At 46.4% G+C, this 1,017,150-nt stretch overlaps 3 protein-coding genes across 4 annotated transcripts; 1 reads left to right on the forward strand and 2 right to left on the reverse strand.

Annotated features, from left to right (window-relative positions):
* Positions 1-2,588: 2,588 nt before the first annotated feature.
* Positions 2,589-167,676, forward strand: ZNRF1 (zinc and ring finger 1). 2 transcript variants are annotated; one of them, XM_085638585.1, is made up of 5 exons: positions 2,589-3,823; positions 136,385-136,480; positions 141,612-141,717; positions 151,876-151,966; positions 165,574-167,676. In XM_085638585.1, exons 1-4 carry the CDS (start codon positions 3,478-3,480, stop codon positions 151,931-151,933), a joined length of 606 nt encoding a protein of 201 aa, XP_085494711.1. In that variant the 5' UTR covers positions 2,589-3,477; the 3' UTR covers positions 151,934-151,966; positions 165,574-167,676. The 2 variants fall into 2 exon arrangements, with proteins under 2 accessions (XP_085494711.1, XP_085494710.1); XM_085638584.1 differs by lacking the exon at positions 151,876-151,966 and having other exon boundaries at positions 3,339-3,823.
* A 124,154-nt stretch (positions 167,677-291,830) lies between these two features.
* On the reverse strand, positions 291,831-813,485 carry LDHD (lactate dehydrogenase D). Its single transcript, XM_085638586.1, has 11 exons — positions 813,235-813,485; positions 771,505-771,617; positions 697,665-697,806; positions 667,057-667,198; positions 563,610-563,769; positions 517,851-518,050; positions 512,301-512,429; positions 433,379-433,506; positions 397,920-398,010; positions 307,113-307,224; positions 291,831-294,714 (listed from the first exon to the last, which is right to left on the reverse strand). The coding sequence occupies exons 1-11, from the start codon at positions 813,310-813,312 to the stop codon at positions 294,537-294,539; spliced, it is 1,473 nt and encodes a 490-aa protein (XP_085494712.1). The 5' UTR covers positions 813,313-813,485; the 3' UTR covers positions 291,831-294,536.
* A 50,740-nt stretch (positions 813,486-864,225) lies between these two features.
* On the reverse strand, positions 864,226-894,445 carry LOC146775758 (uncharacterized). Its single transcript, XM_085638991.1, has 3 exons — positions 893,117-894,445; positions 885,697-885,787; positions 864,226-865,335 (listed from the first exon to the last, which is right to left on the reverse strand). Exons 2-3 carry the CDS (start codon positions 885,743-885,745, stop codon positions 864,710-864,712), a joined length of 675 nt encoding a protein of 224 aa, XP_085495117.1. The 5' UTR covers positions 885,746-885,787; positions 893,117-894,445; the 3' UTR covers positions 864,226-864,709.
* Between the last annotated feature and the right edge of the window lie 122,705 nt (positions 894,446-1,017,150).

Here is a 1,017,150-nt window from a genome sequence, read left to right on the forward strand (position 1 = left end):
TTATTTTTGGGCCATTTTATCATTATTTATCCATATTTATTTTGTGTATAAATAAAGTTGTAAAACCCTACATTTCCATATTTATTTAACTGATAGACACGCCCTGAATACTATGATGTCTGCCGTGAATTAGCTATTTAAGCTGCCAAATATTATGTAACAATTCATTGACTAAATAATAGCATTAAACCACAAATGTATGTTGACATATGTCATTATTTATAGAAATGTCATCCTAATGTTTTATTTCCCATGCTGTCCATCTGCTCAGCTGTTGGGCTACAATTCATGAAAGACAGCAGGTAGAGCCAATTAAAAGAGCACAAATATCTGTATGCATCCACTTTTAAAAATAAATGCAGACAAGAAACACATTGTTTTCTGTCTGTATTTATCTGTAAAAATCCATAAAAATGGAAAACAGGGAACCTTAGGCATAATTTACTACAAAATAGTTGTCAGTGTCATTTATTATCAGTCGCGGCTGCTGCCTGGAAGCAGCAGTGGGGCGGGAGGGGGGGAAGAGTGGGGTGGTAGGGCGGATCACTATAAAAAAAATTAAAAAATCACTTACCTCCTGACAGGACAGCCGGCCGCTGCCTCTCCTGCGTCCTCTTTCTGGCTTCTTGTCAGAAACAGGAAGCATGAAGCACCAGGGCTCCCACGCTCCCCGCAGCCAATCACAATGCTGCATTGCAGCGCTGTGATTGGTCTGAGTGCTGTGACTCATCGCTCAGCCAGGAACTGTAGGGGTGGACATGTTCTCCATGTAGGCTGTAATGCAGCCTGCATGGAGAAGGGGGGAAAGGGCAAATGACTGGTTTGGGCGGCCTGAGAGTGCCGACCAAACAGTCATTTTGCACTTCGGAGGGTTGTACCACTCCACCTCTGCTCTTCAGCCCCGCCCACTCACGCAAGCTGCTGCAGCAGTAGGAAATGATAACAACATTAGTTATTATTTTATATTTTCCTTTTTTCTGCTGCTCCCAGGCAGTGAGGCAACGCTCCTCCGCCTTAGCAGAGGAGCCGCCACTTTATTGTGCAGCAGACATGATGTTATCTTTGGTTTTTCCTCCCATTGTCCAAGAGCAAGGGGTATGCCCAGACGTGGGTCCTTTGCTCACTTTGCCACTGGATTCAAGCTAGCCTGGCTGATGAGTGGTGTTATCCCAAAACCGGTCCCATGATTTTTGTTTCTGGTCCAGGGAAGACTTGGCTTGGCAGTTTAGGCTGAACTGTTCCCATGAGGCACAGGGTCAAGACTGATTTGCATATAGTGGGTCTGAACTGAGGTGGCGAAGTGAGCTAAAGAATGATGAAGGATTCAACCCAGATCTGTGACTGGGGGCGAGTGTCTGAAAAGTTTCAGCACTCCTTGAATCATCGCCTTATGTTTGCTTTGTAGGCCCTAAGTTGGCAGGGTATGCCCAGACATGGGTCCCTTGCTCACTTTGCCACTGGATTCAAGCTAGTCTGGCTAAAGAGGGGTGTTACCCCAAAACTGGTCCCAGGATTCTTGTTTCCTGTTCAGGGAAGACCTGGCTTGGCAGTTAGGCATGGACTGTTCCAATGAGGCACAGGGTCAAGTCTGGTTTGCATATAGCTGGGAAGTGAGCTAAAGAATGATGATGATTCAACCCAGATCTGGGACTGGGGGCGAGTGTCTTTTCCGTCCATCACCTCCTTGTGTTTGCTAGAGCAAGGGGTAACAATGCTTAGGCAGGAGGCAACAACAAGCAATATTAGGAGGTCGCCCAAAGGGTCATCAACAAGTGGGCACCAAATTGCCCATAAACTATAAGTTAAACCTGCTTTGATGTATTTGCAATTATTAAATTCCCCTTGGATCATTTTTAACATTGCTAACTTCCTGGTTGTCGCAGCTCGGGCAAGGAAAAAACTTGATGTACCGTTTACTCTATGATCTTAGTGATATTTGTATTTGTCGGGACGAATTTTTATAACGCTGCTATTATATTGTATTTGTGTCTATTTAATAATATGTAGTATTGTGATGTACTTTTGTGATTTTAATTAATCGATTAAAGTGGCTTTGACTATAAAAAAAGTTTACCATTGCCCGGGCAGTAGGGAGATGTGAGCTGGCAATGAGACGATGATGAGAGAGACAGAGGGAACTACTCTGCAAGTGCGATAGCAAAGACATGCAGGTCAGAAAACGAGAAATGTGTGAGATGAGACATTCTGGGCATACCTGTCCTAGCGCGGAGTAACCCTATGGCAAATGAGTGGGGAAAGAGAAACAGATGGCACCCAGCCGTCCGACAGAGAGCAGCTGAGCAGCAGGCTATATACAACCCTCGCACCCGGACACCCGAAGGGAGGGAAACGGAGATACGCTTGTCCTCCAGCCGCTTCAAAGAGAGAGAAGGAAAGACGGGGAGAAAGAGACAGCAGGCAGTGGGCACGCGGGATCATGCCTGGCAGCCAGGCGCCCACCATAACACAGGGTAGCTAGAGGGCCGCATCCTGCCGTATGCCAGGAAGGCGGTGAGAGCGCGGCCAGGGGAAGGCCCTGCACTCTGCCGTCTGTGTGAGCCTGGAGTGTCATCTCGGCTCCCAGCCCCAAGGCAGAGAGAGCAGCTGAGAGAGAGGGAGTCGGCGTTAGAGAGATCTGGACTCCAGCCATCCGAGATGATACTGACAGGCAGAAACATGCCCGACAAGTCAGCCGTCTGACAGAGGGAGAGCGAGCGAGCGTGCGGCCAGAGACAGGCTTAGCAACCAGCTCTCTGAGAGATACCAGCTAACCACAGACCGCCGGTAACAACCTAGTGCCCTGTCATGTGAGAAGAGAAAGAGCAACCGGGACGCAGAGAGGGGGCTACAAGCTCAGCCCCCAGCCAGCCCAGACACAACTGTTGAGAGACAGCACTCAGAGCAGACAGAGGCGGATCTGACACCAATTCATGAGAGACAGCAGCTGAGAGACGCCAACCAGAGAAAGGTCTGGCAGGACGCCAGGGAGCCCGGCTGTTACCAGGGCAAACACAGAGGGGATAAACGGAGCGCTAACGTGCAAGGGGGAGGGAAGCCGCCGGCCTGCGGCCCTGAGGAAGCGCCGCCACCGCACTCGGCCCGGCGAGAGGAGCCTGACGAGACCCGGGTACCGAGACCCTGCCGCAGAGGAGCTCATTGCATGCCCAAGGACTGCCTGAGCACAGGGCCGGGGCTTCCGGCCAGCGGCGCCCCATGTCCGAGGGTGCGGGGACGCTGGCTGTGGACACCCACATGCCCAGAGGGTGGATGACTGTCACCCACGCGCCCTGGGGGCCCGTGCCGGGGCGGTGCCGCTTTGTTCCCGGCGCTTTGTGTCTGCTGAGCCGCTGACGGCAGGGATGCCCGTCCTCCTGCTCGCATTTGACTCCTAGTCCCCCGCCCCTCGCTGGACTACTTTCATTTCGGGCTCTGCTGCCCGAGGAGGCCGGATCAGGGGATCCCCTTCTCCTGCTGGGGATGGGGGCCAAGCAGAGCTCGGGGGCCCGGCCGCGGGGCCCTTTCCCGGGAGTGTCCTCGGATGATAGCGCTGTGACGCCTGGTCCAGCCCTGGGACAGTACCGGCCGGCGGGGGCTGCCATGGGGCTGCGCAGTCGCTCGGCCAGCTCCGTGGCGGGTCTGGGCGTGGAGCCTGCCGGGCCCTTCGGACTGTACGGCGGGCGGGTGACTGGGGAGCGGTCTGGAGGCGGCCAGGGCGCCCCTGATGGACCCCGCCGGGACGGGCTGCTGTACCTGGGGCCCCGAGCTTCGCTGGCCGACGCGTTGCCCCTGCACATCGTGCCGCGATGGTTTGGCGCCCACAACGGTAAGTGCCCCTCTGCCTCTCACTGAGAGGCCATGCGGCCGGAAGGGTGGGGTGGGCGGTTACCTGTGTGAGTGTCATGATCGGAGAATGTAATGATTGTTCCTTGTGTTTCACAATAATGTGTCATGGTGTGGGTCAATTTGCCCTCGTTCTCCTTCAGCCTGGCAGTGGAGGCCAACTAAGCGGTACCTCAAATATCGCCCCCCTTATGCCATGCTCTTGAAGTGATTGTGCCAAGCACACTGCGACCTTGGTGACCTGAGTCACAGTGAGTAGGGGGTGACCTAGGAAGCTGCCGCCTTACCGCGTTCGCCACTCGGTGCCCTGATTATCTGCCTCACCTCGCCATGCATCTTGATTGGCAGAGAACATGGCGTGGCACGGTGTGATACGGATATTTCACAATTCCCTCCCCCAAGTGACTATATGAAGGGTCACTAGACTCACTGACTGGTTGAGATGGCTGGTTGAAGGTTGAGAAGAGGGTAGCTCCACCTACCCCACTAGTTGGGGGTGGATCAGGTCGACAACGTGGCTTTACTCCACCTGTTTGCGAGGTCGATGGTTAATGTGGTGGACACTGACAGTGCTGGTCTTTGGTTTGTATCTTTGTGCACATCGCCCATAGGCTGTTAATGAGTTCTGTTACCGTGTCCTCGCAGTGCCTGTATAGCAGGTTGAGGCCTCTCTGCTGATGATGCACCTGGGACAGCCATGGCGCAGAGCATCAGCAGCAATACTTCCCATATAGGATCAAAACAAAGACATCCTTCCAACCCCACACCCTACACTGTGGGACATGTTACCCGTGAGGGCAAGCGCTTCAGCGCCCCACGTAGGAGTAGTAAGAGCTATATAAATGATGTAATACAATGCATATAGAATTACAGACGGGAAACCTTGAATTACGGTGATGTTTTTAACTGAGGGGTACTGAGTGACAACAATTAGAGCAAAGCTGGAGTTGTCTATGTCACTCAGAAACCTAAGCTGAAAAACACCCCATAATTCAGTCTTTACCCATCTATAATGTTATCTGTGGCCCCCCAAATCATCCAGCCTTGCTTTCAACTTCTACGCAGGGGCGGAGGAGTGACAGGGGAGCCGTTCATATGATGGCCTCTCCTCCCTTTCTCATTAAAAAAGACATACATGGCCTTCTGCCACCCACTCTCCTCGCCTTCGCTTCCCTCTCTTCCAGAAGTTGTGCTGCACAGGCTGCCGCATACCCAGCCACAGCAGCCTGGAATTCCTTTACCATGTAGCAGCAGGGAGTTACAAGGTCTGTTACCCATTTTTGCTGTGTCATAGCAGTGAAATACTTACTGAATTTAAAACCCAGTCATTCATAATAGTTCTAGGAAAGACCTATATATTACAAATTACTTTGGAAGGTTAAAGGTCTAGCTGCCTCTTTAGATGCATTATTTATAAATATGAGTATGGTGTGCTGGAAACCTGGGTATCTCTGCGAGTGTGAACGAAGCATGTACAGCTCCTATGTATCCCCGAAGAGCACCCACAAGCCAGATTAAGGGGACACAGTAACCAGTGCCTTCTCATTCTGGCGGCTAATGGAGGGGACAGCATCAAAGTCCCAACTTGGCCGAGGATCACCAGCTCTTAGTTAGAAAGTGTGATGTGTGGCCCTTGTGTTTACACTCTTAGTATGAATTATTGGAGAAATGAAGCGGGTAGAGTGCGCTGAACAAAACAGTTCAAATCGTCACAAGGAAGACCTAAATCTTGACACACTTTTATAGAAAGAAAAGTAGTGTGAGCCTCTGTCGAAGGCAGCGAGACACTGCAGACCTCTTACGTAGGAAGTCATTTTGCTGGCCTTCACCAAGATCTTTTGCATTTACTAAGCTTATCACAATAATATGTTTACTCTTAGGGGCTTTTAGTCAGGCCTCTTCATCCAATGTTCTGTTGTCCTGTCGTTCACATTTTTCTTCCACTCACTACAGCTTGGGACAGTGAATTTGCCGGCATGGGGCAGTGGATTTGTCCGCATGGGACAGTGGATTTGTCCGCATGGGACAGTGGATTTGTCCGCATGGGACAGTGGATTTGCCCGCATGGGGCAGTGGATTTGCCCGCATGGGGCAGTGGATTTGCCCGCATGGGGCAGTGGATTTGCCCGCATGGGGCAGTGGATTTGCCCGCATGGGGCAGTGGATTTGCCCGCATGGGGCAGTGGATTTGCCCACTTCGGCCATTGGCTAGCTTCACTGCGAGTCAGGGCGTTCAGCTCTTTCACAATGAACACATCCTCACAGATGAGTTCTCTTCAGTACCTAGGACTGCTGTGGCAATGTGCGCTTTTTGAGGCCAAAAGCATTTTTGCTTTCAACTGTGTTTCTTTTTTTTCTTTGTTGATATTGGGGAGGGTAGGTATATCCTTTGACAATAACGTTTTACAAAAACCATGCCAAAACCAAACATACCAAAAGGCTGCAGCCAATGCCAGAACAATTGGCTTTGCCAATGCTTGTATGTGGAAAGACTCTCTGTTGGCTGAAGGGCTCCATGTTGGCGTGCTGTTGCATAGAACTCTTGTCACACCTATTGAAACTCGTGCTTTCATACCAAATGGGCAGTCAGGGCATTGGAAAAACACACTTCTGTTTTACTGAGCACACACCAGATCTGCTTCAGACACATTAGACGGGGGCAGAAACAAACATATATTACTGGGTGAGAAATGTCCGATTTCTTGAGGCAGCCGAGCCTGCCTGTCTTTATGCAGGGCTGGTCAAAAGTGTTCCTGACACGATTAGTTGGGCGCTAAAAGGAAATGCCCTGTGCTTCAGTTTCTGCACAATAACTTGCTCCTGTTGAGTGAGGGGGCGTTGTCCGGATGCAGTAAAAGAAAATCTATCATTTTCACACTACTGCCCCTGACTGTATGTAAGCTGTGAGGCAGCGGCATCCCCTTGAGTGACTGCACAGAGCTTGTGCACACTGTTCACCTCCACCGAAAATAGTTCCTTTTTCTTCAGTTGCAATCCTGTCCAAATGAGCACCTTTTTTTAAATATTAACATTAGATACCGATTTTTTTTTTTTGCCTGCACCCCTTTTTAACACTTATAAAGTGTATCAGTGACATTGTAACATTGCTGCTGTCTGCGATTTCAGTACTTGGTTATGTGGTAATTTATTCTTCTTCACAAATAATAAAAATAAAATGAATGGCACAGCTGTTGTCTTAGACCGCCCCTAGGTAAAACATAAAACGATTGCACTGGTGAATGTTTTTAAATGTAAACATTTTAATTCAAGCATCAAATGGCCATGTTTAAGTAACAGCCTATTTCCCTTTTTATTTTTGAAGCATATACTTGCAATATATAAAAAATATAACAATCACACAACTTGCCAAGGCGAGACCTATTGACTTTACCAATGCTTTTTGTTTAGGTCTAGACCACCGATAGCTGTAGCTGTCTGCCAGAGACTTCATGTTTACAATACACATGCATACCACATAAAAACATTAAGGAAGAGTGGGCTTTCGGCAGGCCCCTTTCATCCACTGGCTGTTATTAATGTTAAAGCAAAGCAATGGTAGGAGGACCCCTTTAGCCACTAGTCTTAATAGCAGTAAACAATTGGTACATATTCTGGCCTACCTTAGGATTCTTCAGATAAAAATCTTATTTGAACAAGCACAGGTATGTAAAGTAAGCTTACATTGGGGAGAACTGTAACTTCCTTTCATGGTGTTGATTGAGAGGCCAAGTGTTCCTCACTTGAAGCAACTTTTATTTATTTTTTTTACTTTAATTTTCGCTTCCATAACACAATACAAAGACCTTTAGCTAGCAGTGGTGGCAGATGAGGCATACATAGTTGATATTTCGCTTTAGGTGACACCTTTCCAAGAATAACGGGCACACAATACCCCACAGAAAACAGCCACTTGCATACCACAGGATTGCCTCGCGCCTCCACCTAGGGTCAACTGGGACAGACCCCCTGCCAGTGCCCCCCTCCCGCCCTGCTGCCGCTACCCGTTCACTTGAAGTGATTCTTAAACTATAGAGTGAAAGCATAGCATGACTGTCTGCGCTGGACTTTAGTAATATCTGTGTCGGTGCAATCTATGTGAGCAATGTCTTTGCCCAAATGTTAGCAGCCACCATATTGGAAAGCAATCTGAGCAATAGCCCTGCTGTTACAAGTGCTCTTTGTACCATCTGTGAGATGTGAGGAATAAACTGGTGTCTGAGGGGCCTTCCTGGAACATTTGAGGGGTAGCTCTCCTGTCGGAGTTCCATGTTTGTAACCTGAAGGACATTGATGCTGGCAAAAGTATCTTCCTGCAACATCTGTGTAACAAGGAGGCCTAGTCCAGGCGTCTGAGGTGCATTCCTGTAACTCCAGGTAACGCAAGGGATAGCTCTGCTGTCTGCGGTGCTGGCCTGCAACATCTGTGTAACAAGGAGGCCTAGCCCAGGCGTCGGAGGTGCATTCCTGTAACTCCAGGTAACGCAAGGGATAGCTCTGCTGTCTACGGTGCTGGCCTGTAACATCTGTGTTACAAGGAGGCCTAGGCCAGGTGTCGGAGGTGCATTCCTGTAACTCCAGGTAATGCAAGGGATAGCTCTGCTGTCTACAGTGCTGGCCTGTAACATCTGTGTAACAAGGAGGCCTAGGCCAGGCGTCGGAGGTGCATTCCTGTAACTCCAGGTAACGCAAGAGATAGCTCTGCTGTCTGCGGTGCTTGCCTGTAACATCTGTGTAACAAGGAGGCCTAGGCCAGGCGTCGGAGGTGCATTCCTGTAACTCGAGTTAACGCAAGGGATAGCTTTGCTGTCTACAGTGCTGGCCTGCAACATCTGTGTAACAAGGAGGCCTAGCCCAGGCGTCGGAGGTGCATTCCTGTAACTCCAGGTAACGCAAGGGATAGCTCTGCTGTCTACGGTGCTGGCCTGTAACATCTGTGTTACAAGGAGGCCTAGGCCAGGTGTCTGAGGTGCATTCCTGTAACTCCAGGTAACGCAAGGGATATCTCTGCTGTCTGCGGTGCTGGCCTGTAACATCTGTGTAACAAGGAGGCCTAGGCCAGGCGTCGGAGGTGCATTCCTGTAACTCCAGGTAACGCAAGGGATATCTCTGCTGTCTGCGGTGCTGGCCTGTAACATCTGTGTTACAAGGAGGCCTAGGCCAGGTGTCTGAGGTGCATTCCTGTAACTCCAGGTAACGCAAGGGATATCTCTGCTGTCTGCGGTGCTGGCCTGTAACATCTGTGTAACAAGGAGGCCTAGCCCAGGCATCTGAGGTGCGTTCCTGTAACGCAAGGGATATCTCTGCTGTCTGCGGTGCTTGTCGTAACATCTGTGTAACAAGGAGGCCTAGCCCAGGCGTCTGAGGTGCATTCCTTTAACTCCAGGTAATGCAAGGGATAACTCTGCTGTCTACAGTGCTGGCCTGTAACATCTGTGTAACAAGGAGGCCTAGCCCAGGCGTCGGAGGTGCAGTCCTGTAACTCCAGGTAACGCAAGGGATATCTCTGCTGTCTGCGGTGCTGGCCTGTAACATCTGTGTAACAAGGAGGCCTAGCCCAGGCATCTGAGGTGCGTTCCTGTAACGCAAGGGATATCTCTGCTGTCTGCGGTGCTTGTCGTAACATCTGTGTAACAAGGAGGCCTAGCCCAGGCGTCTGAGGTGCATTCCTGTAACGCAAGGGATATCTCTGCTGTCTGCGGTGCTTCTCGTAACATCTGTGTAACAAGGAGGCCTAGCCCAGGCGTCTGAGGTGCATTCCTTTAACTCCAGGTAATGCAAGGGATAACTCTGCTGTCTACAGTGCTGGCCTGTAACATCTGTGTAACAAGGAGGCCTAGGCCAGGCGTCGGAGGTGCATTCCTGTAACTCCAGGTAACGCAAGAGATAGCTCTGCTGTCTGCGGTGCTGGCCTGTAACATCTGTGTAACAAGGAGGCCTAGGCCAGGCATCTGAGGTGCATTCCTGTAACTCCAGGTAACGCAAGGGATAGCTCTGCTGTCTACAGTGCTGGCCTGTAACATCTGTGTAACAAAGAGGCCTAGCCCAGGCGTCGGAGGTGCATTCCAGTAACTCCAGGTAACGCAAGAGATAGCTCTGCTGTCTCCGGTGCTTGCCTGTAACATCTGTGTAACAAGGAGGCCTAGGCCAGGCGTCGGAGGTGCATTTCTGTAACTCCAGGTAACGCAAGGGATAGCTCTGCTGTCTGCGGTGCTGGCCTGCAACATCTGTGTAACAAGGAGGCCTAGCCCAGGCGCCGGAGGTGCATTCCTGTAACTCCAGGTAACGCAAGGGTTAGCTCTGCTGTCTACAGTGCTGGCCTGTAACATCTGTGTAACAAGGAGGCCTAGGCCAGGCGTCTGAGGTGCATTCCTGTAACTCGAGTTAACGCAAGTGATAGCTCTGCTGTCTACGGGGCTGGCCTGTAACATCTGTGTTACAAGGAGGCCTAGGCCAGGTGTCTGAGGTGCATTCCTGTAACTCCAGGTAACGCAAGGGATAGCTCTGCTGTCTACAGTGCTGGCCTGTAACATCTGTTTAATAAGGAGGCCTAGCCCAGTTGTCTGAGGTGCATTCCTGTAACTCCATGTAATGCAAGGGATAGCTCTGCTGTCTACAGTGCTGGCCTGTAACATCTGTGTAACAAGGAGGCCTAGGCCAGGCGTCGGAGGTGCATTCCTGTAACTCGAGTTAACGCAAGGGATAGCTCTGCTGTCTACAGTGCTGGCCTGTAACATCTGTGTAACAAGGAGGCCTAGGCCAGGCGTCGGAGGTGCATTCCTGTAACTCGAGTTAACGCAAGGGATAGCTTTGCTGTCTACAGTGCTGGCCTGTAACATCTGTGTAACAAGGAGGCCTAGCCCAGGCATCTGAGGTGCGTTCCTGTAACGCAAGGGATAGCTTTGCTGTCTACAGTGCTGGCCTGTAACATCTGTGTAACAAGGAGGCCTAGGCCAGGCGTCTGAGGTGCATTCCTGTAACTCCAGGTAACGCAAGGGATATCTCTGCTGTCTACAGTGCTGGCCTGTAACATCTGTTTAATAAGGAGGCCTAGCCCAGTTGTCTGAGGTGCATTCCTGTAACTCCATGTAATGTAAGGGATAGCTCTGCTGTCTACAGTGCTGGCCTGTAACATCCGTTTAATAAGGAGGCCTAGCCCAGGCGTCTAAGGTGCATTCCTGTAACTCTATGTAATGCAAGGGATAGCTCTGCTGTCTGCGGTGCTGGTCTGTAACATCTGTGTAACAAGGAGGCCTAGCCCAGGCGTCTGAGGTGCATTCCTGTAACTCTATGTAATGCAAAGGATAGCTCTGCTGTCTACAGTGCTAGCCTGTAACATCTGTGTAACAAGGAGGGGAAGGCCTAGCCCAGGTTTTTCCCTTGGGTATTTGAAGAGCACATTTATAACTTCTCTTTAAACTAGGGGCTAGGTTCACTGTTTGTGGTGTATGTGTGTAGCACAAGAGCTAGCTGTATCCCCTGTAGTGCATGTATACCACGGTGGTGCATCTCGGATGATAACTCCGCCTTTCTGTTTCACGGAGCAGGGTCTAATGTTTGCCGAACTCACCTGCTACATCTTTTGCTGCTGTTTAATAGAATTGTAATATCTCTACAATACATGGGAGCCTGCCAGCTCTCTATACAAGCCTGTCTCTAATTTCCTTAATGCAGGCACATCTGACGTCCTTAATAACTTGTAATAAAAAAATGTAGCTGCACAGCTGTAATAAGTTATTACAGTCGAACAGTGACGTCATAATGTCTACTGCTAGTGCCAGCAGCCAATATGAAAGGCATGCCGCAGCAATGTTACAGCTGCTATTTAAACAAAGCAGTGACAATGCAAAAACTGGCTTTTAGTTCTTTTGATGTTTTTTCTCAAATGGCCACAACGATGAGCAGAAAGAAGATGTTTATGGTTACATGTTTATTTTTTGCACACTAAAGGTTAATGCAGGTAAAATAGACTATCTGTCTTTACAAACGGTGTGTGAGCCCCATCCACAAACTGATTCTAATATCTTTTTTTCACAAAGTTTCTAATTGCTTTTTGATGTGTTTAATTTCACACTAGATTCTGCTGTTATTCTTCGTGTCTGCCACTTTCACATAAAAGAGCACGACACCAAGGTTGTAAGCGATTTGAAGGAAGGATGATAGTGTGACCATATATTATAAGAAACAAAATACCCTCTTTCATACATTAACAGTGCTAGTCACCTCGGAGTCCCATGGCCTTATAGGTGACTTGCCCTTCAGCCTTGTTCCTGTATATTTATGGTCACGGGCCTCATCAGTGCATTGCTGTATCCTTTTTATGTATGGCTGTAGGAGAGGAGGATCTGCACTTATGTTGCCCCCACTTTTTTTCTGATGTTAACACTGGTTTTTGGCTATAGTCTGGCTGGGTCCCTGCTAATCAGGGCCCCAGTCTCTCTGTTCTCTCTAAACAACTGAGTGCATACTAGATGCACTAGTGATTGAATACTATGGTACCTTATGAGCCCCTAGTATATGGTACCTTATGTGCCTAGGGCATAGACACTTCACAGGCCTACCAGGGGTTAAAGCATGTATTATGCCACCCCTGGGAAGCAGACTAAATCTGACACCAAAGGCCTGCTACTGCAGCCTGGGTGAGGTAGTGTTAGCACTCCTCACTGAGGTATAGGTTCCTATATCTCACCATACGCACACATATAAACCTATCAGCCAACCCTATGGCAGGCCCTATCAATCCTGAGGGCAGGGTGCTTGGTTTTCAATGTGAGAGGATGCCTCTGCATGAGCAGGGCCCCTCTGCAGCTGGCAGAGTCTATTCTCTGTGGCTGTTTGTGGATGCGGTTAAACCATATACTCTTAAGTGCATTATAAATTCTAACTTTGGAATAACTGCATCAAAACATGTCGTGTTTGGTGTCAAACAACTTGGAATCATACCCCCACATCAGTCCATGATGTGGGAGTGTGATCCCACCCTTCTAGAGTGGACGACATTTACCTACTGTGGTAACACGGTAGAAATCTGAAAGAGCCCTGGCATCGCAAAATGGATGCCACCAGCACAGACACTGGGCTGCCCTCCTGCTGCTGACTGAAACTCGCAGTGGAGGAAGCCCAACAAAAGGCATCCTGTCACAGGGAGGTGTCACCACCTTCCATACAGGACTTAGTGTGTTGGAGCTGGGTGGGTGCACTCCTAGAGTGCTTTGAAGTCCTGCACTGGGTGAGCAGTAGGCTTCTCTGTGCATATGCCAGCTCAAACCGGTTCAGGGGCTACCTGTCCCTGCTCTGGCGCGAAACTGGACAAAGGGAAGTGGGTGTAACCACCCCCTACCCTGACCCCCCCAGAGGAGGAGATAAGCCTGCCTTCCACCCGCGAGGAGAGGGCCCCAGTCCCCGGGGCATAAGTTCTGGAAGTCCTAGCGAGCGCACTATATAATGCTTCGTCAGTCCAGCACACCATTCCTAGAGCCCGGACCTCACTCGCCCCTCAACATCTCGAGTAACTCCAGCTCCTGAACCTCGCTCTATATGCACCTCAGTAGCGCTTCCAGTCCACGGAGCTGATCATGTCTATTCACCCGAAGCCCTTCCAGTCACTAGACTGCACACACCAAGCACCTGTGTAGCGCTTTCAGATCCTGGACCTCAGTGTGTAGACCTATCTAGTGCTTCCAGTCCCTCTGCCACAGGCGCACTTTAGGTACCTCTGTAGCGCCTCCTGTCTCTGGAACTCACCCTTTAAGCACTCATCCAGTGCTCCCAGTCTCTGGACCCCACACTTCATGCAGCCATCTAGCGCTGCCAGCCACCGGGCTTCACACTTTATGTTCAATCCCCCCCCCCTCGGACCTCAAACATACTTAAGCACTTCTGTGGCTCTTCCTGCTGCCGGACTTCACATTTTATGCGCCCATCTAACGCTTTGCATCCTGTGTATTTAATATTTTGTGTACCATCTAGCGCTTATGCACCTTCTTTGCACTTCCAGCCGATGGGCCTCACGCTTTATGCACTTCTCTAGCGAGCCCAGCTTCTGCAGCTCGCACTTGTCCAACCTCTCTTGCGCCCTTCGCCCCTGGGCCTCAAACAATTTGCAAGGTTATCTCTGGGATAGTTTGCATATTAGAACCCACTCCAAGAATGTGGTGCAACACACTTCTAAACAGCTACGTCCACTTTGACTAATCAAACTAGCGAGCCTTCCACGGAAAGCACCTTTTAACATAGTTTGAAACCTCACATTACTAGAACTCATGATGTTTCTTCAACTAGGCGTGCTATATCGTACTACGTGAAACATAGGAATGACACAAACTCTTGGCTTTTCCAACGCTTGTTTTGTGTGATAATTCACATTTCCCGTGGACAGGGGGTACATTGAGGCTGGGCGCACACGATGAAGTGACGCCGGAGTGAGAGTGAGGTGAATATAGGGCTGGGAAAAGAGTGAGTCCTACAAAGAGAAGCAAGGAAGGAAGGCGAGTTAGGGAGAGTGATTAAGGGGGATGGGAGAAAGGCACCGTGAGGGGCGGGATAGGAAAGAGGACAACTGCTGAAGAAAGGATGGAGGGGGGAGAAACATTGTGAGGGCGGAGGGGGTGATGACGAGGTGCTTCCTGTTGCTGACTAAAACTGAAAGTGGCTGCTGGGGAGGTGGAGCTGAGATCAGCATGGCTCTCGGGAGCTTCCGAGACAGCGGGAGGGAGCCGACTCGGCAGCTGTGTCTAATGTGGGGGCCTTCGCGTGGGGCATGGCGGGGGCTGTCACTTATGTGAAGCGCAAGGTGTGTCAGAGGTTATTTGTGTAGCTCTTCTGCATCCTTGGGCAGCTTCAAAGCACTGGCACTTTTTGATAGTGAAGGAGCCCTCTTGTTAACTATGGGGTAGAGTGGGTGGCATTCCCCACAACTTCCTGCCACGAGTACTCTGACTAGGAGAACATACACTCATTCTTTACAACCAAGGTTGTTCGAAAATGTACACCTCTAGCACTGGCATCATTGTGGGTTTAACAAGACGAGGTGTTTGGTACCAAACACCTTTGGGTACAGAGAAGCCATCATGTCGCTGGGAAACCCGTAATCACAAGTGTCCAGCCCATGTACTCGTCTTCCCTGTGCACTTGTAATATCCAAGGGTGAGATTAGATATCATAGGCACAGATCCACATATAGTGCACCCTGCCTTAGGGCTGTAAAGCCTGCCGTAAGGATGACTTAACTATACCACATGCAGTGCTTGGTAGGCATGGCACACAGGGATGTGTGCCATGTCGACTCTTCGGTTTTCTCTGCACCAAGACGTACAGACAGCATTGGCAGTTTGCATGAACTTGGTGAGGGGTCCCATAGGGTGGCATAATTCATGCTGCAGCCCTTAAGGACCCTCTTTAGGTCCAATGCCCTAGGTACCAGGGGTACCATTTACTAGGGACTTACAGGGTTCCTAATGGTGTGCCAATTGTGGAACAGAAGTAAAGTTTAGGGAAAGAACAATGGTGCTGGGGACTTGGTTAGCAGGAACCCAGCTCACATTCAGTCAAATTTGCACCAGATACCAGGCAAAAAGTCTGAGGTAGCCATGTCAAAAGAGGCACTTTCCCACACGTTTCTCCCCACAAGTGGTTCTCAAACACTGGAAACCACATTAGTGACCTTTGTCTCACCAGTCTCTGTGCAGCTAATTCTTTCCAGATCCGAAGCATCCCGACTACGGAGTATCAAGATCAGTGCTGTTAAAGAGATTGGATATCCAACAGTTTTGGCAAAACCTCAGCTCCCTGACGCACCTAGAAAGGAGCCATATTCCATTCTAAAAAATGCCCTGGGCGTACAATTACAACCAGTATTGAATCCAGAGCAGTAGTAATCTACCCCCTGGAAATAGCTGGAACTGTCTGCCCTCGGCCCTCTCACATAGAAGTTCCAACTAAATCAATTGGCTGGCATCCACATGCTCCAAGCCACTTGCGTCATCCCTCTGTTCATGGAACATCAGTGGCCTTCTGCAGCAATTACAGTCCTCCAACCTACTAGATTTCTGAAAAAAGTCACAGTATACTTGTCCTGCGCAGGAAATAGGGCTGAGCAGAATAATCCGATTCAGGGATGTATTGAGCATTGGAAGCCGGCCCCGAAAAAGCATAAGTTTGGCAGATCTAAGGATGGCCTGTCCATATATGGTTCAGTCAAGTTGCAAGGGAACATTGAGCAGATAACAATTCAAGAGAGTTGGCAGCAAGGAATCAAAATAACCAGTTGGAGGTCTCAACGTTCTCGCTTGTTAGACAACGTTTATGTTAGTCCCAGTGTAAAGGAGAAGAGGTCAAAATTGAATCCGTTGATCCTGATTTTGTGCGATTTAATTAGGGATAACCCACAAGCTGACTGCATGATATCTGGGGACTATAACACCAATCTTTTTCAAGATCTCCAGGAGGATCTGGATGTGATCTCTCTGAGGTCCTCCTTGAACATCATAGATCAAATCAGACCGAGATGCTGCCAACGCTGCCCACTGGGAGAGCTTCTAATCCTGCAACTCAACAGTGTGGACTTCAAAGTGCTGAACGGCAGGCTGCCTCAAGATAAAGCACTAACTGGTGACGAACCAACGGAAAAACCTGCTCTTATCTGGACTTTACAATATGACATATAGAAATGTTTACATTAGTACAAAGCTTCAGTATTGCCTTGGTCACTAAAAGTGACCATCGTCCGCAAATCATTACGATAAATTCAGATCCGTCTCATGCCTCGACCAACTAAACTTGCAAAGGAATATATACTGAGAACTTAAAGCGTCCTAAATGAAGTGAATCCGTCAGTGTTGACATTAAGGTTGAATGCACTAAATTAGCTGCTGAAACTGAGTCAAGCTCTGAACCACCCATCACTGCTTGGACAAGTTTCACTTCTCGGCTCCTCGTAAAATTTCCATGCCCAGCCCACCAGCACTGCCCCACCAATCTGGCCATTGTACCGACAATGATTTGGCAGTTCAAGAATGCCCGCACCTGGCACTGAGGAGAGTCCGAAAGAAACCTCGATCTAAAGAGCTGGCCGGAGCATTCAAGCTAGTTCAGAAAAATTCCAGCAGGCCATTTATGCAGAGAAATTAAGGTGCCTAAATCACTTCTAGGCAACCCTCTTATATGAGAGTAAGAAACCCACTTCTAGGAACTTTTAGGCTTTGGTCAGTAAGCAGCTGAACGGATCCAGCCGGTTCGGCTGTGTGAACAACACCAAAACAGAATGGGTGTCTCCCTCTCTAGGCACTTTTTGGCAAGTTGGGATGTAGACTTACATTCAAGTGATAGCCCTCAAAGCCTAGAAACAACTACCGTCCCTGGCGCCTCTCAAGATCAAGATTATCTGCCTAGCCAAGCTATGGACATAGCCCTTTTGACAAATTGCCTGGCCTACGTGATAACAAAGGCCAGAACAGACCGGGCACCTGGGCCTAACTGGCGTCCCCCAGCTTTTTTTTAAACAAGATATTACATTCTGGGCAGAAAGAATCTCTTCGCTTGTCGACTACTGTCTGCGGAGCTCGACAATCCCTGACTCATGGCTTGGGGCCGTAATGCATCCCAGTCACAAAAAGGCCTCTAATCTGATCCGAGGAATTGCAGATTAATAGCGCTTCTTGATAATGAAGCTAAATGCCATGCCGGCCTGCTCCTGGAGGACCTAGGGCAATGGGTGGAGTCGGAGAATCTCACCCCAAAAAAACAAACTGGGTTCACTGCAAAATCTGGTATGCTCTCTAATCTGTTGCCAATTTCAATGTTACTAAACAATACAATGCTCTCAAATTCTCTGTTGCACTGCTGTTTTGGTTGATTTCAAAGCAGCATTCAATTGTGTACCAAAGGGGCCGCTTTGGTTCAAACTAAAGACCAGAGGGATCCCACCAAAGCTCTTGGTATCAATTATCCAGTTGCAGTCTAAAACCTGGATCCATATTAAATTAGGCGATTGAGCTTGCATATCAAGGAAAATACCCACAATCCGAGGAGTAAAGTGGGTGTGCGTGTTGGCCCCCTGCTTTTCAACATATTAATCGCTGACCTGTTGCAATCCCTCGCCTCTGTCAACAGCCCCCCCCCAAGTTAGGTGGTGAAAGGATCAGTAACCTACTATACGCTCATCTTGCCTTGTTTAGCTTTACACATATTGGGTTACAGCGTTTATTAAATCAACTACAAGCCTATACAACTACCAACACCCTGGAGGTAAATTGAAGAAAACCAAGGTGGTAATACTTAGAAGGAAAAATACAGTGGAGGAGGCTGGTTTTACAACGACAAAAGGGTCACAGTGGATCAATGATATGAGTACCTGGGGTATAAATAGACGCAAGAGGTTCATTTACACAGCATCAGAAGGGAGTCGAAGCAGAGGTTCGGCCACTACAGATGCCCCTATCAAAGCTCTCCAAGACCTTGATGGGTCCAACCTTAACCCCATTACTGGAAGTCATGAGAGCTAAAATCTTATCCACGCTGTCCTATGGCAGTGAAATATTATTGGGGAAACACAGTAGTGTGTTCAACAAACATATCACAAGAATATACAAAAGAGTGCTTCACGTGCCAAGGTCGCATCCACTGCCCAGATCAGGCCGAAACTGGCCCTACTCGATCAACGGGCCGCAGGTGCCAATCTCCATCTATGCCACAAGCTTTGTGCAGCCAAGGGGCTCACCTAAAAGCATTGCATTGGGCTGAAATAAAAAACAGAGGCCCAGGTGGGGCACTCCATCAGTACCATCAGACCAGAGGTCTTTCACATCTAGAAGCCAGCTGCTTTTAGATGTGAAAGACCTCTGGGGCAGTAATCCGAACCAACAAGCCTTCGAGCTGGGCATCAAAAGATGTGTCTGTACCTGGTCATACCATTCTGAGAGGGCTGCCCTTGCTAAACGCAAGCACCCCTGGGCGGTCATTGACACTGATCGACCCGCATCTCCCACTTCTTATCTGGCCTGTACATATGTCAATCACCTGAAAGCAAGATTCAAGGCCTTGAGGCTGGGAGAGTAGCCGGTCTTGAAACACCTTGCCAGCAGGCGGGGACCCAAGGAAGGTATTATCTGTAGGGGGTGCGGGCAGGGCAAGGAATCCCCTGAACACTTTGCATGCCTGTGTCCTGCATCGCTGGCAGAACGTAAAACCCAGCTAAAGCATGAATGAAATATTTTGGGAGTCCGCACACTCAGCAAGCCAGAATCGCCTCACCCAACTCCACTATTACTCGTCTAAATATCCAGCTGAAAAGTTTCTCTTTAGCCCTTAACTAACTATGTCGCTTAGCGATCCCACCGGCAAGTCACAGTATATTAAATACATAGTTGTCAATCCTTGCCCAAGATATACAAAAGACTGTATTGGTGACATGATTATCCTGCTATTACTAGCAAACGCACCGGCACTTGGCGTATAAACACTTTGTTACGCTAAAAAGTGTGTCCAGTCGACTGTAAGGTCCCCACGGGCGAAAGCTTCATGCATCCACTCGAAAATTTGAAAAATAGTGAGACGCGAGGTTTTCAGCGTGTCTTTTAATATGTGTAGACGACCCCACTATTTGTACTGGGGCATATAATGCACCTGATAATTGTGCAAGCACTTTCCTTAGACCAGATGAATGGGGTCCCAGTACTGCCACAACGAAAAACCAGTCCAGTGTCTGTTCTAGTACAATGGTTTGCACAAGCATTTTATTAAAAAATAAATTTAGTTAAGTTATACTTTCAAACTGTGCATTGGACTCTAATTTTTTTGCACATAGTGAGTTTTTAGAACTTGAGATCATTGTTTAAAATGTGTCAAGATCCTCGGTATCAGACGAGTATGGATGGACAGCTCTAGAAGTGCACCTTACGTAGCCATAGCATATTATGCACGTTTTATAGTTCAGGTAAGTTGGGTTCTTGCACAGATACTTTGTTATACTTTAATGGCTGCCCTGGTCTCCTTGTCGTATTTTCTAGTGAGTATCTCTTGAATCAATTTGGCTTTTTAATCGGTTGTAAACCTTTGAATGCAAACTGCGTCTCTTATGTGTGATAGCCTCTTTTAACCACAACTACAAGCTGCTACCACCCTTTCCGTACAGGCACTTTGTCGTTAACTTAAACGTCGTTAACTTCAATACGAATGTCCCTTTTTTTTAATCTGTTGTGTGTATTTTGGAGAAAGCACTTTTTTGATTTGTGATTGTTAACAGTTTGTATGTTTTTAAATAATTGTAATGACTCTAATTACCACTATGCTAATAAAGATTAATAATAACGCACACAACTAATACCACACCCAAAATTAAAAATATTTACAAAATGGCAGATTGAAATACAAACTGGGACTCCTTCAAAATAGGCCTCACAACTTAAACATGGTGAAAATCGTGTACTCGAAAATCACAGTAGGCAACTAATCCCTAAATTTAGACAGTACCTGTTACCTACGAGGTACTGTAAACAATTTCTGTACTATGGGGCCCTGTCCCTCAAAAGAGCAATACTTTTATATATGTATGCCAATATGAAAACCTATATTTAGAATAACCATTAAAAGTCAGGCCTATTGGCTTTGTCAGAACATTCACAATTACAAAATCATGCTTATAACCTTGCCCGATGCATGTAAAATCATTAAGAGAAACACGTGGGCATGATCAAGTCTAATACAACATTTATCTTTTACCTTAGCCAAGCCAAACCTAATGGCTTTGACACCTCCCTTCACTTATACAACCTTTGACATGAGCATTAGTTACACCAAGCTTAGCAACTACTTACTAGTTCAACAGAAAGAGTTGATTAGGGTATTATTTAGTTTGGTATGCTTATGTGAAGTGTGTTTTATCTCATTGTATGTGTGCTTTTATGGTTTTATCTTTTGAAACCGAATAAAGATTATTCTGATTACTTCCATCACCTTCATAAAGGTTAGGCCAATAAATGCTTCAAGCAAGTGCCTGCCTCCTGTGCCTATATGCATTCTCCCTCCTGGGAGATTTAGGGTTGGACACAGTTCTCCCTGCACAAAGGGACCTCGCTGCAGCTCCAAGCAGCCCCTCAAATTCTTTCCAACTCTTTGCAGGTGCTCTGCTACCCCCCTCTGGTATCTGCTGTCTCTCTGTGTTGAGTAACCTTAGCTGCTTGAGTCAAGAACGCCTTCAGCAGTAGGGCGGGGATTTTCTGGAGCAGCCCCCTCTGGCAGGGCAAACTTGTGTAAGCCTGGCAGCATCCCTTGGACAGGGGTTGTATAGCTTGTGATACTTGCAGGTTGTGGAGGCCATGGCTTTTCCCACTTCATGTACAGGTCGAAATTATGAACATGGAGGAATGCGTGATGGTCCCCCAAGGGGTCACCAGGACAAACTGGGCTCCACCGGGGTTTCAAGCATTGTGCTCAGGATCTCGTGACGTTAGCGGGTGCCCCCAGCTACTTTGATGACTCTCCTCAGGCCGAGCATAAGCAGTACACAAATAAATATATCTTAGATCCAGCTGCACTTTTTCTTGAAGATCGAAGCGATTTGCTTCTGATTGCAGGCTCCAGCCACCAGAACCAGGCTCTAGAGTCCTCCTGACCCCCCCATATTAGCACAAGAATTTCAACAAGTATTTTTGTTTGCCTGCCAGCTTGTGACACTACTGCTTCCCCCTCCTTAGCAGCAGCTCAGCCATAGGGGCCTGGGCTTACTTTTTGGTCCAGCCGTGGTGTTCTTTGCACCCGGAGTCTTTTTTGAGGAAGCTTTCAAGGAACACCACAACAGACCACTCTCCTTGACGGCACTTCACATCCTCTCAGGTCTTCTACTACATGCAGGGTTTCTTTGTGCCCACTCCTGGGCCACCTTCACATGACCATCCCACAGACGTCCAGAGGGGCATCGCTTTAGAGGTCTCAAGTAAGTCCACTGTCTACAGACCCAAATGGGAGCCAGGAAGCTATCGAACCCAGCACTTGAGAAAGTCCACAAAGTCCAGAGTACAAGCTCATCTCCAGACTCCTAACAGGAGTACATCAGCTCAGGCTGGTCCTTCCTCTGCTGTGCAGTCTCCTTTACAATTCTCTAGAGATTGTGCAGGTACTTACAAATGGAAGTTGAGTGTCCTGTGATTAGTGACAAACTCGCCCAAACCTGGTGGTGCCACATTATCTCCTCGTCCCTTACAGATACAAGCCCCCTCCTTGTCCCACTCTAGTGCCCTCTTGAAAGGTTTTAGGATGGCTATTCTGCCCAAAATGTTAGTACATCTCCTTCTCTGAGCCATGGTCCAGCCCCCTGCCCCCCCCCCCAGTTTTAGTCTGTACCTCCAAACTTCAAAGAAATCTTCTATGTTGACTGAAACCAGACTTCTTCCTACCCTCCCTTTGACCTATGTGGGCACATTCTTCAAGCTAATTTACAGGGAGGCGCAGATAACGGTTTTGAAGATCCCAACCCACACGCCTTGTTCCATTGGGAGGTGTCTTAATCTTCCTAGAGTGGTCCTGTTGTGTTCATTGGTTGTAGCAGAGAAATTCACTCTCCAAACGAGGCAGCTTAAAACACGAATGTTATTATTATTGCCTCAGAGTAATAGGTCCAGTAATTAAACAGGCGAAGGAATCCAGATGTGTCCAAACATACCTCATATTTGGATTGCAGTCCAGTGACCCTAACCCTTGTATCATAAGCCAATCTGGAGATACATCAAAACACAATTTACACATATAACACCTCCTATACAAAGTCCTTTTGCAAATGCTGCAATTTGGAAAATCCACAGGTTGTGTGGTTGTGAAAGGGTTTTTCTTTATGTACAAAATCCTGTTTATGAGTTGGATTTTTTTTTCTAAAAGTACTTTTGTGATCCTTTCCAAATCTCATGTAGAAGGATTAAAAGGAAAGGAATGTATCACTGGTTTACTATTGCGATTGCAAAGCGTTGAGTTGCTGATCCTTGAGTGAAGGTGGTAACTGATGTGCAAAAGGGAAGGTGGCCCATTTGGAAATTGTGTTGGCAACCTCAGAAGGAGATGTTGGTGGCCCTCAGGACCACTGTCTACTCCCTGAAGTTTTTCAAAATTGATTTTTGTTTTTAAAAGCAGCCCTGGTTCCTTTAAGGGACAGGCTGATTATAAAAAATAGTTTTCCGTTTTGGAATGTAATTATAGTTTATGATGGTCTGTTGTCCCCTGAAGACCATGATGCCTGTGGTGGCAGCCAATCACACCGGGTCTCAAATGGTGACCTGCCTAATGAATATTAAGTAGGCAAGTCATTCTGTGACCCCCCCCCCCCCCCCTTCTGTGATTTGGTATTTTGTGAACATCCTTATTAGTACATAGGTTTGTGTGCAAAATACTATTCAATTTGCAATAATATCCGTGCTCCATTTGCCACCACTTTTTGTGAATGGAATAATACTACATAGTTCACAATCAAAAACATTAAATGGCACACTATTTCTGAAAAGGAGAGGCATGGTTTAATCCATCGTTCATTTGCTCACCATGCCACCCCAGTTGGGACCCAGCCATATGCAAATCAGTCTTGCCCATGTTCCTTGTGTTAACAGTCCAGCCCGAACTATCAGGCCAGGTCCTCCCTGGACCGGAAACGGTCCCAGGATGCTTGTTAGTAGGCTTGGGGGACGGACCTCAGGTTCCGGCCGGCTGGCCTAAAGAATACAAACCCATACTAACGCAGCACACGAGAGTGGCCTATGAGCTTTCACAAACGTGAATTGATGTTTCCGTAAAAAACCCGAAAAAAACAGGCAACAGGTAAATGTGATGCTGAAGGCGTGTGTTTTTTTGAACCCCCCCCCCCCCCCCCCCCCCCCCCCCCCCGGCTTGCAAGTGCTCTTTGCTGGCTGTCCGATGCCTTGGTTGCCGCTTCTCTTCGCTGTCGTCCCCTTGGGCCGCGTGTAATCGCGGATCGCTAGTGCTTCCGGGTCTCCTGCCCCCTTGGGGCTCGCGTGCTCCCAAGCTGCACGTGCCTTCCGTCAGGTATGGCTCCTTCTCAGAGGCGCTTAGGCACACTGCGGCAGCGCGGCCCGGCGTACCCACTCTGTCGATATGGCTGTGCCAGTCAGGGTTGTGTCAGTCCTCGGGGGCATTGGTCTGACCTAGATTTGTCTGTAAATCTGCGCTGCTTTGGGGTGTGAATGACAGTGGAGAGGGGGATGAGGTAAGGTTGATTCTGCTTACAAACTGCTTCAGTGTACAGAAAAACGAACCAGGATACGAGATCCTGAGAACAGCAGGCCTTGCAAGCTGTCATTGTTTTTTGTTTCTTTTACTTTAGCCTATGTATTATATAAACCATCGCTAAAATAGGCGACAAGGACGAAAACAAAAAAAAAACGAGCAGCAGCACAGGGCAACACACAAAACGATCAGGATCAAAACCTCCCTGAACAAAATCATTTGCACGACCCACTCGTACTTCTAGTGAGATCCTAAATTGGTGAGCAAACATCTAATCTAAAGATGCGCCTATGGAAATCTGTGTTTTAAAGGTGACCCTAGTGAAGGGCCTTACTTTGCTTATGTCAACAGTGGCGCAAAGAGGCCTGCCTGTGAGGGACAGCCTGTGAGGCCTATTGCTTCTATCATGCAAGCATGACTGTCACAGCGAAGGCCAGGGCCGCTTTAGGCATGGCCGAGCCGGGCTTAAGGTGCCTTGATTCAGACTGACCTCATGTAGCCTTCCTACTAAGTTATTTGTAATCACAGTTCACCGATAGGGCCTGCTTGCTGTCTTCTGACCTCCCTAAAAATCTTTTTGTTCTCTTCCTTTAGTACCTTATGTTGCCTTTCTCCCCTCTGCCTTTTTTCCTTCTCATCAACAGCCCCTCACCTCCAGTGTGGTACAGATGATGAGGAAGGACGCAAATATGCTTTCACCTGCGGTCCTACGTGCGCAAAGACCGGCCCTGGCCAAGCCTCCTTCTCTCAAATGCAAGTATGGCTGTGACAGCACAGCTTTCCCTCCCAGTGCTCATGCACTAGTCTCGCCACCATTCCTCTTTCACCAAGGTGCAAGGATGACTGACTGCTGGGTCTTCCTTACCAGAGTGCAAGCATGACTGACAGCTGAGCTTTCCTCAGCAGGGTTCAAGCAGTCCTGTGACTGCCGCGCCTCCTACTGCAGAGCTCAAGCATGCCTGTCAATCCTAGCCTCCCTCACAGAAGTGAACTAACTCATGGCTGTCTGCTGAGCCTTGACAGCTAGGACTCCCGCACCAATGTGCAAACGTGATGGTCAGAATCGATCCTCAGCGCTGCTCGCCAATAGCAATCCATGACTATAGCAGCTAAGAAGGCCACTGTGACCTGCAAGCCTGATGGGCAGGAGAGCCTCTCTGACTAACGTGGAACTATGGCTGTCACACTGAACCTTTCCCGCCAATGTGCACCCATTACTGTTACCACCAGGACTTCTTCACTAATTTGCAAAGACAGTTAAAGATGAACTCTGCTCACCAACTTCAACTAGGGCGGCCACATCCAAGCCTGCTTCACCATGGTGCTGGCAGATTAGTTGCAGCCAGGCCTTGCTCACCGATGTGCCCGCAGGGCTTCAACTGACCAACTCTACTCGCCATTGTGCCAGCTGAAGGGTTGCAACCCAATCTGCTACCAATGTGGCAGCAGCCCTGCAGCCTAACACTGCTCACCAGAGACGTTTTTAAGGCATGGGCAAAGTTTCCACTTACCCATGGTCCCTAACTGCCCCCCATCCCCCGGTAAAGTGAACCCTCTCAATCACCAGAGTGTAAATGTGACTGCCATAACTAAGCCGGGCCCACCAACATTCAAACTCACGCGCTGTTAGGGTCTTGGCTTGCGCTAAGGCTCTGCAACAAGCCGAATATTCTCAAGCTATTCCTAATTGTGTCAGTCTATTAGATGAATTTGTTCTTATGCTCATATCTCGGGCTCAGGGGGTGGGCTGAACGATGACTGGTCTCTTGGACCGGCCCACTAGCGGTATGGCTGATACAATAGTGGGGTTCTGGCTGATTTGTGAAAGCATGTTCCATGTTCGTGTCACCAAAATCATTTTTGGCGACCTGAGCAAGACATACTTTGGGGTCCTTGTGCGCAACAAATGTACGTTTTGTTACCCATTTCTTGCTAATTCAAATCCGTATGATGCCAAACAATGCTAAATTGTATGTTAAACTTTAACAGAGTTGTACAAAAACAGTTAAAATAGGTCCCCAAAAATCCTTAAGATGACACGGTGTAGAGAGACAGCGTCAATGGTAGCTGCAGGAAAGAGACATTGATTTAAATAGAGACACATAATAGTGAGGGAACAAATAGAAAGTTCACTTTCTCAGGGGGGCTTATAATTTGAGGGCCTTGGGCAAATGCCCACTTTGGCCTCGTCTCTGTTCCATGTTAGACATGCTGCCATAGGTTACCAGTCTGAGTACATTCTGGGAGTCGGGCAGGTTGAAGAGCATGGTTTGAGAGTTATTTGAGCTTGAATGAGGCTGTCATCCCACAGTAATATGGCGCTGGTTTCAGTGGCAGGTTTTCATCAGAGGGCAGATCGGCAGGGATTTAAGTTTTATTTGGATACTAAGCGCTGCTGTTGGTGTTTGTCTTACTTCTTTGCCAGGGTTTTTACTGTTCACATTAGCACACTTTTGACTGGTGATTTCCTAAAGCCGTAGGATTCAGAGACCACCTTTTCAGGAGCTGTGTGAGAGTGATCATGAAAGCATGTCAGTGCTTAATTTGTAAAAGAATATGTGCCAGGACCCAGCGTTTTGCTGAGAAGTCCACAACTGGTGCTACTGAATGTCAAGGATGCCGAATACCAAGGCAGTCTCGTTCTTTAGGTCTCGCCTAGTGTTGCAGCGCGCAGGCGCTTCTCTCTCTGCGAGACATATTGTGGATTAGGAGCTTTCAGAAGGGGACTTGAAGCCCCGCCCCTCATTTTAATTGGCTGGCGTTATGGTTTATGTAAAATGGTGGCCTCCGTTTGGACCTGAGGCTTTTTGGTTGCCGCCCTTTCCCCTTTTCGTCTGGCCCATCTGGACTGGATCATCTACCTTTCGGCTGTCGTGAGGCATTTTCTTATCTACAGGGGGCGTGTAGTGACGGATTATGTTTCCGACTGCTTGTTCCCACTGCAGGGAGGCACAACGCGCATGGCGCGCTTTCACTTTCCTTTTTTTTTTTTTTCACGCAATGGCTTGGGGACAGCTTGTTATATGGATCTACAGGCACCGTGTTTTTCCAGACATGTTGCCTTCTGCTGCCAGGCAGAGGGCGAAAAGGTCACCGGAGTCCTTGGAGCAAGTTAGTATGTCAGGCAGCTTCTTGGCAGCCCGACTTCGGATCTTAATGTGTGCTCTGCCTGTGTGTCAATAGCCGTTATTGTGTGCATTTTTAGCACAGGATTTACTGTAAAGCCAGCAATATCTTTCAGGCATAATGAGCGCTTGTTTTGGGTGACATGCCAAAACACGAGCGGCGCACCCTTTTATCACGCTAATAGGTGGTAATGACAGACTTCTCAGCTCGGGGGCGACACTAAGCCAGCAACATAACTTGGAAACAGGCAGGACTGTGCCCCTAGCCCAGCGAGCCCAGACCCCGGCACCTACGGGTGGGGGGGTTTGAAACCGTCTTAGCCCAGTGGCCCTTGCGCGCCTGCCTCGCAACCTCCTCTCTGTACATTCTCCCCTGGTGAGAGGTCCTGTAACGTGTACAGACTCGTTCCTCCGAGAAGCTTTTGTTGCTGGCAGGAGGCGCTACAGATGTGAGGTCAAGGGAGGCAGCTGTTGCCAATCACCCCTTCCAGGTGCTCCCCTTGCACACTGCCACCTCAGGCTCACACACCCAGCCCAGGGACCTGGCTCTGACCTCTACCCCAGTGCTCCCAGGCAGACCAGTTCAGGGAGGAGTGCTTGCCTCACTGGTGCTTGAGGGAGGGGGAGGGTCTGGAGGCCTCGGCAGAAGGGCTGGGGAGGAGGGAGTATGTAAGAGGGTTTTACTACAGCGGGGACCAGAGGCAGGAGGCATGGAGGGCTGGCATCACCCGCAGGCGGTTGAGCGTCCCCCCAACCTTCGCTTCGGGTTCTCAACACCATCGGTAAGGACCCCCACCCCCCGGTGGATCTTTCACTGAGGTCTGGAGTGACTCCGAGTGTGGGGGCAGAGAGAGAAATAACGTGAAGACGTAAAACTGACCTAAAACGTCTCCGTGCTGTGTACTAACACCAAGCAGAGGGGCTGACTTGGGGTGAGCCCCCCCCTCGCTGCTCCAGGATAGCGTGGTGAGATATTGTTTATGTAACTACTCATTCGCACCCTACCATCCTCACCTATCGCTCCTTGACTTGTGCTTGTCGTTTACCCTGCACAGCGCTTCGATGCCCACGTTACAGAACACCACATACACACATCTTGCATTCAATTACAAGTGTAACGTGCACACAGCACAGCTTTACTTTTCTTTCTGTTACACATTTCAATATTTGAACCGTGACTCAGACCCCAAAGTTTACAATGAATAAATGGATGAATGTTGGTTTGTGACTTGTGATAAACACGAATAATTGACAGTGACTGATTTGCGGTAGCTGTCAAACGCCTTCAAGTGAGAGCCACTTTTGCCATCTCCTTGCACGTTTCGCAGGTGCACTATGAATTCTGGAACTTGTAGTTTTCCTTTCTTATTACATATATGTGCCTAAAAGAGTACAGAGTGTAGCTTAAAATAGCCGACCCGTTCGCACTGTAAGTGCACAATCTCTTGCACCTGTGCAGAGTGGTGTAATTTGACTCCAGGACTGCCTGAGGGTGACTTCACAAGTGTGGGTTTCTACAACAGTTACTAGCGCAACTGACAAATCAAGGCACCAAACAAATGTTGGCACATGTTGTGGTGTGCAGGCCCGCACTCCCATAAACACACAGCATAGTGGGCAAACAAAATGGTGGGTGTTCGCAGCATAGAACACGCCCACACCCCTGCTCTCAACGTGGCTGTCGATTTTCTCCAGAAGTGGGCGAGTGAACGTCAGTCAGATAAAGCGGTGTGTGGTGGTGGGAGGGGGGAATTGTACGAGCAAGAAAGCAAGGCAGAGGCTGGGCGATATCTTATAACGTGCACCCAAGTGCCATTAAAAATTACAAGACCGCAAACCCCTCAAACGTCCATTCATAAGCCGGCCAGTAGCCAACCAGAGCGTGGACACAGCTCAAGAAATTTGACGAGCGTGCTGCAGGCGCTAGGGAACGGCGCTGCAATGGGAATTTGCACATTTCATGAGTAATATCTGCATACAGCTGGCCCTGTAAGCAGTCGAAAGCAAATAAGAATGTACATATTTAAGACAAAAGGTACACCACATTTTAAAAATGAAAGGGACAAGAGAGCGTCAAAATACTGAAAAGAGGTCCTTGTCCAGTTTACATTCAGTCTTTTCATCGTGGAAAGATTCGGAACACGGGCCACACACGTCCCTTCGCACAGTCAACGTCCTGTGCACAAGCAGGGCTCAAACAATTCGAGGAAATCCAGGTCATTTAAAAAAAGCATGCATCGCTGCCCGGATCCCTGCGAACACGCGCACAAATATATACACAGACACACACTATACACACACACAGACATGCAAAATCGCAGAAACATACATTTACGGAGACATGCTTACATTCAAAAGGCATGCAAACATATGGACACGCACACAAAGAACAGACAATCACAAAGGCACAAAAATACACAATCAGGGCCAGCCACAACACTCAAGCATTCAGGCATATATGTTGACAAAGGAACACACACAACAAAGGGTGGGACGAAAACATCAAGGCACAGACCACACACACACACACTGACAAAGAAGCTCACAACAGACACACTTTCTACCACAATCCTGCAATGTTCTGTTCTCCCTGTGTGATGTCCTGAGAGTAATGGAAGCTTGCACTTTTGTGTTGTCAAGTACCTTTTGTGACGGAAGCTTATGCGCTATTGTCTGTGTTGCTTTTTAGGTTTCGCCTGACCCAGTGCATGCGCTGGTCTGGCGAGACTTATTGAGAGGGCTCCAAAAAGTGCTACCAGGCCAGCCTAGAGCTACAGTGCATGTGCGCGGGTGCGAGCACCGCGCTTGACCGCGATTACTTTCACGTTCGCAGCCACACGGCCGCTTGGCATAGCCAATAGGTCTCGCTTTTGGGACCTTATAAGCATTTAGTTATGCAACTGTTGCATGGCTCAACACTTATAAGGTCCCAAAGGCGAGACCTATTGGCTATGCCATTGCTTGTTCTGTGTGTGGTGAAATAAGCTTGCACTGATGCTGCCTAAACTACATTTTCCTGTGTGAGCGAAGCGCACACTGCTCCTGCCTGTGTTGTGCTTGTTCAATGTGAGAGTTAAACTAAGCGTATCTGCTGTACCTGTTTGGGGTACGAGGAAAGCATGTCTGCTGTATAAGAGTGTGCGGATCTATGTAGCAGAGGAGAGACTGCCATGCATCTTCCCGCTTCTCGTACCAGAGCGTCTGCTCAGATACAGGAGTCCCTTCCCTCACCCTATGGTAGGGCCAGGGTTCCGTTTCTTCAGGTGTGCTGCCAGAAACCATGCTTCATGTGTTTGGAAGATTGGCAGCTCTGGCTATTTTACTGCGTCATAGCAAGGCAGCCTAGTACTCGAGTCCGGCCGTGCTAGGTTTTCTGAGTGTGCCTCTTGATGTAAGATGCCCGGAGGTTTGCAGGGGGGTGTTCGCTTTCACACTTCCCTAAACATTAGGGCAGGGCAGGGGCACAGAGGACCAGATTTCATACTTTGAGGTGCAGTCTGACACCCCTTGTCCTTGGTGCTCCAGGAGGGGGGGGGCTGTCCTTATCTTGTGGTTGGTTGTACAGCTCCTGGTTTTGACCAATGGCAGAACGCTCCAACCTCGCAGATCTGCAACTGGCCATGACACTTGTAAATTCCTTGTTGGTGACCTTGCGTAGTTTATGCAGACTATGCCCTGCCACAGAGCTCAGGGGCTATTGAAAGAAAACATGAATATGGCACAGAGAGTGATCGGATGAACAGCGGTGACCCAGGACATGTTTGTATCCCGCTTCGCTCCATTGCCTATAGCGTTCTACTGTGCATGGGTTCTTGCTTCAGAGGCATTGTGCTTATAAGCACAGTGCAACATTGAGCAGTAAACTCCAAAACCCCATTGTAATGCTAAAAATGTGCAGTCGTCAGGTTGCAGTGCGTTTTTGTTTTTGCCTCAGTGTTGTCACACAACAACGAATTGACGTGAAAACTACCATGGATGAACAGAAGCATGGGCATTCAGCTTGGTGTTGGACAGACCCCACAACCTGTTCATATGTGAGCTTAAAAGTGTATACTCCTATTGCATAGCTAGGAGTTTCATGTGCAGCCATGCCACCACTGCCCCTCCCTGCCCACGGAGATGCACTTGAGGAGGGATGCAGATCCATGTGCCTGACCCACTACACCCCCAGATCACCACCTAATGGCTACTAACGCGATGCCCCCATCACCCAATCAGGCACTTCCGCTTGCCCACTCTCCCCCCTCCTATGGGTAACCCCTTTCGACTCCCGCACACTACTTTTTGCCCCCTTTTTTCCACTCTCGGCTTTCTGGGAGGGCCAGTCGGGGGCAGTGTGAGCCCAGAAGAGGAGAAAAGAGGCAGGCCTGCAGGAGTCAATCTGTAGGGTTTATCGCCACGGATCCCCCTCAGAACAATTGCGCAGCTCCAGCTTGCTCCCACCACGCACAGGAGCTCATCCTCCCCTTCTTGCTCCTTGAAGCGCCCGTCGCGAGATATTTGAGCCCGGTAGAGGAGAAACGAAGCCGTCCCACTGCATTGGATCAGCAGAAGTGTTCAGGGAGTATGTAAAAATAAAGTTTCTGCACTGTTTGGGGTAATACTGCATGGGAATGTGATTACAGCATGACGGCGTTTCCCTAAGCTGAGTGGACTCTAATGGACTACTAAGTAGGCAAGGAAGATAGACACTTAGAAAAGCAAAGGCTAAGCTGCCACCTGGATGTCAGAAACCACTGGTATGCTGATTCTAATATCTGATCAAAGACAACATGAAACTTCTGTATGCTTCATGAAATGCAGAATTGTCGAAATCGATTACTCAAGTGAAAGAAAAACGCAATGAGCGGTATCCAGGGGTCTGTGTTAAACTAGAAATGTACATTACCTTAGTCAGTATGTCGGGTCGGGAACTAGTGTGATGGTGTTCAGCATTTATGTGCAGTGAGGGGTCCACCAGCTTTTTGCTGGGAGTAACCTTCATGTTTTCTGTGATTACTTCAGTATGGTCTTACTTCATTATTGTGGTGATAATACATTATTGTTAATGTGTTGCACGGCTGGTAATTTGATTTCTGCACATTGCAAGGTTGTATTGAGCAAGATGCTGGCGTGATTTGTATAGTAAAGGGAGAGTGCCAAATATGAGGGTTTCAGTGCACTGTAAGTTTAGCTGCTCCTTCATCTTGCAAGTCGGTCCTATACTCTGATGATTCCCTTGATTAGGTATTGACAAAGTTTGTTGGTCAAGGTTGGAACTCTTTGAAGCCTGACCCTCTTCAACGCATATAGGATCCATCTAGCCAGCATCATCTGCTCTCCTATGCCACCCAGCTCATTCTCTTCTTTACGTACAAGATGCCTAGTATCCGGATCAAGTTCAGTCCCTGCACGACTGAAATCGCGCACTGGATGAACACCAACTGTCTAAAGCTGGACGCTGACAGGACTGAAATCGGAATCTTCAGGAAGAGCACTTCTTCTTGGGACTCCACCTGGCGACCAAAAGAACTAGGACTGACACCCACCCCCACACCAAGAACCTCAGGATCGCCTAGACCGCAAACTCGACATGACCGCCCAAGTCAATGCCATTACCGCCTCATGCTTCCATACCTTGCAGATACTGATAAAGATTTTCAAATGGCTCCCAATCTACACTTGGAAAACTGTCACGGGCGTCCTTGTCACAAACAAGGTGGACTACTGGAACACCCTCTATGCAGAGATCAAGAAAAAAACTCACCAGAAGGCTGCAGACCATTCAGAACTCGGCAGCCAGAATCCCTCTCCACCTTCCATACCACACTCGCCTCACACCACACAGACTCCTCACCCACACTTTCAAGACACTACATAACATTGGTCCAGCATACCTCAACAATCTCATCTGCTTTCACAAGCCTTCCAGGCACTTCCTGCTCGTCGGGGATCCTACTTGCACACATCCCACGCATACGGAAAACCAGATCAGCCGGTCAAGCTTTCTTCCTACATTGATGCTAAAGCGTGGAACAACCTGCTGCTTTACATAAGAGCTTCCTTCTCACTTAAATTCTGCAAGAAGCTGGAAACCTGGCTTTTCGAGTAGTCCTGCAAGACCCTACATTTGGCTAGACTTAACACCTGCTCAGTGTCACGATACCCTCTCGGGTGATAGTGTGCTCTACAAATCTACATAACATAAACGTAACATAACATGACATCTTATATTAGTTCTTGTAATAAGAACAATATCTGTGGGGGTTGGCAGTGTCTTCAACTGGGCATATTTCATAGAGAAAGACCCCAGGCTGGAGAAAATGTAATATTTTGAGTGCATATTTATTCTGCAGGTGAAGCGTTGATTCATTCCATAACCCACTAAACAGGGATATTGTTACATTTTTCCAGTGTGACCAATTGCATGTTTTTCCGCGTGCTCTTGTGTTGTTCTAGATGTCTTGACTTTTGAGTTGTTGTTTATTTGTGGGAGGGCTGGAATGTTACTTGTTAAAATAGTGTAGTAAATTGGGTTTGTAATGCAATCTCTAATGCACTTCACTAGAGGTCATGGGGCTGGCATCTTGACAGACAGCAAAGAGTCATGTGAGAATTGGATACCAGTCATGTGAGCAACACAACGTAAAAATAGATCCCACGCTTGCCACATGAGTGACCGTGTCTGTGTGACCTTGCGTGTGTACATGCGCATAAAAAACCAGAAGACAGTACTTGACTGAAAATTGATCTGAGGGACGTAAACAGTTGTAAAACGTTATTGTTTGTGCTGATGCTATCCCTCAGTTGATGTAATAACGTGTTTGCTTTACGCAATGATGGAATATGAGTGTGTCTAAGGACGACAATTCTGGATTGCCCCATGGCATTAAGTGGTGCTTCAAATCTACCCATCACCTTTTTAATACATTGACTACTTTTTATCCTACAGAAAGTACAAGCTGTCTGTTGAAAAAACAGATCTATTGTCATCTTACAGTGGGCTTGAAGCTTGCCCTTTGCTTACCATTGGTTGGCTTTACTGCCACTGTCCTTTGCTTGCTTTTTAATTGTCCGCATGTGTGCTTTATGTCCTCTTAATTTGTCTGTCCATCCTCTTTAGTATGGATGTATTCACTTGTGTCCTTTCACTGTCCACCTACAAAGCACTACTTTCTTCTTTTTAGTTAAGCACTCCATGAGAGAGTGTGTGCGTGTTTTGTCAGCTGTCTCCCTAGTGCTCTAGTCTTCCCCCTTTGTCACAATTCGTGTTACTCTCTCCCGTCATTAGACTTCTCCCCCACACCCCTCAGTGTTGTGCTTTCCCACATATGCTTCTACTCCCACATTGCTTTCTCACCCTTGTGTTTCCCCTCCAACAGCTCCACCTTCCTCTCTGTAGACCGCGTGTTTCTCATTGTTCCTCCCTCTTGCCCTTGTTGCTTCGCCTGCACTCCGTGTTACTTCCACCCCCATATTGCATTCCCTACACCCATATTGCTTCATTCCCCACCGTGCCTTCCGTTTTGCTTTCTCCTAGTTGCCCCTAGTTGCTTTTGTGCTACTTTTTTTAAATTTTATATTTGCCGATCCAACTCTGATTGGTAAATAAAAAAGAAAAAAAAGCGCCTACCTCATTATGTAGCAGCACGCATGTGTGTTGCGTATGTATGACGATCCAACACAAACAACGCACACCACTACATTGCATTCATTACATCGCACACACCGGTACATCGCATGCATTCACCACGCAAACCACCACATCCCACGATGCCTTCACACGCATGCAAAAGACATTTACAACGCACACAAAGACCACGCATTCCAGCACTCCGTAAAATTCTCCCTAACGGTCCCACCAAAGTCAGTACAATGCCCGACACTCACGGCAAAACAGTACCATACACTAACATAAACCCTAAGCCCTAACCCTAAAGCCTAAAACACTAGCATATACGCCTCCTAACCCTAAGCCCTAACCCTAAACCCCAAAACACTAGCATATACGCCCCCTAACCCTAAGCCCTAACCCTAAAGCCTAAAACACTAGCATATACGCCCCCTAACCCTAAGCCCTAACCCTAAAGCCTAAAACACTCCCATATACAACAATGAACCCTAAGCCCTAAAACCTAAACCTCCCCCCCCCCTCCAGTGCACTACCCATCAACTACCCTAAACCCTAAAACAGCGTCGACCTTACCTGGTTCCAACGTTGTCTCCCCTGCCGCCCGTGTACCCGCGCCTGCATTCTAACAGTGCCCGCGATGCAATGGCACCCGCGATGGAACGTCGTGCGTAGTGAACGCACGCGGCGTAACGTCGCGTGCGTTGTGACGGCATGCGACGCAAACGCATGCGATGCCACGCATGCGTTGCGATGGGTGTTCCCCGTGTGTTGCACGTGCCTGCTACATTAGTCCAAAATGCAACAGTGTTCCAAAGGTAATCATTTAGAAACATTCAATACATTGGCAGAGATTATCACATTCAAAACCTGCATTGACAACAGTTGATTTTGAAGAATTCTTCAATTTAATCGTTCCATACTTTGCATGATAGGGTGACATTTCCAAAACATAGAATGGTGCTACATGTGACCGCGCAATGAAAGTGAAAATAAGTGAAGAATGTGCGAAAAAACATACAGTGCGTATAACAAAATAGTATCTTAACCAACTGGACATAAGTTTCAGGGTAATACCCTTCAAGTAAATAAATAGATTGAATTGAGTTCTCAAAATCGGGCAATCGGTGCAAATTTGGTTAAGATATTAAAGTTGACATTTCAGCCTCTAAAGATTATTTGACAGTGTCTTCCTCAGGACAGAATTATAGCAACCTAGAAGGAGAGAGGAATTGTCCGAATGTAATATAGATGGGTAAAAAGAAGGAAGTATCAGGTGATAGATCCCATTCTACTGCTCACCTGACCCAAAAGGAACAAGACAATTAGTGTCCTATGAAAAAGCATAAATGACCTAAAAAAGAAAAACTGAAGTTACAAATAATGAAAACAACAAATCAATGATATATATCACCTATAGAGACGAATACTGGTTCAACATAGACAGGTCCTGAGTACATTCATATTGGCTCAGAGAATTTTCTATGGTTTGTTGGTGGTTTTCAATGCCTGTATGCCAAGGACTAGGCAAAGTCCAGTGTCAATATGTCCTCTAGGTTTAAGTTTAATGATTCTAAAGGCAATTGCAAATATTTTCCTAACCTGTGCATACCCTCATATGTATTGCTTTTGTGGATTAGCATTCTTTAGTACCAATGGAAGAAACATGCAAATTGTCTTGCTTTTTGTGTTTACTTTAGCACCTAAAATTTCTTTCCTGATATGTTTTCTCCTACTCTATCTTTATTCTTCCGTGATCCCCTCCCGTTCTAGATTTGCTGACTTGGGCATGTGTTAGAACGTACTTAATGGGAGATGATCATTTCCTCTCCTAGCCATTGTGTAGTTTTTCTCTTATAAAGTATATGGTCTCTCATAGTTGTGCTCGGCCATCCTTTGGTTTTTATGCCTAACTACTTTGAATGTTCTCTGGACAAGACAAAACGCTTGTATTAATATCATATAGGTTCCAAAATTTAGCCCCCTTCCTCCCCCTTTTTTAGTTCAATTGTCTGACCACATGAATGTTTTACTAGATATTTCTAAGATGGATCCTGGTACACCTTATTAGTCCTGTATCTGCTGCTATTACATCTGGAATGCGTTGGCCATGTTGTATTTGGAGTGGTGTTCCATGTACACCAGTATGCTTGGTGTACAGGTTTTGTCCTGTATGCTGGCCACGTTTTTTTGTCTGAATTTGGATGGTAATAATGAGGAGTTATACAATCCAACATGGCCCCTACCATGGAGTCGGGTATACTTCATTAGTCCTTCCTCTAGCTCCCTAGGATAAGTGCATCTTAAGTGCGTGCTATGGGTTAAACCGTAGACTAACCACGCAGAGCCTAGATATGTGATTGATTCACACTGAAGGACATTTTATTTTTATATGTTCGTACAGTACTGTGTTTTTTTAATTTTTTTTTACTGTGATCCTGGCTTTTGTGTTTGTAGGGATTTCTATGTCTGTATTGAGGACACCAACTGTATGTCTTTTCTGCAACCCCCTGACTATACTTGTTGGTATTTTCTCGCATCCACGGTATTCTGTCTTCAGCGTGTGCCATCCTCTGCCTGCTATCGGTACGGGGGTTTAACCTCCTCTGCACTTGGCTGTTGGAATATTCGTAGTTTGTCGGCTATTGTTTTGTTTTGTGACTTGGTCACCTTCCAGCATTACTAACTGGGTTTGACTTTAAAGCCTATGTTTTTGTAAATCAGGTAAGGTAATAAAATGTTTGATCAGTGACATCCTCTATTTGCTCTCGGCATGGCCTTCCGATCCCTATTCTGCACTTGGCTTTATGGACTACATTCTGGATGTGGGGAACCATGTTTTAAATGTTTTATACCATGGTCATTGTTTGGTGAAATGTCTGTGTCCGCTTCCAGTTTTGGTTTAACCAGTTGGCGCTGCACCTTGGGTTGGACTTTACATACCTGTTTTTGGCATCCCAGTATTCGTCTTTATGGGTGATCGTTGTTTTGCATTATTTCTAATTTCAGTTTTTCTTTTTATTTAGGTCACTTTTGCGGCCTTTTCATAGGACACTAATCGCCTGATTTTCTTCTTTTTAGGGAAGGTGAGAACAGTGGCGGCTCCTTTACTAAGGCGTAGGAGCTTTTGCCCCACTGCTCTACGAGCAGTGTAAAAAGGAAAACGATAATAACTAACGTTATTATTGTTTTCGTTTTCCTTCCTGCTCAGTTGCAAGCGGGGCGGGTGGGCCTGGCTGGCCAGTGCAGGGGACAGGGGACGAGTGTAAAGCACACTCTGAAGTGCGCATGATGGTTTGACCGGCCCGGTCAAACCGTCTTGCACACTTTGCATCTTCCCCACCAGGCTGCATTAAATAGCCTGGTGAGGAACATGCAAATCCTCCAAGCCCTGGTTTAAGCGCTGAACCAGGGCGCTCAGACCAGCGTTGTGATTGAACAGGGACTTCTGGGAGGCTGGGAGCTTCCTGCTGGCGCGGAGACGGAGTAGAGGCGACAGCACCCGGCGGCATTCAGGTAAGTAAGTGTATTTTTATTTTTATTATTCACCCCTCCGCCACCACCACCACCCCCCCGCCCCACCACCCGTGCTTAGTAGCAGTCGCTACTGTGTAAGAAACGTGAGTCTTTCCACTTTGTTCCATAAGTCCAAAGTCATCCTTTGCATCAGTCCATAAGAGAAGACATATTGACACTGAACTTTGCCTAGTTCTTGGCATTGAAAAAAAATCAAGCAAACAACCATTAAAACGTACTGGTCTGAATTTAAAGAGGCATGCTCTTCGAAATCAATATGCAATACAATGTCAAGTTGTTTTCCATGGAACTACCACCAGTAGTAAATAGGAAATTGACTAAAAATTCGGAGCCTAACAAGAACGTCCAGTAAATTCCCATTTGCCAACATTCCAGGCATAGTGCTGAGAAGCCAAACCTTTACTTCAACATCAAACGTACATTAATGAGCCTGAGAGATCTGGACACTTAACATTTTATAGTGTACTTATATGTTGAACTGCTGGCAATACCTGGATTACAACTGGATGGAATGCAAAGGCTGCAGCCACCTTTAATACATATATCGCCATTTACAATTTTGCAACACACAAACACAAAACACTGATGCCATAAGCCCTGTTCTTGGAACCTTTACCCATAATGTAACACTATCATATCACTCTTAGCAAATGCCCCAACAGAAGTGAGTGCTGCGAGAGCAGAGCTCATGAGGGAAGCGTGTAGACCAACTTTTCCTTAAAGCAGACCCAGGCCAACATCATCAAGGATATCAAACATTAGTTTAATTTTCAGTCCAAATCAAGACCGTGGAGATCAGCCAGTCTTAAGATCAGTCTCATCCGCTACACGAAATAACGATGTAACATTAGAGCATATTAAGATTTGCATTCGAATCTCAAAAGTAGGAGTCGGTTGGGAGGGAGAACGTGGATCGAGAGCAAGAGAACAGAGAGCAAGTCCATGACAAAAGCCATCTTATGAGTTGACTGAACTTCACTCATGGGGTGTTAGCCTGGGAGAAAGCCACCCAAGAACCAGGCCTGTGCCCTGTCTTGGCGAGAAGCAGGGAAAGTGATAAGGTGATCAACATTATCACAATGCGGTTGCTTCCTCCCACCTCATGGCGGCACTCTCCCTGGTCGGAGACCAAGTCCTGGGCCCACGCACCTGCAGAGCTATGGGATCGTCAGGGGCTTGTAAGAAAGTAAACTCTCAAAGTGCACTTCCACATCTGAATATAAATCAACAGTCATGAAAGATGACTGCTCCCAAACTGCAGTAACACTCAAGGGCTTGATGGTGAAAGCGGGTTGCCTGGAAGGTACGTTTGCATTTGGCAGCGGAGCAGTTTAATTGCAACCTCTCCACAGTAATGATATTAACTATGCACTTCTCACGCGCAAATGGCTCTGCCCACCACTGTTTCTCGGAAGCAGCTTCGGGTGGCATGTAGCATGTAATAAAAGCTAGAAGAGACCACTGTATGATCTCTGTATGGTGAGTATTGCTGTGTCCCGAAGGGCTAGTCTTTGACCGGTAGCCTATAACTCGTATGCAAAAGCTGTCCTCCATAAGCACTCTGCTTTAGTGTACCTTTAAGAATGTCTACAAGGCATGCACAGAGATGTCGCCCACACAGTCTCTATTAACAGCTGCTTGCGCGCGTTGGATGTAAGTGGGGGAACTGCTTCTGAAACTTCCCAGAGGCCGCCCATTCTTCTCTTTGGCTCATTTTCTCCCCTCTGTTATGTTGGAAAGGGTGATAATGTCTGATCATGAGTAGGGCAATTATCCCCATAGATTAACCGTTTAATCCCTGTTGTGATAGACGTAGGTATCTTGCGGGAGGAGCCAGTCTCTAAACGTGTAGGATGCGTGTCACATGGTGCATCTTTGGTCTACTGTTCAACGGAAGAAGACAACCAACCAAACGCTGAGGAGGCTGCTTCTCACCGATGGCTCCTCGCCATTATGCTGTTTGATGTCACGACCAAGGCAAACAAATAAATGTCCCTGAGAATTGTATTGATTTGCACTCTTGTTGGGATGCAAAGTCTCCTACGTGGCCTTGCAGAGCTGTTTTGCCGTGTCCTGTGCCTGTTTTTCTGTTAACTCTGTGGTTTTCCCTCATGGAGCGCGACAGGCAAGCAAACTTCCTGTGAGTTCTCCTGTTAACTCACATCTGATCCCTGAGCTTTGCTCCAAGGTCAACAGGGATCCCAAGGTCTACCCCAAGATTAGAGAGTGGCTTCTACTCTCACAACTCAAGCCATGAGACTGAGTCATGGCAGCATAACTGAGACACCTTTGTTATCTGTACCCTGCAGGGGAGATCCCGGCTGGCTTCCCCTGTGTTAAAGATTATTTCCCTCTCCACTAACTGGGCTACTTTACCTCTGTCATGTGCGGCATCCTAGAGGGTGACCGTACCTACGTGTGTATAGTTGAGGATGAATGAAAGCTACATGTGCATGTCTCACTGAGTGCTTAGTAGAGTTAAGAAGGTTATGTGTTTGCGCCTTTCAAAATAGTGGCTGACCATGTGCTTATGCTGACCGAGTTCCTGGGCATTCCTTTCCCCTATACTCTCTAGTACAGTTCTCCCTGTCATGGGGGGTGGAGTGTTGGCTCTTCAGGCAGTATCCACGGTGTTGCCAGCCCCTTCTGCCCTTCTTGTCGGAACATGCATCTTTGAGAAATCTGGCTCTCGTCCCGAGCAGGTGCACATTCTAGCTTGACCAGTTTGATTCAGGTCAGGACCAAATGATCCCTGTATGCCTCGATCGCAGTGGTCATTCGCCACTCGGACTGGAGGAACACTTCATATTTTAAAGGTTGCTAATTCTTCCATTGCCACACCCAACCATTGGTATAGGGTCCCTTCACCAGTACGTGGTTACAGGGTTTTCTGAACATCCAATGCAGATCCCAAATGGCAGAAGCATTGAAGTCACTCATGTAGGACGATGTTTGTCCGTGAGGCAAGGTGACCTAGAATTCAGACCCTGCATTTATATTAAATAGTAAAGATTGTGATTTACAGCATTACGTTTTTTCTCAGGGTGTTGTAGTTTTTCAGTAATTGATTTAAAGTGTTTGAAAGAGCGTTCTTTAGGACTCTTAGGGTCAGTATCAGGCAAAGATATATTTAATTTATCTGCAGGCCGTCTTTTTTGTTTAACATAAATAATGTGCATATTAGCTTAGAGCGGTCAGCAAGATAAAGGCAGAAAAGGGTTAAAGAAGGAAGAAGATTCTAATAAAAAATATTATCAAAGGAAGAAAAAGCACCTGCAAGCGTGAGTTCTAGAGACGCGAAGAGTAGGAGTCTGAAATAAGTAGAAGTGTGTGACATGGTGCATCTTCGGTCTACTGCTCACGAATGAAGGCATCCAACCAATTGCTGTGGGGGCTGCTCCCGCCCGATGGCTCTTCTTATCAAGCTGTTAGATTTCACGACTTAGGCAAATAAATGAACGTCCCAGATAATGGTATTGGTTTGAGCTTTTGTCCGATGGTATTTCCTTGCATGGCAGTGGGGAGCCAATTTGCGCTCCCCTGTTCCACTTTTTCCGTTACTCTGTGATTTTCGCTCATGGAGGTGTCGCAAGACGCAAGACTGCGATGCTTCCATTGGATTCCATGCACAAGGGAACGCAATCTGACAGTCCAGTGGAAAGCAGATACACTCCATTCTGAAGTTGTGATTAGATGTGAAGATCCCTAACAGCACACCTACCTGTCACACTCCTATTTCAGGCACTGCGTCAGATAATGTACTAGACTAATGCACTAGCTCTAGCTGCACGCATGAAAGTTCAAGCTCAGTCAAAGTTCAGAACGAAACACATTTTTATCAAAGTGAAAACAGTCGGACGTAAAAGTAGTTTCCTTCTCACAGTTCCACAAGTTCATTAAATACCATTTCTATGGATTCTTCATCCCTCAGATGTTTCATCTTATGAATATCCTCCACATTGGATTGCGAAAAGATTTTTCTCAGCAGTAATCTTCACCACCACTAGGTAGTGGTTCACGACTCTAGTCACAGCTCTCTCTGCCAAAGATGTAATGACATTGGTCTTGTATAAGGCATTTTCTTGCGCTATTACGTCACTTCCAGCTTTTCCACACCCTTTCAGTTGTAGGCACAGAGATCTTCTTTGATGATATAATGACATTTCTCACAAATGGTTCGACAGCAGTTGGAATAAGTCTCACCCCTTTGGTTTCTGGTTTTGAACTCTGTTGATGATGCATATAAAGTTTCTTTATCAGATCTCACCAACATTTGTATGTGGTGTCTAGGGCCTTACCACGTCCTTCAATCTGTACTGAAAGATCATCTGGGAGCAGCAGCCAAGCTGTTTTTGGCAAATGCGCATAAGGACATTACTAAAGTCTGGGTGTGAAAACTGTTGCTAAGTAGGGATCCAGCCTGGCGCCTGTGGCTATCCATGAAGTGAAGAAGGAGAAAATGTATGTGTGGTACGAATTTTTTGTAAAGCCTGATCGGTTCTTTGGAGGAGTTCTCCTTCTGCTTTAATTTTCAGACCAATTATCTTGATTGAGTTATAGGTTGCACCAAATTATTCACCCGATTTTTATAATTCCTAACTTAAGTATATTGTGTGACTGGCGGACACAGGATAAGATTGAGGTGAAGATTGCTTTAAATTATTTAGCACATTTTCATAATTCCGGACTCGAGTAGAGTGGGGTGGCTAAGAGCCACAGTGATAGGAAAGAAAAAATGATCAGACCAAGTGTGGTGTTGCACTCCCACCGTCATTAGGTTTCAATGGGATATATATGCTCTGCATTCCTTAGTAGTGCTGGATAGTGTTCTCCCGTATATCGATTGAAGTTCTTTTTTTACGGTTTTATTTAAGGGGTTCTTTGGGTTTACATGAGTTACCTTTTGGATTCTGATGTAGTTTCCTATTTATTATTGTGCTCTGTAATTGTTTTACACAGGTTACATATGCTTACTTATTAAGTCATTACATAACAGTGATAATATAGTGCTCCTGCACCGTTGGGTCATTGGTGAGATTTACAGAGATTTCAGTTTTCATCAATAAAATGATAGCATTGTTAAGAATTGGCTGTGACATCTAAGGTAATGATTATATTTCAGAAAATCCTTTCAGGTAGCAATAGTAAAAACATGAGAGCTTTTGAAACAGGTAGGATATTTATCCGGTTTGGTAGAAAGCAAGAGACACTTAAGATTGGCCCGCCCTTTGCACCCGGGTTCTGGACTCCTGCACAACCAAAGAAGATCCAACATAGTTGTCAACCTGTTTGTGGGGATGTTGTACTGCATTGTAGATGACGGCCTGATTGGGCCCCCTTAATAGCTCTGGAGCCTTTCAGCTCATCCAATTTGCACCCACCCCTTTAGCACTTTGAGGCCAACAATTGGGTGGTTAGTAGCCCTTATCCAAAACTATAAAATAAGTAAATTAGTTCAAAAAGTGACAGAAAAGTTGAGTATTAGGTGTTTACTAAAAGCGAGAAATGCGTGCCTCTTCTGATGTCAATAAGCGAAAGGTTCCAAGTGGTATTGACCGTACCAGAGACGAGAAGAACGTGTAGTGGCTAATGAGATTTCCAATCTTGATACCTCAGGCTACATTGAGTTTCGACTTTTGAGTCCTTTATGACCACCCAAAATGATAAGTACTTTGGATAGCTTTATAGATGAGGCAACACCATTTGAATTTCATTTTATTGTTATTGGTAGCTAGTGAAGACGTGGTCACATGTTTTACTGTTAGTGACCGGTCTAGCTGAGGGGTGTAGAATTGTCTTGATTGGATGAGAACTGTGGAGAACCTGCTACGGTCGCATTCTCAAAGCCAAGACTGCATATGAAGAGAGTTGAGCTGCTGGTTTCAGGGTCAAAATCTTTTGATAGAAGAAGTTAGCAGGCCACATGGTTAATATGAGGAAATACAGTTAGCCTAAAGTCTCAGGTGAACCCCAAGTGTTGCTTAATTGCTGTAGAGAGTGCAGTCCCAAAGGTTTTTGTTTTCAGTATGTTCAGAAATTATCAGTCTACTTTATATAGATGTATTTATATGCATCCTTGATTGTAACAAGGGGCAGTTTAAGGATTTGTGGGTTAAGCATTAGAAAATTTACAAACATCCTGTTGGTGAGTTTCTGAAGGCAAGTGCAGTTGGATATCATGTCCTCAATACGTGCCAGCTTTAGGGCGGTGCGAACAGTGTTATCGCACAGGGCGCCGAGCTCAGTGGGCGCTGCATTCTGAAGTATCTAATGAGTTACTTACAATATATAAATTACAATCCTAATGTAGTACAGTGAGCTATGAACTGGCATCAAAGCACTGCATGCAATCTGTACGGTATAGGTTTAGAACCTTATGTTTTTTCTCCAGTCTCATTATCCTAAGGTTAATAAAAAGGGTTTTGTTAGGGTAAAAATAAATTCTTATCAATAAAGTCAACACCAATTTCCCTGTTACATTTTAAATCTTGAGTTTGTGCTTCTTCAGACCAAGCACTTTTCAAATATACTGTATACCAGTATGGATGCTATGTGATCCCTACCCCTTTTAGTCCTCATTGTCTTGTGTAATATTACTTATTAATTGATTTACACACTTGTACGATTCATTGTCTCTTTATAATGTTTGTGATGTAAAATGCTCTGGCACCGTACATTGGTATGAGTAGCTCTATAAAGGAATTTCAATACACGTGAGAGAGGGGCTGTGGAAAGATTCGGGGCATCCTTGGAGTGTGGTAGTGAGGGAGGAGGTCATTGGGCGGCGCCAATGAAGATAATCGCATTAGGCAACACCACCGCTATAGCAGGCCCTGTCCATGATAGCCGGGGTTTTCAGATAGATGTGTGTGTATTTATATACAGAAACTGTTGTGTCTTTAAAGATCGGGTTCAGTGGCTTCAAGTGCATATTGAATTTGGCACGAGTTAGAATCAACCCCTGGAGATCACCACAAGACATTCCAACTGTTCCTTAAACAAGCTTCCCTGGGTTTATCACTTGATGTTGGTTGTTTAGAACAGAAAACCAGTTCAGTACTTGATTAGAAAGGTCTATACAGATTTACAGGGTGAGACTAAGTCTACCATGGTCGACTTGCATAGGTGGCATCTCTTCGTTATACATCTATATTTTAAAGTAAATTAAATGAATAATGTCTCTCATATTTGTAAAATGTTCTTTCCTTTAAGCACTAAACCACTTATCTGGATGATTCCAGTTTGTTCAGATGTCTATCACTTTGGGTAGGGCCCTCAGTTTTGCCACTTAAATTTAGAGGGCCTCATTCACAAAGTGGGGATGTAAAAAGTCAGAAATGTACCCACTCCCCCGGTTTCCACAAATATCTGTACACAATTATTTACCTTTTTTGGATTCCCCAAAAATACTCGGGAGTATTTCAGGAAATAAACAGCAGCCACACATTGCCAATATTACTCATCCTGGGTCGAACTTACCCATGCATGGTTTCAACTAAGTTGAAAATCTAATACAGTAAATGAAGCACGTGTACCTTTGAACATATAAGGTTTTCTTCTCCGCATGGTAAATATTTTTACCTGTGGATACAGCCACCTCCATTAAATATGCTAAATTACAAACCCCTGCTGCTAAGAAGAGTGTTATTATGTGCTTACCATGGTGGTGAGATACCTGCAAATTGTAATTCCTAGATCTGTGAAGGATACTGAGAACACAGCGTATTTGAATGACTATGTCACGCTCCCTCTGGATGATTCACTCACCAGGCCTAAAACGAAATCATACAGGTGGATCCCTGCTGTTGTAAGTGCCTTTAGCCCTTCCAAAATTTCAGTAACTTAAGGATATGAAATTTCAAATCAGAAATTCGAAAGCAGTGGTTTGTGAGCAATGGAGGCAGCGAAAAACACTTTTTGGAAAGTGCAGTGACCAGGCGGCAAATGGCATCCTCTGGCCCCTCTAAAAAAAGTTAAACAAATACCTTTATTTAAATCATAGCATGAGGTAGCAGAGCAACAGAGAAATGAGTGAGGTGCTGTTGAGGGGCAGGTAAAGGGAAAGCAATGGGGATGGGTATTTGAATGGATGGAGGCAGCACACGAGAGTGAGCAAGAAACGCATGCACTCTCATGTCGTGCTTAATGAAAAATAAAAAGTAGGTCTCTAAATATGAGCAGTGGGAGGATACAAGTCAGCGAGTAAAATGGATTATGAAGAGGTTATGCTCCAGGGGCGGGACAATCGCAAGAAGAGATAAGTAAGTCGTTGACTAAGAAGAAAAACAGTGCTATCTTCTAGGAAGTAGTAAATTATCCTTTTTTTGCCCCTAAGAGAGAAGCAGCATCAATTGCCACATTTCCTCGGACAATTGGGTAAAATACTTTGAAAGGATTTATGGCTTTGATCCCAATGAGACCTCAGATTATTATATAGTAAGTTCCCTGGATAGACCAAATATAGAATTATTATTTAAGAAAGTAAATCTAAAAATAAAGCGCAAGGGCCAGACTGGGTCCCTGCTGATCAATATAAATCTGATCCCTTAACATGGGCTAGAATGTTACCTAACATTTTAAAAGCAGCGTGTAATGTGAATACCCTCCCATGGCCTAGATCCGTAATTATTCAAATTTTCAAGAAGGGGCAGAAGAATGATTTGCAATGCTATAGGCTCATTTACTTCATCGATTCAGTGGTTAAGGTCATGGGGCGGGTCATTCTCTCTCTAGGTTAGCGACTTGGATAGAAGAAAATCAAATATTATCCGACCTGCAGTGTGGCTTTAGGCCAGGGCGTGGCACCCTAGATCAGTGTTTGAATCTGCAGATGATTATAGGGAAATACACATTTGCTAAGGGCGGATGTCTTCAGATGGCCTTTATAGACCTTACGCCTGCTTTTGACAGTGTCAACAGGAGCAAATTATGCATCATCTTGTTTAATTTGGGAGTCGAAAAGGACATTTCCTCTTTACATGAATTGCATAAGGACCTGACTGCAGTAGTTAGATGTGGACAGGATGGTAGCTGTAATACCGCTTTTAATGTGAAGTGAAGGTGAGGCAGGGGTACATTCTTGCCACACTGTTGCTCACGCTGCATATCAATAAATAGGGTTCAATTTTATGTGCAGCAACCAAAGACATACCTTGTGTGGGGTCCCAACTTATTCCTGCCCTCCTGTATGCCGATGATGCTGTTCTGATAGTGAGACCTGCCCTTGATCCGCAACATCTTCTTAAGTCCTTTGTGGATTTTATGAACAGCCTAGATTTAAGTACTAACTAAAAAATATCCCACATTATGGTATTGAGACATAGGGGTACAAAAATGAGAAAATTTATTTTAACAAGGCTGTGAAATTACTAGGGAAGAGGCCTTCTCAGGTGTTTTATTTGATTGTAAGGGGTCATGGGCTCCACGCCTGGTAGCTAAAAGAAAGTTAATGGTGGGATATTCTCTTTTTAATTTTGCTACTAGCCTGGGTGCTAAGCCAATCACGACATTAGCACAAATTTACTAAGCTAAATGTATTTCTGCTACGAGTGACATCTGAGGGTACAGAGATGCATCAGATTTGCAAGTTCTAGAAAACGGGTTCATGAGGCGTTTATTATCCTTCCCTCAATCCACTCCTTCTTATATCTTGCATGAAGAGCTAGGCGCAGGATATATATTGCAGACTTGCTAGCCTTACGACCCCTGGTTAGATGATCTTGGTGTGGTTAAACACAGAGAGGGGGGTTAATCGGCTATGCTCAGAGATTGCATTAACATGCAAAGGGGTAGCTGGATTCCTTGGTTGAAGTATATAAAATCCGCATTTGCGGATTTAGGGCAGCTGGATTTGTGCAGCTCCCTGGAACTCATCTTTTGATCGGTTTTTTTTGTGGGTGAAAAGGCAATATATGTTTTTAGCTCAGGAGAGGAGAAAGATGAGGGAGGTGCTTAAATCATTTGCACGTGCATATGCCATAATGAAAACCACCACGGCCACTGAACCTTACTTGAAAGTAGTCTTAGATCATAGGTTTTTGTTAATGAGTTTCAGGTTAAACCTATTGCACTGTCTCTTGGCTGAACCAAAGGGTTGGTAGGGAGTTGAAAATGTTGTGCCATGTTTCTGTGACTCCTTTTCAGGCCACAACGTGAGTCAGTTTGTTATACTCTATTATAGGGCTCCCTGATAAATGTATATTTTACTGCTACCGAGAGGGAATCCCTTTACTCGGGCCAACTCTGACTTGTTTTTTTTTTTTTTACAAACGTTACCGAATGAATTTGTATGTTTTAATGTTGCCTGTTTTTTTTTTTTTAACTGGTGCTATGTGACTTGGATCCGTGTGGGACATTTAGAGACCTGGCAATATTTGCTAACCTATAGTTTATTAGAAGTTAATTGATTGGTTTGTTTTTAATAACTGATGATGAAATTACTCTTAAACTCTTATTTTTTTATATCCATCAGTTTTATTGGGACTTGATTTCGTTGTGATTATTTTAGTGTGCTTATTATATTGAATCAGATTGCAAAGTATTTTAATCTTGTATTGTATCTTTTATGGTTATCAGTAACTTAATCAAGATTTTTTTGATGATGATGACTAAAAAGTAATCAAATGAGAGTGATGAATAAGTAACTTACCTTCGGTAACGCCTTATCTAGTACAGACAAGAGCTAGCCACAGATTCCTTACCTGAAACTTTTTCTCAGACGCCAGACTGGATCTGGAATCTTTTCTACAGCAGTACCTCCTGATGTGACGTCAACAGAGTCCATATAAGCCCTCCCCGGCAGCAGCTTCTTCCGCGACTACTTTCCGTGCTAAAACAGAGCCATGTTTAGAAACTGGTATGGAAACAGTGTGCCCAAAAAGAATCTTCTTTTTGAAAAACGTTTATATTAATATTATTTCATTTTTATCAATGAAAGGCACAAGAGTGCATAGAAGGGATATGGAAGAAAAGGAGAATCAGTTTGCAGAGCGGAGAGGATGGTTGGGTCGGTAAGGAATCTGTGGCTAAATGTTGTCTCTACCAGATAAAGCGTTACTAAAGGTAAGTAACTTATTCATATGATAGAGATGGAAACTGATCCCAAGAAAATCCCAGACCAGACAATCCAGTCTGTATAAGAAAGGAGAGAGAGACCGGCTGCCAGGAAGGGAGATGAGGAAGAAGACATCCCACCAGAAGCATTGTGGAGAACCCCAACAGAATTGAATTCGCAACTGTGCAAAAACATGGGAAAAACACCATGGCAAAAGAATAAGACGAGTTGGAAAGAACACTCCAAATAAACATAAGACTAGACCGTCCCACGCACCAAAGGGAGGCTGAGAACTAAAAATGGCATGAAGGGAGGGGTAGTATTCCCTTATCTGAACCAGAGTTGCCTCGGTACCAGGAAACACTGGAAAGCGGTGAACTGATTCTTGCTCTGACTCCAAATTCGGAGGAATAGGAGGCGTGTCAAGGGCATCAATTGTACGCTGTTAGGTCAAGGAAGGTCGCAGCGCCAATCGTCTATGGTGTGCCTTATCAAACGACAGCGAGGACGAAGGACTTTAGAAGCTGGCCCTCGAGCGGTCCTCTGAGGGAAAAGAGGATCGCGACTGAGGAAGGGTCAGAGACCACCATGTCGCTAACAGTGTCATGCCGCCCTCCTTAAACGCCGACGACCAAAGCTGAAGACATGAGCCTCATCGTTCAGAGTCAGGGTGCACGCCCAGATACCACATGCAGATAGGATGAGGGTGTGGGGTTGACATCATAGTTAACAGGTCTCCCAAGTTATCTAGAAAAAAAGCACACTATTTAGACGATGAGGTTGGGCAAAAATGGCGAGATGTACTGCTCTCCAGATCCGTGTGGATCGCGGAAAGGAAGAAAAGTGATGTTAGCGATTCAGGGCAGGACTTATATGGACTATGTTGATGTCACATTCAGTGGACGGTGTTGTTACAGAGTTGCTCGATGCCCTCTACTGACACGCAGAGGTACTGCTGTAGAAAGGTTTACGGATCCAAGCTGGCGCCAGGGGATAATTCAAAGGTAAGGAATCTTGGCTAGACGTCACTATCAGGAAATAAAGCCCACCATTAGTAAGGTATGGATATGCCCTAAATTTACTGTAACCTTTTGATATGGTCCGCAAGAGGCCTTCCACAAACAGACAGCAAAAAACTTTCTATAGGTGAGACCTAAAAATTGTGATCTGTAGAAATAAATGTCTGGTATTCTTCTATGCACTAAATGCACTGTGGGATTAGAAGGATTCTTCCTTTGCATAGCAAATAGCGTAGGTCTCGCAAACTCTCATGGGAATAGTAGCCTGACTGATTGAAACTGAGCCAAGCCATTATTTTAGTGAGTGGAACTATTATTTGAATAGAGTACTCCAGCAAACGTTCAACTGTTTAGTGGTATCTTCCTTATCAGTATGCTGCTTGATCTGTGCATAGAGGATTGGCCTGGAGTACTTCTGTTCAAGGAGCACTGCAAATAATCTGAACTGTACTCCCTGGCCTACACTTAATGTTTAACTATTCAGTGCCCATTGCATTTCATCGAGGTGTGCACTATGCAGGTACTAGTACATGCCTAAATACTTCGAAGCAATTTACTTTCCGAGTTTACAGTCAAGTCAGATTTGGAAATAAACAGTTTACACCTGCCCTCCACAGGGCTACTTTATATTCAGCAGCAACGTTTATGTAGAAAATCAGAGCAGAGTGCACAAAATGAAGGCACCCACTTGATTTAAGGTGACATATGTCAAAGTAAGGAAACAATAACAGTTTCATATTACATTTTAAGAGATTGAACATGAGTGATATCATGCCACAGATGATTAAATATATGCATTTAAAGAACACTCATGTCATAAGTTTCTCTTTTACTTGTGCCTGGCTTTTTAAAAACGAAAGCTTTGAATTCTGAGACACGCGGCTTTGCACCCTAGCCGTCACACTCCTAATAGGATGAGCAAAGGGATGTTGGCTAAAAATCCAGCATTGTTCGCATGTCTCGGGGCTGAGTGGGTTTTCCAGTGCAGTTTGGATTTCTAATTATAAATAAAGAATTGCAATCTAAGATTACAAAGAAATACAACAGGCCAACCGAACTTATTTTATTTATTTATTGACACCAGGCCAACCGAACTTGCCTTATCCGCACGCTTCGCCATGGCACAGATTGCATAAACCTAGTGAGGAACAAACAATATTACACACCAGTGGCCACTAGCACGCTTTAAGCATTAGCAGCAGAGGACACAAGATGCAAACCACATGTTGAATTCCCTCTCCATATTAAAACAACAGTTGAGATTCCTGTGCCTCGCTTTGCAGCCAAAATGCATACTGCTTAATGAGATATAAACGTTTTATCCGTCCATCCCAGCCAAATCGTCCCGAGCACTCATCAGGATGAGTCTCTACTCACTCTTGATCAGCCATGCCGCATGTGTTCTTTATTGGCAGCCATTCCCAAGCACAAGGGGTCATCACAGTAAGACTTCACCGCTGAAGCCAGCAGAGAAAATGGAAGAGCGGTACACCGCTGCAAAACACGACCCCCATATCTAAACCTCAAGCAACTACACTCTGAATCACTTGGAAACTCTGGTGGTCTGAGTTGGTGCAGGATCGGCTCAGGGTTATTTATGGTCATGGAAGTTTTGTGGTTCAGTCTGGGCACTATTAGTTTGCTCTCATCTGAGTGGGTGAACGTTTTGATGTGGTTTGGAGAGATTTGTGCGTCGCATTGGAAATTATTGGAATTGGAGGTCTCCAGTATGGTCTCTCCGGATGGAGTTTTGTTGTTCTCCTGGGCTTCGACATTTGTGGTTGTATTTGTGTCTCCCTAATTGTTGCTTTGCATTTTGCCAGGGTAGGTGCTGGAGTGCTGCCTGTTTTCAATTTTCTGATGTTATTGATTTTAAGCTTTCTGGTGTATTTGGCTTTCTTATAGTTGTAAAGGGTTTGTGAATTACATTTTGTGCTGTTGTAGTTTTAACTAAGCGTTTTGCATCGGGAGTTAGCCAGACATTCGGATTTTTGTTCGAAGATCATGTTTTTTTATGAATACAAGTTATTTTTTGATTTTGTACAGCGTCTTTTAAAGTTGGACTTTTTCTCATCTGCTTCAGTTTATATTAGCTATGTTAACTGCAAATTTCTCGTTTAATTTCAGTTTGAGCTCATGGAGGGCAAATTGGGAAATGCCTTATACAAATGTTCCACGGAGTGAACCAGGTCCTTTATTTTTTTGACCCTCACTCCTTTTTATTCCTTGCCTTTTAAGCAAAATTAATAAAGTTTCCTTTTTGACTTAATTGGTTATTTTAAATTCACTTTCCCCACACAACCAACCCAGCTCCGCAGTAACCTGGCGTCGCAGCACACTGGGATGACATTCGGTCGTCCCAGTGGAAGCCCGATGATGAAGCATGTCACCGACCAGGTTGGTGAGTGAGGGCTTTTCATACCCACTGGGTATTATTCTGTTGTTGCCAAGCATATTCCAAATGAACATAACGGTTCACAGGGAATCTGAGGCTTGTGGCTCGATTGATTGATGTACCACATTGATTTGAGTGCCCCCTTATTATACACTGGCTTCGTTGTTTATTGGTGGGTTATACAAATGTTCTCCTGCAGCTGATTTCATAATCTATTTTGCTTGAGTCATCTTGTAATTGGATGTACAATTTGAAGTTTCTTCTGGGTTAGTTATTGTTTTAGCTATGTTTGGCAACTGCTGTGTCTAAGATTAGACGACTCTGGGTTTGGGGTCTCTAGAGGTAGAATTTTTTTTGTAAATTTTTTTTTTAGTTTTCTGTCAGTTTCCTTGTGGTATGAGTTTTTATTTGGTAGCGTTAAACTCTCTTTTGTTGTCTGTTTGTGGCAAGCGAGATTCTGTAGTCTATGGGGTTCGTTTCTTGGATTTGGGTGCGTTTCCTATCTATATATTGGGGGTCTGTAAAGGCGTTTGGGTTTCATAGTCATTTCTGTCATTTGGTTTGGACGTCCTTATGCTTGAGTTTACCTATAAATTCGGTTGGCTGTGTTTGGGTTTTCTTAGACGGTGTTTGGATTCTCATGTTAGGTGAGTCCTTATTTCATAGGGTTCACTTATGACTTTTACAGCACCGTTAGCATCATGCATATAGCCTCTTGTGGTTGGGCGTTGTTTCACTCATGCATAGTGTTCTGCTCATTATATTAATTAGCAATGATATTACTAAATAAAAATACGGATGTTCCCTAGATGCTTGAGTTCTAGGTGTTATTACTCATCAGATTGGTTCTTAGCTCTGAACTATTGTCTTGTTTTTTGTTTCAGTTCTCTTCGGTTGGTTTGGACTCTTTCCTGGCTGGCAGTGGGGTACTTGTGGGAGTATTTGCATGACTTCAATCATTGAGTTTGCTCTTGCAGACAAGGTTGAAGTACTAGATCCGTTTGAGCGCTAGCTTCCTGCAGATATTGTGTCTCTGGGACTTCCATGGCCTTCTGACAGCCACACTCCGTTCCAAAGTTATAACCCTGAGCATTGACCTCAATGAAGCTACAGCTGTCACAGGTTGCCTGTTCTAAAAGCATGAGATACCACAGGGAACAAACAACTTTTCCCTGAACCACTGGGCATTGTATGCTTTTTATCAATTCTCTGAAGCAATCCATGGACCAGCATGAATGAAGCTCGGCCATAGTGTGCGCAGTACAAGGGTCCAACCAGCAGCTGAAAATAAAGAGAGGCATTCGTGCAATGTAAAACGAGGATGGGGCATGGCAGGCTCTTCCATAGTGAAAGAAATCAGAGATGCATTCTTCGAATATATGACGTTACAACACATGCAATTACAATACATGCTTTTACAACGCAGACTTTACATTGCAACTACCATTACATTGCATGATTTTATAATGCATGCATTACAACACATTTTTAAAAACTACCATTACAACGCATTCCATTACAACTCATAATACTTTTAGAGCAACAGTAGGGTAAGTGTTGGATAACGTAGGGGTAAAAATTACTATTCCCACTCCAGTGAGTGCAACAGTAGGGCAAGTGTGGGATAGTGTAGGGGTAAACATTTCTATTCCCATGTACCCCAAAACCCATACCCACCCTAATACTAAAATAATCTCCATTACTTACCTTATAATGCATTGTAATGGCATGCATTGTAATGGCATGCATTGTAATGGTATGCGTTGTAATGGCATGTGTTGTAGTGACATGCGTTGTAATGACATGCATTGTAAGGGCATGTGAGATAAAGGCAGTTGCGTTGTAACAGTTGGGTTGTAAAGGTAGGTCATTATAATGACTGCGTTGTAATGGATGTTTCCCACATTCTTCTCTCAAGCGAGGTGACTTGCTCAAGAGATTAATTAATCCATAAAATGTGTTACTCAAATTCAAGAAATTAGTGTTTATCACATGTCTGTTTGTATATGAACACGTATTTGCCTATATTTTATGGAAGGGAAATTCTGATTACTTATTGCTCTCCTAAATCCTGGCTGTTCTTAGCTACGCAGGCATAACCCTCTCCAGTCTACGGCTCACGATCTCTACTGAGATGACATCAACAACATGGCAACACTTCCCACTATAAGAGTTGATGGCTTGGACTGTGCACTTTCCTCATGGAGCTGCCTGTAGCTGTTCCCTGAGCATAGTACGCCCAGAGTTTGGCCTTTCACCATCTTCACTATTGTTATGTTATGTTAATAGGATTTATAGAGCGCAACGGTTACCCTAAGGTGTCCAGGCGCTGTACAATTGCCTGACCGGAGGAGGTGGAAAATCATTGAGTAAAAAGCCAGGTCTTCAAACCCTTCTTAAACTGGAGAAGACAAGGGGCATTCCTCAAGGAGAAAGGCAAGTTATTCCACTCCACGGATGCGCCGGCCGTAAAGCTCCTACCACCCCAACTGGCCTTTTTAACAAGAGGCGTCAAGACTTTTTTCGCGCTAGAGGACCAAAGGGTCCTAGTAGGAACATACCATCTAAACTTGTCCTGCAGCTATTGTGGGCCAGACCCATTTAGGGCCTTAAAAGCTGTACAGAGGACCTTAAAACAAACTCTTTGTTTCACAGGAAGCCAGTGTAGCCTAACTAACTCTTTTTTTACCGATACAAATTTCGGGATACCTGATAACAGCCTCGCTGCCGCATTTTGAGCCATCTGCAGCCTGTTGACCAGATGCTGACGGGCATTCATAAGAATGCCATTACAGTAGTCCAGTCTTGACATGATACACACCGTGACCACAGTCCACTATTCACACTGCAGTGCCCATGGTGTTAGCCAGAAGTGTACGACATAGATTCTAAAGGGCTGGATCCATGACAGGTTGTCTGGGCAATTACTGACTATGTACATGAGTGTTACATTTATTTTATGTGGCTATTCAGAAAACCAGGCTTGGAGCAGTCCCTTTTGAACCTATGGCGGACATTCGGGTGTGGACCTTACCATGTGTGCAGTACACACTGGTCTTAGTCCACGGCAATAACACGTGCCTAATACACACAGGTCATGGTCCATCTCATGCTCATTGTTTTCATGGAATGTCTCAACAAGCTGAACGGAATTTCACTATTTCAGAAAACTGCATATTCTGGAACAGATAAAAAAATCTACATGACATTTAAAGTTCTATTGAGCCAGTCCCAGGTTTGACTTTTCATGACGCATCCTTCTGCGGACCTAAGAATAAGCACTGTGATGTGGCAGGTGGAATTTTGGGTTTACTAATGGGCTTAGTGTATGAGGTTTGCAAGCCTCATGTTTCATAAACGTAGTTTAGACTGTATGTCCTTCTGTCTGTGTGTTGGAATGTCTGCCATTCTAATGCAGAATCTGCTGTTTGCATTGTTGAGGCTGGTAGAAGTCTTGTCTACAGCATGAACCTCTCTAGATTCACACGGTCGGCATTATTCTGACATCTCATCTAGCGGCTGGGCCAGGAAATGTTTCTATGTTGATGAAGTTTGTACTTTTGGGCGTCAACCTAGCTGGAGTCAAACTCACCATGATATTGACCTTGAGCCCAAAGTGCCCCAAAACGTGACCTCCATTTTAGATTTTTAGTTTCCATCTTGTTTCCTGAAGAAGCATTAACCCCTTGTTCACTGGGTAGGTGGAAGACAGCTCAGTTATTAATCTAGGAATATTTTAAGCCACAAAACCTTTTTTTCAGGGATTATAACGCCTGTTTCTGTGTTCCAAACACAGCAATGTAAGCAAACCAGCCCTAAGAGCTCATCTGCCACACTTTCAGTATGATCATGCAGACTACAAAACAAAGGGCTGAGCAATGCTTCTTGTTGGTCCACAGAAGTGCTTGCATAATATAGATTTTCTAATCATAAAAGAAATTCTGGGATCTATCCAAGACTCAGGATGAGGATTATGCTTCTTTCAATTTTCCTACTCATTTGCAGCAAAGAAAACACGTCAGTGCCATTACCATAACCCAACCTATTATAGCTTTCACGAACTCTGTAATAAACTCCAACAATATACCATAACCAACAGGAAGAGTCCTTTGGTCCGTGATGTCCTTGACAAAGATTTCCTCTTCTTGTTTTCTTTGTTGCCAGCCAAATTCCATTGTGGTTGTTATTGTTCACTCTCCAAGTCCCTAACTCTGTCTTCTGGACTTTATCTTGATAGTATTAATCAGAATTAATCAAATCAATCATCTCCAGGAGGGATCAGAAAAAAGGCAATTGCACACGTTCCCAAAAATGACTTGTACTCCTTCATTGGTGCTTGTGTCACAAAACTACTCTTTCCCAAAATTAACATTCTGTTATTTCTCCCTCCTTTTTTCTGAAGGGTGGTATAATATTTGCATCCATGTCTTTGATACAATCCAGGCTTTGCTTTACGTTGTCTGGAAAATCTCCATTGTATGTCAATAGAGGGAGGCTCTAATTGTACTATTTTAAAACTTGTGTAAAACATTTGCAGCCACTCCCTCAATAAGTTAGAAATAAAACTCTTTAAATACTGAATTACTTGACCAGTCCGCCGCTTCTATTATCCCTTCTAAACGTGTTCTTCCCTGGAATACCCTTCAGGCAATTGCGCCGCTAACACAATATGCTCTGAATTGTGCATAACCCACGACAGTCTGCTGCATCATGCATTTGACCCATGACGCCAATGTGGGTGAAGGCACTGCATGCTGGGGTGGTTTCAATGCAATCATCAATTGTCCACCTCCATTAGTTCTCAAGGTCTTTGTTCTTTCAGACATCTCGTCACAGAGTGTTTCTCATTTGCTATGAAACCTCGAAAAGAAATTAACCTGGAAATTTGCTTTTCGTTCTTCCAGAAATTATTAATGTTACCCCTTCTGGGGAAATGTCCTATTACATCCAATGTCCTAGCATCAGACACTCCAACACGATATTTAGTAGCGCATCATTGCTAGTTTATCTTCTAATTCTTTTAAAGATTAGTGGACATTATGCTTCCAAGATAAAAATAGATTAAAAGCCTTGGTTCATATCCAACAGATATACCTTTTAACAAACTACACGCTAAATCACGTTCACCCATTGGTCCACTGTCCACATATACATGCCACACAGAAATAGCTGATATGAATTCACTTCCTGTATGTTTTACCCTATTGTACTTGTTCCAACAAGAAATTCAAAATGTGTCTTGACATAGAATTCAGTTTTTTTCCCGGAGAGTCATTGCTCACACAGCGCTTGCTGAAAGACAAAGGAGTGCTGGAAAGAGAGGATGTGAAGACACTCGATCGGTTCTAGGTGGCACTCAAACCTTGCCTGAGCCTCATTAGGCACTGCTTCAATTTAGCATCTGGAATTGTGGGACTTGTAGTTTTACTTGCTTTGTTTCCATCTTCACAGAATGAAAACGTTTGATAATTGCATTTTCTGTATTCATATAGCTTTCAAGATTTGGAATAAGGAATTCTGTAACTGTATATTTTGACTTTTTAACAGATTGTGGTGTCACGGTATCAACAGTCCTAGGAAATGCAGTTCTTGTATCGTGTACTTGCCATATGACACCAGTTTTAGATATTAGCTGTTGGAAAGTAATGCCATTAACGTCCATGCCTCTTACTGAAAATAATTATGCTTTCTGCTGGCAAAGCTGCAGATCTGATACGATTCGAACTTAATGACTGGAAAAAAAAATACCATCATGCAGTGGTGCCTGAGCCAACCAGGTGGCCCACTTGAATTTAATGTATCATTTTATACATTCAGTTAGAGTTTAAGTAATATGTAGCCAGATAAAACTGTTATTGAATTTCTACTGAATCCAGTCTGTCTCTTTTTTAAACTTAATTTATTGCCATTTGTTATATTCTTTCCAGTTTCAAATAAGACAGTTACACAAACTGAATATGTTGAATAAACAGAATGTGAACTATGACAGTGTAATGACACAACTTCCTTGTAGATCTATACCTGACATACATACATACAAATGTTCTCCCTGTTGAAGACTGCAATTGGCCAGTGGCTTCTTCCCACTAATTTCCAGGTGTATGGCAGCTCCAAACCATGTAATAAAACTCTGTATCAGTCAGTACAAATCTGGGACATAATGTATATGTTGTTTAGGATATTCTGTTGAGCCTTCAGGGAGTGAAGTAATATCTGTGGAGGAAATTAAATTGTCTCTATTTGAAGCAAACATTTCTTGAGACTTTGCATGTCCACATTCTGTATCGTCAAACTCTGGGTTCAGGTAAGCTTCACATTTCATTCGTAAGTAATCTAAACAGGGTTTTGTCGTAATTTGTAAAAGAGCTCTAAAACCATGTCACTAACCTCCTCCCACAGTATGCAGTAGTTGTACTTCATGAGTAATAGGCGAAGCGTGGCCATTTTGGCCAGTGCTATGCAGCCCATTACAGAGAGCTGTAATGTTTTCCAAAAGCCTATGCCCTTCTTCAGGGTGCCACTTTGGCCTCACCAGCGCCCCTCTGGTGTCCATGAAAGTGATGATGGTGGTCGTGGCACCTCTTCGGAGGTTGGGGATACCAGGTTTTTCCCCTACCTCGATGACAGGCTGTTGAAGGCCTACTCATCACAGTTCGTTGTAGACGCCTCTGGATCTCTTCACATCTTTGGGATTCACAATGAATGAGCCAAGTCACACCTGGCTCCTTCGCAGAGGCTGCCATTCATTGGCAATATCCAAGATACCGTGCAGTTCAGGGCATTCCAGTGGCTGCTCCATAACCAGGACATTCGGGCTGTGGTCCTGATATTTCAGCCTCGGTCCTGAATCTTGGTGAAAGCAGCTCTGACGCATCTTGGCCTCTTAGCCTCATACATCTTCCTAGTCAGATATGCCAGGTGGCACATGTGGGCCCTGCAATGGAATCTAAAATTCTGTTGGGCCTGGCACTAATCAAATCTATCAGATGACACTCAGATTTAGAAAGAGATAGTTCAGGATCTGAAGTATGGCTACTCAAACTCAACTGCTTCTGAGGCAGCCCTCTGCCCCTTCCTCACTCAGAGCTGATGGTGGTGGTGGACTCATCACTGCTCGATTGGGGAGGTGGAGATTAGAGGACACTAGTCTATGATGGAAGCCCGTCTCCATATAAATCTTTTGCAGTTGCAGGCCATTTGTGTGGCACTGAAGGCCTTCTGCCGTCCATAAAGGGGACGGTGGTACAGGTTTTCACAGATAACAACACTGCCATGTGGTATTGCAACATGTGGGGCAGAGTAGGATCCTGGAGTGCCTGGCATTTCCCTGATCTTGAACCACATGGCGGGATCCTTGAACGCCAAAGCAGCAGAGCTCAGCAGGTGGTGTCTGGCAGATCATGAATGGCATCTACATCCCGAGGTGGTGCAGAGCATCTTCCAGCAGTGGAGAAAACCCTGGATAGATCCGTCGTCAACCCTGAGAATGCACAGTGACAAAGGTTTTTCATGTTGGAATTTCCACAGGAACACCCACTAGGAGATGCATTCCAGCTGGAATGAAACATGGGAAACACGGGACTCGCGTATGCCTTCCTGTCCCTGCCTCACTTTTCCTTAACCGAGTTTTGAAAAAGATGAGAAACAACTAGGCCCAAGTCATTCTGGAGGCTCTAGTTTGGTCCAGGAGGGTGTGGTGCCTGGAATTTCTGGGCATCAGCATCTGTCCTCTGATCAGGTTCCTACTTCGAGAGAATCTTTTTTTGCTGCAGCTCTTAACCCTGCAACCCCAACAGTTACTACTTCTCATCGTACATGCCTGTAAGCATGCCTGAGATCAAATAAACTAAGCTGCATCCATTGTCTATTTTTACATGTATTTAATAAGCGAGAATATTTATTAAAATATAGCAATAATTCTGCAGTTATTACTGTACCTACAATTTTATTACACCCGTGAAAGTTATGGCCATACCAAGGCCAAAGGCCCTTTAATGATTTAGGGGCTGGTTTATTATTTGGCAGATGGAGGTATGGCAGTCAGAATGACGGAGTAGTTTACTCTGTCGCCTTGACTACACCTCCGACTACCAAATTCTGAAATTACCACAAGCCAGCAGTTCTTTCTTAAAGCATTGCCAAAATCCACAATCGGGGCGGTTCCTGTTAATGCTTTTAACTTGACGCACAGCTCTGTCGAGCCTCTTGGAGCTGTACAGCAAACTATTTTCTTTTCAAAAAGAAAATCCAAAATTAGTATTTTCTTTTTGAAAATAAAAAAAGACAGTGCTCCCCTCAACATAGGAGTCCTCACCCATGGCAAAGGGAGCATTTTGTAGTTTTCACTGCCCCTTATCCCTATGGTTTTCCAGACGGTGACGGGCAGTGAAAACTGACCTCTAATCAGCGCCCATCAGAATTATGTGGATGGACTTAGTGGTCAACCTCCGACGGCCCTCACTCTGCCTGGCTGTCTGAGGGGTTTAATAATGGCGGAGATGGAGTAGAGTACGCCATGGTTAAACCAAAGGTCTAGTTCATATTTCTATTTATTTTCATAATAACAGCTTGGCTGTCGTGGGCTTGACAAGAGTTGCCAATGGAATGTTCACTGACGAAGGGGTAATCCCCGAAATGTATTGGATGTCCTAAATCCATTCATAATTAATTGAATTATTGATATTGGAAATGAACAAAGTATTTCACAAGAATGAAAATAAATAGAAATATGAACTAAACCTTCCTTTGGAGTATAATGTTTATCATAATCTGAGGAGCACATCATTGGGACGCAAGTTGTGCCTAGGGGGACACACCCCTCCCAGGATGTGTTGAAATTTGCATGTTTAAGAGAAGTCACTGATTGGAAGACGTTACCCCAGGAGCACACTTAATATTGAAAAATAGGACACAACCCTTTCGAATCTGGTTGTAGCGCGTATTCACCTACATTTAAACCAAAGGTCTGCCTGCATTTAAATCGGGCCGGTCGACTACAATATTGGCAGTGTGGATACTCCATCACCGTTGCGGCGGAGTATCCTCTATGTTAGTTACAATTTGCCTATGTATCTCCTATATTTACTTTGTAATACGCTCTGATACCCGCAAGGGTCTTGTTCGCGCTATATAAAACCTTCAAAATAAAATAAAAATAAAAAAAATACTGCCAAGGTATAAACTAGATCCTCAGTGAGTACCATAGTAGAGCGGAATTGTTAATATGTTAGTGTACTTCACCTCTGGAGTGACTGGATTGACTCCTCCCCCAAGGTGTGGCCAGGTGTAGTTATCGATAAGAAAGTGACTATCCCACGCACCCTGCAGCTTTGATCAATCTTAATGCATGCTGTGAAACCGACTGCTGTGCTGCCTCCCAAAGCCATTCACTCTACCAGTGCAATCCTGCCCCGAGCTAGTTACAACCAGTAAATTAGTACTAAGCCTTGGCTCCTCAACAAAAAAGATAGGGTGGGTTATTATTTGTTAAGCCCTCAGCGCAATTGAAATCGGGATTCCAGTGCACGTCCATGATGCATCATGAGCACGCCATGAAGCAAGGCTGCTTAATTTGTGAAAGAATGAGTGCTTTGTTGTTATGTCATGTATAGAATACTCTATAGTAGAATGGAATGTGGGATGACGTGAAAATGAATTGCAGGTGGACAGTTGAGACTGAGAGGGACAGGACCTGTGTGAGCTTGTACCGGTCTGTACCTTCTTGTTCCTTTAATGAGAATAAACATGCGTAAAGTGCAACCTGTGTGGTTGGAACATCACCAAAGAAATGGAGCAAGCAGAAAAGTCTGGCAATGCCAACCCTTTTGAGCTTGGAGGTATCAAGTGGAAAACAAAAACTAATCTACATTTGCTGGTGTGACGCTGGTGTAATTACTATATTTGTACTTTAGGCGCTGTTATTTGCCGGCTATGAATCGTAGCCTATTCCTTGAGGCCTGTGGCATGAGCATGAATCTGTCGTTGCTGCTTCAAGGTTGAGGATTGATCGTGTGAGCAAGACAGGAGCAATGAGGTGCGTCAGGGAATGTCATCACACCCAGTGTGCAGAGGTCATTTTGGAGTGGTCAGCTAACTACGTTAGCTGCATAGCTCCCTGACGTATCTGGCAGCCATTTTAAAGGACAAGGCTACGCCTTTCAAGGAGTTTGCGATTTAGTGTTTCGATTCCATTTGAAGATCATCAACAAGGAGGAAGCGGTACAGCATTTTCTCATTTATGGTGCTAGTTATCAAATCGGTTTTAGGTAACAAGCACTTTAAACCAATTTGACGCTAGTTACGTGCAGTATTGGAAACAACACATAGTATTTATCATGGCACAGTTTTTTCCATGAAGCATTTGAGTTGGTAAATTCCTGATTTTCAAGCTGATTGAACCCGTTATTCACTATTACAAGTTCACTTTGCAAATCACACCTAGTTTTGCAGGAGGGAGGTACATAATTAGTTTGTGGTGAAGAATGGACAATGGGTTTTTGTATATTGCCGAGCATTGAACAATTCCACATTCTATACACTTATTCTGCTGTGTATACTGGATTTTTATGACAATTAGCCATTAGACATTTTCATTAAGTCCACCGCAGGCTTTTTGGGCCGCAGGATCAGAACCTGGGTTGAGATGGAGCGAATGGAAATAGTACTTCCTGAATTATATTGAGAGAGTAAATTCGGATGGTAACATGTCTCCAGAACACAGAAAAATTATTTTGTTACATTCTTTAGGGCCACAAGGACTAAAAACTTATAACCAAAGGGACAAAACTGTTGCAGGAGTGGGTGATAAGAATGCTTTCATTGTTGTATTATGTAATTTGGATAAGCCTTTTTCCCCAAAGATTTGTATGGGGATAACAAGGTTCAAATTTCTCAAAAGGAAACAACTGAAGTACGAGTCCATTGACAACTAACTATGTGAGTGAATTAAGGAAATTAGCGACAGACGGTCTGTTTATTGGTTTGTTAGAGGATTTAATCTGTGATCAGGTGGTTATGCATGCATCAAATCCTGCAATTCAAGAAAGGCTATGGATGAATGGGAATGCTTGTGTGGATGATATACTTGCAATTGTACACAAAGCAGGAACTTCTAGTAGCTGTGCAAAAATAAAAACGAACATGAAACAGAAAAATGCAGGGAATACTTCAAGAGGTGTTAAGATGTGAAAGGAACCACTCACGTGTTATAGGTGCGGGCATGCTGAGCATTTGGCGTTTGTAAAATCATGTCCTGCTAAAATTGGGAAGTGTAGCACATGTGGTGTGTTGGGTCACTATGCAATGGTTTGCAGGAGGAGAAATAAATCAGTAATTTGTGTAATGGAATATGAGGAATCAGATGGTGATACTGGTAGTAAGAATGGAGGTTGTTTGAAATGTAGTTCGGAATTCAGAACAAAACTTGTTTTGAATATCTCGGATGGATGTTTGGTGGTTCATTAGAAACCTGAGTGTTGGATAAAGATTGGGGGATTGGAATCAAAATGTATACGGATTCTGGCTCGCTTTATACGATAATCAATGAGGATGTATGGAATAAGTGCTTTGTGTATAAGGTGGGTACAAAGCTTTTTTCTCCCGATGTTGAACCTGAGGGTTATGGAGGAGAACAAATTGAAAAGACAGGCTGTCGCTGGTTCAGATTTGAGTTTAAAAAATGTAGTGCTTATGGTAAACTGTATGTGTCTACAAAGGGACCATCGGTACTTCGACAGAAGGTTCAGAAGGAATTGCACTTTATTCTGGATCCAAATGGTAAAGTTCAAGTTCATCATGGACAAAGGTGTAAAAGTTGGTGAGAAAATGTTAAGGAAATTTCCCTCTGTGTTTGAAAAAAAACTTTGGGAAGTTCGGAGGTTACTCTCAAAGAAGGGGCTGTATCGAAAATATACAAAGTCACTAATGTTCCTATGTCACAGAGAGGATGTGGCAAAAGAATTGGATAGGTTGATGGTTTCGGAAATAATAGAACCTATTGAGGCATCTGCTTAAGTAGTGGCACGCAAGTGTAATGGGAAGTTGAGATTATGCATCGACTTGTGCCATGTGAATAACAACATTATAGTTGATCAGTTTCCTTTACCAAAGATCAACAAACCTTTGTTGTTGCTAAAAAGGGCCAAATGGTTCTCGACAATTTATTTATCTGCAGTGTATCACCAGATACAATTGGCGAGTGATAGTAAACAAAACACTGCATTCGTTATGCTGCAAGGCTGTTACCAGTACAGGAGGATGCCTTTTGGTTTGGCATAGGCAGTGGCCGTGTATAGACGGTTAATGCACCAGTTTAGAGCATGATAGAATCCTGGAGGAGGTGTTGAGATTTCTGGGTTCACATGGTTTGACTATTGAATATGCAAAATGTACGTTTGCAGAGAACAGCGTTACTTATCTGGTACATGTAATTAACTGTGATGGAATTACATCTAAGTCGACTTTGATCGATGCAATTCAGAATACACTTGCCCCTAGCTACAAAGAGTGAGTCAGGTTTTTCATAGTACTGGCGGAAATCTACTGAATGTATATTCCGGACTTTGCAGTGAGAATATGCAATATAAGACAATTGTTGAGAAATAAGTGCAAGTTTGAGTGGTCTCCTGAGTGTGAGTCGGATGTTTCTGGTGTAAAAGACTGCATTAAGAATGTAGCTTCTTTGAAAGGTCAGAGGCCCACGGTGTAATTACTACAGACACAAGCAGTAAGGGGTTGGGGGCTGTCATGTCCCAGGGGGGGAATGAAGGAAAGGAAAATGTGATCGCTTATGCCTCTAGATCACTTTTACCTATGGAGGTAATAGACAAGGCAACATTGGCTTGTGTTTGGGTGCCTGATCATTTTAGGGCGTTTCTGTAGTGAAATAGTTTCACATTGAGATGCGACCACAAACCATTGGTGAAATTCGTTACCACAGAGGGCACAATCAATACATCTGCTAGGGTGCCAAAATTGTTGATTAAACTACAAGTACATAGTGGAATTTGTTCCTGGGAGAGAAATTGTGATTGCTGATTTCCTTTCAAGGATGCCTAAGCAACTGGACGTTTGTAAAGATGAATTGTGGAATTCAGACCAAATAGCGTATGTACATGACCTTTGCGATAGGTGTGTAAAAAAAGAAATATGGAATACTAAATACGTTAAGAACTAACTGTTAACCAAGGTTAAGGAAAATCTAGACAAAGGATTGCCAAGTTAAGTAAGACTGGAAAATTTAACAAAACCATTTTAGAAAGTGAGATATGAACTGGGTGTACAGGGAGAGTATGTATGGGGAAGAGAGAGTAATTCCTCCAACATGGAAATGATTAGTGAATTTATGTCCTGAAGCACATTTTAGCATTGTTAGAACTAAACAAGCTGTTAAAGCATCATTTTGGTGACCCGATATGAATGTGGAAATTGAGAGATATGTTCGGGATTGTGAAGTATGTAGAACAGCTGATATATCCTTAGTCACTCTGAGGCCTCCAATAGGAGTAAGTTATGTACCCAACGTTCCATGGGAGTGCGTAACAATTGATATTATGGGATCGGTCTGCACAGAACACATGTACATGATAGCACTCATTGACATGTATTCTAGATGGTCTATCTTTAAGATTGTGGAGGAAGTGGATACAAAGGAAGTGTTGACATTTTTGGATCATGTGTTTTTGTTAAAAGGCATTCCAGCAAACTGACTTAGTGAGAATAGGGTGCAGTTTACATTGGTTAAGAATAGAGAATACTTTGAAAGGTGATGTATTAAAGATAGGACATATGCATTGTACAATCCCAGCAGTAATAGCATAGTTGAGCGCTTCAGTTGTGTTCTAAAGAACACAATTCAGTGGGCTGTAAAAAACAACAGAGATTGGGAGGTGCAGCTCAAGAAAATGGTTTGGGCTTACAGGGTATCTGTGTGTGAAGCTACGGGGTATTCTCCTTTTGTGTTCATGAGAGTGAAAACCCCCAAGTACAAAGTATACACCGGGATGGTTGTTCAAATCCAGTATTGTACAATGGTTTGAGTACTCAGCAGTGGTGGCCAGCATGGTTCGTTGGTGGCGGGGGATGGTCGCGGTGGGGAAGGGACACGCGGGGGGGGGGTGTGTGTGCAAAATAAATAAAGTAAACAAATATATAAATAAACTTACATTGCCGCCGGGTCCCGCGTCCCTGCTACTGCTCTCCTAGTCGAACTCGAGGAACGGGAAGCGCAGCCAGGCCCCACTGACCAATCACAACGCTGAAATGGAGCGTTGTGATTGGTAAGCACCCAGGATCCCCTGACTAGCCAGGGAATGAGGTCCTGGGTATGTTCTCCACACATACTGTAATGCAGCCTGCATGGATAACAGGTAAAGCGCGCATGACTGTTTTGCGGGGCCCGAGAAGCCGGCCAAACTTTCATGTGCACTTAGGAATGGGCAAACCACTCCTCCCCTGTCCTGCTCAGAGAGAAGAGCAGCCCTGCCCGCCCGCCCGCAAAGCAGCACAAGCATAAAAGGATAATAACTCAAAGTTAATATAATTTTATGTCTCTACTTCGCACTGCTTAAAAGCCGTGGGGCGACGCACCTCTGCTATAGGTCGGAATCAATGCAATATAAAAGGAAGAAGTGGTATGATAATAAGAATTCAACTTAACAATGTGAGCTTGTTGTAGGACAATGGGTTAGAGTAAAAAAAAACCTGGAAAGGTCCCAAAATAGGAAAGTAGGTTTTATGTGCCTTTGGAGGTTGAAGAAGTATTGAATAATGCAGTGCGACGATCTGATAGAAAAGTATGGAATTTGAAGAGGATTGCTAAAAGCTCCATTCCATCGTCCACGATATATAATTTTGCAGAAAAGGGGTTTGTAATGGATGGTGTATATGCTGGGAATAGTGCTGACAAAAATGTTTATGACGATACTATGCCTGTAAAGGATGGTGCGGATCGATTTGATGTACCCATTACTGCAGATAGAGATGTTCCTGTCGGTGAGTTTTCTTCTCAAGAGAGTAGTGACAAGGAACATTCATCTCAAGCATGCACCTCGTTTGAAGGAGAAATATCTAATCGTGAAAAGCAACCACCGGTGTAGTTGGAAGATTATATCTCAGACAATTTTCCTCTGTAGGGTGTGTTTTATTGAAAATGTTCTTGTGGAAAGTAATTCAGTGTTATTTAGTAGCGTTATAAGTGTATGTTTGATGTTTTTCGGGGGGGGCCAGTGTTTGTTCTGAAGAAAAAGAGGGATGTGTTATGTCATATATAGAATACTCTGTAGTAGAATGGAATGTTGGAGGACGTGGAAATTGATTGTGGGGATGGTTGGGACTGAGAGCGACGGAACTTGTGTGAGGTTGTACCTGTTTGTAACTGCTTGTTCCTTTAATGAGATAAACCCGCGTAAACTACAACCTGTCCAAGGCTCTTCCCAGAAGCCTGCGGCCAGTCCTATTAAACATGGGTGCGTTGGATGGCGAGACTGCGTTATCGTGATTCCACCTCATGCCTCTTTATTCCATTATTATACACTCCCTGCCCCTTTATTTCACTCCTGCGTTCTCCATTTGTGATGGGTTTTTTCCGTCTTTCTCTTCCTACTTCTTTTCCCTGTTTGTTTTTCCCTCTCTTGCTCTAGGTCAATGTCTAGTGAGGAAAAATAAGCCAAGTCCCCAAAAATGAGTGCTAGTGAGTCCCACCGACAACTACTGGCTCAAATGAAGCACTGCGTATAGTGTTTGCGTTCTGATAGAATGACGGCCACTAGTACCATCCTCCCATTCGCACAGCCCCCACCCCTGGGCAAGCGCAGTTCTTTTGGGGTAAGTAGCGGGGTTCAGGGTTTTTTTCAATATATTTGAAGCGGGCAAGGTGTTGAATGCAGAAATCTTCCAGCAGGGAAATTTGGAATGATCGATTGATCAGAAGTTCAAAAGTAAATGTAGGCGAAGGTGTAAAAAGTCTAACTTAAATACATTTAAGTCCCTCTCAATGTAAAAGAGGGACGAGATAAACTGTTCTTTTCCACACGCCGAAGCCAAAATGATAGCACAGTACGACGTGCTAGGCACATGGCCTTCTCGGATGCCCACTTGGTTAGTTGAGAGTCTGTACCGAGGCAGCTAGCTGCCCTTTCTAGCGCAGTTCCACGCCGAGCAGTTTCTGGTCGCATTTCTTTTGGCGTGCACCACACACGCTCCGTGGCTGCTCGTTCACTACAGCCCCGGTCAGCAGTAGAGCTCGGCTATCCCTTTATCAGTTGAAGTATTATGTTTTAATTGCAACACAGTATTTTTTGCCAGACCACTTATATGTGATAAATCCTTCAGTGCTCGGAAGAGCGCTGCAGTCACGTCTGCAGTGACGTAGCAAAGTTGCCACAGATCTAATGCAAGCAAGGATATCACCCCGTCCATTTGCTTTTGAGTGAAAGAGCAGCTATTCTTGTTATCAAGCAGGGCCCTGGTGCCACTGCACCTGCAGCACTATTGCTATCTATGCCCCTGCACACCTGTGCCAATCAGACACAGAGCTGATCACCGTGAAGCATTCCTGCGTCCCTGTGCACTAGGCACAGTGTTGCTGCCCAGCCGATCTCATTGGGTCTGCAGTGCGTCATGACCAGTGTTGCCAGATTTTGAGACCCATCCCAAGCCCAAAGCCGCTCAAGCATAAGCCCAAATCCGGCCCAACGCAGACCAGTTTCAGCCCAAAAACCAGCCCAAAGTAGCAAGTCTCAAATTATGCAGAAATAGTCATCAGAAACAATTTTAAGGACAAATATACATTCTATTCAATATACAGATAGTGGGAGGGAGTTAACTGGGCACCTGCCTTAATGCTACTCATTTTTAAGACCAGTCCTTACTGTGACTTTGTCATGTGAACCTAAGACACATCTTAGGTTCTACTAATTGGATTTTGTCATTTTATTAATTCAAATTCGCTCCATTTCCTAAATTGATTTGGAATTGGAATTGTGTTTCACTTTATTACTGCTGGAGTGCTGCATAATTATTTTACACATTGGCACAAAAGCCATCAGGCTTAACTTGAAAGCAATCTACCAGTGGGATAATCACAATTGTATTTATTGCCTTTTGTGGCTCACCCTGATAAGGATTGTGTTTATTATTTGAGTAGAGCTTTCACTGCTCTCAACTAAGAACCCAATTTCTTACACTTTACAATATTATTTATAAAGTTTATTTGCCCCTAGAGACAGTAGTGTATGTTTACCAAAACATATACATTTACATACTCTGGATATGTAAGAAGAAACTGATAATCGTTTTAAACATATTTTGACACTGTTCCAGAAAATTATGCATCTCCACAAAAATCTGGGGGCTAACTGACATTGAACAATATCAAAGAGCTTAATGTGTTCAGTTTGCCCAACTGCTGGTGTGAGTGATTCAGACAGCAGATTCTATTAGTACTGCATTTTTAAGTTGCCATTTTGATCTTGTAAATTACATTGCAAAAACGGTATGCCTAAGAGCAAACAACAAATAGATTGTCTACCACCATATTGCCCCTTGCAAGTGGACAGGAACCGTAAAAACATGAAAAGTGAAAATACTACACCTTGGCATACTGTAAGCACAGCAGGCATACATATACCTGCCACTTATGTGTATGGAACAATAAATCAACAGTACATCACAAGACTTCCAATATTTGCTAACTAAAAGGTGTGATGCTCATCCCAGGCTCACTGGAACCACGCAATACCTGGCTGAAGAGCCCTAACTAGGCCAAGACTCCTCCTAGGTTCCTTGGGTTCCGGTTCAGCGAGGACCTGGCCAGACAGTTCAGGCTGGACTCTTCCCATGAGGATCAGTGTGAAACATGATTTGCATATGGCCGGGTCCAAACTGAGGTGGCACGGTGAGCAAAAAAACGAGTGAATGGATTACTTCAAGCATTTCATTCATCACTTTGGGGACCATTTCAAGCATGGATCAACACTAGAACTAACAAACAGTAGGGGACATTGGCAGAGGAGGATGACTCTTGGAGAAGGGAATCTAGCAATGACAGAGTGCGAGGAAGAGAGACGCTTAAATAAGGGTCTCTTTGGCAGGGATATGAGAGGCATCCGACAGGGTATCTATGGTAAAGGATAAGGACGTACCGTGCAGAACACCGCCCAGCGTTGTGATGGTGAACGCTTACCTGCATCAAAAAATTGCACTCTTCCAGACTGAAGCCTCGCTCCTCTGGTACACGCTCCACCAGAACATCCACCGGTTCAGCATTGGGGTTGTCGATGGCCTGCAGCGTGGTGCGTGAGATGCCCAGATACACAGTTAAAGCACACGAAAGGAGGCCGTGCGAAGAGTCTGTGCTCTAGCACGGGACACTGCTCATCTTGCCCGATCAGCCGTGCACTACCCTATATCCAGATGCACAGGACGGGAAGCCCGGTTTTCCATGGCCATCTTGTGCCTCCAACCCTGAGTCGGTATCTAACTATTTCTGCCTCATTGCAGCCGTTCAGTGTTGTTGTCCCGACACGCGCCAAAACTCCGAAAGGGAGAGCGCGTGTGTCACCCCCAGCATTTTCGGGAACAGCGCCGCGCAGGGCTGTCATTGGTAGCGCTTTCGCGCGCTACAAGATTGACAGCCCTGGGGATTCACATCGGCCCACACACACTACTACCAAGCTAGGTGGTGGTGTTCTGGTGCATCGCTGCGCATGTGCAAGTGTAGCAGGTGCGCTTGGCTGCACTTACACAATTTCACGGGCAGTCTGTCTGCAGCCAGCCGCCAACCCTGGTGGGTCTTCCTCCAATGATTTGCACTGTGCTGCACTGATGTTAGCGTGCACTGTGCGCTCATTTGCCAATGGACCTTCTGCGCCACTGTGATAGGCGCACACCATGGACTCCTCGTGGTCGGCGCCTGCCCCAGCCAGTAAATTGCGCACACAGGCTTAAAACCAGCCCAATAAGTAGCCCCCTGCCAGGCATGGGTTTTTCCCCGCACAATTGGGAAAAATGTCACCCAATTGTGCGGGAAATAGCCCAATCTGGCAACACTGGTCTTGACTAGAGGTGGGCGAGCCAACAAATGTACAGGAAGAGCTGATCCAGAGCCGAGCCAAGGGTCTGCTCAGGCTCCAAGAGCCAGAGCCGAGCCACAGGTCAGCTGTAGCTCCAAGAGCCAGTGCAGAGCCACAGTGCAGCTCTGGCTCCAAGAGCCGAGTCACGGGTCCGCTCTGGCTCTAAGAGCCAGAGCCAAGCTGAGTGTCGGCTCTGGCTCCAAGAGCCAGAGCCGAGCCAAGGGTCAGCTCTGGCCAGAGGCGCAACTAGAGACACATTTCGGGTGAGGGCTAATAAAAACATTTTTGGGGGGTAATTCTTCCAACGATAGTCAGAGTGGAGATGCAGGGGCTCTAAGAAAGGGTGAAAAAACAAAAAAGCCTTGTTAGCAGGTAAATGGTCTTTTAAAGACCTGTGAAGTACTCAAGTGCGGCTTGTGTGTGCCCGGTAAACTGTCTCAGCCCGGGCTGACCACATGAGGGGGGGTGGGCTTTCAGCGAAATGGGCGTTGCGCGCCTGGCTCTGGCTCCAAGAGCCCACGCACAACCCGAGTCTTCAAACTCTTTTGCACTTAGATCGTGCAAGAAGCGTCATGTAAAAAATATGACAACATCTCCTCAAAATTCAAAACGTGTATTTAGCAAGCAGAAGCGTTTCACCTTAGTACACCAGATTATGTTTGTGCTTTGAGAAGTATTTTTTAAAAGTGGAAGTTTTTCAACATGCACTGAGAAACATTCTTTGCTGCCCTGTTAACATACTGTTTGTGAACTATTTATTTTATTTTATTTTATTTATTTATAGAGTTTTGTATAGCGCTGGCTAGACCTGGAGGTATCGGAGCGCTTTGCATAGATGTGGACATGCATGTTACTTTAGTTACAATGAGAAGATCAAAAATAAATAGGGAAGAGGCAAGTCAGTTGTTGTGTACCTTACATGTGGCCTATATTCTTACTATAGATGGAGCAACATTATAGGCTTATAAATCATTCCCAATAGAGTTTATTGTACATTACACATTCTGAACTCATGTATCTGAAGGCGCTTTCATATGTAATAATGAACAAAAAGGAGGCTCCGTGAAATGAGCCTAGGCTCACACAGATTGGTCAAGCATGGAAGCTGGGATTATTTCTAGATTTTCCAGTTTCACGCTGTGCCAGCGAGCCGCTAGATCAGGGGTCTCCAACCTTTTCTGTAGTAAGAGCTACTTATGTTCACTGAAAATCTACAGAGCTTCTAATAATATTAGCGTTCTAATAGTGACAACATCGTACAAGATTACATTGGTGGCTTTCGCCGTTCAAGACTATCAGCGGTGAGCACCTCAGTGCAGCAGGCAGGCTTACCAGCAGTAATGCAAACAAGCATTGGCATAGCCAATAGGTCTCGCCTTTGGGACCTTATAAGTGTTTAGCCATGCACCAGTTACATAACTAAATACTTATAAGGTCCCAAAAGCGAGACCTATTGGCTATGCAAAGTGGCCATACAGCAGCGAAAGTGAAAGTGATCGCGATCAAACATCAAAGCGGCCGCGAAACCGAAAGTAATCGCGGTAAAGCGTGGCGTGCGCGGCCGCGCACATGCACGGTAGCTCTAGGCTGGCCTGGTAGCACTTTTTGGAGCGCTCTCAATAAGTCTCGCCAGACCAGCGCATGCGCTGGGTCAGGCGAGACATAAAAAACTATGGATTTGCAATGGCTCTATTTGGGTAATACATTACAGCCATAGCGTAGTTCCCCGATGGCACTAAAATAGCTGCTTTATATATATCTAAAATAAAATATGTAGTTGCAAAGCGTATGTGCATCCTGAACGATATATTAATGGTGGAAAAACATGTTTATTTTTATCCAACTCAGTGGTTGGAATTGTTGAATTGGAAATTGAACTGGACATTCAGTTGACATTCAACCTTTTTTTTCCCCAAACATTAGCTTATGACTTATGAAAATACACACATTTTCATTTCAAATACATGCTTTTCAATTTTGTTTTCTATTTGTTAGTTCAACCTAGCAAACGATTCTAGTTTAGTAAGCTGAGTTGCATACTGGAGAGATACTTGCATATAAATTAAAAGCTACCAGTAGCTCACAAGCTACTCGTTGGAGAAGCATGCTCTAGATGGGTATTTCTTTCTGACATTGAAGGTTAATTCTTTGTCTTTAATTCTTGCAGTATGAGATTAAAGCATGGGTGACAGGCAGAATGCACATTTTATTTATGATGGTTTTACATAGTGCAAACCTTTCACAAGGGCATTCCAACATTTGGCAACTGACAGAGACTATGTTAGACCTTTTTTTTAATAGATGGGGATATTCTGGGATTCACAGGATGCTGAGTCAAGGCTGGGATTCGAACCTGTTTCCCCATGTTGCATAGTCAGCTGCTGTAGCGACTAGGCCACATCACCTTCCGTGAAAGTTCAGCTTGATTTGGGCTTGAGGTTGGAAGAGGATCTCGAGCTGAGCCGGAGTCAGGCTTCTGGCTCAATCTTCCAGTGGCTTCACCACCACTAGTCATGACGAGGGACCTCCAAACCCTTCAACCACTCCTAGGTGAGCCTTAAGCTGGGAACATGGTTTCGTTTTCTTACTAAGACCTTAGGGTGTTACCAGCATGAACCAAGTAGGAGCCAAGCCATCAGACTGTTTGACATATAAATGACACTGCGAACATCTTGTAAAAATAAGATAAAGACTCTGTCTTTTTCTTGAGTGCTTGTGTTTAGTACACAGTATAATCAAGGGAGAATGAATCACTTATCTAGTGTATTTCCAGGGTCAGTATTCCTGATCATCTAAAAAAAAACTAATTCACAAATTAACCGTATGTGCGGTATATCTTGGTTCTCCGCAGGGATGGTTACGTGAAAAGCATCATCATTGGGTCTTAGTTGTGCTTTCCTCCACCTGGAGGAGGACCAACTGGTATTGACAGTAGTGATTAGGGAAGGTAATGTAGAGTGCAGTGAAGTTAAAATTGCCTACATCTATCGACCCAGTGTTTATTTTGTCGTAGATGGGGCAAAGGTTAAAAATAAAGTGAGGGTCCGGTACTAGAAGGGTTACTGTTCTATCACAGTACATAAGACTTTATGTTCCTGTCAATGTGTTCTTTTGGTCTGCCTAAAACATTTGTCGGATCTCACTAGTCAGAGACCACATGGTCAAGCTTATGCTGTTTTATTGATTTCTATATGTGGTGACAAAGGCAGTAGGATTCTCATTTTACTTTGTAAATGACTTGACAAAGCTTTGTAGACTTAATGTTTTTGATTGCGAAAACCCTTGGGTTTTACAATAGGCCCATATAGGGGTCGTGCTTGTTTTTACAATTGGAGCCTGCGGGTACACAAATTGTCACTTGATACCTAACAGATAATGGGAGCATACTAGATTTACAAGGTTAGTTGCCCCTGTGATGGTCCAATATGTAATGTTACCTGTAATCGGTTCCCATATTGGTTACGTAATTTAGCTGTGTGTGAATTAAACAACGTTTCCCTTTTAAAGAACAAGCATTGGTAAAGCCAATAGGTCTCACTTAAGCAAAGGCTATTACCTTTGCCAATATGTTTTAGTCATGTTGTACATCAGCATGGATAAAAGTTAGTGGGGTAAAGGAGAGTGCCGTGGAGTGTTGTAGAGTGAAGTAGAGTGGATTGTTATCGAGTAGCGTTGAGTAAAGTTGGTTGGCGTGCAGTGTCATGGAAGGCGTGGAGTGGTGTAGATTGTTGTGGAGTGCTGTAGAATGTTATGGGCGAGTAGAGTGTTGTAGATTGGAAGGGCCTAGAGTTGAGTGGCGTCGAGTGAAGTAGAATGTCAGAGCGGAGAGTTGTACAGTGGAGTAGCATAAAGTGTTGTGGAGTGGCGTAGAGGTGTTGTAGAAAGTGTAGTAAGTTGTTATAGAGTAGATTGTCGTAGAACAGAGTAGATTGTCGTAGAGTGGTGTGGCATAGAGTGGAATAGTGTAGGAGAGTGGACTGGCCTAGAGTGGAGTAGAGTGCTAAAGAGTGGAGTGGCGTAGAGTAGAGTGGTGCAGAGTAGAGTGCAATGGCCTAGAGAAGATTGTTTCAGAGTAGAGTGAAATGGCAGAGTGGAGTAGTTCAGAGGTAGAATAGAGTGGAGTAACGTGGCATGGAATGGCATAGAGGGAGTTGCGTACAGTGAAGTAGTGTTGTAGAGTAGCATAGAGTGTAGTAGAGTGGAGTGAATAGATTGACGTAGAGTGCAGCGGCATACAGTACATTCGTTTTGAGTAGAGTGCAGTGACGTAAAGTGCAGTGACGTAGAGTAGAGTGGTGCAGAGTAGAGTACAATGGTGTAGAGTGCAGTACCGGAGAGAAGATTATTTCAGTTTAGAGTGAAATGGGATAGAGTGGAGTGGTGCAGAGGTATAGTGTGCAGTGGTATAGAGTGCAGAATAGATTTTAGTGGCGTGGAGTGAAGCGGAGTGTAGTGCCGTAGAGTGCAGAAGAGTGGCATGGAGGTGAGTGGTACAAAGTAGAGTGCAGTGGCGTAGAGTATATTGTTTCAGAGTAGAGTGAAGGGCTGTAGATTGGAGTGAGGCAGGGTAGAGAGCAGAGATGTAGAGCAGAGTGGCGAAGAGTGCTGTGGCATACAGTGGTGTAGAGTGCAGAATAGTTATGGTGGTGTTGACTGGTTCAGACGTAGTGGCGTAGAGTTGAGTGTTGCAGAGTAGATCATAGTGGTGTAGAGTGCAGTGGTGCAGAGTGCATTGGTTTTGAGTAATGTGGTGTTGAGTAGAGATTTGCATAGAGCACTGTGGTGTAGAGGGGTGCAGAGTAGAGTGGCACAGAGTGGAGTAGAGTAGATTGTTTTAGTGTAGAGTGGAGTGGTACAAGGTAGAGTGGCACAGAGTAGTGGTGGAGAGCGCAGTGGTGCAGAGTAGAGTGACGTAGAGTAGATTGTTTCAGAGTGGGTCGAAGTGGCATAGAGTGGAGTGGTGCTGGGTAGTGTTGAGTGATACAGGGTAGGTACAGTAGCAAAGAGCTGTGTTGTAGAGTGTATTGGCATTGAGTGCAGTGTTGCAGGGTATAGTGGCATAGAGTGGAGTGGTGCAGAGTAGACTGGAGTGTCGTAGAGTGCAGTGGCAAAGAGTGCAGTGGTGCATAGTAGAGTGGGTAGAGTTTGGTGGCATAGAGTAGAAGTGGTGCAAAGTAGTGAGGCATAGAGTGCAGTGCCCTAGAATGCAGTTGTGCACAGTAGAGTGTAGTGGTGTAGAGTGTAGTGGTCGTTTAGTGGCACAGAGTAGAATGGTGCAGACTAAAGGGATGTGCAGTGCAATGGTATAGAGTACAGTGGCATTCAGTGCAGTGACATAGAGTGTTGCAGTTTAGAATATAGTGGCATACAGTGCAGTGGTGCAGAGTAGGTTGGTGTAGAGTATATTAGTTTTGAGTAAAGTGGTGTAGAGTGCATTGGCGTTGAGTGTAGTGGCGTATATTTCAGCAGCAGTAGTGTGGAGTGGCGCAGGGTAGATTGTAGAGGAATAGAGTGGTGTAGAGTAGATTTTTAAGAGTGGAGTGCAGTGTTGTAGAGTGCAGTGGTGCAGAGTAAATTAGAGTGGCTTAGGATGGATTTGCGTAGAGTGCTGTGGCGTAGAGTGGAGTGATGCAGAGTAGAGTACCGAAGACTGTAGTAGCATGCAGTACATTGGTGTAGAGTAAAGTGGTGCAGAGAAGAGTGGCGTAGAGTGCAGTGTTGCAGAGTAGAGTGCAGTTGAATGGTGTAGATTATTGTGGTGCAGAGTAGAGAGTAGTGATGTGAAGTGTAGAGGTGTAGAGTGCAGTGGCATACAGTGGACTGGAGTGGCACAGACTAGATTGCAGTGGCATAGAGTGCAGTAGAGTAGATTGTTTCAGAGTAGAGTGCTGTGTCATAGAGTGCAGTGGTGCAACGGAGATTAGAGTGGATTGGCGTAGAGTTGAGCGATGCAGAGAAGAGTGGCGGAAAGAACTGTGTTGCAGAGTAGACTGATGTTGAGTGAAGTGGTGCAGGGTAGAGTGCAGTGGTGTAGAGTAGAGTAGAGTGGAGTGGTGTAGATTGGAGTGGTGCACGGTAGAGTACAGTCCTGTAGAGTCCAGAGTAGATTAGAGTGGTGTAGAGTAGATTAGTATAGAGGGCGCTGGCATAGAGTGGAGTGGGACAGAGTAGAGTGTATTGGTGTAGAAAGGAGTGATGTAGATTAGTGTGGAGTAGAAAGCATTGTTGGTGTAGAGTAGAGAGGAGTAGAGTGAAGTGGCGTAGTTTGGAGTGGTGTAGAGTATAGTGCAGTGATGCAGAGTTGAGTGGAGTGGGGCAGAGTACAGTGGAGTGTGGGTAAAGTCAAGTATGCATGTTGTGGTAGCGTACTGCCATTATAGACAACATCTCTTCAATTGAAATGACCATTAAATTTGCACAGACGTACAGTCTGACTGATAAAAGTATACAGGGCACAGGGGGTGAATGTTATCACCTAGTGTATTGATTTAGTTTGATCATCTTAAAATATTTGTTTCCGCCACACTTCACTTACCAAAGAATTTGCTTCATTTGTTCTTTTCTAATTCTGATATATTCTGAACTATCTGCACAGCTCATTTACAGACATTTAAATTATGTTGTGTGCTAATTAACATTGTACAGTCTTCCTTAAGCACCCCCCTCCCTCCCAGTAGCCAGCATGATTGTTACATAAATCTTCTCATTTTGAAGTTGGATAAAGAAAACTAAACACCAAGCTCCCTGGAAGACCGAGTCTGACATTTGACAGTCTGACATTTGACCTCAGTCTTTGAAAGTACAGCAACGGGCAAGATAAGAACAAGATTTAAAGGCCTATTTACAGAAATCTAGTACTGGTGGAAGAATACAGTAAATAGGGTTTGGGCAACAGAAGGGACAAACTCAACCTGGACAGCCTAACACAAATACAGCCAACAAATAGAAAGCAAGCAAATGTGAGTTATAAACCACAAAGCCAATGCTAATTAATGGGCTGAATGTATTCCCAGGGAAGCTTTCCAAATGTCCCCAAGATGTCGTTTGAAAACCAGACAGCTGTGCCGGTTTGCTTCCACCTAAAGGACAGTGGCTGGACATAGATTTATTAACTGTTAATGTTTTGTGTTGCTGTGTTTTAAGTTTCTTCTGGAGTCACCCTTGGGCTGCTCTGCCATGTTATGCTTAGAGATCTGGTTAAAAGTTACACTTTGTCCCCAATTTGAGTGTCTTTGGTCAGGAGGACCAAAGACCAGAGTTGAAAGACGTTCCAATGAAACAATTGTTGCTAGTGGCTTCTGGGACCTCCTGAACCAGATTTCTGAAATACATTAGGAGAGGGTTTTACATTGAGAACTCTCTGCCACATAAAATGGCAAGGGATTACACATTGTGAATCCCTTGACAAACACCATAGAAAGGGACTTTAGTTTGGGAACCCTCTGACATTTGCAATAGCAAGGGGTTTTACATTTTGAATTATCTAGCAATTGCATGGGATTTCACATTGTAAACCCTCTCAAAAACGAATCTACAACGTTATTCCGCCGCCTTTTTCCCCGCTTGGAATCACAACGCGGTTGTTACAACGACCGCGTTGTGATTCCGCATACCATTACTCCGCAAGTCGGTACAACGCATTACGAAGGGGGGGGCACTGGATGTTGGAATAGTATAATTTACTATTCCAACTCCAGTCTGTGCAGACACTAGGGAAGGTATTGGATTTTAAATCCAACACCCCCCCCATCCCCCTCATCGCAAGTCGTTCTTCCGACTTGCGGAGTAATGGTATGCGGAATCACAACGCGGTTGTTGTAACGACCGCGTTGTGATTCCAAGCGGGGAAAAGGTTTCGGGGTAAACGTTGTACACCCTCAAAAACATTAGAAAGGTACTTTACTTTGTGAACACCACAAGAAAGAAAGGGGCTTTACATTTTGAACGCTGTAAGAAGTACAACAGGAAGGAGGTTTACATTGTGAACACGGGCAAATGCAAGAGGAAGGAGTTTAGAACAGAGAACCATTTTTAGGGCTGTCAATGTTTGATGTTTTAGAGGGGGATTTTCTATTCACCATATGTACAGAGTCTTCAGGACACCAAAGGAAGCACACCATCATTGACTCAGCCGAGGACAAGTAACTACTGACTGCCCCGGGACATCCCAAACCAGATTTATCAAATACAATAAGAAAGGGCTTTGCATTCTGAACCCTCTAACACTGTAGGAAGAGGTGTTACTTTGTGAACTTCTTACCAAACAGCATTGAAGGAAGTTTTATTTTCCTGACTCTGTTACTAATACTTTTCTGACTCTGTTACAAATACAATAGAAATAGGTTTTTCATTATGTACTCTAAAAAATGTAATAAGGATGGCAAATACAATAAGAAGAAGTTATTCAATTTGAACTTACTGACAACTTCATTAGAAAGGAATTTTACTTTTTTGGACTCTAGCAAATACATCCGGAATTGCTTTTACATTGTGAACTCTGTCAAATAACGTAGGAAGGGGCTTTACATTGTGAATTGAAATTTAACTTGCGCCCCGGCTGTCTCTATGACTATCATCTGCACCTGACTGCTTCACAGGTCACATGCATAAGACCCCCAGTGAACAGACCATGCCCTCCTTTCTTAAAGAGGTTTTCCTAGCCAGACTGTCTAATGGAGGCATAAGAATCAGAAAGTGCGTAGAAGCCTTGCTTCTATCGCAGTGCATTAAATGAGGGGGATCCCGCCGGTTCCCGGTTCCGGCAGCAATGCCAGATGTACTGGTGTTAGTAATTAGACAAAAAATGGCACTCACAAAATTATGTTTTATTTAATTCTTTTAGAGCGCTACTCATCCCAGTGTAGGGTATTAGAGCGCCTTACATCACACACAAAGACACAATACATCATTCAAATGAGTAAATCAATGTACCAGATATGGTACAAAAGACAACGACGGGTAGATGGTGCAGGTGTCAAATATCGTCCAGAATTGTCGACATTATATGTTAAAAGTGCATTGTCCAGAGAAACACAAAATCAGGATTTAAGACATAAAACAGTGGTAGGGGTAGTCGGTACTAAGAAGACTTTATTACCCATAGGAATCCTACTTTGCAAACTTAGAACACCCAACAGATAGAGAAAAAAAGAAGGGTCTAACCCCATGTCTTGCAGTTTTCATGCTGCTGCTTGATGCGGCTCACAGCTCAATGTGCTATAGATTAGGACCTGTCTACATAAAATACAAATCTGTCATCTGCAGGTTCCACGATGTGCTTTGCAGCAGGCACGTTAATCCTCTATGCTACTTTATGGGTCAACATTGTGACTGAAGAAAACCCAGATCTCTCCTGGAACAGAATTAAGCACCAGAGTTATTTTAGCGTTGCTATAACCCCTTGAAAAATGGGCACCCAAAGATGTCGGCAGCGTCTTGATCAGATAGCCTCTTTGTGACCCATTGAGTCAACTAGGCCAGATTTACTGTCACATTTGTCTTTGTTCCCAAGTTCTTTGCGGCAGATTTTTTTTTAAGTATGTTGATTGGCAGACTCTGCTTTTCATGACTACCCCCGTGACTCGACCCCTTTTCTTCTGGCACTTGTTGCCCCCCAGTTTATGGGTTCCCGGAGTATATCTCTACCAGTTCTAGCACAGTTCTACCCTCCCTCGGGTAGAAAGGGTGAGTGAGGCTTTCTACAGTATTAGGGAGCGGGCCTCCCATGACAGCAGTGGGGGAGAAAAAGTGGGGGAAGCGTGAAGAAGTCCAGTATTTTGCATACGACATATTAAGCTAATTCAGGGTTCGAAATGACAGAACAGCGGCAGCCTGCTGATATCAAACATTGTAAAGTTTACGGAGCCCCTGAAAAGAAATTGGTGAATTCTCGTTTACTTTCAGCCTGAGGTGGCAGCTGGTTGGCATCATGTTCAGTGAAGTGTCGGGGCATGTGGGCCCGACAGTAAAAGTATTTTATTATTTGTCCCTAATCACGGATTTGTGAGCACTGGGTATCGGGGAAGGAAACCGAGGAGGCCGGGAAGGAAACCGAGGAGGCCCAATCCTCCTGAGGATGCCAGATGTGCACGCGACACCACGCTCCATTCCTAAGGACGCGGTTACCAAGTGACTCGACTTCCTGTATTCAATGTGTCGCCGTCGTTTGTGTCCATGCGGTTCCCTGTGTGACTGGAAACTCTGTGCTCTTCAGGGAATGGCTCCCTAGGCACAGGAGCGTTCGGTTTTATTTTTAGTCCTGCCTGGGAGCTGGGATTGACTTGTACTGCGCGGAAAGAGCCCGAGCTATTATTATGCAGAGCAGGCCCCGTCAGGGCTGCCGATACCTGCCGCAGCGCCTTTGTGCGCGCGCCAGCGAGGCGGCGCTACGAGTGAACCTGGCAGAGAAACTCCACACAAAGGCATTTTGGTCACCTTAGCCTTTTTCAAGGTGTTGGGGGCGCATCGTAAAATATACCATAAACACTGGCGAAATTCGGTGATTTAAGTATAATCTTCTGGGCATTTGAGTTGGTGCTGGGGCGGACTGGGACAGAACTTAGGCCAGGGCACTAAAGTAAAAGGGCCCCCATTAGCGAATCAATTATGTAAAAAGTGGACTTTACTATTGCAAAGAAGGGCAGTTTTGAAATAAATAAAGACACACTCTATATGTGTTTTGCACGGTATGGGAGATGCATTTGCGCCTGCAGCAGGCAATATTTGTGGCAATATCAGAGAAATCAACAGTAAAAACCGGTCTACCCGACCATAAAACAGGCCCACAAACAGCCCAAAAATGAGCCACAAACTGAGACCAGATCTTCTGTCATGGTCAGATTGCCCTGTAGGCCAGTCTGACCCTGCCTGCGTGTCATGCTATATTTCTGACTATAAGAAAAATGGAGTGATTACGAACCTGTGATTTTTAGATCTGAGGCTGTGTAATCAAAGTGAGAGCAGTAAGGTAAAGCCATATCTGGATACCAGCTTTAGGAGGCGTCCGAAGCGGGGACTGGATCCGTTAGGAAGGAAGGAAGTGGGAAATAAGGGAAGGGAAAAAACTCAGCTCCACATTGTAAATCTAAAGGGCAGCCAAGGGTTTGAATAACATGCGATCCAACCAGCAGGAATAACACGCTTCCTCGTGGGGAAGCTTCCTGAAGCAATACGTCCCACTGAGATGCAAGTCCGAGGCAGAGAAGGCCAAGCGGACTCCAAAATATACAGGAAGGTCTCCCAACGACCCAGATACATTGTTGTAACGGCAGGGAGTCCATTGCCTGCCTACTTTACAACTGCCTTAACCATGGAGCTGACGCGTTCAGCAGACTTGGCGCAAGGCCATGCGTGTTGCGTCACTTTGTAACCCAGGAGGGCGCTAAGGCAGCTCTGTCTACCAAAGGAGCGTGGGGGTTGGTCCTTTCCTAATATCACACTCTATTACTGGGCCTCGGTTCTACAATACAGTACAGAATTGCTAAAAGAGACTCCACCTTCTCAGATTACGGGCCTCCCCACGCCCTTTCAGCTATTGTTGGGAGAACAGACTTGGGGTTGTCTACTTCGGGAGACCACTTACGGATACTACAAAAGGGTGAGGTTTAAGACACTACTAAATTCTTTTAAAACCTTTCGTAGTATCCGTAAAATGTTTGGGCTCGGTAGATTTAACTTTTACACTCCTACATTAAACAACCCTAACCTACCTGCCATATTCGGCAGGGACTACTTTTCAGAGTGGCATAAGGCGGGTATACTGAAATTAGGAGACCTTGTTACCTGTGAAGGGATGGTCCCTTTTTCGGAACTATTGATCAGGTTCAAACTCAAAGAGGAAGATGCTTTTAAATATTACTGTGTATCTGATTTTCTGTCCAGGAAGGCAGGCGGGTCTTCTGGCTTCAGGGAAATTGACATTCTGAACATCTTGCGCAAGCCAGTCCCGCCACGAATTGGCCTACTATATAATACAATAAATAAACAGTCCCCAGACGACCTACAGAATATAGCCGATAAATGGTCCAGCAAAATTGATACTTCTAATACTACTTTCTTTAACTCACTATCTCTCTCACAGAATATTCTAATATCAGCTAAATTGCAGTCGCAACATTTTAAAACCATTTTCTTTCTATATCTCACCCCTAGCAAGATTGCTAAGTGGGGCTCTGGTCAAGGTACCCTTTGTCCAAGATGTGCGGAATATGGGGCCAATTCTATTCATATCTTCGCTACATGTTTAAAACTTCACATTACTTTAAACAGAATACAGGAATTCTTAAGGGAAGTTACTGCTCAGCCCTTAACTCTTAATCCTACTATTATCTTGCTAGGAACACAGACCGAGTCCTCCCTCCTGAAAAGGGATGGCTTAATCTTTATTGCTATGGCTGTCTGGAGGCTCTGTGTGGCTTCCTCCTGGCTAGATTCGGAGCCCCCATCGTTCTCACAATGGCTAGCCCGCTTCATTGCCATATACTACTTAGAAATCGCCATATATGCAAAGAAAGGAAGAAGGGGACGTAAGAAGGGAATAGAGCTCTGGGAAAAAATGAGTCTTTGGCTTGTACAGTCATGATAATGTATGTGGTTTTTTTTCTTTTTTTTCTTTGTTTTTTTTTTTTCATTTCTTGTTTACTGTTTTCTGTGTTTTTCTTTTCCAGCAATTATACGCAAGTTTTGTGCTTTTTTTGTGGGGTGGGGGAGGGGTGCCATCTGGTAAATACTTATGTAATTTCTTCTTCTTTTTATTGCACTGGCATCAAAAAAAAAAAAAAAAAGTACATCTAAAGGGCAGCCAAGGGTTTGAATAACATGCGATCCAACCAGCAGGAATAACATGCTTCCTGGTGGGGAAGCTTCCTGAAGCAATACGTCCCACTGAGATGCAAGTCCGAGGCAGAGAAGGCCAAGCGGACTCCAAAATATACAGGAAGGTCTCCCAACGACCCAGATACATTGTTGTAACGGCAGGGAGTCCATTGCCTGCCTACTTTACAACTGCCTTAACCATGGAGCTGACGCGTTCAGCAGACTTGGCGCAAGGCCATGCGTGTTGCGTCACTTTGTAAGTATGAACACGCTGGAAGCAGTCACTGTGCAAGCACGGATGACCAGGGCTCAATAACCAGCGAAGGAGTAATGTCCTCAAAAGTCTCTCGCTTCGCGGAGTATTCCAATACACCCGCCACCACCCTAATGCTGGACGTGGGGGGCGACGCACTGCTTTGTCCAGACCTGCCATCAGTAGTCCCAGGAATCCACGCAGCCTTCTTCCATTCAAGCAAATGCAGTCACAGGGCTTCTTGGAACATAGCGCCCGGGCCCGGTTACCACCATGGGCTCTGAGAGAAACTGGGACTGCCAGTATTTTCACAATCTGGTACAGTTTTGGAATAGGCTTTTAAAAAAATCTTTATTTAGTATTTTATCAACCAATAACAGTTTAATGCATAACTTTCAGCAAAACCCAGCTTCAGTATCAGGTCAGTGCACAACATTGAATAAGATAAGTTGACGTTACTTCTTGTTCTGTGGGAGGGTTAAAGAGCTTAATTCAGTGTACGCGCATCTTTCCACCTTCGTTCCAAGCAGTCCGTTAATACAAGTCATCCTCCTGCTTATACCACCCATTCTCCCCACCCCATTGCCAGCTCCTCTTACTCGTCTCTGCTCATATCCCATCTTCCGATGAACTATCAGCTCAGTTTTGAAATAGTTGTGACATTTGTAAGAACCCATTTGAATATCAGATGGTCTCTGACCTGGAAGCCTAGAAGCTTTGAGGTTCAGATGTGTACTGGATACAGGACGCCTTTGGAAGCACAACACCGACTGTTTTGGTTGTCTTTTGGGTTAACAAGTTTGTTATTGAGACTGATTTTGAAATGTATCCGTCAGTCCTGATACCAGGGAAGCCAAATCCCGAAGCCATAGAAAAGGTCACATCTGGAGCGTTATGCCAACTGCTGTCCAGTGACTGTCTTCAAACCAATGCACACTGTGTATTCTGAGCAAATGGATGAGCTGGTTGTGCAGGCAAGAGAAATCACTCACATTTGAGATAGTGCTATAGAGGAGTTCTTTGGCGGGAAATGGTAAAAGTATTTTATTATTTGTCCCTAATCACGGATTAAAATCGCTAAGTGATGTGTGCATTCCAAATCTATAAATGGTGTAGTTTTCCCACATGGCTGGGTGCTATGGGCATTCCGTGATTTTCGGGTTGGTGAAAGGGTAACATAGCATTATTCTGACTTGAGCAAAGGATGCAACTCAAGAAGTGGTCAGCATTGAGGTCTGAATCTGTAGCAGTTAGTCTGTCATGAGTCCTACTTGTATCTTGAAAGCAGCATCTTGGCATGGAGGTAGCCCTAACTAAGATATGACACCAAGAGCTGATTAACTTATTTAGAGAACAATACGGTTTTTGCATCTTATCTGGAAGAGCATTCCATAGTTCTGCCCTATGCACGGAGAACACGCTCCTCCTCGTTTCTAGGTTGAATCCTTCCACACAGCGGTCCAGAGTCCTAAGAATAAAGCAAAAAAAGACATAAGGGGGCGAGGTACAGATACTGTGACCCCCTTGGCCTGGTGGTGGGGTCACAGAAGGAGTCCGCCTGGGGCCCACATTTTGTTTCCAATGTTGACGCTAATTCGCGGAAGACCTGCAAATCTGTGCAAAAAAAGCGGGGTCTTCCGCACTTCATTTTAAAACCCCCGGGCATGGGCCAGGGAGTGAGGGGACGACGCTCATTTTTTTATGGAGGAGGCATCATTGATAATACCACTGCAATATTTGCAGTGAAATTATTGATGAGAAAACTGTGCATGGCGGGGGCACGAATTATAGTTCCCTTAGGGCACGAGTTATAGTTACTTGAGATAAAAATAACTGGTGAATTTCAGTGGGTTTTAGAGTTTAAAACGGTATGTTAGTGAACATTTCACCTAATTATAAAGTTACTTTTACGTTTTTTTCCAGTGGTGATATATAAATACATCCAAACGCTATGAGTAAAAATTTAAACATGCACACTCAGGACTTTGCAAAAGATATATCCATTTAATCTGAACAAAAACACCAGCTCATGAAACACATTTTGTCCCCATGGCCTTCATCATGCATGCAACAACAATCTTACGTCAGTGAGTACATGGTGATGGAAAGAGCACTTCATGAACAGTACTACACATGTAGTGCAGAATGGTTGCCATCTTAGATGTATCAAACCTCTTCGATCGTCAAGATCAGCTATGTGATATAAGTACATCAAACGTCATGGAATAATATAAAAATGTGCTTTCTGTAGTCCATTACTACTCATAAGCTTCAACAGAATACACATATGCATGTATGCCGTTGCTAGAACCTGCAATCGTTTCAAAAGGAAGGGACATTTTAGAAGGGTTGTCAGGATAGTGGAAGGGGCATCCATTGTGTACCTGACAAGGATAAAGAGGAAGCAGGAGGTGGTGTGGTGCTATTTTGAAGTTATGAAGGTCCTGTGGGGAAAACAAACAGGTGTACCTAGTTCTCAGCTAAACATTAAGGGTATGGCGGTTGATATAATGATAGATTAATGCTCTTGGTACACCATTGTTGGTAGGAAGTTGTTTGATAAATTGTAGTCTAGTAGAAAAGCGTTAAATGCAAACATACCCTGGGAGTGACTCAGGTCATAACATCAAAATAAAGGTTTATGTTTGGTCTGATTTTGAATTTTAAACAAAGAAGGATTTTAGATAACATGCATGCAATTATATTAGAACACTGGAATGCTGATTGCTCCGTTGAAGACAATGAAGTGCTCTGTGATTCTATGATCGGTAGAAGCCCAGAGTATCAACATTCCAAAGTTTGCCTTTGTTCACAGCTGTTACTGTGAACAAAGGCCTCACGGAACCTGAGGGGATTTCAGCCCCCTCTGGCTCCATGAGGCCTTTGTTTTTCTATTTAGAACATTCCCCCCTCTAGGGTTGGAATGTTATAATACCCTTCTAGCCCTCCGTAGCAGGCTATATCAGCCATTAAAGACTTGCTCCCTTGTTAAAGGCTCTCGCCTTCGGCCATTAATGCTGGAGCAGGCCTTTAATGGCCTCTACAGCCCGCTACGACGGGCTATAAGGCTATATTCGAACATTAGAATGTTGAGAGCTCCAATGAAGACAATGGAGTAGCTCTGAGCTTATAATGGCTGGTATAAGCCTTCTATTCCAATATTCCAATGTTTGTCTTTCTGTTTCTCCCTTTATAATTTCGAACATTCTACTCTTAGTGGGTGGAATGTTCTAATAGCTTTATAGACCTTCTTCCTTGGGCTATACTGGTTGTTAAAGACCCTCAACAGTGGGCATAAGGCTTTAGTAATTGCTTTCCAGTACCAAATTGACAAAATAATTTTGCTACTCTGCCGGTAGCCACAGTCCTTTCCATTATTGATTTAATTAGTGCATATCGCCAAGTTGAGTTGGCAGATGACTCTAAACATCTTACTGAATAAAGACAGAAGGAGAGTATTGATATAAAAGAATGCCATTTGAGATCACCAGGGCTGCTGCTGTGTTCCAAAAGAGTAGGTGCATAGTTCTCCCAGCTTTATGTGGAGCAAAAGCTTTCTAGTATGGCATCCTGTTTTCTGGCAAGGACAACGCAGAACATGATACTACTTTTCCCATGGTGTTAGCAGGTTTTCAGAGGATGGAGTTAAATTTTAAGCATCATAAATGTAAATTGGGATGGCTGAAGTAGAATGCTTAGGATAACATTTCAGGGAATGAAGTAGCGCCTACAAATGACCACATTAACGCAGTAGTTATGTCACTTAGAACCTGAGTATAAGAAACAGTCGTTGCCATTTTTATACCTCTGAGAAATTTATAACCGATTAACTGAAAACTATGTCTCTAACGTGGAACCTCTGTCGGTTACTGAAAAACAGTGGAAAGTTTGTTTGAGAACAAGATAGAGAAAAATATTCTAGTATGATGCAGCAAATATTGTTCCCAGACCATGTTTAAAACTCTGTGTAGGGAAGAAATTGCCGGTTACTTTAGCTGTGAATTGCTGTGTAGTAGGAGCAGTCTTGATGCTGAAGGATGATGGAGATTGATTGGTTGTATTGTACGGCTGTCGCGCTTGGTGTTCTGACGAAAAGAATACATTGTGGTGGAACCGGTGCTTTTTGGTTGTACTTGGGTGGCTGAGCAGTTCCACACTCCTCTTTGAACAACGGGGATTGTCATTAGATGGGGCTATAAACCACTTGTAAACATGACTGCACATTGGGAAGACCAACTTTATTAGCCTGGTTGCCACGGATAGCCTTAAAATTGCAAGCCTTGTGCCACAAAATTGAATATGTTCCTGGAAATGGTAATGGTGAATTGGATGAGCTATTCGGGTTACATTTAAGTGTGAAAAGTTCAATGAATACTTTGCAGAAGTGGAACGCGATGCCGATGTCACATACAGCGTATTGATGGGTGTGAGAAAAATGGAACTGAAAACATTGACAGGGAGAAAATGGGTTTCCAATTTGGAAAAAGATAGCGCTTTGTGTGTCTTAAAGTTGTATTTAGTGAAGGCGTAGCCAGAGGAGAGATATTCATATGGTTGTTGTTGACTCCATATTAAAGTTAAGGATGAACTGATTTTACAAAATGGTGTTGTAGTGAAAGGAGAGAAGAAACCTCCTGAGGGATATTTTGGATAGATATTTTAGAATTGCGACAAGAAGGTCATTGTAGAATGTGCAGCACTAAATGGAAAGCCAGAAAGTATTTTTATTGCCCAAGTATGGGCGCCACAGTTAAATGTGGGAGTGGTATTCTTAAGCAGGTTACAAAAGAGCCAAAGCAGGTGGTGTTACTGCATCCATATGGAGTTGCCTGAAAGTCCATGGAGGAATTATCGCTAGATATTGTGGTACCTTTTTTCGGTGTTGCCTCACTGTGAATCTTTCGCATTAGTATTGGTTGTTTAATTTACTAGGTGATCTGAAGGACATATTGCTGGAACCATTAATAAGACGTAGTCATACATTTGCAATAAGATAATTTTTGTTGTGAGGGTATTGTTGAGGAGATTGTGTCTGACAAAGGGGTACAGTTCACTTCGTGTATGATGAAGGAGGTTTTAAGAACTGCTGGTACCAAGCATTCTTGCACTGCTTAGTACCTTCACGAGGCCAATGATTGACAGTGTAATGAAGGAGTAAAGAGGGCCGTAAAGTTGTGACTTGGCTGGAGAAAAGCTTTACAAGTTAGATTGTTGTCATATAGCACTACAATTAATGCTGTCACTGTCGAGTCAGCGAAACCAACGACGAAACTTGACCCTTGGTCGTTGATTACAAGCCTGGTGGGTTGAATGGTGGACAGGAGAATGCGCAGCTGAATGCTAGAGTAAGGGTTGTCCAATGAAGAATGAGGAAGCATGTTATCAACCGGAAGTTGTAATGTGAGATCTTGTTGGCCTGTGTAGAGGGTGTAGCAGCACCTGGGGATTAAGGAACCAGCGTCAGTTCCTAAGGGGAAACCTGTTGGACAGATCCTTTTGAGGTGGCCTAGGAAGGGTAGGACTTAGTTAACTTCACGTGGAGGTTATCCTGTACTTTGGCAAGAGAACGAGGTTACATCTTCTGCAAGCTACACTGGCCTTTAAATTCAAACTCTTGTTCTCTCAGCAGCATGAGCACGCCTCAGTGTTAAGTGAACTCCGCATCCTTGCTTCTTTCCTCGCTAGTCTTGCTTAGTCCATCTCTGCCTTGCTCTAAGCTAACAGCATAGATCTGTTTTTTCAGAGCATCAGCCATGACGCGGCCTTGTTACCTTTTCTCTACAGTTTCACATGCCTAATGAGTTCGATATGAGTATGACTATGAATGGGTGTTGCTCGAGTATAAATTAAGTCTAGGGTTGTCTAGTCAAAGTGATTTGTGGAAGTCTTTTTTTTTTTTTCTTTAAAAAAATCTGATGATGTTTTTTATGCAAACAGGTGTGATGTTTTGTATTTTAGATAAAATACTAGTTTTGTAAGTTTTCAAAACGTATTCCCATATACAGTAGAATTTTAATGACTTTTAACACTACGGCTTTGTTGGGCCGACCATCATTATGAGTGGCCTACCGCTGATCCATTCGTTTCACCCAGAGATTTCATCTGCTCCAAGTAACTGAAACTGTTGGGTGAAACTGTGGGTTAAGGTGAAGAATTACCTGGCATCTGACTCAAAGTACCAATATCCCTGGGCATACCTCGTGTTTCAGGTGAACCTCAAGATTCTACCTGTAATCCCCTGCAGTGCCCGTCCTTGGTGCTACCGGTACCCCAGTTTTGGTTACTCCAGGGGATGTGGATTAACCATCACGAAATCTGGAGTTCTTGAAGTGAGGCCCCAACTCGCCAGAGACATTCTGATTATTGTCTCTTCAACAAATATTGTAAACTTGAAAAATGTATATTTGCCTTTATTGCTCAAGCAGTAACTTGTAGTATTGAACGAGGGAGGCAGATGAAATCCTCTACTTGTGCTAGTTGAAGCTTGTTTATAGCCGGGTCACGTGGTGGAACCCCCTCAGTGACGACAGCCCTGGGACTAGAAAGGTAATCCGAGGAATGGCGATGAAGTGATCAGCGCATTGATTCTTCAGTCATTGCCTGAGGTCTGTCTGTAGCGTGCTTCTTGCACGCAGTGTTAGCAGGTAGTCCTCTTCTCCTGGGAACCTAATGCAAGTCACCATTATTGGATCTTTGTCCAGAAGGTTCAGTGGAACCAAACCAAGACTGCTACTCCCAGAACACATTTATACTCTGTTATAAAATGAAAGACCAGACCTGGAAACTTGGTGTTGTGCTGACGTGGTGTGGCGTAGCTCTGCTGTGGCCCTGTTCTTGCATTGCCTGCTGTAAAATAAGGACCCTTGTCTAATGAGTACAGGCCATGGACCGACTGCCTGTGGTTCCAGTCAGTGCACCCTGGTGCCTGTTCTTGCCTTGTGTGAGGGCGTCCTAAGCCTCACCTCTGCCACGGTTGAGTACATACCAGAGGCACACGCTGGTCTACAGTGAGCACCATGGGACTGCAAGTCAGTGCCCGCCAATCCTTCTGTGAGTACAGGGCTTGTCCTAAGCTCTTCGCGTGCTGTGAGTACAGACGTCAGCCTGCCCATGCCTCCTGAGGTTTGAGGTCCGCTCTTCTCTTCTGAGTAGAGGCATCAGAACCAGGCTGACATGAGCTTGTTTTCATGGATTAACTGAGCCAGTTGTAGCTCGAGTGGGAGAGTGCATAATGCATCAATAGCCACCAAAGTGGTTTGGGGTTCAGAAAACGCCTCAGTATGCATTATAAAAGGCATCAAAACAAAACTTGTTTATAAAATGAAATGTCAACCTTTAGGGAAGAGAGTTTATCCTGAACATGAAGCTACCCCCGCAGCGAAAATTGATCACAGACGCCTTAAAGTTTGGTTCCCACAAGAACATCTTGGTGGACCAGATAGCATGCGGGCTCACACTGGTTCAGACAGTGGATCTTTCGAGGAGCTGCTTGAATTAGAGAAATATAAACGAGTCTGGCTTGCTTATAAGGGCAGTGAAAACTATAGAAATATGCTCTGTCTTCCATCCTTCCGTGCCCACAGTTTGTTTTTAAATATTTGTGATGACTGTAGCGCTCCTTGTTTGTGAGCTGTGGAATATTAGGCTAATGCTTAGATTACCCACAGCTAATCGCTTGTCTCCAATCCTACTTTCGCATCCCAGTACCAGACCATGAGCTGTGTTCACATCATGGAGAAAGGCACACTGCTGGCTACCGAAAAGAAAAAGAAAACTTTGCCACCTCCTGGCATGCCTTGAATGGACCAGAACACACACCTACTCCAAAACCTTCTGAGTTGCCCAGCACAGCACCGCAATAGATGCAGACTGAAGCTGGGCACATGACGTGGAGGCGAAAGAGTCACTGAGGACTGAGATGAGAAAGTTGATTCAAAGTAGTGGGGTTACTGGTAAATAGTGGAGGAATTAACCCCTCATTTGCTCATGCCAGTTCCCTAAATCTTTCAAGGCAGGAACAGCCGACATCAATCGCCCACCAAAGTATCAAGCCACAAAGTACAAAGCCCAGACACAAAGGAAGTAGGACTGAGCCCAATAAGCCAATGAAGCTGCAATCGCCAGTGCCAAAGCAAGCCAACAAGCAATAGAAGCTCAAAAGACCGACAGCACAACCTGTGTTCCCAGAGAAGCAGATCCTCAAAAGAGGAGATTGAGAAATAGTGACCACAAGGACACCATTGGTAGCTGTCGGTTTAAGAACCCACAGCCAACGACGCAGAGAAAGAGTGCCATAAGCAACCAAAACAACATGCATACCCTCTGACGGTGTAGGCGCACCCAGCCCAGTCACAAATGAAAGTTCAAAGAATAGACTGCTTGGTGAGGCGTAGGTGTGGGGAAACAGGCATGCCAAAGGAGAAGGCCCAAATCTGTGATAGGAGATCGAGGCCACAAAACACACACAACCACATGGAGTGCAACGATAAGGCCACAAACAGGCACCACACCACGCCCAAAAAAGGTGTCAAGAGCAGACCCAGTTTGGAAGCTTGAAGTGGAACACAAATGGCAAGGTAAAAAAAACAAACACAAAAAGACCCAAGAAAGCTTCATAAAGCAAGATAAATGGGCAAAGAAACACCATAGAAGCTGAACCAAGCAACCATACATTCCCAGCCACATGCATGTTATACCCTGCCCTGTGCCCAGTCAGGTGCTTAGACCAGGGTGCCTGACCAGATCTCATGCCAAAAAAAGGTAGGGTGAGCCCAAAGCCCAAACAAGAAAGCACACAACAGTAGCCAAAGCAGGGATAGGCTATGCTCCCACCACAAGAAGGAGCACATGACATTGGATAGTGGTGGTAGTCGTTCCAACCAGCCCCGCTGGAATCGGAGCCGTAACTAGAAGAAGCATGCCCAGGACGTCCCATGCTCCAGGATCCAACCAACAGCCACCGTAAAATCTTTCCTTAAAATAGAATCTTTAAACAAGAACATCTTGTCTAACATTGGGTACTCCCATATGAACAGAAACGAATAGGTAATTAGCCTAACTATACACTGATCCTGCACCCGAGAAATGTATATTTCATATTTCCCAATATAATATGGCTTATTCTGATCGAAACATTACAAAAACACAGTTATTGGGCTTCCCATGCATGCATTTGTCTAAAAATGACGTGAATATGGTGCCAGATCAATATTGTCTGCGAGGGATGAGGCCTGCTGCAAGACAGGCTGGTTGCCTCTGAGATCCGAAGTCAGAGGTAACCAGCCTGTCTTGCAGCAGGCCTCATCCCTCGCAGATTAATTGAAATGAAAAAGGCCGTCCCGCAGTGCCAATTCACATTGGAGAAGAATTCATATGTCCTATATAAAAAGCGAAGCCCATAGTGAAAATATTCATTGATCGCATAAAGACTTATGCAAACAACTACGCATGACTTTGGTAGTTTACGGAATCTTATTTTGGGTGCAGACAATATTGATCTGGCACCATATTCACCATCAAAAAAAGACAGCACGTTGATGAGCCCTGAAGAAGTCCCATGAGGGATGAAACGCGTTGGCAAAGCAATCATTTTTTGCTGTTAAAGGAAGATAGTTGAACTTCAATAAAGAATGGAATAAAAGCTACAATCAAGACTTACGTCATTTTTAGACAAATGCATGCATGGGAAGCCCAATAACTGTGTTTTTGTAATGTTTCGATCAGAATAAGCCATATTATATTGGGAAATATGAAATATACATTTCTCGGGTGCAGTATCGGTGTATAGTTTGGTAACGGTGGTTTTTAACCACTAAATTGGGTGTATGTGGGTCACACCCTAGATCTTACTGCACCGAGGCTTAATAGTAATACATCAGGCAGACTTATTGGTGACGTTTGGTGCTTGGTTCCTTAAAAGCTCTGACCCTGTCCTTTGGTTAATATAGGTAATTAGCCTAACCACTTTGACTTTGTGTGCTGCTCTTCTAAATTTAGTTACACCAAACCTAAATAATTGGGAGCTCAATTTATGAATTTGTTCCTAGGAGTTCCTGTAATACCCAACAGCAGAAAAAATATCTAAAACCTGACGAAAAAAATCCATCGCACTGGCTTGGAGGGCAATTTTTCTGTGGGAATCTATCCTGTGGGCGACATTCCAAATCTAAAACATAACGATAGGTTTCTACCCAGTGAACTGTCCACCCACCGTAAATAACGTTCCTTCTCGACAACCATCTTTATAATCTCATGGTGCTTCTCTGACGGTTATTAGAGCTCACGTATGTCCTGCTTCTCGTTGGTTGCAAATGTATGTAAGGCTGATTTTTTCTTTTTTCTTTTGAGCAATAAGAATCAAAGGAAGGCAGATGTATGTCTTGCTACATCCTATTTAGCCCAGGATTTCAAAAATGGGATTCATTTGAGATTTACAATTCTCAGTAGGTTCTTCAAGATCCTTTTGGTCTAGTCAGTAGGAAGATTGGCCACATTTGCAACCCATAAGGCTAAGGGGACACAGTCCAGCCAGTTCTCAATAGACATTATCTCAGATTCGCCCACGCCTGTCTTTAGGCCGGCCAAAGTACCGTGCCAGACTAACCTCAACCCCCGTCTGTATCGAGATGGACCAACAGTGACCTGCGGGTCCATAAGCGCCAAATGTACCAGTTGCCTTTTGATCATTGCATATTTCCCAATGAGATATAAGTTCAGATACTGTTACTCAATCTCCCACCCCCTTGAAAGCCTATCTGCATTCGAGAGTATGTTTTTTTTAGGTAGGGAGCAGGGCGTCAGGATACAGCATTTTGACACACCTCATGATGTAAGGACTGTGACGAGTTAGGGATGCAGAGGTAATATTTGACATTATTCATTTTTCAAGTTTACTACAGCATTGAGGTGATTGTGGTGAAATGCATTTGATGTAAATTTGCATGCAACCTGCAGGTCCAATGCCGGTATGCCCAACTCTTTCTTTCATCCTTTTGAAAAAGATGAAATGTGGGCCGGTGAGTTTTGTTACAATATTACCTTGTTATTTATATCACTTCGACCCGAAAGATTGGGTCTGTTAGCCCTAATTAAAATCAATACGTTCTTTTTATGTGTCCTTCTTATTAGTCCAGTGTTCTTAGGAGTGCCTGCTCTATTTTCTAGCCCCCCACTGCGAGTATCAGGCCTTTTTGCATTATTTAGCATGTTTATACAGAGAGACTTCTGCATCTAAGCCTTGCCCTTTGCAGGAAGATATATATCCTCATATCCCTCCTGAGCACCCACCACTTCGAGTCCCACATCCAGCCTCTGGTTGCAGGAGGCACTTTAGCTCTAAAACGTTGCAGCTTCTTGTGCTGTTTTAATCCCTATATAGATTGAAATGTCTCTTGCAACCATCATAGTTCCTTTTCAGTAAGATGCTTTTTTGAAAATGTGTGCCCCTTGTATGGCATGACCTGTGCATATGTAGTGGGATCTCCGCTTGTACTCATGTTGGTCAAACCCCCTGTTAGATAAGAATCCCCACGGTCCTGAGTAGGCGATGTGGAGTAGGAATGCTCATGGTGCGAGTAGGAGTCGGCTCGGTAGCCTGGGTGGCTAGTGAATTGACTGTGATTAAATAGGTAAGGGGCGTAATAACCATTAATTGTGGCCTCCAAGCCATAGTGCATTAATTCACACCAGTAAGTTCCTCTGGTCACATCATGTTGTTTTAGAGAGTTTTTTTCTATGGGGCCACTTACTATTTCCAACAACCTCTTGGTGTTGATTGATGTTGATGCTCTAGTGAAGGGTCCGTATAAAAACGACGGTATTCAGTACACCGGTATCACCAAGGTAATGGTAGCTATTGCTTTTTTATTGATTCTTTCCTTGTGTTCACATGGGTAGCTTTTAGTCGCTGACAGGGGTATATGCACAGTCTTTGTAGACAACTGTCTTACTCCTGATTCTTACGTTCTAGTCTCTGATTTTCCGTGGAGATGGCGGGCAACGGATATCACGCCCGTCAGTTCCACAAGTGCAATCCTGTCCACTCGGCAACACCAAAGGGCCCAGTGAGAAGGTGTCCTATTGGGTCACCGGCATCTCATACACCGACTTGTTTGCATTCTTTAAATAAGGCGTATTCCCCTGGTGCCCGGTCAGTTTCCAACTTCTGCCCTGATTGGATTTGATCTGTGATGTTGCTTCCCTTCCTAGTAGTTGCATCGGCATGTTGTTGGTTGTGGCCCCGCAAAGTATGAAAACTGCAGGCACAGTTGTTTATTGCCAATCAAAAGACAGAATGGTAAGACAACGGATGAGGAGAAGGGAGACCGTTTTGGCAGTACTACCAACAACAATACTTAGTGAACCTAAACATAAAAAGTGTTGGCCTTGATGAACTTACAACTCACCAAAGAAAGGAGCTAGACAGCCCCCCCCCCCCCCCTAGAAAACCGTAAATGTCATCAAACGCTTGAACGCCTCCAAGACCCCCAATCCTATTATTAGACTGTATGTCTGGGCCTAAAAAGGTCTTACGACAAAAATAGTAAATAACTCTTTCTCCACCAGTAAAGTTACTCCCATGATGCTACAGGTTAGAATCGCGGTCTTACTGAAGCTGGGTAAAGACCCGGAAGGCTGTGGCTCCTGGCACTCTCCTGAACACCAATGCCAACATCTAGGGGTTCTGTTGCCCCAACTGGGCAAATTGCTGCTAGAGTTAATCCACCTTGTTGGATCGGTATTTATTTCCAGGAAGGCGTGAGAGGCAATAGAAGAAAATGGCGGATATAGCTTGGAAAAAATGTAAGAGTGTAATACTTCTGTCCTTGGATGTGGTGAAAGCATTCAAAAGGGTCAAACGGTTTTTCGTTAGGGCAAGAGACATCCTAGACCACTTACCATGGCCATGGCGTGATGTGAGAGCCCTCATGTCAGGATTCAGATGAATGGAGGCAATTCTTTGAGCGTCATGATAGTGCGGGCCACAAGACAGATCAGTCCTGCTCTTCGCACTGTATTTAGACCCTTAGGCCCACACTGTCGTAAGAGGAGTCACACTAGGCATGAGCAAATTCAAATTATCCTCGTTCGCAGAAAACATCCTCATATCTCTGGTGAACCCAGTCCTCCCTCTTTGGCCACTTCTCGCAGAGCTGCTAAAGCTTTACGAAGCATTGCGATTCAAACTTTATGTGCACTAATCTGAGGCATTAAGAATTACTGTTTCAAAGACAGAAGTGGCCTGGTTAAGGTCAACTCCCTATGTAAATGTGAGTCGCCCCAGGCTGATATTTAGGGGTACCCCCAACGGCCGCCACTTTCACCCTTTATAAATCAAATTGGCCTTCTTTGTTGAAGGACTTGCACGGTGAACTCCACAGATGGAATAATCATTCTGTAGCAGGGGATCTCTGTGTATAGTCATAATCTATGAATAGTCCCGCCCATGTGCGGGGACCCCGGAGCAATCAAAAATATCTCTTAAGCTGTCCTGCATTTGCAAACCTGCAAAGACACTTAAGAGACAGACAAAATAATACAGCCTAATTACAATATGGCTGCACTGGCCAGCACTTCCTCTGAAGTGAACACAAAAGCCAAAATAAAGTTTAAATGTCATTTTTATTCACATCTGACATGTTCCTTTATTATCTCACACTCCCTTCACCAAAATCCCTTTAAACAATAGAGAGGAAGGGGTGGACAGACAAGCCCTATAGGCTGTCATTATGTGTCTGCTAAAGGGATACCGTGCCTTTAAGAAACTCTCCAGAGACCCCCGGTATCCCAGGATGCACAGCCAAAGCAAGTTACTTTCAGTTCTTTTTTCCGGCTCCTGCTAGCAGGACCCTGGAGCATTAGCTCTTCATTTTTTGAGCTTTTATTCATTTTGAGTGATTTTTTTCTGGATTTGAAGTTTCATTCGACGTCTTTGGCCTTTCTTTACATTCTGCTGTGGTTTTTTGGCAGAATTTCTGCAGTTTGCTTGCCTCTATAGAATCGGACAAGTGCTTTGACTGCGGTAGGACATAAAGGCCAAAGCTGAAGCTCACAGAGTTTGTCTTCTGTGCTTGCCTGTGTCTTATGTCTTTGACACCTGTTTAGGCTTCTTCTTCAGCCCCTGGGTAAGGAGAGGGTAGGTCCTCTACCACGTCCCATGCTGTGGCCTCGGGGGCTTTCCCCAGTAGGAACGCGCCTGCAGTATGGCGCGTTTTCCGGTCAGCATCGAGGACGGCGACGTCGAGAGCAGGTATGACGCCAATGCTCTCCGTCGACCCAAGAAAAGGCCCACGTCAAGGAGGCTGCTTAGCCATGACGTCGAGAGTCATGACGTCGAGAGTCATGACGTCGAGAGTCATGACGTCGAGAGTCATGACGTCGAGAGCCATGACGTCGAGAGCCATGACGTCGAGAGCCATGACGTCGAGAGCCATGACGCCGAGAGCCATGACGTCGAGAGCCATGACGTCGAGAGCCATGACGTCGAGAGCCATGGCGCTGAGAGCCATGACGCCGTCGAGGCTTGACGCCGCTGCTTGACGCCGCTGCTTGACGTCGATGCTTGACGTCGATGCTTGACGTCGCTGCTTGACGTCGATGCTTGACGTCGACGCTGATGCTTGACGTCGACGCTGATGCTTGACGTCGACGCTGATGCTTGGCGTCGACGCTGATGCTTGGCGTCGACGCTGGTGCTTGACGTCGACGCTGGTGCTTGACGTCGACGCTGGTGCTTGACGTCGACGCTGGTGCTTGACGTCGACGCTGGTGCTTGACGTCGACGCTGATGCTTGACGTCTACGCTGATGCTTGACGTCGACGCTGACGCTTGACGTCGACGCTTGACGTCGACGCTGGATGTCGATGTCGGTGCGATGCCTGCCAACGGTGCGATGCTTGACGTTGGTCCGAGGCTTGACGTCGGTGCATGGCTGGACGTCGATGCATTGCTTGATGTCGAGACAATGCTTGACGTCAAGACGCTTGGCGTCGCGGCGCAGTGATGCTTGACGTCGATCGCCGTCGAGGCGCGGTGATGCTCGACGTCAAGGTGCAGAAGGGGGTTCGACACCGCTGTGGTGGTGCCGTCGCAGTGCTGATGACGTCGCAGTAATGGTGAGGTCATGGGTGATGTTGAGGGGTCATTACTGGCGCTCGAGGTCTAGGTCCCGTTCTGGACCTCGCTCTGTTGTGGGCCTATCATCATAGGCGGGGACTTCGTTTTCCCGTCAGCGTCGACTCTCGACGCTGAGCTGGCGCCGAGGGACCCTTCGGAGTCTGGGGCTACTTACACGTGGCCTGCTCGGAAGCGCGGGACTTTGGTCCCCTCGCTTAGCAGTGTCTGCGTACCGGCTCACCATCTTGGTCGCCTCCTGCTCCGCCCCCACGGGTGATACCACGGGGATGCCGCAGAATTCTCTCCGGCTCATCTCCCACTCACCGGGCCTCGGCCGGAGATCCCCCCCCCCCCCCCCCCCCCCCCCTCCGTGGAATCTTGATGTCCCTAGCACGAGGTCTCGTGTGGGGGCGTCGGTCCCATGGAATCCGCTGTCTTCCATAAGGTCCCGTCGTCACCGTTATGGAAGTTCTCGGGTCAGGCATGCCAGGGGTGCCTCTTACGTGAATAGGGAGAGGTGCTCTCCTGTTCTTACGAACCTCTGGCTGGGCCGTTTTGGTGATCCCTGTGTGCGTTCCTTCACCGACGTGTGTATCTCCTGCCCAGAGACAGGGATAGTCTACAGGGCGTGATGGTTGCGGATATATATATATATATTCTTAGGCTCTGCAGCAGATATTTCGCTTCAGGCGCATCCCGGGTTTGCCGTGGGTTTGTTCTACGGCGACATTCTTGTCTTCGACGGAATCTCTGCAGCCGGCGGCGCAGCAGTGTGTTTCTACTCTCCTTCTCTGCCGCAACTCTTGTGCTCCCATGCGGATAGCGAGGTGGCCCGCATGAAGGCCAAGGCTGAGGCTTTGACGGTTGGGAGGGGCAGGGAGAGCGGCTTAAGGCCGTCCGTCCTCTCCAGCGGCGTTATGCCTCCCAGATTTTGTTTCTGCGGTCTCGGGCCGCCATTGAGTCATTTTGGGGCTCACTGCCGTGCGACTCTTCCGGTTTCCCTCCAGCGCTCCCTCCACCTCAATCGCGCTCTGTGCGCGAGTTGTAGAAGGAGGCCACCTCCATCTTCCAGTAAAGGAAGATAGACCCGGCTCCTCTGGGACGGACTGGAAAGGGATGGTACTCACTGTTCCTTCTAGCGTGCAAGGGAGACATGACCGAGTTTGGACCCATGTTCGGCGGGCGACAAGCCGACTCGTGGGATCAAAGAGTAGTACATTCCGGTGGAGGTCTCTGCATTAGGTTTCCCCTCAACCTCCTCAGGGTGACTGACTATGCAGCGGGGAAAATATCGCGAGTTCCTGTTTTTCACAGTGGGCAACGGCCATTATCATTGCTTTGTGCCTCCTTTCGGCCTGCAGCCGACACCTCGGAATGTTCCATACGCTAGGCCGTGGTGGCTGCGCATATGAGAGTCACAGTGGCTTTGTCTATCCGTTTCTGAATGGCTGGTTGATCAAGGCAGCTACTTTCAGGTAGCGCGCCTGCATTTCACTTGGACTCTCTCTCTCTCTCTCTCTCTTACTTCGTTTGGGCCTCCGCACCGACCTCACGAGGTCTGTTGTGACTCAACGGCTGTGTGCCCTTCGGAGGGGAGACGCTCTTTGATCCTTCGTAGGGCTCGAGTTCTTGTATTATTACCCTCCCCCCCCCCCCCCGACGGTGGGGCAGGTCTCGTCTCTGACGATTGGTTGGTCAGGGCACACTCCTTCTCAGAAGCGCAAGCGCACTCCCTCCAGACGTGCGTTCTCTTGAACAAGCTGGGGTGGCACGTCATCATGTCCAAGTCGGTCCCGGCGCCGTTCCAGTGCATATAGTACGTGGCGGCCTCCATCTCTACGCTGTCAGTAAGCGTGTCTCCTTCGGAGGAAAGACGATGGTCACTCCTTCGGTAGGCTCAGGCCCTTGTGACCGCTCCATCGGAGGGGCTTGTGACGACGAGATTCGGCTGTCTCTGCATGCTCTTCAGTCGCTGCAGTGGTGGTGTTCGGGGGACAATCTCCTCAGTCGGGCCCTCTTCACAGGGGGTATGGTCGCAGACGGAGATGACTTACCACATCAACTTTTTGGGAAACTCAGAGCAGTACCCTTGGCCCTGAAGGCATTCCATCCCTCCTTCAAGGCAGACTCCCTGCTCGTTCAGACGGACAATCCTACTTCCATGTATTGCATCTACAAGCAGGGGGGCTCCCGTTCACGCATGCTGTCTCGGGAGGCGCAGGCCATCTGGTATTGGCTGGTGACCAGGAACCTACCGATCACGGCTACCCATTTGCTGGGAGTGCAGAATGCCCAAGCCGTTGCGCTCAGCAGGCTCGTTCAGGAGAATCACGAGTGGGTGCTAAACGGCGACGTGCTGATAGACGTCTTCGCAGAGTGGGGCGCTCCGGAGGTCGATCTGTTCGCTCGGGCAGAAGACAGCAGAGGCTGCGACTTCGCGTCCAGGTACTTCCGACCAGGGACGCTGGGGAAAGCTCTCTGGATCAGCTGGTCTAACGGCTTTCTCTACGCCTTTCCACCCTGTCCCCTGATATCGGCGGTGCTGATCGAGCTGTCGCGATCCAGAGCCAGGATGATCCTGTTGGCTCTGGAGGGGTCGAGGCACTGGTGGTTCACCGACCTTCTTCACCGGTCTGTTATTCCGCACAGGCGCCTGCCATGTCGGCCGGACCTTCTCACGAGGTTCGGATGACAGATGGTTCCCCCAATCTCTCGTCCTGGAGTTTGGCAGCCTGGCTCCTGAGTTAGTGCAATATGGACACTTGAATCTGCCTCGGGACTGTATGGATATACTGAAAGAGGCAAAGAGACCGTCTACGAGAAATTCTTATGCCTATAAGTGGAAGAGATTTTGCTTATGGTGCAGGGCAAAGGATGTTGACCCTACATCCTGTAGAGAAGATGTTATTCTGCCTTATCTGCTGCAGTTGGCTCACTCTGGGCTTAATTTTCAGTCTATCAGGGTTCGTCTCGCAGCTTTGACTGCGTATAGAAAGGGCCCTTCCCAAACCTCATTTTTCCAAATGCCTGTGGTTACAGATTTTTTGGAAGGTTTGCGTAAGGTGTTCCCCCCTGTTAGACGACCTTCTCCACCATGGGAGTTGAATGTGGTGTTGTCCAGATTAATGAGGGAGCCTTTTGAGCCTTTTCATAAGGCCTCCTTGCAGGATTTGTACTGGAAGGCTGTTTTTCCTTGTGGCGATTACATCAGCCAGGAGAGTAAGTGAGATTCAGGCTCTGTGTTGTCAAGAGCCGTATACTGTATTCCATGCTTCTAAAGTGGTAATGCGTACTCATCCTAAGTTTTTACCTAAAGTGATATCTGATTTCCATGTGAATCAAATGATAACTTTGCCTACGTTTTTTCAGCATCCCTTCTCTCCGGCGGAGAGGTCTCTGCGTTCACTTGCTGTGCGTAGGGTGTTGACCTTCTATCTCGATAAGACAAAAGGCATCCGCAGGTCGGATCCACTGTTTGTGAATTATGGTTCGGTAAGAACTGGTCTAGCTACCTCAACACGGTCCCTCTCCGGATGGATTGTGTCCTGTATTCAGCTTTGTTATCAGAAAGCTAATAAGACGTTAGGGGGTAAGCCTACAGCACATTCGACTAGAGGCAAAGCAGCGACTACAGCTTTGCTTAGGAATGTTCCAATTGCTGACATTTGTAAGGCTGCCACCTGGAAGTCGGTCCATACGTTTTCAAAGCATTACTGCCTGGATTCTGATGCTAGGGCAGATGCGCAGGTTGGACAGGCTTCGCTGAGGAATTTGTTTGCACAGTAATTTGTTGGTGTTTGGTTTTTTACTCCACCGCTGTTTGTTGGTTGGGATGGGCTTGCCATTCTATTCATAGATTATGACTATACACAGAGATCCCCTGCTACAGAAGGAGTAGTTTCTTACCTGTAACTCCAGTTCTGTAGTAGGGGTATCTCTGTTATAGTCATAAGCGACCCTCCCTCCTCCCCGGTGGAGTAAACTGGCAGTACCAGGCCTGTTGTTATACACCTTCAAAAAGAACTGAAAGTAACTTGCTTTGGCTGTGCATCCTGGGATACCGGGGGTCTCTGGAGAGTTTCTTAAAGGCACGGTATCCCTTTAGCAGACACATAATGACAGCCTATAGGGCTTGTCTGTCCACCCCTTCCTCTCTATTGTTTAAAGGGATTTTGGTGAAGGGAGTGTGAGATAATAAAGGAACATGTCAGATGTGAATAAAAATGACATTTAAACTTTATTTTGGCTTTTGTGTTCACTTCAGAGGAAGTGCTGGCCAGTGCAGCCATATTGTAATTAGGCTGTATTATTTTGTCTGTCTCTTAAGTGTCTTTGCAGGTTTGCAAATGCAGGACAGCTTAAGAGATATTTTTGATTGCTCCGGGGTCCCCGCACATGGGCGGGACTATTCATAGATTATGACTATAACAGAGATACCCCTACTACAGAACTGGAGTTACAGGTAAGAAACTACTCCTTCCTTGTCATGGTTGAGCCATACAGTGATGATAAAAACCATGGTATTACCTACAGCACTGTTTCTTTTTCAGGTTTTGGCGAGGGAGCAGCTGGGTGAAAGCACCACCTCCAAATTAAGACATAACGTGGTTCTTTCCTTGCCCCCTTACCCCCACTACTTACCTTCACATCATGTGATGCATTTCAACAGTTTCTTATATCCTTGTTAATTGGGGTAATTGTTTGGAAGACATTTTTGAATAAAAAAGGAAGCACTATCTACTTTAGTCTACCACACTGTGAAAGTGATTGCTAAATTATCAGAAGGCTTCTGCCACTGGGCAAGAAAGTGGTCGAAACCTAGAACGGCGATCTCACTATGCACCCAAAAAAAACCTCTCACAAATGAGCATGGATACCTCATCACCTCTCAATTCCTTGACAAGTTTAGATTCCTCCTGCTGTGCTTACCCCTACTCACGTGTTCTCCCCTCACTTGGACAACATTACATGAACAAGAGCCAGGCAGCCAGAAAGATCCCAGCTAACCACGTTTTCATAAGTCTGAGCGGCTCCAATAACAACAGCAGCTGACTCCCAGCCAAGTTTCAGAGTAGCAGTAAAGGGTCAGGCGCAGCTCTACTGTCCAATATGTCAGTGCGTGAACAGTGCAACTCTGGGCATAGCTTTGCTGCACGAATTGTGTACCAGTGCGATTTAAGTAAACTGACCCGATATCTATGCCATCTGCATCGGCAAAGTCAATAGGTCTCGCCTTAGAGCTATTGGCACTGCCAATGCTTTTTGTTCATGCTGTACAGCATCTGGCATGAGGACATGGTGGCCAGAGCCATCCCCAGGGCCCTGTAGCTAGGATTCTCCAGACAAACTCCCTCCCGCAGGGATAACCTTTGCACCCCATTCTCAGCAGGCCAGGCAGACTCCTTCCCAGTACATATGCTATGCTCCAGAGGAGGGACAAACACAAGATGGACAAGGCAAATCATCTAAGAAGCTAGCAAATGGGTGTGTCGACGAAGTCAACCAATCGTAAGCAGTGGGTGAACTTTAAGCTCACTGCAAGTACTTGGTAAGCTAACACCAGGTCCTTTTCTACCAGAATGTTGGCCAAAAAAGTACTTTCTGGCTCTATTTTATCCAAGTTTCCAGAATCGGTTTAGTGAGAGGTGATCCAGTGAGCCAAACTTTGAATGAATATCAGAAGACATCCGCGCCAGCATTTGCAAAATCTCTTTTTTCAAAGTTTGCATTTTTTATCCCATATATTTTTCCACATAGCTGTTACTGCTTCCTTTGAGCACATCCTAATACTCTCAATATTTCACTATATGTGGGTCCAGCCATTGTTTTACGTTTGCAACCCCTAAGCTGATCAGCTGTCCTTGCTGAAGCAGCAGTTATCCGAACAGTGGACAGACTTTGCCTGATTCTAGTGCAATCCTGCAGCCAAGCTGAGAAAGCAGTGTGTTTGAGGCTGAAACAAACACCCACTATCAAAATAAAGTCGAAGAGCCCTCCCACAGTTCGGTTGGCAAGTTCACAGGAGTCCTTAGGGGGACTAGAGCTGGCCGAAGCCGCCCACACTCGGAGGTCCCCATCACAAAACACTGGAGGCTTAAGGTCATAGGGCACCTTCTGTTGCCAAGAGGTTGCAGACTTCACTGCACATGGAAGTTGTAATTCTTCTCAGTGCCACATGTGCACAATACTTCTTGAGTGGCATTTGGGAGTGAATCGAGTTCCTCGCAGTGCAGTGCACCACTGGGATATTGGCTCATCCTCTTAGTCTTCAGGGTCAGGTCTTAAGATATCCCACCAGTGACCTCACACTGGTCACCACTCCAATAATTCCCAGGCAAAGGAAGTGCGCAAGGTCCATGAGGGTAACAGGAGACATGCACCATGGTGGCAGGGCCCTTCCTTAGATCCTTAGATCCAGGCAGTGCTGATGACGTAGGTTCTGGTCAGATGGCTTGTTTAAACTTCAATCCACTTCCTAAGGCCAGAGCCATCCCCAGGCCCCTGTAGCTAGGATTCTCTAGACAAACTCCCTCCTGCAGGGATACCTTCTGCACCCCTCTCTCAGCAAGCCAGGCAGACTCCTTCCCAATGTAGCCCACCGCTCGTCTCCAGTGGGTAGTTGCAGACTTCTTCAGATGATGTCCCTTCACCTTTGGGAGACTGGCTATCTGCGACACCCTCTCAGATGCTCCAGTGACATTGTGCAGAATGTCACCTACAATGGTCAATTGGAAACACTGGAACTAGTTGTATGTTTCAGTTCCCCATTTCTGCTACTTTCCCAAATTGGTATTGCTGATTCCTTGTGCTTTGTTCAGGGACTGATTCAAGGCAGTTCCCTTACTTTGTGTACCCCTTCTCTTCTCAATAGACAGTCTTTGCCTTCCAGTGATAGTTCAGCAGCAGTGGGATGACAAGCATAGTCTCTAAGAGCATCCATACCAATAGCACAGCTATCATCCTTTTGAGAGAAATAGCTGTGATGTACCAAACAGTGGGGCCTGAGTAGAAAGGTTCTTCCTGTCCTACAGAAGAGACTGTCGTATTCACCTCCCAAAACCCTTCACCTAAACTGATAAAATAGCCCAAGGAAGGAACAGAAGGAAGGACTCCACCAAATGGTCACTTCTGCACTGCTACTCTGTAAGGAACCCATTGTTTGTTCTCCCACACTAAAGAAAATTGCTTCAAAAAAGACTCAGGAATGCTAACAATACCCAATGCTAGTCTGGCAGGCTGCTTTCTACCTCCTTCATTTGCAGCATTCAGTCAGTGGCAATACAAAATGGATTCCTCTGACAAATGCTTTTACAGTTACTATGCTCCACTCACAGTACCATCCACCTATTGTCATGCACGTGTACCTGTCATACAGACTTTACGTAGCCATAGGACCTGCTACATGTCATGGGCAGGACTTTAGTACAGAGGCCAGTAGGCCACTCATCAGCAAAGAGAACAGGGAGAAAGCCTGTCCTGCACTTGTGATACAAACATGTTTCCACTTCTGTCAAGCCATGTCAGCCCACACAAGAACAGCAGTTCGATGTCCAAGGAAGGTAATCTTGGCGTTCCCCCTCCAAACACAGCGCGCAGCTGTGGGTCTTTAGTATAATTTTGTAAACCTGGGTGTCGCAGCACATACATGATGGATGTGTGCGCAGGACAGAAAAATGTCAGCTTACCATAGAGACTTGCACCAGGGAAACGCAGGGCAGGGGACATTAAATTTCTATAAATGCTCTATGGACCGCCAGAAATATCACTAATTTAATAAGCATTGGTAAAACCAATAGGTCTCGCCTATACAAGAGCTATTGGCTTAGCCATTGTTTTAGCAATGTGGTACACCAGAGTGGATGCTGTTCAGCATGGCTACATGGCTAAAGGTTAGTGGGGTAAAAGAGTGGTGTGGCGTGGAATGGCGTAAAGTAGAGTGGAGTGGAGTGATGTGGAGTGACGTACAGTAGAGTTGAGTGGAGGGGAGGGGAGAGAAGTCAAGTGGAGTGTCATGGAGTAGCATACAGTGTTGTGGAGGGAGTAGAGTGGAAGGTAGTAGAGTTGAGTGGTGTAGAGTGGAGTACAGTGCCAGAGTTGAGTAATGTCGTAGAGTGGAGTGGAATAAAGTGTTGTGGAGTGGTGTAGAGCAGAGTGGAGTGGCACATAGGGTGTTGTGTAGAATGGCTTAGACAGTTGTAGAGTAGAGTGGTGTAGAGCGAGTGGAGTAGTGTATCATAATATAGAGCAGCGGCGGTGCCTCCATGAGAGCAGGGGAGCATCGCCCCTCCACTGTAGAGCAGGAAACACAAAAAATAAAATGGTTATAAACCAGATTTATTACCATTTTATTTTTTGGGCTGGCAGCAGCAAAGTCTGAGGGTGGGGCAGCAGCATGGAGGAATAGTGTGCACTTCAGTTTGAAGTGCGCATGTCATTTTGGCTGGCTGTCTTGAGACGGCCAGCCTGACATGCGCACTTTAAAAACTACAGCTCAAGCTGTCTTAGACAGCTGAATGGAGAGAGAATGCACAGGCCCCCAGTGCTTCAAGAAGAGTCTAACCAGTGCACTCCAGCCAATGCTGGTGCTTCTCTTATGCTGCCGGAGCAGCATGAGAGCAGCGCCAGGATTGGTAGAGGGGAGTTGGATGGAGCTATGGGAGTTTGCTGCCTGTGCTGGAGGAGCCAACGACTGCCGAGTCTAGAGGAAGAGGAGCAGTGGCAAAGTAAATCTTTTTTTAAAATTTCATTTAGTTCCCTGACAGGCACTGCGAGAAACTCACAGTGCTTCAATTTCAATTCCAGATCTGTCCGTCATGGCCCATTATAAACACTGTTTAAAATGGATCACGATTGAAAGCTTTGGCTTTGAGCCTAAGGGCACTGCACGGTTATAATTAGTGTCTGTCAGTGGATTACATATTCGCCTGTTGCTCTACCTGTTTTGTTTGGTGCTGGCCTCCACTGGAATATAGTGTAGTAAGTGGCATGGAGTGACATAGAGGGAGTTGCATAGAGAGTCCTAGAGTGCTGTAGAATGGTGGAGTGGAGGGGCAAAGAGTGGAGTGGAGTAGAGTGTCAGTGGCGCAGAGTTTAATGGAGTAGAGCATCATGGAGTGGAGTTTCATGGTGTGGAGTGTCATAGATTGGCCTAGAGTGAAGTGGCATACAGTTCAGTGTTGCAGATTAGATTGGCGTAGAGTGCATTGGTTTTGAGTAAAGTGGTGTAGAGTGCATTGGCGTAGACTGCAGTGGTCTGAAGTACAATGGCATAGCGTAGACTACAGAAGCATAAAGTGGCACAGTGTAGAGGGCAGTGGTATAGAGTACAGTGGCATAGAGTGCGGTGTTGAAGAGTAGATTGTTTCAGAGTATATTGTAGTGGTGCAGGGTAGAGTGTAGTAGTGCAGGCTAGAGCGGTGACTGTAGCGGCGTACAGTGGAGTGGCATGGAATGCAGTGGTATAGAGTGCCTTGGCATAAAGTAGATTGTTTCAGAGTAGAGTGGAGTGGTGCAGGGTAGAGTGGAGTGATGCAGAGTGGAGCAGAGTGGAGCAGTATAGAATGATAGCATAGAATGCAGTGGTATAGAGTGCCGTGGCATAAAGTAGATTGTTTCAGAGTAGAGTGGAGTGGTGCAGGGTAGAGTGGAGTGATGCAGAGTGGAGCAGTATAGAATACTAGCATAGAGTGCAGTGTTACAGAGAGGAGTGGTGAAGAGTGCAGTGGTGCATGGTAAAATGGGGTAGAGTGCACTGGCATAGAGTAGAGTGGTGCAGAGAAGAGTATAGAGACGCAGAGTGAAGTGGTGTAGAGTGCAGTGCTACACAGTAGATTAGAGTTATGTAGAGTGCATTGGTGTAGAGTGGTTCTGAATAGAATGTAGTGCCATATATTAAAGTGTCACAGAGTAGAGTGGCATAGAGTTCAGTTACATAGAGTGCAGTGCTGCAGAGTAGAGTGTTGTAGAGTGCAGTGGTGTAGAGTAGAGTGGCATAGAGTGCATTAGCGTAGAGTGCAATGGTGTAGAGTGTAGTGGAGTAGAGGATAGAGGCATACAGTGGTGTGGATTGGTATTTAGTGCAGAGGCATAGAGTGTATTGGATTTGAGTAAAGTGGTGTAGAGGGCATTGGTGTTGAGTGCTGTGTAGAATTAAGTGGCAAAGAGTGTAGTGGTATAGAGTAGAGTGTTGTAGAGTGCAGTGGTGCAGATTAGAGTGGATTGGCTTAGAGAACAGTGGCGCAGAGCGGAGTGGTGCAGGGTAGAGTAGAGTGGAATAGAGTAGTGGCGTAGACTGCAGTGTTGCAGAGTTAAGTGGCCTAGTCTGGAATGGTGTAGCGTGCAGTGGTGCATAGTAGAGTGGGGTAGAATTCAATGGCTTAGAGAAGTGGTGCAGAGTAGAGCAGAGTAGAGAGGCATCGAGTGCTCTGACAGACTGCAGTGGTGCAGAGTAGAGTGCGCTGGGACAGTCGAGTAGCGCAGAGTTCAGTGGCAGAGAGTGCACTACTGCAGAGTAGAGTCCTAGAGTGCAGTGGTGTAGAGTGTAGTGGCTTACAGTGGTGCAAAGTAAAGGGACGTAGAGTGAAATGATGTACAGTAGAGTAGCATAGAGTATAGTGGCATAGAATGCAGTGGCATAGTGTAGAGTATAGTGGCGTACAGTGTGGTGGTGCAGAGTACATTGGCATAGAGTGGAGTGGAGTGGTGTGGAGTGTATTGGTTTTGAGTAAAGTGGCGTAGAGTGCAGTGCCGTAGAGTGCCGTAGACTACAGTGGCTTATAGTAGATTGTTTCAGAGTAACGTAAAGTGGCGTAGAGGGCAGTGGTATTGAGCAGAGTGTCATAGAGTGCAGTGGTGCAGAGTAGATTAGAGTGGCTTGGCATAGAGTGAAGCGAGGCAGAGTAGACTGGCATAGAGTTCAGTTTCGTAGGGTGCCACAAAGTAGAGTGGTAACGAGTGCAGTGTTACAGAGTATACTTTCGTAGAGTGCAGTGGTGTATAATAGTGGCATGGAGTGCATTGGCACAGAGTAGACTGGCGTAGAGTGCAGCGGCACAGAGTAGACTAGAGTGGTGTAGAGTGCAGTGACAGTACAACAGCGTAGAGTGCAGTAGCATATAGGTGTTGTAGAGTGCAGTGGTGCAGAGTAGATTGCCATAGAGTGCATTGACTTTGAGTTAAGTGGTATAGAGTGCATCGGCATAGAGTGCAGGGGGGTAGAGTGGTGCATAGTAGAGTGGAGTGGCACTGAGTGCAGTGGCGTAGAGTAGATTGTTTCAAAGTAGAGTGCAGTGGTGCAGAGTAAATTAGAGTGACATAGAGTGGATTGGCATGGAGTGCACTGGCATACAGTGGAGTGATACAGAGTAGAGTGCATTGGCGTAGTGTGCAGTGTTGCAGAGTAGGGTTACAGAGTGGAGGGGCGCAGAGTGCCGTGGTGAAGAGTGCAGTGGTGTAGAGTAGTATAGGGTAGAGTGCACTGGCATAGAGTAAAGTGGAGTGGTATAGAGTAGAGAGGCGCAAAGTGGAGCAGTGAAGAATAGAGTGCAGTGGCATGGAGTGGTGTAGAGTACAGTATGCATAGTATGGTAGCATTGAAATGACCATTACATTTGTACTCAAATACAGTTTTACTGATAACAATTATACAGTGCACAAACAATGTGTGGAAATGTCATCACCTAGTGTATTGATTTGAACATCATCACAGTTCATTTAGAGACCTTCAAATTTTGTTGTGTGCTAGAAAAAAAAAATAACATTGTACAGCTTTCGTCACGCCCTTCTCCAGAGCCAGCATTATTATCACATAAATCTTCTTACTTTGAAGTCAGAGAAAGAAAAATAAACATTAAGTCCTCTGGAAGACACAGCCTGACATTTGACCTCTGTTTTTGAATGCACACTAAATGTGACAAGATAACAAGATTTAAAGGCCTGTTTACAGAAAGAGAGTTTGTGAAAGAATACAGTAAACAAGGTTTAGGCATGGGGAAGGATGAACTCGAGCTTGACAACCTAAACAAATAAAGCCAGCAAATAGAAAACCAGAAAATGTGAACTACAAACCACAAAGCCAATTGTAAGCAACGGGTGGAATGCATTCCTAGATCAACTTTCTAATGTCCCCAAGATGGTTTTAGCAAACCAGACAGCTGCGCGGTTTGGTAGGCTGCAACCTAAATATCACTGAAGTTACTGCCTTTTAGAAAAATTATAGATCAGTTTTCCTACTGCCATCTCATGTTTGATTTACCACCTCCAGGAAGTTGCTGTAGAGAGTTGTTTTTACTCACCTGCATAAACGAGGGAATCGAAACAACCCGCTTCTTTCACATAGGCCATTTTCAGGTCTAGCTATGGCACTGAATCTGACCTTACCAACATGCTGAGAGGCCTAAGGTGTACTGCAGATGCTGGTCGTGTTAGGGCATTGATCCAATGAGAGTTGGCAGATGGCTTTAACACTATTGACAGTTACATCAGTCTGCATCATCAATCTTAGATCTGAATCCAGGGTACAGCCTAGCTATTGATCAAGTCTTTTTCTGAGGACCAGCATCGTACATAATGGCTTAGACTGGACAACTCTAATCCTGTCACTCATCTCTAATCCTCTCAGTTCAACATGGAACGCTCTTTAATGTATGTCTCTGCTCTCTGACAACTCTGATCAGATGCTTGGACTGAATTTTTTTGAACAAAGAGGGTCATAAACAATACAGTGCCACGCTACAACAGTTCACAGGCAATAACATTTGTAAATGTTCTAGTTCACCTTTATTGATTCAGGGCAAAATGGACAGAATTTATTTTTTATGAAGTCCTACTACAGCAGAGCTTCCACTCTTCGTAATCATCAGTCTCACAACATTCACTCCTTGTGGGATTTAACCGTGGGTCCCTGTGTAAAGTGGGGTAAAATGGGGTAGAGTGGGTCCCTGTCCCAGATTCTTTAAAGTTGCCAAATGCATGGTTGTGTACTCTGATTATGAGCTTTCTCTTGATGGAGACATGTTTTCCCTTGTTAAGTCGGGCTCTTAACATCTGAAATGCTTCAAAAAGGTTTACAAGTGTAGACAACTACCACAGAGTTCAAGTTGTCATATCCTTGGTTCATTCCAGGTGGGGATGTACCCATTTGCATTGTGAACCTCTTATAGATTTATGAAATAACGGGGGAATAAGGCACGTGATGTGAATATAGAAAAGTTTTAAGGTGAAATGCACCTCCATGTTAAAAAGAGCTTCATAAAATGCAATTACAAAGAATAAGACAACACATTTACCATTTAAAATGTATTCACCTTTGTTTTGGGTAAACGTTATGGATTGTTTTTAAGAGAGTTAGGATAAAGTATTACTCATCCAAGAAATACATTCAATATAATTAATTTAAGTTAATTAAACAAATGAAATAAATATAGTTTGTATAGTCTTAGGTTTAGATTAAGTATTCCAATAAGGGCAAAGATAACATAGCATATAAAAAAACTTTCATGTAATTCATGATGTATATATCATTGGTTAGGTTTATGTTTAGAGATCTGATTTAAGAGTTTCTGAATAATTTAGCTGACCATAGAATAAGTGACTTAATAAAATAATTCCCTTTATTGGTAAATGAGTGTATGGATTAGGACAAGAACATTATCTTGAATTTAATTAAACAAATTAAAATCATTAAATGTGAATATATTTACTATAATTATGAGCAGTGTTAGGGTTCATGCTATGTTTATAGTATGGGTGCTTTATTTGAACTATACTCTGGTTAATATCACAATAATTTAATATTTATAAATAAGGTGATATTGTTAGGCATTAATGACCAGCTAAATTTGTTTTAAAAAATATGGTGGGTAGGTCATGGAGACCAGGTATAAATGAAGAGGTAATGTCAGGAGTGCTAGTGATGTAAATGCGCTCAGGCTGGATTATCTATTGACATATGGAGGCTTGCACTTGTATGAGCTGGAGTTGCCCCTGCTGGTTGGGGATGGAGCTGCCAGGCAACTAACTAAACATTCTTGTTGTTGCCATATTGTCCCCAACAAGCCTCGAAAAATCATTAAAATGTTACTAGTCCTGCAGGTCTAGTGAATTGCATAATCTACTCAACCTAATTTTAATGCTTTTGACCCATAAACAAGTATCAAATTATGTGATTCTTGACAAATATTTTAATTTACTGAGCAGCCATTTTTTTCTTTATCACATATGAGAGCACCTTCAAACATGCTAGTTCAGAATGTCTGCTGTACCAAAAACACGTTTGTTTATTTATTAGACTAAACTTTTGCTCCATATTTAATACAAGTCTAGCCGCATATAGGATACACATGACCGCTGACTTGCCTCCTAATTCATTAACAGCATTGTCATCAAGACAGGGTCAGGAATGTTTCTTAAATCATGTTTAAAAACTATCACTTTTAATAAATACATACCTAAAGCATGAAGTGGTAGAACTCATTTGCAATCAGCAGATTTTCTATTGAAATGGCCACAAAATGTCCCACTGACATGCGTTTTACTGATAAAACTATATAATGTAGAATGTTTAGAAATCAATCACAGAGAGTCCAAAGTCCTCCATCACGGCCCTTATGGAGACCATAGAAAAGTATTCAATCCACTCTGGTTACAAGCTAAACAAGGATAAGTCGGAATGCAAGCCACTTAGCATCCACACCACTAGAGAGATACTGGGGAAATCGGGCCTAGCCTGGCAAACTGGGTTCATCAAATACCTAGGTATACATTTCGGCAAGGACCTCAAAAGCACGCTCGACCAAAATGAAAAGCTAATGCTAGAAAAACAAAGGCGCTGTTGGAGGCCTGGTCGCCCAAATTTATAAAATGGTGGAGGAGGATAGAGAAAGTAAAGATGATGATCACTCCAATGGTCAATTACCTGTCGAATAGGCTCCCTCATATACTCTCGGATGACTTCCACCGCAAAATAGACAAGATGATAAACAAATTCCTATGGCGCGATAAAAAAGCGAGGATTAGCCTTAAAAAATTAAGGCTAGACAAGAAACTGGGGGGACTAAATGTGGCTGACGTCAAAACATTCCAAACTGCCTTTTTAGCGAAACGGGGGGCCTGCTGGGTCCTGCCCAGCCAGAACTACATGCCGGTCTGGCTTACAATTGAGAGAGCCATACTAAACGACCTTGAGCCAATAGCTCTCCTCACAGCTAACAAACAAACACAGGCCGCAAATCCAATACTCAAAAACACGAGAAATGCCCTGCTTAAAGTAGACCAAAAAATGGAACACAGCGTAAAAAAACTCAAGGTGGGAATCACTGTGGGCAAACACAAAGATAAAATACAGGGGGAAACCGCTATCCATAGATTCAAGGAAAATACTAGGCATCTCCTACCCAGCTCAGCTGGAAGAGGGGGAACGCCCCTCTACTTTCAGCATGCTAAAAACAAAGCACAATTTACCAGACATAGAACTGTACAACTTCCTTAAAATCAAAACAGCCCTGTCCAAAGCGAAACTCACTAAGCACAAGCCCTCAATCATCCAATACATGGCGAATCTCAACAGAATAGGCCATCAGGTATCACACCTATACAGACTACTGCGACCCAGCTCGACCAAACTTAATGACAAAACAATAACATACTGGGAGAAACAACTCGATTCTACACTCAGCGCGAAAGAAATCCACCTGCTATGGACCTCCCTCATGCAAAACAAAATCTCCCCGGTTTAAGCACAGACAAAATTCTGGCTCCTACACAAAACTTACAGGACCCCGGCTTGCCTGGCGACTCTGGGCCTGAGGGATAATGACCAGTGCTGGAATTGCGACAAGGAAAAGGGGGACCTGGCACACCTTATCTACCACTGTCCCAAAGTAAAAAAATTCTGGGAGAAGATTTTCACCTTCATAAATAAAACGTTAGGATGCACACTAAAAGCAGAATTTGCAACCCTAACCACTGCATTTATGACAACAGATGTAGACTCGCAACAGGACAGAAACCTACTGGATCTCCTACTAACAGCGGCAGTTAAAATAGTACTCACCAAATGGAAAGACACTTCCAAGGCAACTTTCAAGGGCTGGCTCAACTGGGTGACATACCTTAGAGGCACTGACACAATTGCCCTACGAAACTCACCATGGAGACAACCCTGCAGGGGAATGTGGGTGTGCTTGGACAAGTTCCTAGAACCATACGATCTGCCTTGAATAGTACTAACATAACGAAACAATCAGCTCGAAAGCACACCCCCACTGGGTCAAGACACTATCGAGAAGAAAGTAAACTTTTGGTATGCTATCTCTTTTTCTCTCTCTACCTTAATTTCTATCCTTTCCCCTTTCATTCTCTCCTTTTCCCTTACTGTGACAGTGGATAGGGGGACAGTCAAGCATATATAATCTGAAACTGTACTACAACTAACACAGCCAGTTTGGGCTGCCACCCTGTAACGACAAAGCGTTGACGATTACATGTTATATGTTGTAAAAAAACAATAAAAACTATATCGATATAAAAAAAAAGAAATCAAGTTTGCGCAAATATTTGCCATTCACACATCACACTTCTGAATTTAAAAATATATATGCTTTCATAATTCCTGATATATTCTGAAATATTTGTACTATTCATTTACAAACTGTTTAAAAGTTCTGTGTTAGAAAAGAAACGAATATTTGTAGATCAGTGCACTCCACAGTTCTGCAATATATCATCAACCTTCAAGTTTCAGGGTGCTGGGGAGTATCACCCACTGATCAAGGGTGTGAAATCAAGTATCAATAAATGCATAGTGCCAACCTGGGGCTGTGTCTCCCTCCGCACTCCTTATTTGCCCACATATGGGTTACAAACTTTGTGTGAATCTTACTTCTCTAAATAAATCTTCCATTAAACAGTTTATGTAGCTATATTTCACTGTTTATTGAATGTATTTCTTAGTATTCAATCAACTTTTAATTTCTCACTTTCATGTGCATCAATTTGCTTCCAACAATGATTGGTTTAAACCAAAAAAAACTTCAATGCATTTCGCACCCCTGGTCCTTTATCAGGAGGTGATTTTTACTATGGAACAAAAGAAAAAAATAGTGCAAACTTTTAATATCCCATCATACTCAAGTGTTCATATCAATAAATGATCATGAGCTAAGTGGATACCTTACCCATGCTCTTAGACTATCACAATCCATGCCTCCAAATATATTAAAAGTGAAACATAAAGCTCAGTTTTGGATAAATTGATGATAATCTGAAATAGGAGATTCAAAGGAACGAATAAATGCAGAGTATGTGATACGTTTCAAAAGGTACAACCAAGATTTCATGCAAATACTTCTGCTCACCAGTGTTTCGTGAAGGGGATAGCTTCCTCTATGATGAAATCGAAGTGTCCAGGCCTGTTATGGGTTAGCCAATATACAGTTACTTTAAAAATGCAGAACGTGTTAAAGCCGAGTGAAAGACATGTTAATTAGACAAAAAATAATCATGTGCCTAGTGATAACCAAACGTTACGGATATAGAAACGTCACCATGCAATGATCTGGACTACCGTGAACGATACACACAAACCAGTCTCAAATCAAGAGACTGGATAGTAAAAAAAACATGTGCAGAGCTTAGATCCGAGCTTGCTCAAAGATGCCACTTGAAGTTAAAAGAAACCCATGCTAGTCTCCAACATGGGAAGTTTAAATCGATAATACGCGTGTCCAAAAGTGCTGTTTGAGTTTTAAAAGATACCCGTGTTAGTCCCCAATATCCAAGGTGTAAATCACTGATACATGACTTCACTCAAATTTGAAGAAGTTACCACCCGAGATTCATAGGTGCTGGATATTGTTCAAAATCACCCTGTGAGGGTCATACTCAACCATGATTAACACACCAAGTTCTGAGAATAACAGTATCTAGCCATGCTTACCTAACGTCCGAAGTTGGATGCCAGACTAGCGTGCTTTTTGTATGCCAAGTTAGTTCTACAATGTTTAACAGCTATGCAACTTGGTAAAAAAGGAACTCTCACTAAATCATTGCAGGGAAAGATATACAAATATTATAATGAAGAGTAAAAGCTTGCAGTTATAAGACTATTTCTTTCAGATCGAACTCAGATCTAAAACAGTCAGTGTTGAGCCCTTGAGTGTAATCGAGATAATATACTTCAAAGTGTGTAAAATGAAATCCCGAGATTGTTCACGCGAAGGCGTATCATAAACCGGTGCTGTCAAAATGCTGGATTATAGTCCTGTGATGTCACCCTCCTCTTGTAAAAATGATTGTCAGTGATCAAGTATGGAGGCAGGGCTGGACATGAAACTCAAAGCAACCCTTGCAATTTTCTCAGATCTTGCGGCTTTTGTTTCTGGTGCCTGATATAGCAACACAGCTGCAAAACTGTCCCTTAGTAACAAAACTGGCCCCCACAGCTGCAGAACCGGCCCCCACCCTTCCAGCCTCCTGGGGAAACGCCTGATGCCTGCTAAGGCCATTCCGGCCCTGTATGGAGGATAATCCTTATTCAGATTGCTTTAATTATTCATTCTCCTCTCTATAATTCATACTATACTCTTTATCTAATAATGTGATAATAGATACCATGTTTACCTGGTAACATTCAGTTGTAGCTAGTTTCTACGTCCATATTAAAAGATCATTCTGTTGTGACATATTGTTTGTCCTTCGAATTTATAACAATGATAATACATTATAACTGTTTAAACATGTTATCGGTTTTCACAGTATTGTTCAGTAGTATAGTTCATAAATCTTCAACCGCTAATACGAGCGTTCTTGGTTCCTTAGTTGATCTCCACAGGAAACATGAGTATTCAAACCTGTCATTTAATCTTATAGGTGCCAATGAATTCAATCTTCTTATCCAGTGTAATTCCCTCTGTAGTAGTGAAAATGTTCTTTTGTAGGTGCTATCTCTAACAGGCACTAATATTGTGAATCATAGTTGACTGATGTTGAGTCCCAAAGAATAGAAATGGCTGGCTCCAGTTGATTTTTCATTCTTCATCAGTATGTTACTTTTGTGTTCCATCATCCTAGTTTTGATTTTTCGTTCAGTTTTTCCCACATATGCTCGGCCGCAGGGGCATTTTAACATGTATGCAACATTTTTGGTCTCACATGTCGCATTGGTCCTTAACTTGATTTTGGTACCTTTTGGATGGATGGTTTATCCCTGATCCCTTTATTACTTGTTACAATTGTAGCATGGAATGGTACCCCTATTTTTGTTATCTTCTTTTATTTTGTGTCTCGAGTGTAATATTTCTTTCAATCTGAAGAATGGAGAACTAAAAGGCAATTCTATCATTCTGGAAGGGAGGCGTAAAGAGCTTTACGGCGGGTGGAGGAGGGTCGCACGCACGGGTGGAATTCTGCTGGGCGTCTGAAATCCTGGGCAGCCGCCTATCTTTCCAACACCCTCTCTGGCTTCCTCCTCCACAGCGGCGCCTCAGGGGATTGCTGCCGACTGGCAGAATGGGGGCAGCGCTTCCGGGACACCTGCCTCCACGTGCGAAAGGGAGCGCAGCGGAAGCAGCAGGGGCCCAGCCTGGATCAACTGTACTCGAACAAATCAATAAAAACACACCTCATATTTAAAAAGCACGGTCTCACATAGGCTGCCAAATACAGTCATATCAGGAGGCAACAGCAAATTGTTGTTTTTTAACGGAAAAGATGTTACTGCATGTAGAGTACTCTTCTGCTTTGGAGGGGCCGTTTTAACGCGAAAACACACAAACACAGGGCAGCCCTCTTTGTATGTTTGTGTCGTTCAAGGGGTTGAAGCAGCAAGTGTGCCCTGAGTTCCACCCAGGTGTGTGTTCATTCTCCAACTGCATCTCTTTAAGAAAAGAGAATTAAACCCTTATTTTGAATATAATTTATTTATTTCTTCTTGGATAGCCATTCTGTTAAGTATTTGATGGCATATTTCTATCATTTTGAGTTGGCGGCTCGGGGAGCAGGTGTAGTTATTAGAATTTTACAAGCCGACTTGTGACGCAGTCACATTAACCCCTTTCAACCATAGTCGAGAGTGATTTCAATGGTAAACCGGCTCTTGCAGAGAGAGGTGCATTAACCATCCGAGGCATCTTTGCTGTACCTGTGACTCAGTCACATGAACCCCTTTCGACCATAGTCGAGAGTGACTTCAATGGTAAACCGGCTTTTGCAGAGAGAGGTGCATTAACCATCTGAGGCATCTTTACTGTACCTGTGACTCAGTCACATGAACCCCTTTCGACCATAGTCGAGAGTGACTTCAATGGTAAACCGGCTCTTGCAGAGAGAGGTGCATTAACCATCTGAGGCATCTTTGCTGTACCTGTGACTCAGTCACATTAACCCCTTTCAACCATAGTCGAGAGTGATTTCAATGGTAAACCGGCTCTTGCAGAGAGAGGTGCATTAACCATCTGAGGCATCTTTGCTGTACCTGTGACTCAGTCACATGAACCCCTTTCGACCATAGTCGAGAGTGACTTCAATGGTAAACCGGCTCTTGCAGAGAGAGGTGCATTAACCATCTGAGGCATCTTTGCTGTACCTGTGACTCAGTCACATGAACCCCTTTCGACCATAGTCGAGAGTGATTTCAATGGTAAACCGGCTCTTGCAGGGGTGCATTAACCATCCGAGGCATCTTTGCTGTACCTGTGACTCAGTCACATGAACCCCTTTCGACCATAGTCGAGAGTGACTTCAATGGTAAACCGGCTTTTGCAGAGAGAGGTGCATTAACCATCTGAGGCATCTTTACTGTACCTGTGACTCAGTCACATGAACCCCTTTCGACCATAGTCGAGAGTGACTTCAATGGTAAACCGGCTCTTGCAGAGAGAGGTGCATTAACCATCTGAGGCATCTTTGCTGTACCTGTGACTCAGTCACATTAACCCCTTTCAACCATAGTCGAGAGTGATTTCAATGGTAAACCGGCTCTTGCAGAGAGAGGTGCATTAACCATCTGAGGCATCTTTGCTGTACCTGTGACTCAGTCACATGAACCCCTTTCGACCATAGTCGAGAGTGACTTCAATGGTAAACCGGCTCTTGCAGAGAGAGGTGCATTAACCATCTGAGGCATCTTTGCTGTACCTGTGACTCAGTCACATGAACCCCTTTCGACCATAGTCGAGAGTGACTTCAATGGTAAACCGGCTCTTGCAGAGAGAGGTGCATTAACCATCTGAGGCATCTTTGCTGTACCTGTGACTCAGTCACATGAACCCCTTTCGACCATAGTCGAGAGTGACTTCAATGGTAAACCGGCTCTTGCAGAGAGAGGTGCATTAACCATCTGAGGCATCTTTGCTGTACCTGTGACTCAGTCACATGAACCCCTTTCGACCATAGTCGAGAGTGATTTCAATGGTAAACCGGCTCTTGCAGGGGTGCATTAACCATCTGAGACATCTTTGCTGTAGCTGTTATTTATTTATGCAATTATGTACATCGCACTCGTAGCCGGAGGGCATCCATGCACTTTCCAGTAAAAAAAAGACGGAATTGCCAAAAGGGAAGGTAACATTACAGAACTTGGAATGATACAGCACAGATTAAAACAAAACCATGCCAGAATACAAGAAGGTGAGGGGTTATGAATCACCGAATATAAGACTCTGAAGGAGTCCAGGAACTAGTGGGACCCGGATGTTGAAATAGCAGCAGAGGATTAGAATGCTTTAAAATAGATTTGCCACCATGGGAAGCGGATGTATGTAAACAAGGGAATGGTGCAACAGAGTATGCAATGAAAATACACAGGAGGGCTCTATCTAAGGGCTTTATACAGATGTTTATATTGGGTCTGTTAACCTGATGTACTGAGATTGGAACATTTGTCCTTCAGGTAACTTATCTCCGTAGAAGGTTGAGGTTGATTAACCCACAAGGTACTTTTGCATGCAGGTAAGTTGCAGATCAAGAAAAGTTGGCCTATCTAATCGTAGTTGCAACCTACTTGTAAACTGCAGCATGTGCTCACCTAACTCCTATGCTACCAGTTTACCAAAAACAATTTTCACAACCCAATAAATTGACTGTGTGGATAGCATTCAAGGGTATTTAACCACAATCTAAGCAGCACTCGGATGCAGATTCTACAGACGTCACTTGTATATCACATTCTACGCTGTTTGATTGAGGTGGTATTACTTTACTCAGCTGTAGTCATGTTTTCCACCTTGAAGAATGAACAGCTGAGTGGCCCCTAAGGGGTTTGAAACTTTAAACATGCAGGCAGAGCATATCTTTGCTAACTGCATCAACTGTCTTTCATAAATAGGGCTTTAGCATTGTGTTGTGCAAATGCATTTCCTGAGCACTGAGTCAGTGTTACAGTACTAATATTTCAGCACACTCTCAAATGGATGCTTTGTGAGAGCTCTGTAGATGCACCAGGGGTGATGGTTAACAGGGAATAAGGAATGTTAGGATAGAGGTGCATTGTAAGAGTGTTGTGCATGTCTCCACATTATGATACCAGTGTACTCAGCAACAAAAAAAGTAGATTTTATTTTTATTTTTTTATGTTTACAAGCAACGGAAAATGGCAACTCCGAGCCAATTAGAGGCAAGCATATACATTATTTTTTTTTAAATGTTCCTTTAGTGTTTAAATGTTGTTTTGATTTATTAGAATTGATAAAAAAAATCCAAGGCTATGACTTGAAACTGACAGTTGCAGTTTTCTACATACTCCAGACAAAAATGTTTGACTTTTCATGTAAAGCGGAGGCATTTCCGTATATGTAAACATATACCGTGAACATTTCCATATAGGAAAGTGCGTTACTTGAGTGGAGTTGCACTATTTTTCCTTATGGAGAAACCTCTTGCCCTAAATCCCTGAAATTTTGAGGGGTGCCCTTGTCTTTCACACCTTGGGAATGGATTTACTCCTCCCATGCAGGAATAAGTCTCCATACTGTTACAGAGTTGAAATAAAAATTGGAAAAAAACGCGGAAAGGTTTGTGAATTGTCAAAAAATAAGTATGGTTGTGGCTGTTTCCAAACTTTCCAGGGCATTCCCTTCTTGAAGCACTCACTTTCTGCTCATGGGGGAACATTTACTTACACAAAAAAGTATTTTTGACTAAATCCTTTCCCAAGTGTAAAACCATGTTTTGTGAAACTCAAACATGGCTGTAGACTCATGAAAAAGACCACTTATGTTTGTACGTTTACATCTGTGAGTAGGTTTTGTGAAGGGCCATGAATGTTCTACGCTTCTACGTTTGGGTTGGAGAAAGCAGCAGGTTTTGTTTGCTCAATTGGAGTCTGTAAGTCAGTGCCGGGTTTGCTAAAGTGTAAAAAGAACTTGAAAATTGTCTTGTATAATAATCCCAGAAATGGTCTTAAAAAACGTTTTGCCTACTTTGTGCTGCCGTGGACCTGCGATCAGTGTGTACTTAGACGTTGCGTCACACAGATGCGGAGATGGATGCACATCGAGGCCTGAAGGGGGATCTTTACACAAGTGCCCCAGAGGCAGCGCCGGCAGCCTGGCGGTGACTGAAGACCGAGGCAGGGCACATGCGTGCAGCACCAGCCCAGCAGCATGTTGACTTTTAAAGACTGGGGCGGCTCCTTCATTAGGGCGGAGGAGCGTCGCCCCACTGCTTTCTCGCAGTGTGAGAAGCAGAAACATAAAATGGTATTTTAGATATCATTTTTATGTTTCTGCTTCTCATGCTGCGGGAAAGCAGAATGGTATGCCTGGTTGGGGGCGGGCGGGTGAGTGGGTCGGGGAGTGGCTTGCCCAATGCTGTGGACCCTGACTGTTTGGTCGGCTCTCTGGGGCCGACCGAACCAGTCATGTGCACTCTGCATTTTCTCTATGTAGGCTGCATAGAGAAAATGTCCCTCCTACGGGCACCCGTCCACACCAATTACAACGCTGCCATTGCAGCATTGTAATTGGCTTAGGGGAGGGGAGGGAGGATGTCTGCATCCAGTTCCTGCCAGAGATAGGAGGAAAACGCGGGTGCGGGACCCAGCCAGGAGTGGAGGCGGTGCAGGACCCGGTAAGGTAAGTTTATTTATTTATTTAACCCCCCCCCCCCCCCCCCCCCCCCCCCCGCGAGTCATGGGAGCCACGACTGTCCAAATACGCGTCCCGCGTCAACAACATGTCCTTGTGCTACTAGTTAGCAGCTTCTGGCCATGCAATAGGGGGGGAGGGGTGGGTTGTGATAAAGAAGGCTGGAAGAATTCAAGTGAATTATTCCTAGTACTGTAATTTGAAAGAGTGTGGGTGGATGGGACAGGGAATAGAGGGTAGAAATAATTTTAAAAAGCTTACCTCTCGCTGCCCCGACGCAGACGGCCGCCTCAGTGCTTCACTCTTGGCAGTCTCTGTGAAGGCAGAGGCTCCCCACCCAATCCAGATGCTGCTCTCATGCTATGAGAGCAGTGCCAGGATTGGTCTGAGCGGCCTGGTCTGCAGCTCAGACACTGCCTGGGAGCTTGCGGCTTTTTCTGCAACCTGGCTGTGAGCACAAATGGAGAAATAGAAGTGCGCATGTCTGGCGGCCTAACACGGCCGGCCACACATGCGCACTTCTAAGTGCCCACCACTCCTGCCTCTCATTGCCCAACTCCGCCCTGCACGCACCATCAGCCAGAGCCCATCACAGAAAAATAAAATATTATTGTTTTAGTATCATTTGCTTTTTCTGTGACTGACTAACCAGTGGGGCAACGCTCTTCCACCATTACGGAGGAGTTGCCCCTGCTGTAATTTCCATTTATAATACATATGGGCTCCGTACAGACTTTATGGGTTTTTCATTTCTTTTTAAATTGTCTACATTGACTGTAGAAACTGTTATAGGACTGCTGTAATGTTGCCAAATAAGTGATGGATGGTATGTCGTTTTTAATTTAAGGCTGCACATCTTATACCTCAGAAAGTGTGTAATAATGTTCCTTTTAGAGCTGCGTCTGTACTGTGAAACATTCCTGTTGCATTGCTGATGACGCCTGTGAACATTTTTCCAGCATTAGCAGTGCCAGGGATGGGCACACTTGAGACAGGGCAGGACCCAGGCTGCACGCTGAGTCAGATGCCCTCTAGGCACCGCCATGATTCACGGTAGGTGCTATATGGGCGGGGGTTTGACATATACTCCGGTTTCATTGACATGGCCACAGGGTAAGCGACCTGGCCGCAGACCATGATCCATATTTAGTGACTGTGGAGAACAGCTGTGCCCGAGCTGGTGCTGCAGGTAGTTTTTTTTTTTATATATAAAGCATATTTCAATTTCAAGGGTCGAGGGTGTTATGTTTGCATAGCCAACCATATCAGTCAAAATTCAGTGTTTTTAGGTTCTGAATCATACTTTTAAACTTATTTTCAGCAGAATCTTTTCCAGATAATGTACATACCATGTGCAGGCATTGTGTAGCTGATATTTTTGCACAAACTACAATGGTTCCAAAATCTGTTTTTCACTGGAATCATATGTAGTATCCTGCATATATACTGTAAGGTATTTTACCACCCCTGCTCAGCCAGTGCCTGTGCTCTGACTCATTAGAATGTTGGAGTCTGATGATGCCTCAGAATGTTGGGTCACTGAGAGCTGAAGTGACAGTTGGTCATGGGCTGAGCAGCTGACAGGCAGCTCCTGGTGGGGCTCTGAAATACTACTTAACTACTTGAGGTCTTGAACCTTACTACTTGTTATCTTCATAAAATAAATCTTACTGAATTACATCCTTCCTGTGTGGCCCTTCATCACTACATCATACCTATGAATTATTTATTTTCCAAAATTTGTGGACATTTCATAATGGCCTTAAATTACAGATTACTCCCATTTGCAAGCCTCCCCATTTGCCTGCTATACTCTAATACTCAAATGCATTTTTAAGGTACTGCTATCAATACACATCTCCTGTTTCAAAAAAATGTAATAGAAGAAAATATATCCTATTAATATGTCACAGAACCCTAGTGACATGGACAAACCACTTGGTCTCTTGGTTTAATAGCAGGATTCTGAGCGGTCCTTGATGTTCACGATTAAAAGCTTCGCTATTTGGTGATGAAACTCATTGAATAGTTTCTATGAACTATATAAATCATTTACCAAGCTCATAGAAAATATTTGCATTTTGTAAATGTGTAGTTCCCAGCTTTTCAGTTCTCCGTAGTACGGTGTATGTTGTATGAGTTGTCAATCTGCACTCTCACCAGTAGCGCGCAGCTGGAGGCACGCTACAACGTTTCTCACACATCATTGGACGAGGTTTTCAACAATTTGATGAAGCAGTGTGTACTCATCCTGTGTCACATGAACCAGAAAAGGAGGATCGCTGCACGCACACACACACAATGTACGACACTCACCATAACACACAACGCATCCATCACATGAAACACACACAACAGAACAAACTGGACACCCAACACAACTTTGCACTCCACTCCCAAAAAGATGGGCTTTTTGCTATTAAGAGAGCTAAACACTTTGACTTGTCAAAGTACGGTAGTCTGAGCAAAGCAAGGTTGAACTCCATGTTAGTCCTTTCTGAAAAATCTGAGCAAATTCAACTTTTTGAATGAATACCCGTTCTGTGTTTACGTTCCTCTCCAATCTACCAGTTTGACTATTTACAAATTGTCAATATGCAAAATTGCTCTTGCTACTTTTTTTTTGGAAAACCATAACTTTCTGGTAATCAATAGAATGCCTTGTTCCCATTGATACAATGATGAGGTTGTATGATGGAACCACACATGCGTTTACCACACATGCCAGTTTCACGCAGTATGAACAACAACATTTTTAACCACGAATATGCCTTTAGCACGCATGCCTTTTACAACGAATCATGCGTTGTTAAGGCAAATATGGTAAACACATATCCGTGGTTAAGAATTCACAGGTAAGTCTTAACCCCCTACCCCTGCCCCCGCCTGAGTTCCTAAACTACCCCACCCGTAGTAACTTTTTCGCCCCGACCTCCCCATATCCCTAAAAGCTAGCCCCTAAGCCCTAAAAACTACCCTGCCCCCTTAAGTCCTAAGAAGTATTGCAATGCCTGCCAGAGCCCTAAAACAACCCCCTAAGCCCTGAAAACTACCCGAATCCCCTCAGCCCTTTAAACTACCCCGAACTCCCCCAGCCCTGTAAAACTTCCTCGACCCGCCCCCAGCCCAGAAAACTACTCCTGACACACCCCCAGCCCAGAAAACTACCCCGACACCCTCGACCCACCAAACAACCCTGACCCACCCCCCAGCCCCACTTAAAATAGCCAACTGTGTTTTACTAGCGTCTGCTAGTAAAACACAAACGAGTCCGGGTGGTAGGACGAACGAGGTAGAGACGTTAGGGGGTCTGTGGGCCGTTATACGGCCTGTTTCTTGCACCCAACCCTCCTATCATAGAGGGATCACGGAGATGACTTGAGGCAAACTTGCCAAAGCCTTTAGACTGAGTCACGGAAACTGGCAACACACTTACTTAGCTTAGCACCGGGATGCGAGGTGTGGCTATTCGAATTCAAAGGACCCTGTATGGATGACTTCGTAACATTTAGAGGTAGAGCTTAATAGGATCTCGGTGGTGAAACCCGTCTGGTACCTCATAGCCCTGATAAAGCCTTTTTGAAGGTGAAACACGTTGGCTACACTTGCATGAACTGAAACAATAAAGCAAGATTCGACTTCAAGATTGAAGGCCCAAGAACCATTCTTTGTATACTCTGTTCAAATATTTTTGCCTCTCTATTCATGTGTGTATCATTGCTTTGTATGGTCTATAAGCAGCGGACCTTTGAGGTGGGCAACATGGTCTGTAATATTTAACAAAAACAACTGTGACTTCACCAGGCGGTGTGATACAAACTCATTGGCTGTTTCTTAATTTGTGTTTAGTATCTATAGCCAAGTATGCTGTGAACGAAAAAATGCTACTAACCCTGGAAACATCTGTTTGTAGCGTGTAGTGCTGTAGGTTCACGTGCACCGACCCTCCTCCCCAAACGTGTGTGCCTTTTGCAGATTGTCTCATAACCATTACTACATTGGGCTGCTACATTATACTTGTGGACCACACATACATCTTCTCATTTGCTGTGCGGAAAATAGTCTAACATGGAGTTGGTTCCAATGTGCAATGTACACTTAGCGGAGGAGTCACATCACATCTAGTGACTTGAACAACGTCTTCGAAGAAAGACAAATTGAATATTTCCAAGCCAAGAGTAGATCGAAGGAGCATGCTATGTATGTGTATCTACAGCACTACACACTACGAACAGATGCTTACAGGATAAGTAGCATTATTTATATATCGATAAAGGCGTAGGGCAGAAACGCGTCTGTTAGGGCTGGGAGGTTTGCACGTTAAAAGCCCTTTGCTATAATTTATAAATATATATTCACTCTCTCTCTCTCTCTCTCTCTCTCTCATATTATATCGCTTTGTAAAAGAATTGTAAAAAAAAGTAATTAGCAAAAAAGTATTGCCAAAGTGCATTAAAAAATAAAAATGGAATGAACTCCCACTCCCGCTATGCATCATAACAAGCAAATATGGGAAGAGTAAATAAACATTTTAGAAACAAGACTCACCTACTGTGAGAAAGGCACTGTGATGTCGAAACGTGTTGGTGGAGTAGAGGTGTTCTGAATAAATAAGAATTAACCAATATTTATTGAGTGTGGCATATCCTTGGATTCAAAATGTATGTGTGTGTGCCGAGCAGAATTGCATTGTTATATAGTGAACAACCCCAAACCTAGCTGTGGCGTGCTGGGGGGGGGGGGGTGCAGGCTTCAATAGATGAGAGGAGGGGTAAGAAGTGGTGCCTGGTTACAGAAGGGATGGTGGGGAAAGGAAATAGGTGGGTAGGTTGGGTGACAGCAGTCGTAGAAGAGTATAGCCATGACATAGGGAAATCTGGGTTAGGGGATGGGGAATCATGTTGCAACATAATTTAACAAGAGTGGTTCTCGTTGTTTTGAGTGGAGGGGATTGGCGGTAGATGGTGGTGTGCATGTATTCTCCCCTTCCAAATACGAAGGGAACTCTCTTACCTTAGAAAGCTCACTCTGTCTCAGAGAGATTCATTCTAAAATAAGACACTGCTAAAATATTCTCAAGTGTACTTGGAAGTTGCCTTTCCATTGAGAGTTCCCTCTGTGCAACATGGTGAGTGTTGGTTAAATATGATTTTAACATCTTGGCTAAGCTCAGGTTATCCTTGGTTGACCTTGCTTACTCTGTAGATAGTCTGTGTTTATATGTGAACATCATAACTTGTATGGAGCCTGACCTAAAAACACTATTCCTAGCCAGGCCACTGAAACCCCCACCCCCCTGTACCCAGAGCCATTCTTAATAAGAACGGCTACCACTAGGTGTGACTGTTGAAGGTATGCTGACGTGGGGCAGAGGGTAGTGGAGGAAATGGTTTCTGGGACTACGTGACCCTTTTGGCTTATCATCCATGATGATTTTGATTATGCAGAATACAAAAAAGTGAGGAATGTAATGCTTGAATTAATCTTAGCTAGACCCAGCCATATGCAAATCAGTCTTCACCCTGCTCCAGTAGGAGCAGTCCTGCCCGAACTACCAAGCTAGTCCTCCCTGAACCGGAATACAAGCAACTCAAGACCGGTTTCAGCCAACCTGGCCCTCTTTAGCTGGGTGTAGAGTGCCTCCATCGATGTCTTTGTGCTAGACTAGTGTTCAACATGATGTCCCTGTTTGCCTTATAAACGACTTCTTAAGTCCACTTCAAAACATTAATAAGATGGAAGAGCCCTGAAGGTTGAGGATAAAGATGAACGAGAGATCTGGTGATCTAAACAATGGATAACGGCTGATGTGTGTTTTAGGGAAAAGTTGTAAAATAACGTTTTTGTTAGACCCCCACTTCAAACCAGTGTTAAACATGCCATTGTGTCGGGATTGCGTGCCTGCAGTATCTAAAGTGGACATAGGGTGGCAGCAGAATGTTATTGTGATGTTATGCAGCTGAAAATCACCGAGATTTATCAATGACGAGATAATTCGCTTGAATAGCAGCATATGTGTATGCAATAGGCCCCAGGACCTGCGCTGTGGGAAGTCATTAGCATGGCTACAGACACCTAAAGCTCTTTGTATGTAGCTAGACAAAAACCAGCGTTAGCAAACTCAACAGGTCTTGCCTTTTGCATTTGCCAGTGTTTGTTTTCAATGCAGTTAAGGATTAGCAAAATAAAAGAAAAAAATATTTTTCTATTGTTGAGAATCATCAGCAAACAAAACCCCCCCCAAAACAGCACAATCATGTATACACGCGAATGTGTCATCACCAATGCGGGTCATGACGGTGCAGCCATGTTTTTTTTGGTTTGATTTATTGCGAATCTTGGAGCTCCCTAATGAGGACTGTGAGGCCTAGTGATGCATTACGGCTGTAGGGCCCTTAAAAAAAGCCAGGAAAAATACATATGTGACGAGGACGGGCAGTGTGGTAATTAATGGTGGAGCTATCAAGCCACAGGAGCGATAGAGCTGCTGATGAGGTATTGGGTGTTTAGAAAACCCAGGCCATGCAGGAGGGATGCAGAAAGAATTGGAAATGTTGGGGGGTGGGGGGGAGACGCAGCACATAGGGGACAGAGCAAGAAGACATACACTCCCACGAAGTACATAGAGTATGCTCACGTTGGTACTGCATGCTATTCGCGTTGCCCCTGCTGGTTTCTATACTGAGGCGAGAGCTCTGATAAAAGCATCCGAAAATGGATGCTACTGAAAGAAATCCGCCAGTAGAAATACAGTGAGACTGAAAGGCTCGTCTGGCTGAGCCGAGGTGGTATTGACAGTGGCACAGACCAGTCGCCGAAGGTTCCCACGCAATAGAAGTCAAAGGCTGGAGGAGGCAACCCAGCGGGACGTCACCTTATGCAGTCAGTACCTGCACCGAGTCAACGCACCTGTAGACCATTCGGACTCCATTCCTCCCCACCGTACCCCGATGATCCGCTGCTAAAGCCGCGTGAAGGGCAACACAATGCAAACCTTCATAGATTCTCATGGAATGTGTGATCGTGTGCAAATGATTGGAACCAAAGTGCAAGGGTCAGAATTTAGCCTGGCCAGGACAGGACATTGCACAAAGAGCACGTTACTGTATGTGCTAAATGCTTGCCAGCCGGGCCATGCACAGAACATGAGCGTCTAGGGGCAAGGGCTTCCAAAGCTCCAGGGTAATTCGCAGTTTGCCGTTTGTGCACTCTTTTTACCTTTGCAATCAGGCCTGGCTCCAGGAATTTTTATTTGGGTGGGCCAAGGGTGCATTTGGGTGGGCCACTGTAGGCTCGATTTGTCGCATATATGTCTAGGAAGGCCTGCTTCCGGGCCCTCCTTTATCTCTTCTTAGTCCTACAAGGCCCAGTAAAACACAATCTTTTCCAAGGCTCTTTCTCAATGTTATCACTCTCAAAAAGTGTTTTTTCTATGTAATGTCCCTTTGATGGGAAGAGGAGGTTTCTGAGGTGGGAGTATCAGGCAAGTGACACTACTCAGGCTCCCTTTCTGCGAGCCTTCAGGGAGGATCCCTCTTCATTACTACCTCCACCTGACCCCAGACTCCGCAACGCACTCCCTTGCAGGCTTGATTATCCACTACTCTCCAGTGCACCTTATCTCACAGCTGACCTTGGGCCCCAGCCCCATATCAGGCACCATCGGGCTCCACTTTCATTTTCCCGGTAAAAACATTAGTAAAATCACCTTCAAACTTAAAAGATTGCTCTGTACTGCTTTACCAATTGCTCCGAGTTATTTTTTGGTGCCCTTAATATATTGTCTTTTATTTCCAACGCCAAATGTATATTTCTCCTGCTGAGGTCACTGTGTAAGTGTCATTGCTGCTGCTGAGTTGTGGTTTTTATTTTCCATACAAATAGTTTTTTTTTTAAACTTAAAACATTGAATATAGCAGTACATATAATTAGCACGCACTTTAAAGTATGTTCCACAGTAGCCCTTATGACCCGACTGCTAATTAAATAAACAAAAACAGAAAGGCCATGACAAGGCCGGCTTTAGCGCTGATGCGAGTCTTTTTTGGCGCCACACCAATAACCTTTACTACCACCTTCCAACAGTGCCCCTCATCCCTCCATGGCCCCCCCTATTGACCTCCTCCTCGGATTCCCTCACTGCCACACACAAGTTCTCCTCATCTACCCATAACCCCTCCCCCTCATGACCTCCTCCTCGGATTCCCTCACTGCCACCCTCCACCAGTGCCCCTCATCTCTCTGTAGCCCTCCCCCTCATGACCTCCTCCTCAGACTCCCTCACTACCACCCTCCACCAGGGCCCCTCATCTCTCCCTACCTCACCCTCCACCCCATTACCTCTTCCTTAGATTCCCTCACTGCCACCCTACACCAGTGCCCCTCATCTCTCTGTAGCCACTCCCCCTCATGACCTCCTCCTCAGACTACCACCCTCCACCAGGGCCCCTCATCTCTCCCTAGCTCACCCTCCACCCCATGACCTCTTCCTTAGATTCCCTCATTGTCACCCTCCAATAGTGCCCCTCATCGCTTCATAGCCCCTCCCACTACCTCCTCCTCGGATTCCCTCACTGCCACCCTCCAACAGTGCCCCTCATCTTTATGTAGCCCCTTTCACATATGCATTTCATTTGTTGTATAGCGCTACTCATATCAGTGTAGTGTGTGTCAGTACTTTACACCACGCACACATTATACAGAGACAATGAATCATACAAGTATGTAAATCAGTCTACAGGGAATGTCACATAAACCAATGAGGATTACAATGAGGATTACAAGGTGTATGAATCACATGTCATCCATACTGGTGGGCAGTATATTTTAAAAGGGTTTGGTCTGGGGAAACACAACCTTAGGATTTAAAGAGTATTCCAGGGGGGTCAGCTTTACTGATAAAAATATATATATGCCCAAACATACTCATTTTAGCAGCATTAGAATAATGAAAGACTGGGGAAGTTCTAACTATATCACAAAACAAAAAAAGCGAAGTTCTAACTATACTATTCATGTATGTATGGAGCTCTTTGATGACAGTTCATTGGTCACTGTACTATGTTAGGATTGTAACTTCTGAACTGCAAGTAACACAAGGATCTCTGTCACAATGACAGTAACCCACTGAGCTTCCACATAAAACACAGTTCATCTGCATTTAAAAACTAACAGACAAATGATTGCTCTCCAGCAGGATCATTAATCACCAGCGTTATCTGGGCATTTTTTTATTGTCCTATTGTTGTCCTGCATCAGCCATGATAATGATAAAAACTGTTTAAATGAAGCGCACACGTAGTATGTGTCCTGCTGGGCCTGCGCAGATTTTAAAAAGAAATAGTAACACGTTCTCTTACCTACTCCATTAGTCAAACATTGTGTCACAGACTGATGTTGATAAGCAGCTGCAGGGGTCAGGAAAGGTGAATCAAAATAAACAAACTTCTTTTCTCCTGTGCTGCATAGAAAAAGAAATATCCACGCAGCAGGACAGTAGGCAAAGGTTACCGTTGCCAAAGAAAGGATTTGTCACGTTCGCCATGTTGAGATGAAGGGGTGAAAAAATAAACAAAGCCTCGTTAACATGTAAATGGTCTTTTAAAGACCTGCGAAGTACTTGGGTGCGGCTGCGATGAGCTCGAAACTGTCTGTCTCTGTACGTGCCCCTGGGAGCTGTCTCGGCCCGGGCTGACACACACAAAGTGTGCTCTGCGCGCCTGCCTTCAAGCCCTCACTGCGAGGGCCAAGGCTCCTGTTTGGGTGGGCCAGGCTCAGGTTTGGGTGTGCCTGGCCCACCCGCTAGAACCGGGCCTGTTTGCAATAATGCAGTCTGCCTTCGCTTACAGCAGTTTGAGGTCCCACACCATTGCATAGGATGGCGTCAATGCAGCGTTGGCCAGAGCCCGGACAACGCAGATCTGATCGTGACATCTTTTCTGAATACTAAATCGTACGATGGTGCTATCAGTATACTGGCAGTACAACTGAAAAAATCACAGAATTTAGCTAAGAAAGTGTTGCATTGCATTAACTATTTACATAAATGTCTCACTCCATCCTTATGATTAGCACCTCCATTGCCGGTGGTCACTTGCCTGCTACCATCCATTCAGAGGTACACGCGATTTACTCCATAAAAGTGCCTTCCGGTCCCCAGTGTCCAACATGAGGGTTTTTGTCCAATAGTCATCAGCCATACTCCTCCCAAAGCCCGGAAATGGCTTGTCAAAGGGATTGCAACATTTTCATGAATACCCAAAATGCTACAGCTGTTGGTGTTCTCTTCTCAACTAAGTTTGCATGCAGTACACATGAAGGTTGACAAGCAAGGATGCGAATAAGAAGCGAGCAAATATGAGTGACAAGGAAGGCCAACCAATGGTAAGCAATGGGCGGGCTCCCAGCTCGTCTATGTTTGGGTAAAGTCCACAATGTCTCGCAACAGATGAGGGAATGCGCTATTTAGTATGCTTGACGTAAAAAGGGAGAGTTGGAAAATAAGACGTATTTCCTTAATCTTTTTTTACTGTGATTTGTAGAATTATCATTATCTTCCACATTACCCTGATTTTGGAAGGAGCAGTTCCACTGACAATATGAAAATGAAAGACATGGTTGAAGTTTGTTTCACAGTGCAGTGCAGATCCTGACTTTATCTTGCGTGATTAGTGTAATCAGGGGGTAAGGAAATGTTCGCATGAGCTAGGCTTTTATTTTGAAAACAGTCACCTGCCTGCTGCCAGCTGTATTTAGGGAGGCAATTAATATTAATATGGGTGGGGCTAAGGGGCCCACCCAGGCTCTGCATAAAATGGTTTGCAACTTTTTTTGTGAGGTTTGAAATCTAGAGGGGGATATTTTAGTCCAATTACATTCTCTGTGGTGACTGACTTTGATAAATTCTACATACATATGTGGTAATGAAGTAGCAAATGATGTAGCAAACTTGACTTAATAATTTGGCAAGAAAATGCAAATTATGCTGCAAAGAAAGGCAAATTATACAGCATATTGAGCAAATGACAGCAAATTATGTGGTACTTGAATTTTGACATTATAACGCATAGTGTTACAAAAGGGACCAGATGCTAAAATTATACATGTTTTTGTGAGAAAACGACTGCAGATGATCCCCAGATCCTCTTCAAAATATTATTCATCAACAATTAAAAAGTTTGTCACAAGAATGTAATTTTATTAACACTCCTGTATAGCCTCCAGAGTTAAAAGGTTGACACGTTCTAGTTATGTTCTGAAACTAGTCATCAGTTGAGGATTTTAGTTATGTTCACATTACGAGACCCGTGGAAGCAAAAAAGAGCCCCGCAGATGCACAGTACCCTTGATATTTACTATACATGTCTCTGACTAGAAAACTGTCCTCATAAAATAACTGTTATTTTGACAACAATTTCTGGCAGCCTGCGTGGACACCATCTGGCAGCCTGGGCGGGGACCATCTGGCAGCCTGCGTGGACACCATCTGGCAGCCTGCGTGGACACCATCTGGCAGCCTGGGCGGGGACCTTCAGGCAGCCTGGGCGGGGACCTTCAGGCAGCCTGGGCGGGGACTTTCTGGCAGCAGCCTGCGGGGGACGCTCTGGCAGCAGCCTGCGCTGGGACGCTCTGGCAGCCTGCCGGGACGTTCTGGCAGCCTGCGCAGGGACATTCTGGCATTCATGTCATAGACTTTAACCTGCCGTTAGGATATCTGCCTGCTTGGGGGCAGTTAGGATGCATGCTCACAGACTAATTGGCAGTAGTCGCAGGCACTGGTAGGCAGTTTGTCAAACTAAAAGTGTGCCCAATTTATGGGGTGCATGGAGGGATGTTATCAGTGGACAGTGGCATTTTTCTTAAAAATAGTCCTGGGTAAAAACCTTTGTAATTGTATTTTAACGTTAAATAACACAAGTTATTGCTCGCTTTGATTGCGTCTAGTGAGTTGTGTATACCCTTGTCTGACGTCTCGGGATCTCAGTATGTCTAAGATATGTAATATTGCGATGTGTAAGTACGGTCTTGTCACATATGATCTGCAGCAACATAACATGATCCTCACAGTGTTTCAACGGGGGTCCTTTGGTTGGGTGCAGTCAGCTCTATTCTATTGAAACATGCAGACTTACTGTTCCCAACTTTCAACAATGGATGCCTCTGAAAGGCTGCATGCCCGCCTCTGCTCGAGGCCTCTGTTTGTGTGGACCTGTACATGTCAAGATGTGAACTAAGTCTGAATCTCATCTTTTCTTGCAGGCTTCCGGTGCCCTATTTGTTCCAAATCTGTGGCTTCCGATGAAATGGAAATGCACTTTATCATGTGCCTGAGCAAACCTCGCCTCTCCTACAACGGTAAGCGGGCTCGCTTTCTCATTGGTACTCAGTGTGGGGAGTGGGGGCCTCCTGACCGCTAGCACGGCCTCCAGAGATGGCGCCAGGGCAGGTGTGGGGGTGGAGGGTTCAGGTCACATTGGAATCAAGAACTAGTGGACAACAAATTTTTATAGGACCAAGCTGAGAGAGGCGCACACAAACCCATTGATCTTGTTCAGAAGCCCGCCAGTCTGATGTGGTCTCACGCGTACACGTATTTAATGGAAAGCACGCTCTAAAACAACGTCTTCATTGGCGCAGCTTCATTCATTAGACCTCCATGTACAGTGCCCACCCTTCATATACAACAATCCAGCCACTGCTTTCGCGCCACAGTCAGACATTCCTCAAGGTTAACATACGAGTTTGATTACGACGCAGAATGAAGGCTGTATTGGAGAAGTCTCCAGTCAGCCTGCAAGGTATGGCGACGGATAATGCCACATTACCAGGGCAGAGGGCGCGTTCTACTCTCTAGACTGTCTCGAGCCCCCTAGTCGATGACGCTTGCAAGTTGTTGTGCTGGTGGTGTAAATCTGGTTGAAGACTGACCCTCTTCCTCCAGGACTGTCTTGTCTGCAAAGATAGTGTGGGGATAATGTGAATATGTACTTATTTTGAGTTCAATTTCTATATGAATATTTACTTTTCTTATAGTTCACGTGACCATACGACAAGAAGAGCTTATAAAAAAATTCAATAATAAATTGTGGAACAATTTAAATGCTGTGTGTTAATTGGGTAATTGTAACCTATTGCTTATTCTACAAAATACATAGGAGTGATGTATCTGTAACTGTTACTGGGCTCCTTAGCTCCTCCGGCTTCGCTTCACCCTCTATACATTCCTTGCGGGTTAGGTTGATTATTTACCCCACTTGTTCCTCACCCAGTGTAAGTTCATCTCTTTGAGTGGTCCTCCTCTGGTGGCCAGACTTTGCTATCTATGTTTCAAGAGAAGGTCCCGAACACTACGCTTAAAATCTTGGAAGCGTTTCTTACAGCCTTCCACAATTCTTGGGTGTGATGAGCGTACATCTACTTTTCCAGTAATTTGCTTCCAGATATCCAATCTTTTATTTGCACTGGTTTTGTGCAACAAATCTCATCAGTTCGTTTACCACCGCTGCTGCCAGAACCTGCAATCCAGACTCCCTGTATTTGTATGTTCTAAAACGTCCAGGAGCCTTGCTATCGATTTAATAACTTGATAGGGATGGTAGGCTAGTACTATGCCAGATTAAAGTAGATTGAAAATCCACAAAATGGCTGCCAAAAGCTTGTTTTGCAGATGTAGCCCAAAACGGAGCAGATGTGGCAAGCTGCTCTTACAAAATGCACGGCAAGCAATGGGAATGATCGCCAATGCTCTTCCAGTCGTTTTGGCACTCTTAAAATTACATATTTCCTGTTTGGTGATGTAATTTCCTATCCATGCAGCGTTTCCCATGTTCTTTTTTCTGACCCGTTTTATGAGCTGGAAATATCTGATGTGGAAAAATTCACCCCTGTAAAATTGGGTGTGATACATTCTCACTGTGAGACCTGGAAAATACTTGTAATTGAGTGATTTTTTTCTGGTTCAGTGCATAATTTTCACAGCCAGTCACTTTAAAATCGGTGTGATTTTACCACACCGATTTACCACCAACTCATAATCAGGGCCGTAGTAGGAGGATTAACCACTTGTGCCAAAACATATAACTTAATAGATCTTGATGGTTCTCTTTCACTATTTAATAAAAGAGTGCTTGTTTTGCTGTCAAACAATTTCCACACCTGATCACAGCAGGCATGGGAATTATAAAGCAAAGGATACTTTTTCCTTTGCCCCAGTTGGCTGCATTCTAACTTTGCTACACAAAACAAATGCCACCTTAGCTTGATCATCAGGAAAAGTTACACATTCGAACAAAAACTGTAACCGACTCTGGTTTGGGCTAATGCAAACTTCTTTGGATCACCAGAGAACCTTTCTGGAGGTGCTAACAGTATGATTGGAATCGCCACCAAACAGAGATGTGTAGAAAACTCTGTATCCTTCAAAGAAGGCTATGACACCCATGAATCAACGTTCTTGGAGTCAATGGGCAAAGGCAGCTGACTAGTTTTAATATACCATCTGTCGCTTCTTTCACTACAGTAAATCCTGAATATAGGGCCTTATTCTCTGACTTCACTAAACTGATGTCAGTTGTAATTTTGTTATAACCTCTTGTGATGATGTCCCCGAGAACCCATCCCGGCGCATTATAGACAACGCCGAGAACTCCAAAATGGCCGCCGAGTCACCTGCAACCGGAAGCATAGGTGACAGTCTAGCGGTCACGTCGCCTGATGCCGGAACCATTGGCCGGGAGGAAGAAAAAGGCCGGCAGTCTCTCGAGAAGGCATCCACCAGGAGGTATAGCCAGAGCACGGAGCGAGCAGAGACAACGACCAACGCACGATCCAGAAGGGAGGACACCCCACTGGACGCGACGGAAGGAGGCAGCCAGACGGGCAGAACTACGCGTACAGAGGAAGACTTCCCCTCAAACGCGACCGGCTGTCCAGGATAGGACAAGGAGGCGGGTTCTCCCCATACCACGGCCCTGGAGGGTCGTTGATACAGGCAAGTGGCGTCTGCACACCCATTTTCGTTTAGAGAGTGGTGGGCGGGACTGAGGGCCACAGCAAGCGGAGCACAGTGAACGTCCCTCACCCCAAGCACTGCACAGTTAGGGACACTGGTGGTGGTGCGCACATCCCTAATTCCCTCTTCCCTGTACAACCAAACAGGTGTCTAAAGTCCCTTTTCTTTCTTTCTTTCTTTCTTTCTTTCTTTCTTTCTTTCTTTCTTTCTTTCTTTCTTTCTTTCTTTCTTTCTTTCTTTCTTTCTTTCTTTCTTTCTTTCTTTCTTTCGTTTTGCCTCACCCTGGTCTTCTCTCGGAGTCATTCAGCCACGGCCAAACAGCCCCAGGACCACGGATCAACTGCAGAGACGACCGGACTTCAGAAGAAGAGGACTTTAGTTTCTTTAGTTCCTGTATAGTCTTGTTTGAGTGACAATAACTTTATTGAGCCTCTGACAATTGACAAATAAAACAGAATAAGACGCCCTCACAAATAGGTCTAACGTCACTACTTTATCCTGGAGAGAAGGGGTGGGGACTCTCCCAGCAGGGCAAACCTATCACACCTCTAAAATCTGAGTTAGAGTAGTGTCGGAATCCTTCACTCGGGCTGGATGATAATGTGGGATAGGCAATCTGTCGAACCACGCTAGCCTTGTACTGTACATACAACAGGAGCTATGCACTCTTCGCTCTCTGACCACCTCGGTCAGTGACCACATGCACAAGAATATGAAGGCCAGCACTCAACATAGCGAAATGGGAAAAAACAGAGACTAGACTCCACCACTCTTACTCAACAAATCTGCTGGGCACAGAGGTCTGCAAGATGTAGTGGGCTAATAAGCCAATAAGAACTATCTTCATAACTGTAAATACAATTTCTTCATTTCATTGTAAAAGTGAATGGAAATACCTTTGTGATATCTCACTCTGTACTTTGATGCTGAAATTGTTATTCCTATAACTAAGGATGCAAGGAAAGAGTATCTTAAATATCAATGCTTCTCTCTATGAACAGGATAACTACCTCAAGCTTTGTCATTATGCACTCTCTGTGACGGATAAGTTATTGCATCTACTTGACTTATGTGCCACTTTAAGTCGTTAGCAAACATTAAACTAATGTCCTATAATTTCTAACTTGGCAATTCATATGAACATTATCGTAGATCTGAATACCTTACGCATAATCAAAAATACATAGCACATGCAATAGTGTACTGACATAAGAAGCCTTCCTGCTCCCTCTCAGGATAACCTTAAGTGCTAAGCGACAATACTACGGTATTCCTAAAAGTTCAAGTGGAATGTTCAAATAGTCCGCTTTCAGAATACTTCTCTGTAATTTCAATGTCCTTCAACCAACTCCAACTCCAAGGGTACCAACAGTTCTTTCCAAAGGGAATCTAGATTTGTGACGCACTGTCCTCCCTGCAACAATATTTCGCAGTTTGGAGGAAGGTTCTATCCAGAAATCCAAGTTGGCTATTGCTTCTCCAAACTACGTGGAAGTTCATGGCCTGCTGGGGGTGGTGTTGCATTGGGTGTCCTCCAGGCATGCAATGCCTATCTCCAGGCAGTGCCGCCACTCCACAAGGGTCACTAGCCTTTCTTTCCCTGAAATGGACTGAGCGAAAGTGGGTTTGGACTATCGCTCACCCATGGTCATCAAGTCTTAAGCTGCAAGTCATACCTCTAGGCCATGCTTCCTGACACCACCTCCCACTGGGTTGTAGTACGTAACATGCTAACAGTTCACCCGCAACCTGCTCAGCATCGACTGGCTAGTCAGGCTTCGCGACTGACAAAGTTGTGCGACAATGGGTGCTGCCATGAGTGCAGGCACAAGAACATATTCTGGAACCTGCTAACTACTAATATACCTTGCTTCTTCTTCCTTCCGCCCAAGTCAAAGCATCCAGATTTCCTTTTTGAAAAGAGTTCCCCTGTACTGAGATACTTCTGCGAATTACTTCTACCTACCCAGCACCAAAACATTTTGGTTTTTAACTACTCGTTTTAGTTCTAATTTACGTGTTTCTCTGCAAGGTTCTTTTTAATTTCACGTTTATCTTGAGCTCTTTTCTTTAAACCCAGCGGACACTGTTTGGGTTAAAGCCATGATGTGTAAAAACTCTTAAATAAATCCCATACAAATTATAGCGCAATAGACAATATAACAAAGCGAAAGGGTGAGAGTTGTAGAGCATTAGAAGACATAACTAGAGTAGTAGAGTGAAAGAACAAGGAATAGAATATTAAAACAGTAGATGGCGAAATAGACATAGTGTGAAGTAAAACGTTAAGATACAGTGATAGAGGAAGTTACGGACTGATCGAAGAATACACCATTAAAGAGGGGGCAGTGGCAAGGTTGGACAGAGGAAGAGAAGGAAGAATACGGTCATGGCGGCATGCTTGACAATGCGAATGCCATGGCACTCACTGCTGTGCTCTCTCTCTCTCTCTCTCTCTCTCTCTCTCTCCCACAGATGATGTGCTGACGAAGGATGCAGGCGAGTGCGTCATCTGCCTCGAGGAGCTAATACAGGGGGACACAATAGCTCGGCTGCCCTGTTTGTGCATTTATCACAAAAGGTAGGTCACTTCGAATGGACGGTCACAGGAGGCTAAGCCGCCATCTTCTGTGCCTGTGGTGTCTGAACAGTATCTGCCTCGGCTGCAACCTTGTTAACTAACGTTTTCCTTTGAGGCGAGCTTTGTCTGGGTGACAGTGAAGTGAAGCTTGAATTCCTAAAACAAAAATCATTTGCAATGCAATAGGTCTCGCATTTGCGAGAGTTTAAGCTATTGGCATTGTAAATGACAATGCCTCTTATCTGTTTTGATAATTAACACATAAATAAAAGGCATTGTCATTTACAATGCCAATTGCTCAAACGCTTGTAAATGCGAGACCTATTTCACTTCAAAGAAGCCGCTGCCATTGTGGCTGTTTGAAAAGTGAAAGCCTGCATGGCGCGCTGAATGTTGCAGGAAAGCATGTGGTGCCTGCAGTAGGAGAAACTCATTAAAGAAAATAATGCTTACAGACTAAATAAGACATACTGTGTAACAATTGAAGTAAATGGGCCAGACATCATGGAAAATTACAAATGAAGACAAGGTACTAAGGAGGGACTAACAAGCCTTTTAACGAATAAGAAGCCAGCATTTACAAAGGACAGTGACACACGACAATGACAAATATGGGCGGGGCTTCAACTCCATACTCCAATACAGCATGCCTCTCAGAGCAGGCTGCCCAGGCTCGACCTAAAAAGTGCAAAGGGGTTCCTTGCCGGTTACGAGTTTTCTTGCATGTGGCTAAGGAATTACTAATAATATTCCCGACGTTACCTTTAAAACCATTTGGGGTTCGGTATTGCTTCGCTTCACTGTACGATTACGATAGTGGCAGCCATGTTTGAGCCAGCCTGACCCTACCCCTCAAAGGATAATTCCAGACCAAAGTGCCTGAGATGCATCACCAGCAGCAGAGCAGCAGTGTCTGATCACGTCAAGCGTCCAGGATATTATGTTTTAAAAATGTTTATTTTTGCAGACGTTTCTCTCCCACCAAAACTATGCTATATATTCCAACTTTCCTCCAAAGCCATAAGTATATATTCTGATGCAGCCGTCACCGGGTGATATATCACATTCCATTTATACACCTGCTGAAGGATGCACTGTGCAGTAATCTGCAGGTCACAGTTTCCAAACTAGAGTCTCCCACACTATCGTGTTAGGCCCTTTAGAGTCTCTTAAAGACAGAGGTGAAGGCTATGACTAAACTTTCTTACTGGCAGCCTCTAGCAGCAAATAAAAACACTACATATTCAGTCAATATTGATGCCAACGTGCATAAGAAAATATAATCACAGTAACAATTCAGTTTCTCCTTGCATAAAATGGCATTGCCAACCCAACCATCAGTCCACATGGAGGCTGTCTCTAGGTGCTTGGAGATTCTGCATTCTCTTCTAAGAGCACAGGAGGCTCCATTGTGATGCTTTGAAGCCTGCCCTTCTCACCACTTGCAATGTGCCGCCCCAATGTAAAATGAAATGCCCTCATAGTGGATTCACAGGCCCGTCGGTTGCTTTCATTATACCCTCCAATGTCAAGAAGCCACAAACGCATGGGATGCCACACTAATGGAATGGTTTTAGGAGACAAGGGTACCCCGATATGTGAACCTGGGGTGATAATGAAGAGTTAAGAACAATGGTTCAAGGATGGCCCAAAAGGGTCCAATAGAAAAGGTGACCCAGGCAGGGTCACTTGTTTTTTAAGATAAGTGAAATCAATTCCGTAGGGAGCAGGAGACAAAGTACGTAAAGGGTCATGTAGGTCAAAAGATAGCAGGTATTTATTTAAACAAAGTCAATTTTAGAATGCTCACAAAATAAGAAAAGCGTGGTGTGAAATAGTGATAGTAGTTTTAAAAAGACATCGCATTGACAACAATATAGTAGTTGAATTCCATAATTGATCTTAACAAGTTATAAAGAATTCATGTTGTGGGGTGGTCGACGGCGTTTCGAACCCAATTATTGGGGTTCATCTTCAGGACAGTGGTGAGCATGTATTTTGAAGTTAAACTGCCCGTAAAGTTCCTAGAGTCTCCAAAGTGGGAGGCAGGGGCTTCAAAGGTTAATTATTTGAAAACAAGCAGCTTGGCAGTACATAGATCCGCCTGGAGAATGTAATTTTCTTTAGAGGGGCGACAGGGCAGTGAATGGGAGCCTGAGGCCGAGCAGTCAGAGACGTCCTGCAGCTGTTGGGGCTGGCTGATGAATGCGGCAACAGCTGCAGGACGTCTCTGACTGCTCGGCCTCAGGCTCCCATTCACTGCCCTGTCGCCCCTCTAAAGAAAATTACATTCTCCAGGCGGATCTATGTACTGCCAAGCTGCTTGTTTTCAAATAATTAACCTTTGAAGCCCCTGCCTCCCACTTTGGAGACTCTAGGAACTTTACGGGCAGTTTAACTTCAAAATACATGCTCACCACTGTCCTGAAGATGAACCCCAATAATTGGGTTCGAAACGCCGTCGACCACCCCACAACATGAATTCTTTATAACTTGTTAAGATCAATTATGGAATTCAACTACTATATTGTTGTCAATGCGATGTCTTTTTAAAACTACTATCACTATTTCACACCACGCTTTTCTTATTTTGTGAGCATTCTAAAATTGACTTTGTTTAAATAAATACCTGCTATCTTTTGACCTACATGACCCTTTACGTACTTTGTCTCCTGCTCCCTACGGAATTGATTTCACTTATCTTAAAAAACAAGTGACCCTGCCTGGGTCACCTTTTCTATTGGACCCTTTTGGGCCATCCTTGAACCATTGTTCTTAACTCTACACTAATGGAATGAGCTTCGGTCTTCGATACATCAGTATCTGCCTCTGCCCTCAGCCATTTAAGTCATCTTGCCAAAGTTGTACATGAGGTTATATAAAAAGTGTTTTTCTAAAGAAATTATGTTAGAGATGCTGAAGGAGGTCAAGAAAACTTCACATGACTTTGCTCAATCATTGAAAGAAGGATAAAAATAGAGAACGCTGTTTGTCTGGAAAATAAAAAGTAACTTCTTCTGAAGAAAAGATCCAATGTCAGCATCTAAAGCCCCAACATCTTAGAACCTCCTAAATTAAATTAAGCCTACCAACATACTTAACGTAGTTGATAAACGCTTCAAAGACCAATGCTAATTATTTGGCTGCTGCACAAAAAATTGAGAGCAGTTTGAAAACCCCACAACTCAGAATATCTGAGCTTATGGGAAACCTTAATGCAATTTGACCAGAGTGTGCAGAAACTGAAGGTGCTTACCCTATAGGCTGAGCCTTGACCAAAATATAACTGCAGAAATGGCCGCTATAAGCATTAATTGTCCTATAGGCCTTTCTTTTGAAATAGGAGAAACAAGGAAATGAACCACCAGTCCAGGAAGGTCAAGCACAAGATTGATGTCGCCTGCCACACACCAGTTAACGCAGACAGACCGAGCTTCATCAAGCACTGGAGTCCCGGAGGACTGGCTGTGCTTCCTCCGAAAGATGGAATGTCAGGACATTGCAAGATTCCCTGAAATCATCCAAGCCATTAACTGAAGCTGCCTCTGTCATCACAGGTTGTGCGGGACTCCCTCCTGTATTCAAAAGATGATGTGGAAAAAGAGGAACTAATCCATTAAAGTCCACCAAAAACTCTAGAAGTTGAGGGTACCATACACGTACGGACCAAACGGGGATACTGGATATTGCCTAATCTCTTCTGAGATGAACAGCAAATGTCCTCCTGGAAAGGATGCATACCAGCGCAAGTGTCGGATAACAGCGCTGAACGAAAGCATCCACTGCTTCTGCTTTCACTTCTGGCCTTTTACTGAAGAATCTCTGGGGTTTTCCATTGAGACAAAAAGCAAAAAAGACTGACTTGTAACAGACCTCAAAGACATTTGACCTTATGATAGACCTCCAAGTCCATAGTCCAGTCTCTCCTGTGTTCTGGAACCCCCCCCCCCCTATCCTGTCACAGTATTGGACAATCTCGGAAGGTGTACTGCCTAATCCGTTATGCCAGTGTCCCGGGAAAAAAAGTGGCAAAAATCCCAGGCCTGGTCTGCTAGGCCTTTTGTGCCATGCTAACTTTGCTTGTTTATGTATGTTACTGCTGATACATCTCCATCCTGAGGAAGACACAACAATCTGCCCTGCCTTGAACCAAACGTTTGAAAGCAAAAGACCAAACAAGCAGCTCTAAGTAATTTGGATGGCACATACTTTCTTCTAATGTCTATTTGCCAAGCTCAAAGTAATTTTGATGCCACATACTTTCTTCTAATGTCTATTTGCCTCCTGTGATAATGTCTTTGTTTCTTGACTCCCAGCCCAACTTTATGGCTTCTGATTCTAACATATCTGGTGCATAGTCAAAAACAGCTCATCTGTTCCAGGCTACCAACTGGGAAAGGCACCAGTCCACTCCTTCCTGGCATCTGGAGACAGAAAAACTAAAATTAGCGAAGGAGTCCCCTTCAAGAATGAAGAGCCTATGAATTCAGAAATTCCCTGTAATGAACTGGAATCAGGAAAGTTTCCTGAACGGATGGTGGTGACAGCAACCCCATTATCCTGGCCAACATCTCCAACTTCAAAACTGCTTGAATGATCTCCTTATGTATCCCTTTGATCATGGAATTTGGTAGAAACATTCTTGACTTCAACTAATCTTTAATAAGACCTAGGAACTGAATCTTCAGGGATATAGTGGGCTCAGATTCATTTTGCCTTCTGGCAAATTCTAATTGTCACAAAACTGTCACAGCCATCTCAAGGTGATTCCCTATCTCTGACCTGACTCGTGATAGCAAAAACATACCAAGATGTATAACCAATTACACTTCTCTTGACCTCAGCAGAATTACTACTAACTTCAGTAGCTTCATAAAATTCCAAAAGGCTGATGACTGGCTGAATGGAAGTAAATTAAACTGGCTGATCCAGAGTAGCCAGATTAGGAAAGAGAAGCATTTTTCAGACCCCAATTGACCATTAATTCTTGGCTCTGATGGGAATACTTTAGAGAATAAATACCATGTATCTTGAAAAGCCTTTATATAAAGAATGAAAGCTTTCAACAACGGTAGATTGATCTCCAGGCATTACTCTTCAGCCCTTTTCGGTACCATAAAAAGTTTCTCACACTCCCTAGGGAATGATTTGGATTCAAATCTTTTGTCATTTTTAAGAGCAAATGCCCCACTTTCTCTTGAACCAAATTATTTTCCTGCTCTGAAATAAACCCTTATGGTCAAAGATGAGCTAGCTGAATGAGACTGGAATAGAGTTCCGCCTTGAAACCCAAACCTTCTTAAGTACCCAGGGATCGGATGTTATTCACTCCTACTTCTGGAGAAAGAAAGCTAGTCTGCCACCGAGTGTTCTCAGGGCGGAAATATTTAGTTTTTGATGACTCTCCAATTAAGGGGCAAGAAACCTTCCTCTCCTGGATGCTCCCACACAGGAGACAGAAAGGCTCCTGCACACCTATATCATTCTTTGAGAAAATGTATGCCTTCGGGAAGCACAGAACAGTAGCTTGAAGGAGCTCTGGTTGGTATGCGCAAGACCGTTGCTCATTCTGCTGTGTCTTATCAATTAACGTTGGGTCAGTCATAAGAAGAGATCTTTTACTCCATGTAGCTCCATCCAAATGTAGGCTAAAGCGCTGCATTCAAATTTCCCAGTGAACAAATGGAGCCTTGGCGCCATCCTTTTTGGATAGGTAGATTAATAAGTTGACTGGAAGCTTCTTCCGTCAACTCCAAGATCTAAATCAAAGGGCATTGCATGTCAAGTAACACTTTATAATATCACTTTCTCTGGGTCCTTACCATTTTTATTAAAGAAAACTGACTGGCTGAATGGGAGGACCAATGTCAAACATATCCAGCAACCTAGGTGGGAGAATGGGCCTTAGAAAGTTTGTTCTTGTTAGATGTATCTAATGGAGCCCTCAAAGGGAGTCCTCACCCTTTGACCCATAAAGTAAGAAATGAAGAGTGAAGGGGTCCACTCCTCCAATCTTAGATTTGTAATTACATTACGGTCAAAATAAAATGCCCCCAAAGAGTCCAAAATAGGATTATCCAGTTTAGTCAATGTCAGAGCATCCTTAAAACCCTGATTGCCACCAGAGATGTCACCATCAATGTGTTGTCCAGAAGGAGAATTTAGAATCATCAATTTATGGAGTCTCTTAGAAAAGAATCCTCCACAAATGGTATCATTCTCTTTTTTAGAAAAGGACAAACCCTTTCCCTTAAAAGGCATAAGTACGATTTTCGTCATGAGTGACAGTGGCATCTCAGCAAAATATTTCCTTTTGGATGCACACTTCTTCCCAATTCGGATCTCTGCTAGTCCTTACATAAAGTGCACCTCCTCTCTGGGACATCGAATCAAAAGAGCTGTTACCCTACCCGAGAAGCTTATTCAATTGCCAATAATGGTATTCATGGATCTCATAACTGCTTTAATCGTGGAAGGCACCACCTCCTGCGCATTAATGCAAGGGTCCGATCCGTGAACAGGATTAACCACCGTATGAATCACTTCACTCTCCACTACAGAGAATTAATGGGGTCATCTCCTCAACAATCATCCTAGATTCAGCTAAATTGAATTCCCTTGGGCCACTTCTGTCTGTGCCTTCTCTTTTACACCATCTCTTAAGGAATAAAGAAACAAAAGGAGAGCAGTCTCAATATGACCTGAGTTCAATGAATAGCATGTCAAGAAATGTCAAACTACGTATAAAAGGAAGCAGATTTCACAGTCCCCACAACCATTGAAGAGGAGCAATGTTTCCTCACCAAGCTTGTACTTGACTGAGTCCAACCAAGCGGACGAAGGAAGCAAGGGACAAACACATCCTCCTCTCCTCCTAAAAGGAAAACAAACGTCAACTAAGAGTGTCTGGGCAAAATTTGAGCAACGCACACGGTCATCTTTACCGTCCCAGCTGCTGACATAAAAAAACAAAATGGCCGGCGCTGCTCCGAGCTCCCACCTGTGCACCTGACTAACATCAGCTCTAACTCACTAAATAGAAAAATTGAATAAACCATACGAGTCAGCATATTAATAAATAACACTACATTCAGAAATATCAAAATAAGTTTAAAGCATTCTTAATACATAGGGCAGTAAAGAGCAGGATGTCACAGGGAAGCCTCTAATATTTAAGGGCTAGCCTGCATGTGGATTGGTGGTTGAGGACGATACCCTAGGGAGCAAGAGCCTGACTTGTTATTTTTTTGCACTTTGGCAGCCATGGTGAATTAATTTGTTATACGTTCCTTTGCAGTTAGAGGTTGTTAGTGTAAAAAGTTTCATTATAATTGAATCTCCTAACTCTTATAATAGAATCTTGGCAGAGCAAACTCAGACTTCTTCATTCTGGGGTGGTTAATATAAAAAATACCCAGTTGTTTAAATAGTCTGTCATTTAAGAAAAAGGATGCCACAAAGTTGTTAAAAATTATGTTTTAAAAAAAAAGTGAAATGAGAAAATAAGCAGTTTTGTGAGTTTACATGGCACATATGGCCTTGGCCAGGGAGTTCAAAGGACACATAATGACCAAGAAACGGTGACTTCAGAGAGCCGGATACCTGATAAAGTTTGTGTACCAGGCACCAACACTTTCTTAGGACATATGGTGATCCTTAACGGACCCTTCACGTGTTGCATGGTTATCAAGCAGTCAACAGTCTTTCACAGTGATCAGGTGCCTAATTGGGCTCATGTTACCGAAAGAGTTTCACAAAACACATAGTTACCACAAATTTCACTTGGTAATCAGCCCCAATCAGTGGACCTCACAAGGTACATGGTATCCATACCTAGGCCGTGAACCCCACACGGATAATGGTGATTATGAACCAGGAGTTTTACATGGCACTCGATAATCGGACGCTTTACAGTGGTCAAGGTGACTAATCCAGTGATAAGTCACAAGATGGCAGCACAAGGATTTTATGGGGCAGGAACTTCAAAGGGTGCAGTGTGTATTGGCTCTGAAGACTTTAAAGGGTGCCCCGTGACCAGCTTCAGGTTGCAAAGTGATAATGCATATGGACTCCATAGGGCACAAGATGATCAGGCCGAGAAACATTCTAGGCACATTGTTCTCAGATCCTGCAGTTTGAAGAGACACCAGATGACATTCTAATGAACTTTACTGGGCACAAGGTGACCAGACACAAGAATTTGGAAAAGGTGCAGCGTGACCTTGTGATTGACTTTAAAAATGTATATGGTAGCCAGGCACAGGGCCTCCCCTTATGTATGGTCATAATGCAAAGAGGTTTCACAACAGAAAAAGTGACAGGGGAATTCAGTGTGTGTGCAGAGACCAGCCACAGGGGCGTTAAATGGCACAAGGTGACCTGACAAAGGGACTCCTAGGGATAGACACGTAATCATCAGACCATGAAGCTCAGAGACACATAATGGTCCCTCTTACCTCAACAACCGCATTCATTTATGTAAAAACCTTCACTTGGCCAGTCTCCGGCTCATACACATCCCCTCAAACCCAGAGAGCTAGAACTGGTGGTTCGCTTTCTCATATCTTGCACCCAAAGCCTAGAATGACCTTCCTCTGCACATCCGAACCACCGCCTCAGTCCTTGAGTTAGGCAAAAAACTGAAGACTTGGCGTTTCACCTAGAACACCGAATCAGCTGCCACAGTCACCTCCTTATCGAGCGCCTGGACACCCTTCCAGGTGAGATGCGTGCTCTTCAAATAGTCATAACATAAAATTGAAACCAGACCCAGGAGAGTTCCAGGGGCACACGGTGACCAGGATAACGGACATCAAAGCAGCCAGGGTGGTGATCAGACCCAGGGATATCAAGAATCTCATGTTGACTAGACCCCAGGACTTAGAGGCACACAGTAATCAGGGCCAGGGACTGGCACCTGGGTGGTCAGGGTGAGGAACTTCACTGGGTGCTTAGTGGCCAAGGAATTCATAGCCCGCAAAGTGACCATGGCGTTCTTCAGGTGAAGTTCTGAAATATCCTCCTTGGATACAAGTCCTAGAAATACTGGAGCACCATAGAGGATTGCATGCTTATAAATGTGTATTCCATGCAATAAACTACTCTACAGGACTCATTCTAAATTGTTCACTAATGCTTCTCTCCTTTGGTCTCACCCTCTTTTCTTCACCATCCTGTCGCTCTCTCATTTTTGCCTCTCTCATGTCTCTCGTCACTCTTTCTCATATTCATTCTCCTCCTCTTTATTCTCCCCTCTCTTCTGTTTCTTATTTCCCCTTTTGTCCTGTGTTATCTGCATTTCCCCTTATTCGCTGCTCCTCCTTTTGCTTTCTTTCTCTGTGTGTTCTGTTATGTTGTGCACTTCTCTACCCCACCCCCTTTCTCCTATTCCTCATCCTGTCTTTTTGACCTGCATTTCTTGTCCTTTCTGCTTTACTTCTGTCCCTTCTTCCACACTTCCCTTCCACTTTCTCCACTATTCTTTTTTTTTTTCTCAACACTTCCTTTCCTCCACTCATCTTTCACCTCCTTCTGCACTACTCTGCTGCTCGTTCTGCACTTCTCTATTATTACTTTTATTCTTGTTTTTCCCTCCCTTTGCACTAATCATCGAATCCTTTTGCACTTGTTTTGCATCACTCTTCATCGTCCACCATCGGTGTTTCTCATGCACTGCGCATGTCGTCTCCTTCCTTCACTCTTCTTTCCTCTCGCCTGTGCTGCTTTCCTCCTTCCTCTGCACTGTTCTCCTCCGATACACTTCTCTGCCCTTTCCTATGCATTCCTATTCCCTTTCCTCACACTTATCCAACTCTCCGTCCTCAACTCTCTGATCCACTCTACCATTCATCCACATTTCTCACCTCCTTCTGCACTCATCTTCCCACCTCTTCACTTCTCTCCCCTCCGTCTTTGTTGCTCTTCCCCCTTTCTATATTAATTTTCTCTTTCTGATGCTGTAACTCCTCTTTGTTACTGTACTCCTTCCTCTATGCTGCCCTTCCTCTCTTCCTTTCTCAATCTCCCTTGGTTTGTCCTTATTTCCCCTTGTTTCTTCACCCTTACATACTCTCCTCCCTCTTCATACCCATTGCTTTACTCCTCCCTTTTTGCCTTCTGTCATGATCTCTCTTCTCACCATTCCCTCCCCTTCCACAGCTGTATAGACTCCTGGTTTGAGGTGAACCGATCCTGCCCTGAACACCCTTCGGATTGACCTGTAAGGCATGCTCACCGACTTCTCTCAAAGGTTAGAGCACATGGGAACTTTGTGGGCGAAGGGTGAGGGGGCAGATGGTGGTAGGGTGGAGGAAAATGTATTGAATAAAGCAGAGACAGTTTCTTTAGCCTTGCCCGACCCTCACCTCTAATTTCATGTACATTCTTTTCTTGTAAAAGTCGACTCTTCTCTTCATGCTTTCCATTGAGATCTTCCCACGGCCGCCACTGTTGATGTCCTAACACACCTTGGCCACTCAGGGTAGGGCTGTGTCAGGTTGATTTGCCCTAAATAAGGAAGAACCTAATTCTGAGCTTAAAGCCACCCCCAAGATCACCAGTGCTGGAAACTGAAACAAATGTGCTATCCAAACGCGCAAATTGTGGAGGCTGCGAGTGGAGAGACGGATGACCATAAAAAGTGTTGAATCATGGGGACTTTTGGGACCGGAATGCCCCCTGCATTGTAAACCGGTGTGTACCCTTGTCATTAGTGCTTGATAATATATGAAACCAGTATTCTGGCATTGGGTGGTCCTGTAAACACACTAATCTACTGTGTGTGCATAGGCCTAGGGCTGTTCATGGTAATGTGAGGTCCAGAACCTGATATGTTATCTGAAGGGGCTCACCAATGCCTACCCTCGTGAATGCCATAGGGCTGTTGTTTATGTACTGGAATAGCCACTGAAAACGTTTGTGGCAGCATGCTACATTATTTTGAATCATTAGCATAACAAGACCACCCATGAAAGTGTGATCTACTGACCGCTCTCATGTAAAATGTAATGTGAATCCCATACCCTTACACTGGCATTCTGTATGCTTGGGTGTGTGTGTATAGGGTGTGTGTGTGTGTGTGTGTGTGTAGGGGGGGTGCGTGTGTGTGTGTAGGGGGGTGCGTGTGCGTGCGTGTAGTGGATGTGTAGAAAACGTATGTAGTAAGACCGTGGTTTAGCATGCCATAAGATGGAGAGTGAATGAAGCTTTCCCAAAGCAATGGAAGTGTGGCTGGAGAGTGGAGACCCAGACTCCCAAGTGAGGAAGATGGAAATACTGCTATCGTTAGAAATTCAATGAGGACCTTGTTAGCAAAAGGCTGCTGATTAGTTCTTCCTTAGCACTGCCCTTGGATAAATGGTAGGGGTGAGGGGCAGGGCAGCAGTTTCTTTACTTCAATGTCAGGAGGTTTCAAGGCAGGGCCTGGCCTTTTGTCTGTCTCTGATTGCAACTTCAAGAAGGTTTGAGACAGACAGATGTAACTATCTCACACTTCATGGTGTCCATGTTGTGGGTACTCCTGCTTGTAGCCATCCACTTTGCTATCTGCTCTTAGAGCTATCACTTTGCACAAAGGCTGTATCTGAGAAACAGCAAGAAAATGACATTTGCAAGAGAACCAACCCAAACTGAGTCCCGAGTCTTAGAGAGTGGATCCATAGCCTTTATCTGGAAAATATTTGTATGTAAGTATGTAGACCACCCAGTTTGTTCCAGTCCCAAGATCGCCTTGACCAAGGAAGGCAATGCTGTGCAAAGTACTTTAAGAACTGCTATGTAACAAGGTCTAGTGACTGCCTGACAGCCAGTCTCCAAGAGGTGGTGAGGGGATATCACAGGAAATCTGCACTGTCGGCTAGCGTGGGCCTGCCTAAAGTGATAGAAGACTGCCCACCTGCCAAGAGAGGAAAGGAGTGTGCCTGGCCCTATACTGTATAGAATTTACATTTATTGTGAGATGAAATTACTTTCTTTTACCTAAACAGTAAACACTAGGCTGGACAATATGGTACTGTTGGGTTCTAGGCTCTTGTCCGCCACACTACCTTCCTGAGAAGCCTTTGATTGCTTGCCATTTCTACCCTTATAGTTAAGTGCAAAAAGGGTTGTATTTGTTCCAGGTTTCAGAGCCATGGTAGGACAGACACCATTGGCAAATGACCTAAACCAACACGATTGGGGCCAGTAGCCCCTGTCTGCATTGTTGGAATGGGGTCTGATAAGTAAATGCTCAAATCAGTTGCTTTTTGTGGGCTTCACTACCAGGCCTTGGACTGGCAAGGAGTTCTTTATAAGTTTCTGGGACCTTTCAGGGCCCCTTCCAGGCCATTTCAGCACATTCACCTCCTGGGGATTGAGACACCCTAGTGCCAAGCCTTCCAGGGCAGACACAGAATAGGGCCACTGACTCCCTTCTCACCTGGCACCATCAGGCCCACTCAATGGGTTCTTTAAAAAAAAAAAAACACGCTTTTTATTGATTCTCATATTTCAAACACGCATGATAGAGCTCATGTTGCAATTGGACAATAATACAGAAGACTATGGTGTAATACAGTATATATCACAAGAGTGCTCTTTTCAGAATTAGATAATAAAGTAAAATGTTCTCTAAAACATATCAGACCAATGCCACCGGAAATATCAACTCACCACACATATATTTTTGTCCTGGCTCATCCTCTCCACTCTTAACCTGCACTGTCATTGCATGCATTATTTTGTCTTATTCTATATAGGATATTTGTTAGTGCTATGTCTTTTGGGTTTCCCATGTACCCCATATCTTTTTTTTCTTTTAAATAGTTTTAGAGGTATCCCCTAACTTCATAGACACTGTTCTCTGTGGAGTTCCCTGCTAACCCAGAGTGTGCCAATGTCCCTATGGGTTATCATAAGACCCATTTTTGTTTAAACAGACTTTTATTACTTTTCATGTAAAATCAATCACATCCCCGCCGCCCAATGCCTGGGCTATAACGAGGATAAAAAAAAGAAAAAAATACCATCAGCAGTCCAACAATCGCAGCCTAGACCCATATCTAACATTCCATAAGATATCCACATTACCCTGCTGCCCACCATACATGTACCCTCCAATACAACATAGTGGAACATCAATCCCCCCACCCTCTCCCCTCTCTTACTCAAAAACATCCCCAACAATACCCCCCCCCCCCAACCACCCACCCAAGCATGTCGCCAACTACAAAATTATTCACTAAACCAGATGTACCTCAGAGTCCACTTCCCACGCTCTCTACCATACGGGACACAACAATGAGCCGGACATGAACATCGGGAAAAATCATCCCTCCTGATCCCATGAGCCAGGCATCTCCCCGCGTTGCACCCTCTCCCCTGCGGTGAAGGGTCGCTCAAGTGCCCCCTGCCACATCCCTCTCCTCCGAACCCTCCGCACCATCATCCGGAGGGTGTTTGAGCAACTCCAGAAGTGCCACCCATGCTTGCGCCATTTCCTGAGACTTCTCACTGCCACTACACCGGGCCATCTGTAACCTATAGTTCCCTTCACTCTCAGCCCACTTCACCATCTCTCTGTTCCACCTCACCAAACTAGGATTCTGCCTCGCCTTCCAATGGGAGGTAAGTTCTCGCTTAGCCAGGATCAACCCCAGATCTATAAACCGGCTAGTAACCTTGGTCTTAGTGGAGTGCGGAAACCAATGTAACAAGCAGAGTCCAGGCGACATCACTAGCTCTCTCTCTGTCACAGTCAGCAGGGCAGTCATCACCTCCCGCCAAAAATCTCCCACCCGCGGGCAGTCCCAGAGCATGTGCAGAAGGGGAACAACCTTTACAACGCAACTTTTACAACGCACTACCGTTACAACGAAACTGTTACAACGCGAGTGCATTGACAACGCAGGACATTACAACGCAAGTCTTTACATCGACTTGCACTAGATCGCGTGCTAACATTAAAAATAGTGTAGTTTACTATCCCAACACCTTCCCTACTGTTACGTGGACTGGAGTTGGAATAGTAAATTACACTTTTTTAATGTTAGCACGCCATCTAGTGCAAGTCGATGTAAAGACTTGCGTTGTAATGTCCTGCGTTGTCAATGCACTCACGTTGTAAAACTTTCGTTGTAACAGCATGCGTTGTAACAGCATGCGTTGTAACGTCATACATCCTGTGCAGAAGGTTTGCCCCACTCTGAGCGCAACGGGGGCAATCACCCGACCCCCCAAAGTACTCAGCAATTTTACCGGGGGTGAGATAGGCCCTATGAAAGATATAGAATTGGATGAGTTGGAACCTTGCATTCCGAGAACATTTACACGGCCGCTCCACAATCGCCTCCGAAGCCTTTTCTGCAATGGGTTCCCCTAGATCCGCCTCCCACTTGAGACGCAGCGCCGTCAGCGGTTTGCGCATGTCGCTCGTGATCCGACGGTAAAGGCAGGTCACGCTTTAAAAGTACCCGCCGCCATCACCGCATATTGGCAAGCGAGAGACGTATCCGGCTCCCCCAGCCCACTGCGCCAATGCTTCCTGATGGCTGCAGACAGCGCAGCAATGGGTTATCATAAGACCCATATCACTTCATTTTTTAATTTATATGGGTGGTGCAACCACGGACTACATGTCTAGTTGTGAATGTTTCGTACCTTCACTCGACGGTGTCTCCACTACCGGATCAGACTCTCTTCTGGCTCCTGCCCCAAATGTCTCCAGGCTGGGACTCGTCGAGATGCTGCAATAGAATAGACACAATGGTCCACACCAGGCTTCACCAACACACAGATCACAGGCTACCCGTAGTTAGCAGGCTGTGTTGGTGTAGCTCACTGCCTGGAGTTCCGAAGTATTCCACTTCCTGCCTATATGATAATGCTGCTCTTTCAGTCACTGTGTCTTTTCCATTTCACAGTCTCTTTCTTGCTTTCTGTTAGAAATGTGAGTCTCTAGTTGGCAGAGGTAAGTACCTTTGTCCAAATAGAGGCCCTTCTTCCTAGTCAGGATAAGGGAGTTACCCTCCTAAAATAACCCCTGCTCACCCCCTTGGTAGCTTGGCACGAGCAGTCAGGCTTATCTTAGAGGCAGTGTGTAAAGCATTTGCACGTAATCAACTATAATACAGTGTGAGCACTACTAAAGGACACCACACCAGTTTAGAAAAATATCCAATATTTTTATATATTTAAGACAAGACCAAAAACGATAAAAATCCACAATACAGTATTCAGAAATCTTCAGTTATCAAAATAACCTTGAAAAACAGTTCCTTGATGTTGATAGCTCTGTCTGAGGCTATCACTGTGTCGTGAACAAACAAATCCAAACAGTTCTGTCTGACCGCGGTGTCGCCGATCAGCTACGGTGTTGGGAAGGCCAGTAAAACAGTACCTTTAGAAATGCAGGGCGTTGGCGACCTCTCATTGAGCTCCAAAAAGCACGGCGTCTGCAGAAGGTCGGTGCAGGAGTCGCCGGGACCTTGAAGTCACACGCGTTGCAGATCGAACTCCTCGCGGTTGAAGTCAGGAGCGCTGGTGTCTGCAGGCGTTTGGTGCTGCGGTGCAAAGTGCAGCGGTTCGGCATGTGGTGCCCTCGGGTCACGTGCGAGCAGCGGCTCGGTGGCGGCGTCAGATGGCATCGTCGGTAATACCAGGGTCGTGGTGCAAAGTGAATACGGTGCTCGTCGCAGTGCTGGCAAGTCACGGTGGAAGCAGCAGCGTCGTCGTTGCTGAAGCGCTGTCGAACTGGAATCGATGGTGCCTGCATCGGTAGGCCAAGGCTGCGGTGCGGGATGAGGCCGGTGCATTGTGTAACTTTACGAGCGGTAGCCTTGAACCACAGTGCAAGCAGCGCTGTCTATTTCGACGTGGAGCATCGTCATTGGGGATACCAGTGCAGTGTCGTGAAGCGAGGCGATGCTGAGTGCGGTGCCCACAGGTTGCGGTGCGAGCAGCGGCTTGGTGGCGGCGTCGGCAGGTGTCATTGGTGAGACCAGGGTCGCGGTGCGGCGTTGTGGCGGTGCCCTCTGCGGTGCCTTCAGGACATGTAGTCGGCAGCGGCGTCGTAGACGGCGTCAGGTTGCTTTTGCTTCTGTTGCAGCATAAAACACACAGTTCCCAGTGCTGAGGGCAGAAGAGCTTGAAGTCTTTGCTGTTCCTGAGACTTCTTGAACAGGGGACAAGCTCTATATCAAGCCCTTGGAGAAACTCACAAAAGTAGATTACAAAAAGTTCAGCCCAGTCCTTTCACTGCCCAAGACAGAAGCAGCCACTGCAGGCCAACACAGCAAAGTGGTAGTTCATCCTCACAGCTTCTCCAGCTCTTCTTCTTGGCAGTCTTCTTGGTCCAAAAGAGTTCTAAAGTTCAGGGGTTTGTGCCCCACTTTTTATAGCCCAAAATCCTTTGTCCTCTCAGGTAGAAAGTGTCTGTGCCCAACCAGAACCAGTTCTGCCTTCTCTGGTGTGGCTTCCTGACAGGAGGTGGAGATTACATTGTCAGAGGCAGACAACGCCTATTCAGGTGCAAGGAAATTTCTTCCCCCTACTCTAAATGCAGCCCAGGTCTATTCAGCCCTTTCCTGACCCACCTAGACTATCAGAGCCACAGCTGCTCCCCAGCCCCTGTCATCCAAAACCCAGACAGTCAATCCACAAACCCAGCAGAGGCCGGCTGGATGGCTCAGCAAGAAAATACCTACTTTCTAAAATTGGTATTTTCAAACCCAGAATGTAAAAATCACCTTCACTAAAAGATGTAGCTTTAGATTGAGTTCAGGCATACTAAACTTTATTTTCCTACCTAGTTCCCAGGGCCAGTTATGTTTATAAGGTGTTATAAAGAAACTCCCCAATCTGTCCTATGGGGAACAGGTAGCCTTGCAATAGTGTAAAACGAAATTGGCAGTAATTCTTTATCAGGACATGCCACACACCAGGGCATGTCTCACCATTCACATACACTGCACCCTGCACACTGGGGTACCTTGGGCCCACCTTAGGGGTGACTGACATGTAAGAAAAGCGAAGGTTAGGGCCTGGCAAGTGGGTGAACTTGCCAAGTCAACATGGCAGTACCACACAGCACACAGGTTCTGCAGTGGCAGGCCAGAGTTCCATTTTACGGGCTGTTTGTGTGGGTGGCACAATCCAGTGCTGCAGCCCACTAATAGCATTTGATTTACAGGGCCTGGCACCCTCAGTGTACTTTACTAGGGACTGACACATAAATCAAGTAATAGGCCAATCATGGAAACACCAATACAGAACACAATTTACTACAGGAGAATTTGCACTTTACCACTGATCAGCAGTTAGAAAAGTGCGCAGAAACACTAAGCCAGCAAAAACAGAGTCAAAACCTGGAGGTCAGAAAGCAAAAACTCAGGGGAAACACGCCAAAAGATGACAAGTCTAACACTTTCTTTCTCTCTATCTTTTTGTTTGACAATCTTGCTTTCTCTTTTCTTCTCTTTCTATCTCCTTCCTCCCGTCTTTCCTCCTTTCATTCTGTTTTTCTTCATTTTTACTTTTCTCGCTCATTTCTTGCTTTCCTCCATTCTGTTTCTTTCTCTCATCCTCTTTTCTTGTTTTCTTTCTCTCAATTGTTCCTTTCTGGCTTTCTTCTTATCTTTTTCGTTCTCTTGCATGCTTTCATTCTTTTACTTAAACCCTTCTTTACTGTTCTTGTTGCCTTATTTCATTCTCTCCTTCTTTCCCTTGTCTACGTCTCACATTCTGTCCTTTCCTTCTCCCCTTCTCTTCTGTCTTTCTTTCCTTTTCTCCTCTGATTCATGCCTTCTTTACTTCTTTCCCCTTTATCTCTCCTTTATTGCTTACCTCTTCTACCTCTGTTTCTCCTTTCTTGCTCCTTTCCCTTCCTTCTTGTTCCTTTCCCTTCCTTCTTGTTTATTCCATTGTCTTTTCCATTCCTTTCCTCTGTTCTTCATTCATCCATTCCTTCTTTCCCTCTTTCCTCCACCCTTTCCTACGTTCTCGCCTTACTTCTTTCTGTTCTTAGTCTCCTTGCTTCTGATTTTCCGTCCTTTTTTCATTTCACTCTTCCTTTCTTTTTCACACTATTTACTTCCTTTCTCTCTAACTTTCGTTCCTTCTACCCTTCTTATCACTCCTTTCTTTTACTCCCTTTATGTACATCTATTTAGCCCATATATTAGACAGTAGCTCAGGATACTTTTTATTTAGCAGATGTAGCTTGCACAATTGAAAAGGTTGGAAACTGCTTGTCCACACTCACTCGAGCAATATTCATTATCGATCCTACCATAGAGTGCTAGTTGGACCCTGGTATAGTAGACCTTGTGAAGGATTTTTACCTGAACCAGTCTAAATTCTGCCCATCTTGAAATTATCCTGAGGCACTGCAGTACTTCCTCACACTCCCAGTCCCCCATTTCCCCTGAGCTTGCCAACGGTATCAGTAGTTTTATTTATCAGTGTTCTATAATTAAATGAAGTGGCTTTTTTGGCCAAACCTTCCAAAAGAAATGTATTCTCCAATGGTGAGCTTTCCTGAATGTCCGTGCTCTCAATCCCATGCGCCACAAGCGCGCACCAGCATTTCTGTGAGTTACGTCGGAGGCTATGCAGGGAACTCCCAACATTTCTTCCACGAGCAAACTCTCCTGTCTCTAAACCACTGGCCAAGGAACCATCCTGAGGCCCTACTAATGAACTAGGGTGATATCTTGTGGCTGACACTTCAGATCAGGGTATTTACCCCTAGACTGAACACTTGCCTGTCAGTACAGTACTTCCAGCAAGGACACAAAGCCCACATGATAGGTAGTGGACATGCTCTGTGCCTTGTAGGGGCCTGCTTTGTCCAGGTCTCCCGTCATCCGTCTCTCTGACAGGGCATGCAGCACCACTAGGACAAAGGGGGCCTCACCAGTGTCAGTCTTACGTTCATCTATCAGAGCAGATAGCTGTTGGCCCGCTGGGCCTCCCAATGTGGATGTTATCCCCCTGCTACTCCTTAACTTCTCTTTGAGTACCTGTATCTTAATCGTAGGGTCAATAATATAAGAGACCTTTGGTGGGGAACCATGATGCTCTCAGTTATAGGTTCCCATCCCTCTTGTGTTAACTCATTACCAAGGATGCAATCTACTGCCAAGCGTGGACATACAGCTCCCTTACTTCGTGCAAACGCCCCCATTCTTAGGAGACCATGGCTATTGTGCGCTCATTCTCCCCTGCAAGGAAATTCCTCACCCTACATATCTCACCTTGCAGGTACTGTTATTGGAAGAACAGCCATTCCAGCACCAGGGTCCAGCTAGCACAAGTATCCCACAGAGCAGTGACAGGGTCCCTGATTACTGTGACCTTGTGGAAGTAGTTTCTACAATTATCATGGATCACCAGCTTACCTTTTGGGACTACCTCCCAAATAAGCGACAGTAGGGCAGTCCCACCCTTTCCTCCCGGGAACTGCCTCCTCTGGGGCTACATTAGCTATCCCAGCAGAATGCTTATTAGTGAGGGCCTTCCTTGGGCCATGTGGAGTCTCCCCTCTTGTGGCCTGACTGATGATAGTCAAAGTACTGGGCCTTTTCAAAGGGCTTCTCTACCCTTCGTGGTCCCCACCTTCTTGCTTCCTTGAAGTGGAATGGTAATCCTGTCCCTTGTGAGAGTTTTGGAACCTTAAGGAGTTTTAGTATTCAGCCTTCTGCTGTTGGTCTGAACCACCCTTCTTGTGTCCACCCAGTACGTTTACGGACAATCTGGTGCTGAGCCTGAGCACAGCCTTCTTCCCAAGCTACGTGGTGTGAATGAGCTTAGAATCAGATGTTGGCTCCACTTTGTAAAGCAATGACCTAAATGGAGCTCTTGCATAAAGAAAATATACAGTTATCATAATTTTTACTTGCTGCATTTCACCCATCCTTCCATTGACTTCAATAACCCATCCACATAATCTTCGCAAGACTGCTTAGATTCCTTGGGTTGGGGTGGGGTGGGGGGGGCATGGGGAGGGGGGTACTCCCTAAATGTTTTGCAATCGTTTTCAGGAGTGGGGTCAAGCCTGTAAATGAGGACTGCCTTCATCAGTCTCTGTAACATATTGATTGAGGATGGCATCCCTTCAGTGGATAGGTACATGCTTTCAAAAGCCCCACTTCCACTCCAAGCCTCTTTATCTTTCTTATGCAGCTTCAAGACAGTCTCATAAGTTACAAACTACTTATCTATGTTATCCTCGAGCACCTATCTAGGCACAACAGCTTGCAGAAGGTTACTGAGGGAATGAACCCTCCTGGATATCTCATTGTTGCTCGCACCACCCTCACTAGACTTATATGCCCTCGTGAACCTCAACCATCCATACGGAAAGCCTTCATGATTATATTACAGTCGTTGAGAGAAAATCAAACATGCCTTTGTTTCAGACCAAATCAGCACAGGCACTTAATATAAAGAAAGCAGTCATCATCGTTCTGAGAAGAAACTCCCCGTTTTACATACAACAGCCCAGGAGGCGCAAGTATTCCCCATGATAGCAATAAGATGAGATGTGTTCTGACCATGTGTACTCTGGGTTCATCTCTATACCATCCTCGATTTTCAGTCACCTTCTTCACACTAGGTAACCAGACCTCCAGACACATGCCTTTATGATGCAGTAATTGGCAAACTTTACATTTTAATTGGGGTGCCTGCTTCAAAGGAAGTGCCTCGCTTACATGCATCTCCACAGGACTGTAAGGCGTTACTTGGTAATTGGTCTTTCAAAAGCGTCATGGTTGTGCAGGTAGAATTACTTGTTATTAGAACATTGGAATGTGGAGCACTCCATTGTAGACAATGGAGTGCTCCATGCTTCTACGGCCCGGTAAAGGCCCGCAGAGCAACATTCCAATGTTTTACAAAAGCCTCTCGAAGTTCGAGGGGATTTGAATCCCCTCGAGCTTCGAGAAGCCTTTGTTTAATTTGTTAGAACATTCTGCCCTCTAGTGGCAGAATGTTCTAATAGCCTTATAGCCCTTCGTAGCGGGCTATACCGCTATTAAAGTCCCGCTGCTTTTGTTAAAGTCCCTCGCCTTCGGCTCGGGCCTTTAACGCTGCAGCGGGCATTTAATAGCCGGTATAGCCCGCTACGGCGGGCTATAAGGCTATATTAGAAGATTGGAATGTTGAGAGTCAATTAAAGACAATTAAGTGGCTCAGAGCTAATAATGGCTAGTATAAACCTTCTGCTCCAACGTTCCAATGTTTGTCTTTCTGTTTCTCCCTTTTTAATTTAGAACATTCTAACCTCAGTGGGTTGAATGTTCTAATAGCCCTATTGCCCTTCTGCCTTGGGCTATACTGGTTGTTTAAAGCCCTCTCCCTCGTGATAGGCCCAAGACGCAACTCCAGTTCAGGGCTATGAACAACCAGTATAGCCATTTGCAGCGTACTATAAGGCTCTATTATATTTTTGATGTGTTCCCTGTCTGCTCTTGCTTGGGTGACCCCTTTCAAACATGGCTATGGAAATTAAAGGGGCCATCTGGTGAAAGTCACCATACATTTCAACTCCAAGCTGACGACTTTGAATAAAAAAAACAATATAGAATTTTTTTTTCCCCCTATGCACTGGATGGCCCCTTCATTGTTCTGCGTATTTCAAGCTGCCAACGACTAACTAAACACATGTTCTACAGTATCACAGATCTCTTTTTGCTTATAAAAATAAGTAACAAATGATCCTACTGATTCGAAATTAATAAAATCCAGCTGAATAAAAGTTAATCCCAAACAAGGCTACATCAACATTTCCAAATATGTCCAAATGCACTCCCCTTGACTGCTAAGTAACGTGATCAACAAAAGTGCGAAAGAAAAAAGAGCTGTTTAACATCTGCAGTGCGAGGATACAACTCAGCCAATCACAACAACGAGAGAACAAATGCTCTTGGGTGGGACCATCACAAGAATAGGGAGGAAAGCGCACAATTAAGAGCAGACACCAGAGATACGACAAAGCCACCCATTATGGTACAGAGCTGACCCAAAACACACTCTTGGTATACTTTAACTGGATAGAACTAAAGCTGTCTGTAGCCAAGGCCTAAAACCAACATAAACTTTCATTGACAGAATCCTCAAATGGCTCTGTTAGAAAGAAATAGTGTTTTTGCACTAATTACCTGCGTGTTTGCAAACACACAAAAATTGCATTATTACAACATTAATACAAAACTATACATACATTAAATGACCCTTAGTACTCGCATTGTCTTACACTGCAACCATACAATGGCTGTCTGGTGGTCTGACCCAAAATGTGAATGATACTTGTGACAAACCCACAGCTGAAAGGGGATTGCCCATTGTCCAATCGGTGTACGCTGTCCCCTGGGTTGATACGAAATGTGAAGAACAAGCCAATCCAACAGTAGTCGAAAGAGGCTGGCCAAAAGACCCCCTGTACACATATTATGTGTACGTAGTGTGTTGTATAGTTTATTATTACATCAAACCAGGACAGCTGAAGTTGTGTCTAGCCCAGACCTAAAGCACACACCTTTACGTAATACTTATGGCTGTCTTAAGATGCTTGTGCTGGCAGGCACAGTACAGCCTCCTACTGGGAGCCACAGATTATCAATTCCAAGCAGCAACGTAACACTCACATGCAAGTTGCCATAAAGTTTCGTTGTGTAGTTCATACCAATCCGTAGGACCTGCGCATAGTTTGAACAACATAAACTAAGGGCTTGGTGTCAAGACTGATTCCTGTCACCCCTGCTGGATAAGTTGGCCTATAGACCAGCTAGCTCACAGTGCCACCGTAAGCCCCCCTAACCTACCAGGGAGCAAATCATTTCTGGCAACCTCTGAACAGGAAACCCTGACTTCTCAGGGATTGTGGAAACAATACAGAACCTTTCGCTCAGTCACTCTTGCTCATGAATTCTCATAGAAGTATATAGAGAATACACAGTGGGACGTCTTCGATAATATTTATTGAACCAGCGTTATTCTTGCATAAAATACATGTGCTGCAATGATTAGTAGACAGAAGCAGATAAACGTGATTACAAGCACCAGAAGCATAAATTGTAGCTATAGTTTTACCATGTTGCTAAATCAATGTATATATGCAGGCATATATACACAAGACAGTAATCTAACATTCTCCTACTATGCGGGCCCTACTGTAAGTGTACCTAGAGTGTGTGTAGGTGTTGAGCCAAGAATCCCCCAAGGGACAATCCAACCACATTACCTGCTGGGATAGAGTGAAGGACCCAGTCTTAGTCACGAACTGGACACCCCTCACGAGATGTCAGACTGCTGCATGGTGCTTTCTCAGCATGAAAGGACCCTCGGAGTCAGCGGAAGTACCTCCTCTACTAATCTATCGAGATGCTCATTTTTTATAATAGAAAGCAGCCTTCTGATGTGCGCATAGATTAGGGATGTTATGGATATATAGATACCCCTGTCATCCCGTGGATGAAGATAGTGATGACATTTGTACATAGTGTGAAACGAGACCTTGTATATGATGTTCAGAGCGTTATGATATTGTTGTATGAAGCTAGATGTAAAATCAAGTTTAGTTTCAGAACACTAATCCAACATTGTCGTGCACGCAAATATGTACAAAAGGTCACAGCTGAAAATGTTATTTGTGAGGACAATGTAAGAAATAAGCTGCTCCGCTACATGGGCCTAACTCGGCAATATAACAGTTTGTCGCAAAACAAGAATGGACAAAATCAAACCAGTTTCAGAGTTGACACATATACGTTCTTAACTTTGTAACAGAAAGGAAGTGACTTTTATCATCATTATTTAAGCATTTTCTTTTTTCTGTAATGTTTTGACGTACTGGATGTTTTTTTTCTTCCCATACAGGGCATTTTGCTATACCTGCCTACCAACGAACCCTTGCCTTCTGACAAGAGATGTGGAGTGATGTTTCTTTAACGTCTGCCAAAACGTGAATCCACTCCGACCTCTAATGGCATTGAGATAGTATATGCTTTCTTCTTTGAAAGCCTATGAAGGTTATTTTGGATGTCGGAACCAAAAATGATCCCTGCTACCTGTCGGGTCATGCCCTCTGCGATTTTTTGGCAATACATTAAAGTAATAAATGGTCGACCAGGGGCTAGATAACCAAGATGGATTATTTACCACTTCTTAAATTGCAATGATGGTTTTCTTTATAAGACATACAATGAACAGAAAAGGAAGTCTGTCCTCCATCTGACATCTGGCGAATATACGAAGCGAGTTACGCTTTCCATACATTTAAAACAGGATCTGGGATACCTGGAATACAAGAAGATATGTTGGATCCCTAAAAGGGGACAAAACTTGTTCTACAACCCGAGAAGCGTCTTGAATTTTGCACTGCTAAAAACATATTTTAATGATTTGTTAGGGGGGCACAGCCCACTCCTTTTCCCTGAAAGGACGCCAAACTGTTTAACAAAAAAATATGTAAAAGAGAAAAAAAGGAAATGATCCCTGGAATAAATGGGTGGACACATTAGCAGTGGAGCTGAAAGATCCCTAGGATATGTGAATGAGCATCAGAATAAAAGACTCCTGAAATGGATGATGGGGCAGCAGAAAGAAAGGATCCTTGGCCTAGGTGAACTCTTGAAACCGGATATTTGGGATAAATGCATGAAATGCTGAAAGAAAAAAAAACACAGACAAATGAGCCACTTGGGGAAAAATAAAATTCCAAGGATAGGCACAGTCATTAGATGTATAAATAAATATCTGTGGGATTGTTGGACTGTGGAAACAAAACATTTCTAGAATAAATGTATGATTTGTGGAATAGATCGCTGCGATAAAATAGTGAAGTGTCAAAAAAGGTCTCTGGGATAAATGTGTAAATTGTGGACAAGATCCCTGGGATAAATGTGTGAGTTGTACAAAGGATCCTTGGGGTAACTTTGTGAAATGTGAATAGAGAAGATCGCTGGAATAAATGATGAAACTGTAGAAGGTAAAAGACTGCAACTTTGAAAGGCCTTGCCAAGCTGTCGGAAGTGTTTTTACAGTTTTGTGTTGGTGGTGTGTTGTACTGCACTGATGTTTACAGAGGAGAATTCTACAGGGGCCGGATCCAAGGCCTGTTCATTAGCGGCCAAATCAAAAGTGCATAAACTCTCATTTGATTTTTGTTTTTCTTTCATACTTGATCTCCTTCTCCCTTTATAAATCACTTTCTTTCCTTCTCATAACATATATCAAGCTAATTTCTATCCTTTCTCCTTCCTTTACTCTTGTTTCTTTAGATATTTGATCTGTTCTCTTTTTTGCCCTTCAGTAATATCCATTTACTTTAGCTCCCTGATTTCCCATAATTCTCGCTTTCTTTTCGTATCTCACAAACACACGTCCCCCCATGCGTCTAAACCTCTAAGTTGAATGGTTTTTCTATTTTATGTGACTAATATTCACCATGTCATAACCACTAGTTGCCAAAGTTGTTGAAAGTCCACCCACGCACCCAACCCTCTCTCCTTGTGTGGTACCCCCAACTCCTGCTTATTTATACCACACCCCTCTGCACCACACAGCACTGCTCCCTCCCACCCCGTAGTTACCTCTGACAAGGGAGGAACTGGCGCAGGACGAGGCAGATAATCTCCACTTATTTCTGGAATCCATCTTTACTAGTCCAAAAATCCATCACCCCCAGGGCAGAGTTTCGAAATGTGATTCCAGGGGACAGTGCTTTCATCCTTGGGGCAAGCGTGCTTCATTTGTATTTTAAAAAGACAAAACGGGGACATTTTGGTTTTTCTTTTTCAGAAATACATGAGATAACGCAGGTTTCCTCCATGAGTTCCAAGGTTTTTGATATGGTAAAAAGGAAATGTCAAATATAATATTTACTGCACATGTAGCAATCTTGATAATTTTTATGTTGCTCTGTATTGACTCGATTAAAAACCAAAACATCCTTCCACTAAAAGTGTTAAGTTCACAATACCCGAAGAAAAATGCATTTATTCTTTTCAGTCAATATAATGCAGTGGCCTACTTCTGTGTGAACCGAATTGATTTCCCAGTGAAGACCTATAAGTGCAAAGAATACATTCTCGGTAGGAAACATGCTTGCTTTCCATGCAGTCATTAAGCATCTGAGATTTTGCCAGAGAGGCATTTATTGCACCTGAAGCACTCATAGAATGGGCATTTTAACTGTTTTGGATTGGAAGATGTAGTACTGAGTGTGAGCAAAAAATTATTTTTTAAACAAAATACTTTTGTATTGCTTTATTTTTTCTTTTGCGTGGGCCTACCAGCTACGGAGACATTGCTGCTGAACCCTCATTGCCTCTGACAGTGCGCTGCCACCTGTCCAGGAACTGCTAGCCACTTCCGATTTTTAATGGTCTTTAAAATGATTCCAAGATGGCCGCTTATGCACGTGCAGGCCTGTGCATGGACGGCCATCTTCAAATGGTTTTTGTTATACTTTATTAAAACATTTCAAGAATGCTGCCCATGCATGCCTGTACTTTATAACGAAAACCAATCCAAGATGGGCACCCATCTGCACACACAGGCGACTATTGTGAATGTGTTTTGATAAAGTGTTACAAAAAGCACTGCACACATGGCAGCCATCTCAGAATACATTTTGTTATACTTATGATTAGTTTACTGTTCTAAGAAGCCCGATGTGTTGCTTATGTGGAACGGTAAACTGATCATAAACTACTATAGGAAAGGGAACAACAAAGCCGATAGCGCTGCAGCAAAAGGCTGCGCCCTATTGGCTTTGTGTAGGCTGGTTTATAGTGCGGACTGTGAGGAAGAGGCTGTCTCCATTATTAATTTAGGGTTTATTTCAACTGCAACTGTGTTTCAATAGCAGTTTTACTATAAACCAGGTCCAAAGAATATATAATAAAACACATCTTTCAATGTAAAATCATTTTAGAGCCATAGTTTCATGCAAAATGTAAGTCAAAGTGCATCGATATCAGCATTTTAGGTTGCAATTTGAATGTTCAAGCCTTTAACATGAAAAATAAATCTTGCAACGAATCTTCATAGGGGCTTTTCCACATACTCACCAATGACATCACTGGTTACAGGGCAATACCAGACTTAGTGCCAAAAGGCGGGGATCGGAGGAGAGCAACTTTAGTGATGTGAGGTTCAGTTTTCTAGTGGTATTATTATTATTGTGGAATTTCTAGTCCTTGCAGGCTCTTACACTATAAACTTGAAGTTAGGGCTTCATGTTTGTACACTATAGTGGTAATGAGTGTATTATCCCCCCCCCCCTTCAAAAACCTGCTGTTTTCAGAAGAATGGAGTGGCAAACCCACCTTGGATGCCTTTCTTACTTCAAGACATTTCATTAATAATTTGTAGAAACCAACTAATACATGAGTACTGGCTGTCAAAATCGATCCAGAAAGAATGCTGTAAATCAAATAGCTTGTCGATTTCTGACGACGGATAACTAGGTGAAAATTCTGTGCATAAATAAACAAAATGGCATAAGGGTTCAGTGATTGCAAAGGCTCAAACACATAGAGAGAGAGGGCAGGGATTGTGGGTATACTACTTGTTGTTCACCTAGCAAGTTATGAGGCAGATAGAAAAATCAATGTATTAAGAAGATAAACGTTCGCAGATGAATTAAACACTAGTGGTACAAAGCATTTAGTCGTGTTCCGAAGGAATATATATATGTATTATTTTTTTACAAAGACTTAAGTGTCCATTGGCAGCCATAACCTGATGCAATCATGACACCGTGAGTGTGATGAAATTAATAAAGCTTGTTTCCAGTTGGAAAACATTCTCTTCATCACTACAGATATTATTATATCAAGAAGAGACTGTTCTTTTTATTTGAATTCAAGTTATGTCAGAGTGACTTCTACTGTTCAGCTGTACAAAATGTATTATGGCAGACAATTCTTTTCTTCTCAAGAGAGCCTTTCTTGGAAATTGTGTGGAAAAGCAAATACCCAGGTAGGTGACTCAGGTAAGACTCTCAATCTTACTATGCTTTTGCCTTATGTTTATGTTTATAGGTTTGTAGAGCGCTCGAATGCCGAGGCGTCTTGGCGCTAAAGTGTAACAGGAGGGGGACATCAAGAATGCTCATATGGTATCAAAAAGGCGAGTTTTTAGCCCTTTCCTAAAAACCTGAAGATCAGGTTGCAGTCTCATGACTAGAGGGAGACTATTCCACAACCTAGCCGCGCAATATTCAATTGACCGACCCCCCCCCCATCGTGCCTTATTGATTTTTGGGACCCTAACACGCCCCTGTGTGGCAGATCTAAGACAGCGTTCAGGGACGTAGGGTATAAAGAAATTACCCAAATCTTCTATAGCACCACCATGTATTGCCTTGTGCACATACGTGAGCGCCTTAAATTCCACACGTTGTTTAATGGGCAGCCAGTACAAAGTTCTTCATTGTATTTACATTAATAATTAGGCTGTTTCTACACAGTATTCCCTAAAAGTGAGTAACAATTTGAAGACATAATTTCCATTTCCTGCGATAAGCTTCCATCCACAATGAATTGGAGGAGTACCTTAACATTGTTACTGCTTTGGTGTATCAGCCTGAACATACATGAGGAGAGGGCAAGATGTTAAATAGGACAAAGGTCTATTTGTTAAAATCCATTCCTTGCATATTCCGTTTTAGAGTTGAGCTTACATTCATTGAATTTCTAAAGATAGTTGAGAGTACCGCACTTACTTAATCACAATAGAGCTTCACACCAGGGCTGTTTACCAACCTAATATGTTTACATTGTTTGCAGCAGGAGTCCCACATTTTACAGGCTGCTTCTTGATGCTTTTGTTGTAGAGTGGTTCATGTGAAGTGATATAATAAAAAACTGATTCTTTTAGTGCAGCTGAATTGGCAACTGCCTTAAGTGTGCTCAAAGACACTTGCCATACGTTTTCAAGCTCTTGGCCCGACAAGCATCCTTCCCAAGTCACATACAGCGAGTTCATTTAGATTTCATCTGCTGAGTACAGCACCTCATACAATTTTGCTACTTACTCCTTCCACACTTTAATGTCTTGCACTTCTGTGTCCATATATTCCTGATCATGTTGACTCTAGTTTTGAGTAGCACATCCTGATTGTAGTTGCATTTACTTCTAGCTTGATTTATTCCCTGCTGTATCTTCTAATAAGGCATTCCATGTTGTTCGTCTTCTATTTTCCAATAAGTCTCCCCAGCATAAAATTCTCACCCTTTTCAGAGATGCACTCACTTGATCTTTCATAAATACTGGTGTGGCGGGGTTTTTCCATATTGGTGACATTTAGTATATACACCAGATGTAGTATATACACCAGATGTTGGCACTTGCTTGGAGTCTCTTTAGACACACTTTCTTAAAGCATTTGGGTGCTTCAGATGTATATAGATAGGCTGTTTCCTGACATGCATCTTTTAACATGGATTGGAACATCAACGCTCAGTTAGAATGGTCTGGGAGGGCTCCTGCAATTCTACAATTTCTAAAATGAAAAGCCCTTCAATATAATAAAAGGTTTGGCAGTTGTAATATGCCGTTTTCTAATTTTCTTCTCAGTTTTTCCAAGGTAACATGATGCCTGTGGGACCCCATATAAAGCTTGTCGAAGTCTAATGGTATTTCGAAAAAGGGGGGGTAGAGGAAATAGAACAAAGGGGCTCATCCTCCAGGTAGATATGTTATAATCAAAGAGAGCCCTTCTGTCACACAAAGGATTTTCTTCCCACTCTGATGTTTGTTAGGAAAATGGTGGGTTTGCCTTAAATAACCCTCACCCGCCAGGGTTTCCCCTTGTTGGCATGCTTCATCATTGGGTTCTTTCCATTCCACTGCTGAACGGGGCGTGCTGTGACCTGTGTGTTGGGTGGGAAGACTTATTGTTGGTAAAAAAATGTATCGGATGAAGTTAAAGGTGATAGTGGGGGGGAGGGAAGAAAGGAAAAAATTAAAAATACTTGGCTAGAAGGAAAAGATTCTTTACTCCTACCTCTACCCGGTATGATTCAAATGTGGGGAAAGATAGGGTAACTTAGTGAGAAAAATGTACCTCAGTTCCGCTGTCTGACACTTTTCTAGCCCTACCCCATGGCTATTCTTCAGGACCAAGATGGAATGCTCCCTGATACCACTCGTCTTTTTTTTTGTAGTCAGGAAAAACATTTTTTGATGGAATATAAATAGTACGATATATACATACAGCACCAATAAGTATTTGTATCAGGATAAACCTGTTGAAAAACTGTATAGGATACAAAACGGAGGTTAGTTTGTCATGGTATCTGGCCTAAACACACATTGTCATGTCAAATTATGGTAAGACAAATCACCTGTGTGAAAAAAAACTTGATATATTTCTTGCAGTAATAGTGACCACTTCTAGTGCTACAATAAGCGATTTCTTTGCCTAGGAAATGATTAATCACACACGAAGCGTATACAGGAGAAACACATCATTAACATAACTTGTGAAAAAAGTGAGTTAAAAAGCACATACATATTAGTTGCTTCTAATTTGCAACTTGAGACCGTACAGGGAGAAGGGACGCCTGTAGTCACACTCTGCAAAAAAGGATAAGATAGAAAAATTATCCCAGATATGAGGTTTTGCAGAAGCGAAAATTGCTACAAGGGTAGCGATACTTGTACGGTCGTCAGTTGTCTGACCTTCTGTATGAGGAGCAGCTATGCTGTACTTACTGCATCAAGGCTACTCCCTTGCTTAGTGGCTCCGTAGGTGCCTGTCAGTCGCTTCTGCAAACTATTTAGTGGGGGCCGCGGTGGTGAGACGTCAGCGTCCTCGTGTCTAGGAAAAAGCTGGAATGCTGACATAACAAAATAGCTGCCTCAAGTGGAAGCACTTCCTGGTGCCTCCATGGAAAGAATAAATGGTACGTGTAGCTTCTAAATAAGGTAAATAAACTGTGTTCTTGTTTACACAGAAGCCAAAGAATCAGAGGGTATAAAGACTTTAATATTGCTTCATGTATACATAATACTTGAAAATGTTATATATATATATATATATCCAGAAAGGGGTCGCTAGTAGTGCGCTCTCAGTCAACAAATCACAGGACACTCCAGAGAATCCAAAGGAGTTTAATCACAACGCGTTTCAGCTTCCAGAGAAGCCTTGTTCACGTAATCACGGGATTACGTGAACAAGGCTTCTCTGGAAGCTGAAACGCATTGTGATTAAACTCCTTTGGATTCTCTGGAGTGTCCTGTGATTTGTTGACTGAGAGCGCACTACTAGCGACCCCTTTCTGGATTTTACTACCGGCTTGCTCCGCCGGTGCGTGCGCCACCTTCCTTGGGTCCCCGACTGTCGGCAGGAGCGACTTTGTGGAAATATATATATATATATATATATATATATATATATTCACTGAAAAAACCATAGGTTTCACACACGTTATAGTTAGGAATTAGCATTTAAAAAACCTTGCAAATTCACTTAAAAAACCATAGGTTTCACACAAGTTATAGTTAGCTGTACATTTCACTCGTAAAAAACCAATGAAATTCCATGTTATAGTTAGATCAGGTAACTATAACTTGCGCCCCCGCAATGCACTGCTGATGACGTCACATATTACATCACTTATGACATGGTCAGTGACATCACTCATGACATCAATGATGACATCTGAAATGACACATTGTGCATTGCGGTCGCGCAAGTTATAGTTACCGGATCTAACTATAACGTGGAATTTCATTGGTTTTTTACGAGTGAAATGTACAGCTAACTATAACTTGTGTGAAACCTATGGTTTTTTAAGTGAATTTGCAAGGTTTTTTAAATGCTAATTCCTAACTATAACGTGTGTGAAACCTATGGTTTTTTCAGTGAATTTGTACGGTTTTTTAAATGCTAAGTTATGTATTTATTTTAAATTTTTGCGCACACGGTGCGCTTCGCGCACCGAGCGCCCACGTGGCGCATTTCGTACCATGCACGCCTCGCCATTTTTTACAAAATATCAATTGTTTTTTTCTCCCTTGGGGGTCCTTAGATTTCTATATTAAATGTGATTGTTAATTCTTTTTTTTTTTAAATATTTTTTTACCGTACGCGTACGGTAAGCTTACCGTACGCGTACTGCGCGATTTTTTTTAAAAATTATTAAATTTATTTCTCATACTTTTTGGTCCTTCGTGAACCCCCTGACGAACGCTAGGGGGTCTGCAACTCTCTTCGTTGCCCCCTTTTCATGTTATCAACCTTTGTTTTTCAGTGCGAGAGACAGAAAATGGCGGCCGATACTTTCTGATTTCGACCGATTCGAATGTTTACAGTCATGTAACCACCAATCAGAATTGAGCTCGCGCACGGCACCGTACGCGTACGGTAAGCTTACCGTAAGCGCACGGAGCGCGCTTACAGATATATATATTGATTTAAATGCTATTTTCTCAGGACCTACTGAACAGATTTACACCAGACCTGCAAAAGGCGCATCCCTGACCTGAGGACTACCTCTCTGCCCAATTTCAAGTAATTCTGTTCAGCCGTTCGGGCTGTAGCTCGGACTAAAGGTCCTATGGGAAAATGCATGGGGAAAACGCTTTTTGGGACCCCCCTTTTTTCTCAGCCCCTGCTTGACGAATCCCCACGAGACTTTCAGGATAGGAGCGGAGCGTAGCGCCCCATTAGTTTTGAAAAATTCGCGAGGATTCGTCAACCGGCGCCAAAGTTATTCCAAATAGAATGTTGCGGATTTCCTATGGAAACACGGTCCTAACTATAACTATCTACTGGCGACCGCCAGTAGATAATAATATATATATATATATATATATATATATATATATATATATATATATATATATATATATATATATATATATATATATATTACCTACTGTAGTAGGCAGTTATAGTTAGGACCAAGTTTCCATAGGAAGAGCATTTGTTATTTTGCTTATAACTTTGGTGTCGTTTGATGAATCTTCATGAAATTTTCCAAACTAATTATTTGTTCATATCAGCTCCTATGTTGAAAGTTTGGGGGTGATTCGTCGAGGGGAGGCCGAGAAAAAAGTGGGGTCCCAAAACGTGTTTTCTACATGTTAATTTCCACAGGAAACTTTAGACAAGGCTACAGGTCGAACGGGTGAACGGAATTACCCCAAATTTGGCATGGAGAAGGGTCTAGAAAGCACGCTTTTGTTTATTTGGTGTAAATCCGTTCAGTAGTTTTGGAGAAGTATCAAAATTTACAGATATCGATATTTGGGAATTCTTCCTTCTGATTGGCTGAGGCGTTACGAGCACGAGCTTGCTGCTTATTGGCTGCGAGTGGTTGGAACTAGGAAGTGTTGGCAGCCATTTTGTGATTCTGTCGAAGCGAGTAAGGGGAAAGAAGGGCAAAAAAAAGTAGGAAAGAGGAGGGTAGGAGCACTGTAACCTCTGTGGGGTGTTTAGGGTGTGCTATATAGGGGGTGCAAAGCGAAATACTCATTCCTATTGGTCTGAAAGTGCGAAATTAAGTGACGTATTGCCTAGAGTCTGATGCTGCTAAGGTGAGCTGCTGCGGGACTCTGGGATTAAAGTGTGAGTCCAAACTGTGTGTCCTATGCTGTGAAGTCATGTGCCCTGGGCGCTGTGCCACATCTGTGAAAGTAGTGTCAGCATGTAGTTATACCTACTCGGAGGAACTTTTGTTTCGAATATTGTAAGTTGTGTATGGTGTTTAGGGGGTGTTATACAGTGAGTGCGAAGGTAAATTTGCACGCATCAAATCAATTTGGTATTTGGAAAGTGCAAACTACTCACTCGTACGGGTCTGATGGCGCTGGGGGCGTAAGCTGAGCTGCTGCCAGACTCGGGGATAAAGGCGCTGAACTACTGACCCCTACCGGTCTGAAAGTGCGGGGTACAGAAATTAAGTGAGGTATTGCCTAGAGTGTTATGCTGCTAAATTGAGCTGCTGCTGGACTCTGGGATGAAACCGTGAGCCCAAACTGTGTGTCCTATGCTGTGAAGTCATGTGCTCTGGGCGCTGTGCCACACCTGTCAAAGTAGTGTCAGTAATATTTTATACGTAGTAGGAGGAAGTTTTGTTTGGAACACCGTAAATTGTATATGGTGCTTAGGTGGTGTTATACAGGGAGTGCAAAGGTAAATCAATACGGTATTTGTAAAGCGCAAACTACTCACCGCTATGAATCTGAAGGCCCTGGAGGGCTGTGTGGAAATTATGTGAGTTATTAAGTGAGCTATTGCCCAGAGTCACATGGTGCTGAGCTGAGCTGCTGCCGGAGTAGGGGATTAAACCGGGAGCCCTGTGCTCTGAACTCGTGTTTTCTGGCCGCTACGGCACACCTGTCTAAGTAGTGTCAGCATATGTGCATACGTACTAGAAGGAAGTTTTGTTTTAAACAGTGTGACGTCTGTAGGGTAATTGGGGGGTGCTACAGAGGGAGTGTAAAGTTCAATTCTGCCGTTTCCAATCAATCCGGTATTTGTAAAGTGCAAACTGCTTACTCGTACGGGTCTGCAGGCACTGGGGGCCGGCATGGAAATTAAGTGAGCTATTGCTCAGAGTCACATGGTGCTATCCTGAGCTGTCGCTAGAGTCGGTGATCAAAGCGAAAGCTCTGTGCACCAAAATCAGATGGTGTGGCCGCTGCGCCACAGCTGTGTGGAGAATACATTTTGGCGAGGGTGCAGGAGTTGCCGTTACCTGGCCCTAAAATAGCGGGCCTAAGTTGTCCGTTATAAGGCGGCTCTAAAAAGAGCCCTTGTGTTTATTAGTTGGAGCTACATATAAGTGCGGATGCACAGCTTCAGGTTATTCAGAAAAACTCGATTTCCCTGATCTGTGTACTCCATCACTTCTGTAGATATCAGCCATATCAAAACGTATGTTGTTGTTGTAGATCGACCCCATTCTATGGTCTCTGAGGTATGCAGACACTTTGCAGCTTTGTTGACATTCTTCCTAGATTTTTGGAGATTACATGGAGAGGAGATGGAGATAGTAAAAGTGATACGTTCCTCTTATATATGTATGCATAGTTTGAATCACTTGAATATAGGTTGAGATATAATATGAACATGGTTTCTGGTTTGCATTTGGGTATAGTTAATAGTTTTAGTAGTTTGTGACTAGTGAATAATAAAAAGGTAGATATACTAACATATATAGTAGTAAAAGTATTAATGATTGTCTGTTCTTATGAAATAGAAGTGGTTGGGGAGTGTTTCTTTAGAAGAGATGTTTTATAAATGTGTGAGATAAAAAAGAAATGAAAATTTTCGGTATATTTTCTGTATGACTTTCTTGAGATTAGTAAACTACATGTGATTATAAGTGATGCTAATTGTCAGGCTGTGTCCCTGTGCTGAATATACGTAGGTGTTTAAGTGGTCCGGGTTTTACCAGTGCTCAGCTTCTCTATCCCTTTTGAGACACTCGTCAATTTTTTCATTCCATTTAATGTCCTTAATATACATATAGTAAAGGGACGTTATATCAAAAGTTTGGGAATTAGAACTTTGTTTACTCTCCTCTGCTATACACTCTACAGAGTGTTTAAACGACTTTATTAACATACAGATGTCTAGCTAGTAAAGGTGGTGTAGCGCCACTGGGCCCATTTATAAACCGTGCTATGGGATGGTTTATGTTTTACCCGCCAATTTGCATGTTTGAATACTTTTTGCTGATAAGCGTTCCGGAAGACACCTGTATGGGTATAGTGGCGCTACTAGGAATGGTGGGGGTTTCTGTTTGATTTCGTACGGTTAAGCAAGGGCGGGGGTGGGGGTGGGGGAGGTGTTGGGGACGGTGGGTATGTTGGTGATTAAAACACAGACTTTAGTAACGTGCAGATGTCTAGCTACTAAAGGTGATGTAGTACCACTGGGACCATTTATAAAGCGCCCTATGGCATGGTATATGTTTTACCTGCAAACTTGCATGTTTTAATACATTTTGCTGATGAGTGTTTGGGGAGACATCTGTTGAAATTAAGCCTCTGTATGGCTATAGTGGCGCTTCCAGGTTTGCTGGGGCTCTTTGTTTTGTTGCGTAAAGTTAAGCAAGGGCAGGTGTGGAGGTGGTGTAGTGGTACTGAGACTATTTATAAACCGCTTTTTGGTATGGTGTATGTTTTACTTGCAAAATTGCAGATTTCAATACCTTTTGCTGATGAGCGTTACGACAGACACCTGTTGAAATTAAGTCTATGTATGACTATTGTGGCGCTAACTGGAGTGCTGGTGCTCTTTTTTTGATTTCGTAAAGTTAAGCAAGGGTGGGGGTGGGAGAGGTGGGTATGTTGCTGATAATAACACGGATATTTGTAACGTGCACATGTGTAGCTAGTAAAGGTGATTTAGTGCCATTGGGACCATTTATAAAGCGCTCTATGGCATGGTATATGTTTTATCCGGAAATTTGCATGTTTTAATACCTTTTGTTGCTGAATGTTCCAGCAGACACTTGTTGAAATTAAGTCCCTAAATTGCTATAGTGGCTCTACCAGGTTTGCTGGGGCTCTTTGATTTCGTATGGTTAAGCAAGAATGGGGATGAGGGTGCTATAGTGGCACTGGGCCCATTTATGAACCGCTTTATGGTATGGTATATGTTTTACTTGCAAATTTGCATTTTTTAATACCTTTTGGTGATGAGTGTTCCAGCAGACAGCTACGCAAATCACACAACATTTCTGTGGATAACAAATCTTCGTGCTGATAGACACTCTTGCACTGTGGTAGAAGGCTGCCAGCGTTGATGGCAAATTATGAAACTTGGTGCCATTGTACATTTGAATGGAAGCTTGGACCATTTCTTTGTTACTATGGTGCAGTCAGGGCTTTAAGTGGAATAAAAAAACTGGGAGTGCTCTAAAAGGGGCGGGGCAAACCTGTCAAAGGGGTGTGGGGTATCCAAGTAGGGGCGTGGTCTAGATCAAGATAACTAGCATTGTGTGCTTAAGAAAATCTCCTCCAATTTTCCTATGTTCGGAAAACACGCTCTTTAAAGGATTTCCCTTCCTCCTACAACGTGGCTCACCAAGCATGATGTCTCCACTTCTCAGTAGTGAGCAAAATGAGCATGTGCACATCGATGTGCATGCTCTCACTGCAGTCCAATTAAAAAAAATAATAAAACTGACTACCTTTGCGAGGTCTAAAAATAGAGCCCAATAGAGACCCGTTTCAAGGCCTTCTAAAAATAACTTCCGGTGCTCAGAGTCGGCCCACTTAAAGCCCTGCATCCATCCATCCTAAGCACTGCGCCATCCAACCATCTTTCAATTCATTCATACATTCCTACCTACATACATACATCTGTCCCTGCACTTATCCTAAGCATCTGTCAGCCCACTCGCCTATGGTAAGCACTGTGCCATCCATCCAGTCATACGCCCATATATCTATACATACATCTGTCCCAGAACCAATCCTACGCATCTATCAGCCCACCCATCTATCCTAAGTTCTGGTCCATGCATCCATTCATCCTTCCATCCATTCATACATCCATCCATCTAGCTATCCATTCATCCATCCATCTAGCTATCCATTCATCCATCTGGCCATCCATCCACTCACATTTTATTCAACTATCCGTGCTTATTTCTGTGCACCCTCCGCCCCCCGATCCTAAATACCGCATATTATACTCATCCACCCAGCCTCTTAAGAGGCCGAAAAGGCTGGCGCTAATCATTGAAAGGCAGATGTTTCTGATAAAGAACAAGAAAACTTTGAGTTGCTCTTTGTGGACCATAGTTCACCACCCTTCTCTGGTGGTGTTTTAAACAAAGGTTGATCCAGTGAAAGAAATGTAAAGCAGCTTTTCAGTGTAAGACGTTAATTTAGAAACATAATGGGGCATATTATCAAGAACGGTTTTAAAAGTATTGCCGCTTTAGCGGCAGGAAACTGCCGCTAAAGCGGCGATAATGGGCTTGATAATATGCCCTTGTGAATTCCCATAGCAGCCCAGGTTCTGGTGTGAAGCTGGGCTTCTATGGGAATTCACAAGTGCATATTATCAAGCTCATTATCGCCGCTTTAGTGGCAGTTTCCTGACGCTAAAGCGGTGATAATTGTAACGCCGTTCTTGACAATATGCCCCTAAGTGGGCCAGATAAAGCGTGTGTTTTCGTAGCACTACAACAAGACACTGTGAAAGGTGAGAGCAGGGTTGTGCTGGAGTTGGCTGCGTGTGGTCGTCTCCAAAGGCGCAACCAGAGCAAAATTTCGGGGGAGGCTAATTCTTTCAGCAATAGGCAGAGTGGGGATGTAGGGGCTCTAAAAAGGGGTGAAAAACAACAGAGCATCATTTACAAGCAGATGGTCTTTTGAAGACCTGTGAAGTACTCGGGTGCGGCTCTGTGTGTGCGATTGGGAAGCTGTCTCGGGGAGTACGGGGCAATGGGTGTTGAGCGCCTGGTGGTCTCTCTGCTAATCACGCCACAATGATGTTGCTCCTGCGCTGCAAAAAGAGAAGGGAAATCGTGAGAGAAAATGGCTCTCTTTAAAGGATTTCTTTTCTCCTACAACGTGACTCACCTGGCATGATGTATCCACTTCTCAGTAGTGAGCAATGTGCATGCTCTCACTGTCTCACTACAGTTCAATAAAAAAAATAAAAAACAACGGACTACCTTTGTGAGGTCCGAAAATTGAGCCCCATAGAGATCCGTCGGTGCTCAGGCCCCCACAGACCCCCCCCCTCCTTCCCACTTAAAGCTTTGGGTGCAGTGTTATCTTTGCGAAGTTGTAGATAAAATTGGTAGGCTAATTATGGTAATTTTTCTGTGTGCCGTTTGATTGATAATATCATCCTAAATACATAGATTACAATTTTAAAAAATACAATCTATAAAGTTGTCTGCGGTGGGTTGCAGAGGGAGTGCTGTGGGGTGGCGGGGTGCGGTGGAGAAGTGAAAAGTACGAGGTAGTGCAGTTACATGTAAATTGTAACGGTGTATGTAAATAATTAAATAAATACTTGCTGTATGTTCTATGGCACTACCCGTCATCCTACTGCTCCCCTGCCCTGCTCCATCACGTTGCCGCACTGCCTCTGGAAGCCGTCAGTAGAACTTATGTAATTGTATGTTATTATTTTAATATATTGAACTGATGTAAAAAATAATTGAATCTATTTTTTTTTTCAGAAAATTATTTCGTTTGGATTAAAATTTGAAAATGCCTAGAAGAACTGAAAAAAAAAGACGAGGAAAAAAATATATATTTAAAGTAAAGGAAAGATTTTCAATTAGATAAAAATGAGAGTACTACACAAACAGTTTCTTCTGGTAAAAACACTAAAGAATTTCTGAAAAAAATATTGTGAACATTTAATGAAAATAACATCACACAAAGGAAAAAGAAGGATTTTTCAGGTAAGGAGAAGGAGACTTCAATTTCAAATACCAGGAAAAGAAAACATGATAAAGAAACCGTATCGGTTACCCGGAGACAAAAACAATTTCAAGAAATTCGTCAGACTTTTTCGAACTAGAGTGATTCAGAATTTAATGAAAACATGCTGCAAATATAAAAAGAAAGTGCTGCAATTTAAACAGAAGCAGCGTATTGAAAGTATAGTGGATACTGCTTTCACTTTAAAACAGAAGTTATTCACTGTGATTTTGAAGAGGATCAAAGTGTTGGATAAAGTAATCAGTGTTGAAAGAGAAAAGTAGAAGAAAAAGACTTGTGAACAGAACCAACTTTTGCAAAATCTTTAGTGGACATTGGAAACATACTTTTCCTAGTGAGCCTTTCTTTAATGAGGAAAGTTACTTCCAGGAAAATAGTTTACCATTTGCAGTTGATACTGGAGGTCGTTGCTACAAAGTTCAGGATGGTTGTCCCCTTCCAAAAGAGGAATTGGTTGGTAAAAGTGCAGAAGAGTTAATAGCTGAAGAAATGCAAGGGAAACGTACACAAGCTCCTATGTATAAATGGGGTTGTAGCAGTATTTGTAGTATTCAACAGGAATCTATTGATATAATGCGAAATTTGCTACGAGAATATACACAGAAAAGTATTAAACAGAATATTAAGTTGTTGCAAGGACTAGATCCATGTAATGTAAGAAAATATACTGAGAAGCATGGGCATTCTCTGGCTTGTCTTTCAAGAAAAGTGTGTACAAGTGTTTTTCATCTCTTGAGGATGTTAGCAGTACACCATTCAGAAATGCGGAAGTTTGTAAGGAAACTATGTAAAAAGTCCTGCATTATGTTTAAGTGAACTGAATACAGGTCTTTTACATGGTTCTTTATCAGATGTTCAAAAAAAGTGTGATGATATTGAAATCCGATATTTTGGTTCAGAAGAGCAGTCCATAGAAAGTGAAAGTTTGACAATTACAGATGTTGAAGGAGATGGGAAAGTGATTAGCACTGATCAGTTTGAAGAAGAAATTGGATAGTTTAATGTAGTGTGCTCTGAAATAACAAACTATGTTTGTGTTTGTTGTCGACGTACTCATTATACAAGTCAAACTAGGAATGTTGATTTGTATTTGAAAAGTGAAAAGGAGAACAATAGTAAGTGGGAAGAATTTGCAACTTATTTGTTGGTGGAAGGTCGATTCGAGTTAGGTAGTGATCAACGTATATATAAATATTGTTACAACAAATTAGAAGAGAACAAAATGCCTGCTAGAGCAGTACATAATAACTTAGAATTAGTAGCTATTCCGGAGGAACTGGCAGAATTGAATACATATGAGTCGGTTCTAATTCAATCTGTTCATCCTTTTCAAACTATAATTCGGATGGAACCTAAAACAGGTAAACTGCCACCAACAGACTTGCAAAGAGGGCTGAAAGGAAAAGTGATGTACTTACCTTTGGATTTTAAGAAAATATTGAAACTATTGCTGGAGAGAAAGCGGAAAATGAGGCAGTAGTCAGTCTAGTAAATGGTGTACCAACAAAGAGTCGGAAAATATGGCAAGAATTTATGGATGTTAATAAAGTTGAAAAGGCTACCTTATATCTTATAGAGAACAATATTTATTACAAAACTGTAAATGTGGATGAACAGGTGATACGTTTAGAAGATGAATGTGAAATTTCAAGTGGTCAAATAGAGAAAGTGGACAAGTCAAGGTCTGAAGAGATTTATGAACATTAGACAATATGTCCTGTGCATTCAAAAGAAGTAATAGGAAGCAGCATTGAGTTATTTCAAATGAAAAAAGCACAGGGAACTCCAATGAGTGTATGGGAGAAGAGCTTGGTAGCTCGTTGTTTTCCACAGCTGTTTCCTACTGGTGAAGGTGGACGATATGATGACTGACCTGTACGGCTTCCAGCTTCAGAATATCGGTCAACAAGATTATATTCTGAAGATCCTAGATTTCAACAGTGCATTCCATACATATTTCACCTTTTGTTTGACAGTGATCTATCTTCTCTGTCGTATGCAGTGAACCACATACTTAAAACTGGAGTTCATCAATCACTTCTTTCTGCGAAAGAATTTGTGGAGAAAGTTCAAGAAACAGATGTAAATTTAGAAGCACAGTTAATCAATTTGATGGCATGTCAACGTGGAACAAATGAGTATTGGTATCGTCGTCATGGAGAACTAAGTGTATATTACGGAACTTAGGTACACCAACATGGTTTGTCACACTTAGCTGTGCAGAGTATGCATGGGAAGATTTGCTTGTGTTTCTAAGAGAAGTGAATTCCAACATAAAATTTTTTGAAATAAAGACTCCTGGTGAACTGTGTTCATTGGATCCTGTAAATGTGTGCAGATATTTTAATCATAGGTTTCAAGCTATGATTACTTTTATCTGCAATAAAAAGAATCCACCTCTTGGAGAAGTTACCGATTTCTTTTGGAGAAAGGAGTACCAAGCAAGAGGTGCACCTCATATACATATGCTACTATGGGTCAAGGATGCACCTACATTTGGAACTGATTATAATGAAACAGTATTGTCTTTCATCGAACAGTATGTGACGTGAGATTCCGAGAGAAGAAGGAGATAGAAGCTTGAGACTGCAAGTTTTACGTTTCCAAAGTCACCGTTGTGGAAAATACTGCAGAAGAAAATACAAGTCTAAAGGAAAATTTTACACCAAATGTCGGATTGGTTTTCCACGTCCAGTCATTTGTAAAGGAAGAGTAAATTCTTTTTTTTTCTTCTGTAAGGCACACAATAACTCGGAAATCTCCAAAGAATACCTACAACTTAAAAAGAACAGAAGTGCCAAAGTATATCACTGACTACAATCCAGTAATTTAAAAAATGTGGAATGCGAACATGGACATCCAGTATGTTGCAGATAACTCAATTGCTGTTGCACGTTATGTTACATCGTACATTACAAAATCAGAAAAAACAGAGGTGAAACAAATGTGGGAAGAAATTGCACAAGAGAAAAGCCTTAGCAAAACATTGTACAGCTTTACTTTGAAAATGCTTTCCCACTGAGAAATTGGATCCTATGAATGTTCAGACCGCTTGTGCTCTTCAAGTTTATATTCAAAGTCACAAGGAATCATTTGGGTAAGTTTAGGTCTTGCCTGCTCACGGAATAGAGTGTTGAAATCATTCGAAGAAATTGAATACTTAGCAGCAAAGGAACCAGACAGTACAGACATTCTTAAAACTAATATGTTGGACACATACTATCCGAAAAGGAGTCGACATCTGGAACAGCTATGTCTGTATGAAGTACTTCAACATTACAGCTTCAAAATAAATGTTAAACAGAATTTAAAAGAAGGAAAATATGCAGTAGTTGGATGTCATGGTTGTTTAGTAAAACATGCACAGGGTAATCTTATAAACCACAAGAAACTCAGTTGTGAAACTCCAGATAAGCGAGAATTTTACTATTTAGCACTTCTCCAACTCTTTAAACCATGGCGTAGCGAAAGTGAATAACTTGGAGACTTTGACTGCTACGAAGATTCTTTTAATGCATGTAAAGATAGCATTGCATGTAGAATTTTCCCTACATATTTAAAAATGTTGAATGATGAAGTTGAACAGGAAAAGACTATTACAGCTAAAATAGCTAATGAAAGTACTCAAGATAGTCAAAGTAGTGGTCAATGTAGTCAAGATCCTCTTGGACAACCAATACTGGAATATGAAGCAGCGATTGCTATGCATGAAGTCGAAATTGCAATGCAACAAGTACACGAGGAGAATATTACAATGGAAAAGTTAGAAGAACAACTAAATGTTGAACAGAAAGAAATATATGTACAAGTGAGAGAACAGATAGAACATGGTTTGTTGCATGAAAAAAAGGAATGTGTGTGTTCATCTTTTAAACCTTTTCTGATGTACATCAGTGGTCAAGCTGAGACAGGTAAACGTTTTTTAATTAACGTTTTGACCAGTTATCTTAAAAAAACTACTGGTTCACATTTATGTTCTGTGGTGACAGCTCCAACTGGATTAGCTGCACACAATGTTAAAGGAGTTACTTTGCATAGATTACTGATGTTACCAGTTGAGCATGATAATAAATTACAATATCAGAAGTTGTCTGGAGAAGCTTCTCATGAAGTGTCAAGAGTGCTGAAGAAAATGAAACTAATTATTATTGATAAGGTGAGCATGGTCTCAAACTTAATGCTTGCTTTTGTACACTTAAGATTGCAACAGGTATTAAAAACATATTACGACGTTCTCTTTGGAGGAAAACATTTAATTGTATTTGGAGTTCTGCTAAAACTGACCCCTGTAAAAGGAGAACCAGTGTTTAAAACTCTTCTACATGAAGACACAAAGAAATCTCTGGGAAGTATTGGAAATGTGAATCTGTGGTTAACTTTTGAATATAAAGAACTCACTCAGAATATGCGACAAGCAAGAGATGAAGATTATGCAAATATTCTAAAAGATGTTAGAATTGGTGTTCTAAGCAAACATGGTAAAGAAGCTTTTCAAAGTCGTCTACTAAAGAACTTGTTTGCAAATGAAAATACACCAGCAGAAGTAATGTACAAGAAAATGAAAGAAAAAAAGTCTGTAGTTTGCTTAATGCCTACAGTGGAAGAGTGTTATACATTTAAGAGAGAGCTTATGAAATTAGAAAATCAAGAAATAGTACACATTGAAGCTATTGATAAAATCGAGCATCAAGGAATAACAATTCTTCATTCAGAAAAGCTACAGACTAAATTGGATTCTCCGGAAAAGTCTGTATCAAAAACTGCTGGTTTCGAAAAACATTTAGATGTATGTTTAAACTGTCGGGTAATTTTGAGGCGTAATCTGAATGTAGAAGAAGGTTTAGTGAATGGAGCAATGGGGAAAATTGTTGATTTTGTGAAATATCAAAATAGAAATGGAATTGAATTCTTGAAAGTAGAATTTGATCAGATTACAGAGGTAAGACATTGCGCGTTGTGCTGTACGTTTTTTGCTCGTAAAAGACTTGTATGTTCGTAGAAAACAGTTTGCCTTCTGTTTAGAATATGCAATAACTATTCATAAATCTCAAGGTTGAAGTGTAGATAATGCTTTGGAAAATGTAGGAAGAACTGTGTTTAAAGAAGGAATGGTATATGTTGCATTATCTCGAGTTAGAATGTTGTCTGGTTTGTATTTAATTGATTTTGATGAGAACAAGGTTAGTGCTGATGTTAATTGTGTAAGAGAATATAATCATTTGAGAGGGCTTTATGCTCCAAGTTTAGGTGAATATCCTATTTATGAGAAACGTGTTGTGTGTTCAAAACGCAAACATGTTGAAGAATCAACTATGGTTGGAAAGCAGAAACAAAATCAAGAGAAAAGAAAAGATGTAAAGAAACAGAAAATACAAACAAGTGATGATGTTGTCGGATACCAATTAGAAAATGCTTCTGGTGTCAACTGCTATGGTAATGTTATTCTAAACGTTATATTTTATCTTGAAGATGTTTATGGTGAAATTATGGAAAGTCAGGAAAAAAGATTATGTTCGTCACTTTATACTTTATTTCAAGAATTGAGAACTGATAGAAGTAAGATCCATTCTGCTTCTGGTATTCGCCAACTGTTGGATGCATGTACTGGATCTTTAACGGTCAGTGCTAATATACAACAAGATGCACAATAATTTCTGATGGTTATGCTTGGAGTACTAGAAGATGAAGGAATTCAGATTGAGAGTTTATTTGGACTCAGTTACAAATGGGAACATAAATGTGAACAGTGTTCATTATCTTCAAGCACTATAGTTGACAGAGAACGATTTCTATATTTGACAATCCCTAACTGCAAATCTGTACCATTTTCCGAATTAGTAAAAGAAGATGATTACGAGATGATCTGTTCTCATGGTAAATCAACAATGCTATCTACATTATGCCTACAAAGATATGGAAAATATTTGGTTATAATGCTGTAGACCAAATGGAAGAAAAGTGGAAACCAAAATTAAAAATGTTGTTGCTAGTCAATTATCTATTTCTGGAAGAACTTTTGCAACAGTTGCTATTGTTTTCCATTCTGGAAGTACTACCACAAGTGGACATTATACAGTTTATTTAAAGTGTAATAATGGTTGGAGTCACTGCAACGATACACACTTGGAAATAAAACCGAGATTGCCTTATGAATTACCCAACTCATACTTGATATTTCTGAAACAAAGATTTTAGATACATTATTCGGCATAGTGGAAAGGTGTAAATATACTTTAAGGAATTCATACTGGATGATTTCAAAGTGAAATTTTTGATACATTATTTGGCGTATTGCAAAATGTGATCAGAAACTACGAAGTAAAGGTAAGATTTGAAGATTGTAAATAGTATTGCATGTGTTATTTGTGTTGATTTTGTATTATATTTGTGAGAATTAGGGATTTGGGTTTTTTAACAGTCTAGTTGATTTTTTTTTTCCCCTGCTGTTTATGATGAATCAACACTGACATCACTGTGAATAGTGAAGTTAAGTAGAAGCTGATGACAACAAAAAAAGGGAGAAAAATTGTTTTCTGAATGTTAAATTATTTTGTATTATTTAAAAACTCAATGTAATTTGTGAAATATATTACATTACATAGCAGTTTTGCAGTTTATTTCATGTAGTTGAAAAGTTAGAAAAAAACAGTACTAATGACAAATAGCACAATAGTAGTTCGATATTTAAAAAACCTTGGAAATTCACTGAAAAAAACCATAGGTTTTACAGACGTTATAGTTAGGAATTAGCATTTAAAAAAACCTTTGAAATTCACTGAAAAAACCATAGGTTTCAGGGACGTTATAGTTAGGAATTAGCATTTAAAAAACCTTTGAAATTCACTGACAAAATCATAGGTTTCAGAGACGTTATAGTTAGTTGGGCATTTGACTCATATAAAACCAGAGAAATTCGCCCGTTATAGTTAGTTGAGCCAACTATAACTCGCGCCCCGCAATGCACTGGTGATGACGTCACATATTACATGACTCATGACATGGTCAGTGACATCACTCATGACAGCACAAATGACATCATTGATTACATCATCCACGTGATAGTCTGACACACCTCCTCACACTCTAATATAACCTTTGATACACGTACTCTAAAATACAGACTACCATTTTCAAAACCATAGACACACCAATACCAGATACCCATCCACTGATTCCTATCTATATATTGTGAGCTAGACATACACTCATAGTCATTCATACATGCTGTAGCTCATCATTACATCAGTATAATATCCACTCATACACCTATACATACATTCACACAGTGCTACGGATCCATAGAGTTACTCACACATCTACTCAGTCATGCCAAAAATCAATCACACCCATGTACTCACCTATGCAGATATATACACACCACCTGACTTATTTATACACACATCACCTTCCTTATTTATATAGATACTTACACATACTTACTCTGTTATACAGTCACTAATACAAGTACACATTCATGTATGTAGACTTGCAATCACTCTCTCTCACGTATAGTCAATTATACACCCCAACACTCACATATACTGTCTAAAAACATATATAGTTACTCACATATATACAACTGAGACATCAATTCACTAATCAACACACTTGTACACAGCTACCCATACAGCCCTTCCAAGATGCACTTTTGAATCTATACAACCAGTGAATCAGCCATTCAGACATGTATGCGCAGAGTCAGACACCCCCCACCCACCCACATAGACACTCAGACACCCATACAGATACTCATACAATCAATCAATAACCCATATAGACACTGATGTAGCTACTCACCAACCCATGCACCTGCTTACACACCAACTGAGAGACTAATATAGACATGCACACAGTTTAGTCACTAATCCATGCATTCAGTAACGTACGTTCAATCAGTGACTTATACAGTCAGTCATGCATCTACTAAATAATCCATTCAGGCACTTCTACATCCACTCATTATTCAATAGACCTTGGCATTGATATATATGAAAAATATTTAAACTTTACAGAAACACACATTCACTGGATGATGTCATCAGTGATGTAATATGTGACGTCATCACCAGTGCATTGCGGGAGTGCGAGTTATAATTATAACTGGCGAATTTCTCTGGTTTTATATAAGTCAAGTGCCCAACTAACTATAACGTCTCTAAAACCTATGGTTTTTTCATTGAATTTATAAGGTTTTTTAAATGCTAATTCCTAACTATAACGTCCCTGAAACCTATGGTTTTTTCAGTAAATATATATATATATTTTTTTATTCACTGCAAAAAACCATAGGTTTCAGGGACGTTAAAGTTACAAATTAGCATTTAAAAAAACCCTTGAAATTCACTTAAAAAACCATAGGTTTCAGGGACGTTATAGTTAGTTGGACATTTCACTCATACAAAACCATAGAAATTCCGCCGTTATAGTTAGTTGAGCTAACTATAACTCGTGCCCCGCAATGCACTGCTGATGATGTCACATATTACATCATTCATGACATGGTCAGTGACATCACTGATGACATCACGTGACAATCTGATGCACCTCCTCACACCCTAATATAACCTTTGATACACCCCCTGTTAAATACAGACTACCACATTCAAAACCATTGACACACCAATACCAGTTACTACAAACGCACTCACTAATTCCTAGGTCTACAGACACATGCACTCATTCATCCATACAACCATTCATACATGTAGTCACTGATCAATACAACACTTTCATATGCACTCATACACCTATACAGACACACACACCACCACTCATCCTAGTCATTCATGCACTTATCCTAGTCAGTCATGCAAATAATCAATCACAGTTCCATTTACTCACCTACACAGTTATGCACACACCACCTCATTTATTCATACCGATACTAACGCATACTTACTCTCTTATATAATCACTAATATAAGTATACACTCATCCATACAGCCACTCCCACAATCACTGACTCTCACATATAGTCATTTATATACTCCAACTCTCACATACACTGCCTTTTACTTTTGAACTTACTTGGACATCTACCACTGAGACATCCAGTCACTCACCAACACATCCATACACACACTCACTCATCCATAGAACGGTTTCCACATGCACTCTTAAAGTCATACACCCAGTCAATCAACCACTCGCACATCTATGCACAGTCACACCCCCCCCACCTAACCACACACACACTCAGTCTCCCATACAATTACTCAGGCAACTAATCAATAACCCATATAGACACCCGTGTAGCTACTGACCAACTGATGCAGCAGGTTATACAACAACAGACAGCCTGATACAGACATTCACACAGTTTAGGCACTAACCCATGTATTCAGTGAGACACATTTAATCACTCATTTAAACAGTGAGTCATGCACCTACTAAATCTTCCATCCAGACACTTATACATCCACTCATTCTTCAATACAGCTTGGTATTTATATAATACATATTCATACAATGCGGTGGATTTGCTATATATGATCTTCACATCAAAGTGTCTCCAATTCATAATGAATCAACAATACCCTTTTTATCTCTAATATTGGGTGCAATCTCAGTGTCAAACACTCATCCACCTAGAGAGTTGCAGCCTGGATACACAAATGTTGTGTCCCAGAACAATCTTAACAAACAAAGACACAAGAGCACACCATACACAAGTAACTCTAATCCCATATGTTTTGTACACTTTCAAACAACCATGTCATCATATTACAGGAGAGTTCCAAATCAATATCCACGTAGCTGTAGATCATTCAGAAATTATTTTATTTCTTTTTTGGAATGCAGCAGCCGACGCGCGTTTCGCTCCACCTAGGGCATTTCTCAAGGCACACTTATGTCGTAGCTCACACTCTGTTGTTTAGTGATTATTCAAAATATTAAATCCGCACGGCATGTTGTCAGGAATCCAATAAACTTCAGATTTTCATCCGTTCTCATTATATGTTTCTTTTGGGGTCTAAATTGAAATCCATGAACCTCTAAAACCAACTTTCAATAAGCTTGTGGAGCCATGATACGTTCCACCGAGTAAAGTATCTGGCTTCACCGCGTTTCAATTTCCAGAATTCCAGTATGGAATACTGGAATTTTGGAAATTGAATACTTTACTCAGTGATACTTTACTCGGTGAAACGTATCATGGCTCCACAAGCTTATTGAAAGTTGGTTTTAGAGGTTCATGGATTTCAATTTAGACCCCAAAAGAAACATATAATGAGAACGGATGAAAATCTGAAGTTTATTGGATTCCTGACAACATGCCGAGCGGATTTAATATTTTGAATAATCACTAAACAACAGAGTGTGAGCTACAACATAAGTGTGCCTTGAGGAAGTCCTAGGTGGGGCGAAACGCGCGTCGGCCGCTGCATTCCAAAAAAGAAATAAAATGATTTCTGAATGATCTACAGCTACGTGGATATTGATTTGGAACTCTCCTGTAATATGATGACATGGTTGTTTGAAAGTGTACAAAACATATGGGATTAGAGTTATTTGTGTATGGTGTGCTCTTGTGTCTTTGTTTGTCAAGATTGTTCTGGGACACAAAATGTGTGTATCCAGGCTGTAACACTCTAGGTGGATGAGTGTTTGACACTGAGATTGCACCCAATATTAGAGATAACAAGCATTGGCATGGCCAATAGGTCTCGCCATTAGGACCTTATAAGTGTTTGGTTATCCAGCACAATATCCTTGGTGCAACATCAACTGTTGCATGGCTAAACACTTATAAAGGTCCCAAAGGCTACACCTATTGGCAATGCCAATGCATTCAAACCGCCTCTTATATGTTTAAGTTCACCCCAAGCACTGATGTTATTAAGATAAGGCCTTTCTGGAAATCTGTAGGACGGTAGGGCTGAGAAAGAGTCAGTCGCATAAAGGCACAGTTGATGTGTCTCAGTCCACTCTAAACTCTAGGGACACAGCTATCACCAATGCAGCAGGTGCAGCAGCACTGGTGCCTAGGGATGCGAGACCTCACTGCAATCAATCAAGAAAGTTTTTTCCTGCCCAACCAGGATGTTATAGGTCCCATTTTAGGCTAGGAGAGTTGGTACCCTTGTTGCGCCACCGCCATACTGTTTACAGAGAAAGGGACCTCTCATGGGAGCCAGGCCGGTCAGACCCTCTGGCTCGTCCTCTGTACTCCAATGCTTTCTAAGGCTTGTAAATACGCTGGGCCGGTCCAAGTCTATAGCTGATCGACATAGGATTCATTCTCCACCGCATGGGCATGCTGGGATTACACTGCTGGCCTACAGATCAGACATCTGAGGCCTCTCACCATAACATCCCCCAGTAGTTCCTCGGGCTCTTTATTCTAAATATCCTGCGTTCACATAGAGGAAAAAGCTAAACTACAATAACCAGAATGCACTGAAAGCAACATGATGAAACTGGTTGAAGCGCTGGCACATGACGCACTGGACCTTGGCGTCACAGCTAGCTAGAACAGGGCCATCCTCGTGATAGGTCTACGCCTGGGTGAGCAGTGTGCACCTCGAGTGGGCGGGTTACACATTAACCAGCTCAGGTGTGTGCCAGGGCCCTCCGGAGGCCTGTGCACCCTCCTGCTGTAAACAAAGGCCCGCAGCTGGGCAGGAGCCTGTCCCACCCAGCTCCGCAGACAACGTCCCTCTTCATTGGAAGGGGAAAATACACCATTTTAATCTTCACATTCCACTAAGTGGCGATTAACTCAATGCCCCCACAATCCAGGTCTCATTCTACGAAGAATCACATGTGGAAACATGGTTTGGACTAATCTTAAACTGCAAGCAAAGGGGGAAGAGAGACTGTGTTTGGGTATTCTTACCGAGTGCCCACATATCGTGGTAAAAGTCTCTAGAGTGGTTGGCTCTTGTTTTGCTTTAAAGAGGTAAACTGCTAATCTTGTGACCAAGTGGGTAAAGAGTGGTCAGTTGGCAAGTTGTCGGCACTATGTTGCACATACTGCATACAGGAAGCGGCATTTTTGTTGCCATAACAATGAAAGCTTTGCAAGATGGTGGCGAACTGTCCACAGCAAGCTGCATACGCGAAGCGGCATTTTCGTTATGACAACAAGATGGCGACGGACTGTCCACAGTCCATACAGACACGCGCATGCGATTTGCTTTGGACAAATGGCGAGAGCAGCCATCTTTGTCCATGCCGACGCATGTATGCCTTTGGGAGAATTGATTGCAAAAAGGTACTCGCATGGCGAGGGCAGCGCATGCGCTGCTATCGCCAGGCGAGACCTAAAAATCCAGCCATGTGTCTCTATGCCTCCAAAAATTAACTTTGATTGACTGTCAGCACAAAGTACAAATAAAACTGCTACACTAGTAGGTATTAGATGAGACGTATGGTTTAATTTGCATCCCCCGATAAAGGATGGCAAAAAAGCCTGCGTTCATTAGTATGCAGCATCCATGGAGTCAGAGTGCTTCTTGATGCATGCAGCGCAAAGCATTACTTGGCAACACATGCAGAAGTGGTCTAATGTAGACTCCATAGGTATCTGCCCACTGTAGTGGAGTGGTTAAGCCAGCTTTGCAGTCTTGCTTAACAATGGGCAGCGGCATAGCTTTGCACAAAAATCTAAAGGCACTAGGTACCGTGAAGAGGGTGTGTTTGGGATGGATGACTGAAAAATGTGCAACATCTGGCGTGTGGAGAAGCATTATGGACAAGCTTTGTATATAGAAGGGTGCAAAGGATGACTTGGGCTCACCAGCTCCATGTAGAGTAGCATGAAATCCTACAGAAATTGTAATGTTCACAAATTAAACCATGACATTCCCAAATCGTGCTTATACTGATTTCATTTTGCACATATTGATACTTAGAGTTTAATATTTTTAGGTTAACGCACAACACTGTGTACTAGAGTGAGGATCACAGATTTTAGAGACCTGCAATATAGCTTCTTACTTTATGCCACTCCTGCCCAACCATATCTTGCTTTAAGACTCAATGATGCTCTATGCCGCTAGCTGTAATGGGTTTGAAGTCTCTCATTGGCGTTGAGAGTTCCATAATACTTCTTAGGGAAGAAAGCTTCCCTGGAAAAGGCAGTGCATACAGATAGCATCATTAGTACAGAACCTACCCTTTACGATTGAAATCGTTTCGTCAGAGCCTGCCTGCACATAGATTTTACTGGGTGCCCAGACACCAGAAGGCTTGGTTGGAAGGTGCTGCCCCTTTAGAGAAACCATGGTTGGCTTCAATTAGCACATCAGTAAGGGCTTTCCGTAGTGAATTATCCTTTAAAAAAAACTTTTCAAAACATCATGTAAAATCTAAAAAAAAAAAGGTTTTTAAAAAAACTCAATTTGAAGTAAAATGTCCTGCTTTTTAATCTACAAAATCCTTATCCTTTAAGAAATACAAACTACAAACACTACAGACAGTATACTGCTCTTCAGACTGCAAAGGGTTGCTATGCTAGTCTGGGGCCAGGTTTGAATGCCATCAGGTAGTGTTGTAAAGGAATGCCAGAATTCAAGATGGGTCACTTTTCTTGCATTGCCCTTACTAGTGGTGCTTTACTGCTACACATGGAGTCTTCGGTCTGGAATAAATAGGCGTATTAATAACGTGAATGCTAGCCTGGAAGGTCCAGCAAAGGGTTGGCGCTGGGCTACAACCGTGGCCAGCACCTGCAGAGCCGGACTCTGAAGTCAGCAGGTGGCAACTGAAGAGGCACTGAAGAGCAGAAAGCTGCCCAAAGGATATAGGTCAGAGATTCTGGGACGGAAGAGCGGGCCAGCAGGAGTCCCTGCCAAAGATGATGCAGCGTATACGTGCTTAGCTGCTCCTTACATACACGAAGGATTCTTTTCTTATGCCACTTCCTGCACAAGAAGCCTTCCCTATATAAAACATTTTGGAGTAGGAGCTGCTTGGTGATGCGGAAAATGTCTCAAACTATTCGTCTCGTCCGTAAGTGGATGTGTAAGAGGAAGACTTCAGTGTCATCTTGAAAAAAAGTATTTTCTCCTTCTACCCACCTTGCCACTTAAATAAAAGATCTCACCAACTACAGCACACAGACAGCAAAACATTTTTTGACATATCTAGATACAAGTTCATAAAGCCTATCCAAGTCATTACGGATTGGGGAAACAGGCCGACCAAAAGTAAAATGCTGCAACAATAAGGAACTTGATAGACAAATCATTCTCATTAATCAGTAGATCTGAAGACACCCTAAGGCAAAAGGGCCTTAATTTTTTTTTTTTTTTTTTTTAGAGAACATCCACATTTGGCCATTTCATATGGACAGCAGGACTTGAAGGATAAGACTCCAACTCAAGGAACCATTTATTATCACCCTAACGTCTACCTTTCGACTAAGGAAGTAGCCAAAGGGCGCAGATTTAAATTGCGTTGATGCAAATTATATTTCCAAAGCATCGTGCTCGACACCCCACACAGATAATCGAAACGTAAATGCGGACGTAAGTATGTTATTACTGGTATCTACAAAACACCACATGGTAGGACCACAACTTTTGTACACAAATGTGAAGTAAAACTGCTCAAAACCTGCTCAAATAAACATGATCCGACCCAGAAGACGCAGTGGAGATCATGGTCAACTGTCACCTAGCAAGACACCTTAGACAGAGCCTACAAGTTACTTGCAGAAGGAAGAAAAAAAAGCAGTGCTCAGCTGAGAAAGCTGATGAAATTGGTTTTACTTGTGAAACAATGACACTTCATTACTTGGCCAGCAAGCCCTATGTTTACAGACAGCACAGCTCTATCTGGAGAATGCTCAATGCAAGCTGACCAATCTACCACACAGTTCACTGCACAGTAGAACATGGTCAAATCGGGCAACTATAAGGTACCGTACGTAGCAGGTTAGGTGAAGGGGAACATGCACTCACTGGCAATGGGGGCCTGGCCCCACCCCGCTTCTCACCGTTAGCTAGGGTAAAAGGCCTACAGTAGGAACGACAGGAATGACTAACTCCCGGCAAGACTAATACTCAGTCGGATTGTACTTTCAAGTAGCTGTGGCAACCGTCTTGGTGCCCGCATATGGGGTTGCTGCTAGCAAGAAAGCAAAAGACACACAAATGGACGGAATGGAGAACAAATCAAACATTCACCCCTGGTCAAGAGATCTGGGTTAAATTCATCATTCTTTTGATCACCATGACACCCCAGTTTAGATCCAGTCATATGCAAATCAGTCATGACCCTGCTCCTCATGGGTACAGTCTAGCCCGAACTGCCAAGCCAGGTCCTCCCTGGACCAGAAACGAGCATCTTTGGACCGGTTTCGGGATTTCACCCCTCATCAGCCAGGCTCACTTGAATCTAGTGCCACAGTAAGTCCAGGGCTAGCAAGAGGCTATTTCGGCGGGAATCGGGAAAGGTGTAGCTCTCCGTGCTGTTCTCTAAAAAGTGATACACTATGTCTCAAACCAAAGACTTTTTACCAAAGATTCAAGGCTCAAGTGTAAGTTTTAGCTCCACTCTACAGCAGCACCCTACATCATGAACGGACTGGCCTAAAGGGCAAGCACGCAGCCCCTGAAGGGCTGCGCCGACAGATCCGGACGTGGGCCGAATTTATTTTTTTAGCTAGTTGTGTGCCTATTTTATGGTCAAGTGGGCTGGGTTTGTAATGCCGATTTACCTGTTACTACAAACATGCTTGCAGCAAACACGGAGTCTCCCACACCGTACAAAATACCCATACAGCGTGTATTTTTACAAGTTCAAAAGTGGCCTGATTTGCAAATGGGGGCCACTTTCATTTTGGTGCCCGGCCGAATATTTTGTTTCAGTCCAACATTTAACTACAGGCTTACCTTTGACTACAGGCTTACCTCTCGTGGTAGCCTAAAGTCTACATTAAGAAATATTCGTGTAAGAGCACGGCTTGATGCAAGATGGACTGGCTGTGAACAACGCACTAGACCCCGAGGAGCTGTCCCGACTGCTGCGCATCTTCACACGGAGCAATCAACAACATCTCCACAAACACCGAGGCATCCATCTAAAGGAACAGTTCTCGGCTGAAGCAGCATGTGCTGCTGCAACTACGGTGTACATTATACATCATGCTGTCACCCTCCTGAGCAGACCCGCTCCTACCAGCAGCCAAGCACATCAAGATCCGCAGCTTGAAAGCGGAGTCCGAGTTGGGAACGACAAGCTCACACACAAGAGATGTCAGAAGGCGAAGCTTGGCGCAGGCCTGCAGTGTCCGCTCCCAGACTCCAGTATACACCTCATCTGTGGCGCGGGCAAACAGTGGTGGTCATTAAGCCCTAGAATCGGGGCCGAGCTGCACTCACAGTGCCTGTATGTGTTATGGTAGGTGGGAGCTTGGAGTTTTTCACGTCTTCAATTGAAGAGCTCTATTGCAGACGCCCTGTTTAACAAATCCTTCATCGGACTGATGCATTTTACTGGAAGCGTGACATTACAAAACAAGCGCTAGTAATGTTGCCAGTTGTGGGTGTGCCGGCAGAGGAGGCTGGGTCTGCGCGAAATTGAAAGTGATCGCGATCGCGATCAAAGCGGCCGCGAAAGTGAAAGTAAGCGCGGCGCGCGCGCCCGCGCACATGCACTGTAGCTTTAGGCCACGGCAGCACTTTCAAAGCCCAGATATAAAATGTCTCTTCGAGCCTTTGGCTCGCGAGACCTAAAAAGGGTATTGTTGATTCATTACTAATTGGAGACACTTTGATGTGAAGATCATATATAGCAAATCCACCGCATTGTATGAATATGTATTATATAAATACCAAGCTGTATTGAAGAATGAGTGGATGTATAAGTGTCTGGATGGAGGATTTAGTAGGTGTGTGACTCCATGTTTAAATGAGTGATTAAATGTGTCTCACTGAATACATGGGTTAGTGCCTAAACTGTGTGAATGTCTGTATCAGTCTGTCTGTTGTTGTATAACCTGCTGCATCAGTTGGTCAGTAGCTACACGGGTGTCTATATGGGTTATTGATTAGTTGCCTGAGTAATTGTATGGGAGACTGAGTGTGTGTGTGGTTAGGTGGGGGTGTGTGACTGTGCATAATGTGTGAGTGGTTAATTGACTGGGTGTATGACTTTAAGAGTGCATGTGGAAACCGTTCTATGGATGAGTGAGTGTGTGTATTGATGTGTTGGTGAGTGACTGGATGTCTCAGTGGTAGATGTCCAAGTAAGTACACTAAAGAAACACTAAACAACAGAGTGTGAGCTACGACATAAGTGTGCCTTGAGGAAGCCCTAGGTGGGGAGAAACGCGCATCAGCTGCTGCATTCCAAAAAAGAAATAAAATTATTTCTGAATGATCTACAGCTACGTGGATATTGATTTGGAACTCTCCTGTAATATGATGACATGGTTGTTTGAAAGTGTACAAAACATATGGGATTAGAGTTATTTGTGTATGGTGTGCTCTTGTGTCTTTGTTTGTTTAGTATTTATATAATACATATTTACATTTTATAAAGAAACACATTCAGTGGATGATGTCATTTGAGATGTCATCAGTGATGTCATTTGAGATGTCCTCAGTGATGTCACTGACCATGTCATGAATGACCATGTCATGAATGATGTAATATGTGACATCATCAGCAGTGCATTGTGGGGGTGCGAGTTATAGTTAGCTCAACTAACTAACGGCGGAATTTCTATGGTTTTGTATGAGTGAAATGTCCAACTAACTAAAACGTCCCTGAAACCTATGGTTTTTCAGTGAATTTCAAAGGTTTTTTAAATGCTAATTTGTAACTATAACGTCCCTGAAACCTATGGTTTTTTCAGTGAATTTCAAAGGTTTTTTAAATGCTAATTTGTAACTATAACGTCCCTGAAACCTATGTTTTTTTCAGTGAATTCCAATATATGCCAAAGACAGAAGTGGAATTGGTCAAACCAATTTTGTCATCCGATTGAAAAATCTAGGAAGAATGTCAACAAAGCTGTCTCTGCATACCTCAGAGACCATAGAATGGGATCGATCTACAACAACAACATACGTTTTCATATGGCTGATATCTACAGAAGTGATGGAGTACACTTCACAGATCAGGGAAATCGAGTTTTTCTGAATAACCTGAAGCTGTGCATCCACACTTAAATGTAGCCCCAACTAATAAACACAAAGGCTCTTTTTAGAGCTGCCTTATATTCCCAATATCGGTTCGCAGAGTGACTGCTGCGATCTTGCTACCACAGGGAGACCTGCGGATTGTCGAGCAGCCTCTCAGAGGGACGCCTGCGGCCCGTGGACTCGGCTCGCACACAGAGAGCTACGGGCCGCCGGCTCCTAAACGCAGAGCTGTGAGCCAACGGACAGCTAGTATTTTATGGTTTAGGGTAGTGCAGTGGTGTTCGGGTAGTGTAGGGGGTTGAGCTGGGGGTAGATTTAGGGTTTACAGCAGTGCAGTGGTGTTTCTGTAGTGTAGGGGATCGTCATGTGGTTACTGTTTTAGGGTTTAGGATGGTGCAGTGGTGTTTGGGTAGTGTACGGGGTCGTGCTGGGGGTAATGTTTTAGGATAGTGCAGTGGTGTAGGAGGTCGTACTGGAAGTAATTTTAGAATTTAGGGTAGTGCAGTGGTGTTTGGGTAGTGTAGGGGGTCATGATGACGACTGACTCACAGAGCACCGAGCCGACGGACTGGCTTCAAAAGGCATAGCCGCGACCTGGTGATGTGGGTAGAGGGAGCGTGAAAGGGGTATCTCACACAGACACAGATGCCAGTGTTGCCTCGCAGAGGTAGAACTACAGACCCAATGGCTTCTACACGGAGAGATACGAGCTGACGGACTAAGTCATAAAATGCCTGCCAACACTTCCTAGTTTCAACCATTCCCAGCCAATGAGCAGCAAGCTCGTGCTTGTAACCCCTCATCCAATCAGATGTCAGAATTCTCAAATATCGATATCTGTAAATTGTGATATTTCACAAAAACTAGTGAACTGATTTACACAATTTCAACAAAAGCGCTCTTTCTGGACCACAACCTTTCTCCCTGCCAAATTTGGCACAATTCCGTTCAGCAGTTTGACCTGTAGCCTTGTCTAAAGTTTCCTATGGAAAATGCATTGAGAAAACACATTTTGGGACACCCCTTTTTTCTCAGCCCCCCTTGACCAATCACCCCTAAACTTTCAAGATAGGAGCTGATCAAAAAAGAGAAACTTTTTGGAAAATTTCGTAAAGAATCTTCAAATGACGCCAAAGTTATAAGCAGACGAAGGGCTCCAGGAGGGGGGCCGTGCAACCCCCCTTCCCAACATGAGTGAAGCCCTGAGACTGCGGGGACCCCAGCGGGCCCCCACAGCTCCAGCGTGCCCCCGGTATTATTTTTTAAGAAATGCCCCCGGGAGCTAGCCCACCCCGGGGACTTATTAAAATAAAACACGGGAAGCCGCGACCCCCAGTATGAATTGCGCTGATTTAAAAAAAAAAGTTTTTTTAGGTCCTGGGGGTCCTTCTGGGACCCCCTGAGCAGGCCTAGGGGATCAGGGTGTTTCTACCCAGCCCCCTTCTCCTGTTTCATACATTTGTTTCTCTGTTTTCTAGTGACTCGCTTCTACCGAGTCACAAGATGGCTACCAACACTTCCTGGTTTGGATTGTTGACAACCAATCACAGTGAAGCTCGTGCACGGGACTTAGGCTCTCCCCAGATATTGAAACTTTTATTTTTCTAACTTCTCAGCAACTACTGAACGGATTTACACCATTTTAAAAAAAGGTCGCGTTCTGATCCAAGCACTACCTTTTTCACCAAATTTGGCGTAATTCCGTTGAGTAGTTTCGGCTCTAGTCTTGCACAAAGTTTCCTATGGGAAATTGATTTTTTGGATTTCTCAACATTTCTCAAAAACTACTGAATGGATTTACACCATTTAAAAAAAGCTAGCTTTCTGAACCAAGCTCTACCTTTCTGCCAAATTTCAGGTAATTCCGTTCAGCAGTTCGGGTTGTAGCTCGTTGCAAAATTTCCTATGGAAATTAACATGGGAAAAAACGCGTTTTGGAACCCCCCTTTTTTTTTCTCAGCCCCTGCTTGACGAAACACCCCCAAACTTTCAGGATAGGAGCTAACCTAAAATGTGCAACTTTTTGGAGAATTTCATAAAGATTCGTCAAACGACGCCGAAGTTATTAGCAAATCAAAAAATGCTTGTCCTATGGAAACTAGATTGTAACTATAACTACCTACTGGCGACCGCCAGTAGGTAATAAATATATATATATATATATATATATGGTTTAAGAAGGGAAGCTGTGTGGCCCCCTTCTTTTCCTAATATTTTGGCCCTGGGGACCCCATGTATTTTATTTTTTTTTATTAAAAATTCTGGAAGGGGGCCGCTTGGCCCCGCTCCACATGCCATAATCGGCCCCGGGGACCCCATCCCCCGGGCCGGCCTTTTTTTTAATCCCATTTTGGGGAGGGGGGCATGTGGCACCCCTCCCGGGCCATTTCTAGCCCCGGGGACCCCATCCCCCGGGGCTGGCCCTCTTTGTTGGGGACCGTGGGGGGTCCCCAATCCGGCATTGCTTTTCCACACGGGGAGCAGCTAACATGCTGCTCCCCCTGTGGAAAACCAATCTCCTTTACTATTTGGAAGAGAGAGCAGGTTCCCCTGCTCTCTCTTCCTAATAGCAAAGCAGTTTGCTATGGCAGGGTGGGAGCCGCGAGGCTCCCACCCTGCCATAGCAAACTACAGTGTCCCGGGGTGGGCACCCCAGGACACTGCAGGAGTCCCTGGGGGGTGGCAGTCCCCAGGGCCCTCGAGGGCTCCAGGAGGGGGGCCACGCGGCCCCCCTCCCACCTTCTTAAAAGCCCAGGGGTGTGGTGGTCCCCGGGGCTGCGGGTGGGGGCATTGTGCCCCCTGCAATGTTAATTACATATTCCCGGGGGGGCGGCGGTCCCCGGGGCTCAGGGGGCCTTAGAGGCCCCCCAAAATCATCATATTAAGCCCTGGGGGGTGGTGGTCCCCGGGGCTGCTTGGGGCCGTGAGACCTCCGCATACATTATAAAAAAAGCCGTGGGGGGTGGCGGTCCCCGGGGGCCCCTTGTGGCCCCCCATAACAATTAAAACATTGCCCCCGGGATTTGGCCCACCCGGGGGCTAAATAGCAACGAAGCGCGGAAGCCCGCGCTTGGTTTTAAAAAAAAAAATTGTTTCTTTTTTTTTTTTAATGCTTATTTTGACACTGGGGGTCCTTTTGGGACCCCCTGAGCAGGCCTAGGGGGTCAGGGTGTTTCTACCCTGCCCCATTTTCACGATTTGCGCTTTTGTTTCTTGGGTTTCTTGTGCCTCGGTTCTACCGAGGCACAAGATGGCTGTCAACACTTCCTGATTTGGAGTGTTGACAGCCAATTAGAATACAGCTCGTGCACGGTAGGGTGTGCTTAGGGTACGCGGACCCTCCAAGGCCATAGATATATGTGTACTTTCAAATGTCATTTTCTCAGGAACTACTGAACGGATTTACACCATTTAAGCAAAAGGCACAAGTCTGAACCAAGGACTACCTCTTTGCCAAATTTGGTGTAATTCCGTTCAGCAGTTCGGGCTGTGGCTGCGGCTAAAGGTCCTATGGGAAATTGCATGGGGAAAACGCGTTTTGGGATCCCCCATTTTTCTTGGCCCCCGCTTGACGAATCACCGTGAAACGTTCAGGATAGGAGCGGACCGGAGCTGGCCAAAAGTTTTGAAAATTTAGCGAAAATTCGTCAATCGGCGCCAAAGTTATTCCAAATAGAATGTTGCGGATTTCCTATGGAAAATAGGTCCTAACTATATCTACCTACTGTCAACCGCCAGTAGGTAATATGTACAAATATATATATTATGGTTTACGTCCTGATTAAAGGTATTGGTGTTGTGTAGCTTATGGAAAAAAGGGTGTGACTCAAGTCTCCTTTTGTCATTTATAGGTGTCTATACAAGGAAAAAGAAGTACAAACTGAGTCACTTGTTTACTTAATAAACAGGCCCTAGGCAATATTTTCATTCAGACCGTTGATAAGTGTTTGAACCCAACGTTGTTCCCTCTCAAAAAGTTACAATTCTAGGTTCACTCATTCAAGAATAATCCGGAAGAAATCACTCATGGTATGTTTCTGTTCTGTGTAGTGAGATGACATTTTTGTGGAGGCACGTCTACATCTTCAATTGCTAATGGGTTTCCCTATTCTTACTTTAGCTTTTCTGTTGGTCATACCAATGTGGTGTATATTACATGGGCAGGGAAACATATATACCACACATTTGGAGTTGCAGTTGGTGAACTGTCTGAAATCCCATCTAGTGTTGTCATTAAATGTGATTGTCTTTGTTGGTTGAGTAAGTTGGTAACTGCCACAGCGGTGATGTCCGTTGACCGGGAAAAGCCGCTTTTGGGTTTCTCTGGTGGTGTTGGTTTTCTGCGGTCGTGTGTGGGCTAATATGTCCCAGAGGCTACACCCTCTCTTATGTGAGAACATGGGTTTTGGAAATTGGAGTGTGCCACTGTGCGCCAATGTTTGTTGATGATCTTGCTTATTTGATTGGATGTCGTGCTGTAGGTGGTAATGCATATTGGTCGCTCTTCTTTCTCTTTAGGGGGGGGAGTGTCTGCAGTAGAGCCTCCCTGTGATTGGTCTTTGCCCGTTTCATGGCTCGGGAGATGATTCCTTTTGGGTAGCGTCTTACTTTCAACTTAGACGATAGTCTCTGCTTGTTTGTTGTAGTCCCTAAGTGTGGGCAATTTCGTCTCAGTCTTAAGAACTGGCCAAATGGTAAATTCTTTTTCAGATGTCTTGGATGAAAACTATCAAACATTAGGAGGCAGTTATTCGCTGTAGGTTTTATGTGGGTGGTGGTCCTCAAGGTTCCCTTGTCCGGGGTAATGTTCAGGCCTAGAAAAACCTAATCTGTTCTCAAGATGGTGTGTGTAAATATCAAGAAGGGGTTCTGCCTGTTGAGCCACTGTAAAGACTCGAGGGCACTGAACTCATCTCCTTGCCAAATGGGTATGATCAATCATTTCCTAAGCAAAGAAATCGCTTACGGTAGCACTAGAAGTGGTCAATATTACTGTGAGAAATATATCATATTTTTTCCTCGCAAGTGATGTGTTTTACTATAATTTGCATTACAATGTGTGTTTAGGCTGGAAACCATGACAACCTAACCTCAGTTTTCTATCCCATACAGTTTTTCAACAGATTTAGCCAAATACAAACACCAATTGGTGCTGTATGTATATATCGTATTATGTATCTTTCATCACAAAATTATTTTCCTGACTAAAAAAAAAGACATGAGTGGTATCAGGAAACATTCATTCTTGGTCCTGAAGAATAGACTTGGGGTAGGGCTAGAAACATGTCCACCAGCGGAACTGAGGTACATTTCCCCCTCTAAGTTCCCCAATCTTTCCCCACATTTTAATCATAACGGGTAAAGGTAAGAGTAATGAATCTTTTCCTACTAGCTATGTATTTTAAATGTTTTCCTTTTTTTCTCCCCCCGCTCCCACCTCTAACTTTATCAGATAATTTTTTTTTACCAACAGTAAGTGCTCCCACGTAACACGTAGGTCGCAGCACGCCCTGTTCTGCAGCAGCACAGGAAGAACCCAATGACGAAGCATGCCACCAAGGGAAACCCTGGTGGGTGAGGGTTATTTAAGGAAACCCACCATGGTCCTAACAAATATCAGAGTTGGAAGTAAATCCTTTGTGTGACAGAAGGGCTTTCTTTGATTATAACATATTTATCTTGAGGACGAGCCCCTTTGAACATGAGAAGTCTAATGGTATACAGTTAAAAATAGATATAGTTCAGAATAAAACCATCTTAATTAAAAGGATCGGCCAATAAATAGTTATTGGTAAATTCAAACATGTTTTCAATTGAGCATCTACTACTTTTGAGAGCTTATTTACATTGCTGGACAGAATATTGATTATATCCTGTGTTATAGTTTGCCCAAATACCTTATTTTCTTCACCGTGATGCTAATACTAAACTCCTAGGGATACTATACTTTCATTCCATAAACCCTGTCTTCTCTTCATTCAGTTGATATCCTGAAAGGACTGGTGACTACTCAAGCAGATACTAACGACTACTCTTAGAAAAACTTTTCAGGTTACAGCTGCCTAAATTGTGTCGCAAAAAGTCTTTCTCGCTGTTTTTTTCTGTGACATTCTCTCATTTTCTAATAACAGTTGATCAAGTATCCACTCAACTGCAGCATGGTGCTCTAGTAGTCAATTCTCAAAAAATGCCGATACGTTTTACATTGGAAATATAGCTCCTCTTTTTCCCTGCCTGTCCATGCAGGACATCGTACAAACCCAAATCTTGCAATATACTCCTAAAAGAGCTTGATACTTTGGTTGAGTTCATATGGGGGCGTCAAGTGGATCTTTCCAGTTCATTATTTTTTTTTTTTTTTTTTTTTTTAAACCTTTATTCGTATAAGTCAGATACACAGCTATTCAACCGACATCCCGGAGGTTCGGCAGCTAATCAGTCAACACATGAAGTCCTCCATAGCTCTAATGCAGGATAAAGACAAAGGTTTCATTTTTGAAAACTACCTACAATAAACACAACAAGCAAGGTAGTATACACCACAAGTTCGTGCCAGTTCCCAACGGGGGCGCGGCCCCATTTCCAACATCAAATCAAAGCCACCGATCGGGAGGATGAGGGAGAAGCAGAGGCGCTAACATTCTAACGGAGGTGCATCAGAAAGACCCAAGTCGGAAGTGAGGCTAGGGGGAAAGTTGCTCCTCTGGTGGTTCAATGGCAGGAGGCAGACATATGCCCCCCCTATATTGGTTCCAACTTCCCCATACCTTATGCCATTTCTCAGGCCTCCCCCGTGCACTATACACCGTTTTCTCCCGAAACATGCTCCAGTCCATGTTGTCCTTCCATGCATCCAGGGTGGGTGGGCTATGAGAGCCCCACAGTCGTGCTATATCTCGCTTAGCCACCATATTGCCTAGGGTCGCCCATTGAGTCTGCGCTGCGTCATAATCTGTAGGACCCCACACATTCAAAAGACAGCGCCGCGCCTCTGGGTGCAGTACAATACCCGTGACCTCCTGCATCACAACGTGAATCCGCTTCCAAAAGTCCGCAATCACACCACACTCCCATATGATATGTAGAAAGGTGCCCACCATCCCGCAGCCCCTCTTACATAGCCCATCCTCGGAAAAACCCATATGGACCAGCCGGGGCCCAGTGACATAAACTCTGTGCAGTATCTTAAGCTGGACCAGCCGTAGTCTGGCGGGGATCGCGACCTCCTTAGGAGAGGAGACGGCGTATTGCCAATCCTCATCGTCCAGCTCAAGGCCGTCCCTAGTCCACTGATCCCGCACCCCCAGGAGGAGGTCGGTCCGGACGTTCACAAGCTTTTTGTAGATTAGGGAGATTGTGCTCTCCGGCATATGGCCGTCCAGGATCCGGTCCTCCAAGGGAGAGGACTCAGGCACCTTTTCCCCCTCAACGAGGATCGACCGCAGCGCATGGCGCACCTGCGCATACCGGAAATATTCCGTGCCCTCCAGCGCATATTCCGTCCGTAGCTCGTCAAACGACTTAATCCGCCCCTTGGCCAGCAGGTCACCCACCCTGGAGAAGCCAATCAGATCCCATTTCTCGAATCCCTTAGAGTGCCAAAGTTTCCCCAGCATATCGGAGTCATACAACGGAGTGGCGAGGGTGAGCCTATCTTTCCAGCCCAACGAGTTCGTGACTGTCTTCCACACGTTCACCGCCACCCCGGTCGGCCCCGTGAGGGACCCAGCCGGGGGCCTCGAGTAAAGTGCTCTATAGTAGCCACCCCCACGCAGCAACCACCGGTCCATAGCAAAGCCAGGGCTAAGCGCCGGGCCGTAGACTCCATGATTGATCGCACTCAGTTGGGAGGCCCAATAGTATCTTCTGATGTCGGGAAGCGCGATACCCCCATCGTACCAAGGAAGAGTTAGTTTTGCTATCGCTATACGCGGACGGCCGTCCCACAGCAGCGAGCGCTGGAGACTCTCAACCTCCCGAAAGTAGCTGGCCGGAACCAGCTCCTGGGTGTTCTGCAGGGCATAGAGAAAACGGGGAAGAGACATCATTTTGAATAGCACAGCACGGCCAAGGAGGGAAAGCGGCAGCCGCCGCCAGCCCGCTACATCCCGCCGCAGGCGCGCCAACGGAGGGACCAGGTTCCTCTCGTACCGTACCGTTGGGTCGGTAGAGATATAAATCCCAAGATACATGAAACCCTCCCGAGCGATCTGGATCGGGCAATTCCGCGGGGGAACCGGGACGTCTCCACACAGGGCATACAGATATGACTTCCCCCAGTTAATGGTTAGTCCCGAATTCCTCCCGAAGGAAGTCAAAATGTCGCAGACAACTATGAGGGACTTCCGGGGTGAAGTGAGATAGAGCAGGATATCATCGGCATAAAGGGAGATGCGGTCCTCGTGGTCAGGTGACCAGCGAATCCCCCTCACATCTGGGTGCCATCGTATCCAGGCCGCCAGCGGCTCGAGAGCAAGAGCAAACAACAGCGGCGACAGAGGACAGCCCTGCCTGGTACCCCTCCCCAGCTCGAAGGGACGGGACGCCCTACCGTTGACCGCGACTTTAGCGAGAGGTCCTTCATATAATAGTCTCACCCAGCCCACAAATCCGGGTCCGAAGCCGAATTTCGCAAGCGCAGCCCACAGGTATTCCCACTCTACCGTATCAAAAGCCATCGTTGCGTCGAGTGCTGCCACAATGGCCGGCTCCCGCATCGTCCCCACCCTTGCGATCACTCCGTGGATGCGCCTAAGGTTCAACGCGGTGTTACGATGCGGGATGAAACCGGATTGGTCAGGGTGGATCAGATCACCGATCACCCTGACCAAACGGTTAGCGAGGATTTTAGCGAGGATCTTCGGCTCGGCATTAAGGAGCGAGATCGGCCTATATGAGCTGCACCTGTTCCTGGGCTTACCATCTTTATGTATGACCACAATTGTTGCCAGGCGCTGGTCGAGTGGGAGGCATCCCGTCTCCCGCGCCTCCACGAACATAGCTCGCAAATGCGGAGCGATCTTATCCGGCCGGAGTTTGTAGAACTCAATTGGCAGGCCATTCGGGCCCGAGGCCTTGCCCGAACGCAATGAACGGATAGCCCCCGCGATTTCGTCGACTGTGATATCGCCATCAAGATCGTCCCTGTCTATGTCGGAAAGGCAAGGCAAAGCAAGATCACGCAGGAGTTCACACGAATCCCCAACTGGCCTGTCCGACACGGAGGTATAGACCGTGTGGAAGTAATCCGCAAAGCACTGGACTATGCCATCCGGCTCCACGACAACGACGCCATCCTCCGTCACGAGGTCTGGCACAACACAATTGACCCGCTCCTTTTTATCCAGCCACGCGATTAATTTCCCGGCCTTGTCCCCGACGTCGTACAGACGGCCCCGCTGTTCCCTACTCAAGGCTTTGGCCACGTCGGTCACAAGGGCCTTGTACTCCGACTGCTTAAGGGTCAAATTGTGCAGCGCCGCCGCCGTGACCTCCCCCTCCAATGCCAGCTCCAGATCCGCGATCTCCGCCTCAATCTGGGCGACCTCCGCGTCTCGCCGACGCTTGGCCGCTGCTATCAAGGAGAGGGCCTCTCCCCTAAGCACTGTTTTGAACGCTTCCCACAAAGACACCGCCGACGTGACCGAGCCGAGATTTTCCTTTCCAGTTCATTATTGAGCAATGTATTGAAGTCTTTTACCCCCATTCCCCAAATACAATTGGTGATGTGCATTGTATTAATTCAGAGAATAGACCCCTAAATGGCTCTGTGCAATCAATATTTGGACCATAATGTCCTGCACATAAAGTCAATTTGCTTTTCCTGACCTTAGCTACAACCCACCTACACAGCTTTTTCGCTATAGCATTGGTACACAGTGTGCTGACCACAGGCCACCAACAGCACTGTAGGCCTTGCTTATCAGCCAGCGTACCTTTTTCTTGGGCCCATGGGGTAAACAGCAGTGCACAGGTGGTGTTTATTGGTCTGATTGAGGCTTTCCCTGTATCCAAAGGAGCGCCTGTGGAGCATGCGCAGTTATGTTATTGTGGTGCATACTCCACTGGCCCTCTAAAAGTGACGCTATGTTTCTGGCAGGAAGTAAAGGTCTTTAAAGGTCAGCTGTTGCTTCATTACATTCATAGTGAAACAACTTCTGAGCCTTCCCATCAGCCCAACTTTGTTGGCATTGCCACCTGTAGCCTGTTCTTCTCGACATCTGCCAGCCAACTCTCCTTGCTCCCTGCCAGTCTGCCCTCCTCATTGCCCCCCAGCTGCTCTCCTTGCTGACCATTAGCCTGCTGTCTTTGATGCCTGCCAGCCCGCTCTTCTCGCTGCCTGGAGTTAGCCAGCAGGACTTCACAATCAGCTGGTGGCCTTCCATTGGAAAGGGAGTAATTGGCTACATTCAATGGATAGGGAGAAATGATCTACATTCAAAGTTGAGTCACAACTGATAGTTCTTTTTACTGGCATGGCATATATTTGAATGTGCTGGCAAGTTCAAAGACTCGAAAAACAAGCATTGACCAATGCAATAGGCGTGATTAATATATATTTTTTTGAAAGTTTTTGCTTGATGAGCAAGTGTGCAATATAAGGTAAAGAAACTCATTCAAAGTGTTCTGTCTTGTGTATTGAGAAAGGCAATATATTGTGGTGCTATAAAGCAGTCCTGTACCATCGGGTGATGTTGATGCTATATAAAACTGACACCAAAATAAAGTTGTGCAAAGCAGGTTTGAATGTGGAGGTGATTTGGGAGGTGTATGGGAATCTATGCAACAGTAGTTTACCTGGGGCAAATTACGACATGCTTGAGGTAAACTGGCAAGTCCTTCCATTCCAAAAATACTCAGCTACTCAATCCAGAATAGCTCCCTCACGCTTGCAGCTCAAAATTCACGTTTTTATATCAAGGTCTGACAAGCCCCAGCAGAAGGATGCTACTACCCTCTAATTGGATGGGAGAGGCGCCTGCGAAGGCATTACAGGGTTTCCAGGGAGACTGAAACCCGCCCTGTGTCATTCACGCTTCTGACCGAGACACCTCGGAGAGTGTCCCTGCGTCACTCGATGCACTAGGAAAATACCTCATACATGGAAACAACCATGCACCCTTGTTCTGCTGAATGAATCACTTGGCACCCTCAAATGTGGTTATGATATCGATATGCGGTAGAGATGGGGAATCTACCTAAATTACCTTGTTTGGAGTACGCAAATCGATGCAAACTCTCAACTGGCCATTTCTCTTCCTTGCTATGACCACCGGAGAGAGCCATAATGAAAATTCAATAACCCCATTTTCACACATTTTCCGAAAAAGTTCTCCCAACTTGTCACGAATGCTAAAAGGCACATTTCTTAATTTATTATTTATAGGCACAACTCCATTTCATATTTTGATTTAATGCTCGAACCCTGTAATTTTGCCAAGTCTGTCACTGAATACATCCTTATACACTTTTGCCCAAATTTGTCCTGATGTTGAGCATTCATTTTTGGACTGTTAGGTATACAGACCCTCCAGGATTTCGCGATTTGCAAAAAAATCGCGAAATCGGCACTTTTGTAAAAATGCCGCGTTTTTTACAAAAATGCCCGCGAAATCCTGGCATCCTGGCGGCATCCCACCCCCATCCAGCAGCAGACCACCCGCCCCTCTTCCTCTTCTATTGTTCTATTGGGCCAGTGGCTCTTGCCACGGGTCCAATAGACCAATAGAAGGAGGGTAGGGGGGGTCCTCACAGCAGGCAGTGCTGACGACTCGACTCACCTGGTCTGGAGCGGCGGTCTGGATCGTCATCGTATCGTTGGGGCTGGTGCTGGTGGTGGATCGTCGTCTCAGGAGGCCCAGAGGCCCAGGTAAGCTGCTGTGAGCTGGCTGGATTTGGTTTGGATTTGTGTGGTTTGGTGTTGGGAAGGTTTGCCAGTGGTTTGGCAAAAATCGATCCAGATTTGGCTGATTTTGGGGCGATTTTGCGTGTTTGCGGGGGGCGCGTGTTTGACGCAAAAGTCGTACCCCTTCCACTGACTGGATTTGTGTAATTTTTGCTGAGATTCTTCGTAATCGCTGGAACTACTGTCCCAGTGAGTTTCAAGAGGATCGAAGTAGGGGAAGTGCAAAAAAACCGCTCTTTTTTGAAAGAGTCGAAATGCCATGTTATCCAATGGGCGTTTTTGGGATGGTGGAGAAGTGGTTTAAAGGGTGTTCCACTTGCTCGAGAGGAACGGGGCTGCTGTGGGTGGTAGAGAGGGGGAATTCATGGGTGTGCAGGAAGATTGGGAGGAATCGATCGATGGGAAGGGTGTTTTTGGTCAAAGTCGAGGAAGGAAGGAGCTGCCATAGGAGCCCATGTTAAATGTGAGTGTTTACATGTTTTTGGGGTTCGATTGCAGGGTGTTCCAGGTGGTTCCGAGTGGATGTACTTAGCTTGGATCAGAGGTGGGAATGTCTAATTTTGTTTGCAAGTGTTTTGAAGGAAATCTATGGAGGGGAAGGGGTGTTTTGGGACTAGTTTCAAAGTGCATTTTTGACGCGACTTTAGGCCTTGTGCGAGGTCGCGGTAATGCACGTTTTTGGTATGGTAATTTGGGGTGTTCTAGGGTTTTGGGAATGGGTTTAGGGGTTTGGGAGCAATGATGGGAATGTCTAGTTTATGGGAAAAATAGCAGTTTGGTTGTGGGTGGAGGGGATAGTGTAATTTGGGCCGCAGGTGAGATGAGATGCAACCTCTTTTTAGAACATTTCAAATGATGAATAGTTTTGCTCTTTCCTATATTCATAATAAAACATGTTTATATATTTATGTGCTTATGCAGTTATGTATACATAGCTTCATGGTGTTAAATAACTCAAAAAACAAAGAGATCTGTGTTTGTTGTAGGATAAACTGCCAAATAAAACGCCGCAAAATTGCCGCTAAATTTCCATATTTGTGCCGCTAAATTTCCATATTTGTGCCGCTAAATTTGCTAATCTATGCCGCTATATCCTGGGGGGTCTGGGTATACTATTCTTTACTAAGGAAACCTGTACATTCCGTCCAGGTCTTAATGTCATACCGAATAGTCCTTGATGATACCACCCAAGGATATTTTGACCTTTCCTTGCCACATAGACCTTCCCAAATATAACTGTATCTTTGTATTGGATGTTGCATTCAAAAACCCTGAAAGATCAATACTTATTTCATCATAGGACACTGGGTTTCTGTCAGGAGGCAAGAGCTGTTTGCCCTCTCCATGTTTTATGGAACAATTTGTCAGTAATCATAGTAATTTTTGCTCCAGAATCATTCAACAAATACAGAACCTTACCATCACTAGTGATGGTTTCATAAGGATCTTGGGTATAGGCTTTGGGAGTCTGCACCGAAAACAAATGTTCTTTTGCCCCCCCCCCCCCCAATTATTTTTCTTTACAACATTTTTAGCTTGTTCTTTTGTGTTGTTACTAGTGCTTACAGGTCTCACTCTACTCTTTTCCTTCTTTAACTCTTTTACAGGATTTGCAAGACATTTCTATGATTTTGAGAATGTCTGTTGTTTCCATCAAAGCTGGGTTCTTCAATGACAAAAGCTTCTGTTACACTCTCTTTCTACCAACAACGTACTACTTTCTGGTCTCGCATACGGTGAGAGCAGAAGTTTTCAAATTGACACTCCTCTGCAACGTGCACAAAGCTGCAACATAACTGTCAATAGACTCATCCTGTTGTTGCTCATGGGTAGGCTTTCCTGTTTTCAGTTTCTATTTTTGGTAAATTCTGGTGGGGTTTTTTCAGTGTTTTCAAGTGATTTCAATACTTTAAAAAAACAGTCGTTATCAGTGGTTTCACATTTCGCGCCATTAAAAATGACAGAAACAGTGTTTTTCCGGTGTTTATGGGATGTTTTGCTTTTATTATTGCTTGCTTTCTGCACTGATAGAGCATGGTATATAGACAGTGTAAGTATAGTGTATATGAGGTCCACATAGATTTTTGAAAATTAAACTTACTGAAGTATACCATAAAATACTTCTTCAGTGAGTCTTTGGTCATGTATGCTCGATATTTCCTTCCCATTTAAACTTCTGTGAAAAGACCCTCTCAACATTGGTACTTGAGATGAGCAACGCCAAAACAGCCAGTACACAATTTGTTAACTCTGGCCACTGACATAGCTTTCCATGCCAATACTGGTTCACTTGAAGATTGCGATTCTCGGGGCAGGTTCTGCAACATTTGCGCTGATCTGGGCGCCTATGCCCTCAGAGTTATCGAAGCGGTACCACAGTGAGGTTTCATTGACTTCAAATGCCATTGGTGGTGAAGGGACATTTCTATGCATCATTGCAAGTAATTTCTCATACATTGTAAAATAAAAGTTCCTGAATTGCTCTTCACTATTGCTTTGCTTACCAAGCGGCAAGCACTCTAACATGGAACATGTTGCAGTGCAAAGTCACTAAAGGTGTCGCCCAGCCTACTCTCAAGGAGATGTTTCACATCTACACCAATTATGCTGAACACTTGGCAGACAAGGGTGTTTTCCGACTCTAGTTTTCTTTATTATGTTCACTACAGCAGTTACGTTTTCCTGTAAAAATCTAAGAATGCAGTATAATGTACTTTTTCACATCACTATCAATATGTGACCAAAGATCCTCACATTTCTTGTCTTTGGCATCCTCACTCAGCAAAAATTCTGAAAACAGTTGCCACATGGATAATATAGCATTCATAGCCCCTTGGACTGAGAACCATCAGCTAAGAGACACAGTTGGGATGACTCTTTCTTTGATGCCACACAAAGCACAAAATGATAAATATTTACGTTTTGGTTCTTGTGCATAAGAAAACAGTGCACCGGAATGGACTAAAAAGTCAATAGCATTACTCATTAACTCTGAAGATTGTAAGGATGCTTTCAGCAGACATCTAACAAGTGGCAAGGATCTCTTACAGGGAAGCACTTCAGCTCAGGTATCAATTTTGACAGGTCATCACAAAACTTTTTCATATACGTAGCTGAATCACTGCAAATACAAACAATATCACTCCAATCTTTGTTGAACTTGGAAAGAACCTTTTATGCAGAGCATTCCAAGTGACACTGTGTTCCATGTTATCTAAAAGTCTGGTGTCATGTTTTAACCACTATCCCAGATGCTTGGTGATAGCACTCTTTTAACATATACTTGTCACTATACCTTGCATTGAATGTTTAAAGACTGAGGGGTTGGCAATTCGCCTACTATCAATACTGACTCACTAGAAAGTGGGAGCTGATGTATTAAGGGTTTTTACCCATTCTCTTTGGGTAAATGTGATGACACATATTAGGAGAGATTCTTGTGAAACTAGCCATTTTACCTATCAGTGAAAGAGCCAAACGCAGCCAAAATATCAAATATGATTTAGATATTTCCTGATTCTCTACAGTTTATAAAATAATTAAACAAGACCTAAAACATGCTTCTAAACCCTGCATCTTTAGACAAAAGACCACAAAACTGACCAAAAAAATAAAAGAAAGAAGAAAAAATATTTTAGTGGCATCCCTAAACAACAAAACTCAAGCAGACTAATGCTAGACCAGACTTTCTTACTGCTAGCTTATATAACAAAGTTACATTGAATTGGCCCCTTCAGGAAGAAAGAAAATTACTCTTTCACTCTCTTTTTCCTTTCTTTGAATTGCATTTAATTTGTGGTAGTGCAGGTGTTTTTTCAGTGTTTATAAGTTTTCACTGGTGAGAGCTATTTCTCTTTCAGTGGGGTTTTATCAGTTATTATAGGTTTAAACCTAAAACCGGACAGCCTACTCATGGGTAAAACATGTCTATTCACAATAAGACTAGGTTGGACATCAAATTGTTTTTAAAGCTTCTTGATAGCCAATTGATATTCATCAATTTTATTTTCATCATCCTCTGGACATTCATAGAGTGGCAAGGGTTCATAAATGGACTGACCCTCAAACCCTAAGTTGTGCTCAAGTAAAAACCTCTTCTGCTCAGGACATTACCTGTTCCCACGAATGGCTCCAAGATATTTTGTGAAAGCTCTAAACCAATTACTCCAAGGGATGGGCAGATCACCTGGCGTCTGCAAAAACTGTGGTCATGCATTAACATTTTCCATGTTTAAAGACACAATTAAAACTATAATGCACTAACCTGAAAACACATACAATAGTTTACCTAAAAGGCTAGGCTTAGTAATCCAAACAACTTGAAATAAACTAGACCCCAATGATACACCTTCCCAGGAGACACTAATGGCACACTGTAAAAATATGCACAGAACACAATTTGCATGTTGTTGTGTTAGTCACTCTTGTGATTGCTGGAAAACTTTAATATTGTATGCACATTACAGAATAATACTATGGTGATCCACACCAAATGGTCGATGAGGCACTTTGACCTGTTCTAATCACTGTGTGCACATCACAGAAGAACTATATTCCGTGATACGCTTATAATGGGTGCGCATCACAGAATCTTCTTCCAATAGGATCCCATTTAGAAATGGCCGCCGACAAATGTGTAACTTATGATACGCTTTTAATATGTGCGCATCAGAGATTTTCAGATCTCTCGCAATCACTGATGGCTGCCATTGTAAACAAGTGGCAGAAACGCCTGACTTCACAATGTTGCACGCCGGTTGTTATGTCTCAGGTTGCCTACTTGCGCAAACCGTTCTAAGTAAGAACGTGTTGCTCATGCCCCTTTCCCAACAGCAGACAATGCGGTTCCAAGCACAAAATGTCCAGAACACGAAATCTGCTCAGGCACTCCAGCACAGGGGATATACTGCACGCACCCCAAATGACCTCTAACTGGAGCTGTACGGGGCTGTGTCACGAGACTGAAAAGGAATCCCATTGTGCTGGGGGCTTAATATTGCTGGCAAACTGTGAATGAAGGGGGCGAAAGGAAGGAAACTATGGTAACAAAAGCAAGGTAAGTGGGGTACTCCTGGGTGACTGATTATAAACTCAATTTATTTCTGCACATAGTGAGTTTTATTCCTCTCTGTGTGTGACTAGTTTTTTTACTCATGCCAAGCAGTGGCAAGGGGGAGTGGAGGTGGTCCAGCCCAGGCGGCACGAGATTTGTGAGCGGCAGCCTCCCCCCTCTTTACTTACCTGCGGTTGTCACGGGGCTGCGGTGGCAGGAATCGCCACCCCCCCCCCCCCCCCACTCTTACATTCGCCCGCCATGGCGGCAAATGCAGGAGCTGCCATGGGCGGCCCAAGGCCTAGCTACACCACTTTAGTCAACTCTGGTGTCTCAGAGAACAGCATGCTGCATTTTGGGGAGAGCGCAAATAATAAAAATCACCTTTTAACTGGACTGGTATCATTGAAATCTAAAATTCTTCTGGGTCTTAAAGTCTGCATATTATGCATTGGTATACACAGAGTAAGACCTGGCAAGCAGGAAGCAAATTGTCGACAGTAGCATTATATATTGCATCACAGGTTTTTCATGGCGACCAGGGGCATAGCTGCCATTGGTGCACTGAGACCAGGGCCCAAAGCCTGAGCATTCTCTTGGACCCTGTCAGTTTTTCAATTTTACTGCCCACCAGCAGCCAAAGGGGTCATTTTCTTTGCTTGCACCAGGACACATGGCAACCTTGCTACCCTTCTGATGGCGACATGCAGCTTGCTTCTTTAGAGGACACCACATGTATGTTTGTTGCTGTCCTCTGCTGTATTGAGCATGTAGGACCCCCAGTGATACTCTCTCCTCAATGCAGTTTCCAATAGTGTAATGTTGGCAGGTGACTTTGGTGGGACTGTATAGGTCGAAGTGTGTATACACACGGTGAGGGAGGAGGAAGTGTGGAGTGGCACCAAAACGGCTGCACAAGATGTTGATGATACAGCTCTGCCATTTCTTGGTTGTTTGGCTAGTTCTGTACCACATGAGGTACCTCGCCATAGAAGTTTAGTAGGTGCTATGCCAATGTGAGTGCTTTGTCCTGTTACATGTGTGTGCACTGATTTCTGTAGGCACTGGGAATGGAGATCTCCATTAAGGGCAGTGAGGGTTCAGCTGACCCTTGACCGGAAACATTGCCTTTGCATCCCTTGACCCCTGTATTGCTGTAGTCCGTTCTCACTTGATGAATGGGGTTTGCAGTGACCTGTGGGTCAGGGCTGACCCCGGATTTGTTGTTGACCTGCACCCTCAGACTGTCTGGGTGGTCCCTGCAGCGCCTTCATAGCATGGCAGCAGCAGACCACAGGGATGGCTAAGGTATTTAATGGGCAAAAACACACAAAAAGTAGGCATTAAAAATTCAGTGAAAAAACCCCTGAGTAAATCGGATGTTTTGTTTGTAGTTTGTGGCAGGACATTCTCTGCAGTATGCGCGTAAGAAGACTTTAAAAGCTGGCTATGAAGGCAAGAATTGGTAACCGCGTGTGTGTGTTTGAAGTGTTTACTGTTTAGAGAGATGTGTGCCGCAGTTGCCAAGAACCACCATAATAACAGCCAGACAGTACCATAAAAGCACCCAATATGGGGTAATTTACTTTTCACTGAACAGAAACCCGGGCTTTACTTTAAACTGTGACACATTCAAGTGATTCAAACGGACTACAAATGTTCGGCGATGGTTACCAGGGCAGCCCTATAGTAGCTCAGAATTATTCAATTTGAGACAAAAAAAAACATCCTGGCGAGGCCACAAGTAATACAAGGGGGGCGGGGAGGGAAGTTTGGTCAAGACCATGAACGTCGGGTGTGAGTTAAGAAAAGCCCAGGCAGCGGGGTAGGGTGGACAGACTGCAGACATATACACTCTTAGAGAGTTCATGTCTAAAAGTAAAACAAGCATGCTTGACATGCGTGCAGCCATGGGGAGTGTGCAGCCTTGACCTAATAAAAGAAGTTACACCCACCAAAGTGGATGAGAATGAGTACTTAGGCCTCATGACACTGATAATAAAAACACAAGAAACAACAGGAAATAGAACGCAGCAACAATAGAAATGGAGGAAAAGTAAAATGGCAAGCACGGACCAATAAGAGGTGAAGGCGTGATGGAAGCCCCTTTTGAGATTTATTAAATACAATAGATTTCACAAGCACAGCGCAAGCGAAACCATAAAATCACCTAAAGGTGGTATTTTTTCCTCTTAATATTACACACTTTAAACATGAAATATGAGAAAGCAAGTATTGTAAAATGTGTTTTAGAACCGCCTAAATACATTCTGACTGATAATAAAAGTGAGCAATGATGAAAGGTCATGTTAAAAATGATTACAGATGATTTTATGTTCTGTTTAAGTACCAGGCCCAGGCCTCTACAGAACCATAAAACTTGAACAAAAGGTCAGTATTTTTCTCTGAGAAAGGTGACTACTCTTACTTTTGTAGCCTTTAAAAAATCAAAAATGCTTGTCTTGAATCCTTATCTTGCTATCAAATATAAAATATACTGCAGTCCTGTATTAGATTGTTTTACTGGCATTATTTTCTTTGAAAGTTTATTTTACTTTCAAGACCTTCCTTTTTCATGCCAACGTTTTAATTGGAAATAACCTCTAAAAGCTTTGACTATCCCCATGGATCGCCTCTGCTTATGTTGATTTCTGCAGTCTGTTCTGCTGCGCTGCGGAGGCAGGAAAGCTGTGTTCCACTAAATGGGATGGTTTGTCATGCACCCAAATGCAGCCAAACAGGAACGTCAATTCATGTTGAATTATGTGCTCAAAGTGCCCCCTGCATGTCCAGTGCAGACCCTTGTACTTCTTGAACCAAGTGTTAACAAATTAGCCACACATGTTTTTCTTTGTTTTACTTCCTTGCTCTCTGAAAGTGTTAGGGTCTAATTATGGGCTTCTTGGAATATGTCAGGGAACACAGGGATCGGTTCATCTGATAACCCAGGCTGGGGAAGGATGAAACTGGAAAAGGTGAGGAGAACTGACCCTCCACTCTCAGCGGTCACTGCTTGTTTGAAGGCCAAGACCATGAAGCTTGGATGACACTCTGCTCGCTTGGCTTTTTCATATTTAAAATACAGGAGTTCGTTCAGTCAAAAGGTTTTCTATTTCTGAACAGGTGATTATCTTTTTTTCTCCTGCACGCTGGCTCCCTCAGCCCCTGGTATTCCTCCCTCAGTACCTCTAGTCCCCGTGCCTGGTCCCTTTTAGGGTGGGAAACATATTCAGCCTTCCCTTGTACCAGCTCATCCTCTAGTTCTCTGCATGATTTCTCCCTTTCGTGTTTTTTCCCCGTGACTCAGTGACTTGGGCTATCAGGTCTCCCCTCAGTACCATCTTGTATGCCTCCCAAACTATCGCACTGGAGCTCACGATCCCCACGTTTTCCTTAAAGCAATGTTTGATGGCTTGCCCAATCGTATCCCATGTGTCCTTATCTGTCAGTTCCCAGGGGTCTAGTCCCCACCCCCTCTCAAAACTGGGCAGTCCTGTCCGGTATGACATCACAACTGGGGCTTGGTCTGATATTCCCCATGGCAAGTATTTCATATTCTCAATGACTCCCACTAGGTGGTGCACTACTAACAGATAGTCCAGCCTGGACATTGACCGCATGGAATTTGAGGCATAGGAACACTGTTATCTTTGGGGATTATGGGCCCACCATAAATCGGCCATTCCGGTTGCGCTTAAGAAGTCTCCCAGATGGGTATCCTCCATTTGGAGGATTTCAGAACTGGCCAATCTGTCCATGGCCACTCTAAGGGTCAAATTAAGGTCTCCCTCCGGCCACAAGTAGCAAGGCATACAGAGTATTTATTCATTCTCTGAGCTTCACCAACCCTTACCATTACAATCCAGGTGGTAGGTAAAAGGAGGCCACCACCAATCCCACGCCATTCTAACTGCCACTCGCCCCTGCGTAGCATCCCTGGGGGTCCACCCATGTGCTAGTCACCTGCAAGGGTAGCGACTTCTGCAGCAATACACCCAATCCCTTCGATCCCATTGAGAAGCAAGCGTGGGGCAGGAGTTGATAGCACCTCTAGTTGATAAATGTGCAGTTATTTCCCACCAAATGAGTGTCCTGCAATAAAATCACGAATGGTTCATGTCTGGCCAGGTATTTGATCCCTAAACCCTATTTTTAACTTGCTCCCTAAACCATTAACATTCCATGACAGTACTTTTAGGGGGATCCTCTTTCCATTTCAATGTACCTTGGATCAGCCATAACCTGTCCTCAGGAAATGCCCTTCTCTATTGGTTCCCTGGGTGTGGTGGCCCTCCCTGCGGGTGTCATGCTGTTCCCTATCCCCTCAATCTTCTGTAGTAACTCCCCCCTTCCTACACTCTCATGCTACAGGCTTAAAACTACCTGCTTCCCCAACTGCTGAGGTGTCTGTCACCCCATCCATGTTAACATTTAACACAAATACCTCACTCAACAGTAATAAGAGACACATTGAGGCTTGGATCGACATGAGGAACTGCGTAGGAGCTTCCACGAACAGCCAGGTAGCCATCCTCCCCACCTTTCAAATGGTCAGGCTCATTTTCCCACTTTCAGCTTACATCCCGGGTCCATCCTCAAATAATCTCATCGGTGTCGAGCTCGGAAGCGGCGTCACGCCATCAGAGCCACTCCGATACAGATTATATGTGGGGAGGTGAAAAACGTCCAGTGTTTTAGTATAATCATCTCTGAAGCAAGTAACACTGTGTTGCAGTCTCAAGCCTCCTACTTCAGCAAACTGTATGAGTCTAGGGACAGGAGCCAGGATGTGCCTGCAAAAAAGCAGGATGGTTGAACAGCCTATTTGTGAAACGGAAATTATCCATGTGTTGGCTTTAACAAATCATTTAGAAATAATTTAGACATCTTTTACACGACTTCATGATTTTTCTCTATCACAAGCTTTATTGCATTTTCTTCATTATATCAAGCAGGATACATCTCAGGAGAATGGTCTCCATCTAGTTCTTCTGTGACAGAGCAAATATAGTAGGCTAAAAAAAAGAATCAAACTCAGGAAATGACTTCTTCACAGGTTTATTGTAATATCTGCTCTATTCTTTTAGGCAAGGCAATTCTCTATACTTTAATTTAAATTCATAATTGTTTAAATGGATATAAAAACCTTTTTGGGTTACTTTCTTCGTATATTGTGTTGTTTTAAATGAACAGTGCAAAGGGTAGCCTTGACATCGATATAAAAATACTTGTGAGGTGGCAACCGCAAATGCCTCCACCTCTATGAGTCAGTTGTTTATCTGAGGCCATCCCATCAACATTTTAATCTGCCCTATATATGTCGTAGCAAGTTCTCTTAATGTTCTTTTATGGATTTAATAAATGTTAAGTTCACACTCTAGATTATGTATTGGTTCTAATATATAGAAAGGAGCAAGGAGGCACGATGAACAAGTTACTTGCCATTCACCTAGTAAAGCAGTGGCTGTTCAATTGTCCCTCTTACCTGAATCTAACACAGTGGAAGTTGATAGTGTGATCGCTGGGGCCCAATGGATTTTGACTACAACTAAGCCTTCTATGGTAGATCCCCTTTTAAATCCAGAATTCTCTCCTGAAGATACACCAAACGATTGTATAGCTGTTAACTGTGACTTAAATACAGGTTACAGTGTCGTCACATGGAATGTCGCAGGTTTGAATAGAAAACTGGGCTCCCCCTTTTGGAGGGATTTTATTAATATAGGGTATGACATAATATGTCTTCAGGAAACCTGGTGCGAAGAGCCTATTTTTATCGAGGGCTATTCAGCACACAGTTTGAATGCGGTGAGCTCAACTGCTGGCAGAGCTAAAGGAGGTCTATTGCTTCTAATATCCACTAAGCTAAACTCTTGTAGAATTAAAAGTTGCGTTTCAGTGGATGTTTATTCTCAGGTATTATGTCTAGAGTTTGACAAAGGCAAAGATTTGCTATTGATTAATTTTTATAATAATGTATTCACTGCTGATAGAGGTAAAATTTTGATTGAGTTAGAAAAGGAAATTGAGAGGACCCAGGCATTATTAGGTTACCAGTCGATTATCCTTTGGCTGGGAGATTTTAATATAAGCCCCTGCCCATTTGCCACGAGTGATTTATGTGGATTAAGAAGGGAATGTGGAAACTCGGAGGATACCGACTGTCTACACTTCCCACATTGCGCTTATGGCACGGCCCTAAACACGATGTTAGCTAAGTTTGATTTGGATATGTTAAGTTGCACGAAAAATAGTGCAAATATTAACTGCCCAACTTTCACTGGAAGAGGTGCTAATTCCTACATTGACCACATTTTACTTTCTAATAGTATTGCTTATTCTAATTTGTGTGTTAATGAGCAAACCTTAAGTGATCACAATAGCATCTCTTTATCATTGCATTGTTGGGGCAACAAACATACGGATGTCAATAATCGCGTTAATCATGTCAAGGCTGTAAGATCTAATGGGTCAAGGATCAAATGGACAAAGATTGTTCCTCACAAATTGTTGGAGGAGGTATTAAGAAAATGTAACAAGAAGATTAATTATTGTCTTGGTGATGAGGTGCATTCGCATACTGTACTCAATCACTTACTTACAATTAATGATACAATAGATAAACTACTTACGAAAACATATAAAGGGAAAAAAGAAATCAATACGGGCTGGTTTGATAAAAGTTGCACTCAGGCTCTTCATGTCTTAAAACAAGCTTTGAGCTCTAAACCCCGAAATCCTACAAATATTAAAAACTGTCGTGTTGATTACAAAACATCACTCATTAAGAGGAAAAGAGCCCTACAAGAGGAGGCTTGGAATAACCTCAACCTTGCGGCGGACACAAACGATAGTAAACTTTATTGGGATACTATAAATAGCCCCTTTTTGAAAAACGATACAGTGCCTGAAATAACCTCTCATGTAGACTGTAATTCATGGATGCATCATTTTTTAAATATTTTTAATCCGGATAGGTTAGTTTTAGATTCCCCCTTGGAAAATGATTACACTTGGCCAAGATTACCCTTGGTTATAAGTCTGGACGAGGTCTACGAGGGTTTAAGTAATAGTAAAGGTGGCAAAGCACATGGCCCGGATGGGGTCCCACTGGATTTATATAAATCCGAGTTACATCTGTGGGCCCCCATTCTAACTAGATTTTTCAATGCAACAGTGGAAGGCCAGATACCGATTTCTTGGGGCCAGTCTATAATCATTCCCCTTTTTAAGAAAGGCTCCAAGTCTGAGGCAAGCAATTATCGCCCCATTTCCCTATTGGACGCGTCCATAAAAATCATGAGCAGAATAATTTTAAATAGACTTGAGACCTGGGCTAAGGACAACTCGATTTTATCAAAGGCACAATATGGATTCAGAAAAGGTCTGGGGACGCTGGAGCAGTGTGTTAATCTTGACCTCCTTATACATAAATATACTGTTGCAAAGGATGGCAACCTGTTCCTCTGTTTCGCAGACCTGAGTAGTGCCTTTGATCTTGTAGATCACAACATTTTATGGGACATTCTGTTAGAACTTGGTGCCCCTAAAGAGTGTGTATATTTTTTGGCACGGCTCTATTCTGGATTATCATGTAAAGTTCGTTATGGTCCTTCGGGGGAATGCACACCCTTTTTTAAAGTTGCTAGAGGGATTCGTCAGGGTTGCGTCTTGGCACCGTTTTTATTTTCATTATTTATTAATCAAATTGACTCGATTTTAAGCAAATTGCCTTCAGATGCCCCTAGGATTGATGGAAGTGTCACCCCAATTTTATTATACGCAGACGATGCTGTTCTTTTATCACGAACACAGATTGGTTTACAACGTCTCATAGATAGATTTGTGCTATTTATTAAAGACAGGAAACTGGTAGTTAATAAAGCCAAGACCTTTGCTATGATCTGTGGAAAGAAGGTGAAATCAAAATCCACCTTCTACATTGATAAAAAAAAGATACAATTGGTCAACAGTTTCTGTTATCTGGGGATATCATTCTCAGGAGACGGGAAATGGACTAATGAGGACGAGAACGTGAGATTGAAGATGAACAGAAACACCAGTAGCATTTTTAGATTCGCAGCCAAATTAGGGCAAAAGAGAATAAAAGAAATGTTGGCTATTTATAAAGCGAGGTGCATTTCATCAGCATTGTATGGGGCAGGTGTATGGGGCCACCATCCTGTTAATCTGTTACAGAATGACGAAAATAAGTTTTTGAAAAAATTGTTATGTGCCCCCCCCCTCAGCTCCAAATTTGCTAACTCATATGGAAGTTGGTATCGACTTCATTATGGACCTAGCTGCATTACGTCCATTATTACTCTGGCGCTCTATCTGGTCTAAAACGGAGACAATATTTACACAAACAATCATCAAAGATTGTCTGAATCTTGATAATTTATCACGCATACCATGGCTGAGCTATATCTACTACTGGTTCAATCTTCTATTTGATTGCAATATCCGTCTGAACCCAGAAGCAGCCGCACTGATACCAAAGAAAGATATAAAAATAAGGTTTCTAGCATACAAGAATGCGGCTAGAGAGAGTCAGTCCAGTAATTTACTAACTGTAGCTTCTTATCTTGGACTGAACTTAAGGAGAGGTTTTCAGACATATCTTACAACTGTGACTTATAATTCTCACCGATTTGTCCTAACCCGCTTAAGGCTGGGGATCGTTCATCACTTAGTCTCATTTCCGCATATGAAGATTAAATCCAATTTACTGTGTCCTTGTGATAACATTTCAAAACAAAGCTGCTGTCACTTTTTATTGTTCTGCAAATTTTATTGTCATTTTAGGAAGTTTTATCTTAAACCTATCTTTTTAAAACACAAGGTTCGGTCCACTAAATCAGCAATGAAGCTTTTAACAACTCTGGAAAGCCCTGATACCTGTTTTTTTGTGGCATTATATGTGCTAAAATGTATAAATATAAGGAAGTCTATAGTTTGCCCTGTTTAGTTAACTGCTTTGCGTACTTTGCACATTTATGTACTGCCCGGTCCTTTTATGTTCCCTTAAAGTTCGAGATGTTTCTGGACGCATATTGCATTTTGTTATTGCCCCTTTACTTAGCACTTTTTGCATACTTGTAACGCACTAGACACTTTATGCGGATTTTGCACTCTGTTAAATAATACTGAAGATGTATTGTTAGTTTTTAATTTTGAGCTATTTAGGGAAGCACATTGCACTTTAATAATGATTTTTGCACATAGTGTTCTGTGCAGTATTACAATATGCTTGTCATTTCGTGTAGATTCTGTATTTGCCAAAATAACTCTAATGGACTTCTAGTTGATATGGCATTGGCTGAACAGAATACACAATTGTATAAATGCTCCGCGTACAAGACAATTTAGCGTGCTATGTATTCTATGTGTTTTATGTTGTGTTCTGCTTATATGGTTGTATTTTACATACCGAATAAAGCTTTTGAACTTGAAATGTTAAGTTGCAACCATAACTGCACAGATGCCTTTTTATAATGTGATTCTCTGGTCTCTGTGAATGGACCAAGCCAAATATGTGTGTTGCCATTTGACTGCTTAAAAGCAATGTGCATCCCTCAATAAAAAATAAAAAAATACCACTTATTATTTTTAAACAAGTAGCATCACTTAGGTGTTGCTAAATATGTTGGTCTCAGACACCTGTAGCCAAAACACTGTGTCGGTCCATCAGTTGCGTGACAGAAAATCCCATTCCCCTGGTCCTTGTTCATTGTTACGAAGTAATACACCAACTTAAGATCCCTACAATGACCTGCATTTCAGCAACCAAGTTTTGCAAGTGACCAGTTCAATACAGAGTGAAAATACAGTGTTCTAGGCTGTGTGACAAGACGAGTACTCTCTTTTTATCAAGTACTCAAAAGAGAAAGATACATGTTTTGCTTTACAAAGAGAAAGTAAATGTACTTAAAAATGATAATCTCAAGCAACACTATAAAACCCGACTCTCAGAATAGGCTGAGAACGTCCCATTAAACTCAAAACTGCGCACTGCAAAAGTGACATTGTTAGAGCAATCTCTTCTTTCTGAGCAGAAGCTCTTCATTTGTAAGATGAAAGAATCTTAGGCTGCTACAGAAGCATCATTCAAGATATGCTACTTGCTGGCAAAACATAAAAAAACATTTCCAAGGACAGCCCTAGTGAAGAAATGTTTCTTTTCTGCAGTGGAAATTTTATTTGAAAACTAAGGGGCATATTAACAAGCCAGGTGATAAAATTATCGCCGCTTTAGCGGCAGAAAACTGTCGCTAAAACGGCGATAATGGGCTTGATAATATGCTCTATGGAATTCCAATTGAAGCTCAGGTTCGATGTCCTTCACATCTAACATGGGTTTCAATTGGAATTCCATAGAGCATATTATCAAGCCCATTATCGCCGTTTTAGCAGCGATAATTTTATCGCCTTGCTTGTTAATATGCCCCTAAGTTAGTAAAGTCAACATTTCAAAGACAAGCAGTGCATTGCATCTATCAAATTCCACTTGTGCTGGAAGAATAGAGGCAGTGGGTGAAAACGTCCAGGAGCAGATGATCAAAGCAGTCAAACAGTCAGCATAGCCGTAGATGAGTCAACAAATATAGGCCATGTTTGGGTGAGGTATTTGGAGCAATCAATTAATCCAAAAGAAGACATCCTGTGCCTTTTCCCACTGCAGGGAAGCACAAAAGGAGAAGATAAACATAACAGCATCTGTAAATTCATTGAAACTCATCACATAGTATTACACAATCGTGTTATCATCAAAACAGCTGGGGAGTTCGCCAAGATAGTCCATGAGAAAGGCTTTGTAAAAGAAAAGGCTGACCGGGCATACTGTCATAGACTATCACTGCATTATCCATCAAGACGTTTTGTGTGGAAAAATAAAGCAATCAGAACTAAATAATGTCATAAAACTGGTAGTGAAAAATCTAATTTTATTCATGCCAAAGCCCTTAACCATCTATTTTTTTTGCACTGTTGTATAATTTTGAACCTGAATTTAGAGACCTCTTGCTGTACATTGAAGTATGATGGCTCAGCAAAGGGAAGGTTCCAGACTGGTTCATAGCTTTATTTTCTGAATTGGAAAGCTTATTAAACAGTTGTGGTCAATACTTCTCAGAACTGAAGGCTGTGAAATAGTTCACTGTGTTTCATTTTATTGTGAAATATGGGAGCATTTCACTGCACTGCAACAACAGCTTGTTTTCTCTTTTATAAATGCTGTTTATTCATTTGAAAATAAAGTCTTCTCATTCAAAGAACACTTGGAAGTTGCTGATTTCACCCTCTTTTCAAACTGTTGGCTGTAACTCAAAGATTTGAAAATGCTCAAGAAAGGCAGTCAATAAGAAACCTTAGTGCATATTTTGAGGACATTTCTGGGGAGATCAACATCTGATTTTCTCAATGCAGGGCCCTGGTCACCCTGTTCAGACTAATTGAAAATTCATGGATGAGTGCAAGAAATCTTGAAGTTCTCGTAACCTATTGACTTGAAAAGGCACAAGCAGAACTGAAGCAGATTCAGATACAGCACAATTCAGTTCTTAAATCACCTTTTTTTGTGAAGGGAACCAGCAGAATTCTGGAAAATTGTATCCTTAGATAAATTCCCTCTCCCTTGTACCTTGGCCCAGAAAGTGATTTGTGTGTTTTGGTAAACCTATGTAAGTTAAAGTTATTTTCCTACATTAGGTGCTGTCAGCACCCCTTTCAGAGGGCCATGACACGCAGGGCTACTGGGCCCAACCGTGGTGTTTGAGGCATTTTACTCCTGATGTCCCGGGCCCGCCCTACTGTGGATCCTGCTCACCTGGGCCAAGTTCCTCTTCTGCACTTGATTCTCCATGGTAGCTGTGGTTGAGCAGTCAAGGTTCCCTCTTGGGGGGGGGGGGGGATGTAGATACAGGTCAATGAGCACATGTGCAACAGTATGAACAATAAATCAAAGTTGAGGCAAATATTTACTTTTAAAAGAAAAAATAGTATTTTATTTGTAACTCAACACAGGCAAAGAGATGTGACATTCATATGCAACACAATCCCACTTGAGGTCAGGGGTCTATTGGTCGTCATTGAATCCTTGTCCTGCCCTCCTTTCATGTATCATGTTAAGAGTTATTCCCCATTCACATGTGGCTGCATCAGGGAATGCAACCTACTAGGCAATACTCAAGAGTTCCCTTTGGACTCTTAACGTCTATGGTGCTGCAGCACATTTAGCAGTGAATCCCCCAGGGCCCCAAAGGCCCTAGTTTAAGTCTTACCAGCTCATGCAGCACAGGAGCATTCAGGGTTACATAGGGTCCCCTCAGCGCAGGCACTCATTAGATCTGATCCTGCTCGGAGAAGTCCGGCTGCCCATGATATATACACACTAGCATTGGGTGAGTGCAGGCTCACTCTCTGGAGTGGCACGGCTGCTCTCCCCAGCTCACAGCAATGCTGTAAGTCAAGTCGCCCCCCCACGGTGGGGGAATTGAGTACTTTGGCTCCCAACTGGAGTCCCTTGAGGGTTCGTTAGCCTCCTCTGCATCCTCCTGGTCCATGGTGGTCAGTCAGGGCATATCTTTTGGTGCGGCTAGTACCGCCGGTCACAGCCTGACTTCAGTCATGTGCTTAGGCCCGAAGTCTTTGAAGATTCGGTCCCAGCAGCCCCCCGGGATGCGGAGTTGCCGCAGTATGTTACAGATGCAATCTAGACTCCTCAGGTTCAATCGCCACCACCATGGTGGCCCCCTCCTGACATACGGAGTCACCATTCAGGCGTTCACAGGTCCTGGCACACTGGTCATACAGCTTCTTCACCGGTTGGCCCCCTCTGGCATAAAGGGCCACAGCAACGAGGCCATGTGAGCTTGGCACACTCCACACAGCACTTGATACTTGCCACAATCTACTGTGGCCCTCTCCTGGCATTCGGGGGTTGCTGAAAACTGTCTTGCACATAGGCACCCAATTGATGCTCAGCCGAATCATTAAACCTTGCCCAGGGAATCCTGACGGTAGGGTTCCCCTCTGGATCTCGCCCCCTCTAATACTCTCCTCTTCCTCACAGGGCACAGTGGTCTTGACAAGCAGGCAGGAGCTGGTGCTCCAGGGCAGATGGTCTTGGTTTCACTGGGTGATTTCCACTCCCCTAGTAGGGAGACTAGCAGGCTTTGGTCTTCAGTCTTAGTCACAGGCAGAAGTCTTGTAAGGCTTCCCCTTCTCACACTTCTAATATAATTTAAGTCTTTAAAGTTTTGTGTTGCGGTTCTGCTTCTTTTGAAGTGGGCACTTCTCCTTTTCATCTTCTTTCATGAAAAATGTCATAGCAGGCACGACTTCGAAGTTGATTGTCCACAACACATTTCCTGGGAGTGACCAGAGTTAATACTTGGATGTCAGCCACAGAGAGATCTGCATCAAAAGGTTAATCCCAGCCCCCCAGCCCTACTCTTTATAATTCTCTTATCAGCCCCATCTCCCTTCCTGGGATGTGTCCAGGTCTCTTCCTTTTGGTCTATTACTGAATAAAAGAGCAGTCTTTTGAAATGTAAAGGGAGTCTCTTCCTTTTCTCTCCAGTGTGTGTCCCACCCAGCTCATAGGAATGCAGCAATACACATCTGTCTGAGGGGGTTGCTCTTTTCATCATGTCTGTGTGCACTGTTCAGCACTGAAGCTTTTCAATATTTAACCAGGATGTGCTCTTAACAAACACACACACTGCCAGCACACACACTATGTGCACGCTGAACAACATTTCACCCTTCATACTGTACTCCATGCAGGCACACATACACTCAACACAGGCTTTATCCACACATGCACTGGACAGCACTACATCTCTAATGTAATGTATTCCTGTCGGCATACACACACCCAGAACATGTACTAACCACACATGCACTGCACAGTACTGCTCAATCCTTATATTTTACCCTTTCCAGGCACATAAACAACTAATGCAGAGTCACTACTCCTGCGCTATGCAGCACTCCACAACTTACCTGATGTTGACCAAGGGTGAGTTAAGCACACAACAACTGAACTTTTAAAAAGGTGAGTGAGCCTGCAGGCCTTACTTCAGTGACACAGGGTAAAAAGTTCCTGTTCACTACTAACCAGTATGCTGCCACCACAGCACTGGTGCTGCTTATCTCCTGGTGAAGGTGGTCACCTTCCACCGCTATGAGCGTAGCACTTTGGCACCCCTCCTGGTTCAACAAGACTGCAGACCGTGAGACAGGCCTATGTCATGGCACACAGACATGTTCCTTATTTGCCTATGACAATCAATTTGCATTAGGGATCCTGTCAACAGTACAGTTGGACACTCAGGGCAGTAGTACAGATCTTTACCATGCCGAGGATTTTTCCGTCTCAACAGGTGTGTTGAAAAATAACTCCGAAATAAGCATACTGATTTATATCTGGATCACCTCGTGAGGCTTGCAGTCTGCAACATAGCTCCAGATTACAGGGCATTATTAGGAGACATGAAATGCAAAATAGGTTCATAATATATCTTATTTGGAAAATGTACTTTCTGCGGTGCCTTTGTCCGTTCCCATCCAAAGATATCTAATGCCAGACTTGCAATACTTGCCAACTTCCAACTCGCTCTGGAAAACTCTTGAATCTTGTGATCCCACCACTCTCTCCCAATAGTTCTGCGTTCATAGAATCCTGAATGTCACTTAGGAACCTGTTAAACCTCTGCTGCTTTGGGCGCTTGCTTTGAATTTTAATAAGAGGTAAATGAGCATGGCCATGCAGTACCTATTGAGACTGCTATTGTTTTTGACAATAAAAATGGATAATCCATAATATGAATAGGCTGATTTTTAAAATCCACATATTTCTGAAAGGTCAACCAAGTTTATTCACTTCTACCTCAGAATATGTTTAAAAAGCTCTCTCTTGGATTTGGGTTTCCATATAAACCTGCTTTTGAAATACAGCGTTTTCCACTAATCTTTTGGAAAGGCATGTGGTTTTGTTTCTGTTCACATATCCCAACACTTCCCACCTGCATCTGGTACCCGTGGTTGCCCTGGCATCGAAACCGCACTCAGTCACTAAACAGACCACACGTTTGCCCACAAGAAAATGTCTGTGAGTACCCATGTGCTATAGTTTCAAGCACTTCTATATTTATACCACTTCTTATCATAATTGTGTCCCACTTGGTAGCACATGCCTGTGGTATGCAGATCACATGTTGTAAACATCTTACTTTATTAAACCCAACTTTGATTCTTAACCTGTCAAGTGTGTCTTTTGTATCATCATTATGTGTGCTTCGCAATGACTCAAATACTCCATTACCATCCTTTGCTTTCTCCTGACTCATAGCCCGTTCATATTCTTTACCAAAACGTTCATCTTACTGCTGTTGGCTATCACAGCTCAGAAATCATTTTCTTCATAACTGATTCAGGGACTGATTAAAAAAACATTTGAGAACTATATGTTTTTTTTTTTTTCCCACCTGCTTGCCACCCTTTGTGATCTTCCCCATAGGAACCCTCCAAAACGAATCTGGCACTTCTTTGGGTGACTTTTAAGAGATTGCTGCCTCCCCAAACTTCCTCAACTGCATTTACTCCCATTTCATCTCCGTAGAGCTGCTGTAAGAATTGGCTCTTTAACTGTATATGTTAAAAAATGAACCAAAGTTTTCCTGTTTTTTTTTTAGTGTTTTTTTGGGTCTAGTTTCCCCGAAAGGGATCCAGATGTATCCTTTCAATCTTCTGTTCTAGGTTAAAATTGCAGTATCCCTTGAAAAAAGGTTTGTTAATAAGTTCTATAGCAAAGGATTTAAAATGTTTCCATTCAGTACCTACGTATACATTTAAAACCCTTATATTATTTCTCCTTTTGTGATTTTACCGCCTTACCAGAGAAACTGTAAAGGGTTTAAACATCTTGGACTTTCAGTTTTGTAATCTGATGTGCCGCTCCCTCCGCATATTGAGTTACTTTAAGCATGCTAGCCTCCAAACCTTTAGTTCTCATTTTAAGGCCACCCAGCTTTTTCTCTAGCATTGAGCACATCTCTTGGATTTCTTTCTGATGTTGGAAACCTGTTCCTAATCTCTGAGGATAGTTGTTTGATCATGGGTGCAATACCTTGTTCTGTTATATTAGATCGTTGAGTGCTCTCAGGGTCAGCCTTCTTTTGTGTGCATGGAACACATTCTAACTCTTTGTTCGCTGGTAGAATACTGATAGTGCTTGGATTGTCTATTAAGGCCTTTTTCACCGCTGAGGGCAATGAGGCCTGCCCCCATACCCAGAACGTCTGTGGCTCCCTAACAGAAGTCACGCTTCCCCTCCTTCTATTGAAATGAATGAAATGAAATGAAAGAAAACTTATAATGCGCAACTAAGCCCAAAGGCATCAAGGCGCCTAACACAAAAAGATCAAACAGACCAGGAACCAAAACTACGGGTAGGCCTTGGCAAAGAGTCACGGCTTTAATGCCTTCCTAAACGTAGGGACAGTACATTGAGTTTTAATTTCAGTGGGGCAGGTATTCCACAGTTTTGGGGCTAAAGACGAGAAGGCCCTCCCTCCCCATTTGACTCTTCGAAAACGGGGAACTGACAACAGATTCTTTCTCAAAGAGCGAAGGTTTCTGCCCGGGACATAAGGTACAAGCAAGTCCTTCACCCCCTCGGCCCCCATGCCAGATAAAGCCCCGTAGGTCATGCAAAGGATCTTCTATTCTCTCCTTCTTCCTTTCCAATTGACGGTTGTGGCTTTCTAATAGATTGGTCTTCCTTCTGTAATTAGTAAGAAAACAGGCTTTAGAAAGGATCTTAGCTTGTTTTTTTTGGGGGGGTGGGGGAGGGGGGGTGGGGAGGGGCGGGTGTTCAGCTCAAACCCCTGTTTGAACATTTTATAGGTGAAGCTTTCTTTGTTATCTTACTGTCAGTTTTACTTATCTTTTATAGGGAGTTTGTATCAGTCGTCTTTCTGTCTACCTAGCTTCTCTTTTCCCTCAGGGGAAATTTTGGTTGATGCTGCAAAACTGTCTTTCCTCTCTGATCGAAGTTCATATCAACTGATAGTGTTCTTGAACAATCTCAATAGATCTGCACCGCAAGCTGTTCTAGTACTTCCACCAGCAGCATACCTGCATGTCTCCCCATCTGTTAGAAATAACCAGTCAGTTACTGAGTGCTCTGGTTGCTTCCAGGGAACTTTCTCCTCTTGATTATAAAATCATCCGCTTGTGCTAGAACAATCACTCTGCACTGTCAGCATTTGTTGCTTTCTTTCCTGCACTGATAAGCACGACCTGCTCATTGCATCCCAGGTCAAGTGTGGTCTTGCTGCACACAGTCCGTGCTGGTGCTGCCAGCGTGGCCCAGGAAAGCGATCCAGGGGGCCGCGTCTCTGTCCTGGTTCAGCAACTCTAGCTAGCCACAGAATGTCTCATACTCCGCATCCCTGATTCTTGAGGGCAGCACACATGAAAGTCACAACGTGGCGTTTCTTTTTAGATTGTTTATGTTCAGGAAGGGACACTTTCCTGTACATAACCAATCCATGGCATTTTGCTTTCTCCATGTGTGCTGCACAAGGCAGCACACATGGAAAAAGCAAAAACGAGGAGAAATAATGCATTTCTCCTCATTTTGCCAACTTAAGATTAGGTTCCTCCTGGTCTTCATTTTGGCGCTGCCTCCTATATACGCCACCCTTGTACATAGGGGGCAGCGTTAAAAACAATGGGTGTTGCGGTGGAACGCCCACCGCAACACCCACTTCCCACCCCTTTCATGCTAACCATAGCGTGAAAAGGGGCCTTATTTACAAGGCTTAACACTGCCTTGTAAATAAGGTGCAGCCCCTATCGCCACCACAACATCGGTAAAAGTGTGGTGGCGATAAGGGCTTGAACATATGCCCATAGTTTCTTGTTTATACCAAACAGATTGCCATAATAGGAGGGGTTTACTTTCAAGGGTATTCTAGAGGAAATCAACTCCCAATTCCCAGTGAGCAATGGATGCCGGAGTGGAGTGGGGTACTGCCAGGAGTCTCTGTAGAAAGGCATTGTCTATTTTTTGTAGAAGACCCTTGTCCTCTGTAGCCCAAATCCCTGCACCATACACTACTGTTGAAATTGTTTTAGCATTATAAAGGTTGAGCAATTGGTTTGTTGCCTAACTTAAAGACAAACCCATCAACCCTTCATTATTCTTGATCATGTTTGATACGCAGATCTCCCTTTGGCGCTTCCAGTCCAGTTTAGATGAGAACTGGATCCCCAGATAACTAAAAGTGTTTGTATTTTGTAATTTCCTCCATTTAATAAAGAATGTGTGTTGTTTCTCTCCTGCACGACCACAACTCATTGTATACATTTTGGCAACATTGATTTTCATACTCCTCCTTGACATAAAGTCAGAGACTGAGTCTATTAAAAACTGCAGGCTTTTTGTGGTACATGCTAAGACAGCCGCATCGTCAGCATACAGGAGTATTGGGTTTGTCCGCTTCCCAGTCCTGGGTATAGCAGCACCCACATGCCTGAAGTGTTTCTGCTACATCCTTTAACTAGAGAGAGAAGAGGAAAGGCCCCAGGACACACCTCTGTCGGACACTTCTCCTTAAACCAAATGGTGCGATCAATTCACCTGTATTCACAATCGAACTTTGGCTTTTAAATTATTATATAAGTGAGCCACAAATGAAATAATCTCATTGGGGGGGGCCCCCTCTTTAGCTAGACATTTCCAGAGTTTCCTGTGATCGAATAAGTTGAACGCACTACTTAAATCTAAGAAACAGATGTATAGTACCTAATCCATGGCTTAAGTATACTTCCTCATTAATAGGTTTAGGTTGACCATCCCAAACCTTTTCTAAACCCATACTGGAGCATGAGAGAATTTCATTCTCTCCTGCTCATAGTTCCCATCTCTCTAACAAGACTCTCCCCAATAATTTGGCAGAAGTGTCAAGTAAACAAAGGGGCATATATGGTTCTCCAAAATAGAACACTGTCTTTGGTTTCAGCAGCCTTTAAAAGGTTCACCCAAGCTTCCCCTTGTAGGTATTTCTTCCTATATTTTATGGCATTGTTGTAATTGGCTCTAGCCTCCTGGATTGCCTTAGTGTCCCTAGGATGTTGATTTAGAATTTTGATCATATTATTCCTGGCCCTTGTGCATTCTCCATCTAAACAGCCCTTCCTTTCCTTCCCACAAGATTTAGGCCATTTTGTTAGTGATTGATTGATAGAGTTTGATATTATAATATCACATCCTGGGGCATATTCTCAAGGTGTTATCGCCAAGTTATCGGCACTTTATCGCAGCCAAATTGGCGATAAATTTATCGCCCCATTCACAAGCTGGTGCTAACAGCCCATATCACCAGTTTTTCAGCGATAGCATCCTAAAAAAATATCACCACAGATGACCCTGGCAAATATGTTATGTTACTGAGATTTTTTGAGCGCTCTACTACCCTGAGGTGTCCTGGTGCTATGCACTACCTGCCAAAGGAGACAGCTGAAACAATGGGCTGGAGAGATAGTCTAGGAGAATAACCACGTTTTTAATCCCTTCCTAAAGGGAAGAAGTTCTGTAGAGTTCCTAAAATGAAAAGGAAGGCTGTTCCATGCCTTAATAGCGCAATGGCGAAAACTACTACCACCCCAGCTGGTTTTATTGTAGCGGGGTAGGATAGCGAGTCTGGATTGCATGGAGCGCAAAGCTGTCCCCGGCACATACCACTGAATTGAGTGTCTCAAAAAGTCAGGGCCCATGCCATTAAGAGCGTTGAAGACTATACACATGGCCTTAAACAGATTCCGTGATGCCACAGATAGCCAGTGAAGAGATCTGAGTCCCGCCCTTACTGAAGTGAACCTGGGTGTGCCAGTGAGCATTCTAGCTGCCGCATTCTGCACGGTCTGGAGTCTGGACAGGTGTTCTTTCTGGATGTTAATATGGAGACTATTGCAATAGTCCAGCCGCGACAGAGTGAGTGCAGTAACGGCAGTTTTCAGGCAGTCTTCTGGGAGGAGGAATTTAACTTTACGTAAGATTTTGAGCATAAAAAAGCAGGATGAAACAACCTTGCTAACCTGGTTGTCAAAAGACAATTTTGAGTCTATGAGCACTCCAAGATTTTTTGCCTTTACCACCGGAACAGGAGGCCCTCCCATTATAGTCGGCCACCAATCCGGTGTCCAGAGGTTGACCGTGTACCCAAAGAGTATGACCTCGGTTTTCTCTGCATTAAGTTTGAGGCAGTTTGATGCCATCCAGGCAGCAATTGCCTGCAAGCAGTTATGACACTTTAAGGCAGTCTCAACCTCTGACCCCTTTTTAATTGACAACACAATTTGCGTGTCATCGGCGTAAAAGGACAACTGGAATCCAAAATATTTGATCAGGGTTGCCAGCGGAGTGACATATATGTTAAATAATGTCGGGCTGAGTGAAGACCCCTGTGGGACTTCACATGGGAGAGAAAAGGGCTTAGAGCTGTCTCTACCGAGGTCCACAGTTTGTATTCTGTTAGCTAGGAACGATTTCAGGAGGTCCCAGGCCCTGCCTTTAACCCCGACCGCTGATAAACGGTCCATCAGAACTTCTTGATGGACCGTATCAAATGCAGCCGAGAGACCCAGTATGACAAGTATGGCAGCGCCACCCTGATCTAAGGCCTCCCTGATCTCGTCCGTGGATTTTATTAGTGCCAATTCAGTGCTATGTTCAGCACGAAATCCAAACTGCGTGGTGTCTAAAGAGGAGTTAGTCTGCAGGAACAGGCTAAGTTGACCATTCATGGCCCTTTCAATCATCTTACCCGGGAAGGGAAGACGAGAGATGGGCCTATAATTGCTCGGAACTTTTGAGTCTAAAGTAGATTTTTTGAGCAATGGGAGAATGGAGGCAATTTTCCAGGAGGCTGGAACATGAGTGGTTTTAAAAATAGAGCAGAACAATGGGGTAAGGGCTTCCCCAATTATATCTGGGACCAGTTTCAGTACTGAAGCTGGGCAAGGGTCCAACGGGGAGCCTGATCGAATCTCGGAGAGAAGCTTGGTGACTCCAAGCTGATCTAGAGATGTAAAATGATCAAATATAAAGGAAAGTCCGCTAGGCTCTAGGCGCTCTATTGGCACTACCTCGTAGGTAACTATAGGCATAAATGTAAAGGAAGAGAAAATATTTTCGACCTTTCGTAGAAAAAAGGCAGCCAAAGATTCACATAATTCTACATTGCTTCCAATCTTAGGGCTAGTAGAGGAAGTTAGCAAAGAGATGGTTTTGAACAGCTCTTTGGAAGAGGAGCCAGCACCTCTAATCTGTTCCCCAAAGTAGGTCTTTTTTGTTTCAAATAGCAATTTTTTTATAATTAGCCAGGCCTGTCTTATAAGCCTCCCTACCAGTGTTACTGTACTCTCTCCTCCATACTCTTTCCAGCTTTTTGCACGCAAATTTTTGATTTTTTAGGCTTTCGGAGTACCACGGGGCAGTTGGCAGTGCCCGCTTAGCGATACACTGTTTACCTGGCACTAACTTCTTGCAGGCCAAGTCCACCCAGTCTGTATAAGTGGTCGTGGCTTCATCTACGTCGGTCACTGGTGCTGGCATTGAGCCTTGTAGAAGATTGCCTAAAGCAAGGTTGTCAATGTTTTTCCAGCACCTGGTAGTTATAGTTGCTCTGACCGGAGGATTATAGTTATTATGTGGGGTTTGTTTAAGTTCAAATAAGACAGCAGCATGATCCGTCCATGTGAGGGGTATGGTATTGGTATAGACAAGGTTGGGATTATTGGAGAAAATTCCATCCAATGTATGTCCTGCGGAATGAGTAGAGTCTGATACTAACTGCTTGAGGTTGCCCCCACTAAATATTTGCTGCAGTTTTATGTTATCAGGGTCACTTAAATCTTCCAGATAAAAATTAAAATCACCCATGACTGTGAAGTGCTTGTTACACAGTCCTGCCTATAGAAGTGATCCTAAAGAATCTAAAAACGCACCGCTGAGCCCAGGAGGTCGATACAAAAGGACATTATTGAATGTATCATGATTTGAGGTTTGAATATTGATTAGCAGAGCTTCACAAGTCTGATTGGAGGCTTTGGTAAAAGTGGGTCTGAGGGAGTCATGATAAATGACTGCCAGCCCACCGCCTCTCTTCAAGAGTCTATCTTGAGTAAAACAGAGGAAGCCAGGGGGGGTAGCTTTAAGCAGATCAGGCCCTAAGGCTTCATCGGACCAGGATTCAGTTATAAAACCTAGTTTAATATTGTGGTCTTCCATAAACAAAGCACATTCCACACTGTGTTTGATTAGCGACCTAGCTTTTAACAAAAGACATTTAAATGGTACCAGAGAAGCTTGAATAATCTTTGCATAGGGTGTGTTATCATAAAAAGTGCTACAATTCTCAGTAATGCAAGGCAGGGAGAAGGAACACTTAGGGCAATACTCGTCCTGTGCCTCCTTCATTAAGTTGGGAGTAATCCTTGGGCAACAGGCCTTAGCCCACTCATGATCCCACCCCAAGAGCTGCTCCCTCGAATAAGTTTGAGAACTTGATAATAACGGACCAGGGGGATATGCCCTGTGCCCGGACCGAACGCGGACGGGCGCAGACGGGCTTGCCTGTCGCGTCAGCATGGTAATTTATGAGCCCAGGAAACAAAAGACTAGAATGCAAACCGCCAAGATGGTGGTGTTCTAACGGTGATTCCCCCCATGAGCAGCGGTATGAGCAGAGAGTCGGCAAATAAAGTGCAGAGTGCAAATTTTAGTTCAAGTAAGCAAATTACAGTTACAATCACAATGAGATGCAGAGTAGGTGTTTCCGAGCAAAAATCCACGACAACACCACACCTCAACATTCTCAACGACCAGCCTGATCTGCGATAAGATCACAAAACAGGCACTAAGTCGCGTTAGCAGTAGGAAATTAACACCTGCTCTGACCTGGTGCAAAGTCAGACTACAACCGGCACCAGAAAAGGGGAGCCCAGACTACAGCCACACCTGATGCCATGGATCCACTAATCATGCAGCTCTGATCCCCAACAGGGCCACTATGCCCTCCGCCAAAACCCCCAGGAACCCCCCCCAGACCTCCCCCACCCCCCTCCGGGACCAAGACTGAGGCAGCGCAGACAAAGACAGCGACCTCATGTTAAACGCACCAACCTCACAGATCCAACAACAGGGAATGTCATTGCCCACCACAGGCTCAAAAGGACAACCATCCCACGCATGCAGACAACCATTGCCCACAGGCTGACGGTACCAACACAGTGGACAACCAACATCCCACCTCAGACCAAGATGCTGGCTGGGCTGCATCTGTTGGCCTCTGGTACCTTCCAAACAACAACTGCCAGAGTTGGAGGAGTCTCACAGCCAGCCCAATCCTAGTTCCCCACAACTGCCTTGGATGCCATCATCAGCTTGGTACCACACTACCTATCATTCCCCCACACTGCACACGAACAGCTGGAGACCAAGCAAGACGTCTACGCCATAGCTAGATTTCCGCATATGTCAGGGGCAATTGACTGCACACATGTCCTACTTGTGCCCCCTGGCAACACTGCACACAATATCCGCTACCAAAAGCACACGTATTCCATCAATGTGCAGGCAATAGTGGACCACCGGGGAATCTACACCAACGTCGACGCCAACCACCCAGGCAGAGTGCATGAGTCCTACATCTTCCGACAGGCCATCATCAACAGGCGCTTCCAGGCTGGCACCTACGAAAATGCGCTGCTCGTTGGCAAGTACCAAATTAACACACCTCAACTCCACAATCATGCAACTCACAACACTGGGAATGCACACGTCATAAACTCACATACAACATGACAAACAACATGCCCACCCATCAGACACAACAGCACAACTTACTGTGGCAACCTGGGCCAGCCATGCACATAAGCTATCCACGGCATGGCACCTCAGCCACACGATAGCAGATGGTGGGAAGAGGTGGGGACCAGGTATGTGTGAAGGAGGCAAGTGACCGATGAATGAGAATGTACACAATGACAGGTGTGGCGTGGATGTGATGGACAGACTGCAGTATGCAGACCACACACATATTCATGTCGACATACACCGCTGGTGTTTGGAGTGTAGTGTACAGTGGACGCAACCATGTCACCCCAGCCAGTGGGGAAGATCCCGGATTTAGCTTGTTACATCCCCCCCTGTAAGCGTGAGCGGAGTGGGCTGGTCCGGCGTACGCAAGGCCTGCGTAGGGGTGTGAATAAAAAGCAGGTAGCCCTGGGCGTGGTTCTCTTCCGGAATGCCCAACATGTCTGCCAGGGCGGCGCCCCTCACCCCGCCAAGAGCCCGAGGCCGTCGCCATGAGCGGTGTTGCCTGCGATCCTGTGCGCCTGCTGCACCCCCGGCCGCTGGTCCCCATACCAGTCCTGCCAGGCCATGCGCACCCAGGCCTCAATACACACCTGCCGACACCGGTGTGTGTCGAAGAGGGCCCACCACGTGCCGGTGCAAGCTCTAAGCCCGAGTGCCGCGAACCTGGCAGCCTCCTCAGACCATCACGGCCTCCGCGACACTGGCCCGCAGTACTCCCTTCTCGTTTTTGTACTCCACAGGCATACACAACAGACAAGTAGGTCACACATTTGGAACTGAGTCTTGATTACACTATGGCAGAGAACATCAATTATGGCAGATTTTATGTCACTATACTCCCTTCGATGTGGTGACACCAAGTCTGTGCATAGCATTCCATCCACACGTGTCCGTGGGCCCACGTGGACTACTGCCCTTGGGCCATGCTGCGCTCGAGTCAGTCGCACATGTGGGACTGAGTCTTGATTTTTCAATGGCAGAGTACATATCATTGCACGCAAGGGGAGGTGTAAGAGGATGACGCTTGTCAGTCAGGAGGAAAAAAGGATCATCGTTACGGAGGTGATCGAACACTACCGACAACTGCCCTGGTGTCACTAACTCTGAGCATCGCAAGCCAATGACACGTGGCTGTGGGCCCCTGCTGACCGCTGCCTCCGGCCTACACTGCGGTCGAGTAGGTCAGAAATTTGCGACTGAGTCTTGATCATACAATGTCTGAGTACACACATTAATGCAGCGTTTACATCACTGTACTCCCTTCGATGTGGTGACACCAAGTCTGTGCATAGCATCCCAACCACACGTGTCTGTGGGCCTTTGATGACAATGCCGTCGGCCTACACTGCGGTCCAGCAGGCCTCCCGCCAAGCCAATCCAGTCCGTACCAGGCAGGACACATCATCGTGGCTGACTGAACACCCGCTCAGCTCTGGTGCTTTTACCTCTGTCAACCACAAGTCACCCCCAAATGCCATATCGACGTCTTGTGTTCGAGTTCCAAGAGGAGCTCGCTGAACCGCGTTTGGCCCGCGCTGACTGCTGCCTTGGGCCTACACTGCGGTCGAGTAGGTCACACATTTCGAAAACAGTCTTGATTTGTTTATGGCAGACTTGATATCATTGTGCAGGCCTCATCGCAGACTGCATACCCTTTCAGGTCCGGTGCCACTAAGTCTGTTCCCCGAGATCCATGGACACTTTCTGGTTGAACTTTGGTGGCGATTGAGTCCATGGACCAGGGGGTGTTGTCACCATCATGTCGGTGATGCTGACTTGGTGGCAAAAACGAGACAGTAGCATTCCACTCCTCTATTTGCTGCTTCCGGACGGCTTCTACCCTCTGCATCATGCCCTGGAGGTCATCTTCCACTGTCCCCCACAACCCTCCGCCACATTCACCTCGGACATCGATGAGGACCCACTCAGCTCGCCTGGCCCATCTCACTGCACCGCAAGTCACCGTCCCATGGCGGTGTGCCTGTGCCTGCCGCAGTGCATCTGGGGCCACTAACTCTGTGCAGCTCAAGTCAGGGACCCTGGCTCTTGATATATTGGATAGACTCTGAGACAATGGCCTTGGGGTCATCAACGCCATGTGTATGTGACCCTGCGCTGTCCGCTGCCTCCGGCCTCAACTGCTTAGCACCAGGGCTCAAACATCAAATCGAGTCCTGACCGGCCCGGATGACGCATCACTCCAGGAGGCACATGCCATAACCACCAGGGCCACCTCCAACCTCCAACTGCAAGAGTCATACTGGCAGACTAACGGAATTGCTCACACCTGTGGTGGATGCCATCATCTGCCTGATACCCTGCTTGGCACTCCAGGTGACCCAACTTCAGTGAACTGCAACTGACGGACACTTCTGTTTGCATATTGGATGACCTCTGTACTTGCTCCGGCTACCTCCATGATGCTCCGCATTTGTCTCTGTTATGCTGGTGTTTGTAGTTTCCGTTTTAATGGTGTTCACTGTTCAAGTTGTTGTCAGCACCAACCACTCCGTGGGGGCTGGCTCACACTCACCCCACACACATCCAGCACAGGCGTCACTGTACATGTGACCCTGTGTAACGCCCTGAACGTCTCAGGATCGTTTAACAGACACGACAATGAGGACGCAACCACTTGTGAAGGGTTAGTTCTTTTAATGAAGGCAAATAAAATACAAAGAACAAACAAAAGTTATAGTCACTGGAATCCTCCAGGCTAAGTACGTTACCAGCCCACAGCACGGATGGTCCTAACCGTCCTCTGCATATACGCCGATCCCGGCGTATGCCAACAGAGGGCAGAAATGAAATGGCCGACAATGCCAATCGGTAGGCTGTGAGGGGCACGAAGAGTGTTGGGGAGAATCGAGGAGTCAGGGAAACACCCAGCCGGGGTCTCTACCTGAAGGGAGCAGCCGCTCAACCTCTTCCTCAGACTGCACCGGGACGCGGAGTCACCTCCTGGTGATGCGTCACCGATACCCCAATCACAAGCAAGAAGACTGAACCGAGAGCAGCCGCTCGATCGATCCTGTGGACTTCCGAGTCTGTAACGCGGCAAACACCTCCTGGTGTGCGTTACAGCTGGCAGTCCCTGTGTCTCTGGTCGGGCTGGGAGTTACGACTCCAACCAGCAAAAGCGCCACTGCGCTTGGACTCAGCCGAGTCAAAAAGCGAAGCTCAATGGTTGACCGGTAGAGCTTCCGGGTCCTTCACAGGTGACGATGGGGCAAGACACGGCCCAGGGAGTAACGACTCGACCTACCTCCGTTCTTGCCTTACTGGAGCACCACTCCGGAACACTGCTCTTCACGAAGCAGGTACGTCGGTGTAAACACAATATCCGACAGCCTTGTACCTCCCGGTTCCTCCCTTTATAGGGCGTGTTTTCCTTGAGTTATGTAACAGCTCTCCTGTTTACATAAGGGCGTGTTTCCCTTGAGTTATGTAACAGCTCTCCTGTTTACATAAGGGCGTGTTTCCCTTGAGTTATGTAACAGCTCTCCTGTTTACATAAGGGCGTGTTTCCCTTGAGTTATGTAACAGCTCTCCTGTTTACATAAGGGCGTGTTTCCCTTGAGTTATATAACAGCTCTCCTGTTTACATAAGGGCGTGTTTCCCTTGTATGACAGGAATTCTTGACAGTACATCCTCCCTCTCAGCGGCTCCCCACGGGTCCAGCGCTGGCAGGAAAACGCCGATGGAACAAGGAGACCAAGCGCGGAGCATGAACCCCTTCAGCCGGTTCCCATGAATGCTCCTCCGGGCCATAGCCTTTCCACGCAACCAGGTACCACAGCTTCCCCCTGCGCCATTTGGACGCCCGTATGCCCGACACTTCATACTCCACCTCCGACTCCACGCATACCGGCCTAGGTGTCCCAGACGGCTTGGAGGGTGCTGGTTTGAGCAATGATACATGAAAGACAGGGTGTATCCGCAATGACTGGGGCAAGCACACCTTCACGTTCACGGGACCCATACACTTGGTAATTCGATAGGGGCCCATGTACTTGGGATGGAACACACTGTTCTTTCGAAACCTCATGTTTCTTGTGGATATCCAGACGTAGTCTCCAGTGCGGTACAGTGGCCCGGGCCTTCTCTTCCTATCTGCCGCAGCCTTGTATCTTCTCTTGGCCTCTATTAGGACAGCCCTTGAGCGCATCAACGTGTCTTTTATGTGTGCCACCCTGTCCGCTGTGGCGGGAATCCTGTCCTCTCTGAACGGATGTAGAAATGGCAAGAACCTGGGATGTTGGCCATAGTTGCTATAGAACGGAGATGACTGTGTGGAGCTGTGAGTGGCGTTGTTATAGGCTATCTCTGCAACCCATAGCAAGTCGACCCATTCTTCCCTGCCCTGGTCCACAAAACATCGCAGATACTGTTTGAGCGTTTGGTTCAGGCGCTCGGTTTGGCCGTCCGTTTGAGGGTGGTAGCTGGTGGACAGGGCGGTCTTAACATGCAGCGCAGTGCACCAAGTCTTCCAGAATTGCGCAGTAAACTGCGACCCCCGGTCCGACACGATCACCCCAGGTAATCCATGCAGTCGTACCACATTCTTTAGGAGTAGTGACGCCAATTCCCCGGCCGTAGGGACTCTCTTGCAGGGGATGAAGTGCCCCATTTTCGTCAAGTAATCCACCACCACCAGTATTGCCGTCATCCCCTGGTCTACCGGTAGGCCCACCACGAAGTCCAGTGATATGCTATCCCATGGTCTATCCGGGGTCGGAAGTGGATGTAAGAGCCCTTGGGTTCGGCCATGGTCGGCCTTCATGGTAGCACACGTAGGACACTCCTGTCCCCACCTCCTGACATCCACTCTCATGGTTGGCCACCAGAAATGCCGTCCCATGCTAGCCACCGTTTTTTCAAAGCCCAAATGACCTGCGCATGGAGAGTCATGGCACCAGATGAATGCTTGTTTCCTTAGCCTAGGCGTGGGTATCAATAGGCACCTGCCCTTCAGGGGTATCCCGTCCTTCAGCTGCCATTCTCTGTGACTGAGGAGCCACCTCCGCCATGCGAATGACCTGATCCCTCTCTTTATTCCCCTCAGGAAAGTATCCGGTTGGATAACCCCCAATACCATCCTCGGGGAAATGATGGAACGCTCGGTTGCAGGCAATGGTTCCGTAACTGCAGATTGACGGGACAGGGCGTCCGCCTTCCGGTTTTCCGTCCCCGGCCGATATGTGATGCGGAAGTTGAACCCCGCAAAGAAGATCATCCACCGCAGCTGCCTGGGAGAAAGGTGTCTAGTGGCCGTCATGAACTGTAGGTTCCGATGGTCCGTGTACACCGATACCACATGTCTTGCCCCCATCAACCAATGCCTCCATTCGGTGAAGGCGTCCTTGATTGCGAGAAGCTCCTTCTCCGCAATATGGTAGTTGCGTTCGGCGTCGTTGAGTTTGCGGGACATGTACGCAACGGGATGAAGCACCCCTGTGTCGTGGTTGCGTTGGGACAAGATAGCCCCCAGCGCCACATCCGACGCGTCCGCTTCCACCACGTAGGGGAGATCCGGATCGGGGTGAGCCAACACCGGCGCCTTACCAAAGGCGCTTTTCAGGGCCTCAAAGGCTTTGTTCGCTTCAGGGGACCAGACAAACTCCTTGGACTTCCTCAGAAGCTGTGTGATTGGGGCCACCACTCCTGAAAATCCATCTATAAACCGCCTGTAAAAGTTGGCGAAGCCAATGAAACTTTGGACGTCCTTCACGCTTTGGGGCACCGGCCATTCTTTCACCGCCTTGATCTTTCGTTCTGCCATCTCCTGTCCCTCTGGACTCAGCATCACTCCGAGGAATTCCACGGATGTGACGTGGAAGTCACACTTGCTGAGTTTACAAAACAGCATGTTTTCCCTCAGCTTTTGGAGCACAGCTTTGACGTGGTGTACGTGCTCCTCCACACTGGACGAATAGATGAGGATGTCGTCGATATATACGACCACGTAGATATCCAACTCCTCTCTGAATACCTCATTCAAAAAGTACTGAAAGGCTGCCGGGGCGTTGCACAGACCGAACGGCATGACGAGGTACTCAAAAAGGCCGAACCTGGTCTTAAAGGCGGTCTTCCACTCGTCTCCGTCCCTCATGCGCACCAGATGGTATGCCCCTTTCAAATCCAACTTGGTGTAGATACGAGCTTTCTTGACCTGTTCCAGAAGTACACTGATGAGAGGCAAGGGGTACCGATTTTTTATGGTTATCGCATTCAATGCCCTAAAGTCCACACAGGCTCTCAGCTCCCCATTAGCCTTCGGGATGAAGAAGAGTGGCGAGGCGGCTGGAGACTTGGACGGGCGGATGAATCCTAGCTTGAGGAGTTTATCCAGGTACCCCCGGAGATGCACGTTTTCAGGCTCCGTCAGGGCATACAGCCTGCCGCTGGGAACGCTGGCCCCTGGCACCAGGTCGATCTGGCAGTCAAACTGTCTATGTGGTGGTAGCACTTCCGCCTTCACCTCATCAAATACATCCTCAAAACTGTGATAAGCCTGGGGGAGAGCCACATCTTTTTCTGCCGCTGTAGCCACCGTCTGACTCCCGCTCTCATCTGCGTCAAGGGATTCCGTTCTTATTCCACAATGCAGGATGCAATACGGTGACGTCATTTCGATGCGATGTGTTGGCCAATCCACAAAGGGGTTGTGTTTCTGTAGCCACGGCAATCCCAATATGACGCCATATTGGGGCGCTCGGATGATGTTAAAATCGATTTGTTCCAAATGGTTCCTCCCATATCTCATCGGAAGGACCCCCGTGTGCTGTCCGATGGGCCCCGTCACCAATCGCCTTCCGTCTACCGCATAGACGTCTTCGGGTACTGCTTTGGGAAGAAGCACTAGCCCTAGCCTGCATGCCTCGTTGTGGTCCATAAACATGCCAGTGGCCCCTGAATCCACCATGGCCACAACGGGTATCCACTGGTCATGCACTCCCACGTGCACCGTGATAAACAGGTGTCGTTGTCCCTTAGTGACCGAGTTGGAAAGTGAAGGGATGGATGAGTGACTCCGAGATGCCCCTTCTCTGGTCTTGGAGTCCTCTAGTTTTCCGCCGGTATGTCCACCACGGCTGTTACCGACCGGTTGGCCCGATAACGTGACGTCTTCGGTTTGGCAGGGCATTCACGTACGTAGTGGCCTTTTTTGCCACAATATAGGCACAATCCTTGTTTACGGCGTGACTCTTTCTCCGTGGCTGTGAGGCTCGCTCGTATTGCGCTGATGTCCATGGGTTCTCCCTTGGATGCGGTGGAAGTTTCAGGACTTCCCACCGTCACATAGGATGGAAGGGATTTTCCTTTTCTCCCATGATCCCCCTTTCTTTCACGTAGCCTATGTTCCAGCCGTAATACCAGGTTGATAAGGCCCTCACATGTCTTGGGTTGAGGGTCAATATGAGCCACGGCGTCCTTGAGCTCATCGCACAGCCCTTGATGGAAGAGCGCCGTCTGTTTAGCAACAGGCCACTTGGTTTCCGCAACCAGCCTTCGGAACGCGTTGAGATACTGCACCAGGTCGTTGGATCCCTGTCTCAACTCAAGCATTTCACGGTCCGCCGTGTACGAGTCAGCCCTTCTGTCGAATACCTTCAGGAATTCCTCGCGAAAAGCACCCCAATCACATAAGAGGGGGTCGTCCCTGCTCACCAGAGGTACGGCCCATTGTGCCGCGTTTCCAGCCAAATAGGATATAAGGAAAGCCACACAAGCCTGACTCGTGGGGAACGCCTTTGGTTTGCACGATAAATGTAGCGCCACTTGTGTGAGGAATACCTGCTCTGTGTTAGGATCCCCACTGTACCTCTCTGGTGTTGCCAAGGGGATGGCTACCGGCATTTCCACTACTACCGCAGGGGTCTGGTTCGTGAGGGAGGTGCTGGGCGTGAGCGGGTCCAATTGGATAGCATCCAGTCTGGCTTTTACATCGGCTGTTTCTTGCCTAGAGGCAGCCACCTCAACTTGCATGGCCGCTAAAGCAGCCAGCACATCATCAAGTGTTGCCATGTCTGTTATCGACCGGGAGACAGTTAGTGTTATTAAGGTCGGATATTTTGTAACGCCCTGAACGTCTCAGGATCGTTTAACAGACACGACAATGAGGACGCAACCACTTGTGAAGGGTTAGTTCTTTTAATGAAGGCAAATAAAATACAAAGAACAAACAAAAGTTATAGTCACTGGAATCCTCCAGGCTAAGTACGTTACCAGCCCACAGCACGGATGGTCCTAACCGTCCTCTGCATATACGCCGATCCCGGCGTATGCCAACAGAGGGCAGAAATGAAATGGCCGACAATGCCAATCGGTAGGCTGTGAGGGGCACGAAGAGTGTTGGGGAGAATCGAGGAGTCAGGGAAACACCCAGCCGGGGTCTCTACCTGAAGGGAGCAGCCGCTCAACCTCTTCCTCAGACTGCACCGGGACGCGGAGTCACCTCCTGGTGATGCGTCACCGATACCCCAATCACAAGCAAGAAGACTGAACCGAGAGCAGCCGCTCGATCGATCCTGTGGACTTCCGAGTCTGTAACGCGGCAAACACCTCCTGGTGTGCGTTACAGCTGGCAGTCCCTGTGTCTCTGGTCGGGCTGGGAGTTACGACTCCAACCAGCAAAAGCGCCACTGCGCTTGGACTCAGCCGAGTCAAAAAGCGAAGCTCAATGGTTGACCGGTAGAGCTTCCGGGTCCTTCACAGGTGACGATGGGGCAAGACACGGCCCAGGGAGTAACGACTCGACCTACCTCCGTTCTTGCCTTACTGGAGCACCACTCCGGAACACTGCTCTTCACGAAGCAGGTACGTCGGTGTAAACACAATATCCGACAGCCTTGTACCTCCCGGTTCCTCCCTTTATAGGGCGTGTTTTCCTTGAGTTATGTAACAGCTCTCCTGTTTACATAAGGGCGTGTTTCCCTTGAGTTATGTAACAGCTCTCCTGTTTACATAAGGGCGTGTTTCCCTTGAGTTATGTAACAGCTCTCCTGTTTACATAAGGGCGTGTTTCCCTTGAGTTATGTAACAGCTCTCCTGTTTACATAAGGGCGTGTTTCCCTTGAGTTATATAACAGCTCTCCTGTTTACATAAGGGCGTGTTTCCCTTGTATGACAGGAATTCTTGACACCCTGCCAATAAAGGGACCGGGTGCATGTGCATGTGCCTGCGGCCAGTTCCACAAACTATCTGCGTGTGTCCGTGTGGTCATAATGTATGCATGAGGGCCCCGGGCCCGACAACATTACATTGTGTTGTGTACAGCGGACGCCAACATGTCACCGCAGGCAGCGTGTTAGACCTTGGACATGTAGCTTTATCGTCACCCTCTCAATCCGTAAGATGCAGGTCCAGCGTGGGTTTATGAATGATAATTGCGTGCCTCTGGGTGTGGTTCAGTACTGGAAATGGGCAAATGCATGTGTCTCTGTCGCAGTGTGGGTCTCTTTGTGTGGTGTAGGTGGTCCCTGAGGGGAGTTAGACACCCACGCATGTGATCTAGTTCGTAATCCATGGGTTCGAACCCCACCCGCACCTGTTCGGCCACCTCCGTTTGGCATCCTGACCTGGCATTGGAATGCCATGTGTGGCTCCGTGAGGTGTTGGGAGCCAGTCGTTCTAGCGGGTACTTACTGCTGTGTGGTCTGTGCATGGGCTGGGTTCTCCTCTATGTAGCTTGGCTGCCCTGGTGGTGGGTTGCCTGGGATGTGCATGAGCTGTTGTGGGCCGTCGGTGGTGTGGTCATCCTCTCCAGCATCGCTTATGAGTAGTCTGGTCTGCTCTGCTGGAGGTGTTGTTTGTCCCTCTGCAATGTGAAGGGGAGATGCATGTTGACATATATGTTGGCGCATTGTTCTTGTTTACATGCAGACTGTATGACTATGTACATTGTGACTGTTTGGGAGCTGTTGGATTTTGATGCGGACAGTGGACATTTGGACTACATGACGGATGTGAGGTTGTACACGTACATTTCCTTCTCACAGTTTCCTGCTCTGTTAGATGTGGTTGGCCTGTTACAGCACATGAGTGCAGACAGTTGTGTCCTCTGTTCTGCGGTGTCGGGTCTGCACATTGTACCACATTGCCGTCAATGTGCTGTGATTGCTATGTGTGTGTGCTGCAGTGTGCCACAGGGATCAGAGACATGATCCAGGGTCATTGTGGGTGTGCAGGGTGCTACACATCGTTGTGCATGTGTGCCATTGTGCCCATCTCCCCCGTCCCCCCAGTCCCTGGTCGTTACTTACCCCGTTGATGTTGTCAGGTCCTCTCGAGCTGTGTCCTGACTCCCACCTTCTTGCAGCATCTCCACACTGATGACTGTTTCCTCCTGCTCCTCCTGTTGGCAGCAGGTTTGTGCTTGGTTTGGCTTTTCATGCCATGCCAGTGCCTCGTGGCCTCCTCCATTGCCCTCCTTGGCACTCTGACTGCATTCACGTTCGTCTAATTGTGTGTCAGTTGATGGTAGTGTTCTGTCACCTCCGTGACGCTGATCTGGTTTTCCTGCGGACTGCAACCCATCTTCCTCTCACTCTTCTCCTTGGCCTTCCCCGACCCCGTTGTTCCTTGCTGGTGGTCTGTGGGACTTGTGGGGTTCGCGTTGGCCTCTGCACTCGGTCCGAGTGCATCAATGGTGCTACTTTTTTTTTTTTTCTCCCTATTTTTCCATTGCTTTTATAGTGCATTTTCCCGCACGACACATGGGATTTGCAGGTCTGTGGCTGGTTTTTGTATGGAGATTGGCCTCATTGCAACATTTTTGGCGTTCGTGTTTCGCATTTTTGCGCCGTCGCGTTTACTTTATCGCAGACATTTGACACGTTATCGTGGGCCTATCGCATGGTACCGCCGGCTTGTGAATACCACGTTACCACGGTGTTATTTTCCCGCAATAGACTGCGATGTGAAGAGTTGTATTAAGCTACTTTTGCGGTAGTTATCACACTTTCTTGAGAATATCCCCCAATGTGTCTCCCTGTGGTTAGTTTCTGGTGCTAACCCTATTATCGTTTGGTCCAGATTCTTAACCACCAAGTTATTTAGGACGCTAACGGGATTAACACCTGCCCATGTAATTTTAACACCATTCTGACCCACAGGGGCGATATAATCAATTTTCCTTGAGTCTGGGATCTTGGGGAGGTTAAGATTTAAATTAAAAATTTGGGTTATGATCAGTAAATCTAAGATAGTTCTCCTGCTAGAATATGTCATTAGAATATGGTAGATATAGCTACTATTGCCTCTCCACATAAGCATAGGTAAAATTAGTAATATTTATTACCGCAAATTTTGGCTAATTTCAGATTCGATTTTAACATCAAATTATTATCAGAAAGGGTGGCGGGAGAATTAAAAGCTACAAAGCCATCCTGATGTATTGTATTAAGTGCCCATGTTCCTTGTATGCACGCAATTCCACATATGTTGCCCAATCCTCTGTCTCCATTTTATGGGCAATACCTGCAATGTTCCAGGTAGTAACAACTGTCCCTGTAGGCTCCTTAACTATAGCTAGACTAGGAGTTTTGAAGGTATGGGGTTGTGAGGTTTGTCTTCCACTTCCCCTTTTTTTTTTTTTTCTATTTTTTTATTTTTTTTATTGTTTTGATCAGGGAAACCAAGAAAAACATTATTACAAAGATAAAATCAAATAATCACTGCAAATTCCACAAATTGCTAAAGACGACTATAAATCCCGTAGTACAAGGTAGAAAACACGGAGGGTTACAGCTTCTACATTAAATCTTATCAATTTCCCATATCCGACCCCAGACCCGGATACCTCTTTTTTTGGCTCTTTTCCCTTTACAATTATAAAGTGCCTTCTCTAAGTTAAAAACATGGTGAAATCTTGCATACCATTCCTGAAAGGAGGGTGGTTCGGCATCCTTCCAATGAGTTGCAATAATTAAACGAAGAATGGCAGAAGCCATGAAACAAAAATAAACTTGGGAGGAATGCATATATAAGCTAATATCAATCCCAATTAAAATCAGAGTAGGAGTTAGCCGTGCTAGGCCACCTGTGACTTGATTAAGAAAATTCTCTATCTTTAGTTTCAAGATATCGAGCTGACTACACCCACTAAACATGTGAATCATATCTGCCGGGCCCTGATTGCATCTAGGACACCGATCGGTTTCCCTTTTCCCCCAACTAAAGAGTTTAGCAGGGGTATAATAGAGGCTAAACAGAGTTTTAAAATGTTGAGCTTTAAGGTTAGCTGCGAGAAATATTTTTTTTGACAAATACAGGGACCTACAGATGTCAACGTCTGGGTCCCCCAGCAGGCCTGCCCAAACGCTTTCTGAGCTGGCAATATCGTCCTGGTTGGCATTCAACATAATTGAATATAGATCTTTTACCCGTGGCTGCTTATGCCCAAGCCAATCGAGTATCGGAATATTATCCAGTCGAGTTATTTGGGCCATTGCTATTTTAATAATCTCCCTGAATTGTAAATATTTGAAGAAGGTCTTAGTTTCTACCCCAAATTGGGTTTGAAGGTCTTCAAAGGATTTTAGCTCAGATTGCTCGAATAGATCTCCGATTACATTTATGCCAGCCTGTTCCCAAGTTTTCCCTAGGTTATCATAAAATAAGGATGGGAACATAGACAAGCGCCAAATAAGATGATACCTGTGCAACTTAGGGATTCTCAGAAGTTTACTTGTTTTATTCCAGACATTCCAGGCGGTTCTAACAATTTTGAACCGCGTTTTTTTACAATAGCTCCCCTTTAGTTCCCTTAATAAAACACCTGATGCGCGATCCCCTAAAGCCAGCTCATAAATAGAAGGAAGAGACTCCCTGCTATGAGTCGCCGAAATAATTCCTACTCCGGTTTTAGGCCGAAACAAACTAATCATTTGCTGTAAAGTTACTGCCCAAAAATAATATTGCATATGGGGGATAGCCAAACCACCACGGTTTTGTGGCAAAGTCAACAACTTTATTGATCTTCTGATCTTTTTATAACCCCATATAGACTGAGAGAATATCCCTATAATTTTTATAAAAAACTCTTTGGGGGGTTCAATTGGGATACATCTGAAAAGATAAAAAATTTTAGGGAACATAGTCATTTTAATGGTATTAGCACGTCCTATAATAGAAATGTATAATTTGTCTATACGCTTTAAATCAGTGCTAATCTTGGTTAACAGCTGTGCTAGATTAATGTCCCAGATAGTTCCTACCACCGCATTTATATTTATCCCTAAGTAAGTAGCCTCCGGGGACCTCCGAGCATCATAAAACAGGGTGTTATTAGAGCAGACAATCTTGGTTTTAGCTGTATTTAGCCTATAACCAGATTGGCTACCAAATTCTGATGCCAAAGCCTCAATACGGACCAATGCGGCCTGGGGGTCAGGGGTAACTATGGCGATGTCATCCGCATAGGCTAACACTTTGGTATCAAATCCCCTAACTACAATAGGTTTGATAGCCTGATCGTTGAGCATAGCTCTATTTAAAGGATCTATATACAAAGCAAAAAGAATCGGGGAGCATGGGCATCCCTGTCTGGTGCCGCGTGCGATCTTAATTCTCCCGGATTCCAACCCCATCATTTGTATTTTTGCGAAAGGTTGAATATACATGGCCTTTATAGCTGTCCGAATGCGGGGGCCAAAACCATTAATACTTAAGATCTGCCATAAGAAAGCCCACTCAACCTGATCAAAAGATTTCTGAGCATCTAATAAAATCAAGGACATTTGACCCCCCGTCTGTTCGGTGATATCGAATAAAGAGATCACCCGACGCACATGGTCAGTTGTTCCGCGAGCAGGAATAAATCCATGCTGCCATGGACTAACCAAGGAAGCTATTATTTTTGCTAGTCTACTGGCTATAACTTTAGAATATAATTTCTCGTCCGAATTTATCAAAGAGATTGGTCTGTATGAAGCTGGATCTTCGGGTGGTTTACCTTTTTTCAAAAAGACAATTATATTAGTGTCCTTCCAAGAGTGAGGTGGGGTACCATGATGCTGTACTGCTAAAAACAAGTCCAATAACATATACGCTAGCTCAGGCTGCAAAGCCTTATAGATTTCTATCAGGATTGTATCTGGGCCAGCAGCCTTGAGGGATGTCATAATCTGTAATGCCTCGATAACTTCAGCTAGTGTGATATCTTTTTCCAATTCCTGTATAATTGTTGGAGGAGTAATTAAGCGCTGCCCCGCTACCGTTTGAGGATCAATCTCAGATTTATAAACATCTCCATAAAATTCAGCAAAAACTTGAAGAATATCCTGTGGATCAGTTACTCTGTTCCCATCCCGCCGTTTAACCTCCAGGATATTATTAGTAGCCGTCCTCTGTTTCAATTTTAGTGCAAGGTGTCTTCCGGACATCTCCCCGTACTCATAGTTATCCCTAGCCCGTGTTTGATATACTTTAGCATTCTTTTTGTTATATATCCCGTTTATTTTAGCTTTAACCCTAATCACTTCTAATTCAATTAACCTCGCTGCGTCCGTCTGTTTGCTTTCAATAGTTCGCAGATGTAATTCCTCATTCATAGAGAGATCAGCTATGAGTTGTTGGACAGCCACCCTATGCTGTTTCCTAAGATGACCGGCAAAACTAATGATTTCCCCCCTTAGGCATGCTTTAAATGTATCCCAAACAATTTCCCTTGATGCACTATAACGATTTACCTCAAAAAATTGCTTGGTCCAGCTCCTAAGATGATCAAAAAATCCTTCAGTTACCAATCGAAGGACCATTTTATAGGGTGGTTCAGATGTTCCAGGAGCTCTAACTAGAGTATCAGAGGGTTATGATCTGATAACAGCTTGGGGAGTTTCCGTATATTGGCTCGATCTATAAGGGAGGTAGATATAAAGAAGTAATCTAGCCTAACATAATTCTGATGGGGACAGGAAAAATAAGTATAACCAACATCTCCTGCTGCTTTTCGAGTCCACACATCGACTAATCCATGGCTCCCTGCTAAGGCTTTAAGGGCCTTAAATACCTGTGGCTTCCTCCCATCATACCTTCCCAAAGAGATATCCGATATGCCTAAGTGGATATTAAAATCCCCACAAATTATAAGTGGAGAAGGCCAGGCTGCTAACTCAAGCTCCAACTCGACCCATAGATCAGCGTCATCAAAGTTGGAGCCATAAATTGTGCATAAGGTTACCCTGCAAGGTAAAAAGGCTATAGCCCATCTCCCGCACTTATCTGCCAGGGTTCGCTCCACCACAGGCATCCGAGTGGAGGTGTGGATAGCCACTCCTCTTGTAGTGGTAGTCTGCCATGAGCAGATCGCCTGCTTGTACCCAGGAATAATATTTAACCCTCTCTTCTGGAAAGGTATATGGGTCTCTTGTTGGCAGATAACGTCCACCCCCCATGAGCGAATAGCTTCTGCAGATCTGTATCGTTTACCAGCATCGTTCAACCCCCTATGTTCAAAGAGCAAATTCTCAGCCTACCCATCGTAGTAATTTTTATTCTGGCGCAGTGACTTTAAACATTCCGATAGCTCAATATCAAACAAATTTTGACTCTTTTCTGATTTCCCTGAACTTTTTACTCCCCACCCTTCCCTGCTCACCCCACTCCCTAACCCTCGACTCCCCAACCCCCCCCCCCATCCCTCCCACCCTGTAAGTGAAAGCAACAGACCTGCTAGGTCTGTGGTGGATGAATATTGTGCTCTCCCAAAAATGAGCAAATCTTGACTTAGCTAATACCCCCTATTTATCCAAAATAACGCCTCCCATAGCTATATGGCCCAATGTTTCTCCATTCTGCCCGCTCTGCGAGAAGAAAGAACAAGGAGGAGGGGGGCAGGGCAGGATATAGTGCTGGATCAGTTACACCTAAGATTTAGCCTTCCCTCCTGTATCCAGAAACTCTTTTGCCTTTATGTCGGACGTAAAAAAGCTTGTATTATCCCTCCGAATTACTTTTAGCCGAGCGGGGTTTAAGAGGAAGGCCTGAGCTCCCTTCTCTTGAAAGGGCTTAATCATCTGGCGTAGGCGCCACCGGCGTTCTACAGTGACATGACAGAAGTCAGGTCTGACAAAAAAAGAAAACCCCTCCGCTTTTAGTTGGGCCTCTGGTCTCGCTCTTTCAAATAAACTTTGTCTTAACAAAAAATTCCCAAAATAGACCAGTAACGCCCTGGGTTTGGCATCGGGTCGAACAGGTTGACGGATGGAAAATGGGACCCGGTGTGCCCTTTGTACCTCCTTATGCCAGTCCCAGCCAACCAGATCCGGCAAAGAGGCCTGCAATAGTTGAGCAATATAGGTACGAGGATCAGACCCTTCCCTTCCCTCCGGAATACCCAGAAATCTCAGGTTATTCCTACGCTGGTAATTTTCCCCCTCCTCCAGTTTCCACTGGATGTCCATAATTCGTGCCTCATGAGCGTCCACTTGACCTTTGGAGCCTGCAACCTCTATTTCCAAAACTTCTGTCCGAGACTCGATATCGGTCATACGATCACTTATATCCTTACAAGTCTTTGCGACCTTCCTGATTGCCCCTTGAAGTTTACGGTAGGCATTCTGTGACCTCTTGCTTTCGATCCGGGATTCCTCACGGTGTGCAACCATGCACTGCATAATTCACTCTAAAGTTGGAGAAGCCAGATTGAGCCCCGCTTCTGGTCCATTATTTAAATTAGGTTTAATAGTACCCATCAATAGGTCTCCATGGCATAATCCCAGTTCAGGGTCGCCTGTTTTTGGCCCTCAAGTCTCTTAGGACAAAGATTCTGAGATCGAACCGTTGCTGCAGACCCCGAGGCGGAGGGTGGCTTAACCTTATGTTGTGAAGCCTGCTCATCGCTGGACAGGGTCTCCCCGCCCGAGTCTGAGCTAGCATCTGACCAAGTTGCATCAGATAAAGAAAAAAAGTAATTTGCCTCTGAATCCAGATCTTTATCCCAGTCCCGTCGTGGGGTCCGATGACCCCTAAAGCTCCCTTTATATTTTAACCCCTGGACTGTCATCTGAGGGGGAGTGCTCTGAGCTTTTTCCAACAATACTTCGGTCAGACCCGCCTGGAGCCCTGTTTTCTGATCAGAGGGTATAAAGTGCGAGTTTTCCCCACCTTCCCCACCTTCCCCGAGTTCCAGTGACTCCACCAAGTGCCCCTGGCTGGCTTCCTGCGCCTGGTCAGGACAAAAATTCTGTTTATCCGTCACCGAAGCATAGGTCCGAGGGTCTCCAGGTAAAATTCCTTCCCGTAGACTGTTCCCCTCATCAGAAGGCATGGGTGCTTCCTAAGTCTGACCATCCGAACCTAATACCGTATGCAGTAACATATTGGACGCAGGCTCCTTCTGCCCCTCTCCGCCCCCGCTCGACTCCTTACCCGGCATTTTGGGGATGCCATCTCCTCCGTCTAACCCGTTACTTTTCCTGTTAGAGGGACCAGGAGCGCCAGCAACCTGAGCAGCCTGTCCTCTGAGCAATTCGATTACTGACACTGAGGACCGGTGTGGCTGGGGCTGAGAGCCTCCTCCCTTCCCCTTCCTGTCAGCCGAGTTCTCCGTGTGAGCGCCGGGCTTCAGCTTGCGTCCGCGAACCGGGATGTCAGTCTCTGAGGGTAATGCTGGTGGGCCCTGGCGATCCGCTGTAGGTCTGTTTTTTGCCATGGACTTTGGCCCCATGGCGCAGGCAGAGATTGAAGCAGCGGCCGGCACAAGAGAGGCACAGAGCTTCTCAACGCGCTCCAGACGAAGAAGCAGCTGTTCCGTATATCGGGCTAACGCTGATGCCCAGTTGCGTAAGGTGCTTGTATCCTCACTGAATTCAGTTATCACAGAGCCATTATTTGTGCGATAACATTTGGAGGGGTCCCACATCCTTGAGTTAGAGGTATCGGCATTGCATTACATTGCGCATAGTACGGTTACATCTTTTTCGGGAGAGCACAACCGGCTGTCGCTCCTCACTCAGCCGCCATCTTGCTCTTGTCTTCCACTTCCCTATGTTTTTGCGGTAAATAGTGAAACAATGGCTTGATTTACTTGGAACCAAGAGGTTAGGGGGTGCAAGACGCAAAGGTAGAGACAGGTGTAAAGCCAAAAACAGTGACGGTGATGCCAATGGCACTACTTGGGCAATGCAGCAACTATTGCTTACCATATTTTAATAACTAGACTACTGTTTACATTTGTCTGCCTCAGATTGTATGTAGATCTGTAGATCTGACAGGGAACATAATGCATGTGTCTTTATTCTATTTCCTATTAAAACGCACTGAGAGTTATGGGCTTGCAGAGAGATGGAACAGACCTTGATGAGTCTTAGGTGTCTGTGTTCACAGGAGGCCAATCCTACTGAATTCACTGACTCACCATTTCCCAAAGGCATGTTTGCATTGGCTCAACAGACTGCATTTGTGACTCAAAGTGCTAAACTGATAGAGGAAATCATACAGCATCTGGAGGATTGGATGGAAATGAGTAAATATACGGTTCCCACTAGACAAGGTAGAACTGCGTATTAGGACAACAGGGCAGCAGAATTCAGGGACTGAGTCCCTCTACACCATCAGAGACTGTTGGCCTAATTCCTAGCTAGTTCTCATTGCCTCATGGAACCCCTAACCTTTCCAGGGTAGCAGGTGATCTTGGCTACCTCGGACATGACACTCTGATCCCCAAAGGAATCACTGAAACAGATCTTACCCCTTTAGTTGTTTATTCATGCATGCCCTTGGTAAACATGAGAAAGATACGAAGGAAGTTTTCAGTACATTTATTCAAACAATCGTGACCTTGCATAAAGAGAACGAGCTGCAATTGTAAGGCCAATAAAACAAAGCCAAGAAGCCAGCATTATGAACATGGTGAAAAGAATGAACAGTCCAACCATGACAGTCTGATTTCTATATGTATATATCGCTGCCTATCACTACCCTTACTCTAAGAGCTTAGCAAGTGTACCCTCTGGCTGATCTCTTCGGTTAGCCTGAGTCCCCATACCTGGATTACTTGGTCTGGAGTAGGATTGTCAATCCCTCTCTGTAGGATCAGGATGCAAGATCAGCATTAGCAGAGCTGCATGTCGTCGTATCAGGGCTGTTGTGGCAGGAGTGCCCCTCTGACCCGTAAAGGGACAGTGCACTTTTTATATAATAAAACAACTATTTTAGAGCTACAGCTCTGATGCAATGATGTCTCTAGATGTTAGAAGCTGTCTCCGAGAGGGCAACGCAAACACTAGGATATCTTGTTCTGTTCTTAACCTTGAACTGAGTGTAAAGACACTGTCACAAGAAAGGTTATCTAAAAACAAGTAGCATGTACAGAGTCGTCTCAGAAATAAACAATGTAAAATAATATAGCTAAAATGAAGTCTGCTAAAATGTGTCAAATTTAAAACTAAAATGGAGAACCAAAGTGTGTCCATAAAGGCCTCACTGCAGAGTTAGGGTTCAATGTACTGGTTGAGGCCTGGAGAACAAGGCTCTTTAGAGTGGGGTGCTTGGTAAGAAAATCCAGAACACAAGGCACCGGTCTATGACGTCTAACCACCTGCCTATTCACAGACGCACAACAACAAGGTTTCAACGAGGTATCCAGCAAAGTATCTGTGAGGGCATAATTAAATATGAGCAAGGGCTCAGATATTGCTGGCCCAAGAACTGAAAATTTGCAGCGTGGCCTCTTTGAAGGGCTCAAATTGCTGCAGAGTCGACAATGACCTGCAAGTCTTGGGTTGCTTCGGGACCACTTGAAGATTTAGCTCCTTGATTGGTGACCCAGATAGAGTGTGACTGACATCTTGACACCCTTGTGCCTTCTCTTTGGAGTCAAAGTGGTGGGATGCGTTTGACTTCCACTTCACTTTTTAATGCTTGAGTTGGGTTTTGGACTTTTATTTACTAGACTACATGAGGGCCTCAACTTCTTCTTGTGTTTGGTGACACAATTTGCCCGCAGCCTTGAATCACCTTCAGGTGCATGAGGGCACACATCACATGTCTTTTCCTGAGCCAAGGCACCATAGCCAAACCTTATGCGTGTACCTTACTGACCTCTGCTTCCTGTAATTGTGACCTGGATTGAATCCTGTTATTTTCAGCAGGGAGGTAGTTCCCTAGTACACAGAGGAAATGTCTTGGAGTCATCTGAAAACCCGTCAAAGACTGGTACGGAGCTCTGAAACTGCGTACAGAAGTAAACTGACATCAGCACACAGGGGTGGATTTTATATGCATCTCTATTCCAACACTTCTGAAGTGGTTGGAGCCAACGTGGAGCAGTATGATACCACCCAACTGTGCATGAGTTCCACTAAGAAAAATCTACATATCCATTCAGAATCTGCAGTTGGAAGTATTCATCAGAATCTTCATTACGCCAATTCCTGGCCTTTCTGGTCACAGTCCAGGGTTCCCATGCCACAGGCCCATTTAGATGTGATTTCTATGGTTCGAATGGAGATGGGTGCTTGGAAACAACAGGAAGTGGGGATGTTGTGCATGGTGCGAGGGCTCTCTCTGGTGTATACTTTTTCTTCCTGCAGATGCCTCATCTTTGAATATAGACAGGTGTCAGACTGGATATGAAACCTTTTCTTACAAAGCAGTAGCTCTCCAATGGCAATCTCTATCATTAGCCAAAATGTAGAGAGTCTGAGTTTAACTGCCTTTAACAAGGTGATCTAACTGAATTAGTTAAGTAGTAGAGATTACTTACTATTTGGCCAGTGATCTTACGTGTAGCAAAGAAACCTCACTATGTACCCGAACGCTAGCTAAACCGTAGAGATTGTTCACTGTTTGGCCTGAGGCCATGCAAATGGAAAAGAAAATTTACTATTTGCCTGGTACCTAGCTAAGAAGCAGAAATTATGTACTGATTCCTTGGTACCAGTGCAAATAGCAAAGAAAAGTACTCTGCATGCATATCGGACATTATGGTTACCGCCCATGCAAACAGCAAGAAACTTCACTTTATACCTAGATAATGACTAAATAGCAAACAGTGGCGCTATGCACTCAGTGGACGTGCAACTGACCGATACACTTCACTCTTTGTCCGGCAGCTGGCTAAATAGAAGGTATTCTATACAATGGGGATGGCGCCCATGCAAATCAACCAATCACAGAATTATTTCTTAGGCGCATGGCTACTCATAAAGAGCCGATGAGAAAGATGGAACAGAGATGTCAAGAAGTAGCTAAAGAGCCAGGTTTTCAGCAGTTTACAGAAAACCGGAAAAGAGGTGCATGTTCAGATTTTTTACGGAAGATAGTTTTAAAGACTAGGGCCAAAAATATGCCTCTCAGTCGTACGTGTTTGTAGCAAGGTATAATAGTTAAGAACTTCGGGGCATACCAGCAACAACCGGCAATAATTATCGCTAAGCGCACTTAGCGCTAAGATAATTATCGCTGAGATAGCGTCCATTTTTATCGCTGAGATAGCGTGCTATTAGCAACGCTTATCTCAAAAGCGATAAAAATCCTAGCGCTAACTGCCAAACGTGAGATTATCGCTGGAAACCCAGAGATACTCCCACAAAGTTTGGCGATAGCTTGCTGATAGGGCCTCACATACTTAGCCATGATATCCACCTTCCATAGGATATCATGGCTAAGTCAGTTTCAAAGCAGGCGTAAGGAAAGTAGCGATAACAGAGGTTATCGCTACTTTTCTTGTCGCTATGCTGCTTTGCGTGAGGCTTGATAATAGGAGAAATGTCGCTTAGCGGCATTTCTCCAGTTATCCTGGGGAGGAACGCCCACTTTGCATCTCATTAGAGATCCAAAGATAGGCGTTAAGGGAAATTGCGATAAGGCAAGGTTTCACGCAATAGCGTGACCTTGCTGATAAGGCGATAAAATTATCGCCGCTTTTCGTCCGAAAATGGATGCAAAAGCGGCAATAATTTTTTATCGCCTGCTTGCTGATATGCCCCTAATTTCTTGAGCGTAAAGGTCGCTTAGGAGAATACCATTGCACCAATGTTTTAAGATAAGAAGGACCACCACTGTACAAAGCACCATGTATAAAGCTTAAAAATAGATGCGCTTCTCTTTCATTAGCCAATGCTTGGGGAGAGGAGTTGGCCTAACGGCTAGGGCGGTTGACCTCTAATCTGGGGAACTGGGTTCGAGTCTCGGTGATGACGCTGAACATCCTGTGATTCTGGGCAAATCACTTAATCTCCCTGTGCCTAACAAAAAATGAATGTGTCCTCATGTAATGCAACTGGTGCTATGTAAAGTGCTCTGATACCCGATTCGGGTCAAGTTCGCGTTATATAAAACTCTGTTAAAAATAAAAAAAGAGCGCACAGCTGAGTAGCAACAGATAGATGCCTGGGCATGTGGCGGCACTGAAACCGTGCCACAGAATTTAGCACGATCTGAAATATCTTAAGTATTTTAGAGCACCTAAAGCACATAACCCATAATCCAACCTTGAGGTACTCAGACTCTGAACCACCGTTTTCTGAGCAGATATCCAGCAACAGAATTTTCTTAATACACTTAAGTATCCAAGAACAGCAGGCAGCGATTTAAAAAATGTCAACATCCATAAAGAGCCGTTGATCCAGCCAGAAGCCAAGGGTCTTGACTGCTTTACAAGGAGTGGGTAAAGGCCCAAAATCAGAGGGCCACCACTGACGGCCCCAGAGATGGGGTTGATTATCTACTACCATCACCTCTGTTTTGTCACCATTCAGCTTCAGAAAATTTAGTTGACCGCTGGCAGTTTTGTGGCCACTTCAGCTGGGGTGGACTTCGAGTCTCAGCAACCTTGCGGCCAGCCGGCATGACGCTTTCCCATGCCCGGAGGCACAGAAAGGAGCCGGGCTTCCTGCAGCGCGGGAGCCAGTTGACGGGTGGCAGTTGTTTTGTGGCTAGCTCAGCTGGGATGGACTTCGAATCCCAGCACCCTCGCGGCCAGCCAGAGTGACGCTTTATCGCGCCCAGAGGCGCAAAAGAGGAGCCGGGGCATCCAGCAGCACGGGACGCGTGTGCACAGCACAGGCCAAGGGCGGGCCCGTCTGCGCCCGTATGAGGCAGGAGGAGGTCTGGCTTGGCCCCCCTAACATCACTGCTCTATGAACCCCCGGAGGATGGGGAAGAAAAAAGCATGCCAGCGAGCATCAGAGGAGGCAACGAGAATGGCACTTGACTCTTTCCTTGCTAAAGCTATTAGCGCCCTGGATAGAGAAATAGCTAACGCGGAAAGGAGGCTCTCTCTTGGAGCGATGGGGGGGGACCTTAACCGATCCCTCACAACCCCCCAGCCGTGAAACCACTCAACCCACTGTTGGCAAAGACACCGTATGTGAACCCTCTCTCACTCCGTCAACAGTCCCAGATTGCACTCTTGGGGGGCAGCAAAAGGCTGAGGTTGCCCCTTCCACCGCCAAAAGGAAAAGAGATTTAACTAAAGCAGCACAAGTCTCAACAGCAAAAAAACCTAGAAAGATTAATCCCGGGCAGGACAAAACAAGAGCCCCGGCCTCCCTACAGACTAAGCCATGCTCGCCCTATGGCTGGCAGGAGGTGAACCATATCTTAAAGAACGTATTGACCCAATTGTCACTAGGCTTGATTCTATTGAACAAACTCTCGCTGACTTAGTGGCAAATAACCTAAGGACACAATGTGTTTCACAGGCTGGGGGAGGGCCACTAGCGACCCCAGGACACGTGCCCGTCAGTCTGGTCGCTACAAACAGTAAGCGGCAACAGGGCCAAGCAAAAGAAAATTCTATCATAGCAAATAAAGAGGGCATAGAGGAGGGTCAACAAATATTGCAGTCGGTAGTACTCCCCCCTGGGTGTAACAGAGGCCCGACCGCAGGGGATACAGATGCCATGAATCCTAATGCACATTTAGCGCAGATAGCTCATAATTCCAATCTTAACATGATCCCAAATGCTAATACATTTAGAACACGCCTCAGCACACGCTTCAGCGTAACTCCGCCAAGTAGTGGCCCTCCAACTCTCAATTTACCACCCTCGGCTTGTCCATTTGTGATCACCATGGTAAATGTCCCACCACTTAGAGCCTCCCAAATCGAAACTACCACACAACTGATGGCGAAGGCCAGACATTGGTTATCCAACGCTGCTGACATAGGCCATCTAAGACAAAACCATTTGATAATGGCCCGGAGAATACCTTGGGTAGGAAATGGATCAAAATAATTAACAATGATTGCATTGTTCTTAATCTCAACAACCGAGGACTGGTCAGGCATTTACTTTGCCAGTTACCATCAGCCCCTTCCACCCACTCACAGAATTTTACACTACCATTGGCCTTTTTTTTATAAACCACCACCCAAACTTAAACTTACTATTAATAACGCAGGCTACCAGACAGTTAATAACTCAAATCTCCCTTGTATGTTAACGGGGAATAACCCCTTTCTTGGTAACAGGTTTGCCGTCCTTGAGGATTTTGACACCTGCGATTGACTCCGCCCCCCTTGTAATCCATCACCCCTGTCTAGCTCTCCCAAGCGTTAGGACGAAGAAGCACAATATGTGACGGGAGACTGCTATACCATGGGTGCTCCCCTACCACCACGCAGGCTTCATTTGACGTTCCATGTCTGCCATCTACCGCTCTTAGTAGGGCGACCCCCCTTCAGCCCGATGAAAGAGTTATCTCACTTATTTCATGGAATATAGCCGGATTTAAAAAGGAAAAGTGCACCCTGGTCTGGGACTTAGAGACGAGGGACATCAGCATTATCTGCATACAGGAGACATGTGCACAAAAAACCTTTCTTCCTAAACGGTTACCATTCCTTTTTTATACCAGCTATCCCATCTACTGCAGGCAGAGCTAAAAGGGGTTTAATAACACATTGCTAATGCCCTTTTGTTTCATAAAATAGTATTTGCCAACAGTTTGATCCATTTTCACATTGTTGTATCCATGGGATGGAATTGCCCCTATTTAGTATTAATACATTTTTATAATAACAATTTTCTAAACTTAGCACAGGTAGCAAAAGAGCTGGGGCACACACTGGAGGACTTACTACCTAATCACATTAGACGGCCATTTATCATATGGGCAGGGGACTTTAATTCCCACATTTGCAATTATAAAGAACATAACGTATGTGGGGTTACTGATGAACAGGGTTATCCCCTGACTCACTTTCACCACCATAACTACGGCAATGCTCTAAATAGTCTCCTGATGACACTGGACCTGAAATTTGCCAATCCAAAAAGCTCTATCTCGGGGGAAATGGAGTCTACATTTGACCGGGCAGGGGGTTCCTCATGTATTGATTTCATTCTGTTCCCCACGGCCTCACGCAGAAATGTTAAGAACTTTGAGGTCATACAGTCCGCATCTAGCGATCACTCCTTTCTGTACTCCATGTTTAGCTGGCACCTACCCAAAAAACACGGCTCCAATTGTCTATCTAAACCAACATTAGCCAGGAAAAACAGGTACACTTTAAAATGGGCAAACATCGATCCCGTAAAGCTACTACCGAGATTAGTGTCCTCCTCCTATAAGGAGATTTCCTTATGTTTAATCTTACTCTCCACAGCTAACCAAACCATGGAAGCTTTTAACAAAATTCTAATTTTGATAAAGGGTCATCTTACCTGCGAAACTTACCAAAAGAAACCTTTAAGAGTAAAATGGTTCGGAAAAAAGGTCTGCTTATAAATCTGCAAGGCAGGAAAGGAAAAGGGAGATCACCAATGAAGCCTGGGAAAACCTGAGAGTAGCATCTTTAGCTAAGGACAGTAAATCCTTCTGGACAATAATTAATAGTTCTCTTTTCCAGGAGGAGACTGGACCCTCACTGGACCTTCACATTGATGAGGCCACGTGGCTAAATCATTTCCCAAAAATATTTCAGGAAAAATCACCCAACTTCCCGGAGTTATCAGAGCAAAACTCTAGGACCCCACTAGCATTGGAGTTCTCTATAGGCGAAGTCGAAACTGCATTAAATCAATCCCCGGCATTGAAGGCTCCTGGGCCAGATGGGGTCCCACTAGATGTCTTTACAACCAATAAACCCCTCTGGGTACCTATCCTCACAACTGCATTTACGCCATAGCGATAGTCGGCCCTCCGCCGTCCTGGAGACAGTCCGTCATAGTACCTATCCATAAGAAGGGGTGTGGCGCAGACCCGGCCAATTATCGCCCTATTTCTTTGCTGGATAGCACAGCAAAGTTGATGGGCAGACTTCTGCTGAACAGGATAGAGGAATGGGCAGATGAGAACAAAATCCTCGCCGAAGCCAAGTATGGCTTCAGGAAGGGGAGCGGTACAATAGACCTGTGCCTCAACCTGGCCCTCTTTGCCGCAAAATATTCTGTTGCCAAACAGGGGCAGCTGTTTCTGGCATTTATGGATTTGTCTGCGGCCTTTGACTGCGTGATCCACAATAGATTGTGGTCCATCATGGAGTCTTTCGCCTTAATCTCATTCATTAGAGACCTGTATAGACATGAAGAGTCAGTAGTCCGTTACGGGAAAAAAGGGGATTGTACAAAACCTTTTAGAATTGATAAAGGGGTAAGACAGGGTTGTGTTCTTGACCCCTTTCTCTTCTCCCTTTACACAAATAAACTCTCTGAATCCCCGATTGAAAAATGCAAGGACGTTCCAGCGGCTGGCCCATATCCCCTACCTGTCAGGCTTTATGCGGATTACGCTGTTCTTTTAGACAGAACACCAATGGCCTTACAGCTTCTGATTGAGACATATTCCACATACATGGCAGACCTAAGCCTACACGTTAATAAAACAAAAACCTATGTGATGGCTAGGGCAGGGCCAAGAAGTAGAAAGTAATGGGCTTTAATATCGATGGCAGAAAACTGGATAGAGTGGACAATTTTATGTATCTGGGTATCTTTTTCGACGATAGATTAAAATGGTCCACTATGGTGAGGAATGGTTTTCAAAAGTATAGCTGACATCTGGAAGTTTGCAACAAAAATAGGGAATAAACCAGTAAAAGAAATGTTAGAAATCTATCACTCTAAAACTAGATCCATAGTCTCATATGGTGCAGCTGTTTGGGGGAACTGCAGACATTAAACCCATTCAAGCAATAGAAGACACATTCCTAAAGAGATTATTAGCGATTGCTACATCGTGCCCAAGCATCCTAATTCACAAAGAACTTGACTTCCTGTTAATTTCCGATACCCTGAAAATTGCTCCCCTTCTAGCTTGGCTCTCAATTTGGAAAAGGGAATCAGTCCCTTTGAACCAACTAGTATTAAGGGACATCTTAAACTTGGACCGTGCTTCTTTGATTACCTGGCTAGCCTCTGTCAAACAGTCCTTCATTGAACTCAATCTGGTGCATTTATTCAACTCACTGTCCGAGTGCATATCCTTTCCTAAATCGCGCCTAAAAGAGCTCTTCTATAACAAACGTAACTTAGTTAGAGTAGGTGATACAAAGTATGTGGTCACTGTGATTTTATTTTGATTTTCTTGCCGCCTAAGTAGTGGTCAGCCATCCTACATCTCATTTGTAACAAATATGAGCCACTGCTTTGTCCTGACTAGATTTAGACTAAACTATATCCCTTTAATGGCCGCCTATCCTGCACCAGTTTCAATCTAACTCACACCTTTTATTCTTTTGCCCATTCTACACGGCAGAGCGGAAAAAATGCATTATCCCACTGCTAAAGAAATTCTGTATCCGAACGCACAAACACGCTCTTGAAACTTTCTGATTATTGGAAACTCCGTTCTTATGTTTTCGGCTTGCTAATTTCCTGCTCGCCGTTCTTAAAATCAGAAAAACGCATTTTAATCCTTAAGGGGCACACTTATAGAACTTGCACTACCATCTATTAGTGGGGGAAAGCTTTTTTATGTATTTGGTTTTATGACTTTTTAAACTAATTTTATAGCTGTTTCATGAACTTAACATCATTTTTTTAATAATCACCAAAGCTGAATTTCTGTTTTATATGATGTATTTTACCTTTCAATGATTTTATGTACTTTTTATGCATTTATTTAAATGCGAAATAAAGAAGTGATTGAGTTTGATCTGTCTTGAGACTTCTGAAAGTCAGAGGCGAAAATTGGTCGTCCTATCCTCATTCTCTGCACTCATCGTACCAATTATCTTAGCATCATCTGCGCACACAAAAAGTGACAGGCCAAAGACTTGAACTAAATCAGGCAGGGCCTGACATGGATATTGAAAAGTGTAGGGCTCAAAGAAGAGCCCTGCCGCACGCCACACATAAGAGATAATGTGGATGACTCATTTAGGGGCATATCATCAAGGGGCCGCGATAAAATTATCGCTGCTTTGGCATCCGTTTTCGGGCGAAAAGCGGTGATAATTTTATCGCACTATTAGCAAGGACACGCTAGCACGTGTTTCCTTGCCTTAGCGCCCGGCTTCTTTCCGCCTAGCCTTGCATCGCTAATGAGATGCAAGGTAGGTGTACCACGTAAAACTGCATTGTAAAATATCGCTAACTGACCTTCGCGATATTTACAAGGTGGCCCTCAGGATTTTAGCAGACGTTAGTTATTGGCGAAAACCGCAGTTTTCACCAAAAACTAACGTCTGCTAAAATCCTGACTTAGCTATACTTACCATTGGAGGTGGATTATGCTGATACGACCACAGGGTCGTATCAGCAAGGTTATCGCCGTTTTCCAAGGATCATCACTGGAAAACCAGCGATGTTCCATGGAAAACACCGCTATCGCTGGAAAATTATCCCCATTGCGTTATGCGTTGTTAATAAAGCGCTAGCATGGCAATAATTTCCAGCAATAGCCGGCGATAATAAATCTCACGCTAAAAGCGGCCAGCGATAATTATCGCTGGCGCTTGATAATATGCCCCTTGGTTTGGAAAATACCTGAAAAGTGCGACCCTGCAAAAATTATAAGAGCCAGGAGAGGGCAGAAAACTGTATACCAATACCTACCAGTTTCTGAAATAAAACCGGATGAGACACTGTGTCAAAGGCAGAACTAGAGTCTAGAAAAATTATGGCACACGTGCTCCCAAGATCAAGTTGTTAATGAGATGCTCTTCTGCACCCACAAGAACAGATTCTGTGCTTAAGTCAAGACACAATCCCGACTGAGCGGAATGCAACAGATCAGAAGTCTCCAAGTAACAAGAAAGCTGGGTGTTAACATGCTTTTCTACGATCTTGACACAGATAGGAAAGAGCGAAATGGGGCGATAGTTTGTCCATATTTTGGAGTCTGTAATGGGCTTTTTAAGCAGAGGGACAACCATGGCATGTTTCCATGATGAAGGAACTTTACCTTTCCTTAAAGAGGAGTTCAAGAGCGACAGTAGGGGGGGATACAACAGTGTTAATCTTCGTCATCTCCTGCGGAGGAAGAGGATCTCGAGGGGAGTCAGGGGCATAACGCAGGCCCCCGCATCCCCTGCGGTGCGGTGGGCCCCCGAGCTGCAGGGGGCCCCTCAGCACAGTACTCAGGCCTTAGAGCAGAATAAACCCGGAGCGGACCCCCCTGTACCTTGCAGGGGGGCCCCCTCAGCTCTTTTTTGCGCCACTGAGGGGAGGCAGTACTTACGAAATCTAAAATGGATTTAAGTGTTAAAAGATCTAATAAGTTAACCTTCAGTAGGTTAAATTCATGAGAGTAGTTTATATCAGCTCTTTTGGGGGTGCTTATGTCTAATCTCTGCTGGTTACTCGGAAATGGCCAAAGAAGAATAAGTGTTAGCTATCTTATCCTAGAAGAATTTTGCAATGGCTTCACAGTTAGACATAGGGGGGTAGATTTACGTTTCCTGGCGCATCCCTGCAAATCAGCAGGGATGCGCCAGGAAAGATGCGTGACGCAAGTTTAACCTTGCGCCACCACAGATGCGCCGCATTTACAATGCGGCGCATCAAGGCGCAAGGATAAACAGATGCGTGTCGCATCTGCCGGCGTAAGGTTGGCGCAGTGCTGGAGTTGTGTCGCGGGTGCGACACAACTCAAGCACTCTTCCAACCTGGCTTTTTCAAAACCTTGCACCTGCTTCAAGCAGGTGCAAGGTTTTGACACAGCTGTGTTGGAAAAGTGACAGAGTGAAATCTTGAAGATTTCACTCAGGCACTTTTTCGAGGCGATCCTGCAACGGAACGCCCCCCCGTGCGCCAGAACGCCCACATGAAACAATGTGACGCATCTCCCTAGATGCGTCACGTTGTAAATAGGGCGCAACATGGTGGATGGCTTACGCAAATGTGGCGCACGGGGCTCGTAAATCTGTCCCAGAGAGAACACCAGAGGCAGAGACTTGCCCAGGGGCAAGCAAAGATTTAACAATTCTACAAAGCTCCTTAGTTGAATGTTGAGAATTAGCAATTTAATTGGAATAGTAGTCCACTCGGACTTTATGACAAATAGCAAATAAACTTGTTTCTTACCCATTGGCTAGATAACAGAAAATATGTACCACTTGGCTGATGGCCCTGCAAATAGCAAAGAAACTTTACTATAACTTAGCTGTTCGCTAAATAGCCAGCGGCGACCCCTCTCCTCGACAAGATGTGATGAAACACAGCCATAAAAGCCACCACTCTGTGTACTGAAATTGATTAATTTTCTTGTTTGTGCTCTTCAGATGAAGATCTAGAGCTCCCTCTGTTCTTCAAAACAATTTAAACTTCTTTTTGAGCTTTGTACCAAGATTCTTGCTGGGATCCCCTTCTCTTTGGTGGGGGATCAGGTCAGTTTTAAGCAATGCACCTCTTGCAGGAAGCAAATGTCCATTTCAGGTCCCCTTAGTGAACAGATATGGTGCCTTGGGCAGATTCAAACTGCTGTCAACTGTGACAAGCGTGATTTTCTGCACACTCAGGTGATTAGCAAGAGGGAGGATCAACTTTTGTCTGGAAAAAGCCTGCCAAGAAGGCCTGCTTGTTCTCATTCAGATATCTAAAGAAAATACTTCCCACCATAAGAAACATGGGCAGATACTTTAAAAGGACAGTCCTTCTCCTGCTCCACGAGATGGTCCCCTCCTAGACAATCAGAGAGCCAGTGACGCCTTTCCCTGAATCCATATCATCTTCTTAGTCTTGAGAACTAAAGCAGAAGCCTGAATTTCCTGTGTCTTCTGCTGATACCTCACATATTGTAGCTGTTAAATGGACCATGTTGGATTTGAGAGCATAGCTCCTCTAAAAAACAGTTAACTTCATCTATAGGCAATAGGCCCCAACTTCTAAGCCAGTAAAGCTTTATGAATTGTAGAAATAAGTAAAAATAAAAAGCCATATAACACAATGGTTGAACATCTGTACCAGCAAATGGATCTAAAGTGAGAACTCTGAAGGCGTCATACACTTCTGTGGTTGACACATATCCCACTGCATATTTCAAGCATAATATCACTCATTTCGCACAGTAAACAAAATCCCGCGCTTATGCATCATTGCAAGTATCCCTAATTGCTTGAACTGACAAAGAAATAAAAAAAAAATCAGCAACAATGTGGAAGAGATGAGGGAAGCCAACTGGAAGAAACGTTTATTGAGGAAAACAGTAGGTCAGCTATCAGGGGAAATTTCTAATGTGGATAACAATTATTTTCTTTGGGGGAGGATCCAGATTCAAGATGTGTTAATGGGTCAACTTAGTTCACATCATCTTTTCATTTGACATCATGATATTTCTGGTCAAGGCAAAAGCCTTTTCAATAGCACCCAGTGTGCCTAGACAGCTTCATTTTCAAGACAAAAAGCTACAGTATTGGTAGCAAGGTATTGGGTCAAGCAAGCAATTCTCCATTTTACACCATCTGAAACTGATGTTTACCCTCTGTCATGTTCTATGGGTTTATAATTATCTGGAAACATCCCTGGAAGAACCAAGTGGTTAGTGAGAGGGAAACCTACTGAGTTTTATATTTTGGTGGTAGGGGAGGTACAATGTCTTGAGTTTTATTCTGAAACTTACACAGCCCTTTAACCTGGATCCTCATGGCAGAAGGATCATCCTGTCGCAGGAATATGCTAAACCTGATGATACAAAGAGATGACCTATGCAAAACATAAAAAAATATAATTATAGAATGTTAATGTTTATAGAAACTGTTGGAATGGAAAACCCCCTCACATGGTGACAGAAGTGCACCCCAAACCCGAGTGCTCCAGATGCAACTATATCTGGATCCCTAGTACTAATGTTGGGTCATAGGAGAACACGGAACATGCATGTGCACCATGAGCTAGGCCTGTCTCACGGATTGCGGTCTTGGATGGGCACCCACAGCGCTGCCCTTGCAGTGGTGAAGGTCTGCTGCCCCTACCAAAGGGTTAAGTTGCACGAACGCAGTGGTGGCAGCATATCATGTTTTTGTAATTATGATCAGTAGAGTGAATAGGTCTCTTTAACCTGTGTCACTGGAGTGGGGCTTATCAGCCCACTCAAGTAATGTTCCGCTCCTGTGTGCTTAACTCACCCATGGCCAACATCATGTGAAAATGTAGGACTTTGCAGTGACCGTGAGCTTGCATGTGTGTGTGCTGTGATGTAAGTGTGCCTGTGAGTGGTGCATTTTCAAGGACCTTGGTGTCTAATATGGAACCCACAGGCCTCCACATACTGTATGTGTAGGTGGAGGAGCCCCCAGAGAGATTTGTGGACTGATACATGCTGGAAGGGACAAACACTGGAAGAAGGGAGAGCCAGGCTCCCTGTGCGTTTCCAAAGGGCTCTTTAATTCTAGAAAGGTCACAGGTCAGTGGGGCCTGGGCATATCTCAGCAAGGAGATGGTTCTCATGAGGGAATCATAAACAATAGGGCTAGGGTCTTTGTGAACTTTTTTAGGCATATAGCAGGGAAACTGATATTCGGGTGTAATTCCCTAGAAACTCCTCAAGGCCTGTGTTGTGTGGATATCTAGGTTGGAGTCGCTACTGCTGTGACAGACTGATTCCAGGGCAACAGACAGGATAGAGGAGTGTGCACTTCAAAGAAGGTACCACCACAACGCAAACTTCAAAGCAAGAGACACTAAATCACATTTTTGTCTGGAAATGGATTATGAAATGGGGAGCTTGAAGCTCCCAAATTATCAAGCAGTCAGCCCTGGCTGTATCCCAACGTGGAGAAGCTCAGTAAAGCTTCTTCCTTGTGAGACCAGGACTGGGGATTAAGGTCTTGTAATCTCAAACTGGATGAGGGGACATTGCCCCGGAAAATCAAGACCACCTGCTCTGGGGCCTGGAGCACCAGCATCTGCCTTCCCTGACAGGAAACCCCGTGAGGATGAGGAGAGTGCCTGGAAGGAGCACGGTCCAGTGGGGGACACACTGCCTCACAACTCCTGTCCAGGTTTTCGCACAGACCACAGCCACAGCTGCAGTAGCAGTCGACAGCGAGAGGAGACGCCGGACTGCCAAACCGCCGCTCCTGGCTCCAGGTTTTTGCCGTCTTGCCGTCTTTGCCCTCCTCTGCCTAGCCGTAGCCCGCTCCCGCAGCCGACTCCACACTGCATCGGGTCTATACTTGGGGCAGTGGTAATGGGGAATGCGGTCAGTGAAAATCAGAGGAGCACCCCCGCCAAAGGACAAGGAAAAGGTCAAAGAGGCTGCAGCCAAAGATATCCCCAGTGTGGCCTCTCCAGTAACTTCTCCATCAATTAAAGAAGATAAAAACCAATGGCAAGTATTGGGAGCCTCAACGGACGCAACCTTAACGCACGCAAGCAACTGGCTACAGGTCATACCAAAAACACCTACCGTGGGGGCTTCAGAAGTAAAACGGGGGGGGGGGAGCACCAAAGCTATTTCTGCGGTCCCAGTTAGGCATCACTTAGCACCAAACAGCAGCAAAGGGGCACTGATTTCGGACTTTTTAAAAGTCCGAATAATCGAAATCGTAATGACCTTAGGGCCCTCAAAGTAAGAGATGAAACCAGCATTAGCACAGTCTCTGCGAGTGAGGCCACCATGAGCCCTCCCAGTGAAAAAAGGACCTTGAGCCGTGAATGCGGGTGGAGCAGTCCCCAGGCACTCCAGGCACCCCATGCAACCCAGCGATCGGGCTGGCAAGCCCCGCATGAAGCAACCAATGCAGTTCCAAGCCTCCAACTCTTATCATCTAAAGCTCTCCTCCCGCTGGAACTCAGACGATGGCAAAACAACCAAGTTTTCGAGGCACAAATACACCACCACCATCACCACTCTTCCGTTAATTTCCTCAGTCAGCAGACACTATTTCCAACTTCACCTAGCGTGGGGAAAACAACAGGAGTGCCAGTTTTCTCCCTGATTTTCTTTTTCTTTAGCTATACAACGGGGTTTTCCAAAGTCGGACCTGAAGGGCCGGATCCATGACAGATTCTTAATATAACTATATTTATCTAAATGGAGATATGCTAAAAATCTGGCAAGGATCCGGCCCTCCAGGACTGGCCTTTGAGAACCCTGCTATAGGACATGCAACAAACATGATGTGGCAATCGAGAAATGAACGTGGGTATCAGGGAATCTGGAAAGATGTGTGTTGTTTCCCTTTAAACTAACAACACTTTGCTGCAGCTTAGAGATGCCACAACATACCCTGGCTGAGCTATGCAGGTATCAGGATTGCAGGTTAACTGGCCAAAATCATGGATATTTCCAATTAGACCAGCACAGGACAAGCCACTCCTTCCCTTTGGGGCATGCACTCAAGTGGGAGCGAAAACTGTTCTGATATCTGGGGGTGCAGAGCAGGTAGTGAGAGTGGGCTTCTCAAGCCGCTAATGTGAGGGGCACAGACTGATTTCTTTGTCTTTGACTGTTTGAGCTCTATGTCCAGTGCTTGTCATTTAATAAATAGGAAGATGCTTCATATCACAGCAGAACAGAAAACTACAAACTTAAATAGGGGTTAACGGCTACAAAGTTAAACACTTAGGGGTCCATTAGGATGTCGGGTGGTGGCACCACCGCGGTGCTGGCGGTGCGGAAAAATGCCTTTTTCCGACCGCGAGCAGCGGTCCTCACGTCCACCATATTAGTATGGCCAAACATAGCCCATTTCCCGTCCGCCGCGGTGCAACACGCACCGCCATCAAAGTGCGCCCGCCAGCGTGGCGATGGGAGCCAATGGAGACTCTCCGCCGTGCGGAATGACGTCCGGCCCGCTCCACAAATTAGGATGCCCCAAACAAGCAGACGCACTTAAACTCAAGGGCTCTTAGTACACCGTCTCAGGTGAGCTCTTCCCCAATCCATGGTGCTCCCCCCGGGGCTGTGATGAATTTCTCGCAGTTTGGGTTTAGCCAACATTAGGCACAGGTGTGCTCACTAAGTTGCCATCATATTGGCACGTGGAGGTCCGTTTGAACAGTTACTAAGCCCAAAAAGTCTCATAGCAGGGACAACTTCCTACAACAGGATTATCTTTATGTGTTGAGATCCATTCTTTTCAGTTTTTGGTGGCCGGGGATCACATTACCTTCTCAGTGAAGACGTAGCTTTGCTCGCACTGGATGGTGCCCATGTCAGCTAACACCACTGACATCGCTCAACCGTGGCAGCAGCCTCAACCCTTTCTCTCAGCCCACTGACCCTATCAGTACGACAGGTCAGACTGACAGGCGCTTGTTGAACAGCTAGATAGGCACTCTCTGTAAAAATAGCCCCTGAATTGAAGACCTTTTTAAAACAGCACAATTAGATCTAACCAAGGTCATTAACACGTTTATTACAAAGACTGCCCTTTTGTAGCGTCAATCGAAGGCCGTGCCTTGCCCTAATAGCTTCCCGGGCTCAGTTTTCAAGTTTGGTGACAGCTACTGAAAACACTGATTAACACCAGTTCTAAAGAACCTCCTTCCAGGTGGCTTAATTTCCAGATTCCTGGTGTGGATCCATTCTTCAGCCCATCTTTAAGTAGTGATCCAGGCCATTGCAGCTAATTACAGCTTATTAGATATTGAAGCCAAAGTATGCACCAGAATCCTGCTAGCAGAATTTGAAAATTGGGTAGAAGAAATTGAATAGCATGCCCTTTTTCCCAAATTGGTTTAAGTCCAAATTCCGGCTTGATAGACAACATCGTTATTCTAACGTTCATAGTGCAGCAAATAGCGCATGTAAAAGGTGGAGCCCTCTTGCTTGTTTTATCAGCAGCAGCATTTAATGGCATTGACCACTGCATTCTTGGGGTAAGGCCCTCAAATTGGGGCATTCCCTCAGCTCTGCCTGAAGCCATGACATCTTCCCATACATGAGTTAAAAATAAGGTAGGTGATGCGACGCAGGCGTCTAAGCACATCACCATAAATAAAAGCCTGAAACTGGGCTGTGTCCTTGCTCCATTACTTTTCAGCCTATATACAGCTAATATTGAGAATGCATTAAGCAACGCCAGACTCCTTCCACTGAGAATCAGTACATACACAATAAGGATTCTGCAGTACGCTGCCCACTTGGTTCTCTTGGACCAAACTGCAATAGGCCTACAAAGAGTTTTAAACGAATTGCACAAATACAATGTAAACAACAAATTCATAGCCAGACAACCTAAAACCAAAAAATGAAACTAAAATTAGATTTGAAATTAAAAATATCATTACTCTCATGTGCAGCAGATTACACATCTATAAAAGAGACTCCATCTTGCACTTGGAATGCTGCTGCACTGCAATTAGACTGACAGACTGATAAACATGTTTATTAATCATGGGATCACACACTGTATGGACGCTCTGGGACTGTCTTAATACCAATGATATATTATACTATCTGCACAGAGAATTTGTTTTAAGTGTTTTATAAAAATCTTGCTCAGCAGAATAAAATAAATCAAATTATCTGCATATTATGATTTTCATTGTACACAATTGCTGAGATATGTCTTCTTTTGATTGTATTTTTTTAAATGTTTTTTGCTATGATTTTAATCCATTTATACAATGAAGTATTCAATCAATAAAATACTTTATTTACAAGAAATACATTCTTACAGAAAGATTGCACATTACAAGATTTATTAACAAACAATCACAGATATAAAATTAGTAGTACATAGCACACATTTAGTTCAATGTAACCAAAGCATGACTTCGGCTAATAACAATATTAACATTTAAAATTTCCGACACTAAAACATAATAGATGGTCGACAACCCAAAATCCCACATATCTTACGAACACATTAAAAAGAAAAAAAGTGCCAAATTAACCAGTAGCGTATAACTCATTTTGCTTAAGGACAATATTATAAAGTGCAGTATGCATAGCAGCTTATCACAATCACAACAAGACTCTCTTAATCAAATTTTTCATCTCCAGAGCATCCTCTTAATGTAGAAAGAGCTCAGTAAGGTCTTCAACATGGTCCTGCATATATTAAAAACATTTTAAAAGAAAGAGGATAACAAATAATAAGCAGCTTGCAACTCGTTTTCCTCACATAAAGCATCAGAAAGTGCAATGTGCATAGCTGCTTATCTCAATCACGAGGTACTCTCTTAATCATTCTTGCTATCAGGGTGCAATTTCCCATCTCCAAACCCATCAAGGCCTCCTCTTAGTGAACAAAATCTGCTTACCAATTCAAGATGCCACACTACCAACTTAAGGGCCTGCCAACCGTTGTTTTGAAACACTAAGGGCTCGATTCCGATCTCACTATGAAAACCCTCTGTGCGACTCGGATCCACAGGGCTTTCCTAGCGAATCACGCTGTGCGAGTCCGACCGAACAAGTACGAAGCAGCCGTATGCTGACTGACTCAGTTCGCTCGGACTCCCATTGAACTCTATGGGAACCTGTATACCAATGGGTACACATGCTTCCACAGCAAAAAAGGGGTGGGTGGGGAAAAGCGTACACCCTGTGGCGGGCACCCCATGTTGCTTGACACACTGTGCATGCTTGGATTGGGGGGACGCATGCCCACCCCCCATGACCGATTCGGAGGGCTCCGTGTGAAGGTGGGCCTGCTACAACCCCCTGAAGTCAGATTCCGACACCGTTCCGTCTTGCTGAGACTGAGTCGATACAGCTGTTCAAATCGTGTATCGTACTCGTTTGGAATCCGGTTCCATTGCGCGGCACGATTCAGCTCTGAACGAGTCGGACGGACAGGATCAGGTTCGGAAATGATTCGGTCGACGCGGAAGAGATCTTCGCATCATACTTGGTCGTTCAGAATGGGGGACAATTCGCTCAGAAACATGGGCTTCGAATTGGATTTGCACGTTACGCAACCCGTCTGGAAGCCTTCCTAGCGAGATCGGAATCGAACCCTAAAATGGAAAAAGTCTAACCTGGGATGTTATAATTTTATGGAAGTATTGACCGGTGGCAATAGCTACACCCTGGTATCTGAGGCCACATAACAATTGGAAACCCATTTCTCTCAACTGTATCCCGTACTTTTTTAATACAGGCAGGAGAATCTTCTTCCTTCCCTTGAGAAAGAGTACACAATCCATCAGTAGATGGGTCACTGAATATTTCCTACCCCACTTAGAGGGGCATTGGCCATGGCACTCGGCTACTTTTATTTTTAACCCCGATATTCATCAACCCTGGTCAACTCCCACCCTCTGCTGCAGAATTTCATTCCGTAAAGACTTGCCTGAAAATGTTTATAGGTATGAAAAGAAATCCATGCTCTCCTGTGAAGCAAAAAAAGGGATAACTGAACTCAACCTTGAGATACTGAAAGTCCTCTCTCCAACTGGTTTCAATAACGCATTGTCTAAGAGTGCTCTTTATTTGACTAACTTGAGCTAGTTTACACCCCTCAGTGCGCAAGTCAAGAACTTCCAGGTGCGTCAACATTTCTATCACAGGTTTTCTCCTAGTGGGGAAGGTTGGCTATATCTCAGGTAAAATTAGCACCAACAGTTATTGCCAGGGACCTCATTTTTAATTGAGGAATAAAAACTGAGGGGGATATTCTCAAGAACGTGTGATAATCACCGTAAAATTAGCTTAACGCAACTTTGCACATCGCAGTCTGTTGCGGGAAAATAACTGTGTTAACGTGGTATTCTCAAGCCGGCGGTACCCGTGATAGGTTCACGGTAATGCAACAAAGAACGCGATAAAGTCAACGGGATGCCGAAAAAGTGTGAAACACGAACGCAAAAAAGCTGCGATGAGGCCAATAGCAATACAAAAATCTGTGAAAACCAGCCACAGGCCTGCAATTCCCACGCGTCATGCGGGAAAATGCACCATAAAAGTCAAATAAAAACCACAAACAAAAGCCAAACAACAGCGAAGCACAATGGAGGAAGCCGGAGCAAGTGCAGAGGACAACCAGAACCCCACAAGCCCCCCGGAGGACCAGCTTGGGACTTCGGGGTCAGGGAAGGGCAAGGGCAAGAAGAGTAGGAAGAAGCGGTTCAGTCCGCAGGAAAACAGGATCCCGATAACGGAGGTGATAGAACACTATTAACTACTGCTCGTCACCGCCACTGTGTCACTGGGAACTAAAATGGATTATGGCAGACCATCGTGGACAAGGTGAATGCAGTCGGAGTGCTGAAGAGGTCAATGGATGATGTCAAGAGGCGCTGGAATGATGTCAAGCGCAAAACCAAGCAGAAACTCGCAAACAACTAGAAGGCAGCAATGCAGACTGGAGGTGGGAGTCCAGCGTCACAGGAGGAGCTTGACGAGATGGAGGAAATGATGTCCATAGTCATCAGTGGGGAGACGGTGGCAGGAGTTGGGGGACCGGACACTGCTCAACATGACCGTACACAACAGCAACAGGTGGAGTAACGACCAGGGACTGGGGGGACGGGGGGAGATGGGCACAATGGCACACATGCACAAGTAAGCATTGCACATCTGTGGTCAAACCATGCCCCAGACCCCCAACTCCCACCAAGAGACCAATGCACCCAAGTATGCAACATCTCAGCACTGTATAAGCACAGAAGTCAGAGGCACACCACATGTAAGGGATAACGGGCAGCCAAATCAGAGCTGCTGGGGCGACTCCCCCAAAATGCGGCACACACACATCACATGCAGAGCACATCAACATTGACAACGATGTGGCACAATCCGGATCACGTCCACAACAGAACAGAGGACACAACTGCTGCAGCTTGTGTGCAGAAACTGGCCAATCACATATGGCATCGCAGGGAAATGTGAGTTGACAATGTACAAGTACAAACACACATCTGTTATGTTGTCGAAATGTCTACTGTCCCGCATCATATAGGCAGCTCCCCACAAATAGTCACAATGTACCCCGTCATTCAGTCTGAATGTACACATGTACAATGCGTCAACATACATGTGAACACAATGCTAAACTGCATCTCCCCTTCACATTGCAGGGTGAAATCCAACACCTCCTGCAGAGCAGTCCCAACCTCTCTTCTCTGATGACGAAGAGGACCACCACACCTTCGACTCCGACGCCCTCCAACAGCTCGTGGAGAGCCTCCGCAGCCCACTTCCAGGAGCAGGGCAGCCCAGCTGCTATGAGCAGAACCCACACCCTGCACAGAACACACAGTAGGCAGCACCCCCCACCAAGGCTGCCTCCCAGGACCCCCACGACGAACACATGGCCTTCCAACACCATGTCTTGGGGTGCCAGGAGAAGCTGGCTGAACAGGTGCATGTGGGATTCGACTGCATGGCAGACAAAATAGATGCCATACGTGGGAGTCTAAGACCCATCAGGGACCACTCACAGTCCCTGACGGACACCCAAGTCCGCTCCATGCTCTCCAACGTAACATGGCTGACATCGCTAGAGTCCTGACTCTGCGACAAGAAGGACTGTCTAGTCAGAGTGCCTCCAGCGAACTCGCCCGGGAGTTGGGACTCATGCGGAGGCTCATGGAGAACATCGAGCGGACGCGGGCGGAAAGGGCGGCTGCCACGGATGCACACCAGCGAGAGGTAGATGGTTGCCTCAATGCCATAAAGACCCTCCTCATGGCATTGCTGCCACAAGGCCTGGTGCTGATGCATGCTGCTGCTACCACTCCATCCACATCTCCGGCCCCTGATGTGTCAGTGCCACACAGAGTGGCAGACATTCCACCTCCGGCCCCTGAGGTGTCACTGACACACAGTGCTAGAGACGGAACACCACCACCCACATGTGAGGCACATGCAACAACAGAGGACGAAGATGCGGATTAATCTGCCTCCGTGGTCAGAAGGACGCAGGAGCATTCATCTACGCCATATGGCCTCTTTCTGCTTGGTTCTGACCTCTGCATCATCACCTTCCACTGCCCCCCGATGCACTCTGCGACACTCACACACTCTGTTTGGTCACCAATGACACAGCTATCAGACTGCGAACTGAACTCCTCCTCTACTGATGTACTTATCATTCCCAGAAGGACTCTGGCTGGCCCTCCATGGCACACAATGTGAAGTGGGGTCTGCATGGCCCTGTACTGCTCCAGCTGCAACACTCCACTGAATATGCAATAAACATTCATGTTAACACAGATGTGTCATGTTCATGATCCTTCAAGTGTGGAAGTATGGATGTATGTAGGGTCAGTGATTTCCCCTTGCGTCCATGTTGCTCATGTTGTGGGACTTGGGTCACTGGGTGACACATTTACGATCACGGTGCGGGTGGCGCCGACACGACAACAGGGACACATCCATTAGTCACTTCCTTGTCCAGCCTAGGACTGAACCACGCCCAGAGCCCCGGGGTTATTGTTCACACCCTTACGCTGGACTGGCATATGCCAGGACAGCCCATTACACTTACGCTCACAGGGGGGACGACAATGCTGCATGCACCAGGTCTTCCCTGTAGGGACCTGCTGCTCACAGGTCTAGTTGATCGGCATGCTATAGCCACTCCCTCACGCGTGGTTTACACCCACACCACACCTATCCAGCACAGGCGTCCCAGGACATGTGACCCTGCCAATAAAAAGGGCCGGGAGCACGTGCTGGTCGCCATTTTCACTCTCTGACTGGGTGTCTCTGTGTGGTTCTCATTTATGCATGAGGGCCTAGGACCCTGCCACCTCACATTGCCCAGTGCGGGGGGTGACATGATGGCGTCCGCACCACGGGACTCAATCATGAAGGGTCCATGGCTAGCGCTGCACAGACTCGGTGGCACCGGATACACTGCAGCAGGCACAGGCACACCGCCACGGGACGGTGTCTTGCAGTGCAGTGAGATAGGGGAACCTGAACTGCTGAGCGGGTGTGCAGCCTGCGATGATGCGCCGTGCTGGCGGTACGGACTGGTGAGGATTAGTGTGCGCCCTGCTGGACCGCAGTGTAGGCCTGTGCCAGCAGGCAGTGCGGACCTCCCGCCACATGGCGTTGCCTCGCGGTTCACAGTTATTGGCACTTATAGGGCTGAGCGGGTGTGCAGCCTGCGATGATGCCCTGTGCACTAATATGGTCTCTGCCATTGCGTAATCATGACCCAGAAACAAGTGTGTGACCTGGTGGCCCGCGGTGCAGGGCTGCATGGTGTGGAGGGTACCATGGTCACGGGCCCCGGGCTTGGTGCTCCCACCGGCACGTGGTGTGCCCTCTTGGAGACACGACGGTGTCGAAAGGTGAGCAGTGAGGCCTGGTTGAGCAGGGGCAGGCAATCACCACTGGGCTGCATGAGGGGCTGGAGTGCGGCAGCCTGTGTGCGCAGGAGGTGGGCAAGCAATGATGGCATATGCAACTGTATGGACTCTGCCATTCATGTGTCTGTGAACTGTTGCTGATAAGGGACCAGAGGGACTGCAGTATATACTGGCACGTGGTTGGAGACACACTGGTGACAGCAGGTGAGCAGTGAGGCTTGGGTCCGCAGTGTCGGCACTCTTTCCCTTTCTTTCTCTCCCCCTCTCTCTCCAATTTCTCTCCTCCTCTCTTTCTCTCCCCCTCTATCTCCCTCTTTTTCTCTCTCTCCCTCTCTCTTCCGCTCTCTCTCTCTGTACTTTGATCAGTGCATTACACACCTTCTTATCTGTATTTCTGTCTTGCAGGCAGTGACTTACAGAATGCCCGTGCCTCTTCAGAACTGTTGTTTTTTGTTTAATCTGTAATAAACGTTCTCTGGGGAATATACCCCTGGCCACCATGTCCGCTTTTCCTCCTATGCTCATCTAAAGGAGTGTGATGAGGCCAATTTTGATTACTTATGTTACAGGCTCTATCATTATGGAATGTTATAGTAACTTTCTGTCTTGAGAACCATCTTGTTGCCACCAACTCCTTCTAGCAACTATTCTCTGCCCTACACCAGGGGGCCCTGCATGAAAAACCTGGTTACATTTAAACCCTCCATGTTCATTTAAAAATGGGTGGTCATTCAGTGTAAGAGCTCTTCCCGGGGTTGCCAGTGGGTGCAAGCATTGCCTCACTTTCATCACATGGGCTAATGCCATTTGCTGTCGGTTGAGACAGAAGAATCCCCTAAGCTCCTCGTCTCCTCTGAAACAAACAGTACACTGGTTAGTTCTTGCCCTGCAACCTTCCTGAAACCAATCAGAGCCAAGTCCTTTGAAAAAATCTTTCTTAATATTTTAATATTGGCAAATAGACTTAGCAGCCTGGATCTTTTAAGGGGGTGATTAAGTGAGTGCTGTATTTTCCTTTTAGATTGCAACTTCAGGAATAACAATTGCAGTGCCAATTGCTTACAAGTGCCTCCTGCCTGGACTAGGGAGAAATTGTTTGAAGCAACAAAGGGTTTTCTTTTGTCAGACTCAGTACTCTGATGTACGGAGTTAGGTGGAGATCGCCTCTTCAAATTTTGTATAAAGTATTCATTTATTCATTGCCGTTAGCAGTTGCAGGCTCCAGCCCATCTGACTGATGAGGAACCAGACTGACCAGCCCCAATGAGGGCAAAACCAGTTTTGGATTGCTCGTGTTCCGGCTCAAGGAAGACCGTGCCTGGCAGCTCGGGCTCGACTGCTCCTATTAGAACAGGATCAAAACTGAATTACTTATGGATGGGTGCAAACGGAGGTGGAATGATGTGCAAAATAAAGATGGCCTGGGATGTGAACCGAGTAATTACCAGTGGTTGAGATTAATTTGAGCATTCCATCCATCCTTTTTTTGCATACTTCAGTGAAACACCCTAACTATGACAAGGGTACCTAGACAAGGGTCCCAAGCTTACCGTGCCACTGGAATCAAGCTGCACCTGGCTGACGAGGCCGAATCAAGGCAAAATCGGACTTGGGGCGCATGTGATCTGGTTAAGGGAGGACCTGTCCTAGCAGTACTGGCTGGACTGTTCCTGTTGGAGTAGGGTCAAGACTGATTTGCATATGGCTGAGTCCAAACTGATGTTGCATGGTGTAGACAAATAATGACAGGATGGAATGCGGCCCAGGTAATTATCAGTGGCTGTGGTCAATTTAATCTTTCTATCCATCACTTTTTTCATTACTCCAGGCCAAGGCAGATCTCCCGCTTCAGGTGTGATAATGGCTCCTCCGGAATTGAGCCACATGTGGTGCAGCAGCAGCACTTGTCCTTCAGGAATGCAGCAAGGGTGCCGAACAACGCTTTGTTGCTTGGCTCATTTCTTTAGGCAGGCCTTCAGAACCATGGCAAAATGGACGGCCTCAGCAATGTTCCTACTTGGCAGTGGGCTTCTTCAGGTTGCTTCACACATAAGGAACACGGCTGGGCTTCTTTTTCTGCACATTCTCTCCTCTTGCAGGACTCTCCAACTCTCCACAGTTTCTCTGTCAATTTGTGCTGACTTCGGGTGATGTCACCTCACCGTGGTATATAGTTTATCATGCCCACATTAGCACCAGTCTCACAGCCGCTCTTCAAGTACTCTGCAGAACACTCCCTTTTTGGTAAAGAAGAACTTGGAACTAGACCAAAGTAGGATGGTGTGTCCCATTTTTAAACTCATTTTCTTGACATGGAATACTGAAACTGGTTTGGAATGGTTCCCTTTCAAATGTAGTTTTATGGATATAGTACAGATGCAGCCTTTGTTCAAGGTGATGGCTCTCACAGTAGGATGGGCTGATGCTGGCTTAAAGCACATGTATCCAAAACATGGGCACCATAAAGTGGGAAGAATCTGCAACCGCTATCATTGAAGAAGCAATCAAAGACAGACAAAAGGGCAAGCTCTGCTTAGAAACATCCCCACCTTTAACAAGGACTCTTCCCTACCATCCACCAAAAGGCAGTGCTCACTAAAATTTAAACTCAGCAGTCCCATGTTAAAAGGTGCTCATAGTATTACTAAGGATAGCAGCGTCTTCATCCTCCCTCACGTTAGTGTCTATATATTCACCCTCCAGCCCAGGAATGCAAGCAATACACTTTTGGGGAATCTGTTCCCATCCTCCATCTTAAACTAAACCTAGGGCCATCCAAAATGGACAACAATTTTCCAAGCAAACCTATTCACTCTGCACAGAGTCTCGCTATCTCATATGAGCCACACTTGCAAAATGAACCAAGAACATAGAACCTACACTGAATGTCAGCACAAGGTCTGGGTGAAACATTGAAGCAGAATTTTTACTTGAGTAGAGCCGGTAGGCTACATTCTTTTCTGACCCAGAAAAAAGGGTATTTTCAGAACTACAAATTCACAAGAGATCAGTATTTTGCTACCAAGACTTCAAGTCAACAACCCAGGACATGGACAGTAATCCTGTGTCACAAAAGAGGGCATGCTTGGTGTGCCCCTCCCGGTCATTGAACCATTTTTGGACCTTGGCGTACCATGCCTAGGTCTAGCATGCTAGCTTGGCCAGTAAAAAGTCAGAATACCAGTTTCACATGCAGTCAGATCCTTCAAGATAAGGGTGTACACCCATATACCATGCATGGGAGGTTCTATTCCAACGGGGGCCTTAAAGATAACATGAATTGTCTAGAAAAGTATGTGTTGCTACAACAACGGACATGATAGCTCTCGCAACGAGGGTGCTGTTCCTGTGTCTTTTGTACAGCTCTGCCAATCTGCTGATAAGGACACAAGGGAGAATCCTTGAAGAATTAGATGCATTAGAAGTGTCCCAAACTTTAAGCTCTACTAAATTGTCGCACAATTACAGTGGACCACCAAGTGGTTCATTAATTCTCCCCAGAAGAGGTAAAATTGGTGACAGCTGAACTCCCTTTACTGGAGATCCTTCATATTGTAATCACACTTATAACATCACTAAAGGGGTTAGCTCAATTCCTTAAGGTGGCCAAAACTCCTGGCAGAGAGGTCTCTAGAGAAAATCGCCTCAGGCGTTTGTACCCAGATAGCAGTCCTGATGGCGACTGGTGTGAAGTGCAAGGACTCAGTTGAGTGGGAAAATCATGTCATATCGACATTGGGGGAGAATGGTGGGGACGTCCACTCCCTGTGGAAGGATGACTGGTGTGCAGGATAGCTGTAGACTGTATACATCCTTGCAATGAGGAATGGGAGAAAAGTGATAAGGCAAATTCACAGAACAGTTTTTGTTCAATGAAAGAGCAGCTTACAGATCTAAAAGATCTAAAAAATGATCTGGTGACTTACGGACAGAACTGATGGACAGAGACTGGTCCCGTATCCTGAGACGGACACCCAAAATCTCCAAGAAACGCAAAACACAACACTTACATTTACTATGTAGAACATATGGTGTAGACAACGGGAGGATTTTTTTCCAACTGGTATGGGAATGTTCGATAAAAGCTGAATATTGGGAAAACATTACACTCACATTAAAGAAGGTGTTGTATGGAACTGACATTTACAGGCCCAACCGTGCTTGTTGGGCCCAATTCCCAGACCGAAAGGTAGGAAGCCAGGCAATAGATTCTTAAACTTGGTGTTGGTCAACGCCAAAAGATGTATTGCAACTCTGACAGTGGGTGGGACAAGTTACATACTTGGCTGAAACTGAGGGAGAGGTGCTCAGGTCAGAAATGAATAAAGGTAGGAGTATCAGAGACACACCACTCTTGATACCACTCTTGCGTGGGAAGCGACAGAACAGTCGTTCAGGAACACTGCACATGACGACTGATCACTATGAATGCATGGCGGGGGCACGGAAAGTTAGAAGAATGGAACTTGCAACCTGGAACTACGAGGTGGGAAAAGTATACAAAAGACTATGGGGCATATTTACAAGTCCCTGTTGCCACCATAACGTCACTTTTAAGGATGTTGTGTTGGTGATACAGGCTTTCCCTTATTTAGAAGGTAGTGTTAAGCCACTTAAGGTGGCTTAACCCTGCCTTGTAAATAAGGCCCCTTTGACGCTATACCTGGCATGAAAGGGGAGGGCAATGGGTGTTGCTGTGGTCAGTCCACTGCAACACCCATTGATTTTGACGCTGCACCATATTTACAAGGGTGGCATAATCATGGAGCAGCGCCAAATTTAAGATCAGGGAAAACCTGGTCTTACCCTGAAAAAACGAGGAGAAATGTTGAATTTCTCCTCGTTTTTGCTGTTTCCATGTGTTTGTTGTGCAGCACACATGGAAACAGCAAAACGCCTTTGATTGTTTATGTACCTTCCTGCACATAAACAATCCCTCTCCTGAATGCAGGCACCCTTGCACAATGGTGCAAGGGGCCCTGCTTTGGTGCTAGGCAGCTTAATTTAGCACCAGCGCAGGGGGAAATGCAGGGCTGCACCATATTCTTGTAAATATGGTACGCCCTGTGTTTCTAAAGTGACAGAGCTTGTTGTTAGCTAGTGGGTTTCCCCAATATAGGGGCATATTTACAAGAAAAGTGGTGAAGTGTGTCATTAAGCCAAGAAGGCTATCATGGAACAGACTGTTGCTATCAGGATCGGCTTTTCCCCAAGCCTCTTGACATAGCAAAATAATAACTTGCATACACAGCAGAGAGAAATGTAGGGGCATATTTACAGTGAAGTGACAGAGTGTGGCGTTAGCCTACTAGGCTTAATGCTGCATTCCGTCACTTCAGAAACGCAGGGCTGCACCATATTTACAAAAATACGTTGCAGCCCTACATTTTACCCTGGGCTGCCACTAAACTTAGCAGCCTAGCACCAACGCAGGCACCCTGCAAGGATGTCTGCGTTGAGGGGAAGATTGTTTATGTGCAGGACGGTCTCCCTTTCAAATTCAATTCAAAGAAGTAGGAGAGACAATGTCGCAGCTCACCACAACTATGATGAGGGGATAGCGACAGAGCAGCCTGCAGAAAGTGACTGGTAACATGTTTTAGACTTGGGTTGATACAGAGTTGAGGTTTAGGTGGCTCGCTCAGAAGAAACTAGATTCAACTTTTATTTGGAAGGGTAGATTGGCACCTCTGTAGGACATTATTCAGGAGATCTATAGATCAAGTCTGTAAGCTACAGGTCGATAGACGTGGAAAAGGGGAAGGGTGTCTTTACAAACAATTGACAACAACTAGCCTGTGGAGGGGTTGTCACAGTGATCTGGCTGTGCAGAGTAGAGGCCAGCTGACAGGCACGGTCACTTGGACGGAAACCGTTTCCTTTGGAGAACAAAATGTTTAGTTATGCTTTTGCAATTATGTTCTTTAATATTGTGTTGTTGTGAAACATTGGCCAGGGAAGATAGAGACATACACAATAAAGACACAGCTGGCACAAATGGCAAATTCAGGAAGCTGGCCAATGCTAAATTGGTGAACAGAAAAATAGCCAATAGCCACATCATCAGCCATCCACAGGGTTAGGAAAGTCTAAAGTAAGAACACCATATATAGCAATATAGTGTTTACTCAGAAGACAAACCGTTGCAAAAACAGCCAGTCAAACTATGCAATAAGAAATTCCAAGAAAAAATGATTGCATTAAATAAGGCAACATTTCGGAGGTGGGTGCCGAATACTTATTTGATAGGAATTCATATTTCAACAAACACACAATAATGGACAAGGAAAGGAAAGTGAGGCAACTGCCCGCTCAACCCTAAAGTGAGCCGGGAGAGCTCTATAACAACTTGCTTTCCACCCTGTGGGGAGATATTGTTAGGTGGGGCAATTTCAATGCAATAGTTGAGTAGAGAAGAGACCATGCCATTGCACCTAAATAGAAGAAATGGAGAGATGGATGCATAGACCTAGGGAGAGAGAGCACCAGATCACACATGACTATTTTTATTTCCCCTCCCATAGTAGGTCTCTAATAGGTTATGCCAACACAAGCCTATTTCTAGTAGCGAATTGGGTTGATGCTACCAGGGAGTGCTGACTCTATTCCCAACACTGGAGCTGCCGTCCGCTCTCTCTGGGAAGAATGGAAGTGGGCATACACTGAGGATGATCCTACAGGGCCTGATTTTCAAAGGGTTTTGGACCATGAATTGAATTTCGGTGCTAGAAGGCCACTTTGGGTACGTGAAATCAGTTTCAAAGCAGCACTAGTGGAATATATGTGAGATCTAATGATGGATGCAGTAACCTCACCAGTATTGTGGGTTACCGCATTCATAAGTTTAGGGTAAGGGCCAGGAATGTGGGTATTGATGAGAGGACCATCCTACAAAATATTCATACATTCACAAACTTCTAGTTTGTGGGCATTTACATGGAAGGAGATGCGGGCTCATGAATAAAGTACTAACGCTGGAACCCGAAGACCTGGGTTTCAATCCGGGCCCCAGTCTCTAACTGAAAAATCGTGTGATTCTTAGCAAATCACTTATTCTTTCTGTTGCTAACATGTAAATATGTGCAAAGTGATGTAATTAAGAAATTCAAAGGTGTGAACACTGTCTTAGTTCATCTCACAACTTCCACATAAGGTATGGAGCTGGGTTGCTGCCCAGCTAGGCATGTACCACATAAATACTGATACATTTATTTTTATTTGAAAAGTTTTATACAGTGCTGACTAAACCCGAAGGTATCAGAGCGCTTTACATGAGGAAGGACATTGTTTCAGAACATAGTTACAAAGGTACATCAGTTGCTGGAGCATCGCATAACATAGAAAGGGAACAGTATAATGTGGATACATGAGTTACAAAAGCATAGAATAAACATTAGAAAAAAACGGCAAGGGGGAAAGTAGTTCAGGGGAAACAGGAAAGTCAGGCTAGAGCAGGGGAGGCAGACAAAGAATCATGGAGGGAGGAGGCGGGGGAGGGGAAAGAAACACAATGGGGAGATGCGGAAAACAGTGGCCGATGTCCAGCTGGGTAGGTGACGGCCTAGGGGTGAACCAGAGCCAAACTCCTCTATAGCTGCAAAGGACAGCTCCACCGGTCATCGGCCAAGGTTGCTCGGGCACCGCAGTACGTAAAGAAGGTCCTGGATTCCTCCTAGGGGGCATCGTCAAAAGTTCCATCGAGAGCGCTGGTCACGGTGCTGTGCGCCCACTGGTAGTGGGACCATTCCCAATCCTCTAATGAGTGTGAATCTCTTGTTGCTGTGGTCTCTCAGAGGGGTCTCTGAATCTACAGGGAACAAAAGCTGGATCCCTCACCAAAAAGGGGGGAAAGGGGTGCTCTAATGGAAGGCCCTCTCATGGCGGCCATCTTAGGGACAGTCCGTCCTCCCACTGGGGAGTGACGACCTTAGAGATCCTGTTTGTTGCCAGTCCTCATCTCCCAATAGTCCTACATATAGAATCCCATACATAGAGTCCAAAAGGGGCTACATTCATACATCAAACACACAAGTAGTGTTCCACTATGGGAACACACACCAATTTTCTCTTGTCAAGAGCAGCAGCAAGTGTGCCTTCCCAATTAGGCATAGGAATTATACCCCTATATATAATAAAGGTTCAGGGGAAGGGAGTTTTGCCACAAGAAAAAATATTTACCATGCATGCTGACTTTACCACTGCCAGTAAAAAGTTGCATAAAAAAATCTTCAGCAAATAATACTAGACAGAGAAAGTCACTGTACTGTAAGACTATATGAGAAAAACAAACGCTAGTAGAGACAACTGCTAGAAGATATTTAGCTGGATAGATATTGCATCTCTCATTGATGTGTCATCAAATGTTGCCGCTGCCTTTGGAACTGGCAATGCACTCATCCTGAAGCCACTAACATGGGGACTGGCACCAGTGGTTCTTCTGCAAGTCCTCTGCGAATCCTCTGTGAGAGTTCCCCTCATTAATTGGTCACTTCAAGTTCAGGGCAAAACTCTGAATCCACTTGAGACTAATGTTCTACTGCAGTTGAAAATGAAAGCTATCTACTAGTGGTCCTTTGGTCACTCTTACCTCAGTTAGGTGCTCCTTACTACAATCAATGCCAGTGGTGAATTACATTGTTGTGCCTCCCATTCTTGTCCACAAAAGGACCAGGCTTTGTTGTTCATGTTTTCTTAATTTTTCATCATGTCTTTCTTTTCTCTCAACTGTCATTATTTTTTTTTTAGGTCGAAGCCTACCAGACAGCACAGCTGTCTGGTTAGCTAATGACTTGTGGGCAGTGTGAAAGCTTTCCTGGGAATGCATTCCATCCATAGATGACATTTGGCTTTGTGGTTTGTATCTCACATTTGACTCTTTTTTATTTGTTGGCTTTATTTGTTTTAGGTTGTCCAGTTTTGGGTTTGACTGCCCAGTGGAGCATTTCTTGTTCACTGTATCCTTCCGAATGCTCATTTTCTGTAAATAGGCCTTTACATCTTGTTCTTATCTTGTCACATTTCCTATGCATTCAAATACAGATGTCAAAGGCCAGGCTTTGTCTTCCGAGAGAGCTTGGTGTTTACTTTTCTTTCTATAACTTCAAAGTGAAAGAATTTATGTGACAATCTTGCTGTGAAACGAATTGGCATTTTGTAGCACACAACAGAAATGAACTGTGCTGATATTTCAGAAGGTACCAGAATTAGGAAGGTACAAATTAAGTTTATTTTTTTGTAATTCTGAACTGTGGTGGAAACAAATATTTGAATACAATCAAAACACATCAATACACAATAATAGGCATTTCAATTGAAAATGTGTTTCTGTAATAGCATGCACTGCCACATCATGCATTCGCCACACTACGCAACTCCACTCTACACCCCTGCACTCTATAACACTGTACTCCACTCTACGCCACACAACTCCACTCTACGACATGCCACTCCACTCCATGTCACTCTATTCTACGCTCCTCTGCGCCCCTCTACTTCGCTCCACATTACCCCAATCTACCCACTCCACTCCAATCCACCCCACTCCAATCTACCCCAAACTAACCCACTCCACTTAAGTTCAATCTAGCCCAGTCTAACCTATGCCAATCAATCTCACCCCACTGTACCCTAATCTACTCCACTCCTCTCCAGTCCACCCCACTCTACTCCAATCTAGCCCACTCCACTCAATCTACCTCACTACAATCTACCTCACTCCATTCTAACCCAATCTACTCCACTCCAATATATCTACCCCACTCCAATCAGCCCCACTCCACCAGAATGCATCCCACGACACCCCAATCAATCTACCCCACTCCACTCCTCCACTCAGACTCCACTCCAATCTACCCTACTATAAAATTTACCCCATTCCACACCAATCTACACCACTCAAATCTACCACAATGTACCAGTCATCTACCACAATCTACCCCACTACACTCTAATGTACCCTACCCTACGCCAATCTACCCCACTGCAATCCACCCAATCTACTCCACTCTAAGCCCACCCCACCCCACCGCACCCCACTCCACTGTACCCAACTCCACCCACTCCACTCTAACCCAATATACCCTGCTCCAATCTACCCCAATCCACCCCAATCCAATCTATCCCACTACAATCTTCCCCACCCCGCTTTACCCCATTCAACTTTAATATACCCCACTCCAATCTACTCCACTCTGCTCCACAACAGTCTACCCCAATCTAGCCCACTACGCTTTACCCAAATCTACCCCACTCCACCCTACCCCACCCCACTAACTTTTAGCCATGTTGTACAGCATGGCTAAAACACATTGCCAAAGCCAATAGCTCTCGCAGAGGCAAGACCCCATTGGCTTTGTCAATGCTTTCTTACATATTTGCTAGGCAAAGGCTCACCTTCTTTTTTTCTAGCATATTTTTTATTCCGAGAAGCCTCCATGCATTTAATAATCTAATGAGAAATATTGGCATTTGAAGGTTAATCAGACGAGGAACCCGGATTCCTTCATAATTTCCACCATAGAGAGGTTTCCCAGAGTCAAAGGGGCCTCTGGCCCTTGTGCCAAAACTATAAAGCATCAAGTCCTTGTAGTGCGAGACTCTGTATCCATGGGTGAATGCTTCTATGGTCATATGCCAGTCCCCAAGTCCTAAAATTAAAAAAGAATCTATATCTCCATGTCAGAAGACATTAAATAAGCAGCCAAGAGTTTTAAATGCTTCTTCTCCCGGGACCAATGGCAGGAGCCACCCACTCACTTGAATAGAAGACTCAACATCCACAAGTAGGTATACGGAGCTGTTCAGTTTGTATGCTTTAATACTAGCACGATAAGTACACATATGGTACTGGACATTCATGAGCATTCACTTTTGGGACACCACATATTTTCTTCTTCAAATATCAGCATTTATAGCAAAGAGGACCTTAAATAAACATGTGTGATATCATTTTATATAAGAGTGAAGTTGAGAAACATGATAGGAACAGAAAAGGTAATGAAAGCTGATTTACAGGGACTATAAATACAAATGTGTGTTATGCTCAACTTTATAAAGGATGATTGTGTGGAGGTCAAACAGCAGAGATGAGTATTAGATAGATGTCACTGGTAAATAAAGGATAAGCCTGATAGGAGCTGTCAGACAAACATTACAAAGGCACTACTTCTACAGCAGACTCATCTTCAACAGTGGTGCTAGACCCATAAAGTAGAGCAGCAAGGAGCCTGCAATATCATTTAGGGTGTCATATATTGCAAGTCTCGTGGACCACCAGCCCATCCAGCCAGAGAAGAACCTGGCCTTCGTCTTCCAACAGAGGTCCACCCACCTCACTTGTGCGGGATCTCTGTGGGGAAAGTTCATCTATACATGGCTTTCATCACACTTAGAAGTTAGGTGGGCCGCCCCTTTTTTTTAACCATGCTCCGTATTGTTTTTTCCGCTTCAGCAATAAACTAAAAGCATTTGAGTACATTTGGCAGGTTTCACACCTATGCCAACCGAAGAAACGCGTGCGAGACAGAAGAAATGCCTTTAGGTAGCTATTTGGATGTGTGAATAGATTCTCACATGTTTTTTCTTGAAAAGCCTTATTGATGTTGCTGTGCTAGTACAGTATTAGGTGGTTTGTGAGCTCAAGATCCTTTGCTGCATTGCTTTAGTTTTCTTTATTTGAACAGCCTATCTCTGGGTTTCTACATTCCATTCACATTGTCTGCCCATTTGTCTGGCTTGGCCTCCAAGTTCCAGGAATGCACCAGAGAGACAGAGGTTTTCAGGGGTAAAGTTCCAGTATCCATGTATCAGAATTGTGAGATGCCCAATTTACGACAGCCCTTAATAAAAAGTCATTGGTTATGGATTCAATCATGTAAGGGCAGTCGCTTTTGTCACTCTTGATCATAGAGGACTTTTCCTGGGTTCATTAGATTTTTGGGATCCAGAGTCGACTTGAGCCTTCTCATTATCTCCACGCCAATCTCCCCAACTTCTTCCTCCAGCAACTTCCGCTTCCCCAATCCAATACCATGCTCCCCTGTACATGTGCCATTCATTGCCAGGGCCCGCCTGAAAAGAGAAAATGTACATTCTTTATAAATATTTGTCCAGCTACCAATCAGGAGCATGGTGTCATACTTGAATATTGTGTACGGATTAAAAAAGCAGACTATTAACAGGCTAGCCCTACACGCAGAACTACTGCGGATAGAGAAGTACTCCTAACACCATGGCCAATATTGCAACCAAAATGCTTGAGAAGAAAAGATTCCATTAAAAAAAACACTGTGGGAATAGTGACTTTAATACTATACTCAAATAAGGAGTCTTCTCATATTCAAAAGAAGGAGTGTCGCCTATCACACCGCGCAGGGCCGCGGAGCCAGTACTACTTATGCAGATTCAGCACCTGATCCCTACTGTAATGCTGAGGGAGGCATTTCATTGGAAATAGGTCACGTTGAAAAGGGTCCTCAACAAATGACACTAAGTTTACACATACCATCGCATGCAGGACTGCCCGGCGAGAGAGAAGCGGTGCACAGCTTGCGGGTGGATGAACCACTTTGCAGCAGTATGCAGGTCATCAAAGTCCCGGAAAGAAGCAGCACAGACAGTGGCTGAAGCACAAGACAGTGAAGACATGAACGATGACACAGGAGATACCCGGTCCATTATGTATTCGATTACACAAAGTACCCCGAGATTGAAATCGTGGGAAGTCAGACAGCCATGGATGTGATTACCAAAATGGAGAAAACCATTGCAACTCACGGAATCTTCGAGGTGGTGAGAACGGATAACGGTCCACCTTTCCAAGGGCAAGAATTTGTAGACTATCTCAAGGCCTGGGGCATTCAACACCGAAAAGTGACCCCGCGCTGGCCCCAAGCAAACGGGGAAGTAGAGAGATTCATGCGCACTCCCAACAAGGTGATACGCATTGCGCATGCTGACGGAGCGCCCCTAGAGAGAGCCGTCTACAGTTTCCAGAGAGAATACCGTTTGACGCCCCATCTCACGACCGAGGCAGTCCCGGGACCAGCAAGCATGGGCCGAGTGGTGCGAGACACCATCCCTCATCACCCAAACTGGACCCCATCTCAGATCGACACCGCAAAAGTCCTAGTCAACAGGAAAAGTACCAATGACCAAGCCAGCGTCGACCGACGAGCAAAAGCGTCTACCATTCATGTAAGGGACAGGGTCTATGTCAAAGACAGGTACCCATGAAGCAAATTCCGGCTTCCCTTTGAACGACAGCCATGGACAGTGATCCGCCGAACCGGCACGATTATAACAGCCCAGAGAGGGACCGAAGAACTCACACGCAAATTATCTTTCTTCAAAAAGGTACATGCCGCAACTCCTGACCAGCCGATATCGGACAGTACGGATGCAAGACCAAGTCAACGGTCTGTGGAAGAAGAGGTGGATGGTGGCCAGGGGATTATCCCAATGGAAGATCCGTATGGATCTGACCAAGGCAGCCTATCGCTGTTCAGAATTCCTGACAGAGGACTGTCAGGTTCCCCAGTGAGATCTCCCGAGGGCTGGGTATCGCAGGAAGTTGCCCCATCCCTACCATCCTCACGGGGAGAACATTCCAGATATGGCCTGAGGAGCAATCCGGCTCCCTCCTCCCGCCTAGCAGGGTTCATGGTGTGATGAACCAAGGACTCGCAGCGGACAGTGACTGGTAACAGATCTATACGTTTAATGTTTTGTTTATTGTTTAATAAAGGTTGGAAGGAATGTAATGTCCTCCGGCGGGGTAGCGTTGCAGTCTCACGTTAGCGCTGGCGCATGTCGTCACGCGCTAAGTATAAATAAAGGGGCGTGGCTCGGCTCCAGTAGTCGGGACCACGTGATTAACTAAGCACGCTGTGTCCAGAGTTCATTGCGCCGCTGCACGCTAATTATTCACGCGCGCACAGCCAACTTCACAGAGGAGAGATGCTGGTGCTGAGCTGAAACATGTTAATCAAGGACAGGTCCAGCAAATGTCACTGAGACCAGCATCAATGATATGTAAGATCGAAAGAGAAAGGAGGCTACTGTACCCTACTGTCTCACAGTGCCACTGCCACCCGCTGACAGGAGAAAGAGCCCGAATGCATAGCGTACAGCGCGGACAATGCTTCACGATGAACAAACCTGCTCCATCCACTCACCTAGCTACCAGAAGTGTTTCACTTCATTTACATTTAACTTCTATTGTATTTTATGATAAGCATTACGAAAGTACAAGTTATAAATAGCCCTTTAATGTACAATGCCCGACTCTATAATTCACAACTCGTCAAAGCGTGAAAGCATCCCAACCATAAAAGACGCACTGGGCATTTATGAAGGTGCCGTGCCCGAATCAATACTTGACCCTTCAAGTAACACTGCAAATATGCATCCCCTACCCAATCTGATGTCCTCCAGTTCACACTACTCTATGAAAGACTCCTATGTATGTAGCATGTGTGTATGTGGCATGTGCAGTGCGAACTTAGCCAGCAGGCGGTGGAAGGCTTGAGGTGTGATTTGTGGGTTCCCAGCCCCACGGCCCATTCCCCTTCTAAACAGGGTATGAACGCATCACGCTGCCACTCCCCGGGCCTTAGACCCAGAAAAGGTATTCAGCAACGAAAGGGCTCTTGGGAGGAGTAAGAGGGAGATGTGGTAAAGAGGGGTTAATTGGAGCAAGGGGAGAGAGATGGTGGGACTACAAATGTGGGAAAGATGAGCCATGCCAGCGAGCCCAAAGGGTGTGAGGGGGGGGGGCAAGGTGTAAATGGACAGGTGTTAGCCTCACTATAGACCCTCGTGCATTCTCCTTTTGTGCCAACTCTCTGTCCACTCCAAAACAACACATAAATGTGTCTCATCTGCTATTTGTCACATGCAGTCACTTTCTGTGGCAGGGACAGGTGAGAGCCCTGAGTGTGGGTCATCCTCATATTGGCTCCCGCTCAGGGGAACCAAGATTTAGCACTGTGCTTTCTGGTGTCTTCCTCCACCAAACCTTCCCTCTTGAGCCTCAGTTAGGCTGGGACTTCCACTGACCCAATGGGAGTCGCAGGGTGAGATCCTTCTGCTCTACCAGAAAGGCTTGCTCAACTATACAGGCAAAATGGCCCTCCCATTCAACTGGGGTGTCAAAGCAGTAGTGTTTTGTGAACGTGTGCACCTATGTCCACGTCGTAGCCTGGCAGGTGCCCAGAACTAGCACCCGCTTTTCAAAAGCTATTATGGAAGCCTTGACCCTGGGGAATGGGACCACAGGCCTCCAGGGAGTTGCTTCTAAGCACAACAGATTTTGATGCACAGAACTATCCATTTTGACAAGGTCCTTTTTGTGCACCATTTTCCACCTCAAAAAATCTACAAAGAGCTGGTCATCTACACAATAATCCTCTGTGTAAAAGCTGAACACCCTTTTAGCGATGATCTAATAGAGCCTCTCCTCTTCCTTTGAAGTGTGAGGTGGAAAGAAAACCGCTAGCAGAGTGAGACCGGTGAACATGGAAAGGTGTCACAACTTCTGGTAAGGGGGTTCCACCAAGAGGCCTGCAGCTCACTCATACAGCCCACAGAGGTGATGTCAGTTAAGAAGACTGAGCGTCAGTAGTCTTGATGAGAACCTGTGCATAGGCTCAAAAAGAGTGCAGCATGATGAACAGCTTGGGGGAAAACATGTGGGTCAGACTTTTGCTAAAACACATCACAATTGGTGATTCAAATAGAAATGGTTGATCAAGTAAACACAGAGAGGTTAAAGAGTCAACATTTAACCTTTAACTGTGTCCACTGTAAGGCCTTACTTGCCAATGATGAAACATACACCACATCCAAAAATTTGGCCTGCAGAGAGTCGATATGATGAGCACCACACCAAGCAAATAACTTCTTGCAGCACCTAGAGTAAATAGACTCTGTCAAAGGGCATCAGACTGCAAGGATAACACTGACTACTGAGTCAGCAGATTAAATGCATTCAACTGTTGCTGCTCAATCTCCACGCATGAAGGTGTAGGTTGAAAAGACTCTGGTGCAGAGGCCCCCCCACCCGTTGCTCAGACAAATGGTCCTCCCTAAGTGGTAGCTGGATCGGAGCAAAACGTTCCTGGCCAAATGAAACGCCCAAAAGTTGAAGTGGAGCTGACACTCTACTGGGGACCAGCTGCCTCTAATTTCCACCTCTTCCACATGAGCCCCAGCCCTAAGATCAACCCCCGTGGACAGCCAACCCTTTTGCTGCGTAATTTGCCCGTGGCCTTTGTCCATGCTCGTGCTTGCAGACAAGCCCTGTACCCAACACCCCAGAGCCACAACCCACCCTTTTTTAAAAACCTTTTGTTGAGCCACAGATCCACTGCGATTCTCCAGGGGGCCACTTTGGGACTCACGGTTGAACCCCCCCCCCCGCATGCCCTGGGGAATCAGGGTTGAAGAATACAAGTGTACAGACCTAGAATTGTTCAGCACAATAGTATCCAAACCTTTCTTTTCAGTAGGGGAAGAACATGATTTCTTTTTTTTTACTGACGCAGATCAGTTTTCTGTTAAATTGAGATGATGAGGAAATGACAAATGGGAACCGGTAGTACGAATTGCTCAAGAATCCGTGGTGGGGTGGGTCAGGAGCCGACATGGTCATTTTTGGGAGGATGAAATAGCTTCTATTCCCTGGAGTAGTGAACGGTTCATTGTTTTCTGCATTACCATAACAAATACTACTCTTGCACATTATAAAAACACAATACAATAAATATACCAAACTACAATGCATTTACATTGCATAGGAAAGCTACTGCTCAATATAGCCAGTTGCTCCCAGAAGTAAACAGACAAACTTTTCAGTGTAATTATCAATACGCCTTCGTCCAATGCAGCGGACCTTGCAGTCCACATACGAGTATAAGCAAATATGGTCGGCAAATGTGGTCAGGACAACTACCAATGCGCACAAATTTTCTTTTTGGTAGAGGCGCATTATTTGTAGACTTCTTTTTTCGAGTCAACTGAATTTTAAAGCCCAAAACACAGTCTAAGTCATGGGTACGCGCAAACATTTCCCCGGGGGCCGCAAAGTGCTGTCTGTGCCATACCCGAGGGCCGCACCAATGCGGGGAATGTGAGGGTCGGTTGATAAAATGTGGACTGGGGGGAGGACACGAAGCAGATGCATGGTGTGGACAACAAACCAAGCCTTCACGTGACTTCTGTTTGGCACCAATGCTCTATTCTCATGCACCAAGAACTAAAGTCAAAGCATTAAATTCTAATGTAAAACGTGAGAGGAAAAGCGATACTCATCCAGTAGCTAGATTGCAAAATGTGAAACCACAAAACCTGGCATCAGTCCTGGCTTACCCACTTGACGAAATGGTGTGATCCTAGGCAATTGGTTAATTTCACTTTGCCTCCTATTTCTTCATTACCACATATGAGAGTCCCTTAAAATATGAGTTCAGGATGTGTGCTGTACAAAACGTTCTCTTGTGTTTTATTTAAAAAACTATAATGTTCCAATTCTATAACAACCAAGGCTACACACAAGGTGCATCTGACAAATCACTAATGGCAATGTTTTTAGAATAGGGGAGGCATGAATGTTTCCAAGATCATGTTTGAAAACTATCACTGCTAATAAATGCCTCTCAATGCACTGATATCATCTCTTCTATCAAGGTCAAACGCTCATGCATGTCATTAAAATACACCTTTTAAGTTTGCATAGTTTATCATGTCTTTACATGTTGAGTGCAAGATATCTTTAAAACGAAAAGTGTTCCTTAAAGATAGGTTTTCTAGGACACTTTCTTTTCTCATTTACTATTACTTTAGTTGACGTGAAATAAGGTATGCACACTTGTCTCACAGAATTCTGAATGTTCCTGCTCGGTCTAGTGAACAGCAGCCCAGTGCTGCTGTTCACCAGGGGGGCCGCAATTAAAGGTCAGGCGTGCTGTATATGTGGCCCCCGGGCCATACTTTGAGATTCCTTGGTATAAGCAATAGCTGAATGTCTCCGTCTTTTCTACGCTTGCTTTTTCTACTTTCTGTTAACTATTTGCCTGCGTAAAGCAGATACTTTCAGGGGTGACTCCTATGTTGGAACGGAGGAGCGTCGCCCCACTTAAATGCTCCCAAGCCCCGAGCTGAGAAATAAAATGGTTATTCCTCATTACCATTTTATTTTTCATCCTGACATCCTCCCGTCCTGAACGAGCATCTGGAAGGGGTGGGGGGAGGGGCAGGGCAGCTGCTGAATTACAGCAGCAGGGACTGGAAGGAGGGTGGTTTGCATGTGCACTTTTCAAACTGTGCATGTCTTTTTGGCCAGCCATCTTGGGACAGCCAGCTAGATATGCACACTTTGAAACCTCTAACCCAGCTGTCCCAGCTGGCTTAAGACAGCTGGGTTAGAGCAACTGCAGGCCTCCATAGCGCTGTGGAGCGCCGAGACAGGTCGTTCCCTCCAATCAGGGTGCTGCTCTCATGCTGGTGAGAGCAGTGCCCTGTTTGGTCGAGGGAGTTTCCTGGTGGCCGCGCTGCAACGCGATGAGGTTTGGAGCAGGCGGTCCAGTTGCCAGGTAAGTGTTTCTTTTAATATATTTTCACATTTATATTTGCGCGAGCCTGTTTATTTTTATATCTTTTTATTTTATTTGAGCGCATGTGCACCCGCTCGACTCCCTTACCGTTGATACCAGCTGCCACTGCTAAAGATTACCCAGCATGGCAATTTGGCTGAGATGGAGGCTGCCTAGCTTCCACGGGGCAACTGTTGCCTTATATTTTATTGATAAAAAAAGTGCTAAGAGCTTCGCCGAGTGACCAATGGGTATTCTCTGATGTTTTCTCCAATGAGGCTCCATGCTCGATTCAGTGGTTTGTTTTACCACAGGGCAGAGAGAATGTTAACACTGGGTTGGATGTGGAGAATCACAGATGCAGTCAAGATGAATTCCACTGACCCTCTGAAGTTGGCGAGGGCAGTACCTAGGGGAGCAATTTGCCCAGCTAGCAGTTTTAAGTGGATGTTACAGGAACGTTTCATGATAGGTTATGCTCTCTGCGTAAAGGTGTACATTTTCCTGTAGTGGGCTAGAATGTGGCAGGACTTTAAAAAGCACAAGCATGTCACCCCTACTCTTGAGTCTATCAACCGGCATCTAATACAGCAAAGGATCAACTTGAAGGCACAATGTACAATGCACAGGTACTTTTGGAAAAAGGTCTACTTTATCTGGAAACTTCATCCTTTTACTACCTACCCAAAAGGAACCAGAGGTCCAGGAATGCTTATGAATAACAAGCATTGGAAATGCAATAGGTCTCGCATTTGTTTGAGTTAGAGGTATTGGCATTGAAAATGGCAATATCTTTTACCTATGTGTTATGGAGTGTATGTATGGGATGTGTGGTGGAATTATGTGGGTTAGATTAGATTAGTTAGCTGTGTAATTGTGTGGCGTAGAATTTCGTGGTGTGGAGTGGATTTGTGGAGTGGAATTATGCGGCATGGTGTGCTGAGGAATTATGTGTATTTTAATGATGTAATGTTGAGCGTACTAAAATTATGAGGAGTGGGATGGTGTGTTGTGGAGTGTAATTATGTGGAATGTCTCTTACCTATCTGTTGTGAAGTGGAATGGATTTATGTGGTGTGTAGTGGTATTATGTGGGTTGGATTGGAATTGTTAGTTATGGTATGTGTGGCATGGAATTGTGTTATGTGGAGTGGATTTGTATAGTGGAATTATGTGGCATGGTGTGCAGTGGTATTATATGGATAGTAATTATGCATTTTTGATGTATTGGAAATATATGGAGTGGGATTGTGTGTCATGGAGTTTAATTATGTGGAATGGTATTTTGTATTGTGGAGTGTTATGTAGTGGAGTTTAATTACATGGTGTGCTGTTGAATTTTGCAGTATGAAATTGAATAATGTGTTGTGAATGGGATATATGGGGTGAACAGTGAAATTGTGTTGTGGAGTGGAATAATGTGGTTTGGTGTTGAATTATGTGGTGTGGAATGGATTTTTGTGGAGTGGAATAGTGTGGCATGCAACAGTGTGGCGTTGAGTGAAATTATGTTGAGTGGAATTATGTGGCATGGTGTGGGATGTATTTATGTGGATTGTCGTTATGCAGCTTAAAGTGGATTTATGTAGGGTGTACTTATGTGGTATTGAGTAGCATGTATTTAGGTGGAGTTTAATTATGTGGTGTTGAGTGAAATTATGTGGAGTGTAAATGTGTTGTGTGGTGTGGAATCATGTGGTGCTGAATTGTGTGTTGAATTAAGTGGAGTTGAAGGCGTGTTGTCTATCCACAGCAGTGCCGGGAAGCATCCTTCAAGAAGGTGAAACAATGTTTCTTTTTCTGTCCTCTTACAACCCTGAAACTGGTTAAAACAGTGTTAATTGGCATGCAGCAGTTGTTTCTGCCTCTGCTGCAAGGTCGTTGGGAGTCTTGAGATGACTCTAGCTTCAGGCCGTTGGATTTATGACTGCTTTGAAGTTTCAACCTGGGCTCTGCTGGGGGAGGCGGGCATGGTGATTAAAGGTAGCTTGAGGTCACTCCTTTGGGGTTGTGTTGAATGAGGCATGCCTTCTCTCAGTATGCTCTAATGGAAAAGTTAAATGTGCTTGCCCTTCTTTATTTATGCAGGGCTTAACCCTTACGGTGCTCATGACGGAATGGTTCTGTCATGAGCACCAGTGCTCGTGTGCTCATGACGGAACCATTCCGTCATGTGCACAAGCGCACTGAATCCCTCTGCTGTAAACAGCAGAGGGATTTCCTTTTGTTTTGGCCTCGGAAGGTGGGGAAGAGCTTTCCCAACCTCCGAGGCATTTTTCTTTTTTTAAATGTTATAATGATCACGTGCATGGTGCACTGACATCATTACATTGAAATTGAAACTGAAACAAAGTTTCAGTTTCACTATTTCGGTGCTTGTGGTGCAATCTCAGCCCCATCAGCACCGAAACACACGGGGGAGGTATCATTGGAAAGGGGAGAATCTTCCCTTTCCAATGGTACCCCTCCCTAGTGGGTCCCTGCTTGGGGATTGCCCCAGGGGGACGATCCCTAAGAAGGGATTCACCCACTAGGCACCAGGGAGAGGGGAAATGGCCCCTTGGGCAAGGGCCCTTTCCCCCCATAAATAAATGGGCATATTCAGTCTTTCTAGACACCAGGGATTATTGTTTTTATAGTTCAGGGGTGGGGGCTGCCCAGAATGGGCAGGCCAATGCCCCCTCCCTATCGCCCCCAAAATGCCAAAGTATTTATGCCCCCCTCTAGGAGGCAGATGGGGGAATAGACCCTAATCTACTCCCCCGGGGCAAGGGGGGGGGGGGAACCCACTAGGCACCAGGAATTAGTTTTTTTTATAAGTAGTGGTGGGGGCTGCCCAGAAAGGGCATACCAATGCCTCAACTCTCAAAATATTGCCCCAGTCTTTCTGCCTCCCGGGGGTGGGGGGCAGAAAGCCCGCTAGGGACCAGGGATTATTTTTTTCAACGTGCAGGGGTGGAGGGCTTCCTAGAATGTACATTCCAATGTCTCCCCCCAAAAAAATGCCACAGTCTTTCTGCCACCCCAGGAGGCAGTTGGGGGCAATAGACCCTGATCAGGTCCCACTAGGCACCAGGGATTATTATTTTTTTTTTAAACATAGTGGTGGAGGCCGCCCAGAATGGGCATGCCAATGCCCCCCCGCCCCAAAAAAAAGTAGCTACATTTTCTCTGCCTCCCCCTGGGAGGCAGATGGGGCAACAGCCCCTGATCTGCCCCCGGGGGGCAGACAGCCCACTAGGCACCAGATATTATGCTTTTGTTTTATACGTAGAGGTGATAGCTTCCCAGAATGTTCATGCCAATGCCCAAACCCTCCAACAAAATGGCCACAGTCATACCGGGGCAATAGCCCCTGATCGGTTCCCCCGCCGCCGCCCCCACCCCCCTTCCCGAGTGTCAGATACCCGAATAGGCACTTACCTTTTCTTTTCTGCCAGCACCTAGGGAAACCTAGCAAACCTATACATTTTTTAAAACTAGACACCCAGGGGAATCCAGGATGGGGTGACTTGTGTGTCCATCACCAGGTTCTGTTACACAGAATCTCTTGCAAACCTCAAACTTTAAATAATTACACTATTGCCTGGAAGTTAACTGCACTCGTGACTTCCTGTTTAGTCGTAAAATATAGCAATATTTGGTATTTAGTGGAGTTATTACAACTTTTGGCCCCTGTGCCATTGCACCTGCTGCGCCATTTAAATCAAGCACCTTTCAACTGCAAGGTAACTGCAATTGTGTCTGCCCGTATAGTAGTAAAATATAGCAATATTAGGTATTTAGAGGAGTTCTGGCAACTTTTGGCCCCGTGCCACGGTACCTTCTGCACCATTCAAATAATGACCCTGTCGTCTGCAAGGTAACTGCCTGTTTAGTATAAAATAAAGCAATTCTAGGTGTTTAGTGGGGTGCCTAGAGCTTTTGGGTCTGGTGCCACTGCACCTGCTGCGCCATTGAAATCATGACCATGTTGTCTACAAGGTAACTGCACTTGTGACTGCCTTATTAGTTTTAAATGTTAGCAATAATCTGGGTTTAGTGGGGTTCCGATAGCTTTTGGCCCTGGTGCCACTGCATCTGCAGTACCATTCAAATCAAGTCCCTTCTAACTGCAAAGTAAACGCAATTGTGACTCCCTGTTTAGTAGTCAATAATAGCAATGTTATGTGTTTAGAGGAGTTCTGAAAACATTTGGGCCTGGTGCTACTGCACCTGCTGCACCATTCAAATCATGACCCTGTTGTCTGCAAGGCTAACTGCACTTGTGGCTGACTGTTTAGTAGTAAAATATAGCATAGCTCTAGTATATTAATTTTATTTTTAACGTGCAATGTTTATTACAATATTTAGAATTTGATCACAATGACCAAATATATTAAGTGGGAAAAAATAATCTGATAATGGCAACAAAGTGCAAAGAAAAGTACTGAGGCATGAATAGGAAATGCCACTAAATGTTCGAAGGCTAAAGCATCTGATATTACACTACTAAGTAATAAAAAGCAAGCATTCCAGCATACTGATAGAAGCTGTCTGCCTTGTCCATGGGAAGAGATATTATCATGATTGTGAATGGGGCTTCAACAGTGTGAACAAGTTTAGTAGAAATATCGTAAATACGTGCAGGGGAAGAGATCTTATTTGGATGGTAAGTGGGGCTTAAACAGTGTGAACAGCTGTAGTAGAAGTATCGCAAATGCGTGCAGCCAGGGGAAGTTAATAAAAAATCAAGTTCCACACAAAAGTGAATGAATACAGTAATTCTGCTATGGGAACTGATAAGAGCCCCCCATTTAAGATATATTAAATACAAGAAATTTGACAAGCACGAGCAAGCGCTGTGCAGGAAAACTGAAACAGAGAGACTTGTAGTATGGACAATTGGATTGAAAGAGAACATTTAATTCTGTTCAAATAATACATGGAATAGGAAGCTTACACACTATGGGCAAGCTGTACGCAGCATTTTACTGGTTGCAAACAGCCTACTAGGCCGTTTGCAACCGATAAAATGCATTTTGTCACGTACAAAAGGCAGAATGCGACCCAGTAACTTGTTACCGAATCGCATTTTGCTTTCGCGATTCGGTATTAGGAAGGGGTGTGTTTAGGGCATACCTCCCTAATACCAAATAGCACTGTTATTTTTTTAATGTTTTGCAACCGGAATACAGTCGCAAAACATTAATAATTTACCGACTCTGTAGAGGAGGCAGTAACCCATTTGCAAACGGAAGGGGTCCCCACGGACCACCGCCTACTCTTAAAAAATTAAAAGAAAACGTTTTCTTTTTTATTGTAATGCAGCCCGTTTACCTTTAAGTAAAATAAGCTGCATTACAAAAAATATATTGCTTTATTTAATAAGCAATCACAGACATGGTGGTGCTGACCTCAGCATTCCACCGTCCATGTGATTATAGCCATTCCCAATGGGTCGCAAATTTTGATGAGGCAGATCCATTTGCGACCCATTGGGAATCGCAAACAGTGTCTGAGACACTGTTGTACATAGCTGTTTGCGATTTCCTAATTGCGAATCGGAAAAATTTGCCTTAGTAAATCGCAAACTGACTTTTTTGTACATCTGGCCCTATGTGCCTTATTTAGAGTTTGGCGGATGGGGTACACCGTCACGAACCTGGCAGAAGTCCCGTCCACTGTATTACAAGTTCATTTTAGGCTATGGCATTTGTAATAAGATGTTTTGAAATAGCCCGTCCGCGGAACTCTAAACCTCGCCCTAAATCTCCACTCTGCTGCTGAAGGAGCAGTTTAGAAATAAGACCAACCCCTGCATTCCTACTGAAGCTTATTAACCAGTCGTCTGCTTTTACAGGCAAAACTCTTTTCACATTGTTCAGCTGTTCTTACCTGGCTAGACGGTCTGTGAATAATTTCACCCTTTGAACTTCATCTGGGTCATCAGGGTTCAGCACCATGATACAGTGGAAATTTCCATCTCCAACATGGCCAGCTATGGGACCTATGGGGGAAAAGTTAAAAATAAAAATCAATGAGAAAATATGGGCAAGCACTCCTTTACTTAGTAATATGAAGGCTCAATAAAAAGGTAATAAACAATAATTACTGAACCCACAACAAAATAAATAACACAAGCCCTATCCATCATGGACTTAATAATGAGTGCCTTGTAAAATTCCAACACTTGTGTAAACACTTTTTGCTAGGGTGTTGTCATTAGGAGAATATCAGAAAAACCAGCTTCAGTCGGATTTTTCATCCAATAAGTTGTGGTAGGACAAACATGGCAACATTTACTACGTGAAAAAGGCACAGTAAATAACGGAACATTGGTGAAGTAGGCACATGCTATGCCCGATTTTGAGGACTAAACCTGTATTTCATCTGATAAATATCAAACCACAGGGTATATCTATTTATTAGATGTGGTAACTTATGAAGCAATTATGAAGAATTTGCAACTGAGGATCTAGTATTGATTGTCTCATAATACCAATTCATCTTAAAGAATCAAGGCTTCTCTAGGAACCAAGCATTATGACCACTCTAAGAACGAAGATCATAAAAAGTTCCAGGCACTCATGAAACACTAACAAACTAACGTCCTGATTTTGAGGGTGGCCAGTCGGACCGCCTCCCGCTTTTGCAGCAGTCAGGAGACTGGGCGACAAGCAGGCAGCGGTCCGACTGCCGCATTTCGATGTGACCATCATGTTGGCAGTCGGAAAGTGCTCTGCATCACAGTGGCTTGTGCTGCGGCCAAGGAAAAGGGCCAAAGCACTAGCCGCCATGATACTGAGCACCTCCTGCACGTCATATGGACCATGTGTTATGCAACATGTTGTGCATGACACACGTTGCATGGAGGTGAGTGGGGGCACTACATGTGCCCCCAGGGCCACTTTGCAGTGGCCCACGACGGACGGGGGCCCTGTTTGGGGCCCCCAATATTCCTTTCTGACAGCCTTTACATGGCAGTGTTCCTGCCATGAACAGGTTGTCGGAATGGGATATCCAAATCCCGATGGCTGTGCCTGGCTCAGCACCACTGCCATTCAGGGTCGTGACTCCGACTGCCGTCCCGTCGGGATCTCGGACAGAGGCAGTGGTCTTGACTCTGACCGCTGTTATCCGAACGCCAGCATTGGAATGTGGCAGTCGGACCGAAGGGCTGTCGCAATTGGACCACCACCGATGGCCTGTCGGTGGCGGTCCTAGAGCTACCATAATGAGGCCCTAAGTTTTGAGCAAAGTAAGCTATATGCATCTCTAAACTGAACCAAACTATCTCGAAGTACCAATGCTGCTCAAACACTGAGCTTCTTTTTATATATAAGCACTGATCTATCTCAAAGTACTGAGCCACCTCTATGGACTGAAGCTACTTATGCAATAATTAAACTATAACGCTAGCTTGTAAAATATTCTTCCTTTCAAATAATTTCTGCAGAATCCATCATTAATAATGTAGGGTTGTCAGTCATTACTTCAGGTAAATTTCATAATTATTATTCTTAATATTATATATCTGTGTGTGTGTATGTATATATATATATATATATATATATATATCCAAACGAAAAAAGCACCCAACGCTTGAAAGCGCCACACATCGTCGTGTAATCTCCTTTTATTTCACAGGGTAACAGCGCGATCATCTCACTTGTCACAGCACGATAACACCAAGTTCCATACGCGTTTCGGGCATACAAGTGCCCTTGTTCACCGGCTTGGTTTTCATGGAGAGAAGGCAGCAATAGTTCATCTCACACCTGTGATCAGTTTATAAAGTCCGCCCTCATGGGCGTGTGCAGCAGTGCATTGTGGTTATTACAGTTTTCATATCAAATATTTCCTCTGTGGATGCTGCAATTTTCTCCGTAATACTAATTTCAATTACCACAGTGGGTTGCTGTTGTTTTGAAAGGCAATCGCTCTGCTTAGTTTTCCTCAAACAAAGCGGAACACGACGTTATAACTGCGCCCTGTTAATCATGGCGCTGGACCTGCCTCGTCTGCAGTGGGGCGCTTCCGTTTGGATATGTAGCGGCCTACCCAGGTCGCGGAAGCGCCCCACTGCAGACGAGGCAGGTCCAGCGCCATGATTAACAGGGCGCAGTTGGAACGTCGTGTTCCGCTTTGTTTGAGGAAAACTAAGCAGAGTGATTGCCTTTCAAAACAACAGCAACCCACTGTGGTAATTGAAATTAGTATTACGGAGAAAATTGCAGCATCCACAGAGGAAATATTTGATATGAAAACTGCAATAACCACAATGCACTGCTGCACACGCCCATGAGGGCGGACTTTATAAACTAATCACAGGTGTGAGATGAACTATTGCTGCCTCTCTCCATGAAAACCACGCCGGTGAACAAGGGCACTTGCATGCCCGAAACGCGTATGGAACTTGGTGTTATCGTGCTGTGATAAGTGAGATGATCGCGCTGTTACCCTGCAAAATAAAAGGAGATTACACGACGATGTGTGGCGCTTTCAAGCGTTGGGTGCTTTTTTCGTTTGGATATATATATATATATATATATATATATATATATATATATATATACACATATATATTTAAGCGTAGGTATAATTCATTTTTAATACATGTATTCACTGAAAAAGTTTAATGTGACGTTATAGTTAGGAACTGAAATAATATCTTCAAGTCAAGTCAATCATATTTATTCGGTTTATAAAACACATAAACCATAAAAGAACTTACAATAAAATATAATTACTTACATTATTAAATATATATATAAAATCCATAAAATCTACATAGCTACAGCCAAAAATGGTCAAAAGGTATGTACTATAATTCATAATTTATACATTCCAAATGAGTTAAGGATTTTCTTATAGGCACATTCTATAGGACAAAAGTTACAACTACATTACAGATCATATATAGGATATAGGGCCAAATGTAAGACTATTTGCTTTTGCGACTTGCAAATTGCCGAAAATTGCGAGTCGCAATTTGCGAGCCGCAAGAGCATATGTACAACAGTCAGAGACACTGTAAGCGATTCCTAATGTGGTCGCAAAATGCGAGGCTCATTAACATTAATGAGCCACTCGCAATTTGCGACCCCATTGGGAATGGCCGGCCCTCCCAGGGATGGTGGCCTGCTGGGCTCAGCAGACCTCCATGTCCAGGACTGCTTTTCAATAAAGCAGTATTTTTGGGGGTTTTTTTTGCAGCCCATTTTCCTTAAAGGAAAATGGGACACATTTAAAAAAATCCATGGGACCACTGCCTGCCCTTAAAAAATATTTTCACATACATTTTCAAAGGGGAAGGGGTCCCCTGGGAACGTCTTCTCGTTCAGAAATGCTTTACCACCTACTTGAAGTAGGTGGTAAATTGCGACCGCAATTGCAGTTGCAAAACAGTCATACATAGGGCTCAGACTCGCTATTAGAAAGGGACGCCCGTGAAACGCCTCTTCCTAATAGCGAGTCGCAAATCCTAATTAGCGAGTCGCAAATAAATTGCGAATCGCTAATTAGGGTTTGTACATGGCCCTTAGGTATTTTTGCATGCGCAAACGGGTCACAAACCCGTTCGCACATGCAAAAATACTTTGTACATCTGGCCCTTAGTCAGCACCCAGAGAAGGGAGGGTCTGCTTTGCAATGTTCAAGAGCAGAGGGGATAACTCAATAACAGTCAAAATATCACAGTCAATAAAACTGTAGGACCAGGCAGTGTCAAGAAACAGGAGGGTAGAGTCAGGACTGCAAAGTTTAAAACACTGAAGCCGCTGGTGAGAGTAGTCATAAGTGTGACTGAGGTAAGAAGGGTATCTCAGTATCTAGGAAGACATTTGTTCATGAGGAGTACCTTGACTTCTTTCTTGAAGGAAATAGTTGTGGGATTCATTCTGACTTCAGGGGGCAAGGTGTTCCAAATATTCGGGGAATCCCAGGGAAAGATCAGTTGTACCTTTTTTCTTGTAGAATCTCTGTTGTTTCAGAAGAAAGGTGGTGGAGCTTCAAACTTATTTGGATATTTCTGAAAGTCTTTTATTTATTAATATGCTGATGGGTATGGTTTAGTTATTCAGTTATTCTATTCAGTGAGTTAGAGATGATGTTAGTGAGGTGCTCGAGTGGGAGCTCGGTACGTAAACCAACCGTTTTTTTGGTGTCAGCTGTGACTGTGAAGATGACTGTGTGCGTTGTTGCAATTTTGCTCAGACACTCTTCTTTCATGTCTGTTTTCTTTTTAGGAGGAGAGTAGGTGTGTTTGTCCCTTGCTTCCTTCGTCCGCTTGGTTGGGCTCAGTCGAGTACGAGCTTGGTGAGGAAACATTGTTCCTCTTCAATTGGTGTAATGACTGTGAAATCTGCTTCCTTTTATTGGGATTTTGGGATTTAATGATATGCTATTCCTTGAACTCAGGTCATATTGAGACTGCTCGCCTTTTGTTTCTTTCTTAGTTAAGAGATGTGTAAAAAAGAAGTCACAGACAGAAGTGGCCCAAGGGAATTCCGTTTGGCTGAATCTAGGATGATTGTTGAGGAGATGACCCCTTAATTCTCTGTAGTGGAGAGTGAAGTGATTCATACGGTGGTTAATCCTGTTCAGGGATTGGACCCCTGCAATAATGCGGAGGAGGTGGTGCCTTCCAATAATAAAGCAGTTATGAGATCCATGGCAATTCAATCAGCTTCTCGGATAGGGTAACAGCTCTTTTGATTCGATGTCCTAGAAAGGAGGTGCACTTTACTGAAGGTCTGGCAGAGATCCGAATTGGGAAGAAGTGTGCATCCAAAAGGAAATATATTGCTGAGAAGCCTCTGTCACTCATGAGGGAAAGGGATTGTCCATTTCTAAAAGGAGAATGATAGCATTTGTTGACGATTCTTTTCTAAGAGACTCCATAAACTGACTCTAAATTCTCCTTCTGGACAACACATTGATGCAGACATCACTGGTGGCAATCAGGGTTTTAAGGATGCTGTGAGATTGACTGTCCTGCATAACCCTATTTTGGACTCTTTGGGGCATATTATTTTGACCCTAATGTAATTAAAAATCTAAGATTAGAGGAGTGGACTCCTTCACACTTCACTTCTTAGTTTATGGGTCAAAGGGTGAGGACTCCCTTTAGATACATCTAACAAGAACAAACTTTCTAAGGACCATTCTTCCACCTAGGTTGGTGGATATGTTTACTTTTGGTCCTCCCATTCAGCCAGTCAGGTTTCTTATGTAAGAATGGTAAGGACCCAGAGAAAGTGATATTATAAAGTGTAAGTGTAATATGTTACTTGATATGCAAGGCCTATTGACTCAGTTCTTGGAGTTGATGGAAGAAACTTCCAGTCAGTTTATTATTCTACCTATCCTAAAAGCTTGGAGTCAAGGTGCCATTTGTGAGAAATCTGCCTCAGACAGGCTCAGATGGGCCCGTCCTGGACTGGGAGAGCGCCCGCCCCATGCAATGGAGAAGCATGTGCCAATTTATAGCACCTCCCCTTCCAATACCCCTCTGGATTCTGGTCTTTAAAGGGCAGGTGATGGGCAAAGTCCAGCAGCATGTCCCCAATATAATAACTTACTTTACATTTAAAAATAAAATAATTCACTGGAAAAAACTAAGATTAAAGGGACATTATATGTAGGTGGAAATGTCAGCTAAAACATATCGTTTCAAACAAAAAAAATACAAATTCACGAGTTATGGTTATCTCAAGTAACTATGACTCGGGCCCCTGCCATGTTCGGTCAATGACGTCATTTCAGATGTTGCAGTGATGTTATCAATGATATCATAGAGCATGACATGAGTGATGTAATGTGTGTGGTAATGAGCAGTGCATGGTGAGGAAGCGAGTTCTAGTTACTTAAGGGCACAAGTTATAGTTGCTTTAGATAACTATAACTGGTAAAATGTCCATCACTATGCAACCCCCGCACGCATGGCCTCTGCGGCGTGGGGTTGGACGCAAGGCCTAACCTTCGCCAAACCCTTCAGGGGCTCTCAACCGCCCGCATCGCACAGCCGAAGGCAAGCAGCCAGCATCCATCCTGGGTGTCAGCGGGAGCTGGCCACTGCTTTTTTTACCATGTGTGCCACCCGGGGCGCCCAAAACAATTTCTATGTTGGGGACTAGGGGGAAAGCTCATGCACCTCATGGCCCCAGCCTACCCTACAGTCAGCACCCTGTCTGGGTGAGACAGGAGTTAGCTCTGTTACTTTGCTTCCATATGGCTGGAGCAGCTGTTTTTCTCTACTCAAGTCAGGCAGAAGCAAAGCTATGTTTTCTCCCACAAAGAGCGGAGGCAGGGAACTACATTTATATTCCCTGCTCTTGCACTCTCCCCGGCAGAGAACAAGACAGTGCACCAGGGAATGGGGTCCCTGGGACACTGTCCCTCTTCAGACCTCAGGGATGGAGTACCTGGGGCCATTCTATGGCTCGAGGAGCGGGGCCTGATGCCCCCTCCCAATAAAAATACCATCCCCGGGTGATGGGGACCCCGTTGCCTTACAAAGGCTTAGTTAATTAAATACTTATAAAGCGCAAACAGCTACCCACTCAGGATTTCCTGGTGCTTTAAGCAACAGAAGAGTATCTCCCAGCTCAGATAGATTCAGAACAGCCAAGTTTTTAGTTGTCTGTGGAAGGAGAGCAATGAAGTGCAGAATCTCAGATGTTCTGGCAGAGCGTTCCAGAGCTTAGGGCCCAGGCACGTGAGGAAACGACCTCCCATGTGGGTAAGTTTGCTCTTAAAGCATTTGATGTGGTTAGGGGAGGTTCCAGCCCTGGTTTTAAAGACGTAGCACAAGGCCTTAAATTGGACAATTTTTTTTGCATCTAGCCAATGGAGCTCACAATGAAGAAAAGTGGCCGAGGTATGTTTTGGCAGTCTGTAGATAGGCCTAGCGGCTGCATTTTGCACAACCTGCAGGCGTCTCATGGAGGCTTTATCAACCCCCACTTAAAGGATGTTACCATGATCCAGGCGGGACAAAATAAGACCCTGAATGATGGTTCTTTGGACAGGTACGGGAAGAAGCCAAATACATTTCCGTAACCACTTTAACGGTGCGAAATACGTCCCAGAAACCCTTGCCACCTGCAGCCTCATGGAGAGCTTAGAGCCTACCAAGAAGCCTAAGTTGTTAACTTTGAGGCCAGAAATAGGAGCATCCTCCAGAGCAGAAGGCATATGCTGTTGCCCCAGAGACACGGGTTTTTCCCTAAGATCAACACCTCTGTTTTTTCACCATTAAGTTTCAGTGAATTGTTACTCATCCATGAGGCTACCGAGCCAGGCAGGAATTCAAAGACGTGGAGCTGTGGTCCTGAGCAGATGATAAAGAGAAGATGATTTGGGCATCATCAGCATAAGAGCATAGAGTAAGACCACAGCTTTCTACCAGGTCAGCTAGAGGGCGCACATAGATTTTGAAAAGTACCGGACTCGAGGCCAACCCCTGAGGAACCTCAGAAGTTAAACCATAACCTATGGATGAGAAACTGCCTGAAGAAACCTGAAAGGTGCAGCCCTGTAGAGAAGATGAAAACCAAGATAGTGCTGGTCCCAGGATTCCTTGATGAGCTAATTTCTCCGCGAATATGTCGTGGGACATAGTATCGAAGGCAGTGTTGAGATCAAGTAAAATCATCGCTGCTGTCTCGCCTTCATCTAGGAGCTGTCTAAGATGTTCTATACCTCCCAGGATGGAGGACTCTGTACTGTGCCCCATTCTAAACCTTGACTGGGAGTCATGTAAGTAATTCTGAGACTCTAGCAAAGCAAAATGTTGGGTACAGACATGCTGTTCAAGAATTTTTGACTATATGGGGAGGCTTGGGGAGGGGGCCTGCATGCTCTCTCACCAAAAACATTACTTCGATTACAGTGGATGAGGTTCCTGGGGCCTTACAGAAGATCAGAGAGGAGGCACATTCCCCACAACCCTTAAAAACGAATCAGCTCAAGGGTATGGATCCCCTTTGGGCCTTAAAATAGCTCTGGAATATGGACTTCATGCGCCCTCCCCAGAAATAATAGTTGCAACCCCCCCCCCCCCCCCAGCACTGCCCCAACCTTGGTGGAGGGTGGCTAATATTTGAAAAGGGCAGATGCCCGTCGTTTTATTTTTTTAAAACAGAACTGCGGATCATACAGTCAAAAATATATATATTTTTGGCCCCTCTGGGATCCCCCTCACCAGGCCTAGGATGGCAGTGTAACTCTGCCCTGCCCACTATATCATTTTCACATTATTTTTCCTGGACTGAAAACTGTGTGACTGAGTCCTAAAATGGCTGCTGAAACATCTTTGTTCATGTTGTAGCAGCCAATCAGATCTTTTGGTCTGCTGGATCAGCGGAGGATTTCACCTACCTATATATGCAAACATTTTAAGCCTTAATTTCTCAAAAACTACTGAATGGATTTACACCAAAACACAAAAAGCACATGTTCTGGATCAAGATCTAGTTTTCTACCAAATTTGGTGTAATTCTGTTCAAGTGCATTTGCAGTTTAGCGGCACAATTTTACAATGGAAGATTGTATGAGGGAAACATGTTTTGGGAATCGGCCCCTTTTTTTGGCCCCCTGCTTGACGGTCACCACAAAAACTTTCCAGGAAGGAGCTGAGATGAATGAGACTTGTTTTTTTAAAGCTTTTAAAGATTTGTCAAACAGTGGCGAAATTATTGGCAAACCAAGAAATCGATTTCCTATGGGACCATGGTCCTAACTGAAACAGGCGACTGCCACTGGAGACAGAGATAGCTAGATAGATAGATAGATAGATAGATAGATAGATAGATAGATAGATAGATAGATAGATAGATAGATAGATATACATACCAGGACTCCATTACGTCTCCAACGCTTGCTGGACCAATTCTGCATTTTTATGGCAAATTTAGATCTGACATGATAACAGGCCAAAACACATATTATGGTATATGGATTGCACTGTATAACCATTTCCATATCTGTGTGTTTTATTCGACGATAGGTTAGATGGGGTTCATTTGAACGGGCTAAAGCAGTTGGCTTTGCAAGCAGTATTGTTGGCATTATTAGTTTTGCCTCCAAGCTTGGCATCAAACCTTAAAGAAGGGATTACGGGGTATAACGCCAAATGTCGTTCAATTGTTACTTAAGGTGCTGGTCCCTGGGGCACAAAAGATTACCCTCTTGAACAGAGGATCGAGAACGGGCTCACAAGAAAATTGCTGGCCGTGCCACTCATTTTTGTCATGCAGAATTGGGGCTTGAATATATCAGTGACTCAACTGAGCTCCAGCCTATTTCACTGTGGGTGAAGGTATGGATGAAGAAGGAAACCATATTTAACCAATTGGTTTTATTAGATTGTATTAAACTAGATCAAGCTTTAAAAATTCGGTGCCTGTCATATATTAAAGAAGTTAGTTGTATTTGCAAAACCCGGACTTATTTCACAAAACAGAGAATCTCCCTGCCAGCAGTATAAATTCCCCAAAGGCCTCCTTTATGGCCTATTGTAATGCCAGGAGAACAAATAATGAGTCCAGGAAATATACAGTCTTAAACTACGAACCGATAAGAACCTCAGCAGGTACTGAACCATATCTCACTTGGGTGTCGAATATGCAACTTAGATTGTTATTACCAGGATCCTGTTGCCGGTAAAACACTATCTGTCCTCCTGATACGAAACCGGCAGTAGAGGGATCGCAGTAGGACTACGTTTCCCAGCGAGCAACGCGAGTCACATTTTGCGTGGCTCGGTGGCAGCGCCAGAAACAGGAATAAAGACGCCAGAAAACCAGACCGCGCTGCCGATTATTCGACCCGGATTCACAGAAGTTGGACGTCTCACCGACTTGCTCCGTTGGGCGGTAAGAGTGCACCAGGCACAATTCTTCCAAACCTCCATTTGTTCAAAAGACGGTGACGGGATCAACCGATACGATAGACTCCTCTGTTGGACGAGACGCACGGTGACGCGACCCCACTGGGGCGCTTGGGCTGCGCTCTCTCCCTGTTGGAGAAACCATTTGCCAAACCTGGTTTTATGCAAGGGGAAAGCACCCGCGATTTCTTCCGGCTGTTGAGACTATTGCTGCCGGATTGTTAGATTGAACTGTTGAACCTTGTGGGGGGTAACACAACATGGTTCTTGGATTGCAGCCTGGCTGTGTGGTTTGTTGTATCGCCCCAATAGTAACTGTGTTCAGCGTGTACAAGGCAAATAGGGGCAACGTGAACAATAATGTTTCCCCTTGTTCCAGAGTTGACAGAGAGTCTTCTGGCCCAGTACCTTTTTTTGCTTTGGCTGTTCTTCTTTGTTTTTGTTCTTATTCTTTAACACAGGAGAGAGAACGCGTTAAGGGGAACACGGAGGGCATACCTAGGCAAAGCAAGGTTTACAGGACAAGAATCCCTGGTAGGTGTTGTTAGCAAACACGTGGAGGTTCTGTGAAGAGCAAACGAGGGGACAACAAGAAATAACCCACTCATGTATTCTTTCTTGTTTTGTGTTTATCGATAGAGCTTTGTTCTGACTGTGCCACCACCCTCTGCTCTCTTCTGATGTTTTCTATTTCACCTTTATTTGTTACAGGTAGGGACTGTTGTATTGAGAAGTATCCGGTGGAAGTAACTGTCATTGTTAGAATTGAGATTTGATAGCAGAATTCTCATGGTGTTTCCTTGCATCCCTCGCAGGTCTCCCTCCCCGCAGTTCCTACCCTTTCCTTCCCCCGCTCAATTGCCCCAAAAGTCTGTGTGTATATACATGTCCAGACTTGGGTCAATTCAGAGGTGGGCCCACTTTGAGCATTGGCACAGCCCTGAGGATTCGAAATTGAGGAGTCTGACAGTTATTGACAACACAGAGGCTGAATACAGTACATTTTCTGGCTGCTTTCCCAGAGTCAGGTTCCCTTCTTAATAACTTGCTTGTCTGCTTTTGCACCTATTCTTCTCAAAGCACTATACACTTTTTGTTTTTTTGCAAATGTTATACTGTACTGAAGAAACGTTTATTTTAAGACCAGCTAATTACAGGCAATGTAGGCAGGCAATGTTTTTAATACAATCACTCTCCTCACCCCTCATCTGTTCTGTGGTAGCAATTTATATACAAAGTGCAATACAATGGTGGGTGTTTTTATAACAAGGTTGGCAGTAGATTTCTCTATTTCATATTCTTTTACGTAGGATGTATTTCATAAAATATGTATTGCACTCTGTATTACTGTGAACTTTGACAACCCTCAATTTGATCATTTTATCTGATTGTTTTGTTTTTGAGCCAGTTTTCATATTTATTGGACTTTCGTGTGTTATTTTTAAATTGTACTACTTTTTTAACTGCACAGTTATTTCTTGTATTTGTTGTAAATTTTATGGTAACTTTTGATTGACCGAATAAAGATTTATTTTTAAACATATATTTAAATCAAATTTATGGTTGTTTTAGACCTTGACAACAAAGGTCAACAGAACAGAATATATATTTCTAATTAAAAAAAGAAAAGAAAATAGAAAAGCCTTACACAGCAAATGAGAAGGGTACAACAATTTAATCACAAACATCTTATCCTTTCACTAAAATAGGTTTACTAAGAGGGAAAAACCTTTGAAAATGTAAAAATATTAAACCCTATTCGTTCATTTTCGTTCATTTTCGGGTGATAAAATGGATAAAATGAAAGGCTGTGCTTCGCTTACCATAAAAGTTCAAACCTAAGAAAAACTGTTGTTACAGAGATTTTATGGCCAGACAAATAAATATAACGTGATTGAAATCTTGTAGTCCATTATTACAAGGAGTAGAAATACGATCCTTAAAAGGTTATTTAGGTATTTTCCCCACGCTTCTGTTACAACTCCTAATGGGAGGGAATTTTCACTGAAAAATAAGAGCATATGCCTTACCTTTTGGTCAAGCAACAGCTCAAGGTATGGTTGTGATTTTTTATTATCAGTGCTGAACTTGTAATCACTTTGAATTCATCTGAGTAAGAATAATCCTCCATATCATATTTCATAATAACATTGGGGACCAGTTACTTCCAGCTGTCCTTATGTTATAGTTTCAAAATAAGATGGGGAAATCCCATCAAGGTTGAGAGCCTGAGTGGAGTTTCTGCAGAAAGAGTGGTAAGTCTCACTCCACTGAATGTTCTCCTAAAATAAAAGTAAGTTTTCACAAATTTTATTTTTTCACATTCTAATGACCATTGTAATGTATTTGCTTTCTACGTTTCTTTTCCCTAAATATTAGTACTTTTATTTTTTGATGCATTAGTTTGCAGGACATAATCTAAAGCACACTGCTGAAAAATGCTCATACAATTTTGGAGGCCTTTGGGGGTTAGATCAAAGATTACTATGACATCTGCACAGAACAAGATGCATACTCTTTCACCGACGTTGGGGCCACCATGTACTGGTTGATGCAACCTGTGTGGCAGGTCATAGATGTAGAAAGAAAACAAGGGAAGGGTAAGCACGCAATCCTGCTTCAGGTCATTATTTGCATAGATATTTGAAGAAAGACCACGGTCCCCACCAAACAAGACCTGGCAACAGGTGGAGGTATGTAGCTCAATGAGGAATTGCAGCAGATCAGAGGGAATCTAAGAACCATTCGTTTTTTTCCATAAATCTAATCTGTCAACTCGATCAAAGGCTGTTGTAAGTTAAGGAAGGTCAAATACACTAATTGGCTGGTTTAGTGAACATATGTATCAAGGGGGTATATATTTAAGTACAGTCTGTGCTATGGCAATATTATCAAGGAGTGAGCAGTTGGCTTTAAAAACAGTTAATATAATTTTTAAGGAATCAAGATTGTACCTGTTCTAGAATACTTTTTGCGCATATCTTGCCAACAGCATTTAACAGATCTATTTGTCTATAGTTAATCAGGAGTTTACAAATTTCCTTTTTATATTTAGCAGAACTATCACAATACTAGTCTCAGATTCACAGAGTTTAACAGAGTCAAAGTAGCTGAAAAACAATTGTGATCTAAACTATGACCAGAGGGATGGTTCGATTTTTATAGCTGTTATCGGTATTTGGTCAGGGTCCATAGCTCCAGGCATATAGTCCATGAATGCTTATGGCGTAGGAAGCCCATACTCTAAATTGTCATTGAAAGGAGTGTGACCCGTAGAAACAGGCATTATTGATTCTGAATCATAAGCACTATAGAGATCACTCATGGATAGTGGTTGAGCGTAAACTTTACTGCCACAATTCTGCACAAATACACACCACTTTCTTGTATTTCTAGATACAGCAGCATCCTGCAAATCTAACCACAGCTTAACAGCATGTTACCTTTTAAAAAGACACCCAGTCTCTCTCTCTCTTTCTGCCACATCCCAATCAATCTTGCTCTACTTATTGAAAATTAAATATATTGCCTAAGGATTAGTCTTTTTTAAATATGTGTTCAAAATTGTCCTTAATAGAAGTTTTATGTTCATTATATTGTATTGAAGCCTTGTTCAAAAATGATTTTATGTATAACTCATATTTTTAATAATGAGTTACCGCCTTTAATAGCGGGGTGTGTAGATAAAATATTTTATAAAAACTCCATTGTACCGAGCCACTAGATGTCTGGAATAAAGCATCATCATCCTTCACGTTCCATGATTCTACACTATCAAGGGAGAGTATCACTTTGACCTCCAAGGCCCTTATTAGCGTTTGGTGGACTGATTCTCTTCAAAACCTTAAGGATATCCCTTCTGCCATATTGTGCCATAGGCTATAATACACTTGTAATACGGCGGATGGGACATCTGTCACGTTTATGATGAAGTGTCTCATCTGCAACACTTTAAATAAGGCCCTATATGAATTTCCTAGAGAATGAAGATCAGAAATACTTAGAAAAGTTTCATACAAAGTTGTCACATAATCTATCATTGAAGGGCCTCCCAGACAGACAGAAGTGTATGGGATTTGCTGGGTATCATTATCTAAGTAGCCTTTGGCAATCAAACAGCCCCATTTCCTCAAAAACTCTAGGATAATTATCTCTAGCTTATCTACTCTTGAGCCATTTGGGAACTGGGTAGTGGGAATTTTCTGCATTCCTCCCTCTCCATATCAACAGTTGTGTCCAGATTGGAGTATAACAAGGGGTCACTATGCAGGGGATCATAGTAAGCGAGATACCATTTTATATGCGGCAGGAGAAAAGTGAGGAAGAAAGAGGATCCATAAAGATTTTTTATTTTAAAACTTCGAACAGGAGGAGGAGCTTAGCGCGCATCCAAGATGGTCGCGTGAGCACAGGGCTCCCCGGACCCTCGCCACTCCTCGCAATTTATCCTGATGATATCCTGATTTCTTGGACGGGCTTTTGAAGGTGAACCTAGACTGAGTCCATAACTCTTTCCAGAATTTGAATCGGACTTGGGGGACCGAAATTACAGCACTTTGAACTTTTGAGGCCCATCTCGAGGCATTGCCGGGGACTTGGTGATCTGTGGAGCCGGGACGTAGTTGAATAACAACGGCATTGGGACCTCACCAGTGGCCGTATCCCCACTTTCAGTTTCGCTTTCGGTTTCTGGCACGGTCTGCTTGAGGGTCTGTTACGCTCGGCCGGGGACCAATCCAGCCTTCTTCTGGTGTCATCGCTGCCTTCTCCTTACGGCGTACTGGGTCAATTCGTGACTCTCTCCGGACCCCACGAGCCAGCTTCTTGGCCGGTTGGTGCCCGGCCGGCCGGCGGCCATTTTCACTCGATCCTGCGGGCCCCTCCGGGGTGCATCTTCCACCATGACGGGCAAGGGTGAACCCGAGAAGCGGAAGACCAAGACGTCTCTTCGTGGGGGACAGTTCCAGACAAATCTTATGGACCGCTACACTCAAGCCAAGGGATCCCCCGGGCCCTCCAGCAGTACCCCGGAGGACGCCAGAGAAGGCCCATCTGCCCCTGTTGACTTGTCCCTGCAGGACATTATGGGCGCCATTACCGGTATGAAGGAGACCATCGGCCAGCAGTATGAGGCCCTGGCTCGTAAAATTGACACGGTCGCCATCGATGTCACTTTAATCAGGGCTGACCTGTCTAAAACTAACGAGAAGGTGAAGTCACTGGATTTGAAGACCTCCAGCCTCACGGCCGATGTGTCGGAACTTCAAACAGACCTTGGCGCTTTGAAATCGGCAAACGACTTGATGTCCCATCGGTTGGATGATTTTGAGAACAGGGCAAGACGCAACAACATCCGCGTCATAGGTGTTCCGGAGAATCCCGAGACTCGTTCTGATGACCTCCTGGTCGAAGATCTAATCCTCACCCATCTTGCCCCTTCTGGACTCAGCAAGTTCTTCGCTGTGGAGCGTGCACATCGTGTCCCGGGCGGTAAGCCCAAGCCTGGCGCTCCCCCGAGGCCTATCATCGCCAAACTTTTCCATTTCAGGGACCGTGATGCGAGTTTGCAGGCCTCGAGGGTGCACGGCTCCTCTGTCAATTTTTTACCGGACTTCACTCAACTTGTTCAGAGACAGAGGATGGGCTTTCAGGGGGTTAAGCGACGTCTTCGGGACCTGGGCTTGAAGTATGCAATGCTTTTCCCTACCAGGCTTCGAGTGGAACATGAGGAACGGACCTTCTTTTTCGAACGACCGGACAATGTGAGTGACTGGTTGGATTCCCTGCCTGGTCGGGGCGATCGAACGGGGCACCCTGGCGGTGCCGAGGGTGGTGAGCCTCCACAGAAGTGACTCTTCGGTCCCTAACCTTGATAATCGGACATTGCTCAGTCTTTTTGTAGAATGGGATTATTATGGCGACAGGCACATTGCAGTTTGCAGGGAGGGGGGAGTTGTAACGGGTTTTGGTGGGGGTGTTTGTGTTCGTGTTTTCTTTTCTCAAGGCGGCATATTGGTTCTTTCTTTGTTTCAGGTGTCCTGCTCTCTGTGGGGAGACTCCTGCTACTTTTGTAGGGATGGGGGGTAGTGGGTTGAGGTTGCTAACTTGGAACGTCAATGGATTGGGGGATCGTATCAAACGGGGTGTTGTACTGCAATATTTGCGTCGTTTGACTCCTGATGTTGTACTCCTGCAGGAAACGCATTTGGTCGGCAATGTGTGTCATGCTATGAATAGGTGGGGATACCGATTGGTTGCACACTCCGGGTTCACCACCGGTTCCAGGGGGGTTGGTATACTTGTCCGGTCTTCCCTCCCACTAGAGATTGATAACGTCATCCTTGACGACAGAGGGCGTTATGCCGCCCTAACTGGAAGGTGGGAGGGTAAGACCCTTTCCTTAGTCACGATATATGTTCCCCCAGGCCTCCAGACCTCCACTTTCTCTGATGTTGGTCGGATGTTGCTGGAACTCCATGATAGTCTTCTCTTCATGGGTGGGGACTTTAATTCTGTGCTATCCGGCGACCTGGATCGTCATCCCCCCAGGGCCCTTCCCATTTCCCAATCATGGCTCGGTGGGTTCTTGGACACATTTGGTCTGGTAGATTGCTGGAGGTTGATGCACCCGACGCAATGTCAATACACCTTCCACTCCGGGGCACATGGGAGTCTCTCCAGGCTTGATTATTTCCTCATGCCCGCGGCCCAGGCCACCCACGTTGGGGAGGTTCGACACTTGGCCCGGGGCATTTCAGATCACTCCCCTGTGTGGCTGCTTTTCGATACGGGGACGCAAGCTGCGGGGCGGATCGCCCCTATTAACCCTTGGCATCTCCGCAACCCTAAGACTCGCGACAGCCTCATTAAGTCGCTCGACCACTACTTCCTGGAGAACGAGGGGTCTGTCTTGTCCTCAGTGTCCCTGTGGGAAGCCTTTAAAACTGTTATCCGTGGACAGGCCCTCTCTTTAATAGCTGAGACCAAGAAAGCTAGGAATGGGGAGGTCGTGAGGCTAGAGGCTGAAATACTGGAGTTGGAGGCTGAACTAGACTCGGGTGTCACTCAGGATGGGCTCCATGCCCTTGGCTTGAAACAGTTTGAATACAAATCCCTTGTCACTGATGCCGCCAAGACACTGTACAGGCAGGAAACAGCAAGGTAGACTGTATGATGTTGGGGATAAGGCGGGTAAACTGATTGCTTGGCTTGATAAGAAGGAGAGAGTGAACCGCGTGGTCCCTGTGCTCCAGAACTCCGACGGTGTGCGTGTGACTGACCCTGGCGAGATTGTGGAGTGTTTTGCTGACTATTTTCGTGTGATCTACTCCCCGGTGTCCGACAGAGACGAGGCTGACTCTTGTTCCTTGTTGAGGGATATTGCGCTGCCTTGCCTGTCTGAAGAGGATCGAGAGTGCAAGGAGGCATCGTTGTCAGCCGACGAGATTGCTGCCGCGATTCGTTCCCTTCGTACTGGTAAGGCTATTGGCCCCAATGGATTGCCCATTGAATTGTACAAATTGCGCCCGGATAAAGTTGCGCCGTTTCTCCGTGATATGTTTTTGGAGTCGCGTGAGCTCGGTTCCCTCCCTAGTGACCAGCGTCTGGCCACCATAGTTGTGATTCCCAAGTAGGGCAAGCCTCGTGATCGTTGTGCCTCATACAGGCCCATTTCCCTATTGAACACTGAACCGAAGATTCTCGCCAAGGTCCTCGCTAATCGCTTACTCGCTGTTATCTGTGACTTGATTCATCCGGATCAGTCCGGTTTCATTCCGCACCGGAACACTGCTCTCAACCTGCGGCGTTTGCATGGCGTTCTCGCCAGGGCGGAGTTTCTTTCCGAGCCGGCCATCTTGGCTTCCTTGGACGCCACGATGGCCTTTGATACGATAGAATGGCCATACCTCTGGGCCACACTGGCGAAGTTCGGTTTCGGGCGGGATTTATCAGTTGGGTGAGACTTTTATATACAGATCCGCTAGCTCAGGTTGTTGTCAATGGGAGGGTGTCCCAGCCCTTCGCTCTCGGGAGGGGTACTAGGCAGGGGTGTCCGCTGTCCCCCCTGCTCTTTGCTCTTGCTTTAGAACCGCTCGCAGCCTGGCTCCGATGGGAACCGTCGATAAGGGGCATTCAGTGGGCCCCTGGCTTTGAGGACCGAGTCTCGTTGTACGCCGACGATATTCTTTTGTACCTCACCTCCCCGCGTGAATCCCTTAATGTCCTTTTTGACGTCCTCACTTCTTTCGGGAAAAACTCCGGGCTGACCATTAATTGGTCCAAATCTTGTGTGTATGTTATTTCCGGTGGCCTTCCCCCCCTGCCGAATAGGTTTCCCATTCAAATTTCGCAATCCGGTTTCAATTACTTGGGGGTCTACGTATCGTTTGACCCGGCGGTCCGCCATGAGCATAATCTCCTTCCTCCTCTCCGGCGATTGAAGTTGGATGTGGCTCGCTGGCGTAGGTTGCCGTTGTCGCCACTCGGTCGAGCGGCACTTTTTAAAATGATGTCCCTGCCCCGATTTCTCTACGCACTCCAGAACTCCTTTGACATTATTCCGGCGGCCTACTTCCGGGAGGTAGAGGGTTTGCAGGGGAGACTTAATGGGAGGTCGCGCTTGTATAGCTCTCGCAAAACTAACTCTCCCCTGGTATGACGGGGGCATTGCGCTCCCGGACATCAGGAGGTATTATTGGGCCTCCCAGCTGTCCGCTATCAACCATGCTACGTACGCACCTGGTCCAAATCCGGCTTTCGAGATGGATAAATATCAGTTGCCTGGTGGCAACTTCAACAGAGCGCTCTATTCTCGGGCGGCGGGGAGGAACCTAACGGGACCCACTAAGATTGCAGTACGTGTGTGGAAGGATGCCAATGTGGCCATGCGTTGGAATGATCGCTTGACACGAGCGACCCCCTTGTTTGCGTCGGATGGATTGGGATGCCTCTGGACAACGAAAGGCTTTGAGAACTGGGATATGATTGGCATTAGCAGAGTGGGAGATCTCTGGGTGAAAGGTGCGGTCAAATCCTTTGCGGTGCTTCAGAGTGAGTATGAGTTGAGTGAGAGGGAGTTCTTCAGGTACGTACAGGTTCGCCACGCTTTGCTGTCGGTCTTTGGGGCGGGTACCACGATCCCCGCAGCTTCCCCACTCGAGGACCGTATACTTGATGGTCATCTGCCCGATAGTACGATTTCTTTAATTTATAAGAAGTTAATTAATAATTGGGCAGACCTCCTTGTGCATCTTCGGGAGGCCTGGACCGGAGACGGGTTGGAGTTGGACGACGAGGACTGGCAGTCTGCACTGTCCTCCCCGAAAGAGGTCGCCATTCCGGCCCGTCTCCGTCTTGTCCAGCTTAAAATTCTTCACCGTGTTTATGTGACAGGTCCTCGTTTGGTTGTGATGGGTTTTTCTTCGGATGGGCTGTGTAAGCGCGGCTGTGGATTGAGCACCACCTTCCTTCATATCCTTTGGGAGTGTCGCGAGGTCGCGGCTTATTGGCGCCGTGTGCATGCGGTAATGGAGGATGTCACTGGGGTCGCTCTGTTGCCTGAGGCTCGTCGATGTTTGCTGAATGTATGGGAGCCTACTGATTACAACGTTGCCCAGGCCCGGTGGGCGGCACTTGGGAACATGATTGCAAAGAGGGATATCGCGCAGCTTTGGGGTTCCCGACGGCCTCCCACCGTGTCAGTGTGGAAGGAGAACATGGACTGGTGCATGTTGAGAGAGAAGACGGTATATCTGGTTCGGGGCAAGCCTGGGGCGTGGGGTAAAATTTGGGGTCAGTGGAACGCCTACCGAGGTAACATTTGTACGCCCCCTTTTGAAGATACTTCTGACATTTCTCTGTCCCCCTGATCCTGGGGTTCCCGGAATACTGTACTCATTATGCTGATGGTTCTGACTTCCCCGCTGCCTCCCCCCCCCCCCGGGTTATCTTTATTGACCTCCTGATTCTTTACCTGGTATGGTGGGGTCCCCCCGTCGGTGCTTGACACCGTCTAGACTGTTTCTCGCCTTGAGTTTTGTTTTTTGTTTGTTTTTTCTTTCCTTTTTTAAATTTTTTTAAAAATATCTGTATCCTGTGTAACTTCTGAGTTGCCGAGAATAACTTTTGTACTCCTGCTGCGCCTTTGGGGATCAGTCGCTGCTCTGTGACGCTACGTAATTCACTGGCATATACTAGCGGCCGGCCCTGGTGGTTGTAGGCCCATGTCTGTACTTCTGACTCTCTGCACAATAAAGTTTAAAAAAAAAAAAACTTCGAACAATGCAGCAGTAACATCGTCCTAAGTTGCGTCTCATAGATAGCACAATTTGGAGCCTTATTTTGAGAGGATTCAATGCTAAATTAGTTTAAATTTGAGGCTAAACCCCATTGCAGCACACAACTGCAAATATTTTCTAGTCCCTGAGAAAAAGGTTAACTCCATATGCAGGGTGAGACAGAAAACGCACCTAAATAATCTGCTATTAAACAACTAATAAACATGTAACCCGGAAAGAGTATTTAGACTAAAGTTTTTCAAAGCCTCAGGGAAGATTTTTGGGACACTCATGTACTAAAATATCTCGAGTTAAGAATGATGCATCTTAAAAGTTTGTTGGTTGGAACTATGTTGAAAGAAATGGTAGGTAATGTGAGCAGAAGCTGCAGTACTCTGTTCTGTTACTAAAGCGCACATGCTATCATTAATACAAGCAATGTATTTTCTACCGAATAAATGTGTGGCTTAAAAGTGTGACATAAGGAGAGGTGTATTATTCCATGCAAAGTAGAAAAGTCGAAAGGCAAAGGTTATATTATTTCCTTTAGAGCAGGAGAAAGGTGGATTAGAGACAGACTGCTTTTTTCTCCACAGAAGAGATAAGCAGTGTAGTTGCATTATTCCCTAATCAACAGAAAGGTGGCAAAGGGAGAGACTGAACTGTTCTCCGTAGAACTGTCATGCTCATATGGACACACGACACAGTTTACCTTGCCCAAGATGCTCGCAGGGAAAGAAAGCGAGGATCTCAGTTCAATGGCGTGCTCCCCCTAAACGTCAACTATGAGAAACAGGAATTCAGGCAAAATAAAAGACCCGCAGTCCTGTGAACACGCACTCATGATCAGAACTCTTTCTTCATCTGCCCACAGCAGCGCACTGGACTCGCATTTCTTCGGTGGACATTTTTGGCTATCTGAAACTTTGTACCTGTTTGCCTGCCACCAGGAGCCTGACTTGTCAAAGTGGGGGTTGTACCAAAACTGCAAGTTCCAGATGTAAGGAAATATTATTTTCTTCTTCTTCATTTTTAATACATTCTGGAATAACTTTCAAGGACTACCTGGCTCCAGATAAGAACTGATAATTAGAACTTCCTTGGGAAGGCTGGATTTGTCCTCTCACCTGTCGTGTCCCCTGCGATGCCCCCACAATGACGACAGACACGGGACGTTATCTGAGGTTTCTTTATTGCCTCCTTACACCTCGCTGTCCCTACTCTAACTAACTTTCCCTTTCCTGGCGCCTCCTCTTCCTCCCGCTCCTCCCATGCTCCGCCCTTCCCACTACTAGACCGCGCAACAGTACATCTCCCCCTTTGTTAACAGAACAAACTCACAGAGTATCTACATCTCCTCGATTAGCCGTCGTGGCTGGCGAATTGTTTGTCGTGGTCTGAGAGACCGGCCTTCCGCCACCGCGGTGGGGCTGCTTCCACTTTCCCCCTCCGGGTCAGTGGCAGCTGTACGTCGCTGCTCAGACCGCTCAGTTCTTGGCGACTCTAGCCGTGATTCCAGTGCTTCCTGCAGAGCCGAGCTGCATCTTTGAAAGTGAGACACATTTCGAGTGATGCGCCTACTGTCCGATTCCGCCGTCAACATGGTTCCCTTCTGTCGAGTGACGGTCAGAGGCTCTGCTCGAAACTTACTGTCCATTTTCTTACATTGCTCCTGCTTAACTACTACACAGTCTCCCTCTCTGAAAGAGAGCGACCGGGCTCGCCTCCGGCCGTCAGCATACGTTTTCATGCCTTCTTTGCGGGCCCTGTCAGCCGCCACCACTTCTCGATGGATACGACTTGGGGACACTGGTCGTAGAGCTCCTTCCCAGGTAGGTATCCGTGTCCGAACAGGGCGCCCCAGCATGAGTGTCGCGGGACATTTGCCTGTGGTGGCATGCGGCGTTGTTCGGTATGAACGGAGCACGTCATTGAGGGCTGACTGCATATATCTTCTGTCATACACTGCCTGCTGGAATGTTTTCTTGAGAGTGGCCATGAATCTCTCCATCAATTTCATGAAGTCACTGAACTCCTGCCCGTTGAACGGGGGACCATTGTCCGTTTTCAACACTTTGGGTACTCCCCAGGCTGCGAATACTTCGTCTAGGACGGCAAGCGTGGCAGCTGCTCCGGTGGAAGGGACAAATCGGGCAATGGGAAATCTCGAGTATTCATCAACTATCACCAGCACGTACTTGCCCGACTGCATGGGGCCATAGAAGTCCATGGCTAATTCCTGCCACACACCCGATGGTAATGGTGTCATTTGAAGCGGGGCTGGAGGATCACCGCGCCCTACCACTTGGCATTGCGGGCAGTCTTTAAGAGTAAGTTCTACCATTTTGTCAAGAAACGGGAACCAGACACGCTCGCGAAGTGCCCTCTTGGTCACAACCACGCCTCGATGGCTCTCATGAGCCAGATTAATGACTCCCTGACGTAGTTGCTGGGGGATGACGATCCTGTGATCTCTCAGGAGCAGACCCTCCGCTGTGATGGATAGCTCCTTGCTCACGTGTCTGAACGCCTGCAGCTCTTGACGCTTCAGCGGATCGCTTTCTTCAAGTGTGTCGTCCTGTCGCCACCGATGTGATTGTACCCTGTGGATCAAACTTTGTAGCAGCTCGTCCTGCGAGGTGGCTTGCTGGATGACTTCCAGAGGAACAGCCGGCGGCCGCGCCTGGTCCACTACGAAGTGGATGTACTCCTCGGCCACAGATGGAGTGAGACGTTGGGAGGCTTCGGGGTGCCTTGACATGTAGTCGGCTGGGTTGGCTGACTTCCCCGGTTTGTGGACGATGGTGAATGTGTATTCCTGCAGACGTAATCCCCAGCGTTCGATACGGGGTGGCATTTTGGAACGCGGGTTCCCGAAGATGGTGACAAGTGCTTGGTGGTCCGTCACCATGGTGAAATGTTTCCCATATATGAACACGTGGAAGTGCTCACAGGCCCACACTACCGCGAGGCTCTCCTTCTCGGGTTGGGAGTAGGCTTTCTCCGTCTCGGAAAGACTTCGGCTGGCGTGGGCCACTATGTGGCGCTGGTCAGTGTCCTTATCGTACTGAGCCAGGATGGCACCTAGGCCAACAGGGCTCGCGTCCACTGTGATTTCGGTCCGGGCTGAAGTACGCCAAACTGTCGGCTTTCCCTACGGCCTGTTTGATGTCTTGAAAGGCTTGTTCACACTCCGGAGTCCACTCAAATGTCTGGCCTTGTTTGGTCAGCCTCCGGAGGGGGTGACTGAGAGTGGCGTAGTCTTCAATGTACCGTGAGCAGTAGCTCGCCATGCCCAGGAAGGACCGCACATCGCTGACATCACGTGGGCTCTTGGTGTCGTTCAGCGAGCTCACTTTGTCTGGGTCAGGTTTCATCCCCGCACTGGAGAAGATGTGCCCGAAGAATTTCAGCTTTGCCTGATGGAATTCACATTTCTCTTTGTTGAGCGTTAGATTTGCTTCCAAGAGGGCGTGGCAGACTCGGTCGAGGGCCGTGTCGTGGGCTTGAATGTTTGCCCCATACACTAAGATGTCATCACTGTAATTCAGTGTGTTGGGGATATGATGGATAGTCTGCCGGATGGCTTCTTGGAATATCTCGGCAGCTGATGATATGCCAAAGTTCAGCCGTTTATACCTGAATAGCCCCAGGTGCGTTGCGAACGTCGTGATATATCGAGAGTCTTCGTGGAGTTCCAGTTGATGATACCCCTTGTTGAGGTCTAGTTTGGAAAACACTCGCGCACCATTTAGTGCGGCTATCATGTCACTCAAGTGAGGTCCTGGGTGGCGTTCTCTCTCGATGGCTGTGTTGGGCATGCGCATGTCCACACATAGCCGGACTTTCCCCGGAGTTCCTTTCTTCGGGACAATCACCACTGGCGACACCCACGGCGTGGGGCCTTCTGTACGCTCGATGATGTCGGCTGTCAAGAGGTCCTGCAGTTCGTCTTCCACAGCCTGCTGAAGGTGAAAAGGAAATTTCCGAGGATGCTGGGCAACAGGTCGGACTTGTTCATCGATATGCAGGTGGATCTGGCCCCTATTCATTTTTCCGAGTCCAGTGAACAGTTTCGGGAATTTGTGGATGATGTCGCCGTCATTGGTGACGCGATATAGAATTTCCACCAGCCTTAATCGTTCAGCCGTCGGTAGGCTGAGGAGACAGTCCGCTTCCGGCCCCTCTATGACATGTATCACTGCTGGGACTGATGTTGATTGATGCCTTAGTACAGTTGGAAACTTTCCAAGACACGGAAGTGGTTCCCTGGACATCCAGGTGTAGACACGGACGTGCACAGGGCTCAGTCGGGGGCGAGGGTTCATCTTCTTGTATTCTGTCACTGGGATGTAATTCAGCGACGCCCCACTGTCCATCACGAACTTCGTGTTATGGTCACCGACACTGATATCCAGTCGGGGATATTTTTTGAGTTGGTCTGGGTCGGCGATCATGTTCGCGTACTCCACCGAGTACTCCCGTTCACCTGACGTTGACCCAGACTCTCGAGATGGAGATCTCCTTGACCACCTTGATGACCGCGACTCCCTGCTGGAATGGGAGGACCTTGATGATGACTTCTGGCGGTCACGCACTGCTCGCACATGATGCCTGCGGGTGTCGCTTCGCGATGACTCAGGTGCATTTTTGTCTTTCTCACGGCGATACACCCCGCACATGGCTTCAAAGTGATGGCTTCGGCCACACTTGCGGCACTGTTGTCCCATAGCCGGGCATGCTCCGCTGTGTGGAAAGTCATACCCACATCTGTAGCAACGTCGCGCAGTCGCCTTCTTTGCGTGATCATCCGCCTGCTCCTCCTCCCTGAATCTGGTCGCCGATGTTCTGGGTAGCGGCGGCGCGATGATGGTCGGGCGTGTCGCTCGCGCTCTTTCGACCCTCGGCGGGGGCGACTGGTGCGCACTTGACATACAAGTTCCTTGCGCTCCGTGCACCCTGATTCCATGGACTTGGCCTGTTCCTCGGCCTGGTCATGCACCCTCGTTAGTTCCTCGATTTCGTCCAAGGTGTGACTCTTCTTCAATAGTTTTCTTCGAAGGGTTTCTGACTGACAGCCATCGATCACGCGCAAGCGTATGGCGTCATCCGTCGAGAACGATTCAAAGTTGCAGTGACGCGCTAACCGCCGAAGTCGCGTTATGTAGGCGCCCATTATTTCATCTTTCTCTTGACGCGCCCGCTGGAACACATACCTCTCATAGTCCACATTCTTCTTGTGTATGAATTTTTTATCCAGGGCTTCACGCACCTTGGCGTATGTTCCTGCATCCGCAGCGGGAATTTCCTTGATCATTTTGCTGACATCTTTCCCCACAAGATTGCGGAGTGCAATTAACTGATCCTCATCCCCGAGCACCTTGGAGCCTTTGATGTAGTCCTCAAAATCTTCAATCCATTCTTCCCAGCGAGGACCCATGCTGCTACCGACGACAAGCGCCAGAGGCTCCGGAGGGCGCAGGTGTGATAGCCCCATGACGATGGGTTTCGCATCCTGTCGCGTCGGTGATCCGTGGTTTGATATTATGTGTTCGGCTCAGCACCCTTCTGTCAGCTCACGTGCTTTCACGAATTGGTCTTGACTTTGCTCGTGCTTGTTTGTGATTCTCGCTTGCTTTTGTCTACGTTTGTTGCGAACTTTTCTGAGTTTGCTTGTGCTTGTTTGTTCCTTTGTCTTGGTTTGGCTCGTGCTTGTTTATTTCACATTTGCTCTTGCTTGTGCTTGTTGAGAGCTTGTCTTGGGTTTGCTTGTGCTTGTTTGCTCCCTTGTCTTTGCTTTGCTCGTGCTTGTTTATTTCAAATTTGCTTTTGCTTGTTGAAACTTGTCTTGTGGTTGCTTGTGCTTGTTTGTTTCCTTGTCTTGGTTTTGCTCGTGCTTGTTTGTTTTACATTTACTTTTGCTTGTGCTTGTTGAGGATGTCTTGGCGCCTGACTTCAAGATGGCCGCCGATTCACCTTAGTAAGGGTGTCCCCAGAGGTTGCCTGGTTTTAAGATGGCCGCCGGATCTACACACACACACACACACAGGGCCTCCCACGAGGCTCAACCGTTGCTTCCTGCTTGCAAGCGCTGCTGTCGGAGCTTCACTCACCACTCCGTGATGCTGCAGCTGGTATCGGGCAGGTAGGCCTCACTCCTGATGCTCAGGCTCGCACACGCTTCTTCCTCCTTGTGCGCAGGGGGGGGGGGCTTCTCATGCGGTGAGGTCGCTTCTGCTGGGCCCTTGTCTCGCGTGAGGGGGGGGGGGGTGGGGGGAGACCCTCGAGCAGGCTTTAGATTTCCCTTCTCAGCCGCAGTCTCCTTATTTTTTTTCCCTACAGGCCCCGGGTCAGGCTCCGGGTACACTGCACGCTCGTCACCGCTCCGGCCGTCTTCTGCAGCCACTCGTTCTCCGGCGGGCTCTTTCACTTAGTGGGGTCGGGAGAGCCTGCTGCTCATCCCACCCTCGTCGCCAGCTGTCGTGTCCCCTGCGATGCCCCCACAATGACGACAGACACGGGACGTTATCTGAGGTTTCTTTATTGCCTCCTTACACCTCGCTGTCCCTACTCTAACTAACTTTCCCTTTCCTGGCGCCTCCTCTTCCTCCCGCTCCTCCCATGCTCCGCCCTTCCCACTACTAGACCGCGCAACAGTACATCACCTTCCACTGATTTTGGGATGTTTAATTGCAGCTGAAGAATAGTTACACTGATAACATTTCCTGTATGTATATTTCACATAAATCTTGAATACATTGACAGCCTTAGGGAATGATATGGAAGCAGTGCTAACCTTCTTTTGGTTTAAAGCACGTTTACAAATTGTTTCTAGACCAAATTTACTAAATACCAATGACGGGCATCCGGTGTTGAATTTTGAGCTATTGACTCTAACATGAATCAGCATTATTTAATAGTACATCAGTATCTTCGTCTGAATTTAAGGCTCTAAATATTTTATTTTGTAGGAAATATAGCTAATGACCCATATCACCAGCAGTAACACTCAACTTCTCCGCCTTACTAAATTGAGTGATCCTAGACAAATCACTTTACAGTGAATCATTTTGATGAAATGCCCAATTCGAGAGCACTGTGAAGAAATTCGGTTCAGGAAAGTGTCACTCCAATTTGGTTTAATTGGCAATGATGTTTCTTCATATATAACACCATCAGGCATATATACAGGGCACATGACAAACTTTTACCTTTGTCAGTTCACTTACGACAGCGCTGTTGGGCACAAAGCAGTTTTTGAATGTTTCTTAGTTCATGTTGGGAAACTATTGCTTTCAATCAATGTCACACTAGTGATGTAATAAAGTGAAACGTACAGATGTTGTGGAAAAAGTATTTTACGCCTTTTAAGGAGTCTTCATCCATTGTGCATGATTTACATGCCCAATCTTTCCATGGTTCGACCCATGCCTCCTCTCCGATGACTAACACGGATACCTCTATGATTTTGCAGGTTCGCCCAGCTCTAAAGAAGCCACAACCGGGCAGCGTGCTAGCCGACTCTCCTTCCCAAAGAGCAATAACAACAGAGAACAGCTGGAGCTCACTTGGATGGACAGGAGATTGGTTTACAAACAGTACCTTAAGATTCATCACCTTTAATTAGCCTTACAGATTTGTCTACAGATGAGAGGTTCTTGAACTTGACTGCGCTCCCTCAAACCCTGCCACACTGTTCAGTAAGGAAGAGGGGTGGGGGGCTCTCTGTGTGATCATATTCTGATGCTGGAGTTCAATCAGACATCTCAGGTTGTCAGACTCCTGCATGTCTGTTGTAGCTTTGCATTGGGCTTCTTTTAGGTATGGATTTATAATCGGAAAAAGAATAACTACTGGTACTGGGAGAAACACACCTGGATGAGGCCCCCCTCTGGCAAGCCACAGCTCAGCACACTCTGGACGGGTAACCATGGATGTCATTTAGGGGTTGCAGCTGCGACCCTAGGCTTCCTCATTGCGACCCCTGGCGCTGCATTTGCGACACCTGGTCTCAGAGGTAACAACATCAGGGGCAGCTCGTCCGTATGAACATCAGTTGGAAGCTCCCATCTCCTTGTTTTTTGTCACTTTTTTAAATACACTAATAGTGAATAGCCATACATTAGTCACTATTAGTGTAATAAAAAATGGAGTACAGTTAGCTGGAATATGACCCTCTCTGGCATCAGCGGGAAGTAAGAATGCTTTAAAATGTATGTTGTGTGTATGTGTGAAGGTGAGAGTGTGTGCATGTGTGATTGTGTGTGTATGTGTAAGCATGTGTGTGTGAGTGAATGTAAAAGGTCAAATGGCGTCTGATGTCACTTCCACTGACCCTGGCCTTTCGGTGAATTGACGATCATGCATGTAATCAGAAATGTGTATTTCTTGATGCCATCTACACTGCCCATGGTTCTCATTGGGCAATTACACAGCAGGTCAGGGACTTCTGTAATGCAGTGCTGGTAAAGAATCGGGCTGCACAATCTAAACCAATCAGCTTCCCACTCAACCTGGTTAAAGCTCGAAGCGAGCGCTCCAGTGACATGTGTAATCCTCTAGCCTGCAGGTCACACATTTCAGTCCTGGTAGCTCTGGCCAAACCTTCCATCCTTCTGAGAGTCCTAACATATCCAGCACAGCGCTGGGGAGCAGCAACGTGCACTATTTAAACTGTTACTGGGGTTCAGGCCGGAGGTATTACTGGCACAACAGCAAGTTCTGTCCCATTTCTTCTGTCACTTGCAGTGTTTTGCGTATTCTTGACGGTATGCTAAATTATCCAAGATAGCAAAATAGTTCAGGGAGTCGTGGAGCCTCCTGCAGGTCTAAGGGTTGACGTTCCAGTGCCTTCTGTGCATTTCGTCCCTCTCAGTCTTACAACACACGTACCTTTAAGTTATGGGATATATTAACTGAGTGAATGTTGTAGGTGTGCTGGGTTAATGGCTGGTAACAAACCTTCAAATACGTAAGGAGAACTACAAATAAAGCATTTTGCCAGCAGAGATAAAGAACTCAGAACTTAGAATTCATGCCAAAGGGGACTTTCTGATATCAGACAGAGGGATTTAAATTCCTTACTATGATCGTCGTGTTTTAGGACAGGCCCAGGCAGTAGCCCTACAAGTGTGCCTTTGAACTGCTACGGAGAATCATATTTCAAGACAAACGGTTCTGGCAGCCAGGATAACTTGCAATTAAATCTAGAAATGAATTCTCGTAAAGCTGCGACTTCTTTGCGCAGCTTTTGAAGAGAGCAGTGTCGCCTTCAGTTCTCCAACTGGGTTACACTATTTATATTGTGTACTTGAAATGAGGGGGGCCAGCTGAGAAGTGGTTTATTATCTCAGCGCAGAGAAAAGGTTTCACTGTCATCAAGTTTAATGGGTGGTGAATTCGAGCGCTGAGAAGGTTTCTGTGGGGCATCAAGGAAGGACAGTTGTGCAGGAGCAAAGCCTAGTGGGAGCTATTTACTAAATAAAAGTCATAGAGACAGCGGCAGAAGCATGTATGGACTGTGGTGGGCAGGTGGGGGAAAAATGAAAGTAAAAAAAATAAGTTAAAAAAAGGGGACGCCTTACTCTCGCTTGCAGCTTTGGTCAGCCGTGAGGGGAACGGCTCAGCAGCAGCCTTGGCAGACTTTGTAGCGGACTCGCTAATTCCTCGCACAATCCAGGCTACACACCGCCGTGAGGGGAACGGCCTACAACTCCCAGCACCCTTAGCGCTCGTGCATGCCAGTGACGCTACGCGGCAGCGCCGGGCCAGGATAAAGCCCGCCAGGTCTCCCCGCAGCGCGGGACACATGCAGGCAGCGCCCGGGCGAAGCCCGGGCCAAGGGCGGGCCCGTCCTTGCCCGTCCCTGACTGAACCTGACTGGGCTGGGCCATCCCCCTAACATTGTTACATGTGTCCCAGCGTTCAAGGTAGAACTGTGGTCCTACGCTGTTTAGGATATACGGCAAGTGCTTATTGTGCATGCTATTGAGATCTGTGGTGTCTTCTATGTGATTTTAAAGGTTTATTGTGATTTTTATTTGCTTTTTTGCTTCTTCGTATTGTTGATACCGCTGTGAGACCACATTCCCACTGGTGCGCTCCCAGCATATGATGGCGGTCAAGGGGAAGCGTACAGGAGGGGGTGGGTCTGTGTCTGGTACCCTTGACCATTTTATTACCAGAGCAGTTTCGGTGTTAGAGCATGAATTGGCTATCACTGAGCGCCGTTTATCCTCAGAGCTAATTCAAGCGAAACGTTCATCTTTGGGAACACTAGCTTTAGCGAAATCCCCTAAGAACTTAGCAGTGCAGGTTTTGGGTGATCAAGCGCAGCGGGGCAATACCGGGGATAGTAATATCACATCACCTGCTCGAAATGATTCGATTGATGCCCCGGGAGAAGTTGTCCCTATATTTGGTAGCGCTCCTAACATCTTTAAACCTGTCCCTTCCTACCCTCAGACAAGAGCTAGTAGAAAAGTCACTAAACCTGCTATTCTTAAGAGGAAAAGAGATGGGATGACTCAGGGAGGGAGACAGCCAAAGCACCCTAACATTGCGACAAATTTACTATTGGTGACAGGTGAAGCTCAAGCTGTTGATAACTCACTCTTGGGTGAGACTATCAATAGATCTTCGGACCTGCCTCAATATAGCGATCTGATTTCTCATATCGAGCAAATGGTCCGTTCCTTATTACTGCCACTCCTGGAAAGGGTAAAAGTGGTTAATGAAAAGGTTGAACGACTTGAGCAAACTATTTTAGATAACTTTTGTTCATTGAAAAATGTCATCAAATTAGTCACTAAGGACAGTGATAATCCTATTAGGGTTAACCCCACTCTTTCTGTCCCGCCATCTTCTCCCCCTGCTCCTGACGTGTCATCTAAAGCTAATTCTAGGGTTGCACCCCCCAGATCTCTGCCCAAAGATAATGCCACTAATCAAGGTGGCACTCAGGATAGGGTTAGCATAAGGGGTCTATCTGGCTCTAACATCGTAAGTAAGGGTATGCAAAAAGGGGTGAATAAGGATTCTGGGGATAGAATTAATAAACCTTCTAATACCCACATTCATCTCCCCCCAGATTCCACTCCTTATGTTGTCGTTTTGACTGGTGTCCCTGAACTCAAAGATGGCACAGTGGAATCCTACCAACAACTCAAAAATAAAGTTATTTTCTGGTTAAGCAAGAATAGACCGATCCCGACCTTCATGGACGGGAAGATCCTTTTTGCCAGAAGAGTTAGTTGGGTGGGCCCTAGACCTAAAGATGTCCCAGGGGATTCCATCACTATTAACTTTGAGGATAGACGCGTGGTGCGTTTTATTTGTGATCATTCATCCACATGTGATCGCTCAGAAATAAGGGTACATGATTTGCGGTACTTTTATAATTTTAATTCTAATATATCTGCAAGATTTGTTCATGACCAGGCAAGATGGGGAATCAACCCAATGCCCGCTATATACTCCCCCGATCTTACCAACAACGCATGTTATCCGGTAGCCTTAGCTTGACCGGTATTAGAGGGGTTGCCTTCTACTACGTCCCCTATACCAAATAGCCCTACAGGAGGGCCCAAGGGTAGAAGAGAGGTAGATACAGTAGCACACGAGTCTTGTACTAAGACTACATGTAAAATTTTACGTTGGAATATTGCGGGCATTAGATCCAAAAGCCAAAACGAGATATGGGTGGGATATGTCATATCACACAATATCATTGCTTTACAAAAGACCTGGGATACAACGAATAGCTTTTTCCTGGATGGTTATGTCCATTTTTATATCCCAGCCACACCCAGCTTGGCGGGCAGGGCGAGGGGGGGCCTTGTACTCCTGGTCTCATTGAATTTAAAAGGATCTGCTAAACAGTTAGAATCTGGTTCCCGACACTGCCTAGTCATAGAACTAGCGGTTGCAAATTCTCCAACCCTGCTTCTTATTAATTTTTATAATTCTCCAGACAGTGTCAGTCTAATCCAGCACCTAGAATCTTTGGGGGAGGTTCTGGATAAATTCAGAGCGTCACATAATAGCTTCGAGGTTATCTTGATGGGTGACTTTAATATTCATCCATGCAGTCTGGGTTGCATTCTGGATGATGAAGAGGGATTTCCCTATTCATCTCCCACACACTTTGAACACACTAAACAAGGTGAGGCTTTGGAGAGCCTTTTGGCTTCCTCAAACCTCTTTGAATCCGGTTGCTGCACGAAAGGGCAGAGGTCCTTTACATTTAAAGGTATAGATTCAGGATCAATCATCGATTACATATTTGTTTCGACTTCGATTTCGCCTTTGGTTTTAAATTACAGGGTAGAAGACTCTGTATTTAGCGACCATAACCCCGTGATAGTTGAGGCTGTTCCGGGAGGGTCACTGGCTTTTAAAGATATAAGAATTTCAGGAACCATAGACCTTGTCTTAAAAGACCAGGGTAGGAGACTGAAATGGGCTAAAGTGACTCCGATCACTTTCCTACAAGAGGTTTTGTCCAAGGTTGAACTGGAGGTGGGCATTTGTTTAGACCACGCTAATGCCAACTGTAGGAGAGTAGGGTCTGCTATCCTATGGTCACCCCACATTTTTGCTTTTTGCTTCACTGGTTTTTGACATATTGAGGCTGTGGGCCTGCCAATCAGACCCCCAGCCTGCTGTTCTCTCTACTAAATTTACACTATGCACCCTAGGTGCATAACCAATTGGAAGTGGATCACCCTGTGAGCCCCTGTACCAGTGTACACTAGGTACCCAGGGCATTGGTGTATCTAAGGCCTGCCAGGGGCTGAAGCATGTATTATGCCACCCCAGGCTTGGCCTAACAAATTTGACACAACTGGCTGATCACTCAGCTGGGGTAAGTTGGTGTAACCACCTCTTACTTGGGTGTAGTATACCTATACCTAACCTTAAATGGGACACATGTTAACCTATAAGTCACTCCTATGGCAGGCCTTAACAATCCTGAAGGCAGAGTGCTTGGTTCCATGTGAGATGGTGCTCTGGCATGAGCTGAGCCTGTCTGCAGTGGTCGGAACAACTTCCTTCTACTGTTTCCAGATATCGTCATACCATATACTCTTAAGTGCATTATGAACCTCGCGGTTAAATGCTAACTTTGGTTTGGCTTTATCAAAACATGTCGAGTAAGGTGTCATACGAATTGGAATACTAACCCCTCGCCAATTCTGGCGACGGGGTTAGCATTCCACCCTTCTAGAGGGACACGACATGTACAGTACCTGGAACCCGGGTAAAATCAGACATAGCCTCAGCTCCACAAAATGGATGCTGCCACCACAGACACAAGTCTGCCCTCCTGCTGCTGGGAGTCCTTCCAGCTTGGGAGGTGTGGACAAAGGGTTTCCTGCCAGGGGAGGTGCGTGCACCACCCCAGACAGGATTTTGTGTATTGGTCAGGTAGGGCTTGAAAGAAACCAGACATGCCTGAGGCTCACAAGGAGCCTCGGTGCATATGCCAGTTCAATCCGGTCCTGGGGCACACCAGTCCCGGGCCTGGGGCGAGCTGGACAAAGGATTGGGGGTGTAACCACCCCCCGTCCTGGTCCCACCCTTAGGGAGGGACCTAGCAGGTAGTCCGGCCCCTAGAATCCGCTTAAAGGTAGGAGCTGTGTCCTAAGACTTCAGACATCCTGGAATCAACTTGAAACTAAGAAGAAGACGGGAACTTCGACGCTCTGCCGCACAGAGGACTGAAGCCAATCTCCCCTGTGGTCAGGGAGTGACCACCTTGCTAACGCAAGCACCACCCAGCGAATCAACGTCTGCTTTGCCGCCGCCTCCCGCCGGAGCCCGAGCCCAGAGACTGACAAGACCTGGACCTCCAGACCTCTCACCGCCCGATCCACAGTCCCTGAAAAGAGGAGACCCGTGGAGGCACCGAGACACGTGGAGCCAGCCATCTTGAAAAGACCACGACAAGCTGCAAGCGCAACAACCGAGGCTCCCTCCAAGTTGTGCTTTGGGATCTGAGAAGCCCAACACCCGAGCAGCATCTGCACCAAAGGTGAGCCCTCCAGCATCTCCACGATCTGCGTGGGGCCCTTCTGCATTTTGCCACTCGACGCGCCTAACCGGCTGCTGGCCCGCTGGCTAGTGGCCATCTTGGCGACGAACTTCAAGAACTACACCGCTGGTCTGGTTGCTCCAGACTGGCCCTTGCTCTCCTCCAAAGGAGCAGTCCCTCTGACCTTGCTGGTCAGAACCATCAGCTTATTTCGTTTTCCACAACAATTGCTTTTGCCAAGGCTTGTTTGCTTCGATCAAGTAGCCGACACCGCCGACAGCGAGAGCCTGCGTGGGACAGCTCGTGAACCGACTCCTGGACGTCGTCGACCTTCAGGGACCACGTGGCTGCAGAGACAAGCTACACCTTCCTTCCTGTTTGCACCCGACATCGCCTGGTACCCACCTGGTGCCACGCTGGTCACTGGCTAGTGACTGTGAACACTGTCCCCTCTGCTTACAGGTCTTCTACAACTCCGATCCACTCTTGGATCCACCGCATCTCTTCCGGACCGTTCGCCTGCAGCATCTTTGTCTCCAAGCTCCATTGAACAGATAGGAGAAACCCGACGCACTTCGACACCTACGCACCCGCTTCCTGTGGGTGAGGTAAAGCTGGCACTCCGGTGCCCAAGTGTAGAGTATCATCTCTAGTGTCTGTGTTTCGAATCTTGAGTTCATAGTCCATCCGGAAGATCCTTTTTGCAGTAACTTTGTATCTTTTACGCACCCATTGAGAACCTATGGGAGCTCGTGTGTGACTATTTGCTCTGCACACGCAACCCGTGGACCTCCTGGTCACTAACTGAAGTTAGCTCCTTGTAGGCCCAGCGATTCTAGAGGCCCTAGGCCTTTTCCCTTTTCTGTTCGTGGTACTTATACCACTATTTTAGTATATAGTTTGAGCGGCCACCAGGGCCTATCCATATAAAGTGCAACTTCTGTGTATTCTACTGTAATCTTGTTTGACGATTTGTGCTCCTGTGCTCATAAAGAGACTAGGGGTTACTTTGAGAAATACATATATATTTTGAATATATATCTGTGTGGTGTCCTTTCATTGGTATAAAAGGGGGTTGCATTTGGTAAAACAGCTTGCTTAACACGTTTCACGAGTTTAGCCTCAAAGACTGCTTAGCCTACGCTACCACTAGGGCAGCTAGTCCGAAAAGGTTGACTTACAACCACACCATAAGGGTTGCTTGGCATGGTACAAGGTGGTCACTTTAACTAGTGAACATCATATACCAGGCCAACTTCTCACATTGGTGAGCAGCGGTTGGATTTGAGCTTGCTGTGTTTTACCATTGTAATCTCTTGGTTACCAATTGAAAGATCACATAGGTACCTGTAGGTACATATAAAACAAGATTAGATATACTTAAGTTCTACTGAACTTAGTGTTGTAGAGCAAAGGGAGTAGCACACCCTGACTACAACTACTAGATAGGTTTAGTAGGTAAACCCAAGTGTAGGTAGATTGCAACACATCCACCCACACTTGGGGCAGAGGGGTCCACTGTACCCATCTCTGTTGAGAGTGACCCCCAGAGGGCACCATCCATCTTTGCTACCCTTAATCAAAATGAGCTCAGGCAGTTGGCAAATATCAGGGGCCTTAAACAGCCCACGAATCCTACTTCTGCTGAACTCAGAGAGCTTTTACAGGCTGATGAAGATCAGAAAGCTCTCAGGAATGCCTCCCAGTTAGGCCCCTTAGGGACAGGAACAGGAGGCCCCCCTTCTGAAGATGCTACCGAGGTACCCCTTTCCAATAGTCACCCCTTAGATGAGGTTCATACTACAGAGGATGAAAGTGAGAAGGGTACTGATACAGAAGGTAGTGGGGATGAAGGGAGAACTAGCCCAGTGCCAAGTGTTATACGTGGCCCAGCTAACTTAAGGCTATTGGGGACTGACAATGGGATCATCCCATTGGATCTCCCCAGTGGACTTAACCAGGGGTCTGGGAGGCAAAGGAATCACTCAGGTGAATCAAATGCTTCTCATACCTCTAGAGGCTCTCAAGGTCACTCCAGGAGAAGGATGACCACCCCTCAGAGGAGGGAACATGAGGCCAGAATGCAAGAAGCCCAGCTGAGGATCAGGAAGCAGGAGCTAGAAGTAGCCCTGATGGAAGAGAAACTGAGCAAGGCTAGACAGCATAAAGAGAGTGGGTCTATACCCACTGGTGGCAGCATTGTCCCTAAGGACAAAGATAGGGTCTTTGATAATAGGAACCTGTCCAAGGTTGTGCCCCCCTACAAAAGTGGGGATGACATCCACAAATGGATGACTGCTCTTGAGAGAGCCTGCAAAGTGCAGCAGGTTCCTGAAGACCAGTGGGCAGCAATCTTATGGCTCTCCTTTGAGGGGAGAGGCAGAGATAGACTCCTCACTGTTAGAGAAGAGGATGTCAGAAATTACAGAGTCCTGAAGAGTGTCCTAGTTGATGGGTTAGGCTTAACCACTGAACAGTACAGGTTAATGTTCAGAGACACCCAAAAGACACAGACTCAGGACTGGTCTGAATACATTGAATGTGCCACTAAGGCTTTGGAGGGTTGGTTGCTGGGAAGTAAGGTATCTGATTAAACAGGATTGTACAATTTGATGATGAGAGAACAGATTTTAAATAACTGTCAAAACCAGCAACTGTATCAACACTTGGTTGACTCTGATCTGACCTCTCCCCAAGAATTGGGAAAGAAGGCAGACAAATGGGTCAGAACCAGGGTTAAGCAAAAGAACCAGAACCAGGGCCAAGGGGGTGATCAGAAGAAAACAGACCAAAAGGGTGGAGATCAGAAATCTAAAGACCAGAAGTCTTCAACAGGGCCCCAAACTAATGCTAAAGAGGGTGGGTCCCAGCCTAAAGGGAAGAAGAAAGAAGGTCAAAAGAAACCCTGGTGCAACTCTTGCAAGAATACAACTCACTGGACTAGTGATTGTAAAAAGGGTGGAGCCCCCAACACTGTTGCCCCTAAGGCACCTGCTCCCAGTACTACTGTTAGCAGTGTTGGTCCCCAGACAAAGGGTGTAGTGGGAATCACTATGGGAACTGAAGGAGATTCTGACTTAGACAGAACCCTGACACAGGCAGTCCTGATCTGTGATGGGGACATAGATTTGTCCCTGACTGTGAGCCCCAGTAACCTGGGCAAGTACAGACAGACTCCTTTAATTAATGAAAAAGTGGCTCAAGCCTACAGGGACACATGTGCCAGTGTCACTTTGGTGACACCAGGCTTTGTGGACCCTGGACAGTACATACCAGGTGAAAATTACCTGGTGACCAATGCCAGCAATGCCACTACTTCACATAGTGTGGCAGTTGTTAACTTCTCATGGGGAGGGGTAACTGGCCTCAAAAGGGTTGTGGTTAGTGCAGACCTCCCAGTAGAATGTTTGTTGGGCAATGACCTAGAGAGTTCTCTTTGGTCAGAAGTGGAGTACAGGACACATGCAGAGATGTTAGGTATATCACCACATGTCCTTGCTGTGACCAGGTCACAGGCCAAAAAGTGCCTTACTGAACCTCAGGTCTTGGATCCTGGAACAATGGACCAAGCACCTACCAAGAAGAAGAACAGGAGGGTCAAGGCTGTGCCTTCCCCCCTGCCTCAGAGTGATGATCAACCTTCCCAGGAAGCTGATCTAGAGAACCCTGAAGGAACTGTCCCTGAAGAGCTTGAACCTGATCAGGTTGAGTTTCTGGGGACAGGGGGACCTTCAAGGGCTGACTTGAGGCAGGCTCAGTTATCCTGTCCCTCTCTTGAACCCCTCAGACAGCTGGCTGCTGCTGAGGCTGCTGGGAATGCTCAAGGTACCCATAAAGTGTATTGGGATGAAGGGCTCCTTTATTCAGAGGCTAGAGACCCCAAGCCTGGTGCAACCAGGAGGTTGGTTATACCTCTGCAATTCAGGGGCTTCCTTCTTACCTTGGCCCATGATATTCCTTTAGCAGGACACTTAGGCCAGAACAAGACGTGGGACAGGCTTGTCCCTCACTTTCACTGGCCTCATATGAATGAAGATACAAAGGAGTTTTGTCGCTCCTGTGTGACCTGCCAAGCCAGTGGCAAAGCAGGTGGCACAACAAAGGCCCCCCTAATACCACTACCTGTGGTGGGGGTCCCCTTTGAAAGAGTGGGAATAGATATAGTGGGTCCCATGGATCCTCCCACTGCATCTGGGCACAGATTTTTACTGGTGGTAGTGGATCATGCCACCAGGTATCCAGAGGCAATTCCCCTTAGGACCACTACAGCACCTGTTGTGGCCAGGGCCCTGCTGGGAGTATTCTCCAGAGTGGGGTTTCCTAAGGAGGTAGTTTCTGACAGAGGTACCAACTTCATGTCAGGATACTTGACAGCTATGTGGAAGGAATGTGGTGTCAACTACAAGTTCACCACCCCTTATCACCCACAATGCAATGGGCTTGTTGAGAGATTCAACAAGACCCTAAAGGGTATGATCAAAGGATTACCTGAAAAGCCCAGGCGAAGATGGGACATCCTTCTACCCTGCCTTCTGTTTGCTTACAGAGAGGTCCCACAAAAATGAGTTGGCTACAGCCCCTTTGAATTGTTGTTTGGGCACCCTGTAAGAGGCCCACTGTGTTTAGTGAAGGAAGGATGGGAGTTACCTCTCAAAAAGCCTAAACAAGACATAGTGGACTATGTACTTGGTCTCCGCTCCAGGATGGCTGAGTATATGGAGAAGGCATCCAAAAACCTTGAGGCAAGCCAGGCCTTAGAGAAAGCTTGGCATGACCAAAAGGCTGTCTTGGTTGAGTTTCAGCCAGGGCAGAAGGTATGGGTGTTGGAGCCAGTGGCCCCAGCAGCACTCCAAGACAAATGGTCTGGACCCCATACAATCCTGGAAAAGAAGGGAGAGGTCACCTACTTGGTGGACCTAGGAACTCCCAGGAGTCCCCACAGGGTACTCCACGTTAACAGGTTAAAAGCATATGTTGACAGGGCAGACATGGGCTTGCTCATGGCTACAGATGAGGGACAGGAGGAAGAGAGTGACCCTCTCCCAGACCTGTTGTCTCAGAACCCTGAAGATGGCTCAGTTGAAGGAGTGACCCTTGGAGGCAACCTCACTGATCATCAGCAGACGGAATGTAGACAAGTTCTACAATCATTTCAACACATGTTTTCCTTGATACCTAGCCAAACTGACTGGTGTACCCATGTGGTGGACACTGGTGACAGTCTGCCTGTAAAGAACAAGCTTTACAGACAACCTGACCACGTCAGGGACTGTATAAAGGCTGAGGTACACAAAATGCTGGAATTGGGTGTCATTGAACCCTCAGAGAGCCCCTGGGCTAGCCCAGTGGTTCTGGTCCCCAAACCTCACACCAAAGATGGCAAGAGAGAAATGAGGTTCTGTGTGGATTACAGAGGACTCAATGCTGTCACCAGGACAGATGCACACCCTATTCCAAGGGCAGATGAGCTCATGGACAAACTAGCTTCTGCTAAGTTTTTGAGCACATTTGACTTGACAGCTGGCTATTGGCAAATCAGATTAGCTGAGGAGTCTAAGGCCAAAACAGCATTCTCAACCCCAGGTGGGCACTACCAATTTGTGGTGATGCCCTTTGGTCTGAAGAATGCACCTGCCACCTTCCAAAGGCTGGTGAACCAAGTCCTTACTGGGTTGGATGACTTTTGTGCAGCATATCTTGATGACATTGCTGTCTTTAGCTCCACCTGGGAGGATCACCTGATCCACCTGAAGAAGGCTCTTGAGGCTCTGCAAAGGGCAGGCCTCACTATAAAGGCTACTAAGTGCCAGATAGGGCAGAGTAAGGTTGTGTATTTGGGCCACCTTGTAGGTGGAGGCCAAGTTCAACCACTGGAGAGTAAGATACAATCCATCAAGGACTGGTCCCCTCCAACCACCCAGACTCAAGTTCGAGCTTTCTTGGGCTTGACTGGGTACTACAGGAAGTTTGTTAAGAACTATGGGTCCATTGTGACTCCTCTTAATGATCTGACATCCAAGAAGATGCCCAAAAAGGTTCAGTGGACAGTAAGCTGTCAAACGGCATTTGATGATCTGAAGGAGGCCATGTGCTCTGCACCTATCCTGAGAAGTCCTGACTACTCCAAAGAGTTTATTGTCCAAACAGATGCTTCTGAGTTGGGTGTGGGAGCTGTGCTGTCACAACTTAATATAGATGGTCAAGACCAACCCATTGCTTTTATTAGCAGAAGGTTGACCCCCAGAGAGAAGAATTGGTCAGCTATTGAGAGGGAGGCCTTTGCTGTGGTGTGGGCCCTGAAGAAGCTGAGGCCATACTTGTTTGGCACTCACTTCAAGATTCAGACCGACCATAAGCCCCTCTTGTGGCTAAATCAGATGAAGGGTGAAAACCCCAAACTGCTTAGATGGTCCATTTCCCTACAGGGGATGGACTTTACAGTGGAGCACCGGCCAGGTACTGACCATGGGAATGCAGATGGTCTCTCCAGGTACTTCCACTTAGGACATGAAGACGAGACTGGTCAAGGCTAGTTTAATGTCCCTGCGTTTGGGGGGGGGTTGTGTAGGAGAGTAGGGTCTGCTATCCTATGGTCACCCCAAATTTTTGCTTTTTGCTTCACTGGTTTTTGACATATTGAGGCTGTGGGCCTACCAATCAGACCCCCAGCCTGCTGTTCTCTCTACTAAATTTACACTATGCACCCTAGGTGCATAACCAATTGGAAGTGGATCACCCTGTGAGCCCCTGTACCAGTGTACACTAGGTACCCAGGGCATTGGTGTATCTAAGGCCTGCCAGGGGCTGAAGCATGTATTATGCCACCCCAGGCTTGGCCTAACAAATTTGACACAACTGGCTGATCACTCAGCTGGGGTAAGTTGGTGTAACCACCTCTTACTTGGGTGTAGTATACCTATACCTAACCTTAAATGGGACACATGTTAACCTATAAGTCACTCCTATGGCAGGCCTTAACAATCCTGAAGGCAGAGTGCTTGGTTCCATGTGAGATGGTGCTCTGGCATGAGCTGAGCCTGTCTGCAGTGGTCGGAACAACTTCCTTCTACTGTTTCCAGATATCGTCATACCATATACTCTTAAGTGCATTATGAACCTCGCGGTTAAATGCTAACTTTGGTTTGGCTTTATCAAAACATGTCGAGTAAGGTGTCATACGAATTGGAATACTAACCCCTCGCCAATTCTGGCGACGGGGTTAGCATTCCACCCTTCTAGAGGGACACGACATGTACAGTACCTGGAACCCGGGTAAAATCAGACATAGCCTCAGCTCCACAAAATGGATGCTGCCACCACAGACACAAGTCTGCCCTCCTGCTGCTGGGAGTCCTTCCAGCTTGGGAGGTGTGGACAAAGGGTTTCCTGCCAGGGGAGGTGCGTGCACCACCCCAGACATGATTTTGTGTATTGGTCAGGTAGGGCTTGAAAGAAACCAGACATGCCTGAGGCTCACAAGGAGCCTCGGTGCATATGCCAGTTCAATCCGGTCCTGGGGCACACCAGTCCCGGGCCTGGGGCGAGCTGGACAAAGGATTGGGGGTGTAACCACCCCCCGTCCTGGTCCCACCCTTAGGGAGGGACCTAGCAGGTAGTCCGGCCCCTAGAATCCGCTTAAAGGTAGGAGCTGTGTCCTAAGACTTCAGACATCCTGGAATCAACTTGAAACTAAGAAGAAGACGGGAACTTCGACGCTCTGCCGCACAGAGGACTGAAGCCAATCTCCCCTGTGGTCAGGGAGTGACCACCTTGCTAACGCAAGCACCACCCAGCGAATCAACGTCTGCTTTGCCGCCGCCTCCCGCCGGAGCCCGAGCCCAGAGACTGACAAGACCTGGACCTCCAGACCTCTCACCGCCCGATCCACAGTCCCTGAAAAGAGGAGACCCGTGGAGGCACCAAGACACGTGGAGCCAGCCATCTTGAAAAGACCACGACAAGCTGCAAGCGCAACAACCGAGGCTCCCTCCAAGTTGTGCTTTGGGATCTGAGAAGCCCAACACCCGAGCAGCATCTGCACCAAAGGTGAGCCCTCCAGCATCTCCACGATCTGCGTGGGGCCCTTCTGCATTTTGCCACTCGACGCGCCTAACCGGTTGCTGGCCCGCTGGCTAGTGGCCATCTTGGCGACGAACTTCAAGAACTACACCGCTGGTCTGGTTGCTCCAGACTGGCCCTTGCTCTCCTCCAAAGGAGCAGTCCCTCTGACCTTGCTGGTCAGAACCATCAGCTTATTTCGTTTTCCACAACAATTGCTTTTGCCAAGGCTTGTTTGCTTAGATCAAGTCGCCGACACCGCCGACAGCGAGAGCCTGCGTGGGACAGCTCGTGAACCGACTCCTGGACGTCGTCGACCTTCAGGGACCACGTGGCTGCAGAGACAAGCTACACCTTCCTTCCTGTTTGCACCCGACATCGCCTGGTACCCACCTGGTGCCACGCTGGTCACTGGCTAGTGACTGTGAACACTGTCCCCTCTGCTTACAGGTCTTCTACAACTCCGATCCACTCTTGGATCCACCGCATCTCTTCCGGACCGTTCGCCTGCAGCATCTTTGTCTCCAAGCTCCATTGAACAGATAGAAGAAACCCGACGCACTTCGACACCTACGCACCCGCTTCCTGTGGGTGAGGTAAAGCTGGCACTCCGGTGCCCAAGTGTAGAGTATCATCTCTAGTGTCTGTGTTTCGAATCTTGAGTTCATAGTCCATCCGGAAGATCCTTTTTGCAGTAACTTTGTAACTTTTACGCACCCCTTGAGAACCTATGGGAGCTCGCGTGTGACTATTTGCTCTGCACACGCAACCCGTGGACCTCCTGGTCACTAACTGAAGTTAGCTCCTTGTAGGCCCAGCGATTCTAGAGGCCCTAGGCCTTTTCCCTTTTCTGTTCGTGGTACTTATACCACTATTTTAGTATATGGTTTGAGCGGCCACCAGGGCCTATCCATATAAAGTGCAACTTCTGTGTATTCTACTGTAATCTTGTTTGACGATTTGTGCTCCTGTGCTCATAAAGAGACTAGGGGTTACTTTGAGAAAAAAATACATATATATTTTGAATATATATCTGTGTGGTGTCCTTTCATTGGTATAAAAGGGGGTTGCATTTGGTAAAACAGCTTGCTTAACACGTTTCACGAGTTTAGCCTCAAAGACTGCTTAGCCTACGCTACCACTAGGGCAGCTAGTCCGAAAAGGTTGACTTACAACCACACCATAAGGGTTGCTTGGCATGGTACAAGGTGGTCACTTTAACTAGTGAACATCATATACCAGGCCAACTTCTCACACCAACTCAAGGATAGTTGAGGCCTTTAATACTATTTGTCTACAAGTAGATAAAGCCCTTTTGGTAAAAACTAATTCAGGGGGTCAAATAGGCAAAAAATGGTTTGACACTAATTGTACTAAGGCTCACTCTGCTCTCTTAAGGGCATTAAAGGAAACACCGAGAAACAGACCATTGATTGCATCCTTGAGGAAACAATATAAACAGGTCATCACAGCTCGTAAAAATTAGATTAAGGAAGATGCTTGGAATAACTTACAGTCAAAGGAAACCCTCCGGGACAGTTCAAAATTCTGGGGAGTGATTAATCATCCATATTTTTCCGGTAGTGAGATCCAGGCTGTGGAATGTAGTATTCCTGACGAGCAGTGGTTAGCTCATTTCGAAAAGATTTATAGCTCATATTCACCTGGGCATCCAGAAGGGTCTTCACCTCTTAAACAGGTTGGTTTGGTTTCGGTCTTTAGGGAGGATGTGGAAAAAGCAATTCATGAGATATCCAAAAATAAGGCTCCGGGACCAGATGGTGTCCCTGCAGACCTATATAAGTCTGCCCCTAAATTCTGGGCCAAAATACTAACAAATGTTTTCAATGCCGCCAGAGACAAGAATATCCCTGACTCCTGGGCTAAGTCTATCATTATCCCAATTTTTAAAAAAGGTCAGAGGGGTGATCCGGCCTGTTATAGGCCTATTTCCTTAATTGACTCTGCTGTTAAAATTTTAGGCAGAGTCATCTTGGGTAGGTTGACCACATGTCTTGAGGGCAGTAGCATACTATCAAATGCTCAATATGGTTTCAGGGCTAACAGGAGCACGCTGGATCAATGTTTAAACCTTCATTTACTTATTTGTAAATATACCATCGCAAAGGAGGGGTCCTTGTATATGGCCTTTATGGACCTCTCCTCAGCTTTTGACCTGGTTAACAGCGCAAAGCTGTGGAGAATCCTGTTGGACATGGGGGTTGATCCCCCTTTGGTTGGCTTCTTGGCGGACCTTCATCACGGCTTATTAGAATCGGTGAGGGTTACCCAAGGAGGAAGGTGTACCAGCTGTTTTAGGTCAGAGAGGGGCGTTAGGCAGGGGTGCATATTGGCACCCCTCCTTTTTACACTGTATATAAATGCTTTGAACCCTGCTTTGGCCAATTCATTGGCGGACGTTCCGCGTGCAAGAGAAACTAAGATCCCAGTTCTCCTATACGCTGACGACGCTGTGCTCTTGGCACGTTCAGGTGTGGCCCTTGACAGATTACTGGCCTCCTTTGGTGATTTCATGACATCCCTAGATCTTAAAATTAACATCCAAAAGTCTCAGGTCATGATCACCGGTCAGGCCAGTAGGAAAAGGAAATCCAAATCATTTTATTGCCTTGGTCACGAGGTAAAAAGGGTCCCCATTTTTACTTATTTAGGGGTTATTTTTGACGAGAAAGGAACATGGGGTCCGCAACATAAACAAAAAGGCAATTCTGTGGCAAGATCGGCCGCAGCAATACTTGGATTTGCCAAACAGTTGGGAGCTCGCCCCTTGGAGGCTATTTTGAAAGTTTATAAAGCCAAATCTTTGGCCATAGCCGCCTATGGTTCTGCCATTTGGGGCTACACTAACACCGATATTATTCAGAGGGTGGAGAACATGTTTTTAAGAACTTTGCTGTCCGTCCCTCAGTCCACACCCACTTTTACAATACATTCAGAGTTGGGTGTGGGGTATGTTGCAGACCTAATTAAAGTGGCACCCGTCATTTGTTGGTTAAAAACCTGGCTTAACCAGGAAATTTCTTTAACCCACTTGATTCTTAAGGATTGTCTTGCCTTGGACAGAGCCCATAGAATCCCCTGGCTGGCATATGTTAAAAAGATGCTGGCAATAGCGGGCAGACCAGAGTTATATAATTCCCCTGATTGTATTAACAAGAAGGATGTTATGGGGATTAAGACCGCTCTTGTTATTCGACTTACGGCTGAGAGGGAGGACCTGGAACTAAAAAAGCCATTAGTTAGAAAGAACTATGCGCTTCTAACTGTTCCTGGCCTTGAACCCTACCTGACCTTTGTAACCAGTCCATTTCACAGGTCTCTCCTAATCAAATTCCGCTTAAATTTGACACATTTTGTGCTTGGTTTTTATCCCACATGGGCTACCCCTGAAAATGCAACCCCATGTGATTGTGATAATTTTTCTACTCAGGACACATTACATTTTATTATGTTCTGCGAGCACTATGTACAGATTAGGGAAAAATACCTGTTACCTGTTCTTAAAGGGGCTGTTTTTTTACAAGTATGGCCAGCTCTCTTGTTCCTGCAACTTTTACCTAGCATCACTATTGCTTTTTATGTAGCAAGTTTTTTAGTTGCGGCTGTCCGCATAAACAAGAAGCGTGTCAGTGCACGGCCAAGACCCAATATGATAGATTTGGTATGAAGGGTTAGTGGTTTCTATTTATGGAGTTTCAATTCCTGTTAGACTTTTTAGCGAATTTACATTATTGTATTTTATTTATTTCTCTTTTAACTTTGAATTGAACTTATGAAATATGTTCACTTCAATCCTTTTTAATCTTGACAATGTCATTATTATTGTAACTGATTAACTTTTTGCCCTGTATTTTATGTGATTATCTGTTTGTAATGTCTTTTTTTGATTTTTATTAATCGAATAAAAGTACTTGACTGACTGACTGACTGAAGTTAAAAAAAGACCCACACTTACCTTCCTGGCGCAATGTCCTCTTTGCTCGGGTCTTCTCCAGGCAGGCAGGCAGGCTCCAGCAGGACTCAGGAAACTGCACTCACCAATCGTGGCGCTGCTCTCATGCAGCATGAAAGCAGCACCAGGATTGGAGGGAGCAGCTTCCTTTGGCGCTCCCGAGGACACTGGAGCCCTATGCTTTCTCTAACCAAGATAGCTAGGTTAGAGAGGTTTAAAATGCACATGTCTGGCTGACCGACGCAAGGCGGTCGGCCAAAGAGACACGCTGTTCTGCTTGGGTTTTCGGATCAGATAGAACCCGCTCAGCAGAGCCTCTCTAACCCAAACCAGAACGTTACCCCCTCCCTAGGGCCTATTTACACCTAAATAACCACATATATGTACCACCTAAGGACAGGGAATTCCTACTATATATACCAAGACCTACAAGTCACAGCCTCGCGGTCCCAAACGGACCCAGGACTTCCTGCCCAGACGGAAGCCACAGACTCCCTGCCCAGACGGCAGTCACGGCCTCGCGATCCCAAACGGACCCAGGACTTCCTGCCCAGACGGCAGCCACAGCCTCGCGGTCCCAAACGGACCCAGGACTTCCTGCCCAGACGGCAGCCACAGCCTCGCGGTCCCAAACGGACCCAGGACTTCCTGCCCAGACGGCAGCCACAGCCTCGCGGTCCCAAACGGACCCAGGACTTCCTGCCCAGACGGCAGCCACAGCCTCGCGGTCCCAAACGGACCCAGGACTTCCTGCCCAGACGGCAGCCACAGCCTCGCGGTCCCAAACGGACCCAGGACTTCCTGCCCAGAAGGCAGCCTTAGCACGAGTTCATCCTATAATTACCACGACATACAACAAGGGAATCAGTGTTACTATATATCAGATCACACAAAGACAGCTAGTTGAGCACAACTTGTTCCCCAGTTCGAAGGGCTCCTTTCTCCCTTATTCAGTTACCACCTACCTGATCAGGATTAACATCTGTTCATGTCAAGTCACAGCTGACTAGAAGGATAGGTTACCCTCTTACACAAGAACACGTAGCACATATTGCTTTACTACAAACTGAATACTTTATTTAGTTATTACATGCACACTCACGGAACATAATACATATCACATAACCTGCAAAGAAAAGTGAAAGATTAAGTTGTACACTCTAATAGTAAGGGGTTGACATCACCTTGGTCGTATGTAGCCTGCACTCAATGGTCATCTAGGTTCCCTTCTCGTCTGCGCCTCGGCTTCGCCTGGAAGTCACACCTCCGCAACCACGGGTTTACTCCCGTCTCCCTCTCCGAGTCACTGGGACCTTTTCCTCATCGGCTACTCTCTTCTCTTTGGAATATCTATCTCTCGGTTTTTTCTCCACCTCCAAGTTTGTCATCTGTCTTCCCTGGAATAAGTAGCAGCTTTACTACTAACGGCCAGGTGCCGCCTATGGACTAGAAGCAAGTGCCAGTATCTGCCTCAAACTTTTACTAATATAGATGTGCATTTCCTCATGGAAAATTCCAGCCCGTAACCTGCCGCCCACCAAATTCTTGTACCTCCCCGTGCCAAGGACACGTTCCCAGCCGGCCGGCCTGATGTAGTGTCTTCGGCATGAAGAAAAATACAATCCTTCGATAAGGGCCGGCCTGAACCGGTTCTCTCCAAGCGAATAACACCTCCTAACTAAAACACTGCCTATGACCTAGAAACATCCCAAGCTGCCAGAGCAGGAGGAAAGATGGAGTCTCTCCCGTTTAAGGCCTACCAGGCCTGAATTCAGCACGGCTCCATGAAATACCCTCACTACAGAACAGATTACCCCTAATGCTAACAAATCTATCCCCTAGGATATGTATGCAAACCCTGATCTATGGGGAAGAACACAGGATCATGTCGAAGTGCCTAATAAATAGGCTCTATACACTACTCTAACCCTTAGACTTGAATGGAAAGAGACTGAAGTCACCTAAATCACCCTTCAACACAATAAGACCGGAAAAATCGAGCAGTACATTTCACCCTTGACTTCAGTCTATTATACATTCATTAAATGGAGCTAACATCTGTGGAAGAATAATATGAAACAAAGCTAACTGATCTATGTCTAGTACCAAGTGTGCAGAATTGAAGTAATGAAGGAATACACTGAATAAAGCAACAGATAGAAATCAAAACAGCAACAGCAATCAAAATACCACCTAATATTTGGCGTAGCATGTGTATATCAGGTAACCAATTAAAGAGCCAGTCAAACCAGCCCTGGTCAATGTGTTTTCTAACTTCTTCTGTTAAGTCACGCAACTTGTCGATGTGAGCACGAATGGATTGTGTATGGTCAGACAAGTTAAAACAACAGAGACCTTCGAAGTCCGAGCAATCATGTCCATGTTTAAGCAAAAGATAATCAATGGCTGCTCTATTTTGCAAAATGGCCCTACGTTCACCCTGGGCGTCTAATAGCATGTCAGACAAAATTGTAGAAGTATGATTAATAGATTTCACCATCCAGCAGGCCATTTTCCCAATAGATTTGGCATTATAAACCGCCAAAGCAGGAACACCAATAATTGAAACAGCTAAGCTAAGGTATTCAGACTTGGAATATAAATGCAAAGATGGGTCACAATCCTCCTGTAACATTACAGTATCTCGAAGCACACGAGAGTTGGCATTCGGATGCGATGCGAACATCAACAAACTGAGTCTCGTAATGGCACAAGGGCCTCCGGAAATGTTTGCAGGGACAAATGGCCAGGAAGTATTACCACATGAGAAAAGCCATCCGGCAGGTAGTAACATCGTGCGATAGTGACTGGGGGTAACTACCAAACTATTACAAGTCATATTGTTCTGAACTGAAACACATGTGGTCGGTGTCCTTTGAAAGCACAAAGTCCGTTCGTGAGCGGTAAATGAAGTGGCGCCTTTTAGTTTGAGGCGTAGACATTCAGAGATCGCACTAGGATTACACGTAAGAAAGAAGCACAAATCACCTTGTGTGATATTATAAGTAAGTATTTGGGACTGGATGGGGGTTTGCTCGTTCGGCAATTCAATACATAGGGGGCAATATACATGGGTAGCAAAATCACCCAGGAGAATATTGGGACGGGCCTTCGAGACATTAAAAATATGAATTAAAGTTTCCAATGAGGCGGGGACAGCAACCAGACAGGTCGCCAGAATATCCTGTACAGATCTCATCGGTGTCAAACAGAAGTGAGGGGCGTCAGTCACCCTCTTTGCTAGTGCGGTCCAAAAGTTCGATGATGAATCCCATGCAGCGAAGGAACGCAACACTCGGGTTCCCAGTTCATCCCGGGTTGATAGGATCCCTCCTTTCTCGTCGTACCAGTCCAAAAACAGTCCGGCTCCGACACATCCTGCAGCAACAATCCAAAGAATGATCTGAAAGAGAACCAAATCCAGGCATTAATCATTCTCGTAAATAACATTTATCAGCCGGGACCGCTTCCCAGCTATCTTTCCCTGGTCTCATAACCAAAATGGTATTGTCCTGACCGGTGGCAATGACCTCTGCTTGTTCAGGGGGATTCTTAGGCGACTGCACCCAAACTCTGGCCCCAGGATTATCCGTGGAGCCAAAACCTTTCTGGCCACGTACAGTTAGCAACGTTGGAGCAGTGCCTTTCATTAATACACCACTGAAAACAGGCATTATGAGTAATTGAGCCACTCGGTCAGTGCGATGTATCAGTAAGTCAACCTCACTGCTATTCAGCAGGAGCACCTTAATCTCGCCCTGATAATCACTGTCGATAATTCCTCCAAGCACCTGAATGCCTTTTACAGCCAGCCCCGATCTAGGGGCGATCAATCCGAAATTTCCAGGTGGTATCTGAACACCAACACCTGTCTCTATGATGACTCGATCTCTACTTTTTATAACAATGTCATCCATAGCATGCAAGTCTAAACCTGCCGACCCTGGGGTCGCTCTGCATGGAGCCAAAGCTCCGGGAGTAATTTCCCAATACATCACAGTTTCTCTGATTTCATTAGGCATAGCCTCAACATTCGGGGGAAACAAACGCATAAGTGGAGATTCAGCATTTAAAAAAGGACGATTATTCAAAATCAATAGTGCTTGGGGCAAAAAGTCTCGCCAATTTTTATACTTGTCATCCGTTAACTTACGCAGCTGGTCCTTTAGCAGGCCATTCAATCTCTCCACCAGGCCCGAGGCCTGTGGGTAGTAGGGAATATGGAATATCCATTCAATATTGTTTTCCGCACAGAATTCCTGTACCAATCTTCCACGAAAATGGGATGCATTATCAGATTGAATTTGGAATGGCACACCATAGTACATCATAATTAATTCTAATGTTTTAATGGTATTCAATTGGGTAGCTTGCTTACAGGGAAGGGCTACCAGCAGGCCACTGTATGTATCAACAATAGTGCAAACATATTGACAATTCCTACTCATGGGAAGTGGACCAATGTAATCGATCTGCCAAATTTGAGCGGGCAGTTTGCCGCGATGTAAATGACCTTTAACAATTTGGGGCACCTTACGCCGTCTGATATGCTGACAAACGGGGCAGTGTAAAATAACATTTTTGATTAAATCTAAGGGAATATAAATTCCTCGATCAGCAGCCCACCTGCTAGTGGCCTTCTCTCCAAAATGTCCTGCCTTCTGGTGTGCCCATTTCGCCAATCCCGCAATATCAGAATCTTGCCTGTCCACCACTGCCTCAGCAATTTTAGACTTCTCATCTGCAATGTTATGAAAAAATTTGTCAAGAGAATCTATCGGGGTGTAAGCGTCCACATGGAAGATTGTAACAGTACTCTGTGGGAGCATCTCCCAAATTTCTTGCCATAACTCTTTTCCCCATAATTCTTTGGAATGTAACTTCCAATTATGGGAATGCCAAGTTGGCAACCAAACAGCCAGTCCATTGGCAGTAGACCAAGAATCAGTGAAAATATGACATGTACCAGGTAACTCTTGTTTCAAAACTTGGTAAACAGCGTAAAGCTCGGCAAATTGGCTGCTTTTACCTTCACCAGTTGTGCTCAACAATTTCTGTGTGACCGGATTATAGGACACCGCCTTCCAGTGCCGTGTCATCCCTATAAACCTCGCTGAACCATCAGTGAACCAAACATGATTTCTTTCCGCTGCGGACAAATCATCAAAAGGCTTACCCCACTTGACAGGAGACTCCTGTGCTAAAGGTACGGAACATTCACTCTCAGTCGATGGCGCTCGCGCCACCTGCTCATGTAAAGAAGCAACTCCTTTCGGGCCCACACGTGCCCTGTCTTGTATGTACCATTTCCATTTAATCACACTCGCCTCTTGAGCGTGTCCAATTCGGTGAGTTTTCGGCGAACTCAGAACCCACTGCATGATAGGAATTTCCGGACGCAGAACTATATCATGTTCCAAAGTCAATTGCTCGGTATCCACCAGAGCCCAATAACAAGCAAGTAACTGTTTCTCAAAGGGTGTGTAACGCTCACCAGCATCAGGTAACTTTTTGGTCCAAAAACCTAACGGTACTTTACTCCTGCCTTGTTTCTGCCACAAACTCCAATTTGCATAAAGGCCCTGTACAGACACATTCAAATCCACGTCACCATCACGTACAGGCCATAAATCCAGAGCATGTTGAATTGCCTCTTTTGCCAGACTAAACGCATCTTGCTGTGGTTTATCCCATTCAAATGCATTCTTTTTACGCGTGACCCGGTACAAGGGGGCCAATATTTGACTCAAATGAGGAATATGCTGGCGCCAAAAGCCAAACAGACCAATGAAGCTCTGGGCTTCTTTCCTATTTCTAGGAACTGCAAAATCAAGAATCTTCTGTTTAACCTGAGGGATCACTTCACGGTGCCCTTCATGCCAATTAATACCCAAAAATTTTACAGCCTGGGACGGACCTTGCAATTTATCTGGGTTGATTTCCCAACCTTTCTCACGCAGGCACTCAATGACTCTGTCTAATTGGGTCTGAACTTCCTCTTGTGTTTCGCCTTGGATCAAAACATCATCAATATAATGACATATCTGAATTTGGGGATGAACCGGTACCTCAGCCAAATGCTCTGCCACCAGCCGGTGACATATCGTAGGACTATGCACATAGCCCTGGGGAAGACTTCTAAACGTCATCTGACGTCCGTTCCACGTAAAACTGAATTGTTCCTGACACTCTGGGGCAATCGGAATTGAAAAGAAAGCATTAGCAATATCAATGGACGCGTACCATGTACCTGGATGCTTTTGGATTCTCTCAATTAGTGTAATAACATCCGGTACTGCAACAGTCAAAGAGGGTGTGTGCTTGTTCAATTCTCGATAATCAACGGTCATGCGCCAAGAGTTATCACTCTTACGCACCGGCCAAACAGGATTATTCCAAGCAGAAGTAACTGGGGTTATGACTCCTGCATCCACTAACTCCTGAATAGTGGTACTAATCTCCTCATGACCACCTGGAATACGATACTGCTTCTGACAAACCACTTTTGTCGCATGGGGAACTTGTATGGGGGGCATTCTTAAACGACCAACCCGTATAGGTCTGGACGATATATAATGCGTTGTTCCAAATTGGTAACATCCGTCATCTAGATGCAAAGTCATTCCTCTCAAAATATCAATCCCAATTATGAATTCTAGAAGTGGCACTACTAGTACAGAATACTCTTTTCTAGGAATTCTACCTATTCTCATTTCAAGCAAAGTTTGAACTGCAGGGGTTTCTTTTCCACCTAATCCGGTAATAGTAAAAGGCTGACCTGTAAACTTCTTCGATTTTCCATGAATAAGAGTGGCCTCCGCTCCTGTATCTACCAATGCTCGGGCCCTTTGGATATTACGATGTCTCCAATAAATGTCAATATCTACATAGGGTCTATTATCTCTGTGAGCCCATCTGTGTACCGGAGCTTGACCTCTTTCCTAATCATTCTTACTGCATTCTGTATACCAGGATAAATCAGGATAAAGACTCTCACGCTTCTTAGGTATCGGTACCTCCTGTTCATATCCATTCCCAGTACGGAACGGATTCGTATCTTCTGCATTGTACTGCGGGTTACGATCGACCAAACTGTGACGATCCTCTCTCCTCCTCAACTCAGGGGATTGATCCCTATCATCTCTACGTCTGCTGTAAACATAGTCAGTTCTCCCCCTTTCTCTTTCCCCCTCTCTCTCCCTGTCCCTCTCTCGACGGGGGGACACATCACGTGCAGAACGTCGATCATCACGACAAACAGAGCGCCCACGGCGGTCGTCATCACCGCTACCGTCAGAACCACCACGATCACACTCAGTGGTCCGAACACGCCGGGCACCCTCCTTCCGATCCAAGCCACGTTTGCGAAACAACTCCCACAAACGAGCAGTAGTCTCGCCATCAATGTCCTCCCTCCGCACACCATCAGCCAGAAGACCAGAAAAAATATCACGTCTAGTAAGTTTATTTTCACCAGGAGTACGAGTGTCAGGCCGGGACTGACGTTCAGGTTTAAACCACTCACCCAACTCACCGAGTTGGCGCACCGATTCCAAAACCGTAGATAACACGTTACCAGTCTGATTAATCAATAAAGTCATCATGACCTGCTTATAGGCAACAGGGGAAGATCGAATGATACGGTTCCGCACAGAAGATGTCAACGAACCATCAAGCAACCTGTCAGCAGTACCCAGAAAAATTGCCGTTTTCATCACCTCCTCTTTGAGACGTTGAGCAGCATCACGCAAAGTATACCACGGCTTGTCATTCACAGGCCAGTCAGATTCAGTAGGATATTTTAGATTACAACCCTCAGTCGCCAATTGGAGTAAAGAAATCTGACCAACACCATTATAGTTACGAAAATGATCCTGCACAGTAGAATCCAAACTCAAGGAACAGAACTTTAAACAATCGCCAGTATCCAACATAATACCAGCAGCGCCCAGTTCATAAAGGCGCACCATCCATGTGAGCAAGGACTCACCAGCTCGCTGCCGAAATCGCTGCAAAATATCACTAATTTCCTGCTGAGTAAAGTCTTCTAAACAGTCCAAAGAAATACCCTGCGGAGCATTGGGAGACTGCTGCAACTTCCGACGGAAAACTGGATGCGCAGAAACCGCGGGACGAGCATCACAAGGAGCCCGATCAGTACTCGTAGAGGGACAATCAGTGTAAGAAGCATTGATCCCACTCGAAGAACGAGCGTAATCACGGGGTGCACCATCAAAGGTGCGAGAAGCAGACTTACAATCATGGCGGGAGCGAGAAGACTCGCGCTTGGCAGACTCCTCACCCGAGGAACAAGAATCAGTCAAGTTCCAGATATTACCATCCCATTCATCAGGATTCTAATCCAGCCCGGCTGTCGCCACGACCAGACGCACCTTTCGCGTCGAAACCCGACCGCGCCTGTTCTTGTATTTATAACGAGCAATTCGCACAGCCGCCCGTTCGGCAATAGTTTGGTAAGTCTCAAGTTTATCAGCAAGCAACTTATTTTGACACCGCAACAAAGTATGAGAATTCTGAATCTCAACAAAGTGCGCTTCCACATCTGTAAGAGATATCTGTAACTTCAACAATCTCTCATGCAGAATCCTGTATGCAAACAAAAGAATCCAACCTCTGCGCCCCAAAATGGGAATCTCCTCACCCTTCGATACGGGTGCCTTCTGCAAACAAGCAATCACATCAGCCGGCTCTGCCAGCTCCAAAGAAGAATTCCAATTCTCACTCAAACCAGTAGAATCAGCCCACTCACGGGCCAAGGCTTCATAAGGCGTTGAATCCCATCCGGGAATATCAACGGGCAACTTAAAAGTAGATTTAGACCTTCTAGAAAACATCGTGAAAAAGGAAAAAGAAGAAAAGAAGAAAAAGAAAAGAAGGAAGAAAAATAAAAACTATACACAGAAATATACAAAAATAAAATGCAAACAAAACCACGCACGCGCCGAAAGCAAACACAAGACAACCACAACGCACACAGGTTTCGTAAACGGTTCGTGACGCCAAATGTTCTGCTTGGGTTTTCGGATCAGATAGAACCCGCTCAGCAGAGCCTCTCTAACCCAAACCAGAACGTTACCCCCTCCCTAGGGCCTATTTACACCTAAATAACCACATATATGTACCACCTAAGGACAGGGAATTCCTACTATATATACCAAGACCTACAAGTCACAGCCTCGCGGTCCCAAACGGACCCAGGACTTCCTGCCCAGACGGCAGCCACAGACTCCCTGCCCAGACGGCAGTCACAGCCTCGCGATCCCAAACGGACCCAGGACTTCCTGCCCAGACGGCAGCCACAGCCTCGCGGTCCCAAACGGACCCAGGACTTCCTGCCCAGACGGCAGCCACAGCCTCGCGGTCCCAAACGGACCCAGGACTTCCTGCACAGACGGCAGATACAGCCTCGCGGTCCCAAATGGACCCAGGACTTCCTGCCCAGACGGCAGCCACAGCCTCGCGGTCCCAAACGGATCCAGGACTTCCTGCCCAGACGGCAGCCTTAGCACGAGTTCATCCTATAATTACCACGACATACAACAAGGGAATCAGTGTTACTATATATCAGATCACACAAAGACAGCTAGTTGAGCACAACTTGTTCCCCAGTTCGAAGGGCTCCTTTCTCCCTTATTCAGTTACCACCTACCTGATCAGGATTAACATCTGTTCATGTCAAGTCACAGCTGACTAGAAGAATAGGTTAACCTCTTACACAAGAACACGTAGCACATATTGCTTTACTACAAACTGAATACTTTATTTAGTTATTACATGCACACTCACGGAACATAATACATATCACATAACCTGCAAAGAAAAGTGAAAGATTAAGTTGTACACTCTAATAGTAAGGGGTTGACATCACCTTGGTCGTATGTAGCCTGCACTCAATGGTCATCTAGGTTCCCTTCTCGTCTGCGCCTCGGCTTCGCCTGGAAGTCACACCTCCGCAACCACGGGTTTACTCCCGTCTCCCTCTCCGAGTCACTGGGACCTTTTCCTCATCGGCTACTCTCTTCTCTTTGGAATATCTATCTCTCGGTTTTTTCTCCACCTCCAAGTTTGTCATCTGTCTTCCCTGGAATAAGTAGCAGCTTTACTACTAACGGCCAGGTGCCGCCTATGGACTAGAAGCAAGTGCCAGTATCTGCCTCAAACTTTTACTAATATAGATGTGCATTTCCTCATGGAAAATTCCAGCCCGTAACCTGCCGCCCACCAAATTCTTGTACCTCCCCGTGCCAAGGACACGTTCCCAGCCGGCCGGCCTGATGTAGTGTCTTCGGCATGAAGAAAAATACAATCCTTCGATAAGGGCCGGCCTGAACCGGTTCTCTCCAAGCGAATAACACCTCCTAACTAAAACACTGCCTATGACCTAGAAACATCCCAAGCTGCCAGAGCAGGAGGAAAGATGGAGTCTCTCCCGTTTAAGGCCTACCAGGCCTGAATTCAGCACGGCTCCATGAAATACCCTCACTACAGAACAGATTACCCCTAATGCTAACGAATCTATCCCCTAGGATATGTATGCAAACCCTGATCTATGGGGAAGAACACAGGATCATGTCGAAGTGCCTAATAAATAGGCTCTATACACTACTCTAACCCTTAGACTTGAATGGAAAGAGACTGAAGTCACCTAAATCACCCTTCAACACAATAAGACCGGAAAAATCGAGCAGTACACACGCGTACCTTAAACTCAAAGTGCCCTGCCCATCACTGCTTTCTGCTGCTGCCTGACTGGCAGCAGCAGCAGAAACCAGAAAGCCCCGCCCCTGTCCTGACACCCCGATAGGGGTTTTGAAAAATAAAATGGTAATAAATGAACTTTATTACCATTTTATTTTTCATCTCTGGGGGAGATTTGATTAGTGGGGCGACGCTCCTCCGCCTTAACAGAGGAGCCGCCCCTGCATAGAGATGCTTCTGAATGATGAGGCAATTTAAGGTCAAGTTTTATGCATGCACGTGACTGCCTGGGTGGTTAATGAATTTAAAAGACTATTTGTAGACTATTTGTAGTTTGTAGACAGGAATCTAGGTCCTCCTGGAACTTTCCGCGGGGTGACTAAACATTAAAAAAAGTTTTCCGCTGAAAGTCCTTAGTTCCCCAAGTTTCTCTTAGATAAATTATTCCTGCCTTAAATCTGCTCTAGGACAATTTTTTCCGAAAATCAAAAATAAACCGAGCAACGTTCCAGGAGAGGACTGTTCATTTGTGGATAAACTATGATAGAGAGAGTGAAACGGTTGTTGAGAAATTGGCAATATGAGAATGTCTTTGCCATGTATGTAATAGCGCTAACAACATGGCACCGGAACAGTGCGCATGAATACTGTGAGGCATTTTGAAACAGGGCAAAACTATGACAGTCGCAAACAAAAAAATATATAAAACGATAGAAGCCGATTTTTTTTGAGCTGCACAACATTGACATACAGGTGAGTGAATGAGAGGAAAACGTGTCCCAATGTTTTCCCAGCATTTTCACAATGAGAATGAGTGACGTTTGGAACACAATTAAGATAGTGGAGTGATATATAAAACGTATGAATTCCTGACATGTCAAACCTCGGAGAGAATGTATGGTATGAACAAAACTAACTGGGGATTCAGAACAAGACGGCACCACTCTCCATCGACCCGCATGGTACAAATTAGCAAGTCCTAGTAGGTAAGCCTGGTAATAAATAAAAAAAAGTGCATCAAAAGACGTGCGTGCGACAACACCAGAGATACTAGGACATTAATGGTGTGCCCTTTCACCACATAGCATGCATTTGGTGTTTAACAAACAAACGTTTACTAGTGGTGGCTATACACAAGCATCGTTAGCTCACAAAAGTTTTGGTTCTGTGTCAAAAAAACACCCTGTTGTTTTGTAAAATTATTTTCAAAACTTCTTTTAAATATAGTTATAGAGATCACTATTCCATAAAAATAGCATTGAGGAAGCTGCACAGATAGAATTAAGGAATTCAGGTTAGAATTAATTGCAGAATACTAAAATCGAGTATACAGAGAAAGTCACGTTGATAGTAATCTATTTATAGTTACTCCAGGAGAATTGTCCCATTAGTTCCTCCTTTCCTTTTTTGTCTCCTTTGCTTTTAGAAATACTACTGGAACATAGGAAACACAGGTGAGCACATTAGGCCTCATTTTGCATGAAAAGCGTGCTGAACATAGAGCAGGGATACCCAAGGGTAGATATTCCAGCCATGAAGAAGGCCCCAGACCCGTGAGGGCTCCCGTTGAGGGCCAAAACATGTTGGCACTTTAAAGAGGGTATAACTGAAACAATTGAATTCAAAATAAACCCCATTCGGACATGATATTATCTTATACCCCAGGTACCCTACGAATAAACGCATTGTTTGGGTATACCTCTAGGTATTTTTAACATCACTCATCTGGTTCCCTGTATGACCAGTCAATATTTTATATAAGAACTCCCATAACACCATTGGTTGAGTCCGCCCAGGTAGTACCATTTCACCTGGGTGTGGAAAGACGCCAATGACGAAGCATGTCACGACAAGTGAGTGAGGCGTCTTCTCCAATATCTTTGGATCCCCACTATACGAAGTTGTTTTGAGGAAGGACGGACCGTCTGGGATCCCGCTGACTTATTCCTTCACCTCCCTTCCCCAGTTAGGAGAGTCTGCATATCCGTAAGGGATAAACAGACAACAGCAGTTGCCTTTTGTGATGCGATTGATCTTGGGAGATTGCAACTGATCTGCTTCTCTCACTCTCTGAGAAAAAGTGTTGAGAAATTGAAACACACCTGCTAGGCGGGCCTAAGCAGACGACTGTGGCCTGGGCCACCCTTAAGAAATCTTGAGGGACCAGCCTAGTTTCTACCAGAGAGGTGTGGGACCTTTTCTGAAAAAAAAATCATATTGGATCAGCTTTCCAACTTTGAACTAATGATGTCACAGGAAGGACATCTATACCTCTAATTTACAAATATTCACAATTTTGCAAAATCAGAGCCAAAACTACATTGTAATGAATATACCAACCTGAAACTATTTTTCATTAAGATTGTTACTGAGACAATGTGTTTTGAGCCACTTGTTTTCAATTTGTCAAGATCCTGTAATAATATTAAGAGAGATCTGTTCAGTGGAGTTGTTTAATCATTGGTTATAAAATCAAGCATTGGAGAGGTTATTTGATTATAATTTACTTGTGTAACACTCTCAGCAGAATAATGGAGGGGTATAGTAGAGAACAATGGTTGACATTCTAATGTAGCGAATTTGAGAAAAGTGTAGCTACTGAAGATGTTTTCATGATATCTCAAAATGGGGAACTTAATCAGACTCAAAGGTATTATGAACAAGGGCTCTTGTTGAACATACTGGAGAATTAGTGAATATAGAAGTGTTGGGCTGCATGCTTTCAAACCTTGATTTCGTTAACTTTCTTTGAGATCCTATGCGTTCTGTTTTCAATTTCCTCTAATTGAACTCTGCTCTTAATATCTGAATTTTTCTTTGTACTTTTTAGAAAGATAGGATACAATACAGGAAAAAAGGGAGGAACTTCACAAGTCTGTATCTGATTAATGGGATCAACTTCCTTGAAGAAAAGTGCTGTTTAAAGAAAGTTTAGGGAGGGGATTCTCTTTTTCGTTTTTTACTCCATTAGATTGTCCCTGACCAACTAAAAGGAAACAAAATTGTGTTGCAACGGTACACAAGACATTTTCCTCATGAGCATTTTCAAATTGTTACTGATCTACAGCAAAGGAAGGCTTGATTGTGGGAGTAGAGAGCGTGACAGACTAAACATTTTCTCGATTTTTAGAAGGATTTTTTGCACTATGTAAATTTTGAATAATTGCTTCTAAAATGTGGTCTGAATTAAGGTTGGATTTTTCTACTAGTAGTAGATTAGATAAGAGTGCAGCAGAAGTGCTTTTACAGCTTCACCTAGAATATTACAAGAATTTTCAAGACCACTGTTAGGAGACAGTGATAAGTCAAAGACCGGCGGAGAATCTTTACTTGGGGAGTTGCTAAACAAGTTTATGGTCGACTTTTGTAAATTTGCTGGTGTTCTGCACGATAAGAGAGAGCCTAATCGTAATATTTGGGAGTGCGAATCCAATTAAACTAATGCGGTAGGAGACAGCTGGGACATAGATCACTTTACAATTGCACATAATATTTAATGGAACTTCGTTTAGCCGAGTCGGCGATGTGGCAAGTGCAATGTAAGAGGTTTTCCTTTTTTAAATTACATTTTCCCTTGCTGTCGTCTGTTGACTCCCTCCCCACCCCCCCTCCGCCCCACCTCACTTATCTGCACCAGCTACTCCTGTTTATAAAAACAAAATCATATTTGGAGGACCACTTTCCATAGCCACGCCCTTCATATATTATAGGCAGTACTGACTATTTTGACAGTGTGAGGCATTGTTTTGCTAGATTCATTTCTTTTGATCACTCAAGATATGGCATCTTTATATACCTTCATAAGACATTAAAATGACATAACAGCAAGCAAGTAATTTTTGAAGAGAAGACCAATACATATTTCTGGCTAAAAAATAGAACGATGTTATAAATATTACAATGGTGCCTGACCAATAACATTTTCTTGTTCCAATTTAATTTGTACAAACAGAAACAAGGAACAGCTATGTCCACAGCTGTGAAAACCTCCACAAGGACTGGTGGGAGGAGAAGGTTGTATGGAATGAAAGGATGGATAAACATATAGCACATGGATTTATTGATGACCTGTTCACTACTTGGCACAGCACCAAACAAGAAGCTTTGAACTACGAAAAGATCTATAACAACAATCAGAAACTCATATTAACTACAGATATCAGTCAAACTTCAATAAGTCCCGTGGACAGATGAACTGTGGTCAAGGAGGAGTTTCACACGTCTCTATAGAAAACCTACTGCAGGCAACAGAGTATTACATGCCACCGATGCACATAAAAATCTGAAATGGAGTATTGCCTATGGGAAGGTAATTCGCATTAAGAGGAAATGCAGTACAAATTAGTACTTTTAAAAAAAGGAGTGATATGCTAAGATGATTTAAAGTAAAAGGACAACCTGAGAAGGTGCTGGAAATGGAAGAAAGCAGTATATGAAATAAAGGGGAGTATGATTTACCCAAACTGTTGTCACTGAGGATATATGCAAAACTATATGTCTGGTTATAGATTACAGTTTAAATGCAAACCAAATCTTTGATAGGGTATATAGACAGTGAAACAGTTTGATGACAAGCAATGTGCTTTAAAGCATTTTGGGGAACAAACCTCAAATAACTCATAAAAGTTTGTGTTATTTGAATAATGACGCAGGGCACATCCATTTAAATATCAACAAAGACACAGAATGGCTGACCGATGTTAAAGGTTTTTTCTGCAAGAGGTGCATAGTTTTGCACCAACAGTGCAGTCAAAAAAAGAATACAACATGCCATACCAAAATCGCAAAATGCTGATCGAGATACATATTATCTGCTGAACAGAACACAAGTACATGTAAATTAAAGTCCTTGTGAACAAAAATATGTTGGAAGCATGTTAACTGCAGTAAAATATGAGAACTTGAAACACAAAGGAGCCATAAGCAACAAGAGTCTCACATTTACTGTGGCAAGACATTTCTTTCACTTCAATTCATAATAACTTTATTTCGGCCACCGGGGTTATAAAAGTACAGATGCAAGCACAAATACATTATCTTTATGTGTAGAAGTTACAACATTCCAATACAGTACAGTATGTCATAAAACTTCTCTAATAAATGATAAAAGATGTAATATAAGAGATATAAAAATAGACGTTAAAATGGTACAATGCATCAGTTACAATCATTGTGAGCTAAAACTCACAAGGGATTAAGCAGGAGGTAAGAGCTTCCTCACAGCATCTACATAGTTCCGAAGAAACTTAGCAAGAGGTATGGCAATTGAACAATCGGATGTCAGTATGTGGAGTACCACTAAGTGGCTACGCTAGCACAGTCGCCTGCAGATGGGTGCTAGCCAAAACGTGCGGGGTGAGCATAGGCAGGGCAAAAAATGTATGTCATTGTAAACTGAAATATGTTGGAAGGATGATAACTCCAAAAGATGAGAACTTGCAACACAAAGGAGTCATAAGGAACAAGGCTTTCACATTTCCTGTGGCAAGACATTTCTTCTATAAACATGAAAGTAATGCAGAACTTATACTATGGAAAAGACACTATTGAATTAAACAGAGGTGGCAGCAGAACAGGAAAACTGTTTCATTTAGAGTCAAAATATATGATTTCACTGAAGATAAAACACTCTTTAGGCTTGAAGATTGATGAGGAATTGAACGATCATCTGGAAAACTGATGAACAGAGTTGTCTTACAATGAAACTGAAGAATTGTTATCATTTGGAACACAGATAATTGTTCAGATTGGCTAAGGTGACGTTTTGCCTTAAACTTGATCAAACACTTCAATACTGTTTGAAATTCATATAATATTATGAGTCTTGAAGGTCTATAAAATGGCATTAATTACCTGGATGTTGAATGTACAAATGTATACCTTTTGCTCAATGTAAAAATATTTAAAAAAGAGGGTTCCAAAATGTAAATGTTCTTTGTGTTGTATGAGTTTACATTTTTACATTAAAAAACATATTAAATATTGTGTATTTTTTATATTCCATGATTTATTAATTGATTTTAGTACTTTTTAGTAAGAGTTCAGATTTAAATACCATTTAGTATTCATTATTTGTCTGAGATTGTATATAAATCAGTGAATATTTTGAGAAATGTATGTTTTTGTTTAGGATAATGTGCTAATATTTAAAATGTGTTTTATGCAACAATGTGCATTATTATAAATCACATTTTAAATGCAAACCACATTGTAAGGAAATGATAAACATGCATTCTAAAATGTGCTTTTCTTTTGTAGCACATTACATGTGTTGCTAAACCTACTCTACATTGTTAAAGAATGAAAATAAAGTATAATGTGGAGCAGTGTAACCTTTTCACTAACAGAAAGCTATATTTACAGTGTTTATTTTCACATGCTGGGGAGGATTAATTCGTAGATGTTTGCATCAAGGATGGTCGTACAAAGGTAAACATGTCAGGTGGGCTTATTAATGGTCTAAGAGCAACATTGTCAAAGTGAAAGCGATTTTTTTTACAAGTATTGAAATAAAGAGGAAATGCTGTTTTATTTTAAACTTTATTAGTTTAGAGAAGCAAAATACCCTGCACATAAACTCTGATTGTGAATCACAGGAAATCATTTACCGTTCTCTTTTGATCATTTGAATGGATTTGAACAAAACTTTTAAATGTACTGGCTTCATGAGCTAAGCTTTGTCAAAGTTTTGTGAGGATCCATCTTGGGGAAAATAAGTGGAGGGGGTGGTGGAAAAAAGTGGAGGGGGTGGTGGAAAAAAAGGGAGGGGTGGTGCAAAAAAGTGGAGGAGGCCTATGTGGGGGATCAGGGGAAAAAGGTAGAGGTTGGAAACAGGTAGAGTGGGGGGGAAGTAGAGGGGGTGGGGTTCAGGGGGGAAAAGTCGAGGGGGTGGGGCAAAAAAGCAAATATTGTGGTGGGCGGGGAAAAAGCAAAGGGGTGGGTGAAAAAATGTAGAGGGGGTGGGGGGCGGGGGGAAGGAGTGTTTTCCAATTTTAGCTCCCATAGGATATTCTGCTCATATTTTTGCCTACAGCTGGCACTACTGAATGCATTTACACTTACCCTGCCATGAAAGTAGCAATGTTCTCAAAACGCATGCTTTCAATGGATTGCTGTAAATCGGTTAAGTAGTTTTTAAGACATTAGCATTTTAAAAAGTTGACAATCCGGATTTAAAGGGTTAACACTTGGGATTTGCGGATCCAGGATTTAAAAAACATAAAAGAATCTGACTGCACCAAGGATCATTTTCTCCTGTCATTGCTTTTGGATCTGCAGTACTAGAGTTGGTACTGCGTTCCTAAAGATATGATCATCTGTCGCAAGAGAAAAATTAGTTTTGCAGCAGTAATAGGATGCAGGGCAAAATCCTATCAGTAGGCACACCCAACCCACATGCCACAAGCTTGCCATTGTCTTTTCTTGATTTACTCTCTTCATTTACGACCCCAGGGTCCATTTGTTGCCCAAGGAAGTTATTGAACTGACTTTTTGCTACAGTCGAGGGGCTACCAAAGGGCTCCCTTAGTCTCAATTAAATAATATAGAGAGAAAAAGTTGCGGGATTTTCTTTTCCCTTGTGACTTGTGAATCCCCAATACCTAAAATGGTAATCAGGGTACACAGTCCCAAGCCAGCTACTTTGGTCACAATTTTAGAATGTGGGGATTTGTGAGTCACAAGGGAATTAGGTATTGGAGGCAAACTAGATAGCATGAAGCTTGCTTTGGATTTCCAAATTAAAAAAATAAGGCTCAATGGGCCAAACCTTAAGGGCAGCAGTTTGGCTGCCTGAGCTGGAGGCCAAGCGCTTTCAGGGTTGGGGACCTGAGGTGGGTAGCAGTCAGGCCCTCACCCAAACTTTGCTGCGCATAGTCTACGACAGCAGGTTGAGTGCAGGGCCTAGCCGTAGGCTGAAAGCTGTGCACAGTGGGTTTTGGAAACTAAGTACATCATTTAAACAAGCATTTACAATGCAATAGGTCTCACATTTGCGAGAGTTTACGCTATTGGCATTGAAAATGACAATGCCTTTTATGTATTTTGAAAACTTGCAAGCGGTTCCTAAACACGCACTTTTCTACTTAAGTCGTTGCTTACAAGAACCCAGGCTGGCAGTAACTGCGCCTCATTTACTGCCAGCCTTGCTTTTCGTAAGCAAGGAAAACAAGTACAAAGTGCATGTTTAAGCACCACTTTCAGGTTTTCAAAACACATAAATAAAAGGTATTGTCATGTACAATGCCAATGGCTCAAACTCTCGTAAATGCGAGACCTATTGCATTGCAAATGCTTGTTTAATTTTGTTGTTTTTGGGATATTGCTACATAGGAGTATCTTATCATCAAAAACACAAGCAATTAAAAGAATTTCAAAGCAGAAATCAATCGCAAAAGAGAAAACTACATTGCAAACCACAATTTTATAGCAATGCCAAACTGAAAACCAACACTTGCAAAGCCAATAGGTTTAATGTTTGTGGGATCAAGCATGTGCAACCCATTGTACTAAGGCGCCAACAAAAGCATCAGAACAATAGATGCTATACAAAAAAAAGTGTTAACTTTACATTCTTTAGCATCCATTTTACAGATACTTTTATCAATGCTCACTTTCCAAGGGCTGCGTGGTAGATCGCCCATTCATTACGGATGTAAAAAGTCCCTCATGCATTCCAGCGGACACGAAAGAATGCACCCAAACAGCCATCAGACAAAACTGTGATAATGAAATACTCCAGTCACTTAACACAAGAGGAGGTTGAGAATACTGCAAATTAATGGATAAAGGTAAAGGCTCCAGAGCAAAAGAAGCTAACAACTGAAAGACGATCGTCCAAAGCACCTAAAGAACGTACAGAATACGTTTGACATTAATAGCACAAACACCATACATGTCACACCAAAAATAAGTTAATTCCTTACCCAGTGACAACATACAAGTTTCTCAAATTGACAAAATAGCATTTCCAAACCAGGCAAAAATAAATCTGCACTTTTTAGGTTAAGTTCCACCTGACATTTTTTTTTTTTTGTAAACAAATTGTATTCGTCAAAGACACATCCAGCGAAGCTCTGTGACCCAGAGACTTCAACCATATCAAAAGACAACATACCAGCTTTGACATTTTTCTCATGAAGTATCGTATACAGACTACAAAGGAGACATGCAGAACCAAAGCAGTCCCCTCCCTTAACACCTGACATTTTTTGAACATTGAATGAGCCACAATACAGAAATCATCCATTTTATTTTGTAATTTTAGTTCTCTCAGGCTAAAAGGAGGTTGCCGTCTTTTTCCCTCTTTGGGAAATGTGACACTTCAAATGAGAAATGGCACAGGAGGGTACTTTGCTACTTTCGGGGGATGTATTAGGTTGAGTGCTCCATATTAAGTAAATATTCCCTTTCCATTTGAAATTATTTTTGTATTGTCGACTTGTTGCCGAAAAAAAAGGGGAATGAAACACCTCTAATTCACGAAACGAAAGGAGCTTTAATTACATGGAGCTTTAATTACAACTCATGGGGAGTAAATTTAGAATGAGGAAGATACTGTGATATACCGTGTTAGGCGCCCGAAGCGTCCAGGGGGTGAGGCATCAACTATATTAGCCGCTGCGACTGTCTTGGAGTGAGGAAGCTGGTTTTTTGAAGCACCACAAGCTCTATTCATTAGGCTGTGGCCAAAACCAATTTAGCGACCAGATCCGCTGCCTGTGCGCGCTCAGCGCGACATTATTGCGGGTACTGATGCCATTCCCATCACAACCTCAATAAGTGATTATTCACAACTATGATGGAGGTCATATACAGAATATAGTTGATGCCTCACCCCCTGGACGCTTCGGGCGTGATGAGGGTCGCCCCCTCCCACCCCCTGTCCTAGGGAATATCCGCATGGCTGAGGTTTAAATTACCCCTCTTTGCCTTCAAGTCGGATCGAAACGTCGACGAAATCCCCCCATGTGTACCTGGACCACAATTTACTGTCACCACCATTCCAACTAAGAAAAAATCTTCTGGTTTTTGATGTGAATTGCCAAACTTTATCTTTGAATTTTTTGACACCCTTGAGCACTCCTTTACACGTTCCCCTTGGTACAACCTTTCTTCCTTTTATGACCCTCTCCATTTTTCTGAACCATGTTGTGTCTTTTATCAATTGAATAAATATTGTTTTATCGTATGCGGGGGTACAGTGCGGAGCGAAGCAAGATGGCGGGAGGCTGAGGCAATGCTGAGGCACCGTTTACGAAGCTAATACCCTGATCCACTGAGACCCCCTCTCCGTAGATTAAGAAATGCATCCTAGATCAGCAGGATGTTTTTAAAAGAAGTTATTGATGCTATATTGGATCTGCTGCAAGCTAACCCCTGCCAGTGCACCCCCCCTGCTCCTTGATATTGAAGTGACAATCGAAGGAGTTGAGACGTACCTGCGGGAAGATACGCGTAGTGCAACAACCTGAGTTCTGTGGGAGTTGCCGAATCACTGTGATACACGGAGACACCCAGGCTGTCATGAAGCCGAAGGGTCCCGTGGCGGCAGCGCCCGCGGCAATTTTGACTCAAGGGAAGGCTGCGGCGGGTGTCCAAAGTCCGTCGGTGGAGACGCTGATGGCGGATGGCGTAACGCTGGGAGTTTCGCGGCAACAGGGATGCCGTGGACAGATGGCAAATCGAAAAGAACCCGCCGAGGAGAAAGGGCAAAAAGGAAAACCCGAGGTGAACTGCCAGCCCAAAACCGTCCCGACTATTGTGGAGTTGTTTTCCGGGAGAAAGAAACTTGCCGGTGTTGCAGATCAGGCCCAGCAAGATAGTGAAAGGCCAGAATCAGACCCGGCTGGAGATGTAACCCCCTGAACATTAACCCGTGTGGCAGACGTACTTCTGCCGGCTCAGGAACAGGATCAGGTACAGGCTGCGAAGGACATGAAAGGTACGGCTATAAATGTGTTGTTAATTCAGACAGAACAGGTTGATCAGGTGCCGGAGGGGGGGAGCTCATTAAGTTTATTAAATGAAACATCAAATTTCGGGGAAACTTCAGATCTCTTAATGACTGAAGACACCGGGGGGGGGGGGGGGTATTGGGCAAGGAGGAGAACCAGACCGGTCTGAGAATATGTCAGCTTGGGTGGTTCAAATGAACAATACTACCATTAATGTCACCACTGGGACTAAAGACGGTGATGGTGAGGTACAATCTGATTTAGAAACAACAGTTCCACAAACTATATGCTCCGTTAATGGTGTAAGGGAGAAGGAGCAAAGGAAAAATTTGAGTGCTAGCATGGTGGCAACAAAGAATAAAAAAGGGAAAAAATCTAGGAGTAAGACTACTCTTAAAAGTTGGAATAAAAAACTACCAGAAAGCTATAGGCAACGAGCACTTAATACCAATAAATCTAATGAAGGTCAGCTAATAACATACAACACATAACGGATATCGAGAAGGAAATGTCAGAGCCTTTTTACTCCCTTTCTGATGGAAAAACATCAATTGAGGATTCATCCATGATTTTGAGCTCAAGTGAGGAAGAGAGTGACTCGGGAAATAAATCAGATGCTACTCGGCAGGACTCTGCTACAATCAGAAGGAAGGGCAGCCAGACACCTATTCTCCCTGACCAGGAAAGGCACGAACTACAGTGGGACTATACGCCCACAAACCAGCTCACTGGGGAACAGCTGCCAGGGCTGGAAAACAGTTTAAATACTATGATGAATACCATATTGCAATCTGTATTGGCTCATCGGGAGGAAAGTAAACAAGAAAATAAGCGGACACAAACAGCTATACGCAAGATGCAAGGCTCAGTTCACAAAATTGCTAAAGTCTGTGGGAAAATCGCGGATAGGCTTACAATGCTGGAGACAAGAACTGAAAATTTGGAGACGGATGTCACGGCAGCCCAAATACAAGTTGAGTCGCAAGAGGCAAGACTGGTGGATATTCAGTGGAAAATTGAAGATCAGGAAAATTGTCAACGAAGGAACAATTTAAGATTTTTGGGCATTCCGGAAGATAAGGGGGGGACGGATTTACGCCTCTTTATGATTGATATATTGGCCAAAGCTTAACCCGAGCTCACAGGTTGGAATTGGGCACAAGAAATACAGAGAGCTCACCGCATTCCGCTAAATGTCAAGCAGAATACTCGATCTGATGAAAGGCCCAGAGCTATATTGGTTTATTTTGGGAACTATCTTCTCAGGCAGGCTGTATTTGAAAAAGCCAGACCAGATAAGAAGTGTCAGATTGAGGGGTTAGAGTTTTTCACGCGCCCTGATTTTTGCCATGTTACTGTAGAGAGCTGCTGGCGCCTTCGACAAATGATAAGTTCATTCCAAGAGAAAGGTGTCCAGGCCTATCTTATGAACCCGGCCAAACTGAAAGTAGTGGTTGGGGATAGATCTCGTTTCTTTACCTCGGAAGTTAAGGCCAAAGATTTCTTAGATGAGTTAAAGAAGTGAGGGAGGAAGGAATACATGATTCATTGCCTTAACTCAATGATTTGGAAATCAGGGGACAAAAAATAAAAAGCCGAGAATAATGTTGGAGGGCAGGATGTGTGTTATATTGAATTATGAAACACTATGGAAAAAGTGCAAGATAACTAGATTGGCTGCAATGGAGGAAGGAGAGGGGGAGGATGGTTTGGGGATATGGCTTCGTATCCATCTGACGCCAGACCGAGGTCTGGAAGCTTCTAAGGGGGGGGGGGGGGGTCAGGAGGGAGAGAGGGTGGGGTAGAGGGAGGGTTGGGAAGGGGAGAAAAGGGGAGAAAAACTCAAACAGGGCAGATCAAATAAAGGAGGGAGAGGCAAAACAAAACACGTTAAAAGAGATGGTAGATCATATGAACGAAATAACAAAGAGGAAAAGCTATGGGTAAAATTAGGGTGTGTTCAGTGAATGTGGGAGGATTAATCAATAGGAAAAAAAGAGAAAGGTTATTTGAAATTTTATGATTTTGGAATCCAGAAGTTATGTGTTTACAATAGACGCACATCTCATGGGCCAATAAAAAATGTTTGCAGGTAAGGGGATATGAAATGGTAATATGCTCAACACAGACGACAACGATAAGAGGAGTTGCGATATATTTGCAGCATAATGTAGGATCCGCAAAACGTACTTTGGCGCATAAATGGGGCAGATGGGCCATTGTCTCATTAGAAACAGGGATAACAATAGCTACGGTGTATGGCTCTAATCAAGATGACTCAAAAATTTAGACAGATCTAGAAGTGGAGCTAGCAACCTGGTCGACCCCACTAATAATCTGTGGAGATTTTAATATACATAATGAAAATTCACAATCAACCTTCTCTCAGTATCAAGGTAGGAAACCACAGGTCTACCGGGCAATAAAAGCTTGTCAAGAGTCATATGGACTAACTGATGCCTGGGTATACCAGTATACTAATGACCCGGGATATACATATTATTCGCATCCACACAAAAAATATGTGCGTCTAGATTATTTTATGGTCTCTACCTCACTGCTGGAAAATATGGAAATTAAGAAAATGCCTCACATTTTTTCCGACCACAATCCATTGATATTAAAAATAGATTGGCAAATTTTCCAAAATCAGGAAATGCGGCAAGGGACATTTGACCGTAAACTATTATCTGATGAGACATATAAATGCTATATAAAAAGCTGGACGAATGAATATTTTGATATGAACAGATATAGTGCCTCAAGGATCATGGTATGGGACGCATACAAAGCAGGATTACGTGGGGAGACGATAAAATATGTGGGGCATCAGACGAAACAGAGACAAAATACGATTAATGTATTGATGGCAGAATTTGCACAATTAGAGATTATCCACACTGAACAGATTATACAAGGTGAACAGGAGATATTGAATGAATTATGGATTAAAATTTCCATTATTAAAGCTGAAATAAACAAACACTTTCAGGTGCAAGCAGCCCAAACATACCAAGCATACCAGAAGGAAATGTAGGAGTATGGCGAGAAGGCAGGGAAATTACTGGCTCTTCGTACTAGGCAGAGAATGATTACAAATAATATAGCACAAATACGAAATACTGAGGGCTTACTGGAGACAAATGCGAAGAAAATTATAGAGGTGTTTAAGCAATTTTATCAAAAGTTATATCAAGAGGAGCAGATAGGTGCAACTATACAGAGCTGTGAGGTAAGGGACATAGAGATGAGTAAGGTTGAGGAAGGAGCCAAATGAGAATTAGAGGAGGAATTTAAAATGGAAGAAATATTGATTGCAATAGCTTCTCTATCTAATGGGAAAGCATGCGGCCCTGATGAAATTCCAATTGAATTATATCAGCTGCTCCAGCCAGAACTGGCTCCATTAATACTCGATTTATTTCTCGATGTACAGTATCGAGGTATCCCACCTATTTCATGGCAAGAGACCGATATTGTAATTTTCCCAAAAAGGGATAAACCACCAGAGCTACCGGGGTCATATAGACAGATTGCACTAATGAACTCGGATGCAAAGATTTATTCCAAAGTCTTAGCAAATAGGTTACAGAAAGTGATAGCCCAACTAGTGTCGCCATGGCAGCACGGCTTTATCCTAGGTCGTGGAACCACGGATCATATCAGAAGGGAGATATCGCTATTGGATATTGCTGAGGCCAAAGAGGAAAAAATGGCTATAATTTTTTTAGATGCCGAGAAGGCTTTCGACCGTGTGGCCTAGCCATATCTATAGGATGCTCTATTAGCACAAGGATTTGGACCACGACTTTTAACAGCTATTTGAGCGATGTATTATAACCCAATAGCTAAATTACACATTATGGGCAATACCTCAGCAGCCATAAAAATAGCTAGAGGGACAAGACAAGGGTGTCCATGTTCTCCGATTCTTTTTGCCATCTAGCTAGACCCCTTTATTGAACAACTACTTAGAAATGTTAATATCAGATCTATGAAAACTAGTGGCTATGAAACAAAAGTGCTGGCATACGCAGACGACATTGCCATCACGACGTCTGAGCCAGAGCTGGCAATAAGAGAAATTGAAAGGATGGCGCAAGAATTTGGAAGTAGATCTGGATATTTACTAAATAAAAGTAAGACACAGATTATCTGCTCAAAAAAATGAAGTTTTCTAGATCAACGTCAAACTGAATTTGCAACCTATCTGGGGGTAAAGATAGGAGCAGACTTAGAAAAAATATGGACAAATAATCTCGACCAAACATTAGACAAAATTGGGAAAGACCTAAGGCGGATAGACAAAATTCAGCTAACTATAGTTGGGAGGATCAATGTTTTAAAAATGAAGGTCTTCCCAAAAATCTTTATTTCGCTCAATTCCCTTAGAATTACCGGTGCTTGCTAGTCGTAAAATGGAGTCAATGTTTTCAAATTTTGTATGGCAATATCAGAAAATTAGGCGATCATTAAAATATCTAATACTTCCCCAAGATAGAGGTGGGTGGGCAGCACCAAATTTACAACTGTATTATTGGGCAGTGTTTTTACAACAAATGGTTCCCCTGTTAAAAGACAGGACTCCGAGTGAAAATGATCTGCCATCAATATACCATCTAGCTATCGGTAATGAGGCTTCGGGTATATTTTTGAGGAAAATAGAAGCCAGTTATTACAAAAAAAACGGTTTAAATGTCTAAAATATGCCTGAGGGGTATGGAGGAAAGTTACGGGCGCATTAAAAATCACAAAATATAATAGATATACTCCACTGTGGGGCAAATCACTGTTTCCAGCTGGGATGAATGATGCTATGGCAAGAGGGTGGGCAATGGTTGGGATCAAAAGAATTAGTCATCTGTATAATAATAAATCAGAGATTATAAAATTTTTGGATTTGGTCAGACATAAGGGAATAGATGAACAATCTCAATTTAAATATATTCAAATCTGGAGCTGGCTGAAGACACTTCCGCAAGAGACCTTTAATCTGGATTCTATACCAGTTTTAGAATTGGCTTTTCGGGGAAAAGCTCGGATTGGGGACTACTATAATATCCTGTTGGGAAACCTTCCGGATGATATAGGGAAAATTGAGGCCAAATGGGCAGAGAAATTAGGAGATGAAGAAATAGATATAGATAGGACACTAGAATGAGCAAAAAAAAAAATTCTCTCTGCTAATCTCAAATCACAGCACTACAAAACTATATTTAATTTGTATTATACTCCAGCGAAGTTATTTAAGTGGGGGAAACGGGAAAACGATACATGCCCTCGGTGTCAGGATGGCCCTGCAGATATAATACATATGTTTTCCACATGTAGTAAACTGATATCCCTTAAAACCGGCATAGAAGAATTTTGGATAAAATCTATTAATAAAAATATTAATCTAATCTCGACATTAATGTTATTTGGATTTGATTACAGACTCGGTCTATCACCATCACAGATGGATTTTGTATTTATGACAGTGGCAGTAGCTAGGCTGTTGATTGCAACAGCTTGGAAAGAGGTAGAAGCGCCTAATTATTTAGCATGGTTCTACCGGCTCCTTAATATATATACTCAAGAAATGGCACTATATGAGATCAAGGGCTATCAAGCCAAGAAGAAAGTCTATAAGACATGGGCACCTATGATTAAATGGTTGGAAGAAAGGAAATAAATGGGGCAAGAAGATTTGGGAAATCAAACTGTATATTATTAATAATGTAAATAAGACCAAGGCTGTGTATATACTGTAATAGATTATTCGTTGTGAGGGACTTGTTTAGATCTCTCTCTGGACTGACATCAATAGGGTACCCATAGGATATGTATGAAAAAAATGTATCTTCCTTTTTTGTTTTCTGCCCGCTTAATAAAATAAAAAAAATGAATAAATATTGTTTTGTATATTAGTTGTTGCACATCTTCTATATTTTTGCAAATCCAAATGGTTTAATATAAACTGTGAGCTGACATTTGCTTGCTCTGAAATGTTTAAACTGATTATTGTGTTAAACAAAATAAGTTCCTCTTGAATTATTGGTCAAGGACCATTGTTCTCTGTATCAATCAGTTCAACAACAGGCTACAGCAAAATACACTGCCTGCATTAGCTCTGTGCCCCTCAGTTTGCTCCCTCGCCACTGCCAACAAGCACGGGCCAGTGTGCCTAGTCACCGGTCTGTCCCTGCTCAGCACCCTCAGCAGTCAAGACCCCAGCCCAGCCCTTCAACACTGTAGGAGGAGTGGACATGAGCGTCCCCAGCGTTGACGGAGCTGGTGCACCTGCGGCGCAGCCGCCAGCCCCACAGCAGGCGCCCCTGCACACACCACCGCAACCCGGTCACGCCACGGCGGCCCCCCTGCCCCCATTCAGCGAACTCGTAGATCCGGCCACTGCTGCTGCGCGATGGAAATCCTGGATCGGCCGCCTCGACCATTACTTCGTAGGCATGAGGGAAACAGACGGGAAGGTAAAAAGGTCGCTCCTCATGTGCTATGGAGGAGGAGAATTGTACGATTTGTTTGAGACGCTGCCTAACACAGGGGCTGATGACAACTACGATAAGGCGGTGGCGGCCTTAAACACTTTGACCCGCAAATAAACCCTTATTTCGAAGGATTCAAGCTCTGCCAAGCAAGACAAGGGGAGGCCGAGACCATAGATGTATTTTACGCCCGTCTGAGAAAGCTGGCGAGCTACTGCACGCTATATGACCAGAGGGAGGAGAGCAGGGCGCAAGTCATACAAGGGTGTCGCTCAGTGACGCTGCGACGCCCGATACTCAGACAACCAGGCATCACCCTGGTTGAGATCCTCGTGCTCGCCAGGTCACGCGAGCTGTCCAATGCTCGAGCGGACGAGATGAAAGCAGCTCTCAACCAGCCCATCACACATTCTGGGACCTCCCGTCCTCTAGTGATAAAAGAGGAGAGAGTGGACGCAATTCAGAGACGACCAGCGACACCAAGAGGGTCTGGAAAGCCGCCACAGAAGAGCGCATGCGGTAATTGCAGTCTGGATCACCCGCCGGCGGGGAGGTGCTTCACAAGGGAGAAAACCTGCTCCCAATGCGGAAAGCTCAACCATTTTGCAAAGGTATGTTGAGGAGGCAGAGCAAGAACGAACACAGCAGGGCAGCATGGACCGTCGACGTCAGTGAGGCAAGTGACGCTGGAAGACCCGTTGGAGCAAGTGGACACAACCCCACCAGGGTTTGGGCTAGGGGCGGACGCCGATGACGTCTTCATTGTGTCGTTCGTGAGCAGAGACGGTCCGAAGAGTCGACCTCCACCCATGTGCACCATCACCATGGCAGGCTCCTCTATGAAGGCGCCAATGGACACCGGAGCGTCGGTGAACGTGATGGACAGCAATCAATATGAGCAGTTGTCGCCGCGACCCGCACTCGCACCCTCCAGGACAAGAATATACACCTACGGGGAAGGGAACCACTTCCCCTGCGAGGAGTCATGGAAGTTGAGGTCGCCCGCGAAGGGCGTTGCCTGCACACATGGTTTCACGTTACCAAAGGCAAGCGAGGGACGCTCCTCAGTTGCCACATGGCGGAGGACCTGGAGCTGGTCTTTTTTTGCCAATCAGGTGCATGACCTGCACGCCAGGGATATCCTCAGAGACTTTCCCACGATATTCGAAGGGCTGGGATGCCTAAAAGGAAAGCTATTCAAACTACACATCGACCAGACGGTCAAGCCTACCGCCCTGAGGCACATGAGGGTGCCATTCCATCTTTGCCCTCAGGTGGAGGAGCTGCAGAAGTTGGAGCAGTTGGACGTAATTGAGAAAGTGTCAAGCCCCACCCCGTGGGTGTCGCCTTTGGCCGTTGCCCCAAAGCCGAAGCAGCCGGGTGATATTTGACTCTGCGTGGACATGAGTCTTCCGAACAAAGCGGGAGCGCCATCTTATGCCCACCATGGATGACATTGCAGCCGACCTCAACGGGGCCAAGTAGTTTACAAAGCTCGACCTCAATGCCGGCTACCACCAGCTAGAGCTTCATCCCGATTGCAGGAACATCACGACTTTCTCCACCCATGTGGGGCTCCGTCGATACAAGCGGTTGAGCTTCAGGGTCTCCTCCGCGGCGGAAATGTTTCAGAACGCAATAAGGGAGACACTCACGGGGTTGCAAGGCATTATCAATTTGAGTGATGATATCCTTGTGTTCTCGAAGACACTAGAAGAGCACCATGTACATCTCAGGGACACCCTCCGACGGCTGGCGGAAAGTGGACTCACCCTTAACCGAGCAAAGTGCTCGTTCTACCAAGAGTCAGTGGAGTTCTTCGGTTACATCTTTTACAGAGATGGCCTACAGGTCGATTCGAAGAAGGCCGCGGCCATACGCGCTGCCCCGAGACCTACGTCGCCCACAGAAGTCCGTCGCTTTCTCGGCATGGCCACATATTGCAGATGTTTCTTTCCAAATCTGGCGTCCCTCTCAGAGCCTCTACGCAACCTTACAAAGTCAGGTCAGCAATGGGTGTGGACCACGATGGAAGACATGGCATTCCAGGTAGTGAAGGAGGCCCTCATTGACGAAAAAGTCATGGCGTACTTTCGGCCCAACAGACGCACGGAGATGGTGGTGGATGCTAGCCCCGTGGGGTTAGGTGCAGTTCTCATGCAGGAAACTGAAGTGAAGGAGTTGGTCCCAACTGCGTATGCTAGCAGAGCGCTGACAGGAACAGAGATGCGGTATGCACAGATAGAACGTGAAGCCCTGGCCATCATATGGGCATGCCAACATTTTCATCTCTATGGACAGGAATTTTGTGTGGTCACCGACCATAAGCCTCTCGTTCCACTCTTCTCAGGCACATCCAGGTTGGCTTCCCTAAGGATCGAGAGATGGGCAGTTCAACTGCAAGCCTACCGCTTCGATGTGATCTTTCGACCAGGGATCAATAACCCGGCTGACTTTCTGTTGCATCACCCTAGCACGTCTGCTCCACCGGGGCACCTGGCTGATGAAGTCAACACGGAGGAATTTGTTTGAATGATCTCTCAAGAAGCCTGCCCGAATGCTCTCATGCTTGAGAACATCAGGAGAGTCACTGAGTCTGATGAATGTCTGATCAAGGTCAAAGCAAGATTGGTGGACCAGAGCTGGCATCACTTTCTCGATGGAGTCAACGCCTTGACCGAAAAGGACAGACTACTCTGTCAACAGCTTTGGAGAGCCCATCGCGAGCTCAGTGAAGGTCTTCATGGGGTTGTTCTACGCGGCACCACCCTAGTAATCCCCTGGAGCCTTCAAAAGAGAGTGGTCTGCCTGGCGCATCAAGGACACCAAGGGATAGCTAAAACCAAAGCCCATCTCAGAAGTAAGATATGGTTCCCTCGCATGGACACCATGGTCGAGGAAGCCATCTGCACATGCCACTCGTGCAACATCACTGGAAGCGACCCCGCACCACACCCGGTCATCACCGAAGCGCCATGCCCGGAACCATGGACACAAGTTAGTATTGACTTTGGGTCGTTCCCCGACGGGCGGAGCACCCTGATCCTCATTGACTCCCACTCAAAATTCCCAGTGGTGGAAGTAGTGTCAGCAACGGCTTCGCAATGATGGGGCTTCCGGAAAAAATCAAGTCAGATAATGGTCCACCCTTCCAAGGGAGAGAGTTCCAGGAGTACCTGTCATCCCGCGCCATTCGACATCGCAAGATCACGCCACAGTGGCCGCAGTCAAATGGAGAGGTTGAACACTTCATGCGGACTCTGAACAGGGCTCTCGGGATTGACATTGCAAAGGGTGATGATGCCGAGCACTGCCTCCAGCAGTTCTTAAGTGCATACCGTCAGACACCACACTGTACAACACACTGTGCTCCAGCGCACCTGCTGTTCCGGAAAGTGCCTGGGGATAGCATTCCTGCTGACCCATCCTGGAACTCACCTGAGCTGGATCAAGACACTACACAAGCCAGAAGAAGGAGTACCAATGACAAGGCAAGCCAAGCAAGTCGGGCACAAGCGGTGGACATTCAAGTAGGAGACCGTGTCATTGTGAAGGACCGGTACCCGGGATGGAAGTATCGCATCCCGTACGAGCCGGAGGTGTGGGAGGTCATCAAAGTGCAAGGAACCATGGTGTCGGCCAAGCACAGTATTCGAGTGGTCACCAGAAATGTGTCCTGGTTTAAGAAAGTGGGGGTCTGCCTCACAACAACAGGCGAGGAGACGCAAATCGAAGATGGGGGAGAAGAAATTATACCACTGAGCACCCCGCGAAGCAGCCAGTCAACGGCGTCACAACATCCAGAAGGAGAATCACCGGCTGGTGAAAATCGGATAAACCTGAGTGCAAACCCTCGTCATCGGAAGGGGACGCTGGAGTGACAGGAGTAGAAAACAACTCCCGGAGCCAGAGGTATGGTCTTTGGCTGAATCCTGCCCCTAGCCAAAGACTAAGAGACTTTGCGTGCCGTGTGCACAAGAAATAAAGGTGCAATATTAAGAGACCTTAGTATCTAAAAGATTGGAGGGATGTAGTGACAGTGCCACCCGGCCCGCACCTTACATTGTATCTCACACATGCAGGCACCCGGAGGGTGGGCTCGCCCGAAGGTATAAATAAATGAGCATAAGACCGCTCTGGGTCTTTTGGCTCACACTTAACCCACTGTTTGTGTGTCCGTTATTTGTGCTGCGTAATCATGCCAGAGGCCTAGCCTCAGCGCAGCGAGTGTCTGGCTAGGCCCGAACACGACATTACAGAACATCAGCCTTTGAAATCAGGAAGGTACTCCGCATGCTTAGCACACAATGCTTCCTACAAAGGAGACAGCGTTATGCCCGTTTCACATATAGAAAAAGCGGGAGCCTGTGTTGTTGATCTGAAAGAGGGCACCCATGTTGTTGATCTGAAAGTGGGTGCCCGTATACCTTTAGTACGGCGCCCGGGGGTCTCTCAAAGGGGCGTGGCCAATGTAATTAAGGGTGTTGCTTAGAAAAACGAAAGCTAAAAATCTGTGCTTAGCATAGTGTGCCGTCTGAATTGTATTTTGTGGTTTCTGTCATTGCATCCAGATATATGGTACAACAAGTACCATCATGCCTACAACAAGTCAGGACAATTGGCTTAAAAAAGGTACATCCAGAGAGAAAATGACTCTCTTTAAAGTATTTCCTTTCCCCTACAATGCTCACCCGGCATGACGTCATGCCGTAACTTCTCCACCAGTGAGAAGTGAGCAGTGTGGGCCTCGAAACGTATCTCTAACGGGCTCTGTTTTGTGCCCTGGCACAGCCATGTGCCTGCTGTACTGCAGCCCGGAGAAAAACGGACTGCCTGTGCCAGGGCACCAAACAGAGCCCATTAGAGATCCGTTTCGAGGCCCCTTTAAAAAACTACCGGTGCTCAGCACCGGAGAGACCCTGCCCACTTAAAGCCCTGGCCCTGGGGGTGTGCGGGATGAAGGGCTGCAAGCCGCGGGCAACATTGTGCTCATGTGGTAACTGATTTCAGCGAGCCGCCCATAGCAAAAGAAATGCGTGGCCGCCATTCCTTTAAAAAATATATAAATATTATTTTATGAGCAGTAATAATGGTGCACAACACAAGATAAGATAAAGCGCAGCCACGCTGCTTAAAAAAACACAAGGGGATCCAGGAAAGCATGTTGTGCATGCAATAGAAGAAAGAGATTTAAGAAAAGAGTGCTCACAGACTCTAAATAAAACATACCGAGTAACAACACACGTAAAAAGGCAAGTCCTCATGGGAGGTTACATAAGGAGAAAAGGCGGTACTAAGGAGGGATCACTAAGCCGATTCACGAATCAAAAGCAGTTTGGCCTGTGGTTATTGTATAGGGCCTGTATCCACATGATATATCGCCCTCGCAGCCCAAATGATGAGAGTGATGTCCACAGTCACCCCCAAACCACACAGTCAAATGCCTTTTCGGCATCTAGCAATATCATCCGAAGCCTACTGCCAGTTTTCCTCGCCAAGTCAAAGACGATGATTGCTGAATTGACATGAGCTGTGGTATCACTGTGCGCATTAAACCCATTCTGTTGTCTTGAGACAAATCCTGGTATCAAAGGTGCCAGTCGATTTGACAGAACTTTGGCAAAAATGTTAGCGTCTGTGTTGATGAGGGATATCGGGCGATAGGAACAACATGTCTCGGGTGACTTTTTAAAAAAGAAATACCATATTTGTCATATTCCATGATGGAGACACTGCTCCACTAGCCCCTATATCTTGTATGACCTCAGCCAGAACTGGTATTCAAATATCTTTAAAGACTTTATAAAACTCAAATGGTATTGAGTCGTCGCCCGCGGCCTTACCAGAAGGCCACAAGGTTAGGGTTTCCAGGATTTCCTCACTTAGAATTTCTTGGCTAAGAGAGGCAGATGCGTCTGTCTGCAATCCCGGAAGATAAGCCCTTTTTAGATATATAGACAAACCCTCCCCATGTAGTAGATCGGGTTGTTCGTAGAGACTTCGATAGAACTGGGAGAATTGCTCCACTATTGAGTATGGGTCTGAATAAAGTGTACCATCCATGTCTCTAAAAGCCTTGATTTGTCCCTTAGCTTTGTACTCAGCTAGCTGATGTGATAGCATCCTCGCGACCTGTTCGCCATAATCATATTGAAAGGAGCGATGCTTATTATAACAAGCGGCCACCCTTTCCTTAAGTATCTTTCCCAGAGGTGCTTGTTTGGCTATTAAAGAGATGTACAGCTGTACCTGATTTTGTCCCTCTTGTCTTATTTCTTCAGCATGAAGAAATTCTAAGTTTGTTAAAGATGACCAAGCAGCTCTAGTGGCTGCTTTCCTAGCTTTGTTTTGCTGCAGGACATATTGCTGAGTGATACCTCTTATGAACGCCTTCACTGTATCCCAAACGATACATGGGGATGCTGTATTAAGGTTATATCATATGAATTCTGTCAAAGTTTTATGGATATATAAGACATAATCGCTATCTGTTAATAAGTGGGGTGGAAATGAAAATGGACACCTGGATTCACTTACTGGCTGAGATTGGAAAAATAACAGAATAGGACCCACCAACCGACCCAACCGACACCAACACAGCCGCCCGCAACCTCAGGCAATGGATCGACGACTGCGCCAACACTCTCGCCCCGATCAAGAAACCCTCAAACAGACACACCAACAGAAGGGCCATCTGGTTCACCACCGACCTCCGGGCATCCAAGCAGAATTGCCGAAGACTCGAGAAGAAGTGGCGCCACAAACAGACACCGGACAACCACGCAGCCCTCAAGAGCGCCAGCCGCAAGCACCACCAACTCATTCGAAAAAGGACCTCCTTCAAGGAACGCATAAACAACAATGCGCACAACAGCAAAGAGCTCTTTAACATCGTAAAGGAACTCGCCAACCCCAACTCCAGCTCTAACGACATCCTGCCGTCACAAGACCTCTGCGACTCTCTGGCCACCTTCTTCCACTGCAAGATCGCAGACATTCACGACAGCTTCAACACTCAGACCCCCCCAACAGCCGCCGACACCTCTGACTCGCCACCTCTGAGCCACACCGGCCACCTGCTCTCCTGGAACCACGTCAACGATGACGACACCATCGAAATCATGAACACCATCTACTCAGGCTCACCATCCGACCCCTGCCCTCACCACATCTTCAACAAAGCAAGCTCCATCATCGCACCCCCACTCCTGAAGATCCTCAACAGCTCCTTCGAGACCGCCACCTTCCCGGAGAGCTGGAAACACGCCGAGATCAATGTCCTACTCAAGAAACCCAAGGCGGACCCAAAGGACCTCAAGAACTTCCGGCCCATCTCCCTGCTCCTGTTCCCGGCGAAAGTCATCGAGAAGATGGTCAACAGGCAACTGACCTGCTTCCTTGAGGAGAACAACAACCTGGACTCATCCCAATCCGGATTCCACAGCACCGAAACCGCCCTCATCGCCGCCACCGACGACATCAGGACCCTGCTGGACAACGGCGAAACCGCGGCCCTCATCCTCCTGGACCTCTCGGCCGCCTTTGACACCGTATGCCACCACACCCTATGCACACGCCTCCACGACGCAGGAATCCATGACAAAGCACTGGACTGGATCACCTCCTTCCTCACCGGCAGAACCCAGACAGTCCGCCTCACTCCATTCCGATCCGAAGCCACCAAGATCACCTGCGGCGTACCCCAAGGATCATCCCTCCGCCCGACCCTTTTTATCGTCTACATGATATTACTCGCCAACATCGTCCGATCGCATGACCTCAACATAGTCTCATACGCCGACGACACCCAGCTGATCCTCTCCCTCACCAAGGACCCCGCCACTGCCAAAACCAACCTCCACGAAGGAATGAAGGCCGTCGCCGAATGGATGAAGAACAGCCGCCTGAAACTGAACTCGGACAAGACGGAGGTCCTCATCCTCGGCTCCACCCCCTCCGCCTGGGACGACTCCTGGTGGCCTGCCACGCTGGGAGCTGCACCTACACCCACGCACGCAACCTGGGGTTCATCCTGGACTCATCACTGTCAATGACCCAGCAATTCAACGCCGTCTCCTCCTCCTGCTTAAACACCCCCCGCATGCTTCGCAAGATCAACAAATGGATACCCACCGGAACCAGAAGAACGGTCACCAAGGCCATCGTCAGCAGCAGGCTGGACTACGGCAACGCCCTCTACGCGAGAACTGCTGCCAAACTCCAGGAAAGACTTCAACGCATACAGAACGCCTCCGCACGCCTCATCCTCGACATCCCCCGCCACAGCCACATCACAGCCCACCTAAGAGACCTGCACTGGCTCCCCACCTGAGAGACCTGCACTGGCTCCCCATCAACAAGAGGATTACCTTCAAGCTCCTCACCCACGCTCACAAAGCACTCCACAACGCCGGACCGACATACCTCAACAAACGACTCACCTTCTACACTCCGAACCGCCAGCTTCGCTCCGCTGACCTAGCCCTCGCCTCCGTTCCACGCATCCACCGAACGACCACCAGCGGCAGATCATTCTCCCACCTCACCGCCAAGACATGGAACACCATCCCCATCCACATGCGACAGACCCAGGACCTGCTGACCTTCAGGAAACTTCTCTTGACCTGGCTGTTTAGGTAGTGGCAGCATCCCCCTCCCTCCCCCCTTAGCGCCTTGAGACCCTCACGGGTGAGTAGTGCGCTCTACAAATGGATTGATTGATTGTGGTCAGAAGTTTCCTAGGGCAAACTTCCATTTTAGCAGATTGTAGTATTGGATCGGCGACCAAGGCCATGTCAATCGTGGAATACTGCTTATTTGGGGCTGAATAACACGTATACCCCGGCACTGCTGGATACAGTGAGCGCCATGCATCTTTCAGTCCATGTATCGATGCTAATTAGAGAATCGATGTTCTTACTTTCATCATGCTTGATGCAGCACGGCGATTAGTGGAATCTATAGCATAATTCATAACACAGTTGTGATCCCCCATAATTACAAACACGCCTTGCCAATTTAGTAATTCCCACATTAGAAAATGGATTATATCCAGATCATCTGCATTAGGTTCATAAAGAGTACAACATACATATTTCATATCCGATATTTCAAGCTGGGCAATTGCCCATCACTCTCATCATTTGGGCTGGGAGGGCAGTATATCATGTGGATACAGGCCTTATACAATAAACCACAGGCCAAACTGCTTTATGCTTGCCTACAATCTACCCCATTGTGTATATATCGGGATACACGCAGGGGATGCCAACTTCACTGTCATTATTTGCGCTATACATTGCACCGTTCTTACGGGCACTACATAGTAATACAAACATACAACCCCTCCGATCAGGATCTTGAGTTGAAGGTCAGTGCCTATGCGGATGAAATTGCTGTTTTTACATCTGGCCCTGTGGCCTCTGTAGATTTCATTAAACATGAATCAAATATTTTTGGTTCTTTTTCAAGATATAAATTAAACTCTAATAAGGCACAGGTACTATCTAATTTTAAACCAGACCGGCCAATTTTGGGGGAGTGTTCAACTGTTACTTACTTGGGGATCCGTATTTCCCCGCAGATTGAACAAATAATAAAATTGAATTGTGATTTCTTGTTACAATCTGTAAATAAGAAGCTGATACAAGCTGCTAATCAGCATCATTGGGAGATGTAATATCATTAAAATGAAAATACTTCCAAAATGTTTATATCTATTTTGTTCTATTCCCTTGCGTATTGCTAGTTCTTTCTCTGTGCTATATTCAGCCGTAAAGCCGAAATGTGTAGGGTCCAGTGATTGATTTACCTGAATGAACTGTGTCAATTGTGTATTTATTAATTTTTCTTCTATTTTTGCAGAAAATGGTAACCTGGAAATGGGACAATGGTTTGCAGGATTATCTGGGTCTAAATTAGGCTTCTTAAGCATTGGCAAGTTGGAGGCCTTTTTCTACATATATGGAAAAATCCCAGTACTGAACATCCCGTTAAAGATATTGGTTAAATATGAGGCAATAGGAACAGGGACCTGTTTAAGTATGGAAGGAGGGCAGGGATCAAAGGTTGACCCTGATTTGGTGGAATTGATCAAGTTGAGGACTTCTGATACAGTGGTAAAGGAGAATTGACTGAGTGCAGATAAGGAGCTATTAACAAGACGATTGGAGTCATTAGTAGAGAATTGAGCTGTGGGAGAACTAACACCAGAATCAGTGGGTCTAAAAGAAGTGAATTGATTATAGATTTGTCCAACTTTGTCACAAAAATACGAGGCTAATTTTTCGCAGAAAGATTGACTATTGTTAAATCCATTAGTCTGGGGCTTGAGTATGTTTATTTATAACCTGGAAGAGTTCTTTAGTAGAATGCTTAGAGTCTTCAATTTGTTGCGTAAAAAAGATAGATTTTTCATTATTGATAACTGCCTTATACTTGGCAAGGGAGAGTTTATATATTTCTTTGTCAAAGGAGTTGTAGTTGGAGCTCCATTTCCTTTCAAGCTTTCTACAGTTTTGTTTTTCAAGGCAGAGTGTTTCTGTAAACCAAGGTGCAGATTGTTTCAATTTATTTTGGCAGGTGATTTTTTTTAGGAACAGCCTTGGAAATAACAGAGTTTAGCCAATCTGTAGAGTTGGCTGTAGCCTGATTTGGGTTCGGTAATAAAACGGGATCAACCTGAGCCCGATTTAGATCCGTTAATAAAACAGGATCAACCTAAGAGAGATATAGCCGCATTAAATCAAAGTTGGTTTTCATCCAGAGATGATGTGAAGTAGGGTTAAGGTCTATTTTTCTGTTTTGAATAGAGGAGGAGACAGTTAATTCGAAAACAATAGCTTTATGGTTGGACCATGTAAGCGGGAGAAACTCCTTAACAGAAATAGACTGGTTATTAAAAAAAATAGCATCTAATATATGACCAGCACCGTGAGTGGGCTGATGAGCTAATTGGGGAAGATTGAGCGCATTCATAATATCTGAGCTGGCTTCCGTATCTTTATCCTCTGGACAGTCCAGATAAAAATGTTGAAGTCACCGAATACTGCAAAATCGTTGTTACAGGCACCCCCCTCGACCAGAGTATGGATAGATTATAAAAAGTCACGTCCTGGACCAGGTGAGCGATAAACAAGCAGGCCTCTAAATGAGTAATTATTGGTTAACTCAAAGCTAAAGGAAAGAGTCTTACAATTGGGTGTGGAGTCAGTTTTACACTTGACGTTACTTTTGTAAAGTATCCATAAGCCCCCTCCTTTTTTGTTCAATCTATCTACTCTGCTCATAGAATATCCTAGAGGAGTTGCAGCTAGGAGATCAGGACTGGGCGATTCTTTGCCCAAGTTTCTGTAATAAATATGACATCCAGATGATGATTTTAAATGAATTCAGCAAATTCGTGGGCATGTTTTATTAATGACCGTGCGTTAATAAGAGAGAGAGGGAATTCAGAGGAGATTTTATACTGACTATTTTTGAGAGGAGTGGAATCGGCAATAAGTAATGTATTCTGGCAGGAGATATGATAGCCATAGTTGTTACACATATGTTTTAAAACATCCTGACTAGGATAAATTCGAAAGCAACAGTGATTAAGTTTATTGAGGGAGTGGATGTCTTTACCTGACCAGGTAATCCTGTAGTCCTTGCTTGGGACAAAAAGGGCAGCATCTCTGGCCCGCCGCACGACCTGGGCATGGACGTGCGCAGACGATCTTGCCTTTGGCGCGCAATCGGTGCGCTCGCTGCGCGTCCAGCCCAGCATTCTATTTTATAGCTGGCATCTGGCAGAGCATAGAGAGTTGACCTATGACCGCCAGCCGGAAGCTCGGCAAGAGAGGGGAGGGGCTGCTTCCCTCCGCACAATCGTCAAGAATTGCCGCGGTGGACCGGGGGGAGTAAAGACCAGAGGGCGAAACAGGTAAGCAATACAATTACATGCACAATATACAAATCACTTAAAACTATGCTTAAAAGCAAGCAATTAATTTCTATTTTAGATGTGATATGTGCCAAAGGAACATCATGAATTAAAAAACGAGCAGCACTTTGCAGAGTAGCTTACCAAGCGACTAAACCTCAGCATGTCTTGAAGAGACAGCACATGCGCTGCCTAGGCGAGATCTAAAAAGTAGAGTACTAATCATAGGGTTCAAATTGGATGTCTCTCTGTGGTCTGGGTAAAGAGAGGAAGTCAATAACAGGCAGCACAAAGCCTAAAGCACCTGAGGAAAATATGATAGATATAAAAAAAAATAGGTAAATTCAGGTAAAAAAAAAAAAGAAGAAAAGCACAGATTTTTATCTCGACCGACTTCTAGGACAGAACCAGGACCATTATTAAATATCAGGTCCTGAGGTCACATTTAGTTCCACTTTCAAATCTTTATTATCCTGTGTGCTTGGAGAAGAAGCGATATAGTGGAGAGCGATATATATGTGCCAAGTGAAGTAACTCCTCAACTGTGCCTCTTCACAAAGATGGCGAATGAAATCATGCATTTTCCCCTGTCTGACTCATGTGCTGTTGTCTTGGCGGGATCCGGACCCTACGTGATCCTGATTGACTCATACACCTTTCGGTTCTTGGGTGTGCGTATGTACAGAGATCCTACCATTGACGGTGGAGGGCTCTGGACTACAAGCTGTACTACCTAGCGGGTCAGCTACAATGACTGATGGCATGGATTGCTCCGGAGGCTCTGTCTGAGACGAATTATCATTGGTCTTGAGGGTAGCGAACACATGTGCTTGGGTACAGCCCCCCCCCCACTGAGCACAGATGCCGGTCTTGCTCCAGGGGGGCCAATATTGCTGGTTCTACTATCGGCGCAACCTGCGCAGTGGAGCGGCGTAAAATGCTGGATCTTTCCCTGTGGTTTTTGCTGACTTCGAAAGGGTCAGAGCAACAGCACACCTGTTGTGACATTGGGTCAACTGTTCACCGAGAAAGTAAAGACTTGCAACTTGATTTTACCAGTGCGGATTGGAACAATATCCTAAAACACATCCCGCAGTTCATGTGAAATGTGCGATTGAAACTGTCGCAATTCAGTTATGTACGCCTCACATACTAGACCCCCTTGCAGTTTCACGGGATGTTTGGAGCAGTGCCGCATGCAGGCCCCAGATGAGGTATGGAACACACTGACTGTTAACATATGACATGTCAGTGCACAACGCTCTGGACCGACATCTGTGACAATATGATATATGCTCGTCATGTGTGTTATGTAAACACCACAAAAAATTGATTGTTGGGCCTGATGGCCTGCCCCAAAATGGATAAAGCCAGAGGCAAATTTATAAACTAGGCACTTGCGCTGACATGTTTAGTGATTGCAATACATTGGAAAATGACCTTGGCAACTCTGGTAGGAGCTTGGAAGCAAAAGCTCGGCCACTGGGCACAAGCCAAGGACACTGGGATGCAACAGCTCTGGCAGCGGTCTGCACAGGGCACACTAATCACAGGGTGGCATGAGATACTTTGATTTGCAGATGCCATTAGGGCGGAATGATTAACTAGGTCGCTTGTGTGGACCTGCGTTGGTGGTGCCAGCAGCTAATGGTATCGCTTCCAGTTTATATCACTCACTGTGACTGGCACCTCCTCCCATTGCTGCCCTCCTTTCGGTTAGTGGTGTTATCACTAGTGACTGCTCCCCTCCGCCGTTTAATCACTCAATCAATCAACTCAGATTTGTAGAGCATGGCTAATCACCCACGAGGTTCTTGCTGGGATCAGTAGAAAAGCCTGGTCTTAAGTGCTGAATTCCGGGCGAGAAGATGATGTTCAGAGGTGAAGAGGAAAGTCGTTCCAGGACTGGACGATGAGGTAGGAGAAAGATTGTCCTCCATCTTGAATTGACATCTTTTCTGGATGGAGAGCCAATGGAGGTTCCTGAGGTGGGGGGTGATGTGAGTCCATTTGGGGAGGTCTAGGATGAGTCTGGCAGCTGTGTTCTGCTGCGTTCTGTATCATCTGTTGTCTCTTCAGGAGTTGGGTGGTGGTTTCTGAATAGAGCGCATTGTCAAAGTCTATCTGGTTGGTGACTAGGGCTTGAGTGACGGTTTTCCTGGAGTTGACGAGGAGCCATCTGAAGATCTTTCAGAGCATGCAGAGGTTTTAGAAGCTGGTGGAGGAGACGCCATTGATCTATCATTTCATGGTGACTTTGCTGTCCAGCATAATACCAAGGATGCAGGTGTGGTCTGTCAGTGTGGGTCCAATTTTGGAGGGCTACTAGGTGTCATTCCACGGGGAGGTGTTGTTCCTAAAAATCAGCACATTCGTCTTATCGGTGTCGAGTGGTGTCGGTGTCGAGCTTCAGGCAGTTGGTCTTCATCCAGTCGGTGGCACTCATCATGCAGCTGTGGGAATTGGTTCTAGTGGTGGAGGGAGTTTTCTGAGAGCGAGAGGACGAGTTGAGTGTTGCCTCCGTAGGATCTGATGTTGAGGCCGTGGTTTCGGACGGTGACAGCCAGAGGCGTCATGCAAGTATTGAACAGGGTGAGGCTGAGTGATAACCCTTGAGGGACACCCAGATGGTGATCTTGGGTTCTGAAGTGAAGGGTGGTAGGCGGATACTCTGGGTTCGTCCTGTGAGGCCGTTGACACTAATATATAATGTCCCTTGCATGACACCTACGCAATGCATTCATCAGGTCTGTACTTTTATCTCTTTCAATCACAAGAGTCTTGTCGAATGTGCTTCCTGTGTACTCAACCCACTGTGTCCTTGAATCTGACCTGTGTGGACAATTGGGTTCTGTCTTTGTAAATGATCCTACATGCTCTCTTCTTAAGTATGCAAAATTTCGAATAAGGAGAAATAAAAACAAGAAGCTTCCTGAAAGAACAGTTTGCAAGGAATGCATTAGAAAATATGCCCAGGGAGGTTTGCTGTAGTGTAAGCACTTTTCCTAAACCAGTCTTTCCCTTCATTATCAAATCTGTATCATAGAGATGTGGATGGTCAAGGGAAAAGTGCCTGTACAACTGATTCGCAAAGCGTTTGCCCACTGCCTGTAATCTACTGTCTGCCCGGATGTTCTTTCTCACTGTTGTTCCATCCAACTCTGCCCTTGCTTCTCACATAAACAACAGAGGGGGGAAATGCAAAAAACATCTCAGTGTCATTTGTGTCTATTCACATCAATGTCCAGATGCTCCTCCAGGAGGACGTAGAGGCAAGTCTTGTATTGGGAACAAGGGCCCCAGCATCTGATGTCTTGATTTTATATTAAAAATCTTGGTCCAATCCATTTTATGTAAAACTAATTTGCATGAAAGCTACCACTTTAAGTTCTGTCTATGCATATATCTTTTTTAAGGTTGCATGTAAAATGCAGTGGTATGAAGTTCAATGAGCTGAATGAAAAAGACCATACTTCTTTTGCAGAAAACTACTATTTAATATTACTTGTTCACAAGACCCTACCGAAGACGGCTTTGGAGCTTGTGCTGGCACAGAGTGAAGCACAAAAGTCTCCAACTAAGTGCGGGTATCAGCAGCAGGATCCAGCAGTGTTCTGTGGAAACAAGTACTGGGGAAAGAGGACATGCAGAAGAAGGTCTGGTGAAATCCCGATGTGTACATCACAGAGTCATATGCATGAGTTGAAAAACCAACAAGAGCAGAGTCTTTCAAGACTTCGGGTGGCCTTCTTATGGTTGGGTCATCCTGAACTGCTAAGAAAATGGCTACTCCAACCAGCCAACCCAGGGTCAGGCTCGCATTAGAGTCTTGACACAAACATAAATGAGCGAAGGCTGTCGTCTAGTGGTTTGCACACAAAAATGAAGCCGCTCCTTAGCAGGTGGCCAACAAGTTACAAGCAATGTAGTATTTCATATTAAGCTACAAGCTGGCAAGTTGTTGAGGCAAGAGCTCATCAGACAGACAGACAGACAGACACACACACACACTCATGACAGATATACAACAATAAGGATTATTAACAGTGACCTTTCATTACAGTGCAAGCACCTTCACAGTCCTTGCATGGCAATGGAAGCACTCCGGCAAAGAGGAAATACTCCTAAAGGAACCAGCATAATGTGAATAACACTTTCTGCTAACATTAGCTCAGGGATCTGATCCAGGGCAATTAGTGACTAAAGAGGGCTGCCCAAAAATTTCTCTATATATTTTTTTTTGTACATGAGATGAGGTATGGTCCTCTTCTGAAGCTCTAGCCACACCTAAAAAAAGAGCACTATTGAATAAAGTGGAGGTGTGGTGAGTGAGGGGAACCGGATAGACAGAATCACTGAAAGTTCATAAAACATCAGATTTGTACCTGTTAGCTGTGATTCCATCAGGTCTTTCTTGGTCTCCACTACAATTTCAGGAAGCTTAGAGATGGGGACACACACATCTGTAGCATAACCCTAAAAAACAACAAATACTATTTAGTCACCGTTATCAAGGAGGCAAGAAGATGTGGATTAAAGGTGTTTGAGTGATGATAAGAAAAGTGACCATGAGGAAAACGAATTATAATTCAGACTATGTATATCATTTCAGGTGTGGAAATGTCTGCATCACTGATGATTTCAGGGGTGGAAAAGAGTATTCCCAATGTGTGAATGATGATTTGTTTTAGTGAGCAACTGAGGATTCTAGGTGTTCAAATCATCTTCCATGTGTATGTCAGTCATAATTGTGGATGTGCAACCAATTCTAGTTGTGTGAATAATATTGTGTTGAAACAGAATTATAGCAGATACATTTATATATTACACAACAAGATACAAGTGTATATCAGGACATGTAAATATACCAGCTTCTATGTTCATACTTCCAAACTGGTGTAATTACAGAGGGTTTGTGCCTCGTACTTAAACTTTACGTAGTGTCATGTGTATATACGTATAACTTAATTTCAGTTATTTATTAAAAACTCTTTGCATAATTCAACACAAGATACATGTCCATATTAGACCATATAAATATTTCCGTCTATCTATCTATCTATCTATCTATCTATCTATCTATCTATCTATCTATCTATCTATCTATCTATCTATCTATCTATCTATCACTCTGTCTCCCGCTCTCTATCTATCTATCTATCTATCTATCTATCTATCTATCTATCTAGCTATCTGAATTTGTGCCTTTACTAGAGCACATTCATAATTACTGGTGGTCCAAGAAAGAGGCAATACCACAACCGCCTCATTTAACTATAAAGCACTTTTCTCAACCTCCAGAGAAAACTCACACTCAAATCCATGAGGAGTTTCTATTTGAACAAAAACAGCACTTGGAAATAGGAACGCGTTTCAGCTGAGTTCTCAGCCGTAGACACCAAAACTTTACCAAGTCTCATCTTTAAATATGTATGCATAAGTACATTTTTATTTTGGTTAAAATAAAAAAATCTACTCCCTTCAACCTTTGTCCCATACCTCCGATGTCCGGAGGTATGGGACTGATTGCAAACCATTCTGACAATTTTGAACTCCCAAACATCCTTCTCAAACCTCTCCCCTCCTTTTTAACCAATCCACCCAAGTAACAGGCATACATTTCCACTACTCCTGAAAATCCTCTTCAAACTTACCCTCCTTTTTAGCCAATTCACTCAACTTGCATGTGCACATCCACTACTTCTAATAACATCTTACTGCTTCCCCTTTTCTTATCCATTCCTATAATTCTATCCCCACTCAAAACACTACTAAACAGGGCCAGACTGGCCATAGTGGGCACCGGGCATTTCTCGGCTGGGCCGCCAGGGTGGGGGCCGGTTCTGGGCCTATGGGGGGGCCGTTTCTGTTACAGGGCCGTTTTTGCAGCATAGCATTATCGGACCCTGTAGCAAAATCGGCTGAAACCAGCCCTGTCAAACAGCTCGGCCGCATCCCCAACCCCCCGGGGAGCCAGCCTAGCCAGGGCCGGTTTTGGTTGCCAGTCCAGCCCTGCTACTAAATACACTAGAAGTCAAGAGCACAAATTTAACACAACTAATCCACAAGGAAAAAACATTAGTAATCTACTAACCATTGTACTCTAATCTTGAGTCCTGGGGTAGCGTGCTACTCGACGCAAAGCGCTTCAATGTCTACTTAGGAGCAGTAGGCGTTATATAATTTAAAATTACAAAAGCTTTCTACATGACGATTCTGCATATGTGAATGGGGACTCTAATGTTTTCTAATGATGATTTCAAGAGTCCTATTGTTCATTCCATTTGTGTTAATGGGAGTTCTGAGAGTGCGAAACATGATTTCGGGTATGCAGTCATGACTTTTGAGGTGGAAATTATTTTGGGCGGTTAATGATGGTATTGTGTGTGGAAATCATTTCAGTCCTGCAAATTAGGTGTTCCTATGTACAAATGATTAGTAGTGTATGATTGATCTCTCCAGGATAGTGAATAATACTTCCAGTTGTGCAGATGAGGATCTGATTCCAGAGGCGTGAATGACGATTCTGGGTAGGTGGAATGGAGTTGTCAGTATGAGAATCGAAACAATTGCAACTGGGACCCGTTCTAGCAAAAAGCAAAGGAGGGTCTAAACTATAAGAATGGTAATTCACTGTGTAAAGATGAGGAGTGCAAATTAGCAATTTAGCTGCAAAATTAAGATTAAGGATGCAAGTAATATTGATCCTATCTGAGAAAAACAATTCTAGATTCATTTTGGAAACAGCCTTTACAACGCAGCAATTAACACGCATTGCCTTTACTACGCATGTCTTTACAATGAAATGGTAAGTATATATCAAATAAGTGTATATATAAATGCACTAAAAAACCAAAGGTTACAGGGACGTTAAAGTTAGGTTCAGATTTTACTCACATAAAACCACAGAAAGTCAGCAGTTATAGTTATCTCAAGAAACTACGTGCATATTTACAAAGAAGTGATGGAGCGCAGCATTAGCCTTCTTGGCTTAACGCCCCGCTACGCCACTTCTGAAACGCAGGGCTGCACTGTATTTACAATAATACGGTGCAGCCCAACGTTTCCACCTCAATGGGGCTACATTTAGCAGCCTAACGCCAAAGCAGGCACCCTTGCACCATAGTGCAAGTGTCCCTGCGTTGTTGGGAATGATTGTTTATGTGCAGGAAGGTATCCCTTCCTGCACATAAACAATCTTAAATGGCGATTTATAACTTTTTGCTGCACACACAGAAGCTGTAACTCGTCATTTTTAAAATGATTGTTTATGTGCAGGAAGGCACACCTTCCTGCTTACAAACAATCATGCATGGCGTTTTGCTGTTTTTGTGTGTGATGCACAATGCAGCACACATAGAAACAGCAAAAATGAGGCGAAATAATGCATTGCTCCTCATTACACCCTGCTAGAACCAGGTTTTCCCTGGTCTTAATTTTGACGCTGCCTATATTTACGCCACTCTTAGAAATATGGGGCAGCGTCACAGTCAATAGGTATTGCAGCGGAACACCCACCGCGACACCCATTGCCCATCCCATTCACACTAACTATAGGGTGCCTTATTTTTAAGGCAACATTAAGCCACGTTAAGTGGCTCAACACTGCCTTGTAAATAAGGCAAAGCCCGTATCGCCACCACGTCAAAAAACGTGACGTTCTGGTGGCGATAGGGGCTTGTAAATATGCCTGTAAATCATGCCCTATTATATCTTGCGCCCCTGCCATGCACAGTTTTCTCATCAATAATTTTATTGCAAATGTTGCAGTGAGATTATCAATTACGTCATAGAAGATGTAAATATTGATGTAATATGTGGGGCAATTGGCAGTGCGCGGCGAGTGCACGAGTTATAGTTACCTTAGGGCAGGAGTTATAGTTTCTTGAGACAACTAGAACAGCTGAATTTCTATGGTTTTGTGTGAAAAATCCGAAACTAGCTATAATGTCACTGTAAGCTTTGTTTTTTCAGTGAATTTCTCAGGTTTCTTTAATTCTGTTTCCTAACTATAGTGTACCTGTAACCACTGCCTTTATCAGCGAATGTCTAGTGTTTTATTTTTTAAAGTAAAGTAATATTTAATTACCATACATTAATCCAGCCTCCCACAGCCTTCGGCCAGACACAGTGGGGGGTTAGTGCATGGCCTTGCCAGCGGACAGGCCCTGTGGCCAAGCCCAAACTGCACAGGTTCTTTGGCCGAGTGCAGTGGCCGTTTAGCCACAGGCCAGGCCCTGTGGCAAACCCCCGCATGCAACCAACCCCATGTTGCTCATAGCTTTGGTCATGTACAGTGGGGTGGGGGGGGGGGGGGGGGGGGGTGGTCACTAGGTCTGGCCTGCGGCCAAGTCCTGTGGCTAACCCCCCAAAGCCAGCCAACCCACGGGCCCCTGGGTGTGTAAGTTGCTGTGTGGGTCTGTGAGTGGGTGTGTCACTAGCTTTAAGAGTTATGTATGTGGGTGTTTGAGTGTATGAGTGCCTATGTGGGTCTGTGAGTGGGTGTGTGAGTGGTTCTCTGAGTGGATGTGTGAGTGACTGTATGGGTGTGTGAGTGGTTAGGACAAGCTACTTACCTTTGGTGATGCCTTATCTGGTAGAGACATAATCCAGCAGTAGACTCCTTACCTTAGAATATCCCAGGCTGGATCCGGAAGACATTTGCTGAAGAAAAACCATTGCACGCCATTAGGTGGTGTTGGTTGGCTCCGCGTGATGTCGTCGGCATTGTCCGCGTCGAAAGTGAAATCCGTGTCACCTATTTAAGCGCCACCTCGGCGCGCTGATGCCAGTTACTTTTCACAACTTTCCACGCTAGGAGCGCTGAGCTATGAAGTGTACTGACAGTGGTGGGTTTAAAACAACTAGGGTCCTGAAAGGGATCAGCCATGCCCTAAGGACCTGTCCGCAGTGCAGGGAGGATGGGTGCATTGGTAAGGAATCTCCGTCTACATTATGGGGCATATGTACAAGCCCCTAGCTCAACCGGAGCGTCACTTATTTTGACGCTCTGGTGGCGATATGCCTGGCATTCTATTTACAAAGTAGCGTTAAGCCACTTTTGGTGGCTTAACGCCGCTTTGTAAATATGCTACCCTTTCACGCAGGTATCTCTGTGAAAGGAGCTTGCAATGGGTGTTGCTGTGGGCATTCCACCGCAACACCCATTGATTTTTGGTGCTGCCCCAGATTTACAAGGAGGTGTAAATCCGTGGCAGCGCAAAAAAACTAATGCCATGCAAGAGTAGGTGTTAGGTTGGTGCACAAGGAGAAATGATTTGTTTCTCCTCGTTTTTGCATTTTCTATGTGAGCTGCATTCGGCAATACACATAGAAAAAGCACAAAGCCATCAATGATTGTTTATGTGCAGGAAGGTGTCCCTTCCTGCACATAAACAATCATTAAATAATGACGATTGCTGCTTCTATGTGTGCCACAGAATGAAGCACACAGAGAAGTAACAAATAGCCATTATAGATTGTTTATGTGCAGGACACCTTCCTGCACATAAACAATCATTACCTGCAACGGCGGCACCCTTGCACTATGGTGCAAGGGTGCATGTGTTGACGCGAAGGACTACTGTCCCATTCACAGGAGCCCCTGAGCCGGGCTAGGGCCAGGTTCCCAGAACGACATCAGTCAAGGCCTCGTTGAAAGGCAGGAAGGGTTCCGAGGAGGACACACCCAGCTGCAGGACGTATGTCAAGATGTTCGCCTTAACTTCCACCGTAAGGGAGCTGAAGGTCCAGGATCTCGGCTGCCTTCCCACCACCATAGCATATGAAGCTCCCTCTTCTGTAGCCACGGTAGGGGCATAAATCAGGCCAGAATCTGGGGATGTTTCAAGTCCACTGGCCTCACCCAATTCCTCAAACCAGTGCATTTCGCGCTCAGGCTGGTCTTGTAAAGGGTCAAGAGACCCCTCCCAATCTTCCTCCATTCCTAGCCCCTCAAAATAAGGCTGAGGAACTGACCTAGGACCCAATGGTGCTGATGGCACAGGAATCGTAATCGATAGGCACCGATCAGTGTCTGGGCCATCGGGGATAAGAATGGTGCTGGCATCTGGAGTCTCGGTGTGGGGGGCAGCACACACTGTGAGTGGGTGTATGCGTTTTTATAATTGAGGTCTGGAGCTGTGAATCTACCACAGATTCACACCGGGGGGGCCGTGCTGTGCACCGCTGTGGATCTGCGTATCCTCGTGCACGCAAAAAATAAATTTGCCCACAATTGGGTCCTTCACAGACCCCCTCCATCAGTCCCATGGGGTCAAGGTACCTTAACCTTGACCCTTTCTTTCAGTTTTAGGTTTTATTTTCCCTTTCTGGGAACCAAGTCCCGATACAAAAAATGGCGGCTGCAACTTTTCTCCCAGGTTGCGGCCAGCCAAACATGGCACTGCTGCTGGTGGGTGGATCCGCGGATCCAGAGCAGTAGATCCACCTCTCTAGATATAGATCAATCTTTTTTCTTTAATAACTCCAAAACTACTAAACATATTTACAGCAAATTATAAAAATCACTCTTTCTGAAACAAGTTCTAGCTTTCGGCCAAATTTGGTGTAATTACGTTCAGCGGTTCAGGCTGTAGTCGTGTCTAAAATTCCTATGGGAAATCACCCCAAAACCTTCCAGATAGCAGCTGAAGCGACTGCCAAACTAGTTTTTACAATTCTTGAAGATTTTCCAAACGGTGCTTAAGTTATATGCAAAACAAAAAATGCTTTTCCTATGGAAACTAGGTCCTGAATACTGGCGACTGCCAGGGGGTTATATCTATCTATCTATCTATCTATCTATCTATCTATCTATATTCACTGAAAAAACCATAGGTTTCACACATGTTATAGTTACGAATTAGCATTTAAAAAACCTTGCAAATTCACTTAAAAAACCATAGGTTTCACACATGTTATAGTTAGCTGGACATTTCACTCGTAAAAAACCAATGAAATTCCCCCGTTATAGTTACTGCAGGCAACTATAACTCACGCGACCGCAATCCTCTGCTGATGACGTCAGATATTACATCACTGTATTTAGACACTTATTTACCCATGTCTTCTTCCATTAATCTTTAGCTATACATATATTACAAATATTTATTTTTCAGAAAGACACATATGTCATCAGTGGGAATTGGGTGGCAAGGACGTTTTTAGGGTTTAGGGATGGGTATTGGGTGGTAAGGGGGATTTTATGGTTTAGGAGGGGTTGAGGGAATAGGGTGGTAAAGTAAAAATACATCTAGGGGGGTTGGAAATGGGGTCTCTAGTTGGCAGAGGTTTGTACCTGACCATGTAGGGACCACCACTCTAGCCAGGGTAAGTCAGAAACGCACCCTAAATTAACCTGTGCTCACCCGCTTGGCAAAGAGCAGTCAGGCTCAATTTAAGAGACAATGTTTAAAGTATTTGTGTAACACTTAACTTACAGTAACCCAATGAAAACACCACAAAAAGACTCGCCACAGGTTTAGAACAATAGAGATTATTTATCTGGTTAAAACATGGTAAAACAGTCAGAAATCCAATCAGTAGATCAAGAGATATGTTTTTTTTATAGTTAAGAGATTAATATCATTGAGAATCACAGTGCTAAGAAAATAGCAGGTCCTCTCTTTAAGTAAAATAAGGTAATTCTCCTACTGGTTAATACGGGAAGGGCACTCGAACTTTTGGCTACGTCGCGGTACTCTGACTGATTAGGGAGTCTCAGTGTCCCTAATTTAACAGGGATCAGGGTAATATCCAGTACCCGCGCTGGGCGTCACCGGGTGGGACTACATTCCGGGTATCCGTGTGCACAAGGCGGCCCAAGGCTGGCGAGCGGATACCGCTCCTGCAATGCCTGGCTTTGCTAATGTCGCTGGGGTTCCGCATTGCCTGCCAACTCCTCGGCTTCTCCTGGCTGGCTTCCTCTGGTGCTGCGGCATTGTTGAAAGGAGACGCTGAAACCACGGCCTGCGCACTTGAAATGCGGAAACCAATGCAGGAAAGGGATGAAGCACGGCACATGCGCAAAAGTTGAAAAAGAGCTGCCTCAAAGTCGAGAAGCACTGCACACGCTACGGGGTGTAAAGTTGGTGAATGAGCACTCGGAACAAGTGTTATCTTTCCGCTATGTTTATTGGCACAACAGTGAGCAGTTACACCTAGGAGCGCCGGCCACCTCTATCTCTCCGCTCGCTGCCACGCACCTCTCTCGTCACGCTCCGCGCTTACTCCTGCGCGCGCATCCTGGCGTCAACCTGCGTACCCGCGTCACGTCACGTGACGCGCTAACAACTAGACCGCTACATATCTCCCCCTTTTACCGACCCAACAATAAGTCACTTACAGTTCGCAGTCCAGTTCAAAGTCTTGGAACCTGGAAGGCCTTACTACTTGTCTTCCGCTCCTGGTCACCTTACCGCTTGACCCTCGAGCCCCTTGGCTCTGTGTTTCCTCACGTTCTGTCCCTTCGGCCATCGCTCCCCCACTGTTCCGATTACCTCCCAGCCTGTCCATCTCTGCCACTGGGGTCTCACCCCCTTGCTCTCCTCCTTGCTCCTCTCCTGTACCTGCTTCTTCCCTTTCTTCACTTCCGCTCGCCTTATTCTCTCCATCCGCGTCTCCCGTGCCTTCGCCTTCCGTCTCCCACTGTTCCCATCTCAATATTTTGTTGCACCGGGCCATGCGGTCCTGCGACCACACGTTCCCGTCGCTGAGCAGAGCCGCTCTGTCATACACTTCCTTGACCTGCATGGGCTTGCTGTACTTGCTGTCTCCTTTCCTTTGTAGGGTAGCCAACTTTACTCTCACCCATTCTCCTCTCACTAACCGAGTGTCCTTCACACTCCTCCTCTTGTTGTAGTTGTTGGTGTAGATGGCTTGAGCCCTCTCCATATTTGCTCTCACGACTGCCGGAGACCATTCACTGGTCACTACCTTCTCCTTCCAGATTCTGTTGTCGTGCGTGAAAGGTTCACGTCCTCTCAATATTTGGAACGGGCTGTACCCTGTGCTTGTGGGCGTTATCCTGTAGGCCCATACCATATTCTCCACCGCCTTCTTCCAGTCTTTGTTGCAGGTGATGGCTGCTTGAATGGCCCCCATCACCACTCTGTTAAATCGTTCCACCAGACCGTTACCTGCCGGATGGTATATGGCCGTGTGCTTTACCTCGATGCCGTTCCTCCCCATGAACTGTTTCCATTTTTCTGATGTGAATTGTGGCCCGTTGTCGCTTAAGATGGACTTGGGAATTCCCTCTCGGGTGAATGTTTCCGATAGGAACTCCAGGATGTTCTCCGTGTCCATCGTTTCGCTCACTTTTATCTCTGGCCACTTGGAATAACGGTCGATGAGGACACACACGTATTTTTGTACGCTCTGGTCATCCAGCACCGGCCCTAAAATGTCTATGGACAACTCTTCCCATGGGTTGGCGGGCGTGTCGAATTTCCCCAGAGCCGGGCGTAATGGCCTCAACGTTTTGTCCGCCCCTTGGCATTGGGGGCACTCCCTGACATGTCTCTCTGCTCTCATGTCCATGCCTGGCCACCAGTAATTCTGTTTCGATCTAGCTTTGAGTTTCCCTATACCCAGGTGGCCTTCATGCAATAGGTCCAGTAGTTTGTTGATGAGATTCGTGGGGGGGATTACTCTGTCTCCCCGGTATATGAATATGCCCTCATCTCCCACGGTCAATTCTTCTCTCACTTCATAAAAAGGTTTGAGGTTGGGTTTCACCTTTTTCTTGTCAGGCCACCCTTGGGTGATGTGGGCTTTTATCTCCATCAGGTCCGCATCTTCGTCATACGCGGCTGTCCACTCCTGTCTGCTGATGATCTTCTCTTGATCCTCAATGAGAGCCACCATCTCTCCTCTGTCCGCGGGGTCTTCTTCTCCCGGCTCCATGGCCGCCGCTCGGCTCAGGTAGTCTGCCACTCGGTTCTTGTTTCCCGGGATGTACTCTACATCATATCTGTAGTCCAACAATTTTAGGGACATTTTCGATATCCTGGGTGTGGCGCTGGCGTGTCCACACGACGTCAGAACCTTCACTAACGGCTTGTGGTCCGTTTTGAGCAGGAATCGGGTACCCCATAGGAATTGCCGGAATCTCGTCATGGCCCACACTACCGCTAACATCTCCTTCTCAATGACGCTGTACTTGCCTTCTGTCTCCGTCAGTGCTCTGGAGGCGAAGCTTATCGTCTCCACTTCTCCACTTCCTCGGTCTTGCATGAGTACAGCGCCCAACCCCTTGTCGCTGGCGTCCGTGATGAGTATGGTGGCGCCTTGCGGGTCGTAACCCTTGAGAGGCATCGCTTCTAGGATCCCTTTTTTGATGACTTCAAATTCCGCCTGGGCTTCCGGTGTCCATTGGAACACCGTGCTTTCTCTGGTTAGCCTCCTCAAGTTATAGGTCTTGGATGCGAATTGTACCACGAATTTACTGTAGTACTCCGCCATCCCCAGGAAGGACCTGACCTCCTCCTTGTTCTTGGGGGCCGGAGCTTCAACGATGGCCTTCACGTTTTCCATCTTGGGGGTGACCCCTTGTTGCCCTATTTCGTGGCCTAAATAGGTCACCGATTGCATTCCCAACCGGCATTTCGACCATTCCGCCGTGAGACCTTTAGCTTCCAGCGTCCGTAACACCTTTTCCAGAGTCCGGTCATGGTCCCTCCTATCTCTGCCCATCACCAGTATATCGTCCTGGAAGTACTGCACGTCCTTGCAGTCTCTGAACAGCTGGTGCATCATCTTCTGGAAAACGGCCGCCGCCGAGGCCAGCCCGAACGGCATGCGACAGAATCTGTAGCACCCAAACGGGGTAATGAACGATGTGAGACTTTTGCTGTCCGGGTGTAGGGCTACCTGGTGGTAAGCCGATGTAAGGTCGATGGTGGAGTACCACTGGACTCCTCTGGTTCGTGCCAGCATCTCCTCTATCTTGGGAAGGGGAAATTTCTCCACCACTATGTTCTTATTGAGTTCTCTCAAGTCTACGCAAAGCCTGACCTTCCCGTTGGGTTTCATCACGACCACCAAAGGCGCCAACCATTCGGCACAGGTTATGGGTTCTATGATGCCCTTCTTCTCCAGGTCTTGGAGTTCCGTCTGGACAGCTTCCCTTACTGCAATGGGCACATTCCTTACTTTGTGTGCTACTGGTGTGGCTCCTTCCTTCAGCACTATTTTGTGTTGAAATTTCTCCATTTTTCCTACTGCACCCCCAAACACTCTCGGGTAGTTTTCCTTCCATCTGTCTGTGTCCAGCCATTCCACCTGGTCTGTGAGCAGGATCTGTTCCTTCCCCCCTGGGTCGAGTTTTATGCCCAGGTCGCCCTGGTCCAACCATCCCAGGACGGAGGGTCCTTTCTCGGCCACGTACAGCTTGCACCACGCCGTACGGCCTCTGAATTCGAACAACAGGCGTCGGTACCCTAGCATGGGGATGCGATCACCATTGTATGTTACCGGTCGTATGTCTAGTTTCTCCAGCCTAGGGCCCAACTTGGGTTGGAATTGTTCTACCCACACTGCACGCTGTACGATGGTGAATGGGGATCCGGTGTCTGCCACAACCGCGATGGTTATGCCGCCCACGGACATTTCCAGGACCGGTTTGGTTGATCTCTTGGCATCCACGCTCAGTACCTGATCATATATGCACAGTACGGTGACCACCTCCTCCTCCGTGGCGTCTTCCGGGTCTTCCGCGCTTTGGTCCATGTATTTCACCACTCCTTTCTGTTGTTTCTTCCGACACACCTTCTCGTAGTGGCCCATGATACCGCAGTGCATGCATTTGGCTCTGAAGGCCGGGCAACGTCTGTCGTGGGCTTCGTGGGACCAGCTTCCACACCTGTAGCACGTTTTCTTGCTCTCACCGTCCGCTTGTTTCCCTTGCCATCTGCTGGTTCCTTTGGTTGTGGGAGGCTTGGGTTTCTGGTCCCTGCGGTAATCACCCTCCTGTATCCTGTTCACCATGGTTGGGGCGCCTGTGTCTTTTCTGGTAGCCTCGGCGCACCTCTTCGAGAGTTCCGCCCTCTTCACAATAACCATTACTTCCTTGAGTGTGGTGTCCCCACTCGCCCACAGCTTGTCCTGCACGTTTGTACTGGTGGTGTGCATGATCACTTGATCTTTTATAAATTCGTCTTCCCACAGTGCGTACCTGCACGGGGCTGCTAGCTTCCTCAGTGCTGCTACGTATTCTTCGATGGATTCTCCCACCTTTTGTTTCCTTTGCTGGAAATTATATCTGTCTACCGAAACACAGACGGTGGGGCGGTATCGCTCATCCAGGTCCTCCACCGCGTGCGCATACACGTCATCGTCTGTGTCTTCTCTCTTCGTGGGCACTAGGCTCTTGTATATTCTCAGACCTTCAGGCCCTAGATTTAGTAGCAGGATGCGTTTTTTCCTCTGGGGTGTGAATTTCTCTTCGTTCTCGTCCTCCAAAACCCCTATGAAATTGTCTATGTATTCCTTCCAGTCCTCCCATTTCATCATTGGTTCACCGGGTTTCGTTAGGAATTGCACCGGTGCAATCGCATACCCTGCCGGGGTACTCATCTTTGCTTCCTTGGCGCTTGTTTCGACGGTGACTTTACTCGGGGGGCTGCCTGGGGTGTTGTCGTTGTTTCTTGTGTGCTCGATCCTCTGGGGGCTCTTGTCACTGGGCCCCACTTCCTCCTCTTTGGTAGCCAGTGCAGCGCTTTCTGTGCTTGATTACGTGCGAGGGCAGCTCGTGTGCTTTTTTTTTTTTTTGGTTGAGAACGGCGTCGTCTCTGTGGCCTGTTTGTGGTTTGGTTACTGTACCGTGGCACTGCCACGCTCCTCGGGTGCTCTGTGCCTGGGGTCGATCTCCGCAGTTGGCTGGGTCGTATCTCGTGACTTCCCCCTTCCAGGCGGCCCGTGCGGTGTTTTGTTTGGGCTTGATGGCCTGGTAGCGTGTCTTCCTTCGACTCGTGGGGCCACGTGGAGTGTAGCCTTCTACTGCGCTTCCCCCCGTCGGTCCGGTTTCCGTCCCGACCTCGTCGCCACTGTAAAGTTGGTGAATGAGCACTCGGAACAAGTGTTATCTTTCCGCTATGTTTATTGGCACAACAGTGAGCAGTTACACCTAGGAGCGCCGGCCACCTCTATCTCTCCGCTCGCTGCCACGCACCTCTCTCGTCACGCTCCGCGCTTACTCCTGCGCGCGCATCCTGGCGTCAACCTGCGTACCCGCGTCACGTCACGTGACGCGCTAACAACTAGACCGCTACACGGGGTGAAAGGCGATACAGCGGTCTTGAAACGATTCATACGCACCGGAGGTGAAAAGCGATACAGCAAAGTCTCGAATCACAGTAGTTGAAGAGTGATGCAGCAAAGGGTTGAAGTGACACACACACACGCTAAAGTTGAAAAGTGAAGCAGCGCTGAAGTAGAAAACGTTGGAGTGCTGTACACGAGGTGGGGTCACATTGTGCAGGGGCACCAATCCTTGCAAGGTCACCTCCTGCAGGTTTGAGGTTGAAAAGAAGACGCTGGTGAGCTCGTTGATATCCCTGAGACCTCAAGGAGAACAGGGGGCAAGCTAGGAAGCCCTGTGAGTCCTCTGGGGTGTTCTTTGGTCCTCTGTTGCAGGGCAGAGGTCTGCAGGCAGCAGAGCAGCACAGCAAAGCAGGGCAGCAGTTCCTGGGAACTGCAGAATGGTCATCCTCCTAACGCAGCAGCCTTTACTCTAGCTGAGTTTCTTGCAGGTCCAGTAGTTAATAATTTGCTAACACCAGGATCCTGATCCTTAAACTAAGAATTGCCTTTGCTGTAGGGGTGAGATCAAAAGGCCACTGAGAGAATGCATAGGCCCCCCTCTAAATTCTGTCCTGTGTGCCATCCTATACTAGGAGGTTTGTTCAGCATTAGTGAGGCCAGGACCCTGCCCTTTGGAATGCTGGAGCCAATTGCACCCCCATGTAGATGTCCCAGGAAGGCACCTCAGAGTTACAGGTCTGCAGTTTCCCTTGAGCCCTAGGTTATAGCTGACTCCCGGGAATGCACAGGTGTGCTCCCCCAGCCTCCAGTGTGGACTGGAGTCAAACTAAAAGGCACACAAGGAGTTTAGAGCAGAGGAATGCCCGCTTTCTAGAAGTGGTATTTCTAAGATATTAATGACAAATCCACCTTTCCCACAAGGCAGGGTTTATCATTGTGAATCTAATGATCGTAAACCATATGAGGTTGCTCAACTGTAAGCCACTACTGAGAGAAGCACAGGCCTTGGCACGCATATTTAAATGCCATGTGATATCACAGTGAGCTACATGCTCAGGTCCTGCATTGGCAGGCCTGAGACAGGGTTGAAAGGCTACTTATATGGGTGGCACAATTTGTGCTGCATGCCCTCTAGTAGTATTCGAAGTACAAGCCCTGGGTATATTATACCACTGTACAAGGGACTTACCAGTAATTCAACATAAGCTAATCAGGGACACACCAATTAAAAGCATGTTTAGGAAGAGCAAATGCTCTTTAGCACTGAATGGCAGTAGTAAAGCACTCAGAGTCCTAAGGCCAACAAAAAGATACATTAAAAAGGGGAGGCAAAAAGTTGGGGAAGACCACCCTAAGGAGGACAGGTCTAACAGGGGAAGGGGTGGTTTGGGGGGTGTCCCCCCAATTAAGAAAATATTGAAATGTATAATTGTCAAAAGAAATGCGGGTTTGGGGGGTCCCCCCAATTTAAAACATAGTATGTATACGCGCACACACACATACATCCACACATATATAAATAAAATTGTCACCTACCTGACATATACTTACCATTTCGTTGTAAAGGCATGCGTGGTGTGGTAAAGGCATATGAGCGGTAAAGACCTACATGGTAAAGGCAATGCGTGGAAAATGCATTGCATGGTTAAGGATGGCTGGTAAGCATGCGTCGTAAAGGCATTCATTTATAGTTTTGTTCTGTGCCATGCAGTGCAGGTATCAGAGCACTGCACACATTTGTTTTATTTCATGCCAAGCACAGGTAGGTACTGCATATACAGTAACATTCTGATGTATGCCAATCTTTCCATAGATTATGTGAACATCCCCATGCTCCGGATAGGATCGAGAAAAATATTCATAGCGGTATCTCCCCACCTACGCCAGGTGACAAGACCGCTTAATTGCAGATCTGCAAATCTCCACTGTTGATGACTTCACGACCAGTATAAATACATCAGTGCTGGTAATGATATTCTGTTATTTTTTCCATGCCTAACAGAATAATAGGGCAAAGAGGAAGAACCACATTCCAACAATGTGCTCTTCACTCAAGGAATCTGCGATAAAGTAAGTAACCATAGAAAGTTATTGAAGGTAAGTAACTTGTTCTTCTACTGAACCCCCATCCGTAGCATCCTTATTTGAACCACTAACAGCGCTGTACAATGAAGAGGAGGGTTGAATGAAGCAACAGAATCAAACCAGGAAGCTTTCAATCACAGCCTTTGCTAAACTGGGGTCTTGTTTTAAATGAGGATTTAAACAACAATGATCAGCAAAAGGATCCACGCAAGTGACTAGCCCGACTAATCACCTCAACCAGAACTCCGCCATAACAAAACTGCTCTGGTGTAATGAGCCCATAAACCAACTGGGGACTCTCTTTCAACCAACATTTTGTAAAACTTTACTACAGAGAACATTAATTCAACTGGAAATAATTTGCTTCCTGGCCCACTTAGAGGTTATCGCCCATTTTAAAACGCCTAGTCCGAAGCAGATAGTGAGTGACTAACCCTTTCTCGGATCAATCCTATGCAGTTTATCCCTCTTCTTCAAAAAATAAAGAGGGATAGAAAGATGGTGGGAACATAACTTGAGCCACATGGAACAGAAAACACAGCAGAGTAAACTTATTTTTCGAAAAGGAAAGTCAAAAGTAAGTGTAGAGGCAGACAATGGCTGAAACTCACTGACCCACTGGCCTCAAGTTAATGCACTAAAAACACAGTCTAAAATGCCCAAACTTCAGATCACAAGAATGAAAGAGCTTAATTGGCTGACCCATTAATAAAAAAGTCAGCACTAGACTAGTTTTTCTGGAACCACAAATGGAACTGGAGGATATGTATTCTGTAAACTTGTTCAAGTAAATCTACTGGCAATTTCAACATTGATCCTTGGTGGGTTTAAATGAAGGAGGCAGAAATAGCTATAAAATAGGCTTCAACTCTACCTAAACTAAGACCTTTCTCAGTCAAACAGCAAATTGAAAAACCAACACATATTTCAAGGAGTCCAATTCCTTTATAGAATACCACTTAGTAAATGTGCACCATCACTCAACTACAATGTTATTGTTGATGACTCATGACACCAACAACCCATCCAGGACCTTGTCAGACAGAAACTAGAGAGCTTCCTATGAAGCGCCAAGCATGATAATTTAGTGACAAAATTTATGGATGCAGAAAATGTCCTTTTTGTGGCAACAATAGAACCTCCCTCATAAGCAGGGGTCACAGCTTTGTACAACTTAGTTCCAGAAAATATTGATGCCAAATAGGCCTCACCCAATTCTTAGCTATTATAATCACATTAGCCTTGAGCTGACACCTTTTTTGTACTACCCTCTGAATCAAAGGTAACAGTGGAAGCTAACAGCTGAAAACAACGACAAACAGATTCTGCAAAGTACTGCCCAGAGAAAGGCACCCTCCAGGACACTCTATATAAAATTGCACTAGACATTTGCTGTACTCTTGAGTTGCAAAAAGATCTACACGAGGTAAGCCCCATTCTGCAAAATCCATTTAAATTAACTCTGAATAAATTTCCAACTAGTGAGAAACCGAGATCTGTGTGTTGAGCAGATCTGCCTGCGTGCTAACAGAGATTGAACTGTAATATGTTAATTGCCCACACCCACAAATCCATCAAATCCGTGCGAAGGGGTGAGATCCCACTTTTCCAACTTTAATGATACAAAACAATATTGTGGTATTGTCGGGCCCATCTATACTGCTTCCCTCGAATCCACAGAAGAAAAGCTGTGAGAGCGAATTTCATTGCTGTCAGCTCCAACAGACCAATATAAAATTTGGTCTCCTGAAAAAAACAGACCTATTGCTTTAAGAAAGTTTGAAACAAAATGGATATTGAAATTGCATGCTGTGGAGAGGGGATTGAATGCGGACAGGGAATTTCATGTGTTTTAACAGGTTAGAACATGTGGTCCTCTGTTTGGGTTTTGCTCACACTTCCTCATATGTATTGTGTGAGAAGTTGGCCTGATGTATGATGTCACTAGTTCTAGTGTACACCTTATATCAGTCCAAATACCCTTATGGTGATTGGTTGTAAAGTCAACCTTATAGACCAGCTATCCTAGTGGTAGCATGGACAAGAGCAGTCTTAGGCTAAACTCTGAATGGCATGTGAAGCCAGCTGTGATACCATATATAATCCCTTGAATACCAAATGAAAGGACACCACAACAGATATATATATAAAATAAAGTGTATTTATTCCAGTCAAACCCTCAGCACTCTTTATGAGATTAGAGGTAAGTACAACACAGTCTTATTTAAGCATACATTAAGTCACACAGGTAAGTAATACAGTTAGGCCCTAGGGGCCACGCAAACCATATACTAAGTAAGTGGTATAAGGACCACTGTCTCGGAAATAGAATAGGCCTAGGCCTAGGGAATCGCTGGGGCTACACTACACTAGCGTTAGTTAGGAAGTGGGAGGCCCACGGGATTCGTGTGCAGAGTGGAAACACTCACGCGTAATGCGTAAAAGTCAATAGCAATAGTACAGTTTAGAAAACGGTAGATTTAGGACACTTCCGGAGTAGCTAGGAAGTTGAGACTTGAAAACTAGACACTAGGATAGTCACTATCCTGATGAGCACCGGAGTACCCAAGTTACCTAGCCCACAGGCTGCGGGTGCATAGGGGTGAAGATGCGTCGTTTTCGTCGTCGACTCCTATGGATGCCTGAAGAAAGATGCTGACAGGCAGTCAGTGAAGAGTGTCCGGTGGATCCCAAGGCTGGGATCAAGAAGAGAGGAAACCTGCAAGCAGAAGGGACAGAGTCAAGGTCACTAGCCAGTGACCACGTGGAACCAGGAAGGAACCAGGCGATGTCGTGAAGAGTGAAGGTGAAGCTTGTCGCTGCAGCCAGGAGGACCAGGAAGCGTCGAGGACGACCAGGACCAGGAGGCGAGCTGTCCCACGAAGGCTCTTGCTGTCGGCGGCGTCGAAGTTGGACTAGGACTCACCAAGCCTTGGCAAGCGGAACCCACGAAGAACGAAGGACTTGCTTCTGGTGCAGACCAGGAAGGTCTGGGGTGCTTCTTCTTTGCAGAGAAGCGGGAGCCAGTCTGGAGGAGCCAAACCAGCGCAGAAGATTTCAGGGTGCGTCGTCACAAAGGCCACTAGCCAGCGGGCAAGCAACCGGACAGACGCGGCAAGCAGGAAAATGCTGAAGGGCCCCACGCAGGACTCGTGGAGTGTGGGGGGCTGATCTTCGGTGCAGATGGTGCTTGGGGTTGGGGCTTCTCAATCCCCGGTGCACAACTTCGAGGGTACCTCAGAAGCTGCGCTTTAAGTTACTAGCCACTTTTCCCAGGTAGCCGGTCCCACGTCGCTCGTCGCCTCCACGGATCTCAGCTCTGCTGTAGATGTGGATCAGGGTCGGAGAAGTCTGGAAGTCAAGGCTCTGGTCAGGCTCTGCAGTCGGTTCCTCGTAGAACGTGGGCAAAGCAAAGGGTAGTCTCTTGATGGTGCCTGTTTGCACAGGGTAGCCACTCCTTGGCTACAAGGGAGATTCTTCAGTCTTCTTCTTTCGTCGAATGTCGAAGGTCCAGAGTTTCTGTTCAGTTTTGCAGGTTCAGGATAATCTAAAGTCTTGAGGCCCAACTCCCACTCTTATACTAATCTGGGGGGCTGGGATACCTGCTAGGTCACGCCTTATGGGTGGGACCTGGGAGGGGGTGGTTACACCCACTTCCCTTTGTCCAGTTTCGCGCCAGAGCTGGGGCTGGAGAGCCCCAGCGCCGGTTTGAACTGGACTATGCAAGGAACACCTTGTGTGCCCCAGGCATGTCTCATTCCTTTCAGCCCACCCTACCCCAATACACTAAAGGCTGTCTGGGGAGGTGCTAGCACCTCCCCAAGCAGGAAACCTATTGTCCAGGCCTCCCTGGCTGGGATCACTCCCAGCTGCAGGAGGTCAGACTTGTGTCGTGGCAGCAGCATCCATTTTGTGATGCTGAGGCTTTGGTCAGAGGCTAACAGTTGAAGTATGATTTTAACATGTCTTTCCCTCTAGAAGGGGGGAATAATATTCTCATGTCCAGAAATGTCATGGGGGTATTATTCCACAGTGTTAGACACCTTACACGACATGTTTCGATAAAGCCAAACCATAGTTACCATAACCGTCTAAGATTATAAGGCACTTTAAGAGTATATGGTAGGCTATATCATAGAACAGCTATAAGGACATGGTTCCGAAAGCTGCAGACAGGCTCAGCTCATGCTAGAGCACCATCTCACATGTTACCAAGCACTCTGCCTCCAGGATTGTTAAGGCCTGCCATAGGAGTGACTGATAGGTACACATGTGTCTATATATAAGGGTAGATATAGGTATACTATATCTAAGCAAGGGGTGATTACACGACCTTGCCCCAGCTGAGTGATCAGCCAGTTGTGTCTGATTGGAAGGCCAGACCAGGGGTGGCATAATACATGCTGCAGCCCCTGGGAGGCCTAGGGTACACCTATGCCCGGGGTACCTAGGGTACACTGTACAGGGTCCAATAAGGTGATCCTTACCAATTGGTTATGTACCTAGGGTACATGGAGTCCATTTTAAAGAGAGAGCAGACAGCCTGAGACCCTGAATGGCAGGATCTCAGGCCAACTAAGTCGAAAAACCAGCTAGACACTAGGCAAAAAGTTGGGGGTAACCATAGTCAGATATCCACCTTCCTACATATTGTCATCTTATTCAGTTGTTGATTACAAACTTATGTCTGTATGCATTCAGGTGTTTTATGATATTGCTACAGTACTAGTTACTGTAATATGCCAATTGACATTGGTGTGTTGTCATTATACAATAACCTCTGAATAGCAAGACGGCCTACTAAAAAGCATTATGATATAATGAAGTAGCATGTGTCAGGGCTCATCAAATTGTTTGGATGTTTATCACCTGCACACATCAAGTTGTTTAACTTAGGAGGAAATGGTCTGCCCTGACGGCTCATATTTCATCATATACCATATATATACTTTAGGAGACTTGATAAATACACTTTGATTCTTTAACTCACTACTTACTCTTCTCCCTTATGAGTCGTACTTTACATAAACTTACATACTGGCTTTACTCTATCTACCCCCCACCACCCTTTTAGGTTAAGCCTGAGTCAGCACACATGCGCTGCTCGGCGAGACTTGGTGTAGTGGAGTATGGAAGAGAAGCCCCTCCCACTCCCCGCCCATATTTTTCATTGGCTTGCGTCATTGTCCTTCCTAAACGCTGGCTTGCGAGTCGTTATTAGGGTTGTTAGTCCCTCCTTGGTACCGCCTTGTTTGCATTTGTAACCTCCCATAGCAACTGCCTTTTTACTTCGGATGCAACAGGGTATGTCTTATTTAGTCTGTAAGCACTCTATTCTTTAATGTGTTTCTCCTACTGCAGGCACGACATGCTTTCCTCGCCCTGCCCGCTTTCACTTTCAAGCATCTCCGAACAATGGCGGCCACTTCTTTGAAGTGAAATATTTCTGGCATTTACAAGAGTTTTAGCTATTGCAATTGTAAATGACAATAGCTGAAACTCTTGTAAATGCGAGAACTATTGCACTGCAAATGCTTGTTTGATTTGTTTTCCTCCATTTCTCAGAGGTCACACTACTATGGGATTGGGCTTTCTTTCTGTTATACAGACATCTGCTTGACATTTCTCTGTTATTTTACATACATAGTCTTATCATACCTACGGGCTGTTCTCCCAGTCGCCTTACGTATTCGATTGTAATGCTTTTTCATAAACGTTGAGGTGGCTCGGATAACTGTAGCGCACCTATTTTCCTTACACATTTTGGTCTCTTGTACTGCACCACAATTACATGTTACAAGATGGCCATGCCATTTTCTTTGTGGTTTTGGGGGAAGACTAGTCCAGTTTCGATGTCTATTAAGAAGAGTGTTTTAAACGTGAATTGCCATCTCATTTTGGTCTTACATTCAGGACGCAGCATTTGCGGATGGCTTTGTGCAGGTTAGTGGTAGGCTCCTCCCAAGTGTACTTCTTGATTATAAAGATGTCGTTCCAGAGGACACTATGACCTTTCATACTCCCTGCTGATATAATTTGGTTTACTTTGTTGTTTCAGGAGCTTACCAAATCTCCTTCTTGAGAGGTATGGTTTACATATTTGGCTACAGTTTGTTGTTTTAGGCGTTTATCAGATCTCCTTCAAAGGTACGACTGGCATTATACCTTTACCTGGTTTACAGTGTTTTTGTGTACACGGCGTAATGTTTGCAAAATACTAATGCCGGACACTGTTTGTGTTACAATGTATTTTCCTCCTAGCACTTGCAATATCTAACTAACCAATGGAACGGGTTGTGCACATTTAAGTTTCTGCATTATTTCGAGTGAATTTAAATCTGTTTATATGTTGTGGTCTCACTATTTTCTATCTTTTAGGAGCGCATCAGTTGTCCCACCTACTTTGGTTTGGGCAGACCGCATTTCTACATTTCACTGACTGTTTTCTGTTGATTGAATGTTCTCATGCAAGTGTGCTCTTTTACTGCAGGACATATAGCTAGTATCAACATTACTTTTTGTATTTTTCATGCAAATGACTTGTTTTTTACTTTTCCATTTCTACAGCTACTATAAGCAGCATTCGAAAACCTGGATTGTGGAAATTTGGCGGTACTTTGAACACTAAGTTGCAGGAGTCTCTTGACTATTGCATGCACTGTCAGGTGGGTTTACTCGTTACACAATGATCTGCTGACCTATATGGATTTCACACAATGCTTATTGGTACGTTTCTACTTGCTTACTTACCTTATACAGACCCGACTGATACCTGCTCATACTGTGTAATATATTATTATTGGACACACATGGTTATTGACTTCGCCGTAGAGAGGTGGCTGCTCTTCACCAGTGATGGCTTCACACCATTTTGTGTTTTATTATCATCTCTCTACTTATATTATGAGATGCAAAATGTTGTTTACTATGGGTCCACTTTCATTATTTTTCCTTAAACCATTTATCTTCTCAGATACCAATTGGAACATAGAATCAATAAACTTGCTTACATCATTTACTTTCGCGAATAGGACCATAGTAAGCGGTTTGTGTTCTTTTATTTCAAGTTATCAACGTAATTTGGTGATGGGTTTATGCCGCACTTTTACATTTATCAAAGCCATACTTACATCTCAGTGACAGGTTGTCATTGTTCTGTTCACTGTACCCAGCAGCACTGTAACCTATTCATTGTTGTCTTTCATCCTCCTCTTTTCTTACTTTTTGGTCTGTCACTAATACGTATTCGGGAGACCATCTTTTATGCATGGCAACTTACGGGAATTGGAACTTATTCATCTCTTTCTTAGTCGCTACCGTACTCTTAAGTCTATACAGTTCCTGCCATTGATATACCCATTATGATCATGAATATGTGATTTTTGATTGTTTGTTCTTGTAATATAAATTCTTGCAGCCTTGAAGAAGTCACTTGTGTGATGAAACACATGTTGGCTGTGCTTCATGATGTCACCTATCTTGTGTTGTTGAAGATCTCAATTCATATACAATAAATCATATTGGATTAAGCTGAGCGGAATCCTCACTTAATAGACTATTAGATTGCTCATCGGACTGCATCACGAGGGAAATCAGCCTTTATGAGGTTTTTATCTCATTGTATCTTTACCACGCATTTTTAATCTCGCATGTTTTTAAAATGCATTTGCTTTTACAACGTATGCCTTTACCACACATTTGAGGTAAATTTGGGGGTGTCCCCTCACAAATACATTGTTTATATATATATAAATATATATATAAACAATGCGTGGTAATGGCATACGTTGTAAAAGCATATGCAATCTAAAAGAATGCGGGGTAAAAAAAGCGTGGTAAAGGCATGCAGAGTATTTCCCTGCGTTGTTACATCATACAACCCATCACAAGTGCTGTGAAAACTCTTGTGTAACTTTTCTGAAAAAAACACTTTGTGCTTGTGTGCACTTCCCCTAGATGAGTTCCCAAGCCCAAGAGAGATGCAATCACCACCCCTAAAACCTAATGCCACAGAAGCTTTGAAGGCCGATCTACCAAACAATTATGACAGTATTTACCAAACCAGATTGGGGAGAACCTGTTAAAGCAATCGTAACCTAGTCCTCCAGAGAACAGGAAAACCGATTCCACCTGGCCCGAGGAGCTCACTGGAGCGATTGCATACGAAGACGGGCTTGTGGAACCAGAAAAATGCAAGAGGCTATTAGCAAAAGAAGGAACAGGTGGCGGATTGGTAAAAAAACAGAAAAAGAAGGGTTAATTCCGCAGGACCAACTTGTCCAATTCCCACCATTGACTAAATGACAAAGGAGACTACACTACACTAAACAATACAGTCAGAGAGTAGCTCTGTAAAATGATTGTATTTTCTCTCCTCTGAATAAAGCAGACTGACTTATACTTTAAATGCCTTCTGAAACACAGCCAAATATTACACCACCTTTACTGAGAAATGATACTGACAGAGAGAATTCTCTCTAGACAGGCATCTAAACCAATGGTTCTTAATCTTTTGGCTTCTGCGGACCCTCACTTTTAATTATTACTTGAACCCAGGGACCCCACAATCATTTGAATCAAGCGACACCCCCCTCACTGAGTCATTACTAGAAGTCAGGTACCCCACCCTAAGTATTTATGGTGATTTGAACCACAAAGCAATACACATAAAAAATACAGAAACAAGCATTCAGCAAAAAAATACACACCAGATGAAGCATTTTATCGAATTTGCAAACAAATATAAAAGAATTATAAAATATTAGGAAGGTTGGAGCTTTTCTAAATTTAATTTGGACCACTCATTGTCCATACTATACTCTGGTTGATGCACTTGCACTGCTCTCGCAGATCAATCTGAGGATACTAATTTCATTATTAGCCTCCAATTGCAAATTACTTCACAATTAGGGAACATTTTAAAATTTTCCCTTGCAAATTGTTTTTAGGCAGTAGCGGACCCCATGCGTAGGCTTTGAGGACCCCCAGTGGTCCCGGACCACAGGTTAAGAACCACTGATCTAAACCACTTGCAGGGTTGGTTCTTCATTTTGACAAGTGGGCAAGCTCTGGAAGGCTGAAGACACAGATGCCATTCCCTGCTTCATCTCCCCGGAAACTAGTATCAGACCCTAGGGAGTTTGCAGCTGCCTGCCCTTGATTAATTGAAACACCGTCAGCGAGGTGCACTGCCACTTCCATCTCCGACCATTTTGTTGGCTAAGGATTAAATGTGTAATGGAAGTAGAGGTTCCCATTTGAGAAATGATTCTTAACAATAACCCTAAATGCCATGCCAAGTCCTAAGACGGCTGGCCAGAACAACATGCATACTTTCAGTGGCCACCACTCCTCCTGCCGCTGATTGCCGCGCCCTCAAGACTTGGCTGCAGCTCCTACACGTAAAATAAAATGTTAATAAAGTAGATTTATTAGTTGCTTTATTATCATTTTATTTTAAATGTTTTGATCTGCTGGTTCCAGCAGTGGGGAGACGCTCCTCCGCCACCCCTGTCCTATGCAGTTAATTTAGTTATCTATTTATATGCATATTGATCATGAGAACGAGCTACAAGTGAGGCAAGGCCAATATTCTTATCTGGGAAAGCATTCCTAACAGAAACTGGAGAAGTTCTGAATTCAGCAACTTGTTTTGTTTTGGAAGAGGAGGAAGCTAAGGCTTGGTCCTGTGCTGCTTCAGACGCCATTTTGGCAGACTGCTTAGAGCGCTGGGGCTAGCATAGGCTGGGTTAGAGAGGGGCTGCATGGGGCCAAAATGCAGTGTGAGGGGTGGGCAGTCCCTAAAGGACACTCAGAGGCAACAGCAACAAAAAAAAGATTTAAAGATTCATTGACATGGCAGAGAACAACGCTGATTCAATCAACCCAAAACAAAGATAATTACAATTACATTTCTTTTTTAAAAACACCCATAGGATGAACGTGTTTTGGTCGGGATGTGAAAACAAGAATTACTGTATTGCAGAAAAAAAACAATACAAAACAAATCAATTAAAGCTTTGCCGACACGGCATAGAATGAACAGGGAACCGTCATCAAACACAAAGAGAACCCCCCCCCCCAAAAACATAGTGTGCACAAACAAACACAAATGCAGAGAGGAGAAAGGCTACAAGTAATACAGCAATACTACATGGGCGGTAAAAACACACGAAAGGAGGGACATATAAGAACAACAAGCATTGGCATAGCCAATCAGTCTCGCCTTTGGACCCTTATAAGTATTTAGTTATGCAGTACAATATCCTTGGTGCTACAACATCAACTGTTGCATTTCTAAACACTTATAAGGTTCCAAAGGCGAGACCTATTGGCTATGCCAATGCTTGTTTGAAAGTCGAAGTCAGCCGCCTCTGTCTCCAGCTCCCCTGGGTGTATGACAGAAAAATAGAGAGCTTCTCTCTCTCTTTCGCTCACTCTTTTTCTGTCAGATAAAGACAGCGAGTGAATGGAAAGAGAGGGGAAGGGAGTGCAAATGGTTTGACCATATATGCCTTGGCTGCGGTTGCTTCCCTGTCCGGCCACGCCATGTCCCGACAACACAGCACGATGACGAGAGCACTGAATTCATCGCAGTCTAAGAGACTGCACACATTATCTCAACACACATTTCCTTTTCACTTTAACTTTCTCGGAACACAATCGAGTTCAGAGCCTAAGTGCATTTGGAAGAGGCGAGAGTTCTTTCCGTTCTCAGTTTTTTTTTTTTTTTGGAAGAGTCAACAATACTGTTTTTCTATAGGAAACCCTGCCTTCCCTTCTTCCTTCCTACAGCAGTCAATGCTAGGCAAAACTCTGCATTTCAAGAGGCCAGCCCGCCCTCGAGAAGTCTGTTTGGCCTCGTGCTTCTCCCGTGGTGGCCCCCGCACAGCCTGTTGCTCCCTCACACTCTGCTGAATGGGGATGTTGTGATACTGCGTGCCGGGTGTTTGGCTTGCAGCGGGGCTTTCTTCAAACAACACGACCCCTGACAGCCCAGTTGCAGCCCCGGTTGGGATGGCCAGCCCCCACAGGCTCGCTCTCTTTCTTCTCTTTCATCTAGAATGCGGGCCGGGGCCATGGCCCCATCAACAGCTGTTTGGTGAAGCCAACGCCACGCATTTATCATCGTTTCTGCAAATCATACCTGCCCTGAGTAGGCGAGGCTCGCAGGAACCCCTTCACAGGGCCAAAGGATTAGCACAAAACATCACGGAAGCCGCATGGAGGATAACTGCAGAGTTGTGACTGTGGTATGGGAATGCGAATATCTGTTACAACGCTGCCTCTCCTATTAATCTGATTTTAAACAAGCATTTGCAATTTCAATAACAGTGCTTCAGCGCCTCGTCAGGCGTAGTAAGCGCTATATAAATTCAATTTCAATTCAACCAGTAAAATGCATTATTAGTAGAATGAATTATAAAATGGAAATTGACACCTTTAAACTCATGATAAATGAACACGTCAGTGGACCAACTCCGAGACTGAATGGTGTCCGGCCTCCATCCATGGGCATGTTGCTGTTAACGGCCACAAGGTGGCAGCACATCCCTAGTTCTGGATGGGGAAAGCCACCCACAGCGTTTACCTTGCGGGAGCGAGCAGGAGGAGCACCATCTGTTTGAAAGTTAATTACAAACAGATGGTTTGAAAGCTCACTCCCGCAAGGGAATCGCCAAACGTGCATGCGTTGCCATTGAAAGCAATGCAATGCGTGCGTGCACGTTTTTGGCAGAAAAACCGAATCGATTTCAAGAGGCCTCCTTCTATGCAGTGCATGCGTGCTGCGTAGGCGAGACCTAAAAAACCACTTAAAAGCAAGGATTTGCAATGGACACTCAAAGCTAACAACCAAAAGCAATGGGTGGGCTGCAAGCCCACAGAGTAGTTACAGCATGTCTCGAAGAGGCAGCGTATGCGCTACTTAGGCGAGACCTAAATATAAGGGAACTAGCACAGACAGAGCTTAGAGGAAGTCCCAACCAGCACGGACATCCTCAAATGACCCCACCAGGGAATGGACTGACACAACAGTTTTTTCTGTGTACCCACTGCCAGATCATTGATGTATTTTAAACTTCTGGGACATTAATGCCTGGCTCATTCATGTATGTGCTGTCAGGGGCAAGTAAGGCTAAACAATGCCTGGGCCAATGCTCATTACTGCCTGGACTGCTTGTGTGCGGTGGCAGGGGTTGTTAACGTTTATTATTGTCTAGGTCAAAAGTGCTCATTATTGTGAGGAGAAATAAGCATTCATATGAGTATGGACCAATGATGCATGTGCCATCAGGGTCCGCTTATGCTTATTACTGCCTGCGATATAATGCTCATTAATGTCTCTAATAATTAATATTAATTACAGTGTGGGGCCTTCATGTGAGGACTACTAATGCTCAATACTTTCTTAGGACAGTCAAATGCCATAAGACAAGCTGCCACCTAAGTTGGGACAAAACCCATTTTCTCATCACTAAAAACTGCTTTGAGGTATAATGGTCCTGAGGACTGTAGCAGACTCTGACGTAAAGGATTATTTCATTAATCCTACTCTAGAGTTCTAGGTATATTCTATGACATTTTTATCTTGAATATCTGAAAACTAGTAAAATACACTCTTTTGGGCTCAATGAAGTCAAAATTTGCTTGCAGGGAGAACCCCTAATACCCCTGTGACAGATTGTATTTTGCTAATTATCCTCACCCGAAGCAATATACAGTTTAGATAAACATTTTTGTCAGGGCTGTTTTAAGTGCCCCGTCCAGCTCTTACTACTCTATAAAATATCCTCTATCAGAATAAGCAGGAGATAACAAATTGACAGCCTCACTCATAGCCTCATCGTCACCATCAATCAGGGAATGGATGCTCAATTCCTGAAGCATCTAAATCTGAACCCAAGGATCACCACCAGGCGGGAACATCTGTCTTGAAGTAACCATGGGCATCTGAAGAAATTCCTTTTTTAAAAATCCTCAGGATAAACCCTAGACCTTCTCAATACATTATCAGTCACTGGAGTCTGACAAACAGAGCAGGTTTATCCAATGGTAAGCTTGAGGTTGCACACAGAGCCAGTCCTGGCTCCGCTTCTAGTGAAGACTTTGAAACCACTGACTTCATCTTTAAATGATTTGGTCAAAGCTGACCACTTCATTTCGAGGTTGATCAAATCAAATGCCATCCCTCTACCATAATAGCTGCAAAGAGGACTACAGAGGGCTCTTACTTCGCAAAAGAGAACAACACAGTGTCTTAAAAACCTGAAGAGGTGATGCCCCAGGTGTGAAGAAACTCATCGCCGACCTCATCATTTAGGAAACTATTCAGACTATGACGACTCCAAATGATTCGTGGCAGTCACTCTTCTATTCTTATGTTCCATTTGAAAGGAAGAGAAAGACCTCCTGTGCTTTCTATGTTTTAGGTGTGTTCTCTCTTTGAACTTCGCCTCCAAAGGAAATCTGGAGTTTAATTTGAGAGATGCCGACAGAAACATTGCCTCTCATTCCCTCAGTGCTTTTGATTGCATCCGAGCACATGTGTTACATGTAGCAATGTTGTAAGTGCGGCGCAAGCTACTGAGACAGTGACTCACAGTGACATCGGCTCCAAGAGCAAAACTTAAATCCAGAAGATTTTAGCACAAACAGACTCCAAAACACTTATTTTCAATGAGATGGGGGTGCACCAGGAGAATGAAGTCCAGAAATCATTGAGTAATGTCAGTAAAGTTCTTTATTTCAATTCTCACAAATTGCATCAGAAGTATGTACGGCTCAGCCAACGCGTTTCATTACCTCACTGGGAACTTCATCAGGGCTCAAAGATAATAAGAATAAGAATCAGAAGCTCCAACCAGCCCAACTGAAGGTTCAGTAGCAGCACATGATGTAGGAACTCCCCGTTGCACTTGCAAAACCAAAGATCCTGTGTTCAAGCATCTGTAGTGTCAAAAAGGTCGAATTCAGAAAATCATGCGGTCAGTCCGAATATCATAGTCCAGTGCATTTTGCTGGGACACTCTGAAAGGTTTGCAGTTATAATAAGTCCTGCATAAGAAGACCTGTGATGTCAAAAGGCCGAATTTAGGAGTTCATGCAGTCAGTCCGAATATCATAGTCCAGTGTATTATACTGGAACACTCTGCAGGGTTTGCAGGTATAATAAATCCTGCATAGGAAGATCGTAATCAAAGTACGTCCGGTCGGCACTACAAGAAAGGTGATGAAAACTTAACAGCTTCAGATCCGCTTGTGTTGAGCATGCATAAAAATGAAACTATTTCATCGTTGTTGATCATGTATTTATTGAACAGGGCAGCATAAACCATAGAGCCTCATATATCTGCAATGACAATATATTTCCCCACTTGAAGCCAATGGGGGGGCACTGCTAACAAACACAACTTTGGATACAGAAGGCGATGCGAGCGCAGATTAATACAGAATAATTTCCTTTTTGTGTGTTCAAGTTAGCATAAGTATCTGGCCGAATCCAAGATGGTGGGGGCCCTTAATTGCCAGGTACGGAACACTCTGGAGGCCAATAGGCCGTTGATTTGGTGTATGATGCAATACCTTGTTACAACTGTGCTGTCTTTCTGTAAAATAATTATTACTGTTTGCATTGCTGCGTACAAAGTAAATGTCCTCCATGTGCTTGTTAATGTTTGCAATACTCATTGGATGTTTTCGTATACAATAAAAACCAAAATAAAAATATTGAAAAAACTTGTTTTAGCATTAGTAGGACGCAAAACAAATTTACTGGGCCTGCTGGTCTGGTTGCACTGACAGCTAAAGAAGCATGGGTTTTTAAAAGTATAATGGAAAGCTTTCTATGTGCATGTATTTCTCTCGACTCAAAAAATGGGGCTTCTGTTACTGACAAGAGAGAAAACAAAATCCTAACAGGTGTGTCTGACCTACATCGTGAGCACAGTCAACGGGACTGTCTCATGTTGCCCTCACACATCCCCACAAACTATCCTTTACTAAGTCGACCACCCTGTCAGAAACATGGCGACAAATCACTAAGTGAGAGACCAGAGTGAGGCCTCCACCTCACGACTATAGGGCACTTTCCCCGTATAGTTGCTGCGCACTGACTACCAGGGTTCCTTTCAAACCTCTAGGGTAGCATTTGCCTGTTATAGGTTTTTATCTCTGACAGGGCGGTCAACTTATCAAAGGATAGTTTGTGACCTCCCCTATCAGTTTTAACCCACAACCGCGTTTCACTACTCCATCACACCAATCACCTCACTTGCACGCATCATACGACATCTCTTAAAAAGATCTCCGCCAAAGTGACCCTTTGAGGGACACGTAGGGCATTGCAAAGCTGGCCCGACGAGGAGTACCGCCCTATGATGAAGCATGACATCCCCTTGGGGATGTGTGAGGGCAACATGAGACAGTCTCGTTGACTGTGCTCATGATGTAGGTCAGACACACCTGTTAGGATTTTTTTTTCTCTTCTCAGGAACAGAAGACCCATTTTGTGAGTCGTTGATCTACCCATAGGAGCACGGGCTCAGGACCTTCTAAACTAGCTCCGAGTACACCCCCTCCCCTCTGTGCCACAGAGAGGAAATTTTTTGAAACATGTATTTCTCTCTACAGTACCTCTCAGACAAAAATGTGATCTCTTCTGTAGTGCTGTTTATTCATGTCGTATCAAACAAAAGTACTTAAAAGATAGCCTGCCGAAGAGGTTCATGCACTGTTACAAATGTTCAAGGCTGTTCCTGTTCACAGCCACAACAGTTTGCCTTTTCACTTTATTAAGTTTATTATTGAATCATTTTATATGGTTTCCTTTTGAATTCAAGGTAAAGGGACTTCGTTTTGGGAGGGGTTCTAGAACAGCCTTTTAATCATGAAATAATTTTAAAAATGTTAATTGACTTCTGTCAATATATTTTAATTAGTACAGCCATGATGCCATCTAACACCATTCAAATGGCCAAGATTAAAAAGCCAGTGCAAATGCAGTTTGAAATAATAACTGCTAAAGTCCAAAAAATAAGGTCTACATGTTTCAGCCCTTAGATCAACCTTGATCCAGGCTTTCGTCAGGACCTAAAAAACGTTTGCTACTGCAATCAATGTGTAAGTGACAAAACCAAAGAATAAACGAAGATGGTTATTATAATACCACCTACATTACCCTGGAATTTCCAGAAACTCTCGGAATAATTTCAAAAATGTTAATTGGCTTCTGTCAATGTATCTTAATTAGTACAGTTGTGATGCCATCTAACACCATGCAAATGGCCATGATCCTCTACTGTCTAGAAACTATAAAATGTGCTGTGTTTGGGAGATGTGCCAGACTCCTATCGAGCTAGTCCTTATGATGGTCTGCAATTTCACTTCATACTTGGAATATTTGCCTGAGCTTTTTGCCTATTCTTAGGAGGCCAGTGTCATGTTAGCGCTCTTACTGTTTCCATATTAAGACTTTCCGCTCGATTTATGATATTAATGTTGATTTGAATTGACCAACCATTTGTCCTTTTTGTCTTCTGTAAGGATTCTTAATTTTTAAATAACTTTCTTGGTTTGGAATGCGAGTCTTGTCCTACATGGGTTTTCCTGTTTGGATTTTCCTTTATTTGCCCAGGGCCCTTGCCCTTTGGCACTCACATGGCCTGATCTGTCCAATTGTCCCTTTCATTAGTAGAAAGCGACAGCGCTTGGGGATGTTAACATAAGGAAGCTGCAGGATTGGAAGCCATTAAAAAATAATATTCAGGGTAAGTTTGAGGATTCCAACTGTGAGAATCCAGATTTCAGGTCTTAGGCTGTAGATGCATGCCATGACACTTTAGAATACAAATAAGGACCCAGGGAGTAAATATAAGGTATCCAATCATAAAAATGAGAATTCATAATGAAAATACTTGTGGAAATGAGAATCCAAAGTATCAGGAAAAACTGCAAGATGCACCAAGGACTTTTGCAGTTTACAGCCCTTTTGCAAGTAGTTATAAAGTTCTTTTCAACCTATAAAATGGGTTTTGCAACCCTTTCCAAATCATGTATAAGAGGGCAAATGGAGGGTTATTACCCTGCTGTTTTTGAATTGGAGAGGAATGCATCAGTTGTTTGTGACTGCAGTTGGGGTCACAACTCATTGATGAGTTATTAACCCCTGCACTGGAGTGGTTACTGATTCGCAAAGGGGAAAGTGTCCCCTTTCCCTCTTATAAAGTCGGTCTGCAGCCTTGGGAGGGAGTAGGCATCATACACAGCTACCGCCCAATCTCCTTGTTGGATTCTCTGGGTAAAGTTGCAGGTAGGATCATCTTGGAGCGTCTCCATCAGTGGGCGGAGGACGGCGGGATACTTTCGGATATCCAGTTTGGATTCCGTGAGGGTCGGGGGACAGTTGAACAGGCCCTGAATCTAACCCTGCTCCTGGAGAAATACGTATGTGCAAAAGCAGGTAGTGTCCACATGGTTAACGTGGATCTGTCCGCTGCTTTTGACTGCGTTTACCATGCTAAATTGTAGTCAGTACTGTTGGATATGGGGGTGGAACTACCTATAGTAAATTTTCTGCGTGAAATGTACACAAATGCATCAGCAAGGGTGAGGTACGGGGCAAATGGGGAGTTATCGGCGCCGTTCAAAGTGGAGAGGGGTGTGAGACAGGGATGTGTCCTGGCTCCCTTTCTCTTCACGCTTTACACCAACGGCCTGGAGCAGGCCATGTTGAACGGGAGCCAGGACCTTCCCCAAGTTAACAACCGTCCGATTCCGGCGTTGCTCTATGCGGATGACGCCGTGATATTGGCACGCACCCCCCTAGAACTTCAGAAGGCCCTAAACAGGTATTCCCATTTTATGGGAGAGCTGAATCTACGCATCAACATCAAAAAGACTTTTGTTATGAGTGTAGGTTTGGCGAAACTAAGGTCAAAGAGTATATTTCTATATAATGAGAAGTTGGATGTAACAGCACAATAGGGGGCATTACTATTGACCACAAGTTAAATTGGTCCCCCGCAATAGAGTCTAGAAAATTTCATCTAGTAAGAACTACCATGGCTCTTGTGAACTTCTCGAAAAAATTGGGCAGAAGACCACCAGCAGAGCTCATAAAGATATACAGAGCTAAGTGTCAGTCAGTAGTATTATACGGAGCAGGAGTGTGGGGGTATGCAAATATTAAAAACTTACAAATGGCAGAAAATTCATTCTTCCGCTTCCTCTTAGCGGTGCCCAAAAGCACATCTACCTTTGCATGCCACACAGAACTGGGAATCCCATATTTAACGGACCTAGTAAAAATTCAGCCACTTATTCTTTGGCATCGTATATGGTCCGGGTATAAAAATACACTCACCCAGCAAATTATTGTAGATTGTATGGCTTTAGATCACTCACTTAAAATTGGATGGTTGGCTTATATTAAAGGGTTCTCACTTGATTTGGGATTGGAAAAATACTATTTGGCCCCCGCTACAATCCGGTCACTATCTAGAAAGGCATTACAGGCGCTTTCACTTGCCCATTTAGAAGAAATTCGATTAACGAAAGAAGCCTTTAAACCATCTGTGCAACATTGTGTTGCTGTCCAAACAACCTTATCAATTCAGCCATACTTAACCTATGATCTTACCACTTTTGAGAGATTTCTCTTAATAAGATTTAGGTTGAATATTTTCCATCGTCTGGTTGCTTTTCCGGAAAGGAACAAATGGGCTACAGTACCATCAATGTGCCCGTGTGACGAGACCTCAATTCAGACCACTATTCATACCTTTTTCTTCTGTAAATTCTACAGAGAGCATAGAAAGATCTGGCTAATCCCGCTATTAAAACATGTTGGAATAAGACAATGCCGTCCGGCTATGTTATTGTTACAATCATTGGGTGAGGATTGGATGTCGAAGTGCATAGTTAAATTTCTGAAATGCATCTTCGGACATCGACTACATTTGTAAATGTGCCCACTCTAGGGTAACCTATCTGAGCAAAGCGATAGTGTTATCTCGCTACTATATTGTACATATTAGCAATGAACTTTTGCTGACACTAGAAATATAACATGGTGAAGCAATTAAGCGATTTTTACGTTTTTTTATAAGGAAAATTGGAAATAGCATTTTTATATTTATATTTTTATAAATTGTCAGTATTGTCAATAAAATTGTTATGAATTGTAAATGTTTTTTGTGATTGCTTTTATGGTTTTCTATCTGTTAAAAACCGAATAAAGAAATACTTGACAGTGCCGCTGCCTGCTCCACCCAATATTCCCACACAAAAAAAACGTTCTTCTTTTTTTTTTTTAAAGGAGCACATGTTCCTTAGAATATGGGCTACATAAGAAATAGAATGTAAAAAAACTTTACAGTTTGGGAATGCAAACACAGAGATTGTGGTATGCTATTCCTTGCAAGCCACCATCCCTGTTATTTTAGTGGTTATTGTGGCCTGCCTAAGTAATATCCATTAGGCAGGGCATTCTGCAACCCCCTGCAACTGAATACAGTGTGAAGGGACCTACATAACATATCATTGTTAGCCACTCCTGCACAAAAACAAATATAATTATGTTAACTTTAAACATTTTAGAAATGTAATGCAATAAACACCCTCCAAAGAAGGCTAACTATTTTCTTGAAAACAATTCTAGTGTTTTTTTATAGGAAATACAAATTCTTTGTTTTTTGTTGATATATGGACAGATTGTAACAACCATACTTATGCATAACTATCATATGCATGGACTTCCATCAATAGACCATGCATGGCCGCATTTAAGTCAAGAAGGCATATGATCTGTCAGGTGTAACCATTATGCCAGTAGCAGCATCATTCTAAGACTTGGATCCATCATGTCAAGGATACTCACAATAAGCCAGGAATTATCGCCATTATGATTGGATGCGAACTAAACTGGAGGGCAGTACAATGAGGTCTTCAATAATACATGAATTGCCACATTGTATGTCGCAAGCATTATACTAGGGACAGGGACCACTGAACCAAAGATGCTCACAAGAGTTTAGGAACTGCCACCACTCTACTGAGGCTACGACTAGTCCGGGAGTGGGTGCTACTGTGCAAAAGATGCCCACAATATATCGACCCCGGCTCTCATGACCCCATGAAAGATTTCAGGCTGACTCACTTTGCTGATATCACTTTAAAAGTCTACCAGATTCCACTGATGGTAAACTGTAAACATGCTCCTCTCAAGGGAGAGTAATTTAACCCCTCCCTAAAATACCTCTCCATGCAAGAACGTTTGCCTCAACACCAACAGCGCAGTCCTCAGTGCCTTGGATTATTGTCCAGCTAAAGGATTCCCAGTACGTCCTATTGTAATAACTTGGGACATTATATACCCACTCTTAAATATTCACCTGATTTACTTAAATCCTTATAGTATTTTACTATCCATTTCAGTAACTTTAGGATCTTATATGCAACTATCGCAACTTCATCCTCTGCAGAGTAACAGTCTCACCTTACATCCCGGACGGAGGCCAAGGGCTGCATACCATGCATTGTGTCGCGCAGTCCATAGCTTGTTTCTGGATTCTTGATTCTTGGCGTAAGTAAATTCAGAGCCTCCATTTAGCTGAATGATCTCTTCTGCATGAGCGAGATATGCCACAGAATTCCATACATTTCATTAAAAAAAGGAAAGATCTGTGTTAGAAATAGTAAGGAAGAGTCTAATGTCACAAGACAATTGTTGGAGAAAAAGTGAATATGAGCGGTAGATACATGCTCAAGAACCCAACTATTAGACACATTCAGGGGCTACTCTTATACCTTATTGGGGTTCTCAGTTCAGCCATGTATAAAAAGTCCTACTACTATTCCATATTAGAGATCATATCAACATTTCATAATCATATGTCCTTACAATGCTCTGTTGCTGTGTTGCTCATTCTGACACAGATGTTTAAGAGATCCTTCAAGCCATCATGAGATCCCAGAACAGATGTGTACGCGCTCCTGCAAGTCCATGCTACGATTCTACTAACTAACATATAAGGAACCCTCATTTATTGTTAGTCCCGGTAAGTGTATGGAGTATGATGAGCTACACTCTCTGTCAATTTCACTTGTTCTGCCTTCCATTTAGATACCTGGGGGAGCGTCAGAGGATTTTCAATTAACTGCTATGTATCTTTCGGCCAGCAGGAGCACCATGTCAATACATTGGCATTTCATCTTCTTATGCATAGGCCTGGGCATTAGAGCCAATCAAAGATTTTAGGTTTTAGTGCTAAGTTATTTGAGGTAATGGAAACAGCCCATGCAAGATGGTGTTTGCCGGTACATATATGCAGCAGGACACGGCCATACCATATGTAGAAAGCCTACCTCTGCTTACCTACAGCCATGACATTGATCTAATGCTTTAGGTTATAACTATTGATCCTCTGTGACGTGTGGAATAAGTGTGGCCTAACACATGAAATCATTTTATTTTAAATATGTTTGAAAGATTACAGTAGGGGATTTAATACTGTACGCCATTCTGCATCACTTGGTTCTCCACCAGTATCTATAATCCACAACTTTCTCAGAGGTTCTAACAATATGTTTTCACCAGCATCTTTCCATACACATTGTAATGGCTTTTAGACTATGTGCACAGCTCAAGCACTCCCAAATATTTACCAATGCTCTCACAGTTGCTCTACATATATCAAAAATTGCCATTTGAGGCCTCAGTATCAAACACGTCACCAATTTTCAGGATCCACACTTTTGACCATTTAGTAGTGTTTACAACCATCATCATCTCTCTAAACTTTGGATATGTCTGATGGAAGCCATTCCAGGGCCAGAGCGGGTAAGGCAATGTTGTCAACAGTATATGCAAGTGCCCACCAACCTAGTCTGAATTATTCATCACTTTGTTGAAAAAAAAAATGTCCTGGGGAATATTCCAGTGAGTTCAGATAATAAATAATGTGTCACCTACCTGCACCTGCCTACAACCACCACATGTTTACTTGGAGGTGCATCGCCGGGTTATATTGCTTATAGTCTACCATGCACAATCCACCATCAGTGAGCGGCAGCTGCAATTTATGCATTTCTACTTCTGCCACCCTACCAAATTAAACTGATTACAATTGAGTTTAATGCTCTAAAAATCTTTAGGGTTAATTTTGCAAGCACATTTACAAATTCCTCATGGAAAGCAAATGAGCAGGACCATCTTGGAGAGTTAAGTGTGACCCATCACCAAGAGTGGGAACTTCTTCCAGAAGACCACTATGATTTGTGAAGGAGATATGGTCTTATCGACATTTCCAACAATAATCTTCATCATATCAATATATATTTGCACCCCTAAATTATACCTAAAAGGTTCCATTTCCAATTTGAGTGGAGTTTTGGGTAGGTCTGATTCACCCAATTCTGCAATCAACCCTAGTGGGAACAGACAGGATTTATCTATGGTAACTTCAGACCTCACAAATAGATACAGGACTCCAGCATCGATAGACCATGTGGAAGGTCGTCAGTGACACTACGAAGATAAAAAAGAACCAAATTCATTGAAATAGCATGTTCATACTTTTGTAGTTCAATGCCCGTTAGCCTCTTCCTTAACATTGTAGCCACTGGCTCCACGTGCAAAGCGAACAAGAGCGTCGACAATGGACATCTCTGTCATGTTCTCCTCTGTATCAGGAGGGGTTATTAAATTACTTAACCATTTCAAACTCAAGCCATTGGGTTTGCAAGTAGGGCATTGATCCAGCTCCCCCAGTCATTTCCAACTTCCATTTCTTTGAGAGCCATAAATGAATATTCCCATCTCAAGGAATCAAATGCTTCAAGTGCACTGTAATCCCACAATCTCAATCTCTCTATTGCTTTATGGTTTAAATCTTTTTTTTATTGAGTTTTGCTATCAGAACAGTAGCTGCCACCTACATCCAGTGGCTGGTGAGGAAAGACATTATAGGAATGTTTAAAGAGGAGTAAGAAAGCTATAGTTGTAGGTCAAAAGAAGGCAATAGAAGAGGGAGCTAACGATGGCCTAGAGTTTGGGGAGCAAAGCGTGTCCTTCCTGTGATCAAATCTGCTGCTGTGAGGCGCGACTATTAGTCATGTGGGGGGTCCGGGGTGAGTCAGAATACCCGTAGATATTTCTGGCATCTGAGTTCAGTGAACTCAGTGGACAGGAACTCTAAAGTGGATCCCCGTGTTTTGTCAAAGCGGTGAAGCTTATGTGCAACACTTGCTGTTATCTTTTCCATGCCAATCACCTCCCGTAGTTTATGTAGCCATTCTAACCTGGTTGAGACTTCATCTGTTACCCATTTAGAGAGTATCACCTGCTTGGCAGCACCCAGTGCCAATGTAATAGCTCTTAAACCCGGCATGATCCTAGAGGGTAAGTTAAGGCGTTGGGGAGACCAAGGAGTATGTAGCTAGGGAATCTTGTTATGTCCGTATCATAGGCAGCATTTATGTCGGGTAGTATTGAGTCCCGGAAGGGTTGTTTCTTCGGGCTTTGCCATAGCACATGTGTCAAATTGCCCACCTGGCCGCAGTGGCACCAGCATCGGGCATCTCCCCCGGGCTTCCAGGGTGCCACCCAGTCGGGGGTGTGATACCAGTAATGTGCTATCTTGAGAAACATCTCTTTTCAAGCAGTGCTGCAAGAGGAGGCCCTAGCTCTGTGTTTATGTCATGCTATTCTTTATGGGAGAACTCTTGTTCGTACTCCGACTCTCATCTTCGCTGCGTGGGTGTCTTTACTCGCTGTGTGGGTGCAAGAAAAAACAAGTATATATCGGAAAGCAGCCATTTGTCCGATCGTCGGGTTATGAGCAATTTTGCAAATTTTGTTAAGGGGTGGCTTGAATGCGGGCAAACGTGTGGCTGCGTGACCCAGTGCCATACGGCCATGTATTGCTAGTAAGTTGTTTTAAGTAAGCCATAGTTGGCAGAAAATTGGGAAAAAGCCATTATCCCCTCTACATCGAAGAGATCGCCCACCCTTTGGCCAGTTGGCTTCCTGTCATTTGAGGTAATCCTGTCCTGTCTGGGTGGGAGAGAATTCTGGGTGACCTATAAAGGGGGTCAGGAGGGACATAGGGGTAGATAGACCATGGGGCATCTGAACCCTGTCCCATACATTCATCGTAGCTCGCAGGACACATGAAATGTAGACCCCGGCAGGGCGGTGTCGTTTGGGAAGCCAGGGTACTTTCCACACGTGTATGCCAGCTATTACGCGATCGATAAAGCACCAGTGTTTTTCCGAAGAAAGTTTATACCATTCGATCATGTAGTGCAGTTGGGCCACATGGTAATACCATTTTAAGTGTGGAACACCTAGCGCTCTGTCTTCCTGTTTCAAGTACGTTTGGAGGTGCGCCATTCGGGCCCGCTTTCCGCTCCAGACAAAGTCCACCAACAAGTGTTGCATTTTAGCCAGTGTTTGAGGGGGGTTGCAGCGGCAGAGTCTGCATTACATACAGGATGCAGGGGAGAAATGTCATGTTGAGAGCGGCCAGCCTGTCTAGCCAGGATAGTGTGAGCCTTCTCCAGTTCTGAAGCTCTTACCGAATATTGGTCAATGGGGCACTATAGTTTTCACGTATCGTACGTTCAACCATAGAGAATATCTGTAGACCCGGATAGGTAGCGCCCGTTGGAGCCCAACCAAACTGGCACAGACACTGTCGTGCAAGATACTCCACACAAGCTCTCTTGTGTTCCAGGTCCTGAGGAGAACCCCGTCCAAGGTCCAATAGGGGTACGAAACGCGTTGACCTTTTTTCTCTGTCCAAACAAACGAATTAGAAAATTGAATATCAGGCTAACCTTCTTTCATGCCCTTGTGTGATAAAAGAGTCTGAATATTCATGAATAGTATTACTGTGGTTACCTGAATATTATGCAGTTTGGCCAGTGCCCTGAACGGGATTGTGTTTTTCCAAAACTTAAAGATTGGTTTCCAATAATTTCCCAACCTCCTCTTTTGGGTTTCTTTTCTTTTTCTCCTTTTCACCTCATTTGTGTCACTCTTCCATGTGTTATGAAAGTTTGGAACCTCAGCTTGCTCATGTATTAAGTTTCTCTTTTTGTTAAATGTGAAGTCTAGTGTTGTAACATATAAGTGAATTAAGGTTAATGTGTTACATATATATGTGTGGAATTTTTATGTGGTCTACGTAAAATCGTTCAACTGTTCATTGAATTATTAACATGAACTGATAAAGTTTTGATGAAATTGAATTCGAAAACTTTTTACCAAACAAAAATGAAAAAATTGTTTTTTCCGTCACTACGAGTGTCACGTGTGATTGGTTGAAGGAATTAATATAGTAAGCATCAGTACTGGCAATCGTGTTGTTGTTAGATTCAATTGTTTTCAGGCGTTGTTAAGTTGGCGGCGGTTATGGACCACGCTTGTGCGGCAATGTACCGCTTCCATCTCTTTGACCTGGCTGTCTAAATGTCCTCGTTTGTCCCTTCTATCCCGGTTCAGCTTGGCCGCTATTGCAAGAAACTGGCCTCGGATGACTGCCTTCAGAGTGTCCCATGCAGGAGGACAGGGCTAAGACCATCATCCTTAGAGTCCAAGAAGGCTTGTATGGCCTTTTGTACCTCTTTGATATTCGTGTCATATGTAAGCAATTTGTGGTCAAGCCTCCACATCCTCTGCCTATTGCAGTCTCCCCCCAATTGCCAGGTGAGAGTGATAGGGGAATGATCCGAAAGTGATTCCGTCTCAATTGCAGTGTCTAGTATTTCCAATGTGGCGCGCAGGGACTTCAGAAAGAGATCCAAACGGGCATAGGTCTGGTGTGCTGCTGAGAAGAAATTGTAGTCCCGGGTAGTAGGGTTGCGCCGTCGCCAGATGTCCACCAACCCTACCTCGGTCAGCCATTGTTTCATAGAGTCCAAGAGTGCCCCCGAGCGTCCCACCCTCTGCGTGGATCTATTTAGTGTAGTCGTGTACTATGTTGTAGTCACCCCCCGCTATAAGGTTTTCATCCTGGGTTTCCGGGATGGTGCTCAAGTCTTCCCTGAGGAAAGTCTCTTGGTGATAATTTGGGCCATATTAGGATGCAAGTGTATAGGTGTTTGTCCCTCACTGCCACTCTTAACAACAGCATCCTCGTGGGTATCTCTGCTGGAGTGTTTAGTATCTTACTGGGGAAGTGTGTTGCGAATAGGATAGCCACCCCTGCTCTCTTCCCTGACATAGAGGAGAAAAATCGGCGGTCGAACCATCTTGACCGGAGGCGTTTCCATTCAGTGCTTTCTAGGTGAGTTTCTTGCAAGAAACATATGCCACAGCGGGAGTCCCTAAGTTGAGCTAGGAGTGCGCACCGTTTTACAGGTGAGTTAAGGCTTCGTGCATTGAGGCTCAATATCGAAATGCTAAGGAGAGCCATCGAGGTAACCTTGGAGGTGAGTGTGCTATGGGATAGACCCTCTTCCCCTTAAAGAACGGGAGGCTGTTCACTTGTGTCCTACCGCAGGGGGGGCAGCCACATGTCCCCAGGAGATGAGGGAAGATGTACGCCCAGTCCAGCCCGTGTGGTGTCCCCAACTGAGTATTGTGTGAAGAGGGGCAGATCCCTCACATGTCAGCAATGATCTCATGCGTGTGGCGTGCCCTGTATCCACCCAGCCGCATCCCCTGTTAATTGGATTAGGTCCTGGGGCTGGAGCAATTACAAAGGGCTTCCCGGGACTCCCTCGTTTCCCCCCTCTGGTCATAGTGAAGCAGGTAGATCTCACATACCTCAGATCTTCAAAAGGCTCCAATCAGCTCTCAATCGCTATCTGAGAGAAAAGTGCATCGAAGGGGTGCAAGAAATAGTAAAAGAGCAAGAAATCAAGAGGGTGATCGAAATTTCAACAACAAAGAAACAGCCCGTAAGTGGGCAACAATGTCAATGTAGTGTAAAGGCCCGTATAACAGGCAACAGTGTACATCCATAATCAGGAACTGGTGGTACAGGGCAGGCTCCGCCTGTGGTGGTCGATCTCATGAGCCCTTCCGGAATCTGTGGGTGTCCGGCAAGAAGAGGCAGCACGGCCATTCTCACTTGAGGGTGTGGTTATTCTTTCGAGTACTCTTCCCTGTTGTCTCGGTGCTACAGCTTTCTAATGAGGGCATCTCGCTCCTTTTGGCTTTCCATTTCTGAGGGTCGTGAGCATGAATCCTTCCTGGTGCGGCGTCTCCCTCTCGACTTCGGTGTCCGCTCCATCACTGCTTCTCCGGTTGGTCGATCCGCTTTCCCTCCGGTGCCCAGGTCGATTTCCAGTGCAGCCTGTGCTTCCTTCAGGGATCGCACTGCATGTGTTTCTTTATTCCATACGAATATCAACCTGAAGGGATGACCCCCACCAGTATCAGACTTCTTGCTCTTGGAGATAGTTGGTGACAGATCGAGAGCTCTGCGTCTCTGCAACGTGAAGGGTAGAGGACTTAGTATATGCCCACTTGTAGTCCTTCAAAGTAGATAACCGCCTTATCTCGGGTAGCAGCCATGATGAGTTCCTTTTGCCTATAGGAGTGAAGGCAAGTGAGTATATCCTGTGGCTGGGCTGGGCTCGTCGCCGGATGGCCTGCTTGATGTGTGCGATCAAGGACGATCTCCCCATCACCCAATGCTGAGGCAACGTGCCAAAAAAGCCGGCCACAAAGTCCTCCAGCTTTATAGCGTCTGCTCGAAGTGGGACCCCTTTGATGCGAATATTGGAGCGCCGGTACCTGTTTTCCAAATCTTCTAGTTGCAGGTATAAGTTTTCATTGCGGTCCTGCAACTCTAACAGCTCCCACATATGTTTGATGAGCTTCTCCTCCCTGCTGTCTCCGGCCCTCTCCAAAGTATCTACGTAATCACCCAGCTCGTTAATGTCGGCTCTGACCTGCTTCATGTCGGCAGCAACCTCCTGTCGCAGCCCCGCAAAGTCCTCTCGCAATGTGTTAAACATGTGCTCTAGGAACTGGCTAGAGACAGGCTCCTCCTTTTCCTGTTCGAGCAGGTCTGTGTCTCCATCACGGGTGTGAGTGGGTGGCAAGTCAGCGGTGTGTCCATCAGCTCTTTTGCTCCCTGGCTTCTGCAGGAGGTCTTTGATACTCGCCTCCTTTTTTGAGCGGTTGGATGCCATTTCGTGAGGGTATAAGTCCGCCTGGGGCAGTGGGCAAACTCAAGAACTCTAAACAGCTGAATATTGTGTACCAGGCAGTGGGAGGTGCCCCTTTGCAAGTGTCTTCTGTAATCTGAGCAATCTGACCCCGCTGTATGGGCTCCGCTCTCCCATCCACTTTGTCGGCCCCCCAAGTCTTTTGAAGGAGCCTATATCACAATGGATTCCACAGGAGCGAAGATGAACTCCTCACACTTCCCGAAAACAGTGCCTGGCGGTAAAATGAACAGACCCTTCCAGAAAACTGCCTCCGAAAAGTAGAGGGATTAACAAATGGAGTGATCACCACTCTTCCCAATTTTGAGGCACTGGTAACGCTCTGGGAGTATGACAGGACACAAGTAGAGCTGCAAGGAAACAAGGAGGCCAATTATTCAAAATACTAAGATAGCTAAAATACTTAGATATTGTTGTACTGCATGTCACCCCTAAGAAAAATAGAGATCCACTCACCATCCAATGATTTCCACCCAGATTTCCTTATGGTCGAGAAGGAGGGGTTTCAATCACTCCTCTTGAGGGAGCAGGAGCAGGCGACTTATGCCACACCTTGGCCTTCGTACAAAGAGTGTCCATATTTAAACAAAGGAGCGGCAGCTGAAAAGTGTGCTCCACAATCATTGAAGCGGCAAGCCCAAGGGGAGAAAGGTAAGTGTCGGCTCACTTGGGTCAGAGTTCAGCCGCACCAAGTGGGGTAACTTCTATAGGGAAAAGAGAGCGTGCAGGAACTATCAGAGTAAGAAAATGTCTACTGGGCTCTGTGACAGGGATATGAGGAGCAGGAGCATGGGGAAGGTAGGAATCCAAAGCTACAAGCGTCCGCTTCTATAAGGTGTCATACAGATGCAGTTGTTAGAAATTCCGTGCCTGGAACGCGGTCAGGATTCAAGAAGTTGCCGAGGATCCAGGAACAAAGTAACAGGTCTGTCGGCATCTTGACGAGCAAAAGAAGCGTGTTCACAGAACCGGAACAGTAAGCCAAGCAAAGGCTTGTTCCGGACACGTCACTATAAACAGTAAAGGGGACATGTAACAAGAGATACCCTGTGTTTGTTTCAGCTTTGAGGAGTAAGGGATCGTCTGAAAAGGCCAGACTTTCTCAGAAATGACATGCACCACCACAATCCCGTCCCCGGTCCCAAGATACAGTACAAGAGGCCTGAGCCCTGACACACTTCATGTCCTCACAGGCCTCCAGCCACCCGGTGCGGGGTCACAGCTATCGTTCAGGGCCTAACGTACAGTGTAGGCTTTCTTCTAAGCCCACCTGCAGCACCCAATGATGTCCTCAATCCTTCCCATGGGGCCTGTCCGCACCACCTCCACAGGACCCAAAGGGGCACACAAACAGTCCCTCTTGAACCTGGGCGGCCCCGGTCGACTACCGAGGCCCCACTTCCAGTGCTGTTCGACCGCCCGGTCCGATTACGCCGTGGTTTGGGCTACCCAGCAGAGCCTGCAGATCGCCGCCGAGGCCTCACCTTATTCCACAGCTCTCCTGGGGCCTCCGCTGCAGCCCCGTCAGGAATTCCGGCACCTCGCACTCAGAGCTCGGAGGCCGCCGCCTGGAAGACCCTATTGGGTCGTGCGGAACCAATTCTACATGGTGGGTGGCACTTAGGGCATCAGGTGTCCACCGCAGCCCGTGCTACTACCATCTCCGCCGAAGGCCACCAGCAGAGTGGGATGGCCGCTGGAATTGCCTCTTCTCGGCCCTGCTCAGCGGAGCTCGGCGGGATGGCTGCTACTCTGCCGCCATCTTGGCCACACCCCCTCTCTATTGCTCTAGTGTTATACTTGTAGTCCTTTCATTTTTCACCTGTCCTGCTGTCAAGTCGGTGCTTTGCTTTCTTGTTTCATTTTGTCCTCTATTGTTCAAATCTCCCTATTTAGGACTTTACTGCTTCCATGTACATATCCAAAACAGAACCCCCCACCCCACATGACACCTTTAAGTGCTTCTATTTCAGTCAGAAAATGCCCTCTAGAGCTAGTGTTCTCATAGAAGTTTTTTCAATTACCTCCCTCCAGTCACCCCTAACAGGAATGTCCCCTGCATGGTATACGGATGTGTTCCCCTGCCTAGAGTGCACAACTGCATGTGTATCTGGTATCCGGACTTTGATTTTTGGACCTTGCATCACAGTAATCCAGCATGTCCACAGAGGTCAAGTCTTGTCCTTGACAATCCGCAGTCCAGCACCTGTCCTGTGGTGTGGAGGGGCATATCAAGCATGCCCTCCAAACTATGCACTCAGAGGACCACTGTCATGGATTTAGCACGAAGCGGTGGAGGCATTATACTATGTTTTATCATTACATTGTGGCCATCCCTTTTTATGAGTCAGTGGCCCCTCTCGTGGAAAGTTCCATTGTTATGTGAATACCCAGAGCTTTGCACTAACATCCTATACATATAACAAATGCGTGTGTGCATGGTGTGCATATGGCATTTGTAGCCTGAGTAGTGAAATCCTTTCTGGATGCTACTGGGTTATCGTGGCACGGAGTGTGAGAACAGCTTCCCCAGAATGTGGAAGACTATTGCCTGCAATCCTGTGGCTGGAAGGTGGATTTCGAGAGACTGAAGTGAGGAGGACAGAGGGCTATCTTTAGAAATCCCAAGAACATGTTGTTAGCTAAAGACTGCTGATTAGTACTTCTTGAACACTTTCATTTTGTGGATGGTAGGGGTGGAGGATGGCAACTGTAGTTTCTGTTAAAAGGTGAGGAAGTTTCTAGGTCAGGACCTTTCTTTTGACTAGCCTTCATAACTTCTTCATCGAGGCTGACGATAGCCAGCTGCAGGAACTTCACACTTATTTGTGTTCATGCTGTGGGTGTTCCACTTTGGAGACAGCCCCAGTGGTGCCTGCTGTGGAAAGCATTTACTTTACACAAAGACTGTGTATGGAGAGCAGCCTGAGAGAGACACTTGAAAAAGAATCACTCCAAACCAATTCTAGAGACCCAAACCACCTTACTTTGTTCCATTTCTAAGCTTGTCAGGTCAAATGAAGGGAGAGCTCTGTAGAGATCTCGACAGACGTCTGTGTAACCAGGCTGGTGTCTGCCTAACAGCCAGTTCCCCAAAGATAAGAGGATATCACTTGAAGTCTGTACTTTCTGCTAAAGGATCTTGGTTCTGCCTACTACCTAGATGCCTACTGAGAGGGGACAGGAGTCTGCCTGATCCTGGAAACAGTCCAGGAGGAGAATCCAAGTGGCGTTGGCGTGAGGATCACGGACTGCCTGAAATCCAAGTCAGAAGTGACCCATGCTTCAGGGGTCCCCTGGTCTCTCCTCGATTCCTGGCGAGAACTGTGAAAGTCTATGTGCCTCCACACATCAGCCCAAGGTGGACTGCATTGATGATCACATGATTTAGGCGCGCGTGGAGTATTTCGGCACCGCGCAAGGCTCTCGCGATGACTGTATCGCATCCAGTACAATTAGTGTCACGTCAGAAGAGCTACACGAATGTTAATTTTACCCGGATGTGCTTTTTAAGTTGTCAGGTCTACATTGGCACAATTATGCAGAGAGAAACAAAATTATTGCTCAGAAAAAAACACATGTACAATTGCACGGAAAAGTAACTGCCAGGAACTTGAAAGTACATGTAAGTGAACACAAATACACTATACACAACATGAATGTGGCTCTTCTTGAAAGAGGACTTTCTGAGGAGTGCTCACGCAGTTACTGCTGCTGTAGGGATGTCTCATTAACTCCCACTTAACAGCAGAACATATTTGCAGTGAAAGTGGCCCGGATATGGGCCTTGTTTTGTGTGACTCACATCGGGTGTTTTGCCTGTGAAATGAAGGAGTATTTTATCATGCTCCTCGGAGGTAACACATTGGACAGTGGCAAAGTAACATAAGTGATTGCTCAAACTCAGTGCTTAATTACAACTTTAGAAATCCGAAAGGGGGGGATTTTGGATAAGATTGATTGGTCTGTAGCATAGTGAAAATAAACTGGAACCTTTTTTTTTTTTAAAGAGAAACAAGTGGCATTTACATAAGTAACAAGTTGTAGATCCGAGTGTAGATCGCCCCTCCAAATGTGGTACAAATTGGATGCCAGCTGGAGGTTACCCACGTATCCTGGCGCTCCTGGTGCCAGTTTAAAAAGTTGCCACTCTCTATATTTTTTCTGCCACTACTGTAATACAAGTTTACATTTCCAACTCATGGACCTGGGCTCCATCTGTTGCTTTAAGCCAGGACTAAAAACCCTCTGGCCAGCATTCCTCATTCTAGAGACAATTTTATTTTATCAGGTCGTCTGACTTTATCTCAGGCTATTATTCAAGTGCTGAGGAGAACTGGCACGCCCCTGGAGTTTTCCATAATCCTCAGTGACAGGGAGTATTGAGATGCTGCCACGTCTGTGCTTTGGTAAGCGGCTGTGCGCTAAGCAGTAGCATAGCCAGTGTGTCATGGGCCCCAGGACAAGGAAGTAAATTCACCTCCCAGCTGCTGTTTGAATTAAAAAATGCAGCAATAATCAGGGCTCAGTGGGTCTTCAGGCCTTTGAGCCCTGGTGCCATTGCTCCTGCTGAACCAATGGAAGCTATGCACCTGGTGCAAAGGGACAGCCTAGCAGGTATACTCCCAGGGGAGTCAAAGGGGGGGGGTTGTTTATTTCACCAAAAGCCCCACCTGCCTAAATCACATTACCAAAGATAGCGTGGCCAATAGCATTCAAATAGTCGTTTTTCAGACTGGAGTCTCATCACTGATTTTTAAAGTGCCCAGAAGCCCTCTGCACGCATAGCACCTATTAATGTAGCAGTGATACAATGCGTGAAGTGCTCGGTGTTTGGTAGCTCACAATAATTTCCACTGATCAACAGAAGCTCTCACTACGCAAAAGGTTGGAGATGCTGGCCTAGTTGTTGGCCCGGGTCAGGCTGCTTTTGGCTAGCTGTGGGCACAGGTCGGGCTGCAACTCACTCAACATGCCCATTGACCCAGGCCACGCCCACACAGAGGAGCTGTGTCCACGGGAAACATTGTTTACACCGCATGCAACACAACGCATGCCATTAGAATGTGGTTATTACAACGACTGCGTTGTAGGAAGTAACAACGAATGCCATTACAACGCAAGTCAGAACAATGACTTGCTCTAGGGGTCAGAAGGTGTTGGATTTAAATTCCTACACCTTCCCTACTGTTGCACAGACTGGAGTTGGAATAGTAAATTATACTATTCCAATATCCAGCGCCCCCCCATAGCAAGTCGTTGTTCCGACTTGCGTTGTAATTGCATGCGTTATTACAACGCGGTCATTGTAATGCCCGAATTGTAATGGCATGCGCTAAAAAAGCATGCGATGTAACATGGGATATTCGTGTCCACCTATCATCCCAGATCAGTCAGGGCAGTCTAGTGCAGGACAGTCATAAGCCACGCTTGACCTCCTCGGTGGCTGTTGAGAGTTGCACATGATTTACTTGAGCCTCGGTCTGCAGTAGGACTGACCTGCATCGTTCATGCTAGAAGAGCGCAGAGGACTAAAAGACTGAATTCCAAACCACTTCATCACCAGGGGTAATAACCTGAGTAAAGAAGTGAACTCATTGTGCATTTGACTTGTGGATATACATTATATGCCCCTGTTAGAAAAACCCCACTCCCACTCCGGAAGGGTGGTAGTGGTGTTCTCCCAGACACGCTGTGGTAGCTTGGCTCGAGCGGTAAGGAAGGCACCGTGTTAAGCATACGTCATACCCACACAATAACCATGCGTGCATCCGTTCCAAAAACGACACTACACCTTAAAAATTATGAAAATATCTCTGTGTTTATCTTCTTTTCTCTTAGTTGCTGATTGAATAAATAATAATACAATCACAGTACACAAGCTTCTCCTTAAAAAGTGCAGGTCAAATAAATAGTAACACTTTACAGGTGCAATAAATAGGATCAGGTCAAATAAATACTGTGAGGGAATAAATACTGTACAGGAATAAGTTATCTCAGGACAATAAATACATTACAGGAATAACTTAGATAAATACAATAAATACAGTACCCTCAATAAATAATATCAGCCAACCATGACATTTGTAAAATTAGATCACATTTAAAATACTATGGGCTGATTTGGCCCAGTCACAGCTTGTGGTTAGGTGGATGGCCTGTGGGTGTCTCACCTAGCTTGGGTAAGGCTGAGGCTAAAACTGAGGTAGATCAAGGGTAATCTAGGAATCTGGCTCTCCCAAACTACACAACCCCTCACACAGGTCACTGTATCAGTCTCAGTCCACCCCTGGCACTTCCAGGCTGGTTCTAACACCTCTTTATCCCTTAGGATGGTCCCTTAGAGCTCCACAGGGCCTTAGGCGCCCTCTATTCCACTTACTGCCCTTTTTATGAAGCTCCGACGCCGCTGGAGTCGTGTCGACGCCGTGAGGCGGCTCCGGTTCGATGTCGGCGGCCTCGGCGCAATGTCAGTTCTTGACGACGTCGATAGGCGGCTCCGGTTCGATGTCGGCGGCCTCGGCACGATGTCGATCTCCGATTCGATGACGTCGGGCAGTCTTGGCTCGATGTCGACTTCGGGCAGCTCCGGTTCGATGTCGGCGGCCTCGGCTCGATGTCGGCCTCCGGTTCGATGACGTCGGGCTGTCTTGGCTCGATGTCGACTTCCGTCGGCTCCGGAGTGCGACCTCCACTCCCGACCTCCGGCACGATTCTCTTCAGGTTCCGGCGACTCCGGAGTGCGATCTCCACTCCCGACCTCCGGCACGCTTCACCTCGGTCTCCGGCGACTCCGGAGGGCGGACTTCACTCCCCCGTCGACGCCGCTCACTTGACCTCAGGTGTCTTCCTCCTCGACCTCTGGTACTCTCCACGACCTCCGTCGGCGCCCTCTCTCGACCTCTGGCGGCTCCGGGTACGACGTCTGCTTTCCAGTCAGCGCCGCTTCTCCACCTCGGGCTCCAGGTCTCAGGCTTCTCGACGTCGGACTCCAGGGAAACCAATAAACAGGTCAGATTCTTGCTTTTCTTTACTTCTAAGGCCTGTTCCTGCTGTCCAGGTCCTTAAGATGGTTTTTCTTGCTTTTTCCCACACAGGGCTCCAGGCTGGGCTCAGTCAGTAGGGACTAGTATCAAGGGTGGGTTTATGGACCCCACTCCAGGCACAAGTTTCCACCCCTGCTGCCTCACTCCTTCCTCCTTCAGGTTTCTGCTGCTCTCCCTTCACCAGTCAGGTGCCAACTGCCAGCTCCAACTGTCAACTCTGGCTTAGCTTCCCAACATTCCAAACCGCCTCCAACTGTCACAGGGTTCCAGAATGTTGCAGAAGGTTCTGGTAGGTTCCAGTGGGTTCTGATGATGTCACAGGTGGCCACCATTTTGTGCTCCAGGCCCTCAGACAGAAGTTCCAGGGGTAGCTAAAATGGCTCCCTGAATCTGCATCAATACGAAAAAGTCTGGTGGTTCCCAAAAAGGAAAAATTCTAACAGGGTTTGAGGCAAAAGTGGGACAAAATAAATAATGATGAGGAGGGACCACCCAAAGGGCTGACAGGTCTAACACGCGTCCCCCCCAGCTGAAAGTGGGGAGAGCTACCCAACCCCTTGGGAGTTCTCATCACTAAGGCGGAAATACCTTGAGAGACCGTCTGCATTGGCGTGGTCCACTCCAGGCCGATGTTCCACCTGAAAGTCCATTCCCTGTAGGGAGATAGACCACCTCAACAACTTGGGATTCTCCCCCTTCATCTGCATCAGCCAACGAAGGGGTCTGTGGTCGGTCTGAACCAGGAAGTGCGAGCCAAACAGGTATGGCCGCAACTTCTTCAGAGCCCATACCACTGCAAAGGCTTCACGCTCTATTGCACTCCACTTCTGTTCCCTGGGAAGTAGTCTTCGGGATAGGAAGACCACGGGTTGATCCAGACCCTCTTCATTGAGTTGCGATAATACTGCCCCAATGCCATGTTCTGATGCATCTGTCTGGACAATGAACTCCTTGGAAAAGTCTGGGGCCCTTAAGACCGGGGCCTCGCACATGGCTTGCTTCAGCTTCACAAAGGCCTGCTGACAAGCCTCCGTCCAGACTACCCGTCGAGGTTGTTTCCTGGACGTGAGCTCCGTGAGGGGGGCTACGATGGTACCGTACCCCTTCACGAAGCGGCGGTAGTATCCCGTGAGGCCCAGAAAAGCTCGGACCTCAGTCTGTGTCTTGGGGGGTTCCCAGGCCATGATGGCCTCGATCTTTGCCTGGAGGGGTTGCACCGCTCCCCTACCCACCAAGTGTCCAAGGTACACTACCGACCCCTGCCCGATCTGGCACTTGCTGGCCTTGATCGTCAATCCAGCTTGTCTCAGGGCCTGGAGAACAGCTTGCAGGTGACGCAAGTGATCCTCCCAGCTGTTACTGAAGACGGCTATGTCATCCAGATAAGCAGCAGAGAAACTCTCCATTCCGGTGAGGATCTGGTTTACCAGGTGCTGAAACGTGGCAGGCGCGTTCTTGAGCCCAAAGGGCATCACACAGAACTGGTAGTGGCCATTGGGCGTAGAGAAGGCTGACCTTTCCCTTGCTCCATCAGTCAAAGAGATCTGCCAGTACCCAGAAGTAAGGTCAAAGGTACTTAGATATTGGGCAGCTCCCAGCCGGTCAATCAATTCATCCGCCCTAGGGATCGGATGGGCATCAGTTTTGGTTACTGAATGCAGTCCCCGGTAGTCCACACAGAACCTCAGTTCCGGTTGGGCACCCGGTGGTGCAGCTTTTGGTACTAACACCACCGGACTGGACCAGGGGCTGCTAGAAGGTTCGATCACTCCTAGCTCCAGCATCTTAGTGACTTCACCGTTAATGCTGGCCTTCACCTTGTCTGACATCCGGTAGATCTTGGACTTCACAGGTGGGCTGTCTCCTGTGTCCACGTCATGGACGCACAGGTGAGTCCTACCCGGGACAAGGGAGAACAACGAAGAGTACTGCCCCAGGACCTGGCGGCAGTCCTCCTGCTGTTCAGGAGTTAGAGATGGGGAGAGAATCACTCCCTCCACCGACCCATCCTTCTCTTGAGACGCAAACAAATCGGGGAGAGGCTCGCTTTCCACGTCCTCTGCTCCGTCAGTCACCATCATCAAGATGACTTTGGGCCTCTCGTGGTGGGGTTTGAGGCGGTTGGCGTGCAGCACCCGTAGGGGCTGACGAGGGGTCTTCAGGTCCACCAAGTAGGTAGCCTTACCCTTCTTCTCCAACACCTCAAAGGGTCCTGACCAGCGATCCTGGAGGGCACTAAGCTCTCCTGGTTCGATCACCCACACCTTCTGGCCAGGCTCCAACTCCACCGGGTGAGCATTGTGGTCATACCACGCCTTCATCACTGCTTGGCTGGCTTCCAAGTTGTCAGAAGCTTGCTTCCACAACTTAGCCATTTGGCTCCGGAAGGCCAGCATGTAGCTCACCACGTCCTGGGGAAGCTTTCTGGGAGTTCTTTCCCATCCGTCTCTCACCAGGTTGAGAGGTCCACGTACAGGGTGCCCATACAGAAGCTCGAAGGGGCTGAAGCCCACTCCCTTCTGTGGCACTTCCCTGTAAGAAAAGAGTAAACAGGGCAGGAGGACGTCCCATTTCCTCCGCAGGCTTTCAGGCAGACTTCTGATCATGCCCTTCAAGGTTTTGTTAAACCTCTCCACCAGACCATTGGTCTGGGGGTGGTAAGGAGTGGTGAACCGGTAGGTCACTCCACACTCCTTCCACATCGCCCGCATGTACGCTGACATGAAGTTGGTCCCCCTGTCGGACACAACTTCCTTGGGAAAACCCACTCGGGTAAAGATTCCCATCAGGGCCCTAGCCACAACAGGTGCTGTAATGGTCCTCAGAGGTATTGCCTCTGGGTACCGTGTGGCATGATCCACCAGAACCAGGATAAACCTGTGACCAGCTGTAGTAGGTGGATCTAACGGACCCACAATGTCGATGCCCACCCTTTCAAAGGGGGTGCTAACGACAGGAAGTGGTTCCAGGGGAGCTTTCAGCTTCACCCCTGTTTTCCCACTGGCTTAGCAAGACACACATGTCCGGCAGTAGGTATCGGACGACACTTTCATTTGAGGCCAATAAAAGTGTGGGACAAGACGGGCGAAGGTCTTGTCTTGCCCCAGGTGTCCTGCCAAGGGGATCTCGTGAGCCAACTCCAGAAGGAAGGCTCGATAACGTTGAAGGACTACCAAGGCTCGTGACGATCCATGTAGGGGTGCCTTGGGTTCACTGTAGAGGAGGCCATCCTCCCAGTAAACACTGTAGTTCCCTTCAACGTTTCCTGCTGCCTGGGCTTGGGCCTGACGCCTTAGCCCCTCAAGGGTAGGGCACTCCCTCTGGCCCTGACAAAATTCCTCCCTGGACGGGCCTCCCTCCACGTGCCACTCGGCCGGGATGGGTAGGTCCTCCAGTTTGGTAACATCCCCCACCGCAGACTCCTGGTCCACCACCTCCGGTGGCCTATCCGTCCTACGGGGTGTGGACGCCGAGGCAGGCTCCTCCTGTCCTCGGTTCTTCCCTTGACTGGCAGCTGGCTGGGCCTTTGTTCCAGGCTCCAGCCGAAACGAACTTCCTCTCCGGGTAGTCGCGGACCTTGTGCTCACACAGGCCCAGTCAGGTGTACCCAGCATCTCGGTATGAGTCCGGTATTCCACCTCCTTCCAAGCATTGTGCTCCATGTCATTCCCCAGCAGACAATCAACTGGCACGGCAGGGCTTACGGCAACTCGAAGTGAACCTGCAACCCCCTCCCATTCAAAGGGAACCTCGGCCACCGGATAGTGGCCTGTTCTGCCGTCAGCCATCGCGGCTGGGTGGAGTACATCGGGAATTACCTGCTCTGGAGACACCAGTTGGCTACGTACCATAGTCATACTGGCTCCTGTGTCTCTCAGAGCCTCCCCTCTTTGGCCGTTGATGGTGACCCACTGCCCATACTTTACGGTATTTGCGGGCACCTGGATCTTAGGAACCATCTCCCGTTCTCCCAGGGACACTAAAGTGACACCCGCCCACTCCCTTCCCTTAGTTAAGGGCATCTCCTCCCCTAGCACTGCACTAGCTACTCCGGGGGTCTTTCCTCCAATGGGAGGGGGTGGTCGTTTCGGGCACTTCGCATCTCCCTTATAGTGTCCAACGCCACCGCACTCGTAGCAATGGACAACCCTTGGCTGCTGACTCTGGCCAGGATTAGGGTTTCTGGGTGGGTTAGCCCTAGGGTTGAGTCCTGTTCCCTTCCCTTGGAAGTTATTTTGGGGGCCTTTGGAGAACTCCTTTTTCTTTTCCCCTCCCTCTTTCTTCTGGGGGGCGCCCTGTCCGGCCTTTTGAGTATCCCCTCCAGTCCCCCTTGTGGACACCCGGGTACTAGCCCAAATGTCCGCCTCCTCAGCAAGCTCCCGGGGATTGGTCAGCTTGCTATCCACCAGGTGTTGACGCAGTTCAGGGAAACATTTTTCGAGCAGGTGTTCCTTCAGTACTAAATCAAACAACCCCTCGTAGTTCCTCACTTCACTGCCCTGAATCCAACCCTCTGGTGCCTTCTTTGCATAGTCCAGGAAGTCCACCCAATTCTGTGTGCCCAGTTTGTGACTACCCCGGAACTTCTGTCTGTACTTTTCGGGTGTTAGTCCAAACTTTCTTATGAGCGCCACCTTCATGGTGGGGTAGTGGGTCTGCTCATCCTCCTCGAGGGCCAATAAAGCATCCCTACCAGCTGGAGGCATGTACCTGTACAAACCCCTCCCCAGTACTTCTCTGGAACCCCATGGGCCCTTAACGAGACCTCATAGGCCGCTAGCCACTTGGCAATATCGTCGCCCACTCCATAGCTAGCTACTATGTCCTTTGGCAGGTAGGGTTTGGGTTCCCTAGTGAACTCTCTTTCTTGGTCTTTGCTGCCACCATTAGGAACAGTGTGTGCCCCGACTCTTAGGATCTGAAGATCTATCTCTTTCAGCCTTAGCTCATGAGCCATCCTCTGTTCCTCCTTCTCTTTCTCCAGCCTTGCTAAGTCCCATGTGAGCTGTCTTTTCTCCCTCCAGTCTGTTAACTCCACTTCAGATAAGCCACCGCTAGAGGCACTGCTGCCCTTCCTGGAAATGGTTCTGGGCCCCGCTACTAGGTTCCCCACCTCAGGTTGGTACATCCCAGCCCCCTCGCTGTCAGGCTCTCCATCCCTGTCTTCCTCCTCAGCCTTGCTCTCCCGTCGTGCCTCCCCCCAAGCCCTCAAGCTGGTCTGAAGTTCAGCCTTCTTGGCACCTGGGGGACAGTACACCCCCTCTCTCTGACAGAACTCTCTGAGTTGGGCCACAGTATAACTTTCCACATTTTCTAAGACAAATTCCATTTTGCCCACTCAGAACAGAAGACAGGTTTTGACAGAAGCAATGCAGGGGGGTACCTTATATAATACCTCCTCCCACCACCAGAGTAAATTTGGAAAAAACAAAAGCTCACAATTAGGAAGGCCGCTTTGAGAAAACTCCAGGTGTAGGCCTATGGACTACCCACAGTTATTGTCGAGTATGCGTAGGCACAGCTCAATCCTGCCGCTGAACACCAATCATGTTAGAAAAACCCCACTCCCACTCCGGAAGGGTGGTAGTGGTGTTCTCCCAGACACGCTGTGGTAGCTTGGCTCGAGCGGTAAGGAAGGCACCGTGTTAAGCATACGTCATACCCACACAATAACCATGCGTGCATCCGTTCCAAAAACGACACTACACCTTAAAAATTATGAAAATATCTCTGTGTTTATCTTCTTTTCTCTTAGTTGCTGATTGAATAAATAATAATACAATCACAGTACACAAGCTTCTCCTTAAAAAGTGCAGGTCAAATAAATAGTAACACTTTACAGGTGCAATAAATAGGATCAGGTCAAATAAATACTGTGAGGGAATAAATACTGTACAGGAATAAGTTAGCTCAGGACAATAAATACATTACAGGAATAACTTAGATACATACAATAAATACAGTACCCTCAATAAATAATATCAGCCAACCATGACATTTGTAAAATTAGATCACATTTAAAATACTATGGGCTGATTTGGCCCAATCACAGCTTGTGGTTAGGTGGATGGCCTGTGGGTGTCTCACCTAGCTTGGGTAAGGCTGAGGCTAAAACTGAGGTAGATCAAGGGTAATCTAGGAATCTGGCTCTCCCAAACTACACAACCCCTCACACAGGTCACTGTATCAGTCTCAGTCCACCCCTGGCACTTCCAGGCTGGTTCTAACACCTCTTTATCCCTTAGGATGGTCTCTTAGAGCTCCACAGGGCCTTAGGCGCCCTCTATTCCACTTACTGCCCTTTTTATGAAGCTCCGACGCCGCTGGAGTCGTGTCGACGCCGTGAGGCGGCTCTGGTTCGATGTCGGCGGCCTCGGCGCAATGTCAGTTCTTGACGACGTCGATAGGCGGCTCCGGTTCGATGTCGGCGGCCTCGGCTCGATGTCGATCTCCGATTCGATGACGTCGGGCAGTCTTGGCTCGATGTCGACTTCGGGCAGCTCCGGTTCGATGTCGGCGGCCTCGGCTCGATGTCGGCCTCCGGTTCGATGACGTCGGGCTGTCTTGGCTCGATGTCGACTTCCGTCGGCTCCGGAGTGCGACCTCCACTCCCGACCTCCGGCACGATTCTCTTCAGGTTCCGGCGACTCCGGAGTGCGACCTCCACTCCCGACCTCCGGCACGATTCTCTTCAGGTTCCGGCGACTCCGGAGTGCGATCTCCACTCCCGACCTCCGGCACGCTTCACCTCGGTCTCCGGCGACTCCGGAGGGCGGACTTCACTCCCCCGTCGACGCCGCTCACTTGACCTCAGGTGTCTTCCTCCTCGACCTCTGGTACTCTCCACGACCTCCGTCGGCGCCCTCTCTCGACCTCTGGCGGCTCCGGGTACGACGTCTGCTTTCCAGTCAGCGCCGCTTCTCCACCTCGGGCTCCAGGTCTCAGGCTTCTCGACGTCGGACTCCAGGGAAACCAATAAACAGGTCAGATTCTTGCTTTTCTTTACTTCTAAGGCCTGTTCCTGCTGTCCAGGTCCTTAAGATGGTTTTTCTTGCTTTTTCCCACACAGGGCTCCAGGCTGGGCTCAGTCAGTAGGGACTAGTATCAAGGGTGGGTGTATGGACCCCACTCCAGGCACAAGTTTCCACCCCTGCTGCCTCACTCCTTCCTCCTTCAGGTTTCTGCTGCTCTCCCTTCACCAGTCAGGTGCCAACTGCCAGCTCCAACTGTCAACTCTGGCTTAGCTTCCCAACATTCCAAACCGCCTCCAACTGTCACAGGGTTCCAGAATGTTGCAGAAGGTTCTGGTAGGTTCCAGTGGGTTCTGATGATGTCACAGGTGGCCACCATTTTGTGCTCCAGGCCCTCAGACAGAAGTTCCAGGGGTAGCTAAAATGGCTCCCTGAATCTGCATCAATACGAAAAAGTCTGGTGGTTCCCAAAAAGGAAAAATTCTAACAGGGTTTGAGGCAAAAGTGGGACAAAATAAATAATGATGAGGAGGGACCACCCAAAGGGCTGACAGGTCTAACAGCCCCTAAGACTTATTCCTGCCTCTTTTGTAGTTGCTCAGTGTTGCATGCAACCAGGGTGGGAGAGAGCACAGAGGAGGGAAAGGGTGTAGCGCCCACCAGAGAATCGTCATCAAGGTCACCTCCCTGTATACTTGATTGCGATGTGTCATATTGAGTAATAATGTAAAAATTAAAAAAGATTTTTCTTTTTCTAAAAGACAAGCCCTGGACATTGTAGTTAGTGTGTATGTTGGTTGATTGTTGAGTTCTGAGCGTGTGCCCTCCACATTACCTCCCAGAGAAGCCTGTGACTGCTCACCCTTGCTACCCTGAGAATCAGTTACGGAAAGGGTTACCCATGGCCCAGTTTACACGGTCAGATGCACCTCTCGCAGTAAAGCAATGTCTACTCCTCGACAGTGAAAGTATGAGTGCACTTTGGGTCTCTTATTGGGGTTTTGTTTACCTCATACATTTCACGTGAGGAAAGTGTGCTACATGAAGAGAGCTATCTGCGTCATGCTTCTGAGGACCCTCTAGTCTCACCTACGATATTTGTATGTGGGGGTCCATTGTCTGATGACGATAATTTCCCACGTGCATGACTCCTTTTTATGTTGCAGCGTGCCCATATTGAACACTAATTCATCCTTACAAACAGCCACCTGCCCAGGGCGAAGTGTAACCTCCTCACCCAAGGAACCAAGCATTGAACATTAACATCTGAACTGTACATCCTCGCAGGCCTTCCTGTAGGTGAGCGGTGCACGTAGTGAAGCGAAACTAGCGCCACTTTCCCCTTTTGGACTTCTCGTTCTCATACTCAACGTTCTCGCTCTAGAGCAGGATGCCATCTGTCTCCCCCTTGTGCCCCATGCTTATATTTTGTGACTTTATTCCCACACAGTGCTGGACCGTCTTATGACTTTGACATTATGACGACCTTCTTAATGCGTTCTAGGTGGTCTAATACCTTGCTGCATCGCCTTTTTATCCCTGATGCGCTTCCTCCCCCATGTGCCCTATGTTTCTACTTTGTGACTTCATAACCACTTATTGATGTTCCTCTTATGACTTTAACCTTATGTGAACCTTCTTGTACCTCTTGTAAACATATTAACGTATTCCTTTAACCTGTAAAGCGCTCGGATACCCCCGGGTCCAGCTAGCGCTATATAAAACTCAAAAAATGAAATAAAAATAAATTCAGGAGAGGCTGCTTGACCAAGTGTGCCCCTCTGGAGCTATTCCACTAAGTTAGTGGCTTAGCCTCTAGGCGCCTTAGCAATGCAGACCCGCCTCCACAGTTACTTTGAAAATAGTCCAGGTTCTGCCGACAATGATGGTTAGGGGTTGACTACTTGTCAGACAGTATCACCAGCAGCCATTGGCGCTATATTAGGGATCTTTCGCCATCAGTGCCGGACAATTCTTTTTCTGAACCTGTGCCAGATTCTGCAGCATCCGTGTCCCTTGGGGTTTCTCTGGGTAAAGTCAGCTTGCCGCATAATCTGCACCTTTGGCTTTTTTCAGCTTCAGTTTGAGCCTTGAATGGCTTATAGGTGCCTCTTGTGTGTTTCCTGTTCTCCCACTTTTGGCGCGGCTTTCCTGGGTCCATTGAGTGGGCTCTCTCTTCTTGGTCGCCCATCTATCAACCTATTCCTATACTTTTTGTGCCTCCATGAAGAATTCTGTGTCTTCCCAGCTAGGATCTTTCGTTTTTCAGGAAAATTAAGCATATATTTTCCGTCCAGCTGTCGGAGTATGCGTTTGATTGCCTGGGGAGAGCTGCTGGGAGGTTGTACTGCAGTCATATAATGAGGGTAAAAAGGACATTGCTGTTTCCAGCATGGAAGCAACTGTCCCATCAAGCTATTTGTGGTTAAGTCATCACAGTCTTTCTTAATAGCTCACCCCCAGGGTTTGAGACATTGCTCGGTACCTGGGAAGAAGCTGGGCAGACCTGATGGTTGAACCTGTCCTCCAAATGCAGTTCCTTAGTGTTAAGTCATCACAGTCTTTCTTAATAGCTCACCACCAGGGTTGGAGACGTTGCTCGGTACCTGGGAAGAAGCTGGGCAGACCTGATGGTTGAACCTGTCCTCCAAAAGCAGCTCCTTAGTAGCGCCTTCAGTTTTCACCTGTAGGCCATAAGGGATCGTTCTACCTGCTAAATCATCGATCAGAACCTTCCACTCTGTATTGCAATTATCTGATGCTTTCTTTGATTTCTGCCATTTTGCCGCATAATTCCAAACAGCTCCAAGATCCCAAGATTAAAACTGTCAGTTTTTTTTCATCAGTCCAAAGCCACTGTATACATTTTTTGCTAAAGGTCATTTTGGGTGTTTTTTACTGCCATTAGTATGGTAATACAATATAAATATAATTCTGACTAAGCAGTGTTGAAAAGACTCTATTTTTCTATTGGGGGCTTGTGATACTGTGTGGGAATCCCTTCCTTAAGAGCTGTGCGATTTTGGGCACCCCAAGGGTAGCTCATCTTTGTAATATACTAAGTACAGTAATGTCTTATGCTCAGGACCATCTCTTCTGGTGAGTCTTTTCTTGTGTAGCTCTAAATCGCTTTAACATCCCATACACTCTAATTCCAAGAAATATTCAGCTTTTGGACATGCCCAGGAGGTTTGAAGCTCTTCACATTTTGAGAAAGACTTCTTCCCGAACGTCAGAGCCAACACTTACCAGACAGCAGCAGACCTCACTAAAAATTGGAACCATACTGCACTTTCATACTGAAACACATACTGTCTATTACATATTATCATTCTTGAAAAAGCTCCAGACTGTCCGCCACAGGGGATGAAACATGTGTTTGGCTGTCTAAACAAAGAAATGAAAAAGCCTTTATTACAATCTTAACAAGAAATGACAAGACAAAATATCTGGGATTTTAAACATCCTCCTTACACCCTTCAGAATTGCATGTAAATATATATTATAAGATAGCCATTGATATGCTGTCATAATTTTGAAAGGGGCCCCTGTTTGGTTCTCTGAATCTACACATTGCCTGTTATGTCAGTAGTTATAAGCGATTAACTAGTCCCTGCGGCTATACTTGATTGGCTTAAGTCCTGTAGTGGTATCTTTAAGAGTAAAACTTTGCAGTCACCAGCAGGTCAGATACAAATCACTTTGGAGCCCCAAAGCTAAATTTGTTCCATGCATTCACCCTTACATGAAATTGCAGTAGGTCCCCACCTGAACTCCCATTCAATGTTATTTAGGGTGCCTCCTGCTCAATGCCAGTTCGCTCTGCAAATATGCCACGGAGGTCTTGGACTCCATCTCCACCCTCACCCAACGTGGAATTAATCACAGAAACCTGGCTGACCCCCGCATCCAACCCAGACACTGCCACGGCTACTCCCAGCAGATACAGAAGTAAACACTGCGACCGCACCAACAGACATAAGGAATTGATCACCTTTACCACGTTACCACCTCCAACGATGAAATCATGCAGATCATGGAACACATGGACTTCCAGCTTCGCACAGACGATAACATCACGTTCAAAGGGACCCCTCATACAGACCACCAGGACCAAAAACCAGCCTTAGATATGCCATCACTGGCTTCATCACCCCGCTCACCATTGAATCCGAACACTACGTCTTACTGGGAGACCTCAACTTCCACCTGGATGACACAATCGACACCAGCTCCACTGACTTCCTAGAAAGGCTGAACAGCATCGCACTCAAGCAGCTAGTCATCTTCAAGTCAACCAACTGAATCAAATACCACCACACCTCAGATCTCACCTGGTTGGACCACTCAATCATACACTTCACCATTGCCGGACTTGCCCCAGGCCCCAAATGGTCAAATGTCACCCAGCAACAATAGATCAACGCCCTCATCACCACACAGCGCAAATACACCACCAACATTAATCAGGCACTACAGAACTCCAATGACTGTATCATCAGTGCCGCTGATCGAGTCACCCCCACCAGACCAGCCAAAACACACAGACCCTCCAAATAAGCCAGATGGTATTCCCCAGATATTTGAAAGTCAAAACGCAGGCGCAAGTAACTGGAAAGAAGGGGGCACACCAGCAGAAATCTCTTGACGAAGCCACCTTCAAATCAGCCCTCAACAACTACCACAGACAGATCATCACTGAGAAAAAAGAGGCCCTAACCCGCCGGATTGATACAAGCGCCACCCAAGACAAGGAACTCTTCACCATTATCAGTAGGTTCACTTGCCCTTCTGCCACTGAAAACACTATGCCCACATCACAGAAACTCTGCAACGCCCTTGCCGACCACTTCCACAACAAGATAGCAAGCATCTATAAAACCTTCGAACCCCGACCCTCCAATCTCCTTTGCCACTGATCAACCAACACCACCAACCAACCATTCACTGCATTGGAACAACTCACCACACCGAACACTATCACTCTGATGAACACAATCCACTCAGGAGCACCCACCAACCCCTGTCCTAATCGACTCGTCAATCTCGGAAAAGACTAAATCAGCTGCCAACTCACCACCATCCTCAACACCTCAATAACCACTGACACCTTCCCCGACGAGTGCAAACAACGCAGAGGTCAGACCACTCCTCAAGAAACCCTCGGCAGACCCCAATGAGCTCCAGAACTACCACCCCATCTCGCTACTCCTGTTCCCCACCAAAGTCCTGGAGAAGGCCATCAACTTCCAACTCACCAAACACCTGGAGAAGTACAACCTACTGAACCCCTCACAATCAGACTTCAGAACCAACCACAGTACTGAGACAGTTCTTATCGGCACCCTACCGGACAGAGGAGAATCAGTCATCCTGATCCTACTTGGCCTCTCCGCAGATTTCGACACCATATCCCACCACATACACATCGAACGATTTCACCAGGTCGGCATCACAGACAACGCGGTCAGATGGATGATATCCTTCCTCGTGGGACGCACCCAGAAAGTCCAACTACCTCCCTTCACATCATAAGCCAGGCACAACATATGTGGCATTCCCCAAGGCTCATCCCTCAGCCCAACACTTTTCAACGTCTAAATGGCACCACTCGTAGATATCATCGGATCACACCACATCGACATATCTCCTATTCCGAAGACACCCAGCTCATCCTATTACTCTCAGCCGACCCCACCAACTGCATGAATAACGTCTCAGCCTGGATAATGGGAAACTGCCTCAACCTCAACCTCAACAAGACGGAAGTCCTCATCTTTGGCAAACACACTGCCCTCTGGGAAGAATTCTGGTGGCCTTCAGAGCTAGGACCCACTCCCATTCCAAAAGACCATACACCAAATCTTGGCATCATCCTTGACAGCGAACTATCCATGAAATACCAAGCCAACCACCATCTCCTCCGCTAGCTTTCAAATGCTCAACAGGATCTTCACATGGCTACCCATCAGCACCAGGAAGATGGTAACGCAGGCCCTCATCACCAACTCTCTAGACTACAGCAATGAACTCTATGTAGGCACCACCTCCAACCTCATGCATACACTTCAATCGATCCAGAACACAGTGACCAGACTGATCCTCAACCTCCCAAAGAGGACCCATATCAACCAGCACCTGAAGTACCTCCACTGGCTTCCAGTTCAGAAGAGATGTCACTTCAAGTTCCTGACCCACCCTTACAAATCCCTCCATGACCAAGGACCCACCTACAAGAACCACCGCCTGCACTTCCACCGGCCACCCAGGAACCTCTGCTCCGCACACCTCGCCCTCACAGAGATCCCCCATATAGATCGCAGTCAACCCAGAGGAAGATCCTTTACCCACCTCACCACCAAAGCCTGAAAGACCTTCCCCCTCAACCACCGCATGGCACCCTCCCTCACCAACTTCAGGAAGGGCTCAAGATCTGGATTTTCAAATGAGCTCGGCAGCAAGCGCCTGGATACCCCCACGGGTGACAAGCAGCGCTACACAAATACTATTTCCCATCTTCCCACGCCTATGACTCAATCGCAGCATGTGCTTTATGAGGCTAGAGCATTGGGAGACAGTCTCTCAAAGGTGTTTCTGCATCTTTCCAAAATAATAGCAACTTGTTTGTGCTAAAAGCATGATTGTGCACTATATTAATTTGATGTTGGAGCATAGCGGACTGTGATACAAGGAGCACCTGGAGACTCATTTTCACCGGAATTCATCTACTGCTGTTCTGACCTAACTGGTGCTTCTCTGTGAGTTCCTTGCAATGGTTTTTCAGGGTATTTTTGGTAAGGGGTCAGAGGAGATAATGTTGGGTTCATATCAGTGGCGTAGCTAGACCTTTGGCCGCCCAGTGCGGCCACGGCGTTTGCCACCTCCGGTGGCATGTAGGAGCAAGGGGGGGGGGGGTGCTGATGGATTTCCCCAACGGCCAAAGGGGGGGGGGGGGGGGGGGGTTGATGGTGATTCCTTCGCGGCTACCACCCCCATGACGGCCGCAGCTTACGAGCCGAGGGGATGGGGGAGACTTCCACCCCCAATGCCCCCCCGGCCTCCCCTTGCTACGCCGCCGGTTCATATGGTTGGCATTTCTGGCACGCATGCTTCCAATAGCCTCTTTTCTGTGTCAGGGCTTCTCAGAGTTCTGATAGATCCTTCTTTATACTCCGATCTCCTTCTTCAGGTGTCTTTGCTTCTTACATTATTTCATCAGTTGAGTCTTGCTACAATGTGCATCTATATGTGTTACGGGCATTTCTCATTAGTAAAGGTTGTTTGTTCAAAACTCTTGCTCACCTAGACGGTTGAACAATGGCAGAGTTACAGTATGCAATATGTAATCTAACGTTTTTGCCAATTCCTGTATCTTGTAAATTATTCAAACAAGCCACTCTTTACTGAGTCTTGGCAAGTGACTTCCTCAGGATTGTATCCACAATATTTCTGTTCCCTGCTCAGCCGCCTTTTGCCCTAAAATTCATGTCAACAATCTTCTTCATTCCCATTAAACCCATACAAAGGTTTGTTCTAGAGTTGCTTCCTATCATTTGGGTTTGCTCAGTGATCACTACATTCAAACCCAGAATTACATTGGTCAGTGCACAAGAAGACTGGCTCTGCAATAGAATGTATGAGTTCCTCTAACATGGAAGAGAGGACAGATATCAAAATCTGGATTCTTAGGGTAGAGGTGGAGGCCTGGCCCCTCAATCCCCTGACTCTTTGCCACATTTACAATGCTGCAGACACAGGGCTTTCAAGGACTGCAAAATGTTTACAATGGGTTATAATAGTTTGCGAAAGGTACTCCTCCATAACCTAAATGTCCAATTACTCATGTATGGATGTATTATGGGAAATATGTTCTTCCTCTGATAGTGTAGGTGCTTAAAACAAAAGAAGTACTTAATAGCTTGGAAGTAACAAGTTCCCCATTCAAAACTGGATATGTGACAATGTAATGTTATCTAAAGAGAAAGACTATATGTTAGACCTGTCAGCCCTTTGGGTGGTCCCTCCTCATCATTATTTATTTTGTCCCACTTTTGCCTCAAACCCTATTTGAATTTTTCCTTTTTGGGAACCACCAGACTTTTTCGTGTTGCTGCAGATTCAGGGAGCCATTTTAGCTACCCCTGAAACTTCTGTCTGAGGGCCTGGAGCACAAAATGGTGGCCATCTGTGACATCACCAGCATCCACTGGAACCTACTAGCACCTTCCAGAACATTCCAGAACCCTGTGACAGTTGGAGGCGGTTTAGAATGTTGGGAAGCTAAGACAGAGAGTTGGCAGTTGGAGCTGGCAGTTGGCACCTGACTGGTGAAGAGTGAGCAGCACAAACGTGAAGGAGGAAGGAGTGAAGCAGCAGGGGTGGAAACTTGTGCCTGGAGTGGGGTCCATAAACCCACCCTTGATACTAGTCCCTACTGACGGAGCCCAGCCTAGAGCCCTGTGTGGGAAGAAGTCAGAAAAACCATCCTGAGGACCTGGACAGCAGGAACAGGCCTTAGAAACAAGAGAACAGCAAGATCCTGACCTGGAAGCTGGTTTCCCTGAAGTCCGACGTCGAGTAGCCTAAGACCTGGGGCCCGAGGTGGAGAAGCGGCGCTGACTGGAAAAGCAGACGTCGTACCCGGAGCCGCCAGAGGTCGAGAGAGGGCGCCGTCAGAGGTCGTGAGGAATACCAGAGGTCGAGGAGGAAGTCACCCGAGGTCGAGTGAGCGGCGTCATCGGAGGAGTGAAGTCCGCCCTCCGGAGTCGTCGGAGACCGAGGTGAAGGGTAACGGAGGTCGGGAGTGAGGATCGCACTCCGGAGTCGCCGGAACCTGTGAGAATCGTGCCGGAGGTCGGGAGTGGAGGTCGCACTCCGGAGTCGCCGGAAACCTGTGAGGAGCACCGGAGGTCGGGAGTGAGGATCGCACTCCGGAGCCGCCGGAAGTCGACATCGAGGCAAGGCCGGCCGACGTCATCGAAGCCGAGGTCGCCATCGGACCGGAGCCGCCCGAAGTCGACATCGAGTAAGACTGCCCGACGCCATCGAATCGGAGGCCGAGATCGAACCGAGGCCGCTGACGTCGAGACCGGAGCCGCCGCCGGCGTCGTCAAAGAACTGACATTGTGCCGAGGCCGCCGACATCGAACTGGAACCGCCTCACGGCGTCGACACGACTCCAGCGGCGTCGGAGCATCAGAAAAAGGGCAGTAAGTGGAGTAGAGGGCGCCTAAGGCCCTGTGGAGACCTGAGAGACTGCTCTAAGGGGCTAGGGAGGTGCTGGAACCAACCTGACTGTGCCAGGGGTGAACTGGGACTAATCTAGAGAAGTTGTGTGGAGGGAGAGAGCCAGGTCTCTGGAATTTCCCCCCCTTTATCTACCTCAGTTTAGGCCTCAGCCTTGACCAAGCCAGGGAGTAGACACCCCGAAGCCTTCCACATCCCCACAAGCTGTGCCTGGGCCAAATCAGCCCTTAGGAATTCAAATGTGATCTGATTCCATGAGTGTCACTGTCAGCTTTTAAGTATTTATTAGGGGCACTGTATTTATTGTATTTAACCTATTTATTGTTCCACTGTATTTATTGGTCCACAGTATTTATTGATGCACAATATTTATCGGTTTACAGTATTTATTGCCTCAGAATATTTAATTGCCTGTATGTATTGCACCTTTATTTATGCCTTCAGTATTTATGATCACCCCTATTTATTGAATCATTAAGCCAGTATTTATTTGACCTGCACTTTCTAAAAAGTTTGTATATTGTGATTGTTATTTATTTTCTCCAATCAGCAACTAAGAGAAAAAGCAGATAAAGAAAGATATTTTCATAATTTTTACGGTGTAGAGTCGTTTTTGGAACGGATGCACGCATGGTTATTGTTTGGGTATGTCGTATGCTTAGCACGGTGCCTGTTTCCTGACCACTCGAGCCAAGCTACCACAGTGTGTCCGGAAGACCACCACCACCCCTTCTAGTGTGGGAGTGGTTTTCCAACTTAAATTGGTGTTCAGTGGTGGGATTGAGCTGTGCCTACGTATACTCAACAATAACTGTGGGTAGTCCATAGGCCTACACCGGGAGTTTTCTCAAGAGCGGCCTTCCTAATTGTGGGTTTTTGTTTTTTCCAAATTTACTCTGGTGGTGGGAGGAGGTATTATTAAAGGTACCCCCCTGCATAGTTACTGCACAAAACCTGTCCTCTAGCCTGAGTGGGCAAGATGGAGTTTGTACTAGAAAATCTAGAAACGTACACTGTGGCCCAACTCAGGGAGTTTTGCCAGCGGGAGGGGGTGTACTGTCCCCCAGGAGCAAAGAAGGGTGCACTCCAAACCAGCTTAAGGGCTTGGGGGGAGGCACGCCGAGAAAGCAAGGCTGAGGAGGAAGACAGGGATGGAGAGCCTGACCCCGAGGGGGCTGAGATGTACCAACCTGAGGTGGGGAACCTGTCAGCAGGGCCCAGAACCATTTCTAGGAAGGGCAGCAGTGCCTCTAGCGGTGGCTTGTCTGAGGTGGAGTTAACAGACCGGAGGGAGAAAAGACAGCTCACATGGGACTTAGCAAGGCTGGAGAAGGAGAAGGAGGAGCAGAGGATGGCCCATGAATTACGACTGAAAGAAATAGATCTTCAGATCTTGAGAATCGGGGCACAACCTGTTCCTAATGGTGGCAGCCAAACCCAAGAGATCACCAGGGAACCTAAACCATACCTGCCAAAGGACATAGTAGCTAGCTATGGAGTGGGCGACGATATCGCCAAGTGGCTAGCGGCCTATGAGGTCTCATTGAGGGCCCATGGGGTTCCAGAGAAGTACTGGGGAGGGGGATTGTACAAGTACATGCCTCCTGCTGGTAGGGATGCTTTATTGGCCCTCGAGGAGGATGAGCAGACCCACTACCCCACCATGAAACTGGCGCTCATCAGAAAGTTTGGACTAACACCTGAAAAGTACAGACAGAAGTTCAGGGGTAGTCACAAACTGGGCACGCAGAATTGGGTGGACTTCCTGGACTATGCGAAGAAGGCAATGGAAGGTTGGATTCAGGGCAGTGAAGTGAGGAACTACGAGGGGTTGTTTGACCTGGTACTGAAGGAACACCTGCTTGAGAAATGTTTCCCTGAACTGCGGCAACACCTGGTGGATAGCAAGCTGACCAGTCCCCGGAAGCTTGCTGAGGAGGCGGACATTTGGGCTAGTACCCGGGTGTCCACAAGGGGGACTGGAGGGGATACTCAAAAGGCCGGACAGGGCGCCCCCCAGAAGAAAGAGGGAGGGGAAAAGAAAAAGGAGTTCTCCAAAGGCCCCCAAAATAACTTCCAAGGGAAGGGAACAGGATTCACCCCTAGGGCTAACCCACCCAGAAACCCTAATCCTGGCCAGAGTCAGCAGCCAAGGGTTGTCCATTGCTACGAGTGTGGTGGCGTTGGACACTATAAAGGAGATCCGAAGTGTCTGAAACGACCACCCCCTCCCATTGGAGGAAAGACCCCCGGAGTAGCTAGTGTAGTGCTCGGGGAGGAGATGCCCTTAACTAAGGGAAGGGAGTGGGCGGGTGTCACTTTAGTGTCCCTGGGAGAACGGGAGATGGTTCCTAAGATCCAGGTGCCCGCAAATACCGCAAAGTATGGGCAATGGGTCACCATCAACGGCCAAAGAGGGGAGGCTCTGAGAGACACAGGATCCAGTATGACTATGGTACGTAGCCAACTGGTGTCTCCAGAGCAGGTAATTCCCGATGTACTCCACCCAGCCGCGATGGCTGACGGCAGAATAGGCCACTATCCAGTGGCCGAGGTTCCCTTTGAATGGGGGGGGGGTTGCAGGTTCACTTCGAGTTGCCGTAAGCCCTGCCGTGCCAGTCGATTGTCTGCTGGGGAATGACATGGAGCACAACGCTTGGAAGGAGGTGGAATACCGGACTCACACTGAGATGCTGGGTACACCTGATTGGGCCTGTGTGAGCACAAGGTCCGCGACTACCCGAAGAGGGAGTTCATTTCGGCTGGAGCCTGGAACAAAGGCCCAGCCAGCTGCCAGTCAAGGGAAGAACCGAGGACAGGAGGAGCCTGCCTCGGCGTCCCCACCCCGTAGGACGGATAGGCCACCGGAGGTGGTGGACCAGGAGTCTGCGGTGGGGGACGTTGCCAACCTGGAGGACCTACCCATCCCGGCCGAGTGGCACGTGGAGGGAGGCCCGTCCAGGGAGGAATTCTGCCAGGGCCAGAGGGAGTGCCCTACCCTTGAGGGGCTAAGGCGACAGGCCGAAGCCCAGGTGGCAGGGAACGTTGAAGGGAACTACAGTGTTTACTGGGAGGATGGCCTCCTCTACAGTGAACCCAAGGCACCCCTACATGGATCGTCACGAGCCTTGGTGGTTCCTCAACGTTATCGAGCCTTCCTTCTGGAGTTGGCTCACGAGATACCATTGGCAGGACACCTGGGGCAAGACAAGACCTTCGCCCGTCTTGTCCCACACTTTTATTGGCCTCAAATGAAAGTGTCGTCCGATACCTACTGCCGGACATGTGTGTCTTGCCAAGCCAGTGGGAAAACAGGGGTGAAGCTGAAAGCTCCCCTGGAACCACTTCCTGTCGTTAGCACCCCCTTTGAAAGGGTGGGCATCGACATTGTGGGTCCGTTAGATCCACCGACTACAGCTGGTCACAGGTTTATCCTGGTTCTGGTGGATCATGCCACACGGTACCCAGAGGCAATACCTCTGAGGACCATAACAGCACCTGTTGTGGCTAGGGCCCTGATGGGAATCTTTACCCGAGTGGGTTTTCCCAAGGAAGTTGTGTCCGACAGGGGGACCAACTTCATGTCAGCGTATATGCGGGCAATGTGGAAGGAGTGTGGAGTGACATACCGGTTCACCACTCCTTACCACCCCCAGACCAATGGTCTGGTGGAGAGGTTTAACAAAACCTTGAAGGGCATGATCAGAAGTCTGCCTGAAAGCCTGCGGAGGAAATGGGACGTCCTCCTACCCTGTTTACTTTTTTCCTACAGGGAAGTGCCACAGAAGGGAGTGGGCTTCAGCCCCTTCGAGCTTCTGTATGGGCACCCTGTACGGGGACCTCTCAACCTGGTGAGAGACGGATGGGAAAGAACTCCCAGAAAGCTTCCCCAGGATGTGGTGAGCTACATGCTGGCCTTCCGGAGCCAAATGGCTAAGTTGTGGAAGCAAGCTTCTGACAACTTGGAAGCCAGCCAAGCAGTGATGAAGGCGTGGTATGACCACAATGCTCACCCGGTGGAGTTGGAGCCTGGCCAGAAGGTGTGGGTGATCGAACCCGGAGAGCTTAGTGCCCTCCAGGATCGCTGGTCAGGACCCTTTGAGGTGTTGGAGAAGAAGGGTAAGGCTACCTACTTGGTGGACCTGAAGACCCCTCGTCAGCCCCTGCGGGTGCTGCATGCCAACCGCCTCAAACCCCACCACGAGAGGCCCGAAGTCATCTTGATGATGGTGACTGACGGAGGAGAGGACGTGGAAAGCGAGCCTCTCCCTGATCTGTTTGCGTCTCAAGAGAAGGATGGGTCGGTGGAGGGAGTGAATCTCTCCCCATCTCTAACTCCTGAACAGCAGGAGGACTGTCGCCAGGTCCTGGGGCAGTACTCCTCATTGTTCTCCCTTGTCCCGGGTAGGACTCACCTGTGCGTCCATGACGTGGACACAGGAGACAGCCCACCTGTGAAGTCCAAGATCTACCGGATGTCAGACAAGGTGAAGGCCAGCATTCATAGTGAAGTCACTAAGATGCTGGAGCTAGGAGTGATCGAACCTTCTAGCAGCCCCTGGTCCAGTCCGGTGGTGTTAGTACCAAAAGCTGCACCACCGGGTGCCCAACCAGAACTGAGGTTCTGTGTGGACTATCGGGGACTGAATTCAGTGACCAAAACTGATGCTCATCCGATCCCTAGGGCGGATGAATTGATTGACCGGCTGGGAGCTGCCCAATATCTAAGTACCTTTGACCTTACTTCAGGGTACTGGCAGATCTCTTTGACTGATGGAGCAAGGGAAAGGTCAGCCTTCTCCACGCCCAATGGCCACTACCAGTTCTGTGTGATGCCCTTTGGGCTCAAGAACGCACCTGCCACGTTTCAGCGCCTGGTAAACCAGATCCTCACCGGAATGGAGAGTTTCTCTGCTGCTTATCTGGATGACATAGCCGTCTTCAGTAACAGCTGGGAGGATCACTTGCGTCACCTGCAAGCTGTTCTCCAGGCCCTGACACAAGCTGGATTGACGATCAAGGCCAGCAAGTGCCAGATCGGGCAGGGGTCGGTAGTGTACCTTGGACACTTGGTGGGTAGGGGAGCGGTGCAACCCCTCCAGGCGAAGATCGAGGCCATCATGGCCTGGGAACCCCCCAAGACTCAGACTGAGGTCCGAGCATTTTTGGGCCTCACGGGATACTACCGCCGCTTCGTGAAGGGGTACGGTACCATCGTAGCCCCCCTCACGGAGCTCACGTCCAAGAAACAACCTCGACGGGTAGTCTGGACGGAGGCTTGTCAGCAAGCCTTTGAGAGATTGAAGAAAGCCATGTGCGAGGCCCCGGTCTTAAGGGCCCCAGACTTTTCCAAGGAGTTCATTGTCCAGACAGATGCATCAGAACATGGCATTGGGGCAGTGTTATCGCAACTCAACGAAGAGGGTCTGGATCAACCCGTGGTCTTCCTATCCCGGAGACTACTTCCCAGGGAACAGAAGTGGAGTGCAATAGAGCGTGAAGCCTTTGCAGTGGTATGGGCTCTGAAGAAGTTGCGGCCATACCTGTTTGGCTCGCACTTCCTTGTTCAGACCGACCACAGACCCCTTCGTTGGCTGATGCAAATGAAGGGGGAGAATCCCAAGTTGTTGAGGTGGTCTATTTCCCTACAGGGGATGGACTTTCAGGTGGAACATCGGCCTGGAGTGGACCACGCCAATGCAGACGGTCTCTCAAGGTATTTCCGCCTTAGTGATGAGAACTCCCAAGGGGTTGGGTAGCTCTCCCCACTTTCAGCTGGGGGGGACGCGTGTTAGACCTGTCAGCCCTTTGGGTGGTCCCTCCTCATCATTATTTATTTTGTCCCACTTTTGCCTCAAACCCTATTTGAATTTTTCCTTTTTGGGAACCACCAGACTTTTTCGTGTTGCTGCAGATTCAGGGAGCCATTTTAGCTACCCCTGAAACTTCTGTCTGAGGGCCTGGAGCACAAAATGGTGGCCATCTGTGACATCACCAGCATCCACTGGAACCTACTAGCACCTTCCAGAACATTCCAGAACCCTGTGACAGTTGGAGGCGGTTTAGAATGTTGGGAAGCTAAGACAGAGAGTTGGCAGTTGGAGCTGGCAGTTGGCACCTGACTGGTGAAGAGTGAGCAGCACAAACGTGAAGGAGGAAGGAGTGAAGCAGCAGGGGTGGAAACTTGTGCCTGGAGTGGGGTCCATAAACCCACCCTTGATACTAGTCCCTACTGACGGAGCCCAGCCTAGAGCCCTGTGTGGGAAGAAGTCAGAAAAACCATCCTGAGGACCTGGACAGCAGGAACAGGCCTTAGAAACAAGAGAACAGCAAGATCCTGACCTGGAAGCTGGTTTCCCTGAAGTCCGACGTCGAGTAGCCTAAGACCTGGGGCCCGAGGTGGAGAAGCGGCGCTGACTGGAAAAGCAGACGTCGTACCCGGAGCCGCCAGAGGTCGAGAGAGGGCGCCGTCAGAGGTCGTGAGGAATACCAGAGGTCGAGGAGGAAGTCACCCGAGGTCGAGTGAGCGGCGTCATCGGAGGAGTGAAGTCCGCCCTCCGGAGTCGTCGGAGACCGAGGTGAAGGGTAACGGAGGTCGGGAGTGAGGATCGCACTCCGGAGTCGCCGGAACCTGTGAGAATCGTGCCGGAGGTCGGGAGTGGAGGTCGCACTCCGGAGTCGCCGGAAACCTGTGAGGAGCACCGGAGGTCGGGAGTGAGGATCGCACTCCGGAGCCGCCGGAAGTCGACATCGAGGCAAGGCCGGCCGACGTCATCGAAGCCGAGGTCGCCATCGGACCGGAGCCGCCCGAAGTCGACATCGAGTAAGACTGCCCGACGCCATCGAATCGGAGGCCGAGATCGAACCGAGGCCGCTGACGTCGAGACCGGAGCCGCCGCCGGCGTCGTCAAAGAACTGACATTGTGCCGAGGCCGCCGACATCGAACTGGAACCGCCTCACGGCGTCGACACGACTCCAGCGGCGTCGGAGCATCAGAAAAAGGGCAGTAAGTGGAGTAGAGGGCGCCTAAGGCCCTGTGGAGACCTGAGAGACTGCTCTAAGGGGCTAGGGAGGTGCTGGAACCAACCTGACTGTGCCAGGGGTGAACTGGGACTAATCTAGAGAAGTTGTGTGGAGGGAGAGAGCCAGGTCTCTGGAATTTCCCCCCCTTTATCTACCTCAGTTTAGGCCTCAGCCTTGACCAAGCCAGGGAGTAGACACCCCCAAGCCTTCCACATCCCCACAAGCTGTGCCTGGGCCAAATCAGCCCTTAGGAATTCAAATGTGATCTGATTCCATGAGTGTCACTGTCAGCTTTTAAGTATTTATTAGGGGCACTGTATTTATTGTATTTAACCTATTTATTGTTCCACTGTATTTATTGGTCCACAGTATTTATTGATGCACAATATTTATCGGTTTACAGTATTTATTGCCTCAGAATATTTAATTGCCTGTATGTATTGCACCTTTATTTATGCCTTCAGTATTTATGATCACCCCTATTTATTGAATCATTAAGCCAGTATTTATTTGACCTGCACTTTCTAAAAAGTTTGTATATTGTGATTGTTATTTATTTTCTCCAATCAGCAACTAAGAGAAAAAGCAGATAAAGAAAGATATTTTCATAATTTTTACGGTGTAGAGTCGTTTTTGGAACGGATGCACGCATGGTTATTGTTTGGGTATGTCGTATGCTTAGCACGGTGCCTGTTTCCTGACCACTCGAGCCAAGCTACCACAGTGTGTCCGGAAGACCACCACCACCCCTTCTAGTGTGGGAGTGGTTTTCCAACACTATATATCTGTAAGAAATGGACCGTTTTTTTTTTTTGCATTAGGGTATGTGGCCCACATTTATTGACTGACATATGTGAATGCTTAGTTGCTGATTGAATAAATAATAATAAATAAATAATAATAATACAATCACAGTACACAAGCTTCTCCTTAAAAAGTGCAGGTCAAATAAATAGTAACACTTTACAGGTGCAATAAATAGGATCAGGTCAAATAAATACTGTGAGGGAATAAATACTGTACAGAAATAAGTTAGCTCAGGACAATAAATACATTACAGGAATAACTTAGATAAATACAATAAATACAGTACCCTCAATAAATAATATCAGCCAACCATGACATTTGTAAAATCAGATCACATTTAAAATACTATGGGCTGATTTGGCCCAGTCACAGCTTGTGGTTAGGTGGATGGCCTGTGGGTGTCTCACCTAGCTTGGGTAAGGCTGAGGCTAAAACTGAGGTAGATCAAGGGTAATCTAGGAATCTGGCTCTCCCAAACTACATCACCCCTCACACAGGTCACTGTATCAGTCTCAGTCCACCCCTGGCACTTCCAGGCTGGTTCTAACACCTCTTTATCCCTTAGGATGGTCTCTTAGAGCTCCACAGGGCCTTAGGCGCCCTCTATTCCACTTACTGCCCTTTTTATGAAGCTCCGACGCCGCTGGAGTCGTGTCGACGCCGTGAGGCGGCTCCGGTTCGATGTCGGCGGCCTCGGCGCAATGTCAGTTCTTGACGACGTCGATAGGCGGCTCCGGTTCGATGTCGGCGGCCTCGGCTCGATGTCGATCTCCGATTCGATGACGTCGGGCAGTCTTGGCTCGATGTCGACTTCAGGCAGCTCCGGTTCGATGTCGGCGGCCTCGGTTCGATGTCGGCCTCCGGTTCGATGACGTCGGGCTGTCTTGGCTCGATGTCGACTTCCGTCAGCTCCGGAGTGCGACCTCCACTCCCGACCTCCGGCACGATTCTCTTCAGGTTCCGGCGACTCCGGAGTGCGACCTCCACTCCCGACCTCCGGCACGATTCTCTTCAGGTTACGGCGACTCCGGAGTGCGATCTCCACTCCCGACCTCCGGCACGCTTCACCTCGGTCTCCGGCGACTCCGGAGGGCGGACTTCACTCCCCCGTCGACGCCGCTCACTTGACCTCAGGTGTCTTCCTCCTCGACCTCTGGTACTCTCCACGACCTCCGTCGGCGCCCTCTCTCGACCTCTGGCGGCTCCGGGTACGACGTCTGCTTTCCAGTCAGCGCCGCTTCTCCACCTCGGGCTCCAGGTCTCAGGCTTCTCGACGTCGGACTCCAGGGAAACCAATAAACAGGTCAGATTCTTGCTTTTCTTTACTTCTAAGGCCTGTTCCTGCTGTCCAGGTCCTTAAGATGGTTTTTCTTGCTTTTTCCCACACAGGGCTCCAGGCTGGGCTCAGTCAGTAGGGACTAGTATCAAGGGTGGGTTTATGGACCCCACTCCAGGCACAAGTTTCCACCCCTGCTGCCTCACTCCTTCCTCCTTCAGGTTTCTGCTGCTCTCCCTTCACCAGTCAGGTGCCAACTGCCAGCTCCAACTGTCAACTCTGGCTTAGCTTCCCAACATTCTAAACCGCCTCCAACTGTCACAGGGTTCCAGAATGTTGCAGAAGGTTCTGGTAGGTTCCAGTGGGTTCTGATGATGTCACAGGTGGCCACCATTTTGTGCTCCAGGCCCTCAGACAGAAGTTCCAGGGGTAGCTAAAATGGCTCCCTGAATCTGCATCAATACGAAAAAGTCTGGTGGTTCCCAAAAAGGAAAAATTCTAACAGGGTTTGAGGCAAAAGTGGGACAAAATAAATAATGATGAGGAGGGACCACCCAAAGGGCTGACAGGTCTAACACGCGTCCCCCCCAGCTGAAAGTGGGGAGAGCTACCCAACCCCTTGGGAGTTCTCATCACTAAGGCGGAAATACCTTGAGAGACCGTCTGCATTGGCGTGGTCCACTCCAGGCCGATGTTCCACCTGAAAGTCCATTCCCTGTAGGGAGATAGACCACCTCAACAACTTGGGATTCTCCCCCTTCATCTGCATCAGCCAACGAAGGGGTCTGTGGTCGGTCTGAACCAGGAAGTGCGAGCCAAACAGGTATGGCCGCAACTTCTTCAGAGCCCATACCACTGCAAAGGCTTCACGCTCTATTGCACTCCACTTCTGTTCCCTGGGAAGTAGTCTCCGGGATAGGAAGACCACGGGTTGATCCAGACCCTCTTCATTGAGTTGCGATAATACTGCCCCAATGCCATGTTCTGATGCATCTGTCTGGACAATGAACTCCTTGGAAAAGTCTGGGGCCCTTAAGACCGGGGCCTCGCACATGGCTTGCTTCAGCTTCACAAAGGCCTGCTGACAAGCCTCCGTCCAGACTACCCGTCGAGGTTGTTTCCTGGACGTGAGCTCCGTGCGGGGGGCTACGATGGTACCGTACCCCTTCACGAAGCGGCGGTAGTATCCCGTGAGGCCCAGAAAAGCTCGGACCTCAGTCTGTGTCTTGGGGGGTTCCCAGGCCATGATGGCCTCGATCTTCGCCTGGAGGGGTTGCACCGCTCCCCTACCCACCAAGTGTCCAAGGTACACTACCGACCCCTGCCCGATCTGGCACTTGCTGGCCTTGATCGTCAATCCAGCTTGTCTCAGGGCCTGGAGAACAGCTTGCAGGTGACGCAAGTGATCCTCCCAGCTGTTACTGAAGACGGCTATGTCATCCAGATAAGCAGCAGAGAAACTCTCCATTCCGGTGAGGATCTGGTTTACCAGGCGCTGAAACGTGGCAGGTGCGTTCTTGAGCCCAAAGGGCATCACACAGAACTGGTAGTGGGCATTGGGCGTGGAGAAGGCTGACCTTTCCCTTGCTCCATCAGTCAAAGAGATCTGCCAGTACCCAGAAGTAAGGTCAAAGGTACTTAGATATTGGGCAGCTCCCAGCCGGTCAATCAATTCATCCGCCCTAGGGATCGGATGAGCATCAGTTTTGGTTATTGAATTCAGTCCCCGGTAGTCCACACAGAACCTCAGTTCCGGTTGGGCACCCGGTGGTGCAGCTTTTGGTACTAGTACCACCGGACTGGACCAGGGGCTGCTAGAAGGTTCGATCACTCCTAGCTCCAGCATCTTAGTGACTTCACTGTGAATGCTGGCCTTCACCTTGTCTGACATCCGGTAGATCTTGGACTTCACAGGTGGGCTGTCTCCTGTGTCCACGTCATGGACGCACAGGTGAGTCCTACCCGGGACAAGGGAGAACAACGAAGAGTACTGCCCCAGGACCTGGCGGCAGTCCTCCTGCTGTTCAGGAGTTAGAGATGGGGAGAGAATCACTCCCTCCACCGACCCATCCTTCTCTTGAGACGCAAACAAATCGGAGAGAGGCTCGCTTTCCACGTCCTCTGCTCCGTCAGTCACCATCATCAAGATGACTTCGGGCCTCTCGTGGTGGGGTTTGAGGCGGTTGGCATGCAGCACCCGTAGGGGCTGACCAGGGGTCTTCAGGTCCACCAAGTAGGTAGCCTTACCCTTCTTCTCCAACACCTCAAAGGGTCCTGACCAGCGATCCTGGAGGGCACTAAGCTCTCCTGGTTCGATCACCCACACCTTCTGGCCAGGCTCCAACTCCACCGGGTGAGCATTGTGGTCATACCACGCCTTCACCACTGCTTGGCTGGCTTCCAAGTTGTCAGAAGCTTGCTTCCACAACTTAGCCATTTGGCTCCGGAAGGCCAGCATGTAGCTCACCACATCCTGGGGAAGCTTTCTGGGAGTTCTTTCCCATCCGTCTCTCACCAGGTTGAGAGGTCCACGTACAGGGTGCCCATACAGAAGCTCGAAGGGGCTGAAACCCACTCCCTTCTGTGGCACTTCCCTGTAAGAAAAGAGTAAACAGGGTAGGAGGACGTCCCATTTCCTCCGCAGGCTTTCAGGCAGACTTCTGATCATGCCCTTCAAGGTTTTGTTAAACCTCTCCACCAGACCATTGGTCTGGGGGTGGTAAGGAGTGGTGAACCGGTAGGTCACTCCACACTCCTTCCACATCGCCCGCATGTACGCTGACATGAAGTTGGTCCCCCTGTCGGACACAACTTCCTTGGGAAAACCCACTCGGGTAAAGATTCCCATCAGGGCCCTAGCCACAACAGGTGCTGTAATGGTCCTCAGAGGTATTGCCTCTGGGTACCGTGTGGCATGATCCACCAGAACCAGGATAAACCTGTGACCAGCTGTAGTAGGTGGATCTAACGGACCCACAATGTCGATGCCCACCCTTTCAAAGGGGGTGCTAACGACAGGAAGTGGTTCCAGGGGAGCTTTCAGCTTCACCCCTGTTTTCCCACTGGCTTGGCAAGACACACATGTCCGGCAGTAGGTATCGGACGACACTTTCATTTGAGGCCAATAAAAGTGTGGGACAAGACGGGCGAAGGTCTTGTCTTGCCCCAGGTGTCCTGCCAAGGGGATCTCGTGAGCCAACTCCAGAAGGAAGGCTCGATAACGTTGAGGGACTACCAAGGCTCGTGACGATCCATGTAGGGGTGCCTTGGGTTCACTGTAGAGGAGGCCATCCTCCCAGTAACCACTGTAGTTCCCTTCAACGTTTCCTGCTGCCTGGGCTTGGGCCTGACGCCTTAGCCCCTCAAGGGTAGGGCACTCTCTCTGGCCCTGGCAGAATTCCTCCCTGGACGGGCCTCCCTCCACGTGCCACTCGGCCGGGATGGGTAGGTCCTCCAGTTCGGTGACATACCCCACCGCAGACTCCTGGTCCACCACCTCCGGTGGCCTATTCGTCCTACGGGGTGGGGACGCCGAGGCAGGCTCCTCCTGTCCTCGGTTCTTCCCTTGACTGGCAGCTGGCTGGGCCTTTGTTCCAGGCTCCAGCCGAAACGAACTCCCTCTCCGGGTAGTCGCGGACCCTGTGCTCACACAGGCCCAGTCAGGTGTACCCAGCATCTCAGTATGAGTCTGGTATTCCACCTCCTTCCAAGCATTGTGCTCCATGTCATTCCCCAGCAGACAATCAACTGGCACGGCAGGGCTTACGGCAACTCGAAGTGAACCTGCAACCCCCTCCCATTCAAAGGGAACCTCGGCCACCGGATAGTATGTTCTGCCGTCAGCCATCGCGGCTGGGTGGAGTACATCGGGAATTACCTGCTCTGGAGACACCAGTTGGCTACGTACCATAGTCATACTGGCTCCTGTGTCTCTCAGAGCCTCCCCTCTTTGGCCGTTGATGGTGACCCACTGCCCATACTTTACGGTATTTGCGGGCACCTGGATCTTAGGAACCATCTCCCGTTCTCCCAGGGACACTAAAGTGACACCCGCCCACTCCCTTCCCTTAGTTAAGGGCATCTCCTCCCCGAGCACTGCACTAGCTACTCCGGGGGTCTTTCCTCCAATGGGAGGGGGTGGTCGTTTCGGGCACTTCGCATCTCCCTTATAGTGTCCAACGCCACCGCACTCGTAGCAATGGACAACCCTTGGCTGCTGACTCTGGCCAGGATTAGGGTTTCTGGGTGGGTTAGCCCTAGGGGTGAGTCCTGTTCCCTTCCCTTGGAAGTTATTTTGGGGGCCTTTGGAGAACTCCTTTTTCTTTTCCCCTCCCTCTTTCTTCTGGGGGGCGCCCTGTCCGGCCTTTTGAGTATCCCCTCCAGTCCCCCTTGTGGACACCCGGGTACTAGCCCAAATGTCCGCCTCCTCAGCAAGCTTCCGGGGATTGGTCAGCTTGCTATCCACCAGGTGTTGACGCAGTTCAGGGAAACATTTTTCGAGCAGGTGTTCCTTCAGTACTAAATCAAACAACCCCTCGTAGTTCCTCACTTCACTGCCCTGAATCCAACCCTCTAGTGCCTTCTTTGCATAGTCCAGGAAGTCCACCCAATTCTGTGTGCCCAGTTTGTGACTACCCCGGAACTTCTGTCTGTACTTTTCGGGTGTTAGTCCAAACTTTCTTATGAGCGCCACCTTCATGGTGGGGTAGTGGGTCTGCTCATCCTCCTCGAGGGCCAATAAAGCATCCCTACCAGCTGGAGGCATGTACCTGTACAATCCCCCTCCCCAGTACTTCTCTGGAACCCCATGGGCCCTTAACGAGACCTCATAGGCCGCTAGCCACTTGTCAATATCGTCGCCCACTCCATAGCTAGCTACTATGTCCTTTGGCAGGTAGGGTTTGGGTTCCCTAGTGAACTCTCTTTCTTGGTCTTTGCTGCCACCATTAGGAACAGTGTGTGCCCCGACTCTTAGGATCTGAAGATCTATCTCTTTCAGCCTTAGCTCATGAGCCATCCTCTGTTCCTCCTTCTCTTTCTCCAGCCTTGCTAAGTCCCATGTGAGCTGTCTTTTCTCCCTCCGGTCTGTTAACTCCACTTCAGATGAGCCACCGCTAGAGGCACTGCTGCCCTTCCTGGAAATGGTTCTGGGCCCCGCTACTAGGTTCCCTACCTCAGGTTGGTACATCCCAGCCCCCTCGCTGTCAGGCTCTCCATCCCGGTCTTCTTGCTCAGCCTTACTCTCCCGTCGTGCCTCCCCCCAAGCCCTCAAGCTGGTCTGAAGTTCAGCCTTCTTGGCACCTGGGGGACAGTACACCCCCTCTCTCTGACAGAACTCTCTGAGTTGGGCCACAGTATAACTTTCCACATTTTCTAAGACAAATTCCATTTTGCCCACTCAGAACAGAAGACAGGTTTTGACAGAAGCAATGCAGGGGGGTACCTTATATAATACCTCCTCCCACCACCAGAGTAAATTTGGAAAAAACAAAAGCTCACAATTAGGAAGGCCGCTTTGAGAAAACTCCAGGTGTAGGCCTATGGACTACCCACAGTTATTGTCGAGTATGCGTAGGCACAGCTCAATCCTGCCGCTGAACACCAATCATGTTAGAAAAACCCCACTCCCACTCCGGAAGGGTGGTAGTGGTGTTCTCCCAGACACGCTGTGGTAGCTTGGCTCGAGCGGTAAGGAAGGCACCGTGTTAAGCATACGTCATACCCACACAATAACCATGCGTGCATCCGTTCCAAAAACGACACTACACCTTAAAAATTATGAAAATATCTCTATGTTTATCTTCTTTTCTCTTAGTTGCTGATTGAATAAATAATAATACAATCACAGTACACAAGCTTCTCCTTAAAAAGTGCAGGTCAAATAAATAGTAACACTTTACAGGTGCAATAAATAGGATCAGGTCAAATAAATACTGTGAGGGAATAAATACTGTACAGAAATAAGTTAGCTCAGGACAATAAATACATTACAGGAATAACTTAGATAAATACAATAAATACAGTACCCTCAATAAATAATATCAGCCAACCATGACATTTGTAAAATCAGATCACATTTAAAATACTATGGGCTGATTTGGCCCAGTCACAGCTTGTGGTTAGGTGGATGGCCTGTGGGTGTCTCACCTAGCTTGGGTAAGGCTGAGGCTAAAACTGAGGTAGATCAAGGGTAATCTAGGAATCTGGCTCTCCCAAACTACATCACCCCTCACACAGGTCACTGTATCAGTCTCAGTCCACCCCTGGCACTTCCAGGCTGGTTCTAACACCTCTTTATCCCTTAGGATGGTCTCTTAGAGCTCCACAGGGCCTTAGGCGCCCTCTATTCCACTTACTGCCCTTTTTATGAAGCTCCGATGCCGCTGGAGTCGTGTCGACGCCGTGAGGCGGCTCCGGTTCGATGTCGGCGGCCTCGGCGCAATGTCAGTTCTTGACGACGTCGATAGGCGGCTCCGGTTCGATGTCGGCGGCCTCGGCTCGATGTCGATCTCCGATTCGATGACGTCGGGCAGTCTTGGCTCGATGTCGACTTCGGGCAGCTCCAGTTCGATGTCGGCGGCCTCGGTTCAATGTCGGCCTCCGGTTCGATGACGTCGGGCTGTCTTGGCTCGATGTCGACTTCCGTCGGCTCCGGAGTGCGACCTCCACTCCCGACCTCCGGCACGATTCTCTTCAGGTTCCGGCGACTCCGGAGTGCGACCTCCACTCCCGACCTCCGGCACGATTCTCTTCAGGTTCCGGCGACTCCGGAGTGCGATCTCCACTCCCGACCTCCGGCACGCTTCACCTCGGTCTCCGGCGACTCCGGAGGGCGGACTTCACTCCCCCGTCGACGCCGCTCACTTGACCTCAGGTGTCTTCCTCCTCGACCTCTGGTACTCTCCACGACCCCCGTCGGCGCCCTCTCTCGACCTCTGGCGGCTCCGGGTACGACGTCTGCTTTCCAGTCAGCGCCGCTTCTCCACCTCGGGCTCCAGGTCTCAGGCTTCTCGACGTCGGACTCCAGGGAAACCAATAAACAGGTCAGATTCTTGCTTTTCTTTACTTCTAAGGCCTGTTCCTGCTGTCCAGGTCCTTAAGATGGTTTTTCTTGCTTTTTCCCACACAGGGCTCCAGGCTGGGCTCAGTCAGTAGGGACTAGTATCAAGGGTGGGTTTATGGACCCCACTCCAGGCACAAGTTTCCACCCCTGCTGCCTCACTCCTTCCTCCTTCAGGTTTCTGCTGCTCTCCCTTCACCAGTCAGGTGCCAACTGCCAGCTCCAACTGTCAACTCTGGCTTAGCTTCCCAACATTCTAAACCGCCTCCAACTGTCACAGGGTTCCAGAATGTTGCAGAAGGTTCTGGTAGGTTCCAGTGGGTTCTGATGATGTCACAGGTGGCCACCATTTTGTGCTCCAGGCCCTCAGACAGAAGTTCCAGGGGTAGCTAAAATGGCTCCCTGAATCTGCATCAATACGAAAAAGTCTGGTGGTTCCCAAAAAGGAAAAATTCTAACAGGGTTTGAGGCAAAAGTGGGACAAAATAAATAATGATGAGGAGGGACCACCCAAAGGGCTGACAGGTCTAACAGAGCCCAACACCACAAGCGAGCCATCCAGTAGACCCCGCAACAACACATATCTACCCTGATCATCAACCCGGCTTTCTACTAAGGAAAAGGGAGCCCCTGCGTGGATCCACACCGCGGCACCTCTAGAGAAGGCGGAGTAGGAAGTGGCGTAGAATTGGCCCCTCCAGCGTTTTTGCAGTTTCAGGAATTCGGTATGTAACAGGTGAGTTTCTTGTAAGCACACTATCTGGGCCTTGCGACGGTGCAACTGGGCTACTATTCTGTGGCGTTTTTGAATGGAGTCCATACCCCGCACATTCCAGGATATCAAAACATAGGACTTAGGGATCGACATCGTGACGGGAGACAACCCCTCCCCACCTCAGCCCCCCTCTGCCCCCACCCCCACCTCCCCGCCCCATTCCTACATCCCCCAGACCAAGTGGCAAACCTGTAAACAAAAACATTATTATCCAATACTGGGTCCAACGCCCCAACCACGTCCGACCAAAGTGTAAACAGAACATGACTATAAAATCCAAACCACTGCTATTGCCTAATGGGGAGTTGATTAAGAACACACTGAGAAATCAGTAACGTGTGCAAATCGTGGAAGCGCCCAAGACAGGGCAGGCCGGGGAGCTATCTATACTTGACCGGATTACACAATATGATCCAATGCCCCACTAAGGTGGGCGGTGTGCATAGGAGCTGACATTAATGAACAGAAAAGGAGTGTACATTTCCAAGCGCACCTCCGGAGAGCAAGCTACACAAACAGAGACAAAAAGCCATAGTATCAACCCGGGAGGTTCTCCAGAGGGTCTTTGCTAAGATGAGTGGAGTCTGAGGGGAACAGTGCCACACTTCCCTCCGTGTCAGAGTCCGTGGGGTTTCCTGGGGAAGGGCTAGTACTGATCGCGGGTTGGGTGGAGTGAAAGGAGGAGGCCGAGCACAGCGCTGCACGCTTTCCCTCTCGAATCTGCTGCTGCGGCGGAGCGCCAGAGGATGTGCTCTGTGTCAGCATAGTCTTTTTCCGTCGTCGTGGGGGTCTCTGCGACCGCGGCGCCGTAGAATCCAACCTCCTAACCGGGAGAACCTCCGGGAAATTTCTGTCCAGCCAGTACCATGCACTGTCCGGCGTGTCGAAAAAGAGGGACCGCTGTTGATGGACCACCTTCAGTTTGGCCGGGAAAAGCAGCGCAAAGGGGAGGCCCGCTGCGCGTACTCGCGCCTTCACTTCCATGAAGGAGAAGCGCTTCCGCTGCACCGCCTGTGTGTAGTCCGGGAAGATGAGGATGGTGGTATTATCTACACGCAGCGGACCACTGTCCCGGGCAGCGCGCAGGAGGTGGTCACGATCCCTGTAATTAAGGATACGGGCTAGTAGAGGGCGGGGGTTGGCCCCAGGCGGGGGTCGTCCCGCAGGGACCCGATGCGCCCTTTCCACAGTAAAGTGAGGGGAGAGACCAGTAGGGGCCACCACCGTTTTTAGCCAGTTTTCAATATGGACCGTGGGGTTCGGGCCCTCCACGCCCTCCGGGTAGCCCACTATCCGGAGGTTGTTGTGGCGCGCGCGCCCTTCCGCGTCGTCCGCACGAGCTTGTAGTGCATCGATCTCCTGGCGCATGAGTTGTTCGGTGTGGGTTGCCACCTGCGACACCATAGGCTCTACTGTCTGGTTCGTATGCCGCACCTTGTCTGCCAGCTTCCGGTGGTCATCCTTCAGGAGATTCAAGTCCACGGATATCACTCCCAGCTGGCCCTCCAGCGACGAGCGAGTGTCTCTGATCTCTTTGAGTATCATATCCAGTTTATCTGGAGGGGTAGCTGGCAGTTCCCCACCTGACGCTCGGACTAGAGGAACCTCAGTACTGGTCGGGGGACGGGGCGTGGTGCCCCCACCGGACGGGCATGCAGGTGTCTTGAGCCTGACCCTACCCATAACGGTACTCAGGCAGAGGGTAGGCAGCAAGTCAGGATGTCAGAGCGCGCCCGCGCTAATGCACGTTCCAGGAGCTATGCCCTATGGCAAGCAGAGGGAAGGGCAACAAACCAAGCCCCTAAACGCACCTCCACAGTCGCCTACGGTACAGCCGCTAGCCTCCACCAGGCGGTCCGGGCAGCAGGCAGGGGCAGCCAGCCAGTATGGAGGGCAATGCGAGGAACGAGCCACCCAACAGGATATGAGGTTATCCGTATCTTCCCCCGTCGTCTTGGGTGCGGGGAGTCTCTGCGGCTCCGTTCTCTCCCAAGAAGGGTTTCCGGCCCCAAGCTCAGCCAGCCAACGCCACCGGCAAACCCCCAAGGGTGTTATGAGGCTCAGGGCACGTCGGCGCCGCCCCCAGAGCACACCTCCCACAGCAACACCTCCACCACCGTCAGGCCAGGTAAGTTGTCTGGTTGGGTGGGTACTCACGGGCTTCAGGAGCGCTGCGGTTGTCGACGTCGATGCTGGTCGTCACACAGCAGATGGTGCCTCTCGCACCCTTACAGCCGCTCCAGGGGGACACCTGCAGCCTCGCCCAGCTGCTGGAAATCCGCGGCGTCCACAGGGAGACCCCGCCGCCGTCCCGGTCCAGCAGTCACCTCGGGATCCGTCGCTGGCGCCCTCGGGCCTCCGGGCCCCCCACACAGCAGCCCCCGCGTGAAGATATCACTGGCCGGGCCTCCCCAGGTCGTAGGAAGTCACTGCCATGCTGCCCCAGGTCGCAGTGCGTATAGCGCGTACAGGGGTGTCACCGCACAAGGAGGTCCGCCAGGTCGAGCGTCACTCCGCAATGTCGAACCCCCGGCCATCCCGCAGATGAATCTCCACACGTAGCGACCAAGTTCTAGTTGGCGGGGCACCCCGCAAGCTGCACAGTATTGAGCCGACACCAGGCCGCAGACCGGGGCACAGCGCCGGCCAGCGCCGCACGCCGTGTCACGTCCCTCGGCTCAGACCTCACCCCATCTCCGCGGCTGCAGCCCGCCGTCACCACAGCAGGCCAGGATCAGTGCGACGCCGGCAACTGTGTCCCAGCCGGCGGCGGCGAGTTGCGTGGCGGCCGTGTGAACACCGGACAGCTCCCCACACTATCGCAGCATAGTCCAGGAGCCGGATTTTGACTCGGCTCCCCAGGATGAGTGGAATTGCAGGATTTGGAAGCCCCCCGGCCCGGAGCTCGTCTTTTAGACGTCCGCCATCTCCGGCTGCTAGCCACGCCCCCCCCCAACCGGACAATGCTTGAGAAGCCTCAGAGACAGTGCTTCTCTTTTTTTGATAACCAATTTTATTGATTTTATGAAATTGCAACAAAAATAACGCCCCCAATAAAGATCACAATATGTAAGACAAAATATAGACGGAAACACATCACATCCGCATGTAAAGCTGGTAAACATAAAGAAGGTAGCTCCAGTCCGTATTCGCATAATAGAAACCCCCTCCTTTTAGTCTTCCACCACCCCCACCCATTTGCCCCACATTCGACAAAACTTTTGCATTCCTGTGCCGCGCACCAGTCCACTCCCCTATGCCAGCGCGCCATTGTAGGTGGATCGGTGTTCAACCAATGAGCCGCCATGTCCCTCTTGGTCACCATCAGGGCATTGTTGAGGAAGAGTTTCTCTGCCCTGGTACCATCCAACCTGTCGGAGATGCCCAAGATCACATTCAGTGGAGCGAGAGGGACCTCCCAGCCCAAGACCTCAGCAAGTTCCCCAGTTACTAATTCCCAATACCTCTTGATCACAATGCAGAGCCATACCATGTGATAGAAATCGGCCTGAGGGTGAGAGCAGCGGGGGCAGGAAGCATCGGGCGGGAGCCCCGCGCGGTGGAGGCCCAGAGGCGTGAGGTAAGCAGTGTGAAGATAATATACTTGGACAAAGCGAAGCCTCGCAGAGACTGTAATTGTTTTGGGGGCCATCAATGCGTCTCTCCCTTCAGCGTCCTCTAGGGCCCCGAGCCAACCCTCCCATGCAGCCCGGAGATGAGATAGGGAATTGGGGGTGTTGTTTGTAAGGGATCGGTAGATACGAGAGATTCCCCCCTTCCCCAGATTACCGGTTATGACCTGGGCTTCCTGTGGGCTGTATTCAGGTAAGGAGGTAACCTCCGAAACATGGGAGCTAAAGGCATGGCGTAGTTGAAAATAGCAGAAGAACTGGGATGAGTGAAGGGAGTATCGGGTCTGCAAGTCCTGGAAGGAGCGTAGGTGAGTCCCACTCCAGAGGTCGCCCAGCAGGGAAATTCCAATGAGATCCCACGGTCGGAATCTTGACAGATTAGCAACCGCTCGGAGGCTGGTCCCGCACCATAGAGGAGTATACTGGGTCAGCTTACCTGACCAGTGTGTGTGGTGCAGAGAGGACCGCCAGGCCAAGAATACTCCGTGTGTGACCGCCGGAAGAGCTTGGGAGACGGTGTCCCCGTATAGCATCGCCTGAATATTAGACAGACCCAGGATGTATAGCTCCAGACGATATGCCGGGTCGGACCAGCCGCCATTAAACCAATCGTGTACGGTAAGGAGTCGAGTCGCTAGATAATAATCATACAGACTCGTCATCCCAAGACCACCGACAAAAGGTGGTATCCGGCATGGGACCAGGGCCAGCCTGGGCCTCCGCCCTCCCAATAAGACTTAATGGCCAAGCTGTCCATCTCCCGAAACCAGGATCTGGGGAAGGAGAGGGTCATATTCTGGAGCAGGTAGAGGAATCTGGTCTAAAATCATCATTTTAAACAAGGCTATCCTACCAAGGGGGTTTAGCTGTAGCTTTTGCCATTTGAGAAGGTCGGCATGGACCCGTTTAACCAACGGGGTAACGTTAAGCGACCAAGCGAGGTCGGGGAGAAGGGCCACCCAGATCCCCAAGTACATGAAGGACTGCCGCCGAAGAGCTATCGTCGATTGCCAGTCGAAGCACTCCCGTGAGAGATGGAGGGGGACCAGGATGGACTTGGCTGGGTTCAACCGAAGGCCAGAGGTGTGCTCGAAGAGAGTCAAGGGCTGGAGGCATCGGGGCCCCTACCGAGCAGGGTCTGCTAAAAATAACAACACATCGTCAGTGTAGAGTGCGATCTTGTCCTCTACAAAACTGGGCCAACTCCACCCCGTGAGAGACCGGTCGGAGTGGACAAGCAAAGGGTTCCATGACCAGCGCGAAAAGAAGCGGCGAGAGGGGTCACCCTTGTCTTGTGCCCCTTCTGATAGGAATGGGACGGGACAGCGCCCCATTTACTAGAACCTGAGACTGAGGGTGGCAGTACAACGTCTTAACCAGAGTGCGGAAGGGGATCCCAAAACCCATTTCCTCCAACACTGCCTCCAAGTAACTCCAGTCCACCAAATCGAATGCCTTCTCAAAGTCCACGAGAAGGAGAGATATAATTAGTGGGTCAGGAGGTTTAAATTCGCTAAGACAAGGTGAGGCGTCTTAGGCAGTGCCTGGTCCTCTGGAGGGCATAAAACCGCACTGGTCTGGGTGGACCAGCTTGGCCAGGTGTGGTCTTATACGGTTAGCCAAAATGGAGGTGAACATTTTAAGCTCTTGATTAGAGAAAAGGGGCGGTAGTCAGAGCAATGAGTCAAGGGGGACTGAGACTTAGGGATCACCACGATGGTGGGCAGGTCCATCTCTGGACGGAAGGAGCCACGGTCCACCACCTCTCGGTACATTTCCAGGAGAGGTGGGACCAGGGTCTCCCGGTAGGATGCATAAAAGTATTGGGGGAGCCCGTCTGGTCCAGGTGTCTTACCGGCTGCCCTGCGTGATATGGCGTCATGAACCTCCTCAGGAGCGATCGGAAGGTTAAGCGCCTCAGTCTCTGACTCACTAACGCGTGGGAGGGGGAACCGTTTACGCTGGAGGAGCTCCGGGAGAGTGAGACTAGGAGCCTGAGCCGAGTAGAGAGTGGTGTAATAGGTGGTGAAGCATTGGGCCACCGCCGCCGGGGCGTGATGGGCTTCCCCACTCGAATCAATCACCTCCGGAATGATATGGTTAGCCAAAGGGTAGGTGGCCAGGCGATGGAGGAGCTTCCCATTTTTATCTCCCCATCCGTATACTCGGCGACGGAAGATCTCCAAAGCAGCTTGACAGCCTCTAGGGAGGTCTGTCTGATCTCATCCCTCAGAAACGCGAGTCACCTGTCTTGAGACTCGGTTCAACCCTCTGGGGGCAAGGTCTCGAGCTAGGTGGCCTGGGTCTCCAGAAGTGGGAGTCATGTGCCGCGCGGTTACGTTGAAGTTGACCTTTGGCAAAGCCTCTAATGGTGGCCTTCCCGGCCTCCCATAGGGTTTGAAAGGAGGACACCGATCCTTGGTTATTGGTGAAATAGAGACGAAGCTCAGCTCCCACCTGCTCCCTGAATCCCTCGTCCTGGAGGAACCAGGCGTTGAGTCGCCAGATCAGACGTGAGGATGGAGGGAGCGCGCCTAATTGTAGCGCCACCGGGGAGTGGTCCGAGAGGCCCCTGGGGAGAATGGTGATGGTCTGGATCGCATGACAGTCTTGAGCCGGCAAAAAGACAATCTATTTGCGCATGAGTGTGATGGGAAGCAGAGAATAAACAGCAAGCAGGTTCAACGGCCGATCTCTGAGGGTCCCCTCCAGCAGGACAAAGCAGCCCTGAGGGTCATGCGTCACTCTGCGTTTCACCAGTGGAAGACTGCGTCGCACCAGATTGACCACCCGGCGTGATCCCGTATTGAAGCCAGAGAAGGGGCAGTGGTTGCCCATCAGGTGGGTCTCTTGAAGCAGAAGAATGTCTGTGGTGTGATGCTGGGCATATCGCAGGACCGCTGCGCGCATGACCTTATCCAAGAGGCCGTTAACATTCCAGGACATTATATGGAGCGGGACCGCGCCGGCATGGCCGCCAGGCAGGGGGAAGGCAGACAAGGGACCGGGCAGCCGGCAGGGGCAGCAGAGGCGGCTGAAGGAAAGCCGGGACAGTAGGCAATGGACATGTTGCCGTAGTGTTGGGTGCTGTGTGCTCGTCTTCATGCGGAAAGAAAATGTTGGTGCAATAAACAATAAAAACAAACATTACAAACTGGTGCCGCAGTCCTTTCCCCCCTAACCCACTCCTCCCCATACTTCGGGAACTGAAGCATCTGTCGCCCAAACATCGGTTGATGTTAGCTCGGTTGTTGGTACTGGTCCGTTTGGCTAGGGTCCTTGCGGTGTCGATCTGAGGAGGGGCCCAGTTTGGGTGATGGGGGATAGTGTCACGCACCACTCGACCCATGCTTGCTGGTCACGGTGCTCTCTCAGTTGTGAGATGAGGCGTCAACCTGTATTCTCTCAGGAAGCTGTAGATGGCTCTTTCAAGGGGTGCTTCTTCAGCATGTGCAATACGAATGACATTATTGAGAGTGCGCATGAATCTCTCTACTTCCCCGTTCGCTTGGGGCCAGCGTGGTGTCACCTTCTGATGTTGAATGCCCCAGGACTTGAGATAATCAGCAAACTCTTGCCCCTGAAAGGGCGGGCAATTATCCGTCTTCACCACCTCAAAGATCCCGCGAGTTGCAATGTTTATTTCTACTTTCGTAATTACCTCCGTGGCAGTTTAACCTCCAACGATTTCTATCTTGGGGTACTTTGTGTAATCATCGATGACCACGAGGGCGTAGCGCCCATCCAGCAGATGCCCAAAATCAATACTGACGCACTCCCACGGTCGTCGAGGGTTGCTTCAGTGATGACGGGGTGAGGACGATCCGGTTGGCCTGATACCTGGCACCATTGGCACGTTCTGTCTGCTCGACCATCGGGTCCATCCCCGGGAACCACACCTTCGCTCTTAGACGACCCTTTGTCTTCACCAAACCCTGGTGCCGTCTGTGTGCGAGGTCCAATGCTTGTTGAGCAAGGCTTGATGGGATTACCAGTCACGGACCTCTGAGCAAGCAGCCACTGCCGTCGACCGAGAGTTCGTCCTTGATCCGCATGATCGATTTGAATGTGGCCTTCGCCTGGGAGGTCCAATGGGTCATTGTGGTCTGAATGGGGCGCCAGTCCTTTGCCGGAACTGCGTTGATGACTAGTTGCAGACACTCGTCGTCCCGGGTGGCCTCTATTATAACTTCAAGGCTCATCGGAAGTGGTCGGGACCTCTCCGCTATGAACCGGACGTATTCCTCTGTGTCCTCGGCATCTTCTTCTTCCGCTTTGGTTGCAGCCCTCGGGTGCCTTGATAGGTAGTCAGCTGGGTTGGATGAGCCTGGCTTGTACTCCACCCAGTAGTCAAACCCTTGCAGTTGAAGGATCCATTTCTCTATCCTCGGGGGGGAGGCACAGTGGATTGCGACTGCCTCTCAATCTGAGAGTAGCGCTGCTCCGTGTCCGTCAAAGAGCAGCTCGCGTATGCAATCAGGGCCCATTCATCATTGCGTTGTAGCTGTGTGAGCACTGCTCCTATTCCGTAGGGACTGGCATCAACGGCCACATTGGTGGGTCGGGCAGGGTCAAAATACGATAGTGTGGTTTCCGCCGAAAGGGCTGCATTAGTGTCTTTAAAAGGTTGTTCTTGGTCGGGCCCCACTGCCACGTGGTGGTGGACTTCGTTAGCTCCCTGAGGGGCTTTGTGAGGTTGGATAAGTCTGGGATGAAACACCCACAGAAGTTTACCATCCCTAGGAAACTCCGTACTTCTGAGATGTTGGAGGGTGCGGGGGCTTCCTGCACGTCTCGCACCTTGTCAGGGTCTGGGGTCACTCCTTTGTCTGAGAACGTTAATGTAGGAAGGTGGAATTTGACTAATGGTTGCCCCCAACTTTTTGCCTGCAATTTGAATGGTTTTTGACTAGTCTGGCTGAGATCCTGCTATCCAGGACCCCAGCCTATCTGCTTTCTCCCTAAAACTAATGTAAGTACCCTAGGTACAAACCAATTGGTTACTGAGGTTACCCTGGCAGTCCCTTGTAGATGGTACCCTAGGTACCCAGGGCATGGGTCCCTCAGTAGGCCTACCAGGGCTGCAGCACTTATTTTGCCACCCTGGGACAGCCACACAAACTGACACCACCAGACCACTACTGTAGTCTGGGTAAGGTGGTGCTAGCACCCCTTACAGGGATATAGGTACCCTATATCCCACCCCATTACAACACATGTACTCTCATGGGTCACCCCTATGGCAGGCCTTGCTAATCCTACAAGGCAGGGTGCTGAGGTATGTGTGAGGGGGACCCCTACATGAGTAGGACCTCCCTGCAACCTTCGCAAAATCATTGCTGGGTTGTTTGTAGTGTAGCCATACCATATACTCTTAACCGCATTATAAGTCTATCGCGATAACGCGATAACTCGAGTATGGCTACACAGAACCATATGGTGTTTGGTGTCAAACATGTAGGAATCATACCCCCAGTCCAGCCATGGGCATGAGGGTACGATTCCCCCCTGCTAGAGGGGCGATATGGGAAAAGCAGCAGAATTAAGACACCAATTTAAAAGTGCACAAGTAACACAAAATGGCTACTACCCGCCACCTACACAACCCTGGCTGGCTGTTGCTGGGGAAAATCCCAGCCTCGCCAGCTGGACAATAGGGCTCCTGTGGCAGGGAGGTGCTAGCATCTCCCCAGACAGGATAATGTGGATTGGAACAGGGTGGGTGCACCAAATGTCCTTTCAGAGTTGCACGTAGGCAGCTGCAGAGTCCTCATTCTGCATACACCGCTTGGAACCGGATCAGGGGCAATCTGCCCCTCGCCCAGGCGGGAAACACACAAAGGGGAGAGGGTGTAGCCACCCTTTCCTGCCTCACCAGCCATTGGTTGACACTACTCTGGACACTCCCCTAATCTTGGGGATAAAGGTGAATAATGTGTCCCCAGAGCCTCAGATTAATCTTGGACTTCAAAGACTTGACCTTCGACGAGCTGCTGCCCAGCTGACTGAAGAAATCTCCCTTGGGATAAAGGAGTTATCCCCCTGCTTGGCAGGCACCTGAAACACTGCAAGTGACCCGGTTGGAACTTCGCTGCTCCTGCAGACTTTGACGACTTCCAGCACCCTTGAGGTGGGTTTCCAGCGCATCCCAGAGGCCAGTGAGTGTGCTCAACGAGTTTGGGCACCGTGGACCGCGTGGGTGCCGAGATCCCCAATACCCCAGGACACCGGCCACCTCTTGCGTAGCACACGACCCTGACCAGTGGGGAAGTTGTGCTTTGGCCCGTTTACGAGCCAACCACTCTACAGCAATTGTGCCAAAGACCAGCGCCCTAGCCCCCTCCGGTGACCCTTGGGTGCCCTTTTACGCATTTCAATTTGCCGCCTCCCGCGGTCCCTTGTCTCTCGACTTGTGGGCCCAAGCGGAGGTCAATCTCGACAATCAAGAATTCCCCTGGTTGCTCCAGGCCTGCTCTACAGTCTCCCCGAAGGAGACCTCTCTCAGACCTCGTGGGTCTGCACCGTAGCAGATTTGTTCATCTTGCGTGAGTTGCGGTTGCCATGGCTTAGTGAATCCAATCCGGACACTAACACCCTCATCTGACGCGGGACAGTCGCACTCCAGAAGCTTGCCTTCCTTGAAGCCTTCCGGAGCCCGTGGCTGCAGATCCAAGCTACACCACTTTCCACCTGAAGCACCCGACATCGAAGGGCTCCTTGCTTTGAGCCTCCTGGTCACTTTGCCGTGACCCAGACTCTGTCCCCTCTGCTTTCAGGTTCTTCTCTTCAATCTTCACATCTTTGATCTTCACGGAATCATCAACGCTTTTGCCTAGCAGAACTTTTTACTATTTTCCCATTGAAAATCAGCCCCGACAGCAGAAACGACCTATGCACCCGGCTTCCCTGGGGCAGGTAACAGTGGTACCTCGGTACTTTCGTGGTAGTGGGCTCTCCAAAAGCTTAAGTCTAAAGTTTTAACTTTGTACTCCTGCTAGAAGTATTTTTAATCTATTTATTTCCAACCGCGACATTCTCCATAGGCTTTAATAGAGATCCCGATAGCAGCTATTTCCACTGCACGCGCCTCCCGTGGGTCCCCTTCCTCATAACCTGGGGTGGATTCTTAAGGGGCCAGCGATCCTAAATGCCCTAGGCATTGTCTGTAGAATTGTCGTGGTTCTTATACCACTATTTTAGTATATGGTTTGGTCCCCCCCTGGGGCCCAATGTTAACAGTGCTATTTATTTGTATCTATCAATGCTTGTTTGATGTGTAACTTTGCCACAGCCTCATAAAGAGACTTTGGGATTCTGTCTAGAATAAATACATATATTTTATATATATACCTGTGTGGACTACTCTTTCATTTGGTTATTCAAGAGGTTATCCATGGTAAAACAATAAGCTTAACACTCCTTCAAGACTTAGCCTGAAGGCTGCTCTCCACAGGTACCACTAGGATAGCTTTCTTTAAAGGTTGTCTTAAACCTATCATCAATAAGAGTCGAATTGAACTGGCGCAAGGTGTCCCTATAACTAGGAGACAGCATATGCCAGGCCAACTTCTCACAGTGAAGCCGAAGAAACTAATTTTGTTCTTCAAGAATTGGCACTTTTCTTTGTGCAGAGTGAGTCCGGACTCTTTGATCCGTTGGAGAACACTGCAAAGCCTCCGGTGGTGGTCTTCCATTGACGAGGCGTACACCAATAGGTCGTCACTTACATTCAAGACTCCAGGGAGTCCGCCGAGGACTTCTCTGATGGTGTTCTGAAATACCTCAGCGGCACTCGAAATCCCGAAGTTGAGACACCTTTATCTCCTGAGGCCGATGTGCGTAGAAAATGTGGTGATGTACCGAGAGTCCGGATGTAGGGGCAGTTGGTGGTATCCTGAACGTAGGTCCGTTTTTGAGAACGACACCGCACCATTCAGTTCCCCCAGGATGTCATCGATGGTCGGTGTTAAGTGGCGCTCCCTTTTCACTGTTGTGTTTGGGAGCTGCATGTCAACACAGATGCGGACCGGCCCTCGCTGTTTTGGCTTTCTCGCCACTACGATCGGGGACACCCACGGAGTAGGCCCGCGCTCACCTTCTCTATTATCCCTTGCTTTTCCAGTGCTTTCAGCTCTTCCTCGACTTTTTGTCGCAGGTGGAATGCGATGCGCCTATGCCTCAGTGCTACCGGTTGGACTGACGGGTCACTATGGAGAGATACCTCTTTCCCTTTCAGGCATCCAATACCCTTGAAGACGTCATCAAATTCTTCCATGATGGCCGCCAGTTCTTCTTCTTGCACTGCCAGAGCAAATGAGATCAGTCTCAGTTCTTCTGCTGTCTGACCGCTTATCAGCATTGCACTTCCTTCTTTGGTCACGTACACCGTGGTGGGGATCTTGAGGTCTTGGTGCTTAGGTTCCGTTTTGAAGCATCCCATGAGTGGGATGGGTGTCTTCTGTCCGTAGGCAAATACCCGAATTTTCGCTTTGCGCAGAGGTGGGCGTGGACTCAACTGGTTGAACACGTTGGCAGCCATCAATTCAATCGAGGCTCCTGTGTCTATGGTGGCCCTTACTTCTTGGTGGTGAATCTTGAGTCTGCACTTTGGAAGTCACCGTCTCTTCCGTCATGGCTGATCCACTGCGAATACATAATGGATAGGGTAGTCCCCCGTGTCGTCATCCATATCTTCGCTGTCTTGCGTTTCGGCTACCGTCTGTGCCTTCTCTTTCTGGGGCTACGATGACCTGCAGACTGCCGCGAAATGGTTCATCTACCCGCAGGCTGTGCACCGCTTCCCTCTTGCTGGGCAGTCTTGCATGCGGTGGGGCGTGCCTCCACAGTAGCCACATTCTTTCCTTTTGCCTTGCGGACGTTTCCCCGGTCCTTGGCGTGACTTGGCCTTCACTACATTCACAGTCTCCGCCTTTTTCACCTGTTCCGCCTTGATGGGGCGGTGAAGGGTGGCCTCCATGTGGGACGATCTGGCTTGCGACAGTTCCTTCAACCGTCCCAGGGTGAGGATATCAGCCAGGGATTTGCCAGACTCTTGGAGGATGCTCACTCGGAGTTTGGAGGAGTAGCACCCTTGTATTATCTGGCCTCTGATCTCCTCTTGTTCGTCCTGGAAGCCGCAGGTGCTGGCCAGTTCCTTCAAACGCCCATGGAATGCGTCCAAGGACTGAAAAGCTACCCCGCCGGAGGATATTACACAGCAGAGAGAAGCACAGAGGCGAGAGGCGAGCTGCAAGAGGCTTGCAGGCTGAGCTGAGGAGCCGAGGAGTGGTTCCCGCCTTGTTCCTGCAATGTTAGTGCCTCGTTAGTGCCTCAGCATTTGGCAGCGGCGACGCCTGCACTCGGCGGCAGTTCTCACCGGCTCTTCCGCTTTCTCCCAAAGGAACCTGGGGACAGCGCAGGTAGGCGCAGCCGGCACCCGGGTCTTCTGTCCTTTGTCCTTGACAATGACGCACGCCAGCCCATCAGCCCGGCCCGATCCGACCCGACCACCTCCCTGGCTCAAGGACAGTGCAAGCCTGATCGCCCTTTAGCCGGTGGCCGCAGTGAGTGAGAGCCTCGGCGGAATTGCGGAGGAGGCCTGGTTAGTCCAGGAGCAGCCTGCAACTCCGCCTTGAGTGCCCCGCTTGCCTTCTTGTATATGCCCCTCCATACATAGCAGTCTGGGCACTTGGCTTCAGAGGACATAGAGGGCTATCCAGGACTGCTCTTAGGCTCTGGGGCTAATTGAAGAAGTTGTCTGCGTCATTGAAAGTATCGAAGTGGGAGCAACCCCCAGAGACGCAGGGAGCCGCAGGAAATCCTAGGGGGCTACAGGCCGCCTTAGGGGGACATCTCCAAGTAAACAGACTAAGGCGAAAGGTTGCCAACGGTGGGGTCACCTGGAGTCATCTACTTCCAACAGACCAACAAACCATCAGACCACCAGCCGTTAGTCAACATCCAACATCATCGTGCCATAGGGCATCCTAGAGGGTCCTTGCGGGAGTCTTCCCACCCCCACCCCCGGACATGAGATCAGGGCACGTTCGGGGGGCCGTCCAGCCTAGGCCAGCAGGCAGAAAGGGCAAGAAGTGTAAGTCTGGCTCACTCACAGCCCAATCCTTTGCCCAAACTTCCCTAAATTCATCAGAGGTCGACTTAATGGACAGCGCGCCATCAAGAAGGGGAGCCTCCTCTAACTTCAAGGTCTCACCAACCCAGCCTAAAATTTATACAAAATTTAACTTCCTAAAAGACATCGGTGCTGCTCTCTACTATAGCAATGCGGCACTTAAAGGTCTTCAGCCCCCCTTTAACCGGTTCAAACTCTTCACTCGCTACAGTTGACTACAGCACTAATACACACCCAAGTCAGTGAGCCGAGTAGCTCTCCCAGAGCGAATCATACCAACACAGTCTCTAACAGCAAATTAACTCAAAGAGTCCTAGAGGCATCCTTCACCTCACTCAGTACAACAGTAGCGCCCACGCCGGCCACGAGCCGTCCGGACCAAAACATAGGATCCCTGGTGACCGCCGCACACTTAATGGAACCTGAAAAGGGTCAACCAGGGACCCAGCTAACTCAGCCATTGGCAGACCAGGCTTCAGACAGTTCAGCTAGTTCAGTAATAGCAACACCGACGCCCCAGCAGTAGGGGATGTTCAGCAAGCGCATGTAACAACAGTTCTAACAGGAACAGGCCGGCTAATGCCCATGGAAAAGAGTAACCCCCAAGCCCTCCAGTGGATGAGACAAGAAGGGCGCATTCTCCGGCACCTCACGGAAAAGGCACTTGTAGCCTGCATCCAACTACCACCACCAACATTACTAACAACGCCATTTTGGACCTTGGCCGTACCAGTATAAACACGCTGTCTCCAACAGCTAACACTAATGATTCCAACCAGGAAGAAGGAAGGGCGGCTTTATCCTACCTGAGCACTCAAGAATGGGAGGACATGTTAGCAGCATGCTCTCCAGACCGTCATATGGGTATATCCCCAGCGAAGACGACTCCAGCAAGGGACAAAGGGGAGCTAAAGGAGACGGGTGGGTCAAAAGCACAAGCTGGAAGTGCCTCGGCCTCCATCTTAAACACCATGCAACTGTCGGTGGAGGCGCTACAATACCAGTCTGACAAGATGGACATACAGCTCTCTCTATTAAACACTCTGGCTGTGTTCACAGCAGGCATAGATGAAAAGCTGGGGGATCTTATAGATCCAGTTATATTAAAATTGATTTGACATCTATAATGGCCTTTTAATCTCACTTTTTTTCTGTAAGGGCCCCCACTTAGATTAGAAGTGCATCCCTGTCTTCAGGTGTATGCCCGCCCTCTATCAAACCAAGTTTTTAGAGGGCGAGGACTGGTCCATGATGAAGCATAACACCAGGTGGTGTGTGAGACCAGTCCTTCACTTTTTGTGAGATGCCTGCACTCACAAACTAACACAGTAGCACCTAGGTCACCTAACTGGGAGCGGCTCCATTTGTGCTGAACATTATATGGTGGAGGCTGCCTGCTCCTAGCACCCTGTGCCTCTGGTTCCCTTCCCCAGGTCTTCTCTGGGGCTTTGGTGGTTATACTAAACTCCTCCATAACATAAAACAAAATGAAAGTGCCCACTTCTGGAAAACGGTAAACACAATCATCAACCCGCAACATGGAGGAACCTCATCACACATACTAGAGGAAACCTGGGCCAATTATCTAAATACCCACATCAACTACCAAACAGCGGGCTCTTCAAACTTGGACCAGAGCGGGGCAGCTCTGATTGACCGGTATGCAGTTAATCAAACAAACGAAAGAGTTCCACACAAATCCTCAGACTTAAATCAACTTCTGGAGGAAACGACAGATGCCGCAGAGCATTTACTAATCAAGCAGCAGATCACAAAGGGAAGAAAGGAAGGGGCGTGTGGCCTGAATGGAATCCCGCTCGCTCTGTTTAAACAGAGGGCGGCAGAATGGGCAAGAATATTTCACGCTATATTCTTGGAAGTGAGACTACGGGGTGTCAACCCCTATTCAAGGAAAGGCTCCACGGTCGTTCCCATCCACAAAAGTGGCGACAAGGCTTTGCCTGGTAATTATCGGTTAGTGGCACTAATCGATAATGAGGCCAAATATTTTGCGGGTACGCTGCTGGAAGAGCTTACAGCCTGGGCAGACAACAATGACATAATTCCATTAAACAAGACAAGCTGCCTCAAGAAAATAGGCACAATAACGAACATCTTGACATTATCTCTGCTTATTGACGCAGCAATCTCGAAGAAAATGCAGCTCCACTTTTGTTTTATCGATTTTAGTGCCGCTTTTGATAATGTGGACAGGACTAGACTGTGGGCTAAGCTAGCCAGTTGGGGTATCCCAAATGCCTTTTTAAAAATGCTAACGCTCCTACATACAGATACCTGGGTACAGGTGAAACTAGGTACAGGGACGCATCTGACAAGAAAAGTAAAAACAACGAAGGGTCTCAAACAGGGCTGCGTGCTGGCGCCAATGTCATTTAATTTATTCATGGCAGATCTACCGCAGTTACTCAACACCAGCAATTCCCACGTGCCCAGGATGGGGGGCACTACTCTGTCCAATCTCCTTTACGCCGACGATGTAATTTTGCTTAGCCACACAGAAGTTGGCTTGCAACATCTCCTCAACAGAATGCAGGATTACGCTGAAGAAAACAATCTGTCAATTAACTTAAAGAAAACTAGGACTATGTCAATTAACAACAAAAAAGAAGAAAGTGAGACCCTGGCATCTGGGCGGAACACTAATAGAATCAGCGGGGACCTACAAGTACCTAGGTGTCTACATAGACAAAGAAGGCTCATTTGCTCGACACCTAGAAGAGATCAAGAGGAAGGGGCTGGTGCTAGCACTAACCATGAAAAGCTTAGCATCTAAATTATCGGGCCCAACATGGAGTCCCCTACTGAATGTAGCACAGGCTAAAATCCTACCCACAATAACTTACGGTAGTGAAGCCTTAAGAGGCAGAGATTCTAAATTGCTGGACACAACTTTAGTAAAAGTATATAGAATCATGTTTAGCCTTCCAAACCACACTTCCCCGGCGCAAATTAGGCTGGACTTTGGCCTACTTAAGCAATCATGGGCCAGATATGGCGCATATATCAACTGCTGGAATAAGATCAGACAATCGGCCCCCAAAACCTTAAATCAGCTTTTAGGGCAAGATCTCCAAAAGAGGGAGAATTCTCCTGCAAGAAGCCACCTTCAGGAGTCTCTAGCATGCACTGGACTCTTGGCCCTTTGGAATACACAGACCCACCATCCAGTTTAAAAAAAATATGTTTGGAAATCCTTGAAAAAATTGGCGTTGGTGGAGGATAAAGCAGCCTTTTCAGTCAGATCGCACGCCTGGATGTTACTGAACAATTACAAGGTCTTAGCCCCCCAGAAATATTTCAATTTGGATTACCCGAAAGCACAGAAATTAAAACATGTTAAATTTCGCCTGGGCTTGATCCCATGCACCCAGAACCTTCCACCATGGATGAGGGAGTCATCTTTAACATCTTGCAGTCTGTGCAAAAATGGTCAGGGCGACATCATCCATTTATTATGCTCCTGTAAGGAGTTGATACAGGAAAGGAGACAGCTGCTAAAAGTCCCCTTAAACCAAAGCAGAATTCCCTAAAGGAGACAAGCAGTTTTGCCATGCTTTGATCAAGCAACACCACAATTAAACTGTAGATTAGTGAGATTCCTAGACGCAGTCGAGAAAAAAATGCCATTGTAAACTTAAACTTCTTCCGGGCTAAGGGCTAGCCCGTTAGGTCATCAACTCATGTAGGTGGCCGGAAGCCTAAATATTTTGGAACACTGTGCCAATCCATTGAAATCATGATACGAGACTGCCCCCAATAAGGTTGAGCTGGTAAGCCTTCACATAAGTGCTTGGATTGGTCTTTTAACAATGCAATTTTTCGGCCAATAGCATTACCAAGACGAGCAATGAAGAGCGGACAGAATGCATAACCTATACTGACAGCTATCTGCATGAGGAACAAAGGACTTTTAATCTGACAGTAACTTAACTGTTTCTAAGTTTTAATGAAATATGAATTTTGTAAATGTTAATTAATATTCTATCATGATTTTACTGTTTTAATTGAATTTTGTATTGCAATGGTTTTAAGTAACTATGCAAATGTAATAAATTCAAATGTCTATTAGAGTTAACCGCCGAACAGGCTATTTGTTTATGACGAAAGTGCACCCATCGACATGGCTAAGTCATGGTGGCCTGCTTGGCCTTCTTTTTTGTTTTTCAGAAACAAACGCCCAACGCGGGTTGGTTACTGAAAAATAAAGCAAAGAAATTACCCTGAATCACAGGAGTTTCCTCTTAGCACGTTATGACCAATTTTGATTTTCCCTGCATGCGAGGCGTGATGGACCCAAGCTGGAAAAATCTGCATCACATGGACTGCCCTAAACAGGATGGATCTCCTACTGCACTAAAGGCACAGGCCTTGTGTAGGGTAGGCCACTGCCAATGATTCTGTGCTGGTGGAGATGGCTGAGGCTCCACCAGCTCACAGTACAACTTTCCTCACATCTACATATCCAAAGAACAGATCTGCAGTGATGGATCCAAGGAATATTTTTTATGTAATTAATCAGTAGTGCCTTTGGTTTGTATTAACTGATAACGCTTTACCCACCTCTGGTGGTTTAAAGCATTACACATAAGAAATGCAACCTGTTAGATTTATAAACAGGTCAAAGAAATCATTTTTAGGGTAGGGTGTTCCAATCGTGCACTTTTGTTTATTCTCCCAAGAAGGTTATCTTAATACTGCACACATTTGAAGTTGTTACTTATGTGCCAGCAAACCCAAATATTAGTAAAAGGTAAGTAGAATCTAAAGTCCTTGCTTCCCTGTAGAAGCAGACTGGTCACATTAATATCTGTTTTTTTGTCAAATGCCAAGTAGGAAAACAGAGACTAGGAAAGTGGGAAACCTACTTAAACAGCAACCAATTAGCTAGCCCTCAGGAGACTCCCTCTTTTGACTGCAGGCTTGTTGACATGGTTCACTTTTGTGTATATGTCCATCTTATAAGATCCAGTATTCTATCTCCTTATTGGACAAATAAAGTTTTCTGTTAATACAAAACAAATCATCTCTCCTAGGTTAGCAAATGCTGGCATGTGAACTCGCCAGCAGGGATTGAACAGGTAGCACTACTAGCACTATGAGGCCATACTACTGGCAAAGTGTGTGCAGCACAAGTGTCCTTAACAAACTATATGAGAGGCCACAGACCTACACCTTTTTTGAAGGAATCCGAGGGGGGCAGTGAACAGAAAACAAAAGTGCATTTTTATGGAAAGTGTTGCTTTGGGTAGGGACACTTGGTTAACTCACGGGGCCAATGTTACTATCACGTTATGTTACTTGTATTTGTCATTCATCCAGCAGGGCTTCGAAACTGCTGGAGTCCTCCTCAGATCATAAAGAGTTTCGGTAAGTGGGTGAGCAGCCAAAATATCGAAACTAAAATATCTACCTACACAAATAGCGAGTTTTAAATATCGAAGGGACAGAATATCGATGTCAATAATATCTATGGACAGAATATCGATCCTAATGTAAGTATTTTAATATCGATGTTAGTAATATCGAAGTTAGTAATATCGACATCAAATATATCGATTTTACTAATATTGATGTTACTAATATCGATATTTATATTATTGTTATGTATTTTATTATGTATTTAATATGTATGTATTATATGTTTTTAGTTAAGTGTTCTACTGGTTTTAACATATATGTATACAATTTTTATATGTTAACAATGGTTTTTTAAGTCAATTTTGTGTTTTAGTACCGTATCGGGTTGTGGGTTTATAGGGGAATAGGGTGGGAAGTAATTTAATTATATGGAATTAATTATACATTTTTAGGAATTATAAATTAATTTTAATAATTTTTTGCGTTTAAGTTGTGTAGCGGGTTGTGGGTTTATAGGGGAATAGGGTGGGAAGTAATTTAATTATATGGAATTAATTATACATTTTTAGGAATTATAAATTGATATTAATAAATGTTTGCGTTTAAGTTCTGTAGCGGGTTGTGGGTTTATAGGGGAATAGGGTGGGAAGTAATTTAATTGTAATTAATTAATAATTTATTTTCATTTATTGGTATTGATAATTATATTATTGTTAATTAAGTATTAATTGGTAATTAATTTTTATTAATTGGCAATTAGTTTTATTAGTTGATTAATTGATAATTATGTTAAGTGTATTATTTTATTAGTGGAGTGTGTCGTGCGTTTATAGGGGAATAGTGTTGAAAGTAATTGAAATCTAAATAAGTAATTATTAAATTAGTTGTTGGGTATTGATAATTAATTAATTGGACAGTAATTATTAATTGGTAAATATTTTAAATTATAATATTTTGGTTATGAAAAATAATTAATTGCTGATTAATCATTAATTGGGAATTGGGAGGAGCCTAGCGCGCAACCAAGATGGCCGCGTAGGTGCGAGGCTCCCGAGGACCTCCGCGACCTCCTGCATAAATCCTGACAGAATCCTGTCCCAGATGAGGGGACTGTATTTGTGAGCCCGAGCAGAGGTGACGCCCGTTTTCCGTTTTTAAATCGGACCTCGGACACCGGCAGGAGCATCGATTGAGGTTTGCGGCCTTCTCCGCGCCGGCCCCCCGTACTGGAGTTGTGGGGCGATCCGGACACAAAGTGAACAACAGCGGCGAGCAAGGCTGGGTGACTCGCGTGCCCCGCACTTTCACTTTCGCTTTTGCGCCCTCCTTGCTGCCAGGCGAGGTTGGGTTGCGGGGCGGTATGCGGTGGTGTGGTCTCGCTGGGGTGCCCTGCCGGTCCGCCAGCTGCGGTCCGTCCTGCGGAGCGGTGGTCGCACCCCCCTGGACCCCTTGAACTGGATTGTCGGCCCCCCGTTTCTTGAGGAGATTGATTCGTCTTGGGGATTGAAACCATGTCCACGAAACAAGATGGCGATCGGGCCAAGATAAAATCGACCCGCCGTGGCGCGGCCCAGCAATCCAACAGTATGGACCGCTACACCCTCCAGAAGGGATCCCCAGAGGCGCCGCGTAGGTCCCCTACGGGCCCGACTGATGCTTCCGCTCTGCCCACGGACCTGACCCTCCGAGACGTCATGGGTGCTATCGCAGAGATGAAGGCCTCGGTGGACCAGCGCTTCGACACTCTGGCGCAGAAGATTGACTCGGTCCTCGTGGATGTGGGCCTCGTGAGGGCTGATTTGTCTAAAACCAACGACCGGGTCGACTCTTTGGCCCACTCTACCACGGGCCTCACAACGGACGTAGCGGCCCTCCAACAGGAGGTGCGCAGGCTTGGCCAGGCGAGCGCCCTGATGAATCGTCGGCTGGAGGATTCCGAGGGTCGGGCCCGGAGGAACAACGTCCGCATTATCGGGGTGCCGGAGGGACGCGAGGCAGAGGCGGCGGATCTATTTGTTGAGGACCTGGTTCTCACCCATCTCCAGCCTCGGGGGCTGAGTAAATTCTTCGCGGTGGAGCGTGCCCACAGGGTCCCCGGGGGTAGGCCTAAGGTTGGAGCCCCTCCGAGGCCTCTCATCGCCCGGATCTTCAATTTTCGGGACAGAGACGCTATCCTACAGACTTCCAGGCTACAAGGGCCGGTCAAACTTGACAATATGGACATCAATTTCTATCCTGACTTCACTCCGGCAGTCCAAAAGCAGAGACTGAGCTTTCTCGGTGTGAAACGTCGCTTAAGGGACCTGAATCTCAAATATGCGATGCTTTTTCCAGCTAAGCTGAGAGTGGAGGTGGATGGCCACACGCACTTTTTTGATCGACCCGAGGTGGCCGGGGACTGGCTAGACACTTTGCCCGGGGATCGGGACCGGGGGGGTGGGGGGGGTGCGGTTGGTGGGGAGGGCCCACCGGATCAGGACTGAGGGATTAATGGTAGGCCTTGCTCTGGACTGCGTTGTTGTCACTATTGATTGTTAGGGTAAGTTCCCCTCCTGTGGAGGTCGTGTGAGGTCTCTTGGGGGATCTCCCTCCTCCTCTGGGGGACTAGTTAGTTTTCTTATCTATGGGGCGACAGGCACACTGCACTTTGGGGGGGCTGTTTGGGCTCATGCAGGGGTGCAGGGTGGGGGGAGTTCTGTTGGGTTGGGTGGGTTGGGGTGGGGTGTGGTTCGTTTCTACCGCAAGGCAAACCCGTTATTTTATTGTTGTTTTTGAGATGCTCTGGGGGGGACAAATGATGGCTTCGTTATGTGATGGGGGGTAGGGATTTGACTTTGTTGTCCTGGAATGTTAACGGACTGGGTGATAGGATCAAGCGGGGTGTGGTCCTGCAGTATTTGAAACGGATTTCGCCTGATGTGGTCTTTCTGCAGGCGACACACCTTATTGGTAACTCCTTTTGTGCCATGAATCGCCGTGGCTTTCGCTTGGTGGCCCACTCGGGCTTCACATCGGGCTCGCGGGGGGTGGGCATCATGATCAAGACCTCGCTCCCGCTAGAAATAGACGAGGTGCGCCATGATGAGAGGGGACGCTACACTGTCTTGGTGGGGAGGATGGAGGGCAAGGTAGTTGTCTTTGTCTCTGTGTACGTCCCACCGGGGCTACAGTCCACCACCTTTGCAGATCTGGGACGCCTCCTTCTTGACCTCCCGGGGGGGCTTCTGGTGGTTGGGGGGGATTTCAATGCGGTGGCTTCTGGGACTATGGATCGTCATCCCCCTAGGGACCTCCCCCGGGCACAGGCGTGGTTGGCGGGCCTTTTGGACACACTGGGATTGGTGGACTGCTGGCGTTTAAAGCATCCCACCCAGCTGCAGTACACCTTCCATTCGGGTGCCCATGGTAGCCTCTCGCGGCTTGATTATGTCCTTGTCCCTGCGGCCTATGCTGGGAGGGTGGGAGAGGTGCGCCATCTGGCGCGGGGTATTTCAGATCATTCCCCGCTCCTGTTGCACTTGGGTGTCTTCCCGAGGGGAGAGGGCAGGGTAGCTCCAATCAATGCTTGGTACCTGCGTGACCCCGCTATTCGTGCTGACCTGATTAAATCATTGCAACGGTATTTTGAGGAGAATGTGGGGTCCGTTCCGTCGGCTATCTCCCTGTGGGAAGCCTTTAAAACAGTTCTCAGAGGGGAGGCCCTCTCCTTTATCTCCCATGCCCGCAGACGCGCACAGGAGGAGGTGACCCGGGTGGAGGCCGAAATTACTGAATTGGAGGGTGATCTGGGGAGTGGGGTGACTGACGCGGCGCTGCATGTTCTGCACCTTAAACAGGCGGCCTATAGGGCCCTCGTCACGGAGGCGGCCAGGGGCCTTAGCAGAGAGCAACAGGGGCGACTGTATGATGTGGGTGATAAGGCTGGCAAACTGATTGCGTGGTTGGATAAGAAGGAGAGAGCTAGTCGTGTGGTCCCGCTGATTGAGAGGATGGATGGTGTACGAATTACTGAGCCGGAAGGCATTGTTTCTTGCTTCGCGGATTATTTCCGCGAGGTATATTCTCCGGTCTCTCCCTGCTCGGAGGAGGACTCCCATGCCCTGCTGCGGGACATCGCGCTGCCCTCGCTTTCAGTGGAGGACAGAGATTCGTTGGATGCCGCTCCCACCTCGGAGGAAATCGCCCTCGCCATACGCTCGGTCGCCTCGGGCAAGGCCATGGGCCCGAATGGCCTTCCTATCGAATTGTATAAGCTGCGACCGGATGTACTGGCACCTCACCTCCGTGCGATGTTCCTTGCGGCCCACTCGCGGGGCTCCCTCCTGCCGGACCAGCATCTAGCTACCATCGTGGTTATCCACAAGGAGGGGAGACCGCGAGACCGGGTTACATCCTATCGGCCGATCTCGCTTTTGAATGCGGAGCCTAAAATCCTCGCCAAGGTGCTTGCCAACCGGCTGGTCGGCGTGGTGGGCGATCTGGTCCACCAAGACCAGTCCGGCTTCATTCCCCATCGCAACACGGCTCTCAACTTGCGGCGCTTGCACGGAGTGCTCGCGCGTGTTCCATTCGTGCGGGAGCCGGCCATCCTGGCGTCCTTGGACGCCACCATGGCGTTTGACACGCTCGAGTGGCCGTACATCTGGGCGATGTTGGCGAAATTTGGATTTGGCCCGGGATTCATCAGCTGGGTCAAATTGTTGTACTCTGACCCATTGGCGCAGGTGGTGGTAAATGGTCGAGTCTCGGCCCCATTCGTGCTGGGACGGGGCACGCGACAGGGTTGCCCCCTGTCGCCGCTCCTGTTTGCACTGGCCTTGGAACCCCTGGCGGAGTGGCTGCGGTGGCACCCTTCTATCCGTGGTCTCCGTTGGACCCCTGAGTATGAGGACCGCGTGTCCCTCTACGCCGACGACATCCTGTTGTACCTAGCCTCCCCGCGTAAATCACTGATTGTCCTGGTCGATGTTCTGCGCTCCTTCGGCCGTAACTCAGGTCTTGTCATCAACTGGGCTAAATCCTGTATCTACGTGCTTTCCGGGGAGGCTCCTGTTCTCCCGCGGGGCTGCTCGATCCAGATTGCCTCGCAGGGGTTTCGTTACCTGGGCGTCTATATTACGCTGGACCCGGTGGCCCGCTACGAGCGGAATTTGCTTCCCCCCCTCCAGCGCTTGAAGGAGGACGTCGCGCGCTGGCGGCGCTTGCCGCTTTCGCCGCTCGGCCGGGCGGCATTGTTCAAGATGATGTCCTTGCCGCGCTTTTTGTACGCTCTCCAAAACTCGATGGATCCTGTCCCGGCGCGTTACTTCCGTGAGGTGGAGAGTTTGCAGCGCCGCCTGTTCTGGGACGGGAGGCCGCGTATAGCCCTGGCAAAGTTGACGCTCCCGTGGTATGACGGAGGGATTGCCCTCCCGGATATTAAGCGGTATTACTGGGCCTCCCAATTAGCTGCGATTAATCACGGCCTTTCCGGGCCCGCCTTAAACCCGGCATTTGAAATGGACAAGATGCTCCTGCCCGGTGGCGATTATAATCGAGCGCTCTATACTAGCGTGCCCGATTCCCGCCTGACAGGACCCACGCGTGTCATGGTGCGAGTATGGCACGCGGCCAATGCAGCTATGGGATGGAAGGACCGTTTGACCCGGGCGTCACCGTTGTATGCGTCTGAGAGGTTGGGCTCCCTATGGACCTCGAAGGGCTTCGATAGGTGGGACACGATAGGTATTAGTACAGTGGGGGACCTCTGGACGAGGGGAGGATTCAAAACATTTGAGACACTGCAGGCGGAGTTTCAGCTGCAGGGCAGTGAATACTTTCGATACCTGCAGGTCCGTCACGCTCTGGGTTCAGTCTTCCCAGACGTGGCCGCCATCCCGGAGTCCTCCCCATTGGAGGATAGAGTGCTAGATGGCCACGTGCCGGATAGCACGATCTCCCTCATCTACAAGAAGTTGATTAATGACCGCTCGGGTTTACTGACTGGGCTCCGCGAGGCTTGGGTTGCCGATGGGTTGGAGCTGGACGACGAGGACTGGATTTCCGCGGTGGCCTCCCCGAAGGAGGTGGCCATCCCGGCTCGCCTTCGCTTCGTCCAGCTTAAGATACTTCACCGGGTGTACATGACGGGGCCAGGGCTTCTGCGTATGGGCTATGCCGAGGATGGACTGTGTAGGCGTGGGTGCGGTGCATCGGCGACTTTTTTACATATTCTGTGGGAATGTCCGAGGGTGGAGCGATTCTGGCGTGGTGTGCATGAGGTCCTGCGAGCGGTTACGCATGTCGTGCTGGTGCCTGAAGCAAGGAGGTGCCTGCTGAATGTGTGGGAACCAACCGACTACTCGGTTCCGCAGACGCGATGGGTGACGCTGGGCTACATGGTCGCTAAACGTGACATCGCTCAACTGTGGGGATCCCAGAGGCCCCCGGCAGTGTCGGCCTGGAAAGAACACATGGATTGGTGCATGTTCCGAGAGAAGGTGGTGTATGTGGCGCGGGGTAAGCCTGGGGCGTGGCTGAAGGTGTGGGGCCCCTGGAACGCCTACCGCGGGGGTATTTGCGAGCCGCCATTGTTGCCTCCCGCTTCACCAGCTCCGTCCCCCTAGATGACCCCCTCCCCCAATCCCGGGCACGGTGTTTCCCCAGTCCCGGACCTATTTCCCTTCCCCTCCTTCGATTTTAGTGTATGGTTGGGGTCCCCCCATTTGAGGAGCATATGTTGTCACTCTTGCTCTCGGGTTGCCTTGCGGGTGTGGTTTTATGTTGTTAGTGTTGTATAAAACGAAACCGTATTGTGGGTTCAGAGTCATGTGGCCCACGTTGTTGATACCTCCTGCTTTAGCGTCTCTGTAACGCCAAGTGCCTTATTGTATATATGTCACTAATTGCTGTCATTTTAGCGGCCGGCCGGAAGGTTGTAGGCCCATACCTGTATATATTTGAGATTGTAATAAACGGTTTAAAAAAAAAAAAAAAAAAAAAAAAAAAATTAATTGGGAATTAAATATAATTAAATATTATGCATTGATATTTCTAATTAATATATTAATAAGTAATTATTAATTGGTAATTAATGTGTAATATTTATTATTTTGGCGTATGAAAAATATTTAATAGTTCAATATTTTTTAATTGGTAATTAATGTTTCATAATTATTATTTTGCGGTATATATTTTTTTAAATGGTTAAATATATTTTAATTGGTATTTACTTTTTAATAATTCATATGTTTTTGGTTATGAAAAATATTTTATCGTTTAATATTTATTATTTGGTAATTAAAATTTATTAAGTATTATTTATTGGTATTTATTATTAATGTATTGTTAATTAATTATTCGTTGGTAGTTATGTTTGTAATAATTATTTATTGGTATTTGTAAATAATTTTGAGTTATTTAATAATTAAATCACTAATTATTTTAAATAATTATTTTATTTATAACTATGTTATTTTTAACTTCTACGCTATCCAACACTTTCCCTACTGTTGCACCTTCTGGAGTTGGAATAGTAAATGTTATCCCTACGCTATCCAACACTTTCCGTACTGTTGCATTCTCTGGAGTTGGAATAGTAATTTTTACCCCTACGCTATCCAACACTTTCCCTACTGTTGCACTCTCTGGAGTGGGAATAGTAATTTTTACCCCTACGCTATCCAACACTTTCCCTTCTGTTGCACTCTTTGGAGTTGGAATAGTAATTTTTACCCCTACGCTATCCAACACTTTCTCTACTGTTGCACTCTGTGGAGTGGGAATAGTAATTTTTACCCCTACGCTATCCAACACTTTCCCTACTGTTGCACTCTCTGGAGTTGGAATACTAATTTTTACCCTTACGCTATCCAACACTTTCCCTACTGTTGCACTCTCTGGAGTTGGAATAGTAATTTGTACCCCTACGCTATCCAACACTTTCCCTACTGTTGCACTCTCTGGAGTTGGAATAGTAATTTTTACCCCTACGCTATCCAACACTTTCCCTACTGTTGCACTCTCTGGAGTGGGAATAGTAATTTTTACCCCTACGCTATCCAACACTTTCCCTACTGTTGCACTCTGTGGAGTTGGAATAGTCATTTTTACCCCTACGCTATCCAACACTTTCCCTACTGTTGCACTCTCTGGAGTTGGAATAGTAATTTTTACCCCTCCGCTATCCAACACTTTCCCTACTGTTGCACTCTCTGGAGTGGGAATAGTAATTTTTACCCCTACGCTATCCAACACTTTCCCTATTGTTACACTCCCTGGAGTGGAAATAGTAATTTTTAGCTCTACGCTATCCAACATTTTCTTTACTGTTTTTTTTGGAGCTGGAGTAGTAGTTTTATTGTCGGTGCTATTTAATATTTTTTGTATTATTTTAGCTAATGTAATATATAATTAATTTTAACAATATTCAAATTAAATGTAATTTTTTAAATGTGTTATATATAATTATTTAATTTTTATTCATGTTATTGTTTTATGTGTATGATGTATTTGTAATTTATAATAATTTTTAACAAGTTATAAGTTATTAAAACAATTATTACAATGTATTATTAAGTAAGTATATATATTATATGTATATGTTTAATTAATGTTTTATTACATTATATATATTAATTATTAATTTTAAACATTATAACATATATTTAATTATGTTTATTTTATTTATAAGTATTATTTGGTTTATTTTACTTTTTTTTTTTAACTAAAAAATACTTTATATTTTTAATAACGATATTTTTGACATACTATATTTTATTTTCGATATTTTTGTACTTACCATGTTGTAGATAGGATCTCGATATTCTTGTCATCGATATTTTTGTGTCGATATTTTTGTAGGTCGATTTTCTGTCTGTCGATATTCTGTCAGACATTCGGTAAGTGGTTTGGAGGGCGAGTGTTACCTTTAATTCGATGGTCCATGTGTGGATATGTAGGATTGGTCTTGTGGTTTTTCAGCATACACCAATTTACATGTGAAGCGTGTAGTGGTTTGTCTCTACCTGGTGTTTGACAGTGGGAGATCAAGTCTTGTGGCCCTTCGTTGAACCTGCTTCAGTTCTTGTTGACCTGATGCAAGTGCTGTTCTGAGCAACCTCTTGCAGTTGGCAAGTGTTGTATTATTTTAATTTTATGTCTGGAGTAGCTATATTGTGGGGCCTTCCTGTACACGTTTTAATCTGGAGCTAAAGGTCCTGATGATTAGTTAGAACCTAGAGCTGAGATGCCCTTCTCTTTGGGTGGTATTATGGTGTCACCAGGCACTCATATTTCAAATAAGCAAGAAAATAGCTAAGATAGATCTTGTTCTTTGTCCCCATTTCCCATATTTCCCTGTCCACAGTCTTTGTTTCCAATAGTGTGACTTCCAAGGGTTTAGGTTACACCCTATAACCCAATTAGGGTGTTTTGCTTTTTGGATCCTGTAATTGCTCACAGTCAGGAAGTCTGAAGGTCCTGGATTACCATGCAGCTCTGTGCTCTACTTGTTGCCATCAGGAGGTTAGGCATTTAAGGGTGTGTCCATAAGTTGAAGGATGTGCTTGTGTGAAATGAGCGAATGAAGAAAGTCAGTTCGAGTCAAAGAGGTTAGTTGTTATGTTATCAGATAAAGTTGGGACTGTTTGAGAAGAAGGGTTGCAGTGAGAAGGTTTTAGGATAGTTGTCCACTTTTAATGCCAACTTTGAGTGACACGCTAGTATATATCGCTATGAAGTGGGTGGCGTGTTCAAATGAGTTAAGGTATGGGGGCATGTTGGAATGGTCAGTAGTATTGCTGAAAGAGGTGCCTTTAAATGATTCTCTGCAGTGTTGTGTCGTGTGATTGTGGGTGGTCTCTTATAAGGGGGGATGCATAAGGATGATGTGGATTGTATGATTAGTGAGTATTGTGGCGTGATGAATTGGAAGTTAAGCACAGGAGATGGCAATAAGCTAGGAGGACTTTTCAAAATGACTAGAAATAAAATCAGTACTGATTTATTTGAGAGAAGACCAGATAATCCCTTTGATTCCTTAGGATGCCTGGGGCTGGTCTCCTCACAGATCCACCCTCAGTACGCAGCAAAGGGAATTATCCGAGGAACTAACCAATTCACCAACTGTGATGACTGAAAGGACCCAAGAGGACTAAATGGTTTTGAGAAAAAGAACAAAGTCTTTCCAAGTCCATGGCACTTGCCTGAAGTGTGCCTGAACAGACTCGGAAGAGGTTAGCCTGTGGTACTTGCCCCCAGTGTGACCAGGTAGATTTTGCCACCAAACCTTTTTGCTGCTAATCCTGTGGCATTTGTCCAAAGGGCACCCAAAAGGACTTTGATATTGGTAGCTCATGGTACTCCGAGGTGTAGACCCAAAGTGCATCTAATCGGACTGTGACACCGCTGCTGAACCTATAAAAAGCCATTTAAAGGGCCCCAGTGGACAGCATATCTGCCTTAACCCCTGAGACCTGCCAGTAGAGCCAATGACTCACCAGCCAGCATGTGTGGAAGAAGGACCCTGCAGTGATACGTGATCTAAGTCTGTACCCTACTTTTGTATTCCCCAAGCTTGCAGTGGCTCATGTCACCAGTATCACAAGTTTAGGGAGCACCAACAGCTTGGGGAATAACAAAAAAAGGACAGAGCATTGAAGGCACAGAAAGAGACATGTCTCACAAGAACCGCTTGTATCAGCATGTGGTAGCACATTAAACCATACCTCTTGGTGTTGCTTAGCTTACTGTCAATATGTTTATCTACATTTTACCATTTCTAACTATGGGTTAGCATGAAGTGGTCACAGCAATACAACTTGGGACAATTTCTTCTTGAAAATCAAGGTTGAGGCAAGCAAGGCACTATATTGTAGTAGGTTGTAGTTCGATTGGAAAGATGTGGGATGTGTGGGCGTCTTTGCATTTTACAAACCCGACCTTGCCATAAGTACGATGAGTATGCACAGACATGGGTCCCGTGCTCCCTGTGCCACTGGAACCAAGCTACATGTGACTGAAGAGCCCCAACCAGGGCAAACCAAGGCTTTGGTTACTTCTGGTCTGGTTCAGAAATGACCTGACAGTTCAGGCTCGTCTGCTCCTACTGAAGCAGAGTCAATACTGATTTGCTAATGGCTGGGTCCAAAATGAGGTGGCATGGAGTGTAAAAATAATTATGAAATGCAATGCGCCCCAAAGTAATTACCAGTGGCTGAGATAGATTCAAGCATTGCACCCATCACTCACCTTTTTGAATACTGTAATATGAACTAATGGCTGAAGGAGGCATACCAAAAGCCCATCTTGTGTATGTTTTTGGTGTTTATTACATGAGCTATGAGAAACAGCTAAGCTGTTTGACTCCGACCGGAGCACCTGTTTTGAAGTCCTCATGTAGCTTTCATCCTATCTGAGCAAATTTCTCCAAATGTAACTTGATCAAAGCCACACTTTTGACCTGTGTTTCTTCCAAAGTTTGGTGCGTATTGGTCAACGGGGCACCACTACAGAGTTGTGTCTCAAGATTAGCTAGAGTTGGGTATGCATCTCCATAATGCCCAGATTACACGCGGTAATGTTCATTACTTTTTCTATTTTCTCTTCATTGTTTCATTCTTTATTAATGAGGAATTCGGCCTCCTGTAAGACTTCTGAAACTGTGAGCTTCGATTTTCGTAAGACTTTCAATATACAACATGGCCTTCCCTCCACAAAATATGCATTATTGATCGATCTTAAAATTAGGCACGAGTCACCCATGGAATTAGGACTGGCCTTCCTATGCCATATTAATACCCAAAGACTTGGGAAGGACCTGTTGTTCCCAGCTATTAGCAGAATTAAGTTGGAGGAGCTCACTTCACATCCCAAAGATCATAAAGACTCAATTTCTTGCCACCATACCTGTCTGATGTAGATGCTCTTCCAGACTCTTATCTGTGCCGTGGAACTCCAGAAACAGCGTCGGCATTACCGCATAACTCAAGTTGCTGAAGTTGTTACAGGCATTCATCATGACATCATCCAAAAATTCTGGCAAATAAAGATAAAAATTGCAATTTAAGCATACTAGCAAATCATCTGCATCCCTGAACATGGCCACAAGAAACAACAATTATATCTGAGACCTACCTGAAAGAAATTAATACTCAAGTAAAAACCATCATTCATTGCCTCTGGAAAGACATCCGGCAAACAAATATTGAAAACCCCATTGAGATGGCTTCCATCTAGGCTAGAACAATCTGCAAGACCTGCAGCGGAATAAGAGGTGCTGCCAGGATTGGGGTAGCATCAGGAGCATCAATAGGGTGGAGGCAGGAGGAGAGGCCATCTGTAGAGGCATGGTCAAAAATCCTTCAGACACTCTGGGCACATGTTATGACAATGGGATTGGAAGAGGCATCGACTCCTTTGCTTGCCACTACCTCAAGACTGAAAGAAGCTCCCTCCCAGTCCTTGATAGTCATTGAGAGCATGGAGACATGACTCTAAGTAGATCTGGAGGCGTTCGCAGGATCCACACTCCAAGGACAAAAGTTCAGCGGGTCAGAAAATAACCTTTGAGAGAGACAAGAACGGCATCAAAGAGATTCTGACCTTTTTAGAGGTAGCATTGTTTCTAAAGGCACTACAAATATAATTTTGTACGTGAAATTACAGCAGACAACAACCCTGGATCTTGTGTTGAAGGGTGTGGAAAAAAATCAACTAACATCCTGGCACTGGGGTGGCACTAAAATGGGTTCTGTAAAGTCAAATCCAGGGAGGCACCTGAGTCTGTCTGGAAACATGGCACCACCTACCAGAGCAAAAGAGTTATTCCAACTTGTCCAGAAACATTTTGGCATCTGGGAAGATTCAGGAGGTCAAGAACCTGCATGTTGAAGTAGCTATCAGAAATATATTTTCTACCTACAGACAGGAAGGTTTTGTTCTGCAGCAGCTAGGCAAATCATTAAATGCAACAGATGTATAAAGGGCCGCATCTGTGTAGATTTTTGTGGGGGATGAGACAGTACCTTGCGAATAGTGGTGTTCCATCTTGATAGAGGTCAGGCTTTATAATGAGGGTTACATTAAACTGGACAATCCAATAAGGTTAAGGCTGAATAAACCACTGCAAAGACTGAGGGAATGCAAGTACTGTGCGTCGTCCACCCGTAAGGGTACCCATGTGCATGCACTGCTTATGGTGGTAACAGCTGGAAAATGTAACCGCACAAATGTAACAGACCTTCACATAAATAATGGTAGCTCCTCCTGTGCACTGCTCCCTACGGCACCGTCTTAGTACCTTTCTTTTGGACACACAAAGGACAACTTTCCAGTTTAAAACAATCTTTAGGACTAGCCAAGCATCCTCCTTAAGAAAGAAACAGACAGCCTTTTAAAGATAAAAACAGCTTGTAACATTCCAAACCCAGTACTAGATGGCAGGAGAGTGCACACCTCATCCAGCAAACAAAGTGCTACTCCATTGATCTATTCACATCACACTCCGTGGCCACTCACTCAAGCCACCTGACATTGGCGGATGGTGTGAGCTTTAAAAAGATTCACCATGTGTGAGAGGTAGGTCAGAGAGCTGTTGGTTAGCATCCTAAAGTAAAAAGTAAAGGTAAGTACCATCCAGTCAGCAACTGCTTGGGTCCTGCTTTCAAAAGCAAAAAGGAATGTTATGGAAAGATCGTTAGCATCTGATAGACCAGGAAAATGTAGCTTAAATAAACAATGTAATAGAGCTGAACATTGGCTAGTTATCAGTGGGATAGCGAGGGGGAGGGGGGCGGTCCGCCCCAAGTGGCACGAATTTTGAGGGCGGCGGCTGGCACCCTCTCCCCCACTCTTACTCGCGACTATCGCAGGGCAGCGGCAGCAGGAATTGCCAGCATCCAGCACGCTCTTAGTTTCGCCTGCCGCGGGCGGCAAATGCAGGGGCCGCCGCGGGCGGCCCAGTGGCGTAACGAAAGTTCAAGGGCCCCCCATGCAAGGTACACAGAGGGGCCCCCGCTCCGGAAGAGGGGCCCCCGCTCCGGATTTAATCCGGAGCTCTCCGGCGTGAGTACAGTGCTGAGGGGGCCCCCTGCAGCTCGCCCCCCCCCCCCCACTGCGGGGGATGCGGAGGCCTGTGTTACGCCCCTGGGACGGCCTAGGGCCTAGCTACGCCACTGCTAGTTATTAACGTGAAACCACTTTGCAGAACTGACACGCAAGAAAAATTACCTCTTAAAAGACGTGGAAAATTTAACGTGTAGCTTGTTTATTTGCACTAGGCATTCATTTTATCGTAATGTCATTGAAGGAAAAGACTAGGCCTCATGCATCCTTTTACTACTTTTCTTAATTTCTTTCTTAAACAAATAAATGCTTTTCAAAAATTCTGACTAGCTAGAACTTGTTATTAATGTAGAATGTGCTGACTTTATTGCAATGTATTTCTTCTTTTTCTAAGCTACATGTTCTCATTGTATTCAGATAGTTTTATCCTTTGCACAATAAATGCTGAACAGTGACTAGTATATTAAAACCATTAATGCTTTTGTGAAAACGTGAATCTCATGTCTGAATATGATGCTGCAGATAAGTTCATTGCTATGCAGTGGAATACTGAATGGCTGGTAGGTTAGGCTTGCTAAAGTTCTCATGAGAACTCAGATTGACTGTAACATTAATATAATTAGCAACTTACTGATATTTTAAGGTTGTGCTTTGTTGACATTGAGAGTTTGCCATGGGAATGAAGGAAGAAGTTGCAGACTGCCAGACGATTGCCTCTCATTGGCTCAAGATGATCTAAACACCGGAATGGATTGATACATGTTTTAGAATTCTATATTAGTGTGCGATTCCTAGTTAGAGCAGAGCGCTTCTTACATTGCCACTCTTGAGACTCCAGACTACTCTCCTGATTTACTTAATCTAAGCTATTGCTGTCAGCTCTTGTTACTTGCCCATTTGGCAGTGACTTTCCTTACTTATTCTTTCTCATAGTTATATGGGTGTAGCTACTGCTGCAACTGTTGTATTCGCATAGGTTGACTCGGCTGAGTCTTCCTGGACTGCTTTTTATGGGGATTTCAACTTCTTGAATGCTCCACTGATCACGCTCTTTCATGTAGCTCTTGATGAGTTCTTTCTAAACCTGATCCTAATTTAGTACAGAATATGGAATATATTCTTTTATGGAACATACTTGTTATTTTCTGCATTTATTCTGACTCTAACTATGATGTTCTTCATATTTTTGTAAATGGATTTATCTTAATTACTAATCGAATAAAAAGACAAAAACAAACAACTAAACTCTAATGAGAATAAAGGTTTTCAAAACAACTTAAACTATCATCCTTGACTGAACTAAATTAACTGTAATGATGATAAATATTGAGATGTGTTTGATTTATGCTCCATTCTAAAACGGTGGCAAAAATCTATTCGCCTAGAGAAGAACCAAAGGCGCGGAGTTGGAGTCACACCTGAAAGTTATGGTTTGAAATCAAAAAATGTAAACCGACTTGCACGCCAGCACATCCGTCCTTGATTTTGCTAGCCAACTGGGCGCTAAACCTACTGAAACCCTGATCAAGGTTTATCAATTTAAATGTATCTCTCTGGCGAGCTATTGGAGCGATATTTGGGAATATAAAGATGCCAGGGACTTGAAAAAGGCAGAGAATGCCTTTCCTAGACATCTCCCTTCTGCCCCACAATCTACTGCATTACAGATTATCCATGAAGAGCTGGATGTGGGGAATATCTTGGACCTCTTACCTCTACGTCCCCTGTTTAAGTGGATCGGGATCTGGATAAACCGTGAATTAGAATTAAATAGGATAATCATTAGGGACTGCATGTCCCAGGAAAAGGATAACTCTATCCCGTGGCTAAATTATATTGAATCCATTGTGGATAAGTTGGGATGGTCAGAGCTAGTTAGATCAACAGAAGGGATTAGAAAGGAGGATTTGGGTTGGGTCAAGCAACACTTTCTCTCTGTTGCTCAAGCCAACAGAGAAGTGCGTGAGCTTAGCAAGCCCCCAGTATGCATCCATATCTTATTAAAGACGTACCCCTCAACAGAGCCTTATTCAACTGTGTTCATGAAGCCCTAACATCGCTTTCTGCTAACGAGATTTAGGATAAATCTAGTGCACTGGTTAATGGCAGACACCCAGGGGTGGAACAAAATAAGTGTTATGGAGCCTTGCAGTTGTGACTACTTTTCAGAGCGAGATACTATCCACTTTATCATGTTTTTCAACCACTATAGCAAGTTAAGTCAATGATTCATGTTGTCCTTGCTAACAGGTAAACAATATTCGCAAGTGAGAACGGTTAATATATTTTTGAAGACGTTGTCTAATATCCAAGTTTGTTTTAATGTAGCTAGCTTTTTAATGGCAGCAAGAAGTAGAAGGACACATATTTAATTGTCCTAGGGTGTTGAGAGACATTAAGACTGGTTGTTGGGATTTTAACACATTTTAAAGAGATGATCGGCTTTTATTGTTATTATGAGTTATGTCTTATGAAATCAAGCGTTTTAATAAATGTGTCTACTTTTATGGTTTTGATTAACCAAATAAAGTATATTTGACTGACTGACCTCCTTGCCATTTCCTCTCTATGGGGGGCAATGGATGCCCTGCTTAGTGGTATGCATGAAACCACTAAGGTATTTCTGGCCAGTAATCTATTCAGGGAAAAGCCATTGGTCTGCCAAGGTTTGATGCCAAAGATAAGAGCACCACACTGGCAAAATGAGCACCCTAACAGGCTGCAATGACTAGAAGGATATCAGACCTTGAGTGACAGGCATGATCATGATCAGAGCATCTTATGGGGTCAGGATATGAGGACACTCACAATGTATCCCTGCTTCCAGTGTCTACAATAGGTGGTACAAATTCTACCTCCTGACACAGGCGTTGGCAGGATTTCTGCCAGACGTCCTTACAGGTCCAAGTGGAAGAACACTGGCAGCCTTTACAAAGATCTCTAAATTCAGCAAATGTTCTATTGGCAATGTGACAGAAGGCCAAGATCCAACAAACGGATGGATGGAAATTCTTACACCTAAACTCAAAATCCACCTGGCGGTCAGGAAGTGATCATTGGACCATGCGGTCTATAGCTGGAAGAAAGGAGCAACATCAATGACGAATGAGAGAGCCTACGGGCTTAAATAAGTAAAGCCTAAAAGATGAATAAAGAAAAGAAAATGTTTAACAGTTTGGAATATGAATGGTAAATACATCATCTGACTTCTAAAAATTCCTTCAAGGTGCTTTGCCTTCATGAATCCTCAGAGGCTAGACTGATAGTTACCAAATATTTGGCACTGGGGCAGTTTTGGCCAGCGTATGTTCATTCTTGAGTGAACCCATTCTGCACAGAGACTACTTGCATAATACCTTCTTGTGACCGTTCCTCACCCAGGAGGCTGCTTACCAATACGAGCGATGGGGACGCCGCACTGCAGGATCTGCACTGTGCTGTCAACCGCCGCCTGGACACTTGGGAAAGCACAAACAGCAGACACGATGGCCTCTGGAATCCCGTAAAGACGTAGCGTTGTCTTGGTGATGATGCCCAGTGTCCCCTCAGAGCCCACAAATAGACTGGTCAAGTTATAGCCAGCAGCTGACTTCCTGCAAGAAAAAAGAGCAAGAAAGGTTTACGATGATCTATATAGGGTGCAGACAGACTTGACATTGTAGGTAGGAAGATTATGAACTCCATGCGGCACATCATTTGAGTCTGCAACAACCTCAGAATTGGCACTGTGTATTTATGAGGTGTGGTGACAAGAAGCGTGACGTGAAAAGTCACGCTTCTTGTCACTTACTTATGTGAGCACCTGATTTTTGAAAAATCTTTCTAAAAATAAATAACTTACGTTATTCTGATCTTCATGTCCCTGTGAATATTACTTATCGCTCCCTGATATATTGATTATCAAGTACAACTGTAGTACCTTGTCACCTTAACGGACACTGCCTACCTTGGACCTTGTTGGCTATTTGCAAACCACTGTTTTCTGAAATATTCATCCACCTCAGGTTCACATATCGGGGTCCCCTTGTTTTCTTACTACTGGTTCTCAGGTCTGACACTTGAGATCAGCTGGACCTTTTTCCAGATCTCATGCAATGAGCTTTAGTTTGATATGTTGAGCTGCTGGAAGCACTCTTAAGTCTGTTTTTGCATAGTATAGGGCATCAATGGAGAATGGCGTAGCGGAAAAGTTAAGTTTCAAAGTTCAATAGATATGGCTTTTGTGTAAAGGATGCAAATGTTTGTGTGCACAGTTTTAGCACGAGCCTGCCTCTGCCCAGTTTATTCTGTGTGGCATGGTTGTAGGAGTAACTCTAAGTACATATAGAAAGGTTTTATTTTAAGGGCTGAAGTTTCAAATGCAAACACTCCAGTAACCTGCAGGTTGAAAGCTAAGGTTGGAAGTAGGTACTCCTCGCGTCAGGTGCAGAAGTACATGCTTCCATGATCTGAAGAGAAAGACACATTTCAGTGTGCTGGCACACAACCGGTCTAGCGTACAAAAACAGAGTACCTGCATTCCATGTTCAGGAGTATTGTACAAGCTGTCAGAGAATTGGTAGGGTATTTGGGGTCAAAAGCTCAGAGGATGGAACTTAAGTATTCTGGGAGAAAAGCAAGTGGCTTCAGTCATATGGACAGAAAGGGTAATGCCCTGCTGATATAAATGTAGCTACTATGAAAAACCAAAGCACGCTCTAAGAAATGTAGTGGCCAGATGAAAAATGTCTTTGAGCCAGTAGTTATCTCTTTCTCATGGCATTGTCTCTTTTATACCTCTCTTTTGTGCTTACTCAATCCTTCTTCACTTTTTCTTTGTATCATATGCTTGAAATGTCAAAAGTTGACGAAACGTGTTGGCTGTGTTCCTTCTGGATATCTCAACATAAACTAAGATTATGCACTATATCACCATTTGTGGATTACAACCCTTTTTACATTTGACTGTATTATTGTATTATCATGATTATGTCAAGAATTAAACAGAACTATGTCTAGCTAATAAAAGTCCATACTGTCTGGACACTACATTTTTTGGACAGTGCTTTTGTTCTTCATAGTAAATACATTTTATACGTTAACTGTTGTTAATGTATATATGCAACCTTTGGTAGTAGGGTGCTCGGACCATAATAGCACCTCCACCTTTGACTATACCAGTTTCATGGCTGACCAACTTTCCCACGTAAATGCGTTTTATGTTACAGTAAAATACGAGGTGCGATAATTCTGGCCTCCACTACCTGTGTACATTTGAACTGTTATAAATGTAGGATTGGTTTGTCCCTCTAGATTTGGGAATCTTTGTTCCCCCAGAATATGGCGAGAAAAGGGTGTGCTGCAGTGGCAGTGCTCGCTGTGGCACAATTCTTTATATCTCGACTTTGTTATTGTCGACTAATGATGTTGCAATTCAGGAATAATATGCTAATACTCCACCGATTTACTCACCAAAGAATTATGTGAGTGACTACCACCAAAGTATTGGTGATGAATAATGCTTAGGACACTACTGTGAGGTGCCACAGGGCTCTGTCTACCAGCCTGCACTGCGCACTCAGCCCTGAAGAGGAGGTGGGACTCTAAGAAAGCGCCATAGTAGGCGCACATTTCTCCCGTAGCATTGGACGCCACTACTGTGAGGTGCAGCAGGACTCTGTCTACCAGCCTGCACTGCGCACGCAGCCCTGAAGAGGAGATGGGGCTCTAAGAAAGCGCCATAGTAGGTGCACATTTCTCCCATAGCATTGGACGCCACTACTGTGAGGTGCCGCAGGACTCAGTCTACCAGCCTGCACTGCGCACGCAGCCCTGAAGAGGAGATGGGGCTCTAAGAAAGCGCCATAGTAGGTGCACATTTCTCCCGTAGCATTGGACGCCACTACTGTGAGGTGCCGCAGGGCTCTGTCTACCAGCCTGCACTGCGCACTCATCCCTGAAGAGGAGGTGGAGCTCTAAGAAAGCGCCATAGTAGGTGCACATTTCTCCCATAGCATTGGACGCCACTACTGTGAGGTGCCACAGGACTCCGTCTACCAGCCTGCACTGCGCACTCAGCCCTGAAGAGGAGGTGGGACTCTAAGAAAGCGCCATAGTAGGCGCACATTTCTCCCGTAGCATTGGACGCCACTACTGTGAGGTGCAGCAGGACTCTGTCTACCAGCCTGCACTGCGCACGCAGCCCTGAAGAGGAGATGGGGCTCTAAGGAAGCGCCATAGTAGGTGCACATTTCTCCCATAGCATTGGACGCCACTACTGTGAGGTGCCGCAGGACTCAGTCTACCAGCCTGCACTGCGCACGCAGCCCTGAAGAGGAGATGGGGCTCTAAGAAAGAGCCATAGTAGGTGCACATTTCTCCCGTAGCATTGGACGCCACTACTGTGAGGTGCCGCAGGGCTCTGTCTACCAGCCTGCTCTGCGCACTCAGCCCTGAAGAGGAGGTGGGGCTCTAAGAAAGCGCCATAGTAGGTGCACATTTCTCCCGTAGCATTGGACGCCACTACTGTGAGGTGCCACAGGACTCAGTCTACCAGCCTGCACTGCGCACGCAGCCCTGAAGAGGAGATGGGGCTCTAAGAAAGCGCCATAGTAGGTGCACATTTCTCCCGTAGCATTGGACGCCACTACTGTGAGGTGCCGCAGGGCTCTGTCTACCAGCCTGCACTGCGCACGCAGCCCTGAAGAGGAGGTGGGGCTCTAAGAAAGCGCCATAGTAGGCGCACATTTCTCCCGTAGCATTGGACGCCACTACTGTGAGGTGCCACAGGACTCCGTCTACCAGCCTGCACTGCGCACTCAGCCCTGAAGAGGAGGTGGGGCTCTAAGAAAGCGCCATAGTAGGCGCACATTTCTCTCGTAGCATTGGACGCCACTACTGTGAGGTGCCACAGGACTCCGTCTACCAGCCTGCACTGCGCACTCAGCCCTGTAGAGGAGGTGGGGCTCTAAGAAAGCGCCATAGTAGGCGCACATTTCTCCCGTAGCATTGGACGCCACTACTGTGAGGTGCCACAGGACTCCGTCTACCAGCCTGCACTGCACACTCAGCCCTGAAGAGGAGGTGGGGCTCTAAGGAAGCACCATAGTAGGCGCACATTTCTCCCGTAGCATTGGACGCCACTACTGTGAGGTGCCACAGGACTCCGTCTACCAGCCTGCACTGCGCACGCAGCCCTGAAGAGGAGGTGGGGCTCTAAGAAAGCCCCATAGTAGGTGCACATTTCTCCCGTAGCATTGGACGCCACTACTGTGAGGTGCCACAGGACTCCGTCTACCAGCCTGCACTGCGCACTCAGCCCTGAAGAGGAGGTGGGGCTCTAAGAAAGCGCCTTAGTAGGCGCACATTTCTCCCGTAGCATTGGACGCCACTACTGTGAGGTGCCACAGGACTCCGTCTACCAGCCTGCACTGCGCACTCAGCCCTGAAGAGGAGGTGGGGCTCTAAGAAAGCGCCATAGTAGGCGCACATTTCTCCCGTAGCATTGGACGCCACTACTGTGAGGTGCCACAGGACTCCGTCTACCAGCCTGCACTGCGCACGCAGCCCTGAAGAGGAGGTGGGGCTCTAAGAAAGCCCCATAGTAGGTGCACATTTCTCCCGTAGCATTGGACGCCACTACTGTGAGGTGCCACAGGACTCCGTCTACCAGCCTGCACTGCGCACGCAGCCCTGAAGAGGAGGTGGGGCTCTAAGAAAGCCCCATAGTAGGTGCCAATTTCTCCCGTAGCATTGGACGCCACTACTGTGAGGTGCCACAGGACTCCGTCTACCAGCCTGCACTGCGCACGCAGCCCTGAAGAGGAGGTGGGGCTCTAAGAAAGCGCCATAGTAGGCGCACATTTCTCCCGTAGCATTGGACGCCACTACTGTGAGGTGCCGCAGGGCTCTGTCTACCAGCCTGCACTGCGCACGCAGCCCTGAAGAGGAGGTGGGGCTCTAAGAAAGCGCCATAGTAGGCGCACATTTCTCCCGTAGCATTGGACGCCACTACTGTGAGGTGGCACAGGACTCCGTCTACCAGCCTGCACTGCGCACTCAGCCCTGAAGAGGAGGTGGGGCTCTAAGAAAGCCCCTTAGTAGGTGCACATTTCTCCCGTAGCATTGGACGCCACTACTGTGAGGTGCCACAGGACTCCGTCTACCAGCCTGCACTGCGCACGCAGCCCTGAAGAGGAGGTGGGGCTCTAAGAAAGCCCCATAGTAGGTGCCAATTTCTCCCGTAGCATTGGACGCCACTACTGTGAGGTGCCACAGGACTCCGTCTACCAGCCTGCACTGCGCACGCAGCCCTGAAGAGGAGGTGGGGCTCTAAGAAAGCGCCATAGTAGGCGCACATTTCTCCCGTAGCATTGGACGCCACTACTGTGAGGTGCCGCAGGGCTCTGTCTACCAGCCTGCACTGCGCACGCAGCCCTGAAGAGGAGGTGGGGCTCTAAGAAAGCGCCATAGTAGGCGCACATTTCTCCCGTAGCATTGGACGCCACTGCTGTGAGGTGCCACAGGACTCCGTCTACCAGCCTGCACTGCGCACTCAGCCCTGAAGAGGAGGTGGGGCTCTAAGAAAGCCCCTTAGTAGGTGCACATTTCTCCCGTTGCATTGGACGCCACTACTGTGAGGTGCCACAGGACTCCGTCTACCAGCCTGCACTGCGCACTCAGCCCTGAAGAGGAGGTGGGGCTCTAAGAAAGCGCCATAGTAGGCGCACATTTCTCCCGTAGCATTGGACGCCACTACTGTGAGGTGCCACAGGACTCCGTCTACCAGCCTGCACTGCGCACTCAGCCCTGAAGAGGAGGTGGGGCTCTAAGAAAGCCCCATAGTAGGTGCACATTTCTCCCGTAGCATTGGACGCCACTACTGTGAGGTGCCACAGGACTCCGTCTACCAGCCTGCACTGCGCACGCAGCCCTGAAGAGGAGGTGGGGCTCTAAGAAAGCGCCATAGTAGGTGCACATTTCTCCCGTAGCATTGGACGCCACTACTGTGAGGTGCCGCAGGGCTCTGTCTACCAGCCTGCACTGCGCACGCAGCCCTGAAGAGGAGGTGGGGCTCTAAGAAAGCGCCATAGTAGGTGCACATTTCTCCCGTAGCATTGAACGCCACTACTGTGAGGTGCCGCAGGGCTCTGTCTACCAGCCTGCACTGCGCACGCAGCCCTGAAGAGGAGGTGGGGCTCTAAGAAAGCGCCATAGTAGGTGCACATTTCTCCCGTAGCATTGGACGCCACTACTGTGAGGTGCCACAGGACTCTGTCTACCAGCCTGCACTGCGCACTCAGCCCTGTAGAGGAGGTGGGGCTCTAAGAAAGCGCCATAGTAGGTGCACATTTCTCCCGTAGCATTGGACGCCACTACTGTGAGGTGCCGCAGGGCTCTGTCTACCAGCCTGCACTGCGCACGCAGCCCTGAAGAGGAGGTGGGGCTCTAAGAAAGCGCCATAGTAGGCGCACATTTCTCCCGTAGCATTGGACGCCACTACTGTGAGGTGCCACAGGACTCCGTCTACCAGCCTGCACTGCGCACTCAGCCCTGTAGAGGAGGTGGGGCTCTAAGAAAGCGCCATAGTAGGCGCACATTTCTCCCGTAGCATTGGACGCCACTACTGTGAGGTGCAGCAGGACTCTGCCTACCAGCCTGCACTGCGCACTCAGCCCTGAAGAGGAGGTGGGGCTCTAAGAAAGCACCATAGTAGGCGCACATTTCTCCCGTAGCATTGGACGCCACTACTGTGAGGTGCAGCAGGACTCTGCCTACCAGCCTGCACTGCGCACTCAGCCCTGAAGAGGAGGTGGTGCTCTAAGGAAGCACCATAGTAGGCGCACATTTCTCCCGTAGCATTGGACGCCACTACTGTGAGGTGCCACAGGACTCCGTCTACCAGCCTGCACTGCGCACTCAGCCCTGTAGAGGAGGTGGGGCTCTAAGAAAGCGCCATAGTAGGCGCACATTTCTCCCGTAGCATTGGACGCCACTACTGTGAGGTGCCACAGGGCTCCGCCTACCAGCCTGCACTGCGCTCGCAGCCCTGAAGAGGAGGTGGGGCTCTAAGAAAGCGCCATAGTAGGTGCACATTTCTCCCGTAGCATTGGACGCCACTACTGTGAGGTGCCACAGGATTCGGTCTACCAGCCTGCACTGCGCACTCAGCCCTGAAGAGGAGGTGGGGCTCTAAGAAAGCGCCATAGTAGGCGCACATTTCTCCCGTAGCATTGGACGCCACTACTGTGAGGTGCCACAGGACTCCGTCTACCAGCCTGCACTGCACACTCAGCCCTGAAGAGGAGGTGGGGCTCTAAGGAAGCACCATAGTAGGCGCACATTTCTCCCGTAGCATTGGACGCCACTACTGTGAGGTGCAGCAGGACTCTGTCTACCAGCCTGCACTGCGCACTCAGCCCTGAAGAGGAGGTGGGGCTCTAAGAAAGCGCCATAGTAGGCGCACATTTCTCCCGTAGCATTGAACGCCACTACTGTGAGGTGCAGCAGGACTCTGCCTACCAGCCTGCACTGCGCACTCAGCCCTGAAGAGGAGGTGGGGCTCTAAGAAAGCGCCATAGTAGGCGCACATTTCTCCCGTAGCATTGGACGCCACTACTGTGAGGTGCAGCAGGACTCTGTCTACCAGCCTGCACTGCGCACTCAGCCCTGAAGAGGAGGTGGGGCTCTAAGAAAGCGCCATAGTAGGCGCACATTTCTCCCGTAGCATTGGACGCCACTACTGTGAGGTGCAGCAGGACTCTGTCTACCAGCCTGCACTGCGCACTCAGCCCTGAAGAGGAGGTGGGGCTCTAAGAAAGCGCCATAGTAGGTGCACATTTCTCCCGTAGCATTGGACGCCACTACTGTGAGGTGCCACAGGACTCTGTCTACCAGCCTGCACTGCGCACTCAGCCCTGAAGAGGAGGTGGGGCTCTAAGAAAGCGCCATAGTAGGTGCACATTTCTCCCGTAGCATTGGACGCCACTACTGTGAGGTGCCACAGGACTCTGTCTACCAGCCTGCACTGCACACTCAGCCCTGAAGAGGAGGTGGGGCTCTAAGAAAGCCCCATAGTAGCCGCACATTTATACCGGAGCATTGGACATGCGCGGGCAAAGACCGGACCAAGATGTAATTGTCTGAGCCATCTCTCTTGGCCCTTATCTTCTACATTCATAGATTAATTTGTTGCACAAAAAGCAAAGAAGGCTTTCCCTAACCCTAATAAATTAGCTCCATCTTCTAAATTACTTCATTTTTGTCAAATGCCATTAGGGTTATCAATAAAGAGATTACATCTGTTGAGGAGAGCCTGGGAACAACTCATTTAAATGTCTCTAATACTATACCCTCTCTTTGTTCTCTTGTCTAGAACGGAAGTAAAGTGGGAGCCAACCAAAAGGAGCTAAAGAACAAACCTTGTGTATTTGATGGTCCACTTACTTATTTGGCACTGTGAGATTTGATAACATTTTTCTTGTTAATTTTTATAACAACATCTTTGCAATGAAAGGCAACTTTATTCCCAAATAACTGGGCTACACAGAGTAAAGGGTGGTCTCTCCTATGGGCAAGTGGTTTTAAGGCCTTATTTGTGTGATCTAAATGCTAAAGAGGTTTGTGATCATGATGGCCCTCAGAGCTCACTAGATATCATCTTCATTTTGCTGTGGATATTTGTAATTCATCTTCTGACCCGATTGCTACATTTACGGGCAGGGGTTTAGTTCACACTGTTGATTTTATGATTATTTCAGAGGAGAGTTGGGGCCCTTGAGTGTATAGTTGCTCCTCATTATCCTGGCGACCATAATATTTTAATGTTGTCCCTCGGTTGTTTGGGTCTTTCAATTCTCAAATTGTCCTCCCACCAAGACTTGGACAAACACAAGGGGGTGCTTTAAAAGTGGTGAAGTTTTGGCTAAATGACTATCCTTTAATGGTAATCATTTGTCCAAATGTTTAGATTTGGACGAGGATCCAGTGGGGATTCTGAATTCATTTAAGGAGCTTCATTCGGGGCTGGTCAAATTGATGACGCGACTCGCTAGGCACCCTGTAGAAAAACCATACAGATGGTTTGACCATTCATGTGCCAATGCCCACAAGTCTCTCAGAATAACTTGAAACAGGCAACCTCGCACTCCTTTTAGAAGTTCAGTTTTGTAGAGCGGAATATAAAAAAGCATGATAACTCTTAGGAAAATGATGATTAGGTAGGACTCTTGGGCGTCCCGCTCTCGAACAAGTGCTTTATGTGACAACACAGAAGTTTGGAAAGTGAGTAATGTTCCTTATTTTAATGATACAGCATTGCACTCAGCAATAACTGTTACAGCTCTGGATAGGAGAATCATTTTGCAAAGGTTTACAGCTTTGGGCATTCTGGCTTAGATCACACGCCATTTTGTGTTGACGAACCAGCAGTGGGCCCTGGTTTCAAACTTGAGATTAGGCTGTCAATCACCAAAAGCGCGGGGGGATGGGGGGTGAAGCACATGGCCCGATGGAGTCTCAGGAGAACTTTGGGGCATATCAGCAACGAGGCGATAAAAAAATATCGCCGCTTTTGCGTCCTTTTTCGGGCGAAAAGCGGCGATAATTTTATCGCCTAATCAGCAAGGTCACGCTATCGTGTGAAACCTTGCATTAGCGCCCGAATTCTTAACGCCCAGCTTTGCATCTCTAATGAGATGCAAAGTGAGCGTTCCTGCCCTGACATGACTGGAGAATTGTCGCTAAGCGACATTTATCCTATCATCAAGCCCCCCGCTATGAAGCATAGTGGCAAGAAAAGTAGCGATAACCCCTGTTATCGCTAATTTCCTTACGCCTGCTTCAGGACTGACTTAGCCATGATATCCTGTGGAAGGTGGATATCATGGCTACGTATGTGAGGCTCTATCATCAAGCTAACGCCAAACTTCGTGAGATTATCGCTGGGTTTCCAGCGATAATCTCACGTTTGGCAGTTAGTGCTAGGATTTTTATCGCTTTTGAGATAAGCGTTGCTAATAGCACGCTATCTCAGCGATAAAAATCCACACTAGCCAGCGATAATTATCCTAGCGTTAAGTGCGCTTAGCGATAATTATCGCCGGTTGTTGCTGATATGCCCCAAAGAAGCATAGCGGCAAGAAAAGTAGCGATAACCCCTGTTATCGCTACTTTCCTTACGCCTGCTTCAGGACTGATTTAGCCATGATATCCTATGGAAGGTGGATATCATGGCTAAGTTTGTGAGTCCCTATCATCAAGCTAACGCCTCATTGCGTGAGATTATCGCTGGGTTTCCAGCGATAATCTCATGTTAGGCAGTTAGCGTGAGGATTTTTATCGCTTTTGAGATAAGCGTTGCTAATACCACGCTATCTCAGCGATAGAAATTCACGCTAGCCAGCGATAATTATCCTAGCGCTAAGTGCACTTAGCGATAATTATCACCGGCTGTTGCTGATATGCCCCATTGTAAGGCTAACACAAGGTGCACCAATTGTTACCAATGTCTCCAGGGCGGTAGGTAACACAGAACCCCCCACCCCCAGATCAAGCAACGAATGAGTAATACTGCCCATCTACAAACAGGCGATAAAGCTGACCCAGCTTGCTATGGGCTGTGCTTGCCTTTGGATTCACTGGTGAAGGTGGTGGGGAGGGTCATTGGGGCTAGACGCCACTCATCGGTTCAGGAGAATGATATTTTCTCAGAGATAAAATTCGGTTTACGGAAAAGGTTGGGAACCATAGATCAATGTCTAAATCTCTTTCTTTTGATCTCAAAGTATACCGTTGCAAAAGACTGCACATTTTATCATCATCATCTTTATTGTGAAATTACTTAAAATCATTATAAAGATAATAAATATACCATAAAACTACAAGCCAATACATTTGGCAGGAAAGATTGACATTGTACTAAATTACATTTAAAACGTGAGCGACACACAACTTTAAAACCCAACACAAATCGTCCTTATCACATGGGATTTGGTAGGCATGCTAGAGTATGCTATACACATGCATACAATTAAATGTTAAGTGCCCTAATGCGCAACTTATCATTCCCGTTCTCAAGGTGGGAAGCTTGCAGCTTAAAGTGCCACCTGCTGGTCCTAGAAGTTTGGTGTGCATGCAATGTGATATAGTGCAATTTGCCACTGGATGTTTTCTGCATGCCCAAGTATCTGGGAAGCAGGCTATTTTCTTAAAGTGGCACATACTAGATAATTGAAGACATGCATATCAATAAAGTGTGACGTGTCCTATGATTACGAATATCCCATGAGTCCAGTAAGTTATTCGCTAAAGGAGACACATGCTAAACAAACAAGTGCAAGAATTTGGTACAGCTTTGCGTTTCCCCCTGCGCTGGTGCTAAATTTATTTGCCTAGTGCCAATGCAGGCACCCTTGCACCATAGTGCAAGGGTGTCTGCGTTGCAGGGAAAGATTGTTTATGTGCAGGAAGGTGTCCCTTCCTGCACATAAACAATCTTTAAATGGCGTTTTCTAACTTCCATGTGTGCTGCTCAATGCAGCACACATAGAAGTTGCAAACCGTAATTTTTTTTAATGATGTGCAGGAAGGGACACCTTCCTGCACATAAACAATCAATGGCATTTTGCTGTTTGTATGTGTGCTGCACAACGCAGCAAACATAGAAACAGCAAAAATGAGGAGAAATGAAACATTTCTCCTCCTTGCGCCAGGGTAAGACCAGGTTTACCCTTGTCTTAATTTTGTCACTGCCCCATTTTTACGCTGCCCTTGTAAATATGGTACATATAGGTGAATGGTCCCGGTAGCAAGCACTTCTGTATAAACAATAAACAGTAGCATACACCAAAATCTTCGTTATGGCATTCGTCCAGTAATGAGACATTACTCCTGAGAAATCCGGTCTATTGACTGAATATTTTGGATTGGTTCCAATCGCACTCCGAATCATTGAGACATGGCTGCAGGGTCTTGTTACATTTACATTCGAGAGCTATTCGAAGCCCACCCCTTTGAAACATACGGCGGAGATGCCCCGCTGCTTTATCCTAGTGCTCTTCTCAGTCCAGTCCTGATGAAGACTCCACCGTGAGGATAGCAAATAATCCTGCACCTTAGGAGTCGAAACGTCGACAACACATATACAACACAAACTTTGGCGACAATGTTATGAAATAGTGATTGTCCAATAGAGCTATGTGTGCTTCCAGGAACATTTGACCTATCACAGACCGGAGAAGTTCAGACCATGTATAACTGATGTATATATGTCACAAACACCTTTTCCCTGTCCTTCACTCATACGTCACTACCCTCCTCCCATTCCCTTCTTTCTATTCACACCAAGAGCACTGTAATATATTGCACTGTGATATGAATGAGCAAGTGCATTGCCTTCTTCTACTATTGCTTTGAATTTAATTGCATTAGATACTTCTGTTCTAAAGCGAATAAACTGGACGTATGCCATAACGAAGATTTTGGTGTATGCTACTATTTTTTGTTTATACAGAAGTGCTTGCTACCGTGACCATTCACCTATATGTACTGTATTACTGACCCAAGGCCGGGTAGTATTGTTGGGTTACCCCGTAATACTTAAATATTCTTGTAAATATGGGGCAGCGTCAAAATTGAAGAGTGTTGCGGTGGAACGCCCACCACAACACACATTGCCCAGCACTTTCATGCTAAGTATAACGTGAAAGAGGACTTATTTACAAGGCAGCGTTAAGCCACGTTAAGTGGCTTAACGCTACCTTGTAAATAAGGTGATGCCCATATCGCCACAGGAACATCATTAATAGTGACGTTCCTGTGGCAATAGGGGCTTGTAAATATGCCCCTAGGTGTCTGTTGGGTGTCGGAGACATATCTCACGTAATGTTCCTCAATGGGTACCATTTGGTTGATTCTATCCCCCTGGTGCAGCTCTCCCAACCTGTTCTGATTACCCATCTGTATGTCATCTAGTGATGTCTGCCTGTGCAGCGGTTCCCGTAACTGCTTCATATGGGACGGTGTTCTGCTCAGCTATATACGTTCTTGCTTGCCCGACGGTGTCTTTGGCACCAGAGTTCACGACCTGCGAGTAAGTTCTTTCCAAAGGGTTTTGTGCCATGTGAAGCAATGTCTGCGTGGAGCTTTCCTCTTTTGTGCTTGCATCAAGCTGCAGGCTTGAGCCAATAGTGTCGTTTCTGTTCAAGCATATTAGATTTTTTGCTTTAGTTGGCATTTTGGAGGTTCTTTGTCTTGTTTGAATAATAGGATAGTTACCCTTCATGATGCTGTCATTCCCAGACTCTATCCCATTAGCTGGGGTATTTAGTGCAAGCGATGTGGTCTCTATCTTTTTGTGCATGGTATGTATCATCTTACTTTTCCTTTTACAGTTTTTCAGTGATTATCGTAATTGTTTTTTTTTTGTCATCTGAAGAGCTGTCCCTGTGCACTCACTGTCGATTCTGTGAAATGTATCTTGCTTTAATGGATTTGTCCTCTGCGTTTGATAGGGCCTTGGGGGTGGATTACGCATTTGTTCATTTTTTGGCACAATTACACTCCGACAACACTGCTTGGGTCCAATATGGTCTCTCTGGAGAGCAGCCAAATTCTTTCGGGATTGAGAGGAAGGTCAGACATGGTTGTGTTCTGGCCCCTTTTTTATTCACTTTAGATATTAATGATCTTGACTCCACACTCAGTTTACTGGGTTTGGATACACGCCAGATCAGCATGCGTCCGGTCCCCATGCCGCTTTATACTGATGCTCCTTTATGCTGACGATGCTGTTCTCATGGCACCCACAGCTAATGGACTCCAAATACTCCTAGATTCATTTCATTAAATCCATGAAGGACCTGGGTACAAACACAGCTAAATCACACGTGATGGTGTGCAGTCTCAGATTAAAGTTGGTGCTCTTTTTTGTTGATTCAGTTCCTACTTACAAAGTCAAAACTTGCCAATATTTGGGAGTCCTTTTGGACTCCACCCATGCCTGGCATCATCTCATTCTGGTCAGATTACACCAATTGGAGAGATGTGTTGAGGCTATTTTTAGATTTACAGCTAAATTGGGCTCAAAGCTAATAAAATAAATCTTAGAGATTTATGAAAGTAAATGTATTTCGGTCTTGATTTATGGGGCCGAACTCTGGGAACCTGTTGACCTTAAGAAGATTCAGTGGCTGGAGAGCACTTTTTTGCAAATATTATTATTAGTCCTCCCAGCATCTCAGGTCTGGTTCGTCACTCTGAGTTAGGCATCCCATATCTTATGGATTTGATTAAATTCTGTCCCCTGGCTTTCTGGCTTTCAATATGAGGGAAACCTGAGAAATATTTCAATTGTTTAGTTATCTCAGATTGTCTTTCTTTGGAGAAATGGCTTCAATCCAGACCTTTCTTAAGTATGTGAGAAATGGATTTGCCATGGTAGGTAAACTTGAGATTTTTTCCTCTCCTATTCCACAATTCTGTGGCCCGAGAGCAAATTAAACAATTATTTGAAGACAAAGAACAAAGCTTATACGGTGGACTAGTGGTCCTGCTCCTCACGCCAGTTTCCCAAATGCAAACGTCCTACGCATTGAAACCCCAGCACCAGCCGTTACGTGATGCCTCTGTGTCCCAGATCCTGAAAATTGCAGCTACAAGTGGGTGTGCGCCAGGCAAAGAAATCCAAGATACTCTTGTAGTTTGAAAAGTCTTTATTTCCAATTAATATTTTCCAAATGTTAATGACACATTAGGCTCATCCAACACGTTTCGTTCTCTCACCGAGAACTTAATCAGAGCTTAAATAAAGCAAAGCAATAGTTTAACAATAACAAATCAGTGTGGTCCAGTATGAGTGCTCCAGTGTGATAAGCTGGACACACAAGGGAATTCCCAGGGCTAGATAATGCCCGACAATGAAGATCCGAAGAATCAATCCAAGCACGACGGTCAGTTATTGTGGAACTGTTGCTTTGTTTTATTTAAGCCCTGATGAAGTTCTCGGTGAGAAACGAAACGTGTTGGCTGAGCCTAATGTCATTAACATTTGGGAAATATTCATTGGAAATAAAGACTTTTCAAACTACAAGAGTATCTTGGACTTCTTTGCCTGGCGCACACCCACTTGTAGCTGCAATTATTTGAAGACACTTGCTGGGTGTAGGTTTTAGGAATATCAGTGTAAAACTTCTGTATCGGATCATATCCCTGTTTCTTCCTTTAACAAAATAAAACCCTATCTTTTGTTTACTCATACTCAATATCATAGGTTTCTCCTTACGAGGGTTAGGTTTAATTTTGTTCATTCGTTTTTTACCTTCCCAGAAAAGCTTTCATGGCCCAAGCTACTGCCATGTCCTTGTGTTAATCGTTCTACTCAATCTTTGTTTGTTTTGTTATCCATTTTTGTGGGTCCTAGGAATTGCTGCCTAGTCCCTATTTCTGTCAGTTAAATATAATGTTGTATAAAATGACACATATATATATATATATATATATATATATATTCACAGAAAAAACCATAGGTTTCAGGCACGTTATAGTTAGGAATTAGCATTTAAAAAACCTCAGAAATTCACTGAAAAAACCATAGGTTTCAGGGGTGTTATAGTTAGCTGGACTTTTCACTTGTACAAAACCATTGAAATTCCCCCGTTATAGTTAGTTCAGCTAACTATAACTCGCGCGCCCGCAATGCACTGCTGATGACGTCACATATTACATCACTCATGACATGGTCAGTGACATCACTCATGACATCACTGATAACATCTCAAATGACATGACTGATGACATCACTGATGACATCATCCAGTGAATGTCTGTTTTTCTGAAAATTAAATATGTTTTATATATGTATATCTCAAGGTCGATGGAAGAATAAATGGGTATATAAGTGTCTAAATGGATGATTTGTTTTTGAAAAATTGATTGTGTAACTGACTGATTAAGTGTATCATAGTGAATACATGGCTTAGTGAGTAATGTTTAAATATGTAAATATCTGTATCAGTCTCTCACGTTGTGTATAAGTGGCTGCATGGGTTGGTGAGTAGCTACATGGGTGTCTATATAGGTTATTAGTTGGTTTTTTGAGTATCAGTCTGAGTGTCTGCATGGTTCGGTGGGGGGTATTACGTAGTGCATAGGTGCATGAATGAGTGACTCACTGTTTGTATGTGTTGAAGACAGCATGTGTGCAGGACTGTATGGGTGGATGAGTGTGTGTATGGGTGTGTTACTGAGTGAATGACTGTCTCAATAGTGTCTTTATGAGTAACTACATATGTTTTAAACTAGTATATGTGACTATTGGTGTATATAAGTGAGTACATGTGAGAGTGAGAGATTGAAAGAGTTCCTGTATGAATAAGTATGTGTTTCTATAAGTGATTGTCAAGTCAAGTCAAGTCAAGTTAAGTGATTGTTTAAAAGACTAAGTATGTGTAAGTTTCCGTAGAAGTAAGTGTGGTGGTGTGTGTATAACTGTATATGCAAGTAAATGTATGTTTGATTCTTTATTAGCATGAGTGACTATGTGTGTGAGTAACTCTATGGATGAGTGGCATTGTGTAACAGGATGTATAGGTGTATGAGTACATATGATGAGTGAGTACATGTATGAGTGACTGTATAGGACTGTTGGTGAATGAGTGGATGTGTATGTGGATCTTAGAATTACTGAAGAGGTTGTTGTAACTGGTATTGGTATGTCCATTGTTTTGAAAATTTTAGTCTCTATTTTTGAATGTGTGCATCAAAGGTTATATTAGGGTGAGAGGAGGTCTGCCACTCTATCATAAGTATGATGTCATCAGTGATGGCATCAGTGATGTCATTTGAGATGTCATCAGTGATGTCATGAGTGATGTCACTGACCACGTCATGAGTGATGTAATATGTGACGTCATCAGCAGTGCATTGCGGGCGCGCGAGTTATAGATAGCTGAACTAACTATAACGGGGGAATTTCAATGGTTTTGTACAAGTGAAAAGTCCAGCTAACTATAACACCCCTGAAACCTACGGTTTTTTCAGTGAATTCTGAGGTTTTTTAAATGCTAATTCCTAACTATAACGTGCCTGAAACCTATGGTTTTTTCTGTGAATTTCAAAGGTTTTTTAAATGCTAATTTCTAACTATGCCTACAGAGATAGGACTTGTGAAGAAAGAAGAAAAAATGCACAGAAAGAAAAAAAAGAAGTGCAGAAAGAAGCAACAGAAGTCCTCAAAGACGAAGAAAAGTGCAGGAAGAAGGATAACGTGCAGAACGAACAAAAAGAAGAACAGAAAGAATCCTTGTTGCAAAATCATCCTGTACCCTCAACTTTTTCAGACGGATACTGGTGGTAACTGAGTCTGACTAACCAGTCCTAGAGCCAGTGCTATGTTAAAAGACACTTAGAATACAGTGAAAACACCTACATACACTAGGGAACATTATGCGTTGGGGTCCCACTGTGATTAGCATGACCTCCTCTGTAAGCCCCTAGTATGTAATAGGGCAGGGGGATTAAAACTACCTCTTAAAACAGGCCACAGGGCGTTTTTGCACACGTTAACTCAGGCCCCGTCCCCTCCCTTCACCACTGTGTAAACACGCCCTGTGTCCGTTTTTAGTTGGGAGATTAAGTTCATTTGAATCCTGAGGGTCCCTAGGGTCCAACTAGCCCACTAGGTACCTCCAGTAAGTGCCACAGAGCTGCGTTGCAGAGAGGTGTAAAAAGTGGCACAGCCTGGACCACCTCTCTGCAATGCAGCTCAGTGGCGCTTACTGGAAGCACTTGGTGGGCTAGTTAGCCCCCAGGGGCCCTCAGTATTGAAGGGAAATTATAGCCCCAATTTAAAACGTGCCATAGTGCGTGTTTTCACACGTCACCTCAGGCCCCGTCCCCTCCCTTCACCACTGTGTAAACGCGCCCTGTGGCTGTTCTGAGTTGAGAGATTAAGTCCCCTTGAATCCTAAGGGTCCCTAGGGTCAAACTAGACCACTAGGTACCTCCAGTAAGCACCACAGAGCTGCGTTGCAGAGAGGTGTAAAAAGGGGCTTGGCCTCAGAACACCTGTCTGCAGCGCAGATCCCTGGCGCATACTGGAGATGCCTGTTGGGCTAGTTGGCCCTCAGGGACCCTCAGTATTGAAGAGGAATTAATTCCCCAACTTACAACTCGCCAGGGGGCGCGTTTGCAGAGTGCTGCAAGGAGGGGGCGTGGCCTCCGGCATGATGCCAGTCTTTTATTTATTTAAATTTTTTAAGAAGGGGGGCTGTGTGGTTCCCCTTCTTATTCTAATTTATTGGCCCTGATGACCCCATCCCCCAGGGCCTGTCTCCTAATTATATTTGTTTTACCCCAATCCCCAGGGCCGGCCACTGTTTTTTATTATTTTTAAAATATATATATTTATAGACACACCTAGGACATTCTGGACAAACCGTACGTACCTATCACCATGACGATTTGAGTGATATTCATTAAAAGGCGACTATGCATACAATGAATCCACGTGGAATGTATTTACACCACTAGTGAAGCTCTGACATGTCTGATGCCCTACCGTGCCTAATCCCGGTAGACACCCTTGTTGTTTATTTATACAAACATGGGTAGCTATTGACGGGCACATTTAATACACATGCACACCAAGCCATTCAAAGGAGATTCGACAAAAATTCGACCAAAACTATGTAAGAAACCCCCTCATGGTTAATAAAACACACATCCACTGCCGGATGTGTAATACTTTTTATTTTACTCTCTGGAAAGGGGACGAACATCACTTGAGAGTCACAGCGCGCTCCTGGCAGAGCCAAATGCTGTGTTACACCCACCATTGCCTGACGAGTGCCACACACCTCTGTGTTGTATTCCACCAGCTAGTGCATATGCTATGACACTCTCTAGCCCATGTGCACTGTAACACCACCCCGTGAATATGTCATGCCACACTTGTCTTCGTACGGGTTATATTGCCCTATCTAACGTGCCTTCCTCGATGCCTATGTTATAACGCACAGTGCTATGCCATACATATTACAATGTGGGATCCATATCTTTGTCACAGTGCATATGCAACGTTACACTCCCCAGCACATATTTTATATTACAACTTTAGAGACTAGTTAGGTTACACAACACTGCCCTGTGCATATTACACTCCAAGGCGCACATCGCATAGCACGCGCTAGTGCCTGTGCTATCTCGCGCTCTCCAATGAATCTGTCATTGCGCACAATGTATTGCATATTATATTTCACGCCCGGTTCATCTTATATCACACATTTTGGTGCATAGTTTATACCATACACTATATCTAGTTTTAATTTTCAATCGTGCTCTCAGGACTATGTTCTATATAACACTGTGTTCACCTACCCTTTTCACGGGCATTACATTTTGCGATAGGGGGTGGAGGGTCAGGGGGTGTTTCTGCCAAGTGAGCCCGGAGTCACAGTCACAAACATCCTCTTCTTCCTGAATAAAAGTGAGATTATGCTGCATACTTGTTCATATTTTAAGTAGTTCGCACAGACACACGTTTTAAAAACAATAAAGTTCCTAATACCCGCCTTCTCTGAACAGTTAGCTTGCTGCCCCATCCCCCTCCTCCCTATCCTCTGTTGTGTGAATCCATGGACTAGCCTCCTCCCTCCTGCCATGCATGGTCTGATGTGCTGCCACTGCCCTCAATTTAGTATGATGTACCAGTCCCCTCCTCCTGCCCTCCATTGCCCAATTCTATGCCCCATCATTGACCTCCTGCTTAAACTCTGTACTTAGCTTGCTGCCCCTATTCTCCTTCCCCCTGCCCTCCGATGTCTTTGTGCATGCCCCTGCTCCATCCTTTTTGCCCACCATGTTCCATGGACCTGCCACTCCTATCTACTCTGAGTGTTCTGTTGAGCTGCCACTCCCCTCCCACCTGCCTAGCATTGTCAGATGACTGTAACCTGTCCCTGCCACCTCCACCCTGCCTGTCCACATGCTATGCCCCTATCCTCTTCCTCCTGTCCTACATGGTCCATTGTACTGCCACACCCTTCTGCCCTCCCTGGTCTGTTGTGCTGCAACTGCTCCTCCTGCCTGCCCCGTGCGGTCTGTTGTGAGGCCCCTTCCCCTGAACTTTCTTGTCTGTGCACAGGTCCTGACCCTCCCTTCTATCCTCCATCGTCCTTTGTGCATGCCCCTGCACCCTCCTTCTTGCCCATCATAGCCATTGTGCTGCCACTAACCCTCCCACTTGCCATGCATGGTCTTTTGTGCTGCCATGGCCCCTCCCACCTTCCCTGTGTGGTCAGTTAGCTGCCCCTGACCCCCTCCCACCTTCCCTCCATGGTCTGTGTGTATGCCATCACAGTCTCACTGTTGCTCTTCATGGTGTGTCTTGCTTCTAGTGCCCATCCTGCCTGACCTCCATGGCTATCTTGCTACTCCTGCCCTGCCCCCTTGCCCTTAGCCCTCTGTTTACATGTGCAGACCCCTACTCCCTCCCTCCTGGCTTGTCTGTTCCATTGTAATGCCCCTGATCCGTCCCTCCTGCCCTTTATGGTCTGTTATGCTGCAGCTTTCTCTCCTGTCTGTCCATTATGGTCAGCTAGCTACCATTGCCTCTTGCTCCTCTGTTCTCTGTTGTCCATGTGCATGGTCCTGTCCCCTCCCTCTTGCTTTCTATGGATTGTTGTGCTGCACTCCCGTCCCGCATGCCCTGTGTGGTGTATTGTGCTGCTGCAAACCCTGATGCCTGCCCTGCAGGGTCAGTTTGGTGCACCTCTCCATGTCCCTCCTGTCCTCTGTTATCCAAGTCCATGTCCCTACCCCATTTCCTTCCATGATCCAATGTACCATACTTGCGAACATTTGAACTTGGTAAGAGGGAGATTTTGGAAAAAAAACTGGGGTATTGATTTTCCCCTTTGAGTTACATTGAAAAAGAGGAGATTGTAGACAGGAGACAGATCAAATAAAGCCCATTTGAGCTTAAAAACATTGGACGTTTCCTGGCTGAACCGGGTCTGTTGGCATGTATGGTTGTACTACCATTGCCTCTTCCTTCTGCCCACAATGGTCTATTACATTGCCACAGCCTCTCTTGCAAGTCCTGTATTGTTGGTTTGTTGCCCCTGCCCCCCTTTCCACTGCCCTCCATAGTCTGTTGTGCTGCCACGGCCCTTCCTGCCTGCTCAGTGTGGTTAAATTGTTGCCTTTGCACCCTCCTACCTGCCTTCAATTTTCAGAGTCCGTGCCCCTGGCCTCTGCCTTTCAACAGTATCCTAATGAACAACTAGATTGCTAACATTCTATATTTATTACAAAAGTGTGGAACGCCTGACGTCATCTTGATGTAATCAAAACTGTAATACCTAGAGCATTTCCTTTAGAAATTACATATATGAGAGGGTCTTATTGGCATCAAAATTATGGTTAGTGCTCTAAAAGACTAAAATAAGGACATATTTTCTGAGTTTTCAAATAGCGACAAAGCACTTTTAAATTATTTGTTATCTTTATGTTTTTTTATCCAGTTGACCACTTGATTAAATGTTGCACTTAGGGGAGAGGATGTGGTGTTACTTCCAGAACTGCAGACTTTGCAACTGGGGAACCAGGTTGGAGTTTCTGCTTCAGCTCGACATTCTGTGATTCTGGTCAAATCACTTAGTCTCCCCATGTCTACAACCAAAATGAATTTGTTCTTGTGTGATGTAACCAATGCTCATGTAAAGCACTCCAATACCTGACAAGTCTGCACTATATAACACTGCAAAAACACAAAATAATAAGTGTTTTGCACACTTCTGTCATTGGGCTATATTTGGGCTACATCTGGGTGATTTTGGGCTACATTTGGGCTCTTTTGTTTCTGGTGGCCATCTTGGGAGACTTATTTGTTATGCAGTTTCCTAATTTCCTCATTTAATGCAGTCTCCTCAGTAGGAAATACTTTCAGTTTTTTACTTTGATTCCATCAAGAAGGCATTCAGATATGTCACACATTTGCCATAAATTCAGAATGTTAGCACTCTTTTTGCTCATTAGATCACTGTAGTAAAGCTACTGCTCACCAGGTAAAACTGCTGCTGGTATTGAAAGTGCATGTTTCAGTCTGCATGTCAGAATTTTTTAATGAAATAAAAGAGGATTTCAGAAGTCAAAATGTGCCCTAGTTTTTCTTTCCGCAGCACTAATCATACTTGTTATGGAAAAATGAACCCCCTCATTTTGTTCCTTTTTAAATTAAATGTTTTAAGAGTTACCACTTTAATCCAAGCAAGATGGCTTCAGGTGTGCCATACGTTTATCATAAGTAGGACTGTTAGCGCTCTAGTTGTTCTTTGGAACACTCTGGGAAGCTGCAGTAGAACACAAAGGAATCAACTGACAGTCTCTGCCCTTGTTGGATGTACATGTTTTACTGAGAATGTCAGACTTCATTCTCAGATGACTGAGAAAGATAATGTGAATTTATAGAAAATAAGCTCTCAGTTTAGCTTATAGATCACCTTCCAAACCTCTGTGGGAAAAGCATGAGAAAATATTTTTCTCTCAATCATGATATCCCAGCAGAAGGCTTTTTCACATGGTGAAATCACCTTAGAACACACCACAATTCCTAAAATGAATATGGTACCATCAACAAATGATTTATAATGTAACTAAAGTCTTAAAACCTTCTATTAACTGCAATGCTTTTTAATGAGGTGCTATCATGTATATTGGTCCCAAGATGGCTGCCAACACTTCTTGGATGAAGTGCTGACAGCCAATCAGATCTCAGGATGAGATGTGTGGTTAGGCTCCGCCCAAATATATATATGATTTTACTTTTGATTTTCTCAGGAACTACTGAACAGATTGACACCAGAGACCTGCAAAAGGCACTTCCCTGAGCTAAGGACTACCTCTCTGACAAATTTCAAGTAATTCTGTTCAGCCGTTCGGGCTGTACCTTGGACTAAAGGTCCCTATGGAAAATTGCATGGGGAAAACACGTTTTGGGACCCCCCTTTTTTCTCAGCCCCCGCTTGACGAATCCCCCCGAGACTTTCAGGGTAGGAGTGGAGCGGAGCGCCCCACCTATTTAGAAAATTTCGCGAGGATTCGTCAACCGGCGCCAAAGTTATTCCAAATAGAATGTTGCGGATTTCCTATGGAAACACGGTCCTAACTATAACTATCTACTGGCGACCGCCAGTAGATAATATATATATATATATATATACTTAATTTAGAGGCTGTAAAAAAATTATGTGTCTCAGTTGCTCTTTCTATGATGCAGAGTATTAAAATCAGGAATGTTATGTCTTGGATCATAATCTGTTTTGCTGTTTTTAACACACATGGTTTATTGTTATTTATGTGATTCTGTTTTTTTTTCCACAACATATTTTATGAGGTTTTGGCAATAGATCAAGGCCTATGAGGCCCACAGACATGCACAGGATATTGTGGTAAGAACCCCTTGAACAATAACACACAGAAACTTGCACAATCGGTCCCAATTATCCTACCCAAGTACCACATGCCACTATGAATGCCCTAAATCAGGTTTAACATTAGGCACATGCTTCAGTCCCTTGTGCCCTGGCGCCATAGTTCTGTATTTCTGCATCAAACTTGGAGTCGATAGAGCGAACCGGGGTCAAAACTATTCCCCTATAGTCAGCCCATCTCTGCCAAATTTTGGGGTGTTTTTGGGGACATCCCCAAGTATTTCTGTTTTATGAAGTGATTCTGTATGTTTATGATATGAACATAATGTATTTTGTATCTATGTATTTTATCTTTTATGGAACTTTTCCAAATAAAGATTTTCTTGATTGATTGATTGACAGATGTTTACAATACTCCTACCTAGAACTCAATCTGTGAACAAATAATACTGATGCTTTCAACGTTGAAGTATTGGCTAAGGATTCTTATTTTGCTTCTTACTAGGATCGTGCATAGTCTGCTTACTTGTTGTCTCATAAGCATATACTTTACAAGTTTAATTCCCACGTACAAACTTTGCTATTTTTTCATTACATCATAAATGCCCTTTTCAATGTGAACTAGGTAAATGTGAGAACATCTGGTCACTCATTTTACATATCGCAGGGAATGTTAGAAGTCTGATAAAGCGTTTACATATCCACGAGATACAGGTTTTTACCCACTATGACAGCATTGGGGAAAAAACTGATTGTAGCAACTGAAAAAGAGGAACACCAAATGTTGTAGGGCACTATGATCGGGCAAGTCACTCACCGCCCTAGAACACAAACTATTGGCAAGAGGTGGGCTGCTCTCACTGGGTAGTCGAGGGAAGGGGTGAGATTAAGATACACCACAAGAAATCAGCAAAGAGAGTACGAGCCACAACTAAAGGAGGACAAACCTGTTTGCTCGCATCAGTAGCACTGAACTGTGGGGCAATACTTGGTTCGGGCTTGAGGGTCATAATATAGAGAAATCAGAACAAATAATACTAACAGCAGATAAGGCTGCTTAGAACAATTAATTCTCACATTGGATAAAAAAGTTGACCCGCTTCTTCCACAGTTTTGTTAAGCTTAGCAGTTATAAAGGATGCCCGGATTAACTGGTTAGTACCCATTTCTTAGCCAGGGCTGCCATATTTATATTGGATACTATGTACAGACCACTCGCTACAGTATTAAGTGCATCATATAGGGATGAGGATGTCATGTTTACAGTGGGAGCAAATTGCCACTATACCCCTAAGTTTTTTTTTCCTGGGTTACAGGCAGTGCTTAATTTGAACCAGTGGTTTCCGGTGCTCGGCACCGGCCCTTATTGCCAACACTGGCACTTATGACAGCTGTCACATGGTGGTGCTGTTTGTGTAATTTTTAAATGAACACAAAAACAGTTGTTTACTAATTCAATATACATTGTAAACAACTAATACCTACCACTCAAGACATTTTTATAGCTTTGGGGCCTCGAACAGTCTGAATTGTCACACTTGTAGCAGTGTGATGGTTTGGAGTTGTGTAGGTACTGACTGCTATTGGCAGCGCTGACAGTGACAATGTGTGGTGGAAGCTGCCGTGGCCTCCTGACAAGGACCCTGGAGTTACGCATCTCACATGAGAAACTACTACAAGACCTGATATGCTTGATGGCCCATCCCAGAAAGAGAATGGATACTCATCTACCTGTCAGGGGGCTGAAAACCTCTGACTGGAGAGCTCTGGAGTTACGCATCACACCTAAGAAAATCACTGTGGTCATAGGAGACTATCTCCCAGGGAACACGTCAAGGCCAAATGGCTACCAGGTGGAATTTTATAAGAGGTTTGCCTCTGTGGTGACCCCTCACTCGCGGTCATTGTTCAATCAAGTCAATCATGACTTCCGACTGCTGTGGGACCTATGCAAACCCACTATAGTAATGATTCCAAAACTGGGGAGAACTCTGGAACTCTGCTCCGCATACTGGCCTATATCATGGATTACCATGGAGACCAATATATTGGCAAAGATACTTTACTGTTCAAGGTAATAAGACTGGTCAAGATAATAAGAACACTGTTGCCCAAAGATCAAAACAGCTTTATGCCAGGCTGGGGTATCACTCTAAAGTATACAAAAAAGTGTTGGAACAAGGTCGAGACCGACTTGTATATAGCTGGGTCCAAACTGAGAAGCCATGGTGTACAAAATAACGATGTATTGGGATGCGGCCCGAGTTTTTGCCAGTGGCTGAGATTATTTCAAGCATTCCATTCATCACTTTTTGGGTACTTTAGTAGGATGGGTACCAGACATTGTATTAGCCGTCTGCAACTGGCTTTGGCCAGGAGACAGGAAATCTAAGGTCCTTCTGTAATGATCCTTCTGGACTTTGAAAAGGCCTTCAACTTGAATAACCGGGTGTTCCTGCGTCAAATCAAACTAAAATAAACTTCAGCCCCTGGTTTTGGCCTACATCAAGACTCTCTACTTGGCCCCCTAAGCCTGGATAAGGGCTAACGGTGTATGACCAATCCTTTTTCTTTCCAGAAGGTCACTAAGCAGGGTTGCCCCCTCTCATCCCTGCTACTTGCCCTCGCTATCAAGCATCTTGAGTGGATAAGGAGGGATGCACTGCTATGGAGCTTCAGGTGGGTAGAAGGGATTGAGGATCTCATATCACTGCATAAGAACAACTTATAGGTTTTTCTTCAGGATCCTCCTGCAACAGGTGACTGGGTCATGAAAATCCACTTATGGTTCAACCTTGGTTCTTCAAGTCAACTGAGAAAAGTACCTCCTGGACAACCAGCGGAAGCTCTCTCAACTGCAAATTCACAAAGACAAATTAAATAACAAAGAAGTGATAAAGAAGTGAATCACTGTGTTTTAAAAGAACCCTCACTCACCAACCTAGTTGGTGACATGCTTCATCATCGGGTTCCCACCGGAGAGACCGAGTGCCTCTCCGGTGTGCTGCGACGCCTGATTTACAGCGGAGCTGGGTTTGGTGGAGACAGTGCAAATTGTGAAAGTGCAGATTAAAAAGGTGTCACAATTTTATCCAAAAGTAACTTTAATAGTGGAAAACTGGACACAGTTAAAAGGGGTGAGGTGGACGTATAAGCTCAGGTGACTATTGGACCGGCTACGTCCTAATCAAAGTGAGAGGTGGTCAACATGTTTCTGCTTCTAGAGGTATTACGTGAAGCATTCGTCAGGACCTTTTATGGACTACCACGGCGGTATGCGCTCGCTAAGGCGCACCCTAACCTGTGGTGTCTAGAACCGCTTCAACTTACGGTTCAAATGTGGCCTTCAGGATTTCTGAAAGCTTTTTTGATCTCTGTTGAAACAAAAATAATAATAGAAAGACAGGGGGGGGGAGGAGCCTAGCGCGCAACCAAGATGGCCGCGTAGGTGCGAGGCTCCCGAGGACCTCCGTGACCTCCTACATAAATCCTGAAAATATCCTGTCCTAGATGAGGGGACTGTGTTGGTGAGCCCGAGCTGAGGTGTCACCCGTTTTCCGCTTCCAAATTGGACCTCGGACACCGGCGGGAGCACCGATTGAGGTTTGCGGCCTTCTCCACGCCGGCCCCCCGGATTGGAGTTACGGGGCGATCCGGAGACAAAGTGATCAACAGCGGCGGGCAGGGCTGGGCGGCTCGCGTACCCCGCACTTTCACTTTCGCTTTTGCACCCTCCTTGCTGTGTAGGCGAGGTTGGGTTGCGGGGCGGTGTGTGGTGGTGTGGCCTCGTTGGGGTGCCCTGCTGGCCCGCCGGCTGTGATCCGTCCTGCGGACCTGTGGCTGCCCCCCCCCCGGAGCCCGTGAACTGGTTTGTCGGCCCTTTCCGAGGTGATTGGCACGATTTGGGGACTGAAACCATGTCCTCAAAACAAGATGGCGACCGGGCAAAGGTGAAATCGACCCGCCGTGGCGCAGCCCATCAGTCCAACAGCATGGACCGTTACACCCTCCAGAAGGGATCTCCCGAGGTGCCGCGTAGGTCTCCTGAGGACCCGACTGATGCTCCTGCGCTGCCCGCGGATCTGACCCTGCGAGATGTCATGGGCGCTATCGCCGAGATGAAGGCATCGGTGGACCAGCGCTTTGACACACTGGCGCAAAAGATTGACTCGATCCACGTGGATGTTGGCCTGGTGAGGGCTGATTTATCCAAGACCAATGACCGGGTCGATTCTTTGGCCCACACCACCTCGGGCCTTACAGCGGACGTGGCAGCCCTCCAAAAGGAGGTGCGCCGGCTTGGCCAGGTGAGCGCCCTGATGGATCGTCGACTGGAGGATTCCGAGGGACGGGCCCGGAGGAACAATGTCCGCATTGTCGGGGTGCCGGAGGGACGTGAGGAGGCGGCGGCGGACCTGTTTGTGGAGGACCTGATTCTCACCCATCTCCAGCCCCGGGGGCTGAGTAAATTCTTTGCGGTGGAACGTGCCCACAGGGTTCCCGGAGGAAGACCTAAGGCCGGAGCCCCTCCGAGGCCTATCATTGCCCGGATTTTCAACTTTCGGGACAGAGACGCTATCCTTCAGACTTCTAGGCAACAAGGACCGGTCAGACTTGACAATATGGACGTAAACTTCTATCCTGATTTCACCCCAGCGGTCCAGAAGCAGAGACTGAGCTTTCTCGGAGTCAAACGTCGTCTACGGGACTTGAACCTCAAGTATGCAATGCTTTTTCCAGCTAAGTTGCGGGTGGAGGTGGATGGCCGCACGCACTTTTTTGATCGTCCCGAGGCGGCCGGGGACTGGTTGGACTCCTTGCCCGGGGATCGGGGCCGGGGGGGTGGGGGGGGCGCGGTTGGAGGGGAGGGCTCGCCGGATCAGGACTGAGGGATTAATAGTAGGCCTCGCTCTGGACAACATTGTCGTCATTTTTGACTGTTCGTTAAGTCCCCCTCCTGTGGAGGTGGTACGGGGTCTCTTGGGGGCTCTCCCTCCTCCTCTGGGGGACTAGTTAGTTTAATCATTCATGGGGCGACAGGCACACTGCACTTTGGGGGGGCTGTTTGGGCTCATGCAGGGGTGCAGGGAGGGGGGAGTTCTGTTGGGATGGGTGGGTTGGGGTGGGGTGTTGTTCGTTTTTACCGCAAGGCAAACCCTTTATTGTATTGGTGTTTTTAAGGTGCTCTCCGGGGGATGAGTGATGGCTTCTGTATGTGATGGGGGGTAGGGACCTGACTTTATTGTCCTGGAACGTTAACGGACTGGGGGATAGGATTAAGCGGGGTGTGGTCCTGCAGTATTTGAAACGACTTTCACCAGATGTGGTCTTTCTGCAGGAGACACACCTTATTGGTAATTCCTTTTGTGCCATGAATCGACGTGGCTATCGCTTGGTGGCCCACTCGGGCTTCACGTCGGGCTCGCGGGGGGTGGGCATCATGGTGAAGAACTCGCTCCCGTTGGAAATAGACGAGGTGCGCCATGACGAGAGGGGACGCTACACTGTCTTAGTGGGGAGAATGGAGGGTAAAGTAGTTGTCTTTGTATCAGTGTATGTCCCACCGGGGTTACAGTCTACGACTTTTGCAGACTTAGGGCGCCTCCTCCTTGACCTTCCGGGGGGGCTTCTGGTGGTTGGGGGGGACTTCAATGCGGTGGTTTCTGGGACCGTGGATCGTCACCCCCCTAGGGACCTCCCCCGGGCGCAGGCGTGGCTGTCCGGCTTCTTAGATACACTGGGATTGGTGGACTGCTGGCGCTTAAAACATCCCACGCAGCTGCAGTACACTTTCCACTCGGGTGCCCATGGTAGCCTCTCCCGGCTTGATTATGTCCTTGTCCCTGCGGCCTATGTTGGGAGGGTAGGAGAGGTGCGCCATTTGGCGCGGGGTATTTCAGATCACTCCCCGCTCCTGTTGCACGTTGATGTCTTCCCGAGGGGGGAGGGCAGGGTAGCTCCAATCAATGCCTGGTATCTGCGCGACCCCACTATTCGCGCTGATTTGATTAAATCCTTGCAGCGGTATTTCGATGAGAATGTGGGGTCTGTCCCTTCGGCTATCTCCCTGTGGGAAGCCTTCAAAACAGTTCTTAGAGGGGAGGCCCTCTCCTTTATTTCCCATGCCCGGAGGCGCGAGCAGGAGGAGGTCACCCGGGTGGAGGCCGAAATCGCTGAATTGGAGGGTGATCTAGAGGGTGGGGTGACGGACGCTGCACTACATGTCCTACAACTTAAGCAGGCGGCCTACAGGGCCCTCGTCACGGAGGCGGCCAGGGGCATCTATAGAGAGCAACAGGGGCGACTGTATGATGTGGGTGATAAGGCTGGTAAACTGCTTGCATGGCTGGATAAAAAGGAGAGAGCGAGTCGTGTGGTCCCGCTGATTGAGAGGATGGATGGTGTGCGTGTCACCGTGCCAGAAGACATTGTCTCTTGTTTCGCGGATTATTTCCGCGAGGTGTATTCCCCGGTTTCTCCCTGCTCGGAGGAGGACTCCCATGCCCTGCTTAGGGATATCGCGCTGCCTTCCCTTTCGGTGGAGGACAGGATGTCGTTGGATGCCGCTCCTACCTCCGACGAAATTGCCCTCGCCATACGCTCGGTCGCATCCGGCAAGGCCATGGGCCCGAACGGCATCCCTATTGAGTTGTATAAGCTGCGACCGGATGTACTGGCACCCCACCTCCGTGCGATGTTCCTGGCGGCCCACTCGCTGGGCTCCCTCCCGCCGGACCAACGTCTGGCTACAATCGTGGTGATCCACAAGGAAGGGAGACCTCGAGACCGGGTTACATCCTACCGGCCTATCTCGCTCTTGAATGCGGAGCCCAAAATCCTCGCCAAGGTGCTAGCCAACCGGCTGGTCGGCGTGGTGGGCGATTTGGTCCACCAAGACCAGTCCGGCTTTATTCCCCATCGCAACACGGCCCTTAATCTGCGGCGCTTGCACGGGGTGCTCGCGCGTGTCCCGTTTGTGCGGGAGCCGGCCATATTGGCGTCCTTAGACGCCACCATGGCGTTTGACACGCTCGAGTGGCCATACATCTGGGCTATGCTGGCGAAGTTTGGATTTGGCCCGGGGTTCATCAGCTGGGTTAAATTGTTGTATTCGGGCCCATTGGCACAGGTGGTGGTGAATGGAAGAGTATCGGTCCCATTCGAGCTGGGATGGGGCACGCGACAGGGCTGTCCCTTGTCGCCGCTCCTGTTCGCGCTGGCCTTGGAACCCCTGGCGGAGTGGCTGCGGTGGCACCCTTCCATCCGTGGTCTCCGTTGGACCCCCGAATATGAGGACCGTGTGTCCCTATACGCTGACGATATCCTATTGTACCTAGCCTCCCCGCGTAAATCACTGATTGTCCTGGTTGATGTTTTGCGCTCATTCGGCCGCAACTCAGGCCTTGTCATCAACTGGGCTAAATCATGTGTGTATGTGCTTTGCGGGGAGGCTCCCGTCCTCCCGCGGGGCTGTCCGATCCAGATTGCCTCGCAGGGGTTTCGGTACCTGGGGGTTTACATTACTCTGGACCCGGAGGCCCGCTACGAGCGGAATTTGCTTCCCCCCCTCCAGCGCTTGAAGGAGGACGTCGCGCGCTGGCGGCGCCTGCCGCTTTCGCCGCTCGGCCGGGCGGCATTGTTTAAGATGATGTCGTTGCCACGCTTCCTGTACGCTCTCCAGAATACTATGGATTTAGTCCCGGCGCGCTACTTCCGTGAGGTGGAGAGTCTACAGCGCCGCCTGTTCTGGGACGGGAGGCCGCGTATTGCCCTGGCGAAGTTGACGCTCCCATGGTACGACGGGGGGATTGCCCTCCCGGATATTAAACGGTATTACTGGGCCTCCCAGCTAGCTGCAATTAATCATGGCCTTTACGGGCCCGCCTTAAACCCGGCATTTGAAATGGACAAGATGCTCCTGCCTGGTGGCGACTATAATCGAGCGCTCTACTCTGGCGCGCCCGGACCCCGCCTGACGGGACCTACGCGTGTCATGGTACGAGTATGGTACGCGGCTAACGCAGCTATGGGGTGGAAGGACCGTTTGACCCGGGCATCACCGTTGTACGCGTCTGAGAGATTGGGCTCCCTGTGGACCTCGAAGGGCTTCGAGAAGTGGGACACGATCGGCATCAGTAAAGTGGGGGACCTCTGGACGAGGGGGGGATTTAAAACATTCGAGACGCTGCAGACGGAGTTTCAGCTGCAGGGCAGTGAATACTTTCGGTACTTGCAGGTTCGTCACGCGCTGGGCTCAGTCTTCCCAGACGTCGCCTCCATCCCGGAGTCTTCCCCCCTGGAGGATAGAGTGCTGGATGGCCATGTTCCGGACAGCACGATCTCCCTCATTTACAAAAAATTGATTAATGATCGCTCGGGCTTGCTGACTGGCCTCCGCGAGGCTTGGGTTGCCGACGGGCTGGAGTTGGACGACGAAGACTGGATTTCCGCGGTGGCCTCTCCGAAGGAGGTGGCCATACCGGCTCGCCTTCGCTTCGTCCAGCTTAAGATACTCCATCGGGTTTACATGACGGGGCCAAGGCTTCTGCGTATGGGCTATGCTGAGGATGGGTTGTGTAAGCGTGGGTGTGGTGCTTTGGCGACTTTTTTGCATATTTTGTGGGAATGCCCGAAGGTGGAGCGATTCTGGCGTGGTGTGCATGAGGTCCTGCGAGTGGTTACGCATGTCGCGCTGCTGCCTGAAGCGAGGAGATGCCTGCTGAATGTGTGGGAACCAACTGACTACTCGGTTCCGCAGACGCGATGGGTGACTCTGGGATATATGATAGCTAAGCGTGACATTGCTCAACTGTGGGGATCCCAGAGGCCCCCGGCGGTGTCGGCCTGGAAAGAACACATGGATTGGTGCATGTTCCGAGAAAAGGTGGTGTATGTGGCGAGGGGTAAGCCTGGGGCATGGGTGAAAGTATGGGGCCCCTGGAACGCCTACCGCGGGGGTATCTGCGCGCCACCATTGCTGCCTGCGGCCTCACCAGCCCCGTCCCCTTAGTTGACTCCTTTCCATAGCCCCGAGCACGGAGTTCCCCCAGTCCTCGATCTGTTCCCTTTCCCCTCTTTAGACTCCTGTTGATGGCTGGGGTCCCCCACTCGGGGAGCACGTGCTGTTACTTTCGATTGCGGGTTGCCTTGCGGGTGTGGTTTTTGTGTTGTGTGTATAAAATGAAACCGTATTGTGGGGTCAGAGTGATGTGGCCCACGACGCTGATACCTCCTGATTTTGCTTCTCTGCACCGCCCAGTGTTCTTGTATGTATGTCATATGCTCCTGTCATTCTAGCGGCCGGCCGGAAGGTTGTAGGCCCATACTTGTATATTCTTGAGATTGCAATAAACGGTTTCAAAAAAAAAAAAAATAAATAATAGAAAGACAAACAAACAGTAATTCACAACATAAATATCAACATGTAGACAATATATATAGATATGTCTGTAAATGCTCTTCACTAGTTTATCTGATATTGTATATCGGAGCACCTGTATATATACAAATATACTCAGTCAATAAAGATATGCTTAGTTGAAAAAAGAGAACCGTAGTGACAATATCACTAGTAAATCGAATAAGAACACTCTTACGTTCCAAGAGAGGACCTAACTTAGGGTTTTTCTAAAGAGGTCTATTACCTATAGCATAAACTCTTAATAGAGAAAAGCGCCATCCACAAAACTCAGCGTCAAATTTTTGTGCTGAGAGGAAGAGGCGACATAGCAGACTTAAAATAGCGTGGAAAAACGTAGGGCTTATCATACTTGATCCAGTCGTAATGGCAGAGAGGGTAAAATAGGAAGTGTTTCGCTAGGAAAGGGGAGGACGTTACGTCAACGCGCTGGCGTGTTTGTTGTCCAGACGCGCGAAAATGAAAACACTAGACTGCTCGGTCATTACGGCAGGCGGTCTTTTCTTGTGAATTATTGAACAAATGATAAAAAATGATAAAAAAGCACCCAGAGGTTTAAATAAGGGTGAAAAAGTTAGTCATTCCTATTCAGCAATTAATATAGGAACTGAAAAAAAGGACGGGCGCATTTAACGCGCTGGCGTACTGATGATTGCTAATGCGGACATGAAGAAATAACTAGACCGCTAACCCATTTGGGCGAGCGGTCGTCATGGCTTCGCAGGCAATCGATAACGCATCAGGAGGGTTGACTACAAAAAAACTTATACCTAATTAGATGATGGAATAGATATGAAGGAAAAATGAAAACTTAAAGGCGAATTTTAGCTTTCGTGTTCCTTAGTTGATTAACTTTGGAGGGACGCATGGAATGTAGGGATGGTGTGTAGGGATGGTGTTACTACACTCGCTCACTGTTCACTTCATAATGCAAGGGAGTTGGTATCAGTGAGAGTCCTACTCATTCTAGAAAAATTCCAGAAAAAATTACAGGAAAAAATTTATTTACAGAAAAAAACTCTTTTGATGGCCAAAATTCTTCAGGGGCTCTTGTGATGCAGATTGGGAAGATACTCATTCAGGGTATTCTCAAGAAAGAAAAGAGCTAACTAAAGTAATCCCAATGGATACTGATCAGAGTTCAAAAATGATTATTAGGGGAAAAATCACAAAAAACTCAGTAAGGCTGATGGTAACGAAGAGTGATTACAATTTGTTGTCTCTTCAAATGTGGGTGAAGAGGTGTCACCTAACGTCTGAGTACTGAACCCCAGGGGATATTATCATTAAATCCCTGCGTGTGAGTGGAAAGACGGTAAATCCATCTCTGTTCTTTTTCAAATAGGATGTTAATGGACCTTTTTCCTGGTTTTATTTGCTCAATTACTGTCCAGTAGAGATCATTGATGTCATGCTTAATTTGAGCGTAGTGTTCCGTTAGTTTGGTGATGTTCTTTCCACACCGTATGTTGCTCCTGTGTTCTCCAATGCGTTGCTTTATTTTGCGCGTCGTCATACCAACATATCTAGTGCCACAAGGACACGTTATCAGATATACAACATTGGACGAATTGCAGTTCGTATGTGCGCGTTGAGTCCAAACTTTTCCTTGTTCAAGTGTCAAGGTCTTGGTGGCTTTAGTAAGATGACAGACGCTACACGAGCCACAGGGAAAATGCCCTGAGACTTTTGGGAGACCCCAGGAGTGAAGCACAGATGGAGTATAGTCATTCATTACCGTCCTCGGTCTAGTATGGACCAGGGCATCCTTGATACTTCTCGCTTTTCTAAAAGGAGAAAAGCGTTTTTTCCCATTTCAAGTTGTTACTTTCAAGGATGCACCAGTGTTTTCGGATTGATTTAGTCACTGCATTAGATGCAGTGCTATATGTAGTGACACACGTCAATGGGACTTCCCCCACTGGTCTTTGGGTTTCCCCAAGAAGTGCTTGTCTGTGTTGATTTTTTGCCCTCTTACAGCTGCGCTTGAGGATTTTGTCAGGGTATCCGCGTTTTTTCAATTTATCCGATAGGCTAGCTGATTGAGAGCGGTAGTCTTCCATTCGACTACTGTTGCGCCTGATGCGAAGGTACTGCCCAAAGGGGAGATTCTCTCTCAAAGGCCTCGGATGGAAACTGGAAAAAGCCAAAAGGTTATTTTTTGCCGTGGGTTTATAGTGTGTTTTAGTTAGGAGTTTTCCTTCTGATTTTGTAATAACCAGGTCCAGGAAAATCATTTCATTTGTATCGTAGGAATTGGTGAACTTAAGACTGGAATCACAGGTGGTAATCCAGTCAAAAAAATCCAGAAGTTGGCATTCGGGCCCTTGCCAAATCAAAAAAACGTCGTCTATTTATCGTTTCCAGAAAGATATAAAGGACAAGAAAGGATTGTTAGACGTCAGAATGTGTTTTTTCTCAAAATCGTAGACGTAGAGGCCTGCCACACTAGGGGCAAAGGTACTCCCCATCGAAGTACCGGTGGATTGTAAAAAGAGGGTCCCCTTATATTCAAAAAAATTATTTTCCAGGACGAGAGTGGCACAATCTACAACAAATTGTTTAGATGTCTGAAAATCCCAAGGGGCAGCCTCCAGGGTATCATGGATGACCCTGATGGTGTCTGCCTGGGGTATACTGGTATAAAGGCTCTCGATGTCCAGAGAAACCAAAAAGGTGGAGCCATCTTCCACCGTAATGTCTTGTAAGAGTGCCAGGAGACTTTTAGTATCTTTAAGATAAGTAGAGGTAGCCTGGATCAATGGTTTTAGGAAAAAATCACAATATATGGAAAGAGGTTCCAACAAAGAGCCAATACCCGAAACAATTGGACGGCCTGGAGGAGGGATTTTGTTTTTATGGGTCTTGGGCAACGTATAGAAGTATGGAATAATGCCCTCGCTCTTTGTGAGGAAGTCTGCCTCATGCCTACTTATATACCCATTCATTTCTGCTTCTTCGACTAGATTCATAATAGTCGTTTTTAATTCAGGTGAAGGATCAGTAGACAAGGGGGTATAGTTATTTCTGTCTTCAAGAAGACATCTGCATTCTTTATCATAAGCAGAAACGTCTTGGATGACCACGCCTCCACCCTTGTCTGCTGATTTTATGACAATGTTAGTGTTAGACTGGAGTGCTTGTAAAGCTTGAAACTCGACTGCACTCATGTTTTTGAAGGTTCCGGTATCCTCAAATGACTCAATATCATTAAAAACTGCCTGTTCAAAAGCAATGAGTTCTGCTGGAACGGTGTGTGGAGGTGGTGTGAAAGTGGATTTTAGGCGCAGTCCTGTGTCACTAGTACTTGCAGGAGAATCAGAAGGCTGTTGTTTTTCAAAGAAAGACTTTAGTTTAAGTTTCCTAAAGAAATCTGCTAGTTCGCAATGTAGGCGAAAGCGATCTAAGCGTGCTGTAGGAACAAAACCTAGTCCCTTTTCCAGAACCTGTAGCTCTACTTCTGTGAGGTTGAGGGAGGAAAGGTTGGTGACTAGGGTCTCTGATTGCTGGGCCCTGCTTGTTGTCCCCCCGATTTGCTCCTTGTGTTGTTCCCCACTGCTTCGTCTTGTTCCCAGTGTACCTGGCTTTGACCTCTTCTCTTTCCCCGTCCCCTCCGGCCCCTCTCTAAAAAAGGGGGGCGGTACATATTTTGAGGGTAGGGGGGGAACTGGCATAAAGGCGGGATTCCAGCCCATCATAGAGAACTGGTGAGGTTGATGATACTGGGTGGGAAAATTACCGCCCTGGTTGGGAAAAATTGGCCAGTTCTGTTGATAGTGAAGGGGGATGGGAGCACACTGCTACTTCCCAGCACAGTTCGCCCCTTTGCATCCTGGTACATGCAGTTCAATTTAAATGCTTACTTGAAATTTTGCAGAGTGTCTCACCAAAGTTGGTGCAGGTTAGTGCTGTTAATCTCTAGACACATGTGTTTCTGGATTTCATCCTTCTTCAGTAGAGATAAAAACGAAATTCTTCTGGGGTTTGCTGAGAAAGCTGCCACAATCCTCTCAGGTCTCTGTACCTCTCCCTGGCGCACAGGTGCCTCCCATGAGCTCGTCAGCCCAGTGGCTCAAGGGAGCCTTTTTGAAACAGAAGGGGGATGGGAGCACACTGCTACTTCCCAGCACAGTTCGCCCCTTTGCATCCTGGTACATGCAGTTCAATTTAAATGCTTACTTGAAATTTTGCAGAGTGTCTCACCAAAGTTGGTGCAGGTTAGTGCTGTTAATCTCTAGACACATGTGTTTCTGGATTTCATCCTTCTTCAGTAGAGATAAAAACAAAATTCTTCTGGGGTTTGCTGAGAAAGCTGCCACAATCCTCTCAGGTCTCTGTACCTCTCCCTGGCGCACAGGTGCCTCCCATGAGCTCGTCAGCCCAGTGGCTCAAGGGAGCCTTTTTGAAACAGAAGGGGGATGGGAGCACACTGCTACTTCCCAGCACAGTTCGCCCCTTTGCATCCTGGTACATGCAGTTCAATTTAAATGCTTACTTGAAATTTTGCAGAGTGTCTCACCAAAGTTGGTGCAGGTTAGTGCTGTTAATCTCTAGACACATGTGTTTCTGGATTTCATCCTTCTTCAGTAGAGATAAAAACGAAATTCTTCTGGGGTTTGCTGAGAAAGCTGCCACAATCCTCTCAGGTCTCTGTACCTCTCCCTGGCACACAGGTGCCTCCCATGAGCTCGTCAGCCCAGTGGCTCAAGGGAGCCTTTTTGAAACAGAAGGGGGATGGGAGCACACTGCTACTTCCCAGCACAGTTCGCCCCTTTGCATCCTGGTACATGCAGTTCAATTTAAATGCTTACTTGAAATTTTGCAGAGTGTCTCACCAAAGTTGGTGCAGGTTAGTGCTGTTAATCTCTAGACACATGTGTTTCTGGATTTCATCCTTCTTCAGTAGAGATAAAAACAAAATTCTTCTGGGGTTTGCTGAGAAAGCTGCCACAATCCTCTCAGGTCTCTGTACCTCTCCCTGGCGCACAGGTGCCTCCCATGAGCTCGTCAGCCCAGTGGCTCAAGGGAGCCTTTTTGAAACAGAAGGGGGATGGGAGCACACTGCTACTTCCCAGCACAGTTCGCCCCTTTGCATCCTGGTACATGCAGTTCAATTTAAATGCTTACTTGAAATTTTGCAGAGTGTCTCACCAAAGTTGGTGCAGGTTAGTGCTGTTAATCTCTAGACACATGTGTTTCTGGATTTCATCCTTCTTCAGTAGAGATAAAAACAAAATTCTTCTGGGGTTTGCTGAGAAAGCTGCCACAATCCTCTCAGGTCTCTGTACCTCTCCCTGGCGCACAGGTGCCTCCCATGAGCTCGTCAGCCCAGTGGCTCAAGGGAGCCTTTTTGAAACAGAAGGGGGATGGGAGCACACTGCTACTTCCCAGCACAGTTCGCCCCTTTGCATCCTGGTACATGCAGTTCAATTTAAATGCTTACTTGAAATTTTGCAGAGTGTCTCACCAAAGTTGGTGCAGGTTAGTGCTGTTAATCTCTAGACACACGTGTTTCCGGATTTCATCCTTCTTCAGTAGAGATAAAAACGAAATTCTTCTGGGGTTTGCTGAGAAAGCTGCCACAATCCTCTCAGGTCTCTGTACCTCTCCCTGGCGCACATGTGCCTCCCATGAGCTCGTCAGCCCAGTGGCTCAAGGGAGCCTTTTTGAAACAGAAGGGGGATGGGAGCACACTGCTACTTCCCAGCACAGTTCGCCCCTTTGCATCCTGGTACATGCAGTTCAATTTAAATGCTTACTTGAAATTTTGCAGAGTGTCTCACCAAAGTTGGTGCAGGTTAGTGCTGTTAATCTCTAGACACATGTGTTTATGGATTTCATCCTTCTTCAGTAGAGATAAAAACGAAATTCTTCTGGGGTTTGCTGAGAAAGCTGCCACAATCCTCTCAGGTCTCTGTACCTCTCCCTGGCGCACAGGTGCCTCCCATGAGCTCGTCAGCCCAGTGGCTCAAGGGAGCCTTTTTGAAACAGAAGGGGGATGGGAGCACACTGCTACTTCCCAGCAAAGTTCTGTTGATAGTGTTGTTGTCTATTCCTACCTCTACCTCGCTGTCTGGGCTTGTAACTCCCCCCACTTGATCCACTAGTGGTGGATGTATCATCATCTGATATATCTGAGTAAGTAGAGTTACGTGGAGGCGGTGTATAGTCTGGTTCAGCATAGGGGTAGACTTTTGTAAAAGCAAAGCGTTTTAGGTCTTTCTGGAATTTTTGCACCTTGGACTGCGTGAGATTATCCTTGTATTCATTTATTTCTTTATTGAGTTCTTCTAATTTCTTCTTATACCCTGTCAAAGTGGTTCTGAAATGGGTTTCAGTAAGCTGGATTTCGATCATTAAGGTCTCAGAAAGTCTTAAGGCTGTCTTTATGATCAGGACCAACCAATCACGGGTACAATGCCATGCTATTTGAGCCCACTCCTTTCTGAAGACAGAGTCTTCCAAAAAGATATGGGGGGCATTTGTCACTAGTAAACCTCTTGGTGCTATATTATTACGTAAATACTCGGTTAAGATGGTACCATGTAAAATTGTTCGAATACGATCACGTTTTTGTTCAGACAATTTATCCCATTCTGTTGTTTGGGAAATGGTCTGAGCAATTGAAGGATCTGAGAAGAGGGAAGGGTCAGCCAAAAGGGCATCCACCTCTTCATCGGTGTATGATAAGCCTGGGTTTTCCATGATGCTGCTAAAGACAGAGGAAAAACGAACCTCTTAATAAATTTATCAAGGAGAGACGTTCCCTATAAAAATGGAATAGGAATCTACAAAAGAAGACTCTCGCAGCTGTGCGCTGCCGAAATATAACTTAACAACAAGAGAGGGAGGGAAATTTTTGGAGCCACTCTTAATCCCCCTGTGCTAGTATAGTTAAACAAAAAAAGAGTGTATCCATTAAGACTGAGAAATAACAAAGAAGTGATAAAGAAGTGAATCACTGTGTTTTAAAAGAACCCTCACTCACCAACCTAGTTGGTGACATGCTTCATCATCGGGTTCCCACCGGAGAGACCGAGTGCCTCTCCGGTGTGCTGCGACGCCTGATTTACAGCGGAGCTGGGTTTGGTGGAGACAGTGCAAATTGTGAAAGTGCAGATTAAAAAGGTGTCACAATTTTATCCAAAAGTAACTTTAATAGTGGAAAACTGGACACAGTTAAAAGGGGTGAGGTGGACGTATAAGCTCAGGTGACTATTGGACCGGCTACGTCCTAATCAAAGTGAGAGGTGGTCAACATGTTTCTGCTTCTAGAGGTATAACGTGAAGCATTCGTCAGGACTTTTTATGGACTACCATGGCGGTATGCGCTCGCTAAGGCGCACCCTAACCTGTGGTGTCTAGAACCACTTCAACTTACGGTTCAAATGTGGCCTTCAGGATTTCTGAAAGCTTTTTTGATCTCTGTTGAAACAAAAATAATAATAGAAAGACAAACAAACAGTAATTCACAACATAAATATCAACACGTAGACAATATATATAGATATGTCTGTAAATGCTCTTCACTAGTTTATCTGATATTGTATATCGGAGCACCTGTATATATACAAATATACTCAGTCAATAAAGATATACTTAGTTGAAAAAAGAGAACCGTAGTGACAATATCACTAGTAAATCGAATAAGAACACTCTTACGTTCCAAGAGAGGACCTAGCTTTGGGTTTTTCTAAAGAGGTCTATTACCTATAGCATAAACTCTTAATAGAGAAAAGCGCCATCCACAAAACTCAGCGTCAAATTTTTGTGCTGAGAGAAAGAGGCGACATAGCAGACTTAAAATAGCGTGGAAAAACGTAGGGCTTATCATACTTGATCCAGTCGTAATGGCAGAGAAATGAAAGAAATTGGATTCTAGATTGACGCTTACGTGAAGTGAAATTGCACATCACAACATGAGTCCTGGTGGGGGGGCGAGACTTGTAGTCACATTCTAAATAGGAAAAAGGTAAGAGGGTTTAGGAAGAATCACCAAAGGAGAAAAACTATCCATACTCCGTTGAAATAACAAAGCTGGATTCTACCACCTACTTACTACATCAAAGTCTTCCGCCCGCGGGACACCTCCTTCATCCCTCATGAGGACTCGAATATTGTCAGGTCCCTCGAACGCGAGGGTAAAATAGGAAGTGTTTCGCTAGGAAAGGGGAGGACGTTACGTCAACGCGCTGGTGTGTTTGTTGTCCAGACGCGAGAAAATGAAAACACTAGACCGCTCGGTCATTACGGCGGGCGGTCTTTTCTTGTGAATTATTGAACAAATGATAAAAAATGATAAAAAAGCACCCAGAGGTTTAAATAAGGGTGAAAAAGTTAGTCATTCCTAATCAGCAATTAATATAGGAACTGGAAAAAAGGACGGGCGCGTTTAATGCGCTGGCGTACTGATGATTGCTAATGCGGACATGAAGAAATAACTAGACCGCTAACCCATTTGGGCGAGCGGTCGTCATGGCTTCGCAGGCAAATCGATAAAGCATCAGGAGGGTTGACTACAAAAAAACTTATCATACCTAATTAGATGATGGAATAGATATGAAGGAAAAATGAAAACTTAAAGGCGAATTTTAGCTTTCGTGTTCCTTAGTTGATTAACTTTGGAGGGACGCATGGAATGTAGGGATGGTGTGTAGGGATGGTGTTACTACACTCGCTCACTGTTCACTTCATAATGCAAGGGAGTTGGTATCAGTGAGAGTCCTACTCATTCCAGAAAAATTCCAGAAAAAATTACAGGCAAAAATGTATTTACAGAAAAAAACTCTTGATCCAGTAATATACTGGCTAATATACTTCCCTGCTTGAGAGACCAGGCAAAGACCTGAATAGGTGGTCGCTTCTACCACCATCTATCCTGGGCAGACATGCTCTCTACATGCTGATTGCACTTCCTCGATCGTTTTATACACAATAGAATTTTTCAATTTGCAAATCCAAATTGTACTTTCCATAGAGTTCAGGCAGCATATAGAACCATCCGCTGAGGAGGCAGACAGCCTGGGGTATCCTTCATTCTATTCACCTTGAACACATAGAAGGGAGGCCAACGTGCCACAGACATTCCATTCTATTACTGGGCCGCAAATGTGATTGTGACCCATAGGACATCATCAGCAAACTACACACTTGCCACTCAGTCAGACATCTAACCAACTGGAGAACACTCACTGAGGAAGACACCGCCTCAACCATAAAGACAGTCCACTCCTGGGCCCCCACAGATCCATGTCCCCACTACATCTACAACCTAGGAGAACCCACGATCAGCAAATTTCTCATCCACATCATCAACTCTTCTATCAATTCTGCAATGTTCCCTGAGGAATGGAAGCATGCTGCAATCACTCCCCTCCTAACAAAAACATCGACTGACCCCAACTAACTAAGCAACTTCCGACCCATCTCCCTACTACAATGCCCAGCAAAGGGGATACAGAAAGGAATCAACCAGCAATTAACCAACACACTCTTCTCAACCACCCCCAATCTGTATGCTGCAGCAGTCACAGTTCAGACACAGAACTTATTGCTGCCACAGATGAGATCCACACCCTTCTAGACTGAGAGAAGTTGCCGCCCTCATACTGCTGGACCTCTCGGCAGCATTGGACATTGTCACACTCCAACCTCATCAGAAGATTACACAATACAGGCACCAAGGCCCAGCCCTTGAATGGATATGCTCTTTCCTCACATGGAGAACACAGTAAGTCAGACTCCCCCACGCCCCCAGCCGCCCCCTGTTAAACATTTACATGACACCACATCATGGATGTCATCAGATTCTTCATCATCTCCTATGCCGATGACACCCAACCTATCCTCTCTATGTCAGACAAATCCCCCACAACCAGATCAAACTTCACATAGCATAATGATGAGAAGCAACTAGCTGAAACTCAATACGGATAAAACAGAAGTGCTGATCCCCTGGAACAAAAACTCCCCCTGGGATTCCACCTTGTGGCAATCAGAGCTCAGCCCTACTCCATCACCTACCAACCATGCACGCAACATGGGGATCATAGTAGATGGTAAACTCAACATGGCCATACAGATGAATGCAGTTAGTTCCTCCTGCTTTCACATGCTATGCATTCTTAAAAGAACCTTCAGATGGATTCCTAAGAGCAGCAGACGTGCCGTCACTCAAGCCCTAATCACCAGCAGACTTGACTACAGCAATGCACTCTATGCTGGAATCCCCAACCAACTCCTTCACTCAGACTCATCCTGAACCACCCCCTTATACCTTTGCCCATATGAAATATATCAAACATATGTGCTTTTTGTTAGATGTTTGGAAAATTGACCACACAATGAGAATAATGAGGTCAGATACTGACCAGAAGATCTAAATGTGTTTCTAAATTCTTGGCCTCAGCATGGCTGACTCGCAAAAGGGCTATGGTGAGGCAACTTCTTCTGAGTGTTTAGTGGCTTGGCTGCTAATTCACCTAGGTCGAAACTATCTTTTGTGCTAGAGAATTAACATTGTTATTTGCTTTTATGAAAACCAAGTGCGGGGGTAGTGATGCTCCAGTCTGCAAGACGTAGTCACGTTAGTCAGTTTTTATAGGCACATAGTTGTTAAGGCACGAAGCACTTAATACTGACTTGATGTTGACACACCTTTCAGGGTTTATGATATTGATATGCACCTGTTTACTTTATTGATTGGTTGTGGCCATTAACTGAAGGATTACTGTAATGCTGTGTACTGCTCTTAGCCATTTCTGTGAATTAGTTTTAATGTAACGTTGCAATCATTAATCTATAGCATGTATCTTTATGAATATTCTAGTGTATGTGTAAATAATTAATTAATGATACTTATTACACTTTTTTTAATGAGTTTTGCCTTTATATTTTATGTGTTTTTTAAGAATCTTTGAATCCGAAATAAACTTTTCGATTATGACGATGATATTTTTTGTTTTATTATATTCAGCGTCACATAGCAAAGAAATGTCCATCACTTGTTCATTCATCCTTGTCTTATTTACAGTGATATTTAGAGCTGCCAGACCAGCCAGAGAATCAAAATGCAGATCATATTTTGCACATAAACACACAAGACTCTGCTTTCACTTATCACAGTGAGTTTTAATAATTAATTCATAAAATAGTCAAGCGCTGCAGACTTGACATCTAGGTTAGCTAGAGACTTTACGATTTTCATACTCAAGGCATCAACTTGACAATTCAGTATGCAAAGGCCCAATTGCAGTCTTAAGGTAGTCCAATAACCTTTCTGAGCACCTTCCTTTCAAAAGCATCACATTTTGGGGCATCCGTCAGCCCAGGAACTCTACAGGTATCTATCAGAACAATCTTGGCCCAACAGGCCTGATGTAAAAGACCAACTGAATAGCCCTTGCAGATGGCCCTATTTAAGGTATGGCGGACAGGATACTCTGTCAAAACATGGCTCTGTATTACAAGTGCCATAGACTTTAGTGCACTTGTAATGCAACAGGCGGGATAGCCACCACATTTATGACAAAGCATCCTGTCCACCAAAATCTAAAAAAGACCTATAGTTTATCGAATCGACACAACCCATAGGAAGAGGCTAAATCCTTGACTAAGCTATGTTGTTTAAAGGAAACTTTTTCATGAAAGATAGCTCTCAGATACTGATGAGACCCGCCACTTCAATCTGGTGTTCTCTAGATGTTAACTAAAGCTGGTATTTTTCCTGCCCGGATATTATGCATGTTTTAATTTTATTATCAACCTATTATGTTTGTAGGGCAACCAGCTGTCTCTGTATGCCTAAGGGCGTAACATCTAAGGTGGCTAAATTGACAGCAGAGAGTGAGTTTACACGGCGATCATCAACTCTTGGAAGGTTGCCCTCGCCTTATTCGGCTCTCTGGGAGATAGTTTAGAAAAAGAGACCGGCAGGGATGTACAGATGCAAGATTGTTCCAACCCACTACTGATTGAAATCCACGCTGTCCTTACTCCTTGTGGGCCAGTAAAAACCTGCTCTAATTTTCCGAATCAAAAGCAATAAGGAAGCAAAGCAGATCTTGTGGGATTCACGTGTTCATAAGCTTTAGCCATAATAGCCTTTAGTTCATCAAAACAAAGACTGATTTAAAATCAACAACACATACAGGTACATTTCCCCTTCTGGTGGATTTCTGTGATATATAGTTCAATGTAAAAATCGGCTGCACCGTTGACTGGCCAGATTTAAATCCAGTTCAATACATACTAGTTTGTTATTCTTGGCCCAATCCTCACCAACAATTGAGAAAATATTTTGGATGAGACATCCATTAAAGAGAGGATTCTATATGTCACATGATCATTTACCATTCCCTTCTTAAAGATAGGATTAAACCCTGTTCAAAAGAATGCCCAACCAGTGAAGATCACAGCAGTTCTGTTAATAAATAAGATCTACAGGTCAAAGATAACTACCAGATCTTTAGACTATCTAAAACTGTACATTCACATGTCTGTCTATTAGCCAGACATTTTGTAAAGATCATTAATAAGCATCAATTTGGTAATTATCACCCTTATAAATAACTTTCCTGAGATACTCATAAGCACCATTAGCATATAATTGTGGATTGCAATATCACTGCTGAACATACATTTTAAGAACAAAAAAAGATAAAAATTATAAAACTATTATGTTGGAGAATTTGGATCCCAGTGGTCTAGAGTCAAAAGTAGTGCTTACTCTTTTTCGATGCAGAAGGTTGATTTAAACTTAGATCATCAGTAGTGCAACACTGTTTTCAGTGACCCTGATGCAGGAATCAGAGCTTGTGTGATCTAGCTAGCAAGCAACTATCATTTGTCAGTGATCTAATTTCAGAGCTTATGTGCCAGTGATGTGTGCAAACTGGTGGGGTGAAGTGCTTTGTGCTAAGTGCTAAGTAGCAGGTATGTACCAGTAATCTTATGGCACCTTTAAAGTTTTTTTCCTATAAATTCAGACAACATTTCTTCAAGTGAAATGAGTGCAGAAAATTGGGCTAAGTGTGTTGCGGGTCATCTGACACCCTTATTAGCGACATAAAGCACCTACTTACTCAATTCCAACTGTACCAAGCGAACTCTCAAAGGTCAAGACCTAAGGGCACTGACACTTTAAATATTGATTTGTTAGCCACAAACAGACCTCACAAAAGGTGGTCAACAATCACAGGAGCTTGATACCTGTCTGCAGCCCTTTAGCATGAGGAGGTGTATACATTGGGAGTAATACCGTTTGAGGGCGTGCCTATTATCATATAGGTTGAACTTGAGTTTCCAATATCATCTTGCGCCCCATACCTGAATCGTCGATCTCGGCCAGCGGTGTGCAGGATATTCCCATCAGGCAGCACCACCTCTAGATTGACAACATTCTCCTTCATTGTGCCGTAGCGTACTGCGTTGGTCCCGGAAGCGCTGGTGGCTGCCATGCCACAGAGGGAGGCATCAGCACCAGGATCTGTAACAGAAACACACATTCTATAGCAGAAGATCTCCAGCAGATGCCCCTCAGGACAATCTTCACTGACAATGGGCCACCACATTTGTAGGAGTTCTGGGTCATCCTGTGCCTGCCCTGTCCTGCAGGCAGAATGGTTACTAGAAGCTCATGACTCCAATTAGCTGGGAGAGCTTGGGTGCAAGTTCCTCAAACAATTCAAGGTATCGCTATCTCAGTATTTCAGAGCGCTTGTTTGGTTCAAAGCTCCCAATCTCACTACATCCAAACTACCTCCGAAAGGAATCCCTTACTGGTGTCTTTTCTACTTTGTTGTGATTTGGGAAAAGTAGAAATTGGATGCAGCGGATATTCCTGATCCTTTGTGCACCACTGCATCTCATGGGAACTAGTCTGATTGACAGGAGCTGTATGCATTGCAGCTGATGGGCAGGTCTACTGTATGTTGATCCTGTTTGTCTTTCAATGCCCTACTATCTTTAATGAGCCTGGTGACTATTTAAACTCAAGCGTGCATGAGAGTTTTAATTTGCTACAAAATCATTATTTATTTAGGCATGCTTCAGTTATCATAACTAGGCTGGACCTGACTTTACTAGCAATCATTCATGAAATGCTGAGGAAAAGTGCATGCTTATTTAAGGTGTACAAGTTTTCCACGTGCATGTGCCTTTCTCGCTTTTAAAAAATCAACGAAAATACAGCCTCAGCCATGGTCAAGGACTTAAACTAATGTATAATGAATGATTCTGCTTTCCGGAGGAAAGGTTATGTTTCTGTTTGAAAATTCAAGGACTTTTATCCGAGCACTGCTGGTACTTGATGAAGCTATGGTATTCCTGTGTTTACTAATGTATGATTTCATCTTCTTAATTAAATATGTACAGCTTTAATCAATGAGATGTTCTAGTTCGTAGGAGTTTCTAGTATTGTTGTACCAACTAGTTGATTATTTGGCTGTAATGACAAACATTTTTAATCCAACCCTTCTATGTTATGTCATGCTATGAATGTGTGTGTCTTCTGTTCACAAAACATCACAAAATACATGCTTTTTGGGTACAGCCAACCTTTTTTTCGTTTTACTTTTAACCACAGGGCAGTGATCTTTTAGGCTTTACTTGGACGGAGGCCTTATGTCGGTATAAACCCACAATGTTATTAACTTTAGAATATTGTTATTTTGTTTGCAGGTTTTATTAATAGCCTTGGACCACGTCTATGAGAGACTCGGACAGTCCCATTCCTGCCCAATGACCCATTAATATCTTACCTAAAAGAGTTAACCACGTATAACAACTTGTGAAAACCTTCCATGTGTGAGCAGGGGCGGCCTTGGAAAGGGGTTTATATGGAGTCACTAACTCATAGCCTCCCCTTCGACACAACGCCACCCCCTCCCCAAGTTTGAGACTGCCGCCAATGTCCTGGGTAGGTTTCACACCCGGGAAGGGAAATAGTCTGCATGGCTCCGCTCGCCCCCATCGTCAGAACCTCAACATTGTGTCATAGGCAGATGACACCCAACTCATCCTCTCCCTATCCAACGAACTTAACATCGCCAGACACAACTTTCGAGAAGGCATGGAAGCCATCGCCAAATGGATGAAAAACAGCTGCCTGCAACTAAATACCAACAAAACGGAAGTACTCATCATGGGCCAAAACCCTGATGCCTGGAACGACACCTGGTGGCCCCCCGCCCTCAGAAGCCCGCCCACCCCCACGGACCACGCAAGCAACCTGGGAATCATCCTGGACTCAGAGCTCAAAATGGACCGCCAGATCAACTCCGTCTCGTCGTCCTGCTTCCACACCCTCCGCCTCCTACGTAAGACCTTCAAATGGATCCCCCTCGAACACAGAAAGACCGTCACTCACGCCCTGGTCACCAGCAGGTTCGACAACGGCAACGCACTCTATGCTGGAATAAACAAAAACCTCACCCGCAAGCTTCAGAACATCCAAAACGCCGCCGCAAGACTGGTCCTCAACCTGCCAAGACACTGCCACATCTCCCAGCACCTGCGCACACTCCACTGGCTCCCCATCGAAGCTAGAGTCACCTTCAAGATGCTAACCCACGCTAACAAGGCCCTCCACGACACCGGACCAGCATACCTGAACAGCCGACTCAAATTCCATGCACCCCAAAGGACCCTATGATTTGCCCAGCCCTCCTATGCCGTGGTCCCCTGAACCAGAAAGACCAGATCGGGAGGCCGCTCCTTCTCCTTCTGCGTGGCCAGAGCCTGGAACGACCTTCCGCTCCACATCAGACAGACAACATCGCTCCCCATCTTCGCAAGAAACCTCAAAATCAGACTCTTTGACAGCCCCCCTCCTTGATGGACTGGAACCTGCGACCCCCCTCAACCCCCAGCGCCTTGAGACCCTTACGGGTGAGTAGTCGCGCTTAACAAACACCTGATTGATTGAGTGACAGAGCCGCAAATTGGCTGGAAACTTGCTCTCTGCAGGGCGTTCCCGGTAATTGTGAGCATTTGATATCAGCTCCTCAATTCGTGACAATGGAATAGCGTGGGAAGGGAGACAATATTCAGTGACAAATGGCGGCACCACACGAGTTGGAAGGTCTGTACTATTATGCCCGTATTTTTAGTCCCCCTGCTTGCTGACAATACGGCAAGAGCCCCAGAAAATCCACTTTCATAAGGTATTAATTAGAATAGTAAATGTTACTGTCCCTGAATATTCCCATGCCGCCCTACCACTTTGGAGGGGGAAGCCTAAGAATTGGACTATCTTGGAGGCACAGACTTGCATGTGTGTAGGGCGAATCTGAAATGGTTAAATAAATTAATATGCACATTTACATAGCTCACCCCCAAAGGGTCTCTAAGTGCTTACAATACTAAGAACAAGAGTGCCTTGAGCAGGCTTTTGAATGCCGCGAGGCTAGAAGAAGCCATGATAGGAGTTGGAAGTTGATTCAAAGTGAGAATTGTTCATAAACAAAACAATGTTTGCCTCTGGTCGCCAACATGGGTTTAAGAGTAGTGATGACATTTTGTTGGCCACTTCGGAGGAGATGGCCCGCACAATCCAGCCATGAGTTAATGGCAGCACCTTCTACAAAGACAGGAGCGGCGACATTTTCTTTGAGATGGTAGAAACCATATAGGAACAACTTTGATTTGCCTTACTAAAGGCATTATGCCATCAAAAAACACAGCTCATATTTTATTTTTTTTAACTGTGGAGCCTGCTGTATATTTCGGTCAAGAAAAATGGGAAGATCTATGTCCCTTCAGGAGTTATACTTTGATCCAAACAAGATAATCTTGATTTTGTCTCCAATGAACAGGAAGAAATGCAGTCTCAGCCACTCCTTGATCTAGCATAGGCAGGACTGGAGAGGGGCGCATTGTCTGAGCCCAGACCTCTCCTAAGCTATGACCATAGGATTGACAAGCTATAGAGTACCATTAGCATTCCAATGGTGCAATGGGTCCAGTGCTTAATTTGAAAAATATGAAGTGCCCTTGTCATCGCTGCCAAAACAACTACTAATTATCTCTGTTGCATTTTTATTCCAGGTCTCCAAAGCTAAAAGAATGGCTGGGGAGGCAGGTATTTGCAATTTTAATGCCTATTGTATTCCTAAACAACCGTTGTTCTACTCATCTCTAAATTATATGAACAGCGCCACCATGTGGTAGACTCTTCTATGTATGGTGTTGACCATTAGGTGCCGGTGCCGAGCACTGGAAACCAATTAAGTGCCGGTGCTTCACACCCGAAAGCCCCGGCTCAAATTAAGCACTGAATGGGTCCCAATGCAAGCAAGGAAATTAGGACTCCCGTTCCTTGGGGTGGGAATAAAAAACTGCTACTTTTTGGGCTGAAGTGGGCCTCTCAAACCACTGATCTATCGTGCTACTGAACCTGCCGTGCAATTGATACCTACGCCCCTGTGGAGAACTTACTGAGAATGACGTTAAGAAGTCTGTGGCATTGCAAATAACAACCAGCTCTCCAAAGGAGATGAAAAGATCAACATGCATTTTGATGAACAATGTCTGGTGGGTAAGAGGTTTGTCGCAATAGTAAGAGACAGACAGACAGACATTCTACTACTAATTAACTGATTTGCATATTGGTTGCACATCATTCCTTTGATGGGCATATGTGTTCATTTAGTTGTTTCTACCGCTATCAGACATTGATATATGTGCAGATAAATCTTTCTCTTGCAACATTATCAATATAGCGTTCCCTGGGCACGCAACTCGAATGGGCACAGTAGGGACATCAGAACCCTGATTTTTTATATTCTGTGGCGCAGAAAATCTTATTTAGATATTCCCTCTCATAATAATGTTGAGGTGTATTCCGTTACTTGAGGTGCAAGGTGGGAGTTATTTGTCTTGATCGCATAGAAAAGTGTTGCTAGGAGTTCCTTGAAATTTAGCATTGGATTTCAGACCTGCATGTATTTTTTTCATGGGGCACAAAATATTCCACCTTTTATAAAGTAGAAAGAAGACTCAGTTATGGGTAAATGCACGTATTTTTTACTTCCTGGCAATAGTGCTTCCTGGCAACAAGGAAGAGGTTAATGTATGGGATTATATTATGAGCCTCCCATAGAACAGCCTATAAAACCCGTTGATTTTTATCTAACATACGTGGGAAAGCAAATGCCATGACGGGATACCACAACCAACAAGCATTGGCAAACCAATAGGTCTGGAATTGTTTGCCAGCCTTTAAGCATTGAAAATTCTTGTTTTGCTCTCTCATGCTTTGTACAAAACTTTAACTTTGTTGGCTACAGACAGCATTTATTTGGGGGGGGTTCAAAAACCCATGCATTACTATAGTAGACCCTGGCACTACTTTGTGTGTAGATGTGCCCTTTATGAAAGGGCGTGTTACAGCAAACAAATGATGGACGGAATGCTGACATTGCAAACATTCTCCCCCAGTCAAAAGATCTGGGTTAAATCCATTGTTCTTTTGCCCACTACGCCACCCCAGTTTGGACCCAGCCATATGCAAATCATTCTTGACCCTGTGCCCCATGGGAACAGTCCAGAACGAACTGCCAGGCCAGGTCCTCCCTGGACCGGAAACAAGCATCCTGGGACCGGTTTCAGGGTATGTCACCCTTCTTCAGCCAGGCTAGCTTGAATCCAGTGGCGCAGTGAGCAAGGGACCTACGTCTGGGCATACCCGGCCCACTTAGGACGAAAAGTGTTACAGCAAACAAATAATGGACGGAATGCTGACAATGCAAACATTCTCCCCCAGTCACAAGATCTGGGTTAAATCCATCGTTCTTTTGCCCGCTACACCACCCCAGTTTGGACCCAGCCATATGCAAATCAGTCTGACCCTGTGCCTCATGGGAACAGTCCAGACCGAACTGCCAGGCCAGGTCCTCCCGGAACCAGAAACAAGCATCCTGGGACCGGTTTCAGGGTATGTCACCCTTCTTCAGCCAGGCTAGCTTGAATCCAATGGCGCAGTGAGCAAGGGACCCACGTCTGGGCATACCCATCCCTCTAAGGGCGCAAAGTGTTACAGCAAACAAATGATGGACTGAATACCGACAATGCAAACATTCTCCCCAAGTCAAAAGATCTGGGTTAAATTCATCGTATGAAAGGGCAGCATGTTTTACCTCAAAGTGAATCGTGTGCTGACCCACTGTCACATGAAGCATGCTGTAGTGGCTAAATAAACAGCCTAATGGATGAAGTCTGTTTGAAACCCTGTGTAAGCAACTATGTTATACATATAATTGTATTAAAATCAAAAGGTCTTGTCTGGCACCAGACCTAAATAAGCCAATCGGTGATGGATGGATGGATGGATCATGAAATTGGGATAAATAGCAGAGCTCCAATTAGTGGGATACTAGTTAAATGTCTGTAAAAACACGACATAGAAGAGCACTGAAAGCACTTGAGAAAGCCATACAAGCATGATATACATACTGGTTTATAAATATAACTGTAGTTCTCAATTAAAACACATACCAACATGATAAAAGAGAGTGCAGTTATAAAAGCACTTCAATGCACCATACTAAAAAAAAAGTGACACTTTTTAATTGACACAATCTGACATGCTCTGAGATAGCAGTTGCCAAGTAAACAGAGGCCACTCCAAAGGAATTCAAAACAGCATTGGCAAGAAACAGGAACTGTTAAAGCTGCAATGCGGCCTAAGCTCCACATGAAGAGCTGGTATAATAGTCATGCTATCACATCAGACTCTAAACACAAGGGCAACACCAGAGTAATAAAGTAAAAACTAAAACACTGGCAGTAAAGAGACAACCTTGTGTGCGGGTGTGCTCCTTGAGGAAGAGCAAAATGGAGTCACTCAAAGGGTGGTTAGCCTGTTTCTGAATGGGCTGAACCCCTTCCCCATGCTCTATTATGTGGGGTGGAAGCTAAATGTGAATGCCATATCAACAGACCAATGGATAAAAGTAGCCGGCTGAAAGACCTTTTTTAGTAAGTATATTATGCATATACTGTTTTTAAAATTAGAAGCACTTGGTTAACGCCAGACCTAAAAACCACTGCAAAGGATTAGCTACATCCCATAACTCATGGAATCTCTGCAATTCAAGGAAAATCATGCCTGTGATGCACTACCTTTATAACACAAAAGGATGTATATTAAGGCCCATATTAGTAGGGAATCCCATCGTTATTACAAGGGATGCAGGAATTCTGAAGCTCGGTATACTGTTTCGTGCAGGCTTAATGCCAGAATTAAAGCATGCCCACAAATAGAAAATAACACGCGGGTATTGGTGCAGGAAGCAGGGGCAATTCCCACACGTTATCCTCCATCCAGGCTGCCAAACTCAATCAGTGATGCCAGCTCACTTGCAATGACAACCTTGGATACCAATTCCAAATTGGAAACAATGGAAAAGGGGCTCTGAAGAGGATAATAAATATATTGGAAAGACCTGCAGTTTTCTGCCTGTATCTGTCCTCCTGAGTAACAGCTAAAGAGTGCCAGTATTCCCAGCGGCACCTCTTGGGGAGGCACACCGCCTGATTTCCTACTGCTAGATAATCCTCATTACTTCAACTTCTGGTCTCCACTTTGAGGAAATTTGATTACGGCTCCATCTTGCGTATTGACACCATTGTGATGTTGCCCTCACTCAGGCACCGACGACCTTCGTAGCGTTTCTTCGTACTCTGAACTGTAACATGTTAAATGACCTTTTTCCTTTTCCTCTGAGCAAGGTACATTCTGGGAACCGGCTCGAAGCAACTAATTTCCGTGATAACCATCTATTGACCCTTGGTGATCCTTCTCTGCCTTCCCTTTGTTTTACGAATCACCACCTGCATCACGCAAACACGTCCTGTTGTAAAATTAATTAAACTTAGGAATGCTCATGCCACCTGGCCTATAGGGTCAGGTAGAGAACACAACCCTAGCGAAGGAATTTCTATTACCTGTTATCCTGTATCTTGTAAAAGGAATGTTTGCTAGTGGATTACATGGTTTTTTTTGCACATTGAGGGCGTTGTTGCTTTAGGGGATTTAAGCGCTATAAAAGACTGTGAGCCACGGATTGAAGTGGCAGTCTCCTGAGAACCTACCACTGATGTACTTCTAGGACAACTGTACCAGGCTGCAGCTAATAAATTGAAGTTCCTATGCCAACAGAGTGTTCCGTGTCTCTGTACAATTAAGCAGGCGAACTCAGAAGATTTCAGGCGTACCCTGCGCCGCCAGGCCTAATTCAGCCTGGTTCTTCAAATGGTGCCCTCTGTGAGGCGGCTTCAGAGGTAGCGGTTTTGCCTGAAGGTCGTGAGGAACCCCGCAAGAAAATTCTGGCGGAATCGCGAACCACGTCAAGCGACCCCTGTATGTCAAAGTGGTCCGAAGGTCTTTTTCAGCGCGGTTTCTCCTTCCTGACGGCTGCTGACTGCTGCCCTGACTGCCGAAGTCGAGGGGTGAGTACATTTGTGCTGTGTTATTTGATTTAACCCCTTGATGTTTGTGAACAGTCCAGTGAAATAACGATGCATGGTCTGAGTAAGTTTAGAAAGTTTTGTTGTTTTGGTTGTGAAAGGGATTCCCGGCTGGAGGACTCTTGTCCAATTCCTCCGGTTGGAACTATGTGAATTAAATTAGCCGGCTCCCTTGAGGGAATACCTAAATAGGTTTAGGTATAAAAACGTATTTCTTCCTTGGTGATTCTGTATCCCCAGGGAATTAAAATATGGACATAATACATACAAGGATCCTTTGTTCTGCGCAATCTTATGACTGGAGTGTATTTTGGCTTCTTGGACATATAGCAGTCTGTTGGGCTGGTTTTTTTTTGCAGTCTATTGGAACACTATTAAGAAGCGTTTCTTGTAAATATGACTTGCAACTAGTATTTACAAATGGTTTGGTTTAAGTACAGTCTGTGGGCTGTCCTTTGTTTCTGTCCTAAGTGTTGATCTGTGGGTTAAATGTATGTGTCCTGAGTGTTTGACCCCTTTCTGTTTATGTCTGAAATGAGCTCAATGTGTGTTTGTGGTTTTTCTTGATGTTTTCAGTCTGTTAAGCAAAATGTCAGTTAATTAATATTAAGTAGAAATTAAATAAAAATCCAGAAATGAACCATGTGATATGCTAAATAGCTATATGTTGCTATATAATTTATAGAGTAAGCAACTATGCACATGTACAAACTGTTAAATGCATAAAAATATAAAAATTAAAATTCACATTCACTAGGAATACAATGGCCTCAAAAACGAAATTGTGTGTTTTGTAGAAAAATAAACTTATAGTATTTTTTACTTACATACATTGTATTAGATATTAACAGGCAAACAATTCAGCTGAAGTACATTTTTGCTGAACTCAAACGCAACACGCATTGATATGTCTTCGTTTGAAGAAAAAAAAACTGCCACGTGCTCATGTTACAACACTGAGACACAAGCTTTTATTGTTGCTAAGCAAGCAGCTCTAAAAGACAGGAATGTTTACTCAGCCAGGACTTCGCCCTCAGTTGAACACGGGTGAAACTTTGCATTTCAAAATGTTGTTTTAAAAAAAAAGGGTTCCAAAACTAAGGTTCATTATTTTGTATTACAGGAAGACATTTCAATTAAGGGTTTCCTCTCTTTAAGCATTTTTATAAGTTGTGTTGTACTGCATAATGAGGACATTTGTATATGGAATTTCACTTGGCGCAGGCTTTAAAAAACTCATTTTTTTAAAGGATTTGCAAGAGATATGTCTAATATCCAATATCTGCAATCTGTAAAGAACATTCTGAGGATGATTAATATGTAGCACAATTATAGGATATTTATTTTTAAGTGCCCCACATATCAAAGTCGAAATTGGGTAAAATAGACTATTTAACAGCATTCTTGCCCTTTACAATAGTTTTAGAGTGCCTTAGGCTTCAGTAAATGCATATATTTAGGTATAATACAAATTTGCAGGTTGTTCCCATTTGGGGTTGCTTTTAATGTCTCAGTGAGCCAATGTGCCCAGTGCAGAGGTTTGAGTTTAATATCAAGATTGAAGGTTCTAACTCTAGCTAGACCTACTGAGACGTTCATCCTTTTAAGGTTGATGAACAAAGTACCGTTACATAGGGTAGTAACAAACATTTGTTCTAAAGCTATTATGTTATGTTATTATGTTCTGTGAGTTATTCACAGTAAATGTTTTAATAATTTAAGAATATAAATAAATTGTAGCCCCTAAAAGAAGTAATATATATAACATGTGTTTTTAAAAAGGGTTAATTATTGCAGGTTAGGAAGAGTTAGGAAGGTTTTTTTTTTGTCTGTGACAAGCTTCAGGGTGAGGAGAGAAACAGGGCTAAAGAGCGCAGAATGCGATGCAGAAATTGAAGGCAGATTTTGACCTTGAAGCCTGTAAGGTGGGGGCTAGAAATAGGAGCGAGTAAACCAGGAGGTGAAATCACTGCTTAGAAAGCTTCTCTGACATGAAAATGTGTAATGCTTGCAGCAGGAGAGCCTTGGAAAGTGGTGGGGGCCAGGAGTGCTCGCAGTGGCTGGTTCCGCGCTGAGGGGCTATTTTTAGATTTTCTGATAATATAGGACAGCCGAGAATCGTTACGGAGCCCTGTCTGTTCCCATATTGTTCAAGACAAAATAAAAAAAAAAAAGGGTGCTGAGAAGAAAATGATACATTGGTATTTCTGCTTTTGAAAAATAATGTCCACGTAGTTGCCTTCATTTAACAAATGTGGCATTAGCCTCAGACAAAAAGTAAGATGAAGCTCTTTCTTAGAATTTTGTGGGCTACATGCCTAGGTAAAAACAATCAGCAAATTAAGATTCATTTTTCACAGGAGGAATTGTGGCGCAAGGGAACATGTTTTCCTTTTAGACAGTTAAAATTAAGGTGGCTTAACATGCTTACATGCTTTAGTCATTGCAAAGTTGACAAGATGGTTACAGTTAAGTACCACTAGGTTTGTATTTTTTATTTTTTGTGTTTTGTTAATGTGTGTTATGTTTTGTCTCCTGATTAAAAGTTGTAGTTGATATTTTTGTGTGTTATGTGAAGTGTTTTTTTTTGTGTGTTGTGCATTTTTTTTTTTTGCTTCTGTCCACAGATCATTCATGGATTGTTCTGGGTGGTTCGAGGGCTGACAAGACTACAGTTGGACACGTGAGTTGGTTTGACGAAGATGTCAGTTGTGAAGGAATAATGGTGAAATGAGCGCCCTGAATGACTATAGGCAGGAAATCAGGGTGAGAGAAGACTAGAAAGGACTGAGAATGTTACAGTAGGTGAAGAGGAGTAGTGAAAAAGCAGGGGTTAACAGTCAACGAAACAGCGATGGTCCATATCATCAGGTGGTGAAACGAGTGTTCCATATGTCCCTGTGGGACCTAATCAATGTGCAAATTGCAAAAAGGAGGGTGCTGTCAGCTGTGTGTTGAAACAGACGTGTTTTTGCATAACTTCTTTGGAAAGAAATGTTTGTGTTTATTTTTGTGCATTTTGTCTTTCTATGAATTGTTCCTGCTGATCCTGTGTGTCAGAAGCGACACAGTCAGTTGTTTTGACAGCCGGTCACCACTTTGGTTACCTGCTGTCAAAAGAAAAGAGTAAGGAAATGGAATATTATTTTTGAGCCTGACAAATTAAGCAGGCCAGAATATTAGTTGTTGAGTTGCAGGTTCATTGTGCATAAAGTGCATGACGTAGTGTTGTGCGTCACCGTTCATTTACATATGATATTGAAATCTGTCTATGCTTTCTGTGCTTGGTATACAGCAAGTATACCTGATGGCTTGGCATGTGTGTTTTTATTTTATGCACGTTTTTTTGTTTTTGCGTTGTGTTTACGCTTTTGCTTTTAATACTGTTACAAGCTCCCCTGTGTTGTGAGGGGATGGTCATGACGATGCCCATCGCTACGCAACAGTTGGTTGGACTTGTTCTGTTTACTAAATTTCACAGATATATTTCATGCTGTGAATATGACAGACAACACTTCACCAGTGCATGTCTATTTGGCTATAATGGTATTGAAAAACAAAATAAACAAAGAGATATACAGGATTAAAAGTGTGTCACCTGCAGTTAGTCATGTTACTGCTCCTTCCTTTAAGGGATGAGCAGCATAGATTGATGTTCCCTGATTAGACCCTAAGGATGAACTATAAATCTGTGGCTCTTGCTAAAGGTGACCTAACTTTCCTTATGATATTGCACTTCCACATGTAGTCATAAGAGACACCAAGAGTTTCTTATTTGCTGTCCTGAGTAGCAGGATTGTGATTTTAAGCGGGTATAATGCCCCCTCCGGACAGGTGACTAGGGAAAGGAAAAATTGTAGATCAGACACCAGAGACATGAGAATTATTAGACTAGGGTGACAGGTATTCTTAGTGATCATGAGGAGATATTGTTTAGCCTGTATATTGCATGGTGCACTTGCTGCACAATTATTAAAGGGAGGTATCTGCATGCCCCTGATAATTTGTATCATACGTTTCCCCTTTTGAGGTGTTCTAGATAAGGAATGTAGGAACACACAGATGCAGTAATCTAAGAGATGTTTATCCCATTAGAAAATCATGAAATGAATATTTGTAAATCCATAAGGGACTGGCCTATCTGTAAAACTGGTGCCACTATGAACCACGTCCAGTTTTACTAATGATACCAGAATGTTTAATTGATTGGTTATTGAATTTGCCTTTTGGATTCCCCTCCTTTATATCTGTCCTCCCTCATGAGCACTTTCTTTTTTCACACTCCCCTTGGAGCAACCTCTTTCTCTATTAGGAGCATTTAATATGGTGATCTGTTCTAAAAGTCTCTTAGTTTTCTCTGGTCTGTATCATACCCTGTTCTCCTCAGGTTTTGAGCCGATCATGCATCTAAACTGACACATTTTCACTCTGACTCCTGCAGTCCCGCATTTTGGTGGGTCAGCACTGACTACAGCTCAGGCTACTGCTGCCATACCTTTTTGATGGTGCACTGTTCACACACATGTTGTGACTGATAAAGGAGAGACTGCAACATGGTCAATCTCCTTGTGGCTTAATTATATTGAGATTGGATACAGACTGTCATGTAGCAGATCCTATAGGCTGGCACACTGTGTGTTTGAGTGTTGGTATGAGTTACTGTGATACGTTTGGCTGGCTGTCACTCTTGAGATGATCAGTGCTTCTTTAATAGGCACCTACTCGGAAATTGATTCTGGGCTTAACTTCACCTCAGAGAGCTACTTTGAAGGTACTGGCGAGCTACCAGTGGCTCCCGAGCTACTCGTTGGAGACCCCTGGACTAGAAGTACTGCCTTTGCCTTTGCATCTTATGAGAGTGACAGTGCATTCTAAACCAGAGTTGTCCCATGGCTTCTGGCCACTCCCTTGAAGATTGCAGGCCACCTGCCTGCAGTCCTATTGTTAAATACAATGAACTGTTTTTATACTAAACTGAAGGAAACTAACAACTGTGTCACATTCCCTACGTCACTAGATTCTGCGGGAATTAAGTCCTAATAACCTGCAGAACACTGATTTAAGCCTAATTCCCATCAGTGACAGCTACAGATGAAAGACGGACGTCTTGGCCCTACAGTCCCAGCACCCAGGAAGTAGCAAGGCTGGACAGCGATCGCCAGCGCGCCATCAATGGTATCTCCAAAACATTGTACTTGCTCCATCAGACGGCGTTGGACATCACAAAACCAGAGTTTCAGTGTAAAAGAGCGAAAGAGAAGGATCCCTGTTGTTGATGGCAGGGCTGGTTTGAGGCTTCAGTTTTCTACCTGTCATGTGCTGGTAACCTCTGACAGTGTGCAGTCCCTTGAGCCCCTTGACCTGAGTTTTGGCCACCCCCCCCCCCTCTCTTTTCTTTGCTCCAACGGAAGGACAGGCACAGGGTCAAGACTGATTTGCATATGGCCATGTCTAAACTGGGGTGGCGTAGTGGGCAAAAGAACGATGGATTTAACCCAGATCTCTTGACTGGGGGAGAATGTCTGCATGGTCAGCATTCCGTCCATCATTTGTTTGTTGTAATGCTTTTCGCCCTAAGTGGGATGGGTATTCCCAGACGTGGGACCCGTGCTCACTACGCCACTGGAGTCAAGCTATCCTGGCTGATTACAGCTGATAGCCAGAAACCGGTCCTAGGATGCTTGATTCCGGTCCAGGGAAGACATGGCTTGGCAGTTCGGGCTGGACTGTTCCCATGAGGCACAGGGTCAAGACTGATTTGCATATGGCCATGTCTAAACTGGGGTGGCGCAGTGGGCAAAAGAACGATGGATTTAACCGAGATCTCTTGACTGGGGGAGAATGTCTGCATTGTCAGCATTCCGTCCATCATTTGTTTGTTGTAATGCTTTTCGCCCTAAGTGGGATGGGTATTCCCAGACGTGGGACCCGTGCTCACTACGCCACTGGAGTCAAGCTATCCTGGCTGATGACGGCTGATAGCCAGAAACCGGTCCTAGGATGCTTGATTCCGGTCCAGGGAAGACATGGCTTGGCAGTTCGGGCTGGACTGTTCCCATGAGGCACAGGGTCAAGACTGATTTGCATATGGCCATGTCTAAACTGGGGTGGCGTAGTGGGCAAAAGAACGATGGATTTAACCCAGATCTCTTGACTGGGGGAGAATGTCTGCATTGTCAGCATTCCGTCCATCATTTGTTTGTTGTAATGCTTTTCGCCCTAAGTGGGATGGGTATTCCCAGACGTGGGACCCGTGCTCACTACGCCACTGGAGTCAAGCTATCCTGGCTGATGACGGCTGATAGCCAGAAACCGGTCCTAGGATGCTTGATTCCGGTCCAGGGAAGACATGGCTTGGCAGTTCGGGCTGGACTGTTCCCATGAGGCACAGGGTCAAGACTGATTTGCATATGGCCATGTCTAAACTGGGGTGGCGTAGTGGGCAAAAGAACGATGGATTTAACCCAGATCTCTTGACTGGGGGGATAATGTCTGCATTGTCAGCATTCCGTCCATCATTTGTTTGTTGTAATGCTTTTCGCCCTAAGTGGGATGGGTATTCCCAGACGTGGGACCCGTGCTCACTACGCCACTGGAGTCAAGCTATCCTGGCTGATGACCGCTGATAGCCAGAAACCGGTCCTAGGATGCTTGATTCCGGTCCAGGGAAGACATGGCTTGGCAGTTCGGGCTGGACTGTTCCCATGAGGCACAGGGTCAAGACTGATTTGCATATGGCCATGTCTAAACTGGGGTGGCGTAGTGGGCAAAAGAACGATGGATTTAACCCAGATCTCTTGACTGGGGGAGAATGTCTGCATTGTCAGCATTCCGTCCATCATTTGTTTGTTGTAATGCTTTTCGCCCTAAGTGGGATGGGTATTCCCAGACGTGGGACCCGTGCTCACTACGCCACTGGAGTCAAGCTATCCTGGCTGATGACGGCTGATAGCCAGAAACCGGTCCTAGGATGCTTGATTCCGGTCCAGGGAAGAGGATGCTTGATTCCGGTCCAGGGAAGACATGGCTTGGCAGTTCGGGCTGGACTGTTCCCATGAGGCACAGGGTCAAGACTGATTTGCATATGGCCATGTCTAAACTGGGGTGGCGTAGTGGGCAAAAGAACGATGGATTTAACCCAGATCTCTTGACTGGGGGAGAATGTCTGCATTGTCAGCATTCCGTCCATCATTTGTTTGTTGTAATGCTTTTCGCCCTAAGTGGGATGGGTATTCCCAGACGTGGGACCCGTGCTCACTACGCCACTGGAGTCAAGCTATCCTGGCTGATGACGGCTGATAGCCAGAAACCGGTCCTAGGATGCTTGATTCCGGTCCAGGGAAGACATGGCTTGGCAGTTCGGGCTGGACTGTTCCCATGAGGCACAGGGTCAAGACTGATTTGCATATGGCCATGTCTAAACTGGGGTGGCGTAGTGGGCAAAAGAACGATGGATTTAACCCAGATCTCTTGACTGGGGGAGAATGTCCGCATTGTCAGCATTCCGTCCATCATTTGTTTGTTGTAATGCATGACCAACGAAGAGCACAATATCTGTTGTGCCTGCCGCAGAGGAAATATATTGGTGCACTGCCTTGAGCCATTGAGACTTTCGAGTGAGCTGTGAGTGTTTGCCAGGAGGGCACTCCAACGTATACTGAGAAGCACTATGTTCATGGAAGGCCTGAATGAAGAGGCCCAATGCGGAAGAAAACAACAGAAGCAGATTTGATGGACGATAGAAGCCTACCAGAGAGGCTTAGAACGGACTTTGGCATAGTTATGGTTGCACAAGCGGTTCCCGTGCAATTGCATAGAATGGGTGTTAGGAGACTGATTCTTATTTTTTTGCTGGCATTGTTTTCTATCCTCTGTTGAAGAGTATCCCCATTTCACCTGAGAGCATTGATAAGGATCGTCACTGTTTCACCTGAGTATACAATAGTCACTGAAATGCATAAGAGCCCTAAAAAGGTTCGCTAAATAATTTTAGAATTTGCTTTTGCCTAGGGTTGTGAAAAAATGATAATCCTGTTTGTAATAATGGTCATTACTTTCTTCTGCAATCTGAATGTTAATTATGACTCGATGCTTTGTTCTCTTTGTATCCCTGTTGATAGCTTACATATACCTGCTTAAATGAAATGTGTAGAATGGAAAATGCTCACCTAGCAATGAATTAGGATTTGCCTGAGTAATGGCAAAAGGAGGGTCTGAGGAAATTTGATTACGGCTCCATCTTGTGTATTGACACCATTGTGATGTTGCCCTCACTCAGGCACCGACGACCTTCGTAGCGTTTCTTCGTACTCTGAACTGTAACATGTTAAATGACCTTTTTCCTTTTCCTCTGAGCAAGGTACATTCTGGGACCCGGCACGAAGCAACTAATTTCCGTGATAACCATCTATTGACCCTTGGTGATCCTTCTCTGCCTTCCCTTTGTTTTACGAATCACCACCTGCATTACGCAAACACGTCCTGTTGTAAAATTAATTAAACTTAGGCATGCTCATGGTTGTATGACATAATTTCGACAGACAGAAAATCGACCTACAAATATATCGCAACAAAAATATCGATGTCAAGAATATCGACATCCTATCTACAACATGGTAAGTACAAAAATATCGAAAATTAAATATCGATGTCAAAAATATCGTTATTAAAAATATCGTTTTTCTTTTACTTTAAAAATATATGTAAAATAAACCAAATTATACTTAGAAATTAAATAAACACAATTAAATATATTGTATAATATTTAAAATGTATAATTAATATATATAATTTAATAAAACTTTAATTAAACATATACATATAATATATAATATATATACTTAATAATTAATTTTAATAATAATTTCTGTAACGTATAAATTATTAAATGTTTTTAAAAATTACCAATACATCTATACACATAAAATAATAACATTAATAAATATTTAATAATTACATATAGCAAATAATAATCAATATTTTTAATGTGAATAATTTTTATTATTAATGATATATTACAATAGCAAAAATAATACAAAACATATGAAATATCAGACACAATAAAACTACTAGTCCAACTCCAACAAAAACAACAGTAAGGAAAATGTTGGATACCGTAGGGGTAAAAATTACTATTCCAACTCCAAAGAGTGCAACAGTAGGGAAAGCGTTGGATAGCGTAGGGTTAAAATTACGATTCCAACTCCAGAGAGTGCAATAGTAGGGAAAGCGTTGGATAGCGTAAAGGTAAAAATTACTATTCCCACTCCAGAGAGTGCAACAGTAGGGAAAACGTTGGATAGCGTAGGGGTAAAAATTACTATTCCAACTCCAGAGAGTGCAATAGTAGGGAAAGCGTTGGATAGCGTAAGGGTAAAAATTACTATTCCCATTCCAGAGAGTGCAACAGTAGGGAAAGTGTTGGATAGCGTAGGGAAAAAAATTACTATTCCAACTACAGAGAATGCAACAGTAGGGAAACCACTGGATAGCATAGTGGTAAAAATTACTATTTCCACTCCAGTGAGTCCAACAGTAGGGAAAGCGTTGGATAGCGTACGGGTAAAAATTACTATTCCCACACCAGAGAGTGAAACAGCAGTGAAAACGCTGGATAGCGTAGGGGTACAAATTACTATTCCCACTCCAGTAAGTGAAACAGTAGGGAAAGCGCTGGATAGCGTAGGGGTAAAAATTACTATTCCAACTCCAGAGAGTGCAACAGTAGGAAAAGCGCTGGATAGCGTAGGGGTACAATTACTATTCCAACTCCAGAGAGTGCAACAGTAGGGAAAGCGTTGGATAGCGTAGGGGTACAAATTACTATTCCCACTCCAGTAAGTGAAACAGTAGGGAAAGCGCTGGATAGCGTAGGGGTAAAAATTACTATTCCAACTCCAAAGAGTGCAACAGTAGGGAAAGCGTTGGATAGCGTAGGGGTAAAAATTACTATTCCAACTCCAGAGAGTGCAATAGTAGGGAAAGCGTTGGATAGCGTAAGGGTAAAAATTACTATTCCCACTCCAGAGAGTGCAACAGTAGGGAAAGTGTTGGATAGTGTAGGGAAAAGAATTACTATTCCAACTCCAGAGAGTGCAATAGTAGGGAAAACGTTGGGTAGCGTAGGAGTAAAAATTACTATTCCCACTCCAGTGAGTCCAACAGTAGGGAAAGCGTTGGATAGCGTAGGGGTAAAAATTACTATTCCCACTCCAGAGAGTGCAACAGTAGTGAAAACGCTGGATAGCGTAGGGGTACAAATTACTATTCCCACTCCAGTAAGTGAAACAGTAGGGAAAGCGCTGGATAGCGTAGGGGTAAAAATTACTATTCCCACTCCAGTAAGTGAAACAGTAGGGAAAGCGCTGGATAGCGTAGGGGTAAAAATTACTATTCCAACTCCAGAGAGTGCAACAGTAGGAAAAGCGCTGGATAGCGTAGGGGTAAAAATTACTATTCCAACTCCAAAGAGTGCAACAGTAGGGAAAGCGTTGGATAGCGTAGGGGTAAAAATTACTATTCCAACTCCAGAGAGTGCAATAGTAGGGAAAGCGTTGGATAGCGTAAGGGTAAAAATTACTATTCCCACTCCAGAGAGTGCAACAGTAGGGAAAGTGTTGGATAGTGTAGGGAAAAGAATAACTATACCAACTCCAGAGAGTGCAATAGTAGGGAAAACGTTGGGTAGCGTAGGAGTAAAAATTACTATTCCCACTCCAGTGAGTCCAACAGTAGGGAAAGCGTTGGATAGCGTAGGGGTAAAAATTACTATTCCCACTCCAGAGAGTGCAACAGTAGTGAAAACGCTGGATAGCGTAGGGGTACAAATTACTATTCCCACTCCAGTAAGTGAAACAGTAGGGAAAGCGCTGGATAGCGTAGGGGTAAAAATTACTATTCCCACTCCAGTAAGTGAAACAGTAGGGAAAGCGCTGGATAGCGTAGGGGTAAAAATTACTATTCCAACTCCAGAGAGTGCAACAGTAGGAAAAGCGCTGGATAGCGTAGGGGTAAAAATTACTATTCCAACTCCAGAGAGTGCAACAGTAGGGAAAGCGTTGGATAGCGTAGGGGTACAAATTACTATTCCCACTCCAGTAAGTGAAACAGTAGGGAAAGCGCTGGATAGCGTAGGGGTAAAAATTACTATTCCAACTCCAAAGAGTGCAACAGTAGGGAAAGCGTTGGATAGCGTAGGGGTAAAAATAACTATTCCAACTCCAGAGAGTGCAATAGTAGGGAAAGCGTTGGATAGCGTAAGGGTAAAAATTACTATTCCCACTCCAGAGAGTGCAACAGTAGGGAAAGTGTTGGATAGCGTAGGGAAAAAAATTACTATTCCAACTCCAGAGAGTGCAATAGTAGGGAAAACATTGGATAGCGTAGGAGTAAAAATTACTATTCCCACTCCAGTGAGTCCAACAGAAGGGAAAGCGTTGGATAGCGTAGGGGTAAAAATTACTATTCCCACTCCAGAGAGTGCAACAGTAGTGAAAACGCTGGATAGCGTAGGGGTACAAATTACTATTCCCACTCTAGTAAGTGAAACAGTAGGGAAAGCGCTGGATAGCGTAGGGTTAAAAATTACTATTCCAACTCCAGATAGTAAAACAGTTGGGAAAGCACTGGATAGCATAGGGATTCTATAAACATAATAACCAATTAAATAATTAGTTATAAAAAATAGCATATTAATAATTAATTTACAAAATATGTATTATTAAATACCAATTATTTAAATTAAATATTTATATAAATAACTTTAAATTACATCCCACACTATTCCCCCTTTAACACACAACACACTACACATACAAAATACACAATACATTTAAATATAAGTTTATCTATTATTTACAATTAATAATACATTCTTTATAATTAATATACTTATTATTTACAAATTTATACATATTAACTACCAAATTACAATTATTCACAAATTAATTATTAATTAACAATACAATAATTAGCAATAACAACAAATAACATGAAATAATAAATTATTTATATTTACTATATTTAACGTACTAATAACAATTAATTACCAATTAATAATTAATTAACAATTATTATTAATTTACAAATAAATAAAAATTATCAGTAATTATTTGAATTTAATTACATCCCACCCTATTCCCCTATAAACCCACAACCCACTACACATAAAAATTCACATAATTAATTTAATCATCAATTAATCACTTAATAAAATTAAATCACCAATTAATTAGTAATTAACAATTAATTAATTAACAATACCAATAAATAAATATTAATATTAAACTAATTATAACTTATATAATTAACCAATTAATAAAATTAATTTATAATTAATAATTAACAATTAATTAATCAATTAATATATTTAATTAACAATTAGTAATTAATTAACAATTAATTAATCATAAATACCAATTAAACAATACATATTAATTAATTAATTATAATTAAATTACTTCCCACCCTATTCCCCTATAAACCCACAACCCGCTCTGATACTAAAACGCTAAATTATATTTTAAATAATTATTAATCTCTAAACATTTATTTTTAAATGTATTAAAATACATTACAATAATCTTTAACATACAAATAAAATACATATTAAAATACATTACACTAATAAAATATCGATATTCTTGACATCAAAATTTTTGATTACGATATTACTTACATCTATATTAATGACTTCGATATTATTAACTTCGATAATACTTACCTTGGGGTCGATATTCTGTCCATCGATATTCTTGAGTTCGATATTCTTTACCTACGATATTTACAACTCGATATACTTGTAGGTCGAAATTGAAAACTCGATATTTAGACTGCTCACCACCCGGCCTATAGGGTCAGGTAGAGAACACGACCCTAGGGAAGGAATTTCTATTACCTGTTATCCTGTATCTTGTAAAAAGAATGTTTGCTAGTGGATGACATGTTTTTTTTTGCACATTGAGGGCGTTGTTGCTTTAGGGGATTTAAGCGCTATAAAAGACTGTGAGCCACGGATTGAAGTGGCAGTCTCCTGAGAACCTACCACTGATGTACTTCTAGGACAACTGTACCAGGCTGCAGCTAATAAATTGAAGTTCCTATGACAACAGAGTGTTCCGTGTCTCTGTACAATTAAGCAGGCGAACTCAGAAGATTTCAGGCGTACCCTGCGCCGCCAGGCCTAATTCAGCCTGGTTCTTCAACTTCCATGCCATGGTCCATCACGCTCCTTCTGTTAGAAGGTCCACAACGTCTACCCAAGGAGTCCACGAATGCTTAGAAACCTAAATATTATTCACAGATTAATAAATTATACATACATATAAAATTGACTTTTTTTAATGCTCTGGCTGGTTGGTACCCTCAATTGAAGCACTGGTATGTGTCGCTTCATCTTTTAGAAATATAAGCACATTTTGAAAAGTTCCAACCTTCCCATTCAAATTAACATTTTCATTTTTGTATTTAAAATATTTCATAGTATCTGTGTATTTGTTTGGTGTATACTTGTTTCTTTACTTTTGTGTATTGTTTTGAGGTTTAAATAGTAGAAATTGCTTACACCTGGGTCCCCGACTCACAGGAGTAATTGTGTGGGGATCCCCAGAAGTCAAAAGTTTAAGAACCACTGGATCAGCCTGATTGTTTGCCAGATCACCTGAAAACACTGTAATCATGGCCGTCTCCGAGTGCAGATACAGACTGGAAGGGAGGACCGCTCCATCACCAAAGCACCAATTCAAAACAGCCTTTTTAGAGGATGTGTGTGGGATGCTTCTGTTGTCAGCACTGTTCTTTCAACATTTGTTTGGTAACTGAAGGGTGCTGAGGACTTCCCTCCTGAAACCGGAAATGATCATATAAGTATCTGACATCCTAACGATTGAAGACTTTTAGGTTGCTTTCGGATTTAGAGGCAACAACTGGATGGGATAGTAAGCTAGTGAAGTAGCAAAAACATATTTGTCAACCCAAAGTTTATGAGTAAAAGACACTGCTAGGTCGCTGCAACTGTGATCTGGTTTGTTATTCAGGCATTGTTCACAAGCTGCCCGCTTTTAGCGACTGCACTGCGAGCAAGGAGTGTCATGTGTTGTCACCACCATGGTGGGGTTACGTAGATGTGACGTGTAAAAAGTGTAACATTCTTAGAAGTTGATGTGGAAAATGGTTCATATCATATTTATTAGTAGTATTATTAATATGATTTTGGTAGGCTTGCAAAATTTTACTTGCCGGAAGGAAAATGTTTGAAGAGCGGTTTTGCTCCCTCTATGAATTTAATGGCACACACTCTGCACGGTGAGTTAGGGTTATGTACTAGGGAAGCCATTTACAGCACACTTTATTGAAATACTTGGCTAAAGTACACAACCTTGACTTGAATACTTGAATACTACCTTGAGCACCTGTTAGAATTAATCAATTTAGAAGGCTTGAATGGCCAGGAAGGTAGAATGTTCATATTAGTACCAAAAGACAAAAAGCATGTTGGGTTTAAAGGGGTTTGGCGACTACCTTAAACAAGCATTGGCAAAGCTATTAGGTCTTACAATAAAAGCATACTGACTGTCGCAGCTTCTTGAACAGCAGCAATCACCCCATGCAGGCTGCATTTGCTTAGCAGTTCCTAGAGGTACCTCAAGTCAGACACCAGTCTTTGTTGTAGTAGGTTTCAATACTACAAGCCAGTACAAGAAGAGGTCCCATATGCTTCCACCACTGCTTCCTCAATCCCAATGAATTCTGAACAGACCTCATGCTATTGAATGCCCCCTGTTGATACAAGTGTACTCTTATTTTGGGCACGGCAGAGGAAATAGTGAATGTGGTCTCAACATGTAAATTTGTAGGGGCGTGGCTTGTACAGTCAAGATGGCAGAGGCTCACTAACGGCGCTCCGAACATCACTCTCGTAATCAGGCAGACTTTGTCCTGATTGCTGGCTGCCACCTGCCCTTCTCCCCAGCAGGCAGTAACTCTCTGGCAATGGCAGCGTTGGGGAAACAGGAGTGACGACCCATGTGACAAAGGAGAACGACTTAGGACACGGCCTTGCTCGGCCTGCTTCGCTATGAGCTGAGGCCTGGCCACAGGGTGAGAGGGGCAGGGGTCCTGTCGGTGTATGGGTACTGCCTCCCCCTTTGGCCACCGGGAAGCTGGGGGGAAGAGCATGGGTGGAGTCCCTCGAGTGGAGGCGGTGCGGCGGTTGGACTGCCTTCCTCATGGGAGCCCCTAGGCTCTAAACACTGTGGGCACAGCCCGCACCGCTCCGTCCGGGAGCGGACTGAGGAAGATTGTGAGTGTGGCTGCCGCAAGAAGAAGCGGGTCTCCAGGCAGGACCACTGAGAACAGTGATGCACCACTGAGGCAGCAGAAAGATGGCCCAGTGATTGGCACTCGATGTGGTGGGGCTGGGGGTGCTGTCCGCACCCTCGGACCCTGGCTGGACCCAGTCATTGGTGTGGGAGTACTGACCTAGAGGTGGAGACGGCTGGAGCTGGAACAGACATTTGCATGCTTTCCTGGCCTATCGCAGGAGGGGGAGCCCAGACTGGCAAGAATTAAATGCAGCGTAGTACACGCCTAATTGTACCCAGAATGGAATCTATGCATGGTGACTACCAGCCCACGTGCGGCCCAGTACAAAGACTGGACCCCCCCCCACCCAAGTTAGACATGCAGTTGTCTGGCTGTGGGTGATAGTCGTGAAAGACACTGCTGGGGGGCTGAGATCACTCTGCATACTGTGTCGCCATGGTCCTGCCTGGCCTACCCCACTCCCTGGAAGGCACCGGACCCACTCCGGCCTCTAGTTCGGTGACTGCAGTGATTGACAGTTTACCTACATCCTGATACAACTGCTGGGCTCCTCGTACTGCGAGAAGCTACCCTATAGACTGGCGCTAACAAGTGGGTCCTTCCTGGTGTTGTGGCCCTCTTTCACCCTTGGGTGGTAAAAGCACTCAGCCAACAGCGATGGGGCACCTTTGGTCTGGAACTCTACACCGTCGCGTCCTTCAGCGCTACACTCGCTTGCTTCAAAGGAAGTGGACCCTTCAGCGCGCTCTACTGGGCCTACTTTGGCGGATGGCACACTAGACATAGTATTGGCAGCTATTGAGAAGTCCTGTTTGCCAGGAGAATAAAAATGATGCAGTAGTGACAGATCTTGCCCTTCTGTGGGACGACCATCGCAAGCTCACGGACAGAGTCCATAAGACGGAACAATCACTGGCGACTCTTCAACCGCAGACCAGAGGCAAGCAGTCTCAGCTGCGCACACTGTGGGGCCGGGTTCATATACTGGAGGAGAGGGCGGAGGAAGCTGAGGGCCACTCACGAAGAAATAATGTTTGTGTAGTGGGCCTGTCCGAGAATGATGTGGGCTGATATGCTGTGTCCTACCTGGAGACATAGTTCTGTGCTTTATCCCCTATTCTGCCCTCTCGCCCTTCTCCTCGATTGAGCAAGCACATCGGGTGCTGGTGCCCACCTGGCACCCCACCGAGACAGTTTGTGGTCCGACTTCTGCATTACAAGGACCGTGACCTTAATCTACAGGAGGCCCGGAAGCTAGACAACCGTGTAGTGGACAATGTGAGAGTGATGAACTTCCTGGATTACATGCTGGCAGTCCAATGCCAGCGGGGCACTTTTCTTGCTGTCAAGTGCAGACTCCAGGAATCCAACATTAAGTACTCGCTCCTGTTTCCAGCTTGACTCCGGCTTTTCACAGACGGCGCATCTGACCCCACGGAGGCCTTGGACTGGGTGGAGGCTTGGCGGTACCGCCTTGTTGCAGACATTGACCACTGACTTGGGGCCCTCTGGTGGGAGCCCTCAGAGGCCTTAGGAGACATAGTTCGCAATTGCCTCCCAAACATCTTGCTTGCCTTACCTGGAGCAGGTCATACAGGAGAGGAGGAAGGCGCTGCAGACAGCTGCAGTATTTCGGAACCCTGTTCTGCCCTCAGACACTGATGGTGGTGGCTCCAAATCTACCCGTGAAGAGGGCTCGCTAGCATTTAACCTTCTCTAACTTGGCTCCACCACGCAGCTCAGTGCAACTCCACAACAGCGGATGATATCCTTTAGGATGCACTTGGGATGATTTGTCTATATGATTGCCTCTCCTCATACTTTGATGCCTGCATGCCCATTCCACAGCACCTATAGCCGTGGGGGATGGGGGTGCTACTTAACAGCATAATCATGGGCACCTATCAAATAATGCAAACACTAAGGGGCCTCCTCTATTCTTTTTACCCGCGACAGGGAAGGGCCCAAAATATCTTTTGATAGGCAATTTTGATGTCGCCTCACTACATTTTGGGCCCTTGCCTGTGCGGGTACTTGGGCCTCCAACACAAGTGAGACAACATTTTTATCAGGAGACCTGGGGGAACGCTGGGTGGTGGGAAATTTGTGTGAGCCCGGTGATGCCACAACTTTCCCACACAAAAATTTGTGAAAAAAGTGATTTTTTTCAGCTAAAATTGAGGTTTGCAGGGGATTCTGGGTAAGGAAACGTTGGAGGGTCCACGCAAGCCATACCTCCCCGGAAGCCCCCGGGTGTCTAGTTTTCAGAAATGTGTGGGTTTGGTAGGTTTCCCTCAATGGCCGCCGAGCACGGGCCAAAAACCCAGGTGACCCCCCTTGCAAAAACAGGTGGTTTTGAGATAGGCAATTTTGATGTCGCCTCACTACGTTTTGGGCCCTTGCCTGTTGCGGGTACTTGGGCCTCCCACACAAGTGAGGCACCGGTTTTATCGGGAGACCTGGGGGAACGCTGGTTGGTGGGAAATTTGTGTGAGCCCGGTGATTCCACAACTTTCCCACACAAAAATGTGTGAAAAAAGTGATTTTTTCAGCTAAAATTGAGGTTTGCAGGGGATTCTGGGTAAGTAAACGTTGGGGAATCCATGCAAGCCATACCTCCCTGGAAGCCCCCGGGTGTCTAATTTCCAGAAATGTGTGGGTTTGGTAGGTTTCGCTAGGTGCCGGCAGAGCTAGGGTTAAAAAACGACAGCTAGGCACTTTGCCAAAAAAGGGTAATTTTTCACTGCGAAATTGAGGTGTGACCACGTTGCGTTTTGCGCCGTTTCCTGTTGCGGGCACTAGGCCAACTCACACAAGTGAGGTACCATTTTTCTCATAAGACTTTGGGGAACGCGGGGTGGGTGGAAATTTGTGGATCCACACAGATTCCAGAACTTTCCACCACAGAAATGTGGGGGAAATGTGGTTTTTTTGACAATTTTTTAGGTTTGCAAGGGATTCTGCGTAACAGAACCTGGTGGGAGGCAGTCAAGTCACCCCATCCTGGATTCCCCTGGGTGTCTATTTTTCGAAAATGTATAGGTTTGCCTAGGTGCCGGCAGACCTATGGTTCAAAAACTACAGCTAGGCACTTTGCCAAAAAAGGGTCAATTTTCACTGCGAAATTGAGGTGTGACCACGTTGCGTTTTGCACCTGTCGCGGGCACTAGGCCGACCCACACAAGTGAGGTACCATTTTTCTCGTAAGACTTTGGGGAATGCGGGGTGGGTGGAAATATGTGGATCCACGCAGATTCCAGAAGTTTCCACCACAGAAATGTGGGGAAAATGTGTTATTTCTTTTACAATATTTTAGGTTTGCAAGGGATTCTGGGTAACAGAACCTGGTGGGAGACAGTCAAGTCACTCCATCCTGGACTCCCCTGGGTGTCTAGTTTTCAAAAAAGTATAGGTTTGCTAGGTTTCCCTAGGTGCCGGCAGAGCTACGGTTCAAAAACGACAGCTAGGCACTTTGCCAAAAAAAGGGTCATTTTTCGCTGCGGAATTGAGGTGTGACCACATTGCGTTTTGCACCGTTTCCTGTCGCGGGCACTAGGCCGACCCACACAAGTGAGGTACCATTTTTCTCGTACGACTTTGGGGAACGCGAGGTGGGTGGAAAATTGTGGATCCACGCAGATTCCAGAACTTTCCACCACTGAAATGTGGGGAAAATGTGGTTTGTTTGACAATTATTTAGGTTTGCAAGGGATTCTGGGTAACAGAACCTGGTGGGAGGCAACTAAGTCACCCCATCCTGGATTCCCCTGGGTGTCTAGTTTTCAAAAATGTATAGGTTTGCTAGGTTTCCCTAGGTCCCGGCAGACCTATGGTTCAAAAACGACAGCTAGGCACTTTGCCAAAAAAGGGTCATTTTTCACTGCGAAATTGAGGTGTGATCACGTTGCGTTTTGCGCTGTTTCCTGTCGCGGACACTAGGGCGACCCACACAAGTGAGGTACCATTTTTCTTGTAAGACTTTGGGGAACGCGGGGTGGGTGGAAATTTGTAGATCCACAGAGATTCCAGAACTTTCCACCACAGAAATGTGGGGAAAATGTGTTTTTTTTTGCCAATTTTTTAGGTTTGCAAGAGATTATGGGTAACAGAATCTGGTGGGAGGCAGGTCACCACATCCTGGATTCACCTGGATGTCTAGTTTTCAAAAATGTATAGGTTTGCTAGGTTTCCCTAGGTGCCGGCAGAGCTAGGGTTAAAAAACTACAGCTAAGCACTTTGCCAAAAAAGGGTCATTTTTCACTGCGAAATTGAGGTGTGATCACGTTGCGTTTTGCGCTGTTTCCTGTCGCGGACACTAGGGCGACCCACACAAGTGAGGTACCATTTTTATCAGGAGACTTGGGGTAATTCAGATTTGTAAAGCAACTGTTATTACCTATTGATTTTTGATGCATTTCTGCCTTCCAAATGAAAGACATTGTGTAAAAAAGAAGTCATTTTGAATAATGACCGATAATTCTCATGCTAGTATAAGTATTCCCAATTTCGAAAATGTGCAAATATGTACTGTTTCTAAACTCTATAATTTGTTCCTATTTCAGGAATACATAGGTGTCTTTCATACCGATTTTTCCATGTATACATTTTCCCACAATAATTGCTATATACCCGGAACATAATAAAAAACCATTGCAAATTGCTGTTCAGTTTTTGACTCTGGGTTCATCGGGTTCTTGGTGAACCTACAAGTCCTATATATCCCCACAACCAGGAAGGTCCAGCGGATGTAACGGTATATTGCTTTCAAAGAGCTGTCATAATTAGAAAAAGTTACAGGTGAAAACGTTGACACAAAAAGCTGTTTTTTCCAAATAATTTTCAATTTTTCCTATATTTAACTGTTAGTTTCTATAACAATCTACACAAATGACCCCCTGCTGAATTCAGAATTGTGTCTACTTTTCTAAAATGTATAGCTTTCCAGGATCCATTATTGCTTTCACACCCATTTCTACCATTAACTGGAAGGAGGTTAAAAGCACAAAAAATAGCAAAAATAAGCTATGTCCCAGAAAAATGCCAAAACTGTGTAGAAAATGTTGGTTTTCTGACAAAAGTCTGTAATTCCCTAAAAGCTGGGAAAATGGTGCTTTCAGCCCCACAGACTCTTTTTTGATACCATTTGCAGAGAAAAACCTAGACGCTTTCATTTGCAGCCCGTTTTTCCCATTTTCCCCAAAAAACATAATTTTGCTGTATTTTGGCTAATTTCTGGGACCCCTCCAGGGGAATCCACAAACCCTGGGTACCTTTAGCATCCCCATGATGTTGGAAGAAAAGGACGCAAATTTGGCGTGGATACCTTATGTGGTCAAAAAGTTACAGAGGCCTAAGCGCGCACTACCCCAAATAGCCCAAAAAAGGCTTAGCACAGGGGGGTGAAAGGCCTAGCAGCGAAGGGGTTAACATTCCACCTCAAGGCGGACAATTTAGTAACCGTGATATTAGTCATTGGGGAACAATGGTGAAATCAAAGAGGTGGAGCCGGTATCCCCCCCCCGAGGGGAGGGGATCCAAAACAACCAGGTAGGTCACACACTTCAGTCGGGCTGGCTACCCAGTATGGGGGATTGCACAACTGTCTGTCTCGCATATGTCGTCAATTGAAATTGGTCACAATATGTCAAGCCAAGTGGAGTTCCCTGTGCGTCGTGACAAATAACATTAACATAAACAACAACCCTCCAACAACCCCCCCCTCCCTGCCCCCCTGCCAGTGGATTTCAAACTACCCACCCCCCAACATGGCAGAGTGCCTGTCGCCCTTCCTCCAATATATGGGGTGCATGGTGTACAACCTTCCCACCCTCGCCGTGAAGGAAGGATGGATACATATTACACAGTAAATCAATTAGATCCTTGAGAACGCATCTATACTTTCAATCGTCCATGCTGCAGAGTACTAACAGTTCCACCCAGATTGACGGTGGTCGGCCACCATTAACCATCCACGTGCCTCAGTTTCACACCCCAGTTTCTTACCATACATTCAGTTGCATTTTCGGGGTCCCAATTGTCATTCAGGCATCTATAATCAGCAATTCCCTACCTCCTACCCTCTCATCCCCTCGAGTCCGAGGCATGCTCCTCACGAGCCGGGTCCTCATGAGGTGCGGTCCCATTGTTCGGTTTGTCGCCTCTGGTCCTGTCTTGTCTGCCGTTGTTTTGTTTCCCAACTTGTCGCCAGCCCTTTAGCCACTCCCAAGTCTCTTCGGGGATGAGAAGAACCAGGTTCTACTCTCTGATTCAACCCGGAGCTTCGCTGGGAAAAGCATAGAATATTTTATTCCTTTTTCACGTAGCGCTTTCTTGACCGCTATGAAACTGTGTCGTTGGGCCTGCACTTTAGTAGTGAAGTCCGGGAAAAACGTGATTGCACTGTTCTCTAACTGTAACGGTGGTCAAGCACGAGCTGTTTGGAGGATCACATCGCGGTCCCGAAAGTTAAACCTTGCCATGATGGGCCTCGGGGTCGGGCTCCCGGCTTTGGCTTACCTCCAGGGATTCGATGAGCCCGTTCAATGGAAAAATAATTGGACAGGCGCTTCGGTTGAAGTTTAGTTGTTACCAGGTCTTCTATGAAGAGGTCCGTCTCTGGGTCCTCCGCTCGCTCCGGGACCCCGAGTATGTGTATGTTATTCCTTTGCGCCCTTCCTTCATATTCGTCGAGGAAGCCTTCCATCTTTGCCTGCTGGTCTCGGAGTTGGGCCACCTGCTGTTTGAGGAGATCAGTGTCAGACGTTAATGTGACTGTGGCACGTCTTTTACTCTTGCTTCCATTTTTCGCAGGTCAGCTCTAATAAGGGAGATCTCGATGTTGACGGTGTCAATACGGGATTCTAGGGATGTTCGCATCCCCGCAATGGCCTCCATGACATCATGGAGGGTGAGGTCACATTGAGGAGGCTGGGGGTGAGGGTCGTTTGTTCCTCCCTTGGCCGCTGCTTCGCTGTCCTCGCCCGTCTTGCCCCAGGCAAACTTGGCTAGTGTCTTTTAGGCCTGCGTTTTGGGTACCCTGCCACTGGCCATTGTGGTGTATGGGCGCTCGCTGTGTCAGGCCTTATACCAGTAATCGCCGCCGCCTGCCCAGGGAGGAGGGAATGATAGCATCCCTCCCCGTCGGCCTGACGGTTTTCCTGTTAGGATAGGCGGTGGTGTCCTCCGGTAAGTGAGCGCTACTGAGTGCGGTCTTAATTCCTGATATCAACAATCGAAGAGAGAGGTGCGGGGAGGATGCGGCAATCTCACCCCGATGACTTTGCCAAGTATGGGGGCCAGTCCCGTGTGCAACGTAATGAAGGTAGGAGCCGTGCCTCCGAGGTGGGGCCCCTTTGGCATGCAATCCAGTTGATCCGCTTTGGAGTGGGTGAGGAGCAGTTACATAGGTACTGGTGTCCCGCGATGGTCTAATTCGCCCTGCGCCACTACGGGCCCGCTGCAGTGACCCGCGGGGGTCGCGTTCGACGCAAGCCTTCAGTGACTCTTCTAACCCCCTGGTGATATAGCAGTGCAGCAGTTCAGCTGTGTGGCCCAGCGAGGTTGTGACCTGGGCCAATGGTGAATATTCGGTGATGGGGGGGTCTCCTGTGCAATTCCTCCGTTCTACTAGGCCTCAAGCCGGGGCCTCAGTTAGTTTTCAGGCCGCGGGGACCGTGCGCCGCCCCCAACTCACAGGTGTCAGTCCTCTCTGCACAGAGCCTGCTCGATGTTCTGCTCTGTGCACGGCCCCCGGCAGGCCCCGATTTGATTGCGGAAGGCCCCCGGGCCTCAAGCCGTGTCCCCGCCGCTACGCTCTCACCCTCTCACCTCCACAGCTGAGGACACGGGATCGGGACGCCATGTTGTTTGCCTCGGAGCTCCGAGGGCTCCGCACTCGCTTGCTGCTTCCTGTCAGGCTCAGGCTACTCGTTTCGTGCAGCTTTGGTGTCAGCAGGATCTGTGCCCCCTGAGATGAGGGGGTAATCGCTGGATTTGAGTCGGATAGAGGGTGGACAAACAGCGAGGGTAGCGGAGCCGCCTCAGAGTGTGGCCATTCCAGTTGGCTGCTGGCCACGCCCCCCATTTGTGCGATTTAAAAAAAAAAATTTTAAGTTTCAAAACTCCACACTTAGAAGCTTTTTGGAGAAAAAGTGTCAATGTTATCCTATGGAAGGAAAACAGGTTAACGGTTCACAGGTAAGTAATCGACTGTGGGAGTTAAGGTTCTGGGGTTAGACTCAGGGGTCTCCCAGGGTCAATGGTGCACTGTTGTTGCACCCTCAGCGGCACTAGGGCGGCCGGGTGCAGAGTGTTGAGGCCCAATGTTATCCAACGGGGGATAGGGGGCCTCCGGTTGGTGGCTGCTGGCAAGCAGGCTACTGCGTTGTGGGAGCAAAGCTCCTAGGGTTAGGCTCAGGGCAAGTTGGGGACCAAAGTAGCACCAAAGGTGCACCCTCAGTGGCACTAGGGCGGCCGAGTGCAGGGTGCGGTTTTGAAGTCGGGTGCCCTGTTGTTTTCAGTGGAGAACCTACGGGACAAAGAAACACTGCAGGCTCGGGACGAGGATCTTCTGGGTGCGACCACCAGTTCGAGGGGTAAGTAGGGATGTTGTGGGTTGGTTAGGCACCGTTGGTTTGGGCACACAAGGCCGTGCGGCGTCGGCTGCAGGGATGCCTTTTGACGTCGGATTTTCTTACCCGCTCTGGTCGTGGTAGGAGGGGTCCTCTGGTTTGAGGCTGCAGGCGTCGTTTGGAGGCTTGAGGCAGGTCAGGGGTCACTGGATCTTGGGTCAGGATCGCCGGGGGGACCTCCTCGTAGTGTTTTTCCACTCGAGCTCGGGCCGGGTTCGGCGGGTGGAGAGTGGGCTGGATTCGCGGTCTCTGGCTGGCACCAGAAGCTGCAGTTTAAACACATCCGGTGTTCACAGGAGAAACAGTCTGGGAAGTGAAGGCAGGCTGGTCCTCCGGGGTTTGCGAGGTTGCTGGCTGCTGGACACGCCAGGATTTCGCAGGAGCAGGTTTGAGGGGAGACAGGCCTGTAGGGCTGGGGCCAAGTGTGTTGCTTGCAGTAGTGTAACAGGGAGTGATGGGCATCCCTGAAGGATATGGTTAGGGACTTCCAAAATTCATCCAGCTCAAATGCTGAATGTTAGCATCTCTCCTCAACCTACCTGCATGTAAAAAGCCTAATTTATCCTCAGCTGACAATGAAGTTTGCAACACATAAATTCGGTTTTTCATTAGGTATGGGTACAAATGATTTTAATAAGTAAAAGTACATCGAAATTGACCGATTCTAAAGGCTATATTTAGATATAGGGTAAGGTGCTCTCTATAAAGGATTTTTTGAAAAAATAAGTGACATAGCGTGTATCTCAAGGTAAACTAGCACAACAAAACTGACCAAAGCCTGATCTGTCATAAATATGACCTTCATAGGAAGTTTTGAAGAGATCTCATTCAAGGGTCCTTTTAAAAACTGTGCAAAAAAGAGCATGTTGGTGCACAGCAGGCAAGTTAAAAAGCTACATAGTAGTTATCAGGGAGGGCAGTTCTTCACGTCTCTTTGAACAGTAAATAATGACAGCTACCATATCCAAAATAAATTCTTGCATGTAATGAGTAGAAGGTCTTGAACTGGCTCTTGCAAGTTCTGTCTTCCAGTTTCTCTTAGACGCACTTCACACATCTTAGCCCTCACACAAACGCACACTCCTACTCATTAACACAAACATCTACACAGACACATGCAAACTAATAATGTCCAACACAGTTCCGCACAAATTACTTTTCTCCACACTTCGTCACACTTTTATCCTACAAGCGTGCACATACACAATGAGTTTCACAATCTTACACACAAGAAGCTACAGAGGGAGGAAGTCAAGAAAGAAAAGGGAAAGCTGCAGACGTATACTGCAAGTATGTCAGCCTAGTATCTCTTAATAAGAGAAATGAGTGAGGATAAGAGTATGTAAGCTAGATGTGTTTATGTGTTAGTGTGGGCTCTGTGTATGTCATGATTTGATGGTACTAAGGACCAAAAGCACATGGTTTTTGCCACTGTTGGCAAAGATGCCTTTTCCCACCACCGTCATTGCCCCTCATGATATCAGAGAAAAATGGAAGTAAAACTGATGCAAAGCTTTAACATCTGACCTTCTGAAGACGAACATACAGACACTTTTTATGACCCCGTCTCCTATGTGCTGTTAGCTGATCTCATCCAAACAATTTAAGACCACAGCATGTTTAATCTTCTCCATGAAATACTCAAAAGATAGGGATAGGTTTGTGCATGCGACTGTGACAGGTGCAAGGCATACACATAAATAACATTCTGTACAGTCACATCCAACATTTACATTCAATTCCTTAAGGCAGAGTCACCTCCCATTAAGGACAGTGACAGTTAACTGGCACACTCATTTATTCAGCAACTCTCCAAACACAATCAGATTAGCCAAGGAACTGATAGAAAGGAAACAAGTGGAGAGGCGAAACAAATGTTAACAGTCAAGGGAACATAATGAAAGATGTATTGCAGTGCATGAGTTAGAATCATAGTTAGACCAAAGACATTCATGAAAAGGAGGCAGCTGTAAGAGAGGTGGAGACTGCCAGACGAGAGTGACCGTCATTAATGAGAAACAATACAGGAGGTGAGAAGCAGCCAGAAAATAAGAGTGGTCAAATAGCGAAATACAGCAGGCCATAATGGATGTATAAGAGGAAAGAGAAACTGAAAGAGGATGCAAGATGATACAGTCAAGGAACGAGAAAGGAAAGGTGATCAAGGTCACAACAAAAAGTGGGTAGACAGTCAGTGAGTAATGGAGGAGAATTCTTAAAAAAGGAGTATGACATAGAGTAAGTGAAAGAATTAGGGATAAAGAGGGAGAAAACCTACAGAGAAAGTCAGGACAGTTGGCAAAGAGATAAAGGAAAGTGAGAGAGAAATAGGTCAGAGAGTTAAGAGCAGAAAGGAGGGACACTTATGGGAAAGAGAAGAAAACAAGGGAAAAACAGAGAAAGGGATATGTTGGGAGTAGAGATTTGCAAGGGATTGGGAAGACACTAGAAATAAGTCCATTGAATGCAGAATGCCTATGGTATTTTAAATGTGTGCCTTATTTCAAGGAGCAGAGCTCAGAGTTTTTACACAAGCTGGCAGTGCTTTCCTTGAAAAGCATACATTTTGAAGAAGTGTAGTGCACTAATTTTAGTGCAGTTTGAAAAATGAAAACGCTGTCTGTTAGACTTGGCATCTTTTGGCGTGTTTCCCCTGAGTTTTAGCTTTCTGGCCCTCCGGTTTTGACTCTGTTTTTGCTGGTGTAATGATTCTGCACACTTTTCTCACTGCTGACCAGTGTTAAAGTGCAAGTGCTCCTATAGTTTAATGTGTTATGGATTTGTGTTTCCACGATTGGCCTATTTGATTTATGTGTCAGTTCCTAGTAAAGTGCACTGTGCGTGCCAGGGCCCATAAATCAAATGCTGTTGGTGGGCTGCAGCACTGGATTGTGCCACCCACGCAAACAGCCCGTAAAGTGTAACTCTGGCCTGCCATTGCAGAGCCTGTGTGCAGTCTGGGACTGCCATGTCGACTTGGCAAGTGCAACCTCTTGCCAGTCCCTAGACCTTCCCTTTTCTACATGTTAGCCACACCTAAGGTAGGCCCAAGGTACCCCTGTGGGCAGGGTGCATTGTACATGAAAGGTAGGACATGCCCTGGTGTGTGTGGCATGTCCTGATAGTGAATTACAGCCAATTTCGTTTTTCACTATGGCAAGGCTACCTGTCCCCACAGGCCAGAATTGCCAGTTTGATTATAACACCTTATAATCTTAACTGACCCAGGGAACATGGTAGAAATTAGAGTTTAGCATGACTGAACTCAGAATGATAAAATACATCTTTTAGTGAAGTTGGTTTTAACATTCTGTGTTTGAAATTACCACTTTTAGAAAGTAGGTATTTTCTTATCTAACCATCCAGCCTGCCTCTGCTAGCCTGTGTATTGTCTGTCTGGTTTGTGAGTGACAGGGGCTGGGGGAGACTCCAGGAGACAGGGTGAGTCAGCACAGGGCTGAATAGACCTATCTGCATGTAGAGTGGTGGGAGGAGTAGCACCTGGGTCTTAATAGGGCTATGCCTTCCACAATGCTGGCTCCTCCTACTGTGGTACGTCTGAGGACCCTGGCCCACACTGACAAAGGAAGAAGGTGTACACTGGCAGAATGCACCCAGAACTGGTTTGGACTAGGTACAGACACTCTCTGCCTTCAGAGAACAAAAGATTTGGTGGTATAACTATTTGGGCCCAAACCCCAGAACTTTAGAACTCTTTTGGATCAAGAAGACTGCCAAGAAGAAGAGCTATAGAAGCTGTGAAGAGGAACTACCACTTTGCTGTGTGCTCTGCTGTGTTGGCCTGCAGTGACTGCTTCTGTCTTGGGCAGTGAAAGGACTGGAATGAACTTTCTGCAATCTTATTTTGTGAGTTTCTCCAAGGGCTTGAGGTAGAGGTTTCCCCCTGTTCAAAACGTCTCAGGAACAGCAAAGACTTCAAGCTCTGCTGCCCTCAGCACTGGGGACTGTGTGTTTTGTGCTGCAACAGAAGAAAAGCCAACTCGATGATGTCTACGACGCTGCTGCTGACTCCGTGTCCTGACGGCACCGCAGAGGGCACCGCCGCAACGCAGCACCGCGGCCCTGGTCTCACCGACGCCTGTTGACGCGCCACGGAGCCGTTGCTCGCACCGCAACCTGTGGGCACCGCAGTCAGCACCACCTCAGTTCACGACGACGCCTTGGTATCCCCGACGACGCCGTTCCAAGCCGGAATCGACGCCGCTGCTGGCACCGTGGTTCGAGGGCACCACTCGTAAAGTTACATGACGCACACCGCCCTCATCCCGCACCGGAGCCTTGGCCTACCGACGCCGGTTCCATCGACTCCAGTTCGTCAGCTGACGACAGCACTTCAGCAACAACGACGACGCTGCTTGCACCGTGACCTGCCAGCACCGCGATGAGCACCGCCTTCATCTCGCACCCCGACCCTGGTCTCACCGACGATGCCACCTGACGCTGCCACCAAGCCGCTGCTCGCACACGACTTGAGGGCACCGCACTTCGCACCGCTGCACTTCGCACCGCAGCACACGACACCTGCCAACGCCAGCGCTCCTGACTCCATCAGAGAGGAGATCGACCTGCAACGGGTGTGACTTCAAGGGCCTAGACGACTCCTGCACCGACCTCCGGAACCGACGCCTGCAGACGCCGTGGATTCGGAAGGTCAACGAGAGGTCATCGACGTCCTGCATTTATGAAAGGTACTGTCCGCGGGTCTTCCCGACACCGTAGCTGGCCCACGATGCCGCGGTCTGCCAGAACTGTTTGGATTTGTTTGCTCACGACACTGTGACAGCCCTGGACGGAGCTATCGACATCAAGGAACTGTTTTTCAAGGATACTTTGATAACTGAAGATTTTTAAGTACTGTATTGTGGATGTTTATCGTTTTGGTCTTGTCTTAAGTATATAAAAAATATTGGATATTTTTCTAAACTGGTGTGGTGTCCTTTTGTAGTGCTTACACTGTATTACTGTTGGTTATGTGCACATGCTTTACACACTGCCTCTAAGATAAGCCTGACTGCTCGTTCCAAACTACCAAGGGGGTGAGCAGAGGTTCTTTTAGGAGTGTAACTCCCTTATCCTGACTAGGAAGAAGGATCCCTATTTGGACAAAGGTACAAGCCCTTGCCAACTAGAGACCCCCATTTCTAAAACTGTCCTATCTTCCTCACCCTGCTTTCAATAATTATGGAGGAAGAACATACATGTAAAAGGAGCAATGTCCACTATTCAGAGGATCATTGGGATAGAGCTGCAAGACAGGGCTCAGAGCCATAGGGCCCGCATCTACAAAACCTAGACATTGACAGTCTGAGCCAACAGTGCCACTACCAGAGTCACAAGATCTGAACCTGGCTTGGCTCTTCTCTACATTCTCAGACCAGAGCAACAGGTGCAATCCACATCTGCAGTAAATGTAATTCTGTTTCAGGTTGGAAATTCTCAGCTGCACTGTGTGCTGGTGCATTTACTCGGTCAAATCTGACTTTTCGGGGGGCGGGAAGAATCTACCTCTGAAAAGCCACACCAAGCAATGCAAGGAGTCACTCATACTCAAGATTCCATCCGTTGTCAGGCATTGTTAAAACAGTTGCCTTTGTTCAGTACTTGTAGAGGGCCCAGTGAAGAATGCCCTGTGGGGGCTTCTGGGGTTTTTGTTAAGTCTGGTTTGACCAGGAGGTGAGGCATAATGAACGTTTCTGTGGTATGGTCCCCATACCCCCAGTGCCAGCCAGTTACCCCATGCCTCCCTTGATTACATCAAGTTACAAAGAGAAGGGCTGTTGGTAGACTCACCTATTTGGGGGGACATCAGCTGGTCCAGCACTAGCCTCACCTCTTCTTTAATCCCCAGGAATCACAGTCCTTCAGCGGTTTAAGGATGCAAACATGGCCTGGGAGAAAGCTGCTACAGGACTAGGACCAGGACGCATAAAACCCAAATGCAGCCCTTTGTCTCTTTGCTGCTTGCTTTCTCTATAGTGTGACTCCAATAATAGACTCTTACTGAGGGTGCAGGCTGGATGGGGGAGGGTCCACAGTCAAAACACTGAATTTTGCTTTAGTCATCCATCCAGGCCTTCTGCAAGAGCCCTTCACCCACTCCTGCAATTTAAAGAAACGTGGCCTGGCTTCCTGTACAATCAGTGGCTTTCTAAAATGTAACAATAATGTGTTACATTTCTACAGAGCAGTGTCAACCTATTGCACTGTCTCTGCACAAAGAACAGTCTGCTGCATGATATCAGGACAAGCAAGGTGCGTGGCTGAGGGGTCCCTGGGGCCTCCTGCACCATGGGGGTGGGGAGTGTTAAGCCCCTGTGTGTGCACACACTCCCACACACAGAGTAAAAAAATTAGCTAGCATTAGCGCCAAGATTTTTCAATTCTATTAAGGACACGGAGGCGAGGATTATGCTTCTCTTTCTTATTTATTGCCCCTCACAGCAGCCAATCAAAACACTTTGTATGCAAAAAAATACTACACATCCCATGATGCTCTTGGTACACATCACTTCCTGTCTGACCCTATAAGAGCCACCATAGTCATTACGTGAGCCTCTTTCTTTGCTCAAACGTTTTATATAGTCCCAAGAATAATTAAAGTACAAACAAATCCTCCAACGTGGAAGAACCAAACGGGAACGTTAACATCTTCTTAACGAGAAGTACTGTTACTCCATCTTCTTCTCCGAACCTGGAATGGAAGAGATACAAGAAACCCGTAATTTCTGCTTAAACAGAAGAATCAATACATACGGGTGGGTAAACATTACAAATACTGTAATACAACCGGGTGAGATAATCCTCGCCTCCGTGTCCTTAATAGAATTGAAAATTCTTGGCGCGAATGCTAGCTAATTTTTCATTCTATTACAGGACCGGAGGCTTCAGATTATGCTAGTTTAACGCTTATCAAATACAACTGAAGCTATATCACCCAACGGTTTATAATAAAACTGTTTAAATGTTGATTCAGAAGACCAGTCAGCAGATCGCATGATATCCTGAACAGTAGAACCTAACATAAAGGTTTTGGAAGCCATAGCTCCACGCACAGAATGTGCTCCATACACTTGGGTATCAATACCCGCCTCTTTCATGACAGATTTGAACCATCTGGCCATAGTAGCCGCAGATACCGGCTTATAAGGTTTTTGCAGAGCAATTAGCAGTTGAACCACACCATCAGGTCATATCGATCATGTACATTCTTCATAAGCCTTCAGACAGTGAACTACACATAATTTTGCATTTGCCAGGAAAAGCATGGTACTCAACACTTCGTGACAAAGTCTTAGTTCTGGCTGTAATAATAAAGGAAACTCCTTCCGGAGTAAATACTCTACCTGTAAGATCCAGGGCTTTCACATCAGAAGAACGCCGACAGGTAGACAGGCATAAAAGCATAGCTAATTTACACGACAGTTGTTTCCGCGTCAACATGTCATTATGTGGCCATCTGTCAAATAAGGAAAGAACTAGAGAAACATCCCACAGAGAGAAAAACTTGGTTTAGGGGGATTTGCTACCTTAATACCTTTTAATAACTTACAAATTACCGGATGCATACCTTCTGGTTTGCCATCTATCTGAGAATGGCCCGCTGAAATGGCTGAACGAAAATTATTAACCTGACGGTACGCCAGACCCTCCGAAGCTTTTTCAGACAGAAAATTTACAATATGAGGTAGCTCAGCCCCCACGGGATCCACGTGTTGGTCCAAGCACCAACGAACCCAGCCTTTCCAGGCTGAAGAATATCGCTTCCTGGTGGAGGGAGCTCAGGCTTGGTTGATGAAAGACGCAGCTGCGTCCAAAGGTCCCGGCATCTGCCATCTTTGCCAGAAAGTCTTCAAGCCATCAGAGACAACTGTCCCGCTAACATCATCGGGTGCATTTGTCCATGAGGGCCCTGGAGCGTCGCCGTGGATGACGGAATCATCCTGGGGGAGTCGCAGCTCATCTCCAATAATATTGGGAACCAAGGCTGTGACTTCCACATGGGGGTTTCCAAAATCACTTCTTCCAGATGGTGAGACACTTGGGTAGTCACCCTGGGAATCAATATGAACGGAGAAAGGCGTAATTCAGGCCCTTGGACCACTCTTGAGAAAACGCATCCGTCGCCAGTGCCAACGGATCCGGTCTCCAGCTGAAGAATCTCTCCAACTGACGATTCAGTCCTGACGCAAATAGGTCGATCTCGCAACTGCCCCAGATCGCTTGCAACCAACTGACTATCTGTGGATGGAGTTGCCAATCGCTGTAATCCTTGAGATGCCGGGAGTTCCAGTCCGCTACTATGTTCGACTGTACCGGGATATATTCGGCAATCACCGATATCTGACGACTGAGGCAGTAATGCTAGAAATCCTTCGCTATTTCTGCAAGCAGAGAGGACCTCGTGCCTCCCAATTTGTTGATGTACCTTACTGCCGAGATATTGTCCATCAGTAGTAGGATGCAACATGAGAGTCGTTTGGGCAATAGTGTCCGGATCACGAACGATCCTGCTAAAAGTTCCAGGCAGTTGATGTGAAGGTAGAGTTCGCGAAGGGACCATCGTTCGCCTGTGGAGATATTTCCGCTACGCGCACCCCAGCCCCAGCGGCTGGTGTTGGATTCTATAATCACCTCTGGTTGAGACCCGAAAATAACCCTGCCGTTCCATGCCTCCACGTGGCTTAGCCACCACTGAATTTCTTCTCGTACTTCCTGAGAAAGAGGTGTAACGATCGTGTAAGAGAGACCTCTCTGAAGGTGTTGAATCTTCAACCTCTGATGGGCGCGATAATGAAGCGGACACGGGAAGATTGCCTGTATGGAGGAAGCCAGAAGACCCACAATCCTGGCAGTCACTCTGAGAGAGACTGTTTACTTGGACAATAGTGTGGAGAGCTCATTCATGATGATTTTCAGTTTGGAGCAGGGAATACTCAACTAGGTCGTTTGAGAATCTATGACGAACCCCAGAAAATCCACGGTTTGCGAGGGTGAAAGGGCTGATTTGGATTCGTTGATCACGAATCCCAGGTTTTGCAAAGTAGTTATGGTCATTTGTAAATGTTGTGCAGCTACCAGTGGAGATTGTGCCATGAAGAGTATGTCGTCTAGATACACTATCATGTGAATACCCTGCTCTCGTAGATGGGCTATCACCGGTTTCATCACCTTGGTGAAGCACCATGGCGCTGAGGAGAGCCCAAAAGGAAGGACCAAGTACTCGAACCACTGGTTCCGCCATTGAAATTGAAGGAAATGGCGGTGAGGATGAAAAATAGGAATTGACAGATGGGCGTCTTTCAGGTCCAGTCTGACCATTCAGTCCCCTTCGTTTAGAAGATCCGCCAAAAGATGGATGCCTTCCATCTTGAAGGGCTTGTAAGTCATGAATTGATTGAACTCCTTTAAATTCAATACTAACCTCCGCCTTTCTTCTGCACTAAGAAAATATTGCTGCAAAAATCGCGTGTTTCCGCAGCAATGCGTCTAGTTCGGAATCGATAAAATTGCCTCCTTGTTGGGAAAAAGAAAGCTGTCTGGGTAGATTGTCCTGATAGGGAGTTTGATAGAAATCTAAATGGAATCCTTGAATTATCTGTAAAACCCATGCATCCTGAGAAATCCGAAACCAATTGTGATAGAAAAATTGAGTGCGACCCCCCCAAGGGTATTAGAAAGTTGTCAGGTGCACTTACCTACAGAGTCTGGGGCTTAGAAGCCTCCTCGGTGTACACCTCTGTGGAAACACCTCTGGTTGAAGCATTGTCTGGTGGGGTAGAAGGTTCCCCCACAAGTGGAATCCCACTCTTCGGAGTCCCTGCTGTATTCTCCTCGGTGAGGACTTTGAGAGAACTGTCGTCCTGGCGAGAGTCCTCAGCTTCTCCCGGCCCGTCGAAAAAGGCCAGCTTGAAAAACACGTTTAATGCTGGATTGGGCCTTGTCTAGCATGGTGAACGTACCTAAATACTTGTAAACATCTTTGACAAAGCGTTCTCCGAAGAAATTGCCCTCCGCCAGGGGACCCGGCTCAGCTGCTGCCAATTCTGTGAGGTTGGAGTCCATTCGCATGAGAAGCGACTTGCGCCGTTCTGTAGATAGAGTGCAATTTGCATTGCCCAGGAGGCATATGGCCAGCTGGGTCCACCCTGCTAGTACGTCAGGGTCCACCGCAGTGCCAGACTCTTGCACATGTATGCCCATTTCTAGGATCTTCGCAAGAGGGTCTGCCACATCCAGGAGCTTGTTCTGCTAGCCTCATCAGGCCCGATCAATACCTTTCTTAGGGTCCTTTGTGAACTTCTTGAGGAATGTAAGTAAGCTTGCGTCTATATCTGGGGTTTCCGCAACCTTGTCCGGAATGTCTGGCCTGGGGCATTCTGAACGTAATCTATTACGCACCTCCTTGTCAAAACTCCGGCGGAGATTATCATGCAGATACGCCGCGACTTCAGGCGCGGGAGCCCAGTCCGAAGACTTAGGGTGGACTATGTCAGCAGGGTTTAAAGTGAACGGAGTAGACATTGTTTGAGATAGGTCTTGCTCCACGTGTTTAGTTTTCCTAGATTTCTTCTTGACAGGGAAGCCTCATCAGGGGTATCAGTCCCCGTGGTATCAGTGTCCGTATCAGTGTCAGGACGCTTGGCCTTACCAGAAATAGGTAGTGAAGAGAAAGCGTCAGCATGAGGACAGGACTTGGGCTGAGGGCCACTGCTTGAGGTGTCTTTAGCTGGTTCAGTGGGGGTAGTAAAGCCATGACGCTTGGCAAAACGCTCTAGCTGTTTAGTTATAGGCTTCAACACAGCAGCCAATGCCTGCTGCACAGTCTCAGGGACTGCCTTCTCCACGGCCTTATTCACGGACTCCTGGACAGTAGCGTCCAGCGCCTCCACAATATTATCTTCCAAGGAAGGGGGGGCCACTTCCTCCTCATAAAGTGTATCATCCTCATAACCGACCCAATCCTCCATGATAGACTAGAATTAAAGTGTTGGACAGAAGAGGAGTAAGGAGGGAGCCAACCCACAGCACACACCAAATAAGCACCTAGCTCCTCAGCTAAAGCTGTATAAATACTTTTGCAGCCCATAGGGTGTAGGGAGAGCAGAGAGAACAAGATTTTCGAGGGAGTTGTGCAAACTCCAAGGCATTATTATAAAAGCATTTAACACTGCCGATGGCAGCGCGGCACCAGGAAAGTTAGCGCGGGTCACCAACAGTCCGATCGGGCCGCCCGCATATGTGAGGAATCACCGCTAAGCGTGGGAGGGTGATACCGCGCGCAGGGGGCTTTTGAGAGAAAGTGGAAGCCTCAGCGCGAGTCGCGCACCCCTAACAGTAACCAATTAAAGTCATGAAAAAGCATACGTAAAATAAATCAATGACAGTAGTGCGATATACGCGTACATAAGCCTCATGTATTAAAACATTTTCCTTACTAGCAAAAGCATTTACATAGGCATTATCAAATAGTCAACATGAGTAAGTCTCTGGGCACTTAACTTACTGCGTGACCAGCAAAGAAAGAGGCTCACGTAATGACTATGGTGGCTCTTATAGGGTCACACAGGAAGTGATGTGTACCAAGAGCATCATGGGATGTGTAGTATTTGTTGCATACAAACTGTTTTGATTGGCTGCTGTGAGTAGCAATAAATAAGAAAGAGAAGCATAATCTGAAGCCTCCGGTCCTGTAAAAGAATTCTATCTGTCTTTCTGTCTCAGCATTGCTTCTTCCTTTGAACTTCCTTTTGACCTTCTCCTGGTCGCCGCTCTCCTGACTGTTTCTTTCTGCACTCCAGCACTCGGATTCACAGATCAATCCTGGCGTGCCTTTCCTTCCAGGCCTCTCTACATGGGCGAGAAACAAGAGCTATAAATTGCAACTGTTTCTTTTATGTGCTTGAGATCTTCACAACACTGCTTCCTGCCCAAAAAAAGGCTAAAGTTAAACAGCAACTAATGTGCAGTGCTCGGGCCTGTTGGCCCTATGCTTCAGCACTCACGTCAGGGTGGGGCTGAGGGGGCCCCTTGTTATGTTATTCAGATTTCTATAGCGCACCGCTGCCCCAGCAAAGGGGCGTCCCGGCGCAGCAGCATCAGAGAGCGGGTCCAAACACTAAAGCAGTAGGACATCAAAAATAGAAGGTTGACAAAGAAGACTAAATTGGGGGAAAAAGAAAAGTTTTAATCGCTTTCCTGAAGGCAAACAAGCAGTCCATCCTACGAATCTGAACAGGCAGAGAGTTCCATAACTTGGCTGCCAGGCAGCGAAAAGACCGGGCCCCAGCACGAAGGCGTTTTACACGGGGAACAATAACCAGATGCTGCCCCAAGGAGCGTGTTAGACGGCGACCTCAGAGGAGCCCGGAAAGGGGGTCCTGACTACCCTGAGACCTACCCTCAAAGTATCGTAGCCGGGCACTGGCGGGAGACTCCTCAGGAGGAGAAATCTCGTATCGAGGATCGTACTTCTGGCACCACACGACACAGAAACACCACACCGTGCGTTCTTAGGAACCAATCTTTATCAAACAGGTTAGCACTGCAAATATGTACAAGGAGAGCACGGGCTCAATGAGTCTCGGAAGGGATGGGGGGTAGCGGGATAGTCTCTGGTAAAAGGTTCAAGGCAAGGGCGTACCCGGCGCACAGCTCACAATCCTCGAGCTGGGGGGTAGGCTGGTTGTCGTGGGGTCCGGCGGGGCCGGTGGAGTCTGTGGAAGCCGCGAGTCACTCAGCGGGCTCAGGTACAAGTTCGGAGGTCTTACGATCTTCAGGGAGCCGCGAGTCACTCAGCAGGCTCAAGTACAAGTTCGGAGGTCTTACGATCTTCGGGGAGCCGCGAGTCACTCAGCAGGGCTCAGGTACAAGTTCGGAGGTCTTACAATCTTCAGGGAGCCGTGAGTCACTCAGCAGGGCTCAGGTACAGTTCGGAGGTCTTACGATCTTCAGGGAGCCGCGAGTCACTCAGCAGGGCTCAGGTGGTTCTAAGTTCCAGGAGCCGCGACCACGTCAGCAGGCTCTCGTTGTTCCAGCGTCGAATCTGCCGGACAGTCCCAGAGCACCCCTTGTTATAGGTCGACCCCTCTTTGATGTCCGGAGTCTGTGCAGGCAGGGGTCTTGTCACCTGGGGGTCGCTTGTCGGGGTTGCCTGCCATTGTCTTGTGATCTTTTCAGGGCCGGTCGGGAGGAGTCCCAGACACCCAGCAGGCGTGGAGCCAGCCCTCAGGGAGGCCGGAGGGCCGATCGAAACCCATCGTCCCAGGGGAGTTCAGAGGTGCGATAGAAACTGCTCCTCCCTCTCTCATCCCCTGGAAGCGTGATGTCCTCCAGCCGGAGTGGCGCCTCTAGGCTCGGGTCGCGCTGGGGCCGGGCGGCCATCTTGGTGCATGAAGTGGGCACGCGGGCCCGGGGTGGCCGAAGGGAGAGAGGCCATGGACGAGGATGTCCGGGTCGGGTGCGTGTGTTCTGGTGGAAAGGATCGGTTAGGCCGGGGGATTGGGGCTGCCGGTACCAGGTTAGGTGGTGTGGGGACCAGTAGAGCCATGTGACGAGGCCGGGTCCAACACGCGTCCCCCCCAGCTGAAAGCCGGAGAGAACTGCCCATCATCTTGGGGGGTTCTCTTCGCTGAGGCGGAAGAACCGGGAGAGGCCGTCAGCGTTGGCGTGGTCCGTACCAGGGCGATGTTCTACGGTGAAATCCATCCCCTGGAGGGAGATTGACCACCGCAGTAGCTTGGGGTTTTCTCCTCGCATCTGCATGAGCCATCACAAGGGCCGATGGTCGGTTTGGACTTTGAAATGGGTGCCGAACAGGTAAGGGCGTAGTTTCTTGAGCGCCCAGACCACGGCAAAGGCTTCGCGCTCAATGGTGCTCCATCTCTGTTCTCTGGGCAACAGCCGCCGGCTGAGGAAGGCGATGGGCTGGTCTAGGCCTTGGTCATTCACCTGGGACAGGACGGCCCCAATGCCATGCTCGGAGGCATCGGTTTGGACTACAAACTCCTTGGAGTAGTCGGGAGCCTGGAGGACGGGGGCAGTACACATGGCCTTCTTTAGGGCATCGAACGCCTCCTGGCAGGCAGTCGTCCAGTGCACCTTCTTTGGCTGTTTTTTGGATGTGAGTTCTGTGAGGGGGCCGACAAGGCTGCCATACCCCTTGATGAATCTTCGGTAGTAGCCAGTGAGGCCCAGAAAGGCTCGGACCTCCGTTTGGGTGGTGGGGGGTTCCCAGGCCACGATGGCGTCGATCTTTGGCTGTAGAGGGGCGACATGGCCACTCCCGACCTGGTGCCCCAGGTAGACTACTGATCCTTGCCCAATTTGGCACTTGCTGGCTTTTACTGTGAGGCCTGCCTGGCGCAGGGCGGTTAGCACCCTCCGGAGGTGCTGGAGGTGCTCACTCCATTCGGAACTGAAAACGGCGATGTCGTCTAGATAGGCCGCGCTGAACTGTTCCAGCCCGGCCAGGACTCTATTCACCAGTCGCTGGAAGGTGGCCGGGGCATTTTTCATTCCGAAGGGCATTACGCGGAAGCGGTAATGCCCATCTGGGGTGGAGAAGGCGGACCGCTCCTTGGCCCCCTCGGTGAGCGCAATCTGCCAGTATCCGCAGGTGAGGTCGAAGGTGCTGAGGAACCGGGCTGCCCCGAGTCGGTCAATGAGTTCGTCGGCTCGTGGAATGGGGTGGGCATCGGCTCGGGTGACGTCATTGAGCCCCCGGTAGTCCACACAGAACCGGAGCTCGGGGGCGACACCGGGGGCCGCTGCCTTCGGGACCAGGACCACTGGGCTGGCCCAGGGGCTGTCAGATGGCTCGATCACCCCCATGGTCAACATCTTTGAGACTTCAGCTTGAATGCAGGACCGGACCCGGTCTGGGACCCGGTATGCTCGGTGTCTCACCGGCGGGCTGTCCCCGGTGTCCACGTCATGGACACACCAGTCGGTGACTCGGGGGATCAGGGAGAAGAGGTCGGCAAATTGTCCTAGTAGCTGGCGGCAGTCCTCTTGTTGCTGGGCAGTGAGAGCTGGGGAGAGGTTTACTCCCTCCACGGAGCCATCCCGCTCCTTGACACACAGGAGGTCCGGGAGGGGATCGGACTCATCTTCGGCCCCGTCATCGGTGGCCAGCAGGAGGCTCAGTTCTGTCCGCACGAAGTGAGGCTTGAGGCGGTTCACGTGAAGGACCCGGAGGGGATCCCGAGGCGACTGGACGTCCACCAAGTATCTGACTTGACTCTTCCGCTCAATCACTTTGTAGGGCCCGGTCCACCTGTCCTGGAGGGCGCCTGGCTTCACGGGGGCCCTGACCCATACTTGTTGGCCCGGCTGGAACTCGACCAGAGTGGCATTCTGGTCGTACCAGCCCTTCATCTCTTCTTGGCTTGTCTCTAGGTTGGCCTCGGCCAGTGCTCGGAACTTCCTGGTCTGGTTCCGGAGGGTCAGAACATAGTGGAACACATCTCGTGGGGTGGTCTGGGGTGCCGCCTCCCACCCTTCCTTAACCAAGCTGAGGGGACCTCGGACGGGGTGCCCATAGAGCAACTCAAACGGGCTGAACCCTAGGGACTTCTGGGGGACCTCTCGGTAAGCGAATAAGAGGCAGGGGAGCAGGACGTCCCACTTACGCCGGAGGGGCTCTTCTATGCCGGTGATCAACCCTTTCAGAGTCCTGTTAAACCTCTCTACTAGGCCGTTCCCTTGGGAATGGTACGGGGTGGTGAATTTGTAGGACACTCCACATTGTTGCCACAGTGACGTCATGTACTTCGAGATAAAATTAGTGCCGCGATCGCTCACGACCTCGCGGGGGAAACCTACCCGGGAAAAGATCCCCATCAGGGCCCGGCCCACTACGGGGGCCGTGACGGTGCGTAGGGGGATCGCCTCAGGGTATCGGGTGGCGTGATCCACCAGGACCAGGATGAACCGGTGACCTTGGGAGGTGGGGGGGTCCAGGGGCCCCACGATGTCGATCCCGACTCGTTCAAATGGGGTACTGACGACCGGGAAGGGTTGGCGGGGAGCCTTGCGCTTCCCCCCACTCTTCCCACTAGCTTGGCACGTGGGACAGGACTTGCAGTGGGCTTCTACAGCTGCTCTCATTCTAGGCCAGTAAAAATGGGTCACGAGACGGCTGTAGGTCTTGTCTTGACCCAGGTGGCCGGCGAGGGGGACGTCGTGGGCTAAGCCCAGGAGGAAGTCTCGGAAGCGGAGGGGTACCACCAGCACCCGTCCGGATCCCAGCTCCACCGACTTCTGCTCACTGTACAAAATGCTATTCTCCCAATAAATTCGGTGCGTTCCAGTTTGGTCGCCTGCGGCTTGGCCCTCGGCCTGGCGCCGTAGTCCGACCAGGGAAGGACAAGTGGCTTGCTCCCGGCAAAACTCCTCCCGGGTGGGCCCGCCCTCGTGGCGCCATTGGGCCAACTCGGGTAGATCGCCTAACTCGGGGACCGGGGCGGTGTCGGACAGTGAGGGCTCGTCGCTGGCGACGGGCCCTTCCGGTGGGGGGACGGGAGGACCCTCGGGGGTTACTGCTCTGACTTCTTCGTTCGGGGCGTCTTCGACTTCTCCCAGGGGGGGAAGTCGAGCTGACATGGATCGGGTGGTGGCGCACACCCACTCGGGGAGCCCCATCATCTCTAGGTGGGCCTTGCGCTCGACGTGCTTCCAGGGAGAACTCTCCAGGTCGTTCCCTAAGGGGCAGTCGACCGGCTGGGAGGTTCTTACGGCAACCCTCAGCTTACCTATCACCCCACCCCACTCAAACGGCACCAGAGCTACCTGACACATACTCTCTCTATTATCGGCGGAAATTACTGGGCAAAAGACGTTGGGGAGGATCTGCTCCTCGGGGACTAAGTGCCTGAGGACACCGGTGATGCTGGCCCCGGTGTCCCGCAGGGCCTCTATTTGGTGGCCATTGATCTTGACGAGCTGCCCGTATTTCTTCGTGTTGGAGGGCAGGAGGCTACCAGGGACCATCTCCCTATCTCCCAGGGATACTAGGGCCATGGCTGCGGGTTCCCACTCCCCGGTTTCCTCAACCTCCTCCCCCAGAGCTATGTTGGCTATCTGTCTTGCAGGGGTGTTTTGGGTGGCCATGGGGCATTCTGGGTCATTGGCGTAGTGCCCGGGCTTCTGGCAATGGAAACAGGTGACGGTTACCCTGTGTCCCCGTCTCCCGGGGGGTCCGGTTACTGGTGGGGGGGGCGCTGGGAAAGGTGGAGGTTGGGTTTTTGGGGGACTCGGCTGGGACTCTCTCTGGCCTCCTTGGTTCACCCCCTCCTCTCTGGCGGGGTGGTCCCTGACTGGCTCGGGGGTATTCTCCTACCATGCCCCGGGTGACCCGGGTGTTGGTCCAGCGGTCTGCTTCCACCGCCAGCTTCCTGGGATCGGTGAGTTTGCTGTCAAGCAGATGCTGGCGTAGTTCCACAAAGCAGTTCGCAGCCAGGTGTTCCCACAACAGGAGGTCGGTGAGTTCCTCAAGGGTGGTGACTTTGCTGCCCTTGACCCACCCATCGAAGGCCCGACTAAAAAAGTTTACATATTCCACCCAGGTGGTGCCCGGGATTTTCCTGCAGTCCCGGAATCGCTGACGGTACATCTCGGGGGTGAGACCGTACCTTGTGAGTAGAGCCTCTTTCATGTGGCTGTAGGAGGTCTGCAGAGAGAGGGGTAGGTCGAGCAGGGTGTCTCTTCCTTCGCTCAGAAACCGTCCCCACAACCCTGCCCCCCAGTCCTTCTGCGGGACCCGATGGGAGGTCATGGCGACCTCGTAGGCCCTGAACCATTGTTGAATGTCATCGTTTTTATAATATTCCTTGACCACGTCCTTGGGGATGTGGACCTTCTGCTCCGCTGGGGAGGTCGCCTCTCGGTTTCCCGGGGGCCTCCCTTCCTCACTTCTGGCCTTGAGCTCGATTTCTTTCAAGCTGCGTTCGTGCTCTAGTTGGAGCTTTCTTCCTTCGTGTTCCCGTTGGAGCTTCTTCTCTTCTAGCTTGCCATGCACGCGCATTTGCTCTACTGCTAGCTTTTTCTCCGCTAACTTTAATTCGCCTTCGATTTTGAGTTTAGCTAACTCGAGTTCGTGATTGCGGCTTCTCTCTCTGTCCGCGAGTTCTTCCGGGGATAGACCCCCGTCTGGTACGATGCCTCGCACCTGATTGCTGCTGCTTTCGCCTTGGGGGGGTTCGGCCTCGTCGGGGCGCTCCCCCGTGTCTTCCGGGCGGGAGGCCCCGGCATCCACCCAGGCTTTCAGTGCTTTCTGCAAATCTTCCTTGGTGTTGAGACCGGTGGTAGCGATTCTAAGTTCTTTGCAGAATTGCTTTAGTTCTTTGTGTGTGTATTCTTCTAGTTGTTCCACCTGGAACACCCTGTTGGCGTTGATTTCTGCGGGGATCATGGCGTTTCCTTCTGCCATCTTTGTCGGTAGTGCGTCCGTTGTTCACGGTACGATCTCTCGGTGATGGGCCCGAATCCCGTCGCTTGCCACCAATGTTAGACGGCGACCTCAGAGGAGCCCGGAAAGGGGGTCCTGACTACCCTGAGACCCACCCTCAAAGTATCGTAGCCGGGCACTGGCGGGAGACTCCTCAGGAGGAGAAATCTCGTATCGAGGATCGTACTTCTGGCACCACACGACACAGAAACACCACACCGTGCGTTCTTAGGAACCAATCTTTATCAAACAGGTTAGCACTGCAAATATGTACAAGGAGAGCACGGGCTCAATGAGTCTCGGAAGGGATGGAGGGTAGCGGGACAGTCTCTGGTAAAAGGTTCAAGGCAAGGGCGTACCCGGCGCACAGCTCACAATCCTCGAGCTGGGGGGTAGGCTGGTTGTCGTGGGGTCCGGCGGGGCCGGTGGAGTCTGTGGAAGCCGCGAGTCACTCAGCGGGCTCAGGTACAAGTTCGGAGGTCTTACGATCTTCAGGGAGCCGCGAGTCACTCAGCAGGCTCAAGTACAAGTTCGGAGGTCTTACGATCTTCGGGGAGCCGCGAGTCACTCAGCAGGGCTCAGGTACAAGTTCGGAGGTCTTACAATCTTCAGGGAGCCGCGAGTCACTCAGCAGGGCTCAGGTACAGTTCGGAGGTCTTACGATCTTCAGGGAGCCGCGAGTCACTCGGCAGGGCTCAGGTGGTTCTAAGTTCCAGGAGCCGCGACCACGTCAGCAGGCTCTCGTTGTTCCAGCGTCGAATCTGCCGGACAGTCCCAGAGCACCCCTTGTTATAGGTCGACCCCTCTTTGATGTCCGGAGTCTGTGCAGGCAGGGGTCTTGTCACCTGGGGGTCGCTTGTCGGGGTTGCCTGCCATTGTCTTGTGATCTTTTCAGGGCCGGGTCGGGAGGAGTCCCAGACACCCAGCAGGCGTGGAGTCAGCCCTCAGGGAGGCCGGAGGGCCGATCGAAACCCATCGTCCCAGGGGAGTTCAGAGGTGCGATAGAAACTGCTCCTCCCTCTCTCATCCCCTGGAAGCGTGATGTCCTCCAGCCGGAGTGGCGCCTCTAGGCTCGGGTCGCGCTGGGGCCGGGCGGCCATCTTGGTGCATGAAGTGGGCACGCGGGCCCGGGGTGGCCGAAGGGAGAGAGGCCATGGACGAGGATGTCCGGGTCGGGTGCGTGTGTTCTGGTGGAAAGGATCGGTTAGGCCGGGGGATTGGGGCTGCCGGTACCAGGTTAGGTGGTGTGGGGACCAGTAGAGCCATGTGACGAGGTCGGGTCCAACAGAGCGCAACTGACGAGGGGGAATGTAAGACCTGGGGTCTCCAGGCCCTAAGGGGGTAACGTGACAAGAGCGGCTGGGCACCCAAAGGCCTGTGTGTTAAGCGACCATACAACACACACATCCTCTGAAGCAGTAAACGCACACAATAACGGACGCCACACAATAAGGTGAATGCAAATTAATCAGATTTTATCTAATCAAAGGAGCACACACGGTAATCTTGGAGGGCAATGTATCTTAACTTGTACACATTAACATTTGCATTACAGCTTCTCATTACCTGTACACTTTAACATGCGCATTACAGCATCTCATTACGGTTACCTCAGCAATCCCTGTAGTATGAACTTCCCTAGTGCTGCGGGCCGGGGCCTGCACATGTGGCGCTACTGGTGTCTACGAAGAAACAACGGCACATGAGCATAACTTGAGGTCGTATAATGTTTGCCTAGCACCCTGAGCATTTCCCAGTCTACCCTGAGGATAAGCGTTGTGGGTACAGGAAGCGCCTTGCACTTGGGACCTCCACTAGCGAACGGAGCGCTTGAAACCACAAACTAAGGTTACCCACTAATTGGACTTAGCACGCTCTGAGCGCTTGTGAATACAAAGGAATGATCAGCGCTACTGAGACATTGAACGCATTGAGCACTGGTAAATACAATGGAACGATCAGCGCTACTCCAACATAGAACGCACTGAGCACTGTTGAATACAAAGGAATGATCAGCGCTACTGAGACATAAAACGCATTGAGCACTGGTAAATACAATTGGATGATCAGCGCTACTTAGGCATAGAACGCACTGAGCACTGTTGAACTGTTGAATACAAAGGAATGATCAGCGCTACGGAGACATAAAACGCATTGAGCACTGGTAAATACAATTGGATGATCAGCGCTACTTAGGCATAGAACGCATTGAGCACTGGTAAATACAATGGACCGATCAGCGCTACTCCAACATAGAACGCACTGAGCACTGTTGAATACAAAGGAATGATCAGCGCTACTCCCACATAGAACGCATTGAGCACGGGTAAATACAATTGGATGATCAGCGCTACTTAGGCATAGAACGCATTGAGCACTGGTGAGTCCTGCGAACGGCAGTCCCCAGGAGAGGGTAATCCCACGGAGGGGAGACTCACAATTACGGCGGGAAATCCCACGGAGGGGGGAAAGTCACAGTCTCTGCATGCGGTGTCGTTCCCACTTGGCAGGGGGCGCACCGGGCCTTCCCACGACTCCCGGGGAGCAGGGGGGGGGGGCGAGTCTCAGGCCGCCACACGGCCGCGCTACCTCCCAGCCTCCGGGGTTTACCTTGGTCTCGTCGCTCGGTTCCGCTCTGGGCCCTTCGTCCGATGCGCGCAACGGCGCGGGACACTCCCGGACACTCGCTCTTCCTTCTCACGCTGCGACGGCAGCGGCGGGGCCCCGGGCTTCTCCGCAGGCCCCGACTTGGCACTAACACTTCCCTGAGGCCTACGGGCCGCGGCGGTGATCGCGTTGCGGGTCCTCGCACCAGGGGGGGTCACAAATTAAGCGGGAGCTCGGCCAGCTCCGCGCTCGACAGCAGATCCGCACAGGGGGTCCCAGGTCAGGTCTTGCAGCGCAGGAAACACAGTGCCAGTACCTGGTCGATCCCCACCAGTCAGGCAATCAGTCATTTCGTGAAGTTACAATATTCAGCTTTGGCATGAAGTTTCAGGATGTCACTTCTGCAGTTTCAATATTCCGTCTTTGTGGCGCAGATGATACTGGCGCCCTTGGGGTTCTGTTCCTTGGGGGGTAGGGGATGAGTTGGCGTCTAGGTCCTTCCTAGTCAGGCTGGGCAGAGGTTCCCTGGGTCCTCCTACTGCTGGGCAAGATCAGTGGGTTTCACAGGATCCCTCACTCACTTAAGAGGCAGCACCTAAGCCCTGTCACTCTCAGAGGCATAAGTCCCTGGCTAGGCCCTACCGCCTACACTCCGGCATGGATTCTCCAGCTCTGCTTCACCCCAACTGGCCAACTGACTGGAAAAAGTTCCTCCCCTCACTTAAGTAGCCCTAGGTCAGGTGACCTCTAGCCAAGGCGGCAAAAGTAAAACCACACCTCCCTTCTAGAAGGTTCCAGCACATTCCAGGAGCTTCCCCATTCTACCTATGGGACAAAAAAGGTGGGCTGGTGTCGCAACATTGTTGTGGGGTTCCAGCCAGCTCCTTGCAGCTAGGGTGCTACTAATAAAGACCACTCTTCAGTAGCAGGGGTCTGTGGCAGCCATCTTGGGAGAAATAAAAAACGAAAAAATTCAGGCAAAAAGGGCCAAGTCCAACAGGGAACATATAGAGTAAGCAGGTTACCAAGCAGGCTAGGTGTAGCCAGCTTCAGAATCTTAAAAGAAAGACACAACGTCTTAAATTGAATGCGCTCCGCCATGGGAAGCCAATGAAGTCTCCGAATGGCGCCGGCAGAGGGGCATAGCCGCGGGAGCCCTAACAAGGCTGTAGCAGCGGCATTTTGAACACGCTGCATCCGAGTTATTTCCGCTTGATTGGCCCCTAATAAAAGAGAACTAGCATAGTCCAGTCGAGATAAAATAGCTGACTGGACAATCAACTGGCGCGTTGGTGAATCGAAAAACTTCAGAAGAAGCTTAAGACCCCGTAAGAGTCCAAAGCATGTGCCGGGAACTTTTTTTGTATGGTCTTGAAAACTGAGGGAGGAATCCATTCAGACCCCCAGGTTCTAAACCACTGCCTTGAGATTAGGAGTACTACCCAGGACACTCGTCCACCATTGCTCACTCCACAGGCTCGGGTTCTTCCCTACTAACAAAACCTCAGTTTTGCTAGCGTTCAGCTGTAAGCGATTAGTGGTCATCCAATCTGCAACGGCCGCCAGGCCGCCTCTAAACCTAGAGGCATTCAGTTTGGAACCTTCCGCCAGGGCCACCACCAGCTGCGTATCATCCGCATAGGAGACCATGGTGAGGTCCCACTGCCTGGCTGGACATACAGATTAAACAATGACGGACTGAGCACCCCCTGATCGATGGAATGAGCCTGAAAGAGGAATGGGGGGCTGACACTCGGAAAGATCTATCGGTTAGAAAAGATCTGATCCATTCCAAAACCAGGCCAGCCACACCCGCCTCCTCCAGCCGCTGTAGCAGAATGCCATGCGAGACCGTGTCAAAGGCGGCGCTAAGAGCCAGCAGGATCTGTGCCGCCGTCTGACCAGAATCAAGAATGGTCCGCAGGTGTTCAGTCATGGCCAGAAGAGCAGTTTCCGTACTATGGCCCGGGCGGAAGCCATTCTGAGAGGGATCCAAGATGTTATTGGTACTCAAGAAATTCGTTAGTGTGTTATTAACATGACCTCTGCAATCTTAGCCACTCAAAGGAGGAGAGATATAGGCCGAAAGTTTTCGAGCTTAGCTGGGTTAATGTGAGAAGTTGGCCTGGCATATGCCCGTCCTCTAGTTATAGGGGACACCTTGCACCAGTCCATTTCGACTCTTATGGTGATAGGTTTAAGACAACCTTTAAATAAAGCTATCCTAGTGGTAGCTGTGGAGAGCAGCCTTCAGGCTAAGTCTTGAAGGAGTGTTAAGCTTATTGTTTTACCATAGATAACCTCTTGAATAACCAAATGAAAGAGTAGTCCACACAGGTATATATATAAAATATATGTATTTATTCTAAACAGAATCCCAGAAGTCTCTTTATGAGGCTAAAGGCAAAGTTACAATTCAAACAAGCATTGATAGATACAATAAATAGCACTGGAATCACAGGGCCCCAGGGGGGGACCAAACCATATATTAAAAAAGTGGTATAAGAACTACGACAATTCTACAGACAATGCCTAGGGCATTTAGGATAGCTGGCCCCTTAAGAATCCACCCCAGGTTATGAGGAAGGGGACCCACGGGAGACGCGTGCAGTGCAAATAGCTGCTATCGTGATCTCTATTATAGTCTATGGAGAATGTCGCGGTTTGATTTAAAAAGATTAAAGACACTTCTAGCAGGAGTTGAAAGTTAAGGGCTTAGAGTTAAGCCTTTGAGGTGCCCACTACCACGAGATTACCGAAGTACCACTGTTACCTGCCCCAGGGAAGCCGGGTGCATAGGTCGTTTTCGATGTCGGGTCGCGGGCTGATTTTCAATTGGAAAATGTTCAAAGCTGCTGCTAGCCAAAAACGTCGATGATGTCGTGAAGAATGAAGTTGTAGATCTTGAAAGAGAAGAACCTGAAAGCAGAGGGGACAGAGTCTGGGTCACGGCACAGTGACCAGGGAGCTCAAAGGAAAGAGCCCTTCAATTTCGGCTGCTTCAAGTGGAAAGAGGTGTAGCTTGGATCTGCAGCCACGGGCTCCGGAAGGCTTCAAGGAAGGCCAGCTTCTGGAGGGCGACTGTCCACGTCGGATGAGGGTCGCTGCGGTGTTAGTGTTCGGATTGGATCCACTAAGCCTTGGCAACCGCAACCCACGCAAGATGAACAAATCAGCTACTGGTGCAGACCCATGAGGTCTGTGAGAGGTCTCCTTTGGAGAGACTGTAGAGCAGGCCTGGAGCAACCAGGGGAACTCATAAATGTCAAGATTGACCTCCGCTAGGGCCCACAAGTCGAGAGACAAGGGACCGCGGGAGGCAGCAATTTGGAGTGAGTAAAAGGGAGCCCACGGACCACCGGAGGGGGCTAGGGTGCTGATCTTTGGCACAGTTGCTGCTGAGAGGTTGGCTCAATAGTGGGCCAAAGCACAACTTCCCCACTGGTCAGGGTCGTGTGCTATGCAAGAGGTGGCCGGTGTCCTGGGGTATTGGGGATCTCGGCACCCACGCGGTCCACGGTGCTCAGATTTGCTGTGCACACTCACTGGCCTCTGGGATGCTCAGGAATCCCCCCTCAAGGTTGCTGGGAGTCGACGAAGTCCGTAGGAGCAGCGAAGTTCCAACCGGGTCACTTGCAGTGTTTCAGGTGCCTGCCAAGCAGCGGGGTAACTCCTTTACCCCAAGGGAGATTTCTTCAGTCAGCTGGGCAGCAGCTCGTCGAAGGTCAAGGCTGTGAAGTCCAAGATTAATCTGAGGCTCTGGGGACACAGTATTCACCTTTATCCCCAAGATTAGGGGAGGGTCCAGATCAGAGCCTACCAATGAGAGTTGTGGCGGGAAAGGGAGGCTACACCCACTCCCCTTTGTGTGTTTCCCGCTTGGGCGATGGGCAGGATGCCGCTGAACCGGTTCCAGGCGGTGTATGCAGAATGTAGGCGCTGTAGCAGCCTACGTGCAACTCTGAAAGGCAACATATGGTGCACCCACCCAGTTCCAATCCACATATCTTGTCTGGGGAGGTGCTAGCACCTCCCTGCCACAGGAGCCCTATTGTCCAGCTGGCGAGGCTGGGATTTTCCCCAGCAACAGCCAGCCAGAGTTGTGTGGGTGGCGGGTAGTAGCCATTTTGTACTACGTGTGCACTTTTAAATTGGTGTCTAAATTCTGCCTCTTTTCCCATATCGCCCCTCTAGCAGGGGGGAATCGTGCCCTCATGCCCATGGCTAGACTGGGGGTAGGATTCCTACATGTTTGACACCAAACACGATATGGTTCTGTGTAGCCATTCTCAAGTTATCACACTATCGCGATAGACTTATAATGCGGTTAAGAGTATATGGTATGGCTACACTACAAACAACCTAGCAATGATTTTACGAAGGTTGCAGAGAGGCCCTACTCAGGTAGGGGTCCCCCTCACACATACCTCAGCACCCTGCCTTGTAGGATTACCAAGGCCTGCTATAGGGGTGACCTATGAGAGTACATGTGTTGTAATAGGGTGGGATATACGTTACCTATATCCCTGTAAGGGGTGCTAGCACCACCTTACCCAGACTACAGTAGTGGTCTGGTGGTGTCAGTTTGTATGGCTGTCCCAGGGTGGCACAATAAGTGCTGCAGCCCTGGTAGGCCTACTGAGGGACCCATGCCCTGGGTACCTAGGGTACCATCTACAAGGGACTGCCAGGGTATCCTCAGTATCCAATTGAGTTGTACCTAGGGTACTCACATCGTTTAAGAGAGGAAGCAGATAGGCTGGGGTCCTGGATAGCAGGGCCACAGCCTGGCTAGAGTCATAAAACAGTCAAAACATCAGCAAAAAGTTGGGGGCAACTATGCAGTCGATGCCACTCTCCTACATAACCCCCCCCCCCCCCCAAACGCAGGGACATTAAACTAACCTTGACCAGTTGAGTCTTCATGTTCTAAGTGGAAATATCTGGAGAGGCCATCTGCATTGGCATGGTTGCTCCCAGGTCTATGTTCCACTGTATAGTCCATCCCCTGTAGGGAAATGGACCACCTGAGTAGTTTGGAGTTTTCACCCTTCATCTGTTTTAGCCATAGGAGGGGCTTATGGTCTGTTTGAACAAGGAAGTGAGTGCCAAACAAGTATGGCCTCAGCTTCTTCAAGGCCCAGACCACAGCAAAGGCCTCCCTCTCTATAGCTGACCAACGTTTCTCTCTGGGGGTCAACCTTCTGCTAATAAAAGCTACTGGTTGATCCTGGCCCTCCTCATTCAGTTGTGATAACACAGCACCTACCCCCACCTCTGAAGCATCAGTTTGAGCTATGAATTCTTTGGAGTAGTTGGGGCTTTGGAGCACTGGAGCAGAGCACATTGCCTGTTTTAGGTCATCAAAAGCTTTCTGACAGCTGACAGTCCACTGAATCTTTTTGGGCATCCTCTTAGAGGTTAGGTCGTTCAAGGGGGTCACAATGGATCCCTATCCCTTTACAAACCTTCTATAATAACCAGTCAGGCCCAAGAAAGCTCGGACCTGAGTCTGGGTGGTTGGAGCAACCCAGTCCATGATGGTCTGGATTTTGCTCTGAAGTGGTTGAACCTGGCCTCCACCTACAAGGTGACCCAGGTATACAACCTGACTCTTCCCTATCTGGCACTTAGTAGCCTTGATAGTGAGCCCTGCCTTTTGCAGGGCTTCCAAAACTTTCCTCAGGTGGATCAGGTGATCCTCCCAGGTGGAGCTGAAGACAGCAATATCATCTAGATATGCTGCACTAAACTCTTCCAGGCCTGAGAGGACTTGGTTCAACAACCTTTGAAAAGTGGCAGGTGCATTTTTCAAACCAAAGGGCATTACAGTAAACTGATAGTGCCCACCAGGGGTAGAAAATGCAGTTTTGGCTTTTGCAGATTCAGCTAACCTTATCTGCCAGTAGCCTGCGGTCAGATCAAATGTGCTCAGATACTTGGCTGAGGCCAATCTATCTATGAGCTCATCTGCTCTGGGAATTGGCTGTGCATCAGTCTTAGTGACTGCATTGAGTCCCCTGTAGTTAACACAGAACCTCATCTCTCTCTTACCATCCTGGGTGTGAGGTTTTGGTACAAGGACTACTGGGCTAGCCCAAGGGCTATCTGAGGGCTCAATCACTCCTAATTCCAACATCTTTTGGACTTCCGTCCTTATGCAGTCCCTGACATGGTCAGGTTGCCTGTAGATTTTATTCTTGACAGGCAGACTGTCCCCAGTGTCCACTTCATGAGTGCACCAGGGGGTCTGACTTGGAGTCAGAGAAAACATATGTCTATAAGACTGAAGAACTTGTCTACAGTCTGCTTGCTGCTGGTCAGTGAGGCTGCCTGCCAAGGCTACTCCATCAACTGACCCATCGTCAGGGTTGTGAGAGAGCAGGTCTGGGAGAGGGTCACTCTCTTCCTCCTGTCCCTCATCTGTTGCCATGAGCAAGCCCGTGTCAGCCCTGTCTACATATGCTTTCAATCTGTTAACATGAAGTACCCTATGGGGACTTCTGGGAGTGCCAAGGTCCACCAAATAGGTGACCTCTCCCTTTTTCTCCAAAATGGTATGGGGTCCACTCCACTTATCTTGGAGAGCTGCTGGGGCCACTGGCTCCAACACCCACACCTTCTGTCCTGGCTGGTACACCACCAGTACAGCCGTTTGGTCATGCCAGGCTTTTTGTAATTTCTGGCTTGCCTCAAGGTTTTCAGTCGCCTTCTTCATATACTCGGCCATCCGGGAGCGGAGACCAAGTACTTAGTCCACAATATCCTGTTTAGGGTGTTTGAGAGGTAACTCCCATCCCTCCTTCACTAGACCGAGTGGCCCTCTAACAGGATGGCCAAACAAAAGTTAAAAAGGGCTGTAACCAACCCCTTCTGTGGCACCTCTCTGTATGCAAAGAGAAAGCAGGGCAGAAGAACATCCCATTTTCGCCTAAGCTTTTCTGGGAGCCCTTTGATCATACCCTTTAAGGTCTTGTTGAATCTCTCAACAAGGCCATTGCATGGAGGATGGTAAGGGGTGGTGAACTTATAGTTAACCCCACACTACTTCCACATTGCCTTGAGGTAGCTACTCATAAAGTTTGTACCTCTGTCAGACAATACCTCCTTAGGAAAACCCACCCTGGAAAAGACTCCCAGGAGGGCCCTTGCCACCACAGGTGCTGTGATGGTCCTAAGTGGAATAGCCTCTGGGTATCTAGTGGCATGATCCACTACCACTAGAATGAACCTGTGCCCAGATGCTGTTGGTGGGTTTAGGGGACCAACAATGTCAATCCCCACCCGTTCAAAGGGCACCCCCACCACAGGCAATGGTATCAGAGGGGCCTTTGTGGATTTACCTGCCTTGCCACTGGCTTGACAGGTAGTGCAAGAGCTGCAAAAGCTCTTACAGTCCTCACTCATTCGGGGCCAATGAAAGTGAAGGACAATTCTGTCCCAAGTCTTGTTTTGGCCCAGGTGTCCTGCTAAGGGAATATCATGGGCCAGTATGAGTAGGAAGCCCCTAAACTTTTGAGGTATGACCAACCTCCTGGCTGCACCAGGCTTGGGGTCTCGACCCTCAGAGTAAAGGAGCCCATCATCCCAATATATCTTATGGGTCCCACTGGCATTCCCTGCAGCCTCAGCAGCAGCTTGCTGTCTGAGGGGTTCAAGAGTGGGGCAGCTCTGCTGCTCCAGGCTCAAGTCTGCCCTAGAAGGTCCCCCTGCCCCCAAGAACTCAACCTGATCAGGTTCCAGTTCATCTGGGGCAGTTCCTTCTTCAGGAGATAGATCCTCTTCTGCTAAAAGAGTCTCTACAGACTGATCCTGGGGGGAAGGCTCTGCCTTACACCTGCTACTCCTCCTCTTGGAAGGCCCTTGGTCCATTTTTCCAGGATCCAACGCCTGTTCAGTTCCTGTCAGCTTTGCTTTGGACCTTTTCAGGGCAAACACTTCTGCTGGTATACCCAACATTGCTGCATGGGTACTTAGCTCCACCTCAGCCCATGCTGAGGTCTCCAAATCATTCCCTAGTAAACATTCAACAGGTAGGTCTGCACTCACCACAACTTTCTTGAGGCCAGTTACCCCTCCCCAGGAGAAGTTCACAACTGCTAGAGCATGGTTAGTACTAACGTTTCTTGCATTGGTCACTTGGTAAGTTTCCCCAAGTATGATCTGGTTAGGGTCCACAAGGTCCTTAGTCACCATTGTGACACTGGCTCCTGTGTCCCTGTAAGCTAATGACTCCCTTCCATTTATTTTAGGCTGTTGTTTGTATTTGCCCAGACCACTGGGGCTCACAAACAGGGACAAGTCCTCATCACAAACTAGTACAGACTGAGTAGAAGTTCTGACTAGGCCAGAGTCCTCTCCAGATCCCAGGGTCAACCCTACTATGCCCTTGTTCTGTGTACCACCACCTATAGCTGGACTAGGGGGAACAGGTGCCTTAGGGGCAGGCGTGGTACCTGTGGAGTCTTTGGCCTTATTACAGTCTGAAGTCCAATGGGTTTTCTGTTTACAGACTTTACACCATGGCTTCCTTGGCTGCTTAGCCTTGTTGGACTGGGTATTCTCAGATGCTGATTTTTGGGGGCCTTTTGAAGACTGCTGGTCTTTTCCCTTTTCCCCACCCTTCTCAGAGTTCTTGGCATCTTCCTTTTTAGTTGCACCCCCAAGGGCTGGACCTTCTGCTTAATCCTGGTTCTGACCCATTTGTCTGCCTTCTTTCCCAATTCTTGGGGAGAGGTCAGATCTGAGTCCACCAGGTGCTGATGTAAGAGCTGATTCTGACAATTATTAAGGATCTGCTCCCTCATTATGGGATTATACAATCCTTGGTAATCATTTACTTTACTGCCAGTTAACCAACCTTCCAGTGCCTTGGTAGCACAATCAACAAAGTCTACCCAATCTTGATTCTGTGCTTTCTGGGTGTCTCTGAACTTAAGTCTGTACTGATCAGTGGTTAAGCCAAACCCATCTATTAAAGCATCTCTCAAGATATAGTAATCATCTGCATCCTCTTCTCTAACAGAGAGGAGCTTGTCTCTTCCTTTGTCTGCAAAGGAGAGCCACAGGATTGCTGCCCACTGCTCTATTGGGACCCTTTGTACTTTACAGGCCCTCTAAAGAGCAGTGATCCATTTGTGGATATCATCCCCTGCATGATAGGGGGGCACAATCTTATGGAGGGTCCTATTGTCAGGGACTTTCTCTCTAACTCTAGGGGTTTCATTACTGCCACCAGGGGTCTCTAGACCCCATTTTCTTGAAGCTTTCTGAAGCTCCAGGGACTCCCTGTCTAATGCTAACTGTTCTCTCCTGAGCTGAAGCTTTGCCTGCTCAAACTGGATCAGTCTGCATTTCCTCTCTTGGGAGGATTCTCTCCTCTGAGGAGAGGCAGAGGTCCTTTTGGATCTCCTAGAATGGTTGGACCCCTCTGAGGGAGATCTGTTCCTTCTGTTTGGATCCACCACTCTCCCTTTAAGGATGGAGAGAGTGCCTCTTGGGCCTTCACCTCCATGTTGTGAGTGGTCTGGTTCTTCCAGGTCAGGATCATTTTCCTCATCCTGGTCCTCATCAGAGTCCACTCTGAGAGTGTCCTCTTCTGAGTGATGCCCACCCGTCCTGTCTACCTCATCAGACACTAAAGTCTGCTTAAAGTCTGCTATGAGCAGGATTTCCCTGAGACGTTGGGTGTTGGCACCTTTGTTTGGCTTAAGTTTCCTAGTGGTGCACATCTCCCTAAGATCAGCCAAGGAGAGATTATTATATTTGTCGACTGGGACCCTTTGGTATCCTTCCAAAGCCTTATGGGCACCTCCATTTAAAGACATTTTCTAGTGTAGTGGTACTGGTGTATCTACCTACACTAGGTGTATCCTACTGAACCCTTTCTTGAGTTGTAGTCAAGGTGTGCTAAGCCCTCTACACACAACTCCTAAGTTCAGTAGAACTTATTATATTCTAAGCTTGAATTTATATGTACCTTTGGTACCAAGTGGCTTTCACTTTAGAAATTCAATTTGTTATCTGGTAAAACAATGGCAAGCTTGAATCCAACCGCTGCACACCAATGTGAGAAGTTGGCCTGGCATATGCTGTCCTCTAGTTATAGGGGACACCTTGCACCAGTCCAATTCGACTCTTATGGTGATAGGTTTAAGACAACCTTTAAAGAAAGCTATCCTAGTGGTAGCTGTGGAGAGCAGCCTTCAGGCTAAGTCTTGAAGGAGTGTTAAGCTTATTGTTTTATCATGGATAACCTCTTGAATAACCAAATGAAAGAGTAGTCCACACAGGTATATATATAAAATATATGTATTTTTTCTAAACAGAATCCCACAAGTCTCTTTATGAGGCTAGAGGCAAAGTTACAATTCAAACAAGCATTGATAGATACAATAAATAGCACTGGAATCACAGGGCCCCAGGGTGGGACCAAACCATATATTTAAAAAGTGGTATAAGAACCATGACAATTCTACAGACAATGCCTAGGGCCCCTTAAGAATCCACCCCAGGTTATGAGGAAGGGGACCCACGGGAGACGCGTGCAGTGCAAATAGCTGCTATCGGGATCTCTATTATAGTCTATGGAGAATGTCGCGGTTTGATTTAAAAAGATTAAAGACACTTCTAGCAGGAGTTGAAAGTTAAGGGCTTAGAGTTAAGCCTTTGAGGTGCCCACTACCACGAGAGTACCGAGGTACCACTGTTACCTGCCCCAGGGAAGCCGGGTGCATAGGTCGTTTTCGAAGTCGGGTCGCGGGCTGATTTTCAATGGGAAAATGTTCAAAGCTGCTGCTAGCCAAAAGCGTCGATGATGTCGTGAAGAATGAAGTTGTAGATCTTGAAGGGAAGAACCTGAAAGCAGAGGGGACAGAGTCTGGGTCACGGCACAGTGACCAGGGAGCTCAAAGGAAAGAGCCCTTCAATGTCGGGTGCTTCAAGTGGAAAGAGGTGTAGCTTGGATCTGCAGCCACGGGCTCCGGAAGGCTTCAAGGAAGGCTTGCTTCTGGAGGGCGACTGTCCCACGTCGGATGAGGGTCCTGCGGTGTTAATGTCCGGATTGGATCCACTAAGCCTTGGCAACCGCAACCCACGCAAGATGAACAAATCAGCTACTGGTGCAGACCCACGAGGTCTGTGAGAGGTCTCCTTTGGAGAGACTGTAGAGCAGGCCTGGAGCAACCAGGGGAACTCTTAAATGTCGAGATTGACCTCCGCTAGGGCCCACAAGTCGAGAGACAAGGGACCGCGGGAGGCAGCAATTTGGAGTGCGTAAAAGGGAGCCCAAGGGCCAACGGAGGGGGCAAGGGCGCTGATCTTTGGCACAGTTGCTGCTGAGAGGTTGGCTCAATAGTGGGCCAAAGCACAACTTCCCAACTGGTCAGGGTCGTGTGCTATGCAAGAGATGGCCGGTGTCCTGGGGTATTGGGGATCTCGGCACCCACACGGTCCACGGTGCTCAGATTTGCTGTGCACACTCACTGGCCTCTGGGATGCTCAGGAAACCCGCCTCAAGGTTGTTGGGAGTCGACGAAGTCCGTAGGAGCAGCGAAGTTCCAACTGGGTCACTTGCAGTGTTTCAGGTGCCTGCCAAGCAGCGGGGTAACTCCTTTACCCCAAGGGAGATTTCTTCAGTCAGCTGGGCAGCAGCTCGTCGAAGGTCAAGGCTGTGAAGTCCAAGATTAATCTGAGGCTCTGGGGACACAGTATTCACCTTTATCCCCAAGATTAGGGGAGGGTCCAGATCAGAGCCTACCAATGAGAGTTGTGGCGGGAAAGGGTGGCTACACCCACTCCCCTTTGTGTGTTTCCCGCCTGGGCGATGGGCAGGATGCCGCTGAACCGGTTCCAGGCGGTGTATGCAGAATGTAGGCGCTGTAGCAGCCTACGTGCAACTCTGAAAGGCAACATATGGTGCACCCACCCAGTTCCAATCCACATATCCTGTCTGGGGAGGTGCTAGCACCTCCCTGCCACAGGAGCCCTATTGTCCAGCTGGCGAGGCTGGGATTTTCCCCAGCAACAGCCAGCCAGAGTTGTGTGGGTGGCGGGTAGTAGCCATTTTGTACTACGTGTGCACTTTTAAATTGGTGTCTAAATTCTGCCTCTTTTCCCATATCGCCCCTCTAGCAGGGGGGAATCGTGTCCTCATGCCCATGGCTAGACTGGGGGTAGGATTCCTACATGTTTGACACCAAACACGATATGGTTCTGTGTAGCCATTCTCAAGTTATCACACTATCGCGATAGACTTATAATGCGGTTAAGAGTATATGGTATGGCTACACTACAAACAACCTAGCAATGATTTTACGAAGGTTGCAGAGAGGCCCTACTCAGGTAGGGGTCCCCCCTCACACATACCTCAGCACCCTGCCTTGTAGGATTACCAAGGCCTGCTATAGGGGTGACCTATGAGAGTACATGTGTTGTAATAGGGTGGGATATACGTTACCTATATTCCTGTAAGGGGTGCTAGCACCACCTTACCCAGACTACAGTAGTGGTCTGGTGGTGTCAGTTTGTATGGCTGTCCCAGGGTGGCACAATAAGTGCTGCAGCCCTGGTAGGCCTACTGAGGGACCCATGCCCTGGGTACCTAGGGTACCATCTACAAGGGACTGCCAGGGTATCCTCAGTATCCAATTGAGTTGTACCTAGGGTACTCACATCGTTTAAGAGAGGAAGCAGATAGGCTGGGGTCCTGGATAGCAGGGCCACAGCCTGGCTAGAGTCATAAAACAGTCAAAACATCAACAAAAAGTTGGGGGCAACTATGCAGTCGATGCCACTCTCCTACATAACCCCCCCCCCCCCAAACGCAGGGACATTAAACTAACCTTGACCAGTTGAGTCTTCATGTTCTAAGTGGAAATATCTGGAGAGGCCATCTGCATTGGCATGGTTGCTCCCAGGTTTATGTTCCACTGTATAGTCCATCCCCTGTAGGGAAATGGACCACCTGAGTAGTTTGGAGTTTTCACCCTTCATCTGTTTTAGCCATAGGAGGGGCTTATGGTCTGTTTGAACAAGGAAGTGAGTGCCAAACAAGTATGGCCTCAGCTTCTTCAAGGCCCAGACCACAGCAACGGCCTCCCTCTCTATAGCTGACCAACGTTTCTCTCTGGGGGTCAACCTTCTGCTAATAAAAGCTACTGGTTGATCCTGGCCCTCCTCATTCAGTTGTGATAACACAGCACCTACCCCCACCTCTGAAGCATCAGTTTGAGCTATGAATTCTTTGGAGTAGTTGGGGCTTTGGAGCACTGGAGCAGAGCACATTGCCTGTTTTAGGTCATCAAAAGCTTTCTGACAGCTGACAGTCCACTGAATCTTTTTGGGCATCCTCTTAGAGGTTAGGTCGTTCAAGGGGGTCACAATGGATCCATATCCCTTTACAAACCTTCTATAATAACCAGTCAGGCCCAAGAAAGCTCGGACCTGAGTCTGGGTGGTTGGAGCAACCCAGTCCATGATGGTCTGGATTTTGCTGTGAAGTGGTTGAACCTGGCCTCCACCTACAAGGTGACCCAGGTATACAACCTGACTCTGCCCTATCTGGCACTTAGTAGCCTTGATAGTGAGCCCTGCCTTTTGCAGGGCTTCCAAAACTTTCCTCAGGTGGATCAGGTGATCCTCCCAGGTGGAGCTGAAGACAGCAATATCATCTAGATATGCTGCACTAAAGTCTTCCAGGCCTGAGAGGACAGGGGTCACAATGGATCCATATCCCTTTACAAACCTTCTATAATAACCAGTCAGGCCCAAGAAAGCTCGGACCTGCCGCTGAACCGGTTCCAGGCGGTGTATGCAGAATGTAGGCGCTGTAGCAGCCTACGTGCAACTCTGAAAGGCAACATATGGTGCACCCACCCAGTTCCAATCCACATATCCTGTCTGGGGAGGTGCTAGCACCTCCCTGCCACAGGAGCCCTATTGTCCAGCTGGCGAGGCTGGGATTTTCCCCAGCAACAGCCAGCCAGTGTCGTGTGGGTGGCGGGTAGTAGCCATTTTGTACTACGTGTGCACTTTTAAATTGGTGTCTAAATTCTGCCGCTTTTCCCATATCGCCCCTCTAGCAGGGGGGAATCGTGCCCTCATGCCCATGGCTGGACTGGGGGTAGGATTCCTACCTGTTTGACACCAAACACAATATGGTTCTGTGTAGCCATTCTCAAGTTATCACGCTATCGCGATAGACTTATAATGCGGTTAAGAGTATATGGTATGGCTACACTACAAACAAGAATCAACAAAGGAGGGGGGGGGCCAAATGGGCTTTTGGAAAGGTCCAGCTAAGTGTGCCCAAAGTCCTGGTAGTGCGGGGTAGGTCGACGGGCGACACGGACTCGGCGTGTCAAACGCAAGGAACTCCTTGCGCAGCCTACCAGGGACTGCAGTGGTTTATCCTATGGAGTATATAGGGTAGACCGAGCCGCAGGTAACAATACAAGCTGTATATATGAACGCTTATTGTCTATCATACAACCCATTCGGTATATACTTGTAGATAGAATTTTTTAGGTCCTGACGAATCACTTGAGCACACCTCAGTTATAGTGAGAAACATGTTGACCATGACGAGGCAGTGTAGACGACCCAGAACATAGACCTGAGTTACTAACACTTTACCTCATATTTTTAATCAGGTGAGGAGACATCATAATAAAATTGTTGAGATAGTACTTCCTCCCCTATTTTTTAATATTCATCTACATTATCATCGAGCCCCACATTTCGATTTAAACTATCGGCTATCTTGGATATAAAAGATCTCCACAAGAGTGCTCTCTAAACAAGAGCCCGTCGGGTATTGCACCAGCCGACTCGACGTAGGAGCAGCCCGATGATGTTACATTACATCCTGAAGGGTATGTGATTCACAATATCCTGATGGCTGTGTGAGGGCTCCAATATCCATAACAGACTTCTCTTTACATGGTACGTCCTCTTCCCATCTCCCCTAGGAACAGCTTTGTCACTTTCATATTGTACACTACAAACAAACCAGCAATGATTTTACGAAGGTTGCAGAGAGGCCCTACTCAGGTAGGGGTCCCCCCTCACACATACCTCAGCACCCTGCCTTGTAGGATTATCAAGGCCTACTATAGGGGTGACCTATGAGAGCATATGTGTTGTAATAGGGTGGGATATAGGTTACCTATATCCCTGTAAGGGGTGCTAGCACCACCTTATCCAGACTACAGTAGTGGTCTGGTGGTGTCAGTTTGTTTGGCTGTCCCAGGGTGGCACAATAAGTGCTGCAGCCCTGGTAGGCCTACTGAGGGACCCATGCACTGGGTACCTAGGGTACCATCTACAAGGGACTGCCAGGGTATCCTTAGTATCCAATTGAGTTGTACCTAGGGTACTCACATCGTTTAAGAGAGGAAGCAGATAGGCTGGGGTCCTGGATAGCAGGGCCACAGCCTGGCTAGAGTCATAAAACAGTCAAAACATCAGGAAAAAGTTGGGGGCAACTATGCAGTCGATGCCACTTTCCTACAGTTAAGTAATGGTTTTTTGAGAATGGGGGATACCCATGCCTGTTTCCACGACACAGGAACAGTAGCTGAAGAAAAGGAAGAATTGACAATCTGGCATAACGGGGTCAAAAAAAGAGAGAATGACTCCATTCAAGTGTAGGGAAGCGTGGGGGCCCCCACGCACTGCGGGGGCTGCAGGGGCCTTTGTTACACCCCTGTCCGGGCCATTTTCTTTCATACAATTCCCTCATTTGGGGGATGGGAATGCACTGAGTTGCAGTGCAGCAGGAACATGCAATGCACTTAACAATCCAATACTTACATGTCATGGGGATGGGGATGGGTCGTCATCTAACAAGATAGCTTGGCAGTTCACTACACAAGCATGATGCAGTACCCCTCCTTTCACTGCAAGAGCACAGGGACAGACCATCCTGGTATTCCCTGTCCTGGTGTCCTGCAATGCTCACTTTAATCTAATACAATACTACATAGAGCTTATCTCAACCAGGACAAAAGCAACCACTCTTTCACCACACAGATGGTGCTTGCCCCGTTGCCTTATGCCCGACGCTGACTTCCTCCACATGTTCTGGGCGGGTCCATCGCTTCCCCAGTACTGGCTAGGAGACACACACCATTTAGTATGATGCACAGGAAAGACCACGTTACACACATGGGAGGTGTATCTGCTAGGTATGCTGTGCCGGACCAAAAAAAACTGATCAGTTGTACGATGCATTGACCTGGCTCTTCTCCTTGCGAAGTGCTTGATCACCCACAGGTGGAAGGCATGCAACCCTCAGTGGAGGCCTCTGCTGAAGCTGATAACTTGCCCTTGCACGGGAGGATATCAGGGGCCTGCGCAAATACCCTACTGCTGCCAGCTGGGATACTCTGCTGGCAGGGTCGGGGGCTAACCTGAGAGAAGATGGCCTCTACCCTTGACGCACTTCCGCCTGCTGCCCAATGCTATTGTTAATTCTACCCGACAGGCACAGAACGCAATGAGTGCTATGGTTTCCCTCCCGGACCCACAGCTGCATATAGTCTGCTCTATTGTCACATTGTTACTACTTGTGTACTGTGCAGGTGCGGGCTATTCATAACAGCTGTCATTACGCAATGTTTTCTCTTTTTATTGAATATGGAATTGTATGTCCATCATGTGCTCAAACGCATCTGACTATACATCACGGCTACTCGCTGACATACATGCATCTGTAACACACGACTGGTATCAATGTATGTAAACTACACAGTGTTATAGATAGTTGTCCACAATATTCACCGTTTGCATAATAAAGTGTATGTGGGGGGAAAAAATAGAAAAATGTACCATGTATTTTTTTTAAATATGTAAATGTGTGCCTTCATAAGCCTGGTGACTTTTCCTGCGACCACTTTGACCCCATAGCAGTTTCGTAGGTTAGCCACAGATCGACCCCGTTGTGTGGATGAAGCTCAACAGAGAGGGTGCGGTTCTCTCCAGTGGAGATCTCTGCTACGCTACCACACAACGTCAGAGACTGGAATCACAGACACAGGACGAGGGAAAGGCTGAAAGGAGGAAACGAAGGATGAAAGAAAGAGACAAAGGGGCTAACAAGAGCAAGAAAAAGGATTCTAAACCAGAATGAATCTATGAGAGATTCATAAAGGCCACCAGGGAGAATAGAATACTCACCAGGGTTAACCTCAAAAGAAAGGCCAAGGAGAGCTGAGCGTGAGGGGACTAGCAGCTCTTACTGCTCCATTCCTGAGCAGGGGGATGCTCGCTAGTGTACGAGGGCTGCAGGTGGCGGGAAAGTGTGCAGCTTGGAGGAGACATGCTGAAGGTGGTCTTTGTAGAACGAAGAACAGAATATAACTCCAGAAACTGACATAGTGTAAGCAGGCATATCAAATAACATTGGATCGACAGAACTTTGCTTCCTCCAGATATCCTTACCGTGGCATTTGAAGGAAGCAAAGTAGACCTCATTGGGTTTTTTGGGCGGACATTAAGATTTCAAATGAATCAATCAATGGTAAAGTATATGTTGCAAAAAAAGGGATCAATGTTTTGGGCTTAATTCACCAAGATGAATTTGGTATCACGATCAGACCAGGTTTAGAATAACCCATTTCTTTTGAGAAGAAAAGGCTGAGCTCAGTAAGAGATTTGGACAACATTTGGATAAAAAAATTCAACAAAGTTTTTCACGATAAACTAGGCAAAATTTCAGATTTTACCTATTGTGTTAAAGTTAAACATGATGTTGTTCCTATAAAACACAATCTACGCAACATACCTTTCAGTGTGAGAAATGACCTTTCGGCCATGCTCAATGACATGTGTTCACAAGGTATTATAGAAAAAACTGATGGAACTTTGTGGTTATCTCCGATTGGTCTAGCGAGGAAAAAGAATGGGGAATTACGCATGTGTGTGGATATGAGAAGTGTGAATGAAGCTATTTGGATAGACAACTACCCTCTACCTAGAATTGAAGACCTAATAACAAAAATCGGTCATGCTAAGTGGTTTAGCAAATTAGACTTAAGAGCGGCATACCACCAAGTTGAATTAGATGAAAGTTCCCGTCATCTGACCGCATTTGTAACTCCCGATGGAGTTTTTCAATTCTGTTGCATGCCATTTGGCATAGCCTCTGCGGCTGCAGTTTTTCAGAGGCTCATGTCAGACATGTTCACTGGTAACGAACATGTTGCCATCTTTCAAGATGATATTTTAATATTTGCTGTTAGTGAAAAAGAACATGATCTCGCATTAAACAATGTTTTGGAGACTCTAGAGAAGAGGGGTGTCACATTACGGAAAGATAAATGTTCTTTCAAATCAAAAGAAATTGAATATCTTGGACATGTGTTTTCTGAACTGGGTATAAAACCTAAACCCAGTTTGATTAAGAGTATTGTAGACGCACCCGCTCCTCAAAATAGAGATCAGTTGTTGTCTTTTCTAGGCCTTTGTGAATTCTATGCAAAATTTATGTGGGATTTTGCTACAATTACTGAGTGCTTTAAGGTCCTACTTAAAAAAGGTGAGAAATTTGTATGGTCAGATTTATGTCAACACACTTTTGAGAAAATTAAGAAAGACATCACTTCAGCACCAGCACTCCAACCATTTGTAGAAGGCAGAAACACCTTTGTTACTGTAGATGCATCAGAATATGGTTTAGGAGCCGTTTTGACACAACTCAACTCCAATCATGAAACTACTGTTGGTTTTGCTTCTAGAACCTTACGTTCACCTGAACGTAAATACTCTGTTATAGAGAAAGAACTCTTAGCATGCGTATGGAGTGTAGAGAAATTTAGAGCATATTTGTGGGGAAGACCTTTTACCTTAAAGACTGATCATCGCCCCCTAGTAGAGATATTATCAGGAAAGAAGCTAAAACATACCACTGCCCGCATAGCTAGACTCTCTACAAGACATTTAGAATTCTCTTTTTCTGTGGAATACATTCCAGGTGGGAAAAATTCTAGAGCAGATTGTCTTTCTAGACTCTCAATCAGGGATGGTGATGAATTTGATTGGGAGTCAGAGATTGAAGAATGTTTCATTGCCTATATTGGCGATTCAAGTATTTGTAAAGATGGGCATGATTGGGTGAAAGAACTGTATAATGATGTTGTCCTAAAGGATGTTGTACAAAGGGTTGTTTCTGGTTGGCCGAAAGAAAGAAGCCTATCCGATAAACTCCAACCCTTTTGGAAAGTCTCTGATGAACTATCTTTAGAATGTAATAAACTAATGCGTGGTGATAAACTCATTCCTCCAACTTGTTTCCATAGACGCATTATTGAACTTGCCCACTCTGGTCATTTAGGGTCCACTTTCACCAAAAGAAGAGTAAGAGAAAACTTTTGGTGGCCTAGTATGGATCATGAAATAGATTTGTATATACGTGACTGTACTAAATGCAGAGTCAGTGATAAAGTTTTAAAAACTGAAGGGTCTATTGAATTTCCTACCATATGTCCAGAAAGAGCTTGGCAACGCATTGGGGTAGATTTTTTAGGACCCTATCATGTTTTACCTAACTATATGAGATACTTCATTGTTCTAATTGACCATTTATCTAGGTGGGTAGAGGAGTAATAGAGCCTACTACAAGAAATGTTATCAATTTTTTCCAAGATGTATTTGCAAGAGAAGGTATTCGCGGTGAAATTTTAACTGATAATGGTGTTCAATTTGTCTCCATTGAAATGAAATCCTTTTTAGAGAAGTGTAATATTAAACATATCAAAACACCTTTGTACAACCCTCAAAGCAATGGTAAAGTAGAACGTTTCAATAGAATTTTAGTTGAATGTATACAGTCTACTCTTAAGTGTAACATGAATGTCGAAACTGCTTTGAAAGAGTTGATTTGGAATTACAGGACGACACCTCACAGTGTTACGACAAAAACCCCTTTTGAACTTATGCGAGGAAGAAAAGCTACAACTGATTTATGTCCTTTTTGGATGACATCGGGTATTGACAAAAACATAGTTCTTAATGATTCTTGGAACACAGCCAAATACAATTCTGATGTTTCAAGTGCAAAGAGAATTTGTGACAACGCAAATCACAGCAATCTGAAATCAGGTGATTGGGTTCGTGTGAAAAACCCGTGTCATGTTGGTAAAGGTCTCTCTAAATTCAAAGCACCTTTGCAAATTTTGGATCTCAGGAAGAATGCTGCAAAACTTTCAGATGGGAATTGGTGGAACATCTCCCGTCTTGCTCTTGATCCCAATACTGGTTTCTCTTCCAACAAACAAAATGTTTCTCATCATCATCAACTCACACATTCGGATGATGGAACTGTGAGAAGAAGCGTCCGCTCCAAATTCACCCCCAGCAAATACCAAGACTTTATTTGCGATTAAACATTTTTTTTTCTGTTGGTGGGGAGGAGAGCGTAGAACGTATTGCTCCTCTGTATTTTATAGTTTGTTATGATATTTCTCATTGTGTCATTTTAAGGTTAGTTTCTTTATTTCATGTTTCCAGTTTGATTTGTCTTGAATTTGAAAAAAGGGAGATGTGTGGTGATCTATGTCTGGAACGCTGCTCTGTCGTGGAACCCGACCCGCGCGGTGATTCACGCGCGGTGATTCCACGACAGGCAGTTATATCTCTTGGCCCCTGTTAGGACGGAGTCGTCCCATCTCCACAAGCTTCAATAAAATACATTTGAATACGAAGGCCTGCCTCGCCCCTTCTTCAAAATACTTACAAGTAAGCGCCTTTGCTGCCTGGCACTTTGCAAAAGTTAAAAAAACAAACAGCGAGTGGGGTAGTGCAACAACAGGGAGCGAAGGGACAGCACAGTACTTCAGAGACAAGCACAGCACCCTAGAGACAAGCACAGTACTTCAGAGACAAGCATCTAGCGACAAGCACAGTCAGCACTCTCGAGACAAGCACAGTACTCTAGAGACAAGCACAGTACTCCAGAGACAAGCACAGTTCTCCAGAGACAAGCACAGTTCTCCAGAGACAAGCATCTAGAGACAAGCACAGTCAGCACTATAGAGACAAGCACAGTCAGCACTCCAGAGACAAGCACAGTACTCCAGAGACAAGCACAGTACTCCAGAGACAAGCACAGTCAGCACTCTAGAGACAAGCACAGTACTTCAGAGACAATCACAGCACTCCAGGTACAAACACAGCACTCTAGAGACAAGCACAGTACTCCAGAGACAAACACAGCACTCCAGGGACAAACACAGCACTCCAGGGACAAACAGAGCACTCCAGGGACAAGAACAGTACTCTAGAGACAAGCACAGTCCGCACTCTAGAGACAAGCAGTCAGCACTCTAGAGACAAGCACAGTACTCCAGAGACAAGCCCATGAGCCAGAAAACCTTTGAGAGAGCACCACGGAGTGCGGTGGATGAGGGAGAAGAGACTGCTGGAAAACATGCACTTTCATGGAGTGCTTAACCAAAAAGAAAGAAACAGCACCTGACAAGTAAGCAGTGGAAGACCACAAACACTGTGGGTATGCTTCAGGGCTGCCGCAAACATAATGACTTTCCTTCCTCTTCTTAACTGACCTCATACATCATAAGGGTCGTTTGGACTGGTCCAGGGTGCCCACTTTAAATAGTGGACAGCATATACCAGGCCAACTTCTCACCTTAGGAAGCGTACACGGGACAAGGAAAATGAAACAGTTCACCGCCTGCACAGTCCCGGAGCGGCGGCGTGTCTTGCTGTAGTACAACTTGATTCGTACCGCAAATCCACAATAGAACAGGGAGCCAGGGATAGGGCAATTGCACCAGGTCAGTAACAGATGATAACCACACAGCTTCATGTTCTTCAGGGTCAACAGTGCCCCAGGGCTTCGATATCACGGTGGGGGAGTAGAAGGCATGATTCACTGTGCTGGGCACTATCGAGCCGCGATCTGCAGCAGCTTTAGACAGCCGCCATCTTGATGCATGCCCTGGTCACCCCGGATGCAGATGACGGGAGCTCTATGTGGTCTGCCAACATGCTCTAATTCTTCACATGCATTGTATGCGTCAGCTAATGTGGCAGTTATAGGCAGTCAGAGGGGTAGCCATTTTGAAAACTCGCAATTTCTCGGCAGAGGTAGTACAGGTAGGGAGAGATACAAAGGCTCGGTGGATAATGGTGGGGCTTGCCGTGGGCAATACGCTCTTGCATCTCATTAGTTTCTATGGCCCTATTGAGGACGATATCTCCTCTTTAAGAGAAGTCTATGAGATTTTACCTCCCCTCAAGGGCCTATTGATTATTGGGGGCAACTTTAATATTGTACCAGAGGTCTGTCTAGATTGCTCTCGGAAGAGAGTATACTTGTTTTTCTTAATGCTTCAACTCAGCGTCACAAATTGATTATCTTTTAGCATCCTACAATAGCGATAGAAAGAAGTCCGACATTTTGTTGACTTCTTTTTCAGACCCGCAGCCCTGTTTTTTTGTGGTGAAAGTACACACCTCTAAAATAGACCATTCACGATTGCAGCCTGATAAATCGCTGTTAATATTAGAGGGCTGGGTATCACATATGCGTTCAGATACAAAGGATTTGTTTTAATAGGAATCCAGGAACAGCTGCGATATTTGCAGTATGGGGCTCCTGCAAAGCTTTTAATACAGGTGAAGCAATCTCATTCAAGGCTCAAATTGATTAACTGTGACGTGAAGCAGCAGCGGCCTTACAATCTGAATTAGAGCCCGCTGTTAATGCACACCTTGTATATACACCGCCATATCTAAAGCAAAGGTTTTTCAAGCGAGTCAGCAATTAAAAGATCACTCTATCTCCAAAGAAATATTAGGTCAGAGATCTTGCTTTCAGACATATTATAAAGAAAGTGTGCATGCAGGGCGCTTCTAAGCGTGGGAAACCAAACACAACCTAAACAGAGGTAAATAAATCCATTCTCGATGGAACTAAGAATTCTACTATTACACACCTCAAATATACGGAAAAGATTTTCTTCAGCACTATGCTAACCTTTACAACCCGCTGGTTCGACCCGGAGGACCTACTAGAGGAGTTCCTCCGCCCAACTGAGCTTCTAAAATGAAGTCGCGGCTATCAAGCATCAATCGCCGCTCCTATTTCATGAATGAAAGTAAGGGCAGCCATTCAGTCCTTACCCAGTGCTAAATCATCTGGTAAGGACGGCCTGCCAGGCAAAATGTATAAGACTTTTATGGAGCAATTGACAAAATGTTTGATGGTTTTATTCAACGAAATATTAAAAGGGCGCACACTCCCTCACTCTTTTACTGAGGTAGTAATCGTCAGCTTCCTTAAAATGGACAAACCACAGGAATTCCTGAGCTCATATCGCCAGATTGGTTTATTAAATACTGATTATAAATTACTAACTGAGATTTTTGGGAAACAACCTTTACAACGCAACTATTACATCGCACTACACTTACAACGCAGGCATTACAACGCAACATCCTTTACAACGCATGACACTACAACGCATACCATTACAACGCATACCATTACAACGCAGACACTACATCGCATGTCACTACAACGCAGGCATTACAACGCATACCATTACAACACATACCATTACAATGCATACCATTGGAGTTAGAATATTAATTTTTAACCCCTACTGTAGGAGAGTGGAATCTGACTAATGGTTGCCCCCAACTTTTTGCCTGGTATTTAAGTGGTTTTTGACTAGTCTGGCTGGGATCCTGCTATCCAGGACCCCAGCCTATCTGCTTTCTCCCTAAAACTGTTGTGAGTACTCTAGGTACAAACCTAATTGGATGCTGGGCATGCCCTACCAGTCCCTTGTAGATGGTACCCTAGGTACCCAGGGCATGGGTCCCCCAGTAGGCCTACCAGGGCTGCAGCACTTATTGTGCCACCCTGGGACCGCCACCCAAACTGACACCACCAGGCCACTACTGTAGCCTGGGTAAGGTGGTGCTAGCACCCCTTACAGGGATGTAGGTACCCTATGTCCCATACCATACAACACATATACTCTCATAGGTCACCCCTATGGCAGGCCCTGGTAATCCTACAGGGCTGGGTGCTGAGGTATGTGTGAGGGGGGACCCCTACGTGAGTAGGACCTCTCTGCAACCTTCGTAAAAACGTTACTGGGTTGTTTGTAGTGTAGCCATACCATATACTCTTAACCGCATTATAAGTTATTGCGTCATCGCTGTAACTTAGGAGTGGCTACACAGAACCATATCGTGTTTGGTGTCAAACATGAAGGAATCATACCCCCAGTCCAGCCATGGGCATGGGGGCACGATTCCCCCTTGCTAGGAGGGTGATATGGGAAAAGCGGTAGAATTTGGAAAACCAATTTAAAAGTGCACATGTACCACAAAATGGCTACTGTTCGCCACCTACACGACTCTGGCTGGCTGTTGCTGGGGAAAACCCCAGCCTCGCCATCTGGACAATAGGGCTCCTGTGGCAGGGAGGTGCCAGCACCTCCCCAGACAGGATATGTGGATTGGAACAGGGTGGGTGCACCAAAAGTCCATTCAGAGTTGCACGTAGGCAGCTGCAGAGCCCTAATTCTGCATACACCGCCTGGAACCGGTTCAGGGGCATCCTGCCCCTCGCCCAGGCGGGAAACACACAAAGGGGAGTGGGTGTAGCCACCCTTTCCCGCCTCTACTCTGATTGGTAGGCTCTATTTTGGACCATCCCCTAATCTTGGGGATATATGGGAATAACTTTGCCCTAGAGCTTTAGATTCGTACAGGACTTCACAGAACTGACCTTCGACGAGCTGCTGCCCAGCTGACTGAAGAAATCTCCCTTGGGATAAAGGAGTTATCCCCCTGCTTGGCAGGCACCTAAAAGACTACAAGATACCCGGTTGGAACTTCGTTGCTCTCACGACCTTCGACGCCTTCCAGCAACCTCGAGGTGGGTCTCCAGTGCATCCCAGCGTCCTGTGAGCGTGCCCAGCAAGTCTGAGCACCCTGGACCACGTGGGTGTCGAGATCCCCGCATACCCCGAGACACCGGCCACCTCTTGTCCAGCACACGACCCCGACCAGTGGGGAAGTTGTGCTTTGGCCCATTCTTGAGCCAACCTTCAAGCAGCATTTGTGCCGACCCTCAGCTCCCTGGCCCGCTCCGGTGGCCCGTGGGAGCCCTTTTACGCACTCCATTTTGCTGCCTTCCGCGGTCCCTTGTCTCTCGACTTGTGGGCCCCGACGGAGGACAATCTTCTTTTCTAAGAGTTCCCCTGGTTGCTCCAGGCCTGCTCTACGCTCCCTGCAAAGGAGAGCACCCTCAGACCACGTGGGTCTGCACCAGCAGCTGCTTTGTTCATCTTGCGTGGGTTGCGGTTGCCAATGCTTAGTGGATCCAATCGGGACACTAACACCGCAGCGACCCTCAGCCGACGTGGGACAGTCGCCCTCCAGAAGCTGGCCTTCCTTGAAGCCTCCCGGAGCCCGTGACTGCAGAGCCCAGCTGTACCTTCCACACCTGAAGCACCCGACATCCACGAGCTCCTTCCTGTGAGCTCCCTGGTCACTCTGCTGTGACCCAGACTCTGTCCCCTCTGCTTTCAGGTTCATCTTTGTCTTTTCTTCAACTTCAATCTTCACGACTTCAGCGACACTTCCAGCTAGCAGCAGTTTGGACTCCTTTTCCATAGAAAATCAGCCCGCGACCCGACACCAGAATCGACCTATGCACCCGGCTTCCCTGGGGCAGGTAACAGTGGTACTTCGGTACTTCCGTGGTGGTGGGCTCTCCAAGGCCTTAAGTCTCAAGCCTTAACTTTGTACTGTTGTTAGAAGTGTCCTTAAACCTTAATTATTCAACCGCGACATTCTCCATAGGCTAACATTGCGATCCCGACAGCAACTTCTCGCACTGCACACGCCTCCCGTGGGTCCCCTTCCTCTTAACTGTGGGTGGATTCTTAAGGGGCCAGCGATCCTGAATGCCCTAGGCATTGCCTGTAGAATTGTCGTGGTTCTTATACCACTATTTTAGTATATGGTTTGGTCCCCCCCCTGGGGCCCATTGATTTCTGTGCTATTTATTGTGTTTAGAAATGCTTGTTTGAATTGTAACTTTGCCACTAGCCACATAAAGTGACTGTGGGATTCTGTCTAGAATAAATACATATATTTTATATATATACCTGTGTGGGCTACTCTTTCATTTGGTTATTCAAGAGGTTATTATGGTAAAACAATAAGCTTAACACTCCTTCAAGACTTAGCCTGAAGGCTGCTCTCCACAGCTACCACTAGGATAGCTTTCTTTAAAGGTTGTCTTAAACCTACCATCAATAGGAGTCGAATTGGACTGGTGCAAGGTGTCCCTATAACTAGGAACAGCATATGCCAGGCCAACTTCTCACATGGTGTGCAGCGGTTGGATTCAAGCTTGCCATTGTTTTACCAGATAACAAATTGAATTTCTAAAGTGAAAGCCACAAGGTACCAAAGGTAAATATAAATTCAAGCTAGAATACAATAAGTTCTACTGAACTTGGAGTTGTGTGTAGAGGGTTTAGCACACCTTGACTACAACTCAAGAGAGGGTTCAGTAGGCCACACTTAGTGTAGGTAGATACATCACTACACTAAACATGTCTTCAGGTGGCACTAAGGCTATGGAAGGACCCCAGAGGGTCCCAGTAGATAAGTATGATAATTTCACCTTTGCAGAGCTCAGGGAAATGTGCACCCTTAGGGGACTGAAGACAGAAAGAGGTGCCAACACAAAACGTCTCAAGGAGATCCTGCTCATAGCAGACTTTATGGAGTCCATAGGATCCAGAGGGACGGACAGAGTGGGTGGGCACCCCTCAGAAGAAGACACTCCCAGAGTGGAATCTGAAGAGGAACAGGAAGAGGATGAAAATCCTGACCTGGAAGAAACAAACCACTCACAGCATGGAGGTGATGGCCCAAGAGGCACTCCCTCCACCCTTAAAAGGGGAGTGGTGGGTCCAAGAAGGAACAGATCCCCCTCAGTGGGATCCAACCATTCTAAGGGATCCAAAGGGTCCTCTGCCTCTTCTCAGAGAAGAGAAACCTCTCATGAGAGGAAATGCAGACTGATCAAATTTGAGCAGGCTAAGCTTGAGCTTAAAAGAGAACAGTTAGCATTAGACAGGGAAACCCTGGAGCTTCAGAAAGCTTCAAGAAAGTGGGGTCTAGAGATCCCTGGTGGCAGTAATGAAACCCCTAGAGTTAGAGAGAGAGTCCCTGACAATAGGAACCTCCACAAGATTGTGCCCCCCTATCAGAATGGGGATGATATCCACAAATGGATATCTGCTCTTGAAAGGGCCTGTAGAGTACAGAGGGTCCCTGTAGAGCAGTGGGCAGCAATCCTGTGGCTCTCCTTTTCAGATAAAGGGAGAGACAAGCTCCTCTCTGTAAGAGAAGAGGATGCTGATGATTATTATATCTTGAAAGCTGCTTTAATAGATGGGTTTGGCTTAACCACTGATCAATACAGACTTAAATTCAGAGACACCCAGAAAGCACAGAATCAAGATTGGGTAGACTTTGTGGATTGTGCAACCAAGGCACTGGAAGGTTGGTTAAATGGCAGTAAAGTTAATGATTATCAAGGATTGTATAATCTCATTATGAGGGAGCAGATTCTTAATAATTGTCAGAACCAACTTTTACACCAGCACCTGGTGGACTCTGATCTGACCTCTCCCCAAGAATTGGGAAAGAAGGCAGACAAATGGGTCAGAACCAGGATTAGGCCTAAGAACCAAGTTGGTGACCAGAAGAAGGATTCCACTAAGCCCAAAGAGAAAGGTGGGGATGATAAACAAGAAAAGTCCTCTGAAGGGCCCCAACAAACCAGTGCTGGGGGTGGGTCCCAAAATACTTCCTCTAATACCAAGAAACCATATTGCCATGTGTGTAAGAAACCTGGCCACTGGAAAACTGACTCCAGCTGTCCTAAGAATGGCAATAAAGAAAGTGTTCCTCCAAAACCAGCTCCAACACCTCCTGTTACTACTAGTAGTAATCCCCCAGGCGGTGGGAGTGCACCCAAAAACTTAGTTGGGTTCTCTTTGGGGACACCAGTGGACTCTGGCCTAGCCAGGTCCCCTGCATTAGCAACTATGGTCTGTGATGGTGGCATGGGGTTTGCCAACTTTACCATGAGCCCCAGTATTCTGGGCAGGTACAGACAAGAACCAATAATCAATGGTCAGAAGGCTGTGGCCTATAAGGACACAGGGGCCAGTGTCACCATGGTGACCAAGAGGCTAGTGCCCCTAGATCAGCTTTTACCTGGGTTTAGCTATCAGGTGACCAATATTGATGGAATCAGGACAGATCATCCCATGGCAGTGATAAATCTCAGCTGGGGAGGAGTCACTGGCCCCAAGAGAGTGGCAGTGTCCCCAAACTTGCCTGTAGATTGTCTACTGGGGAATGATCTAGAAATCTCAGCCTGGGCTGAGGTTGACCACAAGGCCCATTTGAAAATGGTAGGAATTCCTGAGAGAGTGGATGAGACCCTGAGGGCCTCACCTCCACCCCAGGAGGAAATAGAAAGAGTGAAGCCTGAAACTATGGATCACTCTACACAAACAGAGAGCATAGGGGAGGAAGAGCAGTCTTCCCCCCACCAGACTACAGGTAAAGGTCCAGTTTCTCAGGGAACTGACCCTGCCCCTTGTGAAGTAACTGCCCCAGAAGTGGACAGGCTTGGCCTGCCCACCTCTCTGATGGCAGGGGATCCTTCCAAGGTGGTACCCAGTCTGGAGCAGGTATCCTGCCCCTCTCTACCCTGCCTCAGTCAGCCCAGGGCTGCAGAGGTCAGGGAGGTCAGTGGACCCTTATTGGGCCCCTGCCCAGAGGAACCCCCTCATCAACAGATTAGGGACACCCAGCAGAGTAGTTTCAGCCAGGTGAATATTCCTCTACAAACTGAGGGATCCCCCTTACCCCTAGGTATAGGCACCCCTCAAATAGATGTTGTTGAGCACAGGGAAACCTGGGGCCTAGCTGCCCCAAACCTTCCAGTGCCCTCCACTATTCCAGCCAAAGGGATCCAACCCCCAGCTGTAGGCAGCCAGAGGTTGACCCTTAGGGCCAGATATGACACAGTCATGGGCAGAAAGGCTTCCATAGTGGCCAGTGATCTGAGGAGGTTGAGACCAACCCAAGTAGGGTCTCACTTCCAGACTCAGACACCCCACCAGCCCACCTCTGACCCAAAAACCAATACAGGTAATTTCCCTAGACTTTGGAGAAACTCTAGAACCCCTTGGGGTAGGATTTCCCAAGTGGACCATGACACAGGGAGCAACCATGTTAGTACAGGTTCTTCCTTATATGGCCACTCAGGAAATAAAGGCTTATCTGGACAAGGTTAGCCTTATCTCCTTTCGTTTGGGGGGGGGGTTATGTAGGAGAGTGGAATCTGACTAATGGTTGCCCCCAACTTTTTGCCTGGTATTTAAGTGGTTTTTGACTAGTCTGGCTGGGATCCTGCTATCCAGGACCCCAGCCTATCTGCTTTCTCCCTAAAACTGTTGTGAGTACTCTAGGTACAAACCTAATTGGATGCTGGGCATGCCCTACCAGTCCCTTGTAGATGGTACCCTAGGTACCCAGGGCATGGGTCCCCCAGTAGGCCTACCAGGGCTGCAGCACTTATTGTGCCACCCTGGGACCGCCACCCAAACTGACACCACCAGGCCACTACTGTAGCCTGGGTAAGGTGGTGCTAGCACCCCTTACAGGGATGTAGGTACCCTATGTCCCATACCATACAACACATATACTCTCATAGGTCACCCCTATGGCAGGCCCTGGTAATCCTACAGGGCTGGGTGCTGAGGTATGTGTGAGGGGGGACCCCTACGTGAGTAGGACCTCTCTGCAACCTTCGTAAAAACGTTACTGGGTTGTTTGTAGTGTAGCCATACCATATACTCTTAACCGCATTATAAGTTATTGCGTCATCGCTGTAACTTAGGAGTGGCTACACAGAACCATATCGTGTTTGGTGTCAAACATGAAGGAATCATACCCCCAGTCCAGCCATGGGCATGGGGGCACGATTCCCCCTTGCTAGGAGGGTGATATGGGAAAAGCGGTAGAATTTGGAAAACCAATTTAAAAGTGCACATGTACCACAAAATGGCTACTGTTCGCCACCTACACGACTCTGGCTGGCTGTTGCTGGGGAAAACCCCAGCCTCGCCATCTGGACAATAGGGCTCCTGTGGCAGGGAGGTGCCAGCACCTCCCCAGACAGGATATGTGGATTGGAACAGGGTGGGTGCACCAAAAGTCCATTCAGAGTTGCACGTAGGCAGCTGCAGAGCCCTAATTCTGCATACACCGCCTGGAACCGGTTCAGGGGCATCCTGCCCCTCGCCCAGGCGGGAAACACACAAAGGGGAGTGGGTGTAGCCACCCTTTCCCGCCTCTACTCTGATTGGTAGGCTCTATTTTGGACCATCCCCTAATCTTGGGGATATATGGGAATAACTTTGCCCTAGAGCTTTAGATTCGTACAGGACTTCACAGAACTGACCTTCGACGAGCTGCTGCCCAGCTGACTGAAGAAATCTCCCTTGGGATAAAGGAGTTATCCCCCTGCTTGGCAGGCACCTAAAAGACTACAAGATACCCGGTTGGAACTTCGTTGCTCTCACGACCTTCGACGCCTTCCAGCAACCTCGAGGTGGGTCTCCAGTGCATCCCAGCGTCCTGTGAGCGTGCCCAGCAAGTCTGAGCACCCTGGACCACGTGGGTGTCGAGATCCCCGCATACCCCGAGACACCGGCCACCTCTTGTCCAGCACACGACCCCGACCAGTGGGGAAGTTGTGCTTTGGCCCATTCTTGAGCCAACCTTCAAGCAGCATTTGTGCCGACCCTCAGCTCCCTGGCCCGCTCCGGTGGCCCTTGGGAGCCCTTTTACGCACTCCATTTTGCTGCCTTCCGCGGTCCCTTGTCTCTCGACTTGTGGGCCCCGACGGAGGACAATCTTCTTTTCTAAGAGTTCCCCTGGTTGCTCCAGGCCTGCTCTACGCTCCCTGCAAAGGAGAGCACCCTCAGACCACGTGGGTCTGCACCAGCAGCTGCTTTGTTCATCTTGCGTGGGTTGCGGTTGCCAATGCTTAGTGGATCCAATCGGGACACTAACACCGCAGCGACCCTCAGCCGACGTGGGACAGTCGCCCTCCAGAAGCTGGCCTTCCTTGAAGCCTCCCGGAGCCCGTGACTGCAGAGCCCAGCTGTACCTTCCACACCTGAAGCACCCGACATCCACGAGCTCCTTCCTGTGAGCTCCCTGGTCACTCTGCTGTGACCCAGACTCTGTCCCCTCTGCTTTCAGGTTCATCTTTGTCTTTTCTTCAACTTCAATCTTCACGACTTCAGCGACACTTCCAGCTAGCAGCAGTTTGGACTCCTTTTCCATAGAAAATCAGCCCGCGACCCGACACCAGAATCGACCTATGCACCCGGCTTCCCTGGGGCAGGTAACAGTGGTACTTCGGTACTTCCGTGGTGGTGGGCTCTCCAAAGCCTTAAGTCTCAAGCCTTAACTTTGTACTGTTGTTAGAAGTGTCCTTAAACCTTAATTATTCAACCGCGACATTCTCCCTAGGCTAACATTGCGATCCCGACAGCAACTTCTCGCACTGCACACGCCTCCCGTGGGTCCCCTTCCTCTTAACTGTGGGTGGATTCTTAAGGGGCCAGCGATCCTGAATGCCCTAGGCATTGCCTGTAGAATTGTCGTGGTTCTTATACCACTATTTTAGTATATGGTTTGGTCCCCCCCCTGGGGCCCATTGATTTCTGTGCTATTTATTGTGTTTAGAAATGCTTGTTTGAATTGTAACTTTGCCACTAGCCACATAAAGTGACTGTGGGATTCTGTCTAGAATAAATACATATATTTTATATATATACCTGTGTGGGCTACTCTTTCATTTGGTTATTCAAGAGGTTATTATGGTAAAACAATAAGCTTAACACTCCTTCAAGACTTAGCCTGAAGGCTGCTCTCCACAGCTACCACTAGGATAGCTTTCTTTAAAGGTTGTCTTAAACCTACCATCAATAGGAGTCGAATTGGACTGGTGCAAGGTGTCCCTATAACTAGGAACAGCATATGCCAGGCCAACTTCTCACACCTACACTATCCAACACTTACCCTACTGTTGCACCCCCTGGAGTTAGAATAGTAATTTTTACCCCTATACTATCCAACACTTACCCTACTGTTGCACCCCCTGGAGTTAGAATAGTAATTGTTACCCCTATACTATCCAACACTTACCCTACTGTTGCACCCCCTGGAGTTAGAATTGTAATTTTTACCCCTATACTATCCAACACTTACCCTACTGTTGCACCCCCTGGAGTTAGAATAGTAATTTTTACCCCTACACTATCCAACACTTACCCTACTGTTGCACCCCCTGGAGTTAGAATAGTAATTTTTACCCCTATACTATCCAACACTTACCCTACTGTTGCACCCCCTGGAGTTAGAATAGTAATTTTTACCCCTATACTATCCAACACTTACCCTACTGTTGCACCCCCTGGAGTTAGAATAGTAATTTTTACCCCTATACTATCCAACACTTACCCTACTGTTGCACCCCCTGGAGTAAGAATAGTAATTTTTACCCCTATACTATCCAACACTTACCCTACTGTTGCACCCCCTGGAGAGTAAGAATAGTAATTTTTACCCCTATACTATCCAATACTTACCTTAAATGCAATGTAACATTATGCGTTGTAATGGTATGCGTTGTAAAGGTAGTATGCGATGTAATGGAATGCGTTGTAAAGGTAGTTTTTTAAAATGCGTTGTAGTGTCATGCGATGTAATGGAATGCGTTGTAGTGGATGTTGCGTTGTAAAAATTGCGTTGTAAGTGCATGCGTTGTAAAAGTATGCGTTGTAACGTCATACATCCGAGATTTTTGCAACTAGATTAGCCCGCACAGCCCAAACTACAGTCCACAGGGATCATAGTGGTTTTATACCCACTAGGTCGATCTCATCTAACACAAAATTTTTAGTCCAGGCATTAGACTACTTTTTACATAATAAAGTTGCAGCCATATTGGACGCGGAAAAAGTGTTTGATATAGTGCAGTTGGAGGTACTATTTGCTATTTTTGAACGCTATGAGTTCCCTTTAAAGTTTGTTTCGTTACTGCAAAACCTATATGGAAAGGCTGAAGCTGTAATGGACTCACACGTGGTAGGACGTGTCACAATTAAAAGAGGCACTAGGCAGGGATGCCCCATGTCACCAATTGTTTTCACTCTTTTTATCGTGCCATTGGCAGCTCCAATGAGACAAGATCCACTGATTGAAGCCCCTATATCTGGATCACCAAAAATCAACCTCTGTGCGGATGACATGATTCGCTACTTGGCAGCTACAGAACAAAATGTTCGCAATGTTTTTGCAAAGCTTCAGACATTTACACGCATTGGTGGGTACAAGGTTCACCACAGTAAGTCTGAAGTGTTACTATTTAACAGCTCCCCCCTAATATTACCGGTGGAAATGTGACAGCTCTACTGAATGACACACCATGTAAGATACCTGGGTATTTATGTCCTACATAAAGTTACAGAGCTTTTTTCTTTGAACTATACTGCTACTCTGAATATGACATGTGTGCTATTACAGAAATGGCAAAATCTACCTCTTTCTATTGCCAGATCTGTGGCCTTAATTAAAATGGCAATTCTGCTGCTGTCTTTATTCATATTTTCGAATGTGATATAGTCGTAAGCCAGTTTTTTGACAAAGTCGATCAGACAATTCGGTATTTTTTATGGCAGGGTAAAAGGGCTTCTTCTAATCTCCAGACAATTTGACTAAATATTGAGCAACGTGGGCTGGCTTTACCACATATCAAAATGTACTATCTAACTTCAAGTCAACGTTTATTTAGACCATAGGTCTATGCTAAACAGCATAAAGCAACATAAAACATATTTTATAAATAACCTAAAATCAATAATTCCATTGAATAGATACCCTGTATACAATGGAATAAAGACATCACAAATGCCCAAACAATGAATATATTAAAGCATTATTTCATGATGTAAACATTATCAGCACATCCCTGCTAAAAATAGAATTAAATTTAAAGTTGGTTTGAAAATGTATATTAATAAATGAGTCCAAAAGGGTAGATTTCATACTTAAACTTCACTATAAGCCTAGTTCAATTAATACCTTTGTTCTCAAGATCATTTTCCATAAAAAAGCTTTTCACAGCCTTCATATATCTTCCAATTGCAATGACAATATCAAGTTTGGGCATTTCGGTAAGAAGCTCTATAGCGTGGGCCCGTGATTCAATACCATACTTTAAGAACATAGGCCGCAAGAATAATTTCCGCAGGGCTAAAACGGTCATACAATCAACTAATATATGCGGAATATCACATTTTGTTCCTAGCATACATTTACAATTACCATCGGGCTGCATCATTACTGCTCTTATTTTATCATTTATTATCCAAGGGTTAATGCCAATTCTTAATCTTAACATTTCGTACCTGAGCCAATAATTAGGTAACGTATCAAGGAACGGGTACCAGGCTTCGTTCTGCCAGGTCATCCTCATAAATTGTACCGATTTTTTCTTGCTCAGGTACTCGACATCTACCCTCCCAGCCGCTTCCTTCCCTTGGGATCTCAGTATACTCTTGGTAGTTTCTACCTAGAGTGAATGTGGGCAAATTCTCACATTCAGATTCTCGCACACCATGTGAAATTTCTTTCTGGTCTCTCTGGCCCATTTTAAGCTACTAAACTGGATTTCATTTCTGCACCATTGGGAAACCTTTAGTACAGCTCTTGGATCCTGGAGTTTCCAGAACCTAATCAGTGCCATTTGAGCCTGTATGCTCCAGGATATTATACCTTGCTCAGCCCTAATGGCCTGAATCATTGCTGAGCCTGGCAACAATAAGGTTTTTAGGCACTTCCCTTCCTCCCGCTCCCAACCATATTTACCACTTAGATAAAGCACTTCTGCTCCGTACAAATACTTGGGAGGGTATCATTGCGCTATAGGCCTTTATCAATGGACTGTGGGACATCTTCCCATAATCCCGGTTACCATTTTTTCAGCCCACATACCGATGTGAAGGCCTTAGCTTTCTGGGCTTCTAAGTGCATGTGCCACTTTAAGGAACTACTACCTAACTACTTTTCTTCACTGGCTTACTCGGACAGCAGCATTGAATAGTAACACTCATTGCGTCTATCTTCAAAGCATGCTTCAGGAAGTCGCAATACGGTTACCCATATTTCTACAGATCCCCAAATTTCCCAAACGTATTCGCTATAAAGTGCCACATATGCTCGCACATAGATTTAAGCAGATGATAGAGCAAACACAGTTCCCTCTGGTCCATCCCCAAATGTATGTTAGGGAATGTACAGGACTAGGATCAATCATAGGAACTGGGGTATGGAAAAGTGGGAAAAGGCGTGGGCGTCTAGATTTAGGGTCTTCATGTTGGCGGGAGATATGAAAACTTGGGAGCTCCTAACTACCAGCAATCCCGCTATCCCCCTGAGCGATCCTTTTCTTATCTGCAAATTAGACATTATATGCATCATAATCAGCTCGAGAAGAATTCATTTTCTGAACAAATTGGTAAAGCATACTTTGTAAGTAGTATTAGAGGGGTAGGAAATTGGTATCATCTGTTTCATCGACAACTGCAAGATGAAATGGTGCCTGCAGCATTGGCCAAAATCAAAAACTCGACTGACTGTGAGATTAATACCCACCTCTGAGGTTGATATAATTAACTGGCTCATAAGAGCTAATTTTAAAAAAATGGCTTTCTACTGTAAATGGCAGCTTTATAATACTCCCAGCCGTCTTCAGAAAATATACCCAGACAGATCAGTGGAATAATGTTTTAGGTGTGGCCATGAGCAGGGTGACCGCCTACACGTTTCACCTGCCGCATCTTAAAAAATGTCTGTCAACGAATCTTCACAACTATTAGTAAGCAAGGGCAGATCAAGATAACACCGGGACCCTTAGAGACACTATTTGGTATGCTGCCTCTATCAAGGCAGGCCTCTGTGAGGCAGGGGCAAATTTTGTACATTGCATCGTTAGTTGTGAACTCCTGAAGCACTAAATTTTGAATCATGGGTAAATATGATGCAATGGGTTGGAGAAGCTGTATGCCCAAAGAGTAGGGGCACGCAGAAAATATAGGGGCATTTGGGGTGACGAGGAATAACATGAAATAGAAAAGGAAAACCTGAGCTTTAATTCATGAAAGATATGACCATGTATGTTTTTTGTACTCAGATTTTCTTGAAATGTATTGTTAAATGTAATTGTTTTCTTTTTGGGACTTTGTGATGACCAAAATCAAATCATTTAAAAAATGGGTGTTGTAGTAAAACACATCTTCAAAAAAAGACATGGAAATTCCCCAAATGATTACACATTAGCACGTTTGCCCGATGCTCTATCAAAGATATGTGCAAAAATACTCTTGTTACTTCTAGCACCGTGGATGGCTGAAAATAATCTTATAACATTGAACAGGGCATGTTTCACGAAGGACATTCTACCGTAGATCCATTGCTTTGCCCTCAGGGCCATTGTTCAAAAGCAAATAGAATAAATGAGCATTTGTGCTTTTATTTTGTTGACATTTGCACAGCTTTAGATACAGTGGATCTTTAGAGAAAGCAATAGCACTAGGGTGTGTGCCTGGCCTAATAACACTTATACATCTTTTACAGACTTCTGAATAGGCTCAGGCCGAGCCAGATTTATTAGGACAATTATCGAACAGAATTGAGGATTTAATGGGCTGCGTCAAGGATGCGCACCTTGCTCCAGCTCTTTGTGGACTTTACATATCTGACTTGCATCTAGCCCTTAAAAAGGCACATTCTTTTTACCATAAAATGGATGATATGTATATTCCATGTTACTTGTATGTGAATGATTTAATTATGACTGATTATACAGAAATCAGTCTACAAAGGGAGCTAAAAGGCATCGGAGCAATATTATACTGAATTATTTAAAAATAAATAAACAAAAACGAAGATAATAATATATATTAATATATGTGTTCGTACTGCAAATTTCTATGGACCCGACTCTCAGCTATTTAATTGTTCTAAAATATGTATTGAAAAATACTAACCAGAATGCCACCTACAAGATGTATTCCCAAGTAAACGTTTGTATGCATGATAAGCCTTTCTGATTGTTCCTTTATACCTGCTGAAAAACTCAATAAAGATGGTAATAAATAATAATAATACGAATAATGTATATGTTGGAAAGAGGCACTAAGTACTGAAAGAAACTGGCATTGTCTTAAATTAAAATGATTAAACTGCACCACAAAATGCATAAGGAGTGGGGTGACACACTCTAGTGAGAGCCTTTCCCTGTAAAATACTATAAAAAACCAATAAGTGTATTTACAGTCTTTAGAAATCTGATGAGTATCTGGTACATAACTTCTAATCAGTTAGGGGAGAGAGAAGCCGAGATCCATTCAGCTTCCAGGCATTAAGCGAATAATCAAAGAGGAATGGATCACTTGTGCTGTTCACACCAGGGTCATCTGGTACATAAACCATGATTTGCACCCACTATCTGGTACATACACCATGAATTGCACTCACCTTAAGAAGGCTGGGAAGTGATATAATATATATATGTATATATTATATAATTGCGACCCCACTTTTTCCATGCCTGACCTTTGTCAAAAGGTACATAGGATTAAGTAGTATTACTCATGTTCAATGAACTCTTAAATGCACTTTAACACATGCTTTAATTGATTGTTTATTTAAGGCAACCCAGGAAAAAATATTAAAACCTCTATTTCTCTTAAAATATGGTACTTTTATCTGTTCCGGGGAGGCTGTTAGTGCGTTGGGGGGAGGCTGTTGGGAGGGGGGTTTTAAGATTGTTTTTCTCCGTTTTTTTTTCTCTTTCTCTTTTTCAGCTCCATTGCTCTTCACTCTCCTTGTTCTCATATGAAAATGTCAAAGTCATAATGTATTCCGTTTATTATACAGAAGTCTCTGGGTTACAGAGCTCTGACACAAATGTGCTATTTGACAAATAAAATTTGTTTAAAAAAATATATGGTACTTTTAAACAATACACTGATGTGTTGATCTCTTAACCAATATGTATTTTTTAGATGGGACCCTCGTGCTAGGTCGCTTTTTTGATATTGTAATATACGTATTTGTGTTTTATGGACATAATTGTCTCAAACTTTGTTTGTGACCTGACCTCAAGGATATTTTTAATGCAGATTCCTTGAATCGCCTTAAAATCCTGCAAAATGTTTCTATGTGGAGGAGAGGTGGAGTGGATTGAAGGACCTGGCACTCTTTTCGACAGATACAAAAACGCAGAAAACCAGGAGCTTTTCTTGTTGGATGCAACCTGAGAGCCCAGAAAGGCAGGTATCAAGACAACCATTTGTCAGGCGAACTTACATATAAGAAGAAGTTACTTAACTTCGGTAACAATGTATCTGTAAGAGACATATGTTAGTTATAGATTCCTTACCTAAAATGATCCCCAGGCGTCAGACTGGATCCGGAGAATTTTTTCTTAGCAGTACCCATGCGCATCGGTAGGTGGCATCAGTCGACTCTGCGTCTGTCATCGGCTTTGTGTTCACCGGGATGACATCTCGGTGTCTACTTAGATGCCGCCCCTGCTTGCTGACATCAGTTCTGACACGACTTTCCATGCCAGAAGTGCAGAGCCATGCAAGATACTGACCACTGGTGTGCTAAACTAGGACCCTGCAAGGGAGTCTCTGTCCCTAGAAATAGGTTCGCAGAGCGGGGAGGATGGGTGGGGCGGTAAGGAATCTATAACTAACATTTGTCTCTTACAGATACATCGTTACTGAAGGTAAGTACTTTGTTCATCTGAAAAAGACTGTTAGTTATAGATTCCTTACATTAGAATAGATACCGCAGCAATACCAAACCCCAGAGGAGAGTCTGCGAACTAAGTTCACAACAGAAAGTCCTGGAGGACAGAACTGGCAAAATAGCAGTCCCTCTGGATTTGGCTGTCCAAGCAATTATGTCTGATGAACTTGTGCAAAGATGCCCAAGTGGCAGCCTGACAGAAGTCAAAGAGTGGAACTCAGCGAGCAAGAGCAGTGGTGGCCGCATTAGCTCTGGTAGAATGAGCACGGAGCCCCACTGGAGGTCCCTTCTTCGCCAAAGCATAGCATATTTTATTACAAAGGACAACCCATCTAGAGATGGTCCGTTTTTGAACGGCCCGACCTTTCTTGACACTCACATAGCCAACAAAGAGTTGATCGTCCACCTGGAAAACTTTTGTGCGGTCAAGGTAGGGTTGGAGAGAGGGGTTGGCCTAATGGCTAGGGCGGTCAACCTCTAATCTGGGTTGCCGAGTTCGGGTCTCGGCAATTACACGTGGGAAAATCACGTAATCTCCCCGTGCCTAACAAAAATGAATGTGTCCTCATGTAACGCAACTGGTGCTATGTAAAGCTCTCTGATATCCGATACCGGGTCAAGTTCGTGCTATATAAAACTCTGTAAAAAAAAAAAAAGGGTAGACAGACAGCACACATTTGGGGTCCAGACGGTGGAGTCTCTCCTCTTCCTTGGAAGAGTGCGGCGGTGGGCAAAAGGTGGGCAAAGTAATGGTTTGTCCAATGTGAAAAGGTGTACCACTTTGTGAAGAAACAAAGACCTCGCCCTAAGCACAACTTTGTCCAGATGCACACAGAAGAAAGGGGGCATAAAAGAAAGAGCTTGGAGCTCACTCACTCTGCAAGTAGAGGTGATGACAACAAGGAAAGCTGTCTTCAGAGTGAGAAGCCTGAGAGGACAGTTGTGAAGAGGCTCGAAAGGATCACACATAAGATAGGTTAAGATCAGGTTCAAGTCCCATTGGGGCATTACGAAGGGAGAATAAGAAAAGAGATGAGTAATGCCCTTAAAGAATCTACTTACAATATGGCACTGGAACAAAGATGGCTGATCTGGTAGCCAAAAGAAAGCAGAGATAGCTGTAAGGTAGCCTTTTAGAGTGCCCAGGGCAGAGCCCTGATAGGTCAAAGAGAATATATACAGCAGGACCTCTGAAAGAGGGACATAAAGGAGATCCACAGCTGTTACTGTCCACCATGCCACAAACTTGTTCCATCAACAGGAGTATACCATCTTAGTAGAGGGACGCCTAGTTGCCAAGATGATGTTACAGACTTCGGAAGGAAGGTCAAATGCTGTCAACTGTTGCCGCTCAATTTCCACGCAAGGAGGTGGAGGCTGCATAGGTTCAGGTGAAGAACCCTCCTCTGCTGCTGCGACAGAAGATCCTCCCGAAGAGGCAGTCTGAGTGGAGGATCGATGGCCATGCTCAGAAGCTCTGGGTACCAGACTCTTCATGCCCAGTCCCACCAGAATGACTTGGGCCGTGTTTCGCTTGATCTTCTTCAGCACTCTGGGCAGAAGTGGTACGGGTGGAAAAGCGTACAGGAGGCCGCAGTTCCATTCGCGCCGAAAAGCGTCACAGAGCGAGTGCCGCCTTGGAAATTCCAACGCGCAGAATTGCTGACATTGCTCATTCTCTTTGGTGGCGAACAGATCTAACCAAGGCTCTCCCCACTGCTGAAAGAGACCTTGCACCACCTCCGAGTAAAGATGCCATTTGTGATCCACCAGGCACCGGCGGCTGAGTTCGTCCGCCTTTGCGTTCAGAGAACCTGTCAGGTGTTGAACCACCAGGGTCATACCCTGATGTTCCAGCTATGTCAAAGAAGAAGAGCCTCTTGACACAGGGTTCACGACCCCACCCTGCCCTGTTTGGTGAGGTACCACATGGAGGTGGTGTTGTCTGTGAACACCTGCACCACCTTCCCTTTGAGAGAGGAAAGGAATGTCTTCAGTGCCAGAGGAATTGCCTGGAGCTCCAGCAGGTTGATATGGAGCCCGTACTCTGCCCGTACTCTGCCCAGACACCTCTGATCTCCGCCTTTCCCAGATGGCCGCCCCATCCCAGGAGTGACGCATCTGTCACCACTGTGAGGTCTGGTTGAGGAAGGAAGAGGGATCTGCCTCTGACCCAAGTTTGGTTCGTGAGCCACCATGAGCCTCCACTGCAGTTGTTGCGCAGTCCCCTCCCGAGATCTGGACGAAGTCAGAAAGAGTGCCCTGATTCTGCGCCGACTGGAACTTCAGGTCCCACTACAGACCCCGCAGGCATGATCCACCAGCAGGATGCAGGAGGCCATGAGGCTCAGCAGCCTCAGAGTTATTCTCACCGAAATCCTGGATAGAGCAGAAACATCGGTATCAAAGCCCGAAGATCCAGGACTCGCTGCTCTGGAGGATAGGCCAGAAACTGTACTGTGTCCAGAACAGCTCTGATGAAAGGGAGCGTCTGAGAGGGAATCAGGTGTGACTTCGGCATGTTTATAGTGAACCCCAGTAAGTGCAGGAGGTCCGCCGTAGTCTGGAGGTGGGAGATGACAGCCTGGGCGAGCCCGCCTTCAACAGCCAGTCGCGAGATAAGGGAAGACTGGAACCCCTAATCTGCGTAGATGAGCTGCGACCACCATCATCACTTTTGTGAACACCGGAGGGGTGCTGGTAAGGCCAAAGGGGAGCACAGTGAACTGAAAATGCTCATGGCCTACCGTCCTGCGAGTCCAATGCCACCATCCAGTCTCCAGGGTCGAGGGCAGACAGGACCTGAGCCAAGGTTAGCATTTTGAATTTCTCCTTCCGGTTGAAGAGGTTGAGGGCCCTGAGGTCTAGAATAGGACGCAGGCCTGTGTCCTTCTTGGGCACAAGAAAGTAGAAGGAATAGAAACCACAACCTACGTTTGGTACTGGGACCCTTTCTATAGCTCCCTTGGCCAAGAGAGCTGAGACTTCCTTGCTGAAGAAGTGCCAAATGATCCTCCGACATGCGAACGAAAGCCGGTGGCATAGAAGAAGGGGTAGTCTGGAAGGGGAGGGAGTAGCCCCTTTAGGCTATCTGCAAAACCCACCTCTCCGACGTGATGGTGTGCCAGTGGGGGAGGTGATGACGAATCCTGCCGCCCACTGGCTTTTGTTGGCCCTGAAGGGTCAGACTAGGAAGGTTTGGAGGAAGCTGCAGGGGTGGGAAGGGTGGACAGGGTCCACCCACTGACCCCCAGACCCACGACGCTGGGTCCCACGGCCACGCTGAGATTGGGTAGCTTGCGTGAACCGGCAGCTGGTTTGGGCTGGACGTGTTTGGGTGCCCCTTCCATAGCGACAAAAGGGGCAAAAATAAGACTGAGGTGGATGAGTTGCCGCTGTGAGGCCAAAGGATCTGGCTGTAGCTCGAGAATCCTTAAAGCGCTCCAGTGCTGAATTTGCATTGTCACCAAAATGCCACAGCCATCAAATGGCATGTCCTGCAAGGTTGCCTGGACATTTCCGGAAAAGCCAGACATCCTCAACCAGGCATAGCGCCGAAGGGCTACCGAGGTAGCAATCGTTCTGCCCAGTGCGTCGGTGGTATCCAGCCCCCATTGAATCGTAAATTTGGCTGCGTCTCTCCCATCCACCACTGCCTGGGAGAGAAGGGCCAGGGCCTTCTCTGGGCACTGAGGCAGCACCTGCGCAACCGTATCCCAGATGGTTTGAGAGTATCGGCCCAAGAGGCATGCGGTATTCACGGACCGCAGTGCCAAGCTGGGGAAGGGAGAACATGCGCTTCCCAAGATGATTGATCCAGCTTCTTGGATTCCCTATCTGGGGAAGCAGTAGGGAATGCGCCCTTAGAGGAACAGGCTTGGACTACCAAGCTCTCTGGGGAAGGGTGTTGGGTGAGTAAAACTGGGTCGCCCGGAGCTGGGGGGTGGCGGCGGGCGATCGTCCGTTCCACAGGAGCCCTAGTGCTGGGCTTGGACTAGGTCCGCAGAAGGACGTCCGTGAGGGCTTTGTTGAACAGCAAAAAAGGATTCAGATGTGGTTGCCGCCGGTTGAAGCACCTCCGTCAGGAGATTAGTCCTGACTGCCACCGAAGGGAGCTCCAGGCCCAGGGCCTCAGCTGCCCTTCTAACCACCACAGCATAAGGTGCTTCCTCCTCTGTAGCCACGGTAGGGGGAGAAAGCATGGCAAGGTCAGGCGAGGTTTCCAAACCACTGGAATCACCCAGGTCCTCTCTCCAGTCCGGCTCTTCTAGCTGATCTGCTAAAGGGTGAGAAGACCCCTCCCAATCCTCATCACCACCTTCTGGGTTATAGGGAACACCAGGGATGAACAGGGGAACAAAAGTACGCTCCGGCATCGGATTTGACGTCGGCGGACGTCGATCTGGCTCCATCTCGGGGGTGAGGATGGGGACTGCGTCGGCCGGGGGCACGGCCGGCATCGATGGGGCATTGTCGCTGGGAGCAGCACTGGGGAAGATCGAGTAAGGTTGACAAGCGTCAATCCGGATCCAGGCCTGGATCCTCGGGGGTCCTCAGGTGCTGGGGCCAGAGCCATTGGCTTCGAAACGCCCAGACCCCTGACCGGCTCCACGGGGCCCGAAAGGTGCGCCGGCGGAGTCCGGCTTCCCAGAGATGGAGTGGAGAGCTTCGTAAAATACACAAAGCTGGGCAGGGGATGCTCTGGCTGCCGGAAAGGGATAGAGGCGCAGAGTCGTCCCAGAAGGAGGCACCGAAAACGGAGCCTTCAAACAATGACGCTCCGGGTCCCGCGTCGCGTCAGCCAAGCGACGGGGAGAAGGCGAAGAACGACGGTGCTTCTTCGCCTTCTTCTGGTGCTTTGACTTACCCGAAGACTTGGATGACTTGGAGTGCGACGAGGTGTGGTGGCTCTGCGGCCGGTCTCAAGACCTTCCTCTTGAGCGAAACCGGGAATGACGCCGAGCTGACTGCCGGGCCTCCAAAAGCTTTCGGGACTACTCCCTCAAAGACTTAGGATTTATGGCCCGACAGTCGGAGCACGACATCGGTTCGTGGTCACGCTCCAGGCAACCAAAGGCACACGAGGTGCGGGTCCGTCACAGGCATCAGTTGGTGACAGGCCTCACAGGGCTTGAAGCGAGTTCGAAGATGGGACATCCCTCGTGCACCAGGAGTCGAAGACTAAAAAAATAAGTCAACAAAAGTTTAAAAAAAAAGCTTAGTCAAAAAGTGAGTGAAGGGGTAGCTCTCCCTGGGTCTTGCTAGGCTGGCGCTAATAAAGAAAGGACAGACATCAGCGCGCAGGGGCGGCATCTAAACAGGCACCTCAACGTCATCCTGGCGAAGACACGCAGAGTCGATCGACGTCACCTACCGACTGCTAAGAAAAAATCTCCCGATCCAGTCTGACGCCTGGGGGTAATTCTAAGGTAAGGAATCGATAACTATTAATCTCTTTTAGATAAGGCCAACAGGACTGGTGAAGAGTTAGTCATGTCTGTTGACTCTAAGATCAATATTTCAATGGTAGTCTTAGTCACTGGTGATCAAGGCCTGTATTCAAATGACTACAAGTGGTGGTGCAGAGTCAGTTATATGTCAGTAGCCTACATATGAAAGGCCAATACGGCTTAGACATTATTATTCACTGCTCAGAAGAGCCAGCATCTTATGGCTGGGATGGCATTAGTCACAGTTCAGTTGAGTGCCTCTGAAAGCCATTTTGTCAGCCAGTCACAGATCAGAATTACCAATGTTTAAAAGATTGCGAGACCATGAGAAAAAAAGACAGTCACAATTCAGGCTATTTAGAAAAAGCAAGCTGTCAGAAAGTCAATAAATATGCCGCTTGTCGGTGCTTCACACATCTGTGCCACTCACTGGTACACTGGCAAGGAAAAATATAGTGATGCACGTGGTGAGAAATGTCCGTACTTGGATGAGGAGGAACACAGCCCTTGGGGACAAAGTGAACTTACGGTGGACAAAACAGGATGGATGGCTGTGGCATAACCGAACTCTCCACTTGTAACGAGGGTGCCTATCACTGCACCAGTGGCCCAAAGCTGCAATGGCATGGATGCCAATTCACTAAAATAGGCGCGTTATGGAAGTGAGATGATGCTCTCTTTGATGACATGACAGAACGTGATGTTACATGACCGTGGATCCTGGTCCCATCCAATGACGTGACACTGTCACTCTCAACCCTTGATGACATTACAAGAGGGGACATCACTGAAGTAAATAAAAACAGCAGCAAGTGCACAATTAACAAAACAGCAGCACATTATGAGTTTTCTTCTCTGCCCAGAGCCTCCATCTCATTTGCACGGCTTTAACTAGAATCAAGTAAGTTTCATAGTTTAAGAGTGTCCAAGCCTTGAATGGGCCTTCATTATGCAATAAAATCACAACATTTCCAGTTCTCTCTATTGAAGCCAAAACCCCTCAATTTTGCTTAAACCAACAATTTGGGTATCTTCTCACTTCTTTTATTTTTTCAACTTTTTTAGGCTAGCCCGACTTGGAGAGACAATTGACGTGAAGTGAATAGAAACAACAATAGTGAATGTGTTTTCTTGTAGATCTAGTGACTAGCAAGAATACTATCAGAGTCACCCATGTCCCAGAACATTTATCTGAACACTCAGCAGTTATTCTAGAGATCACTCTTAGGAATAGGCCCTCTTGCCAAAGATGGACATTAAATCCCACTCTACTTCTGGACCCTCAAGTAGTGGAAAAATTGAAAGCCGCAACAAATGAATTTTTCCTCTCTAATCTAGACTCAGCTCCCTTGAATATTGTATGGGACACTAACAAGACCTTTCTGAGAGGCATTCTAATCAGTCTAAACGCTGCACAAAATAGGAAGGTCAGGGAAGATATTAATAATCTTGAAGCCTCAGTATACACCCTTCAGCAAGCCTTGAAACAGGCCCCCAACGGCCCAAGTGCAGTACAAAATGAGCAGAAGTTGCAACGTTCAAGATCTGAGCTAGCTGACTATTTGGAGGCAATAGTTAAGAGGAAATGGGAAGCCAGAAGGTTGTCACATCATGAATATGGGGAGGGATGCGGCAAACTGCTTGCCTGGAAGACTAAAGCCAACCAGACAAGGAACTTGATTAAGGACCTTAGATGCCATAATTCAGGCAACATTATCTCAGATAAAACCGAGATTGAAAACGCCTTTGTACAGTTCTTTCAAGATCTCTACACTAAAGATCTAATCATGGGTGGGGATCAAATCGAGAATGTTCTTCAGGATTTAGATCTTCCATCTCTTCAGGGGGCCGCAAGAGACAATCTAAATAGCCCTATTTGTCTTGAGGAAATCCTCCATGTTGTTAATAGCCTAAAAAAAGGGAAAGCTGTAGGGCCTGACTCCGTTCCCAATTAGATCTATTTGATATTAAAAGACAAGCTTGCCCCTATTCTGCACGCTAATTTGGCTATTATATATAATCAGGACCTTCCCTCTTCTTGGGATGTTGCCACTATAACAATTCTTCTTAAACCAAACAAGAATCCTAGGGCCTATGAGTCTTACAGACCCATTTCTCTCTTCAACGGCGATTATAAAATATACTTCCAGATATTAACTAAACGATTGGATAAGGTAGTGGGAACCTTGATACATACTGATCAGAAAGACTCCGTGAAAGGAAAACAGCTCCATGAACTAACTTACGAGCTAATAGGGGCAATCGACCTGGCTAGGGAATACGGGAGTCCCCTAATGGTAACGACATTTGATGCCGCAAAGGCCTTGGACAGGGTCCGCTGGCCCTTTCTATATAAAATGATTCATCGTTTTCATTTAGGAGAGACCTTTCAAGCAGCAGTTAGGGCCTTGTATAAAACCCCTCAGCCAGGGTCCTAGTTAACGGGAACCTTGCCAAAATAATAAACATCGGCAGAGGGACTAGACAGGGATGTCCCCTTTCCCCTCTTCTTTTTAACCTTTATATTGAGCCGTTGTCATGTAAATTAAGGGCATGCCGGAACATCCTCCCCTTCGCTTGTAATAGCTGGGAGAAAAAAATTGGGTTGCACGCGGATGACCTGATGATCTTTACAGGAGTTCTGCCTAAGTCTCTCTCTGTAATCTGGGAGATTCTCGAAGGTTTTGGATGGGTATCAGGTTATCCTGTCAACCAACAAAAAAGAGAGGTAATGCACTGGAATACCCACTATATGAGTAACCTAACAAGACATGAAATAAGATATTTGGGTATACAAGTAGTGCATAATTTGGAGAAATTAGCACAAGCAAATTTCGAAGATTTAGCCTCTAGTACCGGAAAACAATTACAGGCCTGAGGAGCCCTCCCACTGTCCTTCTTAGGTAGATCCAACCTCCTGAAGATGTCTATCCTTCTCAAATGTACTGTTTTGTTCAACGCCATCCCGTTAGAATTTAAGGAGTGATTTAAGAAAGTTCAAGGGGAGTTTACTAGTTTTATTTGGGGAAATAAAAGGTTTAGAATTTCCTGGAGGGAGATTCGAGAGAAGAGGGAACACGGTGATATTGCTAGCTTGGACCTCTATCAATATTATCGCAACTTTCATATAAAGATTTTTATACAGTTACTGATTGGTAATTCTTCTTTGTCTCCTCTCTTCAGAGCTCTCACTGCAGGCCCCCCATACCAAGCAGATTCCTTTCTCTTTAAATTCGGCCATCCCAAATTGTTTTAAAAAGTCAGGCTAAAGATTTTAGTGAGTGCATGTAAAATCTTGTACCAAGTAAGATTATCCCTACAAATACCCTACTTTAGCGAATTAGCTCCAATCTGGGACTTTCCTGGTACCCCAGATTGCCTTCTCGACTCACTTGCAACTCCTCTGCAGGAGTGTGGTATTTATCACTTTGGTCAACTTTTAGAGGACTTCCAGCTAATCTTGTGGCAGCGATTGTTGAAGATCTCTGAGGGCTTGGTTTCAAATTTAAATATTATCAACTAACAAGCTGGGCAAATACTCTGGGAAAGGACGGAAAGGGAAAACGGTATTGGGTGACCAGGATATGTTCACAGCCTCTTCTGTGGAAAGAAGTTGCAGAACGGTACTGGATGCTGATCCATGAAGCAGAAGAGGTTAACGTTTTGCTGATGGAGACCTGGAGGAGCGAACTGCCTGAAGAAGATCTTGAGTTCTTATGGCAAGTATCTATGTCTTACATGTGGTCATATGTGAAGTCGGTCCCATTCAAGAAGAACCATCTTTTTACTGTTCACAAGGCCTACTGGACACCACGGTAACTCTCTAAATTGGGAAGTCGGTGATGAAGAAGTGTCCAAAATGAAGTCAACATGTTCTGGAATGCCTCTCAATCCAGCTCTTGTGGCAGAAAGTGGGTAAGTCTGTCTCGGGTATCTTGGGTCAAGAAATCAAGGTGAGCCTGGCTTTGATAATCTTTAGGGTGGTGCCGAGAGGAGAGGGCAACAGGGCTCTTCTTAAAATTCACAAAGCTCTCATCTTTACATTAATTCTTCTTGCACGTATAGTGCTGTGTATTAAGTGGATATTTCCCTGCCCCCCCACTGAGGCAGAATGGATATGATCAATTAAAAAAACATTGAATTTGATCAGGCCACCATTCAAGTTAAGAGAACAAAGTTCTGGGAACTATGGGATGACTGGGTTAAAATCACATGTGGTTGACCTAAACCCCTGAATTGTATTCTGTTTCTCTGTCCCTCTCAATTGTTCCTTTCGTTTTGCTTTTGGTGTTAAACTATTGGTCCAATGATTAGTGGTATGATGTAGAGGTTGCATGGTTGGGGGAGCTCTGCTTCCACTTACCCTGGTTAGGGTCATCTATCGCACCTGTATAGAGGAGTCAGCTTTTTTCGACTGTACATCTTCAGGCCTGGGATCTTTTAGCACCCCTCCCTTGTGGAGAGTCTGGGTACCTCATGGTACAGTTGGGTAGATTTTTCTGACATCCATACAAAAATTGACAAATGAGGACTATAACAAAAAAAACAATAAAAAAATAATAATGGTGAATGCATGAGAGGTGGAAAGCGAAAGTCCCAAAACACAGCGGAGCCCGTTAGTGCCCTGCTTTTCTACGAAATGGCTGCCACAGCCCCCTTCTTACCACACGTGCCCAGACCCTTGAAGATTGCATACCTTGCTCACTTGTATGCATGTTTGTGTTATGTCCAATGACCCTCTTCCAATTTTCCTTGCCTACTTGATCCTGCGGCAAGGAATGTTTTTGCCGACAGTAGCCAGTGGGACTCAGGCCCTTCTGAGTCAGTCTACCTTTGCCTTCAAGTAAGCTAAGTTTGTGACCCAGGCTTTGTGGGTCTATCTTGTCTAATAAGCAGAACAGCAAGCACGCCACAGTACTAACACACTAGGACCCTCAGACCCCTAGGATCTGGTGCCACTGCACCTGCTGTGCTATTCACAGCTACACCCTTTGTTTAAAACAGTACTTGCAGGTTCCATTTAATTGTTGATGTTGCCCGTCTTCCCTGGTATCTTAGGGGCTGATTACGAGTCTGGCAGTCTTGTGACCGCCAGACTCGCCGTGGCGCAGGAGTGGCGTTTTGCCGATTACGACTTTGAAGGTCGTATCAGTGGTGGACCACCGGCTGCGCCAGGGAACAGTCGTTCCCTAGCAGTGGCACAGGAGTGCCACAACGCATTATGCTAAGCAGGGACTGGCGCAGGCCCGCTTAGCATATTTTGAGTTTCTGCGGTGCCAGCCATTTCATGGCGGAACTTCGCCACAAAAAGGCTGGCGGTGCAGTAACAAAGAGGCTGGACAGGGCACCTATGTGCCCCCTGTCATGGGGATACATTCAGGGGGGCACAACATGTGCCCCCCTATCTGTATCCACATCAAGTTGCAGCACGGCATGGACGTCATCGTCCATTTTGAGCTGGAACTTTTTTGGAAACCGTTTTCCAGGCACCGCCATAGGAAGGACAAAGGACCAGCCACCGTCTTACGAGTTGAACTCATGTAACATGAGTTCAACTCATAATACGGCCGGCGGTATATGCGCAGATTTGGCACAGCGGATCCGTCGTTGCGCCGGCACCGCTGCACCAAGCTCATAATCAGACCCTTAGATCTCCTACCATTATTTCGGTTACTTTACCACCATTGCCCAGGGAGCTTTTCCTACTGTTTCTCAACTATTATTAATTGCAAAGTTACAGAAACCACAAACAGAAAAGGCTATGTAAAACACCAAACAAAAAGAAAATGGGAGTCATCTATTATCATCCAACAGTAATGACATGAGTTGAGTAACTACAGCTGTGGACCTACCCACGGGGAACCAAAGGCCGCTGTCACGTAGATAGCTGTTCAGTGATTTCCTGGTGACACCGGGCTCTACTGTGACGTGGAAGTCTTCAGTGTTTAAATCTAACACCTGGTCCATTTTTGTCAGATTGAAGCAAACACCACCCTGTCAGAAAAAATAAGAAACACATGATTGACCAAATCCAATTGTATTTCCTCAATGGTAGCCTACACAACACTGCATAGCACTATCAGAAACTGTCCGCTATTTGCAAGGGCACTCCTAGGATACTAGTTAACCATTGTGCCTCTATCAATTAGCAGCAGTGAGCTCCTTGACTCTGCGTAAAGTACTCAGAGGGAGCAAAGTACTGCCTTTGTCAGTACCGTGACACAGAAAGTAGGCGGTTCTCTCAAAGCGTGCTCATATCAATCCCAGAAAATGTCATGTCCATCTAGAATTCTTTCATACACTTGAAAAGTATTTTGTAGCACAGAAAATAAATCAGTTTGATAACCACAAACAAGCAATAGTTGATGTAAGGAAAGATACCACTGAGGCCATACAGGACGGACACATCTGCAATGATGACACCATATGAGGTTGATGGCTGCATCTGAGGGAGTGAGAAGATGTGCAGAACGCAACCCTGCAAAATCAATCACCTCTAGGGTCTGTAGCATATTGTAAAATTGAATTGCCAACATCTGATCTAGCGTCCTTCATTAAAAAAGATTCTGGGTCTGGGCTGCTATTATGCAAGGTAATTGACTCCCAATCTGTCTGAGTTACAGGGAGGATTAAACATAGGCTCAGTCACTACCGGTGTCATGCAGCAGAGGGGTTTCTGTGACGTAAATGTAAGATAGAGGACTTTCCCAAGAACCAACCAGAACCTTCAGAAGATCATGGCCTCGAAAAGACCTACAATTCTCTTCTGATCAGACCTTATCCTGTTCGTTGTTCCATTTACTATAGCACATCACACTGACACAACCCGGTTAGTCCCCTACATCAATGTGCACTTCCAAAGACCTCAAAAACAGCACTAATTAGTTCCAAATCTGCAGTTAGACATTTACACTCAAGTTAATGAACCAGAACCCCATAACGAGGAGTTGCAAGGAAAACAGCAAAGGAAAGCATGCGTGTTCAGCGAAGAGTCTGTAGAAGGCCCTAAGTCATCAAAAGATTTGTGCAGTTTGCCATCCTGAAGATAATGCACAAGCAGGACCTTGTGCACATCTCAGCGTTTTGCATCGCACTACACAGAATGGTACAATTACAAGTCACTGATGTATCGAATGCAGGAGTATGTGCCTAGGGTCAGTAGTGCTGACGTCTTCACAAGTACAGGATGGATTACAAAATATACAAGATCATATGCGAGATATTCTATGGTTAAACTGATGTTTTCTCCTGAATGTGTGCAAAATGCTATGCACCCTGAACATACCAGTGACCTATGGACAGGTATATGCAAACGTGCCGCAAACCAGCAGGTGATAGTCTCATAGCTCTATGGGTCAAATACAACAAACTAACAGTAGTTAGAGTATACAGAACAGCTAGAACTAAAAACCAAATGGCCGTGTGTGTTGGTAACAAGATGGTAAAGATTTAGAACAATTAGACCAGACTAGATATAAGCATTAACAAGACGGCAAACGAGGCTGAATTTAAACAAATAGCAACAGCTCGTTTTGCGGAACGGGCTATTTCTTCTTGAAAAAGCGGGCTTTACGGAGCTTTCGGAATCTGAGAAACTCCGTTTTGAGCCGGGGAGTGAGTGATGATCCTGGTGCATAGAGGGCTATTGCACCAAATTCTTGTATCTGAATGACTGTTAGTTTGAGATTTGCAGATCTTAGTCTCATAGATGGGTGAAAAGGGTTAAAGAACTTGGCGTAGTAGACCAGGAAGCAGCCATTTACAGCTTGATGAAAGATATACAGGAACTTGAAGATTGTTCTTTCCCTTGGGTGGGATCCAATGAGGAACTTGCCGTATTCAAAGCAGGAGATAGACCAGCACTGCAAAGCTTTTCTGAGAAAGGTTAATGAGTGGAAGCTCAACTCTAAGCAGAAGTATGTGATGGCAAGACGATTTGCAGAGTATTCAAATGAAGAGTGAAGGATAGTTTGTTGTCGGACAACTCACCGCGCTTGTGGGCTTTTATAACTGGCTGGACGGGTGGGGGTGGGGTTTGTGAGCCCAGGTTCTAGAGCCATGCAAAAGACAACTGAACAGGACTGCCATTGTCCCAGAGCAGGATATCGGTTTTTACCACCGTTCAGGCATAACCAGTTTTTCTGCCTCCAGTAGAGGACATAGGAAGACACTGTGATATTTTGACACATTTAAACAAGCATTGGCATAGCCAATAGGTCTCTCCTTTGGGACCTTATAAGTGTTTAGCCATGCAACAGTTGATGTTGTTGCACCAAGGATATTGTGCTGCATAACTAAATACTTATAAGGTCCCAAAAGCAAGACCTATTGGCTATGCCAATGCTTCTACTTGGTGGGCTTCTATTAGAAAAGAATCCTCAATTTCAGGTATGTCAATGACAACTTCTTCCTCAAATGCCAGCTGAATACCACAGCCCACAGAACCCATTGCACCATACATGCTGCATGTGAGTGCAAAGGACTTGTCTTTCAAGCAACAGGTGTAATGCAGGAACTTAAACAAATCCAACCCTTAAAGTCTGTTCTTTAGACAATCCCTAAGAAAATACACCAAATAGGCTGGGGGTGGTAACACAAAGTTCATCGATTTGATTCACACCAGCGGGCATTTCAAGGTAAAAAGTCTAATAACACAAATGCAGAGAACAACCACTCGCATTTTGGTTTTCTCACTGTCGCTGCGTATCTGCGTGATATTTTTACCTTGAACAGTGGCATAATTATATGACTGATGTAATTTTTGAAATGATAACATGCATGATGCAAAATTCTCAAGATTACGCAATGCAAGCGCACTTCATTGAAATTTTGCTCAAGCATGATACTAATACAGCTATGGTCTCCCTAAAAGCTATAAAGTTGTCAAAAGGCTTAACAAATGTTCTGCATAAACTAAATACAACTAATGTATCCAACAAGGCAAAAGAAATGTTTAATCCTATACTAGCAAGCCGGCTCAGTGCACTCGTTAAGGTCACTTCCACTGGAGAAATAAGTGAACCCCCAGCTTCAGATCCAGGTTTCAGGACAACAAAAGGATTGCACAGAGTAGTCGAACAGTAAAGTCTGCAATTAAACTGCTGAGTCACAACAAGTTTGGAGCACTACAGACAACACCAACTACAAACTGAGGACACCAATCTGTGCTTCAACCCTAGTTTTGGAAAATAGCAGCTCTGTCTTACCGTCAGATCTGAGGCCAGGGGCCAGATCAACGCAGAATCACAGCAGCAGCTCCCAGGGGCTGTCTACATCTTGTGACACTACGCCAGCAAACGCCGCGTGCCAGAGCGCAACAGCTGTGGATCCATCATTGTACCAGGATGAGACAGATTGGGAGCTAGCATGGACGTCTGCCTTGCTCCTGGCTCTCTGAAGAGCTCCAGCAGCTGAGCCCACGAAGGCTGACGTCTAGCTGCTGACAGCTGAGACCTTGGTTATTGGGTTTCACCTACATCAGCAAAGCCACGGCCGAGGGAGGTCGAGGAAGAGAGCGTCCCGGGGCGTTGCTTGACCCGGGTCTGTGAAACTCCTAGCGTGCCAGCGCACGGAGAGCTGCTGTGGTGCAGAGCGGGTTAACGTGTGACCCAGCGCAGGGAGGTGGCCTTGTGGCTCTTTTAATGCGTGCGTGTGTGTGTTGAGAAAGAGAAGCGTGCATGTAAGCATGAAACAATGGGTGTGTTCGGGACACAGAGTGATACTGTGTAGAGCAGGGCTGGCGAGGAGAGGAGGAGGCAGCAGGGGGAGGGGCGAGAGGAGGGGGCCTGCGCCTTTTCCCCTTGCAGGAGCGAGCAGGAACCATCTGTTAATTACAAACAGGTGGTTCTAAAGCTCGCTCCCGCAAGGGAATCGCCAAACGTGCACGCGTTGCCATTCAAAGCAATGCAATGTGTGCACGTTTTTGCCTGCAAAACTGAATCAATTTCTAAAGGTCATTTCCTAAGCAGCGCATGTGCGCTGCGTAGGCGAAATCTAAAAATGGACCTCAAGCCTAATATGTAGCTGTTTGTCGTTGGCATACTTGTGATACACACTTGAAAGAAATCCAGGATCTTGGCACGAGAGGATAGGTAGATGTGGAATAAGGTTGCGATAAGGTGGAACTCCTCAAGGATCCAGAAGTGATAATGGAGGATCTGAAACCTCATTAACCTATTTGGAACTGATGGTACAGTTTTGTGGAAAAACAATAGAGGAAACCCAGCATATCATTCTTCTGATGATGCCTTCTGGGTGATTCAGATTATCAAGAGCATTACATTGGTCAACTGTGTTAAATGCCATCTAGACAACAAGCATAATTAGGGTAAAGGTTATGCTTTGGTCTCTGGTATTAGGTAGTTATTGCCTAATATTAGGTAGTGTTGAATCAATACACTTAGAGGGACTGAAGTCTGACTGAAGGTCACTGAAAGGTGAAAAAAAAATTGATTCTAGATGAAGAGAGCAGTATACTATTATTTCCACTGCCATTGCAACACAAGGCAGTTTGAGGTAGAACTGTAATTTGTTAGATTGTCTAGGTCTTGCTGCAGGTTTCTTTCGGATAGAATGACAATAGCATGCTTGAGAAGTTGCGGTATGGTTACGCAAGAAAGAGACAAGAGCTCAACCTGGTGACCAATGGCACAAGCACAGAGGTACCAAAGTTGACCACTTTCACAGGAAGTTGCCAGTTTTATGTTTTTGAGGGACATCACTGTCTTATGTCATCCTCTGTGATTGGTGTAAACCTGGTGAGCATAAGGAGTAAAGGTCATAGGGAGAGTCTCCTTTGACTAAGTGCCAGAGGAAAAGATGCCATACCACAGGACATTGATTTTCTTGACTAAGAATATTAGGAAGTTGTTGCAAGACTGTTTGATGGCATCAGGAGGATTGAAGAATGTTTGGGGAACCACCTCCAAGAAGACAAAAAAGTATTTGTTTGTCTAATTGTCAGACTGAGCAATACATGCTTGGCAGTATACCTTTGTGGCTCTGGAATGTGATTTGCATGCAGTGCAATCAGATTAAGGAGAACCTGAGAGAAATGATTGTGGTTCAGGGTATTCACATTTCTGTGTGTGTAACAGTACTATGGCACATATGGGTGATTACATTTTTTCCCCAAGCTCAGTATCAAGAATCAAGTTAATAGGCTATGACCAGAGCAGGAAAGCGGGTGAGACAATAATTTTTATTGCGTTGGCTTATTGACTGGCTGGGAGAAGCAAAATGTATCCAGTTCTTCAATCTTAGTATGGCTATTATAAGCATTGGATGGAGCAGCAGCCCATATATTAATCTCCCGAACTAAGCAACTGTGCTTAGACATGTATAGCATATGTTGGGTGAGAACTAGGAGAATGGAAAGAAAGGCAGTGTTGCATTTCTCCGAAGGGGGAAGAATTACTTTACAAATAAAAGGAGGTTAGTGAGCTGTTAAGCACCTTGGAAAGCAAGTATCCAAAGGATGCAAAGGAAGAGCCAGTTAGTTCTTTAACAAAAAGTGAGGTGTGGGGAATAAAGGCAATCCTATCAACACTGCTCTGCTTCTTTTTCTTCATAATTATATTGTAATCTGAAGCAAAGATATGGACTATATCAGATGTGGATAAAGCATTGAACCATGCCTCTGTGTCAGCCAACAAATGAAGAGAATGATGTATGGCGAGGTCCTGAACGTCAAAGGAGTTTGACAGGAGGGCACCGCACAAAGTACTGAAAGGCCTTAATGGACTGTATGGTTCCTTGGAAGGGGATGTGGAGGGAGAGAACATTGAGCATTTAATAGAGGTAGATCCAGGAGGGTTGTCTTGAAGTATGTGGAACTGAAGGGGAACTATGTTGGTAGTAGGATGGGGGAAGAGTGGTGAGAGTGTGACTGGTGGGATTGCTAGGGTGAGTTGGCTGGTTTTGGTGGTATTAAGATTGAACAGATTACCTTGAATCATTATCTTTCTGTTTCATATACTAAGAGTTTCTCGAATGCAGCATTCTGTGGTGATGTAACAAGCTTCATACCTGTAGGAATTGCTGAAATTGATGAGGAAGGGGATGCAAGTAGCAAGAACTTCATCCACATATTGATGTAAGTCATGAAGAATAAAAGAGAAGTGTAATTTAGGTATGATGTGTTTGAAATTAGTATCCACAATTAGGGTCTGTGGGTGTGCATGAAGGATATTTGTTTCGAACTTTATGATTCCCTGTTTCGATGTTATGAATGCCGGATAGCGAATAGTTTCTTACCTGTCGGTGTAGTTTTGCAGCTTGAAGATCTTTCTGGATTCACTATGCTGTGCATTATTCCGCGGTCTGGTGGTTGGGTCCGGAATCGTAGTCTTTCCTCTTCTTATTTTTTTGTAGCCCAGGTGGGCATCGACGTCCCACCATTTGGAGTACCTCTCGTGACGTCGGCACGCTTCCTGCGGAAGCTCCCACCTCGGGGCGCCATCTTCGGATTCTTTTTTTTTTCTCTTTTTTTTTTTTTTTTGAATCCTAGGCAATTTTATTATTTCCTTTTACACACTTCTCTTAATTCTCTTCTTGTTCTCTATTCTCTGTCTTTCCACCTTCTGCTCCAACCTCATTTTTCTGGCGGAGGTGGGTGGGTTCGCTAGTGAATCCAGAAAGATCTTCAAGCTGCAAAACTACACCGACAGGTAAGAAACTATTGGTTTTACAGCGTGAATCTTTCTGGATTCACTATGCTGTGCATAGACTTTGTAGCGGTTTGTCATCTTTGTGGCGGCTGGGTGGAAGATGAGCGTTGGTCGTTGAATATATGTTGAAGCACCTTCTGTCCTACTTGTGCTTCCTTGTTCATTTGTATATCCACGCAGTAGTGCTTAGTGAACGTGTGCACTGAAGCCCATGTTGCCGCCAGGCATATGTCTTGAATGTGTGTGTTAGCCAGAAAAGCAATTGTTGCTCCTTTCTTCCTTGTGGAGTGGGCCCGTGCCCCTTCCGATAGTTCTTGCCCTGCCTGTTTGTGGCAGAATTGTATCATCAGTGCGATCCATCGAGCGATGGTGCTTTTTGTTACTGGTCTACCCAGGAAGCTGGTTGCGAAGGACACAAAAAAACTGCTTTGATTTCCTGTGCTCCTTGGTTCTCTCGATGTAGTGAATCACCACCCTTCTTGCGTCTAGAGCGCTTGTGGCTGGGTTCTGAAAGAAGCTCGGTATTTGAATTGTCTGGTTCATATGGAATGCCGACACCACCTTCGGCATGAAGTGTGAGTCCGTTCTCATTACGACCCTGTCCTTGTGTATTTGGATGTAAGGTTCTTGCAGTGTTAGTGCTTGCAGCTCGCTTACTCTGCGCAGCGAGGTTATTGCCACCAGAAAGGCTGTCTTCATTGTCAGCATTGAAGTGAGGCCTTGTGGATGGGCTCAAAGGGTGCCTTCATAAGTTCCGTCAGGACTATGTTGAGGTTCCATGCCGGCGGCGGCATCCTCTTTGGTGGCGCTATCCTTTTCGCCCCTTCCAGAAATCTCTTTACTACTCGTGATGTAAAGAAACTTTCCCCCGTCTCACCTCGTGTGTAAGCTACAATCGCTGCTAGGTGTACCCTTAGCGAGGATGAACATAGTTTAGCCTTTAGTAGGTGTGTGAGGTATCTCAGAACCGTTGAATCCTTTGTCAACTTGTTCTGCAGTTTCTTTTTGCTGCACCGTTGTGTGAACCTCTTCCATTTCTCCCCATAGCATTTTCGTGTCGTTGGTCTCCTTGCCTCCTGGAGCACTCGCATGGTGCTTTGTGGTAGCTTAAGGTGTGCGAACTCTATGTCTTCAGGATCTATGCCGCTAGGCTGAGGCTCTCTGGCTCTGGGTGTAGAACTTCTCCGTTTTGCATGGAGAGTAAGTCTTTCCTTTTGGTGAACTTGTGGGGTGGCCTCTGTGCCATTTCCATTATTTGTGAGTACCAGGTCTGTCTCGCCCACTGTGGTGCTACTAGGATCAATGTCATGTTGCTGGTCCTGCACTTGTTGAGTACCCTGGGTATCAGTGGTATTGGGGGAAAAGCGTAAGCAAATGTTTTTGACCAGCTTATCCATAGGGCATTCCCCTGGGATTGTTTCTCTGGTTGCCTGGATGCGAAGTTTTGGCATTTTGCATTCAGGTGTGTTGCAAACAGGTCTATCGTCGGTGTACCCCACCTTCTGAATAGCCTTTGCGTTTCCTGTCCATTGAGCTCCCACTCGTGGGATGCTGAAGTCTGCCTGCTGAGCCAGTCTGCTTCCACATTGCCCTTCTCTGGTAGGTGTATGGCCAGTAGGTCTATTTTGAGTGGGATGGCCCATCTCCAAATCTCCTGAGCCAGGTTGGATAGAGGGAATGATTGTGTTTCTCCCTGCTTGTTGATGTAGAACATTGTTGTCGTGTTGTCTGTTTGTATCAACACCTTCTGGTTGTACAGTTTTTTCTGGAAGGCCTTCAGGGCTAGGAATACGGTCTTCAATTCCAGGTAGTTGATGTGTCTGACCGCATCTGCTGGAGTCCACAGACCCCTCACTCTGAGCTTGTTCAAATGTGCTCCCCATCCTATCTGGAATGCGTCTGTGGTGATGGTCACCGTTGGGCTTGGTGGTGTCAAGGGCTACCCTATTGTTATATTCTCCTTGTTCCACCACGCTATCTCTTCTTGCACTGCGTGCGTTACAACCACTAGATCCTCCCAACTTCCGGTTGTTTGTGACCATTGTTGTTGCAGCCATTCCTGGAATGGTCTCATGTGTAGGCGTACATTGGGGACTAGGTGAATGCATGACGCCATCATCCCCATGATCTTGCTTGCTGTCCTCACTGTCAGAGCTCGCCCCTTCTGTTAGAGGCGCGTCTCCCTCAGCAGGGCCAGTGTTCTCTTGTCGCTGAGGATCTCCATTCTCTGTATGGTGTTGATCTGTGCCCCCAGGAAGATCTTCACCTGTTCCGGTTCCATTGAGGATTTCCCCCAGTGTATGGAGAATCCCAGCTTCATTAGCGTCCTTGTGACCCGCTGTGCGTGTTCCTCGCATCTTTCGCGTGAACTTGCTTTTATTAACCAGTCGTCGAGATAAGGGTATATATGAATCCCTTCCCTCCGCAGGTACGCCGCCACTGCCGCAAGGCACTTTGTGAAACCCTTAGTGCGGACTTTAGTCCGAATGCCATGGGTGTGAACTGGTAGTGATCTTTGTTGATGGAAAATCTTAACAGATGTTTGTGCTGCCTGTTCATCGGGATGTGCAGGTAGGCATCTTTGAGATCCACGATGGACATGAAGTCTCCGTCTCTCATCTGAGGGAGTACCTCTTGTAGGGACGTCATTTTGAATTTTTGTGTCCTTATGTATTTGTTTAGGAACCGTAGATCCAGGATGGGTCTTAGTGTTTCGATCACCTTTGGTACCAGGAAGTAGTTTGAGTACACTCCCTTGTTCCTTTCTTTGAATGGTACTGGTTCTATGGCCTCCTTTTGGAGTAGCTCTTGTGCTTCCTCTACGAGTTGCACTAGCTCCTGTCCTGAGTGTACCCTTTTCTTTGGTTTCCTGTTTGGTGGTTTCCTTTCCAACTCTATGCAGTATCCAAACTGTATGTTGAGTATCCATTTGTCTGTTATCTTTTTCCATTCCTGAAGGAAACGTCTCAGCCTGCCGCCTACTGGTGTTGCATGCTCGTTGGCGTTTGGTCTGTGTAACCCTCTCTTGTTGAATTTTTTGTGCTCTCCCCTCGGAGGGATCTTGTGGGTGAGCACGCATTGGAGTTCGCCATGCGCCAGTGCATCGCCGAGTTTCTTTCGATCGTCCTCCCAGTCAGGCCCATCCTCCTGCTTTCCTTGTCTGGTGGTGGGCCAGAGGTTGCCGGGACATTAGCCCTTTTCCTGGCAGTTGACGCGATGATGGAGTCCGCTGTGACGGATCCCTTGATGTAGGAAGGGTCCTGTGAGGAGTGCTTATACTTCTTCTCCGTCCTAGGTGTGATGGACCTGCATGTTGCTGGGTACTGGAACGCCTCCTTCCCCTGGTTCATGACACTTTGGAGCATGGGGAGGATCTGGCTCCTCGTTTGGATGGGGAGCAGTGTTTCCAGTAAAAAGTCTGCTTTAGGCTTTTCTTCCTCCAGCTTGACCCCAAAAGCTGCTGCTGCGCTTTTGATGACCATATTGTAGGCCCCAATGTCATCTGGCGGCGAAGGCCTCGAAGGGTAAGTCTCCACAGGCTCTTCCGGGTTTTCGGCGTCTAGGTCCTGCCACTCCAGGTCCTGTGTCATCGACGGTGCCGAGCCGTAGTTTGATTGTTGGTCATCATCTTCCTCTCCCTCATAGTATAGGTCCTTCTTCTTCTCCGGGAGTTTGACAGTTCTTCGGTGACAAACTGTTTCTGTTCCTCGACGTCTACGATGACCGACGGTGGTTTCGTGGGAATCGTGAATTTTTTCATTTTTTCGTCGAACTCCTTTTTCCTTTTTCCTTTGTAGGATGCTCTCCATTTCTGCCTCGAGCCTCCTCTTCTTCTTTTCCAGCTCTGAGGCCTGTTCGGCGTCGTGCGCGGGTCTTTTCGCCTGAGCCGGCGTCGACACGACCTTCTCCTTTGAAGTCGAGCGCCCCAGTTCTTGGCCTTGCTTCGACGACCTTGGCTTTTCGCCAGTCTTCGCCACCTGGGAGTCCTTTTCGAAGGATCCGCCGGGCCTTTCGTCCTTGGATGCAGCTGTGGTCGTCGAAATTTTCGGCGCCGGTGCTCCTTTCGAGGACTTTGACTCTCTCGACATCTCTCCTACCTTATCAGACGTTTTCTTATCGGTTTCTGCGACCGTGAAGTCATCTGGTCCCTCGGCGACGTTGTCTTCATCGTCGGTGGAGAGGCCCAGTTCGTACAGCGACGGGGCCTGTCCCTTGCCCTGCATGTTGTAATTGGCTCTCCTCTGTCTCTCTCTAACCCGGAGTGTCTTCGGTGTGAAGGCGGAACAGGCGTTGCAGTCTTTGCTCTCATGGTCGACTGGCAGGCAAAGATTGCAGACCGGGTGTTGGTCTTTCTGCGCGTATTTATGGTGGCAGTAACGGCAGAATTTAAAGGGTGTCTTGTCCATTCCTGCGCTCAGTGTCCCTGAGTGCGCATTCTCCGTTCGACGTCGAAGATCTCGAGGTTCTCCTCCTTCTTCGTCGTCCCGGCTTGTTGATCTTCCTTTCTGTAGTCTTCCTCAACTTCTTCTTCGGTCTCAATTGTGTTTTTTCTTCTTTTCCTCCCAAAAATTCTGGAGCTTCACGGTGACGATCCAGACCCAACGGCGGAAAAAAGAATCTGAAGATGGCGCCCCGAGGTGGGAGCTTCCGCAGCAAGCGTGCCGACGTCACGAGAGGTACACCAAATGGTGGGACGTCGACGCCCACCTGGGCTACAAAAAAAACCAAGCATTTTCAATGCAATAGGTCTCGTGTTTTTAGAGTTAGAGCTATTGGTGTTGTAAATGATAATGTCTTTTACCTATGTGTTTTGTTTTGGAGTGTAGTGAATGTATGAACAGAGACAGAGCTGCAGCACTGCCTATAGGACTTTGAATGAGGAATTGCCACTGGGACCGGTGTGCAATGCAATCAGTCTCGCATTATTGAAAATAAGAGCTATTGGCGTTGCAAATGACACTCTTTTTAGTTATGCTCTTTTGTTTGCAGTGGAGTATTCATTTGACCTTTTTAACCCCTTGAGTGCCCGCCCCTTTCCCCGCCCTGTGCCGGCCGTTGCATTAGCGGGCGGGGTTTATGACGAGCTGGTCTCGTCATGGGCACAGCGCAACCGCGGCTCATGAGGAGACCAGCTCGTCATGGGCACTCAAGAGGTTAAAGGGATAGGAAGAAAAGGGGATGGAGAGGAAACAGTGGCAAACAGGGGAGGTAGTAGTAGTGCTTTAAAACCAAGAGGAAAGACAGAATTGATGCACATGTAAAGTGCCCCGTATTGCTGCAGTTGCACCACTGCACGAGACAATAGGAAGAGAACACACGGGCAAGCACGTACCTGAATATTGTATACATACTGTATTGTTAGCAACTTTGTAGAACTATAAATATTATATGCTTTTTATATCTATGTAAGCAGTCCACCATCCTTTTGGAATGTGCATGCGCTAAGAGCGGACTTGAGGGATGTGATAACGATGAAAGGGGCAAAGAGAGAGGTGGGGACAGAGAGAATTAGCAGCTGACAGGGTGTAGTGAAAGCAATCAGAGGCAGCTATTTCTATGCACAGGGCATCTGGATGTTCATCTTGGGATACAGCAATGGAGTGAGTCAGCCGGTTCCACCACACCCGGAGTAGTTTATGATATAATAAGCTTCGTGTCACAAAATTATGCACATGGGGCTCTCTCTGTATAATGGGCTGCCTTCATACTGTAGCCAGATATTTATTATATTTTGCTGTAATCTGGAAAAAATAAAAAGAAATAGTATTTAATTAACTAATCAGGAGGCATAAAAGTAAATTACAGAGGAGGGCGGCCACAGGCTATTTGAACATGCAGGCTGTAGGGAGAGATGGAGACCGTGTTCTGCAGCTAACACTGCACCAAAGTTCACTTTTACCCAGTGCATAGCGTGCAAAGCACAGTAGCAGTGAGAGCTTGGAAAGTCCCAGTTTGTTCAATTGTAGGGGGGCAGAAAATAATTAAAAACGGAGTGAAGGGAGGCCCGGCGGAGGGATGGAACTGAAGAATGGGTGAGCGAGAGAAACCAGTGAGCGGCTTCCCCTTTCATCTCCACTTCGTCAATTAACCCAGCTTTGCGTTCATGGTAGGTAGATAAAATAAACCTATTTAATAACTTCAGCGATTGTGTAAGCACCCAGAGACCCACCCCATAGTGATTTTTCACAGAGAACTCATCAAAAAGATGAAGTCACATAAATTAGTGTTTTTCTTCGAATAACAATTATTTTATTCAGATTTAAGTTTATGGGACCTCGAATATCCTTTGAGTGGAGATGAAAGGAGAAGCAGCTCGCTGGTTTAACGCACTGTCTGCAGAGAGTGGTGGAGTGGTATGGTATAATATCTGAATCGCCTATCCGAACCCAGCCTTTAAACCGCTGTGTGACTGATAAATTTAGAAACACATAGATGAGGAATCTTACTAAAGCTTCACATACAGTTTTTATTAAAACTAATGCTAAAACCAAGAGAGTCAGCTTAGTAAATTAACAAACAAGTGTATTCTGATTATTAGAGCTTTGAGATGCCCACCCATGCCCCTTTACCTATACTTTAAATGTTGTTAACACACTCGCACACTAGTATCAATATCTCTGCCTCAGACCCCCCTTCCCAGAGAAGGTCTGTCTGTGACTGCCAGCTGCATTACTGTGACGCCCCCTCACACCTGTGACGGAGGCTGGGAGTCCCAGAGAGCCGAAGTGCCACGGTGTGTGGATGCTATAGAGGTCTGCCAGGTCTTCTGCCTCCAGCCCAACCGAACATCTGTCTGGGGTCCGGTGTCGCCAGTACAGCTAATTAGCAGAGAGCAGATACATGCGAAAGGGAGAAAGGACTACAGCTGTTCTAAGAGCACGAACATACGTTCAGACTCCGCCCTTGATGGGAACATGATGGACCAACACAACAACACGTTAATTCAAGGCTCTGGCGAGCATAAGGGGTGGGAGACATGGTCGACAGCAGTGTAGGAAGTGTTAAGGGAGCAGGGGCATAGTGAACTGAGCGCATCAATTGCATTGGGCTCTACCAGCCAGCCACAAAACGGAACTAAAAACACAAGCGCAAGCAGCTTTGCTCAGAGGTCGACTCCTCTAGCAGTTCGTTCGTATTATGGCCACAAAAGATTAAGTATAAACAAGGCGAGGAGGCTGAGCAGCTCCGCACGGGCTGCACTGGAGGGGAGAAAACAAGGGAAGGGGGATAAGCAGCGCCTCACGGGCTGCACTGGAGGGGAGATAAAAGCCCAACATGCATTAAAGAACAAGCCCGGCAGAGCATCAAAGGGCTGGGTGAGAAGGGAGGGGGGAATGCAAGGGTCAAAGCGGCTAAAGTGAAAGTCATCGAGCAGAGCATCAAAGGGGGGAATGCAAGGAGCAGCTGTGCACGTGCACGCCAACGTGCACTCAAGCCCTAGGCCAGCAAAACCATGTGGGTAGCACTTTTGAAAGCCCACTTACAAAATGTCTCAAAGAGACAGCTTTCGCTGTCTCAGCGAGACCTAAAAGAGAAAGACTACGATTCCGGACCCAACGCACAGAGGGTCAGGTCAATAAGACCTGATGCGTGCTGTAAGGTTAGAACATGTATGTTGTTTTTGGAAGAATAGGTACACAAAAACCTGTATTCAGGGGCATTATTAGGACAACAGTGCTTTGTGTTTCATAACATTTTATTGTCATTTCAATGGCATATGGACAGATGCACATCCAAAAACATTGTCCATTTTCCAGTTCCAGATCCCTGCCACCCCCTACCTCCCCCCGGAACTCATCACTCCCTTCTAGGCTGCACTATGTCCCCAGACCATCTCTCTCTCAAACGTCCACACAGTGCAGCCCAGTAACTACTAACAGTTCTCTCTATCCGCAAGCTCCCCTCTCTTCTTAAAGTGGCCTAGCACAACTTAAAAAGGCTGAAAGTGCCCTAAAATGGCTTCTAAAAAATGAAGCCATCTCTACCTCTGATTGTTCAATAAAGATCACTATTAGAGTTATCAAGAATGTGTAATGCTCGAAATCTTCTATGGCACTGTGAGTTCTTAAGCTTTTTTACCCAAATATTCTAAATGGATTATCCAAATTGTTCCTGAATTATTTACCCTTTTATGAGCTGTTTTGAGCATCTTTTTCATTCCTAATATCCAACACAGTTTCTGCAGCCACATGTTTTATGTGGAAGGCAGTGTGGAGGCCCATCAAGTGAGGAGATATTGTTTCTACGCTAGTTTCCACGCTAGGAGGATATGGGAGATCATTTCCCATATTTCTATTATGCAAAGGTTTAATTGTCTAGGATAGACTATCTAGCAGCAAGAGTTCGACATCCCACTAATTGTGATCCCGTGGCATCCTTAACTCCCTTTTAACATCTTACTCCAGAAAGGTGTTGGATGTGGAATGCAAGAATAAAACAATGAATCCCACAATCTCCGGCAGAAGCAGCCCTCCCTCAATTGTCTATGGCCCAAGTCTTGCGGACATAGAGTAACACATATATAGGATTCTGAAAAGGGCCCTTCTCCCTCCTGTTTGTCTCACAATATTATTTGTTCTGATAAATAGGGTTTCCTATTGCTCAGGATATAACATTATCCACACCTCTCTTTCCCACCCTCTCTGGGAGGAGGGTTTCACTTTTGTTACAGGACTGTTAGGGATGCAGTAGCTGCACGATATGACATGGCCACACCCTTCACCTATGAGAGTGACACCATGGGCCTATCCACCCACTATCTAAACCTTTCTCCCTCTGGCAGCCTACATTTGGCTCCAACCTGATCGAGTGGTTTGACTTCTCTCCCATAAACATGTCTCTTATTATTCGGCACTCCCCCACTTCAAACCTCAGAGGCCGGTCTCACATTGTACAGTGAAAATGTGTATAGCCCCATAGCACAGGAAACGAGAGGGGAGTGTAGTCAATTTCATTCCGATGCCTAAACTACGCTAAACCTTAAATGTGCTCTTGTCTCCAAGGAAACACAATAGTTGTGGTTCCCCTACATTCATGGGGTCCAGGGAACCTGGCCAACCACTCATACTATGGTCTAATATACATCATCCCTTGTATTTTCCCTTCTGCGTCCATTGAATGAGGTAAGATGAGTTCGTAGCATGCTGATGTCAACAACAAGGGCCAACAAAACGGGTGAGACATCAAGAATCAGACGACAATAGGATGTAGACAGTATGCTGCCTCTGACAGATGAATAATGGGAGAAGGCATGGTTACTTACAACCTGGCATGAGCAATGCAAGGTTTCAAACTGGTGCAGTTTAATAGTCTACATAGGACATAGTTGAGCCCCTACCAAAGAGAACATCCCACAGATAACTGTTACACCGCGTATACTATGGGTAGTCTCTAAACCCAAAGGCAGCAAAATGTAACGTTTGCGACTCTGGCACAGTGCTGCATAGCTATACAGAGGCTCCATTCCCAGGGGCTTATTTACAAGCCCATTGCGTCACCAGTGCATTACCTTTATTGACGCACCGGTGGCGCAGTGTGCCTGCCCATATTTGAAAGGGCATGTAAAACCACCCTGCATGGGTTTTCATGGGCTTGTAAATATTTTCCCCTTTTACGCATTACTCTGCGTGAAAGGGGCACTCCATGGATGTTGCTGTGGGTGTTCCCACACAACATCCAACGAATCTGATGCATTCCCAGATTTACAAGGTTTTGCAAAACTGGGAATGCGTCAGAATCCTACGAGGCATAGGAATCTGACACATTCTCAGGTTTACAAATAGGGGAGGTGTAAGGGAGGCGCAACGAGGAGAAATACCTTGTTTTTCTTTCTATGTGTGCTGCATTCGCAGTACACATAGAAAGAGGAAAACACCTCTAGTGATTGCTTTTGTGCAGGATGGTGTCCCTTCCTGCACAAAAACAATCACTCCTACAGCACAGACCACCTTGCACCATGGCACAAGGGTGCCTGCATTGGTGCATGGCAGCCCTTTGTGCGTCAGGGCACGGAAAAAGGACCAGAATGCACCATATCTTGTAGATACGGCACATTCCTGTACTTTTCATTTGCTGCACCACAGTGCAGCAGGAAGGCATGCTGCACTGCCATGTGTACAAATATTGTAAATGAGGCCCTCAATCACTGACCAGGAAGGCTTGGGAACAATGCTTTGCAGACTGGGCATTAGAAGAAGACGTTCACAGTAGAGCCACTAGAACAGATGAAAAAGTAGCAGAAGACCTGTAGAAAGAGATGGCAAAACAGAGCTTCTGGATGGCAGGCTCGTATGAGAGAAGTCAGATCAGAAAACGAGGACACAGTGAGGGACATGAGTGAAATAGGTTAAGCGTTGGGGGTGAAGGACATCCCCACAATGAATGGGGAAGGAGTTCACTTACCTCTGCTGAAGACTGCTGCTGGAGGTGAAAGGTATTAGTGGCATGCAATAGTAGTAACTGGTGGATCCTAGCTAGAGTAACAGAACAAAGGTAATTGATTCTGGGAGCAAGAGATTGCAACAGGATAAGTGTTGACATTGCTAATAGCAAAGAGTGCATGTGATGACTCTGAGATCAATGTTTTTGATTTAACAACATGAATTATGATGTGACCTCCTCCATACCACATGGATCTGTCCCAACCTTAAGCCATTCTGGGATGCTATGCAAGAAACAGTGGGACAGTGTTGGGTAGACCATTTGACTTCACTTTGAAAATGGCCTTACTGAATATTGGAGACGATAAGGGATTCAGGTATGCGGTGAGGACTCTAATCGGCTGGCCCTCGCAATTGCCAAGAGGAACATTGTTCAGGGATGCAGACAATCCTGCCCCTCGACAGATGCAAACTAGAGGGGGGGAGTATGGGCTTCTGCTGCACAATGGAAAAGCCAGTGTACGAGGCACAAGGTTGTCCCTGGAAGCATAGCAGGGTCTGGAATGGATGTCGGCGGTACAGAGAGGAGACTTGATTGAGACTAAACTACGGTAACTCCCGATAATGTCTGTTGTGATGAACACGCCTTTATTTATTAATGTGGAATGTGACAAAATAGTGGCTTACTTAAATTCGGGACTCCCTGACCCCATCTTTTGGTCGCAAAGACTATGATGCTCTTTCTATTCTGGCCCTTTTCCCTTGCTATACAAAATCAAAGCACAGTCGATGCAATCCATCTAGATACTATCCCTTTATATGTAGGCACTGCCTGGAAGACAGAATTTTGGGCAATAAGGTAATTTTAAAGGCAGGTATGATCCCTATCAAAGACGTTGGTCTAGACCCTGTGCCTCATGGGAACAGTCCAGCCCGGACTGCCAGGCCAGGACCTCCCTGGACCGGAAACAAGCATCCTGGGGCCGGGTTCGGGGTAACACCCCTCATCAGCCAGGCTAGCTTGAATCCAGTGGCAAAGTGAGCAAGAGACCCATGTCTGGGCATACACTGCCAACTTAGGGCTAACAAAGCACACACAAGGAGGTGATGGACGGAGTGCTGAAACTTTTCAGACACTCACCCCCAGTCACAGATCTGGGTTGAATCCATCATCGTTCTTTACCTCACTTTGCCACCCTAGTTTGGACCCAGCCATATGCAAATCAGTCTTGACCCTGTTCATCATGGGATCAGTCCAGCCCGAACTGCCAGGCGAGGTCCTCCCTGGACCTGAAAGAAGTATATCCCTCTCCTAACCTGCTCCTCTTCCCCAAGCTCAGGAATGCATCGTAGTATGTTCAAGCTGAACTCAGTCATTGCGTTGAGATGACTTGGAGGTCTTATACGAATAAACTTGTATTTCACTGTGCCTTGAATCCTGTTTATTTTGTCACAGGCCATTCTAGTTTTGTGGGGTAAAGATGCGGACCTGGATTATGAAACGTGGTTCCACGCCTCTGGGCCCTTGTGGGAATGGAAAGAATCTCAGCAACGCTTGAAGCGAGGGAAGCAACTTTTGAGAAAACCTGGGAACCATGTCTTACCTTCCTTAGGTGAGAGAGTATAAGGAACTTACATGTTCCTAATATTTCTGAGTACCCCAACTTACGACCACAACTGTCAATGACTAGAGATATATGGATACTATTACACACACCACCGAGGCTGTGGGAAGCTTGACAAGCCTTTTAGTGGGCTCCTCTGGAGTGGGGTGTGGAAGGTTTAGATGAGCAAGACTACTGATGGATGGGGTGTGAGAGATTCCCTGGGGGGGGGGGGGCATTGAAACTTAGTTGGGGTGTGGGTTTTGTTACTCTCTTTCTTTGTTCCATACACATTTTGTCTTGGTATGCCCACCAGCCTTTGGATGTAGGTGGTATTCATGTGTAAACCAATAAACAAATTTAAACCCAACATGGATATGGTCCTACTATACTCTTCTTAGTTCGCTTCAATCACATCTATTTGGTATGACCTACTTAAGTTGTTAACTCTTTAAAAAAAATGCAGCCTCCCACCTCTGTGCACATCTTTCAGTGCTAAATGACCTGCAATTCTGTAATATGGGATGGAATCACTGGATCTCAAAATCCTGGGTGCTATGGAGAAACGAGAGGGAAATCTATGAAAATCAAGTTTGTGAGTTGGAGCATCTCTGTAGAAGTCATTCACTTGGCAAACAGCATACGGCAGTGATTCTGAGGTTACACCCAATAACTATTGTTTTGGTACAATCTCTGTGGGAGTGAGCATTTTTAGGGGCCCACCGGTGCAGGGGTTCACCCCATCTGTCCACGGGTCCTTAGACCAGCAAAATAGAGATTGGCACGGAAGCTGGAATATCAAATAACAAGTTTATTCACTCATGAGCGAGACCACATCCATACAACACCCTTAAGTGTTCCAGGAGGTAGTGGCTTGAATACACAGACCATGGGCCTTTTATTCTGAGTTTTCTGCACTGGTAAGCATGTAGTTACAAATAGAAGGTACAGGCCTACACAGGAATAACTACCGACAAACATGGGCAAATAGGAAATCAATTAGTCAGCAAAGTGGGCGGGGGAGTGCTTATGGCAGCACTAAGAGATTGACAGTTGAGTCTGAGACCAGGTGTTCTGGCAGCTACAAACTCTTAAGCATGCATATTGCTTTTAGCTGAGTCAGGAAGTTAACTAAAATAGACAGCACAGACAGGGAAAAAGACGAGCAGCAGAGGATGGAAGAAGTACATAGCTGACAAAATGGATGCCACAAACAAGATGGTTTCAGCTTATGCTAACAGAGATTATTTGCGATTTTCACAGACGGCTCTTTTAGCATATGCTGAAGACATCTTCCTATACCTTCGAGGGAGTACGGAAAACATTGTGCACATCTATCTGCATTAATTCAGTAATTTCTTGGTCCATTGCCAAGCGAGCATTTACATTTGTGACATTTCGTTTAGCTGGTATACATGAGGTACAGGTAGAAGCACAAAGGGAACAGAGCATTGGGTCACAATGGATACATAAGCAGCACGTAAAAAGGATCGCAACAAATATACATAGAGCTGATAATAGTTTCCAGCCCCAGACAAGACAGTAAACATAGTCCATAGCCATCCAGTCAAAGTCCATGTTCCTGAATCCTGATGGATTTCAGTGGCTATTTTGTGCAGGTTAGAAATTGCCTCAAAAACTGAAGGGGCGTAGTCAGGGATGTAGCTGTAACTGCTCCCGATGATGTGGCATGCTCCACCACGGTCCGCAAGGACTACATCCAAAACCATTCTATTTTGGAGCGCCACAATCCTCGCAATTTGCAGTTCTTCCGTGATAATCCCAAGGGCCATAGCTGTCTGATTGGTTACAGCCTCCACTACACGTGTTAAGCGCCTGATCTTCCCACTGTTTAAGGCTGCACCAACAAAGAAGAACAGCCCCAAATTAAAGTCAACATATTGCTGCAGGGCAGCAACAGTCTGATCCACCTCATCATGATTTATTGTTCTCTTATATCGGTTCTTAGAAATGTCATTATATAGTTTATAGTCTTTGTGGTAGGATGCAGGTGCCAAAAACAGAGGTGGTAGAAAAAGGACACATAACAGCTTAAACCACACCATAGGAAGGTGGTAATAGCCTTTACTTTCACAAATGAAATAGGTGTTGTGTGACGACAAAAAACTGCTATTGTTTATTCCAGTAATGTTCAGAGTTCTAGTGCAGTCACGTTTTCCCACAGGGATGCTACCAATACTGTTCACACAAAGGTCTGCTCGAGCTCTAGTAACAGCTATAACAGGAGGTCCATTACCCTTGACAGTTCGAGTGTTTGGGAAAACAGTGCATGGAGGAATTTCCTCGGCGATACTCCTCCATTTCCCATACAGTTCCTTTAGCTTGTGGATCTCCTTCCTCATCAGGGTAACAGACTCTATTCAGCTGGGCATTCAGTCCACCTACATCAAACTTAGTAATGTTAGCAACATGAGTTGCCCATAGCAGCGCAAACCAGGCCCTACAAGAACCATTGTGTGAAAACGGCAGAGGAATGAAAGGCGTTCCTCCCTTTTTCTGATGAGCTGGCATCATTCCACACACCCAACAGTTGGTGATAGCATTGTGGGTGTGGTGCAACATTTGAATGAACATATTGTTGAGGTAAGACATCCTGTGTTTTTGCCCATGATAGGGAAGAGTGTAATAGATGTGCTCAATGGGGACAGGAGTAGTAACAGTCAACAGATTTCGAGCAGGAGTTACTCCCTCCACAACCCATGTGATTGTAGGAAGCAGAACAACAATTGAAATGAGTCGAATAATGAACATACTCTTTCGATCACAAAGTCTTGCGGCAGTTGATTTGTTCTCCGCAGGCATGCTCATTTTGCCGTTGAACAACAGAACAGATGGTGCCCTAAGGTCCTGGGCAGGCGTTGGTTTCTTCGCTGAGGTTGAGACAAGTAGCCACTAAAAGAGTACCCCCCCTTAGTAACTCATTCTTTCACTAACCCAGGACAGTGGCTCAAACAGTCTTTTCCAGCAACAATGTGTCTCTCTTCTGGGGTCACAGCTGATATCGCGATGTACCAGGGATCGTGTGGTCTGGGAAGACTTCCGGAGGTTCTTCAGGTGACGTGGCTTGTCCTTTCTCTGTGTCCAGGATGTTGCGATGATCTGCCAACACAGCTGGGCTCACAAGTTCATGCGGAACCCTCCGACAATGGGCTGCATGGACCCAGTTCTTCAGGTTGATCACTCGTACTGCAGTCCTGGTGGCCAGAAGCACTTGTTCCGGTCCACGCCACCTTGGTGCTAGGGAGCTGGCTCTCTTTAAGGACTTTGTTAGAACAAAATCCCCGGGCTGTAGATTATGGCCCTCACCTTGCGACTTGTCTGGAAGCATTTCCCGAACCTACTGATAAATAGAAGACAAACTGTCAGTCAACTGAGACAAATAGTGATTCATCAATACATAGGGTACATCATGTATAGGGCGTGGCTTAGGAATCTCCCAAATATTCATTGGCCTCCCGAAAACCACCTCATACGGTGTGAGGCCAGATGTGTATGTGGTATTGATCTAATAGATAAAAAAGCTAGGGGCAGTGCATCAGGCCATTTCAAAGATGTGGAAGACTGTATTTTGGCCAACTTTAGCTTAAGGGTAGAGTTGTATCGTTCTACTAGCCCTGCTGACTGTGGGTGAAGAGCAGCATGGAACTTCTGCTTGATTCCCAATCCTTTCATGAGATACTCAACAACTTGCCCAATAAAATGGGGTCCGTTGTCACTCCACAAAACTCGACAAATGCCATATCTAGGGAAAAACTCTTTTAGGAGCGCCTTTGCTGTAGTGAGAGCTGTATTATCTTTCGTGGGGTATGCCTCCATCCACTTACTGAAGGCACAGACCACCACTAGAACATATTTCAGATTATTACAGTGTTCAAGCTGGATATAATTCATTTGCAGAACCTCAAAAGGTGCAGTAGGTATTGCAAACCCTCCTGTTGGAATTCGTGTTCCCTTTCCAGGATTATACTGGGAACAAATCAAACAAGACTGGACTATCTTTTTGGCTGTGCCGGCATAATCTGGATGATCCCAAAATTGCATACGTTGCTTCGTCATTGAGGACGCTCCAACATGTGCCGGCCCATGTGCCATTTAAATCATAGGATGAAATTTGGCTGTGGGTAACTTCCATTTTGTCATTTCTTTATTCCTCCAACAGCCCTCATCATCCAATGTTTCCTCCTTAGACCATTGGTCTATTTCATCAACAGAAGCAGATCGTTGCATGTCCAGTACTTCTTGCCTGGCATCATGCCAATGTTCAGCTTATGACTTGACCACATACATAGATGTAGTACTTCGTTGCATTGCAGTCTCACGGGCTGTGTGATCCTCAAAGGTATTGCCTTGCCCTATTTTATCAGTCACTTTCTTGTGTGCGCTACACTTGACAATTGCCACTTTCTTAGGATATGTCAAGGCAGTAAGGAGATTGTATACTAATTCCCCATGCACTATTTGTGTCCCCTGTGAAGTAAGAAAGCCTCTTTCCTCCCAGAGTTGCCCAAAATTGTGAGCCACTCCAAAAGCATATCGGCTATCGCTATAGATGTAGATCAGTACTAAGCTCACATGCTCTTGTTAGCGCTATCAACTCAGCTGCCTGAGCTGACTTCTGTGGAATACGAGCTGTCTCAACTACTGTCTGAAGTGTGGCAATTGCGTAGGCAGCAGATGTCGTGCCATCGGGCAATTTCAAGCAGGACCCGTCGACCCACAATTCCCCATCAACACTAGAAAGGGGCGTATTTTGTAGGTCAACACGACCCTTCGTTTGTTCTTCAGTAAGGGATATACAATCATGTGACTCTTGTGGCTTGGACTGAGTAGCTGGAAATGGCAATAGTGTAGCAGGATTCAGAGTCGAACATCTTTTCAGTGTGATATGAGGGGCCAAAAGTGTCAATTTATATCCTGTCAAGCGAGCACTAGTCAAATGTTGTGTTTTCGTTTGATTTAAAAGGGCGTCAACTGAATGGGACACTAGCACAAGCAATCTATCTGACAAGACTATTCCCTCACTTTGACGTATGGACACAGCTGTCGCCGCTACCGCTCTAAAACACCCAGGCAACGCACAAGCGACTGGATCAAGGACAGCTGAGAAATATGCACAAGGACGCTGCTTATCACCGTGTATCTGGGTTAAAACCGAGAGAGCACAACCGTCCCTCTCGTGTACATAGACCACGAAGGCCTTAGTGTAGTCTGGAGTTCCTAATACTGGTGCAGAACAAACAGCTTGATGTAACTCTTGAAAAGCATTCTGGCATTCAGTAGTCCATGGGAGGGGCATTGGAGTGTCTTTAGTCAAAAGGGCTAACAAGGGCTTAACAATGTAGGAAAAGCTAGGGATCCACTGCCTACAGAAAGAAGTAAGACCAATCAGTGCACGAACATCCTTCTGAGAACGGGGCACAGGCGTGTCTAAAATAGCTTGAATGCGGTCTGGTGTGAGTGCACTTCCCTCCTTAGACAGGAGGTGACCTAACTAGGTAACCTGCTGTCTACAATATTGCAATTTCTTCTGAGATACTTTGTGATGATGAAATGCAAGAAATGATAACAATAACAGTGTTCCTTCTTCACACTGGTCAGGGGTATCAGCAGCCAACAAGATGTCATCGACAAATTGAATAAGAGCCACCCCTTTTGGCACAGGGAAAGAATCAAGCTGCCTTTTCAATGCCTGGCTATAAATACTAGGACTCTCTGGATACCCTTGTGGAGCTCTATAAAATATGAATGAGCGATTATTCAAAGTGAAGCCGAACAAATAATGGCTGTCAGGATGAATAGGTATCGAGAAGAAAGCATTCTTCAAATCGATCACACTAAATGTAGTTGCAGTAGGAGGAACCATAGTAAGAAGTGTCGTGATGTCAGAGACTACCGGATATTGGGGCACTACTATCTTGTTGACCTCTCTCAAGTCAATGATAAATCTATAAATTTTAGAATCAGTGTCTTTTTTTCAAAACGGGAAGAATAGGGCTATTACAGGTATTGTAAGGAACTTCTTCCACAACCCCCACTCTGATCAAATCCTGAACAATATGTATCAATGCTTCTTCACCTTCTCGAGAGATTTTATATTGGGGCAATCGGGGCAACAGAGCACCTTCCTTCCCTTGAATATGTACTGGTGGGATAACCATTTGACCCACATCGGTATCTGATGTAGCCCACCAGGTACTAGGTAGCGATGCCAAAGCAATATCCTCTTTAATAAGGCAAGCGCTCTCAACCATTAGATAGTTATCATTTAAAATGACACGCACACCTTCTGGGAAACAACGTATTGTAGCACGAAAATGTTTAAGCATATCGATACCCACGATGTTATCCGGAGTGTTCGGGGAAGCAAAAATAGACATGTTGCGGTGAATTCATCAAGACTAAATGCAAGTGGCTGTGACAGTGGGCTAAAGGAATGTGTCCCATCGAATCCTATTGATGTGCCAGACAGGGGGGCCCTAGGAACCAATTGTTTAGACAGAGCACTACGAGCAGCTCCTGTATCAACCAGAAAGCGATCAGTAGAACCCAAGACGTTTGCATAGACATAGGGACCCCTCTAATCTACTGGGACCTCAACCGGTTCCTTACCCCATCCTAGGCATTCCTATGCATAATCAGAATCCTTAGGACCATCAGCCGAATAATCAGACATTTGGTATTGGTTTTGCTATCAAAGGTATTAAAAGAATTAGGATTGTTTTCAACTGCCTCAATTCTGTTACGATCATCCATGCATCCCCTATTTCCTGTGTTCCCCGGGCGGCCTCTCATACTTCCTCTACCCCGGTTATACTGCTGACCTTCCAAATGGGGGCACTCAGAACGCCAATGTCCAATCTCTTTACAATATGCACACTGATCAGAAGACAAAGCTGCTCGAGGGAAAGGGGGTACACCAGGGTGATACATCGCATATCCACCTCTACCACCGCCTCTAAATGAGGGACCATAGACTTGAGCCAACATAACTTTCATTTTTAAATCTTTAACCTTTTTATCCTCCTTGCCTTTTGCTTCCAATTCCTGACGCTCATAATGCTGGGCCATAGTCAAAAGAGAGACAGTGGAAGACGTAGTCCATGAACTCTCGCTGGCCTTTAGGCGACTAGCTATTTTTGGCAACATATTAGCGACAAATTTGTCGACAAACAGATGCTTACCTGTGTCATCTGTCAACGACTGCCCACTAAAGTCATGGAATGTCTCTTTGAATCGTGTAAAGAAATCAGAAACTGACTCATCCACTTTCTGCTTACAAGACGCTAATGTAGTCCAATCTATTTTCTTAGGGGTTATAAGAGTTTTCAACTTAGTTACAATGGCTTTGGGAAGATCTAATATCACCTGTTGTGGTTTCTGCACGGACTCTTTATCAGCATCTATTTCCTCTAAATGCAACCTAGTATCACCATAAGCTACATTATCGTCTACCTTCCAAATAGATCTCCACACATCAGGGGGTAAAATATGTCCAAAAAACATGTCAATATCAAGCAACGTCATAGTGCAGGAGCTAATAGCTCCTTCTACTTCTTCATAAAAAGCAGCTGGAATTTTGCGCGGATCAGGCAAAGCAGCTTTTAGAGCCATAACGTCTGCTCTACTCCAATGTAAGGGTTCTCAGAGTTTTCTGCAGAAGCGTCAGGAATCTGAAGAGTAGGTCTCAGTCCTCCCCTACGGCCTTCCGTCTCTATCAAACACTAGAGAACCGGATGACACGCCAGGGGAAAACAGGGTAACAAAACAAGGGAAGGCGGGTGTGACGTCTGTGGTGTGGCAGTGGTGGAACCAAGGATGTAGCTCTTCTCTGTGCTGTAATAGAAAGGCCTAATCACTTTTAATCATCACACCATTCACTGAAAACTATAGACATTACCAATCCCACCTACCGCTGGGGTGTTGCCTTTTTCTAAGATGGGTGTCACCTCTACTGGGGAAATGATGTGAATCTTGAGAGGGCAGGCGTGGGAAGAGCAGGTCAGGAATTCCTACACCACACAAAGCAAACGATTCAGGGACTATTCCTTCCTGTAACATAGAACTCTCCGTACACAATCAACTCACCCTATTACTCAATAATGGTAACATAGAATCCCCAACTTAGGTCCAAGTGACATGGAACAACGAGAATCTATTCAGGCGTAGGTAGAGAGCTGGAGAGAAAAACAAAACAATAACGATTACATCCACCCACCATTAATGTGTTTACAAGTAAAAGAAAGGTGTAGCGCACAGCGCTGTTACCGTGCTTCAGGTGTACACCGGCCCCTGTATCGTGGTCCACGCTAGCGTCCCCTTCGGACTACGAATGTTCTTCTGTCTCAACGAGAGACTCGCACCACTGCGAAGGGGGTAAGGTTGTCACAGAACTGAGGCAGTGTGGGAATGCCTGGGATGTGGCCCAACCTGTGAGCCAAGCGCCAACGAGGCGCGACTGTCCAGCAGTAATAGGAAGCTGAGGTTCGGGGTACCGCGGGGTATAGTGAGATTGTAAGGGAATCTCCGATACCGTTGAAGACGGAGAAGGGAATCTAGGAATCGGGGGACGAAGGAAATGGGTTGTACAACATAAACAGGGAAAACGTAACATTCATACTGAACACCGCCACCCAGGAGTGAGTGCAACTATATGAGGAGCCGCACCAGGAAAAGGAGTTAACACACTCACACTTAATGCCGCCACCCGTGGCGGATGCCAACACGAACAAAGCGGCACGAGCCGCACGAAAGTAGCAGACTCGCTACTGTGATCAGTAAGCGTCTTCACAAGAACGCCAGGAACGCGGGCAGAACCCGCGAAATGCTCAAAGCACAACAAACACGACTCCGGAAGCAGGAAGTCTCCAACCGGAAGTCAGGCACACGAACCAAGGACGGAAACAGGTCTCCAGGCTAGAACGCTAAGCGCGTTCGTAAGCGCGTAGGATCCTTATATACTGGATCGTCTGTCGATCCGAACCACGGGGCATGACATCCAAGGGGTATAGACCCAATTATAAATAAAATATCCCTTCGCATTATCTGAAGTTTTACCGTCACTTGCTCCCGCTCCCTTTGGAGGAACATATAAAGGCACAGCTTCACGCATCAGTTTCACAGTAACTACAGGATTACTAGTGTCTTTATCTGTCCCTGTAGCTTCTTCTTGCCACGCTGGGATCTGAACTGTTTGCTCAGCTGTAGCTTTACCAGCTGCCTTTTTCTCTTCTCGTAGACGGAATGCATCAACTTGCAATTTAACCACTCGCCTAATTAGATCGGACAACTGTGGAAAAAAAAAAAAAGGTGCCATCCCTTAACTGTTTGTAATCAGAATTTATATCAGAGGGCTCTAGAGCACCGGAATGTTGTCTAAAACTGAGCATTACTTATCAAGTAAACGTCTCTACAAAATATAACTGCTCTAAATCTGTCCATTGCTGAACCATTGCTAGGATTTCTGGAGCGGAGGCACTCCCACAAGCTGCTTTACGGGCAGCGGATCTCAGAGTGGCCTTGCGTTCAGTAGTTAAAGTAGAGCAAGTTGTCCGCCCGACTTCCTTATCTTCATCTTTTTCTTCTGAAGAAAAATGCTCCTCATCAGAACCTTCCTTCTCAGGGGAACTAGGGAATTTATAAGGGGGCGGAGGTCTGTCTAACAAAATAGAACCATCTTGAGGTTTATTAAGTATGGGAGAAATGGGGCGCCTAACAGGGTACTGGCCTGTTACCTCTAAATGACACTCCCTATCTTCTTTCTCTTTTATTTCTTTCATTTCCTTATTTTTCAATTCCAATGCTTTTTCATAAATCGATTTGCACGGTTCTTTTTCTGCTATAGCTTCTTCTGTCTTCACTCTCTCATTCACTTCTTTCTCCCACACTCGTACAAAATCAAACATATCTTGTCGACTTTTTCGTTTAAACAGACACTGCTCAACATACTGAATCTTTTTAAAATCAAATGGCCCATTTCCTGGCCATCTGAGATCAGGATCCTTTTTCGTATATTCGTTCCACAGTGTACTATACATTATGGAAGAAATACCATATTTAATATACATAAACCTATTAGGTGTCCCCTCTTGGGGAGCCGGCTGACTACTTTCAAGATCCATATTGGTACTGCCAAGACCGCTACACATTCTACGAAATGTGCTAGGAGCAGGCATGCCAAAAATATTATAGTAAAATATAATAATATTATAATGAAATAGTACTTATTGCAAATATATCAAAAGTAGAGAAAAATCTCCTCATAACCTGCCTTCATTTATTGCAATAAACAAAAACCAAAACCAGAATCTTGTCCAAGCAAATCCAAAACAAGAGTGTTGCTTCAGCGACCTTACCAAACCAAAGTCTCCAACCTCCACCTGCCAAGCTCTGGGTCGACTTAATGGTCACTGCAAAACTTACGCCAAAGGAGATCTCATTCTGGACCGGCCACCACCTGGAGGGTCAGATCGGGAATACCGGAAAAGCACTTCGGTCTGCAAAGACAAAGGGTCTCTTCATGCAGGGCACCTCCTCAGTAAAATTCCTGTCCTCCGTCAAGACCACTCCTTCGGACGGCCACCTCTCCGATGAGCCCCACGAGTCGGGCGCCAAACTGTGGAAATGAGCCTTTTTAGGGGCCCACTGGTGCAGTGGTTCACATTTATCTGTCCCCCGGTCCTTAGACCAACAAAATAGAGATTGGCACGGAAGCTGGAATATCAAATAACAAGTTTATTCACTCATGAGTGAGACCACGTCCATACAACACCCTCAAGTGTTCCAGGAGGTAGTGGCTTGAATACACAGACCAAGGGCCTTTTATACTGAGTTTTCTGCACTGGTAAGCAGGTAGTTACAAATAGAAGGTACAGGCCTACACTGGAATAACTACCGACAAACATGGGCAAATGGGAAATAAATTAGTCAGCAATGTGGGAGGGGGAGCAGGAGTGCTTATGGCAGCACTAAGAGATTGACAGTTGAGTCTGAGACCAGGTGTTCTGGCAGCTACAAACTCTTTAGCATGCATATTGCTTTTAGCTGAGTCAGGAAGTTAACTACAATAGACAGCACAGGAAGGGAAAAAGACGAGCAGCAGAGGATGGAAGAATTACATAGCTGACAAAATCGATGCCGCAAACAACATGGATTCAGCTTATGCTAACAGAGATTATTTGCGATTTCCACACCTCCACCAGCTGGGCTTCCTCAGAAATCTATAGCAAATCAACTTTGGATACACAAGCTGTTAACACTCTAGTTAACTTTGTTATGAATCAGTTGGGATGAACTGAACTAGGCATTTTGATCTAAACTAATAACCTGCAAATTAGGCAATGGCTGACAAGGTAAATGGGCAGAAAGAGCTTTGACCGTGATATTAATCATTGCATTACAATTAGAAGGTTCACCCTATCGTATCACAATTTTTTGGGGAAAAGGCAGTTTTATCACCAAGCAATTAAGCCGTCTGGCATCAGATGACTTTTCTGGGATCTCAAAACCGGGGCACACCTTTTGCAGGAGAATTTGTGGTGTAAAACGCCTAACCTAATTAAACATGTTTCCTGCTGCTTAAATAAGTGTCCAATGCAGGATGCGAAAAGATGGAAAAAGATGACTTTTAAGACCTATGTTACTGTATTAAATATTTACTGTAACTTTAACTGACCTTTAGATGACCTTTTTATACCAAATGTTATTTGAGCTGCTTAGGTCCTCACAGCTGTATCCAGAGGTGAAGGAGCCCTTGCCAGAAATCCCAATTGATCCAACATTAGTTTCTTACCCTCACCGCACAGACGCCGCCCTCCAATCCTGTGCCTGTGCCAAAGGGGATGATAGGGGTGTTGTGGAAGTGGCAGATCTTCGCCAGCATGGAAACCTGCTCCACATCCTGTGGCCACACCACGGCATCTGGAGGCAGACAGCTGCAACAGAAAAAAAAGCTATCAGAAAAATGTGTCAAATAGACACTGAAGAGGGAGAAGATGAAACTGCAGGTCTCTCTACTCACAGGTAGAAGCTGCAGCTCAGAACAAAGAAAAACATTCACAATGACTGCAAGCAGGCCTAGTATGTCTGAGCTGTAAAGGAAGCAGGTGCAGCCAAAATAATGACAAAAACTACTTGGTGGTAATAACCGCAGCCAAACCTGGGAGGATTCCCTACTTTTGGGTACCAGATGCAGCTCACAACAAAGACCACCACTTGGTTAGAATGTCGAAAAGCAGGTCGGATAGGTATCACTATGATCATGCCACATCACAGCCCACAACAGCAAAAATACATTTGGAGCGAATAACAACATGAAGACATTCCAATCTTTTGACCCCCAAACACAAGCAACTGCCCACAACAGATAAATCCGCTTGTTGAGAATCACTGCTAGACTGTAGGGCAAGTCTCCCCACAATCATGCAGTAATTGCAGCTCAGAACAAATAAAACACCTGGTGAGAATGACTGCAAGCAGGTGTGGAGGTCTAATACCGCTGTAGTCTACAAAATGGAAAGTTCTTGTTGAAAAAGATGGCATTAGATGACATTAGACCCAGCCAACAACAGAGAATAAAACTTTTTGAGAATGCCGGCAATCGGGCCTAGTAGGACTCCCTACCCTCAAAGAGTAGTCACAGTCCACAAAGGAAAAAAAAACACGTGATGAGAAGGCCAGCAAGCAGGCCGCCTTACTTTCAAAAGCAAAAGGAACTAATGATGGATGGAATGCTGAAGAATGCAAACATTCACCCCCATTCACAAAGATATGGGTTTAATCCATTGTTCTTTTGCTCAACACGCCACCCCGTTTGGACATCTCATGGGAACAGTCCAGCCCCAACTGCCAAGCCAGTTCCTCCCTGGACCGCAAACAAGCATCCTGGGGCCAGTTTTGAGCAAAAGAACAATGGATTCAACCCAGCAGTGGCAGTGCGTCCATTAGGGCGCTGGGACATTGCCCCACTACACACAATCGGGGCATTGTCAGTGTCACTAAATTAACTTAAATAGTTTAAGTTAATTTAACTTACTTCACCCGAATAATTAATCCGGGCGAGCCGGTCACCAGGCCACGCCCAAGGCAGTCAGGCGTGATATGGCTTTGAAGGGGGTGGGCCACGCACTGGCAGCAGGTTGTTTGACTGACACAACATGCAGCAAGGGTCAGTGGTGGGGGTGGTCTAACGCAGCAGCAATAGAGTGCACATGTCCGGTTTTGGGCTGATCATTTTTCCGACCAGCCTGAACATGCGCACTAGGCTGCACATTAGGAGACCGACGGTTGTTTCATGCCGCAGCCCCCTGTCTCCTAATGAACAGGGAGTATCCCTGCTCAAGCCAATCCTGGCACTGCTGGAGCAGCGTCTTGATTGGCTGAGAGGCACGCGTCGTATGCCAATGCCAGGCCTCTTCGGCGCCGGCGTGCAGTCCTGAGCATTGGGTGCCGCACGTGGGTGTGCACTGTGTAACCAAGCATGACCAATCACTGTCATGGCTTATGAAGCCATGCAGACAGTTTTTGGCCATTTCTACGCCGAAGCAAGCATGACTGTGACCGTGACGACGGAGCAGACCGCGCCACAGACCCCTCGTGTTCAGTGTGCTGCTACTGCCAGACGGTGCCTACTGCTCGCTCGTGCTTGGGTCACCTCACCTCAGCCGCTTGATTTATTTAATTCAATCATCACTGAGTGAGTAAAGGTAAGAGACAGGTGGAGGGACGTGGCATTTTAACTTCGGTTTTCTGTTCCTGTCATAGAATAACTAGCCGTATTACGTCTTCGCTGCAATCCTTGACCCCACAATGAATACCCAACGAACAGTGAGTGCCCTCGGTGTAATTCCTTGTTCTCACTATGTCAACACTCCTACAGCATTTTCCGGCATTGCCACCCGCTGCCTTGCAACTATTCCACACGCCGTAACGACCCCCACTTTGTTCCACTGCCATTGCTAGCTGTAAAACAAACTAGAAACTGAGAAAGAGCGGGTTGTGCATAACGAGATCAAGGATTAGACACGTCTGTACTCACTTTCAGGTCAGGAAGTCCAAGTCTGAGGCAGCAGAGGCAGTGGGAGACTTTAACATGAGGACAGTTTTCAATAATTTCTTGTGGTGTGGCTTTCTGTTCCCATTAATCTGGCACCGTATTCTTGCTTCCCTTTCCCTTGCTATTTCTCCCATTCCTGGTTCCCTAGGATTAGTGGGATTAGGCAGGTTAGATTTCCCTTGCTTCTTGTTTGTGCAATGCCTTCTCCTTAAATCTGAATTACCTGCTGAGCCTGTCTGACCACAGAGATCCGAGAAGCAGACGAGTGGCACCTGCGTGTCTCGCTCTCCATACCTTCCGCAATACCCTCCAATAATCTTCGACTGTTGTGTGTGCGTTTGTGCATCCGTGCATGTGTGTGTGTTTGTGTCAACAGAGAGTGAGTGGAAGGTCTGGGATTTTCGAGGGCATTGACAGAGTGCCAACAGACTCTCAGCCCTCCCCACTGCCCTCCCCACTGCAACAGAATATAGATAGGGGCATTGGTAAATAGCCCTGTACCATAGAGAAAGCGATACATCCTGAGTTTTGATTGGGACAACGTATTGGTGTGGGAATAACACGGCCCTGTTATCATCCACTTTCGCTTGATCCCCCTTTCTGTCTCGCTTTACCGTCACTCACTCTAGCTTGGAAATACCCGCTGCGTTTTGCAACTTCTGTTCACTGTCTCTTGGCGTCATGCTCATCACCGTCCTCCCACTACATCTTGCTGACAAGCGTCTGTCCCTCGTCACCTTCTGCACTCTGCTGCATGTCCCTCTCTGCTGGGCACCTCTCACTTTTACTGTCTTCTTCATGTTTTGCGAGCCAGGCTGTCTCATTCTGAACGCCACACTGCACCCTAATGTACTTAAAGTGCCCGTTTGTTTCATTCCACTTCTGTCATCTGTCGCCCTCACTGCCCTCCACTTCAGTCACTGATAACCACCGCTTTACATTCCATTCACTGGGCGCATCGCTGCCAAGCACTCCTTGTTATTGTCCTAATCTGCCCAATGCCCTCATCCATGGCTTCTTGATTTTCTCAGTCACGCCTTGTACCTCGCTTTGGTGTCTGGCAGATCGAAAGATGATGATTTAGTAATTCGTGAGGTAGAGAAAAATGTGATACAGTATAAAGGCAGAGAGAGGTGAAGTAGAGAAAGGTGAGGCAGAAAGAGAGGGGAAAGGTAGAGCGTAAGGCGTGGAAGACAGCAGGAGGTAAGAGTAAGCTGCAGCGAGGTAGAGGGTGTGCAATGTAAAGAGAATGAGCAATGTACGGAGGCAAAGATGATAAAACAAGGGATACTTGAGGTATAGAAAGAGATATAGGTAGGGAGTAGACAGCGTTGTTGACAGGGAAAGAGATACACAAGAGAGGGGGAGACAGAGCGCGATGGGGATCCTTGTGGCTATACCTATCATTTTTCCGGGGGTGGGAGCTAAAGGTGGACATTGGCAAATTGCCCACTTTGTTCACGTTTGAAAATATATCTGCATACCGTCATCTATGCTGCGTGTAATTGCAATGAGTGAACTCGGATTTTGAAAATGCTGCTTGGGCAGGTATGGGAGGTTCGACCACCCAAGAATTTTGTTTTTCTTTTCAAAATACTTCATGAGAAATAAATGTGGAAAATGGAGCATTTAAAAACACGTTTTCCTCATATAATACATGTTTCCTCTATTGCCTCAGTAAACATTTGAAGTGGGAAATGGCGGGTCGAAACAAGGTTCCCCCAGAGTTGGTGTGTATGCAAGATTTTGGAGCACAATGTCACAAATATATTAGTAAACCATGGTGTGATAGCGCACTGTAATTTACAGACAGCACATTTTCTTGGAAAAGGACGCTAAATTTGCTAGTAAACCTATATAGCACATGAATGGTGGAAGGCCATGTGTGGAAATCTGTTTCAGCGAATAATTATCATATCCTCATCATTAAGTAAAGTGCCTTGATTTGTTTTGATCCTATTAACATGTTTGTTGCTATTACACTTCAGAATTTCAAAACATGCTTTGTTATGTAATTTCTACACTTGGTGGTACTGTTTGGGTAAAGGTTTCACCAAGAGAGAACGTAGAACCCTGCAAGAGTGAGATGTAGAGTCCGGGGATGTCTGGAAGGAGATTCAAGAGACCTTGGTATATACTTAGTAGTGGCAGCTGTGGGCTTATAGCAGAGCTTTGCCCTGGGGCTCTTTCTTTTAAAAGTTAAGCCCTGGGTTGGGCCAGTTTGAATTGTTTGGTTTCATCAGATTTGTGACTAGCAACCTTTAGAAAGTATGTCAGAAGGGGCTGCTGTCAATTAAAACAGGGCCACCTTAATCAAGCAGCTGTCGGGCCTGCTCCCTAGTCCTTCAACATAGCATGCCCCACAGTAACGTATGCTCAGGACCAGTGGAATTACGCTTTTCTATGGCCGTGGCTTTCTTTCACCGCATAAATATGATATCTGCATTTGCCACTTCATCCTTCTTCTGCTGCATAATCTGCAGATTTTAACAAAAAATGTGTTTCTAGCTCAAACGTATCAAAAGTTACTAAAACGTGGTGATATGTTCGTACTTAGTGCAAAAAACTTCACAAAGATTATCTAGGTGTGGATGGATGGGTTGTCGGACGGACTGGTTCCTGCATGTGAAGGCTGAGGGGCGCTGTCTCATCTGTGAGAGGACCGTCTGGGTTTGGTTGAATAAATTGTTATATTTTATTTTCATTACCTGGTAAAGCCTGACAAGCATTACCTAATTTTTGGGAAATGTTTGGGCGAAGAACAAGAGGCCCCTACCTCCTTTACTGCTCTTTCACACCTACAACCCAGAAAACACCAGTGTTAAAGTTAAGGAAACTGATGCTAAATTTTTAGGTCTCGCTGGCGTTGCAGCGCGAAGCGCTGCCGCCAACGAGTACTATTGTTGCCTAGTTGCCTGCCAAGGGAGACAGACCGGGGCACGCGCAGCGATCGGGGTCTGTGGACGCGCTTCTGAGAAGCGCAGACGCACACGCCCCCAAGCGCGCGCGCGCCACGCTCCGCCGGGCTTGTTATCCCAGAGGGTCCTGCACAGTTACACCCAGGGAAAGGAATCCATCTTTGTGTCTTATAACAGCGCAGCTGCCGTAACCAGGGGGCCGCTGGGGCTTTCATCCATCTCACCATCGCCTCTGGTGCACTAGTGAATAGTGATTGCCTCTCACAGTTCGGCAATGGGGGCCCCCCGAAGAGCGTGCGCTCACGGAAGACCTGAAGCTCGTGGCCGTGAACGGGGCCTGCACCCAGTGTTCAACATACAAAAGGACTGTCTGCGTGCTGCCAGGTGAGCCAATGCCCTCCCTCCCCCGCAGCACTCAGTGCCAACTTTTCACACTTACCCCTGCACTACCACTGACAGACACTCAGCACTAGTACACAGCACACCTTGCATCAGGACAGTTTTGTTTAAGGGGAGCAGGCTGTCTGGAGTTCTCCTTGTTTGTAGGGTTTTTAGCGGGCTTGTTTATTTTTTATATCCACCCCTAAGGGTCCCCCAAATTCTCTGTTGTTCCACAGTTCACTCCCCATTCCTCCCCCTATGTTGACTTCTCCCCCCACACATCCACAGGAGGAGGGAATATAGAATCCTAGGGTGTAGCAGGGGTTGGAGCGAACAAGAGGTTGCGCCCTGCCCCGGATTGATGTCAGAGATTAGTTCTAGGTATCAGTTGAAATGTAGCTGTGGGAAAATGACTTCTAAAGCAGAGGACTGACGTGCCATACTGATCATATCGCGGATTGGTACGTGCATGGTATGTGCGTATTTTGTGTTTACTTGGTGGGTTGTGTCACTTGCAAAGGTTCTTACATAATTATGTGAAATAAAACTTATGCAAACAGCGTCAGTATTTAAACATTTGTTTCTTGGATGTGTGTGCTGTCGCTACGGGTGTTTTTTGCTGACTTGGGGGGGGGGGGAGGTGTGGAGCGGAGCCTGCAGGGATAGAGTGGGGAGGGGGGGTCAGGCAGCATTTGGTGGTGGCTGACTTGGGTGTCGGCACCGCATTCGGTAGCGCTGGTGGAGAGCTTTTGAGGGGGGCTTGGAGCCCCAGTACTTAGTATTTTACACATCAAGCACTGCTAAGAAGGCATAAATAGTTTACACTAAAAGTGCATATACATTGAAGATGAAGGCAGTGAAGTGAGGCCAAGAGATGGGGATAGTTGGAATGAAGAGAACTGTAAAGGCTTATTTAGAGCACTTACCAATGGATATCTTTGATCTATAATTGGTGTGCAAACTCTCAGATAAAAAATTTGGTATTGGCGTGCTACTGTCTAAATACCAGATCCGTTTTAACATTTAATTTGAGAGAGACAGCAGTGTGTGTGTCCTAGACAGAGCATGGTGTGTAACAGAGACAGCAGTGAGAAAGACAGCAGTGTGAGAGAGACAGCAGTGTGAGAGAGACAGCAGTGTGTGTCTCTTAGAGAGAGCATGGTGTGTAAGAGAGACAGCACTGTGTGAGACAACACTGTGTGTAAGAGACAACACTGTGTGTGAGAGACAACACTGTGTGTGAGAGACAGCAGTGTGAAAGAGACAGCAGTGTGAAAGAGACAGCAGTGTGAGAGACAGCAGTGTGTGTAAGAGAGACAGCAGTGTGTAAGAGAGACAGCAGTGTGTGTGTCCTATAGAGAGCATGGTATGTAAGAGACAGCAGTGTACGAGACAGCAGTGTGAGAGACACCAGTGTGAGAGAGACAGCAGTTTGAGAGACAGCAGTATGTGTAAGAGAGACAGCAGTGTGAGAGAGACAGCAGTGTGAGAGAGACAGCAGTGTGAGAGAGACAGCAGTGTGAGAGAGACAGCAGTGTGAGAGAGACATCAGTGTGAGAGACATCAGTGTGAGAGAGACATCAGTGTGAGAGAGACAGCAGTGTGAGAGAGACAGCAGTGTGAGAGAGACAGCAGTGTGAGAGAGACATCAGTGTGAGAGACAGCAGTGTGAGAGACAGCAGTGTGTGGAAGAGAGACAGTAGTGTGTGTAAGAGAGACAGCAGTGTGTGTGTCCTAGAGAGAGCATGGTGTGTAAGAGACAGCAGTGTGTGAGACAGCAGTGTGAGACAGCAGTGTGTGTAGGAAAGACAGCAGTGTGTGTGAGACAGCAGTGTGTGAGAGATGGCAGTGTGAGAGACAGCAGTGTGAGAGGCAGCAGTGTGAGACACAGCAGTGGGTGTGAGAGAGACAGCAGTGTGAGAGAGACAGCAGTGTGTGTGAGAGAGAGAGACAGCAGTGTGAGAGACAGCAGTGTGTGTGTCCTCGGGAGAGTATGGTGTGTGAGAGAGACAGCTGTGTGAGAGAGACAGCTGTGTGTGAGAGACAGCAGTGTGAGAGACAGCCGTGTGAGAGACAGCCGTGTGTGAGAGAGAGACAGCAGTGTGAGAGAGACAGCAGTGTGTGTGAGAGAGATAGCAGTGTGTGAGAGAGAGACAGCAGTGTGAGTGAGACAGCAGTGTGTGTGAGAGAGACAGCAGTGTGAGAGAGACAGCAGTGTGAGAGACAGCCGTGTGTGTGAGAGAGACAGCCGTGTGTGTGAGAGAGACAGCAGTGTGAGAGATAGCACTGTGTGTGAGAGACAGCAGTGTGAGACAGCAGTGTGTGTAAGAGAGACAGCAGTGTATGTAAGAGAGAAAGCAGTGTGTGTAAGAGAGAAAGCAGTGTGTGTGAGACAGCAGTGTGTGAGCATAGCATAACAAAACACAACATAGCATAGCATAACAAAACACAACAAAACATAGCATAGCATAACAAAACATAGCAGAGCATAACAAAATATAGCATAACAAAACAAAACATTGCATAGCATAACAAAAAATAGCGTAGCATAACAAAACATAGCATAGCATAACAAAACATAGCATAACAAAACATAGCATAACAAAACATAACATAGCATAGCATAACAAAACATAACATAGCATAGCATAACAAAACATAGCGTAGCATAACAAAACATAGCGTAGCATAACAAAACATAGCGTAGCATAACAAAACACAATAAAACAGCATAGCATAACAAAACGTAGCATAGCATAACAAAACATTGCATAACAAAACATAGCATAGCATAACAATACATAGCATAGCATAACAAAGCATAGCATAACAAAACATAGCATAACAAAAACACACAACAATATACTTTTTAGAAAAGAAAAACAATATAAACAAGCATTTGCAATGCAATAGGTCTCGCATTATTAAAGTTTGAGCTATTGGCATTGCTAAATAATGCAACACCAATAGCTCAAACTTTAATAATGCGAGACCTATTGCATTGCAAATGCTTGTTTTAAATTGGAGTTAGGGCTATGTATGTGGTCACTCTACATGGTGGGTGCACATTTTGAACAGTGTACCCTCATTTGATGGAATTTACTAATAGCCTTAGCCCTGTGCTTTGGGCTATAACGGTTGTTAAAGGCATTATCTATCCCTTGCCTTGTAAAAAGGCCCTCAAGCAGTGTCTGTTTCAGTGCCTTCAGCAACCAGTATGGCACACAGAGGCAGCAGGTAGTAAAGCGGTATTTTTAGCAGTCAAGTTGTGCAAAGGGGAGCTGTTGGAGATATGTTGCGATAATGCACAAGATATGTATTTATACTGAAATTTGATAATATTGCACCAAATCTTATACATTGTACTTTGATTATTGACAGGTTTCTTTAATATTGGTACGGTCAGCATCAGCATGAATACAGTAGAACAGCCACTTGCAAGGGCATTCTGTGGACAGAGACTTGAAGAGAAACTAAATATAAAGCAATTAGGACCTGATCACCCCGACCTAAAACTACAACAAATTTCTCAGGACAGAGGGAAGACTTACAAACGTACATTCTCAAACATCTGGTACACAAAAGTTGATTGGCTTACAGGGTGCGCATCAAAAAATTCTCTGTTATGCTTCCCCTGCTTGCTGTTTGGTAATGACATTCCTTGGACAAAACAAGGAGTAATAGACTTGAAGCATTTGTCTGACAAAATAAAAAAGCATGCACACACAAGAAATCATATAGAAAACCTGACGAGACTGGGAATGTTGGGAGACACGCCGATTGAGCACCACATAAACGACGCATGCCGCAGAACAATACAGAAACACAATGAAGCAGTTGATAGGAAGAGACACATACTATCAAAAATAATTGATTGCATTTGTTTCTGTGGTGCTTTTGAACTGGCATTGCAAGGCCATGATGAATCTGAAAGTTCCTCAAATCCTGGAATATTCAGAGGCCTTGTGGATTTAATAGCAAGCATAGACAATGAAATGGAAGCACATTTAGCAAGTGCTACAGTCTTTAAGGGCACCTCTAAAACGATACAAAATGAACTCCTTGAGTGCATGCTAGAAATTATGAGAAGCCATATTGTCCAAGAGGTGCAAAACACAGACTTTGTGGCTATTCAGGCTGATGACACCACTGATGTGGCCACAAAAACACAGTACGCATTAGTCTTTCTGTACCTTGACAATGACAGTAAAGTTGTAGAGAGGTTCTATGGTTTCACACATTTAAGAGACTCTAGTACAGAAACCATTACTTCAGCTATACTGCGTGAACTGAACTTGATTGTTCCAGAGCTGCCTCAAAAAAAATAACTTATTGCACAAAGCTATGATGGTGCGTCCGTAATGAGTGGAAGCATTGGTGGAGTACAGAAAAGAATTAGATATGTGTACCTTAATGTTCATTATGTGCACTGTTACGCCCACATCTTATTATGCAACAGGCAGTATCAAAGATCTCCGAGACACAAATTTTCTTTTTCGATGTAGGAGGCATAGCAGCATTCTTCTCACGTTCCCCCAAAAGAACGGAAGTACTTCAGGAGATTGTGACCGAAAGGCTTCCAAGGGGACCCTCAACTCGTTGGAACTTTAACATACGTACAATCAACCTAATATATCAACATATGGAGGAACTTGAGAAATGTTTTGACGCCATAGAAGCCAATGAAGACTTTGATTTCAAAAGTCAGAATGAAGCCTGTGGCTTTGCTAGAACACTACAAGACAGAGTTTCAGTTCTTTCGGTTTTTATTTCATGAAATAATGCTTTATGTCGACATATGATACAGCCAGTTACAATCACGAGCCATAGATACTGTCTCTGTGCAAAGAGATACCAGTATGTTTGTCACCAGCATGAGCAAAGTGTGAGATGGGGTTGACAATTTAGACAGCGAACTGCCAAAGGACTCTACTTTTTCAAACCGCAGGAAAAACATCAGCAGTCTGGTCCAGATTGCAAAGGAGATATGTGACATTATAATTGTGCATGCACAAGAACGTTTTTCTTTCACAAAACATTTGGTGAGTGCCGCATTATTGCAAAGTGAACACTTTGCAAAATATGATCAATCCTTCCCTGAACAAGCTCTGATGAGGCTGTGGAAGCTTATCCTATGCTCAACAAAGAAAACTTGTAAACTGCGTTGACTGTTCTGTACGGAATGAGTGTATACCGGAAGGCCACTGGTGCCATTTCTTTGCTGGCTTTAATTCAGAAACTTAATATGGAAAAGTCACTTAGATAGACAGTGACTTTACTCAAAATAGTCATTACCACTCCTATGACAACAGCAGAGTCGGAGCAATGTTTTTCCACTTTAAACAGAATTAAGACATTCCTGAGGCACACCATGATTCAGGAAAGACTGAATGCTTTAGCAATGCTCTCTATAGAGAGAGACCCAGTTAAAAGAATCCCAGACTTTAACGTTCAAGTTATGGAGAAGTTCCCTGCTATTAAAGACCAACGTGCTGATTTTGTCTACAAAAAGTGAACAATTAGTTAATTCTAACATTTCTTGAACAGTTTGCGGCCATTATTTGAATGCTGCTCATTTGTGACCTGTTCAGTTGTTTCCAATCTGCTGTACAGGTATTGGGGACACTGAAATTAATGGTGTATAACGTATTATGCCTAAATTCAATCTGTTTAATGTTCACTTTATGGCTGGTTGCTCTCAATGAGACGTACAGTGCCTTGTAGGGTACCCTTCTACCTGTTAATGTTTATTGCTTGCTGTCTCAACATGTTCAGTCCAATAAATCACAGTAGCTTCTATTTCCTCAATATATGTAATTTCTAAAGACATCAATAAATAAAGAAATATGAGGTACTCAGCATTGTTATTTATCTCAAAGTCTGTAATGAAGATCTGTGGTTATATTGATAGGCAGCAACCTACATTATATTATCATACAAAATCTCTATATTGATGTAATTGCTACACTTTCCCAATTGCTTTATTAACATTCTTGTTTTCTGAACTATCCTTGAAAATGCACCATTTGGCCGCTCTTTTTTCAAAATTTCCTCAGGGGGGAAAACTCCCCGGAAACCCCCTTGATATGTTCGGGCTTGCTGGTTACACTTGCTCACCACAGTGTACCGCACGCAACGTTTACGCCTCACCACTTTCAAATGCCACCAGCCACAACTGCAACCCAGATCTCTGTAACTGGGTGTAAATGTTTGCATTGTTCAGCATTCTGTCCATCATTTGTTCCTTTTGATGCCCTAAATGGGAAGGGTATGTCCAGACGTGGGTCCCTTGCTCACTGCCCCACTGGATTCAAGCTAGCCTGGCTGATGAGGGGTGATGCCCCGGAACTGGATGCTTGTTTCCGGTCCAGGGAGGATGTGGCTTGGTAGTTCGGGTTGGACTGTTCCCATGTTCAAGACTGATTTGAATGTGGCTGGGTATGAATTGGGTTGACATGGTGAGCCAAAGAACAATGGATTAAACCCAGATCTTTTTGAATGGCGGTGAATGTTTGCATTGTTCAGCATTCCGCGGAATCATTTTTTCCTTTTGCCGCCCTACTTTCAGGCAGCAGTCGCAGCTCACAGAAGAGTATGTCACTTGGTCAGAATGAATGCAATCTGACCTGGCAGGTCTCCATACTTTCAGGCAGCATTGTCAACCAAAGACAGAGAAAAAACTCTGGTTGAGAATGGTGGCAAGTAGGCCTGGAAGGTCACCCTACAAACAGGTAGTAGTAACAGCTAACAAAGCAAAAAAACGGTGAGAGTGATGACATGTAGGCCTGGGAGATCTCACTCAAAGTGTACAATGGAGGCAAGCATGGTGAAAACTAATTTTTCGTTATATGCTACACCTATAGTCTAGCCCAGGCTTGGTGTACATACGATTGTGCACAACACACACACTCTATGCAAATTAAAGGTCAAAGCTAGTTTGCAAGAGACTGAGGAAGGAGGAGTTAGTCACATTAGGCAAGAGGGATTTTTTAACTCTGTTGAGTGTGAATTGTACAGTTGTGAGTCATAGAGTAAGCTGACGATTTTTCAGTAGAATGGCACCAGTTGCATTAGAGGCACAAGCGGACAGGTCATAGTTAGGTTTTTGATGTATATGAATTTGGGAATACAGAGGAACCTTTGGTACTGACAAATGATTGACTGTATTCATGCAAGGATTTGACGTCGAGACAGAGGAATGACAGGCCACAAATGAAGAGATTTGATTCCTGCTAGAAGGCGGCCATAATCAGTTCAGAGGAAGAAGACAAACGAGCAGAGCAATTTAGGCACCAACCTTATACATCATGATTCTGCAATTATATACATATAACTGACATTATATTCAGTGTGCCTTGTGAAAAGGTGGCCTGGTATATGCTGTCCACTAATTAAAGTGGACACCCTGTACCAGTCCACACGACCCTGATGATGTATGAGGTCAAAGATAACCTTTAGAAAGCTATCCTAGTGGTAACTGTGGAGAGCAGCCTTCAGGCTTAATCTTGAAGGAATGTAAAGCAGCTTGGTTTACCAGAATAACACCTCCTGAATGACTAAATGAAAGGAGAACCAAACAGTAGTTGTATAAAAATATGTATTTATTAATATAACACTCTCTACTAGTCTCTACACGAGATTAGGGCACAACGCACACAATACCGAATCAATAGAACATTCGTAAGTAGCAAAATACACAGCTGGCTCCAGGGGGAGACCGATCCATATACTAAAAAAATGGTATAACAATCACGACTAGACACAGTGCCAAGAGCATGTAGAATCGCTGGGACCCCATGGAACCACCCAGAGGAGTGAAACAGGACACCCACGGAGGACAGGTGCAGTGAGGAAACACGACCGCGTGCGCCGTACAACTCTATGGGACAGTCGCGGTTGCAAAGTTACAGTTTAAGGACACTTCTATGAGGACTTCGAGCAAACCCTTTGGAACATAGGAGGTTCTAAGGCCAACCCACCAGTGAGTACCAAGCTACCTGTGTTACCTATCCCAGAGGAGCCGGATGCATAGGGGTCAAGTGGTGTCGGAAACCTTTGTCCCTTTCAATGGAGAGGTGCAAAGAAGTACTGCTGTCGGGAAGGCGAAGAGTGTCCGGTGGAATCCAAGCCTGGATTCTAGGTGAGAAGAACCTGAAAGCAAAGGGGACAGAGTCTGGGTCACTTTAGGTGAACAGGGCTCAGGAGTCGAATGCCCACCGCTGTCGGATGCTTCAGGTGTGAAGAAGGGTTGCTTGATTCTGCAGCCACGGAGACCAGGAGACGTCGAGGATGACCAGGATCCAGAGGCAAGCTGTCCCACGAAGGATGTCGAGTACTGAGGGGTCGATGTCTGGCTAGAGCACCAACAAGCCCAGGCAAATGCAACCTACGCTGGCAGAGCAAACAGGTTACGGTGTGGACCATCAAGGTCCAGGGGACTCGCCAAGCAATGGGGAGTCAGGGCACATCTGGAGCAACCAGAGAAGCCCAAGAACAAACAAGGTGACCTCGCCAGGACCCAAGGCCAAAGGACCAGGGATCGCAAGGAGACCTCAAGCTAGTTTGCAAAGTACCAGCCCACAGGGTAGTCGGTGAGTGAAGGCCGGATATCTTCGGTGCAATTACTGCTCGGGTCAGGACTACACGGAGTCCAATGCACAAACTCGGGAATCGCCAACAAGCATATGCACGTGCAAATGTACCCATTGCACAGGGGTTCAGGTTGCATGGCCCCCACGAGGGATAATGGTCTCAGAATCGCTGAGAGGTCAGATCTACGTCAGGGACCTTTGGGAACCCAGCTCCAGTGTTGCTGAAATCTTCGGAGTCCTTAGGAGCTCGGGAGAAGCAAACCGGTCAGATGCTCTTAGGTGCCTGCTTCTAAGAGTAACTTAGAAGCACTCTAAGTAACTCCTTTACGCCAAGGGAGATTCTTTAGTCATCCAGCATCGTGCAGACAGTCAAAGTACTTGGTTTCTTCTTAGCAGAATCTTGTCCAGGTAAAATATAAAGTCCTGTAGCCAGGTAACCCACTTTATACCCATGGGAAGGGGTTGAAAAGATTCCAGGGTCCCTCCTAGGGGAGGGGCAGGACAGAGTGGTGGCAACTTCCATGTTCTTTGTCCAGTTTCACGCCAGAGCAGGAGCCAATGGCTCCCAAAACTGCTTTGAGCTGGGCTATGCAGAGGGACACCAAATGTGCCCCCAGTGCAGACTTTCTGGCACTCTCAGAGTGCACACACCCAGCCCCAATACACTAAACCCTGTCTGGGAGGTGGTCACACCTTCCTGTGACAGGATGCCTATTGTCATGCCTTCCTCTGCTCGAGCTTGGCTCAGCAGCAGGAGAGCAGAATCGGGTCTGTGGCTTGCAGCGTCCACTTTGTGCTGCCCGGGTCGAGAAAGCTGGTACCAGGTAGACCGGTGACTCACACATGTCCCTTTGGAAGGGTGGAATCATATCTCCCACACCAGTTACTGGTGTGGAGGTATGATTCGAAGGTGTTTGACACCAAACACAACATGTTTCTAAGCAGCTGTTTTAAAGTTAGCATTTACCGTGAGGTTATAATGCACTTAGACATATATGTCTAGCTGCATCACAGACAACCCCGGAGAAGGGTCTCCGAAGGCTGCAGAGGGGCCCTACTCATGCAGGGGCACCCTCTCATGTAAAACCCAGCACCCTGCCTTCAGGAATGTTAAGGCCTGCAATAGGGATGACTGATAGTTATTTAAGTGTAGTGATTTAGAAAGATATAGTGAACCTATATCAAAGTAAGTGGTGCAAGCACCAGAAACCTGTGGTGTCATTTTGAATGGCCTCTCATGGGTGGCATAATACATGCTTCAGCCCATGGGAGGCCTCTGGGGTATCTATGCCCTGGGTACATGGTGTACCATAAACTAGGGACTGATAAGGGTACCCCAGTATCCAATATGGAGTGTACCTAAAGTACATGCATATCAATTTAAGGGAGAAAGCAGATAGACTGGGGTCCTGGATAGCATGATCCCAGTCAGACTAGGCCAAAAACAGTGTGACATACCCTTATCAGTCCCTAGTATATGGTACACCAGGTACCCAGGGCATAGGTACCCCAGAGGCCTCCCATGGGTTGAAGCATGTATTATGCCACCCCTGAGAGGCCATCCAAATTGACACGACAAGCCTGATACAGCAGACTGTGTAAGCTGGTGCTTGCACCACTTACTTAAGATATAGGTTCACTATATCTATCTAAATCACTACACTTAAATAACTATCAGTCACCCCTATGGCAGGCCTTAACAATCCTGAAGGCCCTCTCAGCGAAGAGTATCCCTTGTGGGGGCCGTGCAACCCAAACCCCTGTGAACCGCGTACATTTGCAGTTGCATATGCTTAGTGACAATTTCCGAGCTTGTGCATTGCACTCCGTGTAGTCGTGACCCCGTGCAGTATTTGCACCGAAGATTTCCGGCCTCCACTCCTCGAGTGTCCTGTGGGCTGGTACTTTGCAAACTTGCTTGAGGTCTCCTCGTGATCCTTGGTCCGTTGGCCTGTGGGTCCTGGCGAGGGCCACCTTGTTAATTCTTGGGCTTACCTGGTTTCTCCAGATGTGCCCTGACTCTCCATTGCTTGGAGAGTCCCCTGGACCTTGCTGGTCATCACCGTAATCTGTTTCCTTTGACCGCGTGGGTTGCATTTGCCAAGGATTGTTGGTGTTCCAGCCGGACATCGACCCCTCAGCTCTCGACATCCTTCGTGGGACAGCTCACCTCCGGACTCAGGTCGTCCTCGACGTCTCCTGGTCCCCGTGGCTGCAGAGGCAAGCAACCCTTCTTCACTCCTGAAGCACTGGACATCGGTGGGCATTCGACTACTGAGCCCCTGGTCACCTGAAGTGACCCAGACTCTGTCCCCTCTGCTTTCAGGTTCTTCTCACCTTAAATCCAGGCTTGGATTCCACCGGACATTCTTTGCCCTCCTGGTAGCAAGACTTCTTTGCAGCTTTCCATTGCAAACGACAAAGGTTTCCGACACCACTTGACTCCTATGCATCCGGCTCCTCTGGGATAGGTAACACGGTATTTCGGTACTCACTCGTGGATTGACCTTAGAACCTCCTAAGTTCCAAAGGGTTTGCTCGAAGTCCTCTTAGAAGTGTCCTTAACTTGTAAATTTCCAACCGCGACTTTCCCATAGAGTTGTACTGAGCACGTGTCTGTTTCCTCACTGCACCCGTCCTCCATGGGCTCCCTGTGTCGCTCCGCTGGGTGGTTCCAGCGATTGTACGTGCTCTAGGCACTGTGTCTAGTTAAGTCGTTATCGTTATACCATATTTTTTGTATATGGTTCGGTCTCCCCCTGGAGCTCGCTGTGTATTTTGCTATTTACGAATGTTCTATTGATTCAGTATTGTGTGCTTTGTGCCTTAGTCTCGTATAGAGACTAGTAGAGAGTGTTATATTAATAAATACATGTTTTTATGTAAACACTGTGTGGTTCTCCTTTCATTTAGTCATTTAGGAGGTGATATTCTGGTAAAACAAACTGCTTTACATTCCATCAAGATTAAGCCTGAAGGCTGCTCTCCATAGCTACCACTAGGATAGCTTTCAATAAGGTTATCTTTGACCTCATACATCATAAGGGTCGTGTGGCCTGGTACAAGGTGCCCACTTCAATTAGTGGACAGCATATACCAACCCACCTTCTCACACTCAGTTGGCGGACTGAGGAATGTAAATTAGGGTGCAGTAACAGAAGAATGAAATAATAAAATTGCAGTAGCAAGTGCTACATAAAAATAAGTGATGAGGTATGCCAAATAGTGATAGAGAGACTCTATTTATTAACTGCAGGGAGTTTTAATCCGTTCAGATGACTGAAAGGAAGACTTTGCCCTAGTGAGATTGGAACCTGTAAACTGCAAGTTACACACAAACATCCGAAGTATCCCCTTACTCTTCTTTATCATCTACCTCTGGATCTCTCTGCATCAGTATCATCATCTGCTAGGTGCACATAGAGAAGAAAGCTTCACTGTTGAGAGGCCACATATGTCAACTCAAGTCTCAAGGGGCCCATTCTGGCTAGACATAGGTTTTTAAATTATATCTTTAGGCCAGAATTATGTTGGTTTTCTTGGAGCTCGTAATGTCAAACGTTTCTGAGTTTCATCAGAGTTTACTAGGCTTCCTTTTTGGGTTCATAAGTCCAATCCCTGCTGCCCTTGATCTGCTCATCACCGAGGTCTTCCACTTGTTCCTCCCTCCCTCCCACCTATCCCAGAGTCCCTTCTCCCATGGTGCCATTTCAGAAGCATCCTCTTCCTCCTCCACCTGTCCTTCTTAACGTCTCCAGGTAAATTGAAAAACTTTAATGGTGTCTTACAGTGGAGGCTTCCCTACTAGAGCATGCTAGAGCAAGTGCTATGGTTAGAACCTCAGCCCTATTTCACTCTCCTTCCTTCCTTACTGGATCTAAAGGACTTGTCTTCTTTCTTGTTTAGCAACCTAAATGCATTCCTTTCAAAGAATAACTGATTGCACCAGCGAGCTTTGGTTTAAATAATGCCCCGGCAACAAAGGATTGGGCTAACACCTCTTTTTCGGGGATTGCACAACCCTTATACATGGTTGACTATATCATGCCGATCGCTCTGAGCATAATGTAATGGGGTAGGGTTGAATGTAGGAGGTGAAAGGTAGAAAGGCCCTGAAACAGCATTTTAGAAGTTATCCACAAATGTTTATTAGAAAAGGTCTGGTAGGCAGGGGGTACACAAATATCTGAATAGGACCTCTGGTATGTAGAGGAAGTTTCCGCTTGCCTGAACTGAAAATGTGTCTGTTGAAATACAAGTGAATAATTGTTTAAAAGAGATACAGGCCCCAATTTCCCCAGCCCTCCACCACCTTCAGAGCTGTGACTCTTCAGTATAATATAGTATCTAGACATTTCTTGGCAGTGTGGCAATTCCTCTGCACTAGCACTATCTCATGGGGATTACCTACATTAAATCCTGAAAGTTCACTTCAAAAGTGATAAGGATCAATTTTAATATCTCTAGCCTAAAAGTACTAACAAATAGTGAATCCAAAATCAGCAGTCTCCCGATATATCATCTAGTCAGTCCAGAGAAAAATGCTAAAAGAATTCCCAGCAGATCAGACTTCAATTGCTGTGAATCTCTGTATTCTGGGTATTAACACCTCTTCCTGAAGTTCCAGTTGTTGGGGGGGAAGACTGGAATAAAGAGAGACAAGACCTTTCTGGCAGGGTAAAAGTAGGTTTATTCACAACGGCCAGTAGACCAGTCACCTTCGTAGAGCTGAAAAGCTGATTTCAATTTTTTGCTCACAGGCAGCTGCATATATAGTTGAAAAAGTGAATACCTAAACATAATTGTCTAAAAAACGCCAACAACAAGTCAAAGAAAACATGAGTTAATAATATACTTTTACATAAACATCACATCACCTGTGTCCTTCAACCTTGTAACCTTTTCTCTACATTCTCTTTATCATAGTTCTAACAAAGCTTTAATGAAACATTAACCTTCTTTCGCCGAGTGTGTTCATTTTTAGGTCTTGCCTATGCAGCGCGCATGTGCTGCATAGGAGAGACCTAATGCCATCTGCACAGCTTTGGGGACAAAAACGTGCACGTGTTGCATTGCTTGAAATAGCAACGCGAGCACGTCTGGCGATTTTCTTGCCGGAGCTCGCGGCGCCATATGGTGGCGCCATATGGTTGCACGCTCCCGCAAGGGAATTTCGCAGGCCCCCTTCCCTGCGCGATCATAGCAAAAGTAAACACGCATTGGCACAGCCAATAGCTTTTAGGACCTTATAAGTATGTTTACTTTTGCTATAATCGCGGCACGTAAACCGCAGGTGGCGCGATTATAGCAAAAGTAAAGAAATAGAAAAAAACATCTATTTCTTTACTTTTGCTATAATCGCGGCACCCGCGCTTTACGTGCCGCGATTATAGCAAAAGTAAATATACTTATAAGGTCCCAAAAGCAAAACCTATTGGCTAAGCCAATGCTTGTTATTATTCTGTTCCCAAGACTTCTTATCTGTATGCTTTACACTAAAGTCACTTTTGACCAATATTTTCTAAATCATGTCTCAATTAACAATGAGCATTGACTCTGCTTATGTGCTGTGATTATAATCTCTTCAAGGCTTGCAAACAAGTTTTTCCATTTAACTGAAAGCCTGCTGAATTCATGTTTTGGCTTTCTGGTGAATTTTAACCTACATTGCATCTTTATGAAACTAGGGCATATTGCTCTTTAACGACGTATCGCGCTGCATTGCTCTCTACTAATGTCTGCGGTGGTGTGATTTCCTTGCTTTACATTTTCTCCTTAACATTCTCCCCACTAGTTGATATTTCAACTACTTCCTCTAATCCTGGATCTACACTTGGTATAAAATGATATGCATTACCCTTAGCATCTACTACCTGTGTAGTTTGTCTGACCATGAACATCCCTTCTGCCTTTGTACTCACCCTCTCACAGCAAGCTATAACTAATTGGAAACACAACATATCAAAAGCAATAGTACAATATGCGGTAATAAAGCTTTCAATAGTCCCAACATCAAGGATGGTAACCAATCAAACCAAGCCTCCAATCATTCACCTGGGGCACCTCCTTCAACCACCATTTTCTTTTATAAATTGTGCAACGTTTGTATGGCCTCCGACAATGGTCCATTGTCCGCATCGTTTGCAGGGACAGAAGTACAAGTAGTCCCTATCTTGGCACAAACTCTCCTTCCATGGCCGTCATAAGATCAAGTACATAACGGTGCTGCATGATCATCAGTCTCATGGCACGCAGCTCTTCCTTTATGGCATGGAATACATTTTTGTAGCATTGTTTTTTTGTAGTAGTTCCCATCTAGTTATTTGCAACCATTGAGCAGTTGCTTTTGCCTGAATAAATGGTAAGACACTTCCAAAAAACAGCTGGGTGTCGTTGAACAACCTGTGCTCTTGGGGAACATCTTTCCAGGTAGCAGTGCCATAATAGCCTGCAGCTCTTCTCCTCCGGTGATGGTGCAACAATGCTCATGGGGTGGTCATGTAACGTGGAAATATGTATTTGCTTAATGACCAAGACAGGTGTGTCCAAAGTAACCAAAGAACAGACAGTACAAAGGTGGCTCTGCAAAATACAAATGTACATTTACTAGGAAAGTTTCCGGATATATATTCAAAGCAACAAATAATGGTTTTGGTGCTCTCGAAGTACTAAGCTCTGCAGCCACTTGGAGGGAAGACCCTAGAAAAAACTCTAGGAATTAACCTACTACACATGAGGAAGTATTGAAGCACATGTAAATAGTCCAAACAGTGATGCTAAGTTGTAGCAAATAATACAATGCAGTGCCTAGTTATAGCACAAAATAAAAAAAGATACAGTCCGAGATTTCTTTTCTTCTCAAAATGCATCATGTTTATTATCCAGTCCTGATAAACAAGTCAAGCAAAATGGCAGCTGACACATGCTTCGTCCAACGGACTTTTGCAAGGCTGAAAATTATATATAGATACAAGAAACACATTTTTAACGAAAAGGCATCCTTTTTCCGAACTCAACTCGGTCGGGCCAAAAACAGACCCAGAGAACTGTTCAACATTGTTCTTAACCAAACTTCCTCCGCACCTCCAATTCCGCTGGCTTCGACGACTAAATGTGAAAATATTGCCCACTTCTTCTCTGAAAAAATCACGTAGCTTAATCCTTTCTTTCAACTCTGATCCCTACCACCCCCAACCCATCCTTGACATCTCCTTAAAAACTCACTCTGCGATCACCACACCCCCTGATCCCACTCCGAACCTACACACCACTTTTCCTAACCCTTACCTCTCCGCACACACTCTCAATACAATACCTCCTCTAAACCACTACCCATACTTACCCATAACCACACCTCCTAAAACCAATCTACCTAACACTCAAACACTCAACTAAAAAAATTTGCAGAATTTCCACCCTGTAAGTGAGCAAGATGTTTTTAACTTCATTGCCAAACTAAAACCGCCCTCCCACACCAAAGACCCCCTCCCTTACAACCTTGTTCAAGACCTTAAACACATAATTATCCCATTCTGGACCTCTATCATCAATACCTCCCTTGCCACGGGCTGTGTCCCTTCCTCCCTTCAACCTGGACAAATCACTCCCATTCTTAAAAACCCTATGGTCGACCCCAAAGACCTTAACAATCTCTGCCCCATCTCTAACATCCCCCTTCTTTCCAAAGACCTCGAAAAATGTGTCCTACTACAATTAGATAAACACATAGAAAACTTCAACTTACTGGACCCCCTACAATCAAGTTTCGGGAAAGGTTGCAGCACTGAAACCGCTATGCTTAACATTATCAATGACATCCATCACTCCCTCGACAATGGCGAGACCTGCCTACTGATCCTCCTTGATCTCTCCGCTGCTTTCGATACTGTCAACCACTCTGTCCTACTTAATGTCCTCAGAGATCGATTCAGCCTCAATGGTACGACACATAAGTGGTTCGTCTCCTACCTCCAACACCGATCACAGCAAATCAAAATTCACAACTGCTTATCACACCCCACTCCGGTCTCCCTAGGAGGCCCCCAAGGATCTATTCTATCGCCCTCTCTCTTTAATCTCTTCATGGAACCCCTCACCCTCATTCTTAAACAAGCTGGTATCAACTACCACCTTTATGCTGATGATACCCAACTCTACTATAAGATCAAAACCCACGCGGACATCCTACACCTTAACAACAGCCTCACCATGATTCAATCCTGGTTCCAATTAAATCATCTCAAACTTAACCCCCAAAAAACTGAAATCATTCTCTTCTCCCCTAAAAACAACCATCTCCCATTCAAACCTGGATCTCCGACCTTAATGCCCTCAACTGCTGCCGAACCTTGTCCAACTCTATAAAATCCCTGGGTATCTCCATCGATAATAGCCTAACTCTCAATGTGCACATCAAAAACTCGGCTAAAGGAACCCTCTCCACTCTCCGTCATTTAAAGAAAATTAAGCCCTTTATCCCTACTGATGACTTTAAATTAGTTGTCCAATCTCTTGTCCTTTCACGCTTTGACTATGGCAACGCCATCCTCACCGGAATCCCCAAGGTCCACCTTGCTCCGCTCAAATCTGTGCTCAACCTTGCAGCAAGGCTCAGCACCGACTGCAAGCACTTCGACCACATCTCCCCTGCCCTCAAACCTCTTAAATGGCTCCCCATTGAAGGCAGGTCTGCCTACAAAACTGCTTGCATTACACACAAAGTCCTCCATCAAAATACACCACCATACCTGGCCAACAAAATCTGCAAAGCAGGCAGCACACGAACCTTGAGACGCACCAATGCTCTCCTCCTAGTCCCACCCCTGCAAAAAAAGAAATCCACTCAGTCCCGCTCCTTTTCAGGAAATGCCCTAAACACCTGGAATGCCCTCCCAAAAGACCTAGGATGTAACCCTTCCTACTCCAGCTTCCAAAAAGACCTCAAAATGCACCTCCTCAATAAATATTGGGGATCCTAACCAGTGCCTTGAACTCGCCCTTTCCCTTCTACTTCTCTGGTCCCCCCGTCCTTCATACCGTTTACCCTTACCCACTTCTCTCATCCTCTCCCCCTCCTACCAAATTTCCCCCTTCTGCTTCCATCCTCCCCTGTCGCACGTCTAACCTCCTACCCCTTGCTGCCCTTTCATGCCTACCCCCTTCCCATAACTCCATACGAAATGTGATCTCCCACTTCCCTGTTTTACTTGTGTATAGCACCCGCTCTTCCTCCCTTCTAATTTGTTAACATATTGGTTTTACATGCTGTTAACTGATTGTTTTATAGCGTGACCAACTTCAAACCCATGTAAAGCGCTCTGATACCTCTGGGTCCAGCCAGCGCAATATAAAACCTCTAAAATAACTAATATATATATATATATCTATCAAAGGTAACCACCTCCACCAGCTTCACACTCCTTCTGCCGCTTGCGAAGTAGCACATGAACCAGATTAAGGTGCAATATATCCATTTATTTGCCCAGAGCGACGGCCATAACGTTTCGGCTCTCCTAGAGCCTTGATCATATATATATATATATATATATATATATATATATATATATATATATATATATATATATATATATATATATATATATATATATATATATATATATATATATATATATATATATATATATATATATATATATATATATATATATATATATATATATATATATATATATATATATATATATATATATATATATATATATATATATATATATATATATATATATTACCTACTGGCGGTCGCCAGTAGGTAGTTATAGTTAGAACCACGTTTCCATAGGAAATCCGCAACATTCTATTTTGAATAACTTTGGTGCCGGTCGACGAATCCTCGCGAATTTTTCAAAATAGGTGGGGCGCTACGCTCCGCTCCTACCCTGAAAGTCTTGGGGGGATTCGTCAAGCGGGGACTGAGATAAAAGGGGGGTCCCAAAACGCGTTTTTCCCATGCATTTTTCCATAGGACCTTTAGACAGGGCTACAGCCCGAACGGCTGAACAGAATTACTAGAAATTTGGCAGAGAGGTAGTCCTCAGGTCAAGGAAGTGCCTTTTGTAGGTTTGGTGTAAATCTGTTCAGTAGATTCTGAGAAAATAGTCTTTAAATCAATATATATATCTGAGCCAGCTTACGGGGCGCTTACGGTACGCTTACCGTACGCGTACGGTGGCGTGCGCGAGCGCGATTCTGATTGGCTCTTAGATCTTAGTAAACATTCGAATCGGCCGAAACCAGGAAGCGGCGGCTGCCATTTTCTCTCTCGCACTGAGAGTGATGTTTAAAATATAAAGGACAAAAACATGTAAAGGGGCTGTTTAGACAGCTCCCACACACATAGCCATGTTGAGGGAGTCCCCAAAGATCCCTCAAGGGCAAAAACGGAATTTTTATTTTTTCGCTAATTTCGCCGATTAAGCTTACCGTACGCGTACGGTAAAAAATTATACAAAAAAAAAAATTATCCACACTCTCCCCACCCCGTGTGCAACTGGTGGCCGAAGGCCACCAATTGTGCATGGCTTATTACAGATCGAGATAAACTATAATATTTAAAAAAAAAATAATAAAAAAAAAAATTATCCACACTCTCTCCACCCCGTGTGCAAATGGTGCCCGAAGGGCACCATTTGTGCATGGCTTATACAAATTACGAAAAATTAAAATATTACCTTTCAAAACGAAGTGCATCATATGTCCTCCATGTGCGCACGGTGCGCGAAGCGCATCGTGCGTACATGGCCCATCTAGCGTAACGTGGGCACGCGGTGCGCGTAGCGCACCGCGTGCCCACCGTGCGTGCACGGCACTAACTGCGTAAAGTGGCCGCGCGGTGCGCGAAGCGCACCGCGTGCTTACTGTGCGCGCACGGCGCGCGAAGCGCACCGTGAGCGCACGGAACGAACTGCGTTAAGTGGGCGCGCACGCCACGAATGGCGTAAAGTAACTTAGCATTTAAAAAAACATACAAATTCACTGAAAAAACCATAGGTTTCACACACGTTATAGTTAGGAATTAGCATTTAAAAAACCTTGCAAATTCACTGAAAAAACCATAGGTTTCACACATGTTATAGTTAGCGGAAATTTTACTGATAAAAAACCAATGAAATTCCCCCGTTATAGTTACTGTAGGCAACTATAACTCACGCGACCGCAATCTTCTGCTGATGACATATGTGTCTTTATGAAAAAAAAATATTTGTAATATATGTATAGCTAAAAATGTATGGAAGAAGACATGGGCAAATAAGTGTCTAAATACAGTATTAGCATCAGCAGAGGATTGCGGTCGCGTGAGTTATAGTTGCCTACAGTAACTATAACGGGGGAATTTCATTGGTTTTTATCAGTAAAATTTCCGCTAACTATAACATGTGTGAAACCTATGGTTTTTTCAGTGAATATATATATATATATATATATATATATATATATATATATTTTTTTTTATGACAAAGGACGCCGCACTCTGGAACCAGTAATCTTCAAAATTTATTTAGACAAAGCCCAGTCTGTCTTATCGACGCGTTTCGGCCATGACGGCCTTTCTCACGGTAGGTGACACTACTATCAGCTGCTGTTTTATGTCATTTCCTGTTAAACCATTGCTCCCATTGAATTCTGGGAGTTGAAGTTCAATTAATTCGTAAATCACCTAATGACAGAAACAATAAATATTGTACCTTGTAAATGCAATTATCACATACACCAATGCATCCGTGAGTTTGTATTAAAGCTATTCAGTTCTATTGTTATGAGTAAATCATAAGAGGAGAAAGACAATTTTGATGTTAGCAATATACAACATTACGGTTTTTGGCAGGTGATCGCATCAATTGTATAGCACCCATGTTACCTACCAAAAAAAATATATATATATATATATATTTATATATATATATATAAGCTAAAAACATAGTGAATTTTATATTTGCATAAAATAATATCCTACGCATATTATATTATGTGTCCTAGACAACCTTATTTGCTTATAAAAAAAGAGTAAATAAACATTAGAGGCGTGTGTTAGACAAATACAGGTACCCAGAGAGTTGGTGACCACGTTAATACAACCCTCCCTTTCAGGGTTATTGGCCTCACATGCCTATAAAGAGGTCTAAACTGGGGTGGCATGGTGAGCAAAAGAATGATGGATTCAACCCAGGTCTCTTGACTGGGGAGAATGTTTTGATTTGTTCTGAATTCCGTCCATCAATTGTGTGTCTTTTAAAAACAGAGGAACAGCCGATTATTGTTCACCTCATGAGAAAGTGAAAAAGTGTGATGCCTATCATTTCATGCCAATATTGCTGGGTGAAAGAAAACTTGGAAAGCCAACCATCAGTGTCCCAAGTAGAGCAGTAAAAAGCATAAGACTAATAGAACGAAAACATACCTATAAAATTCTTTCCAAGCAGAAAACGAAAGATGGCACTGACATTTTAGCTGCTATAGGTCAGAATATTTTCGCACAACAAACCTGATCAAACATGAGCGTGCTTGTGAGCGACAATGGTGCATTCTGTAACAACTGTGTACAAAGGGAAAATAAAAAATATAATAACCCTCAATACTCAAAATCAATTACCGAAAAAGAGAGCAAACCAAATTTGCCGCATAACGAGTACAAACCATATATGCCAGATGGCAAACAATCCAGGAGGATTTATTGTATTCCTACCATAATGAGTATAGACCATATTTGCCAGGTAGCAAAACAACCCAAGAGGATTTATTGTATTCCTACCATTAAGCGAAACCAAGTGCTAATCGCGAAGGAGTGTGAAAATATTGAAATACCAAGACTATATTAAACGCCTTGATATCTAACCGATATACAGATACTGACAGAGTAAATCACATACGTAGCCCAACAGAATCTGACACATACGTCAAGAGTTGTGTGAGGACTGTCAATCTCCACTCTGTATGCTTGCGTGTGAAAGGAACCGAGAAATATAGTAGACGACGAGTTGCCGACACAGTGCAGGGCTCAATTCCACCCCCGAATTGGTGATGGGCCAAGAAGGCCTTGATGAGCGAAAAAATAAGCAGCAGATTACACACTATCAGCAAAACCTTTGAGACGTGCAAATATGCGTACAATACCAGGTGCTAGAAGGAGAAAGAGCGCAGATGGATATCTTGTAACTATTCTATTTTTCACATCTACTGGGAGTTCATGTTTTAGCTTTGGCAATCGTCAGAACAGTTTTTCTTTTCTCTTGCCATGCTAAGACAGGTTTTTTGTCGGATAGATAGTTAGGTTGTTTTTGGTAGGCGGGTGTTTGCTGGGGGGGTGGGCAGCCTTGAGCGGGATTGTCAATCCTCCAACGGGGGAGGTGGGGGGGACTAAGTCACGTGGACAGGAAATGAGAATGAGGGGATGCTATCTACAGGGGTCAGTCATTCGGGTTCTGATTGGGGTTTACATTAGGGGTTATGTTTTCGTAGATAGGTTGAAATAAAATTGAGGAATTTATTTCATTATATAATGACAAAATGTGTTGAAGAGAAATATATTTGGCCCCTGTCTTAATAAAGTGGCCTTTTTTGCTATACAAAGAAATTGTGGTTCGTGAGTTATTGTGCGAACGCACCATATATGCAGGTCTCACGTGAACGCCCACAGGATCATAAAAGTAAAGATAGGACTGGTGCAGAACAATTGCTGCAATCACAGAGTCATTGATGATGTAAATATTCATGTTGTGTGCAATTGAATTGGGCCGATACTGTTGCAAAGTAAAACTATATCATGTCAGACACGGGACAGGAAAATAAAGTCAATGCGTTACAAAGTGTGAGGAATAAGAATACGTTAGTACATTGGGTGTTAAAAATACACATTGTGTAATCACACAAGTGCAAATAGTAAAAGAGGCATTTTCAAGCATGTACAAGTATATCTTAGAGAGGTAGTTTAGGGTAATGCTGGGATAGAAAAGGGTGTCCTTTAGTCCCAGAACCAAATATTGATACAAGTGCGGAATACTATGTACATCTTAATGATGGTATATAGAATCTTATTAGGGGCACCAAAAAACAATGCCTAAGCAAATACAAATGCCAGATGGAACATGATTAAGCGTTATTTACCCCTGTCAAATTTGAAGAGTGACGCAAGAGTGTTATATGCAATTCCTTATTGCAAAGTACCAAAAAGATGTGTACACATACAAAATATTAGAAGCGTCATATAAAAAGCACATTGAGCCATAATGATGTACAGAATAGTTAAAGCATATAAGAATTGTCATTTATACAGGACATAATATATATCAATAAAGATAGTGGCTCGTTACATATGGTCATTTGTCATTCACTGGAGCAAACCACATATCAAAGATCACAGTTATTCATCACATCAGAAAAGTACGGCGATCTTTGTCCATATTGAGGCCCATGACCGCCGCTTGAAGTTGGATAATCCAACGGCTCTCGAGCTTTCTTAAAGACACGATTTTGTTACCACCCTATTACAGGGCCTAATGCATCTACGCCAATGAAGGCAATTCTGGGATATTCCTTTTGGCCGTGCAAACTGTTGTACTGTACAGCAAAGGGGTAATCTGGATTGTTATTTTTGATGCACGCACATGTTCCTGAATACGCTCCTTGAGGGGTCTGATTGTGCTCCCCACACTCACAAATAATGCAATATACAACAAATTTAGTATTTCAATTGATAAATCTGGTAATTGTATATGTTGTGCATGTATTGTATCGAAACTCCAGAACCTTATCTGCAGCAAACCAACATATATTACAATCCCCACATTTGTGAAAATCGATAGGCAGACTGGGGAGCCAAGTGCTTGGAGTGGGTGAAATAAGAGAACTGTTACAAAGAGTTTGTCGTACAGTCCTGCCTCTGCTATGTATCATGTTAGGCTTGGTGGTCCGTACGTACAGACTTGCTCATCAGTCGGACAGCCAAAAGCAAAAGAGACAGTCACCGAAACAAGAAACCTGCACTGATTACACTCTATAGTGCACTTAGTAATGATCTATACAAAGCTGTGTCCAAACATTGGCACATCCTACTGATGGACAATATACTGAAGACATCTATTACCACCAAGCCTAACATTATACATAGCAGAAAACAGAGGCTGTTCCAGATAGGTGGCAACTGGGTGTATAGCAGTTCTCCGCACTGCCAATAACAGTCCATGAGGCAGGAGGTGCCTGTTATCTATTGTGGTATTGCAGTTGATATTTTTCCCTACCTTGATGGTGCCATTCCCTCTGAAACATAAATAAACAGATATTAATTTAATGAATGTTCGGGGGCTTACTGCACCATCCACCCAAGTGTATTGTGCAATATTGTTGTCCCATATATGGGCGCACTTTCCTATTGTATCCTGACTAATTTCAGTGCCATTCCATCAAGACATGGCCCTACAGGAAAGCTCAACATCAGAATTCCATTGGTAATCGGCATAAACTGAACCAGAAACACTGAGCCCTGGCCTACGGACACAATCCATGGGGTAAAGGGTTTACTAAGTAATTATTGCATCCAGCAGGCAGATGTGCCACTCCTAACAAGCCTAAATCTAGAACCATTTCAATCCATTCTGTAGTCGTGTGATGACCTATTTTCTGCATGGTGCTATTCCGTCTTTAATATCCTGCCTATATGTGACGATATGTAATATGTCTACTAGGGATTCGTGCTTTGAGGCATGAACTCTAAAATGTCCTACCCTAACATATTTCGGCTGCATTCGGGCGTTGATCTTACAGAGGTAAGGGTATAAGAGACATAAAGCTGTTCCTAGGGGTACTTCTTTAGTTAAGTGCAATCTATCTGAGCCAGTGGTGTGGGGTATCAATGGGTAAACAAAGCATGACTCATTGGTGCTTCCTAATCCTATTTCTGGCATGCGTTGATAGCACAGGTTATCTAGCAACCTAGCATGAATATTATGAGACACAATGGTATGTGTGAACATTTCTCTTCTGAGGTGTGTTACATAGTGATTAGAGCTTGAGCGTGCATCACTATTGAAATGCAACAGCAGCATAAAAAGACATAGAAGGAAAAACCAAACACATTTACATAACTTTCTACTTGTAGAATCGAAAAATGGTCCCAAAGCAAAGGTAGAGGGAGGGTCTTCACAGTTACAATCATCTTCCCCCCTCTTTTCCCTTGTATGTCGGTAGCTGTGCTTGGCCTGAAGGATTCATCCGAACATCCGATAAGTGGATCCATGGCTTCCTGCCGTTGACTTTGACTGCTGTGGGAGTAGTCATCATTACAAAGAAAGGTCTATTGATTTTGGGATCCATCCATTTACGGATGTTTTTTTATGTAGACTTGATCTCCTATTAGTACAGCTGGGAGGTCAACCTCAGTGGTGGTGCGCTTCTCCTTTCCTCTGGTTGTCTGTTTGGAAATGAACTTTGCAGCCTTTATTAATTCAGAGAGATAAATATTTATTTCATCATTCAGAATTTCAGTTCTACTTTCTGATAGCACCCTACATCTAGTGGCAGCTATTTGCGTATTCATGAGGCTTCCTGTCACTATCTGATGGAGAGTTAGGTGTGTTTTACGTGTGTTCCTAAGAGAAAATAGTGCTAGTGGTGAACAACACAACCACTTTTTTGTGCAATGTGGCACATAATTTATTGATCTTATTTTTCAACAATCCATTTGGGTGGTCTACAGTTCCATTAGTCTGGGTGGGGTAAACAAAAGATAACATGTTTTATTCTAAGCATTGCTGTGAGATGTATAAAAAAAATAGAATTAACAAAGTGTGCGTCATTTTTGGATTTGATCTCTTCTGGAATTCCCCAGCAGGGAATCACCTCACAAATCAGGAAAGTGGCAGCTGAGTTGGCATCACAGTGGGTGAAGGGTCCTGCTTCAGCCCACCAGGAAAAAGGACAAACCACAACTATAAGGTAGCAATAGATGTTACATCGATCGATCATATCAATAAAATCACTATGAAGAGCCTTAAAGGGACCTTGTGGTTGTGGTATGGTGGCCTCCTATAATTGTTTCTCATATAGTGCAGCAGTTTTCTGTAGTTCTCCTAGATGCAAAAGTGCTGTCTCAGCATAATGAGGTAAAATATTATCTGTGGTACTGTTTGACTCTGGGTCATGAGGCGAGGAGGTCTGGGCCACTAACACTGGGACATATTGTGAACCTGATGGTACAGACAAGGGTGTGCACCTAGCAGTGTCTTTAACTGCCAAAATCTGTTAATGTATTTCATCATAAGTCCTGTCCATTTGTGTGTGTCGCACACGTCACGATTGCCACTGCTTGTGGTAGGGCAAGTGCTTCTATTAAGGCTTCTTAGACATTTCTATGCATGACAAGGCTCCTGTCCGACATGCGGAAGTCCCTTCTGCTCTATCTCACAATACTTTAATGTACTGTAGTAGTAACATAAGCCAAATCTGAATAGAACATGATCACTTTACCTATTCCTTGCTTGAGGGCCGCTATCAGGACTATCAATTCTACTGCGTGTGCAGAATAACGTGCTGGCAGTGTTAGCTGCTCAACAATGTGAAGAGTGTAAGAGGAATTGTGCTGCTGTGCTCTGACCACTGCCACACCTGTGTGTCTTACTCCTGTGTCCTGGTTGATAGTGGAGGATCAGTCCAGAAAATATACAATACTCTCAGGAATGAGATCCTCGGTTTCTTGGCTGGATTCATTAGGGACACATGTTGCACAGTTGTGTGATTCACCCTCCGAATCCAATATAGGGCAAGCAAAAAATGTCATGGGGTTCACCGTATAGCAGTTTACAACTTTCAAGGATGGGGGTGACAATATTACCAATATTACTTCATACCCTGACACTCTCTGTGTGGTTAGGGTAGCCTTAGCCTTTTGAATGATAGCAAGGACTGCATGTTCGGCATAGAGCGTCAAAGGTGCCCCCATGGCAATGGGGGTGCTTGTCTGTACCGTAAAGGCTGCAGTGGCGAGGACTTGTTCACTGGGGTAATATCCCTTCATTACTGAAATCAAAAGACCACTGTAAAATGTAATAGATTTATGTCCTAAAGGATATTTTTGCATGAGGCCAGAACTGGGGCGTTTGCTGTTTCAGATTTCAATCTTTGGAAATTTTCCCTCATTTGTGGTGTCCATGTTATTTTTTCGTATCTTTCCTTTCCTTGTATACTAGAGGTCAGCAGGGGTGCTATTAAAGTGCTGTAGTCAAAGACCAACTGCCTCACATATTGCCAGAGGCTAAGGAACATCTGTATTCCCTTAACAGTCTCTCGTTCGATCATTTGGTGTATAGATCCTAGTCTCTCATGGGTCACTCGTTGACCAAAAGCTGACAGTAATTGCCCTAGATAGTGGACCTACTCCTGACAATACTGAAGTTTGTCTTTCTCCACTTTTTTTATCAGTGGATGTTGCTACTAAATAGAAAGGGTGAGGCGGAGGGTAGGGGGTAGTATAAAAAAAGCACACTTACCTGACTGCCATCGCCTCTCATTCGTCCTTCTGTCCATGAGGTATGGAAGCAGGAAGCACACAGACTTCCTGACTCCCCTAGCCAATCACAATGCTGCTGTCATCAGCATGACAAAAGACACACAGATGATGGACGGAATGCAGAGCAAATCAAACATTCTCCCCAAATCAATAGATATGGGTTAAATCCATTGTTCTTTTGCTCACCATGCCACCCCAGTTTAGACCCAGCCATATGCAAATCAGCCTTGACCCTGTGCCTCATGGGAACAGCCCAGACCGAACTGCCAAGCCAGGTCCTCCCTGGACCAGAAACAAGCCTCCTAGGAACGGTTTCGGGGCATCACCCCATATCAGCCAGGCTAGCTTGTATCCAGTGGCAGAGTGAAAGCGGGACCTCGTCTGGGCATAACGGGTGCACTTAGGGCGAGAAAGCAAAAGGCACACAGATGATGGACAGAATGCAGAGCAAATCAAACATTCTCCCCAGTCAATAGATCTGGGTTAAATCCATTGTTCTTTTGCTCACCATGCCACCCCAGTTTAGACCCAGCCATATGCAAATCAGTCTTGATCCTGTACCTCATTTATTTATTTTTTATTTAAGTGTTTTATATAGCGCTGGCCAGACCCGAGGGTATCAGAGCGCTTTACAGCAGAAATAGGGGAGAAATCACATAAAAGAGACAAAGTTAAGCGTAAATGTTCAAAAGGTACATTGTGCTGTGCGTCGTGGCGAGGTCGCGTGACAGCCCCGATGCATGCACAGCGTCTTGGGCTAAACTTCCTTCCAGGGGGAGGGAACGAGGAGGGGTTAGGTGAGCGGGGATGAGGTAGATAGTGGTGGAACATTGACAAGGGGCTGTAAAGTGCAGGAAGAGGTAGGTTGTGTTGGAACATTGTCAGGTGGCTGCAGAGTGCAGGCTTGTGTGTTTCAGCGGCGGTTCTCAGTCCGGGAAGGCACAGTTGAGGTAGAGGTCTTTTAGGAGACTTTTGAATTTTATAAAGGAAGGGATGGTCCTGATATCGGCAGGGATGGAGTTCCAGATTTTGGGTGCGTTTCCAGTGAAGGATCGTGCAGCGTTTTTTTGATTGCGTGTTTTCAAAGGGATGAGTAAGATAGTGTTGGAGCTCTTGAGGTTTCTTGTCTGGCCGGCTTTCTTGAGTTTGGAGGCCAGGTATTCCGGTTTCCCTGTGTGCAGGACTTTGTGCGTGAGGCAGGCAGTTCTAAAGCTGGCACGCATTTCGACTAGGAGCCAATTTAGTTCTCTGAGTGCGGGAGATAAGTGGTCATATTTCTTGACCCCGGTGACCATTCTGGCAGCAGCATTGAGAGTTGTTTTGAGTGGTGCTAGGTGGGAACGAGCTGTACCGGTCAAGACTGCGTTCCCATAGGCAAGTCTAGATAACACCGGTGATTGGGTGGCTTGTTTGAGGTCCTTGGGTGGGATGAAGGGCTCAATTTTGTGGATAAGCTTCAGATTGAGGAAGGCACTCTTCACGGAGATCTTAATGTGTTTGGTCATGTTCAGTTTTGGGTCAAGGGTGATTCCTAGAGATCTTACCGAGTTAGCCAGGGTGAGATTACCATTGAGAGCATCGATTGCTTTCAGCCACTCTATGATTTGAAGGTTTTCTTCTTTGTTGAAGATGAGGAAGATTTCGGTTTGGTCTTGATTGAGTTTAAGGTGGTTTGTTGATAGCCAATGTTGAACTTCTCTAAGAGTGTTGTTGAGTCTTAGAACGTCGTTGATGGAGGAGGTTTTCAAGTAGATCTGGGTGTCGTCTGCATATAGGTGGAAGGGTATGTTGAGTTTTTTGAGAATGGTGGTGAGGGGTTCCATGTATATGTTGAACAGTTGAGGGGAGAGCACTGAGCCTTGGGGGACACCTCTGTTGACGGGGTGTAGGTCGGATGTAAAGGATTTGATTTTTATCCTTTGGGAGCGGTTGTGTAAGAAGGAGGAGAACCATTGTAGGACCACTTTGTCTGCACCTACTCGGTCTTGGAGAGTCTTGATGAGTAGATTGTGATCAACCGTGTCAATGGCTGCCGATAGGTCCAGGAGGATGAGTAGGCAACATTGGTCAGTATCAAGGGACTTGTGGATGTCATCCACGATGTTAAGGATCGCGGTTTCGGTGCTACAGCCTTTTCTGAAGCCGATTGGTGGTGATCAAGCAGGTTGATGTTGTCAATGTGCTGAGTCAGTTGTAGGAGAACACACTTTTCAAGGATTTTGGATAAGAAGGGGAGGTTGGAAACAGGTCTGAAGTTGGTCAGATCGTTGGTGTCTAGGCCTGGCTTTTTCAATAGTGGCGTGACTTGGCCGACTTTGAGGCAGTCTGGTATGATACCGGTTTTCAAGGAGCTGTTTGTGATTTCGCACCATAGTGGAGCGAGGGAGAGGTTCAGCTTTTTGGTCAATTGGGTGGGTACAGGGTTGAGGATGTGGGATGCAGGCTTGGAGGAGGATATCAGTTTGAGAATCTTAGCTTCAGGTACGGGTCGAAGGATTTTCAGGCTTTCATGGGGAGCATGCTCGTGGTGGTTTCGACTGTTGGGGCTAAGTTTTTGCAGGAGGGATTGAGGTTGATGTCAAGTGATAGCTCAATATTGGTGATTTTGTCGTTGAAGAAGTTGGCAAAGCTGTTACACAGGTCTTTGGAGGTCTGGACAGGGGTTGCAGAGGTCTTGGACGTTTGTTGTCTGATGTAAGGAGTTGTTTTGGGCTGTTTTTCGCGTTGTCGAGGGCGGTGCAGAGAAAGTTATTTTTTTCATTGTTGATATGTTTTTTGTAATTCCTTAGGGCTGCTTTGAGTTGCTCGCAGAGGCTAGTGGAGGGATGGTTTCTCCATAGATGTTCTGTGGCTCTAAGTTTTCTCCTTTCATCGTTAATGTCCTTGTTGAACCAGGATCTGGAGGGGATGTTCCTGTTTTTTTTCAGTTTCAGGGGGGCTAGTTGGTCTAAGATAACCACCATAGTTGTGTTGTAGTGGGATGTGAGTTCTGTTGTGGAGAGACCGTCTGGGTAGATGGGCAGGAGGGTGCTTATTTTTTCTTCTAGGTCAACTATGTTGGTCTGTGTTAGGTTAGGTTCCCTCATGGGAACAGCCCAGACCGCACTGCCAAACCAGGTTCTCCCTGGACAGGAAACAAGCATCCTGGGAATGGTTTCATCACCTACAATCCTGGACACATAGGTTTAAAATGCAACTTTCGCTAAAGAGGTGCATCTTCAGCCCACACCTAAATTGGAGCAAGGGTGTTTTAGTTTTTGCTGGATATGGAATGTTGTTCTGGAGCCTAGGTGCACAGTAGATGAGGACAGTTTGCTTTTTTTCTGGTTCTTTGTTTCTATTGTGATGGTGGCCTATCTGCAGGTATGAAGAGAGCCACCAGAGATGGTCCACTTGTCAAACAGACAGAGGTGTTGCTTGTAGAGTTCCATCCATAGGAGGTGATGTGTTCATATTTCTTTAGGCCCTGGATGAAACATCTTGCAGCATGCAGGATTCTCCTACAGGGTCCAGTGTATCATATGAGAGGCCATGGAGCAGGCCATTACCACCTTGAAGTAGTTTTCTAGTATGAACGGTTTCACTTTCTTTAGTTCCATGCCACCATTGTTTTCTTGGCCATGTGCTCCTGAGGGTGAGGTTGTTGTCCAGGGTGAATACAAGTGAGGTGGCACTGGGTGGCAGATGGGGCTTGAATCCTCCCAGGTCCATGTCATTGAGTTGATTCTGTGCCAGTAGTGGCTTGTTTTGCTTATTAAATAACAGAAATTCGGTCTTGGTGGGGTTGAGATTCAAGTAGGTGCTAGATATCAAGGTCTAGATGAGGAGCAAGCAATGATTGTTGATAGGATATCTAGAGCAGAGGATTCTTACAATAAGAGTTGTTTATCTTCGCCATATTGGTGAATTCTGATACTGTTATCATTGTGTTGAGTCCCAGGGGAGCTCCATAAAGTGGTTGATGATGACAGGGGCTAGATGGAACTGGGGGACTCTACAAGGGATAGGAATCTTCTAGGGTCTGTAGATGCCCATTTAAACGAAAGTACCAGTTGAAGAAGCGGGAAAACAACCAGTAAAGGACATTGTCAGTGAATCCCATTCAAGACGTTCGGAAGTGGATGAGGGTGGGATGGACAACGCTGTTAAAAGATGCGGAGAGGTCCAGCCAAATTAGTAGGCAGGAGTCCATTTCATCTACAGATTCTAAGATGGAGGTCTCCATGCTGTAACATGATCTGAAGCCAAATTGACAGTTGTGCACAAGATTGTTGACATTGATTGTAATCTTGAAGTTGAGCAAATGTAGTGAAGACAGGGTTTTGCCTGCACACATTGCTATGTTAGCATAAGAGTTTTAGAAGTTAACGCCATCCTGCCACTTTGCTGCTTTTGCACACGACACTACAGGTAGTTGTTATTATAAGTAAAACTGCTTGCTTGCTTTTTCTTCACATAAGAACGGTCTGTTTTTCACATCCCTAGACGTGCACTGCAACCTTAGTCTAAACACAGTGTGCAGAAGCCGTCAAGGTCAAATAACAATGTATGCTGTTGAATTCAGGTTGATCGGCCCACGCTCTAGACACAACAAGCACACAGCTGCAAATATCTGAAACTCGGGTGCCTTTAATATTGCATTGCATGCATGATGCTGGCACAATTGAGAAAACCTTTCCAGACACAGAGAGCAGTGCTGATCCTGTGATGTAATTCACCTAATATGATCTTTGAGGTATGGGGTTCCCCATTCAAACCTACAGACCTTCTATTATTATAAAACTAACTTACTAGCCAGGGGAGGGTGGTACACAAGGTATTATAGGACCGGTTTCCACAATCATTATAATATGATTTCTCCCTTTGTTTTTTATGGAATTGAAACAATGCTGATGGTTTTTTTTCTGATCATTTGTTTGCTTATGTCAGCCAAAGTACTGCATCTTAGAGCACGTATTTAAAATAAACATTTTAAACTTTTCAGTGTCTCTGATTACTCACGTTGTGGACTGATATGAGAATAACAACGAAAAGTTGTTCTTGTTTCCCACCATTCCTGAGAGTATTCTAAGTCGCTTGTTCTGGGTTGTCTAATCATTGGTAGCTTCGATATAATACGGAGAACGAATGAGACTGATGCTAGTCGGATAGGGGTTCTAGGTACTGAGGTGAGTTTTTTGGTACACCACAATTCACTGAGGTCCTGGTTTCCTGCGCATAGTTCTGTGCATGAGCAGAATCCCCGCAACATGGCGCACCTAACATTTTGGTCTTATGATTGAGACACCATAGTAGTGCTTATATTTGTCCACAACTCCCTCACTCTTGTTTCCGGTTGACGGGAGTGACGGTTTAAACCTACCTATATAGTTGAATTATAGGTTCATTCAAGCTTGACAATTAAAAAGGTTTCATTTTGAATTACGACCCCTTTTTTGTGCTACGGTTTAATATAGATTGGTTTTTCTTCTCTGCGTCCTTATGGCTGAAGTTGCTATTGCAGCGCATAGTCGCGCACCTCTCCGCCGTCATTAGACGCAGTTCGAGGTGCCAGACGATGGGATGTCTGTTATCTTTGTAGTGAGTGCCGATGCATCGTTCCCCTATGAGCTTTTTTACTCTTGGGTTACTTTTCCGAGGGTGAATGCGGATGATGAGACGTTCCACTCATACACTCCTACGGCAGTCCCCACAAATTATACACCGTATAGGACACAGGAAATTCCGATTTCTGCTTGGCTGCAACGTATTCGGTTCGATGGCGCCCTCCCCCACACCGTTACTCCGCTTTGGTTAGCTCCCTTGTCTATTCCTGGGGCCACTTGGCCAGTCTTGTCGGGTTCACACCACATCCACGTTATTTGCAAGCCCCGGTGGATGACTAAAGTCAACTACATACCGCCTTGATTGCGGTACATAGGGCTTTAGTGCAATACGTCTCTCGCAATGTCCAGGTGTGGGCACCTGGGGTTGCGACGCAACCAGTTGGACCGGCCGGGTTCACTATTAGTCCCGTCATGGTTAATTCGGTGATGTAACGCCCTGAACGTCTCAGGATCGTTTAACAGACACGACAATGAGGACGCAACCACTAGTGAAGGGTTAGTTGTTTTAATGAAGGCAAATAGAATACAAAGAATAAACAAGTTATAGTCACTGGAATCCTCCAGGCTAAGTACGTTACCAGCCCACAGCACGGATGGTCCTAACCGTCCTCTGCATATACGCCGGTCCCGGCGTATGCCAACAGAGGGCAGAAATGAAATGGCCGACAATGCCAATCGGTAGGCTGTGAGGGGCACGAAGAGTGTTGGGGAGAATCGAGGAGTCAGGGAAACACCCAGCCGGGGTCTCTACCTGAAGGGAGCAGCCGCTCAACCTCTTCCTCAGACTGCACCGGGACGCGGAGTCACCTCCTGGTGATGCGTCACCGATACCCCAATCACAAGCAAGAAGACTGAACCGAGAGCAGCCGCTCGATCGATCCTGTGGACTTCCGAGTCTGCAACGCGGCAAACACCTCCTGGTGTGCGTTACAGCTGGCAGTCCCTGTGTCTCTGGTCGGGCTGGGAGTTACGACTCCAACCAGCAAAAGCGCCACTGCGCTTGGACTCAGCCGAGTCAAAAAGCGAAGCTCAATGGTTGACCGGTAGAGCTTCGGGGTCCTTCACAGGTGACGATGGGGCAAGACACGGCCCAGGGAGTAACAACTCGACCTACCTCCGTTCTTGCCTTACTGGAGCACCACTCCGGAACACTGCTCTTCATGAAGCAGGTACGTCGGTGTGAACACAATATCCGACAGCGTTGTACCTCCCGGTTCCTCCCTTTATAGGGCGTGTTTTCCTTGAGTTATGTAACAGCTCTCCTGTTTACATAAGGGCGTGTTTCCTTGAGTTATGTAACAGCTCTCCTGTTTACATAAGGGCGTGTTTCCCTTGAGTTATGTAACAGCTCTCCTGTTTACATAAGGGCGTGTTTCCCTTGAGTTATGTAACAGCTCTCCTGTTTACATAAGGGCGTGTTTTCCTTGAGTTATGTAACAGCTCTCCTGTTTACATAAGGGCGTGTTTCCCTTGTATGACAGGAATTCTTGACAGTACATCCTCCCTCTCAGCGGCTCCCCACGGGTCCAGCGCTGGCAGGAAAACGCCGATGGAACAAGGAGACCAAGCGCGGAGCATGAACCCCTTCAGCCGGTTCCCATGAATGCTCCTCCGGGCCATAGCCTTTCCACGCAACCAGGTACCACAGCTTCCCCCTGCGCCATTTGGACGCCCGTATGCCCGACACTTCATACTCCACCTCCGACTCCACGCATACCGGCCGAGGTGTCCCAGACGGCTTGGAGGGTGCTGGTTTGAGCAATGATACATGAAAGACAGGGTGTATCCGCAATGACTGGGGCAAGCACACCTTCACGTTCACGGGACCCATACACTTGGTAATTCGATAGGGGCCCATGTACTTGGGATGGAACACACTGTTCTTTCGAAACCTCATGTTTCTTGTGGATATCCAGACGTAGTCTCCAGTGCGGTACAGTGGCCCGGGCCTTCTCTTCCTATCTGCCGCAGCCTTGTATCTTCTCTTGGCCTCTATTAGGACAGCCCTTGAGCGCATCAATGTGTCTTTTATGTGTGCCACCCTGTCCGCTGTGGCGGGAATCCTGTCCTCTCTGAACGGATGTAGAAATGGCAAGAACCTGGGATGTTGGCCATAGTTGCTATAGAACGGAGATGACTGTGTGGAGCTGTGAGTGGCGTTGTTATAGGCTATCTCTGCAACCCATAGCAAGTCGACCCATTCTTCCCTGCCCTGGTCCACAAAACATCGCAGATACTGTTTGAGCGTTTGGTTCAGGCGCTCGGTTTGGCCGTCCGTTTGAGGGTGGTAGCTGGTGGACAGGGCGGTCTTCACATGCAGCGCAGTGCACCAAGTCTTCCAGAATTGCGCAGTAAACTGCGACCCCCGGTCCGACACGATCACCCCAGGTAATCCATGCAGTCGTACCACATTCTTTAGGAGTAGTGACGCCAATTCCCCGGCCGTAGGGACTCTCTTGCAGGGGATGAAGTGCCCCATTTTCGTCAAGTAATCCACCACCACCAGTATTGCCGTCATCCCCTGGTCTACCGGTAGGCCCACCACGAAGTCCAGTGATATGCTATCCCATGGTCTATCCGGGGTTGGAAGTGGATGTAAGAGCCCTTGGGTTCGGCCATGGTCGGCCTTCATGGTAGCACACGTAGGACACTCCTGTCCCCACCTCCTGACATCCACTCTCATGGTTGGCCACCAGAAATGCCGTCCCATGCTAGCCACCGTTTTTTCAAAGCCCAAATGACTTGCGCATGGAGAGTCATGGCACCAGATGAATGCTTGTTTCCTTAGCCTAGGCGTGGGTATCAATAGGCACCTGCCCTTCAGGGGTATCCCGTCCTTCAGCTACCATTCTCTGTGACTGAGGAGCCACCTCCGCCATGCGAATGACCTGATCCCTCTCTTTATTCCCCTCAGGAAAGTATCCGGTTGGATAACCCCCAATACCATCCTCGGGGAAATGATGGAACGCTCGGTCGCAGGCAATGGTTCCTTAACTGCAGATTGACGGGACAGGGCGTCCGCCTTTCGGTTTTCCGTCCCCGGCCGATATGTGATGCGGAAGTTGAACCCCGCAAAGAAGATCATCCACCGCAGCTGCCTGGGAGAAAGGTGTCTAGTGGCCGTCATGAACTGTAGGTTCCGATGGTCCGTGTACACCGATACCACATGTCTTGCCCCCATCAACCAATGCCTCCATTCGGTGAAGGCGTCCTTGATTGCGAGAAGCTCCTTCTCCGCAATATGGTAGTTGCGTTCGGCGTCGTTGAGTTTGTGGGACATGTACGCAACGGGATGAAGCACCCCTGTGTCGTGGTTGCGTTGGGACAAGATAGCCCCCAGCGCCACATCCGACGCGTCCGCTTCCACCACGTAGGGGAGATCCGGATCGGGGTGAGCCAACACCGGCGCCTTACCAAAGGCGCTTTTCAGGGCCTCAAAGGCTTTGTTCGCTTCAGGGGACCAGACAAACTCCTTGGACTTCCTCAGTAGCTGTGTGATTGGGGCCACCACTCCTGAAAATCCATCTATGAACCGCCTGTAAAAGTTGGCGAAGCCAATGAAACTTTGGACGTCCTTCACGCTTTGGGGCACCGGCCATTCTTTCACCGCCTTGATCTTTCGTTCTGCCATCTCCTGTCCCTCTGGACTCAGCATCACTCCGAGGAATTCCACGGATGTGACGTGGAAGTCACACTTGCTGAGTTTACAAAACAGCATGTTTTCCCTCAGCTTTTGGAGCACAGCTTTGACGTGGTGTACGTGCTCCTCCACACTGGACGAATAGATGAGGATGTCGTCGATATATACGACCACGTAGATATCCAACTCCTCTCTGAATACCTCATTCAAAAAGTACTGAAAGGCTGCCGGGGCGTTGCACAGACCGAACGGCATGACGAGGTACTCAAAAAGGCCGAACCTGGTCTTAAAGGCGGTCTTCCACTCGTCTCCGTCCCTCATGCGCACCAGATGGTATGCCCCTTTCAAATCCAACTTGGTGTAGATACGAGCTTTCTTGACCTGTTCCAGAAGTACACTGATGAGAGGCAAGGGGTACCGATTTTTTATGGTTATCGCATTCAATGCCCTAAAGTCCACACAGGCTCTCAGCTCCCCATTAGCCTTCGGGATGAAGAAGAGTGGCGAGGCGGCCGGAGACTTGGACGGGCGGATGAATCCTAGCTTGAGGAGTTTATCCAGGTACCCCCGGAGATGCACGTTTTCAGGCTCCGTCAGGGCATACAGCCTGCCGCTGGGAACGCTGGCCCCTGGCACCAGGTCGATCTGGCAGTCAAACTGTCTATGTGGTGGTAGCACTTCCGCCTTCACCTCATCAAATACATCCCCAAAACTGGATAAGCCTGGGGGAGAGCCACATCTTTTTCTGCCGCTGTAGCCACCGTCTGACTCCCGCTCTCATCTGCGTCAAGGGATTCCGTTCTTATTCCACAATGCAGGATGCAATACGGTGACGTCATTTCGATGCGATGTGTTGGCCAATCCACAAAGGGGTTGTGTTTCTGTAGCCACGGCAATCCCAATATGACGCCATATTGGGGCGCTCGGATGATGTTAAAATCGATTTGTTCCAAATGGTTCCACCCATATCTCATCGGAAGGACCCCCGTGTGCTGCCCGATGGGCCCCGTCACCAATCGCCTTCCGTCTACAGCATAGACGTCTTCGGGTACAGCTTTGGGAAGAAGCACTAGCCCTAGCCTGCATGCCTCGTTGTGGTCCATAAACATGCCAGTGGCCCCTGAATCCACCATGGCCACAACGGGTATCCACTGGTCATGCACTCCCACGTGCACCGTGATAAACAGGTGTCGTTGTCCCTTAGTGACCGAGTTGGAAAGTGAAGGGATGGATGAGTGACTCCGAGATGCCCCTTCTCTGGTCTTGGAGTCCTCTAGTTTTCCGCCGGTATGTCCACCACGGCTGTTACCGACCGGTTGGCCCGATAACGTGACGTCTTCGGTTTGGCAGGGCATTCACGTACGTAGTGGCCTTTTTTGCCACAATATAGGCACAATCCTTGTTTACCGCGTGACTCTTTCTCCGTGGCTGTGAGGCTCGCTCGTATTGCGCCGATGTCCATGGGTTCTCCCTTGGATGCGGTGGAAGTTTCAGGACTTCCCACCGTCACATAGGATGGAAGGGATTTTCCTTTTCTCCCATGATCCCCCTTTCTTTCACTTAGCCTATGTTCCAGCCGTAATACCAGGTTGATAAGGCCCTCACATGTCTTGGGTTGAGGGTCAATATGAGCCACGGCGTCCTTGAGCTCATCGCACAGCCCTTGATGGAAGAGCGCCGTCTGTTTAGCAACAGGCCACTTGGTTTCCGCAACCAGCCTTCGGAACGCGTTGAGATACTGCACCAGGTCGTTGGATCCCTGTCTCAACTCAAGCATTTCACGGTCCGCCGTGTACGAGTCAGCCCTTCTGTCGAATACCTTCAGGAATTCCTCGCGAAAAGCACCCCAATCACATAAGAGGGGGTCGTCCCTGCTCACCAGAGGTACGGCCCATTGTGCCGCGTTTCCAGCCAAATAGGATATAAGGAAAGCCACACGAGCCTGACTCGTGGGGAACGCCTTTGGTTTGCACGATAAATGTAGCGCCACTTGTGTGAGGAATACCTGCACTGTGTTAGGATCCCCACTGTACCTCTCTGGTGTCGCCAAGGGGATGGCTACCGGCATTTCCACTACTACCGCAGGGGTCTGATTCGTGAGGGAGGTGCTGGGCGTGAGCGGGTCCAATTGGATAGCATCCAGTCTGGCTTTTACATCGGCTGTTTCTTGCCTAGAGGCAGCCACTTCAACTTGCATGGCCGCTAAAGCAGCCAGCACATCATCAAGTGTTGCCATGTCTGTTATCGACCGGGAGACAGTTAGTGTTATTAAGGTCGGATATTTTGTAACGCCCTGAACGTCTCAGGATCGTTTAACAGACACGACAATGAGGACGCAACCACTAGTGAAGGGTTAGTTGTTTTAATGAAGGCAAATAGAATACAAAGAATAAACAAGTTATAGTCACTGGAATCCTCCAGGCTAAGTACGTTACCAGCCCACAGCACGGATGGTCCTAACCGTCCTCTGCATATACGCCGGTCCCGGCGTATGCCAACAGAGGGCAGAAATGAAATGGCCGACAATGCCAATCGGTAGGCTGTGAGGGGCACGAAGAGTGTTGGGGAGAATCGAGGAGTCAGGGAAACACCCAGCCGGGGTCTCTACCTGAAGGGAGCAGCCGCTCAACCTCTTCCTCAGACTGCACCGGGACGCGGAGTCACCTCCTGGTGATGCGTCACCGATACCCCAATCACAAGCAAGAAGACTGAACCGAGAGCAGCCGCTCGATCGATCCTGTGGACTTCCGAGTCTGCAACGCGGCAAACACCTCCTGGTGTGCGTTACAGCTGGCAGTCCCTGTGTCTCTGGTCGGGCTGGGAGTTACGACTCCAACCAGCAAAAGCGCCACTGCGCTTGGACTCAGCCGAGTCAAAAAGCGAAGCTCAATGGTTGACCGGTAGAGCTTCGGGGTCCTTCACAGGTGACGATGGGGCAAGACACGGCCCAGGGAGTAACGACTCGACCTACCTCCGTTCTTGCCTTACTGGAGCACCACTCCGGAACACTGCTCTTCATGAAGCAGGTACGTCGGTGTGAACACAATATCCGACAGCGTTGTACCTCCCGGTTCCTCCCTTTATAGGGCGTGTTTTCCTTGAGTTATGTAACAGCTCTCCTGTTTACATAAGGGCGTGTTTCCTTGAGTTATGTAACAGCTCTCCTGTTTACATAAGGGCGTGTTTCCCTTGAGTTATGTAACAGCTCTCCTGTTTACATAAGGGCGTGTTTCCCTTGAGTTATGTAACAGCTCTCCTGTTTACATAAGGGCGTGTTTTCCTTGAGTTATGTAACAGCTCTCCTGTTTACATAAGGGCGTGTTTCCCTTGTATGACAGGAATTCTTGACAGGTGATGGGCAAGCGTCCCCAGAATAAGGACGTTATGCCTTATTGGCTTGCTTAGAAATTTGACCACCTCGAAGCAGTATTTCCTAATTCTACTCCTGTGGAAAAACACAGGATCCTTACAATTAGTTTGCAGATAGACTTATTCCCAGAGGTAACAGATTGTGAGAACTGGGGTAAAGTATTTGCAGCAGTCTACGCAAAGTGCTTCGGCACACCGCCTATGACTGTGTTGCCCTCCGTGATTAAGCGTGTTCAGGATGAGCACGGTCCGGAGGCGACGGTCGAGTTGGGAATGAGGCTTGTCGGTGTGTTCGACGTAGTTGCTGTTCTCATCCTTGCTAACGTCAAGGGAGATGCGGTTAACTTTCAAGTGTCGAATGAGCTGCGCCTCGTCGTCGACGTCGATAAACTCCTCGTTCTTCACAGGAAACATCGGTCTTGCAAGCCAGTGGAGGTGAACGTGGCAGAGATTGGGGTGCCCCTCCAGGACGCGAGCAGCCCCGCCCGGCTGATGGTAAAGGCAAGCAGGACGAATTTGCACGTCAACGACCTCCGTTTCAGAATAAGAAAGTTGCTGCACTAACAGCGAGGTATGCTACAGGTAGTGAGAACACAGCTTCGGAACCTGACATGGGCACGAACGCTGCTAGACAGCGCAGCGGAGGTTACAATAGTGCGGCAAGCAATGCGTTCATATCTGAAGGCAACAGCAACTGACACATTTATTACTGTAGAAACTGCTGACACTAGAGTAGCTCCCCCTGACAGACTATATGACATAGTCCTTTTAATTGAAGGTGACATACAACGTACCATAAAAGGGATTTTTTGGGAAAATCTGACCTCTATATATGCCATTTTGCTAGCAGAGGCGGACTGGCCCCCAGCTTTTGTTTTGGCCGCTCCTAGAGGGGAGGAGGTAATCCTCCTATCTTTCGCGCACACTGTGCTGAAGGAGCAAGCTCAGAACTTTGCAGAAGAATGGGCACAGGTGCTTGCTCCAGCGTTGTACTGTACTCAGGTTGGGTGGGATAAATTGTCACCAAGCCATGAGATTCCGCTACAGTCTATGCCACAGCCACAACCCCAATATCCCATGCGCCGTGAAGCTAGAACTCACGTCACCGAAATCCTTGAACAATCGGAATATCAAGGTGTAACTGAAACCTGTGCGTCACCCATGAATAATCCTCTTTTCACTGTAACCAAACCTGATGGGTCGTACCGCCTAGTTTTGGATTATCGGCATCTGAACTCTCATTGTCGGACGTGCGTGGTACAGAACACCCACAGTTTTGCCCTCGTTGATTGTCTTGTGAGAAAAAGGTTTAAGATCACACTTGACATCTCCAATGGCTTTTATAGCCATAACCTGTCCTCTATTAGTAGTCAATAGGCAGTCTTTACTTCTGGCGGCAAACAAAAACAGTTCAGAAGATTAGACATGGGCTATAAAAACAGTCCAGGAGTCTGTGCCGCACATGTAGTCTCTCTGTTAGAGAGGATAGACCCTGATGCGTACTCGTATGTTGATGATATTTATCTCACAGAAGACGAATTATGGCCGCATCTGTGTCGCATTGACCGCATTATTGTTATGTTTGCGGAGTTCGGTTACAAATTTAACTTTGCAAAATCTCACATTGCAGAGTACACAGTGTTGTTTTTGGGCTTATAAGACCATTGGCCGCAATAGTTTGGGGGTTAAGCCTTTTGCTAAATCAACAGCGCAACCGCAAACTCAGACGGTTAAGTGTACAAAAGACGACCGGCCTGTTTTTCCTAAACAAAATTGGAAAGGCAAAAAACAGGAGAAGCAGCAACAGAAACAGGGGTCACGTCCCGCATCACCAGTACCAGTGACTACTGAACGCACATATGAATCTGCGCGATCGCACAAGAATTAGGTCTCCTGATAGATTTCAGGTTCCTGAACAACATTCTCCTCATTCTTCACAGGAAGCATCGGTCTCGCAAGCCGGTGGAGGTGAACGCGGCCGAGGTTGGGGTGCCCCTCAAGGACGCGAGAAGCCCCGCCCGGCTGATGGTAAAGGCAAGCAGGACGAATTTGCACGTCAACGACCTCCGTTTCAGAGTAAGAAAGTTGCTGCACTAACAGCGAGGTATGCTAGAGGTAGTGAGAACACAGCTTCGGAACCTGACATGGGCACTAACTCTGCTAGACAGCGCAGCGGAGGTTACAATAGTGCGGCAAGCACTGCGTTCATATCTGAAGGCGACAGCAACTGACACATTTATTACTGTAGAAACTGCTGACACTAGAGTAGCTCCCCCTGACAGACTATATGACATAGTCCTTTTAATTGAAGGTGACATACAACGTACCATAAAAGGGATTTTTGGGGAAAATCTGAACTCTACATATGACATTTTGTTAGCAGAGGCGGACTGGCCCCCAGCTTTTGTTTTGGCCGGTCCTAGAGGGGAGGAGGTAATCCTCCTATCTTTCGTGCACACTGTGCCGAAGGAGCAAGCTCAGAACTTTGCAGAAGAATGGGCACAGGTGCTTGCTCTGGCGTTGTACCGTACTCAGGTTGGGTGGGATAAATTGTCACCAAGCCATGAGATTCCACTACAGTCTATGCCACAGCCACAACCCCAATATCCCATGCGCCGTGAAGCTAGATCTCACGTCACCGAAATCCTTGAACAATCGGAATATCAAGGTGTAATTGAAACCTGTGTGTCACCCATGAATAATCCCCTTTTCACTGTAACCAAACGTGATGGGTCGTACCGCCTAGGTTTGGATTATCGGCATCTGAACTCTCATTGTCGGACGTGCGCGGTACAGAACACCCACAGTTCTGCCCTCGTTGATTGTCTTATGAGAAAAAGGTTTAAGATCACACTTGACATCTCCAATGGCTTTTATAGCCATAACCTGTCCTCTATTAGTAGTCAATAGGCAGTCTTTACTTCTGGCGGCAAACAAAAACAGTTCAGAAGATTAGACATGGGCTATAAAAACAGTCCAGGAGTCTGTGCCGCACATGTAGTCTCTCTGTTAGAGAGGATAGACCCTGATGCGTACTCGTATGTTGATGATATTTATCTCACAGACGACGAATTATGGCCGCATCTGTGTCGCATTGACCGCATTATTGTTATGTTTGCGGAGTTCGGTTACAAATTTAACTTTGCAAAATCTCACATTGCAGAGTACGCAGTGTTGTTTTTGGGCTTATAAGACCATTGGCCGCAATAGTTTGGGGGTTAAGCCTTTTGCTAAATCAACAGCGCAACCACAAACTCAGACGGTTAAGTGTACAAAAGACGACCGGCCTGTTTTTCCTAAACAAAATTGGAAAGGCAAAAAACAGGAGAAGCAGCAACAGAAACAGGGGTCACGTCCCGCATCACCAGTACCAGTGACTACTGAACGCACATATGAATCTGCGCGATCGCACAAGAATTAGGTCTCCTGATAGATTTCAGGTTCCTGAACAACATTCTCCTCGTTCTTCACAGGAAGCATCGGTCTCGCAAGCCGGTGGAGGTGAACGCGGCAGAGGTTGGGGTGCCCCTCAAGGACGCGAGCAGCCCCGCCCGGCTGATGGTAAAGGCAAGCAGGACGAATTTGCACGTCAACGACCTCCGTTTCAGAGTAAGAAAGTTGCTGCACTAACAGCGAGGTATGCTACAGGTAGTGAGAACACAGCTTCGGAACCTGACATGGGCACTAACTCTGCTAGACAGCGGAGGTTACAATAGTGCGGCAAGCACTGCGTTCATATCTGAAGGCGACAGCAACTGACACATTTATTACTGTAGAAACTGCTGACACTAGAGTAGCTCCCCCTGACAGACTATATGACATAGTCCTTTTAATTGAAGGTGACATACAACGTACCATAAAAGGGATTTTTGGGGAAAATCTGACCTCTACATATGACATTTTGGTAGCAGAGGCGGACTGGCCCCCAGCTTTTGTTTTGGCCGCTCCTAGAGGGGAGGAGGTAATCCTCCTATCTTTCGCGCACACTGTGCTGAAGGAGCAAGCTCAGAACTTTGCAGAAGAATGGGCACAGGTGCTTGCTCCAGCGTTGTACTGTACTCAGGTTGGGTGGGATAAATTGTCACCAAGCCATGAGATTCCGCTACAGTCTATGCCACAGCCACAACCCCAATATCCCATGCGCCGTGAAGCTAGAACTCACGTCACCGAAATCCTTGAACAATCGGAATATCAAGGTGTAACTGAAACCTGTGTGTCACCCATGAATAATCCTCTTTTCACTGTAACCGAACCTGATGGGTCGTACCGCCTAGTTTTGGATTATCGGCATCTGAACTCTCATTGTCGGACGTGCGTGGTACAGAACACCCACAGTTCTGCCCTCGTTGATTGTCTTGTGAGAAAAAGGTTTAAGATCACACTTGACATCTCCAATGGCTTTTATAGCCATAACCTGTCCTCTATTAGTAGTCAATAGGCAGTCTTTACTTCTGGCGGCAAACAAAAACAGTTCCGAAGATTAGATATGGGCTATAAAAACAGTCCAGGAGTCTGTGCCGCACATGTAGTCTCTCTGTTAGAGAGGATAGACCCTGATGCGTACTCGTATGTTGATGATATTTATCTCACAGACGACGAATTATGGCCGCATCTGTGTCGCATTGACCTCATTATTGTTAGGTTTGCGGAGTTCGGTTACAAATTTAACTTTGCAAAATCTCACATTGCAGAGTACACAGTGTTGTTTTTGGGCTTATAAGACCATTGGCCGCAATAGTTTGGGGGTTAAGCCTTTTGCTAAATCAACAGCGCAACCGCAAACTCAGACGGTTAAGTGTACAAAAGACGACCGGCCTGTTTTTCCTAAACAAAATTGGAAAGGCAAAAAACAGGAGAAGCAGCAACAGAAACAGGGGTCACGTCCCGCATCACCAGTACCAGTGACTACTGAACGCACATATGAATCTGCGCGATCGCACAAGAATTAGGTCTCCTGATAGATTTCAGGTTCCTGAACAACATTCTCCTCATTCTTCACAGGAAGCATCGGTCTCGCAAGCCGGTGGAGGTGAACGCGGCAGAGGTTGGGGTGCCCCTCAAGGACGCGAGAAGCCCCGCCCGGCTGATGGTAAAGGCAAGCAGGACGAATTTGCACGTCAACGACCTCCGTTTCAGAGTAAGAAAGTTGCTGCACTAACAGCGAGGTATGCTAGAGGTAGTGAGAACACAGCTTCGGAACCTGACATGGGCACTAACTCTGCTAGACAGCGCAGCGGAGGTTACAATAGTGCGGCAAGCACTGCGTTCATATCTGAAGGCGACAGCAACTGACACATTTATTACTGTAGAAACTGCTGACACTAGAGTAGCTCCCCCTGACAGACTATATGACATAGTCCTTTTAATTGAAGGTGACATACAACGTACCATAAAAGGGATTTTTTGGGAAAATCTGAACTCTACATATGACATTTTGGTAGCAGAGGCGGACTGGCCCCCAGCTTTTGTTTTGGCCGGTCCTAGAGGGGAGGAGGTAATCCTCCTATCTTTCGTGCACACTGTGCCGAAGGAGCAAGCTCAGAACTTTGCAGAAGAATGGGCACAGGTGCTTGCTCCGGCGTTGTACCGTACTCAGGTTGGGTGGGATAAATTGTCACCAAGCCATGAGATTCCACTACAGTCTATGCCACAGCCACAATCCCAATATCCCATGCGCCGTGAAGCTAGATCTCACGTCACCGAAATCCTTGAACAATCGGAATATCAAGGTGTAATTGAAACCTGTGTGTCACCCATGAATAATCCTCTTTTCACTGTAACCAAACGTGATGGGTCGTACCGCCTAGGTTTGGATTATCGGCATCTGAACTCTCATTGTCGGATGTGCGCGGTACAGAACACCCACAGTTCTGCCCTCGTTGATTGTCTTGTGAGAAAAAGGTTTAAGATCACACTTGACATCTCCAATGGCTTTTATAGCCATAACCTGTCCTCTATTAGTAGTCAATAGGCAGTCTTTACTTCTGGCGGCAAACAAAAACAGTTCAGAAGATTAGACATGGGCTATAAAAACAGTCCAGGAGTCTGTGCCGCACATGTAGTCTCTCTGTTAGAGAGGATAGACCCTGATGCGTACTCGTATGTTGATGATATTTATCTCACAGACGACGAATTATGGCCGCATCTGTGTCGCATTGACCTCATTATTGTTAGGTTTGCGGAGTTCGGTTACAAATTTAACTTTGCAAAATCTCACATTGCAGAGTACACAGTGTTGTTTTTGGGCTTATAAGACCATTGGCCGCAATAGTTTGGGGGTTAAGCCTTTTGCTAAATCAACAGCGCAACCGCAAACTCAGACGGTTAAGTGTACAAAAGAAGACCGGCCTGTTTTTCCTAAACAAAATTGGAAAGGCAAAAAACAGGAGAAGCAGCAACAGAAACAGGGGTCACGTCCCGCATCACCAGTACCAGTGACTACTGAACGCACATATGAATCTGCGCGATCGCACAAGAATTAGGTCTCCTGATAGATTTCAGGTTCCTGAACAACATTCTCCTCATTCTTCACAGGAAGCATCGGTCTCGCAAGCCGGTGGAGGTGAACGCGGCAGAGGTTGGGGTGCCCCTCAAGGACGCGAGAAGCCCCGCCCGGCTGATGGTAAAGGAAAGCAGGACGAATTTGCACGTCAACGACCTCCGTTTCAGAGTAAGAAAGTTGCTGCACTAACAGCGAGGTATGCTAGAGGTAGTGAGAACCCAGCTTCGGAACCTGACATGGGCACTAACTCTGCTAGACAGCGCAGCGGAGGTTACAATAGTGCGGCAAGCACTGCGTTCATATCTGAAGGCGACAGCAACTGACACATTTATTACTGTAGAAACTGCTGACACTAGAGTAGCTCCCCCTGACAGACTATATGACATAGTCCTTTTAATTGAATGTGACATACAACGTACCATAAAAGGGATGTTTTGGGAAAATCTGAACTCTACATATGACATTTTGGTAGCAGAGGCGGACTGGCCCCCAGCTTTTGTTTTGGCCGGTCCTAGAGGGGAGGAGGTAATCCTCCTATCTTTCGTGCACACTGTGCCGAAGGAGCAAGCTCAGAACTTTGCAGAAGAATGGGCACAGGTGCTTGCTCTGGCGTTGTACCGTACTCAGGTTGGGTGGGATAAATTGTCACCAAGCCATGAGATTCCACTACAGTCTATGCCACAGCCACAACCCCAATATCCCATGCGCCGTGAAGCTAGATCTCACGTCACCGAAATCCTTGAACAATCGGAATATCAAGGTGTAATTGAAACCTGTGTGTCACCCATGAATAATCCCCTTTTCACTGTAACCAAACGTGATGGGTCGTACCGCCTAGTTTTGGATTATCGGCATCTGAACTCTCATTGTCGGACGTGCGCGGTACAGAACACCCACAGTTCTGCCCTCGTTGATTGTCTTATGAGAAATAGGTTTAAGATCACACTTGACATCTCCAATGGCTTTTATAGCCATAACCTGTCCTCTATTAGTAGTCAATAGGCAGTCTTTACTTCTGGCGGCAAACAAAAACAGTTCAGAAGATTAGACATGGGCTATAAAAACAGTCCAGGAGTCTGTGCCGCACATGTAGTCTCTCTGTTAGAGAGGATAGACCCTGATGCGTACTCGTATGTTGATGATATTTATCTCACAGACGACGAATTATGGCCGCATCTGTGTCGCATTGACCGCATTATTGTTATGTTTGCGGAGTTCGGTTACAAATTTAACTTTGCAAAATCTCACATTGCAGAGTACGCAGTGTTGTTTTTGGGCTTATAAGACCATTGGCCGCAATAGTTTGGGGGTTAAGCCTTTTGCTAAATCAACAGCGCAACCGCAAACTCAGACGGTTAAGTGTACAAAAGACGACCGGCCTGTTTTTCCTAAACAAAATTGGAAAGGCAAAAAACAGGAGAAGCAGCAACAGAAACAGGGGTCACGTCCTGCATCACCAGTACCAGTGACTACTGAACGCACATATGAATCTGCGCGATCGCACAAGAACTAGGTCTCCTGATAGATTTCAGGTTCCTGAACAACATTCTCCTCGTTCTTCACAGGAAGCATCGGTCTCGCAAGCCGGTGGAGGTGAACGCGGCAGAGGTTGGGGTGCCCCTCAAGGACGCGAGCAGCCCCGCCCGGCTGATGGTAAAGGCAAGCAGGACGAATTTGCACGTCAACGACCTCCGTTTCAGAGTAAGAAAGTTGCTGCACTAACAGCGAGGTATGCTACAGGTAGTGAGAACACAGCTTCGGAACCTGACATGGGCACTAACTCTGCTAGACAGCGCAGCTGAGGTTACAATAGTGCGGCAAGCACTGCGTTCATATCTGAAGGCGACAGCAACTGACACATTTATTACTGTAGAAACTGCTGACACTAGAGTAGCTCCCCCTGACAGACTATATGACATAGTCCTTTTAATTGAAGGTGACATACAACGTACCATAAAAGGGATTTTTTGGGAAAATCTGACCTCTACATATGACATTTTGGTAGCAGAGGCGGACTGGCCCCCAGCTTTTGTTTTGGCCGGTCCTAGAGGGGAGGAGGTAATCCTCCTATCTTTCGTGCACACTGTGCCGAAGGAGCAAGCTCAGAACTTTGCAGAAGAATGGGCACAGGTGCTTGCTCCGGCGTTGTACCGTACTCAGGTTGGGTGGGATAAATTGTCACCAAGCCATGAGATTCCACTACAGTCTATGCCACAGCCACAACCCCAATATCCCATGCGCCATGAAGCTAGATCTCACGTCACCGAAATCCTTGAACAATCGGAATATCAAGGTGTAATTGAAACCTGTGTGTCACCCATGAATAATCCCCTTTTCATTGTAACCAAACGTGATGGGTCGTACCGCCTAGTTTTGGATTATCGGCATCTGAACTCTCATTGTCGGACGTGCGCGGTACATAACACCCACAGTTCTGCCCTCGTTGATTGTCTTGTGAGAAAAAGGATTAAGATCACACTTGACATCTCCAATGGCTTTTATAGCCATAACCTGTCCTCTATTAGTAGTCAATAGGCAGTCTTTACTTCTTGCGGCAAACAAAAACAGTTCAGAAGATTAGACATGGGCTATAAAAACAGTCCAGGAGTTTGTGCCGCACGTGTAGTCTCTCTGTTAGGGAGGATAGACCCTGATGCGTACTCGTACGTTGATGATATTTATCTCACAGACGACGAATTATGGCCGCATCTGTGTTGCATTGACCGCTTCATTGTTATGTTTGCGGACTTCGGTTACAAATTTAACTTTGCAAAATCTCACATTGCAGAGTACACAGTGTTGTTTTTGGGCTTATAAGACCATTGGCCGCAATAGTTTGGGGGTTAAGCCTTTTGCTAAATCAACAGCGCAACCACAAACTCAGACAGTTAAGTGTACAAAAGACGACCGGCCTGTTTTTCCTAAACAAAATTGGAAAGGCAAAAAACAGGAGAAGCAGCAACAGAAATAGGGGGCACGTCCCCCATCACCAGTACCAGTGACTACTGAACGCACATATGAATTGTGCGATTGCACAAGAATTAGGTCTCCTGATAGATTTCAGATTCCTGAACAACGTTCTCCTCGTTCTTCACAGGAAACATCCGCAAGCCGGTGGAGGTGAACGCGGCAGAAGTTGGGGTGCCCCTCAAGGACGCGAGCAGCCCCGCCCGGCTGATGGTAAAGGCAAGCAGGACGAATTTGCACGTCAACGACCTCCGTTTCAGAGTAAGAAAGTTGCTGCACTAACAGCGAGGTATGCCACAGATAGTGAGAACACAGCTTCGGAACCTGACATGGGCACTAACGCTGCTCGACAGCGCAGCGGAGGTTACAATAGTGCGGCAAGCACTGCGTTCATATCTGAAGGCGACAGCAACTGACACATTTATTAATGTAGAAACTGCTGACACTAGAGTAGCTCCCCCTGACTATATGACATAGTCCTTTTAATTGAAGGTGACATACAACGTACCATAAAAGGGATTTTTGGGGAAAATCTGACCTCTACATATGACATTTTGTTAGCAGAGGCGGACTGACCCCCAGATTTTGTTTTGGCCGCTCCTAGAGGGGAGGAGGTAATCCTCCTATCTTTCATGCACACTGTGCCAAAGGAGCAAGCTCAGAACTTTGCAGAAGAATGGGCACAGGTGCTTGCTCCGGCGTTGTACCGTACTCAGGTTGGGTGGGATAAATTGTCACCAAGCCATGAGATTCCACTACAGTCTATGCCACAGCCACAACCCCACTATCCCATGCGCCGTGAAGCTAGATCTCACGTCACCGAAATCCTTGAACAATCGGAATATCAAGGTGTAATTGAAACCTGTGTGTCACCCTTGAATAATCCTCTTTTCACTGTAACCAAACGTGATGGGTCGTACCGCCTAGTTTTGGATTATCGGCATCTGAACTCTCATTGTCGGACGTGCGCGGTACATAACACCCACAGTTCTGCCCTCGTTGATTGTCTTGTGAGAAAAAGGTTTAAGATCACACTTGACATCTCCAATGGCTTTTATAGCCATAACCTGTCCTCTATTAGTAGTCAATAGGCAGCCTTTACTTCTGGCGGCAAACAAAAACAGTTCAGAAGATTAGCCATGGGCTATAAAAACAGTCCAGGAGTCTGTGCCGCACGTGTAGTCTCTCTGTTAGAGAGCATAGTCCCTGATGCTTACTCGTATGTTGATGATATTTATCTCACAGACGACGAATTATGGCTGCATCTGTTTCGCATTGACCGCATCATTGTTATGTTTGCGGACTTCGGTTACAAATTTAACTTTGAAAAATCACACATTGCAGAGTACACAGTGTTGTTTTTGGGCTATGAACTCAACAACGAAGGACAAGGTTTAGCGACGCACTTCCTGGAGAAATGGGCATGTTTGCGCGCTCCAACAACTCTGAAAAAACTACAATCTTTGCTGGGTTTTTTAAATTTTGGGCGCACTTACATTCCCGATTATGCCCAGCGTATCAAGCCGCTATATGCCTTGGTACAACATACTTTTACCAAATCGAGCTGGCTGTCAGAACATTCAGCTATCCTGCACTCTTTGCAGGCTGATCTTCTTGCTTCTAAATACCTATTAACATATGATAACCACACAAACCTCGTCATCAGAATTGTACCTGGCGCAGTGGGTTTCACGTACTTGTCATTTAATGAAGGGGACACGGTCCCAATTGCTTACAAGTCACACTTGTACACTCCGGCTGAAATGCGCTTTTTTCACTGTCGAAAAAGTTTTGACTGCAGTGCAGATGGCGATTCTAAAAGATGGAGCGCTGTCGCAAGGGAAACGCATGTTGGTTGTCAGACCGTATCCTGCCCTTGAGGCAGTGACGAAGGCCAGTGTACCGAATTCTAAAGCTTTGCATCCACGTTAGATACAAGGGGCCACTTCTTTGACGTCTCTGGATGTCACATTCATCTTTGATGCCTCATTGCAGACTCAGGAGTATTTGCAGTATGAATTTGTTCATCCAGCTCCTCTGTCCTTGCGCCCGCTTGAGGATTACCATTGTATCATTTACACTGATGGTTCGGCGCAACCGGCGATGGGATCTAAGCGTGATTATTCAGCGGCCTGCGCAATAGTGGCTGGTACTTTTGTGAATGGAGAATTCAAGTCTGATGTCGTGCATACGCAGACATTGGGTGATTGTACCGCCCAGTTGGCAGAGCTACATGCTCTGGTGCTTGCACTGGAGTTTGCTGATCCTCGAGTGACTACTCTTATTGTGAGTGACTCATACTACTGTGTACAGCCTTTCAACGACAATTTATTCTTTTGGTCTCAAAATGAATATCGTGATTCCAAAGGTAGCACAATCAAACATAAAATGCTTTGGGTTCGAGTCGCAGAACTTAAACGTCTGCCTTTTGTGAATGTAATTCATACTCTTGGTCACCAGCGTGTAGGGGTACACGCTGTTGGCAACAGTTTAGCTGACGAAGCAGCGAGAACTGCAGTGGAGACATATCTGGTAGCAGCAGTTACAAGATCTAAAAGTAAGATTGATGATGACATCTTGGCAGCCATTGCTGCAACAGAGAAGGGTGATAATTACCCTCGGTGTTTCCTTTCCAAATACTCTTATCATTTAAGTCCTGATAAAGTTCCCTATGTGAGAATTAATGACGTTGGTGACAGGGCGATTCCCAACGCGGACTGCAGACTTGCCTTGATAACAGCCGCTCACAAAGGTATGGATTCAGCCCATGCAGGCGTCTCAGCGACTGTTACTATCTTCCAACAATGTTACTGGTGGCGCGGATTGTATAAACAGACTCGTGAATATGTCCTTACTTGTGACATTTGCCAGCAGATTAAATCTTCGACTGCTGCGTGTCCACCTCAAACACAGTTGTACATTTCTAATAAACCGCTTGAGTGTGTTTATTTAGATCACTGCATTCCTTTCTCCTCTGATACTGCGCTTAAGTACCTCTTAGTTGCAGTGGATTCGTGCACACGTTTTCTATGGGTCTGGCCACAAAGGAGTGCTGATGCTCCAACTGTCATCAGTGATTTGCGTGTCTTTGTGGGAATTTTTGCATGTGGTACCCTCCATTCGGACCAGGGTCCAGCGTTCGCCTTTAAGGCGTACAAGGATGCCATGAGATCCTTGGGGGTCCAAGTCAAATTTTCGTCTTCGTATAGGGCAATTCTGTTGTGGAGCGAATGAACCTTGACTTAAAGCAATCCTTGACAGCTAGGGTTTTAGGTACTGGCAGGAACTGGTTGGCCCATTTGTATAGCGTTCAACGTGCACTTAATAATCTCCCTAGAAGGTCTCTGGGTGGGTGGACCCCATACGAAATGCTCTTTGGCATAAAAATGTTTGTCCCAGACCTTGATGGTCTAGATGATCATTCTGCTGTGTTACAGAATCTACAAGAGGCATGAGAAAGTCTTGCAAAGGAACACTTGCCCTCCAGTAGTTGGCTGGCTACCTCAAGTTGGTGACCTGGTCCGTGAGAAGGTGGAGAACAAGGAGGAGTTCGGCCCCTCTTATCGTGCACCTGTTCCAGTGCTTGGTGTGCAGAGTACAAGAACAGTCATTTTACCTCCACTTCCTGGTCGCAAGGATAACAGGTACATCTCCAGTGACAATGTCAAACTACAACGAGTGGCCGATTCTTTTTAGTATGACTCCAGCGGTCTCTTGTCCAGCAATGCTGAGAAATTCTGTTTTGGCTCCGGAAAATACGAACATGCCTGACATTGCCATCGAGATGCATACAGTTACAAAACCTTTATTGACTCCACCGGCTGGTGGTCCCCATGAAGATACTGTGTGGAATGGAATGGAATGGAAAGAGAATTTATATAGCGCGATGGCTACCCAGGGGCGTCCCAGCGCTGCAGAGGAGAGTAGGTGAAGCCGGATCGCTGGATTCGGTGGAGCTGAGGGAAGATTTAGGTAGAAGTTTTATTAAAGAGCCAGGTCTTAAGAAGTTTTCGGAAAGTGAGTAGATTGGATTCTGATCTGATTGGGAGAGGGAGAGAGTTCCAGATCTTGGCCAGATTGTAGGAGAGCGACCGGCCTCCACATCTGGCTCTTCTGATGCGTGGTAATGAGGTGAGGTGGGAGGTCGCGGATCTGAGGGGGCGATTGGGTTGATAGGCTTTAACCAAAGGGTGATTGATGGAAGAGCCTGTTCCCCAGTAGGAGCGATGTGCAATGCACATGCTCTTGAATTCGATTCTAGCTCTCACAGGGAGCCAGTGGAGATCCTTCAATCTGGCTTTGACTGAGACTCGGCGAGGGATGTCGAGAAGGATTCTTGCCGCGCAGTTCTGAATGATTTGGAGTTTGTTGAGTGTGGACTGTGGGGCCCCGAGGTATAGGGCGTTACCGAGTCGAGACGGGATAGAATTAGTCCTTGGACCATGATCTGTCTTGAGTGAAACGGAAGAAGAGGGAGGATTTTTCGAAGTAGTCTCATTAACCCGAAGCAGGTGGCGGCAAGCTTGGTTGCTTGGTAGTTGAATGTAAGAGTTTTGTCCAGCCAGATGCCTAGACTCTTGATTTGTTCCTTGGGTTGTGGGGGGCTGCCTAAGCAGAGGGGCCAGATGGAATCAATGGATTTCATGATGTTATTTCCAAGGAGCATTACCTCTGTTTTATCCCCGTTTAGTTTTAAACAGGAGCCTGACATCCAGGCGGCAACTGCTTCCAAGCAATTGTGTAGGCTGTGGTGGGAGTTGAGAGGTGGGTCCAGCGCAACCACTAGCTGTGTGTCGTCCGCATAGGTGACAATTTTCACACCGAAGGGGCGGACGACATCAGCTAGAGGGCTAAGATAAACATTAAAAAGGGTGGGACTCAGGGAGGAGCCCTGAGGCACTCCGCAATTAAGAGGTTTACTGGAGGAGGTGAAATCCTTCTCAAATACTTGGAAGGATCTGTCTGTGAGATAGGATCTCATCCAAGTAAGTGCTGATCCTGAGATTCCTATCATGCCAAGGCGGTGGAGTAGAATGTCGTGATTTACAGTGTCGAAGGCGGCACTTAGGTCAAGTAGGACGATGGCCGCAGACCCGCCACCGTCCAGGATCCTTCTTGCCTCCTCCGTCACTGCTATCAGGGCAGTCTCCGTTCCATGACGAGGCCTAAAACCCGTCTGGGTGGGGTCTAGTATGTTGTTAGATTGCAGGAAGTCAGTCAAAACAGAATTGACGTGCTTCTCAAGAAGTTTGCTGAGCCAGGGTAGAAGGGAGATAGGTCGGTAGTTAGAAGGATTGGTTTGATCGAGGCTGGGTTTCTTTAAAAGAGCTTTGACCATAGCTCTTTTCCACAGAGGCGGGACAATGCCAGTATGGAGGGAGGAGTTGAGCAGGTCTTGGATGGTAGGTGAAATCTGACTGGTTATCGGGGTGAGAACCCTAGGGGGGGCTGGATCGGTGGGCGATCCGGATTTGACCTGTCCCGTTCTCTTTTCTAGATTGATTAGGTCTAGTGACGGAATGATTTTGAGAGCATTGAGTGGGACTGTCGTGGGGCCTATGTTGGCGGTATCGCTGGGCGAGGTGGCAGAGTGAGAGAAAGAGGAGTTGATGACTTCTATTTTATGGCGAAAGAACTCCGCTATCTCCTCACAGTGGGTCTGGGTATTGTTGTGATCCTTAGGGGTCTTGGGAAGTTGCAGGAGGGATTTAGCTATCCGGTAGATCTCCTTGGGTTTAGAAGCTGCCTTGTCGATCTTTTGTTCATAGTATTTGGCCTGAGCTAGTTTGATATTTGCTTTGTAGTTTTTGATGGCTGCTCTATAGTTCGCTTTGTCTACTGGGAGATAATCGAGGCGCCATTTCCTCTCGATTCGTTTGCAGGCGCGTTTAGCCTCCCGTAGATCCGTCGTGTACCAAGGGGCTGTAGGGTTGCCCCGCTTGGGATGGGTGCTTTTTAGTGGGAGTACTCGGTCTAAGGAGCTGGTAATCCATGAGTATACCTATCCCACAGATGTGTCGTTGCCTGGTGTGCAATGAAGTGCAGTTGACCAGTCACGTTTTTCATTTGACACTAACTCTACAACATCAAATGACCCAACGAAAATTTCTATTTTTGCTGTTTGGTTTAAAAGACATTTTTTAATTCCCCCTTGGCCTTATATTTGGCTGGTGCTCATATCTATTTTTTTGTTCATGTCCATTGGATTTGTGGTTGTCTTTTTTCGTCTGGTGAATGGACACTATTTAACCGAAAGATCTGCAATTAGATTAATTGATGGAACTTTGGCCCCCCACTCCTCATCACACATCATGAAGAGGGAACCAGACTTTTGTTAACATTACTACCTGGCCTGTGTTAGATGGGATTGTATGGGATGCTGTAAAATTTCAAATTCATGGCCCTACAGAGGTGATTAATGTCCTCAATGTACTTCGTGTTTCTATAGGGGATGTTGTAAAACAAAACATACGCTCTGATGATTGGGATGTCCAAGCCGTAGAGGCTCTTTTTTCTGATTTGAAATATTATGCCGCTTTTGATGCTGAAGATTTTTATTTAGACTCTGCAAACTATGGAGAGTTGTTTTTCTGCCAACACTATGGCAATCTTTTTCTGCATTTAGAAATATCGTTAATTATACACAATGGGAACATTGTCCAGCTCCCATTGAAGGTAGTTCCAAAACTCTAGTGAAAAAATTCACATACTTTTTTCCAATTTCAGTGTATCAAAACCTGAAGCCTTTTATTTTAAAATGTCTGCTGAGTCAGCTTCCAAAGTTAGACTAACACACACTAAATTACTGTCCTCAAAGTTCTTTATGGATGAATTGGCTACAGGGGGCTATGAGCTGTGGAAAAATACCATTGATCTTAAATCTGTTTGGGGTTCTAAAACCTGGCAAGTGCAAGGCTCTGAGGCTTTGCATCATGCGTGCGTGCCTTATCCCAAACCATATGTTATTTTTAAATTCTACTATTTTTCAAACCACCTGCTTTGGATTGGCTACTTCTAAAAAGATGAATGCCCCTACTATTCCTGATCTGGGTGCTTATCCTTCCTGGGATAATCACACAGATCTGTCCATGGATGAATTGCAGTCACTGATTACAAATACATCCTTTAATATTTCCAGCTTAGATCCCAAAGGATGGTTGATATGGCAAAAAACTTCTGACTCATGTCAACATCGTTTTCTGGGGCTGAAATTTGGCTACACACAAGTTAGGGTTGACACCCGGTTTGAAAACTCCCATTCTGTTGCTACCTATTCAGTAGGAAAATTATGTAAAAACTGGCTTAAACATTCAACCTTGGCATCAGTTAAACTTAATTTTTCCAAATTAACTGACGATGTAGATTTGAATGATTTTGTTAAGGACCCTGTGGGTGGCAGGTCCAAACGATGGGTATATGCTATTTACAAAGAAGTTTGGAAATTATCTCAAATTGAAGCTGCTTCTAGATTAAGAGCTATTGATCAAGCAAATTTGAAAAAAGTGCTTGCTGTCATTGATAATAGCATTAACACTGTTACTTCCAGAATTTACACATTAGATAATATTGTTTCATTTGTTGTGGATATTGTGCAGGATGACACGTCTGTCTTACATCATGGTCAAAATCAATTGCGTTCTATAATGCAGTTTGCATGAACTTTACAAACGTTGAAGGCTGGGAAGGTTCCCTGGGACTACATGAACACATCATCTTTATTTCTGCCGTTTAATCTGACAGATAAACAACAGTTCATGTCCATGAAGGATGCAACATATTCACTACTGCATATTGAAAAGCTGGAACCTTTACCTTTCTCTGTGGTCGAATCAAATTCAGCTGTGTGGCTTATCCATGGGTTAATCACACTACCTTTTCCATTGTTTAAGTTCAGTTCATGTATGAAACACTATGCCTTAGGCAAATATGAACCACTAGGTACTGCTTTCCTACATGAAGTTTGGTCGCACCCATTTACAAACAGGTGCATGAGAGAGGGTAAAGAGGTTTATTTAAAAGGAGAGGATTGCACTTCCACACCTGATCACTCAGTAGTTTGTAGGAACATCCAATTGCATGGCGCTTGCAACGTTCACGCCCCGAATTTAACTTGAATTTTGAAGAGAAATCCTGTCCCAGCAATTACGCCAACTTGCACGTAATTACCTAACGGTAGCTATTTGCTTTTAAATAATAAGGCGTGTTGCGGGATGTTGTCTGGTATTCCGTACATTGTAACTGTCTCCCAACGAGTATACTGTTGCAAGAATGTGCTTTTCCCACCCCCGCATGGGAGACTCGATGTATCCATCTGGCCTTCCATACCAACCTTGAAAGCAGAGTTCAACAAGATGAGCAGAATAAGGGCTCTATTGTCTCAAAAAGAAGTCGCCCTAACTGTCTCTCGTGAAACATTTGTCCTTCACGTAGCTAACACCCACACCGAGGTGCATGCTCTTTTAAATACTGATCTCCCCCTTCATTTCGGTAGTCTGTATCACACTATATTCAATGCCTCGTCAACAACTTGCTAGGCACATTTTTTCAAAGCTGTGGGCTCCAGCCTTGTGACCTCGTTCCAAACAATATTTGTTGTGATACCGGCCTTTTTTCATTCAATTTTTTCCAGCGTCTTTGGCGGGCTCCCATTAATCCTCGCCTTGACTGCTGGTGTGCTGCTGTTGATTTGTTTGCTCCGCAATGGCTGCACGATCTGTGTCACACGACATCCTGCCCCGGCTGCTTCAACTGCACAACCGGAAGCTTGAATACTATGGAACGCTGCCACTTTAGCGTAGTCTATGGATTGTCCTTCCGGTTCTCATACTTTACTTGCGTGCAACCTGTTTTCCATTGCCTAGACTGTTCATTTGAATGCGCTCTGGATTTGCGTCTATCGAACACGGCGTCTCCTGCCCCGGATTATGATCGACTGACGAGTCCCTTAGTGGCTCATGAGTTGGACTGTTCTGGTATAGGGATTATGGCCTGTACAGCTGTGCACGGAATCCTAGGGAATTTGGATATATATGCAGCAGCCCATGACTTCCTGGTGCGAAGTTATCTCAAAGAACATGCAACGCTCGATAACGCTCCGGTTATCGAGGAACATGTATGTTCCTTTACTTTATTAGATTGGATGGCTAAATCATTTACTGAAGATTACAATGACTTCCTTTTGGAGGCTGTTGCGACATACTGTGCCTATACGTTGATGGATTAAATTGGCAGTTGTCCACCTTCCGCACGTACAAACTCTAATGTTTTTACTTTTTATTTTTTACACCAGACGGGGCTGTGTATCGCCCCTGAGTGATGTTTTTGTTCTTTACTTTTTCCCAACAAACTTTTTGAACTTTCACTACCAATTATACGGATTGGCAATATATAAACTTGGTTCTGTCTCACTCGAACTTAAACTCTGCGTTCCTACATTACTTCCCTATTCTGTTCATGGTCCGAGCAAGGGAGGGTGTAGTGAAGACAGGGTTTTGCCTGCACGCATTGCTATGTTAGCATAAGCGTTTTAGAAGTTAACGCCATCTTGCCACTTTGCTGCTTTTGCACACGACACTACAGGTAGTTGTTATTATAAGTAAAACTGCTTGCTTTTGCTTCACATGAGAACAGTCCTTTTTTCACATCCCTAGACGTGCACTGCAACCTTAGTCTGAACACCGTGTGCAGAAGCCGTCAAGGTCAAATAACAATGTATGTTGTTGAAATCAGGTTGATCGGCCCACGCTCTAGACACAACAAGCACACAGCTGCAAATATCTGAAGCTCGGGTGCTTTTAATATTGCATTGCATGCATGATGCTGGCACACTTGGAGAAAACCTTTCCAGACACAGAGAGCAATGCTGATCCTGTGATGTACTTCACCTAAGCTGATCTTTGAAGTATGGGGTTCCCCATTCAAACCTAGAGACCTTCTATTATTATAAAACTAGCTTACTAGCCAGGGGAGGGTGGTACACAAGTATTATAGGACCTGTTTCCACTATCATTATAATATGATTTCTCCCTTTGTTTTTTATGGAATTGTAACAATGCTGATGGTTTTATTTCTGATCATAGCCAAAGTACTGCATCTTAGAGCACGCAGTTAAAATAAACATTTTAAACTTTTCCGTGTCTCACATTACTCACGTTGTGGACTGATATGAGAATAACAACGAAAAGGTGTTCTTGATTCCCACCACTACTGAGAGTATTCTAAGTCGCTTGTTCTGGGTTGTCTAATCATTGGTAGCTTAGATATGATACGGAGAACGAATGAGACACTGATTCTAGTCAGATATGGGTTCTAGGTACTGAGGTGAGTTTTATGGTACACCACAATTCACTGAGGTCCTGGTTTCCTGCGCATAGCTCTGTGCATGAGCAGAATCCCCGCAACACAAAGACTAGAAGATTACCCCATCACAGGTTAGTATATGTCACCCTCTTGAAAGGCCATTGCATCATTGTGATCCAAAGGAACAGCCGATGGGCAACATCCTAGATTTGCACTTGAGGCAGATTACAGAACCTTAAGAATATGGATTCACTGCTTGTGAATTTTCCTAATTCCCAGATCAGCAAGAAATGGGCTATCCTGTGCCGTACTCTGACCTACCAGTAAATCACTGTGACTACAACGATACAGAAAGGTGCGATCTATGCAAGACCACATTCATGCAACTTAATGCATCAAAGTTAAAAACAGACACCGTCTTGAGGATCTTTTTTGTTTTCATATCCAAGAGGACCCACCTTCTTCCCAAAAGGATGCATATTCTGCTTTCCGAAGAGCAAATTCAAACCGGATTTGGCAGCATCGCTGATGTTTACAAAGATTACTCCTTCACTATTTATAACTGGATTTGCATGATTGTCATTTACCTGCATCCTGCAGGTTTGCTCCCCTATCTCTCAGGCCACCCTTGCATCATTCAAGCAGGTAGTATTTATCTATTTCTTTTTTAATTTATTAATCTCTGGTTTGCCATCTTAAATGTTAACTACATTTAATTGTTCGCAATGTATAGTTGCTTTCTATGCTTAATAAGTAGCTTTATGATTACAAACTTACTATACTGTCTAGCTGAGGAAGTCCTGGAGGTTACTCTGGTTTGGGAGCTGACTGTTTTAAATGAATGTCCTTGCTAGGTTTCATGAACTTAGAAGGGGGTCAAACACCTCTAGTTTTTAAAGTGCAGTGATTCATGAGGTCCCCCTTATTGTAGTAATGGAAATCCTGCATTAGCAATTGCGCGCCAGGTGGGGCTGATACTATAGGGATCAATATTTCTGGAATTCAGGCCATTATGGGTTTTGACTCACAAATTGGAAATTACTCTTTGAATCAATGCTTCCACACCGATTTTATAAAGTTTACCTGCCCCCATTTACCAAGCCTATTTTTCATAGCAAATTTTGTCATTTTTGATTGTGAAATGCCTGTAAAGGAGTGGTCGGGGGGGATTTCAAAAGCAACGTTCAATACAGCATTCCTGTGACTCTTGTAACCACAATTTAGCCTTCAAATTATTACCATCCAAATCCACCAACAGGTTAAAGAGCATGAAAAACTGATTTTGTGCAGCCTGTGTTTGGACAAGTGTAAGGAAAACGGCAATCGGAAAAAACTGGACGAGCGAACCAGTATGAACAGATATGGACTTTAAACCAATTCTTATTGCTAATGTTAGGCCTTAAATCATTTTGAGGTGTACTTGTGACCCGAAGCTTGGTGACATTGAAGAATCGAGTGAGACGTGAGTCAGATGCCCGGCTCTGGCTCAGCTCGAAGCCCTCTTGCACCTTTCAGACCAAAACTAACCAAGCTTTTATGTGGCTTCTGCCTGACACCCATGCTCTACCCTCATGTCCATCATTTCCTTTGGTTTTTGCTTTGTGCGCCATAAGTTGGCAGGGTATGCTCAGACGTGAGTCCCTTGCTCACTTTGCCACTGGATTCAAGCAAGCCTGGCTGAAGACGGCTGAAATGCCAGAAACCGGTCCTAGGAAGCTTGTTTCCGGTCCAGGGAAGACATGGCTTGGCAGTTCGGGCTGGACTGTTCCCATGAGGCACAGGGTCAGACTGATTTGCATATGGCCATGTCTGAACTGGGGTGGCAGAGTGGGCTAAAGAACGGTGATGGATTAAACCCAGATCAGTTGACTGGGGGTGAGTGCTTGCAATGTTCAACACTCCGTCCATCATTTCCTTTGGTTTTTGCTTTGTTCGCCATAAGTTGGCAGGGTATGCTCAGACGTGAGTCCCTTGCTCACTTTGCCACTGGATTCAAGCAAGCCTGGCTGAAGACAGCTGAAATGCCAGAAAACGGTCCTAGGAAGCTTGTTTCCGGTCCAGGGAAGACATGGCTTGGCAGTTCGGGATGGACTGTTCCCATGAGGCACAGGGTCAGACTGATTTGCATATGGCCATGTCTGAACTGGGGTGGCAGAGTTGGCTAAAGAACGGTGATGGATTAAACCCAGATCAGTTGACTGGGGGTGAGTGCTTGCAATGTTCAACACTCCGTCCATCATTTCCTTTGGTTTTTGCTTTGTTCGCCATAAGTTGGCAGGGTATGCTCAGACGTGAGTCTCTTGCTCACTTTGCCACTGGATTCAAGCAAGCCTGGCTGAAGACGGCTGAAATGCCAGAAACCGGTCCTAGGAAGCTTGTTTCCGGTCCAGGGAAGACATGGCTTGGCAGTTCGGGCTGGACTGTTCCCATGAGGCACTGGGTCAGACTGATTTGCATATGGCCATGTCTGAACTGGGGTGGCAGAGTGGGCTAAAGTACGGTGATGGATTAAACCCAGATCAGTTGACTGGGGGTGAGTTCTTGCAATGTTCAACACTCCGTCCATCATTTCCTTTGGTTTTTACATTACTCTGCGCCAGGGAGGCGTTTTCATCCGTGTTGCATAGGTGTTCCCAAGCAGCATCCATGGATTTTGATGGATTCCCAGATTTACAAGAACTTGAAAGCCTAGGAAAACGCCAAAAAGTTATGCCTCCCAGGAGAAGCTTAGCAAGAAGAAATATGTTTATTTGTCCTCTTGTGCAGCACACATAGAAAGAGGGAAAAGCCTCTCAGGATTGTTTTTGAGCAGGACAGTGCACCTTCCTGCATAAAAACAATCCTGCCTACAACATGGGCACCCTTGCCCCGTGGTGCAAGGATGCAGGCGTTGGCGCTAGGCTGCAAAAATGGTGCATGCGCAAGGGAAAAGGACAGGGATGCACTGTATTGGATAAATTCGGCACATTCCTGCCTTTTCACTATGAAGCAGGGCAGCACAGCAAGGTGACTTGCTGCACTGACCTGCGCTACAACAGTCATAAATATGCCCCTAGGTCTATGCTGGCCAATCCGTTTCTTGATTAATATCTCTTGTTGTCCTAAGGAATTACGTTTTCAATTTAGTCTGAGTGATATCTACCTTATGTCTCCTAAGTAATGTATACTTACATATATGTGCATTTATTCATTTCGCCAGAATCAAGTAAAAAAATAGCAACAGCACTGATTTGTTTGCCAGAATTTAGCGTCTTGAATGTTACGCCACAAAATAATTAAATGTATTGTTTCTTTTCTTATCTACATTGCACTTTTATTTAATTATTTGTTTAGCCTACCACAACACCCTATTCACCAGGACGACCTTGTGACCAACAACATAAGTCACATTTTAAGAAAACCACCTGTCTACATCGAATAGGACACGTTACAACGCACACATTTACAATGCATGCCATTACAACGACCACGTTGTTACGACGCATACCATTACAACGCAAGTCATTACAAAGACTTGCTGTGGGGGGGCGCTTGAGTTTGGAATAGTATAATTTACCATTCCAACTCCAGTCTGTGCAACAGTAGGGAAGGTGTTGGATTTTAAATCCAACACCTTCTGCCCTCTACAGCAAGTATTTGTAACGACTTGCGTTTTAATGGTATGCGATGTCACAATGCTGTCGTTGTAATGACCGCGCTGTAATGGCATGCGTTGTATCGGCTTTGTTGTGAATGATGTTTACCGTCTATAGGCTCATTCTGCCTAGAAGTACCGACGGACAGAGCGGTGCTCCTTTCCTGAGCGGTTGCCAGGTATAGGTGAGGTCTCAAACCCAGCAATTGCGGGTATGGAGAAATCTGTTAAATGAAAGACCAGAGATTGGTTTCAAATATCCTTGCAAGTTATATTAATTTAGTTGTTTTTTCACGTTTTTTGAGAGCAGCAGCATTATTTGCGTAGGTCCTGATGAAAGCCTGATCCGACCTTGGATCACTACGGCTGAAACATGTCGACCATTTGTCATCACACCCTAACGGTTTAAATCTATACCGTTGGTGCACTGATATTTTAACCCTGACATTAGGCATACCTTGATTAAAATTGTTTGTTGCCTAGTAGTCAGTTTTAACATTCACTCACATTGTTCTACTTCATTATTTGCGCTGCGCTCTCACTCACACGTAAGACTCGTCATAGGTGGGTTTAGGATACCCAATATACTACATCAAAACATCCCTGAGCTCCTCCCTCACAGTGAGGGGGTTGTAGCCCTCAAAGGAACTAGGTGTTTCCTTTGGGAGGAGAGTCCCTATGATGAAGCATGTCACCTATGGTGAGTGAGGGATTACGTCCTTAAAGGGATCTGCCCTTAGATGACCCCATTAGTTTACCTCCATTGCTGTTTATAGATACATTCTTAATTTAGGAGTATTTCTGTTTCACATTTACTATTGATTTGTGATTAGACCCTAGGATTTCTTGGTTTATAACATGTTTTGATAGGGGATATAATTCGTAGTGGTCTGTAAATCTGTCCCTTGAACGCTCCTCCCTTGAACTGCTTTGTTGTTTGAGTACCGTCTATATCCTCCTGAAATGTTTGAACAATTCTGGTTGCTTTAGCACATTATTAAACAGGAATATAAATTGCATTTCATTTGAAAATAAGGAAATCACTGTGTGGAAGTATTCCAGGATTTTCTGGTTTATTCCTTGAACTCCTACAATGATTATCCTCCATTTACAAGAAGACAAGACGGGCCTTATCCAACTGTAGAAGATAAAATAGCAATAATACAGCAAGCAGATGCCAGCTTGCCAATCAAGGGTTGACAAATCAAGTCCGGATTATAGGAAGCTGGCTCGGTATATGCTATACCAAAGTAAGATACAGTGTGCACAGAGTCCAGTGGATCCCCAAAGGGAGGCAGTGGTATAAGTAGGGAATACCTTACTCTCTATTTATGGTAGTGTGGGCGAGCAGTAAGGCTTTATCAGAGGGTAGTGTTAAGCATTTATTGAACACACTCGGGGAAGAAATGATTTCACACACTCAAAGACTGAACTCTGAACAATTTGTTTTGTATAAACACATTATTTAGTTGTAGTTTATTTCTAGAACCAAGCAAGACCTGGCACAGGTAAGTGTAATAGTACTTTGCAAGAATAATGCAGTTGAATACAGTTGAATGCAATTGGTTTGATTGCAGGTAAGTCAAATCTTCACATACAGTTGAAATTACAATACAGTTACTTTGTAATTACTTTGTGAGTAGTGTTTACATAACTTTTCAGATTATTTTTCTTTTTCTTACTCAGTGTGGTTCACCCAGATACCACACTGGGACATTTCCTAAATAAAGGTAAGTAATGCAATTTGTTATCAAAACACACTTGTATGACTTTCCATAGAATTTTGAACTCCACACAATTTTTTTCACAGAAAAGCAGTCAATGCAATCCTACGGGAGTAAATGAAGTTATCGGTTTACAGGTAAGTACTTGGTTTTGAGAGTTGGGTTTCTGGGGTTAGATCAAGGGTTCCCCCAGGGTCAAGGGTGCACTCCAAGAGCACCCTCAGCGGCACTAGGGCGGCCGGGTGCAGAGTGCTAAGGCCAATGTTATCCAAAGGGGGATAGGGGGCCTCTGGTTGGTGGCTGCTCACGAGCAGGCCACAATGTTGAATAAGCAAAGCTCCTAGGGTTAAGCTCAGGGCAAAGGGGGGGTTCAGGTTAGCACACAAAGTGCACCCACAGCGGCACAGGGGCGGCCGGGTGCAGGGTGCTGTTTTGGCATAGGGTGCCCTGGTGTTTTCAATGGGGCTTCTCCGGTTGCAACAAACTCTACAGGCTCGAGGACAAAGATTTTCTGGAGCGACCACCAGTTAGAGAGGTAAGTTGGGATTTTGTGGGATTCCGGACACTGTTGGTTGGGCCACCCAAGGCTGTGGTGCTTCGGGTGCAGGGGTGTCTTTTGGCGTCGGGTTTTTCTTACTGGCTCCGGTCGCGGTCGGGGGGATCCTCCAGAAAGGGGCTGCTGGCGGCGTCGGGAGACTTGAGGTAGGTCAGAGATCACCAGGTCCCAGGGCAGGATCTCTGGGGAGACGTTTTGTGGTGTTTGGCCACTCCAACTCGGGCCATGGGCATCAGGTGCAGAGTGTTGAAGACTCACAGATTTGGCTGGAGCCAGAATCTGTTGGTGAGCAAATCCGGTGCTCACGGGAGACAAAGTTTTTTTAGTGAAGGCAGGGCAGGTCCTCCGGGTTCTGGAGAGCTGCTGGATGCAGGACACAACCGGGATTACGCTAGAGCAGGTCGTGGTCAGGACTGGCCGGTAGAGCTGGGGCCAAGTCAGTGGGTGCCCTCCGCTTCTTCCTTCAGCACGGCTCTTCGGTCCTTCTTCTTCTTCTTCTTCCTTCTTGTCTAAGGAGGCAAGGTTCAGGGTTGCCCCTAAATACTGAATTTAGGGGCGTTTCAGGTAGGTAAAGTTTAGGACCAATGGGTCCCTTCCTTGGGGTGGGTACATCCCCCAATATGCCACCCTCCAGTGGGAGGGGGGCTTAAGCCTCACTCTGGTTGGCTAGGTCCCCCCATTTTCAAGATGGCGGGGACTCTCTCTGCTACCTTGGCCTGTGAGTCAGACGTCCCCCCGCATCCTTACCATTGGAACACACAACTGTCTCTGTGACCCTCGGCTTTTTGTCCCAGATTCCAGTCTTTGTGTTCTCTGTTCCAACGGAGCTCAGCTCTGCTCCTCTGTGTCTACCCCCATGTCTGACAGATAAAAACCTTTGTGCAAATTAATCGTGCCCTGTCCTACGACTCCATTGCAGCCACGTTAACTGACACCATTGCATTAGCCATGTGCTGGTCTCTGCGATCCTCATCTGCACCAAGGTCGGTGCTAGTTCTGGAGCCCCTCGCTTTGCCACCTCTACTCTCCTTTCTGGCACTTCACGGCCTCCGAGTTGCTATTGCCCAGACCTTACACTCTCTAAGAAAGTATCAACAGCTTGATAAATATCACCCTGCCCCATGTTGCCACCAGCTTGCTTTCTCCTTCCACTGTACTACATCCTCCACCAATTCACCTTCCTCCAAGCTGTCCTCGTCATAATAAAAAAAAAACGTATCTCCAGTGTAGCACCAACCTCATCACCTGTGGCAGCTTTGACTGCCTGCCACCACGGCATGACCATTTGTTTGAAACCCGTGCTTTGCTCCGGACTGCGTTGGGGGCAGTACCCTGCCCTCCCAACTCCACCTCCGATGCAGAACGCCCTGTTTCGTGTTGTCTGTTGCTAGGGGTGGCCCCATACCCTCCAGCCAGTTTCACTGCCGAAGCTATTCTAGACCTTCTGGAGGCAGCCATCTTACTGTCCACCGCCCCATCCAGCTGACCGTACAGAGCCAATACTTCTCTTCCCCTTGGGAGAGTGGAGCCGCACAGATCACTCCTGAGTCCACCATGCGGCTGTACCGATCGCCCTGCCAAAAAGAGGAGCGGCCCAGTGTGTTACTAACTACATCACACTTACCTCCACTCGCCCCCATGTCCGAGAAACAACTGCTCTCATCCAAAGCCATTCTTTCCTTTCCCTGTGCCTTCACCATCGCACCCTGGCTCCCAACATGGCATAGCGCCAGTCCGCCCCGGCATACATCCTCCTGGTTTTTTTTTCTCACCTCCCCGAGCTATATACTTCTACCCCACATCATCTGATATCTGCCTTAGTCCTCTTTCTGTCCATCATCCTCTCCATCACTCCATTTGAGACCTGCCGCCAAAATAGCCGCAGTGCGAGCGCAAGGTGCCCCCTGTGTGGTGGCTTGCAAGCACCCCTCTACTCCACCCTGTGTGTTGGCCCCCAGTCACCCTGCGGCTGGGTACATGGCCATGATGTCCCCCAGCACCACCTGCGCCAAGTGCACCTTCGCTCCTGCTGGGGCGCGTTCCAATAAGCCCCCTCTCTCCAATGATATTGGGGCTCTTAGCCCTGCACTCGCTCTTTTGCCTTCACCTGGGGACACTGCTATGTCCACTGCTTCCTCACAGCTCCCCTAAAAAAAACTTTCCTCCCTGCTCTTACCCTCCTAGCTTGTGTTTGACGCTGAGAGCATTCCCTTCCCTGGAGCATCTTTCCTTGCCTCCTTCCCACGATCCCCAGAGGACCTGCAGGCATCCAAAGTTCCCCGCCCATTCCTTCTCCCAGATGCAGCGCACGAGTTAGTCTCCGCACCGCTCTCGATGTGCTGCCCTTATTTGGGCCTCCAGTCTCAACACGTGCACGGGAAGCCTCCCTGGCTCCCGTACCTCCTGCTGCAGCTCCGCCCACCTCTCCCATACCTTCATACCCTGCCCAGGGGTGGTCCACTGAAGAGACGAGCAGGCAATTACCGCCGCAGCAACCCCTGTCGATGCCCTACACTAGCTACGTTCTAGCTAGGAGCGTGAGACGCCCCCATCACTTCCATGAGCAGTAGCGCCTGCACAACTTTCTCTGCAGACGACATTTTACTTTGAATAAGGTAAGGAGTAATTCACACTCTCAATAAACAGCTAGCAACCAAGCCAAACAACGCTTTCAAAAGCCACCGTGTCACCACTATAAAATGGTGCTGGTAGCGTAAACTGGACGGGTTTAAACCCCTGGGATACAATATAGCCCAATCCTAGCCCAAAACAGCAGAATTCGTGGGACTGCTCCATTCACAAAATTATCCTGATGTGCAGACCTCCCTGTGGTCAGCTGCCCCCACAAGGCCCCATTGTACAGTGCAGGCACCTCACCTGTGCATGGATTCATCTCTGCCATGTTGCTCGCGGACTGGCAAGGCTGTAGAGAGATTTGCAGTGCCCACAACCTGACGCAAAGAATCCAACAACTCTTCCGATAATTTAACCTATAGAAGGAAAAGAGAACTTATTGTTTTATACATTAAGCATGAGGGACTGAAACAATTGATTACTACCTCTAGAGTGAAAGATGGTTTATGCTGTCCAATATGTAAGAGAAAGCCTTCACTGCTGCAGGTACTATATTACATGTTTGTCTATGCTCTGTACATGGCAAGTGGGTCCTATTGGCTCTCTCCATGTGCTAAGTGTTCTTTGTATTTAATGTGCACTGGATTTAGAAGGGGCAGGGAAAATCAAAGCAGAAGAAGAGGGGAAGTATTAAAGGGGAAATAAAAAGGGAAAAGGAACTACAAAGCCTAGAAAGGAGGGATGCAATATGACAGAGTGGAAGCATACATGGACGAAGAAACCGCAAAGAACATCAAAGATGGGCACCTGTGGAAGGAGCCAAAGTTATGACTGCCAGTCAAGTCTTTGTGGTGGCTACAGACCAGGGCAAAATAGTTATACACTCCAGCAGACTCCAACCTGGAACAATGGTGCAGTGATTGACACAAAGAAAGTCAATGGGTGCAACTGTCCAGCAGCTGGCAAAATCAGGTACCTGCTGATCTTTGTCCCACCTTCAGCAAGTAAAGGAGCCCGTAGAGATCCGGCATGCTCCACAATAAATATAATTTGCCTTCAAATGTCACTTTTCTGCCAGATGCAAAAACATCACATGGACTCTTGTTGCTAGAAACTCTAGTCACTGGAAACTATTCCCTCCTATTTTTACTGCAGCCTGAGGGGTTTCCACACAGAGGTAGACGGGTTTACACTTCAGCTGTTTCCTACCTCTACCATGGCCTTCAGTAATTGCTTGAGTACTCATCTTTAGTGCCCTCATCTATGGAGATAAACAATCACGGGGCCTTATACGCTCTTCTTGGCTGGTTGGGAAGGCAACTTCAGTTGGAACCATCTTCTTATGCCATCATTCAGGACCACAGGGGAAACCAAGTTCTTCCACCAGACACAGAGCTACAAATGAGCTCAAATCTGAATTACCCTCTTACTGCGGATCCCCCAAGATGCACAGGAACTTAGTCCTGGATTTTGACCACGTCAATAGAGAGAAGCTGTGGGCCTTGATGACCAGATTAGGGGTTGATCAGGGCTTGGTTAACATCCTGAGAGCATTGCACTGGAATACCACTGCTAAAGTGCGTTTTAATTTGGAAGGGGGCACTATGGCACCTTTTGTCTGCAATAGTGGGGTCAGACAGGGATGTATTTTGGCCCCGTTTTTGTTTTCCCTATATATTAATAATTTAGATCAGGCACTAAGCAAATTAAAAGTAGATTCTCCTCGAGTAGGTTCCCGCCCTGTCCCTGTGTAGTTGTACGCAGATGATGCGGTTCTTTTAGCCCGCACCCCCAAGGGACTTCAGCGCCTGATAGTCGGGTTTGTCAGTTTTATGGATACCTTAGACTTGTCGGCAAACCTGACTAAGTCCTATGTCATGTTGGCTGGAACCAAACCCTGTAAGAAGTTCTCATACAAAATAGGCACACACAAACTAGGGCAGGTACATACGTTCCCCTACCTTGGCTTGTTATTCGATGGGCTTTTAAATTTTTAATTGAAGAGCGGTGCTCCAAATTAGTGGCCTCGACGGGGCGATCATGAATTATGGACGCAGGCTGGGCCAGTGGTCGCCAGAACAAGTTATGAACTTGTACAGCTCAATTTGTTGCTCGAAAGTGGTATATGGGTCTGAAGTTTGGGGTTTTGTTAGCACTCAGCAATTACAGACAGAGGAGAATAAATATTTGAGAAAGGTGCTCAAGACCCCACAAAGTACTCCCGCCTACATTATCCATGAAGAACTAGGAAGGGTATACATTGAGGACCTGATAAAGGTCAGACCTCTTATGGCCTGGCTAAAGATTTGGTCCAATACCGAGACAGACCTGAGCAGACAAATTATTCGAGACTGTACAGACAGGGACAAAGGAATGAGTATTCCCTAGCTAAAATACGTGAAGTCCACACTTGAGGGAATTGGTTGTAAGGATCTTTTTACCAATCCAACTGAAATTATCTCCCAAGATACACTGAGAGTCAAAACAAAATTCTTGGACCTGGTAGCCTCACGTAGAGCGGCTGCAGAAGAAAGTAAAACCTCAGTCTGTGCTCATAGAATGGTGAAAACAGAGGAAGGAATGGAACCTTATCTCGCCCTTATGTATAACGCCCAGGATAGATTTTTAATCACTCGTTTTAGGCTCAACCTTTTACACCATCTACTGGCTGATCCACCAGGTTTTACTTCAACTGTTGAGCAGAAGGGTTCCTGCGGCTGTGACAATAGGTCTCCGCAGGATACTCTTCATTTTGTATTATTATGCCCATTTTATGTTTTACCTAGGCGTAGCTTTTTAGTAAGAATTTTAAAACAGGCAAAGTTTAAACATGCCAAGGTTGCCTTATTATTCTTGAAAAGGGCTAATGATCCTCATACACTGTTTTGCATTATGAATTTTATTAAGGTTGCTTTAAGGTTAAGGAACTCAAGAGGACGGTGTTGAATGAATTTTTTTGGCCAATTGTCTCCAATCATGTGTTATGAACCGTATTTTACTGATTTTAACTGTATATGGACTTTTATGGTATGGTACCACCGGTTGGACACTTGGAAGCCGGTGATTCCCTTTACCTGGAGCTGCTGAAGTCGTCGGACTCTGTTGGGGGAGGCTGCTGTGTAGCATCGCTGTTCCGGGACTGCGAGGACCAGGGTGCTCGTTGTTGCCTGATCCAGCACACCTGCGTCCTCTTCCCGGCTCCGCCCCCATTCAGTATTTTACCGCTCGCGGCCCCCGCTTCACGGGAGCCGCTCGCTCAGTCTGGCTGTTGGACACTTGGAAGCCGGTGATTCCCTTTACCTGGAGCTGCTGAAGTCGTCGGACTCTGTTGGGGGAGGCTGCTGTGTAGCATCGCTGTTCCGGGTCTGCGAGGACCAGGGTGCTCGTTGTTGCCTGATCCAGCACACCTGCGTCCTCTTCCCGGCTCCGCCCCCTTTCCCAACCATAGAGCAGCGTAAGAGCCCCGCCTCTACGCGCCAGTGGAACGCGCCCGGGGCGAAGACCGGGCAAAGAGCGGGCCGTTTGTTGCCGTTCGTGGCCGGGACGGGTCACCCCTCTAAGACTTATTGTTGTTTGCAACGGACAGTTAAGACCGCCATTCACGAACTGGGCCGGTAATTGACTACTTTTATTGTTCTGCCTTTTAATTGTTCAAGTTTTATAAGTCACGGCAGGCATTTTGATTAGTTTGCTTCTCCTGGGTTGTAGTACATTGACATAGGCATATTCTACCCCTCTCCCACGAAGATGACCTCACTAAGATCCGGCAGAAAGTTTGTTCAGGGCACGACTGGGGGCTGTGTTTCAGGGACCCTTGATAATTTTATCACCAGAGGAACACGGGTCCTTGAACACAAAATTACACTAACCGAAAAACGTCTGTCCCTTGAATTATCGGCCAAAAGATCATCTCTTGGCAATATCATGGCAGCCACATCTCCAGTCAGTAGGCAATTACCATCAGTTTCTGATTTATTACCTAATAAGACGTCTGGGACGTCGATCATTCCATCTTCTAGCCCATTGGACGGCTCTCTTGACACTCCTGACACTCCAACTATTTATGAAGCCTGTGGCCTTCCCTCAGACCGTAGCGTTATTTCCCCTCTGCCCCCCCCTGATCAATCCTGCACTGTCATCCCGACTCCGGTTAGCAAGTTCCAGCATATTAAAGTGTCAAGTAAGCGTGTGGGAGCACCTCTTAGGGGTAAATGTCCCAAAGTCCCGAAAAAATCTAATCGTGCTAAACCACGTCCTGATCCTCCTTTGAATTCAACGGACTGCCCTCCCTCCACTGCAGGGTGTCAGCTCCCCCCCCAATTCTCTGACACTCAGCCTAATACCAATTCTCCTCAGTTTTGCTCTCTTGAACTTCTGGAGCAGTCTCTCAAATCTCTTCTTTTACCCTTATATGAGAGAGTTAAGCAACTCTCTATTCATTTAGGGAAATTAGAGGCTATGGTGCTAACTAACACATCTTTACTGGAGAAACCTATAGTGCCTCCAGTCGCCTCCAACATTTTATCCACTCGGCCCACCACCATCACAACCAGGCCACCTCTTGATATTCCCATTCCTTTGATTAGTGCCTCTTCCCTCCCATCTGTCCAAAATGAACAAGCTATGGCAGTTTCCCATCCCTCTGTCAGCGCTGTCCTGTCTTCCCAACTAGATAGTAACCAGAGTAATCATGTAATTAGACAGCACCAGGCAGAGGGTGCGGGCTCATTCCCTCAACTCCCCCATATCAATCTTCCCCGTGAGTCCAGGCCTTATACAGTTGTACTGGTTGGTGTCCCAAGGCTCCCCGTGGACAAGTCCGAGTCGCACGTTGGGCTGAAAAATAAAGTGACTCACTGGTTGAACTGCAATAGGCCTTTGCCTCCCAGAACTTGTGCTGAAATATTAATGGTACGTAGGGTGAGTTGGTTGGGCCCCGGGGTAAAGAAAGTCGAGGGTGATTGTGTTCTTATTAATTTCCGAGATCCCAGGGCTGTGATCCATATTTGCTCTCTTCCAAATCTTTTGAGTGCTACTGGTATCCAGGCGGTTGACTTGTCCTATTTTTACCCCTGCACCCCCAGTGATACTCTGTGCCCCCAGTCTACTGGTTGGGAAAGGGTTTCTAGGGGACTTTGCCGCCCGCCCATTTTGGACTTTCATCTTCCCCTGCAGAACCATTTTGCTCCCTTGAATTCCCTGGAGGGGATTGACTGACTGTCACTAATTCAGACTAATTCGGGGATCGTGAGTTTGTTCCCTACGAATCCCGCCCATTTTACTAGTTCAGGGCCGGGTAGCTGGGGCGGGTCTGCGGGGCCACATCGGGGTTTGGGTGTTTTCCACTCTAACATTGTATGTGTTGATCCAAATGTGTCTCACAATAACCCTGCCCTCCCCCTCTCAGTTTTGGACGGTCAGAACCCCATCCCGGCTATAAACCCAGTGACTTGCACTTTGTCCCTTCCTGAGATAACCCGCACCCCTGTCCCGCCCTTTGCTAGCCCATCTATACCCCACTGTGATTCCTGTGCTCTAGAGCTAGCGTGTGGAGAAGCTGAATCCTTCGCGGTTCGAGGCCCACTTCACGTTCCACAGCTGGCGGGTTCGCCCTGTTCTTCCCTTCTGAAAATGGCTTCTTGGATCATTGCGGGATTACGTAGTAAAATTGTAACAGAGGAATGGTCCGCCTGGGCATCTACCCACGATATTCTGGTTTTCCAGGAAACATGGGCGGTGGACCCCATTTTCTTTTCCGGCTTTGTCAATTTTTACAAAGCGGCTATTGGTGGGGCAAGGGGCCGTCCTTCTGGCGGTCTCTGCATTTGGGTCAGACAAAGTTTAAAGTACAATGTTACTGAGGTAAAAATTGATAGCCCTGACATAATGATCATTTTGTTACAACTCAAACATGAATCAGACATATTGATCATCAATGTATATAACAGGGGACTCCCAGGAGGTAAAGGTACAAACACTTTTTGGCAACTAGATGGGTTTTTGGAAACTGTTGATCCTTGTACTAATGTGGTAATAGTGGGGGATTTCAATTGCTGCTTCGAGCCCTTGCTCTTTGCATGGGACTCTTTAACAATGGAAGTGGATGCAACGATGAATATCCCCCCCCTCGACCTCCCGCCCATCAAGAAGTGGTCTGAATCAGCTATCCAGTGGATGTCTCTGTGTATGGAGCGAGGCTTTAGGGCAGCGAACGGCCGTACTCCATCGGTATTTTTTAAGTACCGAATAAAGGACTATTGATTGATTGATAGTCCTGGATTGACGATCCTAAATCACGAAGGTCAAAATTTCCCAAAGATAGGGCTGATAAAGTGATGCTCTGAGGCCAAAGGGTGGCATGAGATGAACATGACATCGACTCATTAACCCTACAAAGAACAGTTGGTATCCTGACAACTGGACATGGGCCTTAGTTCACTACGTGTTGGTAGAGGTGCAGTAACTCGAACAAGGGGATTGCAGCCGCTGTCTCCATGCTGGATGGCAAACACCGTTTTTGCAAAATGCACTAATTATTATAATGTCCGGTATCTTTGGCTTTGTTTCAGGATGGATGGCAACTTATATTCTAAAACAGAACTGAACTCTACCCGCATTGGACGCATTCCATTATTTGCAACTGAGGCACTCGGCGAATGGTAATCATCATTTACCACAAAACCAGAACGCCGCGTGTCATTATAACGCGGTCGTTACAACAACCGCATTGTTACAACGCATGCCATTACTCCGTAAGTCGGAACAACGACTTGCTCTAGGAGTCAGAAGGTGTTGGATTTAAAATCCAACACCTTCTCTACTGTTGCACAGACTGGAGTTGAAATAGTAAATTATACTCTTCCAACATCCAGCGCCCCCCTAGAACAAGTTGTTGTTCCGACTTGCGGAGTAATGGCAAGTGTTGTAACAACACTGTCTTTGTAATGACCGCGTTGTAATGGCATGAGTTAAAAAAGCATGCGAGGTAACGTGGCATATTCCTCGGTGACCTCCCCGGGTTATAACAAGGAGGCATCACGCCCCCTTACCGTGTTTGGAAATGGCTGTTCCGCAAAGAGGGCGATAAGCGCCTTATCTCCATGCTCTTTACTATGCTTTCAGAGGAGGGCACGATGTGTAAAACCAAAGGCCATCTGTGCTGGGAGGAGGAATTGGGGCGCTCTCTCTCCTCCAAGGGATGGTCTGACATTTTTTATAGAAACACATCACACAACATGGCCGGTACGGAGGCAGCCTACAAAAATAGCCTCCTACTGGTACTCTACACCAGCACGTTTAAACAGGTGGAACAAGGGCGATCAGAGAAATGCTGGAGGGGTTGCGGGCAGACAGGTTCTCTTCTTCATCTTACATGGCCCTGCCCCAAGCTGTCCAGATTCTGGGAGCAGGTATTAAATGATATTGATTCAGCGTTTGACACTACTCTTCCGTGCTTTCCCGCGTACACTATACTTGGACTGCCAAATCCCTTGACTTTCCCGCTCCACTCGCTTCGGGGGTTGGCAGATTGACCTAGCATTAAATGCTGCATGCCAAGTGATCCTCGAGCTCTGAGGTTCCAAGAGCATCCCGGACAATACCATATGGCTTCACAAACTCTGATTTTCATTGGCAATGGAACAAATGTCTGTCACAGTGGAGAATAGAACAGTTGCATACCCTGATCTATGGGCCTCTTTTATGCGTATTCTCTTGGCAGAATTCAGGGAAGTGATGTGCCCCAAATACCTGCCAGCGCGCCGGAGGCGCTTAAGTTCAGTGTGGGCTGCGGGGCGTCTGGCCAAAGCCTGGGCCAAGGGCAGGCCCATCCACGCCCGGAGGAGGCTGGGCTGCCCCCCCCCCCCCTCTAACGCCTGGACTGTGAGCATTCTTGACCTGGTATGGGAAAGAAAAAGGTAACACCATTGGGTGCAGAGGGGGGGTTATCTCAACACTGGACTCTTTCCTGTTGAAAGCTACCACAGTCATTTCAAATCAGATTGCCCTAACTGAAAAAAGACTGTCATTAGGGGGAATGGCACTATAAATGAACTTGCATTGGGGGCGAATAACATATCGAAAGAAAATATATTTCAGGACCCTACCCCAGTGTTAGCTCCACTAGTAGCGAACATGCAACCCCCAGTCAGTATGTTCTACCCGCCTTCCCCAATATACAAAAAGCCTCCACCAAAGCAGAAAAGGGAGACACATAGACCAATTTCACGCAAGAAAGCAAAAAAACAAAAACAAGGAAGTCGACCCCCACTCAGCCGGTCACGGACCATACAAGTCAACCACAGAATATAGAACTCCTGATAATTAGTTTACTAGAGGATACTGTGGGAGTCAAAATTTCACTTTCTGCTACCCATACTGGCACGATTGACTTCATAGAAGAAATGGTAAAATCTGTGTTGAATGAGAAGACATTGTATGAAAAGGTGACCCTAAATAAATGTAATGCCAGTTCATCATCAAATAATGCTGCTCACCCTAAGACACATTGTACCCCCGAAAAGTTAAATGAAAAAGGAGGAGGAAAAACCCCAGATGCGAGTGGGTCAATTACTGAGTCAAATCGAGGACAGGGGGCACCCGTGGTAAAAGGAAGCCCTGAGGCGAGGAGGGCCTCACAATATATGGCCCATATGATTGGTCTTCAAAGGGGGACACGCTAAGCTCTGCGGTAGGCAGCTCATTGCTTAAAGGGCATGGTAATAGGACATTGAATAATAGAGGACCTGATAAAACAGAATGTTTCAATCTTCCAACAGCTGCCTGCCCATTTGTAATGGTAAATGTCCTGACCCTTAGAGTAGAGCAACAAGAAACAACCACCCAAATGATGGATAAATCAAGGCATTGGTTAACTAAGACTGCTACATTTCCACTGTCCACCTATGAACCCTTAATCATAGCCAGAAGGATACCCTGGGTAGGAACATCTGAGAAAGCTATTGAGCGTGACTGTGATGTGTTAAATTTTGATAATCCATTTGTTGTAGGCTAATTGCTAGCCCAGCTCCCCACGGGTTGCACTTCTAGCTCACAAATTATTGTAGTGTCATTGAGTTTTTTCTATCAACCCTTAGACACACAAGGACCCACTTTCAACAGAGCACATCATCAGGGGAATACAGGGAGGAACTGGTTAGAAAAGGGGGAGAGACAAAACTTCACTACCAATAATAGATATTCGGCACTAACAGATTTAAATAGCTGCGACTGACTATCCCTGACTCTTCCTCCCGAAACTAGCTCTGAACTACAAGGTAGTAAAGGGTCTGTTGTGTTGGTGAGCACTCTATTACCGGCAAATGTGACTGAAGTCAAGGAAAGCGCTAATGACATAGTCCCCTCTTTATGCCCAACTTCACTTTCTATCTTTAAGGATTCCCTAGTCAGACCAAAGCCAGCAAGTGACACGACAAGAGCTCATAATTATTACACCCTACTCTCATGGACTCAGGAAAATACCTCCACTAAAATAAATATCAAGATGACGGAATTCAGTGACCATGCAGTTATCTTTACTACACTCCCATGGAAAGACTAAGGGTCTACCGGACACAGCGTCAGAATCCCAAAACCCATCTTAGCCAGGCGGAATGGATATTCACTAAGGTGGAATAAAATTGATGAAAAGCTTTTTTTTTCACCCGGTTAATATGCACTAATTATAATGATTTCCTGACCTACTTAGATTTTCCAACAAATAAACAACAGGTAGTTAAAGCATTCATTAGAATTTAAGACAGCATTGAAATACAATTACCTTGCCCATCAGGCGTACGAAACAAGCAAAATATTCACTGGTTCTATAAATTGTGCTCGAAAGCATCTAGCAATTTACGCAATGCTCTAAAGAAAAAAAGCCAGGGATAAGATACAAATTAAAAACCGTAGAGCAATTTCATAAATCATCCGTAGAACAGCGGAAAAAACAACTGAGATCGGAAGCCTGGGAGAAATTAAGGGCAGCTGCCAATAGCAATGACAGCAAAACATTCTGGGAAGATGTAAACATGCCCTTTATGCAAGAGGAATGAAGCCGTCCACAGATGTGTTTATAGATGAGGATAACTGGGTAAATCATTTCCAAAATATTTTTTTTTTAAATAAGGAAGGTAGTATTGATGAATGGCCCGAACCCTCTGGAGTGATTCCTCCTTTGGTCTTTGAAATGCATGAGTTAAAGCTCGCTCTGTCACAAACAATGTCTCTACAAGCAGCGGGTCCAGGCGGGGTGGCCGCTGATATCTTTCTAACTAACAAATCCCTTTGGGTCCCCCTCCTCACAGTTGTTTTTAACACTATTAGTACTACAGGCCTTCTCCTGTCGTGGAGAGAATCAATAATTGTTCCAATATACAAGAAAGGTGACGGCTCAGACCCTGCAAATTATCGACCGATTGCCTTAACCGATAGTACGGCTAACGTAATGGGACGAGTATTATTAAATAGAATGGAAGAATGGGCAGTTGAAAAGGGGGTACTTGCTGAGGTGCAATATGGGTTCAGGATGGGCAAAGGAACGGTGGACCATTACTTGAACCTGGCTCTTCTAGCAGCAAAATACACACAGGCCAAGCAAGAAAGTTGTTATATGGCATTTATGGATCTTTCATCCGTTTTTGATAGTGTTAATCACAATAACTTGTGGCATATCATGAAGCTAACGGGGGTGTACGCCGCAATTATTTGTTTTATCAGACAAATGTACATAGGAGCTACTGCGAAGGACCGTCACGGTATACAAGGGGAATGTACCAGATCTTTTATTATTGCAAATGGTGTTAGACAGGGTTGCGTACTTGCACCCTTTTTGTTCTCGCTAGATACTAACAGCCTAAATAACACCTTGGTAAAAAATTCCATAGACACTCCTAGAGCGAGTACAACCCAATGTCCAATTTTACTGTATGCAGATGATGCAGTTTTACTTGCAAGAACACCCCTATTGTTACAAAAGAGCATTACGAACTATGCACTTTTTATGAAGAACCTAGACTTATATGTCAATAAAACAAAGTCTTTTGTCATGTCTGTTGGGAAAAGAAGTAAAAAAAAGAGTAAATTATAATATCGAGGAAAGGAAAAATCAATAGTGTAGAGAATTTCTCATACCTGGGCATTGTTTTTGACACCAAATTAGATTGGAAATTGATGGTGACCTTAAGAGCCACACACATGAGCAAAAGCATAGCTGCAATGTTTAGGTTCGCCGCAAACCTGGGTAATAAACCAATACATGAGATGGTTAAAATTTACTTGGCCAAAACAGTCTCTGTGGCAACGTATGCGGCAGCAATCTGTGGTACAACCCGAGTGGATAGCCTACAAAAGATAGAGGACGGGTTTGCTAAAAGATTATTGTCAGTCCCAAAGGCTTTTACAAATGATATTGTTCATAAAAAGTTAGCACTGCCATTAACATGATACAATTAAACTGACCCCTTTGTTATTATGGCTGTCTATTTGGAAACGGAAGGTCGTCCAGCCAAATCAATCTATTCTGAGGGACATCATGAAAATGGAGCACGCCTCAAAATTATATGGTTACAATATATAAGGCACACCCTTGAGTCTGTGGGGCTGGGGAATCTCCATGCCCATCCTGAACGTTGTGAAACCTTGAGTAAGATGAGACTAAAAAATCTCTTTTTAGAGAAATGTACACAAGACAGATGGAATAGATATAAAGTAAAAGACACAGTAATTGTATATAATGCTATTCCCTCTACGTTACATGGACCATCTTTATATCTCACTTTTGTAGAAAATAATCGCCACCGATTCATTTTGACAAGATTCCGCCTCAATTATGTGACAATGTTGGGCTATCCTGCAAATGTATTTTCTCTGAATGAATTGGAATGCTGCCCTTGTAACAACATATTAAAACAATCAATTGTACATATTTTATTCTTTTGCCAATTTTATGTAAAGGAAAGAGAGAGATTTATTATACCCTTTTAAAAGAAATTTAGCTTCCGCAGCCATATTACAGCATTGTCCTTTATGCAACAGCTAGAGACACCATATGTGTGTTTCCTAATGGCCCCCTTTCTATGCGCAGCTGTAAAAACTTGCAGTCTAGCTAACCACTGATCAAATGTAAACCTCTTTTTAATAGAAATACATTTTATGTGATGTTTGCTAACTTTTTTGAATTTTAAGAAAGACCATATGCCTATGAGGTTTTTTAGTTTAACTTATTGAAATGTTATTTATCCTATGTACTTTTATGCATTTTTCTTAAATGCGAAATAAAGTTATTTGATTGATTAATTGATTGATTTTGTTTTGGATTTGTTTTATTTTTGTTTTTTTTCTTGTTGATAAGGTCCCTGCATCGCTGCTGGCCTCCGGGTTGTGTACACACAGCTGTGTATTGCTAGCTCTCATGGCATACTCTGCCGACCACTGGTTGTAGGCAAAAGCTGTGTTGTTCACACTGTGGATCCCTATCAATTAACAGAATTGTTCCATAAAACAGAACTGAGCACCCAAGATACCTGCAAGTTATCCCTACCTATGTATTGCAAAAATCAATAAACTTGAGACAAGCGCGCAACCAAGATGGCCGCGTAGGCACGGGCTCCCGAGGGCCTCCACAACCGCCCACGTCTATCCTGAATATATCCTGATTCTATCGACGGGCTTCTAAAGGCGAACCTATGCGGAGGTGATACCTGTTGTCCAAATTCAAATCGGACTTCAGGAACCGGGATAGCATCGATTTCAAGTCGGCGGCCTACTCCTGACCTTGCCCCGGATTCGAGTTGGCATGGTGCCCGGGCAGAAAGTGAATAACAACGGCCTGCAGGGCCCGGGCCGGTGCGCACCCCCTACTTTCACTTTCGGTTTCGGGTCTCCTCGCTGAAACTGACGGAGGGACCCTGGATTGTCAGCATACATTGATAGTGGGAAGATCGGGTATCCTGCCTGGATCTTGGACCCTAGTCTGGACCACCTTTTGTGATCGCCGAGGCTCCCTAGATCGGCTCTCCGAGGATTGCTAATCGTGTTGGTGGACGACAACCTTGGCGACCATCAGACAATGGCGGCTAGATTGGACGGAGACCAGCAAAAATCCAAGACGACTAGGCGGGGAGCTCATACCCAAGCTAATAACATGGACCGCTATACCCAGCCAAAAGGATCCCCTAGTGGCCTGCATAAGTCACCGGAGAGATCCAAGGATGGCCCGGGATCGTCTACGGAGTTAACATTGCAGGACGTCATGGGTGCCATCGATGAGATGAAAGCAGCAGTCGGCCAGCAATTCGACACCTTGGCCCATAAATTGGACACGGTTTTGATCGACGTTAAACTTGTCAGAGCGGACCTTTCACAAACGAATGAAAAGGTCAAATCCTTGGGTCTGACAACGTCGAGTCTGGCAACGGACGTGTCTGACCTGTAAACCGAGGTTCGTAATCTGCGGACGTCCAATGATTTGTCTGTCCGTCGGCTGGAGGATTTTGAAAGTAGGGCTCGGCGGAATAATGTGCGCATAATAGGGGTACCGGAGAAATCGGAGGTCCCAGCGGCTGACCTTTTCGCGGAAGACCTCGTGATCAACCATCTCGCACCCAAGGGATTGAGTAAATTCTTTGCGGTCGAGCGGGCCCATAGAGTTCCGGGTGGGAAGCCGAAACCGGGCGCTCCCCCACGGCCCCTCATTGCCAGAATTTTTCATTTCAGGGACAGAGACGCTATCCTGCAGGCCTCGAGGGTGAGTGGGCCGACGAAGTTTGAGAACACTAATATAAGTTTCTACCCGGACTTTACACAATCGGTCCAAAAGCAGCGACAGGGATTCATGGGTGTTAAACGGCGACTGAGAAACATGGACCTGAAATATGCGATGCTCTTTCCGGCAGGTTGCGAGTTGAGTTTGAGGATCGGACACATTTTTTCGATCGACCGGAGGAGGTTGGAGATTGGCTTGATACCCTGCCCCAGCGACGAAGTCGAGAGGGACCGACCGAGGAGAACGGAGTGGGCCTGGCTGGACAGGAATAGACTTTGGTTCCCGGTGACTGAACATGGCGATGACACTTCCATATTTTGGTTCGATGTTTCTATTCAGTGCCTTATCCTTAAATGCCCGGGGGTTGTGGGGTGCTCAGTGAGGCTCTTTCCTCCTCTGGGGTTTTCTTTTTGTAGATTAGTTAATGTTAGGGCGACAGGCACACTGCAAGTTGGGGGGGCTACACGGGCTCACGCAGGGGTGCAGGGAGGGGGGAGTTGTAACTGAAATGTTGGTGGGGAGGGGGGGAGTTGGGGACTGTTTGAATGTTCTACAAGGCAACGTAACGCTCTACGACTGGTGGTCGGGTTCGTGTTCTCTGGGGGGGGGGGGGGAGTTGTGCGCGGGGTTGGGATGGGGGGTAGGGGATTGAGAGTACTTTCGTGGCATGTGAATGGCTTGGGGGATAGGATTAAACGTGGAGTAGTGCTGCAGTTCTTGAAACGGCTGTCGCCAGACATTGTCTTTCTGCAGGAAACGCATCTAATTGGGAATTCTTGCCATGCTATGAATAGGCGGGGATATCGTCTCGTTGTTCATTCTGGTTTCACTTCTGGCTCGCGGGGGGTGGGCATCTTGATTAGAACCACTCTCCCGTTGGAGGTAGACGATGTGATTCATGATGATAGAGGGCGGTATGCTGCACTTGTAGGCCGATGGGAGGGCAGAACCGTCTCGCTCGTTTCTGTTTATGTCCCACCAGGGTTGCAGACCGTAACTTTTGCTGATTTGGGGCGAATGGTCTTGGGGCTCCCGGGGGGGGGGGGGTTCTGGTGATGGGGGGCGATTTTAACTCTGTCGTATCCGGTAGAGCGGATCGTCACCCTCCCAGGGACCTCCCGGGGGCGCAGGCCTGGCTGAGTGGGTTTATAGATACCCTCGGGCTGATAGACTGCTGGAGACTGATGCACCCGGGGCAGGCGCAATACACTTTCCACTCAGGGGCTCATGGCAGTTTATCGAGACTTGATTATGTCCTTATGCCGGCGGCCCAAGCTGTGATGATTAGTGAAGTAAGACATCTGGCCCGGGGTATTTCTGATCATTCCCCACTACTGTTGCACATTGAGGTCACCCCCGGGGCTGAGGGGAGGGTAGCACCGATTAACCCCTGGTACCTGCGTAATCCTAAAATCCGGGCGGACCTGGTCAAGTCCCTTGAGCGCTATTTCAATGAAAATGTGGGGTCAGTGTCATCTGCTGTCTCCTTGTGGGAAGCCTTCAAAACAGTGATCCGTGGGCAAGCACTTTCTCTAATTTCCCACTCCAAGAAAAGCAAGACTGAAGAGGTGGTTCGCCTTGAAAACGAAATAGCCAAGTTGGAGGGGGACCTGGAGTTGGGTGTTACGAATGATAAGTTGCATGTTCTCAGTCTCAAGCAGCTTGACTATAAAGCGTTGGTTACTGATGCTGCCAAAGTGATGAGTAGAGAGCAACAAGGGCGCTTATACGATGTGGGGGATAAGGCTGGAAAATTGATTGCATGGTTGGACAAGAAGGAGAGAGCGAGTCGAGTGGTGCCGGTTATTGAGAGAACGGATGGCGTGCGTGTGACTGACCCTGTGGAAATTGTTGAATGTTTCGCGACTTATTTCCGAGAAGTATATTCTCCAGTCTCGGATGGCCTTGAGGATGACTCTCATCTGTTGCTGAGAGATATTGCGTTGCCGTCTTTGTCGGAGGCGGACATGGTACTGATGGATGCGACGTTGTCGCCTGATGAGATTGCTTTGGCTATTCGCTCGGTCGCTTCTGGCAAGGCCATGGGTCCCAACGGCCTTCCCATCGAACTGTATAAGCTGCGCCCGGACAAGATGGCGTCTCATCTCTGCGACATGTTTCTTGAGGCACGTGACGTGGGCTCCCTCCCCTATGATCAGCGTCTTGCTACAATAGTCGTGATTCACAAGGAGGGGAAGCCGCGGGATCGGTGTATTTCTTACAGGCCCATCTCATTGTTAAATGCTGAGCCTATAATTCTGGCTAAGGTTTTGGCTAATCGTCTGGTTAGGGTCGTTGGCGACTTGATCTATCCGGACCAGTCCGGTTTCATACCTCACCGCAATACGGCTCTAAACCTGAGACGTCTTCATGGAGTGCTCGCCAGAGCGGCGTACATACGTGAACCGGCCGTTTTGGCGTCCTTGGATGCCACAATGGCGTTTGATACCCTAGAATGGCCGTATCTTTGGGCGGCGCTCGCGAAATTTGGTTTTGGCCCCGGGTTTATCGGTTGGGTGAAGTTGCTGTATGAGGGACCGTTGGCTCAGGTAGTGGTGAATGGCAGAGCGTCGGCACCCTTCGAGTTGGGAAGAGGCACGCGGCAGGGTTGTCCATTGTCGCCCCTCCTCTTCGCACTTGCATTGGAGCCTCTGGCTGCCTGGTTACGATGGGAGCCCTCATTGCGCGGCATTAGGTGGACGCCTGAATTTGAGGACCGCATCTCTCTTTATGCAGACGACATTCTCCTGTACCTCACATCTCCACGGCAGTCTTTAATTGTACTAGTCGATGTTCTGACCTCATTTGGTCGCAACTCCGGTTTGGTCATTAACTGGGCCAAGTCATGCGTCTACGTTCTCTCTGGGGATGCTCCTCTCCTCCCGCGTGGCTGCCCTATCCAGATTTCGCAGTCAGGGTTTAAGTACCTGGGGGTATTCATAACATTAGACCCTGTGGCCCGTTATGAGCGGAACTTACTCCCCCCACTCCAACGACTGAGGGCCGACGTCTCAGTGTGGCGACGGCTCCCGCTTTCGCCGCTCGGACGCGCGGCGTTGTTTAAAATGATGTCGCTACCACGATTCCTGTATGCACTGCAAAATACACTCGACGTCATACCGGCCCGCTACTTCCGTGAGGTGGAGAGCTTGCAGAGGCAGTTGTTTTGAGACGGGCGATCGCGAATCGCTCTTTCAAAATTGACACTCCCTTGGTATGATGGGGGTATTGCACTCCCCGATATCAAGCGATACTATTGGGCGTCCCAATTGGCGGCGGTGAACCACGGGATTTACGGACCGGCCCTGAACCCGGCGTTCGAGATGGATAAAATGCTATTGCCTGGGGGGGATTATAATAGAGCACTCTATTCGAAGTCTCCTGGTGTGCAGTTGACAGGCCCAACCAAGATAGCGGTACGCGTGTGGCATGCTGCTAATGCTGCGATGGGTTGGAAGGACCGCCTGACTCGAGCGACTCCACTGTATGCTTCAGAAAGGCTGGGCTGTTTGTGGAGAACTAAAGGATTTGAGAAATGAGATATGATTGGCATATGTAAGGTGAGTGATCTCTGGGTGAAAGGGGAGTTTAAAACATTTGAAATGCTGAAAGTGGAATATAAGCTGAATGATAGGGAGTACTTCCGGTATGCTCAGGTCCGTCATGCGTTGTGCTCGGTTTTCCCTGATGCTACTGCTATCCCGGAAAACTCCCCACTGGAGGACAGGGTGCTCGATGGCTACGTGCCTGACAGCACAATCTCCTTGATCTATAAAAAGCTTATCAACGACCGGGCAGACCTGTTGACCCACTTGAGGGAGATCTGGGTGGCTGACGGTTTGGAATTAGATGATGAGGACTGGGTCTCGGCAATAGCCTGCCCGAGGGAGGTGGCAATTCCGGACCGTCTTCGGTTCGTACAACTAAAGATACTCCATAGAGTGTATGTCACTGGTCCTCGCCTGATGCGCATGGGTTTCTCCGTGGAAGGGATGTGTAAGCGTGGCTGTGGCTCACTGGGTACTTTCCTTCACGTTATATGGGAATGCCCTGAGGTGGCTCGCTTTTGGCGTCGGGTGCATGCTGTAATGGAAGAGGTCACTCATGTTGCTCTGCTTCCAGAAGCTAGGAGATGCCTGCTGAATGTGTGGGAGCCAAACGATTATAATGTGGCGCAGACGCAGTGGGCGACTTTGGGAAATATGGTGGCTAAACGCAACATCGCACAGTTATGGGGTTCCCAGAGGTCGCCCACGGTCTCGGTGTGGAAGGAGAATATGGATTGGTGCATGTTTAGGGAAAAGACGGTGTATGTAGCGAGAGGCAAGCCTAGGAAATGGACTGGGGTGTGGGGTCCGTGGAATTCTTATCGCGGAGACATCTGTGCCCCTCCTCTGGCTATTGTATTGGATGTCCCTTTGTCCCCCTAGCTGACCATTCCCCATCTGTTAGGTTATGAGTAGGTTACAGTTTGATTTTTCCTCTGTTCCCAGGCCCCCCTCCCTTCTCTGCAGCAGGTCATTGATTTCCTACCCCGGGGAGCGCGTCCTGATACTCACACTGCCTATTGCCTTGTTTGTGTGTAATGTTTATTAGTTTTAAATTGAAAACAGAAACCGTATTTAATATTGTCACTCAACTACTGCTTCTGCCTTCACTGGGAGTAGTGATGGACTGACGGGATCCTCGGATTGACCAATCTGTATAACGGTGAAATGATACGTCTCATGCTAATTAGTGGCCCGCCCAAGGGGTTGTAGGCCCATGTCTGTAACTCTTTGAAGTCAAATAAAGGTTTCTTTTTAAAAAATAAAAATAAAAAAAAAATAAACTTGAGACAGTTTCTTCCCAACAAATTAGAGAGTGGGCTGTTTTGTGCTATATAATTTATCTGTCTCAGGTGAAAGGATGGCGAGGGGCTAGGGTTGGAAACACTAAGGATCAATGTCACAGGAGCCACACGTGCAGTGTTTTTAATGCCCTGACAGAAACAGAAGCAAATGGAACACACGATTATGAGGCATGCTCAAATGCCATAATCTGTAAATAATCGAATTGTACAGTGGAACCAGTCACTAATACGCCATAATGTTACAATTTGAGAAGACTTAAAAAATTAAAGTAACAAAACACCAGTTCTGGATGCACCATGCAAAGAACAGAGCACAGGAGGATGCAAGCTTGAGGGCTTGGGATCTTATTTCAGGAAGAATCATTATGGGGAGCAAAACTCACATGAAACACACAGCAGCAGTCAGGCACAGTCGTCAGTTAGTTGCATTTCTCAGTTGCATAAAGAAAATATGTGTTACACAGACGTTGGGGGTACATGGACAAGGTACTGTTGTTGGTCTCTAGAAGAAGTGAAGCTGCAGCATGGTTCGGGCAAATGGCCCTCTCGTGATCCTCGGGTGCAGAACAGGATGGCGCTCACTGGCTGAGCAGCAATTCACAAGTCTTGGTCTTGACAGTCTATGCTTTGCCCATTTTCCCACTCAAGATGCTTACAGTGAACCTTATTCTGGGAAAATAGGTAGATTGTCTCAACCTGAGTACTCTAGCTCCAGGTTCCTTCAGCTGCTGCAGAATCTCTTTTTAGCAGCAGGCATATGTTCCTTAACTCCTGAAAGGAGGCAGCCACAGATTGTCTCTGAAATGTACCCTCCTCTACGCTGGGGGGCAGAGCTCCGTTGTTGAAACAACTAACACTGGATACATTGGAGACACCAGCCTCTATTCAGTGCTGCGTCACACTGGACATTCTAAATGTTCACTCAAGTTCCATGGCAACCATTTAGAGGTTAACTCTGTTCTCTTCACTATGTGGTTCGTCCTCTTAGCACTAAGCGCAAAATACAGGGGAGGGGCAGGAAGCCACTGTACTGCAATGTGTGTGTGCGCCTTAGATTATGTTTCCAGTCACCAGTCTTTGCAGGTGTTGATATTTGGCCAGGTCACACATTAAAACTGAATCTATAGGGATGGCGATAGAATGAGGTCTAGAAGAATACAGGCCACTTTATCCATGAAACTCTGATGTAATTTGCAGAAAGACTGTAATTGCCTTTTGATGTATTGGTATGGATTGAAGAAATTACATATTAGGAGTGCTGTAATTGGCAGACTATACTACAAGATAAAAGATCTTTCACAGCTCTGCAGTCAGCTGTTTGCCTGCATAGGAAACATAATGAGCAGTGTTTCGTAGTTCTAAACTATAAAATATTATCATTGGTTTTTTTAAAGCACCCCTGTGTCATACGTATTCTACGACTCAAGTAGGACTGTGTATCTGGACAACGTAACCGTCAAAATACGGGGACACACATCATCAGAGTATATTGGCCCAGTTCCTAGCTAGCTCACAGTGTGCCATCTGAACCTCTAACTTTCCAGGGTACCAGATGGTATCTGCAACCTCAGAACATGAGCACTCTAATTCCCCAAGGAAACCATGGAAACAGATCTACCCTTTTGTTGTTACTCAGGCATGCCCGAATGAGACACAAAAATGATATAAATTGACTTTCAAAACATTTATTGAAGCAGTGGTATTCTTGTGTAAAAAGCATGAGCTGCAATTATTAGTAGAATGAAACAAAGCATTATAACCAGCATTGCAAGAATGGTGACAAAGATAAATAGTTCAACCATTATAACGTTACAGTGTTATTATAATTACATTTATACTCCTACCGAATACAACCTACACTATCAAGAGCATAGTGGGAGTACCCTCTACTAGATCTCTTGGGGCAGCCCTTCTTCCCATACCTGTGTATGATTTATTAGGAAGCTGATCCGGTGTAGAGCAGGCTACTGTCTCTTGCAGGATGAAGATAAGTGTCAGCAGGGCTGCATCTTAATCACAGGCTCAGCATTCCAGAATAATCTGTAGAAGTGCTCCTCTGTCAAATTTGACTCAGAGGTTTATTATATAATAAAAGCATTGTTCCAATTGCACTTTGTCAAAGGTGCAGCACTGATATGATTGTTTGTCTTGAGACTCAGAGTTGTTTCCAAATGGGCAACCAAATGCAAGGGCATTGCTTTCAATGTTCCTTAGGCCTTGGACAGAGTGTACAAATGACATGATAAAATGCTTAATAAGAAATATGCTGCATGCAGAACAATTTCTAAGTATGCTAGTGTGTAAGTGCAAGACATGTAGTAAGTCACAGTTTAGAAAAAAGATGAAAAGTTTAAACGTGTAACTAAAATGGACACTTGGGCACTGGATCTGTTACATCTTCCAACACCCACTCCTTGGCCAGATGGAGACTCTTGCTTCAAACTAAAACTTAAAAACTAGTCTTTAAAAAACATTAAAAACTTAATATATAAGCCTAATTATTATCAAATGAATATAAAATCCACTTTAATAATAAAAGCAAATGTAAGCCATAATGCATTAAAAATGCCAATTAAAAACGCAAAATTGTTAAAAATGAATAAAATTGAATTTGCAAGAAAAACAAGGTGCCAAATTAAACATACGGAGCCTCCCAAAATGTTTTGCATGCTCGGAGAGTCGCTAAGATCCAGGAAGAAATCTGCAACCGCAGACCATCTTTCCCCAATGGTCCGGACTGCAAGTTCCAAAGATCAGACATGGGGGTATCCTGCCCAATCAGCAGCCGCTGATTATGTGCCAGCCGGCTGTGTAACCACGGAGGAGGAGACAGGATCCAAGAATCTAGGAGCCGAAGCATCCAGGAATGGCTCATAATAAGCATCCTGTAGCAATGGTAGTCTCATAGGACAGCAGTGGAGTTGGGCACTTAACAAACGCACCTGCAGATCCATATCTATAGATTGAACCAGTGGCATTGCAAGACATAGATCCAGTGCACACTGGAAGCTGCACATTAGACTGTTACAACAAACAAATGATGGACGGAATGCTGACAATGCAGACATTCTCCCCCAGTCAAGAGATCTGGGTTAAATCCATTGTTCTTTTGCCCACTACGCCACCCCAGTTTAGACATGGCCATATGCAAATCAGTCTTGACCCTGTGCCTCATGGGAACAGTCCAGCCCGAACTGCCAAGCCATGTCTTCTCTGGACCGGAATCAAGCATCCTAGGACCGGTTTTTGGCTATCAGCCGTCATCAGCCAGGATAGCTTGACTCCAGTGGCGTAGTGAGCACGGGTCCCACGTCTGGGAATACCCATCCCACTTAGGGTGAACAGCGTTACAACAAACAAATGATGGACGGAATGCTGACAATGCAGACATTCTCCCCCAGTCAAGAGATCTGGGTTAAATCCATCGTTCTTTTGCCCACTACGCCACCCCAGTTTAGACATGGCCATATGCAAATCAGTTTTGACCCTGTGCCTCATGGGAACAGTCCAGCCCGAACTGCCAAGCCATGTCTTCCCTGGACCGGAATCAAGCATCCTAGGACCGGTTTCTGGCTATCAGCCGTCATCAGCCAGGATAGCTTGACTCCAGTGGCGTAGTGAGCATGGGTCCCACGTCTGGGAATACCCATCCCACTTAGGGCGAAAAGCGTTACAACAAACAAATGATGGACGGAATGCTGACAATGCAGACATTCTCCCCCAGTCAAGAGATCTGGGTTAAATCCATCGTTCTTTTGCCCACTACGCCACCCCAGTTTAGACATGGCCATATGCAAATCAGTCTTGACCCTGTGCCTCATGGGAAACAGTCCAGCCCGAACTGCCAAGCCATGTCTTCCCTGGACAGGAATCAAGCATCCTAGGACCGGTTTCTGGCTATCAGCCGTCATCAGCCAGGATAGCTTGACTCCAGTGGCCCCACGTCTGGGAATACCCATCCCACTTAGGGCGAAAAGCGAAAAGCGTTACAACAAACAAATGATGGACGGAATGCTGATGGATTTAACCCAGATCTCTTGACTATGGCCATGTCTAAACTGGGGTGGCGTAGTGGGCAAAAGAACGATGGATTTAACCCATGGCTTGAGAATGTCTGCATTGTCAGCATTCCGTCCATCATTTGTTTGTTGTAAAGCACATTAGACTGTGGCACACTGGCTGTATGCAGTGTAACCATTTAGGTCAAAAGGACAGAGACCAGTTGTCATTCAGTTCCTGAAGTAAAGATACTCCAAAGTACTGTATCATGCGTTCACAACATAGCAGGGCTTGTGGTAGTTCCATCACCATTTGGCCTCGAGGTGGGATATCCATTGCGGAGCAACAAAATAGGACCAAAATTCCAACAATCAGGAATAACAATAGCGGTAAGCCTCCAAATGCACTGGAAACTAAAGAGTGTATAAAGGACGTGATCACTTTGAATACAGTCTGAAACGTGCTGACAAAGCCAGACTCAATTGCTTTAAAAAAGTATATCACTCCAGTTGTATTTGAAGCATTACATATGTGGTTCACAAGTTCACCAAAATGTAGTGGCAGATTTGTGCGCAGTAGTGATGACATTTTGCAAGAGTTTGTAATGGGTAAGGAAGGTTTCAGGCCAATGCATTCTTAGACAAGAAAAGTGTTAATGTTTTGGAAGACAGAAGAGAATTGCAAGAGGAGTTTTTGTTGGAAGTGAGTGAAGTTGGAGATTCTGGAGTGAGAGACCATCCTTTTTGTCGTGACACCATTGATGGAATGCAAGTGCAAATGATGGCTGATTCAGGTGCTTGCTACACATTGGTTGGTAAAGAATGGGTAGGAAAATTTCCCGAAGGGAAAATATGTGCCCCAGACATCAAATTAGTGGCATATGGGAACAAACCTATAGATTATTGGATGGGTACACTGGAATTTCAAGGTGTGAAAACTTTGTCCAAGGTAAAGGTTGCCAGGTACAGGTCAAACTTGTTGGGTTGGCCACAGTAAAGAGAGCTACAGATCCCCCTGGTTCCTAATCACCCAGCCCAAGTGTTGAGGACACTAAACAATGCAAATGTGATTGGTGAGACGAGTGGGAGAATTAATTTCTAGAGATCTTCCAATAGAACCTATGCCTCTTGAAGGGGTTTGCACATAAAATCATTTTAATGGATGGTGCATGTCCTAATGCACATAAGCCTTGTGAAGTACCATTGGTGTTGAGAAAGCCTTAGCCGAAGGAATTACAAAGGTTATGTCAAGAGGGTTTTTAAAATGAAATCGAGGCTTCGGAATGGTTGGCCCCAGTGATTTTAGATGAAAATAATGGAGACTTGCGAATGTGTGTAGATCTGCCTGATCTTAGCAAGTGTATCTGGGTAGATTGGCATCCCCTTCCTAATATCGGTGATAAATTGATATTGATCAAAGGTGCTAAGTTGTTTACTATGCTGGATCTGCCATCTGCGTATCACCAGAACTCATTGCACTGGAGTCAAAGCCTCTCACTTCTTTTATCAGGACTGAGGGGGCATATCGGTTTAAACACATGCCATTTGGCTTGGCATCCATAGCAGCAGTATGTCAGAGAGCCATGCACCAAAAGCTTAAAAAAGAAGACAAAGTGACTTATTTTCAAGATGACATATTGGTGTTTGGGAAAGATATGGAAGAGCATGACGGAGTGTTGAGGAGAGTGTTAGGGACTTTGCAGGGATGTGGATTAACTATCAAGCATGACAAATGTAAAATTGGAGTATAAGATGTGGAATACTTAGGCCATTGGCTGAATGAGCATGGAATGGCTCCCAAATTGAAGCTTGTGAGGGCTATTGAGGAAGCACCATCTGTAAAGAATAAAGGCCAGCCGAAGTTTTTGGGACTTGCGGAATACTACTCCTGCTTTGTTGCGGACAAGGCAGTAGGCAGGAGGAGACTTATGGATAACAATGTTAAATTTGTTTGGAGAGAGGATTGTCAGAAAGAGTTCGAGTTGATTAAAAAAATGCATTGCTTGGGTGCTGTTTTGATGAAAGACAGAGATGGAAAGGAATATACTATTGCTTATGCTTCAAGACCTTTGAGAGGTGCAGAGTTGTCCGATTCCACCGTTAAAAGAGAAGGTTTGGTGTGTTGGTGGGGTGTGTGTCATTTTTGGAAGCTTGTGTGGGGAATCGATTTTGTGATTCACACGGATCCTTGACCTTTGGTGGATGTGCTTACCAGAAAAGGCACTGGTCAGTTTCATCTAGGATGACCAAGTGAGTTTTGAGATTGCTGGAATACACTTTCAGAATGGAATATGTGCCAGGAAAATAGAATGTTATTGCTGATTGTTTGTCAGGGTTACCAGTGAAGAGTGAGGATAGGGTGACTGAATGGAAGGAGGAATGGCTGGTAATGAATGTGGAGACCCTTACTGAGGGTCGGATACCTCATGAGGAATGGGTATAGGCAGGGGGCGCTAGAGGGCGCGCGGCCAAGATGGCTGTGCTCGAGTGAAGCTCCCGAGCACCGGAGCCGTTATCCTCCGCTTCTCCTGTCCGGGACGTGCCTCGGGGTTGCCGATGCTGCCTGCTCCTGCCCGTGAGGTCCCGGCGTTCCTGTGGTGCCTGACTTGGAAGCGGGGCGGCCTCTGACTACGTGCCGCGCCCTTGGGGACCTGCCTGGCGATTGGTGCGAGGCGAGCTGGAGGCGGCGTCTGGCCGCGGGAATCACCCTGCACCGCGGCTTGCCACGAGGCGGCTGGGCCGCACGGCGAGGTGTGGATCGTCTGCTGGCGGACTGGCGCCCTGCGAGGGATTCCCCCGCAACGAAGATACACGGGTAGACTGGCGATCGGCTGCATCGTGACCCTGCCTGTCTATGAGCGCCGAGCCTGCCGGCGCTTGCTGCGGTGGACGACGGTGGCGGCCATGGCGGCTGGAGGCAATGGTGGCGGACATGGGACCCTGCGGCGCCCGAGAGCCCGGTGAGTGACCTGGTGTGGCAGACCCCACTCTGGCTGCGAGGTTGCGGACGGACACCTGGTGAGCGCCTGGCTGCTGCCCCTCGGGGGTGAAGAGGACTGCTGTGGTGGCGGAGGCGACCCTGGAGGGCGTGCTGTGGCCCTGAAAACTGCGCCGGACGGCCGGGATCAGAGTGAGGAGCTTGGGGAGTTGGCCGCTTGCCTGCTGCTGGGTGCGTTGGGGTGGCCGTTGTGGACTAGGCGGAGCGCGGCCTGGAGGGCTTTGGTTGTCGGTTGCCCACGGCTCGCGACGCACTTCCCCCGCCGGTGACGCTGCCCTGCGCCCTGACACCCCTGGCGTTGGCCCGGCTCGTGGCAGTGGGACTGGGGCTGGGGCCCCTTTGATATCAGCATCTGGAGGTGTCTGGAGCCCCAGCCGGCCTCGTGCACCGCTGGACCCTCTGAATGCCATCGGCGCAGCAACTGGCCATGGGGCGGCTCTGGAATAAGCACGCCGAGACCAGGCTGAGGGCGGAAGGTCTGGACGCGGCGCCGGGGCGCTCTGCTGGGACTGTGGCGCCGCCTGCGTCGACTCTGGAGGCCAAAATGGACGCCATGCTGGCAGCGGTCGACCGACTGGGCAATACGCTGGAACAAACTCGAACCTCCCTGGAGTCCCGGATTGACAAAGTCACGGTTGACTTCACCTTGCTCCACGCCGACCATCGCAAGCTGGCGGACACCGTTGCCAGTCATAGTCAGACGCTGCAGGACGTGCAGCCGATAGTGCGCAACCACTCTGCCACTTTGCAGGACCTGCTAGACCGCGTTAACACTCTCGAGGACCGTGCGGAGGATGCGGAGGGCCGCTCTCGGCGCCAGAACAAACCAGGAAAATGGGTGCCCTGACGATAGGGGGTGGCACAGTAATGCTGTTCCCGGACTACACTGCGACCGTTCAGAAGCGGAGGAGCAACTATCTGGAGGTGAAACGCCAGCTCCGTGAACTGCAAATCCAATATTCGCTGCTGTTCCCCTCGCGCCTCAGGGTGGTCACGAAAGACGGGACACGCTTTTTCGACGCCCCGTCTGATGTCTGGGACTGGCTGGAGGAAACGGGCCAACATGGTGGCCCCCGGCCCGCGGACCCGGGACCCGTGGGGCGTAGGGAGAAAAGACTGAGATGACGGAGGCAGAGGGACCGGCGTGGTGGGGCGGAGCCGAGTCCCCCGGCGGCCCCGAGTCCGGAGAGGATGCGCGTGGAGCGGCTGGAGGCCCTTGAAGCGGTGGCCACTCTGGGATCCGTGAGCAGCCAGGGGGACGTGGCGGCTCGCATACACAGTGACACTGAGACTGACCTGTCCTCCTCCCCGTCCATCATGATTCCGGAAGACCAGGTGTTGCCGGAGGTGACCCCCCAGACGGCCGACCTTCTGGGGTGAACTCTTGTCCGATTGCACTGTGTTCAATGCAGGTACCCCGAGGTGGTGGGCGGACTGCTGCGCACTACTCTTGGGGGAGGGGGGCTTCCTGCCTCTATTGCCTCCGGGATTGTGGTTCTGTGGCTCTTTATGCTCCCATGGCTTGGCGGGTTGGGGTGCCGCGGGGGTCACGGGGGCTAGTTGTGCAGTGCGGGTTCCCTTGCACATGAGACGGGGTTGGGAGTCCACGCATGTCTTGGTCGCAGGAAAGCGGGGTGGCGGCGATTCCCACACACACTCCTCTGGGAAGCGGTTGAGCGGTTGGCAGCCCTACAGGTACACGAGGCTCTGACAGGGGTAACATGGGGCTCTTACAAGCCGGGACCAGCGGTATTGCCCTTTAGCCCCTCACTAACACATATTTGACCTGGTAGTTCACAGGCGATTGAGTCTCACATGTTTGGACGAACGCCCGTTCTGGGGTTTGCCCTTGCGGTTATGGAGTTCCTTTTGTTAATCTTACCTTTACTTTTGTCTCTTTGCATTCTGCCGAGTTCTGCAGTTTTCTTGCACACCGTGTTCTTGCAGCAGGCGGTCTGGGTAACAGTACACTTGGTCTCCCCTCCTCCTCCCCCCGGCTGGCACGCTTCGGCCTGTGGGCCTGGCGTTGTCCGCACTCCGCACTGATGGCTGACACTGCAATAGTCACATGGAACATTAGAGGCATGCACACACCGGCCCGCCGATAATCTGTTTTTGCCTACCTGCAGAGGCACAGGATAGGGGTGGCCCTTCTCCAAGAGACACACATGACACGGCCAGAGTTGGACAGACTGCGCACTCGGTGGAGGGGGCAGCTTTTTGGGACCACATATTCGGCGCATGCTCGGGGTACGTTGGTTTGGGTACGGGCGGGCACACCATTCACATGCTCCGAAGTAGTGCTTGATCCTACTGTCCGATACACGTTGGTGCGGGGGAGGCTCAATGGACACTCTGTGCTCCTGGGATCTATCTATGCCCCGAACGTTGAACAGCCCTCGTTCCTTGACCAACTTTCGGTGGCCTTGACCCCATATGTGGGTCTTCCCTGGTTACTGGGTGGGGACTTTAACGCAGTGTTGGACACGAGCCTTGACAGATCCTACCCGCCACTCCGTAACGCGAGGACCCTTACTGATTGGCTGTCGCGATGGGCCCTGCATGACGTCTGGCGTACCTTACATCCCACTGACCGGCTCTATTCATATTACTCGGCGGAGCATGACCTTCACGTCCGCCTTGACAGGGTGGTGAGCTCTCCGTCGCTGGACCCTTTGATAATCCAGGCGGACTACCTGGGCCGGACCCACTCTGACCACAATCCTCTTAGGCTGCGTCCCTGCTGGGATCTGGGGAGACCCCCCATTCCCACATGGCGTTTGCAACCGGCCGCTCTTGAGGACGCGGAGTTTCGGGCTTCGCTCGGCACAGCGGTCGAACAGTTCTTTGACCTCAATGAGGGTACGGCGGGGAGCACGTTGACAGAGTGGGACGCGCACAAATCTACCATGCGGGGACACTGCCTGGGAGCGACGGGGAATATCCGTAAGCAGCTTACGTTACTGCTCACCGCGTTGGAAAATCGGCTAATGGCATGCGAACGCCATGGCGAGGGAGGGGGTCGTGACTCGACCAGACTGGCCCAGCTCCGGGCACGCCATGCTGAGCTGCTGGAGAGATTGCGGTGCCATAACTACGCTGCCCATTCGGCACGGGTCCACGCCACGTATGATAGGGCGGGGCGGTTGCTGGCCTGGTTGATCAGGCAGGAATCGGGCATAGCCTCCATCCGTGGATCGGACGAGACACTGGTGCCACGCAGCGGGAGATCCATCAGATACTCACAGCGCACTACAAAGCCTTGTACACTTCAGTGGGGCGTCGGCAGGCGCAGGATCTCGATCTGTTCCTGGGGGCCGCCGGCCTCCCCACGATTCCGGATGCCCACCAGGAAACGTTAGAAGGTCCCCTCACTCTGGAGGAGATAGGGGAAGCGGTGGCCTCACTGGCTTCTGGCAAGGCGCCTGGGCCGGATGGTCTCCCGGCAGAATACTACAAGGCATATCGGGAATCTCTGGTGCCCAGACTGCACGCGTTAGATCTCACGGCCCTTGAGGAAGCTACCCTGCCTACCTGATCTCTTTACCCAAGCCAGGGCGTGATCCTACTAATCTAGGGTCCTATCGCCCCCTCGCCCTCCTCAACACAGATTATAAAATCCTGGCCAAGGTCCTGGCGGAGCGGCTGGCCCCCACTGTGCCTGTACTGGTGCACAGGGACCAGAATGGGTTCGTGCCGAAACGCAGCACTTCGCTTAATCTCCGCCGGTTCTTCCGTGTTGCCGCGCATGGCGCACAGCATTGGCCGCGAGCGGGCTGTTTAGTGTTAGACCTTGAAAAAGCCTTCGATTGCCTTGAGTGGGGGTATCTGGTGGCGGCATTATCGCACTATGGCCTAGGCCTCGGGTTCCTACAAATGGCGGCGCTCCTCTACAAGAATCCTGTGGTCCGGGTGAGAACCGGCCCATACATCTCTGAGGCCATCCCGGTTGGCCGAGGTACCAGGCAGGGGTGCCCTCTCTCGCCCCTCCTTTTTGCGCTCGCCATAGAGCCCTTAGCGGCCACCCTGCGGCGGGTGTTGACGGATGGCATTCCCATGGGCGATACCACCCACCAGGTCTCCTTATACGCGGATGACCTTCTGATCTTCGTACGGGACGTGGCGAACATTTCAGGGGACCTTGAGCGGGTTCTCACGGAATTTGCAGCGCTATCCGGGTTGAGGGTGAATGCGGCCAAGTCGTGCCTTTACCCGTTCTGTGCTGATGCTCTGGATCCCCGGTTTCATCTAGGGGGTGTGCCTGTCAGGTGGCAGCCGGACACCTTCCGTTACCTGGGCATCCAGGTGTATAGGCGGCCAGCTGACCTGGTGGAGGGCAACTTGGGCAGGGCGGTAACGGCGATCAGGGCCCAGATGCGTTTCTGGGGCACCCTCCCTCTCGCGGTCAAAGGCCGCATTGCACTGGTCAAAATGGTGGCCCTGCCCAGACTCCTCTACTACTTTGCTAACCTGCCGATCTACATCCCGGCGTCCTTCTTCGCCACCCTGGAGCGCTCCCTCGGGGATTTTGTATGGGGCAGCGCACGCCACAGAGTGGCGCTCTCTAAGTTATACCTCCCCACGGGTCAGGGGGGACTCGCGATGCCGTGCTTTGCGCACTATTACCTAGCAGCGCAGCTGCAATGGGTGGCCGACAGAGAGAGGGATGACACGGCGTCCACGGAGCAGCCGCTCCCCCTGGCGGATATCATAGCGTCGTTCCACCCGACGGCCAGAATGGTCAAGCCGGGTCCCCTTCTTGTGGCAGTGGCCTACAAGTGCTATCGGCGTGCCCTCTACTTGACCCGGTCGCATACCCCGTACGCTCCCGCCATGCCAATTGAGGGTTCGCCTAGAGGTCGGGGAATACTGCGCTCGACGGAGCTTGCGGAATGGCACGCGGCGGATATCTGCACACTAGGGGACCTCCACCGCGATGGTGCGCTTATCCCGTTCGCTCAACTAGCGGAGGAGACGGGGTTACCAGTCGGTCAGTTCCTCCATCACCACTCGCTAATCGCGACACTGACGAACCGGTGGGGTGCTCTTCAGGAGGAGTCGGCACAGCACCTCATGATGCAGTACCTCTATGTCATGGGACGGTGCAGTCACATGATTCGTTGGTTCGCGGCCTCCCTGCGCACACAGGTGGCGACGGACCTGTCTCCTTTACGTGGTAAGTGGGAGGTGGATCTGGATCGCCCCATGGCCGACAAGGAATGGAGGGATGCGTTGCGGGGACCCACGCGGGTTCCCAGGAAATTGCGGTTTCGCCAAATTCAGTATTTCATACTGCACAGAGCATATCTCACTCCCGACTCTATCAACAGCTATTTCCATCGCGCGGACGCGGACTGCCCACGCTGCAGGGCTCTGGATGCTGGACTGGTGCAGATGTTATGGAGTTGGCCAGCGCTAGACTCGTACTGGCGGACGGTGCATGGAGCGTTAAGTACCTGTGCCGGCCCGCTGGTGCGGCGGGAATGGCCGGCCTGTTTGTTACACTTGTTTCGTAGAACTCCCCCCACGAAGGTTGCCTGTCGCTTCTTCGACCTGGGTCTGATCGTGGCGAAGCGGTTAATCACTAAGCGCTGGAAGGCGGCTGAACCCCCCCGAGCGCGGGCGTGGCGGAGTTCCCTGCTGGTGTGGGCGGGGGCGGAGGGTACGGCCCTTTTGCGGGAAGAAACGTTGGGCCTTAGACGCACACCTATAGCGGATCAGTGGGACGCACACTTACAGGCCCTGATGCAGCTGGATGGGGATGCCCTGGGACTCTGTGGGGCAAGTACTGCGGAGGCACTCCCTGAGGAGGAGGGGAACGGAGGTGAGCCTAGGGGACCTAATTTGGGGACTGGTGGGGAGGTCCTCGTCGAGCCGGGCAGATGTGCAGACATTGACAATTGCCTTTAATGGAACTGTATGTAATGAGAGGTGGGGGCCGGGTGGGGAGGGGTGGACTGGGGGAGGTACCTTGGGGGTCATGTGGTTGAAGACCGAACCTGCTGCTGCTGTTATGCTGGGCTTCTATTGTTTTGCCCTTTTTCTTTTCGATGTTCTATGGATCTGTTTAAATGTGGGCGGTGGTCCTGAGACCTATCAGTTTATCTTGCTTCGCCCACGGGGGTGGCGTTTGAGTAACTGACTCATTGCCTGTGAGATGTTCCATTTATGACTTATGCTATGTCTATATTAACGAAATGCCAATAAACAGATTTCATAATAATAATGAGGAATGGGTATAGGCAGTCAAGGAGGATACCCCATTGAAAGAAGTTAAGAAGTTTATGTCAAAGGGATAGACAGCCAAAGGCAAAGCTTCTGATAAGGCAGAGTCATTCAGAAATGTTAGTACAGAGTTATCAGTAACTTTTGAGATATTTCTCAGCGGTGAGTTACTGGTCATACAGGAGGTGCTGAGAAATCGTATAGTGAGATTGGCACACAAAGGTCATGCTGGCAGGAGTGCAACCAAGAGTAGGGTTAGATTGGCTTATTGGCGGCCAGGATTAGACAAAGATGCAGAAAGAGCAGAATGTATACCACACGTGTGGAGTGACAAGTTGCAAAAGACGGTGAAATATTCCCCAGCTGAAGTGGACATAAGGGATGCCTCCTGGAAGAAACTGGGTTTGGACATCTCTAGTTCATTCAGAGTGTTGGATTTTTGTCCTAAATTTGCCCTGGTGGCCATAGATTATTATTCCTGATGGCCAGAAGTAAAATCTACTGATCATGTGACTACTCAAGATGTGATTAAATTCTTGGAGGCATTAAGGCACCTGAGCAGATGTTAACTGACAATGGAGTGCAGATTGCTTCACAATAAATTAAGGAATTCTTGGGAACCTATTGTGTGCAGCACATCAGGACCTCAGTTTATTAACCTCAGAGCAATGGACTTGTGGAGAGGCGGAACAGGATGTTAAAGGAGGGTTTACAACTGGCGCTGAGTCAAGGTTATCAGTGAAGGAATGCGGTAGGAAAATTGGTGTGAGCCTATTGCAGAATGACCAACAGTGTTCCAGAAAAAGTGCAGTTCGAACTTATGCATGGAGAGAAAGCAAGAGGGTCGATGTCCAAAGGAGTTGAGAGAAAAAGATGGCCAGAATATGTTGACGGTTTGAAAAATGGATTGAAAGTTGGAGAGTGAGTGTGTGTGTGTGTGTGAGGAAAGGAAGTAGGGAAGACAAAGGTTTGGCTACATTTTCAGACCTTTTACAGATTATAAGGGTGTATCCACACACGTGGTAATGTGAGGAATTGCAAAAAAGAGTGAAAATTGCATTGTTTGTTGAAAGATGATGGGATCAATGGGGATACAAAACGGAGTGTGAGGGATGACAGGATGCGAATAGGACAAAGAGATGAATTACAGGATGGTGATCTGATTCATAAGAGGAAGTAAGAGGAATGTGGTGGCATTCATGCAAATGAAAGGGTCAGACAAAGGCTTGTTTGGCATGAGAAGTATGTGATGGTGAGAAGCAACCCTGTTTGGTTGGTTTGCAAACTATGTTAGGCATGTTGTCTTCAAGTTTAAGTGAAATGCTCATTAACAATTGAAAAGATGTTACATTATATTGTACTCACATGTGTTTAGCATATTCATTATTTTTCTATGTTTTATTTTTATTGAGTTTGGTTGATTAATATAAGGAGGGAGATGTGTTATATCTAGACTCGTAGGAGTCCACCTCACGAGACACGCAGTGTGAGGCTCTACTCCGCACGGCATGTTGTGGGGATTTGGAAAAGAGAATGTGGGAAAAGACAACCATTGAGATGCTGGCTGGCAGCTCCCTCCTGATGTTCATGATGCTTGTAATAAACTGTGTTACCTGCATTATCCAGATCAGCTCGTCTTTTCACTCGCATTGACACAGGAGCTTCTTTTTGTCCCGTCCTCTCCTCTTTCTGTGCGTGCTGTCTGCCACATGAAACCCTTGCTGATGACTCATCTGAGGCCATCCGCTTACATTGCCGCTTTCTTGCAGCGGCCCCATATACGCACATAGTGTGCGGTTGGACCGCTGCTATCTCCCCTATTGCTATCTCCCCGCTCACGCTGCTAGTCACAGCACTGCCCGCTGCCTCTAGAAAGGTGCTCCAGCCCCCCAGCAGCTATCTCTGCCCTTTGTGGCACTGTTTCAGCAGTTGGGCCGCTGAGACCTGCACCGCATCATTATCCTGCCTACCCCCGCAGAGGACGCCCCCCTTCTTACCCCCCCAGGAGGGGGCGCTCGCTTGGCAATAAAACAGCCCCATCTACTTACCCCTTCTACTGCCAACACCGACACACACCATTTTCACGGCGGCAAACAGGCAACCATGGAATCGGCCACACTTGCGGACGCCTGACATGCCGGGTGGGCCGCACTCAGTAAAGCATCGCCTCCTACCACCAGATCAAGGAGCCCAGCCTCCCAGAGAAGCGGCATCGCCTTCACTACTTTTGCCATGTTTTGCCAGATTGGAGCAGGAAAAATTGGAGACTGGCTGTTAGAAATGGGGGTCTCTAGTTGGTAGAGGTAAGTACCTTTGTCCAAATAGGGACCCTTCATCCTAGTCAGGATAAGGGAGTTACACTCCTAAAATAACCCCTGCTCACCTCCTTGGTAGCTTGGCCTGAGCAGTCAGGCTTATCTTAGAGGCAGTGTGTAAAGCAATTGCACATAACCAACAGTAATACAGTGTAAGCGCTACAAAAGGACACCACACCAGTTTAGAAAAATATCCAATATTTTTATATACTTAAGACAAGACCAAAAACGATAAAAATCCCCAATACAGTATTCAGAAATCTTCAGTTATCCAAATAACCTTGGAAAACAGTTCCTTGATGTTGATAGCTCCCACTGGGGGTATCACGGCATCGTGAACAAACAAATCCAAACCGTTCTGGCTGACCACGGCGTTGCAGGCAAGCTACGGTGTTAGGAAGACCCGTAAAACAGTACCTTTAGAAATGCAGGGCGTCGGTGACTTCTCGTTGAGCTTCCGAAAGCACGGCGTCTGCAGGTGTCGGTTTCGAAGGTCGGTGCAGGAGTCGTCGGGCCCTTGAAGTCACACATGTTGCAGATCGAACTCCTCTCTATTGAAGTCAGGAACGCAGGCGTCGGGGGCTGCGGTGCGGTGGCCTCAGGTCGCGGTGCGAGCAGCGGCTCGGTGGCAGCATCAGATGGCGTCGTTGGTGAGACCTGGGTCGCGGTGCGAAGTGAATGCGGTGCTCGTCGCGGTGCTGGCAGGTCACGGTCAAAGCAGCGGCGGCGTCGTTGCTGAAGCGCTGTCGTCGGCAGACGAACTGGAATCGATGGCGCCGGCGACGGTAGGCCAAGGCTGCGGTGCGGGATGAGGGCGGTGCATCGTGTAGCTTTACGAGCGGAGCCCTCAAACGGTGCGAGCAGTGGCTTGGTGGCGGTGTCAGCAGGCGTCGCCGGTGAGACCAGGGTCACGGCGCGGCGGTGCCCTCTGCGGTGGCTTCAGGACACGGAGTCAGCAGCGGTGTCGTAGATGGCGTCGGGTTTCTTTTTCTTCGGTTGCATATTATATTCATTGTACCCAAGGATTTATTCCTTCTTTGTGGGTTCCTAGACATGTCAACCCACAGCAGACCCTGGTAAGTGCTATTGCCTACCCTGGGGTTTCACTAGCGTATATACATGTCCGTGCTGCCCTGATATACCCGACCTTGGCACGCCATGACCGCGCGCGCTCCCACTGCCCCGTGCTCACCAATGGTTGACACTGTCCCCCTGCACTTCTTCCGATTTCCACAATTGTTCTCTTCAGCCTCTCGATTTTTTCGCTTCACTTGTTTTTTGATAAGTGGTTAACTTTGCTCTCCATGCGTCTGCTCAGGAAGCCCTTTCTCCTTTTTTCATCCATTGCAGTTTAATAATTTAACCTTTATTTAATGTATGAATCGTTTCGATACTTTCGTTGAATATCATGCTCTCAATATCTTTCAGTTCAAGGAGTTCATTCCCTTGACTCTCCGCACCCTTCATTTATTGTGCCGTCCATTGTGAGCTGGGACCTATGGTTGATAACATGTTTTTCCCCCCTGTAGATTCTTCTTGCTCACACTCTTGTTGTCCTGATGATAACCTCTAACAAATGAGATCGAAACGCCGTTAAATTCTCTCTACAACCAAAACTCCTTCATTGCATTGAATTAATTGGAGTTTTGTTTGTCTGTTGTCAATGTGATGTATTTTTAAAGGTCACCAACACTTCACTTCACACACCTTCCCTATTTGTGCGAGCACCTGAACTACACCCTGTAGATAAGTGATCTACCTCTATCTCAAGACCTTGGAGAAACACACAAAAGTAGATCGCAGAAAGTTCAGTCCAGTCCTTTCACTGCCCAAGACAGAAGCAGCCACTGCATGCCAACACAGCAAAGCACTCAGCAAAGTGGTAGTTCCTCCTCACAGCTTCTCCAGCTCTTCTTCTTGGCAGTCTTCTTGGTCCAAAAGAATTCTAAAGTTCAGGAGTTTGGGCTCCACTTTTTATAGCCCAAAATCAGTTGTCCTCTCAGGCAGAGAGTGTCTGTGCCCAGCCAGAAACAGTTCTGCCCTCCCTGGTGTGGCTTCCTGGCAGGAGGTAGAGACAGCATTGTCAGAGGCAGACCAGGCCCATTCAGGTGCAAGGAAATCTCCTCCCCCGACTCTAAATGCAGCCCAGGTCTAGCCCTTTCCTGACACACCTAGACTATCCGGATCTACTCCTGCTCCCCAGCCCCAGCCCCTGTCATCCAAAATCCAGACAGTTAATCCACAAACCCAGCAGAGGCCTGCTGGATGGCTGAGGAAGAAAATACCTACTTTCTAAATGTGGTATTTTCAAACACAGAATGTAAAAATCACTTTCACTAAAATATGCATCTTTAGATTCTGAGTTCAGGCATGCTAAACTTTATTTTCCTACCTAGTTCATGGGGCCTGTTATTTGTATAAGGTGTTATAAACAAACTCCCCATTCTGTCTTATGGGGAACAGGTAGCCTTGCAATAGTGAAAAACGAAATTGGCAGTAATTCACTATCAGGACATGCCACACACACCAGGGTGTGTCCTATCTTTCACATACACTGCACCCTGCCCACAGGGGTATGTTGGGCCTACCTTAGGGGTGACTGACATGGAAAAAAGGGAAGGTTAGAGCCTGGCAAGTGGGTACACTTTCTAAGTCGACATGACAGTACCAGACTGCACACAGGATCTGAAATGGCAGGCCAGAGTTACATTTACGGGCTGTTTGTATGGGTGGCACAATCCAGTGCTGCAGCCCACTAAAAGCATTTGATTTACAGGCCCTTGCATGCTCAGTGCACTTTACTAGGGACTGAGACATAAATCAAATAGGCCAATCATGGAAACACCAATCCATACCACAATTTACAACAGGAGCACTTGCACTGTACCACTGATCAGCAGTGAGACAAGTTCGCAGAAACACTAAGCCAGCACAAACAGCGTCAAAACCGGGAGGTCAGAAAGTAAAAACTCAGGGGAAACATGCCAAAAGATGCCTAGTCTAACAGTGGCAAATTGTTTTGGATTGGAGTGTGGCAGAATGGAGTGGAGCAGATTGTTCTGGAATGGAGTAGGGCAGATTTTTTGGATTGAAGTGGGTCAGATGGTTTTGAATTGGAGTAGGGCAAATTGTTTTGGATTGGAGTGGGGCACATTGTTTTGGATTGGAGTTAGGCAGATTGGAGAGGGGCAGATTGTTGTGTATGTGAGTAGGGCAGATTGGAGTGGGTTGGATTGGATTGGAGCAGATTAGAGTGGGGCAGATTGGAGTGGGACAGGTTGTTTTAGATTGGAGTGGGGCAGATTGGAGTGTGGGACACTGGAGAGGGGAAGATTGTTTTGGATTGGAGTGGGTCGGATTAGGGTGGGGCAGATTGGAGTGGGCGGATTGGAGTGGGCCAGATTAGATTAGGCCCGATTGGAGATGGACAGAGTTAGGGGGGCAGATTTGAGTGCTCCAGATTGGAGTGGAGCAGATTAGAGTGGAGCAGATTAGAGTGGAGCAGATTAGAGTGGGGCAGATTAGAGTGGGGCAGAATAGAGTGGGGCAGAATAGAGTGGGGCAGAATAGAGTGGGGCAGAATAGAGTGGGGCAGAATAGAGTGGGGCAGAATAGAGTGGGGCAGAATAGAGTGGGGCAGAATAGAGTGGGGCAGAATAGAGTGGGGCAGAATAGAGTGGGGCAGAATAGAGTGGGGCAGATTAGAGTGGGGCAGAATAGAGTGGGGCAGAATAGAGTGGGGCAGAATAGAGTGGGGCAGAATAGAGTGGGGCAGAATAGAGTGGGGCAGAATAGAGTGGGGCAGAATAGAGTGGGGCAGAATAGAGTGGGGCAGAATAGAGTGGGCAGAATAGAGTGGGCAGAATAGAGTGGGGCAGATTAGAGTGGGGCAGATTAGAGTGGGGCAGATTAGAGTGGGGCAAAATAGAGTGGGGCAAAATAGATTGGGGCAAAATAGAGTGGGGCAAAATAGAGTGGGGCAAAATAGAGTGGGGCAAAATAGAGTGGGGCAGATTAGAGTGGGGCAGATTAGAGTGGGGCAGATTAGAGTGGGGCAGACTAAAGTGGGGCAGACTAAAGTGGGGCAGACTAAAGTGGGGCAGATTAGAGTGGATTGGAGCAGGGCAAATTGGAGTGGGGGAATAAGTGTGGGGCAGATTGGAGAGGGGGGTTTGTTTTGGAGTGGAGTAGACTGGAGTGTGGCAGATTGGAGTGGGATGAAATGGAGTGGGACAGATTGTTTTGGATTGGAGTGGGGCAGATAGCAGTGGGTGGATTGGAGTGGGCCAGATTGTTTTGGATTTGAGTGGGGCAGATAGTTTTGGATTGGCATTGGGAAGATTGATTTGGAATGGAGTGGGGAAGATTGTTTATGATTGGAGTGTGGCAGATTGTTTTTGGATTGGACTGGGGTGGATTGGAGTGGTGTAGGTTGTTTTGGATTAGACTGGGGCAGGTATGAGGGGGTGGACTGGGGTGGGGAAGATTGATTTGGTTTGAAGTGGGGAGATAGGAGTGGGTGGATTGGAGTGGGGCAGATTGTTTTGGATTGGAGTGGAGCAGAATGTTTTATGATGAAGGTGGGGAAGATTGTTTTAGACTGGAGTGGGGCAGATTGTTTTGGATTGGAGTTGGTCAAATTGGAGTGGGGCAGATTGTTTTGGATTGGAGTGGGGCAGATTGTTTTGGATTGCAGTGGGGCAGAATGTTTTAGATTTGGGGTGGGGCAGAATATTTAACTGGAGTGTGGAAGATTATTTTGCATTGGAATGGAGCAGATTGGAGTGGGGCAGATTGTTTTGGATTATAGTGGAGCAGATTGGAGTGGGAATGTATTGGACCGGGGCAGATTGTTTTGGATTGAAGTGGGGCAGATATCAGTGGACAGATAGAAGTGGGGCAGATTGTTTTGGATCAGAAAGGGGCAAATAGGATGGGGGAGATTGAAGAGGGCAGATTGATTTGAATTGGAGTGTGGCAGATTGTTTTGGATTATAGGAGGGCAGGTTGTTTTGGATTGGAGTAGGGTAGATTTGAGTGGGGCAGATTGTTTTGAATTGGAGTGGGGCACATTGTTTTTGATTGATGTAGGGCAGACTTGGGTAGGGTGGGTTGGGAGAATTGGAATGTGGTGGATTTGAGTGGAATTGGATTGACGTGAGTGATTTGTATTTGAGTGGGATGAAATGCATTGGTCTTGGGTTAATTGGATTGAGTGGGGTGGATTGAGGTGGGTGGATTGGTGTGGATTTAAAATACATTTTTGCAATTTTGTTTGTCCTGTTGGGAAGGTTTTGCTAGTCACACGCCTTCTGTGCGCAGGGCACAAGAAGTTTAAAAAAAACAAAATAGTACCTCAATCACGTCAGTAGCAGCGGACGGGCACTGATTAAGTTGAACCAATTAGCGCTTGGTCTCTGCTCCATGGAGAGGAACGAAAATGATGCTAGGCTTGCAGTGCCGAATTATGAGGCTGTAAAGAAGAGCACCACGCAAACCAAAAATGGTAAGCAACAGACAGGCTCCAAGCCCTTCTTTGTTAACAACAGCATCTTGCATGCTTGACCCTAAAAACTGTGAAATCTTTGCTCAATTATTTTTTATGCACTTTTGTTCCGCAATGTGTACCCAGCAAACACAGTAACTGTAATGCAGTAGTTGCCCCTTCATTATCGCTCATGACATAACTCAAATGGATCTAGAGAAGTGAGATGTGGTAGGTAAAATATGGTTGGCAGAAAGAGTGTGATTCAAGATGGCTACCTCTGGAAATGCGGTAGGGTGGCAACCAAAGGCCTCATTTATGGTGTTGCCGTAGGCTAGTGCAGCAAGTCATCTTGATGCGCAGCCTTACATCAAAGTGAAAGGGGAGTAATGTACCATATTTTTCCAATGCAGTGCATTCCTGTCCTTTCCCCCAGGACTGGCGCCATTTCGGCAGCCTAGTGCCAACGCAGCCAGCCTTGCACCATGGTGTAAGGGTGCCTGTGTTGTCGGCAGGATTGTTTTTGTGTGTGCAAGAAAGGGCACCTTCCTGCACAAAAGCAATCCTGAGAGGTGTTTTCCTCTTTATTTGTGTGCTGCAGATTGCAGCACACATGGAAAGAGGAATAAACGAGGAGAAATAAAGTTATTTCTCCCCTTGTTACGCCTCACTTCGGGAGGCATAAAGTTTTGGTGCTTCCCCAGGTTTACATGGTCCATGGGTGTTGATTGGGAACACCCACCTCAACGCACATGGAACACCTCGCGAGCGCAGAGTAAGGCAACACAGCGATTTGCGCTGCCTTGCTTTATGCATAGTGGCTTTGCATGGCCTCATAGAAATGATTTTGTGATTTGTGCCGCCTGAGCATCACAAAAAGTGATGCTCTGGTGAAGAAATGAGCTCATAAATATGCCCCCAAGTTTTGTATGCAGGTATTTGACAGGTAACTGCTGTTCTGTGTTTGCCAACTAAGGACCTCATTACAATGGCGGACGGACTTCAGTCCATCTGCAATCATTTCAGATTTGGGACCGGCCGCCTATGATGCGGCCTCCCCACAATCCGAATTACGATGCGACCGCCACCACGGCGGTTGCTGCACCTATTTTTTGCATTGTGGCGGGGATGCCGTCAGCAGCCCCCGCTGCAATACAAAATACTGTATGCAGACACAACCCTGCACTACGTGGCAAGCACCATGCAGTGACTGCCACATGGTGCAGGGATATGTAGGGGGGCACAATAGGTGCCCCCCAGGATCATGTCCCTGCATCAGGGATTAAGGGGGGGCCACTAGGGGACCCAAATCTGTTTCCTTCATCTGCTTTGCGGTGGGTTGACCGCCACAGTACAACCAGTGGAAAGGGATATCATAATCTCTACAGCGGTGCCTGGCAGGCACCGCCGCAATTCGGGGCTGTACATTTGGTCCGAAGAACGGTCGCATTTGATCTGCCCTTCTGGACCATGGCGGTCAATCTTTCCGACCGCCACACTTCCCCCCGCCATCATAATATGGCTAGGGGAAAATCGCATTGCAATGGCGGATGGACCACCACTGACAGCCAGTCGGTGGCGGAACCGCGGCCACCGTAATGAGGCCCTAAACTTGCGCTGCCTACCGAGGATTGACAAAGGCATGAGTTCACTCAATTTTATGTTCTAATTTTGGTCCTACATGAGGCTTGGGACTGCTACCTGAATGACTTCTTCTCATAATAACTCCCAGTTCAAGTTTGAGGCTAAACAAACTCGGAGGAATCGTCTGCTCAACTTGAATTGCACAATCGATTTTTAGGCCGTCATTCGTTGCAAAAAGTTACATATTAAAATAATGCCCCCCTCAAAAGTTTATGAAAAAGTGTTTCACTAACAGAAAATGTGAAGAACAGGAAACCGGTATCATTGTTAATCAAATGTACTCCACAGGAGCCCAGAGGCTTCATAAACATAAATAGCACTAGGTTAGGGAATGTGTAAATTTATGTATCAGAAAAGCTTATGCAGGTCACACATACAGTGCTTAATTTGAGCGGGTGGTTTCTGGTGCTCGGCACGACACCTAATGGCAGCACCAGGGCGTATGACAGTCTGCCACATGGTGGCGCTGTTTATTAGTTAAAATTAAAATGACTAATGCCTGTCTTCCAAGCCAGTATTACAGCGTTGGGGGTCTGAAATAATAATAATTGTCACACTTGTGAGAGTGTTATGATTAGCAGCGGTGTTTGAACTGTCATTGGCAGATTGCAGAGGCAATGTGTGGTACACGGGTCAGTGGCTTCCCGGCGGGAACCCCAGCACTTATTCTTTTACAAATTAAGCACTGCACAGATCCAGGCAGCGCAAGTCTTCCTTGAACAGTCAGAGAAAATAATAAATATTAATTTCTTACTTGACTGCTCACAGGGCACCTTCTCTGGGTGCTGTCCAAGCGCCTCTTCGTCAGTCTAGTTGCCAGCCGTAAAAACATGGCTGTAGCCGTGAGTCTGCGGTCACGACTGAACCAAAGACTCCGACAATGACCCGGTCACGCATTGGTAACACTGGCGCTGGGAGGCAGCGCAGGAGGTGGCTCACGTTTCACAGTCCCACAAGTGAGCCGGGCTGGTTCAAGTCCTGTGGTAAAATAAGACAAGCAATGGCACTGGCTGCCGATAGGGGAGGGCCAAAGAGGCGCGTCTTTAAGGTGGACTGACGAAAAGGCTCTCAAGGAGATGTGCGTCCTTAAGGTGGACTGACGAAAACGCGCTTAAGGAGAGGTGCGTCCTTAAGGCGGACTGACGAAAAGGCTCTTAAGGAGATGTGCGTCCTTAAGGTGGACTGACGAAAACGCGCTTAAGGAGAGGTGCGTCCTTAAGGCGGACTGACGAAAAGGCTCTTAAGGAGAGGTGCGTCCTTAAGGTGGACTGACGAAAAGGCGCTTAAGGAGAGGTGCGTCCTTAAGGTGGACTGACGAAAAGGCTCTTAAGGAGAGGTGCGTCCTTAAGGTGGACTGACGAAAAGGCTCTTAAGGAGAGGTGCGTCCTTAAGGTGGACTGACAAAAAATCTCTTAAGGTCGAGTAAGCAGTCGATGCTTATCGCGAATTTCACAGTTAATTCTGGTTCTTGTAGTTATGCATTTCGCTTGTTTCTTGCTTCTACCCTTCTCACTATTTAAAAACACGTTTTGCATTGGTCTCATTTTTCTTTTTTCCTCCCCTTACTTTTCCACACACCCAGGTAGGGTGACTAACTGGCATGGGTGCAAATTCAGGACAGTGAGTGTAAAAATTCAGGACAAAGGGTCAAAATTCAGGACAAAAATTCTGGACAGAAGGTCAAAATACAGGACAAACATTTGGGACAAAAGGTGCGTTTTACAGACACATCGGAGGTGGTCGCGCATCATAACTAAGTAAATAGACAACCAACATAAGTAAAAGTCAAAATAAGTTTATATTAGGTTGACAATCGTGCACTTCACAGTTTTTCGGAATGTGCACAGCTTTAAGAAACTGTGCAGGTCTTTTTGTGGTATTTCACATTATCATAATCTATGTATATAGTTACTGCACTGGGATGTCCAGTCTGAAATTTTGTTTACAGTTCATGGTCCTGTGCAGGCATGTTTGGTGAGAGTAGTCTGGAAGATCTGCTTGGGTGGACTTTGCCGATGTCCTTTGTGAAGGTACCTTTCACGATAGATGTTATAGATGTGTTATAGTTGTGATGAATATCTGTTTATTATACATATAAAAAATAAATGAAAAAAATATTTATTAAAAAAAGTGTTCTGCCTACATGCTAGAGCTGCTGTCGTTTAACTTTGCATAAATGAAAACCAGTCTGTGAGTTGTGTCTGGAAAATAAAATGTCTACTGGCCACAATATCATGGCGTCAGCTGGTATTTTGCTTTTGACAAAAGTACTTCCGCTGCACTGGTGGAAGCTCTTATGGCAAAATGATGTCTGCGGACACAGTGGAGATCTCCAAGCATGGTTGACAATTCATGAATGGGGAGGAAGGGCCTCCACTGACCCACTGGGCTGCCTGCCATACTTTAAAAAAAAAAACAAAGTCCCAAGGTAAAACTGTTGATTACAGTGAACTGCTGGGACCCGTGCTTTATTGTGATTGGTCTGAAAAGGTACCTACAACCCAGTCACCTAATCCACATAGTCCAACATTGACAGATGAGATGGTCATTGCTCCCGCGCTCAGCGAGGCTGACACCAGAGGGTTCACACTAAACGGATAGCACACACACCTACTGCATGCTGCCGCCCCAATCCGAAGCAGTGCAAATGGCGCCTGGCTGGGGGCCCGGGCGGGAGGACGCGACCACTTCGTCTCAACCTGCCACTCCCCCTTTAACGCAGCAGAGCGCCCTGCATACCACGAGCCTAAGTGTAGGCGTTGCGTAGATGCTTTGGACTCTCAATCAGCCCAGGGGCCCCTCAAACCCCCCCCCCCCCTCCCAGCTGCTATCTCCCGCGCGCGGCCCCGCTGTGCCCCGCTAGGCGGCTGCTGACCCCTCCGTACTGGCGCAAAATGATCTCCCCCCCCTTCCCCCTTGACCCTGTTTGAGTTAATAACCCTCATCCCTATTCCCCCTATAGCCGCATAAGCGTCGGGAGCAGCTTGCTTAACGGCTGCGTTTCCCGACTGGATTCCTGCTTTATCACAGATAGCGAATAGTGGCTGCGCTGTCTGGCATCCCCGGAGCGCTGCCCTGCTTTGCGTGCCCTGCTCTCAGACGGTGGAGCGGAGATGACCCACCTGCCCTGCCAGGGATGGGTGCGTCCGAAGCTCGCAGTAAACTCTTGTCGAGGGCGCGCAGTGTTGAGAGCTGGGCATGCCCCGATGACCAGTGGATGGAGGGATACAGCGCTTGGGGACTGGGCGTGCTCCACACAACGCACGCATGGACCCGACTACGAAATTGCAGGCTAGAACTGCCTGACTTCAGTGCAAGGTTTTTTAATGTTTTTTTATGCCACAGTGAGCTGTGCTGGCGCACTGGCGCCGCGCCCGGCCCGCGTTGCGGGTCTGACGCTGGTGCTGCACCGACTAGGGGCCCCTAAGTCTGAGATTCTTACTGATGCTCTGCACAACTTTAGATGGGGCCTGGGCGGTGGCTGCGGCGCGGGCTGAGGCGCGACGCTAACCCTGCTGCCGACACTGCGACTCAGGAGCACCAAGCACACACTAACAACAAAATAGACCTACCACTTGCTCAGGTGCGCGTCCAAGGACTACAACAATGCCACCATGTACAACGCCGCCGGACCCCTGGGTTGTCGGCTGAATGGCTGTGTCATATTGTTTGAAAAGCATTTACCTATTGCATAGCTGATTTGACACCATGGATGGTGCATGTACACTATATGATGATGCAACTGTGAATAATAAAGGTTTTCCCAAAAAAAAATGAGATGAGATGGTCATTGCTATCTATGTGCACATTTTGCTTTTTCTGTAAAAAAAAATAATAATAATAATAATCATACATCTTGATCCCCTTAACCCCTTCAGTGCCCATGACGAGCTGGACTCGTCATGGGCCGCGGTGGCGCTGTGCCCATGACGAGTCCAGCTCGTCATAGACCCCGCCCGCTAATTCAACGGCCGGCACAGGGCGGGGAAAGGGGCGGGCACAGAAGGGGTTAAAAACGTTTTTGTTGTTTTAATCATTCAGTTTTCCTTTCACTAAATTGGGTTGTGGATTTCATGTGTTGCAGGTTTTACCTTTAAAGTTGTTTTGGTCCTACAAAAATACTTTCTGAACATTTACTTTGAGGAGTTGTTGCTTGCTTTGAGGGAGGTTATGCACAGCTTGCCCGTCAGTTTACAATCCAATTTCTTATGCAGGACCTAGAACATCGAGACAAAGGCAGCATGCCAAGCCCTAGGCAGATGCATGAGAAGGCACACCCCCTGCTGTAACTACCCCAGGGCCCATTGTCATTCTGTATGTGACAATCAGCCTCAGTCAGAATGACACTGGGCCAGTCCTCAGTATGTGCGAGGTCGGGGAGGGGCTGCTGCAGCCTCTACGGTATAAGAGAGAAGCGCGAGCTGGCCCTGATAGCGAAAACATTAAACTCCTAGAGCATCTCCAGTGGAACAGAACAGCTTGCTGCCATCCCAAAAATTATGGACAAATGGTATCCGTAAAAAGAATGATAACGGACAACGGACATCATGCCAAAATAACGGACTTTCCATGAAATTTACGAACGGTTGGTCACCCTACACCCAGGGCTTTAAGTAGGATGAAAACACAGGGGGTCTCTCATAGCGGCGTGGCCGTTGTACTTAAGGGTGTGGCTTAAAACACTTGAGCTAAAAATCTGTTCTTAGCATAGTGTGCTGCCCCACTGGTATTTTGCTGCTTCTGTCCATTTATCCAGATATGTAACACAACAATTAACATCACTCAGGGCTTTAAGTGGGATGAAAAAACTGGAGAGGGGGCGGTCTCTTAAAGAGGCGTGACCGATATAATTAACAGTGTGGCTTAAAACATTTACCCTAAAAATCTATGCTTAGCATAGTGTGCCCCGACTGGTATTTTGCTGCTTCTGTTATTGCCTCCACAAATATAATACAACTGTCATGCCGCGCAGTCTGTGGCAGCCCTCCTGAGCCCGCCAGCTGCCTCCTGCACAAGCACCTCCTGCCGACTCCCGTCAGCAGGTGGAGGCGGTGCTTGAGGCCTTCTTAGGTAGGGAACCGCAAGGGAAACGCGCTTCATGTTTCATCGCGGACCCTGCCAGGCCTTCCGTACATACCCCGCTTGTTCATCTCCTTACCTGCATATCCCTGATTCTACGCCGGTGTAGAGTACGTAAGTTGTTATTGTTTCTATGCTTTTGTACTTTCTCGTGTTGTAATAATGAACGCTCTGTGTTCTGTGGCGTGCGCTGCTTGAGAGAAGGTTTTCTTTCAAGTGGAGCTCGTGTAATACCTCTGTTGTGGCAGAGCATTCCAAAACGGATGAAAGCTACTCTTCGGTTGGATTGCTGCCACAACAGACGTGCTCCTGTGACTTCCTTGTACTTACGAAGAATTGAAGAATAAAGATCATCTAGTCCAAGGATTACCTTTGTGGACATTACTTACTTCATATTGGTTTACCCCTGGATTCAGCTCTTCACATTTTGGCGACGATTTTTAAACAGGAAGATTTCACCAAAATTGCACGCTCTTCTCGGCTTAAAGGAAAGCCTTAGTTGATTGGCATCGACTCGTAGTTCTGATTGTGCTTAACGGCGTTCGAATAGCTGCTCAGGTCAGCGATCGGCGTGATTTTGAGCACTTTACGGGATTTTCAGATGCTCTCTCCTCACGTCACACGCTCCAACGTGGTCGCATGGCAACGACTTGAAACAATACAACGCTGCGCTTTGTAATACACAGCCCGGGGATTACAACAAGTACGTTACCATAGCAACGGAGCTTACGGGAAGGAGATCTCTTTGAACAGGATTTCAGAACGTGTATACTTCAGCGATATACACGCTAAAGATAATAAAACGAAAGGAAAAGAATACATTTGGTGACAGAAAGGTGTCATTTAAGAAGGAAGAAAATAAAAAAATAAAAAATAAAAAGGTACTTTAAAATTTAATTTATTTATTCATTTCTTGGTAAAAAGGTATATGAATATAATTGTAAAAACAAAGGAGAAGGAATGTAAAAGTAATGGTTTTAAAATACATGTGGTGAATAACGCTATCTTTTAATTCAACTCTATTGGAAACATTGTAAACAAGATACAATTTATAGAAAATGGCAGCAAATCATCAAATTGTATTGCTTGAACAATTCCTTCCTTTATCTGGAAAACCAAAAGAGGCATGGAAGAGTTGGTTTCGCAGTTTTCAAAGCTACTTGGTTGCAATTGATGCAGATGACTATTCAGCTAAAAGGAAGTTGGCAATTTTATATAGTCATTTGGGGAAGGCGGATAGAGAAATTTTTGACAATCTTCCTCCTGGTATACCCCCACCTGGTACTGGAGATGGTTGGAATGTTTTTTCTGACGCAATCCAGAGACTAAATAAAAAATTTCTGGAGCAGCCAAACGTAATGCTTGAACGATATAATTTTATGAGAAGAAAACAGGAGCCAAATGAAACGGTGGAGGAGTTTATTTCAGCTCTCAGAATCTTAGCAGCAGAATGCAATTTTGGTGCATATCTTGATATAGTCATCAGGGATCAGTTTGTTTACAAATGTTATCATAAAAAAATTCAGGAAAGAATATTAAGCTGTCGTGATCCAACCTTATCAGAGGTGATAGATATGGCTAAAAGCATTGAACGTTCCATAGTGTCATCACAGTGTATTTCACAAGAAAGGAACTTTAATACAAGTTCACAGAATGAATTGCAAGTCAATGCCATCGCTACTAAAAGCAAGTTTGTAAGACCTTTTGTAAAACCATTTCAAAGAAGAATTACATCTTCATGCTATAGATGTGGTTCAAGAACGCATCTTGGAAACAGTCCAATCTGTCAGGCACTGGGGACGAAATGTTCAAATTGTCAAAAGATTGGACATTTTTACACAGTTTGTAGAGGCAAGAGATTTGTTTCAAGTCAGTGCGGTCTCTTCGATGGAAGAATATCCAGAAGAAAATATTGCTTCTGTGGAAGCGGCTCTACAAAACTTGGATGTTAACACCGTCAATGTTTCTTCACAACCTTTGGAGAAAAAGAGGATTCTGGCAATCGATACTGATGTAGAGTTATCAGAAAATAGTCGTGCAAAAGAACCTACGTGTGAAGTGATGATTAATAACATTTCCTTTAACATGATGGCAGACTCTGGCGCACCTGTAACCATTATTTCTGATATTTTATTTCATCATCATTGGCCATCTCATTCTATGAAATTACATCGTATGGATATTGTGCCGAAGGGTTATGGTGGTAAAGACATTGACATGTTGGGTTATTTTATGGGTAATGTGAAATGCTTAGGAAGGTGCACTTTTACGAAAATATATGTTGCAATTGAGCGAAAATGCATTGTGGGTTGGCAAGACCTTGCAAAAATGGGACTAAAGCTAGTTCCAGGTTCTGATTCACCGGTACAGGTTAATGATGTTTCTGTTTCATTAGTGTCAGAAGACTTAAATGATCTATCAAGTAGTATCATTTCAGAGTTTCCAGAAGTGTTCAAAGAGGTTGTTGGGAAAATTAAGAACTATGAACATTTAATTAGGCTTAAACCTGGTGCAATCCCTGTTATGCACAAATTAAGGATGATACCCCTGAACGTTAAAGATGATCTTAGAAAATTATTAGATAAAATGGTGTCTGAAGGTATAATTGAGTCAACCACCTCTTCACAATGGGTCAGTCCCATAGTTATTGTTAAGAAGAAAGATTCTAGTATTCTTTATGTGCAGACCTTCGTTCTCTAAATCAAAATATAATTATTGATTGCCATCCCCTCCCCAAAATCCAAGATTTACTCACTGGTATTTCAGGGTCAAACTTTTTTACTTTGCTTGATTTGCGTAGTGCTTATCACCAGATTCCTTTGTCACCAGTCTCATCTGAGCTCACTACATTTATAACTCCTTTCAGGGCATATAAATATTTAAGACTTCCTTTTGGATTGGCTTCTGCAGCCAGTGTCTTTCAGAAGTTCATGGATGATCTTCTGAAAGACATACCATTTGTTCAGGCATATCAGGATGATGTCCTTATTTTTTCAAAAAACAAGGGGGATCATATAAACACTCTGAGGGCAGTTTTGTCTCGTTTCAAGGAGGTTGGTGTGACCCTAGGGAAAGATAAATGCAAATTTTTTGCACAAGAGGTAGATTATTTAGGACACTCACTGTCAGAAAGTGGGATAAAGCCAAAATTTTCTCTTACTCAAGCTATTTCAAATGTTCCAATTCCATCTGATAAAGATTCCCTAAAGTCTTTTTTAGGTTTGACGGAGTATTATTCTCGATTTATTCAAGGTTACTCCCAAATTGTTCAGCCTTTGCGTGCCCTTCTCAAGAAAAATGAGAAATTTCTTTGGACAAGTGAGATTGATCATGCGTTCAACCTGGTGAAGAAAGTCATAGTTGAAGCTCCCGTTTTGTAATCCTTTACCCCAGGATTAAAATGTACCATATCAGTTGACGCAAGTCAACATGGTTTGGGTGCAGTACTTTGCCAATGGGTAGGCTCAAAAGAACATACTGTTGGGTTTGCATCAAGATCTCTTAGTGGTGCAGAAAGAAATTACAGCACTATTGAAAGAGAAGCGTTAGCTTGTTCCTGGGCGGTAGAGAAATTTAAAACGTATATCTGGGGCTCGCACTTCACTCTCCTAAGTGATCACAAACCTTTGTTGAACCTCTTAAATGGTAATGGCACTGGTAAGGCATCAGCCAGGTTAGTCAGAATTTTGTCAAGGTTACATGAATTCAACTTTACCATAAAACACATTTCAGGAGGACATAATTTGAGGGCAGATTGTCTTTCTAGATTATCTCTAAAAGAGGATTCATATGATTCTAACTGTGATGATGTGGAATGTGTGGTTTTCGTCAATTGAGGATTTAGTTCTGTCTCCTTTCAGTATATCACAATCGGATTGGGTAAAAGCTAATTGTGATGATGCCACACTCTCTTCTGTAAAGAATATGATTATTCAGGATGGCCAAAGGTACGTTCCCTTCCTGGTTCTTTAAAATCATTCGCACAAGTGTCAAATGATTTGTCTATTGTCAATGAGGTAATTTTTCGGGGGGATCAATGTGTTCCTCCATCCATTTTTAGAGAAAAACTTTTTCAAGCAGCTCATGAAGGACATTTAGGGATAGGTGCCACTTCTAGGAAGCTAAAGGAACACTTTTGGTGGCCAGGTTTAGATGGGGACGTATCAAATTGGATTGATAAGTGTAATACATGTTTAGTTTCAGATAAACATTGGAAGACTTCGCAAATTCCTTTACATTGTGTTCCTTTACCTGAGGAACCTTGGTCTAAACTTGCAATAGATTTTGCGGGTCCTTTTGTTGTTTTACGTCAACATAAACAATTTATTATCTCCCTCATTGACTATCACTCAAAATGGGTTGATTTTGATTTTTGTGAAAGTCCAAATTCACAAGCTGTCATTAAATTTTTGAATAGAGTTTTTAGAGCTGAGGGTTCACCAAGAGAAGTGGTAACGGATAATGGGTCACATTTTTGCTCTTCTTTGATGCAAGAGGATTTCAAGGTACATGGTATTAAGCATCTAAGAGTTGCTTTGTACTCTCCTTCTTCCAATGGTCTTATTGAGAGAATGAATAGGGTTTTTAAGGAGGGAATTCAATCTGCTATTTCTACCAATGTGGATGTTGAAGAATTTCTCAGGAAGAAGATTTGGTCGTATATTGTTACCCCTCATTCTACTACAGGCATTTCTCCTTTTCGATTACTGAAAAGGAGAAATCCAAATGGAAACATTTGTCCTTCTTGGATAAAAAGTCTTTCAAATAAAGACAATAGTTGTGTAGCTTGTGAGGATAAGCATTTTCTTAGAAGTAATGTCTTGAGGCAACAGGAGGTACAAAGGAGAAATTTTGATAGTGCTGTTAAACATATTGTACATACATTCCAAGTTGGTGATTGGGTTATGGTCAAAAATCCATGTAGAGTCACTAAGGGCATTTCGAAATTTTCTTTACCAACTCAAATTTTAAAAGTTGCAATGGGATCAGTTTTTTTGGATAAAAAGGGGTGGTGGAATAAAAGAGCTATAGTTAAACTTTCCGCTGAACAAGCTGATAGGATTAGATTGTCTAAACATTCTGCTGGTTCACCTGTTTGTTCTTACTTCCCCATTGGTTCTCCATCAGACAATTATCTTGTACAAACTTCACAAGTGGATCATTTTTGTACCTCTCAATCTACTTCTCGAGACTCAGATTTACAGACCAATAATGAGTCTCATGGTTCTCCCACACCCACAACATCTACATCATTCAGACCTATAAGGAACTGTTCATTTCCTGCAAAATTTAAGGATTTTTATTTGTCTTAGTTTTGTTACAACTCTTTGTTTGTTATCGAAGAAAGGGAGATGATGTAGAGTACGTAAGTTGTTATTGTTTCTATGCTTTTGTACTTTCTCGTGTTGTAATAATGAACGCTCTGTGTTCTGTGGCGTGCGCTGCTTGAGAGAAGGTTTTCTTTCAAGTGGAGCTCGTGTAATACCTCTGTTGTGGCAGAGCATTCCAAAACGGATGAAAGCTACTCTTCGGTTGGATTGCTGCCACAACAGACGTGCTCCTGTGACTTCCTTGTACTTACGAAGAATTGAAGAATAAAGATCATCTAGTCCAAGGATTACCTTTGTGGACATTACTTACTTCATATTGGTTTACCCCTGGATTCAGCTCTTCACAGCCGGGGAGGTGTGACGTTCTTGTGTACCTCTCCGGGCGTCCTTGTGGTTCCTTCTGTTTCCAGGTTGCCAAGTATTCTTCCGGGGCTTAGAGTATCCTCGGAGCACCTTTGTCGGCTTGCAACATTGTTTCTCTTGGGCATTGCAGCATTGCTTAAGTCTTTGTTTCTCGGTATTCTGCCACTGTAAAAAGAAAAATAAGGTATTTAAAGAATCATCGGTTGGGTGCCTGTAGGATACGCTGTTCTTTCGTATCCTGTACCACTCTCATACTTATCCGATTGCTGTGCTCCTTTGTTTGTTGAGGAGTGTGTTCTCAGCTCGGTACATGCTTCATTGTCATGATTGCTTCACGTCTCTTCCTGCTAAAATATAAAGAGACTGTTTTAGAACTATGTCTTGCTCACATTACTTTCATAGTTTGACCCTGCACCTTTTCTGCCATATTTTTTATTGCTGTTTTCTCCTGACTTGGTGATATGATTTTTTTGTTTTTTTCCTTGTTCAGGCGAAATAGATGATTTTTTCACAGGTCTATTGATTTCCGAAGGTGGTTCCTATTAAGGTTGGTATGTTTCATATTCATCCTTAGTTGTGGTTAAACTACTGCAGTCCTTATGAATAATAAGTGTGTGTTTATTTTTTAGATACCTTGTGTGGGTCCTACGTTCTAGTTGTGTATGTCCTCTGCATATGACTAGCAGATCTTTCAACAGGTAGAATATCAGAGTAGTCAAATCATCTATACAACAGCCTACTAGTATAGTAGGAACATTCTTACCTTTGTGTCTTTTCCATTAGGAGCCTTGGTGATACCCCATCAGACGATCCAGCGGATTCAACCCCTTCTCCCCTTCCAAGTTTTGTCTCCCCTTCTTCCCTCTTTTGCTTTGACCTTGTTGGTCGAAGGAGGTGGGAGAGGGAAGTTCGGATCTAGCATCTGTTCCGTCCAGTTCGTCCCTGCAGAAAACCCAGACGAGCCTCATAGAACGCGAAGCCCACATTTTATAGTTCTGCACAGGCGTAATGGAGGAATGTCAGATAACATTTGCTGATGTGTCACATTTGATAGGGAACCTACAAAAAGAAACCCTAGGTTTGACAATTAGACTACAACACGCCTCCCGAGTCTCCCCACCACCCGACCAGGTGCCTGGAACCCATAGTACCTTTTTCACATCACACTCACCTTATTCTTGTAGTGCGTCTCCCGTATATCATTTTACAACCCCCTCCTCGATACCTTTAGCACCCCCAGAAAGGTTCCTAGAATACTCAGCTAAATTTGCCACTTTCATTAACCAATTGCACTTGCTGTGCAAAGCTTCTTGCTTTCCCACCAAGCAATCTACAGTAGCATTTGTCTTGTCTTATTTGGGTGGTACAGCAGCTACATGGTCAATCCCTTTAGTAGACAGAAATGATCTCTTATTATACGACTATAGGACTTTCAAGGAGGAGTTACGACGTCTGTTTGACAGACATTCAATAATGCAGTCTGTGGACACTAAGCTCCTAAATCTTAAGCAAGGATCGAAGGATCTCATGACGTATATTTTGTGCTTTAACAGGCTAGTTGCTGAAGCTAGATGGCCTGAAGACAAACGCAGTGCTCTCTTTTTACAAAGGTCTAAGAGATGACATGAAAGACCTGCGAGCACAAGTTGTAGACCAGGGGTCTCCAACCGGTCGATCGCGAGCTACCGGTAGCTCGCCGACCCTCTGAGAGTAGCCTGCACTGCTATTTAATTATTGAGACGTCATAAAGAATTTTATTTTGTATCCCGTCATTTTCTTTCACAACTATCAGCCCTTGCCCACCCTCACACAAACCAGCTGCTCTGATCGGCTGTAGTGAGCTTAGCTGGAGCGGACGGGCTGAAGAACGTGACGTTTTTCCTCCTAGTCACGTGCCACCTGCCTTTTCCAGGCTGGCACCGCTCTTCGCATCATCTTCCATTTGGGCCTCCCGGAGCAGCTCTGAGGTAAGAGGGCCCCTGACCGTGAATGAGCCGAGTCGCTAAAAAGCAGTCAGTGCTTGCAAGGCCTTTTGATTTTAGCATTGTCTGCCACTGCACTTTATATCTGCCTTCAGTAATAAAGCGCAGTGGCAGGCAAAGTTAAAATTAAAAGTCCTTTCAGGCACTGGGCCGATATCGCGGTGGCAGTCGATGTCAAAATGTAAGGTTCTTGTCTGCACTAATCCACTTTCATTGACTTTACCACGCTGTCATTTGCCTTTGCGTAGTAGTCAGTGAAAGGGGATTAGTCCGTGAAAGTGCATGCAAGTAAGGCTGCCTCCGTACTTTACATATGCATTAGGAATAAAGTGCAGTGGCAGCCAACGTTAAAATCAAAGGTCCTTGCAGGCACTGACCGTTTTCACGGTGGCAGACAACGTTAAGTGCTTGCCTGCACTGAACAGCTTCAAATTAGTGCAAAGGCAAATATATAGCGCTGTGTAGTAATCAGTGAAAGCCTTTCACTGATTATTACACCGCGCTATATATATTTGCCTTTTTATGACTGTGACATCTGTTAGCAGGCCTGGTTTAGACTAGTATGCACAGACCTTTGATTTAACATCGGCTGTCACCGTGCTTTACATTTGCCTTAACCGACAGTAATAAAGCACAGTGGCATACGACATTCAAAGTAAAAGTCCTTGCATGCACCGCGCTTTAAGGCAGCCAACACAAAAAATCCAAGGTGCTTGCCTGCACTGAACTGCTTTCACAGTCATGCAAAGGCAAATGTATAGCGCAGTGTAGAAATCAGTGAAGCTTGGATTAGAGTGAAGTTCTAAAAACATTAGCTAAAAACATGTAATGCAAAGGTACTGTACATTTTAAAGCAGTTTTTTCATTCTAAGCATATATCGGAAATATATGCAATAGGAATGAATAGAAATATATACAAATGAGGAAATGGCCGACAAGTATTCAAAAAATCAAAGCCATTTCATAACAAGGTACTAAATGAAATTGTGGGGTAAATAAGGTGACAATGTGTCCCTGGAAGTATTCAAAGAAGTCCGTTCTATATGACTAGTTCTACTGTAAGCAGATTGATTTTCCATGTATATTCAAAATAAAAAAGAAAAATCAATTTTAGGAAGAGTTCCAAGTATTGTTCTGTTTTGAAAATATGGAGGCCACATTCATAGCTTTCCTAGTATACTGTGAGCCGAATCAAAGTCAGTGTGTGGGTCTGGTGTAAACATGAAATCATCTACACCTGTAGACAAAAGATCGTCTACTGATGTTGGTGACAGTTCGAATACCTCGTTTAGAAGGTTAACTGCACAGAGATGTGAAGCATCGCCTTCAGCATGGGATGCCGCAGCAATGTTCGCGTCCGTTGTTACATGTGTGCCTGTTGATCCATCTCGTACCTCAGCAACAGCCGGAAGCGTCTGTGAGATCTCAACGAATGTCGTTATCAGCATTGGTAGCCTCTGGGGACAACACAGAGCATGGGCCGTTATCGGGTCCAGCAGAGTATCGATATCTGTTGGCATGACTGATAGGAGTGTTAGACAGATGTCTAGCACGCATTCTTCACCGTAAAGCAGGCAGCGTAGAACAAGTAAGATGCAATCTTGCTAGATGGGTCTAAATGACAGAAACCATGTTGTATTAAGTTCCTGTAGGCGAGGTATGCCCAAAAGTTGCACTATGCGCTCATGGCACTTACGTTCTAGGAGAGCTTTCTCCAAGTTGCTGGGAGTGACGCCGGTGGATAGGCTTGCCATAGCCTAGTAGTAGGAATAGAATCATAATTCCTGCAAAAAGTGCTAGAATTAATGGCAGACCACCAAACACTGAATGCACGAAGTGTGGAATGATTCCAAGGACCGCCTTAAAAGGTGTTAACAGCCCTGAACATATGGTCCTAAATACATGTACAATCCCGCTCGTATCAGACATGTTTAAGATTCGCCCCATCATTTCTACGAAATGTATAGGGCAGTTTGTACTTATGAGAGCCTGTATCTCAGCCGAAGTCCTTGCAATTTGTAGATCATAGGTTTCTTTGGCCGAGGTCAAAGACACGGTTTGTTGCAAAAGCATGGCTTTCATTCTGCTTAAGGTATCAAAGCGTATAAAAGAAACATTCAATAAAGGCCATAGAGGCGACTCCCTGACTGTGTCTATTTGGGGGAACAATATTTGTATACAACAAGTAACCCTGGAGCTAACCGTTACCAGATGTGGGATTCCTGGCAACATGCCACAGCAACTCTGATCCTTCAACATGAGGTTACTCTCGTTAGAAAGTGGCCAAACATCAGATTAATCACAGCAGCTGGTGTACCCTGCAGGTGGCAGGACAAATTTGCCACTGAACCATTACAAGCCCCGTGTAAAGAAATGTCCTTGACATATGAGTGAGCTGCTAAGTGCAATTTCACAGTGTGTACCGCTTAGAAACACTTCGCAACCCCCACCCCAACATCTGTATTCGTAAGGTAAATCCCAGGATGTCTTAATGTATTCCTTACCCAACCTTTCATATTTGCCTGCTTGCATTTGTTTGAGACAATACTGAAAATGAAAAGTAGTGACAGGCAGAGTTATTTTGCCATGAATAAGCCATTCTGTAGCTGGTTTTTCTGCTACCGTAAATTGTAATTTTTCCAGTTTTTCCAATGCTCAGCACTGTATACTTTGCTCCCCTTTGTGCCAGTTCAATCTGTTTATCTGTGAGATTGTATTTAGAAAACAGAGGCCGACATGTTGATAAAACGCCATGGCACATAGCCTGCACGCAAGGATTGCAGCGTCCAGCCTAATAACATAATAGAACGTAACTGAGATTGGCCTTGTTGTAGCATGGTTAAATCTTGTTCCAGTATGTCAATAGCAGAGGATACAATGTTGCCCAGTGAATATATATTCTGGATGACAAAGTTGTTAACCCATTGTCAACCACAGCAAGAGATTTCTCTAAGTTAATACGATCAAGTTCACGTATTCTTTCTGCGGCCTCTGCCTGTGAAACCTTCCATATTTCATTATAAGCAGCATAAATGCCGGCATATATGAAACGTTTTTGACACTGTTTTCCCGGTCCTAGCAAGTAATCCTTATGGTCTGTGTCTTCTTTAAGTAAAGATAAGTGTTGTCTCACATCCTCGAGTGTAGATTTTTGTAGTCAGTCGAGGCACAATTTTCCTACACTGTATGTTGTTACTACCCCCGGATGCTGTCGTTGAACATAACGTGGGTCTAGCCTATGGATGGTAAAGCCCTGTATTCTATTCAGGAATCTTTCTTGACAGATGTTTGTGTCTGTGGGCCAGAGCAACCATTTTTCCCAATCAGGATCTGATCTGTTGTTTTGTAGTATTGTGTCTACTGTGACCGCTCCCTGTGTAGTGCTATTATTAGCAGGAGTTTGATCTTGGCTAATCCAAGACAAGACGTTTGTTGCACAGTGTCATTCAAAAACAGTATTTGCTGTGGGATGATACAGGCTCTAAACAAAGCTTCTATCCCCTACACTTGCCAATCTTTAGAACCCCAGACAGATTTTGTGTTGATTGTGTCTTTCCAAAAGTCAAATACCTGTCTAGATAGTTGGGCAATAAAGGCTGCAGAATAAATCTGTTTTGTATTAGTTAACATATTTGTCTGTCCTGTTTTATTTACATTTCTATAGAAAAATGTTTCTGGATCAGATGTATTGTACCCTGAAAAATATGAAAACTTATATGCAAACGTTTTTGAACTACCCTTTGGTGGTGTAGGACAATGTTCCCATTGGTTAAACATAAATACATTTCTAGGTGTTGCAGATTTTTGCAAGAAATGATGACCATAGTGGTTGTAACAATAAAGCTGTTCGTAGTCTGATAAATGCTGCAGACCTTTCTAGATCAGAAATCATGTTATTAACAGTCTCAAAGTCCCAATCATCAGAATAGGTTCTGGAGTTAAAAAAGTCACTCAATGAAATTTTAAATAAATGTGGAATCTTCAAAAGTTCCGACGGGCCAAATATGTCAAAATCGATTTTGTCCCAAACTATACCATCAGGTATAGGAACAGCTGTGATGTTCACTGCTGACAAGTCTCTTGCTTCACGATGTTATGATTTGTGTGGTTTTAAAAGTAAGTTCACATTTTTACTTTCAGTGTCCAAATGAATGTATCTGCCATTTATAAGCACGCTAAAAGTTATTACTAAAACTAGCCAAAGCAGAAAGAGAAATATTCCAGAAATTATCCATAGTTCAATCCATGGTGAAACCAGATAAGTCTCTTTCAGAAATTGAAAAAAGTCTTGTACTTGTTGTTTGAAAGTTTGTAAGGCTGGCATCGTTTCAGGTTCACTTGGATCCTCAGAAAACATATCAACATTAATGAAATAGCCAGAAGCAGTTCGGTCAATTGTTGGAATTGCATCAGGATTCGTTGAAACCGCTGGAACCAGTTGAACACATGTTACGTTGGTGTAAAGGGGTGTATTTGGACGAACTGTTACTTGATATTCAAGAGGGATGAGTTCCATAGCATTGTTGCTTAGTCCTACATTTCTTACTGCTGAATTCTCGATGGTGATGAGTCTTTCAGTCTGAACCTCTTGGATAGTAGCGAGAGGAGGGCGTCTGCTACTACGTCGGAGTCCACGAGGCCTACTATTTATTTAGTATCGGCCACATAGTGTGGTTTGATAAGGTCGATTGACACAAATCCTTTCTCCTTTTTTCCAGCAAGGGGCAGCAGAAGTACTGTTCTTGTTCCGTGGACGGCTAGGACAGGTACTGATGGTCTGTAAGAAGGTCCAAATTCCTTCTTGTCCGCAATCTTCTCTCTGACCAGATCCCCAACTTTTGGGATCCAGACAGGCCTAGCTGGGACTGCCGGTTTTTCCCCAGTGGTGGTTGGCTTCAGGAACACGTTGCTTTATTTCGATCTTAGTTCATTTAGATTCTGTAAAACAGCCAAACAATCTTTGATATCAAAGGGTTAATTTTCCACCACTGTGACTTTACATTCGAGATCAGGAACTAACATTCTTGTCCCAAATAGGACCTCATATGGTGTGACCCTCCCTAGAGAACTTCTTGGCAAATTATTTAATGAGCGTTGGACCCCATAAAGATGTTTGACCCACCCTTCACCCAAACCTAATAATCTAGCTGTTATAGACTGCTTTATGTCTCGGTTTTTCCTTTCCACAACAGAATTTCCCTCAGGATGAAACGGAGAGGAGTACCGCAATGCTATGCCCAAAACTGGCCATGGCTTCTTTGTAAGCCCGAGAGCTAAATGCAGGGCCCTGGTCAGAATGTAGTGTGCCAATTGCATATGTGCCGATAAAGACTCATAAATCTTTTATAACAGTTCACGCGTCGGCCGAGCGCTGAGGCCACGTCCATAGGAACCTTGAGCACGAATCCACTGCGACCATTATATATTTATAGTTACCGTCCCTTTGCAAAGGACCGCAGTGGTCCAGGTAAACACAAGCTAATGGTTTGTCTCAAATCAACAGGGGTGTCTGTGCAGGACGTTTCACTGTGGAGACTTTCATCTGTTGGCATATTTCACATTCCAAAACATAGTTTTTGGTCTGTTTCCTAATGCCAGGCTACCAATATCTTTGCTTTAGTAAAGATACTGTTGCAGAAACACCTGCATGGGCAGAGGTTATCCCTTCATGTGCTGCTGGGATCAGTCCTAATCTATGTTCCTTGTTTGGAATTACCCTATCCCCCACTCCAGGGATTCGAGCAAAAGGAACGTTGTTCGCATCAATTACATAAGAGTACTTGAGTGGAAATTTCTTAGGTAACGCTGCACCACTGCCTTTGCTTGAAGCATTGACAGCTAACAATATCCCACTGTCTATTCTAGTTTTTGAACGAGTGATCGCAGCAATGGAAGCCGTTTGTGTCAGCCAATTAATTCCCTGCAACGTGAACGCCATCACATAGATGACTGTGTGTGTATCACATGAGTTTTTGGTAGTTCGTTTATCAACAGAACTTACTGTTCCCAAAGCGTTTTATGCTTTATCGTGCCACCTTTTGCATCTTTGAATCCGTTTTGAAGCCAATTCTGTAAATATTGAACACAGTAAAAGGAATCGCACACTATAAATGTGGGGAATTTGAGATCTATACTTTCAAGTGCCAGTTTGAATGGTTGTAGTTCAGCTCGCTGAGCTGTACAATCTCCTAGAGATTGTGTTTTAGTGACCATTGGCCGGAAGTTACCAGCGCGCATGCGACCTTTAACGATTGCGCACGCTGCACTGTAAGCTTGCTTACTCCCTGTAGCGGGTTGTGCTGATCCGTCAGTATAAATTATTTTTTTTTAACTTTATTTTTGATTTTTAACAATACATAACAAGGCAAGTTTATGTCAGGCATCATAATCAGTCTCCTATATGAGTAATCAGTTTCCAATGCTCCACGTTATGTCTAACAACATATCCAGATAAACATACACTCGCACGTGGCGATGTCACACGATCTTCATGAGTAATATCACAGTTCTACATGTACATCAGTCCAGAATCACATGTACCGCAAATAAATGCTTATCACCCTCAATTACAGTGCTACTTATAAGGTATATGTGTTCACGGAATCTTGGGCTAGGAGATAGCCTTGTAGTGGTCCCCAGATGTCTTTAGGCTTAGAGGCATGAGGCAACAGTTCAGCATATGTGGTATTCTGCTCTTGACAAAAAATCAAATCTGCAAGCCATTCCTTAAACTTCGGTGCACGGCCTCTGCCCCATCTACATGCCACCCTTCGCTTTGCCAACAACAAGGATACTGCTATGAATTTCCTATATTTGTGAGGCATCTGTTTGGTATATCCTAATAACGCAATAAGCGCGTCTCTGACCATACTGATATCGACCATCTTCCCCAATGCCGTGAACACCAGTCCCAGTATTCCTGTATACTCGCACATTCCCATGCTAAGTGTAGAAATCCTGCCCCCGGCTGCTTACACCTTTCACACCGATCATTGTCCGTTAGCTTAAATCTGAGTTTTTTCACTGGCGTATAATATAACCTGTTCAAATACTTAGTGTATTATTCGCAACCTACAGCTAGCCGAAATCTGCGCTGTTTGGAGGCAACAATATCACCACTATTCATCCGTAATATCCCGCCCCATGTCCTCCTCCCAATGCTGCCTAGCTGAGCCAACAAGCTGCCCTCCGTGTGCGTGTATCTTGTGGTATAATCCAGACACAAGATGTTTTCCATCTTTGGACCCTAACATCTGATGTAATGGCCCCAGACACTCCGGTTCCCGCGGGAAGTCAGGGAGGAGCGACCGCATTCCTTGCCGCAGTCGCACATATAGAAACATATCTAGAGATGAATATGCCATCTCATGCATGAAATGTTCAAGTGTGCGTAGTTGTCCTTCATAAAAAAGATCCCCCCACGTACTGATGTGGGCTCTTTTACAGAGATCACGAAATCCCTTTTCCTGCAGCAGAGAGAGGCCGGGATGATATGTGAGGGGCAACCTAGAAGAATATATGAAAGGCATATTCAGGTGCTTTGCTATCTGACACCATGCATCGACCTTGCCAGTTATTGTAGTAGCCGGCTCTGCTCGAGCGCGCGCCGAGCTATGTATGAGACCATTAAGCGGTATTGGTTCTGCGAGCCAATCCTCCACCGCCACCTGTGGCATATAGCGGGGGGGGGGTAGATCCAATAGTAGGCATAGTGTGCCTGGGCACTCAAGAAGTACACCTCAAAATCAGGAATGTTAAACCCTCCCTGATCATACGGCCTGGTCAATATGGACCATCGCAGTCGTTTCCCTCCCCAAAGCAGCCGAGTAAGTACAGAACGCAAACGTTGAAAAAAATGTTTCCCAGGATGGTAGGGTATATTGAGAAATAAATAAAGAAATTGTGGGAGTATTATCATTTTTATAATGGACGCCCGTCCCGCCAATGAAAGGGGTAAGGAAATCCAGCGTGTCACATTTGTACTTAAGCGTTCCATGGCTGTACCGTAGTTCCCTCTTATAGTCTCATCCCTATCCCTGGTTATCTGTACCCCCAGGTAATTTAGATGATCATGGCACCACTCCAGCGGAAAATCAAGTGGGAACGGGGTGACCGCTTCCGTAAAGGGGGAATACCTGAAATTTCCCCCAATTAATACCCACTCCAGACAGCCTGCTAAAGGGTATAAACTCCCTTAATAAGGGATTGATGTTAACCTGGGGATCTCTTACATAGAGCGTGATGTCATCCGCATAAAGTGATATCAATATCTGCCTGAGACAACAGCGAAACGCCTTATCCCGATGGACCTGCCGCAGCCGGGAAGCCAGTGGCTCCACAGCAATGGCAAATAAGAGTGGGGATAACGGACAGCCTTGCCGGGTCCCTCTGGTTATCATAAGCCGCTGAGATAAGTGCCCGTTAATAAATTCTGACCGAGGGTTGGTGCTATAGTAGCTGTAGCTACGATAAATACAGATGTGGAAAACCCATCCTCTGCAGTGTCCCAAATAAATATTCCCATTCCACAGAGTCAAACGCCTTGGTGGCATCCAGAAACACCGCGACAAGCCACCATCTGGATCAGCGAGAACAGAGTCCGGAGATTATGAGATGTCGCCCTTCCTGGCACAAACCCGGATTGATCTGGGAGTATTAATTTATCCATTAGAAGGGTCAAATGGTTTGCCAACACTTCAGCCAATATCTTGGTATCACAATTCATCAACGACAATGGTCGATATGAGTCACACAACTCGGGAGGCTTCCCTGGTTTCATCAGAGAAGTGACTACAGCTTCCCTCATTGAGAGAGGCAACATTCCCACCTCCAGGGATTCTTCATAAACCTCTTTGAGCACCGGCGCCATGATATCTATGTAACTTTTATAAAATTCAGCAGGTAGCCCATCTGATCCTGGCGCTTTACCATTTTTTAACTGCATGATTGCTTCTTTTATTTCATCCAATTTGAACGGAAGGCACAGAAACTCCCTCTTTGTGTCACTAAGCCACCTGAGTGTTACCTTTCCCAGAAAGTCATCTAAGTCGAGCGATCCCTGTCTCTGAGATGTATACAGGCCTTTATAATGGGTATAAAATGTGTCTAAAATTTCCAATGAGCCTCGTGTCGGTGTTTCCCCTGGAGCCTGTATTTCCAATATGTGCGATGCATAGCAGGGACATCTAGTTATCTCCGCCAATGCCTTCCCTGGCCTTTCCCCTTCGCCGTATCTACGAGCCACCCAATGACGCCCTCTATGTTTCACCACTTGTTGAGCCGCTTCCTCGTATTCCGTTATTTTCTCATGGAAAACTTTATGTATTTTCCCAGCCTCTCCTCCCTCCATCTGGCGTTCCAAACCCTTCAAGTCCTGTTCTAGCCTTTGTAGTGTTCGTTGAAAGTCCTGCAGCACACCAAAGCTTTTGGAGAGGCAGAAGCCTCTTATAGTCACTTTGAACGCCTCCCATATTACTTCTACACTATCTACCGAACCTTTGTTCCTTCTATAGAAATCTTGAATCTCCTCCCCCAGCTCGGCTTGAAAGACCGCGTCCAATAGGGCCGTGGGCTGCAGCCGCCAACTCGGTCTAGGAGTATCGTAGCCCGGCATGGATAGCGTCATTTTTACCGGACAATGGTCTGAGAAGGTTCTAGCTAAGCTTGTCACGCTGCGTAAACCCAATCCCAGCCCTCTCGACAGCAGGCTTTAATCAATCCTAGCCCAAGTCCCCCTATATGAGGTGAAGTGAGTACCTTCCTTCCCCTGTGGATATAGGTGCCTCCAGCTGTCTATTAGACCACCTTCCCCAATAATGCCGTGTGGCGCCTCCTGCGCCATATTATAGTGATGCGGTGCTGAGTGCGATCTATCCAGGTGGGGCTGAATTACAGCGTTGAAATCCCCTCCCCATATTATGTGAGTAGAACCAATGGTCAATACTTTACTCCACAGGTCATTAAAAAACAATGGACTATCCGTATTAGGGCCATAACAGTTTACAAAGGTATTAGAGTCCTTCCCCAGCCTCCCCCACACTACGATGTATCTGCCTTGCGAGTCCTCCGTCACTCCTATCTGTTCGAATCTAATCTATTTCTTGAATAGTATCGCTACCCCCGAGCATATGACGAGTATGACGAGAAGAAGCGATGTCCTGCCCATTTGCTCGCAAAGCGAATACCTGCCCTCTGAGCTAAGTGGGTCTCTTGCAGCATCGCTACATTTATTTGTTGCCTGTCTAAGTATGCTAGCACCTGCCTCTGTTTCCGCCCATTTCCCAGTCCTCTAATGTTCCAAGTCAGCACCCATCAATCCCAACCGAATCTTTATTTGTGAGTGCATGTTTCTTAAGAATTGCTGTCTTTGGAAACCTCCTGCTTTGCATGAAACTACCTGCTGCCATACTACATAACTCTTTTTAAACACCCGCCCCTCCCCCACCCACTGAAGCATCCTAAACATGCCAGAAATATACATCCCTCCCCCCACCCCAACGCCCATTAGTCCCTCCTGTGTTGGTCGAAGTTCAGTCCCCCCCCCCGGTATGAAACCTTGAGAAACAGCCACAGGCAGGACCAACGGGCAACAACCAAAAAGCTATTGAAAGAGGGTATTCTCCGATGGGGTAACGCCCCAGGTGACTCACGACTGCCTTTAGACCATCCAGCTGCACCCTTCTGAATCTCAAGCGCCTGGACAGTGTTCGAGGGTGGCTGACTGTGTCCATACTTCTAAGTCATCACTCGGCATTTCACACTTCAAGTGTATTTCTTTCCACTGGAGTCAGAGTCATATCCTCCGCTGTACGATCCCACAATGAGTAGGAGCGAGGCCTCGCGGTCCCCTGCTCGTCAGCGAACCCGCCCGCTGCCTTCCCTGTCTCTGCTGTCAATCCGCCTCTGGAGAGGGAGAGCGTCGTAGGTCCTCCTGTCATGATATCGGCTTCGGCTGTTTCCGCAATTTTTTCAGGAGCTTCTCCACCTGCTGCAGCTTGGTGTAATACACCTGCTTTCCCTGATGCGTAATACGGAGACGTGCTGGATATATGAGGGCATAGTCTATCCCCGCTTGTCTCAAATTTTGCTTCACCACTAAGAATTTGCGACGTTCGTCCTGCACATGCATCGTGAAATCCGGGAACATTGTGAAGGAGACTCCCTCATACGTCAAATCCCTCCGCTCTATAGCAACTCGCAACGCGACATCCCTATCTCTGTAGTTCAGCCGGCGTGTGATGATGGGTCTGGGTGCACCCCCAGGAGGCGGCCGCGGCCCAAGAGAGCGGTGAGCCCGCTCTACTATAAAGTGGGGAGAAAGTAAGTCTGTGTCCACCACAGCCGTTAAAAGCTTCTCGATATACTCCTCCATCCTCCCTGTGTTGGTGCTCTCCGGTATCCCCAAAACGCGTATATTATTCCTGCAACTGCGCGCTTCTATGTCCTCATTTTTAGCAGCGATGATTTTGAGCAGTTTATCAAGCTGTGCCTTTGTCTTTTGTACTTGCTCCGCAGTGTCTTCAACATTGGATATGCGTTGCTCAGCCTCTTTCAGCCGCGTCTCATGCCCTTCCAAGGTATGAGCGATTGCATCCATCCTCATCACCATTGTGTCCATTTTGCCTCCAATGTCCGTGAACCCATGTTGCATCTCCAGCAGAAGCGCACCCAGACCATCGCCTGTCATAGGTTCCAGTGTTGCCGGCGCCGATTCCGCCCCTACATTAAGTTCTGTTTGTTGCGGTCGAGTCGATTTTTTTGCATCAAAAGTGAGTCGTGACTGGCGGGCATCCGTCTTCCCCATCTGGCTGCGAGTTGTAGTAGCAGCCGTCGTCTACTGGGTGCAGTCTCTCTAATGACACCTGCCAACTATAGTCTCAGCCTCCAAACAGACAATATGAGGGCACAGTGTGACTCAACGCCTCGACCTTCTGCAATGCCTTCGCCTCCTGTAGCAAGGAGTCTCCGTCCCACTCACCACAGGCGACCTCACCTCAGTCCTCCTCGTGCCCAGTCTGTATGAGAGAGAGGACAAGTTCTGAATAGGCGTGCTTATCCCGCAAACTGCCAGCAATGAGTCCTGTAGCGCACTATCTGCCCAGATTCTTCCTCATGCACGGCTGGTCGCCGGTATGGTAAGCGTTTAGTTCCCAAGGTAGCAAGTGTTTTAATTCCGGTCTCATCGGCCTGAAGAGTGCAGGCTCCCGTCCCTCACCCGAACACACGCCGGTGGGCCCTTCGCCGTGCCCTCCTTGATCTTTGCAAAAGTAACAGGCGGCCCCCTCTGTCCCCGCTGCATCTGGGGAGACCACCAGCAAGCGCAGTGTTACTTAGCCGTGGTGCAGAGATGGGCCCCCACCAATGGATTACCGCGGCCTCTATTTCCCGGTGTCAGGCCCCACAGCGCCGTCTATTTTCGGGCAATGGCACAGTTCCCGCATTTCTTTAGTAGGCTGCCTGCCTACGTTTGTGCGGCCGAGTGTAGATGCCACTCAGGCAGCCCCCCAGCCCGCGGAGCTGTTTAGACCGCAAACGTTACATACAAGCGCACCTCCAGCGCTGTGCGCGTTTTCAAATGCATCAATGTGGGAATCCGAGGTCCGCTACGTCCCAGCCGGTGCGTGCGGCAGCTGCTGTCACTCCAGGCCGCGGCCCAGCTTCCTCTCGTTCTCCCCTTCCACCTGCGCTGCCAGGCCACCTACCCCTCACGCTGAAGATCGTTAGGATTTGCGCATCAGGCGAGGGCAGTCCAAGGGGTTGGGATATTCGACCGTCTCTCCTCAGCAACTTCGGTCGCGTCGTCCGGCCTTTCCGAGCTTCAGAGACAGCGCGTCTCTCGTAGTTCACCGCGCCGTCACTCTGCTCCACAGCCCAGGAAGATTACTCTCGGTCCTCGAGCTCCGCTCCCTGTCGCTTGTAGAGCGGCGCTGTGTTCCGCCAGATTCCGGCACCGCTAGCATCAGCAGCAGATCAGGAATATTTTTCACACGGCCATAACTGTTTTATAACGAGTAATGCAGGATAAATGCCGGATTGTTGAGCCAGCCTGCGGGAGCCTCACAGAAGTGCGGCCATTCCGCTCGTGCGCCACCTATCGCCCCCATCCGTCAGTATAAATTATGAATTTGTACTGATCGAGAGGCAGAATTTCAGTGGGCAGAGGACATTCATGTTCATATTGCATGAACGCTTGTGTTTTTAAATCACGATCAAAAACATATTCAACATCTGTTGCAGCAAGAGAATTAACCCATTGTATCCATCTAGGATGTAAAGCTTTTGCATTTGGAATGCTCGCTTTTGTAACCGCCTCTAAGGCTGGTACTGGAGTCACGACAATAACGTGTTTCCCCTGAGCTAGAGCTCTTTCTTTTGCTACAGCGGTTTGAACTGCTGTCAGTATCTTTTCTGTTGAAGTGAAGCTCATTTTTGCTTGTGTATACAAATGTGATTTGTATGCTATTGGTACTTTTTCACCTTCATTATATGTTAAATAAGTGAATCCATATTAACCCAAAATTATTCGGATCACTAAATTGCGTTTATTTATGCGTGTTTTAAGTGATTTGTTGCTAACATGTTAGCTTGGAGTGAACGCAGGATGTCTGTGTGTTCCTGTGTCCAATGTTTTGTTGAAAAATCAGGTTTGATTAATTTGTAGAGAGGTTTAACCCTGTCTGCGTAATTTAGAATGTAAGTTCTTCCAAAATGTAGAAAACCCAAGATGGATTGTAAATTTTGCAGCGTTTTTGGAGGTTGGAGCAGCGCACACTTTTCTAAAAAATGAGCTGCCAGGCTTTTGCCTTCACTTGAAAGCTCATATCCTAGGAAAAGGACATTGAGATGGGCAATTCTGGATTTTTTAAAGTTGAATTTATAACCCTCAGAGGCGAAGCCCAGTATAATGGTATTCACCCTGTTCAAGTGCCTATCTAGGTCATCGTCTGTCAGATAGATGTCATCGACATATGACAATGCCTCGTCATCATATATTTGTAGTAACTCTGTTACCCTTGCTGAGAATAACCCAGGGCTGTTTTTAAACCCTCGTGGGAGTCGACAAAATTGACGCTGGGTTCCCATTATTGAGAAAGCTGTTAAGTACCTGCTTTCAGGTGCTATGTTTTGACAAAAGAAACCATTTGAAATGTCTAATGTGGTTTTATATTTTTTACGCACAATGTTATTCATTAATGCTGTACTATGTGCATTTTGCACTACAAATGTTTTAGAACGAGTTTTCAAGTGTCTGTAATCCAAAACTAGACAATATGTATTGTCTGGTTTGGATACAGGAAACAAAGGGTTGTTCATTGAGGAGGTGCATTTTTCAATCACCCCTTGGTATTCAAGTTGATCTAAGATCTCCCTGACCTGTTTTTTAGCTTCTTGCTTTATTGGGTACTGCCTTTATGCAGTAGGTTGATTTTTTAGTTGTATTTTACGGTGAGGTGAGTCCTCATCCCATCCTACATGATGTTTGTATAATGCTGGGGCCTGGGCAACTGCCCATTTCCTGGCATAAGTATATTTTAGTTGTATTGGAATATGGTTGGAGAAGGCTGGCATAATTATGTCCTCGCCATGTGGGCACTCCCTGACACATTTTGGTGGCCAGTCCTGTTCTGCTAGAAGTATATCATAACCCCTTGAAAGTTTCTCCCAAAAGAGTGCTTTAACTTTTCTTGGTATGTCTCCCTCTATCCGGAGTGTTATTTCAAATAACCTTTGTGGAGTACTAACCCTGGTGTCTAGTCTCTACTGTGATGTACTCATTCAAGTCCACTATCTCCAGAAGTTCCTTCAGGTTCTGGCGAGCTATGGTTACTTCTGCTGCACTGTCTGGCATTGTCTGAGTCCATTCTCCGTTCTTGAGCTGTGTTCTCACTATCTTCGGCATGTCTGATCTTCAGACCTGCTACCTTCTTTTTGGAGAATTGAGGTTTTGATTTATTTTTCTGAATGTGTTGATCGTCTTTGGACTTCATGCGTTCTTCTTTGTGATCTGACCGTCCTCTTCTTTCTGATGCCTGTGACGATATCTGAAAAGTACGAGAGGAACGTGTATCAGTATCCTGAAACCTGTCAGGTGTTCTCAGATTATCCCTATTCCTAAAGTTATACCTCCTTTCAGAGGGTTGAGGAGACCTACCTCGGGATTGAGAACGTTTCTCTTTTGAATTTTTGTTTATTAGTTTCCCACTTCTTTTTAGAAAATGTAGGATTTTGTTTAATAGAGTCCTTCTCAGGACCTTCAGACAGGTGTGGCTTTAAAGGTTTTCCACCCAAACTGCCTCTGCCTAATTCAGCATAAGATTTTCTAGGTAGTTCATGTTGATGTTCTGTTACATCAAATTCCCTTAAGCGTTGGCGGATCGCCACTGATCCTGCCTCCCCATTAATATTAGATAATATTAATGTTGAGACCTGGTCGAAGTTTTTTTAGTAATTTCATACCTAAATTCAGAGCAGGCTCTGCCCTGTATTCGATTTGAATTTGTTTCAGGACATCTGGTATTACTGCAATTGACGGAACACCATGTGTTTTAGTATAGATGGCAGCAAAGACTGTGCCCCAAGTGGTGCAGTCTTCTAGTTGTGGTGTGATCCCCGTTGGTAAACAGATTGTTAGAATTCTGTGTTTCTCATAAGGGCTAGTATTAGGAAATACTGCTTCGATTTGAGTAATTTTTTGAGCTATCCAGAATGGAATTTGTTCACTTTCTGTGGGCATTTTACCCACAACTGCGTGTAAAGTCTGTGAAGTAATTTTTTGTGTATACCCTTGTTGAGGGGTTTGATTTGGAATGGTTATTGGTGGTTGGACTTTGAAAGTCTGCATGACATATTGGACTAATTGTCTATACATTTTTATTAACTCTTGTAGTTGAGTAAGTAATTCCTCATCGGACATCTCTTCAAAGTCAGGATGAGACGTGTATCCGGCTAGAATCGGCCATTTTGCTCCTGGTCTACCGAGTGGACCGTGCCTGGTAATGTTTTTGTGATGTTTTAGGGTGCCTTTAAACCAGATATTATGCTCTTGGCATGTGAGTGGAATTTCAATATCCTTGAAAGGAATATATTCCTCAGGTGGTTAATCTTCTTTAAAGAAATGAAATACTTTTGTTACTGAATTTGATTTTGGGAATACAATCCATGAATAGAATACCTCTGTCTGAAAGGATTCGTGTGCCTCTATCACGAAAACTGCTCTACCACCTCTTTCATTTAAACCTGTGAAATTAAAAGCTGTTACGACTGGGTCAGTCTCAGCATTATCCCCGTCAAGGGACATTGTTTGAAAAATGCAGAACATTTCAAGGAAACCAGGATAAGGTGCACAATATTTTGGAACACTGTATCCTTCAACGTTAAACAAACTAAACAGCTAATATATAGGATTTTTGTCCTACTCAGCTTTGGTGGATACTTTAACCCTACCCACTCCAGACGTCTTATGGAGTATGTGAGTAGGGGTCTCTGAGAAAAGCACGACTGAGTTACTCAATATCTAGCGTTAAATTAGTGCCTTAACAAACGTTGGGCGCCATGTAGTATAGTTCATAGTTCCCTAATAGGCTCTGCGCATTGGAATAATAACTGGACAAAGGAGAAACAGCAGCCCTCATCCTCCTCGACCTGTCAGTGGCGTTAGACAGTCTCTCACCGCACCCTAATACGCAGACTCCACGAAGCAGGGATCCAAGACAAGGCCCTCGACTGGATCCGCTCCTTCCTCTCCGGCAGAACACAGCGGGTCAGACTCCCCCCTTTCCTCTCGGTCCCTACACCTACCACCTGCGGAGTCCCCCAGGGGTCCTCCCTCAGCGCTACGCTCTTCAACGTCTACATGGCTCCGCTCGCCCCATCGTCAGAACCTACGGGCTCAACATTGTGTCATACGCAGACAACATCCAACTCATCCTCTCCCTATCCAACGAACCCAACACCGCCTGACACAACTTTCGAGAAGGCATGGAAGCCGTCGCCAAATGGATGAAAAACAGCTGCCTACAACTAAACACCAACAAAACGGAAGTACTCATCATGGGCCCAAACCTCGATGCCTGGCATGACACCTGGTGGTCCCCCGCCCTCGGAAGCCCTCCCACCCCCAAAGACCATGCACGCAACCTAGGAATCATCCTGGACTCAGAGCTCAAAATGGACCGCCAGATCAACTCCGTCTCGTCCTACTGCTTCCACACCCTCCGCCTCCTACGTAAGACCTTCAAATGGATTCCCCTCGAACACAGAAAGACCGTCACTCACGCCCTGGTCACCAGCAGGCTCGACTACGGCAACGCACCCTATGCCGGAATAAACAAAAACCTCACCTGCAAGCTACAGAACATCCAAAACGCCGCCGCAAGACTGGTCCTCAACCTGCCAAGAAACTGCAACATCTCCCAGCACCTGCGCACACTCGACTGGCTCCCCATTGAAGCTAGAGTCACCTTCAAGATGCTAACTCATGCTCACAAGGCCCTCACAAGGCCCTCGACAACACCGGACCAGCATACCTGAACAGCCGACTCAAATTCCACACACCCCAAAGGACCCTACGATTAGCCCAGCCCAGCCCAGCTCTCCTATGCTGTGGTTCCCCCCCAACCTTCCCCACCTCCCCCTCCCCCCCCCCCCACCAGAAAGACCAGATTCGGAGGCCGCTCCTTCTCCTTCCGCACGGCCAGAGCCTGGAATGACCTTCCGCTCCACCTCAGAGAGATAACATCGCTCCCCATCTTCGCAAGAAACCTCAAAACCTGGACCTTCGACAGACCCCCTCCTTGATGGACTGGAACCTGCGACCCCTCAACCCACAGTGCCTTGAGACCCTTACGGGTGAGTAGTCGCGCTTAACACACACATGATTGATGAATAATATACCCTATAGGTTTGGCATAGGACTGAGGTCAGTATGCCCCTATCGAGTACATTAAACTTAATTACTTTGTGCCAGCTAACTCAGAGGCCTCTAGAAACTCCTTGTAAACAAGAAGGGAGGAGTTTCTGGCAACCACATAAACATGACAACTTTGTTTCCCTTTAGAATCGGAACACTCTCAGAATCGTGGAAACAACAGATAACAGTTTCACTCAGCTAACCGTGCATGCTTAGTTTCTTCAGAGTTACACAGAAAGGATAGACAGGCATTTCAATAAAAAAGATTTATTGAACCGTCTTGTTTCTCGTGTAAGAGATATGAGCTGTTACAATCGTAAGACAGTATGCGTAAGCAGTAGAAAGAAATAATACTGCGCTAGCATTAACCTTTAGCTATGACACATATATTCATATACATAAATAACACAAGCTAAAAATTCGAGTACTCATAAGATGCTTCTCAACTAGTTCTACCCCAGTGTACTTAACCTAAGTGTAGTACAAGGTAAGAAGTAGGTGATGTATTCTATAGGTGGTCTAATAGAGAGATGGCTATAGTCTGGTATGGTATGCTATAGTTTGGTATGCCAAGAGTCCCTCTAAGTTCTAGTCAGCTCCATACCTTTAGAATGAGAGAGGTGGGAATCTCTTTCTGGGTCTCGAACTGTAACACCCAGTGAAGGGAGTCAGAACACTGGAAGCTGGATTCTCTGCAAGCAGGGATAAAGTCGAGGTCTACTCTAACTTGCTTGGGCAAGGGAAGGTATATTTATACCTGGTAGGTGCCTTGGAATGTTAGCATTGACGTAAAGTCGGGCAGAGGAAGACGTCAGGAATGAACCCTTAAGGAATAGCGGTACATGCATAATAAATGAGTTCTTGGAGAAATCAATAATCCTGTGCTAGGGGAACTCCCAAGAGCTCAAACATCTGGTTTCTAAGAACTCGTTGTGACGGTGGGGTGGACGGATGTAGGTGACCATGCATGTATTTGGATAGCATGGCTAATGCCTAAATAAGGACTGGGATCTTATGCCTATCTAAGGGCAATGTGAATTGTGCTTATATAAGGACATGTTTCAGGAAAACCTATATACGGATACCTAAGGCGGAATACAACACTGCGACTCTGATCCTCAATACCATGAGATGAGTCACGTCCTATCTTTAATTTTGTGTGCCATTCCATGTTGTCCTCAACATCGATAGAGTGGGCATTGTCGTCTCCATTCATGGTTGGTTATCCTTTTTTGGAGGCAAAGTGTGAGCTCTTAAGATAGATATATTAGCTCATTTGCACTCCTATCGCTGTCCCCTGAGGTACATATATTTGCTTATATGAGTTAGATATACAAGATTGTCTGGTGGACCCTGCAGCTATGCAGCGACTGTGAATGAATGAATGAAATATTATTTATAATGCGCAGCTAGGCCCAGTGGGCGTCAAGGCGCCTAAACCAAAATATATAGCTGATAGCAGACAGAAACAGAACCTACTGGTATGCCTTAATAAAGAGCCAAGTTTTCAAGGACTTCCTAAAGAGATCAAGGGAAGGAAGTCGTTTGATTTCAAGGGGGAGTGAGTTCCACATGAGAGGTGCCAATATGGAAAAAGCTTTGGACCCCCATCTAGCCTTCTTGGCTCTGGGGATTACCAGTTGGTATTGCTCGCTGGAACGTAAATATCTACTCGGAACATATCTGGTGAGTAATGAACCAAGAGCATCAGCCGAGCCTGCAGTTAGAGCCTTAAATGTAAGGCAAAGAAGTTTAAAGGTGATCCTTGACGGAATGGGAAGCCAATGGAGGTTCTTCCTCGCTAAGGTCATTGATGACAACCAGGGCAAAGCGAGGGCAAACCGCGCTGCAGCGTTCTGTACGACCTGTAGACGCTGGAGCAAGCCCTTGTTGGCCCCGGCGTACACAGAGTTACAGTAATCAAGCCTTGAGCCAACAAGGGCAATCACCACCTGTTTCCGCGCCTGTGGGGACAGATAATTCACAATCCTTTTTAGGGTCTTGATGACACCCCAACAGGTCGCCACCGTTCTATTCACCTGTAGCTCCATGGAGAGCTGGGTGTCAAAGATGACTCCTAGGTTTCTAGCAGATTTGGTAGGTATAGGGCAGCTGCCTAAAGAAGGGGGCCACCAGTCATCTGACCATATGTCCTGGTCCTTGCCAAAGACCAGGACCTCTGTCTTGTCCCCATTCAACTTTAGGGAGTTGGAGACCATCCAGTCTGCAACAAGTTGCATGCAGGCCCTAAAGTTGGAGGCAGTTTTACTGACAGAGTGGGTCAGGGATACCATAATCTGCGTGTCGTCCGCATACGACACTACCTCCATCCCCTGAGATCTTACAAGTCTTGCAAGGGGGGCCACATAGATGTTAAACAGGGTCGGACTCAATGCCGACCCCTGTGGCACCCCACATTGCAACGACTTGACAGGGGAGAGGTATTCACCTAGCATGACACGTTGCTCTCGATGTTGTAAAAAGGAGCTAATGAGACTGAGCGCTGAACCGACTACCCCTGCCTCCCTTAACCTAGATGTTAAAGTCAGGGGAGACAGGGTGTCGAAAGCTGCTGAAAGATCAAGCAGCACCAGTACGGAGGTAAGACCCAAATCTACTTTTCTGCGGATGTTATCCATGACTTTTGTCAATGCAGACTCCGTGCTATGTAGCTTTCTAAAGCCGTGTTGGGACCCATCCAAGAAGCCAGAGGCGTCGAGGAAGTTCGAAAGATGGAAGTTCAAGTGGGTCTCCAACATCTTAGCAGGGGCTGGCAGCAGAGAGATGGGTCTAAAATTTTTCAGCACTCCAGGGTCCAAGGTGGTCTTTTTCAAAAGCGGCTTTACGATGGCTCTCTTCCAAAGTGATGGAAAAATGCCCTGTTCCAAGGCTCCATTCATTACCTCAAGCATCGGAGGAAGAATGATTTTTCTGCAGTTTTTAAGCACCTTGAGGGGCAGTGGGTCAAGGGGAGATGAAGATTTAGTTTTATCCAGCAGGCTATTAAGATCTTCTAGAGTAAGAGCCGGGAAATGTGCAAGGGACTGAGGGGAATCTACATTCCAGGCCTCCAATCGTGTGATTTGCACGAAATCTTCCAAACTGAGTGAGTTCCTCTGTGTCTTTAGGGCTATGTAAATATCGTCTATCTTTGTATAAAAGAAATTCGATATATCATCACATAGCTCCTGAGAAGCAACTACTGGGTCAGGAACCTGAAGGGAGCAAAGGGAGTCTACAATTTTAAAAAGCTCTCTGGAAGATGTTAACGAACAGGTTAAGTTAGAAAAATAGTCCTGTTTTTCCTTAATGATTCGCTTTCTATACTCCCGAAGTAGACTCTTATAACCTTCTCTATCTTTTAAATCCCAAGATTTACGCCAGCCACGTTCCTTCTGTCTACATTTTTGTCTGAGCAACCGCAGATCGGCAGAAAACCAAGGGGCGGATGGCTTCTGTCTAGCTGCAGATTTAAAGGAAGGGGGGGCTAGCTCATCAGCAGCTTTGATAATGGCATCAGTTAAATCTTGAGCCGAGTCATCAACCTTCTGTTTAGTTGAAATATTGATGTTGCGGATAAAAGGTGCAAATGTCTCCTTAGTAAAGTTTTTGAAGCTCCTTTTAGATTGTTTTTTACCGGTGTCAGTCGTGACATCAGGACAGGAAATGTCTAGAGACAGCGGGACTGCTAAATGGTCAGACCATGTAATTGGTACCGGCAAACCGACTTTTAATCTGGAATCGTTGGTAAAGATCCCGTCAAGGGTGTGCCCCGCCAGGTGGGTCGGATAAAGAACGAGTTGAACAAAATCACATGCCTCCAAGGAATTAATAAGAGAGGAGGTGTCTTTTGATATAGAATCCTCTAAATGGAAATTAATGTCGCCCAAAATGGTAAAGTAAGGCCTACCAAAATAGGGTTCTAAAATTCTAAAAAGTTCTGGGCAGAAGTTGACTCTAGACCCAGGGGGTCTATAGAGTAATATGCCAGAAAAAGAGCTCACCGGAGTGTGCGTAATACAAAAATAAAGCGCTTCAAAAGGATCTGTAGAAACTGATACCGGTTTTGTTATGCAGGAGAGAGTAGATTTAAAAAGAATGGCTATTCCACCTCCTCTACAACGTTCTCTGTCTAATCTCAGAAAGGTGTATCCTTCAGGTATAGCCAAAAGCAAATCATGACCAGCGGACTCAGAAGCCCAAGTTTCAGTGACAAAGACCCAGTCTGGATTCCTCAAACTGACGAAATCATGAAATTCGATCCCATGCTTAATCAGGGAACGAGCATTGATCAAAAAACCCTGTTTGGGTTGACTGATGTGGCTGGTAGACTGAAGAGGGGTAGCACGAGTACCGGATTGCGTAGGACGAGTAAAAAAGCTATTGCAAGAGGGACATAAACGGGCCCGGCTCAGGACTTCTGGTCTAAGCCGGTGATGGCAACAAAGTGCACGAGGTCTCAAAGAAAGAAGAGTATCATACAGATTCTCTAGTGGAGGGGAAGGATGAGCGTCGGAGGGCCCAGGGTCCAGCCCGTCCTGCAGCGCGTCCTCAGCGCGGACGGGCGCAGACGGGCTGAACTCTGGCGTAACTCCGGCGTCAGTCTGGCGTCCCCGCAGCGCGTATCCGCAGCGCGTAAGCATGATTCTCTTAAGTATCCGCCTAGCGTCCTCCTGGCGACTAGAGCGCGATACCAGCCAATCAGCGTTAGTGTTGAACCATCCCTATCCAAGATGGCGCTGAAAACGGACCTGCGCCGGGAAGCGGACCCGCTAAACAGCGGTGAGTGTCCCAATTTAAATGCAAGTAAGGGCCAGGTGCAATAAGCGCTAGTTAAAAGCAGGGTATAATAAATGAAGAGCTTAAAACAAATGACACAAACGAGGCAGTATTAAAAACGAGCAGCAGCTCGGTTCCTGCAGTGCATTGAGAACATGCACAGATCAGCTGCAAGCTATAGAGAGAGAGCAGGAGATTTACCTCTCTTAAGTATCCGCCTAGCGTCCTCCTGGCGACAGAACATGCACAGATCAGCTGCAAGCTATAGAGAGAGAGCAGGAGATTTACCTCTCTTAAGTATCCGCCTAGCGTCCTCCTGGCGACTAGAGCGACTGTAACGAATGGTAAAACCCTTCTTTTTTTGTCCCTTTTCTAATAAGCACAGCCTTGCTCCAGACAAGCCAGAGAATGAAGGCCGAGCAATAGGGTCCAGATTGGACTAAAAGGAACTGGGCTCAATCTTCCAAGTGAGCAAACTGCTTTTTAGGGCATGAAGTGGTTTCAACACCAGTCGTTCCATGTTCTTAAGAATCAGCCTCACAGTCCTGAGCATTCTGTGGAACTTTAAAGCGATTTGCAGTAGCATTTTCAAAGCTTCTGGAAATGGCATGGGCAAGTTTTGGTGCTTCCTCAGGTGAATTTGGGCACGACTTGCTTCCTGTCTTTGATTTTCTGTGCCATTCCATTTTGTCCTCAGCGTCGGTGGAGTGAGTACGGGTATTCCTTTGTTGGAGTCGGAGTGTGAGCTCTTAAGATAGATATTTTAGCTCCTTTGCCATTGAGATAGATATATTAGTTTATATGAGGTAGATCTATTAGCTTGTCTGGTAGCCTAGAGCTGTACAGGGACTTCAACGACTGGTAAAACCCATTCCCTTATGTCTCCTTCCCCTCAGCGCAGCCTTGCTCCGGACAAGACAGAGAACGAAGGCCCAGCAATAGGTTCCAGTTACGAAGGTTCCAGATTAGACTAAAAGTTACCGAGCTCAATCATCCAAGTCAAAAATCGTTTTTTAGGGTTGTTTCAGCTCAGGTTGTGCCTAAACACACTGGAAAAAGCACCAAAGCTTGCCCGTGCACCTTCCAGAAGCATTACAAAATGCTCAAGACTGCGACTCTGATCGTCAATACCATGAGATGAATCACGTCCTATCTTTAATTTTGTGTGCCATTCCATGTTGTCCTCAGCAGCGGTGGAGTGAGCATTGTCGTCTCCATTCAAAGTTGGTTATCTTTTGTCGGAGCCAAAGCGTGAGATTTTCAGATATATATATTTGCTCATTTGCCACTCCTATCGCTGTCCCTTGAGGTACATGTATTTGCTTATATGAGGTAGATATACAAGGTTGTCTGGTAGACCCTGCAGCTATGCAGCGACTGTAACAAATGGAAAAACCCTTCCTCTTTTGTCCCTTTTCTAGTAAGCGCAGCCTTGCTCCAGAGAAGTCAGAGAATGAAGGCCGAGCAATAGAGTTCAGTTATGCTGGGTCCAGATTAGACTAAAAGGATGTGGGCTCAATCTTCCAAGTGAGGAATCGGCTTTTTAGGGCATGAAGTGGTTTCAGCTCCAGGAATATGTGACGTTACAATGCATGTCATTACATCGCATGCCGTTGCAACGCCAACCTTTATCCCGACTTTGTGTCGGGGGAGCGCTGGAAGTTGGAATAGACTAATTTTCTATTCCAACTCCAGTGTGTGCAAAAGTAAGGAAGGTCTTGAAGTTAAATCCAACACCTACTACCCACTGCTGCACACCTTTGGCGTTGCAACGGCATGCGATGTAATGGCATGCGTTATAATGGTTGTGTAGTAAATTCTCTTTCCCCAGTAACAGTCATTCCGTGGTCTTAAGGATCAGAGTCACAGTCCTGAGTACTCTGTGGAACTTTAAAGCGATTTGCAGTAGCTTTTTCAATGCTACTGGAAATGGCATGGGCAAGCTTTGGTACTTCATCAGGTGAGTTTGGGCACGACTTGCTTCCTGTCTTTGATTTTCTGTGCCATTCCATTTTGTCCTCAGCGTCGGTGGAGTGAGTACTGGCTTCTCCATTCATTGTTGGTAACCCTTTGTTGGAGTCGGATTGTGCACTCTTAAGATAAATATTTTAGCTCCTTTGCCTCTCCTATCACTGTCCATTGAGATAGATATATTAGTTTATACGAGGTAGCTATATTACCTTGTCTGTGGCCTACAGCTGTACAGGGACTTCAAAGATTGGTTAAACCCTTTCCCTTATGTCTCCTTCCCCTCAGCGCAGCCTTGCTCCGGACAAGCCAGAGAACGAAGGCCCAGCAATTGGGTCCAGTTACGAAGGTCTCGATTGGACTAAAAGTTAGTGAGCTCAATCATCCAAGTCAACAATCGTTTTTTAGGATATGAAGTGGTTTCAGCTCAGGTTGTGCCCAAACTCGCTGGAAAAAGCACCAAAGCTTGCCCGTGCACCTTCCAGAAGCATTTAAATTGCAACTACAATTTGCTGTCAAATTCTACAAAATGGTCAAGATTTTTAACTTTGTGTGCCATTCCATGTTGTCATCAGCATCGGTAGAGTGAGCATTGTCGTCTCCATTCAAGGTTGGTTATCCTTTGTTGAAGCCAAATTGTGAGCTCTTAAGATAGATATATTAGCTCATTTGCCACTCCTCTCACTGTCCCTTGAGATATATATATTTGCTTATATGAGGTAGATATTCAAGGTTGTCTGGTGGACCCTGCAGCTATGCAGTGACTGCAACAAATGGTAAAACCCTTTCTTTTTTTCCCCCTCTTCTAGTAAGCGCAGCCTTGCTCCAGACAAGCCAGAGAATCAAGGCTGTGCAATAGGCTCCAGGAACTCAGGTCCAGATTGGGCTAAAAGGAACTGGGATCAATATTCCAAGTGAGCAATCGGCTTTTTAGGGCATGAAGTGGTTTCAGCACCAGTTGTTCCGTGGTCTTAAGGAGCAGCGTCACAGTCCTGAGCATTCTCTGGAATTTTAAAGCGATTTGCAGTAGCATTTTCAATGCTTCTGGAAAGGGCATGGGCAAGCTTTGGTGCTTCATCAGGTAAGTTGGGCAAGACTTGCTTCCTGTCTTTGATTTTCGGTGCCATTCCATTTTGTCTTCAGTGTCGTTGGGAGTGAGAACTGGCTTCTCCATTCATTTTTGGTAATGCTTTGTTGGAGTCTGAGTATGAGCTCTTAAGATAGATATTTTAGCTCCTTTGCCACTCCTATCACTGTCCATTGAGACAGATATATTAGTTTATACAAGGTAGATATATTAGCTTGTCTGGTGGCCAACAGCTGTACAGGGACTTCAGCGACTGGTAAAACCCTTTCCCTTATGTCTCCTTCCCCTCATCGCAGCCTTGCTCCGGACAAGCCAGAGAACGAAGGCCCAGCCATAGGGTCCAGTTACGCAGGGTCCAGATTGGACTAAAACTTTCCGAGCTCAATCATCCAAGTCAATAATCATTTTTTAGAGTATGAAGTGGTTTCAGCTCAAGTTGTGTCCAATCTCACCGGAAAAAGCACCAAAGCTTGCCGGTGCACCTTCCAGAAGCATTGAAATTGCAACTTCAATTTGCTTTCAAATTCTGCAAAATGCTCTAGACTGCAACTCTGATCCTCAATATCATGAGATGAATCACGTCCTCTCGTTAATTTTGTGTGCCATTCCATGTTGTCCTTAGCATCAGTAGAGTGAGCATTGTCGTCGCCATTCATGGTTGGTTATCCTTTGTCGGAGCAAAAGTGCAAGCTCTTAAGATGGATTTATTAGCTCATTTGCCACTCCTATCACTGTCCCTTGAGTAACATATAGGGGCATATTCACAAGGCAATATCGCCGCGTTAGCGGCACTTTTCTGCCGATATAGCAACAATTTTTTTATCGCACTATTCTCAAGCTGTCGCTAACATCCGTTAGCGAAAGTTTTCCGCCATTAGCAACCACTTACAACATCGCCTATCATGTTAGCGATACTTATCGCTAATGATATGCTCTGTAGGCGTTCCCGTGCAAAAACGCACGCAAACACCACATTGCCTTATTCACAACGATGGCGCAGACCGGCGATGCAATAAAAAAACTTCTGCTAACGGCCGTTAGCTGCAGGAACTTAAGACCAAAAAAAGGAGGTCTTAAAAATGGGAAAAATAGCTGTATATAAGAGAGACTAGCCCAGAGCCTCATCTGAACACCCACTGATGCCATGGAGGTACTAATCATGCAGCTTGGAGCACTAAGAAGTCCACAACAACCACCGCCACTGCCACCTCTCCCAGGACCACCGCCGAGGCTGTGCAGAATAAGACAGCATGTCCATCGCCGAAGCATCAGCCTCCCAGACCTAACACCAGAGGATGTAATTGCCCACTACAGGCTCAAAAGGACAGCCATCCTCCGCATCCTGACACAGATAGCCCACAGGCTGACAGCACCAACACAGCGGATAACCAACATCCCTCCATAAACAAATATGCTGGCTGTGCTGCACCTGTTTGCCTGTATTACCTTCCAACCAACAACTGCCAGAGTCGGAGGAGTCTCACAGCCAGCCCTATCAAAGTTCCTCACAAGAGTGTTGGATGGCATCATCAGCCTGATACTCCAGCACCTTCACTTCCCCGATACTGCTCAGGAAAAGCTTGAGATTAAGCAAGGTTTCTACGCCATAGCTGGCTTCCCGCATGTGTTAGGGGCAATTGACTGCACACATATCCTACTTGTGCCTCCTGCCAACACTGCGCACATATACCGTAACATAAAGCACACACATTCCATCAATATGCAGGCAATAGTGGATCACCGGGGCCTGTTCACCAATGTCGTAGCCAAGTTCCAAGGCAGTGTGCATGATTCCTACATCTTCCGCCAGTCCATCATCAATCAGCGCTTTGAGGATGGCGCATATGGAAATGCACTGCTTGTTGGTAAGTACCAACTGAACACAACACACACCTCAACTCCACAATCATGTAACACACAACTGTGAGAATGCACACGTTACTATTTATTTTTATTTTACTTTATTTTATTTTGGGAGTTTTATATAGCGCTAGCTGGACCCGAGGGTATCAGAGCGCTTCACAGCAAGTACAGTTATGTGCAAATAGACAGTACAGAGAGTATGGTAGAACATGAGGATTCGAGCTGGGTATAGATCAAACAAAGGAGTGAACGAGCAGATGGGCATGGAGGGTGCAGGACAAACAAGGCGAGCATCCAAGAAGTTTCCTTGTTCAAACAGGACGGGTGTCCAAAAAGTTTTCTTAATCCGAGTCAGAGTCATCGGCCACAAAATTAAAGTTAGATGGAGTGCCGGCTAAGGTACTTCCTTGGCTCTTATCGGTTCGCTCGAGAGCAGTCGAGGAAGAGGACTTTGAGCAGGTTTTTTAATTTTGGAAACGAGGGGGGTCGTTCTAATGTGGGGGGGTGGAGTTCCAGATTTTGGGGGCATTTCCAGCAAACGATTTGGCTGCGTTTTTTTGCTTACGGGTTTTCAGCGGGATGAGTAGCAGAGTGTTGGAGCTCCTGAGGTTCCTGGACTGGCCGGCCCTTTTGAATTTGGCGGCCAAGTATTCCAGTTTGCCTGTGTGCAGGGCTTTGTGTGTGAGGCAGGCTGTTCTGAAGTTGGCTCGCAACTCAATTGGGAGCCATCTTTTTGTTCTTAATGTGCTTTTTGTAATTCCTGCGGGCTGCTTGGAGTTGATCACGATGGAGGGCGGTGGGATTGTTCCTCCAGATTCTTTCTGAGGCTCTTAGATGTCTTCTTTCTTCATTGGCGACACTCTACTTCAGCAGCCATACGCCATCTACATTGGCTAAGAGTGGAGAGCAGAATTAAATTCAAGGCTCTCTGCATCGCCTACAAGGCCATTCATCAGACTGGACCAAAGTTCTTAAAGGAAGCTTTTCAGGTGTACATACCTGGAAAGAATCTAAGATCAGCAGCAAGCCACCTATTGCATGTTCCCCGAACAAGAACGGCCACATGGGGAGATAGACGCTTCCTGGTAGCGACCCCCATACTGTGGAACACACTCCCCTTGTATATTAAAACAGCACCAACACTCATTGCCTCCCGTAAGGCTCTGAAAACTTGGCTATTTAATCAATAAGTTCCTGTCCTCAATTTTGTGTATCCTAGAGCATCTCATTGCGCCTAGACACCCTAGGGTATTAGTTGCGCATTAAAAATCCCATAAATAAATAAATAAATAAATTGATATCAGTGGTGAACCATGATCTGGATGGAATGTTCCTGGATTTTTTTAGTTTCAGAGGGGCAAGGTGATCCAGGGTGAGCGTCATATTGGAGTTGTAGAGAGAGGTGAGTTCGGTAGTTGAGGTGATCAGTGCTGTTGGGGAGGAGCGAGCTTATTCTTTCTTCTAGATCAGCTCTTGGGATCTGAGCTGTGTTCCTGACCCATTTGGGGGGGTCCTGCTTGGGGTGTTGAGTTAGGACCGCTTGGTTGTTGATGTGGAAAAGAATGATGTGATAGTCGGACCAGTCTACGGGAAGGATTTCGTCGATGGTGATTGTGTTGCTTTCGGAAATAATTGCGTTGATGGTTGCTCCTCTATGGTGTGTTTCTTCTGAGCAGTGTTGGGTCAGATTCTTTTCTAGTAGGAGGTTGTTTAGGGTTTGTATAAGCGGGTTTTTTGTTTCATTCCATCTTAGATTGAGGTTGCCAAGAATTATATTGTTTGAGTTACCGAGTGCGCACTGCGCAATCAAGTCAGAAAGGTGTTCTCCAAACTCGGAGGAGTTGCCTGGGCGGGTGATACAGGAGATGGCAAAGTGATGGCCTGTTATCGCATGTCTTGATGTTGACTGAGAGACACTCAAAGGAGCTATACAGGCAGGAGGCAATTTCCGTGATGGAGATGTTATTCTTGTGAATGATTGCTATGCCCCCTCCTCTTTGCACTTGCCTGTCTTTGTTATAAACTCACATTCAACATGACCATCTACATGCCCACCTACCAGACACGACAACAAAAGTAACTGTGTTAACTATTGTCAGCCATGTAGACAACCCATCACCAAAGGCATAGCCCCTCTGCTACACATTAGCAAATGTTGTGAGAGGTGGCAACCAAGTATGTGCAATGTAGGCACTCGACCTACAAAGAAAGAATGTGCAAGGCTGAGTGTGGCAGTGGTGTGCTGGACAGTCTTGATTGTGCAGAGCACAGACATGTCCAAGTGGGCATATAGTGAGTCTCCGCTGGCCAGCCTGATGGCAATGACAGCGTTGTTGACTGACCAACATGACAGGGGGTGGGAACCATGTGAAGGCAGCATGTAGGATGCAGAGCCTGTCGAAGCATCTGCTGCCCACTTCGTAGACCTGTATGTACATGGAGGGGGAGGAGTCGAGTACGATGGCTAGGAATCTAGAGTTGATGTGTGTTGGGCTGGCAAAGGCAGTGGCCCACCAGGTGTTGCCACATGCTGATGGTGTGGTCAGGAGGATGAGGACTAATGTCCCCTCTTTGTAGAGCACCCCCCAGTTGTTGAACATCCATGTTGCAACTTGCTGCAATCCTCCCTGGAACCCCAGTCTGGTGTTTGGGGGGTGCCTTGTTTTGGGAGAGAATGAGCTAGGTGTCCTTGTAGGTGGTGATGTCCAATGTTTCCCTCCCTGTAGCTCAAGTGCTACTCCAGGCGTCTGCAGATGCATCTGTCGTCTTCGATGTTGTATGTGAACAAAGTGGTTTTCACAGCAGGCTGTATGTTGGAGTTGAAAAATTGGGGCAAGTGTGCATGTGCAGTTGGAGATACATGGTTGAAAAATCTGGCCTGCGCTGTTGGCGTTGCCTGCAGTGGTGTGGGTGTTGCTGTTGATGGTGGAATGTACCCGATCCTCGTTCACTCTGCTCCTGTAAGTCTGTATGGCGCCTGCTGTGGGTTTGTCTGTCATGGGGTTTTATGAAGAGGAACTGTAGGCTGTGCTGGTCACACCATGTGTTTTGAGTGGTGTAGTTGAAGTGGATGCAGTTTCCACATGGGAAGATGGGGTTAAAAGTGTGGCCTGCCTTTTGGATCAGTGTCGAAGAGTTGGCTCAGTTCGATGTTAGCAAGCATCGGCCACGGGGTAATGGATTTTGAGTACTTGTGATATGTGAGGTGGAGTCTCTAATCATGGCTGAGTACGTAGGCCATGGAGTAGATGACGTGGAGTATGATGACATTGATGGTGAATGCTAAGTGTTCCTGCCCTCTGTGGGCCCTGCAGCTGAAGGTGACGCTGACTGTTGGCTTGTGGCAGGTCTGGACCGGAAACTGCAGGTGTTGTGCAGTGAGGAATGTCTAGTGGCAGCGGCAGCTGCTGAACAGAATGTGAGCCATGTCTGGTGTGGCCCATTGGCACCTACACGTTCTCCTGGCGTTGACTGTGAGTAGTGCAAATGGGTGGCAGCATTAGACATTATGAGAGCCAGGGACCCTGCTTGTGTAGGTGTCAGGCCTGTGGACATGTGCAGACAGGCCTGACATTGGTGCACTGTCGAAGTGCTAGTAAGGCAAACGCGCAGCGCAGACAAGTGAATATGCTTGGGGGAGGTACGAGCATCTGTGAGGCAATGAAATTTGCATTGATGCTGGTCAATTGGCCAGAAGATACACATGGCAAACATTAATCACAAAGTAGCACCAATCACACAACACTAAACTATTAACACTGCCCACACAACATGCATAACTACTAATGGACACATCTCTCCATCACATATTACAGGTGATCAAGGATATGCACTCACCCCATGGAAGATGACACCCCTGCGAGCCACCAACACCCAGGCCCAGAGGCAGTATAATTCTGCCCATGTATGCACCAGGGCCATTGTGGAGCGTACATTTGGTATGCTAAAGTCACGTTTCCGGTGCCTTGACATCACAGGTGGAAGAATGTTGTACAGCCCAGAAATAGTGTGCAAGATGATCATAGCATGTTGTGTCTTGCACAATATATGTGTACGCAACAATGCCCCATGCATCCTAGTGCCAGATGCACCGGGCAGTGCTCCGGATGATGAGGAAGATGAGGCAGGTGGAGCACACCCCACCGCTTCTGCCTCAGGAGCAGAACGAAGGAGCAGAATCATGGACAATTTCTTCACATGAGCACGTCACATCGTGACTGTCCATACAAATCATATATGTGTTCCAAATGACCCCAAGCACAGAATATATTAAAAGAATTTACTACACACATTCCCTGTGTGCATGTGTCTCATCTGCATGAGTACGTTACTCTGACACGTGTAAGTGTAACATTAAGTGGTCACAATATCTCAAAATAAAATGATGGTGGATCTGTCACCTCTGAACAGAGATGCTGTTTACTGTAACATAAGTTCTAAACTAAACATGTTAGAGTGTCAAATGTGTTTTGAAAATCTACTGTTCAGAGTGTCATATGGGGCCTCTAATCACATATAGGATGTCAATAGTGGACAACTATGAATATCAGGGTGTCATTTGTAGATAAACTATTACATTTAGGGTGTCATTTGGGGTCAATTATGAAATTTAGGGTGTCATTTGAGGTCAATTTTGAGTTTTTTGGGTGTTGTTTCGGGTCAATTATGCAATTTAGGGTGTCATTTGGGATCAATTATGATATTTAGGGTGTCATTTGGGATAAAATATGAAATTTAGGGTGTCATTTGGGTTACATTTTGAACTTTAGGGTGTCATTTGGGGTCAATAATGAAATTTAGGGTGTTATTTGGGGTCAATTATAATATTTAGGGTGTCATCTGGGGTCAATTATGAAATTTAGGGTGTCATTTGGAGTCAATTATGGAATTAAGGATGTCATTTGGGGTCAATGCAAGCCTCTCATGGTGTTCTGTATGCCAAGAAATGAAATTTCAGGTAAGTCTGTTAATCTGTTTAAGAAGTAGCACTTTGAGTGGAAAAATGCCTGCATTTCTGATTTTGAGATGTATGTTTCATAGCAAGGATGAAAAATACATCGCTAGACACATTGAACTATACGAAATGTTCCCCCAAAGCCTCTATGCGTGCATATTTTCATCGCAAAGTCAAAACACGGGCCGCATACACACAGGAAGTGATGTCTACATGCTTCTTGTTTCCTGGAGGAGTGCTGTGCACTTTAACTTTCTCTTTTGAGCACATTGCTGGTGATTCTGGAGAGTGCTGGAGGTGTTTGGTGGCGTGTGCTGCAGATTTGAGAGTTTGAGAGTGTTGCTGTGTCGTGTGTACTGTTGAGAGTGTCTCTGTGAAGTGTGGTGTCCTTGTTTTTACGTGTTTATTGTCTCCTGTGCTCCATCTTGTCGGGTGTTTGTCATGGGGTATAAATGTATTTGTAGTTTTGGGAATATTAACTTGGGTTTCTTTATTGTCGGCAGTGGTGTTAGGTGTGTGCAGGGAGATGGTAGGTGTGTGCAGGGAGGGCAGGATGTCCGAGGGGGCTTTGGGGGGGCTTCCCGTGGTTGATTAAGTTCTTCCTTCCCGTGATGGTGGAGAGGGGAGGCCGTATCCTCCCCAGATACCCTGTTAGTGTGCGCAACTAGAGGTGGGAGCTTGTGCTTGTGTTACCCACTGCACTGGAGCAACACTTAGCACTGTTGTGCCAAAGCTGGCACACCTGTGCAAAAATGGGTGGAAGATAAATATTGTTTGTGTACAGGAAGGGTAACTGCACATAAACAATCCAAAACATTGTTTGTGTGACCTGTGTGCTGGCCAAAATGAAGTGTCAAAATGCTGTCCTCATAAATTGAGGTACGTTGGCTATGCTGGCCATGTACATAGTCTCGGTGTGACAATCTATGAGATCTGAACAAATGCTCATATGAAAAAAGGAGATCCCCAGAGTGACTTACGCCAACAACAACTTTATTGTAACAGCTGTGTGCGATCTGCAGCGATGCATTTGTACACTGATCATGTATTACATCATTTTGGGTAAGGAAATGGGGCCTTGTGAATGTGTCACACAACTAGTATGTGCACGTTTGCTAGCATCATTGTCTTGTTTAGCCAGACTCAGCATTCACAGGTCTTGTGTGAATGGCAGGCAAAGTAGAACCAATCACGTAGCCAACATGAAATGCAACACTACAGTAGCATACAGTAGTACTCCGTAGCATTTTCTGTTGCGGTGATGATTTGTATGATGAATGTGACACGTGTGATTTAACGTCTGATACTAACACAAATTACTTTTGTTGTCTCACAGCTGGATGACCTATCATAACACGGGGGTACATTGACAGATTCCAGGACCCACACACCACAGGTGAGTTTGGGCATCATATATTGGCGCAGTGCGGTGTGATGAATGTCTGCCTCAAATGAACTACGTTGTAGTATGCAGTATGGGTGTGTATTACATGTACCATGACTACAGTGTGATGATGTATTGTGGAAGTCAGAAGTGTGTACAAATCTGTAAGTGAAGGTGGAGCAATGCATTTGTCTCCCAGTTGTAACTTTGCACATCCCCAGTCTGTGAAACACATGGAAAAAAGGTCTATGGAATGTGTCACCACAGCACATGCATGTGGATTACAGAGTGCACTCATAGGAGAGGAGACATGCAAGTAGTGTTGCCAATGAGTATGATCAGACATGGAACGCATGTACATCCTTGACTGAGATGACTGTGCAAGTGTGCCCCATCATGCACCAGGAGGCAGTGCTTTTCAGGCCGTGCATGCTCAGACACAGGTATGTACTGTAATTTCATAGGTATGCTGCATACTAGCTTCACAAAAGTGGCAGTGCATAGCTTGGAGCCAAGCATATCAATGGCATGTTCCACAAAAACCCAGCAAATATGGCCCTAGGAATCTCATTGGCATGTTTGGCCACTGCAATGGTGTTGTCAAGCTGTCTCCTTCGGGTCATTCACAACCAACGCTGGATCAGGTGTACGTGCTCCTCTGTCACAATTGTTGACATTACTCTGCATACATTTACCCCACATGCTTTAGCTCAGCATGTAATGCTATCTGTGAGAAAGGAATACCCATAACAACACTATAACCATCATGACTCCAGGGTGCTGTTACAATGGGGAATGCATGGTAACAGTTTGCGTTTTACAGGGCTGCATATTTTGCTTCACTGCGGAGTGATATTCGTGGCTCCAAGACATGCATGAGTAACCATTTTGGGGAAAGGATGTTTCCCCCTTCCTAGCTGCAACGCGTCACCTATTGTGAAGTTATGCGTCTTAAGTGTGACTCACAGAGTTGGCCAGCACATTGTTGTGCATTTGCAACACAATGTAAGGACATAGCATTGAGAAGATATTGTAGTAGCTACTGTTATCCATCCTTGAGATGGATGTATGCGCCGGGTACCACAGATTGTATCATAGCTCTGCATCTCACATGCTCCTTGCGCAGAGTCAATCTACATTGCACAGACCTTGTCACACTTGCTGTGTCGTGCAAGTGTGTCAGATTCTTTTGAATTATATGTTCCTGTGCATGGAGGCAGAAACTCAGTGCCATGCAACTAGTAGTCTTTCTGTGTGTCTATTAGGAAATGCATATGGCAGAACAGTGGTCCGGATTCACAAAGTAGTCCTCTGAGAGTAACTCATGAGTTCTGGTTTTACGGTATTCACAACAGGCATTTAGGAGTAGTACACTTAGATGTACTGACTTAACTTCTCCTATTTGCCTTTTGTGAATCTCTGAAGTTGTGAAGTCATGAATCTGTCACCTTACATGTTTTTGAGCATGCACACAGTTCTGCTGGCCACAAAGGGTGAAATAGCCAAGGCCTGACAAAAAGGAAAGTTATTACCACTCTAACCAACGCAGCAAAGAGCCCAGTCTCTAAAAAAATTAAAGCAAACCATAAACCGAACCTTAAAGCAACAATGTAAATCTCCAAACAACCAGAGTCTGCAAGGCACTCTCCGCGAACTAAAGACATTATTAAAACGGAGGAGATGGGTAAACAAAAGAGCAAAGGAAAATGAATTATGGGCAAAACTTCTCCATGAGGTAAACCAGAAAAACAGTGCCAAATTCTGGCAATCAGTTAACAAACTGCAGCGGCCTAATCACCCTGGCATAGACTCTAATATCACTGAAGCTACCTGGGTTGACTACCTCTTCAATCACTTTAATAATCAGGAACCAGAAACAGCCACTCCCCCAGTCTATTCGGGAAACCTCTATATCAACAACTTAACAAGGGCAGGAACAAATCAGCACTGCCCAAGCGATGTCGACAGTGGCCAACTTAAACCAACAAAGCTAGAGACGGCACTACCATCAAGCCCACCCTGCCAACTAAGTGCAGCAGTCGAGCAAAACGGACGCTTGGCTACAGCAATAAGGAAACAAATATCCAGAGGTAGACGGGCGGGAGCACCAGGCCCAAATATCATACCACCAATGCTGTACAAACAGGATCCTGAATTTTGGTGCAACGCACTAGCTCCTGTGATAGGACATGCTCTAAGAACCACAGCATTGCCAGAGTCATGGAGAGGCTCAATAATTAGCCCTATGCCTAAGCAAGAAGCGAGTTCTGCTCCAAACAACTACCGCCTGATAGCCCTTATAGATACTGAGGCCAAATACTACTCCGGGATTATATTAAATGATCTGGTTTGCTGGTCTTCCACGAATCACATTATACCAATAACTCAAACAGGTTTCTGTCAAGGGCATGGAACTACAACTAATATTATGGCCTTAACAATGCTTATGGATGCTGCAAAGCATGGCAAATACCCCTTATACCTCTGCTTCACAGACTACTCAGCAGCCTTCGACCACATTGACCGTGTCAGGCTCTGGGGGGATACCATCATCCCTCCTAGACTAACTCATACAACTCCATACTAACACGTGGATCAGAATCAAACTAGGCGCAGGGAAGCATCTTTCAAGCAGAATCACCACAACAAAAGGGCTAAAGCAAGGATGCGTTTTAGCCCCCTTGTTATTTAGCCTTTTCCTGGCGGACTTACCGGCGGAACTGGACAGCTGCTCTTCACATGCCGCGAAGCTAGGTGGCACGATATTGACTAACCTGCTATATGCTGATGACTTAGTCCTGATTAGTCGAACTCCTATTGGACTACAGCGCCTCCTAGATGCAACCTGAAAATTCTCGCAACAGAAAGCTCTCAAAATAAATTTTAAAAAAACCAATATTATGGCAGTAAACCATCACATGAAGGCAAACCCTAGCTGGTATTTGGCTGGTAAATGTCTAGACCAAGTAACAAACTATAAATATCTGGGTGTGCTATTAGATCAAAACAACGCCTTTAAGCCGCAGTTGGAATCTCTACGAAGGAAGGGAGCTATGACCTATGTAGCACTAAGACCTTTGAAGAAGTTGCTGCCCGACTTAACACTAGACCCCTTTCTAAAAGTCCGGCGAGCCAAATTGCAGTCTACGATCACCTATGGGAGCGAATCTCTGACTGGAAGAGACGCAGAAATCCTTGATAGCGTAAGAGCAACCGCTTGCCGAACAATTTTCCAGCTTCCCAAATATGTATCACCGGCCCAAATTAGGCTAGAATTTGGCCTCCAAAATCAGGCGATAGAAAGAAAGGGAGCCTTTGTAAAAAGCTGCCACAAAATTAGAGCTGCTGACATAGGGTCCTTGAGCAATCATCTCTGGGTTGAGCTGACCCGCACTGGAAAACTGCCAGCCAACGTGTACCTTCAGGAATCAATTTACACTCTAGGTCTGACAGAACACCTCAATGGGCCACTTGGTTTTAAAAAAACTAGTAACAAAGTCAACAAGACTCTTATCAGCTGTAGAGGACAAGAAAGCAATATCTAAATGAGCTCAGGGCTGGGTTGTCCTCAATAACTATGATGTCCTCAAACCCCAACCCTATCTCAAGGCCGGAACTAAGATTGCGACTAAGAAAAAATTCTTAAGGCTCCGCTTGGGAGTCGGCTCAATGAGTCCCTTTTACCGCCTTGGGAAAGAAGAGGAAGAGACCAGCCTTGTCGTCTGTGTGCTTGCGACACGGAGAACCTTACTCATATCATATGTATCTGTAACAAGCTAAAGGACATTCGGAAAACCAAGTTAAAACCATTTTTCAACCAGCACAGAGTAAGGTCCTGCAGGCAGGTGGTGATGCTGCGCTTTAACCCCACTTTAGTACAGCTAAACTGACGCCTCATACATTTTTTTGTCTTAACAGCATTACAAATAAAAAAAACTATTCTCAGCAGTTAAGTTCAAGCCCTGGCTGGGCACTATCCAAGCAAGCCCCGCAATGCTACACAATGGCATTATATATTGGCATCAGGATGTCACAACCAGGGGTAACAGGGTGCCGTTATTTGTTGTACGGGAACATCTTGTCATCTTAAATAGACCGCTCTTATCAAACAGACTTTTTTACAGACTGAGCATTAACTTTGTCAATGATACAATGTACCTCCCAGATCAATTTTAACTTTTATGCACAAAACAAAGCAACTTATTTTAAATTTTGTAATTCTTATACTAGTGCAATGTTCCATGGTTTTATCATTAATGTACAGTATGCAATGGTTTTAATTAATCACGCATAATAATAAAATTTAATACATTTTACTATTCACTCTTGTGCCAGTGTCATGGCATATTCTGACAGCTGTTACCTTTTGCCTCATAGTGATGCCACCCTTGAAATGGTGGCACTGCTTCTTACTATATGCTCAGTGCAGAGCACCATGCATCCCTTGTCACATTGCTCTACCCATTCACAGTGGTCACACCATGTGAAGGTTCCAAAGTCAGTAAGCATTATTTGTCCACAGGAAGGGGCTGACTGACACCTTACACTTTGGGGGCAGTCCCTATTGCCGACTCTACTTCAGTGAGGCAGACATTGTGGTTCAATTAGTGGCTGGTAGACATGTGCCCTTACGTATCTTCGTCAATGTGTATATGGTGAGCACCTTCTTGGGATGTGAAATGCCATGTGCACGTTCACAACAGGCTTCGTCCAGCCTGAAGGGTGTGTGAGTAGATATGCCATGAGCTTTTCTTTCAGCATTTGTTAAGGCTGATACTACTTGTGGCCTGCAACAGACTTTGCCTTTTTAAAAAAAATCCTATTTCCTTCATGGATGTGGGTATAATTTGGGATATTGCTAGATTGGTTTATTGGAGCAATGGGGGTACAGCTGGTCCCCACATACCCGGTCCTCTCACTGCCTATCAGCATCACAATAAAACATTGACATTTGTGTTATTTCCCCGGGTGTACCTTTTGGTGGAATCACTGCTCCTACATTTTACGAGACTGCTATACTGGATTGATCATGGACAAATGACATCTGTGTGATTGAAAGATATTTATTCACATGTCTGTTGACATATTTGGAGACTGGAACAGTACTTGGCCATGCAATCCCCACATTACATTGATGCCCAGTGGAAGGCCAGACAGAGTCCGTTAGGGTTGACAAGTCCAAAGGATGAGGAAGAGTTCAGTCAGCAGTCTGATTGCTGTGTCATTGGTAACCAAACGAAATATGGCAGTCCATGTCAAGGTCCATGGTGGGTATCACAGAGTACAGTTGAAGGTGATGCTCAGCCCAGAACCAAGTAGAAATAGGCCATTTGGCCTAGATGTATGCTGCTGCTTCCTTCTTTGCAACAAGGCAGACTCATCCTCATCTTCGTCCTCTGATGTGTTATGTGCCTCACATGTGGGAGGTGGTAGATTGGCTGCAGCACTCTGAGTTACTGACACATCAGGGGTCTGAGATTTGGATGTAGAAGCAGCATCAGCAGCAGCAGCAGTTATCTGTGACAGACCTTGCTACAGCAATGCAATGATGATGATCTGCAGGGCATGGAAGATTCCAGCTACATCTCGCTGGTGTGAAGCTGTGGCAGCCATTTGTTCTGCCTGCATCCGCACTATGTTCTCCATTATCCGCCGCATGCGGCCCAACTTCTGGCTGCCATCGCTGGAGCCACTCTGACTGGACAGTTGTTCCTGTCTCTGAGTCATGACTCCAGCGATGTCAGCCAAGGAGTGTTGGAGAGCAGTGAGCGGCCTGTGGGTGTCCGTGATGTTTAGTACGTGGTCCCGGATGGAACTCAGACACCCACAAACGGAATCAAGTTTGGCCGCCAGGCTGTCAAACCCCAACCGCACCTGATGGACCATCTCTTGCTGGACCTCTAACACAAGGCGTTGGAATTCAAGATTTGTATCCGGGAGGCCCTGGGAGACAGCCCTGGTGGTAGGTGCTTGCTGCTGTGTGGTTTGTGCAGGGGTTGGGGTTTGCACGATGCAGCTGGGTGGCCCTGCTCCTGGAGGTGGGGTGCTGATGGAGTCTAGCAGCTGTTGGAGGGTGTCTGTGCTGATGGTGAAGAATTCATCCTCTTCATCAGTGAAGAGTGGGACAGGCTGCTGTTCAGGATGTGATATTTGTCCCTCTGCAAATGTAAAGGGGAGAAGCATTTTAACTGTGAGTTTCATGGATGATCATGCATTGCATAAGATTACAGGCCGATCGCATGACAATGTACATTGGGACTGTTTGGGAGGGGCTGCCTATTTCTTGCTGGATGTTGGCTTTTTTTTTTACTACATCACAGGTATGAGGTTGTACTTGTACATTGTCATGCCACAATTTACAGCTATGACTAATGCGATTGGGCAGTTCATACACACAGGCAGCATTAGTTGTGTCCTGTGTTCAGTTGTGAAGGGGATGCAGTTTGTCCCACATTGTAGTCAATGTGTGTGTACTCCAAATTGTATGTGTGTGCACTGCATTGTGGGATACTCAACCATGCAGCTTTTGTTTTTCTGCCCCTTATCCCTTTCAGGCAGTGGGCCTCCACTTCTGTGCATTTCCAATGCTGAGATGTTGGAAGATGGACTAAATATGTGTTATGGTCAGAGTTGTGACAGTTGTACATTGTTTTCAAGTAGAGGTCTTGGTTACGTCAGGGGTTTTCTGTACATGTGGATGTGTCAGAGTGTGACCTGCTCCTTTAAGGATGTGGGCCACACTCAGCCACCTCTGTGACGTGGCCTGCATCATGTGGAGATGTTTGGGTTGCAGGCATTGTATTCATCATGCACTGTCACTTGCATTGTCAGTGTGGCTCACATAGCCGCACCTTCTCTGTGTACTGCACATGTGCATCAGTTGATTGCAAGATTAGTTATGTGTGAGAAGGGCCCCATTTAAGCACATTGGCTACTAAGGCCTACTTGCTGTTTCTATGTGTGCTGCACTATGCTGTATACATGTGTATCCAGGTAGCTTTGTCTGTTGTGATTTGTCTTGTGTGCATTGCTTACTGCCCTCCTGTTGGCTTACCCATTGTGAGTATGGTGCTGCATGAGTTACTGTTATTGTTGCTGGCTGGACAGACAGTGTCAACAACAATAGCCCTCTACGTTGAGCCCACGTGTGATGTGTAAGTGGCCCGGGATTAGAGGGATGTTGAATTCCATGGCATATTTGTGGTGCTCAGGACTTATCACCACCACCCTGCCAACAGAAGCAAATGGCATGGTGATGTGTGTTTGTGTATGTAATACGCAGCTGGTCACATGGATGATAAATGCTGTACTGGTTACAGATATTCAATGTATGGATTTGCGGGTGGCTGATCATAGCCATGACTGCATATTTGGTCACTGACACAGTTGACTTAATAAACAGCTGGTTAACATGCACAGAATGGTGTAATGGGCAAATGACACCTGGCCTGATGTGGAATGGTGTTTTCGTTATGGCAGATGGGTACACTTGGGAGCGGAGGTGTGCAATTCAACATAAGGGGTGTGTGTGCCATTTTGCTACTATTCTTCATTTGTTCCTACTTTGCTATCCTTGCTTGTGGTCATGCTATGGTTGTCTTACTTCTTTACAGGGACATTGTAGTTCTGTGAGTCTGGCACACAGACAAGTATTGCAGTACAGATTTGGTTGACACATTCTTGATATGCATTGTCCCCGCCCTGTGGTGTTGTAGGGATAGCCACCCTGCTCATTGTAGTACATCACCTTTTGAGTGAAGTCTGCTGTTTGTGTGCATTGTGGGATATGCATGTTTGAGCCATTTGGCTGCATGATCAGTTTGTTGTGACATTGCGGAGCACATTCACAGGCCCCAATCGCCACCACAACGTTTTCTGTGACATTGTTGTGGCGATAGGGGCCTCGCCTTATTCACAAGGCAGCGTTAAACCACTTAACATGGCTTAACGCTGCCTTGTGAATAGAACCCCCTTAAACGCTGTGTTTAGCGTGAAAGGGGTGTGCAGTGGGTGTTGTGGAGGGCAGCCTAAATAGGAGCCAACAGAACCCTTGAGAACAGGAAAACCCTTGTCTCAAGTTGGCAATCAGAGAACTGCTTAATGTGTCCTTGTTTTTGCATTGTCCTTATGCAGCACACATGGGAAAAGCTAAATGTCATGGTTTGTTTATGTACAGGAAGGGGCAGCTTCCTCTACATGAACAAACCTTTATTTTTAAAATGACGTTTTGAAACTTGTATGTGTGCTGCATGAAGCAGCACACCTGTAAGTTAGTAGATGGCATTTTAGGTTTCTTTATATGCAGGAAGGGGGACACCTTGCTCTACATAAAGGAAACCTCCTTGCTTGCAGACACTCTTGCACTGTGGTGCAAGGGTGCCTGCGTTGGCGCTAAGTTGTGAGACTTAGCACCATCGCCGTTGGAATAGCAAGGTGGCACCATGACCTTGTGGATATGGTGTAGCCTTGCTTTTCCAAGGTGGAGGAGAGAGGCGTTAAGCCAAGAAGGCTAACGCCTCTCTCCGCCAATTCCTTGTGAATATGACCCTGCATGTGTTTCTGGTATGCAGACTCACTAGATGGTTTCTCACTTGGTGTACACACAGGGACGGCTTGCAGTGGTAGTTCTGCAGGTCGGTGGTGCAGGGTGCTAGTGCAAGGCAGGTGAGGAGCAGGATGAGGGGTAGTGGAGTTGGAGACAGGAGGTGCTTGAGTTAGGTAAGAAATTAATGAATCCTACTATTTAACTTGCACTTGCTGCTAAGCAGAGTTAGCTATGCAGTAAGCGCAAGGTTATTGGTTGGATTTATTTTTTACTTACATAACTCAAGCACGTTATGTCTCTAACTCCACTCCCCCCCATCCTGCCCCCCAACCAGCACAACTGCCATGCACCATCGGCACACAGGGCTCACGCTGCAAGCCGTCAGGACTGCATCTCATGGACATGCAGGGGGACACATTAACTGGAGATGTGGCAGGGTGTCTACATGGCCCCTTTTGCCTCAACATCACACATTTTCAATTTATCTGCACAGGGCCCCATCTCTCTGATACTTGACATGTGGATGCACTGTGTGTGTGACTGACCATGTGCATGAGTGCCATTGGACCCATCTCCCCCTGTCCTCCCAGTCCCTGGTTGGTACTCACCCTGTTGCTGATGTGTCTGTTCGTGTTGAGCAGTATCCTGTCCCAGAACTCCGACCACAGTCTCCTCACTGATGACTTGGGACACCTGTTCCTCCAACGGACCCAGCTTCTCCTGTGGCGCTGGACTCCCACCTCCAGTCTGCATTGTTGCTTTCAGGTTGGCTGCAAGTTTCTGCTTGGTCTTGCGCTTGGCATCATGCTAGCGCTTCTTGCAGTCGTCCACTGTCCTCCTCACCTCTCTAACAGCATTCACCTTGGCAACGATGGACTGCCATATTGCGTTTTTGGTTGCCAATGTCACAGTGGAGCTGACAAAAAGTTGTTGTTGGTGTTCTGTCACCTCCACAATCAGGACCTGGTTTTCCTGCTGACTGAACAGCGTCTTCCTCTCCATCTTCTCCTTGGCCTTCCCCTGGGTCTCTGGCTGGTCCTCCTAGGTGTTTGTGGGGTTGATGTTGGCCTCTGTGCTGGGTCCAGGCTCCTCCATGGTTCTTCTGCTATGTTTCCTTTTTTTTGTGTTTGGGCTGCATAGCGGGAGTTCTATGGTGGTTTTGAGCGCCGAACGTGAAAAAAGGTGCGCTGACGATGATAAGCGTGCCGTTCCTGGTCGCTAATTGGCCCATCGCCACGTTTTTCACGTTAGCGTCAGGATTTTTATCGCCGTACGCTAACCTTAACGCCGGATATTTCACCCTGTAGTGGAATATATCACCTGTTAGCGGCGCGTTGTGAATACGCCGCTAACACGGCGATTAACTTCCGAGGTAGACGGCGATAAAAAAACGAACGCTGAGATTAGCGTTAGTTTACGCAGGATGTTGTGAATATCCCCCATATTTGCTTATAAGAGGTAGATATACAAGGTTATCTGGTGGACCCTGCAGCTATGCAGTGACTGTAACGAATGGTAAAACCCATCCTTTTTTTGTCCCTTTTCTAGTAAGTGCAGCCGTGCTCCAGACAAGCCAGAGAAGGAAGGCCAAGCAATAGGGTCCAGTTACGCAGGGTCCAGATTGGACTTCAAAGAAATGGGATCAATCTTCCAAGTGATCAATCAGATTTTTAGGGCATAAAGTGGTTTCGGCACCAGTCGTTCCATGGTCTTAAGGATCAGCATCACAGTCCTGAACATTCTGTGGAACTTTAAAGCGATTTGCAGTAGCATTTTCAATGCTTCTAGAAAAGGCATGGGCAAGCTTCGGTGCTTCATCAGGTGAGTTTGGGTACGGCTTGCTTCCTGTGGAGTGAGTACTGACCTCTCCATTCATTGTTGGTAATCCTTTGTTGAAGTCAGAGTGTGAGCTCTTAAGATAGATATTTTAACTCCTTGGTACTCGGTACTCGGATGAACTCCGCATTTGTAAATCGGCCTGTAAACAGCTTGAGAGAAGTTGGAGACAATCTTACTCCCCAAACAGTAAATTCAAATATAAATCCGCCCTTAAGGAGTACAGGAAGAAAATCAAAAATCATAGATCACATAAGGTCCCATCTAGAGGAGAACATCTTCCGGGCACAAGGGTCTTCAAGAGTTATTTTTAATACCATCAGAACCTTCACTGACCCTCTTGCCCTCAAGCGTCAACCCCCGGTGTCCCAGACCCTTTGCGACAGTCTATCTAACTACTTTGAAGACAAGTTTGCCACTATTCAAAATTCCTTTCCCAGCAAGATTAATCCTGACAATCTCGAACCATGCACTGTCAGCTCTAATCCCACTTAGGTCGTCTCTAACTTTGAGGTGATTACCCCGGAAAACACGCGCTGGCAGAATTACTAAAATGCAAATCTGGTTCCCCCCTGGACCCCTGGCCGGCAAAACAGTATAAATCCTTAGCCCCCCTGCTCAATCCCATCTTAAATGAAATCTGGAACGACTCCCTCCAGACAGGAATCTATCCCGACTCCTGGAAGCACGCCAGATTGGTTCCCATACTCAAAAAAGCAAATGCAGACCCCACCGAACCTGCTAACTACCGTCCCATCTCCCTGCTCCCTGCACCAGCTAAAGTGCTTGAGAAACTCGTACAGCTGCAACTGGCTAGCTTCTTGGAAACCAATGGTGCCTTCCACAACTCACAGCACGGATTTAGGCCCGGATATAGCACCGAGTCCGCCCTCATTGAGATGGCTGACGCCATCAGATGGAAGTTGGACGAGGGATCTAGAGCGGTGTTGGTGTTGCTCGACTTGTCGGCAGCATTCGACACCGTCTCCCACCCCGTCCTCCTTGGCCGTCTGCAGGCAAAAGACATACAAGGCAAGGCCTTGGAATGGTTTGCCTCCTTTCTGTCCAATCGGACACAGGCAGTATTCACACCCCCATTTACCTCGGACTGTCGCCCTCTCAGGTGGGGAGTCCCTCAGGGCTCCTCACTGAGCACCTTCCTGTTCAATGTTTATTTTTCCCCTTTGGCCGAGATCATCGCTCAATCCGGAATCAAGGCCACTTCTTACGCTGATGATATACAGCTACTGTTTTCATTCGACTCCCCTTCCCAATCTACCTTTGACCCGTTGAAAAACTGTCTCCGCAACATCGCAAGATGAATGGATAACAATTCCCTCCGTCTTAACGCCGGCAAAACCGAGGTTATATTTTTCCATCAGCCCTCGCCTCTGGACCCCAACCTGTGGTGGCCCCTTGAACTGAGTACACCCCCTTCACCTAAAGACTCAGTTAAAAATCTCGGGGTAATCTGGGATACCAATCTCTCTTTCCAAAAACAAATCCAGACGGTATCCGCGGCCTGTTTCTCTAAGATGAGGATGATGAAAAAGTTCATCAATTTCCTCCCCAGCCAGACTAGGAAAACTATTGTGCAGGCTCTAATCACCTCCCATCTGGATTCCGCCAATGGACTGTACCTTGGTCTCTCCTTGGGCCTCCAGCGTCGCCTCCAGACAGTCCAGAATGCTGCTGTTCGCCTGGTCTCCCCCTTCGTGAACGCATCTCTCCCCATCGACATAGGCTGCACTGGCTCCCGGTTCATAAAAGGGCGGAATTCAAGGCACTTACCCTAGCTCATCGGGCTATCAAGGGAAAGGGTTCCACATACTTATCCTCCTGCCTTCGTCCATACAGCAATACCAGACTTCTCCGCTCGAGTTCTAAACCTCTCCTTTCCACCCCCAGAGTCAACAAAGTTCGTTCTGGGGGAAAAACATTCCAAGTCTGTGCTTCCTCCCACTGGAACAAGCTACCCTTGTCCATCCGGACCATCCAGGAGGAACTCCCCTTCCGGAGAGCTCTAAAATCCTTTCTCTTCTGTTGATACCAACTGAGTCAGACACAGCATCAGCTCTCACAGAAGCGCCGAGACACCCCGTTGGGGTATCTGTGCGCTATACAAGATTCCCCTAAATAAAAATCAATAAATAAACTCCTTTGCCTCTACTATCAATGTCCATTGAGATAGATATATTAGTTTATACCAGGTAGATATATGAGCTTGTCTGGGCATATAGCTGTACAGGGACTTCAACGACTGGTAAAACCCTTTTCCTTATGTCTCCTTCCCCTCAGCGCAGCCTTGCTCCGAACTAGCCAGAGAACGATGGCCCTTCCATAGGGTCCCCTCAAGCAGTGTCTAGATTGCACTAAAAGTAACCGAGCTCAATCATTCAAGTCAACAATCGTTTTTTAGGGTATGAAGTGGTTTCAGCTCAGGTTGTGTCCAAACTCACCGGAAAAAGCACCAAAGTTTGCCCGTGAACTCTCCAGAAGCATTGAAATTACAACTGCAATTTGCTTTCAAGTTCTACAAAATACTCAAGATTGCAACTCTGATCCTCAATACCATGAGATGACTCACGTTCTCTCGTTAATTTTGTGTGCCATTCTTTGTTGTCCTCAGCATCGGTAGAGTGAGCATTGTCGTCTCCATTCATGGCTGGTTATCCTTTGTTGGAGCCAAAGTGTGAGCTCTTAAGATAGATATATTAGCTCATTTGCTACTCCTATCACTGTCCCTTGAGGTACATATATTTGCTTATATCAGGTAGATATACAAGGTTGTCTGGTGGACCCCGCAGCTATGCAGCGACTGCAATGAATGGCAAAACCCTTCCTTCTTTGTCCCTTTTCTAATAAGCGCAGCCTTGCTCCAGACAAGCCATAGAATGATGGCCGAGCAATAGGGTCCAGTTATGCAGGGTCCAGATAGGACTGAGAGGAAATGAGCTCAATCTTCCAAGTGAGCAATCAGCTTTTTAGGGCATGAAGTGGTTTCAGCACCAGCCGTTCCATGGTCTTAAGGATCAGTGTCACAGTCCTGAGCGTTCTGTGGAACTTTAAAGCGATTTGCAGTAGCATTTTCAATTCTTCTGGAAATGTCATGGGCAAGCTTTGGTGCTTCATCAGGTGAGTTTGGGCACGACTTGCTTCCTGTCTTTGATTTTCTTTGCCAGTCCATTTTGTCCTCAGCGTCGGTGGAGTGAGTACTGGCTTCTCCATTCATTGTTTGTAATCCTTTGTTGAAGTCGGAGTGTGAGCTCTTAAGATAGATATTTTAGCTCCTTTGCCTCTCCTATCCCTTTCCATTGAGATAGATATTTTAGTTTATACGAGGTGGATATATTAGCTTGTCTGGTGGGCCTACAGCTGTACAGGGACTGCAATGACTGGTAAAACCCTTTCCCTTATGTTTCCTTCCCCTCAGCGCAGCCTTGCTCCAGACAAGCCTGAGAACGAAGGCCCAGCCATAGGGTCCAGTTACGCAGGGTCCAGATTGGACTAAAAGTTACCAAGCTCGGGGGCGTGGATTAGGAGCCGAACATGGCGGACGTGTCTCTCTAGAGCTCCGCAGTTTGCTCCAGTAAAGGGCCAGAATCCTTCATTATCCTAGACCCCAGCCACGATTCTAGGGGGCCCCGCACTGCGGTCCCCGCTGTGCTGCTGCTGGTGGAGTTTGGCGGCGGTGGAGGGCCGGGAACACCGTGACCGGGCTCCCGCTCTGCAGTGGCTGGTCCCGGGACGAAGGGCTGTGCGTCCGATTCCGCTGCTGCAGTGGATCCCCCTCGTTGGGGTGGAGTAGTGATGGCGAGGCGGATAGATCCGGGGCCTTCCCTGACCTGAGTGTGCAGAGGCATCGCCCCATGCTGATCGAGCGGAGGTGCAGAGGGCCAAGGTAACGGACGCGACGCCATTGGGGCACCCCTCCCCCTTCTTCATCGCTACAGATGACGGTGGGCCAGGGCAGCGCTGGGAGCCCGGCGAGGCTTGACCTAGACCCTGTGTTGGCTGCTGCCTGGTGCGTTGCAGAGTCTGCCGGTTGGTTTGCAGCTGTGGGGGCCCCTTACTTGTGATCGCCAACCTGCTGAGATGCCGCGAGCCGGAACGAGATGCCGCCAATCTCCGGCGGGACCCCCCCCCCGGGCTGAAGATGCTGTTGCTGTGGGAGAGTGGCCACCCAAAATCCTGTGGTGAGTCAGCGAGGCCCACCGTGTTTTTGGCCCGGACATGCAGCGCCCGGAGTGTGTGCCACATGGCAAGAGCTCGGCCAGGAGGCTGGGGACCCAGTGAGTGCTTGGTACCCGGTGTGGAAGGGTGGTTCGGCTGTGCCATCGGTGCCTGCCCCCCTCCTTGTGCCCGGAACCGTCCTGAACACCCAAGCAGCTCCAGTGTTCTGCCCTGCACGCTGTGGAGTCGCCATAGCCTGGATCCGGTGTGGGCACAAGTCATTGTTTGCCGGGTCGTGGCGGACGCCGGGGTGATACCCTGTTGTCGAGCCTGGTGTGGGGACTGTACCTGGCTAGCGTCTGTTGATCAGCGCTGCTGCCCTCGACATGGACCCTAGGTGGGAACCGGCCAGGTGAGGGCTCCCCCGGCTTGGTATCCCTGATAGCCATGGGCAAAGTCCGCAGGGGCCGTCGGCCCCCAAGCAGCATACGATGGACCACTACACCACCACAAATCCTCCCGGGGGAGAATTCACGGAGGGCCTGTCCTCAGACACGGCGACGTTGCTGGAGGCGATCAATCAATCGGGGACTGCTCTTGAGGCTCAGATTGGAGCCGTGGGGTCGGAGGTGTCGTTTCTCTGCCAATATCTGCGGTCAACCGCATCACCGAGGTGGAGACCAGGGTTTCTACTGTGGAGGACTCCGTATCTGCACTCCAGCAAAAGGTGGACAAACTGACTAAACACACGCAGGACCTGGCTGCCCGGGTTGAAGATGCGAGGGGTCATCTATGGACACCTTCATCTCGGAGTGGCTCAGGGCGCTGCTGCCCCCGGAAGACATGTCCCTCTGCTTCGTGGTTGAGAGGGCCCACCGCGCTTTGACCAAGAAGCCGCCACCAGGGGATCGGCCGAGACCAGTGAGCGCCCAACTCCTTAACTATGCAGACCGCGACACCATTCTCTGGTATGCCTGGCTACGTAAGGGCAAAATGGTTTTTCAGGCACATCTCATCATGGTTCTCCCCGATTATACTAAGTTTGTACAGTTTTCAACGCTAGTCCTTTGTGGCGGCCAAGAGACGGCTACGTGAACTAAACTTATCCTATGCATTGATGTTCGTGGCCCGGATGAAAGTGATGGCTAACGCAAAAACATTTTTCTTCGACTCCCAAGAGGAGGTCTTTGTATGGACAGATGAGCATAGGGTCCTCAAACCAGACTCGACGTCCCCGTTGGACTCGGACTCAGACTCCTCACAGGGCTCGCATTGGAGTGGTCGCCAGGGCAGAGAAGCGACATCGAGATGCAACAGATCCCGCTCCAATTGGCGTGCCCAGGAATCGTCGGGCACGGGGGACTGAGGTAGACTGGGGCACGTTGGTCATATCTGCTTCCTGCTCACTTCCGGGACGGGACTCTATTTTTAGTAGTGGACTTACTGGCTTGCGTATGTGTTAAGGGTTGGGGTCTCGACTACCAGCCCTGGAGGGAACTGACATGGCACGCCCAAACATTTGGGTAATGTTGGGTGAAGTTGGGAGGGGGGGATCCTTCGGAGGAACCGCTTGGGTCGTCCTGTTGAAGGCCTGGGGAGGGATTCCACTGCAACAGATACTACATGTTTCTGAAAGAATGGGGGTTGGGGGGGGGCAGGTTGAGGACAGTTATTGTGTTATTGTTTGTTCTTTTTTTTGTTTTCGCACCATGCACACACTCTACTGCTCTGCCGTGCGCACACCGGTCGACCCTTTGTGCCCGGACATCTAGGAATGGCACACATGGCAGTTAACTCTACACCGGGGACACTGAACATTCTCGTCTGGAACGTGCGAGGCTTACTTAATAAGGTCAAACGGGGGGCCGTGCTCCAGCAGGAGAAGCGCTATGTGGCAGACATCCTATTACTCCAGGAGACACACCTTCTGGGCACGAAAGCCCCGGGCCTTTCCCGATACAGCTACACTACAGTGTACCATTGTGGTTTCACACGAGGGGTGCTGGGCACGGCCATACTTGTACATTATAGGGTGCTGCTCCAGGTTACACGACACTGGCTAGATCCTGGTGGCCGCTTCACTGATTGCGGGTACTGTAGCCGGCAAACAGATTACACTAGGCAGTATATACGCCCCCCCACCACTAGGCCAGACATTTACAGATAAATTGACACAGCTCTGGGGTGATCTTCCGGGAGGCCTGATGGTCCTAGGGGGTGATTGTAACAACACTATGGGTCCCTTGGATAGGTGGCGAGCTCGACAACCAGATTTACCCCCGCTACGTCCAAACTAAAAGTGCTGGCACACACTCTGGGCTGGGTGGACACGTGGCGGGTCCTTCACCCCGCTGTAGTCGGGTTCTCCTATGCGTCGTCAGTCCACTCCACTCTTTCTCGCCTCGATTACTTGTTCATCCTACATAGCTACATGCATAAGGTGTCACATACATCCATACTTCTGAGGTAATTCAGTTTTCCGATCCCGTTCGTATTTAGCCACCATTTTGTGTCTTTCCACCATTTTGTGTTGCCCTCACTCAGGCAGCACGGTGAACGAGGTGTTGTTTTCCCTCTTCCTACTGCAACGTGTCAAATAACCTCCTGCCTCTGTTTAAAGCTGGTGTCAGGGTCCGGCCGACTCCACTAATCCTCGTCTGGTTTGACTGATCCCTGTTTCAACTATCTGTTGGTTCGCACCATTCTTTTCTGACTTTATCTTATCCTCTGGCCTTCGCTATTCTTTACTCGTATTCTCTCATTTCACAACTGTCCTCCGGGACATACAAATGTGTCCGGCCACCTGCAAGTCGACTTATAAACACTACCACTGATTAACTTGTGGGGAAGGGTGACAAACACAGTTGGAAGAGAGGCTTATTTGAGTTACTTAATATCTTGTTTTCACATTCTTCTCATTGGTTAACCCTGTATGCATTGGGAGTGTTCTTTGTGAATATGTGTGTTATAAAAGATTGTGTGCCACGAAGTAAAGTGGCAGTCTCCTAAGAACATACCGAGTGTACTTCTGGGACAACTGTACTTAGCTGCAGCTAATAAACCTTATCTTCTGCGCCTAACGGAGTGTCCCGTGTCTCTGTAAGACAAAGCAGGTGAACTCAGGAGATTAGGGCGTACCCTGCGCCGCCAGGCCCATAAGGTCGTGGTTCTTCACTGCCCCGGGGGCTCTCAGATCATTCACCGATCCAACTTAAGCTGCACCTGCAGGCTAACAGGGCCCCATATAGGTGGCGCATGTCCCCCTGGTTGCTTCGGGACACGGAATATCTGGAGATGCTGAGTCGGGCAATCACTGATTATCTCAGCATCAATGTCGGTTCTTGCCAGTCCCCGGTCACTCTCTGGGAGGCGCTCAAGCCCACGATTTGTGGGGTCGATATCAGCTATCACACGGGGGAGAAGCAGCGTCATTTGGCTCAGGTGCACAACCTTGAAAATAGACAAGCCGAGCTCCAGTCCCTGGTAGTGGAGGGCTCTGACCCTGCTGCCCGACGGAACCTCTTGCATGTTCATCAGCAGCTTCATCAAACCCACACAGACTCTGCCAAAGAGGCCTGGCTACCCACTCAGTACAGGATCTACCAATGTGGCGATAAGTCTAGCCAGATGCTTCATAGGCTTTGTAAAGCCAGGGCGGCCCGACGCAGGTTCCCCTCTTGCGGTTCCCCGAGGGATTCATGTGCACCTCCCCAGAGGCGGTTGTACAGGCCTTCGCTGATTTCTATGCGCCGTTATATGAGGAGCGTGAGGTTAATGCAGAACCCCTTATAGACGCCTTCTTTGTAGATATCCCTCCCGCCGCCTCTCAGATGAGCATACATGCCGCCTTGGAGGAACCAATTTCTTTAGACGAGCTACGGGCGGCATTATCCAACACACAACCAGGTCGGGCACCTGGCCCGAACAGGTTATCGTGCGACTTCCTGCGGCCCCATCTGGAGACTATGGGACCTCATCTACTGGGAGCGCTCCGCGACACCACAGAGCAGCGCGTCCTGCCTTCGGATTGGAGGCATGCGGAGATCGTACTCTTTTTTTAAACCGGGCCGCCCACCGGAGGACCCGGGCTCGTACCACCCCATATCCTTGTTAAATTTCGAGCCAAAGCTGCTGCGGAAGGTTCTGCATACAAGATCTGGTACATCCAGATCAACCGGGCTTTATGCCCCACCGTTCCACTAGACATTAGATCAGACGCGCCCACAGTGCTGTGGCGGAAGCCCACTGTCTGGAGAGCCCTGCGGCTGTCTTGCTCCCAGATATCGACAAAGTGCTCGATTCCCTGAGTTAGAAGTACCTCTTTAAGCTCCTGGAGGCAGTAACTCTGGGCCCCTGCTTCAGGGCGTTCGTAACGTTACTATATACCGACCTCACTGCATCAGTCCGAGTGGCTGGTCACTGTTCGACCCCATTCCCATCCGCAGGGGCACAAGGCAGGGGTGCCCACTCTCCCCTCTTCTGTTTGCGTTGGCCATCGAACCCCTGGCTGCCTGGGTCCGCCTGGACTCTGTCTTTCGGGGTCTGGATTGGTCACTGAGTGCTCAGACAGGATTGCGCTTTATGCCGACGACGCCTTGTTATTTATCTCAGATCCCTGGGTCTCCGGGCCTCGGGTGCTCCAGATTCTGCAGATTTTTGGGGAAACCTCTGGGCTTTACGCCAATCCATCTAAGTCCATTTTGTTCCCTATCACCGGGGATCAGCGGTCTCAGGCTTGGGCCTCGCAGTTGATTGTCGCGGAGGAGGGCTTTAGGTACTTTGGTGTGTATATCACGCGGTACCCGACTGTGGCATGGTCACACAACATTGCGCCATTGCTCCCCGTGGTTCGAGATGAGACGACGGTGTGGTCTCAACTACCCCTCTCATTATACAGCAGATCTGCCATTTTTAAAATGGTGTCTCTACCACTCCTGCTTTATCGGCTACAGAATTACCCATTTCCAATCCCACCATCATGGTTCCGTCAGATCAACGCTCTTTTGAATAGGTTTCTCTGGGGGTGCGGTGTGGATGGCGCTTGCAACATGTGTTCAATCTACGTACTGTGGCGGGATAGCGGCGGCAGACGTTCGGGCATACTACTGGGCATCGCACCTTCTAGTGATAAACGAATGGCGGTATAGCTCTCAGGCAGACCTGGCTTATGCTGTGGAGAGACTCTTCATGGCAGAAACCAGTTGCTCATGGGGGATCTGGGGGCCCATAAAATTATTCATCAAACGATCACTACACACTCCACGACCACTATACACCGGACTCGGGCGGCGTGGGAGGAGGATGTACCCACTCTGACGGACGATGACTGGGCCGAGGCATTGGCTAGTTGAAGTATTCTCCATATTCAAAGAATCAGATATTCAGGTATAACCTCAGGGATTCCAATGTGACATGGTCATGTTACATGTTACTTAGCAACATCTCAGTGTAGAATGCCACACATCTCCCTTCCTCATAAGAGAACATACAAGCACATTAAATTATTAGAACATACAAGCACATCAAATTATTAAAACTCTACAAGCACATCAGATTATTAAAACTCCAAAAGAACTTAATATAAAGCTAACCTCTAGATTATCTTAACACAACCTAACCTTTGTACCTAACCTTTGTACCTAGCCCATCATCACCCTTCCTAGAATAAAAGCTGCAAAATTACCTCAAACAAAATCAGCAAGATAACTTGGTTTTTTAACCATTCTTGAAGACTTTCTTTGAGAGTTTAACTCCTTGTCCTCCACATCCTTAGCAGAAACTAACTCTTCATTTAAGTTTAGCATATTCTTACATACAAAAACTCTATTCAAATTCCAAATTCTGTGGTCTTGCGTTTGTATAGCATTACTAAATGTTTTAATTACTTTGATGGGCTTCATGAATTTTGACCCAGAATTCCCCAACAACCCTGGGCATCTAATCCTGACCCAATCACCAACATTTACTTTAGTTTTCTTTACTGCATTTTTCACATCAAAATAAGCCTTTCTTGATTTAGCCTTCTCATCTTCTAGCCTTAGCATGCATTCACCATCACACACACTCTCTTTACCTTTAGCAAGTTCATATTTGTTAACCCAATAGGGTTCAACACTAGTATTGGGTACTCTACCACGAAACAACAAAAAAGGAGACTTCCCTGTTGTTGCATGAGGAGCCAATCTGTACTCTTCAACTTTCTCCAAAACCTGTTTTTTCCAATCCAACCCCACATCTTTAGCCAAAGCAATGGTCTCCTTTATAACCTTATTAAATCTCTCCACCATCCCATTGGCTTCAGGATGATAGAGAGCAGAGGTCTTGTGAATAATACCTCTATCATTTAAAAATTGTTCCATTTCCTTCGAAACCAGTTGGACACCATTGTCCGACAATATTGATTTTGGGAACCCTCTCTAGCAAATAAGAGTTTCAAGCATTCAATCACCTTAGAAGTATTGATCAACGATAGAAAGAAAATCTCAGGCCACCTAGAGAACATGTCAATAACAACCAAAATGTAAATCTGCGAACCTTTCTCATGAATAGGACCAACAATGTCCAATGCAATTTCCTGCCATGGACCATTAGGGCGTTTCCTCAAGACCATAGGTTGCACATGAACACTCTTATTTTTATCACTCACAGCACAAGTAACACAGTCCCTAATAATTCTCTCTATCATGTTGTCCATTCCAGGCCACCAATATGTCATGCGAAGTCTCTCTTTGCTTTTTGACAAACCTGAATGTGCCACATGCACTAGATCGATTAATTCTTTTCTAAGGCTAGCAGGAGGAACCAATCTTGTTCCCCTAAACAGCAAGTTAATATCAACCGATAATTCATTACGTATTTTCCAAAAAGATCTTGTGCCTTCAGACCCCTCTGGGGTCCACACACTCTGGCATATCTCTCAAAAACCACCTTCCATTTTTTCCACTTAATGGGAGGTGACCCAGGACAAGACAAAAAGAATGGAGCAGCAGTAACGTTCTGCATGTTTACGTATTATAACTTCAACCGATATAAACCTCAGCGTTGTAAATACAGAGAGTTACATGCAATTAATTACCTTGTTCCCAAGTCATAATGTCCAAAAACTTATACGCTATTAAGTGTGTGATACAGTATATGATATCTAACAAAACTGTTGAAGAAAAAACAAAATATCCTATAATTTTATCACTTGCTAAATAGAAATAAAACAATGTTTTACTGGACGCTTTTATATGCCACACTGTCTCTGCCCTTGTTGTAACTTCCTTCGCTTGCTTTAAAACGAAATTGACACTTCCATGTGTTCAGATCGTAGCTCGCCGATAAAGTCTGTGCTGTTGCCAGGATACGGTAAATAAGATGGCCGCCACGCACGCGCAGACAATAGCGTGGTGCGTGATGACACGCTTCAGAGCGTACGAAGAGCTGCTGACGCTGACGCTGGAAGTCCCACTACGCTGAGTCTATCCCCTGACGACGAAGAAGCCGAATATGGAACGAGCAAAACCAAGTTCCAGGTAGGAAGATGCCACGTCAGCTAGAATTCCCACGTTTACTTTTGAATTTCAAATGTCATAACACGCCGGGGAACCACCACAACGAAGTTATAAATAACCATACATGCCGTGGATGTTGCACAACGTTGAGATGTACTTACAATTATCGACACGCTCCAATGTAATTACTCGAAGAACAGGAACAGTCTACACATGCATAAATACGCATAAATACACATGTGTTACCGCATTGCTTAAACACCGATTCCTCGCATATGTCCTATGTGCAACACGCGATGAATAGATTCTGTTTCAACCAGTATTAATGTTTCCACGTTGCTCGCAGCCTTCAGCGACGTAACGATAATCCAAACATCACATGAGAATTTCTTTTAAGTTCCATTGAGTTCACCGTTGTGCTGAATGAGATTATAACGTTGCAGAATCTTTCTTCAAATGCGAGAGCAGTATTTAAAGATACGTTTTTTCAACAGGAGTTTAAAAGTTGAATTTCTCCTTTAATTATTGAATGCAGCAAAATTATTGTTGAGATCTTCTTCTTTATCTTCTTTATACATCACTTTCCCCTACTCCTGAGCCGACTACGCCAGTGAAGTATTCTCCATATTCAATGAATCAGATATTCAGGTATAAAGTTGTAGTGAGTTTATTCCATGAAAGAAGATCCCATCCAACAGCCAGCATAACTCCAGACAACTGACTTTACAGAACTTTCCTATTTACAACAATCTATAACCTCAGGGATTCCAATGTGACATGGTCATGTTACATGTTACTTAGCAACATCTCAGTGTAGAATGCCACACTAGTCCTAGGTACTCCGCTGTCTCCACCCGGTACCGACCGGTTGATCCAATTTAAGTACCTCCATAGGATTTACTATACACGCTTACGCCTCTATAAGATGGGGGCTATTCAGTCTCCCACGTCCCTCCGCTGCAACTCGGAGGAGGGGTCGTTCCTTCACACGGTATGGAGCTGTGGGGCGCTGCAACACTTCTGGTCTGGCATTAGGTCATGCTTGGGGCGGGTCCTAGCGTGGAACATTCCTACAGACCCAATGCTGATTCTCCAATATGGCACGGAAGACATCGGGGGAACAGATATAAACGACACCTGCTATTCTTGGGTCTTACACTTGCCAAGCGTGACATTGCACAACACTGGAAGGCGGCGTCCCGACCCAGTATAGGTAATTGGAAAAAAGCCATGGATAGGTGCCTGTCAGCTGAAGTGGCAGTGTTTCAGGCTCGGGGATGTTCGCAAAAGCACAGGAAGATATGGGCAGGCTGGGCCACGTACCGAGGCATTGATCCATCACTCATGTGGTCTCCGGTTTCCCGGGACCCGATTGACAGGCTAGTAGTAAGCAACTCACCGGTTTAATGCAAATAATAAAAGACGCCTACTTGCTGGTTCCTATTTCCACCACACAGGAGGTTCCTGCAGTTTCAATGGGGAGGCGCGTGGTATGAGTACGCCGCCCTGCCTTTCGGACTCTCGACCGCCCCTTGGTGTTTCACCAAGTTTCTCAAACCGGTAGTTCAGTTTTTGAGACAGCGGGGGGTCAGGCTCATCATCTACTTAGACGATATCCCGATAATGGCTCAGAGTATCACTACAGTTCAACATCATCTAGTGTGGACAACTCAGCTCCTTCAGGATTAGGGGTTCATCATCAATGTAGACAAATCTGTTATGACTCCATCACAGTCGATGGAGTTCCTGGGGTTCCAGGTGGACTCGGTCTCTGCTCAGCTATTGCTACCTCTCAAGAAACGAATTGCCATCAAGAAAGAGTTGAAGAGAGCGTTGTCTTCTCAGACCATATCAGTACAGACGTTGGCAAGGCTGGTGGGTCTGCTAGCCTCGTCCATTCAGGCTATTTTCCCAGGTCCCCTTCACTAAAGGGCACTCCAGAGACTGGAATTCTACACCTACGCAAGGGTCTGAGTTACATAGAACAGATTCTGATAATGCAGGAGGCCAGGGCAGAGATTTCATGGTGGTTAGAGCACATGGACACCTGGAATGGCAAGGCCATTTTTGCGTCAGTCCCAGAGATAGTGATTGAGTCGGATGCCAGCAGATGGGGCTGGGGAGCCCGGTGTGTGGCAGTGGAGACGGGGGGCGTTGGTCCCAGGAAGAGCTGAAACTCCACATAAATTGTCTGGAACTCTTGGCAGGTTCATTTGCAAATCGAACCCTGTCACCACACAAGACGAGTTGTTGTATACTGCTCCGTATGGACAACGTCTCAGCAGTACGTTATATCAATCGGCTGGGGGGTACGAGGTCCCGATTACTTGCGGAAATAGCCAAGGACTTCTGGCATTATTGCCTTCAACATCACATTTCGGTGACAGCGGAGTATATTCAGGCTGTACCAACGTCGTAGCAGACTGGAACTCCCGTTTCCTTCGGGATTCCAGCGATTGGCGTCTTCATCCCAGGTTTTTTTATCAGCTGAATGCCAAGTTGGGCCTGTGCACGATAGATCTCTTTGCCTCCAGGCTCAATACACAACTGCCTCAGTTTTACAGTTGGCGGCCGGACCCTCTAGCAAGCAACTCGGACGCATTTCTTCAATCATTGATGACGGGTATGCTGTATGCATTTCCTCCATTCGTCATGATACAGAGAACGTTGGCACAGATCCGCAGACAAGGTGCGGAGGTGATGTTAATATCCTCATGTTGGAGAGCACAAGCATGGTTCTCAGCAGCGCTGGCCCTATCATGTGCACCCACAGTACGTCTGCAGTCCTTTCCGGAGATTCTGACAGACCCTCTTGGTCAGCCTCACCCACTCATACTCCACGGTCAGTTGTCCTTCATGGCTTGAAGACTTTCCGGAGATGCTGGAGTTTCAGAGGACACTTTGTTTTCCCTGTCCCAATCTTGGGCACCTGCTACACATAACCGATATGAGTCAGCTTGGCGCAAATGGGTTAGTTGGTGTGCTTTACAACAAGGAGATCTCTTGGGATCCGGTATCCATATGATCGTTAATTTCTTGTCTGAGATGGCAAGTACAGGTTTAGCGTGTAGGACGATTAACAATTTCAGATCAGCAATTTCGGCGGGTCATCCTCACGTGGATGGTAAGCTTGTGGGAGAACATCCATTGGTCTGTAAAGTGGTGCAAGGTATCAGGTTGGTAAATCCTCCTAAACCCCGTTATTTAAATTTGTGGGATGTAAATGTGGTATTACTTTTCCTTTGGAATTGGCCGTCAAATGAGGGTCTCTCACGTAAGCAGTTATCGGCAAAGTTGACACTATTGTTATGTTTAATATCATGTAGACGAGTCTCTGATGTTTGCGCTTTGGACATAGCAGGTAGAGTTTTCACTCCTTCAGGGATGTTGTTTACTATTTCTAAGCAAACTAAAACCAACTCTAAATGTATTTCTTACCCTGCATTTCCACATCACAGTAAGTTATGTGTTATTCAGTGTTTGAAGTGTTATGATTGCACACGTGAATTTAGGACTAATGTGGCAGGACAATTGTTGATTTCTTTGCAGAAACCTTTCCGCCCAGTCACTGCTGCGACTTTAGCCAGATGGGTCACTTGGTTGTTGCAGTTGGCAGGTATTGATACTTGGGCCTTTGGCGCTCATTCCGTAAGAGGGGCTTTGGCCTCTAAGGCTCTGGCTACAGGTTCCCGTTTAGAGGATATCATGACTGCGGCGGATTGGTCTTCTGATTCTACTTTCAAAACGTTTTATCATAAGCCGATTGTAGATGTTGTTACTAATGTGGTGGGTCAACTTTAAACTAGCATAATCTGAGCCTCTGTGGACTGACATAGAATAAAAACATTTCTAGCTATCACGATAAAGAATTTTCAATTCTATTAAGGACACGGAGGTGAGGATTATCCCACCCTTGAAACTGTATGTTATGACATAACTTAGATTTGTTCATTTGTTGATTCTGTGGAAATGACAATATGTGGTTTGTAGTGGGTTTCTTTCCACCCTTCTTCTATTGAGATATACATTCTGTGGATGGTATAATACGACGTATATTCTCTTTCAGGAGAACAGAGTAAGCCAATTTAAGGGGTCAATGATGTGCAGAGTCAAGCCCGACGGATGAAGTTCCTGTGATAGCAGTTCGGATTCGTGTCGATGACAGAATCGGCAGAGTTCAATGTTCAACGGTCAAGGTTACAGACTGTGTTGGAAAGTTATTCGTACAGAAAGAGGAAAAGATGCTACATCACGGACATTTTATAGGTTGATGTAATACATGATTGGTGCATACTATGGAGGGGGTTGTCCTTCAGGGGGTATGCCAGTTTAAAGTTTTCATTGGCGGCTGTTTTGCCAGTAAAGTAAAGAGAAGCATAATCCTCGCCCCTGTGTCCTTAATAGAATTGAAAATTCTTTTGATAGCTAGAATAAATTGTATTCTTTGACACTTTCACCTTGCTGCTTACCTTCCAAACATTCCCCCTTTACCACAAATACAGGCCAGCCAATCATCATGATTAATTTACTCTGTCATCGCAGTCCTTCACTCCGTAGGCCCTGCAAGACAAAAATCAACAGGAGGTATGTCAGCAAGCAGAAGAAAAGTCTTGGTGTGCTCTTATGTTCATACTGCTGCCCTCTAGTAACGCTACACAGCAACTGCATCATAATAATGGAACTGAGACGAGGGCAGTCCTATGCAAATTATGTCCCGCCGACTTGCACCATTATACTGACTCCAACATATGGTCTTCAGTCAAATTCAAAAGCAGCCTACATATCTTAATCTATGTATTTTGCCACTCGAAGGCAGCACTTGGGGACATCACCCTCGTTTAGCAGGGTCCCAAATTGACCACAGTCATCCTTTATACAGAACTTGGGTGTTCGTGGGCGTTAGAGGCGTTCTTCAAAGAAAGGAAGGGGTGTTTAAAGCCCCAGCTCCGCCCCGCCCAGCCCAGTGACATGCTGTGCTGTGATGCTCCATTCCTTCATCTGCTACAGCAGGCATGATGCAGACCTGCTGAAGCAAAGGCCTGACTCTGCCCTTTTCTGCCTCATGAAGAAAACAACCTGTCTAGCTTTTTATTGCACCTAATAAACAGAATTTCACTTGCCTCAAATTTTACCCATCATTTCATTATCCAGAGCTCTTATTTGACCTTTATGCTTAGCCAATCTCACAGGCATCAACCCCCTGATTTGATAGATTGGCTAACACCAAAATGATAAATAACCACCATCCAACTTATTTTAAAATCAGTGTAGCACCTTCATCACATTCTTATGCTTAGTTTTACCCCCGAGGCCACATTTGTTCTCTATAATACACCAAATTTAAAGGACAAAGAATTAGTAAATTGATAAAGTAAGATAAGGCTTTGTCCCTATTGCACCTACTTGAGAAAAAGGGAGGTTGATGGAAGGTCATGAGGGAATAGATTTGTAACTTTGGGATGCACGTGCCAACATGAGTGGCCAATTTCCTCCTCTGTTTTTCCAAGTGAAAATAAACTTAGCAAATGAAAATAAAAGAACTGTTAGAAAAATTACCACAATAGGAAACTTTGACAGGATTCAAACCCTTGTCCTGTGAAAACTGGTGCCACTAGAGACACAAGGCAAACCACTGTCCTAAAGCTCTTTGGTAGTGTACACCATTGCAGTAGTATCTATAATCAACATACAGGCACCGGTGTCAGTGATTGTGGCTTAGTGGAGACCAGGGTGTTTGTGGTCACTCAATGGATTGAAACGTGGTTGGTGCACTACTAAAGCTGGGGTACCAGAAGGGAGTAATTGAGGGGTAATGAGATGGTGGTGTTGAGAGGTCAAAAAAGGTGTCAGAGGCACAGAGGTGTGGGCATCCTGGTCCCACAGTGAGGGGTGGTCAAAAGTCCCTGCTAAAGATTTATATCCAACCGTGACCAAATGTTGTGCAGCCTGGCTCCCTCTGTAACTTTTCCCCCCAGTATTGTCCTATCCTGCAGATGACTGGAGCAAGCTTCCCTTAGGTTTTCTTGGCCTCATACCCCCAAATGAATGCCAGACATTTCTGGCCCAATGAAACTCCTAAAGGGTGCGCTACGGACATTCTGGAAAAACCTCACTACCATGCATATTTATGCACCAAACATTGCAAATCCTTACACTTGCAAAGCATCATATCGCACTTGTCAACTTTGAGGTGATGTAAGTGTTTTTATTTTATGGAAATATTCATCTGTGCTTCCTCTCCAACCAGAGGACTAGGGATCTGCTGTTCTTCTCTCACATGTGAAAGAAGGGGAACAGGTGTTGAGTGAGGAAGAGGGGGTGTAGGAGGAGCCTGTGACCGATGGTGGCACAGCAGAGGTAGGTTTGAGATGGGCCGGCCTGCCTGGCCAATTGGTAAGTAAAACGTGTGTGTGTCTGTGGCATAAAAGTGGTGCCATGCCTGATGACTGGTGGATTGCAGAGTGCTTGGTAAGTAAAATGGGTGTGGCGGGAGCTGGGGTGGACGGGAACAGGTGTTAAGGGAGGAGGGGGAAGTAGGATGAGCATGGCTTGGTAGGGCTAGAGAACAGGTGTAGTAGGAGAGCAAGAGTGGGTGGGGTCCCAGGGGCTAAAAAGGGGTGATAGATGGAGGAAGATCCTGGGGCAAGTCGGGGATGAGAGTGGGGCCAAATGTGGGCACTCATGGAGTGGTTCTAGCCCAAAGATGGGGTGATTATATAGGATGGGACTTATTATGGGGAACCCCAATTTGTTGTACTGTACCCCCTACACTCTCTGTTTTGGGGGGCAGTCAGATTTGTGGGAGCAGTATTAAAAGGGGTTTGGGGGTGCATTATAAAGGGTGACGGGGCACAGAATGACATGGATTTTGGGTACTTTTTGGGGGGCTACACATAGTTTGTTTGCTATCCTCCTCCTTTATGGGTTGTGCCCCAAAAGGACAGGGGCAACTGGTAGGCTAGGGGGTGAACCACCAACCACGTGGAGGCACCATACCATCCTACTGCGGTTATTGTATTGAAATGTACAAGTTGCATGTTGTGGTATTTTTGCAGGCTGGGCTCCCCAAGAGTTTACAAAACCCCTACCTTTCCCTCCGTGCTACATGTTATAGTGACCCTTGGGAAATTTCTACTGAAAGCAGACAGTAGAGAGATTTACGCTATGAAATCTGAGAGCACTAACATTTGCTAGATAAAGGAGGGTAGTGGAGCAGACGATTGAGACAGGGAATGGGTACCTGTGGCAATTGGTTGGATAGGTCACAGAGAATAATCATGGCATGCAAATAGGCAGCAGTGCATGGATTATAAGTGTCTGTTGAGAGTTTATTGCGCTCTTCAATTTATTTGTCCTCCTTACATTGGGTATGATCCACAGAGGTAAGGCCAGGACTTACTATTAGGCATAACATGTATTTATGATTTAGACTTAAATCAATTTTTATTTGCAGAACACACAGCATGACAATACAACCCAGCGGGCCGGCTGCATAGAAGTCATGAAGGCAGAGAAGAGCCGATGGATCACAAGCGATCTGTATAGGTAGATTACACAGCATGCCGCCTACAATCCATCATGGGCCAGCCACGGTCAACAGGTAGAAATATTAAATGGTCCAAGTCTCGTGTAATTTGAAAATTAGAGATGGTCTGCAGCATGCAGAGCATGCAAGTGCCTAATGAGCCAAAGACTCACTATAGCAAGCCTGGGGCGTTAAGATCTGCCTTTTAAAGAAAGTAAAAACCACACAATAGGAACATTAACAGGTCCTTATTTAAGGGACCAGAAACCCTCCCTCCACCCCCTCCCCAACCCTCTCCAGGTGAGCCAATGATTGCACTTAGGCGTATGGATGTGGTCCGGTGTGGTAGCTACTAACAGCTCATGTCCCTAGGAACCCATCAGAGGCCTGTATGTATTAACCACCCCCTATCATTCCGAAATCAGTTTCAAAATCCGTAGGTAAGCAGGGCATGCCAGTTCCCGAAACTCTGTAGATAGGATGGAAATAAATGGGGCCCATATCTTAGCATAGTCGCATTTGTCCCCTAGGGTGGCCATGGACAGCCTCTCCATGCCTAGAAGGGACCACAGCTGATGAAGCCATTGAGTGTGATCCGGCATCCTGTCCGTTTTCCAACCTACTAAAAGCACCCGGTGAGCAATCTGCCTTCCTTTGGTAGAACGCAAAGGGAAAGTCAGGGCGTTGGGCAAACCTAAAATAGTGTATGCAGGGAATCTGGGGATGGTAGTATCAAAGGCTTTATCTATCTCATCAAGAATCTTATCCCAAAATCTCGTGAGCTTCGTGCAATTCCACAGCAAATGAAGGAGGGTACCTGGACTCTCACAGCCTCGCCAACACAGACCATCGCACTGTGAGTTCCATTTAGTTAAACGAGCCGGGGTGTAATACCCGTATAACACAATTTTAAATGCAGTTCGTTTCTGTGTGGCCCATGGAGTGTGTGGTGTGATGGGTCCTATAAAAAATATCCTCCCATTCCTTGTCTGACAGGGTTCGTCCGAACACCGCCTCCCACCGCCTCTGCCCAGCAGTCCGAGCCCCACTAGTACCCTGAGAGAGAAACGTGTAAATTTCTGAGATAAGTTTGCGATCATCTCTTTTTTAAAAAAAAGCAATTTTTCGATTGGGAGCATTGGCCTGCTGACCAAGGGGCATATTAGAGGGCCAGTCTGCACTGGATGACTAGAGGGCCAGTCATCCAGTGCAGCATTTGCACGTGGAGGAAGTGGTCTGAGGCAGCAAGGCCATAATCCGCCCAGAGCTGATCAAAGGCAATATGTCCCTGGAGGTGAAACAAATGCCCCAAGCGCTTGTAACCGCCCGCTAACCACCATGAACCCACCCCCTTATCCTTCCCAGGAGGGAAATCAGGGTTCAAAAAAAATGGGACATAGGTGAATGGAACGTTGTGAGGTTTGCCCATCTGGACACCCTATCCCAAACTAACATGATGGGTCGGGTGACCGGTGATGAATATAGCCCCCAAGAACCCCAAATGAAGCGCTCTATCTCTTTTTGTATGTTCAAGAGCGTATTCGATGGGGGCATTAAAGTGAGGGTTTGGAAAATGTATACAGCCCGTGTAGGTCATTCATTTTAACCACGGCTAATCTCCCGAGCCACGATAGGGCAGACGTTCCCACTGAGCTAGATCCTTACGGATGCAAGAGAGTAAGGCAGTATAATTTACTTCCGCTGTCTTACCGAGACTCTAATGAAGGACCAGCCCCAGGTATGTTATGCCATCCGTCACCCAGTCAAAGTCAAATTGAACGCGTAGGGTGTCCACTGTTGTTTGCGTTGCGGTTAGATTAAGTACCTGCGATTTCTGCAAGTTCATTTTAAATCCCGAGACCCGACCAAAGGCATTCAGGTCCTCTACAATGACCGGCAAAGAAGTCAAGGGTTGTGTCACAGAAAAAATGACATTGTCAGCATAAAGGCTAATTAAATGGTGATCTGCACCAAAGGGGATGCCCTGCGCATGTGGATTGTCCCGGATTGTTTTAGCAAAGGGCTTCAAATATAGAGCGAAAAGTAAGGGGGCAGCCTTGCCTGGTACCTCTCCCCACTGCAAAATCGCCAGAGAGTATCCCATTTACCTTGACTGCAGCAGTTGGAGTGCTGTAAATACTTGCTATCCATCTGCAGAACCTAACGCCCAAACCAAAGTGCTCCAGAGTGGCAAACAAGTACGGCCAGTGCACACGGTCAAATGCCTTTTCGGCATCAACTGCCAGCAGCAGTGCCTCTTTTTTGGAGCGTTGCACTTTGTCGCTCAGGTGACAAATCCGTTTAGTGTTGTCCCCACATTGTCTATTCGGGATAAAGCCCAACTGGTCTGGGTCTATCAAACCGGGCCTCAGAGGGTTCAGCCTGTGGGCCAGAATGCTAGAAAACAGCTTTGCATCAATATTTAACAAAGAAATCGGACGGTAAGAGTTGCAAAACACAAGGTCCGTCCCTGGTTTGGGAATGATCGAGATTGTCGCCTGTAACATCGAAGCTGTGAGAGTGCCTGTATCCGCAAATGAATTAAACAGTCGAATGAGCAGAGGGGCCAACTCCGCGCAGAAGGTCTTGTAAACAGCGCACTGAAACCATCCAGGCCCGGCGCCTTCAGGGGCTTCAGGTGGGCGATAGCAGATATCACCTTTTCGGTCTATGTTGGAGCCTCCCGACCATCTGCTTCGTTGAGCGGGAGGGGGTGACCGCGGCCCCGTTGACATAATTACAGGGGTCCACGAGGGTTGAGGACTCAGCGGAGTAGAGATCCACGTAAAAGGTCCGAAAAGCCGCCGCAATGCCCGAGTCGTCCGTAATCTCCGAACCCCGCTCGTCTTGCATCGCTTTTACTGCCTGGACCTGTCACTTACTGCGGAGGCAGTGTGCAAGCATGCAACCCCCCTATTTGATCCCACAAAATATTTATGCTTCAACCGGATCACTGCGTGTTCAGCCCTATCCATGTCCAGACTCTTCAGATGGAGCCGCTCTTTCTCCAATTGGCGCCAGACCCGGGGGGCGCCCGTGCGCTTGTGAATTGCCTCGAGTTCTCTATCTTTGGATTCTAGTTCCTCTCTTTTGGCCTGTTGGGTTTTATTATCATAAGCTGCTTTAGCGAACAGGGCCTCTCTCGAAACCAGCTTAAGAGCCTCTCAGACAGAAGCTAAAGCTGTGGAACCATCATCGTTAAGTGCTATGTAGTCTATCAATGTACGCCGTAGGTCCTCTACCACTTGTGGGGACCGCAATAGGGAGTCCCTCAGGCATCAGTGCGGGGGGGGAAAGGATTCAAGGGAGGCAAACATAGAGTCAGTGTTATATGTGCGTGGTCTGAAAGAAACCATGCTTCGATGGTTTATGCCTGGGTGCATACCCACGCAGCCTGGGTGACAAGAAAGTGGTCCAATCTGGCGTAGGACTTATGGGCTGCCGAGTAATGTGTGTAGTCCCTATTATAGAGGTGGAGGCCGCACCATACGTCCCTGATCCCACAATCCTCCAACCACTCCCTACCACTCCCTGTCATAGCTCCTGCCCCCCCCCCAGTCCTTGGGCTAGAACGGTCCATCCCCGTGTCCATAACCAAATTTAGATCGCCACCCACTGCCACCACCAAGGAGTCGGGCATGTGGAGAATCTCGGCCAGGGCTTCAGTCAGGAACTTCTCCTAATGTTCGTTTGGGGAATAGATTGAGGCTATCGTGAGGTTGGAGGTGCCGATTTGTAGCCTCAGCGCTAAGAGGCACCCCTTAATCCATGCCACAGGGTCCACTATGGAACCTCTAAAGCGTCTGGAAAACAAGAGGTCCACCCCGCCATTCTTACTCTTCTCCGAAGACCAGAACTGCAAGGGAAACCCCTTGAATTGCATACGGTGTGTATCTTTGTGAAGCAGGTGAGTTTCTTGAAGTAAACATATATCCCCTCCGAATGCTCAAGTAGGAAGAGCATTGCCCTCCGTTTGGTAGGGTTGTTAAGGCCTCGGACATTATAGCTAACAACCTTAACTTCCATCAGGATGGAAAGAACCACGGGGCTTACGCTAAGGAGCTGAGATAACGGGACAGACCATGGAAGGGACCACACGGATAGATGTGACTCAACGGACCCATACAGAAGGGCCACAAGTAAAAAGCTCACCAGAGAGAGGACCCCCCCCACTCAATAACAGTATGAACAAACCATGAAACAATAAACCAACAGCAAAGGAAAGCACACAAAGTCCATCTCGACCGAGGGCCAGAAAAAAGTGGAGACTGCCAAAAGAGTGAGGGACTGCTCCATTCAGCGGACAGAGAACCCCCCACCCCACCGGGCCCAGACAAGAGAAGAAGAACCCACACATACGTTACCCTCAGTCATTAGAGTCCAGAGATTCCCCCTCTGCGCCACCGAGGGTCCGGACAACTGCTGAACGCTCTTTGAGAATCGTGGCAGGGTCAAGGCGAAGGCGATCAAAACCCTCGCCATTCACGGGACCAAGTCTAGAGGGCCCGGATGTCCCCGGCTCCGAGGTATAAGGCTGGGTGGACAGGTTGTTGAAGTTCAAGTTCAGCACCTTACAGGCCTCAGTCATGGAGTGCAATTGGTGGAGTTTCCCCTTAAGACGGAAGATGAGACAGAGCGAGTGCCCCCAGGAGTAGGATATGCTCATGGATCGAAGGTGGTTAGTCACAGGGCGGAAGTCTCTTCTCTTTTGAAGGGTACTAGCTGCCAAGTCTTGAAATAGCTGTGGTGTGTGCTCACGGAAACGTAGAGGTTGACAGGAACGGACCGCCTTGAGGATCTCCTCTTTCACTTTAAAATCGTGCAAGCACACCAGAATGTCTATAGGATGGCGATTTGGTTGTCGAGGGGGCCTATACGATGACATCGGTCGACCTTGACTGAGGATTCTGCCGCTGTGTCCAGAACTGCCCGGAAGAGCAATTGGACATATCCCTCCAGATCTTCCCTTTCTGCTCCAGTGGGGACAGCACGTATACGAACATTGTTCTGCCTCGACCTGTTCTCCAAGTCTTCGGAGTGGGACTGGAGGTCCAGTTGCTGTTTCCGCAGATGAGGATTTCTTGCTGGAGTGCCGCGATCTCTTCGTCCCTGGTAGTCGACCAATACTTCAGAGCGGCCACCCTTTATCTAACTGCGTCCACATCTCTCCGTACTTCCCGAAGATCCGCCTGCAGGTCCGTCATGATGGCCAAGATGTCTTCTCGTTGGGAGGCAAACACTGCCTCCAGGAATTCCCGCGTGACTGCTTCTTCCGGGCCATCCCCAGCCCAGACTGGGCCGGATCCTTGAGAGTCCCCCGGCAATTTCATAAGAAGATCTCAAACAGACCAGTCTTTTTTTACCCTTAGCCGTCATCATGGTGAAGTCCCAAGGCTGTCCTGCCCATGGAGAGAAATTGCATCGGGGTGCTGGAATGCACTTTCTCCAGACGGCCTCCGGTCGTTTGAGCGAGAGCTCCCGCTCCCTCAAGCGCTATTGCTCACTTTCAGACTCTCCACAAACTGTACTGTACGCCGCGCTGCAAAAGGGCTAGGCCCCGGAGGCCCCTCTCCCCTCGTGCCAACTGCAGTCAGAGGCTCTTATGTTGCCGCTGGAGACTGCCCAAGTCCCGGTGTACCTGCGATCAAGCTCCGCAGGACGGCACCGCTCCCAATTGATCCGCCTCCCAGCTGCTCCGGTGTGCCTCTAGGTTCCGATCTCACAGGAGCGTTGCCGGGTGTCAATGTCTCTGAGTTCACCCCGGCACCTCAGGCCTCTCGTGCTCGCACATCGCACTCAAGAGACCCGGCAAAGGGAGAGATCCCGGCGCCCCCTACTGCTCAACACACCGCACTCCTGCACCACCCGGGTCCTCCTCCGTGGGCCCCAAGGAGTCAGAAGGCCGCACTCCCCCAGACATCGTGTCAGTCACACGGCGGGGGGCTGCAGACGCACCGCACCAGGTTAGACCTCACGGCGCTCTCTCCACAACAGAGAGGTCGCACCCAGACTGAGTGCTCTCCTCCGCCGGCCGGCAGGATCAGCGCTGGACGTGGCCAATTGACGCCCTCCTGTTTCTTGGGCTTCTTCCAGGCGGAGTTGCCCCCGGTGTCCCGGCTCCCAAGGCAGCAGGGAACCAAGCTGAGCCTCAGACGGGCCGCCGGATATCCCCTCTGTGTCGCGTCGCCAACAGCCATACATGCCCGGGAGCTGGTCACTGCGTGTCTTCGAGCAAGGTGTCGTGCTCCTGTGGGGGCCCTTTCTGCGCACCACTGCGGACCCTGCAGGTGTCTGGTTGGCCCCCGTTGCAGCCTCTATTCCTTACAGCCTCGTGGCGCAGAGGCCGAAGGAAAGCTGGCGGACACCCTTCTTCTCACAGACGAGTGGGTAGGTCGCCTTTAGCTCCCAGCCCGGCGCGTATCGACGTTCCTCAGCCTCCGGTAGGGGATCTAGGTGCGTGGGTGCTTTTAAGCGTACTATAGGCCCGGCGTCTGGTCACTCTGCCATCTTGGCCACGCCCCCCCCCGTATTTATAATTTAAAGAAGTGTAGTCTGGTTGACTGAGAGGTGCTGAACAGAACGGTAAGTGCCTGTATACTCCAGCAATGTGCTTCTAACTAGTCACTTGAGACTGAACAGTGACCGAAGCTGCTGGGTTACTGACAGAATGTAAAAGGAGGGCACGATGGAACGGTGTTTGTGGTCACTCAGTGGATTGAAATGTGGTTAGTGCACTACTAAAGCTGGGGTACCAGGAGGGAGTAATTAAGGGGTAATGAGATGGTGGCATCCAGGGGTAAAAAAAGGTGTCACAGGCACAGAGGTGTTGGCATCCTGGTCCCACAATGAGGGGTGGTCAAAAGGCCCTGCTAAAGATTTCTGTCCAACCGTGACCAAATGTTGTGCAGCCTGGCTCCCTCTGTAACTTTCCCCCCAGTATTTTCCTATCCTGCAGATGACTAGAGTAAGCTTCTCTAAGGTTTTCTTGGCCTCATACCCCCAAGGGAGTGCCAGACATTTCTGGCCTAAGGATACTCCTAAAGGGTACACTACTGACATTTTGGGAAAAGCTCACTAACCATGCATATTTATGTTCCAAATATGGCAAATCCTTACACCTGCATAGTATCATATCGCACTTGTCAGCTTCGAGGTCGTGTAAGTGTTTTTATTTGAGGGAGATATTCATCTGTGCTTCCTCTCCCACCTGTTGACTAGGGAGCTTCTGTTCTTCTCTCACATGTCCCTTCAAACAGACAGGTGACACACTCACTCAATCACTCAGGAAATAAGTATTTTTGACACTTTCACCTTGCTGTTTACCTTCCAAGCATTCCCCCTTCACCACAAATACAGGCCAGCCATTCCTCATTACTCATTTACTATGATATCTCAGTCCTCCACTCTGTAGGTCCTGCAAGACGAACATACACAAGAGGTATGTCAGCAAGCAGAAGAAAATCCTTGGTTTGCTCTTATGTTCATCATGCTGCCCTCTAGTAACGCTACACGGCAACTGCAGCATATTAATGGAACTGAGAAAAGGGCTGTCCTATGCAAATAATGTCCTCCGTGCTTACTTTCTTCTGAGACGGTCACTGACTTGCAACATGATACCGCCTCCAACATATGGTCTTCATTCAAATTCAAAAGCAGCCTACATATCTTAAGCTAAGTATTTTGCTCCTCAAAGGCTGCATATGGGGATGTCACCCTCATTTAGCAGGGTCCCACATTGCCTGCAGTCATCCTTTATACAATGAGCATTCGTGGGCGTTCGAGGGCAGTTTCCAAAGGAAGGAAGGGGGCCAACCCAGCCCAGCGCCATGCTGTGCTGTAATGCTCCATCCCTTCACCTGCTGCAGCTGGCATGATGCAGACCTACTGAAGCAAAGGCCTTACTCTGCCCTTTTCTGCCTCATGAAGAAAACAACCTGTCTAGCTTCTTATTGCACCTAATAAAGGGAGTTTCACTTGCCTCAAACTTTACTCATCATTTTATGAGCCAGAGCTCATACTTGGCCTTAATTCTAAGCCAATCTCACTGGCACCAAACCCCAGATTTGAGAGATTGTCTAACAACAAAATGATAAATCACCACCATCCAACCTATTTTACTATCAATGTAGAACCTTCCTCGCATTCTTATGCTTAATTTTACCCCCTGAGGCCACATTTGTGCTCTACAATACACCGAATTTAAAGGACAAAGAATGAATACATTGATAAATTAAGATAAGGCTTTGTCCCCATTGTACCTACTTAAGAAAAAGGGAGATTGATGGAAGGTCATGAGGGAAAAGATTTGTAATTTTGGGGTACACGTGCCAAAAAGCATGGCCAATTTTCTTCTCTGTTTTTCCAAGTGAAAATTACCTTAGCAAATGAAAATAAAATTACCACAATAGGATACTTTGACAGCATTGGCAGGATTCGAACCCTTAGCCTGTGAAAGTCTGTGCCACCAGAGGTACAAGACATACCATTGTGCTATAGCTCCTTGGTAGAGTAAGGCATTGCAGTAGTATCTATAACCAACATACAGGTACTGGTGTCAGTGATCGTGGTTTCCATGGCACATGAGAAAGATGACCATGAGATAGGGACGCTTTGATAGACTACACACGTGGAAGCCAGTGTGGTTCAGTGGGTAAGTTCCTGAATTTCATTCAGACAACCAGGGTTCAAGTCCCTGGTTTGGCATTAGGTGACTGATGGTGGCAGAGTAGAGGTAAGTTCAAGATAGGTCTGCCTGTCCAATTGGTAAGTAAAACGTGTGTGTGTGATACAAGCTGAAATAAAGTGAATTCCAAAGACAAAAATAAAAACAACTAATGTTTAAACTTGCAACACATGCAATTAAGCAAAACTACATATTCACCATAATAGTTTCTAGCACTAAAGGGAACTTCTTTGTGTGAGAAAGTTTTTGTGAATGGGCATAATTCCATAACACACTGTGAAGTTAGCCAACGGCTTGCATGGGCTTATCCGTTGCCCCATGCGCTATACTGAAGTTGGCAGAATAAAATGTAAATGTCATAAAGCCAGATCAGAGGCTGAATTGGGCTGACACGTTCCCCATGCCTGATGCTGTGGTGGGTGGAAGCAAAATGTGAGTGACACTATAACAGATCAGTGGCTGAATTGGGATGATCCTTTGCCCCATGTCATATGAGGTGTTGGACAGAACGAAAATGTGAATCTCACAATAACAGATCAATTGCTGAGGTTGGTTGACCTCCTGTCCCATACCCTGTGATGTGGTCAGTGGTAGCATGATGTGAATGTCACAAATGCAGATCAATGGCTGAGGGGGGATGCCCCCATGCCCCATGATGTGTTGGACAGCAGTAAAATATGAATCTCACAATAACAGGTCAAAGGCTGAGGTAGACTGACCCACTGCCACATGCCCAGTGCTGTTGTGAGCTGTCACATTAAGAGATTAATGACTGAAGTAGGCTCATCTTTTGCCCCATGCCCGATGATGAAGTAGGCAGAAACAAAAGAGGAATGTCACAGTAACAGTTCAAAGGCTGAGTAGGGCTGACCACTTACCCCATGCCCGATTCTGTGGTGTGAGGCAGCAAAATGTGAATGTCGAAATAACAGCTCAATGGCTGAAGTGGGCTGACATCATAGGTGATGAGAGGAATGCTTTCAAATAGCCTAAACACTGTCGTTTGCTAAGGGTGACATTCCAACCCCCCATTGTTTTTTTCCCACAATACCACCTTCGATTTGACCCAACCATATGCAAATCAGCCTTGGTCTTCCTACACTAGGAACAGTCCAGCCAGAACTGCCAAGTCAGGTTCTCTCTGAAAACAAGTAGCCCCAGTCTGGTTTTGGCCTAGTTGGGTGCAGCTCGGAATTGAAGCTGGCCCCTTACCCTATGCCCTGTGATGTGGTAGATGGAAGCAAATGTGAATATCACAGTGACACAGCAAAGGCTGAAGTAGGTTGACCTCTTGCCACATACTCTGTGATGTGATGGGCAGAAGCATGGTGTAAATGTCAGAATAACAGTTCAGCGATTGAAGTGGGCTGACCCCTTTCCCCATGCCAAATGCTTTGATGAGCCGTCACAACAACAGAACAATGGCTGAAGTGAGCCCTTGCCACATGCCGTATATTGTGGTGGGTGGAAGCAAAATGATAATGTCACAATAGCAGATCAAAGGATGAAGTGGCCAGACTCCTTGTCCTATGCTCTATGATGTTGTGGACAGAAGCAAAATGTGAATGTCACAATAACAGATGAAAGCCTGAAGTGGGCTAACCCACTTTGCCATGTCCAATGCTGTGGTGAGCTGTCACAATAACAGAACAGTGGGTGACGTGTTCTGACCCCTTGCCATATGCTTTATGAGGTGCTGTAACAAAGCATAATGTGAATGAAAAGATAACAGATTGATAATAGAAAAGCCCAGGCACATCACAGCCAAAAATAAAATGGCCGCCATTTTTTTCCTTCCCCTTGCGGTGCAATCATCCCATGCAGAGGGGCATGATTGTCCACCCATTGAAAGGAAAACTTAAAAAAATTACTTGGGACCCATGGGGGAGGCGGAGGGGGGGTTGACCCATGTGGGGACATTTAGGCCTCTCTCCAGTCTGTGTTGTTGAGGAGACAGACCCATGCCTGCCATTTCTCCTTTAGTGCTAGAGACAGATCTGGGGGCATATCATCAAGGACAAGCGATAATTATCGCTAAGCGCACTTAGCGCTAGGATAATTATCGCCGGGTAACGTGGAATTTTATCACTGAGATAGCGTGCTATTAGCAACGCTTAGCTCAAAAGCAATAAAACTCCAAGCGCTAACTGTCAAATGTGAGATTATCGCTGGAAATCCAGCGATAATCTCACAAAGTTTGGTGATAGCTTGTTGATAGGGCAGGGCAGACTTAGCCATGATATCCACCTTATATAGGATATCATGGCTAAGTCAGTTTTGAAGCAGGAGTAAGGAAAGTAGCGATAATAGAGGTTATCACTACTTTGCTTGTCGCTCTGCAGGTTAGCGTGCCCATTGATAATTGGAGAAATGTCGCTTAGCGACATTTCTCCAGTTATGTCAGGGCAGGAACGCCCACTTTGCATCTCATTAGAGATGCAAAGATGGGCGTTGGGGGAAAGGGCGATAATGCAAGGATTCACGCAATAGCGTGACCTTGCTGATTAGGCGATAAAATTATCGCCGCTTTTCGTCCAAAAACAGATGCAAAAGCGGCGATAATTTTATATTACCTCCTTGATGATATGCCCCCTGGAGTATTGATAACTAAGGAGTTGTAAATCTGCAATATCCTCCCCTTACCCATCGGCCCCAGGGTGGTTTTGACCGCTACTGGGCTATATGCTGGATGTCCGGCCATTGGGGCCTAGTGTCTAGTGAGCAATTATCAGAGTTGTAAATATTTATAGACTTGGGTTTCATGTAGATCAAAGCACATTTAAAGTTTGTGCAATTACTTCATGTGTGATCCCTGCCAGACATCCTCCAGCTTTGTGATACCTCTAACGTTCCATTTACGAAAGCCTTCCAATTGGTTAGTACGCTGTAGTTCTTGCCACTGCCACAGTGGAGTCTTTTTTGCCAGTGTCCATTCCCAATCAGTCAGTCACAGTGCCAAGCGCCAGATCAAATACACCATTCTAGTTACTTTTAGGAGATCCTGAGCCATGGGGTCACCATAATGCATACCTATGATATTATCAATGTTCATTAGTTACAATTGGTCTTGAATGCTGGGTCATCTCACCCCCCACAGAGACAGCAATTTAATATTCAAATCTGCGTCGCCCAGCAGTACAGGCGTAGTCCCACCTTACCCATTCCTTTGTCATATGTTGATTGTCTACACTTGTCAAATGCAATACGTGGGTGGTGGCCCAACGAGACGAAGCATTGGATCGTGACTGCAAGATTTTTAAATCTTTGATGTGGAATTGTTAAAGGGAGCTTTGTAGAACATGGGGAAGCATGACAAGATCATCATTTTCAAAAGAGTTCATCTACCTAGGATGTGGAGTGGGAACTTGGCCCATTTCATGAGGTCCCTCTTCATCCCAGCCCTGGAAGAGAAGCGATTAAGGTTCTATGTCAGACTAGGTTCCAATGCAATATATATCCCAAGATACTGGAGTTTCAAGCGCAACATTGGAAAACAGTTCTGGCAGTTCACATTCTCATTGTCTCCCTTAAGTGGGATGAGAAGAGATTTGGTCCAGTTGACTTTGCGTTCGAATACGTCTCCATTAAGCTCCAAGAATTGGATAAGGCAGGGTCCCAACATTTGTGGTGGGACAGGAAAAGCAGAACATCATCAGTGTAAAGCGATATCCTGTCCTCTACGCCCTGTTCCAACCACAGACCCCACATTTGCACACATCAGCGATGTTGCATATACCATTACTTTGGCATAGTTTTACAAGGTTTGCTTTCCCACCTACAGGTAACACAAGTGAACTTAGTTCAATGCACCAGAACTGTATGTGAAAAACTGGCTATTGTAGCTCCGCAAAACTCTATCCTATATAATTCTGAGGTAAGTCATTTCTTTTCGGTTACTAAAAATCGCCATGAAGTGATTGGGCACACCGTGGTAATGGTAACAGATCATTTTCGTTGTTCATAATATCACACACAATCTACACTAAGAAGAATATACACTTTTAGAATAAAAGCATTTATTACGACAAGAGTAACCTGTTTCTTAGTATGTCTAAAACATCTACACAGGATATCATTAACACACCAAGATGGCACATTGTTAGCAACAAGAATAAAAAAGAAAATGTTGAACATGTTTAGAATGTCATCCAAAACCTAACACCCTAAAACTTACTACTATACGCTACACTTAGTGAGAGCATAGTAAGCAGAGCAACATGCAGTCCAGAGTTTCTTAGAGAGAAGAGATACACCACATAACTTGTTGACAGCAAGGGCTGTCATTTTCAGTGGAGGCAGTGTTTCTTGTGAAGAACAAACACACACTGCGGGACTCAACTATATCGGCACTGGGTGAGATGTAGCATCTTCGAAGTGTGCTGGCAGTAGATGAGACCGTCTTCAGGCGGAATCTCGGGCGCTAATCTAGGTGAAGGACCTCTCCTCTTAAGTGATCAAATGGAAGTCCTTATATAATAAATCTTATCAAAGATTGGAATTTCTGCCATAAGATGACGTCAATTCAGACTACACTAATTTGACTATATGTCTGTACTTTTTCTTATTTGACCAAGACATGGCGATAAGTAAACACTTGACCCAGACTGATCTCGCATCAGGTGTTATATCTATGTCATCAGTCGAATGACCTGATACTTTCACAGTTCTTAGATAAGTGACACAAAGTCTGTGTCAAATGGTAGACATGTCAATGATTCTGCATAAGTTGAGAAAAATGGCGACCTCCATGGTCTAAAATGGTCAATCAATCAATTAGGGGATTTTGAAGCCCTCTACAGACCTGTGTGGATCTCAAGGCGCTGGTGGGGGGGTTGCAGCTCCGGATCAGCCAAAGAGCCAGGTCTTGAGGCTCTTCCTGAAGGTTTGCAGGGTAGGGGAGCGTCTGATGTTGACTGGGAGTTCGTTCCAGACCTTTGCCACGACATGGGAGAAGGCTCTTCCCCCAGCTCTGGTTCTGCGGTTGTGTGGGGTTTCTCCTAGGGCGAGCTGCAGTGTTCTGGATGGTCTGGAGTTTGTGAAGGAGGAATTTGTTGATTCCGGCATAGAGGGCGTTAACGTAGTCCAGTCTGCTGGTTATGAGTGCGTAGGTGACATTCTTTCTAGCTTCGGGGGTGCCCACTTGAAGGTCTTGCGCAGGATGCAGAGGGAGTTGAAGCAGGAGGAGGCGATGGCACTGATCTGGGGGGTCATGGTGAGGAAGGAGTCTAGGATGATGCCGAGGTTCCGGGCGTCGTCCGTCGGGGTGGGTGGGTTTCCGAGGGCGGGGGGACACCAGGTGTTGCCCCGAGTGGAAGGTCCAAGGAGGAGGACCTCTGTCTTCTCTGAGTTGAGCTTTAGGCAGCTGTTGCTGATCCAGGCTGCAACGTCCTTCATTCCTTCCCGGAAGCTGAGACTTGTGTCTTCAGGGTTCTTTGTGAGGGAGAGGATGAGCTGGGTGTTGTCAGCGTAGGGTAGTATACTGAGCCCATGTTGTCTGATGATGGCGGTGAGGGGGGCCATGTCGATGTTGAAGAGCGTGGGGCTGAGTAATGATCCTTGGGGTATTCCACAGTTGATCTCTGTGGGTTCGGAGAGGAAGGGTGGGAGTCTGATCCTTTGGGTTCTGCTGGCGAGAAAGGAGCAGATCCAGTCGAGGGCGGTATCACGTATGCCGGCGTCATGGAGTCTGGCTGCAAGAGTGCGGTGGGAGACGGTGTCGATGGCTGCGGAGAGGTCTAGCAGGAGGAGGGCCGCTGTATGGCCCTGATCGAGTAGCATGCGGATGTCGTCGGTGGCAGCAAGGAGGGCGGTCTTGGTGCTATGGTTGCTGTGGAATCGGGACTGGGAGGGGTCGAGGATGGCGTTCTCTGATGTAGGCAGTCAGCTGGGCGTTGACGTATGTCTCGGTGACTTTGGCTGCGAAGGGAAGGAGAGAGATGTGCCGGTAGTTTTTCAGGTCTGTTGGGTGAGCCGAGGGTTTTTTGAGAAGGGGCTTGACCTATGACCACTTCCAGTCATTGGGGAAAGTGCCAGATTCGAAGGAGGCGTTGATGGTGAGGCATACTTTGGGTGCTATGGCGGCGGCTGCTCTGTGGTAGATGTGCGGTGGGCAGGGGTCCGTGGGGGCTCCTGAGTGGGTGCTCTTTATTGCCGTGGTGGTCTCTTCAGTGGTGACCGGAGTCCACATGGTGATGGTGGGATGGGTGTCATTGCTGGGGGTATGGGTGGTTTCTGGAGTCTGTTCGCTGAAGTTGTCGTAGTGGGCCCTGATTTTTAGGTGAAAGTAGGAGCCGAGCTTGATGCAGAGGTCCTGGGACGGTATGAGGTCTGTAGCTTCACTTGGAGTTCTGGTGAACTGCTGGATGACGTTGTAGAGTTCCTTTGTGTTACAGCCGTTGGAGTGGATTTTGTTCCGGATGAAGATCCTCTTGGCAGCTCTTATGCATTGGTGGTATTCAGTCATGGCTTTCTTGACCTCCATGGTCTAAAATGGTAATTCCCATGGTCTAAAATGGCGACGGGGTCTACCTAAAATGGAGTCAGATGAGTCAGCCATTAATGGCTTTATGTCAGAAGGTGAAAGGGCTAGAGGCTCTATTGTATAAGTATAAAGAAGCTTATTAAGCGCTCGAATGCCAGTGGCGTCTTGGCGCTAGGGTGTGTGAGCACAACAAAGTGAGGGCTAATAGCTACTGAAGTTTGAACAGCCGGAATTTCAGAGCTTTCTGAAAGAGGAAAGATTTGGCTGAAGTCGCAGGGCCACAGGTAGTTTATTCCATAACTGGCTTGCACAACTAGAAAATGAGCAGCCACCCCATCTGGCCCGTCTGTATCTAGAGGTACATATAAGGCCAAGATTGGCTGATCGTAGATCTCGCGGGGAAATATAGAGCCTGAACCTGTCTTGACAGTCCACAGAGCCCCCACCATAACATGCCTTGTGCACCAGGCAAAGTGACTTAAACTCAATTCTCTTCTGAACAGGGAGCCAGTGTAGTGACCTTCTTCCGTTGGAGGTAGGGTGACCCTTAGGAAGCTTTCAAATAACACGGACAGCAGCATTCTGCAGTGATTGAATTTTACTGATCTGATGCCTATCAATGCCCAGAAACATCGCATTACAGTAATCTAGTCTGGACATGAAGAGGGCAGCCATTACCGTCTTCTGGAGTGCCCGGGGAATGAAAGGGAAGATTTTGCGCAGGGTCTTGAGCAGGAAAAAGCAGGCTGAGGTTATGCTGTTCACCTGAGCTGACATATTCAGTTTGTTATCAAAAATCACTCCAAGATTCCTCACCTTTCTCAGGTAGAGGACATTCCCCCACCTCTGGTGGCCACCACAGATCGCTCCATATTGGTGGTCCATTCCCAAATTAAATAACTTCAGTTTTTCCCGTATTAATCTTTAGAAAACTCTGGCTCATCCAGACCATGATGTCCTTCAGACAAGCATGGAATCTTACCGCTGTTAGCTCCGCTCTGTCAGATAAAGATATAACCAATTGCGAATCATCCGCATAAGACACGAAGGTAAAACCATGTTTCCTCACTACACTGGCCAACGGCCTTACATAAACATTAAACAGGGTAGGGGACAAAGCTGAGCCTTGTGGGACGCCGCAGGGCAGGTTGAAATTGCCCGATTGTAGACCCTCCCAGTTCAGAGTTTGCTTTCTGTCGTCCAAAAACGAGGAGAGGAGGGCTAGAGCCAGCTCACTGATCCCTACCTCCTTTAGTCGCCGCACCAACACCGTATGGTTAACGGTATCGAATGCGGCCGACAAATCAAGGAGAACAAGGATTGCCCTCCCTCCCCCATCAACTGCGGCCCGAATTCCCTCCGCTGCAGTGATTAGGGCAGACTCAGTAGAGTGTTTTGGACGAAAGCCGTGTTGGGACGGATCAAGCAGGCTATTGCTGTCCAAATACTCAGTTGATGTTATGTTCATGTATCTTTCGATGACCTTGGCTACTAATGGCAGACCCGAGATTGGCCGGTAGTTTTTGAAATCAGTGGGCTCCAGCGTGGCTTTCTTAAGAATCGGTCTAACACTGGTAGTTTTCCAGGCGATAGGATAAATCCCTGATGCCAGGACCTGGTTAATCAAGGAGGTAAGAGTATGACTAATCCTCTCCGCCGCCAGATGCATGACCGGCAGGGGGCAGGGGTCAAAGGCTGAGCCTGATTTGGTGGATTTTAAAATGTCTATTACCACCTCATCAGATAAGGCCCAAAACTCGTTAAGCTACAGCGCACATTCTCCTCGTCCCGGGGGAGCTGCTGTGTGCCTGATACAAAGTGTGGAGTTGATGAGTTGGTCAGGTCATCATATATTGTCTGCACCTTGTTATGAAAGGAAATTGCCAGCTGATTACAAAAATCCTGATCAGGGTTGAACAGGCTACCCTGCTGAGGTTTGGCTAGAAAGGACACAGATTAAAAAAGTTCTTTAGCAGAGTTCCCTGCATCCTGGATTTTCAGAGTGAAGTATGCTCTCTTAGCTGTCAGAATGGCCTCCTTATATTTATTCAGGGCCGCATTATAGACGTCTTTGCTGACCCTACTGTAATACACTCTCCAGAGACGCTCGTACCTTCTGCATTCAACTTTTAATCGTTTAAGCTCCGGGCCATACCACGGTGCACCTGAGGGGCGCCTGTTGAGTGTGGCGGTTTGCTCAGGAGCAACACAACTGACCGCTCCCTGGATCCATTCATTAAACTGAGCTGCTGCCACCTCGTTGTTTTTATCTAGAGTCGGAGGGAAATGATCAAGAGCGGCCGTTAGGCCGGTGCTAGTTATCCTATTCCATCGCCGAAACATAAACTTGGTGGGTTTGTGAGGCGTACCCATCCCAATTAACCTAGCCCTGACCTAAAAAAATACTGCTTTGTGGTCGGTCCAGGGAAGTGCGTCTACCCCGTAGAAAGATATCAGGATGGTTGGAAAACAATCAATCTAAAATATGGCCTCCTTTATGTGTGGGTTCAGATACTAACTGATGCAGGCCATAGGCTGCCATAAAATCTGAGAGTCTGGCCGTATCCATATTAGTGTCCAGCTCCAAATGGTAGTTAAAATCACCAAGTATTGAATAAAATTCGGAGTCCGTACAGGATTCCATATAGGACAGAAGGGCCGGTGGGAAGGTGGCTCTAGGGCCCGGTGGCCGATAGACCAGCAGGTCTTGGAATACGGTGACATCTTTTAGCTTAAAGCAAAATTGCATTGCTTCGGCGTGAAGGTCCGCCACTGCCCTTACCTGGACCTTCAGGGCTTCCTTATAAATGATGGCTATGCCGCCGCCTCTACTGTCTGTTCTGTCTTGGTTCAGTAGTGCGTAACCCTATGGCAGAGCCACGTTCCAATCCGGAACTGAGGATGCGTCCATCCAGGTCTCGGTTAAGAGAACCATGTCGGGGTTGTGTATGCTTAAGAACATTTCAAGTTCATGTTTGTGTTTCACAACCGAGCGTGCGTTTAAAAGAATGCCCATAAACCAATTTGCTGAAGCAAGCTCCAGTCCCATGGCCGGAACTTGTTCTTCACCAGTGCGGGGATGACAGTCGTCCGAAGACCCTCTTTGTTACCGATTTCGATATGGCAGGCTGTCCCGCCCTTCCTCCCACTACTCCTGCCAGTGTTCGTGCCCATTGAGAAATGGCAGTGTATACAGAAAAACATTCCCACCTCATCATCAGAGTTAAACAAGGCGCAGTCCCTACAGCGTTCCATCCGGAGCTTCAGCAGCATCTCTGGTGTGTAGCATACGGGCCTGACATGACCAGGAGTCCTGGCCACGGGCACGTTCCGGGCGCTGACGGGCGCAGTCGGGCTTGTCTTTGGCACGCCTTTGGTGTGCCTTTCGGCACGCCATCGGCGCGCTCGCGCCAGCGTGAGTTTTAAGGGGTTAGTCAGAAATAAACTAGAGCGCTAACTCAATGGAAGCGGGCCCGATCGCATGGACGGGCACAGCAGATTGAGTAAAACAAGTATTACAACGGGATAGAATGTTTAGAACAGTTAAAAGGATGCAAGATTCAAAATCCCACAATAAAACCCTCTCGCAGCCCGGTTCAAACGTTTCACCAGCACTCAAGCGTCAACATTACACATGCTGCGCGCTCACGCCAGCGTTAAGGGGTTAGTCAGAAAAAAACTAGAGCGCTAACTCAATGGAAGCGGGCCCGATCGCACAGACGGGCACCGCAGATTGAGTAAAACAAGTATTACAACGGGAGAGAATGTTAAGAACAGTTAAAACCATGCAAGATTCAAAATCCCACAATAAAACCCTCTCGCAGCCCGGTTCAAACGTTTCACCAGCACTCAAGCATCAACATTACACACGCTGCACGCTCTCGTGCCAGCGTGAGTTTTAAGAGGTTAGTCAGAAAAAAACTAGAGCGCTAACTCAATGGAAGCGGGCCCGATCGCACGGACGGGCACCGCAGATTGAGTAAAACAAGTATTACAACGGGAGAGAATGTTAAGAACAGTTAAAACCATGCAGGATTCAAAATCCCACAATAAAACCCTCTCGCAGCCAGGTTCAAACGTTTCACCAGAACTCAAGCATCACACATTAAATTTTCTTTGTGAGTGCAAAGAAAAGTGGGGACAATGGGCTGCCCTACCTGGTTCCACTTTGATTCAAGAATGGAGTTGGAACAACTCCATTTATTCGCACCTGTGCAGAAGTCTTTGAGTGATGGATTATGATATACTTCATAAAGCAGGGGCAGAAACCCACAAGAACGAGTAGTGTCTCCATGAAGAAATAGTCAAGAGAGTCAAATGGCTTCTCGAAATCTATAAATAGGAGAGCACAGGGATCCATTATTTGATGAAGGCATGCTAGTGCCATGTGCACCCAGCAAAAGCAGTGGTAAGTGTTGAGTTTGGGCATATAGCCACACTGATCGGGTGGACTAGAGAATTTAGAACTTGCAGGAACTTGTTCGCCTGAGCTTTTGCAAAGATTTTGACCTCAGAATTTACCAGGGAAATGGGTACAATATGAGGCACTTTGGTCCATGGGCCAGTCACTCTTATGGATGACCACAACGGTGGCCAAATCGAGCTCAGGGGATATAAACCTCTCTCAGCATCCTTGTTATACAGATCTCTTAAGTGATGGGAGGGTACCTCTTAAACATTTACAGTAGTATTCAAGAGGAAACTCATCCGGTCCTAGTGTTTTGCCAGAATTAATTTCTTTCAGGGCCTCATCAATCTCGTCCAACTTGAGGAATTGGTCCAATTCAGCTCTTTTCAGGGTAGTAAGTGATGGTAAGGGTATATCTACAAGAAGGGGTATAGCACATTCTCATGTGGAGTGCTTCTTTCGGGTATAGAGGGTATGGTAGTAGTTTTCAATTGTGGCGGTCATCTATCATTGATTTATATCGTTTTTGATAATTCTGGCACAGAATCTCTGGGATCAACCTGGTCTGAAGGCTACTTTCCTGGTGCCCAGCCAGTTATGCAGCTTTCAGTTATATTATCTCATTAACAGACCTTCTGGGCCTAATCCAAGGAGATTTGTTGTACAGAGGTCCAGTCTATTTCTCATTGGCAGTGTATTTTGGCGGAGGTGCCTCCAAGGCTCTTTTCTTTTGATTAGTAATTTTCCACAGCTATTAATATGTGTTATATGACATCCCAGATGGGTGCCTCATGAATTCTGATGGTGTCAAGAATTCCTGTCATACAAGGGAAACACGCCCTTATGTAAACAGGAGAGCTGTTACATAACTCAAGGAAAACACGCCCTTATGTAAACAGGAGAGCTGTTACATAACTCAAGGGAAACACGCCCTTATGTAAACAGGAGAGCTGTTACATAACTCAAGGAAACACGCCCTTATGTAAACAGGAGAGCTGTTACATAACTCAAGGAAAACACGCCCTATAAAGGGAGGAACCGGGAGGTACAACGCTGTCGGATATTGTGTTCACACCGACGTACCTGCTTCGTGAAGAGCAGTGTTCCGGAGTGGTGCTCCAGTAAGGCAAGAACGGAGGTAGGTCGAGTCGTTACTCCCTGGGCCGTGTCTTGCCCCATCATCACCTGAAGGACCCGGAAGCTCTACCGGTCAACCATTGAGCTTCGCTTTTTGACTTGGCTGAGTCCAAGCGCAGTGGCGCTTTTGCTGGTTGGAGTCGTAACTCCCAGCCCGACCAGAGACACAGGGACTGCCAGCTGTAACGCACACCAGGAGGTGTTTGCCGCGTTACAGACTCGGAAGTCCACAAGATCGATCGAGCGGCTGCTCTCGGTTCAGTCTTCTTGCTTGTGATTGGGGTATCGGTGATGCATCACCAGGAGGTGACTCCGCGTCCCGGTGCAGTCTGAGGAAGAGGTTGAGCGGCTGCTCCCTTCAGGTAGAGACCCCGGCTGGGTGTTTCCCTGACTCCTCGATTCTCCCCAACACTCTTCGTGCCCCTCACAGCCTACCGATTGGCATTGTCGGCCATTTCATTTCTGCCCTCTGTTGGCATACGCCGGGACCGGCGTATATGCAGAGGACGGTTAGGACCATCCGTGCTGTGGGCTGGTAACGTACTTAGCCTGGAGGATTCCAGTGACTATAACTTTTGTTTATTCTTTGTATTATATTTGCCTTCATTAAAACAACTAACCCTTCACTAGTGGTTGCGTCCTCATTGTCGTGTCTGTTAAACGATCCTGAGACGTTCAGGGCGTTACAAAATATCCGACCTTAATAACACTAACTGTCTCCCGGTCGATAACAGACATGGCAACACTTGATGATGTGCTGGCTGCTTTAGCGGCCATGCAAGTTGAAGTGGCTGCCTCTAGGCAAGAAACAGCCGATGTAAAAGCCAGACTGGATGCTATCCAATTGGACCCGCTCACGCCCAGCACCTCCCTCACGAATCAGACCCCTGCGGTAGTAGTGGAAATGCCGGTAGCCATCCCCTTGGCGACACCAGAGAGGTACAGTGGGGATCCTAACACAGTGCAGGTATTCCTCACACAAGTGGCGCTACATTTATCGTGCAAACCAAAGGCGTTCCCCACGAGTCAGGCTCGTGTGGCTTTCCTTATATCCTATTTGGCTGGAAACGCGGCACAATGGGCCGTACCTCTGGTGAGCAGGGACGACCCCCTCTTATGTGATTGGGGTGCTTTTCGCGAGGAATTCCTGAAGGTATTCGACAGAAGGGCTGACTCGTACACGGCGGACCGTGAAATGCTTGAGTTGAGACAGGGATCCAACGACCTGGTGCAGTATCTCAACGCGTTCCGAAGGCTGGTTGCGGAAACCAAGTGGCCTGTTGCTAAACAGACGGCGCTCTTCCATCAAGGGCTGTGCGATGAGCTCAAGGACGCCGTGGCTCATATTGACCCTCAACCCAAGACATGTGAGGGCCTTATCAACCTGGTATTACGGCTGGAACATAGGCTAAGTGAAAGAAAGGGGGATCATGGGAGAAAAGGAAAATCCCTTCCATCCTATGTGACGGTGGGAAGTCCTGAAACTTCCACCGCATCCAAGGGAGAACCCATGGACATCGGCGCAATACGAGCGAGCCTCACAGCCACGGAGAAAGAGTCACGCCGTAAACAAGGATTGTGCCTATATTGTGGCAAAAAAGGCCACTACGTACGTGAATGCCCTGCCAAACCGAAGACGTCACGTTATCGGGCCAACCGGTCGGTAACAGCCGTGGTGGACATACCGGCGGAAAACTAGAGGACTCCAAGACCAGAGAAGGGGCATCTCGGAGTCACTCATCCATCCCTTCACTTTCCAACTCGGTCACTAAGGGACAACGACACCTGTTTATCACGGTGCACGTGGGAGTGCATGACCAGTGGATACCCGTTGTGGCCATGGTGGATTCAGGGGCCACTGGCATGTTTATGGACCACAACGAGGCATGCAGGCTAGGGCTAGTGCTTCTTCCCAAAGCTGTACCCGAAGACGTCTATGCTGTAGACGGAAGGCGATTGGTGACGGGGCCCATCGGGCAGCACACGGGGGTCCTTCCGATGAGATATGGGTGGAACCATTTGGAACAAATCGATTTTAACATCATCCGAGCGCCCCAATATGGCGTCATATTGGGATTGCCGTGGCTACAGAAACACAACCCCTTTGTGGATTGGCCAACACATCGCATCGAAATGACGTCACCGTATTGCATCCTGCATTGTGGAATAAGAACGGAATCCCTTGACGCAGATGAGAGCGGGAGTCAGACGGTGGCTACAGCGGCAGAAAAAGATGTGGCTCTCCCCCAGGCTTATCACAGTTTTGAGGATGTATTTGATGAGGTGAAGGCGGAAGTGCTACCACCACATAGACAGTTTGACTGCCAGATCGACCTGGTGCCAGGGGCCAGCGTTCCCAGCGGCAGGCTGTATGCCCTGACGGAGCCTGAAAACGTGCATCTCCGGGGGTACCTGGATAAACTCCTCAAGCTAGGATTCATCCGCCCGTCCAAGTCTCCGGCCGCCTCGCCACTCTTCTTTATCCCGAAGGCTAATGGGGAGCTGAGAGCCTGTGTGGACTTTAGGGCATTGAATGCGATAACCATAAAAAATCGGTACCCCTTGCCTCTCATCAGTGTACTTCTGGAACAGGTCAAGAAAGCTCATATCTACACCAAGTTGGATTTGAAAGGGGCATACCATCTGGTGCGCATGAGGGACGGAGACGAGTGGAAGACCGCCTTTAAGACCAGGTTCGGCCTTTTTGAGTACCTCGTCATGCCGTTCGGTCTGTGCAACGCCCCGGCAGCCTTTCAGTACTTTTTGAATGAGGTATTCAGAGAGGAGTTGGATATCTACGTGGTCGTATATATCGACGACATCCTCATCTATTCGTCCAGTGTGGAGGAGCACGTACACCACGTCAAAGCTGTGCTCCAAAAGCTGAGGGAAAACATGCTGTTTTGTAAACTCAGCAAGTGTGACTTCCACGTCACATCCGTGGAATTCCTCGGAGTGATGCTGAGTCCAGAGGGACAGGAGATGGCAGAACGAAAGATCAAGGCGGTGAAAGAATGGCCGGTGCCCCAAAGCGTGAAGGACGTCCAAAGTTTCATTGGCTTCGCCAACTTTTACAGGCGGTTCATAGATGGATTTTCAGGAGTGGTGGCCCCAATCACACAGCTACTGAGGAAGTCCAAGGAGTTTGTCTGGTCCCCTGAAGCGAACAAAGCCTTTGAGGCCCTGAAAAGCGCCTTTGGTAAGGCGCCGGTGTTGGCTCACCCCGATCTCCCCTACGTGGTGGAAGCAGACGCGTCGGATGTGGCGCTGGGGGCTATCTTGTCCCAACGCAACCACGACACAGGGGTGCTTCATCCCGTTGCGTACATGTCCCGCAAACTCAACGACGCCGAACGCAACTACCATATTGCGGAGAAGGAGCTTCTCGCAATCAAGGACGCCTTCACCGAATGGAGGCATTGGTTGATGGGGGCAAGACATGTGGTATCGGTGTACACGGACCATCGGAACCTACAGTTCATGACGGCCACTAGACACCTTTCTCCCAGGCAGCTGCGGTGGATGATCTTCTTTGCGGGGTTCAACTTCCGCATCACATATCGGCCGGGGACGGAAAACCGAAAGGCGGACGCCCTGTCCCGTCAATCTGCAGTTAAGGAACCATTGCCTGCGACCGAGCGTTCCATCATTTCCCCGAGGATGGTATTGGGGGTTATCCAACCGGATACTTTCCTGAGGGGAATAAAGAGAGGGATCAGGTCATTCGCATGGCGGAGGTGGCTCCTCAGTCACAGAGAATGGCAGCTGAAGGACGGGATACCCCTGAAGGGCAGGTGCCTATTGATACCCACGCCTAGGCTAAGGAAACAAGCATTCATCTGGTGCCATGACTCTCCATGCGCAGGTCATTTGGGCTTTGAAAAAACGGTGGCTAGCATGGGACGGCATTTCTGGTGGCCAACCATGAGAGTGGATGTCAGGAGGTGGGGACAGGAGTGTCCTACGTGTGCTACCATGAAGGCCGACCATGGCCGAACCCAAGGGCTCTTACATCCACTTCCAACCCCGGATAGACCATGGGATAGCATATCACTGGACTTCGTGGTGGGCCTACCGGTAGACCAGGGGATGACGGCAATACTGGTGGTGGTGGATTACTTGACGAAAATGGGGCACTTCATCCCCTGCAAGAGAGTCCCTACGGCCGGGGAATTGGCGTCACTACTCCTAAAGAATGTGGTACGACTGCATGGATTACCTGGGGTGATCGTGTCGGACCGGGGGTCGCAGTTTACTGCGCAATTCTGGAAGACTTGGTGCACTGCGCTGCATGTTAAGACCGCCCTGTCCACCAGCTACCACCCTCAAACGGACGGCCAAACCGAGCGCCTGAACCAAACGCTCAAACAGTAACTGCGATGTTTTGTGGACCAGGGCAGGGAAGAATGGGTCGACTTGCTATGGGTTGCAGAGATAGCCTATAACAACGCCACTCACAGCTCCACACAGTCATCTCCGTTCTATAGCAACTATGGCCAACATCCCAGGTTCTTGCCATTTCTACATCCGTTCAGAGAGGACAGGATTCCCGCCACAGCGGACAGGGTGGCACACATAAAAGACACATTGATGCGCTCAAGGGCTGTCCTAATAGAGGCCAACAGAAGATACAAGGCTGCGGCAGATAGGAAGAGAAGGCCCGGGCCACTGTACCGCACTGGAGACTACGTCTGGATATCCACAAGAAACATGAGGTTTCGAAAGAACAGTGTGTTCCATCCCAAGTACATGGGCCCCTATCGAATTACCAAGTGTATGGGTCCCGTGAACGTGAAGGTGTGCTTGCCCCAGTCATTGCGGATACACCCTGTCTTTCATGTATCATTGCTCAAACCAGCACCCTCCAAGCCGTCTGGGACACCTCGGCCGGTATGCGTGGAGTCGGAGGTGGAGTATGAAGTGTCGGGCATACGGGCGTCCAAATGGCGCAGGGGGAAGCTGTGGTACCTGGTTGCGTGGAAAGGCTATGGCCCGGAGGAGCATTCATGGGAACCGGCTGAAGGGGTTCATGCTCCGCGCTTGGTCTCCTTGTTCCATCGGCGTTTTCCGGCCAGCGCTGGACCCGTGGGGAGCCGCTGAGAGGGAGGATGTACTGTCAAGAATTCCTGTCATACAAGGGAAACACGCCCTTATGTAAACAGGAGAGCTGTTACATAACTCAAGGAAAACACGCCCTTATGTAAACAGGAGAGCTGTTACATAACTCAAGGGAAACACGCCCTTATGTAAACAGGAGAGCTGTTACATAACTCAAGGAAACACGCCCTTATGTAAACAGGAGAGCTGTTACATAACTCAAGGAAAACACGCCCTATAAAGGGAGGAACCGGGAGGTACAACGCTGTCGGATATTGTGTTCACACCGACGTACCTGCTTCGTGAAGAGCAGTGTTCCGGAGTGGTGCTCTAGTAAGGCAAGAACGGAGGTAGGTCGAGTCGTTACTCCCTGGGCCGTGTCTTGCCCCATCGTCACCTGAAGGACCCGGAAGCTCTACCGGTCAACCATTGAGCTTCGCTTTTTGACTCGGCTGAGTCCAAGCGCAGTGGCGCTTTTGCTGGTTGGAGTCGTAACTCCCAGCCCGACCAGAGACACAGGGACTGCCAGCTGTAACGCACACCAGGAGGTGTTTGCCGCGTTACAGACTCGGAAGTCCACAGGATCGATCGAGCGGCTGCTCTCGGTTCAGTCTTCTTGCTTGTGATTGGGGTATCGGTGACGCATCACCAGGAGGTGACTCCGCGTCCCGGTGCAGTCTGAGGAAGAGGTTGAGCGGCTGCTCCCTTCAGGTAGAGACCCCGGCTGGGTGTTTCCCTGACTCCTCGATTCTCCCCAACACTCTTCGTGCCCCTCACAGCCTACCGATTGGCATTGTCGGCCATTTCATTTCTGCCCTCTGTTGGCATACGCCGGGACCGGCGTATATGCAGAGGACGGTTAGGACCATCCGTGCTGTGGGCTGGTAACGTACTTAGCCTGGAGGATTCCAGTGACTATAACTTTTGTTTATTCTTTGTATTATATTTGCCTTCATTAAAACAACTAACCCTTCACTAGTGGTTGCGTCCTCATTGTCGTGTCTGTTAAACGATCCTGAGACGTTCAGGGCGTTACAGATGGTCCTTGATGTGGTGATTGCGGTGCTGTGGGATTCATTATTAATGGCACCAATAATAGTTATATATTTAAACTAAAGTAAGAACATCAAAAACAGAAAACCTTGCCCAGCCCGACAGTACTTGGTTCTGCAGTACATTAAGTTTCAGGTTTATGGCGCTCACCGCTGACAGTTGTTCGTTTGTTGCTTTTTCACCCAGTCTGGTTCCAGGATAGTATGTAGCCAGTGTAGCTTGTGGTTACCTCTGCACATCCATTCTGCCCTAAGGATGTTATTCTGGGCTAATGTTTCAGGCTCCTCGAATGAGTCTGCTATTTTGTTCCAAATATTTGATATGGGATTCTTACATAGTCTCCAGCATTCCTCAGTCTGGAGTGCACTGTTCTCAGCCCTAGCCATTCTGCAGACCTCCTACCTCCAGCAGCAGTGGGGCGGTCCTTGAGGTGATCTCTAGTGCATCGCTAGGGCAGGATGGGCCATGACTAGTGCCAGGTCCACAAATCTCTTCTGCACTTTCCGTGGTTGTGGGCATGGATATAGGCCCAGCAGGCATGTCTTGATGGTTAGTGAGTGTATTCCCCACACCTGCACCCCCCCCCCAGGTCTTTTATGATCCCCTGCCAGAATCTAGCTATGAATGGACACGTTCCTATCATGTGTATAAAGTTTGTGATTACCATGGTACAGCTGGGTTATTTTTGCTTGTTGACAGTGAAATAACATTCAATCTGTGAGGTATGTGGTATGCAAATAGTTGAACAGCATGTAGCAGAATCTGGAATTCCAGGACACCTTTGGAGAGTGAGCCAGTATGCAGTTTTCACTCTTTGTCTCGTAGCTCTCATCCTACAGCATTCTCCCAATATGCCCTCTGTTTTGTCAGCGGGGCAGCTGACATTGCCTGAAGCAATTTGTATAGCAGGATATAAGTTTCCGACCACTCCCAAAAGTGAGTAGGATCTTTAATACTTTGGGGCATATCAGCAAGGGCTGCCAATAAAATTATCGCCGCTTTAGCGTCCATTTGCGGACGAAAAGCGGTGATAATTTTATCGCCCTATCAGCATGGACACGCTAACGCGTGTTTCCATGCCTCAGCGCCCTTTCCCTTAACGCCCAGCTTTGCATCTCTAATGAGATGCAAAGTGGGCGTTCCTCCCCAAAATAACTGGAGAAATGTCGCTAACTGACATTTCTCCAATTATCAAGCTGCATGCTAACATGCAGAGCGATAAGAAAAGTAGCGCTAACCGCGGTTATCGCTACTTTCCTTACGCCTGCTCTCAGTCTGACTTAGCCATGATATCCAATGGAAGGTGGATATCATGGCTGAGTCTGCCCTATCAGCAAGCTATCGCCAAAAGTTGTGCGATCAGAGATAATCGCACATTTGGCAGCTAGTGCCTGGTATTTTATTGCTGTTGAGATAAGCGTTGCTGATAGCACGCTACCTCACCGATAAAATTCAGCATCAGCCGGTGATAATTATTCTCACGCTAAGCGCGCTGAGCGATAATTATCGCCGGCCCTTGCTGATATGACTCTCAGTATGTTTGGAATTCGTTTTGGGTCTCCTCCCACAATGTCCCCAAGTAGCGTACAAGCGTCTGGTAAACCAGGAATTGCGATTCTTGGAGTCCATCCTTGTCAATCAAGGAGCGCAGATTTCAAAGGCGTCCCTCTGCATAGCAGCCTCCTACAGTGGTGATTCCTGCAGCTGTCCACTCCTGCATTCGTTGGGCAGTTAAGTAGCCTCCGCTTGCTGTAGGAAGGCCCACTAGGGGGATCATAGGGTTATATACCAGGCGTGGTGCTGTCCTTCACAGCACTCTCAGTGCCGGAATGCTGACATGGTTTGTCCTGTCCTTTTCACCTGCGAAAGGCACTCAGCATACCGGTAGTCTTTGCAACTGCCCATAGAGTACCCACCAAGGGGTCCACTGACCCATGGTTTATATCAAAGTAGGATTTAAGCTCTGTCAAGAGGAACTGTGTGCATTGATCATCTACCCAGCACCAGGCACTGAGGTGCCTAATTAGATGATGGCCATCAGTAGGCACTCCCAGTCGGATTGTGACTGGGGAATGGTCTGAGATAGACTGTGAAGAAATATTGGTAGCTGTCGTGTACAGAATATCAGTTTCAAAAATGCCTGGGTTTGGTAGGTTTCCCTAGATGGCCGCCGCGCACCGGGCCAAAAACCAAAGTGACCCCCCTTGCAAAACCAGGTGGTTTGGCGATAGGCCATCTTGATGTCGCCTCACTACGTTTGGGGCCCTTGCCTGCCGCGGGTACTTGGGCCTCCCACACAAGTGAGGCACCATTTTTACCGGGAGACCTGGGGGAACGCTGGGTGGTGGTAAATTTGTGTGAGCCCGGTGATGCCACTACTTTCCCACCCCAAAATGTGTGAAAAAAGTGATTTTTTGAGCAAAAAATGAGGTTTGCAGGGGATTCTGGGTAAGGAAACGTTGGGGGATCCACGCAAGCCATACCTCCCTGGAAGCCGCCGGGTGTCTAGTTTTCAAAAATGCCTGGGTTTGGTAGGTTTCCCTAGATGGCCGCCGCGCATCGGGCCAAAAACCAAAGTGACCCCCCTTGCAAAACCAGGTGGTTTGGCGATAGGCCATCTTGATGTCGCCTCACTACGTTTGGGGCCCTTGCCTGCCGCGGGTACTTGGGCCTCCCACACAAGTGAGGCACCATTTTTACCGGGAGACCTGGGGGAACGCTGGGTGGTGGTAAATTTGTGTGAGCCCGGTGATGCCACTACTTTCCCACCCCAAAATGTGTGAAAAAAGTGATTTTGTGAGCAAAAAATGAGGTTTGCAGGGGATTCTGGGTAAGGAAACGTTGGGGGATCCACGCAAGCCTTACCTCCCTGGAAGCCGCCGGGTGTCTAGTTTTCAAAAATGCCTGGGATTGGTAGGTTTCCCTAGATGGCCGCCGCGCACCGGGCCAAAAACCAAAGTGACCCCCCTTGCAAAACCAGGTGGTTTGGCGATAGGCCATCTTGATGTCGCCTCACTACGTTTGGGGCCCTTGCCTGCCGCGGGTACTTGGGCCTCCCACACAAGTGAGGCACCATTTTTACCGGGAGACCTGGGGGAACGCTGGGTGGTGGTAAATTTGTGTGAGCCCGGTGATGCCACTACTTTCCCACCCCAAAATGTGTGAAAAAAGTGATTTTTTGAGCAAAAAATGAGGTTTGCAGGGGATTCTGGGTAAGGAAACATTGGGGGATCCACGCAAGCCATACCTCCCTGGAAGCCGCCGGGTGTCTAGTTTTCAAAAATGCCTGGGTTTGGTAGGTTTCCCTAGATGGCCGCCGCACACCGGGCCAAAAACCAAAGTGACCCCCCTTGCAAAACCAGGTGGTTTGGCGATAGGCCATCTTGATGTCGCCTCACTACGTTTGGGGCCCTTGCCTGCCGCGGGTACTTGGGCCTCCCACACAAGTGAGGCACCATTTTTACCGGGAGACCTGGGGGAACGCTGGGTGGTGGTAAATTTGTGTGAGCCCGGTGATGCCACTACTTTCCCACCCCAAAATGTGTGAAAAAAGTGATTTTTTGAGCATAAAATGAGGTTTGCAGGGGATTCTGGGTAAGGAAACGTTGGGGGATCCACGCAAGCCATACCTCCCTGGAAGCCGCCGGGTGTCTAGTTTTCAAAAATGCCTGGGTTTGGTAGGTTTCCCTAGATGGCCGCCGCGCACCGGGCCAAAAACCAAAGTGACCCCCCTTGCAAAACCAGGTGGTTTGGCGATAGGCCATCTTGATGTCGCCTCACTACGTTTGGGGCCCTTGCCTGCCGCGGGTACTTGGCCCTCCCACACAAGTGAGGCACCATTTTTACCGGGAGACCTGGGGGAACGCTGGGTGGTGGTAAATTTGTGTGAGCCCGGTGATGCCACTACTTTCCCACCCCAAAATGTGTGAAAAAAGTGATTTTTTGAGCAAAAATTGAGGTTTGCAGGGGATTCTGGGTAAGGAAACGTTGGGGGATCCACGCAAGCCATACCTCCCTGGAAGCCGCCGGGTGTCTAGTTTTCAAAAATGCCTGGGTTTGGTAGGTTTCCCTAGATGGCCGCCGCGCACCGGGCCAAAAACCAAAGTGACCCCCCTTGCAAAACCAGGTGGTTTGGCGATAGGCCATCTTGATGTCGCCTCACTACGTTTGGGGCCCTTGCCTGCCGCGGGTACTTGGCCCTCCCACACAAGTGAGGCACCATTTTTACCGGGAGACCTGGGGGAACGCTGGGTGGTGGTAAATTTGTGTGAGCCCGGTGATGCCACTACTTTCCCACCCCAAAATGTGTGAAAAAAGTGATATTTTGAGCAAAAATTGAGGTTTGCAGGGGATTCTGGGTAAGGAAACGTTGGGGGATCCACGCAAGCCATACCTCCCTGGAAGCCGCCGGGTGTCTAGTTTTCAAAAATGCCTGGGTTTGGTAGGTTTCCCTAGATGGCCGCCGCGCACCGGACCAAAAACCAAAGTGACCCCCCTTGCAAAACCAGGTGGTTTGGCGATAGGCCATTTTGATGTCGCCTCACTACGTTTGGGGCCCTTGCCTGCCGCGGGTACTTGGGCCTTCCACACAAGTGAGGCACCATTTTTACCGGGAGACCTGGGGGAACGCTGGGTGGTGGTAAATTTGTGTGAGCCCGGTGATGCCACTACTTTCCCACCCCAAAATGTGTGAAAAAAGTGATTTTTTGAGCAAAAATTGAGGTTTGCAGGGGATTCTGGGTAAGGAAACGTTGGGGGATCCACGCAAGCCATACCTCCCTGGAAGCCGCCGGGTGTCTAGTTTTCAAAAATGCCTGGGTTTGGTAGGTTTCCCTAGATGGCCGCCGCGCACCGGGCCAAAAACCAAAGTGACCCCCCTTGCAAAACCAGGTGGTTTGGCGATAGGCCATTTTGATGTCGCCTCACTACGTTTGGGGCCCTTGCCTGCCGCGGGTACTTGGGCCTCCCACACAAGTGAGGCACCATTTTTACCGGGAGACCTGGGGGAACGCTGGGTGGTGGTAAATTTGTGTGAGCCCGGTGATGCCACTACTTTCCCACCCCAAAATGTGTGAAAAAAGTGATTTTTTGAGCAAAAAATGAGGTTTGCAGGGGATTCTGGGTAAGGAAACGTTGGGGGATCCACGCAAGCCATACCTCCCTGGAAGCCGCCGGGTGTCTAGTTTTCAAAAATGCCTGGGTTTGGTAGGTTTCCCTAGATGGCCGCCGCGCACCGGGCCAAAAACCAAAGTGACCCCCCTTGCAAAACCAGGTGGTTTGGCGATAGGCCATCTTGATGTCGCCTCACTACGTTTGGGGCCCTTGCCTGCCGCGGGTACTTGGGCCTCCCACACAAGTGAGGCACCATTTTTACCGGGAGACCTGGGGGAACGCTGGGTGGTGGTAAATTTGTGTGAGCCCGGTGATGCCACTACTTTCCCACCCCAAAATGTGTGAAAAAAGTGATTTTTTGAGCAAAAAATGAGGTTTGCAGGGGATTCTGGGTAAGGAAACGTTGGGGGATCCACGCAAGCCATACCTCCCTGGAAGCCGCCGGGTGTCTAGTTTTCAAAAATGGCTGGGTTTGGTAGGTTTCCCTAGATGGCCGCCGCGCACCGGGCCAAAAACCAAAGTGACACCCCTTGAAAAACCAGGTGGTTTGGCGATAGGCCATCTTGATGTCGCCTCACTACGTTTGTTGTCCTTGCCTGCCGCGGGTACTTGGGCCTCCCACACAAGTGAGGCACCATTTTTACCGGGAGACCTGGGGGAACGCTGGGTGGTGGTAAATTTGTGTGAGCCCGGTGATGCCACTACTTTCCCACCCCAAAATGTGTGAAAAAAGTGATTTTTTGAGCAAAAAATGAGGTTTGCAGGGGATTCTGGGTAAGGAAACGTTGGGGGATCCACGCAAGCCATACCTCCCTGGAAGCCGCCGGGTGTCTAGTTTTCAAAAATGCCTGGGTTTGGTAGGTTTCCCTAGATGGCTGCCGCGCACCGGGCCAAAAACCAAAGTGACCCCCATTGCAAAACCAGGTGGTTTGGCGATAGGCCATTTTGATGTCGCCTCACTACGTTTGGGGCCCTTGCCTGCCGCGGGTACTTGGGCCTCCCACACAAGTGAGGCACCATTTTTACCGGGAGACCTGGGGGAACGCTGGGTGGTGGTAAATTTGTGTGAGCCCGGTGATGCCAATACTTTCCCACCCCAAAATGTGTGAAAAAAGTGATTTTTTGAGCAAAAAATGAGGTTTGCAGGGGATTCTGGGTAAGGAAACGTTGGGGGATCCACGCAAGCCATACCTCCCTGGAAGCCGCCGGGTGTCTAGTTTTCAAAAATGCCTGGGTTTGGTAGGTTTCCCTAGATGGCCGCCGCGCACCGGGCCAAAAACCAAAGTGACCCCCCTTGCAAAACCAGGTGGTTTGGCGATAGGCCATTTTGATGTCGCCTCACTACGTTTGGGGCCCTTGCCTGCCGCGGGTACTTGGGCCTCCCACACAAGTGAGGCACCATTTTTACCGGGAGACCTGGGGGAAGGCTGGGTGGTGGTAAATGTGTGTGAGCCCGGTGATGCCACTACTTTCCCACCCCAAAATGTGTGAAAAAAGTTATTTTTTGAGCAAAAAATGAGGTTTGCAGGGGATTCTGGGTAAGGAAACGTTGGGGGATCCACGCAAGCCATACCTCCCTGGAAGCCGCCGGGTGTCTAGTTTTCAAAAATGCTTGGGTTTGGTAGGTTTCCCTAGATGGCCGCCGCGCACCGGGCCAAAAACCAAAGTGACCCCCCTTGCAAAACCAGGTGGTTTGGCGATAGGCCATCTTGATGTCGCCTCACTACGTTTGGGGCCCTTGCCTGCCGCGGGTACTTGGGCCTCCCACACAAGTGAGGCACCATTTTTACCGGGAGACCTGGGGGAACGCTGGGTGGTGGTAAATTTGTGTGAGCCCGGTGATGCCACTACTTTCCCACCCCAAAATGTGTGAAAAAAGTGATTTTTTGAGCAAAAAATGAGGTTTGCAGGGGATTCTGGGTAAGGAAACGTTGGGGGATCCACGCAAGCCATACCTCCCTGGAAACCGCCGGGTGTCTAGTTTTCAAAAATGCCTGGGTTTGGTAGGTTTCCCTAGATGGCCGCCGCGCACCGGGCCAAAAACCAAAGTGACCCCCCTTGAAAAACCAGGTGGTTTGGCGATAGGCCATCTTGATGTCGCCTCACTACGTTTGTTGTCCTTGCCTGCCGCGGGTACTTGGGCCTCCCACACAAGTGAGGCACCATTTTTACCGGGAGACCTGGGGGAACGCTGGGTGGTGGTAAATTTGTGTGAGCCCGGTGATGCCACTACTTTCCCACCCCAAAATGTGTGAAAAAAGTGATTTTTTGAGCAAAAAATGAGGTTTGCAGGGGATTCTGGGTAAGGAAACGTTGGGGGATCCACGCAAGCCATACCTCCCTGGAAGCCGCCGGGTGTCTAGTTTTCAAAAATGCCTGGGTTTGGTAGGTTTCCCTAGATGGCCGCCGCGCACCGGGCCAAAAACCAAAGTGACCCCCCTTGAAAAACCAGGTGGTTTGGCGATAGGCCATCTTGATGTCGCCTCACTACGTTTGGGGCCCTTGCCTGCCGCGGGTCCTTGGGCCTCCCACACAAGTGAGGCACCATTTTTACCGGGAGACCTGGGGGAACGCTGGGTGGTGGTAAATTTGTGTGAGCCCGGTGATGCCACTACTTTCCCACCCCAAAATGTGTGAAAAAAGTGATTTTTTGGGCAAAAATTTAGGTTTGCAGGGGATTCTGGGTAAGGAAACGTTGGGGGATCCACGCAAGCCATACCTCCCTGGAAGCCGCCGGGTGTCTAGTTTTCAGAAATGCGTGGGTTTGAAAGGTTTCCCTAGATGGCCGCCGAGCCCTGGGCAAAAAACCAAAGTAACCCCCCTTGCAAAACCAGATTAACTATTGTTACTACAGCGTGAGAATTTAGGAATAATACTGCAAAGAAAATGTGGCAGACAATTTGAGGTTTACAGGACAATGGGGATAAAAAATATTTTTCAAATCACTAGAGAGACATCACCATGAACTCCCAAGTGTTTTCGACAATATCTACAGTTGGTGGGTTATTCTTACATGGAAAGTGTACCTTGGCAGAGAAACAAAAGACAAAGATTCCTGCACAACCATGTATTCCTCAAACACACACACATACTGGTTGGATTTGGCACGAGGGCAAGTCATGGTTCAGTGTATTAAATTTTATTAACAAGAGATTTCACAAAAATGAAATGCACTGTCAATAATTAAATTCACAAAAAACCAAACCAATGACTTGCAGCTCGTGAGCTGTAAAGCCACGTCAAGGCACCAACCACTTTACAGGCCATTCACACACCTTTCATACGTGATACAAACAAGACCATTCGCACCACCAGGTACAAAAGCAACACAGTACAAAAATCACCAAAAAGGGACAAGGTACACCCTGCTTCAGAAAGACAAATATTACTGCACAGTCATCTAACCCGCAAGCACACACACATACTGGTTGGATTTGGCACGAGGGTGAGTGATGGTTCAGTAGATAAAATTGTATTACCAAGTGATTTCACAAAACATGAAATGCACTGGTAATAATTGAAAGGGCAAGAAACTGAACCATTGACTCACAGCTCGTGAGCTGTAAAGCCACGACAAGGCACCAACCTCTTTACAGGCCATTCATACACCTTTCATACGTGTGAGACATACAAAACCATTCACACCGCCAGCCGCGGGCCCATCACATAACAAAACTCACACCAGCACACAGCGCCATTCAAGGGCCCATCACTTTCACACGCCCACAATCCAGACACAGCAACTACACAGGCTGAAGGATTGCGTGGAGTGGCACTCAGCTAGCAGTGTGTGTAGTGACCAGCAGAAAGTCACTACTCACACACAGCCAGCCAAGCACCAGTCGACACACACCGCTAGCCAAACGCCAGTCCACGCACACCGCTAGCCAAGCGCCAGTCCAGGCACACCGCCATCCAATCGCCAGTCCAGGCACACCGGCAGCCAATCGCCAATCCACCTACACCGCCAGCCAAGCTCCAGTCCACGGACACCACCAGACAAGCACCATTCCACGCACACCGCCAGCCAAGCTCCAGTCCACACACACCACCAGACAAGCTCCAGTCCACGGACACCACCAGCCAAGCTCCAGTCCACGGACACCACCAGCCAAACACCAGTCCGCACACACCACCAGTCCACACACACCGCCAGCCAAGTACCAGTCCACGCACACCGCCAGCCAAGCACCATTCCACGCACACCACCAGCCAAGCACCATTCCACGCACACCGCCAGCCAAGCACCATTCCACGCACACCACCAGCCACGCACCAGTCCACGCACACCGCCAGTCCATGCACACCGCCAGTCCACGCACACCGTCAGCCAAGCACCATTCCACGCACACCACCAACCAAGTGCCAGTCCACACACACCAACAGCCAAGCGCAAGCCTACACACACCGCCATCACATTTTGGATTTTTTTAGAAAAAAATAAAAACACAAACAAATTGCAAATAGATACAAATCTTCTAACAGAAAATCAGCAACTAAATACATTGCACTAACACCAACCTTGAAACAGAATCATATTTTCCAAAGAATACAGACCAGGCAGTTCACTTTACCACTCATGAATCTTCCCAGAAATTTTTACGCGTGTGGTACGCTCGGAAACAAGCAGAGAGACACAGTGCAGGATGAGAGGGACAATCGGGGCAGTACATACGACTCTCCTTCCGCAAACCTCTTCGCCAACAGACTCTACATCTCCTACTGGGAAAATCTTTTGCGGGTGTGGGAGGAATGTGATCTGGAAAGTGGCGTTCTTTCAATCTAGCAACATCCTCCACCAGTCCAACTCTAGGAACACTTGCCTGTTCCACTACAACAAGGCTGCCTATTACAGACTCCTGAAACTTAGCAAAAGTCATCTTTGACTCAGGGCAAGAATCCTGGAACACAACAAAAGCATTAAACATTGCCAAGTGGAAAAGATGGATAGCCAACTTCTTGTACCAAATGTAAGCCTTACGAAGAGCAGTGTAAGGTTCCAACCTCTGATCTACTCTGTCAACACCACCCATGTGCCTATTATAGTCTAAAACGCATACAGGTTTGCGCGCTTCAGCGACCTGACCCCAAACAGTCACAGGTGCAGTGCTTTCATCATGGATGGAAGTCAGCATGTAGACATCTCTCCTGTCTGTAAACTTCACAGCAAGAAGCTCCTGGCAACGCAACGCACTGCACTGTCCCCGCACAAGCTTTTGACAAACAAGTTCTTTCGGAAAACCTTTACGGTTACAGCGGACTGTGCCACAAGCAAAAGTGTCCACTTTGGCCAATTCCCTGAACAACCGCACACCAGTGTAGAAGTTATCTACATATAAATGGTGGCCTTTGTTAAAAAATCCTCTACCAAGTTCCCAAACAATTTTCTCAGTCACTCCAAAAGTGGACGGACAACCAGGGAGGTTAAACCTAGATTCCTTACCGGTGTACACCCTGAAATTAGAGACATATCCAGTCCTACTGTCACACAGCATATACAGCTTTATTCCATAGCGTGCCCTCTTACTAGGAATGTATTGCCTAAAAACCAAGCGGCCCTTGAACAACACCAAAGACTCATCCACTGCAATTTCTCTACCAGGGGCATAAATCTCAGAAAATCGATCAACAAAGTGATCAAGGACAGGCCTAATCTTAAAAAGACGGTCACAATCAGGGTGATCTCGTGGCAACGCTAAACCATTATCAACAAAGTGCATCATCCGAAGCAGAAGCAAATACCTGTCACGACTCATGACTGCCGGAAAAATAGACGTTGCCATCAAGGGACTGCTAGACCAATATGAAGCCAATGATGGCTTCCTTAGCAAGCCCATCAAAAAAGTTAAACCCAAGAACTTCTTCATCTCTTCAACATTTGTGGGAGTCCACCGGGTAGCTCTAGAGTGTGGCTTAAGACTGGCACTGTTGTCCCTCAAAAACTGTTCGGCATACAAATTAGTCTGCTCAACAATCTCTGCCAAAAACACATCGTCCATAAACAACTGAAAAAAATTTACAGGCAAAAAGTTCTCAGTATTCACTCTAGACCCTGGAACACCAGTAAACTCTGGAAATTCCGGCTGCACCATGCCAGGGGCAACCCAGAGGTCATCACTTTCAACGGGAAGACTTGCAGCCCCAGCCTGCAGCCCAGATGTCTCTTGCCGCACTACACCAACGGAAAGGCTTGCAGCCCCAGCCTGCAGCCCAGATGCCTCTTGCCGCACTACACCAACGGGAAGCCTTGCAGTCCCAGCCTGCAGCCCAGATGTCTCTTGCCGCACTACACCAACGGGAAGCCTTGCAGCCGCAGGCTGCAGCCCAGATGCCTCTTGCCGCACTATCGGCACATCAGTCTCCTCCTCTAACACAGGCACTTCATCCGCACTAAGAGTATCTTCTTCATCCGATGACCCCATACGGAGAGAAAACTCACTGCCAGAATCGTCCCCTGCCCCCTCTCCCTCAGAAGCAGAGTCAGTCTCTGACCCAATATCAGAGGAAGACTCAAACAGCAAACCAACAACCTGCTGAGCAGTCATCCTGCGGCTAGCCATTATACCTACTAAGATAGAAGACTGCACAAACAAGTCAACAACAACCAACAATGTGCAAACCAAGTAAGTAAAGAAATGTGTACCTTATATCAATAAGATCAATGTACTCAAAAACTATACAATCCAAAATCAAAAGAGACAGCTGCACTCACCAGAAACAAACTCTGCAGTGACACAGCAAAGACCAACGATATCAAACTAGAAAGAAGAAAAAAAAACAAATTACTCACAAGACAACAAAATACACATCGAGCACCAATGCAAAAAGTTTTTGACACTCAAAAACCAAACATACTGCTATTATTACACCATTTGCAAAAAAAAACAGGCAGAGAAATCAAACACATTTGCATTGTACAAAAAAACAGTCTCTTACCAAACTACACAAACAGCAAAACCACCAGAACCAAAACGTCAACGTGAACAGAAGAAAAGCCTTCACCTAGAACAAAAAAGTAAACAAAAAAAACATTACAATTGGAAATCACAAAAAATATAACAATAAACATTATAACATGCCATGTCACTACCCAAATGGTCAATCGGTTTGTGTGCCAGGTCAGGCAGAAAACAGCAGGAAAAAAAAGGCTATTCAGTCCCGGGGCGGGTGAGCCAAATACATATAACAAATTGCACCCTGGAAGCGAGGGGTCACTTCTATTTCTAATTGAACTAATTCCCTGGTGTCTAGTGGGCTTTTCTGCCCCCAATGGGAGCAGAAACGGCAAAAAAATAAAACCGATCTGCCCCCAGAGGGGGCAGAAAAGTCTTCAAAAAATTTAGGGGCCCAAGGAAGCGACCCTTGCCCAAGGGGTCGCTTCCTACAATAATATTTATATCCCTGGTGTCTAGTGGGCTTTTCTGCCCCCCCCCTAGGAGCAGAAACGGACAGAAAGACGACCAATCTGCCCCCAGGGGGGGCAGAAAAGTATTCTAAATAATTAGGCCGCAAAGGAAGCGACCCTTGCCCAAGGGGTCGCTTCCTACATAAAGAAAAAGACATCCCTGGTGTCTAGTGGGCTTTTCTGCCCCCCCTGGGGGCAGAAACGGGCAGAAAGACGACCGATCTGCCCCCAGGGGGGGCAGAAAAGTCTTCTAATCACTTTACCACCCTAGGAAGTGACCCTTGCCCAAGGGGTCGCTTCCTACATAACGAAATAGACATCCCTGGTGTCTAGTGGGCTTTTCTGCCCCCCCTGGGGGCAGAAACGGGCAGAAAGAAGACCGATCTGCCCCCAGGGGGGGGCAGAAAAGTCTTCAAATTATTGGGCCCCCCAAGGAAGCGACCCTTGCCTAAGGGGTCGCTTCCTACATAGCATAAACGACATCCCTGGTGTCTAGTGGGCTTTTCTGCCCCCCCTGGGGGCAGAAACGCGCAGAAAGCGGACCGATCTGCCCCCAGGGGGGGCAGAAAAGACTTCCAAAAATTTTGCCCCCAAGGAAGCGACCCTTGCCTAAGGGGTCGCTTCCTACATAGTATAAACGACATCCCTGGTGTCTAGTGGGCTTTTCTGCCCCCCCTGGGGGCAGAAACGCGCAGAAAGCGGACCGATCTGCCCCCAGGGGGGGCAGAAAAGACTTCGACAAATTTTTACCCCCAAGGAAGCGACCCTTGCCTAAGGGGTCGCTTCCCAAATTCGAAATAACAAATCCCTGGTGTCTAGTGGGGCATCCCTACTCCACGATCGCGACGCTGTGCGCGATCGTGGAGCAGGAATGCCCTGTATTGAGACATCGGGGGAGAGGAAATACTCTTTCCTCTCCCCCGATGCCTCAATACTACAAATTTCACCGCCGCGGCCCCCACCGGACAACAAAACCTACCTCTGCTCCCTTGGACGCGCTGGAAGAAATGGATTCCAGCGCGTCCAACGCTTCCTGATGACGCCGGCGCGCGCTGTGCGCGCTGACGTCATCAGAAAGCGTGGGGGGGCTCGGGGGTGGCAGCGGAAGCTCTTCCGCTGCCACCCCCATAAAGGGGGGCAAGATCGCTGCACAAGGGGGGGAGCGCCAGCGCTTCCCCCGGGGGCTGTCCTCATGACGGAACGGTTCCGTCATGAGCACAGCCCAACCGATGCTCATGACGGAACCGTTCCGTCATGAGCATCGAAGGGGTTAACTTCATGTAATACTGAGCATTCACAAGGTACATGTGGCTTGTCGAACTTCTGAGCATTGAGGGAAGCAAAATCCCCTGTCTTCATGCGTGGGATAACTTTGTGATAGTAAACAAAAAAGAGCAGCGCAAAGCGCTGTTACCATAGTCTTCGATTTCCAACGTATATACTGTATCCGATATAAGCCTTGAAAGTAAATGGAGCCCCGGCAAACAGTAGAGGGAGGGAGACTGGAGACCAGTTGGAGTAGGGGCTTTAGGAGGGCAAAGGAGCGGAAACAACAGTGTAAGGGGGTCCGGCTGACAAGCGGAAGCAACAGCCAGAAGTCTGGCCGGTCAGCGGAACTAACGGAGTCCGGCCGACGGGCGGAACCAAGAAGCAACTGTATAGCTTGCCAGCGGAACCAACCCCCTCTGTGTCCGGCTCGGTGAATGGGGCAGAGAATCAGGCAGTCCACAAAGCAAAGGGAGTTCGAGGGGTAGGGGGACCAGAACGCCGTCAGGGGTCCCGGGGGAGAACAGCAGCCAAGGGAAACGGAGAGTACCAGGAACGGAATGTGATGCAAACAGGAACCGCCGAAGGGAGTGAGGGGCGCGACGCGAACCGGAAGTGCACAAGAGCCTCAACGGGAAACACTAGAACGCAAAGCGCGATGTCAGGGGAGAGCCAGGCTTCAAGCTTGCCTGACCTCCTCGCGCATGCGTGTTCCCAAGCCACCATCTTGTGTCAGTGATGCCGGCAATCGTGACAGTACACCCCCCTAACGATCCCCCCACAGGTTTGGGTTTATCTGGATGTCTCCTGTGAAAGATACGCAACAATCTGGGCGCATGCACGTGACTAGCGGGTTCCCATGTGCGTTCTTCGACTCCCTACCCTTTCCAATGTATCGGGTATTGTAGTTTGTGTCTGACTCTCCTTGAATCATTGATCGCCTCAACCTCGTATTCTGGTTCATCATCGATTATCACTGGATCAGGAATATCAGGAAGGCGAGTACCTGGTTCTACTGGTTTCAATAGGGAAACATGGAATACTGGGTGTATTATCAGTGAGGTGGGAAGGTCCAGTTTCATAGCAACCGGGTTCACCATCTTGTGTATTTTGTAAGGGCCTATGTATTTGGGTTTGAATTTGCATGCCCCTCTTATTGTCAGATTCTTAGAAGATAACCATACCTTGTCTCCCTGTCTGTATTCTGGTTCTGACTGTCTGTGTGCGTCTTCCCCTTTTTTGTACCTAGCCGTGGCTTGTTCTAGACTCACTTGTGTTGTTTTATGTAGTGTTTGGAGTTCTCGTATTAACTCAACTACAGCTGGCGTAGAACAAGAAGAATACAAAGGACTAGGTCTAGTCCGTGGATGATAGCCATACGTGCAAAAAAATGGTGTGTAAGTAGTTGAAAAATGATAGCTATTGTTGTATGAGATTTCGGCTAACCAAACCAGATCATCCCAATCCGTAAGGGAGTGTAGGACCTGACATCTAATGTATTGCTCGAAACACTGGTTCACCCTCTCCGTCTGCCCGTCTGTCTGGGGGTGGTGACTGGAAGACAAGCGTGCGTCTATTTGTAGCAAGGCACACAAACCTCTCCAGAACTTAGAAATAAACTGAGCCCCCCTGTCCAAAACCAGAACTGATGGAAGTCCATGTAAACGAACTACCTGCTGCAATAACACTGAGGCTAGCTTTTGTGAGGTAGGGAGACCTGTCAAAGGAACAAAGTGAGCCATCTTAGTGAATAAATCCACTACTACCAACAAGGTATTATGTCTCTTCGCTGTGTGTGGTAATTCCACTATAAAATCAAGGGATACAGTATGCCAGGGACGAGGGGGTGTAGGTAACGGTTGCAGCAATCCTACTGGCTTTTGCTGAGAGACCTTACTTTGAGCGCATACGTGACATTGTTGAATGAATTGCTTGGTGTCCTTTCCCATCTCTGGCCACCAGAAGTATCTACGTAGGAATTCAAGTGTCTTTTTGAACCCTGAATGTCCTGCAAGAGGATGTGAGTGACACCACTCCAGAGCTTGTGCTTGTAACTCCTGAGTTGGGAGAACTATACCTCCTTGTATGTAAATACAACCATGAGCTTTGGTAACTTCGTGTGTACCTATCATTCTTTCCATTTCTACGGAGGCTTGTTTTTCTTTGACCTTTGCTAGAAAGTCTTCTTCAGAACATACCCCTCCTATTAGTCTTTCCCTAGCTATAATGGGGGGCGGTTCGACTAGGGCCTCCTTGTGAACAAAGCCCAGTCGAGACAACGCATCCGCCTTTCCGTTCTTTCTTCCTGCTTGGTATTGAATAATTAAATCGTAGTCACTAAAAAACGAAGTCCATCGTAATTGTCTCATAGACAGGGCTCTTGCGGACTTTAGGAACTGCAGGTTTCGGTGATCTGTTAATACGGTGATGGTATGATTGGCGCCCAATAAGGATTGCCTCCACTCTTCGAAAAACCTTTTTTATGGCCAGCAGTTCCTTGTCCCCTATGGTATAGTTGATTTCAGCTGGGGTTAATTTGCGTGAAAAAAAGGCCACCGGGTGAAGGATTCCTGTGCTAGGGTCTGCCTGCGAAAGGACTCCCCCAACTACCACTTGGGAGGCGTCTGCTTCAACCACAAAAGCATAAGCAGGATTCGGATGTCGCAATATGGGAGCTTGTGTGAAAGCTTTTTTCAGCTTACAAAAGGCATCTTCTGCCTTGGGAGTCCAGAAAAACGTCACTCCTTTTCTTAACAGTTTAGTGATAGGGGAGACTAAGTCGGAGAAGTTGCAAATGAATCTTCTATAAAAGTTGGCAAAGCCAAGAAAGCTCTGCGTTTCCTTGACGGTCTGTGGGGCCGGCCAACGGTGAATCGCTGCCACTTTCTGAGGATCCATGCTGAGACCCTGCGGGGAAATGATGAACCCTAGAAAGGCGACTTACTGTGCATGAAACAGACATTTCTCTAATTTGCAATACAGTTTATTGTCTCTTAGGCGTTCTAAAACGTTTCTTACATGTCCCACGTGTTCTTGCATGGATGAGGAAAAGATCAACAAGTCGTCATTGTAGGCTATGACATATTCGTCCATCATCTCCTTCAAGACTTCATTAATAAAGAATTGAAAGGCTGAAGGGGCATTACAGAGCCCAAAGGGCATCACTAAGTATTCGTATAACCCGTATTTAGTGCAAAAAGCCGTTTTCCATTCATCTCCCTCCTTGACACGCACATGGTGATATGCCCCACGTAAGTCTAATTTGGTAAAGACCTGTGCGTCCTTTACTCGGTCAAGGAGGGAGGAAATCAGGGGCAAAGGATACCTGTTCTTAATGGTAATGTTGTTTAGTGCCCTATAATTAGGGCTCCCGGTTTTATGGTATTTATTTTTTTGCCATTTCCGTCTGTATTTATCCATATTTATTTTTGGGGCATTTTTTCTGTATTTATCCACATTTATTTTTGCCACAAGCAGAAGGCAACGCTGCAGCTAGTATTTTTCCACATTTATTTAAATTGACAATGCACACATGCATTTGGTTATTCTTGGTCAACACAATACATTCATCTGAAAACTTTGCCATTCGCAGAATGTCCCAAATACGCTTAAAAGTGCTTTCACAAGCCATTTGTCTCAGAGCCTTGCAGTTTCTGTCATCCGCAGAGAGTGCTGTATCCTCTCCCCACTGAACACCATACTGTCTCACTGAGATAAACTCACACTCCCTTCAGCTACAACCCAATTGTGCCCTGCTATAAACACCTAGAAGCAACTCTATTCAAACTATGCACTAGACCAGAGTAATTTGCTGCCTGAAAAAAGTAACAACATTCTGGAAAAATCAAACACTCATAGGGAATACAACTTAAAACTTTTACACTCATTATTCAGAAAGCTAAGGACATGAAAAGAAAAGTAGCGCTAGACTGGCAAACTCTGTAAGGTGGCGCTAATGTGTTTGGGTGTGAATAAAACCAATCTGGCCACTTTGCGACGACTCTGTCTTGTTTTATTTAGTTATGTGTTTATTGTTCGTATTTTAAAACCTTTTTTCTCCTCCTGAGGCCGCGTTTTGGAATAGAAACATGTCAGAAAAAGACTTTTGTAGGACGTGTCCTCTTTTTTTGGATCCATTTCACTGGGGAACGAATGACGGAAAGGAGAGGAAAAACAGTCACGGTTTTCTACAAGTGAGGAGGAGCACGACAAAGAGAGGGAGGAAGAGGAAAAAAGAGGGGAGGCAGCAGAATTGGACACTGTCCTTGTCTTGTCCAGGCAAGAAGGAAGAGACAGCAATGGCTTTGGGCAATGCAGTCAGGTCACAAACTCTGCAAAGACTCTGTTTCTGAGTCTCACTTACACCCTCTTCCCTGTATGTGTGTCTGACTGAGCCCTGCCTTCCAGCGCAGCCCGGGCTGAAAATACAAGGATCCGGTTTCTTCTCTCCGCTGCCCACTACCCCCTGTCCACCCCAGGTGTGTCTGCGAGAGTGAGAGCTCAGCCCGAGCCAAGGGAGGGGGGCTAAATGCGCTGTGTGTGAGAGTGATTCACTTCGCACAGGTGGGGCGCTGAGAACAATGCAGGCCTACTGGCGCTAGCAGCCACAGATCATCCAGGAGCTCAGGGCACTGATCCTCCTGCCACGACCCCCCATTGTGCAGGCACTTACTGAGCGTGAAAACAATGTAGCAGACATTGTGAGGGTGAGACGCAGGGAGGGGGGCTGCACACAACACAATATGACGAGCTGAACGGGACAAACAGCAGCGCCAGAGTGAAATACTAGTATTTTCCCGTTTTTACATATAAATACAGACAAAGGCAAACTTGTTTTCCGTCTGTATTTATATGTAAAAATCCGTTTAAACGGAAAACCGGGAGCCCTACCTATAATCAATACAGCATCTAAGACCTCCTTCTCTCTTTGGAATAAAAAAAGAGAAGAAGAGGCAGGAGACCGGGAAGGGCGAATAAAGCCTATCTGGAGCATGTTGTCTAGGTACTCTCGAAGGTATATGTTTTCTTTCTCGGTAAGGGAATATATCCTACTACAGGGAATACAAGCTCCTGCCTGCAGGTCAATCCGACAGTCATAGACTCTGTGCGGGGGAAGACTCGTGGCTTGTTCAGCATCAAAAATGGATCGAAGATCCTGATAGACTAAGGGCAAGGATCCGTCTTCAACGGTAGCAGAGACTACTTGATTAGTTAAAGTGTCTATGAGACGAGGGACGTGGTTACTGCATGAGTCAGGCCTAAATTCTAGAGTCATTTCTTTCCAATCCATGAGTGGGTTGTGCAACCGTAACCAAGGTAACCCTAATAGAACCGGAAACTGAGGTGAATGTATTAGATCAAATTCCAAATATTCTTGATGTTTCTGCTCTATGTCTAAATGTAAGGGAATAGTGTGGTGAGTAATGGGACCTGATTTTAAGGCACTGCTATCGATAGTAGTTACTTCTTCCCAGGTAGCCTTGGATATCCGGTCAATGTTATGCTTCTGGGCCCATTGGTTGTCCATGAAATTGCCTGACGCACCTGAGTCTATCATTACCCGAACCTCGAGTACCTGTTGTTCCCAAGACAGATGGGTAGCGACAAAGAAATGACGAGATTGGCATAACAATATATCTAAGGAAGAGAATATTAATCCAGAATTACCCGAGGTCCCTGTCTCATAAGGCCTCGGGCTTATTAGTTTTCCAACTTCCTTGTCTGTTTCGGCTAAGGAAATGGCCTTGTTTCCCACAATATAAGCACAGCTTGTCTCTTCTCTGTCTTTCTTCGTTGCTTAATGGTCCCCTCAATATCCCAATTTGCATGGGTTCTGATTCATCCATAGTCTTTTCTGCTTCAGGTTTCTTTTCTCGATATGCCATCCATCTATTGTCTATCTTGCCCCTTTCCCTTTTTCGCTCACTTAGTCGATGGTCTAATTTGACAACCAAATCCATTAAGGCTGAACACGATTCAGGAGGGTCAACTACCTGAGCCAAGGCGTCCTTTATCTTGTCTTTTAAGCCCTTGTAAAACATGGCGCTTCGTTTCTCCTCGGACCAACCCGCTTCTGCGACTAATCTGTGAAACGTGGTGATATACGTGGCTAACTCCTTGGTTCCCTGTTTCAAGGTCAATAACTCAGTGTCTGCAGAATGAGTGAAGGTGTGCCTGTCGAACAGTTTTCTAAGCTCTCTTCTGAACGCATTGTAGTCACGTAATAAAGGGTCATCCCTCTCAAACAGGGGTATGGTCCAATTAGCGGCAGAACCCCTCAAGGTAGGAAATAACAAAAGCCACCTTCGCTTGGTCTGTAGGAAAACAGGCTGCCTTGCACATAAAATATAACTGACACTGGCTTATGAAAGCTGCAAACCTAGTCGTATCGCCTAATAAAGGCTCATGGGGCACTAATGGAATGGACTGTGGAGTGGATACGTGTATGACAGGATTAGACACACTAGAACCTGGTCTGCTTAAGTCGGCGTCTACTCTTCTCTCTCTCTGTAAGGCATCTACTCATGTGGCTAGGGACTGGGTTTCTACTTGTAGGTTCCCAATCATGTTGGCTAAATCAGCCAACGTCACTTGGTTCAGTTCCATGACGCTTGGGCAGAAATTAGTTCTTTTCTTTTTGGGCTTTGAGTTCTGTCGGGATCTCACCTGTGTTTTTGCAGAACCGCCCAGGAACTGAAGAAAAGGTCCGCTACCTCCCCCAACCACCTATCGTGCTTATCACACCCTAAGCAACAATGGTAATCAGGGGAAGAAGGGAGACAAAACAAGGAAAAAGTGGAAGAAATCCCTTGACGTATTTCACCTTCCACAGGGGCTTTCGTTTTAAACAAAACTGAAAAAGAAGGGGCTGTGTTAAATGCCAATTGTGTATTCCTTCATGCAACAATTCTAAACCTCTCTATAATTACCTTAAGGTTCCCTTCTTCTGATTGAGGCTGGGGAATAGAGGAAGTGTTGTCCAAGAGACTGTGCTGTGTGGAAGGAGTAAATTGCGTGAACACTTAAACCTGACACTAATGCACAACTAAATCCATAAACGTAAAACTACTGCTCACCAGTTTTGTTCAACAATGTGCCGGCAAATAATGACTTGTGGTATTCTTAACTTCGTGTAATACTAAGCATTCACAAGGTACATGTGGCTTGTCGAACTTCTGAGCATTGAGGGAAGCAAAATCCCCTGTCCTCATGCGCGGGATAACTTTGTGATAGTAAACAAAAAAGAGCAGCGCAAAGCGCTGTTACCGTAGTCTTCGGTTTCCAACTTATATTCTGTATCCGATATAAGCCTTGAAAGTCAATGGAGCCCCGGCAAACAGTAGAGGGAGGGAGACTGGAGACCAACTGGAGTGGGGGCTTTAGGAGGGCAAAGGAGTGGAAACAACAGTGTAAGGGGGTCCGGCTGACAAGCAGAGCCAACAGCCAGAAGTCCGGCCGGTCAGCGGAACTAACGGAGTCTGGCCGACGGGCGGAACCAAGAAGCAACCGTCCAGCTTGCCAGCGGAACCAACCCCCTCTGTGTCCTGCTCGGTAAATGGGGCAGAGAATCAGGCAGTCCACAAAGCAAAGGGAGTTCGAAGGGTGGGGGTACCAGAACGCCGTCAGGGGTCCCGGGGGAGAACAGCAGCCAAGGGTAACGGAGAGTCCCAGGAACGGGATGTGATGCAAACAGGAACCGCCGAAGGGAGTGAGGGCCGCGACGCGAACCGGAAGTGCACAACGGCCTCAACGGGAAACACTAGAATGCAAAGCGCGAGGTCAGGGGAGAGTCAGGCTTAAAGCTTGCCTGACCTCCTCGTGCATGTGTGTTCCCAAGCCACCATCTTGTGTCAGTGATGCCGGCAATCGTGACACTTGCCTTCCTTCATTCTGGTGTATTTTTCTGTGATCAGAGCTAAATTCAAGCACTGGTCCACGGTGCCCCTTCCCTGCTGGAACCCATACTGGGCCTGGATTAAGATGTTATTCTCATTGGCTCACCCCTCTAGCTTAGAGAGGAGCAGCCGGCCTATGAGTTTTGATGTAGTATCCAGCAGAAAAATAGGTTAATAATTTTGGGGGTTTCCCCCTTTCCCCTTTTTTGTAAATTGGGACAATGACGCCCATGGACCATGAAGGGGGGGCTACCATAGCTATGCTGTTCAGGACATTCGTTAATAAAGGAGTCCATAGGTCCGGTATTTCTTGAAAAAAATCAATGGGTACGCCATCCGGTTCTGAAGCCTTCCCGGTGCTGCACGCGTCAGACCTTTCTTCACTTCAATAAGTGAGAAAGAGAGGGGTGTATGGGGGCTTGATGCGGTAGCCAAAGAGGATGTTCGCGGGAGTGTACTAGGGGCAAAGATGTTTTCAAAATAAGTTACCCATGCTTCCTCATCTACGTTATTATCTAGTGTAGGATCTTTAGGGTTTTTAAAATGTGGTGCATTCACTATCCTCCAAAACTCGCTACTGTTACCCATTCTGGCTGCCTGGTCAAGGTCCACCCAGAGTTCCTCCTTAATGGTCTTTTCTCTCTCGTCGAGCTAGCTTGTACGCAGCCCGTGCTGCCTTTATTTGGTCTGGGTTTCTAGGTCTAATTTTCAGGGTGTGCATCAAAGCCTTCCTTGCTTTGGTGCATGGAGAGTTAAACCACTCCCTACAGGCTTCTGATTTTACCGCTTTTGAGCATGTGAGTGCCAGTTTTACCGTATCTAGATGGCCACAGAAGGCCGTCACCATTTCCCCTGCGTCGGCATCTGGTTCTAAACATAATGATATATTGCTGCTTGTACTAAGTATGATTTCAGAAGTGATCTTAGGTTTATCAATATGGGACCACTTTAATTGTATTCCATTTCTTCTTGCCACGATCGGGGTGCTGACATCCTGGGTGCAGGGGGAATCCTCTATGGATAGCTTTTTCTGGAGGGATAGAATGGCGTGGTCGCTAAAAATTGTAAATCGATTTCCCAACCTGGTGGCTCTTAAACTAATTGGGGTGGTAAGTAATATATAATCAATTGTTGACTCTAACCCATTTCTCTGAAAGGTTCCACCGAATTGCCTATTTGGGGATCTGGATCATAGGTCATCACCATATTTCGAGATGATAGTATTGTGTTTAGGGAGTTACCATAATCATTATGGGTAAAATGATATATAAGATTCCCCCCCAAATCCTCTAGGCCTCATACCGAGCTACATTATGCTTACAGGGGTGTATGTTAAAATTCCCCAACCAAATGATGTTAGGTGCCTCATTCCTCATGCTGCCTATAGCATGTTCCGGGGCCTTATCAACCTCTCCGACAATAGAATACATATTTGGGCCAAACTCATTTTTATACGTATTAATCAGAACCCACATGCCTTCCTGTTTTACTTCAAGTATGAGGATAAGGAAGTTTAGGTTAGAGGAGTTAAACTTTATTACCTTTCCTGGAAAGTTATTTGGAATCAGGGTCAAAATGCCCCCCTTTGCCCTCCCTGATACAGATGGTTTGGCTGGGGTTTGAAAAGAACGGTAGCCATTTATAAATATTGGCTCCGTCGACCATGTCTCCTGGAAACATTGAATGTTGTGATCCTGCCAAGTTTTTAACCAATTACTGTCACTCAGTTTTGGGTCGATACCGGCCACGTTCCACGAGGTTATCTTAAGCGCCTTTAAGGTTGCCCGCCCTTGCAAATTGGATGACTGTGGGCTCACTCTAATGGCGGGGGCCAGGATAACAATACTTTTGGGGGTGGGTGGAGAATTTAAAATCGGTGTATGTAGTCAATCACATGCCTCCAGATCAGACAGGGGGGCAAATGTGTTCTCCAGACTTATGGCTGGTGTCCCAGGGTAACCCCCTATATTCTTCCACGCCTGGCCCTCCCTCTGATAACGGTTGCTTCTAGGGACTAGCTGCAAAGAGGGTCTATAAAAGTACCCTAGCGGTAGCACAATAAACTGGGAGCTCTTTAGGGGAGCTTTACCTAAATACTCTAAAACGTACGACAAATTCATCTTTGAAATTTAGGACTACACAGTCTCCTAACAGAAGGTACCCTTCTTGCCATAATCAGGAGGTTTGGGAGACTCCTGCAGTTGCCCCTGCTTCGTCCAGTTTTTGCATCAGCCATTGTAGGGCTTTTAACATCAGTTGGGCTGTGGATTCTTGTTGTCCTTCCCTCAGCCATGGTACATTCCCTAGCACCAATACCAGGGGTGCGGCTGCCGGAGGAAGATGTAAGATCTGTGTTCCAGTCACTGTTTGTCCACGGTTGAGTTTTTCGGGGGTTTGATGCTCGAAACGGCCAAGACAGCCGCCCAACCTGTTCCACATCTCACCCTGATATGTGGGTGCAATATTGAGTTGGTGACTTTGGTGGTTTGTTGCATCCTCTGCTCCCATCGAGTGTTGCGGGAGAGGCTATCTATGGGCAGTTGTGTCAGTAGTCATGTTCATATAGGTGTTTGGGTTATCAGAGTTGGGGTGTAGCGAGTTTGCCGCATCGGTAAATGCAATCGCTGTGTTTGGACAGTTTGTAGTCGGGACCCTTCTATGCGGCTGTTCTTGTGTTTGTATCTCTTGGCCGGACCTTAACTCAGACCTAGCGGACAGTGATTCCAATATATGGGCATTTCGTGTGGCCTGTGCCTCTAAGCCAGCCAGCTTCTCTTCAATCCGAGTTAACTTTAGTGAAATAGAATTTAGCATGATGGCAACCAGGGTTTCAAGTCTCTGCCACATAACCTCATTTAGTGTGGGACATGTAATTGGTGGAGGAATTCCCAAGGTATTTTCTCCACCTAGCACACCTTGTGCCACCACTAAATCATCGTCGTTTCCCCTTACTTTTGCTGCTCTGGGTGTTTTTGCTGGGTTTTGGCTCTGTGGACCACCTCCCCTTTTTCTCTTGCCTGGTTGTTCTATGTTGGCTCCCAGTGACTTTTTCACACCTGCAGCCCTGGAGGGTGATCTTTTCGTCAAAGAAAAAAGTGCCAGCTGCTCAGGTATGACTCCCATTAGTGTTTCCATGACTGCTTCCCTGAGCTAAGGGGGATTGCTTATGAGTGTTAGAAGATGTCTCGCCCCCAGAGCGACTCCTGTCTGCGGGATGGGTTCCAAAGACAAGTGGCGCTCTGTCAGTCCGATTTTATGTGCTAAGACTGTCGTAGCCCTAGTTAAAAAAGAGTCGAGGCTTCCCACGATTCCATCTCCCAAATGATCGTTCAGGCCCTTACGCTTGCTCATTCTCCTCTGGACTCCGACGGGCGTGGACGGGTCTGCCCTTGACCCGGGCTTTGCCCGGGCACGTCCCCGCGTGCGTCCCGTGTGCCAGCGTCCTCGCGCTGTGCAGGTTGGGAGTAGTGGTCCTGAGGTGCCCAGCAGGGCAAAACCAGCAGAAGGCGCTCAGCACGAAGAGAACAAGCGGGGACCAGCAGCTACAACATGCCGCGGGCCGGGGTTCAGTTTAAATAGCGCGTCCTCATGCTGTGCAGGCTGGGAGTAGTGGTCCTGAGGTGCCCAGCAGGGAAAAACCAACAGAAGGCACCCAACATGAAGAGAACCAGCGGGGCTAGCAGCTACACAACGCCGCAGGCCGACGTTCAATTTAAATAGCGCGTCCTCGCGCTGCGCAGGCTGGGAGTAGTGGTCCTGAGGTGCCCAGCAGGGAGAAACCAGCAGAAGGCACCCAGCACAAAGAGAACCAGCGGGGGCTTGAGTTCTTTCCTTTCCACTGCCCAGCCCACGTAGCTTCAGGAGTTTCAAAGAAGAATGGGAAGTAATTTTGAATCACTTTGAGTTTAGAAGAACAACATATATCATGGATCTACTGTCTGCAGTTTTTGCTTGATAGATTCAAAGGATGTATTTTGCCTTTGGACCAGGTGAGTATTGTCTGAGAAGATAATGACAGAGATGGACTGCAAGCTCAGATTTTGAGCCTTATGCTGTTTATGAAAGATTACATCTCTGTCTTTGACGTTCTGCACTTTAAAAATGATAGAGTGTGTAGTAGCATCCGGCGAAGGCTTCTGAGCCAGTGATCCATGATCTCTTCCAACAACAAATCATGGTTAGAGTTTCCCCTCTGGCATCCAAGAGATGATCAGTTTTTCTGGAATTTCTGTGGGAAAGGCATTTTCGATCCCTCCAGAAATCCTACATATAGGAGCTTGTTGCATCTCGCTTTATTTTCTTTATCTTCCGCTCTTTCGTCAAGGGCTCTGGATGTGACAATGAGTCAGGACATATTAGGTTTAAGTTTATTCACTTCATCATCCAAAGCTGAGACACAACCCTCAGCCTCCGAGACTCTATATGCGACATTCCGGAGGTCTTGGAGGTGTAGAGTCATATCTATACTTGCCTCTCCTATTTTGGTCTCCAGTGCAGCTCTAAAGGCCTGCATTGCCTGCAGGATAGCGCCGGAGTCTATGGAGTTGGTCTTATGTTTGCTCTAAGAGATCTCCGAGGCAGGCTGGGCAGCTTGGGGGTTTAAATTTATCGATCTTAATCTGTGCGTGTAAGATGGGACCCTTATCATTTCCCATGGTTGGGGCTTTCTACAACAGTAGTATGTTGGTACTGGATGCAGGTGCTCCTATTCTCCGCTTGTGTCAAACATATCTCCTTCAGAGCCACTCTGTCTCATGCCACAGCATCTCTTCGTCTAATGCACTAGATCTTAGAGGTCATCATGCCAATGCTCCAGCCAGAGGACAGCAGGACTCGCAGAGTCCAGATCCCCATCAACAACAAGGACCTCCAACAATCCTCCACATAAATCCCTTATTAAGCCAAGCCAATAGCTGTAAGACGTCTGGTATTGTTTGTGCTCATTCCTGGACCATCTTGCTTGCATTCCAATCCATGAGTGTTCAGTGCAGCCAGCAGAAGCAGCTGAAGCCATAGCATGGGACGGGGCCACCTGGGGAGCTAGTCGTCCTGGCTGGGAGTGAATTTTTCATATGGGAATTTCGACCACAGTCGCCATTCTCTGGAGGAAATCCTTAGACCCCAACTCACTCTGGGCCGATCCAAGGTTTGTGAGGCGATGATGGCTGTATTGTCCTCAGACCCCAGTGAGCGCTAGAGCTAGAAACAGGGCCCCTGATCCCTGGGCTGCAACTCCATCTATTTCTCAATTCAGGCCAATCAATCTCTTCCTCTTCTGGAGCACAAGCTCAATATCCGGGATGCATTGGCAATCCAGGTGACGGTGAGGGCCCAGCCAGCTGCCCAGTCACTGACATCCGAGGGTCACACTTTCAAATTCTGAGGCCTCAATAGAACCCCAGGTGAAACGGGCCCATGCCCCAGGCCTCTGCACAGGCATGCCCTCCCTTGTCCAAGCCAAAAAGTTGCACTTGACAGAAATGTCTCTCAGTGATCCAGAGGGTCAGTCTCCATGACAACACTCCTCTCAGCACCCTGCTCCTTGGCTACCCATGTTTTCAGGGCCTCATGCACCCTCTGTAGAGCTGAGGGAGGGCTTGTATTTGCAATTACCTTCTTTGTGTTGTCTTATTTTTTCCGTTGAGAAATATTGAGAGAGCATATTCTGAGCTCCTCTCTTTGCATCTGTATAAGGTATGCCAAACAAGAGATTATAGTGTGAAAAAATTGCACAAATTGTTATATTGCATATAGGTACTCCAATATAGGCTCATGTAACATCGTAACCTTTCAACTATACTCTCCCCTACATTACACACATAACGGTTCTTGGGGACTGACCTTTTACCTAAATACAACACTGCACATAGAACGCGGGATATTCCCTGGTAAAATCCTCATACATTATGCATGAGGATTCTTGAAAACTCAGCAGGACTGCTATCTCCTGTATAATAACTTTGTATATAGTTCATTCCCAATGTCATCTTAAGTCTGACAAGTGGCACAGCAAGGTAGAATCACCGAGAGAACTTTGGGTATATAAACATCACATCTTGCTGAGACAGAGAGAGGAGATCAGGATTTCCCTGCCGATACACTGACGTGAGACGCTGAGGTTCCTGCATGCAGATACTCCAGCTCGCAGTGGTCTAACATCCCTTGCGGGATGTCTGACTCGAGACCAAGACGGGGTCCCACAGTCTCTCACTTCAGGTAATGGGGTTGACTTTATCCTAGAGGGATTCTTGGCTTACCTACATACATGCTAGGTACACTTAGGTACATCTAGTTAGGGTAGCATCACAGGAGTACGCATTTTATTGTCATGTATTTCATATACTTGCCTGTATTCATGGTTATAGCAAAATGGTAGAAATCTACCACCCTTTTACTTTCTTAGTGCTTCTAATCATTTATACCTGTTACTGTCTAATGGTTGTCACAGCACACCTACTTTACACTAGAATAACGACTGTTCAATAAATGCTTATTGAAAACTTCCATACCGTTTATTCTGTGTATCTCTCTGAGACAAAGTGAGCATGAGTGACTGAGCAAAATGTAGTATACTGTTTCCACGCTCCTGGGAGGGATCAGGGTTGTCATGTTCGATAGTAGCCAAGAACTATTCTCTCCTTGGTGAGAGGAGTTTCTAGTGGCATTGTGAGCTAGCTGGTACACAGGCCAACATACCCGGTAGGGGTGTCTGGAATCAGTCTGACACCAATCCTACAGTGTATGTTGTCTAAACGCACAGATCCTATATAGGTTTTATAGGAACTACACGACAAACTCAGTGGGACTTCGAGTTATGTTCTTGCTTATAGGTTTTATGACTTTTCCTTTTCCTGATACCAAAGTGGTTGTAACCAACCATAACCTACCTTTCACAATTTATGTCAGGAAATCTCCAGATTCTCATATGACAAAGCTCATTTATTAGCCTGTTGGATTGGGGCAAAGTCTATCACAGGTGAAATACCACTTACATTTGCCTGGTTCTCATCCAGACTACAGCCTTTCAGAGGCACTGTCAGACACTAGTAGGTTAATGTACCTGCTCCAAAGATCTTTGTTTTGTCCAAAGAAGTTCGGTTACAATCATAGTAAGATAGTTTATTCAGTTAATGGGCCTGCTGAAGAGTTCTGCACATACTCTAAATTTCAGTATTTTTAATCTGAAATTACTCAACATGCACGTCCATTTAATTAAAAGTCTACAATATGGGACTAGCTATCTTTCAAGAATATTTTAATGTCTAGATAGCTATTCAAGGGTCAACACACTGACAATTCATCTCCTTAAACTGAATTTTTGTGGGGCCAGCATCATAGTATCTGGGGCTTAAAGTAGTTGTGTTAAAATTGATCTCTCAAGAAATGTATGCGCACCATCAACTACTAACGTTTTGTGATTCTCATATACTGCAATGTCAGATCTATGAAGTATGAAAACATATCACTATGCTTTGGGAATAGTATTTATTGACTCCTTTCAAATGCTGCTTTATGTTTTTAGAAAAAACAATAACTGTTTTATGCCTATTAAAACTAAGTAGCATTTATGAGCTAGATTGTATTTGCTGTACAGAATGCCTAGTAAGGGGTGAACATTTATATTCACATGCATGTGATGGAGCATGATTTTTGCTAATAAAATCTGCTCTGGAAATTCCATTCATGTGAGTGTTTTAATAAATTACTAACGTGTGTGAAAACCAAAATTACTAAAACGTGAAGACTTGGAAGGTAAGACCGAAAATGTGCAAAGCTGCAAATGTTTTTACGAGTCAGAATATCATATGTAGAATGGAAGATTTCTTTATAGGGTTATCAATATTAATAGAATGAGAAGAAATTGTCAATTTGCGTGTCTGATATTAATGTTCTTATGTTTCCCGAACTGCAGGAATATTCAAGCACAAACACGAAAAGGCTCTTTCATTCTTCGTGAAAGTAGTGTAGGCCTACAATGTAGAAATTATTTTTCTTTTGTCTCTGTTTTCCTTTGCTAAATTGTGTAGGCCCTAGCCAATGTATTGGATAGGGGATGTACTTCTGTGCTCCCTTGTTTCTTCTCATGTCGCTTCCTGAAGTGTCCTTGTAAAAATAACATTTACATCCTGGGAGAGCGGAGAATAGTATGCCTCTTTCCTGTCTAGGAGAGGATTAGAATGAAACTGTTGCTATGTAGTTACAAAAATTGAAATTGTAGTTTTTCTTCTTCCTCTCTAGGAAGTTATACAATTTTAGACAAAGACTGTTTAAACATACCCGCTATGGTGGGCGAATTCGTGGAATTTCACATTTTGCTACTGAAGTTTTGTGAGATTATCTCTCTATGCAACATAATTAAAACTCACCAATTCTCTGCATTGTGGTTCCCTTTCCCAGAAGAATGAACATCTGGCTACAAGGATTGTGGTTGTGCTGTCATGGGCGTAGGAAGTGTGGGGGACACTGAGGATATATCCCCTCCAGATTTTGGAGGGGGAGGACATGGGGGACAAGGGGACAACAACTTTTCCCTTTCACTTCCATGAGCTCACAAAAGCGCTACCTATTATAGCACTGCACTGGACCTACTGACCTGTCTCCAGTTATCAGTGACCAATCTGCTGGTCACAGAATGAAGGTGAGTCAGGAGGCCATCCACAGCCTGAGCCCTTTTGTTTGTGCTAATTACTGCTACCCTCATTTTGTGTGTGGCGGGAGAAAGGGAGAGTGGAGTTGAAAGCAGTGTTTGCTTGAATGCTATCTGCATCCTGCCGTTCTCTGCAATACCCCCACTTACTGCTTGAAGACTAGCCCTGCAGGGCAATGAGAAAGATCTAAAGAGGGAAGAGTATCATTCAGCCTGACACCTGCAGGCTAAAAAGGAGGCTTCCTGAAATACAACATTGTCAAGGATCACAACTTTTGGTGAAACAGGGAAGCTAAGATTGGGCCCAGATATTACATTTTGACTCACACAATTCAGTTTCTAGAAGTGTGTCTTTCTGCCATATACTCTTAATGTCTTTCACCTAATTAATGAAGGGTTAGATTACAGCGTAGGTGACAGGGAGAAGCTATGTTTTATTTTGGGCAGTTTTGCCTAGCATTCTTATTTATGTTGTTGTTATCGTTACATACTTGAGCATATTGAAGTATATTGTGATCTTTTCTGTTTTTAATATTCTTGTTTGACTTGCATTATAATTTGTTTAATTAATTTTCACATTTTAGAGGTACAGACAGGAAAAGAAGTTTGACAAATAAAAAATAATAACAGTTACATGTCAGGATATATTGTATTGTATTGTTTTGTAATTGCATTTAAATAGCGCTTACTATCCCTGGCAAGGTGTCAAAGCACTTTTTACAGTGAACAGCATGCTACTCCGGAACCCAAAAAAGATTAGTGGTGAATTATTATAGTGAAATATGAGATTATTTGAGCGGTCGATATGTTAGTCTGTTATTTGGATTTAGATGGATAGTGTAGGGATAGAAGAGGAAAAGGTTTGCATTTATATAGTGCTTGCTATCCCTGATGAGGTCTGAAGCGCTTTTCGGCGAGTAGCAAGCTACTCCGGAACCAGAAAAGGGTTAGCGGTGAATTAGTCTAGGGAAATATGAAATTAATTTGAGCGGTGGACATGTTAGTCTGTTATTTGGATTGAAAGGATAGTGGAGGGAAGGGTTTGCATTTGTATAGCTCTTGTTCCCGTTATGATGAGTTGTAGCACTTTTTGGCGAGTAGCAGGCTACTCTAGAACTCAAAAAGGATTAGTAGTGAATTAGTGTAGGGAAATATTAAATTAATTTGATTTGAGCGGTGTACATGTTTGTCTGTTATTTGGATTGAAAAAGGAATAGTGGAGGGATAGAAGAAGGAGGGTCGAGAAATTATACATTATGTTTACTTTTTTTGGTGTTCATAGCAGTAGGAGGGGGTTTGGGAGGAGAAAAGGGGAGGTGGAGGGGGAAGAATCAGAGGAAAGGGTTTAGAAAGGCTTGGTTGGGAGATCTGAATAGTAAAAGGTATGAGATGCTGCAAGGAGGGGTAGAGGAGGAATAGTAGTTGTATGGGGTTTAGGGTGAATGGAGAGTGGAGGAAGCGGATATATTGAGAGCGGTATAGGGTGAGAAATAGGGTAGTGCATTGGAGAGAGTAGTGGGATGAGGTTTGAGATGAGTCAGAGTGGAGATAGAGGATGTATTGCAAGAGATATAAGGTGAGATATTGGGTAATGCATTGGATAAGCTGAATTTCAAGTAAAGTAATGAATATAAAGATACATAAGTACATGGAAGGTATATCATAAGTACATGGAAGGTATATCATAAGTACATGGAAGGTATATCATAAGTACATGGAAGGTATATATGCATAAGGAACGTAATATATGTAGATTTAAGTTGCATTTAATAAACTCAGGCTTTCAAGTGTTGCTGTACTTTGAATTAAATATTTTTTAATCAATAGTGAAGCAACTGTAGATAGATAGTTTTGATAAAATATAGATTTTAAACATAGACTATTGTAACTAACTAAGAGTAAAATGTACATTTGTTAAGCGGAACTAACAAATATCTATATCTTTAAAAACATAATTATTATACATGCAATATACAGAGGGATATGCTGTATATTTGTTTGTGTATGGTGGTTATGTGGGGAGGAGACAATTCTTGAGTAGTTTTTTTAATATAAGGTGGTTATCCGTAGATCTTATGTTTGGGCGTAAAGAGTTTCATAGTTTGCTATAACGAAGAAGGATGTGGCACCCATGTTTTATTTCCTTGTACGGTGGGATTTTGAGGCAAGATGCCACTCTTGAGCGGAGGTTGCTTTGATGAATGTGTTAGGTGATTTTATTCCTGATGAAGAGGGGTCCTGTTCCATGTATCACTTTGTGGGTGGTACAAAGCAGCTTTAATGTGGATCTTCTGGCAACCGGTAACCAATCTATGTCTTTCAAGCCAGGGGAGATGTGGGCTTGAGGTTTTATATGTAAGAGTAGTCTGGCAGCAGAGTTCTAAATCCGTTGTAGTCTTTTCATAGTTGTTAAAGGTGATCTGTGGTAGAGGCTATTGGCGTAATTGAGTTTAGACAGAACAAGAGAGATGGTAGCCTGGACCTTGTGTGGGAATCCCATGTGGGGGAAGAAGTGTAGCAACATTTTTATAGTAACAAAGCTTGATCTTGCTAATTTGTCCACTTGGACATTCATTGATAGCTTTGAGTCCATGGTCATTTCAAGGTTTCTTATTTCCTTTGATACTTTAGGCGGTGTTTCCAGATCATCAGCCCATGCGGCGAGAGGGTCATAATTTTTTCAATCGCCACATGTGAGTAATTTCCATTTCCAATGTCTTTGGGGCATTCCAGTTGAAGGAGTATTTGCGTGTCATCTGCATAGTTATAGCACGTAAGGTGAAATTGATTGATCAGTGCCAGTAATGACTTCCTGTAGATGTTGAAAAGCATGGGTGAGTTGATAGAGCCTTGAGGGACCCCTGCTTTTATGAAGTAAGGTTTGGAAGAGAATGGATGACATTAGTTCTGTTGTGAAGGTAGGATGTGATCCAGTCGAGAGCTGTCCCCTCTATGCCGGCTTCGTAGAGTCTTTGTACCAGTGTGTCATGGTCAACCATGTCAAGGGCATGTCAAAGGCAGCTGAGAGGTCCAAGAGAAGTAGCGCAGCAACCCCGTTCCGGTTAACTGTGTTCTTAAGGTCATTCTAGATGCCAAAGAGGGCAGATTCTGTGTCTCTTTCCGGATGGAATCCCGTTTAGAAGACTGAAAGTATGCCATTATCTTTGATGAATTGTGACATCTGGGCGAATGCTGCTCTTTCTATCAGTTAGCCCAGGAAAGGTCCATTTGTAATGGGTCTGTAGTTGTAGGGGTTCAGCGGGTCCAGGTTTGTTTTCTTCAGTAGTATGCGTATTTATGACATTTTTAGTTCTTCTGGAAATATTCCGGTAGTTAAGGAATTGTTGATGAATCTTCTTACTGGTGTGGCAGCAGAGGTTGTTAGAAGAATTTTCTTGAAGGTTTGTGGTAGACAGAAGTCAGAAAGGCTGCTGGCAGGCCTACTTGCTTTGACTAGGTCCATACATTAATTGTGTGAATTTGTTGTATAATCTGTTAAGTTTTTGTAAGCAAAATTTGTTTTGATTGGTGTTTGTTTTGAGCCAGGCACGTTGCTGCTTTCGAATTTGCTGTTTTATCTCTTTTAGCTCTGTATTTCTCAGAAGTGCCTGTTTTCTTTTGTTCTGTTGTGTTTTTTTTAGTGTTTTAGGATATCAAAAGCATCCTGTAGCCACTCGTATAGTTTTTGAACGGAATGTATTGTGTCTAGATCTGTACTGGATGTTAACTGTGTTTCTATGTGTTCAATATTGAGTTTGTTCTATGGTCGATAGGTAGATGCATGTAAGGTGGTTTTAGGTGTGTAGCTTAGTGTTGTTTTATGTCGGAAAGCAAGCAAATGGTAGTCTGACTATGGGAGTGGAGTCACTATTTGAAACATAACTAGTTCTGTATTGCAAAAATTGCATCTAGAATGTATCCAGCAATGTGTGTGGGTTTGTGGACGATCTAATGTAGGTTCAGTGCGTCTAGGCCAGTGCTGATTGTTTTTGGATGGGGGCATATTGGGTTTGTCAAACCAAATGTTGAGGTCACTCATAATGCATAGGTTGGAATGTAGTGTGATAAGGTTTGAGACCGTGTCTAGAAGTGTGTCTGGGATTGTTGCATTGCTACGTGGAGTTCTATAAAGGAGCAGGAAGTTACAGGAGGAAGATGGTGTAGGGTGGCATTTGGTGAAGAGTGCCTCACAACCTTGCATGGAGATGTCATCAGTTTTATTGATAAGTAATGTTTGCCTGAACACAACAGCTAGGCCACCACCTCTTTGACCTGTACGATTTTGGGAGATAGTTTGATAGACTAGAGGAACTGCTCCATGCAAGAGTGGAGCTATATCATCTCCCAGCCATAATTCAGTTATAAAGAGTATGTCAGGTTTTGTGTCAGTGAGAAGGTCGTAGATGTGATGCTTGTTTTTAGAGAGCGAACAAGCATATATTTGTAGGCAGTTTAGAGAATGTCCTTTGGTGACAGTGTGATTTTGTTTTGTAGAAGAGTGAGTAGTATTTTGTGGGCTTATAACAAGTGTGTCCTTAGTGCTGGTATTAGCTGTTTGAGGAGAGCAATGGTGTACCTGTTCTGTATCGTGTTCCTCGTCCAGCAGGCTAAGAAGGCTTTTTGATGGGCCTGCGTGTGTAGGTGGTAGAGATGGTGGTTGAGAGTGAGTTGGTGAGCTGTGTTGTTTTTGTAGTATAGCCTTGCTGTGCAGTAGACATAGAGAACAAAGTTGCAAGGAGTGGCATGTTGCTTATTTTGTTTGCGTCTGTTTAGGGTGGAAGGTGTATGCGTTAGTGGTGGTGGTGCAGCATGTGGGTCATATTGTAAGGTTCTAAATTGTCCAATGGATGAGAGACGGTTAAAAGAGTTACTGAGTTGCTGTGCATGTGTTAGGTGTGGGGTAAGAAAGAAAGCTTGGCATTGATATATCATTTGTTTAGTCAGGAAGGTGAGAGTGGGTGTATGTTTGACGGAAAATATTATGAGGTATGTGTGAGAGATTTTGTTGAGCTGGTGTGTGTGTCATGTTTTGTTTTTTGAAGAGTTGTGAAAGGAGGTGCTGATGTATCTGTTTTTTAGAAGGTTTTGTATGTAAAGTATTGTTGGTAAGTGGAAGTTGTAAGGTAAAGGGGTGGTGATGTGTTTGTGAATAGAGTATGTAGTGTGTAAGACGGGGTGAACAAGAATTAAGTGTGTTTGATTTGACTGCTGAAAGGTAGTACGTGTGGTGCAGTGGAGTGCAAGTGTTGCGGGGTTGTGTTATTGTGGTAGAAAGAAAAGGAGGGTGTTGGTAGATGAAAAGATGAAAGGCCGAGTATAGGTGTGCTGGTGACAAAGAGGGGACTGTTAGGAGTAATTAGAGCAGGGAGTGCATGTCTGGCTGAGATATAGTTTCTTATGGTGTGGATATGGGTCTAGTTTATGATGAGTGGATTGGTTAGTGGTATAGGACAGAGAGGTGTATTGTTTGTACGTGATGGGGCAAATGTGTCATAGCTGGGGTAGAAGGTTGTAAATGTGTGGTTTATGGGGTTATGTGGTGGTTGCAGAGACATTAAACTTTGTGTAGGGCTAGCTGGTAGTAAATGGGTGGAGTACATTTGTTGTGAGTGTGTTAATCTGGTTGTGGATGGGGTAGAGTGGGTGCTGGTGTGTTAGGCCTGGCATCATTGGCGTGGGTCTCCCTTCCATTTTTTTCTGTTGCCTCCTGTGTTTTTGCTATGTTTTTGCTGGTCTAGATGCTTTGGGCACGTTGCCACTGCAATTCAGTGCCAAAGTGCAAGTGTTCCCTATTGTAAATTTTTGTAATGGATTAGTGATTCCACGATTGGCTTATTTGATTTACTTGTCAGACCCCAATAGAGTGCACCATTTGTGCCCAGGGCCTGGTAAAATGTGGCTCAGGCCTGTCATTGCAGAGCCTGTGTGCAGTCCGGGACTGCCATGTCGACTTGGCAAGTGCACCCACTTGCCAGTCCCTAAACCTTCCCTTTTCTACATATTTGTCACCCCTAAGGTAGGCCCAAGGGCAGGGTGCATTGTATGTAAAAGGTAGGACATGCCCTGATGTGTGTGGCATGTCCTGATAGGGAATTACAGTCAATTTTGTTTTTCACTCTTGCAAGGCTACCTCATCCCATAGGCCAGAATGGGCAGTTTGATTATGACATCTTATAATCCTAACTGACCCAGGGAACAAGGTAGAAAACGAGTTTAGTATGCCTGAACTCAGAATGTTAAAATACATCTTTTAGTGTGGGTGATGTTTACATTCTGTGTGACAGGGGGCTGGAGAGGGCCTTGGCTCCAGCAGTCTGATAGGTCAGGGCTGGGCTGAATAGGACCTGCATTGAATAGAGAGTAGGGGGAGGAGATTTCCTTTCACTGACCTGAGCCTTCATAGAATAGAGAGTAGGGGAGGAGTTTTCCTTTCAGCTAACTGGGCCAGGTCTGCCTTCAACTATGCTGTCTCCACCTCCTGCCAGGAAGCTGCACTATGGAGGACAGAACTGGTTTTGGCTGGGCACAGACACTCTCTGCCTTCAGAGAACAAATGATTGTGCAGTATAAATATTGGGGCCCAGACCCCAGAACTTTAGATCACTTCTGGGAATCAAGACAAACCTTTGCCAAGGAGAGAAACCAAGGAAGCTGAAGGAGTAGACTGCCCCCGTGCTGTTTGGGGTTGGCCTGCAGTGGATACTTATTGTCAAGGAAAGGAGAAAAGGAACTTTGTGTGTACTTTAACTATCTTGAGGAAGATCTCCAAGGGCTTGACGTTGAGCTTGCCTCCTGTTCTGAAGTCTCAGGGACACAAAGACTTCACCACCAGCTCCCCCTGAATTCCCTTGCTGAGAATTCTACCTGCAGTGAGGTGCCTGCTGTTGTTTTGGGCCCTCTGGAGAGTGCGTGTCGCTGGGAGTTGGAAGCGCGACGCAACTTGGAAGAAGCGTGTCGCCTCCGCAGCAGTTGCCGTCGCATCGCCGAAGAAGTGTGTCGCCGCCGCAGCTATTTGCCGTCGCATCGCCGAGGAAACGTGTCGCATCACCGGAGAAGCGTGCCACCGCCGCAGAGGTTGCCGTCGCCTCACCGGAGAAACGTGTCGCTGGACCTGTTGTGGCTCCAAAGTTTATCGATTTCGCCGCACGGCCGCCGGGCGTGCACACATCGCATCCACGTTGTCGCATCGCATCAAAGACACCATTTTGTCGCCATCGCACTGGATCATCGCATCGAGGCGCCATCTTGTCGCACCGGAACGCAGTATGAAAGCGACGCATCACCTCCTCTCCGGTTAGGAACCAACGCATCACCTCCCCTGCGCCGCAGTAAAGAACCGACACATCACCTCCCCCGAAGCAAGGAACCGACGTATCACCTTCCCTGCGACCATATTGTTTGTTTTGCAAGATGCATCCAAGTACTTTGAGAGTAAAATGTTGCATTTACCATCTACATTGAACTAAGCCCTTTCCACCATTTTTAAGTCATATTTTGTTTACAGTATTGTGGATTTTTGTCATTTGGTCGTGTGTTAAGTCTAGTAAAGATTACTTATTTTTCTAAACTGGTGTAGTGTCCATTTGTAGTGTTTTCACTGTCTTACTGTATGTGTTCACAAATGCTTTACACACTGCCTCTGAGATAAGCCTGTCTGCTCGCGCCAAGCTACCAAGGGGGTGAGCAGGGGTTATTTTAGAAGTGTATCCCCCTTTCCCTGACTAGAAGCAAGGGTCCCTCTTTGGACAAAGGTGCAAACCATTGCCAATTAGAGACCCCCATTTCTGACATGGTGCATGTAAATTTGGGCTGCATTTCTGGCCTTAGGCCCGACCAGTCTCGAACAGGCTCAAACAGGCAACTGCCCTTGTCCTCTCCGTCCTTAGCCTCGACACCCGGTCTGAGACATCCTGAACCCTAAGCTTAAATAGCCCTATTAATCAGGTGCCCCTTTGGCCAATGGGAACCCTAACCAGCCACAACACTAGCCCTAAGCCCTACAACCTATAAGACACTAGCGTCTTACAGCAATTCACAGCCCTTGTTCCAGCCGCCAATCAGGCATGAAACCCTAAGCCCTACGTCCAATAGAAACTCTAGCCCTAGTCCCAGCAGCCAGTCAGGCACAAAACCCTAAGCCCTATGTCCAATAGAAACGCTAACCCCAGCCCTACTCCCAGCTTTAGTCCCAGCAGCCAGTCAGGCACGAAATCCTAAGCCCTACATGCAATAGAAACCCTAGCCCCAGGAACCAATTACAAACCCTAAACCTGAAACCCTACGTCCAATAAAAACACCGACCCAAGGACCAATCAGAACCCTAGACCTATCAGAAAATCAGAACATTAACCCTTAGCCCAATAGAAACAACAGCCACAGCCACCAATCGGTGCACAAATGAAACATTCAATAGTATTTTATATAAGGGGCGTGTGACCTCAAGCACAGGTGTCTGAGCAGGGGGCTGGGAGCTACTCCTCTATTCAGAATCTCCTTGAAGACAGACCAGTGCTGCAGGTAAGGGCCTAAACCAGGCCTCTAACAACACTGCTTTTCACATACTTAAACATTGTACTCTCCTAACAAAAACAGAGTGTTTCAAGCACCTTCTAAACACAGTTTAAACTCTTGAGAGCAGATTACTGCAATCTCACAGCAAGGTGATACTCGAGCAAGTCATCAGCAATGCAGGGTTCATATCAATGTATCTGCATAAATCTGCACACATTTCACAATTTTACAGGGAAATACAGTGAGTGCAGTTCAAGCCCATAAGAGCGAGTGCAAAGGGCCCTAAATAGCAAGAAACAGTTTGACCATCACAGTGGTTAGATTGCATATTTTATTGTAGTGTGTTAGATCTTTTTACTGGCAGCACATATATCACAGGCATAGAGTGCACACTCTGGTGTGGGTTTGGTTTGGGGAGGCCGATGGTTCAACATCATCGACTTAAGCAGCGTGGAATAAAAAGGTATATAGTGGGCCCCAGATATCTTTGGGTCTCAAAGAAGAGGGTTGTAGCTCCACATATGTTCAACTTCTTGTTTTGCAGAGGGCAAAATCTCTTAGCCAATCTTACGCCTTGTATCATAACTGATTCATCATTAACAGGAAGTTAATGACTATTCAATTTCACACAGCGCCCCTCCATGTGATATAGGAGTGCCAGATGTGCACAGGCCAGGGAAACAGGGTATGGAAACTCAGTATGCAGGTTCACCCAGCTTTGCACGGGGTTATAACCAGGGCCACTGGAATTATGCGGCAGGAAAGGGCTACATTATGCGTAGGGGTTGAGTAAATTATTCAGCAAGGAAAAGCGAATTATGCAGCATAATGTGGCACATTTTTAATAGCACTACTTTATTATTTCTAATTTTTAAACTTGGTAACAATATCTGGACATTAGTTGCACCTCCTTAATATCAGTTTAATACCCAAATATAGCACTAAGCAACAGAAAGGTGTCCAGTCCAGCTTTGCAAAGGGCCTTCCACTGTGCGACAACACCTGTCACTGCATTTTTCCTAACGTTTGAACCGCTTGAGCTAAAGACAAATTGTTTTTGGCTTAAAATCTGCAGATTATGTGGCAGATGGTGGATTATGTAGCAAATCAAGAATTATGCAAAAATTGTAGCACCCGCACAATCGCATAATTCCAGTGACCCTGGTTTTAAGGCTGTCCCTGTCCCCATCAAAAATGTATTGTCTCCTACGCCCCTGTGTGCTGTTCTAACTTCGTTGAAGCCTGTTCCTGGCGAACTTCACCAACCCCGGAAGTCATTACGGTGGGAGTGGGGGCGGGGTCCAGAACAGGGGAACAGAAAAAAAGAAGTGGTTAAACAAACGTAAAATCTACTAATCCCCCTACTGCAAAATACCATTAAAAAAGGTGCCAGATATGTACTTAGAATAGCTAGCAAATTTTAAAAAATGTGTGAAGTTGCAGGCCGTCGGGCTACCAGAAACAGAAACAAAAGCCTATCTGTGGTTGTTAGCAATGGGCAAACGAGATTCCCTATATGACCTTCTTTTGGAAAAGCCAGGGACTTTTCAGCAGAGCTGCAATTAATGTAAAGGGTTGATATCAACATTTCTCTGTAAGGTAACTATAATAAACAGTACCAGTATTTCTCAGCATGGCATGCAGACCATTTATTAACTAGTTAATCGCTTGTCTGAAAGGTTCCTGTGCTTTTAATGGAATTAGTGGCATAGTCACAAGACAATTTTTCAGAGATATTTAATGAAAACAGTGCAGACATTTCTTAGCAGAGAAGACACACTTTCAAGGTGAGGATCTACTTCTTTTTGGACACTGACGCTTCTCTGCAGGGCTGTTCTGCCTTTAAAGAAAAAGGACCTCTAAGTTAATATGCAATTGTATGACGTCTTACCAGGAGGCAAGGGCGCAACTAGACCCAAACTTCAGGGGGGGCTAACACTCCCAGTCAGGGCTGGCCCTAGCACTGGTTGCACATGGTGCAACATTTTTTGGGGGGTCCCCTCCCTCATTTCCTCCTTTTCCATGAATTCTCTCAGTACCACTCACCAACAATGCACCTCATCTCTCTAAAGCACCTTTCTGACAAACATGTCATCTTTATATATCACTACTCATAGTACACTCACACTCATTTCTGTGATCTGCATGGTGCACATTCTTTCTAGCAGGTACATTAATCCTTTGCACTGTGTTGGTGGCAGAAGTGCCCATGTGAGTGCACGGAGAGAGATGTGACAGTGTGAGAGTAGTATAAGAGGAGTGACTACAGAGTGAGTGAGGTGACCATATGGTGCAGATGTAGGTGCAGAGTGGGATGAATGAATGCATGGTTAGTTATGGGCTTGTTTGAGTGAGATTGCAGATTGAGCAGTGAGGGGACAGGTGGATGAAGTGTCACATGAGTGTGGGTGAGTAGTGTGTTCGTGTGACTACAGGGTGAGGTACAGGGTGAACAGAGCAGGTGCATTGTGAATGCAGAGTGATCGCTGTGAGTGCAGGGTAAGCGGGTGAATGGTGTGAGTGCATGGTGATCAGTGTGAGGGCATAGTGATCGCTGTGAGTGCAGGGTGAGTGTGAAAGTGAAGGGTGAGAATGAGGTGTGAGTTGTCTGAATGCAGAGTGCATTCCCAGACATGGAAGTAACTCAGAATGCTATTGACGGCGGCATAGAATTTCAGATATAAGTTCAAGTATTGCTACTATGCAGGGCTTTAAGTGGGATGAAAAAACTGGGGAGTGTAGGAAGCTGGGTTTCTGTTGCAGTAACCCCACTTTTTGCTAGATTTCTGATGATCTTTGACTTGATGTGCCCTGGTTCCCTGCCAATCAGGTTCCCAGGGCCTGTGTTCTTTCCCAAAACTGTACCTTTGTATCCCCAATTGGCACCTCTCTGGCCACACGTAAGTCCCTTGTAAAAGGTACCATGGGTACCAAGGGCACTGTGAACCAGGTAAGGGTATAAGGTCTGCAGCACATATTGTGTCACCCTTAGAGGTCCTGCACCTTAACACACACACACACTGCCATTGCAGTCTGCGTGTTTTGTGCAGAGAAAAGTGAAGAGTCGACATGGCACACATTCCTGTGTGCCATGCCTGCAACCCACTTCCTATGGTATAGGTAAGACACCCCTCTAGCTGGGTGCACAATACCACTGGTGAGGTTACAGTTGCATGAGCACTGTACCCCTACAGTGGCTAAGTCCATTTTTAGACATTGTAAGTGCAGTGAAGCGTATATGGTGTGGGAGTTTGTCATTGCGAACTCCACAGCACCATAATGGCATTCCTGAATTCTGGAAAGTTTAGTAGCAAACTTCTCAACATAATAAACCCACACTGATGCCAGTGTGGGATTTATTATATAATGCACTCAGAGGACATCTTGGAGATGCCCCCTGAAAGACAATCAGCCTCTGGTGGGTTCCCTGACTGGTACACACCAGCCTGCAACCACAATACATGTTTCTGGACCCCTGGGGTGGGAGCCTTCGCTCCCTGAGCCCAGAAACAAAGCCTTTCTTGGGCGGAGGTGGTCACACCTCCCCCAGGCCAGGAAGAGCCATATGTGGCAGGGGAGCTTCAAAGGCCTTGCTGCCTTTGTAACGCGACCCCCAGCCCCTCCTGATATCAGGAGCAGGCCCCCTTCCTGTCTCCCCTCTTTTTCAGCGGGAAGACAGGTGGGAAAAATTAGCACAGCCCAGAAGGTGTGCTCACCTCTGCCAATCCCACCCCTCAGGTGGGGGTGGAGAGTTGAAGCCCACTCTTCAGTGCTCGACATCTTGCAGATGGCAGGCACTCTCCAATCAGGATTAGGGATTGTGCCCACTCCCCCACGTGGGGTGAACACACCAAGGGTGTTGTCACCCTAAGGTCAGTAGCCCATTGGCTACTGACCTCGAGACCACTAAAACGTCCCCTAAATTCAGTATAAAGGGGCAGCCCTGAACCAAGAAGACAGATTCCCGCAACCTAAGAAGAAGAAGGATGAAAGAAGACACCCAGCAGAGGGGACTGCAGAGAAGAACTAACTTGGCACCAGCCCTACCGGCCCGTCTACAGTTTCCAGAGATCCTGCACCAAAAGTCGCTTTGTCCTGCAGCCAGTGACCTCCAGAACCCTGGGGAGGACTTGCTGCCTTCAACAAAGACTGGATCACCTGTGAACAGCAGCTCTGTTCAAGAGAAACTCCCAAGACAGACTCTGAGCCTGCTGAGGACAAAGAAACTCGACGCCTAGAACCACCACTGCACCCGACACCTACGGCCCAAATCTGGGTGGCCCACCAGTCCCAGCGAGGTCCCCCAGCACTCAACAGTACGAGCCCACTGTGGGTTGACCCCTCCAAGACTACCCAATGTTGCCTGCAGCCTCTGCATGGAGACCCCCCAACCGCGAGTGGCCCGGTAAGGTGATATCCAACCTCAAAAGACACCTCTGGATCCAGCTGCCCTGCACCCTGAAGAAGAGAACCCGAGGTGCACCTACGTCCCCGAGCACTCCAACTTACCTACCCAGCTGTTGGTTCCTCCTGGAAGTCTTCCTGGACCGAGCCTGCAGCCAAAAAACAAAACCAGCGATCCCCGTTGAAAAACACAGGGCACCCGATGCCAAAACAGCACTCTCTACCCGGCTGCCCCAGTGCCGCTGTGGGTGCACCTTGTGTGCTAACTCGGACCCCCTTTGCCCTGAGCCTAACACCAGAAGCTTTACTCCCACAACCTTGTGGCCTGCTTGTGAGCAGCCACCAAACGGAAGCCCCCTATCCCCTGTTGGATAACATTGGCCCTCAGTACTCTGCACCCGGCTGCCCTAGTGCCGCTGAGGGTGTTCTGAGAGTGCATCCTTGACCATGGGGGAACCCTGGCTCTAACCCCAGAATACCAACTCCCACAAACCAGTACTTACCTGCAAACAGATAACTTCATTTCCTCCCGTAGGATTGCATTGACTGCTTTTCCTTAAAAATTCTTCTCACTGTGGAGTTGGTTTGTATGAAACATTGAAAAACTGCATATGTCTCAAAACTGAATTACTGATCTTTTGTCTAGGAAATGTCTCCGTGTGATATCTAGGCATATCACACTGATTAGCAAAAGTAACTTAAAAAGTAATATAAAAAGTAACATGCACAGTAATCTGTAAAGTAACTGAAAAGTAATTTCGAACTGTTGACTTACCTGTAAATCAACCAACTGCATTTAAATCTGCATTCAAATGTAAATCACTGCATAAGATTTTGCAAAATATTATTTCACTTACCTGCACCAGGTCTGGCTTGGTTTTAGAAATAAATTAACTAAATAATATGTTTTACAAACAAATTGGTATGAGTTCTGTCTTTGAGTGTATTACATCATTTTGTGCCTGAGTGTGTACAATAAATGCTTAACACTACCCTCTAAGAAAGCCATACTGCTCGCCCACACTACCACAAATAGAGAGTAAGGTGCTATCTAATTTTACCTCTGCCTACATTTGGAGTTCCACTGGACTCTGTGCACACTATACCTCATTTTGGTATAGTATATACAGAGCTAGCTTCCTACAGGGAGTCTCTCAAAGGGGCAATATGATTAAGGGCGTAGCTTAAAACATTTATGCTAAAAATCTATGCTCAGCATAATGTGGCACCCGACTGGTATTTCGCTGATTCTGTTATTGCCTCCACATAAGTAACATTACACCTACAACAAGCCAGGACTATTGGCTGTGTCATAGGTTATTAGTTGCATAATACAAATATACTACATGCATACATACAACTATGGCATCGTTGTATATAATATTGAAAATGCTTCAGTTCTTGTGCAAGAGGTTGTGGCATAATGGCTGAGCTGCCAACTTTGGAGCTGAGGAAGCAGGTTTGAGTCTCCGTGTCGGCTCAACATTCTGTGTTTCTGGGCAAATCCCTTAATCGTCTGTGCCTACCAAAAAATGAATGAAGATGTCCTTGTTGGTGCTCATGTAAAGCACTTCGAGTTTAGCAATACAGAACTGCAAAAAGTAAAAGTTACATCAAAACAGTGAACTGCTGCAGAGTTACGATTTTTTTTTCCAGTCTGAGTGTGAGGGTGAAAATGGAGAGCCCGATAAGGACCCGTCTCGGCACCTGCTTTTATGAACTGCTGGTGCTGAGCACTGGCAGCTCCCAGCCCACTTAAAGCCCTGCTATTATGGCATTAATCAGGAAACGAAGGTGAGAAAATAAATAATGTGCTGATCCTGCAACAAACTTCCAGTCTTATGATTAGGGTTGCCTGCTTTTTAGTTTGATGTCCCAGACGGTACAAAAATAAGTAGTCACCTATAGTCGTATTTTCAGCACATATCTGTGCATACTTCGAACAGCACATATAAATAGAAAGCACTTTTAATTGTGTTCTAGGGCTGCCTGAATGATCCATGACTAATAATTAGGGAACAAAGACAGAGAAGTCACGTTACAAATGAATGCATACTTTTTTTATTTATAACCCTATTTAGTGTCAAGACGAGGTTTTTGCAGGCCTTTTAAACAACACATGGCTGACATTTTTATTTTGGCGGGATTTATAGAACCAGCCGGGAGAGAAGGCGCGCTGGATTTGAATGCGCTACTAGTCAGAGGGCTGAGACACACGACTGGACCATTCAGCCCAATGGACGTTGTGCGCCTGCCAGGAGATGATGTCTGTTTTTTACGAGGATAGTATTGATGCTTCCCAGTAAGATTGCTATTCATCTTAGAAGGACAGCAATAATTCTATTAGATAAAGATGACACACACTTGGGGCTACATGTATGAAGCATTTTTGTGGTCGCAAACGGCCCGATTCTTTGCGACCGCAAAAATACTTTTTGGGATGTACAAAGCCCAAATAGTCAGTAGTAAATTAACTTGTACGAAATCAGCCTGCTTCATAAGCGTCTGGTCACTACCTAAACTCGAGTTTGACATCTTGAACTTATTATCTTCTGATACATGGGATCTAGTTTTCCTAACAGAAACCTCGAATAATGACGCATCATCTCCAGACACAGCTTTTGCTATTACTGCAGGCTTCTCGATCGATCACTCACCTTGATCAGCAGCACTGTAGAGGGGGGGCAGTCAAGTTATTATGGATTGCTCCTACTTTGATTAAACAACCTTCAGAATAAATAAGTTAACATATGAAGAAGGGCTTGATTTTAATTTAAAAATTTCAGAAATGTGCTCCTTCTAAGGAGCTGTTATCTGTGGGCCTCCGGGTTATTCTTTTGATTGTATTAATTCTCTTACTGATCCTACTGCCCATCTCTGTGTCCAGAATTCTAATTTTACGGTACTAAGAGACTTCAGTTTGCACAGTAAAAACAACAATAAAGCACTTGCTCACTCACTGATTGATGCTCTTTCTGCTCTTAATCTGTCGCAGCTGGTCACCGCACCCACTTCTGCAGCTGGACACACTGCATCTTATCTTTTCTAAATTTCCTTCTCCATTGGTAGGGTTGCCACTTCCTCTTACAATGTCAAATCATTCCCTTATCCCTTTTTAGGTCTGGCCTAGCGTCGCAGCGCATGCGCTGTCCGCTCTGCGAGATCTATTGTCGTCGGGTTGCTTTTGGAAGTGGGGTTGGTGACCGCCCTGTCTCCCTTAGGCCCCGCCCACCCGGACTGGACTCGTCGTCTGTTGCTCGTCATGCGCGCTGCATCTCTTCACTTCTCCCTTCTCACGAGGCGGTGGGCGTGTCGGCATTTGTTATGCTTGTTTTGCATCTTGTCAGAGCCTGCACCGCCCCCAGCAGCCAGAACCGCTCTCTGCAGCCAGCCGTCCTGCCTGTGTGTGGTCCTGTTTTTTTGGCTGGCTTTCAACTTTTAGAGTGAACAGAAAAACATTTGTCTCAAGGAAAAAAAAAAAGCGAAGCAGTCAGACGCATGTTTTCTAAGTAGATTAAGGTTTCTTTTTCTAGCGATGGAGATTTACTGGTACATACCCTTTTGTAAGTGCATGTTTTCCATCCGTGTGTAGTGAGGAATTTGTTTCAATAAACTTGTAACTTTCTGTTCTTTGATTTCTTACCTCTCATTCATGGTAATCCTGGTTTGATAACCATGTAGATGTTCACTCGATTTGCAATAGCTTGGTAGTTGTCACTACTGTTTAAAAAAAGAAAAATGTAAACCATATAACTGCAAAAACAACAGTTGATGGACAGAATGCAGAACAATGTCATACATTCACCCCAGTACAGAGATCTGGGCCTAAATCCATCGTTTTTTTGCTCACCATGCCATTCCAGTTTAAACCCAGCCATATGCAAATCAGTCTTGACCCTGTGCCTCATGGGAACAGTCCAGCCCGAACTGCCAAGCCAGGTCCTCCCTGGACTGGAAACAAGCATCCTAGGACCGGTTTCGGGATTTCACCCCTCTTCAGCCAGTATAGCTTGATTTCAGTGGCATGGAGAGCACGGGACCCACGTCTGAGCATACCCGTCCCATTCGGGGTGACAAATGCAAAAACAACAGTTGATGGACAGAATGCAGAACAATGTCATACATTCACCCCAGTACAGAGATCTGGGCCTAAATCCATCGTTTTTTTGCTCACCATGCCATTCCAGTTTGAACCCAGCCATATGGAAATCAGTGCAGTTGGTGTATTGCTTTGTTTACATATAACAGTCTCTATTGGTGTTGTGGGGGAACAGTCTTATCTCGATTATAACAGATGCTCTGTAACCATTTAACGCCATTTTTGTTTACTGATGAGAATATGTGCAAAACTTACAATGATGATGCCTAAAGTCAGTCCTCACTACACACTAAATCTTGGGGTGGCCAGCATTCGGAAATGTTATATAATTTTACTTGGATTTAGGCTACGTTTTTTTCTTTGTAACCGAACTCTGAAAGAAGGCAATTCTGTTGGTCAGATGACTGTTTTAAGATCTTTTTTTCTGGCTTTCAGGTAACAAGAACGTTAATTTATAGTTTAACATGCGATACATAATTATCTGGACTGCATGCAATGTAACGTGTTGTGATTTTTCGCTAGCCAAGTCATGCTTGCCATGTTGTGCTAAAGGGTCTCTTGACATGTAGCTCGTCAAGGCTGTCTCGTGTTTTTAACTGTCAAACTTGGCGCAGTTCTAAAGCGGCCTTGAAATAGCACCTCCTGGGGAACGTGTGCACCCCCTCTGACTGGTGGTAACTATCTCCAGGTGCCCATTTCCCTCAGGTATTTGTGCCACACGAGAGTAGCTCAAAATGCACCTTTTCTGTTTATGCCAATGGTGATCTGATGACGAAAGAGCAGTCTGTGATTGATAGACTCCATCTTGGGATTGTTTTTATAGGTTGCTCACATTAATACAATGTATGGGCTGTCAGTAAAGTTGTTGCTTCAGATGAATGAGTCACGTCTGTGCAAGTACTTTAAGGACGCCTGGGCACTCTGCAGCCATAGGTGCATCGTGCGTGGCTGCAGATGTCTATAATGGGGTGGCTTGTCCACAGGGGAAACTGTTGGGATGAAGTATTCGCTTGCTACAGCGTAATATGTGCTCATTAGCCTGGCATATTTCTTTGTGACCCGAGCTGGGTTGCTGCAGGTTGGAGCCTGCATTTTTTCCTAAATAGTTCCCATAATTGCTTCATTCCTGTTACAGCAATGCAATAGGTCTCGCATTTGCAACAGTTTGAGCTCTTGGCATTGTAAATGACAATGCCTTATATGTACGTCTTAGTTTTTAAAACATAAATAAAAGGCATTATCTTTTACAATGCCAATAACTTAAACTCTCGCAAATGCAAGACCTATTGCATTGCAAATGCTTGTTACTTTCAGCACTCACAAGACTGTCCCCCAGACTGTATTCAGTCTAAACTTACCAGAGCTTGGAGTAAAATCAAAAAACAAAATTTAACACACATGTTGGCTTTATCTCCGCCATCAATAGAGGGGAATGACGGCTGAAGACGTCAGTTTAGTTAATCATTTTAAAAAAAAATTTTTAGGAGTTTTATATAGCGCGAACTCAACCTGAAGGTATCAGAGGACTTTACATGAGCACCAGTTGCATTACAGATGGACAAATTAATTTTTGTTAGGCACAGGGAGATTAAGTAATTTGCCCAGAATCACAGGATGTTGAGCGCCCCTGCCGAGACTTGATTCGGGTTCTCCTCCTTTGAGGTAGACTGCTCTAACCGTTAGGCTACACCATTGGCATACGACTACTATCCATCAAACTTCTCCATGGAAACCTAAACCCTCTCCATATCAGAGGCAATTGGGTACTTTGTTTTCCACCGAGCTTATGGCCGAAAGGCATAAATGCAAAAGATTAGAAAGAATTTGGAGAAGGAATTATTTCACTTCAGACAAAGTAAACTATAAAGCCCCTTTAAAAAAATACCACAAATCTGTAAGACAAGCGCAGGCTGCCATTTTATGTCAAAAAATCATTACAGCAGCCAGTGCCCCAAGAGAAGTTTTCAAAATATTTCAGTATTTTCTTGCTCCTCAGGACTGTAATTGTGCGATGGGTCCTTCTGTGGATTTGTTTGAGACACTTTCCTTGTTCTTTTAAGAGAAATTTGACAAAACCCACCAGGAATTTCATGATTTCTCAGACACGCTTGAGCTTAAAGTTCTTCTTACCCTACCTCTCCTACTCTGTCTATATCATCTCAGTTCAGTTGTATTTCGCATGAAGATTCTGCCCAAGCTGTCCTCAGGGTCTGGCTCTCTGATTGGCATTTGTCTACGTCAGATTTTGGCCATGGCCCTGCCTGCTGTCAATCCAATATTAAACTTGCTATTTAAGCAGTCTGTCTCCACAACCGTGGCCCCTAGCTGCAGGAAGCATGTTCAAGTAGTCCCAGTATTGAAAAAACACTTCTGATCCTACAATTATGTCTAGCTTTGGGCTTATATTGTTGCTGCCTGTGGCCTCTACTATGCTGGAAAAATGGTATATAGCTAGCTCTCTCTTTATTTGGAAGCCCATGATCATCTGCCCAATACTCAATGGAGCTTCAGGACGGATCATAGCACTCAATCAGCACTTCTGGAGGGAGGTCTCTGAGTTCATAAAATCAGTTTGGAGCAGGGTCATTCTGCCGCCTTGGTGTTACTCGGCCTCTTGGCGTCATTCGACACTGCTGCACATTTCATTCTCTTGGCCGCTTCTAAAAAAAACTAATTTAGATCCAGGGGATTGTAAGAACCACCGTCCCATTTCTTTGCTTCCAGCTCCAGCTAAAATCCTGGAGGTGCATCTTAATAAGCAGCTTATGGAAAAGGCAGAACAACATTCATGGCTTAATGATTCCGAGTTTGGATTCAGGAAACATCATGGGACGGAAATGGCTCTAATATCGGCCACTGATTATATCAGGCGCTAAGTGGATGAAGATCAGGGGGTGGTACTGATTCCCCTGGACCTGTCAGCAGCATTTGATACCATTCCACCTACTATACTGTAGGACAGACTCCAGAGTTTCGGTATCTCGCAACAAGCACTAGCCCTCCTGTCCTCATTTCTAACAGGGAGATCCCAAAGGGTGAAACTACAATCTTTCTATTCAGAATCCCATACTCTACCTTGTGGAGTTCCGCAGGGATCATCTTTGAGTCCTAATCTTTTTTAATCTGTATGTGGCACCCCTGGCAACTGTGATCCATTCATTTGCACTGGAGGTGGTGTCATATGCAATGATACACAGATCATGGTCACTTTCCCCAAAGGTCCTTGTTCAACATCAGATAATATCCTTGGATATATGACTAAAGTGGCAGAGTGGAAGTCTGCTACGTTTTTGAAGCTCAATGGAGAAAAAACTGAAGTGATGATATTTGGACCAGACTCATTCAAGTGGAATAGTAACTGCTGGCCTCAATTCTTAGGTGGCCGTCCTGCCCAAGAAAGAACCTTGGAGTCCTGTTGGATTTGGAATTCAATTTTGACATCCAAATTAACCGTACTATCTCGACATGCGTCTGGATCATAAGGATGTTAAAAAAAAAAATTCTTCTCATCCCACGATCAACACGAATCCAGGTAGGACTGGCCTACGTACTGTCCAGGCTTGATAATTGCCATGCACTATTTCTGGCTGCCAATAAGACTCTGCAGTATAAACTCCAAGTGTTACAGAACGCACTGGCAAGACTCGTTCTGGACTTTCCCAGGAAACAATCCGCCAGGAAAGGACTAGAATCCCTGCACTGGCTCCCGATTGAAAAGCGTATTAGTTTCAAGGCACTTTGCATGGTTCACAAATCACTGCATTCTCCCTACCCATCTAGATTAAAGACTATGTTCAATTGGCACTCCCCTAACAGACCCCTGCACTCTGCGCTCCAAATGCAATTGGCCGTACCAAGAACCAATATGAAAAAATGGGGGGACAGAGCATTCTCGGTGGCAGCAAGCAGGCTTTGGAACTCCCTTCCCCTTGCTCTTAGATCTATCCCACTTCTGCTCTCTTTTAGAAAGGCTCTTAAGACCTGGTTTTTCTCGTGCTCGTATCTATCTGGATCTTTTTTTTCCTTCTCAACCTGCTTGCGGACGATGTTTAAAACACATAGGTGTATGTGGACTAACCTTGAGATGGCTGGAATCTTTTCTCTCAGATAGGTGTAAAAAAGTTTATGTTCCCCACTGTCTTCATTGACTAAATTACTTAAATGTGGGGTCCTTCAGGGCTCTTCATGATTAGACACGGTTCAGTGTCTACATAGCTCCCCATGCGGAAATCGACTTGTCTCCCAGCTTTAGCGTGGTTTCTTACATTGACAATACCCAACTTATATTTTCATTTAAAAAAATTCTCCAAAGTAATGCAAGCAGATTTTTATAAAAAAACGTTATTGTTTTTTGTAAGAGCAAAATTATCCACACCGCTTCCAGCTGTCCCCGGTCATCAGCAAAGGAAAGTACATCATCACTGTTACAGAAAAGGCAACAGGTCCACAATAAACACACGGGGGGAGTTCCACCTCCCATCCCAGCACCTCCCACAGATCTTTAGCCACCGCAGACCAGTAACTCATAGCAACAGGACAAGTCCAGACCATGTGGTCAAGCAGCTTTTTTAAACGTGTCGTGTTAGGGTCGCTGACTGCCTGAAAACCAGCCGCCTTTAACTCGATTCGGGCAAAACTAAATATTGATTTTTGGAGGATCGTAATCAGTGAAGTCCAGTGTTTGGTGGCCAAGTGAACTGGTGACCAGCCAGCTCCCTCCTTTTTAGCAAGAAATCTGGGAGTTACATTTGACTCTGATGTTTCTTTTCACCCCCAGATTGTATCAGTTTCTGCAACATGTTTGTCACTTTTACACTCCTTAAAAAAAGTCTCACCATCCTACCAGCTGATACATGTAAGCCCACTGCCTGTGCTCTTGTTACTGCCAAATTAGATCACTCTAAATCCTTATATCGTGGACTCAATGTTTAGTCAGTCGGCTCCAGGTGGTACAAAGCCCAGCAGCTAGGCTCACCCTCAATATTCCATGCCAGCGGTCAATATCACCACATCTCAGATTGCTTCACTGGCTTCCGGTACAGAGGAGGATTTACTCCAAGGTCTGGTGATGACACACAGAGCGTTTTTATAAGAACGGGTCAAAATATCTGATTGAAAGAATTACCCACTATTGCTTGATAATGGGCCAGATGTATCAAAGGGTTTTACCCATTCTGTGTCTATGGGAAAATGAGTTCATACATATGGCTCGAGATCCTTGAGATCTTTCATTGCGCTTCTTTTGAAGATGCTGATGGTACAACGGGCGAGGAAAGGAGGCCGCTCTTTGGTCTTTCTTTCATCCAAGATGTGGAACGTGCTTCCACTGACTTTATGTGTCCTCCCATTGCAATCTTGCTTTAGGAACAGCTGAAAATGTTGGCTGTTTTAAGATTTTAAACATGTTTAATTACTTGTGGGTTGTTCCTCTACTTGCATAGCACCAGGATGCCTTTGTTTATGTACTGCTGTGCACTGTAAATCTACCATTCATTCATTCATTAAGGGGGGTCTTTTTGTTAAGTTTGTCCCTGTCATCCCATGCTACAGTTAGCACCTTTCCTAGATAAAGAGGTGGTATGGTTAAATTAGTAACTAATGCTGAACATAACACCTATTTTGGGTATGAAAAGGCCACATAACTGGAGTTGTCCATACTAGCAGCATCATTGTGGAATACTTGATTCTCCATCATTGTGTACGTGAAGGTTTTCCTTTAGGCATCATGTATGTATACTCTTTGAGTTCCAGTGAATTTCCCGCAGAACACTTTCTCATCTAAGAAGAAGAGCTACAGGATAATATGTAGAGGATATTCAGAGGAGAGGGTGGCACAGGACATAGGGCGAAGGGAGAAAGAGAGAAGAGAAAGAGTGAGAGGTTGGGAAAAGAAAGGAAAAAGAAGGGCCAGGAAGGGGTAGAAAATAGAGTGGGTAACACAGAGGTGAAATAGAAAGAAGGAGAGGTGACAGGGAAGTACACAATGAATGAGGGAGAGAGTAGGGAAGAAAGAAGGGAAAGTAAATGAAGCTTGCACAAGAGAGAAGTAGAAGGAGAAAGACAGATGCAGCCAGAAGAAAACAGAAAGGGGTAGTGGGGTAATGTGTGAGAGCCAGAAGTGAAAGAACTTCTGGTAATGGTGGGAGATACGAGCGAAAGAAAGAGCCTAAAGAAGCCAGAACAGAGCTAGAGAAACATGGAGATCAGGTGAGAGGAGATTTTAAGTGGATTTTATAGCTTATCCAGTGGTGGCAAGAGGGGTGGGGGGTGCTCTTACCTGCAGGCTAGGGGCGGGTATCCCCCCTCCCTTACTTTTTATTCCGCCAGTGCTGGCAGCAATCGAAACAGAGATCTTGCCAGTAAAATCCCCCCCTTGCACCCCACTCTTCACTCAGGCTGCCGCGGGGTGGCAAACTCAGGGACCACCATGGGCGGCCAAAGGGCTAGCTACACTGACATTCTCATGCTTTGGTCAGTGTTCCTTGTCCACCCAAAGTGTTTCAAATGCACAATTTCGTAATTATTTCTAAAATACTCTTAGACCCACAAATCACACTGCAAAGTGGTCTTCAAAGTCCCACATTGCATTTTGACAAATCATGTAACAATGGCATGCCATCCCCTTGTTAATTTGTTACTGTACGGTTATGGTAAGAAGTGTGGATACTTTCTCTTTCAATGTATGTCAGTCATGCCTAGAATGTATGGTCTAACTGAAATGTACAGTATACATATTGAGGAGTTATGGTTCTGTTAACGAGGTGATTTGGGCTCCTAGTGCATTTTTAAACTTGACAGCCTTTTCACTGCTCCATAAAAGGAAACTTTCCATTTAGCTACACCTCTAGTAAAGCTGAACAACCCCCAAAAGTAAATATTTTCCATTATTAGTACACATGGTAGGCTCCCAGGCTTTCCATATTCACCACTTCGAAACGTTTGCTTCTCCAACAATGTTGGCCACATAGAGGCCATCATGAGGCTTCAATGTAACAATCAGTTGCATATGAATGACAGAAGGATGTCTGTAATTCTAGACAGTGGAGCCCTCTCCAGCAGCCAAATGGGGGACACCATGCAAGCAGCAGCAAAGAGAGAGGTCATCAGAGAGCAGGACCCGAGATGCAAACCGTGAAACCTCTACTCACTGACACAGCCTTAGTAGCAGGGCTGCTTTCCTGCTTACCTACGGCTACGTCTCTTGTCCGTGAGTAAGAAACTTGTGTCCTCAGCCAGACTACATCCCTTAAACAGACGTATCCCAGACTCCTGCAATCCCCTACCCACTACGGTGCCTACATGTCTTGCTGGTGACTGTCTGAGGAAGGTCTCATTTTGTGGAGGTGGGGAGAGGTGTGGCGCCGTGGCCAGGGCAACTGATGCCGGACGCTGGGGATCACGGTTCGATCCCCAGCCCCGGCGGCAGGGGTCTGCCGAGCACCATGCGACTCTGGGCAATAGCTCGCTTAATCTTCCCAACGGCCCCCAGCGCCGAGATACCCCTTCAAGGGTGATTCGTGCGCTCTACAAGTACTGGATTTACATATTTTTTTACAGCACCTTCAGCACAATCTGCCTGGTGATTTATATCAAATGCAATCTAACTAACCACCAGCTACCCATTTTTACAGTGCAATTCATAGTGGGACCTTCCCATCCTCCACCCCTGCAATTGAATGTTATTTAGATGGCACCACTGTTGCAACTCTGAAGAGTTACAATCCACTGCTTGCCACTCATTTCCCCAAAAGACCTTCATGGATATGTGCATAATTACCAGGACAGTTGTTTTTAAATTAGGGGATAGTGAAGTTAAAGCTCTGCCTGGATTGAGAAATGCCACCCTTTACACAGACAGTTGGAGTTTCCTTACCTCGCTCATGGTAAGGTTCATCCCCCAAGATACTCGAGGGTTAGTGATTTCCTAGTGCAGAATGTCCTGGGTAGGAGATTATTCAGCAAGAAATGGAAGCATTGTGGAGCTGGGAGCCCTCCGTCTCAGATGTGTGATATGGAGGGCGCCCAACAGAGGTCAGTTGCTCTTTTCCCAGACTCACTTCTCAAGCTTTGCATCTGATAAATGTTTGAAAAGTCTGCAAAATACGAAAAAGCTGTGAGTCAGGCGATTTTTCAATTTTAAACGCCAATAATTTAAATTCCATTGGCTTGATGAGATTTAAAGTGGATGTGAGGAAAACTGACCAAGTGTGCTTTAAGACATATCGTTTTTTTTTTAAATGTCCACCTGCTCCTTCAAACAAAATAACAGTAATGGAAAACGCACCAAAAGCAAATTAAAGCCTTGCATACAAATAGCAGGAAGACAGTGGATCAGCAGCACTGTCCCTTGATGTTCGGCTTTTACTGGGAGCCCTAAACATTTAGGTCAGGTTAAGGGACAAGACATATGGAGGGGCAGCCACATAAGTTTGACAGAATATGGGACATCTGGAGAAATGTGCACAACCGGTAATGAAGTCCAACAAAAGAAGGCAGCACTGTCTGAGTTGCAGATCACAAAAGAAGAATTTCCTGTTGAATGAATGACAAGTTACGGAAAGCAATAAAAATGTATTGTGATTCTTATGAATTTAAGATACAATATGCTGATCATATCATGTCAGACCATGTTTGTGGGGGGAGGGCAAAAACCTGACCGGGCCATGATTTGCAGACTTTTCACCACCAGGGCAAACACCGACACACTCTTGAAACCGGTGTTGACCCAGCAGTGATTGCTGGTTTATTTAAATTTTTTACAGGAGGTGCCCCACAAGGTGCCCTCGCTCTACTTCTCACCCTACCCATGGGCATTTCGCCACTGCCAGCTTCAGCGCTGTTTCATTCGGTGCTGCAGTACAGCCTATTCCTTGGCACAGAGTTCAGTCTGTTTCTTACCTTTTTATTGGCTGCTCTCCGGGTGTTCCTGTCTGCTGTTTGTTGCCATCCCTCCTCTTCTCAGTTTGCGCCCTCTGAGCCTGAGGCTTGTCTATCCCTTTCTTAACCCCCCTTATCAGTTCCCCCATAGAGTGGTTTCCCCTCTAGGCTTGCTTTGCATGTGGGGTGCTGTGCCGTGGGATCTCCATCACAAGGCCGAGTGCCACAGGAAGGCGGTGCTAACTCTTAATCTCTAGGAATCAGATCTCTGCCCCACTACTCAGTTGCAGTCTTTCCCATCCTATGTCTGCCAGGGTGCTCTTTCTATTAATATTGTTTGTGGCTGTGTAGGTTTTTCAACCTTGTCCATGCTTGTTCATTGTGGCATTCTCTGCCCTCAGGACCAGGTGGCACCACTCTCCAGCTCCACTCCAGGGGTATGCATTACTTTGTGCTGTTCTTTTTGGTGGATGTTGAATGTTGGGCTTGTAATTCCCTTGTCGAGCTCTTCTTCCCCTCAGGGATCCTCTAGTCCACCTCTGCCTTGGGAGTGTGAATTCTCTTGCCCAGGTTGTTTTTCCCATCTGTCTTTCCCCGCTTGTCCGTTGGCTCCCTTTATACATTCTGTTTCTTTCAAGAGTCAGGTCCACTGGTGTCCCCCACTACCTCTCCAGCTTGCAAAAGCCCTCTCCTCTCTAACGTTGCTGTGGTTGCCCCTCCTCCTTTTTGCCCACCCTCATTGACATCAGGCCTCAGGGGCTCTTTGTCACCCTTCCCTTCTCAGCAGGATGCTTTTGTCTGCTCTGCACAACTCTATTCCACTCTCGACCAGGTCAGGCTGGACGGGTCTTTCCATCCCCTCACTGTGTGGGCTCTGATGTGTCATTTGACCCACCAGGCCAGGTTTCCGGGGTTGCCACCTCCATAGTTTGGACAGCAGCCAAGGCCTCTCTCCTAGTCCTCTCTAGCAATTCCTGGTATCAGGTTGGGCTCCAATTGTCCCGTGAACAGAACTGCCTTTTCCTGTTGCACCAGGCCCTCTTTCTCCCTAAGCTTCTCTGGTTGCTTCAGGTCTTGGCTGGTCTCACACCGGCATAGGTGGAACTCTGTTACTGGCCTCCTTAGCTTCAGCTCCCTGCTGTCTTCGATGGCCCCAACAGTTCTTGCAAGTTTCTCCTTCATCCTGTCTCTAGGTGTGGAGCCTAGCCTTCTAGGCGCCGATATCAACTGCTTGGTTAATATTGTTATGGATGAAGTGGCATTAACTCTGCGCCTCAGCAGGGCATGTCCGCCATCTTGCCCTGCAAGGTCACGGCCTGCCTGTGTCGCCTATTTTAAATCCAAATCTAGCACACTTAGGTCTCCACCAGAGTTCCAAAATAGCTAACAATAAGGACTTGTATTTTGTTCCATTTTTTCAAACATATGCCCTCCCACCTCTTGTGACCCTCTGTCTGACCCAGTGAAAATAAACCCTGACCAATCCAGCACTCTCAATTTATCAACATTCTGATCAGTCTCCCTCAAAATGATATGATCAACTGCACCGTTACTGGCAAATTTCTTTAAATCAATACTAGTAGACCGCATTCCTGCCTCATGGAAAGAGGCCGTGGTGGTCCCGATATACAAGAAGTGCAGCAGGAACGATCCTGTTTGCTACAGGCCCATCTCCCTAATCGATGCGACATGCAAAGTTTTGGGGAGGATAATTCTTGCCCGTCTTGAGTTGTGGGCTAATGACTCTGGCCTGATATCCCGCTCACAATACGGTTTTAGAAAAGCAATGGGCATGAACGAACAATGCCTTAATCTCTCCTTAGTCATGCGTAAGTACATGAAGGCCAAGAGAGGATCAATCCACTTGCCTTCATGGACTTATCCAGTGCATTTGACACAGTTAATAGGGGGAAGCTGTGGTTACTTATGGAAAGGCTGGGCTTCGAGGAGGCACCTATCACCCTCTTATGTAGGATGCATTCATCTACCTCTGTTTCTATAAGTTACGGACCAGGAGGTGAAAAAAACAGGCCTATTGCGTCGACAGAAGGTGTACGACAGGGTTGTATTCTGGCCCCATTTTTATTTATTTTATACACAAACGGGGTGGAGAAATTCCTAATGGGACAGCAACTGGACTATCCGACCATAGAAGGCAAGCCGGTACCTCTGTTGTCATATGCTGACAACACTGTACTGATGACTTTAACCGCTAATAGTCTTCAAAAAGCCCTGGTCGCTTTTACTGACATTATGACGGCTCTGGATCTCAAAGTCAATTTTAGCAAGTCCTTTATTATGGTATGTGGCCCAAAAAACACAGACTAGGAAATTCGTGGTCAATGGAAGAACCATTGAATAGGTACCCTCTTTTACATATCTAGGGAATGTTTCGATCGTAACTAGGGCCCAACAGACCAGTAGAATCATAGAGGGCTTGTTTTGCTTTGCGGGCAAACTGGGTCATAAGCCAGTGGCAGAAATTTTAATTTGATATAAATCAAAATGCCGGTCAGTTTCAACCTATGGGGCAGGAGTATGGGGAAGCCAAAAAACCAGTCAGTTACAAGTTTTGGAAAACAAGTTTATATAAAGATTGTTAATGGTTCCCATTTGTTCTCCCACAAAATTCTGTCATTCTGAACTAGGATTGGACTATGTTGAAGACAGAGTCAAAATTGCCCCCTTGATCTTATGGGAAAAAGTGTGGTCTTCAGAGGAATTATCATTTACTAGAGCGATGATAAGGGACTGTTTAAGTTTAGAAAATGTATCGTCCATTCTCTGGCTTTGTTATGTTAAAAATGCTTTCAATAAGATCGGCCTGGGAAATTATTACGAAAGCCCGGATGGTATTCAATCTAACGTAAAATTAACCATCAAAAATGCCTACTATAATGATTTAAGAACATCTAATTTGGAAGATGAGACCACAAATCATGGGCTGCTAAGCCTTCAGCAATTTTATCTAACTTTTAGTATCCATACACGATCTTGTTTCCTCCTGACCAGGTTTTGTCTCTGCACACTGCACTTTTTTGTGGCTTTTCCCAACCAGGTGAGCTGGTGTGAGAAACTGACTACCTGCCACTGTAATAATCTAGCCGAACAAAGCACAATGCACTTTATGCTGTTTTGCACTTTATATAAAGATACAAGGGCACGCTTTAATAGGCCCATCCTGAGGGAAATTTTCCCTTGCTCATACCAGAATGGTTTTAATCACTTACGATCTTTGTCCAATCCCATCATTTGTTGTGCTGTGTTAAATTTTATTAGAACTGCTTTATTAATCCGGAAAAGGTACGAATCGCGATAATGAAATAGAGAAAAAGGGCTCTAAGCACTCATAGGGTATAATTTCTTCATGATATCCTTGGATTGGAATATGATGGATTTTATGGATAATCATGTTTTGAAATCTTATACGTTGTTTGGATATATTTAATATGTCTAAAATGCTATATGGAAAGTTTTTAAGATCTGTTTTATCATTTTAACTATGTACTTTTATGATTCTTATGAATCTAATAAAGTTTTTCAAACGAAACGATATGATCAACGTGCCCCTTTCCTTAACAAATCTTACATTATGCACCTTGTTTTACCACCTGATGCAAAACATTGCTTTGGACCCCATCTTCTTCAATTCGTCTATTTTCTTGCCCAATTCTCTTAGCTGATCTTGAAGTAATGTACTCTACAAATATGTGAGTAGTTACAAAAGAAACAAATCTGAAATGATTTACCTTTCAGAGCAGCTTCATGGGAAAATGTACCAAAATCCTCTGTGGCTTTTTCGTTTTCGGACTTTCAACGTCTGTCATTCTCGCTATAATTAATTCATCCAATTGAAGTTTGACAGAATACGTTAGCTGTTTTTTATTATCTGTTTCTCAAATTTCAAATTGAGTCTTGATGCCTTTTAATTATTTTGTTTACCATAAAGTCCACCAAACATGCGATGGGCCCCTCTATTGGGTTTGCTGCAGCGTTCCCACTGTGACCTCCCTGTATCTTCCCAGTCCTGATTCTATGTCAAGACCGGAGGCTCAGATTATGCTTCTCTATCTTTACTCACATTTTCAGCAACCAGTTAAAACAATAATACAGTAAATACACCAACTACATTTCCCATAAGCCCATTATCCAATCAGGGTACACCAACCTTATGGCCGAGGCCTTGCAAAATGACTCCTCTTTCTTTGCTGCTGTAGCCAAGGACCATCTTTCATACCTATCATAATCCCTGTCATAACTAATGCAAGTTTATTCCTTCTAAATTCCTTTTTAACAGCTGGGAATTATATCTGGGTGTGTTTTTCTCCCGGCTCTCACAGTCCTATTTCTATTCCGCCGCTCAACCAGCGAATTACCACCTCATGCAGTGAGAGGCGCGGGTGGGGCCAACTAGTCCCTAGGGAGTTTGCCCGGCTGTTTCTCTGACCAACGCGGTCCCGCAGCAGCATTTTGGAAGGCCTTTCACCACCGACTTGACTCTCAGCACGTGCAGCTTCAAGATTCAGCCCGATTTGTACTTTTTTACATGATTTCCTGCTGGCACATATCCAATTCATGAGTCACAGCCCTGTGGGCACAATCTTTTTGAAACCACATGACCCTTGTAGAGACTAGGTGCTGACCTCTAGCCAATCCACAGTACTGGGGACTCGGTAGTCCTCGGATTGTACCTGTTCCCCCCTCCTCTACCTTTTATATTCTTTGGGGTTTTTTTCTTTGACTATTGCTCAGCTATGGATCAACCTGGCTTGGCCCAAGACCACTATAAGCCCTTTGCTGCAGAGGAGTTCCAGCTGGTGAAAGGAGACAAATTGCCTCATTCTAACGCCTTTGCACACCTCACTCATTCCTTTATGATGGATTAAATGTACAGCACGCCCACAGGATCCACTCTCCTGTCCACCTCTGACCCCAACTTGAATCAGCAGGGAGATGAATCTCCTCCTTTTGACCTGTCGCTCTCGCCTCCCTCTGATCCAGCCCTGTGCCCCCCAAGAAGTGACGGGCTGTCTGATCACCATTCCTCCCAAGGAGCCTTCTTAGGTAGACCTCATTGTTTCTGTTCTGATGAAATTGTCAATCCCAGATCCAGTGATTAGACTCCTCGCCCTGAAGTGGCTACCTACATGAACGCTCACCTCCACAAAGAATTTGACATGGTGGTACATGTGAGACTTTGCACTGAATGCTCACGCCCTACGTTGCAGCACAAGGTGTTGGACACTCCAGAGGTGGATACGAATATGAACACATTTCTCAAAATGTTTGAAAAAGATACCAAGAAGGGCATCAACAGGGTTTGGTGATCATGGCAAGACCGTTTACTGGATGTCATGGGGCCTTTAACAAAAATCCTGGGCCTGGCAGTTGATGCGAAAGAGTCTGGTGTCCCCATTGATCTCAAAGTCCTGGCAGGTTGAACCCCATGCCCCATTTATCGGATGGGCAATGCCGACAGTGCCATCTCCACTGAACGCAGGAAGTCTATTCTAATACGCATCAATCCAAAACATTCGGAGTTGGCCTTTGCAGAGGCCGGTCCTGTGGCTAACAGACTTCTGTTTGGCAACCCCTTTATTAAGGACCTGGGCACATTTGTGAATACTTTTACTGCCCTTGACAAGGCCTAATCTTCTCTGAAGAAAGTATTCTACACGAACCTTCTTGCCAGGGCTGGCATTGTCAAGGCGTGCCTTCCGCCAAGGTTACCAGCGAGGCTAATATGACCGCAGAAATTCTCACTGGCAGGGTTCTGGCAGCAGATCTTGCTTCTACCTGTGTCATGATCCGTGATCGCCGGCGCCAGCGCGAAGAACTACAAGCCCCAGAGGCGCGGCGGGCGCGCGATCACGTCACCTCCCCTCCGCGCATAAAAGCCCACAGCCACCACGGGGGCGTTGCCTATGATTCCCATAATCATTGCTACGGCCCCCAGAGCGACAGCTTAGCGGTTTCCAGCCCGCCAGCATCTGCGACTCATCGGACCTTCCAGCGGCCCTCGGAGCTTCTTCTATCCAGTGCCGGTGACGCTGCCGAAGCCCGCAACGCTCGGTGAGTATCTCTGCTTCCACCGGAGACCTCGCCAACGCCAACAGACCAGACCCCCGGCTCGCCTGAACCCTCACAGCCATCCCCTCGTCGGAACCCCGGAGTTCCCTTCGGCCCACGGATTTCCGGGCACTCACCTCAGACACAGCTTCACCCTCGGATTCCCAGGTGTTTGACTCTCCAAGTCAGCCCTCGGAAGTTCCGAGCGTTTCCTCGTCCCTCGGAGTGCGCTCCTCTGCTCCCGGCGGATCGGGGAGCATTGAGTAGAAGCGCGGACATCTCCGACGGGATTTCCCGTTCTCTCTCCTCTGGTGATAGGTCGTGTCTCCCCAGACTGTCGGGAAAGGCACAAGCGGAACCCGCCAGGCCCTCGCTTCGTGAAGGGAGGGAAGAGACCATGCCCAGATTGGCGCTCCTCCGCTCACGGAGTTCCGAGCGTTGAAGTGGTAGCGCCACCTCAAATCCTTGGTCAAGACTCATCGTGGAAAACCACGCGCCACGACCCTCGGTCTCGGAGAGACAGGAGAGACAGGTACTAGGGCCTTAACACTCCCTGGGGGTACTTGGGAGGGGTGTAGGGGTCCTCGCTCCTCTTCTCACTCACTGCTTCTTTCTTCCAGGTTTCCCTCTCTCGGCTGTTCCTATCCCGTTTTCCCTCGCTCACCCGTCTCCCTAGTCCGAGGGTATTTCGCATTCTCCGGGCTGGGGACGGATGGGAGGGGGACCCATACCTAGCATCAGTGCCATCCCGAGGAGAAGATCACGAAAACCACGACAGAATCATAGGCCCACGAGAGTTCTCTCCTCTTGATCGCACTGACATCTCACCATGGCCACGCTAGACAGCATCTTAGAGGCTCTGGCCCAAGTCCAACGGGAGTTGGCAACATCAAGAGCGGAAACAGCAGCTCTGCATACACGCCTGGACCGCATCCAACGCAACCCGTTCGATGCAGGGCCCGTGCTCCCGTCTCAGACCCCACAAGTTGTGGTGGAAATGCCTTCTCACGTTCCATTGGCCCCACCAGAGAGATTCCATGGAGATATCCAGAAGGTACAAATCTTTATGACCCAGATACTTTTGCATTTCCAATGCAAACCGAAGCTTTTCCTCACAAATCAAGCCAGGGTGGCGTTTCTGATTTCCTATTTGACGGGAGAAGCGGCGCAATGGGCGGTCCCCATCGTTCGCAGAGACGACGCCCTCCTGTACGACTGGGACACCTTCCGACAAGAATTCGAGAAGACCTTCGATCGTCGGGCGGATACCTTTTCGGCGGATCGAGACCTCCTTGACCTGCGCCAAAACAGTGCGGACTTCATCGGATACCTCAATAGCTTCCGGCGTCTAGTGGCAGAAACGGACTGGCCCGAGACGAAGCAAACCGCTATCTTCTACCGAGGGCTTACCGAGGAGTTGAAGGACGTGATAGCGCAGATTGACCCTCAACCCAACACCTGCTCGGCCATGATAGAGCTGGCCTCCCGGTTGGAATATAGACTCAGAGAAAGAAAGGGGGAACACAAGCGCAGAGACAAGACACCTCTGTCCTACGAATCCCCTCGCCCACAGGAACCAGCTTCTCCCAGAGCAGAGGCCATGGAAATCGGAACGGTGAGAGCTTCTCTCACCCTCAGCGAAAGAGACCACCGGCGTAAACAGGGCCTCTGTTTATATTGTGGCAAGAAAGGCCATTTCCTGCGGGAATGCCCAGTCCGCCCAAAGAACAGCCGGCCCAGGATGGGGCAAGCAGCCATCGTCGCCCGCGAAGGACCGGTGGGAAACCCGAACGCTTGAAGGAGCCAGAAGGGACGCCTTCAAGCTGTCATTACATCCCTTCCTTAGAAGCAGATATCTCTAACGAACCCGACCACTTCTTCCTAACAGTGCAGCTTGCGGTAGGTCCCAAACTCCACCAGGTAAGGGCCATGATCGACTCGGGAGCTACGGGCTGCTTCATGGACACCAGAGAAGCCCACCGGTTGGGGATTCCGCTACTGTCCAAAGTCACCCCTGAACTCGTTTATGCCGTGGACGGCAAAGAGCTGGAATCCGGGCCCATCCGGTACACCACACCGACCCTAAGAGTATCCATAGGAGAGGAACATAGCGAGGGGCTCGCATTCAACATCATCCAAGCACCCCGATGTCATCTTATCCTGGGATTACCATGGCTGAGACTCCACGAACCTCGGATACACTGGGCTTCCGCCTCGGTAGCCTTCTGCTCCTCATACTGTCGCACCCACTGCCTGCGGCGGGAGATCGCTACGGACCCAGAGGAACCACCCGCACACCACGTAGCCACCGCCGCTGAGAAGGACGTGACGCTCCCGGACTGTTACGCCTATTACAAGGGAGTGTTCGATCAACAGAAGGCCGAGGTTCTCCCTCCGCATCGCGACTACGACTGTCGGATCGACCTCATACCGGGAGCCACTGTCCCGTGTAGCAGGGTGTACGCCCTCACCGGTCCAGAAACCCGTCACCTTCGTGAATACCTAGACACCTACCTACGACTAGGGTTTATTCGCCCTTCCAGATCTCCAGCGGCGTCTCCCCTCTTCTTCATACCGAAGGCCAACGGGGAGCTACGCTGCTGCATAGACTATCGTGCCCTCAACGCCATGACTATCAAAAACCAATACCCGCTGCCGCTCATCCCCGTGTTGTTGGAACAGGTGCGAGGAGCACGGTTATACACCAAATTGGACCTCCGGGGGGCGTACCACTTGGTGCGGATGCGAGAGGGGGATGAGTGGAAAACAGCGTTCAAGACCAGATTCGGCCTGTTCGAATATTTGGTGATGCCCTTCGGGCTCTGCAATGCCCCGGCCGCCTTTCAATTCTTTCTGAACGAGGTATTGAGGGACTTTCTGGATATCTATGTAGTGGTGTACATAGATGACATCTTAATATACTCATCCTCGGAAGAAGAACATGTGGGACATGTAACATCGGTGCTGCAGGCCTTAGAAAGTCACCAACTGTTTTGCAAGCTCACGAAATGCGAATTCCACGTCACCACTGTGGAGTTCCTTGGTGTCCTGCTAACCCCAGAAGGACAAGTCATGACTGACCGCAAAGTCCAGGCTGTGACGCGCTGGCCCCCGCCGAAAACCGTGAAGGAAGTCCAAAGCTTTTTGGGCTTCTCCAACTTTTATCGGAGATTCATCCACCACTTCTCCCAGATGGTGACACCTCTCACCAAACTGACACGGAAAGGAATACCCTTCCTCTGGTCACCAGAGGCCCAAACTGCGTTCGAGTTGCTCAAAAAGGCCTTCACCACCGCGCCCATTCTGCGTCATGCCCAACCCGATCTTCCGTTTATAGTGGAAGCCGACGCATCAGACGAGGCAGTAGGAGCTATTCTCTCCCAACGTCACCCGGGTACAGGTCAACTCCACCCGGTGGCCTTTATGTCCAGGAAATTGAATCCAGCGGAGCGTAACTATACTGTCTCCGAGAAAGAGCTGCTCGCCATCAAAGACGCATTTCTGGAATGGCGTCACTGGTTAATGGGGGCCCAACATCAGGTGACGGTGTTCACGGATCACCGCAACCTTCAGTTCCTGCGGTCAGCACGACATCTCTCTCCCCGACAGAAGCGATGGGTGCTCTTTTTTGCGGAGTATCACTTCTTTGTCACCTACCGGCCAGGAACGCAAAACAAAAAAGCCGATGCCCTATCGAGACAGACCCTCCCGAACATCCCATTGGAGGCACCTGACCAGCCCATCCTATCACCGGAGCAAGTCATCGGTAGCATGCACACCGAACCATTCCTGCAAGGGGTGAAGCGAGGAATACGAACCTTTGCCTGGTCCTCGTGGTTGAAAAGACACAGAGAATGGCGTATACAACAGGGCCTCCCGTTAAACGGATCCCGACTGCTGGTCCCTACTCCCCGACTCCAAAAACTCGTTTTCTCATGGTGTCATGACCTACCCTGTGCGGGACATACTGGAGGTACCAAGACCCTGGAGAAGGTGTTGCGACAATTCTGGTGGCCCTCCGTTCGACCAGACGTATTACAGTGGGTGAAGGAATGCGCCGTCTGCGCTCAAATGAAAAGCGACCATCAAAAGACCCAAGGCCTGCTAATGCCTCTACCCACGCCTATGAACCCCTGGGAACGCATTTCAATCGACTTTGTGGTAGGGTTACCGAAAGACCAAGGTTGCACAGCAATAGTAGTGGTCATCGACTATCTCACCAAGATGGGCCACTTTATTGCCTGCAAACAGGTGCCCACAGCGGGCACGTTGGCAAAACTCCTCTTGCAACACGTGGTAAGGCTTCACGGACTACCGATGGGGATTGTATCCGACAGAGGGTCCCAGTTCACAGCACGGTTTTGGAAGGTGTGGTGCGAAGCACTGGGTATTCGCTCCTCCCTCTCCACGAGCTTCCACCCTCAGACAGACGGACAAACGGAGAGACTCAACCAGACACTCAAACAGTACCTGCGCTGCTACGCAGACCAAGCTGCGGACACTTGGGTGGACATGCTATGGGTGGCGGAGGTGGCATACAACAACTCCCAGCACTCCTCCACGATGCAGTCTCCGTTCTTTCTCGCCGAGGGGTTCCACCCCCGCTTCGTTCCCTTCCTCCTCCCTAGGGAAAACATCAGCCTTCCCGATCTCAAGAGTCGACTCCACATCATTCACACGGCCCTGAGCCGTGCCCGTGAACATCTTCGACTAGCCAAGGCCAGATACAAAGCTCAGGCGGACAAACATCGCAGACCCCCTCCGGTGTACCGCAAGGGAGATAAGGTCTGGCTGTCTACACGGAACCTCCAGTTTCGGAAACCCAGCGTTTTCAATCCCAAATACATAGGGCCCTATCCTGTCATCAAACACATAAACCCCGTGGCAGTACAGTTGCGCCTTCCGCCTCACATGCGCATTCACCCTGTGTTTCACGTCTCTCTCCTCAAACCCTCGTATTGTCCGGTACGGCGGGCTCCTGCCCCGGTGTGGATCAACCAAGATCAGGAATATGTGGTTCGCCGAGTGCTTGATTCCAAACTGGTGGGAAGGAAGTTGTGGTACCTTCTGGCTTGGAAGGGGTACGGCCCTGAGGAAGACTCTTGGGAACCCGCATCTGCCGTGCACGCCAAGCGTCTCGTAGCGGACTTTCACCGTCGCTGTCCTGCCAAGCCCGGGGGCGCAGGAAGCGGCGGAGGCGGAGTAAAGGGGGGTGTGCTGTCATGATCCGTGATCGCCGGCGCCAGCGCGAAGAACTACAAGCCCCAGAGGCGCGGCGGGCGCGCGATCACGTCACCTCCCCTCCGCGCATAAAAGCCCACAGCCACCACGGGGGCGTTGCCTATGATTCCCATAATCATTGCTACGGCCCCCAGAGCGACAGCTTAGCGGTTTCCAGCCCGCCAGCATCTGCGACTCATCGGACCTTCCAGCGGCCCTCGGAGCTTCTTCTATCCAGTGCCGGTGACGCTGCCGAAGCCCGCAACGCTCGGTGAGTATCTCTGCTTCCACCGGAGACCTCGCCAACGCCAACAGACCAGACCCCCGGCTCGCCTGAACCCTCACAGCCATCCCCTCGTCGGAACCCCGGAGTTCCCTTCGGCCCACGGATTTCCGGGCACTCACCTCAGACACAGCTTCACCCTCGGATTCCCAGGTGTTTGACTCTCCAAGTCAGCCCTCGGAAGTTCCGAGCGTTTCCTCGTCCCTCGGAGTGCGCTCCTCTGCTCCCGGCGGATCGGGGAGCATTGAGTAGAAGCGCGGACATCTCCGACGGGATTTCCCGTTCTCTCTCCTCTGGTGATAGGTCGTGTCTCCCCAGACTGTCGGGAAAGGCACAAGCGGAACCCGCCAGGCCCTCGCTTCGTGAAGGGAGGGAAGAGACCATGCCCAGATTGGCACTCCTCCGCTCACGGAGTTCCGAGCGTTGAAGTGGTAGCACCACCTCAAATCCTTGGTCAAGACTCATCGTGGAAAACCACGCGCCACGACCCTCGGTCTCGGAGAGACAGGAGAGACAGGTACTAGGGCCTTAACACTCCCTGGGGGTACTTGGGAGGGGTGTAGGGGTCCTCGCTCCTCTTCTCACTCACTGCTTCTTTCTTCCAGGTTTCCCTCTCTCGGCTGTTCCTATCCCGTTTTCCCTCGCTCACCCGTCTCCCTAGTCCGAGGGTATTTCGCATTCTCCGGGCTGGGGACGGATGGGAGGGGGACCCATACCTAGCATCAGTGCCATCCCGAGGAGAAGATCACGAAAACCACGACAACCTGAACCGTGACTGGATGGTCTGGCTGAACTTGTAGGTGTAAGGGTTCGCAGGATCTTCTGCAGGAGCGTCAGGAATCAGAAGAGTAAGTCTCCGTCCTCCCCTACGGCCCTCCGTCTCTATCAAACCCTAGAGAACCGGATGGCACGCCAGGGGAAAACAGGGTAACAAAACAAGGGAAGGAGGGTGTGACTTCAGAGGTGTGGCTGGTTGGTACCAAGGACGTGGTTCTTCTCTGTGCGTGCTGTAATAGAAAATTCTACCTTATACTACATATCACCTTATGCATTTCCCAGGCAGAAACAAGTCCCTAATCCACATACCACGGGGGTCTTGTTTAGCATAAGAGATGTCACCTCCACTGGATTAGTAAGGGACTAAGGACGAGGGGGGCAGGCGTGGAGCAAACCAACTTCTACTTCATATACCCTATAAGACAAACAATACAGTGAATGGTCTACCTAGAACATTAATGATGATACACAATTCTTTTCCCCCTCTTACTCACTAGGAAGATATACAACTGCGTCCCTCTATTTCCACATGGAATGTAATAGCAAAAGGTGTAGTGTGAATAGGATAACTCCTAGGGAGAAAGACAAAACAGTAATAATTATATTCACCCACCCCGTGTTAAATTCCTAAGTGCAAGAACAAAAGAGTAGCGCACAGCGCTGTTACCGTGCTTCAGAAGAACTCTGGTCACTATGGCGTGGTCCACGCTAGCGTCCCCTATGGATAAGTCGGTCTTCTGTTTCCAGGGGAGACCAGCACCACTGAAGGGAGGTGGGTAAATGGCTGAACAGGTGCAAGGAGGGAAAGGAAGTGTGTGGACTCAACTGAAGATATGAACCAACTTGGGCGTAATGAACTGTAGAGGAGTTTGGAAACGCTTCTCCTTAGTGAGGGAACCGAGGGCACAGTGCGGGGGATATGCTTGTGTCTACACCCAACCACCACCCAGGAGTGAGCACCCCCACGACACAGCAGCTCTGGGGAAGGTAGATTACTGGCACTCACTCCGAAATCCGCCGCAATTGGCGGGAATCAAAAAATGCTATTTAAGCAGGAGCGAGCCTCCAGATGGACGAGAGGCTCGCGAATCGCCGCAGTATGCTTCGTGAGCAAACGCGGGCCTCTAGATGACAGAGAGGCTCGCAAATTACGGCAATAACGTCTCTTCAGAAAGACTCAAAACACACGGGCAGAACCTGAGAAGGCTCGGCGCCGACTAGCGCGACAACGGAAACAGGAAGTACAATCCGGAAGTCAGGCAAGCTAAGCGAGGACGGAAACCAGGCATCCAGCTAGAACGCTAAGCGCGTTCGTATGCGTCTTTGGTCCTTATATACTGGACCGTCTATCGATTCGGATCCCGGGGCATGACAGTAGGACGTCTACCTGACAGTTGCGATTTATCCTCCTCACCGTTGGTTCCTCCAGTTTTAATGGCGGAACTGCTGGTTCGAATATTCAGCTCTTCCCTTTGGGCTGTCTTCCGCCCCGTGGTGCCACACCAAGTTGATGAAGCCCATCTTTGAGTCTCTACGTGTAGTTTCCTCCCCAGCCTGGGTACCCGTCAATAACTACGCCCCACACTGAGCTTAAAATGACACAGTTTTATTTGTCTGTGTGCAACTGCGAACTCAACATTCTAAACCAGTCTTCATTGCATTCCACTCTATCACTTGCTTCACAGTTCTACAGAGTCTATCAGGAGCCAAAAGTGTTCCATCATTTCTAACTCACAAGACACTACATCTCCCTCTCCGTTAAACAAAAAACTACATTTTTTTACAAAATAGACATATATTAACATGTGCAATTAAATCTCTGCAATCAATCTTTTTAGCACTTTATTTGTTTGACCTGATCTTGTTCTTGGAAACTAGAAACTGTCACCACAACTGTCCAGTATCTCTGTCAACAGTGTAGAGGCAACAGCAGTCACTGATGTTTCAGATCTAGTCTATCCTTCAACAGTTAGATCTGATGAACAATTAGTTAAGTGCCTGAAATGAGAAGAGTCTCTGGTAATAGACGTCCCAGGGCACTGGGCCGCCACCATGTGTCCCTTAGTAGACACCACTTAGAAAGGTTCTGCACCAAATGGAGCATCAGATTTTCTTCTCCGCATTTGTCGTGCATGCACAGGATCTACTTTCTTAAAGGCAATGTTTTTCGCTTGTCATCTTTTGTCAGCATACACTTTCATATTTTGTTTGTTAACCAAGTCCCTCTCATGAGTTGTTTCATTTTTCTTTCTCTGATTCATCCATTGAGGTAACTTGGTGGTCATTGCTCTCCCAAACATCAATGTGGCAGGACTTTCACCTGTGGTTGAGTGAAGTGTTGAACGAAAAGCCCTCAAGCTAGAATTCAACATAGTTTTCAAATTGAGCCTCTCAAGAGTAGCACACTGCACTGCTTTCTTTAGCATACTCAAATAACACTCAACAAGTCTGTTGGCCCGCAGCCACAAAGTTGTGCTCTTCCGATGCTTTATATTCAAATGCTCCAAGGAATCTTAAATTCTCGACTGTTAAAAGGTGGGCCATTGTCAGACTTCACTATAACTGGAACACCCAATGTTGCAAAATTGGCATCTAGTCTTTCAATGACTTGTTCTTGAGTGGTAGAAGAAAGATCTTCAGTTAATGGAAATCATGGGTTTTCATCCATAATCACCAACAGGTTATGTCCATTGTCAAGTGGACCAAAAAACATAAATGGCTATTCTCTCCCATGCATGTTAGATGTGACATTTCTGTATTTTTGATATTGTCCATCCCTGGTGAGCGGTCCAGTGTTTTTGTTTTTCCATGACTAATGTGTAATGATATCCTTCAACTCTAACATGTCACTATCATGGCTCGTAGCAGTGATAAACTGGGCTAACAAAATTGCAGCTGGTGTGTTTGATTTTACAATGAAGTTAATATAGGCCTCAGCTGTCTTGGATGCAGTACCATGACGTTGTATAGGCACTCTGGAAAAGTAGTCATCAGGGTTCTGATCCTTCCTGGGATGATGCGCATTGGTATAACTATACTCTTGTAACCATAGTCTCCGTCGTTCAATGCAAGTAGGCATTTTGACCTTAGGATTTCCAAATATAATCAGTAAAGCTTGATGATCAGTTACCAATGTAAAAGGTTTCCTGGACAGGAATACATGGAAATGTTCGCAAGCCCATACCATGGCTAAACTTTGTCTGGTTGGGAGTTCTGTTTGGGACAAACTTCTACTTGCATATACCATAATATTCCTTTGTGCATTCGGGTGTCCACTGTGCTGTGCAAGGATAGCGCCTAACCCAACTGGGCTGGAATCAACAACAACCACCTTTGTATGAAGCTTCAAATTGAAGTATGCTGTTTCAGTAGCATTCACAATGGCTTGTTGGATTTTCTTAAAACGTTTCTCAAATTCAAGTGACCAATGAAATAAAACATTCTTTTTTGTCAAGTCTCTCAATTGGGCACTTACAGTAGTAAAGTCTTGCATGTATCTGAAACAATAAATGGCAATGCCAAGAAATGAACGCACCATAGAAAAAACTTGTGGGGGATCAGCATTTGATAGCCCTTGTATTTTAGCAGGATCTGGTGTCATACCCCCATCAGAAAAGATATGGCTCCAATGAACTTTATCTTTGTCTTATGGAACTCACACTTGTCTGCATTTAAAGTCCAACCTACTTTGGCAGGTAAATTACATACTTGTGTAAGAGCTTTATCATGTTCTTTTTTTTGTATCTCCGAAAACCAATATCATCGCTGTAATTGAGCACATTCATGACAGGCTGTATGATATGTCGAATGATGTCTTGAAACAGTTCTGCCGCGGGTGAGACACCAAAACTTATTTTTGTATAAAAAAAGACCAACATGTGTTGAAAAGGTTGTAATGTAATCTTCTTCAATTTCTAGCTAATTATAACTTATATTTAAATCATGGCAAGAGAAGACTTTTGCACCATTTAGTTGTGTTCTCATGTCAGCAATGTGTGGATCTGAAGGTCATTCTCATTCAGTTGCATTGTTTGCCTGACGCATGTCAACGCTGGCAATGCTAACAGGTCATTCACTGCTTTTTAGACACCACTACTATGAGAGAAACCCATGGCGTTGGACCAGTGCAACGCTCAATAATATCATGTTTAAGTAACAATTCAAGTTCTTTTTCAGCAGCTTCTTGCAGATTAAAAGCAATTTATTTATGTCTCTGAGCAACAGGACAGACTTCCTCATTAATATGCAACTTTACTTTCATAGTTGTAAGCTTTTCCAAACCATGAAATAACAAAGGAAACTGACTTACTATTTCATGGCCAGCATTCATGTTGTAATTCACAGAAATAAGTCCCATATAAGCTGCTGTGTTGAAACGGAGTAGACAAGCACTAGATGCTGTGCTTTGAAGCACATGGATGGGTTCTTGCACCTTTGTTTTTAAGTATTTCATTGTCGCTACAAATGAACCTTGATTTTTTAAGGGCGTGAATGTAGTCCATGTATACACTTTGGTTTTCGATGACGTAAGTTGCAGCAATGGAGATAATTAATTGTATTTCTTCTCAGGCATAATGTTTATCGATGTACCACTGTTGATAATGAAAGGTATCAAACAACCATTTACTTTCAGTGTAATCTTCTGACAATGTTTGAATGACTTTAGTGCTTTGGCATTTCAATCTTTCTTTGACTGACATTTTTCTTCATAAGTGGCCAAACCAACATGAGCACACTTTTCTGAGGTAAACATTAACATGGCACAATCATTTTCTTCACTTTCACTCAATACTGATACAGAAGAACTGTTTGAAGATGATTTAGATGACAATTGACTTCGTTCAGTATCAATTTGTCATAAATGATGTTGTCGCTTGGCCTTTTGGGTGTGCGTCGAATGTAGCTTCTGGAACGTTCTGGTGGCCATTTTGTCTTCATGCCATGACGCACTTACTTTTTCCTTTGCTTTGCAAACCATCACAAAATGGTTCTCCTTCTCACAGCCTTTACATATCTGTCCAAAAGCGGGACATTTACCTTCGTGTGGAAAGTAGACATCACTTTGTGTCCTGCAGTCTTTTGTTTAGGCTTACTTTTTTCACTCATGACGGATTCTTCCATGTCAGCAGCTTCTCTATCAGCACGCTCTACAGCTCTGGCAACCATTAACACTAGTTCCAGACTAAGAGCTTCTGTCAGCATCGTCTTCTGAATGGATCTGACAAGCATCCATCAATAACTCTCAGACGCATAGCTGATTCATCATTACATTTATTGAACTTACAAAGTCTGATGAGTGTGTCGAGTCTCTCTATGAGTTCTTCGATGGTTTCACCAACTTTCTGATGTTCTTGGTTGAAGATCTATTGTTCCTGATCAACATTTGGCATTGAATTAAACTTGAGATTCAACACATCTTTAATGTGGTGATATGTGACTTCTTCATCGAATTGTGGCATTTTCTTTATGACTTCTTTTACACCAGCAAGATTCTTTAGATACTTGATCATCTTTTTGTTATCAGTCTATTCAAGTCCATCAATGGAATCATCAAATGTCTCTATCCAAGGAGTCCATCTATTGCCAATGTTTTGCTTTTTGGATGTATCGAACGGTGGTGGTGGTTTCAGGAAAGAGGCAGAGTTGTAGCCATTTGTGGGAGTAGCTGACATTGAGGGTAGAGCTCTCTCTGACTCCCTCGGCTATTCATCTTGAACCTATTCAGGTGAGCCATCTTTAGGGCCTAGAGATGTGCTGACCCCTTGATCATCCTTGATGACTTTTGGAAAAATGGCCTCTATTATTGCCTTCATCGGAAAAGCATGAACTCGAACAACAGGAGTAAACCTGTTAACCCAGGCGAGACCAGGGTAGAGTATGTAGCCAAAAAACAATATCTCAACCGGTAGTCATTAAGGAGGGCAGATGCAAGGAGAGTATAGATCACTCAGAAAGGAGGAGGAAAGGGAGACCACAAGAAAGTTTGATAGAATGTAAATTCTTATTTGTAAGTAGTTGTATCAGCACTACATTACAGTTTATGCAAAGGTAATCAAAACACACAAGTGTGCACTGAACGTGCTAGTGACGGTGAACGGCGCAGTGACACAGGAGTGAAAAAAACAGCGTGAACGACAAAAGGCAAAATACAAAAAATAATAGAGTGGTCAACGATACAATGAGAATTATATACAAAGTAGGTTTTTAGTTTGGACTGATTGGGTAGACCACAACAACGCCAAGGTTTACGCCGAGTAGTCAACGGAGTTTCGACCTGTTCAATTCCAGGTCATCATCAGGACAATGGTTACTGATTTCAGTATAGTGCTAAGTATTCGGTACACGAAGGTCTGTGTAGGTGAAGGCGTAGTATCGATTTACCCTGGTCCGTGGTAATCGGACCTAATTGCGGTGAGGCCAGCGGTCCTCGGTGGAGTGACGAAGTCCAAGTTGGCATGTAGTAGAAATTGAGAAAGCATGCAGTTGAGAACGGGTGATTCAAGCGCCCTGTGAATCAGCCAGATGTGCTGTTGTTGGCCCTTAGGTCCAATTACCGCCTTCACCTAGAGGGACCTTCATGTACCGAATACCTACGTGCAGTGGTCCTTTCTGGATCCTCTCCACCAACATTGCCATCGGGCTGAATCTCCTTAATTCCCACCCCTTCTCTGGATTAATTCACGACTACCATTACAGCACTATACTGAAATCTGAAGTAATACTGTTTTTGCATTTGCAGTTTAGTTCTCTTTTCTCCATACAAACCTCAGTTGAACACTTAGAACCTTTTAGGCCCAAAATCTCTTAATATGGGTTCCTATGGGAGAAAAGTGTTAGCGTTTTCTCAGGTAAATACACGAGTGGGAGTTTTGGGGGTTAGGGACAAGGTTCCCCAAGGTCTAGATGGACACTCAATTTGCAGGACCAGCTGCACTGGGGCGGCCAGGTGCAGAGTGCAGGGGCCCAATGTTAGCCAATGGGGCTAAGAGGGCTTTCTGTTGGGAACTGCTGAAGAGCAGGCCACTTGGGTGTGGGAGCAAAGATCCTGGCGTTAAGGTCAGCACTGCAAGGGCCAACAACCAACACAGGAGCTGCACCACCAGCAGCACTGGGGCGGCCGGGTGCAGGGTGGAAAAAGGACTTCAGGGATCCTGTGCGTTTCAATGGAGACCTTCGGTTTCGCAAAGTTGCTGCAGTCTCGGGCAGGGAGACATCCTAAAGGCAACCACTGGCTGGAGAAGTAAGTTGGGATCTTGGGGGATGCCTGGACACCGTCGGTTGGGCGACCCAAGGCCGTGGGGCATTGGGTGCAGGGGTGTCTTCTGGCGTCGGGTTTTCCTACCAGCTCAGGGGGACCCTTCAGGTTGAGGCTGCAGGTGTAGTCTCGAAGCTTGAAGGAGGTCAGGGATCACCAGATTCAAGGTCAGGATCACTGGGGAGACCTCCTTGTGGTGTTAGGCCACCCAAACTTGGGCCGTGGGCGTCGGGTGCAAAGTGGTGCAGAATCGTGGCGTCGCCGGAATCCGGATTCTGTGAGTGAGTCTTTGCCTGAGCAAATCGCGGTGCTCACAGGAGACAGAGTCTGTCAGAGGGTTACAGGGCAGTTCCTAAAGGCTCTTGGGGTTGCTAGCTGCTGGACTCACCGAGGTTCTTGCTGTAGGTAGGTCGTAGACGGGACAGCGTGGTAAGGCTGGGGCCAAAGCAGTTGGTGTCCTCTTCTTCTTCCTGGGTCAGCCCGGCTCTTCAGTCCTTCTTTCTTCCTCTAATCTGAGGAGACAAGGTTCAGAGTTGCCCCTAAATACTAAATTTAGTGGTATTTAAGGTGTCTACAGGTAGTAGCAAATGGGCTACTGACCTTAGAGTGACTACACCCTTGGTGTGCTCACCCCACGTGGGGGAGTGGGCACAATCCCTAATCCTGATTGGAGAGTGCCTGCAATCTGCAAGATGGCGGGCACTGAAGATAGAGCTTCACCTCGCCTCCCCCACCTGAGGGGTGGGGTTGGCAGAGGTGGGCACACCTTCTGTGCTGTTCTAATTCTTCCCGCCTGTCTTCTCTCTGAAAAGGGGGTGAGACAGGAAGGGGCCTGCTCCTGATAGCAGGAGAGGATGGGGCTTGTGTTGCAAAGGCGGCAAGGCCTTCCCCTGGTACAGATGGCTCTTCCTGACCTGGGGGAGGTGTGAACACCTCCGCCCAGGAAATGCTTTGTTTCTGGGCCCAGGGAGTCTTGTGGTGGCAGGCTGGTGTTTACCAGTCAGGGAACCCACCAGAGGCTGGTTGTTTTTCAGGGTGCATCTCCAAGATGGCCTCTGAGTGCATAGTATAATACATCCCACACTGGCATCAGTGTGGGTCTATTATGCTGAGAAGTTTGTTACCAAATTTCCCATAATTCAGTAAAGCCATTATGGTGCTGTGGAGTTCGTAAAAACAAACTCCCAGACCATATACTCTCTACTGCTTTACTGCACTTACAATGTCTGAGAATGGACTTAGACACTGTAGGGGTACAGTGCTCATGCAACTGTACCCTCACCAGTGGTATAGTGTACTCAGCTAGAGGGGGTAACTTACCCATACCATAGTCAGTGGGTTGGAGGCATGGCACACAGGTATGTGTGCCACGTCAACTCTTCACTTTTGTCCGCACCAATACACGCAGCCTGCAATGGCAGTGTGTCTGGGTAAAGGTACAGGATCTATAAGGGTGGCACAATGTGTGCAGCAGCCCTTAGAGGTCTTCCCTCATCACTGTGCCCTTGGTACCCATGGTCCCTTTTACAAGGGACTTATATGTGCTGGGGGTGCCAATTGTGGGTACAAATTTACAGTTTTGGGAATCAACACAGTCATCGGGAACCTAATTGGCAGGGACCCAGGGCACATCAAGTCAAAGTGCATCAGAAATCTGGCAAAAAGTGGGGGGAAAGGTTACTGCAACAGAAACCCACTTTCCTACAGCATGGTGTCTTTCAGGGGTCACTAGAGACTGCCTGGACTTTTGCAGCAGGCTGAGTTCTTTGTCTCCCAATCCTGGTCTTCTAACACCCACAAATTATACATGTCTGCATAGAAGCAATAGATCAGTTGGTGTGATCCACACATATTGATCCCTTGGGGGCAGACTTACCACATATAATGAGTTTTCTTTAATCATTGGTGGCAGACAGTAGGGTCTACAGATCGGTTAACAACTTTTGCTCAACCATGTCCACCAGTCATCTTCATCTTGAAGGAAAACCCATTGGTGAGCATCTGTTGATCTGTAAGGTTATGTTGAGTATTTGCATCTCAAATTCTCTTGAACCTTGCTATTCACACTTTTGGGATGTGGACATAGTTTTCAGATTTTTGCAGAATTGACCTGAGAATTCCCTTTGTCTGGTAAGCAATTCTCAGCCAAGCAGACTTTTCTCCTGTGCCTTATTTCTTGTCACAGAATCTCGGTTAGAAAAGCTCTCAACATTGCAGGTAGAGTTTTTACTCCAGAAGGAGTTTCTTTCCTAACTACCAAAGATACAAAGACTTTCTGCAAATGCATTTTGTTTTCCAGTTTTCTCAACACTTCTCAGCTGTGTGTTGTTTGGTGCCTTACGAATTGGTGACCAGTCGTATACAATGTGATTCTACTGGGCAGTTGTTGATTGCGCTACAGAAGGCCTTTGGTGTAGTGACTTTGGTCACTCTGGCAGTTGGGTCAAATGGCTGCTAGCTGAAGCAGGTGGGGAATTGAGTGTGCTTGATGCCCACTTTGCCAGCGGGGCAATGGCATCAAAGTCTTTTGCACAGGGTTCCAGTCTAGAGGACATCACCAGAGTCACTGATTGGTCCTGAGACTATACTTTTAAACCTTTCTATTATAAGTCTATTGCAAATGTTGCTTCTGTGGTGGTGGATTAGCTTTAAACAAGCAAAAACTGAGCCTCTGGTCCTGCATGAAAAGTTTTTAAGTATTCGTGTCAAGAATTTTCAATTCTATCAAGGACACGGAGTCCAGAATTATCCCATCCTTATGAAGATTGTTGCAATCTAGGATGTTGCTTTATTTTGATTGTCTTTGTTCCCTCCCGTTAAAATTTATTTGTGGTATATGGGGAGATTACTTCCCTTCCTTTTCATTTTTACTGCAGCTGCGGAGCACAGTGGTGGCTGCTATTTGAAGGAGGTGGTAGGCCGGTGGAGGGAGGGTGAATGATTTTTTTTAAACACTTACCTGCAGGCGGGCCAACAGATGGGCCGCCGCCTCCCTGTCCTCTTTGGCTCCTCGACAGTAGGAAGCAGGAATGAGGAAGCACCCAGGCTCCTGACTCCCCTAGCCAATCACGCCGCTGCCTTACAGCAGCATTGTGATTGGTCTGAGCGCTGTTGTTTGGCGCTCAGAGAGGGCGTGGGAGTCTGTGCATGTTCTCCAACCAGGCTGTGCCTTACAGCCAGTGGATAACATGCAAAGTGTGCATGACGGTTTAGCCGGCACAAGACGGCCGGCGAAACTGTCATGCATACTTTAGAGTACGCTCACCACTCCTCCCGATGGCCCCTGCTCTGGCAGCCCAGCCCTGCTCTGCACCAGGTAACGAAAAACTAAAATGATAATAACATTGGTTATTATCATTTTAGTTTTCCTTTAACTACTGCTCGCAGAGCAGTGGGGCGACACTCCTCCGCCTTAGTGGAGAGCCACCGCTGGCAGAGCAGTAGCAGAGTTGAGCGGGTCCCAGGCTGAGTCACGAAGGTTCCTGCTCTTATTGTTGGCGGCATCACCCTGAAGTTGTATGACGGTTGTTCATCTAGTTCTGGTCGGCCCAGGTTCCTGAGGGACAGTTATCCGTATCTTGCATATGGAGTGGTTCATGAAAAAATGGTGTTGAAGAAACTTTGTGTTTTTTGCAAAGAAAGAGGAGGGGTCATGCTGGGTGGCCTCTCATATAAGGGATGGTTTGCCCTGATTGGGTAATGGGCTTATGGAAAAGGCAGTTTGTATATTTTCTGTTTTACTGTTTTAATTGGGGGCTGAAAAATTGCAGTAAAGTTAGAGAAGCATAATCCTCCGCTCTGTATTGAAAATTCTTGACACATTTGCTTGAAATGTTTTAATTGATCACTAACATCTTTCTCCTCTCTCGCCTTCTGAACCTCATCTAGTGTAGCAAGTTCCTGAAATTGGTTGGAGATGGTCACTGAAATATAGATCAGTGGAAATAATGAAGACGCAGAGGTAGGCACAGAGGGGTGTAAAAACGTCTCTCCATAGCACAACTATTTCCTTGTTTAAACATTTTATTTGTTGGCATGGTGCCTCTCAATAAGTAAGCAATATCAGCCTCAACTATATTTTTTCACTATTATATTCTTCACAAATGTAATAGATTCTGGAATAACAAAGAGGTAGGGGTGAGTATGAAACTACAATGGCAGTGATTGCGTATCTACTTCTGGAGGAGGAGCTTACATTTAACCAACACTGGGAGAATCAATTAACAAGACACCCCTGTTACAGGGTATCCTCGCCTGGTACGGCTACCCTGGACACAACTACAGCACTCACAGGTACCAGTACAAAAAGAGATACCCACACTAGGTCAGAGGTATGGGCGGAAAACCCTGTGCGGTCTATGACCCTTTTATTTATAGCCTATGGCCATGCCTGGTCAGAGGATGTACAGGGTGCATATCTGGGGCAGTAAACCACGGCACTACCATATGGCCGGCTTACTACAACACCCTCTCTCTAAATCAGCTAATCCGCCTAGTAGTGGATGTCTCACTGGCAGCCTGCCTTTCCTTGACAAAACACTACCATTTCATTAACAGAGCCAGTCTCTAGCTTTCCTCCTTTTACAGTTGTAGATTTTCGCTGTTATTGTAGGAAAGTAGTATCTGCTTCTTATGATTACACTTTTTGCTGAGGTCGCACTGTTTTTGGCCTAGTCTGACTGGAATCCTGCTATCCAGGACCCCAGTCTATCTGCTTTCTCCCTTAAATTGCTATATATGTACTTTAGGTACACTCCAGAATGGATACTGGGTACCCTTATCAGTCCCTAGTATATGGTGCACCATGTACCCAGGGCAAAGGTACCCCAGAAGCCTCCCATGGGCTGAAGCATGTATTATGCCACCCCTGAGAGGCCATTCAACTTGACACAACAGGCCTGCTACAGCAGACTGTGTAAACTGGTGCTTGCACCACTACTTAAGATATAGGTTCACTATATCTATCTAAATCACTACACTTAAATACCTATCAGTAAACCTTATGGCAGGCCTTAACAATCCTGAAGGCAGAGTGTTGGGTTTTACGTGAGAGGGTGCCCCTGCATGAGCAGAGCCCCTCTGCAGCATTGGGAGACCATTCTCCGGGGTTGTCTGTGATGCAGCCAGACATATATGTTTAAGTGCACTATAACCTTGTGGTAAATGCTAACTTTAAAACGGCTGCTTAGAAACATGCTGTTTAAGTAGTAGATAGAACACACAGTGCCTTCTTAATGAGTTTGTCGTAAGTGGAATAATTTCCAGAAATCAATTATCATTTCCAAACATGGTGTGTTTATTTAGAAATTTCACACATGAAGCAACAAACAGCCGACACGTGTTTCGCCCGTGTGGCCCGATGGCCGTGGGCTTTCTCAAGGCAAATATCCGTCGCTGGTAATCCAGTCCCGTGGCAGTCATGTGTGGCGGCCTCTGAGGTTCCTGTTTGTTGCTTCATGTGTGAAATTTCGAAATAAACACACCATGTTTGGAAATGATCATTGATTTCTGGAAGTTATTCCACTTACAATAAACTCATTAAGAAGGCACAGTCCTCTATCAACTACTTAAACTTGTACTTCACAATGGCTTCTGGGTGTAGCCATTTATGAGGCATGTGTCACTATCAACATTGGGCCCTGACCACTGTAGCACTAAAGCCCAGAGTCTGCCGCCCATTTCAGTAACCTAGAAACATGTTGTGTTTGGTGTCAAACACCTTGGAATCATACCTCCACACCAGTAACTGGACTGGTGTGGGGAGTAAGATTCCACCCTCCTAGAGGGACATCCGTGGGTCATCGGTCTACTGGGCACTAGCTTTCTCGACCTGGACAGCCCAAAATGGACGCTGCCAGCCACAGACACGATTCTGCTCTCCTGCTGCTGAGCCAAGCTCGAGCAGAGGAAGGCATGACAATAGGCATCCTGTCACATGGAGGTGTGACCACCTCCCAGACAGGGTTTAGTGTATTGGGGCTGGGTGGGTGCACTCTGAGAGTGCCAGAAAGTCTGCACTGGGGGCACATTTGGTGTCTCTGTGCATAGTCCAGATCAAACCATTCTGGGAGCCATGTGCTCCTGCTCTGCAGGACATGGGTGTAGCCACCCCTCTGTCCTGCCCCTCCCCTGGGAGGGTCCACAGAATCTTTTCAGCTCAGTTCCATGGGTATAAAGTGGGCTACCTGGCTACAGGACTTTAGATTTTACATGGACAAGATTCTGCTACGAAGATACCAAGTACTTCGACTCCCTGCACGACGCTGGACAACTGAAGAATCTCCCTTGGAGTAAAGGAGTTACTCCCCTGCAAAAGCAGGCACCTAAACGCATCTGACCAGTTTGCTTCTCCTGAGCTTCTGAGGACTCCAAACATTTCAGCAACACAGGACGTGGGTTCCCGAAGGTCCTTGAGGTTGATCTGCCCTCTCAGCAATTCTGAGACCAGTATCCCTCGTGGGGACCGTGCAACCCGAACCCCTGTGCACCGCGTACATTTGCTGTTGCATATACTTAGTGACGATTCCCAAGCTTGTGCATTGGACTCCGTGTAGTCCTGACCCCGAGCAGTATTTGCACTGAAGATTTCTGGTCTCCACTCCTCGAGTGTCCTGTGGGCTGGTACTTTGCAAACTTGCTTGAGGTCTCCCCGCGATCCCTGGTCCTTGGGCCTGTGGGTCCTGGCCAGGGTCACCTTGTTTGTTCTTGGGCTTTCCTGGTTGCTCCAGATGTGCCCTGACTCCCCATTACTTGGAGATTCCCCTGGACCTTGCTGGTCCACACCCTAACCTGTTTTCTCTGACCGCATGGGTTGGCTTTGCCAAGGCTTGTTGGTGCCCCAGTCGGACACCAACCCCTCAGCATTTGACATCCTTCGTGGGACAGCTCACCTCTGGGCTTTGGTAGTCCTTGGCGTCTCCTGGTCCCCGGGGCTGCAGAGTCAAGCAACCCTTCTTCACTCCTGAAGCACTCGACATCGGTGGGCATTCGACCACTGACCCCCTGATCACCTGAAGTGACCCAGAATCTGTCCCCTCTACTTTCAGGTTCCTCTTACCTCAAAACCAGGCTTGGATTCCACCGGACACTCTTCACCCTCCTGGCAACAAGACTTCTTTACACTCCTCCATTGAAAACAACAAAGGTTTCCAACAGCACTTGACCCCTATTCACCCGGCTCCTCTGAGATAGGTAACACGGGTACTTCAGTACTCACTTGTGTGTTGGCCTTAGAACCTCCTAAGTTCCAAAGGGTTTGCTCGAAGCCCTCTTAGAAGTGTCCTTAACTTGTAAATTTGCAACTGCGACTTTCACATAGAGTTGTACGGAGCACGTGTCTGTGTTTCCTCACTGCACCCGTCCTCCGTGGGCTCCCTGTGTCACTCCTCTGGGTGGTTCCTTGGGGTCCCAGCGGTTCTATGTGCTCTAGGCACTGTATCTAGTGAAGTTGTTGTTGTTATACCATTTTTTTAGTATATGGTTCGGTCTCCCCCTGGAGCCCGCTGTGTATTTCGCTATTTACGAATGTTCTATTGATTCAGTATTGTGTGCTTTATGCCCTAGTCTCGTATAGAGTCTAGTAGAGTGTGTTATATTAATAAATACATATTTTTATATAAACACTGTGTGGTTCTCTTTTCATTTAGTCATTTAGGTGGTGATATTCTGGTAAAACAAGCTGCTTTACATTCCTTCAAGATTAAGCCTGAAGACTGCTCTCCATAGCTACCACTAGGATAGCTTTCTAAAGGTTATCTTTGACCTCATACATCATAAGGGTTGTGTTGCCTAGTACAAGGTGCTCACTTTAACTAGTGGACAGCATATACCAACCCACCTTGCCCCAGTTATTACTCAAAGTATTTACTAAAAGGCCGCAGCCCGTCACCTGTTACTGCCCAATAGGAGAGAAGATAAGAAAAGGAAAAGGCGCTCATTTTCCTGCATAACAAGAAATGCAGTCATAGTTTGAACACAAAGAGTAGCAGTCTAATGGTGTATATTAAAGTACTCTGTGAAAAATCGATGCAGTGCATATCAACAAAAAAAGTACATTGGAATGTTTATGGAGAGTGTTGGTGCACACAGCTCTAAGTTCTCATGCTCAAGTCGAACGACTTGTGGTCTGCTCAACAGCCAAGGATGATGGAGTAAGCATTTGGAAAGCCGGTCGTTTGTTGAAGAGTTTAACCTGCATCAAAAAACAGGTAGGTAATAGGGTCTGAGTGAGAAAGACTGGACAACGTGGACAAGTCCCCCTGCTAAATCTTTACAAACATACGGATCTACGAGTCCCAAAGAGAATTTTTTAGATAATACACCTATGAAAGATTGTGCGGTAAACCACTAGGACTGCTGTCTAGACAAAGAGTCCTCATAAAGAGGACCTAATCCCATCACCCACCGTAGTGGCATGCTTCATCATGTGGGATCTCCTCTTAACCGCAACCTAGTGCGATTAAGGAGCTACAACTCCCAGCATAAGTCAAATGGAGGAGCTCGCGGATGTTTTCAACTACACTATGAGGACTAGATCTCCTAAAGATCGATGAGGCCAGCCATGGGTGTGGTGAAAAATAAGTGTTGCAGTGTCAAGTGAAAGTGAGATTAAAATTGACTACGAGGAGCAAAAAAATTGTTTAATAGGAAACTCCAAGGGCCAATATTAAAATAACAGTAGAAGCGCGATCTAAACAAATTGCCGAGCGCACATGTAATAAATCGAGAAACGGTCTACATGTTTCAGCCAGCAAAGATCAAAAGCTGCGATCGTGGCTTTCTTCAGGACCAATAAATATAACTACTGCAGCTATTTTGTGTGCCTAAATCACACTGGTGTGAAAATAACCAACAAAAACAATTAGAATCACAGTGGAACGATACAACCAACTATATACCTGAGTGTTGTATCATCTACACATGGGACACTACAAAGGTAGTAGACAGATTCCTGTAAAAAGACAGAACAGGAATTCAATTCTGAGTCAAAGCATAAAAACCAGACAGAATTACATCCATTTAGGTAAATCATCAATATAAACATGGCTAAATATAACCAGTCTTACCCGTATCAAATCGGGAATAACCAACCGCTCCTGGTCACAACTCAGGGCGTGAGGCAACGCTCTGTGAAAAGTAAAGATAAAAAGAGGAACTCATGTACTTGGGTTACCTTAATTTCCAAAATACAAGTACTCAACAATTGTACACTACCATCAATACAAACGGAAATCACAAGTGTAGTCACTCTTAAATGAAGCAGAATGAACAGAACAAGGCTCAAGTTTCACAACAGCTGATTGTACTATAGCGCCATAGATCATTGATGACATAAGCCCTCGGCAGTAACTGGAAAAGGGGGGCTATAATGTCCCTGTGACCAACGCATCGCGGCAGTGAGACAATATTCTGGGTATAAACACTGAACCTGGTGTTGGCAAAATGGACCGCCATGAGAGAGCTAGGACCGCTATCTCGAATCGCTCCCTGGTACAGTCAAAACAATTAAAAACCCAATGCATTATATAAAGAAGCCGTACTGGCCCGCCGAGGCACTAGTATCAGCATGAAAGTCCGAAATAATGAAAAAAAAGTGTTAAAACAAAAGGACGCTCCCTACTTCTCCGTCGTTACCCCGGGCTTCCTTCCTGGTTGCTCCGAGCGGTAATCGGCCAGGAACGGGACGCGGCATTAAATAAACATGGATTGTTTGTAGACGCCCGTGCGCATGCGTAATTACAGCAGCATGTGTCGAATACTGACCAATAAAGGCCAATGGAAGTAGTAACGCGTCCCCAGTGGCATACTCATGGGGGTTGTAGTCCCAAAGCGGGGCCGGGCCGGCACCAGACTACGAAAACACGGCAAAGCAAATCAGAATGAAGGATAAACCCTCGAACCATGAAAAGAGGGGAAACAGGGCATCAATCGACGGCCTGCCTGAAATACACACTGAATTCACAAACACAAAAATAAAAAAAGGGGGACAAATAGTAATCCCAAGTGCTGATTGAGTATTTATCAACCCTATAATAATAAATATATTATAAAATAAATAAACGATTGCAGTGTCAAATAATGATCAAATCACCATATAAATAATAATATTGTCATGATCAGTGTCATATGACAAAATATAAATCAAAATAATGCTTATAAGGGGTTTTCAAGAAACAGTGTACCTGGGATCTTATTGTATCAGAGTCCAAGGGATGGCATCGTTTAATCCAGCTTGATCACTCCGTAGCTTAAAAACCTATCGTTGTTCTTTCTTAAAAAGAAATCTAAACACATCAGTGACATGTGTCATGGTGTTAGTGAGGACGGACAGTGTTAAACTCCACTAACCTTGTCGCAGCAGCCAGTGGGAACGATGACGAGCTGAAGAGCTTCCCAGCTCTCCGAAACGCTAAGCCCCACAGTGCAGGAATACGCAGCTATGTGACTCAGCACCCCGGGGAAAAGGGAAGGGGACAAAATAAGAAAGGTAACTGCCTGGGAAGCGTCTGGCCTGTGTCTGGGATGCGTCCGATGTCCGGATAGTGGGAGGGCCTGGAACTAGGCAGTCATGCCTTCGGAAATACGAGTCCGCATTCACACGTAGCGAAAGCGTTCAGTTCTTAACAGGATTAAGGTAGGGGTTCAATTGGAAGTCCGTGCTTCCGTGATATCGCAGGCAGAAGCTGCAAGGTCCTGACGTGAGGCGCAACCCGGGAGTAGTCCGGACAGCTGTAGAAGCCCCCCTGTTATAGGCACGAGAGTTTGTACCCACAAGGCGGGGGAAGTGGAGTCGAGGTGAACTGAGGCTGCAGAAAGCAGTCCAGCCCAGGCAGAAAGTATTCCGGGTTGGTTCTCTCCTTGCACCTCTGTGCGGGAAGAACCGGAACAAAGCAAGAAGAAAGTAAAAGGAACGAGGGTACCCAGCGAGGCAGCCTCGGTCGCTCTCCTGGAGTAGTACTTGCGTGAGAGCCCACCGATGTGCCTTGCAGCCCTCGGGGTCGGATGACGATCGAGACGGAAGATTCAAACACTGCGCTGCAATGTTCCAGCGGAACCTCGAGGAGGTTAGCAACGGCGTTGCTTAGGGCAATCCTGCGCGGGAAGGAAAGCGTCCGCTCTGAAGAAGCCTACACGGCGTTGTCTTCGGAAAATCCAGTGCGGGAAGGAAAGCGTCCGCTCTGATGAGTCTGCACGGCGTTGTCTTCGGAAAATCCAGAGCGGGAAGGAAAGCGTCCGCTCCGACGGGGGAAGCTAAACAGATTGTCAAGCACCTTCTTCCAGCGGAGGAGGTGCTTAAGAGGGAGTTTGAATTAGCGTCCGCCAATCAAAACGGCGAAGGAGTGTCCCAGGGTATGCTGGGAGTTGTAGTGCCACGGTTCACAGTCATTCTCTCTCGTGCTTTCATACCCTAGGGGGACGCTGAGGTGGGTACTCCCTATGCTAAGGGTTTGGAGATGGGGAATCGTGACAGAACCCCTCCTGAAGGATCACCGACTCGGCGGTCGTCCGGGTTTCCCTGGATTGTCTTCGTGGAACTGGTCTACTAACTCGGGGCAATGGAAATTCTGCTCGGGTTCCCATGTCCTGTCCTCCACCCCAAATCCTTTCCAGTCTACCAAATATTGGACTCGTCCCCGAATCAATCGGGAATCCAATATTTTGTTCACTTCATATTCCTCCTGCCCATCTACAATAACTGGAGGGGGTTGATCAATAACTCGAACGTTGACTGGACATGGCTGGAGAAGGGAAACATGGAAGACAGGATGTATTCGCCAGGAAGGGGGCAATGCTAGTCGCACAGCTACCGGATTGATGATTTCCTCAATATTGTAGGGACCTATGTATTTAGGTTTGAGTTTGTCTATGCCTTTCAGATGTATGTTTTTTGTAGCTAGCCAGACCTTATCTCCGATTTTATAGTCGGGTTCTTGGGTTCTTTTCTTGTCTGCGAATCTTTTGTGAGCTGCTTGTGCTCTCACCAGGTTCTGTTTTGCCTCTATGAGAATTGCCCTGAGATGAGCATCATGTTCCTGGAGGCTTGGAAGAGTTGTTTCTATGGGCCACTCGAAGGGGAGTATGTTTGGATGGTGTCCCAATAAACAGAAGAACGGAGAGCATCCCAGCGTAGAGTGTTCGGTATTATTGTAGGCGAATTCCGCGGTCCATAAGAGATCGACCCAATCCGTGGCATTCTACATGGTATAACAGCGGAGGTACTGCTCTAAGGTTTGGTTCAAGCGCTCCGTTTTTCCGTCTGTTTGGGGATGGTAACTTGTTGAGAGCTTGGCTTCTATCTTCATGGAGGCGCATAGCGATTTCCAGAAGCGAGAGGTGAATTGTGTTCCTCGGTCTGTGATGATCACACAAGAAATTCCATGGGCTCGTACGACGTGTTGGAGTATTACCTTTGCCAACCCATATGAAGTAGGGAGTTTTTCCAGAGGGACAAAGTGTCCCATTTTGGTAAGGTGGTCGACGATCACTAGTACCACCGTATATCCCTGACAAGGAGGCATTTCCACAATAAAGTCCATTGAAATGGTATGCCAGGGGCGTGGGGGAACTGGTAAAGGACGTAGCTGTCCTGTGGGTTTCGAATGCACGGCTTTACCCTGAGCACACACGGCACAGGTTTTAACGTAGTCTCGCGTATCAGCTCTCAGTGTTGGCCACCAGAAGGATCGTTCTATACCTTTTATGGTCTTCTGGATTCCCATATGTCCTCCCAAAACCGTATCATGAGCCCATGTCATGACTTGCTCTTGTAATACTGTTGTAGGGATATACAGAGCGTGTTGAACAAAGAGCAGACCTTCGTGCTCCGATCTTGTGTCCGGGGCTTTCGTTACCCAGGCTTGTGTGTCTATGTTGGTCAGGGATGCTTGGACTTCTTTCAGGAATTGGTCCGCGGTGATAACGGCTAGGGTGGGGGTTTTCACAACTCCCTCTGCCAGTATGAATGGAGTTTCCATGCGTGCGTCTACTGTATCTCCCTCTTCGTGGGAAAGCCGGGAGAGGACATCCGCTTTTCCATTCTGAGAACCCGGCCGGTACTTTATAATGAAATCATAATCCGAAGAAAAAAAGAGTCCATCGTAGTTGGCGTGGTGTTAGTGCTTTTGCAGTCTTCAAAAAGAGCAGGTTTCGATGGTCTGTGTAGATTTCAAATGTATGATGAGCCCCCAACAGATAATGCCGCCACTCTTCACAGGCCCTTTTGATCGCCAATAATTCTTTGTCCGAAATAGAGTAGTTGATTTCGCTGGGATTCAGTTTTTTCGAGTAGTAGGCTACCGGGTGTAGTTGCCCTGTCTTAGGATGTCTTTGGGACAAAACACCACCAATCGCGTATTGGGAAGCATCCGTCTCTACAATAAAGGGGATTTGCGGGTCTGGATGTCGCAAGATAGGAGCTTGAGTGAACTTGTCCTTCAGACTTCGGAAGGATCGGTCTGCTTCTTCTCCCCAGACAAAAGGAGCCCCCTTTTTCAATAGATGCGAGATGGGTTGGATGATTTTCGAAAAGTCCTTTATGAATCGCCGGTAGTAATTCGCAAAGCCGAGGAAGCTTTGTACTGCTTTCACGTGATGGGGGGTTTTCCACTGTATGATAGCGTCTACCTTGCTCGTATCCATTTTGAACCCCTGAGCATTGATAACATAGCCCAAGAAGGCAACCTCTTGTACGTGGAATAAACATTTTTCCAATTTAGCATACAAAGAATGCTGACGAAGCCGATCCAGTACAGCGGTGACGTGGGTAACATGTTCCTGGAATGTGGTGGAATATACGAGAATATCGTCAATATAGACCATGCAGAAACTGTCCAAGTACCCCCTCAATACTTCGTCCATGAAGTATTGGAACGCTGCTGGGGCGTTACAGAGCCCGAATGGCATCATTCGATACTCAAAAAGGCCAAATTTCGTTCGGAAGGCGGTTTTCCACTCGTCTCCGCTCTTTACACAAACCAGGTGGTACGCCCCGCGTAGATCCAGTTTAGTGAAATATCGGGCTCCCTTGATTTGATCGAGGAGTACCGGAATCAAGGGTAATGGGTAGCGATTCTTCACCGTCACCCGGTTTAGCGCCCGATAATCTATACATGTGCGGAGCTCGTCGCAGTCCTTCTTCGGTATAAAAAAGAGGGGAGACGAGGCGGGTGAGGATGAATGGGTGATGAATCCTGAGGCGAGGTTCTCTTCCAGGTACTTCTGTAAGTAGTGGGTTTCAGCCTCTGTCAATGCATATACCCGACTACACTGGATCTCCGCTCCTGGAATCCGCTCAATGCGGCAGTCGTAAACTCTATGTGGCGGGAGTTGGGTCGCGGATTGTTTGTCGAAGAGGGACTTATAGTCAGCGTATTCCTCTGGTAGCGTGGCTGCATTAACGGAGGCTTCTGGTACGTTTGCGCTTGCCACGAGCCTTGCCTTGGTATTCTCGACGGCTCCGGGGGGAAATTTAACTTGCGTGCAATGTTCTTTGCAATACTGGGAATTCATGGTAACAGTGCGGGCTGCCCACTTTACTTCTGGATCATGAAGTGTCAGCCAGGGCATACCCAGAATGAGACAGAATTGTGGCGCATCAATCAGGTCAAACTGTATGCTCTCTAGATGGTTCTCACCGAACTGCATTAGGAGCGGAGGTGTATGCGAGGTGACTGGTCCTGAGGTTAGCACTGAGCCATCCACTGCCTTTACCCATTCGGGTTTTTCTTTTCTTTCGCTGGAGACGCCTATTTTCTGAGCGTACTTGAGATCCATGTAGTTCCCAGTTGCTCCAGAATCCAATAGGGCGTCTGTTTTGAGGGGTGAACCCTGAGTCACCCATAGGGATACGGCTACATTCAGGTGCGCCACTGCGGGTTGTAGGGTATTGGCTATGACGGAGGAGATCGAGGTTCTTTTTCCGCCCGGTCCAGCGATCTCGAACTGGTTCGGGCTCTTCAGTTTTCCGCCGTTTCTTTGGTTCCCATCACCGTCGGCTGTCTTGATGACAGGCTCCTTTCAGGAAGCTGGACTCGGGCTCGGCATTCTCGGATGAAATGACCTCCTTTCCCGCAGTATAAGCAGAGCTTCATCTTTCTTCTTTTCTCTCGCTCTTCTACGGAGAGAGGTCCACGGATACCTCCGATTTGCATTGGTTCCACTCCGTCCAAGTTCTTGGGTCTTGTTTCGGAATATTCTTTAGGTTTGGGGTACCAGGGGCGGGCTTCCCCCAGCGTCTTATCTCCCTTGCGTTCTTGTAACCGGTGGTCTAATTGGACGGTCAGTTCGATCATCTCCTCACACGTCGGAGGTAATTGAACTACTTGGGAAAGTACATCTTTCAATTCCCCCCTCAGGCCCTGGTAGAATAAGGTGGTTCTTTTTTCAGGCGGCCAGTCGGTTTCTACCACTAACCTATTGAACGCGGTGATATATGTGAGTAAATCCTGTGTCCCTTGCCTTAAGGTGAGGAGTTCTCGGTCCAAGGTTAACATATGGGATTTTCGGTCAAAGAGTTTACGTAATTCTATGCAAAAGTCCGGGAACTGGTGCAAGACCGGATCGTTCCTCCCCATCAACGGGATGGTCCAGCTAGCGGTGTTCCCCCCCATATACGACATCATGAATGCTGTTTTCGCCGTGTCATCTTGGAAGATCGCTGGTTTGCACAAGAAGTGAAGCCGGCACTGATTTAGAAAAGTCTCGAATTTCTTGGGTTCGCCATAGAAGCGTTCAGGGGGTGCTAGTGGTATGCTAGTATTCTGAATCACGTGAACTGTAGGTACTGGATCACTAGTCTGTGAAGGGCCTGAGGACCTGGTAAAAAACCCCCCTCCTGCCTGGTCTTCCCTGGCTGGAGGACGTGTGGTGGCCCCTGGGGGGGGGAGCGTTGCTTCTCTAATGTAGGGGCTTTTCCGCGTTAGACCTGCCACCTCTCGACGCAGAGTACCCATTTCCTTTCTAAGGTCTTGATTCTCTAAGCGTGCGGTTTGCACCTCTACTTGTAGAGCATTCAAGCTCTCGAGTAATGAGGTCAACACTACGTTCGTGTCCATCGTTCAGGCTGGTCGTCGTTCGTGGGCTTGACAATCTGTCACGGTGTTAGTGAGGACAGACAGTGTTAGACTCCACTAACCTTGTCGCAGCAGCCAGCGGGAACGATGACGAGCTGAAGAGCTTCCCAGCTCTCCGAAACGCTAAGCCCCACAGTGCAGGAATACGCAGCTATGTGACTCAGCACCCCGGGGAAAAGGGAAGGGGACAAAATAAGAAAGGTAACTGCCTGGGAAGCGTCTGGCCTGTGTCTGGGATGCGTCCGATGTCCGGATAGTGGGAGGGCCTGGAACTAGGCAGTCATGCCTTCGGAAATACGAGTCCGCATTCACACGTAGCGAACGCGTTCAGTTCTTAACAGGATTAAGGTAGGGGTTCAATTGGAAGTCCGTGCTTCCGTGATATCGCAGGCAGAAGCTGCAAGGTCCTGACGTGAGGCGCAACCCGGGGGTAGTCCGGACAGCTGTAGAAGCCCCCCTGTTATAGGCACGAGAGTTTGTACCCACAAGGCGGGGGAAGTGGAGTCGAGGTGAACTGAGGCTGCAGAAAGCAGTCCAGCCCAGGCAGAAAGTATTCCGGGTTGGTTCTCTCCTTGCACCTCTGTGCGGGAAGAACCGGAACAAAGCAAGAAGAAAGTAAAAGGAACGAGGGTACCCAGCGAGGCAGCCTCGGTCGCTCTCCTGGAGTAGTACTTGCGTGAGAGCCCACCGATGTGCCTTGCAGCCCTCGGGGTCGGATGACGATCGAGACGGAAGATTCAAACACTGCGCTGCAATGTTCCAGCGGAACCTCGAGGAGGTTAGCAACGGCGTTGCTTAGGGCAATCCTGCGCGGGAAGGAAAGCGTCCGCTCTGAAGAAGCCTACACGGCGTTGTCTTCGGAAAATCCAGTGCGGGAAGGAAAGCGTCCGCTCTGATGAGTCTGCACGGCGTTGTCTTCGGAAAATCCAGAGCGGGAAGGAAAGCGTCCGCTCCGACGGGGGAAGCTAAACGGATTGTCAAGCACCTTCTTCCAGCGGAGGAGGTGCTTAAGAGGGAGTTTGAATTAGCGCCCGCCAATCAAAACGGCGGAGGAGTGTCCCAGGGTATGCTGGGAGTTGTAGTGCCACGGTTCACAGTCATTCTCTCTCGTGCTTTCATACCCTAGGGGGGCGCTGAGGTGGGTACTCCCTATGCTAAGGGTTTGGAGATGGGGAATCGTGACACATGAGGGGGAATGTACGGTTGCTCAAGGATAGTCCATATAATTTGTTCAGGACTATGATTCATCTCTACAAAATGATTGGTCAAACGTGTTGATGACTTCTTACAACGAATGGTGCTCTTATGTTCCATGATTCTTTGTTTTATTTTTCTAGTAGTCATTCCCACATATTGTTTAAGGCATGGACATGTGATAAGGTAAATCACTTTCTCACTGTTACAGTTGGTATGTCGAATTTGTTTCCATGGTTTGTCCGTGCCTATATCAATCTCTAGGGTATGTGTGGTTTGAGGACATACGGCACAGCCACCACAGGGAAAATGTCCCTGAACAAGAGGAAGATTCCACAAAGTATGGCATACTGGGGCTGTTGCATTTCTAGCTCTCGTATGTACTAAAGAATCACGCAAATTGGTGCCTCTTTTGAAAGAGCCACGAGTCCATTGGAGTCCACCAGTATCTCCCCGAAGCCTTCGCAGCATGACGAAGGGTCCTCTAACAGCAGGACCCAGCAGCAGCTAATAGTCAATCTTAGTACATACGCATTGACTAACATTGAAGAGAAAGTCCTGAACAAGGGTTTAGGGTTTGTACCTACTAATTTAGGTGACTCTTTTGCTGTACAATGTGAACTGGCCAGGTTTTTTCGAAAAATTAGACTTAATTTCTTTTTTAAAGACAAGACTCAAGATGATATCACATTAAGTAATGAGAGTGCTGACAGTGGTTTGAGAACTAAATCTACTTTTTCTCCTCCGGCTCACTCTATACCAGCACATGTCCTGGCTTTTGAAACTGCAGTGACTCTTGAGGTTTCCAAACTTGACATGTCTTCCAACAAACATTTCAAGAATCTATCAAATTTAGAAAAACAGGCCCTCGTTTCTTTATCTAAAAATACGGATATTACCATTAAGCCTGCTGATAAAGGGGGTGCTATTGTGATTCTCAATACCACAGATTACCGTGAGGAGTGTCTCAGACAATTGAATGATGTACGTTCTTACAGACTGTTGCGGACTGATCCGACAGTTCGACTGCAGAAAGAGAATGGTGAATTGGTGGCAGAAGCCAAACTTGAGGGGTGGATTTCGGCTCATGAGGCAGACTATCTGGTCACTTCCCATCCGGTAATACCGTATTTCTATACATTGCCCAAGGTGCACAAAGAACGCTGCCCACCTCCAGGTAGACCGATTATTTCAGGAATTGGTTCATTACTCGAACCACTGTCTACATTTGTGGATTTTTTCTTGAGACCATTGGTCAAGACCATGCCAACATACCTCCAGGACACTAAGGATGTTCTTAACATTCTTCCAGGTATCGATTTCAACATCGAGACTGACTACTTAGTCAGTTTCGATGTGGAATCTCTGTATACCTGTATTCTACAAATAGAGACTCTTGAAGCTATTAGATCGCTTTTGGACAATAACACAGATAATTTGAGTACTCCAGTTCCTTTCATCATGGAGTGTGCCAGGCTGGCAATGATGGAAAAAAAAAATTGAAGACCGGATTTACCTTCAAACGTCCGGTACTTCTATGGGCAGTGTTTTCGCCCCCAGCCTGGCCAATTTCTATGTCCATCTCTTTGAACAGAACTATATACTGATTGAAACTAACCCTTTCCGTAGTTGCATCAATGTATGGAAATGATATATTGATGACATTTTTGTCATCTGGAGAGGTGAATGTCCAGAATCACTTTCTGAATTTCACTATGGAATACAGTAAACTGAGCCTACCATTCCTAGATATCCGGATTTTTCCATCTAATGGGGGCCTTGAGAGTGAACTCTACACTAAACCAATGTCAAGGAACTCTCTGCTTTTGTATGACAGTTTTCATTCTAAGGCACTCAGGGCAAGGTTGCCCTTTGGCCAGTTTCTAAGGTTGAGGAGAAATTGTTCAACAAATGAAGACTATAAAAAACACGCTGACGTTTTGTCACATAATCTTCGTACTAGACACTATCCTCACAGGTTGATACAACAATCATACAAACGAGAAGCAAACAACAACCGTGAGGCTTTGCTAGAAGCGGTTACACCTAAAGCTTCGCCTGAGAGATTGACTTTTGTCAATACTTTTAGTACCTCTTCCAACCAAATTCAAAGAATTGTACGAAAACATTGGCATAGCCTGAATGTGGGAGATGATAAGTTATCTCCGCCTCTGTTTTCTTTCAAAAGAGGCACCAATTTGCGTGATTCTTTAGTACATACGAGACCTAGAAATGCAACAGCCCCAGTATCCCACACTTTGTGGAATCTTCCTCCTGTTCAGGGACATTTTCCCTGTGGTGGCTGTGCCGTATGTCCTCAAACCAAACATACCACAGAGATTGATATAGGCACGGACAAACCATGGAAACAAATTCGACATACCAACTGTAACAGTGAGAAAGTGATTTACCTTATCACATGTCCATGCCTTAAACAATATGTGGGAATGACTACTAGAAAAATAAAACAAAGAATCATGGAACATAAGAGCACCATTCGTTGTAAAAAGTCATCAACACGTTTGACCAATCATTTTTTAGAGATGAATCATAGTCCTGAACAAATTATATGGACTATCCTTGAGCAACCGTACATTCCCCCTCATGTCACTGATGTGTTTAGATTTCTTTTTAAGAAAGAACAACAATGGGTTTTTAAGCTACGGAGTGATCAAGCTGGATTAAACGATGCCATCCCTTGGATTCTGATACAATAAGATCCCAGGTACTCTGTTTCTTGAAAACCCCTTATAAGCATTATTTTGATTTATATTTTGTCATATGACACTGATCATGACAATATTATTATTTATATGGTGATTTGATATTATTTGACACTGCAATCGTTTATTTATTTTATAATATATTTATTCTTATAGGGTTGATAAATACTCAATCAGCACTTGGGATTACTATTTGTCCCCCTTTTTTTTATTTTTGTGTTTGTGAATTCAGTGTGTATTTCAGGCAGGCCGTCGATTGATGCCCTGTTTTTTCTCTTTTCATGGTTCGAGGGTTTATCCTTCATTCTGATTTGCTTTGCCGTGTTTTCGTAGTCTGGTGCCGGCCCGGCCCGGCTTTGGGACTACAACCCCCATGAGTATGCCACTGGGGACGCGTTACTACTTCCATTGGCCTTTATTGGCCAGTATTCGACATGTGCTGCTGTAATTACGCATGCGCATGGGCGTCTACAAACAATCCATGTTTATTTAATGCCGCGTCCCGTTCCTGGCCGATTACCACTCGGAGCAACCAGGAAGGAAGCCCGGGGTAACGACGGAGAGGTAGGGAGCGTCCTTTTGTTTTAACACTTTTTTTCATTATTTCGGACTTTCATGCTGATACTAGTGCCTCGGCGGGGGAGTACGGCTTCTTTATATAATGCATGGGGTTTTTAATTGTTTTGACTGTACCAGGGAGTGATTCGAGATAGCGGTCTTAGCTCTCTCATGGCGGTCCATTTTGCCAACACCAGATTCAGTGTTTATACCCAGAATATTGTCTCACTGCCGCGATGCGTTGGTCACAGGGACATTATAGCCCCCCTTTTCCAGTTACTGCCGAGGGCTTATGTCATCAATGATCTATGGCGCCATAGTATAATCAGCTGTTGTGAAACTTGAGCCTTGTTCTGTTCATTCTGCTTCATTTAAGAGTGACTACACTTGTGATTTCCGTTTGTATTGATGGTAGTGTACAATTGTTGAGTACTTGTATTTTGGAAATTAAGGTACCCCAAGTACATGAGTTCCTCTTTTTATCTTTACTTTTCACAGAGCGTTGCCTCACGCCCTGAGTTGTGACCAGGAGCGGTAGGTTATTCCCGATTTGATACGGGTAAGACTGGTTATATGTAGCCATGTTTATATTGATGATTTACCTAAATGGATGTAATTCTGTCTGGTTTTTATGCTTTGACTCAGAATTGAATTCCTGTTCTGTCTTTTTACAGGAATCTGTCTACTACCTTTGTAGTGTTCCATGTGTAGATGATACAACACTCAGATATATAGTTGGTTGTATCGTTCCACCGTGTTTCTAATTGTTTTTGTTGGTTATTTTCACACCAGTGTGATTTAGGCACACAAAATAGCTGCAGTAGTTATATTTATTGGTCCTGAAGAAAGCCACGATCACAGCTTTTGATCTTTGCTGGCTGAAACATGTAGACTGTTTCTTGATTTATTACATTCGCGCTCGCCAATTTGTTTAGATCGCGCTTCTACTGTTATTTTAATATTGGCCCTTGGAGTTTCCTATTAAACAATTTTTTTGCTCCTCGTAGTCAATTTTAATCTGACTTTCACTTGACACTGCAACACTTATTTTTCACCACACCTATGGCTGGCCTCATCGATCTTTAGGAGATCTAGTCCTCATAGTGTAGTTGAAAACATCCGCGAGCTCCTCCATTTGACTTATGCTGGGAGTTGTAGCTCCTTAATCGCACTAGGTTGCGGTTAAGAGGAGATCCCACATGATGAAGCATGCCACTGCGGTGGGTGATGGGATTAGGTCCTCTTTATGAGGACTCTTTGTCTAGACAGCAGTCCTAGTGGTTTACCGCACAGTCTTTCATAGGTGTATTATCTAAAAAATTCTCTTTGGGACTCGTGGATCCGTATGTTTGTGAAGAGTTTAACCTGTCATGACGCCTGTTGTCCATGTGTGCATCTGCATTTTGTGGCTATCCAGTAGGTATTACAACAAACAAATGATGGACGGAATGCTGACAATGCAGACATTCTCCCCCAGTCAAGAGATCTGGGTTAAATCCATCGTTCTTTTGCCCACTACGCCACCCCAGTTTAGACATGGCCATATGCAAATCAGGGATGTATGACGTTACAACGCATACTTTTACAACGCATGCACTTACAACGCAATTTTTACAACGCAACATCCAGTACAACGCATTCCATTACATCGCATGACACTACAACGCATTTTTAAAAACTACCTTTACAACGCATTCCATTACAACGCATACTACCTTTACAACGCATACAATTACAACGCATAATATTACATTGCATTTAAGGTAAGTTTTGGATAGTATAGGGGTAAAAATTACTATTCTAACTCCAGGGGGTGCAACAGTAGGGTAAGTGTTGGATAGTATAGGGGTAAAAATTACTATTCTAACTCCAGGGGGTGCAAAAGTAGGGTAAGTGTTGGATAGTATAGGGGTAAAAATTACTATTCTAACTCCAGGGGGTGCAACAGTAGGGTAAGTGTTGGATAGTATAGGGGTAAAAATTACTATTCTAACTCCAGGGGGTGCAACAGTAGGGTAAGTGTTGGATAGTATAGGGGTAAAAATTACTATTCTTACTCCAGGGGGTGCAACAGTAGGGTAAGTGTTGGATAGTATAGGGGTAAAAATTACTATTCTAACTCCAGGGGGTGCAACAGTAGGGTAAGTGTTGGATAGTATAGGGGTAAAAATTACTATTCTAACTCCAGGGGGTGCAACAGTAGTGTAAGTGTTGGATAGTATAGGGGTAAAAATGTCTATTCTAACTCCAGGGGGTGCAACAGTAGGGTAAGTGTTGGATAGTGTAGTGTAATATTATGCGTTGTAATGGTATGCGTTGTAAAGGTAGTATGCGATGTAATGGAATGCGTTGTAAAGGTAGTTTTTAAAAATGCGTTGTAGTGTCATGCGATGTAATGTAATGCGTTGTAGTGGATGTTGCGTTGTAAAAATTGCGTTGTAAGTGTAGTGCGTTGTAAAAGTTGCGTTGTAAAGGTTGTTCCCCGCAAATCAGTCTTGACCCTGTGCCTCATGGGAACAGTCCAGCCCGAACTGCCAAGCCATGTCTTCCCTGGACCGGAATCAAGCATCCTAGGACCGGTTTCTGGCTATCAGCCGTCATCAGCCAGGATAGCTTGACTCCAGTGGCGTAGTGAGCACGGGTCCTACGTCTGGGAATACCCATCCCACTTAGGGTGAAAAGCGTTACAACAAACAAATGATGGACGGAATGCTGACAATGCAGACATTCTCCCCCAGTCAAGAGATCTGGGTTAAATCCATCGTTCTTTTGCCCACTACGCCACCCCGTCTATCACCACCCCCTTTTGTACCATTTTGTTCGCCATAAGTTGGCAGGGTATGCTCAGACGTGAGTCCCTTGCTCTCTTTGCCACTGGATTCAAGCAAGCCTGGCTGAAGACGGCTGAAATGCCAGAAACCGGTCCTAGGAAGCTTGTTTCCGGTCCAGGGAAGGCATGGCTTGGCAGTTCGGGCTGGACTGTTCCCATGAGGCACAGGGTCAGACTGATTTGCATATGGCCATGTCTGAACTGGGGTGGCAAAGTGGGCTAAAGAACGGTGATGGATCAAACCCAGATCTGTTGACTGGGTGTGAGTGTTTGATTGGTTCTGATGCTCCGTCTATCACCACCCCCTTTTGTACCACTTTATCCAGTAGGTAGGAAGAGTTTAAAACACGAGGTGGACCTTGTAGTCAAGTTGTCAACAAGCCCACGTTTTTTATTTTTTGAAACAATGTTAGCTCTGATAAATGTAGTATACACTTGCATAGGTTCTTTCTGCACACTGTGTAATTAGTTTCAGCAGGCAAAGTAATGCGCTCCAATTGTGATGTTCGAAGTCCTTGTTCATTGAAACATACCGGTTCCTGATGGTATTGAGCAGGGAAAGGTGGGTCCACTCTTCGCGGTCACATGCCATTTTATGATTGGTACCAAACAGAAATCTTGTTTTTCAAGCAATAAGTTTGTTGAAGCATTCATGCTTCAGTGGGTTGATAGACTTATCGAGTCTACCATATCGTTCAAGATTTGTATGTGTGTTTTGAGTTTGAAAATCCGGTATCGTTATTTTAGAAGTAGTATTCAGTTTTCTTTGAGATTTTCTTTTCTAAAACAAAAGCTGTCGTATAGGTAATCCTATAAGTAGGTGCTCTCTGTATTTTGTCTAACTGAGCTTTTTTTTGTTCTTTTGATCATCTTCGTCAGGTGTCTCTCAAGTCTTTTTGTGAGAGATTAGTTTTGTTTGTTGTTTTGTTCCAAATACCAACAGTTGTGTCTGATCCAGATGGGCTATCCCACTGGAAGATTTTCTGTGGCAGCTCTGGGATGACAACTTTCATGCATCAGTGGCGTGTTCTTAGGGGTGGGTTGGGGACTTCAATGGCCAGTTGTGTTTATCTCGTGGGTTTCCGTGATATTGCCTTCTGACATTATGTACTAGACAGGAGACTGAGCCTTCTTAGATGTGTTCCAGTGCTTACATTGTGTTATAAGCCAATTAGGGAATGGCTGACCTTACAGCTGCTATTTTCTGAATCTATGTTTCTTTGTGCCAGTAATGTGGGTTTCTGGTGTGTAAGTCTGTACACATCTTCAGCGTCCCTGCTTACCTAACTAACACCCACCAACTTGTCCCCGGGGGAAGTTCAAGATTTACAAAACTCCCTGCCTCCGGTGGTGTCCGTCCTCTCTGCTCCATCCCCTCCAATCACTACCCAGAAAACTTTGGTTCCATATTAACAAAAAACAGCATCAACATAAAAACACAAAGAAACCTGGATTGCTTCTCTCCCCAGCTGAAAAACAATGCAAAACACTGCATTCATACTGGAAAAAACACTACTTGAAGGCACATATTGCTAATAAAATCAAGACAATTTAGTATTAGTGTGCCCCTCAAAAAAAAGAGAAACGCTACCAACTTGAAACCGACTTTGAGACGCCAGAGCATATCTTAGCTCTGTTTCTCCTGGATGGAAACAACACCCTGCTCAACCGCCCCTCTGACCCTATTCTCGTGCACATAAAAGCATCCTACAATCTCATCAATGATTTATGATGAAGGTCGGGCACATTACACCAAGACTGTAGGAACAACATTAGCTCAACCTCCAACCACCATTCTATAAAACAAGCTGCGTCACATACAAGGCCGTCAGATAAGGTACCCCTGCAAACCCCAGGGGGGAGCTATACTCCTCAGGTGGACCTCACCTGACGGGACGAAGAGCCAGGGAATCACCAGAAAGAAAAGTAAAGAATGCGGGCATTTTCCATTTATGCAGCCATCATCTGGCACAACACCCCCTTCAACATCAGAGCGGCCACTATCTGTTTCAGAAAGGAACTATACATCTAAAGGTAGCTTTTAAAAGTGTGTATCCCACAAAGCCCACTTCAGAGGGATTTTTCACTCACTACTTTAAAAATAAATCTGCAAAGGTTGTGAAGTTTACGATGAATAAAAAAAGTTTCAGACAATTTGCCAGACCCCAAATTGCCAACTGACAGAATACATGACAAGGCCCGGGCTGCAATGCAAGGCTAGAGTTTGTGATGGAATTCAAGGTAAACTTCGTGCGCTGCCGCCAATTTACAGTGTGTGCCGCTGGGACTGTGTTTCGAGACACGAATAAAATGGAGTATCAGAATTTGAGAAGAAATAAATACA

The sequence above is a fragment of the Triturus cristatus genome, chromosome 12 (genome assembly GCF_964204655.1).
Source record: "Triturus cristatus chromosome 12, aTriCri1.1, whole genome shotgun sequence".
NCBI lineage: Eukaryota > Metazoa > Chordata > Amphibia > Caudata > Salamandridae > Triturus > Triturus cristatus.

Bases quoted from the DNA above. Each gene is read 5' to 3' on its own strand.
- ZNRF1 (XM_085638584.1), top strand. From the start codon at position 3,478: ATGGGGGCCAAGCAGAGCTCGGGGGCCCGGCCGCGGGGCCCTTTCCCG. The intron at 136,481-141,611 runs GTAAGCGGGCTC...TCTCTCCCACAG, and splicing joins ACCTCGCCTCTCCTACAACG to ATGATGTGCTGACGAAGGAT. The intron at 141,718-165,573 runs GTAGGTCACTTC...CTTCCCATACAG, and splicing joins TTGTGCATTTATCACAAAAG to GGCATTTTGCTATACCTGCC.
- LDHD (XM_085638586.1), bottom strand. From the start codon at position 813,312: ATGTTTTTACGGCTGGCAACTAGACTGACGAAGAGGCGCTTGGACAGC. The intron at 398,011-433,378 runs GTGAGACTGTTA...GTTGTTTTTTAG, and splicing joins GCCTCCGTCCGGGATGTAAG to GGTTATGCTACAGATGTGTG. The intron at 307,225-397,919 runs GTACAAATCTGA...TTTCCCCCATAG, and splicing joins GATGGAATCACAGCTAACAG to GTCCCATAGCTGGCCATGTT.
- LOC146775758 (XM_085638991.1), bottom strand. From the start codon at position 885,745: ATGATGATTGGCTGGCCTGTATTTGTGGTAAAGGGGGAATGTTTGGAA. The intron at 865,336-885,696 runs GTAAGCAGCAAG...TTACATTTGCAG, and splicing joins AAAGGGGGAATGTTTGGAAG to AGGGACAAATATCACATCCT.